The sequence below is a fragment of the Lathyrus oleraceus genome, chromosome 2 (assembly GCF_024323335.1).
Source record: "Lathyrus oleraceus cultivar Zhongwan6 chromosome 2, CAAS_Psat_ZW6_1.0, whole genome shotgun sequence".
NCBI classification, from domain to species: domain Eukaryota; kingdom Viridiplantae; phylum Streptophyta; class Magnoliopsida; order Fabales; family Fabaceae; genus Lathyrus; species Lathyrus oleraceus.
The window spans coordinates 200,130,430-201,283,862 of record NC_066580.1 but is presented as its reverse complement, the minus strand read 5'-3'; the positions used below and the strand labels follow the sequence as shown (position 1 = coordinate 201,283,862).

The 1,153,433-nt window shown below is 38.0% G+C and overlaps 3 protein-coding genes, 1 long non-coding RNA gene, 2 other non-coding genes and 1 pseudogene across 9 annotated transcripts; 5 read left to right on the top strand and 2 right to left on the bottom strand.

Moving 5' to 3' along the window:
• The first annotated feature begins 108,370 nt into the window (after nt 1-108,370).
• LOC127118877 (phosphatidylinositol 4-phosphate 5-kinase 1) lies at nt 108,371-113,454 on the top strand. The gene is made up of 8 exons (XM_051049114.1): nt 108,371-109,777; nt 109,878-110,042; nt 110,253-110,418; nt 110,935-111,045; nt 111,134-111,327; nt 111,428-111,558; nt 111,644-111,737; nt 112,657-113,454. Exons 1-8 carry the CDS (start codon nt 108,720-108,722, stop codon nt 112,964-112,966), a joined length of 2,229 nt encoding a protein of 742 aa, XP_050905071.1. The 5' UTR covers nt 108,371-108,719; the 3' UTR covers nt 112,967-113,454.
• A 333,673-nt stretch (nt 113,455-447,127) lies between these two features.
• LOC127125175 (small nucleolar RNA R71) lies at nt 447,128-447,234 on the bottom strand. Its single transcript, XR_007804631.1, has one exon. It is a non-coding gene; the product is annotated as a small nucleolar RNA R71 (small nucleolar RNA).
• Nucleotides 447,235-469,169: 21,935 nt separating this feature from the next.
• Nucleotides 469,170-469,276, bottom strand: LOC127124950 (small nucleolar RNA R71). Its single transcript, XR_007804424.1, has one exon. It is a non-coding gene; the product is annotated as a small nucleolar RNA R71 (small nucleolar RNA).
• Nucleotides 469,277-870,561: 401,285 nt separating this feature from the next.
• LOC127122599 (uncharacterized) lies at nt 870,562-881,686 on the top strand (annotated as a pseudogene).
• Nucleotides 881,687-882,527: 841 nt separating this feature from the next.
• LOC127122598 (uncharacterized) lies at nt 882,528-883,118 on the top strand. Its single transcript, XM_051052907.1, has 2 exons — nt 882,528-882,675; nt 882,739-883,118. Exons 1-2 carry the CDS (start codon nt 882,528-882,530, stop codon nt 883,116-883,118), a joined length of 528 nt encoding a protein of 175 aa, XP_050908864.1.
• Nucleotides 883,119-1,086,992: 203,874 nt separating this feature from the next.
• LOC127121308 (protein terminal ear1 homolog) lies at nt 1,086,993-1,088,597 on the top strand. 2 transcript variants are annotated; one of them, XM_051051841.1, is made up of 3 exons: nt 1,086,993-1,087,504; nt 1,087,593-1,087,752; nt 1,088,126-1,088,597. In XM_051051841.1, exons 1-3 carry the CDS (start codon nt 1,087,074-1,087,076, stop codon nt 1,088,282-1,088,284), a joined length of 750 nt encoding a protein of 249 aa, XP_050907798.1. In that variant the 5' UTR covers nt 1,086,993-1,087,073; the 3' UTR covers nt 1,088,285-1,088,597. The 2 variants fall into 2 exon arrangements, with proteins under 2 accessions (XP_050907798.1, XP_050907799.1); XM_051051842.1 differs by having other exon boundaries at nt 1,088,131-1,088,258.
• A 41,819-nt stretch (nt 1,088,598-1,130,416) lies between these two features.
• Nucleotides 1,130,417-1,137,540, top strand: LOC127118876 (uncharacterized). 3 transcript variants are annotated; one of them, XR_007802424.1, is made up of 4 exons: nt 1,130,417-1,131,783; nt 1,131,868-1,133,831; nt 1,134,543-1,136,944; nt 1,137,037-1,137,540. It is a non-coding gene; the product is annotated as an uncharacterized LOC127118876 (long non-coding RNA). The 3 variants fall into 3 exon arrangements; XR_007802423.1 differs by having other exon boundaries at nt 1,130,417-1,131,812; nt 1,131,905-1,133,831; XR_007802422.1 differs by having other exon boundaries at nt 1,130,417-1,133,831.
• The last annotated feature ends 15,893 nt before the right edge of the window (nt 1,137,541-1,153,433 follow it).

Below are 1,153,433 nucleotides of genomic sequence, written 5' to 3'. Positions count from 1 at the left end.
GTAGAGAAACAATCAAGAAAGAAATTTGTTGAATACAAGAAGACCCTCATACCAAAGCAACCATAAAGGTGGTGTTACAAGTAGAGGAAGATGCGGTGGATGAAAACCTAATAAAAGATACATTCAGTGTTTCAATTATCAGAAGTATGGCCACTACTCTTGTGATTGTCCTGAAAAACAAAAGAATCAAGAAAATGATGCAAAGATAGCAAAGCATGAAGAAGAAGAAGAGATGTTACTGATGGTCACAACAAGAGATAAAGAAATATTCAAGGACCAATATCACACATGACTGGTAGAAAAGATTGATTTGTCAACATAAAACCCTCGATGAAGAACATGGTGAAATTTGAAAATGACAATACTCTAGTAGCTGAAGGTATTGCGATGTTCTGATTATGAGGAAAGATGGAAAAAGGTTAATAATTTCCAAAGTATTGTATATACCAGACATGAAAAGTAATTTGCTCAGCATAGGGTAGTTGGTCGAAAAGAATTACAAAGTGTCGATTAAAGACAAGGTGATGAGAGTTCTCGACTCATGTGGAAGGTTAATCTTGAAGGCTCCCATATCTCATAATAGAACCTTCAAGATTGAACTTAATATGATGTAGCACAAGTCCCTCACAACTACAGCTAGCATGGATGGATGAATATGGCATTATAGACTTGACCATCTCAACTTCAAAGACATCAGAGACTTGAAAAAGAAGAAATATGGTTTCAGGGTTACCAGAAATTGACATTCCAAATAAGTGTGTAAGGAATGTATGCAGACAAGGCAGCACAAGAACAACTTCAACAATGGTGCAGGAAGCAAGTCGAAGGCAATTCTTGAAATAATATACTTTGATGTGTGTGGTCCTGTCCAGGTGGATTCATTTGGAGGTAACATATACTTTGTCACACTCATATATGATTTTAGTCGAAAAATATGGACTTACCTGATCAAGAAGAAAATTGAAGTGATTGAGGTATTTTCTAAGTTTAAATCTATGGTCGAAAGACAAAGTGGTCGAAAACTCAAGATTCTAAGGACTGATGGTGGTGGAGAATATATGTCGAAAGAACTTGATATATTATGTGAGAAAGAATGGATTGTGCATGAGGTGGTGCCACCCTATACTCCATAACAAAATGGAACTTATGAAAGGAAAATAATATAACCATCATGAATATGGTGAAAATAATGTTAAAAGGCAAGCATCTACCCAAAGAATTATGGGGAGAAGTTGTATTGACTACAACATACATTTTGAACAGATGTCCAACGAAAAAGCTAGAAGGAATCACACCAGAAGCATGTTGGTATGGTGTCAAGCCTAGATTAAGTCATCTTAAAGTATTTATAAATATAACACATAGACATGTGCCTGATCAATTGAGAAGAAAACTTGATGACAAGTCGAGTCAAATGATCCTAATAGGATATCATTCGACTGGTGGATACAAGTTGTTCTACACAGTGAACAAGCAAGTAGTGATCAACATGGAGATCATATATGAGCTTAAGGAATTTGAATGGATTGAAAATTTAAAGAAGGAATATGTGAGAATATTATGCGAAGAACCAGCAAGTGAAGTCGAAAGAGAAGTTCGACAAGAAGAAGCTAGAGGTCAAACAAGACCAAGCAGACCTCAAAGAACAAGACATATGTTTGCAAGGTTGCAGGAATGTGTGATTACATCAGATGATGTGGTCAATGATGAAGGTGAGTTGGTACATTATGCTTTTTGTGCAAATGTCGAACATGTCAATACAACTGAGACATTGAAGGATTCGACGTGGATGAAAGGATGAATAAGGAACTGAAATCCATCAAAGTCAATAACATTTGGTCACTTATAGAATTTACTCAAGTAGAGAAGGAAATTTATGTGAAGTGGGTATACAAGGTGAAGTTAAATCCTAAAGTATAAGTAACTCAACACAAGGCAAGACTTGTGGCGAAAGGATTTCTTTAGAAAGAAAGAATCGACTTCGGCGAAGTTTTTGTACATGTTGCTAGGATCGAAACAATTAGGTTGATTATTGGTCTAGCAAACATGAATAAATGTCACATGTGTCAGATGGATATGAAATGTGCATTCTTGAATGGCCCCTTAGATGAAGAAGTTTATGTTGCACAACCAGTTTGGTTTGTGAAACAAGGCCAAGAAAAAAAAGTACACAGGCTGCATAAAGCTCTGTATGGATTCAAATAATCTCCAAGAGTTTGGAATAAGGAGATAGATAGTTTCCTAAGGGAGAAGGAATTTGTGAAGTGTGTAACTGAGCATAGAGTATATGTAAGAAGAAGCAAGAGTGAATTGCTTATAATGTGTCTCTATGTCGATGACTTGTTAATAACGACTAGTGGCAAGAAAGAGATCGAAGACTTCAAATGTGATCTTAGAAAGGAGTTCGAAATGTATGATCTGGGAAACATTTCATACTTCCTTGGTATCTAATTCTACAAGTGTAGTAGATGCTTGATCATGTATCAAATAAGATATGCAAATAAAATACTCAAAAAATTTGAGATGGAAAACTACAATGCAACTTGAACACCTGTTGAACAAAGATTGCAACTGTCGAAAAACTCAGATGAAGATGATGTCCACCCAACAAACTATAGAAGACTTATTGGATTATTAAGATACCTTTGTCATACAAGGCCTGATCTAGAATACATTGTAAGTTTGGGGAGTAGATTCATGTTGAAGCCAATGTATCACATCTAGCAGCGACGAAGAGGATACTAAGGTATCTCAAAGGAAGCCTTGACTATGGTATTTCATTTCCTGCATTTGATAATGGAAAAGAATGCAAGGTAGTGGATTATTGTTGGTGTAAGCCCTAGAGGCCAATACTTTTGGTACTTGTATCGAATTATTTATTAATAATAAAAAGCTATTTCTTTATTATATTTGTTTAATAAAGTCCCTGGAATAGTCAGTCCGTTTAATGTATCAAGTGTGACTTAATCATGAGATCCCATTAAACATAAGGACATTATTCTTAAAGTATCTGTAGTCGAGCTTTGTTGTGAAGTGGGATAACATTAAAGCATTAAGTCTATTATGTATATAGACTGATGATCACATCTCACGGATCATGGATAAGGAGTTATCAAGTCTTAAACATAGGTGTGAATATTAAGAGTAATATTTATACTTGATTGACCCGCTATGAGAATACTATATAGAATGTTATGCAAAGTGTCATAAGTTATTCTCATGGTGATAGTGGTGTATACCACCCTTCGACCTGAAACCACTATGGACCCTAGATGTAGAGTCAAGTGTCTTATTGTTGATCAAACATTGTCCGTAACTATATGACCATAAAGACAGTTGATGGGTACTCCACGAAGCATGTTGAGGTATATGAGTGACCTAGATGGAATTTGCCCATCCTGTGTAACAGGATAAATGTCTAAGGGCCCAATATTGAATTGGACAAGGATGACTCGGTTTATGCCTTGTGTTCAATATAGATATAAGGGCAAAGGGGTAATTGTACACACAAGTATTATCACAAAAGGATTTGTCATATCACATTACATTTTCGTGTCTTGGGTAGCAGTAATGTGTTGCTAGATACCGCTCACTATTTATTATGTTAAATGCGTGATTTAATATAATTGTCAATGTCGCGAAAACCTAGAGGGTCACACACAAAAGGACGAATTAATGAGAGATAGAGTAAATAAGAAACACCGTAAGGTACAGTGCACTTAAGTGAATTATAGAACATCGTAACGTACGGTGCACTTAAGTAGAATACGAAATATGGTAAAGTACCACACGCTTAAGTGATTTTGGTATATCATAAGATATGGGCCACATACACTTAAGTGGATTTTTTAGTTTGCAACCCACATAGTGGTTCTATAAATAGAATCCTTGTGCAGAAGCATTTGATCAGATGAAAATTTTGTTTCTCTCTCTCTCTCTCTCTCTCACACACACACACACTCAAAGCCTTCATTCGTATCAGTTAGCACTGAGATTGAAGGAATTCGTTCATGTGGACTGAGTAGAGGCGTTGTCATTATTCAACGTTCATGATCACTCCTTATATCTGCATCAAAGGATTCAATCGCCACAAGGGGTAATGATTTATATCACTGATCATGCCCATTTGTAAGGATCACTAAAGGAGAAAATTTTAAATTCCGGCATTTTGGATCGCTATTCTCCTCCAATTACACCGACTCAAGTTGGTGTAGTGATGTTGAGGATAGAAAATCCATAATTGGTTATGTGTTTATGCTAGGTGGTGCACCAATTGCTTGGAGCTCAAGAAAAAAACCAGTAGTAGCATTATTGTCGTGTGAAGTAGAGTACATAGTTGCTTCCCTCTGTGCATGTCAAGAAACATGGATGGTGAATTTAGTCAAAGAAATTACAAGGAAGGATCATAAAGCAATTACCGTGAAGATCGACAACATGTCTGCTATTAATTTGACAAAGAATCTGATAGCACATGGAAGAAGCAAACACGTCGAAATGAGGTTCTGTTATCTTCAAGAGCAAGTAAAAATGTGAAGCTAAACTTAGAAAACTGCAGAACTCAGAATCAGATTGCAGACATCATGACGAAAGGTGTGCAAGTCGAAGTGTTCAAAAGACTAAGAATAATGATGAATGTAAATAGCTTAGACACAATGAATTATGTGGTGTTGTTAAGAATACAATTCTCTATATGAAACACTATTTCGATAGAGTTTGTTGTTGTCAAAATACTTTGTGTATAATTTGTTTAGTTGTCGAAATATCAAAGAAGTATGTCTTCGACAGAAATTTAAGACTTAACTTTATTTTGTGTTTTAACAGAGTCAAGTTAGTTAGAGATTGCTTGGTGTGCAAGCAATCTCAACTTATAAATAGGGAGTTACCTTATCATTGTAATAATGTGTAGGTGCATAGAGAAAGATTGAATAAACTTCAGTTCGAAGGCAGAGAGAAACTCTGCAGAAATATTCTCCCTCTTCCCCTTTTTCTCCCAAACCCTAATTTCTCTTTTCTTCCCCAATTCATCTTTTTCTTTCTTCTCCAATTCATATTTTCTTTTCTTCTCCAATAATCGTTGTGCAGCGAAATCATTTTGCAACCAATGTGTGGTTGATTCACTTGACTGAAGAGTGAAGAACATGAGGCGGAATCAATCGAAAAAATTGATTCTTATTCATCAAGATTGATATGGAATTTTTCAAGTTTTGATAAAACTCCAACCTCGAAAATTCGTCGAAATCCAACATATTATTCACAAGCTTGATTATTCATGATAGCTGAACCTAAGATTTGTTATGCTCAGCTTTCCGCATAGTGTTTGAAGCATCTTGGTTTAAAAAGATTTGTTATGAATTTCAGACAACACAATGACTATAACTTACGGACCTTCTCTGCCAATGACTTGCATCCATATGTCCTCAGTCTACAAGAGTAATATTATTGACTTTTCAATTGATGTGAATCAAAATAATATTACATGTCATCCATATATGCCAACACATCTCATGTGATTAGAAGAGAGTTGTAGACTAAGCTTATTAATTTTAATCAATTAAGCCCTGGTCCTTGGTGTTTTATGGGGACTTTAATGTTCCGATTGGAGCACATGAAAAATTTGATAGGCGCCCTCCTAATAAGACATTAAGTGATGAATTCATTAGATGGAAAAACCAAAATAGACTCGTATATCTTGACATGACTGATTGTTACTACACTTGGACTAATGGAAGAAAATGAGAGGTTATGCAACAATTAGACTAAATAGTGTAATTTGTAACTAATATTGGATTGAAGCTTGGAATTTTAGTAACTGTAACACACTGACCAAGAATCATTTAGATCACTGCTCAACTATGATAATACCAATGTGGACATTACTAGGCCTTTTAAATATTTGAAAATTTGGACTCTAGATGTAACTTCCATAATGGTAGTAGATGATCATTGGAATAAATAAGTTATGGGGTGCCCCAGTATGTGGATGCTTCAAAGCTTACATCTTTTAAGCATTTATTGAAAATTAGTCATAGAGTCATTTGGTAATGTGCATTATAATGTGACCAAAGCTACTTAAGAGGTTAATAGAATTCAAGGCCTAATTAATGATGAATGATCCACTAACATGCTTGGATTCGAAGAAAGGGAGGCTTAATATTTACTCCGGAATTGATAAGGCCCTTCATATTCAAGATCAATTTTGGAGAGACAAGTTGAAAAACAAATGGTTTATTAATGGGGAAATAAATACCAAGTTACTGGATTTCATAGCATTATCAAGATGAGGCACGCTTCCAATAATATCACTAGGCTCAAAAATCGTGACTTTTATTTAGAAAAAATAAGTGATTTTGAAGATCATATCGTGACCTACTACAAGAATCTCTTTAATTCTAAAGCCAATTTCACATCCATAAATCTAGTTGATAAATCCATTCACAGTTTGATCACTCAAGCTAACAATGACCATCTAACCCTAAAACTTACACCGGAGGAAATTAAGGATACAATCTTAAATATGGACGGGAATTCAGTTTTAGGCCTGATGAATATGGAGGTTATTTTTTTCGAGATATTTTGGGATATTGTAGGTCATAATATTGTCAATTCATTATCTCAAGTTTTAAGTTAGAACATTCTTAGAGAATTGTTGGTCGATCTCAATAACCAATGCATAACTTTTTTTTTGGAAAAGCTCAAGAAGCCACATCAAAGGTTTTATGATCGACTTATCTCACGAACCAAACTCAATCTTCTCAAAAGTATCACACTCTTAAGAATTAAATAAACAACATGATCACTTACAAAACTCTTCCTCACAAGCAAAGTTTCACTCGTAAGCACTAAGACAATTTTAAGTGAAAGAAATATTTTCTAGAGAGAGAGAAATAACTTTCAAAGAAAATGTAAGTCGTTAGAAATTGGCGTGAAATGAAGGGGAGGCGAGCCTCTTTTATACAGGAGTTGGAAAAATCAAAAAATGAAATAATTCATGGGCTAAATTAATGAGCCAATCGATTGGCACAAAGCTCCAATTGATTGACCAACTCATTCTTAATTGATTAAAAATATCAAATAAGAAATTTTTGATATAGAGTTGTTTCAAGTCATTGATGTGTTGTCTTAATTGCTCGGTTAATCGATTAGCTCTTCTCCAATTGATTTTCTTAATGCTTCAATCAATTGGTTGACTCAGATATTGTCATTCGATTGACACAACTTACCAATCGATTGGTTAGTCCAAAAATAGTTTAGAAAAAGTTTGGACAACTTTATAATCGCTTGGCTTAGAAAAAAAATCTCAAGATAAAAGCATTTGAAAAGATATATTTAGGTGTGTGGGGGTGCATATGTGTGTGTGTGTGTGTGTGTGTATGTACGCACGTGTGTATGTGTGTGTGTGTGTGTGTTTGCGTGTGTTTGTGTGATTGCCTTAGTACTTCTAAGTTACTTCCTTACTTTTATAATATTCAGGTCACTCAAACAGACAAACATGACCTAGTGAGCTTTCACATTTCATCTGAGGCCTCAAGATTCTTTGCTAGATTGATTATGATCATTTAAGCACTTTGATCTTGAGTCTCCTTTTGTTTATGAGACATGAGATGCTTCTATTGTTAGATTACCATCATAAAGTTTGAAAGTTATTGCCACCAACTTTAATCATTATTGTTGTCATCAAAACTTCAGATAAATCTTATGTGGTACCTACAAGCACATATATCCATATTTCCCCCCCTTTTTTTTTATGACAACACATTTCTCAAGAAGATGATAAAATAAATAGCATTTATGTGTTTGGAGTGATTAAACTCCCTCTCAATTAAGTAAAGAGTATATTTTATTTCTCATGAGAGTATACTTCTCCCCCTTTGTCGAAATAAAAAAGATGAATAAAATTATGTATTTGAGAAGTAAAATATGCAAACTTAAGCATATAGATATCATGTAAAGGGAACAAGTTACCTTATAGAGATACGCAGGAGTCATATAAAGTAAGGCATGAAGAATAAGATCTAAGATCTTATTTCTTCCTATGGAAGGCAGCATCTAGCTTTGAAATTATCCGGTATTTAGAATTTTGAGAACTTGTTCCCCTTGATTCTTTCTCGAAAAGTACTCAAAAGTATTTGAAGATTTCTAAACCGAGAGGAAATTCTGGAGGCTACTCTTTTCTTGCTCAGATTCTTTCCATTAGACAACCATTTAGTCTTAGGAAATGTTTTTTAAGTGCCTCTTTTTGTCCTCTTTGGGCCTTAGACTAATATTAGGCTTTAGGCATACTGTATTTGACATCCATTTGCTTTAAAAGAACTTGAAACTCAATCATAGGTTAGTAGAAAATAAATTTAATTGACTAAGTAGTTAATAAATCACTTACTAGAGAATCAATCATAATTTTCTGATTTTTAATCTCTATTAAGTACTACCTCAAAATCTCAAGGTAACTTGAGAAGCTTTCCCATTGAGAAAACAACAAACCACCATCGATTTTCCTTCTCTATGAATCATTTGATATGAGAGTTAGTTCAAACATAAGAATGATAAATCAATTACAAATTTATCATCTTAACCTTTTAATAGGTTTCGTTATCGCACTCGTTGAATGATACCATCAATGTTAACACCTTGATCACATTCTTTAAGGGATACCATCAACATCAAGAGCATCAGGATAAACAAATGCCATTGTGTAACCATTTTTTCTTATACACCTATGATATTTCAGAAAGCTTTCCCATATTTCGACTTTAATATTGCTAAGGAAATGTTGAGATGCAATTTCTTTAGAAATATCTCCATTAACATTCTGAGTGAGATGTGTAAGACCCTAATTTTGACCCTAAGATCCCTCGTGGCATCATATCATTGCTCAATGCATTTGCCTCAAGGATCATAGCATGTGTGACTCCTTAACCCTAGGGTTGGGACTTGTGTGAGCTGGTTTGAGACCACCAAGCATGCTTAAATTGTATATTATTGCTTTTCTTATTTTGTTTACTAACCAAAAGCACAAAAATATGTCACTAACATCTTTTGTTTTGAAGCATAAGCAGTCATGTGATCCAAGGCTCCTAGGAGGCTCCTATGCTCAATGAAGTGGCCAGATGAAGATGAAAGCAAGCATGAAAATGGTTCACAAGGTTTCTAATCGTCATGTATGTCTCCCAAGTATCTCAATTTGCCAAAGGGCTTGAGGATTGTTTCCCAAGGAAACCCTAATTCAACTGTGCATTGACTGTGCCTTGCTCATGAAGCAACCTCAACCTATGATCAAATTCAATCAAGGGAAGTTCTTTCATTCATAATTTTATGCATATATGAGCCTATGTGAGTATCCTCAATCATTCACTCATCAAGATTTGAAGTTTGGACTTGAGAAGTTGACCAGTCAAGTCATCTGACCAAATTAAAATCCACTGAGACCTAACTTTTGATGTGTTTGTCAAATGAAGATGACCCCAAGAGAAAAAATGTTCTTAATATCCATATGAATAACTTTAATGTTCATTAAAAATTCATTTGAAACTTGGAAGTTCATCATTCATTTCAAGACATTATAGGTCATTTTGACTGAAACCCTAATTTTGGGTCAACTTCCCAAGGACCTAAATCCTTAATTTTTTATGATTTTGAGGTGAGACCAATTGCATTGGAAATCTTAATATGTCTAATTCAAATTTTATGTTTGACAAAATTTCACAATCCTAAAAGAAGCACATGTGATAATATAAAACATTACAGGTCAGCTAGGACCAAAACCATTGAATCTTGAAAAAGTCCAACTTCAAGTGCCCGTAACTTTCTCATCAAAAATCCAAATGATGAAAACTTTAGGTCCAAATTGATCATCTTGAAAAGATATACAACTTTGATGTTGGAGGTTTTTCCATTTGAGTCTTGCATCATTGAAACAGAAAGGCTTGAAGTTGGTCATTTGTGGCAAATTTTTCAAAGGCATGTTTTGTACCTCAAACTTCATGACCAGTTTTCATAATTTTCCAAACTCCAAATGGATTTTTGTCCAACATAGATTTTGTTCCTTATGTCAAGACCTTTCCAACCATTACTCACATGCCTATGTTTGGATGTTTGTGACTTTCAAAGAGGGGAACATTTGTGATCAATTATGCATTTCACATTAAATTTCCATGCACAAGCCATTACAATTCAAATTGCACGTCCATTTCCATTGGGTATGAGCTCAGTATTCATTTCCATCAGCTTTTGGGCCTCACATGCGCTTGTACAGGCCCATGCATAGAGAACCCAAAGCTTCATGCACACGAGTTTGGCACATCATTGCTTGGATCTCAGCTATAAATAAGGGCCTTGCCTCATTCAAATTTGACCCTGAGTTCAACCTGAAGCTCTGCAGAATTGGAAACCCAACCATACCAAAGGAATTCTCATTTTTAATTTCTCATTTCAAGTTTGAATTTCAACAAAATCAGTTGATCTTCAACACTTATTCCTTAGCCTTGCATTCATATTACACCTCAAGATCAATTTGGAAGCAAGAGATTGAGTGGATCGTGTTATTTAAAGCTACACTTCAAAGGTTTATTGCTCAACTGTTTTGATCTATATCTCATCATATATTGTGAATTGCTTGTGTTTATTTGGTTTTCTGAAGTCCTCGTGTGAGAGGCAAGCCAATGGTGGCTTTGATTTTGTGAATTGTATCATTTTAGTTTGAACACCTGGATTTTCCAGCTCAGATTTCTCATTCCATAGAGATCTTGAGAGAAATCCAAGGTTACAGGGGTGATGTACATCACCCCAGCTTCATTTTGGTATAAGGCTCATGAATTTTGGTTGAGGTTTGAAAACCTGCAACTGGTGGCCGGAATCAGTTGGCTCACCGGAGAAGATGGTGGTTTCCACCACCGCCCCCACGTGGATGCAACATAGCCTTCAGATCTGGCTCTTAGGATCTAATCTTGACCTTTTATTTATTTGACTTTTTTAAATCCACTTTGCAACGCGTTTGACTGATGCCTACCATGCGCGCGCGCTTCTGAACCCTTGGATGTTGCCACGTCAATTAATGAGTTGATCCAAGGGGCGCTGATTTTTCTCTTTTTCTAATTTCTGTTTTATTTTCTTTTATTCTATTTATTTTCAAAAATTCATAACTCTTTTATTTAGAATCACAAAAATATGGGACCAATTGCAAAAAAATTCTTGAAAAATCTAGTTTCAAAATCTGATTTTCAATTATTTTTATGATTCCATTTAATATTTTATGTGAATTATTTTGTTTTTGATAGTTTTTAATTCATTTTAAATACTTTTTGATATCCAAAAATTCCAAAAATATTTTCTTAACACATATGGATGATGATAAGTCTATGAAAAATATTCTCATCAATTTCTTAATTGATTTGAGATTTATTTGAGATTTTAATTCATTTGTGTTATTTTTCTTTGTTTTTAAATGTTTAAAAATAGTTTCTGTTTTCAAAAAATGTTGAAAAAATTTGTCAAACTTTGTTTGACCATGTTAGACTTATGATAATTCAATTGGACTTATCCAAGTTGATTTGAATTGAATTTGAAGTTTGACCATACTTTGTTCATTTTATTTTTATGCATTTATTTTAATTTCAAAAATACCAAAAATATGTTTGACTTTGTTGACCTCTAAATCTTCATTTCCCTTCTGTTTTACATTGGTTGATGATGATTTCATTCACATTTGATCATTGTGTTTTGATTATGTCATTTGAATTCTTCTTTATCCATTTCATTTCATCTTCATCTCTTTTCTTCTTCTTTTTCTTTTGGCCAATGAGTTAATGATTTGAGGTTAGTCTAGACATATGAGAGGCTTAACCTTCTTTGATCCAAATCAAATTCAACTTGATCAAAGATCAAGTGAGTTGCTTTTTGTCCAAGATAGGTTGCTTCTTGGTCAAGCAAAAAACCTAGAATCCATACAAGGCATTTCCTTCTTTTCTTTTGGCATGGCAAGTTGTAGGAGTTTGGCTTACTAGTCATGGTCTCTAACTTGTGTTTATTTTCCTATAGTTTTATTGACCGGCCTCAGATAGGTGTGACTACTACATTAGTCCATTTACGATTGCTTAACATAGCGCTAAATTGCCTTATGGCACACTAACATTGACTACTAACTACTAACTTTAATTCAAGCATTTAATTCTTGCAATCTACTTTAATGCAATTTATTTTCTTGCTCATTTATTCATATTGCCTTTTCCCTTTGCTCACTTGAGCTCATATTTTATGTTTATGCCATTTGCCTTTTGCTCACTTGAGCTCATTATTGTGAATAAATATATTGTTGGTTTGTGTTTGTTTTTGTCTTTGTTTATGTGAACACAATGCAAAAAAGGAGAAAGGACTTAGAATTAGAACTTTACCTATGCTTAATGGAGTTCAAGAGCAACTAGGCCTCATGCCTTTAGAATGCTAAACTTGTTGAAGAGCAACTAGGCCTCATGCCTTTAGAATGCTAAATCTTAAAGTTGAATTCAAAGGACCCCTAATCCAAAACTCTTCCTTTGTCCATTTCTTTTATTTGTGTTGTGAACCTTTTGATTGTTTGTTCTTGTGTGATAGGGATTCCAAATTTGAGAAAGTAAGAAGGACCATTGTCATGAATAGCCAAGTTAAGAGAGACAAGCCAAATGGAGATCCTAGGAGCTCGATTGAATATTTGTTTGATTGTTTGAGTTAATTGCTAAGTCCAAAGGAAAGGAGCATCTTGAATCATCTTTATGATCTCAAGAAATGAACTCTGGGGGTTTTATCTCTTCTCTCATCTTTGCATGTTTAGGACTAGCCTTTCTCTTCTTCTCTCCACTTTAACCCAAGCCAAACTCATTTTGTGCAAACATTGACATTGTTTTCAAAACTAGAAACCTAGGCCATATACCTTTGATTTTTCAAACTCTTTTCATTAATACTTATGTTAAATGAACCTTAAGTCAACTTTGACTTCATTTTCTAAATACTTTTAACTTGTAAATACAACTCACTTCAAGTTGTTTTTGTGGTTCCAATGGCCACCTTTATTAAAACTTTTCATAAACATTAGCCATAGGTTTGAGTTATCATAGTGGTTGATGTAAACCTCACCTTATCCTTAGTGATTGAACTATAAGTCTTCCGTACTTATTATAGGATGGATCCCTCACTAGTATTTTGAAGCTCTCCTCACATGGTGGATTATTGGTTTAGGTTGAGTTTTTTCCCTTTGATAACAAAAGACCTTAAAGCTTTTGATCAAACTAATTCACCAATTCTTTTTTTTGAGATTTTTACCCCGAACTACAAGGTTTTGATCCTACCTTTGTGATGGTACTAGGCAATGGGTTCATCCATTCAAACAACAAATTGTAAATAATATGTATATTTCTTTTCTCGTCTCCCCAATCATGTTTGCACAAATATTTTTCACAAATACCAACCTACAATACACTTTGCAAAAAGGGCTCCCTTAGAGTACTAAGGATGTTTTGGGTACTTAAAACCTTCCCATTTCATAACCAACCCCCTTACCCAGATCTCTGACCCTTTTATTAGTTTTTGATTTGATAAAACTTCTTACTTGGTTTTTGTTCGCTTTCTAACCTTTCCTTTGGATAAATAGAAGTGCGGTGGCGACTCAAATTGTATGCTTACTTTTGATTTAGTCAATAAATCTACAGGTAACGAATACCCCGCTACAGAAAAGTGGCGACTCTGTTGGGGATATGATAATGGACTTCCTAGTGGGTTTAGCCTACTTTTTGCCTTTGTTGTATTGTATGTTTATATTATTTGTGACATATTTTTTGTGCAAAATTTGGGATGACTGTATTGTTTGTATGAATGATTTGCTTGATATATCAATTGCTTGTGTGCTTGGTGGTCTCTTGTGAGATGGGTTCTATACCTGAACTCAAGTGCACTTATGATAGGAGAATGGAATAGTCTTGTTGACTTGTGTGGAGTTATTCCTTAGCAAGTTGACTTTCAAGCCCATTCACTTGGTGGAGGTCTTGTTGGGATCAATAATGTCACACGAGTAGTCGTGGTTAGGCATTACTCTTTCCAATATAAACCTTAGAAGCCAAGAACTTTAGATTACCTAGCCCATCTTGGCGTATTTTAGGATGTAGTGCGAAGGTCGTTCAAGTGTAAGATTCGATACGATTGTTACGCAATACTACACTGTTAGTACCTTAAGATTGGCATTAATTTTGTAAAACAAATAATGTAATCACCTCTGTTGTTTTAATATGTTGGGTTGAAGAAGTTCAACATCTGGACCAACATGTCATGTAAGATGTCACGACATCGGGACTGTGACATCTCACATGTGTATCAAACTGAATCAGTTAATTCTGGTTTGGTTTGTGATTAATTAGGAGATCTGGTGAATATCCTAACTCCTATGTGAAGATCTTGAAGATTCAATCAGAAGATTTGTTGAATATATAGTTTCTAAATAATGTAATATTTTAGGAATTAAAAGATTGATTGAAGACCTTGATTGTAGCAGAAGATTTCTGCCAGCTCTGTAACAGCAAAGAAGAAGATTTGCTGCGATTTATGAAGGCCCAAATCCAGTTGGGTGATTAGGTTATAAATAGTAGATTGTAACCTAAGTTTTGTAAGCCTCAAACAATGTAAAAATTAGGGGTATGTGTGAGGTAAACCTCCCAACCTGTGGGAAGGTTACCAAGTGTTTCTCAGTGCTTGAAAGTATGAGATTATTTGTAACTCAAAGTCTGTAGGCAAGAGTGGTTATGTTCTTGAACGAAGCTGTGAAGCAAGTTCAAGTTGTTTAAACATTACATGGTACTTGTAATGATAGGAATGGAAACTGGAGGTTTCTATCTAGGAGTGCCTAGGTATAGATTGCATTGGGTAGGGATTAAGTGAGGAGTTGTAAACGGGGGAGTTTAACTCTGAATTAATACTACTAATAGTGGATCTTCTTCCTGGCTTGGTATGCCCTCAGAGTAGGTAACATTGTACCGAACTGGGTTAACAATTACTGGTGTTTTTACCTTCTGCACACTATATTTTGTTTGTTATACCTGAAGGAGAATTGCGGTCCAAAACGCAGCGGAAATAAAAATTTCTCCTTTAGAGATCCTTACGAATGGTCATGATCAGTGATAGAATATTTACCTCTTGTGACGGTTGAAACCTTTGGTGCAGATCTCTTGTGACGATCAAAACCTTTGATGCAAATCCACGAAGCGATCACGAACGTTGAACGATGACAACGTCTCTACTCAGTCCACACGAACGGGTTCCTTCAATCTCAGTGCTAGCTGGTACGAATGAAGGCTTTGAGTGAGAGAGAGAGTGATAGAAAACGAAAATAATGCAACCGCAAATTTTTGCTTCTGCACAAGGGTTCTATTTATAGAACCACTTGTGTGGGCTTCAAGCTAAAAGCCCACTTAAGTGTATTTTGGCCCATATCTTATAATATGCCCAAAATCACTTAAGCTCATGGTACCTTACCATATTTCATATTCTACTCAAGTACATCGTACCTTACGATGCTCTATAACTCACTTAAGGGCACCGTACCTTACGGTATTCCTTAGTTACTCTATCTCTCATCAATCCGTCCTTTGTGTGTGACCCTGTAGGTTTTCGTGACGTTGGCAATTATATTAAATCACGCATTTAAGATAATAAACAGTGAGCGGTATCTAGCAACACATCACTGTTACCCAAGACACGAAAATGTCATGTGATCTGACAATTCCTTCTGTGATAATACTTATGTGTATAATTACCCTTTTGCCCTTATGTCTATATTGAACACAAGGCATAGACCGTGTCATCCTTGTTCAGTTCAATATTGGGCCCATAGACATTTATCCTGTTACGCAGGATGGGCAAATTCCATCTAGGACACTCATGTCCCTCAGCATGCTTTGTGGAGTACCCATCAACTGTCTTTATGGTTATCCAGTTACGGACAACGTTGGATCAGCAATAAAGCACTCGACTCTACATCTAGGATCCATAGTGGTTTCAGGTCGAAGAGTGGAATACACTATTATCACCATGAGAATAACTTATGACACTTTGCATAACTTTCTATATAGTATTCTCATAGCGGGTCAATCTGGTATAAATATTACTCTTAATATTCATACCTATGTTTAAGACTTGATAACTCTTTATCCATGATCCATGAGATGTGATCATCAGTCTACAAACATAATAGTCTTAATGCTTTAATGTTATCCCACTTCACACTAAAGCTCGACTACGGATACTTTAAGAATAATGTCCTTATGTTTAATGTGATCTCATGATTAAGTCATACTTGATACATTAAACAGACTAGCTATTCTAGGGACTTTATTAAACAAACGTAATAAAGAAAAAGCCTTTTATTATTAATAAATAATTCGATACAAGTACCAAAAGTATTGGCCTCTAGGGCTTACACCAACAATCTCCCACTAGCACTAGAGCCAATCAGGCATACCCTTAATACCCATAGATCTAGTATGGCCATCATGCTTCTGCTGCGCAAGAGGCTTTGTCAGTGGGTCAGCAATATTGTCAAGTGTAGGTACTCTGCATATTTTCACATCTCCTCTATCTATTATCTCTCGAATGAGATGATAACGCCTAAGTATGTGTTTGGATCATTGGTGAGATCTAGGCTCCTAGGCTTGTGCGATAGCACCATTGTTATCACAGTAGAGACCAATGGGATCCACAATGCTAGGAACTATGCCAAGTTCACTAATGAACTTTTTGATCCAAACAGCTTCCTTTGCTGCACTTGAGGCAGCAATATACTCGGCCTCGGTTGTAGAATCAGCAACTGTATCTTGCTTTGAACTTTTCCAGCTCACAGCGCCACCGTTTAAGCAAAACACATAACCAGATTACGATCTAAAGTCATCCTTATCTGTCTGGAAGCTAGCATCGGTGTATCCAATTACAGCCAACTCTTCCTGACCTCCATATATCAAGAATGAGTCCTTAGTCCTTCTTAAATACTTAAGGATATTCTTGACAGCTACCCAGTGAGCATCACCAGGATCAGATTGGTACCTACTCGTTGCACTCAAAGCATACGAGACATCTGGTCGAGTACATAACATGGCATACATGATAGATCCTATTGCAGATGCATATGGAATCTTATTCATGCGATCCCTTTCTTCCTTAGTTAAAGGGGATTGTGTTTTTGATAGACACAGGCCATGTTGCATAGGTATGAATCCTTTCTTGGAATCATGCATATTAAAGCGTCTCAACACTTTGTCTATGTATGTACTTTGACTTAGGCCAAGCAGTTTTTGTGATCTATCTCTATAGATTCTGATTCCTAATATATAGGCTGCTTCACCTAGGTCCTTCATAGAAAAGCATTTCCCCAACCAAGACTTTACTTGTTGTAGGGTAGGGATATCGTTTCCAATGAGTAATATGTCATCTACATATAATACCAGGAAAACGATCATGCTCCCACTAACCTTCTTGTAGACACAAGGCTCATCTTCGTTCTTGATGAATCCATATTGTTTTACTGTTTCATCAAAACGAAGATTCCAGCTTCTGGAAGCTTGCTTCAATCCATAGATTGATCTTTGTAACTTACATATCTTTTGGGCTTCCTCTGGTATGTCAAATCCTTCAGGCTGTGTCATGTACACATCCTCAAGAAGATTTCCATTAAGGAAAGCAGTTTTGACATCCATCTATCATGATATGCAGCGATAGCAAGTAAAATCCGAACAGATTTAAGCATTTCAACTGGTGAAAAGGTTTCATCATAGTCAATCCCATGAATTTGTTTATATCCTTTTGCAACCAGTCTTGCCTTATAGGTATGTACCTTACCATCCATGTCAGTCTTCTTTTTAAAGACCCACTTGCATCCTATAGGGTTAACTCCTACAGGAGGCTCTACCAAGGTCCAAACTTGGTTTGTGTACATGGAATCCATTTCAGATTTCATGGCTTCTAGCCACTTCTCAGACTCGGGACCAGTTATGGCCTCTTGGTAGGTCACAGGCTCATCTTGATCCATGAGTAATACATCACCTTGATCAGTTATGAGATATCCATATCTCTCAGGTAGTTGACGTATCCTGCTTGACCTACGCTGGTTTTGTTCTACTTGAGCAGGTTGCTCTTCCACAACTTCTTGTGTTTCCTGCTCTAATTCCTCCATAGGTGTATCTATGCTTTGTGATTCTTGAATTTCTTCAAGCTCTACTTTCCTCCCACGGGTTCCTTTGGAAATAAAATCCTTTTCTAGGAAAACTCCAGTTCGAGCGACAAACACTTTGCCCTCAGAAGGATTGTAGAAGTAATACCCTTTTGTTTCTTTAGGATACCCCACAAATAAGCATTTGTCAGATTTGGGCTCAAGCTTAGTTGAAATTTGTCGTTTCACATAAACCTCACAACCCCAAATCTTCATGTAAGACATATGTGGTTTCTTACCACTCCATATCTCATATGGTGTCTTCTCAACCTTTTTGGATGGAACACGGTTAAGTGTGTAAGCTGCTGTCAATAGTGCATGTCCCCAAAAGGAGTTTGGAAGATCGGCGTGACTCATCATGGATCGGACCATGTCTAACAGGGTTCTATTTCTTCTCTCAGATACACCATTCCATTGGGGTGTTCCAGGAGGAGTAAGTTGGGATAGGATCCCACACTCTTTCAGATGGTCATCAAACTCTAGGCTTAAATACTCACCACCTCGATCTGATCGAAGAGTTTTAATATTCTTACCTAGTTGGTTTTGTACTTCATTCTTGAATTCCTTGAACTTTTCAAAGGACTCTGATTTGTGTTTCATTAAATACACATAACCATATCTACTGAAATCATCAGTAAATGTGATGAAGTACTGAAAACCTCCTCTGGCTGGTATGTTCAGTGGTACACATACATCAGAATGTATTAGGCCCAAAAGATCATTCGCTCTTTCACCTTTTCCTGTGAATGGAGACTTTGTCATCTTTCCAATTAAACAAGATCTGCATGTCTCATATGATTCATAATCAAAAGAGTCCAAGAGTCCATCTTTATGGAGTTTGGAAATGCGTTTCTCATTTATGTGGCCTAATCGACAATGCCAAAGGTAAGTTGGATTTAACTCATTAGGTTTCATCCTTTTAGTATTAATGTTATATATAGGCATTTCGAGATCAAGGACATATAGTCCATTGCTCATTTGTGCAGTAGCATAGAATATATCATTCAAATAAATTGAGCAACAATTGTTCTTTATTATAAATGAAAAACCAAACTTGTCCAAACAAGAAATGGAAATAATATTCCTGCTAATTGCAGGTACATAATAGCAGTTCTCTAACTGAATTATTAAACCACTAGGTAAAGTTAATACATAAGTTCCTACGGCTAAAGCAGCAACCTTTGCTCCATTGCCAACTCGTAGGTCAACTTCACCTTTTGCCAAATCTCTACTTCTTTTTAGCCCCTGCACATTTGTACAAATGTGAGAACCACATCCAGTATCTAATACCCATGATGCAGAAGTAGATAAATTTATTTCAATAACAAAAATACCTGAAGTTGAAGTCTCTACTCCATTCTTCGTATCTTCCAGGTACTTTGGGCAGTTTCTCTTCCAGTGTCCGGTCTTACCGCAATGGAAGCAGGTGCCTGCCTTTGCTATGCCTCCTCTAGGCTTCAAAGCAGCAACAGTGGGTCTGGGTTTGGCAACTTCCTTGCCTTTCCCTTTATCACCCTGCTTGGTAGGCCTTTTGTTTTGTCTCTTTCCATTTCCGATCATCAGAATGGACTTCCCTTTTGTCTTCAGATTCTGCTCAGCTGTTCTCAACATGCCTAGCAGTTCAGGAAGAGATTTATCCATATCATTCATATTGAAATTTAGGACAAATTGACTGAATCTTTCTGGCAACGATTGCAAGATCAAATCAGTCGCAAGTTCCTTTCCGAGGGAAAAACCCAACCTTTCAAGGTTTTCCACATACCCAATCATCTTGAGCACATGGGGACTTACAGGGGCTCCCTCAGCTAACTTGCTTTGAAAAAGGGCTTTTGAAACCTCAAACCTCTCATGCCTTGCTTGCTCTTGATAGAGCAACTTCAGGTGTTCGATCATATCGAACGCTGACATGTTCTCATGTTGCTTTTGCAATTCTGAGTTCATGGTAGCTAGCATGAGACAAGCAGTTTCATTGGCATCATCGACATGCTTCTTATAAGCATCTCTTTCTGCCTTAGGTGCAGAACTAGGAGGTTCCTCTTCAGGAACAGGAGTCTCCAAGACATACAGCTTTTTATCATGTTTAAGGACAATCCTCAGGTTTCGGTGCCAATCCAGGAAATTTGTCCCAGACAATTTTTCCTTGTCAAGGATTGATCGCAAGATGTTGTTAGAGGTGTTTGTTGTCATGGTAATCTACATAAGAATTAATGGAAATATAAGTATCATTGACATATTTAATTAGGCCTTTAATCAAATATGCTCCCACTATTTTACTCAAAACAAATGACCCTCATCATTTGATTCGGAAAATCCCGTTGGAAGATTTTCAAGTGGGTCGAGATCCATATTTCACTTCGTTCTAAGTCCGCGTAGGCGGATTACACAAAACTAGGTTATTTAGGTAGGAACTCCTTCCAATTGTATCTCATACAACTCTCGAAAATTTCAGTTGGGTGAATAACTCCTTATTCCAATCCATCATATGGATCATTCCCAACTCTTGCTTCTAAACATATATAATCTTATTATATATTTATTTAGTTAAGTTTGACCCATTGTTTTAGCAATTGGATATTACTATTATCCCATCGCACCTTACTAATATAGAACATGCACCTCGCGTTGGCGAAACCTACATTATCCGATACTAGTCTTGATGAGTGCTAAGACTTGGAAAGCATAAACTTAATATTTTAGTTTGAGGGAATTGCAATTGTTCTGATCTCACCGGCTTATTTATCATATAAATCGTCTCTCACATGCATCAACATACATTCACATGCATCAACATACATACAAACAAAATGAAACAGTTATGGCCCCTAGCGCAATTGTTCTCCCAAGCCAATGAAAGAACCTAAGCTAACCTACAACGATCTAAGCTTCTCCAAGCAAGATCTTCAAGGTTGTCCTCCTTTGATATTGAATTCTTATCTAAGCTTTTCCAAGCAAGATCTTCAAGATTGTCCTCCTTTGATATTGAAATCTTCTCTTTCTTCATAACATTGTCTTCTTCTCTTTATTCATAACATTACATTCCAGAAGAAACCCGTTTTACATACGAGGGTTTGAGATGAGAAAAGAAGTTACATTAAGAGATCAAAAGGAGAGGCACGACACGCAGGTCGTATTTAAAAACCCAAAACAAAATAAAGGACAACTAAGGCCATAACTGATCACCACAAGGCAATAATAATAAACACATTGTTATTATTAAATTTTAATTCCTTTAATTAATTAAAACCAAATTAAATTTCGGCGACCGATCACACTACGCAGAGTTAGCCGGGGGTTCCGCTGCCCGGTCATTGTTTTGAATGAACACAACCCTTGCGTAGTCACAAAACAGGAACCCCAAAATTTTGACTCTGGGAGTGTGACAACCGTCACAGGCGTGTGACGACCGTCACAGGCAATGTGAGTGTGACGACCGTCATGGGCGTGTTACGACCGTCACGCATCCAGTTTATTACGCCTGTTACGCTCGTCACACGAACTTCACGCGGCCAAACTAATAGGACTTTGAAACAGTCTACGAACCTCTTCCAAAAAGCCCTAAATTCAGAACTCCTTGACGGCACAACCCTTGCGCCGTCACCAACCCTAATGCGCCAATTTCAGACCGCCAAACACACCTCGATTGTTGATTCAGTATGATTGATCAACAGGTCATTGCTTCACCATACTAATGTCGGATTCCGAAGCAAATGACCATTGATCGCTCAAAGGAAAACAATCATTTAGTGTTCGAATGAACGAAACAGAAACAGTATATCACATATACCGTATTTTGCATTAGGATTACTTATATCATATATAAGTTGATCGGTCTCAATTGCGTAACCTATGGACAATCGATGTATCGCTGCTTCACCATACTAATGTCGGATTCCGAAGCATAGTCAACATCAATCATCCAACTCGTACACTCATGATGCCAAATTTAATTACTCGTTTAATTAATTGATTCATTCTGTCTTTTAATCATATTAATACAGAAAATAAATAGCTATCCAAGTCATGGTTTCGTAAGTGGCTTTGATACCACTGAAGGAGAATTTCGGTCCAAAACGCAGCGGAAATAAAAATTTCTCCTTTAGAGATCCTTACGAATGGTCATGATCAGTGATAGAATATTTACCTCTTGTGACAGTTGAAACCTTTGGTGCAGATCTCTTGTGACGATCAAAACCTTTGATGCAAATCCACGAAGCGATCACGAACGTTGAACGATGACAACGTCTCTACTCAGTCCACACGAACGGGTTCCTTCAATCTCAGTGCTAGCTGGTACGAATGAAGGCTTTGAGTGAGAGAGAGAGTGATAGAAAATGAAAATAATGCAACCGCAAATTTTTGCTTCTGCACAAGGGTTCTATTTATAGAACCACTTGTGTGGGCTTCAAGCTAAAAGCCCACTTAAGTGTATTTTGGCCCATATCTTATAATATGCCCAAAATCACTTAAGCTCATGGTACCTTACCATATTTCATATTCTACTCAAGTACATCGTACCTTACGATGCTCTATAACTCACTTAAGGGCACCGTACCTTACGGTATTCCTTAGTTACTCTATCTCTCATCAATCCGTCCTTTGTGTGTGACCCTGTAGGTTTTCGTGACGTTGGCAATTATATTAAATCACGCATTTAACATAATAAACAGTGAGCGGTATCTAGCAACACATCACTGCTACCCAAGACACGAAAATGTCATGTGATCTGACAATTCCTTCTGTGATAATACTTATGTGTATAATTACCCTTTTGCCCTTATGTCTATATTGAACACAAGGCATAGACCGTGTCATCCTTGTTCAGTTCAATATTGGGCCCATAGACATTTATCCTGTTACGCAGGATGGGCAAATTCCATCTAGGACACTCATGTCCCTCAGCATGCTTTGTGGAGTACCCATCAACTGTCTTTATGGTTATCCAGTTACGGACAATGTTGGATCAGCAATAAAGCACTCGACTCTACATCTAGGATCCATAGTGGTTTCAGGTCGAAGAGTGGAATACACTATTATCACCATGAGAATAACTTATGACACTTTGCATAACTTTCTATATAGTATTCTCATAGCGGGTCAATCCGGTATAAATATTACTCTTAATATTCATACCTATGTTTAAGACTTGATAACTCTTTATCCATGATCCATGAGATGTGATCATCAGTCTACAAACATAATAGTCTTAATGCTTTAATGTTATCCCACTTCACACTAAAGCTCGACTACGGATACTTTAAGAATAGTGTCCTTATGTTTAATGTGATCTCATGATTAAGTCATACTTGATACATTAAACAGACTAGCTATTCTAGGGACTTTATTAAACAAACGTAATAAAGAAAAAGCCTTTTATTATTAATAAATAATTCGATACAAGTACCAAAAGTATTGGCCTCTAGGGCTTACACCAACAATACCTCAGTCTGTTTCTAGTCTGTTTATGAAGAGAATAATAGACTTGACACATAGCCTGCAGTCTGATTGCAAAACAGAATGTTATGACATTCATTATTGACTGCTGTTACTGATAGACTGGTTGGTCTGTTACAGTTCATCCTTCTGTAATGTTGGAACAGATGATGTTCAAATCAATGTTGAGACATCATGCTGATAACTGGGCAGGATTAATAAACATAAGTGCCATGTTTGATCTCTACTGTGTCGTTGTTCTAGATGGACAAAACTGGATGTTCTTCTGTCCATGGTGGTATAGTAGCAGATGTAGTGACATCTGGGACTGTGTGCATATGAGTACTGGGCTTTAATTTTTCTAACTGTCTTGCTGTATAAGTAACAATGTTGGATCAGATGTCATGACTTCGCGTAGAACATCTGAACTCTGACTATACCAGAATTTCATACACTCATAAGAGTCTCTCTTGAGAATATTTTTGGAATACGAGTAGTCGTTTTATCCGATAATATCCTAAAGATGGGATGATGACTATGGGGACCTTTTCAGAACATGATTGTCAGGTTTAACCATAGTACATTACCTTGGGTGGTTCTTAACCGAGACTCTGTGCTCGTGACTTGCAACAAACCCATGATTCGCGGTTGATCCGTTCTCGTATATCCTTAATATCAATGGAACTTGGGTGTTGATAAGGTGTAAACCATAATCCACCAAAATGGATGATTGATATTAAGGATGACTTGAGCCATCTCGTGACCTTTGTGTGGTGTGCCTTGCTTGATCCTTGAGTGTGATTGTTGCATTCATGCATTCATTTGCATCCATGTCATCAACAATGAGAAAATTTTCAAGGAACTTAAGAGGTCTATTTGCAAATTTTCAGACATGGATAAGCAAAGAAGGAATACGAAGAAGTACAGTTTCAGACAACCCTACTTGAAAGAGTTAAGGAGTTTGACATCCTATGTATTAGATCCCTTGGAGTTCAAAGCTCGCCATGGGAAGCTTCTGTCTATTCTGTCTACTAAGGTAGATGAAGGTCTAATGAGTGTGCTAATGCAGTTCTATGATCCTCTGTACCGTTGCTTCACTTTTCCGGATTTCCAGCTTTTGCCTACGCTTGAGGAGTATGTCTATCTTGTGGGTATACCTATACTGGATCAGTTGCCGTTCAATGGCTTGGAAAGAGTTCCTTCTTCCCAAGAGATTGTTGATCTATTGCACATAGATGTATCTGATATTGGTGCTCACATGACTACCAAAGGTGGAATTCAAGGTCTCCCATCTGATTTTCTCATCGCCCAAGCTACCTTGTTTGGGAAGGCCATAAGTGAGGACGCCTTCGAAGCCATATTTGTACTTCTCATCTATGGGCTAGTGTTATTCCCCAACATTGGAAACTTCGTGGATGTGAACGCTATTAGGATTTTCTCTACTCTTAATCCCGTTTCGACTCTGTTGGGTGACACTTATTTCTCTTTGCATATGAGGAATGCAAAGGGTGGTGGTACCATTGTGTGTTGTTTGCCTTTGCTGTACAAGTGGTTTATTTCGCACTTGCCTCAGACGCTTGCCTTCAAGGAGAACAAGGGATGTCTACGGTGGTCCACGAGACTTATGTCTCTCACTAATGATGATATCTTTTGGTATAACCGTGTGTATGATGGTGTCCAAATTATTGATTCTTGTGGTGAATTCTCCAATGTGCCTCTACTTGGTACATGTGGTGGGATTAACTACAACCCTATTTTGGCTCGCCATCAGCTTGGGTTCCCCTTAAAGGATAAACCTAACAACATTCTGTTGGAAGGTGTGTTCTTTCAAGAGGGTAAAGATCCCCAGAACTTGAAGGGCAGAATGGTCCACGCTTGGCGCAAGATTCATAGGAAGGGAAGGAAAGAGCTTGGTCCGAAGAATCGTATTGCTTTGAAACCCTACACCTATTGGGTGAGGAAGAGAGCTTCTGAGTATCGCATGCCCTATGACTATCCGAGACCTACACCTATGGTTATGATTGGGCCTTCAACCCTCCCTAACCAAGGAGTAGAGGAGTTGAAAGATGAAGATTGTTCGCGTGCTTGGGTTCGTCAGCGAGAGGAGCTACTTCATCAACTCAGAGATAAGGATGCTGTGATAGAATTTCTGGAGCATCAGGTTATTGATGATCTTGATGATGTAGTCACTTCTCTTCTTCCTCAGTCTTCCAAGTTTTGGAAGAGGAAGTATGATCGACTCGCCAAGCAGAAGGCAAATATGGAGGCAGCCTATGAGAGAGAGGTGAAGAGGCTTCGTGCAGCTTATCTTCCGGTCTCGAGAGCTTTGGACGATTGCTTCTAGGGTTCCATAAGATGTTATTTTTTCCTTTCCTCTTGTATTGTATTTGGTTACCAAGACTGTACTTCTTCTTTGGTGTAAAACTTTTTCCAAATATTATTGATATGAGTATTCGATATATGTCTAAAAAGAGTAATATTTCCAAATATTTGCGAATAGATCTCTACTAAGTTCCTCTGATTAAAAAATAAATCATATACATAAACATTGCATGCATCATATGCATTAGCAGGTTTTATTCAGAGCTTCTTGATCAATGGTTTAACTCTTTGCTCTTTATTTATTTTGAAGACAAGCTGACGCACCGGTATAACACTAGGGAAAATTTTCCAAAGCTGATGGATCATCTTGAACAAGAGAACCGTGAACTGAAGGAGGAAGTAGCTAGGATGACTGCCATGATGGATTCAATGTTGGCTGCTCAGAGCCAGTCTTCTCTAACACCTGTAACTCCTCCCTAGAGGACTGTCATCTCAGAGGTAGCTTCCTCAACAGTGCCTGCCGCCACAGCTCACTTTGCACCAAATATGCCAGTCGGGTTCCCATGGGGGATGCCCACCAATTTTGTGCCTGAAGGCCTTGCTCCAACCTTTGCTTCTCTGCCGGCATCTAGCCTGGTCCTTGCTGTGTCACCTCCCGTTGTGCATACTTTACCAAGACACGAAGACACCATCTATCATTTTGAGCCATCTGAGGGCCCAGATGTTTATGAGAAGATGGACGCTATGAATGACCAATTCCTTGAGCTGCACAAGGAACTGAAGACTCTAAGGGGGAAAGACCTCTTTGGTAAATTTGTTGCTGAGTTGTGCCTTGTGCCCAACGTCAAGATCCCTATCAAGTTCAAAGTGCCTGACTTTGAGAAATATAAGGGAAACACTTTCCCTCTCATCTATCTTGTGATGTACGCACGCAAGATGTCAACACAGACAGAGAATGATCAACTTCTAATCCACTACTTCCAGGACAGCCTATCCGGTGCCACTCTCAGATGGTACATGGGTCTGGACAGCGCAAACATCCGCTTCTTCAATGATCTTGGCGAAGCTTTCGTCAAGCAATATAAGTACAATGTTGATATGGCTCCCGATAGGGACCAACTGAGGGAAATGTCCCAGAAAGAGAAGGAAACGTTTAAGGAGTACGCCCAGAGATGACGTGAGTTGGCCGCTCAGATCGTGCCACCCCTTGAGGAGAAGGAAATGACAAAGATCTTTTTGAAGACATTGAGTTCATTTTATTATGAGAGGATGATAGCTAGTGCTCCCTCGGACTTCATCGAAATGGTGAACATGGGAATGAGGCTAGAGGAAGGAGTCCGGGAAGGACGTCTGACCATGGATGAAGGCTCTTCTGCAAAGTGATATGGGGGCTTTGCAAAGAAGAAAGAGGGAGAGGCACATGTCGTGTCTTCCCATACCAAGAGAAGACCCTCTGTGAAGAGGAAGACTGTTCGCCCTACCAGTAACCAGCACCAGGTGGCTCATATAGCACCTGCCTTTAGGGAAGCTCAACATTATCCATAACAACATCAATAATATCAACAACAACATCGTCCACAACAGCAGGCCTACCAGCCTCGAAACAACAACAATACTAGCACCAGCTACGATAGGAAGAGGGTCACTTTTGATCCAATTCCAATTACCTATGCTGAACTTTATCCGTCTCTGATAGATATAAGGTTAATTACTCCACGTGACCCACCTGCTATACCGACCAACCCTCAATGGTGGTATAAGCCTGAGCTACATTGTGTATCTCATTCCGATGCTCCCGGACATGATGTGGAGAATTGTTATCCCCTGAAGACCAAGGTTCAAGACCTTGTTAGAAGTGGGATTTTGTTTTTCGAGGACGTATGTCCTAATGTAAAGAAGAACCCATTGCCCGAGCATGGGAAATCTGTTGTGAACATGGTCCAGGGTTGTCCTGGCAAATATAAAGTCTTGTATGTCTGTCATATCAGAAAATCTTTGGTTGAGATGCATAGACTGTTATGTGGATACAGTCATTACGAGCATGACCATGACAGGTGCCAGGTGTGCACTGTCAACGAGAGAGGATGCCGACAAGTCAGGAAGGACATCCAAGAGATGCTGGATCAGGGTATGATTGAGATACTTCAGAATCGTAATGAGGATGAAGTTGATGTAATTTCTCCTATATTCAGAATACCATAACCTGTTGTTGTCAACTATGATGGCAGCAAGAAGAAGGTTTCTCCATCTCTTGTAATCAAGCCAGCGGGCCCTGTCCCGTACTCTTCAGATAAAGTTGTCCCCTACAGATATAACGCAGTCGCGTTAGAAGATGGGAAGGAGGTGTCGTTGCCCTCCACTTCTGTTGTGAGTATATTAGATGTCAGTGGTATGACCCGCAGTGGTCGTATTTTCTCAGCGCCGCCGAAACCCCAAGATGACATGAGAAGAACAACTATTGTTAATCCTGTCGGTCCTGTGGGGACTTCTTCTTCTCCGAGTCCGACACTTGTTGTGAAGGGCGTTGACCCTGTTGTTGATAAATCTATTAAAACTCCTGTCCCTGTTGGCCAGCATGGCATTCTGAAAGAGGACTGTGATGAGATGTTTAACCTCATCAAGAGGAGCGAGTATAATGTTGTTGATCAGCTGCTTCAAACTCCATCAAAGATATTTGTGTTGTCTTTGTTGATGAATTTTGAGCCACACCGCGAAGCTTTGCAGAGGGTGTTAGACGTGGCATACGTGGATCACGATGTCACAATTGAGCAGTTTGATAGCATTGTCGCAAACATAACTGCTTGTAACAATTTGAGATTTTGCGATGCTTATCTTCCCGAGGAGGGAAAAGACCACAATTTGGCTTTACACATTTCTATGAATTGCAAGGATGATGCCCTGTCTAATTTGTTGGTAGACATAAGGTCATCGCTTAATGTGTTGCCAAAATCCACTCTGGCGAAACTTTCATATCAGGGGCCTCCCATGAGGCAGAGTGGAGTGGTAGTCAAGGCTTTTGATGGATCGAGGAAAATGGTGATTGGCGAAGTTGAACTCCCAATCAAGATTGGACCTAGTGATTTCCAGATCATTTTCCAGGTCATGGATATACACCCATCATATAGTTGTTTGCTTGGCAGACCATGGATTCACGAGGCAGGCACCGTGACATCCACCCTACACCAGAAGTTGAAATTCGTCAAGAATAAGAAGTTGGTGGTGATAAGGGGAAGAAGGCTCTCTTGGTAAGCCATTTATCTTCCTTTTCCTACATAGATGCTGGGGATGAGGTTGGAACTTCATTCTAAGTCTTGTCTATTGTTGAGCCTTCAAGGAAAGAACCTTCTTCATTTGCTTCCTACAATGATGCGAAGTTGGCCATTGAGCGTGGTGCAACTACTGGTTTAGGACAAATGATTAAGCTGGAAGATAATAAATCCCAGGCTGGCATAGGGTATTCTTCAGGCATTTCCAACGAGCATGGGTTGTTCCAGAGTGGAGGTTTCATCCACACTATTGAAGATCAAGAGGCTGCTGCCATAGTGGAAGATGATGAAGAGGAAGATCCTAGCAACTTTGTTATCCCTGGAGGAGTCTGCAATAACTGGGTCGCTGTTGATGTTCCAACAGTTATCCACAAGTCCACGTAATATGTTCATTTTTTTTAAAAACCCTTCTCCCATGCCAAAAGGAGAAGTGATGACATTGTTGGCACATATTAATAACAGTGCTATTCATTCAAAAAAATTACATGTTAAATGTTTGTTTTTCCAAAATTATTTTCCCTTTTTTGCTTTTTTGCATGAAATTGGTGATCACCATAAAACCCTAAAAAAAGAATAAAATCAATCTTCTCATCGGCATAATGATTTGCCTTGTTTGAATTCTGAAATCTCTTTTATACTCAAAATCATTATGCAGGTTGATCTAACCCATTGAACACAATGATCCAACACCATCTCCCAACTTTGACTTCCCTGTATTTGAGGTCGAAGAAGATGATGTTGAAGAGATTCTTGATGAGATTACCCGTCTGCTTGTGCACGAGGAGAAGATCATTCAGCCACATCTTGAGAATCTAGAAAGAGTCAACTTGGGGTCTGAAGATTGTGTTCGTGAGGTGAAGATTGGGGCACTCTTGGAAGAATCTGTGAAGAAGGGGTTGATTGAGTTGCTACGAGAATATGTTGACGTATTTTCCTGGTCGTATGAAGACATGCCTAGTCTAGATACTGATATCGTGCAACATTTCCTGCCTTTGAAGCCTGAGTGTGTGCCTGTGAAGCAGAAGCTCAGAAGAACTCATCCCGATATGGCAGTGAAGATTAAAGAATAAGTTCAGAAGCAAATTGAGGTTGGGTTTCTGGTGACTTCTACATATCCTCAATGGGTGGCCAATATTGTGCCCGTGCCTAAGAAAGATGGAAAAGTCTGAATGTGTGTGGATTATCGAGACTTGAATAAAGCTAGTCCGAAAGATGATTTCCCTCTACCACATATTGATATGTTGGTAGACAATACGGCTAAATTCAATGTCTTCTCATTCATGGACGAATTTTCCGGTTATAACCAGATTAAAATGGCACCCGAGGATATGGAGAAGACAACATTCATCGCACCTTGGGGAACATTCTGTTATCGAGTGATGCCCTTCGGTTTGAAGAACGCCGGAGCCACGTATCAACGAGCTATGACTACCTTGTTTCATGATATGATGCACAAGGAGATCGAGGTATATGTTGATGATATGATTGCAAAGTCGAGAACGGAAGTTGATCATGTAGAACACTTGTTGAAGCTTTTTCAACGTTTGAGGAAGTACAAACTCCGCCTGAATCCGAGCAAGTGTACATTTGGAGTCCGTTCCGGCAAGTTATTGGGCTTTATTATCAGTGAAAGACGTATTGAAGTTGATCCTGCCAAGGTCAAACCAATACAAGAGATGCCTACGCCCAAAACTGAGAAGCAAGTCCGAGGTTTTCTTGGTCGCTTGAATTATATTTCCAGATTTATATCCCACATGACTGCCACATGTGTGCCGATATTCAAGCTCCTTCGGAAAGATCAGCGTCATGATTGGACCGAAGATTGCCAAAAGGCCTTTGTCAGTATCAAAGAGTATTTGTCTGAGCCTCCGATTCTGTCTCCGCCTGTTGAAGGGGGGCCATTGATTATGTACTTAACTGTTCTTGATGACTTTATGGGTTGTGTATTAGGTCAGCAAGATGAATCAAAGAAAAAAGAATATGCTATATACTACTTGAGTAAGAAGTTCACTAATTGTGAGTCTCGGTACTCAATTCTTGAGAAGACATGTTGTGCTTTGGCTTGGGCTGCTAAGCGTTTACGCCAGTATATGTTGAATCATACAACTTGGTTGATATCCAAAATGGATCCAATCAAGTATATCTTTGAGAAGCCTGCTTTAACTGGGAGGATTGCCCGTTGGCAGATGTTGTTGTCTGAGTATGATATTGAGTATCGAGCTCAGAAAGCTATTAAAGGTAGTATCTTGGCTGACCACTTGGCACATCAACCAATTGAGGATTATCAGTTTGTTCAGTACGACTTCCCTGATGAGGAGGTTCTGTATTTGAAGATGAAAGATTGCGATGAGCCTATGCTCGATGAAGGGCTAGAACCTGGTTCCCGATGGGGTATGGTGTTCGATGGTGCTGTTAATTAATATGAAAATGGTATTGGGGCAGTGATTATTACTCCTCAGTGCACACATTTTCCTTTTACAACAAGGCTAACTTTCAAATGCACGAATAACAAGGCGGAATATGAGGCCTGTATTATGGGTTTGGAAGAATGTATTGATCTGAGGATCAAACATCTTGATGTTTATGGTGATTCGGCCCTTGTTGTTAATCAGATTAAGGGTGAATGGGAGACGAATCTGCCTGGTCTCATCCCATACAGAGATTATGCGAGGAGGATTTCAACTTTCTTTACTGAGGTTGACTTCCATCATATTCTTCGAGATGAAAATCGGATGGCAGATGCTCTTGCTACGCTTGCTTCAATGATTATGGTGAAATATTGGAATGAAGTCCCCAATATTACTGTGATGCACTTGGACAGACCAGCTCATGTATTTGCAGTTGAAGAAGTAAAAGATGATAAGCCATGGTATTATGATATTAAGTGCTTTCTCCAACGTCAGATTTACCCGCCTGGGGCATCTGTTAAAGATAAGAAGACTTTGAGGAGATTATCTGGCAGTTTCTACCTCAATGGTGATGTGCTTTATAAGAGGAGTTTTGACATGGTTCTGCTCAGATGCGTGGATAGACACGAAGCAGACCTGTTAATGACTGTAACACCTCAAAATTTGCCCTCCTCTCTTGGGACTAGCATTAACATATTGCATATCATTTTTAGGTCATTAGGCATTGCATATTGCATATCATGTGGTTACATTGTGCAAGTCATCCTCCCGAGTCTTGGTCAGAAGATGAGGAAGTCAGTGCAAGCCTAGGGTTTTATTGACTGATCATTGGCCATCTGAGGATTGGGCTGTGAATTAGGGTTTTATGATTTTCCAAAGGATATTGGTCTTCATCTTGATTACAATGATACATCATCATCATGGTTTGATTTCATCAAGTGTTGAAGCAAGTTCCTTGAGATTAGGGTTTTGACCATTGGTCAACCCTAATCAATTGCATTGAGCCAACCAGGGCATGATCAAGAGATGGGGTCTATGATGGCTATGGGGTTCATTTTATGATTATATGAAGCTTATTGAGGCTAGGGTTTCACCCTTGAGCCATTTCATCAGGAGAATGGGGCTCAGATTGATCTATGTTTGGCCAAATTCATCTATCAGCTGAAAAGTCAACTGTGGTCAACTGTACATGATCTGATGGATTTGGAGGTGGAAATGAGTTGGATACACTTCATTCATGTTGGAACAAGTGTTATTTGACATCTCAAAGCTTAAGAATGGAGAAAATCAAGTCAGGACAAAAACTGCCAAAAATAGAAAGTGACTTGTAATAGAAGTTTCCAAAAATGGAAAGTTTTTGACCTCAAAGCCACGTGTCCAAGGAAGCTTCAAATGAAAACTTGTTCAACATGAAAGTTGTAGATCTTGTTCTCACCTTTCCAAAATGTCCAAGAACTTGAAAATCCCATGTATGGTTGTCAAGTTATGGTCCAGTGAATTTCAAAAATGACCCATAATCAAGAGGCCATAACTTCCACATGGAGTGTCCAAATTGAATGTTCTTTATATGCACAAACTCCATTTGACATGTAATTTTATGGTGCATAATTGGATTTTCTCAAAAATGGTCAATGCAAAAAATCAAATTTCAACTGGACAGTTAAATGGACCAGGGGCAAAATTGTCCAACTTGTGAAATAATTGGAATTTTTGAGTGGGGATTTTTGCAACACCTCATAAATGGTATTTGAAAGTTGTTGGAATCATCATAACATGGCTAGGCCTTGTGGTTTGGAAATTGGCTTGTAAAATGAACTTGCAAAAATGGACAAAATGCCATCACATGTGGAATTTCCAAAATACTCATCCAATGAAGGTGAAACAAGTTGCAACAGCTCACACATGTCATTTTGAGAGTGTGTGAGCTGTCCATGAGGTGGCAATGAGCTGGCATGGGAAGTTCCAATTTTGCCCTTACTTGAAATTAACCAATTTCACTAATCATTCCATTTGGTTAATTAACATGTTTAAGCTTGGATTAAGGTGGCATATATATTCTTAATCACACAATAATCATAAAAGAGAATTACACATTTCCCAAAATCAGATCTCAAATTCTTGGAATTCTCTCAAATTCCTCAAGAACACCAAAACCAAAATTGGCAAGAACTCTCTCAACTCTTGCTCAATCTTCGAAATTCTTGTTGTGTTGATCTTCTCTCATCATCATCATCAACTGTTTTTGCATCTCATCATCAATCAAGCACCAAAACTCAACTGTCCAAAGTGCACTCATCAATGGTGAATCATGAATTCGCGCGCTAGGAGTGGAATCAATTGAACCTGAGCCTGGCATCCAACTTCTTGAAGCTTGTTTCGTATCTGTTTTGGACTTATAGGCCTGGAAACATCAAGAACAACACTGCCACTGCCAGGTTTTCATTTTTTCGAATCACACCAATGCCTTAATTGTTGTATGCGTTATATAGTGTGTTGATTGTAGATCGTAGTGATGTGTTTGTTTTGTGAAATGGATGACTGTAGCTCGCATAATCTTGATTTTAAGTTTCGAACCAAAACCCTAACTCGATCGATCCGTGAGATTTAGGGACTTTTAGGTTAAATTAGGTTGATATTTGGATTGTGCGTAGTGAGACGGTTCCAACGAGTATTCGCACGAGAGTTTTGGTTGAGTTTCATGGATCTTCATGTTCATAGGTTGCTGGAGAATTCTGAATGAAAAACGATGATGATAGGAGTGTTTGATCTGAAATTTGGTTTGAAAATTCGAAAAAAGTGTTTACCGCCCGCGCTCCACTATTTACAATTATGCCACTGTAAATTCATTTTAATTATATTAATTCATAAAAAATTCTTAAAAATCATTAACACCTTAGAAAATTCATAAAAAATCAATAAAAAATCAGAAAAATATAGGAATTTTTGTGTTGACTTTCTTGTTGACTGTAGAATTTATTTGACCTATTGATTGAAGTTGTGCATGGTAATATTTGTGTTTGACCTAAGGTTATTTGGCATGTGTGACATTTTGATACCTTTGGCCAATTCCATTGTGAAATGCTCATAGTATAAAAGAAATTCTTGAAATTTTTTGTGATGATTGTGGACTGGTTAATGGTGATTTACATGTAGATTTCATGAATTTTTGATACCTGGTGTTCGAGTTAGAAATTTTGGAACTTAGGTGTGACAATTTGTGTCACACCTCATTATGTCAACTTGCTGGATTTATTTGAATGACTTAGGCTTGTTGAATTGATATGAAATTTTGCATGATGGTTCATTAACATGTTAAGATGCTATGTGAATTTTTGTGGAATTTTATGTGGCATTTTCAAATTGATTGGTATTTTTCATCTCTGTTGGTCAAATGTGCAAGCTTGCATGACATGTGTTTGGAATATCTTTGTGAAATGCTCATATGGTATTGAATGAACATGAAATTTGGCATGCTGGTTATAGACACATGATGGAACATGATGCTTTTGGTCCCAGTCATTTCTTTATTGTTTTCATGGACTTATGAATTTTTGAAGTGAATGCAGGTGTTGATGTTGTGATTTGGAGCATGTAATTGTGTCTGTTTTTGTTGATTTTCATTGACATGGTTTCCTTTGTCCAATTAAGCTAAAATTTGACATGCTGGACCTTGATTATGTCCTGTTTAGGTGTAAATTATTTGAGATTTTTTGGATTTGTTTTGATATGGATTTGAATGCAATAGTTCTGTTTGGATGTTTGGTGTTCCATTTGAACTAGTTTGACTTGTTTTATGCATAAAATGAACATGATGAATGATATGGACATGGGATCAATTGCCTTGGCTTTCTATTTGTGTTAATTTGAGTTTGGTTGAGAATCCTTTGCTGTTTAGACTTTTTTCTCCCTTTTGGACCCTAGGCTTGACCTAGTGGTCATGTTTCTCACATTTGCTTGATTTTTCAGGATAAAAAGCACAATGCTCAAGGAGATTGAATCAAGTTAATTCAATTGAGTTTGTTTGATGTTTGTACACTAACATAACTTTGTTTTGTAGGTTGTAAAGCTTGAGCTTGAGCTTATAGCTTGCCTTTGTGTGCATTAATCTGTATAGTCTGACTGATTAACATTTGCTGTTTATTGTTGTCTGTCTGAGTACTGATGATACTTGATTGTTTTCAGGTACATTTAGTTGCTTACAGTTCTTTAAGAACTTGCTTGCTGCTGCTTGGTTTTTAAACCACTTGAGGTAGGACTTCTATTCTTCATGTAGTCTGGAGACCCGGTTTGTTATTTGGCCGGGCAAATTGTCTGAAGTCCTCCTTAAGAGGCGATGTCTGTGATTGTTTAATATTGTGCCTAAGCAGGTAAAGTCCTTAATCAAGGCAATTGGTGGAAGCCAAGGGATATGCAATCTATCCCCCACTATTCTGTGAGTCGTCCCTCTGCTTGCACTGTTGTGTGTTGATGCATTGGGACACAAACCTAAGATCTCGTGTTGTTGCACAATCGAGTCAGAGTCTTTGAGCGTAGAAGGGTCCCTCCATTCTGGACCCACGCTCCTTTGTCAGAAGCTCTCCCTGGTCAGGGATAAGAGCTGTGAGGTCTCATCCTCACTTCACCTTTTCATCTGCTTCACCTTAGCCTCGTAATGGCAAGGTTAAGAGCGAATAATACCCATGTACAGACGACTTGCTTCGGCAGTCAAACCCATTGTTTGAGCCCACTTGATTGGTTATAGTGTGTGCTTTGTGAATATTTGTTTGACATGGTTGTTTGAAATGCTTGATGATTATATGCTTGTATGCTTGCTTCCTTCCTGGATAGGAGTAGCTTGCAGTTGTGCAAGTAGGTAGAAACCTCAACGTAGGGTAATGATGCATGACAACACTAGGCTCGAGTCCAGCTCCCTGGTAGTGTGTCTTCCCTCGGTTTCTGGCTAGATTTTCTTTCCCTTTAAGGGGAACTACATCGCCCTGATCCTTGTTCCAGACGAGGTATGTAGGCAGGTGGTCGTGCGAGACCACTCCGGGCAACCTTTTTCTTTTTTGTGTGTGTTTACTTGTTATCTGATTGTGTTTTGGCTCGGATGCCGACGTAAGCCCAGTGATTGGCTGTCGGGCTCCACGTTTGCCGTTTTGGTTGTGTTTTGGTTCGGATGCTGACGTAATTCCATCGAGTGGTTGTCGGGCTCCAGGTTTGCCATCTGTTTGTATGTTTTGTGTTGTTTGGCGTGCGTAAGCCGAACTACAGTGGCTCTGATTCTCGTTCCAGACGAGATATGTAGGCATAGGATGCGACGTCCTATCGAGCTCCCTTCTCTTAACCCCACCTGCGTTCCCTGTGTGTGTGTGATGTTTAGCAACCTTTTCTTTATTTTAGAACGTGGATCCCGTCGAGTACGACGGACGTGAGGGGTGCTAATACCTTCCCCTTGCGTAACCGACTCCCTTACCCTTTCTCTTTGGTCGCAAGACCATTTCCTTTCCAGGTTTCTCTGAGCGTTTCCTTTCCCTATTTTGGGATAAATAACGCGCAGTGGCGGCTCTGTGTTGTGTTTTTATTTGAGCTTCGCCGGTTGTTTTTTCGCAGGATGCGACAATGACTGAAGTCCATGAAGTTTCATTTAGTACTCATTCCAATGGACATGCTATGGCATAGAAGATGTTGAGATCAGGCTACTATTGGTTGACAATGGAGTCTGACTGCTACAAATATGTGAGGAAATGCCACAAGTGTCAGATTTATACGGATAAGATTCATATTCCCCCGACACTTCTAAATGTTATTTCATCACCATAGCCTTTCTCCATGTGGGGAATTGACATGATAGAGCCAAAGGCGTCGAACGGTCACCGTTTTATTCTCGTGGCAATTAATTACTTCACCAAGTGGGTTGAAGCGGCATCATATGCGAATGTGACCAGGCAGGTGGTTGTGAAGTTTATCAAGAATCAACTCATATGCCAATATGGTGTGCCAGACAAGATCATTACTGATAATGGATCTAACTTGAACAACAAGATGATGAAGGAACTGTGTATCGAGTTCAAGATTGCGCATCATAATTCTTCTCCTTATAAACCCAAGATGAATGGGGCTGTTGAAGCTGCTAACAAGAATATCAAGAAGATTATCCAGAAGATGGTTGTTACGTATAAGGATTGGCATGAGATGCTGCCATTTGCCTTGCATGGCTATCGTACATCTGTCCGCACTTCAACAGGGGCAACCCCTTTCTCCCTTGTATATGGTATGGAGGTTGTGCTCCCTGTGGAGGTTGAGATCCCATCAATGAGAGTCTTGATGGAAGCCAAGTTGACTGAGGCTGAATGGGTCCAGAGTCGTTATGACCAGTTGAATTTGATAGAAGAGAAGAGATTAACTGCCATGTGCCATGGTCAGTTATATCAGCAAAGGATGAAGAAAGCCTTTGATAAGAAGGTCAAGCCTCGTGCGTTCCGAGAAGGTGATCTCGTGCTCAAGAAAGTTTTGTCTTTCGCGCCCGATTCCAGGGGCAAGTGGACTCCAAACTATGAAGGTCCATATGTTGTTAAGAGAGCCTTTTCAAGCGGTGCTTTGATACTTACAACTATGGATGGGGAGGATTTCACTCGTCCTGTGAATTCAGATGCAGTCAAGAAATACTTCGCCTGAAAGTAAAAACAGAATAGCTCACAAAGTTGAAAACCCGAAAGGGCGGCTTAGGCAAAAATGGGCGTCTCGGTGGATTGAAAACCCGAAAGGGCGGTCCAGGCAAAAGGTAGAGACATGAAAAAAATGAATGAATATATCCCGCTAGATTGAGTATCTCAACCTGGGGCAATCTAGGCAAAAATTAGGGATTTGGCAAGTAACTGCATCCTTACAAGACTTTGCTCTAACAAGCCGTCATCTGTCAAAGATTCTCGCTCAGTCATCGTCAACTGGAGCTTCAAATACATCGGATTCAGAGTTGGTGGAGAAATGGTCATTATGTTCAATGTAGCCCTTTTTCCAATATATATCACCAATTTCAAATTTGTAAAGATCCATGGAGTCACGCCATTTGCGGACTACCATTCTATCAAATAAATTTGAGCCTTTATCCAATTTTTTGCACTCTTATTTGTTTCTGTTTAACAAATGTTTGCATGCTTTAATTGATAAATATCATTGTTTAAACAAATAAAGTTTTATAAACTGTTTTCAAACAAAGTGAACATTTACAATGACTGAAAGGATAAATGGAAGGTCTTCAGTGCTCTCCCAAGGATAGTACGATCTCCAAAAGGGTAAGATATTTGTTCATATTCCTAGCATGTTTGTATCCTCTTCATCATCTTTCAGGTTGTCTCCTCAGCGAGCGCAGAGAAGGGTGATACATTATCAAGTCACCAGAGAGTCTGGAGTTGTGGCCTTGATCCTTTCTAGAGATATGTATACCTCTATCTCAAACATCCTCAACTCCTAGGAGTTTGAGTCTAGCATCTGTGTCTTATCAATTATATGGTTGTCATCCCTTGTGTGGACTGACCTAAAATCCCTTATAAGATTGATAAAAGTTGAGATGCTATCTATTTTTGAGGAAGTTGGTCTTCCCTCAGCATAAATAGAAATCTCCCGCAGAGTGAGTAGGAATTCCCAGCATGAGTAGAAATCCTCAGTAGGTTGGTTGGTAGTTTCTCCCCGGCGGGTTTGCCTACAACTCATCCCTGGTAGTTTACTTACAGCAGACGTTCCCCAGTATGATCGTCTACAGTCTTTCCCTAAAGGAGTTGCCTGATCAGGGCCTGTTATTTGGTTTTCCCCTCCTTATTGGAAAGTTTCCTATAAGATGAGCTGGCGGTGAAGATGTTGCGTCCTTCCCCAGCGAAGTATTGGTTCTCTCTCCCCTAAGCAGAGATGTCTCTCCAGCAGATAAGAAGGAGTGTTTGATAGATGAGTTTGTTTGGTGGTTATTCCCCACAAAATTTCATATCTCCCCCTGATAAGTTCTCCAGTAGAGTTTCTTCTATGATTGTATCTTATCCATGTTGAGTTCCCCGATAGAGTTTCCTCTACGATGGACTTGATGTCTGTTTAACAGAAGATCCTCAGCGGAACAATTTGTTTTTTCTCCTGTGAGAAAAGGATGCTAACTTGATGTGTATCTGTTTGGTGGTTGTTCCCCACGGAGTCTCACGTCTTTCCCTGATAAGATCCCCGGTAGAGTCTTCTATGATAGATCTTGTTGGTATCTCTGCATGTTCCCGAGAATTGTGGGAAGATCCTCAGCAGTCGGTAGCTGAGACTTTGCATATCCCCGGCGGTGGTCTGTGTCTCCTGGTATTTGATGCTCCCCACCAGAATTGATTTTTCCTGTGGGTCTGGCCTTTCTCTTTTGAGATGTTATACCGGATGTCTGTCCATTGTTTCTTGGACTTGTTTGTGTTAGATATGTTTGTTTGTCAGCATTAATCATACATAAACCATGCATATACATGCATAATTATAACATTCAGATATTTACGTTGCATTCTTTGCCATATATCTTTGCTTGTTATCTCCTGCTGTTGGTGAAATATTCTTCCCCAAGCAGATGTTTGTGTCTGATCTCTCCATATATAGTCAGCCCTATAGGCAAAAGCACCTATCTTTCCTTCATCATTCCCCACCGAGTTATGTCCTCGTGGTTGTTTTTCTATTTATTTCAGTTTCCTCCCCAGTTGTGTATCTGGATGGAATTACTCCACTGAGTTATATCCTCATTGGGTTGAGTCTTGTTTGATTGTGTCTTTCTAGCTTGTTCCTAGACTGACTCCTTTCTTGTTATTCCCCTGCAGTTCCCTATGGTTTAGTTGTTCAATTGCTCAGTAACCAGTAATTGTCCATCTTTTCCTCAGTGGATCTTTTTGGCCTTCTACCCAGTAACTGGTAGTTGTAAGTCCTATTTTCTATGGTTTTCTACCCAGTAACCGGTAGATGTAATCCCCTCTTTGTTGGTTATCTTTATCCAATATTCGGTATTGATATTCCTTCATTTTTTAGTATACCACCCAGTAACCGGTGATATATCTTTGGGATCATTGCTTTTGTCAATATATCCCCAGCGAGTCATCTTTCATTTACCCTTATTCGGTATTGATTGTTTCTCCTTTGGATTGGTCATCATTTTATACCCAGTAACCGGTATCCCGATGTCCTTTCTTTTCGGTCGATTTATCCTTTATTAACCCAGTAACCGGTTGTGGATAATCTTCCATGCGAGTATGTTATCTATGTTCTGACGGTAATAGATAATATATCTCATGCGCTCTTCAGTTGAAGTCTTTTTCTTCTCCAGTTGAGTAAGATTCACATTTCCTCGTGGAATCGAATGCCCATCCTGTAAATCGAGTTTGCTTTTTCAGCTCTCCTTTTGGGATGATTAGTGTTTTGGATATGTTCCCAATTCACGCCTAGTTGGTCACCTATTATATGCCCAGTAACCGGTATCCCTGGTGTTCCTTCCTTCTGCTCCTTATTATGACTTTTTTGTCCCCTGTGGAGTCAGATTTTCCTGAGATGAGATGTGCCTTTTGGGTCCTCCTCAGGTGTTTCGGATGATTGATATCTCTCACCCTTATACCGGTCTTAGATATTCTTTCTCCCTGAGCGTGTTGTTCTCTCACCCTTATACCGGTGTTTTGGTCACATGTCTCTTTGAGTTTATTACCCAGTAACCGGTAATATCTCATGGTTTCTTCCTTGGCTGAATCCCTTATTGGATATTCCCCATCTGAGTCCGGATTTTTATCCGAAGTATCCCTTGTGGATAGTTTGCTGTATTGGCATATTCCCCAATACATGCATATTTGCGTCAGCTCGAGTCATTCCATTGATTTATTTTCATGGAATCCCTTCGTGTCTCCCAACAAGTTTTCAGATCGTGACCTGCTCACGCATTTTTACTCTTATTTCTCCCCAAGAGTCTCTGTCTCCTTAGTAAGCGTATCACTCCTATGGACTTTCGGTCACTCTCTAATTTCTTTTTCTTTGTGGCCATATTTCCCCACAGAGTATTAACTTTTGCATGCATACATTTGCATCATAAGGTCTATTAGGGACCAAAATTCGTCTCTTTGTTATTATTTAAGCCCATTCTACCTCGTCGAGACGAAGATTTTAACCTTCATATCTCTGACTAGAATGACCTTAAATAGGGGCATCTGTAAGACCCTAATTTTGACCCTAAGATCCCTCATGGCATCATATCATTGCTCAATGCATTTGCCTCAAGGATCATAGCATGTGTGGCTCCTTAACCCTAGGGTTGGGACTTGTGTGAGTTGGTTTGAGACCACCAAGCATGCTTAAATTGTATATTATTGCTTTTCATATTTTATTTACTAACCAAAAGCACAAAAGTATGTCACTAACATCTTTTGTTTTAAAGCATAAGCAGTCATGTGATCCAAGGCTCCTAGGAGGCTCCTATGCTCAATGAAGTGGCCAGATGAAGATGAAAGCAATCATGACAATGGTTCACAATGTTTCTAATCATCATGTATGTCTCCCAAGTATCTCAATTTGCCAAAGGGCTTGAGGATTGTTTCCCAAGGAAACCCTAATTCAACTGTGCATTGACTATGCCTTGCTCATGAAGCAACCTTAACCTATGATCAAATTCAATCAAGCGAAGTTATTTCATTCATCACTTTATGAATATATGATGCTATGTGAGTATCCTCAATCATTCATTCATCAAGATTTGAAGTTTGGACTTGATAAGTTGACCAGTCAAGTCATCTGACCAAATTGAAATCCACTGAGACCTAACTTTTGATGTGTTTGTCAAATGAAGATTACCCCAAGAGAAAACATGTTCCTAATATCCATATTAACAACTTTAATGTTCATCAAAAATTCATTTGAAACTTGTAAGGTCATCATTCATTTCAAGACATTGTAGGTCATTTTGACCGAAACCCCAATTTTGGGTCAACTTCCCAAGGACCTAACTCCTTCATTTTTTATGATTTTGAGGTGATACAAATTGCATTGAAAATCTTAATATCTCTAATTAAAATTTTATGTTGGACAAAATTTCATAATCCTAAAAGAAGCGCATGTGATAATACAAAACATTATAGGTCACTTTGGACCAAAACCATTGAATCTTGAAAAAGTCCAACTTCAAGTGCCCATAACTTTCACATGCAAAATCCAAATTATGCAAAACTTAAGTCCAAATTGATCACCTTGAAGAGATATACAACTTTTATGTTGGAGGTTTTTCCATTTGAGGCTTGTATCGTTGAAACAGAAAGGCTTGAAGTTGGTCATTCGAGGCAAATTTTTGAAAGGCATGTTTTGTACCTCAAACTTCATGACCAGTTTTCATAATTTTCCGAAATCCAAATGGATTTTTGTCCAACATAGCTTTTGTTACTTATGTTAAGACCTTTCCAACCATTACTCACATGCATATGTTTGTATTTTTTATGTGTGACTTTCGAAGAGGGGAACATTTGTGATCAATTATGCATTTCACATTAAATTTCCATGCACAAGCCATTGAAATTCAAATTGCATGTCCATTTCCATTTGGTATGAGCTCATCATTCATTTCCATCAGCTTTTGGACCTCACATACACCTGTACAGGCCCATGCATGGAGGACCCAAAGCTTCATGCACACGAGTTTGGCACATCATTGCTTGGATCTCAGCTATAAATAAGGGTCTTGCCTCATTCAAATTTGACCCCGAGTTCAACCTGAACCTCTGCAGAATTGAAAACTCAACCATACAAAAGGAATTATCATTTTTAATTTCTCATTTCAAGTTTGAATTTCAACAAAATCAGTTGATCTTCAACACTTATTCCTTAGCCTTGCATTCATATTACACCTCAAGATCAATTTGGAAGCAAGAGATTGAGTGGATCGTCCTGTTTAAAGCTACACTTCAAAGGTTTATTGCTCAACTGTTTTGATCTATATCTCATTATATATTGTGAATTGCTTGTGTTTATTTGGTTTTCTGAAGTCCTCGTGTGAGAGGCAAGCCAATGGTGGCTTTGATTTTGTGAATTGTATCATTTCAGTTTGAACACCTGGATTTTCCAGCTCGGATTTCTCATTCCATAGAGATCTTGAGAGAAATCCAAGGTTACAGGGGTGATGTACATCACCCCAGCTTCATTTTGGTATAAGGCTCATGCATTTTGGTTGAGGTTCGAAAACCTGCAACTGGTGGTCGGAATCAGTTGGCTCACCGGAGAAGACGGTGGTTTCCACCAACGCCCCCACGTGGATGCACCATAGCCTTCAGATCTGGATCTTAGGATCTAATCTTGACCTTTTGTTTATTTGACTTTTTTCAATCCACTTTGCAACGCGTTTGACTGATGCCTACCATGCGCGCGCGCTTCTGAACTCTTGGATATTGCCACGTCAATTAATGAATTGATCCAAGGGGCGCTGATTTTTCTCTTTTTCTAATTTCTGTTTTATTTTCTTTTATTCTATTTATTTTCAAAAATTCATAACTCTTTTATTTGGAATCACAAAAATATGGGACCAATTGCAAAAAGTTTCTTGAAAAATCTAGTTTCATAATCTGATTTTTAATTATTTTTGTGATTCCATTTAATATTTTTTGTGAATTATTTTGTTTTTGATAGTTTTTAATTCATTTTAAATACTTTTTGATATCCAAAAATTCCAAAAATATTTTCTTAACACATATGGATGATGATAAGTCTATGAAAAATATTCTCATTAATTTCTTAATTGATTTGAGATTTATTTGAGATTTTAATTCATTTGTGTTATTTTTCTTTGTTTTTAAATGTTTAAAAATAGTTTCTGTTTTCAAAAAATGTTGAAAAAATTTGTCAAACTTTGCTTGACCATGTTAGACTTATGATAATTCAATTGGACTTATCCAAGTTGATTTGAATTGAATTAGAAGTTTAACCATACTTTGTTCATTTTATTTTTATGCATTTATTTTAATTTCAAAAATACCAAAAATATGTTTGACTTTGTTGACCTCTAAATCTTCATTTCCCTTCTGTTTTACATTGATTGATGATGATTTCATTCACATTTGATCATTGTGTTTTGATTATGTCATTTGAATTCTTCTTTATCCATTTTATTTCATCTTCATCTCTTTTCTTCTTCTTTTTCTTTTGGCCAATGAGTTAATGATTTGAGGTTAGTATAGCCATATGAGAGGCGTAACCTTCTTTGATCCAAATCAAATTCAACTTGATCAAAGATCAAGTGAGTTGCTTTGTGTCCAAGATAGGTTGCTTCTTGGTCAAGCAAAAAACCTAGAATCCATACAAGGCCTTTCCTTCTTTTCTTTTGGCATGGCAAGTTGTAGGAGCTTGGCTTACTAGTCATGGTCTCTAACTTGTGTTTATTTGCCTATAGTTTTATTGACCGGCCTCAGATAGGTGTGACTACTACATTAGTCCACTTACGATTGCTTAACATAGCGCTAAATTGCCTTATGGCAACTAACATTGACTACTAACTACTAACTTTAATTCAAGCATTTAATTCTTGCAATCTACTTTAATGCAATTTATTTTCTTGCTCATTTATTCCTATTGCCTTTTCCCTTTGCTCACTTGAGCCCATATTTTATGTTTATGCCATTTGCCTTTTGCTCACTTGAGCTCATTATTGTGAAAAAATATATTGTTACTTTGTGTTTGTTTTTGTCTTTGTTTATGTGAACCCAATGCAAAAAAGGAGAAAGGACTTAGAATTAGGACTTTACCTATGCTTAATGGAGTTCAAGAGCAACTAGGCCCCATGCCTTTAGAATGCTAAGCTTGTTGAAGAGCAACTAGGCCTCATGCATTTAGAATGCTAAATCTTAAAATTGACTTCAAAGGACCCCTAATCCAAAACTCTTTCTTTGTCCATTTCTTTTATTTGTGTTGTGAACCTTTTGTTTGTTCTTGTGTGATAGGGATTCCAAACTTGAAAAAGTAAGAAGGACCATTGTCATGAATAGCCAAGTTAAGAGAGACAAGCCAAATGGAGATCTTAGGAGCTTGATTGAATATTTGTTTGATTGTTTGAGTTAATTGCTAAGTCCAAAGGAAAGGAGCATCTTGAATCATCTTTATGATCTCAAGAAAGGAACTCCGAGGGTTTTATCTCTTCTCTCATCTTTGCATGTTTAGGACTAGCCTTTCTCTTCTTCTCTCTACTCTAACCCAAGCCAAACTCATTTTGTGCAAACATTGACATTGTTTTCAAAACTAGAAACCTAGGCCATATGCCTTTGATTTTTCAAACTCTTTTCATTAATACTTATGTTAAATGAACCTTAAGTCAACTTTGACTTCATTTTCTAAATACTTCTAACTTGTAAATACAACTCACTTCAAGTTGTTTTTGTGGTTCCAATGGCCACCTTTGTTAAAACTTTTCATAAACATTAGCCATAGGTTTGAGTTATCATAGTGGTTGATGTAAACCTCACCTTATCCTTAGTGATTGGACTATAAGTCTTCCGTACTTATTATAGGGTGGATCCCTCACTAGTGTGTTGAAGCTCTCCTCACATGGTGGATTATTGGTTTAGGTTGAGTTTTCTCCCTTTGATAACAAAAGACCTTAAGGCTTTTGATCAAATCAATTCACCAATTCTTTTTTTTGAGATTTTTACCCCGAACTACTAGGTTTTGATCCCACCTTTGTGATGGTACGTAGGCAATGGGTTCATCCATTCAAACAACAAATTGTAAATAATATGTATATTTCTTTTCTCATCTCCCCAATCATGTTTGCACAAATATTTTTCACAAATACCAACCTACAATAAACTTTGCAAAAAGGGCTCCCTTTGAGTAATAAGGATGTTTTGGGTGCTTAAAACCTTCCCATTTTATAACCAACCCCCTTACCCAGATCTCTGACCTTTTTATTAGTTTTTGATTTGATAAAACTTCTTACTTGGGTTTTGTTCGCTTTCTAACTTTTACTTTGGATAAATAGAAGTGCGATGGTGACTCGAATTGTATGCTTACTTTTGATTTAGTCAATAAATCTAAAGGTAACGAATACCCCGCTACAAGATGGCCCTTAATAGTCCTCCATTCTTTAATTGGGCATTGATTCTCTTAAGTTGACTTATTTAACTTGAATCTCTCCATTTGGACTTTGTACTTTCTTTTGTCTTTGATGCTTTTATTTCCCTTGATCATTATCTTCCAATGATGTTCTTTAAGGGACACCTGCAAAAGTAATAACCTCTACTTCTACCTACTATGGGTTAGTTCACCAAAGGTAATATGAATGAGTTCTTCCATAGCCACGATGCTTTCAAAAAGAGGTTTTAAAAGGATTTTAAATTAAGGTTTTTATAGACCATGCATATAGAGGAATTAAACATACTTTATTACCTTTGTTACACAACTTACTTAATATTAAGTAGCTTGTGCAATAAAATTATAATTAATTAGAACAACTAAAGGGTAAGATTAAGGATCTTACCAAAGCTCAAAGATTCAATGATTTTACCTTGTTGTTATTAGACAAATATTTTTCTTCCCTCGTAAGAGTAGAGAAATAGACCATATTTATTTCTTTACTTGTGTAGCATGAAGAGAAATTATCGGTATCATCATCTGCATAACAATTTAGCTTTTCTATCTTTGATACCCAAACCTTTTTGGTTCCTTTGATGTTAGTGGAATACATATTATGAGCATGCATCTTTCTCTTTTTAATTTCGTAGTGCTCTTTGTAAAAGTATGAAGGAGGATGTCCTTCTTTGCTTTCATGACTCTTTTTGATAAAAATAAACATGGCAATGTAACCGTCTTTATTGCACTAGTCACATTTTAGGGGGTTGCATTTATATTTTTGTTGGGCATTGAAAATATTTCTAAAACTTTAACTATTATTCTTAGGTTCATACCCAAGAGCAGCCTTATTGTAAGACGTCTTTTGGTTACCTAACAAATGATTCATGTTGTTTCTCCTTTTAGTGAATTTCTCAAGTGTATTTTGAATATCTTTAATTTTATTTTTCAAAATGTCACATTGATCACACTTGATAGAGTCGTCTAAAATTTTATGAGATGAGGAAGAGTTTTGAATTAGATCATATTGTCTCTCTCTAAGAAATTATATTTCTTCAAGCAAGTTTTTATTCTTCAATTCAAGAGAAGAGATAGTGCCTTTGGAGGTAGATATGATTTATTATAATTTACTTTTTTTTGTTAGCTTCTTACAAATGCGAAATGAATCTTAATAAGAAAAGTGAGAGGTTACCTCATTGTCTTGATGATTTAGTGTGAGACAAGTTTATTTTTTCCTTATCTAGAGATTCAATATCATTGTTATCCCATGCTATGTATGCTCCATTTTCTTCTCTCTTGGATTTATTAATTTTTCTTTGATTTTTGTTTTTTCTCCGATTTTGAGGTCGAGTTGGTTTTATGTGTCCTTTCCTTCCGCATTGATGACACGTAGAAATGGATGAAGAGCTTTCTTCACTTTGCTTTTGGAGCCTTAAGGTTTCTTTTCCATGCTTTAGGAATTCTTCGAATTTACGAAACATGAGCTTCATGAATTTATTAATCTTACTTTAACAATATCCATCTTCTTATTCCATATCTTAAACGTTAATAGCTTTAAGTGCAATGTTTTTCCTCTTCCTCTTGGCATATTCTTTATCATAAACAAGTCTTTTAGCTCCATCTCATGTTCATGTAATTTACCAAAGAGTGTGTATGTGTTTCCATGGTTGCTAAATCCTTAAATTCACAAATCATAGGGACTTTAAGTTGTCAAGTACAGTTTAGGCATCTAAGAATTTGTATAACCAATTCTTGATTTGAAAATATTTTCCCGAAGTTCTCATATGACTCACCATATGGGTAAATCATATTTGCATTTTATTAATGCTCTCTTCATGTTTCATTGTGAAGATTTAATACTCAAGGGTTAATATACCAAACATTTCCCTCTTCACCTCACTAGTACCTTCATGGGTGATTTGGAGGGTGTCTCATATTTATTTTGCAGTCTCATAGTGAGAAACTTGCAAAAACTCATAAAGACCGAAAGAGGTAGTGATGATAACTTTTGATTTCAAACTATGTTGCACATTTTCTTTATCCTCTTTGATCCAATCCTTTTCAGATTTGTTTTCTTCAACACCATTAACTTTATGTGTAGGAACAAACAAACCTTCCTTCACAACTTTCTAAATACCATGATTCATCCCTTATATGAAAAACTTAATTTTCTCTTTCCACAAACTATACCTTTCTCCATTGAAGAATGAGGGGTGTTTAGTGAATAACTTGAAGTAATTTTTTCTCCTGAGACAATTAGTTCTTAATAGGAGTTAGACTTTCATGCTACTTGTTGGACAAGTGACTTCAAGCATTAGAGGGGATAAATTATGGTATTTAAAATTCATGATTAATTTTATACTTTTATCGATTAAGGTTATGTTAGTGATTTGTTTGATTAAATTGCAACAGAAAGAAATAATGAAAAGTAAATAGTGGAAATTAAAAGGATAGAGTTAGAGAGATTGCACCAGAGAGTTATCCAGGTTTGGTCGAATGTTGGTCTAGTCTTGTCCCCAAGAGGTCTTCTTGAGATTTTGACTATAAACTTGCGAGCTTTTATAAGTTATGCCCTCAAACCTTTATGCAAGTTATTCTTGATATTTTTACAGGCTTATCCCCAACCACAAATAGTTTTACTATAAGATAAGCTATAACTTTCTTAGAGATTTTCAGGCTGATCTCAACGACCAAAGCAGAACTTTTTCCGGCAATGCTCAATAAACCACATCAGAGATTTTATGATTAGTTTATCTCATGAACCTAACTCAATCTTCTCAAGAGTATCACACTCTTAAGAATTAAACAAACAACACAGACACTTATAAAACTCTTCCTCACAAGCAAAGTTTCACTCGCAAGCACTAAGGCATTTTAAAAGGAAGAAATATTTCTAGAGAGAGAAATAGGGAGAGAAAATTGAGATATAAGTTTCAAAGAAAATGTAAATTGTTGGCAAGTGGTGTAAAATAAAGTGGATGTGAGCCTACTTTTTATAGGAGTTGGAAAAACCAAAAAATTAAATAATCCATGGGCTGAATTAATGAGCCAATTGATTGACACAAAGCTCCAATCGATTGGCAAACTCATTCTTAACTAATTAACAAACCCAAATAGGAATATTGGATATAAAGTTGTTGCACATCATTAATGTGATGTCTTAATTGCTTGGTTAATTGATTAGCTTTTCTCCAACCGATTGGCTAGCTCGGGAAAGTCTTGCCAATCGACTGGCACAACTAACTAATTGATTGGTTAGTTCAAAAATAGTTTGGAAAAGGTTTGGACGACTTTTTAATTACTTGACTTGACTTAGAAAACAATTTTCAAGATGAAAACATTTGAAAATATATTTTTAGTTGTGTGTGTGTATGTGCGTGTGTGTGTGTGTGTGTGTGTGCATATGTGTGATTGCCTTAGTATGTCTAAGTTATTTCCTTACTTCTACAATACTTTGTTCACTCAGACTGACTGACTAACCTGGAGAGCTTTCTCACTTTATCTAAGGCTTCAAGATTCTTTGCTAGATTTCTTTTGATCGTATAAGCACTTTGATCTTGAGTATCCTTTTGTTGATGAGACATTATATGTTTTTCTGGTTAGATTATCATCATCAAGGTTGATAGTTATTGCCACCAACTTTAATCATCACTGTCATCATCAAAACATCATATAGATCTTTTTTGGTACCTACAAGCACATAAATCTACATATGAGTGTATTGGTATCACCTATAAGGCTACTAACATGTCAGACAAGTAAAGTTTTGGTGGCAACATAGCAATGAAAATTGATACAAGAAAAGCCTTCGAAACATTGGATTATAACTTTCTCATCAAGGTTTTTCAACAATTTAGCTTTAACAATTAATTTTACAATTGGATTTCAATAATCCTCCATTCAACAAACCTTTATGTATTGGTTAATGGCATGGTTGCACGCTACTTTTACTAGGTGAATGAGACAGGGGGGTCTACTTTCACCATTACTCTTTTATAGCAAAATATTGACAATGACCATATTACGCACAACGACTATTTCCCCTAATGACTCCTAACCTTAATGAGAAAACATGTCCTCGCAACGTAAACCCCCCATCTTTCTGAGGAAAATGATCCTCGCAACGACTTACATGTGGCACCACCTATCTTTTTGAGGAAACTAGTCCTTGCAATCCCCATGCCACATTTTTTATTTCCAAAGACACATGCCTTAGGAAATTATTTTGATTTTCATAAATATCTTTGCAAAAAAATTGGTTGAATATTCCTCGTTTTCTTGTGGTGATGGGAATGATTCTTGTAAACTAACACATAAAGTTGAATAAGAATGAGCCATTGACAATGATGAAAACCACATTTTAAACTAAAATAAGAAAGGGAATAACAAATTAAAAACCAAAGTCTTAGACGAAGAACACTAAGCAAAGAAAAGGAAAATGATAATGAAACAATTCTATTTTTTCTTAGAAAATGATGTTATCCAAAAAGTAAACTAAAAAAGAGGTTATGCATATTAAGATCTTTAAGCATCTTTAAAAAAATCTACTTAAATTTTGCAAAGCAATATTTTCAATATCTAAAAAGAAATTTCACATGAGAGAAAATGAAATCGAAAAAAGAAAGAAAATAAAAAAATATGAAATGTTCTCGAAGGGACTGATTTTGGATTTTCTCAAGAAAACCAAAGAAAAAACACAAGTGATCATTAAATTGGGAAAAGAAAAAAATTAAAAGAAAAAAAGTCAAAGAAAATGCACCAGTTTTTCATTCAAGATGGATACCAAATATTCTCTCATATCATGTTAAGAAACATAACATCCATGAAAAGAATAAATAATAGTTCAAAGGAGCAATATATTAAAGAAGTTAAACTATTACAAATGAGATAAAGTAATTACATTTGATTATATTAAGTATACTTATAGGCATTCACTAACTATTACAAACTTGTACTAGTAAAAAAGTACATGTGTGCATGTCACACCTACAAAGGGCATGGATGCTCAAAGGTCTTAGTAGGTATATTACCTTGTATGGTGGTTAGGGTTTGCCCATGGCATCGAGAAGCCTTATATAGTGGTTAGGGTTTGACCACGACGATGAGAAGCTCTGTATGGTAGTGTGTTGTGGTGGTTTAGAGGACTGCTCAAGTGAGGTGTGAGGCTCTGTTTGTGAATGGTGTGCTTAAGTATAAGTGTATGTATGGTGTGATATATATGAGTTAAGATATTCCTTCCCTCTACTTAAGTGAGAGGTATTTATATAGGCTCTTTTGGGCCTAGGGCTTTGGAAGCCCTTAGGGGCGAAAGTCGCTCCCTTATGGCCAAGGGGAGTTGTTGACAACTTACTCTGCATGGAATCATGATGGACTCCTCCCATTTTACCAATTACATTATACACGTCATCAGTGTCAAGGGAGAGCCCCCATGCTCTGTGAGGATATTTCCTAGGCGACATCACTCTTAGGAAAGGACGTCCGAACTACCCTTGTTTAGGACCCTCACAAATATAAAACTAAATATACCCTTAGGAACAAGGACTTTGTTAATGGTAGAGTGTTTTTATGACCATTTTCATTTGTGAGTCATGTCCCTCATTTGGGAGCGAGTCCCTCAATTGATGATAACTTTTTATTAAGAGGTGAGTCTCTAAGCTTGGAACGAGTCCCTCAGCCGATGGTGACTTTTTATTAAGAGGCGAGTCCCTTAACTTGGGATGAGTCCCTCAGTTGAAGGTGACTTTTTATTAAGATGCAAGTCTCTCATACAAAGACGACTTTTTATTAAGAGGTGAATGCCTCAACCGAAGGTGACTTTTTATTAAGAGGCGAGCCTCCCTCGCTCCTCCCCTATGTCGCAACGCGAAAAACAACCGGCGGGAAAAAACAAACAAACAGAGCCGCCACCGTGCGTTATTAATCCCAAAAGAGGGAAAGGAAACGCTCGAAGTAAACCTGGAAAGGAAATGGTCTTACGACCGGAGATTACAAGGATCGGGAGTCGGTTACGCAAGGGGAAGGTATTAGCACCCCCTCACGTCCGTCGTACTCGATGGGATCCACGCTCTAAAGAATAGAATAAGGTTGTTAAATAACTGCTCAAAGAATGCACACACACTGGGATAAAACACAGATGGAAGAAGAGGGGAGCGGGCTCGCTAGGATATCGCATCATGTGCCTACGTATCTCATCTGGAATGAGAATCAGAGCTACCGTAGTTCGGCTAACACACGCCGAAACAAAACACACACAAAGACGCTGAGACGTCAAAGCAAACACACAAATGGAAACAGACTGCCAATAGCTGGTCTTACGTCAGACTCCAAACAACAAACACAAACAAGGAAACCGAATGTCAATCGCTGGACTTACATCAGACTCCAAGCACACAACCAACAAACAAGGAAACTGAATGCCAATCGCTGGACTTACATCAGACTCCACACACACAACCCACAGGAAACCAACTGCCAATCGCTGGACTTACGTCAGACTCCAAGCACACAACCAACAAACAAGGAAACCGAATGCCAATCGCTGGACTTACATCAGACTCCACACCCACACACAAGAGGTTATCAAACAGACAAGCTAAAAGGGAATCTGGAACTCAAGCCTAATAACTGTCAAGCAAACACACACAAAAAGAAAAAAGGGTGCCCGGAGAGATCTCGCACGATCTCCTGCCTACGTACCTCATCTGGTATGAGGATCAGGGCAACGTAGTTCCCCTTAACAGGGGAGAAACTTTCTCCTAACCAGAGACCGGGAAATAACAAACTAATAGGGAGACTGACTCGAGCCTAAAAGTTGTCATGCAATCCACAATAGTCCTAGGTTGAGGTATCTGAACAAACCTAACTCACACAGGCAGCAAGTTGAAACAGCAAATAAACAGCAAATAAGCAATCACAAGAGAGCAAGCACACACACTATATGCAAACAAGTGGCTCATACAAGGCTAGGCTTTAGTCAAGGGGTCACATCAACCTCGACAAACAAGCCAACTGGAAAGGGGTGTTGTTTGCTCTTAACCCTAACATTGAGAGTTAGGGTGAAGCAGATGAAATGGGAAGTGAGGGTAAGACCTCACAGCTCTTATCCCTGGCCTGGGAGAGCTTTGAAACAATGAAAGTGTGGGAGTCCTGAATGTGGGACTCTATTCCACATGACTGACACAACAAGATTTTGGATTTTTATTCAAAGTGCATCAACACATGGTGTGAGCAGGATGAATGACTCAACTGAATAGCAGGGGATGGATTGCACATCCCTTTTATCTGCCAATGCCCCTTCACTTAGGAGGTCTTTATATGTACAAGGCACAAAGATAAACAATAGCAAACATTGCCTCTTAAGGAGGGCTTCAGACAGGTGCCTGCCAAAGTAACATGACAGGTCTTCCAGACTACATGAAGTCAGAGGTCATTACCTAAGTGGTATGCCAACCACAAGCAAAGCAAAGCAAAGTTCAAATGAACTTAAAGCAACTTAGGTACCTGTGTAAACAACTAAACAAATCAGTACAACACTCACACAAACAGACAACAGTCAATAGATCTCAACAGACAGGTCATCATCAGACAACAATGGTGCAAGGCATAAGGTGCAAGCAAACTAAATTGATTCATCATCCTCAAGACCTACAAAACAAAAAGGTTAATCAACCAAGATAATTTGTATCTCAAGTGATGAGATCATATCAACCAATGTGGCTAATTGTTTTGAAACCTGAAATGCACATCTCAAATGTGAGAACAAACCACTAGCTCAAAGGCTAGGGTCAAAAGTGAAGCTAAAAGCTAAAACAGAAGCTCAAACTCAACATGAATCACATTTAATCAATCATAAACATGTCCTAAAAAGGACCAAACCAGAATCATCATGCAAAGGCATTTCATGTGCAAGGGAAGTCAAAGACAATTTTAAAGCACATATTTGGACATTGAGAATGAAAATTCCAAATCAAAACAGAAATGATTCAAATAATTCTGGAAAAATTCAGGAGCACTCAACACATCCAACATGGTTATCATACAAAAAATCAGAATCAACAAAGATCATTTGATATGGAAATTAAATTGAACAAGTTGATCAACCAAATGTGTGACACAAATTGTCACACCATACAAACATGTGTGTAAAACAGAAATGGCAAATGAGAAAAATACCAAACAAAACCTCAAAGGTCCATCAACATGTCAAGAAATATCATACAAAATTTCAAGCAATTTGGATCAATATCAAGCATTTCACAATAGAAAGAGTGGAGCAAGGTCATAAATGCACATATGTTCAATCAACCTAGAGCAAACAAAATTCCAGCCATGCACAACTTCAGAAAATATTATCATAAAAAACTAGACACATAGAGGATCATGCTACAAAAAATTTGGAATTATTTGAGCCATTTTTCAATTTGTTATGGATTTTTGAAGTTGGAAGAAAAATTGAAATCAAACATGATCATAGCATATGGAAATAAGGAGGGAATTGGAAAAAAGGTGAGAACATTTGAAAAATTGAACACGCTGGGAATCGAAGCCGGTACCAATTTGAATGAGGCACGCGCCATGCAGAAACGGCGCCGTTTTGGCAAAAACCCTAGCGCACCTACTAGCGACGGAAAGACGGACGCTAGGTCGTCGCTACGATGAAGATCTTCATCTTCCTCACGAAGATGAAGATGAACAGTATGAACATTCATACCAAAATTTCCAGAATTTCCAGAATTTTCCAGAATCTCAAAATTTCTACATCATTCAAATCCTCATGACATGTAGGTTATAGATCAAGCATTGATTCCTGTTAATTCATCACCAATCGTGCAAATCGAAGCAAAAAAGTTTGACATTCAAAACTTCAATCAAGCATATCTTTCTCAATAGTACATCATTTTCAATTCTACAAGCATCAGTGAACTCAGCATGGAAAGATCTACATGAACATGCTAATGAATTGAGGAATTAAGAGATTCGAAAACTGAACCTCTTGAAGAGCAGTTTCTTGAAATGCACGATCCAAGGCTTGGCAAGCTTCAAATCTACTCCAGAAGTGATGTATTGAAGCTTGATGATTGAATTGAGGCTTGAAACTGTGTAGATCTAGCTCAATTTGCATTTGCCATTTTTGAGTTCTTGAACTTCACATGCACAATTCTGGTCCAAACTTGATGATCCAAGGCTTGATCTCTGCTAAATCAACACTAGAGAACCAGAATATGGGAGAAGATTCAAGGCTTATGTGAGAAAAATTTGAATTAAGATTGAGAGAAAATTTTGGAGGGAGAGAGAATTTGGATCTAGAATGAGCAAAACCTCTACAATTCTGTTAGGTTTATGTATATATACCATGTGCTAATCCTATTTTAATTAAAATTAATCAAGGTTTAGTTGAAGTTAAGCAAGATAAGGTGTGGTGATAAAAATTGAAATTTTGAGGTGTGTGAAGCATGCATACGTGAACAGTACCAAACCAATGATCAAATGCACTTAAAAACACTCCATGCACATATTAGCAATGGTCATTTGTTCCCATGATGCATCAATTTTAAATTTTCAAGTTTCCCTCCAAAATTGACTTGAATGCACAAATGATCATATGTTCAAATTTCATGCAATGTGATGGATGTTTTAGAAACTACATGTCATGAGAAGCAAAATGCAAAAAGAACCACCAAATTTGGAGTTATGAATCAAAAGTTATGGCCATTTGAAGTTCCATGTACACTTGGCAATGATTTGATCATATCTCCTCAACCATTCATCAGATGCTCATGATCTTGGACTTTTTGGAAATGGGAGAGAGAGATCTTCAACTTTCATGTTGGACAAAATTTCATTTGAAGCTTCTTTGATGATGTAAGATCAAGTTGAATTTGAATCAAAACCTTTCCATTTTTGGAAACTTTCAATTACAGGTCATTTTCCATTTTGGGAAACTTTTGATCTGGCCTCAAATCCTTCAAGATATGCAGTTGTAATGACCAATGAACCCCTTTTGAACATGAATGAGATGTTGAAACTCATTTCTCCCCCTCTTAGCCCTCAGTTGACTTTCTGTTGACTTTCTGGTTGACAGATGATCTAGAAGTGCTTTGATCAGCTTGAGCCTCCACCACTTGGGGAATTAGTTCCAAAATGAACCCCTAGCTCTTGTAAGCTCCACACAATAATCATATGATCCTCGTCCAAGAAATAAACCTCATCTCCTTGAAAAACCCTGACTGGTAGAATGGCACTGATTAGGGTTGACCAGAGGTCAAAACCCTAATCCCAAGGAGTCTGAGCATGAATAATGAACCCCTTGATAAGGACATAACCATGATGATGGTGACATATCCTTGCAAACAAGATAATGTTCAACCTCCTTGAAGGATCAAGAAAACCCTAATTGAAGAGCAACCCTCAGATGATTGATCAATTCAATAAGACCCTCAGGCTTGAACTATACAACTTCTCCATCTCTGACAAGACTTTGGAGGATGACCTTCTTATTATCACATGATATGCAATATGCAATGCCTAATGCCCTAAGTATGAAATGCAATATGCTAAAATAGTCCCAAGAAGAGGAGGGCAAATTTTGAGGTGTTACAGCTGCCCCTATTCAATCCACTGTGAACCTGTCGATATGAACAGCCTCTGCTTTCAGATGATCAGGGTGAAGAGTGGTTGAATACTAAGAACAGACGAACAATTTGCGCTCCACTGAGGATTATTATATTTTTGCTCTTTTCTTGAACCCCGAAACTTTCTGATGATTTCCTCTTTTTTTCGTTTTTCTTGAACCCCGGACAAATATTTTATTTCGCGCGGATGATCCCGGATCACCGCATTTGGACCCCGATAACTTCATATTACTCTTGCTGCCAAACAATGAACCTCGTTCTCCATCTTCTTGTGATAATTCCGTTGGCAATGCCGGAAATAACACCAACCACCACTCTGATGGCAACATATCAGAGGGTATTCGACCAGACATTTACCAATGACTGGGAAGGAACTCGATGTTTACTGACATCGAACAATGATGTTTACTGACACCAAAGAAAAGATATTCGACCAGACATTTACTGATGATTGGGAAGGAACTCGACGTTTACTGGCATCGAACAATGATGTTTACTGACACCAAAGAAAAGATACTCGACCAGACATTTACTGATGACTGGGAAGGAACTCGACGTTTACTGACATTGAACAATGATGTTTACTGACACCAAAGAAAAGATACTCGACCAGACATTTACTGATAACTGGGAAGGAACTCGACGTTTACTGATATCGAACAATGATGTTTACTGACACCAAAGAAAAGATACTCGACCAGACATTTACTGATGACTGGGAAGGAACTCGACGTTTACTGACATCGAACAATGATGTTTACTGACACCAAAGAAAAGATACTCGACCAGACATTTACTGATGATTGGGAAGGAACTCGATGTTTACTGACATCGAACAATGATGTTTACTGACACCAAAGAAAACAGACATTATGGGGATCGACACGACACTTACCGGTATCGCAGGGATGACATCTCCATATGTCAAAACCAGGCAGACACTTGCCGGGGACTAACTGGGGAATGTTGTTGATCCAAAATCACGATGCTGAACTCCTCAGAGTAACACCTTCCAACTTCCATCTCGCACGATAGAAATTCTTCCTCCAATATCGCACTACTGGGGGAATACCATTGACCCAACGTCACGATGCTAAGCTCCTCAGAGTAACATCTTCACCATCCGGCGAAACCAAATCTCAAGCGGTAACCACGGCTTGAGTAACCAATACTTGCAATGTTGATGTTGATCTTCCAACCAGCGAAACCACCTCTCAAACGGTAACCACGGCTTGAGTAGCATTTTCACCAACTGGCGAACCCAAATCTCAAACGGTAACCACGGCTTGAGACTAGCTTATGCTTGCAATGATGATGCATGATTTGTTTCAGCGTAATGCTCCATAACTATGGAAATGCTACGCAATTAGGTATGCAATATGCTATGCTTATCTAAATGATGAATGCATAAAAAGTATCCCCCTCAAGGGACTCTTCTAGGGAGCTCGAGGCACTCTGCTGAGGAACTTGACAACACTCCAACCTCCACCTTGCTGGGGAATAGCACCGCTGCTGGGGAAAGGACCACCCTTACCAGAGATGACCTCCACTGAACCCGATCCGTTTGGGGACCTCGCTGGGGAAGAAACCACCAACACACTCTGCGGGGAAAACAACAATCTTTGACTTGCTGGGGGGAACTAACAAGCTCCGCCGTGCTAGGGGAAACAGCTACCAACAGACACCTTCGTTGGGAAATAGCAACCTTCAGGTCTGGCTGCTGAGGAAAAACCGATCTCAAACCTGTTGGGGATATAACCATCCCGACCCTGCTAGGGAAGTCACAGACCTTGAATCTGATGAGGAGGTAACAATCCCGACCCTGTTTGGGGAAACAAGGAATATCTGGCACGGAACACCTGTCGACTCGTCGAATCATGGTATTCAACATCTAAATCCAGTGTCAGCTTTCCACTTTTCAGAGCTCCCAGACTCGTCTGGACTTTTCTGATTCATCACTCTGTATTCTCGACTTCTCCATACTCTACGGAGATCGAACTCCCTGGATTCATACAAACTTTCCAGTCCTTAGACTTTGAAGAGTCTTCTTGATTAATCCTCCAGGATCGTCGCACGTTCTTCCGTCGTCTTTTCACCATTCTTCAATCCATTGTCCCTGATTGGACTCTGCGGGGATACTTTGTCAAAAAGGCTTCACATCAAAACCTGTAAGTGAGTGAAAATATCTAACAACACCTGCAAAAGAGATCGTTAGATAAAAACGTGCACCAGGCGTGCCAAAATTTCAACACCTAGGTCACTCAACCTTCCGAATAAGATTTCAGGTTTTCAATCTTATAAACATGCATTGGAAAGGATCTCCATGTCTCATAATGCAAATATTCTTTATCAAAAATAACTGGATGTTTTTGCAATCAAAGCGGTAATGAAAACAAAAACAAAGTTATTTGACTGAATATGCATTTATTGATTGAAAAAGGTGTGGCTCGTAACTGAGCAATACACAGGAAGCAATCCCTGAAAAGAGGTAATTGCGCACAAAAGGAAAAATCTATCCTAATGGCAATGTGAACCCATGATCTCATCGAGTTCCAACTCGGTTACACCCCATATATCCTCAAGACTCTCCGTGCCTTCTGCCTTCTGAACAAAACGATTCCGACCGATCCCTGCTGGAGATTATCCATATGTCTTAACCAAAGCAAACGATCATGCTGGACGCAGTTGTTCGTTTCAATCCCTCTTTTCCCTGGACCGCCCTTTCGGGTTTTCAGTCCACCGGGATACCCTTTTTTGCCCAAGCCGCCCTTGTGGGGTTTTCGACTTGCCGGGTGTACAATATTTTCTTTTTTATCCCTAATTTTTGCCCGAACCTTTTTATTTCTTTTTTTTCGGTTCGACGGGATGCCCATTTTTGCCTGGACTATTTTATTCTTTTCGTCCAGCGGGTCTCTTTATACGAAGTATTTTTTAACTGCGTCCGCATTCACAGGGGATGGAAAGTCCTCGCCATCCATGGTCATCAACAACAAGGCTCCGCCAGAGAAAATCTTCTTGACCATGAATGGACCTTCAGAATTGGGTGTCCACTTGCCCCTACGATCATTCTGAGGAGGAAGGATCCTTTTCAACACCATATTTCCTACGTGATACACACGAGGTCGTACCTTTCGGTCAAAAGCACGCTTCATCCGCTTCTGGTACAACTGCCCATGACAAATGGCCGCCAGCCTCTTTTCCTCAATCAGACTCAACTCTTCGTATCGAGTCCTTACCCATTCCGCCTCTTGCAATTTCGCGTCCATCAGGACTCTCAAAGAGGGAATTTGGACCTCAACTGGTAGCACGGTTTCCATCCTATACGAGTGGGAAAGGCTTTGCCCCAGTATGTACACACCGAGGTTCGATACCCGGGATACAAGCTTCGTGTTCAGCCACACTGTTGTTGGTGCATTCAAATGTTAGCCGAGCAGCAAAAGGAACGCGGGATCCCTTTGGCGTAACCAAAGCAACACCAACTTTGTTTGCATTCACGTTAATGACCCCATCAAACATCAGAATCCGTTCGGATTCAGGGTCAGGCCCCTCCTCCGAGATTGGTTCCTCACAATCTTTCGATTTGAGAACCATGATGTCCTCATCAGGGAATTCAAACTTCATTGGTTGATAATCCTCAATGGGTGGCTGGGCAAGGTAATCAGGCAATACACTCTCCTTTGATTGCTTTCTGAGAGGTATACCGAATGTCATAATCAGTCAAAATCATTTGCCATCTCGCAACCCGTCCAGTCAATGCTGGCTTCTCAAGCATATACTTGATCGGATCCATCTTGGAAATCCACAAAGTGGTATGAACCAGCATACACTGTCTCAGTCGGCGAGCAGCCTATGCTAAAGTACAGCAAGTTTTCTCGAGCGGTGAATGTATTGTTTCACAGTCGATAAACTTTTTGCTAAGGTAAATTGCATGCTCTTTTCGACCAGACTCGTCATGCTGCCCCAGCACACACCTCATAGACCCCTCGAAGGCTGTCAAGTACGGAATTAATGGTCGTCCCTCCACGGGAGGCATCGGAATCGGAGGTTCCTGCAAATATTCTTTTATTTTTTCAAATGCCGTTTGGCCGTCATTATTCCACCTGACCGTTTGATCTTTTTTTCATATGGGTTCATACGTGGCTGTTAGATGAGATACGAACCGTGATATGCAGTTCAATCTATCTAATAGACCACGAACCTCCTTTTCCGTTCTCGGTTCAGGTATTTCTTGTATTACTTTTTCCTTTCTTCTTTTTTTTTTAGCAGGATCAACCTCGATTCCTCTTTTCCGCTCACAATAAGCCCCAGCAACTTACAGGACCGCACTCCGAACGTGCACTTATTTGAATTCAACCTCAGTTTAAATTGTCTCAACCAGCCGAACAACTTGGCCAGATCTACCAGATGCCCCTCTTCTGTTTGGGACTTTGCTATCATGTCATCAACATAGCATTCAATTTCATGATGAATCGTATCATGAAACAAAGTCCCCATGGCCCTTTGATGTGTGGCACCGGCGTTCTTGAGACCGAATGGCATCACCTCTGCTCTTGACACTCGCCTCCAAGGCGTCCCTAACCTTTACTTCCTTTCAGACCTCTTCGGTACACAGGTTAACAAGCTCAACTCGCTCTTTGTGCGGCTGAATCACCTTCTCCTCTTGTTTCAACAACCTGGCTAATCCCTCTGGCAGTTCACAATCGTCTTCGCCTTCTTCTTCGGCATGATAGATCGGATGGTCGAAGTCATACGAGGGTGTAACAGAATTGTTATCAATGAGATCCGGAGAATACAACAGTCGAAACAAAGCCAATCAAAAGGAAGGAAAAATGAAAATAAACATTGCCATTTTATTATTATTTTTATTTTTTTTATTTAAAAAAAAACTGTAAAAATGAATGAAAAACAGGGAACACCGCTTTTAATGCAAAAACATCCATTCATTAATGATGCAAAATGTTGCAAAATGAAACACATGAGGTGGCCCTTACAATGGACCATTACGTTTCGGGCAAAACGTATGGCTTTCATGCAAACAGAATTGAAAAACAGAAATATTACTCTTCACGATGAGTGACAGTGGTGATCTTTGAGGCCTTCCAGTTCCCTGGTACGCATGATTTTATCCACGAGTCCAGCTCGTAGCCACTGTCAATCTCTTCACCCACTGCGCAGGCGTGACCTGGATCCAGCATTCCAGCACTGGTGAACATGAACGGTTGACGACGTCCTCTATTTTGCTCAGACGAATCTTGGCCTTCCTGATAGCCAACCCCGAACCTATCAGCTTTCACCGTAATGTCTACCATTCTTCCCCAACCTTGGGCTTCTCTGCTCTTCACCACTTCCATGGCCTGTTTGTAAGAAGAAATGGACGATTTCTTCTCTTTCTCAGTAAAAATGGCATTCTCTACCTTGACGGTTTCGAACACCTGACTCGGTGTTTCAAATATTTCACCGTCCATTTCCACGCCTTTGAATGATGACAGTTGACTAACAAAAATATCCTCCTCCCCCCAATCAACATTCTCAAATCGGAGACGTCTCTCGTCCATCATTCTCTGAATCGTCTCCCTCAACATTACGCACCCATTCGTAGTGACAGTGCAAGCAGCACAACAGTTATCACAACCAGGGAAAACTCCTCTCTTCATCAGATGTCTCTTGACTACAGACATTGGAGTCCTCAACTGATCCACATCCGTCACCTCTATTTTTCTCTTATCCTCTGTCATCACGTTCACCCCCATAGGACCATGCATCGGCACGGGGTTAGCATTAACATTCGGCGTCGGTGCAAAATTGATGGCTTTAGAGTCTACCAGATCCTGAACAACATGTTTGAAGGCTTTACAATCCTCAATGCGATGTCCGGGTGCACCAGAATGGAACTCGCACCTGACATTCTCATCGTAATTTGCAAGCCTCTGATCCGGTCTCACTGGAACCAATGTCCTTGGCTGAACCAACCCAAGATCCTTCAACCTTTTAAACAGAAAGGCATAAGTCACGGGCGACTTATTAAAATGACGATCTGTCGTCCTTCTTCTCACTCGGCACCCAGCATTCTTTGTTCTCTGTTGAGGTGACTGCCGTTGTTGTAGTACAGATGAATTACCAGCAGGAATAGTCACTGCAGCAGCATACGGGTGGTAACGATCCCTACCCCTTTTGGCATGCACATCACTTGATTCAACCTCCTTCTTGTGCTGACTATTGCCGGAGGGCTTCTTTACTCCAGACGACGGAGCATCTCCCTGGATTTCCCCCATTCTCAGCCAGTTTTCAATCCTCTCCACCTTCTCGGCGATTACTTTCTGCCCCAAGGCGAGCCCTCGCACAACATTGAACAACTCCCTCATCATCTCTTTCAATTCGAGAATGTCGGCGTTGGGTGGATTCATCATTCCTGTGTCAATCAAACATGTTAGAAACTGACACCTGCAAAACAGAAGACAGGTTATTATGACTCACGCATGAATGCAATGTCTACCCATATGAGGAACATTCTGTCTTTCGATCCTAGTTTCATCGAGACAGAGAATAATTCGACAACCACATTCTGACATCAATCATCTGGTTTCACCATACAGAGCAGAGAGTTATGATTTAGCAAAGATATCACCCGACCATGTGTGTGCTATGTGAGTGTAGACAGGAAAGCAAATAAAGCTTGAAGATCAATCACTGAATGATAACAACCACTGTATATCAAAAGTGCACTATACGTGCAAGAGTCATACATCAGGCTGATACAAATCAAATTACAATTCTCCAGAATCAGAAAGAAAATACAAGCAAGTGAATTCCGTCAACAGGCCTGACGGTAATCCACACATGATAACAAAAGTCTACACTGAAGAAGGTCCCACAGACGGCTCTGCATCATCAACCATCTTGGTAAACCTCACAGCAAACCTGAGCTCACTGTTCTCCTGCTGTAATCTCCCTATCTCCTTCTGGTGAATCTTCATTTGATGGAAATAATGATCCCTCTCAGCAAGATAGTGATCTCTCTCAGCAATAATCTTTGCTTTCTTCGCTTCCCATTCCGTGGTAAGGACTTTGGCTCTAGCTTCCCTCTGAGTCTTCACAAGGATCTACCTCCTTTTCTCATCTTCAATAACTCTCAAAGCTCTAGCCAACTTCTCCTTGGTGATGTCGTGCTCCTTCGTAGATGACTCCAAAGCTTGGCTGACCTTGCCATAATAAGCGGTGTCTATCTCAAAACGCTTCACCATAAGAGCATGTCTCTTATCATGGTCTTCTATTTTCCATTTGATTTCCTGATTAGCCATTTGGATTCTAGCAACACTCATCTCCAATTCAATCTTCTCTGCATGAAGCTGATCTCTGGCTTTCTTCATCTCAAGAAACTCTTCCATGCTGACAGAAGAACATGGCCCCTCAATCAATGGGCACCAAGGATCACCCCCAGAAAATGGTAGATGTGTGAGCTCAATCCTCTTCCTAAGCCAATCATCAAACAGAGGAAAAGACCTGCTATTAACCCTACCAAAAGGAATCTTGCCCTTTCTCTGAATGTTGCGCCATGCTCCAGACACTTGCCTCAACCGTGTTAGATTACCCTCAGCCGGGAAGTAGAAAGACTCCTGAATCTCTCGCTCGAGAGGAGGAACCTCCATGGCAAACCCCATTTGTCTTCTAAGAAGCGTCGGATTGTAATTAATGCAACCCTGAACTCCTATGAGAGGCACATTAGGAAAGCTCCCACAACTGTAAATGAAGTCTCATCCAGCCACACCATTGTGGGTCCAAGCTATGTCCTTGGCTCGCAAACCCATCAGCTTAGTCGCCCAGTTAACCAAATGGTCAAGAAGAACAAAAGCAAAGGCACCTCTGGAAGGCACATATCCCATGAACCACCTGTGTAACAACTGAGCACAACATCTGATCAATCCCCCACGCCGCTTCTCGTTCCGATTATGGACCGAGTAATAGACATCCCCAACCAGGGTAGGAATAGGGTTCCTCTGAGTAAACAACCTAATGGCATTAATGTCCACAAAATTCTTCTGGTTAGGGAACAGGATGATCCCATAAATGTTCACAGCAAGCAAAGCACAAACGGCCCTCCAATTACCCAAAACAGCATGCTCCTTGGCTTTGGCCTCCAAGAAACTCAGATGAAAACCGGGCAACTTTCCTTTCTCCTTCAAACCCCCCTTAGTCACTTCTGGGTTCAAATAAAGAGCACGAGAAATCTCAGCAACATCAGGTTCTTCCTTAGTGACATAGAATGGAATCTGATCCCTGATCTGAATACCCAGGATGTTGGCATAGTCCTCCATCAAAGGCCCCAACAAGTAATCCGGGAAGACAAAGCATCTCAAACCAAATTCATAAAACTGGAGAAAAGTATGGATGGTACTCCTATCTGTATCAGTAAGCCTGAAAACCACCTTCAGAATACCACCATAATCCTCACGGAACATCCCCACATGGTCAGGTGTAATCAATGCTATCATATCCTTCAGCATACTGATCTCGGGATCAAAGAAACTGTAGACAACATCATTTTTCAAGCCGGTCCTCATATCTGAAACAGAGAAGTCTCTCAACCAGGATCTCAATCAAGAATGTCCCCTGCATATGGATAAACATGAGTTAGATGCGAATAAATGCAAAATGAGAATGATGTTGATGTATGAATGCCATGCACTATGCCATCCTCCAAGTCATCTGAACATCTGTACTGAAGCCCTGGTCTCTGAACTGATCACAACCATCTGAGGTACTGAGTAACCATAAATCCAACTCAGGAGTTCCGAAATAAACGGAACCGGAGAATACATCACCATCATCACCAGAAAGTCCTCTGAACAGATAACCACTAGATCCTCTGAACCAGCCCAGGGAATCCTGAAATAAACGGATCCCCACTGATAAATACCGCGGACAGCATTCCGGCGTCTCAGAAATAAATATCCATAAATCCGACTTATAAATAGGACTCCAATCAATAACTGAACCATTAGTCACCATCAGGAAGTCACCATCAGAACATGCATCCGTAGGAATCAACCCTCCCCTCACAGGTGAATTCTATAAGGTCATCCTAAGGCGGATAATGGTCTCGACAATCGGACAAGATACTCAACGGGTTTGCCCTTTCGGGTGTGCCGCTGCAGCTCTCATAAGATCGTCTAAACCAAAGATCCGGGAAAGAACGGTCACCGAAGTCAACAGCTCTAAAGAGGCAACTCAACCAAAGTGGAATAATCCACCCGGAAGAGCTCACTCAGAAGAACCTCGTCCAGCTTGTGGTATGTCACATCGCAACAACATGCTGATACAACATGTGAGGAAACGTGAGACCACACTAATCCTAGGTGTATACTCGGGCCTGGGTTTTAGCCCCACTCAGAACACCCACCCCAAATCAGAGGAACCAACCTGTACAGAGTCCAGCACAATAAAAGTATGATGCATGCAAACATCTATGCAAATATATACAGTCAGCAGTATAATAATCATGAATGCAATAAATAAAGCAGCACAAGTAACCAAAACTATCCTAGAGAGCGCTAGGATTGACTCGCTTAGGGAAGATGGACCAGCAAGAGGTCAACTTCTAGTCCCCAGCAGAGTCGCCAGCTGTCGCAACGCGAAAAACAACCGGCGGGAAAAAACAAACAAACAGAGCCGCCACCGTGCGTTATTTATCCCAAAAGAGGGAAAGGAAACGCTCGAAGTAAACCTGGAAAGGAAATGGTCTTACGACCGGAGATTACAAGGATCGGGAGTAGGTTACGCAAGGGGAAGGTATTAGCACCCCCTCACGTCCGTCGTACTCGACGGGATCCACGCTCAAAAGAATAGAATAAGGTTGCTAAGTAACTGCTCAAAGAATGCACACACACTGGGATAAAACACAGATGGAAGAAAAGGGGAACGGGCTCGCTAGGATATCGCATCCTATGCCTACGTATCTCATCTGGAATGAGAATCAGAGCTACCGTAGTTCGGCTAACACACGCCGAAATAAAACACACACAAAGACGCTAAGACGTCAAAGAAAACACACAAATGGAAACAGACTGCCAATAGCTGGTCTTACGTCCGACTCCAAACAACAAACACAAACAAGGAAACCGAATGCCAATCGCTGGACTTACATCAGACTCCAAGCACACAACCAACAAACAAGGAAACCGAATGCCAATCGCTGGACTTACATCAGACTCCACACACACAACCCACAGGAAACCAACTGCCAATCGTTGGACTTACGTCAGACTCCAAGCACACAACCAACAAACAAGGAAACCGAATGCCAATCGCTGGACTTACATCAGACTCCACACCCACACACAAGAGGTTATCAAAAAGACAAGCTAAAAGGGAGTCTGGAACTCAAGCCTAATAACTGTCAAGCAAACACACACAAAAAGAAAAAGGGTGCCCGGAGAGATCTCGCACGATCTCCTGCCTACGTACCTCATCTGGTATGAGGATCAGGGCAACGTAGTTCCCCTTAACAGGGGAGAAACTTTCTCCTAACCAAAGACCGGGAAATAACAAACTAATAGGGAGACTGGCTCGAGCCTAAAAGTTGTCATGCAATCCACAATAGTCCTAAGTTGAGGTATCTGAACAAACCTAACTCGCACAGGCAGCAAGTTGAAACAGCAAATAAACAGCAAATAAGCAATCACAAGAGAGCAAGCACACACACTATATGCAAACAAGTGGCTCATACAAGGCTAGGCTTTAGTCAAGGGGTCACATCAACCTCGACAAACAAGCCAACTGGAAAGGGGTGTTGTTTGCTCTTAACTCTAACATTGAGAGTTAGGGTGAAGCAGATGAAATGGGAAGTGAGGGTAAGACCTCACAACTCTTATCCCTGGCCTGGGAGAGCTTTGAAACAATGAAAGTGTGGGAGTCCTGAATGTGGGACTCCATTCCACATGACTGACACAACAAGATTTTGGGTTTTTATTCAAAGTGCATCAACACATGGTGTGAGCAGGATGAATGACTCAACTGAATAGCAGGGGATGGGTTGCACATCCCTTTTATCTGCCAATGCCCCTTCACTTAGGAGGTCTTTATATGTACAAGGCACAAAGATAAACAAACACAAACATTGCCTCTTAAGAAGGGCTTCAGACAGGTGCCTGCCAAAGTAACATGACAGGTCTTCCAGACTACATGAAGTCAGAGGTCATTACCTAAGTGGTATGCCAACCACAAGCAAAGCAAAGCAAAGTTCAAATGAACTTAAAGCAACTTAGGTACCTGTGTAAACAACTAAACAAATCAGTACAACACTCAGACAAACAGACAACAGTCAATAGATCTCAACAGACAGTTCATCACCAGACAACAATGGTGCAAGGCATAAGGTGCAAGCAAACTAAATTGATTCATCATCCTCAAGACCTACAAAACAAAAAGGTTAATCAACCAAGATAATTTGTATCTCAAGTGATGAGATCATATCAACCAATGTGGCTAATTATTTTGAAACCTGAAATGCACATCTCAAATGTGAGAACAAACCACTAGCTCAAAGGCTAGGGTCAAAAGTGAAGCTAAAAGCCAAAACAGAAGCTCAAACTCAACATGAATCACATTTAATCAATCATAAACATGTCCTAAAAAGGACCAAACCAAAATCATCATGCAAAGGCATTTCATGTGCAAGGGAAGTCAAAGACAATTTCAAAGCACATATTTGGACATTGAGAATGAAAATTCCAAATCAAAACAGAAATGATTCAAATAATTTTGGAAAAATTCAGGAGCACTCAACACATCCAACATGATCATCATACAAAAAATCAGAATCAACAAAGATCATTTGATATGGAAATTAAATTGAACAAGTTGATCAACCAAATGTGTGACACAAATTGTCACACCATACAAACATGTGTGTAAAACATAAATGGCAAATTAGAAAAATACCAAACAAAACCTCAAAGGTCCATCAACATGTCAAGAAACATCATACAAAATTTCAAGCAATTTGGATCAATATCAAGCATTTCACAATAGAAAGAGTGGAGCAAGGTCATAAATGCACATATGTTCAATCAACCTAGAGCAAACAAAATTCCAGCCATGCACAACTTCAGAAAATATTATCATAAAAAACTAGACACACAGAGGATCATGCTACAAAAAATTTGGAATTATTTGAGCCATTTTTCAATTTGTTATGGATTTTTGAAGTTGGAAGAAAAATTGAAATCAAACATGATCATAGCATATGGAAATAAGGAGGGAATTGGAAAAAAGGTGAGAACATTTGAAAAATTGAACACGCTGGGAATCGAAGCCGGTACCAATTTGAATGAGGCGCGCGCCATGCAGAAACGGCGCCGTTTTGGCAAAAACCCTAGCGCACCTACTAGCGACGGAAAGTCGGACGCTAGGCCGTCGCTACGATGAAGATCTTCATCTTCCTCACGAAGATGAAGATGAACAGTATGAACATTCATACCAAAATTTCCAGAATTTTCCAGAATCTCAAAATTTCTACATCATTCAAATCCTCATGACATGTAGGTTATAGATCAAGCATTGATTCATGTTAATTCATCACCAATCGTGCAAATCGAAGCAAAAAAGTTTGACATTCAAAACTTCAATCAAGCATATCTTTCTCAATAGTACATCATTTTCAATTCTACAAGCATCAGTGAACTCAGCATGGAAAGATCTACATGAACATGCTAATGAATTGAGGAATTAAGAGATTCGAAAACTGAACCTCTTGAAGAGCAGTTTCTTGAAATGCACGATCCAAGGCTTGGCAAGCTTCAAATCTACTCCAGAAGTGATGTATTGAAGCTTGATGATTGAATTGAGGCTTGAAACTGTGTAGATCTAGCTCAATTTGCATTTGCCATTTTTGAGTTCTTGAACTTCACATGCACAATTCTGGTCCAAACTTGATGATCCAAGGCTTGATCTCTGCTAAATCAACACTAGAGAACCAGAATATGGGAGAAGATTCAAGGCTTATGTGAGAAAAATTTGAATTAAGATTGAGAGAAAATTTTGGAGGGAGAGAGAATTTGGATCTAGAATGAGCAAAACCTCTACAATTCTGTTAGGTTTATGTATATATACCATGTGCTAATCCTATTTTAATTAAAATTAATCAAGGTTTAGTTGAAGTTAAGCAAGATAAGGTGTGGTGACAAAAATTGAAATTTTGAGGTGTGTGAAGCATGCATACGTGAACAGTACCAAACCAATGATCAAATGCACTTAAAAACACTCCATGCACATATTAGCAATGGTCATTTGTTCCCATGATGCATCAATTTTAAATTTTCAAGTTTCCCTCCAAAATTGACTTGAATGCACAAATGATCATATGTTCAAATTTCATGCAATGTGATGGATGTTTTAGAAACTACATGTCATGAGAAGCAAAATGCAAAAAGAACCACCAAATTTGGAGTTATGAATCAAAAGTTATGGCCATTTGAAGTTCCATGTACACTTGGCAATGATTTGATCATATCTCCTCAACCATTCTTCAGATGCTCATGATCTTGGACTTTTTGGAAATGGGAGATATAGATCTTCAACTTTCATGTTGGACAAAATTTCATTTGAAGCTTTTTTGATGATGTAAGATCAAGTTGAATTTGAATCAAAACCTTTCCATTTTTGGAAACTTTCAATTACAGGTCATTTTCCATTTTGGGAAACTTTTGATCTGGCCTCAAATCCTTCAAGATATGCAATTGTAATGACCAATGAACCCCTTTTGAACATGAATGATATGTTGAAACTCATTTCTCCCCCTCTTAGCCCTCAGTTGACTTTCTGTTGACTTTCTAGTTGACAGATGATCTAGAAGTGCTCTGATCAGCTTGAGCCTCCACCACTTAGGGAATTAGTTCCAAAATGAACCCCTAGCTCTTGTAAGCTCCACACAATAATCATATGATCCTCGTCCAAGAAATAAACCCCATCTCCTTGAAAAACCCTGACTGGTAGAATGGCACTGATTAGGGTTGACCAGAGGTCAAAACCCTAATCCCAAGGAGTCTGAGCATGAACAATGAACCCCTTGATAAGGACATAACCATGATGATGGTGACATATCCTTGCAAACAAGATAATGCTCAACCTCCTTGAAGGACCAAGAAAACCCTAATTGAAGAGCAACCCTCAGATGATTGATCAATTCAATAAGACCCTCAGGCTTGAACTATACAACTTCTCCATCTCTGACAAGACTTTGGAGGATGACCTTCTTATTATCACATGATATGCAATATGCAATGCCTAATGCCCTAAATATGAAATGCAATATGCTAAACTAGTCCTAAGAAGAGGAGGGCAAATTTTGAGGTGTTACACCCTAGAGCACAACTACTGATGGAAAGGTGAAACAATGTGAAACCCATAAGCTCGTGAGACCGATCCTTCCAAGATTCCATGGTGGGAGAAGGGCCACCCTAGGCCATCAGGGACCCGTGAGGCAGTATAAAGGGAGGATAAAGAAGGGGATATCATTGTCCCTCTTGAACCCTCTTTTTGGAACAACCCTACTTTTAACGTTGTGGAGTTTTCTGATAGCCACTTTTCCTTCCTGAAGAATTTTCTAGAGATTATCAATTTCTTATCGACATGTCATTTACCAAGATATCTGATATGCTAAAATTCCAACTTTTGAGATGTATTTTAAATGGATAAAGCTCATAAAGATAAATATTCTCGCACTATCCTAGGATTACAGACCAAGGTGAACCATATGAATAAGAGTGTTCGTAAATGAAGGAATGCACTAAGGTCACTAAGGGAGAAACATGATGTTGTGAAAGCACTTACCAAGGAGTTCGATAATGAGGCCCTTGAAGGAGAAGAACGATCCAAAACGCAGTAGAATTTAAAAATTTCTCCTTTAGTGATCCTTACGAATGGACATGATCAGTGATAGAATCGTTACCTCTTGTGGCGATTGAAACCTTTGATGCAGATCTACAGAGCAATCACGAACGTTGAATGGTGACAGCGCCTCTACTCAGTCCACACGAACGGATTCCTTCAATCTCAGTGCTAGCTGCTACAATTGAAGGCTTTGAGTGTGTGTGTGTGTGTGTGTGTGTGTGTGTGTGTGTGTGTGTGTGTGTATGTGTATGTGTGTATGTGTGTGTGTGTGTGTGTGTGAGAGAGAGAGAGAGAGAGAGAGAGAGAAACGAAATTACAACTGTACAAATGCTTATGCACAAGGGTTCTATTTATAAAACCACTTGTGTGGGCTGTAAGCTAAAAAGCCCACTTAAGTGTATGTGGTTCATATCTTATGATATGCCAAAATCACTTAAGTGTGTGGTACCTTACCATATTTCATATTCTACTTAAGTACACCGTATCTTAAGATGTTATACAATTCACTTAAGTGCACCGTACCTTACGGTGTTCCTTAGTTACTCTAACTCTCATCAATTCGTCCTTTTGTGTGTGACCCTGTAGGTTTTTGCGACATTAGCAATTATATTAAATCATGTATTTAACGTAATAAACAGTGAGCGGTATCTAGCAACACATCACTGCTACCCAAGACATGAAAATGTCATGTGATCTGACAAATCCTTTTGTGATAATACTTATATGTACAATTACCCTTTTACCCCTATGTCTATATTGAACACAAGCAGAGTCTGTGTCATCCTTGTTCAATTCAATATTGGGCCCGTAGACATTTATCCTATTACGCGGGATGGGCAAATTCCATCTAGGTCACTCATGTTCCTCAGCATGCTTCGTGGAGTACCCATAAATTGTCTTTATGGTCATCCAGTTACGGATAACGTTTGATCAGCAATAAAGCAGTTGACTCTACATCTAGGGTCCATAGTGGTTTCAGGTCGAAGGGTGGTATACACCACTATCACCATGAGAATAACTTATGACACTTTGCATAACATTCTATATGGTATTCTCATAGTGGGTTAATCCAGTATAAATATTACTCCTAATATTCATACATATGTTTAAAACTTGATAACTCCTTATCCATGATCCATGAGATATGATCATCATTCTATATACATAACAGTCTTAATGCTTTAATGTTATCCCACTTCATAACAAAGCTCGACTGTGAATACTTTAAGAATAATGTCCTTATGTTTAATGGGATCTCATGATTAAGTCACACTTGATACATTAAACGGACTGTCTATTCTAGGGACTTTATTAAATAAACATAATAAAGAAATAGCTTACACCAACAAGAATGAGTCCTTAGTCCTTCTCAAATAAATAATTCAATACAAGTACCAAAAGTATTGGCCTCTAGGGCTTACACCAACAATCTCCCACTAGCACTAGAGCCAATCAGGCATACTCCTAATGCCCATATATCTAGTATGGCCATCATGCTTCAGCTGTGCAAGAGGCTTTGTTAGTGGGTCAGTAGTATTGTCAAGTGTAGGTACTCTGCATATTTTCATATCTCCTATATCTATTATCTTTAGAATGAGGTGATAACGCCTAAGTATGTGTTTGGATCGTTGGTGAGATCTAGGCTCCTTTGCTTGTGCGTTAGCATCATTGTTATCACAATAAAGATCAATGGGATCCACAATGCTAGGAACTATGCCAAGTTCACTAATGAACTTTTTGATCCAAACAACTTCCTCTGCTACACTTGAGGCAGTAATATACTCAACCTCGATTGTAGAATCAAAAACTGTATCTTGCTTTGAACTTTTCCAGCTCACAACACTACCGTTTAAGCAAAACACATAATCAGATTACGATCTAAAGTCATCCTTATCTGTCTGGAAGCTAGCATCGGTGTATCCAATTACATCAAGCTCTTCCTGACCTCCATATATCAAGAATGAGTCCTTAGTCCTTCTCAAATACTTAAGGATATTCTTGACAATTACCCAATAAGCATCATCGGGATCAGATTGGTACCTACTCGTTGCACTTAAAGCATACGAGACATCCGGTCGAGTACATAATATGGTATACATGATAGATCCTATTGCAGATGCATATGAAATCTTATTCATGCGATATCTTTCTTCCTTAGTTGAAGGGGATTGTGTTTTTGATAGACACTGGCCATGTTGCATAGGTATGAATCGTTTCTTGGAATCATGCATATTAAAGCCTCTCAACATTTTGTCTATGTATGTACTCTGACTTAGGCCAAGCAGTTTTTATGATCTATCTCTAGAGATCTTGATTCCTAATATATAGGCTGCTTCACCTAGGTCCTTCATAGAAAAGCATTTCCCTAACCAAGACTTTACTTATTGTAGGGTAGGGACATTGTTTCCAATGAGTAATTTGTCATCTACATATAATACTAGGAAGACGATCATGCTCCCACTAACCTTCTTGTAGACACAAGGCTCATCTTCATTCTTGATGAATCCATATTATTTTACTATTTCATCAAAATGAAGATTCCAGCTTCTAGAAGCTTGCTTCAATCCATAGATTGATCTTTGTAACTTACATATCTTTTGGGCTTCTTCTGGTATGTCAAATCCTTCAGGCTATGTCATGTAGACATCCTCAAGAAGATTCCCATTACGGAAAGCAGTTTTGACATCCATCTGCCATATTTCATAATCATGATATGCAGCGATAACAAGTAAAATCCAAACAGATTTGAGCATTGCAACTGGTGAAAAGGTTTCATCATAGTCAACCCCATGAATTTGTTTATATCCTTTTGCAACCAGTCTTGCCTTATAGGTATGTACCTTACCATCCATGTCAGTCTTCTTTTTGAAGACCCACTTGCATCTTAAAGGGTTAACTCCTACAGGAGGCTCTACCAAGGTCCAAACATGGTTTGTGTACATGGAATCCATTTCAATTTTCATGGCTTCTAGCCACTTCTCAAACTCGGGACCAGTTATGGCCTCTTGGTAGGTCACAGGCTCATCTTGATCCATGAGTAATACATCACCTTGATCAGTTATGAGATATACATATCTCTCAGGTAGGTGATGTATCCTGCTTGATCTACGTTGGTCTTGTTCTGCTTGAGCAGGTTGTTCTTCCACAACTACTTGTGTTTCCTGCTCTAATTCCTCCATAGGTGTATCAATGATTTGTGATTCTTGAATTTCTTCAAGCTCTACTTTCCTGCCACTGATTCCTTTAGAAATAAAATCCTTTTCTAAGAAAACTCCAGTTCGAGCGACAAACATTTTGCCCTCAGAAGGATTGTAGAAGTAATACCCTCTTGTTTCTTTAGGATACCCCACAAATAAGCATTTGTAAGATTTGAGCTCAAGCTTGGTTGAAATTTGTCGTTTCACATAAGCTTCGCAACCCTAAATCCTCATGTAAGACATATGTGGTTTCTTACCACTCCATATCTCGTATGGTGACTTCTCAACCTTTTTGGATGAAACACGGTTAAATGTGTAAGCTGTTTCCAATAATGCATGTCCCCAAAAGGAGTTTGGAAGATCGGCGTGACTCATCATGGATCAGACCATGTCTAACAAGGTTCGATTTATTCTCTCAGATACACCGTTCCATTAGGGTGTTCCAGGAGGAGTAAGTTGGGATAAGATCCCACACTCTTTCAGATGGTCATCAAACTCTAGGCTTAAATACTCACCACCTCGATCTGATCGAAGAGTTTTAATATTCTTACCTAATTGTTTGTGCACTTCATTCTTGAATTCCTTGAACTTTTCAAAGGTCTCTGATTTGTATTTCATTAAATACACATAACCATATCTACTAAAATCATCAGTAAATGTGATGAAGTACTGAAAACCTCCTCTGGCTAGTATGTTCAGTGGTCCACATACATCAGTATGTATGAGGGCCAAAAGATCATTAGCTCTTTCACCTTTTCCTGTGAATGGAAACTTTGTCATCTTTCCAATTAAACAAGATTTGCATGTCTCATATGATTCATAATCAAAAGAGTCCAAGAGTCAACCTTTATGGAGTTTGGAAATGCGTTTCTCATTTATGTGGCCTAATCGACAATGCCAAAGGTAAGTTGTATTTAACTCATTAGGTTTCATCCTTTTAGTATTAATGTTATAAATAGGCATTTCAAGATCAAGGACATATAGTCCATTGTTCATTTGTGCAGTAACATAGAATATATCATTCAAATAAATGGAGCAACAATTCTTCTTTATTATAAATGAAAAACCAAACTTGTCTAAACAAGAAACGAAAATAATATTCCTGCTAATTGTAGGTACATAATAACAGTTCTCTAACTGAATTATTAAACCACTAGGTAAAGTCAATACATAATTTCCTACGGCTAAAGCAGCAACCTTTGCTCCATTGCCAACTCGTAGGTCAACTTCACTTTTTGTCAAATCTCTACTCCTTTTTAGCCCCTGCACATTGGTACAAATGTGAGAACCGCATCCAGTATCTAATACCCATGATGCAGAAGTAGATAAATTAATTTCAATAACAAAAATACCTGAAGTTGAAGTCTCTACTCCATTCTTCTTATCTTCCAGGTACTTTGGGCAATTTCTCTTCCAGTGTCCGATCTTACCGCAATGGAAGCAGGTGCCTTCCTTTTCTATGCCTCCACTAGGCTTCAAAGCAGTAACAGTGGGTTTGGGTTTGGCAACTTCCTTGCCTTTCCCTTTATCACCCTGCTTGATGGGTCTTTTCTTCTGTCTCTTTCCATTTCCGATCATCAGAATGGACTTCCCTTTTGACTTCAGATTCTGCTCAACAGTTCTTAACATGACTAGCAGTTCAGGAAGAGATTTGTCCATATCATTCATATTGAAATTAAGGACAAATTGACTGAATCTATCTGGCAATGATTGCAAGATCAAATCAGTCGCAAGTTCTTTTCCGAGGGGAAAACCCAACCTCTCAAGGTTCTCCACATACCCAATCATCTTAAGCACATGGGGACCTACAGGGTCTCCCTCAGCTAACTTTCCTTGAAAAAGGGCTTTTGAAACTTCACACCTTTCATGCGTTGCCTGCTCTTGGTAGAGCATCTTCAAGTGTTCGATCATATCGAACGCTACCATGTTCTCATGAGGCAAGCAGTTTCATTGGCATCATTGACATGCTTCTTATAAGCATCTCTTTCTACCTTAGGTGCAGAACTAGGAGGTTCCTCCTCAGGAACATGTTTCTCCAAGACATACAACTTTATATGATGTTTGAGGATAATCCTCAGATTTCGGTGCCAATCTAGAAAATTTGTCCAAGACAATTTTTCCTTATCAAGGATTGATCGTAAAATGTTGTTAGAGGTGATTGTTGTCATGGTAATCTATATGAAAATAGTAAAAATATAAGTATCAATAATATATTTAATTAGGCATTTAACTAAATATGTTTCCACTATTTTACTCAAAACAAATGACCCTCACCATTTGATTCAGAAAATCCGGTTGGAAGATTTTCTAGTGGGTCGAGATCCATATTTCACTTTGTTTTAAGTCCACGTAGGCGGATTACACAAAACTAGGTTATTTAGGTAGGAACTCCTTCCAATTGCATCTAATACAACTCTCGAATATTTTAGTTGGGTGAATAACTCCTTATTCTAATCCATCACATGGATCATTTCCAACTCTTGCTTCTAAACATACATAATCTTATTATAATTTGTTTAGTTAATTTTGACCCATTATTTTAGCAATTGGATATTACAATTATCCCATCGCACCTTACTAATATAGAACATGCACCTCGCGTAGGCGAAACCTACATTATTCGATACTAGTCTTAATAAGTGCTAAAACTTGGAAAGCATAAACTTAATATTTATTTTGAGGGAATTTACAATAATTTTGATCTCACCGACTTATATATCATATAAATCGTCTCTCACATGCATCAACGGTTGGTGTAAGCCCTAGAGCCCAATACTTTTGGTACTTGTATCTAATAATAAAAGGTTTTTTCTTTATTACGTTTGTTTAATAAAGTCTCTAGAATAGCTAGTCCGTTTAATGTATCAAGTATGACTTGATCATGAGATCACATTAAACATATGGACACTATTCTTAAAGTATCCGTAGTCGAGCTTTATTGTGAAGTGGGATAACATTAAAGCATTAAGACTATTATGTATATAGACTGATGATCACATCTCATGGATCATGGATAAGGAGTTATCAAGTCTTAAACATAGGTATGAATATTAAGAGTAATATTTATACCGGATTGACCCGCTATGATAATACTATATAGAATGTCATGCAAAGTGTCATAAGTTATTCTCATGGTGATAATGGTGTATACCACTCTTCGACCTGAAACCACTATGGACCCTGGGTGTAGAGTCGAGTGCTTTATTGATGATCAAACGTTGTCCGTAACTGGATAACCATAAAGACAGTTGATGGGTACTCCATGAAGCATGCTGAGGGACATGAGTGACCTAGATGGAATTTGCCCATCCTGCATAACAGGATAAATGTCTATGGGCCCAATATTGAACTGGACAAATATGACACGGTCTATGCCTTGTGCTCAATATAGACATAAGGGCAAAAGGATAATTATGCACATAAGTATTATCACAGAAGGTTTTGTCAGATCACGTGAGATTTTCGTGTCTTGAGTAGCAGTGATGTGTTGCTAGATACCGCTCACTGTTTATTATGTTAAATACGTGATTTAATATAATTGTCAACGTCGCGAAAACCTACAGGGTCAGACACAAAGGACAGATTGATGAGAGATAGAGTAACTAAGGAACACCGTAAGGTACGGTGCCCTTAAGTGAATTATAGAACATCGTAAGGTACGGTGTACTTAAGTAGAATACGAAATATGGTAAGGTACCATGGGCTTAAGTGATTTTGGGCATATTATAATATATGGGCCAAAATACACTTAAGTGGGCTTTTAGCTTGAAGCCCACACAAGTGGTTCTATAAATAGAACCCTTGTGCAGAAGCATTCATTGCGGTTGCATTATTTTCGTTTTCTCTCTCTCTCTCTCTCTCTCTCTCTCTCTCTCTCTCTCTCTCTCTCTCTCTCTCTCTCTCTCTCTCTCTCTCTCTCTCTCTCCCACTCACTCACTCAAAGCCTTCATTCGTACCAGCTAGCACTGAGATTGAAGGAATCCATTCGTGTGGACTGAGTAGAGACGTTGTCATCGTTCAACGTTCGTGATCGCTCCGTGGATCTGCATCAAAGGTTTTGATCGTCACAAGAGATCTGCACCAAAGGTTTCAATCGTCACAAGAGGTAAATATTCTATCACTGATCATGACCATTCGTAAGGATCTCTAAAGGAGAAAATTTTAATTTCCGCTGCGTTTTGGACCGTAATTCTCCTTCAGTGGTATCAGAGCCACTTACGAAACCATGAATCGGATAGCTGTTTATTTTATGTATTAATATGATTAAAACCCAAAATGAATTAATTAATTAAACGGGTAATTAAATTTGGCATCATGAGTGTACGAGTTGGATGATTGATGTTGACTATGCTTCGGAACCGACATTAGTATGGTGAAGCAGCGATACATCGATCATCCATAGGTTACGCAATTGAGACCGATCAACTTATATATGATATAAGTAATCCTAATGCAAAATACGGTATATATGATATACTATTTCTGTTTCGTTCATTCAAACACTAAATGGTCATTTGCTTCGGAATCTGACATTATTATGGTGAAGCAATGACCTGTTGATCAATCATACTGAATCAACAATCGAGGTGTGTTTGACGGTCTGAAATTGGTGCATTAGGGTTAGTGAAGGCACAAGGGTTGTGCCGTCAAGAAGTTGTGAATTAAGGGCTTGTTGGAACACGTCTGTTGACTGTTTCAAAGCGCTGGTTTTTGGCCGCATGGCGATCGTCATGGACTTGTGACAATCGTAACAAGCTGGACGTGACGGTCGTCACATGCTTTGTGACGGTCGTCACATTCACAGATCCAGAATTCTAGGCGTTTCTGTTTTTGGCCGCGTGACGTTCGTCATGGGCCTCTGACGGTCGTAACATGCTTGTGACGGTCGTCACACTCACAGAGTCAGAATTCTCGGGGTTTCTGTTTTGTAACTGCACAAGAGTTGTGTTGATGCAAAAGGATTTCCATTTCGAATGAATTGTTCATTAAAAATTTTGAAAAGGGGCGCTGCCCCCTTGACCCCCGTCCGCTGACCGGGCAACGGAACCCCCGGCTAACTCTGCGTAGTGTGATCGATCGCCGAAATTTAATTTGGTTTTAATTAATTAAAGGAATTAAAATTAATAATAATAATGTGTTTATTATTATTTCCTTGTGGTGATCAGTTATGGCCTTAGTTATCCTTTATTTTGTTTTGGGTTTTAAAATACGACCTGCGTGTCGTGCATCTCCTTTTAATCTCTTAATGTAACTTCTTTTCTCATCTCAATCCCTCGTATGTAAAACGAGTTTCTTCTGTAATATAATGTTATGAAGAAAGAGAAGAAGACAATGTTATGAAGAAAGAGAAGAAGACAATGTTATGAAGAAAGAGAAGAATTCAATATCAAAGGAGGACAAAGTTATGAAGAAAGAGAAGAATTCAATATCAAAGGAGGACAACCTTGAAGATCTTGCTTGGAGAAGCTTAGATCTTTATTAGGTTAGCTTAGGTTCTCTCATTGGCTTGGGAGAACATTTGCGCTAGGGCCCATAACTGTTTCATTATGTATGTTGATTCATGTGTATGTATGTTGATGGATGTGAATATATGTTGATGCATGTGAGAGACGATTTATATGATAAATAAGTCGGTGAGATCAAAATAATTGCAATTCTCTCAAACTAAATATTAAGTTTATGCTTTCCAAGTTTTAGCACTCATCAAGACTAGTATCGGATAATGTAGGTTTCGCCTACGCGAGGTGCATGTTCTATATTAGTAAGGTGCGATGAGATAATTGTAATATTGAACTGCTAAAATGATGGGTCAAACTTAATTATAATAATATTATATATGTTTAGAAGCAAGAGTTAGGAATGATCCATATGATGGATTGGAATAAGGAGTTATTCACCCAACTGAAATTTTCGAGAGTTGTATGAGATACAATTGGAAGGAGTTCCTACCTAAATAACCTAGTTTTGTGTAATCCGCCTACGCGGACTTAGAACGAAGTGAAATGTGGATCTCGACCCACTAGAAAATCTTCCAACGGGATTTTCTGAATCAAATGATGAGGGTCATTTGTTTTGAGTAAAATAGTGGGAGCATATTTAATTAAAGGCCTAATCAAATATGTCAATGATACTTATATTTTCATTAATCTCAACAAACACCTCTAACAAACATTTTGCGATCAATCCTTGACAAAGATAAATTGTCTGGGACAAATTTTCTGGATTGGCACCGAAACCTGAGGATTGTCCTTAAACATAATAGAAAGTTGTATGTCTTGGAGACACTTGTTCCTGAAGAGGAACCTCCTAGTTCTGCACCTAAGGCAGAAAGAGACGCTTATAAGAAGTATGTCGATGATGCCAATGAAACTGCTTATCTCATGATGGATGCCATGAACTCAAAGTTGCAAAAGCAACATGAGAACATGACAGCGTTCGATATGATCGAATGTAACACCCTTCTAAAATACCCCAAATATTTAATTAAAACAACAATTATATATATCAGAGTAGATATGCAATTAAGGGTGTCACACAATCACTTCACACCATTCACCAAAATAACTGTCATGCTCTTTTATTAATTCAAAACATAAGCATTTGCATAATACGCAGCGGATAGAAATCTCATCAATCATTGTAAAACATGTAACACATTACATGTAAAATGGTTCAACAACCAACAATAAGACAATTAAAAACATCCCATCCCGATGTTACATCTATCAGAGCATGACCCACTAAGGAACTACACTAGACTCCAAGCACTAGCTCCTACTCAATCATTGCTCGTTACCTGAAACATAGTTGTAAGGGTGAGTTCCTCAATCGATGTAATAAGCATTAAAAAATATCATGTAATGCTAAGTAATTTAACACATATCACCACCCTAATCAGATCTCACATATTCAGCAACGGCAATATCAACTCATAATCATCATCATCATCATACTCAAACTCAACACAACCATAAAACACACGTATAATATTGGAATACATCCATTCATATTATACGTCATACATACATACATTATGCAATGAGACTCCATGCATGCGGTACCGACTATTCATGAACATATAGTTCAACCTCACCGATCAAATCCAGATACGGCTACCAAGCTCACTAGTCCCACTCATTTGAGACCTAGTGACTCACTCACTAATTCCTCACCATGGGAATTAGCTACCACCCCAAGGGCTATGATATGCACGCTAATCACCTAGCATGCAAACATCAACAACGATCCACAATACTAACTCACTAATTCCTCACCATGGGAATTAGCTACCACCATAAAGGCCATAATATGCAAGCTAAATCACTTAGTCATGCAAACATCAACAATCATCCACAATGGACATATGCTCACACTCTAAGCCATAAACAGTCCATTCATAATTTCAGACATGATAGATACATTCACAACATTATGCATATCATCATACATCATCAACATATTCACCACATAATCATATCATGTCATACCACATAATCAATCACAGCATTAGCACACTCTACTAATACCTATACTACTCAAAACAACGGGAAATGATCCCTACTCTATCATACGTCAGCTAATTTACATTACTCAGCTGAACAACCAAAAACTGCACAACAACAGCACAGAAAAATCACAATCCTGCCCATACGCGTATTGCCTAGTCCCATACGCGTATGGCCCAATTCTCAGCCAATTCCATACGCGTACCACCTATCTCATACGCGTATGCTACGCGTACCACTTCCCCATACGCGTACCAACAGAGACCAAACCACGTTCAAAACATCATCTTCCTCATCCATACGCGTATTGCCTAGTGCCATACGCGTACCAGACTATCTCATACGCGTATTGCCTAGTGCCATACGCGTATGACCAGAAACCAGATTTCCAGATCTGCTATGGTCTTCTCTGCTACGAGATCTACCAATTCCAACCTCCTACAATCCAATTTTTCACAGTAATCGTTCATATCATCTAACACGAATCATACCCTATTCAATTTCACCAATTCTAACATTTTTACATCTAATTCCTACGAATTCCTCTCAATCATAATCCAATTTCGTTCATCCAAAAGTTCACAATTTCATCATGCATCATTCCGAATAGAGTCAAATCAATGGTCTATCACTACCCACTACATGTTATCCCATAATACCCATTAATCGACGATAAACCCCCCCTTACCTGAGTTAATCCGGCAAATCCTGCAGCTTCAAGCTCTTCCTCTCTCCAACCCTTGTTCTCTGGTTCTTTTTGCCCTTTTTCCACTTTTCTGCCCCTTTTTCCTTTTCACGTGAAAAATAAACCTTTTTTACTAAATGGGACCTTTTCTAAATTCCAACTTTTATTCCAATAAAATAATAATCCAATAATAAAAATTCCAATTATTTAATTAAATTAATAAATATATTATTAACTTAAATTAAATAATTATCTTGTTTTATCGGGGTGTTACAACTCTCCCCCACTAAAAGAGTTTTCGTCCTCGAAAACATACCTCAAGCGAATAACTCAGGATAAGACTCCTTCATCTGACTCTCAAGTTCCCAAGTTACATTGCCACCTGCTGGTCCTCCCCAAGCTACCTTTACCAAAGCAATCTCTTTACCCCGCAACTGCTTCAACTCTCGATCCTCTATCCTCATAGGTGATGTTTCAACAGTCAGGTTATCTCTCACCTGGACATCATCTACTTGGACCACATGCGACGGATCATGAATGTATCTCCTCAACTGAGACACATGAAAAACTTCATGCAAATTCGCAAGTGACGGCGGTAAAGCGATACGATAGGCTACCTCCCCTATCCTCTCCAAAATCTGATAAGGACCAATAAATCGAGGTGTCAACTTCTTCGACTTTAAAGCTCGACCAACCCCAGTTATCGGAGTAACACGAAGAAACACATGATCTCCCTCTTGAAACTCAAGTGACTTCCTCCTCTTATCGTGATAACTCTTCTGACGACTCTGAGCAATCCTCATCTTCTCCTGAATCATCTTAATCCTTTCCGTAGTTTGTTGAACAATCTCCGGTCCAATCACAGCACTCTCACCGGACTCATACCAACATAAAGGTGTCCGACATCTCCTACCATACAAAGCTTCAAACGGTGCCATACCAATGCTCGAATGAAAACTATTGTTGTAGGTAAACTCAATCAAAGGTAAATAACAATCCCAAGCACCTCCCTTTTCCAAAACACAAGCCCTCAAAAGATCCTCCAGTGACTGAATCGTCCTCTCAGTCTGACCATCAGTCTGCGGATGATATGCAGAACTCAATCTCAACTTGGTTCCCAAAGCCCTCTGCAAACCTTCCCAGAACTTCGATGTAAATCTAGGATCTCTGTCCGAAACAATACTCGACGGAATACCATGCAAACTTACAATCTTCTCAATATACAACTCGGCTAATCTCTCTAACGGATAATCCATTCTGATCGGAATGAAATGAGCCGATTTCGTCAATCTGTCGACAATCACCCAAATAGCTTCAAAATTCTTAATTGTCCTCGGTAAACCAGAAACAAAATCCATACTGATACTATCCCACTTCCACTCTGGAATAGCCAACGGTTGCATTAGCCCTGACGGCTTCTGATGCTCAATCGTTGACTTCTGACAAGTTAAACAAGAATAAACAAAACTCGCAATTTCTCTTTTCATTCCCGGCCACCAAAATAACTTTTTCAAATCATGATACATCTTCGTAGCCCCAGGATGAATACTCAGGCCACTACGATGTCCTTCCTCAAGAATACTCTTCTTAAGCTCGGTAACATCCGGAATACACACCCGATTACCAAATTTCAAAACACCATTCTCATCAACTCTGAATTCACCACCTTGACCTTGGTTCACTAGAGTCAACTTATCAACCAAAAGCACATCGGATTTCTGACCCTCTCTAATATCATCCAGAATACCACTCGTTAACTTCAACATTCCCAATTTAACACTATTGTGAGTATTCTCACACACCAAACTCAAGTCTCTAAACTGCTCAATTAAATCCAATTCCTTAACCATTAACATAGACATATGCAATGATTTCCGACTCAATGCATCAGCCACTACGTTTGCTTTACCCGGATGGTAATTCAAACCAAAGTCATAATCCTTCAGAAACTCTAACCATCTCCTCTGTCTCATATTCAGCTCTTTCTGATCAAACAAATACTTTAAACTTTTATGGTCACTGAAAACCTCAAGTCTTGACCCGTACAAGTAATGCCTCCATAACTTCAGAACAAATACCACAGCTGCCAACTCTAAATCGTGTGTCGGATAGTTCCTCTCATGAACCCTCAGTTGTCTCGAAGCATAAGCTACAACCTGCTTATTCTGCATCAAAACACCACCCAAACCCAACAATGAAGCATCACAGTAGACCTCAAATGGTTCCGACGAACTCGGTAATATCAGAATAGGAGCAGTAGTCAACCTTCTCTTTAACTCTTGGAAACCTTCTTCACATTTTGAGTCCCAAACAAACGCTTGCCCCTTTCTAGTCAACATCGTCAACGGTAACGCCAACTTAGAAAATCCCTTAATGAATTTCCTATAATAACCTGCAAGTCCAAGAAAACTCCTTATCTCAGAAACTGACTTCGGAGCTTCCCACTTAGATACCGCTTCTATCTTAGAAGGATCAACAGCAACACCACCTCTTGAAACCACATGACCAAGAAAACTAACCTCTTCTAACCAAAATTCACACTTAGACAGTTTAGCAAATAACTTCTTTTCTCGCAGAACTCCCAAAACCACTCTCAAATGTTCAGCATGCTCTTCTTCAGATTTCGAATACACCAAAATATCGTCAATAAACACCACAACAAACTTGTCTAGGTACGGATGGAAAATCCTATTCATATACTCCATAAATACTCCAGGCACATTAGTCACACCAAAAGGCATTACAGAATACTCATAATGTCCATACCTTGTTCTGAAAGCAGTCTTCTGAATATCCTCAGTTTTCACACGTATCTGATGATACCCAGATCTCAAGTCTATTTTACTGAACACACTCGCACCAACCAACTGATCCATCAAATCATCAATCCTCGGCAAAGGATACCTATTCTTGATCGTCACTTTATTCAGTTGCCTGTAGTCCACACACAACCTCATAGTATCTTCTTTCTTCTTAACCAATAACACTGGTGCACCCCACGGTGACACACTCGGACGAATAAATTTCTTATCCAACAGATCTTCCAGCTGACTCTTCAATTCAGTTAACTCAACAGCAGACATACGGTACGGAGCCATCGATATCGGCCTAGTACCAGGTACCAAATCAATCGAGAACTCAACTTCACGTTCTGGCGGTAATTCATTCACTTCTTCAGGAAACTCATCAGGAAAATCACACACCACGGCTAGATCGCAAATCACCAGTTTATCTTTAGCCTCCAAAGTCGCTAACAGCATAAACAACTCTGCCCCATCTGCTACCGCCTCATTCACCTGCCTCGCTGATAGAAACAAACTCTTTCCTTCTTCAATCTCAGGAAAAATCACAGTCTTATCAAAACAATTGATATAGACTCGGTTAAACACCAACCAGTTCATACCCAGGATAACATCAACCTGCACTAGTGGAAGACACACTAGGTCCATCCCAAAGTCCCTACCAAAAATACTCAAAGGACAATTTAAACAAACTGAAGTAGTAGTCACTGAACCCTTCGCAGGAGTATCAATCACCATACTTCCATGCATCTCTGATATCTCTAAATTAAGTTTCACAGCACAATCCAAAGATATAAAGGAATGAGTCGCACATGTGTCAACAATAGCTACAAGAGGAAAGCCATTAATATAACACGTACCTCGGATCAAACGATCATCTGCAGAAGTCTCAGAACCCGATAAAGCAAAGACCTTGCCTCCCGACTGATTCTCTCTCTTCGGCTTAGGACACTGTGGACTGATATGACCCACTTCTCCACAGTTGAAACAAGTCACAGTCTTCAACCGGCACTCTGCAGCCAAGTGACCACCTTTGCCACACTTAAAACACTTCTTCTCATTACTGGTACACTCATGGATACGATGTCCAGCCTGACCACATCTGAAACATTTAGCAGGGGCACTGGAATCTCCCCCACTAGGCCTCTTCATCCCACTCTGTCGCTGGAAACCTTTGCCAGCTGCATACGGTTTCCCACGATCATTCTGATTCTTGCCTTTCCTATCAACCCTTTGCTGATAGCTCTCTGCTCTAGCCTTGGTATCCTGTTCAAAAATCCTGCAACAGTCAACCAAATCGGAAAACACTCTAATCCGCTGATACCCAATAGCCTGCTTGATCTCGGGACGTAACCCGTTCTCAAACTTCACACATTTCGAAAATTCCCCAGTACCCTCGTTATAGGGAGTGTAATACTTCGACAGCTCTGTGAACTTAGCAGCATACTCAGTAACAGACCTGTTACCCTGCTTCAATTCTAAGAACTCTATCTCTTTCTTTCCTCTGACATCTTCTGGAAAGTACTTCCTCAGGAATCTCTCTCTGAACACAGCCCAAGTGATCTCAGCATTCCCAGCAGATTCCAACTCAGTGCGGGTAGCAACCCACCAATCATCTGCTTCCTCTGACAGCATATGCGTACCGAACCTGACCTTCTGGTTATCGGCACACTCAGTCACTCGGAAGATCCTCTCGATCTCCTTCAACCACTTCTGAGCACCATCTGGATCGTATGCCCCCTTGAACATTGGAGGATTGTTCTTCTGGAACTCACTCAGTTGACGAGCAGCTCCCAGTCCCACAACATTCGGATTTCCTCCAAGTACTCCAGCTAGCATACCCAGAGCCTCAGCAATCGCAGCATCATCTCTACCTCTTCCATCCATCTTCTAATCTGAAAACCCAATCAAGCTAAAACAATAAGTACTGATAGGGTTACACAACACCTATCACGTACAGGGGAAACAGAATAATTACGACTCGACTCGACCGACTATGCTCTGATACCACTAATGTAACACCCTTCTAAAATACCCCAAATATTTAATTAAAACAACAATTATATATATCAGAGTAGATATGCAATTAAGGGTGTCACACAATCACTTCACACCATTCACCAAAATAACTGTCATGCTCTTTTATTAATTCAAAACATAAGCATTTGCATAATACGCAGCGGATAGAAATCTCATCAATCATTGTAAAACATGTAACACATTACATGTAAAATGGTTCAACAACCAACAATAAGACAATTAAAAACATCCCATCCCGATGTTACATCTATCAGAGCATGACCCACTAAGGAACTACACTAGACTCCAAGCACTAGCTCCTACTCAATCATTGCTCGTTACCTGAAACATAGTTGTAAGGGTGAGTTCCTCAATCGATGTAATAAGCATTATAAAATATCATGTAATGCTAAGTAATTTAACACATATCACCACCCTAATCAGATCTCACATATTCAGCAACGGCAATATCAACTCATAATCATCATCATCATCATACTCAAACTCAACACAACCATAAAACACACGTATAATATTGGAATACATCCATTCATATTATACGTCATACATACATACATTATGCAATGAGACTCCATGCATGCGGTACCGACTATTCGTGAACATATAGTTCAACCTCACCGATCAAATCCAGATACGGCTACCAAGCTCACTAGTCCCACTCATTTGAGACCTAGTGACTCACTCACTAATTCCTCACCATGGGAATTAGCTACCACCCCAAGGGCTATGATATGCACGCTAATCACCTAGCATGCAAACATCAACAACGATCCACAATACTAACTCACTAATTCCTCACCATGGGAATTAGCTACCACCATAAAGGCCACAATATGCAAGCTAAATCACTTAGTCATGCAAACATCAACAATCATCCACAATGGACATATGCTCACACTCTAAGCCATAAACAGTTCATTCATAATTTCAGACATGATAGATACATTCACAACATTATGCATATCATCATACATCATCAACATATTCACCACATAATCATATCATGTCATACCACATAATCAATCACAGCATTAGCACACTCTACTAATACCTATACTACTCAAAACAACGGGAAATGATCCCTACTCTATCATACGTCAGCTAATTTATATTACTCAGCTGAACAACCAAAAACTGCACAACAACAGCACAGAAAAATCACAATCCTGCCCATACGCGTATTGCCTAGTCCCATACGCGTATGGCCCAATTCTCAGCCAATTCCATACGCGTACCACCTATCTCATACGCGTATGCTACGCGTACCACTTCCCCATACGCGTACCAACAGAGACCAAACCACGTTCAAAACATCATCTTCCTCATCCATACGCGTATTGCCTAGTGCCATACGCGTACCAGACTATCTCATACGCGTATTGCCTAGTGCCATACGCGTATGACCAGAAACCAGATTTCCAGATCTGCTATGGTCTTCTCTGCTACGAGATCTACCAATTCCAACCTCCTACAATCCAATTTTTCACAGTAATCGTTCATATCATCTAACACGAATCATACCCTATTCAATTTCACCAATTCTAACATTTTTACATCTAATTCCTACGAATTCCTCTCAATCATAATCCAATTTCGTTCATCCAAAAGTTCACAATTTCATCATGCATCATTCCGAATAGAGTCAAATCAATGGTCTATCACTACCCACTACATGTTATCCCATAATACCCATTAATCGACGATAAACCCCCCCTTACCTGAGTTAATCCGGCAAATCCTGCAGCTTCAAGCTCTTCCTCTCTCCAACCCTTGTTCTCTGGTTCTCTTTGCCCTTTTTCCACTTTTCTGCCCCTTTTTCCTTTTCACGTGAAAAATAAACCTTTTTTACTAAATGAGACCTTTTCTAAATTCCAACTTTTATTCCAATAAAATAATAATCCAATAATAAAAATTCCAATTATTTAATTAAATTAATAAATATATTATTAACTTAAATTAAATAATTATCTTGTTTTATCGGGGTGTTACATCGAACACCTGAAGATGCTCTATCAAGAGAAAGCAAGGCATGAGAGGTTTGAAGTTTCAAAAGCCCCTTTTCAAGGCAAGTTAGCTGAGGGATCCCCTGTAAGTCCCCATGTGCTCAAGATGACTGGGTATGTGGAAAACCTTGAAAGGTTGGGTTTCCCCTCGGAAAGGAGCTTGCGACTGATTTGATCTTGCAATCGTTGCCAGATAGTTTCAGTCAATTTGTTCTAAATTTCAATATGAATGATATGGACAAATCTCTTCCTGAACTGCTAGCCATGTTAAGAACTGATGAGCAGAATCTGAAGACAAAAAGGAAGTCCATTCTGATGATTAGAAATGGAAAGAGACAGAACAAAAGGCCCACCAAGCAGGGTGATAAAGGGAAGGGCAAGGAAGTTGCCAAACCCAGACCCACTGTTGCTGCTTTGAAGCCTAGTGGAGGCATAGGAAAGGCAGGCACCTGCTTCCATTGCGGTAAGACCGAACACTGGAAGAGAAACTGCCTAAAGTACTTGGAAGATGACAAAATCTCCATTCACAGGAAAAGGTGAAAGAGCTGATGATCTTTTGGCCCTCATACATACTGATGTATGTGGACCACTGAACATACCAGCCCGGGGAGGTTTTCAGTACTTCATCACATTTACTGAAGATTTCAATAGATATGTTTATGTGTATCTAATGAAACTCAAATTAGAGTCCTTTGAAAAGTTTAAGGAATTCAAGAATGAAGTACAAAACCAACTAGGTAAGAATATTAAAACTCTTCGATCAGATCGAGGTTGTGAGTATTTAAGCCTAGAGTTTGACGACCATCTGAAAGAGTGTGGATCCTATCCCAACTTACTCCTTCTGGAACACCCCAATGGAATGGTGTATATTAGAGAAGAAATCGAACCCTGTTATACATGGTCCGATCCATGATGAGTCACGTCGATCTTCCAAACTCCTTTTGGGAACATGCACTATTGACAGCAGCTTACACACTTAATCGTGTTCCATCCAAAAAGGTTGAGAAGACACCATATGAGATATGGAGTGGTAAGAAACCACACATGTCTTACATGAAGATTTGGGATTGCGAAGTTTATGTGAAACGATAAACTTCAACTAAGCTTGAGCCCAAATCTGACAAATGCTTATTTGTGGGGTATCCTAAAGAAACAAGAGGGTGTTACTTCTACAATCCTTCTGAGGGCAAAGTGTTTGTCGCTCGAACTGGAGTTTTCCTAGAAAAAGATTTTATTTCCAAAGGAATCAGTGGGAGGAAAGTAGAGCTTGAAGAAATTCAAGAATCACAAAGCATTGATACACCTATGGAGGAATTAGAGCAGGAAACACAAGTAGTTGTGGAAGAGCAACCTGCTCAAGTAGAACAAGACCATCGTAGGTCAAGCAGGATACGTCAACTACCTGAGAGATATGGATATCTCATAACTGATCAAGGTGATGTATTACTCATGGATCAAGATGAGCATGTGACCTACCAAGAGGCCATAATTGGTCCCGAGTCTGAGAAGTGGCTAGAAGCCATGAAATCTGAAATGGGTTCCATGTACACGAACCAAGTTTGGACCTTGGTAGAGCCTCCTGTAGGAGTTAACCCTATAGGATGCAAGTGGGTCTTCAAAAAGAAGACTGACATGGATGGTAAGGTACATACCTATAAGGCAAGACTAGTTGCAAAAGGATATAAACAAATTCATGGGATTGACTATGATGAAACCTTTTCACCAGTTGCAATGCTTAAATCTGTTCGGATTTTACTTGCTATCGCTGCATATCATGATTATGAAATATGGCAGATGGATGTCAAAACTGCTTTCCGTAATGGAAATCTTCTTGAGGATGTGTACATGACACATCCTAAAGGATTTGACATACCAGAGGAAGCCCAAAAGATATGTAAGTTACAAAGATCAATCTATGGATTGAAGCAAGCTTCCAGAAGCTGGAATCTTCGTTTTGATGAAACAGTAAAACAATATGGATTCATCAAGAACGAAGATGAGCCTTGTGTCTACAAGAAGGTTAGTGGGAGCATGATCGTTTTCCTGGTATTATATGTAGATAACATATTACTCATTGGAAGTGATGTCCCTACCCTGCAACAAGTAAAGTCTTGGTTGGGGAAATGTTTTTCTATGAAGGACCTAGGTGAAGCAACCTATATATTAGGAATCAAAATCTATAGAGATAGATCACAAAACTGCTTGGCCTAAGTCAGAGTACATACATAGACAAAGTGCTGAGACGCTCTAATATGCATGATCGCAATCTGGTTATGTGTTTTTGCTTAAATGGTGGTGTTGTGAGCTGGAAAAGTTCAAAGCAAGATACAGTTGTTGATTCTACAACCGAGGCCGAGTATATTGCTGCCTCAAGTGCAGCAAAGGAAGCTGTTTGGATCAAAAGGTTCATTAGTGAACTTGGCATAGTTCCTAGCATTGTGGATCCCATTGGTCTCTACTATGATAACAATGGTGCTATCGCACAAGCTAAGAGGCCTAGATCTCACCAACGATCCAAACACATACTTAGGCATTATCACCTCATTCGAGAGATAACAGATAAAGGAGATGTGAAAATATGCAATGTACCTACACTTGACAATATTGTTGACCCACTGACAAAGCATCTTGCGCAGCAGAAGCATGATGGACATACTAGATCTATGGGCATTAGGGGTATGCCTGATTGGCTCTAGTGCTAGCGGGAGATTGTTAGTGTAAGACCTAGAGGCCAATACTTTTGGTACTTGTATCGAATAATAAAGGTTTTTTTCTTTATTACGTTTGTTTAATAAAGTCCCTAGAATAGCTAGTCCGTTTAATGTATCAAGTGTGACTTGATCATGAGATCACATTAAACATAAGGATACTATTCTTAAAGTATCTATAGTCGAGCTTTATTGTGAAGTGGGATAACATTAAAGCATTAAGACTATTATGTATGTAGACTGATGATCACATCTCATGAATCATGGATAAGGAGTTATCAAGTCTTAAACATAGGTATGAATATTAAGAGTAATATTTATACCGGATTGACCCGCTATGAGAATACTATATAGAATGTTATGCAAAGTGTCATAAGTTATTCTCATGGTGATAATGGTGTATACCACTCTTCGACCTGAAACCACTATGGACCCTGGGTGTAAAGTCGAGTGCTTTATTGCTGATCAAACGTTGTCCGTAACTGGATAACCATAAAGACAGTTGATGGGTACTCCACAAAGCATGCTGAGGGACATGAGTGACCTAGATGGAATTTGCCCATCCTGCATAATAGGATAAATGTCTATGGGCCCAATATTGAACTGGACAAATATGACACGGTCTATGCCTTGTGCTCAATATAGACATAAGGGCAAAAGGATAATTATGCACATAAGTATTATCACAGAAGGTTTTGTCAGATCACGTGACATTTTCGTGTCTTGGGTAGCAGTGATGTGTTGCTAGATACCGCTCATTGTTTATTATGTTAAATACGTGATTTAATATAATTGCCAACGTCGCGAGAACCTACAGGGTCACACACAAAGGACGGATTGATGAGAGATAGAGTAACTAAGGAACACCGTAAGGTACGGTGCCCTTAAGTGAATTATAGAACATCGTAAGGTACGATGTACTTAAGTAGAATACGAAATATGGTAAGGTACCATGGACTTAAGTGATTTTGGGCATATTATAAGATATGGGCCAAAATACACTTAAGTGGGCTTTTAGCTTGAAGCCCACACAAGTGATTCTATAAATAGAACCCTTGTGCAGAAGCATTCATTGCGGTTGCATTATTTTCGTTTTCTCTCTCTCTCTCTCACACACACACACACACACTCACTCACTCACTCAAAGCCTTCATTCGTACCAGTTAGCACTGAGATTGAAGGAATCCATTCGTGTGGACTGAGTAGAGACGTTGTCATCGTTCAACGTTCATGATCGCTCAGTGGATCTGCATCAAAGGTTTTGATCATCACAAGAGATCTGAACCAAAGGTTTCAATCGTCACAAGAGGTAAATATTCTATCACTGATCATGACCATTCGTAAGAATCTCTAATGGAGAAAATTTTAATTTCCGCTGCGTTTTGGACCGCAATTCTCCTTCATCAACATACATACAAAATGAAATAGTTATGACCCCTAGCACAATTGTTCTCCCAAGCCAATGAGAGAACCTAAGTTATCCTAATAACGATCTAAGCTTCTCCAAGCAAGATCTTCAAGGGTGTTCTCCTTTGATATTGTATTCTTCTCTTTCTTCATAACATTACATTACATAAAAGAAACTCGTTTTACATACGAGGGAGTGAGATGAGAAAAGAAGTTACATTAAGAGATTAAAAGAGAGGCACGACACGCAAGTCGTATTTTAAAAACCCCAAAATAAAATAAAGGAAAACTAAGGCCATAACAGACCACCACAAGACAATAATAATAAACACATTATTATTACTAATTTAAATTTTGTTAATTAAATAAACCAAATTAAATTTTGGTGACCGATCACACTACGCAAAATTTTAATGAACAATTCATTTGAAATCAACGTCGATTTTCACATCAACACTTGATACTTTAAAGCACAACTCTTGCGCAGTCACAATCCTAATCGCATAACTCTTTGACAACACAACCCTTGTACCGTCATGAACCCTAATACACCAATTTCAGACTGTTAAACACACCTCGATTGTTAGTTCAGTATGATTGATCAACACATCATTGCTTCACCATACTAATGTCGAATCAAGAAGCAAATGACCATTGATCGCTCAAAGGAAAACAACCATTAAGTGTTTGAATGAACGAAATAGAAACAATATATCATATATACCGTATTTTGCATCAGGATTACTTATATCATATATATAACTTGATCGATCTCAATTGCGTAACCTATGGGCGGTCGATGTATCGCTGCTTCACCATACTAAAGTCGGATTCTGAAGCATAGTCAACATCAATCATCCAAATCGTACACACATGATGCCAAATTTAATTACTCGTTTATTCTTTGATTCATTCTGTCTTTTAATCGTATTAATACAAAAAATACAGAAAATAAACAAATATCAGATGCATGGTTTTGTATGTGGCTCTGATACCACTGAAGAAGAAGAGCGATCCAAAACGCAACGGAATTTAAAATTTTCTCCTTTAGTGATCCTTACGAATGAGCATGATCAGTGATAGACTTGTTACCTCTTGTGGCGATTGAAACCTTTGATGCAGATCTACACAATGATCACGAACGTTGAATGGTGACAACACCTCTACTCAGTGCACACAAACAGATTCCTTCAATCTCAGTGCTAGCTTCTACAAATGAAGGCTTTTAGTGAGAAAGAGAAAGAGAGAGAGAAACAAAATTACAACTGCACAAATGCTTCTGCACAAGAGTTCTATTTATAGAACCACTTGTGTGGGCTGCAAGCTAAAAAGCCCACTTAAGTGTATGTGGCCCATATCTTATGATATGCCAAAATCACTTAAGTGTATGGTACCTTACCATATTTCGTATTCTACTTAAGTACACCGTACCTTACAATGTTCTACAGTTCACTTAAGTGCACCGTACCTTACGGTGTTCCTTAGTTACTCTATCTCTCATTAATCCGTCCTTTTGTGTGTGACCCTGTAGGTTTTCGCGACATTAGCAATTATATTAAATCATGTATTTAACATAATAAATAGTGAGCGATATCTAGCAACACATCACTGCTACTCAAGACACGAAAATGTCATGTGATCTAACAAATCCTTTTGTGATAATACTTATCTGTAGAATTACCCTTTTGCCCCTATGTCTATATTGAACACAAGGCATAGACCGTGTCATCCTTGTCCAGTTCAATATTGGGCCTATAGACATTTATCCTGTTACGCAGGATGGAAAAATTCCATCTAGGTCACTCATGTCCCTCAGCATGCTTCGTGGAGTACCCATAAACTGTCTTTATGGTCATCCAGTTATGGATAATGTTTGATTAGCAATAAAGCACTCGATTCAACATTTAGGATCCATAGTGGTTTCAGGTCGAAGGGTGGTATACACCACTATCACCATGAGAATAACTTATGATACTTTGCATAACATTCTATATGGTATTCTCATAGCGGGTCAATCCAGTATAAATATTACTCCTAATATTCATACATATGTTTAAGACTTGATACCTCCTTATCCATGATCCATGAGATGTGATCATCAGTCTATATACATAACAGTCTTAATGCTTTAATGTTACCTCACTTCACAACAAAGCTCGAGTGTAGATACTTTAAGAATGGTGTCCTTATGTTTAATGGGATCTCATGATTAAGTCACACTTGATACATTAAACGGACTATATATTCTAGGGACTTTATTAAACAAACATAATAAAGAAAAAACCTTTTATTATTAATAAATAATTCGATACAAGTACCAAAAGTATTGTCCTTTAGGGCTTACACCAAAATCCCTCACCTAGTTTAAAGAGTAGGGCGTATGTAATCTATGTCCATCATTTTGAGAGGACGAGAAAACAGGTCGCCCTCCTTTACCCTGATATGGATGTAAGTCCGATGGATCCCTTTCAATTGGCTTGGGATGGCCAACTGGTGGATGACGAGTAGATCATTGTGCTTTGCTCTTTTTGAAATATACTACTTTTTGTAATGTTGAGCGCCTTATGCCATATTAAATGCTACCAAAGTGATTCTTATATGTGTATTTCAGAGTGTATTGACCCTCCCCGGAGGTGGTAAGAATCTTGTTCATGAATATGGAGTTTTGATCGCCCATATGGGCTTCCAGGACCCTTCGTAAGGATTCAACGTTGTGATCACCTTTGTGGGTGGCAAGGATCTCACATAGAGATCTAGAGTTTTGTTCACCTCTATGGGAGGCAAGGATTTCACATAGAGATCTAGCATTTTGATCGCCCATATGGGTGACAAGGATCCCACTTGGGGATCCAACTTTTTGATCGCCTATGTGGATGACAAGGATCCCACTTAGGGGTCCAACATTTTGATCACCTCTATGAACGACAAGGATCCCCCACTTAGGGGTTTATCTTTTTGATCGCCACAATGAGCAACAAGGATCCCATTAAGGGGCCAACATTTTAATTGCCTCTATGGACGACAATGATCCCATTTGGGAGTCCATCTTTTTTATCACCTCCATGGGTGGAAAGGACCTCACATAGAGATCCAACATTTTGATAGCCTATATGGGTGTCAAGGATCCCACTTGGGGGTCTAACTTTTTGATCGCCTCTTTGGGCGGCAAGGGTCTCACATAGATATCATGTGCTTTGATCGCATATATGGGCAGAAAGGATCCCACTTGAGGGTCCATCTTTTGATCTCCTTTATGGGCGGTAAGGATCTCACATAGAGATCCAACATTTTGATCGCCTCTTTGGGTGGGAAGGATCCCACTTGGGTCCAAAATATATCTCGAATAATGACTCACCTCACACACTATGTACCAAGAAACATAGTGATTATCATCGATAAGCTTTTATACTTGTTGCATTTAAGTTCTTAGTCCTCTTATCACCTTGTTGTTTACGAAATGAATATTTTATATTTGTTTTATATTTAAGTCATTTTCATGTCTTTTCCATTTCAATGTTTCAAGTATATTTTTGGGATACACCATATTAATATCATGGCAGAAACAAGTTCCTTCTTTTGAGGATTTAGGCGACATACAACGGGATGACCGACTAACTTATGACACAAGCAATGAGTATGTATACCATAAATGACATTAAATTTCCATGTACTATTCGCCTTACGGTATCCACGAACCTTAAAAGGACAATCACACTTTCTCGATTTGGTGTCACCCCATTTCAACTTTCGAATAGGTTGTTGATACATGCCACTTATTTTGCACATCATTGTTACAAATGCTTATATTCTATTAGAACCACTATCATACCTCCCAATTACAACACCGAACCTAATTTTTGAAGCCTCCGTACGGATCCATTTGAGCATATGTTTACGCTCAACTAAATCTTGTTAAATTGTAAATTATTCACGAACATCTATCTCAACAACAATCAATTTAACATCCACCTCGACATCAACCGGTTTAACATCCACATTGACATCAACCAGTTTAACATCATATTCGACATCACCAGCTTAACATCATCCTCCACTTCATCTGCTTTAACATCTATATACACAACAACTTAAAGAAAAGTATTAGGGTGCACAATATTTAAAACAAATCATAATAGAATAATAAATTAAAAATTCAGACACATCCTTGAATAAATTCTGAAGATGCGAATCCAGAACATATGCAACCTTATCCGGAGATGCATCTCTGGACTCAACTATTATTTTACACAAGAAAAACCAACCTAATGCAACTAACATGGAAGGAAAAACACGTTATTTACCTTAAATTGCAATTTCTTTTGCTTATTTTTACATGATAAAACACTAAATGTTGTTTCAGAGTGCAGAAGTTGATTGAGAATGGAAGTAGGTTTTTTTAAGGGTTTTGGTAGAATAATTGTGTTTGATCATGAAGAAGAAGAGTATGAAAGGATGATGTTTTATTTATTTTCCTCCTTGACATTTTCAAAGATGCATCTCTGGAACTGCCACTAATTATATTAAGGGTGACTCAATAAACTTAAAACAAGGGCGACTCAATCAACTTAAAACACAATACATTGGTGATTCCGAAGATGCATCTCCAAATTAGTTTTTAGCGTAAAAGAGGGCGTGACTTAGTTGCCACACCCTTGAAAACACTATAAGTGGTGGAGATGTGTCTCTGAATCAATTCTGACATAAATGGAGTGTGATGCGTTTGGAGATGCATCTCCGATATATGGAATGACAAAATCGATTTTTTATTATATTCACCTTCACATCATGGGATGAGAAGAGTAATGCCTAAGACCTATAATTATGGCGAATTTTAAATTTAAGATCATTACAAAGATTTTAGTTTATAGGATAGCCAATGTAATGCCTAAATAATTTCTCTAGCAAAAGGAATTCATAAGGGAGAGAAACCTATTTGGTTTCATATCCTCAAGTCATAAGATCAACGTGTTGCATTATAATTTTTTTTTGGAGGTAATATTACTCTTAAAATTGACATTCGTAAAACACTTTTTACTATTTATTGAAAGCTTCTATCTAAGGTGATGTAGAATTTTAGTTTTTGTCGTAAAGTATATCTTATTTTCTATCCCTAAGACTTTCTTTTTGAATATTGTCCGAACCTTCAACCATAAAGATAAGTTGACATTTTTCTTCTTCTTTTGTATTTATATTAAATGTAAAATAAATGTCACAATTAGAGGACCAAGATCAATCATTATTAATTTGGAACTATCAACGAATAATACATCGTCGATGTGAAATCTGTAACACCCCCTTTTCTATCCCAAAATACTTAACATATAATCAGAGTAAATAAGCACGCATATAAACAAAAGGGCGTCACATCGACGTTTTCAAAAACTAAAAGCTTTTAAAAACCAACATCATTCATCATCAATACACAATACACCTGGTCATTTAAAATAACCCATTTCAATTATCATGAATATTCAAGAATATGCGTTCGCAGCGGAAAATAGTGAATACTCATGCATTTCATAAAATGATCCATGTCCCATACCATGATCATCTCTCAATAATCTCCTCCAGATAAAATAAGACCATAATCAGAATATTTGGCACTATGGCCTCTCAACAGCAATTGCAAATAAGCATGTTCACAAGTAATAACATAATACTTGTCCACATAGGATACGAGTTCAATACTACCAATCTACCCCGTGTTACATGACCAGAGCATTGACTCATTACCTAGTCTTCAAACTAAAATACGGAAACTCTCTGGCTAATGTCGAGCGAGCTACCGTCCACTTACTTCAGCAATACTACTCTAGAGTATCTGCACGATGCCCATGTAAAGGCAACATTCAAAACAGAAAGGGTGAGAATTCAAATCATTATGAAGAAGTATAATAAGGCACAATGATTAAATCAACAATTAAAGGAATTCATCACACTTCGTATAACCATGTAAATAATACTAACCAATATTTATTTCACATGTTCCAGACATCCATCGAAACGCAAGGAGTATAATATTAAAATCCAATACTATATTCCCAAATATACACATAACTACAATTATCACATAATCACATAATTTGCCAAGTTATGTACTCAAACATCACCAAATTCAATTACCATATCTCATACACACATCACAATCACAATAATGCATACACTCAATTATCACATAACTCTAATGTGACTCAATGCAAGACATGTGACTCTATGCATGTGGTACCGCAATGTGAACCCAACGTTTCATCGCTTTCCGATTCAATATCTAGAATCCAAGCCACGCTTCCGATCCGGACAAGATCAAAGCCACTACTACGCCTGTTTCCAATTAAGGATCAACGTATGCTACATCTACTACGCCTATTTCCAATTAAGGATCAACGTATGCTACATCTACTACGCCTATTTCCAATTAAGGATCAACGTATGCTACGTCTATTTCCATTAAAGGATCAACGTCTACTACGCCTATTTCCAATTAAGGATCAACGTATGCTACCATGTGAACCCACAGTTTCACCGCTTCCACCATGAAGCTGACCATGCCATGAATGAATGTACAAATACCAACACATATGCAATTAAGATCATCTCTACCATCTTAACATTCCACATATCACCATAATTCAACTCTATGAATTATCCACCAATGGTACATATACACATTCATAACAAATACATCATTCACATAATATGCAATTAAGATCATCTCTACCATCTTAATCATTCCACATATAACCATAATTCAACTCCATAAATTATCCACCAATGGTACATATACACATTCATAACAATCCACTATTCACATATATATGCTAATTATCAAATACACACACCTAGATTTCATTCCAAATTGAATACACCTTTTAAAATCTTAATTTTTCATTTTTCACAGCAAGTAACCGGTTAACGCTCGACGGGTAACCGGTTAACATAAAATAGAATTAATTTCCTGCGTAGATTTTCAAGCAAGTAACCGGTTAACGCTCGGTGGGTAACCGGTTAACACAAAACAGAATCAACAGATTTTTAAGCAAGTAACCGGTTAACGCTCGGTGAGTAACCGGTTACTGTAAAACAGAATTAACAGATTTTTAAGCAAGTAATCGGTTAACGCTCGGTGAGTAACCGATTACTGTAAAACAGAATGCAGAATTTTCTGCGTTTTTCATCATTGGAGGACTGTCGGACCTCCGATTTCGATTCCGTAAAAAGCCAAACTGAAATTCTAGTTATCAGACTTTGGATGTCACACTGGTTGTTATGACATCCAATTCTGCACAGACAGGGATTATGCAGAACTTAACAGTAAGTGCAGTAAATAACACAAGTAATTGTTCACCCAGTTCAGTCCAACATGACCTACGTCTGGGGGCTACCAAGCCAGGGAGGAAATCCACTATCAGTAGTATCAATTCAAAGCTAAACTCACCCGTTTACAACTTATCACTTAATCCCTACCCAATGCAATTTCAATCTTAACCTAAGATCAGAGTTCCTACTCACTCCCCCTCAATCACCTCAGTGATTACTATCTTTAAACAATATTAAAGACAAGTTGAAGTCACACTTCAAACAACTCTTGATTGTGCTTCACAGCTTTAATCAAGATACACAGCACTCACGCTTAAAAGCTTTGAGTGACACAACACTTACAACTCAATGAACACCCTATGCCAAAGCTATCATCTACTTGATAATGACTTGGCTTACAGGATACGTCTAATACAAGACTCACAAAAATACAGCAGTGAAGTATGATGGACACACTTAATCTTCACGCCTCAAAATCCCTGAAACTGAATGAAGGAACGCCTTCCTTTTATATTGCAGTATCCTGGGCTTTTGCACCTGTATTCTCCTGAATTTAAGGTCACACAAGTTCCCATAAATTCAACATTTAGGTTACTAACAAATAGGCTATTTGTTAGGTTCATTGAATGTAGATTGGTTGTTGATTTCCTGGTTTTTCTCTAAGCTGTTGACTTCCTGAAGAATAGCCTGAGAAAAAGTTGAAACAGAAAACTGAACAACCTACAATATAGCATATGCTGTCAGGCATGAATGTCACGACATTCAGCTTGACATCAAGGTCCATATGCTGAGTCTGTTTTTCCAGAAAACAGACTGTACAATTTTGCTGACCTGTACATGATCAAAATGACCATACTACAGTGAAAGCTTACATTAATAAATGTCAAAGTGTCCAACTTAACATTTACACAATTGGCCTTAAGTTAGTTCTGTTATTCTTTTGAAGAACAAACTAAGTTACATGCTGAAGTATAGCAGAACACCACTCTGTCTAATCTTCAGCAGCTGCTGTCAATGATGAAAGTCATAACATCCAGTTTGACATTCAGTCAGTAGGCCTTATGCCAGGTCTGGTCTTTCCTTGATAACCAGACTGGAAATAAATACTAAGTTCTAACAGAACTCCTGCTGTTCTATTCCTTAGTATCTGTTGACAGGTATGAATGTCACAGCATCCAGTTTGACATTCAATAAAACCTGTGTTAGCTAGTCCTGCAGTAACTACAATGTAGTCACACCTACATGTCATGACATCAGTCAAGACATTAGTAACCATCTAGTGTTTTACCATATAATGCAGCCAATTAAACACCTACACAAACGTTTAGAAATTTATAACTCATACAATACTCTAAGTATATAGCATTAACTTACAGTTTTAACACAACCAAATCACCACAATCAAGAATACTCATCAAGACCTAACAATTCCAAAATCATGCAAAATTAGGGATTTTAATCTAAACATACTTCTACCCATTGACCCGATCATACTAACCCATAATAATAAGGATTCCCCCCTTACCTCTTCAATTTTCTAGAAACCCTAGCTCCTCTCTTGTTCTTTCCCTCCTCTCCTTACTTTTCCTCTTCTCTTTCTCTATTGTTGTCAAATGATCAAATTAATCCTAATTCTCACTCTCCTCACCTCTTATATACTAGTATTACATTTGGGCTTAAAGCATGATACTTCTAATTTAATTAATAGGCCCAATAAGACCTAATATTTAAATATCTCTAATTAATTCAATTAAATTAAACTAACACAATATGCACACCAAGTTAATTAATTCAATTATTCATTATATCTCATATCAACTAAATAATTAATTAACACACCAAATTAATTAATCTAATCAATTATTATACTACCTAACAACCAATTAATTAATTAACACTCCAAATAAATAAAATAAAATATAGTAATAATAATATAATAATTAAATACTAAAATTGGGTTGTTACAACTCTCCCCCACTTAAAAGATTTTCGGCCTCGAAAATACCTCAAACGAACAACTCCGGATACGATTACTTCATCTTATCCTCGAGTTCCCAAGTAATATTGCCATTGGCGACTCCGCCCCATATCACTTTCACCAAAGCAATCTCCTTACCACGAAGCTTCTTCACTTATCGATCTTCAATTCGCATAGGTGATGTATCAACCATCAAATTATCCCTCACTTGAACATCATCTAATGGGACAACATGCGATGGATCCACAATGTACCTCCTCAATTGAGACACATGGAACACATCATGAAGATTAGAAAGTGATGGTGGTAATGCAATCCGATATGCCACTTCACCTATCCTCTCGGAAATTTGATAAGGACCAATGAAACGCGGCGTCAACTTACGCGACTTCAAAGCTCTACCAACACCCGTTATTGGCGTAACTCGAAGAAACACATGCTCATCTTTCTCAAACTTAAGAGATTTCCTCCTCTTATCATGATAACTCTTTTGACGACTCTGAGAAGCCTTCATCTTCTCTTGAATCATGTTAATCTTATCCGTAGTCTCTTGAATCAACTCGGGTCCAACCACAACACTCTCTCTCGATTCGTACCAACATAAAGGAGTTCTACACCTTCTGCCATAAAGAGCCTCAAAAGGTGCTATTCCAATACTCGAATGGAAACTATTGTTATACGTAAACTCGATCAAAGGCAAGAAACTATCCCAATTTCCTCCTTGTTCCAAAACACAAGACCTCAAAAGATCTTCAAGTGACTGAATAGTCCTCTCCGTTTGACCATCAGTTTGCGGATGATATGCCGAACTCAAACGCAACTTCGTACCCAAAGCACTTTGCAAACCTTCCCAAAATCTCGAAGTGAACCTCGGATCTCTATCCGAAACAATGCTCGACGGAATACCATGCAAACACACAATCCTTTCGATGTACAACTTAGCAAGTCTCTCCATCGAATAATCCATCCTCATCGGAATAAAATGAGCACATTTCGTCACCTGTCCACAATGACCCAAATCGCCTCACAATTACTCGATGTTCTCGGCAAACCCAAAACAAAATCCATAGAGATACTATCCCACTTCCACTCGGGAATAGATAACGGTTGCATCAAACCAGACGACTTTTGATGTTCAATCTTTGACTTTTGACAAGTCAAACATGAATACACAAATTCCGTTACATCCTTCTTCATACCTTGCCACCAAAACATCTTTCTCAAGTCTTGATACATTTTAGTAGCACCAGGATGAATACTCAGACCACTTCTATGCCCTTCCTCAAGAATCCTCTTTCTCAAATCCGCAACATCCGGAACACAAACTCGATCACGACACCTCATGATACCATTCTCATCAATCCGAAAGTCACCACCTTTTCCTTGATTAATCAATGTCATAACATCGACTAATTTCACACCTGACTTCTGACCTTCTCTAATCTCGTCAAGAATGCCACACGTAAGCTTCAACATACCAAGCTTAACACACGAAGGCGTCACTTCACAAACCAAACTCAAATCTCTAAATTGCTTAAACAATTCAAACTCTCGAATCACCAACATAGACATGTGCAATGACTTCCTACTCAATGCATCGGCTACAACATTCGCCTTTCCAGGATGATAATTCAAACCAAAATCATAATCTTTCAAGAATTCCAACCATCTTCTTTGCCTCATGTTCAATTCTTTCTGATCGAACAAGTACTTCAAACTCTTGTGATCACTAAACACATCAAATCTCGATCCAAACAAATAATGTCTCCAAAGCTTCAACACAAACACAACGGCGACCAACTCTAAATCATGCGTCGGATAATTCCTCTCATGAACTTTAAGTTGCCTTGAAGCATAAGCTACCACTTGCCCTTTTTGCATCAAAACACCTCTCAAACCCGATAAAGAAGCATCACAGTACACAACGAAAGTTTCTAACGGATCCGGTAAAATCAAAATAGGAGCCGTAGTCAATCTTCTCTTAAGCTCTTGAAAATTCGCTTCACACTACGAAGTCCAAATGAAAGCTTGACCTTTCCTCGTCAACTGCGTCAATGGTAACGACAACTTAGAAAATCCTTCAATGAACTTCCTATAATAACCAGCCAAACCAAGAAAACTTCTAATCTCAGCCACAAACTTAGGAGCTTCCCACTAAGATACAACTTCAATCTTCGTAGGATCCACAAAAATACCACCACTCGAAATCACATGTCCAAGAAAACTTACTTCACTCAACCAAAACTCACATTTGGAGAGTTTAGCAAACAACTTCCTCCCTTTCAACACCGATAACACAACCTTCAAATGCTCGGCATGATCTTCTTTACTCTTGGAATACATCAATATATCATCAATGAACACAACAACAAACTTATCCAGATAATCATGAAAAATTCTATTCATATACTCCATAAATACACCAGGTGCATTAGTCACACCAAAAGGCATCACGGAGTACTCGTAGTGACCGTACCTTGTCCGAAAAGCAGTCTTTTGAATATCCTTAACCTTTACACGAATCTGATGATACCCAGACCTCAAATCAATCTTGCTAAACACACAAGCTCCAACCAGCTGATCCATCAGATCGTCAATCCTTGGAAGTGGATACTTGTTCTTAATCGTCACTTTATTCAGTTGTCTATAATCAACACATAATCTCATAGAACCTTCTTTCTTCTTGACCAACAGAACAGGTGCACCCCACGGCGACACACTAGGACGAATAAACTTCTTCTCGAGCAAGTCTTCAAGTTGACTCTTCAACTCTTTCAACTCGGAAGCAGACATTCGATAGGGAGCCATCGATACATGACTAGTTCCAGGAACTAAATCAATCGAAAACTCAACCTCACGTTCCGGCGGTAAATCACTTATAATTTTAAATAACTAATTTTATAAATTGTATTAATTTTTTCAAATTTAATAATTATTTTTTTAATAAAAATTTGTATTTTTATAATTATAAATAACTAATTTTATAAATTATATTAATTTTTCAAATTTAATTATTAATTAATGAATTTAATTGATATACACTGACAGTGTAAAAATATTTTACACTGTCAGTTAATCACAACCATTGATTTATTTAAAATGTTTGACTTTTATTTTAATCACTTAAAAAGTAATACAAACGGATGATTGTGATGCATTGACGGTGTAAAACACTGATAGTGTATAATAATTAATCTCTTAATTAATTAATAATTTTTATAAATATAAAAAGTGAAAAAAATTTAAATTTGCCATATCAGCACTTCTGCGATATCATTTGGCAGAACAACATTGATTTTTTTTATTTTTTTTTTATTTTTTTATCTTTGAGTAACAGAATGTAAGGTAGATTGAAAATTAATTAAAAAAATAGGACAAATTATAATTTTTGAAAAACATGTCATTTAAATACAAAGAATTCTTATTACTAGTAGGAAAAAAATTGTTAGGACAGAATGTAAGGTAGATTTAAATTCTTATTTAAGATTACATGTCTTTTATTCTTAGTAGGAGGTAGATTGACATTATATAATCTTAAATTGGAGAAAAAAATCTTATGGGTATTTAAATATAATAAGAATAAAAGACATGTTAAGAAGGAGAGTGATTGTATAACCCACTGATAAAAGCAGGCCATAATATAATAGGTGAAATAGGTCCATCCCCTCTATAATTCCATTTTCCCAAAGCTTGTATAAAGTCAAGTATCATTTTGCACTTTCTCAAGGGTTGTTAACACTACTCCCACCACCTAAAACTAGCCTTCATTTTCATTTCTATTTCCATTACTTTCAAATAAGTTTCATTTTCTACTTGCTTAAACAAATTGCTATAACACAAAACATTATTATCATGAAAATAAAAATACCAATAACAACAAAAAGTAGAATACCCTCCCGGAAAAGAAACTAAATAAAAAACAAAATATTTTTTTTCTTCATATTTTTCATCATTATAAGATAAGAAACCCCACTTTGTTACATATTTATTTATTTATTAAACAAAATATCCCATCCATGATCCAATCAACCAACAAATAATAATGGGATAAAGCTGAACCAAAGAGAAAAAAAAGATAATGATGAAGCTAAATTCAAATCAAAATAATTGATCCCTACGTAAACAAAATCGTCGCAGAGATTATCGCCCCTATTAAAAATTTCTACAAACACAAGAATATTTTTCTGATTACAAACAAAGTACAAGATCTACGTCTAATTAATATTCAAAACTCCGAGTTAATAAAATATACTCCTATCCAATTAATTAATCCTCATAAAATTACTAATTAAACCCAAATCACACAGAGAACCTGAAACTGAAATGAAACCGTGACATGACATCCTCTCTGCTGGCAATCCTAGGAGATTCCGTTACGTCACTACGAAACCCAATAAGGAAGAGAAGATGATACGCTGTCGTTTTGGTAATTTAAAATTAAAATAATTAATTAATTAGTTAAAGAAGCGCTGGCTGGCAAATTAAACGCTCTTTTCATTTTTCCATTTATTTCGAGAAAATTAGTATAATGTTTTTTTATTTTTTGTATTAAAACTGAAAATAAATGTCCTGTCTGTCTGTATTATACTCTCTCTTTCTATCCGCTTAGCTTCTGTGCTTTCTATGATTCCCACTCATTTTTCTTCTAAACAGTACAAAAAGAGAAAACAAGAGAAAAAAATAAAGAAAAGAGAGAGAAAGGGTTAACGAAAACAGAAAACTGAAAAACTTGCCGCCGGCGTATTCACGAACCGGAATCTCTCCGGAGCTTAGTGATTTACAGTCTGTTTCTTACTGAACAAACTACAGGAAACATTAATCGCCGGAAAATGCATTGATTCTTGAGTTTCATCTGAAATAATCGACAATGAGCGACGCGGTTATTTGTAATGAATCCGACGAAGTTGATGCCACTGCGAAGAACAGCATTCCGGAGCCGGAAAAGGAAAATAGACAGTCTCCACCGGCGGTGATTGCTGGAAGAAGCCGTTCTCAAGGAGGTGGCCGGAGAGTGACGCCGACGAGCTTTACGGTGGTTTCCGATGGTAGATCCGTTGTGGAGAGGGTGCTTCCTAACGGAGATTTCTATGTAGGAAGTTTCTCAGGTAACGTGCCGAATGGATCCGGTAAGTATCTGTGGACTGACGGTTGTATGTATGAAGGAGAATGGAAGCGAGGAAAAGCTTCGGGGAAAGGAAAATTTTCATGGCCTTCGGGTGCGACTTACGAGGGAGAGTTCAAGTCGGGTCGAATGGAAGGGTTTGGGACTTTCGTTGGATCCGACGGAGATACGTACCGCGGGTCATGGAGCTCCGATAGGAAGCACGGGTTCGGTCAGAAACGTTACGCAAACGGTGATTTGTATGAGGGATGGTGGAAGCGTAACGTTCAAGACGGTCAGGGGCGTTACGCTTGGAAGAATGGGAATGAATACGTTGGAGAATGGCGTAACGGCGTTATTTCTGGTAAAGGTCAGTTAGTATGGGTTAACGGAAACCGTTACGAGGGTCAGTGGGAGAATGGTGTGCCGAAAGGACAAGGAGTTATGAAGATACAGCATGGTTTGAATTTCAAGGGTTCAAGTTATGGTGGTGGTGGGGGATTGTCGTGGAATGACAGTTTTGCCCCTGTGATGATGAGGAAGCGTTCTTCTGTTGATACTGTTAGTGCCAGAGGGAGTTTAAATGATAAGAGTTTCCCCAGGATTTGTATTTGGGAATCTGAGGGTGAAGCTGGTGATATCACTTGTGATATTGTTGATAATCTCGAAGCATCCATGTTTTATCGCGATGGAACAGCGTCCGAGCCTGATGAATTTCGGAAACACCCTTGTTGTTTCTCTTCTGAAGTTAAGAGACCTGGTGAAACTATTTCCAAAGGGCATAAGAATTATGAGTTGATGCTTAATTTGCAATTGGGGATTAGGTAAATTACAGTCTCTAAGGCGCTTGATCATTTCAATTTGTTTTGTTATTGTTATTTTGTGTTTGGGTTTGTTGTTTAATTTAACTCATGTTTTGTATAGGTACACCGTTGGGAAGGAAGCATCTAAGTTGCGAGAGCTTAAACCTAGTGATTTTGATTCTAAGGAGAAGTTCTGGACAAAGTTTCCAGCCGAAGGATCCAAAATTACCCCGCCTCATCAATCTGCCGAGTTTCGATGGAAAGATTACTGCCCTGTGGTTTTTAGGTATAACTCTCTTTTTTCTTATTGAATTTTATTTATTTATTTATGTTTGTTTGTTTGTTTGTTTGAGTGTATTGATATTTTGGTGAGGACTGGGGAGACCTGTGTTGAAATTATATTGGGTTTTTATGGATGGTATTTGGTGTTGAGTTGTTTAGCGTGTTGAAATTGTGTTGTGCTCTGTTGTTGACTTGTTTTGCTTTGAATCTTCAGACATTTGAGGAAGCTGTTTCAGGTTGATCCTGCTGATTACATGTTGGCTATATGTGGGGATGATGCTCTCAGAGAACTTTCCTCTCCTGGGAAAAGTGGAAGTGTCTTCTACTTGACCCAAGATGACAGATTCATGATTAAGACAGTGAAGAAATCTGAAGTCAAGGTTAGATAGATACATATGTTGTATATGCTTTTGTTGAATTTTGTGTCTTTTGAATTTCACAAAGGTTTCATGTTTGCATGCTTAGAATATTATATACCATATGACAAAATGATTGTTGTCTGTCTTTTACTTCATGTAGCTGTTAATCAAAACCGTTGGTCAAATCATTAGTAGAATTTTAAACCTAGATTCCATATGTGTGTCATTTTAACCAATGAATTGTTTAAAAATGAATGTCGTTCCCTCTTTTAAAGATATAAATCATTGATATTTTTAAATCATGCCATTTAATTATTATTGTATACACTACTTCCAACATGGGCATGTTAATAAGGCTAATTTAGTAGAAGTGTAGTGTATTCTGAGTTTTGATAATTTATTGCATTCCTTAATCTGTTTGGAAAACCTTAAATGACACTCATTTTGAAACCGTGGGAGTATAATGCAACTATAAGTGTCTTTGGCTCGATGTATACTCACATTGACGACTGGTTCTTTCTTACTATCAACTTTTAGGTCCTTCTTCGGATGCTTCGAAGCTATTACAAACACGTGTCTAAATATGAGAATTCACTGGTGACAAAATTCTACGGGGTACATTGTGTTAAACCAATTGGAGGCCAGAAGGTATGAATTGATAGATATATTATCCTAGCTGTTAGAAGAGTTTCTCTTGTGCGATTCTATAACTGACTTTTAATTGTTGAAAAATCAGATCCGATTTATTGTGATGGGAAATCTTTTCTGCTCTGAATATCCAATTCATAGAAGATTTGATTTAAAAGGATCTTCACATGGTCGTGCAACAGACAAACCTGAGGATGAGATTGATGAAACTACCACCCTCAAGGACCTTGATCTGAATTATGTGTTTCGGGTTCAAAGAAATTGGTTCCAGGATCTTATTAAGTAAGTTGTCATGTTAATTATATCTATTATTTTCTGGGCTGTTCCTTAGCTGTGAAATGTTATGGCATACTTGTCTGACAAGTTATGATATTGTGTTCAGACAAATTGAGCGTGATTGCGAGTTTTTGGAAACCGAGAAAATAATGGATTACAGTCTTTTGGTTGGACTTCATTTTCGCGACGACAACACATATGACAAAATGGGGTTGTCACCTTTTCTTTTACGCACTGGTATTGATCCATTACCCACTTCAATGCGTATGGTTAAATGTTTATGTTACACATGATCTCAAAGTAAGTTTCTATTCCCTTTTAGGCAATCAAGATTCTTATCATAATGAGAAGTTCATGCGTGGTTATCGCTTTCTTGAGGCAGAGCTGCAAGATAGGGATCGAGTTAAATCTGGAAGGTATGTCATGATCTGTTCTAGTTCTTTTAAATAATATAGAAATTTTAGTTATTAATCTATTAAATGATTAAATTATTAAATGATTGGGTTGTTATATGACTTGCAACCTAAACTTAATTATTGGAATGGCTTTGAGGGGTGTTTCCTTAATCTGTTGGAATCATTAATAAATCCCAGTAAAAATGAGAACTGCTTGTGCTCACCAGATGTATTTAGTTTGTTCTAAATTGGTTGCATTGCATTGTCATCACTTGAAGGTATCACAAAAGAATAAGTTGTAGGCCTATAATACGTGCCGGCTTAAATCCTAATTCATTGATGACATTAAAATTGTTTGATAATTTCTTCATTTTGATTTATATCTTTCATGATAATAATTCATGATAATAATTGAGAGCTTAAATCCTAATTCATTAATGGCATTAAAATTGTTGATAATTTCTTCATTATAATTTATATCTTTCATGATAATAATTCATGATAATAATTGAGAGTAGTTTGCATTATGTTGGCAAGTTAAGTCGGTATAGGATTGCAGGAAATAGTTGTTTGTGGGACACATGAAAGCTATGGTCAATTTTATTAGATTTAATTTTGATTTATAATATATTTCTAGTCTGACAATAAATTTATTGATTGCAATCATGTTTGTTTCTTACCTTTGCATTCATCTCTTATTTATCCAATACAGTGTCATATACTGCCCCAACAATTTCAAATGTCAGTTACTGTGTCGTTTGAAGATTCTGTTTTTTTTTAAAGTATTTACACTCCTAACTATTTAGTATCCAATACACTCGTTTGAAGATTGTTGGTATTTTTCTAATTTCAAATAGTTTTTTTTTATCCAATACACTCGTTTGAAGATTGTTGGTATTTTTCTATATGAATTCATATTTAGTATGATTTCTTGCTTCAGGAAATCATTAATTAGGCTAGGAGCCAATATGCCAGCAAGAGCCGAGCGACTAGCAAGGAGGAGTGATTTTGATCAATACACCAATGGTGGAATCAGCCATTTGAACCCTTATAGCAGCGGAGAGACTTATGATTGCGTTTTATATTTTGGGATTATTGATATTTTGCAAGACTATGATATTAGCAAGAAGCTTGAGCATGCTTACAAGTCCTTGCAAGTTGACCCTACTTCAATTTCAGCTGTTGATCCAAAGCTATACTCAAAGAGGTTTCGAGATTTTATAGGGAGAATATTCATTGAAGATTGGTAGCAGTGAGTAACCAGTGAGTACAAGATCAAGCTAAAATATTTCCTCCTGAAGTTTGGAAAATCTGCAATGAATCATGATCACAAAAATCCAGGAAAAATCTTTGGAAATTTGATACCACTTGCAGAAGCAGGACTAGAGTTGACTGTGAAACATGTCACTCTGTGTTCAAGTGGGCCCTCAGAATCTCACTTGAGTTGGAGTTGTTTCTTGGCTGAATTTTAAAGATACAGCCATGATGATGCTGGATCAGGGAAAATTTGTATATGGAAAATGTGTTCTAAGTTGAGAATTTTTTTTTCTTATAAAATGGGATGGGGTTTATTTTTTGTGGTTACTTAATAGGATTATGAAAATGAGATGGAAAATATAGTAGAGGGGTGAAGGGAAATTGTTTCCCTAAGATTAGATTGAAAAATGCTTGGATAGTAGAAAAATAAAAACAATGTACAGTTGTTATACAAAAAAGATGGACGGATATTGGAAGGAAATTTTTTTAATTTTAAATTTATTATCGTTACACAAGAGCATGTAATGAGATTATTGGTGTTAAATTCAATGCATTAAAGTCTATTATCTGTTGAATAAACATAAACAAGTGGGGCTTCTGAAGAATGGTAAAGGAATTTAAAAACAAGGGTAGTTGTGTTCACTTTTGCAGTGAAAGCGAGGGCGTTGGACTTGAAAAAGAGTCATGAAAAGCAGAGAAAGTAGAGGAAATAAATAAATTCTCCTCTAGTTTTGTGCATATAAATTTTGATAGTATAGTTAAAATTGAGTACATAATTCTAGTTTTTAGATTTACGAGAAATAAAAGAAAGAAGCCAAGATCGGTAATCACGTCACATGGAACCTGATCCGATTTCTCCATTGAATCTTTCTCGGTAAGAAGATAAATTGTAGTGTTATGTCATGTGATTAAAAAGCTTTCTCAATTCATCAAATATTTTATACGAGTACTTGTTAGCAGGACAGTGTCTCCTCTGGTGTGTTTTGACCTTGTCTTTTTTGAGGATATTGGAGTAATAATGTTTTGTACTAATGTCTGAATTAAACATATGTGTGAGTGGGTAGAGTGGGGACCCATCTCGTTTTCTTTCTCTTTGTTAGAAGCTAAATTAGCGATGGGTGGATTTCAAGCGTGGCTTCCACGTCCTTTCATTTCCCACTCACACTCACAATTCACACACACTAACCTTGTTTCCTCTTACCGTAAATTCGAAAATATAATCATCTTGTCTTTTACATCATTTTAATATTGAACATCTACATTTTTGTCACTATCAAATATGCCAGATTTGAATCATTGACACTAAGCTAAATATGTCTTCGGTTGCTTGCCATTGTCACGGATAGTTTTCTTGGACGTCAATCATATATAAAAAAAATACTATAAATTAATTGATTAAATGTATTTTTCTTTTCTACAAAATTACAAACTTCCCTTGTTTATATCTTTATGAAAAATAACGTTTTTTACGCAGTTTTAATATCCGGTGTTAATTCCATATGTACTTTTAAATGTTTTTTTCAGCATGTTTAACATATTAAAAAAAATCATTAGCAATTATTAAACCTGGATATGTAAACCTGTGTTAAATATGAACAAAAAGTATCTATAACTAAGGGGATATGAGAGTTTGAAATATATATATATTTTTAAATTGTTCCTTAAATAACTTCTTAAATTTTTCTACCAAATTTATCCATAAATGATAATATTTCAAATAAAAAAAAACTGAAATAAGGATAACTTCTTAATATAAATTTTCATAATTTATACAATACTTTTTTAAATGAGTTTATTCATTAAATTTATTATATAAATAATTAAAATTAAAATTAAATTAATAAAAAAAATTCGTTTATATTTTTGACGTGAGCGGATAAACGGATACGAGAATGCTCGTTTAAAACTAGTGTATAAAATGAAAATAAGTGAATATATAATTATATGTTAAATGCAACCTTGTGAAAATGTAAATTTGCGTTATATTTGAATATGTCACTACTTATTTTGTTTATTGATCTAGTAGTCAACACTCGCTCAAATAAACACTTTATGAGATAAGATTGTGCTCGAATTTGAGATATCATAGAAAATTACTATGCTATATAACAAAGAGGACACGCTACACATAGACATGCACATGTTTTAAACATATTTATATTTCTATAGATTCATGTATTTCAAAAAGGATAACAACATAATTTGCTTTCCCTTTCTTTCTATTTATGTATAGTTTTTATATTTACATTTTCATATTTTCACGTATTTTATTAGAGATAAGGTTTATATAATCACTTTTATAGGTTATTATTTCTTTTTTTCTTTTATCTCTTATGTTAGTTAGTGTGTTATTATTTCTTAGGTCCAATATTTTATATAAACATCATATTGTAACCTTTATTTTATGAGAAAACATAGATGAATAGATCTCTATAGTTAATCTTCAATATGACATCCGAGTACAACGATTTCGATGATGATCAATTTGAGCAAGAACCTCAATCCACCATCATCCCACCCAATCCTGCATACACTCTGAATAATTCTGATAACCCAGGAACCTCTCTTGTTTCTTCAACCTTGAATGACAACAATTACCGTACATGGCTTCGAACCATGAAAATCGCTCTACGAGCGAAGGTGAAACTCTGTTTCGTTGATGGTTCTATCAAGAGACCTGCCCACAATTTGTAGATTTTTCCAGCTGGGAGAAAGCAGATTCCATGGTCATGGCATGAATTATCAATGCGATTAATCCAAATCTTCATGGAAGCATCTCGCACACATCAACTCCCCGTGAAATTTGGATTGGTCTTGAAGAAAGATTTGCCCAGATCAACGCACCACACAATCATCAGTTATGGCGCACCATATGTCTTCTGCAGAAAGATTCTGACACGAGTATAACAAAATATTACACCAAATTCAAGAGCCTTTTCGACGAATTTGATGAACTCCAACCGACACCGGAGTGCAACCGTGGAGCCTCCAAATCTTTAACCAAAAGAGATGATGAACAACACGTGCATCTGTTTCTTGGTGGTCTTGACAAAGATCAATTTGCTCAAATCAAGGGCATTATCCTCAACTCCGATCCCCTCCCACCATTGCGACGCGTTTTAAACCTTATACAACAAGAGGAATTACGGTTAAAAATTGATACAACAAGAAGCATTAACAGGAATACAAGTTCATTTTTTCACTCTTCAAAACATGACAAATCAAAATGGCGCGAATACCCGAAAGTCAAGTGTGATCACTGTGGTAAAAATGGTCATGTCAAAGAAAAAAGCTTTGAAATTGTCGGCTATCCTACACATTGGGAAACCAGAAGAACTCCAAGAAGAGACCATAGAGCATCAGTTGAAAAACGTGATGTTGCAGAAGGTTCAACATCAGGGCATGCTTTACATGGAACTCACACCAAAAATCCAATTCCCAATCTCGATAACTTGAGCGGTAATGTACATGCAACTCATACATGGATACTTGATAGTGGTGCATCTCATCACATGACTTATTTACCATCTATTTTGCATAATATTAAGCAATTATCAAAGTCTTTCCAAATCATTACTCCTACTGGAACATCCACTCTTGTTGATTGCATAAGAGATGTATTTTTGTCCCCTAATTTCATACTACATAATGTGCTTCTAGTTCCTTCATTTAATTGCAACTTGATTTCCATTCATAGATTGACTCGTGATCTATCTTGTATGGTAACTTCTGACCAAAATTGCTGCATAATCCATGACCCTCTAACGAATAAGAAGATTGGATTCGGTAGCATGTATGAAGGTGTCTATCTGTTCACAAAGTCATCTCAACATGGATTCTTAGAGGCAACTAAGAAAGACTTAACTACTTTGTGGCACACTAGAATGGGACACCCTTCTCCTCAAGCTTTACAACAAATTTCACATCATCTTAAATGTACTTTTGACTCACATAAACCAGTCTGCTGTGATATATGTCATAAAGCAAAACAATGTCGAAACTCATTTCCTTCTAGTAATAATAAAGCTACTGCAACTTTTGATTTGATCCATTGTGATCTTTGGGGAAAATACAATACTGCTTCACATAATGGAGCATAATATTTTCTCACAATTATTGATGATTACACTAGAGACATTTGGGTGTACCTAATGAAATCAAAAACTGAAACATTGCATCACTTGACTACTTTCTGTAATCTGATCAAGCGATAATTCAATAAAAATATCAAGAAAATTTGCAGCGACAATGGTATATTAACTCCAAGTTCTTAAATTTCATTTACCAAGAGGGAATAATTCATGAAACTTCTTGTGTTTACACCCTACAACAAAATAGACGCGTAAAACATAAACATAAACATATATTGAATATAGCGCGAGCATTACGTTTTCAAGCCAACCTTCCACTACACTTTTGGGGTAACTTCATTTTGACTACAACATACTTAATCAATCGTACCCCTACTGTTTCTAATAAAGGCCTCACTCCCTATGAGCTTCTTTTTGAAAAGGCACCCCAATATGATCATCTACGCAATTTTGGATGTTTATGCTACATGAAGAATGTCTCCAAACCACTAGACAAATTTGATCCACGAGCTGACAAATGTTTATTCCTTGGATATCCACAAGGACAAAAAGGCTGGAAAATTTATAATCTTCAAACTCATACTTTCCATATATCACAAGACATCTTCTTCTATGAGGATACTTATCCCTTCCTTCAAGCATAAAACCCATCTTCCACCAACATTGTTCACAATTCTATAGAATACTATAGTGATGAAGAATCACAAACTGATTCGGCTCCATCTCTTGCAGATATTCTCCTATCAATTCACAAGAACTTAACACTGCATTGATAAATCCTGACACTACTGCTGTTGATGATTTGCACCAGGACCATGCAAATCACTCACCAGAATCACCTAGCAACACTCATGCACAAGATGATCATAATCCAACCAACCCAGTTTCAACTTCCCAAATTTCATCCAATGAGGATGATGCGACTGAGGGGGAGCACACTGATGACCATAATCATGATGCAATAGAGTTACCACCAAGAATACGACAGCCACCACAACACCTTAAAGACTTCCATTGCTACAATGTGCATCCCAATATCAAATATCCTATTTCAGATTTTATCCACTATGAAAACTTCTCCCAAAATCATAAATCTTATCTTGCAACAATTAGTAACACTGAAGAACCTACATCATACACTCTGGCAAGTAAACTGCAAATGTGGAGAGATGCCATGGCTCAAGAACTTCAAGCATTGGCATACAATAAACATGGGAACTAACCACTCTTCCACCTGACAAAAAGTTAATAGACTATCAATGGGTGTATAAGATTAAGCACAAAGCCATAAGAGAAATTGAGAAGCATAAAGCTCGTTTGGTTACAAAAGGATTTACTCAAACTGAAGGGGAGGACTTCCATGAAACCTTTGCACCCATTATAAAAATGACAACTGTTCGATGCTTACTAATTGTTGCAGCCACCAAACAAAGGATCCTCCATCAAATGGATGTTAGCAATGCTTTCCTTCATGGCGATTTAGATGAATATGTCTATATGAAACCTCCACAAGGCTACAAAACTACATATCCTAACATGGTGTGCCGGTTGAATAAGTCATTGTACGAGTTACACCAAGCCTCTCGAAACTGGTATTCCAAATTATCAAAAGCTTTGATTGACTATGGTTTTCAGGAGAGCCATGTTGATCACAACCTCTTCACATACACCAAAATATCCATTTTCATAGCTGATGTCGTTTACATTGATGACTTAATCATTGCTGGAAACCATGAAGAAGCTTGTGCTAAATCCAATCACTACTTGAGTCAATGTTTTCATATGAAAGATCTTGGCAAACTTAAGTACTTCCTTGATATCTAACTAGCACATATCCAAAAAGGTTTATTTATCTGTCAACGAAAATATACACTTGATATTCTCACTGAATATGGCATGCTTGGTTCCAAGCCTTCCCCATTCCCCATGGAGGCCAATCACAAGCTTTCCTTGGCTAATGAACCACTCTACTATGATCTGTTAAAATATAGAGGACTCACTCTTCGCCTCATTTACCTCACAATCACAAGGCCAGAATTAACATACTTTGTCCATGTGTTAAGTCAGTTCATGAAAACATCCCTCCAAGATAACTGGGACGCAACCATGAGAATCCTTCGATACCTTAAATCCTCCCCAGGTCAAGGCATCGTCTTACCTAAAAACAATGACCTCCAACTGCTTTCCTTTTATGATTCGGATTGGGCATCATGTCCCATAACACGAAAATCTACATCAAGATATTTGATGAAACTTAGAAACGCCCCCATTTCATGGAAACTAAAGAAACAAGTGACCATCTCTCGCTCCTCTAGTGAAGCTGAATATGTAGACATGGCACATGCTACAAGTGAAATTATTTGGCTTCACAACTTACTGAATACTCTTCAAGTCCCTTGCACACATCCTACTCCATTATACTCTGATAATCAAGCAACCATTCACTTAGCCGTCAATCCTGTCTTCCACGAAAGAACTAAACATATTGAAGTCAATTGCCATTTCATCAGAGATCATATCCAATCAGGCACCATCACTACGGCTCATGTTTCAACTCAGCACCAACAAGCTTACATATTCACCAAATCTTTAGGAGCTAAGATTTTCCATGACTTCTTGTCCAAGTTAGGAGTTCATAATCCTCACTCTCCAACTTGAGGGGGAGTATTAGAGATAAAATTTATTATAACCACTTTTATAAGCTATTATTTAGGTTGTTATTTCTTTTTCCCTTTTATCTCTTATGTTAGTTAGTTTGTTACTATTCCTTAGATCCAATAACTTATATAAACAACCATTTGTAACCTTTATTTTATGAGAAAACATAGATGAATACATCTCTATAGTTAATCTTCAATATATTTACTTTTAACATATTTTCATGTTCTTACTTTTAAAATTTTATTTTAAAGAATTTCAAAATTCTCTCCCATTAAAGAGAATAGATAAGAGAATGAATAAAATTGAAGAAGAATCATCTCTCTGAATCACTTGACACGAGAGGTGATTCAATACATCACTCTTTCTTGATAGAAATATTCTCAAAGACTTTTCACTAGCAATATTTTTTAAAACACATCTTTAATCATCAAAAGCCATCAAAACCATCTTTTTTATGGAGCCTTCAGAATCATGCTTTGTACAAATTTTGGTAAAACAAATCTAGTTTTTGTTTATGGTACCAAAATTTTCGGGGTCCTTTTGCTTAGTGGATTTAAGATGACTGGAGTTATCCCTTTTAGACCATCTTAAATTGTACATTTTTGAAAAACAAAATGATTCTAAATAATCATGCTTATAACAATGATTACATATATAAATAAGACGATTGAATTTCTTATTTTCATGGAATATATTGATAAATAATTTATTCGGTCGATATTGTAATTCATTTTTATCACATGAAGCTCTCTGATTGAATAAAATTAAGTCTAAATTTTCTTCGCCCTTTGTGAATTTTCCTAGGATTTCATGCAAACTACTAACTTCATTTCTAAACGAGTTACATGTTTCACATTTCCTAAATTCTAACAAATGACTTTTAATATCAACTAATTCAATTCCAAATATTTCATTACTATTTTCAAGAAATTTAATGTGATCTTTGAAGTCAATGATATTTTTTTCTAGTTTCTTAATTTGTTTGATCAACTTAACACTTAAATTAAACTTTTGCTTGTAAGTCAAAGTGTTACCATATCAATGTCTTCTTCGTACTAACTTTGAAATAAATGTGATTTTCTTCATTTGATTTTTCAATTTATCTCATAGAAAATACTTCATGACAATCCTTTGATGAACTTCTGGACAAAAATCTATATAAATCTTCACATGAGTGTTTACACAAATATTTGCATGAATCTTAAGAGGTTTCTACAATTGATTCTTCATATGTTGTTACAACTTCTTCATATGATGCATCAGAATTTTCGTATGTTGGGTTTAGCTTTTGATATACCGATTATTCGTATAACTTTTTTAGTGATGTCTCTTCAGATGATCCTTCATATATGGTGGTTGTCTTTTCGTATGACACTTTTAGTGATGATCTTTCAAAAGCATCTACTTTATATGATGAAGATCCTTTAGATATATTTAAGCTTATTTCCGCATACTTGATCATTTGAATTACTTCTCTAAGCTTCCTTTTTGTTTGATCTTTCCTGAAATTCATTAAAAAATTTCCTATCCTTGGAGTCAAGCACTGAGTCAGATTTCTGATACTAGTTCTTTAATATTAGATATATAATAGAAGAAAACTTTTAGATAATAAAACCAATATTTGATAACCATCTCTTACTGGTTCTTGGTATCTCATTTTCTTAGACACATGTGTTTATCCTTTTTATCTCAATTGAACTTCATGGATTTCCTTAAGGGTATCCCCCACTTCTTTAGCTATTCTATATTTATAAGCATGTAATAAATATTTAGTGCTTAACACACTCATCATTAAGTACTTGCCTTGAAACCCAAGTTTCACTTTCCTCCTTTCTTATGTGGTGCCCAAATAATTAGGTTTGTTTACTGTTTCTTTATTTATAACACGAATAAGGGCAAAATGACCTTTTAAAATAAAATTCCATAAATAATAATCAATTGAATACAAAAATATTTTAATTATTTCTTTCCACATATAAAAACTTCCATCATCAAACAATGGAGGTGTATTTATGAAAAGTCCATTGTTAAAAACATAAGAAGTGTTTGAAGTCATTTTGCTACCTCCTGAGTCGATTTGTCCTATTACAGGAGTTAGACTCTGATGCCACTTATTGATCAAATGACTCCAAACACAAGAACATGGATGAATTGTGTTGTTTAAAAAATGTTATCCAATTATAAAAATTTGATTTATAGAAAATGTTTAAGTTAATTTTATCAGTTAAATAGAGATTAAGCAGCGAAATAGAAGAAGGAAATAAAAATGTAGAGATGAAGAGAAATAAATAAGGCGTAAATAGAATAAAGCAAACAAAAATAAAGAGAGAAGAGAAAGAGAGCATGCACTAGAGATTTATACAAGTTCGGCCTAACCACTTGTCCTACTCCTGTCCCCAAGAGTTCTCTCTTGAGAGTTCCACTAAAGACGCGAGTTTTTCGTAGATTATACCTGTAACACCTTATTTCCCTGATTCAACATTTGATTAAATAAATCGATATAACACAACAAATAGAGTGTCACACATGCTTCACCATGTCATAAAAAAACTACAATTAAAACTTCCAGAAAAAAGCAGCGGAAAACAAATAAGTTTATCATATAAATCTCAACAACAATAAATGAGAAAGTGGTTCAACAGTCCTCAAAAGGAATAAGACATGCAACAAAATAAAACATAGAACAATCCATTACCCAATATTACATATTAGAGCGACTCCACTAAGAGTCAAACGTTAAATAACTAAAGAGGCACACCACCATTCTTTAGCATCAAACATCTACTGTTGTACCTGATCGTCTGTACTCCAGAGGAGCACAACCATAACAACAAACATAAAAGGGTGAGAATACTCTCAAATAAATTAAAGGTGAAAAACGTAGCACGTGTAGTATCACATAAACACAATCACCATCACATAATCATCACACAATAACACACGTATTCATCATTCACCCACATCACTAAACAATCAGATGCGCATTTACAACATCAAATAATCATAATGACAACTCAATCACAGTTGCAGGTATATATGCAAATATATCCTCAACTCGACCCTAAATGTAAATACGGTACTGACTCTTTGGACATCAGAGGTATATTAATGACATTCGTCCATAATCGCTCCCGATCCCACCACTGGACCAGAGCATACCAAATCGTTATTGATTCGTCACCATATAATCAACAATGTTTCACTGATTCCCATTTATAGATTGTAGCTACTCGCTCCCGATCCCACCAGTGGACCATATCACACCACTCAACCAAAGTTCGTACACAAATGATGCATGAAAAATGCACAAATACGCCAAATAAGGCCACCAATACGACACAAAATATTCATGCTTACATTATGACTCACCATTACATAATTTACACAAGCACGACACACCATATTCAGGCCCGCTATGCCCAACTTTTTGGGGCTAAGCCTAGACGCCCAGAACAATAAAAACCATAAACGAAATTTTCACCATTGGAGATCATTCCAAGCTTCAATTTGACTCCCAACCACCCAAATCGATCATAAATCAATAGTCACATATTATACAATTATTAAACAACACACATGTATCAATTAACACTCAAAGTCGTCATATTTTTCATGGGTTCAAGGTTATGTCCAAAACACAAAAACACAATAATGGCAACACCAGTATCCAGAATTCAAATCAACAAATCATGTATAATAATCAACACACAACAAAGCACAACTTTGTACATTGAATATGATGATTAACATGGATTTCACATGATCATAAACAAGAACTCATAACACATAACAATGGATAAAACAACCTAGAGGAGGGTGAGGATCCCACTTTACCCTTCATGCAATAACACCAGTATAAGAGTAGTTTCCCCTTACCTGAATTTCTAGTGGCAAAACAATCCAAATCCTTGGCTATGGTGTTCTTCCCCTTCAAAAGTTTCATAGGTTTGCCTCTTTTTATCCAACTCTCTCAATTTCTACGTACTAACACAAATAAGCTTCACTAATCCCTTTTTAATAATAAACCTAATTTCTGAATTTAATAATTACACCTTAGCCTCAACTCCTTTCCAATTACCACCACTTTGCCCCATCTTTCTATTAATTCCAATTTCCACCAAATTCTCACAATTCCACTATTTTCTATTTATTTTTATTATTATTATTATTATATCATTTTAATCGTATAAAATAAACTAATAATTCAAATCAATTCCTACCACTATCTATAAATCTCTCAAAAAGTTTCTCAAGTGCCATATAGCCATATAACACACACTATCACAAAAATAAATAGTTAAAAATATTATGAATCACTTAAATAATTAAATAAAATGCAACTAAATTCAATTAAATAATTTAATTGAATTTGGGGTGTTACCATACCCACACACCTTATGACAATCAAATGGAGATTTTAAATGGCTAGTCCAATAAACCAAACAAGATGTTTTTATAGAAATATGTGCTTGCAGGTATAATCAAGAAGTGATCAAAATTCATAGATAAATAATATCTGTTTAGCCCTAATGATATCATGGTTTTGATGTTGACAACACCTATAGTAGTAACAACTATTAAAATGATTCAGATGTTAACAACACAAGAAGTAAATGCAACCACTAAAGCTAGCTCAAGTGGTTAAAGATTCACAAGATGGTCGATTAAGCTTTTCCTCTAAATCATGGTAAAAAAAGGGTTTATGATCACTAGTGATATCTTTACAACTCTTCTATGATAGTAAATGACTTGAAGATATATCAAGCCTCATCCACAATAATATTCAAATTAAGTGCTTATATGATTAGTATATTCGACAAAAGAGCTCGAAGCTTTAGAGTATGAAAGATAGGAAGTGTGAAAGCTCACATGATCTTTTCGGTTTAGTGATAAATGTATTGTAAAGACAAAAGGGTGTTTTTGAAAGTATTATGGATAACACACACATACACATACACACACACATGCACACGCACACACACATGTACATACACACGCACATGCACGCAGGCATATGCATATGCACACACACCACACATGAACGTGCATACATACACACACACACACACACATATGAACACACACACACACACACACACACACACACACACAACACACATACACACGCACACACACACACACACACACACACACTCACATACACAAGTATTTTTGAAGTCTCTCTTTTTCAAAGAAAATTACCAAAAATGTTTTTGGAGCATAGCTGGTTATTTTGGAAATTATCAAATTGATTAAGACAAGTCTTTAAATTGTCTAATCAATTAGAACAAATATCTAATCTATTAGATGAGGGATAATCAAGTCCATAATTGATTATGACAATGTCTTAATGAATGGTAACGACTCCCTATCAAAACCTTCAAATTTAGGCAACCGTTATTTATTATTACGAGTACTTAATCAATTAACTAATCGATTAGGTCATTTATTTTGCCCATAGATGGCTTCCTAAAATGAATAATTTCTTAGCCTACAAATATATGACTTCCCATTCCTTTCAAAACATCCAGAGAAATGTGAGAAACTCCTCACTTCTCAATCACTCTCAATTTCTTTTTCTATCACATATTTAGCCATAGTTCCTTGAGAGCTTTCTTGAGTTTTGTGAGGAAATATTTCTGGGTAAGAGCTTTATTATAGATTTATGAAGAGTTATTTTTTCTCTTGAGTAAATCATTCACCTTTAGAAGTACTTATTTTGATTTGAAGCTAAACCTGTATAAAATCGATATGGGGGATTAGTATAAGTCCCCAATTGATTCGTGAGCTCATCCATTGAAGAAAAGTTATCTTTTGGATTCGTGAAGAAAATGATGGAAAAAACTCAAAGTATTATTTAAACTATAAAAAAACATTTCATACAACTTAAAAATTCTAATTACTTAAAATGAGTCTTTCTCCAAATATTTTTTTGAAACAAATTCATCAACTAAGTCTTTGTATTTTAGTGTATTCAACAGTAATTAGAAAAAATGTAATAAGGAGGATAACGCCCACAACCTTATACCAACATGTTTTAAACTCACACTACCACCGCTCAACCAATAACAATTTCATATATATTTTTCATTTTAAAACTTATTTAATATAATATTAACTATATATTTTACCTTTTTAAAACAAAATGAGGCCCCTTAATTTGGAGGCCATGAGTTAAGGGTCGTCTTGCCTTTGCTCAGGCCGACCCTGATGGTACGTTATCATTATTGAAGTACCTATGCTATAGAGATAAGAACACTTTTGAATTTATCTTCTACATTCATGTAATTTTTTCTAGATCTCATATATGACATCCAACTGTCATACCCCAAAATTTTGCCTCCCCTTTTCATTTTTCATCTAACCTATGACTTGAAACTCATCTGCACTCATTTATACCTCATTCATGTATGTCACTAATTCATGTTAACACTTGCTAATAATCATCATAGATTCAAAGTTTGTGGCTAACAAAAGCTAGGGTTTGCTTATGGATAAAGCCCTAGGGATGTGACATGACCCTTCATATGGAATCATTGGGGCAAAACCCTAATTTCTTGATCTTTGGGACATAGATTCAAGGATACCATATCATGGCATTCATTTGTGCATCAAAACCCTAATTCTTGGCTTTGTTCCTATGGGATCTTGTGTTTGACCTCTTAAGCATTGATTTGACCACTAAACCCTAATTGTGAGTCCATGTGTTAGGAGATTGACTATGGAGCTTCATGCTTGGTTTGGAGACCTTGATTAGGAGGTGTGTATCATGAAACCTTAATCAGGGATGCTTGGTTCTTGTGTGCCATTTGAGGTTGATTTTTGGCTATGGGATTGATTGAAGCCCTAATTTAGGGGGAAAAGGTTCTTGACCATCTTGTTGTGCATCATCAATCATTAATCTTGCTTGGTGCATAAGATTCATTCATTTGACCCATATACTCATATGATTGGATTTTTATCTAGGTTCAAGATTTTATTCAAACATCCATATATATGCTTATTTCTTGGTCATTATTGGTCCATGATACTTTCAATTTCCTTGGTTTTTGATCTTTAAGTTCATATTTGCATTGGGGTATTGATCTTTGATCCATTGTTTGTCCTTGATCCATTATGGTTCACATGGGCATTCATTATTGTTTCATCCATGTAGCTTGGTCTATTTCGCTCACATGGCATCATGTGATCATGTTTCAATTGATTAAAGTGTTGGGTTCATGCATAAGTCAATTTGGTTTTTGTTAAAGATCATTCAAAACTCAAGTCTTTAATCTACATACACTCATGATCATTCCATTCAAAACATTCATTTTCCATTCATATATCAAAGAATACATTGTTTCATTACAAAAAAGAAATTAAAATTACATTTTGCAAAAGTTGACTTTTTGATCAACTATTGACTTTTTGGTCAAACAGTTGACCAAAGTCAACCTTTAAATTTGTCATCCCAAACATCATGTTAATGGTATTTACACCTATGCTAGATCCCATGAGTATCCATGATGCTTCATGATCAAGAAAGCTCAATCTTTTGCAAATGGACCATACCATGTCATGCCTTGGTCTTTTGGCTTGTCAAATATTGCATTTGCCTTGCCAAAACCAAGTTCTTCTTGCCTTGCTACAATAGAACATTGCACCAATCAATCCATCATCCAAACAATTACCAAAACAATGCCGAAGTTTGAATGCAACATGACAAGAAACTTGCAAAGCATAAGCCTACCCTATGATAACATATTATACATCAATCCAATATACCTTGCCTTACTACAGTAGGCAACCCTACCGTGTCTACAACCTCACAATGGCCTGCTGTAGCCACACTTCATCATCATCACGAACCTTGGGTTTACCTACCAAGCAACTTGCATGTTCAACAATAACAAGGTCGATTCATCACTGTAATACATCAGATCATTCCATAAAAACCATGCATATAGCTAACCCTAATTAGTCATTATCATGAGAATACATAAGGGCCTAACAAATTGCACATAGTTTATTTACAACAGTTCAATCCAATCACAATGCATCATCCTGCATACACTAAGTCAGAAGTTCAAAGTACATGGCCCTCCACAAGTGAGAATTCACAACACAATTGACCCTGCATCATGTAGCAAAACGCACCAAGTTCATTCATGACTAAAGCATACACCCTGCTTAATTTTTAACGGAACACAAGCCATGCATAATTAACATCCACCCTATAAATTCTTCACTTAACATAAGCTGACTACGATAGCTAACCTGCTGCAACACACATGAAATCTTTCACACTAACTGAAATTTGATTCAATTCAAACTAACTTATTTCACTCATTTTGAAATGCTAACTGATTTATAAATTTCCAACTAACTTGAAATTTCGAGTGAATTTGAATTTTCATTTCTAACTGAATCACTTTTCATCTATAAATACAACCAATCATTCACTCTTCAGGGAATCACGATTCATTTTCACACTTCTGATTATCGATATTTCATTTTTATCTCATAACCTTTCTTCACCCTCACACAGAGCTCTCTCAGAGAACTCCACTAAAGCTTCATCTCGAAGCTTCAATAGAGTTGAGCTAAGCCTTCCATCGTTACACTCCTCTCGATTGCGCCATATCTCGATTGCAGAAGAAGTTTCAGAAGAAGTAAAGAATCCAAGGAAGAAGATAAGATCAAGATTTACCTGGTTCAAGTGATTTTCCGTCGCATATTCATCTTCCCCGATTCAACCTTCGCTAGAACAAATCTTCGTTTCGGAGGTAAACATTCTTCTTCTCTATTTTCCATAATCTTATTACCATTGAGTAGACAATACTCTAGGGATCAATAGCCCTAAGGTTTGAGCATGAATCCGTGAATCATCGTCATTTAATTTATCTTTGAAGACCTAGGGTTCTTCATGATTTCCCTTTCTGTTTGGAGTTTAGAGCAATAATCTGTTAAAATTGACCTCAAATTCGGATTGAGCATGTTGTCACGATCCTAGTGATGGCTTTAGTTTGTGCTATGGTGTTCCACCGTTGTCGGAGGCGAACTCCAGTGCAGTGGATGGCGGTGGCTCGATGACCCGAGTTCACTCTGATATCCCTTTCTGGTCTGGCGCGTGATTTTGAATTATTTTCCCTTTGAAACACTGAATGCCAATTCCATTGCCCCGTGTTTCATTTTTGGGCACATTTGAGTTGGGCCTTGTGCAGTTTTACCGAACCTTATAACTAATTTGCTTTTGCACCTCCCTTGCTTTCACATCAATGGGATGATGGGCCCTGCTCTTTGCTTATTACACCTTTGTTTGCTAGGCTGCACCCCTATTTTGGTCTAATTTCTACACTTTTATTTTCATTTTGATCTTTAATTTTTATTTGCTAGTTTTCAATATTTGTTCATAATTTTGACATGAAAATTAATTGGTAAAATTTAGCTAGTTTTGTTAACATGATTTAGTTAATTAGGATTATTTGATTCTTGATTGATTGTTGGAAAAATGAATGAAAAATGTGATTAATATTAGTTTTTGATTTATGTTAGATGTTAATGCACATGAAAATTTGTAAATTGCATGATAATTGGTTATCACATTGTGATTTAATTCTTCCATGTTTAGGATCTTAATTCTCGATTTAGGATTTAATTGATTAAGATTAATTTTATCCATTTAGGTTTAATTGACCTTTTAATCATTTGTTTCTCATATGTTGATTTCTCTGATTAATTGCACCTTAACCATTGCATGCTCCCCTATTTTAAGGTTTGCTTATAACCAATTGATATAGATTGAGTGCTCTATTTCATTAGGTTGTATATAACTCAACTGATCTTTTTTCCATTGGTTGTGTTGATCAAAGTTTACTTTAACCAACCAAATCCTTTGCATTGTACTCAATTCCTCAAGCCTGATCAAGTGACCAAAAGACCCTTGATCACTTGATAGGGTAAGTCCCTTGTGTTCAAGTTGTACTGGATCTTAGGAGATCAAAACCTCAAGATTCAAATTCAATTTCTTAGACTTAAAATCAAGTACAAGGCATTCACATTGCATACATACTGGACCCTAATTCAAGCATAACAAAGGTGTATCAACAACTGTCAATCAAGATTTAAGTTGTGTGCCATGAGCCTTAAGCAATAGAAAAGGGGTGAGAGAGAACATTCCTATCCTCATTCTGAATTTCTTTGGGTACGGGACGAATAACATAGTTGCTCAGAGTATTCACCTCTATTTATAAACTTCAGTACAACTCAAAACAAATGATCTTAAAGTCTTCTTATTTAAAGTAACACTTCATCATAAATAGCAGCAAGGAAAGTCTTCTTCAGCAACTTGCCAGTTATGATGAGTATCACATGCCATGAGCCTTAAGTAGTAAAGAAGGGGGTGAGAGAGAGCATTCTTATCCTTATTCTGAATATCTTTGGTATGATACAAATGACCTAGTTGCTCAGAGTATTCACCTTTACTCATAGAATTTGGTATAGTTCAAATCTAATGACTGCCAAGTCTTATGCGTCTATCATTACCATCATTCCTCAGCAATGTTATACTATCTTCTCTTTGGAACCAAATACACTTTCCCTTTGGTTTCCATGTATGCCTTTTTTGGGCAAATAACCAGTGTCCATCCTTTGAGCTAAAAGTTGTTTGTCTTGATGTCGAACACTTAATTTTCTTTGTTTTTCTGGCTTGATGTCTGCTTACTCTTTGGTTCAGAGTTTATTCCTTCATGGATCCAACATATCATTATCTTTTGGTTTCAGATTGTCTGTTCCCTAACAGTGACATAATGTTTCCTTGGACCAAATACCATATTCCTTTGGGTCACATACATACCCTTTTAGGGCAAATAACCAGTGCCCACCTTGTGAACGAAGAGTTGTTTGTCTTGATGCCAAATATTTAATTCCTTTCTTTTTTGCATGATGTCTATTTACTCTTTGGTTCAGAGTTGAATTCCTTTACAGGTTCCTGTAATACCATTATCTTTTAGTGCCAAGTTACAATTTTCATCACTCCTTATCAAATCTCTCTTTCTTTCTTTGTTCCGTCTTAGTTCTACGAACTACGAAGCTTTGACTTTCTCATTGCACATGAGAATACATAGGCAAAAGGATTCAAACCCTTGACGAGCATATTAATTATTTCTTCTGCCTTAGGGCACCATCCATATCTTTCATGATCCATCATCTATCTTCAATCAGTAAACCATTCATCTCACTGATATACTGTCTTTCTTTGAAACCAAAATACTTCTCTGGGTTCCATATATACCCTTTTAGGACAAATAACCAGTGTCCACCTTTGAACCAAGAGTTGTTTGTCATGATGTCAAACATTTCATTCCCTTTTCTTTTTGGCCAATATGCCTGCTTTACTCTTTGATTCAAATTTTATTCCTTTATGGATTCCAATAATACCCTTATCTTTTAGTTCCAAATTATACTTTTCTGTCACTTCTGTCAAACCTTTCAGTTCTTCCCACATTATATATTTCTCTCTATCACTCCACTCATTTCCATTATTCACTATTCACTACTTACATTCAATATCTTCTACCAATCATTCATCCCAGTGATATACTGTCTCTTTAAGCCAAATACACTATCACTTTGAGTTTCATATATACCTTTTTGGACAAATAACCAATATCCATCCTCTAAACCAATACCCTTTATTTTTGGCTTGATGTCAGTTTATCTTTATCTTTAAAATGATAAAATAGTATATTAATAAACGGATGAAAACCATCCAAATATATATAATTTCAAAGCATAAGATGTACCTGTAAAACTACCAAGAGTAGATTGAATGTGAATCTTTCCTTACAATTCATTTCAATTCTAATCTCTTTGAAAGCTTAAAGTAAAATGGAAGAATTTCTTCAATACCATTAGAAAAAGTCTTAGGTTCAAAGTTTCACATCTACAAGGAAGACGATGTTTGTGTGAACCACTTGACTAATGTTAGTAGATGTCTTAACTTGGTGGAATGAATCACTAAACTGTGTTAAGGAATACTTTCTTAGATATGTATTAGATCTTGCTACTTACCACTTTCATTAATCATTCTGTTTTCTCTCTTATGGGTTTGGTATATGCCTCTAATCATTTTGTTGTCTTTTTTTTTCTCTTCTCATGTTTAATAATATCAACAATTCTTTCTTTGCCCGTGTTGTGATGAGATAGAAAAAATGACTTTTGAAGATGAAATAGTTATGGATCCAACAATGATTGTAGTGCAATAGGTTTTCACATTTTGCTTTTCTTTATAATTAATGGTTTGAATAAAGTTATGGTACTGTCATAATTAACTATTTTTTTTCCCTTTTTTCTTTGTGATATTTGATAAGATGATGTATAAGAAAAAAACTACTACTCGATCTATATGTTTGCTGCATGATAAACAATACATGAATATGGATTTAATTATGAAAATTGTGTTGGAATATGACTTTAATTATGAGTGCAAAACACATAGAATTAAAATTAGCAAGTTTGATTAATCAAACTCTTCAATTTGAATTAGATTTTCAAATTTTATATTTTCTTCATCTCAAAAACAACTAAACGATATTGCGCATTTAAGTTAAATTTTTTATTTTGAATTGATCATTTGATTTTATTTTTAAAATATTTAAATTTTAAAAGAATTCCAAATACATACATATATGGAGAAGCCTCCTCTATCTTTTTCTTTAGATCTTCAACACTCTACTTGAAATTTGGATGAAACCACTATTTAAAACAACATAGATGTATTCGTCTATCTTATCTAGCAATCTCAAAAAATTTGCTTTAGAGAAATTTCAAAAAATATATAATGAATGCGAATTATTTATATAGTAATGATTTATTGGAGAAAAAACAACGCTAAAAAACAAAGATTTTTAATTGTTTATATAGTAATGGTTTATTAGAGAAAAACAACACCGAACAACAAATGATTTTTTTTAGTCAATGATTATTTGAATTACAGATCGAAAAATAAGTCATTGAATCAAGTCTCTCTCACAACATAATCATATAGGTGTTGATTTGATTCATTAACCTCAGATTAAAAATCATGATTTTCAAATTGCGTGATTTGAATTTAAAGAAATTTGATTCAAATCAAACTCATTAAAATAAATATCTTTTCAAATTCTTCGATTGATTCGATTCACACACTAACATGCTTTTATTAAGATTATCAAAGATAGTTAATCATTTGAATTAATTCGAATCATGATTGAATTAAAATAATAGACATTAGAGATGAGATTTGAATTGTGACCCTTTAAAAAGGATATCTTTTAAGTAAAATGCTTGTTAAGATAAAATTGGAGTCAACAAAGGTTAGTTTCTGAGCTTCCTAAAATAAGTTATCCTCGTTCAAGCCTAAACTCAAATGAAATAATATGTATGTAGCATAAAAGTAAATGGTTAAGGATGAAGAGACTAACACATTCAAGTTATCCTAGTTCATCCAAGGTGAGTTAACTTGTTCATATACTACACCTTTAACTTCTTAGTCACAAAGAACTAAACACTATGTAATTTTTTAAGTCTCAGCAGAATTATAAACATGTAATTCTCCTAGCCTTACTAGGATTGCACAAAATGACTCAATTTATCTAAAAGAAAGACTTGAGGAGGTTAAAGAGATGTGGCAAGTGTTCCATTTAAGCTATAATGTCCAATGATAACCTTTCTAGCTAACGCATCAAGAGGAGCCACTAACTTTTCCTTCCTCGTAGAAAAATTTCACCATGAATCTTCATCTACTCACCCTCATGCAAATGCTTATAAAAATACAAATATTTATAAAAAATTATATGATGACAAAATATCACCATAATCCCAAACTTACATTGTTACTTGTCTTTAAAGAACTCATTCATAACCGTGATTTTTCTCAGAATTTTGTACTTATCAAACCAAGACTGACATCAATCGTTGCGCGTTTTCACTTCCGTTCCTTGTTTCAATCTAGCATAATGCAAAGAGCTTTTCTTCAACTTTCTATATACTCATCATTCTCTGTATCTCACCGTTCACTCTTATTTGAAGCAATATTCTAAACACTCATTCACATATAATTGACATCAAACATATGAATTTGTAAGATTTCTAAAAAACCGCCACTTTCTATTCGAAAATACGTTTTTGAAGTTTTTCAAAAATTGTAACACAACTTATGTCAAAGTGGGATATATTTGGCTAGTAGGTTTAATTCCTTGGAGTTAAGTACATGTTACTTTCCCATTTCCACACAATCCTTACATATTCTTCTATTGTTTTAACTGATTTGATACTAGATTTTCGAATCTATTTTCTTTTGAGAAATTGTTTTCCATAAGCTTTAAATTTGAACATGATAAAGCTTTTTCTAGATTCTATTCATTATTTTCTTTTCTTGTTCATCACCATTTTTTTTTCCGATTCTAGAAGTCTAGTAACCCAACCCCAAACTTAAATAATTGTTCATCCCATAAGCAACTCCAAACATAAATTATTGTATGAATTAAAAAAATAACAATCTACCTCACTTTAAGGAGATGATGTAAAGATTTCTCGTTCAAGTCAGTAGGCTAAATATGTGGCTTAGTCAGTGAAAGAAATGAATCTGACTCAAAGAATTTAACAACATATAATTTTTTGTGGACTTTATCTAAGAATTGTTATAGGTTAGAAACAAATAACTTGCTTCAACGTGTAATCAGACAGACATACAACAATTTAGAAATATTACAAAGCCTAGTAGATGAAAAATCATATGGACATTCATAACAAGAAAGAAGGTAGATAGCGGAATTATTTCGTTACAATCATACTTTCTGAGATATTTGGTGATTGAGTACATGATTTTTGAATATTACTCTTCTTCACACTTTATCAATCCACATTCAGAACTTCTGTAACAACTCTACTTTCTCTTTTCTTGTATCTTTCATTCTTTTTGTTATTGTAAAGCATCGTACTCAGAACTGAAGAAAACAACATAAATAAACTCATTCATTAAATAAAGAACAAATAGTTTTACAATAGGGAAAACATGAAAGGAAATAATTAAAACTCTTAAAAGTTGCAAAAGTTCATCAATTAAACTAAATAAAAAAACTAATACGATAATGAAACGCCCAAATCACATATCATTTGGGAATGGCTCAAAGTTATGCATGACATCCATAGTCTCCTCAAACTCTTGCTTATGTATGGCCTAAGTAGTTCACATATTGTTTTTCTGGTTGATCATATCCTGGTTTTTTAGCGAAGTAATTGAAGGAGAATAGCGATCCAAAACGCAACGGAAATTAATTTTTTTCTCCTTTATTGATCCTTACGAATGGGCATGATCAGTGATAAAATCGTTACCTCTTGTGGCGATTGAAACCTTTGATGCAGATCTAAGGAGTGATCACAAACGTTGAATGGTGACAACGCCTCAACTCAGTCCACACGAACTGATTCCTTCAATCTCAGTGCTAGCTGCTACGAATGAAGGCTTTGAGTGAGAGAGAGAAATGAAATTTCAACTGCACAAATGCCTCTGCACAAGGGTTCTATTTATAGAACCACTTGTGTGGGCTGTAAGCTAAAAAGCCCACTTAAGTGTATGTGGCTCATATCTTATGATATACCAAAATCACTTAAGCGCATGGTACCTTACCATATTTCGTATTCTACTTAAGTGCACCGTACCTTACGTTGTCCTACAATTCACTTAAGTGCACCGTACCTTACGATGTTCCTTATTTACTCTATCTCTCATCAATCCGTCCTTTTGTGTGTGACCCTGTAGGTTTTCGCGGCATTGGCAATTATATTAAATCACGTATTTAACATAATAAATAATGAACGGTATCTAGCAACACATCACTGCTATCTAAGACACGAAAATGTCATGTGATATGACAAATCCTTTTGTGATAATACTTATGTGTACAATTACCCTTTTGACCCACATGTCTATATTGAACACAAGGCATAGACCGTGTCATCCTTGTCCAGTTCAATATTGGGGCCTTAGACATTTATCCTGTTACGCAGGATGGGCAAATTCCATCTAGGTCACTCATGTCCCTCAACATGCTTTGTGGAGTATCCATCAACTGTCTTTATGGTCATCCAGTTATGGACAATGTTTGATCAGCAATAAGGCACTCGACTCTACATCTAGGATCGATAATGGTTTCAGGTCGAAGAGTGGTATACACCACTATCACCATGAGAATAACTTATGACACTTTGCATAACATTCTATATAGTATTCTCATAGCGGGCCAATCCCGTATAAATATTACTCTTAATATGCATACCTATGTTTAAGACTTGATAACTCCTTATCCATGATCCATGAGATGTGATCATCAGTCTATACATAATAGTCTTAATGCTTTAATATTATCCCACTTCACAACAAAGCTCGACTATGGATACTTTAAGAATAGTGTCCTTATATTTAATGGGATCTCATGATTAAGTCACACTTGATACATTAAACGGACTAGCTATTCTAGGGACTTTATAAAACAAACATAATAAAGAAAAAGCCTTTTATTATTAATAAATAATTCGATACAAGTACCAAAAGTATTGGCCTCTAGGGGTTACACCAATAATCTCCCACTAGCACTAGAGCCAATCAGGCATACCCCTAATGCCCATAGATCTAGTATGGTCATCATGCTTCTGTTGCGCAAGGGGCTTTGGTAGTGGGTCAGCAATACTGTCAAGTGTAGGTACTCTGCTTATTTTCACATCTCCTCTATCTGTTATCTCTTGAATGAGGTGATAACGCCTAAGTATGTATTTGGATCGTTGGTGAGATCTAGGCTCCTTAGCTTGTGCGATAGCACCATTGTTATCACAATAGAGACCAATGTGATCCACAATGCTAGGAACTATGCCAAGTTCACTAATGAATGTTTTGATCCAAACAACTTCCTTTGCTGCACTTGAGGCAGCAATATACTCGGCCTCGGTTGTAGAATCAACAATTGTATCTTGCTTTGAACTTTTCCAGCTCACAGCGCCACCGTTTAAGCAAAACACATAACCAGATTGCAATCTAAAGTCATCCTTATCTGTCTGGAAGCTAGCATCTGTGTATCCAATTACAGTAAGCTCTTCCTGACCTCCATATATCAAGAATGAGTTCTTAGTCCTTCTCAAATACTTAAGGATTCACTAGGATCAGATTGGTACCTACTTGTTGAACTTAAAGTATACGAGACATCTGGTCGAGTACATAACATGGCATACATGATAGATCATATTGCAGATGCATATGGAATCTTATTCATGCGATCATTTTCTTCCTTAGTTGAAGGGGATTGTGTTTTTGATAGACACAAGCCATGTTGCATATGTATGAGTCCTTTCTTGGAATCATGCATATTGAAGTGTCTCAGTACTTTGTCTATGTATGTACTCTGACTTAGGCCAAGCAGTTTTTGTGATCTATCTCTGTAGATCCTGATTCCTAATATATAGGCTGCTTCACCTAGGTTCTTCATAGAAAAGCATTTCCCCAACCAAGACTTTACTTGTTGTAGGGTAGGGACATTGTTTCCAACGAGTAATATCTCATCTATATATAATATCAGGAATACGATCATGCTCCCACTAACCTTCTTGTAGACAAAAGGCTCATCTTCATTCTTGATGAATCCATATTATTTTATTGTTTCATCAAAACGAAGATTCCAGCTTCTGGAAGCTTGCTTCAATCCATAAATTGATCTTTGTAACTTATATATCTTTTGGCTTCTTCTGGTATGTCAAATCCTTTAGGATGTGTCATGTACACATCCTCAAGAATATTCCCATTAAGGAAAGCAGTTTAAGAATCTGTAAGACCCCAATTTTGACCCTAAGATCCCTCATGGCATTATAACATTGCATTTGCATAGCCTCAAGGATCATGAGCATCTTGGTTCCCTTTGCCTTTGGGTGGGACTCCTTGTGATTAGTTTGAGATCACCAAGCATGCTTGAATTATACATCATTGTTTCTCTTACTTTTGTTTACTAAGAAAACAATAATAATAATAAAAAAAAATAAAAATAAAAAACGAAAAACGAAAAAAAATAAAAAAAATAAATAAAAAAAATAAATTTTGAACTTGGGCCTCTCTCATTTGAGCCCACAGGTCCACAAAAACCAGGTTATAAATTCAGAGTTTCAGTGAAACAAAAGGATGTCATTCCTATTACTCTGGCAGGAAAAAGAAAGTGAGAGATACAATTCCTATTACCCTAGCAGAGGAAAAAGAAAGTGAGAGAAGATCTGACAGAGTTCAGAGCAACCTCTAGAGGCAAACCCTCAGATTGCTCTGCAAACCCAACAGTGCAATTCAATTTCATTCGATCTCTCCAATCAGGTTTCCCCTATATCCATCATCTTTATGCCTTCAATTTGAATTTTCTGAATATATGAGGTATTATGGGTGAATTTGATACCCTTTTGATGCATGTGTTTGACAAGAGGTTTATGCCTCCTACCCTTGATTGCTTTTTGTGAGCTTTTTGTGAATTGAAGGGGCATGATTCATGTGGTTACATTTTGATTTGGGGGCAAGATTACCCTATTTTTTTTCTCTAACCTGTTTGTTGAGTTTTTTTTGTGAAGGCTCACATGAATCTTGCAGAGATGGTTTGCGTGGTTTCCCACTTTATTTGTGGGATACCCCCTGGAGGTTCATTCCGATTACTTGTGCTTAATGGCTTGAGATATTCCAAAGGATGGGAGCTACTTGGATCATCAATATGATCTCAAGAGGGGAACTCCTAATGTGGTTTTATTTTCTTTTCCCTTATCTCTTGTATGTTTAGGAATTTAACCCTTCTTTTTTTCCCCATTCTAACCCAAGCCAAAACTTTTTGTGCAAACAATAACTTTTGTTTTCAACATTAGAAACCTAAGCCTTATGCTTTTGATTTTCAAACTTATTTTTCATAACACTTATTTTGAATTGAACCTTTTAATCCACTTTAACCATATTTTTGTAAATACTTTTAATTGGTAAATATAACCCATTCAAATACTTTTTGTGGTTTCAATGGCCACCTTCTTAATCAAACCTTTTTTTTATAACCATTAGGTATTAGGTTTGAATTATCCTTGAGGTAGATATAATACTCACCTTTATCCTTAGTGATGGACAATGAGTCTTCCATGCTTATTATAGGGTTAACCCCTCACTAGCATGTTGAAGCTATCCTCACATGGTGGATTTGTGGTTTTAGGTTGAGTTTTCTCCCTTTGATAACAAAAGACCTTAAGATTTTTGGACCAATCAATTCACCAACTTTTTTTTTGAATTTTTTTACCCCGAACTACGAGGTTTTGATCCTAATCTTTTTTTAAGATGGTACGTAGGCAATGGGTTCATCCATTCAAACACAAAATGTAAATAAATTTGTATATTCTTTCCTCACCCCTTCAATCATGTTTGCACAAATAAATTTTCATAAAAAACAAAAAAAAAACAACCTTACAACAAATGTGAAAAGGGCTCCCTAGGAGTACCTAGGATGCTTTGGGTGCCTAATACCTTCCCATCGCATAACCAACCCCCTTACTCAGATCTCTGACATTTTTACTAGTTTTTAATTCGATAAAACTTTTAGGTTTTTGTTTGCTTTCTAACCATTCCTTTGGATAAATAGAAGTGCGGTGGCGACTCGACTTGTATGATTTACCTTGGATTTAGTCAATATCTCTAATGGTAATGAATACCCCGCTACAGAAAAGTGGCGACTCTGCTGGGGAGGAAACATCCTAGTGGATTTTGCCTACTTTTCATATTTGTTGTATTGTATTGTATATATTTTTGTGTGACATATTTTTGTGCAATTTGGGATTACTGTATTGTATGTAATGATTGAATTGTTTGAATATTAATTCCTTGTATGCTTGGTGATCTTCGTGAGATGAGTTCTATACCCGGACTCGAGTGCACTTAGGATAGGAGAATGGCATAGTCTTGTCGACTTGTGTGGAGTTATTCCTTAGCAAGTTGACTTGCAAGTCCATTCACTTGGTGGAGGTTATGTTGGGATCAATAATGTCAAACAAGTAAGTTGTGGTTAGACATTACTCTTTCCAATATAAACCTTAGAAGCCAAGGACCTTAGTTTACCAAACCCATCTTGGCCTATTCGTAGGATGTAGTGCGAAAGTCGTTCAAGTGTAAGATTTGATACGATTGTTACGCGATACTACACTCATAAGAGTCTCTCTTAAGAATATTTGTGGAATACGAGTAGTCGTTTCTCCGATAATATCCAAAAGATGGGATGATGACTATGGGAACCTCTTGTAGAACATGTTTGGCAAGTTAAAACCTTAGTACATTCCCTTTGGGTGGTTCTTAACCTAAACTCCATGCTCGTGACTTGAAACAAGCCCTTGATTCATGGTTGATCCGTTCAGGTATCCTTAATATCAATGGAACTTGGGTGTTGATAAGGTGCAAACCATAATCCACCAAAATGGATGATTGATATTAAAGATTCCATGATCCATCCCATGACCTTTATTTGGTGTGCTTTGCTTGATCCTTGAGTGTGATTATTGCATTCATGCATTCATGCACCCATTTGCATTCATATCATCAAAATAAATTAAAAAATAAATAAATAAATAAATAAAAAAAAGGTTTCAAGGAACTTAAGAGGTCTATTTGCAAATTTTCAGACATGGAAAGACAGAGAAGAAACACAAAGAAGTACAGTTTCAGACAACCAGACTTGAAAGAGTTAAGGAATTTGACATCTTATGTATTAGATCCTTTGGGTTTCAAGGCTCGTTTTGGGAAGCTTCTTCCTCTTCTGACCACTCAGGTGGATGAAGGATTGATGAGTGTATTGGTGCAGTTTTACGATCCTTTGTACCGTTGCTTCACGTTTCCAGATTTTCAGCTTTTGCATACACTTCAGGAGTATGCTTATCTTGTGGGCATACCTATTCTGGATCAGTTGCCGTTTAGTGGCTTGGAAAGGGTTCCTACTTCTCAAGAGATAGTAGACATGTTACACATAGATGAATCTCTGGTTGATGCTCATATGACTACCAAAGGGGGAATTCAAGGTCTCCCTTCTGAGTTCCTCATTGCTCAAGCTACTATGTATGGGAAGGCCATGAGTGAGGACGCCTTTGAGGCCATATTTGTACTTCTCATCTATGGGCTAGTGTTATTCCCCAATATCGACAAGTTTGTGGATGTGAACGCTATTAGGATCTTCTCTACTCTTAATCCTGTTCCGACTCTGTTGGGCGATACCTACTTCTCTTTGCATATGAGGAATGCAAAGGGTGGTGGCGCCATTGTGTGTTGTTTGTCTCTGTTGTATAAGTGGTTTATTTCTCACTTACCTCAGACGGTCGCTTTCAAGGAGAACAAGGAATGTCTACGGTGGTCCACAAGACTTATGTCTCTCACTAATGATGATATCTCTTGGTATAACCGTGTGTATGATGGTGTGCAGATTATTGACTCTTGTGGCGAACTCTCCAATGTACCTCTTCTTGGTACATATGGTGGGATTAACTACAATCCTGTTTTGGCACGTCGGCAGCTTGGGTTCCCCTTAAAGGATAAACCCAATAACATTCTGTTAGAGGGTGTATTCTTTCAGGATGGTAAAGATCCCCAAGGCTTGAAAGCTAGGATGGTCCGCGCTTGGCGCAAGATTCATAGGAAAGGAAGGAAAGAGTTGGGTCCTAAGAATTGCATTGCTTTGGAACCTTACACTGTTTGGGGTAGGAAGAGGGCGTCTGAGTATCTCATGCCTTACGAGTATCTGAGACCTACACCTATGATTATGGCTGGGCCTTCAACCCTCCCTAATCAAGGAGTAGAGGAGTTGAGAAACGAAGACCGTTCACGTGCCTGGATCCGTGAACGAGAAGAGTTGCTTTAGCAGATCAAGGAGAAGGATGCTTTGATAGGGTTCCTCGAGCATAAGGTCATTGATGATTCTGATGATGAGTGGACTTCTCTACTTCCTTAATCTTCTAAGTTCTGGAAGAGGAAGTATGATCGACTCGCCAAGGAAAAGGCAGATATGGAGACAACCTACGAGAAGGAGGTGAAGAGGCTTCGTGCATCTTATCTTCCTGTATCCCGGGCTCTAGATGATTATTTCTAGGGGATCCATGGGATGATTATTGTATCTTGGTTACCAATGCTGTATTTTCTTTGGTGTAAAAATGTTTCCCAAATATTATTGGTGAGATGTTTCCATATGTGATAAAAATATTTCCAAAATTTGCAAATAGAACTCTAAAAAGTCCTTTAAAAATAAAACAAATCATATGCACAAACATTGCATGCATCATATGCATAAACAGGTTTTGTTTCCGGTCCCTTGCCCTGTGGTCTAACTCTGTGTCCTTCATTTATTTTGAAGACAAGCTGACTCACCGGTACTACACTAAAGCCAATATTTCAAGACCATGGATTCACGAGGCAGGCGTCGTGACGTCCACCCTACACCAGAAATTGAAATTCGTGAAAAACAAGAAGCTGGTGGTGGTAGGGGGAGAAAGGGCTCTCCTGGTTAGCCATTTGTCTTCCTTCTCTTATATAGATGCTGAGGTTGAAGTTGGAACTCCTTTCCAAGCGTTATCTATTGCTGAGCCTATTGAGAAAAGAGCTCCTTCATTTGCTTCCTACAAAGATGCAAAGATGGCCATTGAGCGTGGTGCAACCACTGGTTTAGGAAAAATGATTGAGTTAGAAGACAACGAGTCCCGGGCTGGCATAGGTTTTTCTTCTGGTACTTTCAACAAGCAAGGGTTATTCAAGAGTGGAGGTTTCATCCACACTGGTCTAGATGAGGAGGCTACTGCCGTTTTAGAAGAAGATGCAGAGGATTCTGACAATTTCATCATCCCTGGAGGGGTCTGCAACAATTGGGTCGCTGTGGATATTCCAACAGTTGTCCATAAGTCAACGTAATGATCACTTTGTTTAAAAACCCTTCTCCCATGCCAAAAGGAGGAGTGATGACATTGTTGGCGCATAAACACAATGATATTTTCATTCAATAAATTCATGTTAAATATTTGTTTTTCCAATTATTTTCCCTTTTTGCTTTTTGCATGAAATTGGTGATCACATAAAACCCTAAAAAATGGAATAAAATCGATCTTTTCATATGCATAATGATTTGCCTTGTTTGATTTCTAAAAAGCTTTTCATATCCAAAGTCATTATGCAGGTTGATTTCTAAACCCATTGAACATAATGACCCAACACCATCTCCCAATTTTGAATTCCCTGTATTTGAGGCAGAGGAAGATGATGTTGAAGAGATTCCTGATGAGATCACCCATCTACTTGAGCATGAAGAGAAGATCATTCAGCCGCATCTTGAGAATCTGGAAACAGTCAACTTGGGGTCTGAAGATTGTGTGCGAGAGGTAAAGATTGGGGCACTTCTGGAAGAATCTGTTAAGAAGGGGTTGATTAAGTTGCTACGAGAATATATTGACGTCTTTGCCTGGTCATATGAAGACATGCCTGGTTTAGATACTGATATTGTGCAACATTTCCTACCTCTAAAGCCGGAGTGCGTGCCTGTGAAGCAGAAACTCAGAAGAACTCATCCTGATATGGCAGTGAAGATCAAAGAGGAAGTTCAGAAGCAAATTGATGCGGGGTTTTTGGTGACTTCTACGTATCCTCAATGGCTGGCCAATATTGTGCCCGTGCCTAAGAAAGATGGAAAAGTCCGGATGTGTGTGGACTATAGAGACTTGAATAAAGCTAGTCCGAAAGATGACTTCCCTTTACCACATATTGATATGTTGGTAGACAATACAACTAAATTCAAAGTCTTCTCGTTTATGGACGGATTTTTCGGATATAATCAGATTAAGATGGCACCCGAGGATATGGAGAAGACAACATTCATCACACCTTGGGGAACATTCTGTTATCGAGTGATGCCCTTCGGATTGAAGAACGCCGGAGCCACGTATCAACGAGCTATGACTACCTTGTTCCATGACATGATGCATAAGGAGATTGAGGTGTACGTTGACGATATGATCGCTAAGTCAAGATCGGAGGTTGTACTCCCGGTAGAGGTGGAGATCCCATCAATGAGAGTCTTGATGGAAGCCAAGTTGACTGATGCTGAATGGGTTCAGAGTCGTTATGACCAGCTGAACCTGATAGAAGAAAAGAGATTGACTACCATGTGCCACGGTCAGTTATATCAGCAGAGAATGAAGAAAGCTTTTGATAAGAAGGTCAAGCCTCGTGTGTTCCGAGAAGGTGACCTTGTGCTCAAGAAAGTTTTATCTTTCACGCCCGATTCCAGGGGCAAGTGGACTCCGAACTATGAGGGTCCGTATATTGTTAAGAGAGCCTTTTCAGGCGGTGCTTTGGTACTTACAACTATGGATGGGGAGGATTTCACTCGTCCTGTGAATTCAGATGCAGTCAAGAAATACTTCGCCTAAAAAAATAAAAAAACTGAATAGCTCGCTAAGTTGAAAACCCGAAAGGGCGGCTTAGGAAAAAATGAGCGTCTCGGTGGATTGAAAACCCGAAAGGGCGGTCCAGGCAAAAGTTAGAGACATGAAAAATGAATATAGGTATCCCGCTAGATTGAGTACCTCATCCTAGGGCAATCCAGGCAAAAATTAGGGATTTGGCAAGCAACTGCATCCGGACAAGACTTTGTTCTACAACTGTCGTCCGTCAGAGATCCTTGCTCATTATCAGCCAAAGCTTCAAATACATCGGATTCAGAATTGGTGGAGAAATGGTCATTATGTTCAATGTAGCCCTTTTCCAATATATGTCACCAATTTCAAATTTGTAAAGATCTATGGAGTCTTGCCATTCGCAGACTACCATTCTATCAAATAAATTTGAGCCTTTTATCCAATTATTGGCATTCTTATCTGTTTCTATTCAACAAATGTTTTGCATGTTTTGGTTAAGAAAATGTCATTGTTTTAAACGATCAAATTTTTTATAATTTGTTTTTAAACAAAGTGAACATTCACAATGACGAAAGGATACTTAGGAGATCCTCAGTGCTCTCCCAAGGGTGGTACGATCCCCAACAGGGTAAGATTTTTGTCCATATTCCTGGCATGACTGTATCTCCTCCCTCTGGAACCTCTTGTGGTTTATCCTACCAAGTGGATTGCTTGTTGAGAGTCACCTCTCTTCCCTTCAGCAGAGTAGCAATCTTTCTTCCTCAGCAGCTTGGATCTCTTTGGGCAAGAGCGGTATTTGGTGGTTGATCCCGATAAATCCTTTATCTCCTCGGATAGATTCCCCAGTAGAGTTGTTGGTATGGTGGACCTTGTCTGTTATAACTCTCGTCCCTAGTTGGAATGATTGATGATTCATCCCCTGCAGAGTTTTTTGCTTCCTGGTATCTCTGATCTCCAGCAGATTGGATACTCTCTGGTGAACTTGGCCTTCTCTCTTGAGATGTAGTATCGGGTGGTTAATTCTTGGACCTGGTTGTGTTAGATATGTCTGTCTGTCAGCATACATCATACATAAACCACGCATATTCATGCATAATTATAACATTCAGGTATTCATGTTGCATTCTTTGCCATATTATCGTTGTTTGTTGTCTCCTGCTATTTGGTGATATACTTCCCCAAGCAGACGTGTGTGTCTGATCTCTCCATATAGAGTCAGCTCCATAAGCAGAAAGCGTCTATCCTTTCTTCCATATTCCCCATGGGTTATATCCTCGTGGATGTTGATTGTTTTTGTTCCTTCCCAACACATATACTGGGATGGTTTTCCCCATTAAGTTATATCCTCACCGGGACAAGTCTTGATTTGGTGTGCCTATCTAGTTTGATCCTAGATCGGTCTCTTGAGACTCTTTTCCTGTTTCCCCGTGGTAAATGAGTAATCGCTCAATAATTAGTAATTATTATCCCGACGGAGTCTGTGGGTCTCTACCCTCATACCGATTGTTGTAAACCCCATTTTGTCCCTGTGCAGAGTTAAACCTTGATTGTTGTTCATCCTAACTGATGACGGGTACTCTCTTTTGTGGTTCTCTACCCTCATACCGGTAGATGTAATTCCCTCCTTGTTGGTTATCTTTATACAAAATTCGATATTGACATTCCTTAATTTTTTAGTATACCACCCAGTAACCGGTGATATATCTCTTGGATAATTGCTCTAATTACGCAATTTATCCCCAGCGGGTCATCTCTCGTCTATCTTGTTGTTGTTAGTAACGATTGTTCCTCCCCTGAATTGGTCATCATTATATACCTAGTTTCGGTATCCCGATGCCTTTTCTTTTCGGTCGATTTATCCTTTATTAACCCAATAACCGGTTGTGGATAATCGTCCATGCGAGTATATTATCTACGTTCTGACGGTAATAGATAGTATATCTCATGCACTCTTTGGTCGAAGCCTTTTGTTCTTCCCCAGTTGAGTAAGATTCGTACCCCCTTTTCGGAGTCGAATGTCCATCCCATAATTGAGTTTGCTTTTTGCCCTCTTTTTGGATGATGAGTGTTTTGGGAATATTCCCCAATTCACGCCTTGATTGGTCATCATTATATACCTAGTTTCGGTATCCCGATGCCTTTTCTTTTTGGTCGATTTATCCTTTATTAACCCAGTAACCAATTGTGGATAATCATCCATGCGAGTATATTATCTACATTCTGACGGTAATAGATAGTATATCTCATGCACTCTTTGGTCGAAGCTTTTGTTCTTCCCCAGTCGAGTAAGATTCGTACCCCCTTTACGGAGTCGAATATCCATCCTATCATCGAGTTTGCTTTTAGCCCTCTTTTGGATGATGAGTGTTTTGGGAATATTCCCCAATTCACGCCTTAGTTGGTCACCTATTATATGCCCAGTAACCGGTATCCCTGGTGTTCCCTCCTCTCTGCTCCCTATTATGACTTTTTGTCCTCTGTGGAGTCAGATTTTCCTGAGTTGAGATATACCTTTTTAGGTCTTCCTCATATGATTTGGTTGATTGATATCTCTCACCCTTATACCGGTCTTAGATATTCATTCTTCCCGAGCATGTTGTATCTCACCCTCATACCGACGATCAGATCACATGTCTCCTTGAGCTTATTACCCAGTAACCGATAATACCTCGTCCCGCTGCTTCCCCAGGAGTGTCCTTTTAGGCATCCCCAGCGAAGTCCCTTAGTGGATTGTTTTCATCCGAATTTTTATCCGAAGTATCCGTTGTGGATAGTTTTTGCTGTATTGGCATATTCCCCAATACATGCACCTTTGAGTCAGCTCGGATCTTTCCATTGGATATGTTCCCTTTGGAATTCTGTTCCCCAAGCGTTGAGTCATTACCTGCTCACGCATTTTATTCCCTCTCCTATCCCCATAAGAGTCCCCAGAGTCTCTGTCCCATTGAGTGTATTTCTAATATGGATTGTCAGTTTCTCTGGATGTCTTTTCTTCTTTGTGGACACATATCCCCACAGAGTTCGTACTATTTTCATACATACATCTGCATCATGAGGTCTCTTAGGGACCAAAATTTGTCTCTTTGTTATTATTTAAGCCCATTCTACCTCGTCGAGACGAAGATTTTAACCTTCACTTCTCCGGCTAGAATGACCTTAAATAGGGGCTTCTGTAAGACCCCAATTTTGACATTAAGATCCCTCATGGCATCATAACATTGCATTTGCATAGCCTCAAGGATCATGAGCATCTTGGTTTCATTTGCCTTTGGGTGGGACTCCTTATGATTGGTTTGAGATCACCAAGCATGCTTGAATTATACATCATTGTTTCTCTTACTTTTGTTTACTAAAATAATAATAATAATAATAATAATAATAAATAAAAAAACTAAATTTTTTTTTTTTTTTTAAAAAACCAAAAAAATTAAAAAAATAAATAAAAAAAACGAAAAACGAAAATAAAATAAAATAAAATAAAAAAATAAAATAAATAAATAAATAAATAAAATAAATTTTGGACTTGGACCTCTCTCATTTGAGCCCATAGGTCCACAAAAACCAGGTTATAAATTCAGAGTTTCAGTGAAACAAAAGGATGTCACTCCTATTACTCTGACAGGAAAAAGAAAGTGAGAGATGTCATTCCTATTACCCTAGCAGAGGAAAAAGAAAGTGAGAGAAGAGCTGACAGAGTTCAGAGCAACCTCCAGAAGCAAACCCTCAGATTGCTCTGCAAACCCAACGGTGCAATTCAATTTCATTCGATCTCTCCAATCAGGTTTGCCCTATATCCATCATCTTTATGCCTTCAATTTGAATTTTCTGAATATATGAGGTATTATGGGTGAATTTGATACCCTTTTGATGCATGTGTTTGACAAGAGGTTTATGCCTCCTACCCTTGGTTACTTTTTGTGAGCTTTTTGTGAATTGAAAGGGCATGATTCATGTGGTTACATTTTGATTTGGGGGCAAGATTACCCTATTTTTTTTCTCTAACCTGTTTGTTGAGTTTTTTTTGTGAAGGCTCACATGACTCTTGCAGAGATGGTTTGCGTGGTTTCCCACTTTATTTGTGGGATACCCCCTGGAGGTTCATTCCGATTACCTGTGCTTAATGGCTTGAGATATTTGTTTGTGACTGCTTTTTCCAAAGAATGGAGCTACTTGGATCATCAATATGATCTCAAGAGGGGAACTCCTAATGTGGTTTTATTTTCTTTTCCCTTATCTCTTGTATGTTTAGGAATTTAACCCTTCTTTTTTTCCCCATTCTAACCCAAGCCAAAACTTTTTGTGCAAACAATAACTTTTGTTTTCAACATTAGAAACCTAAGCCTTATGCTTTTGATTTCAAACTTATTTTTCATAACACTTATTTTGAATTGAACCTTTTAATCCACTTTAACCATATTTTTGTAAATACTTTTAATTGGTAAATGTAACCCATTCAAATACTTTTTGTGGTTTCAATGGCCACCTTCTTAATCAAACCTTTTTTTTATAACCATTAGCTATTAGGTTTGAATTATCCTTGAGGTAGATATGATACTCACCTTTATCCTTAGTGATGGACAATGAGTCTTCCATGCTTATTATAGGGTTAACCCCTCACTAGCATGTTGAAGCTATCCTCACATGGTGGATTTGTGGTTTTAGGTTGAGTTTTCTCCCTTTGATAACAAAAGACCTTAAGGTTTTTGGACCAATCAATTCACCAACTTTTTTTTTTGAATTTTTTTACCCCGAACTACGAGGTTTTGATCCTAATCTTTTTTTAAGATGGTACGTAGGCAATGGGTTAATCCATTCAAACACAAAATATAAATAAATTTGTATATTCTTTCCCCATCCCTTCAATCATGTTTGCACAAATAAATTTTCATAAAAAACAAAATAAAAACAACAACCTTACAACAAATGTGAAAAGGGCTCCCTAGGAGTACCTAGGATGCTTTGGGTGCCTAATACCTTCCCATCGCATAACCAACCCCCTTACCCAGATCTCTGACATTTTTACTAGTTTTTGATTCGATAAAACTTTTAGATTTTTGTTCGCTTTCTAACCATTCCTTTGGATAAATAGAAGTGCGGTGGCGACTCGACTTGTATGATTTACCTTGGATTTAGTCAATATCTATAATGGTAACGAATACCCCGCTACAACATCCATCTACCATATTTCATAATCATGATATGCAACAATAACAAGTAAAATCCGAATAGATTTAAGCATTGCAACTGGTGAAAAGGTTTCATCATAGTCAACCCCATGAATTTGTTTATATCCTTTTGCAACCAGTCTTGCCTTATAGGTATGTACCTTACCATCCATGTCAGTCTTCTTTTTGAAGACCCACTTGCATCCTATAGGGTTAACTCCTATAGGAGGCTCAACCAAGGTCCAAACCTGGTTTGTGTACATGGAGTCCATATCAGATTTAATGGCTTCTAGCCACTTCTTAGACTCGGGACCAGTTATGGCCTCTTGGTAGGTCACAAGCTCATCTTGATCCATGAGTAATACATCACCTTGATCAGTTATCAGATATCCATATCTCTCAGGCAGGTGACGTATCCTGCTTGACCTACGCTGGTCTTGTTCTACTTGAGCAGGTTGATATTCCACAACTACTTGTGTTTCCTGCTCCAATTCCTCCATAGGTGTATCAATGCTTTGTGATTTTTGAATTTCTTCAAGCTCTACTTTCCTCCCACTGATTCCTTTTCTAGGAAAACTCCAGTTTGAGCGACAAACACTTTGCCCTCAGAAGGATTCTAGAAGTAATACCCTCTTGTTTCTTTAGGATACCCCACAAATAAGCATTTTTCAGATTTGGGCTCAAGCTTAGTTGAAATTTGTCGTTTCACATAAAGTTCGCAATCCCAAATCTTCATGTAAGACATATGTGGTTTCTTACCACTCCATATCTCATATGGTGTCTTCTCAATCTTTTTGGATGGAACACGGTTAAATGTGTAAGTTGTTATCAATAATGCATGTCCCCAAACGGAGTTTGAAAGATCGGCGTGACTCATCATGGATCGGACCATGTCTAACAAGGTTCGATTTCTTCTCTCAGATACACCTTTCCATTGGGGTGTTCCAGGAGGACTAAGTTGGGATAGTATCCCACACTCTTTCAGATGGTCATCAAACTCTAGGCTTAAATAATCACCACCTCGATCTGATCGAAGAGTTTTAATATTCTTACCTAGTTGGTTTTGTATTTAATTCTTAAATTCCTTGAAATTTTCAAAGGACTCTGATTTATGTTTCATTAAATACACATAACCATATCTACTAAAATCATCAGTAAATGTGATGAAGTACTGAAAACCTTCTCTGGTTGGTATGTTTAGTGGTCCACATACATCAATATGTATGAGGGCCAAAAGATCATTAGCTCTTTCACCTTTTCCTGTGAATGAAGACTTTGTCATCTTTCTAATTAAACAAGATCTGCATGTCTCATATGATTCATAATCAAAAGAGTCCAAGAGTCCATCTTTATGGAGTTTGGAAATGCATTTCTTATTTATGTGGCCTAATCGACAATGCCAAAGGTAAGTTGGGTTTAACTCATTAGGTTTCACCCTTTTAGTATTAATGTTATAAATAGCCATTTCAAGATCAAAGACATATAGTCCATTGTTCATTTGTGCAGTAGCATAGAATATATCATTCAAATAAATGAAGCAACAATTATTCTTTATTATAAATGAAAACTCAAACTTGTCCAAACAAGAAAAAGAAATAATATTCCTGCTAATTGCAAGTACATAATAACAGTTTTCTAACTGAATTAGTAAACCACTAGGTAAAGTCAATACATAAGTTCCTATGGCTAAAGCAGCAACCTTTGCTCCATTGCCAACTCGTAGGTCAACTTCACCTTTTACCAAATCTCTACTCCTTTTTAGCCCCTGCACATTGGTTCAAATGTGAGAACCGCATCCAATATCTAATACCCATGATGTAGAAGTAGATAAATTAACTTCAATAACAAAAATACCTGAAGTTAAAGTCTCTACTCCATTCTTCTTATCTTCCAGGTACTTTGGGTAGTTTCTCTTCTAGTGTCCAGTCTTACTACAATGGAAGCAGGTGCCTTCCTTTGCTTGCCTCCACTAGGCTTCAAAGCAGGAGCAATGGATTTGGGTTTAGAAACTTCCTTTCCTTTCCCTTTATCACCCTGCTTGGTGGGTCTTTTATTTTGTCTCTTTCCATTTCTGATCATCAGAATGGACTTCCTTTTTTACTTCAGATTCTGCTCAGCAGTTCTTAACATGGCTAGCAGTTCAGGAAGAGATTTGTCCATATCATTCATATTGAAATTAAGGACAAATTGACTGAATCTATCTGGCAACGATTGCAAGATCAAATCAGTCGCAGGTTCCTTTCCTAGGGGAAAACCCAACCTCTCAAGGTTCTCCACATACCAAATCATGTTGAGCACATGGGGACCTACAGGGGCTCCCTCAGCTAACTTGCCTTGAAAAAGGGCTTTTGAAACTTCAAACCTTTCATGCCTTGCCTGCTCTTGATAGAGCATCTTCAGGTGTTCGATCATATCGAACGCTGCCATGTTCTCATGTTGCTTTTACAACTTTGATTCATGGTAGCTAGCATGAGGCAAGCAGTTTCATTGGCATCATCTACATGCTTCTTATAAGCATCTCTTTCTGCCTTAGGTGCAGAACTAGGATTTTCCTCTTCAAGAATAGGTTTCTCTAAGACATACAACTTTCTATCATGTTTGAGGATAATCCTCAGATTTCGGTGCCAATCCAGAAAATTTGTCCCAGATAATTTTTCCTTATCAAGGATTGATCGCAAAATGTTGTTAGAGGTGTTTATTGTCATGGTAATCTACATGAAAATAATGAAAATATAAGTATCAATAACATATTTAATTAGTCATTTAATTAAATATGCTCCCACTATTTTACTCAAAATAAATGACCTTCGCCATTTGATTCGGAAAATCCCGTTGGAAGATTTTCTAGTGGGTCGAGATCCACATTTCACTTTCTTTTAAGTCCGCGTAGGAGGATTACACAAAACTAGGTTATTTAGGTAGGACTCCTTCCAATTGTATCTAATACATCTCTCGAATATTTTAGTTGGGTGAATAACTCCTTATTCCAATCCATCACATGGATCCTTTCCAACTCTTGCTTCTAAACATATATAATCTTATTATAATTTGTTTAGTTATGTTTGACCCATTGTTTTAGAAATTGGATATTAAAATTATCCCATCGCACCTAACTAATATAGAACATGCACCTCGCATAGGCGAAACCTACATTACTCGATACTAGTCTTGATGAGTGCTAAAACTTGGAAAGCATAAACTTAATATTTAATTTGAGGGAATTTGCAATAATTATGAACTCAACGGCTTATTTATCATATAAATCATCTCTCACATGCATCAACATACATTCACATGCATCAACAAACATACAAAATGAAACAGTTATGGCCCCTAGCGCAATTGTTCTCCCAAGCCAATGCGAGAACCTAAGCTAACCTAATAACGATCAAAGTTTCTCCAAGCAAGATCTTCAAGGTTGTCCTCCTTTGATATTGTATTCTTCTCTTTCTTCATAACATTATATTACATAAAAGAAACTCATTTTATATACGAGGGAATGAGATGAGAAAAGAAGTTACATTAAGAGATTAAAAGAGAGGCACGACACGCATGTCATATTTTAAAATCCCAAAACAAAATAAAGGAAAACTAAGGCCATAATCGATCACCACAAGACAATAATAATAAGCACATTACTATTATTAATTTTAATTCTGTTAATTAAATAAACTAAATTAAATTTCGACGATCGATCACACTACGTAGAGTTAGCCGGGGGTTCCGCTGACCGTTCAGCGGACGGGGGTCAAAGGGGCAGTGCCCCTTGCGGGGTTTTTAGGGGCAGCGCCCCAATGCAAAACTTTAATGAATAATTCATTTGAAATCAACGTCATTTTTCGCATCAACACTTGATACTCTAGAGCACAACGCTTGCGCAGTCACAACCCTAATCGCATAACTCTTTGACAGCACAACCCTTGTACCGTCATGAACCCTAATGCAACAATTTCATACCGTCAAACACACCTCGATTGTTAATTCATTATGATTGATCAACACGTCATTGTTTCGCCATACTAATGTCACATCAAGAAGCAAATGACCATTGATCGCTCAAAGGAAAACAACCATTATGTGTTTGAATGAACGAAATAGAAACAGTTTATCATATATACCGTATTTTGCATCAGAATTACTTATATCATATATATAACTTGATCGATCTCAATTGTGTAACCTATGGACGATCAATGTATCGCTGTTTCACCATACTAACATCAGATTCCGAAGCATAATCAACATTAATAATCCAAATCGTACACATATCATGCCAAATTTAATTACTTGTTTATTATTTTATTCATTCTGTATTTTAATCATATTAATACAGAAAATAAACAGCTATCAGATGCATGGTTTCGTAAGTGGCTCTGATACCAGTGAAGGAGAATAGCGATCCAAAACACAACGGAAATTTAAAAAATTTCTCCTTTAGTGATCCTTACGAATGGGTATGATTAGTGATAGAATCGTTACCTCTTGTGGCGATTGAAACCTTTGATGCAGATCTAAGGAGTGATCAAAAACGTTGAATGGTGACAACGCCTCTACTCAGTCCACACAAACGGATTCCTTCAATCTCAGTGCTAGCTGCTACGAATGAAGGCTTTGAGTGAGAGAGAGAGAGAGATAAATGAAATTTCAACTGCACAAATGCTTCTGCATAAGGGTTCTATTTATAGAACCACTTGTGTGAGTTGTAAGCTAAAAATCCTACATAAGTGTATGTGACCCATATCTTATGATATACCAAAATCACTTAAGCACGTGGTACCTTACCTTATTTCGTATTCTACTTAAGTGCATCGTACCTTACGATGTCCTACAATTCACTTAAGTGCACCGTACCTTACGGTGTTTCTTATTTACTCTATCTCTCATCAATCTGTCCTTTTGTGTGTAACCCTGTAGGTTTTCACGGCATTGGCAATTATATTAAATCATGTATTTAACATAATAAACAGTGAGTGGTATCTAGCATCACATCACTGCTACCCAAGACACGAAAATGTCATGTGATTTGACAAATCCTTTTGTGATAAAACTTATGTGTACAATTACCCTTTCCCCCCTATTTCTATATTGAACACAACGCAGAGACCGTGTCATCCTTGTCCAGTTTAATATTCGGCCCTTAGACATTTATCCTGTTACGCAGGATGGGCAAATTCTATCTAGGTCACTCATGTCCCTCAGCATGCTTTGTTGAGTACCCATCAACTGTCTTTATGGTCATCCAGTTATAGACAATGTTTGATCAATAATAAGGCACTCGACTCTACATCTAGGGTCCATAGTGGTTTCAGGTCGAAGGGTGGTATACACCATTATCACCATGAGAATAACTTATGACACTTTGCATAACATTCTATATAGAATTCTCATAGCGGGTCAATCCCGTATAAATATTACTCTTAATATTCATACCTATGTTTAAGACTTGATAACTCCTTATCCATGATCCATGAGATGTGATCATCAGTCTATATATATAATAGTCTTAATGCTTTAATATTATCCCACTTCACAATAAAGCTCGACTACGGATACTTTAAGAATAATGTCCTTATGTTTAATAGGATCTCATGATTAAGTCACACATGATACATTAAACGGACTACCTATTCTAGGGACTTTATTAAACAAACATAATAAAGAAAAAACCTTTTATTATTAATAAATAATTAGATATAAGTACCAAAAGTATTGATCTTTAGGGCTTACACCAACAACAATTCGCCATAGTTTGTTGAGTTGCGAAAGGCTCCCGCAATTTTGGAACTGGCATGTGGTTGCGAAACTCGTTGAACTGCAATTGGAAGTTTGTATAATGTGAGGTGGTTAGGCATGTAAGTTGGTTGGTATGTCAGATGCCCAACTTGATATGCATAGAGCTTGCTCTTCCAACCTCTGAATCTGTTGTTGAAGAAACTCTGGAACTTATAACTGTTTGTTATGAGCTTCTTATTCCAGTTCAACACTTTCACCAACTTAATGAACTAGACATGTCATCATCATGCACATAAATATTATGTTGATAGGGACCATTGGTTGGATCATTTCATCATCCGGGTGTCTTATCACTCCAACTAACCTGCATAACTCGTTAATAATATAGAAGTGGCCCAAGGTTTGTTGTTAAGCATCAACTATGGTCTTAATGTGTTTCAAAAATTAACCTCCCCATATTAATGTGCTCATCATACAACATAGCCAATAATCAAAAAAATCTTTTTACAATAAACTCTGAGGTGTTGGAAGCAACCTCAAGAATTTGGACAAAGAAATAAGCCCATGCATTTTGTATTAGACGTAGGTCGGTAGTGTTAAGCCTTTGCGGGTTTTCAGGCTTTCCTACCCACCATACCCCAGAACATCACAACTCTTCTAGAATAACTACCCATCCTTCTTTGCTTGGTATTTTTCTTGAGTCCCTTCTATTCCGCACCCCACATACTACTGAAGGATGTAGATCAAACAACCTACTAATAACATTAGAACTATAGTGAATATGCTTACCCCACACATACGATGTGTATTTACCTTCATGCTTATAGGCGTTGGCGTAGAACTCTAGGACATTGGTGAAGTTAGTCTTCTTAATCTGGTTGTTGAGTTTAACCCAATTTCTCACCGCTAATTTTTCCATTAGCACTAGGTATTAATGTATACTTTTTAGATAAAAAGATATTTCTTGGATTACCTTGTAATTCTTCACACCTAAGAACCTTTCAACATGCTCTTCTAATAAGATATCGTGAGTTGCGTATTTGAAAACAAGTTGGATTTGTTGAGCAACAGAGGATGATGAACTAGAGGTACAACTTCTCTTTGGTGTCATTTGTGCTACAAGAACAAAAAATTGAAATTAGAAGAGAAATATTAGTTATTGAGATGAGTAGAGTGAGTAAAAAATGAAAAAACAAATAGAGAAAGTTGGGAAAAAGTGAGGTTTACGGAATAAATGAGCCAACATTCATATTTATAGGCCCTGTTAATGCAAAATCACACCCATGATGTGATGCATCGTGCCACGATCCCAACAAATACCCCCAGTTGTCATATATTCCAAAGTCTATATCCAAAGATAAATTTTTTCACACATTGTGTCGTGCAAAAAAGGCATCACACCGCGATATGGACTTCTCGCCGCAATATGAACTGATCGTGGCCACAAAAAATCCAGGGGCTATTTTCTCACTTTTTTTACTTCTTTTCCATTCATCTCTTTACCACTCTTCTTATTTTCAATTTTTCTTAATTCTACTACTCATTACAACCTATAAAAATGAAAATAAAACTTGTAAGACCCCAATTTTGACCCTAAGATCCCTCATGTCATCTCATCATTTGCATTGGCATTGGGATCACACCTTGGTATCCTCCTCACCCCTCATTCATTGGTTTTGCATTGGGAGAGGTCACCAAACATTTGTTTGTATCATAATTTATTTCTCTTTGTTTAACTAACCAAAATACCAAAAATATGTTTAGTGTAGTGTTGTTTCTTTTGTAGGTAGTGTGTGCATCCACCAATGCCTCATCAAGTTCACATCTAGGGTTTGAGACCCTCAGCGTAAGAGATCAAGTTATAAAATGTCTATAATGGTCCTAAGCATCATATATGGATCCCATTGTTCTTTATTTGTAATTTTGACCAAGAATTCATCAAGAGTTTGAAGCTTGTTTGTCATGGAAACTCTAATTCATCTGGGTATCTTGTGTGCCTTCCTTAGTAAGTTTCTTCAACATTTGATCAAATATCATCAAGGGATACTCCATTTTACTTCATCATAAGCATATATGATCCTCCATGATCCTCAAAGAGAAAAAGAACTTCAACTTTGCAAGTTAGTTCAAGGAGGTTGACCAGAAAAGTCAACTGGTCAAATCTAGGGTTCCCTAGACTCTATCTCATACAATTTGTTATCATATGAAAATTATTCCAAAATAAATGTTACTATTTATGACATTCCAAACAACTTTCATGTTGGCATCAAGAGCTAAGTTTGCTTGCAAAGTCATTTTGTATGGTGAAAGATTATAGGTTATTTTGTCTATGCCGTAGATAGAAGGTCAACTTCCAAGAATCATAACTTGCTAAATTTGTAGGATATGAATATCATACAAGTTTCATGATAAATTTCAAGATGTTTTCTCCAACTTTATTTCTTTGAGAAAGGTCAAATTCCACTTGCAAGGGCATGTACTAAGAGGAAACATTATAGGTCATTTGGGGCCATCACCATTGAACAAGCAATTTTCCTCAACTTATAAAATCCATAACTCCATCATGATAGATCCATATGGTGTCAAATTTGTGACCAAATTGAATAAGATTGAAATAGCTACAACTTTGAATAAGGAACCAAAGTCATTTGAAGCTCATAACAAAAGTTATTCAAGGTGGAAAAGGGGGTCATTTGACTTTTAACTTAGAAAATTTTCAACTACGTTTGATTCCTCCAAATTCCACATAAAAATTCATCACGATCCAAGTTCCAAATAGAAAAAGTTTCAACAACAAAGTTGTTCCCCTTCATGCTAGAATTTGGATCAAAATTGAGGAACTTGCGCATAGTTCCTTTGCATGACCCTATTTGGCATTTTTTGAACTCAATTTTCGCACACCTTTGCATGGCTTCATGAAGCGATCTCGGCATCAAATGTGCATGAATTTGGACATATTGCAATCATCATTTGGGCATTAACGCATGCCCATGAAACCATGCATATGAGTTGCTATTTTTAGATTCAATTTGAAATGGTGTGAATATCACTTTGCCTTGCCTATATAATGAACTCATTGGCCTCAGATTGAAGGAGGACCCTTGCCCAAGCTTTGATCATCAATCCCAAACCTCCATTGACAGAATACCTTGAAGGTTTCAATTGAAATCAAGTTTTAGTTCTCTTTCTGTTTTTGAACTAAAACTCCAAGGATTCAAAGCCTTTTATGTCCCAATAACCTCCTACAAGCAAGAGGAATCAAGGCCAACATCATTTGCATTGAGATCTAGCTCAGAATCCATCACTCAAAGGTGAATTTTCAGAAACTTCATGTCTTCGATTCTCTCTCAATTCTCCATAATTTTACTTGATTTGTGGTTGGCTGAAGTCCTACCAATGTAGGCAACAAGATTGAGTTACTTTAAGGTCAAATCGAAGCAACTCAGTTTTCATACCTCATTTTTCAATTCCACATATCTCTTTGTATAGTGAGAATTGCAAGAAATGGAGGTCAAATTCGTGTTTCTCATGATTTTCTCTTTAAAACCATATGTGGATCTTTCATTTTTGTGAAGCTTTTGGTTGGACCAGTCCGGTGAGGGTCAACGGAGAAGATGACCGGAGCTAAGGCTCTGGTGGTGCGTTGGAATGATCCAGGCCATCTGATCTGGTCCATAGCTTCTAATCTTGGCCCTTGGTTCTGATTACCCTGTTTGCAGCGCATTGACTTTGGTCCACCATAGGCTCATGCGTGTGGCCATAAGATCTGCCATCTCAATTAATGAGGGAGATCTGATTGCCCTCATTCTTTCTGATTAATTGATTTTTCATTTTAATATTTTAAATAGATTTTTCTTTTTAAATTCATAATAATTTAAATTTTTATCCAAAAAATATGGGATTTTCACCAAAAATCTTTAAATAATTTCCTCTTCCATATTTTGAATTAAAATCAGTTTTTGGATTAGATTTGATATTTTTAATGAATTTAATAGTTTTGGACTTCTTTTTAATTAATTTTAAATACTTATGACTTTCCAAAAATTCCCAAAAATTTTATCTAAGGTCCTTTGACCTTGTTTGACCTAAGATAAATCCCTTGGCCATTTATTTAGTTATTTGAAAGGATTTGAGGTTTTTCCCCTTTTAAAATGCATTTTCATTAATTTTTAAATTGTTTTTAATTAATTAACTGTTTAAAAATAATGTTAGGCTATTTGATTGACCTTGTGTTATTTCATCTTCTGTTTGACCTTTATCATGGTTGATTTGAACTTCCATTTGATCAATACTGTTGGATTTAGGGGGTTGATGATGTGTAAACTCCATCTCTCAAAATGAATGGATAATATTGATCAGATGAAATTCCTCCCTTGATAAATTTGGGATTTCATTTTTCTACTTCACTTCATCTCTTCATCTTCATCCCTCTTCTTCCACAATCCCTCATTAACAAATTACTTCTTAAATATCCGAATGCTAGTTGATTCATCAATGACCTTGTATCAAATGAATCAACATGAGCTTGAATGAGATAGGTCCATCCCACTTTATTTTTGTGTGTGGTATGCTTTAGGAGCTTGGTCATTATACCATGTCTCAAGCATGCATTAGCACCAATATTTTTATTGCCCGACCTTAGATAGTTGTGACTTCTACATAAGTCAAATTACGATTGCTTAACATAGAGCTAAATTTTGACCCAAAGGCATAACATTTTTGTAAGTGAGATTGTAAGTCTCCCATTCCTCATGGTATTGTATGAAGACCTAACCTTTTTTCCATTTATGATAACTAGTGGCATACTTGTTGATTTATCCAAGTTTGAGCCCTTCTCATAGATGATGTCTTGGTTCATGTCTTCATGCTTATAAGTGGATGGTTGAGTGTTCTCCAAAGAATAACTTAAACAATTGTATTATCCACTAATATTTCACTAACATCTCTTTATTCTTAACTTTATCTTTAATGTCATTTACTTAATGCAATTTAAAATTTAGTACTTCTATCATTCATTGTCATTTACATTTCATGTAAGATGTTTATGTTTAAGTCATTTTCACTTTGCTCACTTAAGCCATATCTTTGTGCTTGTATATACTGTGTGCTTGTGATTTTGTTCTGTTTATGGTCTTATGAACTTAAAATACCTAATAACAATAAAAACCCTAAAAAATATGTTGGTGGATTGCTGGACCTCTGCCCTTGACTTGATCTAAGCTTTTGGACTTAGAGTAGGCAACATCCCCCATGCTTTGAAGGACTTGGCCAATGCCATTATTTGAGACTGAGTTATCTTGGCCAATGCCATTCATCTGATACAAGCCTTGAAGGCTCCCTTTGGTTCATCTGTTATTTTATTTCTATGCTTAAGTTGTTATCTTAATCTTATTGTTTATGTTTGATGATTGTTTTTATGAGTTTGCCACAAGGAATACATTTCATCTGATACATTTGAAGACATTGAAGACTGATTGCTTTTAGAATGCTTACTTGGATGTTTTGGCTATCTTTATTTGATGTCATTGGTCTTCATATTAATTGCTTGGATGTTGTTTATGCTTGTTGCTTGCTCAATTGTCCAAAGGAAATGGCTTTCTATCTGACATTCTTGTCTTGTGGATTGCATCCCATTGGTTAGATCTTTTCAACTCTAAACTTTTAAATTTTGTCTAGGATAGTCCCTTCATCTTCTCCTTTCTTTCTTAAATTTTAAAATCTCTCCCACATTTTAAAACCTTCTTTGCTTGTGTTTTCAACTTAGACTTGTTTTAAAGAGTAGAAACTTTGGCCTTATGCCATTGATTTTCAAAACATTTTCTTAATCAAACTTGTAAATAAACTTAATCATATTGAATTTAATTTCAAAAGACAAAAAGAACTAATAACCTCATTTAATCCTTTTGCCCATTCTATGCCTTTTGCTTTTAGACCTCTAAAAAGAGAGCATTTAGATTTGAGTTATCTTTGGTTGAGATATAATTCTCCCATTCCATGATATATTTATTATAAGTCTTTCCACTTATTAGGGGTTAGTGGCATACTTGTTGATTGAATCCAAGTTGGAGCCCTCCCTCTTAAGTGTTGTAAAACACTCATTATTGGTGTATGTTTGGTTGAGTATTCTCCCATTGATAACAAAAAATCTTTAAGATTTTGTTAAAAACCAATCCACTAATCTTTAAAATTTTTACCACAAACTACGGGGTTTTGATCCCTCATTTTTATGTTGGTACGTAGGCAAAACACAAAAATGTAATAAATGAATTCTTTTTCTCATCCCCTCATTCTATTTTCAGCAAACATCTTTTCCAACTAAAACGCTTGCACACAAAAAGGGCTCCCTAGGAGTACCTAAGACACTTTGGATTCTAATACCTTCCCTCTGTGTAACCAATCCCCCTACCTGTAATCTCTGTCATTTTATTAGTTTTGATTTGAAAACTTCTTATCTTTGGGTCTTGTTCGTACCTTTCCCTTTTCCTTTGGAAACAATAAAAGCGTGGTGGCGACTTTGGTTTTATTGATGTTGAGTTAACCGATAGCTCAATGGTCATGAATTTACTGCTACAAAAAGAAAGCGGCGACTCTGCTGGGGAGTAGTTCTCAGTGGGTTTAGCCTACGTTTTGTATATATTATATTTGTTGGTATTTGATGTTTGTTTGTATATATTGTATGATACTTTTTGTCTGTTGTGCTTGGTGATCTCTAAGTGGTGAGATAAGTTCTAACCCGAACTTGAGTGCAATTAAGATAGGAGGATGGTATAGTCATGTTCAACTCATGTGGAGTAGTCCTTAACGGGTTGGCTTGAGATCCATCTACTCAGTGGAGACCCCCTTGGAATTACTGATGCCACACGAGTAAGTCGTGGATAGACATTACTTTTTCTGACCTGGGAGTCCGAGAAGCTTGGGACCATAGAACATTTAACCCAACTTGGCTTATTTAGGACGTAGTGCGGAGACTGTTCAAGTGTAGACTTGATAACAGTTGTTATGCGATACTACACTCAGACGAGTTTCTCTTGAGAATACTATGGGTTGATGAGTCAATCATCTAAACCTATAGTATCCGATAGATGGGATCACGACTCTAGAAACTTCTTAGAACATGATCTATAGGTTTTTATCCTTAGTACACTCCTTTGGGTTGGTTCTTAACCTGAATCCATGCTCGTGACTCACAACAAACCCGTTAATTCTCGGTTGATCCGATCAATCTCGTCAAAATCAATGGATCTTGGGTGTTGATAAGGTGAAAACCATAATCCACCAAAATGGATGATTGATCTTGATGATGACTTGATCCATCCCGTGACCTTTGTTTGTGCTTGCCTTGTGTGTGATCCCTTGTGTGTGATTGCTGCATTCATGCATTCATGTGCATCATAACGTTCACCACAATAATAAATTTTCAAGGAACTAAGGTCTTGTTTACAAATATTTTCAGACCATGGATTGTGGATGAAGGAATTCTAAGAAGTACAATTTCAGATGTCCCGACTTGAAAGAGCTAAGGAAGCTATCATCCTCTGTATTAGATGCCTTGGATTTCAAGCAATGTCATGGGAAGCTTTTATCAGTGTTGTCTACTAAAGTTGTGGAAGGACTCTTGAGTGTATTGGTCCAATTATATGATCCTCTTTATCGGTGCTTCACTTTTCCTGATTATCAGCTTTTTCCCATATTGGAAGAGTATGCTCGTCTCTTGGGTATACCCGTGTCTAACAAGGTTCCCTTCAGTGGATTAGAGAAGGTTCTGAGGTCTCAAGTCATAGCCGAGGCTCTTCATTTGAAAAAATCCGAGATTGATGTTAATATGACGAAGAAAGGAGGGATTCAAGGGTTGACTTTTGAGTTTCTCATTGGTAAAGCTACTTCTTTTTCTTAAGTTGTTAGCATGGAAGCTTTTGAATCCATATTTGTCTTGCTCATCTATGGTTTGGCTTTGTTCCCTAACATTGACATCTTCGTTGATGTTAATGCCATTAGAATATTCTTGATTGGGAATCCTGTTCTGACTTTGTTGGGTGACACATATTTATCTTTGCATTTAAGGAATTCTAAGGGTGGTGGAACCGTTGTGTGACGTGTTCCTCTTCTGTACAAGTGGTTTATTTCACACTTGTCTCAGATACCAGTCTTATTTGAGAACAAACAATGTCTACGGTGGTCTCAGAGACTTATGTCTCTCACAAATGATGATATTGTTTGGTATGATTCTGCACTTGATGGCTTGGATATTGTTGACAGTTACAGTGAGCTCTCTAATGTGCCTCTTATTGATACACAAGAAGGAATTAACTACAATCCTGCTTTGGCCCGTCGTTAGCTTGGGTTCCTCTTGAAAGATAAGCCTAATAACGTTCAATTATAAGGTCTATTCTATCAGGAGGGTAAAGATCCCCAAAATTTGAAGAGTTGAATGGTGCATTCTTGGCATAATATTCATAGGAAAGGAAGAACCAAGTTTGGTCCACGCAATTGTGTAGCCTTTGAAGCTTACACTACTTGGGTGAAGAAGAGAGCTTTGAAGCTTAAGATGACGTACGCCTACGAAATACCTATGTCTATGGTTATGGCTGAGCCATCAACTCTCCTTAACCAAGATTTAGAGGAGTTGGAAGATTCACTTGTCAAGATGAAGCAAGAGAGGGACATGTGGGAAGAACGATTCCATGCTTTAAACCTCAAACATGTGGAGTTACAACTTGAGTCGAAAGATAAGGATACACTCATTGAGGTTCTTGAAGAGCATGCAATAAAGAGACAGAGAGAGCCAGAAGATTTATTTTCCTATAGTATGCCTCAACCTTCCGGTGCTGGGAAGACGATTGTTGACCAACTCGTCCTCGAGAAAGCTCACTTGAAGATAACTTTTGAGTCAGAGATCAGACGCATCCGAAGGAATGATATACCCTTTGTCAGTTCAGCTGATTCAGTTGTTAGGGATCCTTAGGATGATACTTTCCTTTTCTCTTGTATTTGTACTAATTGGTTTCTGAAATTGTACTCATCGTAATCCTTCCAAAATTTTAGGAATAAAAGGAGATTTTTATGGTCAAATTGTTATTGATTATTATTATTAATTGAAATATTTGGAAATAGGACTTTGTATGTTCCTTAAAATTAAAAACGATCAAAAACATTTCATTTCTTGAGTTCCAACCTTCGTTCAAATGTCTTATGGTTCTTCTTCTTTGTATCAGACAAGCTGACTCATCACTATAATACTCGAGCTAATCACCAGAGAAGAATGGACCATCTAGAACAAGAGAACCGAGAGTTCAAGGAAGAGATGGAGAGACTCACTACTTTGATGGAGTAATTCATTGCTGCTCAGAATCAACCATCTCCAACTCCTGCTCAAAAAACCGTTATCTATGAAGTTGTTTCTACACTGGTGCCTGTAGTTACTACTAGCCAGTTTGTGCCAACCATGCGTGCCGAATTCCCGTGGAGAATGTTTCCGAACTTCGTGCCTGAAGGTTATGCTCCAACCTTTGCTCGTATGTCGACATCTAGTCTGGTCATGTCTGTTCCTCCTCCTGTCCTGCATACTTTACCTCGTGTTTAGGAGACCATCTATCATTCCGAGCCGTCTGAGGGCCCCGATGTTTACGAGAAGATGGACGAGATGAAAGAACAATTTCTTGAGCTGAGAAAAGAATTGACGACCCTGAGAGGTAAATATTTATTCAGTAAGACTATTGCGGAGTTGTGCTTGGTGCCCAACGTCAAGATCCCTGTCAAATTCAAGGTCACAGAGTTTGAGAAGTATAAGGGAAATACATGTCCTTTGAGTCATCTTGTAATGTATGCCCGCAAGATATATACTCAGACAGATAATGATCAACTAATTATCAACTACTTCCAAGACAGTTTAACTAGTGCTATCTTTGGATTCAATTTCAATTGGTCTGAATATCACTTTGCCTTGCCTATATAATGAACTCATTGGCCTCAAAATGAAGGAGGACCCTTGCCCAAGCTTTGATCATCAATCCCAAACCTCCATTGTCAGAATACCTTGAATGTTTCAATTGAAATCGAGTTTTAGTTCTCTTTCTATTTTTGAACTAAAACTCCAAGAATTCAAAGCCTTTTGTGTCCAAATCATCTCCTGCAAGCAAGAGGAAGCAAGACCAGCATCATTTGCATTGAGATCTAGCTCAAAATCCATCACCCGAAGGTGAATTTTTAGAAACTTCAAGTCTTTGATTCTCTCTCAATTCTCCATAATTTTACTTGATTTGTGGTTGGCTGAAGTCCTACCAACGTAGGCAAAAGATTTAGTTGCTTTAAGCTTAAATCTTAACAACTCAGTTTGCATACCTCATTTTTCAATTCCACATATCTCTTTGTATAGTGAGAATTAGAAGAAATTGAGGTCAAATTCGTGTTTCTCGTGATTTTCTCTTTAAAACCATATGTGGATCTTTCATTTTTGTGAAGCTTTTGGTTGGACCAGCCTGATGAGGGTCACCGGAGAAGATGACCGAAGCCAGGGCTTCGGTGGCTCGCTGGAATGATCCAGGCCATCTAATCTGGTCCATAGCTTCTAATCTTTGCCCTTGGTTCTGATTACCCTGTTTGCAGCGTATTGACTTTGATCCACCATAGGCTAATGCGTGTGGCCATAAGATCTGCCATCTCAATTAATAAGGTAGATCTGATGGCCCTCATTCTTTCTAATTAATTGATTTTTCCTTTTAATATTTTAAATAGCTTTATTTTTAAATTCATAATAATTTCAATTTTTATCCAAAAACTATGCGACTTTCACCAAAAATCTTTAAATAGTTTCATCTTCCATATTTTGAATTTAAATCATTTTTTGGATTAGATTTGGTATTTTTTATGAATTTAATAGTTTTTTACTTGTTTTTAATTAATTTTAAATACTTATGACTTTCCACAAATTCCCAAAAAGATTGTCTAAGGCCCTTTGATCTTGTTTGACCTAAGATAAATTCCTTGGCCATTTATTTGATGATTTGAAGGGATTTTAGGTTTTTCCCCTTTTAAAATTAATTTTCATTCATTTTTAAATTGTTTTTAATTGATTAATTATTTAAAAAATAATGTTGAGCTATTTGACTGACCTTGTGTTATTTCATATTCTGTTTGGCCTTGATCATGGTTGATTTGAACTTCCATTTGATCAATACTATTGGATTTAGGGGGTTGATGAAGTGTAAACTTCATCCTTCAAAATGAATGGATAGTTTTGATCAAATGAAATTCCTCCCTTGATCAATTTGGGATTTCATTTTTCTACTTCACTTCATCTCTTCATCTTCATCCCTCTTCTTCCCCAATCCCTCATTGACCAATGACTTCTCAAATATCCAAATGCTAGTTGATTCATCAATGACCTTGTGTCAGATGAATCTACATGAGCTTGACTGATATAGGTCCATCGCACTTTATTTTTGTGCGTGGTATGCTTTAGAAGCTTGGTCATTATATCATGTCTATAACATGCATTAGCACCAATATTTTTTTTCCCGACCTCAGATAGTTGCGACTTCTACATAAGTCCAATTACGATTGCTTAACATAGAGCTAAATTTTGACCCAAAGGCATAACATTTTTGTAAGTGAGATTGTAAGTCTGTCAATCCTCATGGTATTGTTTGAAGACTTAACTTTTTTTCCATTTGTGAGACCTAGTGGTATACTTGTTGATTTATCCAAGTTGGATTCCTTCTCATAGATGATGTCTTGGTTCATGTCTTCATGCTTATGAGTGGATGGTTGAGTGTTCTCCAAAGAATGACTTAAACAATTGTATTCTCCACTAACATTTCACTAACATCTCTTTATTCTTAACTTTATCTTTAATGTCATTTACTTAATGCAATTTAAAATTTTGTACCTTTATCATTCATTTCCATTTATATTTCATGGAGGATTTTTATGTTTAAGTGATTTTCACTTTGCTCACTTGAGCCGTATCTTTGTGCTTGTATCTATTGTGTACTTGTGATTTTGTTCTGTTTGTGGTCTTAGGACCTCCAAATGCCTAATATCAACAAAAACCTAAAAAATATGTTGGTAGACTACTGGACCTCTGCCCTTGACTTGATCTAAGCTTTTGGACTTAGAGTAGGTAACATCCCCCATGCTTTGAAGGACTTGGCCAATGCCATTATTTGAGACTGGGTTATCTTGGCCAATGCCATTAATCTGATATAAGCCTTGAAGGCTCCCTTTGGTTCATCTGTTATTTTTTCTGTATGCTTAAGTTGTTTCAAAAGACAAAAAGAACTCATAACCTCATATAATCCTTTTGGCCATTTTGTGCCTTTTGCTTTTAAACTTTTCAAAAGAGAGCATTTAGATTTGAGTTATCTTTGGTTAAGATATAATTCTCCTATTCCATGATATATTGATTATAAGTCTTTCCATTTATTAGGGGTTAGTGGCATAGTTCTTGATTGAATCCAAGTTGGATCCCTCCCTCTTAGATGTTGTAAAGCACTCATTATCGGTGGATGTTTGGTTGAGTATTCTCCCATTGATAACAAAAGATCTTTAAGTTTTTGTTAAAAACCAATCCACTTGAAATTCTGGTATCAGATATGAGATGTCGAAGGTAATGTCACGATACTAATATCTGAACAATACAAACAGGATAAAAGATAAAGAACAGTAATGCAAGAGACACAAGCAATTGTTGACCGAGTTCGGTGCAAACTCACCTACGTCTGGGGGCTACCAAGCCAGGAATCCACTAAACAAAATCAGTTCAAAGACTCTCAGTAAACAACTTCAAGTTACAGTCTTTTCACCTAATCTCTACCCGTGTGACTTCTACCTAAGAACTCTTAGATATGAGATCCTACTCACTCCCCCTCAATCACAACAGTGATATAAAACAAGAATTATAATGAAAAGAAGACACTCTTCAAAGACACATACTTGATCTTGCTTAAAAGCTTCAATCAAGTAAACACACACTCATGCCTAAAAGCTTAGAGTGGACAAACTACAACTCAAAAATCAGTCCAATTCAATCATCTATGGATGAATGAATGGCTTACAATACACACGACCACACAAGACCAAAACCCTTATGCTCTCTCAATATTTTGTTCGTTATTTCTTGTGTATAAAACCAGGTTTTCCATGTCTATTATATAGAAGCAATTAGTTGGGCTTGGACATCATAAAACCCTAAAACTGTTTTCCATTCAAATCTTCTCATGACAGTTGATTATATCTCTTTGGAAAATAAGTTAATCTAGTTGTAATTACTGATTGATAGCGCGTTCAATCATCTCATCAATCATACATAGATTAGCGTTAAAAACGCAATCACATAATACATAACATTCAGACTGAACGTTATGTATACAAATGTCATGACATCGGGTCTGACATCTCAGTAAAATCCTGCATAATCACATTTTAAACATCCTGCAGGTACAAGTTATCTTATGTCAAGACAACACTTGTGACAACTTGTGAACACTCTAGGTTTTACCAAAATTGCTGCTAACACATAGAACCAACAAACTCCCCCTTTGGCAAATTTTAGCTAAAACATACATCAGTCCATTTGTTCACAAGAGTACAGTAAAAACACATCAGCAGTTTAGCAATAGAAGTAATAAACCACATATTTACTAGCTATAATAGCAACTAGTAAACACACATTGAACACATATATGTGCTTCTTCTCCCCCTAAGTCTGTTCAACATAGGCATCTCCTTCAACAACACCTGTAACATCCACCACCCATCTGACATCACCTTTAACATCACCTGTACAACACAGAACATCATTCTGTTCAACATCAACTGTCATCTGTTTATAGCCTAGCTACTTCATAGCACATATTAACTGCAACTCTCCTCCGCAGCTCTCCTTTAGCTAATACTTCTCCCCCTTTTTAGTCAAAATAGACCAAAGAGACCAATGAGACAAAATAAATGTCTATTAGTCCAGCAGAGAATGTCACATAGAATGTTAAAACATATAAAATATTAAAATATATTGTCAGGTGTTATAGAACAACAAATATACACAGCTATATAAGCTGAGATAAACAGAATCTAGAGAAAGCACAAAGAACCCAAGAAATTACATCAAGGCATCAAAACAAGATTGCCAAAAAAAACATTAAACATCAAGGCATCCAAAACAACACATCATCATAATAGGGGAACAATCTTCACCAACACTCAGTCAGAAGAGCTAGCATTTTCATCAGCTTCAGACCCAGAACTGCCACTTGATTTATCTTGAGATTCAAACCTCTCACTTGAGGTGTGGGCATCTGCTTCCTTGGCTTGACCAACATTATCCATATCTTCTTGCTCCAAGCTATTTATCAGAACCTCCAAGGCTTCTTTCCTAGCTTTAGCCACCCTTATCCCAGTCTCCAATTCCTTACAGGTCTCTTTCAGCTCAGCAATCAGACCACCTTGAGAGGCTGGCTTCTTCACAACAGATGTCATGACAATGTCATTGACATGGCTGCCTTCAAATAATTTGTAATAAACTGACAGTGGAGGTTTTCTTCTACTAGGGATATCACTTGTGCTCATAATACCAGGTTGCTGGCTTAGGATCATCCCATAAATTATTGAGGGAAAAGCTATGGGCAACTTCACTGCATTTGTAGAAGCATGTTTGACAATTTGTTCAAACATGAATCTACCATAATCAAAATTAAGCTTGGTTCCAATAGCAAATATGAGCCTTCCAAGAGCATTTGAGATTGTAGAGATGTGATTTGTTGGTACCCAGTTTGCTGACCCTATCTTATGCAAGATAGCATATTTCACAGTTAATTTTCCAGCAGAGAGATGCTTCTTGCTTGGCCACTCCTTGACCTGTCCAGCAGTTATTTCCCTACATACCTCATTGTCTATGGCCTCTAGTTCACCAGCACCTTTTGTTCCTCTTCCTGGGAACTTATTGATCACAATAGGAGAAAACTTCACACACTTTCCTCTAACAAACACCTTACAAAACTCTTTGTTATTCTTGTCAGCAATGTCCTCAGGGATGTTCACCACAAATTCTTTAACAAGACCTTCAAAATAATGAGATAACCCACTAACAATCTTCATTAATCCAACAGACTTGATCAGGTCCATGACCTCCTTAACCTCCACAACATCCTTTCCTAATTCTCTTTCAACAACCACTCTCCTTTGGATTACAAATTTCCACTTTGCTGCACCATCTTCCAGATGGAAGGAAATGTTATCCAAATGTACAACAGCAACCTTTGCAGGAGATTTTCTAACATTTGACCTTTTGACAAGAGAGATGTCTGGGACATCATCTTCAACATCTTCCTCTGAATCAGAACTTTCTCTTACCTTTCTCTTCTTTACCTCCACTTTACTCCAAGACTTTGAAGGGCCTACAACAGTAGCCTTCTTACAAGTTTTGGATGTCATCATCTCAGCCACAGACCTCCTATTTCTGGTCTTTATTCTCTTTGCAACACTTGGCTTCAAGTGATGAAGCAAGCTGTCATCTTCATCATCTGAGCTTTCTTCCTCCAAGTCAATCACCTTCTTACCAGAGTCATGCTTCTTAGACTGAGAAACATCTACAGATTTCTTACTAGGCAAGGTTTGCCCTAAAGAACACAGTCCTTCTGCAACAATATCTTTCTCAGGCCTAGATGAATCATCATCTTTCTCATTGTGAGGTTCAACCTCAGGAGAAGGGTCCGTTCTAGACAGAGGAGTAGAAACTCCCTTTACAGAGTGTCCTTCATTTAGGATCCTCGTGACAAGATTTCTAATGACACGATCAATATGATGCATGTCATCTTTAGAGGCAGGGTTATCAGAACTGTTACCTTGAGTATGTCCAGCAGTGGAGGATGGACCAGGAGTGTTTCCTGGGATGACTGATAGGGGAATCACTTCCAAAATCTCCTCATTAAGAAAATCCATGGAGGGTGTTCTAGCTTTGTGCGCAGGTTTAGTGTTTTTAGAACCAGAAGATGAAGGATGTTGTGACATCTTGTTGAGCTTGTGAAAGAATTTTTGTTGCCCTAGCAGAGAAGGTCGATGAATTTTGAGGAAGATGGAAATGGTTGAGATGAGGTTGCATGTGAAAATGCTATAGATGGTAGTTCCAATACTAGGTAATGATTTTACCATAAATGGGGCACTTTCTTTTAAGTGGGCAGGCAATATTTTTATTACCTTTTCCACTCCAAATTAATTGCTATAAATTCTCATGGATACAAATCCCTAACTTACCTCTTAAACATTCAAATTGATTAGCATCCAAAGCCTTTGTAAATATGTCAGCTAATTGCATTTCAGTAGTAACATGCTCCAGGGCTATGATTTTCTCTTCCACTAGTTCTCTAATAAAGTGATGACGAATATCAATGTGTTTTGTCTTGCTGTGCTGAATAGGATTCTTAGAAATATTTATAGCACCCAGGTTGTCACAGTACAATGTCATGACATCTTGCGTGACATTGTATTCAGTCAGCATCTGTTTCATCCAAACCAGTTGAGAACAACTACTTCCAGCTGCTATGTATTCAGCTTCAGCAGTGGAAAGGGACACACAATTTTGTTTCTTACTAAACCATGATATTAAGTTGTTCCCCAAGAAGAAACACCCTCCTCATATGCTTTTCCTATCATCAGCACTTCCAGCCCAGTCAGCATCACAATATCCAGTCAGCATAGATCCAGATCCATGAGTATACAACATCCCATAGTCACTGGTGCCATTGACATATTTCAGTATCCTCTTCACTTGGTTTATGTGACTGACTTTTGGTTCAGCTTGATATCTAGCACAAACACCTACAACAAAGGCAATGTCAGGTCTGTTTGCTATGAGATATAGCAGACTTCCTATCATGCTTCTGTAGAGACTTTGATCTACATTAACACCATTTTCATCTTTGGAGACTTTCAGATGTGTAGGAGCAGGTGTCCTTTTATGACTTGCATTTTCCATGCCAAACTTCTTACAATGTTTTTGGCATATTTTCTTTGAGATAGAAAGATAGAATCTTCCATCTGCTTGACTTGTAGCCCAAGGAAATAGGTCAGCTCTCCGACAAGGCTCATTTCAAACTCAGACTGCATTTGTTTAACAAAATGTTCGACCATCCGATCTGACATCCCACCAAACATAATATCATCCACATATATTTGAGCCACCGTGAGCTTTCCTCCTTCATTCTTAACAAATAGGGTTTTGTCAATACCTCCCTTCCTGTATCCATTGTTAGTGAGGAACACTGTGAGTCTACCATACCAAGCCCTAGGAGCTTGTTTCAAGCCATAAAGGGCTTTCCTTAACTTGTATACATGCTTTAGGAGATTTGGATCTGTGAATCCTTTAGGTTGTTCAACATATACTACCTCATTTAAGTAGCCATTCAAGAAAGGACTTTTCACATCCATTTGGAATAGTTTAAACTTCATAATACATGCCACTCCAAGCAATAGTCTAATGGACTCAAGGCGAGCTACGGGAGCAAATGTTTCATCAAAGTCAACTCCTTCAACTTGAGTGTATCCCTGTGCTACTAATCTTTCTTTATTTTTAGTAACCACTCATTGTTCATTAGATTTATTCTTGTACACCCACTTTGTTCCAATGACATTTATTCCTTCAGGTCTTGGAACCAATTCCCATACTTCATTTCTCTTGAATTCGCCTAACTCTTCATGCATGGCATTGATCAAGAACTCATCAGTCAAGGCTTCCTTGACATTCCTAGGCTCAATCTTGGACACAAAACACCCATGTGAGATCACTTCCCTTGATCTAGTTGTGACCCCTTTATTTGGGTCTCCTATAATGAGATCTTTAGGATGATCCTTCTGAGTTCTGATGGAGGGTCCCTTGTTGATTTTGTCAGCTTCAGGTTCAGCTTCAGAAGGTTCACTCTCATTATTTTTGTCTGGTAAATCAGTTGGGGCATCATTTAGAGATGTCTCAACATCGTCTGTGACATCAGTCTGTTCATCATCAACCACAACATTGATAGATTCCATCATTACTTTTGTTCTGGAATTAAAGACTTTATATGCTCTACTGTTTGTTGAGTAGCCCAGAAATATTCCTTCATCACTTTTGGGATCCATCTTCCTTCTTTGTTCATGATCAGTCAAGATATAACATTTACTACCAAACACATGGAAGTATTTGACTGTAGGTCTTCTCCCTTTCCAGACTTCATATAAGGTAGTAGAAGTCCCTTTCTTCAAGGTTACTCTGTTGTGAACATAGCAGGCTGTGTTCATAGCTTCAGCCCAGAAGTGGTAGGGCAATTTCTTGGCATGAATCATAGCTCTGGCTGATTCTTGGAGAGTTCTATTTTTCCTTTCTACCACACCATTTTGCTGGGGAGTAATGGGAGATGAGAACTCATGACTAATTCCTTCTGATGCATAGAATTCAGCAAATTTGCTATTCTCAAATTCCTTCCCATGATTACTTCTGATTTTGATAACTTGACTTTTGTTTTTCTCTTTGAAGTCTTAGACAAAGATCTTTGAAGATTTCAAATACATCAGATTTTTCTCTTATAAAATTGACCCAGGTGTATCTGGAGAAGTCATCTACCACTACATAAGCATACTTCTTCCCACCAAGACTTTCCACCTGCATGGGTCCCATCAAATCCATATGGAGGAGTTCTAGCACTCTGGAAGTGGTGTCATGTCTGAGCTTCTGGTGTGACATCCTTGTATGTTTTCGAATCTGACATTCCCCACAAACTCTTCCTTCATCAATCTTCAAGTTGGGAATTCCTCTAACAGCTTCAATAGATATAACCCTCTTCATTCCTTTAAGATGCAGATGGCCCAATCTTTGATGCCATATCTTTACTTCTTCTTCTTTGGATAGAGTACACATTGATGAATAACCAGTTTCTTGAGAACTCTACATATAGAAGTTGTCCTTAGACCTAACTCCTTTCATGATCACTTCATTTTCTTTATTAGTAATCAGACATTCAGTTTTTGTGAAGTTTACAGTTAGACCTTGGTCACATAGTTGACTGATGCTTATTAGGTTTGCAGTCAGTCCCTTAACAAGTAGGACATTGTCAAGGTTAGGGACTCCAGGGCAGTTAAGCTTACCAATTGCCTTGATATCACCCTTTGCTTCATCACCAAAGGTTACATAGCTGGTGGCATGAGGATGAAGGTCAGTTAGCAGGTTTTTGTTTCCAGTCATGTGTCTAGAGCACCCACTGTCAAAATACCAGTCTTCTTTGACTGAAACTCTGAAGGAAGTGTGAGCTATCAGGTTTGTAACTCCAGTCCTAGGAACCCATTGTTTTCTGTTGACAGGTATGTGATGTTTGGGTCTAGGTTGATAATGAGAAGGACTAGGATAGCCATACAACTTATAGCAGAATGGTTTTATGTGGCCAAATTTTCCATAATAATGACATCTCCATCTTTGATGTTTCCCTTTCTATTGTCTTCCTTTATGATGTTGTGACATATGATGTGACATCTCTGGTTTGCTACCAGTGTGACTGCACTCAGGTTTGGATTTTGGTTTGCTACCAGTGTGACTGCACTCAGGTTTGGATTCATTGAACCCAATGGCAGACTTGTCTCCTGCCATTTGTCCAGTCTGGAGAATTTTATCTAAGGTGTCAGATCCATTGTTTAGCCTTCTGACATACTTTGTCATCTCATCCAGTTTAGAATTCAAGAATACTGCTTCAGTTTTTAACTTAGAGATGGTTTCCAAATGTTCTGCCTTCTCATTCTCCAATTGTGCTATCACTTTCTTCTGACTTTCAACTTGTTGACACACTTCTTCACTTCTATGGCACAACTTTCTGTAGGTAGTGGCTAACTCATCAAAGGTCACTTCATCATCACTTGAGTCTTCATCAAAACCCCATCTTCCAGTCAAGGCAGTCACAAGATTTGCAGACTCTTCTGTTTCACTTTCATCAGACCAAGTAGCAGCAAGACTCTTCTTCTATTTCTTGAGGTAGGTTCCACATTCAGTTCTAATGTATCCATATCCATCACATTTATGGCACTGAACTCCTTTTCCTTCTTTGGACTTTTCATCTGATCTTGTTCTTCTTCCAGCATTATTGGATTTACTGATGTCAGATGAGATGTTCTTGATATTAGCCTTAGACCTTACATCCATCTTTTTCAGAAGTCTGTTGAACTGTCTTCTTAGTAATGCTACATCATTCGCCAGATCTTCATCAATATCTTGACCACTTTCTTCCTCTTTCTCCTCAGTGTTTGACATGAAGGCTATGCTTTTGACTTTCTTTTCAGATCCATCACACATTCCCATCTCAAATGTTTGGAGGGGTCCAATTAGCTCATCAAATCTCATATTGGAAATGTCTTGAGACTCTTCTATGGCTGTCACTTTCATGGCACATCTCTTAGGAAGTGACCTGAGTATTTTCCTCACTAGTTTTTCATCTGACATCTTCTCACCTAGGGCTCCTGAGGCATTAGCAATATCAAGGATATTCATATGAAATTCATGAATATTTTCATCTTCTTTCATCCTTAAATTTTCAAACTTGGTAGTGAGCAGTTGCAGTCTAGACATCTTCACTCTAGAGGTGCCTTCATGAGTGGTTTTGAGAATGTTCCAAGCATCTTTAGCCATCTCACAGTTGTTTACCAATATGAAGATGTTCTTATCATCTCCATTGAATATAGCATTCAATGCTATAGAGTTTCCAAGGGCTAGATAATCCTTCTCCTTGGTCCATTGTTCCTTAGCCTTCTTATCAGTTGTAGCCTCTCCATCCTTAGTAATAACTGGATGTTCCCAGCCTGTTAAAACAGCCTTCCAAGCCTTATTTTCCAAAGATTTTAGAAAGGCTACCATTTGAGGTTTCTAGTAGTCATAGTTGGATCCATCTAGAATAGGTGGTATGTGAATAGATCCTCCGTCTCTATCCATAGTACCAGAAAGTAACGTCCCTAGATCTCACCTAGAACCAGAGTTGGATGCCTGCTCTGATACCAATTGAAATTCTGGTATCAGATATGAGATGTCAAAGGTAATGTCACGACACTAATATCTGAACAATACAAACAGGATAAAAGATAAAGAATAGTAATGCAAGAGACACAAGCAATTGTTAACCCAGTTCGGTGCAAACTCACCTACGTCTGGGGGCTTCCAAGCCAGGATGGAAATCCACTAAACAGAATTAGTTCAAAGACTCTCAGTAAACTGTTGGTGTAAGCCCTAGAGGCCAATACTTTTGGTACTTGTATCGAATTATTTATTAATAATAAAAGGCTTTTTCTTTATTATGTTTGTCTAATAAAGTCCCTAGAATAGATAGTCCGTTTAATGTATCAAGTGTGACTTAATCATGAGATCACATTAAACATAAGGACACTATTCTTAAAGTATCCATAGTCGAGCTTTATTGTAAAGTGGGATAACATTAAAGCATTAAGACTATTATGTATATAGACTGATGATCACATCTCATGGATCATGGATAAGGAGTTATCAAGTCTTAAACATAGGTATGAATATTAAGAGTAATATTTATACTGGATTGACCCGCTATGAGAATACTATATAGAATGTTATGCAAAGTGTCATAAGTTATTCTCATGGTGATAATGGTGTAAACCACCCTTCGACCTGAAACCACTATGGACCCTAGATGTAGAGTCGAGTGCCTTATTGCTGATCAAACATTGTCCGTAACTGGATAACCATAAAGACAGCTGATGGGTACTCCACGAAGCATGCTAAGGGACATGAGTGACTTAGATGGAATTTTCCCATCCTGCGTAACAGGATAAATGTCTATGGGCCCAATATTGAACTGGACAAGGATGACACGGTCTATGCCTTGTGTTCAATATAGACATAAGGGTAAAAGGGTAATTGCACAGATAAGTATTATCACAAAAGGATTTGTCAGATCACATGACATTTTCGTGTCTTGGGTAGAAGTGATGTGTTGCTAGATACCGCTCACTGTTTATTATGTTAAATACGTGATTTAATATAATTACCAATGCCGCAAAAACCTATAAGGTCACACACAAAAGGACGGATTGATGAGAGATAGAGTAACTAAGGAATACCGTAATGTACGGTGCCCTTAAGTGAATTGTAGAACATCGTAAGGTATGGTGTACTTAAGTAGAATACGAAATATGGTAAGGTACCACGCGCTTAAGTAATTTTGGCATATTATAAGATATGGGCCACATACACTTGAGTGGGATTTTTAGCTTGCAGCCCACACAAGTGGTTATATAAATAGAACCCTTGTCTAGAAGCATTTGTGCAGTTGCAATTTCATTTCTCTCTCTCTCACTCAAAGCCTTCATTCGTAGCAGCTAGCACTGAGATTGAAGGAATTCGTTCGTGTGGACTGAGTAGAGGCGTTATCATCATTCAACGTTCGTGATTGCTCCCTAGATCTGCATCAAATGCTATAATCGCCACAAGAGGTGACGATTCTATCACTGATCATGCCCATTCGTAAGGATCATTAAAGGAGAAATTTTAAATTCCGATGCGTTTTAGATCGCTCTTCTCCTTTATAAACAACTTCAAGTTACAGTCTTTTCACCTAATCTCTACCCGTGTGACTTCTACCTAAGAACTCTTAGATATGAGGTCCTACTCACTCCCCATCAATCACAGCTGTGATATAAAACAAGAATTACAATGAAAAGAAGACACTCTTCAAAGACACATACTTGATCTTGCTTAAAAGCTGCAATCAAGTAAACACACACTCTTGCTTAAAAGCTTAGAGTGGACAAATTACAACTCAAAAATCAGTCCAATTCAATCATCTATGGATGAATGAATGGCTTACAATACACACGACCACACAAGACTAAAACCCTTATTCTCTCTCAATATTTCGTTCGTTATTTCTTGTGTATAAAACCAGGTTTTCCATGTCCTTTATATAGAAGCAATTGGTTGGGCTTGGACATCATAAAACCCAAAAACTATTTTCCATTCAAATCTTCTCATGACAGCTGATTATATCTCTTTGGAAAATAAGTCAATCTAGTTGTAATTACTGATTGATAGCGCGCTCAATCATCTCATCAATCATACATAGATTAGCATTAAAAACGCAATCACATAATACATAACATTCAGACTGAATGTTCTGTATACAAATGTCATGACATCGGGTCTGACATCTCAGTAAAATCCTGCATAATCACATTTTAAACATCCTGCAGGTATAAGTTATCTTATGTTAAGACAACACTTGTGACAACTTGTGAACACTCTAGGTTTTACCAAAATTGCTGCCTACACATAGAACCAACACCACTAATCTTTGAAATTTTTACTAAGAACTACGGGGTTTTGATCCCTCATTTTTATGTTGGTACGTAGGAATAAGACCGAAGGTCTTGTCAAACACAAAGATATAATAAATGAATTCTTTTTCTCACCCCCCATTCTATTTTTAGCAAACATCTTTTCCAACTAAAATGCCTGCACACAGAAAGGGCTCCCTAGGAGTACCTAGGACACTTTGGATGCTAATACCTTCCCTCTGTGTAACCAACCCCCTTACTTGTAATCTCTTACATTTTATTAGTTTTGATTTGAAAACTTATTATCTTTGGGTCTTGTTCGTACTTTTCCCTTTTCCTTTGGAAACAATAAAAGTTCGGTGGCAACTCTGGTTTTATTAACATTGATTTAATCAATAGCTCAATGGTCATGAATTTACCGTTATAAAACTAATAACACCAAATTGAAATAACTAACGAGAATTTAAAATTTTAACTTGATGGGTTGGCTACCATGAAGTGCCTCTTAACTATCAATAGCTTGGATACTACTCACTTAAGGTTTTAAAATTATCAGAGACACCTTTGCAATGTGTATCTCACCTCCAACATATTGTTTTAGTCTTTGTTCGTTAACAACAAAATTTTGGGCATCACCAAGATCTTGGATTTCTACAGCACCACTAGGAAACACCTTTATGATAATAAACGTATCTGACCATTTGGATTTCATCTTTCCAGGAAACAATGGAAGCCTATAATTGTAGAGTATAACCTTTTGTCATGGCTGAAAGTCTCGTTTCACCAAGTTTTTATCACAATACCACTTAGTTCTCTCTTTGTAGATAATTATATTCTCATAAGCTTACAGTCTCATCTCCTCCAATTCATCTAGTTTCAGTAACCTCTTCCTTTTAGTTGCTTTCTTATCAAAGTTCAAGAATCCTGATACACTTTATGTTCTAACTCGACCGGTAAATGACAAACTTTTCCATAAACTAATTGATACAGAGATAATCCTAAGCAAGTCTTAAAATATATCCTATACACCCATAAAGCATCATCTAACTTATTTTACCAATCCTACCATGATGTTGCAACTGCTTTTTCAAGAATTTGTTTTAACTGTCTGTTTGATACCTCCAGTTGGCCATTAGTTTGAGGATGATAAGGTGTGGATAGTTTGTGTTTTACATTATAATTTACAAACACACCCTAAAAATACTTATTGCATAAGTGCTCCCCTATCACTGATCAAGACTCTAGGACTTCAAACCTAGAAAAACATTATTTTTCAAAAAGTTAGTAATAATGTGGTTATCATTAGTAATGCATACAATGGCTTCAACCCACTTGGTCACATAATAAACACATATGAGACTGTAAATATGCGAATAAGATGGGGAAAAAGACCCAAGTTAATTCACTAACAATCAAAAGGTTATACTTTTAGCATATTATTGAGGGGCCATTTCATCCCTCTTGGAGATATTACTGGTTTTATGACACTCAAGACACAAATGAACATATGACTTGCAATCTTTTAACATGTCAGCCATCAAATGAAGGTGAGAAAAACAAGAAAGGGGGGTTTGAATTGTTTTAGAAAATAAAGGCTTTTCCAAAAGTAAGAACACACAGAATTTTATACTGGTTCGCTTATAACACAAAGCTACTCCAGTCCACCCGGCCAAGGTGATTTCGCCTTCAAAAAGGACTTAATCCACTAATCTTGAAAGATCAATACAACCAAACGTCTAAGAGAGTGATCTCTAAGTCCTCCCAAGTATACAGACTACGCAGAGTCACTTGAGGAACAAAAGCAATTTAGTAAAAATAGATTTGTAATCGAGAGTGCTTCTAAGAGTAAGCAAATATTACAGCAGAGTAAGCTAGCAAGTGTTTTCACGTATGAGCAGCAGCTCGTGAAAAACTAAGAGAGAATGTAAAGAAATTTTATGTGCGTTGTTGTGTATCTCTCACTAAAGTATGATGTCCTTTATATAGTGGTGAAAAGGACCGTTGGAGTGATGACAGAATATTGGCCTTTGATGAGCATTCAATGTCTCTACTTCTGCGTTTCTTGCCATAACCAATTTGTCTCCCTGAATAACTTCTTTCTAAATATACTTTCTTTCCATTTGAAGAATCTTCATCAGAGTCTTTGTTATCTCGGAGTTTCTGTGTCAACCGGAGATTGCGTTGAGGTTACGTCAGAGCTTCTAAGAGTACTGGTCTTTTAGATCATCAGAGCTAAGTCCAGTGGAAGTTTAGAGCTTCTGGTATTCTGAATGTCCTATTTTGCTCAGAGTCAGATCTTCTAGAGCGCACTTCTTCTTCAGATGCTTCTGATCTTCTAGTACTTTGTATCTGATTAGAGTTTGTATCTGATAAAATGATCAGATGCCTTTGTTTCTGTTTAGAGTCCTGCACACTTAGAGAAATTTCATTAGGGTGCCATTTTTGGTTTCATCCTTTGTTATCATCAAAATCCTGGAGTTCTATTGTAGAACTAATCTTGTTCTTACAATCTCCCCCTTTTTGATGATGACAAAACAATCTTAATTAAGAGATGAAACATTTAGAGATAAGAATATTAAACGTGAGCTCCCCCTGAGATAAGTCTGGGAGTTCAGAAGTTCTTACCGGAGCTTCCATGATATGATGTTTCTAGATATTCTTCTGCAAAATTTCTAAGTCAAAAAAGGATTAGAACCATTTAAAAACAATGTTTGCAGAGTATTGAAGGGTTTAGATATGTTTTCATCAAAGTTGTTTTTAGTTCTCCCCCTTTTTGTCAGAATAAAAAAGACTTAGCAAAATAAGGAAAGGCAAATAGATATATATTCAGATAGAAAGCACAAACAGCAGAAAGCGAGAACAAACATAATCAGAAAGCAACAAGCAAATCAGCAAAGGAAAATCCTAGGTGCCTAAGGGTTTGGAGGTGGAGGCATCCTCTGAAGCAGCTGGGTCAGCAGATTCTGAATGTTGACATTGACTGAATCCTGTTGATCCAATCTAGCTCGGACTTCCTTCTGCTCCTTCTGAAGATCTTCAAGTGTCTTGACAACCAGAGGGACAAAGGTGGAAGACTCCCCCTGAGTCAGAGCATCCGGTTCTACCCTGTTGGCAGATTCTTCAGCACGACGAGCTTCAGCTTCAACAGCAACTTTAGCTTCAGCTTCAACAACAACTTTTGCTTCAGCTTCAGCAGCAGCAGCGTCAGCTAGAGCTTTGGCTTCAACTTCCTTAAAGTCTTTGTATTTCCTCTTGCCTTGATTTTTCTTCTGCTTCCTTTCTGGCTTGCTCCTCAGCTTCTCTGGCTAAGCGTTCCTGTAGTCTTACTTCAGCATCTCTGATGAAGTTGTTTCTGACTTGCTCAGATAGGCTCTTCAGTTTGAAGGCTTCAGAGGTCATCCAGCCAATAAATCTGTTCTAGTGTGTCCTAACAGCTGAAGGATCATCACTGATGCCAGAGTTGATGGTCAGAGACTTGACCTTGTCAACTGAGGCTCCTGCAAACAACATTATTGCTTCCTCTAGGGTTGGCAGGGTGTTTACTGGTTCAGAGGGTGAAGGTGGAGAAGTGGGAGGGCTTAGGTTGAGAGTGGGAGTTTGTGGTTCAGTGGATGTATTTGGTGGATGTGTGTCAAAGGTATTTGGTTCAGAAGGTTGAAGGTCAGATGGTGTTGGGTTTGGTTGTTCTGTGGGTGGTGAAGTGACTTCAGGTTCAGGTGTGGTTTGTGTTGGCCGTTGTGAGACTAGAGCACGAGTTTGGAGTTGGGCCAGAGTGGGAGATGAAGGGTCAGAGTGTTCTGTATCTATAGAGATGTTGTAGTAGGGAGGTGATTCTGTGGAAGAAGATGAAGAGGTGGTTTCATTCAGCATTTCTGCGTCAGAAAGAGGTAAGGTGGTGGTGGCAAGGTTAAATTTCTGGGATGGTTGATGAGATGTTTTGATGGTTGAAGGAGGGGTTTCTGAGTGAGTGTAGATAGGTGTTGGTTGAGGGATAGAAGAAGCAATGGGATGTGTTTGTGCAGAGGGAGCAAGAGAAACAGACTTACTAGAAGGCTCATGCAGAGGTGCTGGAGGTCTTGATTCGGAGGATTCTCCTAGTCTTGCCTTCTTCGCTTGCCTCGCCTTTTCAGAGGGTCCTCGTGGATGCTTCATGAAGTTTGGAGGCTTATCTGGTAGATCGCTTAAGTTGAAGTCTGAGATATCCACTCCTTCTTTCATCAGATTATCTAGATAAAAAAGGATTACATCTCGGGGGTCTTCCTTTGAGAACAGATAGAGTCCATGGGGGATCTCCCTCTGATCTTTTAGAGCTTCCCAGGAGGTGTCCAGAGTAGGTTTGAATTTGACTTGATCCAGAATCGCCATGCTCTTCAGATTTTTGGCGTTGAGAGGTTTTCCAGTGTCGATCATCACGTCTTCCCTGAGTCTGAGTTTTAACAGGTGGTCCACCAGGCGACTTTCAATCAGAACGTCAGAGATTAGCCTTCCCAGAGGAATGTAGTTTCTGGGCTTCATGTTGTTTCTTGTGTCTCGTACAAAGTCTCTGAGATACTTGAAAAGAAGTGTTGGTAGGCAAAGCTTCAGACCCTTGTGGATGCAGTACATAATGCACTTCTGGTCTGTGTTGATGTAGTATGAGGAGTTTGAAGTTGGGCGATGGTGGATGGTACCCAGAATGATCTTCAGCCAGACATGGAGGTTCTGATGTAGCTCCTTGTTCTTGGAGAGGTTGCCTTCAACGTTCTGCTTGAAGATTGTTGAGTTAATCTCATGGGACATGTATTTTGCCCTAGGATTAATGTTGTAGATTCTTCTGCCTCCATCTTTTTCCATGCCCAGAAGAGCAGCAATGGACTTCTCAGTTATCATTATTTTGACTCCCAGAACATAGGAGACAATGAAGTGATCATCAGCATCAGCGAATCTCCAGAATTCCTTCACTAGATTTGTGTAAACTGGACCATAGAGACGTTTGAAGTAGTTTCCCCAACCTTGATTGCCGAGTTCTTCAGTGAGGTCAATTCCATTTCTTTTCATGTTGTCAAAATCCACCAAGGATTCACATAATACTTCCAGTTTCTCAAATGGCGTTGCAAGATTGATGTGAGGCTCACGATCAAGAATGTGAGGCTCCTTGTAGATGGGAGTTGTGACTACACCGGTAACCGCTGGGTTTGGGTTGCTTGAACTTGGAGCTTGTTCGCTTGAATCCATTTGTTGAGAGAAGTTGTAAACAACTTGTTGTTGAGCATCCATGAATGTTGTTGAAAGCTGGGAAGAAGATGAAGAATGCTGTAGGAGTGCCTTGAGAGAGCTGAGGTTTAAGGGTGCGTGAGAGTGAAAAGTGTGCAATGTGTGAAATGAATGTGTTTAAATAACCAAATTAGGGCGCATGCAAAACAACACACAAAACAAAGTTTAGCACAAAAACCAAGTCAGCATGTTTAGAGGGAAAATGATTACAGCTCATTAATGATGTCTAATCCCAACAGCCAGTACACTGCTCGAGGAGATCTCAAGAGACTGTTCCTTGATTACTGCTAGACAACTGTCTAGAAGTTCCAAGGTCAAACGCAAGGTACTCCACGTGTTTTCTTTATCTGATCTTCAGGAATAGCAAAGGATTGGTTCCTGGAGATTTCTAACTCAGATAACTTCTAACTTGGTAGGAGTATCAGAGTCAGAGACAGAATCCATTGTGTTTACATCAAAATCTCATTTTACAACCTCAGAGGCACATATTATTCAGGGCAATTTTGAATGTTCAGATTCTTTAAGATGAAGAGGAATCTATCTTCAGCTAAGGGTTTAGTAAAGATGTCAGCCCATTGATGATCAGTATCAATGAGTTTCAATGTTACTACTCCTTTCTGAACATAGTCTCTGATAAAATGATGTTTTATTTCTATGTGCTTAGCTCTGGAGTGTAAAATAGGATTCTTGCTTAAACAAATGGTAGCAGTATTATCACAGAAGATAGGAATGTTACTCTCGAAGATTTGCAGATCCTCTAATTGATTCTTCATCCAGAGCATCTGAGTGGTGCACAGTGATGCTGAGATGTATTCCGCTTCTGCAGTGGACAGGGCTATGGTTGATTGTCTTTTGCTGGCCCAGGATATCAGGTTCTTTCCCAGAAGCTGACAATTTCTAGATGTACTTTTTTGTTCCATTCTGTCTCCTGCGTAATCTGCATCACAAAAACCAGATAGTCTATACTCTGATGTTTTCTCATACATCTGGCCCAGGTTAGGAGTTCCTTTCAGATATTTGAGAATTCTTTTAACTGCTATTAAATGAGTTTCTCTAGGATCTGATTGGAATCTGGCACAGAGACAAACACTAAATAGAATATCAGGACGAGTAGCAGTCAGATAGAGAAGGGAGCCTATCATACCACGATAGAGCTTCTGACAAACTTTTTTACTGACTTCTTCTTGTTCAAGAATGCAGGTTGGATGCATGGGTGTCTTTGCAGAATTGCATTCAGCCATATCAAATTTCTTCAGAATGTCTTTTATGTATTTACTTTGATGAACGTACGTGACTTCTGAAGTTTGATTGATTTGAATTCCTAGAAAGAACTTTAGTTCTTGCATTAAGCTCATTTCAAATTCTGCCTGCATTAGCTCAGAGAATTCTTGACATACAGAGGCGTTAGCTGAACCAAAAATGATATCATCAACGTATATCTGGCATATCATGAGATCATTATTAATGTTTTTACAGAAGAGTGTAGAGTCAACTTTTCCTCTAATACAATCATGTTCTAGAAGAAAATTACTTAATCGTTCATACCAAGCTCTGGGAGCTTGTTTAAGTCCATATAAAGATTTCTTAAGTTTAAAAATATGTTCTGGATAATTTGAATTTTCAAACCCTGGAGGTTGGTTGACATACACTTCTTCTGATATATAACCATTAAGGAATGCGCTCTTGACATCCATTTGATACAATTTGATAGAATGATCTATAGCGAATGATACAAGTAAACGAATAGATTCTAACCTGGCGACTAGAGCAAAGGTTTCATTGTAGTCAATACCTTCTTGTTGACTGTAACCTTGAGCCACCAGTTGAGCTTTGTTTCTGATCACTTCTCCTTTCTCATTCAGCTTGTTTCTAAACACCCATCTGGTTCCGATAATGTGAGTGCCTTTGGGCTTAGGAACAAGATCCCAGGCGTCGTTCTTTGTGAATTGATCTAGCTCTTCTTGCATGTCTAGAACCCAGTTGCTATCTTGAAGTGCCTCATCACAGGAAGTAGGCTCGATCAGAGATACTAGTCCCAGAGGAGTTTCTTTAGGAGTCTTGAAGGTAGACCTAGTTCGGATAGGTTCGTCCTTATTTCCCAGAATCAACTCTTTAGATATGTTGAGGCGACTTTTAGCTTTCTTTGGGATTACTGGGGATTTAGTTTCTTCTGATGTTTGAATGGCAGTTGCTTCTGGAGCTTTAATCTTCTCGTCAGAACCTGCAAGAGTGATCTCCAGATCTGCAAGTTTCTCAACTAGCTTTGACTTTTCAGGTTCAAGCTTATCATCAAATCTGACATGAATTGATTCTTCCACAGTTTTGGCTTCTGTATTGTATACTCTGTAGCCTTTAGAGCGTTTTGAGTATCCTAACATAATACCTTTTTGTGCTTTGGAATCAAACTTGTTCAGATGTTCCTTAGTATTTAAAATAAAACAGGAACATCCAAAAGGATGAAAATAAGAAATGTTTGGTTTTCTTCCTTTACACAGTTCATAGGGAGTCTTCTCCAGAATAGGTCTTATGGAGATTCTATTCTGAATGTAACACGCTGTATTTACAGCTTCGGCCCAAAAGTGCTTAGCTACATTTGTTTCATTGATCATGGTTCTGGCCATCTCTTGGAGTGTCCTATTCTTCCTCTCTACAACTCCATTTTGTTGTGGAGTTCTAGGGCAGGAGAAATCATGGGATATTCCATTAGAGTCAAATAATTCCTCAAAAAATTTATTTTCAAATTCTCCACCATGATCACTTCTGACTCTGATAATTTTAGAGTCAAATTCTTTTTGCACTTTGGAACAGAAGCTAGTGAATACAGAGTGAGACTCACTCTTGTGCTTTAGGAATTTTACCCATGTTTAGCGACTGAAATCATCAACAATGACTAGTCCATACTTCTTTCCATTGACTGATGTTGTTTTCACAAGACCAAATAAATCAATGTGAAGAAGTTCTAGAGGCTTAGAGGTAGAAACAATATTTTTATTTTTGAAAGATGTTTTTGAAAATTTTCCTTTCTGACATGCTTCACATAGAGCATCTGAAGAAAACTTCAGCTTAGGTAGACCTCTGACTAACTCGAGTTTATTTAGCTGAGATAATTTTCTCATGCTAATATGGCCCAAGCTTCTATGCCATACCCATTGCTCTTCGTGAACAGACATCAGACATTTCATATTTTGTTCTTTTAAATCAGAAAGATTTATTTTATAAATATTGTTTTTCCTTTTGCCAATGAATAGGACAGAACCATTGTTTTGATTTATGGCTTTACATGTTTTTTGATTAAAGATTACATCATATCCATTATCACTTAATTGACTTATGGATAACAGGTTATGCATTAATCCTTCTATATATAAGACATCAGATATAGAGGGAAGAGTACCATTACCAATAGTTCCGGAGCCTCTGATCCTTCCTTTCTGATCTCCTCTGAAGCCTACGAATCCAGCATCTTTAAGTTCCAGGCTTTGGAACATAGACTTTCTTCCCGTTATGTGTCGCGAGCATCCAGAGTCCAGGTACCATGACTGGTGTTTTAACTCTGCTGCATAGGATATCTGCAACATAAACAATCTTATCCTTTGGTACCCAGAGTCTTTTGGGTCCTTTGTGATTAGTTTTCCCAGAGCTTCTTAACACTTTGGGTTTTCTGGCATTATTAAATTGTTGCTCTTGTGTGTGTGTATAGTGATATGAAAATGGAGATTTAGGTTGGTCATTAGTAGAAGTTTTATCTTCACTAGGATCATACTCAATTCCTCTTCTATTGTTTTGACTGACTCCATAAATCATGGATGCCATTATACTCCTCCCTATCCCATTTTTCAGAAACTTTTGAAAAGCTTTTTCATATTTATAAATTATTCTGATTGAAGTTTGTGGAGCTTGAGATAACGCTTCTTCAAGTTTTGAGCAATTTTTCTTTGTTGCATCTCTTTCTAATGTCAAAGTTCTGTTTTCATCTTTTAGTTCTGAAATAGTTATCTCAAGTTTGCCACATTTTTCTAATATTTCTTCAAGAACGCCTTTTATAGCTTTAAATTTTTGTTTTAGTTTCTGATATGAGCTGAGAGTTTCAGAAGGACATGATTCTAGGTCAGATCGAGAGGGCTCAGAAAATACCTCTTCTGATTCAGATTCTTCATCTGAGGTGTTCTTGGATGTGGTAGCCATGAGTGCCACATTAGCCTGTTCATCAGAGTCTGATTCTGATGAGTCAGATTCGCTGTCATCCCAGGTAGCCATCAGTCCCTTTTTGGTTATGAGGGGATTTTTCTTGAAGTTCTCTTTTTTGGAACTGTCTTTCTTTAACTTGGGACATTCGTTCCTGTACTGACCTGTTTCTTTACATTCATAACAAGTAACATCTTTGTTAGTTTTACCTTTTGAGGTTGATTCTGATCGGTCCCCTCCGGGTCTTGGTTTCCTGAAGTTATTATTCCTCTTTCTCCAGAGTCGTTTTACTCTTCTGGTCAGGAGGGATAAATTTTCCTCATCGTCAGAATCTTCCAGTTCAAAGTCATCAGCATCTTCTGTTTCGGCCTGGAAGGCTTTGTTTCTGTCAGACTTGCGCCTTTCAGATCTGGACTTTAATGCTATAGACTTGATCTTCTTCTGAGGCTCATCTTCCTCCAGTTCTATCTCATGACTTCTGGTTGAACTGACAAGCTCTTCAAGACTGATGTTGTTCAGATCCTTTGATAGCTTTAAGGCTGTGACCATGGGTCTCCACTTCTTTGGCAAGCTTCTGACTAACTTTTTGACATGGTCTGCAGTTGTGTATCCTTTGTCTAGCACTTTGAGACCTACAATAAGAGTTTGGAATCTAGAAAACATTACCTCTACAGCTTCATCATCCTCCATTTTGAAGGCTTCATATTTTTGGATTAGAGCCAGAGCCTTTGTTTCTTTGACCTGAGAGTTTCCTTCATGAGTCATCCTCAGGGAGTCGAGTATATCTTTAGTTGTTTCCCTGTTGGTGATTTTTTCATACTCATTGTAAGATATGGCATTGAGAAGTATCGTTCTGGCTTTGTGATGATTCTTGAATTCGCGCTTATGATCATCTGTCATTTTACTTCTGGGAACGGCAACTCCAGCATCTGTTACAGGAGGTTTGTATCCATCTGTGACAATGTCCCAGAGATCAGCGTCATAGCCCAGAAAGAAACTTTCAATTCTATCTTTCCAGTAATCGAATTTCTCTCCATCAAAGACTGGAGGCTTAGCATTGTAACTGTCTCTTTCATTGGTGTTGGCCATAGTTTTTCTCGTTCTGGATCTTTCTACACTGTTAAGTGTTTGATTAGAAAATCAATAACAGAGCCGAAGCTCTGATACCAACTGAAGGTGAGAAAAACAAGAAAGGGGGGTTTGAATTATTTTAGAAAATAAAGGCTTTTTCAAAAGTAAGAACACACAGAATTTTATACTGGTTCGCTTATAACACAAAGCTACTCCAGTCCACCCGACCAAGGTGATTTCGCCTTCAAAAAGGACTTAATCCACTAATCTTGAATCATTAATACAACCAAACGTCTAAGAGAGTGATCTCTTAGTCCTCCCAAGTATACAGACTACGCAGAGTCACTTGAGGAACAAAAGCAATTTAGTAAAAATAGATTTGTAATCGAGAGTGCTTCTAAGAGTAAGCAAATATTACAACAGAGTAAGCTAGCAAGCGTTTTCACGTATGAGCAGCAGCTCGTGAAAAACTAAGAGAGAATGTAAAGAATTTTCTGTACGTTGTTGTGTATCTCTCACTGAAGTATGTTGTCCTTTATATAGTGGTGAAAAGGACCGTTGGAGTGATGACAGAATATTGGCCTTTGATGAGCATTCAATGTCATTACTTCTGTGTTTCTTGCCATAACCAATTTGTCTCCCTGAATAACTTCTTTCTAAATATACTTTCTTTCCATTTTAAGAAGTTCTTTCCGTTACTCTTTCTGGATTTGGAGAATCTTCATCAGAGTCTTTGTTATCTCGGAGTTTCTGTGTCAACCGGAGATTGCGTTGAGGTTACGTCAGAGCTTCTAAGAGTACTGGTCTTTTAGATCATCAGAGCTGAGTCCAGTGGAAGTTTAGAGCTTCTGGTATTCTGAATGTCCTGTTTTGCTCAGAGTCAGATCTTCTAGAGTGCACTTCTTCTTCAGATGCTTCTGATCTTCTAGTACTTTGTATCTGATCAGAGTTTGTATCTGATAAAACGATCAGATGCCTTTGTTTCTGTTCAGAGTCCTGCACACTTAGAGAAATTTCGTTAGGGTGCCATTTTTGGTTTCATCCTTTGTTATCATCAAAATCTTGGAATTCTATTATAGAACTAATCTTGTTCTTACATCAAAAACCACTTTCGAGTACTTTAGCTGCAGTTCTTTCTCCGCTATGGCATCCTCCATAAACTAAGCTGTGAACTTGCCACATAATACTTCTTTCTTCATCACCTACAACACACTTGAAGATTAAACCATCAAGATTAATCTTAAACAAATAGGGTTCATGCCACATATATAAATCAGTCTATTTGTGTAAACGCTTCTTTTATTGAAATGCGTATTCCTCAGGGTAATTTTTTGTAGCTTTGCAGTTAGCCATATTGGCAAACCAAGGTAATTATCTAATTGTCATCAAGTGCTCGTCCTAAAATTCCCCAGTGATATCCAACCTTGATATGTGATCAACTACTACATTTTTGACACCCTTGTTATCTTTGATTTCCAAAACTGAATTCTCGCAACGAGATTATCAATTTGAGCAATCTTGGTATAAAGTCTCCTTTGGTGAAAATATACTTTAGTGCTGCATGATCTGTGAACATAACAACTTTGGAACCAATTAGATAAGGACAAAACTTTTCCAATACAAGTACTACAACTATCAATTATTTTTCAATGGTGGTGTAATTCATCTGATTTTCACTTAAAACTTTGCTAGCATAGTAAATTGCATGGACAAAGTTTGCAAGGCTTTGACCTAGAACCGCTCCAACCGCACAATCACTCGCATCGCACATAAGTACAATGGGATGTTCCCAATTAGGAGTGATGATTACAGGCATAATGACAAACTTTTCCTTAATAATAGAAAAGGAATGTAAATAATCAGCATCAAACTCAAAACCATTATCTTTCACGAGGAGTTTACAAAGTGGTTTTGTAATTTTTGAGAAGTCTTCCATGAAACGTTGGTAAAAATAGGTATGTCCTAAAAAACTTTTCACTCCTTTTACATTTATGAGAGGGGGTAATTTTTCAATGACCTATACTTTTGCTTGATTAACCTTGATACTCTTTGAAAAGGTTTTGTGTCCTAAAACAATACCTTCGATTACCATGCATTCAAATTTTCACAATTTAAAACTAGGTTTGTTTCAACACATCTCTTTAGAACGATATTAAGGTGATAAATACAACTATCAAAAGTATTATTGAATACCTAAAAGTCATCCATAAATACCTCAATGGAGTTTTTAATCATATCAGAAAAACATAAAGCATATACCTTTGAAAAGTAACTAGAGCATTGCATAACCCGAATGGCATCCTCTAATAAGAAATAATTCCAAATGGAAAAGTAAAAGAGGTCTTATCTTGATCAGCGGGATCTACAACAATTTGATTATATCTAGAATATCCATCTAAGAAGCAATAATAAGTTTGAACTTATAATATTTCTAAAATATGATCCATGAAAGGTAATGGAAAATGATATTTTCTTATAGCTTTGTTTAACCTTCAGTATTTAATACACATGCGTCAATCAGTAACTGTATGAGTTGGAACGAACTAGTTCTTTTCATTCTGGATAACTGTCGTAACTCCCTTATTTCGAAAAACTTGCACCTCACTCACCCATGAACTATCAGATATAGGGTAGATCATACTTGCTTTGAGTAACTTGGGTACTTCCTTTCACACCACTTCCTTCATGGTGGGATTTAATATTCATTAATGTTGAAATACATGTTTGAATTTTTCCTCAAGTTTTATCTTGTGAATGCAATATGATGGACTTATTCCCTTAAAATCAACAACACTTCAACCAAGTGCTTCTTAGTTACCTCTTAGAACTCTCAAGAATTTTTTTACCTCCAAATTAAATAACAAGCTACTAATAATAGTTGGTTGCAACGACTGCTCTCCCAAGAATACATCTTTCAAGTATGGTGGGACCTCTTTCACTTCCGGATCATTAGAACTTTTGATTGAACTCTTCTGTTCATTCCCACCTAAATCTTCAATCTCTTTGGATGTTCTTTCAACTTGGGTTCCTTGTAACTGATGCACACATTCGACTACTTCTTTATCATATTCTTCTTCAGCTGATTCGATGGAATTAACAATGTCTCAATCCGTTGGAGATGCGATGATTCATTCAACACTACTTTTTGAATGATTTCTTCCACTACATTATATTTGTAACACTAAGGATCTTTCTTATAATGTTTCATGGTTTGAAACACATTAAAGACATCATGTTCCTTATGGAATCTCAAGATAAGTTCTCCCATTTCCATATCAATCAAAGCTCCACATGTTGCTAAGAAAGGTCTTCCTAACATTAACAATGTTTCAAAATCTTCTGCCATATCGAGGTTCACAAAATCAGTTGGGAACAATAAATCATATACTCTCATAAGTACATCTTCTAGAACTCCACATGGATGAATGATAGATCGATCAACTAGAGTAAGAGTATAATGAGTTGGATTTAGTTATTCGCAGTTCAAATTCCTTATCATAGATAGAGGCATCAAGTTGATACTTGCCCCTAAATCCAAATTGCATGACCAATTTTAAGTGGACCAATAGATCAATGAATAGTACATTTACATAGCATACATTTTAGGTGGCAACTTGCATTGAATAATAGTACTACACTCTTTTGCTAAAGGAATATTATCATCATACTTCATTTTATGCCTTCTAGTTAAGATCTCTTTCATAAATTTTGCGTATACTGGCATCTTCTAGAGAGCTTCACATAATGGAATGTTAACCTATATCTTTGTAAGCATCTCCATAAACTTCTTAAACTGCCCCACTTCCATTTCTTTCTTTGGTTTCTTCTTCAAGGTAGGGTAAGGTGGGTTGATATAGTATGGTAGTTCAGGGTTAGGTTCATTTAGGATTTATTTTTTAGTTCTTCTTAAAGGTGAGTTTCAATATATGAGCTTTTCAACAGTACCCCCCTAACAAAGTCTTTGCTTGATTTCTCATTTTTTTCTCCCTCTAATTTTTCTCTCCCTCTTTTTGAACTACTATATCTTCTTGATTTTTATTCTCACCCTCATTTACTTATTTTCTCTCACCACTAACACTAGGTATTAAAGGTACCCATATATTTGTCAACTAAGACATTGCAACTATCATTCTTCGGGTTGTTTACAGTATTCCCATAAAACCCCCACTAAAACTAGTTTGTGCTTCTAGTTGTCTAGACAATTGTCCAATTTGCATATCTAGATTTTTTATGGGTGTTTCATTGTTCTTACTCATAATCTCCCGATTCTTTATCACGACTTCTTGATTCTTGCTTACTTGCTTGATATTAGCTTGAGTCATTTTCATAAATTGAGCCATGGCTTCTTTAAGTTGAGATGGTTTCCTTTGTTATGGAGCTTGTTGAACACCTTGATTTGCATTTAGAGTTTGATTATTTCTCCACTTGAAGTTAGGATGATCTTTCCAACCAGGATTTTAGGTGTTGGAAATTCTTCCAAAAATTTGCATATTGAGTTTCTACACAAACTCCTTATGGTACACATTTGCCATTAGCATGCCATTCTCTACAAAAATCACATTGTAGTGTTTGAATATGACTAACGTTGGCTGGAACAATGGTGGCCCCAACTAAGTGTTAAGCGATTACCACTAGTTGAGCTAACACGACAGGATTGGCATCAAGTTCGATTACACCCTTTGGTTTGGCTCCTCTTTCACTTTATGAACGATACTCATTCTAGAACCTTTTATCTATCTACTCTTTCACTTCATATTCATTATTTGTTTTGATGGTACCTCTTACTAAGGCATCTAGAAGCATTATTGCTTCCTTTAGTGAATTATTGCATATGTTCCTTACTAGTAATGTTGTGATTCATACATCTTATGAGTAACACTTTGAGTCTCTCCCACGTATCAGATAGAGACTCATCATCACATTGTTCAAAATTTGAAATCTTAGTTGTTCTTTCCACAAATTAAGTGTTTGTGAAAAACCTTTGCAGAAATTTATCTTTTAACTCTTTCCATGTCTGAATAAGAATTGTTTAATTTTAACAAGACGATTAAAGTGTTATTGAAAGTAAAATTAGGGGTTTCCAAAGTTTTGTTTGAAAGAAAAATTGCAAAAATAAAAGACTTTTTTTGGAAAATTAATCAAATTAAAGACGATTAGGTATTGCCTTGAATCCCTATATGTCACTATTGATGCTGGTGTCTATTTTCCATAGGTGACTTCTCAACGATTGTGACAGTTCAACTTAGCTCTTATATCCAATTTCTTGGTGGATAATTAAAACAAACAATGTTCGATACATTGAACCTTAAGTCATAATTTATAATTTCTTATCCCTAAGAAATTACTAAGTTCAATAGTTAATTTAGATCAGACTCGTATAGTTATGGTCAACATATATGCTTATAAGTTCGATATATGAATTTATCAACACATATAAATCAATGGACATGAAATTAACTGAATAACGATACTAAATTAATCAAAAGTGAAAATAGTACAATACGTAAACATATGACCAAATAAGGTCATACACTTTCATCTAGCAAACCCTAATCAATAGAAATTTAACGACTCATAATGATAATAATCATAATAGAAGAAATAAAAACAATACATGAATCTCTGGTAAGACTTTGGCTTTCGGTGATGAAAAACCTTTGCTTTATTGGTCTAAAACTTTCTTTGTCGTAAAAAATATGTACCCAAAACGTCCCCATCCCCTTTTCCTCCCCGTTTTCCTTATGTATAATAGTCAAAATGTGAGTGAAAAGGGTTGCGTCGTGCCACAATGACTTTATATCGCGCTGCAATGTGATGCATTTCCCGCCATGATGTGGCCATAAAATTTCTAGGGACAAGTGTTTGTTTTCTTCACAATCCTCTTCTTTTTCACATTTTTCCCTAAGTCATTCACTTCATGATTTTCTTTCTATTTCTTAATCAAACTTAACAAAAATCACCTGAAAATGATTAAATTCACCTGAAAATGATTAAATTCACCATTCTCTTTTTTATCAAACGATTTTGATAAAATGTTTTTAAAATCTGATTTCTAAAATGATTTTGTTTTAAAATTAATGATTTTCAAACCTTCACAATTCACTCCCTCTTGTGTATGGAGTCACACGTTCAACAAATTCACCCATAAACTAAAAATCTCAAAGACCATTGACATTTTTAACCATTCTTTTGTGTAGACAATTTCATTCTTCAATTTGAAAACTTTCTTCTTTCACTTTTCACTCTTCTGACCCCTTTTATATTATTTCATCATATAACCACTTGAAAAACTTACAATCTTTATCCATGTGATATATTTAATTTCTACAACCTCAAATTTTTTTCTCAAAGTTCAAACTGTTCATGTCCGTCATAGTACAAATAACACATTCCTCTTGAAAAAAACACTATCTCCTCTTGTGTATTCTAAGTACATATCCAACTGTCCCTAAATTTAGTTGTTTGACATTGAAACACGGCTGTAGATCTTTGACATTGAAGAAAATCTAGGTATGTGAATGCTCTTGATATAAATTCAGATAAAATGAACAAGACGAACGAGAAAGAATAAAGAAGATGAATTTGAAACCCTATAAAATGCAAAACAATCTTTCGCTTACGAAATGCTATAGAATAAAGAGGATTTCATGTTTATACGAGGTTTATTAATTCACTCTTTTCACTTTTGCCAACTGAATCGCCACTTCAGCACAACTTAATATCTTTTTTTTCTTAAAATTTTATAGAAATGATCAAATTAACTAATATAATATTTTTTAAATGACTAAAAATAAGTTTATTAAATAAAAAATCAAAATAAAATTTTAAATTAAGTTAAACAACTCGTAACTAATTAACCTATACTAATTCAATTTTGAAAAAAATAAATATAAATTCACTTGATACCCTTTTGAATTGGGATTTGATTTCCAAACTTGTATTAAGCATAAAAGGTGATCCATATTTATTGGTGTGGCACAACACAACAAGAAGCATTAGTTTGTCAAACATAATCTTTGACAGGCATACGAATTTGCCAATATCTGTCAATCTCAAGAAGTGCATGCACATTAACTCCAAGTGTACAAGAAAGGTGTTATAAGCTGTCATGCCCTAATGTGAAAATACTTATGTAAGATATGGCAAAAAGTTCCAAACTAATAAAACATGTCTATCTCAAAACCCGGTGAGGTTTCTATAGAAGGGGACAACCTACCCCAACTAACTGTTTTATATACTATTATTATTTTCTTCTCATTTTATATATGAAGGATAATCAACTAATTTTAATATATCTAACTCAATCTTTCTCTAGTTCCAACTCATGATTAAACAAATTAAAAGCCACAACATTATGTTGTCTAATATTTTGGACGATAACAACTCTTAAGTACATCTACTCATGAACAGACAATTAATAAAAGCTACAATTATGTTGTCTAAGGTTTTCGGAAGATGCATCATATTTTATCTTTACCTATATAAAAGAGAGACTATTTTATTTTCAACAAAAAGAAAAAAACATATATTTTTATTCCATCTTGAGTCATGCCATTCCATTACTACATAAATTTAGCAGCAATAGTTGCCAAAAGTCACGTACCCATTCTTTCAAGCTTTCTCAACAAGTATCATCATTTGTTGTCTACCTAGAAGAGTAGTTTTAGTCAAAGTGTTGAAAAAAATGTGTACTTCCTAAGGCGGAGTTTTAGATTTTATTGAAAAATAAACCTTGTTAGGTGTTTACTAGAATTTCGACGAACAAAATTATCATTTCAGAATTAAACTAAGAGACTGTTTGGATGATTAAATTGAAAATTTGGAAGGAATTTAAAATTATAAGCAATTTAAATTATTCAATTGAAATTCATTCATTTTAATTTTGTATATTAAAATTATTCATTATTGTATTTTTTAGATTAATTTTATGAATTTTAAAACTTTTTGACCAAATTTTAAATTTGAAAACTAGGGACCAGATTGCAATTTTAAAATTTTTAAAAAGATTAATTTGTAAAATTAGAAAATTATTAAGAATCAATTTGCAATTTTTTGAATTTTTTTAAGGATTAATTTCTAATTTTAGAAAATTTTGCGGACTAACTTGAAAATTTTGAAGTAATAATAATATTTAATTGGACATTCATATTCTATTGAATTTTAGAGGAATTTCAAATTCTTTGATTTTAGATGTCATTTCAAAATCATTAAATTTAACTTTGACAACATATTTGATAAATTTTCATCATTTTAAAGATTCTCCGATTTGTTTTATCCAAATAATAGATTTTGTTTAAATCATTTTAAATTTCTTCAAAATATTACATTCCTTCATGTTTAATCGAATATTTTAAATTTGATGTGAAATCCAGTTGGGTCATCAATGAGGAACATTTGTATTGTGTCAAGAGCAACACAAAAGTAAGAGAGACACCACATATTTACCCAAAACATTAAGATGATAAGTGTATGGGTTCTCTCTTATAAAATACTCAACATTCATTTTTTTTAAGCAATGTGAGACTTTCAACTCACACTTGTACACAATAATCTTCTCCTCAAGTGTGAGTTCATCCATTATACCCATCCTCAAGCGAAAGCTCTTTCATCCACATACACTTGTATCGCTGTTGCGGACACTACAACAGAACACACCGCATGATCACCATATTTTCATAAAGTTTCGATATAAGGACTCAATCTCTTAATTGAACCATCGACTATGATACCACTGTTGGATCATCATGAAGAGCATCCACATTGGATCAAGAGCAACACACAAATGAAAAAACACCACATATTCATCCAAAATCTTCCGACTCACACTTGTCCACAAACAAATCCATTTGTTAGACTCATTTTGAAATATGTTTGTTTTAAACTGTCATGAGAATCACAATATTATAAATTTGACATGAACTTCAGATAAGGTGAAATACGATAATATTTTTTTTTATTTAAAAAAGATCAATGTCAAAATTTATGCATAATAAATATTATGGGTTTGGGAGTAAAAATAAAAAAAACTATGAGTTCAAACTCTAACACAAGTCTGTTTTGATGGTGTTAATTTTTAATGTCTTTTAGAAGATGACAATCTGTCTTTGACAGTTTCAATTAGGCTCCAAGAGTTAAATTTTGTAGTATCTCAATGTGATGGCACCAAAAATCTTATTTTGGATGATTTTAATTTTTCTTTTCTAAAAAGGTTACATAATCTTTTGAGAGAGGATGCGGGGATCATGTTTGATCAATTTTACTGTTTTGTTGGAAGGATGCCTCTAAACACAAAAGGGGTGGAGGTGAATTGTGGAGGTTGAAAAATAATATTCAATTAAAAAAATCTTGATTTATAAAAATGTTTAAAACAAGTTATAATTCAAACAGAAAATATGTGATAAATGAAAAAATTACATAAAATACATAGATACTTATTAACTTATTTTATAATTAATCAATATAAAAACCTCCAATTTATCAATGAAAAGTTATAAAATATTTGTTTTGACTTTTTAATTGCACATTAACTAAATATAGGTGAAAAATATTGAAAAACCACCTAACAACATTCAAAGACCTCAACAAGACACTTTATTACGAGCAATGTTTGCCAAGAAAGGATCATAAGCACATTAAGCGAGCACATGCGGTCAAGAAAACTTCAAGGCTATGTTACTTCATGATAAATGAAATGTTTGTGCGCTAGTCAAAGATGAATGGTGCACCTAGCGAGATAGGGCGACTAGGGCAAGTTGAAGGACATTTGACATTGCTTAATAAGAAAAAAGATAGGCACACTAATCGAAGATGAGAAGTGTGCCTACCTTTTCAAAGCCTATAAATACAAATTCCATTTTCAGTTCGTTCAAAGAGAGTTCTGTTGAATTCAAGATAGTACAAATAAAAAAGTAGGTTCACCTTAAAGCTCAACAAAAGAGAATAAGGAGAAGAAGATCAAAGGCGGAAGTGTTAAACACGCGACTCCACACATGAGGGAAGTGAATTGTGAGTTTCAAAAAAATTATGATTTGAAAAACTTTTATAAGAATTTTTAGTTTAATTTTTTTTTATAAAACATTTTAATAATTAGCAGCAAATTTTAAAAAATACGGAAAATAAAAGTTAAGAGAGAAAAAAATAATATCGAAAATTATAAAGACTCGGTCAAAATAAAGTGACCTCATTCTCTTTCTAAAATTTTATCTTGAAAGTATTTAATAAATTTTAAATTTTTTTAGTAAATTGAATTCTCGAATCCCATTCTACAAAGAAAAATAAAATTTCAAATTAATTTCCAATAAAAAAACAAACCCCTAAAAAAACGGTTAGCCTTCTTTTCAAACAAACATGGGCAATCTCTTTTTCAAACAACAACTCAAAGCAGTCACGAAAGCACTTAATTTTCATATCAAACCGAGATTTTAATGTGGCTCACCACGAACCAATGCATCATATTTTATATTCACCTAAAAAAAGACTATTTTATTCCACCTAATAACTATCTTAAGTCATGCCATACCATTACTACATAAAATTTAGCAGCAATAGGTGCCTATAACGTCCTATCCATTCTTTCATGCTTTTTCAACAACTATACTTATTTTACCGTCTACCTATAGTAAGGTTGTTTTTGTCAGTGTTGAAAAAATGTGTACTCTTTAAGATGGGGTTTTAGATTGAGTGAAAAACATACTGCTAGGTGTTTATTAAAATTTTGACAAACAATTTTTTTTTAATTTTCAAAGATAATATAAAATCCTTTTGAAATTTTTAAAAAAATAACTCATTTTTTAAGGAAATTTCCACAATACCCCTGGTTTAAAAAAAAATCTCAAACTACCCCACTTTTAGGAGGAGTCGCCAATTGAATTGGAGGCTCCTCTTAAAACTTGAATGAAGGCGTCAATTGGATTGGCTAGGGCAGGTGTCCTAGCCAATCCAATTGGCGCCCCTGTGTAGGGTTTAAGAGGAGGCGCAAATTCAGTTGGAGACTCCTCCTAAAATGCAATTTTTGTGTTATAAATAGATGCGTTGTGTGAGTAAGTGTTTCACATCTCATATAATCATTTGACAATCATGTTTGGTGTTCCTCGCCGATACGGAAAGGTGATTTATGCGAGAGACAAACCTCAGATGCTGATGTTGTTTTGGAACATCACTGCGTTCAATCAACTGAAGAGGGAGCTGGTTCGTTGGTTAGATGGGAAAATATCAGAACAGGAAAAAATTAGAAGTATTGAGAGACTTGACAGTATCTTTGGTTGGGTGCGAATGAAGACTGATAAGGATGCTAGGGAAATGATGTTCGGTCGAGACGACATCAACTTGATTATTGTAAATTTCTGTTTTCAAATAGCTTATTTTGTACTGAAGTTTGTTGTGAACCTCGTTGTAACAAAAACTTAATGATATATAATGATTGAAGGTTACATAAATACAATGTTACAAAAAGCTTAAGACCTAGATGATGCTCCTCGATTGAGACAGTTGTTCTTGTTGTGTCCTGGTTGACGACAGATACTACATAATCTTATCATTTTATCTGTGGAATCCATCTCTGTTCTGATACGTGTGCTGTTTGGCCTTCCTTTTTTTCTTTCTACGCATCTCGTCATTGTGCCAAACAATATCACCTTCATATGGAGGCCAATAATCCTCCATTGGTAGTACTGAGAAGTTTTGATTATATACATTCATGACGGTGTCGGCCTTGTACACATCAGATAAATGGCTGTAAGCATCTTGATGAGTATAAGCACATGCTACAATGACATGGGAGCAAGGTATGCGGAAGACCTGGAATTTTCCACAATCGCACTAACTTCTGTTTAGTCTAACAGCGTAGGCTAAATTTGGTCCCCCCTTGTTGTGGTCCATTGTTTCCTGGACGCTGAAATTTTGCCTATGACGGTCAAAGACTGTTACAGCGTGTGTGCTAGCTTTGATGCTCTCCTCTTTCATGACCTTCATGCAACACTCACTGAATACTTGCCCGGACATTAACACCACACTCCATCTTTCACCTCTGGTTGCGAACGTAGAAGCCAACCTATAATAGGTTGATCTTACCAAGACGGTTATCGGCAGATTTCAAATTCCTTTGAATACCCTATTCATGCATTCCACAAGGTTTGTTGTCATGTGGCCCCATCGACAACCTCTGTCAAATGCCCTTGTCAACTGCTCTACTGGTATGTTATTTAGCCATCTCCCTGCGTCTTCATTAGACAGTCTAATTTCGTCACGATAATATTGAAATGACGGCTGAGTTAGAGCATACCCAACATTCACCACATTCTTGTGAAGATTCTTATCTTTTATAGCACGCATGAAGTTTTATGCAATGTGTCTGATGCAATAGACATGGGTAGAAGGAGGATCATGCCATCCGTTGTCATGGTTGTTGTAGGCACTCTCAATGGCAGCGTGTCTATCAAAAATCAAACAGAGATTGGCTTGTGGAGCCACATGCGTTCTGAGATGTCGAAGAAAGAAACCCCATCCACCGACCGTTTCACCTTCAACAAGAGCAAAGACAATGGGAAAGACATTGTTGTTGCCGTCTTGTGCAACCGCCATGAGCAAAGTACCCTTGTATTTGTCGTATAACCAAGTGTCATCAATTTGAATAATAGGTTTGCAGAATGCGAAACCTTTGATGCACGGGTCAAATGCCCAAAAGAGACGGTGAAAGATTCTATTACCTGTAGCACAGGTTCCGTCTGGCATCATCACTGACAATGTCTCCATAATTGCCATAGTTCTTGGGACATATGTTTTTAGTGCCCATAAAAACCGTGGAAATTCCTTGTATGAATCCTCCTAGTTGCCGAAAACTTGTTCAACAACCTTTGTCCTCGCAATCCAGGATTTCTTGTAAGATGGAGTATAATTATATGTTGATATGATATGGGATATAATTATACTCACCTTCACTGATGGGTCTTTATTAACCAACGGCATAATGTCTTGACATATCAACGTTGCGCTTAGTTTACGGTGATCTTGTTCAACGTTAGTTGCAATGCAACTGTGAGGTGGATCTATTGAAGCGATCTCCCAAGAGTCGTTTTTCTTCTTGTAAGACGCAGCCAAACGAAATTTACAAAGCATGTTACGAAATTCGATAACATACCTTCTAGAATCAGTGCGTTTCACTTAGTATCGCAACCTGTTGGATCACCTTCGACCGACATACGTAAGGAAAATAACTTAATTATTTCGTTATATTTTGTTAACTTCTTCTACCTTGACTATAATCCAATCTTCTTTTATATTTCAGTTTATTTGGAGTCCATACCTTAATTTGGATCATGACCATCAAGTCAACGCTGAAGACGCGGCCGTATGGATTGCATGCACACCGATAATACGGTTTACAACTGTGGAGATGCACAACAGTGATCGTGTGAAGCTGCAGTTCGGTATGCCCCAAAATATCTCAGATCCCCCAGCTAGCCTAGGAGAATGGCATCTGCGCAAAGTTAACGACCAATGGAACTTCAATCCATGGCAAAGCTTCGCAAGATCGGAGTTTCGCAAATGGAAGCATCGTCATGACCATGTGTTAACTGACGCAGTCATGCCAACTGAAGAAAAACCAAGTCGTACTTATATGGCTTGGTACAGATCGGTTGGTTTTCAGTTCATCGCCGAGGATATGTACTTGTACGACCCACGCCAAATGACTTACACACCTGACACCTCAACATCAAACCCCCAACAACAGTGTCAGACCGGATACACACAACCCCCTGTCCGTCAAATGTTCCGTTCAACCAACACACAAACATACAACCAAAACATTCCATACACCCAACTCCAATACCAAGAGCATACCTCATACCACCACCAACAAATTGACCATCAACCTGAGACTCAACATCGCTTCGCACCCACCCCATCACCCTATCAAAGTCGCCTAAGCCAGAACACCCAACGATCATTCAATACCAACCGCCCCTCCTCCTACCGTAGCCAAGAATCTCAAACCTCACAAAACCAAAATATCCAACAACCCTATCTCTACCAAACACCCCAACAACCTTTCCTCGACGCTTCGTTCACACCCATGTCTCCCTTCAACCGTCTTGGTCGTCCATCAATGAGTCAACCACATCCCAACTTCTCTGGCATGGGTCATGAGCTCAGCTACGGCGGTACACCATCGATGCATACTGAAGACTATGCCGACTTGTCTGACTACCTCAACAGACCTTCTCCTGTAGTTGGTAGTGACGCTCATGGCCCCTCAGACGCTCAAACACCGGTACCGAATCGTCAACGTGGGTTATGACCACGTGTTATGGTAGCTAGAGGATGTGGGACCGGAGGTCGGTTAGGTGATCCCGGTCATCACCATTAGGTTTCTTTGTGTAAACGACAAATTTTATTAATATCAAGTGGTCCTATATCAAATTTATCTATCACGTATACCATTTACCAAAAAAAATTGCATTTTAGGAGGAGTCTCCAATTGAATTGACGCCTCCTCTTAAACCCTACACAAGGGCGCCAATTGGATTGGCTAGGGCACCTGCCCTAGCCAATCCAATTGGCGCATCCATTCAATTTTTAAGAGTAGTCTCCAATTCAATTGGCGACTCCTCCTAAAAATGGGGTAGTTTGCGATTTATTTTGAAACCAGGGATATTTTGGGAATTTCCTTGAAAAAGTGAGTTATTTTCGTAAAAAATTCAATCCTTTTCTCGTTTTGAAATATTTTTGTTTTGAACTATTCTAAGATTGAGAATCATACCCACAATAAAGATAACTAAAATAAATAACTTTATATAAAAATAATTTTTTTATATAATAAGACATTAATTTAATTTGACAAAAGAAAATAAAAAATAAAAAATACAATGATTTATTTATCTAAGTTCATAACTCTGCAATTCATTATATTTCTCCGATTCATTATAGTTTCAAAAATTATTATAAAAGATTACAAATGAATTACAAAAGAATAGTTATCCAAATTCCTAAGAACAAATTTTATTTTCTACTCAAGTGTTTTTCGATTTCTTAAACTCTTTATATATGAATCACATAAATCAAATATATTTAAAAATATTTTTCAACTCCTTTAGATATCCCAAAATTCCCTCAACCCTTGTATCTCTATGTTTTTCCATGGTAGAATTGTCACATATTTTCTCAGTCTTCAACCGTAAAAACTTTAAAGGTTATGACAACACAAATGCAAAAAATATATAATTATAAATATTGAAATCCAATAGATCCATAATAAGGCAAAAACAAAATTATCGGATCCGCAGACCGAAATAAAGAAGTCCAAAACACACAAATCAAACAAATTAGACAAGATGACCAAAAATTCAAACCGTCCGACAACTGGAACCGCTTCCTCTGTTTATCAGATTCCGATGGTCGTCTTCCACTGCCGTCCACTTTTGTTGGACCGCCTATGTACGGTTTCGATGCCTATCGTCGACTTCCTTTTACGATTTTTTGGTTTCTCCAATCTTAAAATATATTTTCTTTCTCTTCATCATTTTAGATTTTAAAATATAATTCAACATAAATTGATCTAAATAAAAATCGCAAATAGATAAAATAAAATTCAAAATCGCAAAAAAATCAATATTATTTGATGTCTTTGAATTGCTTTTTATGAAAATCGCTCATATTGAAATTAATTTTAAATTAATTTTTCAAAACCGATCAAAACGGAATCGAATATATTAATTTTTCTACTTCTATATTTATTTATTAGAATGAAACATTGCTTTATTTTATTGTATGATACTTAATTTATTTTAATACTATTTATTAGTTATGTTTATCTTTTTCTTTTTAAATTTCATTTGTTAAAGAAAATAATCTTTTTCATTTTGTAATTTTAATTTTTAATATATTTTATATTATATATTATTTTAAATATTTATTTTATGATATTTCTATAATATTAATATTTATAAGAAAATTATACTTTTTAATTTAAATATATCCGAAATCTGATCCAAATTAAACTATGAAAGTAAATCGAATCCGAATTTTTAAATTAATTATCCAAAATCAAATAAAACCGCAAATAATCTTATATCCAAAGGATGAATTTATGTTTAAAAATCAATTCAAATTATACTACAAACGTTCTTAATTAAAATTATTATTTTATTTATTTACGATTATGAGTCTTTTGTTATTTTATGTTAAAATGTTTGAATATAAATTTCTCTAAACTTAGTTCTCCATAATCAACATTTGGGATTTTTTACGAATATACCCCACTTTTTCGAATAAATTCCCAAAATAACCCAGTTTTCAAAAAATTTCCCAATATACCCCACTTTTAGAGGGAGGCGCCAATTGGATTGGCGCCCCCTCTTAAAAATTGCAAGGAGGCGGCAATTGGATTGGCTAGGGCACCTGCCCTAGCCAATCCAATTGGCGCCTATGTGTAATTTTTAAGAGGGGGCGCCAATCCAATTGGCGCCTCCCTTAAAAAAGCCTCAAATGAAAAAACTTCCAACATGAACGTTATAGATCTTTTCAAGACAATGAATTTGGATATAAATTTTGCATCATTTGGATTTTTTATGAGAAAGTTATGGGCAGTTGAAGTTGGACTTCTGAGTTTTTTAACTGTTATCTGAGTCATAATGTTTTGTATTATTGCATGTGTTTCTTTTAGGAATATGAATTTTTGTCCAACATAACATTTGAAGTAGACATCTTAAATTTTCCAATGCACTTGGTCCCACCTCAAAATAATTAAAAATGAGTGAGTTAGGTCCCTGCGAACTTGACCCAAAATTAGGGTTTCTGTCAAAACAAGTGTATGTGAATTTTGCCAAAAGGGACCAACTTCAAGCCCTTTAGTTTGAATGATAAAAGCCTCAAATGACAAAACCTTCAACATAAAAGTTGTAGATCTTTTCAAGATAATGAATTTGGACTAAAGTTTTGCATCATTTGCAATTTTTATGAGAAAGGTATGGGCACCTGAACTTGGACTCTTTGACATTTTATCTGTTATCTGACCTATAATGTTTTGTATTATTGCATGTGTTTGTGTTAGAGTTATGAATTTTTGTCCAACATAACAAGTGAAGTAGACATCTTAAATTTTCCAATGCACTTGGTCCCACCTAAAAATAATTAAAAATGATTGATGTAGGTCCTTGCGAACTTGACCCAAAATTAGGGTTTCTGTCAAAATATGTGTATGTGAATTTTGCCAAAAGGGACCAAATTCAAGCCCTTCAACATAACAATAACAAGTCCTTGAATTAGGGTTTCTGACCTATAAATTTTTGTATTATGATATGTGTTTATTTTAGAATTATGAAAGAAAACTAATGTTTGGAGTTTACACAAAGATAAATTTGACATAATACGAATGATATTAATAAAATTTGGATTTTACACAATGAATCCTAATGGTGATGACCGGGATCACCTAACCGACCTCCGGTCCCACATCCCCTAGCTACCCTAACCCTTGGCCCTAACCCATGTTGACGATTCTGCACCGGTGTTTGTTCATCTGATGGTCCAGGAGCGTCATTACCTCGTACAGGAGAAGATCCGTTGAGGTATTCAGCCAACTCAGCATAGTCTTTAGTATTCAATGATGGTGTACCGGCGTAGCTGAGCTCATGACCCATGCCAGAGAAGTTGGGGTGTGGTTGACTCATGGATGGGCGACTAGGACGGTTGAAGGGGGACATGGGTGACAATGATGGGTCTAGGAAAGGTTGGAAAGGTTGTTGGGGTGTTTGGAAGAGATATGGTTGTGGGATGTTTTGGTATTGTGATGTTTGGGGTTCTTGGCTACGGTAGGTGATGGGGCGGTTAGTGTTTTGGGTAAGGCGACTTTGGTAGGGTGATGGTGTGGGTGCGAAGCGATGTTCGGTCGAAGGTTGATGGTCCATTTGTTGGTGGTGGTATGGGGGATGTTCTTGGTTTTGGGGTTGGGTGAATGGCATGTTTTGGTTGTATGTTTGTGTGTTTGTGGAACGGAAAGTTTGTCGGATAGGTGGTTGTGAGTAACCGGGCTGAGAATGTTGTTGGGGGTTAGATGTTAAGCCTTCTTGTGTGTAACTTGTCTGGCGTGGGTCGTAGAGGTACATATCATCGGCGATGAATTGAAATCCAACTGATCTATACCAAGCCATATAAGTACGACTTGGTTTTACCTCATTTGGCATGACTGCGTCAGTTAAGACATGGTCATGACGGTGCTTCCACTTGCGACACTCTGATCTTGCGAAGGTTTGCCAAGGGTTGTAGTTCCATTGGTCGTTCACTTTACGCATATGCCATTCTCCTAGGCTAGCTGGGGGATTTGGGATATTCTGGACCATACCAAACTGCAGCTTCACACGATCGGTGTTATGCAGCTCCACTGTTGTGAACCGTATTATCGGTGTGCATGTTGTCCATACGGCTGCGTCTTCAGGGTTGATCTGATGCTCATGATCCATATTAAGGTATGGACGCCAAATGAACTGAAATGTTAAAGACAATAGGATTTAAATGAATGTAGAAAAAGTCAACATAATATGAAGAAATAATGTAATTATTTTGCTTACGTCTGCCGGTCGAAGGTGATCCAACAGGTTGCGATATTGAGTAATACAGTGTCTCGGACATCTGCTGTAATTCATACCGCGTGCCGACCATCTACACCAAAAAGTTAAAATAAATTAGTTATGGGTAATAAACTGTAAGGAAGGAAGTAAAGATATAGCAATTTAAACAACTTACTTTTTTGCATATGGAAAAGTGAAGGGGTTGTTATTGACCGGTGCTAGAGACGGTAGTCTTGACCATCCCCATGCTTGTAGCAAAACAGCACATCCAGAAAATGTAGAAGTATCTTTGTGGGAGTTTTTGCACAAAGAACTATAGAGATAGGCTAGACATGCGGATCCCCAACTATAACTACCTATTCTATCTATATGTCTAAGTAAAGGTAAGTACATAATATGCATGCTAGAACCACTACCTTCGGGAAATAAAAAGGATCCTAGTAACAACATAATGTAACACCTAGTTTTGATGATTCGAGCATCTTCGGTAGAATGCTCATCTAAATAAAAACTATTATAATATGACTTTAGGCGTGAAAGTAGTATACCTTGTCCCCTAGCATTATCATCTAACAAATCAGTGTTTAAAAGCTCCATGCAAATTGAATTTGGAAAGTTGGTCTTACCATTAACAACTTTGCCTTCAATTCGTAGTCCTAAAAGCATGTAGACGTCTTCTAACGTCACAGTACACTCATCGGTTGGAAACCAAAATGTGTGTGTCTCTGGCCTCCATCTTTCGCATAAGGCTAGAATGAACTTGTTATCTATAGACCAAGACATAATTTTGCTAAGGTGACCAAAACCGGCGAGTTCAACATAAGGTTGAATCATCGGGTCCATTGGGACAAATTCGTGGACTCGAGTGCGAAACCTTGAGACATCCTATAATAGAAATAATGTAACACTTGACTAAGTCGGTATTTCAAAATAAAATGGGGTTGGTGGAGATGAAACATAAAAAAGAAGTATAAGAAAAAACTTACGTATGTCGCGATGTTTGCAACTGTTCCTCTGTGTGCTTCGCCCATTGTGAGTAAAGACATATTGTTGGGGAGTTGGTGTAGATGAAAATGGAAGATTTTGTTGAAGATGAAATTGTAAAAGAAGTAATGTAGATGAAGTAGTGAGAAATGTAGATGAAGTAGTGAGAATGTTGGTGTGGAAGAATTGTTGAAGGAGTGGATCAATTTATAGGCAAATGGAGGAGTGCATGAAAAATTGTGTTTGCATGGTGTCTCCACCTCATTTGGCGACCATGTACAATATTAAGGAGGGGGCGCCATTCAAATTGGCGACACCATAGGGTACATGCATGCAAGGCTAGTTCTGAATGCTTGGTTTCGAGGACTGACTCCATGGGGGCGCCATTCAAATTGGCGACCATGTACAAGCCTTAAAGGTAGGTGCCAAACCAATTGGCGCCACCTTCTGCATGTCTGACACGTGGCATTGTTGTCTCCTGCATGCTGAACAAAACACTTATGGATGGCTTGCATGATTGACACATCATCTCTGACCATCTTAGGTGTCCGACATGTAACACCCTTCTAAATACCCCAATAATTTAATTAAATATCAAAATACAACATCAGAGTAATTATGCCCTTTTAAGGGTGTCACACAAAATATTCACACCGTTCAACAATATAGAGGTCATGCTCTTTTATTAATTTAAAACTTGAACAATTGCATAAAACACAGCGGATATAATTTCATCAATCATGTAAAACATTACATGGAAAATGGTTCTCAACCAATAATAAAACATTCAAAACAAGTTAGGACAACCCATCCCGATGTTACATCTATCAGAGCACGACCCACTACGGAGACTACACTAGACTCCAATAATTAGCTTCTACTCAACTCACTGCTTGTTACCTGAAAAAGAGTTGTAAGGGTGAGTTCCTCAATCAATATAACGAGCATTATACAACATTATGTAATGTTAAGTAAATAACGCATCAAATCACCCTAACCAGGCCACATGCTCAAAACAGCAGTATCAACTCAAACATCATACTTAACAATAACATATAGCATATGTATAATCTCAAACCATACTCAATGACCACACAACAATACCAACACAAACACACGTGTAATATTGGAATACATCCATTCATATTACACGCCATACATATATTATGCAATGAGACTCCATGCATGCGGTACCGACTATTTGTGAACATATAGTTCAACCTCACCGTCCAAACTCAGGCACGGCTACCAAGCTCACTAGTCCCACTCATTTGAGACATAGTGACTCACTCACTAATTCCTCACCATGGGAATTAGCTACCACCCCAAATGGGCCATGAAATGCACGCTAATCACCTAGCATGCAAACAATCAACAACAGTCCAATAATGACTAACTCACTAATTCCTCACCATGGGAATTAGCTACCACCCCAAATGGGCCACAATGTGCAAGCTAATCACCTAGCAAATGCAACATCAACAACAATTCAAGAATAGACACATGCCCACACTCTAAGCAACAAAACAGTCTATTCACAATGCCTACATAACTGATACATTCACAGCATCATGCATAGCATCACATATCATCAACACATTTATCACGAAAGCATATCATATCATGCCATATAATCAATCATAGTATTAGCACACTCTACTAATACCTATGCTACTCAAAACAATGGGAAATGATCCCTACAACATCATACATCAGCTAAGTCACCTCACTCAGCCTAAACAGCCAAAACTGCACAACAACAACACAGAAAAATCTCCATTCTGCCCATACGCGTATTGCCCATGCCATACGCGTATTGCCCACACCTGACCAAAGTCCATACGCGTAACGCCCATGCCCATACGCGTATGCTACGCGTATCACATTCCCATACGTGTACCACTAGAGACCAAAACACGTTCAAAACCTCATCTCTTTCACTCATACGCGTATGACATACACCATACGCGTACCACATCCAGGGATACGCGTATCACACGCGTATGGCGCGTACCAGCGCCAAAACTCCCCTTTCCAAGCCATTCCATACGCGTATTGCCTACTCTCATACGCGTACCAGCCCATCTCATACGCGTATTGCCTAGTGCCATACGCGTATGACCAGAGACCACAATTCCAGATCTGTCATGGTTTCTCTGCTACGAATTCTCAGATCTACACTTCCACAATCCAATTTTTCATACACTTTCGTTCGTTTTATCAATTACAACTCAGATACATTCAACTTCTCAAATCGCTAACCTTACTACATCTAATTCCTACGAATTTCATCGATTATCATTCAATTTCGTTCATTCCAACATTTCACAGATTTTCAGCATACATCAATCCAATCAGAGGGAAAACAATGATTATTACTACCCAGTACATATTATCATATAATACCCTTTAACCGATGATAAACCCCCCTTACCTGAGTTAATCCGGCAGCTTCCGAGCTCCAAGCTTCTCCTTCCTTCAACCTTCGTTCTCTGGCTTTTTGCCCTTTCTGCCTCTTTTCCCTTTTCACGTGAAATTCACCTTTTTTACCAAAAAATGGGATTTTTCTAAATTCCAACTTATATATTATTCCAATAAATAATTATCCCAATAATTATTATTCCAAAATAATAATAAAATAAAAATAATCCAAACATCCAATTATTCAATTAAATTAATAAATAAAATATTAATTTAAATCAAATAATTAGCTTAGTTTAATTGGGGTGTTACAACTCTCCCCCACTAAAAGAGTTTTCGTCCTCGAAAACATACCTCAAGCGAACAACTCCGGATAGGACTCCTTCATCTTACTCTCCAGTTCCCAAGTCACACTGCCACCTGCTGGTCCTCCCCAAGCTACCTTCACCAAGGCAATCTCTTTACCCCGTAACTGCTTCAACTCTCGATCCTCGATCCTCATAGGTGATGTTTCAACAGTCAGGTTATCTCTCACTTGTACATCATCTACTTGGACTACATGCGACGGATCATGAATGTATCTCCTCAACTGAGACACATGGAAAACATCATGCAAATTCGCAAGTGACGGCGGTAAAGCGATACGATAGGCTACCTCTCCTATCCTCTCCAAAATCTGATAAGGACCAATAAATCGAGGTGTCAACTTCTTCGACTTCAAAGCTCGACCAACACCAGTTATCGGAGTGACACGAAGAAACACATGATCTCCCTCTTGGAACTCAAGTGACTTCCTCCTCTTATCATGATAACTCTTCTGACGACTCTGAGCAATTCTCATCTTCTCCTGAATCATCTTAATCTTTTCTGTAGTTTGTTGAACAATCTCCGGTCCAACCACAGCACTCTCACCGGACTCATACCAACATAATGGTGTCCGACATCTCCTACCATACAAAGCTTCAAACGGTGCCATACCAATACTCGAGTGAAAACTATTGTTGTAGGTAAACTCAATCAAAGGCAAGTAACAATCCCAAGCACCTCCTTTTTCCAAAACACAAGCTCTCAAAAGATCCTCCAATGACTGAATCGTCCTCTCAGTCTGACCATCAGTCTGCGGATGATATGCAGAACTCAATCTCAGCTTAGTTCCCAAAGCCTTCTGCAACCCTTCCCAAAACTTCGACGTAAATCTAGGATCTCTGTCCGAAACAATACTAGACGGAATACCATGCAAACTTACAATCTTCTCGATATACAACTCGGCTAATCTCTCTAACGGATAATCCATTCTGATCGGAATGAAATGAGCCGACTTCGTCAATCTGTCAACAATCACCCAAATGGCTTCAAAATTCTTACTCGTCCTCGGTAACCCAGAAACAAAATCCATACTGATACTATCCCACTTCCACTCTGGAATAGCCAACGGTTGCATTAGCCCAGACGGCTTCTGATGCTCAATCTTCGACTTCTGACAAGTCAAACAGGAATAAACAAAACTCGCAATTTCTTTCTTCATTCCCGACCACCAAAATAACCTTTTCAAATCATGATACATCTTCGTAGCCCCAGGATGAATACTCAAACCACTACGATGTCCTTCTTCCAGAATACTCTTCTTAAGCTCAGTAACATCCGGAATACACACCCGATCACCAAATCTCAAAACACCATTCTCATCAACTCTGAATTCACCACCTTGGCCTTGATTCACTAAAGTCAACTTATCGACCAAACGCATATCGGATTTTTGACCCTCTCTGATCTCATCCAAAATACCACTCGTTAACTTCAGCATTCCCAATTTAACACTATTGTGAGTACTCTCACATACCAAACTCAAGTCTCTAAACTGCTCAATCAAATCCAATTCTCTAACCATTAACATAGACATATGCAATGATTTCCGACTCAATGCATCAGCCACCACATTTGCTTTACCCGGATGGTAATTCAAACCAAAATCATAATCCTTCAGAAATTCTAACCATCTCCTCTGCCTCATATTCAGCTCTTTCTGATCAAACAAATACCTCAAACTTTTATGATCACTGAAAACCTCAAATCTTGATCCGTACAAATAATGCCTCCACAACTTCAGAACAAACACCACAGCTGCCAACTCTAAATCATGTGTCGGATAGTTCCTCTCATGAACCCTTAGTTGTCTCGAAGCATAAGCTATAACCTGCTTATTCTGCATCAACACACCACCTAGACCCAACAATGAAGCATCACAGTAAACCTCAAATAATTCCGACGAACTCGGTAATACCAGGATAGGAGCAGTAGTCAACCTTCTCTTTAATTCTTGAAAACATTCTTCACATTTCGAATCCCAAACAAACGCTTGCCCCTTTCGAGTCAACATCGTCAACGGTAACGCCAACTTAGAAAATCCCTCAATGAACTTCCTATAATAACCAGCCAAACCAAGGAAACTTCGAATCTCAGTAACAGACTTCGGAGCTTCCCACTTAGATACCGCTTCTATCTTAGAAGGATCAACAGCAACACCACCTCTTGAAATCACGTGACCAAGAAAACTCACCTCTTCTAACCAAAATTCACATTTGGACAGTTTAGCGAATAACCTCTTTTCTCGGAGAACTTCTAAAACCACTCTCAAATGCTCAGCATGTTCTTCTTCAGATTTCGAATACACCAAAATGTCATCAATAAACACCACAACAAACTGATCCAAGTACGGATGGAAAATCCTATTCATGTACTCCATAAATACTCCAGGCGCATTAGTCACACCAAAAGGCATTACAGAATACTCATAATGTCCATACCTTGTTCTGAAAGCAGTCTTCTGAATATCCTCAGTTTTCACACGTATCTGATGATACCCAGATCTCAAATCTATCTTGCTGAACACACTCGCACCAACCAACTGATCCATCAAATCATCAATCCTCGGCAAAGGATACCGATTCTTGATCGTCACTTTATTCAGTTGCCTGTAGTCCACACACAACCTCATAGTACCTTCTTTCTTCTTAACCAACAACACTGGTGCACCCCACGGTGACACACTCGGACGAATAAATTTCTTATCCAACAGATCTTCCAGCTGACTCTTCAATTCAGTTAACTCAACAGCAGACATACGGTACGGAGCCATCGATATCGGTCTAGTACCAGGTACCAAATCAATCGAGAACTCAACTTCACGCTCTGGCGGCAATTCATTCACTTCTTCAGGAAACACATCAGGAAAATCACACACCACTGCTAGATCGCCAATCACCAGTTTATCTTTAGCCTCCAGAGTCGCTAACAGCATAAACAACTCCGCCCCATCTGCTACTTCCTCATTCACTTGCCTGGCTGATAGAAACAAACTCTTTCCTTCCTCAATCTCAGGAAAAATCACAGTCTTATCAAAACAATTGATAGAAACTCGGTTAAACACCAACCAGTTCATTCCCAAGATAACATCAATTTGCACTAGTGGAAGACACACAAGGTCTATCCCAAAGTCTCTACCAAAAATACTCAAAGGACAATTCAAACAAACCGAAGTAGTAGTCACTGAACCCTTCGCAGGAGTATCAATCACCATACTTCCAAGCATCTCAGATATCTCTAACTTAAGTTTCACAGCACAATCCAAAGATATAAAAGAATGAGTCGCACCTGTGTCAATAATAGCTACAAGAGGAAAGCCATTAATATAACACGTACCTCGGATCAACCGATCATCTGCAAAAGTCTCAGAACCTGATAAAGCAAAAACCTTGCCTCCTGACTGATTTTCTTTCTTTGGCTTAGGACACTGTGGACTGATATGACCCAACTCTCCACAGTTGAAACAAGTCACAGTCTTCAACCGGCAATCTGCAGCCAAATGTCCACCTTTTCCACATTTGAAACACTTCTTCTCATTACTGGTACACTCATGGATACGATGCCCAGCCTGACCACATCTGTAACACTTAGCAGGAGTACTAGAATCTCCCCCACTAGGCCTCTTCATCCCACTCTGCCTCTGAAAACCTTTGCCAGCTGCATACGGTTTTCCACGTTCAATCTGATTCTTGCCTTTCCTATCAACCCTCTGCTGATAGCTCTCAGCTCTGGCCTTGGAATCCTGTTCGAAAATCCTGCAACAGTCAACCAAATCAGAAAACACTCTAATCCTTTGATACCCAATAGCCTGCTTGATCTCGGGACGCAACCCGTTCTCAAACTTCACACACTTAGAAAATTCTCCAGCAGCCTCACTATAGGGAGTATAATACTTCGACAACTCTGTGAACTTAGCAGCATACTCAGTAACCGACCTGTTACCCTGTTTCAATTCCAAAAACTCTATCTCCTTCTTTCCTCTGACATCCTCGGGAAAATACTTCCTCAGGAATCTCTCTCTGAACACCGCCCAAGAAATCTCAGCATTTCCAGCAGTTTCCAACTCAGTGCGGGTAGCAACCCACCAATCATCTGCTTCCTCTGATAGCATATGCGTACCGAACCTGACCTTCTGGTTATCGGCACACTCAGTCACTCGGAAGATCCTCTCGATCTCCTTCAACCACTTCTGAGCACCATCTGGATCGTATGCTCCTTTGAACATTGGAGGATTGTTCTTCTGGAACTCACTCAACTGACGAGCAGCTCCCATTCCCATAACGTTCTGATTTCCTCCAAGTACTCCAGCTAGCATACCCAGAGCCTCAGCAATTGCAGCATCATCTCTACCTCTTCCAGCCATCTCGATTCTGAAAACCCAACAAACCAAAACAATAAGTACTGATAGGGTTACACAACACCTATCCCGTACAGGGGAAACAGAATAATTACGACTCGACACGACCGACTATGCTCTGATACCACTAATGTAACACCCTTCTAAATACCCCAATAATTTAATTAAATATCAAAATACAACATCAGAGTAATTATGCCCTTTTAAGGGTGTCACACAAAATATTCACACCGTTCAACAATATAGAGGTCATGCTCTTTTATTAATTTAAAACTTGAACAATTGCATAAAACACAGCGGATATAATTTCATCAATCATGTAAAACATTACATGGAAAATGGTTCTCAACCAATAATAAAACATTCAAAACAAGTTAGGACAACCCATCCCGATGTTACATCTATCAGAGCACGACCCACTACGGAGACTACACTAGACTCCAATAATTAGCTTCTACTCAACTCACTGCTTGTTACCTGAAAAAGAGTTGTAAGGGTGAGTTCCTCAATCAATATAACGAGCATTATACAACATTATGTAATGTTAAGTAAATAACGCATCAAATCACCCTAACCAGGCCACATGCTCAAAACAGCAGTATCAACTCAAACATCATACTTAACAATAACATATAGCATATGTATAATCTCAAACCATACTCAATGACCACACAACAATACCAACACAAACACACGTGTAATATTGGAATACATCCATTCATATTACACGCCATACATATATTATGCAATGAGACTCCATGCATGCGGTACCGACTATTTGTGAACATATAGTTCAACCTCACCGTCCAAACTCAGGCACGGCTACCAAGCTCACTAGTCCCACTCATTTGAGACATAGTGACTCACTCACTAATTCCTCACCATGGGAATTAGCTACCACCCCAAATGGGCCATGAAATGCACGCTAATCACCTAGCATGCAAACAATCAACAACAGTCCAATAATGACTAACTCACTAATTCCTCACCATGGGAATTAGCTACCACCCCAAATGGGCCACAATGTGCAAGCTAATCACCTAGCAAATGCAACATCAACAACAATTCAAGAATAGACACATGCCCACACTCTAAGCAACAAAACAGTCTATTCACAATGCCTACATAACTGATACATTCACAGCATCATGCATAGCATCACATATCATCAACACATTTATCACGAAAGCATATCATATCATGCCATATAATCAATCATAGTATTAGCACACTCTACTAATACCTATGCTACTCAAAACAATGGGAAATGATCCCTACAACATCATACATCAGCTAAGTCACCTCACTCAGCCTAAACAGCCAAAACTGCACAACAACAACACAGAAAAATCTCCATTCTGCCCATACGCGTATTGCCCATGCCATACGCGTATTGCCCACACCTGACCAAAGTCCATACGCGTAACGCCCATGCCCATACGCGTATGCTACGCGTATCACATTCCCATACGCGTACCACTAGAGACCAAAACACGTTCAAAACCTCATCTCTTTCACTCATACGCGTATGACATACACCATACGCGTACCACATCCAGGGATACGCGTATCACACGCGTATGGCGCGTACCAGCGCCAAAACTCCCCTTTCCAAGCCATTCCATACGCGTATTGCCTACTCTCATACGCGTACCAGCCCATCTCATACGCGTATTGCCTAGTGCCATACGCGTATGACCAGAGACCACAATTCCAGATCTGTCATGGTTTCTCTGCTACGAATTCTCAGATCTACACTTCCACAATCCAATTTTTCATACACTTTCGTTCGTTTTATCAATTACAACTCAGATACATTCAACTTCTCAAATCGCTAACCTTACTACATCTAATTCCTACGAATTTCATCGATTATCATTCAATTTCGTTCATTCCAACATTTCACAGATTTTCAGCATACATCAATCCAATCAGAGGTAAAACAATGATTATTACTACCCAGTACATATTATCATATAATACCCTTTAACCGATGATAAACCCCCCTTACCTGAGTTAATCCGGCAGCTTCCGAGCTCCAAGCTTCTCCTTCCTTCAACCTTCGTTCTCTGGCTTTTTGCCCTTTCTGCCTCTTTTCCCTTTTCACGTGAAATTCACCTTTTTTACCAAAAAATGGGATTTTTCTAAATTCCAACTTATATATTATTCCAATAAATAATTATCCCAATAATTATTATTCCAAAATAATAATAAAATAAAAATAATCCAAACATCCAATTATTCAATTAAATTAATAAATAAAATATTAATTTAAATCAAATAATTAGCTTAGTTTAATTGGGGTGTTACACGACACGTGTCTGTCTTGTCTCCTGTATGCTGATGACTACCTTCTTGATAGCTTGCCTGGCTGACACATCAACTCACACTGTCTTGCAGGATTGACACATCATCTCAGACACGTGGCTCTCTAGTATCCTGCATGCTGAATACTCACTTCTGTCTTGCATGACAGACACATCAAGTCTTGACTAGCTAGCATGCTTGACACATCAACTCACACTGTCTTGCATGACAGACACATCAACTCTTGACTAGCTAGCATGCTTGACACATCAAGTCACACTGTCTTGCATGACAGACACCTCATCTCTGAAATTACTTGCATGCTTGACACGGTATCTCAGACTAGCTTCAATGTGAGACACTGATACCATCTATTTAAGTGTCTTACTATCACATTCATTTGCACTTGCAAAATACTTTTCATCTCCAAAATACTTTTCATCTTCACTCACATTCATCTTCACTCACATTAATACTTATCATCTGCAAAATACTTATCATCTTCACTCACATTCATCTGCACTTGCAAAATAGTTTTCATCTCCAAAATGTCATCTTCATCATTATACAGTATCAACGTTCACTGCAACGGTGAAACTTTTGAGTCTGAGCTTCATGGTTTTTGTTTTAAAAACACTGATACCATTAGAGTCACGATGAAGAGAAATGCAACCTTTTTGCATTTCAAAAAAGAATACAATCCTTCATAGCATCAGGTAATGTGTCAAAGATGACATATCAGAATCCTATATTTTTTGAGAATGGTCAATGCAAGTTTTTCCCCCTAAAGATACGAGACGATGAAGATGTTGAAAGCATGTTTCTTAGTCATGAACATTCAGGCATGGATTGTATCGAGTTGTACATTACTCTACAGCCATGTATACTGTCTCAACAGTCTCAACTAACAGATCAGGATCCAGCTGGTAGAGATGCTGCAGATGATGCACAATGGTCAGATGAACTCAACCCAGAAGCAGAAGTAGAGGTCGACGTTGTTGATGAAGAAGAAGAGGAGACTGAGATACAGGTTGATCACATCCTGAATAACGACGATGAAGATGAGGCTCAACCACCACCAATACCTCCTACTCATGCCTATATTCCTCCTCAACATATGACAAATATGGATCTTCACGACGATGAAATGTCCGACAGTGTCTTCTATAATCCGTATCCGAGACCAGTAGGCGAATTAAAGGTGGGAGACATGTTTCGTACCAAAGAGGAATGTGTCTTGGCAATCAAAAAATACCACATGAACAACTTTGCTGACTTTACGGTGAAACGCACTGATTCTAGAAGGTATGTTATCGAATGTCGTAACATGCTTTGTAAGTTTCGTTTGGCTGCATCTTACAAGAAGAAAAATGACTCTTGGGAGATCGCTTCAATAGACCCACCACACAGTTGCGTCGCAACAACCGTTCAACAAGATCACCGTAAACTGAGCACAGCTTTGATATGTCGAGACATTCTGCCATTGGTAAATAAAGACCCATCAGTGAAGGTGAGTATAATTATATCCCATATCCGAACAACATATAATTATACTCCATCTTACAAGAAAGCATGGATTGCGAGGACAAAGGCTGTTGAGTAGGTTTTCGGTAACTGGGAGGACTCATTCAAGGAATTACCACGGTTTTTATGGGCACTAAAAACTTATGTCCCAAGAACTGTGGCAATTCTGGAGACAGTGCCAGCAATGATGCCAGACGGAACCTGTGCTACAGGTAATAGAATATTTCACCGTCTCTTTTGGGCATTTGACCCGTGCATCAAAGGTTTCGCTTTCTGCAAACCTCTCCTGCAAATTGATGGCACTTGGTTATACGGAAAATACAAGGGTACGTTGCTCATGGCAGTTGCACAAGACGGTAACAACAATGTATTTCCCATTGCCTTTGCTCTTGTTGAAGGTGAAACGGCTGCTGGATGGGGTTTCTTTCTTCGACATCTCAGAACGCATGTCGCTCCACAAGCCAATCTATGTCTTATTTCTGATAGACATGCTGCCATCGAAAGTGCCTACAACAACCATGACAACGGATGGCATGATCCTCCTTCTACACATGTCTACTGTATCAGACACATTGCACAAAACTTCATGCGTGCTATAAAAGATAAGAATCTTCGCAAGAAGGTGGTGAATGCTGGGTATGCTTTAACTCAACCGTCTTTTCAATATTATCGTGATGAGATTCGACTGTCTAATGAAGACGCGGGGAGATGGATAAATAACATCCCAATAGAGCAGTGGACAAGAGCATTTGACGGTGGTTGTCGATGGGGCCACATGACAACAAACATTGTGGAATGCATGAACGGGGTTTTCAAAGGAATTCGAAACCTGCCGATAACCGCCTTGGTAAGATCAACCTATTATAGGTTGGCTTCTATGTTCGCAACTAGAGGTGAAAGATGGAGTGCAGTGTTAATGTCCGGACAAGTATTCAGTGAATGTTGCATGAAGGTCATGAAAGAGGAGAGCATCAAAGCTACGACACACGCTGTAACAGTGTTTGACCGTCATAGACAAAATTTCAGCGTCCAGGAAACAATGGGCAACAGCGAGGGGAGACCAAAGTTAGCCTACGCGGTTAAACTACACAGAAGTTGGTGCGATTGTGGAAAATTTCAGGCCTTCCGCATACCTTGCTCCCATGTCATTGCAGCATGCGCTTATACTCGTCAAGACGCTTACACCTATTTATCTGATGTGTACAAGGCCAACACCATCATGAATGTATATAGTCAAAGCTTTTCAGTACTACCAATGGAGGATTACTGGCCTCCATATGAAGGAGATATTGTTTGGCACAATGAAGAGATGCGTAGAAAGAAGAAAGGAAGGCCAAACAGCACACGTATAAGAACAGAGATGGATTCCACAGATAAAATAATAAGATTATGTAGTATCTGTCGTCAACCAGGACACAACAAAAACAACTGTCCCAATCAAGGAACATCATCTAGATCTTAAGCTTATTGTAACATGATATCTAGATCTTAAGCTATTTGTAACATTGTATCTAGGTCTTATGCTTTTTGTAACATTGTATTTCTGTAACAATCAATCATTATATATCATTAAGTTCTTGTTACAACGAGTTTCATAACCAACATCAGTACAAAACATCTGAAAACATAAATAATTCTAACTGATTACAACAATCAAATTAATGTCGTCTCGACCGAACATCATTTCCCTAGCATCCTTATCAGTCCTCATTCGCACCCAACCAAAGATACTGTCAAGTCTCTCAATACTTCTGATTTTTTCCCCTTCTGGTATTTTCCCGTCTAACCATCGAACCAGCTCCCTCTTCAGTTGATCTAACGTGGTGATGTTCCAAAACAGCATCAGCAATTGAGGTTTGTCTCTCGCATAAATCACCTTACCGTATCGGCGACGAACACCAAACATGATAGCCAAATGATTATATGAATTGTGGAACAATAGGTCACACTACGCATCTATTTATAAGACAAAAAAGGCATTTTATGAGGGACTCGGCAATTGAGTTGGCGCCTCCATTCAAGTTTTAACAACAGTCGCCATATGAACAACTTTCATGTTCATCAAAAATCCATTTGAAACTTGGAAGCTCATCATTAATTTCAAAACATTATAGGTCATTTTGACAGAAACCCTAATTTTGGGTCAAATTCGCAGGGACCTAACTCACTCATTTTTAATTATTTTGAGGTGGGACCAAGTGCATTGGAAAATTTAAGATGTCTAATTCAAATGTTATGTTGGACAAAATTACATATTCTTAAAAGAAACACATGCAATAATACAAAACATTATAGGTCAGATAGCAGTTGAAAAACTCAGAAGTCCAACTTCAACTGCCCATAACTTTCTCAAAAAAAATCCAAATGTTGCAAAATTTATATCCAAATTCATTGTCTTGAAAAGATCTACAACTTTCTTGTTGGAAGTTTTTTCATTTGAGGCTTTTTTAAGGGAGGCGCCAATTGGATTGGCGCCCCCTCTTAAAAATTACACATAGGCGCCAATTGGATTGGCTAGGGCAGGTGCCCTAGCCAATCCAATTGGCGCCTCCTTGCAATTTTTAAGAGGGGGCGCCATCCAATTGGCGCCTCCCTCTAAAAGTGGGGTATATTGGGAATTTTTTTGAAAACTGGGTTATTTTAGGAATTTATTCGAAAAAGTGGGTTAATTAAGTAAAAAATCCCAACATTTGTTCGGAAAAAATGACGGGGAGTAATTAAAAAAATAACATTTTAATTTTATGTCATGACATTGTTCATTTTCTGATACAAGTTCAATACAAAGTAAGACTAAAAAGTTGGATACTGAAGTTAAAGTCCAAGACTTAGAAAAGAGATTAAGAAGCCATGTGGATGCAAGACTATATGTGTGGATAAAGATCCTAGAGATTCTGTTATGATTGCAATTTAATTATCCTAGAGATCCTGTTATTATTGCATCTTAATTCCTGATTTTTCTACATAACTTGTTATGATTGCAATTTAATTATCCTAGAGATCCTAGAAATTGTAAGCATTGTATACACGAGTTTGCGGCTTCATGTTAAATTTGAAATGAATTATACATAGAGTTTGCCAGTATCAAATATTTACACCCGCATTTGCCTTAATTGTTTGGCTATTCATGCGATTTTGGATTCATGAGTTCATGAATCAGTGAATTTGTTTGGGATTTCTAAATGCATTCTAGTTTTTGTTTTCATTCTATATTGTACAAGGATGATTAAACTGTTCAGAATTGTTTGGATTAGTCGAAGAATAATAAGTGGTCATATCGATCGAGCGCCGTAAGTGTGCCTGGCTAGTTTGTTCTTTATTTTGAGTTTTGTAATGATTCTATCAAATTTTAAATAAATTTTTGTTGTTATTATTTAATTTTAATTCCATTGTGTTAAATTGGGATATCAATTCTCGGATTCGATAATTTTATGTCGTTATGGCGTCAGTTTTTCTTTATACATCAATTTCGTATTTTCGCCGCGTTTTGATCCTTACGTATGCCACTTCGATTACATGATTGCTACTTACAAACCGGTTTTGAGCGCATCATGATTTACTCGATTTGATCATTTGGTACTTGTTTTGTTGTTTATCTCATTTTTATGTTTTATTTAAATTTTGTTTAATTAGATAATTTTGATTAATTAATTTTAATTAACTTGATTATTTGATTTAATTAATCTTAATTAGCTTAGTTAATCAGTTTAACTGAATTTTAATCAATTAATTTTGTTAATTAAATATGGATCGACTTATTCCGCTATCAATTTCATAATCACCTTAAAATTATCAACTGGATTTCATTCATAATTGTTTCAATCACATTCAAATCAAGCCCGTTCATTCTCATTCAATTCAAAACCATTTTGAAACCATTTTCATAATTCAATTCATCCGCACACGCAAATAAAAACCTCGGTCAATATCGAGTGCGCATTTTTCAAATCAATTCAAAATATCTAATCACGGTTAGACACCATTTCATTAAAGATGAAAAGAGGATGGTCTCGAGTCTTCGATTCCTCTCCTCAATTGTTTGGATACAAGTTCTCTTACTCGACTAGTCAAACAATTGTCTTCTCTTAAAAAACTTTTAAATCCAATCAAATCCAAATCATTTTCATAATAACTTAGACGAAAAAGGAAGTGGTTTAAAGCCTTTTATTCTCTCCTCGAATACTTGGATACTAGTTCTCTTACTCAGTCATTCGAGTATTCGTCATTTATCTAAATTATTTAATCATACTTAAACACCCTTTCATTAAGGATGAAAAGGGAGATGGTCTCGAGCCTTCGATTCCTCACTTCGATTACTTGGATACGAGTTCCCTTACACGGCCATTCGAGTGATCGTCATCCATTTAAAAGAAAACTTCCAACCCCTATCACATCCAAACGCGTTCATAATCAAACCTTAAGTCAAAATCATTTTTGTAATAAAATTGGATGAAAAAGGAGGTGGTTTAGAGCCTTATATTCCCTTCCCCGAGTAGCCTTACTCGATCATTCAAGTATTTGTCGTTCGTCTAAAATACATTAATCTTATTTAAATCCTTTTGCAATTAAGGATGGAAAAGGAGATGGTCTAGATCCTTTTATTCCTCTTCTCGAGTAATTAGATACGAGTAGCCTTACTCGGCCATTCGAGTAATCGTCATCCAACAAAATACTCAACAAATCAAACATGTGTTCCGCCCTTGCACGACCCCGAAAATATTTTCAGAAACGAGTATGCTTTATCCATATTGATGTGAAACATACAAAGACTTCAGCCTCTAAGAGCGAGCATCAAATAAAGGTTTAACCACTCGATATGTCTAAAGGGTCACTCTATAAAAGTAATCAATCAGTAGTTCTCTTTTAGCAAAACTACGTAACATTGAATTTTCCATAGTACCTGGAGATATGTATGAGAAGGATTAAAAAATCTTGTCAGGCACATTAGTGTTAAAAAAAGCCCTTTAATAAAAAACATTTTCCTTTATTTCTTTTTCTCACTCACTAATAAGAAGATTACAAATTAACATCGCTAACACTCTATTGCAAATATAACTACGAGGTTCTCGTTGAGTACAACAGATGTGAGGGGAGTTAATACTTTCCCTTTGAATAATCGACTCTTGAGCCCGAATTTGGTTGCGACGACCATTTTCTTTTTCTTGTTTTAAGGGTTTTATCATAATTTTCCCTTTTCTTCTTTGGGAATAAATAAAGTTCGGTGGCGACTCTGTTCGAACATCTTTTCCGCGAGCGTGCGAGTGCCTCGTGAAGGATCGCATTTTTTGAGATGACATAGTTGGCGACTGTGCTGGCGACTATAGCTCTATGCTAGAGAGAGTCAAGCCTAGATTAGTTTAATTTACGACGAACTTTAGCTTTGTTTATTTTTTTCCTTTCTTTTCTTTATCTCATTTTGTTGTTGATGTATGTTATCTGTTGTGGTCCATTGGTATCATTGGGGCTCTCTGATTATTGACATTTTATGAAATAGGCTACGCCCGAGGCTGAGAAAATCTTAGGATTAAGATGTTGGTTGTGTAGTATTGGACTGCAACGAGCCTTCCTTGTTGGGATAATACAAGGACCCCGCCTAGAGTGGATTCTCTTGAAGATGTTATTGTCCGATGAGCCTTCGTCATGGCAATAATGTTTTCAAGTTGGATTAGTCACTTTAGGGACCTTTCAGAACCTGTTCCATATATGGTGTTTATTATGTTTTGACCTGCAAGACATCAGACTCGTTGGGTTGATGCGAGAACCCCACTCAAATGAGATCCCTTAGAAGTATTATTGTCTTACAATTAGTCGTTCTAACAGTAATGTTTTCAACCTCAATCCATGATTATGAGAATCTTTTAGAACATGTTTCATCTTTGGTGATTGTGTAGCATTTGACCGTGAGGAGCCTTCCTCGTTTGGACAATACAAAGACCCCGCCTAGAATAGAAACTCTTAGAGATGTTATTGGTCGGAGCCTTCGTCATGGCGATAATGTTTTCAAGTTGGATAAGTGAATCTAGGAGCCCTTTTATCCAAAATCTTAGAGCTAACTTGATGATTGGGTTTCATGGGCACACCAAAACTTAGAACCATCCTGATGTAAGAGGCCTACCTAAATTAGGTTGCTTTGTTGTTACCAGTGTTACCCCATATTGTTATCTGCACATGACATTTCATTGTATTCATACGTGGCATGGCATTGCATTTTGGTATATCAAGAACAAAATTATTCATTTTCATATCATTTGCTTTCAGTATAAATCATGTGTGTCATTTACCAAACAAAAACTCATTCATCCTTTGTCCATAACCCGCGGCCGATTTCCAAACACCCGTATCAGACTTGAAGTAGTTCCCGAAGGATCATGGACCTAGAAGATCAAAGCCCGGTTGTGTTAATAGAAGATGTTGGCATGATGGAGAACCAACTGAACCAACTCAGGGAGGCTATGTCAGCTTTGGAACAAAGAGAGGAAAACATTCAGCAGACTGCGATCACTGAGAATGTCGTTCGACCCTAAGCAAGTAGTTCTGCTGAACCTCAGCCGATAAGAATCCCAATTGAGAATCCTGCTATAATAGAGCACCACACCATCTGAAATGGGTGTACCTCACCTCATGATGTTATTAAGTATCATAGGTTTGCATTCACCATGTCAAATCCCCAAGGGATAAGCCCGATGGTGAATAATGAACGATCACATGATGCTGAGATTGTTAAAATATGTCTTGTGTTGGAAGAGAGGGTTAAAGCCATAAAGGGGCGTGACACCTATGGGTTCGACACTTCCGATCTGTGCTTAGTGATAGACGTGGTAATCCTACCAAAGTTCAAGACTCCATATTTCGAGAAGTACAAAGGGGTTAGTTGTCCAAAGACTCATTTGGTGATGTACTGTCAAAAAATGGCCGCGCACTCTCGCGACGACAAGTTGCTCGTCCACTTCTTTCAAGACAATCTCAGTGGAGCAGCATTGGAATGGTATATGCAACTAGAATGAGGTTACATCCACACCTGAAAGGACTTGGCTAAGGAATTCCTTAAGCATTGCCAATACAATTTGAACGTAGCTCCTAGTCGCATACAATTGCAAAATCTTACTCGAGAGAGCACAAAGTCATTCAAAGAGTACGCTCAAAGATGGAGAGAGTTGGATGATCGTGTTTAACCACCCATGCTAGATATGGAGCTAACTGATATGTTTAGGGGTACCATGTAAGGCCAATACTTTGAAAAGATGATAAGCAACGTATCATCAGCCTTCTATGATCTGGTGACAATTGGGGAACACATCGAGGGTGGCCTCAAAAGCGGAAGAATCCAAGGTGTCTTGAGTATCCAGACTAGTAAGAGTGAATCCCTACAGGAAGTGTAGGATGAAGTTAATGCAATATGAGAAACTCCCCAAGCTCTGTCTCCAGTGCTTTATTATTAACATACGTATGTAGTGGCTGTTCAATGCCATCAACCACTACCTACCATCCCGCAATATCAACAACCTTGGCAAGGACCATCGAATTAGCAGACACATGCTTCGCATCAACATCGACATCAGAATCAATAAGCCCAGGGTCATGAATATCAGAATCAACACAGATCTCAAAATAATTTGGAAAGAAGGAATGCTCCTTTTGACCCAATTCCCATGGTCTATAGTTAACTTCTGCCACATCTGGTTCAAAGCTCGTTGGTGGTTCCAAAATTTCTTAATCCACCGCCACAACCATTCCTACTTGAGTATGGCCTTAACGTCACATGCATATATCATGTCGGATCAGCTGGGCACTCTACCAGGACTGCAAAGCATACAAAGGTAAAGTACAACACTTGATTAACAAGAGGTACTTAACCCTTCAAGGAGGGAACCTGTTGGTGGAGGAAAATCCCTTGTCCAAGTGAGTACCAAGGCTGCAAGAAGCATCTTCTGAAGACGGTGAATCAGACAGAAAGCTCATCCTCAACGATGGCAATCATTTTTCTATTGCATTCTATTTTGTAATTTTCTTTGCATGTTAAATATTTATTTGCTTTTAAGCATTGCTATTCTCTTTCAATGGTAATATTAATGAAGTGATCATGCGTTTTCTAAATCAATCATGCCGTATTCACTCATTTTTTCATTTATATCAAAAACAAAGAATGTTTCTCCATTTCACATTTCTTTATCAAACTGTTGTTTTACCAAAGATTGGAGCGAGGATGATGAAAGAAAAATACCCAAAATTGCTGACAAGTATGCTTTCAAACAAACTTTGTTGATGACCTAAGGCATTACTTCAACTCCCAAACATCAGAAATATAAGGAAGTTAATCCCTCGTCAAAACCCTTTGAGCCTAGAAGTTAGTGTTCTTTATAAACAAAAAAAACCCTTTATTCTAAACTTGGGGCAGGTTAGTTTCCAGTTAATTCAATTATGCATTCAAGTTTCAAGAGAATCATTTCGAACACCTAAGAGGTGAAACACGTGCTTTTCTTCACACACATCAAGAAGTGTCGAAATAGTCATGAAAAATCCAAAGTTATTGTGGTTGTTCCTTAATAACCAATGACATGGCAACCATAGTCAGTAGAAAAAAAAAAGAAAAAAGTCCGCTAAGTCAAACACCAAGAACGCGACTTAGGCAAAAATTAGGGCATTCAGTGGACCGAGAGTTCAAAAGAACCAGTCAAGGGAAAAAGCAATGGAAAAGAAAAGATAGAGAAAATAAATAGAAAATGGAAAATTCCTGATAGAATCAAATTTTGTGATTACCAAACAAAGATAGGTGACTTCCACCTCAAATGAATAACTATCATTGTTTCTCAAGTGATGATAGTTCATCGTATAATTAGGCGAAGAATAGGTGAAAACAAGCGAAAGGTTGGCCAAAAGGGAGAAGAAAGACCTAAGAATGAGTGAAAAATATCCAAGTATGGAAGAATGGGACTTAGTGAAAATTCTGGTGAAAATGAGTGTTTTTAACACAACTACTAAAATAATCACGCGCACCATCGCACAAAATCGTGTGCATGATAGAGATGTATGAGTTATAGCGTGTGTGCGACCCGTCTATAATGCACATGATGGGCACTTTTCTAGGCTTTTTCTGACACGTTCTGACCCTTTATGAGCTCTTTCTAAGGGGATTTTCAGCAATTTGACAAGGGTTACAAATTTCAGAGACTAAAGTATGATTTGGGGAGCACAATGGGTGATCTTGAGAACATTTGAAGCCATTGGAGGAAACCTCTTCAAGAGATTTCTTATGTTATTTTCATCTATCAATTGTTGTATTATTTTCTGAATAATGAGTAGCAAAGCTCCTCTAAGTTAGGTTGTATTATGATGAACCTTATTCAATCTTGTTGGAATTATATGTTGGTTTGACTTTGTACGAATCCTTTGAATTATAATCTTATTAAGTTGTTTCTTAATACTTATAATTTTTATTTGAGATACTCTTTTAATCTAATATTGGACACATAGGGATTACTGACCCTCAACCTATGTGTTGGACCTAGGACAACTGTTCTACTTACTCTGGTTGAATAGGGATAGGAGACCCCGAGAAGTGGCATATGAAATTAACATTCTATACATCGCCTAATCCTTCTTACACGGATAGAATAGGAAATGAAGCTTAGAGTAGTGACCAGTGAGTTATTTCATGAGAGATCGGTTATAACGATTTTGTTAATTCACTATGAGACTATAAGGATAAGATCATTCATATAAGATATCAGACATCAATAAGAGAGGATAAGGGGATTCGATACACAACCTAACTGTCTCAATATTTATGATTTAAACTCGTAGTTAGTTTTTCATTCTGAAACCTAAAAGCCCCTCATTTACTATTTTCCTTTACATTGCATAATTATTGGCTTGTTAGAACACATTCCGTGTGGATTCGATCTTTTATTACTGTGACACTATCAGTGCACTTGCCAAGAAGTCATCAGATATTTGGCACCATTGTCGGGGACTATTAATTTCAACAGGGCAATGCTTTGTGCAACCTATGTTTTAGTTTTCATTGATTTTTGTTTATTTTCTTGTTTATCATAGTGCTACTGAGGTATTTTATGTTTGTGTATATGCAGTTCAAGATCAACATTAATTCCATTCGATCCAGAAATTGAAAGAACTACACGTGGTCTCAGAAAAGCAGTTAGAGAAGCAATTATGGATGGCGGAATATCAGAAGAATAACAACTATCAAGTTCTTCTGACTCTGAAGAAGAAGTCATCATGAAAGCTGCACAACCCCTTACTATGGGAGACTACTATAAACGAACTTATGAAGGACAATTTTCTAGGGGGTTTGTACCGGCATACCCTGCTAACTTTGAATTAAGAATTATGTTCTTTCAGGTCTAAGAGACAATTCGTTCGATGGAAACATTGTCAGTGATCCATGGGCTCATCTTGCACACTTCTACGAAACCGCTTCGATGTGTACACCTGATGTTGTCACGAACGACCAAGTAAAGTTACAGTTGCTTGGTTTCTCACTCATTGGAAGGGAAAAAGATTGGTTAATATGCCTTCCAAATGGAACCATTCAAACTTGGAAGGAGTTAGGCGATAAGTTATTGGAAAGTTTTTTTACCACCCGCTAGTTTACTAAGAGAAGAGCTGAGATTGTCAATTTTGAGCAACAAGGTACGGAGTCACTGTATGATTCTTGAGAGAGATTCAAGTTACTACTATGCAGATGCCCCAATCATAATATGAGAAATATGAAGCAAATGTAAAATTTCATTAAAGGCATCAAGAGTCTGACACATAGGTTGCTAGATGCTTCCACGAGAGGCACGATTAGACAAATGACCAAACCACAAATCAAGGATATAATTGAAAATATGTGCATGAATTATTACCATTATAAGAGTGAAAGATCAGTGAAAGTTGAAACCGTGGGGCTACCCAAAGGTATGTTTACTGTTGATACTCAAACTACATTATTAGCTCAAATTAAATTGTTAAATAAGCAGCTAGTTGAAGGCTAATCAAACAAAGCTAATGTGATCCCGGTAAAATCACTTAAGCGTGACTTTTATGGAGGAGGACATGCAAATGGAAGGTGTTATTTAGAAGGGTTAAGTGAAGAGGCCCAATTTGAACATTTTCAAAAGAAAAACCACTATTCCAATCCCTATAATCCGGGATGGAAGGATCATCCTAATTTTTTGTTGGAGCAACAACCAAAACTAAAGTGGTAACCAAGTTATGCAACAAAACCAAGAAGCCCCATTTCAAAAGAAGTCATCACAATTGGAAGAGACTTTGTAGAATTTCATTAAAGTCACTCAAAGTAGATTTGAACAGGTAACTAGGAACCATGAAGTTTTGAGCATAAACCATGATGCGTCAATCAAGAATTTGGAGACTTATATTGGTCAAGTATCCATAAAAATAGTTGCTTTGCCAAGGTCAAGTGGAGGATTCACCGGTAATTCCGCTGATAATCCTAAGAATGAAACATACAAGGTTGTAGATACGGATTTTGGGGTAGTTACTAAAAAGGATAAAGCTGAAAGAGTTCAAAAGGGTGCAATCGAGAACAAGGAAGATGGAATTGAAAGAGAGGAGAGTGAGAATCAAGGTGAAGAAGAAGAAAGAGGAGTCACCCTTGATCAATTGAAAGGGAAGAGAACAAAGGAGAAAATCATGAATGAACCAAACCCACCTTTACCAGAAGACATAAAACCATCATATCCCATCATTAAGAAGAAATTAGTACATGAGGATGAGGCCGAAATGTTTGAAAATTTTAAAGAGGCGTTGAGACAACTTCAAGTAAGTATCTCTTTTCATGAAATTTTACAATTATTTCCCAAGTTTGCTAAGTTTATGTAGGTATTTCTGAAAGATGGAAAGAAGAAGTTGACTCAAGAATATGTCAACATGGCAGAGGAAGAGGAGACGATAGAACCGTCTGAAGTTCCACTAAAGATGAAGGATCCTGGGGAGTTCAACATCATTTGCACCATTGGTGGGGTAAAAATCCCACATGCTTTACGTGACTTAGGATCGATCATCAATGTTGTGTCGTTGAGAAAATTTAAGGAATTAGAGATATGCGATATCATACCGAGCAACATGACACTCACTTTGGCCGATTCATATGTGACTTATCCACTTGGTATTGTACAAGATGTGCTAGTTCATATCGATAGTTTGACCTTCCTTGCAGACTTTGTGGTGATTGACATGAAAAATGATTCAGAAGGGTTAGTGATTCTCGGGAACCCATTCTTGGCAACCAAGGAAAAAATAGATGTCGAGACAGGTGAAAATTGATCTAGAAGTTTAATAAGGAGAAGGTGGTGTTTCAGGCATATCAATGGACACCATATGTGGGGATCTTGAGACATGTTATCAATTGAAAGATAAAGGTAGTGAACTTCACAAGAGGATGAAAATAGGAGTTTTCACCGGCGTAAGGGTATCTGTTCCACCTGATGTGTTTTAATAATAAGTCGTCAAGCTAATGACAGAAAAGAAGCGTTGGATGGGAGGCAAATAATCATATATATATATATATATATATATATATATATATATATATATATATATATATATATATATATATATATATATATATATTAGCTTTTTTTGCAGAATTTACTTTAGTTTTGTTCAAGACCATCCTAAAGAGAAACTAACTACTCAAGAATAACCCTATCATGAAGATATACATTGTTCTTAATAAATTTGTTTGTAGCTGTTCTTTTCTTTAGATTTACAAGTTCTAACTTTAGAATTGAACATATTATCCAAGAAAAGAAAAAAAGAGGGACTTGATCATAGTGAAAGCAACAGATGACTTGAAGGCAAAGGAAGAGAATAAAATAAAAGGACTTGTACTCAACCTTCAGATACCTCATCTAGTAAGGTTTGAGACTAAATACTTTCCAATGTTAACTTTTCTTTCTTTTGAGTGTATCCATGCAATTTTATTTTATCTGGTTTGATCTATTTCTGATTAAGTTCCCTAAGTTTGATTGACATACACTTAGGCAATTTTTTGTTTATAACTTTGAGTCTTTGTAGCTACTATGTAGTAATAGGAATATCCTTTTGCTAGCCAATTTTAGCCTAAGCCTTTCTTTTGGTGACGTAGCCTACAACTCTTAATCTTATCACTTGAACGATTCTTTCTTTTCACCCTCTCTTTGGAGTTAGGTAAAATTTTAGTTCTTAAAATTGTACGAAAAAGATTAAGTTTGAGGTTGCTATTGGAAGTGAGCAAAGTTCTAAGTTTGGGATTGAGGTACTAGAGAAAACAGTCAAAATTTCAAAAATATTGAGAAAACAAGAAGTGGAAAAAGTTATTTCTTAAAAAAAAGAGAAATAAACAAAAAGAACGACTGAATCTCTAGTATCGAAGAGAAGGAACAAAGGGGTATGAGAATAGAAGGAGAACAAAACACCTAACTCCAAAGGTTTAAATATACTTTCCTAAAAATATCCTACCCAAATATAAGTTAAGTTACAACCCGAAAAGACCTCTAATGTGTCTCTTATGATTTCTATGATGAACTATTTTAGAACATGATCAAACTAAGTATAATTTATTTTGCATGTTGATTGAGAGATGACCCTTATCCATTGAGTGAGTTAAAGTGAGTGGAGAGACAGGTGAGTACTCGTTAATGTTTGAGGATGTTTTTTGAATTTTCTGGATGGTAGTTGGAAGCTAGAATAATGGTCAAGTAACGAATTTTTTTGGTGATGTTCATTTGTTATTTTATGACTTATGTCTGTTGAAATGTGCAGTTACATGTGAGTTTCTTGAGGACAAACAAGGATTCAAGTTTGGGGTTGTGATGACAATCCGTCATTGTATATAATTAGGTGAAAAATCGGTGAAAGACAAGCGAAAATGAGCCAAAAGGAAGAACAATGACCCAAGAATGAGTGAAAATAGCCAAGTATGGAAGAATGAGACTTAGTGAAAATTCTGGAGAAAAAAAGTGATTTTTAACACAGCTATTGGAATAATCACACGCACCATCATGCGACATCGCGTGCGAAATAGAGATGTATGAGTTACATCATGCAAGATGTGTCGCATCACGCGAAAAAACCGGCGGGAAAAGAAAGAAACAACAGAGCCGCCACCGTGCGTTATTTATCCCAAAAGAGGGAAAGGAAACGCTCGAAGTAAACCTAGGAAAGAACATGGTCTCGCGACCAAAGAGGATGGGTTCGGGAGTCGGTTATGCGAAGGGAAGGCATTAGCACCCCTACGCATCCGTAGTACTCTACGGGATCCACGCACAAAAGGAAGGAAAAATGGTTGCTAAACACTGCTCACACTCACACACACTGGCTGAAAAGAGACAAAAGAAACTGACTGAAACTGACTCGGCAGGACATCGTATCCTGGGCCTACTTAGTCTATCAGACATAGACATCAGAGTCCAAGTAGTTCGGACTGGGGAAACGACACATGCTCGCTAGGATATCGTATCCTATGCATACGTATCTTCTCGGACGAGAGAAGAATCAGAGCATTCGTAGCTCGGCTGACACGCACACAAACAAAACAAAGCAAGCAAACATGGAGCCCGAATGCCAATCACTGGACTTACATCGACATCCGAACCTAAACACACACACACTGGAACCCAAATGCCACTCGATGGACTTACATCGGCTTCCAAGCACACAACAACACAACAAGTTAATAGGGAGTCGGGGACTCGAGCCTATAACTGTCAAACAACACACACAAAAAGAAAAAAGGCGCCCGGAGAGATCAGCTCAATCTCCTGCCTACATACTTCATCTGGTGTGAAGATCAGGGCGATGTAGTTCCCCTACGCAGGGACAAGGATCTAGCCTAACCAGATAACAGAGGGAGACACAACTCTAGGGAGACTACGACTCGAGCCTAGATGTTGTCATGCAAAGTCAACCCTAAGTTAAGGTTTCTAGCTAAATGGCACGAGGGCCAACCTATCCTAGACAAGGCTTGCACAGGAAGCAAGAGTCTCGATTGCAACTAGGGCAAGAGAAAGGGGAGGTCTCGATCGCAACGAGGGCGAGAGAAAGGAGAGATCTCAATCACACAGGGGTGAGAGAAAAAAGTTAGTGTTAGTGGTTAGTCAAACTCGGCAAGACATCGCGTCTCGTGCCTACGTATCTCATCTGAACATGAGAATCAGAGTTGCCGTAGTTCGGCTAAACAACTCTAAGCATGGCTCACACAGGGAGTAAGCCACACAGACTTGACTTGCACAGGAAGCAAGTCAAGCACAACCTACCTTGCACAAGGGCAAGTCCAAACTACACCTAAAGAGGCAAAGCAAACAGGCAATCACAGGAAGCACACTCTATATGCATACAAGAGGCTCACACAAGGGTTAGGCACTAGGGCCAACTGGAATAGGGTAAGTGTGCTCTTAACCTTGCCATTGAGAGGCTAAGGTGAAGCAGATGAAAGGAGATGAGGGGTGTGCCTCATTGCTTCTATCCCTGGCCTGGGAGAGCATTTGACAAGAATGTGTGGGTTCAGAAAGTGGGAACCCTTCTACACATTTGATACTGACTCAACTGTGCAATTGCACAAGATCTTAGGTTTTTATCTGAAATGCATCAACACAGTGGTGTGAGCAAAACAGAAGACACACTGAATAGCAGGGGATAGGTTGCTTATCCCTTGGTTCTGCCAATTGCCTCTTCACTTAGGAGGTCTTTGACTCTGTACAAGGACAAATTTAAACATACACAAGCATTGCCTCTTAAGGAGGACTTCAGACAGTTTGCCCGGCCAAATAACAGGCCGGGTCTCCAGACTACATGAAGTAAAAGAGATTATACCTCAAGAAAGTTGCTAAAAAGCAAAGCAAAGCAAGTTCGAAGAACTTAAGCAACTAAAGTACCTGAAAAAGTCAAAACAATCAGCAAACAGTTCAAAAGTTTAAATCAAAAGGAATTGGTAAACAGTCAACACAGATGGTCAACTGTGTAAGGCACAAGACTCAAACACATGAGTCAAACCTACAAAACAAAGGTTAGCATATGATAAACAATCAAGTTCAAACAAGTTTGAATGATCTTTGAGGCATTGGTGCTTAACCTGAAACAGGAACTCAATTGTAAGCTCAAAAGACCACTAGGACTAGCCTAGGGTCAAGGATGAAAGAAAAAGTCAAAACAGCAAAGAAAAGTCAACCAAAGTCAAGGTCAAACATTCAAGAAGCTATTTCAATTGGACTCACAATCACATCATGCATCATCATCAACTCATAAGCAAAAGAAGGCAAGGCATGGCAAATGAAAGCACACAAAAGTCAACAGAATGACTTGCATCAAAAGTCAACCCAAACAATCTCAAAAATCATCAAATAAATCACATTCAATCCTAACATCTAACATGGTAAGCATGTCAAATTTCATGGCATTTGGATGAGAGGAAGGCAGTCAATGAAAATCAAGAATTCAAACCAAATTTAAGCATGCACAATGAAGGTCAACAAACATGGGTCAACTTCAAAAAATCATATCAAATTGAAAACAGATGAGAAATGAATGAGATTAACACCAATGCAAAGCTCAAGATGTCTAGTATGCACATATGAAATTTCATGATCATACAATAAGATATGAGAATTTCCCAAAGGATTTGGCAACATGTAGCACAAAAAGTCAACCATTGACTAGGCAGGGAAGAAAATTCACAATCAAATGGAAAATTGCACAATTAAATCTAGGAAAAATCACACATCAACTAGACATATAAAGGATGGCTCGTGCAAAAAATTGGATCATTTGGAGGCCAAGAAGCCTGTCAATCAAAATTGGGAAAATGCACATCATTGGTGTGACACAAGTTGTCACACCCTAGTTCAAAAATTCATATCCAGCAAACCACATATGATAAATGCATAAACTCTACATGGAAACAAAGGTGAATGTGTCTAGTTTCTCCACAAAACATTTCAGAACCAAAGGATGCAACATGATCATTTCACAATTGTTTTGGCAACATGTATCATTTTTGGTCACATTACACAAACCCTAAGGCCATTTAAAAACCAATGATCCAAAAAATTATTAAAAATAATGATAAAAAACTAGACAATCTCATGATTATAATGCAAAAAACCCCACTGGATTTGGAATTGAAACGAACAAATTGTGATTTTTCAAAGATGTGATGATCAAATGGAATATTCATTGAAATAAAAATGAATTAATTAGGAAATATTTGGTCCGAGTGGCAATGTTGTAATTCTGGGACTCATTTAGCAAAACGACCGTGTTTAAGGGGCGACCAGGAAATGTTGTGATTGGTCCGCCTCCAATGAAACAGTAACACAAACAACAACAGCCAATCAACATCAAGATTTCTGGGTTTAAAAAACCCTTAGGGTTTATGCAGCAATGTTCAACCTCATCTTCAAACGAATTTCAAACAATATTGATCAAACAGCCTGGCAATGGAAATGGTGGTGTCATGCAACAAATACAATAACAATAAACAACACACACGCATACGTGAAGCTGGGTTTAAACATGGAAACGCTAGGGTTTATGGAACAGGGTTCATCTTCATCAACCAACAATATCGTGAAATTCCAACAAGCCCAGAAACATCAATCAAGTATGGCAATCGATTCAGCAAAGCATAAGCATCACAAATCTATAAGCCAAAAGCATTGAAACACGTTGAACAGCATGCATCGAGCAAAATCATCATTGAACACAAATCTTCATTTCCAAATATCTCATGCAATATTCAATCATTTCAAACGAACTATAGTTCATTAGAATCAGCAAGTCAAGAGCTATCTAAAACATATCATGGCATGGTAAATGGTTAAGGTCGAATCCTTACTTGTTTTTGAAGAAAAATGAGATGCAGTTGTTATTTAGTGGATGCAGCTCGAAACAGACCTTCCTTGTGCTTTAGAATGAAGGATTCTTGAAGTAAGTCAGCTCAATGATGCTTGAAAATATCCACATCACGATTTGCCATTGTTGTGCATTGAAGAAAAGCAGAACAAGGGGTGCTTTACAGTAAGAGAATGGAGCTTGGAATAGTCTCCCAATGATGTCCAGGTCATGAAACAAGCAAGAAAGCTCGTGGTGCTTTGGGAGTTTTGAGCAAAAATGCCAATCGAGCAAAATGCAAGAAGGAGAGGATGAGAGTGTTTCTGATCTTTTTGGCTGCAGCTAGGGTTCTGAATGGCCAGAAAATTGACTTAAATATCACTGTTTAAGGTTGCTTAATGATATGCTAAACTTGCTTAGCTTAAAGAAACCAATTTGCATTTTTGCTAACTTTTCACATAAGCACATGGAGGTGTGGTGTTGTACACGAATTTGGGCTTCAAAACAGGCTGCACATGATCCTTACACTTGCTGTTTTAAGTTTGCTGATGGAGTGGTAACCTTGTTTTGTTTAAAAGGAACAAAATGCATCATTTGCTAATTTCCAAAACATGCACATGGAGGTATAAGTTCTGCATGATTTGGGCCTTAAAACATGTCTCAAATAACACACCAAACATTTACCAATTGGCCAAATGGTGTGAAAAGCCTTAATTCAAAAAGTCAATGGTTGGTCAAACTTGAAATGAATAAAGTCAAGGCCAAAAATGCCATTTTGATTGGCAAGGTTTTGGAGGATGAAATTTATATTTTTGGAAAGAGGAGGAAAAATGTGGTTTGTAGGAAAAAACCCCACCAAATTTGGCCTTATGGTTCATGAGATATGGCTTGTTGAAGTTCACAAATTTTTGAAATTGAATTGATCATATCTTGAAAACCACACATGGGATTTGAGAGTTCTTGGACTTTTTGAAAATGGGAGAACAAGATCTTCAACTTTCATGTTGGGCAAAAATTCATTTGAAGCTTGTATCATGATGTAAGTTTAAGATCAAGAAGTTTCCATTTTTGGCAGTTGAAATTACAGGTCCACTTTCTATTTTGGGAAATTTCTGATTTTTCTTCAAATTCTTCAATGATGTTGATTGCCATGACACATGAGGCCTATTAGGACATGAATAAGCTCTCTCAAACCATTTCCATCCATCAAAACCAAAGAATCAATCACAGTTGACCAACTTTGACTTTTCTAGGGTTTTGGATGACTGAAGCACTTCTGATGAATTCCAAACCCTAATTCCTTGAGACCTTGACTTCAAATGATGTCCCAAGTTGTATGGACTCTTGATGATTGATCATGGTGCCCAAGTTCTGCAAGAATGGCCACCATCCACTGCAATGACTGACTTTGACTGATTTTGACCTAATTGACTGGTTGTGCATGAACTGATGACCTCTGAACATCCAACCCTTGACTTAAACACTTCAAATGGACCTCCAAGTCACGTGAACTTGTTGGACAAACCCTAGGGCCTTGGCTCCTTGAGAAACACCCTTGCTTGATTGGTTGACTGATCTCCTGATCAGTTTGACCTAATTCTTGACTTGCTTGCTCTTGAGGCAACTGGGGACAATGCAATGCTATGCAATGGACCATGATATGCTATGACCTAATATGAAAATATATGTACAATGGTAGGTGCAAATTTGAGGTGCTACAGCTGCCCCTATTCAATCAGCTGGGAACCCGAACGGATGATAGCAGTGGCTGTAAGACTTTCAAGGTAAACAGGGATTGAATACTAAGAACCGTAGAAATTTGCACCAACTGGATATAATACAAGAATGCCTGTCAGGATCGGCAAAGAAACAGTCTTGAAAGAACAATCCGTCTGGAACGGAAAAGAAATCGGCCTGAATACCGAAACAGAAACGTCAACCTGGGTACCAAAATAAATGGTAACACAGGGATAACCAATGTCTGAGCGTCGTAAGTACATCGACCTGATCGTCGGAAACTTCTTCGGTCTGAACACCGGGAAAACACAAGTACATCGACCTGATCGTCGGAAACTTCTTCGGCCTGAACACCGGAAAAAACAAGTACATCGACCTGATCGTCGGAAACTTCTTCGGCCTGAACACCGGAAAAAACAAGTACATCGACCTGATCGTCGGAAACTTCTTCGGTCTGAATACCGGAAAAACATAAGTACATCGACCTGATCGTCGGAAACTTCTTCGGTCTGAATACCGGAAAAACATAAGTACATCGACCTGATCGTCGGAAACTTCTTCGGTCTGAATACCGGAAAAACATAAGCACATCGACCTGATCGTCGGAAACTTCTTCGGTCTGAATACCGGAAAAACATAAGCACATCGACCTGATCGTCGGAAACTTCTTCGGTCTGAATACCGGAAAAACATAAGCACATCGACCTGATCGTCGGAAACTTCTTCGGTCTGAATACCGGAAAAACATAAGTACATCGACCTGATCGTCGGAAACTTCTTCGGCCTGAACACCGGAAAAAACAAGTACATCGACCTGATCGTCGGAAACTTCTTCGGTCTGAATACCGGAAAAACATAAGTGCATCGACCTGATCGTCGGAAACTTCTTCGGTCTGAATACCGGAAAAACATAAGTACATCGACCTGATCGTCGGAAACTTCTTCGGTCTGAAAACCGGAAAACATAAGTGCATCGACCTGATCGTCGGAAACTTCTTCGGTCTGAAAACCGGAAAACATAAGTGCATCGACCTGATCGTCGGAAACTTCTTCGGTCTGAATACCGGAAAATTGGCCTGAGTGCCATGAGTACATCGACCTGATCGTCGGAAACTCCTTCGGTCTGAATACCGGAAAAACATAAGACATATTATCTATAGCCGTCAAACGTAGATAATACACTCGCATGGAAGATTATCCATAACCGGGTTGTAGGTTGTTAGATGGATAAACGACCGAAAAGAAAGGCATCTGGGTACCAGACTAGGTATGCAAAAGATGACCAATCAAAGGAGGATAAAGCTGCTTACTCGGAGCAAGTATCCGAAAAGAAGGGGAAGACCCAATGGGGACAATACTGCTTGATCAAGGCAAGTATCCAAAGGGGAAGGAATATCAATACCGCAAACCGGATACTGATAACTGCAAAGAGGGGATTACATCTACCGGTTTGTAGGCAGAAAACCACGGAAAAGTAACCAGTCATCGATAGGATGAGCACACAGGGTTAACTCCAACAAGGGGATGAAAGTGGGATTTTACAACTACCAGCTAGTGGGTAGAAAACCACAAAGATAGGACTTACAACTACCGGTTTGTAGGTAGAGGCCAAATGGAAAAGTAACCAGTCATCATCGGGATGAGCACAAAGGGTTCAATCCACCAAGGGGAGGAGTGTGGGATTTTACAACTACCAGCTAGTGGGTAGAAAACCACAAAGATAGGACTTACAACTACCGGTTTGTAGGTAGAGGCCAATGGAAAAGTAACCAGTCATCATCGGGATGAGCACAAAGGGTTAACTCTACCAAGGGGAGGAATGTGGGATTTTACAACTACCAGCTAGTGGGTAGAAAACCACAAAGATAGGACTTACAACTACCGGTTCGTAGGTAGAGGCCAAAAAACGGTCTGCTGAGAGACAGAGTGAGAAAAAGGATTTACAACTACCGGGTAGCGGGTAGAAGACCGTAAAGAAAGGACTTACAGCTACCGGTTTGTAGGTAGAGGCCCAACAAATTCGGCTGAGGATAAGATGAATGAGTGCCGGTTAGTGAGCGACTATTCATTTATGCCCCAGGGAAGTACGGGAGACAGCCAACAGGAAGCCAATTTAGGATCGATCCAAAAAGGCAGACTGAAACAAGACTCATCCTAATGAGGAAAGAACTCAATAGGGAAAACCCATCCCGTGTAGGGAGGGAACGGAAGCAACCGTCATCCACGAGGATGTATCTCAGTGGGGAAATGGCAGGAAAGGATAGACACTTTCTGCTTAAGGGGTTGGCTCTACATGGAGAGATCAGACGCACCCAACTCTGCTAGGAGGATCTACTAGAGAGATCTGACACACCCATATTTGCTAGGGAGGATCTACTGGAGAGATCTGTATCAACACATAGCAAGAGACAACAATCAACAGATACCCGGCGACAGCTGCAACATGAGTATCTGAATGCTATGATTATGCATGTATGCATTATGCATGATGAATGTATGATGAATGCTGACAAACAGACATGCTCAACACACAGGTCCGGGAATCAACCGTCCGGAGGGAAAACCAGAGTCCTCATCCTGCAGGGGAGGAAAAGCCACAAGAGGCTTCCGGAGGGATCGTCAGTCGCCACCGGAGAAAAGAGTTCAACATACAGGCGGATGCGCCGCAACAACTTGTGCTGGGAATCAGGGATACCAAGAAGCAACCAGATCTCTGACGAGGATACATAGGCATAGAGAAAGCTCATCATGCCAACAACTCCGCTCGGGGATCAATCTGAGGACATGATGGATTACTGGATTGTCAATCCACCAAATACTGAATCTTCCAAGAAGAACAACCATGCTGGGAGGAGATGAAGACTGCTCTGCTGGAGAGGCGAAAGTTGAAGTCTTCAGTAAACACTCTGCTTGGGGAACTGCCCCACAATAATGTCCGAAACAGCAAACTTGCTGGGGATGCCCCACGATAGGGCTCAAACAGCACTCTACTGGGGATGCCCCAAAATAGAGCTAACAGGGATTTGGAGGAAGAATCTGTACTGCCGGGAACATGAAGATAAACAACTTCAACCAAACACTGCACTGAGCAACTTCGCTGAGGAGAGACCATAGAAGCTTCTACAGGACAAAGATACAGTCATGCTCGAGATACGAACAATTGTCTTACCTGTTGGTAATCATACCACCCCCGGGAGAGCACTGTGGATCTCCTAAGTATTCTTCCATCATTGTGAATGTTCACTTTGTTTAAGAACAATTTTTTTGAAAAATTTGTTTATTTTGAAAACAATGATACTTTATCAATTAAAACATGCAAAACGTTTGTTGAGTTGAAACAAATAAGAGTGCAAATAATTGGGTAAAAGCTCAAATAGATGTAATGGAATGGTAGTCTGCAAAGGGCGAGACTCCATAGATTTGTACAAGTTTGAAATCGGTGATATATATTGGAGAGGGCTACATTGAACATAATGACCTTTCCTCTACCATTCTGAATTTTCGATGTATTCAAAGCTTCAGTCGACGACGAATCGAGAATCCCTGACGGATGACAGATGTACAGCACAGTCTTGTCAAGATGCAGTTACTTGCCAAATCCCTAATTTTTGCCTAGATTGCCCCAGTGTGAGGTGTTCAATCTAGCGGGATGCAAATTCTTTTTTCAATGTCTCTAACTTTTGCCTGGATCGCCCTTTCGGGTTTTCAATCCACCGAGACTCTCCTTTTTGCCTAAGTCGCCCTTTGGGGTGTTCGACTTATCGAGCTTTTGATTTTTTGTTTTAGGCGAAGTATTTCTTGACTGCATCTGGAATTCACAGGATGAGTGAACTTCTTCATCCATTGCTGTAAGTGTCGAACACTGCCTGAAGAGGCTCTTTTGACAACATATGCACGTTCATAGCTTGGAGTTCACTTGCCCCTGGAATCGGGCGTGAAAGACAAGACTTTCCTGAGCACACGGTCCTTTTCTCAGAACTCGAGACTTGACCTTCTTGTCGAATGCTTTTTCACTCTCTGCTGATATGACTGACCATGATACATGGCAGTTGATCTCTTCTTCTTGATCGAATTCAGCATCAGTCAACTTGGGACTTTGAGGGTGCTATCTTTCTTTTGTTTTTTTTTTTATTTTGATTTTGCTTTTGATTTTGCTTTCTTTTGATTTCTTTTGATTTCTTTTGATTTTTTTTCTTGGATTTTGCACCCTCCTCTTTTTTCTCTTTTTTTTTCTAATGCCCCAGTTGGCTATTCTGCTGATTCTCGAGATGCAGCTGAGTGTGATCTTCTTTCTTGCTCAAGAAGTCGGGAAATACCGTCAGGAATCCCTTCAATCATCATCTTCTTCCGCTTCGAATACAGGGAATTCAAAATTGGGAGATGACGTCCGATCATTATGTTCAATGGGTTTGAGAAACAACCTGCATAAAGATTTTGATATGAAAAGCTTTTTGAAAATCAAACAAGGCAATCGTTATGCAGATGAAAAGATTGCTTTTATTCTTGTTTTTTTAAGGTTTTTTGTGATCACCAATTTCATGCAAAAAAGCAAAAAGGGAAAACAAATGGAAAACAAATGTTTTAACATGAATTATTTGAATGAAAATATCATTGCACAAAATGTTGCCAACAATGTCATCACTTCTCCTTTTGGCATGGGAGAAAGGTTTCTAAACAAAGTGATTATTACTCCGACTTATGAACAACTGTAGGAAAGCCCACAGTGACCCAATTGTGATAGATCCCACCGGGGATGACAACTGTCAGTATCTCTTGCATCAGTGTCATGAACCGGACCATGTTTGCCCTCATTTCGGCCAATTCTGCTTGAACCTGATCCATACTCCTCTGTTGATTCAATCTGGTTGAGTAGCGGTGCGGACGATGATCAGCAATCCTCTCTCAGAGGAACCGGAGTGAGAGGTCTTGTCCCCAAACATGTCTGCAATGCAAGGATGATATGTACATGATATGCATGATGCGGATGCTATTTTGTCATGAATGATCCTGATAAAGGATATGCGCATGCAAGTTAACTTTTTTTTTCATTTTCATGCATTACTATTTTTTTGGAAAATAACCATGCTATGATGCAAATGATGGCGCCAAGACTGGCAGGAACTGGCATCTGAGGAACCATCTGAAACCCCAAAGTCATCTGAGAAGCTGGCATCTGAACCTAAGTCTGGAGAACTGAGTCACCATCTGAGCGAGTACCCTCAAATTCAGCCCAGGGATCCGAAATAAACGGAACCCTCTGATCAATACCAGGGTCAAACCTCCGGCGTCCAGAAATATAACTCGTAGTCACCATCAGTACCAGGAGTCACCAACTGTACCTGTTAAAATGATCAAACCCTTCCCCACTCACGGGTGTCGTCTAGGCCAGGGTAAGGTCGAGAGAAACGCAGCATAAATAACCTTTCGCAGAATATCATCCTGTGCACACCCGATGTATGCACCGATAATATCCCACCAGGGTCTGAACTGCTCGTGATATCAATGTTCCGCTAAGTGGCGCCATACCACCCGCTTCCCATGAATCACTCTATTCCTAGGTTTCCTAGATTTCACTCATAGCCTGGGTATTGGGCCTTTTACCTCGAGTAACTCCCACCCCCAAACAGAGAAACACAGACAGCACAGCCAGGCAGAATGAATAATGAATATGAATGCAAACATTAATGCACATAATCAATGCAATCAATAAATGTACATATATACAATGAATGCAATAAAATACAACAAGCAGAAAGCAACCAAAACCCTAACCTAGAGAGCGCTAGGAGAGACTCGCTCAGGGAAGATGGACCAGCAAGAGGTCAACTTCTCTATATCCCCAGCAGAGTCGCCAGCTGTCGCATCACGCGAAAAAACCGGCGGGAAAAGAAAGAAACAACAGAGCCGCCACCGTGCGTTATTTATCCCAAAAGAGGGAAAGGAAACGCTCGAAATAAACCTAGGAAAGAACATGGTCTCGCGACCAAAGAGGATGGGTTCGGGAGTCGGTTATGCGAAGGGAAGGCATTAGCACCCCTACGCATCCGTAGTACTCTACGGGATCCACGCACAAAAGGAAGGAAAAATGGTTGCTAAACACTGCTCACACTCACACACACTGGCTGAAAAGAGACAAAAGAAACTGACTGAAACTGACTCGGCAGGACATCGTATCCTGGGCCTACTTAGTCTATCAGACATAGACATCAGAGTCCAAGTAGTTCGGACTGGGGAAACGACACATGCTCGCTAGGATATCGTATCCTATGCATACGTATCTTCTCGGACGAGAGAAGAATCAGAGCATTCGTAGCTCGGCTGACACGCACACAAACAAAACAAAGCAAGCAAACATGGAGCCCGAATGCCAATCACTGGACTTACATCGACATCCGAACCTAAACACACACACACTGGAACCCAAATGCCACTCGATGGACTTACATCGGCTTCCAAGCACACAACAACACAACAAGTTAATAGGGAGTCGGGGACTCGAGCCTATAACTGTCAAACAACACACACAAAAAGAAAAAAGGCGCCCGGAGAGATCAGCTCAATCTCCTGCCTACATACTTCATCTGGTGTGAAGATCAGGGCGATGTAGTTCCCCTACGCAGGGACAAGGATCTAGCCTAACCAGATAACAGAGGGAGACACAACTCTAGGGAGACTACGACTCGAGCCTAGATGTTGTCATGCAAAGTCAACCCTAAGTTAAGGTTTCTAGCTAAATGGCACGAGGGCCAACCTATCCTAGACAAGGCTTGCACATGAAGCAAGAGTCTCGATTGCAACTAGGGCAAGAGAAAGGGGAGGTCTCGATCGCAACGAGGGCGAGAGAAAGGAGAGATCTCAATCACACAGGGGTGAGAGAAAAAAGTTAGTGTTAGTGGTTAGTCAAACTCGGCAAGACATCGCGTCTCGTGCCTACGTATCTCATCTGAACATGAGAATCAGAGTTGCCGTAGTTCGGCTAAACAACTCTAAGCATGGCTCACACAGGGAGTAAGCCACACAGACTTGACTTGCACAGGAAGCAAGTCAAGCACAACCTACCTTGCACAAGGGCAAGTCCAAACTACACCTAAAGAGGCAAAGCAAACAGGCAATCACAGGAAGCACACTCTATATGCATACAAGAGGCTCACACAAGGGTTAGGCACTAGGGCCAACTGGAATAGGGTAAGTGTGCTCTTAACCTTGCCATTGAGAGGCTAAGGTGAAGCAGATGAAAGGAGATGAGGGGTGTGCCTCATTGCTTCTATCCCTGGCCTGGGAGAGCATTTGACAAGAATGTGTGGGTTCAGAACGTGGGAACCCTTCTACACATTTGATACTGACTCAACTGTGCAATTGCACAAGATCTTAGGTTTTTATCTGAAATGCATCAACACAGTGGTGTGAGCAAAACAGAAGACACACTGAATAGCAGGGGATAGGTTGCTTATCCCTTGGTTCTGCCAATTGCCTCTTCACTTAGGAGGTCTTTGACTCTGTACAAGGACAAATTTAAACATACACAAGCATTGCCTCTTAAGGAGGACTTCAGACAGTTTGCCCGGCCAAATAACAGGCCGGGTCTCCAGACTACATGAAGTAAAAGAGATTATACCTCAAGCAAGTTGCTAAAAAGCAAAGCAAAGCAAGTTCGAAGAACTTAAGCAACTAAAGTACCTGAAAAAGTCAAAACAATCAGCAAACAGTTCAAAAGTTTAAATCAAAAGGAATTGGTAAACAGTCAACACAGATGGTCAACTGTGTAAGGCACAAGACTCAAACACATGAGTCAAACCTACAAAACAAAGGTTAGCATATGATAAACAATCAAGTTCAAACAAGTTTGAATGATCTTTGAGGCATTGGTGCTTAACCTGAAACAGGAACTCAATTGTAAGCTCAAAAGACCACTAGGACTAGCCTAGGGTCAAGGATGAAAGAAAAAGTCAAAACAGCAAAGAAAAGTCAACCAAAGTCAAGGTCAAACATTCAAGAAGCTATTTCAATTGGACTCACAATCACATCATGCATCATCATCAACTCATAAGCAAAAGAAGGCAAGGCATGGCAAATGAAAGCACACAAAAGTCAACAGAATGACTTGCATCAAAAGTCAACCCAAACAATCTCAAAAATCATCAAATAAATCACATTCAATCCTAACATCTAACATGGTAAGCATGTCAAATTTCATGGCATTTGGATGAGAGGAAGGCAGTCAATGAAAATCAAGAAGTCAAACCAAATTTAAGCATGCACAATGAAGGTCAACAAACATGGGTCAACTTCAAAAAATCATATCAAATTGAAAACAGATGAGAAATGAATGAGATTAACACCAATGCAAAGCTCAAGATGTCTAGTATGCACATATGAAATTTCATGATCATACAATAAGATATGAGAATTTCCCAAAGGATTTGGCAACATGTAGCACAAAAAGTCAACCATTGACTAGGCAGGGAAGAAAATTCACAATCAAATGGAAAATTGCACAATTAAATCTAGGAAAAATCACACATCAACTAGACATATAAAGGATGGCTCGTGCAAAAAATTGGATCATTTGGAGGCCAAGAAGCCTGTCAATCAAAATTGGGAAAATGCACATCATTGGTGTGACACAAGTTGTCACACCCTAGTTCAAAAATTCATATCCAGCAAACCACATATGATAAATGCATAAACTCTACATGGAAACAAAGGTGAATGTGTCTAGTTTCTCCACAAAAAATTTCAGAACCAAAGGATGCAACATGATCATTTCACAATTGTTTTGGCAACATGTATCATTTTTGGTCACATTACACAAACCCTAAGGCCATTTAAAAACCAATGATCCAAAAAATTATTAAAAATAATGATAAAAAACTAGACAATCTCATGATTATAATGCAAAAAACCCCACTGGATTTGGAATTGAAACGAACAAATTGTGATTTTTCAAAGATGTGATGATCAAATGGAATATTCATTGAAATAAAAATGAATTAATTAGGAAATATTTGGTCCGAGTGGCAATGTTGTAATTCTGGGACTCATTTAGCAAAACGACCGTGTTTAAGGGGCGACCAGGAAATGTTGTGATTGGTCCGCCTCCAATGAAACAGTAACACAAACAACAACAGCCAATCAACATCAAGATTTCTGGGTTTAAAAAACCCTTAGGGTTTATGCAGCAATGTTCAACCTCATCTTCAAACGAATTTCAAACAATATTGATCAAACAGCCTGGCAATGGAAATGGTGGTGTCATGCAACAAAAACAATAACAATAAACAACACACACGCATACGTGAAGCTGGGTTTAAACATGGAAACGCTAGGGTTTATGGAACAGGGTTCATCTTCATCAACCAACAATATCGTGAAATTCCAACAAGCCCAGAAACATCAATCAAGTATGGCAATCGATTCAGCAAAGCATAAGCATCACAAATCTATAAGCCAAAAGCATTGAAACACGTTGAACAGCATGCATCGAGCAAAATCATCATTGAACACAAATCTTCATTTCCAAATATCTCATGCAATATTCAATCATTTCAAACGAACTATAGTTCATTAGAATCAGCAAGTCAAGAGCTATCTAAAACATATCATGGCATGGTAAATGGTTAAGGTCGAATCCTTACTTGTTTTTGAAGAAAAATGAGATGCATTTGTTATTTAGTGGATGCAGCTCGAAACAGACCTTCCTTGTGCTTTAGAATGAAGGATTCTTGAAGTAAGTCAGCTCAATGATGCTTGAAAATATCCACATCACGATTTGCCATTGTTGTGCATTGAAGAAAAGCAGAACAAGGGGTGCTTTACAGTAAGAGAATGGAGCTTGGAATAGTCTCCCAATGATGTCCAGGTCATGAAACAAGCAAGAAAGCTCGTGGTGCTTTGGGAGTTTTGAGCAAAAATGCCAATCGAGCAAAATGCAAGAAGGAGAGGATGAGAGTGTTTCTGATCTTTTTGGCTGCAGCTAGGGTTCTGAATGGCCAGAAAATTGACTTAAATATCACTGTTTAAGGTTGCTTAATGATATGCTAAACTTGCTTAGCTTAAAGAAACCAATTTGCATTTTTGCTAACTTTGCACATAAGCACATGGAGGTGTGGTGTTGTACACGAATTTGGGCTTCAAAACAGGCTGCACATGATCCTTACACTTGCTGTTTTAAGTTTGCTGATGGAGTGGTAACCTTGTTTTGTTTAAAAGGAACAAAATGCATCATTTGCTAATTTCCAAAACATGCACATGGAGGTATAAGTTCTGCATGATTTGGGCCTTAAAACATGTCTCAAATAACACACCAAACATTTACCAATTGGCCAAATGGTGTGAAAAGCCTTAATTCAAAAAGTCAATGGTTGGTCAAACTTGAAATGAATAAAGTCAAGGCCAAAAATGCCATTTTGATTGGCAAGGTTTTGGAGGATGAAATTTATATTTTTGGAAAGAGGAGGAAAAATGTGGTTTGTAGGAAAAAACCCCACCAAATTTGGCCTTATGGTTCATGAGATATGGCTTGTTGAAGTTCACAAATTTTTGAAATTGAATTGATCATATCTTGAAAACCACACATGGGATTTGAGAGTTCTTGGACTTTTTGAAAATGGGAGAACAAGATCTTCAACTTTCATGTTGGGCAAAAATTCATTTGAAGCTTGTATCATGATGTAAGTTTAAGATCAAGAAGTTTCCATTTTTGGCAGTTGAAATTACAGGTCCACTTTCTATTTTGGGAAATTTCTGATTTTTCTTCAAATTCTTCAATGATGTTGATTGCCATGACACATGAGGCCTATTAGGACATGAATAAGCTCTCTCAAACCATTTCCATCCATCAAAACCAAAGAATCAATCACAGTTGACCAACTTTGACTTTTCTAGGGTTTTGGATGACTGAAGCACTTCTGATGAATTCCAAACCCTAATTCCTTGAGACCTTGACTTCAAATGATGTCCCAAGTTGTATGGACTCTTGATGATTGATCATGGTGCCCAAGTTCTGCAAGAATGGCCACCATCCACTGCAATGACTGACTTTGACTGATTTTGACCTAATTGACTGGTTGTGCATGAACTGATGACCTCTGAACATCCAACCCTTGACTTAAACACTTCAAATGGACCTCCAAGTCACGTGAACTTGTTGGACAAACCCTAGGGCCTTGGCTCCTTGAGAAACACCCTTGCTTGATTGGTTGACTGATCTCCTGATCAGTTTGACCTAATTCTTGACTTGCTTGCTCTTGAGGCAACTGGGGACAATGCAATGCTATGCAATGGACCATGATATGCTATGACCTAATATGAAAATATATGTACAATGGTAGGTGCAAATTTGAGGTGCTACAAGATGCATCTATAATGCATGCGATTGACATTTTTCTAGGATTTTCCTGACGCGTTCTGAACTCTTTTAAAGGGGATTTTAAGAAATTTGACAAGGGTTACGAATTTTGGAGACTAAAGCACGATATGGAGAGTACAATGGGTGATTTTGAGAACATTTGAAGCCATTGGAGGAAATCTCTTCAAGGTATTTTTTATGTTATTTTCATCTATCAATTGTGGTATTATTTTTTGAATAATGAGTAACTAAGCTCTTATAGGTTAGGTTGTGTTATGATGAACCTTATTCAATTTTGTTGGAATTATATGTTGGTTTGACTTTGTAAGAATCATTTGAAGTATAATCTTATTAAGTTATTTCTTAATCTTTATGCTTTTTATTTAAGATTCTCTGTAAATCTGATATTGGACACATAGGGATTACTGACCCTCAGCCTATATGTTGGACCTAGGACAACTGTTCTACTTACGCTGGTTGAATAGGGATAGGAGACCCCGAGTAATGGAATAGGTAATTAACATTATGTACATCGCCTAATCCTGCTTACACTAATGGACTAGGAATAGAAAGCTTGGAGTAGTGATTAGAGAATCATTTCGTGAGGGATCGGTTATAACGGTTTTGTTAATTCACCATGAGATTATAAGGATACGGTCATTCATACAAGACATCGTACATCAACAAGAGAGGATAAGTGGATTCGATACATAACCTAACCGTCTCAATATTTCTGTTTTAAACTCGTAGTTTTTTTCTGTTCTAAAACCTGAAAACCCCCCATTTACTGTTTTCCTTTACATTGCATAATTGATAGCGTGTTTGAACATAATCCATATGACTTTGATCTTTTATTACTGTGGCACTATCGATACACTTGTCGAGAAATCATCATCAAGCTCTCATGTTCACACCTTCAATTTTCTCTTGGAATTTGAACGTGTTTGTAAAGTTAAATGGATGTAGGACTGGAGATCATCAATGAAATTGGGTTGGATTAAAATTATATTTTTGAGCCTCATATCCTTTTATTCAAAAACCATGAACCAAGCCATGTTACAACATGAAAAATACCTAATTGAAAAAAGGTTTCTTTTGAAAGCATACTCAACAAGGTTTTGTTAACCAGATTCCTAGATATTTTCTAATCATATGTATTGGTATCATATCCCATTGTCTTTCACACTTTGAATAAACCAGTGCTCTGTTCACTGTATATCACCATCATTTCAATAATGATTGATTTCAAATTTTGCATGACTATTGCGTTAAAATTACCATTCTTTGAATGAATAATTCTATTTGTAGATCGACACTTAGCATCAAGTAAGTTCTTCTAAAGAGTAGTCTACTTGGTGTAAGTTGTTTTAAGATTCAGTGAATCTGGGGCAATCCCTTTGAGTCACTATGAGTCTCTCCAGGGCTTATACTAGGGCAAGCCGTATCCATAGTACAGTAAGGCTCATCACTCCAAAGGTTGATTAATCAGAGGCATACTGTTGCAGGATTCAGGATACTGGGGCAGGCCGTCTTAAGATCATATTTTGGAAAGTAACTATCAAATTCCCTTCAAAGGGAAGTTTTCGAAGACCCAGCAAATTAGAGCAAGGTATGACACAAACGGATAAGTCCTCTCCATACCTTCAAAGTTTTTAAAGCAAAATTCTGCCGTGCATAAGCATATATCGAGTTTAAAACGGGTGTCAGGGAATTATGCTATCACAAGCATCCTCTTGACGGGAAACTTGTTACAACAACCCTTCTCAGTCTTAATCGTTCAAACAACCTGACAATCCTCATGAATTGTCATTAGTCATGTTTGCATGCATTAACAATACTCTCACATCAGATCATGATTTCATCTTGTGCATTATGGCGTTACCCATATCTATAAAAAACCAACCTTGTTTGGTACCTCAAAAGTCTAGTTCTTATCTAGCAATTAGTTTTGAAACCCAGTTCCCATATAGTAGCCATTTCTCGTCTAGTTGTTAAGTTTTCTAACCCAGTTCCCGTCTGGTAGCTATTTCTCGTTTGGTAATTAAGTTTTCAAACCAATTCCTGTATAGTATCCAGTTCTTGTTTGGTAGTTAAGATTTCAGACCCCGTTTCTCCTGGTAGCCAGTTCTCGTTTGGTAGTTAAATTCCAATCCCGGTTCGCGTCTAGTAGCTAATTCTCATATGGTAGTTAAGTTTTCAAAACCCAGTTCCTGTCTGGTAGCTAGTTCTCGTCTGGTAGTTAAAATTCAAATCCGGTTCTCTTCTGGAATATGAGTTCCTAAATCCAGTTCACATCTGGTAGCCTTTATTAAAGTCAGCTCTCGTCTGGAAGTTGTCATTTTCACCAGTTCCTATCTGGTAATCCTTTAATAAAGTTAGTTCTTGTCTGGAAGTTCAGCTTCAAAGTCCAAATTTAATTTGGAAAATATATACATTAACCCATTGTAAAGTATTGGTCATGCATATCATAGCATAAATCATTGTCATGCATTATTCATGTCGCTTCACTCAAGCACATCATGCATAAAGAATATAATGAACAAAGCATACAAGCATAAGACTAAGCTAGATTGAGCAACCGATAAATGAAGTTCAGAGTAATCCTCAGCATAATCAAGATTCAAGAATTATTCTCAAGAGTAGAATAATTATTCTCTTCAGTATAAGTGTTTTAGAAGTCAATCATTGTTAGTGGTGATTCTCAAGGCAAATTTCTTCCCTAGCAAGGTGATTGATATTCTCCCAATTGAACTATGGTGTCAACGAAATTTCTGCTTGGTTCTAGTAGATATTTCCTCACGGGGTTTCCCCTGTAATTTTCTCCAGTAAGACTTCATGAACTCACCAGACGAGTTTCATACTAGCAGGATTCCTTAGAAAGGTATCCCCAACAACATTATCCTCAAGCAAGTCTCTTCGAAATAGTTGTCTAAGATGGACATCTCTTCACCAGCTATTAATCTCCCCGGTAAACTTAATGTACAAGACTTCCATAAAAAACAAGCTTTACCGAATGATCCTTGTTGAAATACAAGAGACTAAGAGACATTTGAATAAACGGTGTGTTTTGAGTTAGAGTTGAAAAAGTTTGCCAATTGATCCTTAGAAAGGTGTATTTTGTAAACACGTATGCCAATTGATCATTAGAGTTGACAAAGTTTGTGACGATGTCACCTGATTCGATTTTCTCTCTGACAAAGTGACAGTCTATCTCAATGTGTTTGGTCTTCTCATGGAAGACTGGATTTGAAGCAATGTGCAATGCAGCTTGATTATCACAAATAAGATTCATTGGTCTTGCTTCTTCAATTCGAAGTTCCTTGAGCAACTGTTTTAACCAAATAAGTTCACATGTTGCCATTGCCATGTCCCTATACTCTTCCTCGACACTTGTCTTTCAACTACATTTTGTGTCTTATTTTTCCAGGATATAAGGTTTCCTCCAACAAGTACACAATACCCAGAGGTGGATCGTCTATCAATGAGTGACCCTGTCCAATCAGCATAGATGTATCCAACTATCTTCGTATGTCCTTTATTTTCATACACTAGACCTTTTCCTGGAGCACATTTGATGTATCTCAGAATTCGGATAATAGCATCCATGTGTTCCTGACAAGGGTAGTTTAAGAACTGACTTACCATACTAACTGCAAAATAAATGTCTGGGACGAGGGACTGTGAGATAATTCAACTTTCCAACCAATCTTATATACCTTCCTGAGTCAGACAGAGGCTCCCCCTAATTGGGTAGTAGTTTGACACTTGGATCTATAGGAGTATCAACTGGTTTAGCGTTTAACAAACCTGTTTCTACCAAAATATCTATAGCATATTTCCGCTGAGAAATCACCAAACCATCTTTTGATTGGGCTACCTCAATACCCAAGAAATAGCGAAGTTTACCAAGATCTTTTGTCTGAAATTGATTTGAGAGGTGTTGCTTTAACTAGAGTATACCCTGCTGATCACTACCAGTTATGACAATATCATCTACATATACAATAAGATAAATACACCCTTGGGCTGAGTGATGATAAAAAACAGAATGGTCAGCTTCACTACGGACCATACCAAACTATTGTACTATAGTGCTGTATCTGTCGAACCAAGCTCTCGGAGATTACTTAAGACCATAAAGAGACCTGTGTAACCTACACACCATATTCGATGACTCCCCCTGAGCAACGAATCCAGGTGGTTGCTCCATATATACTTCCTCTTCAAGATCACCATGTAAAACAACATTTTTGATGTCAAGTTGATGAAGAGACCAATGTCGAATGGGTGTAATGGCTAGAAAAAGTCTAACATATTCCATCTTGGCTACAAGCGAGAAGGTATCACTATAATCCAATCCAGAAATCTGAGTGTATCCTTTGGCTACCAAGCGAGCTTTATATCGATCAATCTTACCATCTGGACTAACCTTCACTGTATAAAGCCAATGTCAACCTACTAAATATTTCCCATGGGGTAGAGGAACCAGTTCCCAGGCACTAGTGCTTTGAAGAGCACAAATTTCATCAATCATTGGTTGCCTCCACTCAGGGTGAGATAATGCTTCACCTAGAGTTTTAGGAATAGAAACAGAAGACAAATAAGACAAAAAAGTATACTGCAAAGGGGAAAGACGATGATAACGTAAATCCATATAACGTGGAGAAGGATTTCGTGTTTGACATATACCTTTTTGATGGGAAATCAGAAGATCGGACTCGGGTTGCAGGATCAGATCCGGTGATGGCGGAGGCGTCGGAGGAGAGTCTGGAATGACCTCAAGGACATGTATAATCTCAAGGACATGAACGACCTCAGGGACAGGGACGACAGGTGTTGGGTGACGATGTTGATATGTTTGAAGTTGTCGAGAAGTGGGGGGGGGGGGGGTAGGAGCCCTAGACTGATGAAGGATAATGGTAGGTGGGACATTAATAACTGTCGGAAAAGGTGCGGGAGTGCTTTCTTGAATGGGTTGTGGGAGGAATTGGGTGAAGTGGGAAATTGGGAAAAAAGGATTGACTGAGGGATTTTATTGTTAAGGACAGATGAGGGCATGCGATTTATAAGGTAACATGTCGTTAGCACAACATCCCCCAAAACCGAAGTGGAACATTACCATGGATAAGTAGGGTCTGAGTGGTTTCTACAAGATGCCAATTTTTGCATTCCGTTACCCTGTTTTGTTGAGGTGTATGAGGGAAATATATTTGATGGAGAATACCATTACGTGACATAAAATTCTGAAATTGTTGGGATAAATATTCACGCGCATTGTCACTTCTTAAGGTACAGATAGACACACCGAATTGAGTTCTTATTTCTTTATATAATTGTTCAAAAATAGAAAACAATTCAGATCTATTCTTCATTAAAAATAACCACATGTAACGTGAAAAATCATCAATAAAGGTGACAAAATACCTAGAGTCAAGAGTAGAGACAGTATGCGAGGGACCCCAAACATCGGTGTAAACTAAAGCAAAAGGGGACGAAGCTCGTTTATTGACTCGATTAGGAAACTGACCACGAGTGTGTTTCCCTAGTTGACACGACTCACAATATAAATTAGATACCTTCGATAAATTTGGAACCAACTTATGTAGTTTGGAAAGACTGGGATGACCTAACTGAGCATGGATAGTAAGTGGAGAATATTTCGCTGAGCATGTTGTAACACCCCAAAATTTGCCCTCCTCATTCATGCATTCATTTTTAGGTCATTTAAATTTTCATATTGCATTTCATCATGTCAATCAGAATCGGATCCAAGAAGCTTGAACATCATCCAAGACACTTTGCGGCTCCTATCCGGGTGATCAGTCAACACAAGGGAAAGACTTGAGTTACTCCCAACGGGTTCAAATGGGGTCTATTAACCATTCAAAATGCTAATCTTGAAGGAGCAAAAATCTTTTCCTGAGCTGTCATGCTCGCTAGGCGAGCAGAGTGGTTCGCTTAGCGAAAGGAACTGTCATGCTCGCTAGGCGAGCAATTCCTTCGCTAGGCGAAGCCCATGCGTTTTCAGAAAATAACAGAAATTCATGGGCTTGAGTTGCCCTCTTTTGAGCCCACAAAGACACGAAAATCAGGTTATAAATACCAGAGTTTCAATAGAAAAAAAGGAGACAGGAAAAGAGGCAGAGATAGAAACCTACGGACTAATCTGCAGCAACCCCAAGGCAGCTCTGAGAAGTTCACTCTGACTCACACACTTTTTAGCCCCCATCTCACGCAAACCCTAACACTGCTTTGCAAACCCAACCGGGTAATTCAATTCCATTCGATCTCTCCAATCAGGTTTGCCCTATTCCCATTACCTTATGTTTTTAATTTGAATACTCTGAATGTATGAGGTATTATCGTGAGGTTTTGCCCACGGGTTTAGATGTGCATGAATGTGTAAGACAATACCTTGAATGTTTTAATCACTTAATTTCTGAAATGGAGACCACAGGGTTTGGGGTTTCTGAGATCGTACTGTTATCCATGAAGAACCCAAAACCCGCAGGCGTTCGCTAGCACCATCGCTAGGCGAGCCTGTAGCGAGGCTTCGCTAAGCCTTCGCTAAGCGACGCAGCAGCGATCGCGACAACAGTTGCTTTTTATGTTTGCTCTAATCTGTTTTGTGTTTGGCATGGCATTGTTTTCTCCTGATCCCATCCTGTTACTCTAACCTGTTTGTTGAGTTTTTGTGAGGGCTCACGTACTCTTGCAGGGATAGCTTGCTTGGTATTCCACTTTATTTGTGGGGTACCACCTAGAGGTTTATTCCGATTACCTGTACTGACTCGCTTTCTCTGATGGTGCTAGCTTGAGACATCTCCGGGTTTCTTGTGTCGTTAGTTGCTATTACTTCGGATCTTTATCCGTACGGTAGACCTCTTGATCCCTTTATTTTTCCCGCATTTTTATCGCTTTCTTAGCTGGAAGACCTCGATAGGAGGCAATGTTTTTGTGTGTTTATTTTTGTGCCTAAAGACCTCCAAGAAGGGGCACCAGTGCTAAAGACCTCCATGAAGAGGCAATTGACGGGTAAAAGGGATTAGTAGTCAATCCCCCGTTGTTCAGTGCGTCGTTCTTTAAGATCACACTACGTGTCGATGCTTCAGAACAAAAGCCCAAGATCTTTTGTCCGGTCGGTCAGTGGAGAGGGTTCCATCTTTCTAAACCCCCACGCCTTGTCATGAGCTCGCCCTGTCCAGGGTTAAGAGCTATGAGGTCTTATCCTCATTACCCTTTTTGATCTACCCACCTTGACGTTCAATGTCAGTGGTTAAGAGCCCATTTGATTACCTTTCCATGGCTTGTTTGTCGAGGTTGATATGACCCCTCTTGACTAAAGCCCTACCCATATATGTTTGAGCCCCATTGTTGGCAGTTTATTTTAAGATACACGTTTTGTGTGGTGTGATCGTCTCCTCGTAGGGTTGCTAGGCTTCATATAGTCTCCCGTTTGCATGTCAATTAAGGTAGCGCGGTTCCTTCGTCTAGGACTGCCTTTTTGCATGAGCATCCCTAAAACACCAACAACTCATTGATTTTTCTTCTCCTAAGAACACGTTTACTCCTTCTACTACAGGCGAGTAAGTCTCCAAAGGTCGAGCATCCGGTAGATTGCGTAGTAACGTCGTTCACCCCAAAACACAACCAACCCCGTAGTTAGCCGAACTACGGTTTGCTCTGATTCTCATTCCAGATGAGATACGTAGGCATAAGACGCGATGTCTTAGCGAGCACAATCCTCTTTAACCCATAGGTAGCCGAGCTACGAAGACTCTGATTCTCATATTCAGATGAGATACGTATGCAGTGGATGCGATATCCGTGCGAGTCATTTTCTTTTGACCCTTCTTTTAGTAAATAGTACATTAGATAAACCCACGCCCTTTAGACAAGAACAACAAAAGTGGATCCCGTAGAGTACTACGGATGCGTAGGGGTGCTAATACCTTCCCTTCGCATAGTCGACTCCCGAACCCAAGATTTGGTTGCGAGACCTTGTCTTTTCCTTTCCCTTTTCCAGGTTTACTTCGAGCGTTTCCTTTCCCCCCTTTGGGATAAATAACGCACGGTGGCGACTCTTCTGTCATTTCTTTTTTCACTGGTTGTCTCTTTTTCGCATTTAGGTTGCGACACATGTCTGAGATGACACTGAGAGGTAATAAAGGCCTTGAGACTCACATCTGACACCAATCGTCCGTCCCGAACTCCGATCCTGCAGGGTAACATTATTGTTAGTGAAGGTGACACTACAATCAAGAGAACGAATTAAATAAATGACTGAAAGTAAATTAAATGGACAATTAGGTACATAAAGGACAAAAGTAACAGAGAGAGAAGGTAGAATTTGAACAGTATCAATCCCTTTGGATTGGGTTTGAGAACCATTGGCAAAAGTTATAGTAGGTAAGAAACCAGATGTAAAGAGGGAAGAGACAAGATTTTTATTACCGGTAATATGATCAGATGCACCAGAATCAAGGACCCAGCGTCCAAGAGAAGATGATTGAGAGAGACAAGCAGATGAATTATCAGTGTGTGCTACCAAAGCAGTAGAATCTAAGTTCTGATAATTCTGATACCACCTGAGGAAATCATCATAGTTCGGCGTAAAGTTATGAGGAGTAGCCATGAGTATCAGATCTGAAACATTTCCCCTATGGAGAGTGGAGTGGTGGAAAAATTCTCGGCATCGATCGTCGGACGTACTGTCACGTGCGGAGGTTTCTGCCGGTGAAAAGTGCAGAACGGTTGCATCGGAAGAGGTGCTTCTGCTGGTAGGTTAACGGAGAATTTTGAAAAGTGAGAGGAAAACCGGAGTGATGACCCGATTTACAAAAAAAAATCACCGGAAGATAGTGGGTCAACCGGGTAAAACACGACGAAGAAAGAATTGCCTCTTAGCAGGCTCTAGATACCATGTTGAAATACAAGAGACTAAGAGACATTTGAATAAACCGTGTGTTTTGAAAAACACTATGGAGACTTTATTATATATAGAGAGATTACAACTAATTACATGATATAGTCGATGTGGGACTATTCAATATACAAATATTCTTAACACTATATTTACAAATATCAACAATCCTCAATACCTCTCCAGTAAGTCTCCTGTATGTTTATTTCCCAGAGAGTCTCTTGTATTCCCCAACATATTACTTCAGTCAATTCCAGACAAAGTTAGTGGTCCTTACTGATCTACTCTCTGAAGAAGCATTAGATTGGACCTCTCAGTCCAATAGTTGAGAGTAATGCTAAACCTTTTGGTTAGTATTAACTTTCCATCCCCCTCACAAGTCTTCGAGATTTTCTTATTCCCCAAAGGAGTCTATTGTCAGCCAAGAGCAACTGAATATGCAATTATTCCCCAAAGAAAGTCTTTTGTTTATTTCCCAACATATTTGCTTCAACCAAGTGTAGTTGAATGTAATAGTTTCAACCAAGAGTTGTTGATCAAGATGTCTTCCGCCAATAGTAATTTAATGCAATAGTGTCAGCCAAAAGCAACTGGAGACTATCTTGTTTATTATTTTGCACAATTTTGCTTTAACCAACAGCAGTTGAATGCAGTAGTTTCAGCAAAGAGTAGTTGGACACCATTTTTATTTGCACATTTTTGCTTCAACCAAGAACAGTTGAATGCACTACATCTCAACCAAGAGTATATGAGTATGACATCTTTATCCAAGAGCAACTGAATGTGATCATTTGTTCCCCCAAGAGTGTATGCCTTCAATGAAGAACGTCTGAAGACTAGTCGGATAGTTACTTTGTAACAAATTCATCCATAAAAGGATATACCATCAATCAAGAGAAGCTGAACATGATTCTCCAATCCCCAATCATTTACATGACATCTAAGACATCAAGATCATTTCTTAGTTCATTTACATTCATGTTTAAGAAATAGAGAGAAATTCTTATCTCATTTGCATCGCATTTCAGAGATCGAGGGCATTTCTTAGTTCATTTACATTCATGACTAAGAAATCAAGAGTATTTCTTATTTTTATTCGTATCATTAAGAAATCAGGAGTATTTCTTAGTTCATCTGCATTCATTTAGGAGTCAAGAGTACTTTTTAACCGTCATTACATCTATATCATTGTCATTTGTTATTAATAAATCAGGAGTATTTCTTAATTCATTTGCATTCTCATGATTAAGAAATCAAGAGTATTTCTTAATTCATCTTGCATTTTTATCTTTAAGGAGTCAATAGTACTTCTTAACTTGTATATCATTAAGAAAACGAGAGTATTTCTTAAACAATCATTTACATTCATATGATTAAGAAATCGAGAGCACTTCTTAAATCATCTATATTCATATTTAAGAAGTCAAGGGTACTTCTTAACATTCTCATGACCAAGTATTCCTTATCTCATCCATATTTCATTCAATCATTTGTTGTTTAAGAAATTAAGAGTATTTCTTAATCCCTTCATTTATAAGGAGTCAATATTACTTCTTAGCATATATATCATTTTCCATCTAATGATTAAGAAATCAAGAGTATTTCTTAATCCTAGTGTGCTCATTCGTAGGCATAAGCATAACATTCTATTGTATAAGAGGGAAAAATTTGGGTATATTTGGTATTTAAACTATCTTTTACCATCATGATTTGAAGACAAAAGTTCTTAATATCCTTCGGTTAAAGATGTTTAAATAGGGGTAATTGGCATACTTTAAATTTTACTCTAAGTTTTTTTGCTCGCATTAGCATAGCATGATCATCTCATTTTACCATGGATTACATCCGTTAAAAGCATTCATTAGGGTTTAGATGAAAAATTAGGAGTTCTGGTAGTTTATCTGGTCTTGATGACATTCATTCAGTCATCTGTTGAAGAAGTCAAAAGACTTGATTTCCCAATCTCAATGCATTGTTCATTCCATCGCATCATGTTTCAGAGGTTCAGAGAGTGATAATCAAGAGTATTATCATCATCTGAATCTTTGTAAGGTCTTGATTGTGTTTGAAAATCATAAGTAAATGGTCCAAGAGTGATTCATTTGATCTGGTAGTCTATTCATGATTATTCGATTAGTGAATTAGTGCGTTCACCAGACATTTGCATTATCTACTCATCATAGCATGCATTTTGTTTCGCATAATGCTTAAAATATCGCTCAAAATAATTTTTTGAATCTACAGGTAGACCGGTTAAATCGATTTGCAAACGTACGCAAATTTAGCAGGCAAAAAAATTTCAAAATCAAGCTTGGAGACGTCAATATTTGTAATTCACTCTTCACGTAGTTTAACTTGGCGTGTTCGTTTTAATTTTTCGCATACTTTTTCAGTCGCATTCTGATCAGCCTGGGCCTTTTAACCGACCATTTTTATTTCAAAATTTGATCAAAACATGTATGTTTTCGAGAAGTTTATTTCACATTGATCATGTTAGTGCATTCATTTTAATTTTTTTTTTGTATATTTTTGCACCCGATTTTGGTTCATTTTAAGCCATCTTTTTTAATCTTTACCAAAATATGATAGAGAAAAAATATAATTTATTTAGTAATCAATTTGTTTTTTCTTTTTCTTTAAGTAAATATTTTTTCTCTTTGTTTATTTAATTCTATAACTAAATTTTATAATTTTAGAATTGAAAAAGGGTATTATGGGAAAAGATTATTTTGAAACCCTACTATTTAAATCAAATGTGATGGCATTGGAATGAGAGAGTCAACCAAAAGGAATTGGCCAAGCGACGCTAAAAAACAAACCATATTGTCTCTCTCAATTTTGAATAAAAAACCATTGAGGAACACACAAGCGGTGCAATACTATTGGGGATTTTTTTTTTTTGAAAAAAATTGAAGTAAGAACAAAACCTGCAAATCCACGACTGGTGTCATTGAGGAGTTTGGCTTTGTTTTAAAAAAAACAAAATCAGAAGAAAAAAATTTGATAGCCAGAGAGGAGCCGAACATTGGAAAATAGGAGGAATTTCAGTATGCTAATTTCTTCTCATTCTCAAAATCGACTGTTTTTATTCTCTTCATTGTGCTGTCAAAGCCGCCACCCAATATCACCACCTTATCTCCGCCTCCTTCTTCCATAAAATCTTCATCCACTCTTCTTCCTCCATCCTGTTTCTGCCTCATAACCACCTTTCTTGGCCAAATCACCCTTCTTCTATACCTTTTCTGATCCCACTTCCTCTGCCGTAAAAACAAATCACGACATTGTGGCCACCACCCTTCATAACCACCACTTATTCATTAACCTTTCAATGCCTCACATACTCCCTTATTAAACTACCTTCCACCGTGTTTACCGTGAAAATTGGTAAACAACTGTAGCGGTAAATTCATGACCCTCAAGCTATGGATAAGCTTAACATCAATAAAACCAGAGTCACCGCAGTGCTTTTATTGTTTCCAACGGAAAAGGGAAAAGTACAAACAAAACCCAAAGATAAGAAGTTTTAAAATCAAAACTAATAAAATACCAGAGATTACAGGTAAGGGGGTTGGTTACACAGAGGGAAGGTGTTAGCATCCAAAGTGTCCTAGGTACTCCTAGGGAGCCTTTTTTATGTGTGCATGTGTGTTTGGTATAAAATAATGTTTGATAAAAAAAGAATGTGGGGGTGAGAAAAGAATTCATTAATTATATTTTTGCGTTTGACAAGACCTTCGGACTTGTGCCTACGTACCAACATAAAAATGAGGGATTAAAACCTCGTAGTTTGTGGTATCAATTTCAAAATGAGTGGATTGCTTTTAATCAAAATTTAAGTTAAAAGAGGCAAAAAGGGCCCAAAAGTTTGAATGGATGTTAGTTCTTTTTGTCTTTTGAAATTTTAAGTCAATATGATTAGATTTATTTACAAGTTTGATTTAAGAAAAGAATTTAAAAATTCAATGGCATAAGGCCAAAGTTTCTAATTGGAATAAGGTCAAAGTTTGAAATCACAAACAAAGAAGGTTTTTTGAAAAGGGGGAGAGATTTGAAATTTATGAATTGGGAGTAGATGAAGAGACTAATCCTAAGCATAAAATTAAAAGTTAAGAGTTGAAAAGATCTGCCCAAATGAGATGCAATCCAACAGACAAGTATGTCATATAGAAAACTCGTTTTCCCTTTTGACTTTGAATCAAGCAATAATCAGCAAGAAATTAGCAATATTAGACATTATGAAGATCAAGGCATCAAATAAAGATGGCCACATCCAAGCAAGCAACTCCATAGCTAGCAATCTTCTTTGTCTTCTCATGTATCGGATGAAATACTCCTTGATTAACTCAAGATAAAGTATTAGACACAAGATCAAAATAACAGTTGTATCAAGACCATGTAGCAGATAAGTTCAAGTAGATCCCAATACTTACATCAGATGAAAAATCAAATCACAATAACTTGGTCTCAAAATGTTGGCATTGTGTAGCACCTACCTTTTGTACATACATTCTCATATTAGGTCATAGCATTAACATGGTCCACTGCATAACATTGCATTGTCCCTTTGCCCAAGTGCAAGCCATTCAGAAGAATTAGGTCAAACTGGTCAAGAGATCAGTCAGTCAAGCAAGCCAGTGCAATTTCCATTGAGACAAGGCCCTAGGGTTGGTTCAACATGTTAACATGACCTAGGGGTCCTTTTGAAGTGATTTGGTCAAGGTTTGATTGCTCAGAAGCCATCAGTCAGTGTGCAGTCCACCAGAAACTCTAGAAAGTCAACTATTGGTCAACTGTGCATTTAATCAGTGATTGGATGGTGGGAATTGGTTTGAGAGGCCTCAATCATGTCCATATAAGCCTCATATAACATGTCAAGCATCCACAGTGAAGAAAATAAAGTCAGACAAGAGATTTCCAAAAATAGAAAGTTGACCTATAATTGGAATTTGCCAAAAATGGAAACTTCTTGATCCTCAACTTACATCATCATACAAGCTTCAAATGAATTTTTGCCCAACATGAAAGTTGAAGATCTTGTTCTCCCATTTCCAAAAAGTCCAAGAACACTCAATTCCCATTTATGGTTAGCAAGTTATGATCAAATCATTCTAAAAAATTTTTGAACTTCAAAATGCCATATCTTCCAAACCATTTGGCCAAATTGGGTGGGGTTTTTTGCTACAAGTCACATTTGATGCCCTCTTTCCAAATCTTCCATCACAATTTACCAAAAACTCACCAATCAAAATGGCATTTTTGAACTAGCATGAATTAATTCAAGTGAGGTGAAAAAATGAGTTTTCAAAATAACTAATTCCAACCATTTTTACCACTTGCAATAATTCAGAAAACTCATTTGGAATATGTTTGAGGCCCAATTCGCAGCTTTTGGCTCATGCACATGCAACTTGAAGTGAAATGCACAAATTAGCAAAAACACACTTCATTAGCAATTTGGATTACCATTTCCACTAATCATGCTTACCAACACTAAACAGCACATATATACATCATTCTCACTCTGAAAAAGCCCTAGCAGCCACAACATCACAAACAAAAAAACTCTTTTCTCTCAAACACACCATTCCTTCATTTTGAAATTCTTGCTGAAAACCTCAAAGAGCACGATTCTTGCTTGCTTGTTTCATCATTGACCAACCTTTTGGAAGCTATTGTAAAGGTCATTTCTCAACTGTAAAGCCTCTTTCATGGACTGTTTTGAAGAAGCACATCCATGGCAGATTTCATCTTGAGCCATTTCAAGCTTTGTTGAGCTAAAACTCGTGCTCCATTCATCATCTGGAACTTGAAGCTTCATCTGTTTCAGCCTTAAACAACCAAACAACCATTGAATCACAACTGTTCTCCAACTTTGGTAAGATTTCGAATATCTCGTTTTTCAAAATCATGCTATGCCTTATGTAGATCTTGCCATGCTGATTGTTTTGAGCTTTGAGTCATTAAAAATGGTTGCATATTGAGAGAGATACATGGATTCAAAGTTTCATATATGAATATGTTTGTTCTTAGTTCTTCCATGCTAGCTCGATTTAGGATAAATGATTGTTGGATTATGGATGTGTGTTGTTAGATGAGTCGAGTGATATGTTTGATTTCCATTTCTGGGCAAGAAAATTTTTCACGATTGATGGAGAAGATGAATGTTGCTACTGTACACATAAACCCTAGTTCTTCATTCCCAGAATTTTGATTGGAACGTGTTATGCATGCTGTTGCACTGTACCATTGCCCATGACCAATAGCCGGTTGCCACGCCTCTGTTCAATACGCTGCGTTTCACTTATAGTTCCACATAATTTCAAAAATGCCATTCCGTGCCATTAAATCATCAATTCATGTTTTTCTTCAATAATTATTTCATTTTGATGCTCAATCTTTCAAAATTCATAAGTCATCCAATTTTAATCCAAAATTAATGAGATTTTTTGCATATTGTTCATCTTAATCTCTAGTTATTTATCATGATTTTTCCTGAATTTTGGCATGGATGGATTTTTAATTGTGCTAGGGTTTTGTTCATGTATCCATTTTTTGTACAATTTTCCAAATCAATTGTGAAATGATGATGCTTTATCCAATGGCTTCCAAATTTTTTGTGCTTAAACTAGACACATTCATGGTGATTTTGGTGTAGAGTTTGTGAATTTATCATTGCTGGTTTGGGAGTTATGTTTTTTTGAATTAGGGTGTGACAATTTGTGTCACACCATTGATATCCAACTTCATGATTTTTTCTACCTTGCCTAATGAACTCAATTTGGGCTGATTTTTTGCATGAACATGCTTATGGATGTCTAGTTTACATGTGATTTTGTGTGGAATTTTTGATGGCATTTCCTAATTGTTTGGAATTTTCTCCCCTGTTTGACCAAAATGTTGACTTTTGTGACACTTGATGCCATTTGTTTTGTGAAATTCTCATACATTATTGGATGGACATGAAATTTGACATGTGATTAGTAGACATCTTAAGGTTTATCATGGTGTTAGTCCCATTCATTTCTCATATGCTATCACTGTTTTATGATTTATTCAAGTTGGTACATGTTTGGTTGACTTCTTTGAGCATGCTTAAATTTGTTTTGACTTTCTGATTTTCATTGACCAACTTCCCTTGATCCAAATGAGCTGAAATTTGGTATGCTTATCATGTTATGGGTTATGTTTGATCATGAATTATTTGATATTTTTTTGAAATGTTTGAGATTGGTTTTGAGCTAAGTCTTGCTGTTGACTTCTTTAAGCTTCTATATGCCATGCCTTGACCTAATCTACTTCTGAAATGATGATGGTGAATGATATGAACATGAAACCAATTGAGTTTGCTTCTTGATTGTTTGAATATGATTTTGATTGGATTTCACTTTCTGTTTTGACTTTCTCATCCCCTTTTGACCCTAGGCTTGTCCTAGTGGTCTTGTTGCTCATGTTTGAGTTCATTGTTTCAGGTTAAGCAACAAATGCTTCAAAAAGATCAATACAAATTGAATGAGCTTATTTGATTATCATGACTAACTTGTTTGTTTTGTAGGTTGCTTAGCTCACATGCTTAGAGCCTTGTGCATTGCACATTTAACTAACTATGTTGTCTGTTGACTTATGCTGTTTTGTTTTAACTTTGTGTCTGGTATACTAACTGTGCTTGACTGATTTCAGGTACTTTAGTTGCTTTTAGTTCCTTGTGAACTTTACTTTGCTTTGCTTGAATAGCAATTTGCATTGAGGTATATTTTCTCATCTTCATGTAGTCTGGAAGACCTGGCCTGTTACTTGGCCAGGCAACTGTCTGAAGTCCTCCTTAAGAGGCAATGTTTGTGATTGTTTACAATTTGTCCTTGTATAGAGTCAAAGACCTCCTAAGTGAAGAGGCAATTGGCAGAACCCAAGGGATATGCAACCTACCCCCTGCTATTCTGTGTGTCATCTGCTTTGCTCACACCACTGTGTTGATGCATTGCAGATACAAACCCAAGATCTTGTACAATTGTACAGTTGAGTCAGTATCAAATGTGTAGAAGGGTTCCCACTTTCTGAACCCACACATTCTTGTCTTAAGCTCTCCCAGGCCAGGGATAAGAGCTGTGAAGTCTTATCTTCACTCACCTTTCATCAGCTTCACCTTAGCCCCTCAATGGCAAGGTTAAGAGCTAACACTACCCAGTTCCAGTGGTTTGTTTGTTGAGGTTGATATGACCCCTTGACTAAAACCTAACCTTGTTTGAGCCCATTGTTTGCATATAGTGTGTGCTACTTGTGCTTGTGTGTTTGTTTGACTTGCTTTCTGTGCAAGTTAGGTTTAGTTTGACTTGCTTCCTGTGCAAGTTAGGTTTGCTTTAGCTTGCTTCCTGTGCAAGTTAGGTTTGGTGTGGCTTGCTTCCTGTGCAAGTCATGTTTAGGATAGGCTTGCTTCCTGTGCAAGTTAGCTAGAAACCTTAACTAAGGGATGATTTTGCATGATAACATCTAGGCTCGAGTCGTAGTCTCCCTAGTGTTGTGTCTCCCTCTGTTATCTGGTTAGGCTAGTCCTTTTTCCCTCCGTAGGGGAACTACGTCGCCCTGATCCTCATACCAGATGAGGTACGTAGGCAGGAGATGAGCTGATCTCTCCGGGCGCCCTTTTGTTTTGTTTGTGTGAGTTGTTTCTCCTTTTCTGGTTGGAGTCCGACGTAAGTTCAGCGATTGGCAGTTGGTTTCCTGTGTGTGTTTGTTGGTTCGGATGCTGGTGTAAGTCCAGTGATTGGCATTCAGGCTCCACGTTTGCCTTTGCCTGTGTTTGTTTGTGTGCGTGTCAGCCAAGCTACGAATGCTCTGATTCTCCTTCGTCCAAGGAGATACGTATACATAGGATGCGATATCCTAGCGAGCATGTGTCGTTTCCCCAGTCCGAACTACTTTGACTCTGATGTCTATGCCTGATAGACTAAGTAGGCCCAGGATGCGATATCCTGCCGAGTCAGTCTTGTTTGTTTTCTTGTGTCTCTTTCAGCCAGTATTTGTTTGTTTGTGAGCAGTGTTTTAGCAACCATTTTCCTTCCTATTGTGCGTGGATCCCGTCGAGTACGACGGATGCGTAGGGGTGCTAATACCTTCCCTTCGCATAACCGAATCCCGATCCCATTCTCTTTGGTCGCAAGACCATGTCTCTTCCAGGTTTAATCTGAGCGTTTCCTTTCCCTCTTTTGGGATAAATAACGCACGGTGGCGGCTCTGTTGTTCTTGTTTTCCCGCCGGTTTTTCGCGTAATGCGACACATTGACCGAGTTCTTTTGCATAGGGAATGTTGCCTAATCCTAAGTCCAAAAGTTCAGATCAAACCCAACAGTCCACACAAACATTTTTTAGGGTTTTTGTTGTTCATTAGGTATTTTAAGGTCCTAAGGTCAAAAAAACAAACAAAATACACAAACAAATATACACAATCACAATATATGGCTCAAATGAGCAAAGTGAAAATGGCATAAACATAAACAAGTTAAATGATATGTAAATGACAATGAATGGTAAATGATTTGAAATTAAATTGCATAAAGTAAATGACTTTAAAGCAAAGCAATATTAATAAGAATTATTCAAATGTTAGTCAAGGTTAATTATATGTTAGTGGTGTTTTTCTTTTCAATTAATTAAGTTATTCTTTGGAGAACAATCAACCATCTATTCACAAGCATGGATCTTTGAACCAAGACATCTTCCAAAGGAAGGAAAAAATGCCAAGTTTCCACATAATACCATGAAAGATGGGAGACTTACAATCTCACTTACTAGAATGATATACCTTTAGGGTCAAATTTAGCTCTATGTTAAGCAATCGTAATTGGACTTATGTAGAAGACACAACTATCTGAGGTTGGGAAATAAAAATTTAGGTGCTAATGCATGTTAGAGATTTGGTATAATGAACCAAACTCCTAAAACATACCACACACTAAAATAAAATATCAAAAGGGATGGACCTATCTCAACCATACTTGTATTGGTTTATCTGAGACAAAGTCATTGATGAACCAATTAGCCTTAGGATATTGAGATTTCATTGGTCAATGAAAGGGATGGGAAAGAATGGGAATGAAGATGAAAGGGGAGCGGAAAAAAGAGAAACACAAATTGGTCATGGGAGGAATTTTACCAAATTAAATCATTCATTCATTTTGGAAGATGAAATATACATTTATCAATCCCCTAAATCACAATGATTTTAATCTAATAAAAGTCAAATCAACCTTGACCAAGGCCCAAACAAATAGTCAAACATCATAAAGACCATAAAAATGGCTCAACATAATTTTTACACAATTAATCAATTAAAAATGCATTAAAATTCAAATTAATTTGGTCAAAATCTAAAATCTCTTCAAAATACCAAATAAACGGCCAAGAGATTTATCATAGGTCAAACAAGGTCAAAGGACCTTAGACAAAAAAATTCATGATTTTTGAAAAGTCAAAAGTATTTTTAAACAATTAAAAATATGCACAAAAGAATTTAATTCATGAAAAATATCAAAATTAATCCAAAAATTAATTTTAATTTAGAAAATGAAATAGAAAAATATTTAAAGATTTTTGGTGAAAGTCCCATATTTTTTGGATTAAAAATGAAATTATTATGAATTAAACAAAATAAATGGATTAAATATAAAATCAAAAATTAAAAAGAAATTCAAAAAAACAAGGGCCATCAGATCTCCCTCAGTAATTGAGGTGGCAGATATGATGGCCAAGCGCGCGCTTCACCCCATACACCTCAGTCAACGCGTCATAGGGATGGTAATCACAAGGAGCGGCCATGATTAGAACATTTAAACAAGATCTGATGGTTGAGAGGCGTGACAACACACCGCCGAAGCTAGGGCTCCGGTCTTCTTCTCCGGTGGACCTCACCGGACTGGTCCACCATCAACCATCACCAATATAAAAAAACAAGGACATGAATTCAAAGAAAAAATGCTCAGGAGCTCAAATTTGCCCTCGATTTTCTCCAATTCCAAGTATATAAAATGATACAGGAATTTGAATTTTGAGGATCATGAACTGAGTTGCTTCGATTTGACCTCAAAGTAACTCAATGTGTTGCCTACATTGGTAGGACTTCAGCAAACCAAAAACCACAAAGAATAATGAAGAATTTAGAGAGAATCAAAGAGATGAAGTTTCTGAAATTTCACCTTCGAGTTGCTTCAAATTCACTTGATCTTGATCTGGATTTGCTTGATTCCTCTTCCTCTTGCTTGCAGTGATCAATTGAAATGAAAAGGGCAATGAATTCTTGGAGTTTGAATTTCAAAATATAAGGTGAAATTCAAACTCGATTTTAATTGAAATCTTCAAGAATTCTATGGAATGAAGGGTTTGGATTCTTCTGGCAAAGCTAAGGCAAGGTTTTGATAAAGTTCTGAGCTCATTGCACTTCTATTTATAGCCAAATCAAATGCTCTTTGCACACTTCCAATAAAAATCCAAAAATAGCAAATGCATCATGCAAGGTTGCATGGGTGTGTACAAAGCCCAAAGAATGATTGGGAAAGGTCCAAAATCCTGCACATGTGATGCTGAAAGCAATGCATTAAGCCATGCAATGTTGAAATGAAATTGAACATGAGAATCTTCCAAATGGTACCATGCATTAAACCCATGCACAAGTCCTTCAATATTAATCCAAATGAGATGATCTTGAACTTTTTGTAAAGATGAGGTCAAGGGGAACAAGTTTCATGCTGAACACTTTTCCATCTGAAGCTTGGATCATGATGATATTTGAGGTGGAAGTTGGGAAAATCAAACATAAATGAAATTTTTCTAAGTACCAAGTCAAATGTTTACTTCTTCCACCTTGAATAACTTTTGTTATGGAACTTAAATGGAACAAATTCCTTCATAAAAGTTGTATATCTTTAAAACCTCTTCAATTTAGTCACAAATTTGACCTCATTTGGATTTGGCATGAAGGAGTTATGCATTTTATAAGTTGAGAAAAATCACTTGTTCAATAGTAATGGCCCAAAATGACCTATGATGTTTCCACTTGGAACATGCATTTGCAAGTGGAATTTGAACTTCCTCCAAACATAAAAGTTGAAGAGGACATATTGAATTCAATAATGTAATTTTAATGGTTTTCATATCATAAAAATTGAGCAAATTATGGTCTTGGGAAGTTGACCTCCAAACTAGGGTTCAGACAAAATGACCTATAACCTTTCACCATAAAAAATCACTTTCCAAGCAAAACTAGATCTTGACTTCAACATGAAAGTTGTTTGTAATGTCATTATGAGTAATTGTGATCTTCGAATCATTTTCATATGACAAAAATTGTAGGAGATAGGGTCTAGGGAACCCCAGTTTTGACTAGTTGACTTTCTCTGGTCAACCACCATGAACCAACTTGCTAGCTCGACATTCTCTTGATTTTTGGGACTCATGGAGGATCATATATGTGTAACATGATGTAATATAAAGTATCCCTTGAAATATTTTAGCAATTGATTAGGAAACTTGTTGAAGAAGTCACACAAGATACCCATATGAATTAGGGTTTCCAAGGCAAACAAACTTCAAACTCTTGATGATTTCTTGATCAAAATGATATGTAAAGACCATGGGGATCCATATAAGATGTCTAAAGTTAATATGAACCATCTGTTGATTGATCTCCTTTCATTGAGGGTCTTAAACCCTAGATATGAACTTGATGATGCATTGGTGAGCACACACACTACCTACAAAAGAGTTAAACTATACATTGACATATTTTTGGTATTTTGGTTAGTAAATAATGAAAAGCAAAGTATGATACAATGAAATATGCTTGGTGATCTCTCCCAATGCAAGCCCAATGAATGAGGGGTAAGGAGGATGCCATGGTGTGATCCCAAAACCAATGCACATGATGAGATAGCATGAGGGATCTTAGGGTCAAAATTGGGGTCTTACAACAACCGCTGATCTTCCAAATTACTAAATTTGGTTACATACAGGATCAATCAGATTGATCCTAGGAAATGTGCTAATTATTTGTTAAAGTGAATTCTAATGAACATAAACACTTCGACAGTGTTTATAATAATAGTAATTTGTGAAAATACTCAAGAAAAGGACGAACAACTTAAAGTAAAGAGAATGTTGTAGAAATGAAGATAAATGGAAACAAAGATAAATCCTTTAAATAAAGAGATATTTCTGGAAATAAAAGATGAATTGAATTACTTCAAAGTAAATGACAATGGTGTAAATTAAACGTACATTTCTCAATTTACTGTTCTCTACACACGGATACTTGGTAAATTTTACAGATTTTGTACACACTTTGAATACACACGGTTTTAGCACTAAGACCTTTTATTTATACTAATCTAAATAGCCGCTTCTAACGGTCTTTCTACCATGTCGAGACAAATGGTGCTTTGCATGGATGCAACTATCCACTATGCTCCACGTGTATCTTTAACAGTTAGATAAGAACAAGAGTTCCCTCCTTTTTTTGAATTATATTCTCTCGTCGAACACGTCTTCAAACACTAAAAGTATTATAAGTCCTTGCAGCATCTTAACCCTCTCATCAAGGTATCTTCGACTACAACTCCCAATATCTGATAGAGTCGAGGCATCTTCACAGGGAACTCTATTTCTTAATTCAAATATGGGCGTCAAAATTAGGAGCTAACAAATTTCCCCCCAAAAATGTCATTTTCGACACATCGAAGAAAAATGCATTTTTTGAGAACATGCTTCGACGCCTTGGACAATTCTTGCATGTCACTGATGTCCCAATGTTACAAAATAAAAACTTTTCAGTTTCTCCCAGTTGTCTTGTGACGTCAGAGTCATCATTACTCTTTTCCCAACAACGTCTTTTCAGCCCATACCGAAATCTCTTTAGTCATCATGTTTCCTATACCCTAGGAGATCATGGATTTAGGCATTAATTACCACCTCTTCAACGCATAATTCAGGAAAGACATGTGTCCCATTAACTTGTCAACCATCAATGTTGATTTGAACCGTTTTTTTCTTCCAAAATGCTTATAAAAGACACACCTCATATCAATTCAATTTTTTACGCTTTCTGAAATCTCCAAACACTCTAACTTTTTATCTTCTCAAACAACCTTCAAGCAAATCCATATTTTATCCTTTCCTTTAAAACCTAACAACAATGGCAACCTCAAGCAAAACCTCCAAGGACATAACTAAAGTCGCCAAGGTGTCTGTCAAATCAAAAACCCCCAAGAAGATTTCAGAACTACCTCCTATCGCTACATTACCTGGTCCAGTAACGGTGGGAAACCAATAGTATATCCCAGAACCAAAAATTGAAGAACAACGCAGGATTTACTCCACTTAGTTACTTATTCCCATTTCTATTTTTGGTAAAAAAACCATGCGTTATTTGGACCCCTGCCTGATTTAGATACTGATTTTAGTAAGCTTAAGGAATACTTCCCTACTTATCACAAATGTAGACCCATAGGGCAAGCCAAGGAACTTAGGGTTGAACCAACCACTGCTGAAGAACCCAAAACAGACGAAACCAGAGATGTAAGATTTATGAACAACGACTTTAGGGTTTTTCGTGCCACTCCCTCATTTAAAGCACCAACCGATTACATAGAATGTCTAAATAAAATAGAGATAGTCAAAGCCCACATTTGGAAAGATATGGGGATTTATGACCTGATAATGCTGTCGAAAGTAGGCTTAGAGTATAACTCATCTCTGTTAGTCTCTTCGTTGTACTTTTGGGATATCACACATTATACCTTCCACCTTCCATGTGGTATGATCACACCAACTTTCTTTGATCTAGCCGCCATCACATGGCTAAAACCCACTAGAAACACATACGACCCCGACATTGATTCTGAGCATACTATAGCCTTTTGCACCTCCAGAGCAGCATATTCGACCCACATCGCACACTACCATGACAAGGATACCGATATTGTTTCTGATGTGGAACACATTGCCTTCTTAGCTTTGTGGTTATCCCATTCCGTATTTTTCTCGAAATCCCTACAGGTCGCCAAGAAGTACCTTACTCTGGCGAACCAACTGCATGCTAGACGTGACGTTTGTTTAAGTGAAATGATCCTAGCAAGTCTTTATGAATCACTGGGTGATGGAGTCACTTAACTAAAGAACTTGGGAGGAAAAGGAAACCTCCTTCTCTCTAGTTCCTTTTGACTACTACAACTTTGGCTCAATGCCACTTTCGAGGCAAGTCTTCCCAACAGAAGCCTCGTTGATGAAGAAGTCGAAGAAGTAAAGAATAGAGGGGTCGAAGGAATTTGATTGGCCTAACTAACCCCCAACGACGAAGGGCATGCTCTTCGACCAACCTTCATGCGCTATGTCATGATGTTCGCCAAGCGCCATGTATTCACGTCGAGCATGACGCCCTTCACATCCAGGAAGTGTGGTCCAGAATGGTTCATAAGACCCTTTCCATCTCCTTCCAAAAATAAGAGACAAAATCTCTTCTAATTTGGGAGTCATTTTTGACTCCCCAAATCTTAATCCTTCAATTAAACCCTTCAAAGATCCAAGTCACTTTGATTGCTTATCAGCCCAATCTTGTGGCTTGACAGTTAGGGTTAATTCAGGCTCTCCCAAACTGCCTGTATGACAAAAAATGAAGCCTTCTCCTCTAAAATGCAATTCATAATGAAGCCACCACTCTCAAACAGATGGCTAGATATACTGTCAGGACACAACTTACCTCTTTCAACTTCGAGCCTAGCTTTCTCTGTACTAGAGGATTCAAGAGATGGTAGAACGAATATTATACTGAAGAATTTTATGACGTTCCCTCCTTTATCCAACACATTGATAAAGCTTTTCTTTCTGTGCAGGAAAGAACCAAGAAAGGTACTTACACGCTCATCAAAGAAATTCAAGCGTAAAATTTGAAGAGGACATCTTGAATTTGATCATGTAATTTGAATGGCTTTCATCTCATAAAAATTGAGCAAGTTATGGTCTTGGGAAGTTGACCTCCTAACTAGGGTTCAGACAAAATGACCTATAATCTTTCACCATAAAAAAATGACTTTCCAAGCAAAACTAGATCTTGACTTCAACATGAAAGTTGTTTGAAATGTCATTATGAGTAACTGTGCTCTTGAAATCATTTTCGTATGACAAAAATTGTAGGAGATAGGGTCTAGGGAACCCCAGTTTTCACTAGTTGACTTTCTCTGGTCAACCACCATGAACCAACTTGCTAGCTTGACATTCTCTTGATTTTTGAGACTCATGGAGGATCATATATGTCTAAGATGATGTAATATAAAGTATCCCTTGAAATATTTGATCAATTGATTAGGAAACTTGTTGAAGAAGTCACACAAGATACCCAGATGAATTAGGGTTTCCAAGGCAAACAAACTTCAAACTCTTGATGATTTTTTGATCAAAATGATATGTGAAGACCATGGGGATCCATATATGATGTCTAAAGTCAATTTAAACCATCTCTTGATTGATATCCTTGCATTGAGGGTCTTAAACCCTAGATATGAACTTGATGATGCATTGGTGAGCACACACACTACCTACAACCCTAGATATGAACTTGATGATTGATCTCCTATACATTGACATATTTTTGGTATTTTGGTTAGTAAATAATGAAAAATAAAGTATGATACAAACAAATGTGCTTGGTGATCTCTCCCAATGCAAGCTCAATGAATGAGGGGTAAGGAGGATGCCAAGGTGTGATCCCAAAACTAATGCACATGATGAGATAGCATGAGGGATCTTAGGGTCAAAATTGGGGTCTTACAGCTGCCCATATTTAAGGACATTCTAACTGAGTATGTGAAGGTTAAAATCTTCGTATCGACTCAGTAGAATGGACTTAAATAACAACATATTGAAACAAATTTTGGTCCTTAAGACACCTCATGATGCATATGATATGAATGTTAAAAAGAATCTCTATGGGAAAAATATTGCCACAAAGGAAAAGAATCCGGAGAGACTGAAAGTCCACAGGAGCATAATGTATTCCATAAGGAAAACTCACTAGGGAGACAGAGACTCTGGGGAATAAAAGTTATGCGTAGGCCAGGCTATGACTTGGAAACTGCTAGAGTCAACGATGTAATTCCATAAAAATAAATCAATGGAAAGGCTCGGTCGGGGATAAGGGAAAACCTGCAGAGGAAACGGGTAAATCAGAACAAGACTGAAATACTCGAACCAAGCAGGGAATGGCGACTTCACTGAGGAAATACACATTCAAACTCAACTGGGAAGAATGAACTTCAACACAGGAGTACCAGAAGTACATTATCTAATACCAGGTATTGGATAAGAAAATACTATATTCTGTAAGAGAGGCATCCGTTACCGAGTAGGGTAAACATATCAAGGATGACCCACTGAGGAAAAAGAGGTGTATTCATTACCAGTTACTGGGTAAGAATAGCCTACTGGGAAAATATCAAATAGGGTTTACAACTACTAGTTACTGGGCAGGAGACCAAAGAGAGAATATCTGTCACCGATTAAAGTGAACCTATCAAGGTTAGACTCAGAGGAAGAATATTCGTCATCGGTTAGGATGAACACACCAGGATAGACTGCCTGAAAAAAATAGGAATTATATCTATCGGTTACTAGATAGAATACCAAAGAGAGAATATCCGTCACCAGTTAGGATGAACATATCAAGGATAAAATCAACAGAGGGAAACATGATTTACAACTACCCGTTACTGGGCAGAAGACCGCAAAGAAAAGGAAACCCGTCATCGGTTAGGATGAACATACCAAGGTTTAACTTCCTGAGGAATGAAATAAGAATTACAAATACCTTTTTACTGGGTAGAAAACCACAAAAGGGAGAATATCTGTCACCGATTAGGATGAACATATCAAGGATAGACTGCCTGGGGAAAGAAATAGGAATTACGACTACCTTTTTACTGGGTAGAAAACCACAAAGGGAGAATATCCTTCACCGGTTAGGATGAACATATCAAGGATAGACTGCCTGGGGAAATGTGAAAACGAATCCACTGGGAAAAATATATGAAGTAGATTATTATTACCGGGTATTGGGTAAAAGTAAAGTACTCGCAAATTGAAAAGAATATATCCAGTTACTGGGTAATAGACTCTCAGGGGACCAAAAGTATCTATCTAGGTAAGAGCTAGAAAGAAATGGTCAAACAATGACTCAATCCGATGAGGATATAACTCAAGGGGAGTGGTTCCGCCCAGATAATTAATTAGGGAGGAAACTAAAATAATAATTATCCACGAGGAAATAACTCAGTAGGGAATGAGAAAGGTTAAACTCTTGCTGCCTAAGGGGATGACACTCTACAGTTAAAAGAGGATAGGTGCATCAAATCTGCACGGAGAAATAATGTCACCATAGCAGGGGATCAAAAATAAGGAATCAAATGCAATAACAATGCATTATGAAATATCTGATGTTGTGTTTTTATGCATGAATATGCATGTATGTGATTATGTTGACAAAACAACACAAAGGATACAAATATCACTGATCTTAGATCACCACTACAACACTCGGATAATCTCTACAAGATGGAAACACCAACTGGAGAAACATGGTGGGGATGGATACAAATAATCTGGCTCTGAATATCTCAACCCTGGCTAGGGAAAGAGAAAAGATCTGTCAAGGATCTAAACTGTCAACTCTGCGGGGAATTTTAGGTCAACACCATATCAAATGGGAGACAACCTTACATGGGACTAAATCAAACACTTCTTAGAATCAACACTGCTGGGAATCAGAAATGAACTCCGCTGGGGGTTTCAGAAGATAAAACTCTGTACGGGATCTGAGCCAAACTGTTGAAGATGTGAGCCTATAAATCAACGGTGGCGGTGACCCACAAACGCAGCTGGGGATACCTGATTATTGTTGGGGATGAAAAGGTTACTAAACCAACTGCTTGGGGAAGACCAACAATGCTTCACACTTTTAGCACTTACCCGTTCTCAGATTGTTGTTAATATTCCTTACTTAAGTTGATTGCTTTAAGAAAAATGATTTTTATTTATTAATTCAGTTTAAAATTAGCATCATAAAATTCAATTCTATTTTAGATGAAAAATAAATAAGAGTAGAAACGATTGGATAAAAAGCTCAACTTTATTTAATAGAATGGTAGTCTGTAAGTGACAAGACTCCATAGATCTTTACAAAAGTTGAAAATGGTAATTTACATGGAAAAGGGCTACATTGAACACAATGATCACTAATCCTTCTACCAACTTCCATATTTGTTACGCTCTTGGCTTCGGTTAAGAATGATGAATCAGAACTGACTGACTTGCTCAAGACTGCTCCCATGACTAGGGACCAACCGAATGCAGTTACTTGCCATAATACCTATTTTTGCATAGATTGCCCCAGGTTGGGGTACTCAATCTATCGGGATGAATTTTTTGATTTATGTCTCTAACTTTTGTCTTGACCACCCTTTCAGGTTTTCAATCCACCGAGACACTCACTTTTGCCTAAGCCGCCCTTTCGAATTTTCAACTTAGCGAGTTGTTCTTTTTATTTTAGGCGAAGTATTTCTTGACTACATCGGCATTCACAGGACGAGTGAACTCTTCATCATCCATAGTTGTAAGAATCAAAGCACCGCCTGAAAAGGCTCTCTTCACAACATATGGGCCTTCATAATTAGGAGTCCATTTGCCCCTAGTATCTGGTTTGAAAGATAAAATCTTCTTGAGAATGAGTTCACCTTCTCGGAACACACGAGGTCTGAACTTCTTATCAAAAGCTTTCTTCATTCTTTGCTGATACAACTGACCATGACACGTGGCAGTCAACCTCTTCTCTTCAATCAAATTCAGCTGGTCATATCTGGTCTGACACCATTCAACTTCTGTCAACTTAGCTTCCATAAAGATACGCAATGATGGAATCTCAACCTCTACTGGGAGTACAACTTCCATTTTATAAACGAGACAGAAAGGGGTTTCCCCTGTTGAAGTGCAGACAGATGTATGGTACCCATGTAACGTAAATGGGAGCATCTCATGCCAGTATTTGTAGGTTACCACCATCTTCTGAATGATTTTCTTAATGTTCTTGTTTGCAGCTTCAACAACCCCATTCATCTTAGGTATGTAGGGAGAAGAATTATGATGTGCGATCTTGAAGTCTTTACAAAGAGCTTCCACCATGTTATTATTCAAGTTCGATCCATTATAGGTAATGATCTTACTTGGCACACTATAATGACATATAATCTGATTCTTGATAAACCTTACAACAACTTGCTTGGTTACATTCGCATATGATGCCGCTTAAACCCACTTTGTGAAGTCGTCAATAGCCACCAGAATAAAACAATGTCCATTCGAAGATTTAGGCTCAATCATGCCAATCATATCAATTCCCCACATGGAGAAGGGCCACGGAGAGGAAATGACATTAAACAGTGTCGGAGGAACATGAATTTTATCTGTATAAATTTGACACTTTTGGCATTTCTTCACAAACTTGCAACAGTCAGATTCCATTGTCATCCAATAGTAACCTGCTCTCAACATCTTCTTTTCCATGGCATGTCCATTGGAATGAGTACCAAAGGAACCTTCATGGACTTCAGTCATCAACAAGTCTGCTTCGTGTCTATCCACGCATCTGAGCAAAACCATATCAAAGTTTCTCTTGTAAAACACATCACCATTCAGGTAGAAGTTTCTAGCTAGTCTCCTCAAAGTCTTCTTATCTTTCAAAGATGCCCTAGACGGATAATTATGACTTTGGAGGAAACGCCTGATATCAAAGTACCACGGCTTTTCATCTTTGACTTCTTCAACAGCAAACACATGAGTTGAATCTCTATAGATGTCGAGATATTTGATTCTGAGATCAATGGCCTCTTCAAGCCCCATAATGCAAGCTTCATACTCAACCATGTTGTTTGTAAACTTGAAAGTCAATCTAGCTGTAAACGGAAAATGAGTGCCTTGAGGAGTAATGATTACTGCCCCAATTCTATTCCCATACTGATTGACAGCTCCATCAAATGCCATGCCGCATCGGGAACCAGGTTCTGGCCCTTCCTCCAGAAATGGTTCATCACAATCTTTCTTCTTCAAAAACAAAATCTCTTTCTCAGGAAAATCATATTGTACTGTTTGGTAATCTTCAATCGGTTGGTGAGTGTAGCGGTGTATTCGTTACCATTGGAGATATTGACTAAATCCAAGGTGAACCATGCAAAGTCGAGTCGCCACCGCACTTCTATTTATCCAAAGGAATGGTTAGAAAGCGAACAAAAACCTAAAAAGTTTTACAAACAAAACTAGTAAAAGAAACAGAGATCTGGGTAAGGGGGTTGGTTATGCAATGGGAAGGTGTTAGGCACCCAAAACATCCTAGGTACTCCTAGGGAGCCCTTTTCACACTTATTGCAAAGGTTATTTGTTTTGTGAAAATTTATTTGTGCAAACATGATTGAAGAGATGAGAGGAGAATGTACAAGTTTATTTACATTTTTGTGTTTGGATGGATAAACCCATTGCCTACGTACCCTCTTATAAAAATATTAGGATCAAAACCTCGTAGTTCAGGGTAAAAATCTCAAAAAAAAATGAGTGGATTGATTGGTCCAAAAGCCTTAAGGTCTTTTGTTATCAAAGGGAGAAAACTCAACCTGAAAAACCACAAGTCCACCATGTGAGGATAGCTTCAACATGCTAGTGAGGGGTTAACCCTATAATAAGCATGGAAGGCTCATTGTCCATCACTAAGGACATAGGTGAGTATTACATCTACCACAAAGATAACTCAAACCTAATAGCTAAAGGTTATGGAAAATTTGATTAAGAAGTGGACATTGAAACCATAAAAGAAACATTTGAATGGGTTATATTTACCAATTAGAAGTATATACAAAATGGTCAAAGTTGACTTAAAGATTCAATTCAAAATGAGTGTTATGAAAAGAAAGTTTAAAAATCAAAAGCATAAGGCTTAGGTTTCTAATGTTGAAAACAAAGTCAAATGTTTGCACAAAAATATTTTGGCTTGGGTTAGGGTGGAGAAATGAAGAAGAAGGGGTAAATCCTAAGTGAAACAAAAAGATGATGGTTAAGAAATGAAACCACACTAGGAGTTCCTCTTTTGAGATCATATAGATGATCCAAGTAAGTTCCCATCCTTTGGAATAAGCAAGCACAAAGCATAAGCAATCACACAAGTCTCATAAGAGATCCTCAATGCATCTTGTATCCCACTTGAATGAACATGATAATGATCCTCAAATTAAGCTCAAAGGAAACTCCTAATTCAAGAGCACACACATCAAAAGTTCACAAGCAAACAAACATTACACACTATATACATACAAGAGGCTCAAACAATGGGTGGGCTTTAGTCAAGAGGGGTCATGTCAACCTCGACAAACAAGCCAAACTGTAATGGGTAATTTGTAGCTCTTAACCACTAACATTGAGAGTTAGGGTGAAGCTGATCAAAATGGAAATGAGGATAAGAACTCATGCTCTTAACCCTGGCCTGGGTGAGCTCATGACAAAGAAAGCATGGGGATCCAGAAAGTGAGATCCTATTCCACTTGACAGACACTGGACAAAGATCTTGGGTACATGTTCAGAAGCATCAGCACGTAGTGCAAGCATAAAGAACGACTCACTGAATAACGGGGGATTGGCTACTAATCCCTTTTATCCGTCAATTTCCTTAACTCTTGGAGGTCTTATCAAGTAACACATGCCTCATCTTGGAGGTCTTTGGCACAATTTTAAACAAACACAAACAGAGCCTCTGAAGGAGGACTTGCCAGCAAAATGCCTGCCAAAAAGGTGACAGGACTTCCAGACTACATGAAGTAAGAAGATAACTAACTAAGTGGTGTGTCAACCACAATCCAAGGCTTAAGCAAAATCAAAATCAAGCTAGCAACTAAGGTACCTGTACAAAGACTAAACAGTTAATATTTCAGTTAGAAAACCAACAGACAAATAGTGAAACCATTCACAGTTACACAACTCAATGGACAATGCTCAAGCACTCAAATGAACTCACGAGCTCAAGCACATCACTTAAAATCCTACAAAACAAACAAAAGTTATAACTCAAATCATTTGCATCTCACAAAGTGAGAACAAATCAACCATCAATGCTAAATGTCCAAACCTTAAACACAAAGCACAATTAGTTTATGCACAAAACACTAGTACAAAGACTAAGTTCAAAACCAAACCAAATGATCAAAACAAAACTCAATCTTCCACATAAGGCACATTCAAACATGTCACAAAATGTCCTAAAAAAGACCAGCCCCAAATCAATAAGCATGTGTCTCAAATGATCTATGCTATGCAATAACCAAAACAATAGCACAAAATGGACTTCCAACTTAGAAAATCCATATCAAATCAGAAATGCATGCAATGACCTAGATATTTTTTATGCAAGTTCAACATGTCATGAACAATCATTATGCAAAAGATCAAGTCCAGAAAGGTTCAAATGCTATGTGATAAAAAATGCAACAATCCAATGTCAAAAATGTGACACAAATTGTCACATTTATCTCCATGTGTCAAAAGTGATGATAACATATGAGAAAAATTGCAAACCAGTGATAAAAAATTCACATCATGTATGAACATCAAGCATGCAAAAAATGGGATCAATTGGCTCAAAGATGAGGATTTCACAAAGCATTGAACACAACATATCAATTTAACACCACATTGTAACACCTCAAAATTTGCCCTCCTCTCTTGGGACTAGTTTAACATATTGCATATCATTTTAGGTCATTAGGCATTGCATATTGCATATCATGTGGTTACATTTTGCAAGTCATCCTCCTAAGTCTTGGTCAGAAGATAAGAGGTGGAGATGCAAGCCTAGGGTTTTATTGACTGATCATTAGCCATCTGAGGATTGGGCTACAAATTAGGGTTTCTTGATTCTCAAAGAGGTTGATCTTCATCCTTGGTTGCAATGATACATCATCATCATCATGGTCTTGTTACCATCTAAGAGATTCAGAAGATTGATCAGATACCTTGAGATTAGGGTTTTGACCACTGGTCAACCCTAATCAGTTGCATTGGGCCAATCAGGGCATAGCAAGGAGATGGGGTCTACAATGGATATGGGGGTCATCGTATGGTTTTATTGAGCTTATGGAGGCTAGGGTTTCATCATTGAGCTATTTCATCAGAGGATTGGGGCTCAGATTGATCAGTGCATTGCCGAATTCATCTATCAGTTGAAAAATCAACTGTGGTCAATTGTGCTTGATTTTATGGATTTGGAGGTGGGGAAGAGTTGGATACACTTCATTCATGTTGAAACAAGTGTCATTTGACATGTCAAAGCTCAAGAATGAAGAAAATAAAGTCAGGACAAAAATTGCCAAAAATAGAAAGTGACTTGTAATGGAAGTTTCCAAAAATGGAAAGTTTTTCATCACAAAATTACATGTCCAAAAAAGCTTCAAATGAAAATTTGTTCAACATGAAAGTTGTAGATCTTGCTCTCGCCTTTCCAAAAAGTCCAAGAACTTGAAATTCTCATGTATGGTTGACAAGTTATGGTCCATTCATTTTCCAAAAATGCCTATAATCAAAGTGGCATAACTTTCACATGGGATGTCCAAAATGGTTGATCTTTTTATGAGCAAACTCCATTTCACATGTACTTTCATGGTGCATAATCAAAATTCATCAAAAATGGTCAATGCAAAAGGTCAATTTTCAAGTGCATCAATTAAAATCCAAGGGTAAAATGGTCCAATTTGAGAAATACATGGAATTTTGAAATGAGGATTTTTGCAACACTCTCCAAATGCCAATTGAAACTTGTTCCAACTGTCATGAGCTGTCATGGTGCAATATTTGGCAAGGGCATTTTTGGAACTTTCACTTAAAGTGCAATTATGCTAATTCTTCCAAATTTTGCTAATTGAGATTAGTACATTGGATTAAGGTGGAGTATAAGTTACTAATTGTAATAGAATGTTAATGACAATTGCACATTCCAAGAAATCTAACTGATTTTCCCTCCATTTTCTCTCAATTTCTCAAGAACTTCATCAAACATTTTTGATCCAAACTTCATCAATTCTTCACCAAATTGAAGGATTCTTTTTTATTCGTGCTCCACAAGCTAAGAGCTGCATCTGTTTTGCCAAGCCATTGCCAAAAACCTCAAGGATCGTGACTGTTCATGTGGTGCACATCAATGGAGTTTTGAGAAATTTTGCTTCTGGATCGTGTTGGAGCTAGGATAGCTTTTCCATTCAACTTCCTGAACCTGGTGCTCCATCTGTTTCGCATTTTTGAGCTTGGAAACATCCAGATTCACCTTTGCCATAATCACAAGGTTTTTTTCGAATCTCACAATTTCTTGAATTACGATATGCTTTTGGTAGTTCATTCATCATAGATCATCATGCTGTGCTTAGTTTTCGATTTGGTTGATTATTGAGAGAGAAATCTAGGATTAAAGATTGCATGTCAAAATTTCTTTCGTTCGATTCGCCTTGTACATGAACTTCTGGATGATTTGATGATGATATTTGTGATGTACATGTTTAGACCTTTCCATCCATATATCGTTTGTGAATTTTGGTTGAGATTTGAGCATAACCGAATTTTGGAATGATGAACACATGAACACGATGATGAACACGAGATTTCTGGAAATTTTCCCTGTTTTGATCCGTTCAGCGCTTTGCCACTTTCAAATTCTTGTTTGCCGCCTGTTCGAACCAGTAGCGCAGCGACAACACATTAATGCCAAACACACCGTTTTGACCTTGGACCTCATATTTACAAAAATGCCACAGACTTAATTCATTTCATAATTCATTTTAAATAATTATTTCAATATTTCAATAAACTTCAAAAAATCCAAACAAATTAAATATTAATCCAAATTTAGTGGGAGTTTTTTTGTTAGATTCATAATTTTCTCTAGTTTTCTATAGGTATGATAACTCAAGTTGTGCTTGGTGGATTTTTGACTTTTCCTATCGATCTTTGACTTGTGTGCATTTTGTGTATGTTTCACCATTTTTAACATGAAATACTCATACATTATCCAAATTGAATGAAATTTCATATGCTAATTCTTGACTCCTTGCTGGTTATTTTGATGTATAGTTTGTGAATTTTGGATCTCTGGTTTGGTAGATATGATGTGTGCAAGTTGAGTGTGACAATTTGTGTCACACTAGGTTAGGTCAATTTCATGAATTTATTTGACATGCCTAGGCTTTTCCAATTGATCTCAAATTTTGCATGCTGTGTCTTGTATATGTCTAGTTTCTCCATGATTTTTTGCATGAACTGTTGATTCATTTTCCATTTAATTGAGATTTTTGATTGCTGTTTAGACATTTTTTGGTCTTTGTTTGAGTGCTTGTCTTCCATGTCTTGTGAAATGCTCATACCATATCATATGAATGTGAAATTTGATGGAGTGATTCATGACATGTTCATTGTTAATTTGGCTTTGGTCCCATTCATTTCTTAATTGTTCTCACTGTTTGGCATTTGATTGAAGTGGATGCTTGTTTGGATGCCTTGAATTGGCTTGTATAAATGTGTCTGGACTTCTTGATTTTCATGGACCTACTTCCTTTTGTCCAATTGAGCTGAAAATTGACATGCTATGCATTGGATGTGTCTTGTTTAGGTGTGAATTTTTGTGGAATTAATTGAATTGTTTTGGTATGCTTTTGAGTGAGATAGTTCTGTTTGGACTTTTTGAAGTTGCAAATTGCATGTTTGGTGGTATATTGTGCATAAAATGATAATGGTGATTGATATGAGCATGGGACCAATTGCATTTGCTTCTAATTTGTTTGAATGTGATTTTGGATAAATTTAACTTGCTGTTTTGATTTTTTCATCCCCTTTGGACCCTAGGCTTGGCCTAGTGGTCTAGTTTCTCACATTTGGTTTGGATTTTCAGGTTGAAATGCAAAAGGCTTAAGGGAAAAAGTGCAAGTTGATTAAATTGAGTTTTGTTTGATGTTGTGAACTAACATTGGCTTTGTGTTGTAGGGTTTGATGCTTGAGCTTGAGCTCATGGCTTGCACTTATGTGCATTAACTTGTGTTGTCTGTATAGATTGACTTTTGCTGTTTATTGTTGGTTTGTCTGAGTACTGAAGATACTTGATTGATTTCAGGTACATTTAGTCGCTTACAGTTCCTTGAGAACTTGCTTGCTGTTGCTTGGTTTTTAAACCAGTTGAGGTAGAATCTCTATACTTCATGTAGTCTGGAAGACCTGGCCCGTTACTTGGCCAGGCAACTGTCTGAAGTCCTCCTTAAGAGGCGATGTTTATGATTGTTTACTTTTGTGCCAAGCAGGTAAAGACCTCTATGAGGCAATTGGCGGAACCCAAGGGATATGCAATCTATCCCCCGCTATTCCGTTGAGTCGTCCCTCTGCTCACACCACTGTGTAGATGCATTGGGGCACAAACCCAAGATCTTGTACTTTATACAGTTGTGTCAGAGTCTTTGAGCGTAGAAGGGTCCCTCCATTCTGGACCCACGCTCCTTTGTCTGAAGCTCTCCCTGGTCAGGGATAAGAGCTGTGAAGTCTAATCTTCACTCACCTTTCATCAGCTTCACCTTAGCCTCTCAATGGCAAGGTTAAGAGCTAACTCTACCTTGTACAGATGACTTGCCTCGGCAGTCCACCCTTGTTTGAGCCTCATTTGACTGGATATAATGTGTGTTATGTGAAATGTTTGTTTTGTTTGTTGATGCTTGCATGCTTGCTTTCTTCCTGGATAGGATTAGCTTGCTGTTGTGCAAGTAGGTAGAAACCACAACATAGGGCAATGATGCATGATAACACTAGGCTCGAGTACAGCTCCCTGGTAGTGTGTCTCCCCTTGGTTTCTGGCTAGAATTTCTTTCCCTTTCAGGGGAACTACATCGCCCTGATCCTCGTTCCAGACGAGGTATGTAGGGAGGAGGTCGTGCGAGACCTCTCCGGGCACTTTTTATTTTGTGTGTGTGTGTGTTTGTCTGACAATTGCTAGGCTCGAGTTCCCGACTCCTTAGCAACTTGTTGTTTGTTTGTTCTTGTTATGTGCTTGGAAGCCGGTGTAAGTCCATCAAGTGGCATCTGGGTTCCAGTGTGTGTCTGTTTTGGTTCGGATGCTGATGTAAGCCCAGTGATTGGCATTCAGGCTCCATGTTTGCCTGTTTGTGTGTTTGTGTTGTTTGGCGTGCGTGAGGCGAACTACAGTAGCTCTGATTCTCGTTCCAGACGAGATATGTAGGCATAGGATGCGATGTCCTAGCGAGCCCTCTTTCTCTTAACCCCACCTGCGTTCCCTGTGTGTGTGTGATGTTTTAGCAACCTTTTCTTTCTTTTAGAACGTGGATCCCGTCGAGTACGACGGACGTGAGGGGTGCTAATACCTTCCCCTTGCGTAACTGACTCCCTTACCCTTTCTCTTTGGTCGCGAGACCATGCTTTTTCCAGGTTTCTCTGAGTGTTTCCTTTCCCTATTTTGGGATAAATAACGCACGGCGGCGGCTCTGTGTTGTTTTTGTTTCAGCCCGTCGGTTGTTTTTCGCGGATGCGACAGCTGGCGACTCTGCTGGGGAAATTATAGATGTTGACCTGTGCTGGTCCATCTTCCCTAAGCGAGTCTCTCCTAGCGTTCTAGGATAGTTTAGGTTGCTTGTGCTGTTATTTATTGCATTTATTATTCTGACCATGTATATTCGCATAAATATTTGCATGCATCATACTATCATGTTGCCGTCCTCTATGCAGGTGGTTCCTCTGTTTTGGGGTGGGTGTTCTGAGTGGGGCTAAAACCCAGGCCCGAGTATACACCTAGGATTAGTGTGGTCTCACGTTCTTCACATGTTGGGTTGACATGATTGTTGTGACGTGACATACCACAAGCCGGACGAGGTTCTTCTGAGAGGGCTCTTCCTTGTGGAGTTTCCACTATGGTTGAGTTTTATCTCTTTCGAGCTGTTGACTTCGGTGACCGATCATTTCCCGGATCTTTGGTTTAGACGATCTTAAGGGAGCTACAACGGCACACCCGAAAGGGCAAACCCGTTGAGTATCTTTGCCCGATTGTCGAGACCATTATCCGCCTTAGGATGACCTGATTAGAATTTACCTGTGAGGGGAGGGTGATTCTTACGGATGCATGTTCAGATGGTGTTCAGATGGTGACTCAGATGGTGACTTTTGGTTCCGTTGATCAGAGTCATATTTATAAGTCGGATTTATGGTCATTTCTTTCTGAGACGCCGGAGTGCTGTCCGAGGTATTTATCAGTGGGGATCCGTTTATTTCAGTATTCCCCGGGCCGATTCAGAGGTTTTCAGGTTATCTGCTCAGAGATTGTCTGATGATGATGATGATGATGTATCTGTCAGTTCCGTTTATTTCAGAACCCTTGAGTGGGATTTGTGGTTACATATTCCTTCAGATGGTTGTGATCAGTCCAGAGATCAGGCTTCAGTGCACCAGATGATCAGATGACTTGGAGGATGGCAATGCATTGCATTCATTCATCAGCATCATCTCATCTTGCATTTATCTGCATCTAACACATGTTTATCCATATGCAGGGACCTTTTTGATCGAGATCCTGGTTGAGAGGCTTCTTAGACATGAGGAGACCCGGTTTGAAGGACGATGTGGCTTACAGTTTCTTTGACCCAGAGATCAGTGTGCTGAAGGATATGATAGCATTGATTGCGCCTGACCATGTGGGGATGTTCAGAGAGGCATACGGTGGTATTCTGAAAATGGTTTTCAGACTCACTGACAGTAATAGGGACGCCATCCACACTTTTCTCCAGTTTTATGATCCTGGTTTGAGGTGTTTCGTTTTTCCGGACTACTTGTTGGGGCCTTTGATGGAGGACTATGCTGGCATCCTGGGTATTCAGATCAAAAACCAGGTACCTTTCCTTGCCACTAAGGAGGAGCCTGATGTTGGGGAGATCTCTCGTGCTCTTTATTTGAGCCAGGAAGTGATTAGAGGAGGTTTGAAGGAGAAGGGGAATTTGCCAGGTTTTCATCTAAGCCTCTTGGAAGCTAAGGCCAAGGAGTATGCTGCTTTGGGCAATTGGAGGGCTGTCTGTGCTTTGATTGCTGTGAGCGTCTATGGAATCGTCTTGTTCCCTAACCAGAAGAATTTCGTGGATATTAATGCCATCCGCTTGTTTGTTCAGAGGAATCCTATCCCCACCTTGATCGGAGATGTCTATTACTCGGTCCATAATCGGAACGAGAAGAGGCGTGGGGGATTGATTCGATGTTGCGCTCAGTTGCTATACAAATGGTTCATGGGGTATTTGCCTACCAAGGGTGCTTTTGTTCTTCTTGACCATACTGTCAGTTGGGCGACCAAGTTGATGGGTTTGCGCGCCAAGGACATAACTTGGACTCATATCGATGAGGCGGGACGAGATTTTATTTGTAGCTGCGGGAGTTTTCCTAATGTGCCTCTTATAGGAGTTCAAGGGTGTATCAGTTATAACCCGACACTTCTTAAGAGACAAAGGGGATTTGCTCTGGAGGTTCCTCCTCTCGAGTATGAGATTCAGGACTCTTGTTACTTCCCTGTCGAGAGTAACCGGTCAGCATTGGAGAAAGTGTTTGAGGCATGGCGTAATATTCAAAGGAAAGGAAAGATTCCTTTTGGTAGAGCTAATAGTAGGTCTTTCCCTTTGTTTGATGAATGGCTCAGAAGGAGAGTGGAGTTCACTCGTCTACCTTTTCCTGTGGGTGATCTTTGGTATCCGGTGATCGAGGAATCACATTCTTCTATCAGTATAGAAGAGTTCCTGGAGATGAAGAGGGAGAGGGATCAGTTGCAGGTAGAGAAGACCGAGTTGGAGATGAGGGTTGCTAGAATCCAAATGACTAATCAGGAAATCAAAGGGAAAATGGAGGACCAGGATAAGAGACATGCTCTTGTGGTGAAGCGCTTTGAGGTAGACACCGCGTATTATGGCAAGGTCAGCCAAGCACTGGAGTCATCCATAAAGGAGCATGACCTTACTAAGGAGAAACTAGCTAGGGCCTTGAGGGTTATTGAAGAAGAGAAGAGGAGGCAAATCCTTGTGAGGGATCAGAGAGATGCCGGAGCCAAAGTCCTTGCTACAAAATGGGAAGCTGAGAAAGCAAAGATTATTGCTGAGAGAGATCACTATCTTGCTGAGAGGGATCATTACTTCAGACAGATGAAGATGCACCAGAAGGAGATAGGGAGATTGCAGCAAGAGAACACTGAGCTTAGGTTCGCGGTGAAGTTTACCCAGATGGTTGATGATACAGAGCCGTCTGCGGGACCTCCTTCAGTGTAGACCTTTCTTATTTGTGTTGGATTACCGTCAGGCTTATTGACGGAATTCATTTGTTTGTATTTCTTTCCCGATTCTGGAGACTTGTATCTGATTTGATGTATGACTATGTGTCGCATTACGCGAAAAACCGGCGGGAAAAGAAGAAACAACAGAGCCGCCACCGTGCGTTATTTATCCCAAAAGAGGGAAAGGAAACGCTCAGAGTAAACCTGGGAAAAGACAAGGTCTCGCGACCAAAGAGAATGGGTTCGGGAGTCGGTTATGCAAAGGGAAGGTATTAGCACCCCTACGCATCCGTCGTACTCGACGGGATCCACGCACAATAGAAAGGAATATGGTTGCTAAAACACTGCTCACACACACACACTGGCTGAAAGAGACACAAGAAACTGACTGAAACCGACTCGGCAGGACATCGTATCCTGGGCCTACTTAGTCTATCAGACATAGACATCAGAGTCGAAGTAGTTCGGAATGAGGAGACGACACATGCTCGCTAGGATATCGCATCCTATGCATACGTATCTTCTCGGACGAGAGAAGAATCAGAGCATTCGTAGCTCGGCTGACACACACACAAGCAAACACAAACAAAGGCAAACGTGGAGCCTGACTGCCAATCACTGGACTTACATCAGCATCCGAACCAACAAACACACACAGGAAACCAACTGCCAATCGCTGGACTTATGTCGGACTCCAACCAGAAAACACCTACACTGGAACCCGAATGCCACTCGATGGTCTTACATCAGCTTCCAAGCACACAACAATACCACAAGTTAATAGGGAGTCGGGGACTCGAGCCTATAACCGTCAAGCACACACACAAAAAGAAAAAAGGCGCCCGGAGAGATCAGCTCATCTCCTGCCTACGTACCTCATCTGGTATGAGGATCAGGGCGACGTAGTTCCCCTACGCAGGGAAAAGGACTAGCCTAACCAGATAACAGAGGGAGACACAACACTAGGGAGACTACGACTCGAGCCTAGATGTTGTCATGCAAAATCATCCCTAAGTTAAGGTTTCTAGCTAACTTGCACAGGAAGCAAGCCTATCCTAAACATGACTTGCACAGGAAGCAAGCCACACCTACACTAACTTGCACAGGAAGCAAGGGTCTCGATTGCAACTAGGGCAAGAGAAAGGGGAAGTCTCAATCGCAACGAGGGCGAGAGAAAAGAATTAGTGTTAGTTGTTAGTCAAACTCGACAAGACATCGCATCTCGTGCCTACGTATCTCATCTGGACATGAGAATCAGAGTTGCCGTAGTTCGGCTAAACTATTCCTGTTGGTTTGTGTTTTTTAAGTGGACAACGTCACTGCACAATCTACCTGATGCTCGACCTTGGGAGACTTACTCATCTGTAGTAGAAGGAGTTAACGTATCCTTAAGAGGGATAGTGTTTGTTTGTGTTTTAGGAAAGCTCAAGCAAGAAAGGAAGTCCTATACGAAGGAACCGTGCTACCTTAATTGACATGCATACGAGACTACGCGGAGTCTAAAAAACCTAGGGGATACAATCACACCACATAAGCACACACAAGCACATACAGCATAAAATAAACACACCAACAAGGGGCTCAAACATGGGTTAGGTTTTAGTTGAGGGGTCATATCAACCTCAACAAACAAACCTCTGGAATGGGGTGAATGTTGCTCTTAACCTTGCCATTGAGGGGCTAAGGTGAAGCAGATGAAAGGAGATGAGGGGTGTGCCTCATTGCTCTTATCCCTGGCCAGGGAGAGCATTTGACAAGAATGTGTGGGTTCAGAAAGTGGGAACCCTTCTACACATTTGATACTGACTCAACTGTACAGTTGTACAAGATCTTGGGTTTGTATCTGCAATGCATCAACACAGTGGTGTGAGCAAAGCAGAAGACACACAGAATAGCAGGGGATAGGTTGATTATCCCTTGGTTCTGCCAATTGCCTCTTCACTTAGGAGGACTTTCATATGTACAGGGACAAATTAAACATACACAAACATTGCCTCTTAAGGAGGACTTCAGACAGTTGCCTGGCCAAGTAACAGGCCAGGTCTTCCAGACTACATGAAGATTAAGGGATATACCTCAATGCAAATTGCTTATACAAGCAAAGCAAAGCAAAAAGTTCACAAGGAACTAAGCAACTAAAAGCACCTGAAATAGTCAAGCAGATGTTAGTATGCAACTCAAATCAAAGCAAAAGGAAACAGACATTAACAGTTAATCAGAAGCAAATGAATGTGCAAGGCATAAGGCTTAAGGCTTGGGAGCCAAGCCACCTACAAAACAACAAGTTAAATAATGATATTCAAGCAAACTCAATCAAAAAGAATTGGCCTCATTGGTCATTTGTTGGTCAACCTGAAAACACAAGCTCAAAAGTGAGTAACAGGACCACTAGGGCAAGCCTAGGGTCAAAAGAGAATGAAAAAGTCAAAACAGCAAAGGGCAAGCATTCAAAATCATGTTTAATCAATCAAGAAACAATCCCAATTGGGTTCATGTTCATATCATGCATCATCATCATTCCATAAGCAAAAGAAATCAAAGCATGGCAAATGAGAGCTCATAGAAGTCAACAGCAAGACTTGCATCAAAATTCAACTCAAACATTTCCAACAATCACCAAATAAATCATGATCAATCCTAACACATAGCATGGTAAGCATGTCAAATTTCATCACATTTGGACAAGTGGAAGGCAGTCAATGAAAATCAGAAAGTCAAAGCAATTTTGAACATGCTCAATGAAGTCAACCAAACATGCATTAACTTAGAAAAATCATAAATCAGAGATGGTGTATGATAAATGAATGGGACTAAAACCATGGCAAAGATGAGGATGTCTAGTTATCTCATGCAAAATTTCATGTCCATCTAATAAAATATGAGCATTTCACAAAACAAATGGCAAAGTGCATCACACAAAGTCAACATTTGACTAGACAGGGGAACAAAATCTCAAACAATTAGGAAAATGGCACCAACAATTCCAAGAAAAATCATGTGCAAATTAGACATACAATAGAAGGTTCATGCAAAAAATCAATTCATTTGGAGGTCAAGAAGCATGGATACAAAAATCAGGAAGTTGCACATCCATGGTGTGACACAAGTTGTCACACCCTACTTCAAAAATTCACAACTCTCAAACCACATAAGATAAATTCATGATCTTTACATCAAAATAAACATGAGTGAGTCTAGTTTGAGCACAAAAAATTTCAGATCAAATGGATAATGCATCACAATTTCACAAAAGATTTGGCAAGATGTACAAAATTTGGTCACATTCTACAAACCCTAATGCCATTTAAAATTCACTGATCAAAAAATTCTGGAAAAATTATGATAAAAAAGTAGAGATCCATATGAACATGATGCAAAAATTTTCATGAAATTTGGATTTGAATTGAAGATGTTATGAATTTTGTAAGATGAGTACAAAATGAAATGAATATTTAAAAAAAGAAATGAAATACAACATGGTGTAATGGTCAAATGGGGCACGGGGGCATACTTGTAAATATGAGACAATTTAGATTAAATGCTGCGCATGGCTCGGTGAGGTGACAACTGGCGACAGGGCAAGGCAATGAGACAGTGGCATGCAATCAACAGCCAAAAACACGATGCAGAAAAATAGAAAATCTGGGAACGGCTTAGGGTTTATACAAGCTACAGCATTTCATCTTCATGTTCATCATCATAAAAAACGAATTTCACCCAGAATTGCACAAACAGCATGGCAATGAAACAGTGATATTCATGCAACATCATTCCAAAGCAAAGACCAAACACGATTTAAAGAAAATCTGGAAAATGTTTAGGGTTTATCAAGCTACAGTATTTCATCTTCATGTTCATCATCATCATGCGAAATTATTTTCCAGAAATGGCAAAACAACATATCAATGGACTCAGCAGGCATCATGCATCACAAATCCAACAATTATCAGCATCAATTTGAACCAACAAAGAAGCATCAAACAAAAACATAATCACATGCCAGATTTCAATTCAACATAACTTTCAGTATACTTAACCATTTTTGTGGATTCAAAGTTCAAAATGCTCATGGCAAGGAGACCTATCATAAGCATATCATGGTTTTGGAAAAGGTTGAAATCGAAAACTCACCTAATTTGCAGAACAGTCGTGATGTGATTGTTGTTTGGTTCCAAATAGCAAAAACAGTTGTTGCTTCAAGCTTCAAATGACAAATGGTGGAAGGATTTAAGCTCAAACTTGCTCGATTCAACTCTAACTCCAAACTGCCATGGAAGGGTTCTTTGAAAACAGTCTGTGTTCTATGCTTCCAGTTGGGAAATGGTGCTTCAAATAGGCTCAAGAGTGATGGTAAATGATAAAGCAAACAAGTTAGCTCGTGGTCCTTTGCAATTTTCAACCAGAATTCAAGGTGAAGAAATCCTGTTTTTGAGAGAGAAGAGAATTTTTCTGTGTTCAAAATGATGGTTGCTGCTAGCTCTAGGGTTTGTAAATGACAGGAAATATGTTTAAATACTTCTGTTTAATGTTGGTTAATGAGGTGCTAATCAAGTTTATCACAAATCAAGCAATTTGCCATTTTGCTAATTTTCCATCAAATGCACATGGGGTGTGTATGCTGCACGATTTTGGGCCTTTGGCAAGTCAGAAATGATGTCTTAAGTCAATCCCAATTGGCCACTTGGATGTAAAATGTTTAATTCAAAAATCCAAATTTGCACCTCACTTGAAATTAAGCATGCTAGGTTCAAAAGTGCCATTTTGATTGGCAATGTTTTGGCACATGAAATTTACATTTTTGGAAAGAGGAGGTTAAATGTGGTTTGTTGGAAAAAACCTCACCAATTTTGGCCAAATGGTTTGAGAGATATGGCCTTTTGAAGTTCAAGAATTTTTGAAAATGAATTGATCATATCTTGACAACCATACATGGGAATTGAGAGTTCTTGGACTTTTTGGAAATGGGAGAACAAGATCTTCAACTTTCATGTTGGGCAAACATTCATTTGAAGCTTGTATCAAGATGTAAGTTTAGGCTCAAGAAGTTTCCATTTTTGGTAGTTAAAATTACAGGTCCAGTTTCTATTTTTGGAAATTTTCTGTTTTGGCTTCAAATTCTTCAATGATGATGTTTGCCATGATATATGAGGCCTATTGGGACATGAATAAGCTCTCTCAAACCAAATCCACCCATCAAAACCATAAAATCAACCACAGTTGACCAAGTTTGACTTTTTAGGGTTTCTGACTGATTGTGCATTGAATGATGACCTCTAAGCATCCAATCTTTGACCTAAACACTTCAAATGGATCCCCAAGTCATGTGAACATGTTGGACCAACCCTAGGGCCTTGGCTCCTTGAGAATTGCACTTGCTTGCTTGGTTGACTGATCTCCTGATCAGTTTGACCTAATTTCTTGATTGGCTTGCACTTGAGGCAAATGGGACAATGCAATGCTATACAGTGGACCATGATATGCTATGACCTAATATGAGAATGTATGTACAATGATGGGTGCAAATTTGAGGTGCTACAGCTGCCCCTATTCAATCAGCTGGGAACCCGAACGGATGATAGCAATGGCTGTCAGACTTTCAGGGTAAACAGGGATTGAATACCAAAGAACCGTAGAATTTGCACAATGCAGGGATCCAATAATGGAAACGTCCACTGGGATCTGATACTTATTACTGGGTATTTTTGTTTTTTGTTTTCAAAGGGTACGACCACATCCAGACATCGCAACGACGATGAATGGGAAAAGAAATCACAACTAGATGCCAACGGACAACTAGGAAAAACTCAACGTTTACCAAGACCAACGGAGAGGTAACCAGACATTGATGAATGACTGGAAAAGATGCAACCATACGTCAACGGACGAAATGGGAAAAACTCAACGTTTACCAAGACCAACGGAGAGGTAACCAGACATTAATGAATGACTGGAAGAGATACAACCATACGTCAGCGGACGTAATGGGAAAAACTCAACGTTTACCAAGACCAACGGAGAGGTAAATCCACATGGGGACAGGTACAACTAGACGTCATAGGACGAATAGGAAAAACTCGACGTTTATCGACACCAACGGGGAGGAGGAAAACTCAACCGGGGAGAATGAACACAACCAAATCATCAACGGATGACCGGGAAAAACTCGACGTTTATCGACACCAACGGAGAGGAGGAAAACTCAACCAGACGTCATAGGACGGAAGGGAGACTCACGTTTATCGACACCAACGGAGAGGAGGAAAACTCAACCAGACATCATAGGACGAAAGGGAGACTCACGTTTATCGACACCAACGGAGAGGAGGAAAACTCAACCAGACATCATAGGACGAAAGGGAGACTCACGTTTATCGACACCAACGGAGAGGAGGAAAACTCAACCAGACGTCATAGGACGAAAGGGAGACTCACGTTTATCGACACCAACGGAGAGGAGGAAAACTCAACCAGACGTCATAGGACGAAAGGGAGACTCACGTTTATCGACACCAACGGAGAGGAGGAAAACTCAACCAGACATCATAGGACGAAAGGGAGACTCACGTTTATCGACACCAACGGAGAGGCGGAAAACTCAACCAGACGTCATAGGACGAAAGGGAGACTCACGTTTATCGACACCAACGGAGAGGAGGAAAACTCAACCAGTCATCATAGGACGAAAGGGAGACTCACGTTTATCGACACCAACGGAGAGGAGGAATACTTCTTCGATTCGAAAATCGGAAATTGGCCTGAACGCCACTTCGGTCTGAATACCGGGAAATTGGCCTGAGTGCCATGAGTACATCGACCTGATCGTCGGAAACTCCTTCGGTCTGAATACCGGAAAATTGGCCTGAGTGCCATGAGTACATCGACCTGATCGTCGGAAACTCCTTCGGTCTGAATACCGGAAAATTGGCCTGAGTGCCATGAGTACATCGACCTGATCGTCGGAAACTCCTTCGGTCTGAATACCGGAAAGACATAAGTTCATCGACCTGATCGTCGGAAACTTCTTCGGTCTGAATACCGGAAAGACATGAGACATATTATATATAGCCGTCAAAACGTAGATAATACACTCGCATGGAAGATTATCCATAACCGGTTTGTAGGTTGTTAAATGAATAATCGACCAACAACATCCTGAAGAGAGCGAAAGCAAACTTGTTAAAGGATGAACATTCGATTCCACAAGGAATACGAATCTTACTCTGCTGGAGATAACAATCGAAAGATTGACCAAAGAGTGCATGAGATATATTATCTATAGCCGTCAAAACGTAGATAATACACTCGCATGGAAGATTATCCATAACCGGGTTGTAGGTTGTAAATGGATAAACGACCGAAAACATCCTGAAGAGAGCGAAAGCAAACTTGTTAAAGGATGAACATTCGATTCCACAAGGAATACGAATCTTACTCTGCTGGAGATAACAATCGAAAGATTGACCAAAGAGTGCATGAGATATATTATCTATAGCCGTCAAAACGTAGATAATACACTCGCATGGAAGATTATCCATAACCGGGTTGTAGGTTGTTAAATGAATAATCGACCGACAAGAAAGGCATCGGTACCAGGACTAGGTATGCAAAGATGACCAATCAAAAGAGGATAAAGTTGCTAACTCGGAGCAAATATCCAAAAAGAAGGGAAAGACCCAACGGGGACAATACTACTTGATCAAGGCAAGTATCCAGAGGGGAAAGAATACCAATATCACAAACCGGATACTGATAACTGCAAAGAGGGGATTACATCTACCGGTTTGTAGGCAGAAAACCACGGAAAAGTAACCAGTCATCGATTAGGATGAGCACAAAGGGTTAACTCCAACAAGGGGAGAAATGTGGGATTTTACAACTACCAGCTAGTGGGTAGAAAACCACAAAGATAGGACTTACAACTACCGGTTCGTAGGTAGAAGCCACCAAACGATCTGCTGAGAGACAGAGTGAGAAAAAAGGATTTACAACTACCGGGCAGTGGGTAGAAGACCGTAAAGAAAGGACTTACAGCTACCGGTTTGTAGGTAGAAGCCAAACAAATTCCGCTGAGGATAAGATGAATGAGTGCCGGTTAGTGAGCGACTATTCATTTATGCCCCAGGGAAGCACGGGAGACAGCCAACAGGAAGCCAATTTAGGATCGATCCAAAAAGGCAGACTGAAACAGGACTCATCCTAATGAGGAAAGAACTCAATAGGGAAAACCCATCCCGTGTAGGGAGGGAACGGAAGCAACCGTCATCCACGAGGATGTATCTCAGTGGGGAAATGGCAGGAAAGGATAGACACTTTCTGCTTAAGGGGTTGACTCTACATGGAGAGATCAGACACACCCAACTCTGCTAGGGAGGATCTACTGGAGAGACCTGTATCAACAAATAGCAGGAGACAACCATCAACAGATACACGGCAACAGCTGCATCATGAGTATCCGAATGCTATGATTATGCATGTATGCATTATGCATGATGAATGTATGATGAATGCTGACAAACAGACATGTAAACACACAGGTCCAGGAATCAACCACCCGATACTACTCTTCTTCCATTGGGAAGGCCAAAAACACCAGAGAGAAAACGCGATCTACTGGAAACCGGGATATCAGGGAACAACACCATCCTGCGGGGAGAGGAGAAGACCGCTCTGCTGGAGAGACGAACGCTAACGTCTTCAGTACACTCTGCTTGGGGAACTTCCCCATAAAAGTATTTCAAAAGCAACCTTGTTGGGAATGCCCCACGGTAGGGCTCGAACAATCCTATACTGGAGATGCCCCACAATAGGGCTAACAGGGACTTGGAGGAAGAATGTTGTACTGCCGGGAACATGAAGATAAACAACTTCAACCAACACTGCACTGAGAGACCTCACTGAGGAGAAACCGTAAGAGGTTCTACGGGAAAAGATACAATTATGCTCGATGCTCGAGATACAAACAAATGTCTTACCTGTTGGTAATCATACCACCCTTGGGAGAGCACTGCGGATCTCCTAAGTATCCTTCCATCATTGTGAACGTTCACTTTGTTTAAGAACAATTTTTTTGAAAAATTTGTTTATTTTGAAAAACAATGATACTCTATCAATTAAAACATGCAAAACATTTGTTGAGTTGAAACAAATAGGAGTGCAAATAATTGGATAAAAGCTCAAATTGATGTGATGGAATGGTAGTCTGCAAAGGGCGCGACTCCATAGATCTGTACAAGTTTGAAATCGGTGATATATATTGGAGAGGGCTACATTGAACATAATGACCTTTCCTCTACCATTCTGAATTTTCGATGTATTCGGAGCTTCAGTCGATGACGAATCGAGAATTCCTGACGGATGACGGATATAGAGCACAGTCTTGTCAAGATGCAGTTACTTGCCAAATCCCTAATTTTTGCCTAGATTGCCCCAGTGTGAGGTGATCAATCTAGCGGGATGCAAATTCTTTTTTCAATGTCTCTAACTTTTGCCTGGATCGCCCTTTCGGGTTTTCAATCCACCGAGACGCTCCTTTTTGCCTAAGTCGCCCTTTGGGGTATTCGACTTAGCGAGCTATTCTTTTTTTTGTTTAGGCGAAGTATTTCTTGACTGCATCAGAATCCACAGGACGAGTGAACTTCTTCATCTATTGTAGTAAGTGTCAGAACACTGCCTGAAGAGGCTCTCTTGACAACACATGGACTTTCATAGCTTGGAGTCCACTTGCCCCTGGAGTCGGGTGTGAAAGACAAGACTTTCCTGAGCACACGGTCCTTTTCTCAGAACTCGAGACCTGACCTTCTTGTCGAATGCTTTCATCACTCTCTGATGATATAACTGTCCATGACACATGGCAGTTGATCTCTTCTTTTTGATCGAATTCAGCATCAGTCAACTTGGGACTTTGAGGGTGCCATTTTTCTTTTGCTTTTTCTTTCTTTTTTTTTTCTTTTGATTTTCTTTTGATTTTGCACCCTCTCTTTCTTTGTTTTTTTTTTTTTTTTTTGATTGATTTTTTTTTCTTTCTCTTTTTTTTTTGATTAATGCCCCAGTTGGCTGTTCTGCTGATTCTCGAGATACAACTGAGTGATCTTCTTTTCTTGCTCAAGAAGTCGGGAAATACCGTCAGGAATCCCTTCAACATCATCTTCGTCCGCTTCGAATACAGGGAATTCAAAATTGGGAGATGACGTCCGATCATTATGTTCAATGGGTTTGAGAAACAACCTGCATAATGATTTTGATATGAAAAGCTCTTTGAAAATCAAACAAGACAATCGTTATGCAGATGAAAAGATTGCTTTTATTCCTGTTTTTAGGGTTTTTTGTGATCACCAATTTCATGCAAAAAGCGAAAAGGGAAAACAGATGGAAAAACAAATGTTTAAACATGAATTTATTTGAATGAAAATATCATTGCACAAAATGTTGCCAACAATGTCATCACTTCTCCTTTTGGCATGGGAGAAGGGTTTTTAAACAAAGTGATTATTACAAAGACTTATGAACAACTGTAGGAACGCCCACAGTGACCCAATTGTGATAGATCCCACCGGGGATGACAATCGTCAGTATCTCTTGCATCAGCAGCTTCTGCTTTCTGAACAACCCTTCTGAAGAAAAAGTTGGCGCCAGCCCAGGACTTGTTATCTTCAGGCTTGATTGTCACGGGGACCCAAATCTTCAAAGATCAGAATACCTGACCTCACAAGGTCTTGAACCTTCATCTTCAGCTGGAAACAACTATCCACGTCATGACCAGGAGCACCCGAGTGATACACACAATGCTGTTCAGGCCTATACCATCACCGAGGGTTGACGGGTATGGGCGGCGAGTCTCTGGGAGTAATCAAGTTCCGCTCTAACAGAGAGGGATACAGTTCGGCGTAGGACGTGGGGATTGGATCAAAAATGATCTTCTTCCTCTCATTACTTGTACCAGCTTGATTATCATTCTGAGGTTGGTAAGCCTGCTGTTGAGGACGATGTTGTGGAGTCTGATATTGCTGAGTTGGTCTTCTCTGTTGTTGTTGAGTTGCTGGAATAGTCACAACAGCAGCCTGACGAAACTGTCCTCTGTTTGCACCCCTCCGACGGTACATAGCATTTGTTTCACTCTCTCCCCTTCTGGGTGCCCCAGAGGATGGCTTATTAGAGCCGGAAGAACTTGAAGAGCCAGGATGGCGAACCGGAGCGCGGGTTGCTCTGACATTAACAGTCTCTGCAGCAAGAGGCTGTTCACTGATTCTGATCCCCCTCAATTCATCACTCACGGCATAATCATTGACGAGAATAGTGACAGCAGCATTCTCATGAACGGGTACAACCACTGGTGAAGCACGGAGGACTGGTGGAATCACGGCTTCCAGTCTCTGGGCTAAGGCACGCAGCTCCTCTTGCCCCTGAACAACTCCTTGCATCATTGTCATGAACTGGGCCATGTTTGCCCTCATCTCAGCCAACTCAGTCTGAACCTGATCCATAATCCTCTGATGATTGAGTCTGGTTGAGTACCAATGCGGTCTTCGATCAGCTATCCTGTCTCAGTCAAGAACCGAAGTGAGAAGTCTCTCCAAACATGTCTATAATGCAAGGATGCTATGTGCATGATATGCATATGATACGGATGCTATTTTATCATGGATGATCCTGAAAAGGATATGCGTATGCGAGTTAACTTTTTTTTCATTTTCATGCATTACTATTTTTTTGGAAAATAAACATGCTATGATGCAAATGATGGAGCCAAGACTGGCAGGAACTGGCATCTGAGGAACCATCTGAAACCCCAAAGTCATCTGAGGAGCTGGCATTTGAACCCAAATCTGGAGAACTGAGTCACCATCTGAGCGAGTACCCTCAAATTCAGCCCTGGGATCCGAAATAAACAGAACCCTCTGATAAACCACGGACGAAACTCCGGCGTCCCAGAAATAAATGTCCATAAATTCGGCTGAACCAAAGTCACCATCACAGCATCACTGGCAGAAACCGTATCTGTAGAGATCAAACCCTCCCCTCACAGGTGAATTCTAACAAGGTCATCCTAAGGCGGACAAGGGTGTCAACAATCGGGCAAAGATACTCAACGGGTTTGCCCTCTCGGGTGTGCCGTTGTAGCTCTCTTAAGATCGTCTAAACCAAAGATCCGGGAAAGAACGGTCACCGAAGTCAACAGCTCATAAGAGATAATCCGACCTAAGCGGAATAACTCCACCCGGAAGGACTCTCTCAAATGAACCTCGTCCGGCTGTGGTGACATGTCTCCTCATCATATCGTACAACATGTGAAGAAACATGAGACCACTCTAATCCTAGGTGTATACTCAGGCCTGGGTATTGGGCCTCACTCAGAACACCCACCCCAACAGAGAGAACCACCTGTACAGAGGACAACAACATGATAGTATGATGCATGCAAATAGATATGCACATATATACAACATAATAATCATGCATGCAATAAATAACAGCAAATAGCAACCAAAGCCCTAACCTAAAGAGCGCTAGGAGAGACTCGCTTAGGGAAGATGGACCAGCACAGGTCAACTTCTCTATTTCCCCAGCAGAGTCGCCAGCTGTCGCATTACGCGAAAAACCGGCGGGAAAAGAAGAAACAACAGAGCCGCCACCGTGCGTTATTTATCCCAAAAGAGGGAAAGGAAACGCTCAGAGTAAACCTGGGAAAAGACATGGTCTCGCGACCAAAGAGAATGGGTTCGGGAGTCGGTTATGCGAAGGGAAGGTATTAGCACCCCTACGCATCCGTCGTACTCGACGGGATCCACGCACAATAGAAAGGAATATGGTTGCTAAAACACTGCTCACACACACACACACTGGCTGAAAGAGACACAAGAAACTGACTGAAACCGACTCGGCAGGACATCGTATCCTGGGCCTACTTAGTCTATCAGACATAGACATCAGAGTCGAAGTAGTTCGGAATGAGGAGACGACACATGCTCGCTAGGATATCGCATCCTATGCATACGTATCTTCTCGGACGAGAGAAGAATCAGAGCATTCGTAGCTCGGCTGACACACACACAAGCAAACACAAACAAAGGCAAACGTGGAGCCTGACTGCCAATCACTGGACTTACATCAGCATCCGAACCAACAAACACACACAGGAAACCAACTGCCAATCGCTGGACTTATGTCGGACTCCAACCAGAAAACACCTACACTGGAACCCGAATGCCACTCGATGGTCTTACATCAGCTTCCAAGCACACAACAATACCACAAGTTAATAGGGAGTCGGGGACTCGAGCCTATAACCGTCAAGCACACACACAAAAAGAAAAAAGGCGCCCGGAGAGATCAGCTCATCTCCTGCCTACGTACCTCATCTGGTATGAGGATCAGGGCGACGTAGTTCCCCTACGCAGGGAAAAGGACTAGCCTAACCAGATAACAGAGGGAGACACAACACTAGGGAGACTACGACTCGAGCCTAGATGTTGTCATGCAAAATCGTCCCTAAGTTAAGGTTTCTAGCTAACTTGCACAGGAAGCAAGCCTATCCTAAACATGACTTGCACAGGAAGCAAGCCACACCTACACTAACTTGCACAGGAAGCAAGGGTCTCGATTGCAACTAGGGCAAGAGAAAGGGGAAGTCTCAATCGCAACGAGGGCGAGAGAAAAGAATTAGTGTTAGTTGTTAGTCAAACTCGACAAGACATCGCATCTCGTGCCTACGTATCTCATCTGGACATGAGAATCAGAGTTGCCGTAGTTCGGCTAAACTATTCCTGTTGGTTTGTGTTTTTTAAGTGGACAACGTCACTGCACAATCTACCTGATGCTCGACCTTGGGAGACTTACTCATCTGTAGTAGAAGGAGTTAACGTATCCTTAAGAGGGATAGTGTTTGTTTGTGTTTTAGGAAAGCTCAAGCAAGAAAGGAAGTCCTATACGAAGGAACCGTGCTACCTTAATTGACATGCATACGAGACTACGCGGAGTCTAAAAAACCTAGGGGATACAATCACACCACATAAGCACACACAAGCACATACAGCATAAAATAAACACACCAACAAGGGGCTCAAACATGGGTTAGGTTTTAGTCGAGGGGTCATATCAACCTCAACAAACAAACCTCTGGAATGGGGTGAATGTTGCTCTTAACCTTGCCATTGAGGGGCTAAGGTGAAGCAGATGAAAGGAGATGAGGGGTGTGCCTCATTGCTCTTATCCCTGGCCAGGGAGAGCATTTGACAAGAATGTGTGGGTTCAGAAAGTGGGAACCCTTCTACACATTTGATACTGACTCAACTGTACAGTTGTACAAGATCTTGGGTTTGTATCTGCAATGCATCAACACAGTGGTGTGAGCAAAGCAGAAGACACACAGAATAGCAGGGGATAGGTTGCTTATCCCTTGGTTCTGCCAATTGCCTCTTCACTTAGGAGGACTTTCATATGTACAGGGACAAATTAAACATACACAAACATTGCCTCTTAAGGAGGACTTCAGACAGTTGCCTGGCCAAGTAACAGGCCAGGTCTTCCAGACTACATGAAGATTAAGGGATATACCTCAATGCAAATTGCTTATACAAGCAAAGCAAAGCAAAAAGTTCACAAGGAACTAAGCAACTAAAAGCACCTGAAATAGTCAAGCAGATGTTAGTATGCAACTCATATCAAAGCAAAAGGAAACAGACATTAACAGTTAATCAGAAGCAAATGAATGTGCAAGGCACAAGGCTTAAGGCTTGGGAGCCAAGCCACCTACAAAACAACAAGTTAAATAATGATATTCAAGCAAACTCAATCAAAAAGAATTGGCCTCATTGGTCATTTGTTGGTCAACCTGAAAACACAAGCTCAAAAGTGAGTAACAGGACCACTAGGGCAAGCCTAGGGTCAAAAGAGAATGAAAAAGTCAAAACAGCAAAGGGCAAGCATTCAAAATCATGTTTAATCAATCAAGAAACAATCCCAATTGGGTTCATGTTCATATCATGCATCATCATCATTCCATAAGCAAAAGAAATCAAAGCATGGCAAATGAGAGCTCATAGAAGTCAACAGCAAGACTTGCATCAAAATTCAACTCAAACATTTCCAACAATCACCAAATAAATCATGATCAATCCTAACACATAGCATGGTAAGCATGTCAAATTTCATCACATTTGGACAAGTGGAAGGCAGTCAATGAAAATCAGAAAGTCAAAGCAATTTTGAACATGCTCAATGAAGTCAACCAAACATGCATTAAATTAGAAAAATCATAAATCAGAGATGGTGTATGATAAATGAATGGGACTAAAACCATGGCAAAGATGAGGATGTCTAGTTATCTCATGCAAAATTTCATGTCCATCTAATAAAATATGAGCATTTCACAAAACAAATGGCAAAGTGCATCACACAAAGTCAACATTTGACTAGACAGGTGAACAAAATCTCAAACAATTAGGAAAATGGCACCAACAATTCCAAGAAAAATCATGTGCAAACTAGACATACAATAGAAGGTTCATGCAAAAAATCAATTCATTTGGAGGTCAAGAAGCATGGATACAAAAATCAGGAAGTTGCACATCCATGGTGTGACACAAGTTGTCACACCCTACTTCAAAAATTCACAACTCTCAAACCACATAAGATAAATTCATGATCTTTACATCAAAATAAACATGAGTGAGTCTAGTTTGAGCACAAAAAATTTCAGATCAAATGGATAATGCATCACAATTTCACAAAAGATTTGGCAAGATGTACAAAATTTGGTCACATTCTACAAACCCTAATGCCATTTAAAATTCACTGATAAAAAAATTCTGGAAAAATTATGATAAAAAAGTAGAGATCCATATGAACATGATGCAAAAATTTTCATGAAATTTGGATTTGAATTGAAGATGTTATGAATTTTGTAAGATGAGTACAAAATGAAATGAATATTTAAAAAAAGAAATGAAATACAACATGGTGTAATGGTCAAATGGGGCACGGGGGCATACTTGTAAATATGAGACAATTTAGATTAAATGTTGCGCATGGCTCGGTGAGGTGGCAACTGGCGACAGGGCAAGGCAATGAGACAGTGGCATGCAATCAACAGCCAAAAACACGATGCAGAAAAATAGAAAATCTGGGAACGGCTTAGGGTTTATACAAGCTACATCATTTCATCTTCATGTTCATCATCATAAAAAACGAATTTCACCCAGAATTGCACAAACAGCATGGCAATGAAACAGTGATATTCATGCAACATCATTCCAAAGCAAAGACCAAACACGATTTAAAGAAAATCTGGAAAATGTTTAGGGTTTAGCAAGCTACAGTATTTCATCTTCATGTTCATCATCATCATGCGAAATTATTTTCCAGAAATGGCAAAACAACATATCAATGGACTCAGCAGGCATCATGCATCACAAATCCAACAATTATCAGCATCAATTTGAACCAACAAAGAAGCATCAAACAAAAACATAATCACATGCCAGATTTCAATTCAACATAACTTTCAGTATACTTAACCATTTTTGTGGATTCAAAGTTCAAAATGCTCATGGCAAGGAGACCTATCATAAGCATATCATGGTTTTGGAAAAGGTTGAAATCGAAAACTCACCTAATTTACAGAACAGTCGTGATGTGATTGTTGTTTGGTTCCAAATAGCAAAAACAGTTGTTGCTTCAAGCTTCAAATGACAAATGGTGGAAGGATTTAAGCTCAAACTTGCTCGATTCAACTCTAACTCCAAACTGCCATGGAAGGGTTCTTTGAAAACAGTCTGTGTTCTATGCTTCCAGTTGGGAAATGGTGCTTCAAATAGGCTCAAGAGTGATGGTAAATGATAAAGCAAACAAGTTAGCTCGTGGTCCTTTGCAATTTTCAACCAGAATTCAAGGTGAAGAAATCCTGTTTTTGAGAGAGAAGAGAATTTTTCTGTGTTCAAAATGATGGCTGCTGCTAGCTCTAGGGTTTGTAAATGACAGGAAATATGTTTAAATACTTCTGTTTAATGTTGGTTAATGAGGTGCTAATCAAGTTTATCACAAATCAAGCAATTTGCCATTTTGCTAATTTTCCATCAAATGCACATGGGGTGTGTATGCTGCACGATTTTGGGCCTTTGGCAAGTCAGAAATGATGTCTTAAGTCAATCCCAATTGGCCACTTGGATGTAAAATGTTTAATTCAAAAATCCAAATTTGCACCTCACTTGAAATTAAGCATGCTAGGTTCAAAAGTGCCATTTTGATTGGCAATGTTTTGGCACATGAAATTTACATTTTTGGAAAGAGGAGGTTAAATGTGGTTTGTTGGAAAAAACCTCACCAATTTTGGCCAAATGGTTTGAGAGATATGGCCTTTTGAAGTTCAAGAATTTTTGAAAATGAATTGATCATATCTTGACAACCATACATGGGAATTGAGAGTTCTTGGACTTTTTGGAAATGGGAGAACAAGATCTTCAACTTTCATGTTGGGCAAACATTCATTTGAAGCTTGTATCAAGATGTAAGTTTAGGCTCAAGAAGTTTCCATTTTTGGCAGTTAAAATTACAGGTCCAGTTTCTATTTTTGGAAATTTTCTGTTTTGGCTTCAAATTCTTCAATGATGATGTTTGCCATGATATATGAGGCCTATTGGGACATGAATAAGCTCTCTCAAACCAAATCCACCCATCAAAACCATAAAATCAACCACAGTTGACCAAGTTTGACTTTTTAGGGTTTCTGACTGATTGTGCATTGAATGATGACCTCTGAGCATCCAATCTTTGACCTAAACACTTCAAATGGATCCCCAAGTCATGTGAACATGTTGGACCAACCCTAGGGCCTTGGCTCCTTGAGAATTGCACTTGCTTGCTTGGTTGACTGATCTCCTGATCAGTTTGACCTAATTTCTTGATTGGCTTGCACTTGAGGCAAATGGGACAATGCAATGCTATGCAGTGGACCATGATATGCTATGACCTAATATGAGAATGTATGTACAATGATGGGTGCAAATTTGAGGTGCTACACTATGGCACTTATTGTGCATTCTGTTATGTGATGGTTATTTTCATTCAGTGATTGATCTTCAAGCTTTATTTGCTTTACCGTATACACTCACACAAGCACACACATGGTTGGGGGTATTTTGCTAAATCATATATCTCTGATCTGTATGATGAAATCAAATGCTGAATATCAGTATATTGCTGCCGAATTGTTATTTGTCTCAATGAAGCCAGGATCAAGAGACAAAGTGTTCCTCATGTGGATAAACACTGCATTCATGCACTGATCATAATAACTTGTGTTTTATTTTGCAGGTATCTGTTGCTAACGTGCTTGATTGTTTCAGGAATCATTGCTCGTGCTCGCAGAACTGTACCTTTGCACTCAACCAGACCTCACAGATACTTCACAAGGCGCAATACTCCCAGGCTAATGGATCTCCCAAGTACTGATCTCCTCGAGCTGAAGGACAAGATGAATGAGCTGATCAACATTATGCATGGCTTTGCAGTTGGTCAGAAAGCTCTAGCTGACAAGGTTGAGAAGCTCGAGCGGGCTTCAGCGGCGAATAGCGGTGTTAACCTGGATGGAGTCTCCAACCAGGGGCTGGGTGGTTCTCGGGATGGTGGTAAGAGGACAACGGTCGGTATAGTGAATAACACTGCTGGAGGTTTCGGTGTTGCTGGTGGCCAACCTGGGCAGAATCTGAAAGACAGTCTGTTCCCGCCTTTCTTCGGTGTTGAAGACGACAGAGAGGAAGATAGAGAGGCCGATCAGTTCTCGATGCACAATGAACCGTTTGGTCAATACGGTGCTCTGCCACAGAATAAAGAGATTCAGCTGCTGGCTGAAAAGATCAGAGCCTTAGAGAGTTATGCCACTCATGGGGTGGTCAATATGTCAAACATGGGGCTGGTGGAGGGGATTATGATCCCGTAAAAGTTTAAGGCGCCCGCATTTGACCGATATAATGGGAGTTCTTGCCCCGAGACTCATCTTCAGGCGTTTGTCCGCAAGATCTCAGCTTACACCATGGACCAAAAGCTGTGGATGTATTTCTTCCAGGACAGCCTGTCCGGAGGCTCACTGGAGTGGTACACCAAGCTCAAGTCCTCGGATATCAAGAACTGGCAAGATCTTGGGGACGCATTCTTTAAACAATATCAGTTCAATGCTGATATGGCCCCGAGTCGTACCCAGCTGCAGGGTATGTCTCAGAAAAATAACGAGGGGTTTAAAGAATATGCCCAAAGATGGAGGGAATTGGCTGCCAGAGTGCAACCTCCACTTGTTGACAGAGAGATGTCTGATCTCTTCATGGGGACTTTGCAGGGGGCATATGCTGAGAGGATGGTTGGTTGTCCGGTGACCAACTTTTCTGATATTGTTGTGGCGGGAGAAAGGATTGAGAGCTGGCTGAAGCTCGGGAAGATTCAGGGTGCAACATCGTCGTCTGGGTCGAAAAAGCCCTTTGGTAACGGTCAGAGGAAGAAGGAAGGAGATACCAGTGCAGTGTACGCATAGAGAGGACCCAGTAGGGAGCGTTACTTCCAGCACACTGCTGCGGTAACTATTGCTGCTGAGAATCAGAATTAGCAGCAACCACAGCAACAACCTCAGCAACAGAGACAACCGTTTCAGCAGAGGCCACAGAGGGCCGGGTACCAAGTCAGGGGCCGGATGAATGACAGGCAGTTTGACAGGCCTCCGGTGACTTATTCTTTTCTGCTAAAGAAGTTGATGGATTTGGGGTTGGTTCAACTCAGGACTTTGGCACCTTTGAGACCTGATCAGAGGCCAGCCAATTATGACGAGAATGCCAAATGCGAATTCCATTCGGGTGCTCCCGGACATAACGCTGAGAACTGCAAAGCTTTTAAGAACGTAGTTCAAGACCTGGTGGATTCGAAAGCAATCAACTTCGCACCATCTCCCAACGTCAATGTTAATCCCATGCCTGCGCATGGTCAGAGGGGAGTGAATGCAATTTTTGAGGAGAGTAGGGTTGGGCTGTCTACTGTTGATCAGTTGAAGACTCCTCTGGCTGAGGTTAAGAGGCAGTTGATGCTGAATGGGGTCTACCCGGGCTGTGACATGGATTGTGCTGCGTGCACTGCCTTTGTCAATGGGTGTTCATTATTGAGGAAGACTGTCCAGGGTCTGATGGACGAGGGGAGTATTCTGATTGAGAAGGCTGGTAAGGGGAAAGATGAGATCTCCACCATAACAATTTACTTTGATCCGGTGGATTTGTCTACTCTTGTTGAGGCGGCTCCAGTTACCATCACGGTACCTGGACCAATTCCATATGACAAAGATGATGCCGTGCCGTGGCATTATGGTGGAGAAGTTTATTGCAACGGAGAGAAGGTGGAAGACCAGACTGCAGGTGAAACCACCGTGTCAAAGGTGGATAATGCCGGTACCAGCGGTTTCACTCACAGTGGAAGGTTATTTTCTCCGGAAGCGTTGAGGGGAGGAGAAGGAGAGAAAGAGAAAAAAGAAAAGGCCGAGGCTTTAGCCAGGGCAAAAGGAAAAGCTGTGGTGAATGAGAATACTCCAGTAGTGACACCGACGCCGGTTGGGTCGGAAGAAAAACTTGATGATGATGCAGAAGAATTCTTGAGGATCATCAAAAAGTCGGAGTACAAATTGGTTGACCATCTGCAGCAAACTCCTTCCAAAATATCCATTTTATCGTTGATGTTAAGCTCTGAGGGGCATAGAGAGGCTTTGATGAAAATCTTGAAGAAAGCCTATGTTCCTCAAGAGATTACAATAAACCAGTTGGAAACGGTCGTGTCTAACGTGCATGCCAGCCACGGGCTGGGTTTTACAGACATGGATCTGACGGTGGATGGGAGGAATCACAATCGGGCGCTACACATTGCAATGGAATGCAAAGGAGCCGTGCTTTCGCATGTGCTGGTTGATACCGGCTCCTCTTTGAATGTGTTGCCAAAGAAGGCTCTGGCGAAGTTGAATTGTGATGGGCTGATTCTGACTCCGATTGATTTGATTGTGCGGGCATTCGATGGGTCGAAGCGGGCCGTGTTTGGAGAGGTTGAGCTGCCTGTGAAGATAGGCCCGGAGATGTTTAAGTCAACTTTCTATGTCATGGATATTCAGCCGACATACAGTTGCTTGTTGGGTAGGCCGTGGATTCATGCTGCTGGAGCAGTGACCTCGACTTTACACCAAAAGTTGAAATATATCTGGGAGGGCCAAGTCGTCACTGTGTGCGGAGAAGAGGATATATTCGTCAGCCACCTGTCCTCATTCATATACGTTGAGATGGACGGTGAGATCTGGGAGACGCCTAGTCAGGCATTCGAAACCGTTAAGGTGGAGAATGCTCTGTTTGCAAAAGAGGAGGAGAAACCGTCCATATCTTCGTACAGACAGGCCGCCGAGGTGGTAAAGAATGGAGAGGCTCCTGGTTGGGGCAGAATGATGGATGTGTCTGCAAAGAAGGACCGCTTCGGAGTGGGATACACGCCGGATAGAGGCTCGTCGGGACAAGGCAGAGGACGTCGTACGTCAGTCACCTTCACTAGTGCCGGCATGCTGGATCCGGATCACATCTGCATGATGAGTGATGACGCTGATAGCGACTGCGACATGGACCGGTGGATAAAGCCGTGCGCACCAGGGATGGGAATCCAGAACTGGAAGGCTGAAAGGATCATCCGGGTCACTCTGCTGGAAGAGTAATATTTTTCCTGTTTTGATTTTATTTGCATGAAAGCCATACGAGTTGCCCGACACGCAATGGTTCATTGTAAGGGCCACCTCATGTTCATATTTGCAAATTTGCATCATTAATAAAAGGATGTTTTTTCAGTTAAAAGCGGTGTTCCCTGTTTTTCATTTATTTTTGCAGTTTAAAAATAAAAACAAAATAAAAATGGCAATGCTTCATTTTTTCTTTTTCAATTTGTCTCACACCGGTTCTAAAGCAATGCATGAATCAACATTCATGCAGATGCGATTCCTCTCCGGATCTCATTGATAACAATCCTGTTACACCCTTGTATGACTTCGACAATCCAATCTATCATGCCGAAGAAGAAGACGAAGAAGATTGTGAACTACCAGGGGAATTAGCCAGGTTGTTGAAACAAGAGGAGATGGTGATTCAGCCGCATGAAGAGCAGATTGAGGTTGTGAATCTGGGTACTGACGAGGTCAAGAAAGAGGTGAAAATCGGGGCTGCTTTGGAGGAAAGTGTTAAGAGCAGATTGGTAGTGTTGTTGAAAGAGTATGTCGACATCTTTGCCTGGTCTTATCAAGATATGCCAGGGTTGGATACCGATATTGTTGTGCATAAGCTACCGTTGAGATCAGATTGTCCTCCAGTGAAGCAGAAGTTGCGCAGAACTCGACCTGATATGGCGATGAAGATCAAAGAGGAAGTGCAGAAGCAGTGGGATGCTGGTTTCCTTGCTGTCACTAATTATCCGCCATGGGTTGCGAACATCGTGCCAGTCCCGAAGAAAGATGGTAGGGTGAGAATGTGTGTGGACTACCGAGATCTGAACAGAGCTAGTCCGAAAGATGATTTTCCGCTACCTCACATTGATGTGTTGGTAGACAATACAGCTCAATTCTCGGGGTTTTCCTTCATGGATGGCTTTTCTGGCTATAATCAAATCAAAATGTCGCCAGATGATATGGAGAAAACAACGTTCATCACACCGTGGGGCACCTTTTGTTACAAGGTGATGCCATTCGGTCTCAAGAACGCCGGTGCTACTTATCAGAGGGCCATGGTGACTTTGTTTCATGATATGATTCATCATGAAATTAAATGCTATGTCGATGACATGATAGAAAAGTCCCAAACAGAAGAGGGACATTTGGTAGATCTGGCCAAATTGTTCGACCGGCTGAGACAGTTCAGACTGAGGTTGAATCCGAATAAGTGCACTTTCGGAGTGCGGTCCGGTAAATTGCTGGGGTTCATTGTAAGCGAGAAAGGAATCGAGGTTGATCCTGCAAAAGTAAAAGCGATAAGAGAAATGCCTGAACCGAGAACAGAGAAAGAGGTTCGTGGTTTCTTAGGTAGATTGAACTACATTTCACGGTTCATATCTCACCTAACAGCCACGTGTGAACCGATTTTCAAGTTGTTGAGAAAAGATCAAACGGTCAGGTGGAATAATGATTGCCAAGCGGCATTTGAAAAGATAAAAGAATATTTGCAGGAGCCTCCGATTCTGATGCCTCCTGTGGAGGGAAGACCGTTAATTCTGTACCTGACAGTCCTCGAGGGGTCTATGGGGTGTGTATTGGGGCAGCATGACGAGTCTGGTCGAAAAGAGCATGCCATATACTACCTTAGCAAAAAGTTTACCGACTGTGAAACAAGATATTCACTGCTCGAGAAAACTTGCTGTGCTTTGGTCTGGGCTGCTCGCCGACTAAGGCAGTACATGCTGGTTCATACTACTTTATTGATTTCCAAGATGGATCCAATCAAGTACATTTTCGAGAAGCCAGCATTGACCGGACGGGTTGCGAGGTGGCAAATGATTTTGACCGAATATGATATACAGTATACCTCTCAGAAGGCGATCAAGGGGAGTGTATTGTCTAATTACCTCGCCCAGCAACCCATTGATGATTATCAACCGATGAAGTTTGAATTCCCTGATGAGGACATCATGTTTCTCAAATCGAAAGATTGTGAGGAACCGATCCCGGAGGAGGGGCCTGACCCTGAATTCGAATGGATTCTGATGTTTGATGGGGCCGTTAACGTGAATGGAAGCGGTGTTGGTGCTGTTTTGGTTACGCCGAAAGGATCCCATATTCCTTTTGCTGCCCGGCTAACATTTGAGTGTACCAACAACGTGGCTGAATACGAAGCGTGCATATTGGGGATTGAGGAGGCGATTGATTTGAGGATCAAGAACCTTGTCATATATGGAGATTCAGCTCTGGTGATAAATCAGGTTAACGGAAAATGGTATACGCATCAATCTCCTTTAGTTCCGTACCGGGATTATACGAGGAGATTGTTGACGTTTTTCACCAAGGTGAAGTTGCATCATGTGCCTAGAGAGGAGAATCCTTTGGCAGATGCTTTGGCTACTCTGGCCGCCTTGATTAAGGTGCAGAGGTGGAATCAGTTCCCCAGTGTGGAAGTAGGTCGTCTGGATAGACCGGCTTATGTGTTTGCTGTTGATACAGCGCCTGATGATGAGAAGCCGTGGTATTACGATATCAAGCGCTATCTAGAGACTCAAGAGTATCCTGAGGGAGCATCTAAGAAGGACCGAAAGACTCTGCGGAGGTTGGCCATGGTGTTTTACCTGAATAAGGATGGGGTTCTGTATAAGAGAAATTTCGATTGGGTCTTGCTCAGATGTGTTGATGATAAAGAAGCAAGCCAATTGATGAAAGAGGTTCATGAGGGATCGTTCGGTACCCATGCCAGTGGGAATGCAATGGTAAAGAAGCTGCTGAGGGCAGGTTATTACTGGATGACAATGGAGGCCCAATGTTTCAATTTCATGCGGAAGTGTCATAAATGTCAGATTTATGCTGATAAGGTGCACGTGCCTCCAAATCCGTTGAGCTTAATGTCGTCTCCATGGCCGTTTGCTATGTGGGGCATTGATATGATCGGGAAGATCGAGCCTACAGCTTCGAATGGGCACAGGTTCATTTTAGTGGTTATTGATTACTTCACCAAGTGGGTTGAAGCAGCCTCTTATACGAACGTGACGAAGCAGGTCGTTGCCAGATTTCTCAAGAGAGACATCATTTGCAGATATGGGGTTCCCGAGAGAATCATTACTGACAATGGTTCTAATTTGAACAACAAGATGATGGCAGAACTGTGCCGGGAATTCAAGATCGAGCATCACAATTCTTCTCCCTATCGTCCGAAGATGAATGGGGCGGTTGAGGCAGCCAACAAGAATATAAAGAAGATTGTGCAGAAAATGGTGGTGACCTATAAAGACTGGCATGAGATGTTGCCGTTTGCATTGCATGGGTATCGAACGTCGGTGCGTACATCTACTGGGGCAACTCCTTTCTCATTGGTATATGGAATGGAGGCTGTATTACCTGTTGAAGTTCAGATTCCCTCTTTGAGAGTCCTGATGGACGTGAAGTTGCAGGAGGCTGAATGGGTAAAGACCCGGTACGAAGAGTTAAGCCTGATAGAGGAAAAGAGGCTAACAGCCATCTGTCATGGGCAGTTATACCAGCAAAGGATGAAGCGTGCTTTTGACAAGAAGGTGCGACCTCGGGTATATCACGTGGGTGATATGGTGCTGAAAAGGATCCTTCCTCCTCAAAACGATCGAAGGGGCAAATGGACACCGAATTATGAAGGTCCATTCGTGGTCAAGAAGGTGTTCTCTGGCGGAGCCTTGTTGTTAACGACCATGGATGGCGAAGATTTTCCATCCCCTGTGAATGCGGACGCAGTTAAAAAATACTTCGTATAAATAGACCCGCTGGACGAAAAGAAGAAAATAGTCCAGGCAAAAATGGGCATCCCGGCGAACCAAAAAACAGAAAGAAAGGTTCGGGCAAAAATTAGGGATATAAAATGAAAAAATGTACACCCGACAAGTCGAAAACCTGAAAAGGCGACTTGGGCAAAAATGGGTATCCCGGTGGACTGAAAACCCGAGAGGGCGGTCCAGGCAAAAGAGGGATTGAAACGAACAACTGCGTCTGGCATGATCGTTTGCGCTTTGGTTAAGGCATCATGGATAATACCCGGTGGGGATCAATCAGAAACGTCTTGTTCAGAAGGCAGAAAGCAAGGAGAGTCTGAGGACATATGGGGTGTAACCGAGTTGGAACTCGATGAGATTACGGGTTTCACATTGCCATTAGGGTAGATTTTTTCCTTTTGTGCGCAATTACCTCTTTTCAGGAATTGCTTCCTTTGTATTGCTCAATTTGAGCCACACAATTTCCAATCAATAAAATGCATATTCAGTCAAATAATTTTGTTTTTTGTTTTCATTACCGCTTTGATTACAAAAACATTCGATTATTTTGATAAAGAATTTTGCATTTTAAGACATACAAGTCCCTTCCAATGCATGCTTATAAGATTGAGAGCTGGAAATCTTATTTGGAAGGTTGAGTGACCCAAGTGTTGAAATCTTGACACGCCTGGGGCACGATTTTATCTAACGATCTGTTTTGCAGGAACTGTTAGATATTTTTCACTCACTTGCAGGTTGTGATGTGGAAGCTGTTACAAAACAAATCCCTATGGAGTACAATCTAGGACGAATGGATATGAAGGGATGACGAAGAGACGTTGAGACGTACGACGATCCTGGAATGATAATCAAGAAGACTCTTCAAAATCGGAAGATTGGAAAGTCTGTAGAAATTCCCCATAGGGTCCAATCAGGGACGAATGGATGGGTAGAGAAGCAATGAGAATACGTCGAGACGTACGACGACCCTTGGAATTAATCAAGAAGACTCTTCAAAGTCGGAAAATTGAAAAGTCTGTATAATCCCCAGGAGTTCGCTCTCCGTCGAGCGCTGAGCGATTTTGAATACAAGATGATGGAGCATAAAAGGTCCAGACGAGTCTGGGAATTCTCAAAAGTGGAAAGCTGATACGAGATTGGGAGGCGGATACCGTGGTTCGATGAGTCGACGGGTGTTCTGTACCAACTTTTCTCATTTCCCCAGCGTAGTCCCCAAGCAGAATCAGAGGACTAACTCCCCAGCAGATCCAAGGTCTATGGTTCCCCTAGTCGAGTCAGGATGGTTATCCCCGGCAGGTTTAAAACGGTGTTTCCTCAGCAGCCAGGCCGAAAGGTTGCTATTCCCCGAGTGGAGCGGGTTTCAATAAAATATATCTCCAGCAGTGTATCCTATCTATGGATTGCATGGGTCATCCCCAGCGGAGTAGCATTCGTTTCTCCAAGCAGAGTCGGGATTGATATCCCCAGCAAGTCGAAGACTGTTGTATCCCCACAGAGTGTTGGTGGTTCTTATCCCCAGCAGTTTCCCGAGCGGATTGGGTGCAAAGGAGGTTCTTCCCCAGCAAGGGTTACCTTTTCCCAGCAGCAGTGCTATTCCCCAGCAGGGTGGAATCGGAGATTGACGAGTTCCTCAACGGAGTGTCTCGTGCTCCCCAGTAGAATCCCTTGAGGGGGACGTTTTTATGCATTCATCATGTAGAATAAGCATAGCATGTTGCATAGAAAAAATAAATCGCGTAGCATTTCCATAATTATGGAGCATTACGCAGAAAAAATCCATCATGCATCATATTGCAAGCATAAAGCTAGTCTCAAACCGTGGTTACTGTTTGAGAGGTGATTTTATCTGCAAAGCAAGATGTTACTCCGAGGAGTCTAGCATCGTGATTTAATCAGAGGTATTCCCCAGTAGTGCGATACTGGAGGAACTTTTCCGTCGGACAGAGATGGAAAGGTTGTGCGACCAGCGTAGTTCAAGCCGTGGTTACCGCTTGAGATTTTGGTTTCGCCGGATGGTGAAGATGTTACTCTGAGGAGTCTAGCATCATGATGTCAGATTAGCAATGTTCCCCAGTAGTGCGATACTGGAGAAGTTTTTTTCCGTCGGACGGAGATGGAAATGAAATCAAAGGATATTACGCGATCAGCGCGATTTTGGGGTTCAACTGGAGAAAAGGAAATGTTGAGACATTTTCTGGAGATCGGGGTCCAAATGGAGAGAAGGAAGTGTTGAGACATTTTCTGGAGAGTGGGGTCCAAATAGAGATTGGAGTTGGAGATTATATCCAGGATGAGGTCCTCAGGATTATCTTCTGTTCATGTGTCACCTTAGACTTTGGCGGATGCCAATGGAGGTCGTTATAGGTGTCTTCGGATGAAGAGATGCACATGTTACCTTCCTTTTGTGAAGGTGTACCCTCTGATATGTCACCCTCAGAGTGGTGTTTGGTGTTATTTCCGTCATTGCCAGCGGAATTATCACGAGAGATGGGAGAACGGGGTCTAAATGGAGAAAAGGAAATGTTGCGACATTTTCTAGAGATCGGGGTTCAAACGGAGAAAGGGAATGTTGATACATTTTCTGGAGAGCGGGGTTCAAATGGAGAAAAGGAGACACGAGGTGTTTTCTGGAGATGGGGTTCACAATGGCGATCACAAGTTATCGTCAGGAGACTGGGGTTCAAACTGGAGAATGGGGTTCATTATTTTGGCAAACAGGAGAACGGGGTTCAAATGCAGTGATCGGGGATCATTTGCGCAAAAAAGAATTTTTGGGGTTCAAGAAAATAAAAAAAAAAAGGGAGAAATCATCAGAAAATTTTTCGGGGTTCAAGAAAATCAAAAAGAAATATAATCCCCAGCGGATGTGTGGTGTTCAGACCATGGTTATCCCTGTGCTACCATTTATTTTGGTATCCAGGTTGATGTTGCTGTTTCGGTGTTCAGACCGACTTTCTCCGTACCGGACGGATTCTTTTGAAGATTGTTTTTCGCCGATTCTGACAGGCGTTGTTAATTATTTTCTCATCAGAGTGCAAATTGTTCGTCTGTTCTTGGTATTCAATCACTCTTCATCCTGATCATCTGAAAGCCGAGGCTATTCATATCGACAGGTTCACAGTGGATTGAATAGGGGCAGCTGTAACACCTCAAAATTTGCCCTCCTCTCTTGGGACAAGTTTAACATATTGCATATCATTTTAGGTCATTAGGCATTGCATATTGCATATCATGTGGTTACATTGTGCAAGTCATCCTCCTAAGTCTTGGTCAGAAGATAAGAGGTGGAGATGCAAGCCTAGGGTTTTATTGACTGATCATTAGCCATCTGAGGATTGGGCTACAAATTAGGGTTTCTTGATTCTCAAAGAGGTTGATCTTCATCCTTGGTTGCAATGATACATCATCATCATCATGGTCTTGTTATCATCTAAGAGATTCAGAAGATTGATCAGATACCTTGAGATTAGGGTTTTGACCACTGGTCAACCCTAATCAATTGCATTGGGCCAATCAGGGCATAGCAAGGAGATGGGGTCTACAATGGATATGGGGGTCATCATATGGTTTTATTGAGCTTATGGAGGCTAGGGTTTCATCATTGAGCCATTTCATCAGAGGATTGGGGCTCAGATTGATCAGTGCATTGCCAAATTCATCTATCAGTTGAAAAATCAACTGTGGTCAACTGTGCTTGATTTTATGGATTTGGAGGTGGGGAAGAGTTGGATACACTTCATTCATGTTGAAACAAGTGTTATTTGACATGTCAAAGCTCAAGAATGAAGAAAATAAAGTCAGGACAAAAATTGCCAAAAATAGAAAGTGACTTGTAATGGAAGTTTCCAAAAATGGAAAGTTTTTCATCACAAAATTACATGTCCAAAAAAGCTTCAAATGAAAATTTGTTCAACATGAAAGTTGTAGATCTTGCTCTCGCCTTTCCAAAAAGTCCAAGAACTTGAAATTCTCATGTATGGTTGACAAGTTATGGTCCATTCATTTTCCAAAAATGCCTATAATCAAAGTGGCATAACTTTCACATGGGATGTCCAAAATGGTTGATCTTTGTATGAGCAAACTCCATTTCACATGTACTTTCATGGTGCATAATCAAAATTCATCAAAAATGGTCAATGCAAAAGGTCAATTTTCAAGTGCATCAATTAAAATCCAAGGGTAAAATGGTCCAATTTGAGAAATACATGGAATTTTGAAATGAGGATTTTTGCAACACTCTCCAAATGCCAATTGAAACTTGTTCCAACTGTCATGAGCTGTCATGGTGCAATATTTGGCAAGGGCATTTTTGGAACTTTCACTTAAAGTGCAATTATGCTAATTCTTCCAAATTTTGCTAATTGAGATTAGTACATTGGATTAAGGTGGAGTATAAGTTACTAATTGTAATAGAATGTTAATGACAATTGCACATTCCAAGAAATCTAACTGATTTTCCCTCCATTTTCTCTCAATTTCTCAAGAACTTCATCAAACATTTTTGATCCAAACTTCATCAATTCTTCACCAAATTGAAGGATTCTTTTTGATTCGTGCTCCACAAGCTAAGAGCTGCATCTGTTTTGCCAAGCCATTGCCAAAAACCTCAAGGATCGTGACTGTTCATGTGGTGCACATCAATGGAGTTTTGAGAAATTTTGCTTCTGGATCGTGTTGGAGCTAGGATAGCTTTTCCATTCAACTTCTTGAACCTGGTGCTGCATCTGTTTCGCCTTTTTGAGCTTGGAAACATCCAGATTCACCTTTGCCATAATCACAAGGTTTTTTTCGAATCTCACAATTTCTTGAATTACGATATGCTTTTGGTAGTTCATTCATCATAGATCATCATGCTGTGCTTAGTTTTCAATTTGGTTGATTATTCAGAGAGAAATCTAGGATTAAAGATTGCATGTCAAAATTTCTTTCGTTCGATTCGCCTTGTACATGAACTTCTGGATGATTTGATGATGATATTTGTGATGTACATGTTTAGACCTTTCCATCCATATATCGTTTGTGAATTTTGGTTGAGATTTGAGCATAACCGAATTTTGGAATGATGAACACATGAACACGATGATGAACACGAGATTTCTGGAAATTTTCCCTGTTTTGATCCGTTCAGCGCTTTGCCACTTTCAAATTCTTGTTTGCCGCCTGTTCGAACCAGTAGCGCAGCGACAACACATTAATGCCAAACGCACCGTTTTGACCTTGGACCTCATATTTACAAAAATGCCACAGACTTAATTCATTTCATAATTCATTTTAAATAATTATTTCAATATTTCAATAAACTTCAAAAAATCCAAACAAATTCAATATTAATCCAAATTTAGTGGGAGTTTTTTTGTTAGATTCATAATTTTCTCTAGTTTTTTATAGGTATGATAACTCAAGTTGTGCTTGGTGGATTTTTGACTTTGCCTATCGATCTTTGACTTGTGTGCATTTTGTGTATGTTTCACCATTTTTAACATGAAATACTCATACATTATCCAAATTGAATGAAATTCCATATGCTAATTCTTGACTCCTTTCTGGTTATTTTGATGTATAGTTTGTGAATTTTGGATTTCTGGTTTGGTAGATATGATGTGTGCAAGTTGAGTGTGACAATTTGTGTCACACTAGGTTAGGTCAATTTCATGAATTTATTTGACATGCCTAGGCTTTTCCAATTGATCCCAAATTTTGCATGCTGTGTCTTGTATATGTCTAGTTTCACCATGATTTTTTGCATGAACTGTTGATTCATTTTCCATTTAATTGAGATTTTTGATTGCTGTTTAGACATTTTTTGGTCTTTGTTTGAGTGCTTGTCTTCCATGTCTTGTGAAATGCTCATACCATATCATATGAATGTGAAATTTGATGGAGTGATTCATAACATGTTCATTGTTAATTTGGCTTTGGTCCCATTCATTTCTTAATTGTTCTCACTGTTTGGCATTTGATTGAAGTGGATGCTTGTTTGGATGCCTTGAATTGGCTTGTATAAATGTGTCTGGACTTCTTGATTTTCATGGACCTACTTCCTTTTGTCCAATTGAGCTGAAAATTGACATGCTATGCATTGGATGTGTCCTGTTTAGGTGTGAATTTTTGTGGAATTAATTGAATTGTTTTGGTATGCTTTTGAGTGAGATAGTTCTGTTTGGACTTTTTGAAGTTGCAAATTGCATGTTTGGTGCTATATTTTGCATAAAATGATAATGGTGATTGATATGAGCATGGGACCAATTGCATTTGCTTCTAATTTGTTTGAATGTGATTTTGGATAAATTTCACTTGCTGTTTTGATTTTTTCATCCCCTTTGGACCCTAGGCTTGGCCTAGTGGTCTAGTTTCTCACATTTGGTTTGGATTTTCAGGTTGAAATGCAAAAGGCTTAAGGGAAAAAGTGCAAGTTGATTAAATTGAGTTTTGTTTGATGTTGTGAACTAACATTGGCTTTGTGTTGTAGGGTTTGATGCTTGAGCTTGAGCTCATGGCTTGCACTTATGTGCATTAACTTGTGTTGTCTGTATAGATTGACTTTTGCTGTTTATTGTTGGTTTGTCTGAGTACTGAAGATACTTGATTGATTTCAGGTACATTTAGTCGCTTACAGTTCCTTGAGAACTTGCTTGCTGTTGCTTGGTTTTTAAACCAGTTGAGGTAGAATCTCTATACTTCATGTAGTCTGGAAGACCTGGCCTGTTACTTGGCCAGGCAACTGTCTGAAGTCCTCCTTAAGAGGCGATGTTTGTGATTGTTTACTTTTGTGCCAAGCAGGTAAAGACCTCTATGAGGAAATTAGCGGAACCCAAGGGATATGCAATTTATCCCCCGCTATTCCGTTGAGTCGTCCCTCTGCTCACACCACTGTGTAGATGCATTGGGGCATAAACCCAAGATCTTGTACTTTATACAGTTGTGTCAGAGTCTTTGAGCGTAGAAGGGTCCCTCCATTCTGGACCCACGCTCCTTTGTCTGAAGCTCTCCCTGGTCAGGGATAAGAGCTGTGAAGTCTAATCTTCACTCGCCTTTCATCAGCTTCACCTTAGCCTCTCAATGGCAAGGTTAAGAGCTAACTCTACCTTGTACAGATGACTTGCCTCGGCAGTCCACCCTTGTTTGAGCCTCACTTGACTGGATATAGTGTGTGCTATGTGAAATGTTTGTTTTGTTTGTTGATGCTTGCATGCTTGCTTTCTTCCTGGATAGGATTAGCTTGCTGTTGTGCAAGTAGGTAGAAACCACAACATAGGGCAATGATGCATGATAACACTAGGCTCGAGTACAGCTCCCTGGTAGTGTGTCTCCCCTTGGTTTCTGGCTAGAATTTCTTTCCCTTTCAGGGGAACTACGTCGCCCTGATCCTCGTTCCAGATGAGGTATGTAGGCAGGAGGTCGTGCGAGACCTCTCTGGGCACTTTTTTGTGTGTGTGTGTGTGTGTGTGTTTGTCTGACAATTGCTAGGCTCGAGTTCCCGACTCCTTAGCAACTTGTTGTTTGTTTGTTCTTGTTATGTGCTTGGAAGCCGGTGTAAGTCCATCAAGTGGCATCTGGGTTCCAGTGTGTGTCTGTTTTGGTTCGGATGCTGATGTAAGCCCAGTGATTGGCATTCAGGCTCCATGTTTGCCTGTTTGTGTGTTTGTGTTGTTTGGCGTGCGTGAGCCGAACTACAGTAGCTCTGATTCTCGTTCCAGACGAGATATGTAGGTATAGGATGCGATGTCCTAGCGAGCCCTCTTTCTCTTAACCCCACCTGCGTTCCCTGTGTGTGTGTGTGATGTTTTAGCAACCTTTTCTTTCTTTTAGAACGTGGATCCCGTCGAGTACGACGGACGTGAGGGGTGCTAATACCTTCCCCTTGCGTAACCGACTCCCTTACCCTTTCTCTTTGGTCGCGAGACCATGCTTTTTCCAGGTTTCTCTGAGTGTTTCCTTTCCCTATTTTGGGATAAATAACGAACGGTGGCGGCTCTGTGTTGTTTTTGTTTCAGCCCGCCGGTTGTTTTTCGCGGATGCGACACACATGGATTCAAAAATTCACAAATCAAAAACCCGACCTCAACAATTCATGAAACTAATACCATAAAAAACTAGACATAAAAACAAAACTATGAAAAAAATTGGGATTAATTTGGATCATTTTTCTATTTTTTATGAATTTTCTAAAACAGCCAAACAAATGAAATAAACAAATAACAATGGAGGGAAATTCAAATATTCAAATAAATCCAGAAATATTCACAACCGTTGGATAAGGCACGCTCATCTGATCAAACGCTCCACATTCAAATATCAAAACGCAACGCTTCATTTAAACAGTCAGCGTGCACATCAGCAGTCAACATAACGCGTGGCTTGGTCAAGGCAATGGCAACCAATGGATCTCACACGCAAGCGTATACATGGCAAACACGTAACCAAAACCCTAGGATTACAGAGACGCCGGAGCTGAGCTCCGGTCGTCTTCTCCGGCCAACCACGCGGTGGCGCCGCCGTGAAAAATTGCAGAAATGAACAATGCATACATCAATCGAATCCTCTTCTCATGTACATTCCAAATATGACATCAATTCATCCTAATTCATCCTATATTTTCCAGATCGAAGCAAAACATTATTGAGATCAAAACTTATAATTCATCGTACATGCTCAATTCTCAACCAAATCAAAATCTAAACACATGTACAAGCTATACCAATAAAGAGCTACACATCTATATCAAGAAAACAGCAAAAAGAGATTATGGAATTTGGATCACCTGGAAATGAAGGTTGTTGAAATCGTGTCCTCAAGTGCTCTACAACTCCAGATCTACTCCACTACACTTGCCTTGAAGCTTTGAGCAAAAATGAATGGTTGAAAACACTTGAATCTACTTCAATTTGCAAATTCCATCAACATGAGATTTCACATGAACTGCTCGAATTCTGGCTCAATTGATCCAAACAGATGATGATTCTTGATCAGTGAATGATGATGATCAAGAATATGCAATAATTTTTGGTGTTCGTGTGAAGAAATTGAAGAATCGAAGAGAGAGAAAAATGGAGGGAGTTTTTGAATTTGGATCTGAAAATGCTTGTTCCTTGCAGTTATGGTTAGGGTTTGGCTTATATACTCCATGCTAATCACAATGATAATCAAATTAGCCATTCTTTAATCATGATCAGTGAGATGTAAGGCAATTTGCAAAAAATGCACATGAGCTTCCAAGGCCCATAATCCACGTGCTCATCTTCATGCAAGGCTTGGAATTCACTTAATAGCAACCAAGGATCATCATGGAATTGTCAATTTGCTTGTATCATAAGCCAAAAATGAATTGTGAATAATTTCTTCAATTTGAACACATGTGAAGTAATGAGCATTTGGCCATGATTCTTTTGCACAAATGAACCAAGTGATGTAACTTTGAGATGCCTTGAACATGAGGAGCATTTTGCAAAAAGAATGGACCAAATTGGAGCATTGTATCAAAAGTTAGGTCATTTTGAATTTCCATGCACACCTTGTGATTAAATGATCATAACTTCTCAACCATTCATCATATGGACATGAATTAGGACTTTTTATAAAGGGGAGACAAAGATATACAACTTTCATGTTCACCAAAAATCCATTTGAAACTTCTTTGACATTGACAAGTCAAGTTGAATGTGGACTAAAAACTTGCCAAATTTGGAAACTTTGAATTACAGGTCATTTTCCATTTTTAGTAACTTTTGCCATGACCTTTGAATCTTCAAGATGGAAGTTTAGAATGATGAATAGACTCCATTTGAACATGATTGAGGTGTTTCAACTTATTTCCCCACCTCATAGCCCTCAGTTGACTGTACAGTTGACTTTTTGGTCCTCAGATGACCTTGAAATGTCTTGACCAGCTTGAGCCTTTATCACTTGATGAAATTGCTCCAAAATGGAACCCTAGCTCATGTAAGCTCCTTATGATAATCATGTGATCCTCATCCCAAGAAAATACCTCATCTCTTACACAAAGGATCCTCTTGAAGCTCTTGACCTGGTGATTGCTTAAGCTACAAACAACAGATGTTAGTGACATATTTTTGTGCTTTTTGTTAGTGAATAAAACAAGAAAAGCAATGATATACAATTCAAGCATGCCTGGTGATCTAAAACCACTCACAAGAGATCCCTACCCAAAGGGAAAGGGAGCCAAGATGCTCAATAATCCTTGAGGCTATGCAATGTAATGATATGATGCCATGAGGGGTCTTAGGGACAAAATTGGGGTCTTACAGATGCCCCTATTTAAGGTCATTGTAGCCGGAGAAGTGAAGGTTAAAATCTTCGTCTCGACGAGGTAGAATGGGTTTAAATAATAACAAAGAGACAAATTTTGGTCCCTAAGAGACCTCATGATGCAAATGTATGTATGCAAAATAAACAAACTCTATGGGGATATGGGTCCACAAAGAAGAAAAGATCAGAAAGAAAAGACAATCCATAGGAGTAATACACTCACTAGGGAACAGAGACTCTATCGGGGACTCTTATGGGGATAGAAAAGAAATGCGTGAGCAGGTCACGACTCAGAACTTGGGGAGTAAAGAGTCTCCAAAGGGAAATAAATCCAATGGAAGGACATCGAGCTGACTCAAAGATGCATGTGTTGGGGAATATGCCAACACAACAAAACTATCCGCAATGGATACTTCAGATAAAAATCAGGACTCAGGCTGGGGAAAGATTTGAACAAAACATCCCTGCCGGGGAAAATGCATGTATTGGGGAATATGAAACACAACAAAACTATCCGCAATGGATACTTCGGATAAAAAATCCTGACAAAAACAATCCACTAAGGGACTTCGTTGGGGATGTCTTAAAAAAGACTCTCCTGGAGAAGCAGCGGGATGAGGTGTTACCGGTTACTGGGTAACAAGCTCAATGAGACATGTGATCTGATCACCGGTGTAAGGGTGAGAGAACAATAAGCTCGGGAAGAATGAATATCTAAGACCGGTATAAGGGTGAGAGATATCAATCAAGCAAATCATCTGAGGAAGACCTAAAAGGTATATTTCAACTCAGGAAAATCTAACTCCACAGGGGACCAAAGTCATAATAGGGAGCAGAAGGAAGGAACATCAGGGATACCGGTTACTGGGCATATAATAGGTGACCAACCAAGGCGTGAATTGGGGAATATTCCCAAAACACTCATCATCCAAAAAGAGGGCAAAAAGAAAACTCGATTATGGGATGGATATTCGATTCCGCAAAGGGAATACGAATCTTACTCGACTGGGGAAGAACAAAAGGCTTCGACCAAAGAGTTCATGAGATATATTATCTATTACCGTCAAAACGTAGATAATATACTCGCATGGAATATTATCCACAACCGGTTACTGGGTTAATAAAGGATAAATCGACCGAAAGAGAAAGGCATCAGGATACCAAAACTAGGTATATAATGATGACCAATCAAGGGGAGCAACAATTATCACCGGCAAACGGTAAACGAAAGAGGACCCGCTAGGGATAAAATTGCTTAATCAGAGCAATTATCCGAAAGAAGGAGGGAATATCAATACCGAATATTGGATAATGATAACCGTCAAAGAGGGGATTGCATCTACCAGATACGGGGCAGAAAACCACGGAAGAGTAATCGTCATCAACTAGGATGAACAACAATGGTTAACTCTGCAAAGGGGGAATGAATCTTACTCAACTGGGGAAGAACAAAAGGCTTCGACCAGAGAGTGCATGAGATATACTATCTATTACCGTCAGAACATAGATAGTATACTCTCATGGAAGATTATCCACAACCGGTTACTGGGTTAATAAAGGATAAATCAACCGAAAGAGAAAGGCATCGGGATACCAAAACTAGGTATATAACGATGACCAAATCAGGAGAGAAACAATCGTTACCAACAACAACAGGGTAGACGAAAGATGACTCGCTGGGGATAAATTGCGAGCGCAAGGCAATTATCCAGGAAAAAGAGGGAATATCAACATCGAATACTGGATGAAGATAACCACCAAGGAGGGGATTACACCTATCGGATACTGGGTAGGAAACCACGGAAGAGTAACCGTCATCAACTAGGATGAACAACAAAGGTTAACTCTGCTAGGGGAGGAACATAGGGTTTACAACTACCGGTATAAGGGTAGAAAACCACAAACTCCGCTAGGGGAAGAAAGTAGGATTTACAACTACCAGTATAAAGGTAGAAAACCACAAACTCCGCTGAGGATAAGGTGAATAATTACTGATTACTGAGCAATTATTCATTTACCACATGGACACCAAATACAGTCACAAAAGGCCAATTTAGGATCAAACCAAAAAGGCAAACTGAATCGAGACTCATCTTAATAAGGATATAACTCAATAGGGGAACCCATCCCAATGTATGTGTTGGGAGGGAACGGAAACAACCGTCGTCCACTAGGATATAACTCAGTGGGGAAATGGAAGGAAAGATAAACACTTTCTGCTTATGGGGCTGACTCTATATGGAGAGATCAAACACACATCTGCTTGGGGAAATATATATCACCAAATGGCAGGAGACAACAAACAACGATATATGGCAAAAAAAATGCAACATGAATATCTGAATGTTATAATTATGCATGTATATGTATGATTTATGTTTGATGAATGCTGACAAACAGACATATCTAACACAAACAGGTCCATGAATCAACCACCCGGTACTACATCTCAAGAGAAGGAGCCAGGATCACCGGAGAATATCCAATCTGTCGGGGATCAGAGACAACAACATATCTGCAGGGATGAATCATCAGTCTCAGCTAGGAAAGGAGTTCAGTGCACAGGAAGAAATTGCCACACAAGCAACTCTACTGGGAATCAGAGATACCAGGAAACAACAATCTCTGCAGGGGATAACATCACCACAGATAAAATCCAACAACTCTACTGGGGACCTATCTGAGGAAAATAAGGGGAATCTGGTGATCCAACACCAAGTACCGAACTCACCAAGGAAATCACACCTGTAGAGGAAAAAAAGATCGCTTTTCCGCTGAAGGGGAGAGTGGTGAACATCTTAACAAGCGTACCACTCGGGGATGAACCATCATAGATAAAATCCACCACACCAACAACTCTACTGGGGATTTATCTGAGGAAATGAAGGAATTCTAGGGATCAACCACCAAATATCGAACCTTCCAAAGAGGACACATCTGCTGAGGAGGGAAGACCACTGCTCTACTGAAGGGAGGGGAGGTAATAACCTCAACAAGCACTCTGCTCGGGAGAAAAACCACAAAAGGCTCCGGAGGAAGAGAATACAGTCATGCCAGGGATATGAACAAATGTCTTACCCTGTTGGAAATCATGCCACCCTTGGGAGAGCACTGAGGATCCCTTAAGTATCCTTTTGTCATTGTGAATGTTCACTTTGTTTAAAAAACAATTTGTGAAAAATTTGTTTATTTAAAACAATGATATTTTCTCAATTAAAACATGCAAAACATTTGTTGAATAGAAACAAATAAGAGTGCAAATAATTGGATAAAAGCTCAAATTTATTTGATGGAATGGTAGTCTGCAAATGGAAAGACCCCATAGATCTTTACAAATTTGAAATTGGTGATATATATTGGAAAAAGGCTACATTGAACATAATGACCATTTCTCCACCAATTCTGAATTCGATGTATTCGAAGCTTTGGTTGACGACGAATGAACAAGAATCTCTGATGGATGACAGTTGTAGAACACAGTCTTGTCAGGATGCAGTTACTTGCCAAATCCCTAATTTTTGCCTAGATTGCCCCAGGATGAGAGGTACTCAATCTAGCGGGATGCATATATTCATTTTTTTTTCATGTCTCTAACTTTTTCCTGGATCGCCCTTTCGGGTTTTCAATCCACCGAGACGCTCATTTTTGCCTAAGCCGCCCTTTCGGGTTTTCAACTTAGCGAGCTATTCTGTTTTTATTTTTAGGCGAAGTATTTCTTGACTGCATCTGAATTCACAGGACGAGTGAAATCCTCCCCATCCATAGTTGTAAGTATCAAAGCACCGCCTGAAAAGGCTCTCTTAACAACATATGGACCTTCATAGTTTGGAGTCCACTTGCCCCTGGAATCGGGCGCAAAAGACAAGACTTTATTGAGCACGAGGTCACCTTCTCGGAACACACGAGGCTTGACCTTCTTATCAAAAGCTTTCTTCATTCTCTGCTGATATAAATGACCATGACACCTGGCAGTCAATCTCTTTTCTTCAATCAAATTCAGTTGGTCATAACGACTCTGAATCCATTCAGCATCAGTCAACTTGGCCTCCATCAAGACTCTCATTGATGGGATCTCCACCTCTACTGGGAGTACGGCCTCCATGCCATAAACAAGAGATAAAGGGGTTGCCCTTGTTGAAGTGCGGACAGATGTACGATATCCATGCAAAGCAAATGGCAGCATCTCATACCAATCTTTGTACGTAATAACCATCTTCTGGATAATCTTCTTGATATTCTTATTAGTAGCTTCAACAGCCCCATTCATCTTGGGTCTGTAAGGAGAAGAATTATGGTGCGCAATCTTGAACTCACTACACAACTCTTTCATCATCTTGTTATTCAAGTTAGATCCATTATCAGTAATGATCTTATCTGGCACACCATAACGGCATATGAGTTGATTCTTGATAAACTTCACGACCACCTGCCTGGTCACGCTTGCATATGACGTTGCTTCAACCCACTTAGTGGAGTAGTCAATTGCTACGAGAATAAACTTGTGTCCATTGGAGGCTTTCGGCTCAATCATGCCAATCATGTCAATTCCCCACATAGAGAAAGGCCATGGTGATGAAATCACATTCAGAAGTGTCGGAGGAATATGAATCCTATCTGCATAAATCTGACACTTGTGGCATTTCTTCATGTATTTGCAGCAGTCAGACTCCATTTTCAGCCAATAGTAGCCTGCTCTCAACATCTTTCTAGCCATGGCATGTCCATTGGAATGAGTACCAAATGAACCACCATGTACTTCAGTCATCAACAAGTCTGCTTCGTGTCTATCCACGCATCTGAGCAGAACCATGTCAAAATTTCTCTTATAAAGCACTTCGCCATTGAGGTAGAAACTACCTGACAATCTCCTTAAAGTTTTCCTATCTTTCACAGATGCCCCAGGAGGATAAACCTGGTTCTGGAGGAAACACTTGATGTCATAATACCATGGCTTATCATATTTTACTTCTTCTTCTGCAAACACATGAGCTGGTCTATCCAAGCGCATCACAGTGATATTGGGAACTTTATTCCAATACTTAACCACAATCATCGAGGCAAGCGTAGCAAGAGCATCCGCCATCCGATTATCATCTCGAGGAATATGATAGAAGTCAACCTCAGTAAAGAACGTTGAAATCCTCCTCGCATAATCTCTATAGGGAATAAGACCAGGCTGATTCGTTTCCCATTCACCCTTGATCTGATTGACAACGAGGGCCGAATCACCATAAACATCAAGATGCTTGATCCTAAGATCAATGCATTCTTCCAATCCCATAATACAGGCCTCATACTCAGCCATATTATTCGTGCATTTGAAAGTTATCCTTGCTGTAAAAGGAATATGTGTGCCCTGAGGAGTAATAATCACTGCCCCAATACCATTTCCATACTGATTTACAGCGCCATCAAACACCATACTCCATCTGGAACCAGGCTCTGGCCCTTCATCGAGTGTAGGCTCATCACAATCTTTCATCTTCAAATACAGAATCTCCTCATCTGGGAAATCATACTGAACTGACTGATAATCCTCAATCGGCTGATGTGCCAAGTGGTCAGCCAAGATACTACCTTTGATAGCTTTCTGAGCTCGATACTCAATATCATACTCAGATAACAACATCTGCCAACGGGAAATCCTCCCAGTTAAAGCAGGCTTCTCAAATATATACTTGATTGGATCCATTCTGGATATCAACCAAGTTGTATGATTTATCATATACTGGCGTAAACGCTTAGCGGCCCAAGCCAAAGCATAACATGTCTTTTCAAGCATTGAGTATCGAGACTCACAATCAGTGAACTTCTTACTCAGGTAGTAGATAGCATATTCTTTCTTTCCTGATTCATCTTGCTGACCAAGGACACAACCCATCGAGTCTTCAAGAATTGTCAGATACATGATCAAAGGTCTTCCTTCCACAGGCGGAGACAGGATTAGAGGTTCAGACAGATACTCTTTAATACTATCGAAAGCTTTCTGGCAATCCTCGGTCCAATCATGAGACTGATCTTTCTGAAGGAGCTTGAATATCGGCGCACATGTGGCAGTCATGTGGGATATGAATCTGGAAATATAATTCAAGCGGCCAAGAAAACCTCGGACTTGCTTCTCGGTTTTCGGCGCAGGCATCTCTTGTATTGCTTTGACCTTTGTAGGATCAACCTCAATACCTCTTTCGCTTACAATAAAGCCCAATAACTTGCCGGAACGGACTCCAAATGTACACTTGTTGGGATTCAGACGAAGCTTATACTTCCTCAAACGCTGAAAAAGCTTCAACAGGTGCTCTACATGTTCAACTTCCGTTCTCGACTTAGCAATCATATCGTCGATATAGACCTCAATCTCCTTGTGCATCATATCATGGAACAAGGTGGTCATAGCTCGTTGATACGTGGCTCCGGTGTTCTTCAAACCGAAGGGCATCACTCGATAACAGAATGTTCCCCAAGGTGTGATGAATGTTGTCTTCTCCATATCCTCGGGTGCCATCTTAATCTGATTATATCGGAAAATCCGTCCATAAATGAGAAGACATTGAATTTAACTGTATTATCCACCAACATATCAATATGTGGTAGAGGGAAATCATCTTTCGGACTAGCTTTATTCAAATCTCTATAGTCCACACACATCCGGACTTTTCCGTCTTTCTTAGGCACGGGCACAATATTGGCCACCCATTGAGGATACGTAGAAGTCACCTGAAACCCCGCATCAATTTGCTTATGAACTTCCTCTTTGATCTTCACTTCCATATCAGGATGAGTTCTTCTGAGCTTCTGCTTCACAGGCACGCACTCAGGCTTCAAGGGAAGGAAATGTTGCACAATATCTGTATCTAGACCCGGCATGTCTTCATACGACCAAGAAAAGATATCGACATCTTCTCGTAGCAATTCAATCAACCCCTTCTTAACAGATTCTTCCAGGAGTGCCCCAATCTTTACTTCTCGCACACAATCCTCAGACCCTAAGTTGACTGTTTCCAGATTCTCAAGATGCGGCTGGATGATTTTCTTTTCATGCTCAAGTAGACGGGTAATCTCGTCAGGAATCTCTTCAACATCATCTTCCTCTTCCTCAAATACAGGGAACTCAAAATTGGGAGATGGCGTTGGATCATTATGTTCAATGGGTTTGGAAATCAACTTGCATAATGATTTTGGATATGAAAAGCTTTTAGAAATCAAACAAGGAAAATCATTATGCAGATGAAAAGATTGATTTTATTCTCTCTTTTTTTTAGGGTTTTATGTGATCACCATTTTCATGCAAAAAGCAAAAAGGGAAAATAATTGGAAAAACAAACATTTAACATGAATTTATTGAATGAAAATATCATTGTATTTATGTTGCCAACAATGTCATCACTCCTCCTTTTGGCATGGGAGAAGGGTTTTTAAACAAAGTGATAATTACGTTGACTTGTGGACAACTGTAGGAACATCCACAGCGACCCAGTTGTTGCAGATCCCTCCAGGGATGATGAAATTGTTAGAATCCTCTGCATCCTCTTCCAAGACAGCAGCAACTTCTTCATCCTGACCGGTGTGGATAAAACCTCCACTCTTTAACAATACTCTCTCGTTGAAGACCCCAGAGGAAAAGCCTATGCCAGCACGAGACTTATTGTCTTCCAGCTCGATCATTTTTCCTAGACCAGCAATTGCACCATGCTCAATGGCCAATTTCGCATCTCTATAGGAAGTAAATGAAGGAGTTCTCTTCTCAACAGGCTCAGCTATAGATAAAGCTTGGAAAGGAGTTCCAACTTCATCCTCAACATCTATGTATGAGAAGGAAGACAAGTGGCTAACCAGGAGAGCCTTTTCTCCCCCTACCACTACCAGTTTCTTGTTCTTCACGAATTTCAGCTTCTGGTGTAGGGTGGATGTCACGGCGCCAGCCTCGTGAATCCATGGTCTGCCTAGGAGACAGCTGTACGATGGGTGGATGTCCATAACCTGGAAGGTAATTTGGAAATCACTTGGTCCAATCTTGATAGGGAGATCAACTTCTCCAATCACAGTCTTACACGACCCATCGAAAGCTTTCACAACAACTCCACTCTGCCTCATGGGAGGCCCTTGATGTGACAATCTTGAAAGAGTGGATTTTGGAAATACATTCAGGGATGACCCAGTGTCCACCAACACATTGGACATGGCGTCGCTTTTACAATTCATGGATATGTGTAAAGCCAAGTTGTGGTCTCTGTAACACCCTTCTAAAATACCCCAAAAGTTTAATTTAAATAACAACATATATCAATCAGAGTAAATATGCAATTAAGGGTGTCACACAATTACTTCACACCATTCACCATGATAACTGTCATGCTCTTTTATTAATTCAAAACATAAAGCATTTGCACAATACGCAGCGGATAGAGATTAAATCAATCATGCAAAACATGTAGCATATTACATGTAAACTGGTTCACAACCAACAATAAAACATTTAAAACATTCCATCCCGATGTTACATCTACCAGAGCATGACCCACTAAGGAACTACACTAGACTTCAAGCACTAGCTCCTACTCAATCACTGCTCGTTACCTGAAAAATAGTTGTAAGGGTGAGTTCCTCAATCGATATAATAAGCATTATAAAATATCATGCAATGTTAAGTAATTTAACACATCTCATCACCCTAATCATATCACACCTTCAGTACCGGCAACATCAACTCATACTCATAATCATGCTCAACATAAACATCAAAACACACGTATAATATTGGAACACATCCATTCATATTATACACAATACATACATTATGCAATGAGACTCCATGCATGCGGTACCGACTATTTGTGAACATATAGTTCAACCTCACCGACCAAATCCAGGTACGGCTACCAAGCTCACTAGTCCCACTCATTTGAGACCTAGTGACTCACATCACTAATTCCTCACCATGGGAATTAGCTACCACCCCAAGGGCTATGCTATGCACGCTAATCACCTAGCATGCAAACATCAACAACAGTCCAAAATGACTAACATCACTAATTCCTCACCATGGGAATTAGCTACCACCATAAAGGCCACATTATGCTATGCCAAATCACCTAGCATGCAACATCAACAACAATCCACAATGGACATATGCTCACACTCTAAGCCATAAAACAGTCCATTCACCAACACATGCATAATATATACATTCACAACATTATGCATATTTTCACACATCATCAGCATATTTATCACATAATCATATCATGTCATGCCAATTAATCAATCACAGTATTAGCACACTCTACTAATACCTATACTACTCAAAACAACGGGAATGATCCCTACTATATCACACACCGATATAGGCAACCATCAAATAGGTACACAACATTCAAATATTAATTTTTCACTTATCACACAGTGTTAACCGGTTAACGCCCTGGGTTAACCGGTTAACGCAACACAGAACACGCTTTCTGGCAAAACTCAACAGTGTTAACCGGTTAACACCCTGGGTTAACCGATTAACGCAAACAGAACAGCAAATTTTCATAAATCACAACAGTGTTAACCCATAATACCCATTAAACGACGATAAACCCCCCTTACCTGAGTTAATCCGGCGAATCTTTAAGCTTCAAGCTTTTCTCTTCTCCAATCTTCTTCCTCTTGCTCTGTCTCTTTGCCCTTTTCCTCTTTTCAGCCGCTTCTCTGCTTTTCACGTGAAACCCTTTCTTTACCAAATGGAACTCTTTTTCTTATTTCCAACTTATATATATTTTCCAATAATTATTATTCCAATAATAATAATAATAATCCAATAATTCCAATTATTTAATTAAATTAATAAATATAATATTAACTTAAATTAAATAATTATCTTATTTTTATCGGGGTGTTACAACTCTCCCCCACTAAAAGAGTTTTCGTCCTCGAAAACATACCTCAAGCGAATAACTCAGGATAAGACTCCTTCATCAGACTCTCAAGTTCCCAAGTCACATTGCCACCTGCTGGTCCTCCCCAAGCTACCTTTACCAAAGCAATCTCTTTACCCCGCAACTGCTTCAACTCTCGATCCTCGATCCTCATAGGTGATGTTTCAACAGTCAGGTTATCTCTCACCTGTACATCATCTATTTGGACTACATGCGACGGATCAGGAATGTACCTCCTCAACTGAGACACATGAAAAACCTCATGCAAATTCGCAAGTGACGGCGGTAAAGCGATACGATAGGCTACCTCCCATATCCTCTCCAAAATCTGATAAGGACCAATAAATCGAGGTGTCAACTTCTTCGACTTCAAAGCTCGACCAACTCCAGTTATCGGAGTAACACGGAGAAATACATGATCCCCCTCTTGAAACTCAAGTGACTTCCTTCTCTTGTCGTGATAACTCTTCTGACGACTCTGAGCAATTCTCATCTTCTCCTGAATCATCTTAATCTTTTCCGTAGTCTGTTGAACAATCTCCGGTCCAACCACATCACTCTCACCGGACTCATACCAACATAAAGGCGTCCGACATCTCCTACCATACAAAGCTTCAAACGGTGCCATACCAATGCTCGAATGAAAACTATTGTTGTAGGTAAACTCAATCAAAGGTAAGTAACAATCCCAAGCACCTCCCTTTTCCAAAACGCAAGCCCTCAAAAGATCCTCTAGTGACTGAATCGTCCTCTCAGTCTGACCATCAGTCTGCGGATGATATGCAGAACTCAATCTCAGCTTAGTTCCCAAAGCCCTCTGCAAACCTTCCCAGAACTTCGATGTAAATCTAGGATCTCTGTCCGAAACAATACTCGACGGAATACCATGCAAACTTACAATCTTCTCAATATACAACTCGGCTAATCTCTCTAACGGATAATCCATTATGATCGGAATGAAATGAGCCGATTTTGTCAATCTGTCGACAATCACCCAAATAGCTTCAAAATTCTTAATTGTCCTCGGTAAACCAGAAACAAAATCCATACTGATACTATCCCACTTCCACTCTGGAATAGCCAACGGTTGCATTAGCCCAGACGGCTTCTGATGCTCAATCTTTGACTTCTGACAAGTCAAACAGGAATAAACAAAACTCGCAATTTCTCTTTTCATTCCCGGCCACCAAAATAACTTTTTCAAATCATGATACATCTTCGTAGCTCCAGGATGAATACTCAGGCCACTACGATGTCCTTCCTCAAGAATACTCTTCTTAAGTTCGGTAACATCCGGAATGCACACCCGATTACCAAATTTCAAAACACCATTCTCATCAACTCTGAATTCACCACCTTGACCTTGATTCACTAGAGTCAACTTATCAACCAAAAGCACATCGGATTTCTGACCCTCTCTAATCTCATCCAGAATACCACTCGTTAACTTCAACATTCCCAATTTAACACTATTGTGAGTATTCTCACACACCAAACTCAAGTCTCTAAACTGTTCAATTAAATCCAATTCCTTAACCATTAACATAGACATATGCAATGATTTCCGACTCAATGCATCAGCCACTACGTTTGCTTTACCCGGATGGTAATTCAAACCAAAGTCATAATCCTTCAGAAACTCTAACCATCTCCTCTGTCTCATATTCAGCTCTTTCTGATCAAACAAATACTTTAAACTTTTATGGTCACTGAAAACCTCAAATCTTGATCCGTACAAGTAATGCCTCCATAACTTCAGAACAAATACCACAGCTGCCAACTCTAAATCGTGTGTCGGATAGTTCCTCTCATGAATCTTCAGTTGTCTCGAAGCATAAGCTACAACCTGCTTATTCTGCATCAAAACACCACCCAAACCCAACAAGGAAGCATCACAGTAAACCTCAAATGGTTCCGATGGACTCGGTAATATCAGAATAGGAGCAGTAGTCAACCTTCTCTTTAACTCTTGGAAACCTTCTTCACACTTTGAGTCCCAAACAAACGCTTGCCCCTTTCTAGTCAACATCGTCAACGGTAACGCCAACTTAGAAAATCCCTCAATGAATTTCCTATAATAACCTGCAAGTCCAAGAAAACTCCTTATCTCAGAAACTAACTTCGGAGCTTCCCACTTAGATACCGCTTCTATCTTAGAAGGATCAACAGCAACACCCCCTCTTGAAATCACATGACCAAGAAAACTAACCTCTTCTAACCAAAATTCACACTTAGACAGTTTAGCAAATAACTTCTTTTCTTGTAGAACTCCTAAAACCACTCTCAAATGTTCAGCATGCTCTTCTTCAGATTTCGAATACACCAAAATATCGTCTATAAACACCACAACAAACTTGTCTAGGTACGGATGGAAAATCCTATTCATATACTCCATAAATACTCCAGGCGCATTAGTCACACCAAAAGGCATTACAGAATACTCATAATGTCCATACCTTGTTCTGAAAGCAGTCTTCTGAATATCCTCAGTTTTCACACGTATCTGATGATACCCTGATCTCAAATCTATTTTGATGAACACACTCGCACCAACCAACTGATCCATCAAATCATCAATCCTCGGCAAAGGATACCGATTCTTGATCGTCACTTTATTCAGTTGCCTGTAGTCCACACACAACCTCATAGTACCTTCTTTCTTCTTAACCAATAACACTGGTGCACCCCACGGTGACACACTCGGACGAATAAATTTCTTATCCAACAGATCTTCCAGCTGACTCTTCAATTCAGTTAACTCAACAGCAGACATACGGTACGGAGCCATCGACATCGGCCTAGTACCAGGTACCAAATCAATCGAGAACTCAACTTCACGCTCTGGCGGTAATTCATTCACTTCTTCAGGAAACACATCAGGAAAATCACACACCACAGCTAGATCGCAAATCACCAGTTTATCTTTAGCCTCCAAAGTTGCTAACAGCATAAACAACTCTGCCCCATCTGCTACTGCCTCATTCACCTGCCTTGCTGATAGAAACAAACTCTTTCCTTCCTCAATCTCAGGAAAGATCACAGTCTTATCAAAACAGTTGATATAAACTTGGTTAAACACCAACCAGTTCATACCCAAGATAACATCAATCTGCACTAGTGGAAGACACACGAGGTCCATTCCAAAGTCTCTACCAAAAATACTCAAAGGACAATCTAAACAAACTGAAGTAGTAGTCACTGAACCCTTCGCAGGAGTATCAATCACCATACTCCCATGCATCTCAGATATCTCTAATTTAAGTTTCACAGCACAATCCAAAGATATAAAGGAATGAGTCGCACCTGTGTCAATAATAGCTACAAGAGGAAAGCCATTAATATAACACGTACCTCGGATCAAACGATCATCTGCAGAAGTCTCAGAACCCGATAAAGCAAAGACCTTGCCTCCCGACTGGTTCTCTTTCTTCGGCTTAGGACACTGTGGACTGATATGACCCACCTCTCCACAGTTGAAACAAGTCACAGTCTTCAACCGGCACTCTGCAGCCAAGTGACCACCTTTTCCACACTTGAAACACTTCTTCTCATTACTGGTACACTCATGGAAACGATGTCCAGCCTGACCACATCTATAACATTTAGCAGGGGCACTGGAGTCTCCCCCACTAGGCCTCTTCATCCCACTCTGTCTCTGGAAACCTTTGCCAGCTGCATACGGTTTCCCACGATCATTCTGATTCTTGCCTTTCCTATCAACCCTCTGCTGATAGCTCTCCGCTCTGGCCTTGGTATCCTGTTCAAAAATCCTGCAACAGTCAACCAAATCAGAAAACACTCTAATCCGTTGATACCCAATAGCCTGCTTGATCTCGGGACGTAACCCGTTCTCAAACTTCACACATTTTGAAAATTCCCCAGTAGCCTCATCATAGGGAGTGTAATACTTCGACAGCTCTGTGAACTTAGCAGCATACTCAGTAACAGACCGGTTGCCCTGCTTCAATTCTAAGAACTCTATCTCTTTCTTTCCTTTGACATCCTCTGGAAAGTACTTCCTCAGGAATCTCTCTCTGAACACCGCCCAAGTGATCTCAGCACTCCCAGCAGCTTCCAACTCAGCGCGGGCATCAACCCACCAATCATCTGCTTCCTCAGACAGCATATGCGTACCGAACCTGACCTTCTGGTTATCGGCACACTCAGTCACTCGGAAGATCCTCTCGATCTCCTTCAACCACTTCTGAGCACCATCTGGATCGTATGCTCCCTTGAACATTGGAGGATTGTTCTTCTGGAACTCACTCAGTTGACGAGCAGCTCCCGTTCCCACAACATTCGGATTTCCTCCAAGTACTCCAGCTAGCATACCCAGAGCCTCAGCAATCGCAGCATCATCTCTACCTCTTCCAGCCATCTCTATTCTGAAAACCCAACAAGCTAAAACAATAAGTACTGATAGGGTTACACAACACCTATCACGTACAGGGAAACAGAATAATTACGACTCGACTCGACCGACTATGCTCTGATACCACTAATGTAACACCCTTCTAAAATACCCCAAAAGTTTAATTTAAATAACAACATATATCAATCAGAGTAAATATGCAATTAAGGGTGTCACACAATTACTTCACACCATTCACCATGATAACTGTCATGCTCTTTTATTAATTCAAAACATAAAGCATTTACACAATACGCAGCGGATAGAGATTAAATCAATCATGCAAAACATGTAGCATATTACATGTAAACTGGTTCACAACCAACAATAAAACATTTAAAACATTCCATCCCGATGTTACATCTACCAGAGCATGACCCACTAAGGAACTACACTAGACTTCAAGCACTAGCTCCTACTCAATCACTGCTCGTTACCTGAAAAATAGTTGTAAGGGTGAGTTCCTCAATCGATATAATAAGCATTATAAAATATCATGCAATGTTAAGTAATTTAACACATCTCATCACCCTAATCATATCACACCTTCAGTACCGGCAACATCAACTCATACTCATAATCATGCTCAACATAAACATCAAAACAAACGTATAATATTGGAACACATCCATTCATATTATACACAATACATACATTATACAATGAGACTCCATGCATGCGGTACCGACTATTTGTGAACATATAGTTCAACCTCACCGACCAAATCCAGGTACGGCTACCAAGCTCACTAGTCCCACTCATTTGAGACCTAGTGACTCACATCACTAATTCCTCACCATGGGAATTAGCTACCACCCCAAGGGCCATGCTATGCACGCTAATCACCTAGCATGCAAACATCAACAACAGTCCAAAATGACTAACATCACTAATTCCTCACCATGGGAATTAGCTACCACCATAAAGGCCACATTATGCTATGCCAAATCACCTAGCATGCAACATCAACAACAATCCACAATGGACATATGCTCACACTCTAAGCCATAAAACAGTCCATTCACCAACACATGCATAATATATACATTCACAACATTATGCATATTTTCACACATCATCAGCATATTTATCACATAATCATATCATGTCATGCCAATTAATCAATCACAGTATTAGCACACTCTACTAATACCTATACTACTCAAAACAACGGGAATGATCCCTACTATATCACACACCGATATAGGCAACCATCAAATAGGTACAGAACATTCAAATATTAATTTTTCACTTATCACACAGTGTTAACCGGTTAACGCCCTGGGTTAACCGGTTAACGCAACACAGAACACGCTTTCTGGCAAAACTCAACAGTGTTAACCGGTTAACACCCTGGGTTAACCGGTTAACGCAAACAGAACAACAAATTTTCATAAATCACAACAGTGTTAACCCATAATACCCATTAAACGACGATAAACCCCCCTTACCTGAGTTAATCCGGCGAATCTTTAAGCTTCAAGCTTTTCTCTTCTCCTATCTTCTTCCTCTTGCTCTGTCTCTTTGCCCTTTTCCTCTTTTCAGCCGCTTCTCTGCTTTTCACGTGAAACCCTTTCTTTACCAAATGGAACTCTTTTTCTTATTTCCAACTTATATATATTTTCCAATAATTATTATTCCAATAATAATAATAATAATAATCCAATAATTCCAATTATTTAATTAAATTAATAAATATAATATTAACTTAAATTAAATAATTATCTTATTTTTATCAGGGTGTTACAGTCTCTTCCCTCCTCAGGGAGATCAGAGTCACAGAAACTCAAATTGTTACAAGCAGTAATGTTTGCAACAATACTATCGAACTGTTCTATAGTGACATCATGATCTACATATGCCACATCCAAAACTTTCTGCAGAGCCTCTCTATGCGGTTCTGAATTCCGAAGTAAAGATAACACGGATATCTTGGATGGCGTCTGTAGAAGCTGGTCTACAACATTGTACTCACTCTTCTTGATGACCTTCAACATCTCATCACAGTCTTCTTTCACATTGCCACTAGGGCCAACAGAAGTAGGAACTTTTTGTACAGAGGAGGGTTTAACAACAGGTGTCGGATTCGGGGTGCTCACAGCATTCCCAATCGGGCGTTCAACAAAATCAGCCTTAGCCTGTGGCTTCGGTGGCGCAGAAAACACACGACCGCTGCGGGTCAAACCACTTACATCAGCAATATTCACAACAGAGGAAGATGGCAAAGTCACCTCTTTCCCATCTTCTACAGCAACAGCGTTGTAACGGAAGGGAATTGCCTTTTCAGAAGAATACGGTACAGGACCGGAAGGCTTAATGATCAGGGAAGGAGAAACCTTCTGCTTGCTACCGTCATACTTAATGATAACAGGTTCGGGTATCCAAAACACTGGGGAAATCACATTGACTTCTGGCTCATCTTCGTCAACATTCCTATTCTGAAGGATCTCGATAACTCCTTCGTCCAGCATTTCCTAAAGATCTTTACGCACCTGGCGACAACCCAATCGGTTAACAGGACAGATTCGGCATTTATCATGATCGTGCTCATAATGACTGTAATCGCATAGCAAACGGTGCAACTCGACCAACGATTGTCGAATATGACTGACATATTTGACTTTGTACTTGCCAGGGCAACCCTAGACCATGTTGACAGAATTCCCATGCTCGGGCAATGGGTTCTTCTTAACATTAGGACCTACGTCCTCAAAGCACAAAATGCCACACCTCACAAGGTCTTGAACCTTGGTCTTCAACGGAAAACAATTCTCCACGTCGTGGCCGGAGAACCAGAGTGGTATACACAATGCAATTCAGGCTTATACCACCACTGAGGTTTAGCAGGTATAGCTGGTGGGTCTCTCGGAGTAATCAACTTCCTCTCTATCAAAGAGGGATATAATTCTGCGTATGTCATCGGAATCGGATCAAAAGTGACCTTCTTCCTCTCATAACTCGTGCTGGTTTGATTACTGTTTCGAGGCTGATAGGCCTGCTGTTGTGGACGGTGCTGCTGTTGCTGATATTGCTGAGGTGGTTGTTGACTGTTATTATGCTGCTGATACTGTTGGTTGTCTCTGAAAACAGGTGCTATATGAGCCACCTGAGGCTGGTTACCGGCAGGACGCACGGTCTTCCTCCTCACAGAGGGTCTTCTGGATTTCACACGGGAGGTCACAACATGTGCCTCTCCATCTTTCTTCTTTGCAAATGCCCCATAACGTTTGGCAGAAGAGCCTTCTTCCTTGGTTAGACGTCCTTCTCTAACCCCTTATTCTAGACGCATCCCCATATTCACCATCTCGGTGAAGTCCGAAGGAGCGCTAGCAATCATCCGCTCATAATAGAAGGAACTCAAGGTCTTCAAAAAGATCTTGGTCATTTCCTTCTCTTCTAGCGGAGGCACGATCTGCGCTGTCAACTCTCGCCACCTCTGGGCGTACTCTTTGAACGTTTCTTTGTCCTTTTGGGACATGGCCCTTAGCTGATCCCTATCGGGAGCCATATCCACATTATACTTGTACTGCTTGACGAAGGCCTCGCCAAGGTCGTTGAAGGAACGGATGTTCGCACTGTCCAGCCCCATATACCAACGCAGAGCTGCACCAGACAGACTGTCCTGAAAGTAGTGGATGAGCAACTGGTCATTATCAGTCTGAGTTGACATCTTCCTGGCATACATGACCAGGTGGCTGAGAGGACAAGTATTCCCTTTGTATTTTCTAAAGTCAGGGACCTTGAATTTCACCGGAATCTTCACATTGGGAACCAAGCAGAGTTCGACAACAGACTTGCCGAAGAGATCCTTTCCTCTAAGAGTCTTCAATTCCTTGCGAAGCTCAAGAAATTGATCATTCATAGCATCCATCTTCTCATGGACATCTGGGCCCTCAGATGGCTCAGAATGATAGATGGTGCCATCTACCCTAGGCACGATATGCACGACAGGAGGAGGAACAACAAGGACCGGGCTAGATGTCGGCATAGAAGTAAAAGTCGGAGCAGGGCCCTCAGGCATGAAATTGGGAGGCATCCCTCACGGAAACCCGACTGGCATGGCTGTCGGCACAAAGTGTGCACTGGCTGCAAGCACATTTGAGGAAACAATCTCAGAGATGACTGTTCTTTGGGGAGGAGTTGAAGGTGTTGGAGAAGACTGGCTTTGGGCAGCCAGGAACGATTCCATCAAAGCACTCAGTCTGGCGACTTCCTCTTTGAGTTCACGGTTCTCTTGCTCTAGATGATCCATCAATCTGGAAGAGTTGGCTCTAGTGTAGTACCGGTGAGTCAGCTTGTCTTCAAAATATATGAAGAGCACAGAGTTAGACCACAAGACCAGAAGCCGAGAACAAAACCTGCTTATGCATATGATGCATGCAATGCTTGTGCATATGATTTGTTTTTACTTCAAAGGAACTCTAGGGTTTTATTTGCAAATTTTGGAAATATTAAGCATTTTATCGCATATGGAAATATCTCATCAAATAACATCGGGGAAAAGAAGTACATCATTGTCAATCATATACAAGAGGAAAGGAAAATAATCATCCTATGGATCCCTAGGAACAATCATCTGAAGCTCGGGACACAGGAAGATAAGTTGCACGAAGCCTATTCACCTCTTTCTCGTAAGCTGCCTCCATATCTGCTTTTTCCTTAGCGAGTTGATCATACCTCCTTTTCCAAAACTTGGAAGACTGAGGAAGTAGAGAAGTCCATGCATCATCAGGATCATCAATGACCTGATGCTCGAGGAACTCTATCAAAGCATCTTTCTCCTTAATCTGCTGAAACAACTCTTCCCTTTCACGGATCCAGGCACGTGATAGGTCTTCGTCTCTCAACTCCTCTACTCCTTGGTTAGGGAGGATTGAAGGTCCAGCCACAACCAAAGGTGTAGGTCTCGGATATTCGTAAGGCATGAGATACTCAGATGCTCTCTTCCTTACCTAAGCAGTGTAAGGCTCCAAAGCAATGCAATTCTTAGGACCCAACTCCTTCCTTCCTTTCTTATGGATCTTGCGCCAAGCGCGAACCATTCTTCCCTTCAAGCCTTGGGGATCTTTACCCTCCTGAAAGAACACACCCTCTAACAAAATGTTATTAGGTTTATCCTTTAGGGGGAACCCAACTGACGACGTGCTAAAACAGGGTTGTAGTTAATCCCACCACATGTACCAAGAAGAGGCACATTGGAGAATTCACCAGAAGAGTCAATAATCTGCACACCATCATATACACGGTTATACCAAGAGGTATCATCATTAGTGAGAGACATAAGTCTCGTGGACCACCGTAGACATCCCTTGTTCTCCTTGAAGGCGACCGTGTGAGGTAAGTGAGAAATAAACCACTTATACAACAGAGGCAAACAGCACACAATAGCACCACCACCCTTTGCATTCCTCATATGCAAAGAGAAATATGTATCACCCAACAGAGTCGGAACGGGATTAAGAGAGGAAAATATCCTAATAGCGTTCACATCCACAAACTTGTCGATGTTAGGGAACAATACCAACCCATAGATGAGAAGTACAAATATGGCTTCAAAGGCATCCTCACTCATGGCCTTCCCATAAATAGTAGCTTGAGCAATGAGAAACTCAGAAGGGAGACCCTGAATTCCACCTTTGGTAGTCATATTAGCACTAATCAGAGATTCATCTATGTGCAACATGTCAGCTATCTCTCGAGAAGTAGGAATACTCTCCAAGCCACTGAACGACAACTGATCCAGAATAGGTATACCCACAAGATAGGCATACTCCTCAAGGGTAGGCAAAAGCTGGAAGTCCGGAAACGTGAATCAACGGTACAGAGGATCATAAAACTGCACCAATACGCTCATCAACCCTTCATCCACCTGAGTAGTCAGAAGAGGAAGAAGCTTCCCAAAACGAGCCTTGAAACCCAAGGGATCTAATACATAGGATGTCAGATTCCTTAACTCTTTCAAATCAGGTTGCCTGAAGATGTACTTCTTTGTATTCCTTCTTTGCCTTTCCATGTCTGAAATTTTTGCAAATAAACCCCTTAAGTTCCTTGAAAATTTCTTTTATTATTGATGATATGGATGCAAATGGGTGCATGAATGCATGAATGCAACAATCACACTCAAGGATCACGCAAAGTACACCAAACAAAGGTCATGGGATGGATCATATTATCCTTAATATCAATCATCCATTTTGGTGGATTATGGTTTACACCTTATCAACACCCAAGTTCCATTGATATTAAGGATACATGAACGGATCAACCATGAATCAAGGGTTTGTTGCAAGTCACGAGCATGGAGTCTCGGTTAAGAACCACCCAAAGGGAGTGTACTAGGGTTTAAACCTGCCAAACATGTTCTACAAGAGATTCTCATAGTCATCATCCCATCTTTTGAATATTATCGGAGAAACGACTACTTGTATTCCAAAAAATATTTTCAAGAGAGACTCTTATGAGTGTAGTATCGCGTAACAATCGCATCAAATCTTACATTTGAACGACTTCTGCACTACATCCTAAAAATAGGCCAAGATGGGTTTGGTAAACTAAGGTCCTTGACTTCTAAGGTCTATGTTGGAAAGAGTAATGTCTAACCATAACTTACTTGTGTGACATTATTGATCCCAACATGACCTCCACCAAGTGAATGGACTCACAAGTCAACTTGCTAAGGAATAACTCCACACAAGTCGACAAGACTACGCCATTCTCCTATCCTAGGTGCACTCGAGTTCGGGTATAGAACTCATCTCACAAAGATCACCAAGCCCACAAGCAATTAATATATCAAGCAATTCATACATTACAAACAATACAGTAATCCCAAATTGCACAAAAATATGTCACAAAATAATATAATACAACAAAGGTGAAAAGTTGGCAAAACCCACTAGGAACTGTTCATCCCCAGCAGAGTCGCCACTTTTCTGTAGCGGTGTATTCGTTACCATTGGAGATATTGACTAAATCCAAGGTAAATCATACAAAGTCGAGTCGCCACCGCACTTCTATTTATCCAAAGGAATGGTTAGAAAGCGAACAAAAACCTAAAAAGTTTTACAAACAAAACTAGTAAAAGAAACAGAGATCTGGGTAAGGGGGTTGGTTATGCAATGGGAAGGTGTTAGGCACCCAAAACATCCTAGGTACTCCTAGGGAGCCCTTTTCACACTTGTTGCAAAGGTTATTTGTTTTGTGAAAATTTATTTGTGCAAACATGATTGAAGAGATGAGAGGAGAATGTACAAGTTTATTTACATTTTTGTGTTTGGATGGATAAACCCATTGCCTAAGTACCCTCTTATAAAAAGATTAGGATCAAAACCTCGTAGTTCGGGGTAAAAATCTCAAAAAACAAATGAGTGGATTGATTGGTCCAAAAGCCTTAAGGTCTTTTGTTATCAAAGGGAGAAAACTCAACCTGAAAAACCACAAGTCCACCATGTGAGGATAGCTTCAACATGCTAGTGAGGGGTTAACCCTATAATAAGCATGGAAGGCTCATTGTCCATCACTAAGGACATAGGTGAGTATTAAATCTACCACAAAGATAACTCAAACCTAATAGCTAAAGGTTATGGAAAATTTGATTAAGAAGTGGACATTGAAACCACAAAAGAAACATTTGAATGGGTTATATTTACCAATTAGAAGTATATACAAAATGGTCAAAGTTGACTTAAAGATTCAATTCAAAATGACTGTTATGAAAAGAAAGTTTGAAAATCAAAAGCATAAGGCTTAGGTTTCTAATGTTGAAAACAAAGTCAAATGTTTGCACAAAAAGATTTTGGCTTGGGTTAGGGTGGAGAAATGAAGAAGAAGGGGTAAATCCTAAGTGAAACAAAAAGATGATGGTTAAGAAATGAAACCACACTAGGAGTTCCTCTCTTGAGATCATATAGATGATCCAAGTAAGTTCCCATCCTTTGGAATAAGCAAGCACAAAGCATAAGCAATCACACAAGTCTCATAAGTGATCCTCAATGCATCTTGTATCCCACTTGAATGAACATGATAATGATCCTCAAATTAAGCTCAAAGGAAACTCCTAGTTCAAGAGCACACACATCAACAGTTCACAAGCAAACAAACATTACACACTATATACATACAAGAGGCTCAAACAATGGGTGGGCTTTAGTCAAGAGGGGTCATGTCAACCTCGACAAACAAGCCAAACTGTAATGGGTAATTTGTAGCTCTTAACCACTAACATTGAGAGTTAGGGTGAAGCTGATCAAAATGGAAATGAGGATGAGACCTCATGCTCTTAACCCTGGCTTGGGTGAGCTCATGACAAACAAAGCATGGGGATCCAGAAAGTGAGATCCTATTCCACTTGACAGACACTGGACAAAGATCTTGGGTACATGTTCAGAAGCATCAGCACGTAGTGCGAGCATAAAGAACGACTCACTGAATAACGGGGGATTGGCTACTAATCCCTTTTATCCGTCAATTGCCTCAACTCTTGGAGGTCTTATAAAGTAACACATGCCTCATCTTGGAGGTCTTTGGCACAATTGTAAACAAACACAAACAGAGCCTCTAGAGGAGGACTTGCCAGCGAAATGCCTGCCAAAAAGGTGACAGGACTTCCAGACTACATGAAGTAAGAAGATAACTACCTAAGTGGTGTGTCAACCATAATCCAAGGTTTAAGCAAAAGCAAAAGCAAGCAAGCAACTAAGGTACCTGTACAAAGACTAAACAGTTAATATTTCAGTTAGAAAACCAACAGACAAACAGTGAAACCATTCACAGTTACACAACTCAATGGACAATGCTCAAGCACTCAAATGAACTCATGAGCTCAAGCACATCACTTAAAATCCTACAAAACAAACAAAAGTTAGAACTCAAATCATTTGCATCTCACAAAGTGAGAACAAATCAACCATCAATGCTAAATGTCCAAACCTGAAACACAAAGCACAATTAGTTTATGCACAAAACACTAGTAAAAAGACTAAGTTCAAAACCAAACTAAATGATCAAAACAGAACACAATCTTCCACATAAGGCACATTCAAACATGTCACAAAATGTCCTCAAAAGGACCAGCACCAAATCAATAAGCAAGTGTCTCAAATGATCTGTGCTATGCAATGACCAAAACAATAGCACAAAATGGACTTCCAATTTAGAAAATCCATATCAAATCAGAAATGCATGCAATGACCTAGAAATCTTTTATGCAAGTTCAATATGTCATGAACAATCATTATGCAAAATATCAAATCCAGAAAGGTTCAAATGCTATGTGATCAAAAATGCAACAATCCAATGTCAAAAATGTGACACAAATTGTCACATTTATCTCCATGTGTCAAAAGTGATGATAAAATATGAGAAAAATTCCAAACCAGTGATCAAAAATTCACATCATGTATGAACATCAAGCATGCAAAAAATGGGATCAATTGGCTCAAAGATGAGGATTTCACAAAGCATTGAACACAACATATCAATTTAACACCACATGGATTCAAAAATTCACAAATGAAAAACCAGACATCAACAATTCATGAAATTAATACCATAAAAACTAGACATCAAAACAAAACTATGAAAAAAAATTAGGATTAATTTGGATCATTTTTCTTTTTTTTATGAATTTTCTAAAACAACCAAACAAATGAAATAAACAAATAACAATGGAGGGAAATTCAAATATTCAAATAAATCCAGAAATATTCACAACCGTTGGATAAGGCGCGCTCATCTGATCAAATGCTCCACATTCAAATATCAAAACGTAGCGCTTCATTTAAACAGTCAGCGTGCACATCAGCAGTCAACATAACGCGTGGCTTGGTCAAGGCAATAGCAACCAATGGATCTCACACGCAAGCGTATACATGGCAAACACGTAACCAAAACCCTAGGATTACAGAGACGCCAGAGCTGAGCTCGAGCGTCTTCTCCGGCCAACCACGTGGTGGCGCCGCCGTGAAAAATTGCAGAAATGAACAATGCATACATCAATCGAATCCTCTTCTCATGTACATTCCAAATATGACATCAATTCATCCTAATTCATCCTATATTTTCTAGATCAAAGCAAAACATTATTGAGATCAATACTTACAATTCATCATACATGCTCAATTCTCAACAAAATCAAAATCTAAACACATGTACAAGCTCTACCAATCAAGACCTACACATCTATATCAAGAAAACAGCAAAAAGAGATGATGGAATTTGGATCACCTGGAAATGAAGGTTGTTGAAATCGTGTCCTCAAGTGCTCTACAGCTCCAGATCTACTCCACTACATTTGCCTTGAAGCTTTGAGCAAAAATGAATGGTTGAAAACACTTGAATCTACTTCAATTTGCAAATTCCATCAACATGAGATTTCACATGAACTGCTTGAATTCTGGCTCAATTGATCCAAACAGATGATGATTCTTGATCAGTGAATGATGATGATCAAGAATATGCAATAATTTTTGGTGTTTGTGTGAAGAAATTGAAGAATCGAAGAGAGAGAAAAATGGAGGGAGTTTTTGAATTTGGATCTGAAAATGCTTGTTCCTTGCAGTTATGGTTAGGGTTTGGCTTATATACTCCATGCTAATCACAATGATAATCAAATTAGCCATTCCTTAATCATGATTAGTGAGATGTAAGGCAATTTGCAAAAAATGCACATGAGCTTCCAAGGCCCATAATCCACGTGCTCATCTTCATGCAAGGCTTGGAATTCACTTAATAGCAACCAAGGATCATCATGGAATTGTCAATTTGCTTGTATCATAAGCCAAAAATGAATTGTGAATAATTTCTTCAATTTGAACACATGTGAAGTAATGAGCATTTGGCCATGATTCTTTTGCACAAATGAACCAAGTGATGTAACTTTGAGATGCCTTGAACATGAGGAGCATTTTGCAAAAAGAATGGACAAAATTGGAGCATTGTATCAAAAGTTAGGTCATTTTGAATTTCCATGCACACCTTGTGATTAAATGATCATAACTTCTCAACCATTCATCATATGGACATGAATTAGGACTTTTTGGAAAGGGGCGACAAAGATCTACAACTTTCTTGTTCACCAAAAATTCATTTGAAACTTCTTTGACATTGACAAGTCAAGTTGAATGTGGACCAAAAACTTGCCAAATTTGGAAACTTTGAATTACAGGTCATTTTCCATTTTTAGTAACTTTTGCCATGACCTTTGAATCTTCAAGATGGAAGTTTAGAATGATGAATAGACTCCATTTGAACATGATTGAGGTGTTTCAACTCATTTCCCCACCTCATAGCCCTCAGTTGACTGTATAGTTGACTTTTTGGTCCTCAGATGACCTTGAAATGTCTTGACCAGCTTGAGCCTTTATCACTTGATGAAATTGCTCCAAAATGGAACCCTAGCTCATGTAATCTCCTTATGATAATCATGTGATCCTCATCCCAAGAAAATACCTCATCTCTTACACAAAGGATCCTCTTGAAGCTCTTGACCTGGTGATTGCTTAAGCTACAAACAACAGATGTTAGTGACATATTTTTGTGCTTTTGGTTAGTGAATAAAATAAGAAAAACGATGATATACAATTCAAGCATGCCTAGTGATCTCAAACCACTCACAAGAGATCCCTACCCAAAGGGAAAGGGAGCCAAGATGCTCAATAATCCTTGAGGCTATGCAATGTAATGCTATGATGCCATGAGGGATCTTAGGGACAAAATTGGGGTCTTACAGTGAGCCAAGTGGTCAGCTCAGACACTACCTTTAATAGCTTTTTTAGATCGGTATTTAATATCATACTCAGATAACAACATCTGCCAACGGGCAATTCTCTCCCAATTAAAGCAGGCTTCTCAAAAATGTACTTGATTGGATCCATTTTGGATATCAACCAAGTAGTATGATTCAACATATATTGGCGCATACTCTTAGCAGCCCAAGCCAATTAGCAACAAGTCTTTTCGAGCATAGAATACTGAGTCTCACAATCGGAGAATTTCTTACTAAGGTAGTAAATTGCATACTCTTTCTTTCCAGATTCATCTTGCTGACCAAGAACACATCCCATACTCTTGTCATGCACAATCAAATACATGATCAATGGTCTTCCTTCAATAGGTGGAGACAGAATCGAAGGCTTAAGCAGATACTCTTTGATACTATCAAAAGCCTTCTGGAAATCTTCGGTCTAGTCACAAGACTGATCTTTCTGAAGAAGCTTGAATATAGGCGCACATGTGGAAGTCATATGCGATATGAATCTTGAGATATAGTTCTAGCGACTGAGAAAACCTCTGACTTGCTTCTCAGTTTTGGGCGCAGGCATGTCTTGTATTGCTTTGACCTTGGTAGGATCAACTTCTATTCCCTTCATACTGACAATAAATCCCAACAACATACCAGAACAAACACCAAAAGTACACTTATTGGGATTCAAACGGAGTTTGTACTTCCTCAAACGCTGGAATAACTTCAACAAATGCTCAACATGTTCTTCTTTATCACTTGACTTGGCAATTATATCATCAACATAGACTTCAATCTCTTTATGCATCATGTCATGAAAAAGAGTAGTCATAGCTCTCTAGTATGTTGCACCAGCATTCTTTAAACCGAAAGGCATCACTCTATAACAGAATGTTCCCCAGGGTGTAATGAATGTGGTCTTCTTCATATCTTCAGGTGCCATCTTGATTTGATTATAACCGCAAAATTCGTCCATAAAGTGAAAAGACTTTGAATTTAGTTGTATTGTCTACCAACATATCGATGTGTGGCAGAGGAAAATCATCTTTGGGACTAGCTTTGTTCAAATCTCTATAATCAACACACATGCGGACTTTTCCATCTTTCTTAGAAACAGGAACAATGTTGGCCACCCACTGCGGATATTCAGAGGTCACAAGAAAACCAACATTAATTTGTTTATGCACTTCCTCTTTGATCTTAACTGCCATATCAGGATGAGTTCTCCTCAACTTCTGCTTGACCGACGGGCATTCTGGCTTCAATGGCAATCTATGCTCCACAATCTCAGAATCCAAAACAGGCATGTCAAGATAGGACCAAGCTAACACATCTGAATATTCTCGAAGAAGATCAATCAACCCCTTCTTAGCCTCTGGACACAATTGAGACCCAATCTTGACTTCCTTCACATCATCTTCGGAACCCAAGTTGACTAGTTCAATCTTCTCTTCAAACGGATGAATGGGTTTTTCTTCATGCTCAAGTAAACGAGATAACTCATCAGATACTTCTTCATCATCAATTTCTTCCTCAACCTCAAACACGGGGAAATCAAAGTTTGGGGAAGGAGTAGGATCATTGTATTCAATGGGTTTGAGAACCAACCTGTATAATGATTTGATATTTTGTTTTAGAGAAGTGAATTGTGACCAAATATTATACAGATGGACAATTATTATTTATTTATTTATGTTTTTTGTGTTTACCATTTTTCAGAAAAATAAAAAGTAAATGTAAAACATCATAGATGTGGATGAATAAAATTGTAATTTATTGATGATAATTGAAATGCCTAAAAATGTTCACTTCTCCCTTAGGCATAGGAGAAAGATTTTTCTTAAAATGAAAGACAAATTACTTAGAGCGGTGAACAACAATAGGAATATCAACAACAATCCAATTGTTGCAAGTCTGGCCATGCGTCACAAAGTTGGCACAAGCTTCATCTTCATCGTCACCATCCTCGATCATAGCAGCTGAGTGTTGATCATTACCAGGAATGAACCCTTCATTACGGAAACTCGGTTGAACATCTTCAGCTTTGACATTGAACGATCCTAGTTGAAATCCCAATTCGGCCCTATTCTTGTTCTCAGCAATATCTATCATTCAGCCCCATTGATCAGTGTTGCCAGTCTTAATAGCTTTCCGAGCATCCTTCAAAGAAGACATAGGTGCCCCAGCATTCTTTACCTCAGCAATAGACAAGCCTTGGAACAGAGTTCCAACCTCCTCCTCAACTTCGACATAAGAAAAGGATGATAGATGGCTCACTAAAAGTGCCTTCTCTCCACCAACAACGACAAGCTTGTCGTTCTTCACAAATTTAAGCTTCTGATGTAGAGTAGACGTCACTGTGTAGCGGTGTATTCGTTACCATTGGAGATATTAACTAAATCCAAGGTAAATCATACAAAGTCAAGTCGCCACCGCACTTCTATTTATCCAAAGGAATGGTTAGAAAGCGAACAAAAACCTATAAAGTTTTACAAACAAAACTAGTAAAAGAGGGTCAGAGATCTGGGTAAGGGGGTTGGTTATGTCATGGGAAGGTGTTAGGCACCCACAACATCCTAGGTACTCCTAGGGAGCCGTTTTCACGCTTGTTTCAAAAGGTTATTGTTTATGAAATTTATTTGTGCAAACATGATTGAAGAGATGAGAAAAGAATATACAAGTTTATTTACATTTTGTGTTTGGATGGATGAACCCTTTTCCTACGTACCCTCTCATGAGAGATAAGGATCAAAACCCCGTAGTTCGGGTAAAAGATTTCAAAACAGTGAGTGGATTGATTGGTCCAAAAGCCTTAAGGTCTTTTGTTATCAAAGGGAGAAAACTCGACCTGAAAAACCACAAGTCCACCATGTGAGAATAGCTTCGACATGCTAGTGAGGGGTTAACCCTATAATAAGCATGGAAGTCTTACAATTCGATCACTAAGGACAAAGGTGAGTATTACATCTACCACAAAGATAACTCAAACCTAATAGCTAAAGGTTATGAAAAATTTGATTAAGAAGTGGGCATGGGGCCACAAAAGAGACATTTAAGTGGGTTGCATTAACCAATTAGGGGTATGTACAAAAATGGTCAAAGTTGATTTAAAGATTCAATTCAAAATGAGTATTGTGAAAAGAAGTTTGAAAATCAAAGGCATAAGGCCTAGGTTTCTAATGTTGAAAACAAGTCAAATGTTTGCACAAAAGTTTTTGGTCTTTTGGGTTAGGGATGAAAAAGGATTAGCATGCAAGAGGTGAGGGTTAAGGAAATAAAACCACAAACAGGAGTTCCTTTCTCGAGATCATAGAGATGATCCAAGTAAGTTCCTTTGGAATAAGCACAAGGTATAAACAATAAGCAAGTCTCATAAGAGAACCACAGATGAAATGGAAACAAGCTGCCAATACATGGACTTACACTCGACTCCAAGGAAACAGAATCCCAATAAATGGGCTTACATCCAACTCCTCAAGACAAACAGGAAACAAAATGCCAATAGATGGACTTAGATCCGACTACTCAAAACAAACAGGAAATAGAATACCAATAGATGGACTTATATCTAACTCCTCAAAACAAACAAATGAGCAAAAGCAAACACATGCAAAGCAATCAAGCAAACAATGCATCACACTCTATATACAAACAAGAGGCTCAATCAAATAGGTGGGCTTTAGTCAAGAGGGGTCATATCAACCTCGACAAACAAGCCAAACTGTATTCAGGTGATCTGTGAGCTCTTAACCACTAACATTGAGAGTTAGCGTGAAGCTGATGAAAATAGGAAATGAGGGTGAGACCTCATGCTCTTAACCCTGGCCTGGGTGAGCTTATGATAAAGAAAGCGTGGGGATCCAGAATGTGGGATCCTATTCCACTTGACAGACACTGGACAAGATCTTGGGTGTTTATTCAAAAGCATCAGCACGTAGTGCGAGCATAATGAAAGACTCACTGAATAGCAGGGCATTGATTGCTAATCCCTTCTATCTGTCAATTGCCTCTTCACTTAGGAGGACTTATCAAGTAACATGCCTCATGTAGAGGTCTTTGGCACAAATGTAAACAAACACAAACAGGGCCTCATAAGGAGGACTTCAGCCAAATGCCTGCCAAAAAGGTGACAGGACTTCCAGACTACATGGAGTAAGAGAGTAGCTACCTAAGTGGTGTATCAACCATAATCCAAAGCTCAAGCAAGAGCTAAAAGGAAGCAACTAATGTACTTGTACAAAAGCTAAACAGTTAATATCTCAGACAGAAAACCAACAGACAAACATTCCAATTGTTACACAAGACAATGAGCAATGATCAAGCAATCAAATGAAGCAATGAGCTCAAGCCTATTGTAACACCTCAAAATTTGCCCTCTTCTTCTTGGGACTAGTTTAACATATGTCGTTTCATGTTTTAGGACATTAGGCATTTGCATTTTGCATATCATATGGAAATAAGAAAAGATCATCCTCCAAAGCCTTTTTCAGAAGATGGAGAAGTTACATGGTTCATGCCTGAGGGTCTGTATGAAGAGGTAGTCAACCATCTGAGGGTTTGCAGTGCATTAGGGTTTCCTGATCCTTCAAAGGCCTTGAGCATTTTCTTGATTGCAAGGGTATATCACCATCATCATGGTTATGTCATCATCAAGAGTTTCATGGCATTCTCAAGTTCCTTTGGATTAGGGTTTTGACCTCTGGTCAACCCTAATCAATGACAGTCTTCCAGCCAGGGCTTTTCAAGGAGAAGAGGTATTCTATTGAGATAGAGATCACATGATCATTATATTGAGCTTATTTGAGCTAGGGTTTCATTTCTGAGCCATTTTATCAAGTGGTGGAGGTTTAAGCTAATTAGAGCATGTCAAGGTCATCTGAGGACCTATACAGTCAACTGTGCAAGAGCTGAGGACTATGAGGTGGGGAGATGAGTTGAGACACCTCATTCATGTTCAAAAGAGGTTCCTTTGTCATTTTAAACATATATCTTGAAGATTTTGAAGTCAAATCAAAATTTTCCAAAAATGGAAAGTGACCTGTAATTTCAAGTTTCCAAAAATGGCATGTTTTTGGTCCACATTCAACTTGACTTTCCAACATCAAAGAAGCTTGAAATGGATTTTTTGTGAACATGAAAGTTGACAATCTTTCTCTCCTCTTTTCAAAACGTCCAAGATCATGATCATATGATGATTGGTTGGGAAGTTATGGCCAAATGATCACAAAGTGTACATGGAAGTTCAACATGGCATAACTTTTGATTCAAAACTCCAAATTGGTCCACTCTTTTTGCAAAATGTTTGTCTTGACCAAGAGTTTCCAAATCAACCATTGCCTTGCATGGAAAAAGCTCATGTGATAACTTGTTCATTCATGTGCATTTTGGAGGGAAATTCAAGAATTCAAATTTGGTTGATGCTACAAATAAATTAACACTTCCATCATGTTTGCGGGATGATTTTGAGTGAAATTGGACCATTGCATGGCACTGTTCACGTAGGAATTGTACATGCTACCTCACACTTGCCATTTTTGCAAAACACCTCTCATCTCATTAATCTCATTTAACCAAGCCTAATTGTGATTAGCATGGTGATTAACACATGATATAAAAGCTAAATCATAACAGAATTTGCCATAACAACACATTCTAGATCTAGAATTCACATTTCCCTCCAAAACTCTCTCTCCTTGAATTTCAAATTTTCTTCACACAACCACAAGATTTCTTCATAGATCCTTGATCTTGGTGGAATTTGGAGCAAGAAGCATTCATCATTCGTGGCAATTGAGCAAGATTTGGAGCTATTCAAGTGTATGAACATGTCCATGGAAGCTTCAAATTAAGCTGGATCTGGTTGGTTTCAAGTGAGGATTTGTGCTCAAAGCTTCTAATCAATCATATTGGAGGAGATCTGGATCATTTAGAGGCTTGAACACGTGGATTTCCATCATTGCCATTCCAAGTAGGTGGATTTTCGAACCTCTCGTTTTACCTTTTATTTGCCATGATTATATAGAGCCTGTTACGCTGATGATTATGATGTAAGTAGAATTAATTTTGGTTAAGAATTGAGGAAGATATGATGATTTAAAGTTTGGTTCATGAAACTTCTTTGCTTCGATCTAGAAAATATAGGAGGAATTAGGCTTAGATAATGTGATATTTGAGATGTGCGTGAAGAGACCTTTCCAATGGTATATAGTTTGTCCAGTTCTGGAATTTTTGTTCTTGAGCTCCGCCGTGGATTCATCGGAGAAGACGGCTGAAACCGCCGTCCTCCGCCGCCTGTAATTGGACCTAGGACTTTCAATGCCAAACGCAACGTTTTGCTTCAAACGCGCTTGCAACTTTCTGAACCTGAGTTCGAACCTTACGCTGTGCATTTTTTTAATTTCCACTTGAGCGCACCTTGGACCTCATACACCTCTGTTCGAACCTTACGCTATGCATTTGTTAATTTTAACTAAACGCTGCATGGAACTCCCTTGACCTGTGCTCGATTCCTGGCAATGTGATTTTTGGAATTTATTTTTGAGTGCTTATTCTTTACCTAGCGCGCGCGTGTTCAAGTCCTGCTGAAGGCACTTTGTGAATTTCATTTCCAAATTCCATTTCCATGTTATTTCCATTTAATCCATTTTATTTCAGGCATCTTTGGAAAATCATAAAAAATGGAAAACATGTCCAAATTAATTCAAACTTTTTTCCACATGCTTGTGTTGATGTCTATTATTTTTTGATGTTTATCTCATGATTTTTGTGCTTCTGGATTTTTAATTGGGAATTGTTGTTTGAACATGATGCCATATTGATATGTTGTGCTATATGCTTTGTAGAATGCTCATGATTTGTCCAATTGATGTGAAACTTGACATGCTTGATCCTAACATGTGACTTGATTTTTGAGAATTGGTTTGGCATTTTTATCATATTCCATCACTGTTTTAGACACATGAACATATGGTGTGACAATTGGTGTCACAATTTGTATGTTGCATTTATGTATTTTCATTCATATGTCATGTGATCTCTTCTGGACTTGATTTTTGGTATGATGTTTGTTCTTAACATGAGGAGCCTGTATAAAAAATTTCATGATCATTGGATGCTTTTCTGTTTTAATGTGGTTTTTCTCATTAGAATGTCCAATTGTGTGCACTTTGCTTGCTTTGCTTTACATTGATCATTTGATGGCATTGCCTAATGAGTTGGCTTTGGTCCTTTTTAGGACATCTTGTGACATGATTGAATGTGCTCCATGTGAAGTATTGACGTCTGTTTTGACTATTTGACTTGTCTTTGACCCTAGTCTTCGCACTAGTGGTTTGTACTTACCAATTGATTTGTGTTTCAGGTTCGAGCATTTGGCTTTGATGATTGGTGTGATCTCATTATTTGAGATGCCATTTGCTTTAATCACTAACTCTTGTTGTGTTGTAGGTTCATTGATGTGATGGACTCACTTGAGTGCTTGCATTTGTAACTTGAATTGTGTACAGCTGTATTGGTTGCTTTGTCTGTTTTCTGATTGGTTGTCTGAGATACTGACTGGTTAGCTTTTGTACAGGTACATTAGCCGCTTTTAGCTCTTGCTAGAGCTTTGCTTTGGAGTGTGGTTGGTACACCACTGAGGTAGCTTAGCCTTCTAACTCCATGTAGTCTGGAAGTCCTGCCACTTTTTTGGCAGGCGTTTTGGCTGAAGTCCTCCTTAAGAGGCAATGATTGTGATTATTTATATTTGTGCTGAAGACCTCCTTGTTGAGGCATGTTACTTGTTAAGTCCTCCTAAGTGAAGAGGCAATTGACAGATAGAAGGGACTAGTAGCGAGTCCCCTGTTAGTCGTTGAGTCGTTTATTATGCTCGCACTACGTGCTGATGCTCTTGAACCTAACCCAAGATCTTGTACAGTGTCAGTCAAGTGGAATAGGGTCCCTCTTTCTGGACCCCCACGTTTTCATTGATTTGAGCTCACCCAGGCCAGGGTTAAGAGCCATGAGGTCTAACCCTCATTACCTTTCATCTGCTCACCCTGACGGTCAATGTCAATGGTTAAGAGCTTCAGCATACCCCTACAGTTTTGGCTTGTTTGTCGAGGTTGATATGACCCCTTGACTAAAGCCCAACCATTTTGTCTGAGCCTCTTGTTTGCATATAGAGTGTGATGATTGCTTGTGTGTTTGCTTTTGGTATGTTTATTTGCTGTTTTGACTTGCTTCCTGTGTGAGTTAGGTTCTGATTAGATACCTCAACCTAGGGCTATTATGGATTGCATGACAACTATTAGGCTCGAGTCAGTCTCCCTTTTAGTTTGTTGTTTCCTTGGTCTCTGGTTAGGAGAGAGTTTCTCCCCTGTTAAGGGGAACTACGTCGCCCTGATTCTCATACCAGATGAGATACGTAGGCAGGAGATCGTGTGAGATCTCTCCGGGCACCCTTTTCTTTTCTTTTTGTGTGTGTTTGGCATGACAGCTATTAGGCTCGAGTTCCAGACTCCCTATTAGTTTGTCAATCTGATAACCTTTTGCTTTGGTGTTCGCTGGTTAGCGCGTGCTATTTGTTTGGAGTCAGATGTAAGTCCATGTTTGGCATTCTGTTTCCTTTGTGTGTGTTTGGAGTCGGATGTAAGTCCATGGATTGGAATTCTGTTTCCTTGTTTGTGTTGTTTGTTTGGAGTCGGATGTAAGCCCATGGATTGGCATTCTGTTTCCTGTTGAATGTTTCTTTTGACGTCTCAGCGTCTTTTTTCTGTGTTTTATTTCGGCGTGCGTTAGCCGAGCTATGAGTGCTCTGATTCTTTCTCTGGATAGAGAAGATACGTAGGCATAGGATGCGATGTCCTAGCGAGCATGTTTCCCATTTCCCCGAACTACGTTGACTCTGATGTTTGTTTCTGACAAACTACGTAGGCCCAGGATGCGACATCCTGCCGAGTCCGCTCCCTCCATCTTCTTCCACCTGTTTACTATTCCAGTGTGTGTGCATTCTCTTTGAGCAGTTATTTAGCAACCTTTTCCTATTCTTTTGAGCGTGGATCCCGTCGAGTACGACGGACGTGAGGCGTGCTAATACCTTCCCCTTGCGTAACCGACTCCCGTACCTTGCAATCTCTGGTCGTAAGACCGTTCCTTTTCCCTTTCTTAGGTTAGTCCTGCGCTCCCTTTCCGTCATAGGATGAATAGTGTCGGTGGCGGCTCTGTAAACTTGTTTTTTTCCGCCGGTTGTTTTTCGCGTTGCGACAGCTGGCGACTCTGCTGGGGACATTGAAGTTGACCTCTTGCTGGTCCATTTTCCCTAAGCGAGTCAATCCTAGCGCTCTTTAGGATAGTTTTGGTTGCTTTTACTGTTTTATTTATGGCATTTATGATTATTATACTGTGATTGCATATATGTTTGCATGCATCATATTATTATTGTGCTGGATTCTGGACAGGTCTGGTTCCTATGATTTGGGGTGGGTGTTCTGAGTGGGGCTAAAACCCAGGCCCGAGTATACACCTAGGATTAGCGTGGTCTAACGTTTCCTCACATGTTGGATTAACATGATTGTTGCGACGTGACATACCACAGCCGGACGAGGTTCTTTTGAGAGAAGCTTTTCCTTGTGGAGTTTCCACTATGGTTGAGTTTATCTCTTTTGAGCTATTGACTTCGGTGACCGTTCTTTCCCGGATCTTTGGTTTAGATGATCTCATGGGAGTTGCAACGGCACACCCGAAAGGGAAAACCCGTTGAGTATCTTGTCCGATCGTCAAGACCATTATCCGCCTTAGGATGACCTTATACAATTCACCTGTGAGGGGAGGGTTGATTCTTACAGATGCAGATTCTGTTGGTGACTATGTGATGGTGACTAATGGTTCAGTTCTTGATCAGGGTCCTATTTATAAGTCGGATTTACGGATTTATTTCTGACACGCCGGAGTTCTGTCCGTGGTATTTATCAGCGGGTTCCATTTATTTCGGATCCCCGGGTTGAATTTGAGGGTACTTGTTCAGAGGATCTTGTTGTTATCCGTTCAACGGATTTCCTGTGATGATGGTGGTGTATCCTCTGGTTCCTTTTATTTCGGAACTCCCAAGTTGGACTTGTGGTTACTCGGTCCCTCAGATGGTTGGGATCAGTTCAGAGACCGGAACTTCCGCACAGTTGATGTTCAGATGACTTGGAGGATGGCACTGTGACTTGCATTCATGCATCAGCATCATTCCCATTTTGCACTCATCTGCATCTAACTCATGTCTATCCATACTCAGGGAACATTCTCGATTGAGATTCTGGTTGAGAGACATCCTGATGTCAGAATGTTATTGTCAAATTATTATCCGTCTCGATGAAGCCAGGGCCGAAGGACAGAATGTTCCTCATACGGATAGACATTGCATTCATGCGTGAGTCATAATAACCTGTCTTCTGTTTTGCAGGTGTCAGTTTCTAACTTGTTTGATTGACTGAGGAATCATTGCTCGCGCACGCAGAGTCATTCCCTTGCACGTAGCTCGTCCGCACCGATACTTTACCAGACGCAACAAACCCAGACTGATGGATCCACCCAATGCTGACATTCTCGAGCTGAAAGAGAAGATGAGTGAGTTGGTCAACGCCATGCAAAGTTTCGCCTTGGAGCAGAAAGCAATTCCCGAGAAGGTGGGGAGGATTGAAAGTTGGATGAAGATGGGGAAGATACAGGGAAATGCTTCGTCGTCTGGATCGAAGAACCCTTTTGGTAATGGTCAGCGTAAGAAGGAGGGTGACACAAGTGCTGTGTATGCCTAGAGAGGACACGGTAGGGATCATTACTACCAGCATACTGCTGCGATAACGATTCCTGCTGGTAATCAATCGGTACAACAGCAACATCAGTCCCCTCAACAGAGAACACAGAGAGCTGGGTACCAAGTGGGAGGAAGGATGGAAAATCGTTAGTTTGATAGGCCACCCATGACGTATGCTCTTCTGTTGAAGAAGTTGAAGGATCTCGGGATGGTACAATTGATGACGTTAGCTCCGTTGAGACCAGACCAGAGGCCCGTAAACTATGATGAGAATGCCAAGTGTGAGTTCCATTCTGGTGCTCCCGGGCATAATGTGGAGGGTTGTAAAGCTTTTAAGCATGCCGTCCAAGACTTGGTGGATTCCAAAGCCATCAATTTTACACTGTCACTGAATGTTAATGCTAATCCCATGCCGGCGCATGGTCAGATGATGGTGGGTGTAATTTTTGAGGATAAAGGTAAAATCGGGGTGACGGATGGGGATCAATTGAAGACCCCATTGGCTGTGGGTGAAGAGACTGATAGTGACTGTGAGCTTGACTCGTAGATAAAGCCGTGCGTACCAGGGATGGAGATCCAGAACTGGAAGGCCTAAAGGATCATCACTGTCACTCTGCGCGAAGAGTAATATTTCTGTTTTTCAATTCTGTTTGCATGAAAGCCATACGTTTTGCCCGAAACGTAATGGTTCATTGTAAGGGCCACCTCATGTGTTTCATTTTGCAACATTTTGCATCAGTAATAAATGGATGTTTTTGTATTAAAAGTGGTGTTCCCTGTTTTTCATTTATTTTTGCAGTTTAAAAAATAAAAATGGCAATGTTTATTTTCATTTTCATCCTTTTAATTTGCTTTGTTCCGGCTCGAAAAAGTAATGCATGAATCAACATTCATGCAGATGCGATCATTCTCCGGATCTTATTGATAACAATCCTGTTACACCCCTATATGACTTCGACAATCCGATCTATCATGCCGAAGAAGAAGGCGAAGAAGATTGTGATCTGCCGGAAGAATTAGCCAGGTTATTGAAGCAAGAGGAGAAGGTGATTCAACCGCACGAGGAGTGAGTTGAGATTGTTAATCCAGGCACCGAGGAGGTCAGAAAGGAAGTGAAAGTTGTGGCCGTTTTGGAGGTAAATGTCAAGAGCGGAATGGTAGCGTTGTTAAAAGAATATGTTGATATCTTCGCCTGGTCTTATCAAGATATGCCAGGGTTGGATACCGATATCGTTGTGCACAAGCTACCATTGAGAGAATACTGTCCTCCGGTGAAGCAAAAGTTACGCCGAACTCGACCCGAGATGGCCATGAAAATCAAAGAGGAAGTTCAAAAGCAGTTGGATGTTGGTTTCCTAGCTGTCACTAATTATCCGCCTTGGGTCGCAAATATTGTGCCAGTGCCGAAAAAGGATGGAAAGGTGAGAATGTGTGCGGACTACCGGGATTTGAACAGAGCTAGTCCGAAAGATGATTTCCCATTACCTCACATCGATGTGTTGGTAGATAATACAACTCATTTCTCGGTGTTTTCCTTCATGGATGGCTTTTCTGGCTATAATCAGATTAAAATGTCGCCAGATGATATGGAGAAAACAACGTTCATTACACCGTGGGGCACTTTTTGTTATAAGGTGATGCCATTCGGTCTCAAGAACGCCGGTGCCACGTATCAAAGAGCTATGGTGACTTTGTTTCATGATATGATTCATCATTAAATTGAATGCTATGTTGATGAAATGATAGCGAAGTCCCAAACAGAAGAGGGGCATCTGGTAGACTTGGCCAAGCTGTTTGACCGTTTGAGACAATTCAGGTTGAGGTTGAATCCGAATAAGTGCACTTTCGAAGTGCGGTCCGGTAAGTTGCTGGGGTTTATTGTGAGTGAAAGAGGAATCGAGGTTGATCCTGCTAAAGTAAAAGCAATACAAGAAATGCCTGAGCCGAGAACAGAAAAGGAGGTTCGTGGTTTCTTAGGTAGATTGAACTACATTTCACGGTTCATATCTCATCTAACAGCCACGTGTGAACCCATATTCAAGTTGTTGAGAAAAGATCAAACGGTCAGGTGGAATAATGATTGCCAAGCGGCATTTGAAAAAATAAAAGAATATTTGCAGGAGCCTCCGATTCTGATGCCTCCTGTGGAGGGACGACCATTAATTCTGTACTTGACAGTCCTCGAGGGATCTATGAGGTGTGTACATGGGCAGCATGACGAGTCTGGTCAAAAAGAGCATGCAATTTACTACCTTAGCAAAAAGTTTACCGACTGTGAAACAAGATATTCACTGCTCGAGAAAACTTGTTGTGCTTTGGCATGGGCTGCTCGCCGACTGAGACAGTATATGCTGGTTCATACCACTTTATTGATTTCCAAGATGGATCCGATCAAGTATATTTTTGAGAAGCCAGCATTGACCGGACGGGTTGCGAGATGGAAAATGATTTTGACTGAATATGATATTCAGTATACCTCTCAAAAAGCAATCAAGGGGAGTGTATTGTCTGATTACCTCGCCCAACAACCCATTGAGGATTATCAACCGATGAAGTTTGAATTCCCTGATGAGGACATCATGTTTCTCAAATCGAAAGATTGTGAGGAACCGATCCCGGAGGAGGGGCCTGACCCTGAATCCGAATGGATTCTGATGTTTGATGGGGCCGTTAACGTGAATGGTAGTGGAGTAGGTGCTGTTTTGGTTACGCCGAAAGGATCCCACATTCCTTTTGCTGCCCGGCTAACGTTTGAATGCACCAACAATGTGGTTGAATACGAAGTTCGTGTCCTGGGTATCGAACCTCGGTGCGTACGTCTATTGGGGCAACGCCTTTCTCGCTGGTATATGGTATGGAAGCAGTCCTACCTGTTGAAGTGGAGATTCCTTCTCTAAGAGTCCTGATGGATGTAAAATTAGAAGAGGTGGAATGGGTAAGGACTCGGTATGAAGAGTTGAGCCTGATTGAGGAAAAGAGGTTGGCGGCCATTTGTCATGGGCAGTTGTACAGCAGCGAATGAAGCGCTCTTTTGACCGGAAGGTACGACCTCGTGTGTATCATGTGGGAGATATGATGTTGAAAAGGATCCTTCCTCCTCAAAACGATCGTCGGGGCAAGTGGACACCTAATTATGAAGGTTCATTCGTGGCCAAGAAGGTTTTCTCTGGCGGAGCCTTATTGTTGATGACCATGGATGGTGAGGATTTTCCATCCCCTGTGAATGCGGACGCAGTTAAAAAATACTTCGTATAAGAGACCCGCTGGACGAAAAGAATAAAGTAGTCCAGGCAAAAATGGGCATCACGGTGAACCGAAAAAAAAATGAAGAGGTTCAGGCAAAAATTAGGGATAAAGAGAAAAAATGTACACTCGGCAAGTCGAAAACCCCACAAGGGCGGCTTGGGCAAAAAAGGGTATCCCGGTGGACTGAAAACCCGAAAGGGCGGTCCAGGCAAAAGAGGGATTGAAACGAACAACTGCGTCCGGCATGGTCGTTTGTGTTTTGGTTAAGACATCTGGATAATCCCCAGCAGGGATCAGTCGGAAGCGTCTTGTTCAGAAGGCAGAAAGCACAGAGAGTCTTGAGGACATATGGGGTGTAACCGAGTTGGAACTCGATGAGATCACGGTTTCACATTGCCATTAGGATAGATTTTTCCTTTTGTGCGCAATTACCTCTTTTCAGGAATTGCTTCCCGTGTATTACTCAGTTACGAGCCACCTTTTTCAATCAATAAATGCATATTCAGTCAAATAATTTTGTTTTTGTTTTCATTACCGCTTTGATTGCAAAAACATCCATTTATTTTGATAAGAATCTATGCATTTTGAGACATAGGGGTCCCTTCCGATGCATGTTTATAAGATTGAAAGCCTGAAATCTTATTCGGAAGGTTGAGTGACCTAGGTGTTGAAATTCTGGCACGCCTGGGGCACGTTTTTATCTGATGATCTCTTTTGCAGGTGCTGTTGGTTATTTTCACTCACTTGCAAATCGTGACGCGAAGCGTTTTGGACGAAAGATTCCTTTGAGGTCCAATCAGGGACGAGGGATAGAAGAATGGTGAAAAGACGGCGAGAATCGCGACGATCCTAGAAGATTAATCAAGAAGACTCTTCAAAGACTGAGGACTGGAGAGTTGGTATGAATCCAAGGAGATCGGTTGTCTCGGAGTAGAGAGAAGTTGAGAATACAAGGTGATGAATCATAAGAGACCAGATGAGTCTGGGAGTTCTCAAAGGTGGAAAGTCGATACTGTGGTTAGATGGTGAATGTCAGTGTTCGACGAGTCGACGGGCGTTCCGTGTCGAATATTCCGTATTTTCCCTAGCAGGGTCGGGATTGTTATCTCCCCAGCGGATTCGAGATCGGTGTTTCCTCGACAGCCAGGCCTGAGGATTGTTGCTTCCCCTAGCAGGATTGAGATTGTTATCTCCCCAGCACGTTCAAGATCAATATTTCCTCAGCAGCCAGGTCTGAAGGTTGTTGTTTCCCCAGCGGAGGTGTGCGTTGGTAGAAGTTTCCCCAGCGAAGTCCCCAAGCGGATCGAGTTCAGTGGAGGTCATCCCCAGTGAGGGTTATCCTTTCCCCAGCAGCAGTGTTATTCCCCAACAGGGTTGGAGATTGGAGCGATATCGAGTTCCTCGAGCTCCCCAGTAGAGTCCCCTGAGGGGGATATTTTTTATGCATTCATCATTTAGATAAGCATAGCATATTGCATACCTAGTTGCGTAGCATTTCCATGGTTATGGAGAATTACGTTGTAAAACTCATGCATCAGCATTGCAAGCATGAACTAGTCTCAAGCCGTGGTTACCCTTTGAGAATTGGTTTCGCCAGATGGTGAAGATGTTACTCTGAGGAGTTTAGCATCATGACGTTGGATCAGCGCGTCTCAAGTCGTGGTTACCGTTTGAGAATTGGTTTCGCCGGATGGTGAAGATGTTACTCTGAGGAGTTTAACATCATGACGTTGGATCAGCGCGTCTCAAGCCGTGGTTACCGTTTAAGAATTGGTTTAGCTAGTTGGTGAAGATGTTACTCTGAGGAGTTTAGCATCATGACGTTGGATTAGCTAGTCTCAAGCCGTGGTTACCGTTTGAGAGTTGGTTTAGCTGGTTGGTGAAGATGTTACTCTGAGGAGTTCGGCATCGTGATTCTGGATCAGCAGTATTCCCCAGTAGTGCGATATTGGAGGAAGATTCCGTCGAGCGGAGATGGAAGTTGGAAGATGTTACTCTGAGGAGTTTAGCATCGTGTTGTTGAATCAGCAATATTCCCCAGTAGCGCGATATTGGAAGAAGAGTTTGCGTCGGGCGGGGATGGAAATGAAGATCAGAGAACGTTACGCGATCAGCGCGAAAATTAGGGTTCAAATGGGGAAAGGGAAGCACGGGGTGTTTTCTAGAGAACGGGGTTCAAATGGAGAAAAGGAGACACGGGGTGTTTTCTGGAGAATGGGGTTCACAACGACGATCGCGAGTTATCGTCAGGCGACTGGGGTTCAAATGGAGAACGGGGTTCATTATTTGGCAAACAAGAGTGATATGAAGTTGTCGGGGTTCAAACGCGGCGATCAAGGATCATCCGCGCGAAAGAAAATATATGTTTTGGGGTTCAAAAAAAATAAAAAAATAAATATCCCTAGCTGAGCACAAATTGTTCGTTCACAGTGGATTAAGTAGGGATAACATGTCCATGACTTATTATCCCCAGCATAGGTCGTTGGCCCGCGTGCTGCCTCATGTATCATTTTCCCTATTTTTGCCGATGCTCAGGCATGAAGTTTTCCGATGTTCAGATCGAAGAAGTTTCCGACGTTCAGGTTGAAGCACTTGTGGCATTCAGGCCAGTTTTCCGATGTTCAGATCGAAGAAGTTTCCGACGTTCAGGTTGAAGCACTTGTGGCACTCAAGCCAGTTTTCTGATGTTCAGATCGAAGAAGTTTCCGACGTTCCGGTTGAAGCACTTGTGGCACTCAGGCCAGTTTTCCGATGTTCAGATTGAAGAAGTTTTCGACGTTCAGGTTGAAGCACTTGTGGCACTCAGGCCAGTTTTCCGATGTTCAGATTGAAGAAGTTTCCGACGTTCAGGTTGAAGCACTTGTGGCACTCAGGCCAGTTTTCCGATGTTCAGATCGAAGAAGTTTCCGACGTTCAGGTTGAAGCACTTGTGGCATTCAGGCCAGTTTTCCGATGTTCAGATTGAAGAAATTTCCGACGTTTAGGTTGAAGCACTTGTGGCACTCAGGCCAGTTTTCCGATGTTCAGATCGAAGAAGTTTCCGACGTTCAGGTTGAAGCACTTGTGGCACTCAGGCCAGTTTTCCGATATTCAAATTGAAGAAGTTTCCGACGTTTAGGTTGAAGCACTTGTGGCATTCAGGCCAGTTTTCCGATGTTCAGATCGAAGAAGTTTCCGACGTTCAGGGTGAAGCACTTGTGGCACTCAGGCCAGTTTTCCGATGTTCAGATCGAAGAAGTTTCCGATGTTCAGGTTGAAGCACTTGTGGCACTAAGGCCAGTTTTCCGATGTTCAGATCGAAGAAGTTTCCGAAGTTCAGGTTGAAGCACTTGTGGCACTCAGGCCAATTTTCCGATGTTCAGATCGAAGAAGTTTCCGACGTTCAGGTCGAAGTACTTGTGGCACTCAGGCCAGTTTTCCGATGTATATATCGAAGAAGTTTCCGACGTTAAGGTCGAAGTACTTGTGGCACTCAGGCCATTTTTCCGATGTTCAGATCGAAGAAGTTTCCGACGTTCCGGTTGAAGCACTTGTGGCATTCAGGTCAGCTTTCCAGTATTCATACTGAAGTGGCGTTCAGGCCAATCTCTCGGTGTTCAGACCAATATTGATAATCTCATATCTTCCGATACTCAGATCGAAGTCATTTCCAGTATTCAGACTGATGAGCGGCGTTCAGGCCATGGTTATTCTTGTGTTACCATTTATTTTGGTATCCAGGCTAATATTTTTTTTCGGTATTCAGACTGACTATCACCGTACCAGACGGATTTTTCTTTCAAGATCACCTCGTCGCCGATTCTGATAGGCACTGTTAATTATTTCCCAGTGGAGCTCAAATTGTTCGTCTATTCTTGGTATTCAATCACTCTTCACCCTGATCATCTGAAAGTCGAGGCTGTTCATATCGACAGGTTCACAGTGGATTGAATAGGGGCAGCTGTAACACCTCAAAATTTGCCCCCTCTTCTTGAGACTAGTTCAGCATATTGTGTTTCATGTTTTAGGACATTAGGCATTTTCATTTTGCATATCATATGGAAATAAGAAAAGATCATCCTCCAAAGTCTTTTTCAGAAGATGGAGAAGTTACATGGTTCATGCCTGAGGGTTTGTATGAAGTGGTGGTCAACCATCTGAGGGTTTGTAGTGTATTAGGGTTTCCTGATCCTTCTAAGGCCTTGAGCATTGTCTTGATTGCAAGGGTATATCACCATCATCATGGTTATGTCATCATCAAGGGTTTCATGGCATTCTCAAGTTCCTTTGGATTAGGGTTTTGACCTCTGGTCAACCCTAATCAATGACAATCTTCCAGCCAAGGCTTTTCAAGGAGAAGAGGTATTCTATTGAGATGGAGATCACATGATCATTATATTGAGCTTATTTGAGCTAGGGTTTCATTTCTGAGCCATTTTATCAAGTGGTGGAGGTTTAAGCTGATCAGAGCATGTCAAGGTCATCTGAGGACCTATACAGTCAACTGTGCAAGAGCTGAGGACTATGAGGTGGGGAGATGAGTTGAGACACCTCATTCATGTTCAAAAGAGGTTCCTTTGTCATTTTAAACATATATCTTGAAGATTTTGAAGTCAAATCAAAATTTTCTAAAAATGGAAAGTGACCTGTAATTTCAAGTTTCCAAAAATGGCATGTTTTTGGTCCACATTCAACTTGACTTTCCAACATCAAAGAAGCTTCAAATGGATTTTTGGTGAACATGAAAGTTGAAGATCTTTCTCTCCTCTTTTCAAAATTCCAAGATCATGATCATATGATGATTGGTTGGGAAGTTATGGCCAAATGATCACAAAGTGTACATGGAAGTTCAACATGGCATAACTTTTGATTCAAAACTCCAAATTGGTCCACTCTTTTTGCAAAATGTTTGTCTTGACCAAGAGTTTCCAAATCAACCATTGCCTTGCATGGAAAACACTCATGTGATAACTTGTTCATTCATGTGCATTTTGGAGGGAAATTCAAGAATTCAAATTTGGTTGATGCTACAAATAAATTAACACTTATATCATGTTTGTGGGATGATTTTGAGTGAAATTGGACCATTGCATGGCACTGTTCACGTAGGAATTGTACATGCTACCTCACACTTGCCATTTTTGCAAAACACCTCATCTCATTAATCTCATATAACCAAGCCTAATTGTGATTAGCATGGTGATTAACACATGATATAAAAGCTAAATCATAACAGAATTTGCCATAACAACACATTCTAGATCTAGAATTCACATTTCCCTCCAAAACTCTCTCTCTTTAAATTTCAAATTTTCTTCACACAACCACAAGATTTCTTCATAGATCCTTGATCTTGGTGGAATTTGGAGCAAGAAGCATTCATCATTCGTGGCAATTGAGCAAGATTTGGAGCTATTCAAGTGTATGAACATGTCCATGGAAGCTTCAAATTAAGCTGGATCTGGTTGGTTTCAAGTGAGGATTTGTGCTCAAAGCTTCTAATCAATCATATTGGAGGAGATCTGGATCATTTAGAGGCTTGAACACGTGGATTTCCATCACTGCCATTCCAAGTAGGTGGATTTTCGAACCTCTCGTTTTACCTTTTATTTGCCATGATTACACAGAGCCTGTTATGCTGATGATTCTGATGTAAGTAGAATTAATTTTGGTTAAGAATTGAGGAAGATATGATGATTTAAAGTTTGGTTCATGAAACTTCTTTGCTTCGATCCAGAAAATATAGGAGGAATTAGGCTTAGATAATGTGATATTTGAGATGTGCGTGAAGAGACCTTTCCAACGGTAGATAGTTTGTCCAATTCTGGAATTTTTGTTCTTGAGCTCCGCCGTGGATTCATCGGAGAAGACGGTTGAAACCGCCGTCCTCTGCCGCCTGTAATTGGACCTAGGACTTTCAATGCCAAACGCAACGTTTTGCTTCAAACGCGCTTGCAACTTCCTGAACCTGAGTTCGAATCTTACGCTGTGCATTTTTTTAATTTCCACTTGAGCGCACCTTGGACCTCATACACCTCTGTTCGAACCTTACGCTATGCATTTGTTAATTTTAACTAAACGCTGCATGAAACTCCCTTGACCTGTGCTCGATTCCTGGCAATCTGATTTTTGGAATTTATTTTTGAGTGCTTATTCTTTACCTAGCGCGCGCGTGTTCAAGTCCTGCTGAAGGCACTTTGTGAATTTCATTTCCAAATTCCATTTCCATGTTATTTCCATTTAATCCATTTTATTTCATGCATCTTTGGAAAATCATAAAAAATGGAAAACATGTCCAAATTAATTCAAACTTTTTGCCACATGCTTGTGTTGATGTCTATTATTTGATGTTTATCTCATGATTTTTGTGCTTCTGGATTTTTAATTGGGAATTGTTGTTTGAACATGATGCCATATTGACATGTTGTGCCATATGCTTTGTAAAATGCTCATGATTTGTCCAATTGATGTGAAACTTGACATGCTTGATCCTAACATGTGACTTGATTTTTGAGATTTGGTTTGGCATTTTTATCATATTCCATCACTGTTTTAGACACATGAACACATGGTGTGACAATTGGTGTCACAATTTGTATGTTGCATTTATGTATTTTCATTCATATGTCATGTGATCTCTTCTAGACTTGATTTTTGGTATGAAGTTTGTTCTTAACATGAGGAGCCTGTATAAAAAATTTCATGACCATTGGATGCTTTTCTGTTTTAATGTGGTTTTTCTCATTAGAATGTCCAATTGTGTGCACATTGCTTGCTTTGCTTTACATTGATCATTTGATGGCTTTGCCTAATGAGTTGGCTTTGGTCCTTTTTAGGACATCTTGCGGCATGATTGAATGTGCTCCATGTGAAGTATTGACTTCTGTTTTGACTATTTGACTTGTCTTTGACCCTAGTCTTCACACAAATTGTCACAACATATCTTCATGTGTCCAAAACAGTGATAGCATATGATAAAAATCTCAGACCAAAGCTCAAAAATCATGTCACATGTGAAGATCAAGCATGCCAAATTTCAGATTAATTGGATCAACAATGAGCATTTCACAAAGCATTTATCATGGCATATCAATTTGGCACATGGTTCAAACAAAAATTCCAAACTAAAAATCCAGAATCAAAAAATTCATGAAATAAATCCAAAAAAAAAGTAGAGATCAAAACAAGATTGTGAAAAAAAATTGAGATCAAATTGGACATTCCTACTATTTTTAGTGATTTTTCAAAGTTGAATGAAAATAATATGAAATAAAATGAAAATGGAGGGAAAATATTGTTTGAAAACAAATTAGAAAATGCATGAGCGAGGACTTGAACACGCGCGCTCCAGGTAAATGAAAATTCACAAATTAATTTCACAAACGCACATGCCATGTATCGAACTCATGCGCGCTAGGTAAATGAGAAAACAAAATGAAATTAAATTCAGAAACGCATGCAACCAGGATCGAACTCACGCACTCAGGGATCAAAATGAGAATATTCAAATGAATTCCGAAATGCGCACCAGCATGAATCGAACGCAGGCATGGGAGGTCCAACACGCTCACACTCAAAACGTAGCGTTTCAGCCAGGCAAAACCCTAGCATTTGCAGACTACGGCGGACGGTTGTTACAACCGTCTTCTCCGGCCGTCCAGGTGGCGGAGACTCAATTTTTTTTCCAGAATTTGATGAAATACACATGGTTCGTAAGGTCTTGCAACGTAGATCACAGATACCACATTCATTTAACCTAAAACCTCACGAATCGAACGGATCGAAGGAAAACATTTTCATCAACCAAACTTTAAATCCATATATCATGCACAATACTCAACCATTTTCAAAACAAATTATATCAGCATGCTCAGAGATGCGAGATCTACCTAATCATGGCAAGAAATTGAAGAAAAGAGATGATGAATTTTTCATCTACTTGAGATGCAGTGATTAAAAACCGTGTCCTCAGTTGCTATGGAGCTCCAGATCTACTCCTCTATGCGTGCCTTGAAGCTCCGTGCAAGAATTGGCAATGGAAACAGCTTGGATCTAGCTCAATTTTCAAGTTCCGTCTTCATGAGTTTGCACTTGTGTAGCTTGAATTTGCACTGTATTCTTCAAACTAAAGGTGGATTTCTACTCAATGATACACAGTGAGCAAGATTATGCAAAGAAAATGCAGGTTTATGTGAAGAAAATTTGATTTCAAAGAGAGAGAATTTTTGGAGGGAATGTGAATTTTGGATCTGAAAATGCTTCCCCCCTCAAAAACAGTTATGATTTAGCTTATATATGATGTGTTAATGACTTTGCTAATCACCATTTGCTTTGGCTAATTGAGATTAGGGAGATGTAAGGTGTTTTTGCAAAATTGCAAGTTTGCTTAGCATGTAGTCATGTGCACGTGAACAGTGCCATGCAAGGTTCAATTTCACTTAAAATCATCCAAGGATCAATATGGCATTGGTATTTTGCTTGTGTAATCCACCAAATTTGAATTATCAAGTTTCCCTCCAAAATGTACATGCATGAACAAATGGTCATGTGAGCTTCTTTCATGCAAGGCAATGGTTGATTTGGAATCTCTTGGTCATAATGAGCATTTTGCAAAAAGAGTGACCCAATTTGGAGTTTTGGATCAAAAGTTATGCCACTTTGAACTTCCATGTGTACTTTGTAATCATTTGGCCATAACTTCTCAACCAATTATCAGATGGACATGATATAAGATTTTTTGAAAAGAGGAGAGAAAGATCTTCAACTTTCATGTTCACCAAAAATTCATTTGAAGCTTCTTTGATGTTGGAAAGTGAAGTTGAATGTGAACCAAACACTTGCCATTTTTTGGAAACTTGGAATTACAGGTCACTTCCCATTTTGGGAAACTTTTGCAATGGCTTCAAAATCTTCAAGATAGATGTTTGACATGATGAATAGGCCTTGTTTGAACATGATTGGGATGTCTCAAATCATTTCCCCCACCTCAAAGCCCTCAGTTGACTGCACAATTGATTCTATTGGTCCTCAGATGACCTTGACATGACCGATGAACTTGAGCCTTTACCACTTGGGGAACTTGCTTCAAAATGAAGCCTAGCTCATATAAGCTCAATATAATGATCATGTGGTCCTCACACCAAGAAAATACCATCAGCTCTTGTATAATGGAATTCCTTGAAAGCCTGACCTGATGCTTGCTTGAACTGCAAAACAAAATGTTAATGACATATTTTTGTGCTTTTGGTTAGTGATGAAAACAAGAAAAGCAATGATATACAATGCAAGCATGCCTGGTGATCTCAAACCACTCACAGGAGATCCCAACCAAAGGGAAATGAAGCCAAGATGCTTAAATGAGCCTTCATGCTATGCAATGCTATGCTATGATGCCATGAGGGATCTTAGGGACAAAATTGGGGTCTTACAGATGCCCCTATTTAAGATCATTCTAACCGGAGAAATGAAGGTTAAAATCTTCGTCTCGACGAGGTAGGATGAGCTTAAATAACAACAAAGAGTCATATTTTGGTCCCTGAGAGACCTCATGATGCAAATGTATGTATGCAAAACAAACTATCTCTGTGGGGATATGTGTCCACAAAGAAGAAAAGAAATCAGGAGAAATGAAAATCCATAGGAGTAATTCACTCACTGATGGAACAGAGACTCTAACGGGACTCTTACGGGGATAAGAAAAAGAAAAATGCGTGAGCAGGACACGACTTCAAGCTGGAGACCTTACTGGGGAAAGAAAAAAGTTTTCCAAAGGGAAACGCATCTGATGGAAAGACTCAAGCTGACTCAAAGATGTATGTATTGGGGAAAACGCCAACATAGCAAAACTATCCACAATGGACACCTCTGATGAAAATCCGGACTCAGGTTGGGGAAAGAGCTGACAAGACAACTCTGCCGGGGAAAATGCATGTATTGGGGAATATGCCAACACAGCATAAGGCGAATCACAACAACAACTCCGCTAGGGAAATCAAAAAAAGACTCTCCAGGGGAAGCAAAAGGATGAGATGTTACCGGTTAGTGGGTAACAAGCTCGGGAAGAATGAATATCCAAGACCGGTGAACGGGTGAGAGATATCAATCGACCAAATCATCTGAGGAAGACCTGACAAAGGTATGTTTCAACTCAGGGAAATCTGACTCCACAGGGGACCGAGGTCATAATAGGGAGCGGAAAGGAAGGAACACCAGGGATACCGGGTAGTAGGTATATAATAGGTGACCGACCGAGGCGTGAATTGGTGTGTGTTCCAAAACACTCATCATCCTGGAAGAGAGCAAAAGCAAACTTGTTAAAGGATGGACATTCGACTCCGCAAAAGGGAAAACGAATCTTACTCAACTGAAGAAAGACAAAACTTCGACTGAAGAGTGCATGAGATATATTATCTATTGCCGTTATAACATAGATAATATACTCGCCTGGAAGATTATCCGTAACCGGGTTGTAGGCTGTTAAAGGATAAATCGACCGAAATCGTGAATTGGTGTGTGTTCCAAAACACTCATCATCCTGGAAGAGAGCAAAAGCAAACTTGTTAAAGGATGGACATTCGACTCCGCAAAGGGAAAACGAATCTTACTCGACTGAGGAAAGACAAAACTTCGACTGAAGAGTGCATGAGATATATTATCTATTGCCGTCATAACATAGATAATATACTCGCATGGAAGATTATCCGTAACCGGGTTGTAGGTTATTAAAGGATAAATCAACCGAAATGAAAGGCATCGGGATACCAAACTGGGTATGTAATGATGACCAATCGAGGGAGAAACAATCGTTACCAGCAACAACAGGGTAGACGAGACATGACTAACTGGGGATAAATTGCGCAAACAAGGCAACTATCCAAACAAAAATGGGGTAGAATGAATATTCGATTCTGCAAAGGAACACGAATCTTACTCAACTGGGGAAACACAACAGGCTTCTACCGGTGAGTGCATGAGATATATTATCTATTGCCGTCATAACGTAGATAATATACTCGCCTGGAAGATTATCCGTAACCGGGTTGTAGGCTGTTAAAGGATAAATCAACCGAAATCGTGAATTGGTGTGTGTTCCAAAACACTCATCATCCTGGAAGAGAGCAAAAGCAAACTTGTTAAAGGATGGACATTCGATTCCACAAGGAATACGAATCTTACTCGACTGAGGAAGAACAAAAGACTTCAACTGAAGAGTGCATGAGATATATTATCTATTGCCGTCATAACGTAGATAATATATTCGCATGGAAGATTATCCGTAACCGGGTTGTAGGTTGACAAAGGATAATCGACCGAAAAGAAAGGCATCGAGATACCGAACTAGGTATGTAAAGATGACCAATCAAAGGGAACAACAAACATAACCGGCAAACGGTAAATGAAGGAGGACCCGCTGGGGATAAAATTGCTTACTCGGAGCAATTATCCACAAGAAGGAGGGAATATCAAGACCGAATAATGGATAATGATAACCGTCAAAGAGGGGATTACATCTACTGGTTACTGGGTAGAAAACCGCGGAAAAGTAACAGTCATCAACTAGGATGAACACAAGGGTTAACTCTGCAAAGGGGAGAAAATAGGATTTACAACTACCGGTTAGTAGGTAGAAAACTGCAGACTCCGATGGGGAGAAAAAGATGTAGGATTTACAACTACCGGTTAGTAGGTAGAAGACCGCAAACTCAGCTGGGAAACAGAGATTAGGGTTTATAACTACCGGCTATTGGGTAGAAAACCACAACAACAGGACTTATAACTACCGGTTAGTAGGTAGAAGGCCACAAATTCCGCTAGGGGAATAAGATGAATGAGTGTCGATTAGTGAGCAACTATTCATTTATACCACAGGGAAGCACAAGAGACAGTCACAAGGAGACAATTTAGGATCAAACCAAAAAGGCAAAACTGAATCAAGACTCATCCTAATGAGGAAATAAATCAATATGGAAACCCATCCCAATATATGTGTTGGGAGGAAACGGAAACAACCGTCCTCCATGAGGGTATAACTCAGTGGGGAGTGCAGAAGGAAAGGGTAAACACTTTCTGCTTAATGGGCTGACTCTATATGGAGAGATCAGACACACCAACATTTGCTTGGGGAGATCTACTAGGGAGATCTATATCACCAATTAGCAGGAGACAACAATCAAAAGATATATGGCAAAGAATGCAACATGAATATCTGAATGTTATGATTATGCATATATGCATGATTTATGTATGATGAATGCTGACAAAACAGACATGTCTAACACACATAGGTCCAGGAATCAACCACCCGGTACTACCCCTCAAGAGGGAAGCCAAAATCACCAGAGAGCAAAGAGCAATCTGCCGGAGACTGGATACCAGGGAACAACAACATCTCTGCAGGGGAGGAAAACATAAGAGGCTCCGGAGGGATCATCAGTCACAACCGGAGAAAAGAGTTCATTGCACAGGCAGAAACGGCCACAAAAACAACTCTGCTAGCGACTTCACTGCGGAAGAGATGAGAGGAAACTGGTGATCAAACACCGAGTACCAAACCCACCAAGGAGATTCACATCCTACTGAGGAGAGAAGATTTCTGCCTTGCTGCTGAAAGGGAGAGTGGTGAACATCTCAACAAACATACCACTCAGGGATGAACCAACACAGATAAAGTTCACCACACCAACCACTCTGGTGGGGATATATCCGAAGGAAATCTGGGGATCAACCACCAAATACCGAATCTTCCAGAGAGTATCACACCTGCTGGTGAGGAACGATTGCTGCTCTGCTAGAGAGATGAAGGTTTAAATCTTCAACAAGCGCTCTGCTTGGGAACTGCCCCAAAATAGTGTTCAAATAGCACTCTACTGGGGATGAACCACAATAGGGGCCCGGAGGAGGAACATACAGCGATGCAAGGGATATGAACAAATGCCTTACCCTGTTGGGAATCATACCACCCTTGGGAGAGCATTGAGGATCTCTTAAGTATCTTTTATCATTGTGAATGTTCACTTTGTTTAAAAACAAGTTATGAAAAATTCATTTTTCAAAACAATGATATTTTATCAATTAAAACATGCAAAACATTTGTTGAATAGATACCAATAAGAGTCCAAATAATTGGATAAAAGCTCAAATTTATTTGATGGAATGGTAGCCTGCAAATGGCAAGACTCCATAGATCTGTACAACTTTGAAATTGGTGATATATATTAGAAAAAGGGATACATTGAACATAATGACCATTTCTCTACCAATTCCGAATTCGATGTATTCGAAGCTTCAGTTGACGACGAATGAAGAATTTCTGGCGGATGACAGATGTAGGACACAGTCTTGTCAGGATGCAGTTACTTGCCAAATCCCTAATTTTTGCCTAGATTGCCCCAGGGTGAGGTACTCAATCTAGCGGGATGCAAATATATTCTTCTTTTTTCATGTCTCTAACTTTTGCCTGGATCGCCCTTTCGGGTTTTCAATCCACCGAGACGCTCATTTTTGCCTAAGTCGCCCTTTCGGGTTTTCAACTTAGCGAGCTATTCTGTTTTTATTTTCTAGGCGAAGTATTTCTTGACTGCATCTGAATTCACATGACGAGTGAAATCCTCCCCATCCATAGTTGTAAGTATCAAAGCACCGCCTGAAAAGGCTCTCTTGACAACATATGGACCTTCGTAGTTTGGAGTCCACTTGCCCCTGGAATCGGGCGCGAAAGACAAGACTTTCTTGAGCACAAGGTCACCTTCTCGGAACACACGAGGCTTGACCTTCTTATCGAATTCTTTCTTCATTCTCTGTTGATATAACTGACCATGACACATGGCAGTCAATCTCTTCTCTTCAATCAAGTTCAATTGGTCGTAACGACTCTGAACCCATTCAGCATCAGTCAACTTGGGGTCTGAGGGCGCCATTTTTTCTTTATTTTTCTCTACATTTCTTTTTTTTTTATTTTGATTTTTTTTTTATTTTTCACCCCTCTTTTACATTTGTAAAACCCCAGTTTGGCTTCTTACGGGTTCTCAAGATGCAGCTGACTGATCTTCTTTTTATGCTCAAGAAGACGGGTAATCTCGTCAGGAATCTTGTCAACATCATCTTCCTCTGCTTCGAATACAGGGAATTCAAAATCGGGAGATGGCGTTGGATCATTATGTTCAATGGGTTTGATTATCAACCTGCATAATGATTTTGGATATGAAAAGCTTTTTAGAAATCAAACAAGGCAATCATTATGCAGATGAAAAGATTGCTTTTATTCTTGTTTTTATGGTTTTTTGTGATCACCAATTTCATGCAAAAAAGCAAAAATGGAAAATAATTGGGACAACAAACATTTAACATGAATTTATTGAATGAAAATATCATTGTATTAAATGTTGCCAACAATGTCATCACTTCTCCTTTTGGCATGGGAGAAGGGTTTTTAAACAAAGTGATTATTACTTTGATTTATGAATAACTGTAGGAACATCCACAACGACCCAATTGTTGCAGATCCCTCTAGGGTTGACAAAATTGTCAGAATCCTCTACAATGCTCTTCCAAGACAGCAGCAACTTCCTCACTCTGACCAGTGTGGATGAAACCTCCACTCTTGAACAACCCTTTATCGTTGAAGACCCCAGAAGAAAAGCCAATGCCAGCCCAGGACTTGTTGTCTTCAAGCTCGATCATCTTTCCTAGACCAGCAACTGCACCACATTCAATGGCCAGTTTTGCATCTCGATAGGAATCAAATGAAGGAGTTCTCTTCTCAATAGGCTCAGCTATAGATAAAGCTTGGAAAGGCGTTCCAACTTCATCCTCAGCATCTATGTATGATAAGGAAGACAAGTGGCTAACCAGGAATGATTCCATCAAAAGCACTTAGTCTGGCAACCTACTCTTTGAGTTCACGGTTCTCTTGCTCTAGGTGATCCATCAGTCTGGAAGAGTTGGCTCTGGTGTAGTACCGGTGAGTCAGCTTGTCTTCAAAATAAATGAAGAGCAACAGAGTTACATCACAAGACCAGAGGCGGAGAACAACACCTGCTTATGCAAATGATGCATGCAATGCTCGTGCATATGATTTGTTTTTATTTCAAAGGAACTTTTAGGGTATTATTTGCAAAAAAAATTGAAATATTAAGCATTTGATTGTATATGGAAATATCTCATCAAATATATCAGAGAAAAGAAGTACAGCATTGTCAATCATTACAAGAGAAAAGGAAAATAATCATCCTATGGATCCCTAGAAGCTCGGGACACCGGAAGATAAGCTGCACGAAGCTTCTTCACCTCTCTCTCGTAGGCTGCTTCCATATCTTCTTTCTCTTTGGCGAGTCGGTCATACCTCCTTTTCTAGAACTTGGAAGACTGAGGAAGTAGAGAAGTCCATGCATCGTCAGGATCATCAATGACCTGATGCTCGAGGAACTCGATCAAAGCATCTTTCTCCTTAATCTGTTGAAGCAACTCTTCCCTTTCACGGATCCAGGCACGTGAAAGGTCTTCGTCTCTCAACTCCTCTACTCCTTGGTTAGGGAGGGTTGAAGGCCCAGCCACAACCAAAGGTGTAGGTCTCGGATAATCGTAAGGCATGAGATACTCAGATGCTCTCTTCCTTACCCAAGCAGTGTATGGCTCCAAAGCAATGCAATTCTTAGGACCCAACTCATTTCTGCCTTTCTTGTGAATCTTGCGCCAAGCGCGAACCATTCTGGCTTTCAGGCCTTGGGGATCTTTACCCTCTTGAAAGAACACACCTTCTAATAGAATGTTATTAGGTTTATCCTTTAGGGGGAACCCAAGCTGACGACGTACTAACACATGGTTGTAGCTAATCCCACCACATGTACCAAGAAGAGGCACATTGGAGAATTCACCACAAGAGTCGATAATCTGCACACCGTCATATACACGGTTATACCAAGAGATATCGTCATTAGTGAGAGACATAAGTCTCGTAGACCACCGTAGACATCCCTTATTCTCCTTGAAAGCGACCGTCTGAGGTAAGTGAGAAATAAACCACTTATACAACAGAGGCAAACAGCACACAATAACGCCACCACCCTTTGCGTTCCTCAGATGCAAAGAGAAATAGGTATCGCCTAACAAAGTCGGAACGGGATTAAGAGCAGAGAAGATCCTAATAGCATTCACATCCACAAATTTGTCGATGTTGGGGAATAATACCAATCCATATATGAGCAGTACAAATATGGCTTCAAAGGCATCCTCACTCATGGCCTTCCCATAAACAGTAGCTTGAGCAATGAGGAACTCAGAAGGGAGACCTTGAATTCCACCTTTGGTCGTCATATGAGCACGAATCAGAGATTCATCTATGTGCAACAGGTCTGCAATCTCTTGAGAAGTAGGAATACTCTCCAAGCCACTGAACGACACCAGATCCAGAATCGGTATACCCACCAGATAAGCATACTCCTCAAGGGTAGGCAACAGCTGAAAGTCCGGAAAAGAGAAGCAATGGTACAGAGGACCATAAAACTGCGCCAACGTACTCATCAACCCTTCATCAACCCGAGTAGTCAGAAGAGGCAGAAGCTTCCCGAAACGAGCTTTGAAACCCAAGGGATCTAGTACATAGGATGTCAGATTCCTAAACTCTTTTAGATCGGGTTGTCTGAAGCTGTACTTCTTTGTATGCCTTTTTTGTCTTTCCATTTGTCTGAAAATTTTGCAAATAAACCCCTTAAGTTCCTTGAAAATTTTCTTTTTTATCTGATGATATGGATGCAGATGAATGCAACAATCACACTCAAGGATCAAGCAAAGCACACCAGACAAAGGTCATGGGATGGCTCATATTATCCTTAATATCAATCATCCATTTTGGTGGATTATGGTTTTCACCTTATCAACACCCAAGTTCCATTGATATTAACGATATATGAACAGTTCAACCCTCCTTAATATCAATCATCCATTTTGGTGGATTATGGTTTTCACCTTATCAAACACCCAAGTTCCATTGATATTAAGGATGCATGAACGGATCAACCATGAATCACGGGTTTGTTGTGAGTCACGAGCATTGAGTCTCGGTTAAGAACCACCAAAAGGGAGTGTACTAGGATTTAAACCTGCGGAACATGTTCTATCAGAGGTTCCCATAGTCATCATCCCATCTTTCTGATTTATCGGAGAAACGACTACTCGTATTCCAAAATATCCTCAAGAGAGACTCTCCGCACTACGTCCTAAAATAGGCCAAGATGGGCTTGGTAAACTAAGGTCCTTGGCTTCTAAGGCACATATTGGAAAGAGTAATGTCTAACCATAACTTACTTGTGTGACATTATTATCCCAATATGACCTCCACCAAGTGAATGGACTCGCAAGTCAACTTGCTAAGGAATAACTCCACACAAGTTGACGAGACTACGCCATTCTCCTATCCTAAGGTGCACTCGAGTTCGGGTATAGAACTCATCTCACAGAGATCACCAAGCAAACAAGCAATTGATATATCAAGCAAATCAAGCATTACAAACAATACAGTAATCCCAAATTGCACAAAAATATGTCATAACAATATAGTACAACAAGTGTGAAAAGTTGGCAAACCCACTAGGAAGATTTTATCCCCAGCAGAGTCGCCACTTTTCTGTAGCGGTGTATTCATTACCATTGGAGATATTAACTAAATCCAAGGTAAATCATACAAAGTCGAGTCACCACCGCACTTCTATTTATCCAAAGGAATGGTTAGAAAGCGAATAAAAACCTATAAAGTTTTACAAACAAAAATAGTAAAAGAGGGTAAGAGATCTGGGTAAGGGGGTTGGTTATGTCATGGGAAGGTGTTAGGCACCCACAACATCCTAGGTACTCCTAGGAAGCCCTTTTCACGCTTGTTGCAAAAGGTTATTGTTTATGAAATTTATTTGTGCAAACATGATTGAAGAGATGAGAAAAGAATATACAAGTTTATTTACATTTTGTGTTTGGATGGATGAACCCATTGCCTACGTACCCTCATGAGAGATAAGGATCAAAACCCCGTAGTTCGGGTAAAATATTTCAAAACAGTGAGTGGATTGATTGGTCCAAAAGCCTTAAGGTATTTTGTTATCAAAGGGAGAAAACTCGACCTGAAAAACCACAAGTCCACCATGTGAGAATAGCTTCGACTTGCTAGTGAGGGGTTAACCCTATAATAAGCATGGAAGTCTTACAATTCGATCACTAAGGACAAAGGTGAGTATTACATCTACCACAAAGATAACTCAACCCTAATAGCTAAAGGTTATGAAAATTTTGATTAAGAAGTGGGCATGGAGCCACAAAAGAGACATTTGAGTGGGTTGCATTAACCAATTAGGAGTATGTACAAAAATGGTCAAAGTTGATTTAAAGATTCAATTCAACCTCGACAAACAAGCCAAACTGTATTCAGGTGATCTGTGAGCTCTTAATCACTAACATTGAGAGTTAGGGTGAAGCTGATGAAAATAGGAAATAAGGGTGAGACCTCATGCTCTTAACCCTGGCCTGGGTGAGCTTATGATAAAGAAAGCGTGGGGATCCAGAATGTGGGATCCTATTCCACTTGACAGACACTGGACAAGATCTTGGGTGTTTATTCAAAAGCATCAGCACGTAGTGCGAGCATAATGAAAGACTCACTGAATAACACGGGATTGATTGCTAATCCCTTCTATCTGTCAATTGCCTCTTCACTTAGGAGGACTTATCAAGTAACATGCCTCATTTAGAGGTCTTTGGCACAAATGTAAACAATCACAAACAGAGTCTCATAAGGAGGACTTCAGCCAAATGCCTGCCAAAAAGGTGATAGGACTTCCAGACTACATGGAGTAAGAGAGTAGCTACCTAAGTGGTGTATCAACCTTAATCCAAAGCTCAAGCAAGAGCTAAAAGCAAGAAACTAATGTACCTATACAAAAGCTAAACAGTTAATATCTCAGACAGAAAACCAACAGACAAACAGTCCAATTGTTACACAAGTCAATGAGCAATGATCAAGCAATCAAATGAAGCAATGAGCTCAAGCCTATCACTTAGAATCCTACAAAACAACAATGTGTTAGAATTCAAATCATTTGCATCTCACAAAGTGAGACCAAACCAATCATCAATGCTAAATGTCCAAACCTGAAACACAAAGCACAATCAGTTTATGTACAAAACACTAGTGCAAAGACTAGGTTCAAAACCAAATCAAATGATCAAAACAGAAGTCAATCTTTCACATGATGCACATTCAAGCAATCAATAAGATGTCCTCAAAAGGACCAAGATCAATTCATAAGGCAAATGCTTCAAACAATTCATGTCATGCAAAGGCAAACAAAGTGCACAAAATTGGACATCCAAATTAGAAAATCCAAATCAAAACAGAAAAGCATCCAATGATCATGAAATTGTTTATGTGAACTCAACATGTTATGAATAGACATCATGCCAAAAATTAAATCCAGAAGATCTCAAATGATAGGTAAACAAAAATGCACAAATTGAATACCAAAAATGTGACACAAATTGTCACAACATATCTTCATGTGTCCAAAACAGTGATAGCATATGATAAAAATCTCAGACCAAAGCTCAAAAATCATGTCACATGTGAAGATCAAGCATGCCAAATTTCAGATTAATTGGATCAACAATGAGCATTTCACAAAGCATTTATCATGGCATATCAATTTGGCACATGGTTCAAACAAAAGTTCCAAACTAAAAATCCAGAATCAAAAAATTCATGAAATAAATCCAAAAAAAAAGTAGAGATCAAAACAAGATTGTGAAAAAAAATTGAGATCAACTTGGACATTCCTACTATTTTTAGTGATTTTTCAAAGTTGAATGAAAATAATATGAAAAAAAATGAAAATGGAGGGAAAATATTGTTTGAAAACAAATTAGAAAATGCATGAGCGAGGACTTAAACACGCGCGCTCCAGGTAAATGAAAATTCACAAATTAATTTCACAAACGCACATGCCATGTATCGAACCCATGCGCGCTAGGTAAATGAGAAAACAAAATGAAATTAAATTCAGAAACGCATGCAACCAGGATCGAACTCACGCACTCAGGGATCAAAATGAGAATATTCAAATGAATTCCGAAACGCGCACCAGCAAGAATCGAACGCAGGCATGGGAGGTCCAACACGCTCACACTCAAAACGCAGCGTTTCAGCCAGGCGAAACCCTAGCATTTGCAGACTGCGACGGACGGTTGTTACAACCGTCTTCTCCGGCCGTCCAGGTGGCGGAGACTCAATTTTTTTTCCAGAATTTGTTGAAATACACATGGTTCATAAGGTCTTGCAACGTAGATCACAGATACCACATTCATTTAACCTAAAACCTCACGAATCGAACGGATCGAAGGAAAACATTTTCATCAACCAAACTTTAAATCCATATATCATGCACAATACTCAACCATTTTCAAAACAAATTATATCAGCATGCTCAGAGATGCGAGATCTACCTAATCATGGCAAGAAATTGAAGAAAAGAGATGATGAATTTTTCACCTACTTGAGATGCAGTGATCAAAAACCGTGTCCTCAGTTGCTATGGAGCTCCAGATCTACTCCTCTATGCGTGCCTTGAAGCTTTGTGCAAGAATTGGCAATGGAAACAGCTTGGATCTAGCTCAATTTTCAAGTTCCGTCTTCATGAGTTTTCACTTGTGTAGCTTGAATTTGCACTGTATTCTTCAAACTAAAGGTGGATTTCTACTCAATGATACATAGTGAGCAAGATTATGCAAAGAAAATGCAGGTTTATGTGAAGAAAATTTGATTTCAAAGAGAGAGAATTTTTGGAGGGAATGTGAATTTTGGATCTGAAAATGCTTCCCCCCTTAAAAACAGTTATGATTTAGCTTATATATGATGTGTTAATGACTTTGCTAATCACCATTTGCTTTGGCTAATTGAGATTAGGGAGATGTAAGGTGTTTTTGCAAAATTGCAAGTTTGCTTAGCATGTAGTCATGTGCACATGAACAGTGCCATGCAAGGTTCAATTTCACTTAAAATCATCCAAGGATCAATATGGCATTGGTATTTTGCTTGTGTAATCCACCAAATTTGAATTATCAAATTTCCCTCCAAAATGTACATGCATGAACAAATGGTCATGTGAGCTTCTTTCATGCAAGGCAATGGTTGATTTGGAATCTCTTGGTCATAATGAGCATTTTGCAAAAATAGTGACCCAATTTGGAGTTTCGGATCAAAAGTTATGCCACTTTGAACTTCCATGTATACTTTGTAATCATTTGGCCATAACTTCTCAACCAATTATCAGATGGACATGATATAGGACTTTTCGAAAAGAGGAGAGAAAGATCTTCAACTTTCATGTTCACCAAAAATTCATTTGAAGCTTCTTTGATGTTGGACAGTGAAGTTGAATGTGGACCAAAAACTTGCCATTTTTGGAAACTTGGAATTACAGGTCACTTTCCATTTTGGGAAACTTTTGCAATGGCTTCAAAATCTTCAAGATAGATGTTTGACATGATGAATAGGCCTTGTTTGAACATGATTGGGATGTCTCAAATCATTTCCCCCACTTCAAAGCCCTCAGTTGACTGCACAGTTGATTCTATTGGTCCTCAGATGACCTTGACATGACCGATGAACTTGAGCCTTTACCACTTGGGGAACTTGCTTCAAAATGAAACCTAGCTCATATAATCTCAATATAATGATCACGTGGTCCTCACACCAAGAAAATACCATCAGCTCTTGTATAATGGAATTCCTTGAAAGCCTGACCTGATGCTTGCTTGAACTGCAAAACAAAATGTTAATGACATATTTTTGTGCTTTTGGTTAGTGATGAAAACAAGAAAAGCAATGATATACAATGCAAGCATGCCTGGTGATCTCAAACCACTCACAGGAGATCCCAACCAAAGGGAAATGAAGCCAAGATGCTTAAATGATCCTTCAGGCTATGCAATGCTATGCTCTGATGCCATGAGGGATCTTAAGGACAAAATTGGGGTCTTACACACTGCTCCAGCTTCATGAATCCATGGCCTTCCCAATAAACAACTATAGGCTAGGTGTATATCCATTACTTGGAAAGTAATTTGAAAATCACTCGGACCTATTTTGACTGGAAGGTCCACTTCACAATGACAGTTTTACGAGAACCATCAAACGCCTTGACAATCACGGCAGTGTACCTCATAGGGGCACCTTGATAGAAAAGTCTGGAAAAAGTTGACTTCGAGAGCATGTTTAGAGATGACCCATTGTCCACCAACACATTGAACAATGCGTCCTCCTTGAAATTCATTGAAATGTGTAGTTCTAGATTATGATTTCTGCCTTCCTCAGCAAGCTCCTCATCACAAAAACTCAAATTATTGCAGGAAGTGATGTTAGCAACAATATGGCCATACTAATCCACAGTTACATTGTGCTCAACATAGGCTTGCTCAAGCACTTTCTACAACGCCTCTCTATGTGCCTCAGAATTCATCAACAGAGACAGTACCAAAATCTTTGACGGGGTTTGGAGCAGTTGCTCCACCACATTAAATTCGCTTCTCTTTATTAATCTCAAAACTTCATCATCATCACTAGCCTTCAATTTGCTGGATTCACCAGACTGACACACTGGAGCATTAACTGGCATATTCACCTTCTTATTGACTGAAACATCCTTTACCTCCTTCGGAAAGAACGGACCGAAGACACAACCACTACGGGTCACCTTTGCAATATTAACTATATTCAGCATAGAATCTGCTATGCGTAATGGAATTTCTTGACCATTCTCCATCATTATGGTGTTATTTTGATAAGACACAACTTTATTGGATGCATACGAAACAGGGCCCGCTTATCGTATTACCAACGGTGATACCGATCTATTAACAATGTTGTTGTTGCTGCTATCAAATTGGATTACTACCCACTCAGGGGTCTTAAACACCGGCTCAATCACGTTCACATTATCTATATCCCTCGACTGTTGAATCTGGATTACATTCTCATCCATCAACTTCTGGATATCTCTCTTGACAATCATACACCCACGAGGGTTCACACTATAGATTTCACAACCATCATGGTCGTGCTCACAGTCACTGATCAAACATAAGGTTATATGCATCTCCACCAATGACCTACAGATACGTCGTACATCAAAAACTCGGAAATTCCTTGGACAACCGTCCACCATGTTAACTGAAGCATTACCATGAGTAGGCAACAAATTAGCTTTCACATTAGGCGCACGATCCTCAAAGTACACCATCCCACTCTTCACAAGCTTTTGTACTTCGTACTTCAACGGGTAGAAGTTCTCAATGTGGTGGCCAGGGGCTCCCTGGTGAAAGGCACAATGGAGTTCAGGTTTGAACCACCATGGAAGTGGCTCGGGAATTTGTGGTGGATTTCTGGGTTGAAGTAGGTTCTTGAGAACCAAAGATGGATATAATTCTACGTAGGACATAGGAATAGGGTCAAAGGAGACCTGCTTCCTCTCAAAATTTTGTTGTTGATTATTGTTGTTGTTGTAGTTGGTTCTTTGTTGCGGTTGTTGTTGTTGGATCAGAACAGATTGATTATTGGAATTGTTGGAAAATACAGGAATTATTGAAGAAACTTGATGTTGACGCTAACGTGGTTGAGAACTCTTTCGAACATGAGGCCTTCTCTGCCTCCCTACAATCACTGAATTAGTTTCCCCCTCATTCCTCTTGGAGAAACCACCACCGTACTTCTTACTGGACGATGTTTCTTCCTTAGACAGACGTCCTTCACGGACTCCCTCTTCTAACCTCATCCCCATATTTACCATTTAGGTAAAGTCACTAGGGGCACTGGAAATCATACGTTCTTAATAAAACGAACTCAGGGTCTTCAGGAAAATCTTCGTCATATCTTTCTCTTCCAATGGAGGATTAATCTGGGCACCTAGTTCCCTCCACCTCTGAGCATACTCTTTAAATGTCTCTTTATCCTTCTGAGACATAGACCTCGGTTGGTCTCTATCAAGCGCCATATCAACATTGTATTTGTTCTGCTTAACAAAAGCTTCACCCAAATTGTTGAAAGTACGAATACTGGCACTGTCCAACCCCATATACCATCTCAGCGTAGCACCTGTCAAACTATCTTAAAAGTAGTGAATCAGTAACTGATCATTATCAGTTTGAGTTGACATCTTTCTAGCGTACATAACAAGGTGTCTTAATGGATAAGCATTTACCTTATACTTTTCAAAGTCAGGGGCTTTGAACTTCATCGGGATCTTCACATTCGGTACTAGGCAAAATTCAACAGCACTCTTACCAAACAGGTCTTTTGCTCTCAAAGTATTCAACTCCTTTCATAGCTCAAGGAACTGATCCTTCATTTTATCAATCTTCTCATATACATTTTGTCCCTCAGATGGCTCAGAATGGTAGATGGTGTCCTCAACACAAGGCAAAGTATGAAGAACTAGAGGCGGCACAGACATGACCGGGCTAGATGCCGACATAAAGACAAAAGTGGGTGCAAACCCTTCAAGCACAAAGTTTAGTGGCATTCCCCACGGGAATCCAGCGGGCATGGAAGGACCAGATTAGCTAGCAGCGACGAGAACATTTGAGGTAGCAACCTCAGAAATAACAGTCCTCTGGGGAGGAGTTGCGGGAGTTGGTGAAGACTGATTCTGCGCAGCAAGAACAGACTCCATCATAGCAGTCAACTGTGCAATCTCATCCTTCATCTCTCTATTCTTTTGTTCCAAATGTTCCATGATCTTGGGTTGATTGGCGCGAGTGTTGTTTCGGTGAGTCAGCTTGGCTGAAGCACAGAAGAATAACTGATAAGACAATATGGCGGAAGAAAACCTGATATGCATATAATGCAAGTAATGCAATATTTTTGTTTGCTTTTAATTTCAAGAAACATGTGAAGTTCTATTTGCAAATATTAAATAGTAACAATTTGATTGACCATAAAATCTCTTTTTATTCATAAAATTTGGAAGGATTACACTGAGTACAATTTCAGAAACCAAAGTACAAATACAAGAGAGAAGGAAACTAATCATCCTAAGGATCCCCTAGCAACAATGTCAATTGACCTGGCTACGGGCGTGTACTTCCTTCGGATGGGTCGAATCTCGGACTCAAAAGATATCTTCATCTGAGCCTTCTCAAGGACAAGCTGATCAACAATCTTCTTCCAAGCACCGGAAGGCTGAGCCATACTAGAGGAAGGTGGACCCTCTGGCTCTCTTTGTCTCTTCATTGCTCGATCTTCAAGAAGTTCAATAAGTGCATCCTTGTCCTTTTACTCAAGTTACAACTCCTCATGCTTTCGGTTTAAAGCATGGAACCGCTCTTCCCACACATCTCTCTCTTGCTTCATCTTGGTGAGCGTGTCTTCCAACTCCTCTATATCTTGGTTAGGGAGAGTTGATGGCTCAACCACAACCAAAGACATAGGTCTTTTACAAGCATACACCATCTTTACTCCAAAGCTCTCTTTTTCACCCAAGTAGTGTAAGCTTCCAAAGCTACACAGTTGCACGGACCAAACTCGGATCTTCCTTTCCTATGCACCTTATGCCAAGAATATATCATCTTCTGCTTCAAATGTTGGGGATCTTTACCCTCTTGATAGAAAATACCTTCTAACTGAGTGTTATCAGGTTTGTCTCTCAAGGGAACCCAAGTTGACGACGAGCCAAAGCAGGGTTGTAGTTGATTTCTCATTGTGTACCAATAAGAGGCACATTAGAGAAATCACCACAATTATCCATAATATCCACACTACTCAATGTAGAATCATATAGAAAAATATCATCATTATTGAGAGACATAAGTCTTTGGGACCACCTAAGACATTGTTTGTTCTCCAAGAAAACAGGCGTCTGAGGCAAGTGCGAAATGAACCACTTGTACAGAAGAGGGACACATCACACAATAGTCCCACCACCTTTAGAATTCCTCAAATGCAAAGAGAAATACATATCACCCAACAGAGTAGGAACATGATTCCCAATCAAGAAGATTCTAATGGCGTTAACAGCAATAAAACCGTCAATGTTAGGGAACAAAGTTGAACCATAGATGAGCAACACAAAGATGGCTTCAAAAGCATCCATACTACCGGCTTGAGCAAAGATAGTGGCTTTACCAATGAGGAACTCAGAAGTCAACCCAAACATTCCTCCTTTCTTCACCGAACGAGTCTCAATCTCAGACTTCTTCAAATGAAGAGCTTTAACTATAATATGAGATCTGGGAATCTCCTCCAATCCACTAAAAGGTACCTTGTCAAAAACGAGTATTCCAAAGAGATGGGCATATTCCTCTAACGTAGGCACAAGCTGATAATCCTGAAAAGTGAAGCAACGGTAGAGAGGGCCATAAAACTGAACTAAAACAATCAAGAGTCCCTCAACCACATCAGCAGATAACACAGATAAAAGCTTCCAATGACGTTGCTTGAAGTCCAAGGGATCTAATACAAAAGATGATAACTTCCTTAGCTCTTTCAAATTAGGACATCTGAAACCGTACTTCTTAGTGTTCCTTCGTCCATAATCTATGGTCTGAAATTTTTTTCAAATAAGACCTCAGTTCCTTGGAATTTATTTTTTGTGATGAATGTTAAGATGTGCATGAATGCAACAATCAGAAACAAGGTCTACACCTGAACAGTCTTCGCACTACGTCCTAAATAGGCCAAGTTGGGTTATATGTTCTAAGTTCTCAGCTTCTCGGACCCCAAATCAGAGAGAGTAATGCATAACCACAAATGACTACTGTGACATTAGTAACTCCAAAAGGGTCTCCACTGAGTAAATGAGTCTCAAGCCAACTTGTTAAGGACTACTCCACACAAGTTGAACATGAACTTACCATCCTCCTATCTTAATTGCACTCAAGTTAGAGTTAGAACTTATCTCACCACTCCGAGATCACCAAGCACAACAGGAAGATTATATCATACAAACAAACATACAAGCATCACATATACAAATATACACACATAAAAAAGTAGGCTAAACCCACTGAGGACTACTCCCTAGCAGAGCCGTCACTTAATTTCTGTAGTGGTAAATTCATGACCATCAAGCAATGGATAAGCTTAACGTCAATAAAACCAGAGTCGCCACCGTGCTTTTATTGTTTCCAAAGGAAAAGGGAAAAGTACGAACAAAACCCAAAGATAAGAAGTTTTCAAATCAAAACTAATAAACTGCCAGAGATTACAGGTAAGGGGGTTGGTTACACAGAGGGAAGGTGTTAGCACCTAAAGTGTCATAGGTACTTGATCAGTCTCCAATTCTCCTTGTTTTCTGACCCTCGTTCGACACCTTTGTAAGAAATCGGTAACACATTAGTTCACTTATTTTATTGTTTTGTTTAGTTATTTATATGTTTGGTATGGTTGTCTCTATTTGTTGAGTACATGTTATATGCATCATCATACTCCATTTTATGTCCTTTTCTGGTAGTTCTTTTGGGTTTCAGGTATAAACAAGTTCCCCGGAGGGATAGACAAGCAAAACAGGCGTTTTGGGCCCGGCAGGAGAAGAAAAATGGACTTACAGTAGCCCTGACACGGCCATCAGTGTTGGCCAACACGGGCCGTGTCAAGAGAAGAGGCTTATTGATGGAAAACAGGGAGCTGACACGGGTGCCCGTGTCAACTGACACGGCCCGTGTCAGCCTCATTGAAGGGCGTCTCAGGGCATAAGTTTTCCCAGAAGCCAACACGGCCAGGCGTGTTGTCTGACACGGCCAGTGTTGGCTTAGGCACTTGATTTTCCTATTTTTTGCTGTTTTTGGCACAGCTTATCCCAGAGGGCATTTTGGACTTTTACGCAAGGAAAATTGTCATCAAGAACTATTTACAGTGGATTTGAGTATGGAGGAGGGGAATTTTTACACGATAGAAAATTGGGGATGATCAAGATTGAAGCAGTGAAAAGCGAAGAAGAACGAAGATCCTTCAAGAGCGGACGCGATTGAAGATCAACGGAATTTTGACCTTTTTGTAATGTCTCAATTTTACTTTGTATCTGATTTGAATAATATGATAGGGTAAACCCCCCAATGCCAGGGGGTGTCCCTGAATTGATCATATAATGACTCTGATGTTTGGTTTCCCTTAATACATGTTATTTGATTTCAATTTTGCTGTATGATTTGCGTAATGCTTTCTTTTTGGCAAAAATTAAGATTGATGTATGGTTAACGATTAGCAGGACTGCAATGGTTAAGGTTTTCACTCATTGAAACCATAGTAGAGATCACCTAGGACTAGGTATACCCTATGGTTACCGGATTATTCTTGTTAGTTCAAAATGCTTGGTTTCATTATAATCACCTAAGGACTTAGAGGTTAGATTGAATACCAAAGGTTTCCCTCCGAGGTCTTAGGGGGAAATAATCTTAAGATCCGGTAATTGAAACAATGTTCAATATTAAGGAGATATACACTTAAGGGTCATTACAGGAGATTTTTATACACCTTCCTTGGCATATCATATTAATCTTAGAAAATATTTATTTGCTCTATTTTTCCTTACAGTGAGTTTTACCAAACCAAAACTCTTACTTTTGTTCAATTGAGTGACTGTTACTCCTATATTGCTGCGTAATTGATCTTTGGGAAATATCCCTCTTATTACTACATCGACGAAAATAGTACACTTGCTATTTTTCCGATCAAGTTTTTGGCGTCGTTACCGAGGATTGCCAAATGTAAGTTTAGAATTATCTCAATTGAAATTTTGTTGCTCTGCAACTAAAGTTTTTTTCCGTTATTTTGAATATTTTATTTCGATTATATCAACTAATCTGTGTCTGATATTTGTATGCAAGGTAAGGCCTCTGTTAATTTTCCTTTTGACGCAAAAATCGAGAGAACCTTGCGGGCAAGACTCAGACAAGCTCGATTATCCATATTGGAATCAGACGAAGAACAACTTCCCATCCATTGAAGTTTAGATTCAGATTCAGATAGAGAGATCAAAACGATGGCTGATGTTCCATCACAACCAGAAAGACTATTGGGAGACTACGAGGTGCAAATGCACAAACCGACAGATTAACTATTGCCAACCAACCAGTGAACGTGGCTAATTTCCAGCTACACCTGAGTACCATTAATCAGCTTGAAAGGAAGCATTTTACTGGAAAAGTGAATGAAGATGCAAACAAGAATTTGCAGAGGTTTCTGACCATGAGCAACACTCTGAAAATTGATGGTCAGACTGAAGAAGCCAAGAAATTAAGAATGTTCTCGTTTACCTTAGCAGAAGAAGCTGAAGAATGGTTTTATTCTTTACCTGCCGATAACATCACAACTTGGGAAGAAATGGAAAAGGCATTCCTGAATGAGTATTTTCCAGCGTCGGTATTTCTGCAGAAGAGGTATGAAATTCTAAATTTTAAGCAGCAGGACAGGGAAACTTTGGGAGACGCCTACAAGAGATTCAAGAGAGTCCGAGTAGCCTGCCCAACTCATAATATGGATGCTACTGAACATATGCAGATGTTTGTGAATGGTCTAAAAGTAAAGACCAAACAGATGATTAATACTGCAGCCGGTGGTTCCACAAATTTTTCAACAGCCATCGGTATCAAGAAAATCATTGAAGCTATTGCTGCTAATGAGCACATTGAGTTATACGATAGGTGTCAAAGCAAACCAGGATGGGTTATGGATTTAAAGCTGGAAACTACTAAGATTTGTATTGAAGATACTATAGCTGCTGAAGTAGAGAAGAAGTTGAAGGCGATGAATATAGGTACCCGACAGGTGGCACAGGTCCAACCGAATCCTACTATCTGTTGTGAAATCTGTAATGATCCACACCAAACTGTGTATTATTTTAAAACTCCTCAACAAGTGGAGGAAATAAAATTTTTGAAGCAGAATAATCCTTATTCCAACACGTACAATCCGGGTTGGAAGAATCATCCCAATTTCTCATGGAAAGACCAAAAAGGAACCGCTCCTCAACATGGTCAGTACCAAACTCAATATCAACAACAACAGCAGCAACATGCCCCTAAGAAGGCTGATTGGGAGATTTCTATTGAAAGGATGGCACCTTATCGTGTTCAATTTCAAGAAGAAACCCGGAACTATCAGAAAAACACCATAGCATCCATTAAAAATCTTGAAGCCCAGATGGGTCAAATCGCTCAACAATTAGCATCGAGTTCTCAAGCACAAGGTGCTCTACCTAGTGCAACTGTGCCAAATCCTAAAGAGCATCATAATGTGAGTGATGTGACAATAAGAAGTGGTAAAATCGGATGAAGTTGTCGAGGAAGTGGGTGAAGAGGAAGACCAATTGATCGAAGTGGACCTGGATTTCAAAGAAAATGAAGTTGTTAGGGAAGAAGTGGTAGCACCGAAACCTATTGTAGAAGAAACAGTCATTGAGCCTAAGTCGGCTGTTAAGCTTCCCTTCCCCACTAGAAATAAGAAAAAAGGACAACATGAGAAGAACTTTGAAAAATTCTTAGAGTTGTTCAAGAAGCTGGAGATTAACATTCCTTTGTTGGAGGCACTTGAACAAATGCCTACTTATGCCAAGTTCATGAAGGATATCATTTCAAAGAGGCGTACCACCGACACTAACCCAATTATTCTAACTGAAACTTGTAGTGCTATTTTGTAGGGTATGAAGATTCCGATAAAGAAGAAAGATCGAGGAGCCGTCACCATCCAATGTAGTATTGGAGATAGGTCGTTCAACAAAGCTCTTATTGATCTGGGAGCTAACGTGAGTCTCAAGCCGTTATCCATTTACAAGAAGCTTGGTATAGGGGCTGTGAAAGATACCAGGATGACACTCCAATTCGCTGATCATTCGGTCAAGAAACTGTATGGCATTGTTAAAGATGTTCTGGTGAAGATTGATAAGTTTGTTTTCCTGGTGGATTTTGTAATTCTTGAAATGCCGGAAGATGAAGAGATCCCTCTCATTCTGGGGAGACCCTTTTTAGAGACGGGAAGGTGTTTAATCAACATAGAAGAAGGAACCATGACGTTGAAGGTTTATGATGAGGAGTTAAAAATCAATGTTCTAAACACATTGACAGACAAAGATGATATGTGTACTAGTCACACTATAGAGATTCTGAATCAGGCGACGATAGATGACATCCCTTTGAATGCACCACCGTCACCTTTGGAAAGAGTGTTGAGTTTGTCCAATTCCGACAGTGATAAAGAAGAGGACAACGGGGACCCCCAAGTGCTATCCTTGTTGGATGCACAAACCCCGTGGAAAGGATCTCGACCACACCAGTGGAAGGATTTACGCCTACCTCCTTCTAGTGAAGAGGGTGAAGAGCCAAAGAAAGGAACGAAGTTGAAATAACTTTTAGAGAACCTCAAAGATATGTTTTTAGAGTCTGAAGGAAAATGTCCTACTACTATAGAGGCGGTGAAATTGTTGGATGCATGGCCTATATATCCTATTTCTGACAATACCAGGCCACAGAGAAAAGAGTTGGTTGAAGGACAACTAGTGCTCATGTTCAAATCCAGATTAAAGCCTCCAGGAAAGTTGAAACCCAGGTGGTTGGGTCCGTTTATGGTTCACAAAGTGTTTCCCCATGGAGCTATCGAATTGAAAAATCCAAATAATGGGGATACCTTCAAGGTAAATGGACAACGGTTGAAGCAATACTATCAGGGACATTAAAGTGGTCTGATTGAGAATGTTCGTCTCCAAGGATGAGGGAGACGACCGTTGAGCCATGCGATGTTAAACACATCGCTTCGTGGGAGGCAACCCACGCGGTTTTTATCTAACTATTTCCATGTTTGGTGTGTTTACAGGTTCATTCGTAGATTCATGGTTACATCATGCAATTCAGAAGAGAATGGTTGATTAAGGTTGTCGGACACCGGAAGAACAGGGATAAATCCGAAAATAGTGAAAAAAGTCGAAAATTTTGGAAAAACAGGGCCCTGACACGGGCGCCCGTGTCCGGAAAGGCTGCCAAAACTAGATGTTACAGTAGGCTGACATGGCCGCCCGTGTCAGCCCTACTGGGAGACGCCTCCAATTACAGTGGCCTGACACGGCCTGTGTTAGGCCCAACTGTCATATTTTTCAAATTTTGTCTTTTTGTGTTTTTGTGGACCCCACCCGAAATTTTCACCACTTAAACACATTTCACCCACAATCTACTAATAAAATATGATTTTCTTGCACACTCTCTCTCATTTTAACATAATCCTTCTCCTTCCTCTCACTTTCTCTACATTCCTCCATTACAAAACTCACATAAAGCTCCCAACTTTACCGCCATTCCCCATCCAAATTTCCAGCACCCTTCACGAAAGTTGTTCTACTCGCCATCCTCTACAAAGCTACGGTAATATTTTTCTATTTTCCTTAAAAAAATTGGGTGATAATTCGTATTTTAGGAAACAAAAATGTCGTCAAAAAGAATCTCCAAAGGGAAACAAGAAGATGCAGAATCATCATGTCCAAGGAAACGGACAATCCGCCATCCAAACTCGCATGACATAATTTTGACAACCTAGAGCATGAATGGAGGTATGCATCTCATGTCAAATGGAAAATCACTCCGACCAGGTACCTTTGCTCCGATACTCTTTTTCAATTATGTATGTCTGAAGAACTAGATAGGATGTTTCATGTGTTTGGAATGTTGGAGTTTGTCCATTGTGAAGCGCTAACCTATGAGCGCATCACATTAGAATTTCTGAGCACAATTGAGTTCAAGCTTAAAAAGGGTTGGACGGGTACAACTATGTACTTTGGAGGAACCATGTCTTTTAGGTTGTACAATGTCGACCACGAGTTGACGGTAGTGCAGTTGGGCGAAATTCTTCGCCTACCCCTTTATGGACCCGGAGTCGTACCAGACAGCTTTGATGTTAAGACGTTCTGGTTGGCCATTACGGGACGATCCGATTATGCGGCAAAAGGGGAGAAGGCGTCGAGTATTCAAAACCCTTGTTTCAGGTATGCCCAAAAGGTGCTAGCCTTCACACTATTTGGCAGGGGTGACAGTACAGGTGTAGCTACCCAGAGAGAGTTGTTCTTTTTGTTTTCCATGGAAAACCGGGTAGCTGTGAGTGTTGCAGCATTTGCTGTAGATTATCTGGGTCGCATGGGGGAATCTCCATAGGAGGCATCATCACTCAGATTTCCCACCATTTCGGATATGACCCGACTGCACTTAATGTGACGCCGGTAGCAAGTAAGAGCAAACTGGACATGAACGCATTGGTCCAGCAAGGTATGATTTCACAAGTTTCTGATTATTATGCCTTAATGAGTTTGGGTCAGTTTATTATGGCTCTTCCTGACCTTGCACGAATTAGCATCTCAAACACAGCCAATTGGCTATATGAAAGTGTCGTCCAAGATGATATGGACGAGCACAATGCTGACACATTTGCTGCAGGGGACCCACAGGAGGAAGAAGTACAGGAAGAGATGCAGGATCAGGAGCAATTTGTTGCACCACCTGAGGACTCCATGCACCCAGGTGCCGATTCTTCATATGTGACGTAGGATCAATGGTCATTGATGCAAACAGAAATTGGCGATCTCCGAGTGGAGCCAACACGCCAAGGTGTAGAGCAAGCCCGTCAAGGGACTCCGATGGATGAGATGCACACGATGATGCAACGTCTGATGTTGCAATTTCCGCCACCGCAGTGAGCCGGTGTGAGTCCCTCTCTATCTTGGATTTAAACATTGCGGACAATGTTTAATTCAAGTGTGGTTTTATTTATTATTTATTATTTTTGGCTATTTATTGCTTTTTGTTGTTTGTTTTACTCTTAATATTCTTGTTTTAATTAGTTGTGTGATACTCTATGTGTTACAGATAAATGACATTCGTGCCGGATGAACGATGAAGCTTGGAGCGATTGGATGGAAGACACACCCCTCTACTTGCTCTTCTAGAAACCCCTGAAGGTTGATGCTACCGACTCGAAAAATCGGACGTGACTCTCTGTCACTGGATTTTGTAGGGATACTTCGCAACCGAAGAGAAGACTACATCACACTGAGAGACATCTTGGAAGCCTGGAAGCTAGACAAAACATGGTGAGAACTACAAAAAGCCAAACACTTGTCATCATGAGAGTTGTTCAGGTATGTGTTTGTCTCTCTGGGTTTGCATTAGAGATACTGAAATTGCATAGCACACTATACACACTAAGGCATTGTTTTTTATATTTTAACCCTGAGCCTTTCAAGCCGACCCGTCATTATTACCCTTCGTTCACCAATTTTTAGCCATATTTCCTTTTGTTTGTATTTTACCATTGTATATAGCCATAAGCCCATATACTACCCCACCTTGCTTAGATAAGTGTTGTTTACCCCGAAGCTGCCGAAAAGCTTAAGTTTGGGGTTTCATCCAAATTTGGGGACACCGACAAACCCTAAATAAGTGCAAAAAGATGAAAAAATTCAAAGAAAAAGAAGAGAAAAAAAAAATCATGAAGCACTTATCTAGAAATACTATGGTTGGCAAAAAGCATGCATCAAAAGACCAATAAAAGAAAATATATGCGCCAATGAACCTCAACCAAAACAGTGTCCAAAAGAAATACCCCCGAGTTTTACATTTTAACAATGGTACAAGGGGTAACAACACGTAATCTGAGCCTGAACTTCTAGTACTCCTTTTTTTTCTATTCCCCACCTTACACCTTAGCCCCGTTACAACCGAAAAAGTGCTCGAACAGTGTGTGTTGTGTGTCGCTTGTTATGAAGGTATCTGTATTTCAAACCTAAGAGTTGATTTTGCATCCTCTGTTTTCTTGAGTGTAAACACTTTGATCCCGAGAGATTTGGTGAGAGTGTGAAAAGCTACAGGCCAAAAGATGTCTCAAAGTTAAATTGTGGCTAAAGTCGGAAATCGGGAAAGAGTAAAACTGCGATGAAAAAGTGAACAGGAGAACGCGAAAGAACGCAGTAGGATTGTGGATGCATAAATTTGGGGGCAACCGTCCTGATGTCTCGAGCATCACTTGAGGAAAAACAATGAGATAAGTTTAGGGTTGTGACCAGTGTCCAATTCTCGTTGTTTTCTGACACTCGTCTGATACCTTTGTAAGAAATCGGTAACACATTAGTTCACTTCTTTTATTATTTTGTTTAGTTATTTATATGTTTGATATGGTTGTCTCTATTTGTTGAGTACATGTTATATGCATCATCATACTCCATTTTATGTCCTTTTATGGTAGTTCTTTTGGGTTTCAGGTATAAACAAGTGCACCGAAGGGATAGACAAGCAAAACAGGCGTTCTGGGCCCGACAGGAGAAGAAAAATGGACTTACAGTAGCCCTGACACGGCCACCCGTATTGGCCAACATGGGCCATGTCAAGAGAAGAGGCTTGGAGATGGAAAACAGGGAGCTGACACGGCCCATGTCAGCCCTCCTAAAGGGCGTGTCAAGCATTAAGTGTCCTCAGAAGCCAACACGGCCAGGCATGTTGTCTGACACGGCCAATGTTGCCTTGGGTACTTGATTTTCCAATTTTTTGCTGTTTTTGGCACAGCTTATCCCGGAGGGCATTTTGGACTTTTACGCAAGAAAAATTGTCATCAAGAACTATTTACAGTGGATTTGAATATGGAGGAGGGGACTTTTTACACGATAGAAAATTGGAGACGATCAAGATTTAAGTAGTGAAAAGAGAAGAAGAACGGAGATCCTTCAAGAGCGGACGCGATTGAAGATCAACGAAATTCCGACCTTTTTGTAATGTCTCAATTTTACTTTGTATCTGATTGGAAGAATATGATAGGCTAAACCCCCCAATACCATGTGGGTGTCTCTGAATTGATCATATAATGACTCTGATGTTTGGTTTCCCTTAATACATGTTATTTGATTTCAATTTCGTTGTATGATTTGCGTAATGCTTTCTTTTTGGCAAAAATTAAGATTGATGTATGGTTAACGATTAGCAGGACTGCAATGGTTAATGTTTTCATTCAGTGAAACCATAGTAGAGATCACCTATGACTAGGGATACCCTATGGTTACCGGATTATTCTTGTTAATTTAAAATGCTTGGTTTCATTATAATCACCTAAGGACTTAGAGGTTAGATTGAATACCAAAGGTTTCCCTCCGAGGTCTTAGGGGGAAATAATCTTAAGATCCGGTAATTGAACAATGTTTAGTATTAAGGAGATATACACTCAAGGGTCATTACAGGAGATTTTTATACACCTTCCTTGGCATATCATATTAATCTGTGAAAATATTTATTTGCTCTATTTTTCCTTAATGTGGAATTTACCAAACCAAAACTCTTACTTTTGTTCAATTGAGTGACTGTTACTCCTATATTGTTGCGCAATCCTCGAGATCGATCTTTGGGAAACATCCCTCTCAGCTTCTCGGACCCCAAATCAGAGAGAGTAATGCCTAACCACAAATGACTTATGTGACATTAGTAACTCCAAAAGGGTGTCCACTGAGTAGATGAGTCTCAAGCCAACTTGTTAAGGACTACTCCATACAAGTTGAACATGACCTTACCATCCTCCTATCTTAATTGCACTCAAGTTCGGGTTAGAACTTATCTTACCACTCAGAGATCACCAAGCATAACAGGAAGATTATATCATACAAACAAACATACAAGCATCAAATATACAAATATACACACATAAAAAAGTAGGCAAACCCACTAAGGACTACTCCCCAGTAGAGTCGCCACTTAATTTCTGTAGTGGTAAATTCATGACCATCAAGCTATGGATAAGATTAACGTCAATAAAACCAGAGTCTCCACCGTGCTTTTATTGTTTCCAAAGGAAAAGGGAAAAGTACGAACAAAACCTAAAGATAAGAAGTTTTCAAATCAAAACAAATAAACTGCCATAAATTACAGGTAAAGGGGTTGGTTACACAGAGGGAAGGTGTTAGCACCCAAAGTGTCATAGGTACTCCTAGGGATCCCTCTTTTATGTGTGTATGTGTGTTTGGTATAAAATGATGTTTGAGAAAAAAAGAATGTGAGGGTGAGAAAAGAATTCATTAATTATATTTTGCGTTTGACAAGACCTTCAGACTTGTGCCTACGTACCAACATAAAGATGAGGGATCAAAACCTCGTAGTTCATGGTATCAATTTCAAAATGAGTGGATTACTTTTAATCAAAATTTAAGTTAAAAGAGGCACAAAGGGCCCAAAAGTTTGAATGGATGTTAGTTCTTTTTGTCTTTTGAAATTTTAAGTCAATATGATTAGATTTATTTACAAGTTTGATTTAAGAAAAGAATTTGAAAATTCAATGGCATAAGGCCAAAGTTTCTAATTGAAATAAGGTCAAAGTTTGAAATCACAAACAAAGAAGGTTTTTTGAAAAGGGGGAGAGATTTGAAATTTAAGAATTGGGAGGAGATGAAGAGACTAATCCTAAGCATAAAATTAAAAGTTAAGAGTTGAAAAGATCTGACCAAATGAGATGCAATCCAACAGACAAGAATGTCATATAGAAAACCCACTTTCTCTTTGGACTTTGAATCAAACAATAACCAACAAGCAATTAGCAATATCAGACATCATGAAGATCAAGGCATCAAATAAAGATGGCCACATCCAAGCAAGCAACTCCATAGCTAGCAGTTTTCTTTGTCTTCTCATGTATCAGGTGAAATGCTCCTTGATTAACTCAGGGTAAAATATTAGACACAAGATCAAAATAACAGTTGTATCAAGACCATGTACCAGATAAGTTCAACTAGATCCCAATATTTGCATCAGATGAAAGCTCAAATCACAATAACTTGGTCTCAAAATGTTGGCATTGGCCAAGTCCTTTTGCATAGGGAATGTTGCTTAATCCTAAGTCCAAAAGTTCAGATCAAACCCAATAGTCCACACAAACATTTTTTAAGGTTTTTGTTGTTCATTAGGTATTTTAAGGTCGCAAGACCACAAACACAAACAAAATACACAAACACAAACAAAATACACAAACAAATATATACAATCACAATATATGGCTCAAATGAGCAAAGTAAAAATGGCATAAACATAAATAAGTTCAATGATATGTAAATGACAATGAATGGTAAATGACTTGAAATTAAATTGCATAAAGTAAATGACTTTAAAGTAAAGCAATATTAATAAGAATTATTCAAATGTTAGTCAAGGTTAATTATATGTTAGTGGTGTTTTGCTTTTCAATTGATTAAGTCATTCTTTGGTGTTATGCTCTTTTCATAAATATCCTCAGGGATATTAACAATAAACTCTTTTACCAACCCCTCATATCATTTGGGTAGAGCTACCAGAGTCTTCATTAGTCCAACATTTTTGATCAACTCAATTACTTCCTTTACCTCTATAGCCTCTTTTCCAAGCTCTCTTTCAATAGCTACTCTCCTCTGAATGACGAATTTCCATTTTGTTGCACCATCTTCTAAATGAAAGGAGATATTGTCTAGGTGCACAGCAACAGCCTTGCCAGGAGACTTCTGAACAGCCTGCCTTTTTGCAGGGGAGATGTCTGGGACATCGTCTTCGACATCTTCCTTAGAGTCAGAGCTATCTCTTTCTTTCCTTTTCCTAACCTCAACTTTGCTCCAAGATTTTGAGGGTCCTATACCAGCAGTCTTTTTCACTCTTCCTGTTCTCATTTTAGCCACACTTTTCCCTTTCCTAGTTCTCAGTTTCTCAGCTACGCTAGGTTTTACAAGATTAACCAAAGTATCATCCTCTTCTTCAGAGCTTTCTTCTTCTAGGTCAATAACCTTCTCCTGAGACATATTCGCTGGTTTCTTGCTAGGTAGGGTTTTACCTAGAGAGCGTAGCCCTTCAGCAACAACTTCCTTTTCTGATCTAGATGAGTCATCATCTCTATCAGCATGAGGTTCCTCCTCAGGAGAGGGGTCCCTTATGGATAGAGGAGTAAAAACCCCTTTGACTTCATGCCCTTCACTTAAAATCCTAGTGACTAGGTTCCATATGGCACGATCAACATAATGCATGTCTTTTGGAAGAGAGGAGTTACCAGAGGTATTACCTTGCTTATCTCCAGCCTTGGAGGAGGGACCTGGGGTGTCGCCTGGTATCATGCAAAGTGGAGTAACGTCCATCACGTCTTCATCTACAAACTCCATGGAGGGAGTCTTTGCATGGTGAGAGGATTTTGAACCAGATGATGATGGATGTTGAGACATGTTGTAGGACTTTTGAGAAAAGTTTCTTTGCCCTAGCTGAGCTTCTCTGAGAAGTTGAATGGAAATGGAGATTGTTGTGTTTAGGTAGCGTTTGCTAAGGGAATAAATACTATTTTCAATGCTAGGGAATGATTTGTCATTAATGTGGCTATTTCTTTTAAAAGGACAGACACTATTTTTATTTCTTTTATTTTCCCACTTTAATTGCCATAATTTCACAAGAGTCTAAATCCCTAATTTTCCTCCCTCATATTCAATTTGAATTTCACCCAAATTCCTTGCAACCCTGTCTGCTAGTTCCAGTCCATGCTTTAGACCTCTGAATTTGTCTTCCACGAATTTTCTAATGAAGTGATAGTAGCAAAAATAGTACTTTGTCCATCTGTGCTGAGTCTGATTTTTGGACCTAGTTTCAGCATTCAGGTTATCATAATACAATGTCATGACATCGTGTGTGACATTGTATGCAATCATCAATAGTTTCATCCAACCCAGTTGAGCCCAACTGCTTCCATCTTCTATACCTTTCATATGTGTAGAAGCAGGTGTCATTCCAATCTTCTCCACATTGTTCTTGGCCTTTTTGCTTCGAGATAAGCATAAAGTCCCCTGTGGCCTAGTCCCAACAATTCCATTATGCCTATGACTGGTCATATGTCCACGTATTTGATCTAACCTCTCAGTTTTTTGAGCCATCATTACCTTTTCTCCTCTGAGCTTCTGGTGTGACATCTTTGTCTGACATTTCCCACAGACTTATTTTTCATCACTCTTGAGAGCATTTATACTCATCCAATACTTTAAGGGATAATCCATTTAAGAGCTCCACATGTAGCAGTTGTCTTTGGTCCCGATTCATTTCATAATCACTTCACTATTTTTGTCAAAGATTAGACACTCAGTTTTGGTGAAGTTAACATTCAGACCTTGGTCACATAGTTGATTGATGCTTATTAGATTTGCAGTCAAGCCCTTAACTAGTAGAACCTTGCCATGTTTAGGAACTCCAAGACAATCAAGCTTACCTGTTCCCTTGATTTTACCTTTTTCTCCATCTCCAAAGGTTACATGGCTTATGGTATGATGATGCAGATCAGTTAGCAGGTCTTGGTTTCCAGTCATGTGTCTGGAACATCCACTATCAAAGTACCATTTTTCTTTGGCTGATATTCCGAGGGGAATGTGAGCTATCAGACTAGTAATAGTAGTCTTAGGAATCCATTGTTTCTTAATTATAGGCCTGTGCTGTTTGGGTCTTGATTGATAGTGATTCTGATGATGAGTATGCCTAGGATAACCATACAGTTTATAGCCGAACGGCTTCAGATGACGAAACTTCACACAGTGATGGCATCTCCATCTCTGGTGTTTCCCTTTCTGCTGTTTTCTCCTCTGATGTTGGAACATTTGATGTGACATCACAGGTTTACTTTTATTATGGATGCACTTAGGTTTGGCTTGAGATTTGGCACCAGTGTAACTGCTCTCAGGCTTTGAGTCATTATACCCAATGCCAAATTTGTCTCCTGTTACTTGTCCAGTTTGGAGAATCTTGTCTAAGGAGTCAAATCCATTGCTTAACATCCTTACATACTTGGTCATCTCTTCTAGTTTAGAATTTAGAAACATGACTTTAGTTTTAAACTTAGAGATGGTGTGCACATGGTCTGCCTTCTCTCTTTCCAGCTGTGCTATCTTTTGACTTTCAGCTTGTGGATTTTCAACTAGCTTGGCATTTAGAACCACTGCTTCTGTTTGCAACTTGGAGATGGTTTCCAATTATTCTACCTTCTCATTCTCAAGTTGAGTTATTTCTTTCTTCTAGTTTAAAACCTGCTTGCTCAACTCTACACTTTTATGACACAACTCTCTGTAGGTAGAGACCAATTTTTGAAAGGTTACTTCACCATCACTTGAGTCTTCATCAGATCCCCATCTTCCTGTCAAAGTAGTCACAAGATTTGCAGCCTCTTCTGTATCACTCTCATCTGACCAGGTGGCAGCAAGACTAATCTTCTGCTTCTTAAGGTAGGTTCCACATTTAGTTCTAATGTGTCCATACCCATCACATTCATAGCACTTTACTTCTTTTCCTTCTTTGGGCTTCGCCTCTGACTTTACTCTTCTTCCATTGCTGATGTCAGGTGAGATGTTATTGACATTTGCCTTGGATCTTACATCCATTTTCTTTAACAATCTGTTGAACTGTATCCCCAACATTGCAACTTCATTGGCCCACTCTTTATCCACATCTTGACTGTTTTCCTCTTCTGTGTTTGATATGAAGGCAATGCTTTTGGTTTTCTTTTCAGTTCCATCATTCAATCCCATCTCAAAGGTTTGGAGGGAACCAATTAGCTCATCTACCCTCATGTTGGAAATGTCTTGAGACTCTTCTATGGCAGTCACCTTCATTGCAAATCTCTTAGGGAGTGACCTGAGTATTTTCCTTACCAATTTTCCATCTGTAATCTTCTCTCCCAGGGCTCCTGAAGTATTAGCAATTTCAAGGATACTCATGTGAAATTCATTAATGTTTTCATCTTCTTTCATCCTTAAGTTTTCAAACTTAGAGGTGAGCAACTGAAGTCTAGACATCTTTACCCTAGAGGTGCCTTCATGAGTGGTCTTGAGAATGTCCCAAGCATCTTTGGCCACTTCACAGTTGTTTACCAGCCTGAAAATATTCTTGTCTACCCCATTGAATATTTCATTCAATGCTTTAGAGTTTCCAAGAGAAAGATCATCCTCTTCCTTGGACCATTGTTCTTCAGGCTTCTTCTCAGTAGTGGCTTCTCCTTCTTTAGTAATGACAGGATGCACCCAACCTGTTAACACAACTTTCCAAGCCTTGTTATCAAGGGATTTCAGAAACGCTACCATTCGAGGTTTCCAATAGTCATGGTTAGAACCATCCAAAATTGGTGGCCTATGAACAGATCCTCCATCTCTCTCCATTGTACCAGAAAGTATTGTCCCTAGATCTCACCCAGAACCAGAGCAGGATGCCTGCTCTGATACCAATTGAAATTCTGGTATCAGATATAAGATGTCGAAGGTAATGTCACGAAACTAATATTTGTTAACACACATAGGATAAAAATACAGAATGGTAAAGAAAATGACACAAGCAATTGTTAACCCAGTTCGGTTCAACTCACCTACGTCTGGGGGCTACCAAGCCAGGAAGGAAATTCACTAAAATAGAATTAGTTCAAAGACTCTCCGTACACGTCAACAAGTTACAGTCTTTCTCACCTAATCTCTACCCGTGCAATTTCTACCTAAGCACTCTTAGATATAAGAACCCACTCACTTCCCTACAATCACACACCAGTGATTTTAAACAACAATCCCTTGAGAAAAGAAAATACTTTTCAATTACACACTCTTGATTTTACTTCACAGTTTCAATCAAGAAGACACACTCTTGATCTTGCTTCACAGCTTTGATCAAGAAGACACACACTCTTGCTTAACAGCTTTAGAGTGATAAATTACAACCACAAATCAGTCCAATTCAATCATCAATGGGTGACTTGAATGGCTTACAAGTCTCACGACTAAACAGACACAAACCCTAGCTCTCTCTCTATATTTCGCTCAGTATTGGTTGTGTATTCAAACAGGTTTTCTAAGTCCCTTTTTATAGAAGCATCCAGCTGGGCTTGGACATCTTGAAAATCCTAAATCTATTTTCCAATCAAATCTTTTTAGAACAGCTGCTTAGATCTCCTTGGAAAATAAGTAAATCTGGTTGTAATCCATGATTGAATGCGCCAGCTAATCATATCTTCAATCAAACAAAGATTGCCATTAATTGTGCAATCACAAAACACCAGACATTCATACTGAATGTTTTGTGTACAGGATGTCACGACATCGGGTCTGACATCCTGGAAAAATCCTGCATAATCCAATAATTCCTTTTATAACTTCCACCAGGTACAGCCATATCAGATGCCATGACCTTGTGTATGTCACCTGAAACAATCCTGCATGAACATGTCTTTCATTTAAGCTCCAGCAGGTACAACCAATATCAGAAGCCATGGCATTGTATGTGGCATTCTGAACAATCCTGTATGAACATGTTCTTGAACTCCAGCAGGTACATAGGATATCTCATGTTAAGACATCACACATAACATCTTGTGAACACTCTTTGTTTTAACAAAATTGCTGCCAACACTTAGAATCAACATTTTTAAACAATTAAAAATATGCACAGAAACATTTAATTCATGAAAAATATCAAAATTAATCCAAAAAATAATTTTGATTTAGAAAATGAAAGAGAAAAATATTTAAAGATTTTTGGTGAAAGTCCCACATTTTTTGGATTAAAAATGAAATTATTATGAATTAAACAAAATAAATGGATTAAACATAAAATCAGAAATTAAAAAGAAATTAAAAAAAATAAGGGTCATCGGATCTCCCTCGTTAATTGAGGTGGCAGATCTGATGGTCAAGCGCGCGCTTCACACCATACACCTCAGTCAACACGTCATAGGGATGGTAATCACAAGGAGCGGCCAGGATTAGAACATTTAAACAAGATCTGATGGTTGAGAGGCGTGACAACACACCGCCGGAGCTAGGGCTCCTGTCTTCTTCTCCGGTGGACCTCACCGGACTTGTCCACCATCAACCATCACCAATATAAAAAAACAAAGATATGAATTCAAAGAAAAAATGCTCAGGAGCTCAAATCTGGCCTCGATTTTCTCCAATTCCAAGTATATAAAAAGATACATGGATTTGAATTTTGAGGATCATGACCTGAGTTGCTTCGATTTGACCTCAAAGCAACTCAATCTTGTTGCCTACATTGGTAGGACTTCAGCAAACCAAAAATCACAAAGAATAGTGGAGAATTGAGAGAGAATCAAAGAGATGAAGTTTCTGAAATTTCACCTTCGAGTTGCTTTAAATTCACTTGATCTTGATCTGGATTTGCTTGATTCCTCTTTCTCTTGCTTGCAGTGATCAATTAAAATGAAAAGGGCAATGAATTCTTGGAGTTTGAATTTCAAAACAGAAGGTGAAATTCAAATTTGATTTTAATTGAAATCTTCAAGAATTCTATGGAATGAAGGGTTTGGATTCTTCTGGCAAAGCTTGGGTAAGGTGTTGATGAAGTTCTGATCTCATTGCACTTCTATTAATAGCCAAATCAAATTCTCTTTGCACACTTCCAATAAAGATCCAAAAATAGCAAATGCATCATGCAAGGTTGCATGGGCGTGTACAAAGCCCAAAGAATGATTGGAAAAGGTCCAAAATTCTTCACATGTGCTGCTGAAAGCAATGCATTAAGCCATGCAATGTTGAAAAGAAATTGAACATGAGAATCTCCAAATGGTACCATGCATTGCACCCATGCGCAAGTCCTTCAATATTGATCCAAATGAGATGATCTTGGACTTTTTGGAAAGGTGAGATCAAGGGGAACAACTTTCACTTTGAACATTTTTCCATCTGAAGCTTGGATCATGATTCAATTTGAGGTGGAAATTTGGAAAACCAAATATAAATGAAAATTTTCTAAGTACCAAGTCAAATGTTTACTTCTTCCACCTTGAATAACTTTTGTTATGGAATTAAAATGGAAACACTTCATTCATAAAAGTTTTATCTCTTTAAAACCTCTTCAATTTGGTCACAAATTTTACCTCATTTGGATTTGGCATGAAGGAGTTATGCATTTTATAAGTTGAGGAAAACCACTTGTTCAATGGTAATGGCCCAAAATGACCTATGATGTTTCCACTTGGAAAATGTATTTGCAAGATGAATTTGAACTTCCTCCAAACATAAAAGTTGAAGAGGACATCTTTAATTTGACCATGTAATTTTAATGGATTTCATATCATAAAAATTGAGCAAGTTATGGTTTTGGGAAGTTGACCTCCTAACTAGGGTTCAGACAAAATGACCTATAATCTTTCACCATAAAAATGACTTTACAAGTAAACCTAGATCTTGACTTCAACATGAAAGTTGTTTGGGATTTAATTATAAGTACTTGTTCTCTTGGAATCATTTTCATATGACGAAAATTGTAGGAGATAGGGTCTAGGGAACCCCAGTTTTGACCAATTGACTTTCTCTGGTCAACCACCATGAACTAACTTGCTAGCTTGACATTCTCTTGATTTTTGGGACTCATGGAGGATCATATATGTGTATGATGGTGTAATATAAAGTATACCTTGAAATATTTGAACAATTGATTAGGAAACTTGTTGAAGAAGTCACACAAGATTCCCAGATGAATTAGGGTTTCCAAGGCAAACAAACTTCAAACTCTTGATGATTTCTTGATCAAAATTATATGTGAAGACCATGGGGATCCATATATGATGCCTAAAGTTAATGTGAACCATATCTTGATTGATCTCCTTGCATTGAGGGTCTTAAACCCTATATATGAACTTGATGATGCATTGGTGAGCACACACACTACCTACAAAAGAGTTAAACTATACATTGACATATTTATAGTATTTTGGCTAGTAAATAATGAAGAAAAAAAATTATGATACAATAAAATGTGCTTGGTGATCTCTTCCAATGCAAGCCCAATGAATGAGGGGTAAGGAGGATGCCAAGGTGTGATCCCAAAGCCAATGCACATAATGAGATAGCATGAGGGATCTTAGGGTCAAAATTGGGGTCTTATAATAATAGTAATTCGTGAAAATACTCAAGAAAAAGACGAACAACATAAAGTAAAGAGAATCTTGTAGAAATTAAGATAAATGGCAACAAAGATAAATCCTTTAAATAAAGAGATATTTATGGAAATAAAAGATGAATTGAATTACTTCAAAGTAAATGACAATGGTGTAAATCAAACGTACATTTCTCAATTTACTGTTTCTCTACAAACGGATACTTGGTAAATTTTACAGATTTTGTACACACTTTGAACACACACGGTCCTAGCACTAAGACCTTTTATTTATACTAATCTAAATAGCCGCTTCTAACGGTCTTTCTACCATGTCGAGACAAATGGCGCTTTGCATGGATGCAACTATCCACTATGCTCCACGTGTATCTTCAACAGTTAGATGAGAACAAGAGTTCCCTCCTTTTTTTGAATTTGATTCTCTCGTCGAACACGTCTTCAAACACTAAAAATATTCTAAGTCCCTGCAGCATCTTAACCCTCTCATCAAGGTATCTTCGTCTATAACTCCCAATATCTGATATAGTCAAGGCATCTTCACAGGGAACTCCATTTCTTAATTCAAATATGGGCGTCAAAATTAGGAGCTAACAAATTGCCCCCAAAAAATGTCATTTTCGACACATCAAAGAAAAAGGAATTTTTTGAGAACATGCATCGACGCCTTGGACAATTCTTGCATGTCACTGATGTCCCAATGTTACAAAATAAAAACTTTTCAGTTTCTCCCAGCTGTCTTGTGACGTCAGAGTCATCATTACTCTTTTCCCAACAACGTCTTTTTATCCCATACTCAAATCTCTTTAATCATCATGTTTCCTATACCCTAGGAGATCATGGGTTTAGGCATTAATTACCACCTCTTCAACGCATAATCCAGGAAAGACACGTGTCTCATTAACTTGTCAACCATCAATGTTAATTTGAATCGTTTTTTTCTTCCAAAATGCTTATAAAAGACACACCTCATATCAATTCAATTTTTTACGCTTTCTGAAATCTCCAAACACTCTAACTTTTTATCTTCTCAAACAACCTTCAAGCAAACTCATATTTTCTCCTTTCCTTTAAAACCCAACAACAATGGCAACCTCAAGCAAAACCTCCAAGGACATAAGTAAAGCCGCCAAGGTGTCTGTCAAATCAAAAAACCCCAAGAAGATTTCAGAACTACCTCTTATCGCTACATTACCTGGTCCAGTAACTGTGGGCAACCAACAGTATATCCCAGAACCAAAAACTGAAGAACAACGCAGGATTTACGCCTCTTAGTTACTTATTCCCATTTTTGTTTTTGGTAAAAACCATGCGTTATTTGGACCCCTGCCTGATTTAGATACTGATTTTAGTAAGCTTAAGGAATACTTCCCTACTTATCATAAATGTAGACCCATAGGGCAAGCCAAGAAACTTAGGGTTGAACCAACCACTGCTGAAGAACCCAAAATAGACTAAACCATATATGAAAGATTTATGAACAACGACTTCAAGGTTTTTTCGTGCCACTCCCTCATTTAAAGACCCAACATATTACATAGAATGGCTAAATAAAACAGAGAAAGTCAAAGCCCAAATTTGGAAAGATATGGGGATTTATGACCTGATAATGCTGTTGAAAGTAGGCTTAGAGTATAACTCATCTCTGTTAGCCTCTTCCATGTACTTTTGGGATAACACACATTACACCTTCCACCTGCCATGTGGTATGATCACACCAACTTTCTTTGACTTAGCCGCTATCACATGGCTAAAACCCACTAGAAACACATACGACCCCGACATTGATTCTGAGGACACTATAGCCTTTTCCACCTCCAGAGCAACATATTCGACCCACATCGCACACTACCATGACAAGGATACCGACATTGTTTCTGATGTGGAAGACATTGCCTTATTAGCTTTGTGGTTATCCCATTCCGTCTTTTGCTCGAAATCCCTATAAGTTGCAAAGAAGTACCTTACTCTGGCAAACCAACAGCATGTTGGACGTGACGTTTGTTTAAGCGAAATGATCCTAGCAAGTCTTTATGAATCACTGAGTGATGAAGCAACTCAACTAAAGAACTTTGGAGGAAAAGGAAACCTCCTTCTCTCTGGTCCCTTTTGGATACTACATCTCTGGCTCAATGCCACTTTCGAGGAAAGTCTTCCCAACAGAGGCCTTGTTGATGAAAAAGCTGAAGAAGTAAAGAATAAAGGGGTCGAAGGAATTCGATTGGCCCAACTAACCCCCAACGATGAAGGGAAAGCTCTTAGACCAACCTTCATGCGCTATGTCATGATGTTCGCCAAACGCCATGTATTCACGTCGAGCATGACCCCCTTCGCAGCCAGGAAGTGTGGTCCATAATGGTTCACAAGGCCCTTTCCATCTCCTTCTAAAACACAAGAGACAAAATCTCTTCTGATTTAGGAGTCATTTTTTACTCCCAAAATCTTAACCCTTCGATTAAACCCTTCAAAGATCCAGGTCACTTTAATTGCCTATCAACCCAATCTTGTGGCTCGACAGTTTGGGTTAATTCAGTCTCACAAAGTCTCTATATGACAAAAAAGGTAGCCTTCTCCTCTAAAATGCAATTCATAATGAAGCCACCACTCTCAAACAGATGGCTAGATATACTGGCAGAACACAACTTACCTATGTCAACTTCGAGCCTAACTTTCTCTATACTAGAGGATTTGGGAGATGGTGGAACAAATATTATACTGAAGAATTTTATGACGTTCCCTCCTTTATCCAACACATTGATAAAGCTTTTCTTTATGTGCAGGAAAGAACCAAGAAAGGTACTTACACGCTCATCAAAGAAACTCAAGCGTTCCAAAATTACTTTGAAACTGCCTATAGGCCTGATGATCTTAGTCGAACCATCCGCGAAACATCTGTCATAGTAAAGAAAATTTTTTCAAACAAAATGTAAACTTTAAAAATCCCTTTGCACGTTCCTCCTGAGAAACGCTACGAAATGACTTTCGAATTGTTTCCTCCAAATATTCCTCGACTGCCAAATGCTGACTTTGGAGTGACCTTTTCCCCTCTATTTCCAGCCTGGTTTATCTGTGGGGACTCCATTAAAATCCTTCGAAAACAGTCACAAAAAAAGCCATGCGGGTGGTTGCGACTAAGTATACTCTAGCCAGTTTCAAAGGGCATCTTCATATAGGGATCGAAGATGTTCGCATTGAATCGGACATATATGAAGGTGTGACATGGGAGGTTTTTCGAATCATACCCCTCTATTAAGATATTCACCCTTAGCTTATAATAACTGCTCGATGTTGTTTTTCTTTTAGCCACCAGGGTTCCACCCAAGAAGCCAATAATCAATAGGCCAGTTGAAACGAAGACTGAGGGAGGCTACAAGCCCCCAAAGGTACACCTCTGTCTTACCCATTACTCTTTGTTATATATATATTGGTGTTAATACTTTAGTATTTTCATTCAGGCTACTCGAAATCCTCCTCTTACTCCATCAAAATCCAAACCAAAACAATAGAAGCTCCTATTGTAGTAGATTCTGACGAAGAAGACTTGTCACCTGTTCTCGACCTCACTTCCAGGAAATAAAAACAACAGTCAAAAGTCACTGAAGCTTTGAGCCAGACTCAAACAAGAATTGTCAAGAAAAGGCCTATTGCCCTAACTATTCAAGAGCCTACTCCTGAGGCTATGGCGAAGATAGCAGCGACTTAGAGCAAAAGTGACAACTCCAGCCCTGGGGTCGAAGGGGACAAGGTAAAAAAATACCTTACTTTGCCTTTATTAGATGATTTATTGTCTTCTACCACTTATCTTTCAGTTTTTGGTTTCAGAATGGTGCAGGTACTACCGTGCAAATAACAACTGCAACTTCCTCCAAGCCAATTTCCATAGCAGATGTCCTCAACAGCTATGACGAACCTACTTATCGACCATCATCATAGAAAAGCTCCATAAGTGAAATTAATCAACCCATTCCTGGTGAGCTTGAGACTTTTCCACCAAAAAACACTACCCAACATTCACATACCAGTGGTTCTGATCACGAAGCTAATTCGGGCGAAGAAGACCAAGCTGGAGTGAACGAGGATACTATGGTGGTAGATGAAGAGGTTCAAGATGGAGATAACCCTGAAGATTGTTTGCCTAATGTCGAAGGCACAGTCCATGCCAACCAAGAGGGTAACGATGGTGAAGATGCGACAATGAGGGAGGAAGACGAAGGCAACCAGACCCCACTCAATGCTGGACATGATGGAAGTGATGGTGATGATGATGGTGACTTTGAAGAAGAGGACAACAATGGTGAGGGGAACCAGGACACAATCGAAGGACAGAATCAGAGTCAAACTCTTGCTACTCCAACAGTTCTGGTTATTCCTGAAGGCAAAGTTTCGACAAGAAGCACTAGGGGTTTTTCTTCAGAAGAAATAGCAACTCTGAAACGAAACCAACCTCTTGAATACTTAAAAGTTATGCTAAGCATCAGGGAAATCTCATATGTGAAAAGCCTTAGCACTACTATGGCATCTGATGACCAACCTTCGAGTACACCCTCGAATGAAGTGCTCTAAAAAATCAAGGAAAATGTCTTCAAAGGTGATTTGTTCCTACTCCTACTGGTTGATCCTTCTGCCCTTCTAACATTGAAGGTTCTATTTAACCAAGTCAATCTATTAGAAGTTTCTCCTAAAGTTGCCAACATCATCTTGGAGTTAGGCATTATGATCGACCAAGTTGTCGAAGATCATAAGCTACTACCCCAGAAAACCAAGGAGATCGAACACAAAGTTGATTCCCGAGCAACTGCTTGGGGTTCTGCCACTAAGTTTACCAACAAGGCCATGGAACTGGAATAGAGGAAACAAAAGAACAAAGAGGAGATCAAAGGCCACGACCGTGACATTCCTTCATGGAGAAAATAGATGAGGAAACTGCAAGACAAAATCTCTGAAGCCGAAAAGCGCAAGAACGAACTTCTAAAGTTTGATGATGTTTTTATGGCTAAAGAGCTAGGTTTTGGTATGGAGTTCATCGAAAAAGCATGCAAACTTGATTCAGAGCTCATAATTCTTTGGTCGACACGATCCTTATGTGAGAAATGCCTAGAACTTCTCAAGATAAAATACCTTCATATAAAGGCTAATCTTCCTTTTTAGTTTTAATATCCTTTTGCATTTTCCTATTGATAAATGTTTCCTATAATGAATATTAGCCCTTTGTAAGACCCCAATTTTGTCCCTAAGATCCCTCATGGCATCATAGCATTGCATTGCTTAGCCTCAAGGATCATTGAGCATCTTGGCTTCCTTTCCCTTTGGGTGGGACCTCCTTGTGAGTGGTTTGAGATCACCAGGCATGCTTGATTTGTATATCATTGCTTTTCTTGTTTTATTCACTAACCAAAAGCATAAAAATATGTCACTAACATTTGTTTTGCAGTTGAAGCAATCACAGGTCAAGCACTTCCAAGAGCATCCTTTGTGCAAGAGACTGAGATATTTTCCTTGGTATAAGGACCACATGATCATTCTAAAGAGCTTACATGAGCTAGGGTTTTATTTTGAAGCCATTTCATCAAGAGATAAAGGCCCAAGTTCATCAAAGCATTTCAAGGTCATCTGAGGACCAAAAAGTCAATTGTGCAGTCAACTGAGGGCTATGAGGTTGGGGAGATGAATTTAAACACCTCAATCATGTTCAAACAAGGTCCATTTGTCATTCTAAACATCTATCTTGAAGATTTTGAGGTCATGGCAAAAGTTTCCAAAAATGGAAAATGACCTGTAATTTCAAGTTTCCAAAAATGGCAAGTTTCTGGTTCACATTCAACTTAACTTATCAACATCAAAGAAGTTTCAAATGGATTTTTGGTGAACATGAAAGTTGTAGATCTTTGTATCCCCTTTCTAAAAAGTCCTATTTCATGTTCATATGATGTTTGGTTGAGAAGTTATGGCCAAATGATCACAAGGTGTACATGGAAGTTCAAAGTGACATAACTTTTGGTACAAAACTCCAATTTGGTCCATTCTTTTTGCAAAATACTCCTCATGACCAATACTTCTCAAAACAAGCCTTGCCATGCATGAGAGAAGTTTGTATGCTCACTATTTCATTCATGTTCATTTTGGAGGGAATTTCCATAATTCAAAATTGGCTTATGATACAAGCAAAATACCAATTCCATGTTGATTATTGGTTGATTTTAAGTGAATTTCAGCCCTTGCATGGTACTGTACACGTGGGACATGGCTTCATGAGCTTAATTTGCAAATTTGCAAGAAACTTCAATTCTCACTAATCTTGATTAACCAAGGCTTAATTGGATTAGCAGTGTCATTAGAACACCATATAAAAGCCAAACCCTAACCATAATTCAGGGGAACAGAATTTTCAGATCTAGAATTTTCAATTTCCCTCCATTTTTCTCTCTCTTCAAAATTCAATTTTCTTCACACAAACACCAAATCTCTTTGCATATTCTTGCTCCTGGTGTAATTCTGAGCAAGAATCATCATCTGGATTGGATAATTGAGCTGGATTTCGAGCAGATCGAGTGCACTTTCATGGAAATGGATTTCTAAAATTGAAGTGGATCTAGGCGTTTTCAATTGATTCTTCGTGCTTAAAGCTTCAAGGCAAGGTTAAGGAAGAAGATCTGGAGATTTTGAGAGCCTGAGGACACGAATTCAGAGAACTGCATTTCCAAGTGAGTTGAAATCGATCATCTCTTTTTGCTATTTTCTTGTGATAGTTGTGTAGATCTCACTTAGCTGAGCATGCTGATATGTTTAGATTAGAAAATGGATGAATAATGAGCATGTATGATGAACTTAAAGTTTTGATGTCAAAAATGTTCTTGCTCGATCTAGAAAATACATGTGGAATTAGATGAAATGATTATGATATTTGAGATCTTTGTTAAAATGCGGTTCTAATGATGTATCGTTTGTGGAATTCTGGAAAATTTGGTCGAATCTCCGCCGGAATCTCACCGGGGAAGACGACCGGAGCTACAGCTCCGGCGTCTGGTTCATACTAGGGTTTTGTCTATATGGTTGTTGATTGTGTGCTTGCATGTCTGTTCCATTGGCCATGGTTTCTTTGACTAGATCCACGTGAGTGAAGACTGATGATGTGTGTTGATGAATCATTTAATGAAACAATGCGTTTCATTTAGCTTGAGTGTCTGCCATGTGTTTGCTTGTTTGTCCATTCCATTGGTTCTGATTGCTTTGACTTGCTTGCGTGTGCGTTTGACTGCTTGAGTGGCACGCTGAGTAGATAAATGGAACTGTGCATTTTGATCATTTGAATTTGGTTCGTTTGATCATCATTTCGCACCTGATCATGTGGATGAGATTTATTCTGAGTTTAATTCAAATATTGCTTTCCCTCCATATTTCTTTTATTATTTCATATTATTTTGTTCATCTTTAAAGATTCATTAAAAATTGAAAAATGATCCAAATTAACTCCAATTTTTTTTCATAGCTTTGTTTTAATGTCTTGTTTTTTATAGGATTATTTTCATGATTTGTTAGTTTCTGGATTTTTATTTTGGAATTTTTGATTGAACCTTGTGCTAAATTGATATGTTGTGTTCAATGCTTTTGAAATCTTCATTGTTGATCCAATTGATCTGATTTTTTGTGTGCTTGATCTTCACTCATGATATGAATTTTTGAGCACTAGTTTGAATTTTTTCTCATATGCTATCATTGTTTTTGACACATGAAGATGTATGTGACAATTTATGTCACATTTTTGGAATTCAATTTGTGCATTTTTGTTCACCTATCATTTGAACTTTTTTGGATTTGATTTTTTGCAAATTGTTTATTCATGACATGAGAAACTTACATAAAAAATTTCATAGACCTTGCATGCTTTTCTGTTTTGATTTGGATTTTCTAATTTGGATGCTCACTTTGTGCACATTTGCTTGCCTTTGCTTTACATTGATCATTTGAGCTATTTGATTTGTGAATTGATGTTGGTCCTTTTAAGGACATTTTGTCACATGTTTAAACTTGCTTTATGCAAAAGATTGACTTCTATTTTTTTATCATTTGGTTTGGTTTTGAACCTAGTCTTTGTACTAGTGTTTTGTACATGAACTAACCGTGACTTGTGTTTCAGGTTTGGACATTTAGCATTAATGGTTGAGTTGCTCACCTTTTGAGATGCAAATTGGATTGTGTTCTGACTTCTTTATGTTTTGTAGGGATTTAAGTTTATGTGTTGAGCTAATTGCTTCATTTGATTGCTTGAACATTGTTCATTGAGTTGTGTAATGGTTGGAAAGATTCACTGTTTGTCTGTTGATTTTCTGACTGAGATATTATCTGTTTAGCTTTTGTACAGGTACATTAGTTACTTGCTTTTAGCTCTTGCTTGAGCTTTGGATTGTGGTTGATACACCACTTAGGTAGCTATTCTCTTACTTCATGTAGTTTGGAAGTCCTGTCACCTTTTTGGCAGGCATTTTGCTGGAAATCCTCCTTAAGAGGCTCTGTTTGTGTTTGTTTACATTTGTGCCAAAGACCTCCAAGATGAGGCATGTGCTACTTGATAAGTCCTCCTAAGTGAAGAGGTAATTGACGGATAAAAGGGATTAGCAATCAATTCCCCGTTATTCAGTGAGTCGTTCATTATGCTCGCACTACGTGCTGATGCTTTTGAATAAATACCCAAGATCTTTGTCCAGTGTCTGTCAAGTGGAATAGGATCCCACTTTCTGGATCCCCACGCTTTCTTTATCATGAGCTCACCCAGGCCAGGGTTAAGAGCATGAGGTCTCATCCTCATTTCCATCCTTGATCAACTTCACCCTAACTCTCAATGTTAGTGGTTAAGAGCTACAAATTACACTCGTACAGTTTAGCTTGTTTGTCGAGGTTGATATGACCCCTCTTGACTAAAGCCCACCCTTGGTTTGAAGCCTCTTGTATGTATATAGTGTGTGATGATTGTTTGCTTATGAGCTTTTGATGTGTTTGCTTTTGATGTTTGTTTGTTATGGTTTGGAGTCGGATATAAGTCCATTTATTGGCATTCTGTTTCCTTTTTTGTGGTTTGGAGTCGGATATAAGTCCATTTATTGGCATTCTGTTTCCTTTTTATTGCTTGGAGTCGGATATAAGTCCATATATTGGCATTCTGTTTCCATTTTGTTGTCAAGAGTCGGGTGTAAGTCCATATATTGGCATCTTGTTTCCTTTCATTTGAGGATCTCTTATGAGACTTGGTTGATTTTCTTTTGCCTTGTGCTTGCTTATTCCAAAGGAACTTACTTGGATCATCTATATGATCTCAAGAGAGGAACTCCTGGAGTGGTTTCATTCCTTAACCCATCTTCTTCATGTCTCCATCCCTAACCCAAACCAAAAACTTTTGTGCAAACATTTGACTTGTTATCAACATTAGAAACCTAAGCCTTATGCTTTTGATTTTCAAACTTTCTTTGTATAATACTCATTTTGAATTGAATCTTTAAGTCAACTTTGACCATTTTTGTACATACTTCTAATTGGTAAACATAACCCATTCAAATGTGTTTCTTTTGTGGCTCCATGTCCACTTCTTAATCAAATTTTTCATAACCTTTTGCTATTAGGTTTGAGTTATCTTTGTGGTAGATGTAATACTCACCTATGTCCTTAGTTATGGACAATGAGCCTTCCATGCTTATTATAGGGTTAACCCCTCACTAGCATGTTGAAGCTATCCTCACATGGTGGACTTGTGGTTTTTCAGGTTGAGTTTTCTCCCTTTGATAACAAAAGACCTTAAGGCTTTTGGACCAATCAATCCACTCATTTGTTTTGAAATCTTTTACCCGAACTACGAGGTTTTGATCCTAATCTTTTTATAAGAGGGTACGTAGGCAATGGGTTTATCCATCCAAACACAAAAAATGTAAATAAACTTGTATATTCTTTTCTCATCTCTTCAATCATGTTTGGATAAATAAATTTTCATAAACAATAACCTTTGCAACAAGCGTGAAAAGGGCTCCCTAGGAGTACCTAGGATGATTTGGATGCCTAACACCTTCCCATTGCATAACCAACCCCCTTACCCAGATCTCTGTTTCTTTTACTAGTTTTGTTTGTAAAACTTTTAGGTTTTTGTTCGCCTTCTAACCTTTCCTTTGGATAAATAGAAGTGTGGTGGCGACTCGACTTTGTATGATTTACCTTGGATTTAGTCAATATCTCCAATGGTAACGAATACACCGCTACACCCTTTGGGCCTTTGAAGCGAATTTAAGCCATTTTGGCATCCTTTACCATACTGGCTTAGTTTAACTTACATGCAATTACTCTTTTATTATTTTTTTTCTTGGAGTGCTGGCTTATATTTTTTCAAATATTTTCCATTTACTCTCAAGATTCTTTTGTCTTTGCTAAGTTCCTCAATCTCATAGGCACCGTTAGAGAATACTTCCAAAATTTGAAAAGGGCCTTTCCACTTGGGAAACCACTTCCCAAGGGCCCCATCCTTTCGATCCATTGGAAGGATAAATTTTCAGACAAAGTCTTCAGGCGAAAATGTCTTCATTTTAACCTTCTTATTATAAGAGTTATATACTCTCTACTTCTGCCTTTTTAATAATTCCAAGGCATTTAACCTCTCTTCATCTAGATCGACTAGCTCATCCAGCATCATGTTCCAATATGATTATGATGGAATTTTATGATGCCTCTGAATTCTTGTGGATTGTAGATAAATTTCTACTGGTAAAACTGGATCATGACCAAAGGTCAGTCGAAAAGGGGTCGAATTAGTGGCTTCTTTGGGAGAGGTCCGACATGCTCACAAAATTTGATCTAAAGTTTTGTGCAAATTTCTAGGTTTCTTACCCACATGCTTCTTATTCAATCTAATAATCACCTTATTAGCTTCTTCGACTTGACTATTAGCCTGAGGATAATATGGCGTAGATGTTAACAATTTTAAACCCATTTCCTTAGCAAATTCTTGCATCTTTCGACCAGTAAATACTGATCCTTGATTTGTTGTGACAGTCTCTGGGATTCCAAATCTATAAATGATATGTTTCTGGATAAATTGGATCACATCTTCTTGGCCCACATTTGGAAAAGGTATAGCTTCGATCCATTTTGTAAAATAATCAATGCCAACCAAGATATACCTCTGATTCTTAGATGATGGTGGTCGAATTTCCCCAATCAAATCCAAATTCCAACCTCTAAAAGGCCAAGGTTTGACTATAGAATGCAATTCACTTATAGCGACATGATGTATGCTTGCATGTACCTGACACTCTGGGAATCCTTTGGCGAACTCGATGCAGTCTTTTAGCATGGAGGGCCAATACATCCCTTGGAGAAATAATAACCATTTCATCTTATGGCCAACTTGGTGTGCCCCACATGCCCCACTATGGACAGTCGAAAGGGCTAAATAAGCCTCTGACTCACTAAGACATTTAAGCAAAACTCCCTCAGGAGTCTTTTTGAACAATTCCATCCCCAAAAGAAAATAACTTAAAGCTCGACGCCTGGTTTTTTGATCAGTAGAAACTGTTGGATTATGTAAATACTCCACTATTGGTTTCCTCCAAGCTCCATCTATCAGGTTATCTATTCCCAATATTTCGAAGCTTTCTTTATCAGCGTATCCCAGCTTTGTCTTTTCTAAGTCTGATGGGGCTAATCTATTTGATACGACTCTTTCTCTGACTTCGATGACTTCTTGCAATTTTTCTTTTTAAATTTTATACCTGGATGCAATTTGAGCCAAGTCATTAGCCACTTGATTTTCCAATCGAAGTATGTGTCGAATATTAGCCATCTCGAATCTTTTCAGCAATCGACTGGCTATTCTAAAGTACATAATGAGATTCTCTTTAACACACTGTAGCACCTCAAATTTGCACCCATCATTGTACATACATTTTCATATTAGGTCATAGCATATCATGGTCCATTGCATAGCATTGCATTGCCTTTTTTGCCTCAAGTGCAAGCCAATCAAGGAATTAGGTCAAACTGATCAGGAGATCAGTCAACCAAGCAAGCAAGGGTGTTTCTCAAGGAGCCAAGGCCCTAGGGTTTGTCCATCAAGTTCACATGACTTGGGGGTCCATTTGAAGTGTTTTGTTCAAGGATTGGATGTTCAGAAGTCATCAGTTCATACACAGACAGTCAAAAACCCTAGAAAGCCAAAGACAGTCGACAGTCAGTCAAAGCAGTGGATGGTGGCCATTCTTGTGGAATTTGGGCACCATGATCAATAATCAAGAGTCCATACAACTTGGGACATCATTTGAAGTCAAGTTCTCAAGGAATTAGGGTTTGGAATTCATCAGTCAATGCACAATCAGGCAGAAACCCTAAAAGTCAACTGTTGGTCAACTGTCCATTTAATCAGTGATTTGATGAATGGAAATGGTTTGAGAGATCTTATTCATGTCCAAATAGTCTTCATATATCATGTCAAACACCATCATGGAAGAATTTGAAGCCAGATCAGAAATTTCTAAAAATGGAAACTGGACCTGTAACTGAAACTTACCAAAAATGGAAAGTCTTGATCCTCAAACTTACATCATGATACAAGCTTCAAATGAATTTTTTCCCAACATGAAAGTTGAAGATCTTGTTCTCCCATTTCCAAAAAGTCCAAGAACTCTCAATTCCCATGTGTGGTTGGCAAGTTATGATCGAATCGATTTCAGAAAATCTTGAACTTCAAAAGGCCATATCTCTCAAACCGTTTGGCCAATTTTGGTGGGGTTTTTTCCTACAAGTCACATTTGATCCCCTCTTTCCAAAAATATAAATTTCATGAGCCAAAACTTCACCAATCAAAATGGCATTTTTGAACCTAGCATATGTGAAATTCAAGTTTGACCAATGGTTGACTTTTTGAATTATGCATTTTTAACACTTGGGGCCAATTGAAACAGCTCAGAAATGTCATTTAAAATATGTTTGCAAAGCCCATTCCCATGAAGTACATACAGCCCATGCTAGTTTGCTTGATTTTTGGAAAGAAAGTACAAGTTTCACCAAACCACATCCCACAAATCCATGGACCATGCCTTGTACATCAAAAAACAGAAGATTTTTACCTCATTTTCTGTCACAAAAAAACCAGCTGCAGCCACATTTTTGACAGCAAGAAGGATTGACTCATTCATTCATGCTAGAAAAAACCACTTTGGCCATTTTCTAAAAACTGTCAAAACTCCAAAGAGAAGGCTTTGCTTGATACACTAATATTCCATCATTTCCTGTCACTAAAAAAAAAACCTGCTAGCAACCATCCAACGGCAGAAACATACTTCACTCATTTTCTTAAACTTCATTCTTGCATTTTTCCATTTTCTGTCCAAAACACAAAAGACCAAGTTTTGCCCTGCCAAAAGCAACTTCAAACAGAACATCTTAACCTCATTCCCTGTCATTGGAAGCACTAATAAGCAGCAGCCATAACACGGAAATCCTTCATTCTAAAAACTGCATCCTTTGGCATTTTTCAAAACAGTCAAGAAACTTCCAAAGAAAAAACTTTGCCTTGCCAAAAACTACATTCATACAACATCTTGAACTGATTTTCACCAGCATCCTCCATCTGTAGCAGCCTTTTATCCAACTGTTTTCTTCATACATCAGCCATGGCAGAACTTGTTTGCAACCATTCCAAGCCATCTTAAGCAAAACCTTTTTCATCATTCACCTTTTGAAGACCTTGGGGACATCTGTTACAGGCATTTACCACCAAGAAACCACTGTACCACGACTGTCTTCAAAAATAGGTGAGTTTTCAACTTCCATTTTTTTTAAATTCCGATATGCTTCATGAAGATCTCTTGATGCTGAGCTCAACAGTTGTTATAGTTTTGAAAATAATTGATTATCAAGAAAGAAAATTGGAATTTAAGTTTGGTTGTTAAAGTTTATTTCGCATGATGCTTCAAAAATAGCATGATTTAGGGTTAATGGATGTTGGAATGTTGTTGTGTTTGGTTTGCTGATGAGATTGATGTGCTTGATTGAGATTTCTGGGCATCTTTTAAAAATCACGATTGGAAGGGATGATGGATGAACACTGTATGCAAAACCCTAATCCCAAATGCATTTTCCAGGTTTTTGTTTACATTCACGTGCCTGGCATGGTTTTTAAGGAACAGCCAATAGGGACATTTCAAATTCTTGGCCAAAACGACCGTGTCCCATTAAGTGGTCCAAAGAATTACCAAACTGCCATTCTACATTTTTAATTTTAAAGCATTTCATTTTATTTCTTCAATTATTTCATCCAACTTGCAAAATTCATAACTTGCCCAATTTTGATCCAAATTTAATGGGATTTTTTGTGTTGTGTTCATCATGGTCTCTACTTTTTTATCACATTTTTTCCAGAATTTTTTGATGGATGATTTTTAAATGGACTTAGGGTTTGTGACATGTGACCAATTTTTGTACATCTTACCAAAACATTTGTGAAATGATGAGAATGTATCCAATGGCTCCCAAATTTTTTGTGCTCAAACTAGACACACTCATGGTGATTTTGGTGTAGAGTTTGTGAATTTATCTTATGTGGTTTGTGAGTTATGATTTTTTGAATTAGGGTGTGACAATTTGTGTCACACCATTGATGTCCAACATCATGATTTTCATTACCATGCTTATTGACCTCCAATTGATCTGATTTTTTGCATGAACCTACTCTTGTATGTCTAGTTTACATGTGAATTTTATTGGAATTATTTGTGGCATTTCCTAATTGTTTGAGATTTTCTCCCCTGCTTGGTCATATGTTGACTTTGTGTGACACATGTTCCCATTTCATTTGTGAAATTCTCATACTTTATTAGATGGACATGAAATTTTACATGAGATAACTAGACATCTTCATCTTTGCCATGGTTTTGATCCCATTCATTTATCATATGCTATCACTGATTTATGAATTTTCTAAGTTGATGCATGTTTGGTTGACTTCTTTGAACATGTTCAAAATTGCTTTGACTTTCTGATTTTCATAGACTGCCTTCCACTTGTCCAAATGAGATGCAATTTGACATGCTTACCATGCTGTGGGTTGTGATTGATCATGATTTATTTGATGATTTTTGGAAATGTTTAAGATTGCTTTTGAGTTAAGTCTTGCTGTTGACTTCTATGAGCTTCTGTTTGCTATACCCTGACCTAATTTGTTCATGAAATGATGATAGTGATTGATATGAATGTGAAACCAATTGGGTTTGCTTCCTAAATGTTTGAATTTGATTTTGATTGGACATTGCTTGCTGTTTTGGCTTTCTCATTCATTTTTGACCCTAGGCTTGCCCTAGTGGTCCTGTTACTCACTTTTGAGCTCATGTTTTCAGGTTGACCAACAAATGACCAATGAGACCAACCCTTTTTGATTGAGCTTGCTTGTTTATCATGACTAACATGCTTGTTTTGTAGGTGGCTTGGCTCACATGCCTTGAACCTTGTGCATTGCACAGCTATCTGCTTGTGCTGACTGTTAACCTTTGTTTCATTCTGATTTAACTTTGACTTGTATACTAATTGTGCTTGACTGATTTCAGGTACTTTAGTTGCTTTTAGTTCCTTGTGAACTTTGCTTTGCTTTGCTTGATAAGCAATTTGCATTGAGGTATACCTTTCTATCTTCATGTAGTCTGGAAGACCTGGCCTGTTACTTGGCCAGGCAACTGTCTGAAGTCCTCCTTAAGAGGCAATGTTTGTGGATGTTTAATTTTGTCCTTGCATAGAGTCAAAGTCCTCCTAAGTGAAGAGGCAATTGGCAGAACCCAAGGGATATGCAACCTATCCCCTGCTATTCAGTGTGTCTTCTGTTTTGCTCACACCACTGTGTTGATGCATTACAGATAAAAACCCAAGATCTTGTACAATTGTACAGTTGAGTCAGTTTTAAATGTGTAGAAGGGTTCCCACTTTCTGAACCCACACATTCTTGTCTTAAGCTCTCCCAGGCCAGGGATAAGAGCTGTGAAGTCTTATCTTCACTCACCTTTCATCTGCTTCACCTTAGTCTCTCAATGGCAAGGTTAAGAGCAACACTCACCCCATTCCAGAGGTTTGTTTGTTGAGGTTGATATGACCCCTCGACTAAAACCTAACCCTTGTTTGAGCCACTTGCTTGTGTATAGTGTGTGCTATCTGTGCTTGTAGGATTGTTTGACTTGCTTCCTGTGCAAGATAGGTTTGTTTGACTTGCTTCCTGTGCAAGATAGGATTGTTTGACTTGCTTCCTGTGCAAGATAGGTTTGTTTGACTTGCTTCCTGTGCAAGTTAGGTTTTGCTTGGCTTGCTTCCTGTGCAAGTTAAGTGTGTGTGTGGCTTGCTTCCTGTGCAAGTCATGTTTAGGATAGGTTGGCTCCCTGTGCCAGTTAGCTAGAAACCTTAACTTAGGGTTGATTTTGCATGATAACATCTAGGCTCGAGTCGTAGTCTCCCTAGTGTTGTGTCTCCCTCTGTTATCTGGTTAGGCTAGTCCTGTATCCCTCTGTAGGGGAACTACATCGCCCTGATCTTCATACCAGATGAAGTATGTAGGCAGGAGATTGAGCTGATCTCTCCGGGCGCCCTTTTCCTTTTTGTGTGAGTTGTCTGACAGTTGCTAGGCTCGAGTGCCTGACTCCTTAGCAATTTGTTGTCTGTTTGTTTGAGTGTGTGTGCTTGACAGTTATAGGCTCGAGTCCCCGACTCCCTATTAACTTGTTGTGTTGTTGTGTGCTTGGAAGCTGATGTAAGTCCATCGAGTGGCATTTGGGTTCCAGTGTGCGTGTGTTTGGTTCGGATGCTGATGTAAGCCCAGCTATTGGCATTCAGGCTCCACGTTTGCCTCTTTGTGTGTGTTTTGGTTCGGATGCTGATATAAGTCCAGTGATTGGCATTCAGGCTCCACGTTTGCCTTTGCCTTTGTTTGTTTGTGTGCGTGTCAGCTGAGCTACGAATGCTCTGATTCTCCTTCGTCCAAGGAGATACGTATGCATAGGATGCGATATCCTAGCGAGCATGTGTCGTTTCCCCAGTCCGAACTACTTCGACTCTGATGTCTATGCCGGATAGACTAAGTAGGCCCAGGATGCGACATCCTGCCGAGTCAGTTTCAGTCAGTTTCTTGCGTTTCTTTCAGCCAGTGTGTGTGAGTATTCGAGCAGTGTTTAGCAACCAATTTTCCTTTCTTTTGTGCGTGGATCCCGTAGAGTACTACGGATGCGTAGGGGTGCTAATACCTTCCCTTCGCATAACCGACTCCCGAACCCATTCTCTTTGGTCGCGAGACCATGTTCTTTCCTAGGTTTACTCTGAGCGTTTCCTTTCCCTCTTTTGGGATAAATAACGCACGGTGGCGGCTCTGTTGTTCTTTCTTTTCCCGCCGGTTTTTCGCGTGATGCGACAGCTGGCGACTCTGCTGGGGAATACAGAGAAGTTGACCTGTGCTGGTCCATCTTCCCTGAGCGAGTCTCTCCTAGCGCTCTCTAGGATAGGGTTTGGTTGCTATTGGCTGTTGTTTATTGCATTCATTTGTATATATTTGCATTTACTGTTTGCATTTATTGTTTGCTTTATTGTTTGCATTTATTCATATTCATCTGCTGGTTGTGCTGTGTTTCTCTGTTTGGGGTGGGAGTTACTTGAGGTAAAAGGCCCAATACCCAGGCTATGAGTGAAATCTAGGGAACCTAGGAATAGAGTGATTCATGGGAAGCGGGTGGTGTACGCCACTTAGCGGAACATTGATATCACGAGCAGTTCAGACCCTGGTGGGATATTATCGGTGCATACATCGGGTGTGCACAGGATGATATTCTGCGAAAGGTTATTTATGCTGCGTTTCTCTCGACCTTACCCTGGCCTAGATGACACCCGTGAGTGGGGAGGGATTGATCATTACAGGTACAGTTGGTGACTTGTTGGTGACTCTTGGTATTGATGGTGATTGTGAATTATGGACATTTATTTCTGGGACGCCGGAGTTCTGTCCGTGGTTTATCAACGGGTTCCGTTTATTTCGGATCCCCGGGTTGAATTTGAGAGTACTCGTTCAGAGGACCTGGCTGTCATCCGTTCAGTGGTTGTTCCTGTGATGATAGTGATGTAATTTCCAGTTCCGTTTATTTCGGAACTCCCCAAGTCGGATTTATGGTGACTCAGTTCTCCAGATATGGGTTCAGATGCCAGTTGATCAAATTGACTTTGGGTTTCAGATGAATTGCGACTCCGAGTTCAAGCCGAAGCTTTGACCCTGTGCCTTGAGACGCACAGCCTGACCAGTCATTTTGCATCATTTGCATCATAGCATGTTTATTTTCAAAAAAAATAATAACGCATGAAAAAAAAAAGGAAAAAGTTAACTCGCATATGCATATCCTTTATCAGGATCATTCATGACAAAATAGTACTCATATCATGCATATCATGCACATCCTTGCATTGCAGACATGTTTGGGAGAGAGTTCTCACTTTGACTGAGACAGGATAGCTGACCAACGTCCGCACCGCTACTCAACAAGACTGAATCATCAGAAGAAGTACGGATCAGGTTCAGACTGAATTGGTCGAGATGAAGGCAAACATGGCCCAGTTCATGACAATGATGCAAGGAGTTGTTCAGGGGCAAGAGGAGCTGCGTGCCTTAGCCCAGAGATTGGAAGCCGTGATTCCACCAGTCCGCCGTGCTTCACCAGTGGATGTACCCGCTCATGAGGATGTTGCTGTCACCATTCGCGTCGATGATTATGCCGTGGATGATGATTTGAGGGGGATCAGAATCAGTGAACAGCCTCTTGCCGCAGAGACTATTAATGTCAGAGCAACCCGCGCTCCGGTTCGCCATCCTGGCTCTTCAAGTTCCTCGAGTACTAAGAAGCCATCCTCTGGGGCACCCAAAAGGGGAGAGATTGAAACAAATGTTGTGCACCGACGGAGGAGTGTGAACAGAGGACAGTATCGTCAGGCTGTTGGTGTGACTATTCCAGCAACTCAACCTCAACAACAGCAGAGAAGGCCAACTCAGCAGTATCAGCATCAACAACATCGTCCTCAGCAGCAGGCTTCCCATCAAGCCAGTACGAGTAATGAGAGGAAGAAGATCATTTTTGATCCAATCCCCATGTCCTACGCCGAGCTGTATCCCTCGTTGATAGAGCGGAACTTGATTACTCCCAGAGACCCGCCGCCCATACCCGTCAACCCTCGGTGGTGGTATAGGCCTGAGCAGCATTGTGTGTATCATTCAGGAGCTCCTGGTCATGATGTGGATTAGTTGCTTTCAGTTGAAGATGAAGGTTCAAGACCTCGTGAAGTCAGGTATCCTGAACTTTGAAGACTTGGGTCCCCGTGATAATCAAGCTTGAAGATAACAAGTCCTGGGCTGGCGCCGACTCTTTCTTCGGAAGGGTTGTTCAAAAAGCAGAAGTTGCTGATGCAAGAGATACTGACAGTTGTCATCCTCGGTGGGATCTATCACAATTGGGTCACTGTGGGCTTTCCTACAGTTGTTCATAAGTCAGAGTAACAATCACTTTGTTTAAAAACCCTTCTCCCATGCCAAAAGGAGAAGTGATGACATTGTTGGCAGCATTTTGTGCAATGATATTTTCATTCAAATAAATGCATGTTAAAACATTTGTTTTCCATTTGTTTTCCCTTTTTGCTTTTTTGCATGAAATTGGTGATCACAAAAAACCCTAAAGAACAAGAATAAAAGCAATCTTTTCATCTGCATAACGATTGTCTTGTTTGATTTTCAAAGAGCTTTTCATCTCTAAATCATTATGCAGGTTGTTTCTTAAACCCATTGAACATAGTGATCGGACGTCATCTCCCAATTTTGAATTCCCTGTATTCGAAGCGGAAGAAGATGATGTTGAAGGGATTCCTGACGGTATTTCCCGACTTCTTGAGCAAGAAAAGAAGATCACTCAGCTGCATCTCGAGAATCAGCAGAACAGCCAACTGGGACATCGAAAAAAAGAGAGAAAAAGAAAAAGAAAAAGAAAGAGGAGGGTGCAAAATCAAAAAAAAATCAATCAAAAGAAATCCAGATCAAAAGAAAGAAAAAGAAAGAAAGAAACAAAAAAAAATAGCACCCTCAAAGTCCCAAGTTGGCTGATGCTGAATTCGATCGAAAAGAAGAGATCAACTGCCATGTGTCATGGTCAGTTATATCAGCAGAGAGTGATGAAAGTATTCGACAAGAAGGTCAATCCTCGTGTGTTCCAAGAAGGCGACCTCGTGCTCAGGAAAGTCTTGTCTTTCGCACCCGATTCCAGGGGCAAGTGGACTTCACAAGCTACAAACGTCCGAACGTTGTCAAGAGAGCCTTTTCAGGCGATGCTTTAACACTTACTACAATGGATGAAGAAGTTCACTCGTCCTGTGAATTCCAGATGCAGTCAAGAAATACTTCGCCTAAAAAAAAAAAAAAAAAAAAAAAAGAAAAAAAAAAAAAAAGTAAAAGCTCGCTAAGTCGAACACCCCAAAGGGCGACTTAGGCAAAAAGGAGCATCTCGGTGGATTGAAAACCCGAAAGGGCGATCCAGGCAAAAGTTAGAGACATTGAAAAAAAAAGGAATTTGCATCCCGCTAGATTGATCACCTCACACTGGGGCAATCTAGGCAAAAATTAGGGATTTGGCAAGTACTTGCATCTTGACAAGACTGTGCTCTGTATCTGTCATCCGTCAGGGATTCTCGATTCATCGTTGACTGAAGCTTTGAATACATCGAAAATTCAGAATGGTAGAGGAAAGGTCATTACGTTCAATGTAGCCCTCTCCAATATACATCACCGATTTCAAACTTGTACAGATCTACGGAGTCTCGCCCTTTGCAGACTACCATTCCATCACATTAATTTGAGCTTTTATCCAATTATTTGCACTCTTATTTGTTTCAACTCAACAAACGTTTTGCATGTTTTAATTGATAAAGTATCATTGTTTTTCAAAATAAACAAATTTTTCAAAAAAATTTTGTTCTTAAACAAAGTGAACATTCACAAAGATGGAAGAATACTTAGGAGACCCACGGTGCTCTCCCGGGGGTGGTATGATTACCAACAGGTAAGACAATTGTTCGTATCTCGAGCATGACTGTATCTTTGTCCTGCAGAACCTCGTATGGTCTCTCCTCAGTGAAGTTGCCCGATGCAGTGTTGTTTGAAGTTGTTCATCTTCATGTTCCCGGCAGTACAACATTCTTCCTCCAAGTCCCTGTTAGCCCTATTGTGGGGCATCTCCAGTATAGGTTTGTTTGAGCCCTACCGTGGGGCATTCCCAGCAAGGTTGTTATTGAAACATTATTGTGGACCAGCTCCCCTAGCAGAGTGTTTATTGAAGACTTTAACTTTCCTCTCTCCAACAGAGCAGTCTTCCTCTCTCCCCCAGCATGGGTACTTTTCTTCGGAAAATTCGGTATTTTAAGGATCGACATCCCCGTAGTCCGGCATTCCCTCAAATAGATCCCTCAGTGGAGTTGTTCGCATAAGGAGCTTTATCAATGCTTTTGTATTTCTCATCAGAAATCTGGTTGCTTCTCGGTATCCCTGATTTCCAGCACAAGTTGTTGTGGCGCATCCGCCTGTATGTTGAACTCTGTTCTCCAGTTGTGACTGACGATCCCTCCGGAAGCCTCCGGTGGCCTTCCTCCCCTGCAGAATAAGTGTTCCCTGATATCCCAGTCCCCAGTGGATTTTCTTGGCTCTCTGTTGGCTTTGGTTTTCTCTTCAGACGTTTGATTCCCGGACCTGCGTGTTGAGCATGTCTGTTTGTCAGCATTCATCATACATTCATCATGCATAATGCATACATGCATAATCATAGCATTCGGATACTCATGATGCAGCTGTTGCCGTGTATCTGTTGATGGTTGTCTCCTGCTATTTGGTGATACAGATCTCTCCGGTAGATTCTCCCCTAGCAGATATGGGTGTGTCCGATCTCTCCATGTAGAGCCAACCCCTTAAGCAGAAAGTGTCAATCTTTTCCTGCCATTTTCCCACTGAGATACATCCTCGTGGATGACGGTTGCTTCCGTTCCCTCCCTAATGGGATGGGTTTTCCCTATTGAGTTCTTTCCTCATTAGGATGAGTCTTAATTCAGTCTGCCTTTTTGGATCGATCCTAAATTGGCTTCTTGTTGACTATCTCTTGTGCTGCCCTGGGGCATAAATGAATAGTCGCTCACTAACCGGCACTCATTCATTTCATCCTCAGCGAAATTTGTTGGCCTCTACCTACAAACCGGTAGTTGTAAGTCCTATCTTTGTGGTTTTCTACCCACTAGCTGGTAGTTGTAAAATCCCACTTTCACCCCCTTGTTGAAGTTAACCCTTTGTGCTCATCCCGATGATGACTGGTTATTTTTTTTCATTGGCCTCTACCTACAAACCGGTAGTTGTAAGTCCTATCCTTGTGGTTTTCTACCTACAAGCTGGTAGTTGTAAAATCCCACTTTCACCCCCTTGATTGAAGTTAACCGTTTGTGCTCATCCTATCGATGACTGGTTACCTTTCTGTGGTTTTCTGCCTACAAACCGGTAGATGTAAACCCCTCTTTGCAATTATCAGTATCCGGTTCGTGATATTGACATTCTTTCCCCTCTGGATACTTGCCTTGATTAAGCAGTATTGTCCCCAGTGGGTCTTCCCCTTCTTTTTGGATACTTGCTCCGAGTAAGCAGCTTTATCCCCTTTTGATTGGTCATCTTTTGCATACCTAAGTCTGGTACCCAGATGCCTTTCTTTTCGGTCGACCATTCATTTAACAACCTACAACCCGGTTATGGATAACCTTCCATGCGAGTGTATTATCTACGTTTGACGGCTATAGATAATATGTCTTATGTCTTTTCCGGTATTCAGACCGAAGGAGTTTCCGACGATCAGGTCGATGTACTCATGGCACTCAGGCCAATTTTCCGGTATTCAGACCGAAGGAGTTTCCGACGATCAGGTCGATGTACTCATGGCACTTAGGCCAATTTTCCGGTATTCAGACCGAAGGAGTTTCCGACGATCAGGTCGATGTACTCATGGCACTCAGGCCAATTTTCCGGTATTCAGACCGAAGGAGTTTCCGACGATCAGGTCGATGTACTCATGGCACTCAGGCCAATTTTCCGGTATTCAGACCGAAGGAGTTTCCGACGATCAGGTCGATGTACTCATGGCACTCAGGCCAATTTTCCGGTATTCAGACCGAAGGAGTTTCCGACGATCAGGTCGATGTACTCATGGCACTCAGGCCAATTTTCCGGTATTCAGACCGAAGTGGCGTTCAGGCCAATTTCCGATTTTCAGATCGAAGAAGTATTCCTCCTCTCCGTTGGTGTCGATAAACGTCGAGTTTTTCCCGATCATCCGTTGATGATTTGGTTGTGTTCACTCTCCCCAGTAGAGTATCCTCCTCTCCGTTGGTGTCGATAAACGTCGAGTTTTTCCTATTCGTCCTATGACGTCTAGTTGTACCTATCCCCATGTGGATTTACCTCTCCGTTGGTCTTGGTAAACGTTGAGTTTTTCCCATTTCGTCTGTTGACGTATGGTTGTATCTTTTCCAGTCATTCATTAATGTCTGGTTACCTCTCCGTTGGTTTCGATAAACGTCGAGTTTTTCCCGGTTATCCGTTGATGATTTGGTTGTGTCCTTCTTCCCTAGTGAAGTTTTCCTCCTCTCCGTTGGTGTCGATAAACGTCGAGTTTTTCCTATTCGTCCTATGACGTCTAGTTGTACCTATCCCCATGTGGATTTACCTCTCCGTTGGTCTTGGTAAACGTTGAGTTTTTTCCTATTCGTCCTATGACGTCTAGTTGTACCTATCCCCATGTGGATTTACCTCTCCGTTGGTCTTGGTAAACGTTGAGTTTTTCCCATTTCGTCTGTTGACGTATGGTTGTATCTTTTCCAGTCATTCATTAATGTCTGGTTACCTCTCCGTTGGTTTCGATAAACGTCGAGTTTTTCCCGGTTATCCGTTGATGATTTGGTTGTGTCCTTCTTCCCTAGTGAAGTTTTCCTCCTCTCCGTTGGTGTCGATAAACGTCGAGTTTTTCCTATTCATCCTATGACGTCTAGTTGTACCTATCCCCATGTGGATTTACCTCTCCGTTGGTCTTGGTAAACGTTGAGTTTTTTCCTATTCGTCCTATGACGTCTAGTTGTACCTATCCCCATGTGGATTTACCTCTCCGTTGGTCTTGGTAAACGTTGAGTTTTTCCCATTTCGTCTGTTGACGTATGGTTGTATCTTTTCCAGTCATTCATTAATGTCTGGTTACCTCTCCGTTGGTTTCGATAAACGTCGAGTTTTTCCCGGTTATCCGTTGATGATTTGGTTGTGTCCTTCTTCCCTAGTGAAGTTTTCCTCCTCTCCGTTGGTGTCGATAAACGTCGAGTTTTTCCTATTCGTCCTATGACGTCTAGTTGTACCTATCCCCATGTGGATTTACCTCTCCGTTGGTTTTGATAAACGACAAGTTTTTCCCTTTCGTCCGTTGACGTCTGGTTGTGTTTCTCCTTTTCCCGTTCATCAGTAAATGTCTGGTCGATATTTTTGGTGTCTGTAAACATCATCTTTCGATGTCTGTAAACGTCGAGTTTTCCCGTTCATCAGTAAATGTCTGGTCGATATTTTTGGTGTCTGTAAACATCATCTTTCGATGTCTGTAAACGTCGAGTTTTCCCATTCATCAGTAAATGTCTGGTCGATCTTTTTGGTGTCTGTAAACATCATCTTTCGATGTCTGTAAACGTCGAGTATTCCCATTCATCTGTAAATGTCTGGTCGATCTTTTTGGTGTCTGTAAACATCATCTTCCGATGTCTGTAAACGTCGAGTTTTCCCATTCATCAGTAAATGTCTGGTCGATCTTTTTGGTGTTTGTAAACATCATCTTTCGATGTCTGTAAACGTCGAGTATTCCCATTCATCTGTAAATGTCTGGTCGATCTTTTTGGTGTCTGTAAACATCATCTTCCGATGTCTGTAAACGTCGAGTTTTCTCCCATTCATCCGTTGATGTCTGGCCGAGTCCTCCCAGCCATTCATTAATGTCTGGTTACCTCTCCGTTGGTCTTGGTAAACGTTGAGTTTTTCCCATTTCGTCCGTTGACGTATGGTTGTATCCCTTCCATTCATTCATTAATGTCTGGTTACCTCTCCGTTGGTCTTGGTAAACGTCGAGTTTTTCCTAGTTGTCCGTTGGCATCTAGTTGTGATTTCTATTCCCATTCGTCATCGTTGTGATGTCTGGATGTGGCCATACCCTTTGAAAACCAAAAAAAACAAAACAAAATACCCAGTAATAAATATCAAATCCCAGTGGACGTTTCCATTGGTGGATCCCTGTATTGTGCAAATTATACGGTTCTTGGTATTCAATCCCTGTTTACCCTGAAAGTCTGACAGCCGTTGCTCTCATCCATTCGGGTTCCCAGCTGATTGAATAGGGGCAGCTGTAGCACCTCAAATTTGCACCCATCATTGTACATACATTTTCATATTAGGTCATAGCATATCATGGTCCATTGCATAGCATTGCATTGCCTTTTTTGCCTCAAGTGCAAGCCAATCAAGGAATTAGGTCAAACTGATCAAGAGATCAGTCAACCAAGCAAGCAAGGGTGTTTCTCAAGGAGCCAAGGCCCTAGGGTTTGTCCATCAAGTTCACATGACTTGGGGGTCCATTTGAAGTGTTTTGTTCAAGGATTGGATGTTCAGAAGTCATCAGTTCATACACAGACAGTCAAAAACCCTAGAAAGCCAAAGACAGTCGACAGTCAGTCAAAGCAGTGGATGGTGGCCATTCTTGTGGAATTTGGGCACCATGATCAATAATCAAGAGTCCATACAACTTGGGACATCATTTGAAGTCAAGGTCTCAAGGAATTAGGGTTTGGAATTCATCAGTCAATGCACAATCAGGCAGAAACCCTAAAAGTCAACTGTTGGTCAACTGTCCATTTAATCAGTGATTTGATGAATGGAAATGGTTTGAGAGATCTTATTCATGTCCAAATAGTCTTCATATATCATGTCAAACACCATCATGGAAGAATTTGAAGCCAGATCAGAAATTTCTAAAAATGGAAACTGGACCTGTAACTGAAACTTACCAAAAATGGAAAGTCTTGATCCTCAAACTTACATCATGATACAAGCTTCAAATGAATTTTTTCCCAACATGAAAGTTGAAGATCTTGTTCTCCCATTTCCAAAAAGTCCAAGAACTCTCAATTCCCATGTGTGGTTGGCAAGTTATGATCGAATCGATTTCAGAAAATCTTGAACTTCAAAAGGCCATATCTCTCAAACCGTTTGGCCAATTTTGGTGGGGTTTTTTCCTACAAGTCACATTTGATCCCCTCTTTCCAAAAATATAAATTTCATGAGCCAAAACTTCACCAATCAAAATGGCATTTTTGAACCTAGCATATGTGAAATTCAAGTTTGACCAATGGTTGACTTTTTGAATTATGCATTTTTAACACTTGGGGCCAATTGAAACAGCTCAGAAATGTCATTTAAAATATGTTTGCAAAGCCCATTCCCATGAAGTACATACAGCCCATGCTAGTTTGCTTGATTTTTGGAAAGAAAGTACAAGTTTCACCAAACCACATCCCACAAATCCATGGACCATGCCTTGTACATCAAAAAACAGAAGATTTTTACCTCATTTTCTGTCACAAAAAAACCAGCTGCAGCCACATTTTTGACAGCAAGAAGGATTGACTCATTCATTCATGCTAGAAAAAACCACTTTGGCCATTTTCTAAAAACTGTCAAAACTCCAAAGAGAAGGCTTTGCTTGATACACTAATATTCCATCATTTCCTGTCACTAAAAAAAAAACCTGCTAGCAACCATCCAACGGCAGAAACATACTTCACTCATTTTCTTAAACTTCATTCTTGCATTTTTCCATTTTCTGTCCAAAACACAAAAGACCAAGTTTTGCCCTGCCAAAAGCAACTTCAAACAGAACATCTTAACCTCATTCCCTGTCATTGGAAGCACTAATAAGCAGCAGCCATAACACGGAAATCCTTCATTCTAAAAACTGCATCCTTTGGCATTTTTCAAAACAGTCAAGAAACTTCCAAAGAAAAAACTTTGCCTTGCCAAAAACTACATTCATACAACATCTTGAACTGATTTTCACCAGCATCCTCCATCTGTAGCAGCCTTTTATCCAACTGTTTTCTTCATACATCAGCCATGGCAGAACTTGTTTGCAACCATTCCAAGCCATCTTAAGCAAAACCTTTTTCATCATTCACCTTTTGAAGACCTTGGGGACATCTGTTACAGGCATTTACCACCAAGAAACCACTGTACCACGACTGTCTTCAAAAATAGGTGAGTTTTCAACTTCCATTTTTTTTAAATTCCGATATGCTTCATGAAGATCTCTTGATGCTGAGCTCAACAGTTGTTATAGTTTTGAAAATAATTGATTATCAAGAAAGAAAATTGGAATTTAAGTTTGGTTGTTAAAGTTTATTTCGCATGATGCTTCAAAAATAGCATGATTTAGGGTTAATGGATGTTGGAATGTTGTTGTGTTTGGTTTGCTGATGAGATTGATGTGCTTGATTGAGATTTCTGGGCATCTTTTAAAAATCACGATTGGAAGGGATGATGGATGAACACTGTATGCAAAACCCTAATCCCAAATGCATTTTCCAGGTTTTTGTTTACATTCACGTGCCTGGCATGGTTTTTAAGGAACAGCCAATAGGGACATTTCAAATTCTTGGCCAAAACGACCGTGTCCCATTAAGTGGTCCAAAGAATTACCAAACTGCCATTCTACATTTTTAATTTTAAAGCATTTCATTTTATTTCTTCAATTATTTCATCCAACTTGCAAAATTCATAACTTGCCCAATTTTGATCCAAATTTAATGGGATTTTTTGTGTTGTGTTCATCATGGTCTCTACTTTTTTATCACATTTTTTCCAGAATTTTTTGATGGATGATTTTTAAATGGCCTTAGGGTTTGTGACATGTGACCAATTTTTGTACATCTTACCAAAACATTTGTGAAATGATGAGAATGTATCCAATGGCTCCCAAATTTTTTGTGCTCAAACTAGACACACTCATGGTGATTTTGGTGTAGAGTTTGTGAATTTATCTTATGTGGTTTGTGAGTTATGATTTTTTGAATTAGGGTGTGACAATTTGTGTCACACCATTGATGTCCAACTTCATGATTTTCATTACCATGCTTCTTGACCTCCAATTGATCTGATTTTTTGCATGAACCTACTCTTGTATGTCTAGTTTACATGTGAATTGTATTGGAATTATTTGTGGCATTTCCTAATTGTTTGAGATTTTCTCCCCTGCTTGGTCATATGTTGACTTTGTGTGACACATGTTCCCATTTCATTTGTGAAATTCTCATACTTTATTAGATGGACATGAAATTTTACATGAGATAACTAGACATCTTCATCTTTGCCATGGTTTTGATCCCATTCATTTATCATATGCTATCACTGATTTATGAATTTTCTAAGTTGATGCATGTTTGGTTGACTTCTTTGAACATGTTCAAAATTGCTTTGACTTTCTGATTTTCATAGACTGCCTTCCACTTGTCCAAATGAGATGAAATTTGACATGCTTACCATGCTGTGGGTTGTGATTGATCATGATTTATTTGATGATTTTTGGAAATGTTTAAGATTGCTTTTGAGTTAAGTCTTGCTGTTGACTTCTATGAGCTTCTGTTTGCTATACCCTGACCTAATTTGTTCATGAAATGATGATAGTGATTGATATGAATGTGAAACCAATTGGGTTTGCTTCCTAAATGTTTGAATTTGATTTTGATTGGACATTGCTTGCTGTTTTGGCTTTCTCATTCATTTTTGACCCTAGGCTTGCCCTAGTGGTCCTGTTACTCACTTTTGAGCTCATGTTTTCAGGTTGACCAACAAATGACCAATGAGACCAACCCTTTTTGATTGAGCTTGCTTGTTTATCATGACTAACATGCTTGTTTTGTAGGTGGCTTGGCTCACATGCCTTGAACCTTGTGCATTGCACAGCTATCTGCTTGTGCTGACTGTTAACCTTTGTTTCATTCTGATTTAACTTTGACTTGTATACTAATTGTGCTTGACTGATTTCAGGTACTTTAGTTGCTTTTAGTTCCTTGTGAACTTTGCTTTGCTTTGCTTGATAAGCAATTTGCATTGAGGTATACCTTTCTATCTTCATGTAGTCTGGAAGACCTGGCCTGTTACTTGGCCAGGCAACTGTCTGAAGTCCTCCTTAAGAGGCAATGTTTGTGGATGTTTAATTTTGTCCTTGCATAGAGTCAAAGTCCTCCTAAGTGAAGAGGCAATTGGCAGAACCCAAGGGATATGCAACCTATCCCCTGCTATTCAGTGTGTCTTCTGTTTTGCTCACACCACTGTGTTGATGCATTACAGATAAAAACCCAAGATCTTGTACAATTGTACAGTTGAGTCAGTTTTAAATGTGTAGAAGGGTTCCCACTTTCTGAACCCACACATTCTTGTCTTAAGCTCTCCCAGGCCAGGGATAAGAGCTGTGAAGTCTTATCTTCACTCACCTTTCATCTGCTTCACCTTAGTCTCTCAATGGCAAGGTTAAGAGCAACACTCACCCCATTCCAGAGGTTTGTTTGTTGAGGTTGATATGACCCCTCGACTAAAACCTAACCCTTGTTTGAGCCACTTGCTTGTGTATAGTGTGTGCTATCTGTGCTTGTAGGATTGTTTGACTTGCTTCCTGTGCAAGATAGGTTTGTTTGACTTGCTTCCTGTGCAAGATAGGATTGTTTGACTTGCTTCCTGTGCAAGATAGGTTTGTTTGACTTGCTTCCTGTGCAAGTTAGGTTTTGCTTGGCTTGCTTCCTGTGCAAGTTAAGTGTGTGTGTGGCTTGCTTCCTGTGCAAGTCATGTTTAGGATAGGTTGGCTCCCTGTGCCAGTTAGCTAGAAACCTTAACTTAGGGTTGATTTTGCATGATAACATCTAGGCTCGAGTCGTAGTCTCCCTAGTGTTGTGTCTCCCTCTGTTATCTGGTTAGGCTAGTCCTGTATCCCTCTGTAGGGGAACTACATCGCCCTGATCTTCATACCAGATGAAGTATGTAGGAAGGAGATTGAGCTGATCTCTCCGGGCGCCCTTTTCCTTTTTGTGTGAGTTGTCTGACAGTTGCTAGGCTCGAGTGCCTGACTCCTTAGCAATTTGTTGTCTGTTTGTTTGAGTGTGTGTGCTTGACAGTTATAGGCTCGAGTCCCCGACTCCCTATTAACTTGTTGTGTTGTTGTGTGCTTGGAAGCTGATGTAAGTCCATCGAGTGGCATTTGGGTTCCAGTGTGCGTGTGTTTGGTTCGGATGCTGATGTAAGCCCAGCTATTGGCATTCAGGCTCCACGTTTGCCTCTTTGTGTGTGTTTTGGTTCGGATGCTGATATAAGTCCAGTGATTGGCATTCAGGCTCCACGTTTGCCTTTGCCTTTGTTTGTTTGTGTGCGTGTCAGCTGAGCTACGAATGCTCTGATTCTCCTTCGTCCAAGGAGATACGTATGCATAGGATGCGATATCCTAGCGAGCATGTGTCGTTTCCCCAGTCCGAACTACTTCGACTCTGATGTCTATGCCGGATAGACTAAGTAGGCCCAGGATGCGACATCCTGCCGAGTCAGTTTCAGTCAGTTTCTTGCGTTTCTTTCAGCCAGTGTGTGTGAGTATTCGAGCAGTGTTTAGCAACCAATTTTCCTTTCTTTTGTGCGTGGATCCCGTAGAGTACTACGGATGCGTAGGGGTGCTAATACCTTCCCTTCGCATAACCGACTCCCGAACCCATTCTCTTTGGTCGCGAGACCATGTTCTTTCCTAGGTTTACTCTGAGCGTTTCCTTTCCCTCTTTTGGGATAAATAACGCACGGTGGCGGCTCTGTTGTTCTTTCTTTTCCCGCCGGTTTTTCGCGTGATGCGACACACACTTGTACTTTTTTGTGATCTGTTTTATAACTAACTCTGAGTCACCCATTATTTCGACTCGAGTTGATCCCAATTCCAACAATATCTCTAGTCCGGCTATGAGAGCTTCATATTCAGCCTCATTGTTCGAGTAGAAACCCTCCACTTTGTATTTGAGTTTTGTTGGAATTTTATTAGGAGAAATAATTAGAACTCCTATGCTTGTTCCATCTTTGTGAATAGACCCATCGAAGTACAACTTCCAGGGTTCTAATTCGAGATAGTCTAGTGCATTTTCAGCTATGGAGTGGTGGACTATAAAGTATGCCACCACTTGTCTCTTAACATTTAATGGCATATACGTTAAGGAATATTCAGTTAAAGCTAGTGCCCATTTTCCAATTCGACTGTGCAAAATTGGTTTAGACAACATATGTTTAATGACATCGAAGTGAGATGAAACATAAACATCAACAGGTTTTATATAATGCTTCAACTTCGTACAAGAAAAATACAAGTATAAACATAATTTTTCAACTATGTTATACCTAGTTTCTGCATCATTTAAGACCCTACTGAGGTAGTAAATGGACCTTGTCAGATGCATATATGTATAATCTCATACTCCTATCCCTACAAGGCGGTGCCAGAATTGGTGGATGACTCAAGTATTCTTTAACTTTATCGAACGCTTCTTGCTGAGCCTGCCCCTATTCAAATCTTTCCTTGTTCAGTAGAAGCAAAGGTGAAAAGGCTTGCGTTTTTCTACTAAGGTTTTAGATTAATCTCATCAGGAAATTGATCTTGCCTAGTAGTGACTGCAATCCCTTCTTTGTTGAAGGCGCTTTCGCCTCCATTATGGCCTTGGTCTTATTTTGGTGTATTTTGATTCCCTTTTTGTGGACCACAAAGCCTAGGAAGTCCCCTGCCTGCACACAAAAAGCACATTTGAGAGAGTTCATTTTTAGACCATGTCTTCTCATCCATTCGAAAGACAGTCGAAGATGGTCTATTTGGCTCTTCCCTGAAACAGACTTAACAACAATATCATCTATGTAAATTTGCATAAAAGTCTCTAGGAAATCATGGAAGATCGAATTCATTGCTTTTTGGTATGTTTCCTTAGCATTCTTCAAACCAAAAGGCATCACCACCCATTCATAGGTGCCTAAGGATCCAGAACATCGAAATGCCATTTTTGGGACATCCTCTTCCGCAATGAACATCTGATTATATCCAGAATATCCATCGAGCATGCTAAGATACTTATGGCATATGGAAAAATCAACTAGCATCTCCACTACATGCATTGAATAATCATCCTTTGGGGTTGCAATATTTAAATATCTAAAATATATGCACACCCTCAAAGTACCATTTTTCTTAATGACATGTACAATATTGGCTAACTATTCGACACACATGGTTATTGATAACATGAAATAATATCACATTCTAGGACTCAATTTAATTAAATTATATTATTATTTACTTCAATTTATTTCATTTTACGCGATATTACTCGGTATTTTCTTTCTATTTATCTCAGGTAGTTTATTTGAAGCACAAGTAAAAAAGGAAGAAAAGGAGGTGCAAAAAGAATGAAAAAAGCAAATATCAAAAGCCAAAGCCCAGCCCAAAAACACAGGCGTTGTGCCTGTGACGAGCGTCACACAGGCTGTGACGAGCGTCACGCTTTACCCACTTGTGTTACGAGCGTAACACATGGTGTGACGAACGTCACACCATTCTCCTATATTTTTGGCTTCGGAAGCGCAACAAAGACGTTGAGGCCTATTGTTACGCTTGACCATTGGAACGTGAACGGAAGAATCTTGGAAACCGTTACAACAAAGTGACCAGTATAAATATTGGCCTTGCAAACCCTGCAGAAGCTCTCCGACTTCCTTCAATTTTCTTCTTCCAGCCGTGCAAGCATACCATTATTTTTCTTTACTGTTTTTGCTTTTAATTGCAGTTTTTATTTTTATTTTCTTTTCCAGTTAAGCTTTCAGTACTTAATTAATTCTTTTTCTCACAATAGTTTCTACACTAGAAACTATTGTGTACCTTTTACTAGATCTAACCTTACGTTAGACCCTAGATTTTTATTCCTTCACTTTTATTTTTCTGTCTGATTGAAGAATTCAAGAACAAATCCAACCGGTCTGTGGTGGATGTTCAAGACTGCTGTTAATTACTCAGGTTCTTTAATTATTGTTTGAATTTATATATGCTTTGTTTTACTGTTTATTTATATTATTTGCCTGAGATGAATTTGTTTATGCATGATAATTATTTAGATCTGTTTAGTATGTCTGGCTAATTTATCTAGGTATCGGTATGTAAAGTAAGCGGGATGAAGGAATCAAAACTAAGTTGGTTTAATTAAGTTTAAAATAAAATCACTCTTTTTACGGTCTCAACTTACAGGTTTAATAACAAGGTTTTTGTACGAAAGTAAAAGACATAAAGTAGTTAAAATCAATAGAACGAGAGTTTGAGTTTTTAACTGGACAGTGTAAGTTGGACATTAATTCTAGATCAGGGCGAGAGCAATTTTTAGAGTTAATTAAATTCTAATCTTTTCCAAAAAGTATTTTTGAAGGTTGAATGTGAGGACGAGAGTTAATCATTTGAATTTAATTGTATAACCTAAGTCAACAGAGCGAGAGTTTGAGACAAGGGTGTTTAAACGATTAGTGTTTTCTTAAAAAGAGTTTCTACGGATTCTATTGTTTTCAAAAAGTGGTTTTTGACTTAACTAATAAGTGACAGCTACGTTAATATAAAATCATAGTTCATTCAACAGACCGAGAGTTTGAGATAAGACTTTTAATCAATAGTGTCAACTGAAAAGATTTATTTTAAAACCAAGAAACCAACGAAGAATTGATTCCCTAATTACGACGAACTACATACCGATATCCGCTTTATTGATATTTAATCTAGATCTTATTTTAGTTTTAACTTTTCCCCCGAACAATCAAAGTATCATCCGCCTTAGCTTTACGAAGTAACCTTAGATAACGGTATATCGATTCATAAGTCCCTGTGGGATCGATATCTTTTAAAACTACGCGGTAGAACTGTGCACTTGCAGTTTGTACCCCAAATTCGACTCATAAAGTCGCGATCAAGTTTTTGGCGCCGTTGCCGGGGACTTTTATTTAGTCGATATCGTAACTCTTCTGTTACGCTGTAGAGACTAAGGCTTATTTTCCTTTTCTTTTCTTTCTTTCGTTGATTTGTATGCCACACACTCGCTCACAAGGCGAGTCGTTCTACTTACGAATCAACGATATCGAACTATATCTCCGAATCTTACGACGAATTCGGGAATATCGTGCTGCAAACAATCTCCTTCCTGTCGAACTTCCTGATCTCAAAAATCTTCTTCCTTCGCCGATACCCGAGATGGCAGAACCAGCTCGTGCTCTTCGAGATTACGCCGCTCCATCGCAAGATGAGCCGCATTCGAGTATTGCTCCACCCGCAATCGAAGCAAACAACTTTGAACTTAAACCTTCACTGTTACAGGCAGTGCAACAGAACCAATTCTCTGGAAATCCTACCGAGGATCCAAACCTTCGTTTATCCGTATTTGTCCAATACGCTGATACTGTTAAAGCTAATGGTGTCACTTCAGAGGCAATTCGACTTCGTCTTTTTCCTTTCTCGTTAAGAGATAGCGCTAGAAGATGGCTTCAATCTCTGCCTTCCAACTCAGTCACCACATGGAACGAGTTGAAGAAAGTTTTTCTTGCCCAATATTTTCCGCCGAGCAAAACAGCTATGTTAAGAGCCCAGATAAATGGATTTAAACAGAAAGATTACGAGTCTCTCTTCGAAGCATGGGAAAGATACAAAGACATGATGAGACTTTGTCCACACCATGGTTTAGAAGACTGGTTAGTAATTCATACCTTCTATAATGGTCTCCTGTACAACACGAGGTTAACAATAGACGCCGCCGCAGGTGGTGCACTAATGAACAAACCTTATGTTGATGCTTACCAACTTATCGAAAGCATGGCTCAAAACCACTATCAGTGGGGAAGCGAACGAACAATGGTAGAAAAACCTCAAACGAAAACTGGCATGTACGAGATAAGTAACCTTGATCATGTTAATGCAAAAGTGGATGCTCTGGTCCAGAAAATTGAAAGTTTAAATGTATCACCTCCAGCCACCGTGGTAGCCATAACTCAGAATTACGAAGTCTGTGGAATCCAAGGTCACACTCCTGCAGATTGTCAACTCCTAACAGGAATCCAAGCGGAGCAAGTAAACTATGCTCAAGGAAGCCCCTACTCGCATACCTATAACTCAAATTGGAAGAATCATCCCAATTTTTCATATAAGAGTAATAATGCTTTATACGCACCTGGACAATCTCCGAATCAAGCCCCAGCTATACCTCCAGGATATCAAAAGCCGATCCCATCTACACCTAACAATAACGCCCCTAGGAAATCCAACTTGGAAATCATGATGGAAAACTTTATAGCTTCTCAACAGCAAACCAATAAAGATTTCTTAAACCAGAATGTACACACTGGCGAACAAATTAAACAACTAGCAAGTAAAGTAGATGCCCTGGCTACCCATAACAAAATGCTGGAAACGCAAATATCATAAGTAGCTCAACAACAAGCGCCTACTGCTGCCCCAACTGGTACATTTCCTGGCCAACCCCAACCTAACCCAAGAAGCCACGCTCATGCAATTATACTGAGAAGTGGAACGGAAGTGGAAGGACCGTCTGACCCAAGGATAGAAAACCAAAACTCTAAAAAGTCAACTGAGGAAGAAAGTGAACCTAAGGAAAAGGAAGAGAGTAATAAGGAAACCGTAGAAAAGAAGGAACCTTATGTACCTCCACCACCTTATAAACCACCTATCCCTTACCCTCAAAGGCTTATTAAAACCAAAGATGCGGGCCAATTCAAAAAAATTGTTGACCTACTAAAACAATTAAACGTCACAATTCCGTTTACAGAAGCTATTACGCAGATGCCCTCATATGCCAAGTTCTTAAAAGAAATTCTTTCTAATAAAAGGAAACTTGAAGATAGCGAAACCGTTACACTCACCGCTGAATGTAGCGCTATAATCCAGAATATGCCTCCTAAACTTAAAGACCCAGGTAGTTTCTTTATACCCTGTCACATAGGAAAATTTGTCATTGACAAAGCCTTATGCGATTTAGGAGCCGGTATTAGTGTTATGCCTTTATCCATATGCAAGAAACTGGAAATGGGAGAATTAAGACCAACTAAAATGTCTGTGCAACTAGCAGATCGTTCCGTTAGATATCCTGTAGGAATTCTTGAAAACGTTCCAGTGCGCATAGGTCAATTCTACATTCCAACTGATTTTATAATTATGGATATTAGAGAAGATGAAGTTACACCCATTATACTGGGAAGACCGTTCTTAGCAACGACCGGTGCAATCATAGACGTAAAACGAGGACGACTCACTTTCGAAGTAGGAGAAGAGAAAATTGAGTTCATTCTTTCCCAATTTTTGAAAGCACCTGCAATAGAAGATACATGTTACTTCATGGATATCATCGTTGAATGCATATAAGAAACGGAGTTAGAAAAAGACAAATCATCTGACTATCTTGTAGAAGACAAACTTAACCAATGTTTAGCAATAACACCAGACCCTACGCAATGCCTTAAGAAACCAACCCTAAACCTGAAAACACTTCCCAAAAATCTGAGATATGAATTCCTAGACTTAGAACTTGAACGACCAGTGATAGTTAATGCTGACCTAGGAAGACTCGAAACAGAAAAACTCGTACATATCTTAAGAAAATATCCAACCGCACTAGGATACAACATCACCGATCTTAAAGGGATAAGCCCTTCTATTTATATGCACCGCATCATACTAGAAGAAGACTGTAAAACTTCTAGGGAACACCAGAGGAGACTAAACCCGATCCTGAGTGAGGTAGTGAAGAAGGAAATAACCAAGTTATTAGAGGCAGGTATCATATATCCTATATCTGATAGCAAATGGGTTAGTCCTGTACACGTAGTACCAAAGAAAGGAGGTGTAACAGTCATTGAAAATGAAAAAGGAGAAACTATAACCAAACGAATCGAATCGGGATGGAGAATGTGCATTGACTATAGGAAACTAAACAAAGCAACCCGAAAAGATCATTTCCCTTTACCATTCATTGACTAGATGTTAGAACGATTAGCAAAACATTCTCATTTCTGCTATCTAGACGGTTACTCAGGCTTCTTTCAAATACCAATTCACCCTGATGACCAAGAAAAGACAACGTTCACATGTCCCTTTGGTACCTTCGCTTATCGACGAATGCCATTTGGCTTGTGCAATGCTCCCGCAACCTTCCAAAGGTGCATGATGGCCATATTCGCCGATTTTCTAGAAAACATCATGGAAGTATTTATGGATGACTTTTCCGTATGCGGACAAAGCTTTGAAGAATGCCTTGAAAACCTAGAAAGAGTTCTAGAGCGATGTGTAAAAGTAAACCTAGTACTTAATTGGGAAAAATGTCACTTTATGGTACAAGAAGGAATTATTTTAGGACACATCATCTCGAACAGAGGAATTGAAGTAGACAAAGCCAAAATAGAGGTAATCGAAAACCTTCAACCCCCGAAAACTGTGAGAGAAGTACGAAGCTTCTTAGGACATGTCGGTTTTTACCGACGATTCATTAAAGACTTCTCTAAAATAACTAAACCTTTAACCGGGTTATTAATGAAGGATGCTGAATTCATATTCGATAATAGATGTTTAGAAGCATTTCAAACGCTTAAACAAGCACTGATCTCCGCGCCCATAATGCAGACACCAGATTGGAATGAACCATTCGGAATAATGTGTGATGCTAGTGATTACGCTGTAGGTGCTGTTTTAGGACAACGAAGGGATAAAAAGCTTCACGTTTTATATTACGCAAGTAGAACTCTAGATGAAGCACAAATGAATTACGCCACAACCGAGAAAGAACTTCTAGCAATAGTGTTTGCGCTAGATAAATTTCGTTCTTACCTGGTCGGAGCCAAAATAATCATCTACACTGACCACGCTGCTATCAAATACCTCTTAACAAAAAAGGATGCTAAACCTAGACTCCTAAGGTGGATCCTGTTGCTATAAGAGTTCGATTTGGAAATCAAAGACAAGAAAGGAACTGAAAACGTAGTAGCAGATCACCTCTCGAGACTTGAGAACCTTGAACCGGAAAGAACATCGATCAACAATGATTTCTCGTACGATAAACTTATAGCTACTTTGGAAGAAAATAACGCTGATAAATAGGTAGAAACCACCTTAGCTATATCTGTTACACCGTGGTACGCTGACCTCGTCAATTATTTAGCTGCCGGAATAGTTCCACCTACTTTATCCTACCAGCAAAAGAAACGATTCTTCTATGACATAAAACACTATTACTGGGATGACCCCTTACTTTTTAAAAGAGGCCCCGATGGTATTTTCCGTTGGTGTATACCTGAAGAGGTAGAAAATATAATCCAACACTGTCACTCCGCTCCTTATGGTGGACATGCAAGTACATCCAAGACCTGCTCTAAAATCCTACAAGCCGGTTTCTATTGGCCAAATATATGGAAGGACGTACATGCAGCTATTAAGAAATGTGACAGATGTCAACGCACAGGAAACATATCTAGACGTGACGAGATGCCACAAAAGGGCGTTTTGGAAGTAGAGATTTTCGACGTGTGGGGAATAGACTTCATGGGACCTTTTCCATCCTCTTTCGGTAACAAATACATACTCGTGGCAGTTGACTACGTATCAAAATGGATTGAAGCTATAGCTTCTCCAACAAACGACACACGAGTAGTAACTAGACTTTTTAAGAATATAATATTTCCAAGGTTTGGTGTCCCAAGAATAGTAGTCAGTGATGGTGGATCGCATTTCATATCCAAGGTACTCGAAAAACTACTGCTTAAGTATGGCGTAAGACATAGAGTAGCGACACCTTACCACCCTCAAACCAGTGGGCAAGTGGAAGTGTCTAACAGAGAAATCAAACAGATACTAGAGAAAACAGTCGCCACTTCAAGGAAAGACTGGTCATTGAAATTACCAGAAGCTTTATAGGCTTACCGAACTGCTTACAAAACTCCCATAGGGACAACCCCATTTAAGCTCATTTATGGAAAATCCTGTCACCTCCCGGTAGAATTAGAACATAAAGCCTATTGGGCTATTAAAAATTTAAATTTAAACTATAAAGCCGCCGGCGAAAAGAGAATCCTTGATATAAGCGAATTAGAGGAACTCAGAAGAGACGCTTACGAAAATGCCAGAATCTACAAAGAAAGAACAAAACAATGGCATGACAAGCGCATATCAAGGAAAATCTTCAAACAAGGCGATACAGTCCTTTTATTTAACTCTAGGCTAAAGTTATTCCCGGGAAAACTACGATCTAGATGGTCAGGTCCTTTTCAAATCACCAATGTTTTCCCCAGTGGAGCGGTAGAAATTAAAGGCAAATCTATGGAACCATTTACCGTAAACGGGCAACGTCTAAAACATTATCACTATGCAGAAAACAATGAAGATTCGCAAGTCTTGCACTTAGACGAAATGCCTCCAGAACTTATAGATTATAATTGATAGTTTTTATGTCGAGCTTGCGACATTAAACAAAGCGCTTAGTGGGAGACAACCCACAAATATTTTTTTTTATTTCTTCCTTAATTATTCTTTTAATTTTTGTTTAGTATTCATTCTTAATTTATTTTAATTTATTAAAAACTTTTCTCTTCTTCTTTCGGCATTTGGCCAAATCCTGACTAAAACTCTTGTTTTTCTTTTCTCTAGCTAACATTAACCTGATGGGACAAATCGATCGTATGGGTATCAAATTCAGAGGAAAAGCTCAGAAACAAAAGTTTGAGGAACTAGCCACGAGAGAGATACTACCTAGCCTGTATGCTGATGACTGGGCAATGACTGCCCTTGGACTAAGAGAAAGTGTCCTGTATTTGCTGAGTCAGATAGGGTGGGAAACCTCTCCTATCCGTAGACATTTCGTCACCTACCGGAGACTAACACTAGAATTCCTTAGTTCCCTGATCTATCTACCCAGCCATGGGAAAGGAATAAGCAGAGGTTTCATCCAGTTCAGAATGTTTAACATGGAGTACCAATTTAATATTCAAGACTTTACCAACCTTTTAGGTTTCCCTACCTCGTTTGATACATTCACAGTGAGCCAAGAAGAACTTTTTGACTATAGAGAACTTGAACACTTTTGGGGAAGCTTGACTGGAAATGACGATCCCGAGGAACATGAGTTTCTCTCTGGAAACATACATAACCCGACCTTTCGTTATTTCCATAAGATCCTGACCCACACCTTATTTGGGAAGAAGCCAAACAGTACCACAGTTTCACGTGATGAACTCTTCATCATATTTTGTGCTTCCCAGAACCGTCCAGTAAACGGTGCCACTTTTATGTTGGCAAATTTAGACCACCTTATCCAAGATGAACGAGCACCAATTCGAATAGGCGGTTTGATAACCATGATTGGTAATGCTATCGGATTATGTCAGTCTATGCTTGACTTAAGCCCTTTTTGTGGCATTACTATTATGAGTATATCCTTCCTCTTCAACACTATGTTTATAGCAAACCTAGGATCTGACGAGTTTGAGCTTATAATTAATAACCAAGTTCTTTGCCTATTCACCATGCCAAATCCTAGGACTAGTGTTCATAACCGCAATAACTGGCTCTACAATCTGAACGAAACCCCCTCTCCTGCTAGATCCACTGAATCCATCCAGGACTATGAAATTTGTGATGACCAGATTCCTTATGCTGAATCAGACCCTCAGACACCATCTGGTTATTATGATATTGATCCTCCTCCTCAACCTGTTCAGACCGAAAAATCGGCAATACCCGACCTTAGACATCATATGCCCGGAACTGATTATAACACTGCCATTGAAGCTTTGATGTCAGAACAAGACGCCCTCAGAGAAGAGTTCGCTAACATGAGACACGAATTTCTGGGATACATGAACAGTATGACAAATCAGTTTCACGAGTTGCTATACCGTGTTAACTCCTTTGTTCCTCCGGCCAGAGATCATGCAGATGGATAGAAGTCGTTTTTCTTAGTTATTTAGTTTTAGTTAGATTATTCATTAATATTATTTCAAATTATGTTCGTATTTGTTCCTCTTTCGCATTTTTGTTTTTTTTCCAATGTTACATTATGATTATTTTATGAAGCTATTGATTTATTCTATTTTATTATGAATTATGCAATATCTATAAAAAATGCTCTCTACTGTTGCCGCCTACATAACTTATTAAAGAAAAAAATATATTTATGCACTATTATACAAAGTAGAATAGCATGCAGGGGAAATTTAAATAGCAGAGTAAAATAATCTGAAGCAAAGCAAAACAAAAAAATAAAATAAACTACTATAATTATTATGAAGAACTCAAGCAGTAACCATGCCAGAATGACTGTGTGACGAGCGTCATACAATCTATCACGGACGTCACGCCAAGTGCCTGTGACGCCCGTCACGCCCCTGTCACGAACGTGACACCGTCTGACCATGTTAACGTTACTAACCATTGGGAGACGACCGTTACACCACTTCACCTTTTTACCTTCCCCATTTATTCACATTTACCCACATTTATTTACTTTTCAACCACTCCCTTTCCAACTTCCAATTTTTTTCCTTATAAATACCTACCATACCTTTCTTCATACACCACAAACCATTCTCTAAACTCAATTTCATTTCCCTTCTCCCCTAATTACCTCTTTCAAACCACTTATCGATATGGCGGGAAACCAAGCTTTCGGAAATATCATCTTCCGATCCGAAGATGATAATTATCAAAGGGAGCAGTTCGAGCGTTTCCAACAACGAGGTGTCACCTCTACCAGGTATCCTGATTTAACTTGATTACAAGAATTAGGATTACTTCAAGGTATAGAATGGATGCTCCATCTTGCTGATTTAACCTTTCTATGCACGCATAATCAACCTACCTACCCGTCCCTAACCTTAGAATTTTTAAGTTCATATGCGTACAACACTCCCACCGGTGAAGACGAGTACTTAACCGATACCGCAACCTTCCGTATGTTCAACACCGAGTACTCCCTATCCCAAAACCAATTGAGTACCATGCTACAGTTCCCCATCGAAGGTCAAGTCTACCCCAGAATCCCTCCAAACTTAAACTGGAACACAGTTGCCGCTTTCGACCTCTTTAGGAAAATATCCGGTGTAGATGCCAACAACTGGGAAGAGCTCCTTGTTTCCCATATACATAACCCAACTATCCGGTACTTTATCCGCATCCTGCAAAACACAGTTTTTGGAAGACCGAACAACAGCAAGGTCAACGCAAAGGAATTATTCTTCCTCGAATGCGTCTTCGAAGCGAATACTAAGGTAAACGCCGCCTCCTTCCTATTTCATCATATCCGCACCTTATGTGCTAGAGGCCGTCAACCTTTTGTAATTGGTGGATTAATCACCACCATAGCACTTGGCTTAAACCTAGGGGACCGACTCCAAACTTTAGAATCTTTACCTCCCCTCTTTATGGATATAAGCTACTATCGGTCCAGCCGCCTAATAAAGAACAGAGTAGGCGGAAAATATTACCTTATGGTGAATAACCAGGTAGTCCCAAGCGTTGTTCTACCCAACATTGCCCTAACAGATGTCACCAACCCCAACCGCCACCTCTATGATCTGAATGCTCCCGAAGCTACCGAGCCTTCACATGCAAACCCGTCTACAGACGAGTTCGAAGAAATGGAGCAAGGTGATCATGCTCCTGCACAACAATCAGTCCCGCTCAACCCTTCCGATAATGCAGCAGACCCATCCTCACGACGTCGTCGACGAAGAAGGCCTGCAACCAACGACGACATCATGGATGCTATTGATGGTATGCAAGCACAGAATCTCGAAATGATGCAAATGATGCGCCAAATGCAACAACAACAGGAAGAGAGGAATGCCATAACCGACCAGCGGTTCACTGATTTGCTTAGCAGGTTTGACAACTTAGAAGTACATCAACGATCACCAGGTCCAAGAACAAGAGGCGGCAGGCAGCATTAACTTTAGTTTCTTTTTCCTCTTTTTTTTTATTTATCTTTGAAACAATGGGGACAATGTTTCATTTAAGTATGGGGGGAAACCGTGTTCTTTCTATCCTCCTTTTTCTTTTTCAAGTCTGTATCTTTCTTTTCATTGTTATTTCCCTTATAAATATATATATATATATATATATATATATATATATATATATATATATATATATATATATATATATATATATATATATTTATATATATATATTTCTTATAATATAGATTTATTTTAAGTTAAGTCCCAAGTGTGAAAAATTTCTATTATTTATTCCCTTAATTTTCTTGAGCCATAACAAAAATTTAACACACCCAATAAGTATAAAGGTCGCTTATTTTATAAAACTTGAGTGAAATCAAGACAAAAATTATTACCATAACAACGCTCTAAGAACCTCAACATGTTAGATCAGGATAAGTACCTATTATACCAATCCCTTGAACTTTTAGTTTTACAGTAACCCCGAGTAGTTTATACGAGAAGTCAGCACCATCTTAATAGCAAACTACGTGGAGAGCCGATGAATATAAGTGAATGATTCCCAAAGTAACATAAAAAATATATATATATCAGGAAATGCACTAATTAAGTTAGGTGATCCTTACCAGATCATTTAATCTAAAGGTTGCAGATCATACAAAAGCATAATATGAAAGATCCATTATGAGTTGGTTCAGCAGGTATCTGGTGCTGAACTTGGTAGGGCAGACTACGGTCCGATCCCCCGCAATTTGCAATGGACTGAATAACGAAGTAATCCGACTTATGTACCAAAACTTCTAGCAAAAAGGGGATCAGAATCACTAACCGGTTACTCCATTATGTGCGAGAAAAGATAAAGGGCTTAATGTGATTTCGCTAGAATGAAAACGGGTGAAATAAGAGTAAAGGAACTAGGATAGCTATAATGGCATTACTCGAACTGGTTTGCATAAGGTGGGGTTATCTGAGGTTGTGACGGTGGTTGTTGATGTCAAGATTAAACTCAAGTTACTTCTAAACAAGGTTTACATGCAACCTAGTACGAATTGATGTGTGTTTTGAAATTTCATCTGGCTAAAATTTTAAAAACAAGTTTTGTACTGTATTTTGCTTGAGGACAAGCAAAAATCTAAGTATGGGGGAGTTTGATAACATGAAATAATATCACATTCTAGGACTCAATTTAATTAAATTATATTATTATTTACTTCAATTTATTTCATTTTACGCGATATTACTCGGTATTTTCTTTCTATTTATCTCAGGTAGTTTATTTGAAGCACAAGTAAAAAAGGAAGAAAATGAGGTGCAAAAAGAATGAAAAGAAGCAAATATCAAAAGCCAAAGCCCAGCCCAAAAACACAGGCGTTGTGCCTGTGACGAGCGTCACACAGGCTGTGACGAGCGTCACGCTTTACCCACTTGTGTTACGAGCGTAACACATGGTGTGACGAACGTCACACCATTCTCCTATATTTTTGGCTTCGGAAGCGCAACAAAGACGTTGAGGCCTATTGTTACGCTTGACCATTGGAACGTGAACGGAAGAATCTTGGAAACCATTACAACAAAGTGGTCAGTATAAATATTGGCCTTGCAAACCCTGCAGAAGCTCTCCGACTTCGTTCAATTTTCTTCTTCCAGCCGTGCAAGCATACCATTATTTTTCTTTACTGTTTTTGCTTTTAATTGCAGTTTTTATTTTTATTTTCTTTTCCAGTTAAGCTTTCAGTACTTAATTAATTCTTTTTCGCACAATAGTTTCTACACCAGAAACTATTGTGTACCTTTTACTAGATCTAACCTTACGTTAGACCCTAGATTTTTATTCCTTCACTTTTATTTTTCTGTCTGATTGAAGAATTCAAGAACAAATCCAACCGGTCTGTGGTGGATGTTCAAGACTGCTGTTAATTACTCAGGTTCTTTAATTATTGTTTGAATTTATATATGATTTGTTTTACTGTTTATTTATATTATTTGCCTGAGATGAATTTGTTTATGCATGATAATTATTTAGATCTGCTTAGTATGTCTGGCTAATTTATCTAGGTATCGGTATGTAAAGTAAGCGGGATGACAGAATCAAAACTAAGTTGGTTTAATTAAGTTTAAAATAAAATCACTCTTTTTACGGTCTCAACTTACAGGTTTAATAACAAGGTTTTTGTACGAAAGTAAAAGACATAAAGAAGTTAAAATCAATAGAACGAGAGTTTGAGTTTTTAACTGGACAGTGTAAGTTGGACATTAATTCTAGATCAGGGCGAGAGCAATTTTTAGAGTTAATTAAATTCTAATCTTTTCCAAAAAGTATTTTTGAAGGTTGAATGTGAGGACGAGAGTTAAGCATTTGAATTTAATTGTATAACCTAAGTCAACAGAGCGAGAGTTTGAGACAAGGGTGTTTAAACGATTAGTGTTTTCTTAAAAAGAGTTTCTACGGATTCTATTGTTTTCAAAAAGTGGTTTTTGACTTAACTAATAAGTGACAGCTACGTTAATATAAAATCATAGTTCATTCAACAGAGCGAGAGTTTGAGATAAGACTTTTAATCAATAGTGTCAACTGAAAAGATTTATTTTAAAACCAAGAAACCAACAAAGAATTGATTCCCTAATTACGACGAACTACATACCGATATCCGCTTTATTGATATTTAATCTAGATCTTATTTTAGTTTTAACTTTTCACCCGAACAATCAAAGTATCATCCGCCTTAGCTTTACGAAGTAACCTTAGATAACGGTATATCGATTCATAAGTCCCTGTGGGATCGATATCTTTTAAAACTACGCGATAGAATTGTGCACTTGCAGTTTGTACCCCAAATTCGACTCATAAAGTCACGATCAGTTGTACGGATGAAGTTACAGCGAAGAAGCCTTTCGACATCCTCTTTGATCTTCGAGATAATTGTAGGTGCAAATCGCCTTGGGTTCTATTTGATAGGATTTTTTCAAGGACTGATTGGAAACTTCAATCCGACCAGATCTCTGCTCAAACCAGGCATCTCATCATAATCCCACGCGAAACAGTCCTTGAACTCTTTCAGCAACTAAGTCACTTCGAATTTAAGTTGAGGGCTGATATTGGTGCTAATGTAAGTTGGCCTTTCTGTCAAACCTTTTGCCAAGTGTATTTCCTTAAGTGGATCTTGAGCTAACATCTTAATATTTGTTGCCAGCGGATCCTTCTTGAATCCCAAAGGCTCTTCATCATAGATGGCGTCGGGCCTATGGCCTTGATCTTCATCCTGAACCTTATCAGGTGGCTCTGGCTCGAAGTCCTTTCCAAGACCTATTTGATGGAACTCATTGTTGGCTTCGAGAGACATGTTTTGATTTCATCCTCCAAGATCGGTTGTTGTTTGTTTTTGGCTATGTAAGCCGAAATTCTTTTTAGAGCTTTGAACTCAATCATAAGTATTGAATTCACTTCCCTAGGTCGTGGGCTCGACTCCTGATGCTCCTAGATATTCAAAGTCGTCTTTTCCATCCACCTCTATATCCCAGTGAAAGCCATAGTTGGGGTGTAAATACAAGGAGCAACAGGCGTCGTTGTCTAGAGTAAATGAAAAATTGGTCGGATTACACATAGCGATGTTGGCCAAATGTTTGTCAAACTGGCGCCTGTCGATATGGTTGATAAGAGTCTTGAAGTAACCTTGGTCTGCTTCTACGTTCTCCACAATACCGTCTGGACGCCATATGATGATTCGTTGGTGCATGGAAGATGACACAACCCTAACCCCATGTATCCATTCTCTTCCAAGTAAGAAGTTATAGTTGGCCTTTGTCTCCACAGTCATAAACATTGTTTATTTGGTGACAGTTCCTAAAGTTAACTCAACTTGGATTACACAAAGAGTGGAACCCACTTTTCCTTCATAATTCAAAAGCACCATGTTGCGAGGTTTGGCATTTGTATCGTATTTGCCAATTTTTCTCAGCATATGATGCGACATCAAATTCACCGTTGCGCCGCAATCCACTAAGATTTTATTAATTGGGACATCTTTGATCTTCCCCGTAATAAAGCAAGGCTTAAGATGACTCTTCATAGCCTCACCGGGTCTCTCGAAGAAGGCATTTTGCTCCTCCACGCAACAATTGTTCATCACATAATAGCATACTGGCTTGTGAGCATCCATTTCTCTTTCTGTATTGCTGTCAGTGTTTTCAACCTCTGTTATTTGGTCGAACTCCCTAGGCATCACTGATACCACACCAACTAAGATAATTAATGAGGCTTCTAACCCAAAGTCGAAGTCATCCGTCAACATATCGTCTTCTACAACCATTTGATCACATTTCTCTTTGGCTGCCTCTGCTAGAGTACTAAACTTTCCTTTGTCAATACTTAAGTCTTCCTTCTTTCTTGCAGACACATTGGTGCTGGATTCAGCTTTTTCGTTTTCCCCAGCCTCCCTCTGTGCTTTCCTTCTTCTTTGTTCCCTTCTCCACTAGGACCTTGACATAGGATTATTTCCTTTGTAGTTTTCAGAGATGTGGGATATTTTTATGTCAGCCTGGAACTCCTTACGGTATGTTAATGACGAACCTCTATCTACCTCGAAGTTCTGCCATTTTCCCCGGCCACGTTTTCTGCCATCGACTGGCTGCACCTATTTTCCATTTGAAGCCTTAGCGTTGTGTTTGAAGGAGATGGGTTTGGCAGCAGGACCCCTTTGTTTTGTTTCATCAAGTTTCACCATAGGTCTCCTTGGATCATAATACCTTCTTGGGTCGAAAGCCCATATGGGTTGGAAAACCTGTTGATCTTTAGGGGGTCTCTGGCACTCTTGGTTTTTAACCCTCCTTACTCCCTCGAGGTTTGGGGTTGCTTTCTTGTCGAACACGATGCTGCATCGGGGGCACAACATAACCTTCGATTATTTCTTCTGGCACCTCCAGAGGAAATCGGTCAGAGTTTCATCATCTTTGGGAAAGGCTACTTCATTGTACTCTTCTTGTCGACACTCGTTGTCAACTCCTGTGGAGGTTTCTTGGGAGATTTCGACCATATTAACCTCCATGTCGACATTTTCAGTGATGTCCAAATTCTGGAATTTCAATTGAAGGCCCTTTGCACGAAACCATCAACATTTTCTTTGGTTACTATCATCAAGTTAGAATCTTCAATGATTTTGGTGTCGAAACCATCATTGTTTCCATTGGTGGAATTTCCAACAGCTTCTTGAACGAAGTTCTTGCAGAATTCCTGATCAAGGTGCTCAGAGACCCTAACCATGTTAGGTTCGTTGACAAAGTCCTCAGTAACTTCGGTCATGTCAAAATCATCAATGACTTCGACCATGTTTACTTCCTCTGGTTCTGTGTAGTGGGTATCATCCATTTGCAGAGGATTGGGTCGATCTTCATCTGGCTCCTAGGTTTGTCTCCAAACTTGAGTCTCCCTTCTTGGATAGCATTCTGAACAAGATCCCTGAAAATAAAATATTGAGATGTTTTATAAGCTAGAAAATTATGGTACTTGCAAAACCCTCTTTTCTTTCTTTGTTCTAAAGGAGGCACTTTAGCACCAGGAGACACTATCATTTGACCATCCTTAACTAACAAATCGAAAATTTTGTCACATTTTGTAACATTGAAAGTATAAGTTTTCTTAGGAAATTTATCATTCTTTTCTGGTTCAATAGGGTTTTTTCCATTCGACGGGGCCAAGACCTTACAAGCGTAGAATGGCCTTTGTTTCAACTCAGCAAGGTCGATTTCTTTTTCGCCGAAGTCTAAAGGTCCATTATAGGACCCTTCATCATCATTACTGAATTCGACGTATGCTACTACTTTATTCTTATTTTCTCTAGCCTTTTCTTCCTTCAAGCGTTCTAACTGTCGAACCCTATTAGCTAGTTGGGCCATATCTCTCAAATATTGGGTGTCTAATTTTTTCCTGATAGAATAGTCAAGGCCCCCAACAGTCATTTAGACCTATTCATGCTCTGGTACCTGTGTAAAGCACCTAGCTTTGAGTAATCTAAATCAAGTTATATAGTCATCAATTGGCTCAACAAACTTTTGTTTAATACTGGCCAATTCCTTTAGACTTATCTTTGTTTTCCCCATGTAAAACTGCTCATGGAACATTCTTTCTAACTGATTCCAAGTATGAATTGAATTTTATGGCAAGGTTGTAAACCATGTGAATGCATTCTCTGTGAAGAGAACTTGGTAAATATTTCACCCTAAGGTTTGCGTTGTTTGAAATGTCTCCTACCTCTATTAAATATCAATCCACATGTTCGACAGTGGATTTAGTAGTATCCCCATAAAACTTAGTGAATTTGGGGATTTTTGTTCTAGGGGGTGTTTCTGTCCGTAGGACATATTCCGACAAAGGTGATGTATAATTTGGCCTTCGAAGGCCAAAGTTTACCCCATTTCGAACCATAATCCTTTCGACCATGGCTGCCAGATTATTATCCGATGCCATATCATCATGTCGAATCTGTTGTATGACATTATCATCAATTTGGTTTCTATTTACCATTACTATCATTGGCTCTCTCTCCCTGGGGATTTGTGCTTCAGCCCTAGGGGGCTCGACTCCTACTCCCTGATTTACCATCTCTGGTGGCGATTGATTTTATGGAATTTGGATAATAGTAGGGTCTTCTTCGAAGTTTACCCCGTGGTTTTCCCTTATCCAATCCCTCAGAGGGTGTCGATGAGGCAGTGGTACACCTAAAAAGTCAGACATTCGCGCCATCTGTGTTGTCATCTGCTGATTCGATTGTGTCATATTTTGAATCAAAGGGTTCAATACGGTGGTCAATGTTTGGGTAAGCATTTAGACCATATCATGGTTGCTTTCGTCCATATATTGTCTCCATACTGCTGCTGAATTATTGGTAAGGCTAGGTATTTGTGTTTGGTATCCCAAGCCTAAAGATTGGTTATTTCGACCCACCTTAACCCCGGATCCTGACCCTTGTAATGGGGAGGTTATGTTAACCACTGGTTCTGAAAATGTCGAAGCAGCGTTATGTAAACCTACCATCATTGAAGTTGGCATTCCATATGGTTGTTCTCGACCACCAAAGGATATAGAGAAACCATGGGGTATTAAAGGCCTATTTAGAACAATCCCAATCGGTGGGGGGTGTTAGGAGGCCCCCTAGGCCCAATGTAAGTCAAAGTAGGTTCAGTATGGGAAATCAAATGCGCAGGCATCGAACTTGCCATAGATGGTACTGGTTCAGACACGTGCATTGTGGCCGTGTTCACCCCTATCAAAGAAAAATGGGGTGGTAAATTGTTGGTTGGTGGATTCTAAGAATTTTGGTTATTTGGCACATTTAAATTCGCCATTCTCCTAGTGGATCTTCTCCTTCGTTTGCGTTCGTTGGTTGTGGCTACTTTACCACTTCTTAAGAACATACAACGAATTCTTTCAAAAGGGAGAAGATGACTGACCAACCATAACTAAAAAATGAGGAAAAATTCACGTTTCAAAATCATTAGCATTGTCCCACTGGATGTGCCAATTTGTTTACCGTGAAAATTGGTAAGCAACCGCTTATCTTCCAAATTACTAAATTTGGTTACTTACAGGATCGATCAGATTAATCCTAGGACATGTGCTAAATATTTGTTAAAGTGAATTCTAATGAACATAAACACTTCAACAGTGTTTATAATAATAGTAATTCGTGAAAATACTCAAGACAAAGACGAACAACATAAAGTAAAGAGAATGTTGTAGAAATGAAGATAAATGGCAACAAAGATAAATCCTTTAAATAAAGAGATATTTCTGGAAATCAAAGATGAATTGAATTACTTCAAAGTAAATGACAATGGTGTAAATCAAACGTACATTTCTCAATTTACTGTTTCTCTACACACAGATAGTTGGTAAATTTCACATATTTTGTACACACTTTGAACACACACATCCTAGCACTAAGACCTTTTATTTATACTAATCGAAATAACCGCTTCTAACGGGCTTTCTACCATATCGAGACAAATGTAGCTTTGCATGGATGCAAATATTCACTATGCTCCATGTGTATCTTCAACAGTTAGATTATAACAAGAGTTATCACCTTTATTTGAATTTGAATCTCTCGTCGAACACATCTTCAAACACTAAAAATATTCTAAGCCCTTGCAGCATCTTAACCCTCTCATCAAGGCATCTTCGACTAGAACTCCCAATATTTGATCTAGTCTAACCATCTTCACGGGGAACTCCATTTCTTAATTCAAATATGGGCGTCAAAATTATGAGCTAACACACCGTCCAAAGAAAACACAACATTCACACCCTCTGCGCTTAAACCTCTCTTCACTTATGAATTCGAATTTCTTCACCTGCGAAATCGCTTACAACTCCATGTTCATTAAAAGATTCTTCTATCTTTGGATTAAAAGTTGAAAAGCTATTTTTGAAACTTCTCCATCGTGTTCACTTCAACTCAGTTCCAATCCTGCCGTTTCTAACATAACAACGACTTAGTGGTGCAGTACGACATAAACAACTCAACAAGTTTTCAATGACAATAGCAGTTCCACATTTGGTAAGATTTCGAACCAAGAATATAATTGTAAATTCAAACTTGGTTAACATTTTGTTTTTGTATCACTACTGTATTATGCTCTGACATTTGTTTTAGTTTCGATTTTGTTATATTGTGTATCTACTTCGTTGTGAATTTTGATTGCGTATCTGTTTCAACTACAACTTTGTGAACTTGTAAGTACAAATTGTTTCTTAATTGGTGTTGTTGTTGCGATTGTTGAATTGTAATTCCTTGTGTCAAAGCAGGTGGCTCGACAGAAGCAAGGAAATGTCGAACCACCTAGCGTGTTGAGTTGTGTTAGTGTGTCGAAGTGTCGAAGCATGTTGCTTCACATAGGATTTTGACTTATGCCTATTTTAGTAGTGTTAGTTATTTTTGGCTTTTACAGTTTTGGGTTTTGGCTTGAGGTCCAAGTTAACCTAAATCTATAAATAGAGAGAGTAACCCTTATTCTTATAATGAAGTGAATAGAACATTCATAACATTGTATTCATAGTATTTTGCAGTTGCAAAGTAAATAAAAAGTTTTCCATAGTTTGTGGGTAGAGAGAAACTCTGTAGAATTATATTACTCTTCTCCTTCAACGTTCTTTACTTTCGTTCTTTCTCCATTGTTCTTCTTTTTCATTGTTATTGTGTGGGTGATAACAATCTTGTTCATCAAGATTGATTGAGATTCTCAATAAGCCAGACAAGAGTCACATTCAGTGTTACATTTGTCAGAAGTATGGTCACTATTCTAGTGATTGTCCAAAAAAGCAGAAGAATCAAGAAACTTATGCAAAGTTGATAAAACATGAAGAAGAAGAGACGTTGCTGATGGTTACAACAAGAGATGAAGAGAGATTCATGGACCAATGGTACTTGGAGTCAGGATGCTCATCACACGTGTATGGAAGGAAAGATTGGTTTGTCAACATAAAGCCCTAAATAAAGAACATGGTGAAATTTGAAAATGACAACTCTCAAGCAGCTGAAGGTGTTGGTGATGTTCTGATTATGAGGAAAGATGGCAAGAGGTCAGTAATTTCAAATGTGTTGTATATATCAGGCATAAAGAGTAATTTGCTCAGCATAGGGAAGTTAGTTGAAAAGAACTACAAAGTTTCGATCAAAGACAAGGTGATGAGAGTTCTCGATTCAAATGGAAGGTTGATATTGAAGGCTCAAATGTTTTAGAATAGAACCTTCAAGATTGAACTAAATGTGATGGAGCATAAGTGCCTCGCAACAACATCCACCAAAGATGAATGGATATGGCATTATAGACTTGGCCATCTCAATTTCAAAGACATCAGAGATATGAAGAGAAGAAATATGGTTTCAGGATTACCAGAAATCGACATTCCAAACAAAGTGTATGAAGAATGTGTGCAAGCGAAGCAGCATAAGAACAACTTCAGTAAGGATGCAGGAAGCAGGTCGAAGGCAATTCTTGAAGTCATATACTCCAATGTATGTGGTCCTCTCTAGGTGGATTTGATTGGAGGTAACAAATACTTTGTTACAATCGTATATGATTTGATCGAGGTATTTGCAAGTTTAAATCTATGGTCGAAAGACAGAGCGGTTGAAAGATCAAGATTTTGAGGACTGATGGTGATGGAGAATATGTGTCGAAAGACTTCGATGTATTATGTGTGAAAGAAGGGATTGTGCATGAGGTGGTGCCACCCTACACTCCACAACATAATGGAGCCTCAGAAAGTAAGAATAAAACCATCATGAATATGGTTAGAAATGTGTTGAAAGGCAAGCATCTACCCAAAGAGTTATGGGGAGAAGTTGTGTCGACTGCGACATATATCCTAAACAGATGTCCAACGAAGAAGCTGGAAGGAATCACGCCCGAAGGATATTGGTATAGTGTTAAGCCTAGCTTGAGTCATCTAAGGGTGTTTGGATTTATATCACATATACATGTGCCAGATCAGTTGAGAAGAAAACTTGATGACAAGTCGAATCAGATGATCCTGATAGGATATCATTTGACTAGACGATACAAGTTGTTCGACCCAGTGAATAAGCAAGTGGTTATCAGCAGGGACGCGATCATAGATAAGCTTAAGGAGTGGGATTGGAGTGAGAATGTCAAGAAAGATTCAGTGAGAATGTTTTATGATGAACCAACTAGTGAAGTTGAAAGAGAAGTTCGACAGGAAGAAGTTAGAGGTGAAGCAAGCCTAAGCAGACCTCAAAGAACAAAATACATGCATGCAAGGTTACAAGAATGTGTGATTACATCAAATGATGTGGTCAATGAAGAAGGTGAGTTGGTACATTATGCTTTCTACACAAATGTCAAACCTGTCAATGCAGCTGAGGCATTGAAAGATTCGAAGTGGATGAAAGCAATGGACGAAGAGCTGAAGTCAATCGAAGTCAACAACACTTAGTCACTTGTCGAATTTCCCCAAGACAAGAAGGCAATCGATGTGAAGTGGGTATACAAGGTGAAGTTGAATCCCAGAGGAGAAGTGACTAGACACAAGGTGAGACTTGTGGAGAAAGGATTTCTTCAGAAAGAAGGAACCGACTTCAATGAGGTTTTTATACCTATTACTAGGATCGAAATAATCAGGTTGGTTGTTGGTCTAGAAAACATGAACAACTGGCATATGTGTCAGATGGATGTGAAATGTGCATTCCTTAATGGCCCCATAGAAGAAGAAGTTTATGTTACACAACCACCTGGGTTTGTGAAACATGGCGAAGAAAGAAAGGTGTACAAGCTGCATAAATCCCTGTACGGACTTAAACAAGCTCCAAGAGCTTGGACACAAGAAGATATATGGTTTTCTAAGGGAGAAGGAATTTGTGAAGTGCAAATTTGAAAATGGAGTATATGTAAGAAGAAGCAAGAGTGAATTACTTATAACAGGAAGCTGCAAGAAGGAGATCGAAGACTTCAAAGGTGATCTCAACAAGGAATTTGAAATGTCAGATCTGGGTGATGATAACGCAAAAACGTATCATATTTTTGGCTCCATATGCATTGCTTTTTACTCGATTAACACTTATTATTATACAATATTTTATGTTTATTGCAGGTATTTATCGATTAAAAGGTTTACCGCAAGAAAAATGGAAAATAGCAAAAAGGAAAGAAAAAGGCAAGAAAAGAGAAGAAAATGAGGTTTCCAAGGGATAATGGGCCACCAAAGCAAATGGGTTTGTGGTGCCCATTATCCAAAGGATGTGGCGCCTGCCACATTGGGCCAAGAGGGAGGTGATACCCGCCACCAACCCTTGAAAAGTGGTGGGCGATTACTACAAGAGTGGCGCTCGCCACTCATCATGGAACTAGGATTGTGGCAACCGCCACAACCTAGTCTTCCTATTTTTCCTCCATGTTTTTAGCCACGGTTTCCACTAGCTTTTGCTACAACTAAGGAATATGGAAAGGATATATAAGACACCATTCAGACTCGCACGAGGAACCTCTCTTCTTCCAGTTTTCAGTCTACGATTAATTTTTGTTCTGCTTTATTTTTATTTTAGTTTCTAGGCAACTTCTTGCCATTATAAAAATTGATAGTTTCTCTACATCGGGGACTATTACAGTTTATTATTTTTACGCATTTGGGATTCAATTGTAAGGGATATTCATTGCCAAAGCCTGACGAAATTATTTAATCGAAGATTCAAGATTCAATTACAGTTCTTAAATTGCAATCCAGGTTTATTATTGTTTACTGTTTTATTTATTTATGCCTTACTGTATGTTAAATTCCCTGATTGCCATGTTTGTCACCGGATCTATGTTCGGCTAAACCTTAGGTATCGGTATGTAAAGACCGTTGAAACAACGAGATTCAATAAATAATTGGTGTTAGTTTTAATAAAACTTATTTTTTCGGTTTTAGTTATTTATTTTAATCAAACCGTTTTTTGTACGAGAGTAAAAAACAAACTAAGGTTACGGTCAACAAGAACGAGAGTTTGAGATTTTAACCAGATAGCTGAAACTAGGCATTAATCCTAAACACAACCAGAGCGCTTTATGATTAATTAGATTTTATCTATATTCAAAAAATACTTTTAAATTCAAAATGAGACCGCGAGAGCCAAGCATTCTGGTTTAGGAGTATGGTTAGAGTCAATAAAAACGAGAGTGTGAGACTAAGTCCTTTCTATAAATAATTTCTACTGAAGAATATTTTAACCAATAAGATTGCACCAACTATCTATCGAATCCCCGAGGTTTGATGTATTACATGCCGATATCCCCTATATCTTATATCTTTATCTTTATTCTATTTACATTATAGTTATTTCTCTTTATCCCTCCAATCATAGAACAACCATCAACCTTAGACTTACATAACAACATTAGACCATGATACGTTCGATTATTAGTCCTTGTGCGTTCGATAATCTTCAAAACTACGCGATAGGACTGTGCACTTACAGTCACGATTCACATAGACTTACTAAGTCACAATCAAGTTTTTGGCGCCATTGTCGGGGACTAATTTAGTCGATATCGTAACTCTAGCGTTACCCAGTATAGACTAAGGCAAACAATTATTTTTCCCTTTCTACAATCGTAGAGTGTATGCCAAGTACTCACTCTCAAGGCAAGAAATTAAAGCTACAACTCGACGAACCCGAGCGTTATCTTAGATTAGAACGCCAGATACGAGACTTGATACAGGAACATCGTATCAAGCTAAATCTTCCTGACCTTAACATTCCTACGTCTGAATTAGTTGTTCAACCAGAGATGTCCGAACAAGTGAAAAAAGTCCTCTTAAGTATTATGCAATCCCTTCACAGGATGAACCCCATAACAACATCGCTGCCCCTACGATCGAAGCCAACAATTTCTAGCTAAAACCCTCACTATTGTCATCCGTACAACAAAACCAGTTTTTAGGTAGTCCTACGGAGGACCCGAACCTACACTTGTCAATATTTTTGCAATACACAGGCACGGTGAAAGCGAATGGTGTCAGCCCAGAAGCTATAAGACTCCGTCTTTTCCCATTTTCATTAAGAGATAGAGCTAGAGCTTGGCTCCAGTCTCTACCATCCAACTCTACCACTACGTGGAACGAGTTGAAGAAAGTCTTCTTAGCCCGATATTTCCCACCTAGCAAGACGGCTATGCTAAGAGCCCAAATAAACGGGTTCAAACAAAAGTATAATGAATCACTTTTTGAAGCTTGGGATAGATACAAAGACATGATGAGGCTATGCCCACATCACGGTCTAGAAGAATGGATGATAATCCACACCTTTTATAATGGTCTCTTGTATAATCCAATATTGACAATAGACGTCGCCGCAGGTGGCGCATTGATGGATAAACCATACAATGAGGCCTATTAACTCATTGAAAGTATGGCCTAAAATCATTACCAATGGGGAAGCGAAAGAACCTTTGTAGAGAAACCTCAACCGAAGGGCGGCATGTACGAGTTAAGCAGTCTTGACCATGTCAACACTAAGGTAGACACCCTGACTCAAAAGATAGACAACTTGACCATAACATTAGCAGCCATTGTGGCTGCTGTAGCACCAAACTGCAAAATATGCGGAGTTCAAGGGCATACTGCCCCAGAATGTCAACTCTTAACAGGAACCTCCACAGACCAGGTGAACTATGCTCAAGGAAACCCCTACTCAAATACCTATAACCCAGGTTGGAAGAACCATCCTAACTTCTCGTAAAATAATAATAATGCATTGTATGCACATAACCAAGCACCTGTTGTACCACCAGGATATGAAAAAGTTGCCACAAACATTCAAAATGCTCATAAGAAATCAAACTTAGAAATAATGATGGAAACTTTATAGCTACCCAAGCCCAAACAAATAAAGATTTCTTAAATCAAAGCATACACACTAGTGAGAAAATCAAGCAGTTAGTAAACAAGGTAGACGCATTAGCCACCCACAACAAAATGTTGGAAACACAAATCTCACAAGTGGCTCAATAACAAGCACCTACTGCTACTCCGGCAGGCACATTTCCTGGACAGCCGCAACCAAACCCGAAAGGTCATGCACATGATATTATATTACGAAGTGGGACTGAACTAGACGGACCGTCCGACCCTAGAACTCAAAACCCATCCATGCATCAAGACCCAGGTAAGGTAACTGAGAAGGAAGACGAACAAGAGGAAGATAAAAACGAAGAGGCCGTAGAGAAAGAAAAACCTTATGTGCCTCCACCACCATATAAACCCCTATCCCTTATCCTTAAAGACTTGTTAAATCTAAAAGTGTAGGGCAATTCAAAAAATTCGTAGAGCTTCTAAAACAATTGAATATCACAATACCCTTTACAGAAGCCATAACTTAGATGCCCTCATACACTAAGTTTCTCAAAGAAATCTTATCTAACAAGAAGAAGATATAGGATAATGAAACCGTTACACTTACTGCTGAGTGTAGCGCCATAATACAAAACAATATGCCTCATAAGCTGAAAGACCCAGGTAGTTTCTCCATACCCTACGTAATCGGAAAATTTGTCATCGACAAAGCACTATGCAACTTAGGAGCCAATATTAGTTTAATGCCCTTGTCCATATGCGAAAGGCTAAAAATAGGAGAACTAAGACCTACGAGGATGTCCGTACAACTTGCAGACCGTTCTGTTAAATTTCCCGTAGGTATGCTAGAAAACGTTCTGGTGCGTATAGGACAACTCTATATTCCTACAGATTTTATAATCATGGATATAAAAGAGGATTCCAACATCCCTATCATATTAGGAAGACCATTCCAAGCCACAGCCAGAGCTATCATAGATGTTAAGAAAGGCAAGCTAACATTCAAAGTTGGTGAGGAAAAAGTCGAATTCATTTTGACGCAATTCCTAAAGGCACCTGCTATAGACGACACCTGTTGTCTACTAGGTGTCATCGACGAATGCATAAGAGAAATGGAGAATGAACAAACATCATACTCCGAAATACTGAAAATTCTAAGGCCTCCTACTTTTAAAGTTGAAAATTTAAGTAAGGAATACCAAGATGACAGCCTAAGCGAATACCTAGCACTAACGCCCGATCATATGCCTTGCCCAAAGAAACCAGCCCTAGAACTTAAGATTTTACCCAAAAATATAAGGTACGAATTCCTAGACACTGAACTTGAGCGACCTGTAATCGTAAATGCAGACTTAGGCCAGATAGAGACCGAAAAGCTTCTACATGTTTTAAGAAAATACCCAACTGCTTTAGGCTACAATATCTCAGATCTAAAAGGAATAAGCCCTTCCATATGCATGCATCGCATAATGCTAGAGGAAGGCAGTAAGACCTCTAGAGAACATCAAAGAAGGATAAATCCCATTTTGAGTGATGTATTAAAGAAAGAAGTGCAAAAGCTGTTAGAAGCAGGTATTATCTACCCAATATCCGATAGTCAATGGGTCATCCCAGTACATGTCGTACCAAAGAAGGGAGGCGTAACAGTTGTTAACAATGAAAAAGGAGAATCTATAGCACAAAGAGTGGTTACTAGAAGTAGAATGTGTATTGATTATAGAAAATTAAACAAAGACATTAGGAAGGATCATTTTCCTTTACCGTTTAATGATCAAATGCTTGAAAGATTGGCTAAGCATTCTCACTTCTGCTACCTAGATGGTTATTCGAGATTTTTCCAAATTCCTATTCATCCCGACGACCAAGAGAAAACGACCTTCACATGCCCCTATGGTACATTCGCCTACCGACGAATGCCATTCGGACTGTGTAACGCTCCTGCAACATTCCAAAGATGCATGATGACAATTTTCGCAGATTTCATAGATCACATCATGGAAGTCTTCATGGATGATTTCTCTGTATGCGGACAGAGCTTTGAAGGTTGCTTATCGAATCTTGAAATGGTACTAAAGAGATGCGTAAAAGTGAACCTATTGCTAAACTGGGAAAAATGCCATTTCATGGTCCAACAAGGAATCGTGCTCGGACACATAGTATCCAACAAGGGGATTAAAGTCGACAAGGCCAAAATAGAAGTTATAGAGAACCTCCAGCCTCCGAAAACCGTAAGAGAAATACGAAGTTTCTTAGGACACGCCGGTTTCTACCGGCGATTCATTAAGATTTCTCAAAAATCACCAAACCATTGATTGGCTTATTGATGAAAGACGCTGAATTCATCTTTGACGAAAAATGCCTAACGGCGTTTGAACAACTCAAAACAGCTCTTATTACCGCACCTATCATGCAACCACCCGATTGGAGATTACCTTTTGAAATCATGTATGACACTAGTGACTATGAAGTAGGCGCAGTCTTAGGACAAAGAAGGGACAAGAAACTTCATGCAATATATTATATAAGTAGAACCCTAGACCCTGCACAGATGAACTATGCCACCATAAAAAAGGAACTTTTAGCCGTAGTGTTCGCTCTGGATAAATTTCGTTCCTACCTAGTAGGAGCAAAGATAATTATCTATACCGATCATGCTGCAATTAGGTACCTGTTAAACAAAAAAGACGCCAAACCAAGACTCCTAAGGTGGATCTTACTATTACAAGAGTTTGACCTAGAGATCAAGGATAAAAGAGGCACGAAAAACGTCGTGGCCAATCACTTATCAAGAATGGAAGGTATTGAACCTGAACGAGTGCCTATAAACGATGACTTTCCGTACGAAAGACTCCTAGCCCAATTGGAAAGCAATACATCTAAAGATGCATTAACCCATAAGGATACCAAAACAAACGAAGTAGTGGAAGCACTTTACACCCAAACCATACTACCATGGTACGTTGACTTCGTCAACTACTTAGCAGCTAGGATGCTTCCGCCAGACTTGACCTACCAACAAAATAAAAAATTCTTCCACGATCTTAAACACTACTATTGGGATGAGCCTCTACTTTTTAAGAGAGGCGCCGACGGTATTTTCCGTCGATGTGTCCCATAAGATGAGGTAGAAAACGTAATTTCCCACTGTCATTCTGCTCCCTATGGAGGACATGCAAGCACCTCGAAGACTTGCGCTAAGATCTTGCAAGTCGGCCTCTTTTGGCCCACTCTGTAGAAAGATGTCCATATTGCGATCACAAATTGCGACCGGTGTCAACGCACTGACAACATATCTAGACGCGACGAGATGCCTCTTAAAGGCATTTTGGAAGTAGAAGTCTTCGATGTTTGAGGAATCAATTTTATGGGACCTTTCTCATCTTCTTTTGGTAACAAGTATATCCTTGTTGCGGTCGATTACGTATCCAAATAGATTGAGGTCATTGCCTCTCCAACAAACGACACACGAGTGGTAATTAGACTCTTTAAGTGAATAATCTTCCCTAGATTCGGAGTGCCGAGACTTGTCATCAGTGATGGTGGCCCCCATTTTATTTCAAGGATTTTTGAAAATCTATTACTGAAATATGGAGTCTGGCACCGCGTAGCAACACCCTACCACCCACAGACGAGTAGGCAAGTAGAAGTCTCAAACCGAGAAATTAAACAAATCTTAGAAAAGACAGTTGCCACCTCTAGGAAAGATTGGTCCTCAAAATTACCAGAAGCCCTGTGGGCATATAGGACAGCTTATAAGACCTCAATAGGAACCACACCTTTTAAGCTAGTTTATGGAAAATCATGTCACCTGCCGGTAGAATTAGAACATAAAGCATATTAGGCCATTAAGACCCTTAATCTCAATTATACTTCCGCAGGCGAGAAAAGAATTAGATATCCACGAACTAGAAGAACTTAGGCTAGATGCGTATGAGAATGCCCGAATTTATAAAGAAAGAACCAAAAAATGGCACGACAATCGCATATTAAGGAAAGAGTTTAACCAAGGCGACAAAGTACTCTTGTTTAAGTCCTGCCTTAGACTCTTTCCCGAAAAACTTCGTTCTAGATGGTCCGGTCCCTTCGAAATTACCAATACCTTTCCGAATGGAGCAATAGAGATAAAAGGAAAAACAAGCGAACCATTCATAGTAAATGGCCAACGTTTGAAACATTACCACAATAGTGATAACAATAATTTCATTACAAATCTTAAGCTTGCAGAACCTCACGCTCATTCAAAAGAATAAAACCTATCCTATTTTCTGTCGAGCTTACGACAATAAACAAAGCGCTTGGTGGTAGACAACCCACACTCTGTCTTTAACTAATTAATTTCATCACAAATCTATAATTATTACTATTGCCTAATTTTCATCTCTTTTTTATATTCTTTATTTATTTCTCATAAAGTTAATCGGTAAATTTCTGTATTATTGACCATTACTAACTTAATGCTATATTCTAATTGATTTTATCTAGCTACTGACTATCACAATGCAACAAGTAGATTACATGGATATAGTCTTCAGAGGCAGAGCTCAAAGGAGACATTTTAAGGCTCTAACTCAGAGAGAAATGACACTAACCTTGTACCCAGATGGACGCTCCATGACCAAGATAGGTATAAGAGACAGTGTTACATTCCTAATTAACCAACTGGGCTGGGACACCTTTGCTATGGGGAGAAAATTTAGTTCCTACAGTAGGTTGACCTTAGAATTCTGATCAGTGTATTTTGATGCATATTCTTCTATATTTATACTTATGCATTTCCATGTTTTAGTTTGGTTATTTTTCCCTTTAAATGTGTTTTTATAATTTATCTTATTTTTACACTTATTTGTTTTTCGCAGTTTATTTTCAGCATTAGCAGTCTGCACGAATAAATTCATAACTGGAGCTAGGAGTATCAGATCGAGGCGTGCTACCAGTCGTTGGAAAGCTAAGAGAAAGAGTTACGACTTTCATGAAGAAGTCAGAAGATAATTCAGAATTTAGAATGGTTGAAAAATACGTTGAAGCCTTCAACACTAGATTTATATTTTGTGTTGGGTTATTTAGTTTCGGTCTGGGTTATGTTTTGACCAAATTAGGTTTATTCTACTTTTCCTATAACCTAAGCAGCCGAAAACAGTACATGGTATCACTATTCACGAAAATTTGAAAGCTTGTACGAATTCCATGGAGAACTAATCCCTCTGATTCGATCTGCCGTAATTCAGGTTCCAAAACTTTTGAGATTATTATAATGTTAATTTTAGTTTAATTCCTTTCAATGATATTTTGTGTTCTCGTATGCTTAATTCGATTGCATGAAATATATTGAGTCAATTTGGTTGATTGTATGATCCTAACATAGGCACATCACGTTTGCTTAATTCGATTTTGTGTCTGATCAATCATGTTTGCTTAATCCATGAAAACTTATCCCATTTGCTTAATTTAGACAATAGGATCATACATCTCACAAACTTCACCGCACTTGTCATTGAGTTTGTATCCAAATAGGAATAGACAATCCGCTTAGGGTATTAAAATTATATTAATCGATGATAGTAGGAACTGAATCGGTAGATTGAATTATTTCATAATCACTTATTTCATAATAGCTAATTTCAAGAATTGCTTTTAATAATCACTTTTTCTTAATCGAACACCTAACCAAACAACCCCCCTAATTCGATTTACCTTTGGATAATAATAATCAAGAATCCTTGTGAGAACGATATCCGAGTTAAAATTGTCGTCGTACTACGTTTTTTAAAAACACTCGTTTTGACCCGCGCGCGACAGCGGATCAAATTGGCGTTGTTGCCGGGGACTCTTGTAGATTTTAACCATTATTATAGTCTAAATATTATTATAGTCATATGTGTTTTATCATTTTTTTTGCCCTAACTTTCTTGTGTTCTGGTGTTTTTGCGTTTTAGGATAAAAAATAACTATTTTTTTAAGAAAATCGTCTCAAATTATTCCGATTCTTTGTCGATTAACTAGGAAAAAATCAAGGATCAAAAGCCTCTATTTAGGAACTAAACATTGGAAGTCATCCTAAAAACCCGAAATTCCTTATTTTTCTATTTTTTATGATTCTTTTTCTATTTTGATAGTTTCAGAAAATTCCGAAGAATTTTTAATTGACGTTATTAGATTAATTTTTGTGTTTTTGTATTTTTTTTTCCTTTTATTTTAATCATTTTTTCCGTATTTCAATCGTTTTTACTTAATATGGACATTGTCGGTATTTTCCTATTTGTTGCTGCATTGCTGAATTAGTTGTGTTTTCTCATTGTTTGTTAATTTTTTTTCTACTGAGTTTAATATGACTGACCAAAGAACTCTGAGAGAACTTGATGCTCCTGATATGAATTACAATGGTTTATGTATTGAATATGTTGATGTTACTATTCCTTTTGAATTAAAATCGGGTTTAATACACTTGTTGCCCAAGTTTAGTGGTCTTACAGGTGAGGATCCGTACAAACATTTGAAAGAATTCCAGGTGGTGTGTTCTACACCACTGAAGCCTGAAGGGATCACTGAATATCACATCAAACTTCGAGCTTTTCCTTTTTCATTGCAGGGTGCATCAAATGATTGGATATATTATCTCGAGCTAAATTCAATTGCAAGCTGGAATGCGCTGGAAAAAGTGTTCTTAGAGAGATATTTTCCTGCCTCCAGAGTTGCCTCGATAAGAAAGGAGATTTGTTGTATTAGATGGAGTAATGAGTCATTGACCGAGTAATGGGAGAGATTCAAACACTTGGTATCCAGCTACCCTCAGCACTAGATCACCGAGCAACTACTCATCCATTACTTTTATGAGGGTTTGATACCAATGGATAGGAACATTCTTGATGCTGCTAGTGGTTGAGCACTTGTTGATAAGACTCCAGCTACTGCCAAAGCCCTTATCGAAAATATGTCCCTTAATTCCCAACAGTTCACTACTAGAGACAATTCTGTGCAAAGCAAAGGCATGAGTCAAATTCAGGTTTCTTCCAACAAAGCTTTAGAGACCTTATCGGATGTTTTTAGAGACAATTATGTCCCTTATCGGATGTTTTTAGAAAAGTTGCGGTAAATATTCTGCTTCTTGATGTAATTAAATAGGTTCCTAAGTATGCAAAGCTTTAACATTTTCGATGCCATGAAACACCCCTTGGAAGAGCATTCCGTTTTTCATATGGAATTGATATCTGAGCTGGTTGAGGACACTTGTTCTGATTTATTTTCACTTGATTTTCCATCTTTATCTGGTTTCGATGATATTTACTCATGTGTTGATTATACTGACACTAACCTTTGTGTTGTGTGTGCTGAGATTGATGCTGCCTTGCAGCCTGATACATTTCCTATAGGTGAAGTTGTTGCCGATGAAGCTGTTTTTGCAGTTGATGCTCTTGACATCCCGGCTGCCCCAAGCATTCCATCCATCGAGCAACCCCCGTCTTTAGAGCTGAAACAGCTCCCTAAAAACCTGAAATACGCTTATTTGGAGATTAATGAAAAACTCCCTGTTATTATTTCTTCTAACCTTGATTTCGATCAGGAAGACAAGCTTTTGCAGGTTTTAAAGAAGCACAAGAAGGCAATCGGGTGGACATTAGCCGACCTCCCAGGTATTAGTCCGTCGATGTGCATGTACAGGATATTACTTGAGGACGGAGCGAAAACAGTAAGGCAACCCCAAAGGAGGATTAATCCTTTTATTCTTGATGTTGTGAAGAAAGAGGTAACCAAACTCTTGCAAGCAGGTGTCATTTATCCTATCTCTGACAGTAAATGGGTAAGCCCAATGCAGGTTGTACCTAAGAAATCAGGACTCACAGTGGTAAAAAATGAAAAGAATGAACTTGTTCACACTAGAGTTCAGAACAGCTGGAGAGTTTGTATTGATTACAGGAGATTGAACCAGGTTACGAGAAAGGATCACTTTCCTTTATCGTTCATTGACCAAATGCTTGAACGGCTTGCTGGTAAATAACCATTATTGTTTTCTTGATGGTTTTTCAGGTTACTTTCAGATTCATATTGCACCGGAAGATCAAGAGAAGACCACTTTTACTTGTCCCTTCTGTACTTTTGCGTACAGGAGGATGCCTTTTGGTCTTTGCAATGCTCCTGGCACTTTCCAACGATGCATGATTAGCATTTTTTATGATTTCATTGAAAATTGCATGGAAGTCTTTATGGATGATTTCACTGTCTATGGTTCCTCTTTTGATGCATGATTAAGCAGTTTAAGCTTGATTTTAGAAAGATGCATCGAAACTGATCTCGTTTTAAATTATGAAAAATGCCACTTTATGGTTGATCAGGGAATTGTATTGGGTCACATAATTTCAGAAAAAGGAATTTCTGTTGACCCTGCTAAAATAGATGTGATTTCTACACTGCCTTACCCTTCTTGCGTTCGCGAGTTTCGTTCTTTTCTTGGTCATGCAGGTTTTTACAGGCGTTTCATCAAGGATTTCAGCAAGATAGCTCTTCCGCTGTCAAACTTGTTGAAGAATGATGTCACTTTCAACTTTGATGACAAATGCGAACAAGCGTTTGACTTCTTGAAGAAAGCATTGACCTCCGCTCCCATAATCCAACCACCGGACTGGACCCTCCCTTTTGAAATTATGTGTGATACGTCTAATTATGTTGTTAGGGTTGTCCTTGCACAAAGGATTGACAGGGCTGCCCATGTTGTTTACCATGCTTCTAGAACTTTAGATTTTACACAGTCAAATTACACTACCACTGAAAAAGAACTGCTAGCTATTGTTTTTGCTCTTGATAAATTCAGATCATATTTTCTAGGTTCCAAGGTTGTTGGTTTTACTGACCATGCAGCATTAAAGTACTTGTTGAAGAAGCCGGATGCAAAACAGAGATTGATTCGGTGGATGTTGTTGCTCCAAGAATTTAATGTAGAGATTAAAGGCAAAAGTGGAGCTGAGAACTTAGTGGCTGACCACTTGAGCAGGATAGAGAGAGATGTAGATCCTTTTCCTATTCAGGATGACTTTCCTAATGAGCAACTTTTTCTTTTGCATGGGATTACACCTTGGTTTGCTGACATTGTTAATTTTCTTGTCGCTGGTGTTTTTTGAAGGAGAAGGGCGATCCAAAATGCAGCGGAATTTAAAATTTCTCCTTTAATGATCCTTACGAATGAGCATGATCAGTGATAGAATCGTTACCTCTTGTGGAGATTGTAACCTTTGCGCAGATCTATGGAACGATCACGAACGTTGAACAATGACAACACCTCTACTCAGTCCACACGAACGGATTCCTTCAATCTCAGTGCTAGCTGCTACGAATGAAGGCTTAGAGTGAGAGAGAGAGAGAGAGAGAGAAACAAAATTGCAACTGCTAAATGCTTCTACACAAGGGTTCTATTTATAGAACCACTTGTGTGGGCATCAAGCTAAAAAGTCCACTTAAGTGTATGTGGCCCATATCTTATAATATGCCAAATTCAGTTAAGCGCGTGGTACCTTACCATATTTCGTATTCTACTTAAGTACACCGTACCTTACGATGTTCTACAATTCACTTAAGTGCACCGTACCTTACGGTGTTCCTTAGTTACTCTATCTCTCATCAATCTGTCATTTGTGTGTGACCCTGTAGGTTTTCGCGGCATTGGCAAATATATTAAATCACGTATTTAACATAATAAACAGTGAGCGGTATCTAGCAACACATCACTGCTACCCAAGACACGAAAATGGCATGTGATCTGACAAATCCTTTTGTGATAATACTAATGTGCACAATTACCCTTTTGCCCTTATGTCTATATCAAATACAAGGCATAGACCGTGTCATCCTTGTCCAGTTCAATATTGGGCCCATAGACATTTATCCTGTTACGCAGGATGGGCAAATTCCATCTAGGTCACTCATGTCCCTTAGCATGCTTCGTGGAGTACCCATCAATTGTCTTTATGGTCATCCAATTATGGACAACGTTTGATTAGCAATAAGGCACTCGACTCTACATCTAGGGTCCATAGTGGTTTCAGGTCGAAGGGTGGTATACACCATTATCACCATGAGAATAACTTATGACACTTTGCATAACATTCTATATAGTATTCTCATAGTGGGTCAATCCAGTATAAATATTACTCTTAATATTCATACCTATGTTTAAGACTTGATAACTCTTTATCCATGATCCATGAGATGTGATCATCAGTCTATAAACATAATAGTCTTCATGCTTTAATGTTATCCCACTTCACAATAAAGCTCGACTACGGATACTTTAAGAATAGTGTCCTTATGTTTAATGTGATCTCATGATTAAGTCATACTTGATACATTAAACGGACTAGCTATTTTAGGAACTTTATTAAACAAACATAATAAAGAAAAAGCCTTTTATTATTAATAAATAATTCGATACAAGTACCAAAAGTATTGGCCTCTAGGGCTTACACCAACAATCTCTCACTAGCACTAGAGCCAATCAGGCATTCCCCTAATACCCATAGATCTAGTATGGCCATCATGCTTCTGCTGCGTAAGAGGCTCTGTCAGTGGGTCAGCAATATTGTCAAGTGTAGGTACTCTGCATATTTTCACATCTCCTTTATCTATTATCTCTCGAATGAGGTGATAACGCCTAAGTATGTGTTTGGATCGTTGGTGAGATCTAGGCTCCTTAGCTTGTGCGATAGCACCATTGTTATCACAATAGAGACCAATGGGATCCACAATGCTAGGAACTATGCCAAATTCACTAATGAACTTTTTAATCCAAACAACTTCCTTTGTTGCACTTGAGGCAGCAATATACTCGGCCTCGGTTGTAGAATCAGCAATTGTATCTTGCTTTGAACTTTTCCAGCTCACAACGCCACCGTTTAAGCAAAACACATAACCAGATTGTGATCTAAAGTCATCCTTATCTGTCTGGAAGCTAGCATCGGTGTATCGAATTACAGCCAACTCTTCCTGACCTCCATATATCAAGAATGAGTCCTTAGTCCTTCTCAAATACTTAAGGATATTCTTGACAGCTACCCAATGAGCATCACCAGGATCAAATTGGTACCTACTCGTTGCACTTAAAGCATACGAGACATCTGGTCGAGTACATAACATGGCATACATGATAGATCCTATTGCAGATGCATATGGAATCTTATTCATGCGATACCTTTCTTCCTTAGTTGAAGGGGACTGTGTTTTTTATAGACACAGGCCATGTTGCATAGGTATGAATCCTTTCTTGAAATCATGCATATTAAAGCGTCTCAGCACTTTGTCTATGTACGTACTCTGACTTAGGCCAAGCAGTCTTTGTGATCTATCTCTATAGATTCTAATTCCTAATATATAGGCTGCTTCACCTAGGTCCTTCATAAAAAAGCATTTCCCCAACCAAGACTTTACATGTTGCAGGGTAGGGACATCGTTTCCAATGAGTAATATGTCATCTACATATAATACCAGGAAAACGATCATACTCCCACTAACCTTCTTGTAGACACAAGGCTCATCTTCGTTCTTGATGAATCCATATTGTTTTACTGTTTCATCAAAACGAAGATTCCAGCTTCTAGAAGCTTGCTTCAATCCATAGATTGATCTTTGTAACTTACATATCTTTTAGGCTTCTTCTGGTATGTAAAATCCTTCAGGATGTGTCATGTACACATCCTCAAGAAGATTCCCATTAAGGAAAGCAATTTTGACATCCATCTGCCATATTTCATAATCAGGATATGCAGCGATAGCAAGTAAAATCCGAACAGATTTAAGCATTGCAACTGGTATAAAGGTTTCATCATAGTCAACCCCATGAATTTGTTTATATCCTTTTGCAACTAGTATTGCCTTATAGGTATGTACCTTACCATCCATGTCAGTCTTCTTTTTGAAGACCCACTTGCATCCTATAGGGTTAACTCCTACAGGAGGCTCTACCAAGGTCCAAACTTGCTTTGTGTACATGGAATCCATTTCATATTTCATGGCTTCTAGCCACTTCTCAGACTCGGGACCAGTTATGGCCTCTTGGTAGGTCACAGGCTCATCTTGATCCATGAGTAACACATCACCTTGATCAGTTATGAGATATCCATATCTCTCAGGTATGTGAGGTGTCCTGCTTGACCTACGCTGGTCTTGTTCTACTTGAGCAGGTTGCTCTTCCACAACTACTTGTGTTTCCTACTCTAATTCCTCCATAGGTGTGTTAATGCTTTGTGATTCTTGAATTTCTTCAAGCTCTACTTTCCTCCCACTGATTCCTTTGGAAATAAAATCCTTTTCTAGGAAAACTCTAGTTCGAGCGACAAACACTTTGCCCTCAGAAGGATTGTAGAAGTAATACCCTCTTGTTTCTTTAGGATACCCCACAAATAAGCATTTGTCAGATTTGGGCTCAAGCTTAGTTGAAATTTGTCGTTTCACATAAACTTCGCAACCCCAAATCGTCATGTAAGACATATGTGGTTTCTTACCACTCCATATCTCATATGGTGTCTTCTCAACCTTTTTGGATGGAACACGGTTAAGTGTGTAAGATGTTGTCAATAGTGCATGTCCCCAAAAGGAGTTTGGAAGATCGGCATGACTCATCATGGATCGGACCATGTCTAACAGGATTCGATTTCTTCTCTCAGATACACCATTCCATTGGGGTATTCCAGGAGGAGTAAGTTGGGATAGGATCCCACACTCTTTCAAATGGTCATCAAACTCTAGGCTTAAATACTCACTACCTCGATCTGATCGAAGAGTTTTAATATTCTTTCCTAGTTGGTTTTGTACTTCATTCTTGAATTCCTTGAACTTTTCAAAGGACTCTGATTTGTGTTTCATTAAATACACATAACCATATCTACTAAAATCATCAGTAAATGTGATGAAGTATTGAAAACCTCCTCTGGCTGGTATGTTCAGTGGTCCACATACATCAGTATGTATGAGGGCCAAAAGATCATTAGCTCTTTCACCTTTTCCTGTGAATGGAGACTTTGTCATCTTTCCAATTAAACAAGATCTGCATGTCTCATATGATTCATAATCAAAATAGTCCAAGAGTCCATCTTTATGGAGTTTGGAAATGCGTTTCTCATTTATGTGGCCTAATCGACAATGCCAAAGGTAAGTTGGACTTAATTCATTAGGTTTCATCCTTTTAGTATTAATGTTATAAATAGGCATTTCAAGATCAAGGACATATAGTCCATTGTTCATTTGTGCAGTAGCATAGAATATATCGTTCAAATAAATTGAGCAATAATTATTCTTTATTATAAATGACAAACCAAACTTGTCCAAACAAGAAACGGAAAAAATATTCCTGCTAATTGCAGGTACATAATAACAATTCTCTAACTGAATTATTAAACCACTAGGTAAAGTCAATACATAAGTTCCTACAGCTAAAGCAGTAACCTTTGCTCCATTGCCAACTCGTAGGTAAACTTCACCTTTTGCCAAATCTCTACTCCTTTTTATCCCTGCACATTGGTACAAATGTGAGAACCGCATCCAGTATCTAATACCCATGATGCAGAAGTAGATAAATTAATTTCAATAAGAAAAATACCTAAAGTTGAAGTCTCTACTCCATTCTTCTTATCTTCCAGGTACTTTGGACAGTTTCTCTTCCAGTGTCCGGTCTTACCGCAATGGAAGCAGGTGCCTTCTTTTGCTATGCCTCCACTAGGCTTCAAAGCAGCAACAGTGGGTTTGGGTTTGGCAACTTCCTTGCCTTTCCCTTTATCACCCTGCTTGGTGGGCCTTTTGTTTTGTATCTTTCCATTTCCGATCATCAGAATGGACTTCCCTTTTGACTTCAGATTCTGCTCAGCAGTTCTTAACATGGCTAGCAGTTTAGGAAGAGATTTGTCCATATCATTCATATTGAAATTTAGGACAAATTGACTGAATCTATCTGGCAACGATTGCAAGATCAAATCAGTCGCAAGTTCCTTTCCGAGGGGAAAACCCAACCTCTCAAGCTTTTCCACATACCCAACCATCTTGAGCACATGGGGACCTACAGGGGCTCCCTTAGCTAACTTGCCTTGAAAAACGGCTTTTGAAACTTCAAACTTTTCATGCCTTGCTTGCTCTTGATAGAGCATCTTCAGGTGTTCGATCATATCGAACGCTGCCATGTTCTCATGTTGCTTTTGCAACTCTGAGTTCATGGTAGCTAGCATGAGATAAGCAGTTTCATTGGCATCATTGACATGCTTCTTATAAGCATCTCTTTCTGCCTTAGGCGCGGAACTAGGAGGTTCCTCTTCAGGCACAAGTTTCTCCAAGACATACAACTTTCTATCATGTTTGAGGACAATCCTCAGATTTCGGTGCCAATCCAGAAAATTTGTCCCAGACAATTTTTCCTTGTCAAGGATTGATCGCAAAATGTTGTTAGAGGTGTTTGTTGTCATGGTAATCTACATGAAAATAATGAAAATATAAGTATCAATAACATATTTAATTAGGCCTTTAATTAAATATGCTCCCACTATTTTACTCAAAACAAATGACTCTCACCATTTGATTCGGAAAATCCCGTTGGAAGATTTTCTAGTGGGTCGAGATCCATATTTCACTTTGTTTTAAGTCCGTGTAGGCGGATTACACAAAACTAGGTTATTTAGGTAGGAACTCCTTCCAATTGTATCTAATACAACTCTCGAATATTTTAGTTGGGTGAATAACTCCTTATTCTAATTCATCACATGGATCATTTCCGACTCTTGCTTCTAAACATATATAATCTTATTATAATTTATTTAGTTAAGTTTGACCCATTGTTGTAACAATTGGATATTACAATTATCCCATCGCACCTTACTAATATAGAACATGCACCTCGCGTAGGCGAAACCTACATTATCTGATACTAGTCTTGATGAGTGTTAAAACTTGGAAAGCATAAACTTAATATTTAATTTAAGGGAATTTGCAATTATACTGATCTCACCGGCTTATTTATCATATAAATCGTCTCTCACATGCATCAACATACATTCACATGCATCAACATACATACATAATGAAACAGTTATGGCCCCTAGCACAATTGTTCTCCCAAGCCAATGAGAGAACCTAAGCTAACCTAATAACGATCTAAGCTTCTCCAAGTAAGATCTTCAAGGTTGTCCTCCTTTGGTATTGAATTCTTCTATTTCTTCATAACATTACATTACATAAAAGAAACTCGTTTTACATACGAGGGAGTGAGATGAGAAAAGAAGTTACATTAAGAGATTAAAAGAGAGGCACGACACGCAGGTCGTATTTTAAAACCCAAAACAAATAAAGGAAAACTAAGGCCATAACCGATCACCACAAGACAATGATAATAAACACATTATTATTATTGATTTTAATTCTTTTAATTAATTAAAACCAAATTAAATTTCGGCGACTGATCACACTACGTAGAGTTAGCCAGGGGTCCGCTGCCCGGTCAGCGGGAACGGGTGTTCCGCTGACCGTTCAGCGAACAGGGGTCAAGGGGGCAGCGCCCCTTGTGGGGTTGTAGGGGAAGCGCCCCTGGCCGAAATTTTTAATGAATAATTCATTTGAAATCGACGTCGTTTTTCGCATCAACACTTGATACTTTAAAGCACAACTCTTGCGTAATCACAATCCTAATCGCATAACTCTTTGACAACACAACCCTTGTGCCGTCATTAACCCTAATGTATAACTCTTTGACAACATAACCCTCGTGCCGTCATTGCTTCACCATACTAATATCGGATCAAGAAACAAACAACCATTGATCGCTCAAAGGAAAATAACCATTAAGTATTTGAATGAACGAAACAGAAATAGTATATCATATATACCGTATTTTGCATCAGGATTACTTATATCATATATATAACTTGATCGATCTCAATTTAATTACTCGTGTATTCTTTGATTCATTCTATCTTTTAATCGTATTAATACAGCAATTATAGAAAATAAACAGCTATCAGATGCATGGTTTCGTAAGTGGCTCTGATACCACTGAAGAAGAAGGGCGATCCAAAATGCTGCGGAATTTAAAATTTCTCCTTTAATGATCCTTACGAATGAGCATGATCAGTGATAGAATTGTTACCTCTTGTGGCAATTGTAACCTTTGCGCAGATCTACGGAGCGATCACGAATGTTGAACGATGACAACGCCTCTACTCAGTCCACACAAACGGATTCCTTCAATCTCAGTGCTAGCTGCTACGAATGAAGGCTTTGAGTGAGAGAGAGAGAGAGAGAGAGAAACGAAATTGCAATTTCTAAATGCTTCTACACAAGGGTTCTATTTATAGAACCACTTGTGTGGGCTTCAAGCTAAAAAGCCTACTTAAGTGTATGTGGCCCATATCTTATAATATTCCAAATTCACTTAAGCGCGTGGTACCTTACCATATTTCGTATTCTACTTAAGTACACCGTACCTTATGATGTTCTACAATTCACTTAAGTGCACCGTACCTTACGGTGTTCCTTAGTTACTCTATCTCTCATCAATCCTCCCTTTGTGTGTGACCTTGTAGGTTTTCACGGCATTGGCAATTATATTAAATCACGTATTTAACATAATAAATAGTGAGCGGTATCTAGTAACACATCACTGCTACCCAAGACACGAAAATGTCATGTGATCTGACAAATCCTTCTGTGATAATACTAATGTGCATAATTACCCTTTTGCCCTTATGTCTATATTGAACACAAGGCATAGACCGTGTCATCCTTGTCCAGTTCAATATTGGGCCCATAGACATTTATCCTGTTACGCAGGATGGGCAAATTCCATCTAGGTCACTCACGTCCCTTAGCATGCTTCGTGGAGTACCCATCAACTGTCTTTATGGTCATCCAATTACGGACAATGTTTGATCAGCAATAAGGCACTCGACTCTACATCTAGGGTCCATAGTGGTTTCAGGTCGAAGGGTGGTATACACCATTATCACCATGAGAATAACTTATGACACTTTGCATAACATTCTATATAGTATTCTCATAGCGGGTCAATCCAGTATAAATATTACTCTTAATATTCATACCTATGTTTAAGACTTGATAACTCCTTATCCATGATCCATGAGATGTGATCATCAGTCTATAAACATAATAGTCTTCATGCTTTAATGTTATCCCACTTCACAATAAAGCTCGACTACGGATACTTTAAGAATAGTGTCCTTATGTTTAATGTGATCTCATGATTAAGTCATACTTAATACATTAAACGGACTAGCTATTCTAGGGACTTTATTAAACAAACATAATAAAGAAAAAACCTTTTATTATTAATAAATAATTCGATACAAGTACCAAAAGTATTGGCCTCTAGGGCTTACACCAACATTTTTCCTACAGGTACATCTAGATCACAGATTCACAAACTCAAGAGTGATGCCAAATATTATGTTTGGGATGATCCATATCTTGGGAAGTTTGGTAGTGATCAGGTAATTAGGAGATGTGTCCCCGACTATGAGATTGAATCCATTTTGAAATTTTCTCATGCATCTCAAGTCGGCGGTCACTTGGGTCCGCATAGGACTGCAAGAAAAGTCCTTCATTCAGGTTTCTATTGGCCAATTGTTTTTAAGGATGCTTATGAGACTTACCGCACTTGTAAAGAGTGCCAGATAACAGGTACAAACATCACTCACAAGAGTGAAATGCCTCAGCAGCCTATGCTTTTCTGTGAGGTATTTGATGTATGGGGAATCGACTTCATGGGTCCCTTTCCTGTATCATTTGATTTCCTTTACATTTTGCTTGTTGTTGATTATGTTTCAAAGTGGGTGGAAGTTATCCCCACTAGGACTAATGATTCTAGAGTTGTTGCAGATTTTGTCAAGTCTAATATCTTTTGCAGGTTTGGAATACCATGAGCTATCATAAGTGACCAAGGCACTCATTTCTGTAACCGCACCATGGAAGCTTTGCTCCGGAAGTATGGAGTTGTGCACAGAGTCTCTACTGCATATCACCCACAAACTAATGGGCAAACTGAGATCTCAAACAGGGAGATCAAACAGGTTTTAGAGAAAATGGTGCAGCCAAACAGGAAGGACTGGAGCCGTCGTCTAGAAGACGCACTTTGGGCCCAAAGAACAGCTTTCAAGACACCCATTGGGATGTCTCCTTATCGACTTCTTTTTGGTAAGGCATGTCATCTTCCTGTTGAGATAGAACACCGTGCTTATTGGACGGTGAAAAGTTGTAATTTGGAGATGCAACAAGCAGGTATTGAAAGAAAACTCCAATTACAACAGCTGGAAGAGCTTAGACTAGAGGCTTATGAAAGCTCTAGGATTTATAAAGAGAAAACTAAGCACTTCCATGATAAAATGATTTATAGGAAGGAATTTTCTATGGGCCAACAGATTTTACTGTTTAACTCCCGCCTTAAGCTTATGGATGGGAAACGTCGATCCAAATGGATTGGCCCTTTTGTTATTACTAATGTTTTCCCTTATGGTGCAGTAGAAATAAAAAGTGCAGGTACTAACAAGACTTTCAAAGTCAATGGGCAGTGCTTGAAGCTATTCCATGGAAGTTCAATGACTGAAGATGTCAACATAGAGGAGCTTTCTTTGGAAGCACCTAACTACCCCGCAACTTGATCAGGGAGTCTTTCTTTCCTTCTCTCTACTTTATTAGTAATGTCTTTTCATTGAGGGCAATGCTTATTTTAAGTGTGGGGGAGGGAAATCGTTTGTTTCGTTTGTTTTCCTTGTTTTTGTTAGAGTTTTGTTTGTTTTCAGTCATAAAAAAATAAAAAAATGCATCTTCTTGAAAGTTTTAGGCTATAGACTGACTAATTTGAGATTAGTTTGCGGAGACTTGGGAAAAATTCACAAGATCGGTATCTTCTTAACACCGTAAGTCTCCTGCATATGGAAATTGATTCGAATTCTTATTATGTTTTAGCCTTAAATTCTCATTCTCTGACAGCTCTTGAGTAGTTTATTTTAGCAGTCAGCACCATCTCACACACACTCTATGCAGGGAAGCCGATGAATATAAGTGAGTATTCCGAAAAAGAAAAAAAAGGGAATGCACCTTCTAAGTTTGGTGACCCTCACCCGGTCACTTAACCCAACGGATGTAGAACCTTCAAAAAAAATTGAAAATAAGACTCGTTGTCAGTTGGTTCAGCGGTTTCTGGTGCTGAACTTGGTAGGGCGGATTACGGTTCGATCCCTTGCAACTACAACTGAGTAAGCAAAGGGTTATGCCACATAAGTACAAGAATCCCGTGCAAAAAGGATCAGAGTCACTAACCGGTCGCCTTGCTATGGGTGTGTGGAGATAACAGGCTTAATGTGATTGCGCCTGAATGAAAAAGAGCAAATAGAAGGATGAGTAAGTTAGACTTTAACATAATAACATGATTCGAGTTGATTTGTATATTCAGACGGTTTATGACTGCACAATTGTGGATTAGTGTTCCTACGATATCCTTAGTGCGCAAGATTAGTACCTATCGATGCAAACTTAACCGAAGAAGACTTGTAGCCTAGGATGAGTAACTAATAATGTGTTTGTGTTTTCTTTGTTTTATTTTAAATTTTGCTCGGAGTGCAAAAGTTCAAGTGTGGGGGAATTTAATCAGTGCATTTTGATGCACATTCTTCTATATTTATACTTATGCATTTCCATGTTTTAGTTTGGTTATTTTTCCCTTTTAATGTGTTTTTTTAATTTATCTTTTTTTTACACTTATTTATTTTTCGCAGTTTATTTTCAGCATTAGTAGTCTGCACGAATAAATACATAACTGGAGCTAGGAGTATCGGATCGAGGTATACTACCAGTCGTTGGAAAGCTAAGAGAAAGAGCTACGACTTTCATGAAGAAGTCAGAAGCTAATTCGGATTGTATCATGGTTGAAAAATCGGTTGAAGCCTTTAACACTATATTTATATTTTGTGTTGGGTTATTTAGTTTGGGTTTGGGTTATGTTTTGACCAAATTAGGTTTATTCTACTTTTTCTATAACCTAAGCAGCCGAAAACAGTATACGGTATCACTATTCACGAAAATTTGAAAGCTTGTACGAATTCCATGGAGAACTAATCCCTCTGATTCGATCTGCCGTAATTCAGGTTCCAAAACTTGAGATTATTATAATGTTAATTTTAGTTTAATTTCTTTCAATGATATTTTGTGTTCTTGTATGCTTAATTCGATTGCATGAAATATATTGATTCAATTTGGTTGATTGTATGATCCTAACAGAGGCACGTCACGTTTGCTTAATTCGTTTTTGTGTCTGATCAATCATGTTTGCTTAATCCATGAAAACTTATCCCGTTTGCTTAATTCGGACAATAGGATCATACATCTCACACACTTCACCACGCTTGTCATTGAGTTTGTATCCAAATAGGAATAGACAATCCGCTTAGGGTATTAAAATTATATTAATCGATGATAGTAGGAACTTAATCAGTAGATTGAATTATTTCATAATCACTTATTTCATAACAGCTTATTTCAAGAATTTCTTTTAATAATCACTTTTTATTAATCGAACACCAAACCAAACAACCCCCATCCCCTTAATTCGATTTACCTGTGGATAATAATAATCAAGAATCCTTATGAGAACGATATCCGATTTAAAATTGTCGACGTACTACGTTTTTGAAAAACACTCGTTTTGACCCGCGCACGATAGCGGACCAAATTCCTAAGCTTCCTGGTGCACCTGCCAAACCATGGTATTGGACTTAACAAAGACCTAATCACTTTTAGGTTGTTTGATATGGATTACCGCTACACCCACAGAGAAATGGTTGAACTCCTAGGATGCCCTCATGGACCTGATACCTTTACCATCACCCAGGAAGACAGGCTAGTAGACCATCAATTAGATCTCTTTTGGGGTAGAATCACAGGAAACAACCATCCCGAGCCAGACCTTATGTATTTATAGAATATCCATAACCCTGTGATTCGTTACTTCCATAAGATCCTAGCTCACACCTTGTTTGGAAAGGAACAAAACAGAACCTTTGTGTCCAAAGACGAACTCTTCATAATATATTGTGCATCACAGGCCCGACCTGTTAACGCTGCTACATTTATGATAGCTAATATGTACCGTATGGCACAAGAGGACTTTGGACCAATTTTAGTGGGAGGCTTAGTGACCATGATAGCAAATGTCATCAGACTGAGACAACCACTTATTAGGCTCACCCCTTTAGGTGGAATACGACAAATGAACATTGACTTTTGCTTCAACACCAATATCATTAGGAACCTAGGTCCAGACGTGTTTGAGTTTCTAATCAACCGCAAAGCAGTACACCTGTTTACCCTGCCAGACCCTAGGACGAGTGTACATGATAGGAACAATTGATTCTATGATTTGGATGGACCACCAGATGCACCACCCTCTCCACCAGAGACACCCCAAATCTACGACCACTATGACAATTATCTCTCTGATGCTGAATCACATGCCCCTGTTATACCTGTTGCACCGCTCACCGATCATGCTACTGCCATCGAGGTTGTTCAGACAGATGTCGACAATCTGAGAGGCGAGGTGAGCACCCTCCACATGGAATTCCACGACTTTATGGATGTAGTGATAGAGAACCTGGATCACATTTGCCAACACTTCTACTCGTTCGCTCCTCCTACCAGCAGTCGCCGTAATGGCTAATTTATTATAGTGTTACCGATTTACTGACTTTTATTTTATTTTATTTTCTTGTTGGGATTTTATTGTTATTTACTTTTACACATTGGAATTAATTTAATTACTTTATTATCTTTTATTCCAGTAGACAGATTATTTCATCTTTTCCCGTCTACCCGATTCTTTCATTCGTCAATTTTGAGATTAAATTTCATTCCAATATATCATGTTTTTCTATTCTCATACACTATATTATTGGTAAATTAAAAATTGCATTGTCAAAGCAAAATAAAAGAACACGCATGGGAAACCACACTGCATGTGGCACTCATGTGAGGGTTGCAGCGCCCGCCACAGGGCCCATAGTGGTGCCCGCCACACACACCAAAAGTGGCGCATGCCACTACACAAGCCTGCATACGCAGGCTGTGTATTTGGACCATTCAAATCACCTTTATTGTGATGTTCCTTGCATGCAAACAATGCCTTAATTCCATTCAACCAATTTCAAAACTCTTGGACCAAGGCATTGACTATGGTAAATGCTATTTATTTACCAATTAATTTTCCAACCACCTTCACCTCTATATAAACCACCAACATTACCTCAACAAATCACAACTCTCATTCACATATTTCTCTCCTCTCTTGGTCTATTCTCACTATATTACACAAGGAGTGTGAAATCCAATATGACACAGATGAGGGAATACGAAATAGTGTTCAGGAACGGCGAGCCATGCGAATTACAAGAGGAGACGTACACATCTCTAAGCGCCAGAAAGATCGAATCAACAAGGTATGCCGATGAACACTGTTTATATGCCTTAGGAATTCAAGATAGTGTTAACTATATGCTAGATATTTCAAATTTGAATTATTTTCTATCTCTTAAAGACCCTGTCTATGCTCAACTAACATTAGAATTCTTAAGCTCATTAATCTTTAGTCCCACACCCAACACAAACTGCTCCAGTGGGACTGTCCAGTTTCGTTTATTTAACGTCGAATACGCCCTTACATTTTCCCATTTAGCGGACCTGCTACACTTTCCCCATGGGGATGGTGTAGTAAGTGAGGTCCTAGATACTGAGGGTTGGCAACGCGCTTTTCAACCATTTTGGAGGGTAATAACCGGTACAGTAACCCATAGTTTTGAGGGAAATAGAGTCACTTTAATTCAAAATTCGGCTATTCGATATTTCCGCCATATATCGGCATGCACCATTTTTGGCCGAGCAAATTCTAACAAGGTGAACGAAAAAGAACTCTTCTATTTGTTCGCCACATTTTTGCCACAAAAGGTGAATACCGTCCCGTTTATGCTATCTCACATGCAGGCTATTGTCAATGTGAAACGAGACTCGATTATTTTTGGAGGTTTAATAACCTCCATAGCCAGAGTCCTAGGACTCGGGGAAAAATTCTCCAGGCTAACCCCGCTCCCGCATCATGCCATTGACATTGACATGGCAAGGAGCATGAAACTAGTAAAACGAAGGAACAACGATAGATTTAATTTAATAATTTCTAATAATGTGTTACAAGATTTTATCCTCCCAAATCCAAATCGCACAGATGTGTACAATCTGGATAATTATTGTTATACTAATGATATGGTGCCTAACCAAGTCCCCGCGCGCATTCCTGAGAATGTAGCTGCTGGCAGGGACACCGAGGAGGATCACATTCCGGAGAAAACTGCTCTTGCTACTGAACCGCACACCACACACACTTCATTTGAAAATGTTGCAGGTATATCTTCCAGTCAAAGACCAAGAAGAAATATGGCACCAGCCACTCTTGATGAGATCTATGCTGAACTACTACAACGTAGAGAATTAGACGCTCAGCGAGACCTATAGATCCACCCCATGGGAGCTCAGCAAACTGAAATGATGCAAATCCTTCGCCAAATGCAGCATGACCAGCACGACTATGCCTTCAGGACCGAACAGAACATGTCTGACTTGATCGATGAAATGGCAACATTGACAATGCGTGTGGAAGATCTCCAGAACTATATGCCACCTCACCAGCCAGAAAACGGTGGACATCCACGTACACGTGGCAGAAGACGTCACTAGCAGAATAAACCAGGTTCTACCTTTCTTTCCTATCTTATATCGTTGCATTATGGACAATGCAAGATTTAAGTATGGGGGAGGAAGCTTTACCGCTTTTTATTTACCGCTTTTTATTTACCGCTTTCTAGTTAGATTTAAATTATTGTTATTTCTTTTTGTTGTTTTATAATTCTTATGGTTATTTTAATTTTTGTTAAAGTGTCAGTCGAGTTAAATATTTATGTGTTGTCGAGTATTTATGCGTGGTTTCCGTTCCTATTTACTTAAGCCATGCAAAAAATTTGCAAAAATCTAGACTTAGAGATACAGTGCATCTTTTGAAAATTCTGAACTATAAATCAAACTGAGGTTGAATTGTAGAGATTTGGAAAAGCTTTATAAGATCGGTATCGCTTTAACACCTTAAATCTCCCGAGTATAAGATCGATTTGAGAACTTGTCATGCCTTAGCCTTAAATTCTACCCTTTAATATTTCCTTAAGTAGTTTATCCAGCAGTCAGCACCATCCTAAGCACACACTACGCAAGAAGTCGATGCAAATAAGTGTATGATTTCAAGTCTAAAAGAAGAAAAGATTACGAAATGTATGAAAAATGTTGTTCCCTCTAAGTTAGGTGACCCTCACCCGGTCATTTAGCCCAACGGTATAACCATCTTCAAATGTTATTTGAGCCAAAGTGCGAAAACGAAATAAATAAATAACGATGAGATCATAGTCACTAACAGACTATCTTGCTATGAATGTGAAAGGATAACGGGCTTAATGTGATTGCGCAAGAATGAAAAAGGATAAAAAGAAGGTTTAGTAAGGTAGGCTTAGGCGTGACAACATGATTCGGATTGGTTTGTATAGGAGGGAGACTTATGGTTGCGACATTGCGACTATGTGTTCTAACGATACCCTTAGTATGGAAGTGAGTACCTGTTAATACAATTTTGAACCAAAGTAAAGTTTATAGACTAGAATGAGTATCCGAATGCAACTGTGTTTTCTACGAGTCTTGATAATATATGCTGCAAATATTTTACAAAACTTTTTCATGTATGCGGCAATTGCTTGAGGACAAGCAAAGGTTTAAGTATGGGGGAGTTTGGTAACGCAAAAACGTATCGTATTCTTGGCTCCATATGCATTGCTTTTTACTCAATTAACACTTATTATTACATAATATTTTATGTTTATTGCAAGTATTTATCGATTAAAAGGTTTACCGCAAGAAAAATGGAAAATAGCAAAAAGGAAAGAAAAAGGCAAGAAAAGAGAAGAAAATGAGGTTTCCAAGGGATAATGGGCCACCAAAGCAAATGGGCTTGTGGCGCCCATTATCCAAAGGATGTGGCGCCCGCCACATTGGGCCAAGAGGGAGGTAGCGCCCGCCACCAACCCTTGAAAAGTGGTGGGCGGTTACTACAAGAGTGTCGCTCGCCACTCATCATGGAACTAGGGTTGTGGCAACCGCCACAACCCAGTCTTCCTATTTTTCCTCCACGGTTTCCACTAAATTTTGCTATAACTAAGGAATATGGAAAGGATATATAAGACACCATTCAGACTCGCACGAGGACTCTCTCTTCTTCCAGTTTTCAGTCTACGATTAATTATTGTTCTGCTTTATTTTTCTTTTAGTTTCTAGGAAGTTTCTTACCATTGTAAAAAGTGATAGTTTCTCCACATCAGGGACTATTACGGTTTATTATTTTTACGCATTTGGGATTCAATTGTAAGGGGTATTCATTGCCAAAGCCTGTCGGAATTATTTAATTGAAGATTCAAGATTCAATTCCAGTTCTTAAATTGCAATCCAGGTTTATTATCGTTTACTGTTTTATTTATTTATGCCTTACAGTATGTTTAATTCCCCGATTGCCATGTCTGTCACCGGATTTATGTCTGGCTAAATCTTAGGTATCGGTATGTAAAGATCGTCGAAACGACGGGATTCAATAAATAATTGGTGTTAGTTTTTATAAAACTTATTTTTCCGGTTTTAGTTTCTTATTTTAATCAAACTGTTTTTCGTACAAGAGTATAAAACAAACTAAGGTTGCGGTCAAAAAGAACGATAGTTTGAGATTTTAACCAGATAGATGAAACTAGACATTAATCCTAAACACAACCAGAGCGCTTTAGGATTAATTAGACTTTATCTATATTCAAAAAATACTTTTAAATTCAAAATGAGACTGCGAGAGCCAAGCATTCTGGTTTAGGAGTATGGTCAGAGTCAATAAAAACGTAAGTGTGAGACTAAGTCCTTTCTGTAAATGATTTCTACTGAAGAATATTTTAACCAATAAGATTACACCAACTATCTATCGAATCTCCGAGGTTTGATGTATTACATACCGATATCCCCTATATCTTATATCTTTATCTTTATTCTATTTACATTATAGTTATTTCTCTTCATCCCTCCAATCATAGAACAATCATCAGCCTTAGATTTACATAGCAACATTAGACCACGATACATTCGATTATTAGTCCTTGTGGGTTCGATAATATTTAAAATTACGCGATAGGATTGTGCACTTGTAGTCACGATTCACATAGACTTACTAAGTCGCGATCAGGTGACATTTCATATTTCCTTGGCATCTAATTCTTAAAGATTGATAGAGGTTTGATGATGCACTAAAGAAGGTATGCAGGCGAAATACTCAAGAGATTTGAGATGCAAGATTGCAACCCAACTTCGACTCCGACTGACCCCAGATTACAACTGCCGAAAGATTCAGATTCAGATGATGTTGAACCAACCCAATACAGAAGACTTATTGGGTCACTTTGATATCTTTATCATATAAGGCCTGACTTAGCATACATTGTAGGTATGGCGAGTAAATTCATGCAGAAGTCAAAGGTATCACATCTAGCAGCGGCGAAGAGGATACTAAGGTATCTTAAAGGAACTCTCGACTATGGCATTTTGTTTCCCTCAGTTGATGAAGAAAAAATGCAAATTAGTGGAATACACCGACTCAAGTTGGTGTAGTGATGTTGAGGATCGAAGATCCATAACTGGATATGTGTTTATGTTAGGTGGTGCACTAGTTGCTTGGAGTTCGAGAAAGGAGCCAGTAGTGGCCTTATCATCGTGCGAAACAAAATACATAATTGCTTCCCATTTTGCACGTAAAGGAATGTGGATGGTGAATCTAGTCGAAGAGATAACAACGAAGAGTCATGGAGCAATTACCATGAAGATCGACAACATGTCAGCTATCAATCTGGAGAAGAATTCGATAGCACATGGTCAAAGCAAGCACATCGAGATGAGGTTCCATTATCTTCGAGAGTAGGTAGCAGATGGGAAGATGAATGTGGAACACTGTAGAACTGAGAATCAGATTGCAGACATCATGACAAAGGGAGTGCAGGTCGAAGCGTTCAGAAGACTAATAGTTATGATGAATGTAGATAGCTTAGAAACAATGAATTAGGTGGTGTGTTGAATTGTAATTCCTTTTGTCGAAGCAGGTTGCTCGACAGAAGTAAGGAAGTGTCGAAACACCTAGCGTGTCGAAGCATGTTGCTTCACATAGGATTTTGACTTATGCCTATTTTAGCAGTGTTAGCTATTTTGGGCTTTTATAGTTTTGGGCTTTGCCTTGAGATCCAAGTTAACCTAAATCTAGAAATAGAGAGAGTAACCTTATTCTTGTAATGAAGTGAATAGAGCATTCATAACATTGTATTCACGGTATTTTGCTGTTGCAAAATAAATAAAAAGTTTTCCACAGTTTGTGGGCAGAGAGAAACTCTGCATAATTATGTTACTCTTATCCTTCATCGTTTTTTACTTTCTTTCTTTTTCTATTGTTCTTCTTTTTCATTGTTATTGTGTGGTTGATAACAATCTTTTTCGTCAAGATTGATTGAAATTCTCCATAGATTTTTGTGGATTTCCAATAGCGATTTCGTATTTGAATTCAATGTATAGGTTGTTGACATTGCATTGTGGTAAACGTTTTGGTTTGGAATCTCTGTTTTGCAATGCATATATATGAATTTTAGGATACTGATTTTGTTACTTTGGCTTGCGCTTGTTTCTTTGGCTTGCGTTTGGACACTATATCAAAATTGTAAGCATTGTATTCAGGAGTTTGCGGCTTCATGTTAAATTTGAAATGAATTATACATAGTGAGTTTGCCACTATAAAATCTTTACGCCCGTATTTGCCTTAACTGTTTGGCTATTCATGCGAATTTGGATTCACGAGTTCATGTATCCGTGAATTTGTTTGGGATTTCTAAATGCATTCTAGTTTTTGTTTTCATTCTATATTGTACAAGGATGATTAAACTGTTAAGATTTGTTTGGATTAGTCGAAGAATAATAAGTGGTCATATTGATCAAGCGTTGTAATTTCATATCTTGCTTGTTGTTATAAAGTATTGAAATTGGTTTTTCTAAATGCATTCAAGTTATTCCAAGGTCCACCAGTATTCCAAGATTTCACTGTTGGTTTTTATGCACGGACAAGAGAACTTGTTTATAATGACATGGCCCAATTTAGTTTTGAGATTGGTTCTAGTTTTCAGACCTTACAAATTGATTTTTTTTAAATCAATTGCTATTGATGAAGTATGATATGTTGCTTTGTGTTGCAATTAATTCTTCAATTCAGTTACTTTGTGCCTTGCTAGTTTGTTCTTTATTTTGAGTTTTGTAATGATTCTACAAAATTGTAAATAAATTTTTATTGCGGCTGTTTAATTTTAATTCCATTGTATCAAATTGTGATATTAATCCTCGGATTCGATAATTTTATGTCGTTATACCGTCGAATTTTATTTTGATACATCAATTTGGTATTTTCATCACGTTTCGGTCCATACATATGACACTTTGAAGACGTGGTCGCTACGTACAAACCGGTTTTGAGCACATTGTAACTTACTCGATTCGATCATTTTGTACTCATTTTGTTGATTTAATTAAATAATTTTGATAATTAGTCTTAACTAGCTTAGTTAATCGATATAACCGAATTTTAATCAATTAATTTTGTTAATTAAATATAGATTGACTCATTCCACTATCAATTTCACAATCACCTCAAAATTATCAACTCGATTTCATTCATAATTATTTCAATCACTTTCGTATCATGATCATGCATTCCCATTCAATTCAAAATCATTTTCATAATTCAATTCATCCGCACACGCCAATAAAAACATCGATCAATATCGAGTGCGTCTTTTCCAAATCAAGTCAAAACACATGGTTAAACACCATCTCATTAAAGATTAAAACGGGGATGGTCTCGAGCCTTTGATTCCTCTCTTTAATTGTTTGGGTACAAATTCCCTTACTCGACTAGTCAAACAATTGTCATCTCTTAAAAATATTCTAAATCCAATCCAATCAAAATCATTTTCACAATAACTTAGACGAAAAAGAAAGTGGTATAGAGCCTTCTATTCCCTTCCCTGAATACTTGGATACGAGTTCCCTTACTCGGTCATTCGAGTATTTGTCGTTTATCTAAATTATTTATTCATACTTAAACACCCTTTCATTAAGGATGAAAAGGGAGATGGTCTCGAGCATTCGATTCTTCTCTTTGATTACTTGGATATGAGTTCCCTTAGTCGATCATTCGAGTGATCGTCATCCATTTAAAAACAAATTCCAGTCCCCGTCACATCCAAACGCTTTCATAATCAAACCTTAAGTCAAAATCATTTTTGTAATAAACTTGGAAGAAAAATGAGGTGGTTTAGATCCTTCTATTCCATTCCTCGATTACTTGGATACAAGTAGCCTTACTCGGTCATTCGAGTATTTGTCATCCGTCCAAAATACAGTAATCTTATTTAAATCCTTTTTCAATTAAGGATGAAAATGGAGATGGTCTAGAGCCTTCTATTTCTCTTCTTGAGTACTTGGATACGAGTAGCCTTACTCGGCCATTTGAGTAATCGTCATCCAACAAAACACTTAACAAATCAAACTTGTTTTCCGCCCTTATGCAACTTTGAAAACATTTTCAGAAACGAGTATGCTTTATCCATATTGATATCAAACAAACAAAGACTTCAGCCTCCAAGAGCGAGCAGAAGTAAAGGTTTAATCACTTGATATGTCTAAAGGATCACTCTTTAAAAGCAATCAACCCAGTAATTCTCTTTTAGCAGAACTATGTAGCCTTGAGTTCTCCATAGCACCCGAAGATATGTAGGAGCAGGATTGAGAAATCTTGTCAGGCACATTAATGTTAAAAAAAACCCCTTTAATCAAAAATGTTTTTCTTTCTTTCTTTTTCTCACTCAGTAAGTAGAAGCTCACAAATTAACATCATTAATACTCTATCATAAATCTAACTAAGAGGTTCTCGTTAAGTACAACGAATGTGAGAGTTACTACTACCTTCCCCTTGCATAATCGACTCCCAAACTCGAATTTGTTTGCAAGTATCATTTTCTTTGTCTTGTTTTAAGGGTTTTATCGATATTTTCCATTTCCCTCTTTGGGAATAATAAAGTTCGATAGCGACTCTGTTCGAACATCTTTTCCGCGAGTGTGTGAGCATCTCGGGAAGGATCACGTTTTTAGAGATGCAACAATATCTTCAACGTCATTGGATAAGATGGAGGTGGTACACATTGTCTATTTGTTCCTAAGAAAATAGTAGGACAAAAATAAATCACCACCCTCATCGCTATCGTCAAAAAGGAAAACCAATACCCTCAAAATCTACGACCGCACACTTAATCTAAGCCCTATTTCGAATGTATCTTCGTAAACCCTATTTACTATAGAAAGTGAGAGAAATGGAAATTCATACCTGAAAGAAGGTTGTGAACGTGGAAGCATAAGAGATTAGGAGTTAGACAGTTTACACGAGCTTGCAGAAGTAGGGATTGAAACAGAACAAATGAGATGAAAGAAGAAAGCTTTTATAGGAGAGGGGGAACCATAAGGTATCCTTTAGACTCCCTCATAATTAAAAAAAAACTCAATACGTTTCTGACATGAGCCACTAGCGTTTAAGGTCTCGAAAGTAAGTGTCACCAGCTGAATGACTGAAGGACATCTTCGTTAATCATATTTCCATCATTATCAACTAATGGACGCATATCCTCCGCAATAATCAACCTCGTCTTCATAAAAAAAATTATTTGGGAGGCCTTATTATGATCAAATAGTAATAGTCCTTGAATCCATTAAGAGTTGCTTAAGAGAAATCCAACTATAGAGTCCAACATCATCAATTATTCCCAACAAATTGAAGATGTGGGAGAAAAACTGAATTATTCGGAGAATGTTCAAATAGGTTCTCATTAAATTATAACCCCTTTAAATATTCCAAGGAGTTCATAAGTAATTAAGAATGTGCCAAATATAGATATTGGATGACCACTTTCTAAAACTACATGAAGAGCATCCCAAAAATCATATCTTTGAAGACCACCTCATACATGAGTACAACCATCATGCTAAACTCACAACATATTCGATGATTTTCTAGGATAATGGAAACATCCCATTCTTTTAAATTATTATCCTACACCAAGAAAAATGAGTCTTCTAGGTGAGAGTCAATTTAGTATCCTAAGATCATTCCAATTGAATTCTAGTTAACCATACATACTTTCCTTGTTTGGAGGAGAAACTAAATTTTATTAGTTTTACTTTGTTCATCTAGGGATAAAAAAATGGAAAAAGAAAATTAATTTGGCATGTTCAAGTGAAAAGGGCTCTAAAAATCCACAGAAGAGACACAAGAAACAATCGTGGACCGGCAAAATCCTTCAGGTTGTGTCATAAACACATCCTTAAGGTTATTACCATTAAATAAACAGTATTTACATCAATCTTCCATATTTCATAATCATGTTATGCATCGACAACAAGTAAAATTCGAACAAATTTTAAATAATGCAACTAGTGAAAAAGTTTCATCATAGTTTACACCATGAATTTGCTTAAAATATTTAGTAACCATTTGTGGCTTATTAGTATGTATCTTATCATCATTTTTGTTTTTGTTTTGAAGACTCATTTGCACCAAATGTGATTAACCCCTTTATTTGGATCTACCAAAGTCCATACTTGATTAGTGCACATGGAATCCATTTTAGATTTCATGTATTCTTCCCATTTCTTAGATTCAGGTCCAGTAATTTCACTTGGTAAGTCATCTTTATCCATGATTATTGCACCACCTTACTTGGCTATGACAAATCCATATCTTTGGGGTTGGTGATGTATCCTATTTGACTTACATTTATCTTCTGCTACTTAAATTGGTTATTTATATACAACATCTTGTGCAATATGCTTTTTTCCACATAGGTGTTTTACTACTTTGTGATTCTTTAATTTCTTCAAGTTTTACTTTCTTCCCGATGGTTCCATTGGAAAGAAATTCAATTTCTAGGAACCCCCTAGTTCGAATGACAAACACGTTCTCTTCAAAAGGTTTATAGAAGTATTATCCTTTAGATTTTTTATAATAACCCACAAAGAAGAGTCTTTGTCCAACACTTATAATGAGGTAGTCTTGAGGTAGTTCATGAACCTCCTTCGCCTTTATGTAACTAGTTACCAAGACCTCTCCAGGAAACCGATCCACCAATTTTTGGCGAGTAAGCACGAGAAGGTGTCCACCACTAGTATGTCAATTTCCTACCAAGGAAACTTCGGGTCCCTGAGAGAGTACCTTGCTCGTTTTAATTAGAAATCATCAAGGTAATTCACCCAATCTAGGAGATGTTTGTTGGAGCATTCTAGAATGGTTTTAGAGACGAGAATTTCAATTAATCTCTTTCCTAGAAGCCAGTTGCCTCCATGAATTAAATCATGGACATACTTAATGTTACATCAAGGGTGAAGATATTAACAGTGAGAAGAAGGCCATATATATCATGGAATGTGCCTCTAGCTTATCCCATTCATCATAATAGTAGTGCATGAGCCATTATACCTCACATTTCATAGATAATGGGACTTTCAAGTGAAGTGGGAGGCTCACTAATAACTTCACGCCTCTTAACACCCACCGGGAGAAAAGCTTGCATGAATTGTTCCACACTCATGATATTTTTCCTATGTTATCCCTAAGTCAGATACAATAGGTCCCAAATTCGGAAGATGGTGCAAGTACCAAAAGGTGAAGGGTCAGCAAACTGATGACTAATACCATCTTAATAGAGAGATCTAGAGGCTTATCCAAGAAGGCCATATGAAGAAAAACATTAAAGGAGGTTTGTAAGACACTAGAGGCGGTTCCGGAACTCAAAGGAGAAATCATCCTAAAAGCCCCAGGTTGAAGAAAGATAAGGAACCTGAGAGAAGTGTCATACCCTAAGTTTTAACCCTAAGATCCCACATATCATTTGCATACAAACAAGGTCATATCTTGTCTTTCCCTTTATCCATCTTTGGGTTTGTTTCTTGCAGGGATCACCAAGCACCTATTTGTTGGTTTGTTTTTACATTTATGTTTACGTGATTAATTTCTTATCTAACCACTAATCAAAATACCAAAAATATGTCTTGAGTTTATTGTTCAAGGTAAGGGGCTTTTCAATCAAAAGCATCTCAAAGTTTTGTGTCTCACTTCTCAAGGAAAGTCAAAGGTTCATGTGTTTATTTCCATGCCTTCTTCAACAAGCAACTTCAAGATTTGAGCAATTTAATCAAGAGGAAATCAAGGACACCTTATTTTGAGTTCATATGATCACCCATGTGCTTTGAAATGCAAGAAAAGTCCAAGTACATAAGCTTGTTCCAAGAGGTTTGACTAAAAAGTCAACATTTGAAGTCAAAGTTCCAAGGATCACAACTCCTTCAATTCTCAACATTTTTTAATGCTTATTTTTGCATATGACTCTTCTCAGCATCCTCTACAACTTATCTTTATATGACAAGAGCCAATTATGCTTATAGGATCATCAAACGTTTGGAGACATTATAGATCATTTGTGGACTTGGTGAAATTTGATCTATTTTCAAGTGATTTTTTCCCAACTTCCATTATTCATAACTTCTTCAATTTTCAACATATGAGGTTGATTCTTTTTGCACATTGTCACATGCGGTTCCCTCTACAAGTTTTCTTCAAAGACCAACTTCAGAATATGCTTGGAAGACCATGGAATTTATTGAAACATTATAGGTCATTTTCAGCCATGAAGCACTCAAATATTTCTAAGTTATATGATCAGTTTTTCATGCCAACTTCAACATGGCATAACTTTGTGCTCAAGCATCCAAATTTAACCTTTCTTGGCATATTGTAATCTTTGCAATGATGTTGACACATTGCAAAAAGAATGAGATCAAAAAACCTCCCGAGTAGGGTGCCCCATTGGGTTGAACATGGTGACTTGTAACTGAAGAAATTGTCATTGCCTGAGTTTTGAACTTCACTAATCTCACTAAGCCAAATTAGCATGTGTTTTGGACCTAAACATGTTTAAACAAGTCTCCAGAAGTTAATGGACCCTTAAAACACATCATTTGGCTGAGTTTTGATGAGTTTGAAGTCACACTTTTCTCACACTTAGATCAAATTCATTTTGCACGAATTTTGCATCAACGTATTTGGGTCCAATCACATTCCCTATAAATAGAGGAAGTTATTGCCTTCATTTGCAAGCTTTTGAGAGCTAGGAAATCCCTGCTGCAACGTGAAATTTTTCCAGAAAATTCAACTATCGTGTTTTGTGTTTCAGCTTGTTTCAATCCAATTTCTTGATTCCATTAGCACCTTTGGCATCCTCTGAAACATTTACAACAATTCCAAGCTCTGAGACCTTCTGAAGTGCTCTAACCAAATCGAGCTTCATCAACTTCTGATCACCATCTAGACAAGGTAGTTCTGAGCATAATTTGAACTCAAATAAGTTACCACAATGTAGTCATTCACTCTCAGATGTTTTCCCCTAACTTATCTGGTGTTGATTGATCGTGTTCATCATTTAATTTAATTTTTTGTGACTTGATTGTTTCTGAAACTTCTCTGAAATTCCCTTTCCTTAGTTTATATAAATGAATTTGGAGCATGAGTTTGAATTCGGGATGAGAAGAGGATCACAATGGTGGTGGTCTCATGTTCTAAATTTACCAAATGATGAAACTCCGGTAAGAGCTCACCGGAGAAGACGATATGAATTTTCTCAGGTTGTCTGATTTTGGTCAGACACGTTGGAGGAACGGAATTTTCTGATTGGTTGAATTTAAACTGGATCTTGTATTTTGTTTGCAGCGCGTTTCATCGTGTTCTCTAACATATGGAGTGTTGGATTTGCCACATTAATTAATGAGGTGTGATCCAACGCTCCGTGTTTTTTTTTTCCTGATTTTAATTATTCTTCTTTTATTATTTTTAATTTATTTTTCTTTTAAAATTCCTAGTAGTTTCATTTTTTATCCTAAAAATCCCAAAATAATTTCTAAAATTCTCTTTTATTTTTCTTCATCTGATTTTTATTTTTCCATATTTTATTTCACTGATTTTCTATTTTTTAAGAATTTTCTCTTTTCTCCTTTGTTTTAATTGGTTTAAAAATATTTTCCTGTATTTTAAAATTCTGGAAAAATTATTATGTGCTTCTTATTTCATTTCTAACCTTCCATAGTTTTCTTGGCCATTTATTTGGTGTTTTAAAGGACTTCATGGATTTATCATTTTATTTCTATTTTAAAATTCATTTAAAAATTACTTTTGTTTCATTTTTATTTGATTTAATTTCATTTTATATTTGTGTAACCCTTGTGAACTTCTGTTGGCCTTGGATCATGATGGTTTGGACTTCAAGTCTCATCAAACTCAATGGATATTGGGTGTTGATGGGGTGAAAACCCTATTTCACCAAAATGGATGATTGATTTTTATGATGACTTGATCAAACTTTTGGTCCAATTTGGGTGTGACTTCTCCATCTTCTTCTTTTTCCCTTTGATCAATTGGATGGTTTGTGTCCATCTTGTTCATGACATGGTGATTGGTACTTGATAAACTTTCATTATTTCAAATCTACCTTCTAATTGATCATGGATCATTTAAGGTACTTTGGATTGATACATAAGTTTGTTCTAAGTGTCATGAAGTGTGGATTGAAGTAATGAACCATCCTCTTAGTCTTTGTGCTTGATCATCTCCTTTTTTTTGTGGCATGACTTTAGGAGAATGATTTACATATCATTTCTCTAGCATGTATTAAGACAAACATTATTATTGACCGAACTCAAATAGTTGTGACTTCTACATAAGTCAAATTATAATTGCTTAACATAGCGCTAAATTTGTCCCCAAAACAAAGGTATTTTTATAAGTGAGATTGTAAGTCTCCTACTCCTCATGGTATCGTGTGAAAATGTTGTTCCTTTTCCATTTGTGAGAGCTTGTGGCATACTTGTTGATCCTTACCCAAGTTGGAGCCCTTCTAATGATGAGAGCTAGTGTTCTCATTAAAATGAAAAAATTTATTTTCATTAAAAATGAATCAAAACAAACTCCTTTGTTATTTTTACCACGAACTATGGGGTTTTGATCCTCCATTGCACTTTGTTGGTACGTAGGCATGAGACTTCAAAAGTCTTGGCAAACACAAAAATAAGAAGAAAAAAACATACTTCTTTTCCCATATCTCCAATCTTTTGCAAACAACACCCTTTTAAGACCAAAATATACATATTTTTAAAGAGGTTTCAATGGAGTACAATGGATGTTTGTGGTGCTAATGTCTTCCATTTGCATAACTAACCCTCGAACCCTTGTTCTCTTTTATTAGTTTTGTTTTAAAATTTCTTCGGGGTTTGTTCGTACTTTTTCCCTTTTCCTATGGAAATAATAAAAGTGCGGTGCCAGCTCTTGCTTTGCGAGTTAAGTTAATTGGTAGCTTAATCTCCAATTTTTTACCGCTACAAGAAGACATGAGGATAGAATATCCAACCACACTTTAAATACTATAACTAGAGGATTTGTCGGAGGAGGGGAATCTAGCTCCTCCCGAAAGAGATATTCTCGCCAAGTTATGTCTATAGAAGACCCTCTCACTAATTCTAAGGATAACTTAGGGAAGGATCCATATCCTGAAATATTCTTCTTGAAAATACGTTACATGAATCCTCCCTCGTGATAATGATATTATGGTAATAAAAGAGTAATGTGATGACATGAAGATTAAAGGATTGTTGATTGATTCATGAAGTTCAATTTATTTCCTATACTAGGATGACTTTGATACACTCAAGATAAACTCGGACTAACTCAAGGCTTTTAGAGGCTATTTGGTGGGCTTCTTCGGTGAGCATGTCTAGGTGAAAGGCTACATCACTCTCAATACGGTGTTCGTACTAAAGGAGAGTGTCAGGATGATCAAATTTTGGTATCTCATGGTAGATTTCACGTCCTCGTATAAAATAATCATTGGCATATCTGCCTTCAACCTCCAAGGGGCCGCCCTTTCAACGCTATTCTTGAGCATGAAGTACCCAATACTGAATGGGCGTATTGAGGTAACCCAAAAGGATAAATGAAGATGTCACTGTCGCATTACGCGAAAAACCGGCGGGAAAAAGAAACAGAGCCGCCACCGTGCGTTATTTATCCCAAAGGAGGGAAAGGAAACGCTCGAAGTAAACTTGGAAAGGAAATGGTCTTACGACCAGAGACTGATAGGATCGGGAGTCGGTTATGCGAAGGGAAGGTATTAGCACCCCTATGCATCCGTCGTACTCGACGGGATCCATGCTCAGAAAGAATAGAAGAACGGTTGCTAAATAATTGCTCATAACTGCACACACTGGAAGGAAACACAGATGAAAGACGGAGAAAGCGGACTCGGCAGGATGTCGCATCCTGGGCCTACGTAGTTTGTCAGACACAAACATCAGAGTCGACGTAGTTCGGGGATATGGGAAACGTGCTCACTAGGATATCGCATCCTATGCATACGTATCTTCTCTAACCAGAGGAAGAATCAGAGCACTCGTAGCTCGGCTAATGCACGCTGAAACAAAACACTGAAACAGAGACGCTGAGACGTCAAACGAAACACACAACTGGAAACAGAATGCCAATCACTGGGCTTACATCCATCTCCACAAAAAACAAACAAATGCACAGGAAACCGAATGCCAATCGCTGGACTTACATCAGACTCCAAACAAACACACAACACGGGAAACCGACTGCCAATCGCTGGACTTACGTCAGACTCCAAACAAGCAAACACACACAGGAAACCGACTGCCAATCGCTGGACTTACGTCAGACTCCAAGCACACACACAAGAAGAAGAAGGGTCTCGATTGCAACTAGGGCAAGAGAAAGGGAAGGTCTCAATCGCAACGGGGGCGAGAGAAAAGGATCAACGTTAGTTGTCAGTCAAACTCGACAAGACATCGCATCTCGTGCCTACGTATCTCATCTGGACATGAAAATCAGAGTTGTCGTAGTTCGGCTAAACTATTTCTATTTGTTTTGTGTTTTTTAATTGAACGACGTCACTACACAATCTACCGGATGCTCGACCTTTGGAGACTTACTCACCTGTAGTAGAAGGAGTTAACGTGTCCTTAAGAGGGGATCAAGTTGGTTTGTGTTTTAGGAAAGCTCACGCAAGAAAGGAAGTCCTAGACGAAGGAACCGTGCTACCTTAATTGACATGCAAACGAGAGACTACGCGGAGTCTAGCAAACCTACGGGGATACAACAAGCGAGTCTCGAGAGAGACCAAAAACGGGAAATGGAATGCCAATCGCTGGGCTTACATCCAACTCCAAAAACAGACGGGAAACAGATAGCCAATCGCTGGTCTTACATCTGACTCCACAAGCAAACAAACATGCTAAGTAAACAAGCAATCAAACAACACACGCTATATGCAAACAAGCGGCTCATACAAGGCTGGGCTTTAGTTGATGGGTCATATCAACCTCGACAGACAAGCCAACTGGAAGGGGGTGCCTGAGGGCTCTTAACCACTGACATTGACCGTCAGGGTGAGCAGATGAAGAGGTAATGAGGATAAGACCTCATAGCTCTTAACCCGGGCCTGGGTGAGCTTCAATCAATGTAAATGTGGGAGTCCAGAATGGGGAACTCTACTCCACTTGACTGACTCTATATACAAGGATCTTGGGTGTTTATTCAAATGCATCAGCACGTAGTGCGAGCAAGATGAAAGACTCAACTGAATAGTGTCGCATCCTGCGAAAAATCAACCGGCGAGCTAAAAATAAAAACACACACAGAGCCGCCACTGCGCGTTATTTATCCCAAAATAGGGAAAGGAAACGCTCAGAGAAACCTGGAAAGAACATGGTCTCGCGACCAGAGAGAAAGGGTAAGGGAGTCGGTTACGCAAGGGGAAGGTATTAGCACCCCTCACGTCCGTCGTACTCGACGGGATCCACGTCCTAGAATAAAGAAAAGGTTGCTAAAACATCACACACACACACGGGGAACGCAGGTGGGGTTAAGAGAAGGGAGCTCGATAAGGTATCGCACCTTATGCCTACATATCTTGTCTGGAACAAGAATCAGAGCCACTGTAGTTCGGCTTACGCACGCCAAACAACACAGAACATACAAACAAGCAAGGGTGGCAAACATGGAGCCCGACAACCACTGGATGGAATTACGTCGGCATCCGAACCAGAACACACTCAAAAGGGCAAACGTGGAGCCCGACAGCCAATCACTGGACTTACGTCGGCATCCGAACCAAAACACACAGTCAGATAACAAGTAAACGCACGCAAAAAGAAAAAGGTTGCCCGGAGTGGTCTCGCACGACCACCTGCCTACATACCTCGTCTGGAACGAGGATCAGGGCGATGTAGTTCCCCTGAAAGGGACTGCATTACTAGCCAGAAACCAGGGAGACACAACACTAGGGAGACTACGACTCGAGCCTAGATGTTGTCATGCACAGTCATCCCTAAGTTCAGTTTTCTATCCTACTTGCATAAGCAAACTACTCCTATCCAGGAAAGAAGCAAGCACACAAGCATACAGAATATAAGCATACATCAAATGAGAACAAGCATCTCAAACAAGCATGTCAATCAGATATCCACATAGCACGCACTATAGCCAAACAAGGGGGCTCAATCAATAGGTTTGACTGCCGAAGCGAGTCGTCTGTACGGGCTGGGTTTGCTCTTAACCTTGCCATTACGAGGCTAAGGTGAAGCAGATGAAAGGATGAAGTGAGGATGAGACCTCACAGCTCTTATCCCTAACCAGGGAGAGCTTCTGACAAATGAGCATGGGTCCAGAATGGGGGAACCCTTCTATACTCAGAGACTCTGACACAATGTGCACTGCACGGATCTTGGGCTTGTAATCTCAATGCTACAACCATGTAATGGGAGCAAGGAGAAGACTCACAGAATAGTGGGGGACAGATTGCTTATCCCTAACTTCCACCAATTGCCTTATTTAAAGGACTTTCACCTGCTTGGCACAAAAAATAAACAACCACAATCATTGCCTCTTAAGGAGGACTTCAGACATTTGCCCGGCCCGGTAACAGCCGGGTCTCCCAGACTACATGAAGTCAAGAGGACCTACCTCAAGCGGTTTACACAACCGAGCAGCGGCTACCAAGCAAGTTCTTAAAAGAACTAGAGCGACTAAAGGTACCTGTACAAAAGCTAACCAGTTAATAACTCAGACAACCAATCAGAAAACAACAAGTTAATCAGTCAAACTATGCAAGCCAAGGCACACAAAGGCAAGCTATGAGCTCAAGCCCAAGCTTCACAACCTACAAAACAATGTTATGTTAGTGTACAAACATCAAACAACATCATTTCAATCAACTTGGATCATTCTCCATGAGCCTTATGCTATTCATCCTGAAAAATCAAGCAAATATTAGCAACTAGACCACTAGGCCAAGCCTAGGGTCCAAAAGCAAGAAAAATTCCTAAACAGCAAGGTATCTCTAACCAAAGTCAAATTAATGTCAAACAAAAGCCAACACACTTGGTCCCATATCCATATCATTCATTATATTCATTTCATGTACAAAACAATCCAACTTAGGTCAAAAGGAACACAAAACATCCAAACAGAACTATTGCATCCAATTCCATATCAAAACAAATCCAAAAAATCTCAAATAAATTACACCTAAACAGGGGATACTCAAGGTCTAGCATGTCAAATTTTAGCCTAATTGGACCAAGGTAACTATGTCAATGAAAATCAACAAAAACAAACACAATTACATGCTCCAAATCACAACATCAACACATGCAGCCACTTCAAAAATTCATAAATCCATGAAGACAATAAAGAAATGGATGAGACCAAAACAGGGATGTCATACAATGTGTCTATAACATTCCTACCAAATTTCATGATCATTCAATACCATATGAGCATTTCACATTAAATCTACCAAAATGTATCACATGAGCTTGCACATTTGACAAACAGAGATGAAAAATAGCAATCAATTTGAAAATGCAATGTAAAATTCCACAAAAATTCACATAACCTCTTAACATGTTAATCAACCATCATGCAAAATTTCACATTAATCCAACAAGTATAGGTCACTCAAAAAAATCCAGCAAATTGACATAATGAGGTGTGACACAAATTGTCACACCTAAGTTCCAAAATTCATAACTCAATGATCAGGTATCAAAAATTCATGAAATTTACATGTAAATCTCCATTGATGTGTCTAGAATTACCACAAAAATTTCCAGACATTTATTTGTAAGCATGAGAATTTCACATTGAATTTGGTAGAATGTATCAAAAATGAGTACATGTGAAACAAGCCTAGGTCAAACAAAATTCCTACCATGCACAACCTTCAAAAATGAGTCAAATAAATCCTACAGTCAACAACAAAGTCAACACAAAAATTTCCACATTTTTCTGATTTTTCTATGATTTTTTATGATTTTTCTAACATGTTATGAATTTCTTATGAATTAATTAAATTAATTGAAATTAGTAATGGCATTATTGTAAATAATGGAGGCGGGAGCGGGAAACACCATATTTGAAAATTCAAACAGCATTCCAGATCAAACATACTCTTCTTCATCGTTTCAACTCAGCAAAATTCCAGAAATTCAAGAAATCGATGAACAATGAACATCAACCAAAATGAACATGCGTATAACCGTTGGACTCGTCTAAGCACAAGGATCACAAATATCAACTTAATTCGACCTAAAAGTTCCTCTATCTCAAGAATCGATCGCGTTAGGGTTTGTCCTCAAAACTTTGAATCCAGATTTCCTAGCCTATAGCCATCTATTTGCTAAACTACTCACATCATTGGATTCTACGTGAAATGAACTTTAAAACGCATATAACCATTAAGCATTTCATGCGATTCGATTTTCACTCACCTGGAGATGGCAGCGCTGGAATTGGATGAATTCGTGTGTTTTGGCTTCAAACAGATGTAGCATGAGCTTCAGGAAGGTGAATGATGCGTTCAGATTTGCTTGATTCCACTCCTAGTGCTCATAATCACGATTTGCCATTGATGATGAATCCTTGTACAGTCACGATTCCACACTCCTTGCCTTCCAATCTTCACAAACAGTTGGAGATGATGATGAGAGGAGTTCAAATCAAAAAGAAACTCGAAGATTGATCAACAATTGATGAAGTTTGATGAAGTTGAAGGTTTTGTGTTCTTGAGGAAATTGAGAGAATTGGAGAGTTTTCAGATCTGATTTTGGGATTGGTGAAATTCTGTTATGATTATCATGTGATTAGGAATATATATGTGTGCTTAATCATCACTTAACCATATAATTAACCAAATGCCTTTGATTAGTGAAAATGCTTAATTTTTCAAGTGAGGGCAAAAGTGTACTTTCACATATAAGCCAATGCCAGCTCATGGACAGCTCACACACTCTCTAAATGACATGTGTGAGCTGTTGCAACTTGTCTCACTCTCATTGGATGCATATTTCTCATTTTCACCATGTAATTGCACTTTGTCCAATTTTGCACTTTCATTTTACAAGCCAAATTCCAAACCACAAGCCTTAGGCATGTTATGATGATTCCAACAACTTTCAAATGCCATTTATGAGATGTGGCAAAAATCCCCACTCAAAAATTCCAATTATTTCACAAGTTGGACAATTTTGCCCTTGGTCCATTTTAACTGTCCAGTTGAAAATTGACTTTTTGCATTGACCAATTTTGAGAAAATCCAATTATGCACCATGAAAGTACATGTAAAATGGAGTTTGTGCATATAAAGAACTTGCAATTTGGACAAACCATGTGGAAATTATGGCCTCCTGATTATGGGTCATTTTTGAAATTCACTGAGCCATAATTTTCCAACCATACATGGGATTTTCAAGTTCTTGGACTTTTTGGAAAGGTGAGAACAAGATCTACAACTTTCATGTTGAACAAATTTTCATTTGAAGCTTCCTTGGACACGTGGCTTTGAGGTCAAAAACTTTCCATTTTTGGAAACTTCTATTACAAGTCACTTTCTATTTTTGGCAGTTTTTGTCCTGACTTGATTTTCTTCATTCTTAAGCTTTGAGATGTCAAATAACACTTGTTCCAACATGAATGAAGTGTATCCAACTCATTTCCACCTCCAAATCCATCAGATCATGTACAGTTGACCACAGTTGACTTTTCCATCTGATAGATGAATCTGGCAATGCATAGATCAATCTGAGCCCCAATCTTCAACTGAAATGGCTCAAGGGTGAAACCCTAGCCTCAATAATCTCAATGTAACCACATAATGAACCCCATAACCATCACAAACCCCATCTCCTGATTAAGCCCTGATTGGCCCAATGCAACTGATTAGGGTTGACCAGTGGTCAAAACCCTAATCCCAAGGAATCTGCCTCCACACTTGATTCTTCTGATGATAACCAACCATGATGATGATGATGTACCATTGCAATCAAGATGAAGACCAGCATCCATTGAGAATCATGAAACCCTAATTCACAGTCCAATCCTCAGATGGCCCATGATCAGTCAATAAACCCTAGGCTTGCACTTTAACTTCCTCATCTTCTGATCAAGACTTGGGAGGATAGCTTGCACAACGTAACCACATGATATGCAATATGAAATGCCTAATGACCTAAAAATGTATGCAATATGTTAAGCTTAGTCCCAAGAGAGGAGGGCAAATTTTGAGGTGTTACAGCTGCCCCTATTCAATCCACTGTGAACCTGTCGATACGAAATAGCCTCGGCTTTCGGATAATCAGGATGAAGAGTGATTGAATACCAAGAACAGACGAACAATTTGCACTCTGATGGGATATAATTAACAACGCCTGTTAGCATCGGCGAAGAACACCATCTTGAAGAAAAATCCGTCTGGAACGGAGAAAGTCGGCTTGAATACCGAAATGACAACGTCGACCTGGATACCAAAATAAATGGTAACACAGGGATAACCATGGCCTGAACACCACACATCCACTCGGGATCATTATTCTTTCTTCTTTTTTCCTTTTTCTTGAACCCCGAAATTTTTCTCTGCTCTTTTTTCATTTTCTTGAACCCCGAAATTTTCTCTGCGCAAACGACCCTCAGATCTCTGCATTTGAACCCCATTCTCCTGTTTGCCAAAATAAATGGACCCCATTCTCCGATTTGGACCCCAGTCGCCTGACGATAACCCGCGATCGCCAATATGAACCCCGTTCTCCAGAAAATGCCGCAACATCTCCCTTTCTCCATTTGAACCCCATCTCCAGAAAATGTCTCCACATTTCCTTTTCTCCATTTGAACCCCGTTCTCCAATCTCTCGTGATAATTCCGCGGGCAACGCCGGAAATAACACCAAACACCACTCTGAGGGCGACATATCAGAGGGTACACCTTCACAAAAGGAAGGTAACATGTGCATCTCTTCTTCCGAAGACACCCGTAACGACATCCACTGGCATCCGCCAAAGTCTAAGGTGACACATGAACAGAAGATAATCCCGAGGACCTCATCCTGGATATAATCTTCAACTCCATCTCCATTTGAACCCCAGAAAATACCTCAGCATTTCCTTTTCTCCATTTGAACCCCGAAATCGCGCTGATCGCGTAACGTCCTCTGATTTTATTTCCATCTCTGCTCGACGGAAAAATTTCCTCCAATATCGCACTACTGGGGAACACTGTTGATCTGACGTCATGATGCTAAACTCCTCAGAGTAACACCTTCACCCTCAGGCGAAATAAAGACTCCAAGCGGTAACCACGGCTTGAATTGCGCTGAACGCCAAACATTTCCCATCTCGGCTTGACGGAAAACAATTACTCCTCCAGTATCGCACTACTGGGGAATATCTTCGATTCAATCACGATGCTGAACTCCTCGGAGTAACACCTCTTCACCTTTGGGCAAAACCACTTCTCGAACAGTAACCACGGTTTGAGACTAGCTTATGCTTGCAATGATGAATGATCGATTTTTTTTCTGCGTAATGCTCCATACTTATGGAAATGCTACGCGATTATTTATTTTTCTATGCAATATGCCATGTTATTTTTTCATGATGAATGCATAAAAAAGTATCCCCCTCAAGGGACTCCTCTGGGAAATACGAGACACTCCGCTGAGGACCTCGTCACCGCTCCGATTTCCACCATGCTGGGGAATAACTGCTGCTGGGGATAAGGCAACCCTTGCTGGGGAAGAACCTCCTTTGCACCCAATCCACTCGAGAAACCGCTGGGGATAATTACCACCAATGCTCTGCGGGGATACAACAGTCTTGACTTGCTAGGGATATCAATCCTGACTCCGCTTCGGGAAAACCCTCACAGATACCTGCTGACTTTACTGGGGAAATGCTCACAGATACTCCGCTGGGGAAATAGCAATCTCCAGACTCATCTGGGGATGCATCACTCTATCACCTGCTGGGGATGACCATCCTGACCCTGCTAGGGAAACGAATGCTACTCCGCTGGGGAATCCATCCAATCCATAGGTAGAATTAACCCAGCTGGGCATGCAAAAATCCGTCCGCTACGGGAACTCGTCCAACCCACTGGTAGGATGAACACTGCTGGAGATATATTCCATTGAAACCCGCTCCACTCGGGGAGTAGCGACCTCCAGACCTGGCTGCGGAGGAAACACCGTTATGAACCTGCCTGGATAACCATCCTGACTCGGCTGGGGAAGTCCACAAACCTTGTATCTGCTGGGGAGCTAGTCCTATGATTCTGCTTGGGGACCTCGCTGGGACATGAGAAAAGTTGGTTCAGAACACCCGTCGACTCGTCGAACCACAGTATCCACCTCCTAATCTCGTATCAGTTTTCCACTTCTGAGAACTCCCAGACTCATCTGGACCTTTTCTGCTCCATCATCTTGTATTCCCAATCGCTCCGTGCTCGACGGAGAGCGAACTCCTGGGATTTATACAGAAATTTCAATCTTCCGACTTTGAAGAGTCTTCTTGATTAATTCCAAAGGTCGTCGTACGTCTCAACGTCTCTCATCGCTTCTCTACCCATTCATTCGTTTCTGGTCAGGCTCTACGGGGAATTACATACTTTCCAATCTTCCGACTTTGAAGAGTCTTCTTGATTACCATCAAGGATCGTCGTACGCCGCAACGCCTGCGTCATCCTTTCATATCCATTCGTCCCTGGTCGGACTCTCTGGGGATCTATTACTTGTCAAAGCTTCCACATCACAACCTGCAAGTGAGTGAAAATATCTAACAGTTCCTGCAAAACAGATCGTTAGATAAAACCGTGCCCCAGGCGCGTCAAGATTTCAACACTTGGGTCACTCAACCTTCCAAATAAGATCTCAAGCTTTCAATCTTATAAACATGCATTGGAAGGAACCTGTATGTCTTAAAATGCAAAGATTCTTTATCAAAAATATCTGGATGTTTTTGCAATCAAAGCGGTAATGAAAAACAAAAACAAGATTATTTGACTGAATGTGCATTTTATTGATTGGAAAAAGTGTGTGGCTCAAATTGAGCAATACAAAGGAAGCAATTCCTGAAAAGAGGTAATTGCGCACAAAAGGAAAAATCTATCCTAATGGCAATGTGAAACTGCGATCTCATCGAGTTCCAACTCGGTTACGCCCCATATGTCCTCAGACTCTCCGTGCTTTCTGCCTTCTGAACAAGATGATTCCGACTGATCCCTACCGGGTATTATCCGTGATGCTTTAACCAAAGCGCAAACGATCATGCTGGACGCAGTTGTTCGTTTCAATCCCTCTTTTGCCTGGACCGCCCTTTCGGGTTTTCAGTCCACCGGGATACCCTTTTTTGCCCAAGTCGCCTTCTCAGGTTTTCGACTTGCCGGGTGTACAATTTTCTCATTTTATCCCTAATTTTTGCCCGAACCTTTTTCTGTTTTTGGTTCGCCGGGATGCCCATTTTTGTCTGGACTATTTTGTTCTTTTCGTCCAGCGGGTCTCTTTTATACGAAGTATTTTTTAACTGCGTCCGCATTCACAGGGGATGGAAAATCCTCGCCATCCATGGTCGTTAACAACAAGGCTCCGCCAGAGAAAACCTTCTTGACCACGAATGGACCTTCATAATTCGGCGTCCATTTGCCCCTTCGATCGTTTTGAGGAGGAAGGATCCTTTTCAACACCATATCACCTACGTGATATACCCGAGGTCGCACCTTCTTGTCAAAAGCACGCTTCATTCTCTGCTGATATAACTGCCCATGACAGATGGCTGCTAGCCTCTTTTCTTCAATTAGGCTCAACTCTTCATACCGGGTCCTTACCCATTCAGCCTCTTGCAGCTTCACGTCCATCAGGACTCTCAACGAGGGAATCTGAACCTCAACAGGTAGCACAGCCTCCATCCCATATACCAATGAGAAAGGAGTTGCCCCAGTAGATGTACGTACCGACGTTCGATACCCATGTAATGCAAACGGCAACATCTCATGCCAGTCTTTGTAGGTTACCACCATTTTCTGCACAATCTTCTTTATATTCTTGTTGGCTGCCTCAACCGCCCCATTCATCTTCGGACGATAGGGAGAAGAATTGTGATGCTCGATCTTGAATTCCCGGCAAAGCTCTGCCATCATCTTATTATTCAAATTAGAACCATTATCAGTAATGATTCTCTCGGGAACCCCATATCGGCAAATGATGTCTCTCTTGAGAAATCGGGCAACGACCTGCTTCGTCACATTCGTATAAGAGGCTGCATCTACCCACTTGGTGAAGTAATCAATAGCCACTAATATGAATCGATGCCCATTCGAAGCTGTAGGCTCAATCTTGTTGGTGTAAGCCCTAGAGGCCAATACATTTTGGTACTTGTATCGAATAATAAAAGGCATTCTCTTTATTATGGTTGATTAATAAAGTCCCTGGAATAGATAGTCCGTTTAATGTATTAAGTGTGACTTAATCATGAGAACACATTAAACATAAGGACACTATTCCTAAAGTATCCGTAGTCGAGCTTTAGTGTGAAGTGGGATAACATTAAAGCATTAAGACTATTATGTTTGTAGACTGATGATCACATCTCATGGATCATGGATAAAGAGTTATCAAGTCTTAAACATAGGTATGAATATTAGGAGTAATATTTATACCGGATTGACCCGCTATGAGAATACTATATAGAACGTTATGCAAAGTGTCATAAGTTATTCTCATGGTGATAATAGTGTATTCCACTCTTCGACCTGAAACCACTATGGATCCTAGGTGTGGAGTCGAGTGCTTTATTGCTGATCCAACGTTGTCCGTAACTGGATAACCATAAAGACAGTTGATGGGTACTCCACGAAGCATGCTGAGGGACATGAGTGACCTAGATGGAATTTGCCCATCCTGCATAACAGGATAAATGTCTATGGGCCCAATATTGAACTGGACAAGGATGACACGGTCTATGCCTTGTGTTCAATATAGACATAAGGGCAAAAGGGTAATTATACACATAAGTATTATCACAGAAGGAATTGTCAGATCACATGACATTTTCGTGTCTTGGATAGCAGTGATGTGTTGCTAGATACCGCTCACTGTTTATTATGTTAAATACATGATTTAATATAATTGCCAACGCCGCGAAAACCTACAGGGTCACACACAAAGGACGGATTGATGAGAGATAGAGTAACTAAGGAATATCGTAAGGTACGATGCCCTTAAGTGGATTATAGAACATCGTAAGGTACGGTGTACTTGAGTAGAATACGAAATATGGTAAGGTACCATGGGCTTAAGTGATTTTGGGCATATTATAAGATATGGGCCAAAATACACTTAAGTGGGCTTTTAGCTTGAAGCCCACACAAGTGGTTCTATAAATAGAACCCTTGTGCAGAAGCACTAAGTGCGGTTGCATTCTTTTCGTTTTCTCTCTCTCTCTATCTCTTACTCAAAGCCTTCATTCGTACCAGCTAGCACTGAGATTGAAGGAAACCGTTCGTGTGGACTGAGTAGAGACGTTGTCATCGTTCAACGTTCGTGATCGTTTAGTGGATCTGCATCAAAGGGTTTGATCGTCACAAGAGATCTGCATCAAAGGGTTTTGATCGTCAGAAGAGATCTTCACCAAAGGTTTCAACCGTCATAAGAGGTAAATATTCTATCACTGATCATGACCATTCGTAAGGATCTCTAAAGGAGAAATTTTTAATTTCCGCTGCGCTTTGGGTCGCAATTCTCCTTCAGTGGTATCAGAGCCACTTACGAAACCATGAATCGGATAGCTGTTTAATTTCTGTATTAATATGATTAAAAGACAGAATGAATCGATTAATTAAACGGGCAATTAAATTTGGCATCATGAGTGTACGAGTTGGATGATTGATGTTGACTATGCTTCGGAATCCGATATTAGTATGGTGAAGCAGCGATACATCGATCGTCCATAGGTTACGCAATTGAGACCGATCAACTTATATATGATATAAGTAATCCTAATGCAAAATACGGTATATGTGATATACTGTTTCTGTTTCGTTCATTCGAACACTAAATGATTGTTTTCCTTTGAGCGATCAATGGTCATTTGCTTCGGAATCCGACATTAGTATGGTGAAGCAATGACCTGTTGATCAATCATACTGAATCAACAATCGAGGTGTGTTTGACGGTCTGAAATTGGCGCATTAGGGTTGGTGACGGCGCAAGGGTTGTGCCGTCAAGGAGTTGTCAATTTAGGGTTTTTTTTGGAACACGTGTGTTGACTGTTTCAAAGTTTGTTATTTGGCCGCGTGAAGCTCGTGTGACGAGCGTAACAAGCGTAATAAACTGGATGCGTAACGGTCGTAACAAGACGCGTGACGTTCGTAACAGACCCATAAATTGACCTGTGACGGTCGTAACAGACTCACAGAATTTTAGGCATTTCTGTTTTGACCTGTGACGGTCGTAACAACCCTATGACGCTCGTCACACTTACATGGACTGTGACGGTCGTCACATGCCTGTGACGGTCGTCACACTCACAGAGTCAAAATTTAGGGGTTTCTGTTTTGTGACTACGCAAGGGTTGTGTTGATGCAAAATAATGTCCATTTCAAATGAATTGTTCATTAAAATTTTTGGACAGGGGCGCTGCCCCTCCAACCCCGCAAGGGCGCTGCCCCTCCAACCCCGCAAGGGCGCTGCCCCTTGACCCCGTCCGCTGACCGGGCAGCGGAACCCCCGGCTAACTCTGCGTAGTGTGATCGGTCGCCGAAATTTAATTTGGTTTTAATTAATTAAAGGAATTAAAATTAACAATAATAATGTGTTTGTTATTATTGCCTTGTTGTGATCAGTTATGGCCTTAGTCTTTCTTTATTTTATTTTGGGTTTTTAAATACGACCTGCGTGTCGTGCCTCTCCTTTTGATCTCTTAATGTAACTTCTTTTCTCATCTCAAACCCTCGTATGTAAAACGAGTTTCTTCTGTAATGTAATGATATGAAGAAAGAGAAGAATTCAATATCAAAGGAGAATAATGATATGAAGAAAGAGAAGAATTCAAGATCAAAGGAGGACAACCTTAAAGATCTTGCTTGGAGAAGCTTAGAGAAGAATTCAATACTAAAGGAGGACAACCTTGAAGATCTTGCTTAGAGAAGCTTAGATCGTTATTAGGTTAGCTTAGGTTCTCTCATTGGCTTGGGAGAACAATTGCGCTAGGGGCCATAACTGTTTCATTGTGTATGTATGTTGATGCATGTGAATGTATGTTGATGCATGTGAGAGACGATTTATATGATAAACAAGCCGGTGAGATCATAACAATTGCAATTCCCTCAAACTAAAATATTAAGTTTATGCTTTCCAAGTTTTAGCAGTCATCAAGACTAGTATCGAATAATGTAGGTTTCGCCAAAGCGAGGTGCATGTTCTATATTGGTAAGGTGCGATGGGATAATTGTAATATCCAACTGCTAAAACAATGGGTCAAACTTAACTAAACAAATTATGAGAATATTATATATGTTTTCTTTCCAAGTTTTAGCACTCATCAAGACTAGTATCGAATAATGTAGGTTTCGCCAAAGCGAGGTGCATGTTCTATATTAGTAAGGTGCGATGGGATAATTGTAATATCCAACTGCTAAAACAATGGGTCAAACTTAATTATAATTTTCTTATATATGTTTTAGAAGCAAGAGTTGGGAATGATCCATATGATGGATTGGAATAAGGAGTTATTCACCCAACTGAAATTTTCGAGAGTTGTATGAGATACAACTGGAAGGAGTTCCTACCTAAATAACCTAGTTTTGTGTAATCCGCCTACGCGGACTTAGAACGAAGTGAAATATGGATCTCGACCCACTAGAAAATCTTCCAACGGGATTTTCCGAATCAAATGATGAGGGTCATTTGTTTTGAGTAAAATAGTGGGAGCATATTTGATTAAAGGCCTAATTAAATATGTCAATGATACTTATATTTTCTTAATCCTTATGTAGATAACCATGACAGCAAACACCTCTAACAACATCTTGCGATCAATCCTTGACAAGGAAAAATTGTCTGGGACAAATTTTCTGGATTGACACCGAAACCTGAGGATTGTCCTCAAACATGATAAAAAGCTGTATGTCTTGGAGACACCTGTTCCTGAAGAGGAACCTCCTAGTTCTGCACCTAAGGCAGAAAGAGATGCTTATAAGAAGCATGTCGATGATGCCAATGAAACTGCTTGTCTCATGCTGGCTACCATGAACTCAGAATTGCAAAAGCAACATGAGAACATGTCAGCATTCGATATGATCGAACACCTGAAGTTGCTCTATCAAGAGCAAGCAAGGCATGAGAGGTTTGAAGTTTCAAAAGCCCTTTTCCAAAGCAAGTTAGCAGAGGGAGCCCCTGTAGGTCCCCATGTACTCAAGATGATTGGGTATGTGGAAAACCTTGAGAGATTGGGCTTTCCCCTCGAAAAGGAACTTGCGACTGATTTGATCTTGCAATCGTTGCCAGATAGTTTCAGTCAATTTGTCCTAAATTTCAATATGAATGATATGGACAAATCTCTTCCTGAACTGCTAGCCATGTTAAGAACTGCTGAGCAGAATCTGAAGTCAAAAGGGAAGTCCATTCTGATGATCGGAAATGGAAAGAGGCAGAACAAAAGGCCCACTAAGCAGAGTGATAAGGGGAAGGGCAAGGAAGTTGCAAATCCCAGACCCACTGCTGCTTTGAAGCCTAGTGGAGGCATAGCAAAACAAGGCACCTGCTTCCATTGCGGTAAGACCGGACACTGGAAGAGAAACTGCCCAAAGTACCTGGAAGATAAGAAGAATGGAGTAGAGACTTCAACTTCAGGTATTTTTGTTATTAATTCATCTACTTATGCATCATGAGTATTAGATACTGGATGCGGTTCTCACACTTGTACAAATGTGCAGGGGCTGAAAGGGAGTAGAGATTTGGCAAAAGGTGAAGTTGACCTACGAGTTGGCAATGGAGCAAAGGTTGCTACTTTAGCCGTAGGATCTTATGTATTGACTTTACCTAGTGGTTTTATAATTCAGTTAGAGAACTGTTATTATGTATCTGCAATTAGCAGGAATATTATTTCCATTTCTTGTTTGGACAAGTTTGGTTTTTCATTTATAATAAAGAACAATTGTTGCTCAATTTATTTGAATGATATATTCTATGCTACTGCACAAATGAGCAATGGACTATATGTCCTTGATCTCATAATGCCAACTTATAACATTAATACTAAAAGGATGAAACCTAATGAGTTAAATCCATGATGAGTCACGTTGATCTTCCAAACTCCATTTGCGGACATGCACTATTGACAACAGCTTACACACTTAACCGTATTCCATCCAAAAGGTTAATAAGACACCATATGAGATATGGAGTGGTAAGAAACCACATATGTCTTACATGAAGATTTGGGGTTGCGAGGTTTATGTGAAACGACAAATTTCAACTAAGCTTGAGCCCAAATCTGACAAATGCTTATTTGTGGGGTATCCTAAAGAAACAAGAGGATATTATTTCTACAATCCTTCTGAGGGCAAAGTGTTTGTCGCTCGAACTTGAGTTTTCCTAGAAAGGGATTTTATTTCCAAAGGAATCAGTGGAAGGAAAGTAGAACTTGAAGAAATTCAAGAATCACAAAGTATCGATACACCTATGGAGGAATTAGAGCAGGAAACACAAGTAGTTGTGTAAGAGCAACCTGCTCAAGTAGAACAAGACCAGCGTAGGTCAGGCAGGATACGTCACCTGACTAAGATATATGGATATCTGATCTAGGTGATGTATTACTCATGGATCAAGATGAGCCTGTGACCTACTCATGGAATCTTCGTTTTGATGAAATAGTAAAACAATATGGATTCATCAAGAACGAAGATGAGCCTTGTGTCTACAAGAAGGTTAGTGGGAGCATGATCGTATTCCTGGTATTATATGTAGATGACATATTACTTATTGGAAACGATATCCCTACCCTGCAACAAGCAAAGTCTTGGTTGGGGAAATGCTTTTCTATGAGGGACCTAGGTGAAGCAGCCTATATATTAGGAATTAGAATCTATAGAGATAGATCATAAAATGCTCGGCCTGAGTCAGAGTACATAGACAAGGTGCTGAGACGCTTTAATATGAATGATTCCAATGGTTATGTGTTTTGCTTAAATGGTGGCGCTGTGAGCTTGAAAAGTTCAAAGCAAGATACAGTTGCTGATTCTACAACCGAGGCCGAGTATATTGCTGCCTCAAGTGCAGCAAAAGAAGTTGTTTGGATCAAAAAGTTCATTAGTGAACTTGGCATAGTCCCTAGCATTGTGGATCCCATTGGTATCTATTATGATAACAATGGTGCTATCGCACAAGCTAAGGAGCCTAGATCTCACCGATGATCCAAACACATACTTAGACGTTGTGTGAGAATATGCAGAGTACCTACACTTGACAATATAGTTGACCCACTGACAAAGCCTCTTGCGCAGCAGAAGCATGATGGCCATACTAGATCAATGGGCATACGGGGTATGCCTGATTGGCTCTAGTGCTAGTGGGAGATTGTTGGTGTAAGCCCTAGAGGCCAATACATTTTGGTACTTGTATCGAATAATAAAAGGCATTCTCTTTATTATGGTTGATTAATAAAGTCCCTGGAATAGATAGTCCGTTTAATGTATTAAGTGTGACTTAATCATGAGAACACATTAAACATAAGGACACTATTCCTAAAGTATCCGTAGTCGAGCTTTAGTGTGAAGTGGGATAACATTAAAGCATTAAGACTATTATGTTTGTAGACTGATGATCACATCTCATGGATCATGGATAAAGAGTTATCAAGTCTTAAACATAGGTATGAATATTAGGAGTAATATTTATACCGGATTGACCCGCTATGAGAATACTATATAGAACGTTATGCAAAGTGTCATAAGTTATTCTCATGGTGATAATAGTGTATTCCACTCTTCGACCTGAAACCACTATGGATCCTAGGTGTGGAGTCGAGTGCTTTATTGCTGATCCAACGTTGTCCGTAACTGGATAACCATAAAGACAGTTGATGGGTACTCCACGAAGCATGCTGAGGGACATGAGTGACCTAGATGGAATTTGCCCATCCTGCATAACAGGATAAATGTCTATGGGCCCAATATTGAACTGGACAAGGATGACACGGTCTATGCCTTGTGTTCAATATAGACATAAGGGCAAAAGGGTAATTATACACATAAGTATTATCACAGAAGGAATTGTCAGATCACATGACATTTTCGTGTCTTGGATAGCAGTGATGTGTTGCTAGATACCGCTCACTGTTTATTATGTTAAATACATGATTTAATATAATTGCCAACGCCGCGAAAACCTACAGGGTCACACACAAAGGACGGATTGATGAGAGATAGAGTAACTAAGGAATATCGTAAGGTACGATGCCCTTAAGTGGATTATAGAACATCGTAAGGTACGGTGTACTTGAGTAGAATACGAAATATGGTAAGGTACCATGGGCTTAAGTGATTTTGTGCATATTATAAGATATGGGCCAAAATACACTTAAGTGGGCTTTTAGCTTGAAGCCCACACAAGTGGTTCTATAAATAGAACCCTTGTGCAGAAGCACTAAGTGCGGTTGCATTCTTTTCGTTTTCTCTCTCTCTCTCTCTCTCTCTTACTCAAAGCCTTCATTCGTACCAGCTAGCACTGAGATTGAAGGAAACCGTTCGTGTGGACTGAGTAGAGACGTTGTCATCGTTCAACGTTCGTGATCGTTTAGTGGATCTGCATCAAAGGGTTTGATCGTCACAAGAGATCTGCATCAAAGGGTTTTGATCGTCAGAAGAGATCTTCACCAAAGGTTTCAACCGTCATAAGAGGTAAATATTCTATCACTGATCATGACCATTCGTAAGGATCTCTAAAGGAGAAATTTTTAATTTCCGCTGCGCTTTGGGTCGCAATTCTCCTTCAAATCTTTCCAATCATATCAATGCCCCACATAGCAAACGACCACGGAGACGGCATCAAGCTCAACGGATTTGGAGGCACGTGCACCTTGTCTGCATAAATCTGGCATTTATGACACTTCCGCACGAAATTAAAACATTGGGCCTCCATTGTCATCCAGTAATAACCTGCCCTCAACAGCTTCTTTACCATCGCATTCCCACTGGCATGGGTACCGAACGACCCCTCATGAACCTCTTTCATCAATTGGCTTGCTTCTGCATCATCAACACATCTGAGCAAGACCCAATCAAAATTCCTTTTGTACAAGACCCCATCCTTATTCAGATAGAATACCATGGCTAACCTCCGCAGAGTCTTTCTATCTTTCTTCGATGCTCCCTCAGGATATTCTTGCGTCTCTAGATAGCGTTTGATATCGAAATACCACGGCTTATCATCATCAGGCGCTGTATCAACAGCAAACACATAAGCCGGTCTATCCAGACGACCTACCTCCACACTGGGAAACTGATTCCACCTCTGCACCTTAATCAAGGCGGCCAGAGTAGCCAAAGCATCTGCCAAAGGATTCTCCTCTCTAGGCACATGATGCATCTTCACCTTGGTGAAAAACGTCAACAATCTCCTCGTATAATCTCGATACGGAACTAAATGAGATTGATGCGTATACCATTTTCCGTTAACCTGATTCACAACCAGAGCTGAATCTCCATATATGATAAGGTTCTTGATTCTCAAATCAATCGCCTCCTCGATCCCCAATATACAAGCTTCATATTCAGCTACGTTGTTGGTGCACTCAAATGTTAGCCGGGCAGCAAAAGGAATGTGGGATCCTTTCGGCGTAACCAAAACAGCACCAACACCGCTTCCATTCACGTTAACGGCCCCATCAAACATCAGAATCCATTCGGATTCAGGGTCAGGCCCCTCCTCCGGGATTGGTTCCTCGCAATCTTTCGATTTAAGGAACATGATGTCCTCATCAGGGAATTCAAACTTCATCGGTTGATAATCGTCAATAGGTTGCTGGGCGAGGTAATCAGACAATACACTCCCCTTGATCTCTTTCTGAGAGGTATACTGTATATCGTATTCAGTCAAAATCATTTGCCACCTCGCAACCCGTCCGGTCAATGCTGGCTTCTCAAAAATGTACTTGATCGGATCCATCTTGGAAATCAACAAAGTGGTATGAACCAGCATGTACTGCCTTAGTCGGCGAGCAGCCCAGACCAAAGCACAGCAAGTTTTCTCGAGCAGTGAATATCTTGTTTCACAGTCGGTAAACTTTTTGCTAAGGTAGTATATGGCATGCTCTTTTCGACCAGACTCGTCATGCTGCCCCAATACACACCCCATAGACCCCTCGAGGACTGTCATGTACAGAATTAGCGGTCTTCCCTCCACAGGAGGCATCAGAATCGGAGGCTCCTGCAAATACTCTTTTATTTTTTCAAATGCCGCTTGGCAATCATCATTCCACCTGACCGTTTGATCTTTTCTTAACAATTTGAATATCGGTTCACACGTGGCTGTTAGATGAGATATGAACCGCGAAATGTAGTTCAATCTACCTAAGAAACCACGAACCTCCTTCTCCGTTCTCGGTTCAGGCATTTCTTTTATCGCTTTGACCTTTGCAGGATCAACCTCGGTTCCTTTCTCACTTACAATGAACCCCAGCAATTTACCGGACCGTACTCCGAAAGTGCACTTGTTCGGATTCAACCTCAGTCTGAACTGTCTCAACCGGTCGAACAACTTAGCCAGATCTACCAAATGCCCTTCTTCTGTTTGGGACTTCGCTATCATGTCATCAACATAGCATTCAATTTCATGATGAATCATATCATGAAACAAAGTCACCATGGCTCTCTGATAAGTAGCACCGGCGTTCTTGAGACCAAATGGCATCACCTTGTAACAAAAAGTACCCCACGGTGTAATGAACGTTGTTTTCTCCATATCATCTGGCGACATTTTGATTTGATTATAGCCAGAAAAGCCATCCATGAAGGAAAACACCGAGAATTGAGCTGTATTATCTACCAACACGTCAATGTGAGGTAATGGAAAATCATCTTTCGGACTAGCTCTATTCAGATCTCGGTAGTCCACACACATTCTCACTTTCCCATCTTTCTTCGGGACTGGCACAATGTTTGCAACCCATGGCGGATAATTAGTGACAGCAAGGAAACCAGCATCCCACTGCTTCTGCACTTCTTCTTTAATCTTCATGGCCATATCAGGTCGAGTTCTACGCAACTTCTGCTTCACTGGAGGACAATCTGCTCTCAACGGTAGCTTGTGCACAACGATATCGGTATCCAACCCTGGCATATCTTGATAAGACCAGGCAAAGATGTCGACATACTCTTTCAACAACACTACCAATCTGCTCTTGACACTTTCCTCCAAAGCAGCCCCGATTTTCACTTCTTTCTTAACCTCGTCGGTACCCAGATTTACCACCTCAATCTGTTCCTCATGCGGCTGAATCACCTTCTCCTCTTGTTTTAACAACCTGGCTAATTCCCCTGGCAGTTCACAATCTTCTTCGTCTTCTTCCTCAGCAAGATAGATTGGATTGTCGAAGTCATATGAGGGTGTAACAGGATTGTTATCAATGAGATCCGGAGAGGAATCGCATCTGCATGAATGTTGATTCATGCATTGCTTTAGAACCGGTGTGACAAATTGAAAAAGAAAAATGAAAACATTGCCATTTTTATTTGTTTTTATTTTTAAACTGCAAAAATAAATGAAAAACAGGGAACACCGCTTTTAACTGAAAAACATCCTTTTATTAATGATGCAAAATTCTTGCAAATTTAAACATGAGGTGGCCCTTACAATGGACCATTACGTGTCGGGCAACACGTATGGCTTTCATGCAAATAAGAATGAAAACAAGAAAAATATTACTCTTCAAGGAGAGTGACCCGGATGATTTCTTCGGCCTTCCAGTTGTGGATTTCCATCCCTGGTGTGCACGGCTTTATCCACTGATCGATGTCGCAGTCACTATCAGCATCTTCACCCATCATACAGATGTGATCCGGATCCAGCATTCCGGCGCTTGTGAAGGTTACTGACGTACGACGTCCTCTTCCTCGCTCTGAGCCTCGGCCAGGCTGATACCCAACTCCGAACCTGTCCTTCTTCTCAGGGACCTGCATCATTTTGCCCCAACCAGGAGCTTCTCCGCTTTTAACCACCTCAGCAGCCTGTTTGTAGGAAGCGATGGATGGTTTCTCTTCTTCTTGCTTCGCGAACATAGCATTCTCCACCTTGACGGTTTCGAAAGCCTGACTCGGCGTCTCCCATATTTCACCATCCATCTCCACGTACTTGAACGAAGACAGGTGGCTGACAAAAATGTCCTCCTCTCCGCAGACGGTAACGACTTGGCCCTCCCAGATATACTTTAACTTCTGGTGCAAAGTCGATGTGACTGCTCCCGCAGCGTGGATCCATGGGCGACCCAACAGGCAACTGTATGCCGGCTGAATGTCCATGACATAGAAAGTCGACTTGAACACCTCAGGTCCAATCTTCACCGGCAATTCAACTTCCCCAAATACGGCTCGTTTTGACCCATCAAATGCCCGCACAATCAAATCAGTCGGGGTCAAAATCAGCCCATCACAGTTTAGCTTAGCCAGGGCCTTCTTTGGCAACACATTTAAGGAGGAGCCGGTATCAACCAGCACATGCGAAAGCACGGCTCCTTTACACTCCATAGCTATGTGTAGTGCCCTGTTGTGGTTCCTGCCGTCCACTGTCAGGTCCATATCCGTAAAGCCCAACCCATGGCTAGCATGCACATTGGATACGACCGTCTCCAGCTGATTGATGGTGATCTCCTGAGGAACATAAGCCTTTTTCAGAATTTTCAATAAGGCCTCCCTATGCCCCTCTGAGCTCAGCAACAATGAAATAATCGAGATCTTGGACGGAGTTTGCTGCAAGTGATCAACCAGTTTATACTCCGACTTTTTGATGATTCTTAAGAACTCTTCAGCTTCATCATCAAATTTGTTGTCCGACCCCGCAGGCGCCGGTGTCATTACAGGAGTATTACCACTATTATCCGCCACAGCTTTTCCTTTTGCCCTGGCTAAAGCCTCGGCCTTTTCTTTTTTATCTTTTTCTTCTTCACCTCTTCTCAATGCATCAGGAGCAAACAATCTACCGCTGCGAGTGAAACCGCTGGGACCGGCATTATCCATCTTTAGCACGGTGGTTTCACTTGCAGATTGTTCTTCCAACTTCTCACCGTTGCAATACACCTCCCCACCATAATGCCACGGCACGGCATCATCTTTGTCGTAGGGAATCGGCCCAGGTACCGTGATGGTAACTGGAGCCTCCTCACTAAGGTTCGACAAATCCACCGGATCATAATAAATGGTTATGGTGGAGACCTCCTCTTTCCCTTCATCAGTCCTTTCAATCAGAATATTACCACTGTCCATCAGACCCTGGACATGCCTCCTCAGAAGCTCACAACCGTTCATAGAAACTGTGCACTCAGCACACACACGACCGCAGCCCGGATAAACCCCATTCTTTAACAACTGCCTCTTGACCTCAGTCAAAGGCGTCTTCAGCTGATCAACATCAGACAGCCCAATTCTATTTTCCGCAGAAATGGCATTCACCCCCCCCCCCTGACCATGCGCGGGCATGGGGTTTGCATTGACATTGGGAGATGGAGCAAAATTAATGGCCTTGGAATCCACTAAATCTTGAACTGTGTGCTTAAAAGCTTTACAGTTCTCAATATTATGCCCAGGCGCACCTGAGTGGAATTCACATTTCGCGTTCTCGTCATAGTTGGCTGGCCTTTGATCAGGTCTCAAAGGTGCCAGAGTTCTGGTTTGCACTAAGCCCAAATCCTGCAGCTTCTTGAACAAGAAAGCATAGGTCACCGGAGGCCTATCAAATTGTCTGTCCTGTGCTCTGCCCCGAACTTGATAACCAGCCCTTTGCTGTCTCTGCTGAAAGGGTTGTTGTCTCTGTTGCTGTTGCTGCTGTTGTTGCGGTGCGGATTGCGGCTCAGCAGGGATTGTTACCGCAGCAGTGTGCTGAAAGTAACGGTCCCTACTGGGTCCACGCTGCGTATACACGGCGCTGGTATCGCCCTCTTTCTTCCTCTGACCCCCATTGTTACCAAACGGTTTCTTTGAACCGGAAGAAGACGCAGACGCGGTACCCTGGATCTTACCCAACTTTAACCAACTTTCAATTCTTTCTCCTGCCACCACAATGTCAGAGAAATTGGTGACAGGGCAACCCACCATTCTTTCTGCAAACGGCCCCTGCAGGGTCCCCATGAACAAGTCAGACATCTCACGATCCACAAGCGGAGGTTGCACCCTTGCAGCCAGTTCTCTCCACCGCTGAGCATACTCCTTGAATCCCTCATTATGCTTCTGAGACATACCCTGCAGCTGGGTACGGCTCGGAGCCATGTCAGCGTTGAACTGGTACTGCTTGAAGAAAGCATCTCCAAGATCCTCCAACTCTTTATATCAGAAGATTTCAGCTTAGTGTACCATTCCAGGGAGCCTCCGGACAGGCTGTCCTGGAAGAAGTACATCCACAACTTCTGATCTGCCGTGTACGCAGAGATCTTGCGGACAAAAGCTTGTAAGTGCGTCTCTGGGCAAGAACTCCCGTTATATTTGTCAAAACTGGGCGCCTTGAACTTCTGTGGGATCACAATCCCATCTACCAGCCCCATATTCGACATGTTCACCACCCCAGGAGTGGCATAGCTCTCGAGCACCTTAATCTTCTCAGCCAGCAGCTGAATTTCCTTGTTCTGAGGTGGAGCATTATACGGCACAAACGGTTCGTTCTGCATCGAGAACTGGTCAGTCTCCCTGTCCTCCTCCTGATCTTCATCGAACCCATAGAACGGAGGCACAAAATTGTCCTTCTGATTCTGACCCGGTTGGCCACCAGCACCACCAAGACCGCCAGTATTGTTCACGAGACCCACAGTCGTCCTCTTTCCGCCATCTCGAGACCCTTGCCCCTGGTTGGAGACTCCATCCAGGTTAACCCCACTGTTTGCTGCAGAAGCCCGCTCGAGCTTTTCAACCTTGTCTGCCAGAGCCTTCTGACCAACTGCAAAGCCTTGCATTATGTTGATCAACTCATTCATTTTATCTTTTAGCTCAAGCATATCTGCACTGGGAAGCTCCATGAGTCTGGGTGTATTCCTTCTGGTATAATATCTGTGAGGGCGTGTTGAGTGCAAAGGGATGACTCTACGAGCGCGAGCAATGATTCCTGTAGCAAACAAGCACGTTAGTAACAGTTACCTGCAAAATAAAACACAAGTTATTATGATCAATGCATGAATGCAGTGTCTATCCATATGAAGGACACTTTGTCTCTCGATCCTGGCATCATTGAGACAGATAATAATCTGGCATCAATATTCTGATATTCATCATCTGATTTTATCGTGCAGATCGGAGATATGTGATTCAGCATGATACCCCCAACCATGTGTGTGCTTGTGCGAGTGCATACAATAAAGCAAATAAAGCTTGAAAACCAATCACTGAATGAAAAATCACCATAACATAACCAAATAGGGCACAATCAGTGCCATAGTCATACATTAAGTCAAATAAAGTCAAATACAATCCTCCAGAATAGGAAAGAAATACAAGCAAGTGAATTCCGTCAACAAGCCTGACGGTAATCCAAAACACAAATGAAAGATCTAGCTCGATGAGGGTCCCACAGATGGCCCTATCTCATCTTCCATCCTCGCGAACTCTGCGGCGAACCTGAGCTCGGTGTTCTCCTGCTGCAGTCTCCCCACTTCTTTCTGATGAATCTTCATCTGCCTGAAGTAGTGGTCTCTTTCAGCCATGTAATGATCCCTCTCAGCGGTGATCCTCAGATTCTCTGACTCTTTGACCTTCAGCTTTGTCTCCCACTCAGCAATGAGACCCTTGACTCTGTCGTCCCTCTGATCCTTCACCAAGATTTGCCTTCTCTTCTCATCTTCAATCACCTTTGATGCTCTGAACAGCTTATCCTTAGTGATGTCATGCTCCCTGTTGGATGACGCCAAGGCTTGGCTTATCTTCCCATAATAGGCAGTATCCATCTCAAAGCGCTTGGCCTCCAAGGCATGTCGCTTGTCTTGATCTTCCATCTTCACTTTGATCTCTTGATTAGCTGCCTGAAACCGAGCAACACTTCTCTCCAATTCAGCTTTCTCGGCAAGTAACCGATCTCTGGCTCTCTTCATCTCAAGGAATTCCTCCATGCTGACAGAAGCACTTGGACCCTCAATCATGGGACACACAGGATCACCTCCAGGAAATGGTAGAAATGTAGCCTCAATCCTCTTCCGCAACCAATCCTCGAACAAAGGAAAATACCGACTGTTGACTTTGCCAAATGGAACCTTACCCTTCCTCTGAATGTCTCGCCACTCATCCAATACCTGCCTCAGCTTGGTCTGATTACCATCAATCGGGAAATAGAAGGACTCCTGAATCTCTCGCCCGAGAGGAGGACCCTCTACAGCAAACCCCATCTGTCTCCTGAGAAGCGTTGGGTTGTAATTAATGCAACCCTGAACTCCCACCAAAGGCACATTAGGTAAACTCCCACAACTACATATAAAATCCCTTCCAGCCAAACCATTATGAGTCCAAGCAATATCATCAGCCCGCAAACCCATCAACCTGAAGGACCACTTGACACTGGGATCAATCTGAACAAAGGCACCTCGAGAAGGCAAATACCCCATAAACCATTTGAAAAGCAACTGAGAACAGCATCTGATCAAACCACCACGCCTCTTCTCATTCCTATTATGCACCGAGTAGTAAACATCTCCGACCAGAGTAGGAATAGGGTTTCTCTGCATGAACAATTTGATAGCATTATGATCCACAAAATTCTTCTGATTAGGAAACAGAACAATCCCATAAATGCTCACAGCAATCAATGCACACACCGTCTTGCAGTTACCCAAAGCAGCATGTTCCTTGGCATTAGCTTCCAAGAAACTCAAATGAAATCCAGGTAACTTCCCCTTTTCCTTCAAACCCTCCTTGACCATTTCCGGACTCAAATAAAGAGCACGTGAAATTCCAAGGACATCTGGCTCTGATCTAGTGACGTGGAAAGGAATCTGATCACGGATCTGAATACCCAGGATGCTAACATAATCCTCCATCAGAGGTCCCAACAGATAGTCTGGAAATACAAAGCACCTCAACCCCGGGTCATAGAACTGGAGAAGAGTATGAACGGCACTCCTATCACTGTCAGTGAGTCTGAAAACCATCTTCAGGATACTACCGTATGCCTCTCTGAACATCCCCACATGGTCGGGAGTAATCAATGCTATCATCTCCTTCAGCACACCAATCTCAGGATCGAAGAAACTGTAGACAACATCGGGCTTCAAACCGGTCCTCATCTCTGAGCAAAGAAATCTCTCAACCAGGATCTCGATCAAAAATGTCCCTGCATATGGGTAAACATGTGTTAGATGCAATTAATGCAAAATGTAATGATGTTGATGAATGAATGCAATGCGTTGCCATCCTCCAAGCCATCTGATCATCTGCATTGAATCTGGCCTCTGAACTGATCATAACCATCTGAGGAATGTACAATCATCAATCAGACCCACGGGTTCCAAAATAAACGGAAGAAAGATACATCATCATCATCATCAGTCTCTGAGCAGACACCCACAACCATCTGAATCGGCCCGGGGAATCCTGAAATAAACGGATCCCCACTGATAAATATCTCGGCCCGGGGAATCCTGAAATAAACGGATCCCCACTGATAAATACCACGGACAGCACTCCGGCGTCACGGCAATAAACGGCCATAAATCCGACTTATAAATAGAACCCACGGAACAAATAGTCACCCTCTGAATCCATATGATCATGCATCTGAAAGAAACACCCTCCCCTCACAGGTAAATTCTAATCAGGTCATCCTAAGGCGGATAATAGTCTCGACAATCGGGCAGAGATACTCAATGGGTTTGCCCTTTCGGGTGTGCCATTGTAGCTCTCCTGAGATCGTCTAAACCAAAGATCCGGGAAATGATCGGTCACCAGAGTCAACAGCTCAGATGAAGTAACTAAGCCAAAGTGGATACTCCACAGAGGAAAGCACTATCAAATGAACCTCGTCCGGCTTGTGGTACATCACGCCGCCAGGCACATGTTAACCTAACACGAAAGAGGCGACATGAGACCACACTAGTCCTAGGTGTATACTCGGGCCTGGGTTTTAGCCCCACTCAGAACACCCACCCCAAACAGAGGAACCACCTGCAAAGAGGACGGCAACAACATGATAGTATGATGCATGCAGACATTAATGCAAATATGTACAATGGTTAGAATAATAAATACAATAAATAACACAAAACAAGCAACCTAAACTATCCTAGAACGCTAGGAGAGACTCGCTTAGGGAAGATGGACCAGCACAGGTCAACATCCTTTGTTTCCCCAGCAGAGTCGCCAGCTGTCGCATCCTGCGAAAAATCAACCGGCGAGCTAAAAATAAAAACACACACAGAGCCGCCACTGCGCGTTATTTATCCCAAAATAGGGAAAGGAAACGCTCAGAGAAACCTGGAAAGAACATGGTCTCGCGACCAGAGAGAAAGGGTAAGGGAGTCGGTTACGCAAGGGGAAGGTATTAGCACCCCTCACGTCCGTCGTACTCGACGGGATCCACGTCCTAGAATAAAGAAAAGGTTGCTAAAACATCACACACACACACGGGGAACGCAGGTGGGGTTAAGAGAAGGGAGCTCGATAAGGTATCGCACCTTATGCCTACATATCTTGTCTGGAACAAGAATCAGAGCCACTGTAGTTCGGCTTACGCACGCCAAACAACACAGAACATACAAACAAGCAAGGGTGGCAAACATGGATCCCGACAACCACTGGATGAAATTACGTCGGCATCCGAACCAGAACACACTCAAAAGGGCAAACGTGGAGCCCGACAGCCAATCACTGGACTTACGTCGGCATCTGAACCAAAACACACAGTCAGATAACAAGTAAACGCACGCAAAAAGAAAAAGGTTGCCCGGAGTGGTCTCGCACGACCACCTGCCTACATACCTCGTCTGGAACGAGGATCAGGGCGATGTAGTTCCCCTGAAAGGGACTGCATTACTAGCCAGAAACCAGGGAGACACAACACTAGGGAGACTACGACTCGAGCCTAGATGTTGTCATGCACAGTCATCCCTAAGTTCAGTTTTCTATCCTACTTGCATAAGCAAACTACTCCTATCCAGGAAAGAAGCAAGCACACAAGCATACAGAATATAAGCATACATCAAATGAGAACAAGCATCTCAAACAAGCATGTCAATCAGATATCCACATAGCACGCACTATAGCCAAACAAGGGGGCTCAATCAATAGGTTTGACTGCCGAAGCGAGTCGTCTGTACGGGCTGGGTTTGCTCTTAACCTTGCCATTACGAGGCTAAGGTGAAGCAGATGAAAGGATGAAGTGAGGATGAGACCTCACAGCTCTTATCCCTAACCAGGGAGAGCTTCTGACAAATGAGCATGGGTCCAGAATGGGGGAACCCTTCTATACTCAGAGACTCTGACACAATGTGCACTGCACGGATCTTGGGCTTGTAATCTCAATGCTACAACCATGTAATGAGAGCAAGGAGAAGACTCACAGAATAGTGGGGGACAGATTGCTTATCCCTAACTTCCACTAATTGCCTTATTTAAAGGACTTTCACCTGCTTGGCACAAAAAATAAACAACCACAATCATTGCCTCTTAAGGAGGACTTCAGACATTTGCCCGGCCCGGTAACAGCCGGGTCTCCCAGACTACATGAAGTCAAGAGGACCTACCTCAAGCGGTTTACACAACCGAGCAGCGGCTACCAAGCAAGTTCTTAAAAGAACTAGAGCGACTAAAGGTACCTGTACAAAAGCTAACCAGTTAATAACTCAGACAACCAATCAGAAAACAACAAGTTAATCAGTCAAACTATGCAAGCCAAGGCACACAAAGGCAAGCTATGAGCTCAAGCCCAAGCTTCACAACCTACAAAACAATGTTATGTTAGTGTACAAACATCAAACAACATCATTTCAATCAACTTGGATCATTCTCCATGAGCCTTATGCTATTCATCCTGAAAAATCAAGCAAATATTAGCAACTAGACCACTAGGCCAAGCCTAGGGTCCAAAAGCAAGAAAAATTCCTAAACAGCAAGGTATCTCTAACCAAAGTCAAATTAATGTCAAACAAAAGCCAACACACTTGGTCCCATATCCATATCATTCATTATATTCATTTCATGTACAAAACAATCCAACTTAGGTCAAAAGGAACACAAAACATCCAAACAGAACTATTGCATCCAATTCCATATCAAAACAAATCCAAAAAATCTCAAATAAATTACACCTAAACAGGGGATACTCAAGGTCTAGCATGTCAAATTTTAGCCTAATTGGACCAAGGTAACTATGTCAATGAAAATCAACAAAAACAGACACATATACATGCTCCAAATCACAACATCAACACATGCAGCCACTTCAAAAATTCATAAATCCATGAAGACAATAAAGAAATGGATGAGACCAAAACAGGGATGTCATACAATATGTCTATAACATTCCTACCAAATTTCATGATCATTCAATACCATATGAGCATTTCACATTAAATCTACCAAAATGTATCACATGAGCTTGCACATTTGACCAACAGAGATGAAAAATAGCAATCAATTTGAAAATGCAATGTAAAATTCCACAAAAATTCACATAACCTCTTAACATGTTAATCAACCATCATGCAAAATTTCACATTAATCCAACAAGTATAGGTCACTCAAAAAAATCCAGCAAATTGACCTAATGAGGTGTGACACAAATTGTCACACCTAAGTTCCAAAATTCATAACTCAATGATCAGGTATCAAAAATTCATGAAATTTACATGTAAATCTCCATTGATGTGTCTAGAATTACCACAAAAATTTCCAGACATTTATTTGTAAGCATGAGAATTTCACATTGAATTTGGTAGAATGTATCAAAAATGAGTACATGTGAAACAAGCCTAGGTCAAACAAAATTCCTACCATGCACAACCTTCAAAAATGAGTCAAATAAATCCTACAGTCAACAACAAAGTCAACACAAAAATTTCCACATTTTTCTGATTTTTCTATGATTTTTTATGATTTTTCTAACATGTTATGAATTTCTTATGAATTAATTAAATTAATTGAAATTAGTAATGGCATTATTGTAAATAATGGAGGCGGGAGCGGGAAACACCATATTTGAAAATTCAAACAGCATTCCAGATCAAACATACTCTTCTTCATCGTTTCAACTCAGCAAAATTCCAGAAATTCAAGAAATCGATGAACAATGAACATTAACCAAAATGAACATGCGTATAACCGTTGGACTCGTCTAAGCACAAGGATCACAAATATCAACTTAATTCGACCTAAAAGTTCCTCTATCTCAAGAATCGATCGCGTTAGGGTTTGTCCTCAAAACTTTGAATCCAGATTTCCTAGCCTATAGCCATCTATTTGCTAAACTACTCACATCATTGGATTCTACGTGAAATGAACTTTAAAACGCATATAACCATTAAGCATTTCATGCGATTCGATTTTCACTCACCTGGAGATGGCAGCGCTGGAATTGGATGAATTCGTGTGTTTTGGCTTCAAACAGATGTAGCATGAGCTTCAGGAAGGTGAATGATGCGTTCAGATTTGCTTGATTCCACTCCTAGTGCTCATAATCACGATTTGCCATTGATGATGAATCCTTGTACAGTCACGATTCCACACTCCTTGCCTTCCAATCTTCACAAACAGTTGGAGATGATGATGAGAGGAGTTCAAATCAAAAAGAAACTCGAAGATTGATCAACAATTGATGAAGTTTGATGAAGTTGAAGGTTTTGTGTTCTTGAGGAAATTGAGAGAATTGGAGAGTTTTCAGATCTGATTTTGGGATTGGTGAAATTCTGTTATGATTATCATGTGATTAGGAATATATATGTGTGCTTAATCATCACTTAACCATATAATTAACCAAATGCCTTTGATTAGTGAAAATGCTTAATTTTTCAAGTGAGGGCAAAAGTGTACTTTCACATATAAGCCAATGCCAGCTCATGGACAGCTCACACACTCTCTAAATGACATGTGTGAGCTGTTGCAACTTGTCTCACTCTCATTGGATGCATATTTCTCATTTTCACCATGTAATTGCACTTTGTCCAATTTTGCACTTTCATTTTACAAGCCAAATTCCAAACCACAAGCCTTAGGCATGTTATGATGATTCCAACAACTTTCAAATGCCATTTATGAGATGTGGCAAAAATCCCCACTCAAAAATTCCAATTATTTCACAAGTTGGACAATTTTGCCCTTGGTCCATTTTAACTGTCCAGTTGAAAATTGACTTTTTGCATTGACCACTTTTGAGAAAATCCAATTATGCACCATGAAAGTACATGTAAAATGGAGTTTGTGCATATAAAGAACTTGCAATTTGGACAAACCATGTGGAAATTATGGCCTCCTGATTATGGGTCATTTTTGAAATTCACTGAGCCATAATTTTCCAACCATACATGGGATTTTCAAGTTCTTGGACTTTTTGGAAAGGTGAGAACAAGATCTACAACTTTCATGTTGAACAAATTTTCATTTGAAGCTTCCTTGGACACGTGGCTTTGAGGTCAAAAACTTTCCATTTTTGGAAACTTCTATTACAAGTCACTTTCTATTTTTGGCAGTTTTTGTCCTGACTTGATTTTCTTCATTCTTAAGCTTTGAGATGTCAAATAACACTTGTTCCAACATGAATGAAGTGTATCCAACTCATTTCCACCTCCAAATCCATCAGATCATGTACAGTTGACCACAGTTGACTTTTCCATCTGATAGATGAATCTGGCAATGCATAGATCAATCTGAGCCCCAATCTTCAACTGAAATGGCTCAAGGGTGAAACCCTAGCCTCAATAATCTCAATGTAACCACATAATGAACCCCATAACCATCACAAACCCCATCTCCTGATTAAGCCCTGATTGGCCCAATGCAACTGATTAGGGTTGACCAGTGGTCAAAACCCTAATCCCAAGGAATCTGCCTCCACACTTGATTCTTCTGATGATAACCAACCATGATGATGATGATGTACCATTGCAATCAAGATGAAGACCAGCATCCATTGAGAATCATGAAACCCTAATTCACAGTCCAATCCTCAGATGGCCCATGATCAGTCAATAAACCCTAGGCTTGCACTTTAACTTCCTCATCTTCTGATCAAGACTTGGGAGGATAGCTTGCACAACGTAACCACATGATATGCAATATGAAATGCCTAATGACCTAAAAATGTATGCAATATGTTAAGCTTAGTCCCAAGAGAGGAGGGCAAATTTTGAGGTGTTACAAATAGCAGGGGATAGATTACACATCCCTTCTATTTGACAATTGCCTCTTCACTTAGGAGGACTTGAAGTGCATGTCACAAAAGTAAACAAACACAATCATTGCCTCTTAAGGAGGACTTCAGCCAAATGCCTGCCAAACATAAACGACAGGGCTTCCAGACTACATGGAGTTAGAGGTCATTACCTAGGTAGTATGCCAACCACAAGCAAAGCAAAGCAACTCAAGTAATGAGTTAAAGCTACTAAAGTACCTGTGAGAAAAGCAAACAAGTCAGTACTATGTTCAGACAAACAATCAACAGACAAACCACAGTTGTTTCCAATATACACAACATGTAGGCCATAAACTCAATTGAGTTCACCACCAAAGACCTACAACACAATCAACATTAGTTAAACAAAGTGAATTGCATCTCAAGCAAGGAGATCACATCATTCATTAGCACTTATTGCTTGAACCTGAAATGTACAACTCAAAATGTGAGTACAAACCCCTAGCACCAAGGCTAGGGTCAAAGGTGAGGCAAAAATTCAAAACAAAAGCTAATACTCAACATGAAGCAACTTTAAACAAGTAAGAACGTGTCCTAAAAAGGACCAAATCAAAAGCATTAAGCAAAGTCATCATTCAACCAAGAGAAGGCAATGCAAGCAAAAGGTGCATACAATTGGTCAACAAGAATCAAAATTCCATATTAAAACAGAAATGACTCAAACAATCATGGAAATTTTTATGAGTATACAATATGCCAAACACAATCATCATGCCAAAAATTGGAAACAGAGGAGCTCATTTGATAAGGCAATGAAAATGAATAAGATCAACATCAAATTGTGTGACATACATTATCACACCATATTAACACATGCCTAAAACAGAAAAGGAAAATGCTAAAAATGCACAACCAAGCCTCAAAAATCACACAACATGTTGAGAATCAGCACACAAAATTTCATGTCAATTGGATCATTATTGAGCATTTCACATCAATTTGAATGAGGCATGTCACAAAAGCATACATGTTCAATTAGTCTAACACAATTAAAATTCCAACCAGGCACAATTCCAGAAATCCACATCAAAAAATAGAAGACATTCATATGATCATGTAGAAAAAAATCTGGAATTAATTGGATCATCAAGCTATTTTTAAGGATTTTTTGAAATTGACATGAAATAATTAAATAAGAATTGAAATAACATGAAAATATAATGCTGAAATGAATTGGAAATGTGGAAATGGCATCAGGCAGGATCGAAGTGAGTACAAAGGCGCGTTCAAAACGACGCCGTTTTTTGCCAAGGCAAAGTGAAAAATAAAAATGCTTTCGCCTGGAATCGAAGGGAGGGCTGCGCTACATCAAAACGATGCCGTTTTGGCCTAGGGTTAGCAGACGGAGGCGTGCACTATTCATACACGGCCAGCTATGGAGGAAACCACCGTCTCCTACCTTGAGACGGTGGTGAACAGTAACGACCTCCAAAAAAAATTTCTTCAGAATTTTGCAATATATATATGGATCGACTCGTCTTCGCATGTAGAACACAAATCTAACATCCTTTTGGTCTACATCAACATGTATCGTGCAAATCGAACCAAAAACATACATGAACTCAAAACTTCAATTCGTCATATCTCCATGAATACTCAACCGTTTTTCAAGATTTTTATATCAGTGTGCTCAGGAAGCAAAGAACTACAAGATTATAGCAATAAAATGGAGAATTAGGCTACTCGAAAATCTGACCTCTTGAAGCTCCAACAATGGCAGTAGCAAATTCAAGGCTTGGCAAGTGTGTAGATCAGCTCTAGTAACCTTGTTATGAAGCCTGAAGCACGAATCAACTCTTGGAAAGGCTTAGATATAGCTAAATCTTCAAAACTCCATGTTCATGTTCATGTATGGAATTGCTTGATTCTTCACCAATTTCTTCAATCAATGGCTTGAATTCTACCAAATAATGATCAAGAAACCAGAATATGCAATAAAAATCAAGTGTTACTTGGAGAATTTTTGAATTATGGTGGAGATAAAATTTGGAGGGAAAACTTGAATCTAGATCTAGAATGGTGAAATCTGAAAAATTCTGTTATGATTAGCCTTTTATATGCTTCCTTAATCACATCCAAATTAGAATTAAGCATGGCTAATTAAAGTTTAATGAGAAATAAGGTGTTATCCAAAAATTGATTTTTCACCCCATGCATGCAACATGCACGTGAACAGTACCACATGGACATGCAATTTCACTTAAAATCATCTTATGAACATGTTGGAATGGTTAAAAAGCTCATATGATGCACCAAATTCAAATTCATGATTTTCCCTCCAAAATGAGCATGAATGAGCCAATGGTCATGTGATGAAATTTCATGCAATGTGATGAATGATTTGGAAAATACATGTCATGAGAAGAAATATGCAAAAAGAGGCACTCAAATTGGAGTTCTAGATCAAAAGTTATGGCCTTTTGAAGTTCCATGCACACTTGGCAATGATTTGATCATATCTCCTCAACCATTCATCAGATGCTCATGATCTTGGACTTCTTAGAAATGGGAGAGAAATATATTCAACTTTCATGTTGGACAAAATTTCATTTTAAGCTTCTTTGATGTTGGAAAGTCAAGTCGAAAGTGATCCAAAAACTTGCCATTTTTGGAAACTTGAAATTATAGGTCACTTTCCATTTTGGGAAACTTTTGATCTGGCTTCAAAATCTTCAAGGCATGAGTTTGACATGTTGAATAAACCTCTTTGGGACATGAATGGGGTGTCTCAAACCATTCCTCCACTTCCTAGCCCTCAGTTGACTTACAGTTGACTTTCATGGGCCCCAGATGACCTGAAACTGCAATGTGGACTTTCGGGCCTCTAGCCTTTGGTCCAATGGCTTCAAAATGAACATTGATTCACATAAGCTCTCTAGAATACTCATGTGGCACTCAACTCAAGGAAATGCTTGGTCTCTTGCACAGATGAATCCTCTTGATGCCAGTCTTGACTGATGAGATGCAATGCACTATGCAATGTTAATGTAATGTTAGTAACCTAAAAAATGAAATGAATGCATGAATGGGGGGTGCAAATTTGAGGTGCTACTAATGAGGACGTAATCCAAGACATAAATGATACAATGCAAAGCTTAGGAGGTCCTATGACAAGGGCACGTGCAAGAAGAGTCAATGATGCTTTAGTTCACTTCATGATCAAGTCAATAGAATGCATGGGCCAGATTGAAGAAAAAGAGCCCAAGTTTATTCTTATCATCCAAGCATGTGATAAAAGGCCCAATAATGCATAAATAAATAAAAATAAAGGAAATACCAATAACCACACTATAATGGACGAAAATTGCAAGAGAAGTGGTAAATAAATAATTGCCATTATTCTACCCTTTCAAGAACCCCACTATCTCTTCTTTATTTTGCACTTTCTTTGTAATAACTCAACCCACTATCATGATAATTAGTGGCTGAAACCTTTTGTTTTCTTAGGAGTTAATTTTTACTTATTTCATCATCTTAAGCCATTCCTATATAAAGGAGGCATGTATCTTCTTTTTGAAGGAATGAATTTTGGCAAGTTTACACATTGTGTAAGTGAGAGTATTTGCTCTTAGGTTCTGGATTGGACCAAAATTGATCTTATCAAGAAATCCTTTTCTTGTGGTGATCCTCATCCATAGGCTTATCATTCTCTCTTGGATTAGAAAGAGTGTGGCGCCCCTTCTACTTAATTCCATTTCTTATTTCTCCTTTATTTCATATCAATCTCGTTTATTTTATATGCATGTATCAAATTATGTCATTCTTTCAATTATAAGGCAGATTACTTCCTCTGAGTCACAAAAGAATTAATATTCCAAAAGTTAACAAAGTTGTTTCAGGAATTTTGAAGGAAATGCAGAAGTCTCAAAGGTTAGTGCATATCAAGTGGTAATCAGAGCATATTCCAAAAAAAAAAAAGCGGCCGAAATGTGGTAAATTGTTTATATTCTTGTTCTTCATTATTATCCATTTATCATTATAAAAAAATTCGAAAAAAAAGGGGTATAAGAAAAAAAATAAAAAAAAGGGATCTGATTGTTAAAGATTGTGATTCAAAAAAAAAAAGTTCTATTTTTTTTCTTGCCACACTCTTAAAATTCTCCTGGTTTCCTTTGTTTTAAAGTCTTTTTTTTTTGTTTGCTGTTTTTCTAAGTTTTTTGTGTGTTGATTATCATCTGAAATTGACTTCTTTGTGTTGATTCATTTTGGTTTCTCTAAAGAACTAAAAGAGCAAATTGAGTGGTAAAAGGCAGAGTGTTTTTATTATTAAAAAAAAGCCAAAATAAAAAAATAAAAAAAATTGAGTGAAACACGAGTGATTGAGTGTAAACACGTGAGTAGAGTGGTTAGGTCCATTTTTAAACACTTGTTCCTAATTTCACAAATATTTCACAATTATGTCTAGTCCACCTTCACCTAGAACAGCAGCTTTAACTGTTCAGATCGCAGCCATGCGTGACAATTTTGAAAGATTGTTAAGAGAACAAGGTGAACAGCTTCAACAAAGAATTGATGAGTTGGAAAGGAGGCCCAAAAATTCTAATGATGGTAGTGGTGATGAGGAGGAAAGAAGACGTAGAAGGAGACAAGGGGGAGATAATTTGAGGGGCATAAAAATTAAAGTTCCAACTTTTGTTGGGAAGAGTGACCCGGAGGCATATCTAGAATGGGAGACTAAACTTGAACAAATTTTTAATTGTCACAATTATTCTAATCTTGAAAAAGTGCAGGTTGCTTCTATTGAGTTCAAGGAGTATGCCTTAGTTTGGTGGGATCAATTGACCAAAGATAGAAGGAGGTATGCAGAACGACCAATTGATACTTGGGAAGAGATGAAAAGAATCATGAGGAGAAGGTTTGTCCCTTCCTATTATCATAGGGAATTGCACAACAAATTGCAAAGACTCACTCAAGGTTCTAAAAGTGTTGAAGAATATTTCAAGGAGATGGAAGTTCTCAAAATTAGAGCTAATGTAGAGGAGGACGATGAAGCAACTATGGCTAGGTTTCTCCATGGTCTAAATCATGACATTAGTGACATAGTGGAACTTCATCACTATGTTGAAATGGATGAATTGGTACACCAAGCTATCAAAGTGGAACAACAACTCAAAAGAAAGAGCCAAGCAAGGAGAAATTCCACCACTTTCAATTCTCAAAGTTGGAAGGACAAAACAAAGAAGGAGGGTGCTCCATCATCTAAGGAAGCCACGGTTGAAAACAAAGGTAAAACTATTACATCTTCTTCTTCAAGTGTTTCAACTAACAAAAGTGTTAAGTGTTTCAAGTGTCAAGGCCAAGGACATATTGCATCTCAATGTCCAACAAAGAGAACTATGCTTATGGAAGAAAATGAAGAAATTGTTAAAGAGGAGGATGGTGATTATGATGAGAAGTTTGAAGAAGAAATACCTAGTGGAGATTTACTCATGGTGAGAAGAATGTTGGGAAGCCAAATAAAGGAGGAGGATACAAGTCAAAGAGAAAACCTTTTTCATACAAGATGATTTGTGCAAGGAAAGGTTTGTTCTTTAATAATTGATGGAGGAAGTTGTACAAATGTTGCAAGCACGCGTCTGGTTTCTAAACTAAAATTGGAAACAAAACCTCACCCTAAGCCTTACAAACTCCAATGGCTTAATGAAAGTGTAGAAATGCTTGTTAATAAACAAGTTGAGATTTGTTTTAAAATTGGAAAATATGAGGATGTAGTATTGTGTGATGTAGTACCAATGGAAGCTAGTCATTTGTTATTAGGTAGGCCTTGGCAATTTGATAGAAAAGCCAATCATGATGGGTACTCCAATAAGTACTCTTTTATGTATCATGATCAAAAGATCAATCTTGTACCGTTAAATCCTAGTGAGGTGAGAGAAGATCAAAGAAAAATGAGAGAAAAATTGATCAAGAAAGAAAAGGAAAAGAAAAAGAAAAAGAAAAAGAAAAAGAAAAGAATGAAAAGAAAAAAGAATGATAAAAGAGAAAAGAAACAAAGTTTAATTGCAAAAAAAAGAGATGTGAAAAAAGCAATTGTGTCACACCAGCCTTTGTACTTGCTCTTTTGCAAGGAGGTGCCTTTGCTAACCACTATTTCTAATGAAAAAAATTTGCCAAATTGTGTTGAGTCTCTTTTGCAGGAATTTAAAGAATTGTTTCCGGAAGAGGTGCTAAATGGTTTACCACCTATAAGAGGAATTGAACATCATATTGATCTCAATCCAGGAGCATCTTTGCCTAATAGGCCAGCATATAGAAGCAATCCACAACAAACTCAAGAGATACAAAGGCAAGTTGCTGAATTGATAAGTAAAGGATGGGTAAGAGAAAGTTTAAGTCCTTGTGCTGTCCCTATTATTCTAGTCCCTAAAAAGGATGGTAGTTGGAGGATGTGCACTGATTGTAGGGCCATTAACAATATTACCATTAAATATAGGCATCCTATTCCTAGACTAGATGATTTGCTTGATGAATTGTTTGGTGCATGCTTATTTTCTAAAATTGATTTGAAAAGTGGATATCACCAAATTAGAATAAGGGAAGGGGATGAATGGAAAACTGCTTTTAAAACAAAATTTGGTTTGTATGAGTGGATTGTTATGCCTTTTGGATTAACTAATGCACCTAGTACTTTCATGAGACTAATGAACCATGTGTTAAGGGAGTTCTTGGGTAAGTTTGTTGTTGTGTATTTTGATGATATTTTGATTTATAGCAAGAACTTAGATGATCATTGCATTCATTTAAGGGCTGTTTTGGAAGTGCTAAGATATGAAAATTTGTATGCCAACCTAGAAAAATGTGTCTTTTGCACCGATCATGTGATTTTCTTAGGTTTCATTGTAAGCTCTAAAGGAGTCCACGTTGATGAGGAAAAGGTGAAAGCCATTCGAGAGTGGCCTCCTCCCAAAAATATAAGTGAGGTAAGAAGCTTTCATGGTTTGGCTAGTTTTTATAGGAGGTTTGTGAAGGACTTTAGTACCTTGGCAGCACCCCTCAATGAAATTGTTAAAAAGGATGTTGGTTTTAAATGTGGTGAAAAACAAGAGCAAGCCTTTGTTGCCCTAAAGGAAAAGCTCACCCAAGCACCAATTCTTGCATTGCCTAATTTTTCTAAATCTTTTGAAATTGAATGTGATACATCTAATGTGGGAATTGGAGCTGTTTTGTTGCAGGAAGGTCATCCACTTGCTTATTTTAGTGAAAAGCTAAAAGGGGCTGCCCTTAATTATTCTACATATGATAAGGAATTGTATTCCTTGATGAGAGCTCTACAAACTTGGCAACATTACTTGTTGCCCAAAGAGTTTGTCATTCATAGTGATCACGAATCCTTGAAACATTTGAAGGGACAAGGTAACTTGAATAAGAGGCATGCCAAGTGGGTTGAGTTTCTTGAACAATTTCCTTATGTAATCAAGCATAAGAAAGGTAAATCTAATGTTGTGGCAGATGCACTCTCAAGAAGACATGTCTTGCTTTCTACTCTTGAAACAAAAGTTTTTGGTCTTGAGCATATTAAAGATTTGTATAAAAGTGACCTTGAATTTTCTTCAAAATTTTTAGCTTGTGAGCATACTGCCTTCAATGGGTATTTTAGGCACAATGGCTATTTATTTAAAGAAAAAAAACTATGTGTGCCTAAAGGTTCCATTAGAGAATTACTTGTAAAAGAGGCGCATGAGGGAGGACTAATGGGTCATTTTGGGGTTTCTAAAACTCTAGAATTCTTAAAAGAACATTTTTATTGGCCTCACATGAAAGTTGATGTCCAAAAGCTTTGTGAAAGATGCATTGTGTGTAAAAAGGCTAAATCAAAAGTTATGCCTCATGGTTTGTATACTCCTTTTCCTGTACCTGAATTTCCTTGGATTGACATTTCCATGGACTTTGTTTTGGGGCTGCCTAGAACAAAGAATGGCAAAGATTCTATTTTTGTAGTTGTGGACAGGTTTTCAAAAATGACACATTTTATTCCATGTAAAAAGGTGGATGATGCGTGTCATGTTGCTGATTTGTTCTTTAAGGAAGTGGTGCGCCTACATGGCTTACCAAGGAGCATTGTCTCTGATCGTGACTCCAAGTTCTTAAGCCATTTTTGGAGGACTTTGTGGGGAAAGGTGGGTACAAAGTTATTATTTTCCACTACTTGTCATTCCCAAACAGATGGACAAACTGAAGTAGTAAATAGAACTCTTTCTACTCTTCTTAGGGTTGTTCTTAAAAAGAATTTAAAAATGTGGGAGGAATGGTTACCTCATGTAGAGTTTGCTTACAATAGGGTTGTCCATAGCACTACACAACATTCACCTTTCGAGATTGTGTATGGTTTTAATCCTTTAACACCTCTTGATTTGTTACCATTGCCTAACACATCTATTTTGAAGCATAAAGATGGGAAAGCTAAGGCTGAATTTGTGAGAAAATTGCATGAACAAGTAAAATTGCAAATTGAAAAGAAAAATAAAAGTTATGCAAAAAGTGCAAACAAAGGGCGAAAGAAAGTTATTTTTGAACCCGGGGATTGGGTTTGGATACATATGAGAAAAGAGAGATTCCCATCACAAAGGAAGTCCAAACTTTAACCTAGGGGAGATGGACCATTTCAAGTACTTTCAAGGATCAATGACAATGCCTACAAAATAGAACTTCCAGGTGAGTATGGGATAAGTACTACTTTTAATGTGGCTGATTTATCTCCTTTTGATGTAGGTGATGATGGTCTAAATTCGAGGTCGAATTCTTTTCAAGAAGGAGGGAATGATGAGGACGTAATCCAAGACATAAATGATACAATGCAAAGCTTAGGAGGTCCTATGACAAGGGCACGTGCAAGAAGAGTCAATGATGCTTTAGTTCACTTCATGATCAAGTCAATAGAATGCATGGGCCAGATTGAAGAAAAAGAGCCCAAGTTTATTCTTATCATCCAAGCATGTGATAAAAGGCCCAATAATGCATAAATAAATAAAAATAAAGGAAATACCAATAACCACACTATAATGGACGAAAATTGCAAGAGAAGTGGTAAATAAATAATTGCCATTATTCTGCCCTTTCAAGAACCCCACTATCTCTTCTTTATTTTGCACTTTCTTTGTAATAACTCAACCCACTATCATGATAATTAGTGGCTGAAACCTTTTGTTTTCTTAGGAGTTAATTTTTACTTATTTCATCATCTTAAGCCATTCCTATATAAAGGAGGCATGTATCTTCTTTTTGAAGGAATGAATTTTGGCAAGTTTACACATTGTGTAAGTGAGAGTATTTGCTCTTAGGTTCTGGATTGGACCAAAATTGATCTTATCAAGAAATCCTTTTCTTGTGGTGATCCTCATCCATAGGTTTATCATTCTCTCTTGGATTAGAAAGAGTGTGGCGCCCCTTCTACTTAATTCCATTTCTTATTCTCCTTTATTTCATATCAATCTCGTTTATTTTATATGCATGTATCAAATTATGTCATTCTTTCAATTATAAGGCAGATTACTTCCTCTGAGTCACAAAAGAATTAATATTCCAAAAGTTAACAAAGTTGTTTCAGGAATTTTGAAGGAAATGCAGAAGTCTCAAAGGTTAGTGCATATCAGCTACAGTCACCAAAAAAACTTAAGGTCTAGAAAGTAAAATATAGACGCTCTTGCCACCCACATCTAAACTTAGTGGAGTTAATTTTGTTGATTTGGACTCCATGATAGAGCGATGGACTCCATAATGGTCCAAGAAAAACAAATGACAAGAAAACCATTCTAATTAGATAAAAAAGTGTTTAAGGGGGGTATAACCTATGAAGACAATATTCCAACATGGTTTTGTGTTTTTATGAAGATAACATTGAACAACATTGATCAAGATCAAATACAGTATCATAGAAGCAAAAGTTTGTAAGTTCACAAGAAACTATGGTGACAAGATGTGGATCACAAGTAATCTTCAAGATAACATTGAACTTTATTAGATTGACTTGAAAAATAATGTACAAGTTACAATTGAGCTTTGTATATTACTATAGTACTTATAATAAACATGCATCCTTTATCTCTAAGCATTCAAACACATTTTGAAACTTATTCATTTGAGAACTTATGGTTACAAACTAATTTTTATATTTTCAATCAGTTGTAACCAGTTACAGAAACGTGTTAACTGGTTACAAGAACAAAAACTTAGTATTTTTGGAAAAAGCTTCAGTTGTAATCAGTTAAAGCCACAAAAGTTTTGAAAAATCTTTTTCAGCTTCAGCTGTAACCGGTTACGATACTGTATTGGATCACCACTGAAGCTGTGGCACTTCTTCATATTCAAATTGATTCCAAATTTTTCCAAACTACATCTATCAATCATGGCAATGGTTCATGATAGGAAAATTTACACCAGAAGTCTTTTAAGTTATTTTTGTATAACAAGTTGGTCCTTTAAGTTTTTTTGTGACAACTTGGTCCTTTAAATTACCAAACATGTGCATCATTACCCTTTTAAGCAGAGTGAAGGTGCTAATTATGGATGTTGTTATATTTAGTGGTATGAAAATGATGAAGTGCAACTAGAAATACAATTGTCACACATTTCTAAATGTTCAAAATGAGAGAAAAATGATGTAGAAATCATCTTAAAGGACCAAGTTGTTAAAAAAACTTAAAGGACCAACATGTTAAAAAAAACTTAAAGGACCTCTGGTGTAATTTTGTCTTCATGTTATTAAACTCTTTCCAAAATGTATAATTCAAGTATAAATAGCTATGGGTTCGGATTTTCGAATTACACCTCTGTCTAACAATTCAGAATTCATATCTTTCTCAAATTATCATCCAAGTGCTTTGGGCAAAAATATTAATGAAACTTTTTGCATAAACTTTCGTTGCATCATTTAAAGTTTCATTAATAAGTTATGAGCACTTAAGTAATATACTCTGTGAATTTGTTTACTTGAAAGGGAGGATTAATTCTCATAATTGTTATAAGCACGATCCAGTTGTGCTGCTTGCAATTATAATACCAACTCATTTACCTCAACATTATCGTCGTCTTCACCTGTTTCCTAGATGTATTGCACTAAAGATTTTTCTATTAGAGATGATGTATTTTTTTCTTTCAAAACATTTTCTATCAATTCTCCAATCAAATCAATTTTGTAGCATTGCAAATCCTCAGAGCATGTTTCATGGCTTCAAACACATTAAATATTACCTGTTCTTTATTGAACCGAAAAATCAATTCTCCTCTTTCCACATCAATCAAAGCTCTGCTCGTTGCAAGGAAAGACCTTCCTAACAATAATGGTGTTTCGGCATCTTCTGGCGTATCCAAAATGACAAAATTGGCGGGAAATAGTGAATCATCAACTTTTACAAATACGTCCTACGATACTCTATAGGGATAAGTGACAGATCGGTTGGCCAGAGTCAAAGTCATTTTCGTAGGTTTTGGCTCTCCACAATTTAATTTCTTCATCATAGACAACGACATAAAATTGATGATCGCCCCTAAATCACAGAGTGTCTGGCCAATTTTTAATGAACCTATATAGCAAGGAATAGTAAATCTACATGGATCTGTTAGTTTAGGTGGTAATTTACGTTAAATGATGGTACTACATTCCTCCTCTAAAGCTAAATTTTCATCATCCTTCAATTTTCATTTATCGTTCAAAATCTCTTTCATGAATTTGGCATAGACGGGCATCTGTTCCAGGGCATCACAAAATTAAATATTTACTTGTAACGTTGTGATCATCTCCATGAACTTTTTAAACTGCCCCACCTTTATTTCTCTCTTCTGCTTCTTCTTATTTAAAGGATAAGGTGGTTTGATCTAATCCAATAAAAGAGGGGTTGGTTCATTGAGGATTTGGTTTTTTGTTCTCCTAAAAGATGAATATTTATAAATGAATATATCAAATGTCTCTCCCTTTTAAAGAATCTCACGTGAAACCTCATCTTTAGTTGGTGTGGAATTTGGTTCCTGGTCTTTCTCATTGCTTTGTTCCACTAATTTTTTTTTGTTTCCACTGGGAGCTGAGGGGATTGCGCGTCTTCTCAATTCTATTGCGTCACAGTTTCCTTTTTCATGTGCTAATGATGTGGTTTTTTGGGATATGTTAGACATTTTCCCTTCCGGTCTTCTCATTTACTCCTCATGTTTTTCGTTCAACGAGTTATGTAATCTGTTAACCTTTAGAAACAATTTTGTTACCAGCATAAATTGAGTCAATGTTTCTTCCAACAATGAGATCTTGACTTTTGTATCTGTTACTGGTGCTCTCTGATTGTAATTCATGGTTATAGCTTGTATTCTTCCATAAGTTGTTCTTTAGAACAATCACCTGGAAAATGTTCTTCGCCACAATTAGTACATAATACAAATACTACCTCATTTGAAGATTCCTGAGTTGTACTTGCTAGATTCCACTTTTAATTTAGCACTTCCAACTTTATGAGAAGCTCTTCGTATCCTCTTAAAGTCAACTCACTATTATATGAATTCTTTGTTTCCACCTTTTTAACCTTGTGGTATTTGCAAAGTTATGCTCATTTAGACTCATGTTCTCTTTCGGCTCTTTTACCTGCGGTTCAGTCAGTGTTCTGATTGTGCCTCCCGCAGATGCATCTAAAAGCATTTGTGCTTTCATTTTGAAGCCCTTTGCAAAATTATACATTTGCTTCATACTGCTTATATTGTGATTAGGTCATCTTTGTAATAATAATTTAAACATCTTCCAAGAATCATAGACAAATTCAGCCTCTTGTTTTCCGAAGTGTGTAATTTCCGCTTTCCTCTCTATGAATTATGTTGTAGTGAAGAATCTTTCCAGAAATTTGTCTTCCATTTATCTCCATGTTCTTATTACTCCATTTGGAAGACATAATAATCAATCCATTTCTCTCCCCACCAGAGAGAAGTTGAATAATTTCAATTTAACCTAATCCTCTGTAATACCATTTGGCTGAGACATCGACGTTGTCTCGTAGAACCTTGCTAGATGTTCCCATGGGTCACTGGTCGCATTCCCGTCAATTTGTTTATCTCTCAAGTCTGAAAGCATAGAGTATTTGATGTTGAAATTTATGTGAGCTTATGGCATGAACCCAAAGGTAACATGTGATGTGTCAGTAGGCCTATAGTAGTCCCTCATAGTTTGTACTCTTGGTTCTGCCATGGTTAGCTTTTCAACACCTACGACCTGCACTTCACCAACAAGAACAAATACCCATAGTAGTATCTTACGAAAATAAAATGCAATAAAATAGAAAGAATTTAATTGAATGTTGTAAAAGTAAAAAGTAACATGTTGCAAGGGTATCGCCTTGTTGAACTATCAACAATCCCCGATAACGGTGCCAACAACTTGATAACTTCTTGACAAATGTACCGATAATGTCGCAGTAATAAAAAGATTGAATCCACATGAACTGTTATTTAACAAGACAAAATTGTGAAATGTGTAGGAAATAGAAAATGAGGGGGAGGGGGGGTCAAGTTCAAATGCGAAAATAAAACAAAGTGTTCAAACAGAATTATGAAAGCGGCCATGTTGGGCATACAATCCCCTATTTCTCTATTATTGATGTTCGATGCATTACAATAATGATATTGACATTATAATCCCATAGAGAATTAACAAAATCACTATAACCAATTCCTTGCGATATAGCTCACTGATCACTAATCAAAGTTTTATATCCCTAGTCCACTAGCACAAGCAGGATTAAGCAATGCAACAGAGCATTACTTCACTAGCCACTACTCGAGGCCTCCTATCCTTATTCAACTAGCGTAAGCACAACAATTTCCCTAGGTCCAACATATAAACTAGTGGTAAGTATTCCTTATGTTCCCATAATCAAATTAAAAGAGTATCTCACATAAAAATCGTTGTGAACAAGAAGCAATTAAATAGAATTATAGGTCAAAATACTCATGCAATATCAAATCAAACATATGTCCCAACAATATTGAAACAGGTTCATCAAACACAACCTAACCTATGGATATTTAGCTAGTCATAATTCAAAATACAATGCTAAAAACAATTAATAAGAATTGCATACGAGATCCCTTAAAGGATTGGGCTCCAATGGCTTTAGATGCTCTCAAAAATCCCTTATGGTGTTGTAAACTCGTACTTGTTGTGCCAAATTTTGTAACCCTTGAAAAAGTGACAAAATCCCTTTTAAAAAGCCTTCAAAATAGACTAGAACGAGTCATAAAAGCCCAGAACAACGGTTCGTCATGCGCGTGATGACCTGCATCTTACGTGCGTGATACAACTGTTATATCCCTATCGCACGCGTGATGCTGCACGTGATTATTCCTGTAGCTACATGCTTTTGCTCCCCTTTTTCATCTGAGTTTTCACTAAGTCCCTATTTCTTAACACATATCTATTTTCCTCATTCTTGGGTCTTTTTTCTTTGTTTATTATCCTCTTTAACTTATTTTGATTCGTTTCTTCGACCGAATTAACGTAACGACATACTATCATCAACGAACCTCTCACTTTTCTGACCGCGTGCTTATCTCGTACCTCAGGACCTCACAACAACAACATTTACGATATCAATTCCGTTTATCATCGTATCCCTCATATATTTAAGGCTTTTCATAGATGAAAAAATTATAACTTCACTCGCCGCCATCACCGCCTGTAAGTCTCCAACATCCACGACTTCACCACCAACATTAGTACAACAACAATTCAACATCTGGTAACAGTTCAGTTCAAAAGTGTTAATGCATTTTCGAATTTATTTTTTTCGCGTTGTGTGTATTCTATTGTGATTATGTTTTCACAATTTGTGTATAGTTTGTGCTCTGATTGCTTCAAACACCCGCACCATACACTGTTTACGTCTCGATTTTGATTGTATTTAGCGTTAGCAATTTGCTGGATGCTTTTCTTTTATTTGCGTGGGACATTTAGAATCTGTTTTCGTAATTTTTAACTCAAATATTTATATATTTTGTAGTTCGACATAACGTTAATTCACGTTTTCTTTTGCTACTTTGTGTTTTGCCTCGTGACTTTACTTTTCGTTATGACATAATTCCTTGCGTTAGATTTATTTGCGATGACCACGCTTCGTACAAGCAACTTTTTGTTCGATTTATGATAGCATGCAACATTTCAATTTTATTGCATTTAAATCGGATTTAAGTTCTGGGTTTTGCAACTTTGTGTTGCATGTCTTCGTGTTACGTCAACTCATCTCACGTCCTCGCGCCACGTTTAATTCAACACGCACATGTTTACTTTTCGATTAGTTTGTGATGAATACGTTCTAATCATGACTGTTATATACATATTGTTGTCCTATCATTTAGTTATGTGTTCGTGCGGTATTGCGTTCCATGCGATTTATGGAGTTAAGTTACACCCTCACGTTAGAGTTCGCTCCCTTGCGCTAGAATTTTTTCCCTCCCGTTAAAGTTTGTTCCCCCGCGCTAGAAATCGCAACCTTGCATTTCAATTTGCACCTCTCATTATTCAACCATTGCACCATCGATTCAAAATCAATTTTCAAAACCAAAATCATTTTCATTTTCACATAAAAACTTCAAACTTTTTCGCAGTAAATAATCGTATGAAAAATTATTAGTTAGACGTACCTGTCCTTGTTAGTCTCCAAGTATTTGGATGATGGTCGTACTTAGCCTATCATTTGAGTACTCGTCTTCTACTTAAAACATATTTTCAAGCCAAAACAAATCACACACTTGATCTTATCAAGTCCTGTTCAAAACCTAATCGTTTCAAAACTCTTCTTTCACAATAAACATTCGGTTTAAAAAGGATTAGTTAAACGTACATGTCCCTCTTAGTCCCCGAGCATTTGGATGATGGTCGTACTTAGCGTACTGCTTGAGTACTCGTCATTTGCTTCATAATACATTAGATAGCTGAATCTAGTTCATTTTTTCATGGACGAAAAAAATTAGTTGGACGTACATGTCCCTCTTAGTCTAGTGTATTTGTGTGACAGTCGTACTTAGCCTCCCGCGCCAATAATCATCATTCGTTAAAGAAACATGACTTAATTTGCCACACAAATTTCATAAATAACTTGGACGAAAAAGGTTAAGTTGAACGTACCTGTCCCTCGTAATCCCGAGTATTTGGAAGATAGTCATACTTAGACTACCGTTCAAGTACTCGTCATCAACTAAAAAATATACTCAACCAATCAAACTTGTATTTTTCTCGCCCCCACACGATCAAAATCATTTTCACAAATGAACAATGTTTTATCCTTTTTACTGCGATGCAAACAAACGCTTAAGACTCAAATTTCAAGCATACAAACGCATTTAACCGCTAGAATTTGACCTAAACATTCGTTCTCTAAAATCAATCAACCAACACTCATTTACTACCAAGAACTACGTAACTTTGAGTTCCCCATCGCACTTTGGGATATGTAAGGGTGAGATTCAACGTCTCGTCAAACACTATAACAAAAACTCAAAAATACCTTTGTCTTGCCCAAAACTACGTAGCTTGGAATTCATCATCGCACTTGCGGATATGTAGGAGTAAGACTCACAATCTTGTCAAGCACCCTAATAAAGCTTATTTGCGGCGTTTTCTCTTTCCATTTCAACTTTTCAAAAACTAGAAGAAAACAATTAACAAAATCTAACATTCTATTTGCAAATCTAACTAAACGGTTCCCGTTGAGGACAACGGATGTGAGGGGTGTTAATACCTTCCCCTTGCATAATCAACCATCGAACCTAAATTTGGTTGCGACAACCATTCTTTTTCTTTTAAGAGTTTTATCGATATTTTCCCTTTCTTTTTGGAATAAATAAATTTCGATAGTGACTCGATTTTTATCTCGAGTGTGCGAGCGCTCTAGATATTTTTCACGCCGCGTAATGTCTTGTTAGCAGGTCAGTCTGAAAGACAGTTTGCGTCTGGCTTCAAATTCCTGAAACATATCAGATCATTTCTCATATGATGCGGTTTTGCGATGTTTTTAGATAGAAAGGTAAACCAAAGCTTCATTATTTTTTCTGGCCCTACGTGTGTTGGATTATTTGATTGAGTCGAAACCATATCTTAATCACCGGAGAAATTCTAGATAAGTTGAACATGTTGAAGAATATTAAAATGCTTCTTCGGACTCTAATCTTGTGTTATATTCCTAGGAGCTAAGGAAATTAAGTTGACAGTGGTTTTGTTTTTAATTATTAAAGAAATACATTATACACCATATTTTTTAAAATAGATGTAGAATCATAGTTTGTTATTAATATCTATTCTCCACATGTTTTTTAAAAAGAGATGTAAATAATAATTTATTTTAAAAAACTATAATTTTATATAAAAAAATTTAAAAAATATTATAAATTATTATTTTTTATATCTATTTTTTAAATTATAATAGAGTTTTTGAATTGATTGGATCGGCTATGATGTCAAACATAATCTTTGACATAATTTGTGCCTCTGAATATACTAAAATCTATCCAACTCGAAAGACGATTTTCAATTTTGTCTGAAGTACATACACATTAAGTCGTAGTATACAAGAAACATGTTAAGATGTCATTGTCTAATGTGAAAATTAATAAAACATCTCTATTTTAAAACCTGGCGAGGTTCCTATATGAAGGGCACAACCTACTCCAACTAATTGTTTTATATGCTATTATTATTTTCTTCCCATTTTATATATGAAGGATTATGAACTAATAGTATATCTAACTCAATCTTTGTTTAGTTCCAACTCATGATTAAACAAATTAAAAGCCACAATATTATGTTGTCTAATACTTTGGAAGATAACAACTCTTAAGTACATCTACTCATGAACAGACAATTAACAAAAGCTACAATTATGTTGTCTAAGGTTTCGGAAGATGCATCATATTATATATTATATCTTGAGTCATGCCATTCCATTACTACATAAATTTTAGCAGCAATAGGTGCCAAAAGTCTGTATCCATTCTTTCAAGCTTTCTCAACAAGTATCAAAATTTATCTGTCTTTCTAGAAGGGTAGCTTAAGTCAAAGTGTTGAGAAAATGTGTGATGGAGTTTTAGATTTGATTGAAATATAAACTTTGCTAGGTGTTTAATAGAGAATTTTGACAAACAAAACTTTCTTTTTAAAATTAAAGTTTAATGATAATGACTTTAAATGTAAAAAAGTATTCAATTAAAATATTTTAAAATATTAAATCATATAAATAATTTAAAATTTAAAATATCAATTCATATAAATAATTTAAAATTTAAAAAATAATTTAACAGAATATATGATTGTCATTTGATGACAATATAAAAATAATTTATATTATCAATAGGCATTTTTTTCTTTTAAAATTAATCAAAAAGGTTAGCGTCAAAATTTATACATACTAAATACTAAAATATAAAAAATTATGAGTTGAGACACTAATATTTTAACATATCAAATATTTTTATAATATTTTATTATTTAATTTATAGTTTCAAAATAAAATACTTTCTCTCTTTGAGGAAATGTTTCTACTAAAATACAAGTCATTTTACAATTGAAACACTATTAATAATATTTTTTTATTATATCTTTAAATATTTATTATCATCTATTTTTTTAATTATTTAAATTTATCTTTTAAATATAATTAATGAAAAACAATATTGTGAGAGGATTCTAGTTTGTTATGTCTTCGTCTTCATCATTTCTGTAAAAAAGGGAAGAAGATGACGAACTCCCATGTGCATGTGTATGTGTATGATAGGGACAATGGCCGCAATATCTAGATCTAGATTATGAGTGTTTACATTACATGGTACGGGAGCAGATCTCTGCCTTTGGTGACTGAGTGGTCGGCTAAGACAAGAAGATTTTACCTGATTATCATCGCAGTATGTTACTATTTTATCATTGACTCGTATCGTACGTAACTCTCACAATCCTTGGTACTAGAGGTGTTTGGTGTCTTGGATCATATGTTTAAATCCTTAACATTCTTTCATTTTTAGTTCCATAGACGTGAATTTCCTTTTGAACAACAACCAACAGAGCTCTTAAGAGTGATTCCTCGTTGGCAGTGAGAGTCGATGAGTTTGATAGTGGCACTGTGCTATCATTTCTCAATAGATATGAAGGTGTTGGTTGAGACTCTCCGGGTAGTAAAGAAATAAATAGTGGCAATACACCATTAATATATAAACAATTTGATTGAAAAGTGGTAATTTGCCGATGGTCGAGGTAGAAGAATCGACGTCCCTCGATCCGACAAGATTTAATTAGGTATGACAATGTGCATGATTTGAACTGAGTACTATAGTACTCATAGTTATATCGGTACTTGAAAAAAATTCTGATATCCGAACTCATATCCGCATTGACACTAATATTAACACGCGTACTTGTGTTCTATGGAGTATATAAGTATTCATACTCATATCTATTACCTGTATTTCTAATAAATAATAAATCAACTATAAAATATCATATCTTTTAAGTTTTTAAAAATATTAAAATATTTTTAGAAAATTTATTGTTAAAATAATCAAACATTTATATTAAAAACGTAATGGTGTAGAATTGATGTATTTTTTAAAATTAATAGACATAAGTTCTTATATAGTATAAATTAAAATATATGAATATATATTGTGCGGGTATGGGTCGAGGTAGGTATCAAGGTGCATACCTACTTATTTTAGTAGGTAATTATCCGAGTTCATGTTCGTAGTCATTTTTGTGAATTTTTACCTGACCCGTTGGAGATATTTTTATGAGTGTCCATTGGGGATGTGTCAAATTTTCATCCCTAATTGTGAGTCTGGCTTTTATCCCTTGAGTGGTTCGAACGATATCATTGGTCATAGACCAAATTAGACTTATAATCTCCACTTTTGAAATTCTTTTCTCTTAGTTTACCATGGAGATGTTAATTAGTGAGGTGGAAACTTTAAAGATCGATTTCCACTGACAATATCAAAATGATCTGAATAAGATCGAAGAGGCGATGAACCTAATCCGATGGAAAATTCAGTATGTGATCTTGTATTTTAGTGCTTCGGCTCATTGGCAAGGGGTACCTACAAACACTCTAATTCTCATGTCATGGATAACCAAATCTAAAAGGTATTTTAGGTTAAAATAATATGTACCTCGATGTGGTGCCTTTGTTAGGCTTTTATTACGGGTTTCTAGGATTTCAGACACCTAGAACATTCCATTTTTTTTACACTTATCATAAAAGAAATATGTTAAATATCTTGTTCTCATACAATCTGAGAGTCTTGCTCACTTTAGTTGCTTTGATCATATATCCTCCTAGAGAAAATTCATCTACTATAACCTTTATGTGGATGAAACTTCTAAAATAACATATCATTGGACTGACATAATGGGGTTGACATTAGCATCATACGATCTTCATATCTAACAATTACCAGTTGAGATAAGAATACTTATCAATCTATTATTTAACTTCTCTTTAATGAAATATTGGTCTATCTCAATGTATTTTATTTTCACATGCTAATAAGGAATATGTGTAATATTAAGGTTGATTTATTGTCACAAAATATTTCAAAGGGCCTTCACATTACATCTTCAAATATTCTCACACAACTTCTATATAGAATTGTTCACAAATTGATTATTTATGTAGTTATAAGTTGTTCCTCAACCCTTGACATGTCATTAAGTTTTTATTTTTACTCCTCCAAGCTACAAGGTTATGACACAAGAAAGTAACATTATATGAAATAGATCTTTTATCACTCACTGCACTTACGTAATCATCATCAGTGTAGACCTTAATAATTATACCTCTACTATTTTAAACAAGTTTTGTCTCTCTAAAGTGATTTTGAGATATAGTAGAGCATGGTCTACAATCTAAGAGAGTTTCACCTTGGAATGATGAATGATTTAGCTCATTAGACTGACTTTATATGCAAAATTTAGACTTGTATGTACCCAAAAAAATCATGTTTCCCACAAATTTATGATACTAAATCTTGTAAACTTATAAATTTTCCACCTTCAACCATCATAGGATTTCGTTCAATGAAAACACTTGCAAGTTTACATTCAAGTTTACTTATCTCTTTCAAAATATAAAGCATACACTCTCTTTAAGATATCAAGGGTATTGTTGTTTTCTAAAATAAAGGGACATGTCAATTTTTTTTTCTAAAGTACAAATTATCAAAATTAAAAAAAAAAATTATTTAAAAATATGATATCATTTGTCTCATTTATCTCTACTCTCTCATGTAATTTATTATTTAAAATTTAATATTTCATAAATTAATGAAATAAAAGGATAAATGTAAAATAGACATTTAACCACATAAGGGTACATGAGTCATTTTACAAATATTAAAGTGTCATCAGTGAAGAAGATGTTCATCATCTATCTTAGTTTAGTTTTTATTGGAAAAAAAGTTTATTAAAGAAGAATTATCAAAGAAGAAAAAGTTTGCAATCAAGAATCAAGAATGCATAAGCTTATGAGAATTTTGGAAGTTAAGAAAATTGATATTAACGCTAAGGTAATCAATTGCAATTCATTAAGTGTAAAATTTAGATGTTCAGAAAATAATACTCATCTTCATCTCAAAAGTTCTCAAATTATCATGTAAAAAAATCTTTGAAGAAAACCCATAAAAAACTGATTTTTAAAAAGTTATCTACATTTTTTAAGTTGGTCAGTTGCACTGTTTAAGTCAGGTCTGGTTAACCGATTTAACAAAACTCGTTGTTGTTTGAAATTTGAAATTTGCTATGCACTTTTTAAATAAGATATTCGTTAACCGATTTAAGAAGTCTTGTACAGAATGCAAAATTTTGTCTTTTCATGAACAATTGTCATTTTAACCTATTGCAAACCTTCATGAAAATGTTTCAAACTTTTGCATTAATTCATAGAGGTTCATAGTGATGTATATAAAGCTTTATACATCATAAAATCAATTTAATCACTTTCATATAAATTTTAATGTAATTAAAAGCAATTTTCTAAGTGTTCATTCATTTTCAAAAATTGTAAAACTTTATTCATAACTTTAAAATCATTCAAAAAGTTTCATAATATTTTGAGCACTTAAGATTTATATATATTGTTGAATTGTATATCGAAAGAAAGAAAGAATTATTCATTTTGGGAAAGTGTCCAAAAATAATCTTTTATTCAAAATTATCATTTTGTTGTAACTTGATCATCAAGTGAGTGGTCACAATTATTTATGAATAGGAAGTTGTATGATTTCTAAGTATTGTAAATAGAAAATCTCTCACGAAGTGTGAAGGAACTAGATGTACCCTTTGGTTATAAAGGAAACTAATATACGTCGTTGTGTTCTTTATTTTTCTGCATTTAAGTTCTACACTTTATTTCATAAGTTCGTCAACATATTTTCGAAAAAATATGAACATAAGAACATCTCTAAAATAACCAAAAAAAAATCTCAAATCTAATTCACACCTTAGGTTAGATTATCTAATTGTTGAATTTCTCTAATTTTTGTGATGTTTCTAGTTGTGATTGAGTATAGGTTCAATTCAATATTGATTAGATATATTATGGTTTGATTAGAGAATGTTTTAATTTTGAAAAATATGAAAACCTGGATTTTTGGCATGGTGAATATGTGGTTCTACGTGTTTAACAGGTTTTGATGATGGAAAAGGGGGAACAAACTATGTTATAATAAACATAATCAAATTATGAAGAAATATTAAGTGGCTTAAACAAAGATCAATGCAAATGAACAACGTCAACAATGGAACTTATCTATTGAATTCAAGTCACTCAAAAGCTCTTTTAAAATAGCCAAGCTCCTTTTCAAATTAAGCATAATTGAATATAATGTGCTTATAATCGATTATAAAGCAAAATTTTGGATTATAATTGATTGTGGTGGTAATGTAATCAATTATGAGACGTGTATTATTTCGTAACTGATTATGGATACATAGTAATCGATTATGGTTCATATATAAAATTATACATGCACTCATAATTTCCTTTTTTTTTTCTTCCGTAGAATAATTAATTATGGACCATATTAGAATTGTCCAAAGTTTTCTATTTTTCTTAAATTTTCTACTATAAAAGGAGGTCTCGTGGTAATTTAAAAATGTACAAGTTTTTTGAAAAACTTCTTCTCGTCTACTCTCACCGTGCACTTGAAATTTTCACACACACTTCAAATAGTTTTAGTGTTTAGAGAGTAACAACTTACTGGCAAATTGTGTAATTTGTTATTGTAATTTATGATCTGTGATTTTAAAGCCAAGAGATGGATATTCTCTTGAACTCATATAATATAAAGGATGCAAACTAAAACTCAGATAAAATCTTGATGTAAGAGGTTGTGGATCAAATTGATAGTGGAAATCTCAAAAGTGATACCCTTGAAGACTGAATGTAGGCCTCATAGTTTTGGGTTGAACTAAGATTATTTTGGTGTGTTCCTTCCATATCCTTTATCTCTATTATTTTTTCATATCCTTTTATTTACTATTTTTTAACAGTGAATCGAATCACATGTTTTGTTGAATCAATTCACCGGTGTAGATCGCCAAAAAAAATTATTTTAAGGTTAGTAAACTCAGTTTTAGGTATTATAAGTCTACTTAAGTTTGTGTAATGATCCTAAACACAAGACTACTACAATAATACATTCCATTACAAAGATTTCACCTCAGCCAATTAAAAACTGAGGTCAAATGGCCTAGAACATGCCATTTTATTTTACTTTTTTAAAAGTATATCTTATCCCTCGTTTTTTTAGAAAACTGACAAAAAATGTAGCTCAGGATTTTAGCTTCGATTCTCAGCTTCTGCAATTTCTTACTTTATTTAGAACCAAAAGGGTGTCCTTATTTTATAAATCATTTTTTCCCTCGGTTTTCTTGAAAACGGACATGAAATGTTGATTAATATGTTATTTAATTAAATTGAATCCAACTTTTACCTCAGTTGTTTTCCCTTAGTTTTTTATACCAATCGAGATATAAACTTTATATAATATTTTATCCCGACATCAAAATGTTAAGTATCTTTCACTTTTCATTATTACTCATAAACTTTTTGTGCCTTAGTGAATAAAAGAAATACCATTCTTTATCTTCTCCACCTAACAAACTGAAACATCATTCTTCATCTTCTCCAAGGAGGAAGGAAACTCGAATAAGGAAACTCAAACCTCAAACGAATAAATTTCTTTGATTCTCTCATCATTTTTTATTTATGTAAAACTTTCTCCATGAGTATACCAATAATGTTGTTGTTGTTGTTGTAATTGTCGTTGTTGTTGTTGTTAGGGTTTTTGAGACTTAGGGTATAATGTTGTGTTGTTTTTCAAGTATTTGTAGTTTTTGTTGTTTGATGTTATTGTTGTTTTATTGAGATGGAATATTCATTGTTGTTGGTTGTGTACGATTTTTATTTTATTGTTAGAAGTTGTATGTGATTATGAATCTTAGTTAGATGAAATCAAATAGATTGAGTAAAGAGTATGAAAATGGAGTGATTCAATTTTTTTAATTCGCGAAATAAAAAACCTTCCTGGAAATAATGGGATTTTTTGTCCTTGTAAAAAATGCCGAAATATGCAAAAACATCCAAAGGATGATATATTCAGTCATTTAGATTGTGATGGAGTTATTCAAAACTATACGAAATAGATATGACATAGTGATGTGACAAAAAAAGAACGACATCGCACAAAGTTGAAGTTGATGAATATATGAATGATACTATAGAAGATATGATCCGTGATATTGGAGTAGATGTTTTTAAGAAAGCCCATGTGGAAGATACTTTGCAAAGTAACATAGAAGAGTTGTCATTTTTAGGATACAAAATTTTTACAAGATTGTCAGATGTGTTAAGAATATTTAATCTTAAGGCAAAAGGTGGGTGGATGAATATAAGTTTCACTGATTTTCTTGAATTTTTGTAAGAAATACTTCCAGAAGGTAACACTTTGTCGGGCAAGAAGATATTGTGTTCAATGGGTTTGGACTATGTTAAAATACATGCATGTCGTAACGATTGCATATTATATATGAAAAGTATGAAAACCTGAAGGAGTTCCTGAGGTGTGGGTATTCACGCTACAAGCTGAAGAACAATGGTGTTGAAGATGATGATTTTGTAACTAGAAAAGGTGTTTCTACCAAGATGGTGTGGTACTTACCAATAATTCAAAGGTTTAAGAGTTTGTTTTCTAATGTAAATAACACAATAAATACTAGATGGCATGCAGGTGAAAAAGTATGTGATGGAAAAATTATCCATGCAACTTATTCATTGCAATGGAAGAAAATTGATTCGTTGTTTCTAGATTTTTTCCTTGAGCCAAGGAACCTTAGGCTTGGATTTGCCACTAATGGAATGAACATGTTTGGTAATATGAGTACTAAACATACTTCATGACTTGTTCTTCTCATAATTTACAACCTGTTTTCGTGGTTGTGCATGAAGTGAAAATATATGATATTATCAATGATGATTTCGGGTCCAAAATAACTAGAGAACGACATAGATTTTTATTTAACTTTATTGATTAAAGACTTAAGAGTTTTATGGGAGAAATACGTTGATGTTGATGATGCGTATAGGGGTGATAACTTTAAGATGTGTGTCGTGTTATTTTGCACAATTAATGACTTTCTTGTATATGGTAATTTTTGTAGGTACATCGTCAAGGGACATAAAATGTGTACTATATGTGAAAATGATACATGCTACCATCAATTGCAAAATTGAAAAAATATTGTTTACCTTAGGCATCGAAAATTTATAAGACCTAATCATTCATACCATAGATTGCAAAAAACTTTTAATATAGAGCAGAAGTTTGATATCGCTCCAAGGCCCTTAACTGGGAAGAAAGTTTATAGAAGATAAAAACACAATAATGTTGTATTTGGAAAGAAACAAAAAGGTCTTGTGGAGAAAAATATTTGGAAAAATAGGTCAGTGTTCTTTGATATTCCATATTGGTCTAGCCTCACAATAATGTTGTCTTGATGTGATGCATGTGGAGAAAAATGTATGTCATGGTTTGATTGAAACATTTCTCAACATTAAAGGCAAGACAAAAGATTGTAAGAAATATCATCTAAATATGGTGGTGATGGATATAAAACAAGAGTTATCCCCAAAAGAAATAAGAAATAAAACATATTTTCTCCTAGCATGTCACACTCTGTCTAAAAAAGAAAAAACGTTTTTGCAATTTTTTGTAGGGTATAAAAGTTTCCCAAGGGTACTCATCAAATGTGAAGAAACTTGTGTCAATGAAATATCTAAAATTAGTTGGCTTAAAATATCATGATTGTCATTTCTTAATGCAACAGCTTCTACTAGTGGCTATCTGTGGCATTTTACCAAAAGGTGTCAGAGTAACTATAACCAAATTGTGTTTATTATTTAATGTTATATGTACTAAAGTCATTAATCCTAGAAATTTAGATGAGTTGGTGAAGGAGAAGGGCGATCCAAAACGCAGCGGAATTTAAAATTTCTCCTTTAATGATCCTTACGAATGGGCATGATCAGTGATAGAATCGTTACCTCTTATGGTGATTGTAACCTTTGATGCAGATCTACGGAGCGATCACGAACGTTGAACGATGACAATGCCTCTATTCAGTCCACACGAACGGATTCCTTCATTCTCAGTGCTAGCTGCTACGAATGAAGGCTTTGAGTGAGAGAGAGAGAGAGAGAAATAAAATTGCAACTGCACTAATGCTTCTGCACAAGGGTTCTATTTATAGAACCACTTATGTGGGTTATAAGCTAAGAAGCCCACTTAAGTGTATGTGACCCATATCTTATAATATGCCAAAATCACTTAAGCGCGTGATACCTTACCATATTTCGTATTCTACTTAAGTACACCGTACCTTAAGATGTTCTACAATTCACTTAAGGACACCGTACATTGTGGTATTCCTTAGTTACTCTATCTCTCATCAATCCGTCCTTTTGTGTGTGACCCTGTAGGTTTTTGCGACATTGGTAATTATATTAAATCACGTATTTAACATAATAAACAGTGAGCGGTATCTAGCAACACATCACTGCTACCCAAGACACGAAAATGTCATGTGATCTGACAAATTTTTTTGTGATAATACTTATGTGTACAATTACCCTTTTGCCCTTATGTCTATATTGAACACAAGGCATAGACCGTGTCATCCTTGTCCAGTTCAATATTGGGCCCATAGACATTTATCCTGTTACGCAGGATGGGAAAATTCCATCTAGGTCACTCATGTCCCTTAGCATGCTTCGTGGAGTACCCATCAACTGTCTTTATGGTCATCCAGTTACGGACAATGTTTGATCAGCAATAAGGCACTCGACTCTACATCTAGGGTCCATAGTGGTTTCAGGTCGAAGGGTGGTATACACCATTATCACCATGAGAATAAATTATGACACTTTGCATAACATTCTATATAGTATTCTCATAGCGGGTCAATCCAGTATAAATATTACTCTTAATATTCATACATATGTTTAAGACTTGATAACTCCTTATCCATGATCCATGAGATGTGATCATCAGTCTATAAACATAATAGTCTTCATGCTTTAATGTTATCCCACTTCACAATAAAGATCGACTACGGATACTTTAAGAATAGTGTCCTTATGTTTAATGTGATCTCATGATTAAGTCATACTCGATACATTAAACGGACTAGTTATTCTAGGGACTTTATTAAACAAACATAATAAAGAAAAAGCCTTTTATTATTAATAAATAATTCGATACAAGTACCAAAAGTATTGGCCTCTAGGGCTTACACCAACAGTTGGAACATGAGGATGCAGTTATCTTGTGTCAATTAGAGATGTATTTTCCTCCATCATTGTTTGATATTATAGTTCACTTAAATATTCATCTAGTAAGGGAGATTAGATTTTGTGGTCCAGTTTATATAAGGTCATTTATCTGGTAGAGAGATACATGAAGATATTTAAAGGGTATGCAAAGAATCATCACCGTCTAAAAGCTTCGATCGTTGAATTGTACATTACAAAATAAGCTATTGAGTTTTGTACAAACTATTTGTTAGAAGAAAACTATATAGGAATTCTCGAGTCTCGTCATGATGGAAGATATGGAGTTAGAGGTACTAAAGGTTTAAATGTTAAGACAATTGATCGAAATGTGGTTCTTCAAACATATTTGTATATATTTAATAACGTTGATGAAGTTCAACCTTACTTGTCCGCTCACAAAAGTCTTATAAAGAAAAACTCCTCTGGAAGAGTGAAAAATTGATGTTGAGAGAGCATAACAAAACTTTCATAAATTGATTTAAAGAAATGTTTTCTAAAGAGAGTAGTGCATCAGAGATAATTAAATGGATGTCATATGTGTCTAAGTTAAATGTAATAACTTGGAATGCACAAGACATTACTAAATTTTCATTCTATACAAAATTAAATGATGATCGTAGTACCATGAAAAACAGTGGGATTGTGGTTGAAGTCAAATCCATGTACTTATCTAGTTCCAAAGATAACAATCATGTACTAGTAACTAGAGCGTACTTTGGGGTCATTTAGGATATTTTGGATATTGATTATGTTACTTTTAAAGTTTCTTTATTTAAGTGAAAGTGGATTGATAGTAACACTGATGTCGAAACTTATGAATTAAGATACACACAAGTTGATCTTTGAAAGGCAACTTATATGAAAGAATCATTCATCATGGCATTCCAAGGAAAACAAGTTTTTTATGTCACTAATCCTTCTAACACTAGATGGTCAATTGGTATACAAGGAGAACATAGATTTTGATAGAGATGAAAATTAAGATGTAAATTTTAAGAACCCTTCTATCGCAACACATGTACGTTTCTCATATAAAGAAAATGATTAAGATGATGTGCATTCTATTCATCATGATAATCAAGAAGGGATATGGAAAAATAGTAAGTAAATATTTTATATCACTTGGTAATATATATTTTCTTCATTTTACTTTCGTATTCTTTTTACTAATATTAATTTTTTCCAACATGTTGAGATGTCGAAGGATACCATATGTTGCATGGTTTTGAAAGCAAAAGTCAGAAAATTAAAAACTCCTAAAGTAAGTGTTATTTTTTATGACATTCATATATGATTATAACTTATTTATTTTAGTTGTAGTTATTAATACATGTTGTTGATATTGAAGTTTGAATGTTATTGTTGTTGTTGAGATTGAAATTTGAATGTTATTGTTGTTGTTGTTGTTAAGATCAATGATTTAAATGTTTATTATTGTTGTTGATTATCCTAGTTGATTTCAAATGTTGTTCAAATTATAGGTGCTTAACGACCGGTTGCAAATCACAGAAGAAAACTTTAGGAAGGTCGTTCAAGAATTTTCATTTTCATTTTGATTTTTTCTTTTTTTGGTTAATTATTTGTTGTAGTTTTGTTGTGAAATAATAAGGTGTGTGTTGTAACACCTCAAATTAGATTAATCAATTTAATTGAATTATTTAGAATTTTATTTGATTAATTGGTGTTTTAAATTATCTGTTGTGTGGTTGTGAGAGTAAGTATCCTTGGAATAGAGGTATGGAGAGAGTAAGAGGTTAATTTAGTTGTTTAGAACTTATTAGAATTTTAATTAATTATTATATTGTATAGTCTTTTATTCGAATTAATTAAATAAACAAATAAATAATAGAATTTGGCCATTTGTGAGATTTGGAGAAATAAAGGGGAGAAAAGAGTTAGAAAGTTGGGGCAATTGTGTAAATAAAGATAATTAAGGGTTAATGAGGTAATAAGAAGGACGTGTGTAGAAAACCCTAAGGATATATTGGAAGTAAGAGGAAATTAGCCTAGTTTGGTCAATACGTGAAATTTGAGAAAAGAGAGAAAAGGAGAGGAAGAGCAAAAACTAGGATTTTGAAAAAGGAACCACAGAGATTGGTTGATTCATCATCAATTGCTGGAAATCTAAGGTAAATGGGAGAAAAGGGATGCCAATTTGGTGTATTGCATGATGGGATGGAGATGAGGAGTCCTTAACCTCATTAGGGTTCTTAGTTTTTCTTCTTATGAATGGTTTATGATTAATTTCTGAAAATTATTGATGGGTCTTGTGTTTATATGTGTTACTATGATGAATCCAAGTATGAACTATCATGAATATGTGCGTATGAAGTTTTACCATTGATGAAGGTGTGAACGTTTGAGTGTTATTCATGAATTGATGAAATTGTTGTTAAATTTGAAGATGGAATTGCCATGGTGAAGGTTTTAGATATGTGAATTGATGATGAGTTGATGAATTGGTGATTGAATTGATATGTTAATTGGTAGAATTAGGATTTAATGAGAGTGGGGTTTCAATCTAAGAAAATAGATGGTTGAAATAAGTTGTTTTTGTGTTAAGTAGTGTTTGGATGGTTTATTATCACTAAATAATTTTTAAAATACGTTAAAACCTGATTTTTGGCAAACACCCGCAGTATGAGTCAACCTATAACCCTATGCGTCGACCTCAAACCAACGAAATTGGAATTTTTTAAAAAATGTATAGTATGCCTTGATGCATACGTGTTGTGCAGCAAACTGTAGCTGGAAGAAATACCCATGCATCGGCCTATAACTCTGTGAGTTGACCTCTGGCTGCCATAATGTTTATTTTGTATTTTGCTGCACAGTTTGACGATTTTGGTTGTAACTTTCATTTTGTAAGTCCAAATGAGACTCCGTTTGAAGTATTATAAATATAACATGCATGGCTATCTCATGGTAGTTCTTGGTGAAATGTTTGAGTTGTAGTCAATTACCTACTTTAGCGATGTTTATGATGACTTGTATGATCGGTTAACGAATCATTATTTTTATACCATGATGTGTTATTGTTTTGGTGAAGTAACATGAATGAATGCCTATGAAGTCATGTTTGATGAGTTCTTGATGTTTGTTGTTGTTTATTGATGTTGTAACCTGATGTTTGTTATTTTGTATTAATGTAGTAACATGAATTAATTGTTGTGTATGATGAACGATGTGATGCATAAATGGTGAGATGTGTATGGAGATCATTTTGGTGAACCTTCTTGTGATAATACATGTTGTTAAGAGTCATGCATAATGGTGTATGGGCTTCGGTCCAATTTTGGTGTGCTCTGGTCCTATGGAGGAGATCGGGAGCGAGTATTCGATTTCAGGTTGGAATCGGTGAAATGTTACGTATGGTGATGGTAATGATTTGGTGTGCTTTGGTCCTATGGTGGAGATAAGGAGCGAGATGAACCTGAGTGTTCATGAATGATACCGCTTGCATAATGAGTCAGTTTTGGAATAAATTTTCATATATGATTGCGTTTGTTATTGATTATTCATGATGTCGATGATTGGAAGTTATTATGCAATTGTTGTCATGAATTGGGTGTGAGAATATGTTGTTGATGGTTCTGTAATGAATGTGTGCTTGATGTGTACTCTTTACCTAAGCACTATTTACACTGTTTATATTGGTTTGTTATTTCTCACCCCATTTGCTTTAACATTTTCCACCATGGACATCTTGCAGATACTCAAGAGTAGAGTTTGATGTTGTATGTGGAAGTTAGCTCCTAGAGTTACTTCATTTAGCTTCATCGTTGATTTAGAAGTATTGCTCTAATCTTGTACATCGGGTTAGGAATGCTTCTTTGCGTATTATGTTTGTTGGAGTTTAATTATTTATTCAGTTTATGTTTGAGTTATTCAAGATTTGAATATAATAACTCTTTACTTTGAAAACAATTTATTATGATTTCAAAAGTGAGACTAAAAGTTTAAATTACAATGTTTTGTTATTTTAAATAAATCAATACTGCCGCAATGATATCTTAAGTAAAGGTGAGCATGCGATGACATGTGTTGTATAACATTAATATTTTCAGTTGCATGTTTGTTAAATGTTTGATTCATTGAGAGTTTTTGTCGGTGGTGACACCTTAGATTGTCGTGTAAAGTTTAATATATAAGTTTCGGGGTTGAGGGTGTTACATTATGGTATCAGAGCCCGGTTGGTCCGTCCGACCATGTTTTTTTCATGATGTTTATTCCCTAGTACGGGACATGTGTGTGAAACACTGTTGGTGCTTATTTGTTTTTCTAATTGCTTGTCTGTAGGGGCGGGATTGAAACAAGTGAGGGAGAAGTTTTTGTTTCTATGAGATGTTTCACGTGTGGAGAGTTAGTTCGTCGTGTCGTTGTTTGCAAGAGTGCAGATTGTCGGATGAGTTAGCGTTGTTTCCTAAGTTTGGTGAATAGGAAGATTTGAAGTTCATATCAACTGTTTTGACAAGGCGGTGTCATTTCCAGAGTTTGATACTAGTGATAAGTTGTTCGTGTCACCTAAGCAAGTGAATGAGCTCGTAAAGGACGGTATTGCAGTGTTTATGATATTAGCTTCTATGAAGGCAAAAAGTAAAGTTGTGTTGGGCAAGCTTCCTGTGGTGAGTGATTTCCTATAGGTGCTTCTAGATGATATTAGTGATTTTTCGTCAGAGCACGAAGTGGAGTTTTCTATAGACTTAGTACCTAGTACTAGTCCTGTGTCGATGATTCCTTATAGGATGTTGTCGCATCTCAAAAAAATACGATTCTTCGCGATAGTCGCGAAAAAAAATGATTCAAACAAAGTCTCGACCGAACTTTATTTATTCGAATGAAGGATAGAAAAATATCGATATAACCTTTTTAAAAAGAAAATGGTCATCGCAACCAAATTCAAGTTCGGGAGTCAATTATGCAAAGGGAAGGTATTAGCATCCCTCATGTCTGTTGTACTCAACATGAACCTTTTAGTTAAATTTGCAATTGAATGTTAGCTAATGTCATTTGACCAAATTGTTTTTTTAAAAGATTTATTTTATTTGTCAAGGTTAATGGATGTTAAGCGATTAATTTTGGTTTGAAAATATTTTTGGGTGATTTTAAAAAATATACTTGATGTTGATCAAACACATTTGATTTTAGTAATTTTGAAAGATTAATTTTAAGGTCATTTTATCTTTTTGGATTAACAATTATGCATCAACTAAAAATACAATAAAATAAACTAAAAATAAAGTAATTATAATAAAAAAAGATAAAAGAAATAATAAAAGAGAAGAGACACACTATCAATACATGAGGTAAAAGAATTTAAAAATTAAAGAAAATAAAAGAAAAAACAAAAGTAAATAAATAAAGCAATAATAAGAAAACAATTAATAAAAAATATATATAAAAGATAAAAACAGGTTGAAAATTGGGGGTGTAGTTAACAAAATGCTTTGGGTCCAAAAGAGGAGGCCTTACAAGGGTGCGTTAAGCAATTAGGGAGTGTGTGAGAGACTTCATATTTCTCAACCCCACGTTTGGTTACTATTCACGTAGCAACAAAAATGGAAGAAAAATGTTCCAACGAAAACGTAAAAAGATCATAATTTTCTCAATTTTTTCACAGAATTAAGCAAATAAATAATGAAAATTTATCTACTCGATCTTACGAACACAATGATATATTTAGAATAAGCAAATAAATAATAAAATTATTTGAAATTCAACAAAAATGCAGCAACATATATTTACTTAATTTGGTCCTCTTATCCACCCGCATGTCAAGTGAACCATGGATTCATACTCAAAGTGATGTTGAGAAGCTATTTGATATATTATTTATGTAAAATAAGCATCAATTTGTATTTTACCTTTTTTGTTCATGGAGGTTCAAGAACACTTTAAACTCTTGATTTTGAATCAATGGGGTGTCTATACAAAATAGTGGTGATTAATATACTTATTAAGTGCAAAAAAGAATAATAATGCAAAGAAAATTAAATATATGAAAATTAAATCATATTTAATCACTTTTGCCCATGGAGGTTTAAGAACACTTTAAACTCTTGATTTTGAATCGATTGAGTTTTCATGCAAAATGGTGATGATTAGGGTACTATTTAAGTATAACAAGAATAATAATGCAAAGAAAATTAAATAAAGAAAAATTAAAAAATCACTTTTGCTCATGGAGGTTCAAGAACACTTTGAACTCTTGATTTTGAATCAATGCAGTTTCCATGCAAAATGGTGATGATTAATGTACTAATTAAGTGCAACAAGAATAAAAATGCAAAGAAAATTAATTACACAAAAATTAAAAGCATACCTAAATAAAGAAGAAGAAAAATGACTTGAAAATTGGAGAGAAATTTGTGCAAAGTTTTGGCTTATTCTTTGTGAGATTTGTGAATGAGAATGATTTTATTTATATGCTCTAAAAGGGTGGTTTATGAATTATGCAAAGAGAGTGAGTGTCTTCTAAAAACTTATTTAATTAAATAGTGAATAATGATGTAATATATGCATGGAATAATGGTAACTTTATTTGATGATAAAAATGCATATGGCTAAAAATGAAAAACTTGACAAATTGACATGTATCAGATGAATTTAAAATACCCCGACAAAATTGGAGTATGACAAATGATTGTTACAGAGTTGGGTGAATTGAAGAAGCAACTGGAAGATCTGCTTGTGAAGAAATTTGTTCATTTGAGTGTCTTGCCTTGGGGTGCGCCGGTGTTGTTAGTGAAGAAAAATGACGGTAGTGAATAAGGTAACTATCAAGAACAAGTATCCACTTCTGAGGATTGAGAATGTCTGTTTGCGTATTATATTTGTTGGAGTTTAATTGTTTATTCAGTTTAAGTTGGAGTTATTCAAGAGTTGAATATGATAACTTTTTACTTTGAAAATAATTTATTATGATTTGAAAATTGAGACTAAAAGTTTAAGTTGCAATATTTTGTTTTTTGAAATAAATCGATACTGCCGCAATGATACATTAAGTGAAGGTGAGTGTGTGATGACAGATGTTGTATGACGTTAATATTTTTTGTCGCGTTTTGTTAAATGTTTGATTTATTAAGGGTTTTGTTGATGGTCACACCTTAAATTGTCGTGTAAAGCTTAATATATAAGTTTCAGGATTTAAGGTGTTACATATGTCATTTTGACTTAGCAATTGGTGTAAACGATAAATATTTTTTTGTACAATATTTCTATTTCAAAAATGGACAAATGATACAATGTTTCTCTTTTAGAAATGGACAAAAAGATTCTCTAATGCAGGTTAAAACAAAAATATATATAATTAAAATAAAAGTTAAATAACAATATTTTTCCCTCGATTATTATATAAAACTGAGGTAATAAGACTGACTCTCTTACCTTGTTTTTTCTTAAAATCGAGAGAAAATGCGGGAGTGCATCATCCTGTTATGAAAATAATAAAAATATAACTGCTATAGATCGAATTTATGATCATTATTAAATCTTTCCCTTCGGTAAAAGCTCAATCGAAAAAAAGTTATGCATATTTCATGACATCATTTGTTAGCTCACGAATGAATATGAGGTTAGCACCATTTATAACCGAGGTTAAAGAGGTTTTTTCATGGTAGTATAAGAATCATTATGATATTATAATAGGGTTATGATAACCATAGATAAAGGATGGTGTAGGTATTATCAAGATCAAATAATGCTTAGGGTTAATGAATGAACCTAGACATATATGGAAACAATGAAGAAAGATTTAGGATTATCCTAAATCAAGATAACTTAAGTGGGACTTAGAACTATTATTGACGCTTATGGATATTAAGCATAGTTCAATGACTATAGATGTGGGTAATGGCATTACAAACAACCTAGTTTATCGAGTATGGATTAGTTCCTTATAATTGGAAGTACTAGAGTTTATATAAAAGAAAATATGTTTTTGATGAGACAAATTGAAAAATATGATATTTATATTTAAATGAACAAGATTTTTTTTTCTTTTAAAAAGCAAGGGCTAAATTATTTGAACTAGTGTCACAAACATCCTAAATCTAAAAACCCCCTACAAGTTGAATTATTTTTAGTAGTTGTGTTTTTAAAATTATAAATATTTGTATCATTCGCTTTTTAAGTAGATTTGTCCACTATAAAAAATAATTGAGTTGATCGCAATTCTAAAAGTCTTAAAATCCATAAATAATCCATTAGTTTGTGTTGAATGACTTTCTCATATGCATGATAATTTTAGGGTCATATGCTAGCAAATGTTTCAAGTGCACTAGTTAAAAAAAGTAAAAGTGGAAATTTTGCATTAGAGACTACGATTTTTAAATATTTATTGGGTATTGGAATCTTTTCTGAGTCTAACACTCCTATAATATTTTATTTCTTTTGAGTTGTTGCATTGGAGAGATTAAGTTATTAGCAAGTAATAACATTAGAAAACAAATAAAACAGATAATGTTTACTTACTAGTCTCACTTAAGAATTTATGGTATGTCTTGATAGAAAAGCAAGAGCGGATCAAGGAAAAATAAATTATTGTATCAAAATAACCTTCTTATAATGGGTTTCACGGGCATATGATCCTTTTAGTTGGAAACATTAGTGAATTATAACAATATGAGAGGCACAAGTATACGTAAAAATTTGTTGAAACTATAAATGAGCGTCTTTAGTCTCACATCAATTAAGAATAAATAAATATAAAAAAAATATAAGAGGGATTGCCTATATATTAAAACCTTAACATTTTAGGTTGAAAGTGATATCAAAGTCTTATGAAAATATAAGAGGGATTGCCTATATATATAAATTGTTAACTTACTTAATATTTTATTGTGTTAAAATAGAGATCAATTATGTAACTTATTATATTTATTTTATTTATTTATTTAATAATAATTATTTCACTATCTTATATATAAAAGTTGTTAAATCACTTAATAATTTTTTACGCTAAAGATCAATTATATAATTTGTTATATTTATTTATTTTATTTATTTAATAATAGTCATTCCATTAATTTAATATTTTTCTTTGAATTAACTTTCTATAATTATTTATTTAATAATGATTACCCCACTAATTTGATATTTTTCCTTTTAAATGATAAATTAATAATAATAATAAAATATAAATAATTAATATTCATTAATATTTATTAATAACGATACTAAATTATAATCCTACAACTTCTTTATAAAAAAAATCGCAAAAATTATAATAAATAATAAAATGATATTACTAATTAATAATAATAAATTAATTAATTAAATACACACTCACCAATATAAAATACAAACATTACTAAATTAATTAATATAAATCTCCACTCACCCACTCTTTAAGACTATTTACGAAAACAGTAAATATTATTTTTATTTAAATAAAAAATAAATCTTATTAATTAATAAAATATATAAATTAAATAATAATAAATTATTAAGAACATCCAACACTCTGTTTCCAATTAATTAATAAAAAACTAACAATTCTATTTATAAATTAATGATTTATAAAATTAAAATAATATTTTATTATTGTTGAAAAATATATATTTCAAATTATTTTTTATGTTTATGTTTTTTTTAATAACTACTTGCAAGCGCACTACTTTTTACATTTTACAAATTTAATTTATTTTATTTATTTATTTAATAATAATTATTCCACTAAATTAATATTTTTCTTTGAATTAATTTTTTATAGTTATTTATTTAATAATGATTATCCTACTAACTTGATATGTTTTCTTTTAAACAATAAATTAATAATTAATAATAATAAAATATAAATAATTAATATTCATTAAAAATGATAATAAATTATAATCCTATAACTTCCTTTATAAAAAAATTCCACAAAAATATATAATAAATAACAAATTACAAATATTACTAATTAATAATAATAAATTAAATAATAAAATACACATTCACCAGTATAAAATGCAAACATTACTAATTAATAAATAATAAATTAATTAATATAAAACTCCACTCACCCACTCTTTAAGACTATTTATAGAAACAGTAAATATTATTAATTATTAAAATATATAAATTAAATAATAATAAACTAATAAGAAAGCTTCATTCACCCCATATTCTGTTTCTAATTAATTAATTAAGAACTAACAATTATATTAATAAATTAATGATTTATTAAATTAAAATAATATTTTATTATTGTTAAAAAATATATATTTCAAACTATTTTTCTATACAATTTATTTGTCTAGAACTTATGTTTATATTATTTTTGGTAACTACTTTAAATTCTATTCTTAGAAAATCATTATAAAAAATATTTATGAAAGCACACTAATTTTTACATTTTACAAATTTAAATTATTTTTGTCTTTTTATTTATTTATGTTTGAAATTTATATATTATTCTTTTTTTCATTATAGATAAACTATTAAATAACTCATAATTATTAATAAAAAATACATTTAATAAAATATAAATATTTTATATTTTAAAAATAATAATACTTATTAATAACAACTCAATAAAACTTACATGTGCATCACTAGAAGTTATATATATATATATATATATATATATATATATATATATATATATATATATATATATATATATATATATATATATATATATATATATATATATATATATATATATATATATATATATATATATATATATATATATATATATATTTGACCTTTCCTTTAATCTCACCATGATATATATATATTTCGATTCTTTGAATTTCGAATATTACGTATACTTTATAAAAAATTATAAACTAAAAGAATATTTATTATATATTGGTAAGAAGATAAGAGTAAACGATCAAAACTTTAAAATTAGTATCAATCTATAAATATAAATTACCTAACTTATTTGTTATATGGTTATAGTCTATATTTATTTTCCACATTTTCTATTATGTTATAAAACGATTGTGAGATGTATTAGAAGTAATTCATATTTATTAGCTGTACTATTTTTTTAGCCCCTAAGTTTGTTAGAGGGTATTTTAGTAATTTATCATATTCTAGTAACCCTAGTTTTAGCTTATAAATAGGGTGACAATCATTGTAACTTTTATCATGTTTTGTAGCCGTCATTCTTAATAGAATATTTCCATTCATTCTACCTTTGCACCAATAATTGGTATCAAAGCTCCGGTTCGGATTCATTGGGAAACACGGGAAACACGAGTGAACGTGAGGTTTTGTGTGTTTGATTTTGATTCTTAGATTCGTGTTGAATCTTGAACAAAATCTGATCAGAATTTTAATTTTGTGGGTTGGGAAACACTGTGTGAGAAATCTGAGTGTACTGTGCAAGGTAGAAAGATGAACGGAAACGGCAACATGAACACCAAACTTCCAGTATTTGACGGTAAAAACTGGAATCGTTGGATGATCCAAATGCGTGTACTGTTCGGTGCTCAAGATGTTCTAGATCTTGTCACTGATGGTTATGTTCCGGTAGCAGCAGATGCGATGGATGAACAGAAAAACGCGCAGAAGGAAGTAAGGAAGAAGGATCAGAAAGCATTGTTCTTCATTCATCAATGTGTTGATGTAAATGTGTTTGAGAAGATTGCAGATTCAACGACAGCAAAGGCTGCGTGGGACACACTGGTTAGATGTTATGGTGGTGACGCATCAGTGAAGAAGGTGAAGCGTCAGTCCTTGAGAAAGCAATATGAGAATCTCAACATGAAGAATAATGAGAAAGTTTCTGAATACATCTCCAGAGTGATTCTGATCACTAATGAGATGAAAGCGTGTGGAGAAACTCTTTCTGAAGAAACAATCATGGAGAAGGTATTGAGATCCCTTACCTCTCAATTTGATTACATTGTGGTAGCAATAGAACATTCCAAAGATCTGAGCACCATGAGAATTGAAGAGCTGCAGAGCAGTCTAGAAGTGCAAGAGTTGCGTCTGATTGAGAGAACTTCTGAAAGGGAAGTAGAGCAGCAGGCTCTGAAAGCAACTTCTGATAGGAGGTATCAGAAGCAGTCAGAAGCCAGGAGAAGATCTGATGGTGGTCAGAAGTCAGAAAGCTCAACCTCTGATAGACAAAAGAATGCTCAGAAGGGAAAGGAGAAGTATGACAAGAAGAAGATCCAATGTTACTGTTGTAAGAAGTTTGGTCACTTTGCTAGAGACTGTTGGTCAAACAAGGAGAGAAAATCAGAAGAAGAAAATATAGCCAGAAGTTCTGATGACGAATCTGTGCTATTGATGGCCTCTGAATCTGATGATATGGATCTGATAGACTGGTGGTATATGGACACTGGCTGTTCAAATCATCTTACTGGAAACAAGAAATGGCTGGTTGACTTTGACTCTGAAAAGAGGACAAAGATGAGATGTGCTGATGACAAATATCTTAATGAAGAAGGTATGGGAAATGTCAGAGTGATTCTGAACAATGGGAAAACAACATTGATTCAGAATGTGTGGTATGTACCTGGCATCAGAAGCAATCTGATGAGTGTGGGACAATTAATTGAGAAAGGTTTTTCAGTTACCATGAAGGACAATCTTCTGAAGCTGTATGACTGCAATCAGAAGTTGATTATGGAGTCAGAACAGGGAAGGAATAGAACATTCAAGGTGAATGTTAGAACTGCAGACTCAGAATGTCTTAGTGCAACAAGTGCTGAGAAGGAGAGTGAGTTGTGGCACAAAAGATTTGGTCATTCAGAAGCTTAAAACATCTGAATTCAAAGAAGTTGGTACATGGAATTCCTGCAATTAAGAAGCCTGAAAAGTCATGCAAAGTTTGCATGGAAGGAAAACAACCACGATTGCCATTTGCGTCAAAAACTGCTCCAAGAGCAAAACATGCCTTGGGAGTTGTACATTCTGATGTGTGTGGTCCATTTCCAGTAGCATCGATTGGAGGGAATAAATACTTTGTGTTATTTGTTGATGAATTCACAAGAATGACATGGGTATTCCTTATTAAGTTTAAACACGAGGTGTTTGATGAATTCAAGAAGTTCATAATGAAGGCTGAGAATCAGAGTGGTCAGAAGTTGAAGATTCTTAGAACTGACGGTGGAGGTGAGTATAACTCCAAATAGTTCCAGAAGTTCTGTGAGGAGAATGAAATTGAGCATGAGGTTACTGCTCCTTATACCCCTCAACACAATGGTCTTGCTGAAAGAAGAAACCGCATTTTGCTTGATATGGTGAGAAGCATGCTAAAGGAGAAGAAACTTCCTCAGAAGCTCTGGGGAGAAGCTGTTGCCACTGCAACGTATGTACTCAATCGATGTCCTACGAAGAAGTTGAAGGAAATAGTTCCAATACATAAGTGGACTGGAGATAAGAAAAGTGTTAGTCATCTGAAGGTGTTTGGTTCTGTTTGCTATAAACATGTTCCAGAAGCCAGAAGACAGAAGCTGGATGATAGAAGCAAAGTGATGATTCTGATAGGGTACCACAGTACAGGTGCATACAAGCTCTATTGCCCAGAAACCAACAAAATTGAATTCAGCAGAGATGTGATTGTGAAGGAATCAGAATCTTGGAATTGGGATAAGTCTCAATCTGATTCTGATGTTAGAACTTCTGAAGAAAGGTCAGAGTTAAGAATTTCTGAAGTTGGAGTAAACTCTGACGTTGATTCTGATTCTGATAGTGATTCTGACTCTGGAGAAGACTCAGAAGATGAAGGTGACTCTGATGATCCAGACTCTGATGGTAATCCAGATTCTGGTGGCAATTCAGACTCTGGAAATATGTCAGCCCCTGAAGATGGTCAAAGCTCTAGAGGAAGTCAACCATCTGAAGCTAGAAACTCTGAAGCTCAAGACTCTGAACAAGTTCAGAGACCACAAAGAATCAGAAACATCCCCAGAAGATATGCAGAATTTGACATGCTGCAAGACACTGAAGTAGACTCTGAAGGAGAAGTTATTCAGTATGCCATGTTAGTAGACTCTGAACCCATAAGTACAAAAGAGGCTCTTAAGCAGAAGCTCTGGCTGAAGGCCATGAAAGAAGAACTTGATGCTATAGAGAGAAACAAGACTTGGAAGCTGACAGAACTTCCAAAAGACAAGAAAGCCATCAGCGTCAGATGGGTTTTCAAGCAGAAGTTAAAGCCAGATGGTTCAATTGGCAAACATAAAGCAAGGTTGGTAGCCAGAGGATTTCTACAGAAACCTGGGCTGGATTACTCTGAAGTGTTTGCACCTGTAGCAAGACATGAAACAATCAGAATGGTGATTGCAATAGCTGCTAACAGGAATTGGCCTCTGATGCATTTAGATGTAAAATCTGCATTTCTGAACGGTCCATTAGAAGAAGAAGTTTACGTGTCACAACCTCCTGGATTTGTGAAAAAGAATCAGGAAGGGATGGTGTACATATTATACAAAGCTCTATATGGATTGAAACAAGCGCCCAGAGCTTGGAATCAGAAGATTGATTCATTTTTCAAGAAGCAAGGCTTTCAGAAATGTGAGATGGAGTACGGTGTCTATGTTCAGCATACTTCTGAAGGAAATATGACTCTGGTATGTTTATATGTTGATGATATACTGCTGACTGGAAGTTCTGAACAGGAGATAGCCAAGTTCAAGAAAGTTCTGATGAATGAATTCGAAATGACTGATCTAGGCAAAATGACATACTTTCTAGGGATGGAGTTCAGATACTCTGAGAAAGGTATTATTTTGCATCAGCTCAAGTATGAATTAGAACTTCTGAAGAGATTTGAACTGAAGAATTGTAAGATTGCTGTCACACCTTCTGATACAAATCAGAAACTGGATTCTGACTCTGATGGAAAGGATGTGGACGCTACAACCTTCAAACAGTTGGTTGGTTCTCTGAGGTATTTGTGCAATACCAGACCTGATATTTGCTATTCAGTTGGGATGGTTAGTAGGTTCATGAGTAAACCTAAGTGGTCCCATTACCAAGCTGCTGTCAGGATTCTGAGGTATATCAAGGGAACTCTGAAGTATGGAGTATTATTTCCTTCTGGAAGAAAGGATGAGTCAGAACTTCTGAGTTATTCAGATTCTGATTGGTGTGGAGACAGAGTTGACAGAAGAAGTACGTCTGGGTACTTATTCAAATTTCTGGGAGGTCCCATTTCTTGGTGTTCCAAGAAGCAACCTGTTGTGGCGTTGTCAACTTGTGAAGCTGAATACATTGCAGGTGCTGTTACTGCATGTCAAGCTGTGTGGATTCTGAATTTATTGCAGGATCTGAAGATTGAAGTAAACAAACCTCTGAAGCTGATGATTGACAACAAGTCTACAATCAATCTTGCCAGAAACCCAGTGTTGCATGGGAGAAGCAAGCACATTGAGACCAAGTATCATTTTCTGAGACATCAAGTTCAGAGGGGAGTGTTAGAAGTTGTACACTGCAGCACTCAGAAACAGTTGGCAGATGTTCTGACGAAAGCTATCAAGACTGATCAATTTCTCAGATTAAGGGATGGAATTGGTGTTACAAGTTTTGATGGAATATGAATTAAGGGATGGTATTAGAAGTAATTCATATTTATTAGTTGTACTATTTTCTTAGCCCCTAAATTTGTTAGAGGGTATTTTAGTAATTTATCCTATTCTAGTAACCCTAGTTTTAGCTTATAAATAGGGTGACAATCATTGTAACTTTTATCATGTTTTGTAGCCGTCATTCTTAATAGAATATTTCCATTCATTCTACCTTTGCACCAACAAGATGTATGGAGAAAACTAAAAACTAGAACAATGATTGGAATACAGTTTCTAACACAAATCTCAACATTTTTTTTTAAAAAACTTATATGGATTGTACTAAATCATATGTGAATGTAGTGGAATTCTTACTAATTTTTACCATTAAAAGAAAACTTATGTTAGAGAATTTTAAAAATATATTAATACATTTTTTAAAACATATATACATTCACTTGATACCCTTTTAAATTCGGATTTCATTTTCAAATTTGTATTAAGCCTAAAAGACAAAGGCCATCCATATTTGTTGGTATGGTACAACACAACAAGATACATTAGTTTGTCAAACATAATCTTTGACATGATTCATGCCTACGAATTTGGTAATATCTGTCAAACCCAAAAGACGGTTTTCATTTTGTGTCAAGAAGTGTCACGAAAGCTATTAAGAACTGTCATGTCCTAATGTGAAAATATGTAAGGTGTGGCAAAAGGTCCCAAATTAATAGAAACATGTCTATCTCAAAACCCGGTGAGGTTCCTAAATGAAGGAGACAACCTACCCCCAACTAATTGTTTTGTATACTATTATTATTATCATTATTACTGACATCAGACGGACAACCACATATATGTCTATCTATTTTTTCAATATACATACTCGTAAAAATATAAATGATATTTATTTAATTTAATTTTAATTTTAATTTTAATTTTTAAATGATAAAACATTTGATTTGTATTCATACATATAGTTTTTTCTAAATGAAAAGGAGAAGTTATAGAGATAATGCTAAGGAAGTTATGGAATTCAAAAAATAAATGAGTTACTTATAAAAAGAAATTGAGGACAGTACAAGAAATGAATATAGATTAGTTTAAAAAAGAAAGAATATATTTTATCTTCAATCGAAAGAATACTACTTCATCCGTTCTATAATAAGTGATTCATTTAAAATAAAAAGAGTATTATAAAATAAATTATTCATTTTAATTTTTAATGCATCTTTTCTAATTTTATCCTCTAATTAATATTACTTTTATCATTCTCAATACATGATAAGGGTACTTTAGTAAAAATATCATTTTCTTCTTTCATTTATTCATTTTTCTTAATCGATGTGAAATAGTCAACTAGATCATTCATTATAAAGCGGATGAAGTATATATTTTTGTTCCACCCATTTGTTGAATTGAAATTCCTTGTGTCGAAGCTGGTTGCTCGACAAAACAAGGAAGTGTCGAATCACCTAGTGTGTCGAAGTGTCAAAGCATGTTGTTTCACACAGGATTTCGACTTAAGCCTATTTTTAGTAGTGTTAACTGTTTTGGGTTTTGGTTCAGGGAGTAAGCTAACCTAAATCTATAAATAGAGAGAGTAACCCTTATTCTTGTATGAAGAGAAGAAAGAACTCATAATATTGTATTCACAGAATTTTCCAGTTGCAAAGTGAATAAAGAAGTTTTCCATAGGTTGTGGTGGATTTCCAACACCTGATATCAAGAGCTCCAGTTTGAGCGATTCGTGGGAAGAAAATCATGATGGCAATGAATCATCCAAACAGGCATTTTCCAGCGAATATATCGATTCTTAAGAACAATAATTATGAGAATTGGTGCAAGCAGATGAAGGTTGTGTTTTGTTATCAAGATCTTTGGGATCTTGTGAAGGAATGAGTAACAACACTTGTAGAAAACGCGACAAATCAAGAAAGGGTTGCACATAAAGAATTGAAGAAAAAAAATTATAAAGCTCTCTTTATAATCCATCAATGTGTTGATTCAGATAACTTTGAAAAGGTTAGTGATGTAGAGTCAGCGAAAGAAGAATGGAAAATTCTAGAGAAGTTATTTGGAGGCGCGGAGAAGGTGAAAGAGGTGAGATTACAAACTCACAAAAGGACGTATGAATTGCTTCAGATGGAAGACAATAAAGTATAATTGATTTCTTCACTAAGGTTATGAAACTAGTGAATCAAATCAAGGTATGTGAAGAAGTGTTGACATCAAGATTTGTTGTTGGAAAGATCTTGCGGTCGTTGACTCCAAAGTTCGACCATGTAGTAGTAGTCATAGAAGAGTCGAAAGATTTGTCAAAATTGACAAAGGAAGGGCTTCAAGGAACACTTAAATCTCATGAACAAAGAATGGATGAAAGAGTTGTAGGAAAGTCGAAGAGTGATATGACTTTGCAGGCGCAATCAACAAAAGAAAGGAAAGGCAAATGAAGATGGAATGGAAATAAAGGCAGAGGGGGCTACAATAATTCGATTGGTCGAAATCAGCAAGAAGGAAATTGGTCGAATCAGAGAAAACTCTGGAACCAAGGCAACCAAAGAGGTGGTGTTGCAGGTAGAGAAAGAGGTGGTGGTCAAAAGCCAGACAAGAGTCGCATTCGGTGTTACAATTTTCAGAAGCATGGTCAATATTCTAGTGATTGTCCAGAAAAGCAGAAGAATTAAGAAACTTATGCAAAGATGGTGAAACATGAAGAAGAAGAGATGTTGTTGATGGTTACAACGAGAGATGAAGAGAGATTCAAGGATTGGTGATACTTGGACTCAGGATGCTCATCACACATGTCTGGAAGGAAATATTGGTTTGTCAACATAAAGCCCTCAATGAAGAACATGGTGAAATTTGCAAATGACAATACTTTAGCAGCTGAAGGTGGTAGTGATGTTCTGATTATGAGGAAAGATGGCAAGAGACCAGTAATTTCAAATGTGTTGTTGTTCGCAGTTGATTTTGGCGAACAACCTCTGGTTTTCCAAAACTCGTCGAATTGGGTTACTTGCAGGATCAACCACACAAATCCTAGGACATGCGTAAATCTAAATAACTTTGTAAATCACTAGAACAACTTTTGTATCTTTCATTTGGTTCACTAAGTCTTTCATGTCGAAAGATATTGATTACAAATGCTTAAATAAAAGTAAACTTAACAAGATTAAGATAAAATGGCGGAATATAACTGGCAAAGCATAAAGTGTCGAAAAGAAAATACAAAAAGATAAATGACTGGTAAATGTAAAGGAAAATTGGTAGAGAACTTTGAATTTTATAAAGTAAAACTTTAAAGAAATGGTGTTCGTTTACACGTACATGTTCCAAATATGACTCTTTTCTCTCACATGGGTACTTTGAGTATTTTGCAGGAATTTTGTACAAGTTTTCACACACTTTTTCTGATAACAACTATCCTATTTACATACAAACAAAATAACTGTTACTAACGAACAAATCCTAAAACTGTGACACTTGGCTTTCTTTCTTTCGCCGGATGCTTCCACGCGTCTTCTGCCAAACGTCACAACTCTTTTGAATTTAAAATTTCACTTTACGTCGAAATGACGTCCCTCTCCAGACTTTGTCGAATTGTCGAAATACCAATATGTCGAAGTGTCGAAAACACTTATCAAGTAAACTGTTAATCTCATGGCGTCGTTTGTCGAAAGAGCCATTCTCCATACTAATCTCATGGCGTCAAAAACGCATGTATGCAAATTGCCCCCCAGCAAAGATGTTTCGACTGTTTTGGAGAAACAGTCATTTGTTGTCAACTAGTGTTTTGATGCCATGTCATTCAATTTCATTATTTCCAAGTTTTTGTAATCTCAAGTTCCAATACAGATTCATCATTACACTTTCCCCAAGATGTCACGTCTAGCCCACGTTCAGACTCTACCTCCATCATTTTCTAACATCATGGCCTCTTTTCAACTTTGACCTCTTCAACATCACCATGAAAATCAGCCATGTGTCCCACGATCATCATTAAAATTTTAAAGTGTTTTTATCATCTTCCTTCTATAAATACCCATAACCTATTATCTCTGAACTTTTTTAACGCTTCAGAATTCCTTTCTTCATACCCATTTTTCTTAAACTTTCAACTTTCCTGAGAAAAATTCCTTTGTTCTTCCCAACAATGGCTCCTTACAAATCTTCCAGCAGCAAACATTCCAAGAAGAATCAAGATTCAGCTCTTTCTCCTGCGCATGATTTGAAGGGACCAATGACTATTGGAAACCAACAATATGTTCCTGAACCTCCCAATGAGAGAGAGAAGGAATGTATCTACAAATCCCAGGTATTAATTCTTGTTCTTGTTTCTGGAAACTGTCACGCTATGTTAGGTCCACTTCCGAATCCAGAGATTAAGCCAGATCGTTTAAAAGAATTTTTTTCAACCTATTTCCATACCAAGCCCATAGGTGCTGGAGTGAAACCTCAACCTAAAGAGAAAACTGTAGAACAAAATGACCCACCGGGTTCGACTGATGATGGAGAGTTGAACTTAACTTATTTGAATTACACCAGGATATTTAGAACTTGTCCATGGTCGAAAGACCCTTCAGACTACTTATCTTGGCTAGATAAAGTTGAAAAGATTAAAGGGGATTTCTGGAAGGAAGTAGGTATTTTCGACCTCATTCAATTGTCGAGAGCCGGACCCAACATTTGTCCCAATATGCTTTTGGCTTCCCTCTACTTTTGGGACAGTACCTATAACACGTTTCACCTTCCTTGTGGGATGGTTACGCCCACTCTCTTCGACGCAGCAGCCATTGTTGGCCTTCGCCCCAATGGGATAGATTTCGACCCCACTAACCTAAACAAAGATACCATCGCTTTCGACACTAGCTTCGCTCCATACTCTTTATTTACGTCTTATTATCATGACAAGAGTACCACGGAAGTCTCAGATTTCGAACACATAGCCTTTTTGACTCTGTGGCTATCCAAATATGTGTTTTGCTCTCGTTCCCTCCAAGTTGCCAAGAGATTCATCACCATGGCCAATCAGCTTCACGCAGGCACCAAACTATGTTTGAGTGAAATGATTTTGGCGAATCTTTATGAATCTTTGAGTGAGAGCGTACATCTTTTGAAAACCATCAAAGACCAAGGTAAAATCAATTTGTCAGGACCTTTCTGGCTTTTACAATTATGGCTCAATGCCACCTTTGAAGCTTCTCTTCCTGTAGAACCAGAGGTGGATGAAGAAAAAGTGAAAGACAGGACTGTCGAATGGCCTAGGTTGGTGCAACTAACTCCAACTGATGAAGGAATTAGCATTCAACAAGCTTTCAAAAGTTATGTCATGATGTTTGCCAAAAAGGTATCATTTTACTTCGACCATGGCACCTTTTACTAATAGAAAAATTGGGCCTGACTGGTTTACCCAACAACTGCCCTTGGAAATGCAGAAGGATGAAAATATATTTTTGGATGTGTGGGAATCATTTTTAACTCCCAGGCTCATTTTTTCTTATCGTAACGCCACTAAAACCCAAATAGCTTTGATAGTCTATCAACCCAATCTTGTTGCTAGACAGTTTGGTTTGATCCAAATAAAACCTCGACCCATATTCCCCAATAAAGGATCCATCATTTTTTATAACTCCCTTCATACTGAAGATGAGAGCAAAGAACTGTCGAAGAAGCTGACTGATGACTCTCTTGACATTCGACCAGTGATCTTTCGACCATCTTTTCTATGTACTCCTGAGTTTGATGAGTGGTGGAAGGATTATTATTCTACCAGATTTTTTGACGTAGCAACCTTCACTACACATTTAACAAATGCTTTTGCTTTTGTGCAGGATCGGACCAAAAAAGGTATTCAAAGACACATTAGAGAAATACAAAAATTTCAAAAATATTTCGAAAATGCGTATATACCTGATGATCTTAGTCGAACTATACACGAAGCAGCAGCAGAATTAAAACGTAAATTGACGGAGAAGTTTGAAATATTGTCATTGCCTTCAAATGTTCGACCAGAGGCGCGCTATGACCTAGCTTTCAGTTGTCATCCACCAAAATTTCCTCCTCTACCAACTGCTGAATTTGGCGTGGCATTTAGCCCTCCATTTCCAAATTGGTTCATTTGTGGGGACTATATGAAAATTCTTCGTCAACAGCACAAAAAACCTGTTGAGCGTGTGGTTCCGACTAAGTATCATCTGGACGAATACCAAGGACGCCTTCATATTGGAATAGAACACGTTCGCGTGGAAGATCCTATTCTTGAAGGTGTTCACAGAAAACATGATTTTTCCTTTGTTATTCTAACTGTATTATCATGTATCTCTTATATCCATTTCTGAATCTCCTTTCTTTCCTTAGCCGTAAGGATTCCTACCAAGAAAACTTCTGTGGAAGCGTCACCAAGTGCTGCTAAGAAACCTTCGACACAGGTATAAAACTCACTCTTTCCATTTATTCTTTTTTCTTTTAAGAAACTAACTGGCTTTGGTTTGCATGACTAGGTAAGTCGAAAACCCTCATCAGTCCAAAAAAGAAAGAATGAAGAGAAGAAAGAAAAGGATAAAGTCCCTAATGAAGAATCTGGTGACGAATCTCCAGAGTTAATCCCCCCTCCTCCTCAGAAGAAGAAAATCAAGAAGGTCTCTTCCCAAAGATCCATTGTTAAGTCAACTAGAAAGGATTCTGCAAGTACTCCCACTGCTAACCTTTAGTCGAAGGATACGGAGAGTGGGAAATCTAGTTTTAACACTGAGATTCCTGAGGTAAATCTTTATTTCGACTGTATATATTCATCCTCTTTTCCTTTCTTTCTTCTAACTTAGAATTATTTTCAGAAATAATTGGCTGTCAAAAGAACACCTGAGAAAACTCTGGAGGAAACAGTCCAAGAAGAAGATATCCCCACAAGTGATCACGACAGGAAAACTGTAGCAGAATTCGACGCTACAATGGGTGAAGCTTCTGAAGACGAATCTCCTCCTCATCCAGGATTAAATGCTGCAAATCAGGGTGACGATACTGACATGGAAGTTGGGGTCGAAGATGATCATGAAGACGAAACTGCCAAAGATGGGGATGACCAGTCGAAACAAATAGAGGCTGGGCAAAATTTAGGGCGAAACACTCCACCCGCTCCTGACCAGACCCAAGGAAGTGGCAAATCAACTAGTTCGACTGGTTTCTCTCGCGAAGAGCTTGAGAGTCTCAAAGTGCAGAAACCCTTAGAGTATCTGAAGGCTATGCTTAACACTCATTTTAATTTTCAAGATTCTTCGCAGAGCAGTTCGACTACTTCTGGGGCCACTTCTGAAGCACCATCTCTTGACAACATTCTGACCAAGATTAAGAAGAAAATCCTTGATGTTGATTTGTTCAAAATTTTGGAAGAAAACGCCCTTGCTTACATTGAACTTAAGAAAATTTTGAAACAAATAAACGTCTTGGAAACTTCTGTTGAGGTTGGCAGTTTTGTGATGGAGCTGATGACCCTTATTGACTTGGCGACTGCAGACCTTCATCGTCAAAGAGATCTTTCCCAGCAAATCTCCTCAAAATCTGAAACTCAAACTACTGAATGGGATGCTGTTGCAACTTCGACTGATAAAGTTTCAAAGCTGCAACAACTTTCTGAAACTTATATCAAAGAAGTTGCTGCTTGTAATGATAATATCCAGAAATGGGAGAAACAAATAGCAGCACTTCAAGAAAAAATCTCCCAAGAGAAAAGACGCAAAGCATCCATACAGCAACCTAAGCAGAATGAGATCGACGACAAACTGAAGGTAGGTATTCGACATGCAGAAAAAGCTCAGCAACTTAGTCAAGAGATTGAGACTCTCTCTACTCACAAAAGTCTTTGTGACCATCGACTCTAGTTTCAGAGGAAGAAATTCGCCACGTTGAAGGAAACTTTTGCTAGTATCAATTTGTAGTCGAATTAATTTAACAATTCTCAGCCCTTTGAGGCTTTCTCTGTAATAACTTTAGTGCCATTTTCATTTGGCAAAGCTATCACAATTATGTTTACAATTATCCTACTGTTATTTTTACTTCCTGCAATATTGGCTTATATTTTTTCAAATACTTGCCATTTATCTTTAAGATTCTCTCATCTTTCCCTATTTCTTCAATCTCATACGCGCCATTTGAAAAACTTTTCAAAATCTGGAAAGGTCCTTCCCACTTAGGAGACCATTTTCCCATTAACCTATCTTTTCGATCCACAGGAAGGATCACTTTCCAAACAAGATCACCAATTAAGAAGGTCTTGAATTTTACTTTCTTATTGTAAAACTTTTCGACTCTTTCTTTTTGTCTCTTTATTAGATCTAGCGCACGCAGCCTTTCTTCGTCTAGATTAACTAATTCGTCCATCATCATACTCCAATATATATCTGATGGGATTTCATGATGCCTTTGCACTCTAACTGACTGCAAATATATTTCGACTGGTAAAACTGCATCATGTCCATAAGTCAACTTAAATGGAGTCGAATTTGTTGCTTCTTTTGGAGACGTTCGACAAGCCCACAAAACTTGATCTAAAGTTTTATGCTAGTTTCTAGGTTTTTTCCCTACATGCTTCTTGATCAAATTTATCACTACCTTGTTGGCTGCTTCAACTTGCTCGTTGGCTTGAGCATAGTAAGGTGTCGAAGTAAGGAGTTTACAACCTGTTTCTTGTGCAAATTTCTGCATATTTTTACCAGTGAACACAGATCCTTGATCTGTTGTTATTGTTTTAGGTATCCCAAATCTGTAAATTATGTACTTTTGGATAAAATCTATGACTGCTTCTTGATCCACATTTACCAATGGTATAGCTTCAATCCACTTAGTGAAGTAGTCTATCCCAACCAAGATATACTTTTGCCCTTTTGAAGAGGCTGGTCGAATTTCACCAATCAAGTCTAAAGCCCAACCTCTAAATGGCCAAGGCTTTATAATTGAATGCAACTCACTTGCAGGAACATGGGGTATGCCTGCATGTACTTGACATTCCTGACATCCTTTTGCAAATTCGACACAGTCCTTCAGCATTGTTGGCCAATACATTCCTTGTCGAAATAATAACCACTTCATTTTATGACCTGCTTGGTGTGCGCCACACGCTCCACTGTGCATATTCGACAATGCTATGTAAGCTTCATCTTCACCTAAGCATTTCAACAAGACTCCTTTTGCAGTCTTTTTGAACAATTCGTTTCCAAAAAGTACATAACTCAAAGCTCTGTATTTTATCTTTCTTTCTGCTTTCTGATTTGGGTTTTGTAGATAATTCTTGATGGGCTTTCTCCAGTCTGCAATTCCTGAATCATCTATATTGAATATCTCAAAATTTTCTTCGTCACCGTATCCTAATCTTATTGATTCCAAATCTGATGGGGACAACTTGGTGGATACGACTCTTCCTCTGACTTCAATAGCCTCTTCTAACTTTTCCTTTGACACTTTGTATCCAGACGCCAATTGAGCAAGGTCATTCGCCTCTTGATTCTCCACCCTGGGAATGTGCCTAAAGGCCACATTGTCGAATTCCTTGAGAAGTCTATTGGCTATTAAAAACTACATGATTAAATTTTCTTTCACACACTTATATTCTTTAGTCAACTGCCTTATCACTAGTTCAGAGTCACCCATTATTTCGACTCTTGTTGCCCCCAATTTCAACAATATTTCAAGTCCAGCAATCAAAGCTTTGTATTCTGCTTCATTATTTGAACACGGACTTTCAACTTTGTACTTGAATTTTGTTGGAATTTTGTCAGGCGAAATAATCAGCATCCCAACACCAGTTCCATTTTTTCGACTGGAACCGTCGAAATACAGTTTCCGTGGTTCTAATTCGACATACTCTACATTTTCCTCTATAGAGTGGTCAGCTATAAAATCAGCAACCACTTGTCCTTTCACAGCCTTTAAAGGCAGATATTTCAAGGAATATTATGTTAATGCTAAAGCCCATTTTCCGATTCGACTATGTAAAATAGATTTAGATAACATATATTTTATTACGTCGAAATGGGAAGAAATGTATACATCAACAGGCTTTATATAATGCTTTAACTTCATACAAGAAAAATATACACATAAACATAGTTTTTCTATAATACTATATCTAGTTTCAGCATCATTCAGGATTCTACTGAGATAATAGATGGCCCTTTCGACGCCATTCTCATCTTCTTGACACAACATACTTCCTAATGTTTTGTCTGATGCCGAAATGTACAATCTCATACTTCTTTTTCTACAAGGAGACATTAGAATTGGAGGACTAGCCAGGTATTCCTTGATTTTGTCAAAGGCAACTTGCTGTTCTTGCCCCCATGCAAAGTCTTCCTTCTTTAGTCGAAGTAGAGGAGAGAAAGCTTGCGTTTTTCCACTAAGGTTGGAGATAAATCTTCTGAGAAAGTTGATTTTCCCTAGCAGAGACTGCAACCCCTTTTTCATTGATGGCGCTTTCGCCTCCATTATGGCTTTGGCTTTGTTTTCATTTATTTCGATCCCCTTCTTGTGGACCACAAAACCTAAGAAATCACCCGCCTGCACACCAAAGGCACATTTAAGTGGATTCATTTTCAAACCAAACTTCCTCATCCTTTCAAAGGATTGTCGAAGATGGTCTATATGACTTTTTCCTGAAACAGATTTGATCACAATATCGTCAATGTACACTTGCATGAAAGTTTCAATAAAGTCGTGAAAAATGGAATTCATAGCCCGTTGGTAAGTTGCTCCAGCGTTCTTTAAACCAAAAGGCATTACTACCCATTCTTACGTCCCTATTGCTCCAGGATAGCGGAAAGCTGTTTTAGGACATCTTCTTCAGCGATAAAAATTTGATTATAGCCAGAGTATCCGTCTAGCATACTTAGATACTCATGGCCTACTGCAGAATCTATAAGCATTTCTGCCACTGGCATGGGATATTCATCCTTTGGGGTAGCCGAATTTAAGTGTCGAAAATCAATGCATACCCTAAGTTTTCCATTTTTCTTAACTACAGGAACAATATTTGCAATCCATTCGACATATCTGGTTGTGCAGATGAACTTGCATTTTAGAAGTCTTTCGACCTCTTCTTTTATTTTCGACAGAATTTCTGGTGCGAAGCGTCGTGGAGTCTGCTTTACAGGCTTCTTTCCTTCCATTATTGGCAGCTGTAGTTCGACCAAACTTCTGTCTAGACCAGGCATCTCATCGTAATCCCATGCGAAGCAGTCTTTGAACTCTTTCAGCAACCGGACTATTTCGACCTTAAACTGGGGGTCCATTTTTGCGCTTATGTAGGTTGGTCTATTTTCTGCCCCCACTCCTAAATTTATTTCTTCTAATGGGTCCTGCGCCACCATCTTCTCGTTAGTTGACACTGGATCTTTTTCGAATCCCAGAGGTTCGTCGTCATAAATGGCGTCAAGTTTTTGGCGTTGCCATTCGCCCATTTGGATGTTATCATAATCTTCTGCAATGTCTCTTTGGGGACATTGTTCGTTGGAATTTTCTTCGTTGGCTTCGACAGCCATATATTTTACTTCAGCCTCAAGGGCCTCTTTGAGTTTGTTTTCGGCTATGTAAGTCGTAATTCTTTCGAGCGCTGATTCTTTACTCGTCATTGTCAAATTCGTTTCCCCATCCTGTTGGCGCTATGTGAGTAGTTCCCCACATGTAAGATTCGCCAATTACTTCTTTGTCCCACTGAAAACCATGTGTAGGATGAAGGTACATTGAGCAGTAGGCGTTGTCTGTTGCTTTTAGGTCGAACTCGGCTGGGCTGCACGGAGGTATGTGAGCCAGGTTCTTGTCGAAACTTTGACTGTTGACATTGTTTACTTCTGTCATGAAATAGCTTTGATCAGCCTCAATATTTTCGACAATCCCGTCTGGCCTCCAAATGGCTATTCGCTGATGCATTGAAGAAGGTACAACTCCTACACCATGAATCCACTCCCTTCCAAGCAGTAGGTTGTAATTCGCCCTTGAAGCAATGACCATGAACATTGTTGGCCTTGTTATTGTTCCAATAGTCAAATTCACCTGGATAACTCCCATAGTGGTTCCTACTTTTCCTTCATAGTTTGACAGCACCATGTTGTGAGGTTTTGCGTCTGAATCATCCTTCCCAATCTTCTTTAGCATGAAATGGGGCATCAAATTTACTGCTGCTCCGCCATCTACCAGTATCTTGTTTACAACAACATTCTCCACCTTTCCTTTTATGAACAAAGGCTTTAAATGTGCTTTCATGGAATCATCTGGCCTTTCGAAGAAAGCATTCTGCTCTTCGACGCACCCATTGTTCATGACGTAGTAGCAAACGGGCCTATGTGCCATTGTTTCCTCTTCCATCTCATCTTCCTCGTCCTCGACCTCCATGACTCTATCATAATCTCTAGGGAGGACAGAAACCACATTGCAGATCACATTAAAGGACGCTTCTGAGCTAGATTCGAAGTTGTCCGTTATTTCATCGTCTTCTTGCATCTTCTCTTTCGACGCCACTGGTTCGACAATGCTGCCAGGATTGATCTGGTGGGAAGTCTCTTTTCTGCTTATTATCTGAAGATTGTTACTAGATTCTGCTTTATCTTTGCTGTCAGTGTCTTTTCCATTCACGCTCTTTTCTGCAGCCTCTTTTTCTGCCCTCTTCTGCCTCTGGAATCTTCTCCATTGGGATCTTGACATAGGGTTTTTTCCTTTGTAGTTTTCTGAAGGATATGGTCTTGGCTTGTGCTTTTCCACTTCCTTCTTGCCTTCCATCGAAGCGCCTCTCTGAACCTCAAAATTTCTCCATTTTTTCTGCTCTTGGGCATCTCTAATGGGTTAAACCCATTTGTCATCCGTTGCTTTGTTAGATGGTTTGTAAGTGTTATGGTGTCTCTCTCCACGCCTCCATTGGTGATGATCACTTCTCATTGGGTCATATCCTGTTGTCCCTTAATTTTCTTTCCTCTTGGCTTTATCCACTGCTTCCAGATTGGTTGCTGCCTTCCTATCGAAGATTGCACTGCAGCGTGGGCATAACATTACTTCAGTCTTCATCTTTTGGCACCTCTCGATGAATTCCACTAGATTTTCCTCTTCTTTAGGATACGCCAGCCTTTGGTACTCCTTTCGACGGCGATCTTCACCCACTTCAGCTTGGTCTCTCTGAGATACTTCCACCATATTTATCCCAACATTTCGTTCGTCAGCAAGGCTTAATTTGTTCATTTTTTTAATGAGTCTTTCTTCTTCGACTTCGACACCTCTTGGTGCCTGGTCAAACTCCTTTTCTGGGCAGCAACACCAAGACATGTTCCTGGGACCATGTTTGCAACATCACTTGTTCCAACTTCTTTTGGGGTCCTCCATTATCCTGTGCAGGATTCCACTGGTCACAGGCTTCATAGGACCATTCACAGCTTCTGCTTTGATTCTTGTGACCTCTTCACTGAAAGGCCCCATAGTGTTGACGCAGTTTGTGACATCACCTATCTTTATTTGATCAGGATCAAGGCCTTCAGTAGCCTTGTTTTCAATAGTGAGGTCTTCGGTAACCTTCTTTTTTATAATAGGGAGATTCTCAATTGTCTCAAATGTTTTTTCATTGTTGCTCAAAGCTACATCTTCCCAACCGGCTGGTTGGATTGTGTTAATGTCGATATGAGAGCTTATCGGCGCATTGTATTTCACGAGATAATCGTACTTCCCACTTGGTTGTCCCAAGCCATCCCAATTCTCTTCTTGTCGAACCATAACATCTTCAGCAATATTGTCATTGTCCTTTTTGTCGAAACCTTTAGTAGTTTCCATCTTTTTCTGGTCGTCAAAGCCTTCAGTAACTTCAACTTTGTTCTGGTTTGTGAGATCATCAGCAATCTCAACCATGTTGATATTTGTGTCGAAACCTCCAGCAGCTTCCAACATTTCAAAATTGCCATCAGGAGCAACTTCAACCTCCACCATGTTCACAATGGATGGTTCAGCATAATGGGCTTCGACTGGCTGCATGGGATTCGAATCAATCCTCATTTGTTTCTTTGGCTTATCACCAAACTTCAGCTTTCCGTCACGGATAGCATTTTGAACGAGATCCCTGAAAAGGAAACAACGAGATGTTTTATGGCCTAGAAAGTTAAGGTATTTACAAAAACCTCTCTTTTTTTGTTGTTCCACAGGCGGTTCTTTAGCGCCTGGTGGTTTTATTAATTGACCATCTTTAACTAATAAGTCAAAAATCTCGTCACATTTGGTGGTGTCGAAGGTATAAGTTCTTTTAGGAAACTTATCATTAGTTTCGACTGGGTTTCCGTTCGACGGAGTTAGTACTTTACACGAATAAGGTGGGCCTTGCTTTAGTTCTGCTAAGTCAATCTCTTGTTCGTCGAAGTTGCTTGGTTTGTTTTCGTCGTATTCATCATTTTGACAAACCCCTACATAGGCCACCCTTTCTTTTTTATTCTTATTTGCTCTGAATTTTTCGTATCTTAACCTTTCGACTTGTCTCACCCTATCTGCTAATTGCGCCATATCCCTTAGATACTGGGTGTCTAGTTTCTTTCTTATAGAATAATCTAGTCCCCCTGCGGCCATTTCGACTAACTCATGTTCTGGCACCGGAGTGAAACATCTAGCCTTTAGCAGTCTGAACCTATTTAAATAATCATCTATTGGTTCTGAGTGTTTTCTCTTAACACTGGATAATTCCTTCAGACTTATTTTGGTTTGTCCCATATAGAATTGTTCATGGAACATCCTCTCTAATTGGGTCCACGTATACACTGAGTTTGCAGGCAAAGATGTAAACCAAGTAAACGCGTTCTTTGTCAAGGAACTAGGGAAATATTTTATTTTCAAATTTTCATTACGGGCTATCTCCCCCACTTCAATCAGATAACGTGCTACATGTTCTATGGTGGACTCACTAGTATCCCTTGAGAACTTGGTGAACTTAGGAACTTTCCACCTTGGGGGAAATTCCTCCTGTAGAATATACTCCGACAGTGGGGAAGCATAACTGGGCCTCTGTAATCCCATGTTTACCCCATTTTGTGCCATTATCGTTTCGACCATGGCCGCTAAATTGTTTTCGACAGGCAAGTTATTATACCAGATTCGCTGTTGCAACACAGCATCCGCGTCTTGGCCTCTCTGGATTACTATCCTTCTAGGCTCTTGTGGAACAGGGATTTCGACATGAGGCTGTTCGACCACATCCTCTTGGTTTCTGACGTTTGTCTGAGGATTGTCTAAAGGTATTTGGTTTATTATAGGCTCTTCCTGGGCCGCTACCACTGGGTTCTGAACCACTTGTTCTCTGTGTCGAGTTTGAGGGACCCCAAAAAAGTCAGCAATGCGCGTCATTTGCGCTGTCAACAATTGGTTTGTTTGGGTGGTGTTTTGTATTAGAGGGTTAAACACCGCCCCCATTTGTTGCGTCAACATTTGGACCATATCATGATTGCTCTCGTCCATTTGTTGTCTAATTACTTGCGCAGAGTTATTTGTTATCGCTGGCATGTAAAGTGGTTGTTGGTTTAGTCTACTCATGTTTCCTCCATATCCCGAACCTTGTAGTGGTGAAGACATATTGGCCATAGAATCAGAATACAATGCTGGCGAATTGTGTAAGTTTGCCATTACCGAAGTTGGCATTCCAAATGGTTGTTCCCTACCAGGCAGAAGCATGGTGAAATTTGTCACAAAAGGCCTAGAAGTGTTTCCTATAGGAGGAGGTGTCCCAACAGGCATTTGTTGTGCCCTAATGAACGAACTAGGCGCATTTTGCGAAATTGAAACCGCCGGTATTGATCCTGTTGACGAAGGTACAACCTCTGACACAGGGTCTGATCCCACATTTCCTCCTGTCGAAGGGATAGGGTTGGATACTGGGATGGCTTCATTTGGGTTAGGATTATTTGGCTGACTCGCCATTTTTCTTACTATCGTTCTTTTAGGTCTTTCTACGTCAGATACGACTAATTTACCGCTTCTTAGTCTCATACAACGAAGAAGAAACCTTGACTAATGATTATTTAAGTTTTAGATTTTTGCACTGTCCCACTGGGCGTGCCAATTTGTTCGCAGTTGATTTTGGCGAACAACCTCTGGTTTTCCAAAACTCGTCGAATTGGGTTACTTGCAGGATCAACCACACAAATCCTAGGACATGTGCAAATCTAAATAACTTTGTAAATCTCTAGAACAACTTTTGTATCTTTCATTTGGTTCACTAAGTCTTTCATGTCGAAAGATATTGATTACAAATGCTTAAATAAAAGTAAACTTAACAAGATTAAGATAAAATGGTGGAATATAACTGGCAAAGCATAAAGTGTCGAAAAGAAAATTCAAAAAGATAAATGACTGGTAAATGTAAAGGAAAATTGGTAGAGAACTTTGAATTTTATAAAGTAAAACTTTAAAGACATGGTGTTCGTTTACACGTACATGTTCCAAATATGACTCTTTTCTCTCACACGGATACTTTGAGTATTTTGCAGGAATTTTGTACAAGTTTTCACACACTTTTTCTGATAACAACTATCCTATTTAGAAACAAACAAAATAACTGTTACTAATGAACAAATCCTAAAACTGTGACACTTGGCTTTCTTCCTTTCGCCATATGCTTCCACGCGTCTTCTGCCAAACGTCACAACTCTTTTGAATTTAAAATTTCACTTTACGTCGAAATGACGTCTCTCTCCAGACTTTGTCGAATTGTCGAAATACCAGTATGTCGAAGTGTCGAAAACACTTATCAACTAAACTGTTAATCTCATGGCGTCATTTGTCGAAAGAACCATTCTGCATACTAATCTCATGGTGTCAAAAACGCATGTATACAGTTGTACATACCAGACATGAAGAGAAATTTTCTCAACATAGGGCAGTTAGTCGAAAAGAACTACAAGGTGTCGATCGAAGATAATATGATGAGAGTTCTCAACTCAAATGGAAGGTTAATCTTGAAGGTTGCAATGTCTCAGAATAGAACCTTAAAGATTGAGGTTAATGTGATGGAGCATAAGTGCCTTGCAACACCAGCCAGCAGAGATGAATGGATATGTCAATATAGACTTGGCCATCATAATTTCAAAGACATCAAATATTTGAAGAGAAGAAATATCGTTTCAGGATTACCAGAAATCTACATTCCAAATGAAGTGTGTAAAGAATGTGTGTAGACTAAGCAGCACAAGAACAACTTCAGTAAAGATGCAGGAAGCAGGTCAAAGGAAATTCTTGAAGCCATATACTCTGATGTATGTGGTCCTATCTAGGTGGATTCGATTGGAGGTAACAAATACTTTGTTACATTTATAGATGATTTCAATCGAAAATAATGGGCTTACCTGATCAAGAAGAAAAGTGAAGTGATCGAGGTATTTGCCAAGTTTAAATCTATGGTCGAAAGACAAAGCGGTCGAAAGATCAAGATTTTGAGGACTGATGGTGGTGGAGAATATGTGTCGAAAGACTTCAACGCATTATGTGTGAAAGAAGGGATTATACATGAGGTGGTGCCACCCTACACTCCACAATATAATGGAGTCCCATAAAGGAATAATAGAACCATCATGAATATGGTGAGAAGTATGTTGAAAGGCAAGCATTTACCCAAAGAATTATGGGGAGAAACTGTAACATATATCTTTAACAGATGCCTGACGAAGAAGCTAGAAGGAATCACGCCAGAAGAATGTTGGTCTAGTGTCAATCCTAGCTTGAGTCATCTAAAGGTGTTTGGATTTATAGCACATAGACATGTGCCAGATCAATTGAGAAGAAAACTTGATGACAAGTCGAGTTAAATGATCCTGATAGGATATCATTCGACTGGAGGATACAAGTTATTTGACCTAGTGAATAAGCAAGTGGTGAACAACAGGGACATGATCATAGATGATCTTAAGGAATGGGATTGGATCAAAAATGTTAAGAAGGATTCAGTGAGAATCTTATGTGATGAACCAACTAGTGAAGTCGAAAGAGAAGTTTGACAAGAAGTCAGAGGTGAAGCAGACCCAAGTAGACCTCGAAGAACAAGACACATGTTTGCAAGGTTGCAAGAATGTGAGAATACATCAGATGATATGGTCAATGAAGAAGGTGATCTGGTACATTATGATTTCTACGCAGATGTCGAACCAGTCAATACAGCTAAGGCATTGGAAGATTTGAAGTGGGTGAAAGCAACGAACGAAGAACTGAAGTCAATTGAAGTCAACAACACTTGGTAACTTGTAAAATTTCCCCAAGACAAGAAGGAAATCAATGTGAAGTGGGTATACAAGGTGAAGTTGAATCCCTAAAGGAGAAGAGTCTCAACACAAGGAGAGACTTGTGGCAAAAGTATTTCTTCAGAAAGAAGGAATCGACTTCAACTAAGTTTTTGCACCTGTTGCTAGGATCGAAACAATCAGGTCGATTGTTGGTCTAGAAAACATGATCAACTGAAAGATGTGTCAGATGGATGTGAAATATGCATTCCTTAATGGCCCCTTAGAAGAAGAAGTTTATGTTGCACAACCATCTGGGTTTGTGAAACAAGGCGAAGAAAGAAAGGTGTACAAGATTCATAAAGCCATGTACGGTCTTAAACAAGCTCCAAGAGCTTGGAACAAGAAAATAGATGGCTTTCTAAGGGAGAAGGAATTTTTGAAGTGCACAAATGAACATGGAGTATATGTAAGAAGAAGCAAGAGTGAATTACTTATACTATGTCTCTATGTCGATGACTTGTTAATAACAGGTAGCTGCAAGAAGGAGATCAATAACTTCAAATGTGATCTCAACATGGAATTTGAAATGTCAGATCTAGGTGACATTTCATATTTCCTTGGCATCTAATTCTACAAGAGTGGTAAAGGTTTGATGATGCATCAAAGAAGGTATGCATGCGAAATACTCAAGAGATTTGAGATACAAGATTACAACCTAACTTCGACTCCAGCTGAGCATAAATTACAGCTATTGAAAGGTTCAGATGAAGATGATGTTGACCCAACCCAATATAGAAGATTTATTGGGTCAATTTGATACCTTTTTTACACAAGGCCTGACCTAGCATATAATGTAGGTATGGTGACTAGATTCATGCAGAAGCAAAAGATATCACATCTAGCAGCGGCGAAAAGGATACTAAGGCAACTGAAAGGAACTCTCGACTAAGACATTTTGTTTCCTGCGACTGATGAAGGAAAAGAATACATACTAGTGGGATACACCGACTCAAGTTGGTGTAGTGATATTGAGGATCAAAAATCCACAGTTGGCTATATGTTTATGCTAGGTGGTGCACCAGTTGCTTAGAGATCGAGAAAGGAGCCAGTATTGGCATTATCGTCGTGCGAAGTAGAATACATAATTGTTTCCCTTTGTGCATGTCAAGAAATGTGGATGGTGAATCTGGTCGAGGAGATAAAAGTGAAAAGTCATGAAGCAATTATCATGAAGGTCGACACTATGTCAGCTATCAATCTGGAAAAGAATTCGATAGCACATGGTCGAAGCAAGCCCATCGAAATGAGATTCCATTATCTTCGAGAGTAGGTAGCAGATGGGAAGATGAATGTGGAACACTGCAAAACTGAGAATCAGATTGTAGACATCATGACAAAAGGAATGTGGGTCGAAGTGTTCAGAAGACTAAGGGCTATGATGAATTTAGATAGCTTAGACACAATGAATTAGGTGGTGTTTGAATTATAATTCCTTGTGTCGAAGCAAGTTGCTCGATAGAACAAGGAAGTCTCGAATCACCGAGCGTGTCGAGTGTATTAGTGTGTCGAAGTGTCAAAGCATGTGGCTAGATACAAGATTTCGACTTAGGCCTATTTTTAGTAGTGTTAACTATTTTGGGCTTTTATAATTTTGGGATTTGGCTTAGGGAGTAAGCTAACCCAAATTTATAAATAGAGGGAGTAACCCTTATTCTTGTATGAAGAGAAGAAAGAACTCATAACATTGCATTCACAGAATTTTGCCATTGCAAAGTGAATAAAGAAGTTATCCACAGGTTGTGGACAGAGAGAAAACTCTGCAGAAAATATTCTTCTTCTTCTCCAACATTTTTTTCTTTCTTTCTCAATCATTCTTCTCTTTTCATTGTCATTGCATGGGTGATAACAATCTTGTTCATCAAGATTGATAGAAATTCTCCATAGATTGTGATGGATTCCCAACACCATTAACTATCTCGAGTTATGCCATTCCAGTACTACATACTAATTTCTCAAGAAGTATCATAATTTATCTGTCTACCTAGAAGGGTAGCTTTAGTCAAAGTATTTAAAAAATGTGAATTCTTTAAGATGGAGTTTTAGATTTGATTGAAAAATAAACATTGCTAGGTGCTTTTTTAGAATTTTGACAAACATAACTATTTTCTAAAAATTGATCTAAGACAGTATAAAAATATTATTGAGTGAATAATTTTTTTTAAAAAAATTATTCAAAAAATGTTAGCATTTACAAAATATTAAAAAAATAATAATTAAGAGTTCAAACTCTAACACTAGTACAAATACAATATTTCCTGATAAAAATTTATCTCGATGAAGTAATCAAATGCGTTCAAATCACTTTCATTAGGCGCCTTAATTTTAATTGTATTATTTAATTAAAAAATATATCACTTGTTTTCTTGGATTTGAGAAAAACCGAAGGGAAAAGTCCTTTAGGGACAAACTTCAATTCTCAACAGTTACAGTTTCGTAATTTATTTATAATTGTAATGACACCTATTCAAAAATATGCAATTATGGACACCACTTTTCCCATAACTCTTTTGGCAAGGTATTCCCTTTAAGCATGTCTGTCACCATGTTCATAATCGATATATTCTTCCTTTCGGCAACACCGTTTTGCTGCAGTGTATAGGATGGTACTACCTCATGTATTATGCCCTCTTGATCACAAAACCTCCCAAAGTCATTTGAGACATATTTGCCTCCACCATCTGTTTTGAGAACTTTCAACTTGTGATTGATTTTCCTTTCAACCATGAACTTGAACTTCTTAAACACTTCTAATACCTCATCCTTTATCTTGATTAGGATGTCCATTGCTTTCTATTATGATCATCAATGAATGTGACAAAATACCTATAAATCAACTTGCAACGGTCCACATACATCCTAACACACCACCTCAAGGTGATGCTTGGTTCTACAACCTACATCCTTGCTGAATTTTCTTTTATGTTGCTTCGCTTACACATATTCTTCACAAATTTCAGCCGATATATTGATCAATGGCAGCCCCATTACCATTAAGTTCTTTTGCAAGACATTGAGATCTCTAAAGTTGAGATGCCCAATCCTATAGTGCCATATCAACTCTTCTCGACTAGCCATTGTAGCAAGACATATATACTCCATGACCTTCAACTCAACCTTGAAAGTTCTATTTGCAGCCATATGAGCTTTTAGGATCAAAGCCTCATTTGCATCCATAATGTGTAGCGTCTTGTTCTCCATGTGAACCTAAGAACCCTTCTCAATTAATTGGCCAATACTTAGAAGGTTACACTTGATTCATGGAATGTACAACATATTTTTTATCAAATAATGCCCACAATCCATTTCATGATCAAAACATAACTGATTCTATTGGTCGCTAAAATGGTATCATCTGCGCCACTTCATTTTGTTCTTCATGGCCCGATTGGTTGTAACAAACCAATCTTTCCTTCCCGCCATATTAGTTGAACATCCGGATTCCAAATACAATTGATCATTGCACTAAATTTCCTCTTTCATAGTCATCATGGAAAAAATTTCTACCTGTAACCAGTTACATAATATAGGTGACTGGTTACAACCTGAACTTGCAGTTTTCTTTAAATTGTTATTGCATTCATCTTGCAGTAAGTTGTTGGTGCATCCCCCTCTACCATCATGACCAAGAGTGTGTTCTCTTTATCAAACTCTTGTCTTACAACCTTGGCTTTATCCACTTAAGGTTCCTTCTTGTTCGCACTGTACTCTCTTGTAAAATGACCAAATTTTCTACAAACAAAGCATTTCATCTTGCTTTTGTCAATCCTTTTCCTTTCACCTCTAAAGTTTCCTTGACCATCATTTTTGGTTGAAATTTATCTCACTCTTTTGACAAGTCAAATTCTTAGAACTTTGATATTATTTGCCACCAAACTTTTGAAAATTCCCTCTACTCTTCATGGGTCATTTTCCCTTCGATTTCTTGTCTTTCTCATTGAAACGAGCTTGTAAACTCATCTCCTCATTTTCCTTATCACAATTTCTATCCTCCATCCTTTGTTCATGTTCCTCAAGAGAGATTTGCACCTCCTTTTTTCTTATGGTCGTAAGGTCCTTCAATTCTTCAATTGCTACGACTATGTAATCGAATCTTGCCATCAAAGAACGCGAGATTTTTGCAACAACATATTGTTTCATACCTGTTTCTCCACACGCCTTTACTTTTTTCACCAACCGCCTTTACTTGGTTCACCAACTGAGTAGTTATTATCATGAAATCATATATGGTTTCCTTCTCCTTCATTTGAACCAACTCAAGTTGTCTTTTGTGAGTTTATAAACTCACAACTTTCGCAATCACCAACTTTCTCAAAGTTGTCTGTAACCATACATTGATGGATAAAAAATAGCGCCTTGAAATCTTTATTCTTTTTCCTTGTGTGTTGCTCGCTATGCACTCTTTGCACCTTCGAAAAGAGAATTCACACCATTCTTGATCACTTCAAGAACATCTTGGTAGCCATACAACACCTTCATTTGTTTGCACCATTTATCATAAATCTTCGCATCAAGGATGGATAGATTTGCAAGGATTCTTTCATTAGATACTAAACTCATGTTGAAATTAGGTGTTTGGCAGGCTCTTGATGCCAAATGTTAGAACTTGGAACCACAAGGTTGGTAAAAATGGAGTAATTGAGTATGGAGAGGGACATATTGGGAGAGAGAATTAGAGAGAATAAAATTAAGGGTGAGAATATGTTATGTATTTCATTCATTGATACCTCCAAGGTATATATACTATTACAATAGATTGGTACACAAGCACCAAACTCAAAATAACAGAAAAAACTAAAACTTCTCTGCCTGTAATCGATTACAGTTGTTTATACATTTAATTTTCAACGTAGTAGTAACCGATTTCAAAAATGCAGTAACCAGTTACACCTGTTTCAAAGACCAAAAATATTGCATCCTATAACCGGTTACCAAAATGTTGTAACTGATTACAACACTTGAATTACTGATTTTTCCACAACATTCTACTTGTTAAAATCAAGGGGAAATGTTACCTCAATTTTATATATACCATACTCACTCTTTCCCTAAACCCAACTCATCATTTTGCCTCCAAACTTCACTTTTCATTTATGAATCCCTATTTCTCTCCTAAACCAAACTCCTTTTTATGCTGTTATTTTTTTGTTGTTTTTTCTATTGTTGTTAATGTTGTTATTGTTGTTGTTATGTTTTTGCAGTTGGTTTTTTAGGAATAATTTCTAAATATTGTCATCAAGGCAAACATTCAATGGTTTATTTCTTGCCATGGTTGAAAACATTGAAAAATCTATTCCTAGTCAGACTTAGAAAATATTGAAACTCAAAAAGAAAATGGTCAATGGTAAGAAATTGTAACTGATATTTCTTACCATTCACCGTTTTTTTCGTTCTGCAATAGATGTTATATATTTCCTCGGTTGGGCTGACAACTGAGGAGAAAGTCCTCTAGGGACATGCTTCGATACCCAACAACTCACATTTATGATTTTATTTCTTTTTTAAATGATGCTATTTTTATTCTATTTATTAGTTAAAATTTAAGTTAGCTACTCCCTTGATTTTGAATGCCAATCGAGAGGAAAACTAATTGTTCCTTTAATTTTATTCTATTTTTAATTAAAATATAAATCATATATTCCCTCGGGTTTTACTGTCAGCTGAAAGGAAAACTCCCAGCAACATTGTTTTCCAAAATCATAATGTTAGTTGACATTCACTTTTGTTTTTCTCCCAAACTTTTTAAGCCCTAGTAAACAGAGCACATGAACGAAACTCCGCAAATAGTTTGAATAGTCTTCTCTATTTGACCTTCTTCATCTTCTCCATTATACCAAACCAAACGTCATCTTCCTAGTTAAACAGAGTAAGCAAAGGAGGAAGGAAACTCGAACGAAACTAGAATAAGCAAACTCGGACAAAGCCTCGAATAAGGAAACTCAAAACTCATACCAATTTATTTATTTGACTCTCTCATCACATTTGTGGTACATAAATATTTTCTCCATAAATGTACCGCTAATGTTGTTATTGATATATTTAAGGTTTAATGTTATTGTTGTTTTTATACTGAGGGTTTGATATTGTTGTTGTTATTGTTGTTATTGTTGTTATTGTTGAAGTTGTAGTTGTTTTGTTGAGATTGGAGCTTCAATATTATTGTTGTTTTATTGAAATCAAATGTTCATTGTTGTGTTACTTTGTGTAGGGTTTTGATTTTATTTTCAAAAAGTGCGAAATTATATATCGTAGTTTGATGAAAGTTAATTGATTAAGTAACGAGTATGGGAATATGGTGGCTCAATTTCTTGAATTAACTTAAAGAAACCTTCCTAACAATAAAGAATTTTTTTTACTGTCCTTGTAAAATTTACAGGAATATGAAAAAACGCAGAAAGGAAGAAATATTCGAACATCTATGTTATGATGGAATCTGTCAAAACTATACGACATGAGTGTGTCAGGGTGAAGTGATAAAAAAATAAACGGAGTCAAGTAGAGTTGAAATTGATGAAGATATGGGTGATCAACTATAAAATATGATCCATGATATTGAAGAAGATTCTTTTAGGAGAACCCATGTGTTTAATACTGTACATAGTGACAAGAAATAGGCCTTATTTTCGAGGTGCAAAAATTTTACACGATTGTTAGCCGTGTTAAGACGGTTTAATCTGAAAGCAAAAAGTGGGTGGATGGATAAAAGTTTCACTGAATTGTTTGAATTGTCGAAAGACATGCTTCCATAAGGTAACACGTTGTCGAGTCGTAATTATGAGGCCAAGAAGATATTGTGTCCAATAGATTTAGACTCTATCAAAATACATGCATGTCATAATGATTGCATATTATACATGAAAGTGTAAGAAAAACTGAATGACTGCCCAGGTGTGGGGAGTAATGCTACAAGTTGAAGGACAATGGTGTTGGTAATGATGATGGTGTAAGCAGAAAGAGTCCTCCTACCAAAGTGATGTGGTACCTACCAATTAGTCCAAGGTTCAAGAGATTGCTTTCTAATTTAAATAACATGAAGAATATTATATGGCATGCATATGAAAGAAAATATGATGGGAAATTTCTCCATGTAGCTAATTCTTTGCAATGGAAGAAAATTGATTCAGTGTTTCCAGTTTTTGGCCATGAGCCAATAAACCTTAGGCTTGGACTTGCCATCGTTTAAGTGAATATGTTTAGTAATATGAGTACTAACCATACTTCATGGCTTGTTCTTCTAATAATTTATAACTTATATATGTTGGTGTGCATGAAGCGCAAATATATATGTTATGTGATAATTTCATATCCATAACAACTAAGAAATGATATAGATCTTTATCTAAGGTCATTGATTGAAGATCTAAAAGTTTTGTGGGAGGAGGGCATTGATATTGATGATACATATTCAGGTGAAAATTTTAAAGATATGTTCGATGTTGTTTTGCACAATCAATGATTTTCCTACATATAATATTTTTTTTAGATACAAAGTTAAGGGACATAAAGTGTGTCATATATGTGAAGATGATACAGGCTCGCAACAACTAAAGAATGGAAAAAAGTTTTTTTTTATCCTGAGCATCCAAAGTTTCTAATACCCAATCATCCATATCGTAGACTACATAAGACCTTTAATGGTGAGCAGAGGTTTGATATCGCTCCAAAGCCCTTAGCCGGAGATGAAATTCATATACAACAACATATTAATGTTGTCTTTATAAAGAACCAAAAAAGACCCATGGGAAAAATGTATGGAAAAAAAGGTTAGTGTTCTTTGATCTTTCATATTGATCTAGCCTCGATGTATGTCATTGTCTTAATTTGATGTATGTGAAGAAAAATGTGTGTGATAGTTTGATTGGAATACTCGTCAACATTCAAGGCAAGACAAAAGATGGTATAAATGCACGTCTAGATATTGTGGAGATGAGTATAAAACAAGAGTTAGCCCCAAAAGATTGTAAGATTATTCTTAAAACAATTTAAAAACAAGGGTTTTACCCTCGGTTGGTTCTCCAAGCCGAGGTAAAAAGATTATATATATTCCATAGATTATGAATTCCAACCGAAAGGGGAAAGTGGGTCGTGCTTTCTAGTTTTGAAAATACAAAAATGTCGTTGTTGAGGATCGAATCCATGACCAATTCTATTTTTTCTTCAGTTGACAGTTAAATAGGGAACAATGATGTACTTTCCATGACACACTTCTTTACTTCCCTTCGAAACCAAAATAAAATCTCTTCTTCAACCGAGATAAAATCATTAATTCGTAATAGTGTAACATTTTAACATTTTAACATATCAAATATTTTTATAATATTTTATTATCTAAATTATAAGTTACAATATAAAATACTAACATCATTAGCTAAGACAATTATGCACAAATCACATTTTATATTAAGGTCATGTTTGGTAAAATTAGTTAATAGTTGATAGCTGGTAGCTGATGACTGATAGTCGGTAGTTGATGATTAATGACTGAAGTTGATTGCTTATGACTGATGGCTGATAATTTAATTTGAATGTTTAGTAAACTAGCTGATATACAAATTGATAATTACAAAATGACATAAAAGGACATTCTTAATTAAGAAATTGATGGTTTCGTTATCTTATTATGTTATATTATCAAATAAATTTTTATTCGATAAAAATAAATGTATTAATAAATACATGAATTTTTTTTTAATATATATGAAAAATTAAAGATATCATCAAAATATATTTAATTTATATGAAAATTTATAATAAAATTTAACGAGATACATGAAATAATAGCACTGTAATTTTGAATTCAGTTATATTCATCTCGTAAGTTGACATAAACATAATTATCCAATTCATTACCATAAAAAAAAAAAGGGTATAAATGGACAAAAATATACTCCTTCTATAAAAAAAACTGTACAATAATAATGTTAATTTTTGTACATTTTATATATATATTATTAAAAGAGCTCTTACCTAGCTTCAATGTACATTTTCTATTGAAGGAGTACATTAAAAGAATTTTTTTAATATTTTAAGACAATAATAAATTTTTGTTAAAATACTTTGATTTCTGTTAAAATTATTTTAAAACATTTTTTAATATTTTAAGACATTTGAAAGATATTTTTAAATATTTTGATATTAAAAACAATATTTTTTTTACGTACATAAATATATCTAACATAATTTAAATAAATAATAAATAAAAATAAAATATAAATACGTAAAACAAAAATAAATATTTTACATTTTTAATCAGAGCATATGTATGCTAAAAAGTATAGAATATAGCATGCCTATAAATAAGAGTAACATTCTGTGCAAAATAAAATAAATGATAATAAATTGTAAAAAAAACGATAATTGAAATTTGTAGTAAAAAAGTGATAATGGGTTGTATAAACTCAGGCTCAATATATTAATTAATGAGAGAAATTTTAATGTATTGATCACCGCACAATATAATTTTCTCTTGTAGTGCAACTTTCTTTTGCTTTTTTTCTCTTCTCTTTTGCTGCACATTGCTTAATTTTTTCAGTATATTATAAAACTTTCAGGTTATTCACAAACTTTAAAGGATCTTTTTTATCATCTCCCTCTATTGTTTTTATCTTTTCCATTACACTACTATAAATAATAGATTTTATGACAATGATTTCATCTTACGTATCGAAAAATCGAGGTATCATTCCTGAACGCGTCCTATTTTTTTTTGTTAAAAAAATATATATTTATTGGAAAATCAAGGGGTAAACTTATTCATAGTACATGTTTCGAATCCCATCAGCTTCAGTTTATGTTGTTATCTCATTAGAAGTGGCGTCTTTTTAAATATTTTATTTTGGAGTGTAAAAATATGTAACTTTTCACCTCGGTTTTCTTTTCAACTGAGGTGAGTATGTTTCTTTGATATATAGCTTTAACTTGCAGCATTCGGTTTCACTTGTCTAAACAACACAAAGAAAATCCTAACAAAAATCCCTTAACAAAAGAGTCATAAACAACGAGAGTCATAAACACATATGATCTTCAATACGAAGATGTTATGTGTTTAATTCTCTCGTTCTTCTTTAGAGATCCAAAGTCATTTTCTTTTACTTCTTATTCAGCGATATGGTACGCCAAACATCACTACTCATGTTGTTTTTGTTGTTGTGTTGTTGAGATTCGAAATCCTAGAGGTTTTCTTGTTGTTTTTGTTTTATTGATGTTGTTTTTGTCAATGTTGTTTTTCTTGTTGTTGAGACCCTAAATCCTAGAGGTTGTATATTGATATTGTTGATGTTGTTGTTGTTGTTGTTGTTGTTGTTGTTCTTATTATTGATGTTATTGTTGATGTTTTTATTGACGTTGTTGTTCTTGTTCTTTATGTAGATTTCATCTTGTTCCATCAAGTTGGGTTTATTATATCTAATGTGGATTATTTGTTTCACTAACCCCTCTTTGAACATATAACTTATCAAATTGGTTTTGAAAATAATCATATGAAAAATTATGTTGTTATTTGAACCTTATCTTACATTGATTAATGATTTTCTAGCATTCTGCAACTCATCATTCATCTCATGTTGTTTTATCGTTAAAATCTCTTCAATACTTCTAGTTTTCGTTCAACTTTGCCATATTTGTTCATTTTTCAATGTATCAAATTTTATGCTTTCAAGAATGAATTAGTAGAAAAGGAAGTGTTGAATAAATAACTTGAAACATTTGAGAGATTTTAACCATAAAAGAGCGTGAGATGGATGATGAGTTACAGAATACTTCAAAATCACTAATCAATATAAGTTGTTCTTCAAATATAACATAGTTGTTCATATACTTTTTTTCCTAACCGATTTTGAGAAGTTACATGTTCAGTAAAGAGTTTAGTGAAATAAGAAATCCATATTAGATTTAATACACTCAAAATTGTTTTACCCCTCGATTTCATGAGATAATCGAGGTGATAATATAGTATATCCGTCGGTGAAATGACAAAACTAGGGGACAAGTATTTTCGCCATTTCAAAATTTCAAAAAGGTCTTCTTGGGGATTGAACTCATGACTTTTACACATAACCGTCGGTTTTTAAAATCGAGAGGTAAATTGTGCACTTTTCATGACGCCCTTCATTACCTCGCCTGTGAAATCGAGGTAAAAGCTATTTTTCAACCGAGATAAAATACGTTTTTTTATAGTAGTGTCATCTCAATTTCCACTACATTTTGAAAGGAGCTAGCTTTAATATGGGTCTTACAAGCAAAACAACAAGAGATATCGAAAGATAAAATCGAAATTAGATATATTTTATTTGTATTATAGCTTTTGAGTTTGTTTTTTATTCGTTTTTTTTCTTAATTTTTCTATTCCTACTTCTATTATAATCTCTTTTTTTATGGTAGATTTGTGGGTGTTGGTCTGTTTGGTGTCAAACAAATTAAGAAAAATAGTGATATATTTAAATAAAAATATTTTTTTATCGTATTACATAAATTAAAAGAATATGTTTTTTATGATAATAATTCAACTGAAATAAATTTTGGTTTCATTCTGTTGTTTTATATTTCATAAAAAAATAATTTTTCTTTTTTATAATTATAAAAATTACTACAAATTTTTTAACATGGTTGTTGTTGATTAATAAAAAAATATATTTTAGATTTAACCAAAAGGTGGGTGTAAAAGATGGAGTTATAAAAGAATAGCATATGAATATTTCGCATGTCACATTGATGAACCTGAATATAAATTAGCAAAAATTTGACATATGAGCAAACAAGATTTAAGTTTACTTATTTTTATTATTATGCTATAACAGACCAGTAATAAAAATAGTGGATTTATTTTTATTATTCTTATTAGTGGATATATATATATATATATATATATATATATATATATATATATATATATATATATATATATATATATAGAGAGAGAGAGAGATAGATTACTTTCTTGTGTTCGTGGATTTAAAAAACAATGTGTCTATATAAAAATAAAGTTTAAAAAAGATTGGAGAAAAAATGGGAGAATACATTTTGAAAACAAAAAGACTAAAGATACATTAATTAAGTGAATAAAGGGGGAGTTAAATAGGAATATAATAGAAATTACTTACTTCTATTCTTTTTGAATTTAAAAGAATAGTCTGTCTTAAAAAAAAATTGAGAAAGATTAGAAATGAAACGAGAGAATACAATTTGGAAAAGAGAGAGAACAAACATTAATTTATTTGAAGTAAGTGAATAAGGGGGAGCTAAATACAAAATAAGTTATGAGAGGGAAAATTGAGAGAAACATAAAGCTATTAATGTGACATAAACATGACATGTGATACAGAATGTGAGCAAAAATGGAATAAAAATAATTGTAGACATATACTTCCATTTGTAGGCTAGTTAGATTGGTTTGTGGGTAAAGATTTGGTTAAGAAGAAAGACTCTTTTGTTTTTAAAATGCAAGTACATAGTTGGATATTGTTAACATTGTAAACTTGGCTGGAAAAGTAGATTTTGGACATCAAATATCCCCAAAATATCCACATGGTAGAAAATCAGTAAAGGGTAAACTTTGTATTTCTAAATCATTCTCTTTTCTTATATTATAGATTACTTTGGCAGTAGTTAGAAAGAGCCATAGTAGGTGCTTTTTTCAAATGAATTCAATTCGTATTTTTCATTTCAAATATGTTTCTATTCATATTGATTCCCTTTAAGCAATACTTTTAATAAAAGTTGTATTGTTTTTATCTACAATGACATTTTTCAAGTGTTTCCTATTTTCATTCAGCAATAGTTTATGAAGTGTTTCTTATTTCCGAATTTAAAATTCAAATTTAAGTAACGACAAAAAACAAGAACAACGACCATTTGCCATATGTGGCGAATTTCCGCCTGACGCCACCATATAACGCCTTGAGTAGTCTTATTACTCTGAAGCGCCATATCTAAGTGCTAAAGCGCCGCCTATAATCTGTCACTAGAGCCTCTAGGCCCATGCCACTGGATCCGGTCCCAGCGATGGGGTGTATGCAGAAGACAAGTTGAATAAGGTTTGAGACCATCACATGTCTATGTGATACTTTATCCTCTTTAGCTCTTTTGTGGAGTTAATTAATATAACTCTTTATAAATGCTTTCAATGTGAGTACGTCTTTCTATGTGCGACTATTTTCAATGCATTTATTGTCATTTACTCACTTACACATTTTCTTGTCATTTTGGGACACACCCATGAATATTTATTGTTCATAAATTATAACAACCCTCACTTGTTCTAATAAGAACAAGACCAATTCCAGAAAAAGAGAAACAAAGAATGTTAATAAAGTTAAGTATCTTTCAATTTGAACTTAACCTTAGTAAGGACAATGCATAGTCTAATCAAAATGTTAGGTAGAAATGCTTTGAACCATTATTTCTTGTGATTAGACCAGAATTAGCTTACGAACACCCTTTAATGGTTCTTCTCATATGTCTCTTGCCTAAAACTATTTATTGCGATGTGCTTTTCATGTTTCGTGAATATTTCAGGAGAGAAACTCTAGTGCTCACTTTGACACAACACCATTTTAAAATTCACATAGGTGAAGTTCATATTATATTTTTTTTCTTAAGATACATATTCTAGACATTGTAATGCATTAAGAGTTTGAAAAAACTCAACCCTCAATATGTAATAATAAATATTGTCACATAATGTTGCACAAACATCCATATCAATGACTTATTATTACCTATTGAATCTTAGGTCAATATTTTCTTAACTGCAGATTGGGTTTCTACCGTTGTTGGAATCCTTATTCAATAAGTTTTAATCCCATACCTCTCAATGTAGTCTTTACTAAGTCGACGACTAGTGACTTAGTAAATGGAAAAGCTAAATTATAGCTTGTTCGTAATCAATTATGGCTTAGTAAAGTATATGACCATCCTTAATCAATTTTCTCATGAAAGAATGTCTAAGACGTATGTTCCTAGGCATTCCATTTTACACTTCACTGAATGCTCTAGCTAGGATTGCTTGGATATCATAATGTACCAACACTTTTGAAACATTTTCTTTAGCCAATGGAACTTCCAACAGAAGGTCTCTCAACCATCCTGCTTCTTGACCAGCGGAAGCAAGATCCACAAACTCTGATTCCATGATCGAAAGAGTAATGCTTGTTTGCTTATTGCTCTTCCAAGAAATTGCACTTCTAACTAATGTAAATATCCATCCATTTGTATATTTATGATCTCCAACACTCGATATTTAAGTTACATCGGTATATCCTTCTAGTATGGCAGGAAACCTACCATAATGAAGGCCAATATTTTTGGTTTTTAAAAGATAACCAAAAATCCTAGTGATGTCGCTCCAGTGTTCACCATTTGGATTTTTAGTAAATCTACTCATCTTACTAACTGCAAATACTATGTTGGGTATGGTGCATTACATTAAATACATTAACCATCTAATTGCACTTGCATATTTCAATTGGGCCACGACTCTTCTATCGTTCTTTTGAAGTTTGACACTAGCATAGAATGAAATGTTTACTTCCTTAAAGTGTAGGTGTTTGAACTTATCCAATATTTTCTCAATATAATGTGTTTGATTAAGTTCATCCCCCCCCCCCCCCCCACTATTTTGTTTTACTTTGATCTCTAAAATTATGTCAACTAGTCCAAGATCTTTCATTTTTAATGTGGAAGTTAGAAACATCTTTGTTTCTAAGATTCCATTCATCTCGTTGTTAATGATCAACATGTCATTAATATATAGACAAAAAAATATTAAAATATTTTCACGCCACTTGCCGCAAGAATTTGGAGTAAATCTATTTGAAACTATGATAAAGTCAAACTCTTGATGCATATGTTTTGATGCCTTTTTTAAACAATATAAGGATTTGACAAGTTTGCATAACTTTTATTCCTTTCCAGGAAGCATGTAACCTTATGGTTGATCTATGTAGATATCTTCATCAAGATCTCCATTTATTAATGATATTTTAACATCCATTTAATAGACTATAAAGTCATTCATAGAAGCTAATGCAAACAATACTCTAATTATTGTAGTCCTTGCTACTGGTGCATATGTGTCGAAATAATCAACACTTTCTTTTGTTTAAACCCCTTTTATACTAATCTAGCCTTGTAGGTATTTAATGTATTATCACTATGATATTTCTTTCTAAAAACCAATTTGCATCCAATGGGTTTTGGTCCCTTGGAAAGATTGACAAGTTCCCAAGTGTGCTTTGACATAATTGAATCCATTTCGTCTTGGATAGCATCCTTCCAAAAGGAAGACCCCCTTGAAGCTACTTCTTCTTTATAGGTTTTAGGATCATCCTCTCCTTTAAGAATAATAGGAATCTTATGAATATCATTCTCGTAATTTCCTTTAACTAGATAAAAAGAAATAAGTTGAGAATCAATTCATGTGGTCTTAGATCCTTAGCTTTTCATGCTCTCTTGCCCATCTTAGGCTCGAGTTGTATTTCAAAAATCCGTAAAAGACTTTCGAGTTGTATTTCAAAAATCTATGGAGAATCTTCACCACGAGATTATTCATTCGTGGGAATCTCGGGATTCAACAATTACATTAGACCCCAAATTTAAAAGTCTACATGTTTTGTTGTTGGGTGTATATCCTATGAAAGCACATCTGATCCCCCGAGGATCCAATTTAGTTATTTTAGGATGCATGTTCTTGTAATATGTTACACATCCTCACACTCTAAAACAATAGATATTTGATGATCTACCTTTCCATATCTCATATGGAGAAATACTGGTTATCTTCAAAGGAATCATATCCATTATATGACATGCAGATAGCAATGCTTCACCCCATAAATAAAATGGAAATTCATAAGGCATTAACATAGCATTTATCATATCTTGATATGTTCCATTCTTTCTCTTGACTAGACCATTTTGTTGTGGTGTACGAGGTGCAGAACATTCATATATAATGTCATATTCTTCATAATATGCATCAAATTTTGTAGAAAAGTATTCACCGCTCCTATCACTCCTAAGGACTTTGATACTTCTACTTAATTGATTTTCTAGTTCCGCTGTATAAATTTTAAATGCATTAAAGATATTATCTTTATGCTTTAAAAGTTATACATGTGTGAACCTAGAGCAATCATCGATAAAGCTTATGAAATATCGGTTTCCCCCACGTGGTAGCATGCATTAAATTCACATAAATTAGAATGCACAAGATCAAGAAAATGTGATTTTATTTTAACACTTTTGAAAGGTTTCTTAATCATTTTTTATTTAACACATTTTTCAAAATCATGAATATTACACGAGATCAATCCGGATTTAAATAGTCTATTCATAGTACTAATACCAATATGTGCTAATATTCTATAATTCCATAAAGAAATAGATTCAAGCATATAAGCAGAATTAAAAATTTCATTAATAATATTGTTGGTAGTACAAAGTTTGACCATTCCCTCAGCGAAATATCCTTTTCCTACAAATACACCGTTATAGGTCAATATTTGTTTTCTCAATTCATATACAGACTAATTCCTGGTTTTCCCAACAAGTCCGCACTAACAAGATTCTTATTCATGTTAGGGACATGAAGTACATTGACAAGATTGACATTCTTTCTGGAAGTGAAATTGAGTTCGACGAATCACATCCCAACGACTCAAAATCGTACTTTATTTCTAATTTGTATTTCTTGTCCAAAATTTACTTTGGGATAGGTTTTAAATGCTGCTTTGTCATAAGATGAAATTCTATTCTCTGGAGGACAGATGTTATACTAGATGCCTAAGCCAATGTGTTCAACATTTTATACCTGAATTTAAAGATAGTAGAAAATAAAATGATAAATCATAAAGCAATAAGGAACACAAAGGATTGATAACTCATTTCGATGCAACATCACATACCTATGGGGAGCTTCCAACTTAAGAAAGAAAATCCACTCTCAATAGAATTATTACAAAGTGTCTTAGATGAACAACCGTTGTTTAATGCACATCTTCTTAATTCTACATGTGCATTTCTATTTAGGTCTCCCCTAAATATTAGACCCCTCTCACTTTCTCTCAATCACTAACCCTAGTGATCAATACATTAAACAAAATATTGATTGATGAATTATAACTCAACTATCAAACCAAACTCTATGCCTTTAGATATGAATGCGGGTGCTAGAGTGGTACACAAACAAAAGACTCAAAATAAAAACCCTAACACAGAGATCATTAATACTTGCACACCCTTCAAACATTAGTTTTGAATCTCTTTAAATAGCAATGCAACTTCTGGACTTTTCTCCAATGGGAATTTGATTTAAGATCACATTTAGATTTGTAGAGGGTTTTGTTTTGATTTGTTTTTCAAAAACCTCCAACAAAAAGATTTGATTTGTTTTGATTCAAATTTAAATCTCCAATTAATTAGATTTGATCTTATTCAATTTCCCAAACAAATCTAGTATTTTTAAATGAGAGGACAGTTTCTTGCGGGCTCATACATGATTGGGACATCAAAAACTTTTTTACCAGCATCCATATCAGACTTGTCAAAATATGGAATATTTTGGGGAATAATTTCTAGGACATGTTTCCTGACATACATCTTAGACTATTGATAATGATGTTTGATAGAATGTTGAGACATGTTACCTAAAATTGTGCATCCTATCATATGAATAAGAGTAACACACATATTATTTGAATTTGATGGCTCACCAGTATGTGTAACATCATTCATGTCTTTGAAGGCCACAACATTGTTTTCTTGATCAGATCAACCTTCTTCATCTATCTTATCATTAGTGACATGGTAGATTTTTATCTGTTTCCTTAGAGAACTCGAGCATTCAACTTGAATATGTCTAAAGTCTTTGCATTTAAGACATTGAATCCAGTTGAGATTTTCACCACCTATTCTTTTACACTGAAATTTACACCTCTTGAAATTGTGTTGTTGATTGTCTTGAACATTTATGAGATATTATTCCTAGATCTCATATTTATTTTTCTCATGGATTCACTAAAGTTCTAGGCAACCCTGAGATTTTCTTTAGTATCATAAAATAATTGGTCTTTACAATACTCATAATTGTAATTGGCTACAATCTTTGGAGGATTCTTAGCACCATAAAAAACCATTGCTCGATGAACTGCTCCCCCTTCTTTGAAATTCTCCATCTTGAACAGAATAAGAACCTTGGAACAAACCCAAATAGAATAGAGTGCCTGCTCTAATTGCAATTGAAATTATATTCTCAGGAGGAAAAATGTTTGACCAGATGCCTAAGCCAATGTATTCAACATCTTATACAAGAATTTAAAGATAATAGAAAACATAATGATAAATCATAAATCAATAAAGAATAAAAAAGATTGATAACACAATCCAGTGCAATGTCACCTATGTCTGGGGGACTTCAAACCCAAGAAATCAAATCCACTCTCAATAGAATGAGTACAAAATGGCTTAGATGACCAACCCTTGTTAAATGCCCATCTTCTTATTTCTACCCGTGTGTCACGCCGCGAAAAATACCCAAGTGCATCGCACGCTCGAAGATACAACAGAGCCGCCATTAAATTTTATTTATTCTAAGAGGAAATGAAAATATCAATAAAACCCAAAGGAAAGATAAAAAGGGCAAGGAAGTCGGTTATACAAGGGGAAAGTATGAGCACCCCTCACATTTATTGTACTCAACGGGAACCATTTTGATTTTTCTTTGTGTAAATGGGTGTTATTATGTAAAGGTTACTTGCCATTGGTTTTAATTAATGGTAGAAAACTACGAATTTATTCGTTGATTTTAGGAAACATTGTTATAATCGTATCCTAAAAGTGCTTTGATGTTAGCTGGTTTTGATCCTCACTCGAATTCTCTAAGCTTTTAGTATGACTGCTAAGGAATGGATTATAACAGTTCTTTGAAAGAATAGTTGTTTTTTGAAAAGGGTTTATGATTGAAGTGAATTTAAAAAGTTTGTGAATGAATTGGAAAAGATTTTTGAAATGGTGAAGTTGGTGTTTAGTATGGTGAAAGTATTGTTTGGACCAAGTGTGTGTTGTTTGAACCTATAGAGCAGTGTGTGTGAACTAGAGAGTGTGACGTTTAACCAATAAATAGGGATTAACCAATGTAGAGTTGTAGGGTTTTTTCTAGATCCAGGGATCAAGACCTACAAATAGGGGTGTTTTCCTCAGCACGAATCTTATAAGGCATGAAATGATTTGCCTAAGAATGGAGCTTACAAGGCATGGATAAGTTGCCTAAGCACAAAGCTTACATGGCATGAATGATTTTCCTGAGCACAGAGCTCACATGGTATGCATGAGTTGCCTATGCACGGAGCTTACAAGGCATGAATGATTTTTTTGAGCATGGAGCTCCCAGAGTAAAGCATGAAAAGGTTTTCCTGAGCACGGAGCTTACAAGGCAATGTATGATTTTCCTGAGCACATAGCTCACAAAGCGATGCATGAAGAGGTTTGCCTAAGCACGAAGCTCACAGGGAAATGCATGAAAATGTTTTCCTGAGCACGGAGATAGTAGGGCAATGCATGAAAAGGTTTTCCTGAGAATGGAGCTCATAGGGAAATGCATGAAAAGGTTTTCCTGAGCATGGAGCTCACAGGGCAATGCATGAAAAGGGTTTTAACCATGAGAAGGTGATTAATCAAAAGAAAGGGGTATGGTTCAGAGATGGGTGTTTAACCATGAGAAGGTGATTAACCCAAAGAGAGGGGTATGGTACAGAGATGGGTGTTTAACCATGAAAATGTGATTAACCCACGAAGGAGGTGATTAACTAGGAGAAGGTGATTAACCCCAATAGTGTATGGGTATAAAGAGAATTGTGTTTGGTCGAAACACAAAGTTATTGTGAATGTTTAATTGTTGAAGTGTTATCTGTGGGGAAGAAAGTTAGAAAGTTATTTAAATTGAATTGCACTAAGGTATATGAACGGAGGCAAATACTTTGAATAACTGGGGCATATGTTATGTATTCAAAGATAATCAGAACAAGGATAGGAAATATCCCTCTCATTATTCTCCATTGCTTAAGGCTTGTGGTGCATAATTCGCATCATAACTAACAAGTGTTTTGAAGGAGAAAAATCTTTTTGTTTTGCAAAGGCAAGGTGCGCTTGAAGGGATGAAGCTCAACATTATCAAGGTCTTGATGTCTTTATATCTTCAGAGTCTTGAATAAACTTTGACTAAAGATTGGCTTGAAGTCAGATGCAAGTGTAAAGGTTCCAATTCAGTCAAGTGATCAAGGGATTTATGATCACTCAATTGAATGTGAGTCCTAAGTGGGGGGGTCATGTAATTTTTTAGGACAAGTCATGAAAATCCAAGACTAATCATAACAAGTAATTAATTGATCAAAGTTGAATTTGATCAACTAATCAAATGGAATGAACATGCAAAGAATCAATCATTAAGCACATAGATTTATGGAAAAGATAATGACATTAAAAATTGAAAGTTAAGCAATGTTAATCCTAATCTCTAATATGTCACCATTAATTGAATTTGAACAAAAATTATATTAATTAAAATTAATTAAGAACTTATCCTAACTAAGCCCTAATTTAAGGATCATGTTATTTTTAGTGTGTAGTTAACATGTGTTTGAAAAAGGATATCAAAAGAAAATAGAATGAACAAGAATTAAATAAATAAAAGAAAACATTCTGCAAGGGTGCATGGAAAAGAGGGAGTGTGTCCAAGAATATGGCGCCGGGTCCATACAATGAAGGTCCATGGTTGCATTTTGTTTGCAATCAGAAGGAACAAGGGAGGTGTACAATAAAAATTAATGTGTGCCTGGAAAATCCCTTTGGGCTAAGCACTGAGGTCTAAGAGAAAGTGAGAGCAAATGGTGAGGCTCTCAGATTCAAATAAATCAATCTCCAAACATCATAAACAATTTCTCTCCTTTCTTCTAACCGTTTTTTTTGCCAAAAATTGCTCCGCCGCATCGGGGGTGGCAGAGCAACCCAACCTGGCCCTTAACCACCACCATTAGGATCACCTCACCCTCCTCTTCTCACTTATCATACCAATATCTTCTAAAACTCAACAAAATTCCCAATCTGAACCAAAATTATGAAGAACCCTAATACATAAAAATTAAAATGAAATCATCGTGGAGGGGAATCAAGCCACACAACCTTGGGACTTTGATTCCCTTCAGCCTAACTTACATCTTGGTAACTCGTTTGAGATGAAATAAGAAGGATTCACCAACCTGCAAGGTTGAGGTTCGCCTTGGAAGTTGTTGAAGACGAAGATGGAGATGTTGATGAAGATAGAAGACCAGAGGAAGAAGAATCAGGTAATCACTTTGAGTTCCTTACTCCTTGACAATTTTTTCCTTCTTCTTCTTCTTTTCCACATAGTCAGTAGGAATTTGTTAAATTATTGTTGTTGTTGTGTATAGAGTAAAGTGTGTAGGGAGAGAGGCTAATGTCATACTCCAAAATTTGCCCTCCCCTTTTCATTTTCATCTAACTTTTGATTTGTCATTCATCTGCATATTCATTAACATCATAACACATTCATTTTACCATTTGCATTAAACATCATGGATTCAAAGTTTTTTGATGTTTATGATCAACAAGGAGATATGATTTCCTTGAAATCCAAATCTAGGGCATACGATGATATATTGATTAATGGTGACAATTATTTTGAATTCAAGACCCTGAAACCTTAACCCTTGATATTTGGCATCTATAAATCATATTGGTGGCATCTTGGTTTTGGATTTAATCAGGGATCGTAGACATCACATTGGTCAACCATGGGAGGTTCATTTGATTAATTAAGTTTCTTTATGGGCTTGGTCATTACATTTGTTCATTATGTGTGGTGTGGATTCAAGACAAGGCATTAAGATCCATGGTCCAAATTGCAAGATTCAAATTCCATATTCAAATTCAAGATCAAGTTTTATTCATATTTCCTAAGATTCGTTGAAGCATTCAAGTACAATTTCAAATATTCATTTTTCAAATTCAAATCTTGGAGGGAAATTCATTTTTCATAAGAATCAAACCATATACACACAATTCAAAGGTCAAATCTCATTACAAACATTCCAAGTTTCATTACAAGAAATGCAAATCCAAATTCTATACAAATACACATTTTGACATAGGGTTGACTTTGACCAACTGTTGACTTTTTGGTAAACAATTGACCAAAGTCAACTTTCTAGTCCTAAAGCCTACTTTTCCAAGACTTTTCATCTACGAGTCTCCAAGTTTTTCAAAGTGTCCATGTGTTCTTGACTTGTGTCTTCATGACCAAATCTCATGCTTCATGTTTATCAACCAAGCTCATGTTATGCCATGTCCATGTTAGCCCATGTAAATATCAAACTTGCACCATAAGAAACAAGTCAAAACCATTAAACATAAACCAATACATACACACATTCAAATCTAACAATCATATTTCAATCCAACATTAATAGCCTACACTACTAATTTAACCAGCAACTCCACATCAATTGCTAACATACTAACTTTACATAACAATGTTTTTACAACAAGCTAACTACTGCTAACTCTAACAAAACTAACTCGTTTAAATTCAGACACTAACAATTTGTGAAGTCACTAACTTCAAGCATGTATATTAATTAGCATTTTCACAAAAACCATAACAGTTCAAATTGCAAGGTGACATTAGTTCATTAACATTCAATATGGTTTGAACTATAATTTGTTTCACTCCACCAATTCCATGCCAATGCTAACATAGGCCACTAATTGCAAAACATATTTAACTAACATTTAATTAAACATTCTTTTGTTTCACAATCTGATACATACATTGCAGTCATGCAATCATACATACATGTGCCTAATTAGAACAAAGAAACCAAGACAACATAACATTCCAGCAACCAATGCTTTCAACACACACACATTCAATCATCACACATAACAAATTCCAACATAAACCTCTAACTAACAACCTACTAATATAACTCACTAACAGAGTACTAACTAGGGGTGCGCAAAATAACCAATAACCATGAACCAAATTCCTATCCAAATTAATCTAAACTTTAAAACCCAACCCAAAATTATATTTTGAAATTGGCGATCCATTTATCAAATTAAAAAAAAAACCAATAACCATTGTTACAAACCGAATCAAGTAAACGGTTACCATTTTTCAATAATCATTTCAAATCAACCCAAAACACAAATTTCAGAATCCCTAATTCTCAAAAATCCAAACTTTTTTCATCTTTTTTTCTCTTCATCATTCTTCAAATTTCAAACCTGCATCATATGATTTTTCAGAAGCTGAAACAAAGATTGTCTGGTGTATCTTCTACCAAATCCCTACCCTAACCCTTTCTTATCAAACCCTTCAACTTGCAACTCAGAATTAGGATTTTAGGGTTTCATGGAATCATATCAATCAAAGCTTTGAAGTAAGTCTCTCGACGACGACATTGATTCCCCTAAGAGCTACAGTGTAAGTATCATCTTACTTTCCAGCACAATGCCTTTATTCTTTTTGTGTTATCGTATTGATTTTGGAAATACCAAATTCAATATTATCAATTGTTGAGTGCATATAAGGATGAGTATAATGCAATTGTTGAATGACTTTTTGTTTCTATAGACAAGTGTCTTTTGTGTCATTGCAGACAATCTCATCAAGGGAGAGGTTTACAGTAGCTATATTCAAGTATTCATCTCTATCTTCTATTTTCTTAGCCCAGAATTTGTTATATCATTACTTTGTCACTCATAATTTTTTTGCTCCCACTTTACAATCTCTAACATGCCCTAATTCAAAAAATTGCAGGAACAATTGGCTCCTTGTGGATATCTTAAATTACATTGTGAACGAAAACTCTAATATAAAGGATTTTTCACTTCAAGATGTGTATGATTCGTCGTCGCCCCGGTAAGAGTTTCCTTTAAATTTCTTACAATCTCTCCTTTAAATTTCATACAATATTGTTATTCACTTTTAAAATGGGTTATTTTACTCTAGTTTATGAATTCACTATTGATTGTGATCTTTGGAACTTTATCTTCCCATGTGAGTTTCATGTTAGGAATAACAACACTGCCACAATTTCTCCCCAAAATGGGCATTTGAGGTATTGGATGCTGAACGTAAAAGCGGTGTTACAGTTAGTGTAAATATGCCACTGACAGATTGCACTATGCCACTAAGGCTGCCATAGTGAATTACAAACTAGGTGTAAATATCTTGACAATATTTTCATTGTTGTTTGGTGTAACTAAAACATTTGGATGAACTTGTGCTATAAAGTTCAGTGCAAATGCAGGCATCCCAAGCGCTTTTGGCGGACGTCCCCGATGTGGCTTAATTAGCTGTTCATTATAGCTTGGACCAATTGTTAATAAGACTTTTACTATATCAGTACTTTTGCTTTAAACAAAACTAAAAGCACGTTTCACTACATTTAGAATTTTGACTTAGACACTTAAGCTAATTCCCTACAATTATAGAGATGACTTTTACATGACATGGTAAGAGCTAACAACTCTTATCGTCATCTTTTTATACAGATTTGAAAGCTAGTTTGTTGCCAACTCCAACTTTTTCCCCTCTCATTCATACTTTTTTGCTTTAGGTTTTCTGTCACATTGATATTATTATCTATAAATACTATCATTTCCATAATGGTGTTCATTCAATCCACTTGAAAGCACTTCTTTAACTACTCTTTCATAATAACTTTTGTTCCTTGAAGTAATCCCGAAAGAGAAATAATGGTCAATTCTATAAACTTTTTCTTACTTTTTTCTCTTCTAGTCTTTGCTCCTTTTTGTCACTGTAAAACTAAAGTAGGAGATTGTGTTGTAGTATCTTTAGAAAAAATACAGATGTATGACTATTGGTTAACAGTTTGTGTTGCTTAATAAAAGTGTAGAAGGTAATAGTTTTCATTACAATATTCAACTTACAATCTACTGTTACATTGAAAAACAGTTTGAAATCCTTTACTGCGTGTTCACACCAAAAGATATGCTATGTACCGTTACATTGAACTTTGTTAAAATTTTAAGCAGCAATTTTGATGCAGTATGTTTGTGTCCAACGTGAGTTGCTTGATGTAGTTACCATGTGATGTAGTAAGTTGTTTACAATGTGTTGTCATGCAGTAGGTTTGTTGACAGAAATATAGACCACAAAAATCGAAAGCATATCAAATGGTTTGAATGTTCATGCCTTTTTAGGATATTTGTTCATGGATCTCACACCATAAAGATTGATGTCAATAACATTATGACTGGTCATTAAAAAGACCATGAGGTGGTTCACAAACTTTACTATAAAACATAAATTGGAGTTGTGGATAAATGTAAATGTTTGTTTTAAAATAAAGTCAATTGTGTGTTTTTTTATTGTGTTTTTTTTATCATAATTTGTTTTCCTATTTTTAACAGAATCAAGATGACTAATGTTGGTACAACTTATGCAACATCAGAGAATACAGTTTCAACCCCTCCACCTACAATCTCTAATGAAATTCCACCTCCTCACACTAAGAAGCGAATGAATCGTTCCGAGGTTTGGAAGCATTTCATTGTATCGTCGGAAGAAGAACAAAAAGCTTTGTGCAAATACTGTGACACGAAAATTAAGTATAATAATGGAACTAGTTCCATGCATGCTCATGTATCGAGATGCCTTGTTTACAAGAGGCAAAGGGCATTATCTTCTACGACAAGTGTTGAAGAACATGTTGGCTCTCCTTTAATTGTCAAGTTTGACCAAGAAGCCATTAGAAGAGCAATGGTTAAGATGTTCATAAACATGGAGATTCCTTTTCGGAAGGTTGAACATGAGTCTTTTGATGAATTTACGAGTCTCGCATCACCAAGATTTCAGATTTGTTCACGCACAACACTAGCGCGTGATGTCTTGAAACTATGGGATAGTGAAAGAATGATTTTGAAATTTTTTCTCTCTCTGAATTGTCGAAGAGTTTGTCTCACTACTGATATGTGGACTTCTTCTTGTCAAAAGTTGAGTTATATGTGTGTGACAGCCCATTTCATTGACAATAATTGGCACTTACAGAAGAAGATTTTAACTTTTTGTCAAGTCACAAGTCATACAGGGGATGCTATTTGTGCAACAATGGAGATGTGCTTGAATAGTTAGGGGTTAAACCGTGTGCTTAGTTTGACAGTTGATAATGCTTCATCTAATGATGTTGGGGTTGAGCATCTCAAGAGAAGGCTTTTGTCTAGGAATAGTTTAGTTATGAGTGGAAACCATTTTCATATGCGGTGTTGTGCGCATATATTGAATTTAGTTGTGAAAGAAGGTTTAAAAGACATTGATGGCTCTATTGGTAGAATCCGTCATGCTGTGTGGTATGCTAGATCTTCTCCTACGAGGCTTGCTAAATTCAAGGCATGTATTAATGAGGAAAGCATGGATTATAAAGGTTTAGTTTGGCTAGATGTTAAGACTCGTTGGAACTCAACATACTTGATGTTAGTATCCGCATCAAAACATGAGAGGACCTTTGAAGAATTAAGTTTTCGAGATAAAAGTATGTGAATGAGTTGACAAAGAAAGGGAAAGGTGTTCCAACAGAAGAAGATTGGAAGCATATTAACTTAATCATCCCATTCTTGAAGTTATTTTATGATGCTACCTTACACATATCAGGGTCATCTTATTTGACAAGCAATATTTATATGTTTGAGATCCTGGGTATTGGAAAGAGCATTGTGGATATGTGTGCGTTTGAAGATGAGCATCTACGTTCAATAGCTCAAAAAATGAAGAAGAAATATGATAAATATTGGGGAAATCATGAGAAGCTTAACATGTTGTTGATTGCTCTAGTATTCGACCCTAGGCGCAAGATTAGATTGGTCGATTGGATGGTAAGGCGATATTATAATAAGGATGATGTTGACGCCTTGAAAGCAAATTTAGAGTCTAGCTTGAAATCTATTTATGAGGAATATTATGTTGGATTTATGCCTCCTCAAGGTAATTCAGATGAGTTGCAAGTTTTTGGTGGTGTTAGTGATCCTTATGGAACTGCTCAGTTCTATATTTCAGAAGGGTGTGACAATGCGGATAATGAGTTAACTACTTATCTTGGAGAGAAGTTAGAGAATAACATGGAGATAAATGTTCTAGAGTGGTGGAAAGTGAACTCTGGCCGATATCCCATCCTTTCAAACATTGCAAGAGACATGCTGGCTATACCTATAAATACAGTGGCTTCTGAATCTGCATTCAGTACAGGAGAAAGGGTGCTTGATCCATATCGCAGCTCATTAACATCTACAACAGTCGAAGCGTTGATATGCACCTGAGATTGGCTCAAAGGAACATCTTCCTCCTTGATTACAAATGAAGATTTTGATATTCTTGAGAGATTTGAGCAAGGTATGATAACTAAGGATATTCGCTAATGTATTATTATTTATTATACTTGAGGCATAATGAAATCTCTTTATATGTTTTGTAGAATTACCTTATACGGAAGATGGTGCTAGCTGTTCAACCTCTTCAAGTTCTGTTACACTCGAAGATGATTTAACGGTAAAGAATTCTAAAGTTTGTTTTTGCATATTCTACTCAATTTATTATATGTGCATTTTCTGCACTTGTGGGTTTATGTTGTTGCATGATTTGTTTTGACTTAATGTGTTATTGAATCTTCCCTTACACGGGTCTCATATTTTTGTACTTTAAACTAGGCTCCTTAACTTGAATATATTCTTTTTTGAGATAATGAGTTTGAGTTAGATTTTGTTCGAGACATGGTCTTAGAAATCGGGTCGTCCATGTCTTAAAATGTAAAATAGACTTGTAATTTCACTGTTTTCACTTTTGAATATGCTAACATTCTTGTAATTTCATTTTATTTTATGCAGCATTAAGCTTATTGCAGAAGAAGCTGATTAACTGCTTATGGAACTAGAAGTGAAAAAACATAAAGATTCTTCATGTTTCATATTTTGTTATATTCATAGTGTAGGTTGAAGAATTTTATTGTTGTTAATTAGTCTAGTAACAAATTCAATGAAATTATTTCTATTTTTAATCAAGATATTATTTGTGGAGATTATGATATTGTTTGTGGAGATTATAAGAGTTAAATTTAAAACAGTTTTTTTAAATAACTATTTTTAACATAAACTAAGTTTAAAACTAGTTGAAATAAAAAGGCAGGTTAAAGAAATTAAAATTATTTTTGCTATAAAATTATTTTTTTTAAACTTGATTTATTTTTATAATTTTTTTAAATTGTTTTTTTTTATAAAATTGTTTTTTTTTATAAAACTGTTTTTTTAAAGAAAATAAAAAACTGGTTTGAAAAATACCGATTTAAAACTCTTTTTTTAAAATTGATTTTTTTTCTATCTTATAGGTAATTACTTAATTTTGATTTTTCATATTGAAATTTAAAAATAGTGATTGATTTCAAGAGCGATTGGATAGAGTTAAGAAGTTGTTGGAATGGAAATTAAATTTGAGGGAAATTTGGTTTTAAAATTGATCCAAACAAAAATTATTTTTTTAATACAAACTGGTTATTAACCAAACCGATCCAAACATAAACCGATTTTAAAAATATAAACCGGTTTTATTAAAGGGGTTTTAAAAACCAAACTGATCCATATATTTGGTTCAATTTGGTTATGGTTTTGAACCATGCACACCCCTACCCCTAGTACTAACTACTTCTTTATGAACTACAACTAATTTCAATTTTCAAATCCTACTCCAACTGAATTTCACTAAACGAAATGCAAGATAATAACTAACAACATAACTAACAGCTTAACTCTAAGTATCTAACTGTAACTTCAATTCATAAATGATTTCCCCCTTGATTCCACAAACACTAACTGAAGTTAACAACAACTAACTCACATTCATCCTTCACAAAATTCGAGCTATAACTAACAAAACCTCACTAACTGATTTAGAAGCTTAACAAAACATTGGCAGAGTTACCATCCTAACAGAATTGGTAATAGAGTTAAAAAATTTAACAAACTTTCATCTCAATCTAACTTGAATCTAACTGGGCCCTAACTGCCCTAATAGAAATTGTCTGATTCAGTTGCACCTTCAACTCTCTCTATATTCATCATCCTTCAATCATTGGAGGGGAAAATCATTTTGCTCAGAAATTCCTCAATCATCACAATCATAGTTCACTACAAAAACTATCAAATTCTCAACTCTCTCTGGATTTCTCTCCTCTCTATCGCTCTACTCTCTCGGGTTCTCTTTGCAATCTTGGCTCCATCACATCACACGAATTCAACAACACCAAGCACCATCAAGAAACCTACAAACTACTATTTGAAGAAGAAAAAGAAGAGTACAAGGTGAAGAGCAAGGATTCGGAATTCTCACCTGCATAATCTCTGGTTCTGGATTTCTTCACTTTGTTAATTTCAATATTCAACATATATCGGGGCAGCCTCCTCCTCGAAGGTAGGCTCTAAATTCCTCTTCCTCGTGCTTGAATTTTGGTGCCACAATGTAGCAGATAGGCAATTGAACCAAACTTCTATGGTTTGGGTTCGATTTGTGCATCCATTGTCGTTTAATTTCTTGTTTCATGTTTTATGGTTCGTGCCTTTTTTCGTTCGATTTGAATTGGTGCTTGTGAATTAGGGAAAACTGATTTGAGATTATGAAAGAGGGAGAGTAGATGAGTTGTTTGAGGTAAGGGTGGAGCTTTTTGGACCTATGCCTCCACCAAAGGCGATTTCCGACCTAGCGAGGTTTGTGTTTCAGGCAAAAAAACAAAGAAATGAAGTTGTGCTGACTTCTTCAACCTCTCTCTTGGTTTGGTCGTGGGCTTGAGGCTATATTTGGGCTCAAGCATTTGCTGAACATACACCATTCATCTATATCATAGTCCCTTCTGATCTGAACTATAACCAACAATGAACTTGGGATTTGTTGAATATGTCCCTGCGCCCTATTTGATAAGTCCACACCACTGCTGGCTCTGCACCCTGCCTCTATTATTTGTTTTTTTTATTCCTTTTTTTACTTTTTTGTGTTTTGTTGATTTTAATATTTTTTTCATGTTAGTTTATTCATTTTTAGCATATTTTTACATCCTATTTTGACATAAAAATACTTTGAAAAAAAATTAAATGCATGATAATACACTTAGGTTCATTAGTTTTAGGATAACTTTCAATTTTGAATTTTAGAAAATACTAAAAATGTTCATATTAGATTAGTTTTAATTTTGAAATTAACATGCATGATAACACTTTGATTTCCTTAAGTTTCTTAGACTTAAAAATCCACGTGCATGATTCAAACTCTGATCTTTACCCCTGATTGACGTATTGATCATAGTTTTCCTTGATAAATGAATCTCTTGACATTTATCTGATTACCTTATCCAGTCAAGTGATCATAAACCTTTTGATCACTTGATGGGCTTAGATTCATACATTTGCACGACACTGGATCTCTCAAGCCAAGTCAAACTTCATACTCAAGGCATTGAAGACTCTGGACATCAAGACTGGATCCCTATTTCATTCAATCACAACAAAAAGATTCTTCTTTGAATACTTGTTAGTTAAGATGTGAACTGCGCGCCACATGCCTTAAGTAGTGGAGAAGGGATGAGAGGGAGTATTTCTATCCTTATTCTGAATATCTTTGGATACGGGATGCCTAGCCCAATTGTTCAAATTATTCATTCATAGACTTTAGTGCAATTCAAATCAGATAATTTTTAAGCCTTCTTCCACAGATAATAACTCAACATTGCAACAACCATCATTTCAACAACACATTCCTCTTTGGACCAAACATACAATCTCTTTGAGATCCATACTTTCTTTGGGTTAAGCACCTCATGGTCAAGCACCCATCTGTGGATCAATACGTTTCATGCATTTCCCTGTGGAGCGTCATGCTCTGGCAACCATCATGCATTGCCCTATGGAGTCTCATGCTCTGGAAAACCCTTTTCTTTTGTTTTTTCCCATGGAGCTTCATGCTCTAGCAACTCTCATTCATTTCCTTGTGAAGCTTCATACTCTGGAAACCTTCATATCATTTCCCTATAGAGCCTCATGCTCTGGAAACCCCCTTTGTAGGTCTTGATCCATGGATCTAGGAAAAATCCTACAATTTTGCATCGGCTACACCATCATTTGGTTAACACCGCACACACTCTTTAGTTCATACACACCTACCTATGGGTTAAAGCAACACTTTCCTCACAAATTCGTATTCACCAAGAAAACAACCAATAAATTCGTATTTTCTACCATGAACTTCGAAGCTCTGATTTTCTCATTATACTATGAGAATACGTAGGCACGAGGGTTTGTATCCTTGGTGAGCACACTAATTAATAAACTTATTTTTTTCTTTTTTGCAATTAATCTATAGATAGTAACACCCACCCAATCAGGGAACAATCAAAATGGTCCCCGTTGAGTACAACGGATGTGAGGGGTGCTAATACCTTCTCCTTGCATAACTGACTTCCTTACCATGTTTCTCTTCCCCCTGGGTTTTATTGATATTTTCCCTTTCCTTTGGAATAAATAAATTTTGGTGGCAACTCTATTGTATCTTCGAGTGTGCAATGTGCTCAGGTATTTTTTGCGGCACGACAACTGGCGACTCTGTAGGGGAGTCCATAAGCGAGTCAAGCCTATTTTTGTTTGTTCCTTGTTTGTTTGGGTGTTTATCTTTATGGTTTTACTTTCCTTATCATTATGCCATATATTGTATCTTTAATGTTTTACTTATTCATTATATTGCATTCTTTATTGCTTTATATATTCTTCATACTCTGGATATCTGCTATATTCCCTTTGTCATATGATGGGAAAATAGCAAGTGTACTATTTTTCTCACTGTAGTAATAAAAGGGAAATTCCCCGTTTGTCGATCTCAAGGACTGCTTGACGATATAGAGTTTATAGATTGTTTCAATTAGACAAAAGCCTTTGGTTTTTGTGTTGTGAGTAATTATACTACCAATTGCAAATAAATAAAACAAGTAAAAGGTTGGACAAGAGACAAATGAGAGAAGATTGTTAGGGTTCGGTGAATGAAACTTCCTGTAACAGATATAATTTATGAAAGTTTAGACAATATTCCTGTCCAATTAATTCCGGTCCTCAAGGGTATCTATTCCTAATTCCTTAGTGAAAAGACCTTTGATTATGTAACCTAATTACTATGTCCATAAATAATTAAGTTCATACTCAAGCATTCAAATATCAAGAATTACCGGTCAGATAGAAAATCCCTAGTCCTAGGTTATTTTTACTATCCAAAGTTCTTATCCAGATCAATGAATAATCTATGTCCAGCTTAAACTATTCATATTAATCATCATTCGTTGGTCTGACGAATCAAGCATAAGGAACGGTAATAAAAACAAATCAATGGAAAAGAAGAAATAGTCAATGCACTCATAAACATAAAATCTGTCACATTCAGAATCAGGGTCACCCCCCTAGCAATGGGGGGTTTAGCTACTCATAATCGAAATAAAAACAAAGATTAACATTGTTGTCATTACAGAATTTCGTGAGGAATCAATCTTCAATCGTCGGAAAACTCTTGAACATATGAATCCTCTGATAAACGTGGAGTCTCCAGGTCTCAAACGCGTCTCCTTTTCTCTAAAAATCCTCCCACCTTCAGAAAATCGTGTTCTCCCCTCTAAATAGCTATGCAGTTGGGCTTTTCCTGATTTTGGGGGCCATACGCATATTGCCCAGTCTGATACGCGTATTGCCCAGTCTGGTATGCGTACTGCACGTAGGCCAGCCTCGGATACGCGTATTGCCCAGTCGGGTACGCGTATTGCCCAGTCTGGTACGCGTATCACCAGTTTGGTACGCGTATCACCAGAAGCTTGTCTTTTTGCTTGATTTTCAACCCCTCTGGGCATTTGCGTATGCTACGCGTATTGGGAAGGTCCATACGCGTATCAAGTAAGGCCATACGCGTATGGACAGTAGATTCTCCAAGAATTTGGTTTTTTCTTCCTTTTTCTTGCTCGGGCTTAATTTGGCATCTGACGTTTGATCCCCTGAGCTTCCAGACTACTTTTTGACCTGCTAACATACCCAAAAGTGTAAAATATCCTCAAGAAATTCATAAGTAACAACATACTTCATATTATAGAATTGAGCTTATATCTAACTAAAATGCTTCAGTTTACGCAGTTTACCTGACTTATTTACGGTTAAACAGTGGAATGTCTAGCATAAATGGTGACTGATCACAACCCCAAACTTAGCTTGTTGCTTGTCCTCAAGTAACATTTTATTACCATACGAGCATGTCACCCCAAACTTACTCTAAAACAGTTCTGACCACAATACTGCTGAAATCTTTCGCACTGGACCTCTTGATGTTTTTCAGGTTTTCTGATTCTTCCACATGGCCAACGAGCTAGAAACTCTTTCCCTCATTGATATGACTTTACCTGTCAACTTATATCACACTCTCACCAAGTCTCTCTGGGTTAAAGTGTTATCACTCTCAAATCACAATATGCAATATCAAATCAGAAGTTTGAATAAATTCTCTCATCCTATCAACATGTACAATCACACACACTTTTTGAGGTCTTTTTGGGTTGTAAGGGGCTTTGGTTTAGGTAGGGTATGAAATTGGAACAACGGTTTTTGGGTCTTTTGGTTCAGAGTACATGAAATCATTCTCTCATTACGTTTCTTTCCTATTATTCCTGTAGGGTTTTGCAATCCTCTTTTCCTTTTATCTATAGTGAATGTAGCATTTTTCCAAAGCTGTTCTTTTATTGTTTTTCGCTTTTCTCTTTCTTTCTTTTCATGTTGTTGTTGTTTTTTTTTTTTTTTTCTTTTTCTCTTCTTTTTTTTTCTTCTTTTTTTTTTCTTTCTTTTATACGACATTCACTTACTATTCACGTACTGCAAAGCTACCCCAAACTTAAAGGTTGCTATTCCAACAGCAACCCCAAACTTAGATAGAAACGTAGAGATGAAATCAATCCTCACATACTCTGAACAGGGTAGGATAGGTACAAGGTCATGGCTTTAGAAAAACGGGTATATCAGAAATAAATGATTAACAGGCTCAACAGGGTAGGATAGGTACAAGGTCAAGGATTTAGAAAAAAAAACGGGTATATCAAAAATAAATGATTAACAGGCTCAACAGGGTAAAACAAGGGATAATAATAATAATGGGATGGCTAGAAAGGCTCTCGGTGATAAACAAAAACATGCCTCAGTGTGTGTAGTCGTACAACTAATAATAACAAAAGAACATACGCAAACTAAGATTGATAAAGACATACCTGCTATCTCTCATATGATGATAAGTGTTTGGCTTTTTATGATCTCACCAGGACGGGTTAAGCTGACTTGTTCTATCATACCTCTGAGTTCAAAGCTCATGCTCGTGGTTCTGCGGTTAATCTTAACCAGTGCGTCCAATCATAAACAACAGTATCTACAGTCAGGGGACTGAAAGAGAGGACGCCCCAAGTATTTGGTGTAAGTGATCAAGATAACCAATAGCCAGACATAGTCACATATCTAACGAAATAAACAGGAAACTGGAGGTAAACAAAACCAAATTCATTAGATTAAGCCAACCCATAATAGGTGATTACATCCAAGCAAAAGAAAATAAAAACTGAATAAACCAAAAAGAAAAATACACAAAGAAATTTCAAACCTCCCTTGGGTTGCCTCCCAAGCAGCGCTTCGTTTAACGTCGCATGGCTCGACGGGACACCTCATACTCAGATAAGTTTAACAGTTTCAATTGGTCCCCCTTCACCGGGATCATATGGTTTCCACCTCTGACCATTAACCTTGAAGGTGTCGCCATTCTTCTCATTTAAAACACCAATACCACTTTTATGTTTCTTCAGTACCTTTTCATCTTCTAATTCTGGTGAAGCTCTCAGATCCTCCCACCTGCGTGGGTTATATTTCCTCCAAGGGTTTTGTGTATCCAGCATAGCAAGCACTTCTTTTTCTTTTTCCTCATCCTTCTCCTCCATCTCTCTGACCGACCGACTAAGAACTCTTTCTAACGGTAATTCAGGGAACTTTCTTTGAATTGTGCTAGTTACAATTTGATCAATCACTTCCACGGAGTGGTTTGTACACATATTCTCTTTATGTTTCATAGTATCTCGGACATCAATTCTGAGCTCTTCATCATACACCTTTAGGGTCATGGTACCTTCCTCCATATCTATATTGCATCTCCCTGTTTCTAATAAAGGTCTGCCCAGAATCAGAGGTATCTCTTCATCTTCTGGCATTTCCAAAATTACAAAATCAACAGGAAAAACAAATTTATCAACTTTGATCAGAACATCCTCAACTACCCCAAAAGGTCTCTTCACTGAGTGGTCAGCAAATTGAAGTGTCATTCTGGTATCTTGAACATTTCCAATTCCTAGCTTCCTGTAAATAGACAAAGGCATAAGGCTAACACTAGCCCCCAAATCAATCAGCGCCCTTTTAAAGGACCTATCTCCAATGGTACACGGGATAGTCACATAACCTCTATCTGGCTTCTTCACTGGAATCTTCATACCCTGCAAAATAGCACTACAAGTTTCAGTTAGTATAACAGGGTCAGCGTCAGTGGTGCGCTTCTTGGAGATGATGTCTTTCATGAATTTTGCATAGATAGGCCTCTGCTCGAGTGCCTCAGAGAATGGAATATTGATTTCTAATTTCCTGAACAACTCCATGAATTTCTGAAAATTTTTCTCATCTTGCTTCTTCTTTTTGTTTCTTTGTGGGAAAGGAAGCTTAATGATGGGTTTTGGTTCAGGGAGCTTTTCTTGTACCACCGGCGGTATTATAATTTCTTCCTCAGATGGTGTCTTGTTTTCTAAGATTTCCAGGTCCACTTCAAGCAACTGATCTTCTTCTTCATCCTTCTTCTTACGATCTTCAACATATCTTCCGCTTCTTGTTGTTACCGCACTCACATTATGGTGCTCCCTCGGATTTGTCACTGTTGCACTAGGTAATGCGCCCGGTGTTTGAAAATTTGTTATCTGTTGTGCTATCTGACCCAATTGAATCTCCAGATTTTTAATGGATGCATTTGTGCTCTTCTGATTATTCCTGGTCTCCTCCTGAAATTGCATATTCTGAGTTGCCATCTTTTCTATAGCAATCTCCCAATCCGCTTTCTTCAGTATTTGTTGCTGATAAGGTTGCTGTTGCGATTGATATTGTGGTTGGTAAGGTGGTTGTTGTTGTGGAGGTCCTTGGTTCTGAATATTACCTTGCTGATCTTTCCAAGAGAAATTAGGATGATTTTTCCACCCCGGATTATATGTATTTGAGTAGGGATTATTTTGCCTCAGGTAATTTATAGCTTGCACTTATTCTGCGGTTGCAACACAATGCATGGTAAAGTGTGGTCCACTACAAATCTCACAAATCATGGTCGGAACCGGTTGAACTTGAGCAACAGTCTGGGTACCTAAATTCATAGCTTTCAATCTTCTTTCAACCTCAGCAGCAATCTGGTCTTCCATTTTCACTACCTGATTTGCTAATTTCAAGTCAATTTTTCCCTCCGGCTAATTCACAGTACGGTCATATAATTCCAAATGCTCATTTGCTGCAATAGCTTCGATGATTTTTTTGATACCGGTTGCTGTAGAAAAATTAGACGAGCCACCGGCAGCTGTATCAATGAGCTGCTTAGTTCTCATCTTCAGCCCGTTTACAAAATTCTGCATTTGTTCAGTTTCATCCAGATTATGTGTAGGACATGCAACTAAACATCTCTTGAATCTTTCGTATGCATCTCCGAGTGTCTCTCCTTCTTTCTGTTTAAAATTCACAATGTCATACCTCTTACGGATATACACAGAAGCAGGAAAATACTCATTCAAGAATGCTGTTTCCATTTGTTGCCATGTAGTAATGCTTCCTGCAGGTAGGGAATAGAACCATTCCTCAGCGTCCTCAGATAACGTGAATGGAAACATGACCAATCTCTTTGCCTCTTCAGAATGCCCATCAATTTTTAATGATGTAGTCATAGTAAGAAACCTCTGCAGATGCTTGTTTGCATCCTCATTGATCTTTCCTGCAAAAGGTTTGCTTTCTAACTGACGGATAGTTGAGGGGTGTAACTGGAAGTGAGCAACATTAACAGGTTGGTTAACAATGGTCAACCGCACTGCTGGGTTATTCTGTCTGCCATAGTCACCTAAAAGTCTTTCCGCTGGGGGTGGGTCTGCAGCCATGTTAACAGTGTCTGGATGTGAATATGTGTCTGACTCAGATTTTTCGGAGTGAACAGAAGCTGGTGTTCTAGGTGTGGTCGGTTCTTTGGTGTCAGAGTTTGCCAGTTTCTTTCTTCTAGCTTCTCTGAGCTTTGCACGCAATGTTCTCTCTGGTTCTGCGTCAAAATGAAAATTAGCTGAGGCCTTACCTCGCATACACAGATTAGACAGAAGTTAGTTATAATAATAATGAAAATAAAATTAACTGTAAATAAAATTTTGGATGCAGAGCAACAAAATTCTAATTGAAAATAAATTAATAAACTCTATTATCTTTGGCAGTCCCCGGCAACGGCGCCAAAAACTTGATGGGAAAATAGCAAGTGTACTATTTTTCTCACTGTAGTAATAAAAGGGAAATTCCCCGTTTGTCGATCTCAAGGACTGCTTGACGATACAAAGTTTATAGATTGTTTCAATTAGACAAAAGCCTTTGGTTTTTGTGTTGTGAGTAATTATACTACCAATTGCAAATAAATAAAACAAGTAAAAGGTTGAACAAGAGACAAATGAGAGAAGATTGCTAGGGTTCGGTGAATGAAACTTCCTGTAACAGATATAATTTATGAAAGTTTAGACAATATTCCTGTCCAATTAATTCCGGTCCTCAAGGGTATCTATTCCTAATTCCTTAGTGAAAAGTCCTTTGATTATGTAACCTAATTACTATGTCCATAAATAATTAAGTTCATACTCAAGCATTCAAATATCAAGAATTACCGGTCAGAGAGAAAATCCTTAGTCCTTGGTTATTTTTACTATCCAAAGTTCTTATCCAGATCAATGAATAATCGCTGTCCAGCTTAAACTATTCATATTAATCATCATTCGTTGGTCTGACGAATCAAGCATAAGGAACGGTAATAAGAACAAATCAATGGAAAAGAAGAAATAGTCAATGCACTCATAAACATAAAATCTGTCACATTCAGAATCAGGGTCACCCCCCTAGCAATGGGGGGTTTAGCTACTCATAATCGAAATAAAAACAAAGATTAACATTGTTGTCATTACAGAATTTCGTGAGGAATCAATCTTCAATCGTCGGAAAACTCTTGAACATATGAATCCTCTGATAAACGTGGAGTCTCCAGGTCTCAAACGCGTCTCCTTTTCTCTAAAAATCCTCCCACCTTCAGAAAATCGTGTTCTCCCCTCTAAATAGCTATGCAGTTGGGCTTTTCCTGATTTTGGGGGCCATACGCATATTGCCCAGTCTGATACGCGTATTGCCCAGTCTGGTATGCGTACTGCACGTAGGCCAGCCTCGGATACGCGTATTGCCCAGTCGGGTACGCGTATTGCCCAGTCTGGTACGCGTATCACCAGTTTGGTACGCGTATCACCAGAAGCTTGTCTTTTTGCTTGATTTTCAACCCCTCTGGGCATTTGCGTATGCTACGCGTATTGGGAAGGTCCATACGCGTATCAAGTAAGGCCATACGCGTATGGACAGTAGATTCTCCAAGAATTTGGTTTTTTCTTCCTTTTTCTTGCTCGGGCTTAATTTGGCATCTGACGTTTGATCCCCTGAGCTTCCAGACTACTTTTTGACCTGCTAACATACCCAAAAGTGTAAAATATCCTCAAGAAATTCATAAGTAACAACATACTTCATATTATAGAATTGAGCTTATATCTAACTAAAATGCTTCAGTTTACGCAGTTTACCTGACTTATTTACGGTTAAACAGTGGAATGTCTAGCATAAATGGTGACTGATCATCATACCCTCAAATTTATCCTACCTACATATCACCCTCCATAACCCTAGTTCATGAGCATACATCCCTCATATATCATCTCATATGCATCTACACCCACAATGATCTAAGAACTTAAGGCATGGGGCACATCTATGAAGCTTCAAGATCCCCTGATCATGTTAAGGTGTGCCCAAGCCATCTTAACCCTAATCATCATCCTCAAGAAACCTTGGATCTTGGAGGATCATTCGATACATCTCACTCACTCTCCAAAACTCTAATTGGATGGTGAGTCCCTATTGAAGACATGTGGAGATTCATTTGGTCACCCAAGAACCTCTACCCTAGCTCTTGACCCTTAGTGGCTTGTGTAAGTTCCCATTCACCTTGAGCCTTGACCATACCATTGAGGACCTCTAATATCCAAAAATAATTCATGCCACAACCCTTTGAATCACCTCAATATACCTCTTGCACCTCTTGACCCTAATTTGTCTGGCTTTGATTCTTGATGAAACTTATGGTCCAATAAACCCTAGTTTGTGCATTCATTGATTCTATTCCTTTCCTCATTTGATCATCCCATCATACCACACATTCATTCACATTCAATTCAATTCATTTTCAACCACATTTCATCAAGAAAACACCCATTTCATTCATGGTATAAGTCCTTGGTTTGATCATGACCTTTGAACTTTCAATGCATTACTTTCACCCATGGACTTCACCTAAAATCATCCCACCAAGCACCAAGCATCATCTTCCATCAAGATATGATCATATGAGCTTCAAAAATCCACCATGGTGCCTTAAAAATCAAGAAAACACAAAATGGCATTTCTATGTCATGTTGGCTAGTCACATTTTGGCAAGAATGGCCTACCATTTGGTCCAAACCCCATAACATTTTCACCTTTCAAGATTTTCAAGATATTCTTTATGAATAATGTTCTAATTTAGTCCCTATTCAACTTTGTTTCAAGGTCCAAGATCTAAAATTGATGAAAGACCTGAATTTTTGGATTGGTCAAGATGCCTAGCCACACCTAGAATCATGTCCATGACCACTACTTTACCTCATTGCCATTTCCAAACCACAACTCCTTTTTACCTGTTTCTTTTTGCAATTGATAAAGGACATGGAAAAGATTATTTGGCACAAGTCTTAGGAAAAATTCACAGGCCAATTTCATTTGGCCCAAGTTCAAAGTTGCTGACTTGCCATGTTACACAAACCAGACCACAATTAACCAAAATTAGCATAATCAAGCTTTAGGTCCCTAAACTACTTTGTTTCAATTCCTTCTAATCTTAAATGCATATTGTATCATTTTGTGACAAGTTTTCAAGTCAAAATTAGAGGAACCAAGTCACATATGAAGCAATCCGAACCAAAGTCAAAAAGTGAAAGTTTGCCAAAAATGGTTAAAAGAAAAAACCAAAAAAACTATGATCAAACCACGTATGTCCTTTCTAATTGATGCTTAGTTGAAAAAAAAATGAGTGGAGTGGAAGACCAAGTCATAACACAACCACACTTGTCCAATAAGTTTCAACTTTGAGCATGCTTCAAGCCTTCACCATTTTCTGAATAAACCATTTTCATTCTTCCACCAAACACTTCCATCACATTTCATGTAAATAGGGGAAGGTATTCCATGAACTTCGCAAGTTTTTCAAGCCAAAATCACTCTGCCTCGAAACCACCTTCCTCCATTGAAAACAGAGTTGCAGTTTTTAAGTTCTAAACCATTTTAATCCAAACCAAGCACCCAGAATCCTTACCTCAACATCACAAAAGCTTTCTGAAACACTAACAAACCTTGCAACCTCCTTCCCTGAGTTGTCCATAGCCATCAGATTTCATCTCTGAAACTGATTTCGACCAGGTAGTTCCACTCATCCCCTTCACCCAAACAAGTTACCCTCTTGCTCAAAATCACTTGTTGATGCTTAACCCCATAGTCTAAATCTTGATTACTTCATATTCACCATTTAATTTTGTTTTTAGGTCAAATTGTATTTCTGTGATCTTGAGAAATTCTCCACACTCATAGCCAATCAATGGCTCATGAGTGTGAAGATAAAAACGATGAAGTGTGGGGAGGTTGAATCCATGAGTGATTACCTCTAAAAACACGAGTTTCAGAGTTTAGATTTTGGTGGTTGAAGGTTGAAGACGACTTCATGTTCATTGCTTCATGCATTTTTTGAATTCAAAGAAATTTCGTGTCTTGTCCTGATTGGCTGCTTAGCACGTGTTTCATTTTTTATTAAGTTTAAATATTTTATTCTCTGAAGCGCTCCTTTGTCATCACAAGGCGCTTGGCCAAATGGATGGGGGTTGACCCCATGACCCCAAGGCCAGGGGTTCAACCCCTAACACCCTCACTTTGTTTTTAGTTATTTTCTTTCTTTTATTTTATTTTTCTATTTACCAACCATTTATTTTCATTTTCGTTTTATTTTTTTCACCACCCATTTTAGTTCTAATTAAAAAGTTTTCAATACACACCCTCATTATTCTTCTCCCTTTTATTTTATTCTACTCTTATTTTATTTTATTTGGACTTATTTTGTGGAATTTTTATGTCTTGAATGATGATAGTTAATGAACTCTATTAGGTCATGACTTTGGTTATTTAGGGTTGATAAAACGTTCAATGCTTCAAACCTATCAATGAATGATCAATAGATCATTCATGATACTTTGAAGCATTGATAGGTTACCTCTATTTCAACCAAACTTAAGTCATTTGATACATAGATGAAGCCATGTTTGTGTATACTAACTTGCTAATCCCCTTTCTTCTTTTGATTCCATAATTTACTAACCTTCTAACACTTGTGTTTCATTTGTTTAACTTGTACATAACTTAATCAATCCATAACTTAATCACTAATCAACCATTAACTTGTAATCATTGAGTGATACAATATTCCATTTGTCAAACTATTGTTAGATGGACTTGGGGCTTTATAACTTTCATTGTTACAAATCTATTGTTAGATGATCATTGATTATCTTCAATACTTTGCATCAGTGATAAGTTATCCTCTAATGCCCCATATTTTGAATCTTTTGACCTATGGTTAGATAATACTCAAATGTTTACTTTGTACATTTAACTAACCGCTTACTATTCATCACTAACTTTGTTTATCACTAACCATTATTGTGATCTTGTGACTATTACCTTGTGATTTACTTTTATGTTATTACATTATAATTTACTGTCAAACACTCATCATCATCATTATTGTATATACTCCTCATGCATGTTTATTATTGTTATTTAATTGTTGTCATCATACAATCAAAAACAACAAAAATATGATAAAATGATAAGACCAAAAAGATGCATTCCACTTGTAATCAACCATTGAACTTAGAGGATTTCACTTAGAACCTTTGCTTGGAGGACCGTGCCCTTATCTTGTGATACTTTGTTTCAACTTTGGATTTCATCTGTAACTTACATACCTGTTGTAAGAATCGCATCATGACATTACCCTAGGGAGACATGACTATAAGACCATTATCCTTTGTTAGCTTAGGTCACTCTTGCACACACAAGGCTTTCTCTTGGGCAACCTTACAATGAGACCTTTTATTTCCTTGTTGGTTACTTTGTATATTCTTTATGCGTCACCAATTTCATAATCAAAGCAATAAACCTTTGATCTAACATTAAGTGGCCTTTTCATAATCAAATTAAAAAAACAATAAAAATACGATTGGTATTGTGCCCCACGAGCCTTAAGTGGTGGAGAATGAGTAAGAATGAAGCTTTCCTATCCTTGCTCTGATTATTTTGGACACGAGATACTTGGCTTGTTTGTCTAGAATATTTGCCTCTGCCCATAGACGTTAGTGCAATCTAATCACAAACAATCTTTTCATAAACCCTTTATCAAGGTAAAATCAACCACAACCCATTAAACTCATTTTTGCATCTTAGGTCACCACTCCGAAAACCTTTTTCTCAAAGGTAAAATCAACCAACCCATAAACTTTTTTTACTCCGAACTATGGAGCTTTGATTCTTCATCATCCGATGAATGATACGTAGGCACAAGGGACACAATCCTATATCAATCTGTCATGGCCCCAAAGATTTACTTCTCTCTCCGCCATTTCAATCTTATGGTACAAGAGAGAGTGGGAAACCAAGGACATCATTTTTAGATGTGGAGGTTTCCCAACTTCCCCCCTAATAGGAACACATGGTTACATTAACTACAGTCATGTGCTACTTAAGACACAATTGGGGTATGCTTTGTTGAGTCCTCTCGAAGACCAAGACTGATCGATCACCATTTTCACTATGTTTTCGTTGCTTATCCGACAAGAAACTAAGGATATTGAGACACTGTGTACGCATTATGGTAGCTTTAAAGTTAATTTTCATTCTCGTAAGTTATTTAAGCAATTTTATTAATTGTCAGTTTTATTTTGTGTTTTCTTGATTTTATGCTTTGGTTGTCGTGTTTATGCCCTTCAGGTCCACAGAGAAGATCCAATGGGTTCAATGTGAGAAAGTGGAAAGTCTCGGCATGCAAAAAAAGATGATTTCCTAGTTTAGGAGGCCTGACACGGTCACCCGTGTCACCTGACACGGGCCGTGTTAGGAGGAAGTCCAAGAAAGAACAAGTAATGCCCACAACAGTGGCCTAACACGGTCGCCCGTGTCAGCTAACATGACCCGCGTCAACCTGACACTTCCCGTGTCAGCCTGCCACGGCCAGTGTCAGCCCAAAATGCTAATTTTCCAATTTTCAGGATTTTTCACCGGGCTTAAGCTGCAGGGATGTTTTAGAGATCTCCACCTTCTACCAAGGGATTTTCACTATATTAGGAGATTTTCTACAATAGAAAAAGAGGGATCTTGGAAAGAGGCAAACACAATATTGTCAAACAAGCAAGGATTACAGAGATCAAGGAATTCGAAGAGCGGAAGCGATTTAAGATCCATGTCATCCAATTACTTGTAATGTGTATTTTTTATCTTGAATTTGTTTTGAACAATATGAGTATCTAAACCCCCCAATACTAGGGGGGTGTCTCTGATTTAGAATTGTAATTACTATGAGTTTATGATTGCATTTATAATATTATTCTTATGGTAACCTTTTGATGTGTTTAATGCTTTCTCTTACGAACCAATCGAGATTGTTTTATGGTTATCAATTAGGCTGGACCGCCATTGGTAAGGTTTTCATAAGGTTTCTCTGCAGTAGATATCACCTAGGACTAGGGATACCCTGTAGGAATAAAAGCATTCTTGATATAATAAAGCTTAACTTTACCCTAATTGCCTATGGACATAGAAATTAGGGTATAATGATTAAAGATTTTCTCACCAAGGACTTGAAAGAAAATACCCTTGAGAACTGGTAGTAATTGATATTTGTTAATGCAATAGTGACTCAGGGTTGTTACATGGATAAATCGTACACCTTCCCATGCATTGTTCCTCATACCTTGCAAACTCTTATTTTTTATTATTATTTTCATTTGCCTTTATTTTTATAATTTTGAATTTAAAAACCCCAATTATAATTTTTGTTTAATTGAACGATAAAAATTGAACTCAATATTAACTTGCAGTCCTTGAGATCCACATTTGAGGAAATTCCCCTTTATTACTATAACAGGCAAAATAGTACACTTGCTATTTTTTCGATCAAGTTTTTGGCGCGGTTGCCGGGGACTGCCAAAATATCAATTTTAATTTTAAGTTCAATTAAAATTTTGTTGCTCTGTAATAAAATTATTTTTCTGTCATTTATATATTTTCATTCACTAATTTCTGTATGCGAGGAGAGCCCTCAGCAGAATTTATTTTTGACGCATAAATCGAGAGAACCCTTCACTGGAGACGCATAAATGCTATATTGGATTCCAAAGAAGAAGTTCCCTCTAATCACTCAGATTTAAAAATAGAAACTATGGCTGAAATCCCTCCATAATAAGGGAAAATGAACAGTCGAGCCATGCGACGTTAATCAAAGCACTTCGTGGGAGGCAACCCACGCATTTTTATTTCTAATTATTGGTTGTGTTTGTTTGTTATTTTAGGTTTACACAGTTCCTTGCATAAAAGGGAGAAGTTACTGACATGGAAAAAGTTGGAAAAATGAGCAGAACAGCAACCTGACACGACCCGTGTTAGGCTTGCGGATTTGAAATTTGTTTGGAAAATTTGAATTTGGTATGGGCATGTCACATTTCCCGCCCCAGCCCCCTCAGTAGGGCACTATGAGTCACCCTCCTTCTATCTTGTTCGAAAACATTGAGGCCAATATTTAGTTTAAGTGTGAGGGAGGTTTTACTATGCTTTTTGCTTTTATTTTTGTTGATTATTTCCCAACTTTTAATTTTTACCGGTTCATATTTGGTTTATTTTTACTATCAGGTATCATGTGCTGCATGTATTTCAGGGTCTTGGTGTACTATTGGATTAGGTGATGACCATGAGTTATAGTGGATGAAAGGATCACTCCATTTATGACTGCTTGTTGTGAAGGATCTTCCCAGAAAGTCGATACTACTGAAGAAAACATCGAACACAACTTCTAAAGCTCAACTAACGTAGGTTCCCTGTGCATTTTGAGTTAATTAAGAAGCTGCACCATACTAGAAGTATTGTGGATGCTGTCAAGCTGTATCTAACATGGTGAGTGCATAAAAATCCAAACACATTTGTCATCATGAGCGATATTCAGGTATGTCTTTATCATTCTGAATTTGCGTAGGTTCTCTGGGAATTTCACTGCATGTATACATACACTGAGGAACGTTGTTTGATTATATCCCTGAGCCTTTTTAGCCATCCCGTTAATGTTATCACGTGCTAACCCCATTTGAGTCTGTACCCTTTGTTTGTCTAACCACATAAATGTAACCTGCGTCCCAAAACACTTACTTACCATGTTCGGAGTCAATGTGATGTCATTAAGCTGTGTTAAATTCTAAGTTTGGGATAAACCCCATAAGTATCAAAAACCAAGGTGAGTACGAAAAAAAAGAAGAAGAAAAATGACCATAAAAAATAATTGAGAAAATGAAATATAGTCAATGGTTTGAAAGAAGCACTCACCGAAGGAAGAACACTCAGTTGGAAAAACAAAAAGAGAGAATATCAAAGAAAAACTGAGCAATTGAAAAAGAAAAGAATAAAACATAGTGAAAAGAATATTAACATTGGCTCTGAACCCAAAGCCACTTGTTTTCCTTTTGTTTGTATTTACCACACTATAACCCAAGGCCCGTTACAACCCGAAAGACCTCAAAAAGTGTGTGTTGTGTGTAGTTGATATGAAAGGAGAAACTATTCAAACTTATGAGTTGATATTGCATATTCTGAATTTAGAGTGAAAACACTTTAACTCCGAGAGACTTGGTGAGAGTGTGATATAAGCTGACAGGTGAAGCAGTACCTCGATGAGGAAGTGCGACAGAAAACTCATTAGGAAAAGCAGGAACTATAAAAGGGAGAGTGAAGGTGTTGGCGAAGGATCTCAGTAATATCTTGGTAAGAATACAAATTTTGGGAAGTGACACTTTGTCATATAGGAAATTACTTGAGGACAAGCAATGAACTAAGTCTGGGATTGTGATCAGTCACCATTTTCACTATGTTTTCGTTGTTATCCGACAAGAAACCAAGGATATTGAGACATTGTGTATGCATTATGGTACCTTTAAATTTAACTTTCATTCTCGTAAGTTATTTAAGCAATTTTATTAATTGCCAGTTTTATTTTGTGTTTTCGTGATTTTATGCTTTGGTTGTCATGTTTATGCCCTCCAGGTCCATGGAGAAGATCCAATGGGTTCAATGTGAGAAAGTGGAAAGTTCTGGCATGCAAAAAAAGAAGATTTCCTTGTTCAGGAGGCCTGACACGGCCACCCGTGTCACCTGACACGGGCCGTGTCAGGAGGAAGTCCAAGAAAGAACAAGTAATGCTCAAAATAGTGGCCTGACACGGCCGCTCGTGTCAGCTGACACGGCCGCCAGTGTCAGCTGACACGGCCCGTGTCAACCTGACATGGCCCGTGTTAACCTTACACTGCCCCGTGCCATCCTGACACTTCCCGTGTCATCCTGATACTGCCAGTGTCATCCTGACACGGCTAGTGTTAGCCCAAAACGCTAATTTTCCAATTTTCGGGGTTTTTCACCGGGCTTAAGCTGTAGGGACGTTTTGGAGATTTCCACTTTCTGCCAAGGGATTTTCACTATATTAGGAGAGTTTCTACAATAGAAAAAAAGGGGATCTTGGAACGAGGCGAACACAATATTATCAGACAAGCAAGGATTACAGAGATCAAGGAATTCAGAGAGCGAAAGGTTTTCATGAAGGGAAGCGATTGAAGATCCATGTCATCCAATTAATTATAATATGTATTTTTTACCTTGAATTTGTTATGAACAATATGAGTAGCTAAACCCCCCAATACTAGGGGGTGTCCCTAATTTAGTATTGTAATGACTATGAGTTTATGATTGCATTTATAATATTATTCTTACGGTAACCTTTTGATGTGTTTAATGCTTTCTCTTTCGGACCAATCGAGATTGATTTGTGGTTATCAATTAGGCTGGACCGCCATTGGTAAGGTTTTGATAAGGTTACTCTGCAGTAGATACCACCTAGGACTAGGGATACCCTGTAGGAATAAAAGCATTCTTGATATAATAAAGCTTAACTTTACCCTAATTGCCTATAGACATAGAAATTAGGGTATAATGATTAAAGATTTTCTCACCAAGGACTTGAAAGAAAATACCCTTGAGAACTGGTAGTAATTGATATTTGTTAATGCAATAGTGACTCAGGGTTGTTACATGGATAAATCATACACCTTCCCATGCATTGTTCCTCATACCTTGCAAACTCTTATTTTTTATTATTATTTTCATTTGCCTTTATTTTTATAATTTTGAATTTAAAAACCCCAATTATAATTTTTGTTTAATTGAACGATAAAAATTGAACTCAATATTAACTTGCAGTCCTTGAGATCCACATTTGAGGAAATTCCCCTTTATTACTATAACAGGCAAAATAGTACACTTGCTATTTTTCCGATCAAAGACCTCGTACCTTTCATTGTCAACAATGTGAACCCACTCAAATAAGCCGTGAAGAGAGTAAACAGAGCTTGGACAAGCATAGTTAGAATAGACCAAGAGTGGGGGAAGAAGAATATTTAGCTAAGGAACCCTACTTTGTATGGGTAAGAGAGTGAGTTGTATTCGTCAAGATGCCTTTCATGTCTGATCCTTAATCATTCCCGTTGATGCCCGAACCTGAGCCCGTCTTACATGAAGATGTTGATAAACTTACCGACAAAATACAAGAGTTAGAGTTGGATAACACTCAACTTTGAGTCTAACTCAGTCATACCAAGCAACGAGTCTTCGACTTGGAAGACAAAGGTAAGATAGTCAATGAGGAATTCGAGGTCAGCAAGAAGAGATTAAGGGAGGTAAAAGGCAAAAGAGTATGGGTAGGTGGTGCTCTACAAGGAGCCAGTTCTGAGCTAAACTTCCGCAACAACAAGTTAGATCAAGCATATCGCACTATCAAGGACCTTGAGAAAACTGTTGAAAGGTCTAATGCAATGAAGAAGGAAGCTATGGAGGATTACGAAGCCCAAGTCCTAGAGCTAAGGAACTCTCTCAAAGAGTGCAAGGATCTTTTGGCCAAAGAACAACTAGAAAGGGAAAAAGTTTATAGAAGCTTCTTTCGCGAGCAATTCCAACTTGGGAAAGCTTGCAAGCAAATCAAGAATTTGAAGATGGGAATCTAAGACCAAGCCTACTTGGAGTTGCAAAATGATTGTCAATATTGGGAAGAGATATCATGGGGAAGAAGCCTCAAAGGCTCAAATGGATGGGATTATCCAAAACCTCAAAACTCTCTATGACGAGTGGAAGAACAAGTACGCGAACATGGTTGTCTTAACTAATTACGCTATCCAAGATTTTCCTGAAAAGTTAAAAGGGATTGATTTGATCATGTGCCATGAGAACACCCTTGAAGAAGTCTATCACTTTGTCAAATTCTATAAGAAGACAATGGAGGAGCTTATCACCGACATTAAAGTTCTCTGCAGATCTTAAGGGGTTACCTTTAGGGTTGACATCTAATTTACATGTTTGCTTTCGAATTCAAAAACTTGTATTTTGTAGTTCTTATGTACTTGTAACTGTTTCCCTATAAATGATGAACGAAGCTTCTTTGTGACTCACTCTGTGTGTACATCTTTATTCTTGATTGCAATGTTTAAATGTTAAGTATTTCTTGCGATAAAAAACATGAATAACTAAGATCTTTAGATTAACAAACCTAAAACAAAAAACAAACAAAAATCATGCATCATCCCGCATTTTCAAAAGAAAACCAAAAAACTCATCATCGACCTTTCTTTAATAGAAACCAGCAAGCTGACTTCCCTACATCACTACTACACGCGCCACAATCAGCAGGCCATAATGGACCAACTTGAGAAGAGCCAAGCTGCCTTACGCGAGGAAGTGTCCCATGTGCGAGGGAAAATGGGACAATTGATGGAGACCATTCAAGTCGTTGCTCGTGGTCAAGAAATCATGGCGAAGAGAGGAGATGAACCAAAGGGTCTGGGATGCTACTACTCCTATTCCTACTGCCATTCCTATGGAAAATCCCGTGCCTCCGCAGGGTCTCAGTGTAAGACCCCAATTTTGACCCTAAGATCCCTCATGTTATCTCATCATATGCATTGGCTTTGGGATCACACCTTGGCATCCTCCTTACCCCTCATTCATTGGGTTTGCATTGGGAGAGATCACCAAGCATATTTGGTTGTACCATACTTTATTTTTCATTGTTTACTAACCAAAATGCCAAAAATATGTCTATGTATAGCTTTGTTTCTTTTGTAGGTAATGTGTTCATCCACCAATGCCTCATCAAGCTCATATCTAGGGTTTTAGACCCTTAATGCAAGGAGATAAATCAAGAGATGGTTCACATTAATTATAAACATCATATATGGATCCCTATGATCTTAATTTATTATTTTGATCAAGAAATCATCAAGAGTTTGAAGCTTGTTAGCCTTGGAAGCCCTAATTCATCTGGGTATCTTGTGTGACTTCGTCAACAAGTTTCTTCAACATTTGATCAAATATATCAAGGGATACTTCCTTATACATAATATTATACATATATGATCCTCCACGAGTCCAATAGATCAAGATAACTTCAAGTTTTCAAGTTGGTTCATGGTGGTTGACCAGAGAAAGTCAACTGGTCAAAACTGGGGTTCCCTAGATCCTATCTCTTACAATTTGTATCATATGAAAATGCTTCCAAGATAAAAGTTACTCCTTGACATTACAAACAACTTTAATGATGAGGTCAAGAGCTAGTTTTTCTTGGAAAGTCATTTTTTATGGCGAAAGATTATAAGTCATTTTGTCTGAACCCTAGTTAGGAGGTTAACTTCCAAGGATCATAACTTGCTCAACTTTTATGATATGAAGGCCATATAAGTTTCATAATCTATTTAAATATGTCCTATATAAATTTTATTCTTTTAGAAACTCCAAATTCAACTTGCAAGGGCATGTGCCAAGAGGAAACCTTATAGGTCATTTTGGGCCATTCCCATTAAACAAGCAATTTTCCTCAACTTCTAAAATGAATAACTACTTCATGCCAAATTCAAATGAGGTCAAATTTGTGACCCAATTGAATAGGTTTGAAAGAGATACAACTTTGATGAAGGAGTTTTTTCCATTTGAAGCCCATAGCAAAAGTTATTCAAGGTGGAAGAAGTGAACATTTGACTCGGTACTTAGAAAAATTTCAATTATGTTTGATTTCCCAAACTTACACCTAAAACTTCATCATGATCCAAGCTTCAAATGGAAACATGTTCAACATGAAAGTTGTTCCCCTTGATATCAACTTTCCAAAAAGTCCAAAATCACTTCATTTGGCCAAGGATTAAATGACTTACGGATGCTTTTCTTCAAGGTTCCACATTTGGTGAACAAATGAGGTATTCTTGGGTTGACTTCTGAGTTCCTCATTGGTAGAGTTACTGTCTTTGCTCAAGTTGGTAGCATGGATGCTTTTGAAGCCATCTTTGTATTGCTCATCTATGGTTTAACCTTGTTCCCTAACATTGACGATTTTGTTGATGTTAACACCATTAGAATCTTCTTGATTGGGAATTTTGTTCCAACTTTGTTGGGTGACATGTATTTCTCTTTGCATTTAAGGAATTCTAAAGGTGGTGGGACTATTGTGTGTTGTGTTCCTTTTCTATACAAATGTTTTATTTCACACTTGCCTCAGACGCCTGCTTTTTTGGAGAACAAGAAATGTCTACAATGGTCTCAGAGACTTATGTCTCTCACTAATGATGATATTGTTTGGTTTGATTCTGCATTAAGTAGTGTGGATATTATTGATAGTTGTGGTGAGTTCTCTAATGTGCCTCTCATTTCTACACAATGAGGAATCAACTATAACCCTACTTTGGCTCGTCGTCAACTTGGGTTCCCCTTGAGAGATAAACCTAATAACACTCAGTTAGAAGGTTTATTATGTCAAGAGGGTAAAGATCCCCAACATTTGAAGAAAAGGATGGTATATGATTGGCATAGTGTGCATAAGAAAGGAAGATCCGAGCTTGGTCCATGCAACTGTGTAGCTATGGAAGCTTACACTATTTGGGTGAAGAAGAGATCTTTGGAGCTGAAGATGTCGTACGCTTGTGAAAGACATATGTCTCTAGTTATGACTGAGCCATTAACTCTCCCTAACCAAGATGTAGAGGAGTTGGAAGACGCACTTGCCAAGATGAAGCAAGAAAGAGATACGTGGGAAGAACGGTTCCATGCTTTGAGCCGAAAGGATGAAGAGTTGTAGCTTGAGTCGAAAGACAAGGACGCGCTTATTGAGATTCTTAAAGACCAAGCAGTGAAGAGACAGAGAGAGCCAGGGGGTCTACCTTCCTCTAGTATGCCTCAACCTTCCTGTGCTTGGAAGAAGATTGTTGATCAGTTAGTTCTTGAGAAGGCTCAGATGAAGACATCCTTTGAGTCTGAGATTCAACGCATCCGAAGGAAGTATCACCCATAGCTAGATCATCTGATGTAGTTTCTAAGGGATCCTTAGGATGATAGTTTCTTTTTCTCTTTTATTTGTACTTTAGTTTCTGAAATTGTACTAAGTGTAATCCTTCCAAAGTTTATGAATAAAAAGAGATTTTATGGTCAATCAAATTGTCATTATTGTTATTTTATATATATATATATATATATATATATATATATATATATATATATATATATATATATATATATATATATATATATATATATATATATATATATATATATATATATATATATATATATATATATATATATATATATATATATATGCAAATAGGACTTCATATGTTCCTTGAAATTAAAAACAAACAAAAATATTACATTTCATGCATCATTTGTATAACAGGTTTTCTTCCGTCAGATGTCTTATCAATTCTTCTTTTGTGCATCAGCCATGATGACTCACCGTTACAATACTCGCGTTAATCAACCGAAGATCATGGAGCATCTAGAGCAAGAGAACCGGGAGCTGAAGGATGAGATCGCCAGATTAATGGCTATGATGGAATTTGTGATTGCTAACAAGAATTAATCTTCACCAACTCCTGCAACTCCTCACAAGAGGACTGTTATTTATGAGGTTACTACCTCAACTATTCCTGTTGTCGTTGCCAGTCAATCCATTTCTTTTATGCCTGCTGGTTTCCCTTGGGGAATGCCATTAAACTTCATGCTAGAAGGGTATACACCCATCTTTGTTTCTTTGTCGGCATCTAGCCCGGTCATGTCAGTGCCTCCTTTTGTTGTTCACACTCTTCCTCGTATTGAGGACATTATCTACCACTCTGAGCCGTGTGAGGGCCCAAATGCATATGAGAAGATGGATGAGATGAAAGATCAATTCCCCAATGTTAAGATCCCGGTGAAATTCAAGGTCCCAGACTTTGAAAAGTACAAAGGGAATACTTTCCCGCTAAGACATCTTGTGATGTACGCCAGAAAAGTGTTTACTCAAATTGATAATGATCAGTTGTTGATTCACTATTTCCAGGACAGTTTAACTGGAGCTGCTTTAAGGTGGTATATGGGTCTGGACAGTGCAAGCATTCGTCCTTTCAATGACTTAGGCGGGGCCTTTTTCAGGCAGTATAAGTATAATGTGGATATGGCGCTTGATAGAGACCAGTTGAGGTCCATGTCTCAGAAAGATAAGGAGACATTCAAAGAGTATGCCCAGAGATGGAGAGAGCTTGCTGCCCAGATAAGTCCATCTCTTGAAGAGAAAGAGATGACAAAGATCTTCTTGAAAACTTTGAGTTCGTTTTATTACGAACGTATGATTGCGAGTGCCCCCAATGACTTCACCGAAATGGTAAATATGGGGATGAGGCTAGAAGAAGGAGTCCGTGAAGGACGTTTGTCTAAAAAATAGGCGTCAGCCAACAAGAAATATGGTGGGAGTTTCTACAAGAGGAAGGAGGGAGAAACTAATTCAGTGTCAGTGGGGAGGCAGAGAAGGCCTCATGTCAGAAAGAGTTCTCAACCTCGTCAACATCAGCACCAAGTTTATTCTGTAATTCCGGTTTTTTCCAACAATTCTAATCAGTTAGTTACAATTCAATAATAAAAACATCAATAACAACCATAACAAAAAAACAACTACAACAATAACAATAATCATCAACAAAACTTCGAGAGGAAGAAGGTCTCATTTGACCCTATTCCTATGACGTATGCAGAATTGTACCCATCATTGGTCCTCAAAAATCTCGTTCAACCAAGAAATCCTCCGCAAATTCCTGAGCCACTACCATGGTGGTTCAAGCCTGATCTTCATTGCGCTTTTCACCAGGGAGCCCCTGGCCATGATATAGAGAACTGCTATCCGTTGAAGTACGAAGTTTAGAAGCTGGTAAAGAGTGGTATGGTGTCCTTTGAGAACAGAGCGCCGAACATAAAAGCAAATATGTTGCCTGCTCATAGTAACGCTTCTGTCAACATGATGGACGGATGTCCAAGGATATTCTGAGTTTTTGATGTAAGACGTATCCAAAGATCTCTGGTGGAGATGCATAAGACTTTATGTTTAACCAGTAATTGTGAACATAACCATGATGGTTGTGTCATCTGTAGCATGAACTTCCGTGGGTGTATGACTGTCAAGAGGGATATCCAGAAGTTGATGGATGAAAATGTAATCCAGATTAAACAGTCAAAGGATATGGGAGATATGAATGTTATTGTACCAGTGTTTAGGACCCCTAAGCTGGTAATTATCCAGTTTGATAGTAGCAACAGTAATAATGTTAATAGATCGGTATCACCATTAGTTATACAGTTAACGGGCCCTGTCCCGTATGCATCTGATAAAGCTGTGCCATATCAGTACAATGCCACCATGATTGAATATGGTAAAGAGGTTCCTCTAACAGTTGCAGACTCCGTGGTGAACATTGCAGATATTGCGAAGGTGACCAGTAGCGGTCGTGTATTCAGTCTAGTATTTTCGAAAGTAGTAGAAGATGTATCCGCAAGTAAGAAAGCAGAGATTCTAGTAGTGAATCCAGTTAGTGCTCCAACGTGCCAGTCTAGTGAATGCAGAAAATTGAAGATTAACGATTATGATGAAGTGCTAAAGTTTATCAAGAGGAGTGAATTCAATGTTGTGGAGCAGCTGCTCCAAATTCCGTCAAAGATCTCCGTGCTATCATTACTGATGAATTCTGAAGCGCATAGGGAGGCATTGCAGAAAGTGCTAGAACAGGCTTATGTTGAGCATGATGTGACCGTGGATCAGTTTGACCACATAGTTTCCAACATTACTTCTTGTAATAATCTGAGTTTTTGTGATGAAGAGCTTCCTGAGGAAGGCAGAAATCACAATTTGGTGTTGCACATTTCTATGAATTGCAAGGAGGATGCTCTGTCCAACGTGTTGGTTGACACTGGGTCATCATTGAATGTGTTGCCAGAATCAACTTTGTCAAGACTCTCTTATCAAGGCGCCCCAATGAGGTATAGCGGCGTGATTGTCAAAGCGTTCGATGATTCTCGTAAAACTGTCATTTGATAAGTGAACCTTCTCGTGGAGATAGGTCCAAGTGATTTCCAAATTACTTTCTAGGTAATGGATATCCAACTGGCCTACAACTACTTGTTGGGAAGGCCATGGATTCATTATGCTGGAGCAGTGACGTCTACTCTACACCAAAAACTAAAATTTATGAAGAACGACAAGCTTGTCGTTGTTGGTGGAGAGAAGGCATTGTTGGTAAGCCATCTGTCATCTTTCACGTATGTTGATGCTGAGGAGGAGGTTGGAATGCCGTTCCAAGCCTTATTTATTGCTGATGAAATGAAGAAAACTGGGGCATCTGTGTCTTCTTTGAAAGATGCACAAGAGGCTATTAAAACTTGCAGCATTGAAAAATGGGGTCATGTTATGGAGATCGCCGAGAACAAGAACAGAGCTAGATTGGGATTTCAACCAGGGCATTTTAACGCCAAAGCCAAAGTTATGCAACCTATTTTTCGCAGTGGAGGGTTCATTCATGGGAATGATCAAGACTTAGCTTCCATTATTGAAAACAGTGGTGGTGAAGACGAAGCTTGTGCCAACTTTGTGACGCATGGCCAGACTTGCAACAATTGGGTTGTTGTTGATGTTCCTGTTATCATTCACCGTTCTAAGTAATTTCCTTTTTGTTGTTTTAAGTAAAATCCTTCTCTTATGCCTAAGGGAGAAGTGGACATTGTTGGGTATTTTTATTATTATCATCAATAAAATACAATTTTATTCATCCACATCTATGATGTTTTATTTTTTACTTTTTGCTTTTTTTGAAAATGGTAATCACAAAAAACATAAATAATAATTTCTCACCTGCATAATATTTGTTTGCACTCCACTTCTCTAAAATCAAAATATCAAATTGTTATGCAGGTTGGTTCTCAAACCCATTGAATATAATGATCCTACTCCTCTCCAAACTTTGATTTCCCCGTGTTTGAAGCTGAGGAAGAAACTGATGATGAAGAAGTATCTGATGAATTATCTGGTTTGCTTGAGCATGAGGAAAAAGCCATTCAACCGTTTGAAAAGCAGATTGAACTAGTCAACTTGGGTTCCGAATATGATGTGAAGGAAGTCAAGATTGGGTCTCAACTGTGTCCAGAAACTAAGAAGGGGTTGATTAATCTTCTTAGAGATTATTCTGATGTGTATGCTTGGTCCTATCAAGATATGCATGGTCTGGATTCTGAGATTGTGGAGCATAGATTTTTGTTGAAGCCAGAATGCCCGTCGGTCAAGCAGAAGTTGAGGAGAACTCATCTTGATATGGAAGTGAAGATCAAAGAGGAAGTGCAGAAGCAGATTGATATCAGTTTTCTTGTAACCTCCGAATATCCGCAGTGGGTAGCCAATATTGTGCTTGTTCCTAAGAAGGATGGAAAAGTCCGCATGTGTGTTGATTATAGAGATTTGAAGAAAGCTAGTCCGAAAGATGATTTTCCTCTGCCACACATTGATATGTTGGTAGACAATACAACTAAATTCAAAGTTTTTTCGTTTATGGATGAATTTTCCGGTTATAATCAAATCAAGATTGAACCTAAAGATATGGAGAAGACCACATTCATTACACCCTAGGGAACATTCTGTTATAGAGTGATGCCTTTCGGTTTAAAGAATGTTGGTGCAACATACCAGAGAGCTATGACCACTCATTTCCATGATATGATGCATAAAGAGATTGAGGTTTATGTTGATGATATGATTTCTAAATCAAGTGATGAAGAAGAACACGTTGAGCATTTATGGAAGTTATTCCAGCATTTGAGGAAGTACAAACTCCGCTTGAATCCCAATAAGTGTACTTTTGGTGTTCGTTCTGGTAAGTTGTTGGGCTTTATTGTCAGCGAGAAGGGTATTGAAGTTGATCCTGCTAAGGTCATAGCAATACAAGAAATGTCCGCGCCCAAAACTGAGAAGCAAGTCAGAGGTTTTCTCGGCCGCTTGAACTATATCTCAAGATTTATATCGCATATGACTGCCACATGCACGCCTATTTTCAAGCTTCTTTGGAAAGATCAGTCTTGTGATTGGACCGATGATTTCCAAAAATCTTTTGATAGTATCAAAGAATATCTGCTTGAGCCTCCAATTCTCTCTCCTCCTATTGAAGGGAGACCGTTGATCATGTATTTGACCGTGCTTGATGAGAGTATGGGTTGCGTTCTTGGTCAACAAGACAAATTTAGAAAGAAAGAGTATGCAATTTACTACCTCAGTAAAAAATCCACTGTTTGTGAGACTCAGTGTTCTGTGCTTGAGAAGACGTGTTGCGCATTGGCTTGGGCTGCTAAGCGTTTGTGCCAGTATATGTTGAATCATACTACTTGGTTGATATATAAAATGGATCCAATCAAGTACATTTTTGAGAAGCCTGCTTTAACTAGGAGGATTGCCTATTGGCAGATGTTGTTATCCGAGTATGATATTGAATACCGATCTCAGAAAGCAATTAAAGGTAGTGTCTTAGCTGACCACTTGGCTTTCTAACCGGTTGAAGATTACCAGTCAGTGCAGTATGATTTTCCTGACGAAGAAATTTTGTACTTGAAGATGAAAGATTATGATGAACCATTGCTTGAAGAAGGGCCATAACCTAGTTCCCGTCGGGGCATGGTATTTGATGGAGCTGTTAATTCATATGGTAATGGCATTTGGGAAGTGATTATTACTCCTCAAGGCACTCATTTTCTGTTTATAGCTAGATTGACTTTCAAGTGTACAAACAATATGGCTTAGTATGAAGCTTGCTATATGGGGTTCGAAGAGGCCATTGTTCTCAGAATAAAGTATCTTGACGTCTATGGAGATTCAACTTTGGTTGTGAATCAGATCAAAGGTGAATGGGAGACGAACCCACCCGGTTTGATACCATATAGAGAATATCCAAGGAGGATTTCAACTTTCTTTACAAAGGTTGAGTTTCATCATATCCCTCGAAATGAAAACCGGATGGCAGATACTCTTGCAATGTTGGCTTCCATGATTGTGGTGAAATTTTGGAATGAAGTTCCCAATTTGATTGTGATGTGTCTTGATATGCCAGCTCATGTGTTTGTTGTTGAATAAGTAAAGGATGAAAAGCCATGGCATTTTGACATCAAGTGCTTCCTCCAAAGTCAGATTTGCCCGCCTGGGGCATCTTTAAAAGATAAGAAGACTTTGAGAAGATTAGCTGGCAACTTCTACTTGAATGGTGATGTGCTTTACTAGAGAAACTTCGATATGGTTTTGCTCAGATGTGTGGATAGACACGAGGCAAAACTATTGATGACTCAAGTCCATGAAGGTTCCTTTGGTACTCATTCCAATAGACATGCTATGTCAAAGAGGATATTGAGAGCGGGTTACTATTGGTTGACAATGGAATCTGACTGTTGCAAGTTTGTGAAGAAATGCCACATGTGTCAAATTTATACAGATAAGATTCATGTTCCTCCAACATTGTTGAACGTCATTTCCTCTCCATGGCCCTTCTCCATGTGGGAAATTGATATGATTGGCATGATTAAGCCCAAAGCTTCGAACGGACATCGTTTCATTCTGGTGGCTATTGATTACTTCACAAAGTGGGTTGAAGCGACATTGTATGAAAATGTGACCAAGAAAGTTGTTGTAAGGTGTATCAAGAATTAGATTATATGTCGTTATGGTGTGCCAAGTAAGATCATTACTGATAATGGATCGAACTTGAATAATAATATGGTCGAAGCTCTTTGCAAAGACTTCAAGATTGCACATCATAATTCTTCTCCCTACAGACCTAAGATGAATGGGGTTGTTGAAGCTGCAAATAAGAACATTAAGAAGATCATCCAAAAGATGGTTGTGACATACAAGGATTGGCATGAGATGCTCCCATTTGCTTTGCATGTGTATCGTACATCCATCCTCACTTCAACATTGCGTGTCTTGATGGAAGCCAAGTTGACTGAAGCTGAATGGTGCCAGACCAGATATGATCAGTTGAATTTGATTAAAGAGAAGAGATTGACTGTCATGTGTCATGGTCAGTTGTATCAGCAGAGAATGAAGAAAGATTTTGATAAGAAGGTCAAGCCTCGTGCGTTCAGAGAAGGTGACCTCGTGCTCAAGAAAATTTTATCTTCCAAACCTGATGCTAGGGGAAAATAGACTCCTAGTTATGAAGGCACATATGTTGTTAAGAGAGCCTTTTCAGGCGGTGCTTTGATTCTTACAACTATGGATGGTGAAGAGTTCACTCGTCCTGTGAACGCCAATGCAGTCAAGAAATACTTCGCCTGAAAATAAAAGAACAACTCGCTAAGTTGAAAACACGAAAGGGCGGCTTAGGAAAAAATGAGCCTCTCGGTGGATTGAAAACCCGAAAGGGAGATCCAGGCAAAAGTTAGAGACATAAAACATAAAATTTATCCTGGTAGATTGAATACCCCACCTTGGGGAAATATAAGCAAAATTAAGGATTATGGCAAGTAATTGCATTCGGTTGGTCCTGATCATTGAACCGGTTTTGGGCAAGTCATTTGGTTCTAATTTGTCATTCTCAACTGAAGACAAGCATAATGGATATTGAAGTTGGTAGGGAGAGTAGTGATCATTGTATTCAATGTAGCCATTTTTCATGTAAATTACAAGTTTTCAAACTTTGTAAAGATCTATGGAGTCTCGTCATTTAAGGACTACCATTCTATTAAATAAAGTTGAGCTTTTATCCAGTTGATTCTATTCTTATTTACTTCTGCTAAATAAAATTGAATTTTTATGATGATAATTTTGAAATAAATTAATGAATAATAATTGTTTTTCTTAAAATAATAAAAACAATCAATTTAAGAATAACCGATTTCGGCAAGGAATGTCAACATCAATATGAGAACAAGTGATCGATAAAATAGCAAGTGTACTATTTGCACCAATGTAGTAATAAAAAGGGAGTTATCCCGAGTATTGATCTCGAGGACTGCGTAGTAAGTACCAATAATTATAATAATTCAATTGAACAAAATATCATATGGAGTTTGATGAGTGTTTTCAAAAATAATAAGAACGGAAATAAAAATATTAGCATATAAAAACTGTTTAACCGATATGAGAAAGCATGTTAGGGCCAGATGTATGAATTGCTTTGTAATAAACCTCTTCTATATTATATAACATCTATGTTGTAATAATTCAAAACCGTTTCTCAAGAGTTGTTTTCTCTAATTCCTTAGCCGAAAATCATTAACAGTCAATTTCAATCCTAATTCCTTAGTTATTCAAATTGCTGTTATGAAATATGTAATTGATCAAGAATTAACGGTGACCACGGTTTAATCCTCATTCCTAAGTGATTAAACCTGGGTTTTATTATACAACAAGCGATAAGGCGGTTTGTCCGACCTAAAACTTAACCAGAGATCAGAATTTCATTTGTCCGATAAAATAAAGCATTAAGAGCTTTGTATAATAATTTGAATTAAGAAAACATCGATGATTATAAGAACATAGATAAAATATTCATACAGTAGCAATTCAGGGACACCCCCTAGCATTGGGGGGTTTAGCTTCTCATAATATTCATTGACACTAAATTACAAATTAGAGACATTACAATTTGTTGTTGATGAAGGTTGATCTTCAATCTCTTCCGATCTTGAAGATCTCTTATCCTCTAAACACTTTGCAAGCTCGCTTCCTCTTTCTGTCTCTTTTCTTCTACGATCCAAAAAAGTCCTTTTCTCTATGCCAAAATTCAGACCAAATAGCTTCCGAACAACTAAAAACATTGCGAAATGCCCAAACTGCCCTCCGGAAGTACAAAGGGTTAAAATAGGAAAAATCAGCAAATGGGGCAAAATGGCCAACACGGGCCGTGTCAGCTGACACGGGCACCCGTGTCAGCCCCCTGTTTTCTGGGTTTCCACTAGTTCTTTTCTGCACATATCCAGTTTGTTTTTACCTGGCACCTGTGGAGAGTCAACCCGTGCAGAAATGATCGGCAATTTGTGTAATCATGCCGCCAACAGAAATGTCGTCTGAAGTAACCATGCTGTACAGAAAGAACATCTCCCTTTGAGTGGCAACACCGGTGCTGTCTCCATGACCAAACATAGTGTATGCCAACGCCTTCTGTGCGTACCTGAAACGCAGGTTATGGATACTCGATGCTTTTGCCCCTTTGGAAACATATTTAGTGTTACCTGTTATGGCAGTCCAAAATTCCGCCGGGACAAACGTATCGGGCACCGCTCTAGGGCCTACGATTGGGAGTTTTAAGATTCTCCCTAACTCATCCACAGTCAATTCCATATTAGTATTAAATAATCGAAACTGCAATGTACCATAATATTCTTTTTCCGTTCCATTCCACCTATTTTTCAGCTTAAATTCAATGGTACTCAAGAATTCAAGCGTAATGCGCGCGAAAATTGGCGCTTCCAGCTGCATGAATTTTAGCATCCCTAAGGTGTGGAACATACGGTGAACCTCAACTTGCAATCCCAATTCCTGCAGAGTGCCATTACACATGTACCTCGTGGGGGTTAATTTTCTTTTCAGATGAACCACATACCTCTTCTGGTGCTCCAAGTTCTCGAACACAATGTCGTGCTTATTTGGGGTTCTTCTCGCCCTTTGTCGTGGACGGGATGATTCCGCCACATTTTTGCTTTTCTCTACTCGGCGAGACATATTCATACCTGTACACAACAAAAAGAAACAAGAAATTGAAAAGAGAGATTAGGCGAAAGTATTACCGTAGGAAGGTCGAGGATGGAGAATGGTAGAACTTTTGTGAAGATGAATGGAGAAATAATGGAGATATGAGGTGAAGGTAGAGAGCTTTAAGTGATAAAGATGGAGGTTTTTAGGTATTTTTGAGAGAAAGAGAGATGAAGGTGAGAGAATATGAAGGATATGGGGTAAATGAGGAGAGAATTAGGGATAAAGAACATTTATATGGTGAATTTCGGAGGTGGGGCCATGCTCCAACGGTCATATCTTTTTAAAAAAAAACACCACTCCGCTAACTGACACGGCCGCGTCAACTGACATGGGCGAATGTGTCAGCGTAACACTCCTCAAGGACACGGGTCGTGTCTGTCCAAAAAGCGTTTTTTCCAGCTTATTCCACGCAGGGGCTGACACGGGCACCCGTGTCAGGCCCCTAGAAACCCAACTTTTGACACCTCCTTGGCACATCCTGACACAGGCCGTGTCAGATGACACAGGCGCCCGTGTCAGATGACACAGGCGCCCGTGTCAGGCCCCTGATTTCTCATTTTCCTTGGTTTCCTTTCTTGAGTTGTGCCCGGCTTCGGCTTCCGAATTTTCAGAGACTTTTTGTGACCGCTATCTTTAACTCCTCTAGCAAACATTGTTCACACCTGCAAGTAAATAACACACAACCAAACAAAGAGAATATTTAGATACAAAAGCGTGGGTTGCCTCCCACGTAGCGCTTCGTTTAACGTCGCTTGGCTCGACGGTTGCGCATCTTATCAGACAAGATGAACAACATCAATTTGGAAACCGTGTCACCTGACATTTTTTTTTCTTTCAGAAACTTGACCACCACTTTTGCATCATTTGTTGGTAGAGCAACTGCTTCTACCCACTTGGATACATAATCCTTTGCCACTAAAATGTAATTCTTTCCAAATAAGGGAGGAAACGGTCCCATAAAGTCAATACCCCAAACATCAAAGAGTTTGACTTCGAGCATGGGGTTTTGCGGCATCTAATTTCTTTTCTAGATGTTTCCCATCCTTTGGCACTTATCGCACTCTTTGATTACTTGCTGAGCATCTTTGAACAGTGTCGGCCAGTATAAGCCTGACTGGAGGACTTTGGCAGCGGTTCTATCACCACTAAAGTGTCCACCATAGTCAGAATCATGACAAGCTTTCAGAATATCCCTCTGTTCTTCTTCGGGAACACATCTTCTGACCAACCCATCTTCTCCTTTCTTGTACAAGAATGGGTCATCCCACAAATAGAACCTGCAATCATGAACAAACTTTTTCTTTCGGTTAGAGTCAAATTCACTAGGGATCACTCCACCTACTAGATAGTTCGCGTAGTCTGCAAACCAAGGCATTCCAATAACATCAAGGATGTGTTCGTCAGCAAACTCATCCCTTATTGGACGCTTTTCCTCATTCTCCTCTATGGGGGACATCCGGGAGAGGTGATCTGCCACAGTATTTTCACACCCTCTTTTGTTGCGAATTTCCACATCAAACTCTTGGAGGAGCAGGATCCATCGCAGCAGTCTTGGCTTAGAGTCCTGCTTAGCAAATAAATACTTCAAAGCAGCATGGTCAGTATAAACAATGACTCTATAACCCAACAGATATTGCTTGAATTTATCAAAGGCATAAACCACAGCTAGCAACTCCTTTTCGGTAGTCGCGTAATTCATCTGTGCAGGGTTTAACATATGACTCGCATAATATATGACATGCAACAGTTTATCTCTACGTTGCCCAAGGACTGCTCCTACTGCAATGTCACTCGCATCACACATGATCTCAAAAGGTAGAGACCAATCAGGAGCAATGACAATAGGTGTCGTCACCAATTTATTTTTTATAGTTTCAAAAGCAACGACACACTCTTTATCAAAAATGAAAGCCTTGTCCTTAACCAACAGGGTAGTTAAGGGTTTAGCTATCTTGGAAAAATCTCTTATGAACCTGCGGTAGAAACCCGCATGCCCTAAGAAACTTCTTATACCTTTTTCGTTCATCGGAGGGGGTAGCTTTTCTATTACCTCAATCTTGGCTTGGTCCACTTCTATCCCTTTGTGAGAGATTCTGTGACCCAAAACTATTCCTTCTCGCACCATGAAATGACACTTCTCCCAGTTGTGAATCAGATTGGTCTGTTGGCATCTTTCTAACACAAGGGAAAGGTTAGTTAAACAATTATCAAAAGAAAAACCAAATACTGAGAAGTCATCCATGAAGACCTCCATATGCTTTTCGAGCATGTCCGAAAAATGGAGGTCATGCATCTTTGAAATGTGGCTGGTGCATTATATAACCCAAATGGCATTCTTCTATAAGCAAAAATACCATAGGGGCATGTAAAAGATGTCTGCTATTGATCTTCCGGTGCAACCGCTATCTGATTGTATCCAGAGTATCCATCAAGAAAACAATAGTACTCATGACCTGCCAACCTTTCCAACATCTGATCAATGAATGGTAACAGAAAATGATCCTTTCTGGTCTCCAAAATCAACCTTCTGTAGTCGATACACACACGCCACCCCGTGACCGTCCTTATAGGGAGTAACTCATTTTTCTCATTCCTTACGACTGTAGTCCCTCCTTTCTTCAGGACCACATGAATAGGACTCACCCAAGAGCTATCGGATATGGGATAAATTAACCCAACATCTAATAGTTTAACAACCTCTTTCCTAACCACTTCCTTCATTACGGGATTTAGTCTTCTTTGTGGTTGCACCACTGGTTTATGACCATCCTCCATGATAACTTTATGCATACACACCTTAGGGTTAATTCCCTTCAAGTCTTCTATCGCCCATCCCATTGCACTTTTATGCTTCTTCAAAACCTTGACGAGCTTGTCTTCTTGAGAAACCTCTAGATTAGAGCTTATAATAGCTGGGCATTTCCTTTCGGGATCTAGAAAAACATACTTGAGATTTTCAGGCAATTGTTTCAGCTCATTCACTTTCTTGGTCTCATCTTTCTTTTCCTTAACTTGGGGTTCCCTTAAGTTTTCCCATCGGAGTGATCGGGATCCCTTAAAGGGCGGTTGTGTTGCCATCATAGTTAACACTTCCATTTCCTTTTCATCAACTTCTTGAGTGTCTTCAGAGATTGATAGACTTAGAACTCTCTCCAAGGGCAATTTTTGTTCACCTAGAGGATTTTCTTTCAGAACCATTTGATCAATCACCTCTATGTGTTGATTGGTGGCCACATCATCTTTGTATTTCATGGTGTTACGCACATCAATTTTTAACTCTTCGTCGTAAACTTTTAGAGTCATGATGCCCTCTCCTATATCTATCAAACATCTCCCAGTCTCCAAAAATGGTCTACCAAGAATGAGCGGTATCTCTTCATCTTCCGGCATTTCTAAGATCACAAAGTCTACCGGAAACACAAACTTATCAATCTTCACAAGAACATCTTCCACCGCTCCATAAGGTCTCTTCATAGAGTGGTCAGCAAATTGAAGTGTCATTCTGGTATCCTGCACTTTTCCAATCCCCAACCTCTTGTAAATGGATAACGGCATGAGACTCACACTTGCCCATAAGTCTATAAGGGCCTTTTTGAAAGATCTATCCCCGATAGTGCAAGGGATAGTTACCGAGCCTTGATCTTTTTTCTTTACCGGAATCTTCATACCATGTAAAATAGCACTACAAGTTTCGGTTAGTAAAATAGAGTCAGTGTCAGTGCTCCTCCTTTTTGAAATAATATCCTTCATGAATTTAGCATAAGAGGGCATTTGCTCAAGTTCCTCCAAGAACGGAATGTTAATCTCAAGCTTTTTGAACATCTCCAAGAATTTCTCGAAGTTCTTCTCATGTTGCTCTTTCTTCTTATTTCTTGTGGGGAAAGGGAGTTTGGAAACCAGCTTTGATTCACTAACTTTTTCTTTAACCACTAGTTTAGGTACCGTCACCTCTTCACTAACAACCTTATTTTCTTTTATCTCCAAATCAACTTCAAGCAATTTATCTTCTTGGTCATCCTCTTTTTCAGGGACTTCTTTTGCCTTACCATTCCTTGTGGTAACCGCACTCACATTATTATGCTCTCGTAGATTTGTAACTGTAGCACTCGGTAATGCACCTGGTGTTTGAGAACCCGCAAGTTGTTGAGCAATTTGACTCATTTTCACTTCCAGATTTTTTATTGAAGCACTAGTGTTTCTCAGATTACTTCTAGTCTCCTCTTGAAATTGTGAACTTTGAGCTGCCATTTTTTCAATGGCAATTTCCCAATATGCTTTTCTTGGAACCTGTTGTTGAAATTATTGTTGGGATTGGTGAAACTGCTGCTGGTAAGGTTACTGTTATTGTGGTTGATACTGTTGTTGCGGTTGACTTTGATACTGGGTGGGCGCTTGCTTCTGAGCATTTCCTTGCTGGTCCTTCTAGGAAAAATTTGGATGATTTTTCCATCCAGGATTATACGTGTTGGAGTAAGGATTGTTCTGTTTTCGAAAATTAATCTCTTCTACCTGTTGTGCAGTTGCCACACAATGCATGGTGAAGTGAGGTCCTCCACGGATTTCACAACTAACAGCTTGAATAGGTTGGACCGGTTGCACTTGTGCCATCGTTTGAGTGTCAAGAGTCATTTTCTTGAGTCTTCTCTCCACTTCAACTGTTATTGGATCTTCCATCTTCACAACTTGATTTGCTAGCTTGAGATCAATGATACATTCAGGTTGACTTACACTGCGGTCATAGAGTTCCAGATGCTCATTTGCTGCAATGGCTTCAATGATTTTCTTTATTCCAGTGGCTGTTGTAAAACTTGTTGAGCCACCGACAACTGTGTCGATGAGTTGGTTGGTCTTCATTCTAAGTCCATTCACAAAATTTTGCATCTGTTCAGTTGCATCCATGTTATGAGTAGGACATGCAACCAATAATCGCTTGAACCTCTTGTAAGCGTCTCCGAGTGACTCTCCTTCCTTCTGTTTGAAATTAACAATATCATATCTCTTGCGGATATACACAGAAGCAGGGAAGTACTCACTCAAAAATGTTGTCTCCATTTGTTGCCAAGCTGTTATGCTTCCCGCGGGTAAAGTGTAAAACCACTCTTCGGCATCTTCCGACAGTGTAAATGGGAACATCACCAACTTTTTAGCTTCCTCTGAGTGTCCCTCAATTTTTAACGATGTCGTCATGGTCATAAATCTTTGTAAATGCTTGTTGGCATCTTCATTGATTTTTCTGGAGAACGGTCTCCTTTCGAGTTGACGAATCGTTGAAGGGTGTAGCTAAAAGTGATCAACATTTACTGGTTGGTTCATAATTGTTAACCTTCCAGTAGGAGCATTTGCACCTCAATAATCACCCAGAAGTCTTTCCGCGGGAGGTGGTGGAGCTTCAGCCATTGGTTCATAAACAAATTCGGAGTCTTCCGAATGAACTGAAACAACTTCTTCTTTTTCAGACTCAGAAATAATAGGGGTTGCTTCTGAAAGTTCCATCCTAGCTTTTCGTCGTCTTGCCAACAATAATCTTTCTGGTTCTGCGTCAAAAAGAAATTCACCTGAGGCCTTACCTCGTATACACAGATTAGACAATTATTTGAATAAACAATAATACAGAAAATTTTAGCTGCAGAGCAACAAAATTCCAATTGAATTATTTTTCAATATATACTTTTGGCAGTCCCCGGCCATGGCGCCAAAAACTTGATCGATAAAATAGCAAGTGTACTATTTGCACCAATGTAGTAATAAAAAGGGAGTTATCCCGAGTATCGATCTCGAGGACTGCGTAGTAAGTACCAATATTTATAATAATTCAATTGAACAAAATATCATATGGGGTTTGATGAGTGTTTTCAAAAATAATAAGAACGGAAATAAAAATATTAGCGTATAAAAACTGTTTAACCGATATGAGAAAGCATGCTAGGGCCAAATGTATGAATTGCTTTGTAATAAACCTCTTCCATATTATATAACATCTATGTTGTAATAATTCAAAACCGTTTCTCAAGAGTTGTTTTCTCTAATTCCTTAGGCGAAAACCATTAACAGTCAATTTCAATCCTAATTCCTTAGTTATTCAAATTGTTGTTATGAAATATGTAATTGATCAAGAATTAACGCTGACCACGGTTTGATCCTCATTCCTAAGTGATTAAACCTGGGTTTTATTATACAACAAGCGGTAAGGAGGTTTGTCCGACCTAAACCTTAACCAGAGATCAGAATTTCATTTGTCCGATAAAATAAAGCATTAAGAGCGTTGTATAATAATTTGAATTAAGAAAACATCGATGATTATAAGAACATAGATAAAATATTCATACAGTAGAAATTCAGGGACACCCCCTAGCATTGGGGGGTTTAGCTTCTCATAATATTCAAAGACAATAAATTACAAATTAGAGACATTACAATTTGTTGTTGATGAAGGTTGATATTTAATCTCTTCCGATCTTGAAGATCTCTTATCCTCTAAACACTTTGCAAGCTCGCTTCCTCTTTCCGTCTCTTTTCTTCTACGATCCAAAAAAGTCCTTTTCTCTATGCCAAAATTCAGACTAAATAGCTTCCGAACAACTAAAAACATTGTGAAATGCCCAAACTGCCCTCCGGAAGTACAAAGGGTTAAAACAGGAAAAATCAGCAAATGGGGCAAAATGGCCAACACGGGCCGTGTCAGCTGACACGGGCACCCGTGTCAGCCCCCTGTTTTCTGAGTTTCCACTAGTTCTTTTCTGCACATGCTGACACGGGTCGTGTCAGCTGACACGGGTCGTGTCAGCTGACACGGGCACCCGTGTCAGCCCCCTGTTTTTGTCATTTTTCGCTTCGCATGATGTCTTTGACCTCCATTCTTCCGGTACGCACTTTTCGGACTTGTTATTTGACCTGGAAACCAAACAGTACTACACAGAAACGCATAAAATGGACAAAAAGAGAAGAACTACTAATGCAACATAAAATAAGCGGAAATTTATAAAATGCAATAAACTTAAGAAATCACTAAAATAAAGAGCAAAATGTTACCGATTCTTGAAGATTCAATGCTGGATAGATGATGAAAACTAAGTGTAAATGGTGACCGATCAACAGGTAAGTCTTGAAGTGTGAAGCATTGATGGTCTTCCCCAAGCAGTTGGTTTGGTAACTATTTTCCTCCCCAACAATTCGTCATTTATCCCCAGCTTGTTTGATGAGCTTCTCCCCGATTATTTCATCATCCCCGGTAAAGCCAGTGGGTGTCATCTTCAGTTGAACTGAATGTTGGTCCCTTTTGCAAATATTTTGTTCCCCAGTTGAGGTGTTCATGTTTGGTATCCCCCAGTCTTATGATTAGAGCCTGGAGATCCAGAACCTTTATTTGGCTGCCATTTTCATAATTGTGTTGCATAACTTCAGCAGTTTCTCCTTTGTGTGAATTAGACCCAGTTATCTTTGCCTTGGAATTGGTTTATTTTGCAATTTCCAAGAAGAATTTGTTGATTCTTGAGGAATGTGATGATCTTGGTCATAGAATCCCCAATAATTTGCTTAGATCCCCATACAAAGTTTTATCTCTTGTGTCCCCCGACGGAGTTTATATTCTAACATGAAGATCCCTTATCCCCGATAATATTGGATTCTGAGCCGTATTTATTTTTGTCCCCCGTAGGTTGTCCCTCATTGGATATGGTGTTGCCCTAAAATTCCCTGCAGTGTTAATAATTTTGATCCTCGGCAGATCTTTTCTCTATCCTCGGTATGTTTGGTTTATTACCCTTCAGCAAGTGCTCTCTCTCCCCGTAGAGTTTACTGTGATTGATTGGAAGCATTTTCTCCATGACTTTCTCAGCCATAGTTGATTTGTTCATAGCCGGATGATTTATTTTCATCCCTAGCATTTTCTTCAGTTGGTGTTTCCATCTAGTTGAGATTAGCCGAGTGTTGCAATAGTGATTTAAATCTTAGTTATTTGTATCCTTTGTGTTATTTTGTCAGAATAATAATAAATCATATACATGCATATTCATGCATAAAACACAACATCAGATATTTCATTATGCATTTTATCGCATTTGATTTCTTTATTATGATCCCCTACTTCGGAGATATAATTTACCTATGCAGATTTGGTGCGTATGTCCTCCTTCAATTGTAGAGTGTCATCCCCTTAAGCAGAAAGAGTTTAACCTTTCTCATTCCCCACTAAGTTATCTCCTCATGGACGATTATTTCAGTTTCCTCCCCAATTGTTTATCTGGATGGAACCACTCCCCTTGAGTTATATCCTCATTGGGTTAAGTCTTTGTTTAACCGTTTCTTTCTATCTATTACCTAGATAGATATTTTGGTCGCCTAAGAGTCTACTACCCAGTCACTGGTAATATTCTTTTCGATTCTTGAGTATTTTACTTTGGCCCAATACCTGGAAAAATGTAATCTGCTTCCTTTGCTTTCCCCAGCGGATTCGTTTTCAAGTTTCCCCAAGTAGTCTATCCTTGATATGTTCACTTTAACCGGTGAATGATATTCTTCCTTTTGTGGTTTTCTACCCATTAAAAAGGTAGTTGTAATTCCTATTCTTATTCCCCAGAGAGTCCATCCTTGATATGTTCACTTTAACAGGTGACGGATTTTCTCTCCCCTTTCGGTTTCTACCCAGTAACCGGTAGTTGTAATTCCTATTTTATCTTTCGCCTCTGAGTATATCCTTGATATGTTCATCCTAACCAATGGCAGATATTCTCTGTTTGGTATTCTATCCAGTAACTGATAGATATAATTCCTATTTCTCCCTGACAATTTATTCTTGATATGTTTACCCTAACCGGTAACATATATTCTTCCTTGTTCCCAGGTGGTCTATCCTTGATATGTTCATCCTAACCAATGACGGATATTCCTCCTTTTAGTATATCCTTGATATGTTCATTTTAATTAGTTGACGGATACTCTCCCTTTGGTTTTCTGCCCAGTAACCGGTAGTTGTAAATCCTATTTGAGTTCTCTCCCCAGTAGGTTATTCTTACCTAGTAACAGGTAACGAATATACCTCTCTCTCCTCAGCGAGTAATCTCTAATATGTTTACCCTAACCGGTAACGGATGTCCCTCTGTCAGAGTGTATTATCTTTCTACCCAGTAACCGGTAATAGATAATATACCTCTGGTACTCATGTGTTGAAGTTCATTCTTCCCCAGTTGAATTTGAGTGTGTATTTCCTTAGTGGAATTGGCAACCCTCTATTTGCTTTGAATAGTTCAATTTTGTTCTGATCTATTCCTATCCCCTGCAGATTTCCCTTATTCCCGGACCAAGTCCTTCCATTGATTTATTTTCATGAAAATCCTCTCGTGTCTCCAGCAGTTTTTAAGTCATAGCCTGACCATCACATGGCTTTTTATTCCCCCCAGAATCTCTATCTCCCCAGTGAGTTTTCCTTACGGAATGCAGTACATTCCCGTGGACTTTCAGTCTCTCTGGATTCTTTTCCTTTGTGGCAATATATTCCCCTCAAAGATTATTTTAACATTAATATCATATGCATCATGAGGTCTCTTAGGGACCAAAATTTTATTTCTATATGTTTTTATTCAAGTCCATTTTACTGATTTGATACCAAGATTTTAACCTTCACATCCTCAACTAGAATGTCCTTAAATAGGAGCAGCTGTAAGACCCCAATTTTGACCCTAAGATCCCTCATGTCATCTCATCATATGCATTGGATTTGGGATCACACCTTGGCATCCTCCTTACCCCTCATTCATTGGGTTTGCACTGGGAGAGATCACCAAGCATATTTGATTGTATCATCCTTTATTTTTCATTGTTTACTAATCAAAATGCCAAAAATAAGTCTATGTATAACTTTATTTCTTATGTAGGTAATGTGTACATCCACCAATGCCTCATCAAGCTCATATCTAGGGTTTGAGATCCTCAGTGCAAAGATATCAATCAAGAGATGGTTCAAATTGATTCTAAACATCATATATGGATCCCCATGATCTTCATTTATCATTTTGATCAAGAAATCATCAAGAGTTTGAAGCTTGTTGGCCTTGGAAGCCCTAATTCATTTGGGTATCTTGTGTGACTTCCTCAACATGTTTCTTCAACATTTCATTAAATATATCAAGAGATAATTCATTATACATCATCTTATACATATATGATCCTCCATGAGTCCAAGAGATCAAGAGAACTTCAAGTTTGCAAGTTGGTTCATGGTGGTTGACCAGAGAAAGTCAACTGGTCAAAACTAGGGTTCCCTAGATCCTATCTCCTATAATTTTTATCATATAAAAATGATTACAAGAGAAACTTTACTCCTTATGACATTCCAAACAACTTTCATGTTGAGGTCAAGAGATAGGTTTGCTTGGAAAGTCATTTTTTATGGTGAAGGACTATAGGTCATTTTGTCTGAACCCTAGTTAATAGGTCAACTTCCAAGGACCATAACTTGCTCAATGTTTTTGAGATGAATGCCATCAAAGTTTCATGATCTATTTCAAGACATCCTATACAAATTTTATTCTTTTATAAACTTCGAATTCAACTTTCAAGGGCATGTGCCAAGAGGAAACATCATAAGTCATTTTGGGCCATTACTATTGAACAAGCAATTTTCCTCAACTTCTAAAATGCATAAATCCTTCATGCCAAATCCAAATGAGGTCCAATTTATGACTAAATTGAAACAGTTTGAAATATATACAACTTTGATGAAGGAACTCTTTCCATTTGAAGCCCATAGAAAAAGTTATTCAAGGTGGAAGAAATAAACATTTGACTTGGTACTTAAAAAAATTTCAATTATGTTTGATTTCCCAAACTTCCACCTCAAAATTCATCATGATACAAGCTTCAAATGGAAAAGTGTTCAACGTGAAAGTTGTTCCCCTTGATCTCACCTTTTTCAAAAAGTCCAAAATAACTTCATTTGGTCAAGGATTTAATGACTTGTGCATGGATTTTCTTCAAGGTTCCATTTCGATGAATCTCATTACCATTTCCCAATTCCAATTGCATGACTTCATGACACACTTTCAGCATTGCTCATGATAAACTTTGGACCTTTTGATATCACTTCATGGGCCTACCACACGCCCATGCATCCATGCAAGTTAGAATTTATATTTTTGGCATTTTGATGGAAGTGCGTGGAAATTAATTGCCTAGCTTATAAATACATTACCTCGTGCTCAGAATTATGGACACCTTGCCCAAGCTTTGATCCTGCAACCCTACCCTTCACCATTAGAGGATAAACTTGAAGATTTTTAATTGAAAATCGAGTTTCAATTTCACTTCTATTTTGAAGTTGAAACTCTAAGAATCCAAGCCATTATTTGATCCAATTCACTTTCTGCAAGCTTCGGAAGTCAAGTCAAGGCCAATTGGAAGTAAGATCAATCAATATTCAAGCTCCTCGAATGTGATTTTTCAGAAACTTTCTCTCTTCGATTCTCTCTCAATTCTTCACCATTCTCTTTGATTTTTGGTTGGCTGAAGTCCTACCAATGTAGGCAACAAGATTGAGTTGCTTTAAGGTTAAATCGAAGCAACTCAGTTCATGATCCTCAAAATTCAAATCCCTATATCTTTTAATATACTTGTAATTGGAGAAAATTGAGGCCAAATTCGAGCTCCTGAGCATTTTCTCTTTGAAATAGTGTCCTTATTTTTCATTTTTCATCAAGTTGAAGGTGGACCAGTCCGGTGAGGTCCACCGGAAAAGATGATCGGAGCCCTAGCTCTAGTGGTGTGTTGGCGTATCTAGAACCATTTGATCATCATCTCATGTTTTAATCTCATCCTTTCCTTTTGATTACTAAGTGTGTGGCGCAGTTGACTGAGGTGTTTGTGGAACGTGCGCGCTTAGCCATCAGATCTGCCACCTTAATTAATGAGGGAGATTTGATAGCCCTTGTTTTTTCTATTTTCTTTTTTATTTCTGATTTTTCATTTAATCCATTTATTTGGTTTAATTCATAGAAATTTCAATTTCAATCCAAAAAATATGGGACTTTCACCAAAAATCTTAAAATATTTTTATCTTCCATATTCTGAATTAAAATTATTTTTTGGATTAATTTTGATATTTTTCATGAATTAAATGTTTTTGTGCATATTTTTAATTGTTTAAAAATACTTCTGACTTTTCAAAAATAGTGAATTTTTTTGTCTAAGGTCCTTTGACCTTGTTTGACCTAAGATAAATCCCTTGGCCATTTATTTCGTGTTTTGAAGGGATTTTAGGTTTTGACCAAATTAAAATGTATTTTAATTCATTTTTAAATTGACTTTTAATTGATTAAATGCTTAAAAATATTGTTGATCCATTTTTATGGTCTTGTGATGTTTGACTTTCTATTTGGGCCTTGGTCAAGGTTAATTTGACTTTTGTTGGATCAAAACCATTGGATTTAGGGGATTGTTGAAATATTTCATCTCTCAAAATGAATGGATGGTTTTGATTTGATGAAATTCCTCCCATGATCAATTTGTGTTTCTATCTTCCCCTCCCTCTTCATCTTCATCCCTATTCTTTCTCATTCCCTCATTTGACCAATGAAATCTCTAATGTCTAAAGGCTAATTGGTTCATCAATAACCTTTGTGTCAAATAAATCAATACAAGTATGATTGAAATAGGTCCCCCCATTTTGATATTTTATTTTAGTGTGTTGTATGTTTTAGGAGTTTGGTTCTTCATACCAAATCTCTAACATGCATTAACACCTAAATTTTTATTGTCCGACCTCAGATAGTTGTGACTTCTACATAAGTCCAATTACGATTGCTTAACATAGAGCTAAATTTGACCCTCAAGGCATATCATTCTAGTAAGTGAGATTGTAAGTCTCCCATTCTTCATGGAATTGTATGGAGACTTGACCTTTTTTCCTTTCATGAGAGCTAGTGGCATACTTGTTGAATTATCCAAGTTTGAGCCCTTCTCATGGAAGATGTCTTGGTTTAAGGATTCATACTTGTGAATGAATGGTTAACTGTTCTCCAAAGAATGACTTAATCAATTAAAAATCATCATTAACACTTGACTAACTTTTGACTAAATTTTGACTAACTCTTGTTAATATTTCTTTACTTTCAAGTCATTTACTTTAAGAAATTTAAATTTCAGTCATTTATCATTCACTGCCATTTACATTTCATATAACTTGTTTATATTTATGTCATTTTCACTTTGCTCATTTGAGTCATATCTTATGATTGTATATATATTGTTTGCGTGTTTTGGTTTTGTTTATGGTCTTAGGACCTTAAAATACCTAATAACAAGAAAAACCCTAAAAAACATTTGGTGGACTGTTGAACTTGATCTGAACTTTTGGACTAAGGATTAGGCAACATTCCCTATGCAAAAAGGACTTGGCCAATGCCAACATCTTCAGACTAAGCTATCTTGAACCGAGCCTTCATTTAATACAAGCCTTGGGATTTGTTTGAATCCATCTGCTACTCTGTCTTTGTACTTAATTGTTATTTTTATATTGTGTCTGATGCTTTGTTCTGAGTTAATCAAGGAATATTTCATCTGATATATTGGAAGACAAAAGAAGACTGCTAGCTATGGGGATTGCTTGCTTGGATGTGGCCATCTTTATTTGATGCCTTGATATTCATGATGTATGGATAGTGTTCATTGCTTATTGCTTATTGCTTGATTAAAGTCCAAGGGAAAATGGGTTTCTATATGACATTCTTGTCTGTTGGATTGCATCCCATTGGACAGATCTTTTCAACTATTTAACTTTTAAATTTGTGCTTAGGACAATCTCTTCATCTCCTCCCACTTCTTAAATTTCCAAATCTTTCCCCCTTTTCAAAAACCTTCTTTGCTTGTGATTTTAAACTTAGACTTTGTTTTAATGATTAGAAACTTTGGCGTTATGCCATTGAATTTTTAAATCTTTTCTTAATCAAATTTGTAAACAAACTTAACCATATTGACTTAAATTTCAAAAGACAAAAAGAACTAACAACCACATTCAAATTTTTGGCCCCTTGGTGCCTTTTCATTTAAACTTTTGATAAAATCAATTCACCAATTATTTGAAATTTTTACCATGAACTACGAGGTTTTGATCCCTCATTTTTATGTTGGTATGTAGACACAAATCCGAAGGTCTTGTCAAACACAAAAATATAATTAATGAATTCTTTTCTCCCCCCCCCCACACACACACACTCTATTTTTCTCAAACATCATTTATACCAAAAATACATGCATGCATAAAAAAGGGCTCCCTAGGAGTACCTATGACACTTTGGGTGTTAACACCTTCCCTATGTGTAACCAACTCCATTACCTGAAATCTCTGGCATTTTATTAGTTTTGATTTGTAAACTTCTTATCTTTGGGTTTTGTTTGTACTTTTCCCTTTTCCTTTGGAAACAACAAAAGCGCGGCGACGACTCTGGTTTTATTGATGTTAAGCTTATCCATAGCTTGATGGTCATGAATTTACCACTACAGAAATTAAGTGGCGACTCTGTTGGGGAGTAGTCCTCAGTGGGTTTAGCCTACTTTTTTATGTGTATATATTTGTATATTTGATGTTTGTATTTTGTTTGTGTGATATAATCTGTCTGTTATGCTTGGTGATCTTTGAGTGGTGAGATAAGTTCTAACCCGAACATGAGTGCAATTTAGATAGTAGGATGATATAGTGATGTTCAACATGTCTGGAGTAGTCCTTAACAAGTTAGCTTGAGACCCATCTACTCAGTGGAGACCCTTTTGGAGTTACTGATGTCACACAAGTTATTTGTGGATATGCACTACTTTCTATTATTGAGATCGACAATCAATAAGAGGCCTTCTTTAGTCCAAGGGCCACTTCCGTGTATGACGCCTTCGGTCCACCTACCAACGAGGCGGAGAAGAAAGAAAGAAATTGAGGAAAAGTTAAAAGCAATGGAGGGCTCCAATGATTTGGGTCTTGATGTTGTCAAGACGTGTTTGGTCTCAGGCGTAGTTATACCTGCCAAGTTCAAAGTCCCTGACTTTGAAAAATACAAAGGACCCATTGACCCTAGAACACATAGTAGGGCTTATTACCGAAATATGGCCGCCTACTATGATGACGACAAACTGCTTATGCACTTCTTCCAAGACTCTTCGAGTGAAGTATCACTAGATTGGTATATGCAATTGGAAGGAACTCACATACAAATGTGGAAGGATATGGCCGAGGACTTCCACAAACGTTATCAATACAACACCGACATGACGCTCAACCGCACCCAGCTGCAAAAATCTGACTCAAAAGTCCAATGAGACTTCTAAAGAGTACACGCAAAGATGGAGTGAACTAGCCACAAAGGTACAACCTCCTTTGTGTTGGTGTAAGCCCTAGAGGCCAATACTTTTGGTACTTGTATCGAATTATTAAAAGGCTTTTTCTTTATTATGTTTGTTTAATAAAGTCCCTAGAATAGATAGTTCGTTTAATGTATCAAGTATGACTTAATCATGAGATCACATTAAACATAAGGACACTATTCTTAAAGTATCTGTAGTCGAGCTTTATTGTGATGTGGGATAACATTAAAGCATTAAGATTATTATGTTTGTAGACTGATGATCATATCTCATGGATCATGGATAAAGAGTTATCAAGTCTTAAACATAGGTATGAATATTAAGAGTAATATTTATACCGGATTGACCCGCTATGAGAATACTATATAGAATGTTATGCAAAGTGTCATAAGTTATTCTCATGGTGATAATGGTGTATACCACTCTTCGACCTGAAATCACTATGGACCCTAGATGTAGAGTCGAGTGCTTTATTGCTGATCCAACGTTGTCCGTAACTGGATAACCATAAAGACAGTTGATGGGTACTCCACGTAGCATGTTGAGGGACATGAGTGACCTAGATGGAATTTGCCCATCCTGCGTAACAGGATAAATGTCTATGGGCCGAATATTGAATTGGACAAGGATGACACGGTCTATACCTTGTGTTCAATATAGACATAAGGGCAAAGGGGTAATTATACACATAATTATTATCACAGAAGGACTTGTCAGATCACATGACATTTTCGTGACTTGGGTAGCAGTGATGTGTTGCTAGATACCGCTCACTGTTTATTATGTTAAATGCGTGATTTAATATAATTGCCAACGTCGCGAAAACCTACAAGGTCACACACAAAGGACAAATTGATGAGAGATAGAGTAACTAAGGAACATCGTAAGGTACGGTGCACTTAAGTGGAATATGAAATATGGTAAGGTACCAAATACTTAAGTGATTTTGGGCATATTATAAGATATGGGCCAAAATACACTTAAGTGGGCTTTTTAGCTTGAAGCCCACATAAGTGGTTTTATAAATAGAACCCCTTTTGTCACTCAACTCAAGTGAAGACTTGGAATTTCGTTTTCCTCTCTCTCTCACTCAAAGCCTTCATTCGTACCAGCTAGCACTGAGATTGAAGGAACCCGTTCGTGTGGACTGAGTAGAGACGTTGTCATCGTTCAACGTTCGTGATCGCTCCGTGGATTTGTATCCAAGGTTTTGATCGTTACAAGAGATCTGCACCAAAGGTTTGAATCGCCACAAGAGGTAACGATTCTATCACTAATCATGCCCATTCGTAAGGATCACTAAATGGAGAAATTTTTAAATTCCGCTGCGCCTTGGATGGCAATTCTCCTTCACTTTGTTCCAAAGGGAGTTGATTGATATGTTAATGGGAAACCTTCAAGGCCCCTATTTGTGTCAATTGGTAGGAATCACATCTTCAGGTTTCTCTGATCTAGTCTAAGTCGGTGAAAGGATAAAGAACATGATTAAGATGGGCAAAATTCAGAATGTCGTTAGCACGTCCAGTGTGTTAAAGAAGCGCTGTGTAGCCTATGGTAAGAAGAAGGAAGGTGAAGCGAATGAAACCGTTGTGGTAAGAGGAACAACCCCAACTTATCAAGTTCCATACCAACAAGTTTCCACTGTCGAACCAATTCAGAATTAACAACCGTATGTTATCCTAGTTGATCAATGAGTCAATCAACAACATGCTTCATATCAACAAAAACCATATCAAAAAAACAATATCAACAACAACTTTATCACCATCAACAAAAACAACAATAACAATGTTCTCCACAACAACAACAACAACTTCAATGAAGACCTAAAAGAAGATTCGACCCATCTCATATGCCTTACAATCGTATATTACCATATTTGTTATATTGTTCATCGGTGCAATTAAGGGAGTTAGGACAACCACCAATGGTCCTTCCTCCTGGCTATGATGTAAATGCCCGATGCGAGTTCCTCTCTGACGCTCTCGGTCACTCAATTGAGAACTGCAAAGCCTTGAAATACAAAGTCCAAGATTTGATAGACTCGAAGGCAATCACGTTGTGGCTAACATTCCTAATATGAACAACAATCAAATGCCTCCATAAAACAAACTTGCGGTAAATATGGTAGAAGTTGATGAAGGAAGAGGATTGGTGTCCCGAGTGGACGAGTTAAGAACCCCATGATTAAGATTAAGGAACAATTGTTAAAAAGTAGTTTGTTCTCTATCTGTGATGCTAACTGTGAGCACTATTTAATCAACCCTTAAGAATGCAAAGTTTTGAAGTCTGCTATCCAACGATTAATAAATGAAGGAATCATGGTAGTGGAACATCTGCCCACTAATGAAGATGTGTCAACTCTGGAAATTCTATATGATGAAGTCCATCCATTACAAATCCCATATGATCAATATCCAATGACTATTTATGATAATCCGATTACTCCTCTATTGATGATTATGCCCACTCAGTTCCCTTTTGAAGACACTAAGGCGGTTCCATGGATCTATGAGTCAACTGTATATATCTATGGACAGAAAGTACCATAAAAGCCTATAGCAACCAATGAGCCAACGGTGAAAATAAACGGAACCGGTGGAGTAACAAGAAGTGGGAGGATTTTTGCACCTGTACCCCCCTGTTTTTGCACCTGTACCATAAAGGGAAACACGTTAAAAATGAACAGCAAAGGCAAGATTCCTCGCCTACCAATGAGGTGGAGGAATTATTGCGCATCATTAAGAAAAGGGATTATAAGGTGCTTGATCAACTCAACCAAACCCCATCAAAGATCTCAATGTTGTCTTCACTAATGTGCTCAGAGGCAGATAGAGATGCCTTAGTAAAATTCTAAAGGGTTGCCCATGTACCACAAGAAATTTCTTTCTTTCAATTTGAAGGTGTAGTCAACAACATTGCAGCTAGTACCAATTTGTCTAGGGTGTTGGTAGATACTGGTTAATCTTTGAACATTCTACCAAATATTTCATTGTCCAAGTTAACTATTGAAAGGCTAGAGATGAAACCTAGTGAGTTGGTTGTTAGAGCATTTAATGGCTCGGGGAGGACTGTGATAAGTGAAGTTGACCTCCCCATAAAGATTGCCCCCCATACTTTCTTTATCAACTTGTTTGTAATGGATATATATCCCGCTTATAGTTGTTTACTTTGACGACCTTGGATACACTCAGTCGGAGCTATCACATCGATACTCCATCAAAAGTTGAAACTTTTAGTCAACAACAAGCTTGTGGTTATTGAAGGTGAGGAGGATATTATGGTTGGCCACTTAGCATCTTTCCTCTATGTTAAAGGAGGGGGTGAAGTACACGAAACCCCGTTCCAATAATATGAAGTGGTGAATGTTAAAGTGGTTTCCCCCTTGAAGGGAGAAAAGAAAACTCAATCACCAATGGTCTCCTCGGAGGATGCTAAAATTGTGATTAAGGCTGGTTACCCCGAAGGTTGGGGAATAGTTTTGGATTTTCCTATAAATAAGGACTACTCTGATTTTGGTTATAACTCCCAAAATGCAAAGAAGATAGTGCCAAAAGCTGTGGAGGGACGAGTGCTCCCATTATCAAAAATCTTTACAAGTGCCGAACATCTCATAGACGGCCAAATCTATGCACGGGAGAAAGAAGGAGTCATCATTACTATGGAAGAAGGACTGGTGTATAAGAAGATGGAAGGACAAGAATTGAAAAATTGGACCGCAATGGAAATACCTGAAGTTACTATGCTTGAAAAGGAATTTCCCGTTTTGTTTTGGTTTCTTTTAAGAAAAATAACCCATGTTATGCCTAAGGCATGGGGGAATCATCTGTAGGGCCCCAGTTAACTTTCAATCAAATTAATCAATGAAATCATCACCTTTGCATTCAAATTATGCTCTCTGGCTTTCATTTATTTTTACTTTTTTCACTTAACAAAAAAATGGCAATGTTTTCTCATTTTGTTTTTTAAGTTTTCATTCATTTTCCTCTCCTTCGTAAAAATAAGAGCATGCACCCTGAATCAAGCAGATTCCACCTGATTACCACCAACAATGATACTGCTATGGTACCGTATGACTTTGACAATCTAATCAATCACGCTGACGAGGACAGTGAGGAATATTGTGAACTCCCCGAGGAGTTAGCTCGACTGCTAAAGAAAGAGTCAAAGGTGATCCATCAGCGTGAAGAATCGATAGAAATGGTCAATCTTGGAACTAAATAGGAAGTGAAAGAGGTCAAAATAGCTGCAACCTTGCAAGAAGATGTGATAGAGAAATTGGTCAAACTCCTACGAGAGTAAAAGGATGTGTTTGCATGATCCTACCAAGACATGCCCGATCTCAATACTGGCATCGTAGTCCACCCATTACCCCTCAAAGAAGATTTCCCTCCAGTTAAGCAGAAACTAAGAAGAACAAGGTATGACATGGAAATAAAGATTAAGGACAAAGTGCAAAAGCAGCTCAACACAGGTTTTCTATCAGTTTCCGACTACCCTCAGTGGATAGCCAACATCGTGCTCGTACCTAAAAAGGATGGAAAAGTGTGTATGTGTGCAGACTACAGATATTTGAATAGAGCAAGTCTGAAAGAAGACTTCCCACTGCCTCACATTGATGTGCTAGGACAACACAACTCAATTCTCTATCTTATTTATGGATGGCTTCTCCGGTTTAAACCAAATCAGAATGGCTTCATACGAAATGGAAAAAAACAACCTTCATCGCCCCATGGAGAAAATATCTACTACAAGGTTATGCCCTTTGGCTTGAAAAACATTGGCGCAACATACCAACATGCAATGGTGACACTCTTTCATGACATGATTCATAAAGAGATTAAAGTGCACGTCGATGATATGATTGCCAAGTCCTAAGTTGAAGAGGAGAATTTGGTTAATCTACAAAAGCTATTTGAACGCCTGAGGAAGTTTAGATTTAGGCTCAACCCCAGTAAATTCACATTTAGGGTAAGATCCGACAATCTGCTAGGTTTCATTATCATCCAACGAGGTATTGAAGTAGACCTCGAAAAGGTAAAGGCCATACAATCTATGCCTGCATCTAAAACTAAAAAAGAGGTCCGAGGATTTCTTTGGAGATGGAATTACATAGCTAGATTCATATCTCACCTCACGGCCACTTGTGAGACAATCTTCAAATTACTTTACAAAGATCAAGTCGTCATATGGAACGACAATTGTCAGAGTTCCTTTGAGAAGATCAAGGAGTACTTACAAGAGCCTCCAATTCGGATGCCTCATGTGCCTTTAACACCCTTAATCACGTACCTAACAATCCTTGAGGGATCTATGGGATGTGTCCTCGGCTAACATGACGAAACTGGAAGAGAGGAACATGCCATATGCTACTTAAGCAAGAAGTTTACTGATTGCGAGAGTAGGTATTCGATGCTTGAGAAAACCTGTTGTGCACTTGCTTGGGCTGCCAAACTTCTAAGGCAATACATGCTTACATATACGACACTCCTAATCTCCAAGATGGACCCAGTCAAATACATCTTCGAAAAGCCCACTCTAACCGATAGAGTTGCCCGTTGGCAAATGGCCTTGACTGAGTACGAAATTCAGTATGTCACCCAGAACGCGATTAAAGGAAGTCTGCTATCTGACTATCTTTCTCACCAACCCTTGGAGGATTATCCGTCCATGCACTTTAAATTCCCTGATGAGGATATCATGTTGATAAGGGATTGCAACATCCCCGACCTCGAGGAAGGACCATAATCGGGATCTCGGTGGACACTTGTATTTTATGGAGCTTCTAACGCTCAAGGAAATGTCATTGGGGCATCCATCACCTCCCCAACTGGTTTTCACTTACCCTTCACTGCAAGGTTATGTTTTGAATGTACCAATAATATGGCAGAGTACGAGGCTTGTATCTTCGGCATATAAGCTATTATTGATCTTAGGATCAAAATCCTTGAAGTTTATGGAGATTCCGCCTTGGTCATCAACCAAGTCAAAGGAGAATGGGAAACACGGGCTCACAAGCTAATCCCTTACAAGGAGCATGTCCTAAAGCTAATCCTGTACTTCGACGAGATTACCTTCCATCACATCCCTCGAGAGGAAAATCAGTTGGTCGACTCCTTAGAAACTTTTCATCCATATTTAATGTCAAATGGAAAAATGAAGCACCAATTTTCCACCTTGACTACTTGGACGAATCAGCTTACTATTTGGAAACCAAAGATGAGTCTGATGGCCATCCTTGGTTTTATGACATCATGAAGTACTTGGAAATCCAAGAATATCCTCAGAATGCATCCATCACAAACAAAACGTACCTTCAAAAGCTATTAGCCAAGTTCTTCTTGAGTGGAGGGGTTCTATACAAAAGGAATTATGATTCGGTCTTGCTTAGATGTGTAGACAAAAGCGAAGCAAACCGAATTATAATGGAAATCCATGAAGGCTCATTTGGGACACATGCTAGTGGACACATGATAGTTAAGAAGATCTTGAGGGTCGACTACTATTGGATGACTATGGAGGTTGATTGCTACCGCCACAGCAGAACATGCCATAAATGCCAAATTTATGCTGATAAGATGCATGTGCCACTAGTGCCACTCAACGTCTTAACATAACCTTGGCCTTTTGCCATGTGGGGAATTGACATGATTGGACGCATTGAGCCAACTACCTCGAATAGAAATCACTTTATCTTGGTAGCTATAGACCATTTCACTAAATTGGTGGAAGCAGTCTCGTACACAAACGTCACAAGACAAGCGGTGGCTTGTTTCTTGAAGAAATAAATCATTTATTGTTGTGGGGTCCCAAATAAGATCATTATTGATAATGAATTTAACCTCAATAACAAGATGATGAAAGAACTATACAAAAGCTTCAAGATCGAGCATCACAACTCATCGTCGTATCAACCAAAGATGAATGGTGTTGTTGAGGCCACCAACAAAAACATCAAGAAAATCATGCAAAAGATGGTGGATACCTATAAAGGTTGGCATGAGATGCTCCCGTTTACATTGCATGGCTACCGTACATCCTTACGTACATCCATTGGGGAAACCCCTTTCTCTCTTGTGTTTGGCATGGATGCAATCCTGCCTATTAAAGTAGATACTCCTTCCTTAAGGAATTTGACCAATGCCAATCTTGATGGTGCCAAATGGGTACAAGCCAGATTTGACCAACTGAACCTCATCGATGAGAAGCGGTTGGCAGCCATCTGCCAGGGTCAGCTATATCAAAAGCATATCAAGAGGGCACATGACAAGAATGTCTTTCCTTATAACCTCAAGGTCGGAGACTTAGTCTTGAAGAAGATTCTACCGATTCACACTGACCCAATAGGAAAATGGACGTCAAACTATGAAGGCCCATATGTTATAAGAAATGTTTTCTCTAGAGAAGCCTTAATACTCACAACTATGGATGGTGAAGTCTTCCATCTCTTGTGAATGTGGATGTAGTCAAAAAATAATATGCTTGAAAAAAAGAGAACCCGATAAGTTGAAAACCCAAAAGGGCGGCTTATGCAAAAATGGGTATCCCGGTAGACTGAAAACCCAAAAGGGCGGTTGTAACGGTAAATTCATGACCATCAAGCTATGTATAAGCTTAACATCAATAAAACTAGAGTCTCCACCGCGCTTTTATTGTTTCCAAAGGAAAAAGGAAAAGCACGAACAAAATCCAAATATAAGAAGTTTTCAAATCAAACCTAATAAAATGACAAAGACTACAGGTAAGGGGGTTGGTTACATAGAGAGAATGTGTTAGCATCCAAAGTGTCATAGGTACTCCTAGGGTGTCCTTTTTTATGTGTGTATGTGTTTTTGGTATAAAAGATGTTTGGGCAAAATGGAGTGTGGGGATGAGAAAATAATTCATTGATTATATTTCTATGTTTGACAAGATCTTAAGACTTGTGCCTATGTACCAACATAAAAATGAGGGATCAAAACCTCATAGTTCGTGGTAAAAATTTCAAAGTTGGTGAATTGCTTTTAACAAAAATTTAACTGAGAAGGAAACAAAGGGGCCAAAGGTTTGAATGGGGTTGTTAGTCCGTTTTGTCTTTTGAAATTTTAAGTCAATATGATTAGATTTATTTACAAGTTTGATTTAAGAAAAAGAAGTTCAAAAATTCAATGGCATAAGGCCAAAGTTTCTATTTGAAATAAGGTTTAAGTTTGAAATCACAAGCAAATAAAGTTTTTGAAAAGGGGGAGAGGTTTTAAAATTTAAGAAGTGGGAGGAGATGAAGAGACTAATCCTAAGCATAAAATTAAAAGTTAAGAGTTGAAAAGATCTGACCAATGGGATGCAATCCAATAGACAAGAATGTCATATAGAAACCCATTTTCCCTTTGGACTTTGAATCAAGCAATAATCAATCAGGAAATTAGCAATATCAAACATCATGAAGATCAATGCATCAAATAAAGATAGCCACATCCAAGCAAGCAAATCCAATAACTAGCAGTCTTTTTTGTCTTCTCATGTATAAGATGAAATACTCCTTGATTAACTTAGAATAAAGCATTAGACACAAGATCAAAATAACATTTTGCATTAAGACAATGTAGTAGATGAACTCAAACACATCTTAAGACTTACATCAGATGAAGGCTCAGTTCATAATAACTTGATTTCAGAATGTTGGCATTGGCCAAGTCCTTTTTACACAGGGAATGTTGCCTAGTTCTAAGTCCAGAAGTTCAGATCAAGATCAATAGTCCACTAAACATTTTTTAGGTTTTTTGTTGTTTATTAGGTGTTTTAAGGCCACAAACATTTTTTAGGCCACAAACAAAATCAAATGCACAAATAGAATATATACAAGATATGACTCAAATGAGCAAAGTGAAAATGACATAAACATAAACAAGTTAAATGAAATGTAAATGGCAATAAATGATAAATGACTAGAAATTAAATTGCATAAAGTAAATGACTTGAAAGTAAAACAATATTAATAAGAGTTAGTCAAATGTTAGTCAAGATTAATTGAATGTTAGTAGTGTTTTTGCTTTTTAATTGATTAAGTCATTCTTTGGAGAACACTCAACCATCTATTCACAAGCATGAATCCTTGAACCAAGACATCTTCCATAGGAAGGAAAAAATGCTAAGTTTCCACATAGTACCATGAAAGATGGAAGACTTAGAATCTCACTTACTAGAATGTTATGCCTTTAGGGTCAAATTTAGCTCTATGTTAAGCAATCGTAGTTGGACTTATGTAGAAGTCACAACTATCTGAGGTCGAGCAATGCAAATTTAGGTGTTAATTCATGTTAGAGATTTTGTATAATCAACCAAAATCCTAAAACATACCACACACTAAAAGAAAGGATCAAGTGGGATGGACCTATCTCATCCATACTTGTACTGGTTCATCTGACACAAGGTCATTGATGAACCAATAAGCCTTAGGATATTTGAGATTTCATTGGAAAATGAAAGGAATGGGAAAGAATAAGGATGAAGATGAAGTGGGAGGGGAATGAAAGAAACACAAATTGGTCATGGGAGAAATTTTATCAAATTAAAATCATTCATTCATTTTGGGAGATGAAATGTACATTTCATCAATCCCCTAAATTCAATTATTTTAATCCAACAAAAGTCAAATCAACCTTGACCAAGGCCTAAACAAATAATCAAACATCACAAGACCATAAAAATGGCTCAACATAATTTTTACACAATTAATCAATTAAAAATCAATTTAAAAATGCAATAAAATACAAATTAGTTTGGTCAAAACCTAAAATCTCTTCAAAACACCAAATAAATGGCCGATAGATTTATCCTAGGTCAAACAAGGTCAAAGGTCCTTAGACAAATAATTTCATTATTTTTGAAAAGTCAGAAGTATTTTTAAACAATTAAAAATATGCACAAAAACATTTAATTTATGAAAAATATCAAAATTAATCCAAAAAACAATTTTAATTCAGAAAATGAAAGAGAAAAATATTTAAAGATTTTTGGTAAAAGTCCCATATTTTTTAGATTAAAAATGAAATTATTATGAATTAAATAAAATAAAGCAATTAAATGAAAAATCAGAAAATACAAAAAAATAAGGGTCATCAGATCTCCCTCATTAATTGTGGTGGCAGATCTGATGGCCAAAATGCGCGCTCCATCATGTTCCATAGTCAATGCGTGTACACGCGTGGTAATCAAAAGCGAAGTCCAGGATTAGAAGATGGGGAGAAGATCTGATGGATAGGAGCTTGCCACCATACCACCGGAGCTAGGGCTTCGGTTGTCTTCTCCGGTGGAACTCACCGGACTAGTCCACCACCAACCACCACCAAAATGATAAACAAGGATATGGATTTAAAGAAAAAATGCTCAGGAGCTCGAATCTGGCCTCAATTTTCTCCAATTCCAAGTATATAAAAAGATACAGGGATTTGAATTTTGAGGATCATGAACTGAGTTACTTCGATTTGACCTCAAAGGAACTTAATCTTGTTGCCTATATTGGTAGGACTTCAGCCAACCAAAAATCACAAAGATTAGTGAAGAATTGAGGGAGAATCGAAGAGATGAAAATTCTAAAAAATTACCTTCGAAGGAGCTTCAACCTTGCTTGATCTTGATCCCAATTGTGCTTGGCTTGGCTTCAGATGCTTGTAGGAGGTGATTAAGATCAAAGAGAGGGTTGGACTCTTAGAGTTTTAATCTCAATACAGAATGAGATTTGAAGCTTGATTTTCAAATGAAAACCTTCAAGATTATCCTTTAATGGTGAGGGTTTGGATTGCAGGTTCAAAGCTTGGGCATGAGCTCCTTAATTCTGATCCATGAGGGTTGTATTTATAGCCAATGTGATTCATTACCAAACACTTCCAAATTTTGCCAAATTTAGAAATTTGCATTGCATGCTTGCATGGGCGTGTGAGATGCCCATCAAGTGATGTATTCAGGTCCAAAAATGCTTGTGTATCCTGCTGAAATCATGTCATATGGCCATGCATTTGAATTTGAAACGTGAATGTGAAATTCATCCAATTGGTCCCTTGAAAAGAACCCATGCGCAAGTCCTTCATTCTTTGGCCAAATAAGGTGATCTTATACTTTTTGGAAAGGTGAGATCAAGGGGAACAACTTTCATGTTGAACACATTTCCATTTGAAGCTTGGATCATGATGAATTTTGAGGTGGAAGTTTGGAAAATCAAACATATTTGAAAATTTTCTAAGTACTAAGCCAAATGTTCACTTCTTCCACCATAAATAACTTTTGATATGGACTTCAAATGGGAACAATTCCTTCATCAAAGTTTTATCTCTTTCAAACCTATTCAATTTGGTCACAAATTTGACCTCATTTGGATTTGGCACGAAGTAGTTATGTATTTTAGAAGTTGAGGAAAATCACTTATTCAAAGGTAATGGCCCAAATTGACCTATAATCTTTCCTCTTGGCACATGCATTTGAAAGTTGAATTTGAAATTATTCCACACATAAAATCTAAAAAGGACATCTTGAATTTTATCATGGAACTTGAATGTATTTCATATAATAAAAATTGAGCAAGTTATGGTCCTTGGAAGTTGACCTCCTAACTAGGGTTCAGACAAAATGACCTATAATCTTTCACCATAAAAAATGACTTTCCAAGAAAAACCAGCTCTTTACTTCAACATGAAATTTGTTTTTAATGTCATAAGGAGTGAAATTTATATTAGAATCATTTTCATATGACAAAAAATGTAGGAGATAGGGTCTAGGGAACCCTAGTTTTGACCAATTGACTTTCTCTGGTCAACCACCATGAACCATCTTGCAAACTTGACATTATCTTGATATTTGGGACTCATGGAGGATCATATATGCATAAGGTAATGTAATATGAAGTATCCCTTGAAATATTTTATCAAATGTTGAAGAAACTTGTTGAGGAAGTCACACAAGATACCCAGATGAATTAGGGCTTCCAAGGCAAACAAGCTTCAAACGTTTGATGAATTCTTGATCAAAATGGTATGTGAAAACCATAGGGATACATATATAATGTCTAGAACCAATTTAAACCATCTTTTGACTGATCTCCTTGCATTGAGGGTCTTAAATCCTAGATATGAGCTTGATGGAGCATGGGTGAACACACACACTACCTACAAAAGTAACAAACTATACATAGACATATTTTTGGAAGTTTGCTTAGTAAATAATGAAAAACAAAGTATGATAAAATCAAATGTGCTTGATGACCTCTCCCAATGCAAACCCCATGAATGAGGGGAAAGGAGGATGCCAAGGTGTGATCCCAAAGCCAATGCAAATGATGAGATAGCATGAGGGATCTTAGGGTCAAAATTGGGGTCTTACAGCGGTCTAGGCAAAAATTAGGGATTCATAAAAGAGAGAGGATTCATTTTGCAAAAAATCACCCACACTCCCCAATGAGTCACTCCAATCACTTCCCTCCAAATCAAGATCTGAGGACCTTCGAGGACATAACGACTATTGAAGAATCGAAACTTGGTGGAAATCCGAGCTATTTCCACTGCCTTTATAGTTTTTCAATTTCTTTTTGCAATCACCTCTTTTAGGAATTGCTTCCTTGTATAAATCACCCATTTTCGGGATCATTTTTATCAATAAAATCGATTCCATCATACGTGCTCAATACTTTTACTTTTCCTACTTTGTTTGTGAAGTGTGGATTTCCTTAATTAACATTGCATTGAAAATTTTGGGTAAACAACTTTTACTAAAAAAAAATAACCTTTAATAGAAAAAATGTCGAATTTACTTTTCTTGGAAACTATCTGAAGGTAACCATAGTCCAATATACTTGGTACACCTAAACACCGAAACGCCACACAATCTCTTGTACTTGGCCCGATCAAGAAATCCCCCAGTAGGATGATTAGCAGCAATTACACCGAACACATCTTGGACATCAGAATATCCAGATTTCGATATCGGGAACTCAGGTACACTATCCCTAAGAAAATTCAAAGCCCAATCTTACTTGGCATGATTCGTAAACCTTGCATTTGCATATTTCCCCTACAGTCCTAACATACATCGACATTTCGCATACATAGCATTACATCATAAGTATCCTCTTTAACTCACATTCCAATCTTTCTCAAGAATAATTCATCAAACTTCTGACCTTCCCAGTCGTTGCTAGGGATTGTCCTAGTCAGATTCAGGACTTCATAATCGTTGTTAGGGATTTCCCCTAGTAAAGCCAAGTATTCTAGTCGTTGCTAAGAATCACCATTGGACTTTCAATTTGTTCCCCAAGTAGAGTTAGGTATTCCAGTTGTTGCTAGGAATCTTCATTGAACTATTTTTGATTTCCCACAAGTTAGATATTCCAGTCGTCACTAGGAATCATATCCTTCAAATATTCCCTTGCTAGAGTCAGGTATTCCAAGCCGTTTCTAGGAATCGTCGTTGAACTTATTTTTTCCCAGCACGAGTCAGGTATTCTAGCTGTTGTTAAGAATCATCACTGAACCTTCGTTCATCCCCAACTAGAGTAAGATATTCTAGTCGTTGCTAGGAATCATCTTTGAACCATTTGGTTTCCCCCATCCGAGTGAGGTATGCCAGCCGTTGCTAGGAATAGTCACTGAACCTCTTTCCTTTCCAGTAGAGTCAAGTATTCCATCCGTTGATAGGAATCATCACTGAACCTAGAGATTATCCCCACAGATTCAGGTATTTCAGCCGTTGATATGAATCATCACTGAACTTGAAGGTATCCCCATGAGATGTCATATATTCCAGCTGTTGCTAGGAATCGTCACTGAATCTAAATCTCCCTATCAAATTCAGGTATTCCATTTGTTGCTAGGAAATGTCGCTGGACTTTTTTCCTCCCCAGCCGTTGCTAGGGGCAGTCCTATCTTTTTACGTAATTCTAATCCCCGACGGACTTTCTTCCCTACCTTTCTTCTTGGAGTGTTATCATCTAACTTTCCTCTTTGAAGAGATACTTATGTTTCTAACATACATTTCATTGCATATCATACATAATTATCATATTCTCCCTAGTAAAAACCACAAAAATATCAATTCATTTCCCCAGCAGTTGGTCTCATATCAAGATCATTTTCCATCCCTCAAACACTTCCCCACATATAATCCCCAGCAAATCACTTCACATCACTCTCGTTCCCAATAGAGAAAATTTCCAGTTACTCTTTTTAGTATTTAATCCCCTTTTACCATGAACGCATTGGAAGTCGTTGTTATCCATACATTCAGGTTCGAGAAGATTAAATAAGGGCAACTGTGATACCCTCAAATTTACTCTACCTCCATAACTCTACTTCATGAACATACATCCTCATACATCATCTCATATGCGTTTACACCTACAATGATCCAAGAACTTAAGGCATGGGGTACATATATGAATCTTCAAGATCCCCTGATCATGTTGAGGTGTGCCCAAGCCACCTTAACCCTAATCTTCATCCTCAAGAAACCTTGGATCTTGGAGGATCCTTCAATATATCTCACTCATTCTCCAAAACTCTAATTGGGCGGTGAGTCCCTATTGAAGACATATGAAGATTCATCTGGTCACCCAAGTACCTAGACCCTAGTTCTTGACCCTTAGTGGCTTGTGAAAGTTCCCATTCACCTTGAGCCTTGACCATACCATTAAGGACCCCTAATATTTAAATTTTGTTCATGCCACAACCCTTTGAATCACCTCAATACACCTCTTACACCTCTTGACCCTAATTTGTCTGGCTTTGGTTCTTGATGAAACTTGTGGTCTATGAAACCCTAGTTTGTGCATTCATTGATTATATGCCTTGCCTCATTTGATCATCCCATCATACCACACTTAATTCACCTTTAATTTAAGTCATTTTCAACCATATTTCATCAATCAAACACCCATTTCATTCTTGGTACAAGTCCTTGGTTTGATCATGAACTTTGAACTTTCCATGCATTGGTTTCACCCATGAACTTGACCTAAAATCATCCCACCAAGCACCAAGCACCATTTTACATCAAGATATGATCACATGAGCTTCAAAATTCCACCATGGTGCCTTAAAAATCAAGAAATCACAAAAGGCATTTCTAGGTCATTTGGCAAGAATGGCCTACCATTTGTTCCAAACCCCATAAATTTTTCACCTTTCAAGATTTTTAAGATCTTATCTGTGCCAAAAGTCCTAATTAAGACCCTCTTTAACTTTGTTTCAATGTACAATACCTAATTCATTAATCAAGGACCTAAATTTTTGGATTGGCCAAGCTGGTCAAGATGCCTAACTAGACCTAGAATCATGCCCACGACCATTACTTTACCTCATTGCCCTTGAAAACAATAACTCCTTTTGACCTGGTTCTTTTTGCAATTGATCAAGGACATGACAAAGAGTATTTGGAACAATTTTTAGGCAAAATGCACGAGCCAATTTCATTTGGCCCAAGTTCAAATTTGTTGACTTGCTATGTTGCACAAACCAGACCACACTTAACTAGAATTTGCATTATCAAGATTTAGGTCCCTAAACCACTTTGTTTCAATCCCTTCTCATCCAAAATGCATATTGTATCATTTTGTGACAAGTTTACAAGTCAAAATGAGAGGAACAAAGTCACATGTGAAGCAATCCGAACCAAAGTAAAAAAGTGAAAGTTTACCAAAAATGGTTAAAGGCAAAAATCAAAAAAGCTATGATCAAATCACATTTGTCCTTTCTAATTGATGCTAAGTTGCGAACAGATTAAGTAGAGTGGAAGACTAAGTCAAAACACAACCACATTTGTCCAACAAGTTTCAACTTTGAGCATGCTTCGAGCCTTCACCATTTTCTGAACAAACCCCTTTCATTCTTCCACTAAACACTTCCATCACCTTCCCTATAAATAGGGGAAGGTATTCCATGAACTTCCCAAGTTTTTCAAGCCAAAATCACTCTGCCTCAAAACCACCTTCCTCCATTGAAAATAGAGTTGCAATTTTTAAGTTCTGAACCATTTCAATCCAAACCAAGAACCTAGAATCCTTCCCTTAACATCACTAAAGCTTTCTGAAACACTAACACACCTTGCAACCTCCTTCCCTGAGGTGTCGATAACCATCAGAGTCCATCTTTAAAACCTATTCTGACCAGGTAGTTCCACTCATCCCCTTCACTCAAACAAGTTAGCATCTTGCTCGAAATCACTTGTTGATGCTTAACCACATGGTCTAAACCTTGATTACTTCATATTCACCATTTGATTTTTGTAGGTCAAATCGTATTTCTATGATCTTGAGAAATTCTCCACACTTAGAGCCAATTAATTACTCATGAGTGTGGGGAGTTTGAATTCGTGGGTGATTCCCTCTAAATAAATGAGTTTCAGAGTTTTAATTTTGGTGGTTGAAGGTTGAAGTCGACTTTGTGTTTTTTGCTTTGTGCATGTTTTGAATTCAAACAAATTATGTATCATGTCTTGATTGGCTGCTTACGCATGTTTCCTTTGTCACCACAAGGCGCTTGGCCAAGTGGATGGGGGTTGACCCCAGGACCCTAAGGTCAGGTGTTCAACCCCTAGCGCCCTCACTTTGTTTTTAGTTATTTTCTTTCTTTTGTTTCATTTTTCTATTTTCCAACCATTTATTTTAATTTCTATTTTATTTTTCCGCCACCCATTTTAATTCTGATTAAAATATTTTCAACACACACACTCATTATTATTCTCCCTTTTATTTTATTCCATTCCTGTTTTATTCCAAACAACACAGGTTGACACGACTATCCACGATTATATCCTGTGTGTATATTCAAGCTCGGATGTAGAGCTTCTCTCATGTAACATTATCCCAACCCAACAACAGAGGTGTCTATGTTTGTGATCTATCTCTATAGATCCTGATTCCTAATATATAGGCTGCTTCACCTAGGTCCTTCATAGAAAATCATTTCCCCAACCAAGACTTTACTTGTTGCAGGGTAGGGACATCGTTTCCAATGAGTAGTATGTCATCTACATATAATATTAGGAAGACGATCATGCACCCACTAACCTTCTTGTAGACACAAGGCTCATCTTCATCTTGAAGAATCCATATTGTTTTACTGTTTCATCAAAACAAAGATTCCAGCTTCTGGAAGCTTGCTTCAATCCATAGATTGATCTTTGTAACTTACATATCTTTTGGGATTCTTATGGTGTGTCAAATCCTTCAGGTTGTGTCATGTACACATTCTCAAGAAGATTCCCATTAAGGAAAGCAGTTTTGACATCCATCTGCCATATTTTATAATCATGATATGCAGCGTTAGCAAGTAAAATCCGAACAGATTTAAGCATTACAACTGGTGAAAAGGTTTCATCATGGTCAACTCCATGAATTTGTTTATATCCTTTTGCCACCAGTCTTGTAGTATAGGTATGTACCTTACCATTCATTTCGGTCTTCTTTTTGAATACCCACTTGCATCTTATAGGGTTAACTTCTACAAGAGGCTTTACCAAGGTCCAAACCTGGTTTGTGTACATGGAATCCATTTCAGATTTCATGGCTTCTAGCCACTTCTCAGACTCGGGACAAATTATGGCCTCTTGGTAGGTCATATGCTCATATTGATCCATGAGTAATACATCACCTTGATCAGGTATGAGATATCCATATCTCTCAGGTAGGTGACTGTCGCATCTCGAAAAATACGATTCCTCACGATGGTCGCGGAAATATTTATATTCGAACAGAGTCGCCACCGAACTTTATTTATCCCAATGAAGGGATAGGAAAATATCGATAAAACCTTTAAGAAATGGAATAATGGTCATCGCAACCATATTCGGGTTCGGGAGTGGATTACGTAAGGGGAAGGTATTAGCACCCCTTACGTCCGTTGTACTCAACGGGAACCTTTTAGTTCTAACTTGCGTTTCGAGTGTTAATTTATGTTTGTTTGTTATCTTTAAGTTATAAAATATTAAAAATAGAAGTGGATGAGAACCTCAGGAAGCGAAAGGGGAGGTTTTTTATTAGTGTGCTCGCGAAGATACAGCAATCTCCTGCCTATGTATCCTTATGGTATAATAAGGAAATCAGAGCATTCGTAGTTCGGGGAACTACGATTGGTTGGTGTCTTTTAATGAACAACTGCTTGGATCGCGTTCTAAAGGCTAAACGCTGGCTTGTCTACTCTCGGCGGAGGCTTAAGCATTGGTTTGTTGTGCGCATTAGAAAGGATTAACAGTGTTCTTTCTACAAAGAGTTTTGGTCACACGGGGGTGACAAGTTGGATTAATATGTTGGATATTTTGTTTGACTGGTTTCGATCGCACGAGGGCGAGGACAGATAAATTTGATGTGTTGAGATATTTTGGTTGGATGACGATTACTCGGACAGTCGAGTAAGACAACTCGTATCCTAACAGTCGGAAAAGGGAATAGAAGACTCTAGACCACTTTCTTTTTCATCCTTAATTATAAAAAAGGATTTGATAGTAGTTAAGGTGTTTTGAAAGGATGACGAATACTCGGATAGTCGAGTAAGACAACTCGTATCCTAATAATCGAGAAAAGGAATAGAAGACTTTAAACCACTCTCTGTTTCATCTGAGTATTTATGAAAATAAGGTCATATATGGTTGATGTACTTTAGAATAAACGACAAGTGCTCGAATGACTGAGTAAGATAACTCATATCCAAGCATTTGAGAAGAGGAACTGAAAACTCAAGACCATCTCCCTTTTTGTATAGTTTTGATTGAGAAAATGATTTGATTAGGTTATATGTTTATGGAAAAACGACAATTGTTCGACTGACCGAGTAAGAGAACTCGTATTCAAACAATTGGGGAGAGAAGTTGGAAACTCAAAGTCATCTCCTTTTTCATTTTGTTATTATGAAATAATTTGATTTAAACGAGTTAGGAAAGTCTTTAAGAGAGATGACAATTATTTGACTAACCGAGTAAGAGAACTCGTATTCAAACAGTTGAGGAGAGAAGTTGAAAACTCAAAGTCATCTCCCTTTTCATTTCTTATTACAAAAATGATTCGATTTGATTGTGCTTAGATGGATAGAAGTGACGACTATTTGACTAACCGAGTAAAAGAACTCGTATTCAAATAACCGAGGAGAGGAATTGAAAACTCAAAGCCATCCCCCTTTCATTTCCAAAATGAAATGGTATTTAATTGTGATTGGGCATTAAAAATACTCAATATTGGATTGAGGTTTTAATTTAGTGTTTTGAATGAAGTGAATTTTATTTTAGTGTATTGTTCTTCTACTCGATAAAAATCGAATAAATCTCATTGTAAGAAAGCCCAAGAGTAAGCTATGTGAGGTTGATGTCGATGCTTTAAAAGCAATCGACTTACAAGGGTGTTTGAAAATGGACCCGATATTAAATCAAGAATTGTGTGATTTTAGTGGTTTTAAAATAGTTTTGACTCAATGATAAAATGGTTTTGAAATGATGTGAAGTACTAGTGGAAGAAATCAATCAATATTTAATTATCAAAATTAATTTATTAAAATTCGGTTAAATCGATTAATTAAGATAATCAAAATTAATTATCAAAATTATTTAATTAGATCAAATAATCAGGTTAATTAAAATTAATTGATCCAAATTAACTAACTAAACAAAATTTAATTAATTAAATAATTTGATTAGAGTGAAAATGGCATAAGTAACAGATGTTGATTTAAAAAACGATAATGTGCTCAAAACCGATTTGCACGAAATAATGACATGATTAATGTCATTGGCAATATCATAACGCGGTGAAAGTATTCTTTTGATGTATTGGATTTTTGGTGGCGTATCAGCATAAAATTTCCGAATTCGCGGATCGAAATTCGATTTATCGTAATGAAAATAAAACAACCACAATATTATTTACAACAATACAAAATTATTTACTAAATATAGGATGACTTAAAAGCTAACTAAAAGCAAGATAGAAATCATGACACTAAATTCTCATTAAACTACTACACGAAGTGTGAAGCTCTTATTACACTATAATATACTGATAAAAACCAACTTGACATGGAAACAAATATGTTGCATAATTTGTATATACTACCATTCAGTATATCCATAAAGTAAATGGTTTGGACATACACAGTAGAACGTGTATCCCTCTCTCACTTCCAAAAAAAAACTGCAATTATAAATTCCTAAAAACTAAACCAATCTCTGCCGTGTGTGTTCAACATTGTTAACAATAAAACACAATTAATTTTATAAAAATAATCACAATTGCTGAGGAGGAGAAAAATTGGTTGATTGATTTTTAAATTAACCTATATACAACAGGTAACAAACAACTCGCAACAGAACTTCATACGTACAATCAGCGGTATAACCGACATGAAATTGATGCCAAAACCATAAATTAAGTCCGATTTAATAATGCAAATAAATCGAAAATGACAGTAATAACTCAAGACTATCCACATGATTAACTAATCCCAAAATGATCCAAACATAGTAAAGCACTCTTACTGACAGGATATGGTATTTGTTTTGTTCAACTAACATTCACTCAATCACAGTATGCTAAAACATACGTTTTAAGCTCAATGAAAACTCAAGACCCAAAGAAAATTTAATCTTACCATAAATGTCTTAAAAAGGCATACTGAAACTTGATGAAACAAAACAAATTGAAGCAACTATGAATACAAATTCATGACAAAACCGGAGTCGCATTGAAGTTAAACACAGTGACTGAAACATGATAACACTTGGAATCTAGAGATTATAAATACCGTATTGTTAAAGTAGTTGCGGAGGGTGGTTCCGGCGAAATCGGGGTTACACCGGTGAAGATGGCGTCGCGGCGGTGGTGAGTGCGTGTTGTTCTGGTTCGACGGAGGCGTGGTGGGTTGTATCGCGTGATGTCGGTGGCGGTAGTGACTGGGGTAGCGGTGGTCGCCAGATTTGTATGGAGGTTCGTGCACGGTGGTGCGCGGTTGAAGGAGGAAATGGAAGGAGAATAGTCGGCGGTTTGAGGGTTGGTGTTTTCCGGCGTGGATCCCCCGGCGTGAAGAAGAAGAGGAACAGTCGCCTCTTTCAATTTTTCTGTGTTTTTTTTAGAGTCTTGTGAGAAAAGATTTAATGAGAGATTGGAGAGATGATTGAGGTGAGGTTCCAGTGGTAACGTGTGTGGGTATTAAATGGAAACAGTAATTCCATTTTATTTCTTTTTTTTTGTAACGTTGAGTGAGAGTGGGGAGAGAGAAGAGAGGGTAGCGTGAAGAATGAGGAAACGTGAGGGAAAGAAACGTTGAGAGATTGGAAACGATATTGTGTTGAGTTGTCAACTTAAAAAAAGGAGAATCCAATGCCACTTTATTTTAACATTATTATTTTGAAAACCATTATTGTTATTCATTTTTAACTAAAATATGATTATCACAAATAAAAAATCTTAATTATTTAATTTGATATTTTGAATAAAGAAATAAAATGACCTGACTAAAAATAGAAATTGGATATAAATTTACTCGAAAAATTAAATCGGACACATTAAAATGATCAGCACAAAATATACTTATTGAAAAAATACAGCATTTCTTCAAATTCTGAAATAAGTTTGCACCGGTTAAAAGGCTCAGGCGAGTCGAAATGCAACCGAAACAGCCGCTGAAAAATACAACGAGCACACCAGGTTAAACTACGTGAACCGTAGATTAATAATACTGGTGTCTGTGTTTTTAATTTTGAAACTTTTTTACCCGCTGATTTGTGCATGTTCTTGAGAAACGATTTAACCAATTTGTCTGTATTTTCAATAAATTTATTCTGAACGATATTTTTGGTTTTATTCATGATGAAATGCATGTCATGTTGTGCGTATGATGGAAATTAAAAATGAAATCAGATTTACGAAAATTTAAATATGGCCGGACAAAATTGGGGTATGACAGCTGCCCCTATTTAATTAACTTGAACTAGAAGGTAAGAATGACAGCAGTCTTCATACATTCATAGTGGAAGGTAATTAAATACGAAAAGACCCAAATTTTGTCCTTTAAAATGCAAGGAAGAAATGCAAAAAAAAAGAAAATGCAGTGAGACATACAGTAAGAAAAATTACCAAAAAGGTAAAATGAGACAGCCAAGACTTCCTAGGAGTCGTCAGAACAGTATCTTGGACATCACAGTCGAGATATGTTAGTAATGGAGTGACATCCCTAGCTAAATCTCAAGACTTTTCCAGGATGCTAGAGTAGTATCTCTAAAAAGATCTGAAATGAGACTCTTCATATTGATGAAGCAGCATCTCAACAGTAAAAATGAGATTCTCTGTATCGAGTCGAAGCAGCATCTTATATGATAAAATTAAGATGTTCCAGCAAGGGAAAGATACCTTAATTGAATCTAAGACTCTCCGGGGATACTTAGAGCAGTATCTCTAAAAAAATCTGAAATGAGACTCTTCATATTGATGAAGCAACATCTCAAACAGTAAAAATGAGATTCTCTGTATCGGGTCAAAACAGCATCTTATATGATAGAATTAAGATATTCCGAACACAGGAATGATACCTTAATTGAATCTAAGACTCTCCGAGGATACTTAGAGCAGTATCTCTAAAAAATCTGAAAGGAGACTCTTCATATTGATGAAGCAGTATCTCAAACAGTAAAAATGAGATTCTCTGTATCGAGTCGAAGCAGCATCTTATATGATAGAATTAAGATATTCCAGCAAGGGAAATATACCTTAATTGAATCTAATACTCTCTGAGGATACTTAGAGCAGTATCTCTAAAAAATATGAAATGAGACTCTTCATATTAATGAAGCAGCATCTCAAACAGTAAAAATGAGATTCTCTGTATCGGGTCGAAACAGCATCTTATATGATAGAATTAAGATATTCCGAACAAGGGAATGATACCTTAATTTAATCCAAGACTCTTCGAGGATACTTAGAGCAGTATCTCTAAAGAAAACCTGAAATGAGACTCTTCATATTGATGAAGCAGTATCTCAAACAGTAAAAATAAGATTCTCTGTATCGAGTCGAAGCAGCATCTTATATGATAGAATTAAGATATTCCGAACAAGGGGAATGATACCTTAACTAAATCTAAGACTCTCCAAGGATACTTAGAGCAGTACCTCTAAAAAATCTGAAATGAGACTCTTCATATTGATGAAGCAGCATCTCAAACAGTAAAAGTGAGATTCTCTGTATCGGGTCGAAGCAACATCTTATATGATAGAATTAAGATGTTCCAGCAAGGGAAAAATACCTTAATTGAATCTAAGACTCTCCGAGGATATTAGAGCAGTATCTCTAAAAAAATCTGAAATGAGACTCTTCATATTGATGAAGCAGTATCTCAAACAGTAATAGTGAGATTCTCTGTATCGGGTCGAAGCAGCATCTTATATGATAGAATTAAGATGTTCCAGCAAGGGAAAAAATACCTTAATTGAATCTAAGACTCTCCGAGGATATTAGAGCAGTATCTCTAAAAAAATCTGAAATGAGACTCTTCATATTGATGAAGCAGTATCTCAAACAGTAAAAATGAGATTCTCTGTATCGAGTCGAAGCAGCATCTTATATGATAGAATTAAGATATTCCAAACAAGGGAATGATACCTTAATTGAATCTAAGACTCTCCGAGGATACTTAGAGCAGTATCTCTAGAAAACAAATGAGATTCTCTGTATCGAGTCGAAGCAGCATCTTATATGATAGAATTAAGATATTCCAAACAAGGGAATGATACCTTAATTGAATCTAAGACTCTCCGAGGATACTTAGAGCAGTATCTCTAGAAAACAAATGAGATTCTTCAAATTGATGAAGCAGTATCTCAAACAGAGAGATGAGATTCTTTAGATAAATGAAACAGTATCTCAAACATTCGTCTGTTGGGGGGAATTTTTAAGAAAAGACTCCTTTTAAAGGAGATTTACCAGAAATGCTCTGCAGGGGAAAAGCTCATAAGAGACTTTTTAGGGTAACCTCTACTTGGGGAGCAATGTTCGTAAAGAAAAATGCTGGGAATATCATTTTTAATCATAGAGTTGAATAATGATTTGCTGAGAAATAATTCTACGAGCACATGCAAGGAAATAACTTTATTTGGAAATGGGAAATGTCCAAGATATACATGAATGACCTTGGATCCTGATATTTTACGTTTGATTCTCGTATGATGCTCCACTTTAGGTGGGAATACCATGCATGGGATGATGCATGAGATGCATGTACGTAAGCAATTGCTGGGGATATTTGGCTATGTATGAGAATGCAAATGATTTTTTTATTTTGTATAAGGTTATGCATAAGTATGCTGATGACTGATATGACTGTGTTTTTTTTAATTTTCTGTTCGGTAGGAAAACCATGTATGGATGATTCGTGTGATGCATGTGGGAATGCAACTGGGTAATTGGATGTTATTGTAGGGTTTAATTCTTGATTGCCAATGAGGTTGGACTTTAAATGGGAACTGCCAGATGAGAACTAGTGAAGGAGATTGAACTGCCAAATGAGGACATCACTTGAAGGATATGTTACCAGACGCGAACTGGTGAAAATAATTGAGATGTCAGACGGGACTGAATTTGTTTTTGTTTATGAGACAGGAACTGATTTTTAAAGTAGGCTACCAGACGAGAACTGGTAAAAATAATTGACTACCAGACGAGAACTGGTATTAAGAGATAATTTACCAGACGAGAACTGGTATTTGGCAAATGATTTGTCATGCAAGAACTGATTTTTGATATAGTTCGCCAGACGAGAACTGGACTTTGGAAATAAATTTCCAGACAGGAACTGGACCTAGGAAATGAATTGCCAGACGGGAACTGGTCTTTGAAATAAATTGCCAGACGGGAACTGTTTTTTTGAAAAAGGTTTGCAAGACGGGAACTGGGCTTTTGAAATAAGTTGCCAGACGAGAACTGGACTTTGAAATAAATTGCCATACGTGAACTGGACTTTGAAATGGCCAAGCGATGTTGGGCTTTGGTGTCAGATTTTGTGTTTCAAGGCTTTTTGATGCCAGGTTCATGTTATGGGTTATACCTGATAAATGATATGATATGCATGGCTTTATGCTAGAGCAAAGCGACATGACTAATGCATGATGATGATTTATGTAATGATTGGAAGGTTTCCAAAATGCCCTTGCGCGGGTATTAGAAGAGAATGGTTTTTTTTTTGCAGAAAGGCTTTTGTCTGTCAAAAGGTTATTTTATGGGGTGATAGCGTGATTCCCCGACACTCATCTTGAACTCTGCATTTGCTGACTTGCGAAAAAGCTTTTGCTTGAACTGCTTGAAAACATGGAGAGGACCTGCTCCTATATGGCTCATCTTGCCGCAGTTTGTTAGGTCTTTGCGGACGTTTACCTCGAAAGGATTTCGAAAGCAATCGTACCATAATTTAGAGATGGCTTGCCCCAAAATTTTGACCAATGAAAGGATTTATCCTTGGTTAACAGACTCTTGCAGTGGTTGACTTTTATGTGCTCTTGAGGTAGCTTGCCCCGGTACGAGCGTTGAAGCGACTTAACTCACCCTAACTGAACATTGAAGGGGTCTGCCCCTGGCCAACAGAAACTCTAGGTGATCTGCCCCTAGTTAATAGAGTCCTGAGATGATTTGCTCTGGATCAAAATGATTCTTGAAATGACTTGCCCCTGATTAACAGATGTTGGAGACTGTTTAAGACTGACCATTTTTGGAGTAATCTTCCTATGATCAACTGATGTTTAGGTGGCATGCCCCATATTCATAGGTTCGAGGGTAGTCTTGATTCTGATAAATGGTCAAGCTTCTCTGATTGCTCTTTGTTGAAATTTCCCTGACGTCAAGTACTGACTTGCAGTTAAAATTGCTTATTCAGAAATGGTAATTTTAATGCGATACTTATGCAGGTTTTGAAAAGAATTATTATTTAAATGATGTGATAGTGTGTGACGAGTGGACCATGAGTCCAAATGTAATGTTGATTTAGAAATTTAAAGTGTGAAAGACACATCGGGAATAATGACATTGATGTTGAATATTAGCAAATCTTTAGGAGTCAGTTTACGCAACTTTGCTGTAATATGCTTTCGGAAATAACCCTACCTCAATTAGGTCTTTTGAGGGTTGTAACGTGGCTTGGTTCATAGTTATTAAAACAAAAGGATATAAGGCTCAAAGTTTATTGTAACCCACCCCTTCTTCATGATGATCTCCAATCCTACGTTCAATTAATTCAACATACACATTTGACTTTTAAGAGAGTTTGCAGGTGTAAGATCTCTTGAAATGACAGACACTTTATTTTGCTCTTCATGGATATTGGAGACCCTTTGATTCTTGATATGGTGGTCACTAAATCTTGTTTTTATTTTGTTGAGGGTTTTCGTGACCTCCTTTAATTTTTTGTCCTGATCCCTAACTTTTGCATGGACCGCTTTTTGAAGCTTTAGTCCATCGGGATTGCCCTAGTTTTTGCCTAAGTCTCCTTTTGGGGTATCAACTTAGCGGGCTTTTTTATTTTATTTTTTAGAATTGTGACTGCCAAGTCATTGGTCATTTGAAGAATAATCCAAAATAACCTTTGGATTTTGCCTGGTTCCTTCGACACTTTAGGATGTGTGCGAAGAATGTCATGTAGTTGATCCACATACTGGATATTTTATCTTGTGATTTGAATGCATAGTCAGATTAACTGAACACTACCCTGCCCCAGGTTTAATGTAAGGTTTTTTTAGATCCGAAAGAAACTCCTACTTCAGGCTCAAAGTGGTTGACTAGGGATTAACTCTTTATCTCTCCAGTGTTTGGGAATTTGAAACAATGCCTGTACATCATTAGCAGAATTTTATCCGAAAGCATATAGTCAGCAATTATGGGTAACTTGTTTTCGTCATCCTCCCTCAAATCTTTGCTAAAACAAAGGTTATGATAAAGAAAAGTGAATGGGAGAAACACTGATGTATTTTTGTTTTTGATATACGAGAAGAAAAATGAGCGAATGCGAGATAATTAATTCAAAACATGCATCATTACTTCATCAATATTACCATTAAAACAACAATGTTTAAACACAAGCAGCTTTTAACAACAAAGAAACTACAAATGCAAAAATAGAAACAAATCAATCCAACGATTGCCAGTGTTGAGGATGTCTTCCTGTCTGAACAGTAGAGTACAATAGAGTTATCAACTGGGGTTTGCACAAGCTGAGGTTGGGTAAGACCATTTACTGTAGCTAGCATAACATTCTCAACAACTGCAGTCTGCTGAATGTTGTCTTCCTTCTTTGTTAAAACTATCATAGCTTCCACAAGTTAGTCTAGCTGATTTTTCATCGAGTCCATATCTCCTCTCATTGCGATATGACTTTGCTCCAATGGATCCATGATCTTTCAAGAGCTACTTCAAGTCTGATATGAGTATCGGGAAATCAACTACAGGTTATGGACGAAGGACGGATGAGTTTTTTTGTATTTATTTTTTTGGTGAAAAATGATATGAAATATATGATGATGAATGCAAATGCAATGATATGTGTATGAGTGTAGTGACATGTTCAGGATCACAGGTTCAAAGTGTTTTTAGATAGATCAGAATAACGGGTAAATAACGGGTATCTCTGGTTAATGGGACCCCATGGGTAGGCTCTACAGTTGGTAGGTTCCTAGAGTCAAAGATATTTCTTGAGAACGTCATTGTCGTGACGAAGACTCGCCGGACAATAGTATCCTTAAGAAGATCTCGTCTAGGTGAGGTCTTTGTATTATCCAAGCAAGGAAAACTCCATGAGGATTCTACTACACGACTCTCGAGTCCAGGGTTCTAACAAGGTTCTCAGAGTCATAGATCGAGGTTGGAAATATTACTGTAAGATAGTAATACGTCCAAGGGATCTCATCTGATTGGGGCTTTCGTATTAACCCAATAAGTCTTGAGACTCTTCAGGTAAATACTACATAACCACCGGATATAATGGGTTAAAAGGTCCCTAGAGTCATTGATCCAACTTGAGAATACTATCGTCGTGACGAAGACTCGTCGGGTAATAATATCTCAAGAGAATCTCCTCTAGGCGGGGTCTTCGTTTCTTCCCAACAAGAAAGACTCCTTGTGGGCGCCCACTATACAACCACCAACTTAATCTTATGGTTTTCCTCAGACTCGGGTGGAGAGCCTATCTCACAAAGTATCACCAACCAAAGAACCCCAAATAAGACATAGTCAATAAATCACAATATAATAATTATGACAAAATAATAATGACAGAATAAAAAATAACAGATAAACAAACAAGATTAACACATAATACAGAAACTGAACTAAATTAGGCTTCACTCTCTTTTGCTTAGAGCAATGTCCCCAGCAGAGTCGCCATCTGTCGCATCTCGAAAAATACGATTCCTCGCGATGGTCGCGGAAATATTTATATTCGAACAGAGTCGCCACCAAACTTTATTTATCCCAATGAAGGGATAGGAAAATATCGATAAAACCTTTAAGAAATGGAATAATGGTCATCGCAACCATATTCGGGTTCGGGAGTGGATTACGTAAGGGGAAGGTATTAGCACCCCTTACGTCCGTTGTACTCAACGGGAACCTTTTAGTTCTAATTTGCGTTTCGAGTGTTAATTTATGTTTGTTTGTTATCTTTAAGTTATAAAATATTAAAAATAGAAGTGGATGAGAACCTCAGAAAGGGAAAGGGGAGGTTTTTTATTAGTGTGCTCGCGAAGATACAGCAATCTCCTGCCTACGTATCCTTATGGTATAATAAGGAAATCAGAGCATTCGTAGTTCAGGGAACTATGATTGGTTGGTGTCTTTTAATGAACAACTGCTTGGATCGCGTTCTAAAGGCTAAACGCTGGCTTGTCTACTCTCGGCGGAGGCTTAAGCATTGGTTTGTTGTGCGCATTAGAAAGGATTAACAGTGTTCTTTCTACAAAGAGTTTTGGTCACACGGGGGTGACAAGTTGGATTAATATGTTGGATATTTTGTTTGACTGGTTTCGATCGCACGAGGGCGAGGACAGATAAATTTGATGTGTTGAGATATTTTGGTTGGATGACGATTACTCGGACAGTCGAGTAAGACAACTCGTGTCCTAACAGTCGGAAAAGGGAATAGAAGACTCTAGACCACTTTCTTTTTCATCCTTAATTATAAAAAAGGATTTGATAGTAGTTAAGGTGTTTTGAAAGGATGACGAATACTCGGATAGTCGAGTAAGACAACTCGTATCCTAATAATCGAGAAAAGGAATAGAAGACTTTAAACCACTCTCTGTTTCATCTGAGTATTTATGAAAATAAGGTCATATATGGTTGATGTACTTTAGAATAAACGACAAGTGCTCGAATGACTGAGTAAGATAACTCATATCCAAGCATTTGAGAAGAGGAACTGAAAACTCAAGACCATCTCCCTTTTTGTATAGTTTTGATTGAGAAAATGATTTGATTAGGTTATATGTTTATGGAAAAACGACAATTGTTCGACTGACCGAGTAAGAGAACTCGTATTCAAACAATTGGGGAGAGAAGTTGGAAACTCAAAGTCATCTCCTTTTTCATTTTGTTATTATGAAATAATTTGATTTAAACGAGTTAGGAAAGTCTTTAAGAGAGATGACAATTATTTGACTAACCGAGTAAGAGAACTCGTATTCAAACAGTTGAGGAGAGAAGTTGAAAACTCAAAGTCATCTCCCTTTTCATTTCTTATTACAAAAATGATTCGATTTGATTGTGCTTAGATGGATAGAAGTGACGACTATTTGACTAACCGAGTAAAAGAACTCGTATTCAAATAACCGAGGAGAGGAATTGAAAACTCAAAGCCATCCCCCTTTTCATTTCCAAAATGAAATGGTATTTAATTGTGATTGGGCATTAAAAATACTCAATATTGGATTGAGGTTTTAATTTAGTGTTTTGAATGAAGTGAATTTTATTTTAGTGTATTGTTCTTCTACTCGATAAAAATCGAATAAATCTCATTGTAAGAAAGCCCAAGAGTAAGCTATGTGAGGTTGATGTCGATGCTTTAAAAGCAATCGACTTACAAGGGTGTTTGAAAATGGACCCGATATTAAATCAAGAATTGTGTGATTTTAGTGGTTTTAAAATAGTTTTGACTCAATGATAAAATGGTTTTGAAATGATGTGAAGTACTAGTGGAAGAAATCAATCAATATTTAATTATCAAAATTAATTTATTAAAATTCGGTTAAATCGATTAATTAAGATAATCAAAATTAATTATCAAAATTATTTAATTAGATCAAATAATCAGGTTAATTAAAATTAATTGATCCAAATTAACTAACTAAACAAAATTTAATTAATTAAATAATTTGATTAGAGTGAAAATGGCATAAGTAACAGATGTTGATTTAAAAAACGATATTGTGCTCAAAACCGATTTGCACGAAATAATGACATGAGTAATGTCATTGGCAATATCATAACGCGGTGAAAGTATTCTTTTGATGTATTGGATTTTTGGTGGCGTATCAGCATAAAATTTCCGAATCCGCGGATCAAAATTCGATTTATCGTAATGAAAATAAAACAACCACAATATTATTTACAACAATACAAAATTATTTACTAAATATAGGATGACTTAAAAGCTAACTAAAAGCAAGATAGAAATCATGACACTAAATTCTCATTAAACTACTACACGAAGTGTGAAGCTCTTATTACACTATAATATACTGATAAAAACCAACTTAACATGGAAACAAATATGTTGCATAATTAGTATATACTACCATTCATTATATCCATAAAGTAAATGGTTTGGACATACACAGTAGAACGTGTATCCCTCTCTCACTTCCAAAAAAAAACTGCAATTATAAATTCCTAAAAACTAAACCAATCTCTGCCGTGTGTGTTCAACATTGTTAACAATAAAACACAATTAATTTTATAAAAATAATCACAATTGCTGAGGAGGAGAAAAATTGGTTGATTGATTTTTAAATTTTTTTTTCACATTTGGACGTGGAACATCCATAGAATTCAAAATCTTATTTCCTCTCTCATGGTTTCTCACAAAGTCTCCATTTACAAAATAAATTGATTCTCCATAAACAAATATTAATATGAATGTGAGAAAATAATACATAAATCCGCAACTTTAATCAAAACTCATACATAAGCAAACAAAGGAAGAAAAAATTTCACAGTGCTCATTGTAGATGAAGGAAATGGATATCACTTAAGAGAGGCGGAATAACCTATATACAACAGGTAACAAACAACTCGCAACAGAACTTCATACGTACAATCAGCGGTATAACCGACATGAAATTGATGCCAAAACCATAAATTAAGTCCGATTTAATAATGCAAATAAATCGAAAATGACAGTAATAACTCAAGACTATCCACATGATTAACTAATCCCAAAATGATCCAAACATAGTTGTCGCGGCTGGAAAAAATGACAGAGTCGCCACCATCCTTTATTCGTTCCTAAGGAACAGGGAAATAATGATAAAACCTAAGTTAAGAGTAAGAGGTTAGGTTCGGGAGTCAGTTAAGTAAGGGGAAGGTGTTAGGCACCCCTTACCTCCATTGTACTCAATGGGATCCTCCTACGATTCTAGGGCTAGTGTGTGTTTCTAGAATGTTTTCTTTAATACTTATTAATTATTAATTATCTATTTATTTATTGAAAATTATTTTATCATTTAAAAGAAAATTGATTAACTAAGAAAGGAAAACTTAAAAATGTTTTTGATTATTGTACTCGTTAGAGTTTACAACTCTATGCCTACGTACCTCCAAGTTCATTGAAGGATCAGAGTCCCGTAGTTCTGGTAGAAAAAAGTTGTTTGTTGATTGTTTTTATCCCTTGAAGATTCTCACGCATCGGGGGCGGAGAAGTGATTGATTTTAAGAAAATGCCCCAATACACTAGGGTAGAGGACTTATAGTTTGAAGTGTGTTGAATTTGATTTTATCCCTTGATTGTTTGTAAAGATAGTATTTAAATTTTTAAAAAAAAATAGTGATTATACTAGAATATTATACATAATCCTTTATCCCGGTTTTATCCCTCACTTAACCCTTCAAAACCTTAGAGTTTTATCCCATATTTTATCCCATGTCCTTGTCCAATTTGATTTGAAAATATAATTTAATTTAATTAAGGAAGTTAAATAAAATTTAATAAGATATATCCCTTATCCCAATTTTATCCCTAATTTACATCCCTTAAAATTCTAGAATTTATCCTTAAATTTTATCCCATAATTATCCCTGAATTACCTTATAATTTTATCCCGTAAATTTTATCCCTTGTTTTTATCCCTTGAAATTGTTATAGAATTTTATACATGTTTGTCCCTTGATGTATCGCTTGTGTTTGTCCCTTGATGTATCGCTTGTTTTTATCCCTCGTTTTTTATCCCTGATTTTTATCCATTATTTTTATCCATTATTTTTCCCTTATTTTTATCCCTTATTTTTATCCCTTATTTTTATTCCTTATTTTTATCCCGCGAAATTGTTAAAACCCTTAGAATTTGTCATAGAATTTTATCCCATAAATTTTATCCTTTATTTTTATCCCTTATTTTTATCCCTTAACCCTGAGATTTTATCCCGTAAAATTATCCCATATTATCCATAATTTTTTTTATCCCAAATTTCTATCCCATAATTATCCCAAATAATTTTATATTATTTATTCCTTATAGATACCATACAAGACTTTTCAAACTTTCACATATTTTAATAATTAGTTGAAAAAAATTATAAAAGCTAATATAAGTTATATACAAACATACTTAACTCATAAAAATGTTAAACAAAATTTCGAAGCAATTATAATAGCAAAATATATATATTAAGGTGTGAAAAAAAAGAACCAACCTACGGGATCGAGGTATATCCCGGTGAACCAAATTATTAAGCCTTTGAACTCTCTCCCTTCTTATGTGCTTGATTCGATCTTTTCCTTCTTCCTTTTTCTTTTGTCCTTGAACTGATCTTCCCCTTTTGCGAATAGGTGCCGACAGAAATTTTATGATATGTATTTTGTGAATTATCGATCCCTTCTCTATCCCTTTTTCCTGCCTCCTGATTGTTAGTTTTGGACCTTATTTATACAAAAACCTTAGGTCCACCAAAATAGTAAGAAATCAAATATTAATCAATATAATAAAAACTTTTCATCAAAATGAGATTTGGTTTTGGTTTTTGACCATTTATGTTGATCTTTTCCAAAAATGAAATTATATCTTAAAATTAAAAGTTAACAGAATCTTTCCAATTTCTTTTTAAATAATTTTTTGCAATAAAAAAGGATATTTAGTCTTTAATACTTTTAAATTGGACAAAATTACCAAAAATGCATTTACACATAAAAATAATATTTTAAAAATTAAATAAAATAAAAACGAAAATTAACTTTAAAAATGAAATAAGACTTTTTTTTTTAATTTTTATGAGTCTTTTTGATAAAAATGCATAAATAAAAATAATTATTTAAGAAATGCTTAAAACAGAAAAAAAAATATAAAAATAAATTTAAATAAAAAATTACAATTTGTGAAAATAAAAAATAAAGTTAGAAACAAATAAAAGGGAAAAAAATCACAAGTGGGTAATGTGGGATTTGAATGGGATGATTTTATCTGCGTATTGAGATATTGATTCTGAATGGGGACTTGATTTTGGTCGTATGAAATGTGTGATGAGTTTTGAGTTTTGAAATATTTTAGAATCTCGTGATCTTTAATAATAATAAATAATAAATATAAATAACTCCTAATAATACTTTATGAGCTTTTTTTACTTTTTTAAAATTGTAGTAATAAAAACAAAAGATTTTTCTAATAAAAACAATAATTTAAAGAAATTGTTTCCTTTTTGTTTTTGATACAATAATCAATACTACTGATAAAACCAATTAATTAACTATTATTATAATAATAATGGAATACTAATGATAAAGATATCAAAAAAATAAAAAAATAACTAATATTATAATAAGAAGAAGAACGTAATGATAAATTTTTATTTTTTTTTCTACCATAAAAATATATTTTGATTTTGATTTTTTTTGAGATATTTTTAATCCTAATAATTTATTTAACAATAAAACAATCATAATTTATTTGAACTCATGCACTATCACTTCTAAGTTTTAGATTTGCTCCACCACCAAATGTGCCATAATGTGCATGGGTTTGAATCCAAATAGTAATATGCTAATTAAACTTGATTTTCAATTTTGACCCTTCTTACCAATGATATTAATATTGTGTATATATATATATATATTTTTTTTTTATCTTGATTAAAATTAAAAAAAGGAGCAAAGCTTAGATTTTTCTCAATTAAAAATATATTAAATCCACAAATTAAAATAAGAAAATATTTTTTTTATTTTTTAGATTAAAAATATACTATATTCGAATATTAAAATAAAAATGCAAATTTTATTTAAAAATATATTTAAAATTAAATAAAATTTAAAAAATACAGATTTGATTGCAATTGAAACATAAAAAAAAGGGAAGTTCTAAAGGTGAGATTTGAACTTAAGACCTCTCCCTTGTAACTCCTAGACATGCTCTTCTACCAAATTGACCAATATACTTAGTTGAAATAAAATGGAACCAAAATACTAATATGTTAATGAGAGTTAATTATATTAATAATATTAAAACCTCTATAATTTCATCCATTTATACTTTTATTAAGTAAATACTACCCCTAATTGATCAACTTTTTTTTATAAACAAGACATATTATCCTGATTATTAACCCTATTAATTTTTCCTGAAAATTAATAGTAATATCCTCTTTAGCATGCTCTTACAAATTATGCTTTTTTTTTAAAAAAAATCTAAATAATACCCTTGAACTAAAACTCACTCCTAAGAGGGACTAAAAAAATTAAAATGGTCTCCCTTTGACTTTTTAGGTCATTTGACCGGATGACTGGTATGCTCTGGATGTGTTAGTGTCGGCTGAAAATAAAAATGAAAAGGTGGTCAAAATTTGGGGTACGACAGCTGCCCCTATTTAATCAGCTTCAAACTGAGAGGATGATGACGTTGAGCCTTCATCTTCTCATGGGGGAAGATGATTAAATATAGAGAGAGACCCTAATTTTGACCACGTAGTCAGTAGATTCTGGGAGTACACAATGATTGAACAATCCTTGATGCTCTAATGGGATCAAAAACAACCTTTGATGGAACCCCAATAATACCCTGGTGATTAATTTCAGTCCATCCAAGTGAAATTTGCATACAATTCCTATAATCACCCGATCATGTTTGTTGGAATTGGGTAGGACTTTAACGATCCTCCGATTGTTATTTGATAAAATCTTGGCAGAACCCCTAATAAAACTCATAATAAAACCCTTTGCAAAACTCTTGATGAAACCCCTGATACAACTTCTAATGGAACATCTGATGGTAAAACCCTAATGAAACCCTTTGACGAATTCCTGATGGAACCCCTTGATTAGTCCCTGATGATCAGTTTCAACCTCTCTGGGTGATATTTGCCTATGATCCTCTGATCATGTCACTGGAGTCGAGTAGGACTTTAGTGATACCTTGATTACTCTGGATGCAACCCACTTCGATAAAATTCTGGTAGAACCCCTTGATGAGAATTTGGTGGAATCCCTTGATGAAAATCTGGTGAAGCCCCTTTAATAATAGTCTGATAGAACACCTTGATAATAACATTTGTTAAACCTTTTTGGTGAAACCCTGTGGATAATATTTTGATCAAAACCCTTTGATATAAACTCTTTGATAAAACACCAGATGGAATCCCTAGATGAAACCCTTTATAAAACCCTTTTGATGAAATACCTTGATGAAAATCTGGTGAAACCCCTTTGTAGAAATCTGGTAAAACCCCTTGATAGAACCCCTTGATGAAACTCCTGATAGAATCCTTTGATGAAACCCCTGATAAAATCCTTAGTGAAACCCACAGTGTAAACCTCGTGGAATCCTGGTGGAACCCTTTTATAAAACCATGATGAACCCCTTAATACCTTTAATGAAACCTATTAATGAAACCCTTTTTGATCAATCTTAACCCTTCTAGGTGAAACTTGCATACGATTCCCATGATCATCCGATCATTTTATGGGAATCGGGTAGTACTCTACTGATACCCCGATCACTCTGGATGAAACCCCTTGGTAAAATTCTGGATGAACCCCTTGATGGAATCTTTTGATGACATTCCTGATAAACCCTTTTGATAAAATCCCTTGAAAAAATCCTTTTGATAAAATCCCTTGATAAAATTCTGGCAAAACCCTTTGATAGAAAATTCTGGTGAAACCCTTTGATAAATAAATGATGAAACCCCTTGATATTAACACTTTGGTGAAACTTCTTGGTAAAACCCTAGTGAACCCTCGGCGGATAATCTCTGATGAAAACCCCTTGATTGAACCCCTTTGCTAAAACTCCTTTAAAAATATCCCTTGATGAAAATCCTTTATACTTCTGATGAAACCCCTAATAGAACTCTTGGTAAAAAATCTTTTATGAAACCCTTGGTGGAACCCCTTGAAAAACTTCGGTGTAACTCTTTGATAAACCCTGGTGTATTTGATGGAACGCATCCCTTGTGTGGGATAGGTTAATTAATCTGGAGATGTGAGAGGTGAAGACCCGCTCAATAGTTGATAACGATCATTCAGGATGACAGACTAGTGGATATATTCCTTTGATGACTCACAGTCAGTGAGTTTGTTGGGAAAGTCCTTTATTGAAAAGGCTCTATGGAGATGGTTACCTATTGGGGAAGCCCAATAAGCATTCTTGCTAGGGAATTGTACTTGTATAGCTGGGGATTGAGAATTCAATCGTCCTCGATATAAGAACCAATGCTAAATAAATTATCATTGTCGTAAAACCCCGAGAGTAGTGATAGTGGTATAAGAACTAAAAGGAGTAACAACGGTAGAAGAACCGTAAACTGAAATGACAAACGGTATAAGAAACTGTACAAATGAATTGATAAACAGTGTAAAAACCAAAATGACTGGATGAAAACGATGTAAAACCCAAAGTGAGTAAATGACAACGGCGTAAGAGCGGAAGTGACTGAGTGGCAATAGTGTAAGAACCAAAGTGAACAGTGGTGTAAGAGCCAAAGTGACAATGGTAATAAAACTTTTATTGAGGAGTTCTCTAAGAAGACGTGAATAAAAGGAGATTGACAAAAGAACTCGATGTCCCTAATGGGGAAGATTGGTGTCATGTAAGATGACTGTCTACTAGGGAATATGCTTCTAGGCGAGGTTCCCTAAGGAGCACGGGTGTTGGAGAAAGCCCTAACAAATCCCTGCAAGGATCTGGTGAAGGAATTGTATACCATTAGGGCATATTGGGGACAATGCTGCTAAGTATTTTCTGCTTGGAGAATGAGTTCCAAGGATACTTGCGGGGGAATTGTCCTTAAGACTAACCCACTGGGTGTACAATTAAAAAAAAGAGCTCGGGAGAAGCTTGGACTGAGATTTATCATCGATTTAGTTGGGGATTGATCCAGACTCTCACGACGAGTCCTAAGTCTCAGTCTGTGTTATGTATTTATGTTATGTATGCATGTTATGCTATGTCATTTATGCATGTTTAATTTTTGTATGGTATAATGGTCCATATTAATGGATATGCTACGCGTGATATGATGTATTAATGCAATGATTGATGCACATGATGTATTAGTCTCGAGTTGCACCGCTGAAGATTGGGCCATTTGTAGGTCTTGAGTGCCAAGCAAGGTTGGGCTTTTGTGAGATGCCAATCAAAGTTGGGCTTTTAGGGTGAATGTCAAATGAGGTTGGGCTTTTGTAGATGTTAGATTCATGTTATGGGAATGTGCTAAATGAATGAGATGATATGCATGATTTGATGCTAGAGTGTAGCGACATGATTAATGCATGACAATGATTTGAATGTTTCCACAAGTTCCCCTGTGATGGGTCGTGGATTGTTAGGGATTAGAGAGGTTGTTTGTGTAACCAAGTTATTTTTTCAAAAGGTGGTAGGATGTTACGCTAGCATGGCTTCCCGATACCCATTTGAAACTTGACGATTGTTGATCTATTATAGATCTTGTACATGCATCTTGAAAGTATTGAGAGGGATTGTCCCTGCAGTATCCCATAGTTGCCCCTGTCTGTTAGGTCTTTGAAGAAATTCATGTCAATATGAATTTGAAGTGACTTAGCCATACCATGCACTTGAGACGTCATGTTGTAATATTAGCCTTGGAGAGATTCGTCCTTAAATAATCGACCCTTAGAATGATATGCCCCCGATGAACCATTTTTTTGGAGAAATTTCTTTTGATTAAGCCTTGCGGCGGTCTGTCCCATAGTGATTGAGCCTTGGAGGGTATTGCCCTTATTTGTAGGCCTTATTGAAAGAGTTTCCTAAAAAGAAAATTGGATCCCACCATGCTATGGTATGACTTTGGTATGAACTTCCCAGTATTTAAATCTTGAAAAGTATGCCCCTGATTATTAGGGTCTGGAAGAGTGTCTTGAAAAGGAACTTAGATCATACAATGTTGCGATGTGACCTTTATATGAATTGCCCCATTATTTGAATTTTTGAAAAGTATGCCCCGGATTAGATGACTTTTTGGAGTGATTGGCCTCATTATGACCTTGAGTTAGTATGCCCCAGTATGAGAGTCTTGAAAGGCATGCCTCTGATCATGAGGGTCATGGATGTTATTTGACATACGTGTGTCAAATATTGAAATGTTTCACCTCTAATCAGTACGATCTTCAAATGATGTACCCCTAGGATCATAAGGATTTCCCCCCTAATTGGGAGGATCCTTAGGTGACTTGCTCCTAGTCAGGAATGTCTCAAAGTGGTATGCCCCTGATCAGACCATTGTTTATATTTCCTTGGTGCTAAGTATTGATTTGTGAGAAAAATGTTCTTTTTGAAATTATAACATCATGCTCATGCAAGTTTTTGAAATTGAAAATTGTTATGGAAAACAGATATGGTGTATACAGATGATATATGTCCATGAGGTTTGCACAAAGGAAGATGTGATAGAACAAGATGGTTAATGACAAACATTCAAAGTTAGCTTAACAACGATTTTTCCGAGTATGCTTTCATAGTGAACCTAGCTTCAATTAGGACTTTTGAAGGTTGTAACGTGGCCTGGTTCACGGTTTAACAAAAAAAGATATAAGGCTCAAATGTTAATTTTATCCCACCCATTCTCCTTGATGTTCTCCATTCCTAAATTCAATTAACTCAACAAATGCTTTCAATCTGCAAGAGAGTTTTGATAGTAATGATGATGGAGGTAATGGTTCAAGCACCGATGAGATTCTTGAGGTGGCAGTCACCTACTTTCACTTACAAGCTTGTTTCTGTTTTTTCTTTTTTTTTTGCTTTTTAATCCCTATTTTTGCATGGACCAATTATTTTGAATTATGGTCCATCGGGATGCCCTAACTTTTGCCTAAGTCAACTCCGTTTTGGTTTTTGACTTAGCGGGTTTTTTTTTAAAACATGATGCCCTAACTTTTGCCTAAGTCAAAAAATTTTCTGGTTATTTCCCTTTTTTTGACTTAGCGGGCTCTTTTTGGAATAATTCATGTGTGCTTTTGTTTTTGATATTTTGAAAGTTGTGACTGCCATGTTAGCTATTGTGAGCTTTTGTATTTTCATTGCTTCCTCGATGTTGAATGGTGTGGGGAATAAGATGTGCTTGAACCTATCATCCTTGTGATTACATGGAATAATTCTCTTGAGACTAGAATGCATCATTGACTTAATTGAAACTACCCTGCCCCTGGTTAATATTAAGGGTTTTTATAAATTAAAAAAAGAAACACCAACTTCTGGCTCGAGGGGGTTGACTACAGATTAACTCCTTATCTCTCCAGTGTTTGGGGAAGTGAAACAATGCCTTACATCATCAGCCAGATCTTACTATTAAAAGCATACTCAACAAATTCAGTTATTTATTGCATCATTCTCCTCTTAAGTTTGTTAAGAGGTAAAAGTGAAATGGAGAATTTTGATTTTTTAGCAAGTGATGGCATATAAGAGAGTGTAAACGAATGGATTGATTCAAAAATATGCATGCTCATTTTATTAAAATTACTTTTCAAAGAGTACAAATTTTAAATACAAACAACCCTTAGCAAAAAAGAAATTACAACTAGCAATGATAAAGTCTATTGATTCCAGGGATGAGCTTCATTGTTGATCCATTATCTTTAGGGGATGCTTTTCTTGACGTCCTTGCACATTGTTAAAGTAAGGGTGACCATTCATCAATGGGACTCCTTCTTTGAAAGTCAATTGTAGGCCTTGTACTTTGTACTCACATTGGGCATTTTCGTTATGACTTGTATGGTATAGACGAGGAGGGGGGTCTTGAGGTTGTAGTTCCACTAGGGCGCCTCTGAGCAAAGGCTTCAACAATTTACCATAAGACTTTGGTATAGGATCCAAGTTCTTTCTAAGCCTCTTATGTTGTGATTGATAGAGCGTATGAGGTTGTTGCTAAAGTAGATATTGTTGCAGACTTTATTGAGGCATCATCATCCCATGTTGTATTTGAGGCTCTAGGTATGCCATAGCTTGCATGGCGAAGAGTTACCTTCTCTCTCCAATGGTAATTTCCCTTATTGAGACATCCTTCGAGTTTGTTCGTGAGTATCAGGAAGTCTGCTAGCTGGGTGATAGTTGGATAAGGGAGGAAGCGGAAATGATATGCAAATATATGTGTATGTATGCAAATGCATGTGTATGCAAAATATTTTTTTTTTAATTTTAAATTTTGAAGGTATGCTAAAAGTTTTGTTTTTTAGATGCAATGCAAGTGTCACATTAGGACAATGATAGATAAGAGAACCCACACGAGTTTAGGGATTATGATGGATATAGAACCCCCATATGGGTTTAAGGATAATGCAGAATATAAGGATGCCTTGTTTAAGAAGGTTCCTTATTGATAGAGAAAATAATTGGCATGGGAAACCCAAACAATTTTGAGACATGTAAGATAATATGCATGCATGACCTAGTTAAGGGTAGATTCCTTATGATATGTCAGATCTAGGCTTAGACTACCCAATCCCCTCACGTGTAGGATATAAAGTTTTTTGTAGGATGATAGCCCTAGAGTCATGGATTATACCTTTGTTTTACCATGAGAAGGAGCAAGCCTTCCTACGATAATCCTTCGGGATAAGTCTCGTCTAGGAGGGACCTAGTAACAATCCTTGCAGGTTGATAACATAAGGCCACCCTAAGTTAAGAGGGTTCTAGAAGAGGTCCCTAGAGTCATGGATCGAATTCAAAGTTTTATCACGAAGAAGTGCTGGCCTTCTCATGACAACCCTTTTGAATTGATCTATTCTGGGCGGAATCGTCATCAAAGACCCTACGGGATGAAAACCCCGGTGGCCGAGACAGGACGACCCCTTACTTAAGCTTATATTTTTTCTCAAGTCTGGGTTTTGGCTTCACACCTTTGAAAATCCTAATCAATATGATATGACAGGCATAATAATATAATAAAGAATAAAATGAATAAATAAATAAATAAACATAAATAAAAGAAAGCAAATACACATAGAAACAAGCACAACCCTAAAACCCAAGGTTAGGATGGACTCTCTTTAGGGAAAGTATAAGAACTCCCCAGCAGAGTCGCCAGCTGTCGCGGCTGGAAAAAATGACAGAGTCGCCACCATCCTTTATTCGTTCCTAAGGAACAGGGAAATAATGATAAAACCTAAGTTAAGAGTAAGAGGTTAGGTTCGGGAGTCAGTTAAGTAAGGGGAAGGTGTTAGGCACCCCTTACCTCCATTGTACTCAATGGGATCCTCCTACGATTCTAGGGCTAGTGTGTGTTTCTAGAGTGTTTTCTTTAATACTTATTAATTATTAATTATCTATTTATTTATTGAAAATTATTTTATCATTTAAAAGAAAATTGATTAACTAAGAAAGGAAAACTTAAAAATGTTTTTGATTATTGTACTCGTTAGAGTTTACAACTCTATGCCTACGTACCTCCAAGTTCATTGAAGGATCAGAGTCCCGTAGTTCTGGTAGAAAAAAGTTGTTTGTTGATTGTTTTTATCCCTTGAAGATTCTCACGCATCGGGGGCGGAGAAGTGATTGATTTTAAGAAAATGCCCCAATACACTAGGGTAGAGGACTTATAGTTTGAAGTGTGTTGAATTTGATTTTATCCTTTGATTGTTTGTAAAGATAGTATTTAAATTTTAAAAAAAAATAGTGATTATACTAGAATATTATACATAATCCTTTATCCCGATTTTATCCCTCACTTAACCCTTCAAAACCTTAGAGTTTTATCCCATATTTTATCCCATGTCCTTGTCCAATTTGATTTGAAAATATAATTTAATTTAATTAAGGAAGTTAAATAAAATTTAATAAGATATATCCCTTATCCCAATTTTATCCCTAATTTACATCCCTTAAAATTCTAGAATTTATCCTTAAATTTTATCCCATAATTATCCCTGAATTACCTTATAATTTTATCCCGTAAATTTTATCCCTTGTTTTTATCCCTTGAAATTGTTATAGAATTTTATACATGTTTGTCCCTTGATGTATCGCTTGTGTTTGTCCCTTGATGTATCGTTTGTTTTTATCCCTTGTTTTTATCCCTGATTTTTATCCCTTATTTTTATCCCTTATTTTTATCCCGCAAAATTGTTAAAACCCTTAGAATTTGCCATAGAATTTTATCCCATAAATTTTATCCTTTATTTTTATCCCATAAATTTTATCCTTTATTTTTATCCCATAAATTTTTATCCCTTAACCCTGAGATTTTATCCCGTAAAATTATCCCATATTATCCATAATTTTTTTTTATCCCAAATTTCTATCCCATAATTATCCCAAATAATTTTATATTATTTATTCCTTATAGATACCATACAAGACTTTTCAAACTTTCACATATTTTAATAATTAGTTGAAAAAAATTATAAAAGCTAATATAAGTTATATACAAACATACTTAACTCATAAAAATGTTAAACAAAATTTCGAAGCAATTATAATAGCAAAATATATATATTAAGGTGTGAAAAAAAAGAACCAACCTACGGAATCGAGGTATATCCCGGTGAACCAAATTATTAAGCCTTTGAACTCTCTCCCTTCTTATGTGCTTGATTCGATCTTTTCCTTCTTCCTTTTTCTTTTGTCCTTGAACTGATCTTCCCCTTTTGCGAATAGGTGCCGACAGAAATTTTATGATATGTATTTTGTGAATTATCGATCCCTTCTCTATCCCTTTTTCCTGCCTCCTGATTGTTAGTTTTGGACCTTATTTATAAAAAAACCTTAGGTCCACCAAAATAGTAAGAAATCAAATATTAATCAATATAATAAAAACTTTTCATCAAAATGAGATTTGGTTTTGGTTTTTGACCATTTATGTTGATCTTTTCCAAAAATGAAATTATATCTTAAAATTAAAAGTTAACAGAATCTTTCCAATTTCTTTTTAAATAATTTTTTGCAATAAAAAAGGATATTTAGTCTTTAATACTTTTAAATTGGACAAAATTACCAAAAATGCATTTACACATAAAAATAATATTTTAAAAATTAAATAAAATAAAAACGAAAATTAACTTTAAAAATGAAATAAGACTTTTTTTTTAAAATTTTTATGACTCTTTTTGATAAAAATGCATAAATAAAAATAATTATTTAAGAAATGCTTAAAACAGAAAAAAAATATAAAAATAAATTTAAATAAAAAATTACAATTTGTGAAAATAAAAAATAAAGTTAGAAACAAATAAAAGGGAAAAAAATCACAAGTGGGTAATGTGGGATTTGAATGGGATGATTTTATCTGCGTATTGGGGACTTGATTTTGGTCGTATGAAATGTGTGATGAGTTTTGAGTTTTGAAATATTTTAGAATCTCGTGATCTTTAATAATAATAAATAATAAATATAAATAACTCCTAATAATACTTTATGAGCTTTTTTTACTTTTTTAAAATTGTAGTAATAAAAACAAAAGATTTTTCTAATAAAAACAATAATTTAAAGAAATTGTTTCCTTTTTGTTTTTGATACAATAATCAATACTACTAATAAAACCAATTAATTAACTATTATTATAATAATAATGGAATACTAATGATAAAGATATCAAAAAAATAAAAAAATAACTAATATTATAATAAGAAGAAGAACGTAATGATAAATTTTTATTTTTTTTTCTACCATAAAAATATATTTTGATTTTGATTTTTTTTGAGATATTTTTGATCCTAATAATTTATTTAACAATAAAACAATCATAATATCTATTTTCTCTATTAACTATAATTTAATAAAATAATTAATACAAGAAGATTGTTTTTTTAATGATATTAATAATAGTAAAAACTAGAATTAAACTAATAAAAAAAATCAAAAGGGATAGAGAACAAAATCAAAATAAGGGAGATAGGATTTGAACTCATGCACACTATCACTTCTAAGTTTTAGATTTGCTCCACCACCAAATGTGCCATAATGTGCATGGGTTTGAATCCAAATAGTAATATGCTAATTAAACTTGATTTTCAATTTTGACCCTTCTTACCAATGATATTAATATTGTATATATATATATATATATATATATATATATATATATATATATATATATATATATATATATATATATATATATATATATATATATATATATATATATATATATATATATATATATATATATATATATATATATATATATTTTATCTTGATTAAAATTAAAAAAAAGAGCAAAGCTTAGATTTTTCTCAATTAAAAATATATTAAATCCACAAATTAAAATAAGAAAATATTTTTTTTATTTTTTAGATTAAAAATATACTATATTCGAATATTAAAATAAAAATGCAAATTTTATTTAAAAATATATTTAAAATTAAATAAAATTTAAAAAATACAGATTTGATTGCAATTGAAACATAAAAAAAAGGGAAGTTCTAAAGGTGAGATTTGAACTTAAGACCTCTCCCTTGTAACTCCTAGACATGCTCTTCTACCAAATTAACCAATATACTTAGTTGAAATAAAATGGAACCAAAATACTAATATGTTAATGAGAGTTAATTATATTAATAATATTAAAACCTCTATAATTTCATCCATTTATACTTTTATTAAGTAAATACTACCCCTAATTGATCAACTTTTTTTTTATAAACAAGACATATTATCCTGATTATTGACCCTATTAATTTTTCCTGAAAATTAATAGTAATATCCTCTTTAGCATGCTCTTACAAATTATGCTTTTTTTTAAAAAAAAATCTAAATAATACCCTTGAACTAAAACTCGCTCCTAAGAGGGACTAAAAAAATTAAAATGGTCTCCCTTTGACTTTTTAGGTCATTTGACCGGATGACTGGTATGCTCTGGATGTGTTAGTGTCGGCTGAAAATAAAAATGAAAAGGTGGTCAAAATTTGGGGTACGATAATAGTAAAGCACTCTTACTGACAGGATATGGTATTTGTTTTGTTCAACTAACATTCACTCAATCACAGTATGCTAAAACATACGTTTTAAGCTCAATGAAAACTCAAGACCCAAAGAAAATTTAATCTTACCATAAATGTCTTAAAAAGGCATACTGAAACTTGATGAAACAAAACAAATTGAAGCAACTATGAACACAAATTCATGACAAAACCGGAGTCGCATTGAAGTTAAACACAGTGACTGAAACATGATAACACTTGGAATCTAGAGATTATAAATACCGTATTGTTAAAGTAGTTGCGGAGGGTGGTTCCGGCGAAATCGGGGTTACACCGGTGAAGATGGCATCGCGGCGGTGGTGAGTGCGTGTTGTTGTGGTTCGACGGAGGCGTGGTGGGTTGTATCGCGTGATGTCGGTGGCGGTAGTGACTGGGGTAGCGGTGGTCGCCAGATTTGTATGGAGGTTCGTGCACGGTGGTGCGCGGTTGAAGGAGGAAATGGAAGGAGAATAGCCGGCGGTTTGAAGGTTGGTGTTTTCCGGCGTGGATCCCCCGGCGTGAAGAAGAAGAGGAACAGTCGCCTCTTTCAATTTTTCTGTGTTTTCTTTAGAGTCTTGTGAGAAAAGATTTAATGAGAGATTGGAGAGATGATTGAGGTGAGGTTCCAGTGGTAACATGTGTGGGTATTAAATGGAAACAGTAATTCCATTTTATTTCTTTTTTTTTTTGTAACGTTGAGTGAGAGTGGGGAGAGAGAAGAGAGGGTAGCGTGAAGAATGAGGAAACGTGAGGGAAAGAAACGTTGAGAGATTGGAAACGATATTGTGTTGAGTTGTCAACTTAAAAAAAGGAGAATCCAATGCCACTTTATTTTAACATTATTATTTTGAAAACCATTATTGTTATTCATTTTTAACTAAAATATGATTATCACAAATAAAAAATCTTAATTATTTAATTTGATATTTTGAATAAAGAAATAAAATGACCTGACTAAAAATAGAAATTGGATATAAATTTACTCGAAAAATTAAATCGGACACATTAAAATGATCAGCACAAAATATACTTATTGAAAAAATACAGCATTTCTTCAAATTCTGAAATAAGTTTGCACCGGTTAAAAGGCTCAGGCGAGTAGAAATGCAACCGAAACAACCGCTGAAAAATACAACGAGCACACCAGGTTAAACTACGTGAACCGTAGATTAATAATACTGGTGTCTGTGTTTTTAATTTTGAAACTTTTTTACCCGCTGATTTGTGCATGTTCTTGAGAAACGATTTAACCAATTTGTCTGTATTTTCAATAAATTTATTCTGAACGATATTTTTGGTTTTATTCATGATGAAATGCATGTCATGTTGTGCGTATGATGGAAATTAAAAATGAAATCAGATTTACGAAAATTTAAATAAGGCCGGACAAAATTGGGGTATGACAGTGACGTATCCTACTTGACCTACGTTGGTCTTGTTCTACTTGAGCAAGTTTCTCTTCCACAACTACTTGTGTTTACTTCTCTAATTCCTCCATAGATGTATCAATGCTTTGTGATTCTTGAATTTCTTCAAGCTCTACTTTCCTCCCACTTATTCCTTTGGAAATAAAATCCTTTTCTAGGAAAACTCCAGTTCGAGCGACAAACACTTTGCCCTCAGAAGGATTGTAGAAGTAATACCCTCTTGTTTGTTTAGGATACCCCACAAATAAGCATTTGTCAGATTTTGCTCAAGCTTAGTTTAAATTTGTCATTTCACATAAACTTCGAAACCCCAAATCATCATGTAAGACATATGTGGTTTCTTACCACTCCATATCTCATATGGTGTCTTCTCAACAGTTTTGGACGGAACACAATTAAGTGTGTAAGTTGTTGTCAATAATGCATGTCCCCAAAAAGAGTTTGGAAGATCGGCGTGACTCATCATGGATCAGACCATGTCTAACAAGGTTCGATTTCTTCTCTCAGATACATCGTTCCATTGGGTGTTCCAGGAGGAGTAAGTTGGGATAGGATCCCACACTCTTTCAGATGGTCATCAAACTCTAGGCTTAAATACTCACCACCTCGATCTAATCAAAGAGTTTTAATATTCTTACGTAGTTGGTTTTGTACTTCATTCTTGAATTCCTTGAACTTTTCAAAGGACTCTGATTTGTGTTTCATTAAATACACATAACCATATCTACTGAAATCATCAGTAAATGTGATGAAGTACTGAAAACCTCTTCTGGCTGTATGTTCAATGGTCCACATACATCAGTATGTATGTGGGCCAAAAGATCATTAGCTCTTTCACCTTTTCCTGTGAATGAAGACTTTGTCATCTTTCCAACTAAACAAGATTTGCATGTCTCATATGATTCATAATCAAAAGAGTCCAAGAGTCCATCTTTATGGAGTTTGGAATTGCGTTTCTTATTTATGTGGCCTAATCGACAATGCCAAAGGTAAGTTGGATTTAACTCATTAGGTTTCATCCTTTTAGTATTAATGTTATAAATAGGCATTTCAAGATCAAGGATATATAGTTTATTATTCATTTGTGCAGTAGCATAGAATATATCATTCAAATAAATGGAGCAATAATTATTCTTTATTATAAATGAAAAACCAAACTTGTATAAACAAGAAATGGAAATAGTATTCCTGCTAATTGCAGGTACATAATAACAGTTCTCTAACTGAATTATTAAACCACTATTTAAAGTCGACACATAAGTTCCTACGGCTAAAGCAACAACCTTTGCTCCATTTCCAACTCGTAGGTCAACTTCATCTTTTGCCAAATCTCTACTCCTTTTTAGCCCATGCACATTGGTACAAATGTGAGAACCGCATCCAGTATCTAATACCCATGATGCAGAAGTAGATAAATTAATTTCAATAACAAAAATACTTGAAGTTGAAGTCTCTACTCCATTATTCTTATCTTCCAGGTACTTTGGGATGTTTCTCTTCTAGTGTTCAGTCTTACCGCAATGGGAGCAGGTGTCGTCCTTTGCTATTCCTCCACTAGGCTTCAAAGCAGGAGCTGTGGGTTTGGGTTTGGTAACTTCCTTGCCTTTCCCTTTACCACCCTGCTTGGTGGGTCTTTTGTTCTGTCTCTTTCCATTTCCGATCATTAGAATGGACTTCCCTTTTGACTTCAGATTATGCTCAGCAGTTCTTAACATGGCTAGAAGTTCAGGAAGACATTTATCCATATAATTTATATTGAAATTAAGGATAAATTGACTGAAGCTATCTGGCAACGATTGCAAGATCAAATTAGTCGCAAGCTCCTTTCCGAGGGGAAAACCCAACCTCTCAAGGTTCTCCACATACCCAATCATCTTGAGTACATGGGGATGAAGGAGATTGGCGATCCAAAACGCATCGGAAATTAAAATTTTCTCCTTTAGTGATCCTTACGAATGAGCATGATCAGTGATAGAATAGTTACCTCCTGTGACGATTGAAACCTTTGATGCAGATCTACGGAGCGATCACGAACGTCGAACGATGACAACGCCTCTACTCAGTCCACATGAATGGATTCCTTCAATCTCAGTGCTAGCTGCTATGAATGAAGGCTTTGAGTGAGAGAGAGAGAGAGAGAGAGAGAGAGAGAGAGAGAACGAAAATAAATCAACCACAATGAATGCTTCTGCACAAGGGTTCTATTTATTGAACCTGTAGATGTTTGATTGGCTGCATTTTATGTTAAAATATCTAACGGTACTATGATGTCTTAACTGATGTCATGACATACTTGAGTAGTATGTTGCAGGTTTAACTAATACAGGATTTACTGAATGTCAAACTAGATGTTATGACATTCATCCCTGACAGCAGATACTGAGGTTTAGAATAGTTGGTTGTCTGTTATAACTCAGTATTTATCTCAGTATGTTTATTCAGGAGAATAACAGACCTGACATAAGGCCTACTGTCTGAATGTCAAACTGGATGTTATGACATTCATCAGTGATAACATATACTGAATAATAGGCAGGTTGGTTTTTCTGCTTCAGTTCAGTATGTATCTCAGTCTGTTTATCAAGGGAATAACAGACCTGGCATAAGGCCATTGTGTAAATGTCAAACTGGATGTTTTGACATTTATTACTGTAAGCTGATATTGAAGTATAGACTGGTTGGTCTGCTACAGTACAACATTTAGCACAGTCTGTTTTCAGGAAAATAACAGACTTAGCATATGGTATATGTTCTGGTCGTCAAACTGAATGTTGTGACATTCATTCCTGACAGCATATGCTAAAGTGTAGGATGGTTAGTTTTTCTGTTTCAGCATTTTTTCAGGCTATTCTTCAGGAGTCCAACAGCTGAGCTAAAATCCAGGAAACTAACAACTAAGCTACAATTAATGAACCTAACAAATAGCCTATTTGTTAGTACCCTAATATGCGGAAATTAGGGTAACTTGCTTAACCTTAATTTTAGGAAATACAAGTACAAGGCCCAAGTGCTGCAATATAAAAGGATGGCAATCCTTCTTTCAGAACTTGTGGGTTTTAGGCGTGAAGATTTTATTGGTCCATCATACTTCACTGTTGTATTTTTGTGTGTGTCTTGTATTAGGTGTATCTTGTGAGCCAAGCAATTATCACCTAGATGATTGCATTGGACTAGGGTGTTCATTGAGTTGTAAGTGTTGTGTCACTCTAAGCTTTTAAGCGTGAGTGCTATGTATCTTGATTAAAGTTGTTAAGCACAATCGAGAGTTGTTTGAAGTGTGACTTCACCATTAACTTTAATCTAATTAAAGGTTGTAATCACTGAGGTGATTGAGGGGGAGTGAGTAGGAACTCTGACCTTAGTGTAAGATTGAAATTGCATTGGGTAGGTATTAATTGATAGGATTAAACAGTTGGTTTAAGGTCTGAATTAATACTACTAATAGTGGATTTCCTCCCTGGCTTGGTAGCCCCCAGACGTAGGTGTGTGTGACACCGAACTGGGTAAATAATTCCTTGTGTTATTTACTGCACTTACTTTTTAAGTTCTGCATAATTCTTGTCTACGCAGAATTGGATGTCATAACATCCCGTGTGACATCGAAAGTCTGTTAACTAGAATTTCAATTAGCATCAGAGCAGGCACCCTGCCTGTTAATTTCTGGGTGAGATCTAGGGAAGTTACTTTCTATTACCATGGACAAGGATGTAGGATACTCAAATAGACCACCCATGCTGGATGGTTCTAACTATGATGACTGGAATCCTCGTATGATAGCCTTCTTAAGGTATCTAGATAGCAAAGTTTGGAGAGTTGTCAACAAAGGATGGGAACATCCAACGAAGACAGGTAAAGATGGAGTCAATATGCAAATTCCTGAAGAAGAGTGGGACAAGGAGCAAGAGGCATTAGCCCTTGGAAATTCTAAGGCCTTGAATGCATTGTTCAATGGAATAAGTAAGAACATCTTCAGACTGGTGCATCACTGTGAGCTGGATAAGGAAGTTTGGGATACCCTTAAGATAACTCATGAAGGTACCTCCAAGGTGAGGATGTCTAAACTTCAAATGCTGACCACCAAGTTTGAAAATCTGAGGATGAAAGAGGATGAGACTATTCATGACTTCCACATGAATATTCTTGAAATTGCTAACACTTCTGGTGGCTTAGGTGAGAAAATGGCTGAAAAGAAACTTGTAAGAAAGATTCTCAGATCATTACCAAAGAGATTTGCCATGAAGGTCACAACCATAGAATAGGCTCAAGATATCAGCAATATGAAGGTTGATGAGCTTATTGGGTCACTCCAAACCTTTGAAATGGGATTATGTGAGGATGCTGAAAAGAAGAACAAAAGCATAGCTTTTGCATCAAATACTGAAGAGGATTCAGAAGAAGGAAATGGAGGAAATGAAAGCATTTCAGAATCCATAGCCATGCTTGGGAGACAGTTCAACAAGTTCATAAAGAAGGTTGATCAACAGGGCAAACCTAATGTCAAGAACTTCTCATCTGACATCAGTAGAAGACCAAAACATGAAGAAAAGGTCACCTAAGGCAAGGGAATCCAGTGCCATGGATGTGAAGGTTTTGGTCACATTAGAGCTGAATGCCCTACCTTCCTCAAGATGCAAAAGAAGGGGCTATCTGTCACCTGGTCTGAAGGAGATTCTGAGAGTGAATCTGAAGGAGAATCTGCTAAACATGTCATTGCACTAACTAGTGTTTGTGCCTCCGATGATGACTCAAGTGGAGATGAACTTACCTTTGATGAACTTGCTGCTTCACATAAAGAGCTATGTGTCAAAAGTGCAGAAGTATGCATCCAAGGAGAAAAGCAGAAGAAACTCATCAAGGAACTAGAAGCTGAAAAACAGAAGCATCTGACAGTCATAGATGGCCTGAATGGTGAGATAACATTGCTGACATCTAAGCTAGAACAAATGACAAAATCCATCAGAATGCTGAATAAAGGAACTGACACCTTGGAAGAGATTCTAAAGGTGGGACAGAAGTCAGGAACCATGTCTGGTTTAGGCTTTGTTAAGAAATCCTCAGCTGAACTCAAACGCTCAAAGGCTGAAGTTCAGAAACTCAAGCAGAAGTCACAACTGATGTCTCAACATCAGGGAACCAGGATGAGTAACCATCAGAAGAAGAAATTTCAGAGATGGAGATGTCACTATTGTGGTAGATTTGGTCACATAAAACCCTTCAGCTACAGGTTGCATGGTTATCCTAACCAGACCCCTCAAGTCAGACCTAAGCAGAAGGCATCTAAGCATAATGCCCCCATTGAGAAACAACAATGGGTTGCTAAACTAGCTCACACATCCCTTAGGGCATCTACCAGACAAGACTGGTATTTTGATAGTGGTTGCTCAAGACATATGACTGGGATGAGCAACTTATTGGTGGATATACAACCTCATGCTACCAGGTATGTGACATTTGGTGATGGAGCTAAAGGAGAAATCAAGGGTGTTGGTAAGCTGGACTGTCCTGGAGTTCTAAAACTGAGTAATGTGCTGTTAGTAAAAGGACTAACTGCTAATCTCATCAGCATAAGCCAGCTATGTGATCAAGGCTTCAATGTACAGTTCACTAAGGAAGGATGTGTGGTGATGAATGGTTGCAATCAGGAAGTTATGAGAGGAGCCAGATCCAAAGATAACTGTTATCTATGGGAATCTAGAGTCTCACACTACTCCTCAAAGTGCCCCTTAGCCAAGGAAGAGCAGGAAGTGAAGCTGTGGCATGGAAGACTTGGACAACTTCATTTAAGAGGAATGAAGAAGATCATATCCAAGGAAGCAATTAGAGGAATCCCAAATCTTCTTATGGATGAAAGAAAAGGCTGTGGAAAATGTTAGGCGGGCAAGCTAAACAAGATGCCACATTCCAAGATGGGACATTCAAAATCTGCCAAACTTATGGAACTGGTGCCAATGCACTTAATGGTACCTATGCAGATTGAAAGCCATGAGTCATACTCACCTATTGGAACCCATCAAAATGGTGTAGTAGCAAGAGAGAAACAGAAGTGTGTATCATTGTCCACTGCATAAGCTAAGTACCTAGCTTCTGGTAGCAAGTGTTCACCACTGGTATGGATGAATCAGATGCAGACTGAGTACAATGTCACTCAGAATGTCATGACATTGGATGCTACTCAGTTTGACAAAGTTAGGGGAAAAGAGGGAATGTGTTCTTCTGAGAAATTATAGCAACTAATGATGTTAGTTATTTACTGTTTAATAAGTCAACTTATTAAACACTTGATAGTGCACTCTGATTGGTCAACAAATAATAGACATTGCTCGTGCAACAAGCGTTTCCTCTTCCATCGCTTCAACTTTCAGTCTTGCAAGCTTTCTCTCAAAGAAACTTTTCATTTCTCCTCTGAGATATTCATCATGTCGCACCAATCCGACTCATCTTCCTACACGACCATGTCCGATTCCTCCAGCTCTGAATCATGCAACCCTAACAGGGAATATCCTGCGTCTGACTCTGCAAATACCTCACATGCAAGAAAACCTAAAGAAACGGTCTCAGGCTTCTCCTTAGCACTCACGCTTGATGAACAAACCAGAGAAGGCTCCAGGTATGTTCACAATTCCATTGCAACCTTGGTAACTGGAATTTTGTCTGGTAATCATAAGGTTCTTAGGGTCTCAGTTCCCCTAAACACGATTGTACCAGAAAATGTTGCGTGTCAAGAAAATACACTTTCCTTAGCAAAGAATGTGTCTGATGAGGCTGAGCAAAATGATGCTCATGAGGGGTCAAATACTGACAACCCCTTAGAGAATGTGGGTAGTAAGGCAGTCCGTGTCACTCATGATGTCAGTGACAACCCTAAAGCTGACACAGTTAATCTGGAAGAGTTCTCTGATAATGAACTGTTGACCTCGGTTGTCCCTAGCATAGCCAAAAGGGTTAGGACTAGGAGAGAAAAGAAGACTGTGGTGCAGAGGTCCCCAAAAAGGAAGATTGATGTGGCAACTTCTTCCAATCCAAAGGTGACAGAGAGTTCCCTCAAAAGGAAAGGGCATGGGCCTACGAAATCTTGGAGCAAAGAGGTGCCCAAGAAAATGAAGACCAAGTCTGTTGTTGTGGAGCCTGATTCAGATGTCCCATGTGATGTCACAACATCTCTGTCAAAGAAGAAGCCAACCACTAGCAAGCTGGAAGCTAGTGTCCCTGAGGTACCTATTGACAACGTCTCATTCCATTTTGCGTCTAGTGTGAACAGATGGAAGTATGTCTATCACAAGAGGCTGGCCTTGGAGAGGGAACTGGCTCAGAATGTCCTGGAGTGTAAGGAGATTGTAGACCTTATTCAAGAGGTAGGGCTAATGAAAACTGTGACTCAGCTCTCAAAGTGCTATGAGACTTTAGTAAAGGAGTTTATTGTCAATGTGTCTGAGGAATGTGCAGATGGAAAGTCTAGGGAATTCAGAAAAGTATATGTGCGATGCAAGTGTGTGAACTTCTCTCCCTCAGTAATCAACATGTATTTGGGAAGACCTGATGTAGCTCAACCTGAGCTTGAGGTGACTGACAACACAATCTGCCAAGTCATCACTGCTAATCAAGTCAGAAAATGGCCTCTGAAAGGTAAGTTGGTGGCCAGCAAACTCAGTGTTAAGTATGCTATGCTACACAAAATTGGAGCTGCCAACTAGGTACCCACCAATCACAAATCCACTGTGGCTGTGATGCTTGGAAAGTTCATCTATGCTGTTGGAACCAAAGCAAAGTTTGACTATGGAACCTACATTTTTGATCAAACCATGAAACATGCTGGGAGCTTCAGTGTGAAGGGGCCTATAGCCTTTCCTTCCCTCATATGTGCCATTGTGTTGAATCAATTTCCAAACATATTGACAGAGAATGATTTTGTGAAAAGAAGAGAGAATCCTTTGGCCTTCAATTATAAACTTGGGTAAGCATGTCCCTGACATTGCCATGACAACAGGAGAGACATCAAGTGTTGGCAACCAACTAGATAAAGCTGTTGTCATTGCCATACTCAGAGAGACTTGCAAAGAGCTAGAGGCAAGGAAGCTCACTTTGGAAAAGTTGATTATCAAATTGGAGATGTCTGATGATGGTGTGCCTGGTGAAGCTGCTGAGGCTACAGAAGGAGCTGCAAGGCAAAGTGCAGAGGGTGAAGAGGATGCCAGTCCTGATGATGGCACTGATGCTGAGGCTGACTCTGAGTCAGATGATTAAATCATTTCCTGTGTTTTTGTCATTTGTGTGTAATTCTATTTATTTTGGTCTATAATTTAAAGTGTTGCTTTGGCAACATTTTTGACAAAAAGGGGGAGTAACACCTGTGATGCCCTAGGACAACAGGTTATTTGATATGTGATTAAACAGATATTGAAGATCCTCTAATCCAGAGGTTGTGCTGCAACCTAACGTTCCACTTCTATGTGTGATGAGTGTGAGTGTGTTATCTGTATGTATGCTGCTATTTGAAGTTTTTATTTAACTTCTGTATGTGTGCTACTGTTTGAAGTTTTTATCTAACTTCTGTATGTGTGCTGCTGTTAGAAGTTTTTATCTAACTTCTATGTGTATTGAGTGTGTTGCTGCTCTGAGTGTATTAGCTAGGTAAATTTCCCTGCTAGATGTGTGTTTTCCACTGCTGTGAACTCTGTTGGGATGCCAAGTTGTTTTAGCCAAAAATTTGCCAAAGGGGGAGTTTGTAGATGTTTGATTGGCTGCATTTTGTGTTAAAACATCTAACTGTACTATGATGTCTTAACTGATGTCATGACATACTTGAGTAGTATGCTGCAGGTTTAGCTAATACAGGATTTACTGAATGTCAAACTAGATGTTATGACATTCATCCCTGACAGCAGATACTGAGGTTTATAATAGTTGGTTGTCTGTTATAACTCAGTATTTATCTCAGTCTGTTTATTCAGGAGAATAACAGACCTGGCATAAGGCCTACTGTCTGAATGTCAAACGAGATGTTATGACATTCATCAGTGATAGCATATACTGAATAATAGGCAGGTTGGTTTTTCTGCTTCAGTTCAGTATGTATCTCAGTCTGTTTATCAAGGGAATAACAGACCTGGCATAAGGCCATTGTGTAAATGTCAAACTGGATGTTTTGACATTTATTACTGTAAGCTGATATTGAAGTATAGACTGGTTGGTCTGCTACAGTACAACATTTAGCACAGTCTGTTTTCAGGAAAATAACAGACTTAGCATATGGTATATGTTCTGGTCGTCAAACTGAATGTTGTGACATTCATTCCTGACAGCATATGCTAAAGTGTAGGATGGTTAGTTTTTCTGTTTCAGCATTTTTTCAGGCTATTCTTCAGGAGTCCAACAGTTGAGTTAAAATCCAGGAAACTAACAACTAAGCTACAATTAATGAACCTAACAAATAGCCTATTTATTAGTACCCTAATATGTGGAAATTAGGGTAACTTGCTTAACCTTAATTTTAGGAAATACAAGTACAAGGCCCAAGTGCTGCAATATAAAAGGATGGCAATCCTTCTTTCAGAACTTGTGGGTTTTAGGCGTGAAGATTTTATTGGTCCATCATAATTCACTGTTGTATTTTTGTGTGTGTCTTGTATTAGGTGTATCTTGTGAGCCAAGCAATTATCACCTAGATGATTGCATTGGACTAGGGTGTTCATTGAGTTGTAAGTGTTGTGTCACTCTAAGCTTTTAAGCGTGAGTGCTGTGTATCTTGATTAAAGCTGTTAAGCACATTCGAGAGTTGTTTGAAGTGTTACTTCACCATTAACTTTAATCTAATTAAAGGTTGTAATCACTGAGGTGATTGAGGGGGAGTGAGTAGGAACTCTGATCTTAGTGTAAGATTGAAATTGCATTGGGTAGGTATTAATTGATAGGATTAAACAGTTGGTTTAAGGTCTGAATTAATACTACTAATAGTGGATTTCCTCCCTGGCTTCCAGACGTAGGTGTGTGTGACACCGAACTGGGTAAACAATTCCTTGTGTTATTTACTGCACTTACTTTTTAAGTTCTACATAATTCTTGTCTGCGCAGAATTGGATGTCATAACATCCCATGTGACATCGAAAGTCTGTTAACTAGAATTTCAGAACCACTTGTGTGGGCTTGTCATACCCCAAAATTTGCCCGTTGGCATTACCAAGCATTTTCCAAGACCCTCTGACTTGTTCTGCAAGGCACTGATATCAAATGGACAAAAGCCCACTCACAACAGGCCCAATCCACAGGCGGCCCAAAACAGCCGGCTCGCTAGGCGAGCAGCTCCTTCGCCTAGCGAACATCTCATCATGCCACTCGCCCAGCGGAGCGTTGGATCCAGGAAAAGGCCCAGACCTAGTTTGCTCGCTAGGCGAGCAATTCCTTCGCCTAGCGAAGCTTGCGAGAATTTGAGGTTTTGGACCTCATTTTAAGCCCATTAGGTCACCATTACCACTACTATAAATACCTGCTCCTCTGCCACGAAAAAGAACACACAGAGACGGACTCACCTACACGGAGACACTCACACAAAAACCCGGAGGAAACCCTAGCACCGAAACCCTGCTGATCCAAGGAATTCAGAAGGCGGAAACCCTGAAGGCCGCTTACCCGTTCCGAAGCTACCGCCGCCCAACTCAATCCGGCTCGCCAATTCAAGGTTGCAACTCGATTTGCAAACAGGTTTGTATCACTATTATCGCTTTAGTTCTTAATTGGCATATGATATTGCTTTAGGATTCTTAATCGGCATATGATTATCACTTTGTGTTCTTATTTTGCATATGGTACCGCTTTAGTGTCTTAATTTGCATGTGATATCGTTTTGTACTCTCATTTGGCATATGGTACCACTTCATGTTCTTAATTTGTGAAGGATATTATAATTGAATTCATAAACATGTTGAAGTTTTGCATGAGAATTTAAAGGTGCTTGAATATTGTGAAACTGAACCATATAATTATGTGTTAGAGGCCATAAGCCATGCTGCAGATTGAGGTCCTAATTTCAAACCCGTAGCCGCTCGCTAGCTCATCGCTAGGCGAGCCCGCAGCGAGCCTTCGCTGAGCCTTCGCTAGGCGAAGCAGAGGCGAAAGAGACAGGGGTTGCTTTGTCTTTTTATTGCCCATTTTATGTTTACCTAATGATGATTCTGCATTATTTGGCTTAAATCCCTGGCTGTGATATTTATTTTATGGTGCAATTTCCAATTATATTTTATCTCGATGCTTTAATCCGTGTGTTCATGGTGTAAAGGCTAGCATACTTTCGAAGAAATAGCCGGCTAGGTACTCCGCTTTATGCATGGGAAGCTTTCATGGAGATGGATTCTAAATTGTTTCACTTTAATGTGAAGATTCATATTGATTGCCTAATTAATTTTAATGTAGTGATCCTTAATGTGTTGATTTTAATGTATCGATTTAAGGCGGTATCACCATAATTACCTAATGAACTTAAAACATGGACTTTAAATAAATGATATCGGACCTCTCTTTATTATCCCACAATTTCGATATTACGGTCATGTCCCGCGAATGTGGGGATACACTTAGCAATGGCCCTTCGATTAAATCATCATAAAATAAATCATAGTCCCTCGGATGTTGCCTTCGAAAATACGATTTTGTCCCTCGATGACCCTTCGGTGTAGCCTACGGTTAAATGATGATAGTCCCTTCGAATGCTAAGGTATCCTCACAACTGTTGCCTTCAATGACCTATCGATGACCCTACGATGACCCTTCTACATCCCCAGGATAAAACTACTTACTTCTCAATAGTAAGGACAGTTTTACCCTCATAAGGATAGGAAATGCCCGGAAAGACCTCGGACAGGTATAACCCTTAATTGCTCATTCATAACAAAAAATGCTTTTCACACCTCACACCTTTCAAATATCCTTTTTAGAAAATCACCACTTAGCATACATCCGTACTAGGATCATTGCCGAGTTATATTTTTCTAAACTACTTTCAGAAAACTATACGAGATAACCACTTTGTATACATTCATGCAAGAATCATTACAAAGTTAAATTCTCGTTTTCAAAACCTTTTTATACACTTTTCAACCACCTTTTTCAAACTAAAAAAAAAAACATAAATGATTGAGCAATTAAGAGCCCATGGATAACCATGGATACAAAGGGTGCTAATACCTTCCCTTTGTATAAAGTACCTCCCGAACCTAAGAATTTAAAATTAAGGTCTTTCCTGTTCTTTTCCACCTTTCCTTATGGGATAAAAGAAAAGTCGGTGGCGACTCTTGCTAACCGCGACATTGCGATTACAAATCCAATAAGGTCCAGTTCACCGTATGACAGAACTGGCGACTCTGCTGGGGACACTTTAAAAAGAGAGGTTACCTTAAAAAACAAGATCACTTATTCAAATTGTCTGATTTACTTTTAAGGGATTGCTTGGGTATTCTTGAGTGAAAGATCCTACACCCGGATCTAGTGTACCTTAGGTAAGTAGCAATAGATCATCGCGACTATCCGGCGTATACTGGAATGGTCAAAATGATAGCTACGGTTAATGTGACACTTTGGTTGTCCTGATGGTCCTCATGTTATTTGAGGAAAAATTTGGCTTCCGCGTGGTGTCATCAAAGCATTAACCAGACCTTTAGAACCCTAATTGACTCATCCTAGCCATTAGAAAGTAGTGAGATAACTGGCTTCGGTTCCGACTGAGGTTGGTTGATACTCGATACTACACTCTTTGAGATTGGACTTTAGGGAAGCTTCGGTCAACCACTTGGTGTTACACTGAAGTGGACCTAAAGAAAGGTCGATGATCTGAGATCCTTCTAGAACCCAGTTACTATTCTAGGACAGGTTGAACCAACCAAACTTCAGTGGGGAGGGTACTTACCTATGGAACTCATGCAAGCCTTAAAACCTAGGAATAATTGTTGTGTGACATGCTTGTGCTTGCATAACATCATAACATCATAACATCATAACATCATCATACTAACCATTTCAAGGACTTAGGAATTTAGCTTTGCTCTGTTGAACAGGTTATGGCTTCCAGGAAGACTATCCGGATCAATCTTGTAGCAATCCCTCCTCAACTCAAGGATTTGGTGTCAGAACTCCCCGATCATGCTCAGTTCAACAAGAAACATGGTCATCTTCTCAACTTAGTTACCACTGGTTTCAAAGAAGATATGATGAGAGTCCTATTCCAGTTCTTCGATCCTAAGCATCATTGCTTCACTTTCCTAGATTATCAGTTGGTACCCACATTGGAAGAGTTTTCCAAGCTGCTTGGGATACCTATCCTCGATCAAGTACCCTTCAGCGGTTTAGAAAAGATGCCAAAGGCCGAAGAAGTTGCCGCAACTTTACACATGACAAAGTCCGACATTGAAACTAATTGGGTAACAAGAAGTGGAATTAAAGGTTTACTTGCCAAATTTCTGATAGGTAAGGCCCGAGAATTCCTAAAAGTTATGAATGTCCATGCTTTTGAAGATGTTATAGCATTGCTAATCTATGGTTTGGTGCTATTCCCTAATCCGGACCAATTCATAGATGTGAATGCTATTAAGATATTCCTCACTCATAACCCTGTGCCTACCTTGCTTGGAGATGTCTTGCATTCCCTTCACACTCGTACTATGAAGAAACAAGGGACTCTCATGTGCTGCGTACCTTTGTTGTCTAGGTGGTTTATTTCGCACCTTCCTCAATCAATCTTGAAGAATGATCAAAATCTGAAATGGTCCCAAAGGATAATGGCACTCTCCCATTTAGACATCCGTTGGTGTTCTAACCTCAGAGAAAATGTTATCATCATCGACCGTTGTGGAGAATTCCCTAATGTACCACTCCTGGGGATAAGGGGAGGTATTACTTATAATCCTGCCTTAGCCCTACGTCAGTTTGGGCATGCTCGAAGAGATGGTCCACATGAAATGATTATTCAAGGTACAGTGTTTGACTATGACAATGACTCTCAAGGTCTCCGCCAAAGGTTTGTACGAGCTTGGGGCATGGTGAGAAGAAGCAATTTAGGAAAGAAAAATTCTATTCCTATGGAGCCTTATCTCAGATGGGTGCGCGCCAGAGCTCGCGAACTTGTCATGCCATATCTTGCAGTCGGACCATTGACTGTTGAATCAGAGGCCGAAGGAGCTACTTCCCAGATCATTCCTTATCCAGATATGCCTACTGATGTTGAGGAATTGAAAAGATCCTGGACCCAGTTGAGAGAAGAGAGAGATACTTTCGAAGCTCAGTTCAATGCAGAAAGGAAGAAAGTACTAGAGCTCACCAGTCAGCTTAATGAGGAACGAAGACTCATTGCATATCTTCGCCCAAAAAGAAGTCGCCCCTGGGAGACTTGAACTTTCATTGTATTTTATCATTATTCCTTTTGTAATGAACATTGAAAAAATTAGCAATAAACATTTCTCTCTTGTTGGCAACTTACGCAAAGTTAAATTCCCAAAAGTCCTTGAAAACATTTCATGCATTGCATCGCATAACATAACATTGCATAACAGGTATTCCAAAGGACCATATTCTCACGGTCTGCCTCTTAAACAGAAAAATGGATCTCGAACAGACTGTCAAAGATCTCCAGACTCAGAATGCTCAATTCAAGGAGATGATGCTGAGCTTATCCAAGGGGCAGGAGGAACTGAAGGCTCTTTTGGCCGAAAAGAAGAAGGACAAGAAAGCTGTGAGCTTCATTAACCCGGGCAGAAGGCGTAAAGGACAGGCTACGGGAATCAAATTTGGAATCCCGAATGGTCCAGAAGAGGGGGCGGAAGATGATTCAGAGGAGGAGAATGTTGATTTCTCTAACCCTGAGGATGATGATGAGGAGTATGAAAATGAACAGTACTCTCCAAGAAATGATAAGTACAAACTGCTGGAAGAACGCATGCTAGCCATGGAGGGTCAGAAGACACCTGGTCTGGATTTCGAAAGTCTGGGTCTGGTCTCCGATGTGACCATCCCCCGTAAATTCAAAATCCCCACTTTCACTAAGTACGATGGTGCGTCTTGTCCTCAGATGCATCTAAGGGCTTATGTGAGAAAGATTCAGCCGCATACCACTGATAAGAAACTGTGGATCCATTTCTTCCAAGAAAGTCTGTCTGGCACCCAGTTGGAATGGTATTATCAGCTCGAGAGCTCTGACATCCTCACCTGGACTGATTTAGCAACAGCTTTCTATAAGCAGTACCAGTACAATTCTGAATTAGCGCCTACTCGGCTACAGTTGCAGAATATGGCTATGGGATCTAAAGAAAGCTTCAAAGAGTATGCTCAGAAATGGAGAGATTTGGCCGGGAGAGTCAAACCCCCTATGACTGACCGAGAATTAGTAGACCTGTTCATGGGTACCCTGACTGGCCCATTCTACAGCCACCTATTGGGGAGTTCTTCATCAGGTTTCACTGAACTTATACTGACAGGTGAACGGGTGGAGAGCGGCATTCGAAGTGGAAAATTACAGGCAACTACTTCTACAAGCAGTAAAAAGTCCTACCATGGGAAGAATGAATCGAATGCTGTGTATGGTCAAAAGAATCATAATAAGAAAATCGGTGACCATGCCATTGGAGCAGTGACGATCGCAGCCCCGCCAGCTCAAAACTTCCAGCAAAGACAAGACAGACCAAGAAGGCAGTTTACCAAGCTCAATATGACTTTAGCACAAGCACTGCAAAGTATGCTAAAGGTAAACCTAATCACTCTCAGAGATCCTCCTGCAAATGTCAACACTGCTTCGCCTCGTTACAATCCCAATGCCAGGTGTGCATATCACTCCGATAGCCCCGGGCATGATACAAATGATTGTTGGCTGTTGAAGAATAAGATTCAGGACATGATCGAGGCTGGGGAAATTGAGTTCGAGCCTCCGGAGATTCCTAATGTCATCAATGCACCTATGCCTAATCATGACAAGGCTGTTAATGCTCTCAATGACGATTCTCTCATCACTACTGTAGCGGACTTAACATCTCCTCTCCCGATCATAAAGAGGAATTTATTGCAAGCTGGTTTATTTCCAGGTTGTACTGAAGATTGCAATCTCTGCATACTTTGGCCCGAGGACTGTTTGAAATTGAAAAATGGTATTCAACGGCTGATGGACGACCGTACAATTCTCTTTGAAAGGGTTTCTAAAGTGGAAAACCCTATTGAAGAAATATCTGTGATTGCAAGGTCCAAAGGTCCAGTAAAGATTACTGCTCCCAGAGTACCTGTGAAGATCATTGCTGAGCCCAAGGTAGCCCCCCTGATCATTACTGCACCTGGCCCAATACCGTACTCCTCAAGCAAGGCCATTCCGTGGAATTATGGAGGTGAGGTTTACATCCAGGGCGTAAAGCAAGTCGGTGATTCTGCTAATCCAAATGACATCGTTGGGACTAGTAAAGTTACTCGAAGCGGAAGGATCTTCTCTCCAGAGATCTCACCCCCAGCTCCTGAAACTCAGGGAAAGGAACCAGTCAACCCTTCTCAGTCAGAGACACCGGTCGAAGATACTACTGAAGACGTTGCCAAACGAGAAATGGAAGAGGTGTTGAAAATCATCCGCAAGAGTGATTTTGATGTGGTAGAGCAGTTGGGGCACACTCCTTCCAAAATCTCGATGTTGTCCTTGTTGTTGTCTTCTGAATCTCATGCCAATGCCTTGATAAAATTCCTGAAGACTGCCCATGTACCTCAGGAGACCTCCGTCGATCAGTTCGAAAACTATGTTGCTAATCTGACTGTCGACGGTGGCCTAGGTTTCTCCAATGCTGACCTGACACCAGCGGGAAAGAACCATAATAAGGCCCTGCATATCTCTATTGAGTGTAAGGGAATCACCCTGTCTCATGCGTTGATCGATAATGGCTCTTCTTTGAATGTGTTACCGAAAGCCGTGCTCGAGAAACTTGACTGCAAGAGCGTTTAACTGAAGCCTAGTGACATTGTGGTGCGGGCTTACGATGGTGCAAAGAGTGTTGTCCACGGTGAAGTTGTTCTCCCTATCAAGATAGGACCTCAAGTCTTCAACACTACCTTTTATGTAATGAACATTCGTCCTGCCTACTCCTGCCTACTGGGGCGCCCTTGGATTCATGAGGCAGGTGCCGTGGCTTCGTCCCTCCATCAAAAGCTGAGGTATCCAATAGAGGGTAAGATCGTCACTGTGTGTGGGGAAGAAGAATACATTGTCAGTAGTGTGCATACCTTCAGATACGTCGAAATGGATGGTGAATTCTTCGAGACTCCAACTCAGTCATTTGAAGTGGTTTCCCCGCCCGATCCTGTCCTTAAGCCAACTCCCTGTATGCCCAAGGTTGGTCGTGCTCCTCCTGCTATGATTTCTCTGAAAGATGCTCAAGCTGTAGTTGAAAATGGTGGCTGTACTGGCTGGGGTCAACTGATCAACATACCCTACAAGTCTGATAAATTTGGTCTGGGATTTAGCTCTGAAAAGATGGTCAAAGATCAAATCAATGCTATAGAAGAGGCTGACAGTGATTGCGACTTAGATAGCTGGATCTTCCCAACGATTGGTGACGGACTCAATAATTGGAAGGCTGAAGACACTATCCCGATCTCCTTTAGTCAGGAGTAATTGTTATTGTCTATTTAGCATTGCAAATTCTAATTGAACTTCTTAAAGCATCGTGTCTATACCCGGGGCACAATAGCTAATTTGTTAAGGGTTTTGTCATTTCATAAGCATATTTTCATATTCAATAAATCAATGGACATTTTCGCATTCAAATGTTGCGCTCTTTATTTTTTCCTGTCGTCTTTCAAACAAGCTATGCTTTCTTACACACACTCACGTAACAAATTGCAGATCCGTACTCACTCTGGATCCTATTGATAATAATTCCGCTACTGTTCATTATGACTTTGAAAATCTAATCTACCAAGCCGAAGATGGAAGTGAGGAAGATTGTAAAGTCCCTGGAGAGCTTGCCAGATTGTTACTGCAAGAGGAAAGGACTATACAGCCGCATGAAGAGTCCCTCGAAATTGTAAATCTGGGTACTGAGGTAGACAGAAAAGAAGTCAAAATAGGAGCAGGATTGGAAAGCAGTGTCAAGGAAAGATTGGTTCGGATGTTGCATGACTATGTAGAGGTTTTCGCCTGGTCTTATGAAGACATGCCTGGGTTGGATACTAATATAGTGGTGCATCGGCTGCCTACGAAGGAAGACTGCCGTCCTGTCAAGCAAAAGGTTCGCCGCATGCGTCCCGAAATGTCTGAGAAAATCAAAGCCGAGGTTATGAAACAATTCAATGCCGGTTTCCTAGCCGTTACTTCCTATCCTCAATGGGTTGCTAATGTGGTGCCAGTGCCAAAGAAGGATGGTAAGGTGCGAATGTGCGTAGATTACCGAGACCTGAATAAAGCAAGTCCCAAAGACGACTTTCCACTCCCGCACATTGATGTTCTGGTAGATAACACCGCTCAACACAAAGTATTCTCATTCATGGATGGATTCTCAGGTTATAACCAGACTAAGATGGCACCTGAGGACATGGAGAAAACTACGTTTGTGACGCAATGGGGCACTTTCTGTTACAAAGTAATGTCGTTCGGTCTAAAGAACGCCGGGGCAACATACCAGCGTGCTATGGTGGTTTTGTTCCATGATATTATTCATCATGAGATAGAGGTATATGTGGATGACATGATAGCTAGATCTCATACTGAAGAAGAGCATCTCGATCATTTATACAAACTGTTCGAGAGGCTGAAGAAGTACAAGTTGAGATTGAATCCGAACAAATGCACTTTTGGAGTAAGATCCGGTAAACTCTTAGGCTTTATTGTCAGTGGTAAAGGAATTGAGGTTGACCCGGCTAAAGTGAGAGCTATTCAAGAAATGCCAGTTCCCCGTACGGAGAAAGAAGTCAGAGGTTTCTTGGGACGCTTGAACTACATTGCTCGATTTATCTCCCACTTGATCGCTACCTGCAAACCCATCTTCAAATTACTGAGGAAAAATCAAGAGATGACATGGAATGATGAATGCCAAGAAGCTTTTGACAAAATCAAGAACTACCTCCAGGAACCTCCAATTTTGATACCACCAGTTGAAGGAAGACCTCTAATCATGTATTTGACCGTGTTAGAAAATTCAATGGGGTGCGTATTGGGGCAACATGACGAGTCTGGTCGAAAAGAGCATGCCATATACTACCTGAGCAAAAAGTTTACCGACTGTGAAACAAGATACTCACTGCTCGATAGAACTTGCTGTGCTTTGGCCTGGGCTGCTCGCCGACTAAGACAGTATATGTTGAATCATACCACTTTGTTGATTTCTAGGATGGATCCCATCAAATACATGTTCGAGAAGCCCGCTCTCTCCGGAAGAATAGCGAGATGGCAGATGATCTTAACAGAGTATGATATCCAGTACACTTCCCAGAAAGCAATCAAAGGAAGCGTGCTGGCTGATCATTTGGCTCATCAAGCGGTGGATGATTACCAATCTATGAATTTTGAGTTCCCAGATGAGGATGTCATGTTTGTTGCTGATAATGAAAAACCTAAACCAGATGAGGGATTCGAATGGGGATCCCGATGGACTATGGTCTTTGATGGATCTTCTAATGCATTGGGCCATGGTGTTGGGGTTGTACTCATTTCTCCCGAGGGTTACCATACGCCTTTCACAGCTAGACTATGTTTTCATTGTACCAATAATATGGCTGAGTATGAAGCATGTATTTTTGGACTCAAAGCTGCTATAGATTGGCGAATCAAGTTTTTGAGTGTGTACGGAGATTCGGCCTTGGTAATCAGTCAGATCAAAGGAGAATGGGATACTAAACATCCAAATCTCATCCCTTATCGAGAGCGGATGATGACATTAATCCCATACTTTGAAGAGATTACATTTGAACATATTCCACGAGAGGAGAACCAGTTGGCAGACGCATTAGCTACCATGTCATCTATGTTCAGAGTCAGATGGGGCAACGAAGCTCCCATGATTACCATTGGACGGTTAGATGAACCAGCATACTGTTATGGACTTAACGCTGAGAAGGTACAGGAGAAACCTTGGTTCCACGACGTAAGAAGATATTTAGAAGCTCAGGAATACCCTGAAGGGGCATCCATCAAGGACAGAAAATTCCTGAGGAAGTTCTCCGCTAAATTCTTTCTGAGTAATGGAGTGTTATACAAACGTAATCATGACTCGACTCTGCTTCGCTGTGTGGATAAAAAGGAAGCAGAAAAGATTATGGGAGACATGCTTGACGGTATTTTTGGGACTCATTCTAATGGACATACAATGGCCAAGAAGATTCTGAGATCAGGGTATTATTGGTCTACCATGGAAGCTGATTGCCACCATCACTCCAGAACCTGCCACAAGTGTCAGATCTATGCGGATAAAGTACATGTGCCTCCTGCTCCATTGAACGTGTTGACAGCGCCTTGGCCCTTTGCAATGTGGGGCATCGATATGATCGGAGAGATTAAACCTACGGCTTCTAATGGACATCGCTTCATTCTCGTCGCTATTGATTACTTCACGAAGTGGGTAGAGGCAGCCTCCTTCGCTTCTGTCACCAAGAATGTGGTGGCACGGTTCATCAAGAATAGTCTTATTTGTCGGTATGGCATCCCTGAAAGAATTATCACTGACAATGGTACTAATTTGAATAACAAGATGATTACTGAACTCTGCACGCAGTTCAAAATTAAGCATCACAATTCTTCTCCGTACCGGCCAAAGATGAATGGCGCCGTGGAGGCTGCTAATAAGAACATCAAGAAGATCGTACAAAAGATGACAGTAACGTACAAAGACTGGCATGAGATGTTACCATTTGCTCTCCATGGTTATCGCACTTCAGTACGCACTTCGATAGGGGCGACTCCTTTCTCTTTAGTCTACGGAGCGGAAGCTGTTTTACCAGTGGAAGTCCAGATTCCCTCTCTAAGAATCATGAAAGAGGCGGGCTTAGACGAAGATGAATGGATTCAAACTCGACTCGACCAAATAAACTTGATTGATGAGAAGAAACTTGCGGCTGTTTGTCACGGGCAGATATATCAGAAGCGCATGACCCAGGCATTTAACAAAAGAGTCAAGAGACAGGTGTACCAAATTGGCGACTTGGTGCTCAAGCGTATCATTCTACCACAAGGTGACCCCAGAGGCAAGTGGACTCCCACATACGAAGGGCCATTTGTGGTTAAGAAGGTATTCTCCGGTGGAGCCATGATGCTTGCTACAATGGATGGCGAAGAGTTCCCGCATCCTGTGAACGCTGACATAGTTAAAAAATACTACGCATAAAAGAGACCCGCTAGGTCGACGTACCTAGGCAAAAGTAAGGGCATCCCGGCGAACCAAAAAGGGTTCGGGCAAAAATTAGGGATAAATACATAAAGACGTATACCCAGCAAGTCGAAAACCTGAAAAGGCGGCTTGGGCAAAAAAGGGTATCCCGGTGGACTGAAAACCTGAAAAGGCGGTCCAGGCAAAAATTAGGGATTAAAGCGTATGACTATGTCCGGTTCTCTGCCAGCTTCAACCAAGTTCAAGGGACTGAACAAGCCCACCACCTCTATCCGACAGCAGGAGATGAAATGCTCGAAGACATGATGACAGTAGTGGAATTAAAATCAATAGGACTTTCCTGCATAGCTTTCTCTTTGTTTCTTGACAATTTCCTCTTACTAGGATTTCTGTCTCCTTGTATTCAAATTGCCTGTTCACGGGCCCTCTTTCAAAAATCAATACAATTTTGCTTCATTTTACTTTTCTGTTTTGTTTGCGTAAACGTCCATTGGTTTAATTTGAATTGATTTATGCCTTTGAATATGATCGATGTTTACCAGAAATGCATGCCTAAAATAGCAATAGCAATTACTACACGACTTCAGGATCGAGGAGAAGGTCTAATCGCGCTTCCCCATGAATCCGTTGCTAATCCTATTCCCCGGCAACGCCAATTATTCCCCAGAAGAGGTCGGCACCGCCATACCGAAAGGTCATCTCTTCCATCCCCAGCCAGGCTCTGTTGAGTGTTTCCATCGTCAGACAGAAATCAAGTATCCCCCCAGCCGAGACAGGGTCATCAATACCAATGTCTCCGACCAGCAGACTGAGATCTATCTCCCCAGTAGTGTCCCCTGGAAGAATGTTTCAGACGCCTAATGCATTCATTACATCATTTCATACTACATACCTGCATACAACGCTCACATTTACTTCATTCCGCATCATACACTTTACATCATTTCATAACATATACATGCATACACATGCATACCAGGTTCGCAAGCATAAAACATCTCATGCATCATGACATTGCATGAAACTAACTTCATTTTTCAGGTTAATTATCCTCCTGGTACAGTCAAAATAAAGGTCCATTCAGACGGACATCTGTATCAATTACATTCAGGATTCAACTACACCTTTCAGATATGCTTCATGTCAACATCCATTCTGACATCCTCCTATTGGTGGCATCTCTAAACCCACCTCAGATATTCTCTGCAAATACAACAAATACTATCAGATATAGCCTAGCATACGGTTCATTCTGATTCAGCTCAACATATAACTCCTTCCACTCAGATACGATCTAACGGACGATCCATTCTGATCTTCAACTACTCCCAACACGGTCTAATGTACGACCCAGTTGGACCTTCACTTCTCAGGTACTACCTAGCATACGGTCCATCCTGATTCATCTCAACACATGACTCCTTCAACTCAGATACGATCTAACGTACGATCCAGTCTGATCTTCAAAAACTCAAGTATGGTTTCATGTACGACCAAGTTAAACCTCCATCTTCTCAGGTGCTACCTTCGGACAGGTACATTCCTGAATGGTAGTCTAGTATACGGCTACTCCCTTGCTCAGGTGCTACCTTCGGACAGGTACATTCCTGAATGGTAGTCTAGTATACGGCTACTCCCTTGCTCAGGTGCTACCTTCGGACAGGTACATTCCTGAATGATAGTCTGGTATACGGCTACTCCCTTGCTCAGGTGCTACCTTCGGACAGGTACATTCCTGAATGGTAGTCTGGTATACGGCTACTCCCTTTAAGCAGATTCAGCCTAACGAACGGCTCATTCTGTTACTCAGATGCTACCTTCGGACAGGTACATTTCTGAATGGTAGTCTAGTATACGACTACTCCCTTTTCAGCAGATTCGGCCTAACGGACGGCTCATTCTCAACTCAGAGACGATCTAGCATACGATCCATTCGGATCTTTCATCCCCATCAAAGTCATCCGCCTAACGAACAACTCACTCTGGTATTCAGACACGGTCTAACATACGATCCACGCTGATCCCATATCCCCAGCAGTATATAGCATACTCTGACTCCCTAGCGAAGTCGACGGCATAATGGATGACTCACTATACGGTCTGATGTATGACCCGGTGTGACACCCATGTCTCTAGACATCGTCTAACGTACGACACCATCTGGAAATCTCCTCAGCAAGTTTCTTGGATGGCATCTCTAAGCCCATCTCCGTCAAGACTGGTGGACAAGCGCAAATTTTCGGGGCATTCTAGTGTTCAATAATCTTTCACCTCCAGACCACGAACGGCACATGCCATTCTACTCTCTCGGTTCGAGAATATTGAACAAGGGCAGCTGTCATACCCCAAAATTTGCCCGTTGGCATTACCAAGCATTTTCCAAGACCCTCTGACTTGTTCTGCAAGGCACTGATATCAAATGGACAAAAGCCCACTCACAACAGGCCCAATCCACAGGCGGCCCAAAACAGCCGGCTCGCTAGGCGAGCAGCTCCTTCGCCTAGCGAACATCTCATCATGCCACTCGCCCAGCGGAGCGTTGGATCCAGGAAAAGGCCCAGACCTAGTTTGCTCGCTAGGCGAGCAATTCCTTCGCCTAGCGAAGCTTGCGAGAATTTGAGGTTTTGGACCTCATTTTAAGCCCATTAGGTCACATTACCACTACTATAAATACCTGCTCCTCTGCCACGAAAAAGAACACACAGAGACGGACTCACCTACACGGAGACACTCACACAAAGACCCGGAGGAAACCCTAGCACCGAAACCCTGCTGATCCAAGGAATTCAGAAGGCGGAAACCCTGAAGGCCGCTTACCCGTTCCGAAGCTACCGCCGCCCAACTCAATCCGGCTCGCCAATTCAAGGTTGCAACTCGATTTGCAAACAGGTTTGTATCACTATTATCGCTTTAGTTCTTAATTGGCATATGATATTGCTTTAGGATTCTTAATCGGCATATGATTATCACTTTGTGTTCTTATTTTGCATATGGTACCGCTTTAGTGTCTTAATTTGCATGTGATATCGTTTTGTACTCTCATTTGGCATATGGTACCACTTCATGTTCTTAATTTGTGAAGGATATTATAATTGAATTCATAAACATGTTGAAGTTTTGCATGAGAATTTAAAGGTGCTTGAATATTGTGAAACTGAACCATATAATTATGTGTTAGAGGCCATAAGCCATGCTGCAGATTGAGGTCCTAATTTCAAACCCGTAGCCGCTCGCTAGCTCATCGCTAGGCGAGCCTTCGCTGAGCCTTCGCTAGGCGAAGCAGAGGCGAAAGAGACAGGGGCTGCTTTGTCTTTTTATTGCCCATTTTATGTTTACCTAATGATGATTCTGCATTATTTGGCTTAAATCCCTGGCTGTGATATTTATTTTATGGTGCAATTTCCAATTATATTTTATCTCGATGCTTTAATCCGTGTGTTCATGGTGTAAAGGCTAGCATACTTCCGAAGAAATAGCCGGCTAGGTACTCCGCTTTATGCATGGGAAGCTTTCATGGAGATGGATTCTAAATTGTTTCACTTTAATGTGAAGATTCATATTGATTGCCTAATTAATTTTAATGTAGTGATCCTTAATGTGTTGATTTTAATGTATCGATTTAAGGCGGTATCACCATAATTACCTAATGAACTTAAAACATGGACTTTAAATAAATGATATCGGACCTCTCTTTATTATCCCACAATTTCGATATTACGGTCATGTCCCGCGAATGTGGGGATACACTTAGCAATGGCCCTTCGATTAAATCATCATAAAATAAATCATAGTCCCTCGGATGTTGCCTTCGAAAATACGATTTTGTCCCTCGATGACCCTTCGGTGTAGCCTACGGTTAAATGATGATAGTCCCTTCGAATGCTAAGGTATCCTCACAACTGTTGCCTTCAATGACCTATCGATGACCCTACGATGACCCTTCTACATCCCCAGGATAAAACTACTTACTTCTCAATAGTAAGGACAGTTTTACCCTCATAAGGATAGGAAATGCCCGGAAAGACCTCGGACAGGTATAACCCTTAATTGCTCATTCATAACAAAAAAATGCTTTTCACACCTCACACCTTTCAAATATCCTTTTTAGAAAATCACCACTTAGCATACATCCGTACTAGGATCATTGCCGAGTTATATTTTTCTAAACTACTTTCAGAAAACTATACGAGATAACCACTTTGTATACATTCATGCAAGAATCATTACAAAGTTAAATTCTCGTTTTCAAAACCTTTTTATACACTTTTCAACCACCTTTTTCAAACTAAAAAAAAAAACATAAATGATTGAGCAATTAAGAGCCCATGGATAACCATGGATACAAAGGGTGCTAATACCTTCCCTTTGTATAAAGTACCTCCCGAACCTAAGAATTTAAAATTAAGGTCTTTCCTGTTCTTTTCCACCTTTCCTTATGGGATAAAAGAAAAGTCGGTGGCGACTCTTGCTAACCGCGACATTGCGATTACAAATCCAATAAGGTCCAGTTCACCGTATGACAGGGCTTCAAGCCAAAAAGCCCACTTAAGTGTATGTGGCTCATATCTTATAATATGCCCAAAATCACTTAAGCACATGGTACCTTACCGTATTTCATATTCTACTTAGGTACACCGTACCTTACGATATTCTACAATTCACTTAAGTGCACTGTACCTTACGGTGTTCCTTAGTTACTCTATCTCTCATCAATTCGTCCTTTGTGTGTGACCCTGTAGGTTTTCGCGGCATTGGCAATTATATTAAATCACGTATTTAACATAATAAATAGTGAGCGGTATCTAGCAACACATCACTGCTACCCAAGACACGAAAATGTCATGTGATCTGACAAATCCTTTTGTGGTAATACTTATGCGTAGAATTACCCTTTTGCCCTTATGTCTATATTGAACACAAGGCATAGACCGTGCCATCCTTGTCCAGTTCAATATTGGACCCATAGACATTTATCCTGTTATGCAGGATGGGCAAATTCCATCTAGGTCACTCATGTCCCTCAGCATTCTTCGTGGAGTACCCATCAACTGTCTTTATGGTTATCAAGTTAGGGACAACGTTTGATCAGCAATAAAGCACTCGACTCTACATCTAAGGTCCATAGTGGTTTCAAGTCGAAGGGTGGTATACACCATTATCACCATGAGAATAACTTATGACACTTTGCATAACTTTCTATATAGTATTCTCATAGCGGGTCAATCCAGTACAAATATTACTCTTAACATTCACACCTATGTTTAAGACTTGATAATTCCTTATCCATGATCCATGAGATGTGACCATCGGTCTATATACATAATAGTCTTAATGCTTTAATGTTACCCCACTTCACAATAAAGCTCGACTACAGATACTTTAAGAATAATGTCCTTATGTTTAGTGTGATCTCATTATCAAGTCACACTTGATACATTAAACGGACTAGCTATTCTAGGGACTTTATTAAACAAACGTAATAAACAAAATGCCTTTTATTATTAATAAATAATTCGATACAAGTACCAAAAGCATTGGCCTCTAGGGCTTACACCAACAGGGGACCCACAAGGGCTCCCTTAGCTAACTTGCCTTATAAAAGGGCTTGTGAAACTTCAAATCTTTCATGCTTTTCTTGATCTTGATAGAGCATCTTCAGGTGTTCGATCATATCGAACACTGTCATGTTCTCATGTTACCAAACAGTTTCATTGACATTATTGACATACTTCTTATAAGCATCTCTTTCTACCTTAGATGCAGAACTAGGAGGTTCCTCTTTAGGAACAACTTTCTCCAAGACATACAACTTTCTATCATGTTTGAGGACAATCCTCAGATTTCGATGTCAATCTAGAAAATTTGTCCCAAACAATTTTTCCTTATCAAGGATTGATCGTAAAATGTTGTTAGAGGTGTTTGTTGTCATGGTAATCTACATGAAAAATAATGAAAATATAAGTTACAATAAAATAATATATTTAATTAGACCTTTAATTAAATATGCTCTCACTATTTTACTTAAAATAAATGACCATCACCATTTGATTCGAAAAATCTCGTTGGAAGATTTTCTAGTGGGTCGAGATCCACATTTCACTTTGTTTTAAGTCCGCGTAGGCGGATTACACAAAACTAGGTTATTTAGGTAGGAACTCCTTCCAATTATATCTAATACAACTCTCGAATATTTTAGTTGGGTGAATAACTCCTTATTCCAATCCATCACATGGATCATTTCCGACTCTTACTTCTAAACATATATAATCTTATTATAATTTATTTAGTTAACTTTGACCCATTATTTTAGCAATTGGATATTACAATTATCTCATCGCACCTTACTAATATAGAACATGCACCTCGCGTAGGCGAAACCTCATTATTCGATACTAGTCTTGATGAGTGCTAAAACTTGGAAAGCATAAACTTAATATTTAATTTGAGGGAATTTGAAATTATTCCGATCTCATCGGATTATTTATCATACGAGGGAGTGAGATGAGAAAAGAAGTTATATTAAGAGATTAAAAGAGAGGCACGACACACAGGTTGTATTTTAAAATCCCAAAACAAAATAAAGGAAAACTAAGGTCATAATTGATCACCACTTGATACTTCAGGTTGTATCTCATCGGATTATTTTTAATGAACAATTCATTTGAAATCGACGTTGATTTTCGCATCAACACTTGATACTTTAAAGCACAACTCTTGCGCAGTCACAACCCTAATCACATAACTCTTTGACAGCACAACCCTTGTACTGTCATGAACCCTAATGCACCAATTTCATACCATCAAACACACCTCGATTGTTAATTCAGTATGATTGATCAACATATCATTGCTTCATCATACTTTCGTTGGATTCCGAAGCAAATGACCATTGACCGCTCAAAGGAAAACAATCATTAAGTGTTTGAATGAACAGAAGAGAAACAGTATATCATATATACTGTATTTTACATCAGAATTACTTATATCATATATATAACTTGATCATTCTCAATTGTGTAACCTATGGATGATCGATGTATCGCTGCTTCACCATACTAACATCGGATTCCGAAGCATAGTCAACATCAATCATCCAAATCGTACACACATGATGTCAAATTTAATTACTCGTTTATTATTTAATTCATTATGTCTTTTAATCGTATTAATACAGAAAATACAGAAAATAAACAGCTATCAGATGTATGGTTTTGTAAGTGGCTCTGATACCACTGAATAAGAATAGTGATCCAAAACCCAACAGAAGTTAGAAAATTTCTCCTTTAGTGATCCTTACAAATGAGCATGATCAGTGATAGAATCGTTACCTCTTATGGTGATTGAAACCTTTGATGCAGATCTAAGGAGTGATCACGAACGTTTAATGGTGATAACGTCTCTACTCAGTGCAGATCTAAGGAGTGATCACGAACGTTTAATGGTGATAACGTCTCTACTCAGTGCATACAAACGGATTCCTTCAATCTCCTATACGTTGTCCTGATACGAGAAAATCTGTAACAGGTTATTGTGTAATGATGGGATCTTCTCTCCTATGCTGGAAGTCTAAGAAGCAACACACGGTATCAAGGTCATCCACTGAAGCTGAATATCGTGCCTTGGCTTCCATTACTTGTGAAACACAATGGTTACATTACTGATTTCATGATTTTCTCGTTGTTTTCACTCAGCCAGCATTTGTCTTTTGTGATAGCAAATCTGCTATTTACTTGGCGCATAATCCTACATTCCATGAGCGCAGTGAACACATTGAATAAGACTGTCATGTCGTGCGCGAGAAGATTCAAGCTAAGCTCATTCATCTTCTTCCAGTTTCTACTCATGATCAGCTCGCCGACATGTTTACCAAACCTCTGCATTCTCCCTCTTTGAAGACCAATTTGGACAAGTTAGGCCTTTGTAGTATCCAATGCCCAACTTGAGGGGGGATATTAGCTTATATAGTCTTATAATAGCCTTTGTACATATTAAGTTTCTACCTATAGCTTTCTTACACGTGTATTCTTTGGCTTTAGTTCTAGCCACACACTTTGTGTACCTTCACTATATATGTATATCCTTGTATAGTTAGTTCAATAATAATAACAAAATTACAGTTACAGATTGTAACTGAATTCTTAACAAACTCTCGTTATTCTTTCTCTCTTTCCATGGATTCTTCATCTGTTCTTATCATGTTCATCTTCAATCTCTCTGGTTGTTTGAACATTCACACTTGGGTTTCCTACTAACCTATATCCCCTCACAGGTAGGTACTATTCTTCAAACAAGGAGGTTCCTAAAAAGGTCCCTAGAGTCATAGACCCATTTCGAAATACCATTGCATGAAACGAATGACTCGTCGGACAATGATGCTCCCAAAATGATCTACTATAGGCGTGGCGTCTCATGTTAACCATGATCAAGGTATAAGACCAAGGAGGTCAACATGACTCTACTACATATTATATTATGTGTATACTCAAGCTTGGGTATAGAACTTTTTTCTCATCTAACATTACAAAGCCCAAGCCGCAGTACATAATATAACAGATATCCAGAATATGATGAATATATAAAGCTGTAAAGATATGATAAATAAAATAAATATAAAGAAAGTAAAGAGATAAATATAAACACCCAAATATGCAAATAAAACAAACAAAAGTAGTCTTGAATTACTTACGGACTCCCCAGTAGGGTCACCAGTTGTCGCGCCGCAAAAAATACCTGAGCGCATCGCACGCTCGAAGATACAATAAAGTCGCCATTGAGTTTTATTTATTCTAAGAGAAAGGTAAAATATCAATAAATCCCAAAGGGAAGAGAAAAAGGGTAAATAATTTGATTATGCAAGGGGAATGTATGAGCATCCCTCATATCCGTTGTACTCAACAAGAATCATTTTGATTGTTCTTTGCGTATATGAGTGTTATTATCTAAAGGTTACTTGCGATTGATTTTAATTAAGGGAAAAATAAGTTCTTAATTAATGTGATCCCTAAGGATTCAAACCCTCGTGCCTACATATTCTCATGGTGCAATGAGAAAATTGGAGCTTCGTAGTTCATGGTAGAAAACTATGAATTTATTGGTTGATTTTAGGGAACAATGTTATAATCGTATCCTGGAAGTGCTTTGACGTTAGCTAGTTTTGATCCTTGCTCGGATGCTCTAAGCTTTTAGTCTGACTACTAAGGAACAAATTATAACATATCTTTAAAAGAAGAGTTATTTTTTGAAACGAGTTTGTGATTAAATTGAATTGAAAAAGTTTGTGAATGAACTGGAAAAGATTTGTGAAATGGTGAAGTTGTTGTTTAGTATGGTGAAAGTATTGTTTAGATCAAGAGTGTGTTGTTTGAACCCATATACTAGTGTGTATGAACCAAAGAGTGTTACGTTTAACACCATACGTTCGACCACCATTAGAAATTATATCAAACAATTTTGCCCATTTTCTTTAAGTATTTTCATCAAAATGCAAAATTTCAGAACCCAAAAACTCAATTTACTTCTTATGTAATGAAAAATATTAACATCAAGTGTTTTTAACACTATTTAAAACACCTATCAATTAAAATTCACGTTGCAACGACCACAATGCGCATCGTAACAACTATAATGGCCGCAATCGCAACATCTCAACGATATCCACGATTGCAACCACAATTTAAAACTATGTGAAGTAGGGGTGTTCGCGACGCGATTTTGGCGGTTTTAACCCTAAAGTTCATTCGAACCGCAAGAGAAAAAACATGCGGTTCGGTTTGATTCAGTTGACTTTTAGAAATAAAACTAAACCAAACCAAACCAAACTAACGCGGTTTGGATTGGTTCTGATGGTTTGGATTTTTACAAGATTTTTATTTAGCCATACATATACATATAAAAGACAACATAATTTTATGTTTATAGTTGTTAAAGTAAGTTTATAATTTGATGCATAAATATGAATTGCATATTACAATTTTATCTTATGTCTAAAAAAATATATGAAATTGCACTCTTAAATAAATTTGAAATACTATTAATATTTTATATATAAAGGGATACAAAAGTAATGTAAATTAAATATTTTCTTTTAATCATATCATTATCAATGCCAACAAATTAAAAATAAAAACAAAAATAAATATATAACAATTTCCTTTCAAATAAAAATAATAGTATTTCTAAATAAATAATATTTTATTTTTTATTAATATGTAAATTAAAATAAATATCATACAAAGAATACGATTAAATATACACACACTACTTGCTAAGTTCTCTAAAAAAAATAAAAAAATATAATAGTTTGTAAGATTTTATAATAAAATGCAGTTTTATTTGGTTTGTTTCGGTTTGTAAAATACAAACTGCAAACTGAATCGAACTGCACCTTTTTGTTAGAAAATGATCCAAACAAATACGAACCAGATGCGTTTTTTTTGCGGTTTTTGGTTTGATTTGGTTTGGTTAGCAATTTTTTATTTGGTCGGCTCAGTTTTGAACACCCCTAATATGAAGGGCGATTATGGATGTTCCCTTCCATTTTGTCTTGGAATGCAAAAAGTTATCCAATCCAATCTAATGGTAAGTATCAGCCCCCAACATGGATTCAATGTGGAACTCAAAAGTAGGGTTATAATATACCTTTGTTGCTTTAGTGTAGCGACATGAACAGATGATTGAGCCTATTTTTATTGGGCTATTGAGCGATCCAGAACAATAATATAAAATAAAATATTAAAATGGTTTGCATTGTTAATATCTTATAAATAACTACAGGTGCAAAAAGTAACAAAACAGAGATTTAGTCGCTCTCACGTGTTTTTCTAGGGAAGGTAGATTATCTCTCACTAAAAACTTATCGTGCCTCCCCCCCCCTATAAGGAGGAGGAGGAAGGAGTTGTTGCGGCTGAAGAGGAAGTGTGTGAAGAAGAATCGTTCCAAAGACCCTAGCCGAAAAACTATGGACAAAAAGCAACTTCAATGCCATGGCATTCAAGATTCCTATTCTAAACGCGTGGAAATTGAAGAACCTGTATGAAATCCAGGATCTCATCTAAATCTTGTTCCTATTCAAGTTCTCAACAAAAAGAGATTTGGAATTTATCCTCAAGAATGGTCCCTGGAGCTTCGATAGATCTTTGTTGGTGCTAAACTGAATATCAGGTGAGGAATAGCCTTCCTTTGATGCTCAGATTTGAAATCGTGGCTCGCAAAATTGGTAGTATCTTGGGAACTTTTGAAGAAATGGATTTAAATGAAGCCCATAGAAACTGTCATTTTCTGAGGATTAAAGTCACTATAGATCTAAAATCTCTTTTTAAAAAGAGGTACACTGGTGAAATTCAAGGAAAAGAACCTAAGGGTTCATTTTGCATACGAAATACTGCCTATTTTCTGCTTTGTTTGCGGTAGGATGGACCATCAAATGAAATACGGTGAAGCTTTGAAGGACTTTAATGAAGAAGGATTTAAAGAGTTGGAGGAACAAAACCTATCTTTTGGATAATGGCTGAGATCATCCCCATCACCAAAGATAGGAGAGGAGCAGAAGAAAAATGAGTCAAGCTCAGGCACATGTAGTAAGAATCTCTTTAATGTCTTTTTGAGTCAAAGTTGACGTGATTCGAAAGGAAAAGGAAAAGTAGATGAACCAGAGGTCCAACAAGTGAGAAGAGCAGAGGCATTGATGAAGGTTATTCAAAATCGAGTACAGGTCAACAAAGACAAACCTCTAGATATGGGGACTATAGCGGAGTCCTTGGGGCAGTAGCAATTTCAACAGAGAAACATGGTGTGACAGCCAAATAGAAGCTCAAACAACCCACAAGAAAAAATGGGTTAGGAAAAAGGGGTAAAGAAAAATGCGAGTATCCTCCATCTAGTTCCTCTGGTGACTACCTCTTTAGCACTGAGAATACTGCACCGGGCCTACTCCATTTTGCACACCACGCATGTTGGCCTTATTGAATTCCTCTATAGTGTCCCATATCTCCTGGGAAATTGTTCGAGGGTCTGGACACTCCTTCTTGAAAACCACTATATTCCTAAGTTTCAGAATTTTCTACATCCATGTACACACTAATTGTCCTAGGTAGCTTTCTTTACTCTTGAGGGAATCAGGAATCCAATCAAACACCTCAATACCATTACGCAACCGCACTCCCAATGGAGGGGAAAATAAAACTCTCTTGGAGAAGTCACCGTTCAGAAATAGATGAAGAGAATTTTCCAGATAGAGTTAACAAAAGGGGAAAGAACCATCTAACCTGATACTTTTTTTGCTAAGGTTGTACTTTGTCGAGAGAATGTCTTTGGATAGCCTCCATATGAAAATTTTAACCCTCTCCCCATTTTCTAGTTAAAATTTTCATATGGAGGCTATCCAAAGACATTCTTCCGACAAAGTCCAACCTTAGCAAAAAAAGATATCAGGTTAGATGGTTCTTGTCCCTTCTGTTAATTCTATCCAAAAAATTATCTTCATCTATTTATGAACCGTGACTTCTCCAAGAGAGTTTTCTTTTCGCCTCCGCTGGGTGTGCGGTTGCATAATGGCACTAGGGTGTTTGGTTGGATTTCGGATTCTCTCAAGAGTAGAGAAAGATATCTAGGCCAATTGGTGTGTACATGGATGTAGAAAATCTGGAAAGCCAGGAATATAGTGATTTTCAAGAAGGAGTGTCCAGACCCTCGAGCAGTTTCCCAGGAGATATGGGACACTATAGAGGAATTCAACAAGGCCACCATGAGTGGTTTGCAAAAGGAGCCTACTACTTTGGATGTTTTTCCTGCTACCAAATCCTGGATAATGCAAACTGATGCTAGTTATTTTAGTGAAGGAATGGCTTCGTGGGGATGTGTCATCAAAGATCCAAATTATAACATCTTCCTTCCTGCTCCCAATCGATTCTCTAGCCACGTTGATGCCAGCACGACTGAAGTCCTGACCATTAGATGAGGTCTTCATCTGGCTAAGGATTTGAAGATTTATAACTTTATTATGCAGTTTAATGCTTTAATTATTGTTGATTGTATCAATAGCTCTAGTTTTTCTGCTGCTTTGGACCCAATTGTGAATAAATGTAAGGTTCTCTTAGGAAATTTCAAATCTATAACCCTTATATATATCTGAGTAGACTCTGTAATGTGGATGTCCACCACACGGTGGGAGTTGGCAAATCTTTAGTCTCTAGAACTTGGAGTGGTATATCCCTTGATACCTTTATTTGTTTGGTCCCATTTGGAAACTTTTTAATATAGTTAACGTTTTTGATAAATAAATAAATAATAATAATTGCAGGTGTGGTAATAATTTTATATAAATTTAAAATGTTTTTCAATCTTATTATGTGTCTTTTAATAGTGAAAATGAAAGTTACATAACTTCTATATTAAAAAAATGAAGTATATTATATAGGTAAGTTCTAGATTTGGTTTCAGCTAACCTTGTTTTCTTTTTGGTGAAAAAAAGAAGCCATGCTTAGCTTAACAATAGCGGTCTTGTTTCTCAAAATATTCACGATTTCCGAGTAACTATATCATGGGAGTCGTAGACAGATCCAAAAGGACCACTTAATGCTCATCCATGCTTGTGGTGAAAAATTCCCAAAATGATGAAGCAACCAAGAATTAGTTTGGAAATGCTATATTCAACATTTCATTGCAACACATAAAAAAAACAAAAATGGGTTTTTGTAGATATAAATGCTTGCTTCCCATGTTCAAGGTTTTGCAAGAAGTAGTCTCTAAAACAGTGGCAGTACTTGCAATTTCGCATTGGTTTGAACACTGAAACACGTTAACAAGGTTTTTAACTAGGTCCAGCCATTCCTTTTGTTGTCTGTTTCTTTCGAGACATAAACAATGCCGAATACATATTTTAAGGCCTTTTCTTGTTCAACAATTTTGTTTTTTCGGCCATCATATCAATTTTTTTCATCTTCTAATCATTATTTAGTTATCAATCATATATATTTTTTGTTAGATCTATTTATAATCTTATGATTTCTAATGATATAAAAATCAAGAATAAAACTCTTTACTAGTCGCTATTAGTCGAGTCCATAACCCATAAACTTATATCTATTAAATTCATTTCTAAATTCAATCAGAGAATAAAAGCAGAAGAAGCGTATTTGGATTTGTCATTAGGAATCACTAAAGGTTTGAAGGTATTTGATCTTCCAATTTATAAAGTTTCATTATGGCTCATTGGATTTCCTCATATGGAGATGAAAAGAGAATTTTAATGATGAACCATTTTCAAGTTGTCTAAAAATGGCGACTATAACCCCTATAAATAACCTTAGAGTTATTCTTAATTTTCAATATTCGAATTTGTACTCTCATCAAATAATATATTGACTTATGGTATCTACACAATAATCTCATATCTCATGACATTTATGCAATTAGTCACATGCTTAATATTAATTAGACCATTGCAGTTTTGGCTAATTAAATAATGGCTATAACATATACAATAATACATTTCTGACCCAAAAATTCTAACAATCTCCCACTGGTCACATATGTAATTTTACACATGTGTCAGACTTTATGAGCTCAAAATTTTCCATTATATTCTTTAAGCATATCCAAAGTATCTCGTCCATTAGTCATGTCAATTTACAGAATCAACGTGATTTTCGTTATATTAATCATAACTAAACTCTTCAATGATTACTAATAGTGACACAACTAAATGACATAGATCCATCATGAAATGCGCAACATGAAAATCACATGAATTTGATATGTATATGTCGATTTTCAATTGGTTCTACTTTACTTTAGTAAGATCATTCAATAACTTTATTGTACAAAATATAAACTACTGAATATCAAACTTTATTAATTGTAAAACATCCAAAATTAAAGTATGCATGCATAATACCAAACACATAACATAAAATTCATAATTGACTAATTCCCACTAAACCTAAGATACCTCTAACAGTAAAACACTCATGTGAGCAGTGTGCTCATGAAAGACCTTGGGTGGAAGACCTTTTGCAAGAGGATCTGCTATCATGGAGTTTGTCCCCAAGTGATCTACGGAAATTTGTTAACTTTGTACCATTTCCTTAACAACTAGGAACTTGATATCAATATGTTTTGACTTGGTCGAGCTCCTATTATTATTGGAATACATGACGACTGATTTGCTGTCACAATATAACTTAAGTGACCTTTCAATTCCTTCTACAATTCACAGCCCAATGACAAGATTCCTTAGCCAGATCCCATGGTTGGATGCCTCATAAGATGCTATAAACTCTTCTTCCATGGTGGATGAAGTCGTAAGAGTTTTCTTTGCACTGTGCCAAGAAACTATACCACCAACCAACATGTTGATATAGCATGAAGTGGATCTTTTATTGTCTTGGCATCCAACACAATCTGAGTCAAAGTATCCAGTGATCTCTAACTGGTCTGACCTCCTATATGTGAGCATATAGTCTTTTGTTCTCTTTAAATACCTCATAATCTTTTTGACTGCTTTCCAATGATCCATTCTTGGATGACTCAAATATCAACCTAACATCCAAACTATAAACATAATATCTGGACGTGTACACACCTGGGCATACATCAGACTCCCTACAGCTGACGCGTAAGGAATATTTTGCATTTCTTGAATTTCTAAGTTTACTTTTGGGCATTGACTGAGACTGAATTTGTCTCCCTTAGAAATTGAAGTATCTCTTAATTTACATTCCTGCATGCAAACTTTTTAAGTACATTCTCGATATAGTTCCTTTGTGATAATCCTATAATACCTCGAGATCAGCCCCGATGTATGAATTCCTAATACAAAGAAGGTGTCACCAAGATCTTTCATCTCGAATGTTCTTGGTATAAATTTCTTGGTTTCGTGCATCATGCATATATCATTGGCGGAAACCAATATGTCATCAACATATAGGACCAGAAAAATGTATTTTCTCCCACTGAATTTGTGATACACACAATCTTCAACAAGATTCACCTCAAAACCAAATGAGAGAATTACTTCATAAAACTTGTGGTACCACTGACGAGATTGCCATTTTAGTCCATAAATGGAATTTATTAATTTGCAAACGATATTCTTTTAGTCTCCCGACACAAAGTTTTATGGTTGCACCATATACATTATTTCATCAACGTTGCCATTGAGGAAAACTTTCTTGACATCCACTTGATGGAGTTCTAAATCATAATGTGCAACAAGAGCCATGATTGTTCTAAAAGAGTCTTTTGATGAAACCGAAGAGATAGTCTCTTTAAAGTCAATCCCTTCCTTTTGGGTATAACCCTTAGCTACAAGATGAGCCTTATACCTCTCCACATTACCGTTGCAATCCCATTTAGTCTTAAAAATCCATTTGCAACCAATGAGTTTCATGTAACAACCCAATTTTAGTGTTTATTTCTTATATTATTATTATATTTTATTTATTTGGAGTGTTAATTAATTAATTGGTTGTTAGATAGTATAATAATTGATTATATTAATTAACTTGGTGTGTATATTGTGTTGGTTTAATTTACTTGAACTAAATAGAGATATTATAATACTATGTCTTATTGGGCCTAATAATTAAATTAAAGGTATCATTCCTTAAGCCCAAATATAATACTAGGATAGTAAGAGGTGGGGAGAGTGAGAAGTAGCACTCATTTGGTCATTTTCAAGGCAACAGAGAAAGAAAGAGGAAAAGTGAGGAGAAGAGGAGAAGAACAAGGGAGAAGCTAGGGTTTCCAAAAAATTGAAGAGGTAAGGGGGAGAATCCTTATTATTATGGGTTAGTATAATTGGGTCAATAGGTAGAAATATGTTTAGGTTGAAATCCCTAATTTTTATAATTTTGGAATTGTTAGGTTTTGATGAGTAATCTTTGATTTGTGATGATTAATTGTGTTTGGAATGGATATATGGTTAAAATTGAGGGATAGATTGAGAAACCACTCAGTTTATTAAATTTCATTACAGTAATGGTAACGTTAAGAAAAATTCCAGTTTTAAACTGAGTAACGCGTTACCCAAAATGCGTTAACGGGTTACTTGCTGAAAATCTGCCTATGAATTGAATTCTGTTAAACTGAGTAACGGGTTACCCAAAATGCGTTAACGGGTTACTTGCTGAAAATCTGCCTAGGAATTGAATTCTGTTAAACTGAGTAACGGGTTACCCAAAATGCGTTAACGGGTTACTTGCTGAAAATCTGCCTAGGAATTGAATTCTGTTAAACTGAGTAACGGGTTACCCAAAATGCGTTAACGTGCTGAAAATCTGCCTAGGAATTGAATTCTGTTTTTGTGTTAACGGGTTACCCAAAATGCGTTAACCGGTTACTTAGTTAAAAATCTTCCCAGGAATTGAATTTTGTTTTTGTGTTAACGGGTTACCCAAAATGCGTTAACCGGTTACTTAGTTAAAAATTTGCCCAAGAATTGAATTATGTTTTCGTGTTAACGGGTTACCCAAAATGCGTTAACCGGTTACTTGTTGTTGAAAAAGGGAAAATCGAGGATTTTAAATGCTGTAATCATTTTGAAATGAAATCTAAGTGTGCGTATTTGATAATTAGCGTATATATGTGAATGGCGTATTTGTTATGAATGTGTATATGTACCATTGGTGGATAATTCATAGAGTGAATTATGGTGATATGTGGAATGATTAAGATGGTAGAGATGATCTTAATTGCATATATTATTGGTATGTGTACATTCATTCATGGCATGGTCGGCTTTATGGTGGAAGCGGTGAAACTGTGGGTTCACATGGTAATAGAAGTTGATCCTTAATTGGAAATAGGCGTAGCAGGCGTTGATCCTTAATTGGATATGGACGTAGTGGCTTGGATTCTAGATATTGAATCGGAAAGCGGTGAAACTGTGGGTTCACATGGTAATAGACGTTGATCCTTGAATGGAAATAGGCGTAGCAGACGTTGATCCTTAATTGGAAATAGACGTAGTGGCTTTGATCTTGTCCGGATCGGAAGCGTGGCTTGGATTCTAGATATTGAATCGAAAAGCAGTGAAACATTGGGTTCACATTGCGGTACCACATGCATAGAGTCACATGTCTTACATTGAGTCACATTAGAGTTATGTGATAATTGAATATATGCATTGATGTGATTGTTATGTGTGTATGAGATATGGTAATTGAATTTGGTGATGTTTGGATACATAACTTTGTAAAATATGTGATTATGTGTATATTTGAGGGTATAGCATTGAATTCTAATATTATACTCCTTTAGTTTTGATGTATGCTTGAAACATGTGAAATAAATATTGGTTAGTATTATTTACATGGTTATACGAGGTGTGATGAATTCCTTTAATTGTTGATTTAATCATTGTGCTTTATTATACTTCTTCATAATGATTCGAATTCTCACCCTTCTGTTTGAATGTTGCCTTTACATGGGCATCGTGCAGATACTCAAGAGTAGTATTGCTGAAGTAAGAGGACGGTAGCTCATTCGAGATTTAGCCGGAGAGTTTCCGTGTTTTGGTTTAGAGACTAGGTAGTGAGTCAATGCCCTAGTCATGTAACACGGGGTAGATTAGTAGTATTGAACTCATGTCTTATTTGGATATGTATTATGTTATTACTGGTGAACATGTTTATTTGCAATTGCTGTTTGAGAGGCCATAGTGCCAAATAGTCTGGATATGGTTTTATTTGATCTTGAGGAGATTATTGAGAGATGATCATGGTATGGGACATGAATCATTTTATGAAATACATGAGTATTCATTATTTTCCGCTGCGAACGCATATTCTTGAATATTCATGATATTTGAAATGTGTTATTTTAAATGACCAGGTGTATTGTATATTGATGATGAATGATGTTGGTTTTTGAAAGCTTTTTAGTTTTTGAAAACGTCGATGTGACGCCCTTTTGCTTATATGCGTGCTTATTCACTCTGATTATATGTTAAGTATTTTGGGGTATAAAAAGGGGTGTTACATTAGTGGTATCAGAGCGTGGTCGACCAGTTGGTCAATAGTCGTTAATGTTTTCCATCCTGTTGTATTTGATTTATGTATCTGACACGATTGATATTGTGTGTCTGAATTGTCCGTTGAGTATCTTTGGTAGGGATTTTGGAATTGATTTACTTTGTCTTCCTTTAGAGCAGCTTGATCTGATTTTGGGTATGAATTGGTTAGAATTTAATCGGGTGTATATCAAGTGTTTTGAGAAGACGGTTATTTTTCCTGAGGTTGGTGCTAAGGAAGATTGGTTTGTGTCTGCTAAGCAAGTTGATGAATCGGTGCAAGGTGGTGCCGAGTTGTTTATGTTGTTGGCAACTTTGGACACTCGTGAGAAAAGGACAATTGGAGAATTGCCAATAGTTTGTGAGTTTGCGGAGGTATTTCCTGAAGATATAAGTGATTTACCGTTGGAACGTGAGGTTGAGTTTTCGATTGATTTAGTTCCTGGAACTAGTCCTGTATCGATGGCTCCCTATAGAATGTATGCTTTTGAGTTGAAAGAGTTGAAGAGTCAACTTGAAGACTTTCTTGAGAAGAGGTTTATTCGTCCTAGTGTGTCGCCGTGAGGTGCACCTGTTCTATTGGTCAAGAAGAAAGAAGGTTCTATGAGATTAGGTGTTGATTATAGACAACTGAACAAAGTGACGATTAAGAACAAGTATCCACTTCCGAGGATCGACGATCTGATGGATCAGCTGGTTGGAGCTTGTGTGTTTAGCAAGATTGATTTGAGGTCTGGGTATCATCAAATTCGTGTAAAGGCTGAGGATATTCAAAAGACTGATTTTCAGACAAGGTATGGTCACTACGAGTACTCCGTGATGCCTTTTGGTGTGACTAATGCACCTGGTGTCTTTATGGAGTATATGAATAGAATTTTTCATGATTATCTGGATAAGTTTGTTGTTGTGTTCATCGATGATATATTGATTTATTCTAAGAGTGAAGAGGATCATGCCGAGCATTTGAAGGTTGTGTTATCGGTGTTGAAAGAGAAGAAGTTGTTTGCTAAACTCTCTAAATGTGAGTTTTGGTTGAGTGAAGTAAGTTTTCTTGGGCATGTGATTTCGAGTGGTGGTATTTCTGTGGATCCTACGAAGATTGAAGTTGTATCTCAATGGGAAGCTCCTAAGTCTGTTGCTGAGATTAGAAGTTTCCTTGGTTTGGCTGGTTATTATAGGAAGTTCATTGGAGGATTTTCTAAGTTGTCGTTACCATTGACGCAGTTGACTAGGAAAGGTCAAGCTTTCATTTGGACTTTGCAGTGTGAAGCGAATTTTCAAGAGCTTAAGAGAAGATTGACTACGGCTCCCATTTTGATTTTACCGAATCCGTTAGAACTTTTCGTTGTGTATTGTGATGCTTCTTTGTTGGGTTTGGGAGGTGTTTCGATGCAAAAAGGGCAAGTGGTAGCTTATGCTTCAAGGCAACTTAAAGTTCATTAGAGGAATTATCCGATGCATGATTTAGAGTTGGTCGCCGTTGTGTTTGTGTTGAAGCTTTGGAGACATTATTTGTTTGGGTCGAGATTTGATGTGTTTAATGATCACAAGAGTTTGAAGTACTTGTTCGATCAGAAAGAATTGAACATGAGGCAAAGAAGATGGTTGGAATTCTTGAAAGATTATGATTTTGGTTTGAATTACCATCCTGGAAAGGAGAATGTTGTAGCCGATGCATTGAGTAGGAAGTCGTTGCACATGTCTAGGTTGATGATTCGAGAGTTTGAATTGTTGGAGCAATTTAGAGATTTGAGTTTGGTTTGTGAAGCGACGTCTTCGTGTGTTAAGCTTGGTATGTTGAAGGTTATGTGTGGCATTCTTGACGAGATTAGAGAAGGTCAGAAGTCAGATTTGAAATTAATCGATGTTATGACATTGATTAATCAAGGCAAAGGTGGTGACTTTCGGATTGACGAGAATGGTATCATGAGGTGTCGTGATCGAGTTTGTGTTTCGGATGTTGTGGATTTGAGAAAGAGGATTCTTGAGGAAGGGCATAGAAATGATCTGAGTATTCATCTTGGTGCTACTAAAATGTATCAAGATTTGAGGAAGCTGTTTTGGTGGCAAGGTATGAGGAAGGATGTAGCGGAATTTGTGTATTCATGTTTGACTTGTCAAAAGTCAAAGATTGAACATCAAAAGCCGTCAGGTTTGATGCAACCGTTATCTATTCCCGAGTGGAAGTGGGATAGTATCTCTATGGATTTTGTTTCGAGTTTGCCGAGAACATCGAGTAATTGTGAGGCGATTTGGGTCGTTGTGGACAGGTTGACGAAATGTGCTCATTTTATTCCAATGAGGATGAATTATTCGATGGAGAGACTTGCTAAGTTGTACATCGAGAGGATTGTGTGTTTTCATGGCATTCCGTCGAGCATTGTTTCGGATAGAGATCTAAGGTTCACTTCGAGATTTTGGGAAGGTTTGCAAAGTGCTTTGGGTACGAAGTTGCGTTTGAGTTCTGCATATCATCCGCAAACTGATGGTCAAACGGAGAGGACTATTCAGTCACTTGAAGATCTTTTGAGGTCTTGTGTTTTGGAACAAGGAGGAAATTGGGATAGTTTCTTGCCTTTGATCGAGTTTACGTATAACAACAGTTTCCGTTCGAGTATTGGAATGGCACCTTTTGAGGCTCTTTATGGTAAAAGGTGTAGAACTCCTTTGTGTTGGTACGAATCGGGAGAGAGTGTTGTGGTTGGACCCGAGTTGATTCAAGAGACTACAGATAAGATTAAGATGATTCAAGAGAAGATGAGGGCTTCTCAGAGTCGTCAAAAGAGTTATCATGATAAGAGGAGGAAAGCTCTTGAGTTCGAGAAAGATGAGCATGTGTTTCTTCGAGTTACGCCAATAACGGGTATTGGTAGAGCTTTGAAGTCGCGTAAGTTGATGCCGCGTTTCATTGGTCCTTATCAGATTTCCGAGAGGGTAGGTGAAGTGGCATATCGGATTGCATTGCCACCGTCTCTTTCTAATCTTCATGATATGTTCCCTGTGTCTCAATTGAGGAGGTACATTGCGGATCCATCGCATGTTGTTCCATTTGATGATGTTCAAGTGAGGGATAATTTGACGGTTGATACATCACCTATGCGAATTGAAGATCGAGAAGTGAAGAAACTTCGTGGTAAGGAGATTGCTTTGGTGAAAGTGATATAGGGCGGAGCCGCCAATGGACATATCACTTGGGAACTCGAGGATAAGATGAAGGAATCGTATCCGGAGTTGTTCGTTTGAGGTAAATTTTCGAGGCCGAAAATCTTTTAAGTGGGGGAGAGTTGTAACAACCCAATTTTAGTATTTATTTCTTATATTATTATTATATTTTATTTTATTTATTTGGAGTGTTAATTAATTAATTGGTTGTTAGGTAGTATAATAATTGATTATATTAATTAACTTGGTGCGTATATTGTGTTGGTTTAATTTATTTGAATTAAATAGAGATATTATAATACTATGTCTTATTGGGCCTAATAATTAAATTAAAGGTATCATTCCTTAAGCCCAAATATAATACTATGATAGTAAGAGGTGGGGAGAGTGAGAAGTAGCACTCATTTGGTCATTTTCAAGGCAACAGAGAAAGAAAGAGGAAAAGTGACGAGAAGAGGAGAAGAACAAGGGAGAAGCTAGGGTTTCCAGAAAATTGAAGAGGTAAGGGGGAGAACCCTTATTATTATGGGTTAGTATAATTGGGTCAATGGGTAGAAATATGTTTAGGTTGAAATCCCTAATTTTTATAATTTTGGAATTGTTAGGTTTTGATGAGTAATCTTTGATTTGTGATGACTAATTGCGTTTGGAATGGATATATGGATGAAATTAAGGGATAGATTGAGAAACCACTTAGATTATTAAATTTCATTACAGTAATGGTAACGTTAAGAAAAATTCCAGTTTTAAACTGAGTAAAGGATTACCCAAAATGCGTTAACGGGTTACTTGCTGAAAATCTGCCTAGGAATTGAATTCTGTTAAACTGAGTAATGGGTTACCCAAAATGTGTTAACGGGTTACTTGCTGAAAATCTGCATAGGAATTGAATTCTGTTAAACTGAGTAACAGGTTACCCAAAATGCGTTAACGGGTTACTTGCTGAAAATCTGTCTAGGAATTGAATTCTGTTAAACTGAGTAACGGGTTACCCAAAATGCGTTAACGGGTTACTTGCCGAAAATCTGCCTAGGAATTGAATTATGTTTTTGTGTTAACGGGTTACCCAAAATGCATTAACCGGTTACTTAGTTAAAAATCTGCCCAGGAATGGAATACTGTTTTTGTGTTAACGGGTTACCCAAAATGCGTTAACCGGTTACTTAGTTAAAAATTTGCCCAGGAATTGAATTATGTTTTCGTGTTAACGGGTTACCCAAAATGCGTTAACCGGTTACTTGTTGTTGAAAAAGGGAAAATCGAGGATTTTAAATGCTGTAATCATTTTGAAATGAAATCTAAGTGTGCGTATTTGATAATTAGCGTATATATGTGAATGGCGTATTTGTTATGAATGTGTATATGTACCATTGGTGGATAATTCATAGAGTGAATTATGGTGATATGTGGAATGATTAAGATGGTAGAGATGATCTTAATTGCATATATTATTGGTATGTGTACATTCATTCATGGCATGGTCGGCTTTATGGTGGAAGCGGTGAAACTGTGGGTTCACATGGTAATAGAAGTTGATCCTTAATTGGAAATAGGCGTAGCAGGCGTTGATCCTTAATTGGATATGGACGTAGTGGCTTGGATTCTAGATATTGAATCGGAAAGCGGTGAAACTGTGGGTTCACATGGTAATAGACGTTGATCCTTGAATGGAAATAGGCGTAGCAGACGTTGATCCTTAATTGGAAATAGACGTAGTGGCTTTGATCTTGTCCGGATCGGAAGCGTAGCTTGGATTCTAGATATTGAATCGAAAAGCAGTGAAACATTGGGTTCACATTGCGGTACCACATGCATAGAGTCACATGTCTTACATTGAGTCACATTAGAGTTATGTGATAATTGAATATATGCATTGATGTGATTGTTATGTGTGTATGAGATATGGTAATTGAATTTGGTGATGTTTGGATACATAACTTGGTAAAATATGTGATTATGTGATAATTATGGTTATGTGTATATTTGAGGGTATGGCATTGAATTCTAATCTTATACTCCTTGAGTTTTGATGTATGCTTGAAACATGTGAAATAAATATTGGTTAGTATTATTTACATGGTTATACGAGGTGTGATGTATTCCTTTAATTGTTGATTTAATCATTGTGCTTTATTATACTTCTTCATAATGATTCGAATTCTCACCTTTCTGTTTGAATGTTGCCTTTACATGGGCATCGTGCAGATACTCAAGAGTAGTATTGCTGAAGTAAGAGGACGGTAGCTTACTCGAGATTTAGCTGGAGAGTTTCCGTGTTTTGGTTTAGAGACTAGGTAGTGAGTCAATGCTCTGGTCATGTAATACAGGGTAGATTAGTAGTATTGAACTCATGTCTTATTTGGATATGTATTATGTTATTACTGGTGAACATGTTTATTTGCAATTGCTGTTTGAGAGGCCGTAGTGCCAAATAGTCTGGATATGGTTTTATTTGATCTTGAGGAGATTATTGAGAGATGATCATGGTATGGGACATGAATCATTTTATGAAATACATGAGTATTCATTATTTTCCGCTGCGAACACATATTCTTAAATATTCATGATATTTGAAATGTGTTATTTTAAATGACCAGGTGTATTGTATATTGATGATGAATGATGTTGGTTTTTGAAAGCTTTTTAGTTTTTGAAAACGTCGATGTGACGCCCTTTTGCTTATATGCGTGCTTATTCACTCTGATTATATGTTAAGTATTTTGGGGTATAAAAAGGGGTGTTACATTTCACACCTTCTGGTAATGGGAAAAATTCTCAAACTTTATTGTCTTTCATGTACTTATACTCTTCCTTCCTTGCTTCAATCCACTTTTCTGGGTTGGAATCCTGCATGGCTTGACGGAAGTTAATTGGATCATCTTTCATCATATAATTATTTTCCTTATGTTCTTGGAGAAAGACTATGTAATCATCTGGAGTAGCATTTCTCCTTTCTCTAGTGGATCTCCGTAAAGGTATTGGTTCTTGTAATACTTATTCTTGAGGATTTTGAGCTTGTTCTTCATGAATTACTAAATCATCTTGAGTTGAAGGAATTACAACAATGTCTTGTGGAGGTTCCGAACTTGCTTGATCAAAAGCAACTATATGAGTCGGTTCTAGAATTGTTACGGATTCTTCCTCTAAGACAAAGTATCTAATCTTATTCTTCCCCCTAAACTCAATGTCCTCAAAGAATGTGGTTGTTCCCGTCTCAAAAATTGAATTGAATTTGGGATCGTAAAATTTGTAGCCCCCTAGATCTTTCAGAATAGCCAATAAAGTAACTGCTCACTGTTCAGGAGTCAAGTTTCTTTTTATTTGGTCTATAAGGCCTTGCCTCAACTGGACATCCCCACACATGAAAATGTTTCAGACTAGGTTTTCCCCCAGTCCAAAGTTTATAAGTTGTTTTGGCAGCTGCTTTTGTTGGTACTCTATTTAAAATATAAGTTGCAGTCTTTAGTGTCTCTCCCCAAAGTGACTCTGGAAAAGTAGAATGACAAATCATACTCCTTACCATATCCTTAAGAGTCTGATTTCGTCTTTGAGCAACACGTTCATGCTAGGTGATCCTGGCATGATGTATTGTGGGATGATTCTACATTCCTCTAGGTATTTTGCAAAATGCCCTGGACGTTGTTCACCTGAACCGTCATATTTGCTGTAATATTCACCGCCACAATCAGATTTGACTTTCTTAATTCTTTTGTTGAGTTGATTCTCAACTTCAGCGTTAAACGATTTGAACACATCCAATGATTGAGAATTTTCATGTATAAGAAATATGTACGCATATCAGAATAATCGTCTATGAATGATATAAAATACTGTTGACCATTCCAAGAAGGTGTCAGAAAGGATCCACAAATGTTAGTATGTGTCAATTCTAAGACATCTTTAGCTCTATATGCATCAATTTTTTTTTATCTATTTTTCTTTAACGCATTCAACACAAACACCAAAGTTTGTTAGTTCAATGGAATCTAAAATTCCATCAGACACTAATCGTTCAACTCTATTTTTAGAGATATGACTGAGGCGCTTGTGCCATAATGCTCCTGAATTATTATTATCAATTTTATGCTTAGTATCACGTGATGCCACATTTAAGGATTCTCCATAGGTAGCTATTATGTCAAGAAAATATAGATTATCATAACTCATAAGTGAATCAGTTTCAACAATATTTGAATTAAAAGACAACTTAAACATATTATTTCCAAATGAACACAAATAATCTGATTTGTCTAAATAAGAAACTGAAATTAAATTCTGTCTATATGACAGAACCACAAAAGTGTCTTTCAAATTCCAATAAAATCTGGTACACATCAATAATCTAAAATGCCCTATAGCTTCCACCTCCATCGACTTGTCATCTCCCACATAGATGTATCTTTCAACACCATTTGACTTTCGGTAGTTCAGGCAACCCTTCATTGAAACACTGATGTTAGTAATTTCTCTAGAGTCTAACCACCAAGTCCTTCCACGTACTGAAGCTAAATTGACCTCAGAACATACCAAACCATGACTCATGCGATTGGAGCGATCCCAGTTCTCATAATTTTTCCTCTCCTTGGAGATACTAGATTCCGTATGAGAAGGTGGTTGCTACATCTTTAATGCAAGGTTAAGATCCATGCATCCAAGAACAATATCCATATTCTCATTCCAATCCTTAAAATTTATCCCATTAAGGGTCTGAACATTATACATATTAGCAGATATTGAAGCAATTATAGCTGAAAAATAGAACATAATAAACACTATAAATATACTCCCAAAAAATAATACCAAAATTAAAACTTTATCACCAACATGTTCAAATTATGGCACAACTCATCTCAAGATACCTAGTGCACCATCAATATCTAGTCTTTCGATAATAAAACTGACTGCTAGTAGTAATCTTGTTGTAATGATCAAACATTGATAATAAAAAACATGTTGAATAATAAACTCCTCTTTGGATTGATTTATTACTCGCGTATAAGACCTTATGATTATCACATGTTCATCATGTCTATGAAAACCGGTCAATTACCAACTCTCATTTGGGTCAATTGATACTCGTATGGACAAATATACACACACAAATCAAAAAATTTAAAAATATTTTTATAAGTAATTTTCACAAAAGATGTCACTTTAGCGGCTTTTTCATTTCAACTGCTTACTTAAAAAGATTAAATTACTATATAAAAATATAATCCATAGATAAATTTGAACAAAATTGAATATTAAATCCAAATAAAACTATTACACACTATTAGTATTAATGCATTGATACTGAGTTTAATCCCAAAATATTAAGTCATATATATTATTTATTATAATAACAAATAATCTAATTATTTTATATTATCACGCACGGTTATTTAACAGCATAATATAAAACAAATCCATTAAAATATATCTTACCATCTCAAGTTCTAAATTGAGAAGAAACTGTCCAAAAGAGAAAAAACAAATTAATACGAGAGCTTTAAATATATAAAAAAAGAACAAAAAACTTAAACAGTAGAAGCCTTAGTGAGTGAGGTAATAGTAACCGAAGCAACAAAGCAGTATCTATAGTATCAAATGAATAAAATTCCACACATGAAATATTCCGGATTATGGCAATATATGCTACGAACAGATGAATATGGCAATAGACTTATGGAAATCGAATTTCATGAAATTCAATTACATACATAATCATAAATGTATTGCCGTAATTATAAATTAAAAATAGGAGTTACACCATTCTTACGAATGAGAATTGAAAATTAAAATTACTTTGGTAAACCCATAACTCTTTTATAAAGAGGAAGTTCAAAATAGATCTCAATTTTAAAATCCTAAAATAAAAAAAATTGAATCCAATATAGATAACTCATGATACCACTTCTTAGATCTATTTATAATACAAAACAAATATTTTTACTAATCGCTGTGATATCAAAATTCAACTCGAAAATAAAAGCGGAACCGTGTTGAACTTGTCATCGGAAATCACAGAAGATTTCCGAATATTTGATCTTTCAATTTATAGAATTTCTTTATGACTCATTGAATCTCATCTGATCGGGATGAAGAGAGAATTTTATTGATGAGAAATTTTCACGTTGTCTACAAATGGAGACCATAACCCCTATGCCTTATCATCAAATTAGATATTGATTTATGATATCTACACAATAATCTCATATTTCATGACATTTATGCTTTTAACCACATACTTAATATTAATTAGATCATTGCAATTTTAACTAATTAAATAATGATCCTATCACATGCAATATTATATTTGTAACCCAAAAATTCTAACATTATTGGGATCTAACTAGGTCCGTTTGCTGGTATTTGTGGTTTGTGAAGTGTTTGATTATTTTCTTTATTATTGTGTTTATTTTTTGTGCTTGTCTTTTTTCTTGTGGATATTTAGTGCATTTATTATATCGATCATGTAACTCTATTTTAAAATAACTATTATTTTAGGGAATACAATTTGTTTTAAAATGATTGTCATTTTTACTTTGTGTCATTTAATTATTATTCTATATACTATTTTGAATGCTTTAATAAAATTAATTTAGTAAAAGTATAATATTTTATAAGAACGTATTCTTTAATTTGTATTCAAAACCTTAAAAAATAGTTATTTTAAAATGGAGAGAATATCTTTTTTCGTAGTCCTATAAAATATAGAATTATAATTCTTTAAAAAGCACACTTTAAAGGTGAAAATATTTATAAAAAAGTAAATTTCAATTGTTTTCAGGTATAAACTAGTAAGTTGTACTTACGAATTTATTTATAAGAGTTATATACTTCGTCCATCTTATAAAAATTGTTTATAAAATATTTCTTATTTAATTCCACTGATGTTATTTTGTTTATCCAATCTACTATCAAACCTTCAAAATAATATTGCATAATTTTATCAATTTGTCCTACCAACTATTTTAATTTACACTAACATCTGGATATATAGATAATCAACAAATGTTACAAATAAATCTTAACCAAACCTCTAATTAGATGTCCAAGTGTCACTCAACCTTTGGTTACCTCAAACAAAATCCCCCCTCTCCCACCAAAACCAATTCACGCGCCAAGTCTATATCAGATTAACCATTTCTCTTCTTCTCTCCAACTTTACCTCATACGTTTGTCTCCTACCTTTCTCTGTTTGATTGTTTCTCTTTGACAGCTGATACTCAAAAACGGTGTCAGTGGCAACCGACTCTGTCGCTCAAAGACGTTGCTCAAACACAACATTTGAGACATGTTTGCTCTTTAAATTTGATAGTATATTGTTACTTATCTGATGAAATCGCTGCAAAACCCCATTTTTTGATGTTGTCGATTTTGTGAACTTTGAATAAACAACTGCAATTTTTTACATAAGTTACATCAACTAATATTTTTGACATACGTTTCAACAACTATGATTTTTTTATATTTGTATCAACAACTTTGATTATGTGAAGCATTTTATTTTTCATGCTTCTGATTTTCCAATGAAGTTTCAATTATTTTAAAAAAAATGATGAAATCGCTTCAAAACCCCATTTTTTGATGTTGTCGATTTTGCGAACTTTGTATAAACAACTGCGATTTTTGACATAAGTTACATCAACTGATATTTTTGACATATGTTTCAACAACTGCAATTTTTTTTTTATGTTTGTATCAACAACTTTGATTCTGTGAGGCTTTTTATTTTTCATGTTTCTGATTTTACAATGACGTTTCAACTGTTTTAAACAATGATGTTTGTTTAGCAATAACTTTTGATATTCAAAAGTTGTTTTCTGTTCAAATAATATATGTAAACTGATCTACGTTATGTTGTAAGAAATGGATTTGTGTTGCTTTTCATACATCTCATGATTTTTATACCGTGCAAATATTTTTACTTTGCCCTACTATTGGTTTTAGTTGTAACTGTTATGTTTTTAATGTAACACGTTACTTTTCTCTGTTAGTGGTTTTAGTTGTATAAGTGGTTTTACTTTTCTCTTCATATTATTCATGTTTTTCATTTTACCTGTCATATATGTCTCAATTATTTTTTCTAACTTATCTTAATATGTTGAGTTCTTAACATTTTGCAAGATTTATAAGAAACCATGTCAAAACCACTTATTTCCATCAAGGATTTGGTGAAAGGAAATCAGGCTTGGAAAAATCTAATTCGAGTTGTCGACCTTTGGGTTGTAAAGACAAAAGTGGAATGCAACATCTCAAAATGGTCATACAAGATGCGAAGGCAACCGTTTGTAGCTCTGCTTGTATATGTCTTTCGAATTATTCCGTTAAATGAACATCCACATTGTAGGGTGATCAAATTCATGTGACAACTTAGAGCTGAGAATTTAAAGATTAGATTGAACAACTTACGAAACATGAAACATATTGTCTTTACAATGGAGAGCCTAGGGATAATGACGACACTTTCGAAGTATGCCCCAACAAGATGAAACTTGTATTTAATGGAGGAACCATGGTTTAAAAAATGGCAATACCCGAAATACCGCCACACCACTTCAAGTTTAAGCCAACTGTCGATTTTCTTACTAGAAAATCTAGCAATGATCTCGTATGTGGTGAGGTTTATATTATCTTTACCTATCACGTGTTATACATTCTTTGACACTTGATGCATTTCACCTAACTTCAATTCAACTTTATGAATACATTGTAACTTCTTTTTTCTTCTTATGCTTTCACTACGCCAAAAAGGACTATTAACAGCGCATCTTAGACAGCGCTTTTAAAAGAAAGCGCTGTCTAAGGTTAAAATTAAAATGAAGCGCTGAAAATGTTCCAAGAAAATAATGAAAGCGCTGTCTAAGGGGGGGTCTTAGACAGCGCTTTTGAAAAGCGCTGTCTAAGACCCCCCCTTAGACAGCGCTTTCAGAAAGCGCTTTTAAATATAGACCTTAGACAGCGCTTTTGAAAAAGCGCTGTCTAAAGTCTTTAAATTTTAAAAAAAAATAAAACCAAAAGCGCTGTCTAAGGGGGGGTTTAGAAAGCGCTTTTGGAAAGCGCTGTCTAAGGCCCCCCTTAGAAAGCGCTTTCCCCAAAAGCGCTGTCTAAGGTCTAATAAAAATAAAATTTCAGACTTTAGCGCTTTCGTTCTCTGTTCTTTTGTTTTGCCTCTTCACTCACCAGCAACCTTTCACTCACCTCACAGCGCTTCCGCCGCACTCGTATTCCCCTCAATCTCCAGCAACCTTCCACTCTAAAAGACGACAGCACACAACATCACGCCTTCCACTCCAAAACACGAAAACCCTATTTTCCTTCAACTTCCGAAAACCCTTTTATCCGCCGTCGAGGGTCCCTCCGCCGTCAACGAAACATTCGACCGCCGCACTCGCCTCTCACGGTACGTTCTGCTCTAAAAATGTGCTTGTTTGATTGTAATGCAATGAGTTCAAATGTGCTTGTTTGGTGTTAGCATATGGCTGTCCTGTTTGAATCTACACTCAATGCTTGTGGTTTGTCCATTGCCCTGTTGCAATCTTGATCAAATTTTTACTATCCACCACAACTGTCATTGTTAATGGTTTTGCTATTGCCCTGTTGAAATCTTGACCAATAAAAATGTTATTGAAATATTTAGTTTATTGACTGCACTTGTTAGGGTTAACCTCCAAACCAGTAACTTGAGAAAACTCGTTGAATTTCTGCATGACCAACTTAATAGATGTTGGATATCCCCTGGTAAAAATTAGCAAATGCCTTGGAGGTTGGTTGCAGTGGAGCCAACTAAATTGCTATAGAACCTCATAATTTCACTTTCAAACTCTTCATGCTTAGTTAAGATATTAGCATACTCCATAGTCATGGAACTAATATTACTTTGATTTTGCTTACTTTTGAGAGAAGCATAGAAGTACTTATTATTACTATCTCCCAGTTTGAGCCAGTCCACCTTCGATCTTTGTTTCAACATGGTTTTTCAATTAACTTAGAAATATATTAGAAATAGAGACTACAATATAATCAATTAATAAAAGAAGAAAAATCTAAGAATTCGCTTGATTAAGTTATGAATTTGCACAAATATTTCACTAACAATAAAAATAACAAATATTTCACTTTTATCTTATGTATATTATGATAAACTTTAATCACAAAATATCTTATCTTCCCTTTTATCTTATGTATGTTATGATCCATTTTTTATGCCATCATAATATTATCATGAATATTTCTCCCTAATACAAAGCGTGATTGAAAAGGAGAGATAGTTGGAGGAATAATAATCTTCAACCTATTTACAACCACTTTGTTAATAATTTTATACGACATGGTTTAATTGTTTACTTTAATAAGTAGGAAAACCATGGATAAAACATGGATCTGTGCCGATCGAATGACCAAAGAGTACGAGAGTGGGGTTTTGGAATTCGTTAAGTATGTTGTTCAACACGCTGAAAACCCCAGACGAATGCATTGTCCTTGCTTGCGTTGTTGTTATATTGGTAAGGTTGACGCACATGGATTGAAATCGCATTTGCTGAGGCATGGAATTGATCAAAGTTATCAGTGTTGGATATTTCATGGTGAGAAAATTAACGAGAATGTTGAATCGAGTGGAAAAAGTAGTACGACCTATGCTTCATACGACAAAGACACGGAAACATACGATTGTGATCGAGTTGAAGAGATTGTAGAAGCACTGGAAGAAGATCTTCATGATTGTCCTGAAATGTTTGAGAGGATGGTAAGCGATGCTGAGAAACCGTTGTACAAAGGTTGCACTAAATTCTCAAGACTTTCTGCGGTATTAAAGTTGTACAACTTAAAGGCGGGTAATGGATGGTCGGATAAAAGTTTCACAGAGTTGTTGGCCCTTATGAGAGAAATGCTACCGGATGATAATGTTCTTCCTAATCGAACCTATGAGGCAAAAAAAATGTTGTGCTCTATTGGCATGAGCTATGATAAGATACATGCTTGTCCTAACGATTGCATTTTGTTTCGTAACGAATATGCAATGTTAACTGAGTGCCCTAAATGCGGTTTGTCTCGATATAAGAAAAGATTATCTCCCGCAAAAGTCTTATGGTATTTTCCGATAATTCCGAGATTTAGGCGCATGTTTCGTAGTGAAACCGATGCAAGACATCTTACTTGGCATGCAGATGAAAGAATTATTGATGGAATGTATCGGCATCCGGCTGATTCACCACAGTGGTCGAAGATTGATAATGATTATCCTGAGTTTGGATCAGAAGCAAGAAACCTTCGATTGGCATTATCTACTGATGGAATGAACCCACATGGTCTTCAAAGTATCTCACATACCACATGGCCTGTGATTCTTATGATTTATAACCTACCTCCGTGGCTATGTATGAAGCGTAAGTACATGATGTTATCTATGTTAATCTCTGGGCCTAAACAACCAGGGAATGACATTGACGTATACTTGACACCTCTGATCGAAGATTTAAAGATTTTGTGGGAGAACGGTGTGGAGGTTTATGATGGATATAGGAAAGAAAGTTTCAATTTGAGGGCGATGTTGTTTGGCACAATTAATGATTTTCCAGCATACGGGAATCTATCTGGGTATAGCATTAAAGGTCAACGTGCGTGTCCTGTTTGTGAAGACGGAACCGATACGATTCGATTGGAACTTTGCCAGAAGAATGTGTTTCTCGGTCATCGTAGATTCTTACATTCTAAACATCACTACCGTGGGTGGAGAAAAGCATTCAATGGAGACACCGAACATCGTAGAGCTCCACCCGCATTGTCAGGTGAACAAGTTTTTGAAAAGGTGAAAGATGTGCGTACTGAGTTTGGCAAGCCTTTTGCACATAAGATTGTGAAAGGTGGGTGGAAGAAAAGGTCGATATTTTTTGAATTGCCATATTGGAAGTCTTTGTACGTGAGACATTTTCTCGATGTTATGCATATTGAAAAAAACGTATTTGAAAGTGTTATCGGTACATTACTCAATATAAAAGGCAAGTCTAAGGATGGCCTTAAAGCAAGGGAGGACATGTTAAAAATGGGAATGAGAACTGAATTAGCACCCGTGAAGAAAGGAAGACGAACATATCTACCACCTGCTGCTTTTACTTTATCTAGAAAGGAGAAAAAAATTTTGTGTAAGTCTCTGAGTGAAGTTAAGGTTCCAGAAGGATACTCATCTGATATCAGAAGACTTGTTTCTATGAAAGACCTCAAGTTGAAGAATTTGAAGACACATGATTGCCATGTTATAATGGAACATTTTCTACCGATAGGTATACGTTCTATTTTGCCAGAAAAAGTAAGAAGTGCCATAACTAAATTGTGTTTTTTCTTTAGGTCAATTTGTAGTAAGGTGATCGATCCCGAGATCTTACCAACACTACAAAAAGAGATTGTAATTACCTTGTGTGAGCTTGAAATGTATTTTCCTCCGTCTTTTTTTGACATAATGGTTCATTTAGTTGTTCATCTTGTGAAAGAGACACAGTTGTGTGGACCAGCTTATATGAGATGGATGTACCCTGCTGAACGGTATATGAAAATATTAAAAGGGTACGTGAAATCCCGAAGTCGACCAGAGGGTTGTATTGTTGAACGATACATTGTTGAAGAAGCTGTTGAGTTTTGTACTGAATATTTGTCTAACGTTCAATCGATTGGACTCCCCAGAGCTCAGATTTTCGACAAAATGGAAGGTAAAAAATTAATTGGGAATAAAATTGTGACAATATCAAGGGATGAACGGGATCAAGTTCATTTGTATGTTCTGCACAATAATAATGAGGTTGAGCCATATGTTGAAATGCACAAGGATGTACTCCGAAGGTTAAATCCGAACAGAAATGAAAATTGGATAGTTATAGAGCACAATCAAAGTTTCATACAATGGTTGAAGGATCATATTTATTTGAAGCGCTCTTCAGATCCTTCTTCGGTAACAGAAAGGTTGAGATGTTTGGCATATGGTCCAAGTTTGCATGTGTTTTCTCATAGCGCATATTCAATTAATGGATACACATTTTATACCAAAGAACAAGATGATAAGAGTACTATGCAAAATAGTGGTGTCACCGTGCTAGCTGAAGCAATGCATATATCAAGTATGAAGGACTTAAACCCCAAATATGCAAATTTGTCATATTTTGGAGTTATTGAGCACATTTGGGTGTTTGATTACGAGAAGTTTCAGATTCCCATCTTTGGTTGCAAGTGGGTGAATAGTAGTGGCATACGAATGGATAAGTCTGGATTTTTGCAAGTTGATCTTACTAGGGTGGGGTACAAAGATGAACCTTTTATTCTAGCATCTCAAGCTAAACAAGTGTTCTATGTGAATGACCCGAAGAGTACAAAATGGTCTATAGTGCTTTTCTCTAACAAAGTGACTGATGATAGCGGTGTCGATCAATGTGATATTGATGTTGAGAATGAGTCATGCATTAGACGGAATGAGTTGAATAGAAATGATGAAGTTGAGGATCTTATACCGGATGATTCATATATAAGAAACGATCATAATGAGGGAATTTGGATCAATTCATCCGTACGCATTGCTAAGAAACAAGTGATTAATATTCCAACAAAGAAAAGAAAGAGATGTTAGTGACTTAGGTAAATTATCCATGGTTTCTTTATTTTTTGTTTTCATTTGTTTTGATTATAAGTTATATGTGGTAATGCATGATTTCATTATATTTTTGTACTCAATTGCTTTGATTATAAGTTATATCTGATAATGCATGATTTCTTTATTTTTTTGTTTTCAATTGTTTTGATTATAAGTTATATTTGATATTTGATGGTTTCCTTGGTTTATTACAGGTTAGACATGGCTGATGACCAACATGAGGAAGTTAGTAAAGTATCCGCGGAAGAAGAAATCCGAAGAGGCATCACAGTAATGCGAAGGGTGGTCCAAGGAAGATCTCGAGGCATCATACTAGATGTCTCTTGGAACAACCAGGGACAACTTATAGAACCTAATGGGCATACCTTAACTAGTTTCATCGGTGCACTAGTAAGGAATGAAATTCCCATTACGTGTGATGATTGGAGAAATAAAGAGTTGAAAGAGTCCAAAGAAAAAATTTGGAGTGAGATAAAGGTACAATCATTTGGGCCTTAATTATACCGTATCAATTATGTTTTTTTCAATTACCGATACTAACTATCAATCTGTATGTTTTTCTTAGCGATGTTTTAACATCGAAGAAGAAAGAAGAGGGTTTTGCATGAAATTGGCCAGAAAGCTTCTTAGAGGGTTTCGGACATTTTTATCATCCAAGTTCCTTAAGGATGCGGATGGTAATTTTGTGGATGCGGAGCTTCCTAGAAAATATGAAAGTTTGATATCGGCTGAAGAATGGGAAGCTTTCAAATCCAAAAGACAAGACCCGACTTTTCAAAGAATAAGTGCTACAAATCGGGAAAGAGCATCAAGTCCCGCATATCCGTACCGAAAAGGACGTGTCGGATATGGACGCTTAGAACAATCCATGGTAAGTATTTATAAATTGCGAAAACAAATTTGTTCATCATATATTAGTTTTATCTGATCAAATTGTATGACTTAATGTGTAGCTGCAGAAGGAGGAAAGTTCAGAAACATCTCTTCCTGCACATGTTTTGTGGAAGGAAGCCCGTGTGGGCAAATCTGGAGTTCCACAAGAAGAAGTTTTAAACGTATACCAGAAATGTGTAAGTATAATATTTTTTCATTAATTGAATAACATTTTTATACACATATTTGACAAGTATACGGTATTCATCTGATTTTTCAGGAGGAGCTATCTCAGTCTCTATCTCCCGATGATACTAAGAGCATACTTAGTCGGGCATTAGATGTCCCTGAGTATTCTGGTCGGGTGAGGGGTAAGGGATTTGGAGTCACTCCGACCTCCCTCAGTGTTAGAAAAGGAAAGGCTCCTAGTAATCGGGAGCTTCATGCAAGATTGGAAGCCATGCAAGCTGAGCTTGATGCATTGAGGAGAGAAAGAGAGACTAGCGCCTCAACGGTATACAGAGATGCTTCGGACAAAAACAGTATCAACTGTACCTTTCAGCCGAACATTCCAGAGGTAATTACATATAATTGTCTTAAATTGAACTGTTTGCTTAAATTATGTATTTGACATATATACACATTAACAATTTCTTGTTATTATTGGTTTTAGGGCATTTCCCATTGTCAGCTGTATTTGTCGTCACCACACTATCGGATGGTTGGCAAGGGAAAAGTGCATAACGTTAGCGGAGTATTACTCCACACTAGAGAGCTCCCTGCTGGATGTTTGAAGGTATCAGTTGATATTGCAGTTGACCCGAATGCATTATTACCATATCCTAGCGATGATTCGGATGCAACAACGGTGCACGAAGCAGTAGGTTCGTTTGTTGCATGGCCGACAAACCTCATATGCGTAGGATATGAGGTATGCTTAAAACTTATGTTAACTTTAATGTGTATATTCAAAGTTTAAAATTTATGCTTAAAATTTTACTTACATATTTTCCTTGATTATGTTAAATAGACTCCCACAAAATCCAAATCAAGAAAAGAGGTAATATACAATTATATGACATATATTCATGGAAGTTGTTACATTCTTAATTTGATCTAACTATTTATATGACATGTAGGTTCAAGAAAATGAGGTTAGCAATGCCTCCGCACAACAAATAAAGGAGGTTAAGAACGCCTCCGCACGGGTAAAAAGTTCTGGTGCTAAGAAGACCGTAGCTAGGAAAAAACCTACCACCAAGTATAGGTCGTGCCTCAGGACATTTATAGAGATGACCGATATACCGACCGGAGGTGTTCGGACTATACATATGGAGGAAGGGATTTTCGGCTTTGCTCACGACCAAATGATTGGTAATGAAGACTTCATGCAAGTTTTTGGTCATGAAGAAATCGGCGTCAACGTTGTCAATACATATATTAGGTAAATCCGGTCTACTTTGTTTTATTAATTCGGTTTACTTTATGTTAATCCGGTTTACTTTATGTTTCAAAAGAGGTGTTAATGATGTTTTTATATTAGGTTTTTGTATGACAAAATGATGCGCCCCAATGATTTGGACGAGTCATTCGGATTCTTAGCACCAGCGAGCATCAACTTAGGTGCAATCTTAAATAACCCGGATTCCGTGACGGAGTACGTTCTTCGGATCCTCAATGACAATAAAAATGCGGAGAAGTTGTTTTTTATACCGTTTAATACCGGGTTAGCATTTCATTCTAAATTCATATATTATAATTATTTTCCAAGTTACCATCTAACATTTGCCTAATCATTACAGTGGACATTGGTTGTTGCTCGCAATCAATCCTATCCGAGAAATTGTGTATTATCTTGACTCGTTAGGAAATGATTGGACAACATACCCGGATATGAAGCGCCTAATTGACACGTAAGTGAGAATGTTCAAAATTTTTCTTAGTTTATGTTAATTGTTCTAATTGCTTCATTTTTATTTTATTAGCATCCTACAAGCTTTTCGGGCCCAACGAGATATCCAAACCTCAAGGAGGGGCGCCAACCGCATTACATGGATTAAAGTGGCGGTATATTTTTAATTACCACATTTTTTATTATATTAGTGATGACACTTGATAAAACTTAGGATTTATAATCCATATTTTTTTTTCATGTAGTGTCCTCAACAACGTAATCAAATAGATTGCGGGTATTTCGTGTTGAGGTTTATGCGGGATACTCTTGCTTTGGGCCGATTAGTGATTCCCACCGATGTATGTATTACTAACTTATGAGTTAATTTTATATTTACACATATCTCATATAATTAAATAGTTGGAATTAATTCAAAATATTTTTTGCTTCATATGTAGTACTTTGAGGAATTCAAGTGTGCATTTTATACAAAGGATCAAGTGGACGAAATCAAAGAGGAGTGGTGTCAATTCATGATAGAGCTCAAAGTTTTTTCATAAATTTGTGTAATTTTGTAGTATACTTGTAATATATGTAATGACTTGTAAATGTGTACATAAATTTGTAGTATAGGTAATGACTTGTAAATGTGTACATAAATTTGTATATATTTTGATACATTTAAGGCAAAATTGGTTTGAATTGGTATATATATATTTGTTAGCCAAAAATTGGTAGAAAAAAGGCCAAAATGGCATGTATAAAATGTGATTCTGTCTGTCAAAATCTGGTTGAAAACAGGTAGAAATTCTGGTTTATAAACCTGGAAAAAATGTGGTTTAAAACAAAAGCTACAAAAATTTTCGTATACATTAGACAGCGCTTTTGGAAAAAGCGCTGTCTAAGGGGGGGCTTAGAAAGCGCTTTAGGCAAAAGCGCTGTCTAAGGGGGGGGCTTAGACAGCGCTTTATGAAAAGCGCTGTCTAAGCCCCCCCCTTAGACAGCGCTTTTGGCAAAAGCGCTGTCTAAGGTATACCTAAAAAAATTAAAATAGGGGGGCTTAGACAGCGCTTTTCAAAAAGCGCTGTCTAAGCCCCCCTATTTTAATTTTTTTAGGTATACCTTAGACAGCGCTTTTGCCAAAAGCGCTGTCTAAGGTATACCTAAAAAAATTAAAATAGGAGGGTCTTAGAAAGCGCTTTAGGCCAAAGCGCTGTCTAAGGGGGGGGCTTAGACAGCGCTTTTAAGATTTCAAAAAGCGCTGTCTAAACCTTTAGCAGCGGAGGTTTAGACAGCGCTTTAAAGCGCTGTCTAAGGCTAAAAAAAGCGCTGTCTAAGGTCTTGTTTGGCGTAGTGTTTAGACGTTATAAGTGTTCTACAAGATGTTGTCAAAACGCAAATGGGTGGTGGTGGTAAGAAATCTCGTGCCAATAACTTTATATTATAAGAAATGTGATTGAGGTCGCGTTATGGGAAGATTACGGTAAATAATTCATGAACTATAATAGCTCTAACAACTCTCCTGGTCCAACACTCCTTATCTTAACACATGCATCGTGTAAGAAAAATCAAGGTTAGCCATTTATTCCTAAACACAACTTTATTGCTTGCATTTTATTTGGTTCTAATATGTAACTAAAATTCTCTATCTAAGGTGCAACATCTACATTGTCAAACCTATCAAACGCATGAAATGGATCGAAGCTTCACATTAACTTAAATCATCCCCCAACTTCACGCTTTTAAATCCAAGTATGAAAATTTGTTTTGCACTTTGCATTTAAGCCAAACTTTACTATTATTCAGTATACAAACATCAAAATTCATGTATTTTGCATTTACACATTGCCACAAGTTAGCATCAACCCAATCAACAATTGCACCGTCTCATTCTCTCACCCAAACATCAGATTCATTTGTACAATCTGGCAATAAAAATTGGACAAAACTGAATAAGGTCAAGAGTATCCATCTAATCAGTGAACTCGACAAGGTTTATCGTAGTCTTTGGCATTCATAAGTAATTGTGTTATTCATATATTTACTGACAAATTAAGGTACCAATCTAGGATTGTTTTTCCACAACCATTGGGACTACCAAACAATTTAAGGCCTCTAGATTTGGATGGTATTTTGAGGCGTATCCGACTTATAAGACATCAAATAAGTCTCAGTGAACCTGTTTTAAAGCAAGCCTTCAATTTCATTTTCCAATTTACATGTATTATTTATGAACCTTTTTAACTTACATATACCACTATTATTTTCATGTATTAGATATAAAATAGAAATTGAAGTCGAGTTTGATTATAATGTGGGATGTTTTGTGTTTTGGGATAAAGATTGTATCCCATGCATTAATATGACTGTTAGGGAGTTAAGACAACTCATGAAAGAGGTAATTAAAAATGCAATACCTATTCTTTCTTTACAAGTTTTCATTTTAATTCAACTACATTTCAATGATTAATCTGATTGTTGAGCTAGGATGGAGAGAATAACCCTAGAATATATCTGATAAAACTAGACAAACGTTTGAACCAAGATCTAGCATTTAGAATCAAGTATCAATCTTTGTATGGACAATTCTCAATTGTGACATTCCTTAATGAGACTGGTGTTTACAAAACCTTATATGAATTTCTAAAACCAAATGAGGTACAAACCATTAACCTTATGAATATATTATTTTTGTTTTAGTCATAATCATGTAATGTCATTTGAATTGTTTGATCAATTAATTGCACTGAATTTGTTTACTCATATGTCGCCAACATACTTCAAAGGCTGCATTATTGGTTATGGACACATATGTTGGAGTGGACCTTCAAAATGAACTGATTGTGTGTCTAGATTCTTAATCAACTTCATAAGTCTCTTCATGCTTTTACTGATATTATATCATAATGTTTTTACAATATGCTTATGTCATTTGTAGCCGAGCCAATCAACTGATCAAACTTCTGCGTACTACCACAAACTTCTGCCAAGAGTGATTGTAGTTCGTCGACTCTCTCAAGAAACACCCCTACTAAGAGGGTTGTTGTCCCAACTTCTCTGGGTAATATTTTGCAAGATGAAGGCCTAACTCTAATGTAATCTGCAACTAAGGTTAAGCACATCAAGAAGGAGTGATTATATAATGTAGACCTCACTTTTTGATGCACTTATATGTTTTGTTGACTTCATTAATGTAAGGTTGACTTCCATCCTCTAAGAACTAATTCTATTTAATAATGTACTTTTATGTTATGTATAACTATGCAATGATACACTGACTTGAGCAACTACCTACTTCATGTTTATGTTTTTTACAAAAACTTGATCCAATTGAATATGGTCTTTCTATTATACTTAGGTTTAAATGCAGTATTCACTTCAAAATTTGTTCATATGACATCAATATGCTTATTTGACTTGAATTAGTATGTATAATCTATTTTACAACTTAACATAATTATAGTCTGTTTAACGACTTAACCAATTCATATAGCATTATGCTACATCTTAACAACTATATCACTTAAAATGGACATATGACTCAGTCTATCCGGGGTTCGCTTGAAACTCAAAGCTACTCCAGTCCACCTGCTAAAGTGATTTTGGCTTATACACTAGGACTTAATCCACTATAATCAACAGATTACAATAATCACAAAAAATAACCTTCATTGTCTTTTCAAGGATCCAACTATACCCTAGTCTCCTTAAGGACTCACAAAGAACAACCTTCTTTGTCTTCTCAAGGATAACCTCCTCAAGGAATCAAACAAATAATTTGAATAATATTTTGTGTGTTACAAGATACTTCTACACAAGCATATTTTACAAAAATGAATAACAAACACTTAAAGAAAATTTGTGTACATAAGAATGATAGTTTTTCAGAAAGAAATAGACTTTTCAAAATATTGTATCACCGACAGATTTCTTCAAGTCTCCCAAGTCTCACTTATATAGCATAAGAAGAAGACCGTTGGAGGGGGAAATGGGGAAAGCTCATAGAGCGGTTATCCACTGTTGGATGGGAGAGGAGTGATACTGCGTACTGTCCTTTCGCCCATAAAATCATTGACAGGTGTGAAGTATAGTACTGTCCTTTCCCACGAAATCAGGTGGTGGAAAAGATGTTCAATTTGTACTATATACTATTTGATCACGTTTCTATTTGATCTTATCTTGAAGTTCACTGGCTTTTGATGAAAGTTGATGAAGCATGAAATGAAGAAACATAAATTTGGATTCAGAAACTTCAGAATCTTTTGTTAGAACCTTGACAACGTCAGTAGTCTGGTTTGAGATCTTCAGTATCTTCAGAATCTTCAGAGTCTTCAGTCAGAACCTTGATAACTTCAATCATCTAACTTAGATCTTTAGAATCTTCAACTACATAACACAACTTTAGAAGCTTGCCATTCTTCAGAAGTTTGGTGATCAGAGTCACGTACAGAAGCATGAGCTGAGAGAATATTGCACTAGCAACATAGTGTCTCCTCAGAAGCTTCTCAGGAGTGAATTAGCACAAGAGCGGAAAGAACGTTACATCAGCAATATTGAACATATTTCAAACTTCTAATAGTTGGCGCATAAGCGGATTTGGAACATATCGTTCAAAAACTGATGACGTTGCGCATCATATATTTAGAATCAAAACTGGTTGCTAAAGTTACACAATAACAAACCATTAGGGTATCAAAATTATTCTCACACAAATACAACATTGTTATCATCAAATCTCAAGGTATAGATGCAAAACCAAATCTTGTTCTAACATGTATGTCTTGATACAAGGTGGATCAACTTTTACTCCCACAACCATCTATCAATACCAAATATGCTAGGATTAATGTAGTGTCTTTTTTTATTTTCCAATATATGAGGGATATAATACTATTTTAATGTAAGATTTCATAAAGACACCGTGAAGCTTGAAATCACAAGGCAACCTTACTTGCAATACATGTTTTCATAGTACCATGTTATTCATTAGGCACTAATGCAATACTTGATATAACGTATATGTAATTACCATTACCCTAAAAATATTAACCAAAGATATTTCTGTTGTCATGGACTGCACAAACTCATTCTTTCATAATGACCTAACTAAATTTCATTTGGTTAAAATAAATAACCGTTATGATTACTTTCACATTAATATAACACAATTTAATAGATTTTAGTTATTGTAAGGCCTAATTTGGTAATAATATTAACTATAATATCATAATTTTGTCCTCATAGTTTCCTAAAACATCACAACATATATAATTTTTAATCTAATTCTAGATTGACAATGCATTATGCAGTTCTTAACATTACGAATATTTGGTTTATGCCCTCTACAAGACAAAAATATGAGTTTCGAGGTGGATTTTCTACAAATGCCATGCTAATTTTCTAAGGTGAGTAACTCATAGATTTGAATACAAGAAACATGATGCTTTACATGCTTAATAGCTACAACCTTATTGTCGCAATCTGAAAAATACAGTATGCGAAAAAACAATCGGCGAGAAAGAAAAGACAGAAGAGTCGCCACCGTGCGTTATTTATCCCAAAGGAGGGAAAGGAAACGCTCGAAGTAAACCTGGAGAAAGGAAAGGAAAAGACAAGGTCTCGCAACCAAATCTTGGGTTCGGGAGTCGATTATGCGAAGGGACGGTATTAGCACCCATACGCATCCGTAGTACTCTACGGGATCCACTCTTGTTGTTCTTGTCTAAAGGGTGTGTGTTTATCTAAGGTACTATTTACTAAAAGAGAAAGGGTCAAAAGAAAATGACTCGCGCGGATGTCGCATCCACTGCATACGTATCTCATCTGAATATGAGAATCAGAGTCTTCGTAGCTCGGCTACCTACGTATCTCATGCTCGCTAAGACGTTGCGTCTTATGCCTACGTATCTCATCTGGAATGAGAATCAGAGCAAAACGTAGTTCAGCTAACTATGGGAACAAGGGTCTCGATTCCGACTAGGGCAAGAGAAAGGGAAGGTCTCAATCGCAACGAGGGCGAGAGAAAAGAACAATCGCAACGAGGGAGAAAACAAGAAAAGATTAGTTATTAGTTGTCAATCAAACTCGGCAAGACATCGCATCTTGTGCCTACGTATCTCATCTGAACATGAGAATCAGAGTTGTCGTAGTTCGGCCACATAGGGGCTGCCATCTGAACATGAACTTACAAAGGAGGACACCAGTTGTGTCAAAGGAGAGTGGGCAATGCGTTCACGTCCTAGCAGCAGGTGTCGCAGCTCGCTGAATCGAGTCTTATGCGGTTACCTCTTTGCAATAGGACGGATTGACATGCCACAGGATCGGAGACGCACGGAAGGTCTAAAAGAATGGGGAAGCTCTGCCCTAGAGTTGTCATGCAATATGTACTTAAGTGTTAGGATTTACAGATGGGGATATCTACCTAATGTTAGCATGCAAAGTAATGAGGGAATTCTACCTATATTATCATACAAAAGAATATGGGAATCCTACCTATGTTATCATACAACAGGATATGGGAATCCTACCTATGTTATCATACAAAAGGATATGGGAATCCTACCTATGTCATCATACCAAGGGTTCTATCTAATGGGTGCTACCTAAACGGAACAAGAATCGACGAATGGATCAAGGAGAGGTGCTAGGGATAAGGGTAGATGGCGATGCATGAAGCAATCGACTTACAAGGTTGATGGAGATGCATGAAGCAATCTACTTACAAGGGTGGATGAATACGTGCTGGTTCTGTTAGGTTTTGAAAAATGATTACTCGACGTCGGATCGAGGTTTTGATCTTGTTTTGAAATGGTTATCGAATGTTCATTTTAATTCTTGTATTAACAGATGAATAAAGAATGAAAGAATAAATATTATACATTTCATGGGAGAGGGATACATTTGTTATGAATGGGGATTGTTCATGGCAATCAAACAATAATAATATATGCCTCATACATCATACAAGTAGGCAACAGTTAATCAAACAATAAGATATATAAACAAGTGTATGATCAAATCAAACGAATTAAAGAAAGAAATGAATGAGCATTAGACAATGTATGAGAAGTATAAACATGTTAAGCAATCAAACAATAGAAGCATGGATGAAAGAAACAAGTATAAAAAATATCAGATGAATCAGACAAGTGAAACTATGCATATAAAGAATCAATGAATAATTTAATCGGGGAATGATGCAAGGATCAAATAAAATCAAGATGAAAAGCCTCTAATATGTGGCATATGAGATGGACAAGGGAGGATCAAAAGATCTCTTCAATTGCCTTAAGCAATCCCTAAGTCAAACATCAATCATAGAAAAGTCAACCGAAAAGTCAAGTCAACTTAAAAAAATATCAAATAAATAGTAAATTAATTCAATAAATTATGAAAAAATAAATTAAATGAGGTGGGGTCAGGACATCATCATCCCCTCAAAAGATTTTAAAAATAATGAAAATTAGTGTATAAATTAATTGAAATAAAACAAAAGGCAAATGAAAAGTCAACCGAACAAACTAGGCCAAAAATAAATCCAAAATAAATTAAAAATGGGAAATAAAATTCCAATAGAAGGTCAGGTTGACCATGAGACATTGGTCAACCCTCATCCCAAAAATCAGAATCTAAAAATAATTTTAAGTTATGGAAATAAAATAAATGAAAACAAAGTGTGTTAAAATGGCCTATTTGAAACAAATAATTAAAATAAAATACTAGCATTAAATAAAAACGAAAATAAAAGTTAAATAAATTAAATAAAACATTAAAGAATGTAAAAAATATTTTTTGATATTTTTATGAATAAATAAAATATTTTAAAATAATTAAAATCTAAACAGAAAATAATATGGAAATAAAAAAGAGAATGAAAATAAATGTGAATTGGAATAATATAAATAGAAAGATGGGCCTGGCGTGAGGTGTCAACAACAACAACTGAGGAAGCCCGACCCAAATGCATCAGTGTGACAAAAATAATGTAACATTTAATTTTTTAAAAAAATCATGTGAACATCAACCGGTCCAACCATTACTTAAGTCGCTAAATGCCAAAAACTGGACGAATGGCTGAGATTTCGCTCCAAGCGCGGGATCGAAGGGCTGCTAGCGTGACACGCAGCCTCTTCTTCATGCGACGTGAATAGCAACATGCAGCATGGCTTATGAATTCGTAAACGCAGCACACCAATGTCCTACTTCTAGCTAACATAACTCGAGCCACAGTGCTCCAAACGAGACGATATAAAAAGCAAACTTCAAGTACCAAATGAGAGGAACGTCATGGTATTTTGTTTCAGTGAGAATAATGGCTCGAACACAAAGAAATGTGAACAGAAAGAGGTCCTCATGAGCACGAGTGTGAGCAGAAAGTTAGCATTACAAACTCAGCAACATGAACAAGCATATGGTTGGCAATGTACACAAGCATAACATGAGCATGGCAAATAGCATGATGATGAGTATGGCGGTGGCATGAGAAAGCAACAATGAACAAGCATAATTATGAGCATAAGAAGTTATTCATGTCCATGGAGGGAGGAGTAAAGGTTTACCTAGTGGAAAACAGTTCACTGCCTCTTGGTGTTGGAGGAGTGGAAGAAGAAAGGAAGCTGCCTCTTGGTGCTTTTACTTCAAGAGCTTGTGAAATGGAAATGGAGGGAGAGCAACTTTGTTCATTTTCCTTGCTTTTGCTTCACTCAAAAATGGCAGCCACACTGCTTCAGATTAGGGTTTTTTTTGGTTTATATATGTTGGTTCAAAGTGTCCTTAATGGGCTTAAGTCCAATCTGATTTAGTTGTGTGCATTTGGAGCAAAATTGGCAATGTGAGGTGGTATTAGGAAATGACTCATTTTGGCAAAGTTTAAGTGAGTAGAACCAAAAGTACATGATCAAATGAGGAAAAGCATGTGGCTGGTCGATTTTGTGGTCTGGCTGCAGCAAGGCATGGCTTGAAAATAAGTTCAAAAGGGTGACTTTAGGACTATGTATCTTGATGATTATGTGACCAAATGGCAAGGCAATGCAAACAGTAGAAAGAGGGCATGGAACTTATCATTTTTCATGTTGAACACATCTTGAAATGATGAGTGGAAAGAGGTGGAAAATAGCCATAAAGTTCAGGTTTCATGGCTGCAAAATAGTTGGGCCAGTTTGGCCAAAATGCTGTTAAAAAATTCAGCCTATGATACCAACTTTAGATGAGTGTATCTCCCAAACCAATGATCCAAATGGGGTGGTTCCAAAAAGGTGTTAAAGAGGACATATCAAGGTACAACTGTCATGAAGAAAGTGTTTCCAAAAGGTGCCTTGAAGTGCAAGAAATCTGGCCCATAAGTCTTGACAAATTTTGCAAATTTTGGACTTAGAAAATTTTCTAAGTGTCCTAAAATAAAGTCCTACTTTGACCAAGCATAACTTTCTCAATTTTAATCCAAATGAAACAAACTTTATATATCTAGAAAGCTTGGAACAAGAGGAACAACTTTCATGTTGGAGAAAGTTTCAAATGGAGCTTGTATCTTGATGGAATATAGGCTTAAAATGGGTGCAAAAACCATAAAAACTTGCCTTAAATGGAAAGTCAACTATTTCCAAATTTGGTAATTTTCTAACTCCTGATTAAATGATGATTCCATGATCCAACCTTGATCAAATTTCACATGTAGGCTTCCTTAGACATGAATTTTGAGATTCCACTTTCAAAATGTCGGGAGTTGACTTTTCTGGCCCCATAGTTGACTTTTCCCAATTTGTCTAATTTCCGATTCCATTGGTCAATTGAAGCACTTCTGGCTCAAATAAAGAGCTGATTTTTTGCATGTAGATCCTTGTGGACATGTGGAGGGCCATGGAAATGAGTTTCACTCAAGGAATCATAAATAAACCGATTTTATACCAAACCTTAGTTTTAGGGCAAAAAATGACTAGGATCTGATTGCACTGATTGCCAATGGATCTTTGTGAGATAATTGTGGATCTTCTTAGGCCAAGATGCTTCTCTAATCATGACATGAATGAGCCCTTCTACTTCCAACCAAACCTTGCCTGTTGCAGATGGCCCTGAAACCTTGATTTCTGATTAAGTTCATATGCAGACTCTGAGAGTTCTGAATCTTCCACTGATGAACTGAGGAACATAATAAGACATATGGAACTCTTTGAGACTTGTATAATTGGAGAATGAAGTTCAATTCTCAGTCTTGCTCTGTGTGGGATCCTTCTAGTAAGGAGTGATCAATAAAACCCCGATTTCCCAAGTCACTGATGCAGTATGCAATGAGTATGACCTAGTATGATGCTAATGCAATGTGAAACACAATCTCATGCCTCCAAGAAAAATGAAGGGTAAATTTTGGGGTATTACAGCTGCCCCTATTCAATCAACTGGAGACCCGAAAGGAAGATAGTAGCGGCTTTCTCCCTTTTGAGGTATCAAGGGATTGAATACAATAAAAACCCGGAAATTTACACTGAAGTGAAGTGAAGTAACAATGCCTGTCAGAATCGGCAAAGAGGTAGTCTTGATCTGAATATCAACAAAGAATCTGTCTGGTACGGTGAGAGTCGGTTCGAACACCGAAAAAAGAATGTTAGTCTGAATACCAAAATAAATGGTAACCGATGAATAACCCATGGCCTGAATGCCACTCATCAGTCTTAATACTGGAAATGACTTCGTTCTGAGCATCGGAAGACACTAGATTATCGACATCGGTCTGAACACCGGGAACACTGGCCTGAATGCCACTTCGGTCTGAATACCGGAAAAACTGACCTGAATGCCACAAGTTGCATCGACCTAAACGTCGGAAACTTCTTCGATCTGAACATCGAGAAAATTGGCCTGAATGCCACTTCGGTCTGAATACCGGAAACACTGGCCTGAATGCCACTTCGGTCTGAATACCGGAAAAACTGACCTGAATGCCACAAGTTGCATCGACCTGAACGTCGGAAACTTCTTCGATCTGAACATCGGGAAAATTGGCCTGAATGCCACTTCGGTCTGAATACCGGAAACTTGGCCTGAATGCCACTTCGGTATGAACACCGGAAACACTGGCTTGAATGCCACAAGTTGCATCGACCTGAACGTCGGAAATTTCTTCGATCTGAACATCGGAAAATTGGCCTGAATGCCACTTCGGTCTGAATACCGGAAACTTGGCCTGAATGCCACTTCGGTCTGAATACCGGAAACTTTTCATGCCTGTTAGCATCGGCAGAAATAGGGAAAATGGTAATTGAGGCGGCACGTGGGCCAACGACCTATGTCGGGGATAATAAGTCATGAACAACCTTCAGTCTGAATACTGGAAACAAATCTCTGGCTTATCACTTGGGATACCGAGAATGTTTTATGCTTCACATGCGTATGCTTGAATTTTTCGATGGCGTAATGCCCCATGAAAATGGAAATGCTATGCGATTTGGGAGGATGCAATGCAATATGATTCTACATGCAGGGATACGAAATGCTTGATTAGAGAGAACGCCGAGCCGAGGCAAGGAATTCTGCTGGGGATATGATCGCAATCTTCTGGACCCTGGCAATGTTGTTGGATATACACAACACAAAGAACTCCGTGGGGAAATGACCCGCCACACGGTGTTTTGGCAACAACGAGATACCGAGACTCTGAATGGGGAGAGAATGGTACTGAGAATGTGCTACTAAGGAGTGCGACAGTGGTTCTGGCAACCATAATCTACGAGAGATGACACAGCAGGGGGAGAAAACACCGATACGGTACTGAGATTATGTTTCAAGGAAAGAGATCATCGATCTGGCATCGAACTCTGAGGAGCAGCTACTTCTGCTGGGAAGATACAGTCTGGCACTGTCAACTCCGCTGAGGATATACAGTCTGACACTGTCAACTCTACTGGGGAGTGTATAGTCTGAAGCACATGCTTGGGGAAACCCCATAGTGAGAACCTGCTGGAATCTTAAGGAAATGCCCCAAGTGTACCTGTTCTGAATAGACGATTCAAAGTTCTTAAAATTTACAGCAATTTTAAAATGTTCATTGAGCATGTACCTGTAAAGCTCTTATGTTTCATGATGCAATGTTTATCAAAAAATTCGGACGTCATTTTTGCAAACAAAACAGTAAAATGAAAATGAACACAGAGATATTCTAAATAACATGATTTCATTGATTGAATAGCCTATGAATAAGCATTTACATCAGGAAGCAATCCCTGGAAAGAGGTAATCGCACAAAAGATAAAACATAAATTAATCTAATGGCAATGTGAAATGGATTTCTATTGGGTTCCAATTCTGCTATGACTTGCTCGTCTTCAAGATCCTCTAGATGATCGACTTTCTGAAAAGGGTGATTGGAAAGTTTCCAGTTATCGACATGAGATGAGATTTTCAGAATTACTCAGAACACAGTCATTCGCTTAATCCCTAAGTTTTGCCTGGATCGCCCTTTCGGGTTTTCAATCCACCGGGATACCCATTCTTGCCTAAGTTGCCCTTTCAGGTTTTCAACTTACCGGGTGTACAATCTTTTCATTTTTAAACCCTAATTTTTGCCCGAACCTTTTTCCTTTTCTTGGTTCGTCGGGATGCCCATTTTTGCCTGGACTATTCTTTTTATTGTCCAGCGGGTCTATTTTATGCGAAGTATTTTTTAACTGCGTCTGAGTTCACAGGGGAAGTGAAGTTTTCACCCTCCATAGTTGCAAGCATTAAGGCTCCACCATCGAAAACCTTGGTGACAATATACGGTCCATCATAGTTAGGAGTCCACTTGCCCCTGTGATCTGTCTGAGGAGGAAGGATCCTTTTCAACACCAACTCTCCAACTTGGAAACACCGAGGACGCACTTTCCGATCAAAGGCTCTCTTCATCCGACTCTGATACAACTGCCCATGACAAATGACCGCCATCCTCTTCTCTTCGATAAGACTCAACTCATTGAACCTTGTTCGAATCCATTCAGCCTCGTCTAGCTTGACATCCAACAGGACCCTTAGAGAAGGAATCTCCACTTCAACAGGTAGGACTGCTTCCATACCATACATAAGGGAGTAAGGGGTTTCCCCGGTCGACGTACATACTGAAGTACGGTACCCATGCAAGGCGAAGGGTAGCATCTCATGCCAATCTCTGTACGTAACGACCATCTTCTGCACAATCTTCTTTATGTTCTTATTTGCTGCCTCAACAGCACCGTTCATCTTAGGACGATAAGGGGAAGAATTGTGATGCTGAATGTTGAAGTTCTGGCACAACTCCTTCATCATTTTGTTATTGAGATTGGAACCATTATCAGTAATGATTCTTTCGGGAACCCCATAACGACAAATGATTTCTTTCTTGATGAATCGGGCAACCACATGTCTGGTGACATTCGCAAATGACGCTGCTTCGACCCACTTGGTGAAATAGTCGATGGCAACAAGGATGAAGCGATGCCCATTGGAAGAAGTCGGCTCAATCTTTCCAATCATATCAATGCCCCACATAGCAAACGGCCACGGCGAAGACATCACATTCAAAGGATTTGGTGGCACATGCACTTTATCAGCATAAATCTGGCATTTATGACACTTCCGAGCATATTTAAAACAATCAGATTCCATGGTCATCCAGTAATAGCCCGCTCTCAATAATTTCTTAACCATTGCATGTCCGTCGGCATGAGTACCGAAGGTGCCTTCATGAACTTCTTGCATTAACATGTCTGCTTCGTGTCTATCCATACATCTAAGCAAAACCATGTCGAAGTTTCTCTTATACAATACATCGTCTTTGTTCAAGAAGAAACTGCCTGCCAATCTTCTCAAAGTATTTCTGTCATTGTTGGACGCCCCTGCAGGGTACTCTTGATTCTTCAGAAAGCACTTGATGTCGTGATACCAGGGCTTGTCATCAACTATCAGTTCAGCAGCAAACACATACGCGGCCCTGTCGAGGCGCATAACATCAATCCTAGGAGCGTGGTTCCACCGAATCACCTTGATCATGGAGGATAGAGTAGCAAGAGCATCTGCCATCTAGTTTTCGTCACGAGGTATATGATGCAGTTTTACTGTTGTGAAGAAGGTCAACAGTCTTCTCGTGTAATCTCTGTAGGGGACCAGAGTAGGCTGGAGAGTATTCCAATCACCATTCACTTGATTGATCACCAAAGCTGAATCTCCGAAGATGTCCAAAGTCTTGATTCTCAAATCAATGGCTTGCTCAATACCCAAGATACAGGCCTCGTACTCAGCTTTATTATTGGTGCACTCGAAGGTCAGACGAGCGGTGAAAGGCATGTGGGCACCTTTCGGAGTGGTAATGACAGCACCAATTCCACTTCCTTTAGCATTGACGACCCCATCAAACGTTAAAGTCCACTTTTCATCTGGATCAGGTCCCTCCTCAACAACTGGCTCTTCATAGTCTTTCATCTTGAGGAACATGATGTCTTCATCTGGAAAATCAAACTTCATCGGCTCATAGTCTTCAATCGGTTGTTAAGCAAGATAGTCAGACAGAATACTCCCCTTGATGGCTTTCTGGGATGTATACTGGATGTTGTACTCTGTCAGTACCATTTGCCAACGAATAACCCTTCCGGTGAGAGCTGGCTTCTCGAATATGTACTTGACTGGATCCATCTTGGAGATCAGTAAGGTTGTGTGAGTCAGCATGTATTGTCTCAATCGCTTAGCAGCCCATGCAAGTGCACAACATGTCTTTTCAAGCATTGAGTATCTCGACTCGCAGTCTGTGAATTTTTTACTCAGGTAGTAGATGGCATGCTCTTTCCTACCTATCTCGTCGTGTTGACCGAGAACACAACCCATGGAATTGTCTAGTACTGTCAAGTACATAATTAGCGGTCTCCCTGGGACTGGAGGCATGAGGATAGGAGGACTCTGCAAATACTCTTTTATTTTCTCGAAAGCCCTTTGACAATCATCGTTCCACCTGATAGCCTGATCTTTCCTCAACAACTTGAAAATTGGCTCACACGTGGCTGTTAGGTGAGAGATGAACCTTGCAATGTAGTTCAACCTCCCTAAGAAACCACGAACTTGTTTCTCTGTTCTTGGCTCAGGCATTTCTTGTATCGCTTTTACCTTGTCAGGATCCACCTCAATCCCTTTTCCACTAACAATAAAACCCAGTAGCTTTCCAGATCTCACCCCGAAAGTGCACTTGTTCGGATTGAGCCTCAACTTGAATTTCCTTAACCATTCAAACAGTTTCTGCAGATTCACCAAATGTTCTTCTTCTGTCTGAGATTTGGCAATCATATCGTCCACATAAACCTCGATTTCATGATGAATCATATCATGGAACAGAGTCACCATAGCTCGTTGATATGTTGCCCCAGCGTTTTTCAGACCAAACGGCATCACCTTGTAGCAGAAGGTGCCCCATGGGGTTATGAAAGTTGTCTTCTCCATGTCTTCTGGTGCCATCTTGATTTGGTTATAGCCAGAAAAGCCATCCATGAAGGAGAATACCGAGAACTGAGCCGTGTTATCCACCAAAACGTCGATGTGAGGTAATGGGAAAGCATCTTTAGGACTGGCTCTGTTCAGATCCCGGTAGTCAACACACATTCGTACCTTCCCATCCTTCTTAGGTAATGGGACGATATTTGCAACCCATGGCGGATAATTGGTAACTGCTAGAAACCCCGCATCCAACTGCTTTTGCACTTCCTCCTTTATCTTGACAGCCATCTCAGGTCTTGTTCTTCTGAGCTTCTGCTTGACCGGAGGACAACCCTTCTTGAGAGGTAAACGGTGTTCCACAATGTCTGTATCGAGCCCTGACATGTCCTGATAAGACCAAGCGAAGATGTCGACGTACTCTTGCAACAGTTCAATCAACCCCTTCTTCACATCATCTTCCAAAGCAGCCCCTATCTTGATTTCTCTCTTGGCGTCCTCGGTGCCGAGATTAATCACTTCCACAGACTCTTGATGCGGTTGAATGACCCTTTCCTCCTGCTTTAACAGCCTGGCAAGTTCTTCAGGGAGTTCACAGTCTTCATCACCCTCTTCTTCAGCTTGGAAGATTGGATTTTTGAAGTCGAAACGAGCCATAACAGAACCGTTATCAATAGGATCCGGTGATGTGCATCTGCATGAGTGATGGTATGTGCTTATGAGTGTGAACAATGAGTGAAAACTAAACAAAATATTGCCAAATATTTTTTTTCTTTTGAAATTTTGAAAACTGCAAAAATATAAAGACAGTGAACAAAATATTTGAATGCAAAAGACGTCCTTCATTTATGATAAACAATGCAGGTATTCACATAGATGAGCCCTACAATGAGTCATTACGCCCTGGGCGGAACGTAAGACTTGGACATGCATGAATAAACAAAGAAAAATTACTCCTCTAGAAGAGTGACTTGGACAATTTCCTCGAAAGACCAATTGTTGATGACTTCACCCGGGATCCTCGGACGCACCCAGTTGTCGATGTCGCAATCAGTATCCCCATTTTCATCGTTGATCACAGAGATCTGGCCATATTGGATGACGCCAGCACTGGAGAAAGTAATCGGCCCCTGACGAGTCTGAAGTGCTGAAGTTGTAGAAGTCAGCACTGGTTGATACCCAATCCCGAACTTGTCGTCTTTCATTGGTAACTCCAACAGACGCCCCCAACCGGGAGCAACACCTGAATCCACCAAGGCCTGTGCCTGCTTGAAGGATGAGATAGAGGCACCCGCTTTAACCTCTTCCACCGGAGCTGCATCCTTGATCTGAACTGACTCAAAGGCCTGGCACAGGGTCTCATGAATTTCACCTTCTACTTCTACATACTTGAATGTAGACAGGTTACTGACCAGGATGTCCTCCTCACCACAGACGGTGATAATTCGTCCGTTGACCGGGAACTTAATCTTCTGATGTAGAGTTGAAGAGACTGCCCCAGCATTGTGGATCCAAGGACGACCCAGCAGGCAACTGTACGAGTGACTGATATCCATCACATAGAAAACAGTGTTGAAGGTTTGTGATCCAATCAGAATTGGCAATTCTACCTCTCCAAACACCGACCTCTTAGAACCATCGAAGGCTCTCACAATAAGATCTGAAGGCTTCAAGACCAAACCCTCTACTTCTAACCTTGACAGGGCTCTCTTGGGTAGCACATTGAGAGAGGAACCTGTATCCACCAGAACATGTGATAACACGGTGTCTTTGCATTCCATCGAGATGTGCAGAGCCTTGTCATGATTGCGTCCGGCTGGTGTTAAGTCAGAATCGGTAAAACCCAACCCGTTGCTTGCATGAACATTGGCAATGATCCCTTCTAGTTGGTTTACCGAGATTTCTTGAGGCACATATGCAGCATTAAGAACCTTCAGAAGTGCCTCCCTGTGTGCCTCCGAACACAACAGGAGTGAGAGAATGGATATCTTGGACGGAGTCTGAATCAACTGATCGACTACCTTGTAATCGCTTTTCTTTATGATTCTCAGAAGCTCGTCCACATCCTTCGCAAAAGTGGGCTCAGAACCAGCTTGGGGTGCAGAGGTACCCTCATTCACGAATCGCTTGCCTTTGGCCTTAGCCGCGGCATCAACACTATCAGCTTGGCTAACCGGTGGTGAGAACAATCTACCACTCCTGGTGAATCGCCCGATTCCACCAACATTGTCCACTACGGGACCTTCAACTTCAAGTTCAGACCTCTGACCCTCTTCTACTTTTAGTGGCCGTTCCACCCTATGATCGTGCGTGTATACACTCCCCCCATAATGCCACGGAATGGCCCTTTCACTGGTGAAAGGTAAAGGACCAGGGGTTGTGATGGTCATAGTAGATTGTCGCACTGGTGGCACGGGTTGCGCTTCTGGCACATTGATCTGATTAGTTGGGTAAAAAATAGTGATAGTAGCAACATCACAGTCGTACTCAGAAATCTCATTCATTAAAGCATAAACATCCGAAACATCGGAATCAAGTTCAATTACATCAGCATCAACCACATAGTTTGGGATATTAGCAACAACATTGGAAAAACTAAATACATCATTACGAGTTACAGAATCAGCAGGAACAACATCTGTGAATTCTTCAACAACATCTTCAAACACCTCTTCAGCTACCCCTTCAGCAAACTCTTTGACAGACAAGTCTTCAACTTGGAGGATACCATTGTCAAGCAAGACCTGGATACCCTGCTGCAGCTTCAAGCAACCCTTGCCCTGTGTAGAACAATCCAAACAATCCTTCCCACAACCGGGGAAAACATCGGCCTTCAGCAAGCATTCTTTAATCTCCAACAGCGGAGTCTTCAACTTCAACACATCCTTAATGGACTTGGCTTCTCCTTCCAGCATATTAACGTTTGCACCACCATGTTGCGGCATGGGATTGTTGACGACATTAGGAGCCGGTGCAAGGTTGATGGCCTTTGAATCTATGAGGTCCTGAACTATGTGCTTAAAAGCTTTGTAGTTCTCAATGTTATGGCCAGGTGCCCCAGAGTGGAAGCTACACCTAGCGTTGGCGTCGTAACCCACCGGAATCCTACCAACAGGAGGAGCCAGAGTGCGTAATTGCACAAGTTGTAGTTGTTGAAGACTAGAAAGCAACTGAGCGTACGACATTGGAAGAGTGTCGAAACGCCGGTCCATCATCCTTTGCCTCTGTTGATAGGCGGGTCTGTTACCCGGTTGTTGCTGTTGTTGGTGCTGAGCTGGTTGACGTTGTGGTTGTTGTTGTTGTAGTGGTGCTGCAGCTGGAATGGTCACAACCGCAACATACGGTTGTTGATGATAAGTCTGAAAACTGTTCCTCCGGACACCTCTGCTCTGATAGGAAGTCAAAGAATTCACTCCCCTCTCTCTCTGCTTATGCCCTCCAATGAACGGCTTCTTTACCCCTGATGAAGATCCACCTCCATTTTGGATCTTGCAGGTCTTCAGGTAATTCTCCACCCTCTCTCCGGTAGAGACCACATCAGCAAAGTTGGAGGCATTGCACCCCACCAGACGCTCCAGATAAGGTCCAGGCAGCGTATTCATGAACATGTTGGCCATTTCCTTTTCCAACATAGGAGGCTGAACACGAGAAGTTGTCTCTCTCCAGCGTTGGGCGTATTCCCTGAAGCACTCATTGCTTTTAAGAGACAGATTCTAAAGTTGAGTTCTATCCGGAGCCATGTCTGCATTATACTGATACTGCTTCACGAAAGCCTCAGCCAAATCCCTCCAGCAACGGATGTGGGCTCTATCCAGCCTCATGTACCATTCCAAGGATGCCCCATCCAGGCTGTCCTGGAAGAAGTACATAAGTAGCTTCTCGTCATCGGAGTATGCAACCATTTTACGGAAATAGGCTTGCACGTGAGTTTTGGGGCAAGAGCTGCCATTGTATTTGTCAAAGACTGGGACTTTGAATTTTGGTGGCACCCTCACGCCTGGGACCAACCCCAAGTCAGAAACGTCTACCCCCAGAGGGTTTTGTCCTTCCACCGCCTTCAGCCTCTCCTCTAATCTCCTGAACATGGGGTACATGCCATGGCCCATGCCAAAGTCTTCCTGCATCTGGGTGAATTGGTCGTCTTGATCATCATGGACGGGCTGTTGGCCAGAGTTGACATGTGGGATCGGGGTAGGGCCAGGTCCACTGGGTCCGTTAACCTCTCCAGCTGGAGGAACAGTCAAGGTCTCCGGTTGAGTAGTGGCGGGATTCCTCTGCATCATCTGCCTGAGCTCTTGCTGTCCCTGAGCCACCCCTTGAACCACATCCATGAATTGGGTCATGCGGATCCTCATCTCGGCGAGCTCTGCTTGTAGACTTTCCATTGCTCTCTGCTGGTTTCTGCGGGTACCGTACCGGTGAATTCCTGAATCAGCTATCCTGCTAGTGGAACACCAAATAATATGAGAACACCGCGGAGGTACCTGTTATGCAAGATATGAAAATGAACATGTAAATGCAATGACATGTTTATCAAATCCAAAAGGTATTCTACCCCCTTGATTCCAGTCTCACATCAGGTGAATAGTGCAAGAAGATCGAGTCATGGATAAACTTCTGAGATCAAGATGCAATAAAGGGAAACCATCATACAAATGAGTTCAAGGAAAGGGGCCTTAGCCAAAAATACATCAAAAGTGGATCTCCACAACAAGCCTGTGGATCATCACTACACAACAACAAAGCAATAAGTATAGGGAGGAGCAAAAATCAGGACTCAGCCTCCTGTGTACAAACCATAAGGACTGCTCCTCACTTCAGTCAGCAATGCTACCGTGTCAGGATAATCTGGGAATTCTATCAAACGCCGAATAAGCAGATTCCTCTGGTGAATAACTCCCTCCAACTCGTTGATGTGCTCTCTGTAGTAATTCCCATCGTCCTCTCCGAATACCTCTTCAAGACTGGACTTCTTCAAACCTGCCAGCACCTTGAGTTCTTCAATCTGTTCTTGAGCCTCATGGAGTTGACCTGTGATGTAACCATTAGTCGAACGGGAGCACAGAAGCTCATTGTTCTTCTCCTTCAGAAAAGTCTTCAATTTCTCCATCTGACTAGTCAGTTCGGCCACCATCTCCTCCTCCTTTGCCTTCCGAGAAGCTGAAAATGCATCCCATTGCTCTTGCCACCCAGCTAATTCATCATGAGCATCCATTAACTGTTGCTTGACTCGCCTTAACTCAGAGCTAGATGATCCCAAGGCCTTGTCTGTCTTCCTGAAGAAGTCCACCTCCACATCTAATTTCCTCTCTGCTTCCTCTTGCAATCTGATGGCTTCCCCCTTCTGATATTCTGCCTCATGGAATTGATGCATACAGTCTTGCAACTTCACACTTAACTCCGAGTTTTCAGTTTGAAGCTCCTCCATGGCATTCCTCAATTTGTCATACTCCTCTCGGCTCACCATTGTTGACTGCTCAGGAGTAGGTGGATACAAAGGTTCTTCAATAGGAAACGGCAGACCAAACTCTTCGACTCTTCCTTGAAGCCACTCTCCATACTGAGGGTAAGTTCTACAATCTCCTTTTCCAAGCACAGTTCTTCCTCTCTTGATCACCTTGAGCCAGGCCTCAACTGACTTACGGGATACAGTCAAATCAGGCGAAGAATGGAAAAACAGGGATTCTTCCACATCCTTTTCCAAAGGCGGAGTTCTTAAAGCATATCCAAACTGTCTAACTGCTAGAGAAGGATTATAGTTGATTCCTTCTCTTCTTCCTACCAACGGTACATTTGGGAAGTTCCCACAACTGTGAATAATATCCGCCCGAAGCAAGCTCCGGTCAGACCACCAAGAAATATCTTCAGCTCTCAACCCCATCAATCTCTTCGACCAATTCAACGAGTCCTCGACATCAACGAACGCTCCTGATTTGGGTAGGTGAGAACTGAACCACTTATAAAAAAAAGGCGCACAACAATTCAACAATCCTCCTTTTCTATTCTCATTCCTGTGGTGCACCGAATGAAAGAAATCTCCTAGCAAGGTCGGCACTGGATTTCCCAACATGAAGAGGCGTATTGCGTCCATGTCCACAAATTTGGCAACATTAGGGAACAGGACAATCCCATACACACAAAGAGCCAACACAACATTGAAACCCCTCTGGTCATCATCTTCAAGTTTCTTCTTTGCTTCTCCTAGTAAGAAACTCAAATGAAAACCACTGACTCCTCCCTTCTGACACATATTAGCCTTCAAGACTGATTTCCCCAAATATGTGGCCGAAGCAACCATGCTGAGATTGGGCAGAAACTCAGAACTGTAGAATAACAACTGTGACTTGATAGGAACTCTGAGAAAACTGGCAATCTCCTCCAAAGTAGGGACCAAAATATAATCCGGGAATGTGAAACACCTCAATGGAGGGTCATAGAACTGCAGCAATGTGAAGAGAGCATCATGTTGATCCTTGGAAAGAACCGTGACGAAACTTAGAATCAAACCGTACTCCTTCCGGAATCCTTCTAGAGAATCGTGATTCATTAACTTCATCAGTTGTTGAATAGGCTCCAAACAAACCGCAGGAAACATGTAGGCGACGTGTCTCTTTCTACCAATATCCATCTTTAGAGAACCAGAAAAACCCCGACCGGAATCAAGAAGAAGATGTAAACCCCCTAGAAAAGGATAAACATGTGTTAAATGATATGAATGCAGAATGATGTGATGTAATGCAGTGACATGGAAATCAAGATTGCTGTATCTGCTTGAACATCTGTCGGGTTGCATTTTCTGTAGAGAAACCCACTGAGGAATATAATTCAAGATCAAAACTCTGCTCCAAAAAACCGGGTTGGTTGGAGGTTAAGGTTCCCTGAATTTAGCCCGCCCCTCACTGGTAGGTTCTAAGAACAGAAGTTTGTCAGCTTCAGCCCTTCAGTCGAGAATAATATGTTTACCACTGAAGGTTTGGCATTATTACGGGATAGAAGACCTCTGCTGACTCCCCTCAACAGGATATCCTAAAGCAAGTTCCCAGTCTCGGGGTCCTCGGATTGAGCAGCGAGAATGCGCCCACCAGAGCTAACATAAACGCGTCTCGGAGGAGAGGCCTCGACTGAGTTCTCGGGAAATGGTCACCAGAGTCAACGATTTCTAAAGGAACATTTGTCGTTATGGAACACCCATAGGACAGAACATATCCAAAGAAACCTCGTCTAGGTGTGGGTCTTCATGAACGACTTAACGCAGCAACATGCCACGCAAGCCTCATGACTATCCACTCTAAAACCTATATGTACGCTCAAGCCTGGGTAGTGGGCTTATCTCTCATAAAACATCCCACCCCAACAAACAAACAACCCACAGAACCCACATATACAGCAAACATATGTACATGAATGCAATAAGATAAAGCAGGTAAATGCGGAAAGTAAACGACTGTACAAAAGCATAAACACCCAACAAACAAGAAACCTACAAAATCTAGGAGGGACTCGCTTAGGGAAACCTGATCGCCAACAGAGTCGCCAGCTGTCGCAACCTGAAAAATACAGTATGCGAAAAAACAACCGGCGAGAAAGAAAAGACAGAAGAGTCGCCACCGTGCGTTATTTATCCCAAAGGAGGGAAAGGAAACGCTCGAAGTAAACCTGGAGAAAGGAAAGGAAAAGACAAGGTCTCGCAACCAAATCTTGGGTTCGGGAGTCGATTATGCGAAGGGAAGGTATTAGCACCCCTACGCATCCGTAGTACTCTACGGGATCCACTCTTGTTGTTCTTGTCTAAAGGGTGTGTGTTTATCTAAGGTACTATTTACTAAAAGAGAAAGGGTCAAAAGAAAATGACTCGCACGGATGTCGCATCCACTACATACGTATCTCATCTGAATATGAGAATCAGAGTCTTCGTAGCTCGGCTACCTACGTATCTCATGCTCGCTAAGACGTTGCGTTTTATGCCTACATATCTCATCTGGAATGAGAATCAGAGCAAAACGTAGTTCAGCTAACTATGGGAACAAGGGTCTCGATTGCGATTAGGGCAAGAGAAAGGGAAGGTCTCAATCGCAACGAGGGCGAGAGAAAAGAACAATCGCAACGAGGGCGAAAACAAGCAAAGATTAGTTGTTAGTTGTTAGTCAAACTCGGCAAGACATCACATCTTGTGCCTACGTATCTCATCTGAACATGAGAATCAGAGTTGTCGTAGTTCGGCCACATAGGGGATGCCATCTGAACATGGACTTACAAAGGAGGACACCGGTTGTGTCAAAGGAGAGTGGGCAATGTGTTCACGTCCTAGCAGCAGGTGTCGCAGCTCGCTGAATCGAGTCTTATGCGGTTACCTCTTTGCAATAGGACGGATTGACATGCCATAGGATCGGAGACGCACGGAAGGTCTAAAAGAATGGGGAAGCTCTGCCCTAGAGTTGTCATGCAATATGTACTTAAGTGTTAGGATTTACAGATGGGGATATCTACCTAATTTTAGCATGCAAAGTAATGAGGGAATTCTACCTATATTATCATACAAAAGAATATGGGAATCCTACCTATGTTATCATACAACAGGATATGGGAATCCTACCTATGTTATCATACAAAAGGATATGGGAATCCTACCTATGTCATCATACCAAGGGTTCTATCTAATGGGTGCTACCTAAACGGAACAAGAATCGACGAATGGATCAAGGAGAGGTGCTAGGGATAAGGGTATATGGCGATGCATGAAGCAATCGACTTACAAGGTTGATGGAGATGCATGAAGCAATCGACTTACAAGGGTGGATGAATATGTGCTGGTTCTGTTAGGTTTTGAAAAATGATTACTCGACGTCGGATCGAGGTTTTGATCTTGTTTTGAAATGGTTATCGAATGTTCATTTTAATTCTTGTATTAACAGATGAATAAAGAATGAAAGAATAAATATTATACATTTCATGGGAGAGGGATACATTTGTTATGAATGGGGATTGTTCATGGCAATCAAACAATAATAATATATGCCTCATACATCATACAAGTAGGCAACAGTTAATCAAACAATAAGATATATAAACAAGTGTATGATCAAATCAAACGAATTAAAGAAAGAAATGAATGAGCATTAGACAATGTATGAGAAGTATAAACATGTTAAGCAATCAAACAATAGAAGCATGGATGAAAGAAACAAGTATAAAAAATATCAGATGAATCAGACAAGTGAAACTATGCATACAAAGAATCAATGAATAATTTAATCGGGGAATGATGCAAGGATCAAATAAAATCAAGATGAAAAGCCTCTAATATGTGGCATATGAGATGGACAAGGGAGGATCAAAAGATCTCTTCAATTGCCTTAAGCAATCCCTAAGTCAAACATCAATCATAGAAAAGTCAACCGAAAAGTCAAGTCAACTTAAAAAAATATCAAATAAATAGTAAGTTAATTCAATAAATTATGAAAAAATAAATTAAATGAGGTGGGGTCAGGACATCATCATCCCCCCAAAAGATTTTAAAAATAATGAAAATTAGTGTATAAATTAATTGAAATAAAACAAAAGGCAAATGAAAAGTCAACCGAGCAAACTAGGCCAAAAATAAATCCAAAATAAATTAAAAATGGGAAATAAAATTCCAATAGAAGGTCAGGTTGACCATGAGACATTGGTCAACCCTCATCCCAAAAATCAGAATCTAAAAATAATTTTAAGTTATGGAAATAAAATAAATGAAAAAAAAGTGTGTTAAAATGGCCTATTTGAAACAAATAATTAAAATAAAATACTAGCATTAAATAAAAACGAAAATAAAAGTTAAATAAATTAAATAAAACATTAAAGAATGTAACAAATATTTTTTGATATTTTTATGAATAAATAAAATATTTTAAAATAATTAAAATCTAAACAGAAAATAATATGGAAATAAAAAAGAGAATGAAAATAAATGTGAATTGGAATAATATAAATAGAAAGATGGGCCTGGCGTGAGGTGTCAACAGCAACAACTGAGGAAGCTCGACCCAAATGCATCAGTGTGACAAAAATAATGTAACATTTATTTTTTTTTAAAAATCATGTGAACATCAACCGGTCCAACCATTACTTAAGTTGCTAAATGCCAAAAACTGGACGGATGGCTGAGATTTCGCTCCAAGCGCGGGATCGAAGGGCTGCTAGCGTGACACGCAGCCTCTTCTTCATGCGACGTGAACAACAACATGCAGCATGGCTTATGAATTCGTAAACGCAGCACACCAATGTCCTACTTCTAGCTAACATAACTCGAGCCACAGTGCTCCAAACGAGACGATATAAAAAGCAAACTTCAAGTACCAAATGAGAGGAACGTCATGGTATTTTGTTTCAGTGAGAATAATGGCTCGAACACAAAGAAATATGAACAGAAAGATGGCCTCATGAGCACGAGTGTGAGCAGAAAGTTAGCATTACAAACTCAACAACATGAACAAGCATATGGTTGGCAATGTACACAAGCATGGAACAAAACATGAGCATGGCAAATAGCATGATGATGAGCATGGCGGTGGCATGAGAAAGCAACAATGAACAAGCATAATGGTGAGCATAAGAAGTTATTCATGTCCATGGAGGGAGGAGTAAAGGTTTACCTAGTGGAAAACAGTCGACTGCCTCTTGGTGTTGGAGGAGTGGAAGAAGAAAGGAAGCTGCCTCTTGGTGCTTTTACTTCAAGAGCTTGTGAAATGGAAATGGAGGGAAAGCAACTTTGTTCACTTTCCTTGCTTTTGCTTCACTCGAAAATGGCAGCCACACTGCTTCAGATTAGGGTTTTTTTTTGGTTTATATATGTTGGTTCAAAGTGTCCTTAATGGGCTTAAGTCCAATCTGATTTAGTTGTGTGCATTTGGAGCAAAATTGGCAATGTGAGGTGGTATTAGGAAATGACTCATTTTGGCAAAGTTTAAGTAAGTAGAACCAAAAGTACATGATCAAATGAGGAAAAGCATGTGGCTGGTCGATTTTGTGGTCTGGCTGCAGCAAGGCATGGCTTGACAATAAGTTCAAAAGGGTGACTTCAGGACTATGTATCTTGATGATTATGTGACCAAATGGCAAGGCAATGCAAACAGTAGAAAAAGGGCATGGAACTTAGCATTTTTCATGTTGAACACATCTTAAAATGATGAGTGGAAAGAGATGGAAAATAGCCATAAAGTTCAGGTTTAATGGCTGCAAAATAGTTGGGCCAGTTTGGCCAAAATGCTGTCAAAAAATTCAGCCTATGATACCAACTTTAGATGAGTGTATCTCCCAAACCAATGATCCAAATGGGGTGGTTCCAAAAAGGTGTGAAAGAGGACATAACAAGGTACAACTGTCATGAATAAAGTGTTTCCAAAAGGTGCCTTGAAGTGCAATAAATCTGGCCCATAAGTCTTGACAAATTTTGCAAATTTTGGACTTAGAAAATTTTCTAAGTGTCCTAAAATAAAGTCCTACTTTGACCAAGCATAACTTTCTCAATTTTAATCCAAATGAAACAAACTTTATATCTCTAGAACGCTTGGAACAAGAGGAACAACTTTCATATTGGATAAATTTTCAAATGGAGCTTGTATCTTGATGGAATATAGGCTTAAAGTGGATGCAAAAACCATAAAAACTTGCCTTAAATGGAGAGTCAACTATTTCCAAATTTGGTAATTTTCCAACTCCTGATTAAATGATGAATCCATGATCCAACCTTGATCAAATTTCACATGTAGGCTTCCTTAGACATGAATTTTGAGATTCCATTTTCAAAATGTCGGGAGTTGACTTTTCTGGCCCCACAGTTGACTTTTCCCAATTTGTCTGATTTCCAATTCCATTGGTCAATTGAAGCACTTCTGGCTCAAATAAAGAGCTGATTTTTTGCATGTAGATCCTTGTGGACATGTGGAGGGCCATGGAAATGAGTTTCACTCAAGGAATCATAACTAACCCGATTTTATACCAAACCCTAGTTTTAGGGCAAAAAATGACTAGGATCTGATTGCACTGATTGCCAATGGATCTTTGTGAGATAATTGTGGATCTTATTAGGACAAGATGCTTATCTAATAATGACATGAATGAGCCCTTCTACTTCCAACCAAACCTTGCCTGTTGCAGATGGCCCTGAAACCCTGATTTCTGATTAACTCCATATGCACACTCTGAGAGTTCTGAATCTTCCACTGATGAACCGAGGAACATAATAAGACATATGGAACTCTTTGAGACTTGTATAATTGGAGAATGAAGTTCAATTCTCAGTCTTTCTCTGTGTGGGCTCCTTCTGTTAAGGAGTGATCAATAAAACCCCAATTTCCCAAGTCACTGATGCAGTATGCAATGAGTATGACCTAGTATGATGCTAATGCAATGTGAAACACAATCTCATGCCTCCAAGAAAAATGAAGGGTAAATTTTGGGGTATTACACTTATAACTATCATATTCTCTATTAGGAAACTCAATTACTTACATACATGACAAAGATACATTGTGTTATTGTTTAGATGCAACTTGACTCACTATGGTTAATATATATGTTTAGATGCAAATTGAAGGAGTTGTTTTTGGGTATACATTTATTAACTAACCTTAGCCAGCTGGTTTGTGACATGATGTTGTTTGTTATAATTGATAATACAACCCTAGACTTTATGTACTCGGTGGTGTAGATATGTATGAAAAGGATTGTAATTGTGTTTCCCTCATATGACTCCCACCTAGAATTAAAACCCTGATGTCTACGGTTGTTCCATTGTCATCAAATTCTCATTTTATTGTGTTGTATGCTACATATTTGTACTTATACATCCACAATCTAGAAAGTTGCATTTATGCCACCTTACTTAATAAGAATGAATATTAATGCAAAACTTCTTTCGGTATTAATGTTCAATATTTGTTAGGCAACTCATTAAATTTTCTCATGAACACACTACAACTAATCATTGAAATAGCATGAATATGTGTGTTTACCTAATATGCCCATGCATAGATTTTTGTATTGGATATATGTCAATTCTTTTTACTTTCCTTTATTTATTGCAAATTAATCCACATTACTACTCAATTGTGTATCTCATGGTTGGCATTATGCATTATGATTTATATTTACATTTGTTGTTTCGATGAATAATCTATGCATATGAAAAAGGATTCGTGGTTGTTGATTGACTGCCTTTTTTTCATATAATAGCCATTGCATTGATATCACTGTATTGCTTGAAATGGATGATGGCATCGTGTTTGTCTCATCAAAAAGAGAAAGGGCAGGAAGGGCTCTAATCATAAAAGACTTGCGTTCTAAGTGGCTATGAAATACACCTCAACAACAACACACATTATATCACCAACTACCTAAAGGTGACAAGAAACACAAGAAAGGGGGAAGGTGAATTGGGTTTCTAAAAACAAAAGCTTTTTCAAAACCAACTCAATCAAGGAAAAACATGAACAAGAAAAATAACAAAGTTATTTTTATACTGATTTGCTATTAACGAAGCTACCTCTAGTCCACCCTACCAAGGTGATTTCGCCTTCTCAAGAAGGACTTAATCCACTTTAAACAAAACCTGATTACATACACCACACAGAAAAATTATCCTTGTATTCTTGAGTCTATTTAACTAAAACTTAGTCACTCAAGGAAACCACTCAAACAAATTTGAGATTTACAAACTGTGTTTACAAAGAATGCTTCTAAAAAAGCAGAATAACACAAGTTAATACAATGAATATTTCTCACACAGTTAACGAGCAAAAAGTCTTGTATGTTTACAAAGAATATACACAGAAAATATTTACTTCGGTAAAAGCATGTGTTCAATATAATGAGTGTTATCAAAGCATTAACAACTTCTTCTAATCTTCAAGTCTCCTTTATATAGGTATATAAAAGAACCGTTGGAGGGTATAATTGGAATACTGAAATGTAGTTGTCTCTTTCATAATGATTTTCATATATGAAACAAAATGGTACAATAGTTTTGTCCTTAGCCCATAAAATCAGCGTAGTGGAGGAAAGGTTTGATCTTGTACTATGTACTATTTTCCTAACGCAAAACCTTTTGATCTTATCTTCTAAACTTCAGAGGCTTCTAATGAAATGATGTTGAAGCATGCTTAGAAGGATCAAGAGACAAGTTAACAGAAACTTCAGAACCTTGGTCTTTAGAGCCTTGACACAGTTCCTCAAAACCTGGTCTTTAGAGTCTACAAATCTTGTTCTTCAGAATCTTCAGAACTTGAGTGCAAAATGTTGAAGGCAGACAAACCTTTAAAGGCTCTTCAATCAGAGTCACAATCAGAAGCTTTAACATGAATGTTCATCAGAATCGTTGTCTAAGAGCTTTCTGGAACTTGACGACATCTTGTAAAACACATGTATCTCTTCAGAGTCAGAGTGTGTTGATTCCAGAATCTGATGACGACATACGTCATTGCTTTAGAGTCAGAACCTATTAGAAAAGGCTACACACTAGATAAAAACAATTAGTGTACAAAATTCTTCTCAAAGAAACAATTCATTTTTATCATCAAAACTAAAGGCCAAATGTCGAACCAAATCTTGTTCTAATAATATCCCCCTTTTTAATAATATCCCCCATCCTTGAAATCTCAGAGTACCAAAAAGATCATATCCATTGGATTTGAGGTTGTCGAAATCCACCATTAATTCACATAGAACTCTTAAATCTTCAACTGGAGTATACAAAGCGAGTTCTTAAAGTTCTTTGAGAACTTGTTTTTCTTGTTGTTCTTGAATTTGTAGAGCAGATTGTTGAGAAAAAGCCATTGTTTAAGAGAAAAGAGGGTTTTAGGGTTTGGAGAGACTATTGGCTCAAAGAGTGAAATTGTAGGTTGTGAGAGTAGCGAAAGTGTGTGAAGTGAGTTTAAATAGAAATTTTAGCAATCATGACAAACAAAAATAAAACGGCAAAAATTCTAATAAGGAGGTAAAGTGTGAAAGATCTTACCTAATCCCAAGATTTATTCACCCAATTGTAGCACCTCAAATTTGCACCTCCCATTTTGTACATTCATTTCATATTAGGTCATTAACATAACATAGTCCACTGCATAGAATTGCATTGTCCTTTGCCCAAGTGCAAGTCATCAGACAAAATTAGGTCAAGATGATCAAGAGGATCAGTCAAGCAAGCAAACATGTGCATTTCTCAAGGAAGCAAAGCCCTAAGGTTGATTTATCAAGTTCATATGACCTAGGGATCATTTTGAGATGGTTTGGCCAAAGGTGGGATGCTCAGAAGTCATCAGTCATTGCACAATGCATCTGAAACCCTAGAAAGTCAACTGTGGTCAACTGTGCCAGAAATCATGGATTTGAAGGTGGGAGTTGGTTTGAAAGGCTTCATTCATGTCCATACAAGTCTCATTTGACATATCAAAGATCAAGATTGAAGAATTTGAGGTCAGATGAAAAGTTTCCAAAAATAGTAAGTGACCTGTAATTTCAAACTGCCAAAAATGGAAAGGTCTTCTCCTCAAACTTATATCATCATACAAGCTTCAAATGGATTTTTGTCCAACATGAAAGTTGAAGATCTTGCTCTCACCTTTCCAAAAAGTCCAAGAACACTCATTTCTCATGTGTGGTTGGCAAGTTATGATCAAATTATTCTCAAGAAAAGTTGAACTTCAAGGAGGCATAACTTTTGATCCATTTGGCCAATTCAAGTGATTCTTTTTTGAGCAAGTCACATTTGACATGTACTATCATAATCCATCATCACATTTCATCAAAAATCATCACATCAAAAGTCCATTTTTCAAGTGATCAATTTGCATTTTGGTGGGAAAAATAGTGAATTTGAAAACTAAATGCAATTTTCACTCCAAACCACTTCCAACAGCTCCTAAACCGAAATTTGGATTTTCCTCAAATGCATTTTTACTGTTCCATTGGTTCTATTTGAAAAAGGGCATTTTTGCCAAATTGCATAACATGTTCATTTGCACTAATCTCATTCACTTTGCCTAATCATGATTAACAGTTGGATTAACACATCATATAAGTTCTTAATTGTAACAGAAATCACATTAACACAATCACAATTTCAGATCCAAACAGAAAAATCACCAAATTCTCTCAAATTCTCTCCAACTTTTTTCACTTTTGTTCATCAAAATTCATCACTCTTTTCGCTTGTTCTTGTATTGATCATCATTTGCAGGCACAATAGAACATCTGTTGAAGAAGAAATCGTGAAGAATCTTGCTAAATCACCACTGTTGAGGAATTGCACATGAACATGGCAGTTGGAGATCTATGCTGATTCAAGTTGTGTTGAGCTAAAAATCCACTTCCATTCATCTTCCTCATCATCGTAGGCTATCTGTTTTCAACCTCCAAGTCCTGAAGAACACGAAATCAAGAGCTGCATCTTCAAGAGGTAGGAATTCGATGCTTCCAATTCTTGCAATTATGATATGGTTTTGGTAGGTCTTAGTGCATAGATCATTCTGCAACTTGAATCGTGCGAATCCATTAGGTTTTGAGCAAGTTATGCTAATTTGAAATCTTGATGACAAAACTTATTTTGATCGAATCTTTTGATATGCATGGAATTAGGATAAATCATGATTAGATCGTTGATGTACGTTGAATGCTGAGTTGATCCATATAACTGTTGTGGATTTCTGTGAGATTTGTTCTTGATGAGGATGAACACTGAAGAACATGATGAAGATTGTTTGATTTTCGTTCCAAATTTCATTTTGATCTATTTGCCTTGCCTTTGCATGCGTTTGCTTGTTTGCGCGCCATGAAGCGAATCACGTGGTGCCACGTCTTTAATGAAACGGGGCGTTTCATGCTGAAACGCGCCCATGTGATATGCGCAGGGGTTCGATTCCCGTCCAAGCCAAGTCCATTTGCTTTGAATTCTTTTTGTGCTATGCCTTGTATGTTCATGTATTACTTGTTCTTGCATTTTTTTAAATTTCTTTTCCACATTCAAAAATTGATAACTCAAAAAATACACATCCAAAATTCATGATTCTTTTTTTGATTTGTTCACCATCATGTCTATTATTTTATGGACATTTTTAATAAATTTGTGCACGGTTAGATTTTTAAAATGCCTAGGGTTTGTTCTACTGTACCATTTCTTGCACCTTGCTCACTCTTTCTTTCATGAAATCTTGATGCCTAATGGGAAATTCTTGAAATTTTACATGTGTGTTCTAGACACCTTAAGGAGCATTTTGATATGTGGTTTTTGATTTTTGAGTTCCTGGATTGAGGGATATGCTATGATCTTTGGAGGTGTGACAATTTGTGTCACACCATGTCTTGTGCATCTTCTTGATTTTATTTGCCATGCCATATTAACTTGAATTAGTCTGAATTTTTGCATGAGGATACTTATGAATGTTGAGTTTGAATGTGAATTTTCCTGGAATTTTTAGATCCATTTCCAATTTGATTGAGATTTTCTCCCGTGTTTGACCAATTGTTGACTTCTTGTGAGACATGATTTTATTTGATTTGGGAAATCCTTGTTGTTAATTGGATGGACTTGAAATTTGGCATGTGTATTATAGACATCTTGAAGTTTGCCATGGCTTTGGTTTTTTCATTTATCATGCTTGGTCTCTGTTTATGATTGCTTGAAGTTGATGCATGTTTTGATGCTTTGTATGAGCTTGTTTGAATTTGTGTTGACTTTATGAATTTCGTTGACTTGCTTCCCTTGGTCCAAATGAGCTGAAATTTGGTGTGTAGGTCATGTTGTGAATGCTGTTTGATCATGATTTTTTGGGTAATTTATTGAAATGTCTGTGAGTTGATTTGAGTTGAGCCATTCTGTTTGGTCCTTTGAGGTTCTAAATTGCATGTTTTGTACTCATTGCTTCATGAAATGATAATGATGAATGATATGAATATGAAACCACTTGGATTGGATTCTTAATTGTTTGATCTTGATTTTTGATAAGTTTCATGTTCTGTTTTGGCTTATTGATCTCATTTCGACCCTAGTCTTGTACTAGTGGTTTGTGCTCTCACATTTGAGCTTTGTTTCAGGTTTAAAGCACAATTTGCTTATGCTTGATGATGTGCACTCAATTGGAGTTGGCTTGTTGATTGTTTATGACTAACTTTGAGTTTATTTTGTAGGCATTGAGACTTGAACTAGTGTCTTATGGCTTGCACCTTTGTGCATTGATGCTTGTTATCTGTTTGTGCTGTGGACTTGTAGTTTTCGGTTTGACTTGTGTTTGTCTGGTATACTGATTATATTGGATTGATTTCAGGTACCTTAGTTGCTATAGTTCACTTGTGAACTTGTGTTTGCTTTGCTTGCTAGCTTGAGCACTGAGGTATAATGATCTCTTCTCCATGTAGTCTGGAAGACCTGGCCTGTTACTTGGCCAGGCACCTGTCTGAAGTCCTCCTTAAGAGGCAATGTTTGTGCTTGTTTATTTTTGTCCCCAAGCAGGAAAAGACCTTTGTTAAGGCAATTGGCAGACACAAGAGGTGTGTAGTCCACCTCCTGCTATTCTGTTGAGTCGTCCCTTGGCTCACATCACATGTTGATGCCTTGTGGACATTAACCCAAGATCAGTTGAGTCAGTGTCATAAATGTAGAAGGGTTCCCATTTTCTGGACCCACACTTCATTGTCTGAAGCTCTCCCTGACCAGGGATAAGAGCTGTGAAGTCTCATCTTCACTCACCTTTCATCAGCTTCACCTTGACTCTCAATGTCAAGGTTAAGAGCTAACCTCACCCTGATACAGAGGCTTGTTTGTCGAGGTTGACATGACCCCTCGACTAAAGCCTAGCCTTGATGTTTGAGCCCCTTGTTGGTGTGTTTATTTCATGATGTATGTGTTTGTGTGGTGTGATTGTATCCCCTAGGTCTGCTAGACTCCGCGTAGTCTCGTTTGCATGTCAATTAAGGTAGCACGGTTCCTTCGTATAGGACTTCCTTTCTTGCTTGAGCTTTCCTAAAACACAAACAAACATTATCCCCTTTTAAGGATACGTCAACTCCTTCTACTACAGGTGAGTAAGTCTCCAAAGGTCGAGCATCCGGTAGATTGCGTAGTGACGTCGTCCACTTAAAAAATACAAACCAACAGGAATAGTTTAGCCGAACTACGGCAACTCTGATTCTCATGTCCAGATGAGATACGTAGGCACGAGATGCGATGTCTTGTCGAGTTTGACTAACGACTAACACTAATTCTTTTCTCTCGCCCTCGTTGCGATTGAGACCTTCCCTTTCTCTTGCCCTAGTTACAATCGAGACCCTTCCTCTTGTTGTGTGCTTGGAGTCCGGTATAAGTCCATCAAATGGCATCTGGTTTCCAGTGTGGGTGTGTTTGGTTCGGAATCTGATGTAAGTCCAGCGATTGGCACTCGGATTCCACGTTTGCCTGAGTCTGTTTTGTTTGCGTGCGTGAGCCGAGCTACGGATGCTCTGATTCTTCTTTGTCCGAGAAGATACGTATGCATAGGATGCGACGTCCTAGCGAGCATGTTTTCCCCCGTCCGAACTACTTAGACTCTGATGTCTATGCTTGATAGACTAAGTAGGCCCAGGATGCGATATCCTGCCGAGTCAGTCTTGTTTGTTTTCTTGTGTCTCTTTCAGCCAGTGATTGTTTGTTTGTGAGCAGTGTTTTAGCAACCATTTTCCTTCCTATTGTGCGTGGATCCCGTCGAGTACGACGGATGCGTAGGGGTGCTAATACCTTCCCTTCGCATAACCGACTCCCGATCCCATTCTCTTTGGTCGCGAGACCATGCTTTTTCCAGGTTTACTTGGAGTGTTTCCTTTCCCTCTTTTGGGATAAATAACGCACGGTGGCGGCTCTGTTGTTTCGTTTTCCTGCTGGTTTTTCGCGTAATGCGACAGCTGGCGACTCTGCTGGGGACATTTGATGTTGACCTGTTGCTGGTCCATCTTCCCTAAGCGAGTCTCTCCTAGCGTTCTAGGATAGTTTAGGTTGCTTGTGTTGCTTTATTTATGGCATTTATTATTCTGACTGTGTATATATTTGCATAAATATTTGCATGCATCATACTATCATGTTGCCGTCCTCTGTGCAGGTGGTTCCTCTGTTATGGGGTGGGTGTTCTGAGTGGGGCTAAAACCCAGGCCCGAGTATACACCTAGGATTAGTGTGGTCTCACGTTCCTCATTTGCTTTATCAGCATATTGTTGCAACGTGACATACCACAAGCCGGACGAGGTTCATTTGATAGTGCCCTTCCTTTGTGGAGTATCCACTCTGGTTGAGTCACTTCATCTGAACTGTTGACTTCGGTGACCGATCTTTCCCGAATCTTTGGTTTAGATGATCTTAAGAGAGCTACAACGGCACACCCGAAAGGGCAAACCCGTTGAGTATCTTTGCCCGATTGTCGAGATCATTGTCCGCCTTAGGATGACCTGATTAGATACCTGTGAGGGGAGGGTTGATTCTTACGGATGCATGTTTTGATGGTGACTTTGTTGGTGACTATTGGTTGATCAGAGTCCTATTTATAAGTCGGATTTAGGGACATTTATTTCCGAGACGCCGGAATTCTATCCGCGGTATTTATCAGTGGGGATCCGTTTATTTCAGGATTCCCTGGGCCGATTCAGAGATTGTTGTGGTTATCTGTTCAGAGAGCCTATGGTGATGATAGTGATATAATCTCCGGTTCCGTTTATTTCGGAACTCCCCAAGTCGGATTTATGGTGACTTAGTCCCGCAGATGACTGTGACTGGTCCAGAGACGTAATGGGTCTTCAGATGACTTGGTGGCACAGTGACCTGCATTCATGCATTTGCATCATCATCATTTCGCATTCATCTGCATTCAACTCATGTCTACCCGTACTCAAGGTCCAGTTTTGATTAAGATTCTGGTTGAGAGACATCCAGATGTCTGAGTGTTATTGATGAAAAATTATTTGTCTCAGTGACGCTAGAATCAAGGGACAGAGTATTCCTGGTAGGGGTAGACATTGCATGTGTGAGTCATACTAACCCATTTGCTGTTTTATAGGTGTCAACCGGTGCACATAGCTCTTCTGTTCATGATGGATCCACCCAGCGCCGACCTTCTGGAGATGAAAGAGATGATAAGGGAATTGTTCAGTGTGGTGCAAGGGCTTGCCCTGGGGCAGAAAGCCATGGCTGAGAGATTGGAAAGAATTGAAGGCTGGATGATCAAGGAGAAAGCTCAGGGAAAGGCTCTGTCAGCCGAAGCAAATAACCCCTCTGGTACTGTGGCAAAGAAACCATCTGGCGGTGGTCCACTCAAAAAGGAGGTTGAATCAGGAGGTGTGGAGACAAAGAAGGAACGCGGTAAGGATCGTTATCACCCTTATGCTACCGCTGTAATCACTCCTGTTGATAACCCAACTGTACCACAGCAACAACCACCACCTCAACAGAGAGCACTGATAGCTAAGAGCCTAGTGAAGAAGGAGAAGGTTGATCGTCAGTTTGAGGAGCCGCCTGTGACTTACACTCTCCTGTTCAAAAGGTTGAGGGATCTGGGGTTAGTCCGGCCAAGGGTATTGATTCCCGTGAAACGGCAGCGGAGGCCTCCAAACTATGATGAGAATGCTAAATGCGATTTCTATTCTGGGGCACCCGGGCACAACATTGAGGGTTGTAGAGCTTTTAAACATGTCGTCCAGGACATGGTGGACTCTAAGGTTATCAGCTTGGCACAGATAATGAATGGGAATGTCAACCCCGTACCCAGGCAAGGTTCGGTAAAAGTGAAGATGGTGAAAAAGGACAAGAGCAGAATGGAGGTGACTGAGGAGGATCAGTTAGAGGTTCCAATGTCTGTGGTTCCAAAACCTCTGATGAAGGATGGAGCTTTCTCTAATGCTGATATTTATTGTGCGGCCGTCGCCACAAAGGGATGTGTAGTGATGAGAAACACGACCCAGAAGATGAAGGAAGTAGAAACGGACGGTGGAAAATTTGAAACACCAAGTCAAGCAATTGAAACCGTCATGGTGAAGAATGCCCTTGTTGCTGATAAAGAGAAAAGACTATCCATTTCTTCTTATAAACAAGCCCTGGAAGTGGTGAAGAACAGAGAGGCCCGAGGCTGGGGAAGGATCATTGATATTGTGGTAAAAGCAGACATGTTTGGGGTCGGTTATCAGCCGGATCAGAAGTCGTCTAGATCAAACAGAGGATGTCGTCCACCGTACACCTTTGTCAGTGCAGGAATGCTGGATCCTGATCATGCCTGTTCAGTGGGTGAAGAGACTGACTGTGACCGCGAGCTCGAGTTGTGGATAAAGTCGTGCATACCAGAGAATTGGAAGGCCTCCAAGATCGCCACCGTCACTCATCCAGAAGAATAGTATTTCTGTGTTTCCATTTTGTTTGCATGAAAGCCATACGTTTTGCCCGAAACGTAATGGTCCATTGTAAGGGCCATCTCATGTGTTTCATTGTGCAACATTTTGCATCAGTAATAAATGGATGTTTTTGTGATTAAAAGCGGTGTTCCCTGTTTTTCACTTATTTTTGCAGTTTTAAGAAATAAAAATGGCAATGTTTTTCTTTCTGCTTCCCTTTTGATTTATTTGGTTCCGACCTCAAAAGTGATTATCCTCCTGGTCTCATTGATAACAATTCGGTTACACCTCTGTATGACTTCGACAATCCGATCTATCATGCCGAAGAATAAGGCGAAGAAGATGGTGATCTGCTGGAATTAGCCAGGTTGTTAAGACAAGAGGGGAAGGTGATTCAACCGCACGAGGAGCGATTCAAGATTGATATTCCAGGTACCGCCGAGGTCGGAAAGGAAGTGAAAGTTGGTTCCGCCTGGAGGGAAATGTCAAGAGCGAAGGCGATGCCAATCGGTCTCAGGAATACCGGTGCCACGTATCAGAGTGACTTTGTGTCATGATATGAGTCATCGTGGAGTCAAATGCTATGCTGATGACATGATAGCAAAGTCCCAAGCAGAAAAAGGGCATCTGGTGAATCCGGGGCAAACCGTTTGACCGGGTTGAGACAACTCAGACTGAGGTTGAGTCCGAATCAGTGCACTTGTGGAGTGTTGTCCGGTAAGTTGCTGAGGCTTATTGCGAACGAAAGAGGAATCGAGGTCGATCCTGCAAAAAAAATAATATATATATATATATATATATATATATATATATATATATATATATATATATATATATATATATATATATATATATATATATATATATATATATATATATATATATATATATATATATATATATATATATATATATATATATATATATATATATATATATATATATATATATATATATAAGCAATGCGAGAAATGCCTGAATCGAAGACAAAAAGAGATCAAACGGTCAGGTAGATAATGGTTGCCAAGGGGCATTTAAAAAAAAAAGTTGCAGGAACCTCTGGTTCCGATGACTCTGGTAGAGAGACGGTCATCAATTCTGTAATTGACAGCCCTCGAGGGGTCTATGAGGTGTGTACTGGGTCAGCATGACGAGTCTTGTCGAAAAGAGCATGCAATTTACCTTAGCAAAAAGTTTATCGACTGTGAAACAATACATTCATTGCTCGAAAAAACTTGTTGTACTTTGGCATAGGCTGCTCGCCGACTGAGACAGTATATGCTGGTTCATACGACTTTGTGGATTTCTAAGATGAATCTGATCAAGTATGTGCTTGAAAAAGCTAGCATTGACCGGACGGGTTGCAAGATGGAAAGTAATTCTAACCGATTCGTGGTATACAGTATACCATTGAGGATTATCAACCAAGGAAGTTTGAGTTCCCTGATGAGGACATCTCGAGGTCCTCAAATCGAAAGATTGTGAGGAACCGATCCCGGAGGAGGGGCCTGACCCTGAATCCGAACGGATTCTGATGTCTGAAGGGGAGAGTAATATGGATGAGTTAGTGATGCTTTGGTTACGCCAAAGGGATCCCAAGTTCCCTTTCGTTGCCCGGATAACATGTGAATGCACCAACGATGGTGGCTGAGTACGAAGCTTGTATCCCGGGTGACGAACCTCGATGCGTGCATCTACTGGGGCAAACGGCTTTCTCACTTAGGTATGGGATAAAAGTTGTACTACCATTTGAGACCTAGGTTTCATTGTGGAGACCTGATGGATGATGAATTAGAGAAGGCCGAGTGGATAAGGACTCGGTATGACGCGTTGAGCCTGATTGAGGAAAAGAGGCTGACGGTTATTTATCATGGGGCAGTTGTACCCAATGAATGAAGCGTGTTGTTGACCGAAAAGTGCGACCTCGTGCGTACCACGTGAAAGGGCTGATATTGAAAAGGATCCTTCTTCCTCAACGATCGTAGGGACAAGTGGATAAATAGTTATGGATCCCATTCGTGGTCAAAAAGGGTTTTCTCTGATAGAGCCTTGTTGTTAACGACCATGGATGAAGATTTTCCATCCCCTGTGAATGCGGACGCAGTTAGAAAATACTTCGTAAAATTGACCCGCTGGAAAAAAAGAATAAAAGAGTCCAGGCAAAAAAGGGTATCCCGGTGGGCTGAAAACCCGAAAGGGCGGTCCAGGCAAAAGAGGGATTGAAACGAACAACTGCGTCCGGCATGATCGTTTGTGCTTTGGATATGACTCGGATAATCTCCGACAGAGATCGATCGGAAGCGTCTTGTTCAGAAGACAGAAAGTACGGAAAGCCTTGAGGACATATGAGGTGTAACCGAGTTGGAACCCGATGAGATCACGGTTTCACATTGCCATTAGGGTAGATTTTTCCTTTTATGCGCAATCACCTCTTTTCAGGGTTTGCTTCCTGTGTGTTGCTCGGTTTTGAGCCGTCTTTTTCAGTCAGTAAAATGCGTGTTCAGTCAAATAGTTTTGTTTTTGTTTTCATTACCACTTTGATTACGAAAACATTCGTTTATTTTGATAAGAATATTTGCATTTTGAAACATGGAGATCCCTTCCGATGCATGCTTATAAGATAGAAATCTGAAAATCTTATTCGGAAGTTTGAGTGACCTAGGTGTTGAAATGTTGGCACGCCCGGGGCACGCTTTTATCTGACGATCTCTTGTGCGGGTACTGTTAGATATCCTCATTCACTGGCAGGTTGTGATATAGAGCCTTCTGACAAAAGATCCCCACAGAGTCCAATCAGGGGCAAGGGATAGAGGACGGTGAAGGATTTTGACGACGATCCTGGAGGGTTAACCAAGAAGACTCTTCAAAGTCTGAGGATTGGAGATTTGTGTGAATCCCAGAAGTTCGATCTCCGTGAGGCATGGAGGAGTTGGGAATACAAGGTGATTAATCAGAAAAGTCCAGATGAGTCTGGGAGTTCTCAAAAGTGGAAAGTCGACACTGTGGTTGGATGATGAATGTCAGTGTTCGACGAATCGAATGATGTTTCGTGTTAAAAAGGCCGTATCTCCCAAGTGGGTCTGAAAGTGTTATTTCTCTAGCCGATTTGAGATCGGTGTCTCTTCAGTGAGCTTGAAGGTCGCCATGTCCCCCAGTGGGAGTATCAGCGGGTAGTTTGTTTCCCAGAGTTGTGGATGTCTATCCCCGGTAAGGCCTAGTGTATTATTTCCTCAGCAGAGTGGTGCAGGCCTTTTCCAACAGAGTTATGCATTTCCCCATCAGGATGTGGAGTGTTTTCCCCTAGTGGATCCTCATAGCAAAGGGTTTGTGTTGATGGTTTTCCCCTAGCAGGATCCCCTAGTGGATCGAGTCCGGTGAAATCATCCCCAGTAGAGATAAGCATTGGTTGCCTCCCCTAGCAGGGTAATCCCAAGCAGTTCGGGTTCGATGGAGTTCACCCCAGCAAGGGTTGTCTTTCCCCAGCAGGGTGGAAATGGACGTGGTATTGAAATCTTCAGCAGAGTTCCTGGAGCTCCCTGGTGTTGTCTCTGGAGGAGACATGTTTTTATGCATTCATCATTTAGATAAGCAGGGCATATTGCATCATTAGTGCGTAGCATTTCCATGATCATGGGGCATTGTGTTAAAAAACTCATGCATCAGCATTGCAAACATATCCATTAGCCCTAAGCCGTGGTGACCAAGAATGGGTTGCTGGAAGGAGTTCAGCCTCGCGCCTTTGGATTGATTTCAGGATTGGGTTCCCCAGCAGGGTAGAAAGATGTTTTCCCAACAAGTGACTCCGCAAGTGAGCGGGTATCCTCGGCAGTGTTATTCCCCAGAATTGGTAGCAGTTGGCAAGCTTGGATCTATTCCCCTGGCAGATGTGGGTGTGTCTGATCTCTCCATATAGAGTCGACCCCTTAAGCAGAAAGTGTCTGTCATTTCCTTCTACGCTCCCCACTGAGTTGTATCCTCGTGGATGACGGTTGTTTCCGTTCCCTCCCACACATAATGGGATGGGTTGTCCCTATTGAGTTCTTTCCTCATTAGGATGAGTCTTGATTCAGTCTGCCTTTTTTGGATCGATCCTGAATTGGCTTCCTATTGGCTGTCTCCTGTGCTTCCCTGTGGTATAAATGAGTAATGGCTCACTAACCAGCACTCATTCATCTTATCCTCAGCGGAATTTTTTGGCCTCTGCCTACAAACCAGCAGTTGTAAGTCTTATCTTTGTGGTCTTCTACCTACTAACCGGTAGATGTGAATCCTCTGTTCTCCCCTTTGTGGAGTTAACTCTTTATGCTCATCCTAGTGATGACGGTTGCTTTTCTGTGGTTTTCTGCCTACTAACCGGTAGATGTAATCCCCTCTTTGTGGTTATCACTATCCCGTTTTCGGTATCGATATTCCTTTCACCTTTCGGATATTTGCTTTGATCAAGCAACTTTATCCCTTTTGATTGGTTATCTTTGCATACCTAACCTGGTACCCCGATGCCTTTTCGGTCGATCTATCCATTTAACAACCTACAATCCGGTTATGGATAATCGTCCATGCGAGATTATTATCTACGTTTTGACGGCTATAGATAATATATCTCATGCGCTCTTGGGTCGAAGTTTTGTCCTCCCCAGCTGAGTAAGATTCGTATTCCTTGTGGAATCGAATGTCCATCCTTTAACAAGTTTGCTTTCGCTCTCTTCAGGATGATGTTGGTCGATTTGTCCATCTAACAACCTCCAACCCGGTTATGGATAATCTTCCATGCGAGTGTATTATCTACGTTTTGACGGCTATAGATAATATATCTCATGCACTCTTTGGTCAATCTTTTGATTGTTTTCTCCAACAGAGTAAGATTTGTATTCCTTGTGGAATCGAATGTCCATCCTCTAACAAGATCGCTTTTCTAGCCCTCTTCAGGATGATGAGTGTTTTGGAACACAAACCAATTCACGCCTTGGTCGGTCGCCGGTTTTCATGCCTACAATCCGGTATTCTTGGTGTTCCTTCCTGTCTGCTCCCTGTCGTGACCTTGATCCCCAGTGAGCTACCTCTCCGTTGGTTTCGATAAACGTCGAGTTTTTCCTAGTTGTCCGTTGACATCTAGATGTATTCCTTTCTCCCTTTCGTCCGTTGACGTCTGGTCGAGTTTTCCCAGTCATTCGTTAATGTCTGGTCTTCTTTGGTGTCGGTAAACATCATCCTTCGATGTTCGTAATGTCGTCTTTCTTCCCCAGTTTCCTCCTCTCCGTTGGTGTCGATAAACGTCGAGTTTTTCCCAATCGTCCGTTGACGTTTGGTTGAGTCTTGTTCTCTCTCCCCAGTAGGGTCACCTCTCCGTTGGTTTTGGTAAACGTTGAGTTTTTCCTATGCGTCCGATGACGTATAGTTGCTTAGTCCCCACAGATCATTAGTTAATGGCTGTTGATTCCCCCCAGAGTTACCTCTCCGTTGGTTTCGATAAACGCCGAGTTTTTCCCGATCGTCTGTTGACGGTTGTTGGTGATATATTTTCCCATGCAGAGTTACCTTTCCGTTGGTCTCGGTAAACGTTGAGTTTTCCTCATTCGTCCGTTGACGTCTGATTGTGTACCCTATTCCCCAGTCATTCGTTAATGTCTGGTTAATTCCCAGCCAGATTCCCCGGTAGAGTCGTCGGTGGCGTCCTATTCGGTTTTCGGTTGTTATACCCCTTCCCTAGTGAAGTTTCCTCCTCTCCGTTGGTGTCGATAAACGTCGAGTTTTTCCTAGTTGTCCATTGACATCTAGATGTATTGCTTTCTTCCCAGTTCATCCGTCGTCCGTTGATGTCTGGTCTCCTTCTCCGTTGGTGTCGATAAACGTCGAGCTTCTCCCTTTCGTCCGTTGACGTCTGGTCGAGTCTTTCTCCTTCTCCGTTGGTGTCGATAAATGTCGAGCTTCTCCCTTTCGTCCGTTGACGTCTGGTCGAGTCTTCCCAGTTCATCCGTCTTCCGTTGATGTCTGGTTACCTCTCCGTTGGTTTTGGTAAACGTAGAGTTTTTCCTGGTCTTTCCCAGTTGAGCTACCTCTCCGTTGGTCTTGGTAAACGCTGAGTTTTTCCTATGTCGTCCGTTGACGTATGTGGTTGTATCTCTTCCAGTCATTCATTAATTTCTGGTTACCTCTTCGTTGATCTTGGTAAACGTCGAGTTTTTCCTAGTTGTCCGTTGGCATCTAGTTGTGATTCCCTTTCCCATTCATCGTCTTCCGATGTATGGATGTGACTGTACCTCTGAAGAAGAAAATCAAAATTCCCAGTAATAAATATTAGATCCCAGTGGACGTTTCCGTTGGTAGATCCCCGCAGTGTGCAAATTTCTACGGTTCTTGGTATTCAATCCCTGTTTACCCTGAAGGTCTGACAGCCGTTGCTCTCATCCATTCGGATTCCCAGTTGATTGAATAGGGGCAGCTGTAGCACCTCAAATTTGCACCTCCCATTTTGTACATTCATTTCATATTAGGTCATTAACATAACATAGTCCACTGCATAGCATTGCATTGTCCTTTGCTCAAGTGCAAGTCATCAGACAAAATTAGGTCAAGATGATCAGGAGGATCAGTCAAGCAAGCAAACATGTGCATTTCTCAAGGAAGCAAAGCCCTAAGGTTGATTCATCAAGTTCATATGACCTAGGGATCATTTTGAGATGGTTTGGCCAAAGGTAGGATGCTCAGAAGTCATCAGTCATTGCACAATGCATCTGAAACCCTAGAAAGTTAACTGTGGTCAACTGTGCCAGAAATCATGGATTTGAAGGTGGGAGTTGGTTTGAAAGGCTTCATTCATGTCCATACAAGTCTCATTTGACATATCAAAGATCAAGATTGAAGAATTTGAGGTCAGATGAAAAGTTTCCAAAAATAGTAAGTGACCTATAATTTCAAACTGCCAAAAATGGAAAGGTCTTCTCCTCAAACTTACATCATCATACAAGCTTCAAATGGAATTTTGTCCAACATGAAAGTTGAAGCTCTTGCTCTCACCTTTCCAAAAAGTCCAAGAACACTCATTTCTCATGTGTGGTTGGCAAGTGTAGCACCTCAAATTTGCACCTATCATTGTACATACATTTTCATATTAGGTCATAACATAACATGGTCCACTGCATAACATTGCATTGTCCTATTTGCCTCAACTGCAAGCCAATCAAGAGAATTAGGTCAAACTGGTCAGGAGATCAGTCAGTCAAGCAAGCAAGTGCATTTCTCAAGGAGCCAAGGCCCTAGGGTTGGTCCAACATGTTCACATGACTTGGGGATCCATTTGAAGTGTTTTGGTCAAGGATTGGATGTTCAGAAGTCATCAGTCAATGCACAATTTGCCAGAAACCCTAAAAAGTCAAACTTGGTCAACTGTGACTGATTTTATGGTTTGGATGGTTGGATTTGGTTTGAGAGGTCTCATTCATGTCCATATAGTCTTCATATATCATGTCAAACACCATCATGGAAGAATTTGAAGCCAGATCAGAAATTTCCAAAAATAGAAACTGGACCTGTAATTGAAACCTGCCAAAAATGGAAAGTCTTGATCCTCAAACTTACATCATGATACAAGCTTCAAATGAATTTTTGCCCAACATGAAAGTTGAAGATCTTGTTCTCCCATTTCCAAAAAGTCCAAGAACACTCAATTCCCATGTATGGTTGGCAAGTTATGATCAATTCATTTTCAAAAATTCTTGAACTTCAAAAGGCCATATCTCTCAAACCATTTGGCCAAATTGGTTGGGGTTTTTTGCTACAAGTCACATTTGATGCCATCTTCCCAAAAATGTCATCACCATTCACCAAAACTTCACCAATCAAAATGGCATTTTTGGACTTGCATGAATTGATTTCAAGTGTGGTACAAAAGTGAATTTTTGAGATAGCCATTTCTAATCAATTTGGCCATTCAAATATGTTCAGAAATCATATTTTGGTCATGTTACAAAGTCATTTTCGTGCAGTACACACAGCCATTCCTAACTTGCTTGAAAATTGGCCAAAAGTACATTTTTCACCAACTCCATCCCACCTTTTCATGGACTGTGATTTGTACCCTTAAACAGAGTATTTAAACATCATTTTTCTGCTAAATGAAACCCTAGCAGCCACCATTAGAAACAGAAAATCATTCACTCTCTAAAAACCTTATTTTCTCCCATTTTCAAAGTCTGTCAAAAACTCCCAAAGAACTGAACATTGCCTTGCTCGATTCACCATCTAAACACCACTTTGAGCTTGTTTCCACCATCATTCTCCAACTGTAAGAAGCTTTGGCCCGACTGTTTTTGCAAAGCACCATTAATGGCAGAGTTGATTTAGAGCCAAATCAGTTTGTTTCAAGCCAAGATTTCTTCATCATCCATCATTTGGAGGTTCCTAAGGCATCTGTTTCGAGCTTGCCACACCAAATAACAACTGTTTCACAAGTTTCTTCAAAATCAAGTAAGCAATCGAATCTCTAGTTTCTTAAAATGATGCTATACCTTGTGTAAATCTTTTCTTGCTGGTCATTCTGAAACTCGAATCACTTGATTTGGTTGATTATTTCTTGAGTTATGTTGTTTTTAAGTTTGAGGATGAAATGCATTTCTGCTCGATTCAGGAGTTGTGTGTTGTTTTAATGGAAATTAATGTTGGATTCATGTTTGCCATGCCTTGATGATCATTTGTGTGTGTCCAATTTCGATTTCTGGAAATTTTTTGTTCGAATCAATTGGGGAAGATGAAGGTCGTGTACTGTTCATGGTGAAACCCTAATATTCAAATGCCTTGCCCAGATTTCTTGAGTCTCACGTGCGTGCATGGTACTGTCTGCCATGAGCCAATGAAAACATTTCCTCCCCGTGTCCAAAACGACTGCGTTTTATTAAGTGGCACGGGTAATTACAAAACTGCCATCCAGCGTGCCCTTGTCCCATTGAATAATGTTGTTTTTTTCATTTTTATTTCATTTGTGATCTTCATCTTGAAAAAGTCATAACTCCACCATGCTTGATCCAATTTGAATGGGATTTTTTGCATTGTCTTCATCATGACCTCTAGTTTTTAATCATATTTTTTCCAGAATTTTTGCATGGTCGAATTTTAGATGGTGCTAGGGTTTGTGACATGTGTTCCTTTTTTGTACCTTTTGCCAAATCATTTGTGAAATGATGATGCTTTATCCAATGGCTCCCAAATGTTTTGTGCTTAATCTAGACACATTCATGGGGATTTTGGTGTAGAGTTTGTGAATTTATCATTGCTGGTTTGTGAGTTATGATTTTTTGAATTAGGGTGTGACAATTTGTGTCACACCATTGATGTCCAACTTCATTATTTTCATTACCATGCTTCTTGAACTCAAATTGGTTGGAATTTTTGCATGAATGTACTCTTGGATGTCTAGTTTACATGTGAATTTTATTGGAATTATTTGTGGCATTTTCTAATTGTTTGAGATTTTCTCCCCTGCTTGGTCATATGTTGACGTTTTGTGACACATGTTCCCATTTCATTTGTGAAATGCTCATACTTTATTAGATGGACATGAAATTTTACATGAGATAACTAGACATCCTCATCTTTGCCATGGTTTTAGTCCCATTCTCTTATCATACACTATCTCTGATTTATGATTTTTTTAAGTTGATGCATGTTTGGTTGACTTCTTTGAGCATGTTCAAAATTGTTTTGACTTTCTGATTTTCATTGACTACCTTCCACTTGTCCAAATGAGATGAAATTTGACATGCTTACCATGCTGTGGGTTGTGATTGATCATGATTTATTTGGTGATTTTTGGAAATGTTTAAGATTGCTTTTGAGTTAAGTCTTGCTGTTGACTTCTATGAGCTTCTAAATGCCATGCTTTGACATAAATTGTTCATGAAATGGTAATGATGTTTGGTATGAATGTGAGCCCAATTGGTTTTGTTTCTTGATTGTTTGAACATGATTTTGGATACTTGTCCTTTGCTGTTTTAACTTTTTCATTCTCTTTTGACCCTAGGCTTGCCCTAGTGGTCCTGTTACTCACCTTTGAGCTCATGTTTTCAGGTTGACCAACAAATGACCAATGAGACCAATTCTTTTTGAATGAGTTTGCTTGAATATCTTTGTCTAACTTGTTTGTTTTGTAGGTGACTTGGCTCTCAAGCCTTAAGCCTTGTGCCTTGCACATTCATTTGCTTCTGACTAACTGTTAATGTCTGTTTCCTTTTGCTTTGATTTGAGTTGCATACTAACATCTGCTTGACTATTTCAGGTGCTTTTAGTTGCTTAGTTCCTTGTGAACTTTTTGCTTTGCTTTGCTTGTATAAGCAATTTGCATTGAGGTATATCCCTTAATCTTCATGTAGTCTGGAAGACCTGGCCTGTTACTTGGCCAGGCAACTGTCTGAAGTCCTCCTTAAGAGGCCATGTTTGTGGATGTTTAAATCTTGTCCCTGTACATATCCAAAGTCCTCCTAAGTGAAGAGGCAATTGGCAGAACCCAAGGGATAAACAACCTATCCCCTGCTATTCTGTGTGTCATCTGCTTTGCTCACATCACTGTGTTGATGCATTGCAGATACAAACCCAAGATCTTGTACAATTGTACAGTTGAGTCAGTATCAAATGTGTAGAAGGGTTCCCACTTTCTGAACCCACACATTCTTGTCTTAAGCTCTCCCAGGCCAGGGATAAGAGCTGTGAAGTCTCATCTTCACTCACCCTTCATCTGCTTCACCTTGGCTCTCAATGTCAAGGTTAAGAGCAACATCTACCCAGTTCCAGAGGTTTGTTTGTTGAGGTTGATATGACCCCTCGACTAAAACCTAGCCTTGTTTGAGCCCCTTGCTTGTGTATAGTGTGTGCTACCTGTGCTTGTATGTTTGTTTGACTTGCTTCCTGTGCAAGTTAGGTTTAGTTTAGACTTGCTTCCTGTGCAAGTTAGGTTTTGCTTGGCTTGCTCCCTGTGCAAGTTAAATGTGTGTGTGGCTTGCTTCCTGTGCAAGTCATGACTAGGATAGGCTGGCTCCCTGTACCAGTTAGCTAGAAACCTTAACTTAGGGATGATTTTGCATGATAACATCTAGGCTCGAGTCGAAGTCTCCCTAGTGTTGTGTCTCCCTCTGTTATCTGGTTAGGCTAGTCCTGTATCCCTCTGTAGGGGAACTACGTCGCCCTGATCCTCATACCAGATGAGGTACGTAGGCAGGAGATGAGCAGATCTCTCCGGGCGCCTGTGTCTTTGTTTTGTCTTGTTGTGTGCTTGGAAGCTGATGTAAGTCCATCGAGTGGCATTTGGGTTCCAGTGTGGGTTTGTTGGTTCGGATGCTGATGTAAGTCCAGTGATTGGCATTCAGGCTCCACGTTTGCCTCTGTGGGTGTGTTTTGGTTCGGATGCTGATGTAAGTCCAGTGATTGGCAGTCAGGCTCCACGTTTGCCTTTGCCAGTGTTGGTTTGTGTGCGTGTCAGCCGAGCTACGAATGCTCTGATTCTTCTCTCGTCCGAGAAGATACGTATGCATAGGATGCGATATCCTAGCGAGCATGTGTCGTTTCCCCAGTCCGAACTACTTCGACTCTGATGTCTATGCCTGATAGACTAAGTAGGCCCAGGATGCGATATCCTGCCGAGTCAGTTTCAGTCTGTTTTCTTGTGTCTCTTTCAGCCAGTGTGTGTGCGTGTGAGCAGTGTTTTAGCAACCATTTTCCTTTCTATTGTGCGTGGATCCCGTCGAGTACGACGGATGCGTAGGGGTGCTAATACCTTCCCTTCGCATAACCGACTCCCGAACCCATTCTCTTTGGTCGTGAGACCATGTTCTTTCCCAGGTTTACTCTGAGCGTTTCCTTTCCCTCTTTTGGGATAAATAACGCACGGTGGCGGCTCTGTTGTTCTTGTTTTCCCGCCGGTTTTTCGCGTGATGCGACAGCTGGCGACTCTGCTGGGGATATAGAGAAGTTGACCTATGCTGGTCCATCTTCCCTGAGCGAGTCTCTCCTAGCGCTCTCTAGGTTAGGGCTTTGGTTGCTTTGTGCTGTTATTTATTGCATTCATTTGTATATATTTGCATTTACTGTTTGCATTTATTGTTTGCATTAATGTTTGCATTCATATTCATCTGTTCACCTGGCTGGTTGTCTGTTTCTCTCTGTTGGGGTGGGAGTTACATGAGGTAAAAGGCCCAATACCCAGGCCATGAGTGAAATCTAGGATACTTAGGAATAGAGTGATTCATGGGAAGCGGGTGGTATTGCGCCACTTAGCGGAACATTGATATCACGAGCAGTTCAGACCCTGGTGGGATATTATCGTTACATACTTCGGGTGTGTATATGATGATATTCTGCGAAAGGTTATTTATGCTGCGTTTCTCTCGACCTTACCCTGGCCTAGATGACACCCGTGAGTGGGGAGGGAATGATCATTATTACAGGTACAGTTGGTGACTTGTTGGTGACCAGTGAGTGACTTGTGATCCTGTTGGTGACTATTGGTCCAGAAGTTTGGGGTCTCAGATGACTTTGGGTTTCAGATGAATTTGTGGTTCCGAGTTCAAGCCGAAGCTTTGATCCTGTGTTCTGAGAGACACAGCCAACCAGTCGTGTCTGCATCATTTGCATCATAGCATGTTTATTTTCAAAAAAAATACGCAAAAAAAAAAAGAAAAAAAAAGAGAAAAGGAAAGAAAAAAAAACTAATCCCTGCATGCATATCATTTCTCAGGTACATTCCAGAGCTTGTTCACTGATAGAGATGGCAACAGTCCCAGAGTTGAAACTTCTGGACCTTTTACATTGGAGGAAATCCAGTTCCTACTCTGTTAGCTGACACTTACTATGCTATTCACAGTAGGCATGGTAAGGGTGGGGCTATCAGGTGTTGTCTCCCGCTTTTGCTCAGATGGTTCTTGTCTCTCCTGCCAGTCAGTGGACCTTTTGTGGATGCTCAGAGCACGCATAAGTGGACTCAGAGGGTTATGTCTCTTACCTCCTATGATATCAGATGGCAATCTTACCGGATGGATGTGCGTAACGTCGTTATGAGCTGTGGAGGATTCCGTAATGTGCCACTCATAGGGACTAGGGGTTGCATCAATTACAACCCGGTTCTTTCTCTCCGCCAGTTGGGGTTTGTGATGAAGGGAAGACCACTTGAGGCTGAGGTAGCAGAAAGTGTGTATTTTGAGAAGCAGAGTGACCCGGCCAGATTGGAGCAGATAGGGAGAGCTTGGAAGTCTATTGGTGTGAAGGATGGATCTGTCTTAGGGAAGAAGTTTGCCGTTGCTATGCCCGATTACACTGATTGGGTCAAGGAGAGAGTAGAAACTTTGTTGTTACCCTACGATAGGATGGAGCCGTTGCAGGAGCAACCACCTTTGATCCTTGCTGAGAGTGTGCCTGCGGACCACTACAAGCAAGCCCTGATGGAGAATCGCCGTTTGAGAGAGAAGGAGCAGGACACCCAGATGGAGTTGTACAAAGCTAAAGCTGATAAGTTGCACCTGGCCCATCAACTCAGGGAAGTGCAAGGAGAGGATGCTAGCAGAGCAAGGAGCAAGAAGAGATCTTACGAGGAGATGGAGAGCATGTTAGATGCAGAACACCGGGAGTGCTTGAGGTTGCAGAGAGTTGAGGCCAGCTATCAGAAGAAGATCAGAGACTTGGAGAAGCAACTCAGAGATAAAGACATCCAGTTGAAGAAGGAAGTAGACTTGAGACAGGCATCAGAGAACCACCTTGGAGGAGAAGTGGTAGAGCTTAGACGACAACTGAAGGAGAAGATCACTCTTTTGCCAGAATGTTCAGAATGTGACCTGTTGATAGACCAGTGTCAGTACTTGAAGACTCTCATTCCGGGAGGCCGTTTGTCTTAGCTTGTATCTTTGATGTGTATGTTGAGAATCACCTCCAGGCTTGTTGGATGGGATTCATTGTTGTACTCCGATTGTTTGGATTTTCTTTGTCGACTTTGTTGTATGATCCTGTTACTCATATAGATGAGGTTGTTGGTTTCACCTTGTACTCATCACTCTTGTGTATGTTGTTTCTGTGCTTCTGTGTTGTTCTTGCTGCAGGTTGCCATCTTTTGAGGATGACTCAGGCTCTTTGAATGCCTGAGAAATGAACATATCATGTGCATCATGCGCATCATTAGCACCATACTCATATCATTTTGCATAACAGGTGTTCTTGGTCGTGACTTCTCACTCTGGTTCCTGTTTTAGGCAGGATAGCTGATCAACGTCCGCACCGCTACTCAACAAGACTGAATCAACAGAGAGGTATGGATCAAGTTCAAGCTGAGTTGGCTGAGATGAAGGCTAACATGGCCCAGTTTATGAATATGATGCAAGGGGTTGCACAAGGTCAAGAAGAGCTTCGAGCCATGGTTCAGAGACAAGAGGCTGCAATTCCACCGGTCAACCATGCTCCGCCAGAGGGAGGCCCGGTCAATGATAACAATGTTGCTGCTGCTGTACCCATCAACAACTATGCTGTAGGTGATGAGTTGGGGGGTATTCGAATCAACGGTCAACCTATTGCTCCAGATGCCGCTAATGCCAGAGCGATCCGTGCCCCAGCCCGTAATCCTGCTCCGATTGTTGACAGACAAGAGGATATGTTCACTCTGCTCAGTGAAGACGAAGATGTTCTGGGAAGGGTTGATGAGAGGGATCGTAAAGTTGATGCCCTTGCTGAGAAGATCCGGGCTATGGAATGTCAGAATTCTCTCGGTTTTGATGTTACCAATATGGGGTTGGTGGAAGGTTTGAGAATCCCTTACAAGTTCAAAGCACCGTCCTTCGATAAATACAACGGTACTTCTTGCCCTCACACCCATGTGCAGGCTTATTATCGAAAAATCTCTGCGTATACAGATGATGAAAAGATGTGGATGTATTTTTTCCAAGATAGTCTATCTGGGGCTTCTTTGGACTGGTACATGGAATTGAAGAGAGATTCTATCCGATGCTGGAGGGATCTGGGTGAGGCCTTCTTGAGACAATATAAACACAACATGGACATGGCGCCTAGCCGGACTCAGCTGCAGAGTCTATGTCAGAAATCCAATGAGAGCTTCAAGGAATACGCCCAGAGGTGGCGTGAACTGGCTGCTAGAGTTCAACCCCCTATGCTGGAGAGGGAGTTGACAGATATGTTTATCGGTACTCTTCAGGGTGTGTTTATGGACCGGATGGGGAGCTGCCCATTCGGTAGTTTTTCTGATGTTGTCATTTGTGGAGAGAGGACTGAGAGTTTGATTAAAACTGGGAAGATCCAAGATGTTGGTTCCTCTTCTTCTAAGAAGCCGTTAGCTGGGGCACCTCGTCGAAGAGAGGGTGAAACTAATGCTGTTCAATACCGCAGAGATCAGAACAGAAGTCAACGCTGTCAGGTTGCTGCAGTGACCATTCCGGCACCTCAACCTCGTCAACAACAACAACAAAGAGTTCAACAACTGCAACAACAACAACAACAGCAACGTCTGTATCAGCCCAGACAAAGGATGCCTGATCGACGTTTTGATTCGCTACCCATGTCGTACGCCGAACTGCTGCCCGAACTACTCAGGTTGGGGTTGGTTGAGTTGCGTACAATGGCTCCGCCTACAGTATTGCCTCCTGGGTACGACGCCAACGTCCGTTGTGACTTTCACTCTGGGGCACCAGGGCATCATACTGAGAAGTGTCGGGCTCTCCAGCACAAGGTCCAAGATTTGATCGATGCCAAAGCAATCAACTTCGCTCCAGTGCCTAACGTCGTAAACAACCCTATGCCTCAGCATGGTGGGCATAGAGTGAACAATATTGAGGGGAAAGAAGCTGAAGATCTGGTTGTTAATGTTGATGATGTTCAGACTTCTCTGCTAGTTGTGAAGGGCCGTCTGCTGAATGGGGGTGTCTACTCGGGCTGTGATGAGGATTGTTTGGGCTGTGCAGAATCTGAGAATGGTTGCGACCAGTTAAGGGCCGGTATCCAGGGTATGATGGATGAGGGTTGTTTGCAATTCAGTAGGGCTGTAAAAGATCGTGGAACAGTGTCAACTATCACCATTTACTTTAAACCAACTGAAGGACGTGGACAAAGGGTCGTTAGTGCACCTGCAACGAATGGTACCCCAGTTACCATTTCCGTGCCTGTAACCATCAGTGCTCCAACTACTATCGTTGCGTCTGGAAGAAGGGCTGTTGAGAATAGTAGAGCGTGCCGTGGAAGTATGATAATGCTTACCGCAGTAACAGAAGGGCTGAAAGTCAGACGAGACCAGTGAATCGAGCTCCAGTGACAATTGGTTTACCGAATGGAGTTCCTGCAACTGTTGGTCCGGCTGTGGATAATGTAGGGGGTCCAGGAGGTTTTACCAGAAGCGGTCGTCTGTTCGCACCGCAGCCTTTGAGGGACAATAATGCTGAAGCTCTCGCCAAAGCAAAGGGTAAGCAAGCTGTGGTTGAGGAAGAACCTGTCCAGAAGGAAGCGCCCGAGGGGACATTTGAGAAGGACGTGGAGGAGTTTATGAAGATAATCAAGAAGAGTGACTACAAGATTGTAGATCAGTTGAATCAAACTCCGTCCAAGATTTCTATACTTTCACTGTTGTTGTGCTCTGAGGCACACCGTAATGCCTTGCTGAAGATGTTGAATCTGGCTTACGTGCCTCAGGAGATTTTTGTCAATCAACTGGAGGGTGCGATGGCCAATGTGAGCACCAGGCATGGTGTAGGATTCACCAACCTGGACTTACCGCCTGAAGGGCGGAACCATAACAAAGCCTTGCACATCACCATGGAGTGCAAGGGGGCAGTGTTGTCTCACGTATTGGTAGACACCGGGTCGTCGCTGAATGTGCTGCCTAAGCAGATTCTGAAGAAGATTGATGTGGAAGGGTTTGTGCTTACTCCCAGTGACCTGATCGTTCGTGCTTTCGACGGATCCAAACGTTCTGTGTGTGGGGAAGTTACCTTGCCTGTGAAGATAGGTCCTGAGGTATTCGATATCATCTTCTATGTTATGGACATCCAGCCCGCCTATAGTTGTTTATTGGGGCGTCCATGGATTCATGCAGCAGGGGCAGTCTCGTCGACTCTCCATCAAAAGCTCAAGTATGTCTGGAACGGTCAGATTGTGACCGTGTGCGGTGAAGAAGAGATTCTGGTGAGTCATCTATCCTCGTTCAAATATGTTGAGGTGGATGGCGAGATCCACGAAACCTTATGCCAGGCGTTTGAGACTGTGGCTCTTGAGAAAGTGGCGTACGCTGAGCAGAGGAAGTCAGGTGCTTCAATTACTTCTTACAAGCAGGCTAAGGAGGTTGTTGATTCTGGCAAAGCTGAAGGCTGGGGCAAGATGGTGGATTTGCCTGTCAAAGAAGACAAATTTGGCGTTGGTTATGAACCTCTCCAAGCAGAGCAGAATGGTCAAGCGGGTCCGAGTACTTTTACCAGCGCTGGGCTGATGAATCATGGCGACGTCTCTGCAACCGGTAGTGAAGACTGTGACAGTGACTGCGATCTAGACAACCGGGTTCGCCCGTGTGCACCAGGGGGGTCTATCAACAACTGGACGGCTGAAGAAGTGGTTCAAGTTACTCTTCTGACAGAGTAATTTTCTGTTGTTTTGTCATTTTGCATGATAATCCTACGATCTGCCCAAGGCGTAGTGATTCATTGTAGGGCCTCATCATGTTTTAATGATTATCATTAATGAAGGACATTTTTTGAAATCAAACTTTGTGATCCCTGTCTTTCTATTTTTTGTTTTCATCTTTTTTCAAAACAATAAAAATGGCAATGTTTTTGTTTTTTGTGACTTTATTGAACTCTTTTTCTAAAACAAAGCATTAAACATGCAGAAGCGATCTTATGGCATTCACTATGAACAGTTCTGTTATGGCTCAGTATGATTTCGACAATCCCATCTACCAAGCTGAAGAGGAGAGTGAGGAAGACTGTGAACTTCCTGCAGAATTGGTCAGATTGCTGAAGCAAGAGGAAAGGGTCATCCAACCTCATCAGGAGGAGTTGGAGGTTGTTAATTTGGGTACTGAGGACGCCACAAGAGAAATCAAGATTGGGGCTGCTTTAGAAGACTCTGTCAAGAGGAGGCTGATCGAGATGCTGAGAGAATATGTGGAGATATTCGCCTGGTCATATCAAGATATGCCTGGGTTGGATACAGACATTGTGGTGCATCGATTACCTCTTAGAGAAGGATGTCCTTCGGTCAAGCAGAAGCTTCGTAGAACGAGTCCTGATATGGCAGCTAAGATCAAGGAAGAGGTTCAGAAGCAGTGGGATGCGGGTTTTTTGGTTGTTACAAGTTATCCCCCATGGGTGGCCAACATCGTTCCTGTGCCGAAGAAGGATGGTAAAGTCAGAATGTGTGTCGATTACCGGGATTTGAATAGAGCGAGTCCGAAAGATGATTTCCCATTACCTCACATTGATGTATTGGTGGATAATACGGCTCAATCCTCGGTATTCTCTTTCATGGATGGTTTCTCCGGATATAACCAGATCAAGATGGCGCCAGAGGACATGGGAAAAACGACATTCATTACACCTTGGGGCACGTTCTGCTATAAGGTGATGCCATTTGGGCTAAAGAATGCTGGTGCTACCTATCAGAGGGCAATGACGACTCTTTTTCATGACATGATGCACAAAGAAATTGAAGTGTACGTAGATGATATGATTGCGAAGGCGCAGACAGAAGAGGAGCACCTGGTTAATTTGCAGAAGCTGTTTGACCGGTTGAGAAAATTCAAGCTGAGGTTGAATCCGAACAAGTGTACGTTTGGGGTGAGATCAGGGAAGCTTTTAGGCTTCATTGTCAGTGAGAAAGGGATTGAGGTTGATCCAGCGAAAGTCAAAGCTATTCAAGAGATGCCTGAACCGAAAACGGAGAAGCAAGTCCGTGGGTTTTTAGGGAGGTTGAACTACATTGCAAGGTTCATATCTCACCTAACTACCACATGTGAACCAATTTTCAAACTGCTCAAAAAGAATCAAGCAATCAGGTGGAATGATGACTGTCAGAAAGCTTTTGACAAGATAAAGGAGTATTTACAGAAACCTCCAATCCTTATACCTCCAGTTCCAGGGAGACCTCTGATAATGTACCTGTCAGTGACTGAGAACTCGATGGGGTGTGTATTGGGACAGCATGACGAGTCTGGTCGAAAAGAGCATGCCATATACTACCTTAGCAAAAAGTTTACCGACTGTGAAACAAGATATTCACTGCTCGAGAAAACTTGCTGTGCTTTGGCCTGGGCTGCTCGCCGACTGAGGCAGTATATGTTGAACCATACTACCTTATTGATTTCTAAGATGGATCCAGTGAAGTACATCTTTGAGAAACCGGCTCTCACCGGACGCGTTGCTCGTTGGCAGATGATTCTAACAGAATATGATATTCAGTACACGTCACAAAAGGCCATCAAAGGTAGTATTCTGTCAGACTACCTCGCCGAGCAACCAATTGAAGATTATCAGCCTATGATGTTTGAATTCCCTGATGAAGACATCATGTATCTTAAAATGAAAGATTGCGAAGAGCCTCTTGTCGAGGAAGGACCGGATCCGGATGACAAATGGACACTGATGTTTGATGGGGCTGTGAATATGAATGGTAACGGTGTTGGGGCAGTATTGATCAATCCTAAAGGTGCTCATATACCTTTTTCTGCCAGATTGACGTTTGACGTCACCAACAACGAAGCTGAGTATGAGGCTTGTATCATGGGGATAGAAGAAGCCATTGATCTGAGGATCAAAACGCTTGACATTTATGGAGATTCCGCTCTAGTGATCAATCAAGTCAACGGAGATTGGAATACGAACCAGCCGCATTTGATTCCGTATAGAGATTACACCAGAAGAATACTGACGTTCTTCAAGAAGGTGAAGTTGTATCATGTCCCCCGGGATGAGAATCAAATGGCTGATGCTTTGGCAACTTTGTCGTCTATGATCAAAGTTCATTGGTAGAATCATGTGCCACATGTTGTGGTGAATCGACTCGAGAGGCCTGCGTATGTGTTTGCAGCCGAGTCTGTTGTGATTGATGAGAAGCCGTGGTATTATGACATCAAGAACTTCCTCAAGACTCAGGAATATCCTGAAGGTGCGTCGAAGAATGACAAGAAAACCCTGAGAAGGCTAGCTGGAAGCTTCTATTTGAATCAGGATGATGTGCTGTATAAGAGAAACTTTGACATGGTCTTGCTCAGATGCGTGGACAGACCCGAGGCGGACATGTTAATGCAGGAAGTTCATGAAGGTTCCTTCGGTACTCATGCCGGCGGACATGCAATGGCTAAGAAATTGTTGAGAGCGGGTTATTACTGGATGACTATGGAATCCGATTGTTTCAAGTATGCTCGGAAGTGCCATAAGTGTCAAATTTATGCTGATAAGGTGCATGTACCACCAAGCCCTCTGAATGTCATGAATTCGCCTTGGCCGTTTGCCATGTGGGGCATTGATATGATTGGGAAGATTGAGCCTACTGCTTCGAATGGACATCGCTTCATTTTGGTAGCAATTGACTATTTCACCAAATGGGTGGAAGCAGCTTCCTATGCTAACGTTACCAAACAAGTGGTTACCCGGTTCATCAAGAAAGAAATCATATGTCGTTATGGAGTTCCTGAGAGAATCATCACTGACAATGGTTTGAATCTCAACAACAAGATGATGAAAGAGCTTTGTAAAGATTTCAAGATTGAACATCACAATTCTTCTCCTTACAGACCGAAGATGAATGGTGCTGTAGAAGCGGCAAACAAGAATATCAAGAAGATTGTGCAGAAGATGGTCGTTACGTACAAGGATTGGCATGAGATGCTGCCTTTCGCTTTGCATGGGTACCGTACCTCAGTACGTACGTCGACCGGGGCTACCCCTTACTCCCTTGTGTATGGTATGGAAGCTGTCCTACCTGTTGAAGTGGAGATTCCTTCTCTGAGAGTTTTATTGGATGTCAAGCTGGACGAAGCCGAGTGGATTCGAACAAGGTTTAACGAGTTGAGCCTTATCGAAGAGAGACGGCTAGCAGCTGTATGCCATGGACAGTTGTATCAGCGAAGGATGAAGCGAGCCTTTGATCAGAAAGTGCGTCCTCGAAGCTATCAGATCGGTGATCTAGTTTTGAAGAGGATCCTCCCTCCCGGTGTAGATAACAGGGGCAAGTGGACTCCTAATTATGAAGGTCCGTATGTTGTGAAGAAGGTCTTCTCCGGTGGAGCCTTGATGCTTACAACTATGGATGGTGAAGATTTTCCGTCTCCTGTTAACTCAGATGTAGTCAAAAAATACTTCGCATAAATTGACCCGCTGGACAAAAAAAAAAAAAAAGAGTCCAGGCAAAAATGGGCATCCCGGCGAACCCAAAAACAGAAAGAAAAGGTTCGGGCAAAAATTAGGGATAAAATGAAAAGAATTTGTACACCCGGTAAGTCGAAAACCCGCAAGGGCGGCTTAGGCAAAAATGGGTATCCCGGTGGATTGAAAACCCGAAAGGGCGATCCAGCCAAAAGAGGGATTAAAGCGAAGACTACAGTCTGAGTTGTCCGTACTTCATCAAGCTTTGTCGTCTGCCATCTCGAAAGATGTGATCCGTCCAGTCATTCTTCTCAGAAAGCAAGGAGTTGGGAGGAAAACTGATGATCTGTGAGTTATAACAGAATTGGGAAATAGTGGATGCCGTGTTCACATTGCCATTAGGATAGATTTTTTCCTTTTGTGCGCAATTACCTCTTCCTAGGAATTGCTCCCCAATGTATTTGCCTCTTCAGGCACATTTTCAATCAATAAAAGTCGTTATTCAGATAAATGGCTCTTTTGTTTTTATTTTACTGTTTTGTTTGCAAAAATGTCCGAATTTTTTGATAAGCATCGCATATAAAAACATGAAGGCTAAACAATAGCTTGCAGGATGATGAAACATTTGAAAATCATTTTGAATGTTGAGGACACTTGAGCGTATCTTGTCCATGTATCCCCTGGGGGCATTTTGTTGTGCTGTTTTTCAGGTTGGCATCTGTGAGGACGTTTCCTCAGCAGATATTTTCCCCAAGCAAGTATGGAAGCTATCAGAGCTATGTTCCCCTGCGGAGACGTCTGTGGATAGTGCCTTCTATTCCCCAATAGATCTAAGGATTGCCTATCCCCAGCAGGCCTGTATTTGCCGATTTCCTCCCGAGTGAGGCAGACTCATTGAAATTTATCTCCAACATTTATCCTATCTGTGGACTGAAGGATATCCCCAGCGGAGTTTACCTTTCCCCAGCAGCAGTGCTATTCTCCAACATGAGTGAGAAGTCGTTGCTCTCCCTGCAGAGTCTCCCTGCAAAGTTGGAGTACCCGATCAGTTTTGGCTCCCCAGCCGGAGTTTTTCATCATTTTTGCATTCTTGCATTTTAGTGATCATTGCATCCTCAAACTGCGTAGCATTCCCATTCAATATGGAGCATTACGCCATAGAAAAATTCAAACATATGCATTCATGTGTTAACCTCACCAGACCGTATCCCCGGCAGAGGCGGATCATTTCATTCAACATCAGCACAGCAAGTCTGCTACAGTTGCTCTTGACAGCACTCAGGATTGATATCCCCACAGAGGTTTATTACCTCACCCGTTGGCGACAGAAAGTTTGTTTCTCCCAGTGAGACCCCCAGCAAGTGGTCAACCTTGCCTTGACGTATCTAAGATGTCGTTCTTGTGATACCGGTAAGTGTCATGCCAGCACCCGCGTGTGTTTCATTTTTGGTGTCGGTAAACACCATTGTTTCGGTGTCTGTAAACATCGGGTTATTCTCCCCAGTCATCAGTAAATGTCTGGTCATCATTTTTGGTGTCAGTAAACACCATTGTTTCGGTGTCTGTAAACATCGGGTATTCTCCCCAGTCATCAGTAAATGTCTGGTCATCATTTTTGGTGTCGGTAAACACCATTGTTTCGGTGTCTGTAAACATCGGGTTTTCTCCCCAGTCATCGGTAAATGTCTGGTCATTTTTTTGATGTCGGTAAACATCATCTTTCGATGTCGGTAAACATCGAGTCTTTTCTGCAGTCATCGGTAAATGTCTGATAACCCCCAGCTAGAGATCCCCAGTAGAATCATCGGTAAATGTCCTATCTGGTTTCCAGTTGCAAATATTTGTTTTTCCCTTAGTGAAGTGTTCCCCAGTCATCGGTAAATGTCTGGTCGTTTTTGGATGTCGGTAAACATCATCTTTCGATGTCGGTAAACATCGAGTCTCATCCCAGTCATCGGTAAATGTCTGGTCGTTTTTGGATGTCGGTAAACATCATCTTTCGATGTCGGTAAACATCGAGTCTCATCCCAGTCATCGGTAAATGTCTGGTCGTTTGTTTTGATGTCGGTAAACATCATCTTTCGATGTCGGTAAACGTCGAGTCTCATCCCAGTCATCGGTAAATGTCTGGTCATGCTTTATTTCCTTGTTGATAAAATCAAGATCCCCAGAAGTCGTCGGTAAACGTCTTGTCTGATTACACCACAAAGATTTTGTTCCTCCCCAAGAGGAGACGCCATCGGTAAATGGCCCTGTATGCTTCGATATCGGTAAATGTTGAATGCCCAGTTTTATCCGCCATCGGTAAATGGCCCCGTTTTCTTGGATATCGGTAAATAGCGGATCCCCAGTTGCAGTAGCCATCGGTAAATGGTCGGGTTGAAGTTGATATCGGTAAATGTCAAGTTTCTTTGAAGCCACCATCGGTAAATGGGTCTTGCTTCCTTTTACATCAGAGTTGTTTCCCAGCAGCCATCGGTAGATGGTCTTGCTGAAGTTGATATCGGTAAATATCAAGTTTCCAGTTTCTAACCATCGGTAAATGGTTTCGCTTTTCTGAAGATGTCAATTGCAGGCGTCATCGGTAAATGACGTGGTTCTCCCTGTATCATATCCGGCGGAGTGCAAATTTCTACGGTTCTTGGTATTCAATCCCTGTTTACCCTGAAAGTCTGACAGCCGTTGCTCTCATCCATTCGGGTTCCCAGCTGATTGAATAGGGGCAGCTGTAGCACCTCAAATTTGCACCTATCATTGTACATACATTTTCATATTAGGTCATAACATAACATGGTCCACTGCATAACATTGCATTGTCCTATTTGCCTCAAGTGCAAGCCAATCAAGAGAATTAGGTCAAACTGGTCAGGAGATCAGTCAGTCAAGCAAGCAAGTGCATTTCTCAAGGAGCCAAGGCCCTAGGGTTGGTCCAACATGTTCACATGACTTGGGGATCCATTTGAAGTGTTTTGGTCAAGGATTGGATGTTCAGAAGTCATCAGTCAATGCACAATTTGCCAGAAACCCTAAAAAGTCAAACTTGGTCAACTGTGACTGATTTTATGGTTTGGATGGTTGGATTTGGTTTGAGAGGTCTCATTCATGTCCATATAGTCTTCATATATCATGTCAAACACCATCATGGAAGAATTTGAAGCCAGATCAGAAATTTCCAAAAATAGAAACTGGACCTGTAATTGAAACCTGCCAAAAATGGAAAGTCTTGATCCTCAAACTTACATCATGATACAAGCTTCAAATGAATTTTTGCCCAACATGAAAGTTGAAGATCTTGTTCTCCCATTTCCAAAAAGTCCAAGAACACTCAATTCCCATGTATGGTTGGCAAGTTATGATCAATTCATTTTCAAAAATTCTTGAACTTCAAAAGGCCATATCTCTCAAACCATTTGGCCAAATTGGTTGGGGTTTTTTGCTACAAGTCACATTTGATGCCATCTTCCCAAAAATGTCATCACCATTCACCAAAACTTCACCAATCAAAATGGCATTTTTGGACTTGCATGAATTGATTTCAAGTGTGGTACAAAAGTGAATTTTTGAGATAGCCATTTCTAATCAATTTGGCCATTCAAATATGTTCAGAAATCATATTTTGGTCATGTTACAAAGTCATTTTCGTGCAGTACACACAGCCATTCCTAACTTGCTTGAAAATTGGCCAAAAGTACATTTTTCACCAACTCCATCCCACCTTTTCATGGACTGTGATTTGTACCCTTAAACAGAGTATTTAAACATCATTTTTCTGCTAAATGAAACCCTAGCAGCCACCATTAGAAACAGAAAATCATTCACTCTCTAAAAACCTCATTTTCTCCCATTTTCAAAGTCTGTCAAAAACTCCCAAAGAACTGAACCTTGCCTTGCTCGATTCACCATCTAAACACCACTTTGAGCTTGTTTCCACCATCATTCTCCAACTGTAAGAAGCTTTGGCCCGACTGTTTTTGCAAAGCACCATTAATGGCAGAGTTGATTTAGAGCCAAATCAGTTTGTTTCAAGCCAAGATTTCTTCATCATCCATCATTTGGAGGTCCCTAAGGCATCTGTTTCGAGCTTGCCACACCAAATAACAACTGTTTCACAAGTTTCTTCAAAATCAAGTAAGCAATCGAATCTCTAGTTTCTTAAAATGATGCTATACCTTATGTAAATCTTTTCTTGCTGGTCATTCTGAAACTCGAATCACTTGATTTGGTTGATTATTTCTTGAGTTATGTTGTTTTTAAGTTTGAGGATGAAATGCATTTCTGCTCGATTCAGGAGTTGTGTGTTGTTTTAATGGAAATTAATGTTGGATTCATGTTTGCCATGCCTTGATGATCATTTGTGTGTGTCCAATTTCGATTTCTGGAAATTTTTTGTTCGAATCAATTGGGGAAGATGAAGGTCGTGTACTGTTCATGGTGAAACCCTAATATTCAAATGCCTTGCCCAGATTTCTTGAGTCTCACTTGCGTGCATGGTACTGTCTGCCATGATCCAATGAAAACATTTCCTCCCCGTGTCCAAAACGACTGCGTTTTATTAAGTGGCACGGGTAATTACAAAACTGCCATCCAACGTGCCCTTGTCCCATTGAATAATGTTGTTTTTTTCATTTTTATTTCATTTGTGATCTTCATCTTGTAAAAATCATAACTCCACCATGCTTGATCCAATTTGAATGGGATTTTTTGCATTGTCTTCATCATGACCTCTAGTTTTTAATCATATTTTTTCCAGAATTTTTGCATGGTCGAATTTTAGATGGTGCTAGGGTTTGTGACATGTGTTCCTTTTTTGTACCTTTTGCCAAATCATTTGTGAAATGATGATGCTTTATCCAATGGCTCCCAAATGTTTTGTGCTTAAACTAGACACATTCATGGGGATTTTGGTGTAGAGTTTGTGAATTTATCATTGCTGGTTTGTGAGTTATGATTTTTTGAATTAGGGTGTGACAATTTGTGTCACACCATTGATGTCCAACTTCATTATTTTCATTACCATGCTTCTTGAACTCAAATTGGTTGGAATTTTTGCATGAATGTACTCTTGGATGTCTAGTTTACATGTGAATTTTATTGGAATTATTTGTGGCATTTTCTAATTGTTTGAGATTTTCTCCCCTGCTTGGTCATATGTTGACGTTTTGTGACACATGTTCCCATTTCATTTGTGAAATGCTCATACTTTATTAGATGGACATGAAATTTTACATGAGATAACTAGACATCCTCATCTTTGCCATGGTTTTAGTCCCATTCATTTATCATACACCATCTCTGATTTATGATTTTTTTAAGTTGATGCATGTTTGGTTGACTTCTTTGAGCATGTTCAAAATTGTTTTGACTTTCTGATTTTCATTGACTGCCTTCCACTTGTCCAAATGAGATGAAATTTGACATGCTTACCATGCTGTGGGTTGTGATTGATCATGATTTATTTGGTGATTTTTGGAAATGTTTAAGATTGCTTTTGAGTTAAGTCTTGCTGTTGACTTCTATGAGCTTCTAAATGCCATGCTTTGACATAAATTGTTCATGAAATGGTAATGATGTTTGGTATGAATGTGAGCCCAATTGGTTTTGTTTCTTGATTGTTTGAACATGATTTTGGATACTTGCCCTTTGCTGTTTTAACTTTTTCATTCTCTTTTGACCCTAGGCTTGCCCTAGTGGTCCTGTTACTCACCTTTGAGCTCATGTTTTCAGGTTGACCAACAAATGACCAATGAGACCAATTCTTTTTGAATGAGTTTGCTTGAATATCTTTGTCTAACTTGTTTGTTTTGTAGGTGACTTGGCTCTCAAGCCTTAAGCCTTGTGCCTTGCACATTCATTTGCTTCTGACTAACTGTTAATGTCTGTTTCCTTTTGCTTTGATTTGAGTTGCATACTAACATCTGCTTGACTATTTCAGGTGCTTTTAGTTGCTTAGTTCCTTGTGAACTTTTTGCTTTGCTTTGCTTGTATAAGCAATTTGCATTGAGGTATATCCCTTAATCTTCATGTAGTCTGGAAGACCTGGCCTGTTACTTGGCCAGGCAACTGTCTGAAGTCCTCCTTAAGAGGCCATGTTTGTGGATGTTTAAATCTTGTCCCTGTACATATCCAAAGTCCTCCTAAGTGAAGAGGCAATTGGCAGAACCCAAGGGATAAACAACCTATCCCCTGCTATTCTGTGTGTCATCTGCTTTGCTCACATCACTGTGTTGATGCATTGCAGATACAAACCCAAGATCTTGTACAATTGTACAGTTGAGTCAGTATCAAATGTGTAGAAGGGTTCCCACTTTCTGAACCCACACATTCTTGTCTTAAGCTCTCCCAGGCCAGGGATAAGAGCTGTGAAGTCTCATCTTCACTCACCCTTCATCTGCTTCACCTTGGCTCTCAATGTCAAGGTTAAGAGCAACATCTACCCAGTTCCAGAGGTTTGTTTGTTGAGGTTGATATGACCCCTCGACTAAAACCTAGCCTTGTTTGAGCCCCTTGCTTGTGTATAGTGTGTGCTACCTGTGCTTGTATGTTTGTTTGACTTGCTTCCTGTGCAAGTTAGGTTTAGTTTAGACTTGCTTCCTGTGCAAGTTAGGTTTTGCTTGGCTTGCTCCCTGTGCAAGTTAAATGTGTGTGTGGCTTGCTTCCTGTGCAAGTCATGACTAGGATAGGCTGGCTCCCTGTACCAGTTAGCTAGAAACCTTAACTTAGGGATGATTTTGCATGATAACATCTAGGCTCGAGTCGAAGTCTCCCTAGTGTTGTGTCTCCCTCTGTTATCTGGTTAGGCTAGTCCTGTATCCCTCTGTAGGGGAACTACGTCGCCCTGATCCTCATACCAGATGAGGTACGTAGGCAGAAGATGAGCAGATCTCTCCGGGCGCCTGTGTCTTTGTTTTGTCTTGTTGTGTGCTTGGAAGCTGATGTAAGTCCATCGAGTGGCATTTGGGTTCCAGTGTGGGTTTGTTGGTTCGGATGCTGATGTAAGTCCAGTGATTGGCATTCAGGCTCCACGTTTGCCTCTGTGGGTGTGTTTTGGTTCGGATGCTGATGTAAGTCCAGTGATTGGCAGTCAGGCTCCACGTTTGCCTTTGCCAGTGTTGGTTTGTGTGCGTGTCAGCCGAGCTACGAATGCTCTGATTCTTCTCTCGTCCGAGAAGATACGTATGCATAGGATGCAATATCCTAGCGAGCATGTGTCGTTTCCCCAGTCCGAACTACTTCGACTCTGATGTCTATGCCTGATAGACTAAGTAGGCCCAGGATGCGATATCCTGCCGAGTCAGTTTCAGTCTGTTTTCTTGTGTCTCTTTCAGCCAGTGTGTGTGCGTGTGAGCAGTGTTTTAGCAACCATTTTCCTTTCTATTGTGCGTGGATCCCGTCGAGTACGACGGATGCGTAGGGGTGCTAATACCTTCCCTTCGCATAACCGACTCCCGAACCCATTCTCTTTGGTCGCGAGACCATGTTCTTTCCCAGGTTTACTCTGAGCGTTTCCTTTCCCTCTTTTGGGATAAATAACGCACGGTGGCGGCTCTGTTGTTCTTGTTTTCCCGCCGGTTTTTCGCGTGATGCGATAGCAAGTTATGATCAAATCATTCTCAAGAAAAGTTGAACTTCAAGGAGGCATAACTTTTGATCCATTTGGCCAATTCAAGTGATTCTTTTTTGAAATACACCTCAACAACAACACACATTATATCACCAACTACCTAAAGGTGACAAGAAACACAAGAAAGGGGGAAGGTGAATTGGGTTTCTAAAAACAAAAGCTTTTTCAAAACCAACTCAATCAAGGAAAAACATGAACAAGAAAAATAACAAAGTTATTTTTATACTGATTTGCTATTAACGAAGCTACCTCTAGTCCACCCTACCAAGGTGATTTCGCCTTCTCAAGAAGGACTTAATCCACTTTAAACAAAACCTGATTACATACACCACACAGAAAAATTATCCTTGTATTCTTGAGTCTATTTAACTAAAACTTAGTCACTCAAGGAAACCACTCAAACAAATTTGAGATTTACAAACTGTGTTTACAAAGAATGCTTCTAAAAAAGCAGAATAACACAAGTTAATACAATGAATATTTCTCACATAGTTAACGAGCAAAAAGTCTTGTATGTTTACAAAGAATATACACAGAAAATATTTACTTCGGTAAAAGCATGTGTTCAATATAATGAGTGTTATCAAAAGCATTAACAACTTCTTCTAATCTTCAAGTCTCCTTTATATAGGTATATAAAAGAACCGTTGGAGGGTATAATTGGAATACTGAAATGTAGTTGTCTCTTTCATAATGATTTTCATATATGAAACAAAATGGTACAATAGTTTTGTCCTTAGCCCATAAAATCAGCGTAGTGGAGGAAAGGTTTGATCTTGTACTATGTACTATTTTCCTAACGCAAAACCTTTTGATCTTATCTTCTAAACTTCAGAGGCTTCTAATGAAATGATGTTGAAGCATGCTTAGAAGGATCAAGAGACAAGTTAACAGAAACTTCAGAACCTTGGTCTTTAGAGCCTTGACACAGTTCCTCAAAACCTGGTCTTTAGAGTCTACAAATCTTGTTCTTCAGAATCTTCAGAACTTGAGTGCAAAATGTTGAAGGCAGACAAACCTTTAAAGGCTCTTCAATCAGAGTCACAATCAGAAGCTTTAACATGAATGTTCATCAGAATCGTTGTCTAAGAGCTTTCTGGAACTTGACGACATCTTGTAAAACACATGTATCTCCTCAGAGTCAGAGTGTGTTGATTCCAGAATCTGATGACGACATACGTCATTGCTTTAGAGTCAGAACCTATTAGAAAAGGCTACACACTAGATAAAAACAATTAGTGTACAAAATTGTTCTCAAAGAAACAATTCATTTTTATCATCAAAACTAAAGGCCAAATGTCGAACCAAATCTTGTTCTAATAATATCCCCCTTTTTAATAATATCCCCCATCCTTGAAATCTCAGAGTACCAAAAAGATCATATCCATTGGATTTGAGGTTGTCGAAATCCACCATTAATTCACATAGAACTCTTAAATCTTCAACTGGAGTATACAAAGCGAGTTCTTAAAGTTCTTTGAGAACTTGTTTTTCTTGTTGTTCTTGAATTTGTAGAGCAGATTGTTGAGAAAAAGCCATTGTTTAAGAGAAAAGAGGGTTTTAGGGTTTGGAGAGACTATTGGCTCAAAGAGTGAAAGTGTAGGTTGTGAGAGTAGCGAAAGTGTGTGAAGTGAGTTTAAATAGAAATTTTTGCAATCATGACAAACAAAAATAAAACGGCAAAAATTTTAATAAGGAGGTAAAGTGTGAAAGATCTTACCTAATCCCAAGATTTATTCACCCAATTGTAGCACCTCAAATTTGCACCTCCCATTTTGTACATTCATTTCATATTAGGTCATTAACATAACATAGTCCACTGCATAGCATTGCATTGTCCTTTGCCCAAGTGCAAGTCATCAGACAAAATTAGGTCAAGATGATCAGGAGGATCAGTCAAGCAAGCAAACATGTGCATTTCTCAAGGAAGCAAAGCCCTAAGGTTGATTCATCAAGTTCATATGACCTAGGGATCATTTTGAGATGGTTTGGCCAAAGGTGGGATGCTCAGAAGTCATCAGTCATTGCACAATGCATCTGAAACCCTAGAAAGTCAACTGTGGTCAACTGTGCCAGAAATCATGGATTTGAAGGTGGGAGTTGGTTTGAAAGGCTTCATTCATGTCCATACAAGTCTCATTTGATATATCAAAGATCAAGATTGAAGAATTTGAGGTCAGATGAAAAGTTTCCTAAAATAGTAAGTGACCTGTAATTTCAAACTGCCAAAAATGGAAAGGTCTTCTCCTCAAACTTACATCATCATACAAGCTTCAAATGGAATTTTGTCCAACATGAAAGTTGAAGATCTTGCTCTCACCTTTCCAAAAAGTCCAAGAACACTCATTTCTCATGTGTGGTTGGCAAGTTATGATCAAATCATTCTCAAGAAAAGTTGAACTTCAAGGAGGCATAACTTTTGATCCATTTGGCCAATTCAAGTGATTCTTTTTTGAGCAAGTCACATTTGACATGTACTATCATAATCCATCATCACATTTCATAAAAAATAATCACATCAAAAGTCCATTTTTCAAGTGATCAATTTGCATTTTGGTGGGAAAAATAGTGAATTTGAAAACTAAATGCAATTTTCACTCCAAACCACTTCCAACAGCTCCTAAACAGAAATTTGGATTTGCCTCAAATGCATTTTTACTGTTCCATTGGTTCTATTTGAAAAAGGGCATTTTTGCCAAATTGCATAACATGTTCATTTGCACTAATCTCATTCACTTTGCCTAATCATGATTAACAGTTGGATTAACACATCATATAAGTTCTTAATTGTAACAGAAATCACATTAACACAATCACAATTTCAGATCCAAACAGAAAAATCACCAAATTCTCTCAAATTCTCTCCAACTTTTTTCACTTTTGTTCATCAAAATTCATCACTCTTTTCGCTTGTTCTTGTATTGATCATCATTTGCAGGCACAATAGAACATCTGTTGAAGAAGAAATCGTGAAGAATCTTGCTAAATCACCACTGTTGAGGAATTGCACATGAACATGGCAGTTGGAGATCTATGCTGATTCAAGTTGTGTTGAGCTAAAAATCCACTTCCATTCATCTTCCTCATCATCGTAGGCTATCTGTTTTCAACCTCCAAGTCCTGAAGAACACGAAATCAAGAGCTGCATCTTCAAGAGGTAGGAATTTGATGCTTGCAATTCTTGCAATTATGATATGGTTTTGGTAGGTCTTAGTGCATAGATCATTCTGCAACTTGAATCGTGTGAATCCATTAGGTTTTGAGCAAGTTATGCTAATTTGAAATCTTGATGACAAAACTTATTTTGATCGAATCTTTTGATATGCATGGAATTAGGATAAATCATGATTAGATCGTTGATGTACGTTGAATGCTGAGTTGATCCATATAATTGTTGTGGATTTCTGTGAGATTTGTTCTTGATGAGGATGAACACTGAAGAACATGATGAAGATTGTTTGATTTTCGTTCCAGATTTCATTTTGATCTGTTTGCCTTGCCTTTGCATGCGTTTGCTTGTTTGCGCGCCATGAAGCGAATCACGTGGTGCCACGTCTTTAATGAAACGGGGCGTTTCATGCTGAAACGCGCCCATGTGATATGCGCAGGGGTTCGATTCCCGTCCAAGCCAAGTTCATTTGCTTTGAATTCTTTTTGTGCTATGCCTTGTATATTCATGTATTACTTGTTCTTGCATTTTTTTTAATTTCTTTTCCACATTCAAAAATTGATAACTCAAAAAATACACATCCAAAATTCATGATTCTTTTTTTGATTTGTTCATCATCATGTCTATTATTTTATGGACATTTTTAATAAATTTGTGCACGGTTAGATTTTTAAAATGCCTAGGGTTTGTTCTAGTGTACCATTTCTTGCACCTTGCTCACTCTTTCTTTCATGAAATCTTGATGCCTAATGGGAAATTCTTGAAATTTTACATGTGTGTTCTAGACACTTTAAGGAGCATTTTGATATGTGGTTTGTGATTTTTGAGTTCCTGGATTGAGGGATATGCTATGATCTTTGGAGGTGTGACAATTTGTGTCACACCATGTCTTGTGCATCTTCTTGATTTTATTTGCCATGCCATATTAACTTGAATTAATCTGAAGTTTTGCATGAGGATACTTATGAATGTTGAGTTTGAATGTGAATTTTCCTGGAATTTTTAGATCCATTTCCAATTTGATTGAGATTTTCTCCCCTGTTTGACCAATTGTTGACTTCTTGTGAGACATGATTTTATTTGATTTGGGAAATTCTTGTTGTTAATTGGATGGACTTGAAATTTGGCATGTGTATTATAGACATCTTGAAGTTTGCCATGGCTTTGGTTTCATTCATTTATCATGCTTGGTCTCTGTTTTATGATTGCTTGAAGTTGATGCATGTTTTGATGCTTTGTATGTGCTTGTTTGAATTTGTGTTGACTTTATGAATTTCGTTGACTTGCTTCCCTTGGTCCAAATGAGCTGAAATTTGATGTGTAGGTCATGTTGTGAATGCTGTTTGATCATGATTTTTTGGGTAATTTATTGAAATGTCTGTGAGTTGATTTGAGTTGAGCCATTCTGTTTGGTCCTTTGAGGTTCTAAATTGCATGTTTTGTACTCATTGCTTCATGAAATGATAATGATGAATGATATGAATATGAAACCACTTGGATTGGATTCTTAATTGTTTGATCTTGATTTTTGATAAGTTTCATGTTCTGTTTTGGCTTATTGATCTCATTTCGACCCTAGTCTTGTACTAGTGGTTTGTGCTCTCACATTTGAGCTTTGTTTCAGGTTTAAAGCACAATTTGCTTATGCTTGATGATGTGCACTCAATTGGAGTTGGCTTGTTGATTGTTTATGACTAACTTTGAGTTTATTTTGTAGGCATTGAGACTTGAACTAGTGTCTTATGGCTTGCACCTTTGTGCATTGATGCTTGTTATCTGTTTGTGCTGTGGACTTGTAGTTTTCGGTTTGACTTGTGTTTGTCTGGTATACTGATTATATTGGATTGATTTCAGGTACCTTAGTTGCTATAGTTCACTTTTGAACTTGTGTTTGCTTTGCTTGCTAGCTTGAGCACTGAGGTATAATGATCTTTTCTCCATGTAGTCTGGAAGACCTGGCCTGTTACTTGGCCAGGCACCTGTCTGAAGTCCTCCTTAAGAGGCAATGTTTGTGCTTGTTTATTTTTGTCCCCAAGCAGGAAAAGACCTTTGTTAAGGCAATTGGCAGACACAAGAGGTGTGTAGTCCACCTCCTGCTATTCTGTTGAGTCGTCCCTTGGCTCACATCACATGTTGATGCCTTGTGGACATTAACCCAAGATCAGTTGAGTCAGTGTCATAAGTGTAGAAGGGTTCCCACTTTCTGGACCCACACTTCATTGTCTGAAGCTCTCCCTGACCAGGGATAAGAGCTGTGAAGTCTCATCTTCACTCACCTTTCATCAGCTTCACCTTGACTCTCAATGTCAAGGTTAAGAGCTAACCTCACCCTGATACAGAGGCTTGTTTGTCGAGGTTGACATGACCTCTCGACTAAAGCCTAGCCTTGATGTTTGAGCCCCTTGTTGGTGTGTTTATTTCATGATGTATGTGTTTGTGTGGTGTGATTGTATCCCCTAGGTCTGCTAGACTCCACGTAGTCTCGTTTGCATGTCAATTAAGGTAGCACGGTTCCTTCGTATAGGACTTCCTTTCTTGCTTGAGCTTTCCTAAAACACAAACAAACATTATCCCCTCTTAAGGATACGTCAACTCCTTCTACTACAGGTGAGTAAGTCTCCAAAGGTCGAGCATCCGGTAGATTGCGTAGTGACGTCGTCCACTTAAAAAATACAAACCAACAGGAATAGTTTAGCCGAACTACGGCAACTCTGATTCTCATGTCCAGATGAGATACGTAGGCACGAGATGCGATGTCTTGTCGAGTTTGACTAACGACTAACACTAATTCTTTTCTCTCGCCCTCGTTGCGATTGAGACCTTCCCTTTCTCTTGCCCTAGTTACAATCGAGACCCTTCCTCTTGTTGTGTGCTTGGAGTCCGGTATAAGTCCATCAAATGGCATCTGGTTTCCAGTGTGGGTGTGTTTGGTTCGGAATCTGATGTAAGTCCAGCGATTGGCACTCGGATTCCACGTTTGCCTGAGTCTGTTTTGTTTGCGTGCGTGAGCCGAGCTACGGATGCTCTGATTCTTCTTTGTCCGAGAAGATACGTATGCATAGGATGCGACGTCCTAGCGAGCATGTTTTCCCCCGTCCGAACTACTTAGACTCTGATGTCTATGCTTGATAGACTAAGTAGGCCCAGGATGCGATATCCTGCCGAGTCAGTCTTGTTTGTTTTCTTGTGTCTCTTTCAGCCAGTGATTGTTTGTTTGTGAGCAGTGTTTTAGCAACCATTTTCCTTCCTATTGTGCGTGGATCCCGTCGAGTACGACGGATGCGTAGGGGTGCTAATACCTTCCCTTCGCATAACCGACTCCCAATCCCATTCTCTTTGGTCGCGAGACCATGCTTTTTCCAGGTTTACTTCGAGCGTTTCCTTTCCCTCTTTTGGGATAAATAACGCACAGTGGCGGCTCTGTTGTTTCGTTTTCCCGCCGGTTTTTCGCGTAATGCGACACCAATGTGTCACATCATCTGATCATAAACGCTTTAGCTTTATAAGACATTTGTCTTAAAATTGTTCCACTAATTGACAATGATTAATGAAAAAACTGTTAAGTATCCATAAAGCAGATTTGTCAAACCAAACAAATGACGACTGGATACATCTGAACTTATGAAACCTTCTCACTTCATAACAACCAACAAATCCCAGAGTCTCATTTTGTCATTTTGAGAGATAAACCTTCTGAGAAAAACATTTTTTTATTCTGGACATAAGTCCATTTTTAAATTTTTCAGAATAAAAACAAACTTATCTTCAGCAAGGGGTTTTGTAAAGATATAAGCTCATTGATGGTCTGTATCAATAAATTTTAGGTTTAAAATACCCTTTTGAACATAGTCACGTATAAAGTGATGTTTTATCTCTATATGTTTTGCTCTAGAATGCAAAATGGGATTCTTAGATAAATAAATAGAAGAAGTATTATCACAGAGTATAGGAATCTTACTCTCATATATCTGGAAATCTTCTAGCTGACTTTTTATCCAAAGAATCTTAGTGTTGCATCCAGAAGCTGCTATATATTCAGCTTCAGCAATTAAAAGTTATATTATTGATTTCCTTTTGCTGGACCATGAGATCTAATTATCTCCCAGAAACTGGCAGCTTCCAAAAGTGTTTTTCCTCTCAAGTTTGTCTCCGACATATTAAGCATCACATTAATCCACTAGCTTGTAGTCTTTAGATTTCTTATAGTACACACCAAGGTTAATCGTAACTTTCATTTGAATGAAGATCCTCTTAACAACTGTTAAGTGGGACTGTCTAGGATATGATTGTAGACGAGCACACAAACAGACACCAAACAAAATGTCAGACCTAGAAGTAGTCAAGTATACGAGAGAACTAATCATACCTTTATATACCTTATGTTCTACCTTAGCACTTACCTCATCCTTCTCAAGGATGCATGTAGGGATCATCTTTGACATATTACATTCAGACATGTCAAACTTCTTCAGAAGTTCCTTGGTGTACTTTCTCTGATGGATGTACGTTCCTTCTATACTTTGATTGATCTGAATCCCCAGAAAGAACTTGAGTTCTCTCATCATACTCATCTCAAACTCTTCCTTATGGACTTAGGAAATTCTTTGAACAAAGTAGCATTAGCATAACCAAATATGATGTTATCAACATAAATCTGAACAACAAGAATGTCATTTTTTAATGTCTTACAGAATAAAGTTGTATCAACTTTCCCTCTGGTGAAGTCATTTTTTAAAAGAAAATTTCTTAGTCTTTCATACCATACTCTGGGAGCTTGTTTCAGACCATACAGTGATTTCTTTAGTTTGAAAACAAAATCTGGATTTTTAGGATTTTCAATACCAGGGGGTTGGTGTACATACATTTCTTTAGTAATGTAACCATTCATAAATCCACTCTTAACATCCATATGATATAAGATAATGTTATGATTAACTGAAAAAGAGATTATGAGATGAATAAAATCTAACATGGTAACTGGTGCAAAGGTTTTTGTATAATCAATCTCCTATTACTGACTATAACCTTGTGCAACCAGTCAAGCCTTGTTTCTAACTACCTCTCCTTGTTCGTTCATCTTATTTTTGAAGGCCCACTTGGTTCCAATAACCCGAGTTCCTTTAGGTCTTGGAACCAGATCCCATACATCATTTCTAGAGAATTGATTGAGTTCCTCTTGCATAGCCAGAACCCATTATGTATCTTGAAGTGATTCATCAATTGATGTAGGCTCTATCAAAGACACCAAACAGAAGACTTTCTTCAGAGAACTTGAATGAGGATCTGGTTTTGACAGGTTCAGACTTGTCACCCATAATCAATTCTTCAGAATGAGAAGATCTCTGTTTGTGCCTTCTTAGATGATTTTGAGCTTTAACAACTTCTCGTTTAGGAGCTTCAAAGTCTTTAGCTTCAGGTTCTTCGACTTTTGAATTCTTTCCTTCAGAACTTGAGTAAGTGATCTCCAGATCTATAAATTTCTCAACTAGCTTTGACTTTTCAAAGTCAAGCTTATCATCGAATTTGACATGGATTGATTCTTCAACGATATGAGTTTCAGTGTTATACACTCCGTAGCCTTTTGAGAATTTAGAGTATCCTAACATGATGTACTTATGTGCCTTAGAATCAAACTTCCTAAGATTCTATTTAGTGTTCAACATAAAACAAGAACATACAAAAGGATGAAAATATGAAATGTTGGGCTTCATATACTTCCAAAATTCAGAGGGAGTCTTAACCAGAATAAGTCTTATAAAGATCATGTTCTGAATATAACACGTTGTGTTGACTGTCTCAGCCCAAAATTGCTTGGCCATATTAGTCTCTTTATTCATGCTTCTGGCCATATCTTGCAGAGTCATATTCTTCCTCTCTACAACTCCATTTTGTTTTGGAGTTCTAGGGTTGGAGAATCATGGGAAATTTCATTAGCATCAAAGAGTTTTTCAAAATCTTTGTTTTCAAATTTGCCACCATGATCACTTATGACTTTTACAATTCTGAGATCTTTCTCATTTTGCACTTGGGAGCAGAAGGTAGAAAACACAGAATGTGACTCATCCTTGTGTCTAACAAATTTCACCCATGTCCATCTACTATAGTCATCAACAATGACTAGTCCATACTGTTTACCATTGACAAAGTCAGTTTTCACTGGACCAAACAAGACAATATGCAAAAGTTCCAATGGTTTGGAGGTTGAAACAACATTTTTAGCCTTGAAAGAAGTTTTAGAAAACTTGCCTTTCTAAAATGCTTCCCAAAGAGCATCTGAAGCAAACTTCAGATTTGACAGGGCTCTGACTAAATTAAACTTGTTTAGATGAGTAATCCTCCTTATGCTAACATGGCCCAATCGTTTATGCCACGTCCATTACTCTTCATTCACAGACATAAGACATAATTGAGCTATCCTTTTGACTGAAAACTTTACATGACTTTTGATTGAAAATAATTTCATAACCATTGTCACTTAATTGACTTATGGACAATAGATTATGCATTAATCATTCAACTAAAATAAAATTAGTAATGGAAGGGAGTGCGTCGTTGCCTACTGTTTCGGAACATGTAGACATTAGACCCTTCTTGTTTCCTTTGAAGTTATTCCTTGTTTCCTTTGAAGTAATTGTCAGTTTCAGAGGTGATCAAAAAGGGAAGACTCTGAATCATCCCATGTAGACATTAGACCCTTCTTGTTTCTTTTGAAGTTATTCATTGGCCTTTATTTCTTTTAATTGGGACATTCATTCTTTAAGTGGCAAGGCTCCTTGCACTCAAAGCATCTGAGTTCTTTTCCAACTCCAGCCTTCTTGGATCCAGAAGTGGACTCAGAACGACCACTTGTCCTTCTTTATGCTCTGAATTTTCCTTGCCTTTTCATCTATAGTTGATTAACACGTCTGGACGGAAGAGACAATTCATCTTCTTCTGATTCCTCTTTAGACTCCTCATCAGTTTCTGCTTGAAGAACTTTTGTATTCTCAGATCTTCCTGAAGACTTCAGAGCAACATACTTGCTCTTTCTCTTTGGCTCATCTTCCTCGAGCTCAATCTCATGACTTCTTAAAGAACTAACCAGTTCTTCAAGATAAGTGTTATTTAGATCCTTTGATAACTTCAAAGAAGTTACCATAGGTCTCCAACACTTAGGTAGACTTCTAATGATCTTTTTAATATGATAAGCAGTAGAATACCCTTTATCTAGAACCTTAAGTCCTGCAACAAGAGTCTGAAACCTTGAGAACATGTTCTCAACAGTTTCTTCATCCTCCATCTTGAATTCTTCATATTTTTAATCAAGGCAAAAGCCTTGGTTTCTTTGACTTGTGCATTCCCTTCATGCATCATCCTTAGAGAATCAAATATAGATTTAGCATTATCTCTATTGGTAATTTTTTTATACTCAGTGTATGAAATAGCATTTAGCAAGATGGTTCTTGCGGTGATGATTATTATAGTCTTTCTTTTGTTGACCAGTAATCACTCTTCTTTCCACTTTATTGCTAGTTGCATCTACTAGATGTATGTAGCCATTAACTACTATATCCCATATATCAATATTGTGACCTAGAAAGAAGATCTATGTTATATCCTTCCAATAGCCAAATCTATCTCCATCAAAAATAGGAGGCTTAGCATTGTAATGATCTCTATCATTTGTTTGAGTAGCTAGTGATGAAGGAGCAGCCATTGTGTTTCACGCTGGATCTTTATATGACCCTGTTAAGTGTTGGATAATCTTATCAAGACCAAAACCGGAGATCTGATGCTAATTGAAGTTGGCAAGAAACACAAGAAAGTGGTGGGGGTTTGAATTTGGTTCTAAAAGTAAAATGTTTTTCAAAACCAACTCAATCAAGCAAAAAAGAGAACACGAAAAATAACAAAGTTATTCTTATACTGGTTTGTTGTTAACCAAGCTACCTCCAATCTACCCTACCAAGGTGATTTCGCCTTCTTAAGAAGGACTTGATACACTATAATCAAAACCTGATTACATACACCACAAAGATAAACTGTATTTGCCTTCTTGAGTCTATCTGACTAAAACCTAGTCACTCAAGGAAATCACTCAAACAGATTTGAGATTTACAAGTTATGTTTACAAAGAATACTTCTAAGAAAGCAGATTAACACAAGTTAATACAATGAATAATTCTCACACAGTAACGAGCAAAAACTCTTGTGTGTTTACAAAGAATATACATTTAAAATATTTACTTCAGCAAAAGCGTGTGAATGTTGAGTAGCGTGAACGTTATCAAAAGCATTATTAACTTCTTCCAATCTTTAAGTCTCCTTTATATATGCATATAAAATAACCATGGGAGGGTAGAATAGGCATATAGGAGACAAAATGGTATAATAGTACTGCCCTTAGCCCATAAAATCAGTGTTATGGAGGAAAAGTTGATCTTGTACTCTATATTATTTTCCTGATGCAAAACCTTTTGATCTTATCTTCTAATCTTCAAACGCTTATGATGAAATGATGTTGTAGCATGCATAGAAGGATCAAGAGACAAGTTGACAGAATCTTCAGAATCTTGGTCTTCAGAGTCTTGACATAGTTCCTTAGAACCTGGTCTTGAGAGTCTTCAGATCTTGTTCTTCTGAGTCTTTAGAACTTGAGCGCAAAATCTTGAAGGCAGACAAACCTTCAGAGGCTCTTCAATCAGAGTCACAGTCATAAGCTTTAACATGAACGTTCATCAGAAACATTGTCTAAGAGCTTTCTAGAACTTGACAGCATCTTGTAAAGCACATGTATTTCCTCAGAGTCAGAGTGTCTTGATTCCAGAATCTGATGACATCACACATCATTGCTTTAGAGTCAGAACCTGTTAGTAAAAGCTACGCACTAGATAAAAACCATTAGTGTACAAAATTGTTCTCTAATAAATAATCCATTGTCATCATTAAAACTAAAGGTCAGATGCATAATAAAATCTTGTTCTAACACTACCTACCCCAAATGTTATTACAAATAGAATTCCACTATCTGAGATCACTCATTTACAACAAAATCAAAAAATGGTTGCTTTAGTAATTGAAAAAGGTTGCTCAGAGCCTTGCCATAGTAGACATGTTTTTCATCCTACTAAGAAATACTCCAATGTTCACTCTTTAGGGACTAATCTATTATCAACTTGAGAGTCTTCAGATCTTGTTCTTCTGAGTCTTTAGAACTTGAGCGCAAAATCTTGAAGGCAGACAAACCTTCATAGGCTCTTCAATCAGAGTCACAGTCATAAGCTTTAACATGAACGTTCATCAGAAACATTGTCTAAGAGCTTTCTAGAACTTGACAGCATCTTGTAAAGCACATGTATTTCCTCAGAGTCAGAGTGTCTTGATTCCAGAATCTGATGACATCACACATCATTGCTTTAGAGTCAGAACCTGTTAGTAAAAGCTACGCACTAGATAAAAACCATTAGTGTACAAAATTGTTCTCTAATAAATAATCCATTGTCATCATTAAAACTAAAGGCCAGATGCATAATAAAATCTTGTTCTAACACTACCTACCCCAAATGTTATTACAAATAGAATTCCACTATCTGCGATCACTCATTTACAACAAAATCAAAAAATGGTTGCTTTAGTAATTGAAAAAGGTTGCTCAGAGCCTTGCCATAGTAGACATGTTTTTCATCCTACTAAGAAATACTCCAATGTTCACTCTTTAGGGACTAATCTATTATCAAATTTCTCAAATTTTGTCATGTGCAAGAAAAATGAGAACTACTCACGTGCTAATATGGTGTCACCTTGCACAAAACAACCCTCCAGTATCAGCCTCATATTAGATGTTGGGGATTCTTCTATTGCAATAAATTAAGTGTTCTAAATGTATACTATTTCGCACGTAGCTATCCGTCTATTTAACTCTTCTTTTTCATGCATCACTACAAGTTGTGTGAACCAATCATATGTTGTAGACAACGATAGCATTTCATCGACACCATTGTAAGTTACGCTGCAGAATATATATATATATATATATATATATATATATATATATATATATATATATATATATTATTTTTGAGGTTTCTTGAATGTTTCTTACTGTTATAACTTTCATGAACTAAGTCATCATTTGTTTATTATATATAGCCTAATTTTTTGAAAACTCAATTAACAACCTTGACAAATTTTTGAATATTTACATACATTTCTAAGCCATGAGCCAATTTGCTTAGCCTTATGGGAACATTTTTCCTTTATGCCTAAAAACGAATCAATATGACCTCTAAATTGAACTTGGTCATGCTATGACACTGTATGTTATTGTCAATGTACTTGATTCTTGACAAGGGGATGCTACTCAATATGCAAAGTTTGGCGTGATTGAATCTGTATTTCACCAATTTTATCTAAATCGCGCTTTTCTGGTATTCCATTGTTTTCTCATGATTGTACTATGTTTGGTCTATCTTAATGACACCTCAACATGCATGCTCGAGTCAGAATAGTTATATGATGCAAAATTACCATGTCCCAGAAGATTCGAACAATACCTATAGGAGGTTAGTATATCTGTTGTTATACTGTGGCTTAATTTGTCGTGGTTTTATTTTAGTTACAAAGGTTTATTATGCCTCGGCAACATGACTCCATTTTTTTGTTGATCCTAGCTTATTACATGGTACTAAACGCCCTCGTGGAAGACCTCACAAAAACAACATAAGTCAATATCAAAGTTTTGCTCTACCGAATTTAATGCCTCGACATATACATAATTAATAATCCTCATCTGATCTCATCGAACAATTTTTTATAATCCCACAGAGGTATGCAACTTAGTACTTTATTTTTGTAAACATTTATCATCAAGATATCATCCGACTTTATCAGTTAGATGCACTTTTTAATTTTGTGAAGGCAGTAGTGTTTTCTTACAGTACTTCTTGACATGAACACAACAACATGAGGATATGCATATTTCTCTATGGAATTTAGGGCTCACTGATTGACTTTATGCAGTTTCGAACATAATAACACAGTTGTGCATGGCCTATATCTAATTGTTCTTTTATGAAACAACATTCCGCCAATGGTTAAACCCTCTAGTGGTTGACCAAGAAAAACATTCGGAGTTTTACATCTAGCAATGAATCTTACACAAACTCTTCCACAAATCAACAAAGACACACTTAATGACATATATGTCATGCAATTTAAATCCTCATCACACCATAGGTACGTTAAAAATCAAGTTAATTAATTCCATTATTTTTTGGTATTACATTATTGTTGTCCTTCACCTGATTTTGTTGTAGTATAGTTTTTTCAACTACATTTCTGTCTATGTTGATCAACTTATAGGAAATCCCATGTTGATCTGTCACATCCCGTTATATAGGTGGACGAACATGTTATAGTCCCCAAATTGGTTTTCATTCCAATAGATGGTCCAATATGTCCTATTTTTACACCAACTGTGAATCCCGATTTTAATAGAGACAATGACGATGGTTGCGACTATGACCCTTTTTCAAGTAAGTCAGATGCATGCTATTTTATAAAATCATTTCACATAACAATTTTGTTTTGTAATATTTAAATCACATATACATTAGCAATTTATTTTTATCCTTTTTTTACACATTTCTACTTTTAATTATTTAAGTTCACTATATTCTACACTACAACAAAACATACCTTCGGTTGAAGATATATTACATTTATTCACGGTAGTAATATCTCATTTTTTACATGCATTATTTTTCTTATAAAGAAACATCTCATCATGGTTCCTAAACCCAACCGTGGTCATAGAATTTGGGTGACAAATTTTGAATTCCAGCATCAACATTTTTCCATTTTTCAATAAAAATAAGTGCGCGGCCCTTAACATTTTTTTTTATTTAAAGATTGAAAGTATAAAAACTACGGTTGTTTCTTGCAACTGTTATGAAATTATTTTCACTTAATAAAAATATAACATGCACTTTATTTCATTAATAACACACAATGGTGCCCTAATGAACGAGACAACAACAATATTGAAATCTTTACCCTCTTCATTCATTTTGGAAATGAATATCATTTATAAAAATGAAATTTTTATCCTCTTCGACTTATGGTACGTTACCATTATCTTCTCTCTCTCTCTCTCTCTCTCTCTCTCTCTCTCTCTCTCTCTCTCTCTCTCTCTCTCTCTCTCTCTCTCTCTCTCTCTCTCTCTCTCTCTCTCTCTCTCTCTCTCTCTCTCTCTCTCTCTCTCTCTCTCTCTCTCTCTCTCTCTCTCTCTCTCTCTCTCCCGTTGTGGTAATGGTACTACTTTCTGAAAGTTTATGTTCTTCACTAGGGTTACATTTCATTTCTTGGTTTCTCTTTTAACATAATGACATTGTGATGTGTATTGTTCATGCTGTCATGTTCTGATTTTGGGACTATTAATTTGTGTAGTTATAAACTCATTATTGGTTTGTTGATTGTAGGTATGGTTATGACCATGTGTTAGGTTTTCGTGTTGTTAAAGAAAGTAAATGACAACATACACTAAGAGAAGTAAATTGTTTTATTCATTAAGAGGACATTGCATTTTGGATCCTAAAGACATTAGATAATTTTCTTTTGCCTACTTTTCTTTCGTTGGATCCTCCTTCCTCTTAGGATTTATCAGTTGTCTATATTTTGCCCACTTTGGAGGCCCCAACAATTGTGTCTACTCCTTCTGAGACTGATGAGTTCTAAACCTTTAAAGCTTCTTCATAATTCTGCTTCTTTTCCTTTTCTTTTTTCTCATCATCTTGAAAATCTCCTTCTCAAAATCTCTCTTTTGAGCCTTATGTTGCTTTGGTTTACCCATTTTTGCTGAAGAGTAATGTGATATGGATGGTTCTGAAAATGTTTGTTTTTATAAGAAGAAATCATGGATAACGTCTAATATGCCTTGAAGGCTATGCATCCTGGGAGCTTTGCCTTTTAAAATTTGACTTTGACTATCTTGGATATTGTGGATAATTATTGCTTACGTTTTTCTCCAGCCATTAAGATTTCATGAATATTTTATTTCTGTTTTTACTCAGATTCTTCTTATCTCTTTTTTATCTTTTATGTGTAGATTCTTGTTATTACACAACACAAGTGCCTACTTCATAAGAAGAACATCAAGAAGGAATATGGGGAAAATAACACGTAAGTATTTTATATTCTTTATTCATAATTTATTGTAATTTATAATTTCTAAGGTTATTCACTCATAAATATTTTTATTTGGAATTATAGGTGTTTAAAGTCAATATACTAAGAGACAAGACACCAAGACAACAGTATATTATTATTTCTAAGGTTATTCACTCACAAATTGGTGTATTGTTATTTATGGTATGATACTTTCATAAATATTCAAGTTAAAAAAAATAATATCACAATGGTTGTTTAATTCGACTGTTGTTATAAGTAGAGATATCCAGAGTAATAAAACAAATAATATCATAACGGTTGTTTAATTCAACCGTTGTTATATATAGCACGCTACTTAACTTATGAAAACAGTCACACACCCGTTATGGAAATCAACATACATACAATCACACCTTACCTAACAATGAACGTACAACCGTCATTATATTTGTTTCACACCTGCCATATTTACTTTTTCTGTAGTAGTTCTAGCTCATCAATTTGAGGATGAATCAAGTTCCAATATTGAGGATTTCCAACTACCTTTCTAAATTAATGGGAATTCTCTTACAACTTATGAAGGTACATCATATTCAAACAACAACCTTCTATTTTAACATAATTCTCCATCTATAACATTATGTATGTATTTGCAGAATATTACAACATTGGGGATCCTCTGATTGAGTGTCATTATTGTAAAGCCATGATGCGGTATCAAGAGAGAATGAACAAAACATCCATTCGGCTAATCCCAAATTTTTATTATGTTATGGCAATGGAATGGTCGAACTCCCGTTACTTAAACAACCACCTGAGTTAGTATCACGTCTGCTATTTGATAAAGACAATATAGTTAGCAGGAAGTTACAACATTAAATTCGCATTTACAACATGATGTTTGCATTCATATCACCAAGTGCAAAGTTGGATAATAGTGTTAACAAAAGAGGTGGACCACCTACATTACGGATCCAAGGTCAATCTTGCCATCAGATTGGAATTTTTCTACCCCCAAAAGGTCATCCATCTAAATTTGCATAACTATATATTTTCGACACTAAAAATGAATTCCAAAATAGAATGCAAGGTTTAAGGTATATCGTTTACACATACATTCTTTTTTTCAGCAAGTCTACATACTCCTGTTTGTCAAACATTCTCCTTTTACAATAGTTTGTTTATAGTGTTCTATTTATGTATATTTACATATATAGGAACATAAAACATATTGATCCAGTCATTGTACATCAGTTGTCAGATATGCTCTATAAACATAACCCTTATTCCAAAAGTTTTCAAATGGATAAACAATGGTTATTTAATTCTTAAACACAAATCTTGAAATTGAGACTCATTTCTGATAGAACTATAGATGGTAGAATATATAATCAACCAATTGTTTCAGAAGTTGCTGCTTTAGTTGTTGGTGACCTTGACACGGCAAAAATGAGGGACATAACCATGCAAGCAAAAGGAGGACAACTACAAAGAATTAATGAGCTCCATGTAAGTTACTTGGCTTATTAATATCCTTTGATTTTCCCCTATGGATAATATGGTTATAGGCCTAACATAGCTCATGTAGACTTAGACATATTCCAAGACAACAAGAGAAATAGACTTATAATAAGAGTGTGGATATCATTTCGCATTCAAAAGAGATAATGCGAGGCAAAAACTTTGTTAGCATCAAGAAGATTTTTTCAACAAATTTTGGTTGATGGTTATACAATGTTAGAGTCTGAAAGATTATAATGGATTCATGAAAATCAACCAAAGTTAAGGGTTTCAAAGTACAAAAGCCTAAACGAAAAAGGTGATTAAAGTCAAACATCTGGTTCAGCCACAGGAAAGAGAGTAGTCTTTCCTTCTACCTATGTAGGTGGGAGGAGGTTTATGGATCAATTGTACTATGATTGTATGGATATTTGTAGAAAGGCCGGGTTCCCTGGTTTATTTATAACATTCACTTGCAATCTGAATTGCCATGAAATACATAGATTACTAAGACCACTTCATCTTAAAGCACAAGATTGTCCTGATGTGATATCAAGGATATTTAAAATTAAGTTTGATAAGCTACTATCAGATTTGACAAAGAAGGGTGTATTAGGCAAAGTGCTTGCATGTAAGTTCTTATTTCTCACCCTTACTTTTCAATTTGTTTGTTATTACTAAAACTTGCTTATTAATTTATTATACATTTGTAGATATTTACACCATTGAGTTTCAAAAGAGATGGTTGCCACATGCAAATATATTGATGTTTTTGCATCCTTCTAACAAGTATCCAAGACCTAAAGATATTGACAAAATAATTAGTGTTTAAGTGCCTGATCCTTTGAAGGATCCAAAGTTGTACAACTTGGTTAATACTCATATGGTGCATGACCCTTGTGGTTTAGAAAATATAAGTTCACCTTGAATGAAATATGGAAAATGCTCCAAGTATTACCCAAAGAAATTTCAGGCTACAACAATAGTTGATCAAGATGGCTATCTGGTTTATAGGAGAACATACAATTGATAAAATCGAATCGTCCTTCAAAGCAGACATATAGTTCCTCACAACCAAGTTTATTTTTGAAGTATGAAGCACACATCAACATAGAACGGTGCAATCAAAGTACTTCTATCAAATACTTATTCAAATATATTGTAGCGGGGTTTTCGTTACCTTTAGGTTTATTGACTAAACCAAAAGTAAACATACAATTCGAGTCGCCACCGCACTTTTATTTGTCCAAAGGAAAGGCTAAAAAGCGAACAAAATCCAAGTAAGAAGTTTTATCAAATCAAAAACTAATAAAAATGTCAGAGATCTAGGTAAGGGGGTTGGTTATGAAATGGGAAGGTTTTACGCATCCAAAACATCCTTAGTACTCTAAGGGAACCTCTTTTTGCAAATATGTGTTGTAGGTTGGTATTTGTGAAAGTATGTGCAAAAGATTGGTGGGATGGGAAAAGAATGTGTTATATTTACAATTTTGTTGTTTGAATGGATGAACCCATTGCCTACGTACCATCACAAAGGTAGGATCAAAACCTTGTAGTTCGGGGTAAAAATCTCAAAAGATTGGTGAATTAATTTGATCAAAAGCCTTAAGGTCTTTTGTTATCAAAGGGAGAAAACTCAACCTAAACCAACAATCCGCCATGTGAGGAAGGCTTCAACATGCTAGTGAGGGGTTAACCCTATAATAAGCATGGAAGAATTATAATCCAATCACTAAGGATGATGTGAGATTTACATCAACCACTATGATAACTCAAACCTATGACTAATGTTTTTGAAAAGTTTTAACAAAGGTGGCCATTGGAACCACAAAACAACTTGAAGTGAGTTATATTTATAAGTTAGATTTATTTACAAAATGAAGTCAAAGTTGGATTAAGATTTATTTACAATGAGTATTGATGAAAATGGTTTTGAAAAGTCAAAGGCATAAGGCCTAGGTTTCTAATTTGAAACAATGTCAAAGTTTGAAAGAAAAGATTTTGGCTTGGTTAGAATGAGGAGAAGAAGAGAAGGGCTAGTCCTAAAGCATACAAAGATAAGAGGAGAAAGATAAAACCCTTGGAGTTCCTTTTCTTGAGATCATAGAGATGATTCAAGATGCTCCTTTCCTTTGGACTTAGCAAACACTCAAGCAATCAAACAAATATATTCAAGCTCCTAGGATCTCCATTTTGGCTTGTCTCTCTTAACTTGGCTACTCATGACAATGGTCCTCCTTATCATCTCAAGATGGAATCCCTATCACACAAGAGCAAACATCAAAAAGTTCATAACACAATAAGAGGAATGGACAAAGAATAGGTTTTGGAAAGGAAGTCCTTTAAAGTCAACTTTGAGATTTAGCATTCTAAAGGCATGAGGCCTAGTTGCTCTTCAACAAGTTTAGCATTCTAAAGGCATGAGGCCTAGTTGCTCTTGAACTCCTTTAAGCATGGGTATGTCCTAATTCTAAGTCCTTTCTCCCTTTTGCATTGGGTTCACACAAAACAAAGGCAAAACAACCACAAGACAACAATATATTTATATACAATAATGAGCTCAATTGAGAAAAAGGAAAATGGCATAAACATAAAATATGTGCTCAAGTGAGCAAAATGAAAAGCAATGTGAATAAATGAGCAAAAAATAAAGTGCATTAAAGTAAAGGGCAAGAAATTAAATGCTCAAATTAAAGTTAGTAATTAGTGAAGTTATGTTAGTTTGTCATAAGACAATGTAGCGTTATGTTAAGCAATCGTAAGTGGACTAATGTAGTAGTCACACCTATCTAAGACCGGTCAATAAAACTATAGGCAAATAAACACAAGTTAGAGATCATGACTAGTAAGCCAAGCTCCAAAAACTTGCCATGCCAAACGAAAGAGAAAGGGCCTTGTATGGGCTTTAGGTTTTTTGCTTGACCAAGAAGCAACCTATCTTGGACACAAAAGAACTCACTTGATCTTAGATCAAGTTGAGTTTGATTTGGATCAAAGAAGGTTAAATCTCTCACTTGTCAAAACTAGCCATAAGACATTAACTCATTGGCCAAAAATAAAAAGAAAGGGATGAAGATGAAATAAATGGAAAGAGAATTCAAGCATCTAAGTCAATTGATCAAATGTGAACAAAGTCATCATCAACCAATGTCAAATAGAAGAGAAATGAAGATTACAAGTCAACAAGTCAACCATAATTTTTTGGTATTTTTGAATTAAAATAAATGCAAAATAAAATAAACAAAATATGGTCAACCTCAAATTTTTTCAACAATTTTTGAAATAAAAAACTATTTTAAAACAATTAAAAACAATGAAAAATAACACAATGTGAATTAAAATCTCAAATAAATCTCAAATCAAATAAGAAATTGATGAGACTATTTTTCATTGATTTATCATGATCCAGAGGTGTTAGGAAAATATTTTTGGATTTTTCAAATATCAAAAAGTATTTTAAAATGAATTAAAACTTGTAAAAACCAAATAATTCACAAAAAATATTAAATGAAGTCACAAAAATAATTAAAAATCAAAATATGAAACTAGATTTTTCAAGAATTTTTTTGGCATTGGTCTCATATTTTTGTGACTTCAAATAAAATATTTATGAATTTTTGAAAATAAAAGGAATTAACTGAAATTAAAAGAAAATAAGAAAAATAGGAAAATCCAACGCCATCAGATTATCTCATTAATTGACATGGCAATGATCATATGGCTCTAAGGCGCGGATACATGATAGACCTAAGTCAAGCGCGTTACACCTTGCATTAAAACAAGTCAACATGAAGAAAGGTCCAGATTAAAACGTTTAAGCACGATTCAATGGCTCAGAGGATGCACACATGGTACAGGCGGTGGAAAACACCTTCTTCTCCGGTGAAGTACCAGAATCCGACCACGACGCGCAGGAAAAAAAGTTGAAATGAAAATGAAAAATAAGGACATCAAAATGAAGCTGAGGTGATGTACATCACCCCTGTAACCATGGATCATCCTCACAATTCCTATTTAGAGAGAAACGTGAGCTTGAAGATCATGGTGCATGAACTAAAATGGCACGATTTGCAAAATTAAGACCACCACTGGCCTGCCTCAAGCATGAGGACTTCAGAAAACCACACAAACCGAAGAGATTCACATTATATTGCAAGATCTAGATCAAGAAAGTTTGGTGTTCTACCTCTGAAATGAAGCTTCAAACAACACGAATTCTCCAAGCTCTTGATCTACTTTTGCCCTGGAAGTATGGTGATGATGCTAGGTTAAGGAATTGAGCTTTGAAAATCAACTAATGATGTTGAAATTCAAGCTTGAAAGAGAAATAGAAAACTAAAAATTCCTTTAGTGAGGGTTTGGATTTCAATTCAGCAGCAATTCATATCTCCACTTGGTTACCAATTGAATGAGAATGCACACTTATTTATAGCTGAAATGGATTGGCAAGCATGGCTCCCTCATGTGCATGGAATTTGAATACCTCTTGCATGGGCATGTACAAGCGCATGTAAGGCCCAATGATGGGTGCAAATCCTTATTGATACCACCTGGAAATGAATTGGACGTGCACAATGGATTGCACAAGCTTGCACATCAAGTTTTAATGTGAAGTGCAAAAATGAACCTAAATAGAAAGCTCTTCGAAACTCACACATGGAAAGTCAAAAAAATTAATGTGAGTAATGGTTGAAAATCTCTTGAAATAAGGAACAAAAGTCATGTTGGGCAAAAAATCATTTGGAGTTTGGAACTTAATGAAAACTGGCTGTGAAAGTTTGAGTACAAAACATGTTTAAGTCACCTTTGAAAATTTTCTCTAAAAACAATCATCTTTAAGGCCTTATGTTTCTATGATGCAAGCCTCAAATGAAAAAACCTGCAATATCAAAGTTGTATATATTTTCAAGATGATCAATTTAGACTTAAATTTTGAATCATTTGGATTTTTCATGATAAAGTTATGGGTAGTTGAAGTTGGGCATTTTTCAAATTCAATGACTTAGGTCCAAAGTGACCTATAATGTTTTGTATTATCACATGTATTTATTTTATGATTATGAAATTTTTTCCAACATAACATTTGAAGTAAACATATTAAGCTTTCCAATTCAATTTGTCTAACCTCAAAATCATAAAAATTAAGGAAGTTAGGTCCTTGGGAAGTTGACCCAAAATTAGGGTTTCAGTCAAAATGACCTATAATGTTTTGAAATTAATGATGACCTTCCAAGTTTCAAATGGATTTTTTATGAACATGGAAGTTGTTAATATGGTTCCTAAGAACATTTTTTCTCTTGGAGTCATCTTCATTTAACAAACACATTAAGAGTTGTATCTCAGTGATCTTCAGTTTAGTCAGATGACTTGACTGGTCAGCTTTTCAAGGACAAACTTCCAATCTTGATGAATGAATGATTGAGGGGCATCACATAGGCTCATATATGCATAAAATAATGAATGAAAGAACTTACCTTGGTTAAATTTGATCATAGGTTGAGGTTGCTTCATGAGCAAGGCACAATCAAAGCATAGTTGAATTAGGGTTTCCTTGGGAAACAAACCTCAAGCCCTTTGGGTTATCTTGATCAAATTGGCAATTTTAGATTCTTGGGAGACATATATGATGATTAGGAACTTTGTGGACCATTGTCATGCTTTTTCTCATCTTCATCTAGCCATTTCATTGGGCTTAGGAGCCTCCTAGGAGCATGGGAGATGTAAGACCCCAATTTTGTCCCTAAGATCCCTCATGGTATCATAACATTACATTACATAGCCTCAAGGATCTTTGAGTATCTTGGCTTCCTTTCCCTTTGGGTGGGATCTCCTTGTGAGTGGTTTGAGGTCACCAGGCATGCTTGAATTGTATATCATTGCTTTTCTTGTTTTGTTTACTAACCAAGAGCACAAAAATATGTCATTAACATTTTTGTTTTGTAGCATTAAGCAATCACAGGTCAAGCACTTCAAGAGCATACTTTGTGCAAGAACTGAGATATTTTCTTTGGTATAAGAACCACATGATCATTCTAAAGAGCTCACATGAGCTAGAGTTTCATTTTGAAGCCATTCCATCAAGTGATAAAGGCTCAAATTCATTCAGACATTTCATGGTCATCTGAGGACCAAAAAGTCAACTGTGCAGTCAACTGAGGACTATGAGGTGGGGGAAATGAGTTGAAACACCTCAATCATGTTCAAATGAGGTCCATGCATCATTATAATAATCCATCTTGAAGATCTTGAGGTCATGGCAAAAGTTACTAAAAATGGAAAGTGACCTGTAATTCAAAGTTTCCAAATTTGGCAAGTTTTTAGTCCATATTCAACTTGACTTGTCAACATCAAAGAAACTTCAAATGGATTTTTGGTGAACATGAAAGTTGTAGATCTTTGTCTCCCCTTTCCAAAAAGTCCTATTTCATGTCCATATGATGAATGGTTGAGAAGTTATGACCAAATGATCACAAGTTGTACATGGAAATTCAAAATGGCATAACTTTTGATACAAAGCTCCAAATTGGTCCATTCTTTTTGCAAAATGCTCCTCTTGATCAAGAAATTTCAAATGAATCATTGCCATGCATGAGAGAGGCTTGTATGCCCATTATTTCACATGTGTTCATTTTGGAGGGAATTTCCATAATTCAAATTTGGTTTATGATACAAGAAAAATGACACTTCCATGATGACCATTGGATAATTTGGAGTGGATTTGAAGCTTTGCATGGTACTGTACACGTGGGACATGGCCATAATGAGCTCATTTGCAATTTTTCCAAGATACTCCATATTTCCCTAATCATGATTAAACAAAGCCTAATTGGGATTTCAGCATCATTAGCAGGCCATATAAAAGCCAAACCCTAATCTCAATTGCCAGAACAAAATTTCAGATCTCAAATTTTCAAGTTCCCTCCAATTTTCTCTCTCTTCGATTCTTCAATTTCTCCATACAAACACCAAAAATTCTTCAAGATTCTTGATCATCATCCTTCATTGATCAAGAATCAACCTCTGTTTTGGACAATTGAGCTGGATTTCGGGCAGATCAAGTGCATGAACATGGCAATGGATTTCTGAAATTGAAGTGGATCCAGGTGGTTTCAAGTGATTCTTTGTGCATAAAGCTTCAAGGCAAGAGCATAGGATTGGATCTGGAGCTTTTGAAAGCTTGAACACGCGAATTCAGCAACCTCCAATTTCAGGTGATTCAAAATCGATCCTCTCATTTTGCTGTTTTATGTATATAAATGTGTATATCTCATTGCCTGGAGCATGTAGATATAATTAGAATTGAAAATGGATGAATATCGAGCATGTATGATGAACTTAAAGTTTGGTTCATGGAAATGTTTTGCTTCGATCCATGCAAGTTAGGAAGAATTAGTTGAAATTAGTATGATATTTGGATTCCTTGTGAGAGAGCGGTTCGAGTGATGTACAATTTGTTGAATTCTGGAAAATTTCATCACTGAACTCCGCCGGAGATGGTCGGAGAAGACGACCGGAGGTACAGCTCCGGCGTCTGGTTTTGTTTAGGGTTTAGTCCGCGTGGATTCCAGGTGTTGCCTTGCATGTATGAACCATTGGCTGATATTCTTTTGAATCGCCACGCTTGCCTTGACTTACTGAGTGGCGTGATGACTAGATTTAATGAAACACATCATTTCATTTTGCTGTGTTGGCTACCATGTAATAGCTTGCGTGTGTGTTCAATTGGTGGAAACTGCTTTGACCGTGCCACGCTTTCCTTTGACTGCTGACTATGCTTGCCATGTAATAAATGAAACGGTGTGTTTTGGCTTTTAAATGAGGACCGTTTGATTGCTTTTTCGCTCCTGATCGTGTGGTCCTGATTATTTCTGGATTGATTTAAATAACTGTTTCCCTCCATTTCTTTTTAATATGTCATTTATTTCACTCATCTTAAAAAATGCATTAAAAATTGAAAAATGATCCAAATTAACTCCAATTTTTTTTCATAGTTCTCTTTTGATGTCTAGTTTTTTATGATATTATTTTCATGATTTGTTGATGTCTGGTTTTTCATTTGTGAATTTTTGATTGAACATTATGCTATTTTGATATGTTGCATTCAATGCTTTGTGAAATCTTCATCTTTGATCCAATTGATCTAATTTTTTGTATGCTTGATCTTCACATGTGATATGATGAGCACTGGTTTGAATTTTTTCTCATATGCTATCATTGTTTTTGACAAATGAAGATGTATGTGACAATTTGTGTCACATTTTTGGCATTGCATTTGTGCATTTTTATTCATCTATCATTTGAACTCTTCTGGATTTGAGAAACTTGCATAAAAAATTTCAAGGTCATTACATGCATTTCTGTTTTGATTTGGATTTTCTAATTTGGAATTCCACTTTGTGCACATTTTGTGATCATTGCATAGCATAGGCCATTTGAGATATTTTCTTTTTGAATTGATGCTGGTCCTTTTGAGGACATTTTGTTGATTGTTTGAATGTGCATTATGTGGAAGATTGAGTTCTGTTTTGATCATTTGATTTGGTTTTGAACTTAGTCTTTGTACTAGTGTTTTGTGCATATACTAATTGTGCTTGTGTTTCAGGTTTGGACATTTAGCATTGATGGTTGATTTGTTCTCACTTTGTGAGATGCAAATGATTTGAATTCTAACTTTTGTTTGTTTTGTAGGGTTCTAAGTGATAGGCTTGAGCTCATTTGAGTGCTTGAGCATTGTTCATTGAATTGTGTAATTGTTGGAAAGATCCATTGTTTGTCTGTTGGTTTTCTGACTGAAATATTAACTGTTTAGCTTTTGTACAGGTACATTAGTCGCTTGCTTTTAGCTCTTGCTTGAGCTTTGGATTGTGGTTGATACACCACTTAGGTAGTTATCCTCTTACTCCATGTAGTCTGGAAGTCCTGTCACCTTTTTGGCAGGCATTTTGCTGGCAAGTCCTCCTTCAGAGGCTCTGTTTGTGATTGTTTACATTTGTGCGAAAGACCTCCAAGATGAGGCATGTGCTACTTGATAAGACCTCCAAGTTGAGGCAATTGACGGATAAAAGAGATTAGTAGTCAATCCCCCGTTATTCAGTGAGTCATTCATTATGCTCGCACTACGTGCTAATGCTTTTGAACATGTACCCAAGATCTTTGTCCAGTGTCTGTCAAGTGGAATAGGATCCCACTTTCTGGATCCCCATGCTTTCTTTATCATGAGCTCACCCAGGCCAGGGTTAAGAGCATGAGGTGTCATCCTCATTTCCATCTTTGATCAGCTTCACCCTAACTCTCAATGTTAGTGGTTAAGAGCTACAGATTACCCTTGTACATTTTGGCTTGTTTGTCGAGGTTGATATGACCCCTCTTGACTAAAGCCCGCCCTTTTGGTTTGAAGCCTCTTGTATGTATATAGTGTGTGATGATTGTTTGCTTTTGATGTGTTTGCTTTTGATATTTATTTGTTGTGATTGGGAGTCGGGTGTAAGTCCATGTATTGGCATTCTGTTTCCTTTTTGTTGTTAGGAGTCGGGTGTAAGTCCATGTATTGGCATTCTGTTTCCTTTTTGTTGCTAGGAGTCGGGTGTAAGTCCATATATTGGCATTCTGTTTCCTTTTATTGTGGATCTCTTATGAGACTTCTGTGATTGCTTTTGCCTTGTGCTTGCTTATTCCAAAGGAACTTACTTGGATCATCTATATGATCTCAAGAGAGGAACTCCTGTTGTGGTTTCTTTCCTTAACCATCACCCTTTCTTCTTCATTTCTCCATCTTAACCCAAGCCAAAAAACTATTTGTGCAAACATTTGACTTTGTTTTCAACATTAGAAACCTAAGCCTTATGCTTTTGATTTTCAAACTTTCTTTTCATAATACTCATTTTGAATTGAATCTTTAAGTCAACTTTGACCATTTTTGTACATACTTCTAATTGGTAAATATAACCCATTCAAATTTTTCTTTTGTGGGTTCAATGTCCACTTTCTTAATCAAACTTTTCATAACCTTTAGCTATTAGGTTTGAGTTATCTTTGTGGTAGATGTAATACTCACCTTTGTCCTTAGTGATGGATAATGAGCCTTCCATGCTTATTATAGGGTTAACCCCTCACTAGCATGTTGAAGTTATCCTCACATGGTGGACTTGTGGTTTTTTAGGTTGAGTTTTCTCCCTTTGATAACAAAAGACCTTAAGGCTTTTGGACCAATCAATCCACTCATTTGTTTTGAAATTTTTTACCCGAACTACGAGGTTTTGATCCTAATCTTTTCATAAGAGGGTACGTAGGCAATGGGTTTATCCATCCAAACACAAAATGTAAATAAACTTGTATATTCTTTTCTCATCTCTTCAATCATGTTTGCACAAACAAATTCTCAAAAACAATAACCTTTGCAACAAGCGTGAAAAGGGCTCCCTAGGAGTACCTAGGATGTTTTAGGTGCCTAACACCTTCCCATTGCATAACCAACCCCCTTACCCAGATCTCTGTTTCTTTTACTAGTTTTGTTTGTAAAACTTTTAGGTTTTTGTTCGCTTTCTAACCATTCCTTTGGATAAATAGAAGTGCGGTGGCGACTCGACTTTGTATGATTTACCTTGGATTTAGTCAATATCTCCAATGGTAACGAATACACCACTACAGGAGCAAATTATCACTTGAGCTTCAAAACAAAAAGAGTTAGTGACATATTTTTGTGCTTTTGGTTAGTAATCAAAATAAGAAAAGAAATAATATACAATACAAGTATGCTTGGTGGTCTCAAACCACTCACACAAGTCCTAACCCTAGGGTTAAGGAGCCAAAACATGCTATGATCCTTGAGGCCATGCAATGAGCAATGATATGATGTCATGAGGGATCTTAGGGTCAAAATTGGGGTCTTACATATATCAACAAAGGTTCTGATAGAATTTATGTTGTTATTCAAGCTTCTGATGATAATATAATTGGTGAGAAGAAAAACATTGATGAAATCAAGCAAATTTAGATTGTAGTTACATCTCCCTAAGTGAGGCAAGTTGGAGAATTTTTTCATATTATATACACGGTAGGAAATATGCCATGGAGAGATTACTTTTTCATATGGAAGGAGAGAATTTTTTTTACTTCAAAGACTTTGAGCAAATTGGAAATGTTTTACTCAAACCAAGTCTTATCGAATCTATGTTTACAACATAGTTTGAGGAAAACAAAAATATATGATGAAGCTAAGTTGTTGACATATGGTGACTTCGCCTCTATATTTGTTTACCATAAACCAAGTAGGAGTTGGAAGACTAGGAAAATAGGGTATACTATTGGTCATCTTATTTGGGTTCCTCAAAGCACATGTGAACCATATTATTACATGTGAACTACATTAAAAATATTGATGGTTTCCAACATCAAACTTTCAGAGAAGCATATTTTCCTATGGGATTTCTACAAGATGATAAACAATTTATTGAGGCTTTAAAAGAGGCACATGTTTGGGATTCTGGTGTCTTTTAAAGGGAATTACTATGTTGCTATCATCATCAATGAATACACCAGAGCATGTTTGGAGTAATACATGGTAGTACTTATCTAATGGTATTCTTTACGAGAAATGTGTTTTGACCAGAAATTCAGGTACACTTTTTATGGAAACTTATTTTTGAAGTTGTTTCTATTATGAAACTAATACTTTTATTTACAGTTATTTGCTTTTTCTACCATAATATTAACACTTATTGATGATGAAATAAAACAAATTATGCTAATTGCAATAGAAACTCAGTTACAAAAGAATAAAAGTTTGAAATACTTCAAGCCAATATCGTATCCAAATGACTTTGTACTTTCTTTTGTTGGAAAGTTATTGGTTTATAAACTATATTTTTTCATGTGTAAATAGAGGCAGTATCATTCAACTGTTCAAAACCATATTTTTTTATAATTTGTACTCATCTCTTAAAGGTAGATTCACCATCATTTTCCTTCATTGTAGACATACATTTCATGTGTAAAATTGTTACATTTCTAAATAGATTACTAATTATTTATTTCATTATGCTTTAATGCCCTTTATCTTATTCTATATTTCATCATGATTTAATGCCCTTTTTATTATTTCATATATTGTAATATACAATTGTTATTATAAATGTCATACTAATTATAATTTCACAACAATTATATTGGTAGGAGAGCATAAACACATTTATTTTGAAGTCATGGAAGTAGTAGAAAGACAAAATGGTGGAGTGTTTTTTTTATATGGCTATGGTGGAACATGTAAAACATTTATGTGGAACACTTTGGATGCGGAACTTCGTTCTAAAAGGAAAATTGTCTTGCTTGTTGCCTCAACTGAGATTGCAAGTTTGTAGTTACCAGGTGGAAGAACAACTCATTCTATGTTTAAGATTAATGTCCCTGCTTTAGAATCTTCAATTTGCAACATTGACAAAAAAGATGAACTTGTTGAGCTTTTAAAGTTGACATATCTTATTATATGGGATGAGGCTCCAATGGCTAACAAGTTTTTCTTTGAGGTTCTTGGTAAATCTTTGAAAGACATTATGTGTGAAATTCCTCAAGCTTCTAAGAACCTGTTTGGAGGCAAAGTAGTAGTTTTTAATGGTGATTTTAGACAAATTCTTCCCATTGTCCCAAGAGGTTGTAGATTTGATATTGTTCATGCAACAATCAATGCTTATCATATTTGGGATCAGTGCAAAGTCCTCAGGATTACAAAAAATATGTGCCTTCAAAGTGGTGTAAGTACTTATAACAAAGATGAAGTCTGCATATTTTCAGAGTGAATATTGCATATCCGACACTGTACCATGTCCGAGCCTAACGATGTTTATGTTGATATTTCAATTCCTAATGAGTTTCTAATTTCTAATTGCTCACATCCTGTTGAGGCTATTGTTAAAAAGAACCTATCTCAATCTCATTCATAACTACAATGATCCCAATTATCTGCAAATTTGTGCAATATTGGCTTCAACAATTGAAGTTGTCGATGACATTAATCAATACATCACAAATCTTCTTCCAAGTATTAAACACGTTGTTTCATTGTTTTAATGCTAATAATATACTATAGTATCGATTTTATTGATAGATCTGCAGCAATAGACTTTGATGCATTCTAGCACGTGGCTCTTGAATTTCTAAATGCTCTAAAAACTTATGGATTGCCTAATCATTCAATCAAGTTGAAGATTGATGTCATTATCATGTTGATGTGGAACTTAGACCGGTCTGAAGGCTTATGCAATGATACAAGACTCATTGTAACAAGATTTGGTAATCATGTCAGTGAAGCTAAGATCATTTCAGGAAAAAATTTAGGTAACAACATTTATATTCCTAGAATATCTTTGTCCCTGTCACAATCACCATGGTCATTTAAGTTGGTGAGAAGACAATTCCCCATTATTGTTTCTTTTGCTATGACAATTAACAAATCTCAAGGAAAATATTTAGACAATGTTTGTTTATGTACATCTCGAAAATTATTTGGTCGTCCGAGGTATGAAACTAAAACTTCTAAATTAGCCGAGATAACTATTTTGATCGAGATGGTCATGTAGGAACCTCAGACCGGTACACATAGGCTAACCCCTGATGTCGGGCGGTCGGTCTCTTTAAAGTAATTAAGAGGCAGGCTAAGGGTTAGAAATTGTTACAAAATAACTAATAAATCAGTTACATATCACTAAATGGTCATAAACGGTTACAAGTACTTATTAAGTCTGTTACGAGTAGTTAAGATAAACGGTTATGTTTATGACGGTCTTAAAGCCTAAAATAGATATCTCGGACCATGAAGATAACAATATATATAGGTCTTAAGACCAATAGAAAAGGGGGATTGCACGATGAATAACATAGAAAGGAGGAAGCTTATCAGAAACCTTGGACCACCCACGATGGTGGCCATAAACCTCTTATACATTACAGACACTCCAACCAGGCATTTACGACCTTCCCTAGCTAGCATCAGGGAGGTTACTCTTTTGATTTTTTTTTTGCAAGAACAATTTATATCTACCAAAGTATGTTTTTAGTAATGGTCAATTATATGTCACAATGTCTCGAATTAAGACTAAAGAAGTTCTTAAAATTTTGATTCATGACAAAGAAAAAATTGTAACAACAACTACCACTAACGTTGTATTCAAGGAAGATTTTCACAATATTTAATAGGTATAACATTTATATTCTTCTCTATCATAAATTATTCAATTCAAAAACAGGTTGGTTTGTTATATAATTTAAATAATTTTGCTTTCAGATGGAAATTTTGAAGCCAACTTGAAGCGTCATGTTACTTTTGTAACTTTTATATTTATTGTTTGAAAGACATGTTTAATTTGCACTTATATTTTTAATTTGCACTTATATTTTGATCATAGTTATGATATTAGTCGGATTTTATCAACTTTATAACCTTTTTTTTTTAAATGCAATGCATTTCATTTGTTGCAAAGTTTCTATTTCATTGCTTTTGGATATGCTTTCTCTCTTCATTTTAGTATTATACAAGTATATCGAATTATTTGATCTCTATAATTACAGGTTAATTTTACCCGTGCGGGAGCACGGATATTCTACTAGTTTACTAACTATAACTAATATAAATATTTTAGCAAAATAAAATTTATTTCATTATTAAAATTTAAGCAATTAGTTACTTTCTTTATAATGATGTACAAAACAAATATAACAAAGTTATTAATTTTCACAATTATTTTTTTGCTAAACTAGTTGACTTATTTTTTTAAATGATAAATAAAATATATTAATAAGAAGTTGCAAACATATGCAACAATAAAGTGTAGTTAAAAAGGCACAAAATGTGCAGCACAAGTTCACCAACGAGCACAGGATGGAAAAAATAACAACTAGACAAATCAAAAATAAAAATATATAAAGATAACCAACAAAAACCAAAGCTATCAACGGAAGAATCATGCTAGATCACTGAAAGATAAACCACCATAAACATAGCAGAAGTTTCCACATGCAGCTTAAAATCACACTTCAAATGGACTAGAAGACACACTCTAACCACTATTGGGGTAAGCAAATGATAGGGTATGCTACCTAATTGGAGAAAGAACAAGGACCCCTATAACCTACCAAGAAACCATTTCTAAACAAGAGAGATACACTTATCTTCGAAGGCCTCCTCATCAATCGGTGATCTTGGAAATATTAAATTGTTTCTAGTTCTTTAGAGATTTCACGCTTGTGAATGCCAAATCATGATAAGACCACCTATAATCCTAGTCAAATATCATATGGAGGTAGAAAAAACTTGAGATACAATGTCACTTGGCAAGACAACTATCTTTCCCGGCCACAAAAAATCCATATACCTTAAAGAAGTAGAGATAGAACAAGTAACAAACAAGTAGAAAGTCTACTCTAAGGACCCATCACATAAGCCATATGAACAACCAACATGATCTAAAATAACTCGCATAATACAAAGGTTCTCCCTAGCCGGATCCTAATAACTCGGATAGATTATAGAAGGAAGAGGTAATGATATTAATACTATTATTTTCTGAAAACAAACATCAAATATCACTCTCCAACGAGAAAGTAATACTCTGAATAATGTGGAGTAGATTATCCATAAAAACTTGCCCACAGTCAAAGAGATGTCTTTTTTGTAGAAAATTCTATACCATGACCCCATGAATACAAACACTGATATCACATACCTTATTCCTTTTTTTTGCTCAAAGATCGTGAAAATTCAAGAAAAAATAACTCTAAGATGGATATGCCCCGCTCAAGCTTCATCTTAAAAGGAGGTGAGCCTACCAAATCCCACTTTTCACCTCAAGCCATCGACAAACCATCCGAGGAGACTTAGTTTGTCCTTCAAATAGATTAATGCAATCATTAATTTTTTAATACCAAAAAGTAATTAATTTATTTTTACCTTAAACACTATTTATTTATTCATTTTATTTAGTCTCATAATTTTATAATTTTTAGAAATTTTTGAATCCACGATTTTTTAACTTCTTCTAAAATCAAACCATCAAACTATATTAGGATGGGTAAGAATTTGTTATTGAAAAAGTTAACCACTTTGTTATTAAAATTTCTTATTAGTTAGTTAAGTTAGTTTTAACTATCAACTACTATTTAGTTACACGTGTTAATATTTAAGAGTAATTAGTTATTTAGGTTTTGATTCTTCATAAACACAGCCATGCATATGTTTATGGTTTTTATTCACTTTGCTACTTGATGACGATCAATCATGATTCAATTTTATAAGTTGTTTTTAGTATTATTTTAGTGGTATTTAGAGGAGAATTACATAGATTGAAGATGAATTTTGGTAATATTTGAGACAAAGAAAAAAGTTATGAATTTTTAGCACATTTTATATTATGAAGTCTGTCTAGTAATTTGGTCATATCTAGAGCTTCATAATTCCATTTGAGGTGAGACCAACGCCACATAAAATCTAACAAAAGGATCTGGCTACTCAAAAAATTGCGGCATGATTTGTTTGAAATGAAGAACAATTTAGACGTGTGTTATGCCCGTTATAAAAGGAAAAATACGCAGAACTTTTAGGAGGGAATTTTTTTAGATCAATTTCATGGCCACAAAGATTTTAGGAGCAATTTCACGGCCATAAGGATTTTAGGACCAGTGTTAAATAAAAGATAACAAAAAGATGCAGAGTGGAGGTTATCTCTATTATGGTAACAACAACATAGTTAGAATTATTGGTTCTTGTATTGTTCGTAAGAGTCTTAATCACATCATTTAAGATATTCTACTTCTTGAAGGTCTAAAACACAGTTTACTTATCATTAGTGAATTGTGTGACAAAGATAATGAAGTATTGTTTGATTCTTTTATATGCAAGATCATAAAATCTAAAAACAAACAAGCTATTTTTACTAGTCAAAAAAATGGAAATACTTATACTATAAATTTTTTATATAAAAAAATTTACCTTCAAGTGATGTATATTGTCTTCTTAGTAATAAAGATGATTGTTGCTATGTGATAGGAGAATAACTCATATTCACATGGATAATTTTTATAAAATGGTCTATAAGAAATTCATAATAGTTCTAACAATTTTTTTTGAAAATAATAGATTATGTGATGTATGTCAAAAGGATAAACAAGTAAAATCCACTTTTAAATTCAAAAATATAATATCTTCGGATAGGCCTTTATAAGTTTTATATATGAACCTTTATGGCACATCCAAACCCATGAGATTTGGTAAAAATTATTATGCACATGTAATTATGGATGACTTTCCTTATTTTAGATGAACACTTTTTATTTCTAAAAAAACGTTTTTGTTTCCTTTTAAAACTAGATAATATTATTTATAATGGAAAATGCTTAACATTTTATCTATCTGAAGAAATTATAGAGGTGAGTTTCAAAATGAATATTTTAAAAAAAATTCAATGAAAATATTATTGTGTATAATATTTTCACTCCATAGATTCAACAATAAAATGTAGTAGTCGATGTTGGTGCATAAGGTTGAAGATGAAGAAGATGATGGAAGAGAGAGAAAACAAAATTGTAACTAACTTTGTACTCATAATGAAAAAAAACCAGTTAGAGTTCAGAGTCTGCTACAAATTGAACTTGGTCAAGTATTAAACTATCAGAACCTACTAAATATATTGCAAATTAACTTTAAATGCAACTAAAATGAATCTGAATTATAACGAACACCATCCTTAATTCATATTTTGTTAACTAAAATCAACAACACCAATTCCATCTCTCAAATGGATAACGTGTTCAGTCTTGATTGCTTTTGTCAACATATCCGTAAGCTGCTTCTGAGTGCTATAGTGAATAATTTCAAGCATCCCACTATGAACTTGATTTCTCAGAAAGTGGAACTTTGTGGCAATATGCTTGCTACTTCCATGCAGTACTGAATTCTTGGCAAAGCTTATGGTTGATTTATTGTCAATCATCATCTTCTTAGGCTTGCTCACCTTGATCTTCAGATCCTGCAAAAAGTTCATAATTTAAACAGCTTGACAAGCAGACAAAGCACCTTCAATGTACTCAGCTTCATAGGTTGACAATGCAACCACTGGTTTCTTCTTCGAGCACCAAGAAATGGGACCTCTTAGATACTTGAATAAATATCTTGAAGTACTTCTTCTGTCAACTCTGTCTCCACACCAATCAGAGTTTGAATAACATATCAACTCTGAATCATATTTAACACCAGAAGAAAACAAAATTCTATACTTCAGAGTCCCCTTAATATACCTCAGTATCCAGACAACAACTTGGTAATGTGACCACTTTGATTTGTTCATAAACCTACTCATTATTCTAATTTCATAATAGATGTCAGGTTTAGTATTACAAGGATATCTCAACTAGCCAATCAACTAATTAAAAATTGTAGCATCTGCATGATCACCCTTAACATCAGAAACCAGCTTATGATTTATTTCAGCTAGTGCGATTGCATACTTACAATTTATTAACTCAAATATTTTTAGAAGCTCAAGTTCATACTTCAACTGATGCAAAATTATACCTTATTAGAGTACAAAATCTCCATACCTAGAAAATATATGATATTTCCTAGATTAGTCATTTCAAACTCATTCATCATCACCTTCTTGAACTTAGTCATCTCATCTTAACAACTGCCTGTTAGCAATAGGTCATTAGCATAGAGACACACCATAATCATATTACTATCAGATGTAAATTGAATATAAACACCATACTCCATCTCACATGTTTTGAATCCTTGAATCTTGAAAAATGAATCAATTTTTAGATTCCATGCTCTAGGAGCTTGTTTCAGTCCATACAAGGCTTTACGCAACTTTTACAACATCCCTTCCCGATTCTTTTTCACAAATTCAATAGGTTATGACACATACATTTCCTCTTATAAAGAACCAATCATAAATGCATATTTCACATCTAAATGCATCGGAGGCCCATTTCTATTAGTAGTTATAGCAATCACCAATCTGATTATTGCATGTCTAACTACAGGTGAAAACACCTCAAAGTAATATAATCTGGATTTCTATATAAATATTCTAGCCAATAACCTTGATTTGTGTTTCCAATTGATCTATCTTGCTCCAGCTTCAACTTGTAAACCCATGTCACACTGATGGCTTTCTTGTTCTTTGGAATCTCTATCAACTCCCAAATCTTGTTTCTTTCTATAACCTCAAGTTCTTCTTACATGGCCTTCAGAAACACTTTCTTCTTGAGAGATTCTTCAGTACTTACTAGTTCAGAGTCTACCAACATGGCACACTGAATGACTTCCCCTTCAGAGTCTATCTCAATATCTTGTATAATGTCAAACTCTACAAATCTTCTTGGTATTTTTTTGATTCTTTGTGGTCTCTGAACTTTTTCAAAATCTTCTTCAGATGCTATAACAATGTTAGATGCTAGACCAGAGGCACGATTACCACCAGAGTTTGGATAATCATTAGAATCTGGATCAGAATCAGATTCACCTTAGAGTGAGACTCTCTTTCAGCATCATAATCACCTTCAGACTCTGACTCATCTTCAGACTCAAAATCTCTTTTAGAGGCAAATTAACCTCCAGAGTCTGAAATATCTTCAGAAGTTAACTCAAGGGTTAACATTGCACTAGAGTTGGATTGAGACTTGATCCAATCCCACACTTCTTATTCTTTGACAATAACATCTCTGTTGAATTCAACTTTGTTAGTGACAGGTCAATAGAGTTTACAAGAACATGTATTGTTGTACCCTACAAGCAACATGACTCTGCTTCTTCCAACCAACTTCCTTCTTTTAGCATATGGGACATGTTTATAACAAACAAAACCAAACACCTTTAGATGGCTCACATTTTTGTTATCTCTATTCCACTTCTCAAAAGGAAAAAATTTCTTCAGCTTCTTGGTTAGACACTTGTTGAGCATATATATTATAGTGGCAACAGCTTCTCCCCATAAGGCGTGAGGGATCTTCTTCTCCTTTAGCATTCTCCTTGTCATATTAAGCAAAGTTTTGTTTCTTCTTTCAACAAGACCATTGTGTTAAGGAGTGTATGGAGAAGTAACATCATGCTTAATTCCATTCTCCTCATAGTATTTCTTGAACTCTATAGAGTTCTACTCACCTCCACCATCATTTCTAAGAATTTTTAACTTCTGACCATTTTTTTAGCCTTCACCTTGAACTTCTGAAACTTAGCAAACACCTCATGGTTAAACTTGATGAGTGTTACTCATGTCATTCTTGTAAACTCATCCATAAATGACACAAAGTACTTGTTTCCTCCAAGTGAAGGTACTTTAAATGGTCCACATACATCATAATGCACCACTCTCAAAGCATGTTTTGCTCTTGGAGCCACTTCTGATGCAAATGGAAATCTAGGTTGCTTGCCTTTCATGCATATCTTACATGACTTCTCAGGCTTCACAATATGAATTCCATGTACCAGCTTCTTAAAACTCATATTCCCTAAGCTTCTGAAGTTTAGATGCCCCAATATCTTGTGCCATAACTCACTGTCACCTTCTGCACTAAGGCATTTAGTTTCAGTTATTTCCACATTCACCTTGAATGTTATGTTGCTTCCCTTTTCAGACTGCATAATCAACTTCTTATTAGAATCATATAAATTTAAGAGATTTTCCTTCATAGTAATTGTAATACCCCAAAATTTACCCTTCATTTTTCCTGGAAGCATACGCTTTACACCTCATGCATGCATTCATTTTTAGGTCATTTAGCATTTGCATTTCATCATGGCAATCAGAATCGGATCCAAGAAGCTTGAACATCATCCAGGACACTTTGTGGGCTCTATTTAGATGATCAGTCAACACAAGGGAAAGACTTGAGTTACTTCCAACAGGGGTCTATTCGTCAGTCAAAACGTTAATCTTGAAGGAGAAAAGGTTTGTTCATGAGCTGTCATGCTCGCTAGGCGAAGCCCACGTGTTTTGAAAAAAAAAATGAAAAAAAAACGAAATAAATAAATAAATAAATAAAAGAAAAAATCTTGGACTTGGACCTCTCTCATTTGAGCCCACAGGTCCACAAAAATCAGGTTATAAATTCAGAGTTTCAGTGAAACAAAAGGCAATTCTATTCCTATTACCCTGGCTGGAAAAAGATAGTGAGAGAAGAGCTAACAGAGTTCAGAGCAGCCTCCAAACCCTGAAGGGAACTCAACTGCACAGAATCACCTCTGCCTCACATAAAACCTAAAGATTGTTTTGTAAACCTCACGGGTGCAATTCAATTTCAATCAAGCTCTCCAATCAGGTTTGCCCTATTCCCATTATTTTACGCCTTCAATTTGAATGTTCTAAATGTGTGATGTATTATGTTTGAATTTGGAAGTGTGGATATCGTTAGGTTTCGCACATGCATGAATGGGTGAAACCTATGCCTTAAATGCTTAATCGTTTAATTTCTGAAGTGTATGCCACAAGGTTTGAGGTTTCTGAAACCATACTGTTATCCATGAAAAACCATATTGTTTTGCTCTAATCTGACTTACGTTTGTCATAGCATGTTTTCTCCTAATCCTTATCTTGTTTCACTAACCCTTTGTTGAGTTTTTGTGAAGGCTCACATGACTTTTGCAGGGATAGCTCGCTGGATATTCCACTTTGCTTGTGGGATACCATTTGGGAGATTTATTCTGATTGCGTTGTTGGCACATTTACTTTATACATGTTTGTTTTGTATGTGTTCGTATCCCCGCAGGTAGCGCGGTTCCTTTGTCAAGGACTGCCTTTTTGCATGAGCATCCCAAACCCTAACCCTTCATTGATTTTTCTTCTCCTAAACACATGTTTACTCCTTCTACTACAGGTGAGTAAGTCTCCAAAGGTCGAGCATCCGGTAGATTGCGTAGTAACGTCGTCCGCCCCATAAACATAACCCTTACCCCGTAGTTAGCCGAACTACGGTTTGCTCTGATTCTTATTCCAGATGAGATACGTAGGCATAAGACGCGATATCTTAGCGAGCACACGTCCCCCCAACCCATAGGTCAGCCGAGCTACGAAGACTATGATTCTCATATTCAGATGAGATACGTATGCAGTGGATGCGACATCCGCGCGAGTCATTTTCATTTAACCCCTTTTTTAGTAAACAGCACAAGATAAACTCACACCCTTTAGACAAGAACTACAAAAGTGGATCCCATAGAGTACTACGGATGCGTAGGGGTGCTAATACCTTCCCTTCGCATAACCGACTCTCGAACCCAAGATTTGGTTACGGGACCTTGTCTTTTCCTTTCCTCTTTTCAGGTTTACTTATAGCGTTTCCTTTCCCTCCTTTGGGATAAATAACGCACGGTGGCGACTCTTCTGTCATTTTCTTTCGCCGGTTGTTTTTTCGCGCACTGTATTTTTCAGGTTGCGACAGCTGGCGACTCTGCTGGGGACCCGGTTTCCCTAAGTGAGTCCCTCCTAGCTTTTGTAGTTTGTTTGTTTATTGGGTGTTCATGCTTCTGTACAGTTATTTATTTACCTGCTTTACCTTATTGTATTGTGTACATATCATTGCTGTATCTGTTGGCTGGCTATGGCTGCTTGGTGATCTTTGTGAGATGAGTTCTATACCCGAACTCGAGTGCACTTAGGATAGGAGAATGGCATAGTCTTGTCGACTTGTGTGGAGTTATTCCTTAGCAAGTTGACTTGCAAGCCCATTCACTTGGTGGAGGTCATGTTGAGATCAATAATGTCACACAAGTAAGTTGTGGTTAGACATTACTTTTCCCAATATAGACCTTAGAAGCCGAGGACCTTAGTTTACCAAACCCATCTTGGCCTATTCGTAGGACGTAGTGCGAAAGTCGTTCAAGTGTAAGATTTGATACGATTGTTACGCGATACTACACTCATAAGAGTCTCTCTTGAGAATATTTTTGGAATACGAGTAGTCGTTCCTCCGATAATATCCGAAAGATGGGATTATGACTATGGGAACCTTTTGTAGAACATGTTTGGCAGGTTTAAACCTTAGTACACTCCTTTTGGGTGGTTCTTAACCTAAACTCCATGCTCGTGACTTGCAACAAACCCTTGATTCATGGTTGATCCGATCAGGTATCCTTAATATCAATGAAACTTGGGTGTTGATAAGGTGTAAACCATAATCCACCAAAATGGGTGGTTGATATTAAGGATAACATGATCCATCCCATGACCTTTGTTTGGTGTGCTCTTAATTTCTCTCCAGACAGTGTAACCTGACAGATGTTCAAGCAGATACAGCGATCCTGATTCCCATGCCACTGCACTGCATTCACATCATTTTGCATCACATCATTTTGCATTCATAATCATTCACACATGTTTATCCATTTTTGTGGGGTTTATATCTTCTACTTTATTCTAGTCGGAATTTTCTTGGTTCTCATCAACGGCTTAGACTGTTTTTTTACATCGTTTATCTATTGAGAGACTGGAATCAAGGGGGTAGAATACCTTTGGAATTGATAAACATGTCATTGCATTTACATATTCATTAGCATGTCTTGCATAACAGGTACCGCCACAGTGTTCTCAGTTTGTTTGGTGTTCCATCGACAAGATAGCTGACCCAGGCATTCACCGGTACGGTACCCGCAGAAACCAACAAAGAGTAATGGAAAGCCTACAGACAGAGTTCGCCGAGATGAAAATCCGCATGAATCAATTCAGGCAGATGATACAGAGGAATCCCCCTGCTAAACTAGAGACGGTGACTGATCCTCCAGCTGGAGAGGCTAATGGACCCAATGGACCGGGGCCTATCCCAATCCTACATGTCACCTCTGGTCAACAGCCCGTTCATGATGATCAGGACGATCAGTTCCCCCTGCTGCAGGAAGACTTTGGTATGGGTCATGGTGTGGACCCCATGTTTAGAAGATTGGAAGAGAGGTTGAAGGCAGTGGAAGGACAGAATCCTCTGGGAGTAGATGTTGCTGACTTGGGGCTGGTCCCAGGTGTGAGAGTGCCACCGAAATTCAAGGTCCCGATATTTGACAAATACAATGGCAACTCTTGCCCGAAGACCCATGTGCAAGCCTATTTCCGTAAAATGGTTGCATACACTGATGACAAAAAGTTGCTTATGTACTTTTTCCAGGACAGCCTAGCTGGGGCATCCCTGGAATGGTATATGAGGCTGGACAGAGCCCACATCCGTTGCTAGAGGGATTTGGCTGAGGCTTTCGTGAAGCAGTATCAGTATAATGCAGACATGGCTCCGAACAGAACTCAACTTCAAAATCTGTCTCTTAAAAGCAATGGGTGCTTCAGAGAATACGCTCAACGCTGGAGAGAAACGGCTTCCCGTGTTCAACCTCCTATGTTAGAGAAGGAAATGGCTAACATGTTCATGAACACTCTGCCAGGACCTTATTTGGAGCGCCTGGTGGGTTGCAATGCCTCCAATTTTGCTAATGTAGTCTCTACCGGAGAGAGGGTGGAAAATTACCTGAGGACATACAAGACCCAGAGTGGAGGTGGATCCTCATCAGGGGTGAAGAAGCTATTCATTCAGGGACAAAAGGGGAGAGAAGGGGTTGCAAGTGTCATATCTTCTTATCAGAACAGGGATAACCGGAGGAATAACTTTCAGAACTATCATCAGCAACCGTATGTTACGGCTGTGACCATTCCAGCTGCAGCACCACAACAACAACAACAACCACAACGTCAACCAGCTCAGTACCCACCACAACAACCGGGTAACAGACCCGCCTATCAACCGAGGTCAAGGACGATGGACCGGCGTTTCGACACTCTTCCAATGTCGTACGCTCAGTTGCTTTCTAGTCTTCAACAACTACAACTTGTGCAGTTGCGCACTCTGGCGCCTCTCGTTGGTAGGCTTCCGGTGGGTTATGACGCCAACGCTAGGTGTAGCTTCCACTCTGGGGAACCTGGCCACAATATTGAGAACTCATTGATTCAAAGGCAGTTGCGCAAAGCTTTTAAGCACGTAGTTCAGGACCTCATTGATTCAAAGGCCGTTAACTTTGCACCAGCTCCTAATGTCGTCAACAATCCCATGCCCTAGCATGGTGGAGCCAACGTTAACATGGTTGAAGGAGAAGTCAAATTAGTCTCTACGGTCAACAATGAAGATGGCGATAGTGATTGCGACATCGATAACTAGGTGCGTCCGAGGATCCCGGGTGAAGTTCTCAACAATTGGTCTTCTGAGGATATTGTCCAAGCCACTTGTCTGGAGGAGTAATTTTCTTTGTTTATTCATGCATATCCAAGTCTTACGTTCCACCAGGGCGTAATGACTCATTGTAGGGCTCATCTATGTGACACTCTCATTTTTTATCATAAATAAAGGATGTCTTTTTGCATTCAAATATTTCGTTACTTGTCTTTCTATTTTTGCAGTTTTTCAAAAAAAAATGGTAATGTTTTGTTTAGTTTCCACTTTTTTTTCACACTCATAAGCACATACCATCACTCATGCAGATGCACATCACCGAATCCTATTCATAACGGTTTTGCTATGGCTCGCTTCGACTTTGAAAATCCAATCTTTCAAGCTGAAGAAGAGGGTGATGAAGACTATGAACTCCCTGAAGAACTTACCAGGTTATTAAAACAAGAGGAAAGGGTCATTCAACCGCATCAAGAGTCTGTTGAAGTGATTAATCTCGGCACCGAGGACGCCAAGAGAGAAATCAAGATAGGGACTGCTTTGGAAGACAATATGAAGAAGGGGTTGATTGAATTGCTGCAAGAGTATGTTGACATCTTCGCTTGGTCTTATCAGGACATGCCAGGGCTTGACACATACATCATGGTACATCGCTTGCCGCTCAAAGAAGGTTGTCCTCCGGTCAAGTAGAAGCTCAGAAGAACAAGACCAGAGATGGCTGTCAAGATAAAGGAAGAAGTGCAAAAACAATTGGATGCAGGGTTTCTAGCAGTCACAAATTATCCGCCATGGGTTGCAAATATCGTTCCGGTACCTAAGAAGGATGGAAAGGTACGGATGTGTGTTGACTACCGGGATCTGAACAGGGCTAGTCCTAAAGGTGATTTCCCCTTACCTCACATTGACGTTTTGGTGGATAACATGGCTCAGTTCTCGGTATTCTCCTTCATGGATGGCTTTTCTGGCTATAATCAAATTAAGATGGCACCAGAAGACATGGAGAAGACAACATTCATAACCCCATGGGGCACCTTCTGCTACAAGGTGATGCCGTTTGGTCTGAAAAATGCCGGAGCAACATATCAGCGAGCGATGGTGACTCTGTTCCATGATATGATTCATCATGAAATCGAGGTTTATGTTGATGATATGATTGCCAAATCTCAGACAGAAGAAGAACATTTGGTGAATTTGCAGAAACTGTTTGAGCGTTTGAGGAAATTCAAGCTGAGGCTTAATCCGAACAAGTGTACTTTTGGGATGAGATCTGGAAAACTACTGGGTTTTGTTGTTAGCGGAAAAGGGATTGAGGTGGATCCGGCCAAAGTGAAAGCGATACAGGAAATGCCTGAGCCAAGAACAGAGAAACAAGTCCGTGGTTTCTTAGGGAGGTTGAACTACATTGCAAGTTTCATCTCTCACCTAACAGCCACGTGTGAGCCAATATTCAAATTGTTGAGAAAAGATCAGGCTATCAGGTGGAATGATGATTGTCAAAGGGCGTTCGAGAAGATAAAAGAGTATTTGCAAAATCCTCCTATCCTTGTGCCTCCGGTCCCAGGGAGACTGTTGATTATGTATTTGACAGTCCTGGACAATTCCATGGGTTGTGTTCTCGGTCAACACGACGAGAAAGGTAGTAAAGAGCATGCCATCTACTACCTGAGTAAGAAATTCACAGATTGCGAGTCGAGATACTCAATGCTTGAAAAAAACATGTTGTGCACTTGCATGGGCTGCGAAGCGATTGAGACAATACATGCTGTCTCACACAACCTTACTGATCTCCAAAATGGATCCAGTCAAGTATATATTTGAGAAGCCAGCTCTCACCGGAAGAGTTGCTCGTTGGCAAATGGTACTGACAGAGTACGACATCCAGCATACTTCCCAGAAAGCCATGAAGGGGAGTATTCTGTCAGACTATCTTGCTCAACAGCCGGTTAAAGATTATGAGCCGATGAAGTTTGATTTTCCAGATGAAGACATCATGTTCCTCAAGATGAAAGACTGTGAAGAGCCAGTTGTTGAAGAGGGACCTGATCCAGACAAAAAGTGGACTTTAATGTTTGATGGGGCCGTCAACGCCAGAGGAAGTGGAATTGGTGCTGTCATTACAACTCCGAAAGGTGCCCACATGCCTTTCACCGCTCGTCTGACTTTCGAGTGCACCAATAATGAAGCTGAGTATAAAGCCCGTATCTTGGGTATTGAGCAAGCCATTGATTTGAGAATCAAGACTTTGGACATCTTCGGAGATTCAGCTCTGGTAATCAATCAAGTGAATGGTGATTGGAACACTCTCCAGCCTACTCTGGTCCCCTACAGAGATTACACGAGAAGACTGTTGACTTTCTTCACAACAGTAAAGTTGTACCATATACCTCGTGATGAGAACCAGATGGCAGATGCTCTTGCTACTCTATCCTCCATGATCATGGTGATCCGTTGGAACCATGCTCCCAAAATCGACGTGATGCGCCTTGATAGGGCCGCGTATGCGTTTGCTGCTGAACTGGTAGTTGATGACAAGCCCTGGTATCACGACATCAAGTGCTTTCTGAAGAATCAAGAGTACCCTGCAGGGGCATCCAACAATGATAGAAAGACTTTGAGAAGATTGGCAGGCAGTTTCTTCTTGAACAAAGACGATGTTCTGTATAAGAGGAACTTCGACATGGTTTTGCTCAGATGCATGGACAGACACGAAGCAGACATGTTAATGCAGGAAGTTCATGAAGGCTCCTTCGGTACTCATGCCGGCGGACATGCAATGGCTAAGAAATTGTTGAGAGTAGGTTATTACTGGATGACCATGGAATCTGATTGTTTCAAATATGCTCGGAAGTGCCATAAATGCCAGATTTATGCTGATAAGGTGCATGTGCCGCCGAAGCCTTTGAATGTGATGTCTTCGCCGTGGCCTTTCGCTATGTGGGGCATCGATATGATTGGAAAGATTGAGCCGACCGCTTCCAATGGGCATCGCTTCATCCTTGTTGCCATCGACTATTTCACCAAGTGGGTCGAAGCAGCATCGTTCGCGAATGTCACCAGACATGTGGTTGCCCGATTCATCAAGAAAGAAATCATTTGTCGCTATGGGATTCCCGAAAGAATCATTACTAATTATGGTTCTAATCTCAACAACAAAATGATGAAGGAGTTGTGCCAGAGCTTCAACATTCAGCATCATAATTCTTCCCCTTACCGCTCTAAGATGAACGGTGTTGTTGAAGCGGCAAATAAGAACATAAAGAAGATTGTGCAGAAGATGGTCGTTACGTACAGAGATTGGCATGAGATGCTACCCTTCGCCTTGCATGGGTACCGTACTTCAGTACGTACATCGACTGGGGCAACCCCTTACTCCCTTGTGTATGGTATGGAAGCAGTCCTACCTGTTGAAGTGGAGATTCCTTCTCTAAGAGTCCTGTTGGATGTCAAGTTAGACGAAGCTGAATGGATTCGGACAAGGTTCAATGAGTTGAGTCTTATCGAAGAGAAGCGAATGGCAGCCATTTGTCATGGGCAGTTGTATCAAAGTTGGATGAAGAGAGCCTTTGATCAGAAAGTGCGTCCTCGATGTTTCCAAGTCGGAGATTTAGTGTTGAAAAGGATCCTTCCTCCTCAGACAGATCACAGGGGCAAGTGGACTCCTAACTATGATGGACCGTATATTGTCACCAAGGTTTTTGATGGTGGGGCCTTAATGCTTGCAACGATGGATGGTGAAAAATTCACTTCCCCGGTGAACTCAGACGCAGTTAAAAAATACTTCGCATGAAATAGACCCGCTGGACAATAAAAAGAGTAGTCCGGGAAAAAATGGGCATCCCGGCGAACCAAGAAAATGAAAAAGGTTCGGGCAAAAATTAGGGATTAAAAGTGAAAAGATTGTACACCCGGTAAGTTGAAAACCTAAAAAGGCAATTTAGGCAAAAATGGGTATCCCGGTGGATTGAAAACCCGAAAAGGGCGATCCAGGCAAAAGTTAGGGATTAAACGAATGACTGCGATCTGAGTAGTTCTGAATCTCATCTCGTGTCAATGACTGGAAACTTTTGAAGGATAGGAAACAGTCCAATCACTCTTTTCAGAAAGTTGATCATCTGGAGGATCTTGAAGACGAGCAAGTCATAGTAGAATTGGAACCCAATAGAAATCTATTTCACATTGCCATTAGATTAATGTCTGTTTTTATCTGTTGTGCGATTACCTCTTTCCAGGGATTGCTTCTTGATGTAAATGCCTATTCAGAGGTCGTTCAATCAATAAAATCATGTTATTCAGTATATCTCTATTTTCATTTTCATTTTTCTGTTTTGTTTGCAAAAATGACGTCCGAATTTTTTGATAAACATTGCATCATGACATATAAGAGCTTTACAGGTACATGCTTAATAAACATTTAAAATTGTTGTAAATTTTAAGTGTTTTGGATCGTCTATTCAGAACAGGTACCCTCGGGGCATTTCCTTAAAATCCCCTGCAGATGATCGTGCATGTTTTCCCCCAACAAACGAATTCGGTATCTTATCCCTGCAGAGCTGATCAGAGCGTTGGATTCATCAATCCCCTGCAGGTTCTCACCACTGTACCTCCCCCCAAGCGGTGGTTTCAGATTATACACTCCCCAGTAGAGTTGACAGTGTCAGACTATATACCCCCAGCGGAGTTGACAGTGCCAGACTGTATCTTCCCAGCAGAAGCGACTGCTCCTCAGAGTTCGAGGCCAGATCGATAATCCCAATGCCAGATCCATGGTTTCTTTCCTTGAAGCAGAACCTCGGTACCGTATCGGTGTTTGCTTCCCCTGCTGAGTCATCTCTCGCAGATCGTGGTTGCCAGAACCACTATCGCTTTCCCCAACAGCAGGTTTTCAGTGTCGCCCTAGTCAGAATCTCGGTATTTCGTCATTGCTAGAACCCCGTGTGGCGGGTCATTTCCCCACAGAATTCTTTGCGTTGTGCATCTCCAGCAGCCTTGCCAGGGTCCAGAAGATGGTGATCATTTCCCCAGCAGATCCCCTTGCCTCAGCTTGGCATTCTACCTAGCATTTCGCATCCCTGCATGTAGAATCATATTGCATTGCATCCTCCCAAATCGCGTAGCATTTCCATTTTCATGGAGCATTACGCCATTGAAAAATTCAAACATACGCATGTAAGCATAAAACATTCTCGGTATCTCAAGTGATAAGCCAGAAGTTGTTTCCAGTACTCAGATTGAAGATTGTTCATGACTTACCTTTGTTATCCCCAGCAAGTGTCATTGGCCCATGCGCCGCCTCTATTATCGTTCCCTATTTCTGTCGATGCTGACAGGCATGAAGTTTCCGGTATTCAGACCGAAGTGGCGTTCAGGCCAATTTTCCGATGTTCAGATCGAAGAAGTTTTCGACGTTCAGGTCGATGCAACTTGTGGCGTTCAGGCCAGTTTTCCGATGTTCAGATTGAAGAAGTTTCCGACGTTCAGGTCGATGCAACTTGTGGCGTTCAGGCCAGTTTTCCGATGTTCAGATCGAAGAAGTTTCCGACGTTCAGGTCGATGCAACTTGTGGAATTCAGGCCAATTTTCCGACGTTCAAATCGAAGAAGTTTCCGACGTTCAGGTCGATGCAACTTGTGGCATTCAGGCCAATTTTCCGACGTTCAGATCGAAGAAGTTTCTGACATTCAGGTCGATGCAACTTGTGGCATTCAGGCCAATTTTCCGATGTTCAGATCGAAGAAGTTCCCGACATCCAGGTCGACGCAACTTGTGGCATTCAGGTCAGCCTCTCGGTGTTCAGACCGATATTAATAATCTCATATCTTCCGATGTTCAGATCGAAGTCATTTCCAGTGTTCAGACTGATGAGCGGCATTCAGGCCATGGTTATTTTTGTGTTACCATTTATTTTGGTATCCAGGTTAACATTCTTTTTCGGTATTCAGACTGATGAACGGCATTCAGGCCATGGTTATTTCTGTGTTACCATTTATTTTGGTATCCAGGTTAACATTCTTTTTCGGTATTCAGACTGACTCTCACCGTACCAGACGGATTCTTCTTTCAAGACCACCTCTTTGCCGATTCTGACAGGCATTGTTACTTCACTTCACTTCAGTGCAATTTTTCGGGCTTTTATTGTATTCAATCCCTTGATACCTCGAAAGCACGAAAGCCGCTGCTATCTTCTTTCCAGGTCCTCAGTTGATTGAATAGGGGCAGCTGTAATACCCCAAAATTTACCCTTCATTTTTCCTGGAAGCATACGCTTTACACCTCATGCATGCATTCATTTTTAGGTCATTTAGCATTTGCATTTCATCATGGCAATCAGAATCGGATCCAAGAAGCTTGAACATCATCCAGGACACTTTGTGGGCTCTATTTAGATGATCAGTCAACATAAGGGAAAAACTTGAGTTACTTCCAACAGGGGTCTATTCGTCAGTGAAAACGTTAATCTTGAAGGAGCAAAGGTTTGTTCATGAGCTGTCATGCTCGCTAGGCAAAGCCCACGTGTTTTGAAAGAAAAAACGAAAAAAAAATATATATAAATAAATAAATAAATAAAAGAAAAAATCTTGGACTTGGACCTCTCTCATTTGAGCCCACAGGTCCACAAAAATCAGGTTATAAATTCAGAGTTTCAGTGAAACAAAAGGAAATTCTATTCCTATTACCCTGGCTGGAAAAAGATAGTGAGAGAAGAGCTAACAGAGTTCAGAGCAGTCTCCAAACCCTGAAGGGAACTCAACTGCACAGAATCACCTCTGCCTCACATAAACCCTAAAGATTATTTTGTAAACCTCACGGGTGCAACTCAATTTCAATCAAGCTCTCCAATCAGGTTTGCCCTATTCCCATTATTTTACGCCTTCAATTTGAATGTTCTAAATGTGTGATGTATTATGTTTGAATTTGGAAGTGTGGATATCGTTAGGTTTCGCACATGCATGAATGGGTGAAACCTATGCCTTGAATGCTTAATCGTTTAATTTCTGAAGTGTATGCCACAGGGTTTGAGGTTTCTGAAACCATATTGTTTTGCTCTAATCTGACTTACGTTTGTCATAGCATGTTTTCTCCTAATCCTTATCTTGTTTCACTAACCCTTTTGTTGAGTTTTTGCGAAGGCTCACATGACTTTTGCAGGGATAGCTCGTTGGATATTCCACTTTTCTTGTGGGATACCATTTGGGAGATTTATTCTGATTGCCTTGTTGGCACATTTACTTTATACATGTTTGTTTTGTATGTGTTCGTATCCCCGCAGGTAGCGCGGTTCCTTCGTCAAGGACTGCCTTTTTGCATGAGCATCCCAAACCCTAACCCTTCATTGATTTTTCTTCTCCTAAACACACGTTTACTCCTTCTACTACAGGTGAGTAAGTCTCCAAAGGTCGAGCATCCGGTAGATTGCATTGTAACGTCGTCCGCCCCTAAAACATAACCCTTAACCCCATAGTTAGCCGAACTACGGCTTGCTCTGATTCTCATTCCAGATGAGATACGTAGGCATAAGACGCGATGTCTTAGCGAGCACACGTCCCCCCAACCCATAGGTCAGCCGAGCTACGAAGACTCTGATTCTCATATTCATATGAGATACGTATGCAGTGGATGCGACATCCGCGCGAGTCATTTTCATTTAACCCCTTTTTTAGTAAACAGCACAAGATAAACTCACACCCTTTAGACAAGAACTACAAAAGTGGATCCCGTAGAGTACTACGGATGCGTAGGGGTGCTAATACCTTCCCTTCGCATAACCGACTCCCGAACCCAAGATTTGGCTGCGAGACCTTGTCTTTTCCTTTCCTCTTTTCAGGTTTACTTCGAGCGTTTCCTTTCCCTCCTTTGGGATAAATAACGCACGGTGGCGACTCTTCTGTCATTTTCTTTCGCCGGTTGTTTTTTCGCACACTGTATTTTTCAGGTTGCGACAGTAATTGATAAAGCTTTCTCAATTAGCTGACCTACACTCATCAGATTGCTCTTCATGCAAGGAACATACCAAACATCCTTGATCATAACAGTTTTATCATTCTTCACTCTGACCTTAACATTTACCATTCCTTCAGCATTTTGATACTTATCATCATCCTCACATATGATCTTTCTTCTCTTTCTAGATTCAAAACTAATAGGCCATTGTTTGTTTCTAGTTAGGTGATTTGAGCAGCCAGTGTTCATATACAACTAGTCTACCAAATACCCACCACCAGATTCAAAAGTCACCAATAGCACAAGTTCATCATCTGACTCTCCTCTGGTTATGTTTGCTTATTATGATTTCCTTTCCTTATTTGACCAACATTCAGCACTAAAGTGACCAAACTTCTTATAACAATAGCATTGAAATTTCTTGTTTTCAAACTTCTCATTTCCCTTATGATGTTTCTTCTTATTAGAGTTGGAGACTTCTGACTTCTGATAACCACCACCATATCTCTTATTGGCCTCGAACCAAGACTTCTTCTGATTCTTCTCACCAAAATATGCTTTCACAGTCTTCTCTACCTCTCTTTTGGAGTTTCTTTCAGTTAGATGTAACTCTTGTGCCTCTAGACTACTTTGTAGCTCTTCAACTATCATGGTTCTAAGGTCCTTAGAGTGTTCAATTTCTACAACAATTTAATCAAATTGAGGAGTAAGTGATCTCAGTATCTTTTCAATGATTACTTATTCAGAAAGAGTCTCTCCACAAGATTTCATATTATTTGTGATCAAAATCACTCTGGAGATATAATCAGGTAACTTATCATTGTTCTTCATGTTGAGATTTTCATACTTCTTACATAGAGACTGAAGCTTCACCTTTTTAACTGATGTATCACCACCATAACAATGTACCAGTATGTCCTATGCAACTTTTGTTGTTGTTGAATCAACGATATTCTCAAACACATTTATATCCACACACTGATGGATATAGAATAGAGCCTTATGATCCTTCTTCCTCATCTCTCTATGTGTGTTTCTTTGTCTTCAATTCATCAACTGTGTAACTGTCATTGACGAGATCAAGAACATCTTGAGCGCCATATAATACACACATCCAAATCATCCATCGATTCTATTTCTTTCCATCAAAGACTGGAAGCTTTGTGTTCGAGCTACCATTTCCATCGTTCCTCTTTGCTATTGTGCAAATTCACTCAAATCTCACTAACACTCATGTTTCCCAATCCCACCGGATCAAGAAATGTGATTCTGTTTCGATTCAGATCTTCAATTCATTGTGAATTGAATGAGCAGAATCAATCACGCACGCCTCACGTACATTTGTGCTTCCCATCTCTGAATCTGAAATGGAGCTTAGATACCAATTGCTGGAGTACAAGGTTGAAGATGAAGAAGATGATGGAAGAGATAGAAAAAAATATGTATCGCAACCTGAAAAATACAGTGTGTGAAAAAACAACCGGCGAAAGAAAATGGCAGAAGAGTCGCCACCGTGCGTTATTCATCCCAAAGGAGGGAAAGGAAATGCTCGAAGTAAACCTGAAAAAGGAAAGGACAAGACGGGGTCTCGCAACCAAATCTTGGGTTCGGGAGTCGGTTATGCGAAGGGAAGGTATTAGCACTCCTACCCATCCGTAGTACTCTACGGGATCCACTTTTGTAGTTCTTGTCTAAAGGGTGTGGGTTTATCTAATGTGTTATTTACTAAAAAAAAGGGTTAAATGAAAATGACTCGCGCGGATGTCGCATCCACTGCATACGTATCTCATCTGAATATGAGAATCAGAGTCTTCGTAGCTCGGCTACCTAGGGGTTAAGGGTAATTGTGCTCGCTAAGACATCGCATCTTATGCCTACGTATCTCATCTGGCCTGAGAATCAGAGCAAAACGTAGTTCGGCTAACTATGGGGTTATGGATTGGGTTTTGGACGAACGACGTCACTACGCAATCTACCGGGTGCTCGACCTTTGGAGACTTACTTGCCTGTAGTAGAAGGAGTTAACGTGTTGCTTTGGGTTTTAGGGTTTGGGATGCTCAAGGGCAAAAAGGCAGTCCTTGACGAAGGAACCGCGCTACATGCAGGGATACGAACACATACAAAACAAACATGTATAAAGTAAATGTGCCAACAAGGGGCTCAGAAGTAAATAAACAAAAGAAAACAAATGCCTCCTATCGAGGTCTTCCAGCTAAGAAAGCGATAAAATGCGGAAAAGAGGTAAAAGTACCACACGGTTAAAGATCCGAAGTAACAGCAATTAAAGGAGTAAGAAACCCAGGGATCTTCCAAGCTAATGCCATCAAAGAAAGGAGAGTCAGTACAGGTAATCGGAATGAACCTCCATGGGGTATCCCATAAATAAAGTGGGAAAACCACGCAAACCATCTCTGCAAGAGTCTATGAGCCCTCACAAAAACTCAACAAAGGGTTAGTGAAACACGATAAGCATTTTTTTCATGGATAACAGTATGGTTTCAGAAACCTCAAACCCTGTGGCATACATTTCAGAAATCATGTGATTAAACATTCAAGGCATAGGTTTCACCCATTCATGCATAATTAAACCCGTGGGCAAAAACATAATGAAATTCATCCATCATACCTCATACATTCAGATGATCCAAATTAAGAGCATAAAATCATGGGAATGAGGCAAACCTGATGGGAGAGACCGGTTGAAATCAAATGGAACGGCTGGGTTTGCAAGGCAATGTTAGGGTTTGCGTGAGATGGGAGTGTGTGAGTCAGATTGAATTTTTCAGAGCTGCCTGGGGGTTGCTCTGAGTTCTCTGTCAGGTTTCTCTTCAGGTTTTGTCAAGGGTTTTGTTTCAAGGAAACCTCAGAGTATTTTGCTTCTCTTCCTTTTTCTGTCTGATCTCCCTCTTTTATAACCTGATTTTCATGGCTTTGTGGGCTCAAATGAGAGAGGTCCAAGTCCAAGTTTTTCTATTATATTTTATTTATTTTTTTATTATTATTTTTATTTATTTACTTTTTTTTGTAAAAAACTATTATTTATTTATTTTATATTTTTTTTTTTAAAGTTTCTTGGATCTAATTCTGATAGGCATGATGAAATGCAATATGAAATGCTAAATGAATGCATGAATGAGGAGAGCAAATTTTGGGGTGTTACAGCTGCCCCTATTTAATCATCAACTAACCCGAGTAGGATGAAAGCGAACAGCTTATCAGACAAACGGGGTGAGCTGTGATTGAATACCAAAGACAGACCGAAAATTTGCGCTCCGAGAACACCACAAAAACGCGGAAATACACCGCGCTGTTTATTTTTCTTCCGATCCTCTGGCTGGATCTGAATCAGTCTTCTGGCTTAATCTGGAGTTTCGATCCTCTGGCTGAACCTATACTCAATTTAGTCCTCTGGTTGGATATTAATTTTGATCCTCGGGCTGGATACGATTTTGATCTTCTGGCTAGATCTTCTTCGATCTTCTGGCTAGATCTCCTTCGTTTCGATTCTCTGGCTGAATCTATTTCCTTTGATTCTCTGGCTGAATCTACTTCGATCTTCTGGCTAGATCTGAATTGTTTCGATTCTCTGGCTGAATCTATTTCCGGTCTTCAGGCTAGACCTGACTTCGATCTTCTGGCTAGATCTTCTTCGATCTTCTGGCTAGATCTCCTTTGTTTCGATTCTCTGGCTGAATCTATTTTCTTTGATTCTCTGGCTGAATCTACTTCGATCTTCTGGCTAGATCTGAATTGTTTTGAGGATAAATTCCCATCATTAGGATCCCGCATCTGAGGCATGCGCTGGTTGACCCTCTTTTGAAATCTACACCCAACCTTCATATTAGATATGCAGCTTCGAGAATATTCCACTTTTGGGCTTCGTACATATTCTTCGGGCTAGAACATGTTGTAACGACTCCTCAATTAGACTTGGGCTTGCTGGGGAAATAAAGCTTGTATGCGACTTCACTGGGGAATCTTCAAATTGAGCCTTAGGCTGGCTTACTGGAACACGATTCTCAGGCTGAATCTTCGAAATGACCCTCAGGCTGGAACACTGGAACACGATTCTCAGGCCGAATCTTCGAAATGACCCTCAGGCTGGATCACTGGAACACGATTCTCAGGCTGAATCTTCGAAATGAACCTCAGGCTGGATCATTCACGCTTGATCCTCTGGCTGGATCTCATGACCTTGGTTGTAAAGTAATTCTTCAGTCTGCTTGGAAGAACCTGTTTATCAGCTTATGTGTATGCTTGATATGATATGCATGCAAATGCAAATGTTATGCATGGTGTAAAAAGAAATCTGCTTGGGGAAGCAAACTCTGGTAGGGAACAGATCGTTGTATCAATCCTTGAATGCTCTGTGGGGAATGATCCGTCTGCCGGGACCAATGAGCCACCAAAAATAAGTTGGCTGCTTGAAAAGTTGACCTTGCGGGGGGAGTATCAACTATGGAAACTTTGTTCGGCGAGGCTCTGTGAGGAGAGTCTATGGGGAAAACACTTCCTGGGGAAATGTCGTAGGAAACGACCTTTGCTGGGGATATGAACTTGCTAATCGCCCTCAAGCTGGGGATTAACAAATCTGTTAAAAATAATCTGCTGGGGAATGAGATGAACACTGGGAACACCACCCTCTCATCTGTTGGTTATGCAACCACTCCGCTGTTGCTAGGAAGATACAGTCTGACACTGTCAACTCCGCTGGGGAACATGCTCTGCTGAGGAGAGACTTTGTCAACCGCTTGGGGATGAGGATTCATGACTTGGCATCCGGTTCCTGTGACCTGCAACCAAAAATACACGTATGCCTCGGGGGAATTACTCGGTTTGAATTCACCGTCCGGGATTAAGCACATTCAAAGCAATTTTAAATGTTTTCCTGTGCAAATCATCTGCAAAAGCCACCATTATGATCATATGCAATATGTTTTATCAAAAATTCGGACATTTTCGCAAACAAACTGATAAATGAAAAATAAAGAGGCTCTTTAACTGAATTATTCGACTCTTACTGGGGAGAAAATTTGTGTCAGGAATAGGCGAGGGTATCAGGAAGCTGATCCCTGAAAAGAGGTGATCGCTATAAAAAGAGAACTATCCTAATGGCAATGGGGATACGGGGTCCCACCGAGTTTCGACTCTGCTATAGCTCGTATGTCCTCAAGACGCTCTGCTCATCTTGCTTTCTGAAGTGGATGATTAGTCGATCTTTAACCTTCAAAGATTGCCGGATTGAATGAAATGGTGAAATAACACTGATGAACTCAGATCACAGTCATTCGCTTATTCCCTAACTTTTGTCTGGATCGCCCCCTTTTCGGTTTTTCAATCCACCGGGATACCCATTTTTGCCTGAGCCGCCCTTTTGGGTTTTCGACTCACCGGGTGTACTCTTTTTTTATATCCCTAATTTTTGCCCGAACCTCTTTATTCTTTTTTTTTGGTTCGTCGGGATGCCCTTTTTTTGCCTGGACTATTCTTTTTATCGTCCAGCGGGTCTATTTTATGCGAAGTATTTTTTTTTAACTGCGTCTGAGTTAATAGGGGACGGGAATCCGTCGCCATCCATGGTTGTTAGCATCAAAGCTCCGCCATAGAAAATCCTTTTAACCACGTACGGACCCTCATAGTTCGGTGTCCATTTGCCCCTGTGATCTGTGTTGGGAGGAAGAAATCTTTTGAGTACCAATTCACCGACTTGATACCCCCGAGGGCGCACTTTTCTGACCAAATGCTTTCTTCATTCGTCTCTGACCGAGATACATCAATTCTGGCTACGTAGTTCCAGCATAGCACCTTAATCATCGAAGACAAGGTAAGCAAAGCATCAGCAAATTGGTTTTCTTCAAAAGAAAGTCAACAATCTTCTCGTGTAATCTCTGTAAGGAGCCAGATGAGGCTAAGGTGTATACCGTCTCCCGTTGGTTTGATTGATGACCAAAGTTGAATCCCCGTATACATCCAGGGTTTTAATCTGTATATTGACGGCTTCCTCAAGTCTTAGGATACAAGCTTCGTATTCGGCTTCATTGTTGGTGCAGGGAAAAGTTATTCTGGCACCAAATGGCATATGAACCCCCTTCCGGTGTGATCAACACTACACCAACTCCGCGACCATTGACGTGGACCGCCCCATCAAACATCATGACCCATTTGGATTCAGGGTCAGGCCCCTCCTCCGGGAGTGGTTCCTCTCAATCTTTCGATTTGAGAAACATGATGTCCTCATCAGGAAAGTCAAACCTCATAGGTTGGTAATCATCAATCGGTTGCTCTACAAGATAGTCTAACAAGACACTTCCCTTGATGGATTTTTGTGAAGTGTATTGGATGTCATACTCTGTCAGTATCATTTGTCACCTAGTAACCTTTCCGGTAAGTGCTGGCTTTTCAAAAATATACTTGACTGGATCCATTTTTGATATCAATAGAGTCGTGTGAGTCAACATATACTGTCTTAGTCGGCGAGCAGCCCATGCCAAAGTGCGGCAAGTTTTCTCGAGCAATGAGTATCTTTGTTCACAGTCGGTAAACTTTTGCTAAGGTAGTATATTGCATGCTCTTTTCGACCTGACTCGTCATGCTGACCGAGCACACAACCCATTGACCTTTCTAACACAGTCAAGTACATGATCAACGGTCTTTCCTCTCGGCCTGTAGACTTGCCCTGATCTTGATCTCTTTCTTGTCGTCTACGGTACCGATGTTGACGGTCTCAATCACCTCCTGATAAGGTGTAATAGCTCGGTCCTCCTGTTTCAACAATCTGGCTAACCCTTCAGGCAATTCATAATCTTCCTCAACCCCTTCTTCGGCTTAATAGATAGGATTGTCAAAGTCATACTTGGCCATAGCAGTGTCGTTAGTAGTGAGATCCGGGTGGTCAGCTCTGCATGATGAAGGATCATGCTTTACCTTAGAATGAGAGTTTTTTTTTTGGAAAGAAAGAAAAAACGAAAAAAGAAACATTGCCATTTTTTTTTTGTAAAAGTAAAAAAACTGAAAGAAAGAGAACACAAAATTGTTTGCAAAAGCCGTCCTTTATTGATGATAAAAATAATTGTGAAATGTAACTAAATGGATGGCCCTACAAATGAGCCGTTACACCTTGGGCAAAGTGTAAGACTTTATTGTGCATGTAATAAAGGAAAACAATAAAAATCACTCTTTCAGTAGAGTAACCCGGACGGTTTTTTCAGACGACCAATTGTCGAGCTTTTCTCCCGGGACACACGAGCGAATCCAGCTATCTAAGTCACAGTCGCTGTCAACCTTGTCTTCATCTGCAGCATTGACGATGTGGGGAGAAACCAAACCCCCGCTGGAGAGAGTACCGGTTTCATTCTTCTGAGATCCCGGAGCATACCCCAATCCAAACTTATCTTCTTTGATGACTGGCTCCACAAATTTTCCCCAGCCTTGGGCATTACCAGCTTTAACCACTTCACCAGCTTGCTTGTATGAAGAGATAGAAGTCCCGACCTTCTCAAACTCAGGTGAAAAGACAGCTTCGGGCGCGACCTCATTGATGTTTATGGCTTCGAAGCCCTGACACAGCATCTCGTGCATCTCGCCGTCCATCTCTACATACTTAAATGTAGACAGGTGGCTAACAAAAATATCCTCTTCACCACAGACAGTGACAACCTGACCTTCTAGTTCATATTTGAGCTTCTGGTGGAGGGTAGAAGTAACAGCACCGTCAGCGTGAATCCAGGGCCGACCTAGCAGACAGCTATAGGCAGGCTGGATATCCATCACATAAAAGGTACTCTTGAATACCTACGGTCCAATCTTAACTGGCAACTCAACTTCGCCAAAGACAGCTCTCTTAGAGCCATCAAAAGCCTTCACAACTAAGTTACTTGGCCTCAGGATGGTGTCATCGCAATCCAACTTCGTTAAGGCTTTCTTTGGAAGAACATTCAGAGAAGAGCCTGTATCAATCAAAACATGGGAAAGCATCACCCCTTTGCACTCCATTGTGATATGCAAGGCTTTGTTGTGATTCCTGCCCTCAGATGTCAGGTCATTATCGGTGAAACCTAGCCCCCGGCTAGCGTTTACATTGGAAACTACCGATTCCAGCTGGTTAACAGTTATCTCCGGGGGAACATAAGCCATATTCAGTACTTTCAACAAGGCTGCTATGTGCGCCTCAGAGCACAGCAATAGTGAGAGAATGGAGATCTTTGAGGGTGTCTGATTTAGCTGGTCGACTACCTTGTAGTCACTTTTCTTGATAATCCTCATAAACTCATCCACTTCCTTCTCGAATGCGGTCTTAGGAGGATCTTCCTCAGTAGTAACCTCTTCGGCGGCCATCTGTTTCCCTTTAGCCTTGGCAGCTGCCTCGGCTTCAGTATTCGCGCGTAATGTTGATGGTGCAAATAGGCGTCCACTGCGAGTGAAGCCACCAACCCCTCCAACATTGTCTACAGCGGAGCTACCAATGTCAATGTCTTCTTCGTTAACTTTTTGCCCCTGGCAGTAGATATCAGCCCCATAGTGCCACGGGATAGCACTATCTTTCTCATACGGAACGGGTCCTGGTATTGTGATGGTGATCGGACCAACCAAAGTCGGTTGAGGGCTGTCAGAGTAAATTGCAACTGGTGCTGAACTTTCGATGTTCACCGCTGCTGGTTCTGTACTTTCTGGGAAATATATTGTTGTCGGAGCGAGTCTCTCGGGAACACATATTTCTTCAGGAGTGAAATAAAACGTCACCGTCGATACATCATTCTTCACTGGACGGGCCTGATCGAACTGAAGACAACCTTCATCTATCAGTTGCTGAATACCCCTTCTCAAACTGTCACATCCGTTTTCGGCAGCTTGACAATTTCTGCATTCTTCCCCACAGCCCGGGAAAATCTGTCCTTTCAGAAGTCGGTATTTAACCACCGATAGCGAAGTCTTCACCTTAGTCACATCAGAAACCAAATTCAAAGTTTCCCCACTATCAACAGCATTAATCCTCTGCCCGCCGTGAGCCGGCATCGGGTTCTGGATAACATTAGGCACCAGAGCAAAATTGATAGCCTGGGCATCTCTCAAATCTTGTACCTTTAACTGGAGAGCCTTGCAATTATCTGTAGTATGGCCAGGTGCGTTGGAGTGAAAAGCACATCTGGCGTTGACATCATAACCTCTAGGCAAATTATTGGGATCGATTGGTGGGGCCAGAGTTCTCAACGTAACCAGATTCATGTCAATCAGCTTGGGAAGTAATACTGAATAAGGCATTGGGATTGGCTCGATGACCCGGTCCGTCTGCCTTGGACGTTGTTGATAGTGTCTCTGCTGACCCGGATTACCTCCTTGTTGTTGATTGTTGTACCTGGGTTGTTGTTGCGGATGATATTGCGGTTGAGGAACAGGTGTTGGAATAGTGACTGCGGCCACTTGATCTTGATAATAATTAGGGCGTCCTCTACCCCTGCCTCTGTCGGCATACACAACGCTTGCCTCGTCTTCTTTTCTTCGCTCACCGTTACCAGCAAACGGTCTCTTGGGACCTGATGAGTTGGAAGCACTATTGTCTTGAATTCGGCCCATCTTCAACAGACTCTCGATTCTTTCTCCAGCAATTACTATCTTTGCAAAGCTGATTGACGGGCAAGCAACCAATCTCTCAATATAATTGCCTTGAAGAGTGTTCATGAACATGTCCGCCATCTCCCTTTCAGACATAGGGGGTTGGACGGACGCAGCAATCTGTCTCCAACACTGAGCATACTCTCTAAAGGTTTCCTTGGCAGTCTGAGACATACCTTGCAACAAGGTCCAATTTGGAGCCATGTCCAATTTGTATTGATATTGCTTTACAAAAGCCTCTGCCAAGTCTTTCCAACTCTTGATGGTAGTACGAGACAAATGAGAATACCATTCACGAGAAGCTCCAGTTAGGCTGTCTTCAAAATAGTACATCCACAACTTTTCATCTTCCGTGTGAGCTCCCAACCTTCCCAGATAAGATTGGAGATGAGTGCGTGGGCAAGAAGCCCCGTTGTATTTCTCAAAAGTAGGGGGTTTGAACTTGTGAGGAATCCTTACTCCCTGAGCCAGACCAAGATTTGTGACATCAAAGCCTAAGGAATTTGAGACTCCAAAGATTTGAGCTTCTCAGCAAGCTCATCCATACGACGAGTGGTCTCGAGGGCCTCGTCGTGCAAAGAAAATTGATCATACTGATAATCTTCAGTAACGGGGCGCCCGTTAATCCGAATTCCTTGATTCACATTGTACCTTCCGCCAATACCATTTCCAACATTCCCTGTGTTGCCAACATTACCCGGGTTTCCATCAGCATTTGCGTTACCCGCCTTAGAAGTGTTCACAGGGTTATCAGTGTTCCCAGGGTTACCAGGGTTTCCCTCAGCATTTGGTATCTCCACCTTCGGATCGGGTCTCGGTTGCTCAACCAATTCCCTCAGCTTTTCCTGGCCTTCTGCCATACCAGTCATCAATGTCATGAACTGATCCATCCTTTCACGCATATCAGCCAGCTCTTTCTGTACTTGGTCCATCGCTAGCTGTGGACGATTTTCCTTTGTCGGGTACCTGTGGACTCGCTTGGGACCAATAACTGCCTGATACAGGGAACAAACATTAGACACTGCGGTGACACCTGCAAAACAGACAAGGGTTAATATGCATGGTATGCGATGCACTGCTTGTTCAGTTTTAAGGCACCCCCGTTTTGAAAGGGAATACCCTGCAAATGAATAAGCATGAGATGTTGGATGCAAATATGCAGATGATGTGATGCAATGCAAAGGCATGTCAATCAGAATTGATGGATCTGCTTGAACATCTGTCAGGTTGCACTTCCTGGAGAGAAATTCACTGAGGAATATAATACAAGACTAAAACTCTGCTCCAGAAAACCGGGTTGGTTGGAGGTTAAGGTTTCCTGAATTTAGCCCGCCCCTCACTAGTAGGTTCTAAGAATAGAAGTTCGTCAGCTTCAGCCCTTCAGTCGCGAATAATAGTTTACCACTGAAAGTTTGGTATTATTACGGGACAAAAGACCTCCATTGACTCCCTTCAACAGGACATCCTAATAGCAAGTTCCCAGTCTCGGGATCCTCGGATTGTGCAACGAGAATGCGCCCACCAGAGCTAACATAATCACGTCTCGGAGGAGAGGCCTCGACTGAGTTCTCGGGAAATGGTCACCAGAGTCGACGATTTCTAGAGGAACATCCTGCCGTTACGGAACACCCGTAAGACATAATATATCCAGAAGAAACCTCGTCTGGGTGTGGTTCTTCACGAACGACTTAACGTAGCAACACGCCACGCAAGCCTCATGATTATCCACTCTAAAACCTGTGTGTACACTCAAGCCTGGGTAATGGGCTTATCTCTCATAGAACACCCAATCCCAACAAACAAACAAACATATCCAACAGATACAACAGATGCATGCAAGCAGGTAAGCAAATAAATGTACAAAAGCATGAACACCCAATAAACAAGAAATCACACAAGCTAGGAGGGACTCGCTTAGGGAAGATGGACCAGCAAGAGGTCAACTTCTTTCAGTCCCCAGCAGAGTCGCCAGCTGTCGCAACCTGAAAAATACAGTGTGCGAAAAAACAACCGGCGAAAGAAAATGACAGAAGAGTCGCCACCGTGCGTTATTCATCCCAAAGGAGGGAAAGGAAACGCTCGAAGTAAACCTGAAAAAGGAAAGGACAAGACGGGGTCTCGCAACCAAATCTTGGGTTCGGGAGTCGGTTATGCGAAGGGAAGGTATTAGCACCCCTACGCATCCGTAGTACCCTACGGGATCCACTTTTGTAGTTCTTGTCTAAAGGGTGTGGGTTTATCTAATGTGTTATTTACTAAAAAAGGGGGTTAAATGAAAATGACTCGCGCGGATGTCGCATCCACTGCATACGTATCTCATCTGAATATGAGAATCAGAGTCTTCGTAGCTCGGCTACCTCGGGGTTAAGGGTAATTGTGCTCGCTAAGACATCGCGTCTTATGCCTACGTATCTCATCTGGCCTGAGAATCAGAGCAAAACGTAGTTCGGCTAACTATGGGGTTATGGATTGGGTTTTGGACGAACGACGTCACTAAGCAATCTACCGGATGCTCGACCTTTGGAGACTTACTTGCCTGTAGTAGAAGGAGTTAACGTGTTGCTTTGGGTTTTAGGGTTTGGGATGCTCAAGGGCAAAAAGGCAGTCCTTGACGAAGGAACCGCCCTACCTGCAGGGATACGAACACATACAAAACAAACATGTATAAAGTAAATGTGCCAACAAGGGGCTCAGAAGTAAATAAACAAAAGAAAACAAATGCCTCCTATCGAGGTCTTCCAGCTAAGAAAGCGATAAAATGCGGAAAAGAGGTAAAAGTACCACACGGATAAAGATCCAAAGTAACAACAATTAAAGGAGTAAGAAACCCAGGGATCTTCCAAGCTAATGCCATCAAACAAAGGAGAGTCAGTACAGGTAATCGGAATGAACCTCCAGGGGGTATCCCACAAATAAAGTGGGAAAACCACGCAAACCATCTCTGCAAGAGTCTATGAGCCCTCACAAAAACTCAACAAAAGGGTTAGTGAAACACGATAAGCATTTTTTTCATGGATAACAGTATGGTTTCAGAAACCTCAAACCCTATGGCATACATTTCAAAAATCATGTGATTAAACATTCAAGGCATAGGTTTCACCCATTCATGCATAATTAGACCCGTGGGCAAAAACATAATGAAATTCATCCATCATACCTCATACATTCAGATGATCCAAATTAAGAGCATAAAATCATGGGAATGAGGCAAACCTGATGGGAGAGACCGGTTGAAATCAAATGGCACGACTGGGTTTGCAAGGCAATGTTAGGGTTTGCGTGAGATGGGAGTGTGTGAGTCAGATTGAATTTTTCAGAGCTGCCTGGGGGTTGCTCTGAGTTCTCTGTCAGGTTTCTCTTCAGGTTTTGTCAAGGGTTTTGTTTCAAGGAAACCTCAGAGTATTTTGCTTCTCTTCCTTTTTCTGTCTGATCTCTCTCTTTTATAACCTGATTTTCATGGCTTTGTGGGCTCAAATGAGAGAGGTCCAAGTCCAAGTTTTTCTATTATATTTTATTTATTTATTTTTTATTTTTTTTATTTATTTATTTATTTTGTAAAAAATTAATTTCTTTTTTCTTTTTTTTTTCTTTTTTTTTTCTTTTTTTTTTCTTTTTTTTTCTTTTTTTTTCTTTTTAAAAATGTTTCTTGGATCTAATTCTGATAGGCATGATGAAATGCAATATGAAATGCTAAATGAATGCATGAATGAGGAGGGCAAATTTTGGGGTGTTACAATATGTAACTAACTTTTTACTCAAAAAAAAAAAAGTAGTTAGAGTTCAGAGTCTTCTAGAAATTGAACTTGGTTAAGTATTTTAACTATCAGAACCTACTAAATGTAATGCAAATTAACTCTAAATGCAACTAATACGAATCTGAGTTATAACTAACTGTCGAAAGGAAGATATGTCCCTTGAAGAGCTAGTGAGGACGGTGCTTAATGAAACTAGCCTTCCTAAATACTTCTGGGTTGACACACTAAGTATTTCATATTATTTAATTAATAGATTCTCTATAATACATATTCTAAAACTTACGCCTTATGAAATTTATAAATAAGTGAAGTTGAATATCTCTCACCTTCATGTATTAGGAGGTAAATACTTTGTCCTAAATAACATAAAGGATAATTTTGGTAAATTTGATGGTAAAGTTGATGAAAGTATATTTAATGTTTATTCCAATTCTAGACAATCTTTTTGAATTTCTAACAAAAAGACCATTAATATGGTAGAATCTATACACATTTCCTTTGATGAAACTAATTCCAAAAAAGTTGTAGAGGTAGAAGTTATTGATTATGCATGTATTCTGGGGAAAATCATCTTATAAAACAAAAATGTAAATGAGGAAGCACAATAGAATCACCTAGATCTATCTATATAATGGAGAACTACAAGAGACCATCTCATTGTAAATGTTATAGGATACATTTCAAAATGGGAAATCACTTGAAACTCTCTCAACCTAGTATGTCATTTTATGACTTTTGTTTTTCACATTGAGCAAAATGAAATCAGTGAAGCTATCATTGATGAACATAATTCACATACTATGATAGAAGAGTTATATCAATTTGAAAGAAATATTGTTAAGAACTTGTTCCTAGACCTAAGGCTAGTCTAGTGATTTGAAACAAATGACTTTTTATGTATCAAACTAGATAAAAATGTTGTTATTTTGAGAAACAAAGTAAGACTTATTCTGAAAGGTAGCAATTAAGAGGTTGACCTAGATTTAGATGAAACCTATGTTCATGTAGCTAGCTTATAATACATTTATTTCTTTATTGTTTTCTCTTGGATCGTGGATTTTAAAATTTTGCAATAGGATGTTAAAAGCGCGCTCATAAACGGCTATATTCAAGAGGAATTATATATTGGTTAATCCCATGATTTTAAAAGGATCTACATGTTTTAAAACAATCCCTCACGCTTAGTATGATCATTTTATAAAATTTCTACTTGAAAACAATTTTGAAAGACGAGAGGTAGATACAACTCGTTTAATTAAAAAATATAAGCATGACATTCTTCCTGGTAAATTTTATGTGGATGGTATTATTTTTGGTGCTACTAATGAATCTCTATATAAATATTTTTCAAACATCATGCAAAATAATTTGAAATGTTAATGATGGGTAAGCTTTGTTATATCCCTGGGATTCAAGTTTATCAAACAAAGAAAGTAAGTTTCATAAATCATTCAAAATATTGCAAAGAGCTTATCAAAATAATTAGGGTGCAAAATGCCAAAACAAATATCAACTCCCATGATAAAGATGAGGGAGGAGAGTTAGTAGAAGAAAGTAAATACAAATATATGATTGGTTTCCTTCTTTATGTTACTGCATGCCTTGCTAATATAATGTTTAGTGTTTGTATGTGTGCATATTTTCAAGCAAATTCCAAACAATAACATATCACTACGGTCAAACACGTTATGAGGTACCTGTCATACCCTAAAATTTTCCCTCCCCTTTTCATCTTTTCATCCAACCTTTGACTTAAGATTCATCTGTATTCGTTCATGTTACATTCATATGCATCATTCATTCATGTTGACACTTGCTAAATAATCATCATAGATTCAAAGTTTGTGGTTTGTAAAGCTAGGGTTTACTAGTGGTAAGCTCTAGAAATGTGACATGGTTCTTCATATGTTCATCATTGGGGTAAAACCCTAATTCCTTGATCTTTGATATATGGATTCAATGAGACCTCATCATTGCATTCTTCTGGGTATCAAAACCCTAATTCTTAGTGTTGTTCCTTTAGGATCTTGTGATTGGCTCTTGGGCATTAGTTTGATAATCTAAACCCTAATTATGGGCCCATGTGTTGGAAGTTTGATTTAGGATTTTTATGCTTTGTTTTGAGGCTTTGATCAGAGGGTGTACATCATGAAACCATAATCAATGAGGCTTGGAGTTTGTGTGCTATTTGGTATTGACTTTTGATCACGAGATTGTTTGAAACCCTAGCACATTAGGGAAGAGGTTGTTGACCCTTTTGTCATACATCTTGTCATCTAAACATGCACATCCATTCTTTTGGTGCTTTCAAGATCTTAGGACTTGATTCAAGGTCTTTGTTTCCATCCATATCGTAGTTCATTGGTTATTATGCATTTGTCATTGATCCTTGGATACATACTTTCATCAATGCATTTGGCATTGGTCCTTAGTTTATCTCGGGTCCACTGTGATTCTCAAGACATTTTAGGTCATTCACTAGTGGTTCATCTATGCATTATAGTGCATTAAATCGAAGTTCATTCATAAGTGGTAGCTTTTGATCAAGTCACATAAAAGCTTTGTTTCATTTAAGTCAAGCAAGAAAAAACCCTAATTCATGACCCTTAGTTGACTTTGGTTAACTGTTGACTTTTTGGTCAACTAAGTTGGCCAAAGTCAACCATATTCCCTAAGTCTTGTTTAAGCTCGTTGGTCCATTGTCCATGCCCTTGGTTTCAATCCATTGCATTGAGGAACTTAAACTTATCTTTGTGATATTTCTCATTCAAATTCAACCATTCAATCTTGTACCATTCCATATTCAAATCAAATTTTCCATTTCAATTAGCTTGTTTATGATTGAACCATTCATTATCATTCAATTTTCTACATAATAATCCATACATTTCAACATACATCCATCACCACTAATCCCAATATTTCTCAATCCAATTCACATATTCAAGCATTGTTCCATAAGCCATACAAACATCATATTCCATGAAAATCCAATACAAGACTCCATTAACCTTCATTTTAATCACAAATGGCTCATTACTCATAAATCCAATAAAAACATTGATTCAATACACACATTTACATTACATAACTCATCACATAAAATTCATTACATCGCTCATTTAAATTTCTACATAAATCATTACATAACTCATTCAATTTTCTACATTGCCATTATAAAATCACTCACATAAAATTCCACATCTAATCATAAGCTAGCCCTAACCATTGGCCAAGTATTCCAAGCCCTTAATTCCAAACATGGTCTTGCTTTGAACTGTCCATGGCCTACAAAACCGTAAGTCCGTCCAAGTCAGGATATGCATAACACAAATGCAGCAACTGTGTTGCATAGGTACGTACCCAGTACCTGGTACGAGTACTGGTACGAAATACGTCATTTTTTAAAAAACTAAGGTACGAGTACGTTAGTATAATTTTTTTAAATACAATTATAAAAATAACAAAGGAGTTATATTGTTTAAATAACAACAAAACACATGCGTTGAAGGTGGATTTTGCCAGCCATTGTCAATGTTATTATATGCACTGATGATTGAGGGGTGTCTATCAGAGGTCAAACACAAGTTAGGCTGAGGTGCAACGTACAATCGAAGATTTCTTAGGAAAAAACTCCATCCCTCAGCAGTCTCCCCTTCAACTAGGGCAAAGGAGATTGGAAAAATATTGTTGTTCCCATCTTGTGCCACTGCCATCAGTAACGTTACTTTGTATTTTCCATACAACCATGTACCATCAATTTGTATAATTGGTTTACAGAAATAAAAACCTATGATACACGGTTGATACGCCTAGAATAGACAGTGAAATATTTTATTCTTTGTTTCAGATGTGAAAAATTTGATCGTTGATTTATTGTAAACCGAGTCACCTCTGTGTTTCGAAAACAAAAACCGAACAACTGATGATCAAATATTTCACCTTCGACATGGGCACTGATCATGTAATGTTGTGTGGAAGACATTATGTTGAAATATTAAATATGTAGATAGTTTGAATGGAATTGGAATTGAATACATTACTAAGTTGTTCATCTGCACATCATAAATAGCTTGGTCATTGGTAAGTTGGTCATTGCATTGATAACTTGGTCATTGTCTGTACAAACTTGACCATGCATGCAGTAGAAGGAATCCAGCACGCAGAGAAAAGATTGAAAAGAATACACATGCGCCAGGGAATCAAAGAATCCCTGAGCTTTGTGCCCTAAGATTCCAACCTAGGCGCCCATTCCCTAGGCGCCATAAAGTAACTGAGGCGCCAAAGGGTTGGGCGCCTCTTCACAAAATTAGTCTTAGGCGCCACTAGGAAGGGTGCCCCTTCCAATTTCCCTACACTAAGGCGCCAAAAGGAAGGGCGCCTCTTCCTTGCATGTGAGAAATCACATGTAGGCGCCAAGAGGAAGGGCTCCTCTTCCCTTGCATATGCTTTCTTCACATCCACCAAGAAGATTCCTCACATGCTAGCTTTCTCTTCCATTCTGAATTTTGTCTCCTCTTGCCTTTCCATGCAACCAATCACACTCTTTTTAGGTTCCAAACCTACTCACTCATTCATCTATAAATAGTCTCTCATATCAACAATATCAAATCATCTTCATCAATACTCAAGTATTTTCTTCTACCACACTTATTTCATCTACCAAACTCAAGCTTTGCAAATTCAAATCATGTATTTGTTGACTATAGGCGATAAACATAGAGGCACAATCGAGAATATCTCGGCATTTGTATGTTATCTCTCTCTTTTAGTTTCTATTTTTGGATTACTACTTACAGATATCTTTTTTGTGTTATACTTTTGTTATGTCTCTCTTTTGAGTTTCTATTCTTGGATTACTTCTAATAGATATCTTTTTTGTGTTATACCTTTGTTATCTTTCTCTTTTTAGTTTCTATTTTTGGATTACTTCTAATAGATATCTTATTTATGTTATACCTTTGTTGTCTCTCTCTTTTTAGTTTCTATTTTTGGAATACTTCTAATAGATATCTTCTTTGTGTTATACCTTTGTTGTCTCTCTCTTTTTAGTTTCTATTTTTGGATTACTTATAATAGATATCTTCTTTGTGTTATACCTTTGTTATCTCTCTCTTTTTAGTTTCTATTTTTGGAATACTTCTTATAGATGTGTGTTTGTTGAGTATGTATTTCTTCTTCTAATTGTATTTTCTTACTTTTTTGTTATTAGGATTGGAAGCGGTTTAGATGCCGTGTACATGAATATGTACCCCACGATCCTTTAATAGAACCATATATTAGAGGATGTGGATTTGGAAATCTACTAAACATTGTTTCATACTCGGTGGATTACAAGTTCATTCTGGCTTTGTTGGAGAGATGGAGACCCGAGACCCACACATTTCACCTTCTGATTGGTGAGTGTACCGTCACACTTAAGGACGTGTACATGTTGTTGGGTCTCCGTATAAACGGAAAGGTAGTGAATGGACGAGTTAACCAAGACAACAATATATGCAATGAATTATTGGGTTCCCCTTTGTTAGACGACGAAACTGAGGGAGACACATCCGGTCAAGCAAGGGGGCAAGGTATAAATTTAAAATACCTAAAACAATATTATGTCAGTATAGTATTGTCCGACGATTCAACCGAGTATGAGAAAATAATAAAATCTCGGTATTATATTATGATTTTATTTGGTAACTTTTTGTTTCCAGAAAGTACAAGTAATTCTGTGAATATAATGTATTTACCTTTATTACGCAACATTAATAAGGTAAACACTTATAGTTGGGGTTCAGTTGTGTTGGCCCATCTATACAGTGCAATGTGTAGAACTGCAAAAAAGAATACATGTACTTTTTTTCACGTGCTTATTTGCTTCAAGCTTGGGGGTGGTCAAGAATGTCGTCGCTCGCCCAGATAAATGAGCGCCCATTCGTGTTCCCGTTCGCAACCAAGTAAGTCTAACACTTTACCATTCGCCATTTAGTTAATTATATTTATTATTATAATTAACAGTAAATAATATTTTTCACTTCTTTTTATTATCTTAGGTGGTCAATAAGGGGAATGAACTATAATAGGTGTCTGAAACACGCTATTGTAGTTTATTGAAATCTATTGGACCACATTGGACATGACGATGTAATAATCCTACCGAACTATATTTTAATTTAAAAACACTTCTCAAATTGTTTTCCATCTAACCATTTGGTATTGTTTTACAGTTTGTTTGGAAGCCATATCTGGGGATGAATCATGATGTGAACCATGACGATGTTGTAGTTTGGACAGCGAAGACACCGATTATCCTATTCACTACGATGGAAATGCACCAAAGTGATCAGGTCAAACTGCAGTTCGGAATGCTACAACATATTCCAGAATCTCCCATGTGTATGGGGAATTGGCATCAAAAAAGGGTAGATGCACAGTGAGATTATTCTGACTGGAGAGACTTTGCAAAAGACATGTGTCGTCAATGGAGGAATCGATGATAACACATCTTGAACGAACCGGTCATCCAAGGTGCAAGACCCACTCAACAATATATGGCATGGTTTAGGTCTGTAACAACTCAGCAATTTGTATCTGAGTCGCGGTATTTGATGGATCCACGCCAACTTGCTTCGTCATCGTATGCCCCACATCAATTCACCACTCAACACCAATGTGAACCCACCCAAACCCAACAACCAACCACACAACATCAACCGACCACATACACACAATAACCAAACACCCAACATCGCAACCCGTTCATGCCAACCACCCAACAACCAACCATCCAACGTCGCACCCGTTCGTACCATCCACCCAAACACAAAACCAAGAATTAAACCCCGCTTCCACAACCGTCTACAGCCCAGATAATTCATATGGGTCACTTAATCGTAGCCCCCCACCAATTAACACCCAACCACTATTTAACTATAGTACGCCCCAGGAACCATTACTTCGTTTTCAAAACGACTCAATGGCCCAATTTGGGCAACTAAACCGTCCCCAATTCACCCAACCACAACACCCTAACTACGATGACATGGGCACCGAACTCCATTACGGAAGCGCCGTTGGCCATAGCCCCTCCGGATATTGGGAGCAAATGATGACACATCTGTCAAATACCGACGGAACTTCCGTCGGACCTTCCAACCAGCCATCGCTCGATCAAGTCAGCATCCAAAGACCACAAATACCTCAAGAAAATCGTGGAAGACCTCGGAGACAAACTAACGCACCGGGATGTGGAACCGGGGGACGTTATAATCGGGCGGGTCATTAGTTTTTTGCCTGTCCAATGTAACCAATTATTACATATTTAATGAATTTATTTATTTTCATTATTATTTCTTATGTATTAAATAATAACTATTAAATATTAAAAATTAAAAAAATTAAAAAACTAAATAAATATAAAAAAAATGAAAAAATAATAGGAGGGGGTGTATGCGCCAGATGAATTGGCGCATACACCCACCATGCAAACGCCACTTAGGCGCCAGAGGCATTGGTGCCTCCTCATGAGGGCCAATGCAGGAGCCACTAGTATTGGCGCCTCCTGATGAGGCCCAATGCATGTGCGCCAATGCTATTGGAGCCTCCTCTTAGTGGTATGCGGGTGCGCCAATTCATCTTGCGCATCCTCTACCAAACTTGGTTATTTTGGTATTTTTTTTGAAAAATTTGTTATTTTCGATTTTTTATTGAAAAATTGGTTATTTTGAAAAAAAAATCGCTAAGTTTTCTTCTCTTAGATACACACATAAAGTCAAACCAAGGCTTCATCAAAATAACCTATAAAAATTGTGAATAACAAGAATTTAAACTAAAATCAATTTTTTGAATACATAACATGAACCAATATTATAACTAGTTCAATAGTTAAACATGCAAGTTCATAGATAATAATCTTAAATTAAAAATAAAAATCCAGAAATAAAAATTCCAAAAAATTAATGCTCAAGTTTAAATTTAAATCGGAACTCGCCTATCAAACAACCTGGTACTTGCTACATGGAATTGGGTTGAAGAAAAGAAATATCTGGTTTTGTTGTTATTGACAGAAACAAAATTCGCAGGCTGGATTCATGAAGAACTTAATAGAACAAAACATAGCCATTTTTTCTAGTTCGGTTTGAGGAAGAGAAAATCAAGTAGGTAACCGAATGGTTTTAAGTCAAGAATAGGAACATAACATAACCTTTTCTTATGCAATGGTTTTACTGGATAATAATAGTTTACCGAATGGTTTTGGGTCAACAATTATTATTCACAAAATTGTTGAATGTAAGCTTCCTAATAACCTGCATATTAGATTTCAGGATGTACAGTGATTATGCAAGTGCAGGTTTAAGGTTGTCTGGAAGAGCATTAGGAGCTGGAAGAAGAAGGAGGAACATGTGTTTGAGCAACATGGTGAATGGAGAAGAAGAGTTAAAGAAATCTAAAGCGCTTTAGGGAAGTTTAAAACCCCCGCAATCTAAAGAATTTTTTCGTAGTCAACGTTTTAAACGACGTGACATGAAATGTAGCGTGTCACGTCAGCTTTTGTTAGTGGAAATAAACGGCAGAGATTAAAAGTGTGGACGGAAAAATTTAGGAGAATCATTCTTTAAAGGAAAAAATTTTAGGAATTAAAATTGAATGTCGAGATATTTATAGAGACAAATACATATTTAATATATATATATATATATATATATATATATATATTTTTTTGTACATCCCGGAATTTTCTGAAGTCGAGGTTGTAGAAGGTCGAGTATGAAGAGACAAGTAGGTTAGGTAATCATGCACAAGGGTGAGATCAGTTAGGTTTCACTTAGATGTAAGGTTCGCGCGATGGAGCCGACCATGTGATACCTCGGAAGGAAGAATAACTCGGACAAGATGCTAGGCCAACACAATGGATTCGACCATATGATAATTCGGAAGGAAGAATAAGTCGGACCCGGCTTTAGTGTTAGGGAACCATATGGACGATCATGAGGAACGATTACGAAATGCCTTCATGATTACGTGGGGGTTACAAAAGCTAATGGACAAGGCATTACTAGGCAATTATAGTAGGTCGTAGACGTTAAGCATAGTTATTTTTATGAGGGATGTGAAGAGGTATGCCTTTAAGGATCATTGATGACTCAAGTAGTATAAAAAGGGATTTAACCCATGAATAGAAGGGACCTTGAGAAAAAGATATTTCACAGACACTTAAACCAATCATTTGAGACTCTCCCTGACTAGAATCAAGAAAGTTAACCTTTTAGTGTTTTTTAGCAAGAACATTTGGCGTATGTCACACCCTTATTTTGACTCTGAATCGTCGAATCGATACATATATCATAGATTTTGCATCTCTGTATAGCATAACATGCACTCCATACCGCATAATGCCTAGAATGTTAGTCGAAATGATTTTTCAGATCTACAGGCAAATCGGTTAGTGATCCACGTGAAACCTAAAATTTAGATGAACTTCCAACTTAGACGAACTTAATCTTCTACCTCCAAACATAATATTCCATTTACGACGCTCTATTTCTCCACTAAACCAAGCTCAAAAACATAATTTCTTCCATAAACAAAATTTGAAAATATCATTTATTTCATTAACAAACTTCAGAACTCCATCACCTCTTCTCCAACTTGAATAAGACAAGGAAAACATGGATTTAAGTTAGCAATGTTAGTTGTTCTTGTTGTTCTTTTTGTTATTGTTATTGTTGTTCTTGTTCTTGTTGTTATTCTTGTTGTTCTTGTTGTTGTTCTTGTTGTTGTTCTTATTGTTGTTCTTATTGTTGTTCTTGTTGTTGTTCTTGTTGTTCTTGTTCTTGTTATTGTTGTTGTTTCTGTTCTTGTTATTGTTCATGTTGTTCTTGTTGTAGTTCTTGTTGTTCTTGTTTTTGCTCTTGTTGTTCTTGCTATTGTTATTGTTGTTGTTCTACTGCTGCATTTTTTTGTAATTTATTAAAGACATATAACAATGGTTGTTTAAAGTAACAGTTGTGATAGGTTGAGACATACAACAACGGTTGTTTAAAGTAACCTTTGTGATAAATTGCGCGCTACTTGACTTATAATCATGGTCGCGCGACCGTGGTGGAGAGAATCATACATACAATCACATCTTACCTTACAACGGTTGGTTGGACGTGGTTGTATCCATTTTCCAACCGTTATGAGACATGTTTTCCATAGTAGTGTCGGAGTCTCTGTTTCTTGCGAAACTAAATGGAGGTGAAAACCTTTACGAGGGACTAATGCATCCTCTTACTTTGACCAAGGCGGAAATAGAGGTTTCTCGTCAAAGGATGGAACGTGTCGGTCGATTCTTCCAAACATACCGCGAGGCAACTAGTCATGACCCTAGTGACACTGAAATCGCTCGTCACATGGAGTGTGAAGGGAGGTAGGATTCCATGTTTTGGGTAAATCCTTTTGATCATCATAGAGCTGATGTGTTGGACCACTAGGGTATTTGATTAATAGAGTCGGTCAATACGAGTGGGTACCACTGTGTGGCTGCTAAAATACTCGGGACTCTTTCAGTTTTAAAAACTATCAAAGCCGTAATCCAAGCCAACATCATCATTGGTAATACCCCATATTGGGAGATCCTTCCAGTAGGTTCGGATGAGAGGGTATGTAGCTCTCTCGAGGGTTTCTCAGTTCCCCTGTACGAGTCTCTCTTCACCAGGTTGGGAATACGTGTGTCCTTCTCTAACTTTGAGGTGGATGTGATGAACCATTTAAAATTTGCCCTCTCGCAGCTTCATCTTAGAGCATGTGCCTTCATAGTGGTGTTCTAACTTTGTGTCAGGTACAAGTCTTCGAAACCTTTATTTTGGATCTTTTTCGACCTCTTCTCTATGGCTCGTATTTCATTGGATGATGCTCGAGATCAATGATTAACCTCTTTTCTTCCTTAATTAACTTGGTTTAACCCTTTCTCTTATGAATGGGGAACTTTCTAGAGTGTTTCTTATAGGTTAAACCCATCACTTCTAAGGAGCATATGGCCTTCTGCTCGTCTTCGACTCCGGTAGAGACTACGCTTCTTGTAAAAGTAGTTTTAGGAAATATTAGTCCAGAGCATATTTCTATCGACCTATCCCTTCTTATCATTATGGGCCAACTCCTCTGTCTTCTGAGGAAGTGAAAACAAAAGAGTATTTATATGTATGGTATCAAGGACTCAGATATGAAAAAGGGTTTGGTCCCGGAGAAGTACTTTCCTATCAGCAAAAGAAAAGGCGAATAAATACTCGCATGATCATTAGTGCCTCAGAATATTCTGAGAGACAAAAAAATTTTGGTAAGGATGGGGATCCGGGTGCTCCCCCTTTTTTAACCGTGTAACTTATGATTTCGCAAATAAAATGAACTAGTTTAGTCAATTATGTGCGAAAACCTTTGGCACGTGCAAATGATCAGGGTCTTATTGTTGGATTGTTCATACCAGTGCCAGCGGTACCTGTCATTGTTTCTACTTCTGTCATGGAGGCTAGATCCTGACTGTGGTGAATTCCCCGATTCTTACTCCTGAAATAGGTCAGTCGGTTGTTATCGTAGCTGATTTATCTTCTCGGGGACCTTCACTTTCCCATTCCCCTACCAAGAGGGGTCGTGTGATAGTTTATCCACTCCTGTTAAAAAAGGTTCTCCCAAACAGGCTTGCTTGGCTCAGGGTGGCGAGCTTGATGCTTTTACACCTTTCTTCCGACTTCTTTCCATACTAAATTCCCATGTACCTAGCACCCTAGAGGAGTTTGCCACTGTCATGATTGTCGAGGACATGAATTTCGTCAGGGGTTTATCTATGACTGATAGGCATAGCCTTTTTGCAGATGCTTCTTGTACTTTCTTCAGGGTCGGGTCACTTGATTTTATTTTAGCTACTATCCAGGATGACGTTCAAGTTCTTACAAGCTTTCAAGGGAACGAGATGAGCTGAGGGGGAGGCGTGAAGTCCTTAAGCAAATTTTTTTTGATGCAACAAATAAATTTGTCGAGCTTCAGGAAAATGTTGATGCTCTTAGATATTTGCAGGAACAACCAGGTAGGTATCGTTGATCGTTCGTTTTGCCTACTCGGATAGAAAGGTTGAAAGCCTCGCTTGCTTACAAGGAGAAGTGTTGAAAGAAGGTTTCTAAAGATGCGACTTAAGCGTGTTGAGCATTCAAAGAAGACCGGGAAGCTCTTCAGCATAAGCCGGATAATCGGGTCAATAATTTGAAGGCTCTTGAGGAGAAGGTAGTTGTTGCTCAGCAAAAATCTTGAGAATCTCTTTGATAGGCAGTAGAGGCCATGCACGGGGTCCGGGATGAGATTTTGGATCAGTCTCGGTTGTTTTTTCCTAACCTCGCTATCATCGTTGACTAGTTGGATCCTTTGGCAGATTCTTCAAATAAATATACTATAGGTGGTCTTGGATTTGAAGAGTCGGGCGCCAACGTCTGAACGTCGTTTTTTTTCTTTTTCCTTTTATTTTCTGCTGTTATATTTGACAGGGACTTTGTGCCTCAATTTGTAAACAATATTTTCACATAATTATTTCAATTTTTACCTTTGCATGCTTATGCTTTTTGGTATAATATTGTTACTTTTCAATTGTCGTCATTTTCCGACTGGGATCCGAGGACAACTTAGATCCAAGGATAGCTAAAGATTGCTTTAGAATCCTACAATTTGAATCATTATTTCCTGTAGAAAGAGATAAATAATAGTTTCTTAAAGTGTAAGTGACCTTAGGTCTATTGCGGAGCTGTGTGTGGTTGTTTTGTTCGGAAGCGAGTTGTGTTAAGGTGTACGTGATGACTTGATAGAATGTCGAGGTAGTAACACATGGTTGTGCTCAGAGTGTGCTTGCTCAGAGGAATCATTTTTTACAATTTGAAGTGTTAGTATGTCGGATTGAGACTTGTGGAACATTAGATCAGTTCCGATCATTTATGTGCTTTGTACTACCTGAATGTATTTCATGCCATACCAACTAGACACGACTATACCTTAATCATGTTTACATTTATAAGGTATTAGTTTGGTTAATCATGGTGGTATTTTGAATTGTACTTATAAACGAGGGACGTGAAACTGGCTAGATACGGCCATGTATGGAACATTGCTCCACGTCATAGAGGATATTACCTGGCCAGAGGTAAAAGATCCTCGTCCCTGCCCCCGAGGCTATAACTAGAATCAAGATGGACACCTCTATGCATTAAAGCATGTATTTCTTTGATAGGGATTATTTGAATGTTATATTCGTACGTGCAAAGAGTCTCTGATAGCACCCCCTGAGGGAATTGGTTACTGTAGTCGGACGTAAAAAATGTCTCCGGCAACTCCATTATATTTTGAAGGAGCATGAGGCGGTGTGGGGAATTTATTATTGTAGGCGGGCGCTCGAAGCTTATCTGACAACACCCTGACTTCTGAAGGAGCATGAGACGTTGTGGGAAATTGATTGATGTAGTCGGGCGCTCGAAGTGTATCTGACAGCACCCTTAGGTCTTCGCGCTTGCAAAGTTTTTAGGGGTTTTAAGTGTTGTATTCGGACATGCAAAACGTCTTCGATAGCACCTCCGAATTTTAAGACGGGCATCAATTGTGTTGGTTGTTCCATGGTTCGCTGCAACTTGCATTTGCATTTTTGTGCCCTAAAAAATGGGAAAGGCAGAAACCAAGACAATAAGAGTATATATATATTAACTGTATAACGAGTGCCTCCTTCGGATATCGAATCCGGGTGGCTTGATCTGGTATGGCTCTAGGGTCCAGGCCATTGCCTTGGGATGTGTCTGACCTCTGTTATGCGTTTCTGAGTCTTCTTTCTGAAGTTGTAATTGCACGACTTGCTTGGGTTCATACCTGCTTGTTTGATGCATCCCGGGTGATTGTATTGTCCGAACCTAAAGAGATTTATATTGGTATTTGTTGAGGTCGGAAGCTCTCCCGACGTACTTCTGGCCCTGTAGCCTGCATAATCTCCCTGGTAGTTATTCCCTGGCATGCTCCATAGGACGCAGGCTATAGTTTTTCTCTGCTTACACCTCAATCGTCCACCTAGCCTCCTTTTTGGACTACAGATGGGATATTAGGAAGTTCTCCTACCGATAGGGAGCAATGTGTCCCTTACTTACTCCATCGGTAGAAGCCTCGGTTGACTGGATGGTCACATGAGTTACCCGATGTTCGGGTATATCTGTCATCTTACAACTCCCTTATCATTTTGGGGTCTCAGAGCTTTGTTGTTGTCTAGGACCGGGCTCTTGTTGTCATGATGACGAGATGCCCTACGTGAGGCCTTTACGATTATGAAATACCTTACTTGTGTCCGGGCTGAATTTTCCTTCGAAATTCATTAGACTTGGACGAAAGTTTTCTTGGCGGGATCAAAATCGTGACATCGCTCGGCCAAGGGTGACACAACACTAGACTGGCCTTGGCTCTAGGAATCTGAATCTGAAGGAGTCCACCAACCCACTTTCCTCAACGCTTGAGGTTTATGCCCCTGGTTTCCAAGGATGTTCCCTGATGGGTCTAGATTTGAGGCTTCTATTGGTGTCATTCCGAGTCAGCTCATAATCGATATAATTGATTTTTCGGTAGATCCAAACGGCTCAGATATGAGATTTTGGCTTTGTGAAACTTTGATTTCTTCTCCAAATATCTCTTTGGAGCTTAGATGTGAGGATCGATTGTGAAATCATGGAAACTGTAGGAAATGAAAGTCGATTCCCATAGACGACGCCATTGTTCCGTTGTGGAACCATAAACGGTGTTGATTGCAGAAACTATGGTGAAATGGAGCTTCTGATGCACTACATTGATGTGACATTGTGGATCGAAGGTTGCAATCACGATGCTTCTTGAACCAGAGGTATCAGACTTGTTACACTGTAGTTAATTGATGTTTGTATTCTTTGATATTGTGGACCTAAGGGGGGTCCTGACATGGTTAGCACTTCATCATCCAAACCAGTTTATGGTTTAAGATAGTCTGTAATGAAAGTGAAGATCAGAGATTATGTACCTTAGAACCCTTTTACGAAAGTATTTATACCTTGGGTATGGCGGAGTAGGCTAGATAATGGGTCTTATGCTATTAGACCTTTGTCCAGTACAGAGCAGTGGGTCTTGAATCTTTGACCATCGGAGAGTAGGATCCCGGATCTTTGGCCGGCACGGAAGAACTAACATCTTGGAGTAAAAATCTATGATTTCAAGGTAAATAAAAATAAAAATTGAAAAAACTAATAAAGATATAATTAAATACAAACTAATGGAATACTCTCTTACGTATATTAATCATACAATGTTGAATTATAATTCCTTGTGTTGAAATAGGTTGCTCTACAGAAGCAAGGAAGTGTCGAACTGTGTAAATATCGAAACGTTGAAGTAGTGTACCTTGACAGGAATTTCGACTTAGGTCTAATTTTGTAATGCTAGCAGAATTAGGTATTTTGGGCTTTTCTTGAGGAGCAAGCAAACCAAAATCTATAAATAGGGAGTAACCCTTATCATTGTATAATAATTGAGAACTTGCAGTTGCAAAGAATAAATTTCTAAATTTGAGAGCAGAGAGAAACTCTGCATAAATTTCTTCTTCTTCTTCCTTTGCTCAAAACTCTAATTTTCTTTTAATCCCCAATTCATTTTTTTTCTTTTTTTCATTATCGATTGTGCAGCGAACTCTTGAAATTAAAGTGTGGTTTATTCACTTGAGTGAAGAGTGAAGAACAAGAGGAGTAATCAATCAGAAAGATTGATTCTTGTTCATCCAGATTTGGTTTGAAATTCATAAAGTTTTTGTGAAATTCTTGAGGAGAAATTGACTAATTTCCAACATCTGGTATCTAGAGCATTGGCTGAGCGATTCTTGGAAGCATAACATGATGAATCATCCGAACGGGTATTTTTCAAAAACTCTCCCATCATAATTACGAGAATTGGTGTAAGCATATAAATGTTGTCTTTTACTATCAATATCTTTGGGATCTTATGAAGTAGGGAGTGACGCCGCTAGCAGCAAACACGACGGATGAAGAAAAGGTTGCATACAAAGAATTGAAGAAGAGAGATTATAAATCACTCTTTATTATCTATCAATATGTTGATACATATAATTTCTAAAAGGTTAGTGATATCGAATAAGGGAAAGAAGTATGGGAAATTCAGGAAAAAAATGTTTGGAGGCGCAGAAAAGGTGAAAGAAGTGAGATTACAAACTCACAAAAGAATGTATGAATTGCTTCAGCAGGAAGACAATGAAAGCATAACTATTTTTTTCACTAGGGTTACAAAACTGGTGAATCAAATTAAGGTATGTAAAGAGGCATTGACATCAAGATCGGTTGTCACAGAGATCTTGGGGTCATTGGCTCCAAAGTTAGACCATGTGGTAGTAGCCATAGAAGAGTTGAAAGATTTTCCAACATTGACAAAGAAAAAGCTTCAAGGGACGCTTGAATCTTATGAGCAAAGAATGACTGAAAAAGTTGCAGACAATTCGAAGAGTGATGTGGCTTTACAAGCACAATCAGCAAGAGAAAAGAAAGGTAAGGGGAAGTGGCTCGACAATAAAGGTAGAGGATGCTACAACAATTCGATTGGTCGAACTTAGTAAGAAGGAGGCTGGTAGAATTAGAGAAAGTCATCATACCAAAGCAACCAAAAAGGGAAGAATTTTTTTAAATAATCAATTTTTAAAAAAATAATTAAAAATAACCATAATTTCAAAAAAATTACAAAAATGGGAACTTTTTTGCCCTAAATTACACATGGGCGCCACCCTAGATGGCGCCTACCCTTTAATAGGAGGGCAAGTCGCCACTAGGAGTGACGCCTACTCCTATTTATTTATTTTTAATTTTTGTTTTTGCTTTTTTTTTATATTTTTTTTTAATATGTTTTTAATTATTTTTTAAAATCTTTTTTAACTAATTTTAAATTTATTAATTTATGTTTATTATAAATTATATTAATTTATATTAATACATATATATTAATAATATTATTTACAAGATATATATATATATATATATATATATATATATATATATATATATATATATATATATATATATATTATATATATATATATATATATATATATATATATATATATATATAATATTATTTATAAATTTTTGGGAGAATTAGGGTTAATCATGTTAGGGTTAATTAATCAATTATAATTAGGGTTTATTGATCGGTTATAATTAGAGTTTGGTAGTTATGACCTAATTCAAACCCTAATTCTCCATAAGACTAATTAATCAAGTGCGACACTAATTAGGATTAAGTACATTGGTGTACAACCTAGATTTTTTTCTATAAATAAAGTGTTATTTCCTTGCATTTTCTTCACCACTTTTTCCTATCACTTTCTCTATCAAGTTGAGTTCATGGCATCCCCCAGACCGTCATCATGGCAGCGAACATCATCAAGGCGGCCGGATCCTGAACCAGTAATCTTAAAAAGGGGTGGGCATGTTATTTTCTCGCCTGTCAAACCCCCAATGGAGATGAAATTTTGGAACATCCATTCGTTGGACCAACTAAAAAGGTCCTTGATGTCTTGGTTAGAGGGAGATTACCAACCTGGTGAAGTCATCAGAAGGATTCAGAGGCTTAGAACAAGGTTCTCATTTGAAACTGGAGAAACGGTATGTTGGTGGGTTGAAGTTGAAAGCGACATTGATTGCATCCAAATGATGCATGGATCAGATGACATAGTGTTAACTGTTGCAATTTTCTAGATTTTAATGGTTGTTTGTGTTGTTGTTCTTGTATTTGTTATTGTTCTAGTACTTGTTCTTGTTTTAGTACTTGTTCTTGTTCCAGTATTTGTTTTTCTTTTAGTATTTGTTGTTCTAATGTTAGATGTTTGTGTTTGTTGTTCCAATGTCATCTTCTATTTGGAATAAAAAGTAAACTTTATTGATAAATAGCATTGGTACACAGAGTTATGAATATGAAAACTATGTTGTGGAACTAGATCCACGATATGGACATTTGTTCTTATTATGCCCCAGTTGTCGATATATGCTACACTTCCTCTGCATTTTCTCTACGACGTCCATTTCAGTTCTAATGTGCCTGCTGTTTGGGCGACCACTTTTATTCCGCCGCATCGAATCGTTGTGCCAAACAATTTCCCCGTCATACTCTGGCCAATATGCCTCCAATGCTACCACCGGAAAGGGATTGTCGTATACATTTAGCAATGTTGCAACTTTGTAGATGGGAGACACTAGCGACAATGCATCGAAGTGGGTTTGTGAACACGCTGCAATGACATGGGAACAAGGCATACTATAGGCCTGAAATTGACCACAGTCGCACCAACAGTCTGGTATTAGGACCCTATACTCTTGTCTGGGCAGCCCCTGGTTATGGTCAATTGTTTCCTTGACACTAAAAGTGTGGCCACGGCGGTCGAATTCCGTAACCCGATGGTTGTTGGCTTTGGCAGATTCCTGCCTCATAAACTTCATGCAAGCATCACTATACACTTGATTCGTCTGTAACACTGCATGCGAGCGCTTGCCTCTTGTTACGAACAACGTTGCCATCCGAAAATAGGTCGCACTCACCAAAGCGGTTACCGGGAGGTTACGTATGCCCTTAAAGACGTTGTTCATTGATTCCACAAGATTTGTTGTCATGTGGCCCCACCTCACCCCATCGTCGTATGACCTAGTCCACTTTGCTCTGTCAATATTATCGATCCACCTCCCTGCATCAGAATTTGCCAACACTATTTCTCGGCGGTAGTATTAGAATCCAGGTTGGTTTAATGCATACCCCGCGTTTATCAAATTTTTCTTCAAGAATTTATCTTTGAACTCCCGCACAAAATTTTGAGCAATATGCCTGATGCAGTAGACATGCGTAGACGGGAGGTCATGCCAACCATTTGCTGGATTATTGTATGCACTGTCTATAGAAGCGTGCCTGTCAGAAATCACACAGATGCCAGCTTGTGGAGTCACGTGCGTTCGGAGATTCTTAAGAAAGAAACTCCAAGCAGCAGTCGTTTCTCCTTCTACCAATGCAAAGGCTATTGGGAAAATATTAGAATTTCCATCTTGTGCGACCGCCATCAGTAACGATCCTTTGCATTTCCCATACATCCAAGTTCCATCGACTTGAATAAGCGGCTTGCAGAATGTGAAACCGATGATGCAGGGACGGAATGCCCAGAAAACTCTATGGAATATTCCATTACCTTCTAGACGAGTTCCGTCAGGGGATTGTGCCGGCAAGGTCTCCATTATAGAAACCGTCCCAGGTGAATACAAATGTAGTGCAGCCAGGTAGCGCGGAAGTTGTTTGTATGATTCCTCCCAATTACCGTATACCAGTTCAATTGCCTTGGTTTTCGCTAACCAAGTCTTTCTATACGACGGTGTATATTTGAAAACAGCAACACAATGGGAGATAATAGTTTTGACCTTGAGTGACGGGTCAACTTCAATAAGAGGTATTATGGAATGGCAGATCATATCATGGCTAAGTTTGCGATGATCCTGTGCCATGTTTGTGTTGACGCAAGTGTGAGCTTGAGAAATGGACCCTATCACCCACGCATTATGTTTCTTCTTGTACGGTGCCATCAACCTATACCCACACTCCAGGTTTTTGCATAAAGTAACGTATCTTTCCGGGTTTGATTTGTTAACATCGTAGTCAACACGGTTTTTCAAGTGCCAGTTTTTTATTGCTAACAGACACTCTTCCTTGGTCTGAAATTGGTCACCCTTCTTTAACTCCTCATCAGACCTCATATATGGGTTGTAGTACATATCTGACGAGGGCTCATCCTCGCCCAAGTTAAGGGTTGTGAAGTGCGCAGGTGGTGAGTAGCGTTGCGCTATAGGTATTTGTACTTGGTCTTCGTCTTCGGAATCACGGTTCACCAAGTCATCAACCACGTCTTCTGCATCATCAAGCACATCGTATTCAACGGGGTGTTCAACATCTTGTTCGTCATCAACCAAAGGATCAATAACCTGTGACTAAATATTCTGAGTTGGTTGAAATTGTTCCAAGACAATGTACAACACTATATAATCGTAACCAGAAGACTCATGGTTACGAAACATGTTTTGTGCCTCCATGTCATTTTGAATGAATGACTTATAAAACCTGACTGAGTTATTTTCAGAAAAAAAAAGGTTGTTGATAAAAAATTTGGGACACAGGTTGTCTAAGTTTGGACTCAATCTTTTTTTTCAGATAAGAGAAGTCAGCTCCTCTATTTAGACAAAAACGAGTGCAATCGGTGTTTCTAAATAGGAATCCAGACATATCACATTCATAAGTCTCACCATTCACGTGAGCTTTGATTTTGAATTGTGATGAAGATGCCATGATATGTGAAGATATGTGTGAAATATGTGAAGATATTGTGAAGATTTTGTGAATACCTGTGTGAAAATTTGTGTGAATACTTGTACTCACGCATGCCTATATACACGGATTCAATTGTGATGCATGCGTTAGACGTGTCACATTTTTGCATGCAACACATCCACCAAGCCTTCCCCTAGACAAGACAAGTGCAACCTAACATGTACCAATGCATGCTAACCTATCCACCTAGCCTGCAAGATTCTCACGCATGCCTATCCATCAAAGTCATATCCACCTAGCCTGCAAGATTCTCACGCATGCCTAGATACACGGATTCAATTGTGATGCATGCGTTAGACGTGTCACATTTTTGCATGCAAACACATCCACCAAGCCTTTCCCTAGACAAGACAAGTGCAACCTAACCTGTACCAATGCATGTTAACCTATCCACCTAGCCTACAAGATTCTCACGCATGCCTATCCATCAAAGTCATATCCACCTAGCCTGCAAGATTCTCACGCATGCCTATCCAGCTCCACCTAGCCTACAAGATTCTCAACCAACTTTGCATGCGTTACACATGTCAAATTTTTGCATGCGTTACACGTGTCCAATTTTTTTACATATTCATACTATTTGAATACGGTTATAAATAGCAGGTCATTCTTGAAACATTTCATCATCCACTAACACTTTTTTTCAGAGAACACCGACGAACTTTTCATCAACAAACCTATGTTCTACATTGCAATCATGTCTCTTCTTACCATGGGCCAAGAACACAGAGGCACTAGGGCGAACATTGCCTCATTCGTAAGTTTTTCTTGAACATTGCCTCTTTCGTATGTTTATAATTTATTTTTTAAAACTCCAATCTAATGATTGTTTATATTGTTTGTTTTTAAAGGATCCCAAGAAATTTCGTCAACTTTCACACCCTATGGCTTATCCAGACCCATGGTGCGTACCTTACATAGAGCGTGCGGGGTTCGGTCATGTTATGCATGTGGTAAATGCCACAATTGATGTGAAATTTATTCTTGTTTTGTGTGAACGTTGGAGACCAGAGACACACACTTTTCACCTACCAACTGGTGAATGTACCGTCACACTAGAGAACGTGTACATGCTTTTTGGTCTTCGAATAGATGGTAAGCCTGTGACTAGAAATGTTCAACAACCCAATGAACTATGTGTTCAAATGTTGGGCGTAGATCTAGTCGAGGGTGAGGGATCTGCGAAAGCAAGGGGCCAGGGTATTAAACTATCGAGCCTCCAATTCTACCACGACGCTATAATTTTGACTGAGGATTCGTCCAAACAAGAAAAAATAATAAAAAAAAGGTTTTACATTATGTTATTATTTGGGAACTTGCTATTTCCCGAAGGCACGGGAAATAGCATAAACTTTATGTACTTGAGTTTGCTCGAGGACATAGATAGAATAAGCACGTATAGTTGGGGTTCTGTTGTATTGGCTTTCCTATATAGCTCTTTGTGTAAAAATGCACAAAATAACCACTGTACATTTTCAGGATGTGCTTTTTTGCTCCAAACATGGGGGTGGTGGAGATTGCCGAGGCTAGCCCCCGAAAATTCTAACGTCTACTCCTTCCCCTACGCAACTAGGTAAATTTATGATGTTATTTCATTTTGTATATTTCTTCTATAAATATTTGTAAATAATATTATTTATCTTTTTTTGTTTAGGTTCATTGCAACTGGACTAGATTACAGTCTTACCCCGAAAAATAAAATAATATTTTATCGTCAACTCTTGGATCGTCTCCGAGCACAAGATGTATTACCACTAAATCATTCATCTTCTAACTAATTTATTAATATCAAGCATTATCAATAAATAACATATTTATTTTTTTCTTTGCAGTTTATTTGGAGACCATATTTGGGATTGGAACATCAACCCAACCCCGGAGATGCAGCTGTTTGGACAGCAAAAACGGCTATCATGCGGTTCACCACTGTGGAGATGCACCAAAGTGATCGTGTCAAACTGCAATTCGGAATGCATCAAGAAATCTCAGGCCCCCCAATGTCTTTGGAACCTTGGCATCTTAAAAAAGTCAGCCACCAGTGGTATGTCCAAAATTGGAAGGCATTTGCAAAGCAGTTCCGTAAAATGTGGAAAGAGCGTGCCCATTATGTTCTACAATTTCCGGTGGCGCCCAACGAAATGAAGCCGACAAGGGAATATATGGATTGGTATAGAGCAAATACAAATCCATAAATGATTGTGTCTGACCCGTTCTATTTGGACGATCCCCGAATGCAACAACCATATTTCCAACAACAACAACCACCATAATATTCCCAACAACAACAACCACCACAATATTACCAACAACAACAACCACCACCATATTACCAACAACAACCACCACCACCGTATTACCAACAACAACAACCACCACCGTATTACCAACAACAGCCACCCTAACACATGTCCACCCCCCAACCAAATCAACACTACATACCATAAACTCAACCCCAATATCATGAAGATTACCAATACCAACCTCAACATTCCCACCACCATCAACAGTCCCAACACCTACCACAAACTCAATCCCCCCACCAACACCAATCCCAACACTTCCATCACGACGATGTCCCGGGCTCTTCCAGTCCTCCACTTAGCCCCGACACAGGTATACAAGAGGATTACCAACAAGACTACTACACACCACAACAGACATTGTTCTTTAGCCAACCCGATTCAACCCTTAACTACCAAAGGCCACATTTCGAGGGCGCACCCAACAGGAGTCAGATTGTCCCACCGAGACAAAGCTTTGAGGGCGCAGAGGGCACCCGCATTTCCTACAGCATTGAAGGGACTTCGACCCAACCACAACGACAAAGGGCAAGGGGACGCGTTAGGACTATGGGTGGGAATAGGGAAGCACCACCACCACGTGAGTCGTCTAGACGAGTAGTTAGACCTCCCCCGTGCGGATCGTACCAGGGACCGCATAATATGTAAAAAATCCCAAATTAATAATGCATTTTAATTAAACTTTATAATATTTGTCTTGTGTATTATTTTAATATAAATATATTGTGTTTATTAATATAAATTAATATATATAAATTAATATATAAAAATTAATATATATAAATTAATATATATTTATATATATATATATATATATCTTGTGTATTTTACAAATATATACATAATATTATTTATTTACATGTATATAAATTAATATATCTTAATAATTTATAAATAATATTATTTAGTTATAAATTAAATTAATATATATAAATTATATATATATATATATATATATATATAATATATATATATATATATATATATATATATATATATATATATATAATATATATATATATATATATATATATATATATATATATATATATATATATATATATATATCTTGTAAATAATATTATTTATATATATTATGTATTAATATAAATTAATATAATTTATAATAAATATAAATTAATAAATTTAAAATAAGTTTAAAAAAAATTTAAAAAAATTAAAAACATATTAAAAAAAAGCAAAAAAAATAATTAAAAAAAGGAGTAGGCGCCACTCCTAGTGGCGACTTGCCCTCCAACTAAAGGGTATGCGCTATCTAGGGTGGCGCCCATGTGTCTTTAGGGCACAAAAGTGCCCATTTTTGTATTTTTTTAGAAATTATGGTTATTTTTGAATTTGTTTTTTAAAAAATGATTATTTAAAAAAAATGATCCCAAAAAGGTGGTGTTGTGGGTAGAGGAAGATGTGGTCGAAAACCTGACAAAAGTCACATTCAATGTTTCAATTGTCAGAAGTATGGTCACTACTCAAGTGATTGTCCTGAAAAAGAAGATAATCAAGATAATGATGTGAAGTTTGCAAAGTATGAAGAAGATGAGATGTTGTTGATGTTCACAACAAGAGATGAAGAAAGATTCTAGGACTAATGGTACTTGGACTCAGGATGCTCATCACACATGACTGGAAGGAAAGATTGGTTTGCCAACATGAAACCCTCAATGAATAACATGGTAAAGTTTTCAAATGACAATACTCTAGCAGCTGAAGGTATTGATAATGTTCTAATTATAAGGAAAGATTGCAAGAGGTTAGTAATTTCTAATGTACTATACATGCCAGCCATGAAAAGAAATTTGTTCGGCATGAGGCAGTTGGTCGAAAAGAACTACAAAGTGTCTTTCAAATACAAAATGATGAGAGTTCTCGACTCAGGTGGAAGGTTAATCTTGAAGGCTCTAATGTATCATAATTGAACCTTCAAGATTGAACTTAATATGATGGAGCATAAGTTCCTTGCAATTGCAACTAGCATGGATGAATGGATATGGCATTATAGACTTGGGCATCTCAATTTCAAATACATCAGAGATCTAAAAAGAAAAAATATGGTTTCAGGATTACCAGAAATCAACATTCCAAATGAAATATGTGAGGAATGTGTGAAGGAAAAATAGCACAAAAACAACTTCAGCAAGGATGCAGGAAGCAAGTCGAAGGCAATTCTTGAAATCATATACTCTGATGTGTGTGGCCATATCCAAGTGGATTCAATTGGAGGTAACATATACTTTGTCACATTCATAGATGATTTCAGTCAAAAACTATGGACTTACCTGGTCAAGAAGAAAAGTGAAATGATCGAGGTATTTGCCAAGTTTAAATTTATGTTCGAAAGACAAAGTGGTCGAAAGCTAAAAATTATGAGGACTGATGGTGGTGGAGAATATGTGTCGAAAGACTTCAACATGTTATGTGAGAAATAAGGGGTTATACATGAGGTGGTGGCACCCTGCACTCTACAGCAGAAAGGAAGAATATAACCATCATGAATATGGTGAGAAGTATGTTGAAAGGCAAGCATCTACCCATAGAATTATGGGGAGAAGTTGTGTCGACTGTAACATTATCTTTTGAACAGAGGAAAAGGCTAGAAGTAATTACACTGGAAGAATGTTGGTATGGTGTTAAGCCTATCTTGAGTCATCTAAAAGTATTTGGATCTATAGCACATAAACATGTTCCAGATCATTTGAGAAGTAAACTTGATGACAAGTCGAGTCAAATGATTCTAATAGGATATCATTCGACTAGAGGTTACAAGTTGTTCGGCCCATTGAACAAGCAAGTAGTGATCAACAAGGACATGATCATAGATAAGCTTAAAGAATGGGATCGGACTGAAAATGTAAAGAAGGATTCAGTAGGAATCTTATGTGAAGAACCAACAAGTGAAGTTGAAAGGGATGTTTGACATGAAGAAGTCAAAGGTCAAGCAAGCACAAGCAGACCTCAAAGGACAAGACACATGCTTGCGAGGTTGCAAGAATATATGATTACGCCAGATGATATGGTCGATCGTGAAGGTAAGCTTGTACATTATGCTTTCTATGCAGATGTCAAACCAGTCAATGCAGTTGAGGCATTGAAGGATTTGAAGTGGGTGAAAGCAATGAATGAGGAACTGGAGTCAATTGAAGTCAAGAACACCTGGTCACTTGTCGAATTTCCTCAAGGCAAGAAGGCAATCAATGTGAAGTGGTTATCCAAGGTGAATTTGAATCCCAAAGGTGAAGTAACTCGACACATGGCAAGACTTGCGGCGAAAGGATTTCTTCATAAGGAAGGAATCGACTTCGATGAAGTTTTTGCCCCTATTGCTAGGATCGAAACAATCAAGTTAGTGTTGGTCTAGCAAACATGAACAACTGGAACATATGTCATATGGATGTGAAATGTGTATTACAGAATGGTCCCTTAGATGAAGAAGTGTATGTTGCATAACTAGTTGGGTTTGTGAAGCAAGACGAAGAAAGCAAGGTATACATGTTGCATAAAGCCCTGTATGGACTTAAGCAAGCTTGATTGTAATAAGAAGATATATAACTTTCTAATGGAGAAGGAATTTGTTAAGTGCACAACTGAGCATGAAGTATACGTAAGAAGAAAAAATAGTGAGTTGCTTATATGATGTCTCTATGTCAATGACCTATTGATAACAGGAAATTGCAACAAGGAGATTGAAGACTTCAAACATGACCTAAGTGAGGAGTTTGAAATGTTAGACTTAGGAAATCTCTAATACTTCCTTGTTATCGAATTCTATAAGAGTAGTAGATGATTAATGATGCACCAAAGAAGATATGAGAGCAAAATACTCAAGATATTTGAGATTTGAGATTTGAGATTTAAGATCGCAACCCAACTTCGACTCTAGCTGAGCCCAGATTGCAACTGTCGAAAGACATAGATGAAGATGATGTTGATCCAACACGGTACAGGAGACTCATAGGATCACTTTGATACCTTTTTCACACAAGGACCAATCTAGGATACATTGTGGGTATGGTGAGCACATTCATGCAGAAACCAAAGGTATCACGCCTAGCAGTGACAGAGAGGATACTAAGGTATCTGAAAGGAACTCTCGATTGTGGCATTTTTTCCGGCAGCTGATGAAGAAAAAGAATGCAAGTTAGTGGGATACACTGACTCAAGTTGGTGTAGTGATATTGAGGATATAAAATCCACAGTCAGCTATGTGTTTATGCTAGGTGGTGCACCAGTTGCTTGATGTTCAAGAAAGGAACCAGTAGTGATACTCTCGTCATGTGAAGAAAAATACATAGTTGTTTCTCTATGTGCATGTCAAGCAACATGGATGGTGAATTTGGTCAAAGAAATTACAGGGAAGAATCATGGAGCGATTACCATGATGATCGACAACGTGTATGCTATTAATCTGCCGAAAAATCTGATAGCACATGGACGAAGCAAGCACATCGAAATGAGGTTCCATTATCTTCGAGAACAAGTAGTAAAAGCAAAGATGAACTTGGAACATTGCATAAATGAGAATCATATTGCAAATATTATGACGAAAGGAGTACATGTCGAAATATTCAAGAATTTAAGGTCTATGATGAATATAGATAGCTTAGACACAATGAATTAGGTGGTACATTGAATTGTAGTTTCATGTGTCGAAGCAGGTTGCTCGACAGAAGCAAGGAAGTATCGAGTTGTGTAAATTTCGAAACGTCGAAGTAGTGTAGTAAAATATTGATTCTTTTCATTATCGATTGTGCAGCGAAACCTTGCAACCAAAGTGTGGTTGATTCATTCGAGTGAAGAATAAGAGGACTAATCAATCAGAAAGAATGATGTTCATCCATATTTGGTTTAGAAATCATCAAGGTTTGATGAAATTCTTGAGCGAAAATTGACGAATTTTCAACCTACAATAAGTTCACTCTGTTACAACTCTACATTCACTATTAATAAAAAAACAATCTTGGACAATTATCATCAGTTTGACATTTAATAATATGTGATGCAATAAAAAATAAAATAAAATATTATTACTTAAACGAGATAAAATATTGGGTACAAACTATCTAACGAAATTATAAAAAGGTTAAAAAATGACTTCCATCGTGTCCAAGTCTATGTCAGGTTAGGGTTTGAAATAACTATAATGAAAGCTGATATTAGAGATTGTATATTTGAATTTTTTTTGTCAATACTTTATATTTTAGGTTTGATGGAGTAGGTCGAATAAATGAGACCCGTATTCTTGAACTTTTTATTGACACAGAGTTGTGACTACCTCCTAAATTATGTCTACCCTATCACGTTTTATATATTTGCGGATTACTGAGCATATCTAAACTGGGTGGCACTCCCGTTTACAACCTGTCACGTTACGCGAAAAACCGACGGGAAAACGAAACAACAGAGCCGCCACCGTGCGTTATTTATCCCAAAAGAGGGAAAGGAAACGCTCGAAGTAAACCTGGAAAAGACATGGTCTCGCGACCAGAGAAAGATGGGATCGGGAGTCGGTTATGCGAAGGGAAGGTATTAGCACCCCTACGCATCCGTCGTACTCGACGGGATCCACGCACAAAAGAATAGAAGAAAGGTTGCTAAAAACTGCTCACACACTGCACAAGGCTGGAAGGAACACACAGAAAGACAAGAGAAACAGGACTCGGCAGGATATCGCATCCTGGGCCTACGTAGTCTGTCAGGCAAAGACATCAGAGTCGACGTAGTTCGGGACAGGGGAAATGTGCTCGCTAGGATGTCGCATCCTATGCATACGTATCTTCTCTGACTGGAGAAGAATCAGAGCACTCGTAGCTCGGCTAGCGCACGCCAAACAAAACACAAACAGGCAAACCTGGAAACCGAATGCCAATCGCTGGACTTACATCAGACTCCGAATCAACAAACACACACACACAGGAAACCGACTACCAATCGCTGGACTTACGTTAGACTCCAACACAACACAAAGGGGGTGAAAAAGAAAAGAAGGGCGCCCGGAGAGATCAGCTCATCTCCTGCCTACGTACCTCATCTGGTATGAGGATCAGGGCGACGTAATTCCCCTACACAGGGAAAGAACTTCTAGCCTAACCAGATACAAAGGGAGACACCAACTACTAGGGAGACTACGACTCGAGCCTAGAAGTTGTCATGCATACGATCCCTATGTTAAAGTTTCTATCTAACTTGCACAGGAAGCAAGCTATCCTAAACAGTACAGGCAAATACATACAAGCACACAAAGCAAGCACACACACTATATGCAAACAAATGGGCTCATACAAGGTTAGGCTGTAAAAACAAGCCAACTGGAATCGGGTGTAGTTAGCTCTTAACCCTAACATTGAGAGTTAGGGTGAAGCAGATGAAATGGGAAGTGAGGGTAAGACCTCACAGCTCTTATCCCTGGCCTGGGAGAGCTTCAGACAAATGAAAGTGTGGGAGTTCAGAATGTAGGAACTCTTCTCCACATATGACTGACACAACAAAGATCTTGGGTTATTATCCACAATGCATCAACACAATGGTATGAGTAAGGTTAATGACACAACTGAATAGCAGGGGATGGATTGCACATCCCTTTTATCTGCCAATTGCCTCTTAAGAGGTCTTTACCTGCTTGGCACAAATTTAAACATTCACAAGCATTGCCTCTTAAGGAGGGCTTCAGACAGGTGCCTGCCCCCATAACAGGACAGGTCTTCCAGACTACATGAAGTCAAAGGAAATATACCTCAGTGGTTAAGCAACCAAGCAAAGCAATGCAAGTTCAAAAGAACTCAAAGTAACTTAGGTACCTGTGAAAAATCTAAACTAATCAGTTCAACTGTACAGACAAACAATCAACAGTCATCAGGCAATAATAAACAGACAGGCAATGCATCAGGCACCAATGTGCAAGCCATAAGGCACAACACAAATAAATTGGTATCAACCTACAAAACAACACAATGTTAGCCAATCATCAACCAATTAATCAAACTCAAATGAATGAGCCACTCCAATCATGGCAATGTGCATCTGAACCTGAAATCCATAATCCAAACAGTGAGTCCAAACCACTAGGTCAAAGCCTAGGGTCAAAAGAGGGTCAAACATTCAAAACAGAACTTGAAATTTAATATGAATCATCTTCATTCAATCAAGAACACATCTCAAAAAGTCCCATACCAAAATCATTAACCAAATTCATTTCATGAACAAAACATGGCAAGGCATGCAAATGGTGATCACATTGAGACATCAGAAGAAACAAATGCACATCAAATCAAAAATGACTCAAATAATCTTGGCGAAATTCATGAGTAAACAGGACATATAACATGGTCATCACACAAAAAATTAGAGGCATTGGACATCATTAGGCATGGCAATCACATAGCATAATCAAGACAATCACATGTGTGACACAAATTGTCACACCAAGTTAGCATAATCATAAAACAGAGATGGATCATGGGAAAAATCTTAAACCAAAGCCAAAACATCACTCAACATGTCTAGAAATCACACACAAAATTTCAGAAGCATTGGATCATTTTTGAGCATTTTATGATGAATGGAACAAGGCAAGGTCAAACATGCATATACATTCAAACACCCTAGGACAAATCATTTTTTAAGCCAGGCACAACTTGCAATTTAATGATCATAAAAAAGTAGACAGAATGAGGATCATGATGCAAAAAATTGGAGATCATTTGGATTAATTTTCAATTTTATATGATTTTTGGAAGTTTAGGAAAAAATTGAAAAATGAAATGGAGCCAAGGTATGAAATGTGGAGGGAAAGGAAGAAAATGTATTGCAATTTAAAAAAAAAACGTGTTCGCTCAGACTTGAACCATGCGCACTTTCAAAATTGGCGCGCTCAACAAAACGACTTTGTTTTGCCTTAACCCTAGCCATGCAGCGTGCTGTTTGAATTTCGTAGCTAATTTGAATTTTCCTAGCTAAACTGTAGCGAAACCGTGGCCGAATCTGGGAATGCATGAACTTCATGCATGGAGGATGAAGATCATGAAGATCTTCATACGATTTTCCAGATCTCAAAAAAAATTTCCAGAAATGAAAAATGAGCATAGCAATCGGTTCATCATCACACATACATCAAGGATTCACAAACAAATCATGCAAAAACAACACATCCAAGCCAAATCGAAGAAAAGAAAGATTAACATCAAAACTTCAATTGAACATATCTTTGTGAATATTACGCCAAATCACTCCAAATTTGTACCAGAATTATCACCAATCAACGAACTACACAATTAGCATAATGAATTTGAGAATTAAAGAGGTCGAAAAACTGACCTCTTGATGAACAGAACTGGATTCAGCTTGCTTCAAGGCTTATGATGCTCCAGAACTATTCCAATATGCTTAGTGAAGTGGATGATGATGAAATTGAAGCTCAAGGATGCACGAAACCAGCTTAATCTTCAACTGCCATGGATGCTTCACACTTTGAACCTAGCTCAATATGCCATGATTTTCTCTGAATCCACGTCCAATTCTACTCAACAATACCTCCTGAACATGAATCAACCAATAGAAAGTGCTTTTGTTTGAAGAAATTTGGAAAAAGTTTGAGAGAAATTTTTTGAGATTTTTGTGATTCTAGATCTGAAATGTTGCTAATGGTGAAAACAGTTAGGGTTAAGTATATATACTCCATGCTAATCATGTTTAAGACTTGCTTAGACCAAATGCAATTGTGATTAGTAAGTTGGAAGGTGTTTGTGCAAAAATGAGATTTTCACTTCATGCACCCCATGCACATGAACAGTGCTCTTTCAAGGCCCAAATCCACTTAAAATGAGTTCATGCAAGGTTTTGGATTGGTTTTATATGCTCATGATCAATCAAAAAGATGTTATGCAATTTTCTTCCAAAAACTTCATGAATAAACCAAAGGCCATGCAAATGAAATTTATGCCATGTAATGATATGCTTGGAAAATACATGTTATAAGGATCAAAATGCAAAAAGAACCACTCATTTTGGAGTTTTTGTTTGAAAGTTATGCTCATTTGAACTTTGAAACACACTTTGCCATGATTGAACCATAACTCCTCAACCACACAGGAGAAATTCATGATCTTTGACTTTTTGGAAATGGGAGAGAAAGATCTTAAACTTTCATGTTGGAAAAAATTTCATTTTAAGCTTTCTTGATGATGTAATCTTGAGTTGAAATTGGTCCAAAACCTTTCCATTTTTGGAAAGTTCAAATTACAGGTCACCTGCTATTTTTGGAAAGTCTTGACCTGGCTTCAAATCCTTCAATGTTGATGTTTGAAATGTCAAATGAGACTTGTTTGAACATGAATGAAGCCTCTCTAACCACTTCCCACATCCAAATCCACAATTGACTGTGCAGTTGACTTCTGTTGACTTTTGTGGGCCTCAGATGATTTGCACATGGACTGATGAGTTCTGAGCCTTCAACACTTGGCCAAACCATTTCAAAATGATCCTTGAATCATGTGAACTCAGGGGAATCACCCTAAGGCTTTGATCTCATGGAAAATGCTCTTATTGTCTTGCACAATTGAATCTCCTGACCAGTCTTGACTGATGAGATGCAATGGACTATGCAATGACAATGCAATGTTAATGACCTAAAAATGAAATGTATATACAAATGGGAGGTGCAAATTTGAGGTGCTACAGCTGCCCCTATTCAATCAACTGGGAACCTGAACGGATGAGAGCAACGATTGTCAGACCTTCGAGGTAAACAGGGATTGAATACCAAGGAACCGTAGAAATTTGCACTCTGTGGGGAATGAACAGGATATTTGCAACAGTAACCAGACAAGACGTTTACCGACGACTCTACTGGGGAGTTTGATTTTTATCAAGATACAGACGTTTCTTATCAAGATACAGCCAGACGTCAACGGACGCATGGAAAAACTCGACGTTTATCGACACCAACGGAGAGGTGACCAGACATCAACGGATGAATGGGAAAGGACTCGACCATACGTCAACGGACGCAAGGGAGGAACTCGACGTTTATCGACACCAACGGAGAGGTGACCAGACATCAACGGATGAATGGGAATGAATAGAGATGTTACAAACATCGAAAGATGATGTTTACTGACATCAACAAGGGACAACCAGACATTTACCGATGACTGGAGTGAGACTTGATGTTTACCGACATCGAAAGATGATGTTTACCGACATCAAAAAAGGACGACCAGACATTCACCGATGACTGGAAAAAGAAACGCAACCAGATGTCAACGGACAACTGGGAAAAACTCAACGTTTATCGACACCAACGGAGAGGTGGCAACTTCACTGGGGAATTGGAAAAGATACAACTAGACGTCCACGGACGAATAGGAAAGACTCAACGTTTATCGACACCAATGGAGAGGTGAACACTTCACTGGGGAAGGAAGAAGATGTTACGAACATCGGAAGATGATGTTTACCGACATCAAAAAAGGAACAAACAGACATTTACCGATGACTGGAGTGGGACTCGATGTTTACCGACACCGAAACAATGGTGTTTACCGACACCAAGAAAGACGACCAGACATTTACCGATGACTGGAGTGGGACTCAATGTTTACCGACACCGAAACAATGGTGTTTACCGACACCAAAAAAAAACCGACCAGACATTTACCGATGACTGGAGTGAGACTCGATGTTTACCGACATCGAAAGATGATGTTTATCGACATCAAAAAAGGCCGACCAGACATTTACCGATGACTGGAGTAAGACTCGATGTTTACCGACACCGAAAGATGGTGTTTACCGACACCGAAACAGACGACCAGACATTTATCGATGACTGGAGTAAGACTCGATGTTTACCGACACCGAAAGATGGTGTTTACCGACACCCAGGAAAGAACACACACGGGTGCTGACATGACACTTACCGGTATCACAGGGATGACCTCTTCATACGTCAAGGCAAGGCTAAACACTTGCTGGGGATCTCACTGGGGAGAATCAAGCTTTCCTTCCACGGACGAGTGAGGAAATAAACCTCTCTAGGGAATTATCAAGCCTGAATACTGTCAGGAGCAACTGTAGCAAATGTGTCGTACAGATGTTGAACAACGATCTGCCTCTGCCGGGGATATGATCTGATTAGGTTTCAACACATGAATGCATATGTTTGAATTTTTCTATGGCGTAATGCTCCATATCGAATGGAAATGCTACGCGATTTGAGGATGCAATGATTACTACATGCAAGATGCAGAATGATGAAAACTTCTGCTGAGGAGCAAGAGGATTGCTCTGCTGAGCACACGAATATGAATAGCTTCTCCAACTCTGTGGGGAGACTCTGGCTGAGGAATACTCTGCGGGGGAAAAGCACCAACTTCTCACTCATTGCTGGGGAATAACACTGCTGCTGGAGAAAGAAAAGATCCCACCGGGGACAACCTTCACCAAATCCAATCCACGCGGGGATTCTGCTAGGGAAACAACCAATGCTCGCCTATGCTGAGGACGTCTGCCAATCCACAGGTAGGATAGACTCTACTGGGGATAATTTCCACCGGACCTGATCCACTTGGGGATTTGCTGGAGAAAACCATCAACACAACCCTCTGCTGAGGAGATCTGATAGGGGAACACCTTCACGACCCTGCTGGGGATAGCATAACTTTGTTGGGGAAATAATAAACCAGACCATGCTGGGGATAGACATCCACAACCCTGTCGGGGAAAAGCGTTCACGACCACGCTGGGGATAACAGTACTTCAAACCAGACTGCTGGGGAATGAAATACTCCACTGACACCTCCGCTGGGGATACAACATCCTTCCAACTCGGTGGGGATTAACAATCTTCAAGCTAGCTGGGGATAAACCCACTTCCAGGCCTGCCGGGGATAGAATAGCCTTTGATCCTGCTACTAAGGGACACACTATCCACAGACACCTCTGCAGGGGAAAATTGTCTTGATAGCTTTCAGACTTGCTTGGGGGAAACAACCTCACTCCTGCTGCAGAATTCCTGGTCTTGAATATGCTGGGGAGACAAGTCCTGAACCTGCTTCAATTGCTGGGAAAAGCCCCTCTCACACTACTGGGCAGTGTTGACACATCCCTGAACAAACCGTGGCTACTGCTTCAGCCAGGAACCAAAGGGAATGACCTGCAAACAACAAAGCAAACATGCCCCCAGAGGATTGCATGGACAAGATACGCTCAAGCGTCCTCAACATTCAAAATGGTTTTCAAATGTTTTATCTTCCTGCACGTTATTGTATAGCCTTCATGTTTTTATATGCAATGTTTATCAAAAATTCGGACGTTTTTGCAAACAAAATAGTAAAAATAAAACAAGAGAGCAATTTATCTGAATAACGACTTTTATTGATTGAAAATGGGCCTAAAAAGGCGAATACATCGGGAAGCAATTCCTAGAAATAGGTAATTGCGCACAAAAGGAAAATAAATTATCCTAATGGCAATGTGAACACGGCATCCACTATTTCCCAATTCTGTTATGACTCACAGATCATCAATTTCCTCCCAGATTCCTTGCTTTCTGAAAAGAATGACTGGACCGATCCTATCCCTCGAGATGGTAGACACTGAAGCGCGATGAAGTACAGATAACTCAGACTGTAGTTTTCGCCTTAATCCCTCTTTTGCCTGGATCTCCCTTTCGGGTTTTCAATCCACCGGGATACCCATTTTTGCCCAAGCCGCCCTTGCGGGTTTTCGACTTACCGGGTGTACAGTTTTTTCATTTTTTATCCCTAACTTTTTCCCGAACCTTTTCTTATTTTTTTTGGCTCGTCGGGATGCCCTTTTTTGCCTGGACTCTTTTATTCTTTTTGTCCAGCGGGTCAATTTATGCGAAGTATTTTTTGACTACATCTGAGTTAACAGGGGACGGAAAATCTTCACCATCCATAGTTGTAAGCATCAAGGCTCCACCAGAGAAAACCTTTTTAACAACATATGGACCTTCGTAATTAGGAGTCCACTTGCCCCTGTTATCTGTACCGGGAGGAAGAATCCTCTTCAAAACTAGATCACCAGTCTGATAGCTTCGAGGACGCACTTTCTGATTAAAGGCTCTCTTCATCCTTCTCTGATACAACTGCCCATGGCACACCGCTGCTAACCGCCTCTCTTCGATAAGGCTCAACTCATTAAACCTTGTTCGAATCCACTCAGCTTCGTCAAGCTTGACATCCAACAAGACTCTCAGAGAAGGAATCTCCACTTCAACAGGTAGGACAGCTTCCATACCATACACAAGGGAGTAAGGGGTTGCCCCGGTCGACGTACGTACCGAGGTACGGTACCCATGCAAAGCGAAAGGCAGCATCTCATGCCAATCCTTGTACGTCACGACCATCTTCTGCACAATCTTCTTAATATTCTTGTTTGCCGCCTCTACAACACCATTCATCTTTGGTCTGTAAGGAGAAGAATTGTGATGTTCAATCTTGAAATCTCTGCAAAGCTCTTTCATCATCTTGTTATTGAGATTCGAACCATTATCAGTGATGATTCCCTCAGGAACTCCATAACGACAGATGATTTCCTTCTTAATGAACCGGGAAACCACTTGTTTGGTAACATTAGCATAGGAAGCTGCTTCCACCCACTTGGTGAAGTAGTCGATCACAACCAGGATGAAGCGATGTCCATTAGAAGCAGTAGGCTCAATCTTCCCAATCATATCAACGCCCCGCATGGCAAACGGCCAAGGCGAATTCATGACATTCAGAGGGCTTGGTGGTACATGCACCTTATCAGCGTAAATCTGACACTTATGGCACTTCCGAGCGTATTTGAAACAATCGGACTCCATAGTCATCCAATAATAACCGGCTCTTAACAACTTCTTGGACATTGCATGACCACCAGCATGGGTACCAAAGGAACCTTCGTGCACTTCTTGCATCAACATGTTTGCTTCGTGTCTATCCACGCATCTAAGCAGAACCATGTCGAAGTTTCTCTTGTACAACACGTCATCCTGATTCAAATAAAAGCTTCCAGCTAGCCTTCTCAGGCTTTTCTTATCATTCTTTGACGCTCCTTCAGGATACTCCTGGCTTTTGAGGAAATTCTTGATGTCATAGTACCACGGCTTTTCATCAATCACAGACTCGGTTGCAAACACATACGTAGGCCTCTCGAGTCGATTCACCGCAACATGTGGCACATGATTCCACCAATGAACTTTAATCATAGACGACAAAGTAGCCAAGGCATCGGCCATCTGATTCTCATCCCGGGGGACATGATACAACTTCACCTTCTTGAAGAACGTCAGTATTCTTCTGGTGTAATCTCTGTAAGGAACCAAATGCGGCTGATTGGTATTCCAATCTCCATTGACCTGGTTAATCACTAGAGCGGAATCTCCATAGATATCCAGAGTTTTGATCCTCAGATCGATGGCTTCTTCTATCCCCATGATACAAGCCTCATACTCAGCCTCGTTGTTGGTCACGTCAAAAGTCAATCTGGAAGAAAAAGGTATATGTGCACCTTTAGGATTGATAAGCACTGCCCCAACACCGTTACCGTTCATATTCACAGCCCCATCAAACATCAGTGTCCACTTGTCATCAGGATCCGGTCCTTCCTCGACAAGAGGCTCTTCACAATCTTTCATCTTAAGATACATGATGTCTTCATCAGGGAATTCAAACATCATCGGCTGATAATCATCAATCGGTTGCTCGGCGAGGTAGTCTGACAGAATACTACCTTTGATGGCCTTCTGCGACGTGTACTAGATATCATACTCAGTTAGAATCATCTGCCAACGGGCAACACGTCCGGTGAGAGCCGGCTTCTCAAAGATGTACTTCATTGGATCCATCTTAGAAATCAATAAGGTAGTATGGTTCAACATGTACTGCCTCAGTCGGCGAGCAGCCCAGGCCAAAGCACAGCAAGTTTTCTCGAGCTGTGAATATTTGATTTCACAGTCGGTAAACTTTTTGCTAAGGTAGTATATGGCATGCTCTTTTCGACCAGACTCGTCATGCTGTCCCAATACACACCCCATCGAGTTCTCAATCACTAACAGGTACATTATCAGAGGTCTCCCAGGAACTGGAGGGATAAGGATTGGAGGTTTCTGTAGATACTCTTTTATCTTATCAAAAGCTTTCTGACAGTCATCATTCCACCTGATTGCTTGATTCTTCCTTAGCAATTTGAATATCGGTTCACACGTGGCAGTTAGTTGAGATACAAACCTTGCAATGTAGTTCAATCTCCCTAAAAACCCACGAACCTGCTTTTCTGTTTTCGGTTCAGGCATTTCTTGAATAGCTTTTACTTTTGCTGGATCAACCTCAATCCCTTTCTCACTGACAATGAAGCCTAACAGCTTACCGGATCTCACACCAAACGTACACTTGTTCGGATTCAGCCTTAGTTTGAACTTTCTCAGCCTTTCAAACAATTTCTGCAAATTTACCAGGTGCTCCTCTTCCGTCTGCGACTTCGCAATCATGTCATCCACGTACACTTCAATCTCTTTGTGCATCATGTCATGAAAGAGAGTCGTCATAGCCCTCTGATAGGTAGCATCGGCATTCTTCAGCCCAAATGGCATCACCTTATAGCAGAACGTGCCCCAAGGCGTAATGAATGTAGTCTTTTCCATGTCCTCTGGCGCCATCTTGATCTGATTATAACCAGAGAATCCGTCCATGAAAGAGAAAACCGAGGATTAAGCCGTATTATCAACCAATACATCAATGTGAGGTAATGGGAAATCATCTTTCGGACTCGCTCTATTCAAATCCCGGTAGTCGACACACATTCTGACTTTGTCGTCCTTCTTCGGCACGGGAACGATGTTGGCCACCCACGGGGGATAAGTAGTCACTGACAGAAAACCCGCATCCAACTGCTTCTGAACCTCTTCCTTGATCTTAACAGCCATATCAGGACTAGTTCTGCGAAGCTTCTGCTTGACTGAAGGACAATCTTCTCTAAGAGGTAGTCTATGCACCACAATATCGGTATCCAACCCAGGCATATCTTGATACGACCAGGCGAATATCTCCACATATTCTCTCATCATCTCAATCAACCTTCTCTTGACATCTTCTTTCAAAGCAGCCCCAATTTTGATCTCTCTTCTGGCGTCCTCAGTACCCAGATTAATAATCTCCAACTCCTCTTGATGAGGTTGGATGACCCTCTCCTCTTGCTTCAATAATCTGACCAGTTCTTTAGGGAGTTCACAGTCTTCCTCACTCTCCTCTTCAGCTTGGTAGATGGGATTATTGAAATCATACTGAGCCATAACAGAACTGTTCATAGTGGGATCCGTAAGATCGATTCTGCATGTTTAATGCTTTATTTTAGAAAAAAAGAGTTCAAGAAAGTCGCAAAAAACAAAAACATTGCCATTTTTATTGTTTTAAAAGTGAAAAACAAAAACAGAAAGACAGGGATCACAAAATTGTTTGCAAAACGTCCTTTATTAATGATATCATTGAAAAGCATGATGAGGCCCTACAATGAACCACTACGCCTTGGGCAGAACGTAGGGTTTTGTGCAAAATGAAAAACAAAAGAAAATTACTCTGTTTGAAGAGTAACTTGGACCACATCTTCTGCTGTCCAATTGTTGATCGTCTCCCCTGGTGCACACGGGCGAACCCAGTTGTTCAGATCACAATCACTGTCATAGTCTTCACCACCGGTTGCAAAGACGTCACCATGATTCATCAGCCCAGCGCTGGTGAAGGAACTCGGACCTTTCTGCTCAATCTGCTCTGCCTGCAGAGGTTGATAACCAATACCGAACTTGTCTTCTTTCACGGGCAGGTCCACCATCTTGCCCTAGCCTTCTGCATTGCCCGAGTTGACCACCTCCATAGCTTGCTTATAGGATGCAATTGAGGCACTTGGCTTTTTCTGCTCAGCAAAAGCCACCCTCTCAAGAGCAACGGTCTCGAATGCCTGGCATAAAGTTTCATGGATCTCGCCATCCACCTCCACATACTTGAAAGAGGATAGGTGACTCACCAGAATGTCTTCTTCACCGCACACAGTCACAATCTGACCATTCCAGACATACTTCAGCTTTTGGTGGAGACTTGACGAAACTGCCTCAGCCCCATGAATCCAGGGATGCCCCAATAAGCAACTATATGCTGGCTGAATGTCCATCACATAGAAGATAATATCAAAGACCTCCGGGCCAATCTTCACTGGCAACGTGACTTCACCAAAAACAGACTGTTTAGATCCATCAAATGCACGAACAATCAGATCGCTCGGAGTAAGGACAACCCCTTCAACATCAATCTTGCTTAGAATCTTCTTGGGCAACACATTCAAAGACGAGCCAGTATCTACCAACACGTGCGACAATACTGCGCCTTTGCACTCCATAGTGATATGCAGGGCCTTATTATGGTTACGACCTTCAGGCGTCAAGTCCAAGTCTGTAAACCCCAAACTGTGCCTCGTACTGACATTCGCAATAACCCCCTCCAACTGATTGACAGAGATCTCTTGAGGCACGTAAGCCAGATTCAGCATTTTCAACAAGGCAGTACGATGTGCCTCAGAGCATAGCAGCAATGAGAGGATAGAAATCTTGGACGGAGTTTGATTCAACTGATCTACAATCTTGTAGTCACTCTTCTTTATAATCTTCATGAACTCCTCCACGTCCTTCTCAAACAAGCCCTCGGGCGCTTCCTTCTGGACAGGTTCTTCATCAACTACCGCTTGTTTACCTCTTGCTTTGGCGAGAGCCTCGGCACTGTTGTCTCTCAAAGGCTGCGGTGCAAACAGACGACCACTTCTGGTGAAGCCTCCAGGTCCCCCTACATTGTCCACAACAGGACTCACAGTCACAGGAGTTCTAGCTGGCATCCCAATTGTCACTGGAGCTTGATTAACTGGCCTGACCTGACTTTCAGCCCTTCTGTTACTACGGTAAGCGTTGTCATACTTCCACGGCACAGCCCTACTGTTTTCAACCGGTCTTCTACCCGAAGCAACGATGGTAGTTGTAGTAGGAGCACCGACAGTTACTGGCGCAGATATGGTAACAGGAGTACCACTAGTTGTAGGTGCACTGACAATTCTCTGGCCACGTCCCTCGGACGGTTTGAAATAAATGGTGACAGTTGACACCACTCCACGATCTTTCACGGCCCGACTAAACTGCAGACAGCCATCATCAATCAATCTCTGGATACCAGCCCTCAGCTTTGAGCAACCATTCTCTGAACCTTCACAACCTTCACAACCCTCACAACAGCCCGGGAATACTCCCCCATTCAACAGACGAACCTTCACAACATCCAACGGAGTCTGAATCTCATCAATACTGACAACCAAGTCCAAAGCTTCATCACCCTCCACATTGTTCACCCTATGCGCACCATGCTGAGGCATAGGATTATTCACAACATTAGGCACAGGAGCAAAATTGATAGTTTTGGCGTCAATTAAGTCCTAGACCTTATGATGGAAAGCCTGACAGTTCTCAATATGGTGCCCCGGTGCACCAGAGTGGAAGTCACAACGAACGTTGGCATCATACCCAGGTGGTATCTTTGTCAACGGAGCCATCGTACGTAACTCAACGAACCCCAATCTGAGCAGTTCGGGCAGCAATTCAGCGTAGGTCATTGGCAACGGGTCGAAACGACGATCAGGCATCCTCTGTCTAGGCTGATAAGGACGTTGTTGTTGTTGTTGTTGTTGTGGCGGTTGTTGAACTCTCTGTTGTTGCTGTTGTCGTGGTTGAGGTGTTGGAATGGTTACGGCAGCAACCTGGCGATACTGACCTCTGTTTACATTCCTCCGGTGTTGCACAGCATTGGTTTCACCCTCCCTCCTACGAGGTGCCCCAGCAAACGGCTTCTTCGAAGATGAGGAACCAGCATCCTGAATCTTCCCAGCTTTAATAAGGCTTTCTGTCCTCTCCCCACAAATTATAACATCTGAAAAACTACCGAACGGGCAGCTTCCCATCTGGTCCATGAACACGCCTTATAATGTACCAATGAACATATCGGTCAACTCCCTTTCCAGCATAGGGGGTTGTACTCTTGCGGCCAACTCACGCCATCTCTGGGCGTACTCCTTAAAACTTTCACCAGATTTCTGACATAGACTCTGCAACTGAGTCCAGCTCGACGCCATGTCCATATTATGTTTATATTGCCTCAAGAAGGCCTCACCCAAGTCTCTCCAACTTCGAATGGATTCTCTTTTCAGCTCTATGTACCAATCCAAGGAAGCTCCAGACAAGCTATCCTGGAAGAAGTACATCCACATTTTCTCATCATCGGTATAAGTAGAGATCTTCCTGTAGTAAGCCTGCACATGGGTGCGAGGGAAAGAAGTACCGTTGTATTTGTCAAAGGAAGGTGCTTTGAACTTATAAGGAATTCTCAACCCTTCCACCAGACCCATATTGGTCACATCAAACCCCAAGGAGTTCTGACATTCCATAGCTCGGATCTTCTCAGCTAGGGCATCCACCTTCCGATCCCTCTCTTCAACTCTTACAACCTCGTCATCCTCACTGAGCAGTGTGAACATGTCTTCCTTCCTGTCAACCAGCGGAGTAGGATGGCGAACGGGAGCCCGGGTAGCTCTGGCATTAACAGTCCTTGTAGCAAGAGGCTGTCCATTAATCCGAATACCCCTCAAATCATCTCCCACGGCATAATCATTGACGGGAGCAACAACAGCAGCATTATCGGTCACAGGTGCACCCACTGGTGAAGCACGACTGGGTGGTAGAACGGCTTCCTGTCTCTGGGCTAAGGCACGCAGCTCCTCTTGCCCTTGAACGACACCCTGCATCATAGTCATGAATTGGGCCATGTTAGCCCTCATCTCAGCCAACTCAGCTTGCACTTGGTCCATGTTCCTCTGTTGATTCAGTCTGGTTGCGTAGCGGTGCGGACGTTGATCAGCAATCCTGCCTAAAACAGGAACCAGAGTGAGAAGTCTCGATCAAGAACACCTGTAATGCAAAATGATATGTGTATGATGCTTATGATGCGTATGATGCACATGATATGTTCATTTCTCAGGCATTCAAGAGCCTAATTCATCTTTCAAGAAATGGCAACCTGCAACAAGAACAACACAGAAACAACATACACAAGATAACTGAGTAGAAGGTGAACCATCAACAATCTCATCTATAGACATGAGCAACAAGGATCATACCACAATATTCAGACAAAGATCCAAATGATCAGCGTACAACAAATGAATCCCATCCAACAAGCCTGGAGGTGATTCTCAACATAAACAACAGATACAAGCTAGGAAAGATGCCCTCCCGGAATGAGAGTCTTCAGGTACTGGCACTGTGTCGCATCCTGCGAAAAATCAACCGGCGAGCTAAAAACAAAACACACACAGAGCCGCCACTGCGCGTTATTTATCCCAAAATAGGGAAAGGAAACGCTCAGAGAAACCTGGAAAGGAAATGGTCTCGCGACCAAAGAGAAAGGGTAAGGGAGTCGGTTACGCAAGGGGAAGGTATTAGCACCCCTCACGTCCGTCGTACTCGACGGGATCCACGTCCTAGAATAAAGAATAGGTTGCTAAAACATCACACACACACACAGGGAACGCAGGTGGGGTTAGGAGAAACGGGCTCGATAAGGTATCGCACCTTATGCCTACATATCTTGTCTGGAACAAGAATCAGAGCCACTGTAGTTCGGCTTACGCACGCCAAACAACACAAAACACACAAACAGACAAGGGTGGCAAACCTAGAGCCTGACAACCACTGGATGGAATTACGTCAGCATCCGAACCAAAACACACTCAAAAGGGCAAACGTGGAGCCCGACAGCCAATCACTGGGCTTACGTCGGCATCCGAACCAAAAAACACAATCAGATAACAAACAAACACACACAAAAGAAAAAGGTTGCCCGGAGAGGTCTCGCACGACCCCCTGCCTACATACCTCGTCTGGAACGAGGATCAGGGCGATGTAGTTCCCCTGAAAGGGACTGAATTATTAGCCAGAAACCAGGGAAAGACACACTACTAGGGAGCTGGACTCGAGCCTAGTGTTGTCATGCATCGTTACCCTAAGTTCAGTTTTCTATCCTACTTGCATAAGCAAACTACTCCTATCCAGGAAAGAAGCAAGCACACAAGCATACAAAATAATTCACGCATACATCAAATGAGAACAAGCATCTCAGATATCCACATAGCACGCACTATAACCAAACAAGGGGCTCACACAATAGGTTTGACTGCCTCAGCAAGTCGTCTGTACGGGCTGTGTTTGCTCTTAACCTTGCCATTACGAGGCTAAGGTGAAGCAGATGAAAGGATGAAGTGAGGATCAGACCTCACGGCTCTTATCCCTGACCAGGGAGAGCTTCTGACAAATGAGCATGGGTCCAGAATGGGGGAACCCTTCTATGCTCAGAGACTCTGACACAATGTGCACTGCACAAGATCTTGGGCTTGTGATCTCAATGCTACAACCATGTAATGGGAGCAAGGAGAAGACTCACAGAATAGTGGGGGGTAGACTGCATACCCCTACCTTCCACCAATTGCCTTGATTAAGGACTTTACCTGCTTAGGCACAATATTAAACAACCACAATCATTGCCTCTTAAGGAGGACTTCAGACATTTGCCCGGCCCGGTAACAGCCGGGTCTCCAGACTACATGAAGTCAAGAGGACCTACCTCAAGCGGTTTACACAACCGAGCAGCGGCTACCAAGCAAGTTCTTAAAATAACTAGAAGCGGCTAAAGGTACCTGTACAAAAGCTAACCAATTAGCAACTCCGACAAACAGTCAGAAAACAACAAGTGTTCAACCAATCAGACTATACAAACTAATGCACAACAAAGCAAGCTCAAAACTCAAGCCCAAGCTTCACAACCTACAAAAACAAAGTTATGTTAGTGTACAAACATCAAACAACATCAATTGCATTTAACTTGATTCATTCTCCATGTGCATTGTGCTATTCATCCTGAAAAATCAAGCAAACATTAGCAACTAGACCACTAGGCCAAGCCTAGGGTCCAAAAGCAAGAAAAATTCCTAAACAGCAAGGTATCTCCAACCAAAGTCAAATTAATGCAAATAGAAAACCAACACAATTAGTCCCATGTCCATATCATTCATCATACTCATTTTATGCACAAAACAATCCAAACTAGTTCAAATGGAGCACCAAACATCCAAACAGAACTATTGCATTCAAATCCATATCAAAACAAATCCAAAAAATCTCAAATAAATTACACCTAAACAGGGGATACTCAAGGTCTAGCATGTCAAATTTTAGCCTAATTGGACCAAGGGAACCATGTCAATGAAAATCAACAAAAACAGACACAATTTCATGCTCCAATTCACACTATCAACACATGCATTTACTTCAAAAATTCACAAGTCAATGAAAACAGTAAAGAAATGAGTGAGACCAAAACAGGGATGTCACATCATGTGTCTATTACAAGCATATCAAATTTCATGATCATTCAATACCATATGAGCATTTCACATCAAATATTCAAACATGTGTCACATGAACTTGCATAATTGGCTAACAGAGATGAAAAATAGCACTCAATTTGAAAATGCTACATAAAATTCCACAAAAATTCACATAACCTCTTAACATGTTAATCAACCATCATACAAAATTTCACATTAATCCAACAAGTATAGGTCACTCAAATAAATCCAGCAAGTTGACATAATGAGGTGTGACACAAATTGTCACACCTAAGTTCCAAAATTCATAACTCAATCCACAGGAATCCAAAATTCACAAAATGCACATGTAAATCTCCATTGATGTGTCTAGAATCACCACAAAAAATTTCAAACATTTATTTGTAAGCATGAGAATTTCACATTGGATTTGGCACAAGGTATCAAAATGTAGCACATGTGAAACAAACCTAAGTCAAACATAATTCACACCATGCACAACTTCAACCAATAGGTCAAAAAAATTCTACATTCAAAAAGAAAGTCAACACAAAAATTCCTATATTTTTCTGATTTTTTATCAATTTTTTATGAATTTTTAAAGTGTTATATGAATTAAATTAATTAATTAAAATTCCAGTGGCATAATTGTAAATATGTGAGCGCGGGAGCGGGAAACACTCTATTCGAATTTTCAAACGGAATTGTGGATCAAACAAGTCAAGTTTCCAGAACTTCATCTTCTCCCTCACGCGTTTTCTCCAGAATCCATAGAACACCAAGAACACGAAATCACCACCAAAATCCACAAACGAGCATCCGTTGGAAAGGTCTTCTAACCTAGAATCCAAATATCCACCTAATTCAACCTAATTATTCCTAAATTTTGCAAATCGAGTGAATTAGGGTTTGGTGTTCCAACTTTCAATCAAGATAACACGAGCTACAGTTCATCATTTGCTAAACTACTCACATCATCATGATCTACGTGAAAAGCTCTACCAAACGCATACAATAATTATCCAAATCGTGACATGCGAATTTTCGAGTACCTGGAAATTTCAGTGCCGTTCTTGCTATCCTTTGTGTGCTTCGACCTCAAACAGATGCAGTTGAAGGTCCAGGCAATTGGATGATGTGATTAGGTTCCCTTGACTTCACTTCTATTGCTCGAAAACGCGATTTTCCATTGATGTAGCTTGGATGTGCCGTCACGTTTTGGTGCGAATCAGATGATGAAATGCTCAAACAGATGTAGAAGATGATGAGGCAAGATTAATGCAACAAGAATTTCGCAAATTGAGCCAAAATTGAAGAAGTTTGATGAGTTTTTGGTTTTGTGTTCTTGAAGAAATTTTGAGAGAATGAAGAGTTTTTTGATCTGGTTTTGGGATGTGTGATTTTCTGTTATGATTAGGATGAGATTATGAATATATATGATACCTTAATCCATGCTTAAACATGTAATTAGCCAAATTGAACATGTTAGTGAAATGTTAATTTTCAAGTGAGGGCAAAATGGTCACTTCCACATACAAGCCAATGCCAGCTCATGGACAGCTCACACACTCTCTAAATGACATGTGTGAGCTGTTACAACTTGTCTCACTCTCATTGGATGCATATTTCTCACTTTCACCATGTAATGCCACTTTGTCCATTTTTGCACTTTCATTTTACAAGTCAAATTCCAAACCACAAGCCTTAGGCATGAAATGATGATTCCAACAAGTTTCAAATGCCATTTATGAGGTGTAGCAAAAATCCCCACTCAAAAATTCCAATTATTTCACAAGTTGGACAATTTTGCCCTTGGTCCATTTTAACTGTCCAGTTGAAATTTGACTTTTTGCACTGGCCACTTTTGAGAAAATCTAATTATGCACCATGAAAGTACATGTCAAATGGAGTTTGTGCATATAAAGAACTTGCAATTTGGACAAACCATGTGGAAATTATGGCCTCCTGATTATGGGTCATTTTTGAATTTCACTGAGCCCTAATTTTCCAACCATACATGGGATTTTCAAGTTCTTGGACTTTTTGGAAAGGTGAGAACAAGATCTACAACTTTCATGTTGAACAATTTTTCATTTGAAGCTTCCTAGGACACGTGGTCTTGAGGTCAAAAACTTTCCATTTTTGGAAACTTCAATTACAAGTCACTTTCTATTTTTGGCAGTTTTTGTCCTGACTTGATTTTCTTCATTTTTAAGCTTTGCAATGTCACATAACACTTGTTCCAACATGAATGAAGTGCATCTAACTCATTTCCACCTCCAAATCCATCAGATCATGTACAGTTGACCACAGTTGACTTTTCAACTGATAGATGAAATTGGCAATGCATAGATCAAATTAAGCCCCAATCTTCAACTGAAATGGTTCAAGGGTAAAACCCTAGCTTCCATTAACACAAAATAACCATATAATGAACCCCATAACCATCATAAACCCCATCTCCTGATCATGCCCTGACTGGCCCAATGCAACTGATTAGGGTTGACCAATGGTCAAAACCCTAATCTCAAGGAATGAGCTTCAATGTCCTGATGATAATAAACCATGATGATGATGATGTATCACTTCAATCAATATGAAGACCAATATCCATTGAGAATCATGAAACCCTAATTCACAGTCCAATCCTCAGATGGCCCATGATCAGTCAATAAACCCTAGGCTTGCACTTTGACTTCTTCATCTTCTGATCAAGACTTGGGAGTATGGTTTGCACAATGTAACTACATGATATGCAATATGCAATGCCTAATGACCTAAAATGATATGCACAATGTTAAGCTTAGTCCCAAAAGAGGAGGGCAAATTTTGAGGTGTTACAGCTGCCCCTATTCAATCCACTGTGAACCTGTCGATACGAAATAGCCTCGGCTTTCGGATGATCAGGATGAAGAGTGATTGAATATCAAGAACAGACGAACAATTTGCACTCTGATGGGAAAAATAATTAACAACGCCTGTCAGCATCGGCGAAGCAACAATCTCAAAACGTCGACCTGGATACCAAAATAAATGGTAACACAGGGATAACCATGGTCTGAACACCACACATCCACGCGGGATTATCATCTCTTCTTTTTTATGCTTTTCTTGAACCCCGAAATTTTCTCTTCTTTTTTTTCATTTTCTTGGCCTGAACATTTTCTCTGCGCAAACGATCCTCAGATCTCTGCATTTGAACCCCGGAAAATGCCTCAGCATTCCCTTTTTTGCCAAAATAATGAACCCCAATCTCCAGTTTGAACCCCAGTCGCCTGACGATAACTCGCGATCGCCAATATGAACCCCGTTCTCCAGAAAATGCCGCAACATCTTCTTTTCTCCATTTGAACCCCAGAAAATGCCTCAACATTTCCTTTTCTCCATTTGAACCCCAGAAAATGCCTCAACATTTCCTTTTCTCCATTCTCTCGTGATAATTCCGCTGGCAACGTCGGAAATAACACCAAACCACTCTGAGGGCGACATGTCAGAGGGTAAACCTTCATAAAGAAGGTAGCATGTGTATCTCTTCCTCAGAAGACACCTATAACGACCTCCATTGGCCTCAGCCAGAGTCTAAGGTGACACATGAACAGAAGATAATCCTAAGAACCTCATCCCGGATATAATCTTCAACTCCATCTCCATTTGAACCCCAGAAAATGCCTCAGCATTTCCTTTTCTCCATTTGAACCCCGGAATCGCGCTGACCGCGTAACGTCCTCTGGTTTTATTTCCATCTCCGTCCGACGGAAACATTTCCTCCAATATCGCACTACTGGGGAACACTGCTGATCTGACGTCATGATACCAAACTCCTCAGAGTAACACTTTCAACCAGACACTGACTGATGACTGGGAAGAAACTCGACGTTTACTGGACATCGAACGATGATGTTGACTGACACCAAACAAGGATGTTGACAGGACATCAAACAAGGATGTTGACAGGACATCAAACAAGGATGTTGACAGGACATCAAACAAGGATGTTGACAGGACATCAAACAAGGATGTTGACAGGACATCAAACAATGATGTTGACAGGACATCAAACAATGATGTTGACAGGACATCAAACAATGATGTTGACAGGACATCAAACAATGATGTTGACAGGACATCAAACAAGGATCGACCAGACACTTACTGATGACTGGGAAATACTGCTGCTCCAAAATCACGATGTTGAACTCCTCAGAGAAACATCTTCCAACTTCCATCTCGCACGACAGAAATCTCCTCCAGTATCGCACTACTGGGGAATACCGTTGACCCAACGTCACAATGCTAAACTCCTAAGAGTGTCATCTTCACCATCCGGCGAAACCAAACCTTCAAGCGGTAACCGCAGCTTGAGTCGCGCTGATCGCGTAACATTTCCCAATCTTCATTTCCATCTCTGCTCGATGGAAAAGCTTCCTCCAATATCGCACTACTGGGGAATATCTCTGATTAACCCAAGATTCTGAACTCCTCGGAGTAACACCTTGCTCTCCGGGCCCAACCACCTCTCAAACAGTAACCACAGCTTGAGACTAGCTTATGCGTGCAATATGATGCATGATTGATTTTTCTGCGTAATGCTCCATAATTATGGAAATGCTACGCGATTATTTATTTTTCTATGCAATATGCCATGCTATTTTTACATGATGAATGCATAAAAAGAAATATCCCCCTCAGGGGACTCTTCTGGGGAATACAAGACACTCCGCTGAGGAACTCGTCACCGCTCCAATTCCACCCTGCTGGGGGAATAATACTGCTGCTGGGGATAAGGCAACCCTTGCTGGGGAAGAACCTCCTTTGCACCCAATCCACCCTAGAAACTGCTGGGGATAAACACCACCAACACTCTGTGGGGATGCACCAATCTTTGACTTGCTAGGGATATCAATCCTGACTCCGCTTCGGGAAAACCCTCACAGATACCTGCTGACTTCACTGGGGAAATACTCACAGATACTCCACTGGGGAAGTAGCAACCTCCAGGCTCAACTGGGGAAGCATCAATCCATCACTTGCTGGGGATAAGCATCCTGGCCCTGCTAGGGAACCGCATACTACTCCGCTGGGGACAACCCATGCAATCCATAGGTAGAATCAACTCAGCTGGGGATGCAAAAATCCGTCTGCTATGGAAACTCGTCCAATCCACTGGTAGGATGCACACTGCTGGAGATATATTTCATTGAAACCCGCTCCACTCGGGGAGTAGCAACCTTCTGGCCTGGCTGCTGGAGAAACATCGTCTTAACCTGTCCGGGATAACCATCCTGACTCGGCTGGGGAAGTCTGCAAACCTTGGATCTGCTGGGGAGCTAGTCCTATGACTCTGCTTGGGGACCTAGCTGAGGAAATGAGAAAAGTTGGTACAGAACACCCGTCGACTCGTCGAACCACGGTATCCACCTCCCAATCTCGCATCAACTCTCCACTTTCGAGAATTCCCAGACTCGTCTGGACCTTTTCTGCTCCATCATCTTGTATTCCAAGTCGCTCCACGCTCGACGAGAGACGCACTCCTGGGAGTCATACAGAAATTTCAATTTTCCGACTTTGAAGAGTCTTCTTGATTAATTCCAAAGGTCGTCGGACGTCGCAACGTCTCTCCATCGTCCCTTACCGTTCTCTAACTTGCTTTGCCCCTGATCAGACTCTGCGGGGATTTGTCACAAAGCTTCCACATCACAACCTGCAAGTGAGTAACGAATACCTATCAGTACCTGCAAAACAGACCGTCAGATAAAACCATGCCCCAGGCGCGTCAAGATTTCAACACTTGGGTCACTCAACCTTCCAAATAAGATTTCAAGCCTTCAATCTTATAAACATGCATTGGAAGGAACCTGTATGTCTTAAAATGCAAAGATTCTTTATCAAAATAATAGGATGTTTTTGCAATCAAAGCGGTTATGAAAAACAAAAACAAAATTATTTGACTGAATGTGCATTTTATTGATTGGAAAAAACTGTGGCTCAAATGAGCAATACAAAAGGAAGCAATTCCTGAAAAGAGGTAATTGCGCTCAAAAGGAAAAATCTATCCTAATGGCAATGTGAAACCCGTGATCTCATCGAGTTCCAACTCGGTTACACCCCATATGTCCTTAGACTCTCCATGCTTTCTGCCTTCTGAACAAGACAATTCTGACTGATCCATACCGGGTATTATCCATGATGCTTTAACCAAAGCGCAAACGATCATGCTAGACGCAGTTGTTCGTTTCAATCCCTCTTTTGCCTGGACCGCCCTTTCAGGTTTTCAGTCCACCGGGATACCCATTTTTGCCCAAGTCGCCTTCTCAGGTTTTCGGTCCACCGGGATACCCATTTTTGCCCAAGTCGCCTTCTCAGGTTTTCGACTTGCCGGGTGTACAATTTTCATTTTTATCCCTAATTTTTGCCCGAACCTTTTTTTCTGTTTTTGGTTCGCCGGGATGCCCATTTTTGCCTGGACTATTTTGTTCTTTTCGTCCAGCGGGTCAACTTATACGAAGTATTTTTTAACTGCGTCCGCATTCACAGGGGATGGAAAATCCTCGCCATCCATGGTCGTTAACAACAAGGCTCCGCCAGAGAAAACCTTCTTGACCACGAATGGACCTTCATAATTCGGCGTCCATTTGCCCCTTCGATCGTTTTGAGGAGGAAGGATCCTTTTCAGCACCATATCACCCACGTGATACACCTGAGGTCGCACCTTCTTGTCAAAAGCACGCTTCATCCTTTGCTGGTATAACTGCCCATGACAGATGGCTGCTAGCCTCTTTTCCTCTATCAGGCTCAACTCTTCGTACCGGGTTCTTACCCATTCCGCCTCTTGCAATTTCACGTCCCTCAGGACTCTCAAAGAGGGAATCTGAACCTCAACTGGTAGCACCGCTGCCATTCCATATACCAATGAGAAAGGAGTTGCCCCAGTAGATGTACGCACCGACGTTCGATACCCATGCAATGCAAACGGCGACATCTCATGCCAGTCTCTGTAGGTTACCACCATTTTCTGCACAATCGCACCGTCGGTGCATGCAAACGTTATCCGGGCAACAAAAGCTCATTCACCTTAACCTCCCCATCAGACATCAGAATCCGTTCGGATTCAGGGTCAGGCCCCTCCTCCGGGATCGGTTACACTCAATCTTTCGATTGGAGCACCTCGAGATGTCCTCATCAGGGAACTCAAACTTCCTCGGTTGACAATCCTCCACGAGTTGCTGGGCGATGTAATCATACAATACACTCCCCTTGATTGCTTTCTGAGGGGATGTCGAATATCGGATTCAATCAAAATCATTGGCCCTTTCGCAACCCGTCCGGTCATTGCTGGCTCTTTCGGAAATCTACCTGATCAGATCCATCTCGAAATCCACAAAGTGGTATGAATCAGCATACTGTCTCAGTCGGCGAGCAGCCTATGCCAAAGTACAGCAAGTTTTCTCGAACAGTGAATGTATTGTTTCACAGTCGGTAAACTTTTTGCTTAGGTAAATTGCATGCTCTTTTCGACAAGACGCGTCATGCTATCCCAACACACCTCATAGACCCCTCGAAGGCCGTCAAGCACAGATTAACAGTCTCTCTCCACAAGGAGATATCAGAATCAGAGGTTCCTGCAACCCCCTTCTTTTTTTTTAATGCCCCTTGGCAATCATTATTTCACCTGACCGTTTGATCCTTTTTTTTTTCAACATCTTGAATATAGGTTCGCACGTGGCTGTTAGATGAGATGTGAACCATGACAGGTAGTTCAATCTTTCTAGGAAACCACGAACCTCTTTCTTTATCTTTCTCGGTTCAGGCGTTTTTTTTTTTTTTTTTTTTTTTTTTTTTGCAGGATGAACCTCGATTCCTCCCTTACAATGAACCCCAACATCTTACCGGATCGCACTCTGATAGTGCACTTATCTGAACTCAACCTCAGTTTGAATTGTCTCAACCGGTCAAACGACTTGGCCAGATCTGCCAGATGCCCCTCTTCTGTTTGGGACTTTGCTATCATGTCATAGCATAGCATTCAACTTCATGATGAATCATATCATGAAACAAAGTCACCATGGCTCTCTGATAAGTAGCACCGGCGTTCCGCTTCTCCAGAGGACAGTCTTCTCTCCATGGTAGCTTGTGTACAACGACATCGGTGTTCAACCCTGGCATATCCTGACATGACCAGATGAAGGTATCCACATGCTCCTTCAACAGGACTACCATTCTGCTTTCGACTCGCCTCTGAAGCGGCTCCAATTTTTTTCTTTCCTGACCTCGGCAGTATACGGGTTAACAAGCTCAACTTGCCCTTCATGCGGCTGAATCACCTTCTCCTCTTGTCCTGACAACCTGGCTAATTCCAGCAAATCACAATCTTCTTCGCCTTCTTCTTCGGCATGATAGATCGGTTTGTCGAAGTCATATGAGGTGTAACCAAATTGTTATCGACGAGATCCGGAGAATTACTTTTCGACTTTGGGACGAGACAAATCAAAAAGAAAAATGAAAACAAACATTGCCATTTTTATTTGTTTTTAAACTGCAAAAATAAATGAAAAACAGGGAACACCGCTTTTTGACTGAAAAACATCCATTTATTAATGATGCAGAAAATACAAATTATGAACATGAGGTGGCCCTTACAATGAACCATTACGTGTCGGGCAACACGCATGGCTTTCATGCAAATAAAACTGAAAACAGAAATCATTACTCTTCCGAATGAGCGTCAGTGATGATCTTGTTTAGGCCTTCCAGCTTCCTGGTACGCACGGCTTTATCCACCCATCAAACTTGCAGTTACTGTCTTTCTCTTCCCCCATCGCACAGACGCGATCCGAATCTTCAGCAATTGCACTCACCATCGCCTGACCATGTGCCGGCATGGGATTGGCATTAACATTCGGAGATGGAGCAAAGTTGATAGCCTTGGAGTCTACCGGATCCTGGACAACATTCTTGAATGCTCTACAGCCCTCAATGTTATGCCCCGGTGTTCCAGAATGAAATTCGCACTGGGCGTTTTCATCATAGTTAGGAGGCCTCTGATCTGATCTCATCGGAACCATCGCCCTTGGCTGAACCAACCCAAGATCCCTCAGCTTTTTGAACAGAACCGCATATGTCACGGGTGGCTTGTCAAAATAGCGATCAATCCCTTTTCCCCTCATCTGGTACCCGTCTCTCTGTTGAGGTGGCTGACGTTGCTGTCGAATTGACTGATTACCAGCAGGGATGGTTATAGCAGCAGTGTGCTGGTAGTAACGATCCCTACCGTGTCCCCTTTGGGCGTACACAGCACTCGATTCACCCTCATTCTTGCGCTGACCATTCCCAAATGGCTTCTTCGATGCTGATGACGAAGCATTACCTTGAATCTTCCCCATTTTCAGCCAACTTTCAATTCTCTCCCCGGCCACCACAATGTCGGCAAAATTGGTTACCGGACAACCCACCATTCTTTCAGCAAAAACCCCTTGCAGGGTACCCATGAAGAGATCAGACATCTCTCTGTCCACTAGCGGAGGTTGAACTCTGGCAGCCAACTCCCTCCACCTTTGAGCGTACTCTTTAAACCCTTCGTTATTTTTCTGAGACATACCCTGCAGCTGGGTACGACTCGGGGCCATATCAGCATTGAACTGATACTATTTAAAGAATGCATCTCCCAGATCCTGCCAGCTCTTGATATCAGCAGATTTCAGCTTGGTATACCACTCCAAGGATCCTCCAGACAGACTGTCCTGGAAGAAGTACATCCATAGCTTCTGATCAGTCGTATACGCAGAGATCTTGCGGACGAAAGCTTGGAGGTGAGTCTCAGGGCAAGAACTCCCATTGTACTTGTCAAATGCGGGCGCCTTGAATTTTTGTGGGATCACAATCCCCTCTACCAGCCCCATGTTGGACATGTTGACAAATCCCGGGGTAGCATGGCTTTCCAGAGCCCTTACCTTCTCTGCCAGTAACTGAATTTCTTTGTTTTGTGGTTGAACACCATATTGCCCAAGTGGCTCATTCAGCATGGAGAATTGGTCAGCTTCTCGGTCTTCCTCTCTATCATCATCAAACCCGAAGAACGGAGGGAACAAACTATCTTTCATATTATGCCCCAGACCGGGCCCACCACCAGTAGCAATACCAAATCCACCAGCATTGTTGTTCACCATACCCACAGTTTCTCTTTTTCCACCGTCTCTGGATCCCAGCCCCTGGTTGGAGACACCATCCAGGTTAACAGCACTGTTTGCTGCAGAAGCCCGCTCGAGCTTTTCAACTTTATCTTCCAGAGCCTTCTGACCAACTGCAAAGCCTTGCATTATGTTGATCAGCTCGTTCATTTTATCTTTCAGTTCGAGCATATCTGCGCTGGGAAGCTCCATCAGTCTGGGTGTATTGCGCCTGGTGAAGTATCTGTGAGGGCGTGTTGAGTGCAAAGGTACGACTCTGCGAGCACGAGCAATGATTCCTGCAAAACAGCAAACAGGTTAATATGCATGAATGCAACGTCTATCCATATGAGGAAGATTCTGTCCTGGATTCTGGTTTCATCGAGACAGATAATAATCCGGCAGCAAAATTCTTATATTCAGCATTCAATTTCATCGTGCAGATCGACGATATGATTTAGCACGATGCCTCCAACCATGTGTGTGCTTGTGCGAATGCATACGGTAAAGCAAATAAAGCGTGAAGATCAATCACTGACTGAAAAATAACCATCCCATAGCCAATAGTGCACAAACAGTGCCATAGTCATACATCAAATCAGATAAAATCAGATACAATCCTCCAGAATCGGGGCAAGAAATACAAGCAAGTGAATTCCGTCAACAAGCCTGACGGTAATCCAACACAAATGAAAGATCTAACTGGATGAGGGTCCCCCAGATGGCCCTATATCATCAACCATCTTCGCGAACTCTGCGGCGAACCTGAGTTCGGTGTTTTCCTGCTGCAATCTCCCCACTTCCTTCTGATGAATCTTCATCTGCCTGAAGTAGTGATCTCTCTCAGCCATGTAGTGATCCCTCTCAGCCCTGATCTTTGCTTTCTCCACTTCCCACTCTGCAGCCAGAACTTTGGCTCTAGTATCCCTCTGATCTCTGACAAGGAGTTGCCTCCTCTTCTCATCTTCAATCACCTTTGATGCTCTGAACAGCTTCTCCTTTGTGATGTCATGCTCCCTGTTGGATGACGCCAAGGCTTGGCTTATCTTCCCATAGTAGGCCGTGTCCATCTCAAAGCGCTTGGCTTCCAAGGCGTGTCGCTTGTCTTGATCTTCCATCTTTATCTTGATCTCCTGGTTGGCTGTCTGAAACCGAGCAACAGTCATCTCCAATTCCACTTTCTCTGCAAGCAACTGATCTCTGGCCCTCTTCATCTCGAGGAATTCTTCCATGCTGACAGAAGAACTTGGACCCTCAATCATAGGACACACAGGATCACCCCCCGGAAATGGTAGAAATGTAGACTCAATCCTCTTCCGAAGCCAATCATCGAATAAAGGAAAATACCGGCTGTTGACTTTGCCAAACGGAACCTTGCCCTTTCTCTGGATGTTGCGCCATGCCCTAGACACCTGTACCAGCTTGGCCTGATCGCCCTCAGCTGAGAAGTAAAAGGACTCCTGAATCTCCCGCTCAAGAGGAGGAACCTCCACAGCAAACCCCATCTGTCTCCTAAGAAGCATTGGGTTGTAGTTGATGCAACCCTGAACTCCTATGAGAGGCACATTAGGGAATCTCCCGCAGCTATATATGAAATCCTGTCCAGCCAAGCCATTATGAGTCCAAGCAATGTCATCAGCCGCAGACCCATCAACCTGAAGGACCACTTGACACTGGGATCAATCTGAACAAAGGCACCTCGGGAAGGCAAATATCCTATAAACCATTTGAAGAGCAACTGAGAGCAGCACCTGATCAGACCACCACGTCCCTTCTCATTCCTGTTATGCACTGAGTAGTAAACATCTCCGATCAGAGTAGGAATAGGGTTTCTCTGTATGAACAATCTGATAGCATTATGATCCACAAAATTCTTTTGATTAGGAAACAGAACAATCCCATAAATGCTCACAGCAATCAATGCGCACACCGTCTTCCAGTTACCCATAGCAGCATGTTCCTTGGCATTAGCCTCCAAGAAACTCAAATGAAAACCGGGTAACTTTCCCTTCTCCTTCAAACCTTCCTTGACTATTTCCGGACTCAAATAAAGAGCACAGGAAATCCCAAGGACATCAGGCTCTCCTCTAATAGCACAGAAAGGAATCTGATCTCGGATCGGAATACCCAGCATACTAGCATAGTCCTCCATCAGAGGTCCCAACAGATAGTCTGGAAATACGAAACATCTCAGCCCCGGGTCATAGAACTGGAGAAGAGTATGAATGGCACTTCGATCACTGTCAGTGAGTCTGAAAACCATCTTCAGAATACTACCGTATGCCTCTCTGAACATCCCCACATGGTCGGGTGTAATCAATGCTGTCATATCCTTCAGCACACCAATCTCTGGATCAAAGAAACCGTAGGCAATGTTGTCTTTCAAACCGGCCCTCATATCGGAGCAAAAAGTCTCTCAACCAGGATCTCGATCAAAAGTGTCCCTGCATATGGGTAAACATGTGTTAGATGCAATTAATGCAAAATGCAATGATGCTGATGAATGAATGCAATGCGTTGCCATCCTCCAAGCCATCTGATCATCCGCACTGAATCTGGACTCTAAACTGATCATAATCATCTGAGGAGTGTACAATCATCAATCAGACCCACGGGTTCCGAAATAAACGGAAGACAGATACATCATCATCATCATCATCAGTCTCTGAGCAGCCATTCGTAATCATCTGAATCGGCCCGGGGAATCCTGAAATAAACGGATCCCCACTGATAAATATCTCGGCCCGGGGAATCCTGAAATAAACGGATCCCCACTGATAAATACTACGGACAGCACTCCGGCGTCTCAGACACAACTGGCCATAAATCCGACTTATAAATAGAACTCTTATCCATAGAACAAACAGTCACCATCTGAGCAAAGCATCTGAAATAATCAACCCTCCCCTCACAGGTAAATTCTAAACAGGTCATCCTAAGGCGGATAATAGTCTTGACAATCGGGCAGAGATACTCAATGGGTTTGCCCTTTCGGGTGTGCCATTGTAGCTCTCCTGAGATCGTCTAAACCAAAGATCCGGGAAATGATCGGTCACCAGAGTCAATAGTTCAGATGAAGTAACTCAACCAAAGTGAAATATTCCACAATGGAAAGCACTATCGAATGAACCTCGTCCGGCTTGTGGTATGTCACGTTACAACATCATGCTGATTTAGCAAATGAGGAACGTGAGACCCACACTAATCCTAGGTGTATACTCGGGCCTGGGTTTTAGCCCCACTCAGAACACCCACCCCAAACAGAGGAACCACCTGCACAGAGGACGGCAACAACATGATAGTATGATGCATGCAGATATTAATGCAAATATAGATACACACTGGTTAGAATAATAAATGCAATAAAACAAGCAACCTAAACTAATCCTAGCACGCTAGGAGAGACTCGCTTAGGGACCATGGACCAGCATAGGTCTACATCGTAAAGATCCCCAGCAGAGTCGCCAGCTGTCGCATCCTGCGAAAAATCAACCGGCGAGCTAAAAACAAAACACACACAGAGCCGCCACCGCGCGTTATTTATCCCAAAATAGGGAAAGGAAACGCTCAGAGAAACCTGGAAAGGAAATGGTCTCGCGACCAAAGAGAAAGGGTAAGGGAGTCGGTTACGCAAGGGGAAGGTATTAGCACCCCTCACGTCCGTCGTACTCGACGGGATCCACGTCCTAGAATAAAGAATAGGTTGCTAAAACATCACACACACACACAGGGAACGCAGGTGGGGTTAGGAGAAACGGGCTCGATAAGGTATCGCACCTTATGCCTACATATCTTGTCTGGAACAAGAATCAGAGCCACTGTAGTTCGGCTTACGCACGCCAAACAACGCAAAACACACAAACAGACAAGGGTGGCAAACCTGGAGCCTGACAACCACTGGATGGAATTACGTCAGCATCCGAACCAAAACACACTCAAAAGGGCAAACGTGGAGCCCGACAGCCAATCACTGGGCTTACGTCGGCATCCGAACCAAAACACACAATCAGATAACAAACAAACACACACAAAAGAAAAAGGTTGCCCGGAGAGGTCTCGCACGACCCCCTGCCTACATACCTCGTCTGGAACGAGGATCAGGGCGATGTAGTTCCCCTGAAAGGGACTGAATTATTAGCCAGAAACCAGGGAAAGACACACTACTAGGGAGCTGGACTCGAGCCTAGTGTTGTCATGCATCGTTACCCTAAGTTCAGTTTTCTATCCTACTTGCATAAGCAAACTACTCCTATCCAGGAAAGAAGCAAGCACACAAGCATACAAAATAATTCACGCATACATCAAATGAGAACAAGCATCTCAGATATCCACATAGCACGCACTATAACCAAACAAGGGGCTCACACAATAGGTTTGACTGCCTCAGCAAGTCGTCTGTACGGGCTGTGTTTGCTCTTAACCTTGCCATTACGAGGCTAAGGTGAAGCAGATGAAAGGATGAAGTGAGGATCAGACCTCACAGCTCTTATCCCTGACCAGGGAGAGCTTCTGACAAATGAGCATGGGTCCAGAATGGGGGAACCCTTCTATGCTCAGAGACTCTGACACAATGTGCACTGCACAAGATCTTGGGCTTGTGATCTCAATGCTACAACCATGTAATGGGAGCAAGGAGAAGACTCACAGAATAGTGGGGGGTAGACTGCATACCCCTACCTTCCACCAATTGCCTTGATTAAGGACTTTACCTGCTTAGGCACAATATTAAACAACCACAATCATTGCCTCTTAAGGAGGACTTCAGACATTTGCCCGGCCCGGTAACAGCCGGGTCTCCAGACTACATGAAGTCAAGAGGACCTACCTCAAGCGGTTTACACAACCGAGCAGCGGCTACCAAGCAAGTTCTTAAAAGAACTAGAAGCGGCTAAAGGTACCTGTACAAAAGCTAACCAATTAGCAACTCAGACAAACAGTCAGAAAACAACAAGTGTTCAACCAATCAGACTATACAAACCAATGCACAACAAAGCAAGCTCAAAACTCAAGCCCAAGCTTCACAACCTACAAAAACAAAGTTATGTTAGTGTACAAACATCAAACAACATCAATTGCATTTAACTTGATTCATTCTCCATGTGCATTGTGCTATTCATCCTGAAAAATCAAGCAAACATTAGCAACTAGACCACTAGGCCAAGCCTAGGGTCCAAAAGCAAGAAAAATTCCTAAACAGCAAGGTATCTCCAACCAAAGTCAAATTAATGCAAATAAAAAACCAACACAATTAGTCCCATGTCCATATCATTCATCATACTCATTTTATGCACAAAACAATCCAAACTAGTTCAAATGGAGCACCAAACATCCAAACAGAACTATTGCATTCAAATCCATATCAAAACAAATCCAAAAAATCTCAAATAAATTACACCTAAACAGGGGATACTCAAGGTCTAGCATGTCAAATTTTAGCCTAATTGGACCAAGGGAACCATGTCAATGAAAATCAACAAAAACAGACACAATTTCATGCTCCAATTCACACTATCAACACATGCATTTACTTCAAAAATTCACAAGTCAATGAAAACAGTAAAGAAATGAGTGAGACCAAAACAGGGATGTCACATCATGTGTCTATTACAAGCATATCAAATTTCATGATCATTCAATACCATATGAGCATTTCACATCAAATATTCAAACATGTGTCACATGAACTTGCATAATTGGCTAACAGAGATGAAAAATAGCAATCAATTTGAAAATGCTACATAAAATTCCACAAAAATTCACATAACCTCTTAACATGTTAATCAACCATCATGCGAAATTTCACATTAATCCAACAAGTATAGGTCACTCAAATAAATCCAGCAAGTTGACATAATGAGGTGTGACACAAATTGTCACACCTAAGTTCCAAAATTCATAACTCAATCCACAGGAATCCAAAATTCACAAAATGCACATGTAAATCTCCATTGATGTGTCTAGAATCACCACAAAAATTTTCAAACATTTATTTGTAAGCATGAGAATTTCACATTGGATTTGGCACAAGGTATCAAAATGTAGCACATGTGAAACAAACCTAAGTCAAACATAATTCACACCATGCACAACTTCAACCAATAGGTCAAAAAAATTCTACATTCAAAAAGAAAGTCAACACAAAAATTCCTATATTTTTCTGATTTTTTATGAATTTTTTATGAATTTTTAAAGTGTTATATGAATTAAATTAATTAATTAAAATTCCAGTGGCATAATTGTAAATATGTGAGCGCGGGAGCGGGAAACACTCTATTCGAATTTTCAAACGGAATTGTGGATCAAACAAGTCAAGTTTCCAGAACTTCATCTTCTCCCTCACGCGTTTTCTCCAGAATCCATAGAACACCAAGAACACGAAATCACCACCAAAATCCACAAACGAGCATCCGTTGGAAAGGTCTTCTAACCTAGAATCCAAATATCCACCTAATTCAACCTAATTATTCCTAAATTTTGCAAATCGAGTGAATTAGGGTTTGGTGTTCCAACTTTCAATCAAGATAACACGAGCTACAGTTCATCATTTGCTAAACTACTCACATCATCATGATCTACGTGAAAAGCTCTACCAAACGCATACAATAATTATCCAAATCGTGACATGCGAATTTTCGAGTACCTGGAAATTTCAGTGCCGTTCTTGCTATCCTTTGTGTGCTTCGACCTCAAACAGATGCAGTTGAAGGTCCAGGCAATTGGATGATGTGATTAGGTTCCCTTGACTTCACTTCTATTGCTCGAAAACGCGATTTTCCATTGATGTAGCTTGGATGTGCCGTCACGTTTTGGTGCGAATCAGATGATGAAATGCTCAAACAGATGTAGAAGATGATGAGGCAAGATTAATGCAACAAGAATTTCGCAAATTGAGCCAAAATTGAAGAAGTTTGATGAGTTTTTGGTTTTGTGTTCTTGAAGAAATTTTGAGAGAATGAAGAGTTTTTTGATCTGGTTTTGGGATGTGTGATTTTCTGTTATGATTAGGATGAGATTATGAATATATATGATACCTTAATCCATGCTTAAACATGTAATTAGCCAAATTGAACATGTTAGTGAAATGTTAATTTTCAAGTGAGGGCAAAATGGTCACTTCCACATACAAGCCAATGCCAGCTCATGGACAGCTCACACACTCTCTAAATGACATGTGTGAGCTGTTACAACTTGTCTCACTCTCATTGGATGCATATTTCTCACTTTCACCATGTAATGCCACTTTGTCCATTTTTGCACTTTCATTTTACAAGTCAAATTCCAAACCACAAGCCTTAGGCATGAAATGATGATTCCAACAAGTTTCAAATGCCATTTATGAGGTGTAGCAAAAATCCCCACTCAAAAATTCCAATTATTTCACAAGTTGGACAATTTTGCCCTTGGTCCATTTTAACTGTCTAGTTGAAATTTGACTTTTTGCACTGGCCACTTTTGAGAAAATCTAATTATGCACCATGAAAGTACATGTCAAATGGAGTTTGTGCATATAAAGAACTTGCAATTTGGACAAACCATGTGGAAATTATGGCCTCCTGATTATGGGTCATTTTTGAATTTCACTGAGCCCTAATTTTCCAACCATACATGGGATTTTCAAGTTCTTGGACTTTTCGGAAAGGTGAGAACAAGATCTACAACTTTCATGTTGAACAATTTTTCATTTGAAGCTTCCTTGGACACGTGGTCTTGAGGTCAAAAACTTTCCATTTTTGGAAACTTCAATTACAAGTCACTTTCTATTTTTGGCAGTTTTTGTCCTGACTTGATTTTCTTCATTTTTAAGCTTTGCAATGTCACATAACACTTGTTCCAACATGAATGAAGTGCATCTAACTCATTTCCACCTCCAAATCCATCAGATCATGTACAGTTGACCACAGTTGACTTTTCAACTGATAGATGAAATTGGCAATGCATAGATCAAATTAAGCCCCAATCTTCAACTGAAATGGTTCAAGGGTAAAACCCTAGCTTCCATTAACACAAAATAACCATAGAATGAACCCCATAACCATCATAAACCCCATCTCCTGATCATGCCCTGACTGGCCCAATGCAACTGATTAGGGTTGACCAATGGTCAAAACCCTAATCTCAAGGAATGAGCTTCAATGTCCTGATGATAATAAACCATGATGATGATGATGTATCACTTCAATCAAGATGAAGACCAATATCCATTGAGAATCATGAAACCCTAATTCACAGTCCAATCCTCAGATGGCCCATGATCAGTCAATAAACCCTAGGCTTGCACTTTGACTTCTTCATCTTCTGATCAAGACTTGGGAGTATGGTTTGCACAATGTAACTACATGATATGCAATATGCAATGCCTAATGACCTAAAATGATATGCACAATGTTAAGCTTAGTCCCAAAAGAGGAGGGCAAATTTTGAGGTGTTACACACTGGTCTATTAACAGGTCACATTCTGCACATTCTGGCAGAGGCGTGAGCTTCTTCTTCAGTTGTCTTCTGAGCTCTACAACTTCCCCCCCAAGTTGGCTCTCTGATGCATGTCTCAAGTCAACTTCCTTCTTCAATTGGATGTCTTTGTCCCTAAGTTGCTTCTCCAAGTCCCTTATCTTCTTCTGATAATTAGCTTCAGCTCTCTGCAACCTCAAGCACTCACGGTGTTCTGCATTCAACAGTGCCTTCATCTCCTCATAGGATCTCTTCTTGCTCTTCAATCTAGCAACATCTTCACCCTGCGTGTCTTTGAGTTGATGAGCCAAGTTCAACTTATCGGCCTTGGCTTTGTAAAGCTCCATATGGGTATCTTGTTCCTTTTCTTTCAACCGGCGATTCTCCATCAAGGCTTGCTTGTACTGCTCAGCAGGAACACTCTCAGCAAGGATCAAAGGTGGTTGCTCTTGCAAAGACTCCATCCTATCATAGGGTAACAGTAAAGTCTCAACTCTTTTCTTGACCCAATCAAGGTAGTCAGGCATAGCAACAGCAAACTTCTTCCCCAAGACAGCTCCATCCTTAACACCAATGGTCTTCCAAGCTCTTCCTACTTGCTCCAATCTAGCAGGGTCATTCCGCTTCTCAAAATACACACTTTCAGCTATCTCAGCATCAAGTGGTCTTCCATTCATCACAAACCCCAACTGGCGAAGAGAAAGAACCGGGTTGTAATTGATGCAACCCTTAGTCCCTACAAGTGGCACATTACGAAACTCTCCACAACTCATGATGACGTTACGCACATCCATCCGGTAAGATTGCCACCTGATATCATAAGAGGTAAGAGACATAATCCTCTGAGTCCACTTATGAGTGCTCTGAGCATCCACAAAAGGTCCACTGACTGGCAGAAGAGACAAGAACCATTTGAGCAACAATGGGAGACAGCATTTGATAGCTCCACCCTTACCATGCCTACTGTGAATAGCATAGTAAGTGTCAGCTAACAAAGTAGGAACTGGGTTTCCTCCAAGGAAAATGATGATAGCAGCAAAGTCCACAAAGTTGGGTATACTCGGGAACAAGACAATCCCATAAATCATAACAGCCAACTGAGCATGAAAAGCTTCCCAATTTCCCTTCTTAGCTTCTTCTCTGGCTATCCTCAACAAGTACTTCAAAGGCAACCCCACCACATCACCACTGGATTTCCAATTGTCACTCACTTCCTTGATACTCAGATGAAAAGCTCGGGCAATAACTCTGAAATCAACCTCCTCTGGAACATCAGAGAAAGGAACCTGATACTGGATCGGGACATTCATCAGAATGGAGTACTCTTCAAGAGTGGGCGCCAACTGATAATCCTGGAAGGTGAAACAACGGAGCTCTGGATCATAGAACTGTAGAAGAGTCTGTAACGGCACTGGATCTACCACCATCTTCAGCAGTGTCAACAAATCCCCATACTGATCAACAAACATCTTCTGATTACCGCTGATCACAAGATTGCTCAACTCTATCAAAGATGTAAACGGCTCACGATGAAAACTGTAGGTACAAGTCTTCCGCTTCAACTCGGGAATGGATGCCATCTCTGACAATGAATAGACTCCTGAATGAACCTGAGAAATGATATGCATGCAGAGATTAGCTTTTCTTTTTTATTTCTTTTTTTTATTGCATTACTTTTTTTTTGCATTATTTTTTTGAAAATAAATATGCTATGATGCAAATGATGTAGACACGACTGGCTGGTTGTGCATCTCGGAGCACAGGTTCAAAGCTTCGGCTTGAATTCGGAACCACAAAGTCATCTGAGACCCAAAATCATCTGAGACCCAATCTGTAGAACCAAGTCACCAACAGGACCCAAGAGTCACCAACGGTACCTGTAATAATGATCATTCCCTCCCCACTCACGGGTGAAATCTAGGACAGGGTAAGGTCAAGAGAAACGCAGGATAAACAACCCTTTCATAGAATATCATCATGTACACACCAGATGTATGTACCGATAATACCCCATTAGGATCTAAACTGCTCGAGATATCGAGTTCCGCTAAGTGGCGCAATACCACCCGCTTCCCAAGAATCACTCTATTCCTAGGTGTCCTAGAGCTCACTCATAGCCTGGGTATTAGGCCTTTTACCTCATGTAACTCCCACCCCAGCAGAGAAACAGACAACCAGCCAACACAGATGAAAAGAGGATGAATGCAAACATAAATGCAAACATCAATAAATAAAATGCAATAAATGAAACAGCAAAAGCAACCAAACCCTATCCTAGAGAGCGCTAGGAGAGACTCGCTTAGGGAAGATGGACCAGCAAGAGTTCAACTTCTCTTTGTCCCCAGCAGAGTCGCCAGCTGTCGCATTACGCGAAAAACCGGCGGGAAAACGAAACAACAGAGCCGCCACCGTGCGTTATTTATCCCAAAAGAGGGAAAGGAAACGCTCGAAGTAAACCTGGAAAAGACATGGTCTCGCGACCAGAGAAAGATGGGATCGGGAGTCGGTTATGCGAAGGGAAGGTATTAGCACCCCTGCGCATCCGTCGTACTCGACGGGATCCATGCACAAAAGAATAGAAGAAAGGTTGCTAAAAACTGCTCACACACTGCACAAGGCTGGAAGGAACACACAGAAAGACAAGAGAAACAGGACTCGGCAGGATATCGCATCCTGGGCCTACGTAGTCTGTCAGGCACAGACATCAGAGTCGACGTAGTTCGGGACAGGGGAAACATGCTCGCTAGGATGTCGCATCCTATGCATACGTATCTTCTCTGACCGGAGAAGAATCAGAGCACTCGTAGCTCGGCTAACGCACGCCAAACAAAACACAAACACGCAAACCTGGAAACCGAATGCCAATCGCTGGACTTACATCAGACTCCAAACCAACAAACACACACACACAGGAAACCGACTACCAATCGCTGGACTTACGTTAGACTCCAACACAACACAAAGGGGGTGAAAAAGAAAAGAAGGGCGCCCGGAGAGATCAGCTCATCTCCTGCCTACGTACCTCATCTGGTATGAGGATCAGGGTGACGTAGTTCCCCTACACAGGGAAAGAACTTCTAGCCTAACCAGATACAAAGGGAGACACCAACTACTAGGGAGACTACGACTCGAGCCTAGAAGTTGTCATGCATACGATCCCTGTGTTAAGGTTTCTATCTAACTTGCACAGGTATCAAGCTATCCTAAACAGCACAGGCAAATACATACAAGCACACAAAGCAAGCACACACACTATATGCAAACAAATGGGCTCATACAAGGTTAGGCTGTAAAAACAAGCCAACTGGAATCGGGTGTAGTTAGCTCTTAACCCTAACATTGAGAGTTAGGGTGAAGCAGATGAAACGGGAAGTGAGGGTGTGACCTCACAGCTCTTATCCCTGGCCTGGGAGAGCTTCAGACAAATGAAAGTGTGGGAGTTCAGAATGTAGGAACTCTTCTCCACATATGACTGACACAACAAAGATCTTGGGTTATTATCCACAATGCATCAACACAATGGTGTGAGCAAGGTGAATGACACAACTGAATAGCAGGGGATGGATTGCACATCCCTTTTATCTGCCAATTGCCTCTTAAGAGGTCTTTACCTGCTTGGCACAAATTTAAACATTCACAAGCATTGCCTCTTAAGGAGGGCTTCAGACAGGTGCCTGCCCCCATAACAGGACAGGTCTTCCAGACTACATGAAGTCAAAGGAAATATACCTCAGTGGTTAAGCAACCAAGCAAAGCAATGCAAGTTCAAAAGAACTCAAAGCAACTTAGGTACCTGTGAAAATCTAAACTAATCAGTTCAACTGTACAGACAAACAATCAATAGTCATCAGGCAATAATAAACAGACAGGCAATGCATCAGGCACCAATGTGCAAGCCATAAGGCACAACACAAATAAATTGGTATCAACCTACAAAACAACACAATGTTAGCCAATCATCAACCAATTAATCAAACTCAAATGAATGAGCCACTCCAATCATGGCAATGTGCATCTGAACCTGAAATCCATAATCCAAACAGTGAGTCCAAACCACTAAGTCAAAGCCTAGGGTCAAAAGAGGGTCAAACATTCAAAACAGAACTTGAAATTTAACATGAATCATCTTCATTCAATCAAGAACACATCTCAAAAAGTCCCATACCAAAATCATTAACCAAATTCATTTCATGAACAAAACATGGCAAGGCATGCAAATGGTGATCACATTGAGACATCAGAAGAAACAAATGCACATCAAATCAAAAATGACTCAAATAATCTTGGCAAAATTCATGAGTAAACAGGACATATAACATGGTCATCACACAAAAAATTAGAGGCATTGGACATCATTAGGCATGGCAATTACATAGCATAATCAAGACAATCACATGTGTGACACAAATTGTCACACCAAGTTAGCATAATCATAAAACAGAGATGGATCATGGGAAAAATCTTAAACCAAAGCCAAAACATCACTCAACATGTCTAGAAATCACACACAAAATTTCAGAAGCATTGGGTCATTTTTGAGCATTTTATGATGAATGGAACAAGGCAAGGTCAAACATGCATATACATTCAAACACCCTAGAACAAATCATTTTTTAAGCCAGACACAACTTGCAATTTAATGATCATAAAAAAGTAGACAGAATGAGGATCATGATGCAAAAAATTGGAGATCATTTGGATTAATTTTCAATTTTATATGATTTTTAGAAGTTTAGGAAAAATTTGAAAAATGAAATGGAGCCAAGGTATGAAATGTGGAGGGAAAGGAAGAAAATGTATTGCAATTTAAAAAAACGTCTTCGCTCAGATTCGAACCAAGCGCACTTTCAAAATTGGCGCGCTCAACAAAACGACTTCGTTTTGCCTTAACCCTAGCCATGCAGCGTGCTATTTGAATTTCGTAGCTAATTTGAATTTTCCTAGCTAAACTGTAGCGAAACCGTGGCCGAATCTGGGAATGCATGAACTTCATGCATGGAGGATGAAGATCATGAAGATCTTCATACGATTTTCCAGATCTCAAAAAAATGTTCCAAAAATGAAAAATGAGCATAGCAATCGGTTCATCATCACACATACATCAAGGATTCACAAACAAATCATGCAAAAACAACATATCCAAGCCAAATCGAAGAAAAGAAAGATTAACATCAAAACTTCAATTGAACATATCTTTGTGAATATTGCGCCAAATCACTCCAAATTTGTACCAGAATTATCACCAATCAACGAACTACACAATTAGCATAATGAATTTGAGAATTAAAGAGGTCGAAAAACTGACCTCTTGATGAACAGAACTGGATTCAGCTTGCTTCAAGGCTTATGATGCTCCAGAACTATTCCAATATGCTTAGTGAAGTGGATGATGATGAAATTGAAGCTCAAGGATGCACGAAACCAGCTTAATCTTCAACTGCCATGGATGCTTCACACTTTGAACCTAGCTCAATATGCCACGATTTTCTCTGAATCCACGTCCAATTCTACTCAACAATACCTCCTGAACATGAATCAACCAATAGAAAGTGCTTTTGTTTGAAGAAATTTGGAAAAAGTTTGAGAGAAATTTTTTGAGATTTTTGTGATTCTAGATCTGAAATGTTCCTAATGGTGAAAACAGTTAGGGTTAAGTATATATACTCCATGCTAATCATGTTTAAGACTTGCTTAGACCAAATGCAATTGTGATTAGTAAGTTGGAAGGTGTTTGTGCAAAAATGAGATTTTCACTTCATGCACCCCATGCACGTGAACAGTGCTCTTTCAAGGCCCAAATCCACTTAAAATGAGTTCATGCAAGGTTTTGGATTGGTTTTATATGCTCATGATCAATCAAAAAGATGTTATGCAATTTTCTTCCAAAAACTTCATGAATAAACCAAAGGCCATGCAAATGAAATTTATGCCATGTAATGATATGCTTGGAAAATACATGTTATAAGGATCAAAATGCAAAAAGAACCACTCATTTTGGAGTTTTTGTTTGAAAGTTATGCTCATTTGAACTTTGAAACACACTTTGCCATGATTGTACCATAACTCCTCAACCACACAGGAGAAATTCATGATCTTTGACTTTTTGGAAATGGGAGAGAAAGATCTTAAACTTTCATGTTTTATTGCAATAAAACTGTTTACAGTAAATACGTACATTCGGTATACAGTTTTATTGCTTTTGATTTTAATACATTTTTATTATAATTCGGTATACAGAATGTACGTATTTACTATAATTATTCTCTTGAAAGGATAAAATATGTTAGTGCAAAGATAACAGCGGTATAAGATTCAATATGCCAGCGTGTTATTGCAAAATTACATCTATGTAAAATTCAATTAATAATAGATTGACATTGGAATGACCCTATATTATTGTTCATAATAAGTAACCGATTTTAATTTATAGAGTTTGGATCTCAATTAAATCAAATCAAATCAAATAATAAATATACTATTTAAATTTTAAAAATATTCTTATCATATATGGCGGGTAAATATCAATAATAATAATAACAATAATAATAATTAATTGGTAGGTAAATTAACAATAATATTAAATTACTCAATTAATATTAATCAACTATATTAAATAGTTATTTTTAATTTTAAAATTATAATTTAATAATATATAATTATACAATTAAATATTCATTTTGTCATTTAAAGAAAATCAAGTAACGATAATATTTGGCAAAAAAAACTACAATAATAATTAATTTGATTATTGATTTCATTTTGGAATGATAAGATTGCAACAATAATAAATAGAGTTTAGTACGAAATTACTTATAGGAACATGAAAGTAACTGTATTATGGATTGTAATTAGGGTAATTAAGTAATTATGGTGGTAATTAACTTTTATATATTAAAAATAGATAATTCTCAAAGTAGAAAAAATATATTTTTTTTTCTAACTTAAATATTAAATATAGTATAATTTTAACTTTTTTTATCCAGTAATATGCTTAAGTTGGAGGCCACGGCTATTCGTCCAAAGGTACGAGAGAACAAGACAATCTAATTACAATATTATTTAGTGTCTTATTTAATTCCTCTACTAACATCTTAGAGTAAAAATCTATTATTTCAAGGTCAGTGAAAAAAATGAAAAACAAATAAAAATATAACTAAATACAATAATAGAATACTACTCTCTTAAGTTTGATACTCATACAATAAGTTCACTCTACTACAAGTCTACATTCTTTGTTAATACAAAGATATACTAAAGGATAACAAAGGAAAGATCGTGGACAATCATCATCAGTTTGACATTTAATAACACGTGCTGCAATGAAAAATAAAATAAAATATTATTACTTTAGATAACATATTGTATATAAATTATCATACAAATAACAAAATTTTAAAGGGTGAAAAAAATGTCTTACAATCAACCTCCTTTGCAGCAATAAATAGAGAAATATATAAAATCAAAACATAAACTAGCTTGAGAGTTTTCACCATTTTTTTCTCATATAATTAGTTTGGTCGTTGTTTATAAAGTTCATGCAATGCTAAAAATATTAATTTTTTTATCAATTAAGAATACCAATTTATTGTGTTTGCCCCTTTTCCAAACTTTTCAATTGTCTCTTCAGTAGATGAATCTGTTGCACACTTGTACTGGTCCCTTTTGCACAATTACCTTTTGACTTTTCATGATCGAAAGGGCAGTGGTGGAATCAGATTATAAAGTTTGTGGTTGTCAAAAAATTAAATTATAAGTATTAATCAAATATTCATATCATATAATACATAAAATATCTAAATCGCAATAAATATAGAGTTAAATATAAATGATTAAGTATTATTATTTTAAAATATCTTATAATAATGCTTTACAGTTTTTGAGTAGTTTGTAATAATCAATAATAGTTTCAGAATTAATATTTATAATAATTTTTTTATAAATCTTAACGTCATGTTATCTCCTAAAAAATCAGTTTTTATTTTGTTTCTCAATCTTGTCTTGGTAATTTTTATTGTCGAGAAATCAGTACTGGTCGTAGATACAGGAAGAGTTATGATAAGGCATAGCAATCTACCGATCAAATAATAAATTTCATTCTTTCCATTTGCAACCAAAGATGAACATAAATCTTGAATAACTGATAAGTTATTTAAACTTGATGTTTGACGAGCGCCAATACTAAAATACCAAAGTTGAAAGGAGAATGTTTTTTTAACATGTGCGCCGAAAGTTTACTCATTTCTTTGAACATGCCCCAATACGTCCTTCCAAACACAATTTTTCAACCTGAAAAATTATCTTTAAAGCCAAACATATATTCTTAAATTTACAAAATTGAAATTAATGTACTCAATCGTCGTTCTTCATCCAACATTGACTATGTGTGGCGTTTTGAATCTCTAAAACACAAAAATTATAACATTTACGACCTACTATTCTCCCATGAAAATTCACTATAAAAGCCACCGGTCCTTATGAACCATTGATTAATAAACTTTTATGGTAATGGACTATCATTGTTCTTGAGAATCAAGAACTCCATGAAAATGGGAGTGAAGAAAGCTTAGAGAAGAAAAGAAATGAGAGTATTATTCAACTTGTCTTCACAACGAGGTTTCATGATCATATATAGTTACAAGGCAACTACATACTACTTATCATGCACTACCAACCGTGTGAATATCTATAACAAAATTTTGAAATTCTATCAAGTTAGTTACAAGCTAAGTCTAACTAACTCAAATAACTTGTGCAGGAAGTAACATTGCTAAACTTCATGATCAATACATCCAATCAGCTTAAACCACTTTGATCATTGTCGACATTATCATTTAACACCCTCCCACAAGCTTGACCATGATAAATGCCTATCATTCCAAGCTTGGATGTAAAGGTCTTGAATTTTTGTGGAGGCAAAGCTTTGGTCAAGAAATCAGCGAGTTGTTCCTGGGTTGATATAATAGGCAGATTTAGGACATTCTTTTGCACCTTTTCTCTCACAAAATAACAATCCATCTCCAATTATTTTGTTCTTTCATGAAAAATCGGGTTTGACGCAATGTGTATTGCACTTTGAGAATCACAATACAAAATGGATTGTTTGTTGCATTCAATGTTTAGATCCTTTAAGAGATACAAGAGACATTGCAGTTCACATGTTGCAGTGGATAAGGCTCTGCACTCTACCTCGGAAGATGGTCTTAATATAGTTTGTTACTTCTTTGCTCTCCATGACACAAGTGAGTTTCCTAAAAAGAACAAAAAAACTAGTGGTTGATCTTCTTGAATCAAAACATCCTGGTCAATTAACATCTACATAACCTAGAATTTGTGTTTCAGATTTTCTAGGGAACATAAGTCTTTTCCAGGATTGTGTTTTAGGCATCTAATTACTCTAAAAGCAGCCTTATAGAGACTATTGGTTTGTGAGTTCAAAAATTGGCTTAATTGTTGTATAGCTAGAGTGATGTTAGGTTTGGTGATATTGAGGTATATGAGTTTTCCAATTATTCTTCTATAGGCTGAAACATCCTCAAAAGGTTTGTTGTCATCTTGGTGAAGCTTTGTAGAGGGATCAAGTAGGTGCTAGCAAGTTTAGAGCCAGGGATCCCAGATGAGGGAATAAGATCTAAGCAATCATTTCTTTGAGAAATGGATACACCTTCATGAGAATGAGCAACTTCAAGTCCTAAAAAATATTTGAGAATGCCAAGATCTTTGATCTTGAAGCTTGTGTCTAGTGTGCTCTTGACTCTAGTGAGCTCTCCAAGGAAAGTTACATCTATTATGATGTCGTCAACATACACCAAAATAGTTATGAAACCATCATTGTGTTTAAGAGTGAACAAAGAATAATCAGATGTTGAGTTACGATAACCTTTTCGACTTGCTTGCTTCAAGCCATACAAACTCTTCTGCACTTTGCAAACTTGATTTGTCAATGATTTCCCAAGTATTATTAGTAACCAATGCATCTAAATCAGCTTTCATAGATTTAAACCAGCAATCATGCCGACATGTTTCCTTATACGTCCTAGGCTCAATACAATTTGTGACAGACATGGAAAATGCCTTATGTGAAGGAGACACATAATCATTAGAACGAAAAGATGCAATAGGGTAAAGAATACCTGAAGGTGATGTTTCTCTGTGACTGGAGGAAGCATTGCATATGTAATCATACAAATAAGATAGAGCATGTATATTTCTAGCAGGTCTTGTTTATGGTTCATGTGTGGAGTTAGGTTGAGTAGAAACATCATCATTGACACTTGATATTTCAACTGGTGAAGTAGTAATATGTTGATCTATGGGCTGGTTTGGAATTTGATATGAAATGTCAGCATGGTTTGGTGATTATGACTTGTTTCATTGGTATGAGTTAGATTTTGAGGTTGATGTTGGTCAGGTGTGTCATGTGTGCCATGTGTAATTGTATGGTAGGTCCAAGTAAAATGTGAGGATGAAGGTTTGTAAGGGAGAGTGTGTTCATGATGCATAATGTTTATAAAGACAAATATCTCTTTATTATGAAGATCTAATAGAACCATACCTTTCATACCAGTTCTATACCCAAGAAATGTGCATTTTCTTAATCCAGGTGTAAGCTTAGTTTTATGTGCTAGTAAAGTGGATGCAAAGGCCAAAGATCCAAAAACTTTGAGATCATTCATGTTAGGATCTTGTTGATACATAATATCATAGGGTGGTTTTTTTTTTTTGAAGTATGGGGGTTGAGATCCTATTCATGATAAATGCAGCATGTAACACAACATATGACCAATAAGGCTTTGGTAAGTTAGATTGAAAAAGAATGGCTCTTACAATATTAATAATTTGTTGATGTTTCCTCTTCACACGATCATTTTGCTACGGAGATTCCACTTAACGGGTTTGATGAATAATGCCATGTGAAGCATAAAAGGAAGGTATTTTGAATTCAGGGCCATTGTCAATTCTGACAATTTTGACCTTGTGGTTATGTTGAGTTGAGATAAGGTTTATGAAATCAATAACATGTTGTCTTGCCTCACTTTTGTTTTTCATAAGAGTAAGCTATGTAAATCTACTGCAATCATCTGTAGCAGTTAAGAAATAAATGTGACCATGAATAGAAGGAATTGTAATAGGACCAAAAACATCAAGGTGTATTAAATCAAAAACATGAGTTGCTTTATTTGAACTATTTAAGAAAGGCAATTTTCTTTGCTTAGGAAAGTGGTAAACATCACAAATAGCTTTATTCACCGTGATAAATAGCACTTTTTATGACGAAGATTTCACCTCGGACATGCCAAAAGCCGAGTGTATATGTCCTGGGAGCAACATGTTTGATTTATTTAAAAAAAACATTTTCCCTCGGTATTACCTCAGTGTTTTTGAAAACCAAAGGAATATGACTATAAGAAAACACACTTTGGATCCTTGTAACTGCATTTAAGGGTTTTTTCAATAATTTCTCATTTGACGCCTTCCGATCTTCCCTTTTTTTCTTGGTTAATTTTTTTTTCTTTTTTTTCTTGTTAATTAGTAATTCTCAAAAAAAATTATCAATAAAAGCGAATAGGAAATAATATGAAAGAAAATATTTCATTAATTAAAAACAGGACAACAAATAGCTATTTCACATATTCAAAATTCGGACTCCACTCAACTTCAATAGTATCATTATTAACTGTCTCTAACTGAGATAAAAGTTCATAAATAACTCTTCCATATGGTATGAGGAAAGTCATTTCCTCCTTAGAGATGATTATCATTTTCTTTAAGAAGATAAAAATGGTAAGAGGAAGATTAACTCTGATGTTTTTGGTAAGAAATAACAAGAGATGCTTGTCATCCCAAGAGATATTCTTGAATATGGATGATCATTGCTATTATAGTGATATGATTCCAATGCGCGCCATAATTTTTTTTTTTAAATAGAAACCACATATTACCTCGGTTTTACAATTAACTTATTATCCCGATTATTCGAAAAATCTGAGGGGAAAAATAATTCAAGAACCTTTTTTATTATTATAATTTTTTTTTGTAAACTAAATAATATATCTTATCAGTTTTCTTAGTAACCGATGGATAAGATAATCAAATTTTACTATAAAAGCACTCGTTAAACAGATTTTACCTTAATCCTAACTTATACGTAGCCGCTCCAAACTCGAACACATTATTCTTTTGGGATCCATCTCACAAAATGATGTTGATGTTGTATTTAGAATCTTGAAAAAGTTCTCTATGATGGGTTGCAAGTGTAGAAAAACTTCTTTTCAACGTTGGAACAAATAATTCCTTTAGAAATTGAATGCATTCAATGGTTGGAGCAGATAACTCCTAGAAATTGGATGCGTGCAATATTTAGAACGCATAACTTCTTACACCAAAATTTTTATTTTTCTATATTATTGTTTTTCAATATTTTATGTAAGTAATGTAATTTTTTAAATAAAAAAAATCATGTTCACCTCGGTTTTTAACAAAACTGAGGGGATAACGTAGTGTGATAATTTTAGATATTACCATCCTTAAACAAATCTTTATCGTCCATTTCATGATTATTAATGCCCAAGACACTATCATTAGTAATCCGCATGAAACCTAAAAAATTGCCATTATAAAGGCTTTTTGATATCTATAATTGATAAAGAAACGACATTAAGCGTTTGAAACTATCTACATCATCCATTTTAACTTTTGCCATTAAGAGTTCTTTATGATGAATTGCAATTGCAGAAAATTATTTAGGTTCAAGGTTTGTATTTTTAAATATTCATTTGAGCAGAAAATCATTTATTTTTCTAACCCTTTTTTTCTCATCCTTTTTTTGTTTTATATTAGAAACAAATAACTGCAAGGTGAAGCATTTGATTTTGTCCAAATATCAAGGAGTCGAAGATTCAAGATATGATCGTCAGGAATAAATTAATTTTTATTTTAATATTCTGTGGAAACAATGTAATATTCTGGGTAAATATTGTAGTTTGTAAACAAATTATTTTTATTTATTTTCTGTGTAAACAATGTAATGAATTTCAATTAAAAACATAATTTATCTTACCCCTCGGTTGCATTGTAAACTGAGATGTATGAGGCACTAGTTTTGTAAATAATAAAAATGCAAATGCTGGGTTCGATCCCATGTGCAAATTAATTCACCTCTCAGTGTTTAAAAGCCGAGGTGATAAGTCGTTACTTTTCATGACACCCTTCGTTACCTTGGTACTGCAGCCGAGGTAAAATGCATTTCGCGTCCGACATTAAAAGCACTTTTTGTAGTAGAGATTATCTATATTGATGAAAGGGAATTGAAAATTTAAAGTATTCATTATGTTTACAGAAATGTGGCCAAGTCTAAAATGCCAAAGAGCATCATTAGGTAAGGTGATAGATGTTGAGCTAGAACTACATATTATCTTATTTATCATGGCTAGATAATACAAGTATTGAACCTTGCCACTAGAACCAATCATCTTCATAGTGCTCTTTTCATATTGAACCATGTAGAACCATTAAACACAATTGTGCAACCAAGTGATTCACACAACTTTGACACAAAAATTAAGTTCAAAGAGAAAGAATGGATATAAAGAAAATTTTGTAAAATAAAATCAGAAGAAAACTTAATGGTTTCAGCATGTCTAGCTATTGCATATTTTCCATTAGGAATCTTAACATGAATGCGGGAAATCTCATTGTATGAATGAAACCACTTGACTGAACCACATATGTGGCCAGTTACACCTGAATCGATTATCCAAGCACCTAGATGAAAATTTTGACAGACTTGAATAAGAGAGACTTATACCTTCCTTACCTATTAATGAAAGAAAAATTGTTGTAGAGGAATCTACTTGATTGGAAGAAGTAAATACTTGTTGATTGATTATCGATTGCGGAAGAAGATGCATGAGTTGGTCATATTATTTTGAAGTAATTGACATTGAACTTGGTTTCACATCACAATCTTGAAAAACTTCATCAGGGTCTTGATCATTAGTGTTTACAGAAGTATGATTTGCAAACTCTTTCTACATATGAGGTGGGAAACCATGTTTGGCATAACAATGATCCATTGTATGGTTATTCTTTCCATAATTAATGCATACACAATTTCCACTTTTTCCATAACTTCCAGATCCCAATATTCTTGCCTTTGAATCTTTGAGAGTCAGTGGCATTCACAAGAGCTTTAGAATCATCAACGGGGTTGAAATTTCCTTGTCTCTCATGTTGCAACACCACAGAGAAAATATTGTTCATAGGTGGAAGGGGATCCATGAGCAATATTTTATATTTCACAACAGAGAAATTAGCATTCAATCTAATTAAAAATGAATTGCATATAAAATGGTATGGTATTGTCTAGTTTTGTGCATAACTTCACATGAACATTTTATTCGAAAACTACATGTAGGAATAGGAAGGCATATCTCAAGTTATTCTCATCTAATTTTCAAATCTGAGTAGAAATCGATAACCTGGATTCTTGCTGCATGCCATAGATTTATTGCATTAACTCAGAAATATGCAACAAATATCCTTGAGAGAAATGTTCCTTGAGATCGATCCAAACATCAATTACATTTTCCATAAAGAAAATGGATTAAGATATTGACTTGGAAAATGAGTTTAGGATCCACAAATGTACAAGCATGTTACATCGGTTCCATGCATGATAAAGAGGATCAAAGGTATCAGTGATGGGACTGATAGTTCCATCGATGAACTCAAGTTTCAACTTCCCTATGAGCGCTTAACGTCTAGAATGCGCCAAGGAATGTAGTTCAAACCATTGAGATTGGAAAAAACATATACCAAGGAAGGTTCACCCCTTGGATGGACAAAAAAAGAACTTGATTGATCTAGTTGAGGATCTGTGACTTGATTTCATGGAGGATCCATGGAAGGCGGAAATGAATCCCTCTTATATCGAGAGGCTCATGATACCATGTTGAGATCAAGAACTCCATGAAAATGGGAGTGAATAAAGCTTAGAGAAGAAGAAAAATGAGAGTATTATTCAACTTGTTTTCACAATGAGGTTATATGATCATATATAGTTACAATGTAACTACATATTACTTATCATGCACTACCAACCACATGAATATCTATAACATTATTTTTAAATTATGCTAAGTTAGTTACAAGCTAAGTCTAACTAACTCAAATAAATTGTATTGTAAGTAACATTCCTAAACTTCATGATTAATCCATCCAATCAGCTTAAACCACTTTGATCTTTCTCTATGATATCATTTAACAAATGTAGCCTCAATTTGATCATAACTTCAAGTGTGAATCATCTTGTTGCATTTGAAATTATAAAGTGTGTTTTTCATGCCTCAGAAATTCCTTAAATTTTTTAAACATGAACTTCATGTTTTCATCACTTTTACTTTGGTTGTCTTCATCTTCTAAATCCATATCTTTGACAATTGTAACTTTTGTATCAATACTTTTCTTCTTGTTATTGCTACCTTGTTCATCGCCAGCTAGTATCTTTAACTTCATCTTTCATTCCTGCAATTTACCAAATCAAGTAGTTAAATCCATGGAATACAAGTCTTTAGATTCGTAAATCAAAATGACTTAAGATTTCCAACTACGGTTTAAGAATATAAGGATTTTACAACCAAACCCTTATTTTGAAATACTTTCCCCAGAGTTCTTGTGTGATTCATAATATGAATGAATCATTTTTGCGTACCATAATTATTTTCTCCTTGTTTGATTCCAAAGAGTTCATACTCATGGTACAACTATTTGTATCTTTGTTTACTATTACACTATTAACTTGATGTCTGAGGATAAAAGGACCATTTCTCATAGCTTTCCAAACATCATAATTCATCCTTTCTATGAAGATTCTGTTGGACAAGTGAATTCAAGCACAAGAGGGGGGGTGAATTGTAGTATTCAAAATCCTTGATTAATTTTAACCTTTTCTCGTTTAAGATCGTATTAGTAATTTTATATGATTAATGAAGGAAAATTGCAAATAAATAAAAGGATAGTGTTAGAAAGATTGCATCAGTGATTTATACATATTTGGCTTAAGGTTGGCCTAGTCTTATCCCCAACGTGTCTTCTTGAGAGATTCACTATAAACTTTGAGCTTTTTAAGATTATACCCACAGACCATTAATATAAATTTATCCCCATTTAAATGACAACTTTTACCCAGACTACGTTATCGAACCGTTTAGACATTTATGGCTGATCTCGATAACCAAAACAAACATTTTTTCGACAAAGCTCAATAAACCAATAACTGAGATTTATGGTTAATATCAAGAACCAAACTCAGCCTCTTAAAGGTAATGTAAATTTAAGAATATTACAGACCATCACGGCCACTTACAAAAAATATCTTCCTCACAAATAAAGCTTCACTAAAAAGCACTCATGCAACCAGAAATGAAACAATAAAATTTTCAAGGAGAGAAAGAAAGATACATTCCAAAGAAATATGAAATCATTTGAAAGTGGTGTGGCATGAAATGAGGAATACCCTCCCTTATATAGTAGTTAGAAACACCAATAAAGAAAATGATCCATGGGCTGAATTTATTATCTAATCGATTAGCAAAATGCTCTAATCGATTAAACAACTCAAATATAATTGATTGTAAAGTCCAATTAGGAAAGTTTGGAAATAAAGATGTTGAAAATCATTAATGTGCTATCCTTGTTGTTTATATAATCGATTTTCATACTTCTAATTGATTGTACAAGTACTTTAATCGATTAGATGGTTAAGAAAAAGTTTGGATAGATTTTTAATCAATTGGTATTGATTTATAAAGTCATTTTCAAGGTAGAAAAATATTTTAAAGTGTGTGATTTTGAGTTTCCTTAGTACTCTTAAGCTACTACCTTACATTTACAATACTCAGTTCACTCAGACAGACCGGCAAACACAACCTTGGCAAGTTTTCATATCTTTCCCGAAAGAGGCATCAAGTCATTTGCTAGATAGTATCTGATTCTATAAGCACTTTGATCTTGATTCCTCTGCTGATAAGTCATAATATGTTTTGGTTATCATCAGGGTTGAAAGCTACTGCCATGTTTTGTCATCATTAAAACTCTAGATGTTGATCTTTATTACCTGCAAGCACATATATCCATATTCTCCCCCTTTTTGATGATGACAATGCACTTCTTGGGATAAGTGGTAACAAAAATAGATACAAGTATTTTGGAGTGATTAAACTCCCTATTAATTAAGTAGAGAGTATACTTTGATCCCCCTGATAGTATACTTATCCCTTTTTTTCATTATCAAAAAGACGCAAAATAATCAAAGTACATAGATCCCATGTAAAAGGAATAAGTTACCTTATATAGATGGACAGTAGCAGTCCATAGTAAGGCATAGGATCTAAAATCTTATTTCTCACCACGGAAGATAGTTTTGAAATCATTTGCTAGGTAAGCTTTAGAGATCTTCTTTCTTTTGATTCTTTCTCGAACAAAACTCAAAAGTCTTTGAAGCATTCTAAATTGAGAGGGAGTTTTGTTGTCTACTTCTTTCTTGCTTAGATGTATCCAAGAGATAACGGTTTCCCCTTATGAGTGTTTTGGAAAACCTCTTTTTAAACTCCTAAGCCTTAGACTAGTGTTGGACTATAGGTGTTTGACACAAATTTTCTCCACAAACACTAAAGGTCTCATAGTAACTTGAGAAACTTCCCCTTACAAGCCACTGTTGTTTTTCCTTCTCTATGAATCATTTGATATGAGAGTTGGTCCAATGATATGACTGATAGATCCATTACACATTTATCACCTTAACCTCTCGTGATCAACATTATTATTTTAATCAATTCTTTTGAAAGACATAATCAACATCTTGGTTAAATCCACCAGGGTTGACAATCACTTCTTCTTGTACTCTCAAGAGAGTTTTCCCATATTTTAATCGGCATCATATCATAAACATTCTTGCAAAAGGATTCGTTATTAGCATTGAATCTATAAAAAATCATGCACAAGTAAAGTATGCTCGGTTTGAAAAAAAGTCATATCATCCTTTGAAATTTGTTTTTAAGCATAAAGTTTCTCAGACTTTTAAACCAATCTCTATGAGCTTGTATTAGATCGTAGATACCCATTTTATTTTGAAAACATGAGTAAGAAGGGTACTAGAAAATCACTAGAATGATTAGCATGTACTTCCTTATGGATGTAATAGTTCAAAATGCATTCTTTACGTTTATTTGGAAGATTTTTCAAAAACGCATGAGAAGGCTGCTATAATCATCCTTATGGCTTCTAGCTGAAGTACATGAGCATAAGTTTTATTGAGATCAATGCTTTGATTGTAATCTTTCGTAACGAGTATTGTTTAAAACAAATATTTCCATCAAGCTTGTTACGAAAGATTCACTAAGGTTTTAATAACTCAACTAGCTTTAGGAATGAGTTCCCAACTGTTTCTCTCAAATTGATTTAACCTTTCTTGCATAGCAAGAGACCGATGTTCTTCGATGATAGCTTCATCAATTTCATTTAGCTCAATTTGTGAAACAAAATCCATATGGTTATATACCTTTCTAGGGGAATGTTGAGAGGCAATTATTTTAGATATTCCCCATTAACATTTTGAATGAAGTGATCCTTAATGATCATCCATTCTTAAGATATATTTTCTTTGATTGACTTCTTTAACTTGAATTCTCTATGCAGACTTTTTATTTATCTTTATTGTCATTTTCCAATGATGTTCTCTAAGGGATACCAGTAAAAGTAACAACTCTACTTCTATCTACTAGGGGTTACTTCGCCAAAAGTAATATGTATGAGTTCTTCCATAGTCACGAGACTTCCAAAAATAGATTTTTAAAAGTATTTTACATTACAATTTTTATTGACCATGCATATAGAGGAATTAAACACACTTTATTACCTTTGTTACACAACTTAGTATTTAGTAACTTGTGCAGTAACACTATAATTAATCAGAACAACTAACGAGTAAGATTAAGGATCTCACCACAACTCAAATATCCAATGATTTTGTCTTGTTACTATTAGGCAAATGAATTTCTTCACTCATAGGAGAGGAATAATGGAACATAATTATTTTCTAACTCAAGAGGACTCCAACATAGCCATAACCTTCAAAACTAAAGATAGCTTTGACTAACTCCAAATTCCACATCAAAATTAACCCTCCTGGTCTACCATTTTCTTTTTTTTCGGACCAATGTATCTCCTTACTTCCCCATAACTATTCATTTTTTCCTTCCGAAATTGTAACCTATTTCCAAATTCGTCCAACTTTTTTGGAAGGTCACAATCATGCTTTTACCTGACCGTCTCTAACACTACCTTTTGCAAATTTGATAATGACACCTCATCACCTTTTTCAAGATCAACCAGGGAACCACACTCGTCCCTAACCTTCATCGCTTCAACTTCATTCTCAACGAAAACATCATCCTCTTTATATCATTTATCTTTAGATTCTTCCTATTCATCGTTTATTGTCTCCACTGAATAAATCATCGGTATTTGTATTTTAAGAGGCCCTTGTGTATCTTTTACTATTTTAATATTGAATGAGCATCCATTAATGATCACTTCACCGTCTTCTGTTAGCACCTTTGAATGTTTTTTTCTCACAAGAAGTCACGCCACATCCAATTTGACGCACTCTCTAGTATTATCATCAACACTCAAATACTCTCTCATTCCACCAACCAAGGAAAGAAAAACCTCATGATTCCAATCTTGAGTTGGAATACCATAACATCTTAGCCATATGACTCTTTCAATGTCCACATCAGTTGGTTTCCAAGGTCTAACCTCTCTAAATCATTGTCTTAATCAGTCATTTCCTTCCTCCACTAAAACTTTCAGCTCTCCTTCTGTAACACCCTTCTACCCAAACGACATATTTAAATAAATTATCAGAGTACAACATGTAGAAGAGTTTACATTTCTTACAACATAACACTTATCGCATCACAACATATAACATATTATTTATTTTATTAAAACTTCGCAGCGGACAACAACACAAATATTATCATTCATCATATAACAATTCATAATAATGTTTCAACATTATCTCAACAAAGCATCTCAACATATTAGTCATCATAAACAACATAAATAATAACCAATTATCTATCGAATCCCATAACCCCGGTGTCACATGACCAGAGCATTTGACTCGACTCCGTAGAATAACTCTACACTTATTCTTCAAACCTCAACAATAGCTACTCCTCTTTATCTGCACATTGCTCATCATAGATGAACATAAACACATGCAGAAGGGGTGAGAATTACATTATTAAATAATAATATAACGACAGAAATATAAACATAAATATATTTCACATATCCCAACACAGCTCATCATAATCATCATAATCAACATACTCATGAACATCAACAAAACAACATATCAAATGCAATGCACACACCCATGCATGACTCAACACGACTCGGTATACCCATTTTGTGACCAACTACAGGATCACCACTCCCAGATTCATCACCATAGAATCCGAGTTCCCCGCAAGGAACCAAGCCTCTCCACAAGCCCGGAGTCAACAACATCATTGGAACTCAGTCCGTTCATCACTAGGCATCGGCCTTTCATGAATGCATGCACACCAAACATGCATCATAATCAACATAGCAACAACAGCATCATATAGTCATGTTATCATCATCATTAATAGCATGACATACGACTCAACAAAACAACAACAACATTACAACGATATCACATCTAGGAGTTTAAAACGCGAAAGCTGTCCGTCAAACTGATATGGCGAACGCCATTAGGCTAATGGCGAACGCCATTAGCGTTAAACGCTCTTATTCTGGAAAAACTGTCCGTCAAACTGATATGGTGAACGCCATTAGGCTAATGGCGAACGCCATTAGCGTTAAACGCTCTTATTCTGGAAAAAAAGCCCAAATGGCGAACGCCAAAGGCATAATGGCGAACGTCATTTGGCTGTTATGTGCATAAATAAGATTTTAAGTGCGGAAACAGTGGACGCGCGGGCTTCTAAGCATATAACTCAACAAAACTCACAGATCGGAGAATTTCCATCAAAACCCCAAACTTTCCCAATCTCCCTAAAATCCCCAAAATCCATCAACAATCCAACATATATCATGAATTTGCTCGCATATTATCGTTTAATAAGGTTCAGACCCCTTACCTCTTTGGATTGAAGGAAGTTCTGAGCAATCCTTGGCCTTTTCCTCTTCCTTCTCTTTCTCTTCAGCGTTTCTCCCTTTCTCTGACTCTGAGGCAAAAATACGTAAAAAAACACTCTGAGTTCTCACCTTGGCCTCTTTTATCCACTTCCACTTTTACCCTTCCACTCTTCATATTCCATTTATTTTATTTATTTAATTATTATTAAAATAAATAACATCTATAATAATAATAATAATTCCCAATATTATTTAATAATTCATTTTACCTTCAAATAATCATATTAAAATAATATTTAAATTAATCTAACAATATTCTGGGTGTTACAACTCTCCCCCACTTTAGAAGTTTTCGTCCTCGAAAACATACCTCAAGCAAATAGAGCCGGATACGACTCCTTCATCTGATCTTCACGCTCCCAAGTCAAGCTCTCACCAGCTGGACCTCCCCAAACAACTTTCACTAGAGCAATCTTCTTACCTCTCAGGGTCTTCTCTTCTCGGTCATCTATCCGAATTGGCAACACCTCAACGGTCAAATTATCCCTCACCTGGATATCATCCAACTGAACAACATGCGAAGGATCCGCAATATATTTTCTCAACTGAGATACATGAAACACATCATGCAGATTAGAAAGCGATGGCGGTAAAGCTATCCGATACGCCACTTCCCCAACCCTCTTCAAAACCTGATACGGACCCACAAACCTCGGAGTAAGCTTTTTAGACTTTAAAGCTCTACCCACACCTGTCGTCGGAGTAACTCTCAAGAACACATGATCTCCCTCTTGGAACTCAAGTGCCTTCCTCCTCTTATCATGATAACTCTTTCTGATCAAACAGATACTTCAGACTCTTGTGATCACTGAACACTTCGAATCTGGAACCATACAGATAATGCCTCCACATTTTCAACACAAATACAACAGCTGCAAGTTCTAGATCATGCGTAGGATAATTCCTCTCATGAACTTTCAACTGTCTAGAAGCATAAGCTACAACTTTACCATTCTGCATCAAAACACCACCAAGACCCATCAAAGAAGCATCACAATAAACAACGAAGGACTCACCAGGATTAGGCAAGATCAACACTGGAGCACTGGTCAACCGCCTCTTCAACTCAACAAAACTCGCTTCACAAGCTGCATCCCACACATACACTTGACCCTTCTTAGTCAACTGCGTCAACGGCAATGCCAACTTAGAGAAGCCCTCAATAAATCTGCGATAATAACCAGCTAACCCCAGAAAACTGCGTATCTCAGTAGCAGACTTCGGAGTCTCCCACTGTAATACAGCATCAACTTTAGCAGGATCAACAGAAATCCCACCACTCGAAATCACATGGCCAAGGAAACTCACTTCCTTCAACCAGAACTCACATTTAGATAACTTTGCATATAATTTCTTTTCTCTTAACACCTGCAAAACAATTCTCAGATGTCCTGCATGCTCTTCTTCTGTCTTAGAATATATCAATATATCATCTATGAACACCACAACAAAATTATCAAGGTACGGATGAAATATACGATTCATATATTCCATAAACACACCTGGAGCATTAGACACACCGAACGGCATCACAGTGTATTCATAATGACCATGCCTCGTACGGAAAGCAGTCTTCGCAATATCATCTGACTTCACTCGGATCTGATGATAACCCGACCGCAAATCAATCTTACTGAAAACATGAGCTCCAACCAACTGGTCCATCAAATCATCAATCCTCGGCAATGGATACCGATTCTTGATAGTCACCTTATTCAACTGCCGATAATCGACACACAACCTCATCGTACCTTCTTTCTTCTTCACTAACAATACTGGTGCACCCCAAGGAGAAACACTTGGACGCACAAACTTCTTCTCAAGCAATTCTTCAAGTTGCTTCTTCAATTCAACTAATTCAGTTGCCGACATTCTATAAGGAGACATCGACACTGGACTCGTACCTGGTACTAAGTCAATGGCAAATTCGACTTCACGTTCTGGAGGTAAATCACTTACATCCTCCGGAAACACATCCTGAAATTCACAGACAACAGGCAAATCTACACTCACCACTTTCTTATCCGCTTGCAGAGACGCAAATAAAGCGAATATCTGAGCTTCATCTTTCACAAAATCCCCCACCTGCCTAGCAGATAGAAATCTTGCCTCATCATTCTCACCAACTTCAGAAAACCGCACCGTCTTCCTATAGCAGTTGATAAACACGCCATAGAATTCTAGCCAATTCATTCCCAGAATAATATCAATTTGGTGCAAGGGTAAGCACACCAAATCAATCACGAACTCTCTCTCAAAGATCGTCAAATGACAACCTCGACAGACAACAGAAGTCTTCACAGAACCATTAGCAGGAGTATCTATCACCATACTTCCGCCTAGGGACGACATAATCACACCAATCCTGGTCGCACACTCATACGAAATAAACGAATGAGTAGCACCAGTGTCAACAATAGCAAGCAATTCAACATTATTAATCAAGCAAGTACCTTTAATCAGATTATCTTCTTTAGGAGCTTCAGCCCCACTCAGGGCAAACACCCTACCAGTAGTATGAGCTGCAGTAGCCGCCTTCTTCGGTTTCGAGCACTGCGAACTGATATGGCCTTTCTCGCCACAATTAAAACATGTCGGACCAGCATCCTTACATTCAGTAACTCCATGACCAGCCTGACCGCATCGGAAACATCTCAGCACTTTCTTGGTACAGCTATCAGCACGGTGGCCTGGCTCGCCACACTTGAAACATTTACCAGCTATGGGAGATCCTCCCCCACTTGGCTTCTTCTCATCTACTACTTTCTGCTTACCTTTACCATTCGGAGATGCATAAGGACTACCACGATCCTTATTCTTCTTCTCACTAAGACTCTTGTAATGAGCAGTCCTAGCCTTGCTATCTTCATCAAATATCCTGCACTTATTAACCAGTGTAGGAAACCTACGAATCTCCTGGTAACCAATGCCTTGTTTGATCTCGGGACGCAACCCGTTCTCAAACTTGACACACTTGGATTCCTCAGCATCAGCATCATTATAATGAGGACAATACTGCACCAGCTCCTCAAACTTCGAAGCGTAATCAGCAACAGACATGTTACCCTGCTTCAGTTCTAGAAATTCCATCTCCTTCTTACATCGCACATCAGCAGGAAAATATTTCTCCAGAAAGACCGTCTTGAACCTTTCCCAAGTCATCTCAGCACCTGGTACTTCAATTCTCTGGCGAGTGTTATCCCACCAGTTTTCAGCCTCTTCAGATAACATATGCGTACCAAACTGCACCTTCTGTGCTTCAGTACACGTCATCACCCGGAAAATCTTCTCAATTTCCCTCAGCCAAATCTGAGCACCATCTGGATCATAGCGCCCTTTGAATGTAGGAGGGTTATTCTTCAGAAACCTTCCCAAATTCTTAAACTCGTCGACCGGCGGATTCTGCATAGCCTGCATAGCCTGCGCCATAGCAGCCAAAGCCTCAGCAATCGCACGGTCATTTTCTCCAGCCATACTCTGCACAACACAACCACCACCGTTAAATATCGACAGTGTCATTTACACTAATCGACCAACAGGGAAAACATCACATTATGACTCGACTGGACTGACTATGCTCTGATACCACTAATGTAACACCCTTCTACCCAAACGACATATTTAAATAAATTATCAGAGTACAACATGTAGAAGAGTTTACATTTCTTACAACATAACACTTATCGCATCACAACATATAACATATTATTTATTTTATTAAAACTTCGCAGCGGACAACAACACAAATATTATCATTCATCATATAACAATTCATAATAATGTTTCAACATTATCTCAACAAAGCATCTCAACATATTAGTCATCATAAACAACATAAATAATAACCAATTATCTATCGAATCCCATAACCCCGGTGTCACATGACCAGAGCATTTGACTCGACTCCGTAGAATAACTCTACACTTATTCTTCAAACCTCAACAATAGCTACTCCTCTTTATCTGCACATTGCTCATCATAGATGAACATAAACACATGCAGAAGGGGTGAGAATTACATTATTAAATAATAATATAACGACAGAAATATAAACATAAATATATTTCACATATGCCAACACAGCTCATCATAATCATCATAATCAACATACTCATGAACATCAACAAAACAACATATCAAATGCAATGCACACACCCATGCATGACTCAACACGACTCGGTATACCCAATTTGTGACCAACTACAGGATCACCACTCCCAGATTCATCACCATAGAATCCGAGTTCCCCGCAAGGAACCAAGCCTCTCCACAAGCCCGGAGTCAACAACATCATTGGAACTCAGTCCGTTCATCACTAGGCATCGGCCTTTCATGAATGCATGCACACCAAACATGCATCATAATCAACATAGCAACAACAGCATCATATAGTCATGTTATCATCATCATTAATAGCATGACATACGACTCAACAAAACAACAACAACATTACAACGATATCACATCTGGGAGTTTAAAACGCGAAAGTTGTCCGTCAAACTGATATGGCGAACGCCATTAGGCTAATGGCGAACGCCATTAGCGTTAAACGCTCTTATTCTGGAAAAACTGTCCGTCAAACTGATATGGCGAACGCCATTAGGCTAATGGCGAACGCCATTAGCGTTAAACGCTCTTATTCTGGAAAAAAGCCCAAATGGCGAACGCCAAAGGCATAATGGCGAACGTCATTTGGCTGTTATGTGCATAAATAAGATTTTAAGTGCGGAAACAGTGGACGCGCGGGCTTCTAAGCATATAACTCAACAAAACTCACAGATCGGAGAATTTCCATCAAAACCCCAAACTTTCCCAATCTCCCTAAAATCCCCAAAATCCATCAACAATCCAACATATATCATGAATTTGCTCGCATATTATCGTTTAATAAGGTTCAGACCCCTTACCTCTTTGGATTGAAGGAAGTTCTGAGCAATCCTTGGCCTTTTCCTCTTCCTTCTCTTTCTCTTCAGCGTTTCTCCCTTTCTCTGACTCTGAGGCAAAAATACGTAAAAAAACACTCTGAGTTCTCACCTTGGCCTCTTTTATCCACTTCCACTTTTACCCTTCCACTCTTCATATTCCATTTATTTTATTTATTTAATTATTATTAAAATAAATAACATCTATAATAATAATAATAATTCCCAATATTATTTAATAATTCATTTTACCTTCAAATAATCATATTAAAATAATATTTAAATTAATCTAACAATATTCTGGGTGTTACAACTCTCCCCCACTTTAGAAGTTTTCGTCCTCGAAAACATACCTCAAGCAAATAGAGCCGGATACGACTCCTTCATCTGATCTTCACGCTCCCAAGTCAAGCTCTCACCAGCTGGACCTCCCCAAACAACTTTCACTAGAGCAATCTTCTTACCTCTCAGGGTCTTCTCTTCTCGGTCATCTATCCGAATTGGCAACACCTCAACGGTCAAATTATCCCTCACCTGGATATCATCCAACTGAACAACATGCGAAGGATCCGCAATATATTTTCTCAACTGAGATACATGAAACACATCATGCAGATTAGAAAGCGATGGCGGTAAAGCTATCCGATACGCCACTTCCCCAACCCTCTTCAAAACCTGATACGGACCCACAAACCTCGGAGTAAGCTTTTTAGACTTTAAAGCTCTACCCACACCTGTCGTCGGAGTAACTCTCAAGAACACATGATCTCCCTCTTGGAACTCAAGTGCCTTCCTCCTCTTATCATGATAACTCTTTCTGATCAAACAGATACTTCAGACTCTTGTGATCACTGAACACTTCGAATCTGGAACCATACAGATAATGCCTCCACATTTTCAACACAAATACAACAGCTGCAAGTTCTAGATCATGCGTAGGATAATTCCTCTCATGAACTTTCAACTGTCTAGAAGCATAAGCTACAACTTTACCATTCTGCATCAAAACACCACCAAGACCCATCAAAGAAGCATCACAATAAACAACGAAGGACTCACCAGGATTAGGCAAGATCAACACTGGAGCACTGGTCAACCGCCTCTTCAACTCAACAAAACTCGCTTCACAAGCTGCATCCCACACATACACTTGACCCTTCTTAGTCAACTGCGTCAACGGCAATGCCAACTTAGAGAAGCCCTCAATAAATCTGCGATAATAACCAGCTAACCCCAGAAAACTGCGTATCTCAGTAGCAGACTTCGGAGTCTCCCACTGTAATACAGCATCAACTTTAGCAGGATCAACAGAAATCCCACCACTCGAAATCACATGGCCAAGGAAACTCACTTCCTTCAACCAGAACTCACATTTAGATAACTTTGCATATAATTTCTTTTCTCTTAACACCTGCAAAACAATTCTCAGATGTCCTGCATGCTCTTCTTCCGTCTTAGAATATATCAATATATCATCTATGAACACCACAACAAAATTATCAAGGTACGGATGAAATATACGATTCATATATTCCATAAACACACCTGGAGCATTAGACACACCGAACGGCATCACAGTGTATTCATAATGACCATGCCTCGTACGGAAAGCAGTCTTCGCAATATCATCTGACTTCACTCGGATCTGATGATAACCCGACCGCAAATCAATCTTACTGAAAACATGAGCTCCAACCAACTGGTCCATCAAATCATCAATCCTCGGCAATGGATACCGATTCTTGATAGTCACCTTATTCAACTGCCGATAATCGACACACAACCTCATCGTACCTTCTTTCTTCTTCACTAACAATACTGGTGCACCCCAAGGAGAAACACTTGGACGCACAAACTTCTTCTCAAGCAATTCTTCAAGTTGCTTCTTCAATTCAACTAATTCAGTTGCCGACATTCTATAAGGAGACATCGACACTGGACTCGTACCTGGTACTAAGTCAATGGCAAATTCGACTTCACGTTCTGGAGGTAAATCACTTACATCCTCCGGAAACACATCCTGAAATTCACAGACAACAGGCAAATCTACACTCACCACTTTCTTATCCGCTTGCAGAGACGCAAATAAAGCGAATATCTGAGCTTCATCTTTCACAAAATCCCCCACCTGCCTAGCAGATAGAAATCTTGCCTCATCATTCTCACCAACTTCAGAAAACCGCACCGTCTTCCTATAGCAGTTGATAAACACGCCATAGAATTCTAGCCAATTCATTCCCAGAATAATATCAATTTGGTGCAAGGGTAAGCACACCAAATCAATCACGAACTCTCTCTCAAAGATCGTCAAATGACAACCTCGACAGACAACAGAAGTCTTCACAGAACCATTAGCAGGAGTATCTATCACCATACTTCCGCCTAGGGACGACATAATCACACCAATCCTGGTCGCACACTCATACGAAATAAACGAATGAGTAGCACCAGTGTCAACAATAGCAAGCAATTCAACATTATTAATCAAGCAAGTACCTTTAATCAGATTATCTTCTTTAGGAGCTTCAGCCCCACTCAGGGCAAACACCCTACCAGTAGTATGAGCTGCAGTAGCCGCCTTCTTCGGTTTCGAGCACTGCGAACTGATATGGCCTTTCTCGCCACAATTAAAACATGTCGGACCAGCATCCTTACATTCAGTAACTCCATGACCAGCCTGACCGCATCGGAAACATCTCAGCACTTTCTTGGTACAGCTATCAGCACGGTGGCCTGGCTCGCCACACTTGAAACATTTACCAGCTATGGGAGATCCTCCCCCACTTGGCTTCTTCTCATCTACTACTTTCTGCTTACCTTTACCATTCGGAGATGCATAAGGACTACCACGATCCTTATTCTTCTTCTCACTAAGACTCTTGTAATGAGCAGTCCTAGCCTTGCTATCTTCATCAAATATCCTGCACTTATTAACCAGTGTAGGAAACCTACGAATCTCCTGGTAACCAATGCCTTGTTTGATCTCGGGACGCAACCCGTTCTCAAACTTGACACACTTGGATTCCTCAGCATCAGCATCATTATAATGAGGACAATACTGCACCAGCTCCTCAAACTTCGAAGCGTAATCAGCAACAGACATGTTACCCTGCTTCAGTTCTAGAAATTCCATCTCCTTCTTACATCGCACATCAGCAGGAAAATATTTCTCCAGAAAGACCGTCTTGAACCTTTCCCAAGTCATCTCAGCACCTGGTACTTCAATTCTCTGGCGAGTGTTATCCCACCAGTTTTCAGCCTCTTCAGATAACATATGCGTACCAAACTGCACCTTCTGTGCTTCAGTACACGTCATCACCCGGAAAATCTTCTCAATTTCCCTCAGCCAAATCTGAGCACCATCTGGATCATAGCGCCCTTTGAATGTAGGAGGGTTATTCTTCAGAAACCTTCCCAAATTCTTAAACTCGTCGACCGGCGGATTCTGCATAGCCTGCATAGCCTGCGCCATAGCAGCCAAAGCCTCAGCAATCGCACGGTCATTTTCTCCAGCCATACTCTGCACAACACAACCACCACCGTTAAATATCGACAGTGTCATTTACACTAATCGACCAACAGGGAAAACATCACATTATGACTCGACTGGACTGACTATGCTCTGATACCACTAATGTAACACCCTTCTACCCAAACGACATATTTAAATAAATTATCAGAGTACAACATGTAGAAGAGTTTACATTTCTTACAACATAACACTTATCGCATCACAACATATAACATATTATTTATTTTATTAAAACTTCGCAGCGGACAACAACACAAATATTATCATTCATCATATAACAATTCATAATAATGTTTCAACATTATCTCAACAAAGCATCTCAACATATTAGTCATCATAAACAACATAAATAATAACCAATTATCTATCGAATCCCATAACCCCGGTGTCACATGACCAGAGCATTTGACTCGACTCCGTAGAATAACTCTACACTTATTCTTCAAACCTCAACAATAGCTACTCCTCTTTATCTGCACATTGCTCATCATAGATGAACATAAACACATGCAGAAGGGGTGAGAATTACATTATTAAATAATAATATAACGACAGAAATATAAACATAAATATATTTCACATATGCCAACACAGCTCATCATAATCATCATAATCAACATACTCATGAACATCAACAAAACAACATATCAAATGCAATGCACACACCCATGCATGACTCAACACGACTCGGTATACCCATTTTGTGACCAACTACAGGATCACCACTCCCAGATTCATCACCATAGAATCCGAGTTCCCCGCAAGGAACCAAGCCTCTCCACAAGCCCGGAGTCAACAACATCATTGGAACTCAGTCCATTCATCACTAGGCATCGGCCTTTCATGAATGCATGCACACCAAACATGCATCATAATCAACATAGCAACAACAGCATCATATAGTCATGTTATCATCATCATTAATAGCATGACATACGACTCAACAAAACAACAACAACATTACAACGATATCACATCTGGGAGTTTAAAACGCGAAAGTTGTCCGTCAAACTGATATGGCGAACGCCATTAGGCTAATGGCGAACGCCATTAGCGTTAAACGCTCTTATTCTGGAAAAACTGTCCGTCAAACTGATATGGCGAACGCCATTAGGCTAATGGCGAACGCCATTAGCGTTAAACGCTCTTATTCTGGAAAAAAAGCCCAAATGGCGAACGCCAAAGGCATAATGGCGAACGTCATTTGGCTGTTATGTGCATAAATAAGATTTTAAGTGCGGAAACAGTGGACGCGCGGGCTTCTAAGCATATAACTCAACAAAACTCACAGATCGGAGAATTTCCATCAAAACCCCAAACTTTCCCAATCTCCCTAAAATCCCCAAAATCCATCAACAATCCAACATATATCATGAATTTGCTCGCATATTATCGTTTAATAAGGTTCAGACCCCTTACCTCTTTGGATTGAAGGAAGTTCTGAGCAATCCTTGGCCTTTTCCTCTTCCTTCTCTTTCTCTTCAGCGTTTCTCCCTTTCTCTGACTCTGAGGCAAAAATACGTAAAAAAACACTCTGAGTTCTCACCTTGGCCTCTTTTATCCACTTCCACTTTTACCCTTCCACTCTTCATATTCCATTTATTTTATTTATTTAATTATTATTAAAATAAATAACATCTATAATAATAATAATAATTCCCAATATTATTTAATAATTCATTTTACCTTCAAATAATCATATTAAAATAATATTTAAATTAATCTAACAATATTCTGGGTGTTACACCTTCCACCCTATCCTTTAGAAAACAAAGGTCAGCACCAAGAGTTGTGACCTGAACTGAAAAGAAGCCCTTTATGTTGAAGAACTCCGACATATTATAAGATGTCATAGGGTTTTCAACAATGCCAACATAAGCCTTATGAAACCTAGATATACCACTTTCTTTTACTTCAAAATCAAAATATCTCATATCTTCTCAACCTGCAACTTTAGATATGGCTCCAGCTCTAACCATGTTGACATACGAATTTGAAAATTGTGGTTTCGAAACCTCTTTGAAGACCTTAACAACTTCTCGTTTCCTTCTCTCTTTAGGTTCTTCTCTTTGAATGGTCTTTGTCGCACCTCGAAAAATGGGGATACGACTTTAAGCGAAACACGATCGCACGCTCGCAATGATGGATTGAACAGAGTCGCCACCGAACTTTATTTATTCCTAAAAAGGAAAGGGGAAATATCGATAAAACCTCTAAAAGAAAGGATAAGATATGGTCATCGCAACCAATATCAGGGTTCGGGAGTCGATTACACAAGGGGAAGGTATTAGCACCCCTCACGTTCGTTGTACTCAACGGAAACCATTAGGTTAGTTGTGTGCGTTAGTGTTAGTTGAAATATTAGGCTTTTCGAATTGTTAGGTGGGAAAGAAAGAAAGGAAGAGAATGCTTTTGGATTTTTTTGACGAAGGACTAAACCTAAGTTTTTTATTAGTGGGCCTGACAAGTTTTAAAAATCCTGCTCCTACGTATCTCAAAAGAGAAATCAAGGCTTACGTAGTTCTGGGTAGAAAAATGTTTGTTTGTTGGTCGATTTTAGCGAAAGCTATACTGTATTAATCGACGAAAACATTGTTTTACCCAAAACAGATGAGGAGTGGACGCATACCACACATCGAACGGATTTATAAATCTACATTCGGAAAAGCGTCACTTATCTCGACTCAACAATCGTGGACGAAACATTGTTTTTCATCACCTTAAGACAATATATCTTTCATTTATGAAAAAGGTTCTTTGATTAGTCGCACGGCGGCGAAAAAGAGTTTGATTGGTTTGATGTATTTTGAGTGATGGCGTGAACTTGGATGAGCGAGATATCCATCTCGAATCCAGTCTCAGGAGTGCACGATATACACCATGTTCCATTTCCATCTTTATTGGCAAAAGTGTTTGATAAAGATTAAGTATTTTTAGGTTTGATTGAGAAAGGGTTTGAAGAAACCGTATTGACAATTTTAAACGATGGCGAGAGCTACGATAGGCGAGGCATCCGCCTCGAATCTTAATCTCAGGAGTGCACGGTATACACCGTGTTCCATTTCCATCTTTATTGAAAGAGGTTAAGATAAGAATTAATTATTTTGGAGTTTGAAAGACGAGCACTTATGACTTGCAAGCTCTTACAGCTTGGGTCTAGTACTCGGGACTACGTCTGAACATTCCACCCAGGCAGTCTGTTTCTTTCCAATATTACTAAGAAAATGATTCGAATATTTACGAACGTTTTGGAGGGAAGACGAATATTTATGGATTGCAAGCTCTTACAGCTTGAGCCTAATATTCGGGATTATAACTGGATATTCCATCCAGGATAATTTTTTCTTGAGGAGTGGACGCATACCACACATCGAACGGATTTATAAATCTACATTCGGAAAAGCGTCACTTATCTCGACTCAACAATCACGGCCGAAACATTGTTTTGTATCACTTAAGACAATATATCTTTCATTTATGAAAAAGGTTCTTTGATTAGTCGTACGGCGGCGAAAAAGAGTTTGATCGGTTGGATGTATTTTGAGTGATGGCGAGAACTTGGATGAGCGAGATATCCATCTCGAATCCTAGTCTCAGGAGTGCACGGTATACACCATGTTCCATTTCCATCTTTATTGAAAGAGCGTTTAATAGAGATTAAGTATCTTTAGGTTTGATTGAGAAAGGGTTTGAAGAAACCACATTGACAATTTTAAACGATGGCGAGAGTTAAGATAGGCGAGGCATCCGCCTCGAATCTTAATCTCAGGAGTGCACGGTATACACCATGTTCCATTTCCATCTTTATTGAAAGAGGTTAAGATAGGAATTAAGTATTTTGTAGTTTGAAAGACGAGCACTTATGACTTGCAAGCTCTTACAGCTTGGGTCTAGTACTCGGGACTACGTCTGGACATTCCACCCAGGCAGTCTGTTTCTTTCCCATTATTGTTAAGAAAATGATTTGAATATTTATGAGTGTGGAAGGGAAGACGAATATTTATGGCTTGCAAGCTCTTACAGCTTGAGCCTAATATTCGGGATTATAACTGGATATTCCCTCCAGGATAATCTTTTTCTTCACGCTTTTAGAAAAGGGTTTGAATCTTATGTTTGATTTGTGAAATGATCTTGAAATGATTCACATTTATTTTTTGGAATGTATTTTGAAATTGAGGAAAGTTGAAATTGATTTTGAAATCGAATGAAATTTGAGTATGATTATTTACACGTGTAAAAGTATGGATATGGGTACTAATAACCTAACTAAATTAGTTAACACACAAAAATCGACTAATCGAATAAAAAAATAAAATCGTAAATTCAACCATTAATTAAATCTAAAAGGGTAAACATTTAAAGATACAAACAACTAAATATCGATCAAATTAAATTGATAAAAATTTAAAATAAAATAAATAGTAGAAGTTATATACAAAATTAAATAAAATAGTAAGCATAACAAATAGAAACATGAAGATTTGTTATCCCCAAGTATTGAACCCACTCCACTGAAGACAATAAAACTACTCTCTCTCCACTAGACCACTTATGATTAGTTATTATTTACAATAACAACTTGGATATATAAACCAGAACAGATTGAAATTAAAATTAAAAAATAAAACTAAAATAAGATATTCTGTTGGACTACCAATTAACGGTGGAAGAATCCAGGAAAATAAACCCTAGCCGCCTGGTTGTTGGGTTTCCAAGGGATTATGGGTTGGGAAAACAAAAAAGCAGTACACTAATATACACTATTTAATGAAAAACAAATGAATACTAAACGTAAGAGAAATACTAAACAAAAAGCAGTACACCAATAAACAAAAAAAAACCCTGAAACTCAATCTCTACCTTACGAAGACCTCACTCTCACTTGTTCTCTCAATCTCTCCATCACTCACTCAATCTCATCCACAAACTCACTCAATTTCGTCATTCTCTACCGCTCTCAATCTCGCTTCTCTCCCTCTCAATCATTCAAAGTCTAAGCCTCAAACCCTCGTCACCTCTCAATCTCGCTCACCAAACGCAGAAAAACCAGAGCTCTAAAGAGAATCGAATCAGAGAGCTCACCTTCGACGGTGACTCGGTGGCAATGTAGAACTCGTACCGTCCTCCCTTCGCTAATTTTTCTTCCACGCCGTCGCTTGAAGATTAGGGTTTCTTCGCATTCTTGTTCGCCTCCTTGATTTAGGGTTTTTCAGTCTCTTGTCTGCCTCCTTGATTTTTCGTCCTCCTCTTCTCAATCTCACCTTCCCTTTTATATCCAGCAGATTAGGGTTTCGGGTTGGCCTATGCAGATCAAAACAAGTATCTCTGCGAAATCCTTTTGGTGCTCAGAATCGGATTGTCTTGTTTGATGCTAGATTCAGAAATGGTAAAACAATCTTGTGTACTTTCTTCCTCTACTCTGTCTCAATTCTTTTTTGGGCATTTTTCAAAATTTACTGCTTTGGCTAATTTACCTTGCTTTTACTACAGTGAAATTTGGAGAAAGCATGAGTAACACTCGGCTCACAGACTTCATGTTTTTGGGCATCCTGTTATGGATTGATGTTGGCATGGAAATGATGTTGTATCTTGTTGATGCCTATCATTTTGCAGGTTTTGAGTATACTTGCTGCAAGCATTTAATGTAAGTTCTGGATGAATTTGGACATAGTTTCCAAGATTACAATTCAACCCTATATCAAAATGCAGAGTCTTCATGCAATCTAAGGGTGGTTTTGCAGCTTACTGGTGTGAACTGACCATGTCTTGTTGCAGCTTGAAATGTTTGCCTTTATCTGTTTGAATTGTGGCTCAAGTTTGGTTCATGGTATGCTCAAATACATGGCCTTGATTAATGCACGACTGTTTGGCATGTGTGTGCATGTCTTGCTTTGCATCATATTGTTTTTGAGGTACATTGGCTGCAGGCTACATGATGGTTTGTTGGCTTGCAAGTTGAAGGATGCTAGGCATGGTGTAGCAAGGCAAGCAGGGAAAATGGCCTGAGTTGGCAGCATGCGTTCTAACTTGTTATGGCATGAACCTGGAAGGTAATAGTGCATTGTTGGCTTGATGTAATGCTGTTAAGATTGGAATTGTAGATTATTATGCTTTGATTTTGGTTTGTCATTTATGTTTGTGTATGACCATTTGATGTTGGATCTGTTTTGGACAAGAAGTTTTCCACAATCAACGTCCATGTTGCAAATCAAGGAAGCCGTGAACATGTCTTCTTCACTCAAGTTCTTGCACTTAAATCTCTCTGTTATCAAGAGAATTGAACTTTTTCCTGCCTTTGAAGATAGATGAAGACGGAAACAACGATTCTGAGCATATACAGCAGTATCCACAAAAAGTTGGCAAGCAAATTCATTGGTATCTTTTGCTACAAACAACTTTTCCTAACTTTTATCTCCCCCCTCTGCATTTAGAATTTTTGAGCATACTTTGCTTCTTTTCAGGATCTCCTCTCTATGTTTGCTTGATACAAGGCATGTTATCGGCGGGCTAACATTCTGAATTAGTCGCCGTATATGTCAGTTCAATCTAGGATGCAGTCCTTTCTACAGCCAGCCACCAGTCTTCATCTTCATTGTCAATTACCTCCTTGGTGCTTAACTCTGTTGTAGTTTGCTTACTCTCTACATCCTTAACTACTTTTATGGCTTCTAGCCACCAAGAATCATTGGAGTTGTCCTCAACAGTGTCTTCATATTGTAGAAAATTGGGTTTGGATGCGGCTACGAAGCGCATTGGATGGAGGGGCTGTTTTGGAATTCTTGATTTATTTCAATTTGACTCAAAATATGATGAACACGTTGTAATTTTAGGTAGCGATTCAGGATTTACTCATGATGTAATATGCTTATGTTCTTATGCGTATGCTTGTAATGTAAGAAAGGATTTTAACTCAAAGATTAGAGATCAATATCAATCTTTTCAGTTCCGTTATGAAATGCCACATCTATGAAATGTGTATGAAATGAGGTTCCATGGTTGTTGAGGTTCAGAGTATTCTTGAAGTATTGCTGCTTCATTTAGAAAATCACGTTTGAATTGCGCGTGAAATCCTTTCTAAAGTAACATCTTTATGCAATTCATAAAGTTGCTCATTAGTCTCAAGAGCAAATGCAACAAAACCAATGGAAGCAAACAAAGTTACGATGAGGAATCTCCCAATGCCAAGCTTTTTGCGTGCCGAACCAACAATGCCGGTAATACCAACACTGAACCTAAAGTTGAATTAAGTAAAAAACCAATTGAACAAAAGTCGCAAATGATTTTACTCCATTAGGTTCCTTTAAATTGATCATCTCTCAAATACAGTCATGGGGCCTCTTACTCCAACTTTACCCAAAGCAAATAAACCCAAAGATGTGTAAAACATATTGCCCTACCTCCTTTTACACAACTTGATTCATCACATGCTTCTGGGTGTAAACTCTTCAATGCAGCTTGACCGGTTATCACACCAAAGCAATGACTGATTTTATCACATGATAAAGGGTTCCATGTCTTGCTTGGCCAGGGGAAAATAATCACTCTATCTCAAGACAAATGGCGAGGTCCAAAGGTTTATGGAATAGATGTTTGGTCATAAAAAATGGATGTGGATTTTTAGAAATAATCCAAGACTAATCTAAATGTCAATTTAAAATAAAAAAAACCAATAAAACCAATTAAAATCAAATTAATCTATAATTTGTTAAAATTACTTTGATATCAATTCTAACATTTATTTGAAAGTTAAAATCAATTAGAGTTTGAATCATTAGTAAAAAAAACAATTAAGATTAACTTGAAATTTGGAATTAGACTTAATTTGAAATTAAAATCAAATTGAAAATTAAAAAAGTCAAATAACTAAAATCCATTTTGTAATCAAAAAGCACCATGATCAAAAAGCCTAGATAATGACCAATGTTTATCAAAAAAATATGGATTTGGGAATGGACGACTGTCTTTGGTCATGAATGTATGCAAATGAACTTTAGGGCAAGTGCCAAATGAAAAATGAAAAAATGGAAAAAATTCAGGACCAAAATCGGGGTATGACAGTCTTCCTTTGAAACTGAGGAATATTGATATAGAGTTTTCTCCTTCCAATGAAAATGTTGTCTAACTTTACTATAAGATTTTGTTAATCTCTAACGTTAAAGAAATTGACGAAGCCATAACACCTGCATCTAATGTCCCTCTTGGAGGGGATGATAACCTTATCAATACCCCTGAAACTATCAAATTCTTTATACATATCCTTAGAGATTTTTTTTTGAGAAGTTGGTGAAGTAGAACATATATTTGATATTTGCATCCTTCTTACCGAGTTGATTCATGTTCTATGTATTTTCCCATCGAGTCTTATTACTCTTGCGCCTACAAACTTGTTATCATTCCTCTTCTCCATAATACTAGTATGATAATTTCTTCATCCCTACTCATGAACACTCAAATATCTGATTTTTTTTCAAATAATCATTATTTTCAAATTTAATCCCTATATAACCAATTTAAAAAATAATAATAATAATAACCACTATTCTTAATTGATGTGCCAGTTGAACTGGCGCATCCAATTAAGCATCAAATGAGGCACCAAGGATAATGACACATGCATGCAATGGTGTAGCACCTAGGCGTCATGCCTCTTGGCACATGCATGTCTTGGTGCCACATGCATTGGCTCATGCATACACTACATAATGTATGGGCCAATGCATGTGGCGCATGCACCTTTAATTTTTTTTAAATTTTAAATATTAATTTTAGAAATAAATAAATAAATAAATATAAATAAAAATTATATTTATGTTATAATAAAAAATTACACATAATTAACAAGAATTTCAATGACCCTCCCGATTGAAACGCCCACATGTTCCACATTCAAGTGCTTTAGTCTATCTTTGAGGTCTCCCATGATTTTCCTGAGGTGTTTGGGGTCTTTGAGTGCTGACATGATCCAATGGTGGCTGGTGTGAAGGTCCGGTGGAATGTCCAGCGATATTTGATAGATGTGTCATCATTTGTTCCCAATAGCTTGAGGGGTTCTCGCCAACGGCGCTTCCGTAATTGAGTTCGGTGCGCATGTTGTCGTAGTTGGGTCAACGTGGTTGGGTTAATTGTGGATGGTATGGTTGCCCGAATTGGGACATTGAATCGGTTTGGGTAGGTGTTATGGTGATGGGATGTTTGGGTGGTCATTGGTGGGGGCCTACAATAGCATGAATTGTATGAATCATCTGGATTATAGACTATTGTGTTGGTTGCGCATGGTTGTTGGTAGGTAGGGTTTGATTATTGGTTTTGAGGTTGGGTGTGGCATGAATGGGTTGTGTGGTTGGGTGTTTGGTTGTTGGATGTATGTGGTAGGGTGATGGTGTGAGGTTGGTCGTTGGGTTTGGGTGGTTTGACATTGTTCTTGGACGAGGACTTGTTGTTGGGCATATGATGACGAAGATAGTAGGCGTGAATCAATCAAATACCTTGGCTCAAACACAAATTGTGGCATTGTAACCGACTTAAACCATGCCATATATTGTTGAGTTGATCTAGCATCCTGTATGAATGGTTCGTTTAAGATGTGTTGTCGTTGATTCCTCAAATGACGACACATCTCTTTTATGAAGGCTCTCCAATCGGAATAATCCCATTGGGCATCGACTATTTTTTGATGTCAATCTCCCAAACACGTCAGAGGTTCTAGAATTTGTTGTTGCATGCCGAACTGCAGTTTTACCCAGTCACTCTGGTGCATCTCCACAGTAGTGAACAAGATAATTGGTGTTTTTGTTGTCCAAACTGCAACATTATCATGGTTAACTTGATGATCAAGACCCAGATATGGCCTCCAGATAAACTGTACAAGAATACGACATGATTAGATGATAAATAATTTGATAATTATTTTTAAATCAAAATAGAGTTGTGTATGAGTATTACATCGTCTGGGCTAATGTGGTCCAATAGATTATGATAGACTACTATATCGTGTTTCAGACACCTGTTGTAGTTCATCCCTCTAACTGACCACCTAGATCAAAAAAATTTGAAAAATATTATTTACAGTTAGTTGTAATATAAAGTCTAATAGTTAGATGGTAAAGTTTTAAACTTACTTTGTTGCAAACGGAAATATGAATGACTTCTCGTTTACCGGGGCGAGTGACGACATTCTTGACCAACCCCATGCTTGTAGCAAATATGCGCAAGAATAAAACGTACAAGTATTTTTTTGATATTTTTACACATCGCACTATATAGATGGGCCAAAACAATTGAACCCCAACTATATGTGCTTACCTTATTTATGTTTCGTAACAACGGTAAATACATAATATTTACCGTATTACCAGTACTTTCGGGAAATAAAAAATTACTGAATAAAATTATAATATAACACTGAGCTTTAATTATTTTTCATACTCGGTAGATTCTTCGGTCAATGTTATACTCGCATAATATTGTTTGAGATATCTTAATTTAATACATTGCCCCCTAGCTTGATCAGATGTCTCTCCCGCAGCTTGGTCGTCACACAAAGGGGCACCCAACAATTCATTGCAAATAGAGTTATCCTGGTTAACTCTACCACTTACGGTCTTACCATCGATACGTAGACCCAACAACATGTAGACGTCTTCAAGTGTGACGGTACACTCACCGAAAGGAAGGTGAAATGTGTGGATCTCGGGTCTCCATCTCTCCAACAAAGAAAGAATAAATGTACAGGTTACGCATTAACATAACCTTCTTTCAAACATTACCGCGAAGACATCAGATTGTCAAACGCAGATGATGTACGGTGGATCGATAATATTCCATTGGAGAAGTGGACTAGAGCATACGACAATGGTCAACGTTTGGGACCACATGACAACAAATCTTGTGGAATCAATGAACTTTGTCTTCAAAGGTATTCGAAACCTACATATAACCGCTTTAGTACAGACAACATATTTCAGGCTATGGGCGATGTTTGAGACCAGACGTTCCAAATAGAGTTCAATTTTACACACGTGGTCATAATGTTTGACCGTACTAAAGGTTGGTACATTGTTGTTGAGTCCATGGATCACAATGAAGGCATGTCGATGGGACAATACAGAGTGGAACTAGATAAAGGTTGATGCGACTGCGGAAAGTTCCAAGCCTTTCGTATGCCCTACTCTCATGTCATTGCGGCATGTTCAAAGGTTCGAGGGATTCATCCTACTTACTATCTGATGTTTACAAAGTCATAAGCCTATCCAATGTTTACAAAATTAGTTTTTCAGTTGTTGCAAAAGAGGATTACTGACATGAATATCAAGGGGACATTCTCTGGCATAATTAAGTTGTGCGAAAAGAGTAAGAAGTTATGTGAAATATGGAGATGTGAGGATGTTATTTATAGAAGAAGCAAATCATGTGCCAATGCATGTGGCACATACACACATGCATGCGCCAATGCATGTGGCGCATACATGCATTGGTTTTGCATGCATACCTTGGCGCTAATGGCATCTCCTCTCTATCTTGCTTGGATGCGTTAGTTCAACTGACGCATCAGTTAAGAAAAATGATTATTTTAATATTTTTTTGAAAAATAAATTATTTAGAAATTTAAATTGAAATTAGTGATTATTTAAAAAAATTCATATATCTTCTTCTTTCTTAAAAATGGTGCATTATTTACAACTTCTTTAAAATTTTCTATTTATTAAGATATTGGGGTTATGATGTCATATTACTAGTAACATATCAAGGTATGTCCAATCAAGACATGTGTGTCAAGTGGCAGTAAAGTAGCGGTAGTTATATTTCATTTCGAATTATTTCTGATGATCATGTGCATATTCTAATTTTAGCTCATTAATTACTTTCAAATTGTCGTGTGAGTTATCTATTTCAACATTTATGTCTTATTTAAACAAGTAATTAGAATTATAATGAATGTTTGAGAGTGTCTTAGTGGTAATTATTATAAGTAAAAAAACCTCATTATTATAATTTTAGACTAGTTAGTGATTGTTATTAGAGATTAATTGAAATACATTGTCAGTGTAAAAGAGTTTTACACCATCAGTTAATTATAGACGTTGAATATTAAAAGAAGTTTAACTTTTATTTTAAAAATCTATAAAGTAATACAAACGGGTGATGGTGATGAACCGACGGTGTAAAACTTTTTACACTGACAGTGTATAGTAATTAATCTCTTGTTATTAATATCATATGGGATTAATTACTATGCACCGTAAATGTAAAAAAAATTACACTGTCGATTCATCACCATCATCCGTTTGAATTATTTTATAAATTTTTAAAATAAAAGTCAAACTTATTTTAATATCCAACGTCTAGGATTAATTGATGGTGTAAAATCTTTTTACAGTATCCGTGTATTTCAATTAAATCATTGATTTAATTCAAACATTTAATGTTAATAGTTGTCAAATATAACAAATAATATTATATTAACTCTTACTATAATTATATATATGAAATTAAAAAAAAATTAATTGTATTTAATTATCTTAATCAATATGAAATTAGTTATTTTTTCTTATAATATTTTAATAAACTATATTTTTTATGAGATTTTAAAAAAGTCAAATAGATAACAATTTTGATTTGGAGCATTGTAATTATGAATATGTGCTTCAGAATATGAATATTTGTGTAATTGTCATTTAGTGCCATTGAAAATGAATACGTGTTCAAATTATGTTTAATTTAATAATTTTTTGCCTAATTAAATGGAGTACCATTGAAAATATATATATTTTTACTATCTCAGACCTTCGATCCAATAGGTTATTTAGATAATTATTTAACTTTAAATAAAATATGACTATTTTATATTTTATAGGATAAGATAATGATTTAAAATTATAATACCCTTCTCAAAGCAAGCTTAATAATGTCATTTTCAAGCAGAGGCAAAACCCACCTTCACATTTCTAAGTCTCGTCTAACTTAAATAAACTATCAAATTTATTTACTTTATTTTAACTCAAATTGCAAATTAAATAAAACTATGTTTTATTCTCGCGATAACATGAAATATAAAATCATCCCTATGGTTATTCTTACACCATTTCTTACATTAATATTTATGTTAAATAATTTTTTTAATTAATCATAAAAGTATATATTATTAACCATATTTTTTATAGTTTATTAATTAATTTCACTATTTTATTAATCAATAAAATATATAATATTAACAAAATTTTGACATTAATTTATAATTTAATTAATAAATTTTAAAAATTAAAAATAATAAATATTAAATAAAATTGATTAATATTATGTAAATATTAGTGTATAAAATTATTTATAAAATTATTTATAAAATTATAAATTAATATTAGAACTTGATTAATATTATGTATTTTGTTGGTTAATAAAGTAGTGAAATTGGTTAATAAATTATCAGAAAAATATGTGGTTAATAACATATAGTTTTATCGTTAATATAGTAATAAAATTAGTTAATGATGAAAGTCATATTTTTATAATAAAATTAATTTTAAAAAAATATTTTTTATATTTTTTTTTTATTTAAAATAAATATTTAATATTATTTTATTAAAAAACATTGTTCACCGTATAGATACGATAAACAATGTTTGGTGTAAGTATTGGTATAGAAAATGGGTGTAGAAATAGCATTACTCTTTCTATAATTTGCAATCACATAAAACTAAACTAAATAAGGAATTAAAAATCATAGAAATATAAATATAAAATGTGAAGACAAACTTCCACGGTTTTTTTACAAAAATAACCCACTTTTCAAGGAAATTCCCAAAATACCCCTGGTTTCAAAAAAAATCCCAAACTACCCCACTTTTAGGAGGAGTCTCCAATTGAATTGGCGACTCCTCTTAAAACTTGAATGGAGGCGCCAATTGGATTGGCTAGGGCAGGTGCCATAGCCAATCCAATTGGCGCTCTTATGTAGGTTTTAAGAGGAGTCGCCAATTCAATTGGAGACTCTTCATAAAATGCAATTTTTGTGTTATAAATAGATGCGTTGTGTGAGTAAATGTTCCACATCTCACACAATCATTTGGCAATCATGTTTGGTGTTCGTCGTCGGTACGGTAAGGTGATTTATGCTAGAGACAAACCTCAGATGCTGATGATGTTCTGGAACATCACTACGTTCGATCAACTGAAGCGGGAGTTGGTTCGTTGGTTAGATGGGAAAATACCAGAAGGGGAAAAAATTAGAAGTATTGAGAGACTTGACAGTATCTTTGGTTGGGTGCGAATGAAGACTGATAAGGATGTTAGGGAAATGATGTTCGGTCAAGACAACATCAATTTGATTATTGTAATCAGTTAGAAATATTTATGTTTTCAGATAGCTTATTTTGTACTGATGTTTGTTGTGAACCTCGTTGTAACAAAAACTTAATGATATATAATGATTGAAGGTTACAGAAATACAATGTTACAAAAAGCTTAAGACCTAGATGATGCTCCTCGATTGGGACAGTTGTTCTTGTTGTGTCCTGGTTGAATATAGATACTACATAATCTTATCATTTTATCGGTGGAATCCATCTCTGTTCTGATATGTGTGTTATTTGGCCTTCCTTTCTTCTTTCTACGCATCTCGTCATTGTGCCAAACAATATCACCTTCATATGGAGGCCAATAATCCTCCATTGGTAGTACTGAGAAGCTTTGATTATATACATTCATGATGGTGTTGGCCTTGTACACATCAGATAAATGGCTGTAAGCATCTTGACGAGTATAAGCGCATGCTGCAATGACATGGGAGCAAGGTATGCGGAAGGCCTAGAATTTTCCACAATCGCACCAACTTCTGTTTAGTCTAACAGCGTAGGCTAAATTTGGTCTCCCCTCGTTGTGGTCCATTGTTTCCTGGACGCTGAAATTTTTCCTATGACGGTCAAAGACTGTTACAGCGTGTGTGCTAGCTTTGATGCTCTCCTCTTTCATGACCTTCATGCAACACTCACTGAATACTTGCCCGGACATTAACACCGCACTCCATTTTTCACCTCTGGTTGCGAACATTGAAGCCAACCTATAATAGGTTGATCTTACCAAGGCGGTTATCGGCAGATTTCGAATTCCTTTGAATACCCCGTTCATACATTCCACAATGTTTGTTGTCATGTGGCCCCATCGACAACCTCTGTCAAATGCCCTTGTCCACTGCTCTACTGGTATGTTATTTAGCCATCTCCCTGCGTCTTCATTAGACAGTCTAATTTCATCATGATAATATTGAAATGACGGCTGAGTTAGAGCATACCCAACATTCACCACCTTCTTGCGAAGATTCTTATCTTTTATAGCACGCATGAAGTTTTGTGCAATGTGTCTGATACAGTAGACATGGGTAGAAGGAGGATCATGCCATCTATTGTCATGGTTGTTGTAGGCACTCTCAATGGCAGCATGTCTATCAGAAATTAAACAGAGATTGGCTTGTGGAGCCACATGCGTTCTGAGATGTCGAAGGAAGAAACCCCATCCACCAGCCGTTTCACATTCAACAAGAGCAAAGGCAATGGGAAAGACAATGTTGTTTCCGTCTTGTGCAACCGCCATGAGCAAAGTACCCTTGTATTTTCCGTATAACCAAGTGCCATCAATTTGAATAATAAGTTTGCAGAATGCGAAACCTTTGATGCACGGGTCAAATGCCCAAAAGAGACGGTGAAAGATTATATTACCTGTATCACAGGTTCCGTCTGGCATCATCGCTGGCAATGTCTCCATAATTGCCACAGTTCTTGGGACATATGTTTTTAGTGCCCATAAAAACCGTGGTAATTCCTTGTATGAATCCTCTCAGTTGCCGAAAACTTGTTCAACAGCCTTTATCCTCGCAATCCATGCTTTCTTGTAAGATGGAGTATAATTATATGTTGATCTGATATGGGATATAATTATACTCACCTTCACTGATGGGTCTTTATTAACCAACTGCAGAATGTCTTGACATATCAACGCTGCGCTTAGTTTACGGTGATCTTGTTCAACGTTAGTTGCAATGCAACTGTGAGATGGGTCTATTGAACCGATCTCCCAAGAGTCGTTTTTCTTCTTGTAAGACGCAGACAAACGAAACTTACAAAGCATGTTACGACATTTGATAACATACCTTCTAGAATTAGTGTGTTTCACTATAAAGTCAGCAGAGTTGTTCATGTGGAATTTTTTGATAGCCAGAACACATTCTTCTTTGGTATGAAACATGTCTCCCACCTTTAATTCTCCTTCTGATCTCGGATACAGATTATAGAAAACACTGTTGGATGTTTCATCGTCGTGAAGATCCATATTTGTCATATGTTGAGGCGGATTGTAGACATGAGTAGAAGGTATTGGTGGTGGTTGATCATCATCTTCATCGTCGTTGTTCAGCATGTGATCAACCTGTATCTCGGTCTCCTTTTCTTCTTCATCAACAACATCCACTTCTGCTTCTGCTTCTTGGTTGACGTCATCTGACCATTGTGGATCATCTTCACCAGATTCATCCTGATCGGTTAGTTGAGACTGTTGAGATGGTATACATGGTTGAAGAGTAATGTATAACTCAATACAGTTGCAGTCTGAATGTTCATGACTAACAAACATGTATTCAACATCTTCATCGTCTCGTACCTTAAGGAGGAAATACTTGCGTTGACTATTCTTAAAAAATATTGGATTTTGATATGTGATCTTTGACACAATACCCGATCTTATACAAGATTGTATTCTTTTTTTCAAATGCAAGAAGGTTGCGTTTCTCTTGATCGTGAGTCTAATGGTATCGATGTTTCGAAAACAAAAACCATATAGCTCAGACTCGTATGTTTCACCGTTGCAGTGAACGTTGACACTGTATAATGATGAAGATGAAATTGTGCAGATAAAAACTATTTTCTTACTGCAGATGAATGTGAGTGAAGTGTCTTGGATGTTGATAGTAAGACACTTAAATAGAGGAGTGAAGTGTCTCACATGCTATCTAGTTTGAAGTGACGTGTCGCACATGCAAGCTACTCCGAAATGACGTGTCGCACATGCAAGCTACTCCGAAATGATGTGAAAACCATGCAAGCTACTAAGAAGTGACATGTTCAGCATGCAAGAGACAAGACATCCACGTGTCAGACATGCAGAGACACACTCCAAATGAATTGGCGCCCCCATTCATTCCTTGCACATGGGCGCCAATTCAAGTGGAGACACCATGCATTCAGACCTCGAAACCAAGCAATCAGACCTAGGTCTTGCATGCATGTCCCTATGGAGGCACCAATTTGAATGGATATCCCTCTTAAAGGTTGTACATGGTCGCCAATTCAAGTGGAGACACCATGCAAGCACAACTTTTCATGCTCCCATCCATTTGCCTATAAATACATCCACTCCATCAACACTTCTCCCACACCATCACTCTCACTACTTCCTCTACAATACTTCTTCTACAATTTCATCTTCAGCAACTTCTTGTAGTTTCATTTACACTAACCCCCCGACAAAATGTCTATCCTCACAATGGGTGAAGCACATAGAGGAACAGTTGCAAACATCGCAACATATGTAAGTTTTTTCTTTTGTTAACTTTTTATCTTTCATCTTCACCAACCCCCTTTTATTTTAACATACCAACTTAGTCAAGTTTTTTATTCTTTCTTTTATAGGATGTATCAAGGTTCCGAACTCGGGTCCACGAATATGTCCATATGGACCCGATGATTCAACCTTATGTTGAACTCGCCGGTTTTGGTCATATAAGCAAGATTTTGTCTTGGTCCATAGATAACAAATTCATTATAGCTTTATGCGAAAGATGGAGACCAGAGACACACACATTTTGGTTCCCAACCGGTGAGTGTACCGTGACGTTAGAAGACGTCTACATGCTTTTGGGACTACCCATTAAAGGTAAGGCTGTTAATGGTAAAACCAACTATGCAAATTCAATTTGCATGGAGCTCTTAGAGACTGATTTGTTAGATGATAATGCAAGAGGTCAAGGTATACTACTCTCACGCCTTAAGTCGTACTATAATAGTTTATACTTAGATGAGCATTCTACCGAAGATGCTCGAATAATAAAAACTAGGTGTTACATTATGCTGTTAATTGGCTCGTTTTTATTTCCCGAAGGTAGTGGTTCTAGCATGCATATTATGTACTTACCTCTACTTAGACATGTAAATAGAATAGGAAGTTACAACTGGGGATCTTCTTGTCTAGCCTATCTCTATAGCTCCTTGTGCAAAAACTCACACAAAGACACATCTACATTTTCTGGATGTGCTGTTTTGCTACAAGCATGGGGTTGGTCAAGACTACCGTCCCTAGCACCAGTCAATAACAACCCTTTCACATTTTCGTATGCACAAAAGTAAGTTGTTTAAATTGCTATATCTTTACTTACTTCTTTAAATATTATTACCTTTAACTAATATTTTTTGACTTTTTGGTGTAGATGATATGCACGTGGTATGAGTTACAACAGATGTCCAAGACATTGTATTACTCAGTATCGCAACCTGTTGGATCACCTTCGACCGACATACGTAAGGAAAATAACTTAATTATTTCGTTATATTTTGTTAACTTCTTCTACATTGACTATAATCCTATCTTCTTTCACATTTCAGTTCATTTAGCGTCCATACCTTAATTTGGATCATGACCATGAGGTCAACGCTGAAGACACGGCCGTATGGACTGCATGCACACCGATAATACGGTTCACAACTGTGGAGATGCATAACAGTGATCGTGTGAAGCTGCAGTTCAGTATGCTCCAAAATATCCCAGATCCCCCAGCTAGCCTAGGAGAATGGCATCTGTGTAAAGTTAACGACCAATGGAACTTCAATCCATGGCAAAGCTTCGCAAGATCGGAGTGTCGCAAATGGAAGCACCGTCATGACCATGTGTTAACTAACGCAGTCATTCCAATTGAAGAAAAACCAAGTCGTACTTATATGGCTTGGTACAGATCGGTTGGTTTTCAGTTTATCGCCGAGGATATGTACTTGTATGATCCACGCCAAATGACTTACACACCTGACACCTCAACATCAAACCCCCAACAACAGTGTCAGACCGGATACACACAACCCCCTGTCCGTCAAATGTTCCGTTCAACCAACACACAAAGATACAACCAAAACATGCCATACACCCAACCCCAATACCAAGAGCATACCCCATACCACCACCAACAAATTGACCATCAACCTGAGACCCAACTTCGCTTCACACTCACCCCATCACCCTACCAAAGTCGCCTTAGCCAGAACACCCAACGATCATTCAACACCAACCACCCCTCCTCCTATCGTAGCCAAGAAGCCCAAACATCATAAAACCAAAACATCCAACAACCCGTCTCTACCAAACACCCCAACAACCTTTCCAACCTTTCCAACCTTTCCTCGACGCATCGTTCACACCCATGTCTCCCTTCAACCGTCTCGGTCGCCCATCAATGAGTCAACCACATCCCAACTTCTCTGGCATGGGTCATGAGCTCAGCTACGGCGGTACACCATCGATGCATACTGAAGACTATGCCGACTTGTCTGAATACCTCAACAGACCTTCTCCTGTAGTTGGTAGTGACGCTCCTGACCCCTCAGATGATCAAACATCGGTGCAGAGTCGTCAACGTGGGTTAGGGCCAAGGGTTAGGATAGCTAGAGGATGTGGGACCGGAGGTCGGTTAGGTGATCTCGGTCATCACCATTAGATTTCTTTGCGTAAACGACAAATTTTATTAATATCAAGTGGTCATATATCAAATTTATCTATCACGTATACCATATAACAAAAAAAATTGCATTTTAGGAGGAGTCTCTAATTGAATTGGCGACTCCTCTTAAAACCTACATAGGGGCGCCAATTGGATTGGCTAGGGCACCTGCCCTAGCCAATCCAATTGGCGCCTCCATTCAAGTTTTAAGAGGAGTCTCCAATTCAATTGGCGACTCCTCCTAAAAGTGGGGTACTTTGGGAATTTTTTTGAAACCGGGGGTATTTTGGGAATTTCCTTGAAAAAGTGGGTTATTTTTGTAAAAAAACTAACTTCCACCCGTACCTTATATTTTGACAAAGACAAACAAATTAGCTAAAATGCATTATTAAAGAAGGAAAAATATCAAAGTTTAAAGAAATTGATTATGTCAGAGCTTAGAGTTTGGTACTCAAGTAATATTCAAAGACATTGGACAATGATTATTTGATATTGAGCAAAAGGTACCGATTGTAATTACATTATGTATATCACTTTATAAGCTCAGAACTTTCATATCCAATCATTAATGCATCTTTTAAAGGCATTTGAAATCAAGTTATGTTATTACAAACTATTTTTTCTCCACATTTTAAAACAGTTATAATCGATTACACAAAATCTATAACCGATTATAGACGCAAAATTTTATTTTTATTTTTAAATGTTACATCTATAACCGATTATAATATTATGGTAACCAATTAGTAAACCAACAACATATTTTCAAAACTCATATTGAATCCAACGTTTTCTAAACCCCATTCATGAATCATGGCAATGCTTCATAATCTTGTCCTGCTTCCAAAAGGTGATAGATTTAATAAAATAGATAGACACAAATTATAGTATATTATAATGTCAAGAAAAATAAAAACGTTGTACCTTGTAAGATTAGAGAAAGTGTCGGTGAAAAGAGTGACTATGAGAGGATTACTATCCTCATTATCGTCTAGACCTTTCAGAGTATGTTAATTGTCAAATGGGGCAACACTTAAATAATTAAACGACTGAGGGAAGAGACCTCTCATTGGACTTAACTGAATGATCCAACCCATCATGGTTCGTTCAGGCACAAAACCATCAAGTAATTCATCAATAATTAGTGTTTTATAAGAATTGACCATAATATAATTTATTAATAATTAATTATGTCAATCCATATTTGATTAATTAAATAATTAATCTAACCATCTCTCACTTGGATTACGATAATTAATTGTTAAAAATATTAATTTAATATTAAAATATCAATAATGGTACAAAAACACTAACCAATTAAAAGAGAAGTAAATTTCAACATTGTAGAAATTTTATCTGATAGAAAAAATAAATCATACATGTTAAAGACTCACAAACTTATACAAAGAATGATGAATTTAGAATAACATATTTAAGTGAAGAGAAATATTTTATTAAGAATAGCCCTAGCATATGAATATGCTAATGATAAACTCCCACTAACCCAAAATAGCATAAGACTTACTCATGTGTATAAGTCTATGGTTAGTGATTTTACTAATGAGTTTTCAAATTTATAGGTTTTAAAATATCCACATAGATTTAAGAATAGTAATTACGTATAGGCATACCCTATTACGAGAGTAATTACATTTAATCATAAGTACCTTAATAACACAATATCATACTCGACAATATTTATATTTACTTGTACTTTCATATTATGACCCGACAAGAGTGTGGATGTTGAAAAATAATAACACAATATTATTGCATGTTAAAGAATTATTGTCTTTTCAATATCGACATAAACATCAAAGTATGGTGTTTATTGAGATTAAGAAAATAATATATATCTCAATATGATAGAATAAGACTTCTTAGAATATGACAACATGAGAATAATAATTAGAAAATTTTCAGATTATATTATTGTGTACACATGCACTCCCACTGATCTAATAGGATAAAAATTTATCAGAGTCCACAAATATTAAATACTCTGATTATACAATGGGATACTAATTTTATTTTTATTGCAAAATTATACAGAGAAGTGGTTGTATAAGATATCATCATTAGAGTTCTACAAACTCAACCACATATTTTGCAAGTAAATAGAATATATCATTATTTAGATGACTTCACATGAAAGAGTTTGATGGTCATATAAAAGGCTTATCATCATTTGAGGAGATCAAATTCCTATAATTTCAAATAGAATATATGATTATATACAACATCTTAATAAGTCACTAAAAACTCAAATACTACAAATATAACTACACACATTTGAGAAACATATCATGTTATACGCAGCGAAAAAATATGATACTTAATTTTAACTATTATTGAGGATATATTACAAGTAATAATAAAGTTTATTACTAAAAAATAATATAATATGTTCAACATAAGTCTCTAAAGTAATAATTAAGTAATATTTATTTCTCAATTTTATATCATTGACATGTTGAATTCTCCCACTTGATATAGAATAATAGTTGAATTAAAATTAAGAGTTTTGAAGAGAAAAAAATTAAACAAATTGAAGAAAAAAATAAACAAATATTCAACTATTTTCTCTATCACATAATGATCATGTCAAGTAATGTCACACCGATAGGGTATGTCCATCACTTACATAATTCTAAGAGAATTTATATCCATTTTAGTAAAAAAATTAAAATAAATGATAATGTCTTAAAATAATTTCTTATTTATCAAATACTTGTTTCAACGAAATATAATAATGTATAAATATTATGTCACCAATAAATTCTAATACTGATAGGATACTCGAACTATAATTTCTCTAATCATAAATCCTAAGGACATTGAAAAAAACAAATTATCTTAATAATTGTTGGAAATCCCCCAAAACCTATGGAGAATTTCAATCAATCTTGATGAACAAGATTTTTATTACCCACACAATAGCAATGAAAAGAAAGGAACAATGGAAAAAGAGAGAGTGTATAGAACGATGAAGGAGAAGAGTAATATAATTCTGCAGAGTTTCTCTCTGCCCACAAGCTGTGAAAAACTTCTTATTCACTTTGCAACTGCAAAATACTGTGAATACAATATTATGAATGCTCTATTCACTTCTATTACAAAATAAGGGTTACTCCCTCTATTTATAGATTTTAGGTTAACTTGGACCTCAAGCCAAAGCTCAAAACTATAAAAGCCAAAAATTATAAAAGCCCAAAATAGCTAACACTACTCAACACACTAGGTGGTTCGACACTTCCTTGCCCTGTCGAGCAACCTGCTTCGATACAATGAATTACAATTCAACACACCACCGAATTCATTGTGTCTAAGCTATCTACATTCTTCATAGCTCTTAGTCTTCTGAACACTTCGACTTGCACCCCCTTCGTCATGATGTCTGCAATCTGATTCTCAGTTCTGCAGTGTTCCACATTCATCTTCCCATCTGTTACCTGCTCTCGAAGATAATGGAACCTCATTTCGATGTGCTTGCTTCGACCATGTGTTATCAGATTCTTTGCCAGATTGATAGCGGACATGCTGTCGATCTTCATGGTAATTGCTCCATGACTCTTTGATGTTATCTTTTCGACCAGATTCACCATCCATGCTGCTTGACATGCACAAAGAGAAGCAACTATGTATTCTGCTTCGCATGACGATAATGCCACTACTGGCTCCTTTCTCGAACTCGAAACAACTGGTGCACCACCTAGCATAAACACATAGCCATCTGTGGATTTTCGATCCTCAACATCACTACACCAACTTGAGTCAGTATATCCCACTAATTTTTATTCTTTTCCTTCATCAGCTGCAGGAAAAAAATGTCATAGTCGAGAGTTCCTTTCAGATACCTCAGTATCCTCTTCGTCGCTGCTAGATGTGATATCTTTGGCTTCTGCATGAACCTACTCACCATACCTACATTGTATGCTAAGTCAGGCCTTGTGTGACAAAGGTATCAAAGTGACCCAATATGTCTTATGTATTGGGTTGGATCGAGATCATTTTCATATGAATCTTTCGACAGTTGTAATCTGGGTTCAGCTGGAGTCGAAGTTGGGTTGCAATCTTGCATCTCAAATCTCTTGAGAATTTCACTTGCATACCTTCTTTGATGCATCATCAAACCTCTACCACTCTTGTAGAATTCGATGCCAAGAAAATATGAAATATCACCCATATCTGACATTTCGAATACCTTGTTGAGATCACCTTTGAAGTCTTCGATCTCCTTCTTGCAACTACCTGTTATCAACAAACAGGTCATCGACATAGAGGCATAGTATAAGAAATTCACTCTTGCTTCTTCTTACATATACTCCATGTTCAAATTTGCACTTCACGAATTCCTTCTCCCTTAGAAAGCCATCTATCTTCTTGTTCCAAGCTCTTAAAGCTTGTCTAAGTCCGTACAGGGCTTTATGCAGCCTGTACATTTTTCTTTCTTCGCCTTGTTTCATAAACCCAGTTGGTTGTGCAACATAAACTCCTTCTTCTAAGGGGCCATTAGGTAATTAACATTTCATATCCATCTGACACATCTTCCAGTTGTTCATGTTTGCTAGACCAACAACCAACCTAATTGTTTCGATCCTAGCAACAGGTGCAAAAACTTCATCGAAGTCGATTCCTTCTTTCTGAAAAAATCCTTTTGCCACAAGTCTCGCCTTGTGTCGAGTCACTTCTCCTTTGGGATTCAACTTCACCTTGTATACCCACTTCACATCGATTTCCTTCTTGTCTTGGGGCAATTTGACAAGTGACCAAGTGTTGTTGACTTCGATTGACTTTAGTTCTTCGTCCATTGCTTCCATCCACTTTGAATCTTTCAATGTCTCGGTTGCATTGACAGGTTCGACATCTGCATAGAAAGCATAATGTACCAGCTCACCTTCTTCATTGACCACATCATATGATGTAATCACACATTCTTACAATCTTGCAGACATGTGTCTTGTTCTTCGAGGTCTACTTGGGCCTGCTTCACCTCTGACTTCTTCCTGTCGAACTTCTCTTTCGACTTCCCTAGCTGGTTCATCACAAAAGATTCTCACTGAATCTTTCTTGACATTCTCAGTCCAATCCCATTCTCTAAGCTCATCTATGATTACGTCCCTGCTGATCACCACCTGCTTATTCACTGGATCGAACAACTTGTATCCTCTAGTCGAATGATATCCTATCAGGATCATCTGACTCGACTTATCATCAAGTTTTCTTCTCAACTGATCTGGCACATGTCTATGTGCTATAGATCCAACCATCCTCAGATGACTCAAGCTAGGCTTGACACCAGATCAACATTCTTCTGGCGTGATTCCTTCTAGCTTCTTCGTCGGACATCTGTTCAGGATATATGTCGCAGTCGACACAGCTTCTCCCCATAATTCTTTGTGTAGATGCTTGCCTTTCAGCATACTTCTAACCATATTCATAATGGTTCTATTCTTCCTTTCTGCGACTCCATTCTGTTGTGGAGTGTAGGGTGGCACCACCTCATGCACAATCCCTTCTTTCACATATAATGCATCAAAGTCTTTTGACACATATTCTCCACCACCATCAGTTCTTAAAATATTGATCTTTCGACTGCTCTGTCTTTCGACCATAGATTTAAACTTGGCAAATACCTCGATCACTTCACTTTTCTTCTGGATCAGGTAAGACCACAGTTTTCGACTGAAATCATCTATGAATGTAACAAAGTATTTGTTACCTCCAATCAAATCCACCTGGAGAGGGCCACATACATCAGAGTATATGACTTCAAGAATTACCTTCGACCTGCTTCCTGCATCCTTACTAAAGTTGTTCTTATGCTGCTTCGCCTGCACGCATTCTTCACACACTTCATTTGGAATGTCGATTTCTGGTAATCCTGAAACCATATTTCTTCTCTTCAAATCTCCGATGTCTTTGAAATTGAGATGGACAAGTCTATAATGCCATATCCATTCATCTATGCTGGCTACTATTTCAAGGCACTAATGCTCCATCACATTAAGCTCGGTCTTGAAGGTTCTATTATGAGACATTGGAGCCTTCAAGATCAACCTTCCATTTGAGTCGAGAACTCTCATCATCTTGTCTTTGATCGACACTCTGTAGTTCTTTTTGACTAACTGCCCTATGCTGAGCAAATTACTCTTCATACCTGGTATGTACAACACATTTGAAATTACTGACCTCTTTCCATCTTTCCTCATAATCAGAACATCACCAACATCTTCAGCTGCTAGAGTGTTCTCATTTGCAAATTTCACCATGTTCTTCATTGGGGGCTTTATGTTGACAAACCAATCTTTTCTTCCAGACATGTGTAATGAGCATGCTGAGTCCAAGTACCACTGGTCCTTGAATTTCTCTTCTTCTCTTGTTGTAACCATCAGCAACGTCTCTTCTTCTTCTTCATGTTTCGCCAGCTTTGCATAAGTTTCTTGATTCTTCTGCTTTTCTGGACAATCACTAGAATAATGACCATATATTTGATAATTGTAACACTGTATGTGACTCTTGTTTGGCTTTTGACCACCACCTCTTCCTCTACCTGCAACACCAGCTCTTTGGTTGCCTTGGTTCCAAAGTTTTCTCTAATTCGACCAGTTTCCTTCTTGCTGATTTCGACTTGTCGAATTGTTGTAACCTCCTCTTCCTTTGTTGTCATTCCAGTTTCCTTTGCCTTTTCTTTCTTTTGCTGATTGAGCTTGCAAAGCGATATCACTCTTCGACTTTCCTTCAGCTCTTTCAGTCATTCTTTGTTCATGAGATTCAAGCGTCACTTAAAGCTCTTCCTTTGTCAATTTTAATAAATCTTTCGACTCTTCTATGGCTACTACCACGTGGTTGAACTTTGGAGCCAACGACCTCAACATCTTTCCAACAACAGATCTTGATGTGAACACTTCTCTACATACTTTGATTTGATTCACCAGTTTCGTAACCTTCATGAAAAAATCAGTTATGCTTTCATTGTCTTCCATCTAAAGCAATTCATACGTTCTTTTGTGAGTTTGTAACCTCATCTCTTTCACCTTCTCCGCGCCTCCAAACGATTTCTCCAGAATTTCCCATGCTTCTTTCGCTGGCTCTGCATCACTAACTTTTTCAAAGTTATTTGCATCAACACATTGATGGATCATAAAGAGAGCTTTATAATCTTTTTTCTTCAATTCTTTATGTGTAGTCTTTTCTTGATCCGTCGCGGCTTCTGCAAGCGTTGCTACTCCTTCCTTCACAAGATCCCAAAGATCTTGATAACAGAACACAACCTTTATCTGCTTGCACCAATTCTCATAATTGTTGTTCTTGAGAATCAGAAGATTTGCTGGAAAATGCCCATTTGGATGATTCGTTTCCATGGTGATTTTCTTCCCACGAATCGATTAAATCGAAGCTCTTGATACCAGATGTTGGAAATCCTTCAAAATCTATGGAGAATTTCAATCAATCTTGATGAACAAGATTGTTATTACCCACACAATAACGATGAAAAAAAAGGAATAATGGAGAAGTAGAGAGTGTATAGAACGATGAAGGAGAAGAGTAATATAATTCTGCAGAGTTTCTCTCTGCCCACAAATTGTGGAAAACTTCTTATTCACTTTGCAACTGTAAAATACTGTGAATACAATGTTATGAATGCTCTATTCACTTCTATTACAAAATAAGGGTTACTCCCTCTATTTATAGATTTTAGGTTAACTTGGACTACAAGCCAAAACCCAAAACTATAAAAGATCAAAATTATAAAAGGGCAAAATAGCTAACATTACTCAACATACTAGGTGGTTCGACACTTGTTTGCTCTGTCGAGCAACCTGCTTCGACACAAGAAATTACAATTCAACAATAATAACATACCGATAAGGTATAACTATTATCAATATAATATTTATTATAATTAAAATAAATTTAATTATTTTATTTAAAAAAATTGTATAATTGTACCCACGAGAGGTGAGTTACAATCATACAAATTAAGAATACTTATATTTTATTCAAAATAGAAAGTTTATATAATTATATCCACGATATGTGAGATTACTATTATAATTAATTGTGATTTCTTAATTTCTATAATAAAATTTATAAAAAAAAATAAGATTTCTAATATATCCATAAAACTAGATTTTTATTTATTTATTTGAGTATATAACAAGAAATCAATTTAGGACAATTATAAAGAGTTTTAATTTTTAAAATATTTTGAAAAATTAACAACATTTAATTTATATATAATTGTATAATCTTAATTTTAAGAAAAAATGGAGTGAGTAATATTTTTTAAAAAATCCTCCTTATATGCTACATGCAATTATATAATAGTTATAAAAGATTCAAAAATAATAATCAAATTACAAGAAACCACGAGAGAATGCGACAATTATCTTTGTAAATAGAACATTTATCTTTGTAAATAGAGTCATTGAACTTTGATGATCTTGTAGGATATTATAATATCATCTCATAAAAATATAAAAATAATCAAAGAATAAATCATTATATCATATTATAAGACTCTAACGGTAAATTACCATATCTAAAAATATCTAAATATAAATTATTATATTTTTATTCTACAAATATAATAAAGATATCCAAAATATTAATGAAAAGAATAAAATATATTAAAGTGTTTTGTTATAAAGAATATCCATAAGATATTTTAGGCCAACAAATTAAAAACCTGGCTTTCAAAAAAGAATTTGTTTTCAACTTAATTCATATAGAATATAGAATATAGAATATAGAATATCTTTTTGATTAAAAAAACTAATGCAAAAATAATAGGAATAATAGTTAGCAGTAAAATATGGAGTTTTTATATGCATTTATTATGGAATGTACTATGGGTGTTTAATAAAAACATATGCTTGTATCAAAATATCTACTTTAATAATTTTTCATAATTTTAGAGCTTAGAATTTAAAGTAAGTAATATTAAAATATTGTATTAAAGTTCATGAATCATAAATGCAGATTCCATTATTCTCTTATAATATTCATGGACTATTCAAAAGTAGAAGCAAAAGCCACAAAATGAAAAAACGATTTCAAAACTGTATTTAGTGACAATGAGTAAACTCCGTTGTAATCAGACTCTCTTTTTATTTATTTATTTGATTATTTTTATTTGTATGTATTAACAATATGGGTTGATTACTCTCATGAATTGAAATACAGTGAGCAGTGGAAAAAAAACACGCCAGCCAAACACACAAATTCATAATAGAAAAAGTAAAAGCAGAAATACAATTGGATACAGATTCTGTAGAATGATAAAATATAATGTAATATTAATTTGTGTCACAAGTTAAGAGATAAATAAAAAAATAAATTCTTAAAAATTGTATATTAAATTTATTAAAAATTTATAATTAATAATTTTATTTATTTTTTAAAAATAAATCTTTTATTTATAAATTTTTTAATATATGTCCTTGGGACACAAGGGCACAAGTTAACATTAATATATATATATATATATATATATATATATATATATATATATATATATATTAAATTTAATTGAAATATATTGATAGTAATTAATCTCATATATATTTGATTAATATTATAAGAAAAAAATTCAATTCAATTAATGTATTTTTTTTTGTATAAACCAGATGCATGGAAGGAAAAATAAATTTAATTTTTATATTATAAAATATTTATTAATTAAAAAAAATGAATTGAGAAGGGCACTACAAAATATTTATATATAATTTAATTGATACGCATAAATTGAATAATTTTATTTATCGCTAGTATTAATTTTTAAAAAAGAATCATATAAATTTTTATATTATGATAGTATACTTTTTTTCATATTTATATTTTGAGAAAGAGAACAAGTTAAACAAAAAATAATAATAATGCAGGTAAAAAGGAGATATAGCACGATGGTGATATTTGGTGATCGTAGCAGGTAAAACGCCACAGTTTTCTGACGTAAGTATGATTTTGGCTAAATATATAGGGATTGTGGATATCTAATGTAATAATAGTAATCTGAAAAATGAAAAGACGCAAATTTAATGCTGTTTCTGTTACAAGACAAAACGAATGCTTCTTTTTCTCTCTGCCTGCGTATGTTATTGACGCTGTTACTGTTTGCCGCTTTTTTCTTGAAACCAGCCACTTTGGTTTAGTATTGTTTATTGGGGACAGACAATTTTGGCCAGAGGACAAACATTGTCGCGTTAGGAACCATTTCCCTCTCTTTTTGTACTACTCCTACTCCTACTACGTATAAAACCGAAACCCAATTCAAATCCATGACCGTAAAATTGTCCAAAAATGTGAAAAATTACTCTTTTCCTTTTTAATCCTCTTTTTCCAAAAATAAGGAAACACGTGATAAAAGATACTATTAAATTTAAAATATTCTTAAAATCATTTATTTGGATTCTCTCTTTCCATTTTTTTCTCCGACTCTCTCATTCACTAATTTATCTTCTCTTCCTTAATTTATACTCCTTCTTCTATGACTTATTTGAAATAAAAAATTATATATTTTAAAATAAATAATTTATTTGAATTTCTAATACTTATATCATTCAATTCTATTCTTTTATTTTTATCATTCTCAATATTTAATAAAACATTTTTTATTATTTTTCTCTTTTATATTACACTTATTTTATGTGAAGTACAAGGAGAGAAGAAGCGGATTCAAAGACAATAAAAATTCATGCATTTAAGTGTTTAAATTTATAATTATTTTTTTTACTTTTATATTCATAAATATAAATACATGTTGCATTATTTACTCTTATTAAATTACACATATTTTATGCATGATCAAATATTCTTTTTTATGTATAAGTACACCTAAAATATTCTTTGGAGTTATCTATAGTTAATTTTGACTTTTCATATTTCAAGATTTTTAGTGGTATTAATTTGAAGTTTATTTAAAAAAAATACATGTATGTTGTAATTTAAAAATAACTTATATAGTTTTTTTTAAATGAGAAGTTAATATTTTGAGCCTTTATATTTTTTTTTTGTGAAATGCATTTTTTTTCAAAACAGATTTATTGTCTTTATTGTTATTATTATTTTATAAAGGGAAGGCTAAAGTCCAAAGGAAAAACACTATAGAACAATTAATTTAAGGGTAGTAATCCTCGTATTATCAGAATAAAAATCCCTCTCATTTGAAATGGACAATCCTCAAAGATGGTCAGCGAATACTCTAAATGACATTCCATATTTGCTAATGCATCTGCACAACGGTTAGTCTCCTGATAGCAGTGAGATATCTCAACCATTCATTTCCTCTTCGTCAACTGTAATATGCTTTTCACTAACGAAATCTCCATTAGGCTGGATATTTTGTCGGTATTAATGACATTAAAAGTTGTCATGGAATTAATATTTATCTCAACCTCTCGAATTCCTAGTTGTCACGTATACTTCAACCCTTCAAACACCCCCATAATTCTGCTATAAAGGCACTACAATCTCTCGTACATCTTGCAAAACCACCTAGTCATTCCATTTGACTACCACATGTCACACCTCCATAACCGGCAATATTATTCTCTTTACACACACCATCCATATTTAGCATAACACAATTCAATTTTGGAGGAACCCATCATATTAGCTCCATCTCACACTAATGGGACATTACCTGATTATTAGTTGTCATTCCTTGATCACAATTAGTATCTAGTCTAGTAACAAAATGCACTAGATTTGCCGGATGAACGAAGTTTTCCCCGTGCATCTCGTTGTTTCTCCAATTCCAAACACAATGACAGCCAATTGTCCAAATGTCGTTCCATGCACCGCTACCTCTCCACAATTCCAAACTCGAGAGATTGCTATATAGCTAATTATTAAAATCACTCATGAAAAACACATTCCTCTTGTTTATAGGAACTATCTACATCCATGTATTTAGAACAAAAAGGCAATCCCTTAGAGCATGAAGAATTGTCTCATTTACTTCTCCATAAAAAAACAGATGTCATACCCAATACTCATAGCCTTCTTTGTACTATTTATGAGTAATCTTACATGAGTCACCAACCACATAAAATATCAAATTCTTTCCGGAATTTTTAGCTTCCAAATCCTACACCATGTAGCATGCACATCTGTCTTGGAAAACTCGCAAACATTATTAGACATGCACGACACTCCATACTCAACCTTATGTCCACCAATTTTCGATCTTGCATCAGGAGCATTATCACTAAGAAGGGGTAAGATGACTGCAATTTTCTTCTTTATATGCTTTGTTAACCAATCCCCCAACATCTGCCAATTCCACATACCATCTTCCTTTGTCAGATCCCACATTGTTGCTCCTTTCATTTGAGATGGAATGTTCATATATTGTGCTACATATAATCCTTATTCAATCCATGCATGATGCCATGCATCGATATTACACCATTTCCTAACTGTCCAAAAGCTAAACAAATCAAGCATAGGGCGTAAGTCCACCAGCGTCTTCCATAAACTAGAGTCCGTGGGATTTTGTGTCATCCCGAAATTCTCTCTATTACCTTCATATTTCCCTTTAAGCACCTTACACCAATATTCCATTCCCTTATTATGAAGCTTCCAACCAAGCTTCAACAAACATGCTTGGTTCATAATCTTCAAATTCTGCAACCTAATCCCTCTCATCCACTTAGGTAGTGTGACATATCCCAACCTACTACATGTCATTTCCGTCATTGATCTGTTTCACCCCAAATAAATTGACATTGAATATGCTAAATTTCATCCAAGTAGGTTTGAGGGATATTGGAAGACATCATATTATAAATAGGGACCGCTTCGATAACACTTTTTGCTAGAGTTACTCTTCCAGCAAATGACAATTTATTTGCTTTCCAATTTATACGTTTAGTATTCACTTTATATATTAGGAATTGGAAATCTGGTCTTTTAGGTGCCCTTCCTAGAAGTGGTGCTACTAGATATTTCCCAAGATCAGTTATTTCTTTAAACCTAGAGATGTGAAGTAGACGGGATCAAAGAAATCTCTCAATATTCCTGGAAAAACTTACGATGGTCTTCTCTTGACTAACCTCCTTCCCCAACATACTACAAAATTTGTTTAAAGTATCCATAACATGCATCATTTGCTACTCACTAGCTTCACCAAACAGCAGCAGATCATCATCGAACATAAGGTGTTATATCATATGACCATCTTTCCCAACTTTAATCCATTCCCACTTTCTATTTGCAATAGTATGAAGAATAAAGTGGGATAACTTATCCATGTACAACACAAATAAATAAGGTGATATAGGGTCACCTTGACGAGTTCCTCAATAAGGATTGAAATATTCAGCTCTTGCACCATTCCACTTAACATTCATAACTATGATAGTTGTCGCTACCAGGATTTCACGAGAATGAAATCGGGACTAAAAAGATGCCAAAGAGAGGCAAAATCAGAAGAGTCTCCATCGAATTTTATTTGTGTGCCCCTCAAAAAGATACACGCACGAGAAGCGCTAAAAGGGGATAAGGAATCGGTCTCGCAACCGAGATTTGGGTTTGGAAGTCGATTACGCAAGGGGAAGATATAAGCACCCCTCACGTCCACGGCATTCCATGGGAACCATTTGGGTTGTTTTACATACATGAAGATTTATCCATCATTATTTTATTTTCAAAAGAAATGTGTGTGAAAGAGGGGGGGTGCATACGTATCACTCATTCGGGGATGAGGAATCAGAGCTCCGTAGTTCATAGTAGAAAATGTTTGTGTGTTAGTTGATTTTACCTTTGAGAAAAGGGTTTTCAGGATGATACCCTAGGGCGCAAAAATGAGTTTGATGAGTTGTATTATTTTGACCTTGAATAAGGGTTTTATGAAAAGAATGTTTGTGATTATATTGTACTAAAGTCTATGGGCGGAAGTGATTATTCTAGATAACAAGCCAAGCGTCCTGCGTCCAAAATAACCAGAGTAAGAGTAGGAATGCTCCATTCTTACTCATTCTCCACCACTTAAGACTCGTGGCGCATAATAATAATCGTAAGTTTATTATATTTTTGAATTTGATTATGAAAATTTCACTCGACATTGAATCAAGGGTTTGTTTATTTGATTATGAAATCTGGGTAATGCAACATGCAATGAAAGTAACCAACAAGAAAATAGAGGGTCTTATTGTAGGGTAGCCCAAGAGAAAGCCTTGTGTGTGTAAAAGTGACCTAAGCTAAACAAAGGATAATGATCTTACAAATATGTCCCCCTGGGGTGGTACCATGATGCCATTCTTACAACATGAATGTAAATTGCAGATGAAAATCCAATGTTCACAAAGTATCACAAAGGTAATGGAAAAAGGTCTCCAAGCAAAGGTGCTATGATAAGATCCTCCAAGTCCAAGTTGATTAAATGAAATGGATTGTTTTTGGTCTTTATCATTTTATCATGTTTTTGTTGTTTTTAATGTATGATGACAATAAAATAAATAACAATAAATAAATATGCATTATGAGTTTATACAATGATGATGATAATGAGTACTTGAATGTAAATTACAAGGTAATGACATAAAAGTAAATTACAAGAAAGTAATAACAATATCACAATAACAATGGTTAGTGAATATAAATGACATAAAATAAATAACAAGTTAATATTACCAAAATTACAATAAAAAAGGTTAATGATAAATAAAGTTAGTGAAGTAAAATTAGTGGTTAGTAATATGTGCAAAATGAACATTTTGAGGATTATCTCTCCATAAGTCAAAAAACTCAAAATATGGTGCATCAAGGGATAACTTATTATTAATGCAAAGTATTGAAGATGATTAATAATCATCTAACAATAGATTTATAACAAAGAAAGTTATACAACCCCAAGTCCATCTATCAATATTTTGAAAAATAGAAGATTATATCACTCAAATAATTATGATTTACTTTCCTTCTTTTGTTTTTACTCCTTTTCATTTAGCAAGATAGTAAGAGAGCAAATAAATTATCATAATGTAAATGATATATGGTTAGATAATAATGGACATAAACATAAAGTACTTGAAATAAAATGAACAATAAAATAAATTGTGAGTAAATAAATAGCAAAGGAGATAAAGTGCAATAATATAAATGTTAGAAGTTAGTGGTTAGTGGAATCACAATAAGAAAATGGATTAACAAATAATGAATAAAGAGTAGTAAGAGCAAAAAAAAATCTCAAAAAAGAGCGCATGAACCAAACTAGACCATTTGTTTCCAACTTGACTCAAATCTCTCTCAAACCCCCAACCAAGAACAACCAACCATTTTTCAATACAAAAACAGAACCAAAAAATGCTAAAACGTTTGAGCTACAAGCATTATCCAAAAATTTGAAAAAGCTAGGTTGTTATGGTGTTTAGCTTGAATATGAAGCAAGAGGTTTAGGGATGATGGTGTTTATGGAGGAAACTTAATGAAGGGGATGAGTTATGATGGTTAGAGGATGGGAGATTTTGAGGGGGAAAATGAAATAGGGAAAAAAGTGGGTGGGAAGTGATTTTGAGAGGTGATGTTTTTTTTTGTTTAGACTTAGGTTTAAGGATGGTGGTTTGATTGATGTGTTAACATAACTTTTGGGGCTGAAAGCATGGTCCAAATGAGGGGGAAATAGTGTCCTATTTATATGGAAAACAAGTGGGTAGATGAGTGGAAAAAAACTACTTTGTGTAAAAAAAACTACTCTTGCTGTCTGCGGAGGTGTAATCGATTAGCATAATCTGGCTAACCGATTACACAAGCCAAAAAATGGCTTGGGGAGCCTGTGTACCGTTTGTGTAATCGGTTTGCATGATTTGGTTAATCGATTACACAAACCAAAAAGTGACTTTTTACTTTTTCTTGTTTTGTTGCATATTTTTCTCTTGAAGCTTTATCCGAAAAAAACCCTCAATTTTTTAGATGTGAACACCATGCATTAAGTCCGTGCAATATGTCTTTGCTTATAAATGTTTATGCAATTATGGTGATGGAACAATGAATGCATGTATGTGTAATAGGATCATGGATCAGATGAATGTTGTATGGGGTAGGGTGACAATTGGGGTTGACACATTTATGGTTATACACCTCCTTTCTTGGTTTAAACACTATTTTCCTTTTCCCTTTTGCTTAAACACCACTTTCCTTCTTGGTTTAAACATAACTTCTTGGGTTGACACCTTATAGTTATACACCTCCTTTCTTGGTTTAAAAACCATTTTCTTTCTTAGTTTAAACACCACTTTTGTTTCTTTTTCGATTTAAACATTGACCTTTGGTTTAAACACCATTTTTCTTTCCCTTTGGTTTAAATACCACTTTTTGGGTTTACACCTTTATGGTTATACACCATCTTTCTTGGTTTTGACACCATCTTTTTTTTTTTGCTTTGGTTTAAACACCACCTCAGTCCATTCTTAGCTCTTTCCGATTTAAACACAACCCTAGTCTATCTTTCTTTCAATCTTAGCCCTCCAAACTATGGAGCTCTGACTTTCTTATTACACTATAAGGATACATAGGCACATGGATGTGAATCCTTGACGAGGATCTTACTATTGTTGATGTGAATCCTTGACGAGGATCTTACTATTGTTGATGTGAATAATATTCTTGAAGCTTAGATTGAAAGAAAGATAGGAAACATGGATGTGAATCCTTGACGAGCATTTTTCTTTCTTTTCCTTGACGAGCAAAATTCTTAGTAAGCAACTTTTTGTGACATTCAAATTAGATAGGAAAACAAGTTACCAAAGAGTACATCAACAACAGTAAGATCCTCACAAGATATTATTCACTCAACTCTCAAGTGTTTAGATTAATTGTTTACACTTAAAGCATAACATGAAAGTTAGTACTACCATAAGCTTGAAAAGACTATAACATCTACAATTGAAATACATGCACACAAAGATAAAAAGGACTTTTATTTGGTTGTAAAGTGACCAAGGTAAGGGTGATATAAATCCTAAGAGGTACTAGGCTAAAATTCAAAGAGACAAAAGAGACTTGAAAGAAACTGCGGGAGTTGAATTTACAAAATATTTCATTCACTTCAACAACTCTATAGTAACTGTTTTCATTCATATTTTTCTTCTCCTTTCTTTTTTTTTCTTTTTCTTTTTCTTTTCATAAGGAGTATGTATTGACATGTATACATCCTTATTCTTTTTTCATTCATTTTTTTATTTTTTATTTTCTTTTTCTATTTTACTTTTCTTTTTCTACCAACTTCTGAAATATTACAAACATAATTATTCAACCTCACACAACTCCAAACAAGACTCTTTCAACCCTTTGAATATGGTGATATACATTGTTTTTCACTTCTTCGTTTGTAATGAGTTTTATACAAAAAAAGGATAATAGGCTCAAGGGGGTTTCAAACAAGGGATGATATTATTTCAGAGTTGGCTTTTTGGCTAACTAGCTACAAAAATAAAAAAAATAAAATTGTCTTTATCATATCAGTGTGCACAAGTAAACAACAACATCAACAAGAGTCAATTCAAGTTCTAGAGACTAACAAACATGAGTGAATCACACAAGAAATAAAAAGATGGATATTTGTATGTTATCCATATAAGGCTCAAAATCTCACAAGGTTAATTGATCTACCACAAATGATGTACAATTTAGAGTTTAGTCCTACCTATCATACTAAAAATGCATAGAAAATTTTTCAGATCACACCACAAGACTTTAGTCAAGAGAACTAAGAAAAATACTCATAATTGTAACTCAAAAACCAAAGTAAGAAGCATGCAATTGTTTTTTAAGAAAGCAAACAAAAACCAAAAAATAGAGAAACTAAAAACAAAACAAAGAAAACAAAACAAATAAATGGTTCCCTCCCCCACACTTAAAACATACATTGTCCTTAATGAAAGAGCATAAATATAAAATAAGAGTGAGAGAAAGGAAAGAACACACCCGAGGAGTCAAGATGGATAAATGATTGCATAAGCAGCCTTTCCCAAAGAGAGCTCTTCTACAGTCTCTTCTTCCAAAGTCGGGCTCTCATGGAGTAGTTTTGGGTAGTGTCCATTGAACTTGAAGTTTTGATTAGTGTCTTCGCCTTGTATTCCAGGATCAAAGAAGAATCTTCGATAAGAAAAAGTATTGAATGGGCACGTGAAAGTGATCTCTTTTTTCACAACATCAAGAATCAAAGAATTACGGGGATGCCTCACTACTTTTATTTCATCTTTAAGTGAGATCTTATGCATATATATGGATGGGATAATATCACGAGCGTCAGCCAAGGTCCATCTAATTCCCTTCTTATGTTTCTGCTTAAATTGAAGCTTTGATGAATAATATGAATCCTTGGGAAGTGATTCAGGCTCTACAAAATATGGTTGTTTAATGAATGGTATGTTTGGGGCATCCGGAATGTCAAGAGCTTCAGCTACATAAACAACTTTACTTACATTGTCATCCTGCAAGGTGGCATCAATCTCAGCACAAACAACACAAAGATTAATGTGAGTACAATCATCACATGAGTAAATATCATCAAAACCAGATAAAGTTGGAAAATCAACTAAAAACAAATCAGAATAAGCTTCACCAACAACTTCAGAAAGCAACTATATTTGAAAAACAAAATGCTCTTCCTCGTCAATCTTCTTATTTTTCAGTACTCTTTGTGGGAAAGGGATTGGTGATACATACTTTTTTTCAACCTTAACAACAATAGAAGATTCGGGTTTATTTTTAGATGTTGCACTGACAATTTTTTTATTTTTTTCTAGGGATGGTTCTACAACTTTTTCGGTCCTCAAGGAAATTACACTCACATTAGGGCCTTTTGGATTAACTACTGTTTGAGCAAGTAGTTCGTTTGATCCTAGAGTTTGTTGCATGACATTCATTGAAGTGACAAGTTGTCCAAATTGTGTTTGTAAAGTCTGAATACTATAATCTATTTGTTGCTGAAATTGGAGACTATTTACAATCATTTGCTTGACAAGTTCCTCTAGTGAAGGTTCAGAAGGTGAATAAGTGGTTACTTGTGGAGGGTTATATGGTGGTGGTGGTGGAAGGGGTAACATCAATTGTTTCACTAAAGAGGTAAGTTCATCAATTCTGGTTTCTAGAGCCTTGTTGGAAGAAAAACATGAATCTCATTCACACCTTTTGCTTGGACCATAAAATTATCTCTTATTGTGAACTGTTGGGAGTTAAGTGACATGTTCCCAATCAAGGATTTGACAACAACAGGATATTCAATACACAAAGCATTATAATTAACATTAGGGGCAACAAGTTCTCTCAGAGTTCTTTGGTCAGTGTAGCACCTCAAATTTGCACCCCCCCCCATTCATGCATTCATTCCATTTTTTTAGGTCATTAACATTACATTAACATTACATTAACACTGCATAGTGCATTGCATCATATCAACAAGAACTGGCATCAAGAGGATTCATCAGTATAAGAGGACAAGTTTTCCTTGAGATGAAGGCCACATGATTATTATCTAGAGCTTATATGAGCCAAGGTTCATTTTGAAGCAACTTGACCAAGTGTTAGAGGCTCAAAGTCATCAGTACATTGTCAAGTCATCTGGGGCCATGAAAGTCAACTACAAGTCAACTGCAAGTCAACTGAGGGCTAGGAGATGGAGAAATGGTTTGAGACACTTCATTCATGTCCAAAAGAGGTTTATTCATCATGACAAACATATACCTTGAAGGTTTTGAAGCCAGATCAAAAGTTTCCAAAAATGGAAGGTGACCTGTAATTTCAAGTTTCCAAAAATGGCAAGTTTTTTGACCACTTTCAACTTGACTTTCCAACATCAAAGAAGCTTCAAATGAAGTTTTGTCCAACATGAAAGTTGAATATCTTTCTCTCCCATTTCCAAAAAGTCCAAGATCATGAGCATCTGATGAATGGTTGAGAAGATATGGTCAAATGATTGCAAAGTGTGCATGGAACTTCCAAGAGCCATAACTTTTGATCCAAAGCTCCAATTTGAGTGCCTCTTTTTGCATTATGCTCCTTATGACTCATATTTTCCAAATACATCATTGTATTGCATGAAATTATCTCATATAATCATTTGTTCATGCATGCCTATTTTGGAGGGAAAATCATTAATTTGAAATTGGTTGATGCTACAAGTTTTTAACCATTCCATCATGTTCATAAGCTCATTTTAAGTGTAATTGGACCATGCATGCTACTGTTCACGTTCAAATTTGCCATGCATAGGGTGAATTTTCCAATTGTGCATAACACCTCATTTTGCATTAAACTTTCATTAGCCATGCATAAGTATCATTAGCAAAGTAATTAGGAGATAGTATAAAGCCTTAATCCTAACAGAATTTTCATTCTAACACATTCTAGATCTAGATCACATTTTTCCCTCCAATTTTTCTCTCAATCAAAATTCAAAAATTCTTCACATAACACTTGATTTTTATTGCATATTCTTGTTCCTTGATCATCATTTGGTAGGATTCAAGCATTGATTTGAAGAAATTGGTGAAGAATCAAGCAAATCCATACATGAACATGAACATGGAGTTTTGAGTTTCAGCTAGATCCAGACCAATTCAAGCATCAATTCGTGTTCTGGACTTCATAGCAAGGTTGAGGAAGGAGAACTGGAGCTGGAAGAAGTTTGAATCTACTATTTTGGTCACTGCAAGTTCAGGTTGGTCAAAATTCGCATCTCTTAATTCTTCAAACCATTGCCATGTTTAGGTAGAGCTTTTCATGCTGAAAATTCTGATATAAAATTCATTGAAAACGAATGCATATTGAGTGAGTTACATTGATTTAAAGTTTGGATGTGAAAAATGTTTTCAATCGATTTGCTCAATTCATGATGATCTAGGCTTAGCAAATGTGATTTTCGTGTTCTACATGACGAGAGCTTTCCAACGGTATAAGCCATGACAAATTCTGCCAAAAAAAATTGGTGAGGTACTGTAGCACCACCGTCTTCACGAAGAAGACGGTGGAAACCACCGCTGGTGAACAGTGTCGCCACCGCCTGTTATGAACTTAGGGCTAGCATGAAATGGCGTCGTTTTGATATGCGCCTGCAACCTCCATTCGATTCCCAACGAATGCAAAGTAATTTCCACATTATTTCCTTAATCCAAAACGACTGTGTTTTGATCTCTTGCGCGTGTACACCATTCGATTCCCATTGGCAGCGTTTTTGTGACTTAATTTTTCCAGCGCCTCTATTTTCCTTGCTACCTGGTTCGATTCTCACTTCCAGCGTTTTTTAAACTTCAGCATAATTTCCTTTCCCTCCTTTGGGATAAATAACGCACGGTGGCGACTCTGTGTCTTTTCCCGCCGGTTGTTTTTCGCGTATGCGACAGTCAGCCATGTTAAACATAATAGGAAAAAAATCAACAAACAATGAGAAAACACATAACTAATTCAGCAATGCAGCAACAAATAGAAAAATACTGACAATGTCCCTATTAAGAAAAAACAATTGAAATACGTAACAAAAACTATTAAAATAAAAGGAAAAAAAATACAAAAACACAAAAATTAATCTAATAACGTCAACTAAAAACTTTGAATTTTTTTTCCAGAATTTTCTGAAACTATCAAAACAGAAAATAAATCATAAAAAATAGAAAAATAAAGAATTTCGGGTTTTTAGGAAGGCTTCCACTATTAATCTTTAAATAGAGGTTTTTGATACTTGATTTTTTCCTAGTTAATCGACAAAGAATCTGAATAATTTGAGACAATTTTCTTTAAAAAACCGATTTTTTAATCTTAAAACGCAAAAAGACCAGAACGCAAGAAAGTTAGGGCAAAAAAATGCTAAAAACACAACACCTAAGACTATAATAATGGTTATACTATAATAATGGTTAAAATCTACAAGAGTCCCCGACAACGGCGCTAATTTGATCCGCTGTCGCACACGGGTCAAAAACGAGTTTAAAAGTGTAGTAAAAAGAAAGGTTTTTTTAAGGTTTAAAACTTAAATCGAAGATGATTAAAGGTAAAAGAAAAATTGATAAATAAGTTAATTTATTCTAGCGATTTCCCACTTATCATCGATTCTTATAATTTCAATTCCCTAGCGGATTCAATCCCATTCGATTACAATACCCACTGACAAGCACAATTTGTATTATATGATGTATATTTCTAATTTCCGAATTAAGCAAATGGATTTAAGCAAACGCGAATTAAGCAAAAGCTACTTAATCAAACACGATAATGAAAAAGCTACGCTGACGTGATTATAGTTAAGGATCATACAAACAATTAAATTTAATCAACTCTATCCTATAAGAAACAATCGAATTAAGCAAACGCAAGTAATCGAATTAAGCAAACGAGTTTATAGGAAGAATTGAAAAGAAATCAAAATTAAACTGAAATTAATAAAAACCTCAAAGTGGAATTCAAATACAGCAAATCAACTCTTTGGGAATTAGCTCTCCATGGTATTCATATGTCATATTCTTTATTTCATGAATTTTGAATCCCCCAATCCTAAAACTACTAAGTTGTTTAAATAGATCAAGGGAATTTGGACTTAGTAGCAACCGACCCGAAAAAATACAAAATCGGCCCAAAAACTAAGTATTTTCTTAAGTTTGAAAATAAAACGAATTATTAGACTCTTCTTAACTCCTAATCAGCTTCTGACTTCAACATGAAACGTTTAGCTTATCCTCTCAGCTTTCTAACGCATATTAGAACGCAACAATCTGATCCTCGTAGCTCAAGTTATGATCTGCATAGTAACAAGGTATCAAATAACTATTTATGCTGAAAATAAAGTACATAAATAAAATAAAACAAAAAATAAACTTAAATATAAAAATACACTAAAATAGTAAAAATAATAGAATAAACTATAGAGTTGCCTAAGTAGAATAGTAGAAGAATATGTATCAAAATACATTGATCACCTTCCCCTTGCATAACCGTCTTCCTTACCCGTTTCTCTTTTCCCCTTGGGTTTTATCGATATTTTTCTTTCCCTCTTTTAGGATAATCAAAGTTCGGTGGCGACTCTGTTGTAATTTCAATCGTGCGATGCATTTGGGTATATTTTTGGCTAGCTTCACCTATGCGGTAAATGAGAAACTAATGATGCATAGTTTCTAAGGCAGTCTAAGTGGGTCATCTCTAGACTGGTATATGCAGTGGGAGAGAACCCATATTAAAACTTGAGGATCTAGCTAATGCCTTCCTAAGGAAATATAAGTATAAATTGGACATGGATCCCAATCGCATGCAATTGCAGAATCTGTCCCAAACAGGGAATGAAGATTCGAGGAGTACGCTTAAAAATGAAGGAAACTAGCCTCTCGTGTACAACCTCCATTGTTAAAGAGTAAACTAGTGGATATGTTCATAGGCATCTTACAAGGCCCATACTAAAAAAAGATGATATGGTAAGTATCAACAGGTTTTGCTGATCTGGTGATAATTGAGGGGAAAATCGAGAATGGGTTGAAAAGTGGTAAGTTCGAAAAATCATCTTCTGGTCAACATAACAATAAAAGGTACCCTAATAATAATACAAAGAAGGGTGATACCAATCTTGTTACTATTGATGGGTATTCCCAGATGCCTTACAATCCTTATGTGGCCATAGAAAATCCTAATCAGTACCCATAGTAGGCCTACCTTAAGCCTCAAGCTCAATAGCCTAGGGCACTACCTTTATAAAATCAACAACAGAATGGGTATCCCCTAAGGGATCGGCAAAGGGCTAGGAAGGATTTTGACCTTATAGTCATGACGTATACTTAAATCCTTCCATACTTACTACAAAGAGGACTGGTGGAAACTAGACCTCTTGCACCTCCACCAACACCTCCTCCTCGTGGATATGACGCAAATGCTAGATGTGATTTTTATGTTGGTTCACCAGGGCATACTACCGATAAGTGCTTAGCCCTCAAGTTTAAGGTTCAAGTCTTGCTCGACCATAAGGTTATTTCTTTTGTTGTTGAAAATACGAACGTGAAGAATAATCTAATGCCAAGAAACGATGGTCCAACTATCAATGCCATTGAAAAATCAGAAGATATTGTCTTAATCCAGAGGGAGGACCAAGTAAAAACCCTATGTCTAGAATATGTGAAATATTAATTGGCCACGAGGTATTTGAAGAGTTACACGGTGATTGTAAGATTTGTCAGTCTAACCCAGACAAATGTGAAGAGATGAAGATGTATCTTCAACAAATGATGAACCAAGGTTTGGGTCAAATTGGATACTCAAGGAAGATAGAGGATGTCTCAGCCATAGAATCTCATGGGAACATACCCTTTTATATTCCTTATTAAAGAGGAGAGGCGCATGCATCATTCCAGATTCCATTACTCATGTCTTCTCAGATGCTAATTCAGATACCAGTTCCAATACCATTCTGAATTCTACTTTAAATACCAACAAAGCCAGAAGAACCTATTGTCTTCCATGTTCCATCGACATTTCCTTATACAGATACTAAGTTTGTACCCTAGAATTAGGCTGCTACATCATATGTGGGAAAGAAACCTTTAGTGCTAGAACCTGCAGCCACTAACATATTTGGTGTTAAAGGCATGATCTGGGGTTGAAAGGTATTCGCTCTTGAGCAACAACTAAAGAAGAATACGCACGAAAACTTGAAAGGAAAAAAAGATGCAGCCTCAGGGGAAGGACCTTCTAAGAAGGGTGAGCCCCAAGAAGAAATTGAAGAGTTCTTGAGGCTAATAAGAAAGAATGATTATAAGGTGGTAGACCAACTAAACCAGATATGAGCTCTGTTGAATATATTGAATGAGGAACATGTTACACATGATATAACTGTGAACTAGTTCAACGAAGTAGTGGCTAATATTGAAGGAGAATTGCGGTCCAAAACGCAGCGGAAATTAAAATTTTCTCCTTTAGAGATCCTTACGAATGGTCATGATCAGTGATAGAATATTTACCTCTTGTGACGACTGAAACCTTTGGTGCAGATCTCTTGTGACAATCAAAACCTTTGATGCAGATCCACGAAGCGATCACGAACGTTGAACGATGACAACGTCTCTACTCAGTCCACACGAACGGATTCCTTCAATCTCAGTGCTAGCTGGTACGAATGAAGGCTTTGAGTGAGAGAGAGAGAGAGAGAGAGAGAGAGAGAGAGAGAAAACGAAAATAATGCAACCGCAATGAATGCTTCTGCACAAGGGTTCTATTTATAGAACCACTTATGTGGGCTTCAAGCTAAAAGCCCACTTAAGTGTATTTTGGCCCATATCTTATAATATGCCCAAAATCACTTAAGCCCATGGTACCTTACCATATTTCGTATTCTACTCAAGTACACCGTACCTTACGATGTTCTATAATTCACTTAAGGGCACCGTACCTTACGGTATTCCTTAGTTACTCTATCTCTCATCAATCCGTCCTTTGTGCGTGACCCTGTAGGTTTTCGTGACGTTGGCAATTATATTAAATCACGCATTTAACATAATAAACAGTGAGCGGTATCTAGCAACACATCACTGCTACCCAAGACACGAAAATGTCATGTGATCTAACAATTCCTTTTGTGATAATACTTATGTGTATAATTACCCTTTTGCCCTTATGTCTATATTGAACACAAGGCATAGACCGTGTCATCCTTGTCCAGTTCAATATTGGGCCCATAGACATTTATCCTGTTATGCAGGATGGGCAAATTCCATCTAGGTCACTCATGTCCCTTAGCATGCTTCGTGGAGTACCCATCAACTGTCTTTATGGTTATCCAGTTACGGACAACGTTGGATCAGCAATAAAGCACTCGACTCTACATCTAGGGTCCATAGTGGTTTCAGGTCGAAGAGTGGTATACACCATTATCACCATGAGAATAACTTATGACACTTTGCATAACTTTCTATATAGTATTCTCATAGCGGGTCAATCCGGTATAAATATTACTCCTAATATTCATACCTATGTTTAAGACTTGATAACTCTTTATCCATGATCCATGAGATGTGATCATCAGTCTACAAACATAATAGTCTTAATGCTTTAATGTTATCCCACTTCACACTAAAGCTTGACTACGGATACTTTAAGAATAGTGTCTTTATGTTTAATGTGATCTCATGATTAAGTCATACTTGATACATTAAACAGACTAGCTATTCTAAGGACTTTATTAATCAACCATAATAAAGAAAATGCCTTTTATTATTAATAAATAATTTGATACAAGTACCAAAAGTATTGGCCTCTAGGGCTTACACCAATAATCTCCCACTAGCATTAGAGCCAATCAGGCATACCCCGTATTCCCATTGATCTAGTATGGCCATCATGCTTCTGCTGCGCAAGAGACTTTGTCAGTGGGTCAGCTATATTGTCAAGTGTAGGTACTTTACATATTTTCACTTCTCCTCTATCTATTATCTCTCGAATGAGATGACAACGCCTGAGTATGTGTTTGGATCGTCGGTGAGATCTAGGCTCCTTAGCTTGTGCGATAGCACCATTGTTATCATAATAGAGACCAATGGGATCCACAATGCTAGGGACTATGCCAAGTTCACTAATGAACTTTTTGATCCAAACAACTCCCTTTTCTGCATTTGAGGCAGCAATATACTCGGCCTCGGTTGTAGAATCAGCAACTGTATCTTGCTTTGAACTTTTCAAGCTCACAGCGCCACCATTTCAGCAAAACACATAACCATTGGAATCATGCATATTAAAGTGTCTCAGCACTTTGTCTATGTATGCACTTTGACTTAGGTCAAGCAGTTTTGTGATCTATCTCTATAGATTCTGATTCCTAATATATAGGCTGCTTCACCTAGGTCCTTCGTAGAAAAGCACTTCCCCAACCAAGACTTTACTTGTTGCAGGACAGGGACATTGTTTCCAATGAGTAATATGTCATCTACATATAATACCAGGAAAATGATCATGCTCCCACTAACCTTCTTGTAGACACAAGGCTCATCTTCGTTCTTGATGAATCCATATTGTTTTACTGTTTCATCAAAACGAAGATTCCAGCTTCTGGAGGCTTGCTTCAATCCATAGATTGATCTTTGTAACTTACATGTCTTTTGGGCTTCCTCTGGTATGTCAAATCCTTCAGGCTGTGTCATGTACACATCCTCAAGAAGATTTCCATTAAGGAAAGTAGTTTTGACATCCATCTGCCATATTTCATAATCATGATATGCAGCGATAGCAAGTAAAATCCGAACAGATTTAAGCATTGCAACTGGTGAAAAGGTTTCATCATAGTCAATCCCATGAATTTGTTTGTATCCTTTTGCAACTAGTCTTGCCTTATAGGTATGTACCTTATCATCCATGTCAGTCTTCTTTTTGAAGACCCACTTGCATCCTATAGGGTTAACTCCTACAGGAGGCTCTACCAAGGTCCAAACTTGGTTTGTGTACATGGAATCCATTTCAGATTTCATGGCTTCTAGCCACCTCTCAGACTCGGGACCAGTTATGGCCTCTTGGTAGGTCACAGGCTCATCTTGATCCATGAGTAATACATCACCTTGATCAGTTATGAGATATCCATATCTCTCAGGTAGTTGACGTATCCTGCTTGACCCACGCTGGTCTTGTTCTACTTGAGCAGGTTGCTCTTTCACAACTTCTTGTGTTTCCTGCTCTAATTCCTCCATAGGTGTATCTATGCTTTGTGATTCTTGAATTTCTTCAAGCTCTACTTTCCTCCCACTGGTTCCTTTGGAAATAAAATCCTTTTCTAGGAAAACTCCAGTTCGAGCGACAAACACTTTGCCCTCAGAAGGATTGTAGAAGTAATACCCTCTTGTTTCTTTAGGATACCCCACAAATAAGCATTTGTCAGATTTGGGCTCAAGCTTAGTTGAAATTTGTCGTTTCACATAAACCTCGCAACCCCAAATCTTCATGTAAGACATATGTGGTTTCTTACCACTCCATATCTCATATGGTGTCTTCTCAACCTTTTTGGATGGAACACGGTTATGTGTGTAAGCTGCTGTCAATAGTGCATGTCCCCAAAAGGAGTTTGGAAGATCGGCGTGACTCATCATTGATCGGACCATGTCTAACAGGGTTCGATTTCTTCTCTCAGATACACCATTCCATTGGGGTGTTCCAGGAGGAGTAAGTTGGGATAGGATCCCACACTTTTTCAGATGGTCATCAAACTCTAGGCTTAAATACTCACCACCTCGATCTGATCGAAGAGTTTTAATATTCTTACCTAGTTGGTTTTAACTCGTTAGGTTTCACCCTTTTAGTATTAATGTTATTAATAGGCATTTCGAGATCAAGGACATACAGTCCATTGCTCATTTGTGCAGTAGCATAGAATAAATCATTCAAATAAATTGAGCAAGAATTGTTCTTTATTATAAATGAAAAACCAAACTTGTCCAAACAAGAAATGGAAATAATATTCCTGCTGATTGCAGGTACATAATAACAGTTCTCTAACTGAATTATTAAACCACTAGGTAAAGTTAATACATAAGTTCCTACGGCTAAAGCAGCAACCTTTGCTCCATTGCCAACTCGTAGGTTAACTTCACCTTTTGCCAAATCTCTACTTCTTTTTAGCCCCTGCACATTTGTACAAATGTGAGAACCACATCCAGTATCTAATACCCATGATGCAGAAGTAGATAAATTAATTTCAATAACAAAAATACCTGAAGTTGAAGTCTCTACTCCATTCTTCGTATCTTTCAGGTACTTTGGGCAGTTTCTCTTCCAGTGTCCGGTATTACCGCAATGGAAGCATGTGCCTGCCTTTGCTATGCCTCCTCTAGGCTTCAAAGCAGCAACAGTGGGTCTGGGTTTGGCAACTTCCTTGCCTTTCCCTTTATCACCCTGCTTGGTGGGCCTTTTGTTCTGTCTCTTTCCATTTCCGATCATCATAATGGACTTCCCTTTTGTCTTCAGATTCTGCTCAGCTGTTCTTAACATGCCTAGCAGTTCAGGAAGAGATTTGTCCATATCATTCATATTGAAATTTAGGACAAATTGACTGAATCTATCTGGCAACGATTGCAAGATCAAATCAGTCGCAAGTTCCTTTCCGAGGGGAAAACCCAACCTTTCAAGGTTCTCCACATACCCAATCATCTTGAGCACATGGGGACTTACAGGGGCTCCCTCAGCTAACTTGCTTTGAAAAAGGGCTTTTGAAACTTCAAACCTCTCATGCCTTGCTTGCTCTTGATAGAGCATCTTCAAGTGTTCGATCATATCGAACGCTGCCATGTTCTCATGTTGCTTTTGCAATTCTGAGTTCATGGTAGCTAGCATGAGACAAGCAGTTTCATTGGCATCATCGACATGCTTCTTATAAGCATCTCTTTCTGCCTTAGGTGCAGAACTAGGAGGTTCCTCTTCAGGAACAGGTGTCTCCAAGACATACAACTTTTTATCATGTTTGAGGACAATCCTCAGGTTTCGGTGCCAATCCAGGAAATTTGTCCCAGACAATTTTTCCTTGTCAAGGATTGATCGCAAGATGTTGTTAGAGGTGTTTGTTGTCATGGTAATCTACATAAGAATTAATGAAAATATAAGTATCAATAACATATTTAATTAGGTCTTTAATTAAATATGCTCCCACTATTTTACTCAAAACAAATGACCCTCATCATTTGATTCGGAAAATCCCGTTGGAAGATTTTCTAGTGGGTCGAGATCCATATTTCACTTCGTTCTAAGTCCGCGTAGGCGGATTACACAAAACTAGGCTATTTAGGTAGGAACTCCTTCCAGTTGTATCTCATACAACTCTCGAAAATTTCAGTTGGGTGAATAACTCCTTATTCCAATCCATCATATGGATCATTCCCAACTCTTGCTTCTAAACATATATAATCTTATTATAATTAAGTTTGAGCCATTGTTTTAGCAATTGGATATTACAATTATCCCATCGCACCTTACTAATATAGAACATGCACCTCGCGTAGGCGAAACCTACATTATCCGATACTAGTCTTGATGAGTGCTAAAACTTGGAAAGCAAACATATATAATATTATTATCATTTGTTTAGTTAAGTTTGACCCATTGTCTTAGCAGTTGGATATTACAATTATCCCATCGCACCTTACTAATATAGAACATGCACCTCGCGTAGGCGAAACCTACATTATCCGATACTAGTCTTGATGAGTGCTAAGACTTGGAAAGCATAAACTTAGTATTTTAGTTTGAGGGAATTGCAATTGTCCTGATCTCACCGGCTTATTTATCATATAAATCGTCTCTCACATGCATCAACATATATTCACATGCATCAACATACATACACATGCATCAACATACATACACAATGAAACATTTATGGCCCCTAGCGCAATTGTTCTCCCAAGCCAATGAGAGAACCTAAGCTAACCTAATAACGATCTAAGCTTCTCCAAGCAAGATCTTCAAGGTTATTCTCCTTTGATATTGAATTCTTCTCTAAGCTTCTCCAAGCAAGATCTTCAAGGTTGTCCTCCTTTGATATTAAATTCCTCTCTTTCTTCATAACATTGTCTTCTTTTCTTTCTTCATTACATTACAGAAGAAACTCGTTTTACATATGAGGGTTTGAGATGAGAAAAGAAGTTACATTAAGAGATCAAAAGGAGAGGCACGACACGCAGGTCGTATTTAAAAACCCAAAACAAAATGAAGGAAGACTAAGGCCATAACTGATCACCACAAGGCAATAATAACAACCACATTATTATTATTAATTTTAATTCCTTTAATTAATTAAAACCAAATTAAATTTCGGCGACCGATCACACTACCAAATTAATTTTAATTCCTTTAATTAATTAAAACCAAAATTTTAATGAACAATTCATTTGAAATGGACATTGTTCTGCATGAACACAACCCTTGCGTAGTCACAAAACAGAAACCCCAAGAATTCTGACCCTGTGAGTGTGACGACCGTCATAAGCATGTTACGACCGTCACAGGCATATGTTACGACCGTCACGGGGCCAAAACAGAAACGCCTACAATTTTGGATCTGTGAGTGTGACGACCGTCACAAAGCACGTGACGGCCGTCACGTCCTTGTTACGACCGTCATGGGTCTGTTACGAACGTCACGCGTCTTGTTACGACCGTTACGCATCCAAAATAACAGAACTTTGAAACAGTCTACAGACTTGTTCCAAAAACCCTAAATTCACAACTCCTTGACGGCACAACCCTTCCGCCGTCACCAACCCTAATGCGCCAATTTCAGACCGTCAAACACACCTCGATTATTGATTCAGTATGATTGATCAACAGGTCATTGCTTCACCATACTAATGTCGGATTCCGAAGCAAATGACCATTGATCGCTCAAAGGAAAACAATCATTTAGTGTTTGAATGAACGAAACAGAAACAATATATCACATATACCGTACTTTGCATTAGGATTACTTATATCATATATAAGCTGATCGGTCTCAATTGCGTAACCTATGGACGATCGATGTATCGCTGCTTCACCATACTAATGTCGGTACCGAAGCATAGTCAACATCAATCATTCAACTCGTACACTCATGATGCCAAATTTAATTACCCGTTTAATTAATTGATTCATTCTGTCTTTTAATCATATTAATACAGAAATTAAACACTTATCCGATTCATGGTTTCGTAAGTGGCTCTGATACCACTGAAGAAGAATTGCGGTCCAAAACGTAGCGGAAATTAAAATTTTCTCCTTTAGAGATCCTTACGAATGGTCATGATCAGTGATAGAATATTTACCTCTTGTGACGACTGAAACCTTTGGTGCAGATCTCTTGTGACAATCAAAACCTTTGATGCAGATCCACGAAGCGATCACGAACGTTGAACGATGACAACGTCTCTACTCAGTCCACACGAACAGATTCCTTCAATCTCAGTGCTAGCTGGTACGAATGAAGGCTTTGAGTGAGAGAGAGAGAGAGAGAGAGAGAGAGAGAGAAAACGAAAATAATGCAACCGCAATGAATGCTTCTGCACAAGGGTTCTATTTATAGAACCACTTGTGTGGGCTTCAAGCTAAAAGCCCACTTAAGTGTATTTTGGCCCATATCTTATAATATGCCCAAAATCACTTAAGCCCATGGTACCTTACCATATTTCGTATTCTACTCAAGTACACCGTACCTTACGATGTTCTATAATTCACTTAAGGGCACCGTACCTTACGGTATTCCTTAGTTACTCTATCTCTCATCAATCCTTCCTTTGTGCGTGACCCTGTAGGTTTTCGTGACGTTGGCAATTATATTAAATCACGCATTTAACATAATAAACAGTGAGCGGTATCTAGCAACACATCACTGCTACCCAAGACACAAAAATGTCATGTGATCTGACAATTTCTTCTGTGATAATACTTATGTGTATAATTACCCTTTTGCCCTTATGTCTATATTGAACACAAGGCATAAACCGTGTCATCCTTGTCCAGTTCAATATTTGGCCCATAGACATTTATCCTGTTATGCAGGATGGGCAAATTCCATCTAGGTCACTCATGTCCCTTAGCATGCTTCGTGGAGTACCCATCAACTGTCTTTATGGTTATCCAGTTACGGACAACGTTGGATCAGCAATAAAGCACTTGACTCTACATCTAGGGTCCATAGTGGTTTCAGGTCGAAGAGTGGTATACACCATTATCACCATGAGAATAACTTATGACACTTTGCATAACTTTCTATATAGTATTCTCATAGCGGGTCAATCTGGTATAAATATTACTCCTAATATTCATACCTATGTTTAAGACTTGATAACTCTTTATCCATGATCCATGAGATGTGATCATCAGTCTACAAACATAATAGTCTTAATGCTTTAATGTTATCCCACTTCACACTAAAGCTTGACTAGGGATACTTTAAGAATAATGTCTTTATGTTTAATGTGATCTCATGATTAAGTCATACTTGATACATTAAACAGACTAGCTATTCTAGGAACTTTATTAATCAACCATAATAAAGAAAATGCCTTTTATTATTAATATATAATTTGATACAAGTACCAAAAGTATTGGCCTCTAGGGCTTACACCAACAAATATCACCGCTAGCATCTGTTTGGGGTTCATAATTGATGAGTTGCAACCAGAGGGACATGTCCATAACAAGGCCTTGCATATATAAGTCAAATGTCAGAATTGCTTTATCACAAGGGTACTAGTAGATACGGGATCATCTCTGGATGTCCTACGCTAAATATGCAAGGACATACATGAAAGCTAGCATGTTGGTAGTCAAAGCTTTTGATGGCTCTAAGAGAATGGTAATCGGAGAAGTTGACATACCCATAATGGTGGGGTCATACACATTTTAATTACCTTCCAAGTGATGGACATTAATCCATCATACAGTTATCTTCTAGGACGACCTTGGATCCGTGTAGCGGGAGCCGTCACCTCTACTCTTAACCAAAGGTTGAAGTTCAGAGTATATGATAAATTGATAATCGTCGAGGGGGGAGAATACATGTTCATTGGTCACCTATCGTTATTCAGATACATAGAGGCCGATGAAGAAACATTGAAGATACCTTTCCAAGCTTTGGAGATTCTAGCAGTCAGTCGAAGAAGAGAGGTTCCCAAGGAAAAGTCAACCTCTCCATAGGATAAAATGTCAAAATTGATTAAAGGTAGAGATGCGTTGGATTGGGGAAAGCTGTTAGAGATTCCTAAGAAGAATAATTGGTTCATGTTGGGTTACAAACCGGCTAATATCAGGTCTCAAAAGCACAATCAAAGGAAGCTCCATACTCTCCATGACATTTCCCATAGTGTTGGGTACATGGATGAAAATCTTGTGGTTGTAATTGAGGAAGAAGATAAAGGGATACCCGACTTGGTGTGTTGTTGTTCACCAAATACCACTTTCAACAATTGGAAGGCCATTGAGATTCCGGAGATGATTTCGATTTCAAAGTAATGTACTATTTTTTAATAATAAGTTATTTGCTATATCCAAGGAAAAAGGACAAGCTTTATATAGGGACTCCCTTTGTTTTTACGGTATTATTTATAAATAAAATTGCATTTTCTTTCATTTCAAATTTTCCTTTTTCTAAAAAAATGGCAATAAATTTTCCATACACTTTCATTCTCACCATGTTATTCTGAAAATAATAATAAGAATAATCTTCCTCGTGCAGATCAATAAATGAACCTATTGAAAACAACATTGTTATAATCCTTTATGACTTTGAATTCTCGACTAACCAAGCGGAAGAAGGCGACGAGGATGATTGCGAGCTTCCTGAAGAATTGGCCAGACTGTTGAAACAAGAGAACAAAGAAATTCAACCTCATCAGGAACCAATAGATGTGATCAATATGGGAACCAAAGAAAATAGGAAAGAGGTTAAGTTCGGCGTTGCCTTAGATGATAAGATCAAAGAAAGATTGGTCGAGCTTTTACATGAGTATGCAGATGTGTTCGCTTGGTCGTATCAAGACATGCCAAGACTAGACACAAACATTGTCGTACACAAGCTACCGCTCAAACCAGAGTGTCTGCTAGTCAAACAAAAATTGAGAAGGACTAGACCAAACATGTCTCTAAAGATCAAAGAAGAAGTCTAAAAACAGTTCGACACAGGATTTTTAGTCGTTGCCAAGTATCCACAATGGGTCGCTAACATTGTGCCTGTCTCAAAGAAAGATGGAAAAATCAGAATGTGTGTAGACTACCGAGATCTGAATAGGGAAAGTACTAAATACAATTCCCTCTACCCACATTGATGTACTGGTAGACAACACTGCTCAATTCTTGGTCCCTTCATTCATGGATGGATTCTTCGGTTATAAAAAGATAAATATGGCTCCCGCCGACATGGAGAAAACCACGTTTATCACTCCCTAGAGCACCTTCTGTTACAAGGTAATGCCTTTTGAATTAAAGAATGTTGGAGCAACGTACCTAAGAGAAATGGTGACGCTCTTCCATGATATGATCCACAAGGATATAAAGGTCTATGTTGATGATATGATTGCCAAATCACAGACTGAATAAGATCATATAGTCAACTTGCAAAAGCTATTTGGCCGTCTAAGGAAGGTCAAGTTACGTTTGAATCCTGCAAAGTTAACTTTTGGAGTCAAATCAGGGAAATTATTGGGGTTCATAGTCATCCAGAGAGGGATTGAAGTTGACCCTGACAAAAATAGAGCCATCTAGGACATGCCATCTCCAAGGACAGAAAAAGAGGTTCGTGGATTCTTGGAAATAATAAACTATATTGATAGGTTTATCTCACATCTCACAACCACCTATGAACCAATTTTCAAGTTGCTCGGGAAAGATCAAGCCATTGAGTAGAATGAAGGTTGTCAAAAGGCCTTCGACAGAATCAAAGAATATTTGAAAGAACCACCTATCTTGATACCACCATTTCCAAAAATACCACTTATAATGTACTTAACAGTACTCAACGATTCTATGGGATGTGTGTTGGGGAAACAAGATGAGATCGGAAGGAAAGAGCATGTAATCTACTACCTGAGCAAGAAATTCACCGATTGTGAATCCATATATTCTCTCTTAGAGAAAACTTGTTGAACTCTAGTATGGGATGCTCGACGTCTAAGGCAATACATGGTGTGTCACACTACCTTGCTAATATTTAGGATGGATCCTATCAAATATATTTTTGAAAGGCTGATGGTAACATGAAGAATAACCTGGTGGAAGATGTTATTAACTGAGTACGACATCCAATATGTCACACAAAAATATATTAAGGGAAATATGTTGGAAGACTATCTCGCTCACTAGCCAATGGAAGATTATCAACCTATACAGTTTGACTTCCCCGATGAAAACTTTATAGTGATAAGGGATTATGAGACCCCAGGTCCCGACGAGGGACTTGAACTAGGATCCTGATGGAAACTCATATTTGGCGGTGCCTTAAACGTAGAAGGGCATTGAATCGGGGTTGTTATAACTTCCCCAACGGTTGTTGGTGTAAGCCCTAGAGGCCAATACTTTTGGTACTTGTATCGAATTATTTATTAATAATAAAAGGCTTTTTCTTTATTACGTTTGTTTAATAAAGTCCCTAGAATAGCTAGTCCGTTTAATGTATCAAGTGTGACTTGATCATGAGATCACATTAAACATAAGGACACTATTCTTAAAGTATCCATAGTCGAGCTTTATTGTGAAGTGGGATAACATTAAAGCATCAAGACTATTATGTATATAGATTGATGATCACATCTCATGGATCATGGATAAGGAGTTATCAAGTCTTAAACATAGGTATGAATGTTAAGAGTAATATTTATACTGGATTGACCCGCTATGAGAATACTATATAGAATGTTATGCAAAGTGTCATAAGTTATTCTCATGGTGATAATGGTGTATACCACCCTTCAACCTGAAACCACTATGGACCCTAGATGTAGAGTCGAGTCCTTTATTGCTGATCAAACATTATCCGTAACTGGATAACCATAAAGACAGTTGATGGGTACTCCACGAAGCATGCTGAGGGACATGAGTGACCTAGATGGAATTTGTCCATCCTGCATAACAAGATAAATGTCTATTGCCCATCCTTGTGTTCAATATAGACATAAGGGCAAAAGGGTAATTCTACACATAAGTATTATCACAGAAGGATTTGTCAGATCACATGACATTTTCGTGTCTTTGGTAGTAGTGATGTGTTGCTAGATATCGCTCACTGTTTATTATGTTAAATACGTGATTTAATATAATTGCCAATGTCGCGAAAACCTACAGGGTCACACACAAAGGACTGATTGATGAGAGATAGAGTAACTAAGGAACACCGTAAGGTACGGTGCTCTTAAGTGAATTGTATAACATCATAAGGTACGGTGTACTTAAGTAGAATACGAAATATGGTAAGGTATCATGCGCTTAAGTGATTTTGGGCATATTATAAGATATGGGCCACATACACTTAAGTGGGATTTTTAGCTTGAAGCCCACACAAGTGGTTCTATAAATAGAACCCTTGTACAAAAGCACTCATTGCGGTTGCATTATTTTCATTTTCTCTCTCTCTCTCTCACTCTCTCTCTCTCTCTCTCTCTCTCTCTCTCTCTCTCTCTCTCTCTCTCTCTCTTCTCTCTCTCTCTCTTTAAGCCTTCATTCATAACAGCTAGCACTGAGATTGAAGGAATCTGTTCGTGTGGACTGAGTAGAAGCGTTGTCGTTGTTCAACTTTTGTGATCGCTCCGTAGATCTGCATCAAAGGTTTCAATCGTCACAAGAGATCTGCACCAAAGGTTTCAGTCGTCACAAGAGGTAAATATTCTATCACTGATCATGACCATTCGTAAGGATCTCTAAAGGAGAAAATTTTAATTTCCGCTGCGTTTTGGACCGCAATTCTTCTTCAGTGGTATCAGAGCCACTTACGAAACCATGAATCAGATAGCTGTTTATTTTCTGTATTAATATGATTAAAAGACAGAATGAATCAAAGAATAAACGAGTAATTAAATTTGGCATCATGTGTGTACGATTTGGATGATTGATGTTGATTATGCTTCGGAACCGACATTAGTATGGTGAAGCAGCGATACATCGGTCGTCCATAGGTTACGCAATTGAGACCGATCAACTTATATATGATATAAGTAATCCTAATGCAAAGTACGGTATATATGATATATTGTTTCTGTTTCGTTCATTCAAACACTAAATGGTTATTTTCCTTTGAGCGATCAATGGTCATTCGCTTCGGAATCCGACATTAGTATAGTGAAGCAATGACCTGTTGATCAATCATACTGAATCAACAATCGAGGTGTGTTTGACGATATGAAATTGGTGCATTAGGGTTAGTGATGGCGCAAAGGTTGTGCCGTCAAAGAGTTATGCATTAAGGGGTTGTTGGAACACGTCTGTTGATTGTTTCAAAGCGCTGGTTTTTGGCCACGTGACGATCGTCATGGATCTGTGACGATCGTAACAAGCTGGACGTGACGGTTGTAAGATGCTTTGTGATGGTCGTCACATTCACAGATCCAGAATTCTAGGCGTTTCTATTTATTTGGCCGTGCGACGTTCATCATGGGCCTGTGACGGTCGTAACAAGCTGGACATGACGGTCGTAACAAGCTTGTGACGATCGTCACATTCGCAGAGTCAGAATTCTCGGGGTTTTTGTTTTGTGACTGCACAAGAGTTTTGTTGATGCAAAGCAACATCGATTTCAAATGAATTGTTCATTAAAAATTTCGGTCGCCGAAATTTAATTTGGTTTTAAGTAATTAAAAGAATTAAAATTAATAATAATAATGTGTTTATTATTATTGCCTTGTGGTGATCAATTATGGCCTTAGTTATCCTTTATTTTGTTTTGGGTTTTTAAATACGACCTGCGTGTCGTGCCTCTCCTTTTAATCTCTTAATGTAACTTCTTTTCTCATCTCAATCCCTCGTATGTAAAACAAGTTTCTTCTGTAATGTAATGTTATGAAGAAAGAGAAGAATTCAATATCAAAGGAGGACAATGTTATGAAGAAAGAGAAGAATTAAATATCAAAGGAGGACAACCTTGAAGATCTTGCTTGGAGAAGCTTAGATCGTTATTAGGTTATCTTAGGTTCTCTCATTGGCTTGGGAGAACAATTGCGCTAGGGGCCATAACTATTTCATTATGTATGTTGATGCATGTGAATGTATGTTGATGCATGTGAATGTATGTTGATGCATGTGAGAGACGACTTATATGATAAATAAGCCGGTGAGATCAGAATATTTGCAATTCCCTCAAATTAAAATATTAAGTTTATGCTTTCCAAGTTTTAGCACTCATCAAGACTAGTATCGGATACTGTATGTTTCGCCTACGTGAGGTGCATGTTCTATATTAGTAAGGTGCGATGGGATAATTGTAATATCCAACTGCTAAAACAATGGGTCAAACTTAACTAAACAAATTATAATAAGATTATATATGTTTAGAAGCAAGAGTTGGGAATGATCCATATGATGGATTGGAATAAGAAGTTATTCACCCAACTAAAATTTTCGAGAGTTGTATGAAATACAATTGGAAGGAGTTCCTACCTAAATAACCTAGTTTTGTGTCATCCGCCTACGCGGACTTAGAACAAAGTGAAATATGGATCTCGACCCACTAGAAAATCTTCCAACGGGATTTTCCGAATCAAATGATGAGGGTCATTTGTTTTGAGTAAAATAGTGGGAGCATATTTAATTAAAGGCCTAATTAAATATGTTATTGATACTTATATTTTCATTAATTCTCATGTAGATTACCATGACAACAAACACCTCTAACAACATTTTGCGATCAATCCTTGACAAGGAAAAATTGTCTGGGACAAATTTTCTGGATTGACACCGAAACCTGAGGATTGTCCTCAAACATGATAGAAAGTTGTATGTCTTGGAAAAAACCCATTCCTGAAGAGGAACCTCCTAGTTCTGCACCTAAGGCAGAAAGAGATGATTATAAGAAGCATGTCGATGATGCCAATGAAACTGCTTGTCTCATGCTAGCTACCATGAACTCAGAATTGCAAAAGCAACATGAGAACATGGCAGCGTTCGATATGATCGAACACCTGAAGATGCTCTATCAAGAGCAAGCAAGTCATGAAAGGTTTGAAGTTTCAAAAGCCCTTTTTCAAGGCAAGTTAGTTGAGGGAGCCCCTGTAGGTCCCCATGTGCTCAAGATGATTGGGTACGTGGAAAACCTTGAAAGGTTGGGTTTTCCCCTCGGAAAAGAACTTGCGACTGATGTGATCTTGCAATCGTTGCCAGATGGATTCATTCAATTTGTCCTAAATTTCAATATGAATGATATGGACAAATCTCTTCCTGAACTGCTAGCCATGTTAAGAACTGCTGAGCAGAATCTGAAGACAAAAGGGAAGTCCATTCTGATGGTCGGGAATGGAAAGAGACAAAACAAAAGGCCCACCAAGCAGGGTGATAAAGGGAAAGGTAAGGAAGTTGCCAAACCCAGACCCACTGTTGCTGCTTTGAAGCCTAGTGGAGGTATAACAAAGGCATGCACCTGCTTCCATTGCGGTAAGATTGGACACTGGAAGAGAAACTGCCCAAAGTACCTGGAAGATACGAAGAATGGAGTAGAGACTTCAACTTCAGGTATTTTTTGTTATTAAAATAAATTTATCTACTTTTGCATCATGGGTATTAGATACTGGATGCGGTTCTCACATTTGTACAAATGTGCAGGGGCTGAAAAGGAGTAGAGATTTGGCAAAAGGTGAAGTTGACCTATGAGTTGGAAATGGAGCAAAGGTTTCTACTTTAGTCGTAGGAACTTATGTATTGACTTTACCTAGTGGTTTAATAATTCAGTTAGAGAACTATTATTATGTACCTGCAATTAGCAGGAATATTATTTCCATTTCTTGTTTGGACAAGTTTGGTTTTTCATTTATAATAAAGAACACATGTTGCTCAATTTATTTGAATGATATATTCTATGCTACTGCACAAATGAGCAATGGACTATATGTCTTTGATCTCGAAATTCCTATTTATAACATTAATACTAAAAGGGTGAAACCTAACGAGTTAAAACCAACTAGGTAAGAATATTAAAACTCTTCGATCAGATCGAGGTGGTGAGTATTTAAGCCTAGAGTTTGATGACCATCTGAAAGAGTGTGGGATCCTATCCCAACTTACTCCTCCTGGAACACCCCAATGGAATGGTGTATCTGAGAGAAGAAATCGAACCCTGTTGAACATGGTCCGACCCATGATGAGTCACGCCGATCTTCCAAACTCATTTTGGGGACATGCACCATTGACAGCAGCTTACACACTTAACCGTGTTCCATCCAAAAAGGTTGAGAAGACACCATATGATATATGGAGTGGTAAGAAACCACATATGTCTTACATGAAGATTTGGGGTTGCGAAGTTTATGTGAAACGACAAACTTCAACTAAGCTTGAGCCCAAATCTGACAAATGCTTATTTGTGGGGTATCCTAAAGAAACAAGAGGGTATTACTTCTACAATCCTTCTGAGGGCAAAGTGTTTGTCGCTCGAACTGGAGTTTTCCTAGAAAAGGATTTTATTTCCAAAGGAATCAGTGGGAGGAAAGTAGAGCTTGAAGAAATTCAAGAATCACAAAGCATTGATACACCTATGGAGGAATTAGATCAGGAAACACAAGTAGTTGTGGAAGAGCAACCTGCTCAAGTAGAACAAGACCATCGTAGGTCAGGCAGGATACGTCACCTACCTGAGAGATATGGATATCTCATAACTGATCAAGGTGATGTATTACTCATGGATCAAGAATGAAGATGAGCCTTGTGTCTACAAGAAGGTTAGTGGGAGCATGATCGTTTTCTTGGTATTATATGTAGATGACATATTACTCATTGGAAACGATGTACCTACCCTGCAACAAGTAAAGTCTTGGTTGGGGAAATGCTTTTCTATGAAGGACCTAGGTAAAGCAGCCTATATATTAGGAATCAGAATCTACAGAGATAGATCACAAAAACTGCTTGGCCTAAGTCAGAGTACATACATAGATAAAGTGCTAAGACGCTTTCATATGCATGATTCCAATGGTTATGTGTTTTGCTTAAACGGTGGCGCTGTGAGCTGGAAAAGTTCAAAGTAAGATACAGTTGCTAATTCTACAATCGAGGTCGAGTATATTGTTGCCTCAAGTGCAACAAAGGAAGCTGTTTGGATCAAAAAGTTCATTAGTGAACTTGGCACAGTTCCTAGCATTGTGGATCCCATTGGTCTCTATTGTGATAACAATGGTGCTATCCCACAAGCCAAGGAGCCTAGATCTCACCAACGATCCAAACACATACTTAGGCGTTATCACCTCATTCGAGAGATAATAGATAGAGGAGATGTGAAAATATGCAGAGTGCCTACACTTGACAATATTGCTGACCCACTGACAAAACCTCTTACGCAGCAAAAGCATGTTAGTCATACTAGATCAATGGGCATTAGGGGTATGCCTGATTGGCTCTAGTGCTAGTGGGAGATCGTTGGTGTAAGCCCTATAGGCCAATACTTTTGGTACTTGTATCGAATTATTTATAAATAATAAAGGGCTTTTTCTTTATTACGTTTGTTTAATAAAGTCCCTAGAATAGCTAGTCCGTTTAATGTATCAAGTGTGACTTGATCATGAGATCATATTAAACATAAGGACATTATTCTTAAAGTATCTGTAGTCGAGCTTTATTATGAAGTGGGATAACATTAAACCATTAAGACTATTATGTATATAGGTTGATGATCACATCTCATGGATCATGGATAAGGAGTTATCAAGTCTTAAACATAGGTATGAATGTTAAGAGTAATATTTATACTGGATTAACCCGCTATGAGAATACTATATAGAATGTTATGCAAAGTGTCATAAGTTATTCTCATGGTGATAATGGTGTATATCACCCATCGACCTGAAACCACTATGGACCCTAGATGTAGAGTCGATTGATTTATTGTTGATCAAACGTTGTCCGTAACTGGATAACCATAAAGACAGTTGATGGGTACTCCACGAAGCATGCTGAGGGACATGAGTGACCTAGATGGAATTTTCCCATCCTGCATAACAGGATAAATGTCTATGGACCCAATATTGAACTGGACAAGGATGACACGGTCTATGCCTTGTGTTCAATATAGACATAAGGGCAAAAGGGTAATTCTACACATAAGTATTATCACAAAAGGATTTGTCAGATCACATGACATTTTCGTGTCTTGGGTAGCAGTGATGTGTTGCTAGATACCGCTCACTGTTTATTATGTTAAATACGTGATTTAATATAATTACCAATGTCGCGAAAACCTACAGGGTCACACACAAAGGACGGGTTGATGAAAGATAGAGTAACTAAGGAACACCGTAAGGTATGGTGCCCTTAAGTGAATTGTAGAACATCGTAAGGTACGGTGTACTTAAGTAGAATACGAAATATGGTAAGGTACCATGCGCTTAAGTGATTTTGGGCATATTATAAGATATGGGCCACATACACTTAAGTGGGCTTTTTAGCTTGAAGCCCACACAAGTGGTTCTATAAATAGAACCCTTATGCAGAAGCATTCATTACGGTTGCATTATTTTCGTTCTCTCTCTCTCTCTCTCTCTCTCTCTCTCTCTCTCTCTCTCTCACACACACACACACACACACACACACACACACACACACGCACTCAAAGCCTTCATTCATAGCAGCTAGCCTTGAGATTGAAGGAATCCGTTCGTGTGGATTGAGTAGAGGCGTTGTCGTCGTTCAACGTTTGTGATCGCTCTGTAGATCTGCATCAAAGGTTTCAATCGTCACAAGAGATCTGCACCAAAGGTTTCAATCGTCACAAGAGATAACGATTCTATCACTAATCATGCCCATTCGTAAGGATCACTAAAGGAGAAAATTTTAATTTCCGTTGCGTTTTAGATCGCACTTCTCCTTCAGTTATCATATTCCATTTACAACTAGGTTATTTACCTGCACTTATAGTATGGTAGAGTATGAGGCATGCATCTTAGGACTCGACGAAGCCATCAATTTAAGGATCAAGATCTTAGAAGTATACAGAGACTCCGTTCTAATTATCAATTAAATCAAGAGAGAATGGGGAACACATAATTCTAAGCTAATAAAATATCGAGACCATGTTCTAAAGATGATTACTTACTTTGATGAGATTACTTTCCACTACATCCCTCGAGAATAGAATCAGCTAGCAGACTCCTTAGCCACTTTATCATCCATGTTCGAAGTCAAGTGGTACAATGAAGCACATTCTATAAGGGTTCAACTTTTGGATGAACCAACATATTATGTAGTAGTGGAAGCGGAAGCGGATGATAAACCTTGGTATTATGACATTAAACTGTTCCTACAAAAACAGGAGTACCCTGCAAATGCTTCAAGACAAGATAAGAAAACACTCGAAAGATTGGCATCCTAATTCTTCCTCAATGGTAATTGTTCTACAAATGAAACCACGACAAGATCTAACTCAGATGCCTAGATGGATACATAGCGGACATGCTTATCAAAGAGATTCATGAATGATCCTTTGGCACTCACGCCAATGCGTACACCATGGCTAAGAAAAATCTCAGAGTAGGGTATTATTGGTTTACTTTGGAGTCTGATTGCTTCAAATATGTCAAGAAGTGTTATAAGTGTTAGATCTATGCAGACAAGGTACACATACCACCTACTCCTTTGAATGCCCTGATTTCTCCATGTGGGGTATAGACATAATTGAGATGATTGAGCCAAAAGTTGCGAACGGACACCAATTCATTCTAGTTGCAATCGATTACTTCACTAAGTGGGTAGAAGTTGCTTCTTACACCAATATGACTAAATAGGTGATTGCATGACTCATAAAAAAAGAGATCATTTGTCACTACAGAGTTCCTAATAAGATCATCATTTATAATAGGTTGAATCTAACTAACAAATTAATGGACGAGTTATACAACAGTTTCAAAGTCAAACATCATAACTCATCACCCTACAGGTCTAAGATGAACGACGCAGTAGAAAGAACTAACAAGAATATCAAAAAGCTTATCCGGAATATGGTGAAAACCTACAAAGATTGACACGAGATGCTACCATTTGCACTACATGGCAATAGAACTTCAGTTCACACTTTGATAGGAGCAACTCATTTTTCTCTGGTATATGGCACTGAAGCAGTACTTCCTATTAAAGTCGATATCCCCTCTCTAAGAGTCTCGATGGATACTAAATTTGAAGAGGCATAATGGGTACAAACAAGATTCAATCAATTAGACCTCATAGAAGAAAAGCATATGGTTATGATATGTTACTGACAGTTATATCAGCGGGGGCTGAAGAAAGCATTTGACAAGAATGTTTATCCCTATTCGAAGAAGGTGACCTAGTGCTCAAGAAAATATTACTCATCCACAAAGACCCTCGCGATAAAGTGATAGCACCAAAACACACTACATATTTGACTCGGATTGCACATGTTTTACCATCCTTTTATTATCATTTCTATTGTTATGCTGGTACTTTTCCTTGTTTTCAGGTACATGGCCTAGAAAAGGCCTTACTCGAAGAAACGAAGCAAAACGGAGGAAAAACGGAGAAAAATGAGTAAAATGTACACATGGCGTTCGCCATAGAGGTAGCCGCGAGAAATATGACGTGTCCTACGTCCCAACGGTCATAAAGATTGGGTCTGGCTATTTTGGGAACATGGCGGTCACCATCTTTGATAATGGCGCTTCAGTCAAAAGCAATTGGAGATTCACCCCTATGACCACCATTTTTTCCTCACACGATTGCTGGAGGAGTTACATGATTCCCTAAGTCCAGTACTAGTATAAATAGGTCATAAAGTTCATTGTTTTGGGTGTCCAAGCTTTGCATAAACATAAGCCATAAAGTTTAGTATTATTAGATCTTTAACTCCATACATCAAGGGGTTATCGTATTTTGTTCGTGTATCAAGTTTGGAACACAATTATTTTGAAGTTATTTATCTTCCCGCATTTACATTCCGTCGAAGTTTATTTCCGTCTACTTGCATTATACCAGATTCAAGTCTCCAATTGGATAAGGTTCTTATTTAATTCAACTTTATTTACATTTTAATTGTATTGTCTATTTAATTACCTCACATCGCCTTACTTACTTTATTTCCTTACACCGCTTTACTTTGTTTACTTTTTTTCTCGCTTGTTACTTTTCATACAAAAATCTATTTTCAAAGTTATACATTCATTTGCAAGTTCTTGTTGAAACTCAATTGCACACGTATCACTTTTATATGTCATATCATACTTTTAAATCATATGATATATCGTTTACTATAACCATGTCCAGCTAAATCATTAGTGCTGGAATGTGAGGATCGTCGAATCGACGGTACTCCATTTGGGGTTGTTTTAACTTTAATACAATCTTTAAGTTAAAATTTTCAATCAAAATTACTTTTCAACTGAGTTAAAGAGGTGGTTACATAAAAAAGGATTTTCTACTTTAACGCAAGACGCGACCAGTGCAGCGTGAGCGGCTGGTATAGATTAAAGATAAAGTTTGGTTCCAAAAAATTGAAAGTGACGGTTCCTTATTAATTAACTCTTTTTCAAGGAAGAAAACATCACCACATAGGTATTTCTAATTAGAGATAATAGGAGTATTGCTAATTGATGTGATCCACATTCCAGTATTACATATTTGGATTCGTTTAAACATTATTATTTTCATTTTGTTTCCGTTCCAAACATTTTTTGATATCGCCTTAGATAAACATCGTGACAATTAGAAACGATAGATTTGACTATTGGTCTCTGTGGGATCAATATCTTTTAAAATTACACAATAGACTGTACACTTGCAGTTAGGTGATTCGATAGACTCATAATATCGCGAACCCAAAGGGACCCCAAACTACGAAGGGCCATATGTCGTGAAAAAGGTCTTCTCTGGCGGAGCCTTAATTCTCACGACCATGGATGAAACGGAGTTATCACGACTTGGGAACTCCGACGCAATCAAGAAATATTATGCCTAGAAAAAGAGGATAAAAGTCCGCTAAGTCAAAAACCCGAGAGGGCGGCTTAGGAAAAAATTAGGGCGTCTCAGTGGATTGAAAAATTGAAAGAGCAATCCAGGCAAAAATTAGGGACTTGTATAAAAAAATAAAACCTAATAAGTCGAAAACCCTAAAAGTGCGGATTAGGCAAAAAAAGAAGGTATATCATCCCGGTGGACTAAGAATCGAAAGAGAAGTCCATGCAAAAGTTAGAAATGTCCAAAAGGCATACGACTATAATACTTGAGCCTTATTACAATAGGAATTTGGATGGGAATAATCAATTCAATCACCATCTCCATAAGCAAAGTGTCGTGACCTCGAAGACATAAGGATAATAACATGTGTTGAATTCAGTAGGAATATAAAATAATCTATTTTCATTGCCAATTTTACATTTTTCTGGATTTTCAGTAATCTCCCCTTATGGGAATTATTTCTTCATGTACTATCGCCCATTTACAGGTCAAATTTCTCAATAAACAACATTATTTTTTGAGCCTTATGTCTCTATTTTCAATTCTTCCGCCTGATTACAAAATATCAATTATTTGTGAATAATACATTAAAGCATCGGGCATAATAAAAATATTTTTGAAAATATCTCTTACTTTGATTTTGAAACATGAAAAGGATTATAAGCTTTCCAACATTACATCTCAAAACACAGAGTCCCTGAATCAACAATCACCATCTAACCAACATAAAAATTTCTTCCTTTTAATTATTCTCAAGCATCAAGAGCATCATGGCCCAGTCCATGAACATATCAAAGTCTAAAGGGGTTGGAGAGTCGGAGTGTTACAGAAACCTCGATTCTCACAATTCCCATAATTTCACATATTCATCATACACATCATAAAAGAGGTGATAACCCAAATAAAGCATCATGCATAAGCACATATATTAATTCAAAACATGCATCCATATGAACATGCATAACATAACATAGGATTTGTGATTTCTCCTAGAAGTCCAATCCCTAACTATACCGATATGATTCCTCAAGTCAGGAATACTTATTGGCTTACCCTAGTAAGTTACCCTCTAAATGGATTCTTTTAAGTAGAGGATCTCCCCAACAAGATATCCAGTAAATCGGTCATCTCGAATGATTGTTATCAACTAGTGAGCAGGTGTTCATATCTCACATCTCCATCTTAGTAACCTTTTTGCACATGGGATAAGTTCCATCAAATACACAGGGTTACAACATATAATGACCAGAGGATCATCGGAGTTCTACCAAGGTTCTAAATGATCGATTGATAATAGGAATCGCAACGACCGGAGGATCGTCAGAGTCTTGCCTGAATTCTGTAACATGATTGGATGATCATATGGATCGTATGCGAGTTTCACCTAGAGGGGTTGAAACTAGTCAAAGGGGTTCTACTAGGGTTTTATCAAACAATGATTGGAGGATCGTTAGAGTCCTACCAAAAGTCCAAAATGATCAGATGATCGTAGGAACTGCAATGATCGGAGGATCGTCAGAGTCTTGCCCAATTCCCGTAACATGATCAGATAATCATAGGAGTCGTACATAAGTTTCACCCTGATGGATTGAAACTAATCAAAAAGGGGTTTTACTAGGATTTTATCAAGCAACGATCAGAGGATCATCATAGTCTTGTCCAATCTTGGTAAAATGATCGGATGATCATGAAATTTGTATGCCAATTTCACCCAGATGGGCTGAAATTAATCGATAAGATATAACCGGAGTTCCATCACATGTTAGTTTGGATACCAACAGAGCATCAAGGGTTGTTTAATACTTGCTCATTCCCAAGGTCTACTAACCATATGGTCAAAATTAGGGACCCTCTCTATATTTAATCACCTCCTCTCAAGAGGATAAAGACTCACTGTCATCATCATCATCTCAGTTTAAAGTTGATTCAATAGGGGCAACTTTCGTACCCCAAATTTTGACCACCTTTCTTCTAACCTAGGGTTTAAGTCAATAACACGTGCATAACCGATATAAGTCATCTGGTCAACCCCAATGACCTAAAAAGTTAAATGAGGACCATTTTGACTTTTTCCTGATCTGTCTCGATTAACTGATAACCATTTTGTTCCTAAAATTAATTAGGGTTATTTTAATTTTAGATGTTATATTATTACCAATTAGAGTGGTTAATTTTTAATTAATTTATATTAGATATTTAGTTTAGTTTTATTAATTAGGTTAATGTTTAGTTTTATTAGAACATTGATCAATATTATTACTATTAATATTATCCAAATTAGTAAGCAAATTATTTAGTTGTTGAGGTAATTAGTTTAGGTTTTATCAGATTCATTATTTAGTGTTGATCAAGGGATGACCAAATTCCAAATATATTGGGTCCAAAGGATGACCCAGGTCCACATCGAATTGGGTCAAATGCATACCTGAGTCCACCACTCCACCGGGTCATGTCCATGACCCGAATTCATCCCCCAATTCCCTAATCCATTCTCATAAACCTCAATTTCCATGAATCAGAAACATAATTGAATCAAACAGTAATTTCGATTTTCAATCAAATCTTTCTATTTCTATTGAACAATTGAATTTACATGAGGAATCCGACTCAATACATTGCAAATGATCAGTTACAATTTGAAACCCTAAAATACAAACCAATCAAATAATAATCAAATTACAAACTTCCTAATTCATCTATCTAATTGAATTCTAAACCCTAATTCTAAATCTATATAAACCTAAAGAAAAATCCTAACAGGGGACGGAAAAAAATTAAAAAATAAACCTAAGTGCTAAATTACTTCTGCAACAACCCTGAAAGCTCATTCCACGTACTAATTCGGGTTTCACATTGAAACCCCAATTCTTCTGAGTTATACCTTCATTAGAGATACCTCGCACAAGAAGGAAACAAAGAAGTTAGAAGAGAGGGATGAGCAATCCAGATTAAGAGAAAGGAAAAGAATCGAAGAAGTTAACTTTTTAACCGGAGAATGCCTCTTCTTCGTAGGTTGGTAGAACTTCACCATTTGCTTGCTTCTTGTTTATAATGTTATTTTTGTTGTATTTGTTTGATAATTGGGGTTAGGGTTCGAAATGAAGGGTTTTATGACATTTGATTGTAGATAAGGGGATCGTGATCCATATTTTGATGAAAGTTTGAGGTGATTCTTGGTAGGTTTACGGTATTTATGGGTTTAGAATAGGGTTAGGGTTCGTCGTTTCTGGGTTTTGGGGGTTAGGGTTCATGTTGAACCCAGGTGAATGTTCATCATTTATGGGTTTGGAGGTTAGGGTTCATATTAAACCCTTACTTAGGGTTCATGAAGGATGAAGATCAAGGTTTAGGGATCAATGTTCATGAATAAAATTCATCGTGTTTTGGGTTGGGGTTGAAGTTTCCGGTTGAACTTCAACCAGAAACAAGGAGTAACAGTGGTTCATAGGGTGGTTTTCTAGGCTTGGATGGTGGCAGAGGGTTGAGCATAGAAGGGAAGCAAAGAGAATAGAGATAGTGAGAGAGAGTAGAGAGATAATGAGAATGGAAAATGAGATAGATTTAAATGAATTAGAATAAATACTCCTTTGTATTCCGATTGGTGTGCTCCAAATGGAGCTTCATGGTGCCCTTTGATCAGTTGACTATCTTAGTCAATTGATGATCCTGTGTACCCATGTTTACTATGTTCCTCCATTTACTTTGAATCCTAGAGCGTCATTTGGTATACTTTGACTATTATCCTTAATCAAGGGCTATAATCTTAAATGACAGGATCCCTCTGATCATGATCAAACAACGCATAAAGAGTCAACCTTTTACTCTCTCTGAAGAAGAATAGTGATTCAAAACGCAATGGAGTTTAAACTTTTTCTCCTTTAGTGATCCTTACGAATGGGCATGATCAATGATAGAATTGTTACCTCTTATGACGATGAAACCTTTGATGCAAATATAAGGAGCGATCACGAACGTTGAATGGTGACAACGCCTCTACTCAGTCCACACGAACGAATTCCTTCAGTCTTAGTGCTAGCTGCTACGAATGAAGGTTTTGAGTGAGAGAGAGAAACAAAATTTCATCTGATCAAATGCTTCTGCATAAAGGTTCTATTTATAGAACCACTTGTGTGATCTGTAAGCTAAAAAAACCCACTTAAGTGTATGTGGCCCATATCTTATGATATACCAAAATCACTTAAGCGCGTGGTACCTTACCATATTTCATATTCTACTTAAGTGCACTATACCTTATGATGTTCTACCATTCACTTAAGTGCACCGTACCTTACGGTGTTTCTTATTTACTCTATCTCTCATCAATCCTTCCTTTTGTGTGTGACCCTGTAGGTTTTCACGGCATTGGAAATGATATTAAATCACATATTTAACATAATAAATAGTGAGCGGTATCTAGCAACACATCACTACTACCCAAGACATGAAAATGTCATGTGATCTGAAAAATCCTTTTGTGATAATACTTATGTATATAATTACCCTTTTGCCCTTATGTCTATATTGAACACAAGGCATAGACTGTGTCATCCTTGTCCAGATCAATATTGGGCCCTTAGACATTCATCCTGTTACGCAGGATGGGCAAATTCCATCTAGGTCACTCATGTCCCTCAGCATGCTTCGTTGAGTACCCATCAACTATCTTTATGGTCATCCAGTTACGGACAATGTTTGATCAACAGTAAAGCACTTGACTCTACATCTAGGGTCCATAGTAGTTTCAGGTCGAAGGGTGGTATACACCACTATCACCATGAGAATAACTTATGACATTTTGCATAACACTCTATATAGTATTCTCATAGCGGGTCAATTCAATATAAATATTATTCCTAATATTCATACCTATGTTTAAGACTTGATAACTCCTTATCCATGATCCATGAGATGTGATCATCAGTCTATTCATATAATAGCCTTAATGCTTTAATGTTATCCCACTTTACAACAAAGCTCGACTATGGATACTTTAAGAATAGTGTCCTTATGTTTAATGGGATTTCATGATTATGTCACACTTGATACATTAAACGGACTAGCTATTCTAGGGACTTTATTATACAAACATTATAAACAAAAAACTTTTTATTATTAATAAATAATTCGATACAAGTACCAAAAGTATTGGCCTATAGGGCTTACACCAACACTCTCTCCATGGAATGGACTACCCTTAACATGGGCTTCATAAATCTTAATGGGCCTTCCTCTTATTACTTTTCACACCCACAGTCCTTGGCCAATTGCTATTCTAGTGCAATATATACCCCTTGCCCTATTTATTTAATTTAATTAAGTTAACTTATTTTCTTAAAAAATAATATTATAAATTAATAATTTATAGTTAGCACTTAGTCAATAATTAATTAAAATAATTAATTTTCATAATCAATGGTTTATTTTATTACAAAAATATGTTTTAACAATTAGGGTTTATTAGAATAACTCCACGATTCATTTTTAGGGTTAGTATTTATGCATTATTAGGATTAATTGAGGTTTAATCGAGATCATACCAATTTTTCTTCGACAATTAATTATGTTTACTATTCTTAATAGGAATTAATTATGCATACAGTTATATCATTTAATTGAATTTCTAATTAAATTAATTATAATATTTTTGCAAACTAAACAATTTACCAAAATCAATGTCACACATTCAAATTTCAAGTCCTCTGCCCTTGTGTATTAAGGCATTTTCAAAATCAAACCTTTCTTCACCCCGGATGCGTTGAGAACTTTCAATAATCTAAAAACAACCAAATAAACAAATATTTTCTAGAAGAACTACGATGCTATGATCCTTCATCTAACATGGAGGTACGTATGCATAGAGTCGTGGCACTCTAGCGAGTACAATAACCAAAAACCTTTTATGTGTCTAACTTTATTAATCAACCATTTTCTTTAAACAATAACATTTTCTTTGTAAATAAATACCTTAAGCAAATAATAAATGACATACGCAGACATTCCCTTAGAAACACACATTAACTCTAGAATTAGAGGAGGACCCCATTAAGTACAATGGAGGTGAGAAATGCCTAATACCTTCCCATTACTTAACCAACTCCCAACCTTAGTCTCTCCCCTTAACGTATAGGTTTTATCATTATTTCCCTGTTCATTAGGAACAGATAAAGGATGATGACGACTCTGTAAATTTTCCATCTGCGATAACTTGGATTATTCTAAACTTGTTTAGCAAACTCACATACCGTACTCCCTACAATTCCCCGTGATTTCTGATAAAAACCAGCCGGAAAGCCATCCGGTCCAGGTTCCTTCCCTGGATTCATGTTGAAAGTGGCTTTTCTTACCTCCTCATTACTGATAGGTGCGGCTAATCGCCCCTTAGTTTCTCTATCTAGCTCAGGAAAAGTGACATCAGTTTGCCACCAATTCCTCATAATTCGCCTTTCTACAAAAATATCTTTATAATAGTCATTAACCATTGCATGAAGTTGCTCAACATCTTTAATCCACGCCCCTTCTTCATTCGTCAACATGCGAACATTATTCTTCATCCTTCTAGTTACAATTTTAATATGATAATATCTCATGTTGCAGTCACCATCCAGTTAGAGGGACTACCTGCTACAATAGTAGTCTCCCTCAAGACTACATGATTATCCAAAGTAGAAAAAGTTCCCAATATTTCATTTTCGGTCCAATTTTACTTGCTCGCATCAAAAGATTCCATAAGCTCAATACTCCTTAGACGTATTTCGCCATCCCTAAAGATATCATATGGCTTCAGCTAATCGACACCATCTGGTTGAGCCGCAAGCGATAGATGATCCTTAATCTCGATATCACTTGGATCCTAACCATAAATAGAATGGTAGATCTCGATGAAATTTCGAACATGTTAGCCTAGAATTTTCACTTAGTAGAAAAGTCAACTAAATGCTACATTAGGAAAATGCTAAGTGTTAGCATTAATTGGCATAGGTCGATAGCAATGGTGCGTCGACTGGTGGCATAGGTCGACAACAATGGTACATCGACAAGAGCGTTCCAACTTGCATCTTAATAAGTAGTTTGTAAGAATATCAAGAGCAAATATTGAGATATGGTTTGGAGGAGTCTCAGGAACATATTTAGGTAAGCACTCGATACCATGTCGAGGTTGAGACCTTTGACAATCTCCAAGGACTTAGAAGATTGAGTAAACCAAAGACTGAATAAGGGGCTTAGTGCTATTAATAACTACCTTCGAAGAATAGGCAGTTACTAGTCGCTAAGAGCAGTTAGAGAACATGGGACAATGGTTTTCAACAGTTTTCAAGTAATGACAGTGTGATAATGCATCAGAAGATTAAGTTGCATGTGTTTGAACTGTCAGAAAATAATTACTTTTAGTTTAGTATATAAAGCAGACTCATATGTTGTAATAAAGGTCATAAATTTCATATACTTTCTCTATAGAACTGGAGTATCCAAGTCAAAACGTGAAACAATTTGTGAGTGATATGTGAGTCTGTGTTTATTTCATTATATTTTCTTTATGTTTCATTAATTAAAACATTTTTTTTGTCATTTACTGCATTCATTTAATGTTGTTTATTGCAAAGTTCTTTTACCTTAATTCAAACTTTATTGTCTTTAAAGTTTATCTTTATCATGTCTACACACAGAAATTTGTAGTCATATCATATACATATTTTCTTGTAAACGTGTTTGCACAAAATTGTTCCTGATATTTTTCGAGTTAATCTCACAGACTTTCAAACCCATGATTATTCGCTAAAAACACATGTGAATAAAGCCTCTTACCTGTTAAAGGCACCGCCAACTTTCATCTCGGGTGTAGTCAAAGTTGGAAAAAGTAAATCCCTTATTGTTGCAGATGGAACGGGTGCAGAATTGGATGCATAGTTACATCCAACATCATCAGCAGAAAGGAGAGCATCAAAGGAATACTCGTCAAAGGAAGTTTCTCTATCAAGAGAACCATAAAAAACCTCTCACACTCAGAACTATCAGACACAATTATAATCTCTAGAACAAAATGACCACTCACTGAATGGTAGAAATCTGAGCTACAAGATGTTTTTATTCTTACTAAAGGAGAAGGATCTATACTTCTATATTCGCTAGATAAAACTACATCAGATCATTTACACGAGCCATGGTAAAATAACGTATGAATGAAAAGAAATAAACTCAAGGTAAGAAGGGTACATGGAGAGAATGGAATTTGGTGAAGAATGTAGAAATTAAATGCAAAATGAGAAGCTTCATACCGAAGAAGAAGATCACTCAAGCAAATTCTCTTGGGAATAAAGGAAATTGCTCTCACAAAGGGAAACAAACTCTCAAGAATGGAAAAAAGTTCTCCCAAAAGGTCAAGAGACCTTTATATATAGGAGAGCAATCAACAGACCAGATAAAAAAGAAAACGAAAATTCTAAAATGAACGGCTAGATTTCACCTTGAAAATGCATGTGAACTCAAGTGCACTCGAATGCCTTAATGAAATGCTCTAAACCCTAACTTGCGAGCCTTTTCCACATGCCCAAAAAATTAGCGAAACATCTCAATGATGGGAAAGACGGTTAATACGCTTGTTCCCCATTACTTATGGTCGAATTTGATAACAAGATTCTGAATGAAGCTTTGAAAGATTTCCCGACTAACAAAGGCCCAATACTAGTGAGATCCATACATCAAGCCCACCAATGCAAAACCCAATCAAAATAATCTAACGTATATAATCAACACATGTGAGGATTTGAGGTACACTTTCTAATCTCCATTTTCACTTAACTCATCTTAAACTTTGTAACTAACTTGGGCGTTGGAGTTTTAACCTTGCATATCCACCATGTGCCACAACATCGGAGATCAACATCATTGCTTCAAGAGTTCAACATCGTGAATCAATAGTAATTATGGTTCCCGCGTGGAATAATTGATATAGCTAATGTTTTTGGAAATTGTCGAAACACGAGATGAAGTTGAAAAGTCTAGGTGAAGATGAAGAAGGTAGTAAGAAGAAGAAAAACCCAACTCTCAAAGTTGAGTAATAAAAACATTCAAACTCTAATGAAGATATGCCATTGCTTGGTGAAAACTTTAAAATATTCATGAAACATGACAAACAACAAAACTTTCTACAAAAGAATGAATGAATGTCTTCGTTTGTTCTAATATACTATCAATATGGAAATAAAGGATATATAAAATTGAAATTCCTTTAGAACCAACGTAAAAAATAAACCAAAATCAACATAAGAACAAATTCAAAAAGCCCCAAAAAGAAGTAAAGAAAGCATACATAGCTTGAGATGAAAATGACATAGAGTTTTCAAAGGATGAGGAAGCGAGTATCAGTTTCATGGAGAATTATAAAGATGATGAACAATTTTTAATATTATTGAATACTAAGTGGTACCTTAATAGTGGATGTTTAAAGTATATAACTAAATATAAAACTCTTTTCTCTTACTTTATTCATAAAAAAGGAAGCATTTGTCTCTTATGATGATAACAACAAACAAAGGATAATTGGTGCATGTACCATTGGTAAGTTTCATAATCTAACAATTGGAGAAATTCTTTTAACTTATGCTTTAAAGCATAATTTGTCAAGTATTAGTCAATTATGCGATAAAGATAATAATGTAACTTTTAATTCTAGATACAAGATTATAAAATCTAAGTTAAATTAACCGCTTTATGCAAGTTCTAAAAGTCTAAAAACGAGAAAATGTGAAAACTCATTTGATCATATGCTTCACATTTTAGAGTGAGCAATTTAAATTGTAAAAGATTAAGAATAAGTCTTGAATTAATAAGGCAATCACACTCACACAAAATCATTTCAAGCCCTATTTGATTTCATGTCCAATCAATTAAGATAAAGAAAAAACATTCTTAATTAATTAGAAAAAAATTATTAATCGATTAATTAGAAAAAAACATTCCTTTTGATATGTTTTAATAGATTAAAATATGATTTTGATTAGATCATTTCTTTGACCCTCGAATCATTTCTTTCTTGAACTCAATTTTTTTTCTTATAAAATACATTTCTTCTCATTTCATTTAATATAAGATTTTTAAATAAAAATCTTTATATTATTTTCCACTCTCTATTTTTGAAATTGAAAAAAGAAGCATATCCACACTAACATATATAAATTATGTTACCTTAAAAACACTTTATTTAATAGTATCAATTTTATAAAATTATTTATAATTAATTTTTGCTACTACAAAAATAAATAAATATATAAAGTCTAGAGTTTAGAGTATCATTCTTGTATGCCGCGTTTAGTCATAATCATCCCCAAATCCCAAATTCATCCCATCACACGCATTCCACAGATCCTTCTATAATCACCTTTTGCCTCCTCACTTTCTCTCCCACCCAAAACTCTCTACTCTCTCTCTCTCTCCCTCAAAACCCATGATGTCTCCTACTAATCCTTTCATAATCTTCCTCTATCTTCACCAACATCACTATTTCACCAAAACCCCTTCCATTCCCATTCCCCACCCCATCACAATGCAACCACAAGTTTCTAACCTCAATCCAAATGCTCAACCCTTCTACCCACAACACACAAACAACTCCCATTACCAACAAGACAACCTTGTACCAAAACGAACTAAGAAAACCTCTCGTCGTCGTGGAGATGTTCAACAATTCCCCAGCACCATTGATGAAGCTGAAGCATCACGCATTACCACTGTAATGATTCGACACATTCCTAACCAGTTAAGGTTCGGCGATTTGTTGCATGTTCTTGATGAACATTGCTATGAGATCAACAAGTCCGTTGATGATCCCGCAGATTGGTCCAAGTTCGATTTTCTCTACTTACCTATGGATTACATGTAAAACAACATATTCTAGAACTTGTTCGGTTTTTTTATTAATGTTGTTTGTTAGTGTTGATTTATTGTTGTGTTTGCTTTATTTTAGGAAACATGCGATAGAGAGAAGAATGTCAAATTTGGGATATGCATTTGTGAACTTTACGAAACCTTCTGCTGCATTCAAGTTTTACCAACAGTTTCAAGGATTCGAATGGAGTGTGACACAGAATCGCAAGACTTGTGAGATAAATGCAGCTCATTTTCAAGTTAGTTTCTTAATTCATTTCTTTCACATTTCATGGAAATACTTTTGAACCACTTTTTATTTTTTATTTTTAGAGTTTGTTTTTATAACAAAAGTTTACCGTACAAATGTTGTAATCTGCAAAACCAATGATATTAAAATTGTGGCTGCGAGTATAGCTATTGCGACGGTTGTACACACAATGTGGATGTTGTATAATTTATTTTTACTAAGAGGTGCTTGAAAGATAAGATTCATCACTGTACATTAGAAGAAAATAGAATTCGAGAGTTTTGAAATTTTGATGAAAATAACTAAACAGCAGTTGCATTGAATTTTCTAAAATAATTTCTCCATATTTTTCTGAAAATACTAGCTCTTACTTATTTTGGCAGGGCAGAGATACCTTGGATAGGGTTTTCTCAAAGAAAGTATTCCGAAGCACTAGCCATAAATTCCGTCCTACTGTATTCTACAAAGGGCGTGATGGTTTCAATCGCAGAATGAAGGGAACCCCTTTGGGAATACATGTAAGAGGATTGCCTTTCACTTGAACATATGCTGGAATGCTTCTTTCTAAGGGATGCTTGTGGGGTTAGTTTTGATTTAGGTTTCATCTAAGTTTGTAGTAGTACTAAGAGCTTTGTTGTTTTAAATATGTGTATATATAGGTTTAGGAGGTGTGGAATATACCCATGTTTTCATTCTCTCCCTAGAATTGTTATGTTATGCCATAAATCTGGGGTGAATTGGAAACATGGGTTTACGATTTCATCTTTCTATCTTCTCACTCACTTGCCTATTGTAAATTGTAGTACTACTGTTCTTTTGCTATTTCTATGAAAGTGTCGTGCGGTTTCGTGTTAATATTCAGCTGTCTGTCACTTAGGTATTAGTGTAATTAAGCCGGTATTACTTAATATTCCACTTATAAAAATGTTAATTTGTTTTATATTATAAATTAAATTCTATTCTTGTTATAAAAAAATAATATTTACTCTATTTTTTTTAGGTATTATTTTTTGATTTTTTACACATACTAATAAAACTAATCAATATTAATATTTTTTAAAGAATGATTTTTTATTTATTTATAATATCCTTAAATATTTAAGAATAATTTTTAAAAAAATGTAATTAATACTACTTGAAAGTAAAAAAAAATTATCAAAAAAGTGATACTGAAAAAAAATAGAAATGGAGGTAGTAAACAATTTAAAATCTGTTGGATGAAATGATGGTTTATTTCATATATGGTGAATTGAAGTTTAAATTTTCCTTAACTTTTTAAAAACATTAGGGTTATTTTTAATTAATTCTTATAAATATCATTTTGACAACTTAATTTTTAAATTAATTGAATAATCAGTATATTTGATCACTTTGTAGATTAGATATATTAATTATTTAATTAATTTTAAAACTAAGTTATTTCTTCCTATATTTCATCCATTTCATGATGAGTGGTTCATTTAGAATAAAAAAGTGTCTTAAAATGATTGATCAATTTTAATTTTCAGTATATTTTTTTTCTAATTTTACCCTTCAATTATTATTATTTTTGTGACATTATAAGGATACTTTAGTAAAAATATTATTTTTTCTCTTTTACTTGTTCATTTTTTTTAATATGCGAAAATTGATTAAAAATATTATTTTTTCTCTTTTACTTGTTCATTTTTTTTAATATGCGAAAATTGATTACGGACTTGTTTTATACGGACTTCAGACTCCCCGACTCTAAATGATTTTTTTTATAATTATTTTTATATAAAAATAATTAAAAGTTTCATAATATTTATAATATATACAGTAAAATATTAAATAGTTGAAATATTAAATAATTAAAATATTTTATAAACTAATTATTTAATAAACTAAATAATTGAAATGTTAACTAATTGAAATATTTTATAAATTAATTATTTAATAAACAAAATAATTTAAATATTAAATAATTGAAATATTTTCTAAGCTAATTATTCAATAAATTAAATATTTTAAGTATTAATAATTAAAATATTTTTTAAACTAATTATTTAATAAATTAAGTAATTTAAATATTAATAATTAAAATATTAAATATATATATATTTTACAAAAATGGTTTGATGGAGATTTGCCTTTTATGTAAGTAGAAGGACCAGGGTTCAAAAGTCTCATGGGCTGGAGTTTTTGCAATTATATATACTAGTAATGCATAGAATAATTCAACTATTTATCTAATTAGTTTATTAATAAATCTATATATTGCAACTATTAATAAATTTATTAATAATTAGTTTATAAAATATTTCAATTATTTAATATTTCAACTATTAATGAGTTGAAATATTGAATAAATTAAATATTTAATAATATAATTTTTTAAATTTCTTTAATATTATCAAAAAATTAAAATAATGTAATATTTTATAATTAATCAATTTAATTTTTATCAAAAATATCAATTACGGATAAATATGGATACAGGTGGTATCTTGTCTCCAAATAGTTGTGAGCAAGTTTTTTTTTTTAAATAGTGGATAGAAGGACAACTACTTTAAAACTTTGCCCGAAACTTTGCCCGAAACTTTGCCCATTGCTACATAACAGTGACGATCATGGATCGTCTATTTGCTTTTCATGCTCTGCCTTCATCCTGCTTGTAATCTAATAACCAAGAAATTTTGAAGCAAGAAAATAAATTTAAAAAAATTATATTGAGACTAAATCAATAGTTGAAATTGAAGCTGAAGAGATGACATTAGAGAAAGAATTAGTTGAAATTGAAGCTGAAGAGATGACATTAGAGAAAGAAAAGGAGAGGATCCAGATCCAACAGTGACACATTATACTCTGTGTCATTTTAATTGTCAATGCAAATTATATGGAATTTGAAGAACATACAAATGAAAAAAATAGTTATCCCATACAAGTTGTCTAAATAAATATTACTTAAATTATGTAACAAATTTATACTATATATAATTATTTTTGTTTTCATCGAAAATTGAAGTTTTTGAAAACTTGTCTTTTCTTCACAAAAAAAAGCATATGGAGAGAACTTTAAATTTGGAAGACCTATGACTAAATTAAGTTTATTTAGTTGAAAAATTCTTCTCATGCTAACCAGGGCCGGTCATGTGGGTGTGCGAGGTGTGGGACCTCAAAAATTTGGGGGTTTCAAATATTAAAAATACATTAAATATTTATTATATAGGTTATTTATTAAATATATGTAAGATGTTTATGTATTGGCCTGATGGAAGTGTAACAAATTTTTTTGATGGTCATGACCTGAGTTCGATTCTACAATAATCTTATTCAAGACTAAAATATTATATTTTTATAATCATTTTTTATTATATCTTTTAATATTATTTATAATTTAAATAAAATTTTATTTTTTTGTTAATTTTTTTATTAGAGTTTAACATGAAAGATTATATCAGGGCCTCGAAATGTTTTGGGTCGGCCCTGATGCTAACATGGATCAATCGTCTATGCCAGATCCATTGTCCTTCTTTAACAGACACAGGACATTTAATATTTTGATTTTTAAGATAAAAAAAATCTAATTTTGTTAATGTTATTTTTCATCTGACCATTAAAAAGAATGAAGTCATCTTTCTGACTGACATCTTTAAAAGACTTTTAATTAAAGATTTTGTCATAACCATTGTCACTTAATTGACTTATGGATAATAAATTATACATTAATCCATAAATTAATAAAATTAGTAATAGAACGGAGAGAACCATTACCAACTGTTCCGAAACCTATAATCTTCTCTTTTTTATTACCTCTGAAACCCAGGAAGCCACTAGGCTTAAGTTCCAGGTCTTGGAACATATGACTTCTTCTTGTCATGTGTCGTGAGCAACCAGAGTCCATGTACCATTAATGGTGTTTTAAATGTCCTGCTAAGGAGGTCTGCAACATATATTATCTTGTTCTTAGGTACCCATATCTTTTTGGATCCTTTCTAGTTAGTTCTCCCAGAGTTTTTATCAAATTTGGATCTTTGTGCAGAATAATCATTTTATGTATGTGCATATAAGAAATAAGAATAAAGGCCTTTTGGTCTTTCCTTTTATTTTAAAATAGGTTTTCTTTAGGCACATAACCAATTCCTCTTTTTTTCCATTTCTGCTAACTCCATAGATCATTGAAGCCATTTTACTTCTATCTATGTTTCTAGGCACAAATGTCTAAAATGATTTGTAATATTTCTTTATGACACTTTCAAAATTCTTAGAAGCTTCTGAAAGAATTTCTTCCTCAAGTTTAGAACTCTTACTTTGAAGGGTAGAGTTGTCATTTTTAATAATAAAATTGTCTTCATTCAGAGTGGAGAATTCTTTCTTAAGCTTACTATGTGCTTCAGATTCAGATACACGGGCTTGTTTCAGATTGTTGTATTTGTTCTAAAGCTTCTGATACTTTTCTAGAATTTCATATAAGCAAGATTCTAGTTCAGAATGAGATAGATAGGGAAATACCTCTTCAGAGTATGATTCAACTTCAGATTCTGACTGAGTCTTATCATCAGATGCTTCTATGCGTGCCATCAGCGCCACGTTTGCTTTCTCTTCCTCAGAGTCATCTTCTTAGGATTCAGATTCACTCAAGTAGCCATAAGACTTTCTTTTTCCCTCTGAAGACTTTCTTCTTTGGTATGTCTTTTCTCAGTTATGAACATTCATTTTTATAGTGATCTGACTCCTTGCATTCAAAACAGATAATGTCTTTGCTAGCACCCGACTTCTTTAATTCAGATGTAGACTTGAAGCGACCACTTGTCCTTCTTGATCCTCTGAGCTTGCTTTGTCTATTCTTATAGAGTTGGTTAACTCTTCTGGAAAGAAGAGACAACATATATTTTTCTTTATAATCTTCTTCAGATTCCTCATCTTCTTCAGGTTGAAATGCTTTAGTCTTTTCAGACTTTGCATAGATTTCAGAGCCACAAATTTAACTTTTCTCTGAGGCTCATCCTCTTCAAGCTCTATCTCGTGACTTCTTAAAGAACTTACAAGTTATTCAAGAGTGGAGTTGCTTAGACCTTTAGACAGCTTCAGCGCAGTTACCATAGACATCAATCTCTTGGGTAAGCTTTTGACAATCTTCTTAACATGATCTGCAGTAGAGTAACCTTTGTTCAGAATCTTCAGTCCTGCAACTAGAGTCTAAAACCTTGAGTACATGTTATCAGCTATTTCATCATCCTCCATTTTGAAAGCTTCATATTTTTGTATTAAGGTAAGCGCCTTGGTTTATTTCACTTGAGCATTTCCTTCACGAGTCATCTTTAAGGAGTCAAATATAGACTTAGTTGTGTCTCTATTTGTTATCTTCTCATACTCAGAATATAATATATCATTCAACATAACGGTTCTAGATTTATGATGATTTATGTAATCTTTATTTTGTTGATCATTCATGATCAGTGCATTTTGATGCACATTCTTCTATATTTATACTTATGCATTTCCATGTTTTAGTTTGGTTATTTTGACCTTTTAATGTGTTTTTATAATTTATCTTATTTTTACACTTATTTGTTTTTCGCTGTTTATTTTCAGCATTAGTAGTCTGCACGAATAAATTCATAACTGGAGCTAGGAGTATCAGATCGATGAGTGCTACCAGTCGTTGGAAAGCTAAGAGAAAGAGCTACGACTTTCATGAAGAAGTCAGAAGCTAATTCAGACTGTAGCATGGTTGAAAAATCCGTTGAAGCCTTCAGCACTAGATTTATATTTTGTGTTGGGTTATTTAGTTTGGGTCTGGGTTATGTTTTGACCAAATTAGGTTTATTCTACTTTTCCTATAACCTAAGCAGCCGAAAACAGTAGACGGCATCACTATTGACAAAAATTTGAAAGCTTGTACGAATTCCATGGAGAACTAATCCCTCTAATTCGATCTGTCGTAATTCAGGTTCCAAAACTTGAGATTATTATAATGTTAATTTTAGTTTAATTCCTTTCAATGATATTTTGTGTTCTTGTATGCTTAATTCGATTGCATGAAATATATTGATTCAATTTGGTTGATTGTATGATCCTAACATAGACATGTCACGTTTGCTTAATTCGTTTTTGTGTCTGATCAATCATGTTTGCTTAATTCGGACAATAGGATCATACATCTCACAAATTTCACCGTGCTTGCCATTGAGTTTGTATCCAAATAGGAATAGACAATCCGCTTAGGGTATTAAAATTATATTAATCGATGATAGTAGGAACTGAATCGGTAGATTGAATTATTTCATAATCCCTTATTTCAAGAATTGCTTTTAATAATCACTTTTTCTTAATCGAACACTAAACCAAACAACCCCCCTTAATTCGATTTACCTTTGGATAATAATAATCAAGAATCCTTGAGAGAACGATATCCGAGTTAAAATTGTCGATGTACTACGTTTGTCGATGTACTACGTTTTTGAACGACAGCGAATAAAATTGGCGCCGTTGCCGGGGATTCTTGATTATATTAATCGTTTTTAGAGTCATAGGTTTAGTGTCTACGCGTCTAGGTCCTAGTTTCCCCACGGTTATGCCCAACTCGCGTTTTAGAGTCCAAAAAGTGAAAAAAAAAATCGGTATTTGGGAAAATTGCGTCCGATTGAAAATCTGTTCCGACAGTCTTGTGTAAAAAAATTCTCTGATCATTTGTCCCTTACTACAGAGTAGTTATGGGGCTTTGCTTTCAATTTCCCAAATTCCTCTTTTTTCTATTTTTTATGAATTTTTTTACTGTTTTCATAGAGTCGAAAAAAATCGAAAAATTTCTCAAAATTATATTTTTAAGTCATTAGATTAAATTCGGTGTCAATTTATTTTTCAGAATTTATTTTGGTCAATTCCCTTCTTTGTGTTTGTTTTTTACTTTTATGGACATTGTCGGCATTTTGAATATTGTTGTTGCATTGTTGTGCGTTAGTCTTGGCCACTAGGTCTCGCTGTTCTGAACTTGTTGCTTTTGATCCTGAAGTAGATAGAAATTTGCACACATGACGTAGAGCAGTCCAGGCTAGTCCATCACCCACAATTGAGTCCGATTCTGAGTCCGACTATTTGCATAACTTGTTTGCTTCTGATTCTGAACTTGTTTTTGAAATGGCTGACAATAGAATCTTAAGGCAATTGGTTGCACCTGATGTGAATTATAATGGCTTGTGTATTGAATATGATGTTGTTGTTGTTCCTTTTGAATTAAAATCAGGTTTAATACACTTGTTGCCCAAGTTTAGTGGTCTTGCAGGTGAGGATCCACACAAACATTTGAAAGAACTCCAGGTGGTGTGTTCTACACCATTGAAGCCTGAAGGGATCATTGAAGATCACATCAAACTTCGAGCTTTACCTTTTTCATTGCAGGGTGCAGGAAAGGATTGGATATAATATCTCGAGCCAAATTCAATTGCAAGCTGGAATGCCCTGAAAAAAGTGTTCTTAGAGAGATATTTTCCTGCCTCCAGAGCTGCCTCGATAAGAAAGGAGATTTGTGGTATTAGACAGAGTAATGAGTCATTGACAGAGTATTGAGAGAGATTCAAACACTTGGTATCCAGCTTCCCTCATCACCAGATCACCGAGCAACTACTCATCCAGTACTTTTATGAGGGTTTGATACCGATTGATAGGAACATTCTTGATGCTGCTAGTGGTGGAGCACTTGTTGATAAGACCCCATCTGCTGCCAAAGCCCTTATTCGAAAATATGTCCCTTAATTTCCAACAGTTCACTACTAGAGACAATTCTGTGCAAAGCAAAGGCGAGAATCAAATTCAGGTTTCTTCCAACAAAGCTTTAGAGACCAGAATTGACGAGCTCACTGCCTTAGTCAAACAGTTGGCAGTAGCAAAACCTCAAACAACAACAGTGTGTGGTATTTGTGCTTCTCATGAGCACCCGACCGATACTTGTCCTATTCTGAGAGACGAGTCCATTATTGAACTGCCTCAAGCTTATGCAGCCAACCTTTACAATCAAAACATGTACAATAATACTCCTAACCTGTCCACCAACAAATATCATCCCAATTGGAGGAACCATCCCAACCTTCGATATGGAAACCCACAACAGAACCCACCTCAAGTGGCTGCCCCTGCACCTTCCGGACCATCCTTAGAAGATCTTGTCAAACAAATGGCCGCCAACAATCTCCAATTCCAACAAAGGACCGATTCTAGCATTCAGACCTTGAACACGCAAATGGGACAACTTGCTACTCAAATAAATAACATGCAAGCCCAAGGGTCGAACCAGCTTCCAGCCCAAACAGTTGTCAATCCAAAGGATTCTAATGCTAATGTGAGTGCGATTTCGTTGAGATCTGGAAAGGTTACAGAAACAGCCCCTGAAAAAAATAAAAAAAAATATTGAGGTAACATCTGAACCTGAACCTACTCCATCTGAACTTGTTTCATCTGAAAAAATTAAAGAAAATGAGTATGTGCCACCAGTCCCCTTCCCACACAGAGTTCTTAAAAATAAAAGAATTGAGGAGGGAGACAAGGAAAGAGAGATATTGGATATTTTTAGAAAAGTTGCGGTAAATATTCCGCTTCTTGATGTAATTAAACAGGTTCCTAAGTATGCAAAGTTTCTGAAGGATTTATGTACAAATAAGAGGAGGATTAAAGGAAGTGAGAGAGTTAACTTGGGAAGAAATATTTCTGCTTTTATTCAGCCCAAGCCTTTATCTGAAAAAGTTACAGGCGAGAAAAATATTTCAGCCATCACCCAACTCTTGCCACAAAAGCAGAAGGATCCGAGAACTTTTACTGTCCCTTGTACCATACAGGTTTGATCGTTCAACTGGCGAACATGAGCAATGCACGCCCGACTGGCGTAGTGGAAGATGTCCTTGTCCAAGTTAACGATTTAATTTTTGCTGCAGATTTTTACATTCTGGACATGGAATGAGAGACTAAAACAAGCAGAGCTCCCGTCATTTTAGGCAAACCGTTCATGAAAACGGCGAAGACAAAAATTGATGTTGACGATGGAACCATGTCCATGGAATTTGGTGACATTGTCGCAAAATTTAACATTTTCGATGCCATGAAACACCCTTTGGAAGAGCATTCCGTTTTTTATATGGAATTGATATCTGAGATGGTTAAGGACACTTGTTCTGATTTATTTTCACTTGATTTTCCATCTTTATCTGGTTTCGATGATATTTACTCATGTGTTGATTGTACTGACACTAACCTTTGTGTTGTGGGTGCTGAGATTGATACTGCCTTGCAGCCTAATACATTTACTACAGGTGAAGTTGTTGCCGATGAAGCTGTTTTTGCAGTTGATGCTCTTGACATCCCGGCTGCCCCAAGCATTCCATCCATTGAGCAACCCCCCGTCTTTAGAGTTGAAACAACTCCCTGAAAACCTGAAATACGCTTATTTGGAGACTAATGAAAAACTCCCTGTTATTATTTCTTCTAACCTTGATTTCGATCAGGAAGACAAGCTTTTGCAGGTTTTAAAGAAGCACAAGAAGGCAATCGGGTGGACATTAGCCGACCTCCCAGGTATTAGTCCGTCGATGTGCATGCACAGGATATTACTTGAGGACGGAGCGAAAACAGTAAGGCAACCCCAAAGGAGGCTTAATCCTTTGATTCTTGATGTTATGAAGAAGGAGGTAACCAAACTCTTGCAAGCAGGTGTCATTTATCCTATCTCTGACAGTAAATGGGTAAGCCCAGTGCAGGTTGTACCTAAGAAATCAGGACTCACAGTGGTAAAAAATGAAAAAAATGAACTTGTTCCCACTAGAGTTCAGAACAGCTGGAGAGTTTGTATTGATTACAGGAGATTGAACCAGGCTACGAGAAAGGATCACTTTCCATTACCGTTCATTGACCAAATGCTTGAACGGCTTGCTGGTAAATGACATTACTGTTTTCTTGATGGTTTTTCAGGTTACTTTCAGATTCATATTGCACCGGAAGATCAAGAGAAGACCGTTTTTACTTGTCCCTTCGGTACTTTTGCTTACAGGAGGATGCCTTTTGGTCTTTGCAATGCTCCTGGCACTTTCCAGCAATGCATGATTAGCATTTTTTCTGTTTTCATTGAAAATTGCATGGAAGTCTTTATGGACGATTTCACTGTCTATGGTTCCTCTTTTGATGCATGCTTAAGCAGTTTAAGCTTGATTTTAGAAAGATGCATCGAAACTGATCTCGTTTTAAATTATGAAAAATGCCACTTTATGATTGATCAGGGAATTGTATTGGGTCACATAATTTCAGAAAAAGGAATTTCTGTTGACCCTGCTAAAATAGATGTGATTTCTACACTGCCTTACCCTTCCTGCGTTCGCGAGATTCGTTCTTTTCTTGGTCATGCAGGTTTTTACAGGCGTTTCATCAAGGATTTCAGCAAGATAGCTCTTCCGCTGTCAAACTTGTTGAAGAATGATGTCACTTTCAACTTTGATGACAAATGCAAACAAGTGTTTGACTTCTTAAAGAGAGCATTGACCTCCGCTCCCATAATCCAGCCACCGAATTGGACCATTCCTTTTGAGATTATGTGTGATGCGTCTAATTATGTTGTTGGGGTTATCCTTGCATAAAAGGTTGACAAGGCTGCCCATGTTGTTTACTATGCTTCTAGAACTTTAGATTCTACACAGTCAAATTACACTACCACTGAAAAAGAACTACTAGCTATTGTTTTTGCTCTTGATAAATTCAAATCATATTTGCTAGGTTCCAAGGTTGTTGTTTTTACTGACCATGCAACATTAAAGTACTTGCTGAAGAAGCCGAATGAAAAACCGAGATTGATTCGGTGGATGTTGTTGCTCCAAAAATTTAATGTAGAGATTAAAGACAAAAGTGGAGCTGAGAACTTAGTGGTTGACCACTTGAGCAGGATAGAGAGAGACGCAGATCCTTTTCCTATTCAGGATGGCTTTCCTGATGAGCAGCTTTTTCTTTTGCATGAGATTACACCTTGGTTTGCTGACATTGTTAATTTTCTTGTTGCTGGTGTTTTTCCTACAGGTGCATCTAGATCACAGAGTCACAAACTCAAGAGTGATGCCAAATATTATGTTTGGGATGATCCATATCTTTGGAAGTTTGGTAGTGATCAGGTAATTAGGAGATGTGTCCCCAACTATGAGATTGAATCCATTTTGAAATTTTCTCATGCATCTCAAGTCAGCGGACACTTTGGTCCGCAAAGGACTGCAAGAAAAGTCCTTGATTCAGGTTTCTATTGGCCAACTATTTTTAAGGATGCTTATGAGACTTACCGCACTTGTAAAGAGTGCCAGATAGCAGGTACAAACATCACTCGCAAGAGTGAAATGCCTCAGCAGCCTATGCTTTTTTGTGAGGTATTTGATGTATGGGGAATCAACTTCATGGGTTCCTTTCCTGTATCATTTGGTTTCCTTTACATTTTGCTTGCTGTTGATTATGTTTCAAAGTTGGTGGAACTTATCCCCACTAGGACTAATGATTCTAAAGTTGGTGCAAATTTTGTCAGGTCTAATATCTTTTGCAGGTTTGAAATACCACGAGCTATCATAAGTGACCAAGGCACTCATTTCTGTAACCGCACCATGGAAGCTTTGCTCCGGAAGTATGGAGTTGTGCACAGAGTCTCTACTGCATATCACCCACAAACTAATGGGCAAGCTGAGATCTCAAACAGGGAGATCAAACAGGTTTTAGAGAAAATGGTGCAACCAAACAGGAAGGACTAGAGCCGTCGTCTAGAAGACGCACTTTGGGCCCAAAGAACAACTTTCAAGACACCCATTGGGATGTCTCCTTATCGACTTGTTTTTGGTAAGGCATGTCATTTTCCTGTTGAGATAGAACACCGTGCTTATTGGACGGTGAAAAGTTGTAATTTGGAGATGCAACAAGCAGGTATTGAAAGAAAACTCCAATTACAACAGCTGGAAGAGCTTAGACTAGAGGCTTATGAAAGCTCTAGGATTTATAAAGAGAAAACTAAGCACTTCCATGATAAAATGATTTCTAGGAAGGAATTTTCTGTGGGCCAATAGGTTTTACTGTTTAACTCCTGCCTTAAGCTTGTGGCTGGGAAACTTCGATCCAAATGGGTTGGCCCTTTTGTTATTACTAATGTTTTCCCTTATGTTGTAGTAGAAATAAAAAGTGTAGGTACTAACAAGACTTTCAAAGTCAATGGGCAGCGCTTGAAGCTATTCCATGGAAGTTCAATGACTGAAGATGTCAGCATAGAGGAGCTTTCTTTGGAAGCACCTAACTACTCTGCAACTTGATCAGGGAGTCTTTCTTTCCTTCTCTCTACTTTATTAATAATGTATTTTCATTGAGGGCAATGCTTATTTTATGTGTGGGGGAGGGAAATCGTTTGTTTATTTTGTTTTCCTTGTTTTTGTTAGTGTTTTGTTTGTTTTCAGTCATAAAAAAATAAAAAAATGCATCTTCTTGAAAGTTTTAGGCTATAGACTGACTAATTTGAGATTAGTTTGCGGAGACTTGGGAAAAATTCACAAGATCGGTATCATCTTAACACTGTAAGTCTCCTGCATATGGAAATTGATTTGAATTCTTATTATGTTTTAGCCTTAAATTCTCATTCTCTGACAGCTCTTGAGTAGTTTATTTCAGCAGTCAGCACCATCTCACACACACTCTACGCAGGGAAGCCGATGAATATAAGTGAGTGTTCCGAAAAAGAAAAAAAAAGTGAAAGAAAAGGGAATGCACCTTCTAAGTTTGGTGACCCTCACCCGGTCACTTAACCCAACGGATGTAGAACCTTCATTTTTTTTGAAAATAAGACTCGTTGTCAGTTGGTTCAGCGGTTTCTGGTGCTGAACTTGGTAGGGCGGGTTACGGTCCGATCCCCCGCAACTGCAACTGAGTAAGCAAAGGGTTATGCCACGTAAGTACTAGAATCCCGTAGATCCACTATCATCAACAATGTAGCCATCAACAACCATATCCCATAGATCCACGTCATGACCAAGAAAGAAACTTTCAACTCTGTCTTTCCAATAGTCAAATTTTTCTCCATAAAAAACTAGGGGTTTAACACTATAGTGATCTCTATCGTTCTTAGTAATGGGTGCACTTGGTGAAGGGACTCCTACCATTGCGTTTCAGAAATCTGGATCTTTATCTGACACGGTGAAGTGTTTGGTAAACAATCAATACCAAAACCAGACTCTGATACCAATTGAAGGCTACAGAAACATAAGAAAGAGAGGTTTGAATTAGGTTTCTAGAATAAAAATCTTTTTCTACCCAATATGACAAGGAGAAAACTTAGAATAAAAATAATGAACAAAAATATTTTTATCCTGATTCGTTGTTTAAAAAGCTACATCCAGTCCACCCGCCAAGGTGATTTCTCCTTATCACAAGGACTTAATCCATTATACCCAAACTTGATTACAACCACACAGAAAAACTGTCAATGTCTTCTTGAGAAATTCTGACTATACCCTAGCCTCTCAAGAAAATAAAACTCAAAAGTTGAAAAACAAAGTGTGTTACAAAGATGCTTCTACGAAAGCAGATTACACAAGTTTATTATAAAGATTTACAAAAAAAAATGTTTTCTATGAAAGTGTATGAACAAAAGTTACTTGTGTGTATGATTTTCTTTCTCTCAAAAGTTTACAGTATTGCAATGTTCATGTAGTAGTGGTTGTCATTGTTCCATTCTTCAAAGACTCCTTTATATAGTCAACAGAAAGATTCATTTGAGGACATAAATGGAATTCCACAAGTAATTGTATCCTTGCATAATGGTTTGTGAAAATGGGAGACAAAATGGTACAATATTCCCATAAAATCAGTGTAGTGGAAAGAATATTGATCTTGTACTGTGTACTATTTTCTCACATAAAACTTCTTGATCTTATTTTCTAATATTTAGAGGCTTTAGAAAGAGAGTTGATGAAGCATGCATAGAAAAATCAAAGTTTGTATGAGTGAGTCTTCAGAACCTGGGTTTCAGAGTATTGATCCAGAGTCTGGTGACATAGTTCATCAGAGTTGTTGAGCACAAGACTTTAGAGCTTGATAACGTCAGAGGCTTCTCTTATCATAGTCATAAACCAAAGCTTTCTAGATGAGCGTTGATCAGAAGCGTTGATAAGAGTAATCTAGAGCTTGATTATCTTTGTAAAACACACACCGTTTTACTTCTTTGAATCAGAGTGCACTAAGCTCAGAGTCTCATGACGTCGCATGTCACTTTCTCAAAGTCAAAACTTGTTTCTAGTAACTACACACTTAACAAAATCATTAGAGTGCAAATTTGTTCTTTAAGAACCTATTTATTGTTATCAAAACCTAAGATCATCTACGAAACCAAATTTTATTCTTATATGTTAGTTCCTCCATTTGTATATATAATAACTACTTATATAATTTTGTAACAACTTTTTCTTAATATAACTTTTTCTCATTTATATTCTAAACCCTCTTTATCCTCCTATCAATTAACATCCGTCTTAGATGTGATAACACCAACCAGAACTTAATTGTGTCTAGCTTTAAAAGAGCATAGTGCCACGTTCTTCGATAGTGTTTTAGAGTAGATCACATAGATAGTACCAAACGGGATAAGTGTCTCGTAAAAGACTATCAAATTCTTGGAGAATAATTACAGAAATTACAAATGACAGGTGTATGTGAGTATAAGTGTGAATCAATGCGAATGAGAATGTAGGAAGAAATCATTCAATTACAAAATTTGAAATCCATTCCCTATATTCAAATTATTGATTTTAAAAAATACCCATAATTAATATGATTAGCTTGTTCATAATAATATATTGGCAGGTGGAATGTGCATTATTCATGTAAATAACTTTATCATGGTGCCACAGTTATTTTTTTTATTTTAAATTCCCCTTTAAATAATGAGAGGTCGAATCAGTATTTAAAAATTAATAGTTATAATACTTAAATAAATTTTGAAGTTACCCTTCACTTCAACCAACACAATTGATATATTGAAAAGACGTTTACTTAGTAGGCTAAAGGGACAAATATACAACACACTTAAGTGATAAATATGGCTATACACATTTATCTTTTTCTTTATGAGTTTTAACATTATATGAGCTTTATATATTACATATTGATCATATTGTATATGTTACTGGTAAAGAAAAAGATAAATATGGCAAAGACTGTCAAAAATATTTATGCTATACTTTTATTTTGTTCCCTATTTCTTGTGGAAAATAAGCATGATGGTAAGCCGTTTTTCTTGGCAAAAGAAAATGAGTACTGTAACGATTACTATGATTGTGAAGAAGTTTATTGTGATTGTATTGACAACATATGTATATTTGTTAGTTTTTGGCGGTGGCCGTTTTGGTGAGTTTTAGATGTAAGAAAACTCTATGGAATATATGTATTTTTATTTATTTTAGTTTCATAATGTTACAAACCTTGTATTTATGCATTTGTACTCCTAAAATGATGATGATAAATAAAACACAAAAATATATTAATTACATTATTATTATTATTATTATTATTATTATTATTATTATTATTATTATTATTATTATTATTATTATTATTATTATTATTATTTAATTTAGGATACAATGAGTGTTTCCTATTACTAGAGATTTATTAGGGTAGATTCGATTTTTAAGTTCAATTTTATTTGATGAGTTTATCTGTTTTGTTTCTTTTTTTCTTGGATTTGAGGCGGAGCAGACGGACCGTTTTATCACTCATCATTCATACGATTTATTTTTATATTAAAAATCAAAGATAAGAATTGTCCTCGCACCGAGATTTTTTATATGATTAATGAACAATTTTGCATGTATGAATTTTATTTTATTCTTATTTAAATTATTAATTTTCTATTTTATAGCAAGTAATTAATATGTAAGCAAACACCTTATCTTTATTTTTACGATATTTGTATGCTTATGATTCTATTTATATGATCAATTTTATGAATTTGCTAATATTCATCTTGATTTATAGTTGGAACAAATGGTGAAATAATTAAATTTCAATTAATTGTTTTATTTATAAATATATGTATTTAGAATTTTGTAATACTTATCTCCATTTCTCAATGAACTAATTTATATTTGTTCATTTTGATAAATCAGAGAAAAAACCTGTGCACACTTTTAAGATGTTTTTGTTGTGACGTTCTTAACTTAAAATATATATTTTTGGTAATTATAATAAACTTTGAGAAAATTATAATTTTTTTTAATTTATTGTAATGCATAATATTTTCGCCCATATTCATGAAAATGTACTGCTAACACTATATAAGGTATGTTGGGAAAGGTAACACAAAAACAAACGCCTAAAACAAGGTCGGCGGATAAATGATTATCCCTGGATCAAACTTTCCCACTATAATAACTATATAACAATAACAATGGAACAACAAGTATATCTCCTGTTTAAAATGAATAATAACACAATGATTATTACAATTCTCACCAACAAATATGGTGGATAAACTCTCTTTTGGATATGTATCTCAAAAAAGGCTTTTCACTCTCTGATGTTAGAAAATGAAATAAAATGAAGTATTTATAATGAATATGCATGCTACAATGGTTGGCTATAATATCAAGAGAAAATTTCTCTTTCTTCCATCCATAAGTTCACCAAAAAATACTCACGTACTTTCAATTCTATTTTCTATAATTGTTAATGTTTCTCCTTCTTTCTCTCTCCAACTAAAGAGGAATTCCTTTCAATCTCCCCCTTCCGATTTAGGTGAAGGGCTCCATCAATCCAGCAGCTCTCCTGCAGAACTCGTACTTGTCCTTGGGTAAGGACTTGGTCATCATATCTGAGCAATTGTCATCAGTATGGATTTTCTCAAGCTGCAGTTGCTTGGAATCCAACATATCACGTATCCAGTGATATCTCACATCAATATGCTTTGACCTTGAGTGAAAACTTGAATTCTTGCTTAAGTGGATTGCGCTCTGACTATCACAATGCACGACATACTTCTGTTGTTCTTGTCCTAATTCATGCAAGAACTGCTTCATCCATAACATTTCCTTGCAAGCTTCTGTTGTTGCAATGAACTCTGCCTCTGTGGTAGACAAAGCAACACACTTTTGTAGCTTTGACTGCCATGATACAGCTCCCCCTGAAAATGTAATCAAGAATCCAGAAGTTGATTTCCTAAAATCAATATCTCCCGCCATATCTGCATCTGTATAGCCAATTAGTTCAGGTTCTCTACTTCCAAAACACAAACTCATTTTGGAAGTTCCTCTTAGATATCGCAAGATCCACTTCACAGCATTCCAATGCTCCTTTCCTGGATTTGCCAAGAATCTACTAACAACACCAACCGCGTGTGTTATATCTGCTCGTGTACATACCATTGCATACATCAAGCTTCCAACAGCTGAGGCATATGGCACTTTTCTCATATCCCGCCTTTCAATTTCATTTAACGGACTCTGCTTTGAACTAAGACAAAAATGACTAGCAAGTGGAGTAGCAACTGGATTTGCCTTTTCCATGTGGAACCGCTCCAACACCTTCTCGATATATTTTTCTTGTGATAGCCACAACTTCCGTTCCTTCCGATCACGACGGATGGACATACCAAGAATATATTTTGCAGGTCCCAAGTCTTTCATTGAAAAATACTTCTTCATTTCATTCTTCAATGTGCTTATCTTCTCACTATTTTGTCCTACGATCAACATATCATCAACATACAAGAGTAATATGATGAACTCACCATCATCAAATCTCTTCACAAACACACAATGATCAGAATTAGTTCTTCGGTATCCATGATCAATCATGAATGCATCAAACTTCTTGTACCATTGACGTGGTGCCTGCTTAAGTCCGTATAAACTCTTTTTCAGCTGACATACCAAGTTTTCTTTACCTTTGACTTTGAATCCCTCTGGCTGCTCCATGTAAATTTCTTCTTCTAAATCACCATGAAGAAATGCAGTCTTCACATCTAGTTGTTCCACTTCTAGATTAAGACTAGCAGCCAAACCAAGCACTACCCGGATTGATGACATCTTAACCACGGGTGGAAAAATCTCTTCAAAGTCAATGCCTTTCTTTTGACTAAATCCTTTCACGACTAACCTCGCCTTGTATCTAGGTCGTGAGTTATTCTCATCAGACTTTAACTTGTACACCCATTTATTTTTGAGTGCCCTTTTACCTTTCGGTAAATCTACCAACTTATAAGTCATGTTCTCATGCAAGGATTGCATTTCTTCCTGCATGGCTTTCAACCACTCTCCTTTGTGGTTATCCATCATGGCTTCTTCATAAGACTCTGGTTCTCCCCCATCAGTAAGTAACACAAATTCTGTTTCAGGATATTTGGTTTGCGGTTTTGGAATCCTGGATGACCTTCTTAATTGGGGCTCTTCAACCATATCTTCATTTTCATCATCAACTGCTATTTCTTCAGCTGGATCATTATCAACTGGAGGTTCATTCTCTGCATCTCCAATATCTTCTATTTCTTCTCCCTCGTAATCTTCCAAAGGAGGAGTCATATCTAAGTTGATTGGATGTTCTTCAGAAATAACAGGCTTAACTCCCTTCTGAATATCTTCAATATTCTGGTCTTCTAAGAAGATAACATCTCTGCTTCTGATAATCTTTTTCTCTACAGGATCCCATAACCTGTACCCGAATGCTTCATTACCATATCCCAAGAAGATGCATTCCTTCGACTTCGAGTCGAGTTTCGATCTCTCATCTTTTGGAATATGAACAAACGCTCTACAACCGAACACCTTCAAATGGTTGTAGGATACATCTTTACATGTCCAAAAACTATTTGGAACATCACCGTTCAATGGAGCTGAAGGGGATAGGTTGATTAAATCAACTGCAGTCATCAGAGCCTCACCCCAAAAACTCTTGGGTAACTTAGCATGAGATAACATTGTTCTCACTCTTTCAACAATAGTCCTGTTCATTCTCTCAGCCACTCCATTGTGCTGAGGCGTCTTCGGGACAGATCTTTCATGCCGAATTCCATTACTAATACAATAATGTTTGAAATCTCCCATAAACTCTCCTCCATTGTCAGTGCGAACACATTTTAACTTCTTTCCAGTTTCTCGCTCAACGCTAGCATGGAACTGTTTGAATACTACAAACACCTGATCTTTTGTTTTGAGTGGATACACCCAAACCTTCCTGGAGTGGTCATCAATAAAGGTAACAAAATACCTTGCACCTCCATGAGTACTAGTGCTCATTGGACCACAAACATCAGAATGCACCAAATCTAAAACATTTGGTCTTCTTTGTGGAGCCTTATATTGAAATGAAGCTCTATGTTGCTTTCCAGCCAAACAATGTGTACATGGCTTAAGCGACATTTCCAATCCTTTCATACCGGCCAAAATACCTCTTTTGGCTAGGATTTGAAGTCCCTTCTCACTCATATGTCCGAGCCGTTTATGCCATAGCTCGACCGAGGAGTCTTCTTTGAGAGCATTAACACACCCATTATTGACTTTGGCTTCTATCACATAAAGGGTGTTTTCTTTCTTGCCTCGGGCTATTACCAAGGAACTTTTTGACAGCTTCCATTTCCTATCTCCGAACACACTAGTATAACCTTCTTCGTCTAGAAGTCCGGTTGATATTAGATTGAGACGCATGTCAGGAACATGTCTCACATCTTTCAACGTTACGCGAAAACCGCTGTTTGTTTCTAGGCAAACATCACCTTTGCCCACAATCTTGGATTTATCATCATTCCCCATCTTCACACAGCCAAAATCACCGCTTGTATAGGAATAAAAGAAATCCCTTTGTGAGGTTACATGGAATGATGCACCAGAATCCACAATCCAACATGTATCTTGTGATGTCAAATTAACATGACCGTCATCACCAACAAAGATTACCTCATTGCCTTGAAAGATGGTAGCGGCTCTGTTACTCGCATCACCATTTTCTTGTTGCTCTCTTTTGAGCTTTCTACATTCTTTCTTCATGTGACCTTTCTCGTGACAATAAAAACATTCTATGTCTTTTCTTGTCCACGACCTACCCCTGAACTTATCTCCAGAATTTCCCCTTGACTTGTCTCTAGTATTGAACTTCTTGTGGATACTTCTTCCACGATACTCAGTAACAAGCGCCTCAGACTCAGTCGTCAATCCTTGTTCCTTCCTTCTAGATTCTTCATTGAACATGCTATCTTTTACTATGTCCAATGTTAGAACACCTTGTGGTGCTGAGTTACTCAATGAAACCACAAGCGTATCCCAACTATCAGGCAAGGAACTTAGTAATAATAATGCTTGCAATTCATCTTCAAGCACCATCTTCATATTGGTGAGTTGATTTATCAATCTTTGAAAATCGCTCAAGTGTTCAGAAACACTCCTAGTTTCTCTATACTTGAGGTTCACCAATCTTCGAATAGTAGAGGCTTTATTCTGGGCTGTCTTTCTCTCGTACAAAGCTTCTAGTTTCTTCCATAATGTGTACGCAACTGTTTCTTGCGCAACATGATGAAAAACGCTTTGATCGATCCATTGTCGAATTTGTCCGACAGTTTTCCTGTTCATGATATTCCAGTCTTCATCAGACTTTCCGGTAGGCTTCGTCCCCTCATTTTGCAAAGGTTGATACAACTCTTTGCAATAGAGTATGTCTTCCATTCTGGGTTTCCAAATGGAGTAATTTGAAGAAGTTAACTTGATCATTGTTGATGATCCCACAGAGGTTGACTCGTCCATTGTAATAATAAAAGTTAAAATGTGTGGAGAGCCGAAGCTCTGATACCACTTGTTGGGAAAGGTAACACAAAAACAAACGCCTAAAACAAGGTCGGCGGATAAATGATTATCCCTGGATCAAACTTTCCCACTATAATAACTATATAACAATAACAATGGAACAACAAGTATATCTCCTGTTTAAAATGAATAATAACACAATGATTATTACAACTCTCACCAACAAATATGGTGGATAAACTCTCTTTTGGATATGTATCTCAAAAAAGGCTTTTCACTCTCTGATGTTAGAAAATGAAATAAAATGAAGTATTTATAATGAATATGCATGCTACAATGGTTGGCTATAATATCAAGAGAAAATTTCTCTTTCTTCCATCCATAAGTTCACCAAAAAATACTCACGTACTTTCAATTCTATTTTCTATAATTGTTAATGTTTCTCCTTCTTTCTCTCTCCAACTAAAGAGGAATTCCTTTCAAGGTATAGTTGGGGAATAACAATTTATTTCAACTTTATAAATAATTTATTTATATGAATAAATTTATTTTACTTTAATAAAAATAATGTAAACAATAAAATCTGTCATATATATATATATATATATATATATATATATATATATATATATATATATATATATATATATATATATATATATATAAGATTAATTATTATACATTATCAGTGTAAAAAGATTTACACTGTCGATTCATCAACATCATCCGTTTGTATTACTTTATAGATTTTTAAAATAAAAGTCAAACTTATTTCAATATCCAACGTCTAGGATTAACTGACGGTGTAAAATCCTTTTACACTATCAGTGTATTTCAATTAAATTATATATATATATATATATATATATATATATATATATATATATATATATATATATTGGCGGAGTCAGATAAAAAAATTTGGGATGACCGCTAACGTAAAATAAAGATTATAAATAAAATGTAAATAGTATTTTAAATAAAACATTAAAGTTAAAATAAATACAAAGTTAATTACTACAAATTTAAATTACATGACTTAAAACTACCTTAAAGTAATGCTCTACGCGTTCCGAGTAACTTGAAATCGTCAATAATTGACTCCGAACTAATGTTTGCACTAATCTCCCTTTCAATATATACGGTCATGCTATCTCCAAGAAACCCATCATCCATCTTGTTTCTCAACTTAGTCTTAATAATTTTCATTGCTGAAAAAGACCTCTCAGCTGTGGCCGTAGAAACGGGAAGAGTCATGATAAGACGAAGTAGTCTATCAATCAAGAAGTAAGTCTCAGCCTGTCCAGATGCAACCAAACATGAACATAGTTCTTGAATAGTTGATAAATTATTCAAGTTTGATGCTTGACGAGCAACAAATAGAAAATGTTGGAGTTGAAATTGCAAATTATTCTTCTCTTGATCACTAAAATCCATAGGATAATATTTTTCAACTAAAGGACAAATAGTATCAATGCTAAAAGCTTTATATCCATCCTTAGGAGATAAAGAACAAGAAAGAGTTAACAAATCCATTGCCTGCTCACTGAATCTGTTATTCAACTCTTGTAACTGTTTGTCAATGGTAGTGAAAAAGATTTCAACTTTAAAGTAATGTTAAACTGTGACTTGATTCTCTTCAAGACGGGAGCGTCCAAATCTTGTTGTTGAATGAACATCATTAAGATCAGGAATCTCAATACCATGTTTTTCACAAAAAGATACCACTTTAGTAAACAATATATCCCAACCATTTTCTCTCAAACCTTGAATAAGATGTTTTGTTGAACGAACCAAGTTCATAGCATTAATTACATCTTGATTTTTTTTGTAAGGCTTGACAAAGCATATCTATTATTCCCATGATTTCTTTCATCAAGTGCAAAATAAATATAAAATCAAATGCCTTCAAGTAATTGTAACAACTATCTGCATCCCCACGTGTAGCATAACTCCCTTTATCTTTTGCAATTTTTTTAAAACTAAACAAGTTGCTTCATACATGTTTATCAAGCTAGAAATTGAATCGTAATGTGATCCCCAACGAGTATGTCCAGCTCGTTTCAATGTACCAACTTGATTTGCACATTTACCAGTTACAATCTCATCAATCTCTAACAAATAAGCATTTTCTTCTAATTGGGCAGCTTGTAACTCATCATGACGCTTTGTAGAAGAACAAACAACATTCACAATAAAGATCAGCTTCTCAAAAAAATTATGAACAGGTTTGACTTCTCTTGATGATGTAACTAATGCAAGTTGCAATCGATGAGCAAAACAATGAACATAGTATGCATAAGAACAATCCTTCATAAAGAGGGCTTGTAAACCATTCCATTCTCCTCTCATATTGCTAGCACCATCATACCCTTGGCCACGAATGTTAGAAACATCAAGGTTATGTCGAGAAAGTATATCACATATTGCTTCCTTAAGAGTTAAAGATGTGGTGTCTTTAACATGTGCCACATCAAAAAATCTCTCTTGTATTAAACCAACTTTATCAACAAATCTTAATACAAGAGTCATTTGTTCCTTTTTTGACTCATCACGAGCTTCATCAATAACTGTTCGCTGTGAATTTTGGCGAACAACCTCTGGTTTACCAAAACTTGTAGAATTGGGTTACTTGCAGGATCAACCACACAAATCCTAGGACATGTGCAGATCTAGATGGTCTTGAAGATGTCTAGAATCACTTTCATATATTTCATTTTTGTTCTCTAAGTGTTTTACGTCGAAATATGTTGATTAAAACGTTAAGTTGATGTAAATTTAACAAGATAAAGTAAATGGCGGAAAATAACTGACAAAATGTAAAGTGTCGAAAAGGAGAAAGTGCAGAAAGATAAATGACTGGAAAACATAAAAGAGATTTGTAAAGAACTTTAAACTTTATAAAATAAACTTTGAAGGAATTGGTGTTTGTTTACACATACATTTTCCAAATATGACTCTTTTCTCTCACACGGGTACTTTGAGCGTTTTCAGGAATTTTGTACAAGTAATTCTTCACACCTTTTTTTCGATAACAACTACCCTATTTATAAACAAATAACATAACTGTTACTAACGACTAAGTCCTAAAACTGTGACACATGGCTTTCTTCCTTTCGCCAGATGCTTCCACGCGTCCGCCAAATGTTACAACTTTTTAAATTCAAATTTACACTTTAAGTCGAAACGACGTCTTCCTTCAGGCCTTTTTTGTCGAATTATCGATATACTGCAATGTCTTCCACGTCTTGTCAAAGTACTTTTCTAGCTGCAAATATCATGTCGAAATATCAAAGCTTCCATTTTGTCGAAGTATCGAACCACACTTATCAACCAAATCGTTTTATCCCATGTTATCATATGTCGAAAAGTCATTCTGTACACCAAATCTCATGGCGTCGAAAACGCACGTATACAAATTGCCCCCCCAGCAAAGACGTTTCGACTGTTGGTCTGGAGAAACAGTCATTTGTTGTCAACCAGTGTTTTGATGCCATGTCATTTAATCTTCATTAAATGCAAGTCTGATAATCTCAATTTCCAATGCAGGTTCATCATCACTCTTTCTTCACAATGTCACGTCTAGCCCACGTTCACAGCCTACTTCCATCATTTCCTCACATCATGGTCTCTTTTCAACTTCCACCTCTTTATCATTCCCATCAGAAATGGCCACGTGTCCCACTAACATCATTACCATCCTAAAACGTTTCAACATCTTCTTCCTATAAATACCCATAAACCTTTTCTTTAAACCCTTTTCCGTTTCAGATTTCCTTTCCTCATACCCATTTCTTAAGCTTTCACATTTTCCTGAGAAAAAACTCCCAAGCTCTTCTTAACAATGGCTACTAACAAACCTTCAAGCAGCCAACATTCCAAGAAGAAACAGAATCCAGCTTTCCCTCCTGTACATGATCTGAAGGTGCCAATGACCATTGGAAATCAACAGTATGTTCCAGAACCTCCAAATGAGAAAGAGAAAGATTGCATCTATAAATCTCAGGTACTAATCCCTGTTCTTATTTCTGGAAATTGTCATGCTATGTTAGGTCCCCTTCCAAATCTAGAGATTAAACCAGAGCGCTTAAGAGAATTTTTTCCTTCTTACTTTCACACAAAACCCATAGGCGCTGGAAGAAAACCTCAGCCTAAAGAGAAAGTTGTAGAACAAAAAGATTCATCGAGTTCGACGGATATTGGAGAGTTGGACTTAACCTATTTGAACTATCCCAGGATTTTTAGAACTTGCCCATGGTCGAAAGATCCTTCTGATTACGTATCTTGGTTAGATAAAATCGAAAAAGTTAAAGGGGCTTTTTGGAAAGAGGTAGGCATTTTCGACCTTATCCAGTTGTCGAGAGTAGGACCCAATATCTGCCCAAACATGCTTTTGGCTTCTCTCTACTTTTGGGATAGTACTTACAACACATTTCACCTTCCTTGTGGGATGGTTACGCCTACCCTTTTTGACGCAGCAGCCATTGTTGGTCTTCATCCCAATGGTATAGATTTCGACCCTACTGTCTTAAATGAAGATACCATTGCTTTCGAGACTAGCCTTGCACCCTACTCCTTATTCATGTCCTATTACCACGATAAGAGTACTACTGAAGTTTTAGATGTCAAACATATAGCTTTTCTAACACTATGGCTATCCAAATATGTGTTTTGTTCTCGCTCTCTCCAGGTTGCTAAGAGATTCATTACCATAGCCAATCAGCTTCATGCAGGCACAAAACTATGCTTGAGCGAAATGATTCTGGCGAACCTTTATGAATCTCTGAGTGAGAGTGTACATCTTTTAAAAAACACCAAAACCCAAGGTAAAATCAACTTATCAGGACCTTTCTGGCTCTTGCAATTATGGCTCAATGCCACATTTGAAGCCAATCTTCCTGTAGCACCAGAAATAGATGAAGAAGAAGTGAAAAATAGGACTGTAGAATGGCCAAGGTTGGTGCTAATAACGCCAACTGACGAAGGAATCAACCTTCGACAAGCTTTCAAAAGCTATGTCATGATGTTTGCTAAGAGTTATCAATTTACTTCGACCATGGCACCTTTTGCTGATAGAAAAATTGGACCTAAGTGGTTTACCCAACAACTGCCTTTGGAGATGCAAAAGGATGAAAATATATTTCTGAATGTTTGGGAATCATTCTTAACCCCTAGGCTCCTTTTTTCTTACCGTAACACCACTAAAAACCAAATTGCTTTGATAGTTTATCAACCCAACCTTGTTTCTAGACAGTTTGGCCTAATCCAAATCAAACCTCAACCTATATTTCCCAAGAAAGGATCCCTCATCTTTTATAACTCCCTTCACACTGAAGACGAAGGCAAAGAGCTGTCGAAGAAACTAGCTGATGATTCTCTCGACATTCGACCAGTTATTTTTCGACCATCATTCTTATGCACTCCTGAGTTTGATGAATGGTGGAAGGATTATTATTCCAACAAATTTTTCGACGTAGCTGCTTTCGCTACACATTTGACAAATGCTTTCGCTTTTGTGCAGGATCGGACCAAAAAAGGTATTCAACGACACATTAAGGAAATACAGAAATTTCAAAAATATTTTGAAACTGCGTATAGACCTGATGATCTTAGTCGAACCATATGCGAAGCAGCGGCCGAATTAAAACGTAAAATGACGGAGAAGTTTGAAAAACTGTCATTGCCTTCCAATCTTTCACCAGAGGCGCGCTATGACCTGGCTTTCAGTTGTCATCCACCAAAGTTTCCTCCTTTGCCAACTGCTGACTTTGGGGTGGCGTTTAGTTTTCCACTTCCAGACTGGTTCCTTTGTGGGGATTTTATGAAAATTCTTCGTCAAAAGTATCAAAAATCTGCTGAGCGTGTGGTTCCGACTAAGTATCATCTGGGCGAATATCCAGGACACCTTCATATTGGAATAGAACACGTTCGCGTGGAAGATCCCATTCTTGAAGGTGTTCACAGAAAAACATGATTTTTCCTCCTGTTATTCTAACTGTCTTATCATGTCTCTCTTATATTTGTTTCTGAATTTTCTTTCTTTCCTTAGCCGTGAAGATCCCTGTTAAGAAAGCTGTTGTCGAAGCGACGCCCAGTACTGCTAAGAAACCTTCGACAAAGGTACAAAACTTTTCTCTTCTTATTATTCATCTTCCCTTTTTTAAAACTAACTGGCTTTGGTCTGCATGACTAGGTAAGTCGAAAACCCCCAACAATCCAAAAGAGAAAGAGTGAAGAGGAGAAAGAAGAGGCTAAAGTCCCCAGTGAAGAGTCTGGTGACGAATCTCCAGAGTTAATCCCTCCCCCTCAGAAGAAGAAGAAACTCACGAAGGTATCTTCCCAAAGATCTATCATTAAATCAACTAGGAAGGGTTCTGCCAGTACTCCCCCTGCTAAACATCAGTCGAAAGATACGGAGAGTGGGAAATCCAGCTTTAATACTGAGATTCCTGAGGTAATTTTTTTTTTATTTCGACAACATACATTCCCCTTTTCTGCATCTTTTTCTTCTAAATCTTAGAATTATTTTCAGGAACAAGTGGCTGTCGAAAGAACGTCTGAGAAAATTCGGGAGGAAACAGCCCCAGAAGAAGATATCCCCACAAGTGATCATGACATGCAAACTGTAGCAGAATTCGACACTACAGTGGGTGAAGCTTCTGAAGATGAATCTCCTCCTCATCCAGGGTTAAATGTTGCACCTCAGGGTGATGACATTGATATGGATGTTGTGGTCGAAGATGATCCTGAAGATGGAGCTGCCAGAGATGGGGACAACCAGTCGAAACAAACAGAGGTTGAGCATGCTTCGACGCGAAACACTCCACTTGCTCCTGACCGGGTCCAAGGGAGTAGCAAATCAACTGGTTCGACCAGTTTCTCTCGCGAGGAACTTGAAAATCTCAAAGTGCAAAGACCTTTGGAGTATCTGAAAGCCATGCTTAGCACCCGTTTTAATTTCCAGGATTCTTCGCAGAGTAGTTCGACCACTTCTGGGGCAACTTCTGAAGCACCATCACTTGGCAACATCTTGACCAAAATCAAAACGAAAATCCTTGATGTCGATTTGTTCAAAGTCTTGGAAGAGAATTCGCTTGCTCATATTGATCTTAAGAAAATTTTGAAGCAAGTGAATGTCCTGGAAGCTTCTGCTGAGATTGGAAGTTTTGTGATAGAGCTGATGACTCTCATTGACTTGGCCACTGCAGATCTCCATCGTCGAAGAGATCTCACCAATCAGATCTCCTCTAAGTCTGAAACTCAAACTGCTGAATGGGATGCCGTTTCGACTTCGACTGACAAAGTTTCAAAATTGCAAAAGCTCTCTGAAACTTATGTCAAAGAAGTTGCTGCTTGTGATGACAATATCCAAAAATGGAAAACACAGATAGCAGCACTTCAAGAAAAGATCTCTCAAGAGGAGAAACGTAAGGCATCCATACAGCAACCCAAGCAGAGCGAGATTGACGAAGAATTGAGGGTAGATATTCGACATGCAGAAAAAGCCCAGCAACTTAGTCAGGAGATTGAGACTCTCTCTACTCACAAGAGTCTCTGTGATCATCGACTCCAGTTTCAGAGGCAGAAATTCGCCGCTTTGAAGGATACTTTTGCCAATTTTAATTTGTAGTCGAATTTATTTAGCAACTCTCAGCCCTTTGAGGCTTTCTTTGTAATAACTTTGAATGCCATTTTTATTTGGCCCATCTTATCACAATTATGTTTGCACTTATTCTGTTACTACTTTTACTTCCTGCAATATAGGCTTATACTTTTTCAAATACTTGCCATTTATTCTTAGGATTCTCTTATCCTTCTCTATTTCTTCTATTTCGTATGCGCCGTTTGAAAATGTTCTCAAAACCTGGAAAGGCCCCTCCCATTTAGGAGACCACTTTCCCATTAATTTATCCTTTCGATCCATAGGAAGGATTACTTTCCACACAAGGTCACCTATTAAGAAGGTCTTGAATCTTACTTTCTTATTGTAAAATCTTTCGACTCTCTCCTTTTGTCTTCTTATTAGGTCTAGTGCGCGCAGCCTTTCTTCGTCTAAATCAACTAGTTCGTCCATCATCATACTCCAATATGTATCTGATGGGATTTCATGATGCCTTTGCACTCTAACCGACTGCAGATATATTTCGACTGGCAAAACTGCATCATGTCCGTAAGTCAACTTGAATGGAGTCGAATTCGTTGCCTCTTTGGGGGACGTTCGACAAGCCCACAAAGCTTGATCCAAAGTCTTATGCCAATTTCTAGGTTTTTTCCCCACATGCTTCTTAATCAAGTTTATCACTACCTTGTTGGCTGCTTCAACTTGCCCATTTGCTTGAGCGTAGTAAGGTGTCGAAGTAAGGAGCTTAAAACCTGTTTCTTGTGCAAATTTCTGCATGTTTTTACCGGTGAACACAGATCCTTGATCTGTCGTTATTGTCTCAGGTATCCCAAATCTGTAAATTATGTATTTTTGGATAAAGTCTATGACTGCTTCTTGATCCACATTCGCCAATGGTATAGCTTCGGTCCATTTTGTGAAATAGTCTATCCCAACCAAAATGTACCTTTGTCCTTTTGAGGAAGCTGGTCGAATCTCCCCGATCAAGTCCAACGCCCATCCTCTGAATGGCCAAGGTTTTATAATTGAGTGCAACTCACTCGCAGGGACATGGGGTATGCCCGCATGTACTTGACATTCCTGACAACCTTTTGCGAATTCGACACAATCTTTCAGCATTGTTGGCCAATACATTCCTTGTCGAAATAAGAGCCACTTCATTTTGTGACCTGCTTGGTGTGCGCCACACGCTCCACTGTGTATATTCGACAAGGCTATGTAGGCTTCGTCTTCACTCAGGCATTTCAACAAGACTCCTTCCGCGGTCTTTTTGAACAATTCATTTCCCAAAAGTACGTAACTCAAAGCTATGTATTTTATCCTTCTTTCTGCTTTCTGATTTGGGTCTTGTAGATAATTCTTGATAGGCTTTCTCCAGTCTGTTATTCCTGAATCATCTATGTTAAATATCTCAAAGTTTTCTTCGTCACCGTATCCTAATCTTATTGACTCCAGATCTGATGGGGACAACTTGGTGGATACGACTCTTCCTCTGACTTCAATGGCTTCTTCTAACTTTTTCTTCGACACTTTGTATCCGGACGCTAGTTGAGCAAGATCATTCGCTTCTTGATTCTCCAACCTGGGAATGTGCCTGAAGACGACATTGTCGAACGCCTTGAGAAGTCTATTGGCTATTACAAAGTACATGATTAAATTTTCTTTCACGCACTTATACTCTTTCGTCAACTGCTTTATCACCAGTTCGGAATCACCCATTATTTCGACTCTCGTTGCCCCCAATTTCAACAAGATTTCAAGTCCGGCGATCAAAGCTTCATATTCTGCTTCATTGTTTGAACACAGACTTTCAACTTTGTACTTGAATTTTGTTGGAATTCTGTCAGGAGAAATAATCAACATCCCCACGCCTGTACCTTTTTTATGACTGGACCCGTCGAAATACAATTTCCAAGGTTCTAATTCGACGTATTCCACATCTTCGTTTATAGAGTGGTCGGCTATGAAATCAGCGACCACTTGCCCTTTCACGGCCTTTAAAGGCAGATATTTCAAGGAGTATTCTGTTAAAGCTAAAGCCCATTTTCCAATTCGACTATGTAAAATAGATTTAGATAACATATACTTTATTACGTCGAAATGGGAGGAAATATATACATCAACAGGTTTTATATAATGCTTTAATTTGATACAAGAGAAATATACACACAGGCATAGCTTTTCTATAATGCTATATCTAGTTTCGGCATCGTTCAGGACTCTACTGAGATAATAAATGGCCCTTTCGACGCCATTCTCATCTTCTTGACACAACATACTTCCTAATGTTTTGTCTGATGCCGAAATGTACAATCTCATATTTCTTTTTCTGCAAGGAGACATCAGGATTGGGGGGTTGGCCAGGTACTCCTTGATTTTGTCGAAAGCCGCTTGCTGTTCTTGCCCCCATGCGAAGTCTTCTTTCTTTAGTCGAAGTAGAGGAGAGAAAGCTTGTGTCTTCCCACTGAGGTTGGAGATGAATCTTCTGAGAAAGTTGATTTTCCCTAGCAGAGACTGCAACCCCTTTTTGGTTGATGGCGCTTTCGCTTCCATTATGGCCTTGGCTTTATTTTCGTTTATTTCGATCCCCTTCTTATGGACCACAAAGCCTAAGAAATCACCCGCCTGCACACCAAAAGCACATTTAAGTGGGTTCATTTTCAAACCAAACTTCCTCATCCTTTCAAAGGATTGTCGAAGATGATCTATATGACTTTTCCCTGAAACAGACTTAATCACAATGTCGTCAATATACACTTGCATGAAAGTTTCGATAAAGTCATGAAAGATGGAATTCATGGCACGTTGGTAAGTCGCTCCAGCGTTCTTTAAACCAAAAGGCATTACTACCCATTCGTACGTTCCTATGGCTCCAGGACAACGGAAAGCCGTTTTAGGAACATCTTCTTCAGCGATAAAAATTTGGTTATAGCCAGAGTATCCGTCTAGCATACTTAAGTACTCATGGCCGGCTGCAGAATCTATGAGCATTTCTGCCACTGGCATAGGATATTCATCCTTTGGGGTAACCGAGTTTAAGTCTCGAAAATCAATACATACCCTAAGTTTGCCATTTTTCTTAATTACTGGAACAATATTTGCAATCCATTCGACATACCTGGTTGTGCGGATGAACTTGCATCTTAGAAGTCTTTCGACCTCTTCTTTTATTTTCGACAGGATTTCTGGTGCGAAGCGTCTCGGAGTCTGCTTCACTGGCTTCTTTCCTTCCATTATTGGCAACTGCATTTCGACCAGACTTCTGTCAAGACCAGGCATTTCGTCATAATCCCATGCGAAGCAGTCTTTGAACTCTTTCAGCAACTGGACTATTTCGACCTTGAACCGGGGGTTCATTTTTGCACTTATGTAGGTTGGTCTGTTCTCTATCCCCACCCCCAAGTTTATTTCTTCTAAAGGATCCTGCGCCACCATCTTCTCGTTAGTTGACACTGGATCTTTTTCGAACCCCAGAGGTTCGTCGTCGTAAATGGCGTCAAGCTTCTGGTGTTGCCATCCGCCCATTTCGACAGCCATATTTTTTACTTCAGCCTCAAGGGCCTCTTTTAGTTTGTTTTCGACTATGTAAGCCGTAATCTTTTCGATCGCTGATTGTTCACTCGTCATCGTCAAATTCACTACCCCATCCCGTCGGCGCTATATGAGTGGTTCCCCATATGTAAGTTTCGCCAATCACTTCTTTATCCCACTGGAAACCATGCGTTGGATGCAGGTACATGGAGCAATAGGCATTGTCTGTCGTCTTCAAGTCGAATTCTGCCGGGCTGCAGGGAGGTATATGAGCCAGGTTTTTGTCGAAGCTTTGGCTGTTGACAGTGTTCACCTCGGTCATGAAGTAGCTTTGGTCAGCCTCGATGTTTTCGACGATTCCATCTGGCCTCCATATGGCTATCCGCTGGTGCATCGAAGAGGGTACAGCTCCCACGCCGTGGATCCACTCCCTACCAAGCAGTAGGTTGTAGTTGGCTTTTGAAGCGATGACTATGAACATTGTAGGCCTTGTTATGGTTCCTACAGTTAAGTTCACTTGGATGACTCCCATAGTTGTTCCTATCTTCCCTTCGTAATTCGACAGCACCATGTTGTGAGGCTTCGCGTCCGAATCGTCTTTTCCAATCTTCTTCAGCATGTAGTGGGGCATCAAGTTCACTGCCGCTCCCCCATCCACCAGTATCTTATTCACACCGACATTTTCCACCTTTCCTTTTATAAACAGAGGTTTCAAATGCGCTTTCATGGAGTCGTCTGGTCTTTCGAAGAAAGCGTTCTGCTCTTCGACGCATCCGTTGTTCATTACGTAGTAGCAGACGGGCTTGTGTGCCATTGTTTCTTCTTCCATTTCGTCTCCTTCATCCTCGATCTCCATGACTCTATCATAGTCTCTAGGGAGCACAGAGACCACGTTGCAAATTACGTTGAAGGATGCTTCTGAGTCAGAGTTAAAACTGTCGGTTACTTCATCATCTTCCTGCATCTTCTCCTTCGACGCCACCGATTCGACAACTCTGCTAGGATTGATCTGGAGGGGAGTCTCTTTCCTGCTCCTTGTCTGACGATTGTTGCTAGATTCTGCTTCGTCTGGACCATTCATGTTCTTTTTTGCCATCTCTATTTCTGCCCTCTTCTGCCTTTGGAACCTCCTCCATTGGGATCTGGACATGGGATTTTTTCCTTTGTAATTCTCTGAAGGGTATGGTCTTGGCTTGTGTTTTTCTATTTCCTTCTTGCCCTCCATCGACGCGCCTCTCTGAACCTCAAACCTTCCCCATTTCTTCTGCCCCTGGGCGTCTCTAATGGGTTGAACCCATTTGTCGTCCGTTGCTTTGTCAGATGGTTTATAGGTGTTCTAGCGTCTCTCTCCGTGCCTCCACTGGTGGTGATCACTTCTCCTTGGGTCATATCTCACTGTTCCCCAATTCTCTTTCCTCTTGGTCTTATCCACCGCTTCCAGGTTGGTTGCTGCCTTCCTGTCGAAGACTGCGCTGCAGCGTGGGCACAACATCACTTCGGTTTTCATCCTTTGGCACCTCTTGATGAATTCCATTAAGTTTTCCTCCTCTCTAGGATACGCCAGCCTTTGGTGTTCTTTCCGACGATGATCTTCGCCCTCTTCGACCTGGTCCTTCTGAGACATTTCCACCATATTTACCCCAACATTTCGTTCGTTGGCGATGCTTAATTCGTTCATCTTTCTAATGAGCCTCTCTTCTTCGCCTTCGACGCCTTTTGGTGTCTGGTCGAACTCTTTCTCTGGGCAGCAGCACCAAGATATGGTCCTGGGACCATGTTTGCAACAGCATTTGTTCCAATTTCTTCTGGGGTCTTCCATTGTCCTACGCAGAATCCCACTGATCACGGGCTTCGAAGGACCGTTAGCGGCTTCCGCTTTGATTTTTGCGACTTCTTTACTGAAAGGCCCCATAGCATTGACGCAGGTGGCGATATCACCTTTCTTCTTTTTGTTAGAATCAAGGCCTTCAGCAGCCTTGTTTTCAATCACGAGGTCTTCAGTAACCCTCCCTTTCGTATTAGGGGAATGCTCAATTTCGTCGACTGTTTCTTCATCGTTGTCTGAAGAAGCATCTCCCCAACCGCTTGGTCGGATTGTGTTGATGTCGATCTGAGAGCTTGCCGGCGCGTTGCACTTCACAAGATAATCATATTTCCCACTTGGCTGATCCAAGCGGTCCCAATTCTCCTCTTGTCGAAACTCCACATTCTCGACAGCATCGTCACCGTCCTTCTTGTCGAAACCTTCAGTAGTTTCTATCCTTTTCTGGCTTGCGAGATCATCAGCAATCTCGACCATGTTGACATTTGCGTCGAAACTTCCAGGGGCTTCCACCATTTCCAAATTGCCATCAGGAGCAACTTCGGCCTCCACCATGTTCACGACGGATGGTTCAGCGTAGTGGGCTTCGACTGCTTGCATAGGATTCGAATCGATCTTCATCTGTTGTTTTGGTTTGTCACCAAACTTCAGCCTTCCGTCACGGATAGCATTTTGAACGAGATCCCTGAAAAGGAAACAACGAGACGTCTTATGGCCCAGAAAATTATGGTATTTACAAAAACCTCTCTTTTTCTGTTGTTCCATAGGCGGTTCTTTAGCGCCTGGTGGTTTTATTAATTGACCATCTTTAACCAACAGATCGAAGATTTCGTCACATTTGGTGATGTCGAACGTATAATTCCTTTTGGGGAACTTATCGTTGGTTTCGACTGGGTTTCCGTTCGACGGAGTTAGTACTTTGCACGAATAAGGTGACCCTTGCTTTAGTTCTGCTAGGTCAATCTCTTGTTTGTCGAAGCTACTTGGTTCGTTTTCGTCGAACTCATCATCTTGGCGAACCCCTACGTAGGCTACCCTCTCTTTTTTATTCTTATTTGCCCTGAATTTTTCGTCCCTTAACCTTTCGACCTGTCTCACTCTATCCGCTAATTGTGCCATATCCCTCAAATACTGGGTATCTAGTTTCTTCCTTATAGAATAGTCTAGTCCCCCTGCGGCCATTTCGACCAACTCATGTTCTGGCACTGGGGTGAAACATCTAGCCTTTAGCAATCTGAACCTATTTAAATAATCATCTATTGGTTCAGAGTGTTTTCTCTTGACACTGGCTAATTCTTTCAGACTTATTTTTGTTTGTCCCATGTAGAATTGTTCATGGAACAACCTTTCTAATTGGATCCACGTGTATACTGAGTTTGCAGGCAAAGATGTAAACCAAGTAAACGCGTTTTTTGTTAAGGAACTAGGGAAATATTTTATTTTCAAATTTTCATTACGGGCTATCTCCCCTGCCTCGATCAGATAACGTGCCACATGTTCTATAGTGGACTCACTAGTGTCCCCTGAGAACTTTGTGAACTTAGGGACTTTCCACCTTGGTGGCAGTTCTTCTTGCAGAATATATTCCGATAGTGGGGATGCGTAACTAGGCCTTTGTAAACCCATGTTCATCCCATTTTGTGCCATTATCGTTTCGACCATGGCTGCCAAATTGTTTTCGACAGGAGGATTATTATACCGTAGCCGTTGTTGCAATACAGCATCCGCGTCCTGACCTCTCTGGATTACTATCCTTTTAGGCTCTTGTGGAATGGGGTTTTCGACACGAGGCTGTTCGACTACATCCTCTTGGTTTCTGACGTTTGTTTGAGGATTATCCAACGGTATCTGGTTTATCGTAGGCTCTTCCTGGACCGCTACCACTGGGTTATGAATCACTTGTTCTCTGTGTCGAGTTTGAGGGACTCCAAAGAAATCAGCAATGCGCGTCATCTGCGTTGCCAACACTTGGTTTGTTTGAGTGGTGTTTTGTATTAGTGGGTTAAACACCGCTCCCATTTGTTGCGTCAACATTTGGACCATATCATGATTACTCTCGTCCATCTGCTGTCTAATTACTTGCGCCGAATTATTCGTTATCGGCGGCACGTAAAGTGGTTGTTGATTCAGTCTACTCATATTTTCACCATATCCTGACCCTTGTAAGGGTGAAGACACGTTGGCCATCGAATCTGAATATATTAACGGGGAGTTGTGTAAATTTGCCATCACCGAAGTTGGCATTCCAAAGGGTTGTTCCCTACCAGGCGGAGGCAAGGTGAAATTTGTTACAAAAGGCCTAGGAGTGTTCCCCACAGGAGGGGGTGTCCCAACGGGCATTTGTTGTGCCCTGAAGGACGAACTAGGCGCGTTTTGCGACATCGAAACCGCTGGTATCGACCCTGTTGACGAAGGTACAGCCTCTGACACAGGGACCGATCCTATATTGCCTTCTGTCGAAGGGGCAGGGTTGGATACTGGGATGGATTCGTTTGGATTATTTGGCTGGTTCGCCATTTTTCTTACTCTTGTTCTTTTAGGTATTTCTACTTCGGATACGGCTAATTTACCGCTTCTCAGTCTCATACAATGAAGAACAAATTTTGATTAGTGATTATCTCGATTTCTAGATTTTTTGCACTGTCCCACTGGGCGTGCCAATTTGTTCGCTGTGAATTTTGGCGAACAACCTCTGGTTTACCAAAACTTGTAGAATTGGGTTACTTGCAGGATCAACCACACAAATCCTAGGACATGTGCAGATCTAGATGGTCTTGAAGATGTCTAGAATCACTTTCATATATTTCATTTTTGTTCTCTAAGTGTTTTACGTCGAAATATGTTGATTAAAACGTTAAGTTGATGTAAATTTAACAAGATAAAGTAAATGGCGGAAAATAACTGACAAAATGTAAAGTGTCGAAAAGGAGAAAGTGCAGAAAGATAAATGACTGGAAAACATAAAAGAGATTTGTAAAGAACTTTAAACTTTATAAAATAAACTTTGAAGGAATTGGTGTTTGTTTACACATACATTTTCCAAATATGACTCTTTTCTCTCACACGGGTACTTTGAGCGTTTTCAGGAATTTTGTACAAGTAATTCTTCACACCTTTTTTTCGATAACAACTACCCTATTTATAAACAAATAACATAACTGTTACTAACGACTAAGTCCTAAAACTGTGACACATGGCTTTCTTCCTTTCGCCAGATGCTTCCACGCGTCCTCTGCCAAATGTTACAACTTTTTAAATTCAAATTTACACTTTAAGTCGAAACGACGTCTTCCTTCAGGCCTTTTTTGTCGAATTATCGATATACTGCAATGTCTTCCACGTCTTGTCAAAGTACTTTTCTAGCTGCAAATATCATGTCGAAATATCAAAGCTTCCATTTTGTCGAAGTATCGAACCACACTTATCAACCAAATCGTTTTATCCCATGTTATCATATGTCGAAAAGTCATTCTGTACACCAAATCTCATGGCGTCGAAAACGCACGTATACAATAACGATACAAAATTTGGAATCACCAATTTTCTCATGAATACTCTTTTTCACCCTACTAGAAAGAATTTGCAAGAGCTCTTTTTGAATTTGATGTGAAGTATACTTGCAATTTTGTGGAGCATTTTCCAACACAACTTTTGCAACTTCATCATTGTAGGATGCTAAAAGTTTCAATAACTCAAGAAAGTTACCTTGATTTCTTGATTTGCTACTTTCGTCGTGACCCTTAAAAGCACAAGCTTGTAGTGTTAACCAACGAACAATGTCAATTGAAGTCTTGAGTCGTAACCGATTATTCATTCTTTGACTTGAACTTTGCACTTGAATAACATTTCTAATATGACCATCTTGATTCAACAAGTCTTGACAAGCTTTCATTGCATTGTTGTGTGGTGAGCAATGATCCTTCCCTATGTGTTTAAGAAAGGAATAATGTTTTCCATTCCTAACTTTCTTCCAATTTCTAAAACCCATAGAAATAAAGACAAGTGATCTGGTACGTCCACTTAGTTTTTTTCTAAAAAGGTAACATGGTAAGCAATATGCGGCATCTTCAGATGGTGAATATTCTAACCATGATGGAAATATGCTAAACCAAGTATGTTGAAAACCTTCACGGATGATCCTCGTTACCGGACAAATGATAGTTTTCTAAATGAATTTGATATGGACCCCATTTTAGATAAGCTCTTCGTATTGCATCCACTTGATTTAGTGGATATTGTCAAATCGGAGGACGCTTTCCAGGATCACGTTCCAAAGAATTTTCAAAACCATGATGCTCTTCAATTGTTGGATTCTCAAGAACTGTTTCAGATTCGGATGTCGGGATTATAATTTCTTCATCTCTCTCTTCTCTTTCAATTTCACATGCTTTCCTTTTGAAAAAAAATCAATTTTCCTATTATTCATCTTTACTCTTCCTATAATATCATATCAGATCCAAAAATCAATTTAGAGAACATAAAAATTAAAAGAGAAAAAAATTAATAAACTTAATTAATCAACTTTAATCCGTTTTCAAATACCGGTAACTTCACTATTAGAAATTAGCAGCAACAATGATTCAATAAACCTTATTACAGTGTATAATTATATTTGTAAATTACAGTGTTATGAATTGGCTTAATAAACCTCATATAGATTATTTTAACACATCAAGAAAGAAGAACCCTAAAAATCTCAAAAACACAAATCAAGCAATCACTTTAATTTGTTACTTTTTATAAAAGAAGAATGAATAAAGTTTTTTACCTGTTAGATGCCGATCACTTTAATCTGTTTCGATTCCGATGCTGGTAGCAAACCCATATGAGAAAGAAAGAAAAGGTATGAGCTTTTTACCTTATCTGTATTTTAACCTAACTTTGAATGAAAAAGAAAAAATAAAAATTAATTTTAATTTAAAATAAGGATATTTTAGTAATTTAATATATATGAATTAAAAATAAATAAAAAGTTGAGGGGTGACCATGGCCTTCCCACGTTCCCCCTCAGTTCCGCCAATATATATATATATATATATATATATATATATATATATATATATATATATATATATATATATATATATATATATATATATATATATATATATATATATAGATATATATATATAGAGAGAGAGAGAGAGAGAGAGAGAGAGAGAGAGAGAGAGAGAGAGAGAGAGAGAGAGAGAGAGAGAGAGAGAGAGAGAGAGAGAGAGAGAGAGAGAGAGAGAGAGAGAGAGAGAGAGACTCACATAAAATATTAAAGTGGAATATGGAGTTATCAAACTAGAAACTTTTACTCAAATAATTCATTTTTTCAAATAAATATTTAAAATAATTCACTTTTCCATCTATTTATCAAAGTAATCCATTTTCAAACAAAAAAAAATTCTCAAAACATCAAATTAACACATGTGTACAACACATAAGAGGAGACGTCAATTCAATTGACGACAATGTACAAACACGTAGGAGAGAGAATGTATTATCTCTCCTATATGTATGTACATTGTTGCCAATTGGATTGACGCCTCATTTTATGTGAGAGTTGTGGTAGATGAGGAAGTTACTAAAAAGCATAAGATAATTGTCTGTGGAATAATGCAATCGCGCATAGTATGACCCTTCATAGTTTGGGGTCCATTTTCCGCATGAATCCTTGTGGATGGGTAATATCATTTTTAGTACTAAGTTGCCTTTTTTGAACTGTCGAGGACAAACTTTCTTGTCGAACACTTTCTTGAGCCCCTACTAATATGTAATTGTCTGTGGAATAACGCAGTCACACACTTCTCTTCAATAAGGTTTAGTTGGTCGAATCTCGTTTGTAACCATTCCGCCTATTCCAATTTAGTCTTCATCAAGACTCTCAACGAAGGGATCTCAGCTTAAACAGGAAGTACTACCTCCGTGCCATATACTAGAGAGAAAGGGGTTGCCCTTGTCGAAGTACGAATTGAAGTTCTATAGCCATGTAATGCAAAGGGAAGCATCTCGTACCACTCCTTGTAGATCTTTACCATCTTCTGGACAATTTTCTTGATGTTCTTGTTAGCTTCTTCTACGACGCTGTTCATCTTTGGTCTATAAGGTGATGAGTTATGCTTTTCGATTTTATAACTCCTTCATCATTTTGTTATTCAGGTTCAAAATGTTACAATGATAATCTTGTTGAGGATGCCGTAACGACAAATTATCTCTTTTTTGATAAATCGGGTAACCATTTTTCTTGTCATGTTGGGGTATGAAACAACTTCTACCCACTTGTTGAAGTAACCGATGACAACTAGTATGAATCGGTGTCCATTTGCAGCTTTGTGTTTGATCATTCCAATCACATATATGCCCCACATAGAGAAAGGTCAAGGAGCAGTCAAGACATTCCGGGGAGTAGGAGGTACGTGAACTTTATCTGCATAAATTTGATATTTGTGACACTTATTGACGTATTTGAAGTAGTCGATTTCCATAATCAGCCATTGGTAACCCGCTTTGAGGATTTTCTTAGCCATTACATGTCCAATGGCATGAGTACCAAAGGATCCTTCCTGAATTTCCTTGATGAGCATGTCTGTTTCGTGTATATCCCTGCATCTGAGCAAGATCATGCCATGTTTCTCTTGTATAGCACATCACCGTTGAGGAAAAAATTGGATTCCAATCTTCTAAGAGTTTTCTTATCCCCACTTGAAGCATTTTCAGGGTACTTTTGTTTCTGAAGGTAACACTTGATGTCATAAAACCAGGGCTTGTTGTTAGGTCACTCTTTAACCGTTGCGTAACATGTTGGTTTATGTCTACGACCTATTTTTATGATCGGGGCCTAATTGTGGAAGTTCACATCGTACATTGCTGATAATGTAGTCAAAGCATCTGCAATTTGATTTTCTTCTCTGGGAATATGGTGAAAGGTGATATCTCATTGACCCATCAAGCATTGTTAGATACATAATGAGAGGTCTCCCTAGAACGGGAGGTATCAAGTTTGGTGGCTCCTGTAAGTATTCTTTGATTCTATCGAAGTCCTTTTGACAACCTTCATTCCACTCCATGGCTTGACCCTTCCTTAGCAATTTGAAAATTGGTTCACAAGTGGTCGTAAGGTGCGAGATGAATCTAGCGATGTAGTTCAATCTTCCTAGGAAACTCCGAACTTCTTTTTCAGTCCTCAGAACTAGCATGTCTTGGATGGCTTTCACTTTGTCGAGATCGACTTCAATTCCTCTCTGGCTGACTATGAACCCCAACAGTTTTCAGGACCTAACTCCAAAAGTGCACTTTGCGGAATTCAAACGTAGCTTGAATTTTCTCAAACGATCAAACAATTTCGGTAGGTTGACTAGGTGATCTTCTTCAGTTTGATACTTGACAATTATATCGTCAATGTAAACCTCAATCTCTTTATGAATCATGTCGTGGAAGAGAGTCATCATCGCTCTTTGGTATGCTACCCCAATGTTTTTTAATCCGAAAGGCATTACTCTCTCCGGTCCTATTTATAAGAGAATGTTATTTTTTTTGGATTCATTGAATAATCAATGTATGTGGTTCATGATACAATCCAGATACATTGATTATTCAATGGATCTAAAAAGTAAATTTTCTCTTATAAATATGACCAGAGGTAGTATCTTGTAACAGAAGGTGCCCTAATGAGTGATAAATGTGGTTTTCTCCATGTCGGCGGAAGCCATTTTTATCTGATTATAATCAGAGAATCTGTCCATGAATGAGAAGACTGAGAATTGAGTTGTGTTATCCACCAACACATCAATGTGAGGTAGAGTGAAATCGTCTTTAGGACTTTCTTTATTAAGATCTCGATAATCTATGCACGTCGACGACAATGGTATACTCTTTGATCAACATCAAGTGAGATTCTTTTTCCTATTTCAGAGTGTTCCAAGGCGCAACCACTTAGGAAGACAACTCTCCAGCAAAAGTATTAGCTTAGTCCAAAGCCTTCTCTTTTTCAACCATAGTCCTTTGCAGGTTGGCAATCCTAGACGATAGTTCAAACGAAGCACCATGGGTTTTTACTTCCTTCTGAAGGCTAGAAAGCTTGCTAACCTTAGTCTTCTAACATTCAACCTTTTCACAACACTAATTTAGCTCCGTTCGAGGTTTCAACACCTTATCTTGAAGAGAAGTCCACTCACAAATAACAACATCACACCTACTCTTCCACAAATCTTTTTCTTTGGTCAGGTTATTGGGTGTAAGCACTTCACCTCATTTAGAGACAACCAAACTCAACAAGGAAACCCTCACAAATCAGATGATATGCTAACTCGACCATCAATTACATTTTTCTAGTATCCGAGAGATTATGGGCATAGAAGGAATCTTGTTCCGAGAACGATTTCCGCACTTCATGAGATGTTTGAGGTACTCTGGAAGAAAGGGTAGACAAAAGCTTGACAAACATCATGTTAGAAATCTCGAAAGAAATTTCAATAGAAAATGGAGTCGTTATTCTCCCCCTGATTCAGGAGAATGTGACTTCTTTCTTTAACTGCATTTTGTATAACTATGGGATAGACACATCATTTTCATAAGTAAATAAATATACCAAATAATGGACACGCGCTATAGAAAATGGACGCACGATCAAGAGAACGAGACTACTAGTAACCTTGCTCTAGATGAATGTAATTTTGTGTATCAACTTAATGCCGATTTAGTTATGATTAATACTTAAAAACAACAAACATAAATTCATTAAAAAAAGCATAAAATATATAAATAATATACTTGTAAGAAAGCTAACAAATATATTTATATAATAATTTTAATTACCGGATGATCACATAAATATAGAGAGTATTTCAATAACAATAAGAATAAATTGTAAAAATAATGATTTAATTATAATAAAAACCATTTAATTTAATAATACAGTAGCGAGTGTTTGTTTTAGCACCGCCTTAATTCATCCGCGCGAATCATAAGGTAACCGTTGCGCCCTAATCCGCGAAACATTATAAATACAACAGACATCAACAAGAACAACAACGTTGTTTCAATCTCTCAATCTTGTTTCTCAATCTCTGTCATTCTCAATCAATCGTTTTGTGTTCTCTTTCAATGGATTCACCACATTCACCAGGTTTTCAGATTTCATTTTCCTCACCCCCTTCGGCTCCAAAACCTAATAAGAAACGAAAGATACAGTTTTTAGATGAAATTCCTCAAATGATCACATTATCACCTCATCATACTCCCTCACCACTCAGAAGACGCTTACAATTCCTGGATGAAATTATTGAGCTTGGTGAGATGCGGTTACAACTGTTTCGTCTCCTCGACAAGACCCAAGAAGCCATCGAGGCTGAAAGAAAGAGGAAAATCGCAATCTTGATGTCATTTAGATAGTAACAACTTATTATTCCATTCAGTTGATTATGAATTTCTGTATTCTTGATCGTCTGTTAGGTATGTTCTTTTATTTTGAAACCATCTGTTACTATATATACTTGTGTTACGATGAGTAGGATCAAACTCCGTCTTCAGGTAATGTATCTCTCTTTTCACTTTTTATTTATTTGGTTCTTACAATATATGCAACGTGATTGTTTTGTTACAAATATTGTGGCAGAATGCTACTTTCTGAATACAGTGAGTGGTTGAGTTCTGCGGTTTGTTTTGAGCTGTTTCTAGCACTTTCTTTTTATATACTGGTGTGGGTGGTATTGTGTTTTCATTTTGAAATGTAATTGTGCCTAGTTCTACAAGAAGGTTTAATGATTTTCTCACCTTACGGTGACACTGCACCGCTATACTAATCCTGCTTTAAGGTATAAGGGTGCTTGACCAATTGCACATTAATTCATTGCTATCTCTATTTGTTATAGATTGATTACTGTTAAATAATATGCTCTTGGATGGTTCCTGTTTAGGCAAATCTTGTCTTTAACGTTAACATTTTCATAGGCTTCCATGTATTTCTAATAGATAGCTGATTGATCATGTTCTATCTTGTCCTTGATTAATTCTCTGTATTGACTCCAGTGTTCTAATATTCTCATATCCAACATTATTTGCTTACCTCGATGATAGGACCTTTGCTTGAAACCTACTTTTTCTAAGACCAATCTCATTTTTATGTTTGCTTAACTTAGTCTATAGTTTGCTCGTAGATTTTGATATCATTAAACCTGTAATGTAACACTTGACTTGTTTTAGTATTAGGTAGTGCAAGAAGTATCTTGAGTGATCGTGACATGATTGACTTCGTTTTTTGTTTCACCGTTTCTTTTGGTCTTATTAGATAGGGAGAGCCAGCAGTTGAGGTTACAAATGAAGGCGTTGACGCTGCAAGGCATTCAATTGGTACATCTTCGGTCTTGAGGTTTTTAGAGGTAATGTTCTTCTGTTCGCCTCTTTTGATTTGCTTGTGCTCAACATATTATTCAGGTTCATTCGATGATTTGGCTCGGGATGCGTATCACAGTACAGAGGAATCCTTGAAGCTTACCTCACTTCAGATGGCAAGTAGACAATCAGCTTACCCTTGATTCCGTCAAATTCGTTACAGATTGTGTTTTGAGGAAATAACCCCGGCGGTAAATTGAACTCACAGAGAAGATCTAGTAAGCTTTTCTATAGTTTGCAAAAGAAATAACCTTATGTCAACAAAAACAAGGTAAGAGTTTAAATTATGTACCATTTCTCCATCAGAAGCAATAACATGACTACTTGGAGGCCCATCCCTACACACTACATTATGCATATTTTTCTCTAGTCTCTGTCATTACTTGAGTTGGATGTTGAAATGGTTCCACTTGAGTTGGATTCCTTATGTTGCTACAGTTAGCACACTATTTTCCATAATAGAGATTCAACTTTGTTTTTATGTTTATTGTTATGCATTCTTTTTCGCACACAGTTAGCAAACAAAGGAAAGATTGTATTAGAAATTGGAAAAGGAAAGACTTATTACAAAACAACTCTGAATCAGGCAAAATGGTGATGTAGTATAAGTCCCACGTCGTTTTGTTTGCAAATTATATAATGGTTTATAAAGATTAAACTTGTAATGATTATTGCTTGAGTTGGTCGGGATAACAATTGACCTATGATAAATAGGCTTAAGTTGTAATATAATAGATATTAGGGCGACCTAGAAATATTCTTTTTAAAGTTAAAAACACCTAAATAGAGGACCTATATTTATTTATTGCTTTTTTGTAATTTATGCTTGTATCGTGTAAACTTACAAAGTCATTACCTATTTGTTGATGTACTACAAAAAATAATTATGAGAAAAGATATTTACATGATTACACAATAAAGTATGTTTTCACGTTTTGAAGGGACTCATCTGTATGTTGTTAATTTAGGGGTGATATCAGTTGGTCACAACCGGTTTTAGATTTAAGTGTACTACCGAATAAATACGACGGGCCTAAGTACTAGTCCACTTTCGACCATTTTGAGAGGCGATTTTGTCGTATTATCATGTATGTCTACAAGATCTACTACTGGGTTGTGTATTCGATGGTGGTCCTATGTCCTTTGTCTCTTTTTTGACAAAGAGGGGGAGAAAAAGGAAAAAGAAAAGGGCACACTTCTTTGATAATGTTTTCTTTGATGATCTTTGTCTCATGTGAATTAGTTGTGGTGCAATCTTGAATTAGTTGTGGTGCAATCTTGAATTAGTTGGGTAATGGTGTGTAGCTGGTAGTTGGTGGAGTGGTGGTGTAACTACTGACTAATGGAGTTTGTAGTGGAGTGGTGTAACTATTGACTTGACTACTGCCTTTATGATGTAAGAGGATCTTCTGCATATATCATGTTGTGCTTGGTACTGACTTATCTGTGTGACATCCCGCCCTCATATGTTGTGTGTGCTGAATTTTCCTATATGTGTTAGTAGTAGCTTCTGATCTCTAACTATCGACTACTAACCTTATATACATGTATGACTAACTCATCTTGAATGTTTGCATGTCTATTTTTATGGAGCATTATAAAAAACACATGATATCGGGTGTGTGTGTGTGTGTGTAACCACCTCATGAGTTATGAATTATGCTTTGATTTGTGCTGCTACTGTGTATGCTCTGATGAATATTCTTTTGTTGTTGATGTTGTTGGTCTAAGTATACATGTGATAGTTAGTTGTTTCAAGCTTGAAGAGTTGTTTTGTCAAAAAAATTCAAAAGGGAAGATTGTTGATTCTTTTGGGATTGGCTGCATCATGCAAAACAACATGGAGTTTGCTTTAGTTGGTTATGGTGCAGAAGGGACACATGTTGAACATGATGTTCTAACATGTGGACTGCAACCTTGTTCGTAAGAATCTTTGCAGGAAGCTACGACAACCTTGCTATGCTCATGTCATGAATAGATCAAAATCAGTCTTGAGGTCATTACAGGTAATGTTCTTATGTTGCCTCTTTTCATTTGGATTTTACAATATATGCAAGGCGATTGTTTTGTTATAAATAATGTGGCGAAATGGTACTTTCATATACAAAGAGTGGGTTGATTTCTGCTTTGAGCTGTTTCTGGCACTTCTTTTTTGTATTGGTGTGGGTGGTATTATCTTTTGATTTTGAAATGTAATTGTGTTTTGATTTTGAAATGTAATTGTGGCTAGTTCTACAAGAATGTTTGATGATTTGCTCAAGTCAGGGTTTTAAAAAACAGTCGCGGTCGTGTAAAGGTTTTCGCGATTTCGGTCGATACAGGTGCCGCGACACTGATTGTGGTCGTCTCTGTGTGAACTAACCAAAATTCGTTCTTTAATATAGAAAATGGTGATAACGGCATCGGTATCGACATCTTCCAAAACCGTTTTGTCGCGGCCGTTTTCATGGCCGCGGAACATTTTTTAAAACCCTGTAGCTCAAGTTACTGTGACCTTGATGATAGCTCCTTTGCTTGAAACCTCAATTTTTTTAAGACCAATCTCATTTTTATATTTGCTTAACTTAGTTTATAGTTTGCTCGTAGATTTTGATATCATTAAACATCTAATGTAACACTTGACTTGTTTTAGTATCAAGTAGTGCAAGAAGCATCTTGAGTGATCATGACATGATTGACTTTGTTTTTTATTTCACCGTTTCTTTTGGTCTTACTAGATAGGGAGAGCCAGCAGTTGAGGTTACAAGTGAAGGCGTCAATGCTGCAAGGCATTCAATTGGTACATCTTTGGAGGCTATGTTCAAACTTAGGAATGCTCTCAACCCCAAGAGTGTGATCAAACCAACATCAGACTTTGGAGAGCTCCTGACCAAGAAAGTTTGGCTCAAGTGAAGGCTAAGAGATAAGTATTCAAGCTAACAAAGAGAATGAGCATCTCCTTACACACACTAGTTGTTGTACTAGTTTATCATATGATTCTTTTTTTTTCTTTAATTAATCTTTCATCATGTGTATTTATAGTTGATTACTCATGATTGAATTAATATACCCTGTAACGGTTTTATAACTAACTTGGTAGTTGGAGACATTGTAGGTCCCACACCCTTGCTATGATGATGTCACGAATATATCAAAATCAGTCTTGAGGTCTTTAGAAGTAATGTTCTTCTATTTGCCTATTTTTGATTTGCTTGTGCTCAACATATTATTCCGGTTCATTCGTTGATTTCCTTTTTCTAATTAATATGTACAATTTTTAATATAAATGTGAAGCCTATTCTTGATTTGAACAATTTTTTACTTGTCTTGGGAGCTTTTTGTTGGTTTTCTTGTAGTGAGCTTATTAACTTTTCAATGCTTACACCGTCATGATCAGCTGGAGGATATCTAAGGGAGTATATTCTTTTATTTACCAAAATTATTTTGAATTTGTAACTAACTTGATCGTCGGAGTTTTTGCAGGTACAACTCCTTTGCTATGCCATTCCATGCTCATGAGTATGATGAAACATAAAGGAAAGCAAACGTCTCAAAAACATGGTTTTATGGATAATCTTAATTCTTGATTATGTAATTGTGAATTTGTCATGATCGGCTGGAGGATATCTAAGGTAGTGTGTTCTTTTATTTACCAAAACTATTTTGAATTCATAACTAACTTGATCGTCGGAGTTTTTGCAGGTACCACACCTTTGCTATGCCATTCCATGCTCATGAGTACGATCAAACATAAAGGAAAGCAAACATCTCAAAAACATAACTAATTTGTTATGATTTGGAGTGTTGAAGAACAAAAGTTTCCCTCGGTCTACCCTAATGTAAGCACAGTCCAATCTTCAACACAGCTATGAGTGGATGAGTGTCATTGACAAGTGGGCCTTCTGAAACAAATGGTTTCCGGGTGAGGCTGAGTTTGAAGTGTGAAGTCATGCCTCAAATATAAATTCTGGTGCACCTAGTGAATCAACTACTTGATGCCGAAACAAAACATGTGAGTATGATAACTGAGAAGGAATGAAATAAGTGATTTTATGTAGTGGTAACATGCTAAAGTAGTTGAGAAAGGAATGAGATTTAAATACAACTGGTGGTGCTAGGCAAGGATGTGGAAATGAATTCAGCAGGAAGCATGTGATAAACTATTGGGGAATGTGGGAATAGTTGGATCAAGTAAATATAGCATTAAAATTTGGCATAAATCAGTACCAACTCGTTTCTTTGTAAGATAATCTTTGTTTCCCAACTTTTATGCTCATTACTTTGGGAGGCAAGAACCAACTAATTTTTTGAAAACTGGATATTTCATGCCTTCGGCCATTGCCAACAATGCTGCAGATTTAAATTGAATAAGCAACAAAATTTTGTAGATGAAATCAGACTTCAAACAAGTGGCTTTAATGCCAATCTCCCTCCAGGATCAATCCACCAACATATTAGCTACTAAAATTGGGATTGTTTGGTTTGTTTGACACTAATGTAAAAAATATAATACAAGTATGTTGACAGGAATTTCATGTAGTTCAACAATTCATTGGCATCTTATATTTCGAGGTTAGCTTGTAGTAGTTGGAAACCAGACTATGCCTCTTGTCGTGAGGTCAGTGGTGGTATCGGAGGTCTGAGCGGAGGTCCCATAGTAGATCTTGTGATCTGAGGAGGTTGGAATAGGTCCGGATGCAACAGAGTGTCTGCAACAAATTCATTTGCAATACCTTGAGGAATAGGAGGCAATTGAGGTCCCACTGCTTGAGTGGCAGCGGCTGGGCGACAAAATGAGTAGCTTTAGATTCAGACGTTGCTGGAGGGTTTGGAGGTGAGGAATATGGAAAATCTAAGAATCAAAGTTCGTCCATTACTCGAATGAATCTAAGTAGTCAAGCTAACAAGAGAATGAGCATCTCCTTACACACGCTAGTTGTTGTACTAGTTTATCAGATAATTCTTTTTTTTCTCTAATTAATCTTTCATCATGTGTGTTTATAGTTAATTATTCATGATTGAATTAATATACCCTTTAACGGTTTTATAAATAACTTGATCGTTGGAGACTTTGTAGGTACCACACCCTCGCTGTGATCATGTCACGAATATATCAAAATCGGTCTTGAGGTTTTTAGAGGTAATGATCTTCTGTTTGCCTCTTTTGATTTGCTTGTGCTCAACATATTATTCAGGTTCATTCAATGATTTGGCTTGGGATACGTATCGCAGTACAGAGGAATTCTTGAAGCTTACCTCACTTCAGATGGCAAGTAGACAACCAGCTTACCCTTGATTCCGTCAAATTCGTTACAGATTGTGTTTTGAGGAAATAACCCCGGTGGTAAATTGAACTCGCAGAGAAGATCTAGTAAGCTTTTCTATAGTTTGCAAAAGAAATAACCTTATGTCAACAAAAACAAGGTAGAATTTAAATTATGTACCATTTCTCCATCAGAAGCAATAACATGACAACTCGGAGGCCCATCCCTACGCACTACATTATGCATATTTTGCTCAAGTGTTTTATCATCTGCACTAGTCTCTGTCATTACTTGAGTTGGATTCCTTATGTTGCTACAGTTAGCACACTATTTTCCATAATAGAGATTCGACTTTGTTTTTATGTTTATTGTTATGCATTCTTTTTCGTACACAATTAGCAGACAAAGGAAAGATTGTATTAGATATTGGAAAAGGAAAGACTTATTGGAAAACAACTCTAAATCAGGCAAAATGGTGATGTAGTATAGGTCCCACGTCGTTCAGTTTGCAAATTATATAATGGTTTATAAATATTAAACTTGTAAAGGTTGTTGATTGAGTTGGTTGGGATAACAATGTACCTATGAAATAGGCTTAAGGAGTGCCAACAAATATATATTTGTTGCTTTCTTTGTTGGATTTCGATTTTTATGGATGAATTGATTTGATTTTATCTCTTTACATAGTGGTGGTAGATCTTTGGTCTTCACATCATTTTCTTCCCTTCCTATATTTTCTACATAGTATTTTAGTGATAAGTACAAGATAAAGAAAGAAAACAAGTTATTATAGAATGCAAGTACTAACACACAAAATCTTTTTTTTTTTTCATAAACTCTCATTTTTTGTTGAAGAAAATACTAAATAGATTTGATGAGAAGATGATGATATAATAAAAAATAATAGTGAAAAATAAAAGTGATGAGAGGGATTTGAGTGTTGTGTTTTGAAACAAAAGAGAAATAAAAGTGAAAATCCTCTCACACAGATTTCCTTCACTCTCTCACGTTTCCTGTCACACTCAATCACTCTCCATCATCTCTCTCACTCCCTCACGCTACCTCACACTCTTTAACGACTCTCATCCTCTCAATACACTCACTCACTGTTCCTCTTCTGGAATACCACACATCCCTCACGACATCTCTCTCGGCCACTCTTGAAAAAAAGAAAAACGAAAAAGAAAAGAAAACAAGAAGAGGACTTTTCCTCTTCATCTCCAACGCACCTACACACTGACAAGCCGTCCATCGCACAACTTTCCTTCACAAAAAACCCCTCTTCTCCGACAAACAGAATCGTCCAAAGCAATCTCCAACGGCTCATCCTCCGCCGGGAGGCTTTGAGGTTCGACGAAATCAGCTCACCGTATCACACCACCATCGATGGCATTTTGGAAACCTTCCAATCTCCGGTGACTCCCACGGCGACGACACTGTAACAATCACGTTTTGGTTGGTGTTCCTCACGTTTTTTTTATATATATCGTTTCTATTTTATCATTTTTACGTGCTTTTGGTTTAATGGGATGTGTTTATGCATTCATTGGAATAACTATACAGAGGCGTTCATATTGCGTATTGTTGTTTATTTTCTTGTGGCGGTATGGCTGTGAGAGCACCAAACTGCGTTTTGATTGAAAGAAGTGCGGAATAACAACAACTCTGCTTGAGGAGGCTAAATGTTAATCCAGTATTTTTCCTATATGAGAATTTAAACACCTCCTTTGAAACCATCACGATTTTGTTATTTTGGTTCAGTATTACATACTGATAAGCGATGATGTCTTTTTCCAGGGGAGTTTATAAAGGGGCATATGTATTCATGGCTTATTCTATTAGAATATATGGTGTTTATGGTGCTTATTGTTGGTGATTTTAGTATCATCAATGTATTTTAGTAGTAATGTGATTTACTATAGGCCGATGCAATTATGCGTTAAAGCTTGGAAACGAGTTAGGGGTAGTGCGGAGTGCACGCTCGTCGAGTAAACGTATAATTGAATGCGAATAATTGAAACGGGGTTCCAACGTTCGAAATTTTCTTTTGAATTTCGAATCCTTTCCCAACCGACGTAACTGTTTCTGAACAGTTGCGTCTTTTCGGTTTCTGTTATTGATCTCCTATATAAGGAGTCATTTGGCCTCAGTTTGAAAAGTGATAACGAAATCAAACTTTCTCTCTACATTCCTGAACATCTCTCTTTGCCAGAAATAAATTGTTCTTCAAGAATTATCCCCACAAAGATTTCGTGAACCCAGGCAAGAATAGGGTCGAAATACTTTGTTCGGAAAGTGTACGAACACGATTCTTCGAAGTTATCCAGGATTATCATACCCATTTTTCTAACAAACGAACAAAGTAGTTTCTGATAATCATGGCTGGAGGAAGCACCGTCAAGGAGATGACTACAAACTTCGGAAAATTGGACAAGTTTCAAGGACAAGACTTCAGGCGTTGGCAAAATAAGATGCATTTCATGTTGACAACATTGAAGGTGGTGCACGTCCTGTCTACACCGATTCCAGAACTTCTGGAGGAAGACACGGTTGAAAATCTGAGACGTAGATCAAAATGGGAGAACGACGACTACATATGCAGAGGGCACATTCTTAACGGTATGTCTGATCCCTTATTTGATATTTATCAAAACATAGAATCTGCAAAGGAATTGTGGGATTGTCTCGAATCCAAGTACATGGCAGAGGACTCATCCAGTAAAAAGTTCCTGGTAACCGATTTCAACAATTACAAAATGGTTGAATCGAGGTCTGTCATGGAACAATTCAATGAACTCCTCCGAATCCTTGGACAATTCACACAACACGGATTGAAGATGGATGAAACAATATCTGTCTCAAGCATCATAGACAAGTTGCCTCCTTCGTGGAAGGATTTCAAACACAATCTGAAGCATGGAAAAGACGAACTGTCTTTGATCCAACTTGGAAGTCACTTGCGCATAGAAGAATCTCTAAGAGCGCAGGAGGATGACAAAGGAAAAGGCAAAGAAATTGCTGGACCCTCGGTTAATATGGTCGAAGAGGGTGGTAAGAACGGTAACAACAAAAACAAAGGAAAGAAGCGTGCTTTCAAGAACAATAAGGGCAGTTTCGGTGCTAACAAGAAACCGAAACTAGAATGCTGGAAGTGTGGCAAAACAGGCCACTTCAAGAAGGATTGCCGTTCCGGCAAAAAGCATGATAACGCGAATGCAAGTGGTTCAGGAAAGGGGTCTAAGGACCAATCCGAAAACCAAGGTCAGAAATCAATTCGTGATTTGAATAATTTGATTAAACATTCGGTTTCACTAAATTCTGAAGCATTCTATGTGCAGGATGATGCTATCGCGTGGTGGATTGATTCTGGCGCTACAACACATGTTTGCAAGGATTGTTTTTGGTTCAAGACTCTTGTTCCAGTGGAAGATGGTTCTGTCCTCTACATGGGAGATGATCACTTCGCTCCCGTTGAAGGCAAAGGAAACGTGGTGCTAGAATTCAGTTCTGGAAAGACTATTACTTTGTTTAATGTTTTGTATGTTCCTAAACTACGTAAGAATTTGATTTCTGGTCCTGTATTAAATAAGCTTGGATACAAGCAAGTGTGTGAATCCGATAAATATGTTTTATCGAAGTCTGGTGTGTTTGTAGGATTTGGATATTATAATAATGGTATGTTTATGATGAATTTGAATGAAGTTCCTAATGATTCTGGCTCTGTATTTATGTCCTCTTCGAATGTTATCAATTCATCGTTATGGCATGCTCGTCTAGGACACGTACATTATAAAAGAATGCATGAAATGTCTAAAGATGATTTAATTCCTGTTTTTGATAAAAATGTAGAAAATTGTAAAACTTGCATGTTAACAAAGATCACTAGGCAACCTTTTAAAAGTATAACAAGGAAATCTGTCATTCTTGAATTGATACATAGTGATTTATGTGATTTGCATGCTACTCCATCATTAGGACATAAAAAATATTTTGTCACTTTCATAGATGATGCATCTAGATTCTGCTATGTTTATTTGCTGCACGCTAAGGACGAATCCTTAGATAAATTCAAAATTTATAAAACTGAAGTTGAAGTGCAACAGAATGTGTTGATTAAAACATTACGTACAGATAGAGGTGGTGAATATTATGATCCTGTATTTTTCCAATCCGTAGGAATCATTCATGAGACTACGGCACCATATACACCTCAACAAAATGGTGTGGCTGAAAGGAAAAATAGAGTGCTTAAGGAAATGGTGAATGCCATGTTATCTTACTCTGGTTTGAGTGAAGGGTTTTGGGGAGAAGCTATGTTAACGGCTTGCTATTTGTTAAATAGGGTTCCTAATAAAAGGAACAAGACTACCCCATATGAACTTTGGTATAAGAAACGACCCAACTTAACATTTCTACGTGTTTGGGGTTGTAGGGCCGTGGTTAGACTCCCGGACCCAAAAAGGAAAACTTTGGGTGAAAAGGGTGTAGCTTGCATCTTTGTTGGATATGCTGAGCACTCCAAGGCCTATAGGTTTTATGTTATAGAACCTAATGACTCGATTTCTATTAACACGATTATAGAATCGAGAGATGCCATATTTGATGAGAATTGTTTCTCTTCTATACCTAGACCAAAGGACTCTATACCTAATTCAGATGAATCTCTAAGGGATGATCATTCAAATGATGTGCCAAGTAAGAAACTTGAACCCCGTAGGAGCAAAAGAGCTAGAAAATCTAGATCTTATGGATCTGATTTTCAACTATATTTAGTTGAGGGATCAAAGGATCAGATTGACACTCAATACTATTATTGCTATAGTATAGAGGAGGATCCAAGAACGTATGATGAAGCTGTGAAATCTCGAGATTCTGCTTTTTGGAAAGAAGCAATTGACGAAGAGATTGGTTCTATCATGGAAAATAATACTTGGGTATTATCTGATTTACCACCAGGTTGCAAACCATTGGGTTGCAAATGGATCTTCAAAAGGAAGATGAAAGTCGATGGTACAATTGACAAGTTTAAAGCTAGATTAGTTATCCAAGGCTTCAGACAAAAGGAAGGGATTGATTATTTCGATACCTATGCTCCTGTTGCCCGTATCACTACTATTAGATTGTTGATTGCCTTGGCGGCTATTCATAATCTAGTGATTCATCAAATGGATGTTAAAACAGCATTTCTGAATGGTGATTTGGAGGAAGAAGTGTATATGAAGCAACCTGAAGGATTTGTAATGCCTGGTAATGAGCATAAAGTGTGTAAGCTAATTAAGTCATTGTATGGGCTGAAACAAGCTCCGAAGCAGTGGCATCAAAAGTTTGATGAGGTTGTCTTGTCTAATGGTTTCATTCTAAACCAAGCTGACAAATGTGTATATAGCAAATTTGATACTTCCGGTAAAGGAGTTTTCATTTGTTTATATGTTGATGACATGTTGATCTTTGGCACCGACCAAAATCAAGTTGATAAAACGAAAAATTTCTTGTCATCAAAGTTCTCCATGAAGGATATGGGAGAAGCGGACGTTATTCTTGGTATTAAGATTAAACGGGAGAATAAGGGGATTGTAATTACGCAATCTCATTATATTGAGAAAATACTCAAGAAGTTCAATTATGAAAGTTGTTCTCCAGTAAGTACTCCCATGGATCCGGGAGAAAAGCTTATGCCAAATACAGGTAAACCTGTGGATCAACTCGAATATTCAAAAGCTATAGGCTCTTTGATGTATGCTATGATTAGCACTAGACCGGATATTGCTTATGCGGTTGGAAAGTTGAGCAGATTTACTAGTAATCCTAGTAGACATCATTGGCATGCGATAACTAGGGTATTCAAGTACTTGAAGGGTACAATAAATTATGGATTGTCATATATGGGATTTCCTTCGGTGTTAGAGGGTTATTCGGATGCTAGTTGGATAAATAATGCTGAAGATTCATCCTCTACAAGTGGATGGGTGTTCTTGCTTGGGGGAGGTGCCATCTCATGGGCTTCCAAGAAGCAAACATGTATAACTGGTTCCACAATGGAATCTGAGTTTGTAGCATTAGCTGCTGCTGGTAAAGAAGCGGAATGGCTAAGGAATTTGGTATATGAGATTTCGATATGGCCTAAACCGATATCACCAATTTCTATCCGTTGTGATAGTACTGCCACATTGGCTAAAGCTTATAGTCAAATATACAATGGAAAGTCTAGACATTTGGGTGTTAGACATAGTATGATTAGGGAATTAATCATGAATGGGGTGATATCTATTGAGTTTGTTCGGTCGCAACAAAACTTAGCTGACCACTTGACGAAGGGGTTAGCTAGAGACTTAGTGAAGAAGTCGGTAATTGGGATGAGATTAAAGTCCATTTAAATCTATTAGCTATGGTATACCCAATTCCCTTCTAATACAACATTAGAAGCAGAATTCAATGTGGAAAGATCATAGTTAGAGATTGGAGCAATTGTGTTTATCTTCCCAAGGTATGTGCTCAGACCTGCAAGTGATGGCTAGGTTGAATTATATCTTCTTAATGGTTCTTTTGGAAAATTGCAAATGCAGGTGCAAGATTAAAAGAATCACCTATGTGAGCATGAAGTTTTGCCGCTTCAAGAAGCTTGGACTTGGCTTCCTATATGCTTATTAATGGATAAGGACACATGGCTTGTAAAGTGTCAAGTATGAATAGTAGAGTATTGTAAGAAACATATATGTACTATATCTTCAGACACTCAAATGGATTGACGGGTTCAATCGCTATGACACCCCGATTTTCGAGTATTTGGAATGTGTATTTGTACTAAGATGAAAATTCAATCGCAAGACATTTTCATTTATGCATTTGTTTGATCGTTATACCTGTGTGTTATACCCTTGTATATACAATTGTATATACTGAGTAAATCAAGGATTACACTAAAATGGGGGGGATTTGTTGGTGATTTTAGTATCATCAATGTATTTTAGTAGTAATGTGATTTACTATAGGCCGATGCAATTATGCGTTAAAGCTTGGAAACGAGTTAGGGGTAGTGCGGAGTGCACGCTCGTCGAGTAAACGTATAATTGAATGCGAATAATTGAAACGGGGTTCCAACGTTCGAAATTTTCTTTTGAATTTCGAATCCTTTCCCAACCGACGTAACTGTTTCTGAACAGTTGCGTCTTTTCGGTTTCTGTTATTGATCTCCTATATAAGGAGTCATTTGGCCTCAGTTTGAAAAGTGATAACGAAATCAAACTTTCTCTCTACATTCCTGAACATCTCTCTTTGCCAGAAATAAATTGTTCTTCAAGAATTATCCCCACAAAGATTTCGTGAACCCAGGCAAGAATAGGGTCGAAATACTTTGTTCGGAAAGTGTACGAACACGATTCTTCGAAGTTATCCAGGATTATCATACCCATTTTTCTAACAAACGAACAAAGTAGTTTCTGATAATCATGGCTGGAGGAAGCACCGTCAAGGAGATGACTACAAACTTCGGAAAATTGGACAAGTTTCAAGGACAAGACTTCAGGCGTTGGCAAAATAAGATGCATTTCATGTTGACAACATTGAAGGTGGTGCACGTCCTGTCTACACCGATTCCAGAACTTCTGGAGGAAGACACGGTTGAAAATCTGAGACGTAGATCAAAATGGGAGAACGACGACTACATATGCAGAGGGCACATTCTTAACGGTATGTCTGATCCCTTATTTGATATTTATCAAAACATAGAATCTGCAAAGGAATTGTGGGATTGTCTCGAATCCAAGTACATGGCAGAGGACTCATCCAGTAAAAAGTTCCTGGTAACCGATTTCAACAATTACAAAATGGTTGAATCGAGGTCTGTCATGGAACAATTCAATGAACTCCTCCGAATCCTTGGACAATTCACACAACACGGATTGAAGATGGATGAAACAATATCTGTCTCAAGCATCATAGACAAGTTGCCTCCTTCGTGGAAGGATTTCAAACACAATCTGAAGCATGGAAAAGACGAACTGTCTTTGATCCAACTTGGAAGTCACTTGCGCATAGAAGAATCTCTAAGAGCGCAGGAGGATGACAAAGGAAAAGGCAAAGAAATTGCTGGACCCTCGGTTAATATGGTCGAAGAGGGTGGTAAGAACGGTAACAACAAAAACAAAGGAAAGAAGCGTGCTTTCAAGAACAATAAGGGCAGTTTCGGTGCTAACAAGAAACCGAAACTAGAATGCTGGAAGTGTGGCAAAACAGGCCACTTCAAGAAGGATTGCCGTTCCGGCAAAAAGCATGATAACGCGAATGCAAGTGGTTCAGGAAAGGGGTCTAAGGACCAATCCGAAAACCAAGGTCAGAAATCAATTCGTGATTTGAATAATTTGATTAAACATTCGGTTTCACTAAATTCTGAAGCATTCTATGTGCAGGATGATGCTATCGCGTGGTGGATTGATTCTGGCGCTACAACACATGTTTGCAAGGATTGTTTTTGGTTCAAGACTCTTGTTCCAGTGGAAGATGGTTCTGTCCTCTACATGGGAGATGATCACTTCGCTCCCGTTGAAGGCAAAGGAAACGTGGTGCTAGAATTCAGTTCTGGAAAGACTATTACTTTGTTTAATGTTTTGTATGTTCCTAAACTACGTAAGAATTTGATTTCTGGTCCTGTATTAAATAAGCTTGGATACAAGCAAGTGTGTGAATCCGATAAATATGTTTTATCGAAGTCTGGTGTGTTTGTAGGATTTGGATATTATAATAATGGTATGTTTATGATGAATTTGAATGAAGTTCCTAATGATTCTGGCTCTGTATTTATGTCCTCTTCGAATGTTATCAATTCATCGTTATGGCATGCTCGTCTAGGACACGTACATTATAAAAGAATGCATGAAATGTCTAAAGATGATTTAATTCCTGTTTTTGATAAAAATGTAGAAAATTGTAAAACTTGCATGTTAACAAAGATCACTAGGCAACCTTTTAAAAGTATAACAAGGAAATCTGTCATTCTTGAATTGATACATAGTGATTTATGTGATTTGCATGCTACTCCATCATTAGGACATAAAAAATATTTTGTCACTTTCATAGATGATGCATCTAGATTCTGCTATGTTTATTTGCTGCACGCTAAGGACGAATCCTTAGATAAATTCAAAATTTATAAAACTGAAGTTGAAGTGCAACAGAATGTGTTGATTAAAACATTACGTACAGATAGAGGTGGTGAATATTATGATCCTGTATTTTTCCAATCCGTAGGAATCATTCATGAGACTACGGCACCATATACACCTCAACAAAATGGTGTGGCTGAAAGGAAAAATAGAGTGCTTAAGGAAATGGTGAATGCCATGTTATCTTACTCTGGTTTGAGTGAAGGGTTTTGGGGAGAAGCTATGTTAACGGCTTGCTATTTGTTAAATAGGGTTCCTAATAAAAGGAACAAGACTACCCCATATGAACTTTGGTATAAGAAACGACCCAACTTAACATTTCTACGTGTTTGGGGTTGTAGGGCCGTGGTTAGACTCCCGGACCCAAAAAGGAAAACTTTGGGTGAAAAGGGTGTAGCTTGCATCTTTGTTGGATATGCTGAGCACTCCAAGGCCTATAGGTTTTATGTTATAGAACCTAATGACTCGATTTCTATTAACACGATTATAGAATCGAGAGATGCCATATTTGATGAGAATTGTTTCTCTTCTATACCTAGACCAAAGGACTCTATACCTAATTCAGATGAATCTCTAAGGGATGATCATTCAAATGATGTGCCAAGTAAGAAACTTGAACCCCGTAGGAGCAAAAGAGCTAGAAAATCTAGATCTTATGGATCTGATTTTCAACTATATTTAGTTGAGGGATCAAAGGATCAGATTGACACTCAATACTATTATTGCTATAGTATAGAGGAGGATCCAAGAACGTATGATGAAGCTGTGAAATCTCGAGATTCTGCTTTTTGGAAAGAAGCAATTGACGAAGAGATTGGTTCTATCATGGAAAATAATACTTGGGTATTATCTGATTTACCACCAGGTTGCAAACCATTGGGTTGCAAATGGATCTTCAAAAGGAAGATGAAAGTCGATGGTACAATTGACAAGTTTAAAGCTAGATTAGTTATCCAAGGCTTCAGACAAAAGGAAGGGATTGATTATTTCGATACCTATGCTCCTGTTGCCCGTATCACTACTATTAGATTGTTGATTGCCTTGGCGGCTATTCATAATCTAGTGATTCATCAAATGGATGTTAAAACAGCATTTCTGAATGGTGATTTGGAGGAAGAAGTGTATATGAAGCAACCTGAAGGATTTGTAATGCCTGGTAATGAGCATAAAGTGTGTAAGCTAATTAAGTCATTGTATGGGCTGAAACAAGCTCCGAAGCAGTGGCATCAAAAGTTTGATGAGGTTGTCTTGTCTAATGGTTTCATTCTAAACCAAGCTGACAAATGTGTATATAGCAAATTTGATACTTCCGGTAAAGGAGTTTTCATTTGTTTATATGTTGATGACATGTTGATCTTTGGCACCGACCAAAATCAAGTTGATAAAACGAAAAATTTCTTGTCATCAAAGTTCTCCATGAAGGATATGGGAGAAGCGGACGTTATTCTTGGTATTAAGATTAAACGGGAGAATAAGGGGATTGTAATTACGCAATCTCATTATATTGAGAAAATACTCAAGAAGTTCAATTATGAAAGTTGTTCTCCAGTAAGTACTCCCATGGATCCGGGAGAAAAGCTTATGCCAAATACAGGTAAACCTGTGGATCAACTCGAATATTCAAAAGCTATAGGCTCTTTGATGTATGCTATGATTAGCACTAGACCGGATATTGCTTATGCGGTTGGAAAGTTGAGCAGATTTACTAGTAATCCTAGTAGACATCATTGGCATGCGATAACTAGGGTATTCAAGTACTTGAAGGGTACAATAAATTATGGATTGTCATATATGGGATTTCCTTCGGTGTTAGAGGGTTATTCGGATGCTAGTTGGATAAATAATGCTGAAGATTCATCCTCTACAAGTGGATGGGTGTTCTTGCTTGGGGGAGGTGCCATCTCATGGGCTTCCAAGAAGCAAACATGTATAACTGGTTCCACAATGGAATCTGAGTTTGTAGCATTAGCTGCTGCTGGTAAAGAAGCGGAATGGCTAAGGAATTTGGTATATGAGATTTCGATATGGCCTAAACCGATATCACCAATTTCTATCCGTTGTGATAGTACTGCCACATTGGCTAAAGCTTATAGTCAAATATACAATGGAAAGTCTAGACATTTGGGTGTTAGACATAGTATGATTAGGGAATTAATCATGAATGGGGTGATATCTATTGAGTTTGTTCGGTCGCAACAAAACTTAGCTGACCACTTGACGAAGGGGTTAGCTAGAGACTTAGTGAAGAAGTCGGTAATTGGGATGAGATTAAAGTCCATTTAAATCTATTAGCTATGGTATACCCAATTCCCTTCTAATACAACATTAGAAGCAGAATTCAATGTGGAAAGATCATAGTTAGAGATTGGAGCAATTGTGTTTATCTTCCCAAGGTATGTGCTCAGACCTGCAAGTGATGGCTAGGTTGAATTATATCTTCTTAATGGTTCTTTTGGAAAATTGCAAATGCAGGTGCAAGATTAAAAGAATCACCTATGTGAGCATGAAGTTTTGCCGCTTCAAGAAGCTTGGACTTGGCTTCCTATATGCTTATTAATGGATAAGGACACATGGCTTGTAAAGTGTCAAGTATGAATAGTAGAGTATTGTAAGAAACATATATGTACTATATCTTCAGACACTCAAATGGATTGACGGGTTCAATCGCTATGACACCCCGATTTTCGAGTATTTGGAATGTGTATTTGTACTAAGATGAAAATTCAATCGCAAGACATTTTCATTTATGCATTTGTTTGATCGTTATACCTGTGTGTTATACCCTTGTATATACAATTGTATATACTGAGTAAATCAAGGATTACACTAAAATGGGGGGGATTTGTTGGTGATTTTAGTATCATCAATGTATTTTAGTAGTAATGTGATTTACTATAGGCCGATGCAATTATGCGTTAAAGCTTGGAAACGAGTTAGGGGTAGTGCGGAGTGCACGCTCGTCGAGTAAACGTATAATTGAATGCGAATAATTGAAACGGGGTTCCAACGTTCGAAATTTTCTTTTGAATTTCGAATCCTTTCCCAACCGACGTAACTGTTTCTGAACAGTTGCGTCTTTTCGGTTTCTGTTATTGATCTCCTATATAAGGAGTCATTTGGCCTCAGTTTGAAAAGTGATAACGAAATCAAACTTTCTCTCTACATTCCTGAACATCTCTCTTTGCCAGAAATAAATTGTTCTTCAAGAATTATCCCCACAAAGATTTCGTGAACCCAGGCAAGAATAGGGTCGAAATACTTTGTTCGGAAAGTGTACGAACACGATTCTTCGAAGTTATCCAGGATTATCATACCCATTTTTCTAACACTTATTCTAATGACTTTTTGGTTAAGTCCTTTATTTTACTAACAGGTCCATTATGAAAGACTCATATCTCTTTTTAGAACATGATATATATTTAACATGAGAAATAAAGATTGGTTTCATGATTATTTCTTGAAGTTTGGAAATGGGTGCTGTTTTGAATAACTAATCTATTTGTTAATTATAGAGCATGAAGTGGAAGAAATATTATTTGCTCATGTATCTCCACCTCATGTGAAGATTAGAAAGAAAAGTTTGCCATTGTTAACAACAGTGTTACAATTTGCTTAGTTTGTTATTCGGTCTTCATTGTGCCATAAATAAATTTTTCTTTGCGGTTCTGGCAATTTCATGTCGGTATATCGTCAAATTACAATACAGTAACAGAACATTTCACCGCGTTTGGATTTCGCGAATAACATTAAACGTTGTTATCTTGCATAAACCGGTTTGAGCACATTACCACCAATTCAATTCAACTTTTTTAAACCGACATCGTCACCTACTTCTTTCTCTTTTAATTATAATTAATTAATTAATTAAATTTTGTTTAATTAGTTAATTATGATTAATTAATTTTAATTAACTTGATTATTTGATTCAATTAAATGATTTTGATAATTAATCTTAGTTAACTTTAATTAATCATTTTAATCAAGCTTTAATCGATTAATTTTGTTAATTAAAAATTGACCGACTTATTTCATCATCATTTTCCACTATTGTTTCATAATCATTTCCAAAACCATTTCAATTTCATCAATTCCAAACCACTAAAAATCACACAGTTCTTGATTCCAAGTCAAGCCCATTTTCAAACACCTTTGTAAGTTGATCGCTTTTAAAGCATCGCCATCAACCTCACATAGCTTACTCTTGCGCTTTCTTATAATGAGACCTATTCGGTTATTAAATAATCGATTAGATGATTGATTCACTCAATAAAATACAATTTATTCACAAACACCAATTCAAACCTCGATCCAACATCGAGTATTTTTAAAATTAAATTAAAATGCCTAATCACAATTAGATACCATTTGGAAATGAAAAGGGGGATGACTTTGAGTTTTCAACTCCTCTCCTCGATTATTTGAATACGAGTTCTCTTACTCGGTTAGTCAAATAGTCGACACTTCTATCCACCTAAGCACAAACAAATCAAATCATTTTATGATAAGAAACCATAAAAGGGGGATGACTTTGAGTTTTCAATTTTTCTCCTCAATTATTTGAATACAAGTTCTCTTACTTGGTTAGTCAAATAATTGTCGTTTCTCTATAAACTTCCAAACCCAATTAAATCAAATTATTTTCATAATAGAGAAATGAAAAGGGAGATGACTTTGAGTTTTTGACTTCTCTCCCCAATTGTTTGAATACGAGTTCTCTTACTCGGTCAGTCGAATAATTGTCATTTTTCCGCCAACTCATACTGTAAGTCAAATCATTCTCAATCAAGATTATACGAAAAGGGAGATGGTCTTGAGTTTTCAATTCCTCTTCTCGAATGCTTGGATATGAGTTGTCTTACTCAGCCATTCAAGTACCTGTCGTCTATGCTAAAATACATCAACCATATACAACTTTATTTTTAATAACTACTCAGATGAAACAGAAAGCGGTCTAGAGTCTTCTATTCCCTTTCCTGATTATTAGGATACGAGTTGTCTTACTCGGTTATCCGAGTATTCTTCATCCGTTTAAAGTACCTTAATTAGTATCAAATCCTTTCTATAATTAAGGATGAAAAAGAAAGTGGTCTAGAGTCTTCTATTCCCTTTCTCGACTGTTAGGATACGAGTTGTCTAACTCGACTATCCGAGTAATCGTCATCCAACCAAAAACATCTCGACCAATCAAAACATCCAACATATTAATCCAACTTGTCACCCCTGTGTGACTGAAACTCTTTAAAAAAAGGAACACTATTTAATCCTTTCTAATGTGCACAACAAACTAGCGCTTAAGCCTCCGCCGAGAGTAGACAAGCTAACGTTTAGCCTTTAGAATGCGATCTAAACAATTGTTCATAAAAAAAACACTAACCAACCGTAGTTTCCCGAACTACGAATGCTCTGATTTCCTTATTGCACCATAAGGATACGTAGGCAGGAGATTGCTGTATCTTCGCGAGCACACTAATAAAAAACCTCCCCTTTCTCTTTTCTGAGGTTCTCATCCATTTCTATTTTCGATATTTTATAACCCAAAGATAACAAACAAACATAAATTAACACAGAAATGCAAATTAGAACTAAAAGGTTCCCGTTGAGTACAACGGACGTAAGGGGTGCTAATACCTTCCCCTTACGTAATCCACTCCCGAACCCGAATATGGTTGAGACGACCATTATTCTATTTCCTAAAGGTTTTATCGATATTTTCCTATCCCTTTGTTGGGATAAATAAAGTTCGGTGGTGACTCTGTTCGAACATAAATTTTCCACGACCATCGCGAGGAATCATATTTTTCGAGATGCGACAGTTATTGTTGCAACTTATTTTCTGTTTGGAATTCGCAGTGCAGGCAAGTTAGGACAAGCAACAATTCAAGTTTGGGATTGTGATGACACTCTGTCATTGCATGATTTTGGTCGAAGAAACGGATCAAAACAAGTTAAAGAGGAGTGAAATTGAAGAATAAAGGCCTAAGAAAGATAAAAAATACCTACGTGTGGAGAAATGGGGACTTGATTAAAATCAGGTGAAAATGGAGCAAAAGCGTGCAGCTACTAGAATAATCACGAGCAGCATCGCGCGTGCAATAGATAAGTAAAAGTTACATCACGCGCGCGAGGCGGGTCATCACGTGCATGATGAACCCTTTTTTTGGGCTTTTTCTGACGCGTTCAGATCCATTCTGAGGGATTTTTAAGGGGAAGTTTGGTACTTTTTCAAGAGTTTACGAATTTCTACACCAAAAGTGATGATTTACAACACTGGAAGACATACTTGGAGAGAATTTGAAGCCATTGGAGGCCAATTAATCAAGGGAATTCTTATGCAAACCTCTTATTATTATCTTGATATTGTAATTTAAATTATGAGTAGCTACTTCTCTTTAGGTTAGGTTGTGTTTGATGAACCTATTTTGATATTATCAGGACATATGTTTGATTTGATGTTGTATGAGTAATTTGATCTATAATTCTATTCAGTTGCACCTTGTTCTTAATGCTTTTCATGTGAGATTCTCTTTTAATATGATTTTGGGCACATAGAGAACACTGACCATTAGTCTATGTGTTGACTTAGGAGCAATTGTTGTGCTTACGTTGATGAATTAGGGATAGAAAACTTCGAGTAGTGACTTAGAAATTAACGTTCTATTGCATTGTCTAATCTTGCTTACGTTGGTGGACTAGGGATAGAAAACTTCGAGAATAAATTAGTGAGTTATACTGCAAGAGATTGGGTATAGCGGTTTTGTTAGTTTCCCGTGGGATTATAGTGACGATATCATTCATGTAATGCATCGAATATCAACAATAGAGAGATATGGGATTCTATACACAACCTGATCGCTTTCGCCTTATTTCCAAAACACTTTCTTTTATTGTAATGGGATCAGTGTGGAGTCTTGATGTTTTATAATTATTGGAATGTGATGTTTTATGTTGGTTAATACACCACGATATCGACTATTGGGTAATGCATATATCTCAAGGTGTTGAGACCAACAAGAGATACAAATGAGAGCAACATGTGGTAATGTTAATAGCTGAGTAGAGAATCATATTATCGACCCATGATTATGCATGATAAATATGTAATACGTAATGAAGAAATCTATCCATTGAAAGCTTTCTTACTGTTAACACTGAAATCTCCATATTACTTTTTATCATTTATTTTTCGTCATTTACTTTCACGCATCTA

Excerpts from the sequence above, each read along its gene's own strand:
- LOC127122598 (XM_051052907.1), top strand. The coding sequence starts at position 882,528 with ATGGAAGTAGTAGAAAGACAAAATGGTGGAGTGTTTTTTTTATATGGC. Across the intron at positions 882,676-882,738 it reads TGCCTCAACTGAGATTGCAA|AATCTTCAATTTGCAACATT; the intron begins GTTTGTAGTTAC and ends TCCCTGCTTTAG.
- LOC127118877 (XM_051049114.1), top strand. The coding sequence starts at position 108,720 with ATGAGCGACGCGGTTATTTGTAATGAATCCGACGAAGTTGATGCCACT. Across the intron at positions 111,046-111,133 it reads AACCAATTGGAGGCCAGAAG|ATCCGATTTATTGTGATGGG; the intron begins GTATGAATTGAT and ends TTGAAAAATCAG. Across the intron at positions 111,328-111,427 it reads TGGTTCCAGGATCTTATTAA|ACAAATTGAGCGTGATTGCG; the intron begins GTAAGTTGTCAT and ends TATTGTGTTCAG.
- LOC127121308 (XM_051051841.1), top strand. The coding sequence starts at position 1,087,074 with ATGATGTCTCCTACTAATCCTTTCATAATCTTCCTCTATCTTCACCAA. Across the intron at positions 1,087,505-1,087,592 it reads TACTTACCTATGGATTACAT|GAAACATGCGATAGAGAGAA; the intron begins GTAAAACAACAT and ends GCTTTATTTTAG. Across the intron at positions 1,087,753-1,088,125 it reads TAAATGCAGCTCATTTTCAA|GGCAGAGATACCTTGGATAG; the intron begins GTTAGTTTCTTA and ends TTATTTTGGCAG.